Below are 1,153,433 nucleotides of genomic sequence, written 5' to 3' on the forward strand. Positions count from 1 at the left end.
CCCAAGAAACATGACTGGAGAGGCCATAGGACTTGGCTGTCTTATTAGGTCGTGAATTAGGTCGAAGAAGAGAATTACCCCAGGGTTTGTGATGGCAGTAATGCAGTGGCCCTGCCTGCAGTTTCCTTATTTTGGGGGTGGGCAGGTGGCTCGTGTCCGATCCCAGGTGTCACAGTGGTGTGACATGACACTTCCTCTGTGCGTGGGCTCATCACCTGCCACCACCCAGAAGACAAGGAAGGGTTCTGGCAGCATTTGTTTCTCTGTAAAGATTTAAGATTGATATTGATTTCTAATTCTAAACATGAACTGAACCACATCTATTTCTCAGGTTATTAATTTTGACACCCTCCTGTCTCCATCATGACCAGCACCTCACTAATGTCTTACGACACTCCTTTTTGATGAGGTGACTTGGTTCCTGTCATTTTTCCCACTCGTTCTTTTAAAGCCACAATTCCCATTTTTTCCAATTCAATGACTTTTAGTATATGCACAGACTCAAGTAACCGTTGTATCACGATTAATTTTAGAACCTTTTCATCACCTGTGTAAAAACTTCATAATGGCCAGTGGTCACTTGCCCCAACCCTCCCAGCCCTGGGCCAGCACTAACCCAGTGATCCTGTCTGTGGGTTCACCTGCTCTGAATGCCCCACTCACATACAGAATCGCACACCACGTGCTCTTTTGTGACTGGCTTCTTTCACTGAGCATGATGTTTTCTAGGTTCAACCACATGGCAGCAGATAACAGCGCCACTTCATTTCTTCTTCTGGCCAAATAGTATTCGTTATATGTATTGTTCTACAACGTTTATTCAGTCATCAACTGATTGTCATTTGGATTGTTTCCTCTCTTGGACTAAAAATAAAAATGTGCACATATGTTTTTATTTTTCTTGGGTAGGTACTTAGAAATGTGGGGTCTCATGGTAACTCTGTGTGTAGACTCTGAGGGACAGCTGGACCACTTTCCAAACACAGTGCACTGCTTTACATTCCCATCAGTGCTGAGGAGGGCTCCAGCCTCTCCTCAGCCTTCTCCCAGCATCTGTCTTCTCCCAGCATCTGTCATGACCTGTCTTGTTGGTTATTTGTTGGTCGTAGCCGTCTTCATGGGTGTGATGGCATCTCTCTGTGGTTTTCTGTGCATTTCCCTGATGGCTGATGGTGGCAAGCATGTTTTCACATGCTTGTTGTCCGTGCGTATCCTCTTTGGGAAATGTCTGCTCAGATCTGAATACGTTTTTGATTGTGGTGTTTGTTTTATTATAGTGGGTTGTAAAAGTTCATTATATATCCTGGATATGGATATATACTTTGCAAACATTTTTATGCATGGTCCTTTCACTTGCTTAATGGTATCATTTCAAACACAAAACATTTTAATTCTAGAGAAGTACAATTTCCTTATTTTTTTTATTTCAGCGCTTGCCTTTCTGGTGTCATATCTAACAAGGCTCTGACTTACACTTGGTCCTAAAATGGACTCATATTTATTTTTCTTCTAAGAGTTTTATAGTTTTAGTTCTTAGATTTCCATCTGCCATTCATTTTGAAATATGTTTTGCATATGGGAGGGGTGTCAAACTCATTTTCACTGGGGGCCACATCAGTCTTGCACTTGCCCTAAAAGGGCTGAATTGTGATTTTAGGACTGTGTAAGTGTAACTTACTCCTTAACAGTTAAGTGAGAGCTCAGCACTGCTGCCGGCTAGAAACAAGGTGCAGGGCCAAAAAAAAAAACAAGGTGGAGGGCCGGATGCAGTCTGCGGGCCTGTGTTTGCCACCTGTATGGTGTGAGGTGTAAGTTTTGTATGTGGTGTGAGGTTTGATTTCAAGTTTGTCCACTGGGAATATCTAGCTTTCCTAGACTTTTTTTTTTTTTTAATCAAAAAGACTCCCCTTCCTTGCTGAATCAGCTTGGTGCCCTTGCCAAACATCAACTGACTGTCACAGTGACATGGTCTGTCTTTAATTTGCAACGTATGGTGTTTTAGGATCTAGGAAAATCCAGGTGACAAAACTCTGTCACAAAAGAGACCAAGGGTCAAGCCCAGGCTACCTAGGCTGCCAGCGTCTCAGAGCCACACAGCCCGCCGCTGGCCTCTCGCTGGCCAGCTTGGTTTCATCTTCCAGGCACGTAATGAACAAAACAGTTAAAGTCAAGGGGGGTAATAACATCGACGATAATAACAAGAGTTATAGTAGCTGTGAGTATGAAGCGCCCCCTAGGCACCCTGGGCCGTCGTAAGCATGGTCTCCTGTAACCCTCACAGCCACCTCACCCAGATGGGGCCTGTCAAAGATGGGAATGAACAAAATGTGTTGCAGAGGAAGGAGGGAATTTGCCCAAGGTCACGCAGCCAAGAAATGTCAAAATGAGCCTCAAAGCTAGACAACGCAGTTCTGGGAACTGGCCCGTCTGTCACTGTTACAGCACCCCTCAAATAAAATAATTCACCCATTTCCCCCATGTAATTGGTTTGGGTTGGTTTCTCCTTTGTGTAGACACATGATTTCTCACCACGTTGGGGCTCAGGTGAGGAGGAGCCAGGTGTTCAGGGAAACTGCCTCATCGTGGCCAAGGAAAAGCCAAGCAAAAACCAACGTCTTGCTGATGGCAGGGATTGTGAGTTTATTGCAGGGCTTCCCAGAAGATTCCAGGCTCCCCTCCTCACAGTTGCTGTCCAGGGAACAAGCAGAAGTTCCCACCACAGCACTGTGTGTGTAGAGACCGGGTCTGGATGCTTTTTGGAGTGGGACAATCATGAGTTGGATGTGTGCTGTGGGATAAAATCTTGACCTCTGTGAACTCTCCTCTGTGGGTTGGAAATAATAAAACATTCAGGATTGTCGTGAGTATTTGCAGATACTCTAATGGCCTGGCACCGTGCCTACCTCAGTTGTTCCACAAGAGCTGATTTCACTTTCACCACAACAGTGTGACCAAAGGTTCTCACACAAGCCTAAGAACATCATTCACTCCCAAGCGTGCTGGCGCCCAGGAAGCTATTGTGTACCTTTCAGTAAAGTTGGAGAGGGTACCCTGCTTTCTGGAAGCTGCACCCTCCTTTCCGTGGTCTGTGTTATCCTCTTGACTTGAATAGTTGAGCTCCCAGGACCTTTTGCATTAAATTTTACACTGATTTTTATGACCTTGTTATTACACATAATATCTGAGTTCTCCAACTCCCCAGCCCCTCTCCGCCTCCCTCCCCGGTGTCTTACGGAATAAAGTTCACAGCAGCATTGTAATAGGTTGGCCAGAACTCAGACGCGGGGGTTATAAAGTCATCATCTGGAGAAGATTCCAAAAAATGTGTATTCTTTTCATCCATCTATAAAAACTGTGCTGCATTTAGGCCAGGCCACATGTCCTAGACTGAGTTCTCAGAGCTTGTGGCTACATAATACTGTCCTTTGTCTCCCCTCCTTCACTCAGAAAAGGAAAAGTAAACAGACCAGAGTAAGAAACCAGGTTTTAGTTGGGTCTTGGTCCTCAAGAAAGATGGAGCTTGTTTCTCCTCTCTTCCCTCCCCTCCCCTCCCCTCCCCTCCCCTCCCCTCCCCTCCCCCCCCCCCCCCTCCCCTCCCCTCCCTCCCCTCCCCCCCCCCCCTCCCCCCCCTCCCCTCCTCCCTCCCCTCCCCTCCCCTCCCCCCCCCTTCCTTTCTTTTCCCCTCCCCTCCCCCTTCTAGGGGATGCTCTTCTCTGACATGGGTGCCCATCTTCACCAGTGGCCTCCAGGACCCACATCTTTGTCCCGTCATGGTCCAAGCTTTGGCCCTTCCGTTTTGTGTATTAAATCCTCCGAGGCTTTTCAATGTTGGCCTTCAGGAGGAGCTCAACTTAGCATTAGGAAAGAATGTCCGACTAACGTCTGCTCTTGGAAATGTCCAGAATTACCCACTTGTCTTTCAGTCTTGTGTATCCATCTCCTGTCCACATGGTCACGTATGCTGAGCAGGCATAATGCAGAGGCTCTGGACTCTCTGGCAGGGGGCAGATAGTCATTCTGAAGTTGGCAGGAAACCGAAGGGCCAGCTCAGTCAGTGTCTATCAGTCAGAGATGCCTATATACCCAGGGAAACCCAGAACAGCTTATGGACACAGGTAGTTAGCAAAATTCCCAAGAATTGCCTTCCTCATAACCCTCCTGCCTGTCAGCAAATGTGGTCAGCTACTTCCTACAAGAGGGTGTCTTGTCTGCCACAGGCCGAGAGTTGTGACCTCAGGCATGGGCCTTTCTTCTCCTCTCCTTGGTCCCTCTGTACACCCCAAGAAGCCCTGGTGTTAGCTATTCTGTCTGCTGGCTACTCCCTGCAGACTCCTAGGGCATTGTCTTTATCTCCATGTGGAACTAATAGCTCCAGCGCATTCAGGCCTCCAAATACTCAGCCCAGACCAGGCAAGCGGGTGTCCATCTCAGCTCCCAGCTGGCTTTGGGGAGGTGTCGTGTGAAAGGCCAGCGATGGGCCCTGTTCTGGAGCCCAGGGGATGGGTGACTGGGGAGGTCGGGAGCATAGACCGATTAAACAAATGGGTGGGCAGCATTGGATTATATTGCATGCTTCAGTGTTTTAGTGTGCTGTAAAATGGCTCATTTGGGGGGAAATGTGAATTTAAACCGGTTGACCTAGTGGTTTTTTTAAAATAAGGTAATTCCTTTGCTCCTTCTTCTTCCAATCCTTATACCCCCACATTGATTCTTTTCCTTCCTGCCTCCCCCTCCTTCTTCCTCCCTCCCTCCCACCGACTGGGCTTCACTTTAAGCCCATTGGTTCTGCCATTATTAATTGTGCACCTTTTTTTGACAAGCTTGTAAAACCGTCAAATTCTTTTTTTTTGGTTTTCTGAAACTGGGATAATAATACCCATCTCGTAAGGCTGTTGAGAGTTTTAAATGAAGCACAGAATGTCAAAGACATAGTCTTGCATTGTTCCCACTCTTCACAGGTACTCCGTTTAAGTAAATCCTTTTCTTCTCTTCTAAAAAGGGGCATGGCTCATGAGGGACGGGAACATCTGTGCCTCGATGTTTCAGCCCTTGTGGGAATGGAAATGAGGACGGCTACGTGGTGAGTGTTCATTTGCGCAGATGCTCTGCTGTTCCTCCTAAAGACTTCCCGGGACAGCAGAGGAGATGCTGAGTGTGGGGGGAATGGCACAGAATTCGCTTCAGGACAGTGAGGTCCGCCAGAGTTAGGGGCCAGACTCACATTAGGGCTCTAGCCCTAAGACCTCAGAAGGTGACCGATTTGGGGGACAGGGCCTTGAGAGAAGCAGTTAAATGACAGTTACGTGTTATGGTGGGCTCCATCCCAGCATGACTGGGGTCCTTCCAGGAAGAGAGGATTAGGACAGAGCAGCACAGCACAGAGAGAGCGCCCCACGGTGACACGGGGACAAGCCCATCATCAAACCAGCCATGGAGGGAGGCCTCCAAAGAAACCCAGTGGGCAGAAAATACATTTCTGTTGGCTAAGCCACCCAGGTATGGGGCTGCGTGGAGGCTGCCCTCGCAAACTAATGCAGCCAGGGACCCATGGTCCGTATCTCTGTGACTGTCAAGTGCAGGTTGGCCACAGGGAAAGAAAGTGGAAATGCCGAGATTACGAGGGCACTAGACTCTGGAAACCAGCAGGCCTGGGGAAGGCGAGCTGTTCAGTGACCAGAAAGGGTCTGGCTGGTGGTCCTGGCTGCGAGACTTAGACTCGGTGCCTGGAGACGAGGTGCGCCCTGACGGGGAACCTCTGCCTGACGCCTTTCAGCAGGTGCTGAGCGTACTGCTGCCTTCAGTCCTCCCATTTCAGAATGGTTTCCAGCAGATTATTCCTAAAAACCCCATGTAATAATATCAATTATTTAGGTTGGCTGCTTTAGCTGCCATCAGATTTTTTGGACAGGACCAGACGTCATTCCTGTTATTGCTGCTGTTCACCATGTGACAATTGAACCTAAAAATGGGAAAATCCGGGCTTCATTATTGCAAGGGTTTATGAGCAGGAAAAGTTGGAATCACTGCTCTGTATCAAAGGGTTAAATTTATTGAGACTATGTAATGTGTGGGCTTTCGGGGTAAACTGCCTGGTTCAACTCCAAGCTTTGCCCCTTATTCGCTACATAAACTTGGCCACACGCTGCTCTCATTATGCGTCTTTTCTGCCATCTATAAAATGGGGTCAAGGCCGGGGTGCACTTCCTGAAGTTGCTGTGAAGTTTAAATGGGTTAGTAGATGTAAAGCTGCAGAAGAAGCTTGGCACATAGTAGTTTGCAAACACGAGAGAGATTGTCCTTGGCATTGTCTCTAACACACTGTTACTAACACAGTGGGCAACTGCTTAGTGTGGTACCCAGGAGTCAGGTCCGTGGAGACCTGACTCCCAGCTCCCAAGTGACCCCGGGCAAGAGCTTTGACTTCTTTGAGCCTTAGTGCTCTGCCTCACCCCTGGGCCTGGCGTGTGATGAATGATAACTGCTCGTAATTCCTGAATGCACGGGACGTCCAAGGTGCTGTGCTGAAAACTTCACAGGGGTGTCCAACCTGCAGCCCACAGGCTGCATGCAGCCCAGGATGGCTATGAATAGCGGCGCAACACAAGATCATTCATTTACTCAAAACATTATGAGATGTTTTTGTGATTATGTGTCGCAATGTATTTAACATTCAGCCCAAGAAAACTCTTCTTCTTTCTGTGTGGTGCAGCGACAACAAAAGGTTGGGCACCCCTGGTACTGCATCTTACTAAGTTAACACTCTTTCGGTTGATGCAATAGGCTCTGTTAGTCTCATCTCTCCACCAAGGGCATGAGGGCTGGAGACGGTGAGAGACCGGTCTGGGGCTGCTGTCTCGGGCACTGGCAGGGCTGGGAAGACCAGTTCCCAACCCTGAGCCTTGTGTTTTATTGCCTGAAAGCGTCCAGCGTAGGGCGGGTCTTCCAGGAGGCAGTTAATAACTGGATTTTAGTTCAGTTTTAATAAGGCAAACCACCCCCTTCCTCGAACTGGCATTTTGCACAAGCAAGTCACTTCATTGAAAGAGGAAGACTTGGCCGGAGTTCAGAATGACACGGCCTGTCACTGTGAATGTTGGTGGGCTCTAACCACTGATGCCACTTGTCACATAATTATAGGGAGTGACTGAGGTGGGAGTCGGGAAGGGACCCGACCAGAAGGAGTTGTTCTTGATGGACTCTGATGTCAAGAGACTCAGATCCAGGGACTTGTGGGGAGGAGGGAGGAAGGGGTAGAGAGAGGTCCGGGAGGGCGGGGAGCCTCAGGGAGGCCCTCGCCAGCGCTGTGCCTGTCACCAGTATGAACAGCAATTCCTTTGGTTGTTCCAGACCAGTGGAATAAAATGAAAAAGGAGCGACATCAGCAATATTTGCCAAAATAGTCCTGGCTGGTGTGGCTCAGTGGGTTGAGTAGGGCTTGAGAACCAAAGGGGTCAGGACACATGCCTGGGTTGCAGGTCAGGTCCCCAGTAGGGGGCACTCAAGAGGCAACCACACACTGATGTTTTTCTTCCTCTCTTTTTCCCTCCCTTCCACTCTGTAAAAATAAATGCTTTTTTTTAATTTAAAAAAAAAAAGATTTACCAAAACAGCAGTTTTTCGTGACTTGGGCAAGGATGAATTTTAACGAGGGGTAGGGACTGAAGCTGGAGGAGAGTGGACTGAAATGGAGACAGCACACATAAGCAGCACTGGGGGCATCTGGCTGGTATGAGGGTGGGAGAGGAAGCAGGTGGCTGGGGGCGGTGATGGGGCCCGGTGAGGCAGGGTGTACCTCGAGGTGTACCTCGACGTGGGAGCTTGTCTGTGGGCCGAGGGCTGACCCAGGACAGTGGCCGGCAGGGGACTGAGGGAGGAAATAGTTGAGGACTGGGAGGACTTGGCTGTCCGGGTGGCTTCCCAGAGTCTGGCCACTGGGCAGCGCGGAGCTGTCTGTGTGTCTATTGGGGAAATTGATTTACAAAGGGAGCTGTGTCGTTGATCTGGTCTTGAGGTGCCCTTAATTCCAGGCATCTCTGTCATATTTGCAAACCTTTCTATTGTTTGCCGAATTTTGATTTTTGAAAAGGGGGAGGTTGCAAAAAGATTGTGTATGCCCTTTGTGATAAACTGTTTATTATAAACTCATTGTTTTCTTAGGGGAAAAATATGTCACATTTTGCATTTTGTAAGACAGTGTCAACAAAGTAGGGCAGGGAGAATGTGATCTCTAAAAGCATATGCATCATCTTAAAATGCTAATGTCCCATTTCCAGCTGAACAAATAAACCTCTACTCCTTGGATGCAAGTAGTCCTAATAAATGTGAGTGCCAGGCCAGAAAATAAAGAACCCACTTTTGATTGCACAAAGCATCTTTCACATGGGAAAAAATTAAGTCATTATTTAAAAATTGCTCCATTAATGTGCCTTGAACAAAGAACAGTTAGCTCCAAAAGACCAAACAGCTTTTTATTTTTGAGCACTTTATTTTCAATGGGATTATAAACAAGCGTCGCATGAAACTCTTCCGACAGACAGGAAACCACGGTGGGATGCTGAGCTGCTTTGGCTCACTGGTTGTCTGCCCAGGCTGGTTCTGTTTTGATTCCTTAGTGTAGTTGCAGGCCGTTGACGTGTGGTGGGTGATTTTAGTCGGGGAAAATGGACCGGCTGTGGGGGTGCCGTGTCTTCCATACTTTACAATGGAGAGGAGAGCCAAAGTCATTTTCCTGACCAGGACAGGAGAGGCTGGAAGGGAGAAAAATCTGGGGCAACTGCAAAGAACCCCTTTCTATTCTTTCTCTCTATTACATTTATTGGGGTGACATTGGTTAATAAGACTGCGTAATTTTCAAGTGTACATTTCCATGATGCATGATCTTCACCCTGCATTGCGCGCTCACCACCCGAGGTGGAATCGTCTTTCGTCACCAGATGTTAGACCCCCTTTATCCTTTCTCTCCCCCGACCCCCCTCCAGTGGTGACCACCATACTGTGGTCTGTGTCTGAGTTTCTGTTTGTTCATTTGTTGCTTCCAATTTTATCTCCCACATATGACTGAAATCATATGGTTCTTAACTGTTTCTACTTATTTCGCTTAGCACGCTAGTCTCAAGATCCATCCATGTTGCTGCAAATGGCGGTCCAGTACTGCGTCTTTTCTCAGGGCCGAGCAGCACTTCACTGTGTAAATGCATCACATCTTCTTCATCCAGTTCCCCGGGGAAGGCACTTCAGTTACTTCCATGCCTTGGCCACCGTGAAGAACGCTGCAATGAGTGTAGGGCTTTTCAGATTTGGGGGGCAGATTCCCAGAAGAGGTTTGCTAGGTAGCTCTGCTCTCGATTTTTTGAGGAACGTCCATACTGTTTCGCATAGAGGCTGTACCAGGTTACATTTTCACTGGCAGTGAGTGTGGGTTCCTTTCTCTCCACAAGCTCTCCAAACCCTTTTCGGTGTCATTATGTTAGAAGGTGACTTACAAGATGACTGGAACATTACACTGGTGGCAAGCATAAGTTTGCTTCTCCTTTCTGGGCCATTCTGTCTCCTGAGTTTAATCAGAGTAGGCCTAGACAATGTAAGGTTCTTGCTGGAGCTATTTTTAGAGAATGTACGTAATCACACAGAGAAACACAGGCTTCTCCATGTGGTCACATAAATGTCATTGAGAGAAATCTCTTTCTGGAGAGACCCGTAACCTAATTTTGGGACCTGTGGTTTGGAGAAGATGGAGAAGAATTTTCACATTATTAACATGGAGCCGGGCCAGCTTGAGGCCAGGTAGTTGTTCAGCATTTACAGGTGCACAGGTGGCCGGGGGAACCTGTGACATTGTGGAGCTCAGCCCCTGAGCCAGGGAAGTACATACCCTTGACCCTTGGGGGAAAAGGTAGTTTTTAGGGTAAAAGGACACCCTCATCCCAGACTGCCCTTGCATATCCATGGGGGGGGGCATGCAAAGACCTGAACACGAACCAGCTTCCCTCTGCATGCATGTGCATAGCTTGATCTCCTATTCCTTCCATATCATTCCGTCAGGCTCATGGCCCTTAGTAAACTCAGCTACAACGGTACAGGACATAGTGGCCCTTTGCTTGTATGTCTGTAGGTTTAGGTAATGTGTTCACAGGATGCGTGAACACAACGCTGCAAGCTCGAGGACTATGGTGGTCTTATTGTAATAGCATAGGGGAGGAAATTGGGCCTTGGGACTCTCTGCCCACAGTTGCACGGTTACAGGTTTTCCTTTGGGAACCCTGTTCCCTAAGTCCACTGGCGTGATCAGCGTATGTGGTTGATCTGATGACTTGGCACATGGGCAGGGGTGCCTGGGGAGAGCAATGAATAAACTGGGAAGTTCCTCTAGACGGTTCTTGTGCCAGCCCCCGTGATGGCTGGTGGTTAGTATGAACACCTCCATCTACTCTGCTTTGTCTCCTGAGTGAGATTGAAGCCCAGAGGGGAAGGCAGCCCATTGGGCAGGAGGGCTGGTCCCAGCGCTGCTGTTTTCTCTTGTGGAAGGCGACAGTTTTCCGTGTGGCTCAGGAAAGCTCCTGGCCTTTCACCTGTATGTGCGACTAGAAGCCCTAAGGTTCAGGTCATGGCCACTGTCAGGGTCTTCCGGAAGAGTCTTTTCCACTTGTAGAGATTTTTAGGAACACTTGTCTGGAGGTGGGTCAGCCGTGAGCGTGCCCGTTCTCTCTGCTGGTGCTTTTACGCAGTGAGGTCTGCATGTGGTGTCTCCAAGCCTACGTCCCCCCAGCCAGGGTCAGCATGTCCTGCTTCAGGCTGAGCATCTCAAGCATGAAATGCATGTCTTTCCCTTTAAGGAGTTTACTGCCTCAGTGACCTTTATATTTGACAAAAAGCCTTTTTAAATCTCCACGCTGTTTACCTGAGTGGTTTCTCCTCTGACGGGCATTATTGACTGGGCTTTCTCTGCTCTGCTGATGGATGCTATTAAGACACGCTGCCTTTTGTGTTGAATCAAAACTGTGTTCTTTTATTTGCCTTTATTTTTTGTAAGTTTTGCATTAGGGGCCAGGGTATGCATTTACACAGGGTAATCACATCAACACCCACTAAGCACGGCCACAGGATGTTACCACCAGATGCAGATTTGGTTCCTTCCTCACGTCCTGTTGGACCCCGGGGGGAGCACTTCCGGGTTAGAAGGCAGCGAGAGGAAGCCCTCCAGGAGGGCTGGGACTACACGCTGTGTTACTCAGCTTCAGGATGACCTGAGTGTTGTCCTGGGTGGGCGTTCCGCCTGTGGCCCATTACCATGGGTAACCAGCACTGTCGGGGGTTGTATGTGGCGGGGGGTGCGCACATCTTTTTAAAAACTGGTTCAGTTCAAATAGTTAGGGTTTGTGGCCTGGCTTGATCGTTTGCTCCTTGTGTAACTTTTTGCAAGCCACTGTATGTCCCTGAAGTGCTGTAGGTCATCAGCCAGCAGGAAGTTCAAGGAATGCATTTTGTGTAAAAGAATGTTATAAATTTTAAAGATCTAAGTGTAGGGTTTTTTTAATGTTCTCATTTAGACCCTGCGTGAGTAAAGCATAGATAGAGTCACCGTCTCCCAAATGGGCTTCCTGTCATTAACAGTGGCGGAGAAGTTTTTGAAGGGCAGGCCCTGGGCTAGGCATTTGATGCTTAATGTTAATTTTTTTTCCGACGACTGGTGAGGTATAGGCATGCTTAGCTTTGGGTTAGACTCGGGGGGTGCTGTGGTCTGAGAGGGGAGCTGGGTCAGCCATCATCACACAGTGTTAAGTGTCAGAGTGGGGATGGAACACAGGCCTGTCTTACTACAACACCTAAGGTGTCTTTATTTTATTTTGGTGCCTCTTCCTTTTTCACGTGAGAAACACGCAGCCCTGACCTGGAAGCAGTGCCCTTCCATGATGCCCTGGATCTGATCGGTGGTGCCCCAGGAAACGCCCCCCACTTAGCTCCTCAGCTGGGAAGGGTGGAAAGCACCCCCCCCCCCCGTGACTGTATTAAGGATAAGGCTGCCGTGATAAGGAAGGCAACGCCTTCACAAAAATTACCACTGTTAACAACGAATGGTGACTAATGAGGCTTTGAACAGGAAATCAAGCAAAAAGGCATGCAGGCTCAATTTTCCAAAGAGCTGACAGTCTGACCTTTTTAGGAGTGAGGATGAAATTAACATGACTAATCATTTCCTGCGGTTTGGGGATAATTGGCTTCGTCTACTGTGCCGCTCCCTGCTTGCACGTTTGCTGGGGCTGCTGCAGCAGCATGGTCCTTGCCGGCTGGGGCGGCCCACCCCCAGGCCACCCAAGGAGGCTCGGGGGTCCCCTCTGTGTCTGACCTCTCCTCTTCTCTCTCCTCTTTTTCTTAAGATTCCGGGGGCATTTTGCTGTCATCCTTCTAAGAAACACAACCCAAGCTAAAATGTTAAGGTAATGATGAAGAACCCTGATGAAAACTGAGGTCGTGTTTGCTTACTGCAGTCTCAATGGCACGGCTGTGGCTAGATGTGAAGTGACCCGTTAAAAATTAAAAAATGAGTTGCTGGGACTAGGGAATGCATTTCCTAGAGTGTATTAATGATCCAGAGAGACTCACTCCTGGACGGAGGAGAAGTGTTCCTGGTCAGGCTGGCTGGCCTTAGCGGGTCATTGTGCCTTTGCCCATGAGTAGGGCAGTGCCTGGGCAGAGGGAGGAAGGCTTGAATTGAGAAGATTTTTTAAAAATATAGGCTCATGGTCCAGGAGAGACGTCCAGATGCTGCTCACCCCTCTGCAGTGCCCCTTTCAGACAGGTTTTGTTACCGAACAAGAGGTCCGAGGGAGGGGCAATACAATATTTGGCCCACCTAGGGATGCCAAATATTGTTACACAACAGGGGCCCCTCCCAAAAACAAAATACTAATATCTACTGGGCTCTTCTGTCCGCCGCCAATTGGAAAGACATCTCTCAAAGCCAGAGATTTGTGAAAAGGAAACAAAATGTTTATGTAATGCTATTCAGGCCTAATGCCTCCACTAAAATATCAAAGTCCTTTAGGTTGTACACCTACACCCACACAGCGCTCCCTTCTCCCACTGTCCCAACTCCGGGTACCGTAAATAGGAAAAGAGCACACATCTGTGTTTCAGGCCGCTGGCACCGTCAGCTGTGTCACTGTGCAGGATCTCGAGTTAATCCAAAGTACTGTGGTACCCTCTCATGGTCCACTGGCAAGAGTTCTTTGTACCGAGTTCCAGTCAAAGTCTCTCTTGCTTTTCAGGCCACGTGGCCAAAGGGGGCACCCCAAAGCTGCGTGGGCCTCTTCTACCAAAGCTGCAGGAGTCCACACTCCACCAAAAGCATGTGGCTTTCTTCTTCACCTGGCTGCAGGGATCTCCATTCTGGCAAAGCTGCGTGGTTTTTCCCTTTCACCTGGGAAAGAGGGGGTCCGCACCCTGCCAAAACCACGTGGCTCCCTCTTTCACCTCACCAAGAGGGGGTCCTCACTCTGCTGAAACCGCGTGGCTCTCTCCCTCAATGGCTGCTGTGCCTGGCTTTTAAATCCTCGCACCCATCTTCCTCTGTACCCCTATTTCCGACTCCTCCCACGATCAGTTACACCTGCCAGTATTTCTGTATTAATACAAGTTCACTGGGCTGCCATCGTTAGTCTGGGCAGTCATCATCCCATGTCCTCGAGCCAGTCTTCTCCAAGCCCCTACGCAGGCGCTGCAACTTGGGGGACCTGCCCCCAGTAACATCTTGGGGGAAGTGACTTCATTCCCCTAGCTCCAAGCCTGGCCACAGCCATTTAACATATCCAAGTGACCGCCAAAGGCTATAGATATGTTAAAAGACAATGCCATGGATTACCTGCAAGGCTGTGGCTGTACAAAACTGTCCCTTCCCCCCAACTCACACCTGTGGGGGGGGGGAAGGGGTGAGGACATCTTACATGTCTCTCCATTATTCCTATACACTTTGAATTCTGGACACCATTCCAAATCTTCCCCCCCCCCAGCTGCACCCTGTATCAGTTTGACAGCAGGGAAACTGAGGCAGCTTGACACAGTCCCAACCAAACAGCTTGTCAGATTGTCCGTAAATCAGGACTGCCTCTTTTTGTGCCAAATACTCCACTTACTTTCACAGGTCCTGAAGCAGAACAGAAATGGTGAAATAAAAGTCAAGGAAAAAATAAGGAATTTTGAGGAAGCATGTGCTGTTAATTTTACTCTACAGGCTTTCTTTTTCACTCTGATGAGATTTTGTTTTTCTGAGTTCACTTGACTCTGGAGTGACGTGGTAGCCGAGTGTTTACCAGTGACCAGTGAGCTGGCCAGTGAGTCCTGTTGGATTTCTGCTTCCCAGCACTTGAGTTCCCCCTGGTCTTTCCATCTCTCTTGCTAGCCGTCCCAAAGGGAGCTGTGTTGTCTGTCTGTCTGTCTGTCTGTGTGTCTCTATTTTACAATTATAGTTTTCTTACACTGTAATCCAGCCTTTCTTGTACTTGGTGAAAGCAACGGCAGCTATGCTGTAGAGGACGTGCTAAAGAGCAACGCGCAGGTATCTGGAGAGAAACTAGCCAAGTCACAGTTACCACACAACACACACACAGAACAGGCAGCACTCGGAGGGAGGCCCTGAGCATGCTCTTGGCACCGGGGCATTACCCAGTTCCTTCAGGAAGGGAAGCCGATTCTGCGCCCCTCTCCGGCACGTCCTCACCTAGTTCCTGGTTCTCTAAACCTGAGTAAATCCTGTCACGTTCTGCAGAGAGGGCCCCTTTCTGTACCTCATGTGCACCCATGGGGTGAGTGCACTGTTCCCGCCTAAACTCATTCTGCCTTGGTCTCAGTCCTCTCTGCTCGTATGGTCATCTGGGCCACGCAGCCGCAGGTCTACAAAAGTGCTGCAACAAAAGTTAGCAAGAGGTAGTAGGCGCTGAGTACCCACTAACTGAGCGCTTTGTGGGCATCATCCCACCTCCGTCTGTCAGCACCCTTAGGGGTGATGTGGTTACTCCCCCTGCTACAGAGGAGGCTGGTGCTCGGGGAGGCCCTGTAGCTTTGCCCAAGCTTTCCTTGCTCTTTACTGGCTTGTTCCAACTCTTACCCATGGTGTGTCCTGACCTTGGACACTCTCGTTTGTTTTCATTGTGTTATTGCCACTTCTGACTTTCTTGTTATCACCTGGTCCGTCGAGCTCCAGACTCGCAGCTCTCTCTCAAGGGCTCACACTCCTGTTGGGCCTCACAAGGAGGGCTGCACCCTGCAAACCGTTGCAGCCGTGGGGCCACGCTGAAGTGCAGAAGAGGCGCAGGCAGGGACAGGGTGCATTCCACACGCTTCCCCTTTAGTCCCAGCCCTTTAGTGGCCCTGCTTCTCTGGTCAGTGACCTTCAGATGGGTTTCTTCTTCAGTGTTTTTCTCCCTTTGGTGGGAAAGGAAGTGTGAGGGGAGCGTTTTCCTCTGTGGCTCTGAGACAGAGGTCCCCGTGCCGGGGCCCACAGGGTCCTTCCTACCCTTCTTCACCTTGTGAAGGTTTTGGAAGTTCTTGGAGGTGAGTCCCACAGGTGTGTAGGAGCCACCCAGGCTTCTCAGTCTCCATTCAGGCCACGTTCACCCTCCAAGAATTCATCCAAATGATTAGCTGAGTGTGTCCACCAGTTTCTGCCTGCAGTGGTTCCACTCCACATGAGTGGGTCTTGGCTGGGACTCTTCGAATGCGCCTCTCTGGCAGGCTGGTGGTTCTCCATGCAACCTCATTTCTTCCGTGAGTTTGAGAAAGTCATCAGTTTGTGGTTGCCCAGATTGGGCTTGTGAGAGTGAGAGCAAAGATTTCATAGTTCTTCCTGTTAAGCTACTGCCGGAAGCCTCTGTGTGCTCTTCAGAAGAGTTGAGGGCCTGCGCCCTGTCGTCTTCTGCAGGAGGGGCTGCGAAGGATGGTTTTCACTCTGGAGAACCAGCCACTCCTCCCGGGCTGGGCCAGCCTCCCATGCGTAGGCTCTAGAATCACGTTGACAGCTTTTCAGATGTGGTTTTCCCTGGAGATGCCTCTTTTTAACCCGATGCTTGAGGACAAAAGAGAGTAGGAGGCTCCATGGCTGGGCTGTATTCCAGGATGCCACTGTCATCCCTGGCCGGTCACTCCGTTGGTTATAGCATCTTCCCGATACACCAGGGTTGGGGGTTCCACCCCTGGTCATGGCACATACAGCAGGCAGCCAATGAGCGCATGAATGAGAGGGACAACACAGGGATGTCTCTCTGTCTCTCCTCCCTTCCTTCTTCCCTCTGTTTCTCTAAAAGCAAAAACAAAAACAAAACAAATGTAAAAAAATATTTTAAACGCTGCCACCATTAGATTTGCATTTGTAATTGTCCAGAGGATGTTGGACTGTGTCGTAGTGGTCAGCACCCCTCCCACCTTTGTCTCTATCTTCATTGTGTTGGGAGAAAGATTTTTAACTCTACCCCCACCTCTCATGCGAGTCCCCGGCCAGCTGCAGCCATAGCTCGTACCCTCAGCTAGAACTCCCTGCCTCTCATTCCCCTGTGGGCCCGCCTCTAGCAGGCAGAGACGAGGGTTCCCACAACTTCCTCCTCCCTACCCCTTGCAGTTCGGGGGAAAAAAGGGATAAAACACTGTCCAGAATTTCAAAAATCCCCAAAGGATTCTAAATGTTTGCTCTGACAGTGCCCACATTTATACACAAAGAGGTGTGAAGGTTTTCAGATTTCAATCAAGATTATCTTGTCTGAGTGATGGTTCCCCCCCCCCCCGAAATCCCTTTGGCTGATGAGTTTTAAAAGCATCAGTGAGGGAGAAGCACGCTCACTCGTATGCGGTCTCCTTTGCCTGCAGGTCTCGGTCTCCCATTCTCAAGCCCTGTTCCCTTTCCTGCTGAAGGGCAGCAGCTCGAAGCAAGGACGTGAGTCATGGTTGCTTCTCATGTGAAAGATGAGCTCTGTGGCTTTTGTAGCAAAAAGTAGTGAAGATTCTAGAAGCCAGGTGGACATCAGACCACTGGGGGTTGTGGAAAGTCCTTTATGATCTGAAGCAGAAGACCAAGGTCAAGTTCCTATCATGCCTGTTAGTACCTGTGTCTACCTGGTCCAGTCACCAAGCCTCTGGGCTTCTGCCTCCTTATCTTTCAAGTGGTGGGAACAGGAGTTACTGGGACGGTCTAATGACCCATCAATTAGCAGGTGTTTGTGAAGCTTCGCGCACACAAGTGTTTGTGTTGAATTCCCTTAGTAGCCGAACACGTTAGCTCCTTTACTGTTCCACAGAAAACCATGGATGCTTGGGGTGTGGTGGCACCTCCGTGTGCCTGCGACCCTCAGTGGACTGTGGGTCAGGTCATCACCGTGAAATACTGTCCTCAGTACACACGGAAAACAGTGAAAAACTTTTAGTTGAGGGGACTGGTGACTGAAAATCATGTGTTCAGCTTCCTGATGAGGGACACTCCCAAAGCACAATGCTGCTTAGATGCCTGGGTTCTCATGCAGGGGGAAGGCACCGAAATCCACCATTTGGTAGACACAGGTCAGTCATGATTTATGTAAGGGCCCAGGCGTTACTCTTAACAAGTGTAAAAATCAGGGACTTCCGCCAAGATGGAGGCATAGGTGGAAATACCTTGCGTCCGTGCACAACCAAATCTAAAAACAAAGTTTTAACAATGATAAACACAACCAAACCACACAGAAAATCGACAATAAGGAGTCCAAAGACAACGAAATGCTCAGCTAAACCGGTAAGAGGAGCAAAGCCAGCAGCGGAGCAGGTTGGCAAAAAAGATCCCCAAACGGGTGGTGCGCAGGCAGCCGAAGGCCCGGATCCCAGGTGCGGTGCGGGCTGGCTACGGGCGGACACGGGGAAGAGGCGCAGCTGGCTGCCTGCGGTCAGTGGAGCATTTGCGTGCAGATAAAACAGTGAAGAGGTGAGCATTGAGACCGCATGGCGCAGGGTGGTGGGCTCGCACATTTCCACTCAGATAAACAGGCCGGGTGACTGGTGGGATGGACTGGGCGAGTGGAGAGGACCGCCATTGCTCTCTCTCTGACCCCGCCCCCACACACAGCATCACAACCAGCGACCTGGGTGGCCCTGCCCTGGTAAACAACTGAGGCTCCACTCCTCATACTTAACAGGCACAAACAGACCAAAAATGGCTCAAGAACAACTCAGAGCCCCAGAGCCGATAAATCTAAGTGATGAAGAAATAGCAAAACTTTCAGATGCACAGTTCAAAACACTGGTGATCAGGATCCTCACAGAACTGGTTGATTTTAGTCACAAATTAGAGAAACATATGAAAGCTAAACTAATTGAAATGAATGGTAATGCCCAGGAAACCAACAGTAATGGAAAGGAAACTGGGACTCAAATCAAGGGAGTAGACCAGAAGGAAGGAAAAAATGACCAAACAGAAAAGAATGAAGAGACAAGAATTCAAAAAAAGGAGGAGAGGCTTAGGAACCTCCAGGACATCTTTAAACATTCCAACATTCGAATTATAGGGGTACCAGAAGGGGAAGAGGAACAGTCATGAGTGGAAACCCTATTTGAACAAATAATAAGAGAGAACTTCCCCATTCTGGCAAAGGAAATAGACTTCCAGGAAATCCAGGAAGCTCAGAGAGCCCCAAAGAAGTTGGACCCAAGGAGGAACACACCAAGGCGCATCATCATTACATTAGCCAAGATTAAAATGAAGGAGAGAATTCTAGAAGCAGCAAGAGTTAAGGGACTGTCACCTACAAAGGAGTCCCCATCAGACTGTCAGCTGATTTCTCAAAAGAGACCTTACAGGCAAGAAGGGGCTGGAAAGAGGTATTCCAAGTCAGGAAAACCAAAGACCTACAACCAAGATTGCTCTATCCAGCAAAACTTTCATTTAGAATGGAAGGACAGATAAAGTGCTTCTCAGATAAGATCAAATTCAAGGAGTTCATCATTACCAAGCCCTTATTATATGAAATGTTAAAGGGACTTATCTAAAAAAAAGAAGATAAAAAAGATGAACAGTGAAAGGACAGCAAACTCACAGTTATCAACAAGCACACCTAAAACAAAAGCAAACTGAAAGGACAGCTAGATCAGGAGTGAACCATAGAAATGAAGATCACATGGAGGATTAGCAACAGGGGAGTGGCAGAAGGAGAAGGGGGAGAAGGTACAAAGAATAAGTAGCATAAACGGTAGATAGAAAATAGATAGGGGGAGGGTAAGAATAGTAGGGGAAATACAGAATCTAAAGAACTTGAGACACGTGTTCATGAACTAAAGGGGGGGAATGGTGGGAGAGGGGTGTGCAGGGTGGAGGGGAAAGGAGGGGGGGGAATAGAACAAATGTAATGGCATAATCAATAAAAAATGTTTTTAAAAAAGTGTAAAAATCAAAGCTCGCTGATGTATAAAATAGTACCCTCCCTGTGATTTTTAGGGCGATGTCCTTGGATGTTTGACCTTGTGCTGCCCAGGGTGCCGAGCGCAGCTGTGCGTCTCCAGCACTAGAAACCAGCCCTGTTCTGACCCCCCTTTCAGGCACAGATATGGAGCGCACACTTAGAATGTGTGCGTGTGTCACGCAAAACATGCGCAGATTAGTGTTTCCAAATCAGTCAGCCTGACTGTAAATGTTACAATGCTCAGACACGGTTTGCTTCCCCGGCTTTCCCCATTGGGGCACTGCCCCTGACAGACGGCACTGCCTGTGGTGTCTCAGGCCACCACGGTCCACCCCTGTCCAGGGCACTTCATTGTAGGTCACTGGTTTCAGAGCATGTGGATGGTGTCCCTGGGCTCATCTGTTCTTAGCGCATCTGAGAGTCCGAGAAGGTCAGTTTCTGTCTCACTGGGCTTTTGCTCGTACACTGTCTTCTTTGTGCTCCTCTGTCCTGTTACCTTCGCCACAAGATGTTTGTCCATCACCGGATATTACAACGCCCGCCCCCACCCCCCACATGCACACACGTGTGACCACAGTGGAAGACTGAGCCCCAGAATGGACCAGCCGTGGACTTGCTTCAAGTCACACCTACCAGTGCCGACTTCGTACTCACATCTTCTACGGCCTCCTGCGTTTTCTGCCCAGTTGATGGTTTTGACGTGCACCTTCTAACAGTGACTTCAGGAGAGCGAAACGCACGGCTCGCCCTCTCCTTCCATGGGTCGCCGTTCTGAGTCAGCCACAGAACTTTCCACTTTGCAGCAGGGAGGCCCTCTCCCAGCTTGAAGAACCTAAGCTCACCCTTCTCCCTTGTGCACTGCAACTGCACAAGAAGACTCCAAAGGGCTATTTTTGTGGCTTCTGCCAAGTGCCTGTTGGCTCTGGAGGTGTAGTTTTTAAATTATGATGTTAAGACCTTAAGTTGAATTAGTTTTGAACCCCAGAATGTTTCCTCATGACCCTTTCTAGTTAAACTCCGTCCCAGACCGCAGAGAGGTCATTGCTTCCTGAAGGTGGATGTATCGCTTGTTCCTGATTTCTTTTGCATATGTGAGGCATCATGTTTCTGAGAATTTATCCTTATCATTATATGTATCAGTTTATTCTTTTTTGTGGCTGAGGGATATTCCATTGTATAAATATGCCGCACTGTGCTTATTCCCGTACCTCTTTTGTTTCTGAACGTTTTAGATGGTGCCGTCTTAGCAACTTTCAAATACACATCATCCACACACCTCTCCCCGGCTCGTTTCTGTGTGAGGCTGTGAGAAAGGGAGGCTTTAAAGTGTCTTGCATAAGTCTCGTGTGGATACATAGTTTTATTTCTCTTGGGTACAGACTAGGATTAGAATTGTTGGGGAGTAGGCTGTATGTAAGCTTAATTTCATAAAAATAATTACCAGAGAGTATACAGAAGCTATAGTCAGTGCATTCGTTTCGGCTGCTTTATTTCCTCCACTACAGTTGAAGTTTTCAGTCTTTTTATGTCTAGACATTCCAGAAGATACTAAATGGCTTTTCATTGTGGTTTTAATGAGCATTTCCCCAATGACTAATTGAGTGCCTTATCATAAACATATTGTCTGTTCTTATGTTCTCCTTGGTAATTTCTTTTAAATTTGGTAAGCTTTGGTAAGCCTTTTACCCATTAGAAAAGTAGATGGTCTTTTTGTTGTTGGTTTGTAGTGATCTTTATATATTCTGGGTTCTAGTTCCTTGTCTGATACTCTCTATCACAAACATTTTCTTGTCTGTAACTTAGCAGTCTTCTTAATGACATTTTGTTGATTGACACTTTTAATTTTGATGACATCCTATCCATATTTTTCTTTCATAACCGGTGATTCTTGTGTTCTGTTTAAGAAATGTTTGCATAATGCAAATCTATGAAGATTTTCCTATGATTTCCTTTAGAAACTTTGTGGTCCTGATCTTTCTTGTTAGGTCTCTGTTCCATCTCAAATTAATTTTCGTGTCTGAACTGAATTTGAGGTTGTGGATTATCTTGTTCCTTTGGATATTATTTGTCCCAGCACCATTTGTGGGGGAGGGTGCCCTCACCGCCCTCACCACATTTGCCTGGGTGCCTCAGGGAACGACTCGGCCAGGGCTCTGCAGGTGTCCAGGGGGCGTCACGTGCACTTTGGGGACCGTGGACCCTCACCCTGCCTTTGCACGTCCTGTCTCTGCTGCTAGAGTGTCATTTTTTTCTTTTCCTTCAGTGCAGCCCCAAAACAGAGCTTCATGGTCTTAGAAACCTCCCATGATTTCCCACATTGCGTGGCTCAGTGCTGCTTTGGGGAGTCACCCAGCACCTTTCAGGACGCCTGTCTGACTGCATGCTGATTCTCTCTCTATCCGACTGTCGCACAGTAAGACAGCGATTTACCTGAAGACAGGCTTGTCATTTCATCTCTGTAGCCTTGGTGCTTTGCACAGTGACAGGAAAAGTACAGCCACTACTCAGTTAGTCATTGTAATGGACTCTGTCCTGGACAGTCCACGGGAACTGGAGAATATCATAGGCTTTGCAGTGAGATAGTTATGATTTCAATTCTCATCTCTGCCACATGTGAGCGATGTGAATCAAGGCATGTTATTTAATTACCAAACTTCAGGCTATTATTCTGTAACATACAGATACTTAGTCCTACTTTGAGGATTTTTTTCAATAATAAAAGACGTAATATCCAGTATGTAGTACCATCTGTCCTGTAGCTCTACCGTCACACCAGATGTAGTGAAATCCACAGGCATCACCCCGTGGAATAACAGTATTACATCGGATGGCCCTGAACCAAGGAAAAATGTGTTCCACACTTCTGTGTAGATGCCCCAGGAACGTCATGTGTAGAAAAGTGAGGTGCATCATGGGAACCCCAAAATAAGGTCACGGCCCAAGTTCACAGGATTTCCAGGGGAGCTGCCCCAGCCTTTAGACTGGCACCCCAGGAAGTCCATGCGCGGGTCTGTGGTGCAGGACTTCCCCAGTCTGACACCCTCCTCAGGCTACACCGCTGACCTCTCCCACCTCTCCCACTTAGAGGCACTTCAGAGGCTTACAGTACTGATAAATTTTCCTTCTGAAATGCTTTTAAGCACACTGTATATGTGTTTCCTAGCCTCACTGGCTATGTGTGCAAAGTGGTCTCTCAGTCACGGGTGTTCACGCCCATGGAAAACCTTTCTGAACGACCGGACACCTGTTAGACCTGAAGGGGACGGCCAGGATCTAAAGGACGCTTAATCACCGGGGCGTCAGGCTGGGTAAAACATAGCTGAGATGAGTGCTTTAGATTGCTGAGATCTTTAATGAGCGTTGCACTTGATTTAATAATCTATCTATTAAATACATTTAAAAAATTGGCAAATTGAGCGCTTGCCTCAGAGCAAGCAATTAGGGCTATTTTCATTCCATGTTTACTTCCCCACGTTGAGGCAGTGTTTGTTCAGTGTCAAGCACGTTGAATTAATCTTCCACTTGTTTTTTCCCCTCAATAAAACTGTAAATATTGAATCTTACTGTCAGTCACACCCAGCTCCTTGTGAAGTGACGGAGCGCTAACAAGCACGGAGGAAGATTTACTGATTTCACGAAAGCGAATCTTGACTCTCTAGTGCATTTATAAAATCTGCGTAATATTTTATAAAATCTGCATAATATTTAGTGAATCTGGGCAGACATCAGTTGAATCTCTGTAACCTGCATTCATGCCTCGTGAGGAATATGTTCAAGTGGCCCTGTCGGACTGAAGCAAAGTTTAAAACAATCTTATTTTTTTTCCTCAAATCCTGAACTGGACACATGCAGGTTTTGGATTTTATGTTCTCTTACAAGATTGTTGCTTAATACTTGCCTATTTATATGTAAAAAGTAGCTTGCTTATTCTCAAGTCCTTTCTTCCGCTGGGCAAAGTCCACCCTGAAGCCTGAGTGGCAGGAATCGCAGCACCTTCCTCCCGGTCTGAGTTTCTGCCCTGTGTTTCCAAACCCTTGGTGGAAAGGAACCGTTCATTCCACTCGGTGTATAAATCTGTTATTCCAGTACATCAAGACAAAGTGCGTAGCCTATCTTAGTGCTGAGTCCTTACTCGTGTTACTAATAACATCTGACTTCGTTAGTCCTGAAACTGTTGTGAGAATCTCCTCCTCTCCTCCTGTCTGTGGAGGCCCGGCCAGGCGCTCACCTTACAGAACTGCGTGGGCTGGTTCACCTCTACTCTGTTCAGGGAGAGGATGCCATCCTGAGGTGGATGTTTATTTTCTGTGTTTTGTTTTGCCTGAACAATGAAACCAGGTCAGCCAGTTCTAATCAAGCAACAAATATTTATTAAGTTCCTATTAAGTGTTAAAATTTGTTCTTGCGCAGAATAGTCTCTCTCCGAAGTATTATGATTAGGAAAATCCATTCAATTCAATAGGGAGCTCCCGAGTGCCCACTGAGCACCGCATGCTACCAGGTAGATGGGCAGAGAGAAGAAAGAGGCGAGCACCTCCCAGGGAAACAGTGCGGTCGACGTAATGTGGGGCAGGGAGGTGGAAAGACACATGGTAGGAAATGAGAGGGCGTTTTATTTTCATGAAAACGTAGGAAGTGTGGTATTGAGAGTACAGGAGAAATTGTCTGAGGTCAGATTTTATTTATTTTCCAGCTTTATTGGCAACTTTGTACACTAAGTGATGATTTGGCACAGATGTACATTGTAAAAAGGACCCTCCCCATGGAGTTTTAATACATGGAGTCATGTTTGCCTTTCCTGTACCTGAGATGCCATGAAGGAGAAGGGACCCCTGCGTGTGCACAGAGGGAAACTGGTGACCGCAGGGAGAGCAGAGCTAGAGGGTGGCTCTGGTGTGACCCTGGGGATGTGATGGTGCTGAGGAAGGAGGCAGCCTGAGATGGAAGAACAGATCGCTTTTTTTAATCAAACTTAAGTTGGAAAGGCCAGAAAAAATAATTGACACAGAAAAGACCCAGAAACAGTTGGAATTTAGGAGCGCAGCCATGTGGGGAGAGCAGAGGCGGTAGTGCCAAGTCATTCCACTGTTGTGTGTGCACGGAGCTGAGAACTGGTGCTCATAACCACTGGCTGTGAGCACCGCCCTCCTGGTGGGGGGGGCTGGACTAGTACAGGGCAGGGCAGAAGTGGGCTTACAGGTGCGAGTACATGAAACTCGGCTCATTCTTATATTACTATTTTCACTTACTGTGTTATTTTCCATATTAATGGCTGTAAACCTATTTTTGCCCATCCCTGTAGAATAGACTGTCCCTTTCTGTGAACTCGGCCCAGCCAAGATCAGCCAAGCCGTGCGCTGACCTCCTGCTGACCAGAGACGCGAGCCTGGGGAGCCAGCTCAGCCCTGGGGAGCTGCCCAGCCTGCCCATGGTCTGGTGAGAAACGACATTATTAAGTCATGAAGGTTTTAGGAGTACTATTAGGTAGGAGTAGCTAATGTACGCAGTGTTCTCAGATTTTTTGTGGTGTTTCTGCTTTCCTCTGCGTAGCCTTGTCCTGTGGTTCGCCGAGTAGGGCAGCCTGGCTCCTTTTCTTCCCGCTCTTCCTTCTTTCGTTCCCTTGAAGATGCGCAGTGGGTCGGCCTGTGGTGAGCCGGCTTTGCCTGTTCTTGTTTGGTGATGCTCCGCTGAAAACATGGAGATCAACACTGCATTAGAAAGCGTTTTGGTTTCCTGTATTTTCTTAAACATTGTCATTTTCACGTGTACCTAACAGTTAAAGGGCACAGATTTCTGTGACTGTTTGCATGCAGTTGGATGTTTGTGCCGCTTATAGTAGCTTTTAACATGACTCACAGCGCATGCTCCACAAGGGCTGTGTTTGTTTGTTTGTTTGTTTTCACATCTGCGAGTTCTTTTTTAGGATGAATTCCCAGGAATGCTATTCCTGAGCCAAAGTCTATAAACGACTTCAAGGGTCTCAGAGTTATGCCAATTTATGTGAGCACTAATGCAGGCTCTTTCGTGAAGCATCATGTAATTGTAGAAAACATGCTAATTAAGCTTGAGCTTGTGCACTGTATTTGTTATTGTAGCAGAAGTGATAAGTAAACATTAACTTTTATTGTAGTAAAGATAGTGTCAGTCTTCAATGCAGAATGATGCCTTAAAGCCAAAGATGCCTCCGTCTCCCACTAGAAAGCTGGATTTGTTAAGGCTCAGAAGGAAATGGGGCAGCTTCTCTTGAACCAGCAGCCCCCTCATCCCAGCCAGCGAGGCCTCTCTGGGGTGTCCAGCCTTCTGGCGTCTCTGGGCCACACTGGAAGAAGAAGAGTTGTCTCAGGCCACACAGTAAATACTTTGCAACACGTAATCACAACAAAAATCTCACAATGTTTTAAGTAAATTTACGATTCTGTGTTGGGCCACATTCACAGCCATCTTGGGCTGCATGTGGTCTGCGAGCCACAGGCGGGACACCCTGCTCCTTCCAGTGACCCAGGTTTTTAACTTAGAGGGAGGGTTGGGGCAGGTGGCCTCACCAGGGTGTCGATGTGGAAGTTTTCCTGCGTCTTACGTAATTTGAAAAAAGGAAAGTTTAAGCTCTCTATCTCGTCCTGTATCTTTAGCTCAAAACGGGATTGAGTTAAGGTTACTATTAACCAGGTTTACAAAAGTGGCTTACACACTGAATTGAACTTGAAGAGAAAGCACATTTAGGAGGAATAATAAGTCTGGGGCTTTCCTTGGTGTTACTTGCTGTAGTTACAGATATTTCTAGATCCGCCTATCTGTATCTATACACATAGTTTCTAAAGGAAAAAGTCACAGTGACATGCTCCCAGTCATGGACTGCTGTCTGTCCTTAGACCATAAACAGGATACTGTTGTCCCTCACACAGTCCACTCACCCAAGCCCAGGTAGAGATAAGTCTCTACCCGGCAGAGTGAGAGAGTCGCCCCACTCAAAAGAAGACCTCTAGGCAAGCGGGGCAGCGGCACTGGAGTCACCTCCTCCCGCAGGATTCGGCTCCGTGGGCAAGTGCCCCACCCTCAAGTCCTTCAGATCTCACGCCAGTCACCAGGCAGGAGTTCCATCACAAACCCCTTCCAGGATGCCTCGTACTGATTCTTTGCGTGATGTCCCGGGCAAATGAATGGAAAGCATTTAATTACTAGAGAGATTACATTTTCAAAAAGAATGTGGGTAGATATCAGAGACAAGAAACTAAACCTCTTCTCAGTTGGTTTTTAAAGCCCAAGTGTGCAATCCTTGGGAACCCTTGCATGTCTGCTAGTGAGCCCCTTGCCAAGCACACGTCTCACGCACAGGGAGGTGGGGACAGGAATGACGATGCCGGTTCACGCTTAGCGGAGTCTTTTCTTGCTTCGACAGCAGGAGCTTTGCCCCCAGAGGCCCATGAGGTCTTTAAATATAAATGTTTGGTTTCCCAGATACTTAAAAGTTCCAGCTATGAAGTTAGTTTTGTTTCTGTGTGTGTGTTTTTTCCTGCACACTGCGCTCCTATAACCCATCTGCAATTCTTATGCATTTTGTGTTCTCCATTGTGATTAAAATGGCATAAACTCCAGCCCTGGCTGGTGTGGCTCAGTGGATTGAGTGGTGGCTTGAGAACCAAAGGATCACAGGTTTTATTCCCAGTCAGGGCACATGCTTGGGTTGTGGGCCAGGTCCCCAGTGGGGGGCAGGTAATAGGCAACCACACATTGATGTTTCTCTCCTTCTCTTTCTCCCTCCCTTCCTCTCTCTATAAAAAAATAAGTAACAAAAACAAAAAAGGTAAACTCTAGACTGTGGGCAAGATTCGTGGAGATGTTGAATTTTGAGCTTCTTGGCTTAGCTATAAAGAGAGAAGCTAAACTCTAAGAGCTCACCTGGAACTCATGGAAGTGTGAAAGAATTATCCCAGTAGGGTGCTCTCAACCCCAAGAGGAGCTGAGGGGGGTCTGAGAACATGCCTGTCGTCGAATGGTGGATATGGGTGTTCATGTGGACAACTCGAACATGTGAGCGGTGCAGATATTCTGGCAGGACGATGGCCTTTATTTTGATCAGTGAAGCGTGTGTCTTAGGCAGCTACTTCCTTGCTCCCTCGAAGTAAGTGGAGAAAGAAAAAAAAAAGCGCGTGCTACCCCCCCAGAGTTTGCAGAACGGGTCCTATTTTGCCTTAAGACATAAAATCAATGTGGGTGTGAACTGCAGGCCGAACCATAATTTACCTTTTATCAGACCAGTTAAGAACGTGCAGTAGCTCTGCAGTCATATTTGTTGACTAGGTTGTTCCTGGAGGTGCTGGCGGTTTCTCTACTAAACCTGGTGAACTCTGTTGGCTGTTTCCAGGGCCAGCCTGCGGTGAAATGGGGAGGAAGGTGCGCTGGGGGGCGGGGACACCCTGAGATCCTGATGCGCCATCTCCCTGCAGCCTGTCTGCAAATCACAGGGAGAGCCTCTGCGTAGCCCACTTTATGCAAATGAGTCCTCCCAGCTTCCGAAAAGCTCCTCTCCATCTAGGCCTGTAAAAGGTAATATTCTCAAGAAACATCTCACATGACACATTAGTGAAGGCTGTGCCTTCATCTACAGGCTAAGGGGAAACTTGGAGCAGAGAGAGACAGAAGAAGGGATGCAATGTGTGTTGACTGCTAGGAGGTAAAATCCTCTATCAGAAAAAAAAAGTGGGGAAGGGGAACAAAAAACTAGCAGAGGAGTCTATTCCAAAGAAGGAACCAAGAAAAGTGAATTTTCCAGGGAGGCTGAGATGGGACTTTAAGTTGGTGAAGAAAATGGCTGTGAAAACTGGAAGTTCACATAAGGCGGGAATTTGTGTAGTACATAATTTAACTCCCCACGACAGAAGGCCAGGCTCTGTCTTCTAGAACACAACCTCCAAGTCCTCCACCGCATGCCTGACACAAGCATATGTTTGCCTGGGGCCTTGGCTTGAGCTGTGTAGAAGGTATGACTTTGGGCGGGTCCTGGCCACACCTGGTGGTAACTGTTCCTCACCGTGGGGTTTGGGGTCCCTCGGGGTCCGTTAGACTTTGAGATGGAGATCAACCCTGTGGGCCATCCTTCCGGTCTGTGTGCAGTGTTGCCTGCAGTCCCGGCTGCATCTGAGCAGGGTGGACGCTGCTCAGAGTTCACAGGGACGGAGTGCCCGGGGCCTTCCTGGACGCTACTTTCTGCGCCTCTTCCCTCAGCTGATTTTAATCTGTATCTTTTTGCTGTGAAACTGTGTGTGACTCTTAAGTGACACAATTTCAGTGAGTTCTCTGAGTCATGGTAGCAAACTGTTGACCCTGAGGGTGGTCTTGTATGGACGGAGTTTGCTCACACTTGACCTCAGCCTAGGGTACTACTAACTATAGAGTGAGGAGAGGAGGTGGCGTCTGTGAGGGGTGGTAGGTTCCAGGATTAGTTCGTAGCTCAGTGCCCAGGTGGCCTTACATTCACGCCCCAGCTGGCCCGTGCGTGACGGCAGCATTTTCATCATCGTACTCTCAGATGAAGAAAACGTGGCTCCAGAGCTTGTGCGACTTCCCTAGAGGGGCTAAGGCCAGGAAGGATTTTGGATAGACCACATCCAAACAAACCGCCAACGGTGAACTTAGGTCACAGCAGGGGTGAAAGACCAGTGTTGTATGAAGGGCAAGTCATGAAAACGAGGCCACTAATTATTCAGGGTTCTGTAATACGTCACTTAGTGAACATGAGCCAGGTGGTCCCTGAAGTGCATACCCACCCAAGTCCATCTAAGCCTCTACTGTGTATTTGTGGAGCTCAGAGACTGGCTCAGTGGCCTCCGACGTTGTAAGCACTGCGCATTTGTTGCACTTGTGTGTCCTGGTGCAGTGTTAGAAACACGTTACACAAGATTGAAAGGAAATAGCACGCCCGTCTAAAAACATGGATTTGATAACTGCTCTGAAGGAAAGGTTCAGGGTGATGGGGAGACGTACACAGAGTTTAAGTGCGCACAGTGCCGGTGGGGGGAGGGGTCTGACCAATGATGGGAAGCAAAGGCAGCGTGACCGCAGCCCTCGAAAGGGAGGAGGGAGGGCGGGGCCAGGCCACCACAGACAAGGTACCTACAGACTTGGGGGGGGGAGTAGAACGGGGTCCAGAATTCTGACATGACAGCGCTGGACACAGCTGAAGGAGGTGGGAAAATGAGTTGAAGCAGAAGGGGTCATGCTCAGAGATGGGCACCTTGGAGAGCACCAAACGTAAACCATAGAGGCCCCAGGATACAGTGTCTGGAAAGTTCCGTACCTCCCGGGATGTAACCTAATCAACCTGCGCCTTCCAATGGCTCTGACAGCAGATTTCCTAAAGGGGCCATGGGGAAAAATCGAACTCATGTAATCTGCTCATAGATCTCTCCTTTCGGTAGGTCAGAATGTCTCACAAACAAAATCAGATTAAAATTTCAGAGCACTCTTAGGGAATGTAAGTGACTACTTCCAAAGGGAGAGAACAGGAGAATAGAAAGGAAAAGCCATTCTAACAGAGTATTTGAAACTCAGCTTGTCATCATTTCAGCAACTGCTAATGCACTTTCCACGTGTGCTCGGCCCGTCTGTCCGGAAGCCACTGCGGTGTCAAGGGTCCGGCAGGGAGTGGAGGGGTGCAGCCATGCCGGTTAAGCCTCGGCTGTTGGCAAGTCTGTTTTCTCTCAGACTCCTGATTGTTTTCATTCTTGCCACTCCACTGGGCCTGGTAAATAATTTAGGAGCCCTGATTCGAACCACCAACTGGAACCACTAGAACACTTCTTACTTCTTTCTAAGTCCTGAGCGCCACTTCCTCTGTTTTTAGAGAGCCCAGCACAGCCCCAGTGCTCTGTCCTCACGCTAAAGAAGTTCCTGGGAAGTCTTGGCTGCAAATGGCTGACACATGGGTCCTTCGTGGTGCTACCTGCTCTGTGCCCCAGGCAGGCAGGCAGACACACAGCCATGCATTAGAGGCCTGGAGAGCTGCTGTCTATAGGCAGGCAGGCTGTGACATTTAAGAAGCTGTGGATGCTACAAAATTCTCCCTCTGAAAAAGCCATAAGAAATAAAACCCAGGGGGCATCTCAGCACACACTAGGGAAGAGAAGGGGTCCCGAAGGATTCCCTGTGGTTAGAGTGAGCAGGGCCAGGGGTGGCACTTTTAATTGCAATAAATGGCCTCTGGCCAGTGTTTGTCAACATAAGCTGATAGTGCCCTCTTAATGCTCTTAGGGCAGCAGCAGGTGACTCCTGGCCACCACAGGGAAAACAGAGCACTGGTTCCTGGGGTGAGAGGCCTGGCCCTTCACCACAGTGCCAGCTTTTGTGGCCAGTGGCACCTCCCAAGGGAGACCTAGGCTGAAGATACTCAGAACAGGATTATCAGCAACCTTCCGTAGCCGGTGCACAAAGGATGCACTTTGGCTACGTGGTTCTTTCGATGCAATAGCACCTGTAAGAGAAGCTACCATCCTCATGCTTCTCTCTTTTGGGCCGTTTGGAAGTTAGGGAAGGAGGACACTCCTGTTTTGGTGGACCTCTCTGTCAGATGCGTCAGCGCCACTCACATCATGTCACACACACAATCTCGCTTCTCCAGAATGGAACAGAAAGGCAGCCCAGAGAGCACGCCAAAGCTGGGTCTGTAGGAGTCCCACTGTCTCGTTTCAACTTAGCTAAAGGACACACTGCCTTTGTTTGAGGGTCTCTGCTTTTATTTGAAAATTACTATTTATTTTAACAGGTTTTGTACAGGTTTGTAATCAGTGATGTGTAATTATGCTGTCCTTAAAAAGAACTAAGTGTACATGAAGTTACATATTAGAAATACCTACTAGATCTAACCAAACCAATTTCCATTGTAGAAGGCAGCTTATTGAAGGGTAGGGGTGGGGGTCCCCTTTCTCCTCCTAGGCTTCACTCCAAGCAGCCAACTGGGGCACGGAGTGGTTGGTCTGTCTGCCTTCGTAGGAGATTTCTTCCTTTTGTTGTTGTTGTGTTTTTTAAACCTTATTATGGCTTTTTCTCTGGGTCATCTTATGGTTCCCTATGGACAGAACCATCTGCTGGGGCCCGAGGCTTGCAGCACCAGCCCCACTGCCTGCCCACGGACAGGCCGCCTTCACTGCGTTCCCTCCGTACACTCGCCAGCGCGGCCCCCAGTTACCTGTGTCAAAACCAGACTTAACGGTTACCCACCTATTTAAACACTTCTAATTAAAACAGTGGTTCTGATTTTTTCCATTGAATACGGAATGCCTGCAATGTTTGTATGTACAGCATCACCTGTGAGGCCCATCTGAGAATTTCAGAAAGCTGTAATTAGCATACTAAACCACTCTTCTGCACAATGATAGAGTATGTAACAAACATGAAACGGGTGACATTAATAGTATTTTATTATGTCTTATTAGGCTGAATTCACACTATTAGCTAACGACTTTATAACAAAATATGTACTTGGGACAAAGTTTATGCTTAACAATAGCAGATGTACACATTTCAAAGTCATCTTGATACTCGGGAGTAGTTTTTGTTGCTGCCTTGTCAGAAGTGATCGCACTGTGGTCATTCTTGCTTCCTCAGTGGCAACTGCTGCAGGGCTAGGTTTTGAGTTACTTAGTTTCATTTGTGTTGTTCATATTCTCTTTAGTCTGCACCTTTCTGTACTTCTTGCGGCGGAAAATCTTTTTAAACAACTTGTCTGTGTTATGATAGTTTAATTAAAACCAGACGATTTAATACACACTACTCCACTTGACTGGGCCCAGGGTGCCCTGGTATGTTGGCCTGTTCTAAAGCACACCAATGAGAGGGCAGGGCTGCTGACCCGTCCTGGGGCACCAGGATCTCCTTGTGTGGGACTGTCTCCTGCATGACCCGTGCGAAGGCCCTGCTCACAGTCTACCTGGTAGTGTGATTTTCTTTCACATCTATTTTCAGTTTCTTTTTTTAGCCTAACACTGTCAGTAGAAAGTCATTTCTTTCTGCGTCCAAATGGGTTTGCGTCGTGCCCTGTGGAGATTGTAGCCTTGATGATAAACCAATTCCAATCCCCAGAGTCAGGCCGACTGGATATGCCTTGGGAACACAGAGGCCCCAACGGGGGTGAGGCCTACTTCTCACCCACAAACCTCTGCCCAGAGCACACTTCTTCTGTGCAATAGTGGCAGTGCAGTGATGCCCTTTTTACTTTTGTCAAAGGGTCTTCAAGACATTTTATTGATTTTAGGGATCTTTGAATCACCACTAGTAATATTCTTAATTTGAGCATTAGTCACATTTTTCTACATGCTATCCCATGGCAGGGCACAGCAGAGATGTTCTGTGGGGTAATGACAACTTCCAGGACCTTGTACCTGCCCCCGACTACTTTACAACTCAGGGAACTTACAGGTTATTAAGTTAGGGAGGTTTACAGGTTCCTTCCTGCCATAATACCAATTGCTTATTTCCTTCTTCATTTTCAATAAAAACCTGTGATCTCTTGTAGAAAAAAGGTGGGGAGAGGATATGAGATCATAAAAGATCACACCACATTCTCAGTGTCCTTCTGCCAAATGTGCTTCTAGTTCCTCTGATGAACAGGCAGTGAGCAAGTGCGGGAAACTCGGACGCGCAGGCAGAGGGCCTTCTCCGGTCTTCCTTTGGAAGGACACTGAGCTAGGGAAGGGATTGTTAACAGCTCTGTGGAGCATCGTGCTGTTGGCTTTTAGTGCTGTGGTTGGAAAGGGAAATACTACACTCCAAACCGAAGGGGTCTACTGTCGAGTAGCCCCAGTGCTGCTGGGGGCTGGGCGTGTGGTTTCCCGAGGACTTCACAGGCTCTGCCTGGTGCTGGGGTTGCTGTGCAGGCCCCTCGACAGGCTGCACTGACTGCTCTCGTGCTGCTGGGCACTTGCCCGGTACTGATTTTTCCTTGTCTGTCTGAGAAAACTTTTTTCTTTCTCTCCTCCTCCCTGTTAAGTTTTAGGTCTACTACTCTAAAAAATGGGCTCTCTTTCCTGGGAGTGTTCAAATGATCCAGCTTAGGCAACTGAGGGAAAGCACCTTCCTGTGTCCAGGCCAGAGGTCTGTCCCATGGAGGGAAGAACTGACTCTATGTATTGGGGGCCTCGGGGTCCGACAGTGTGACCCACTAAGCCTGGGGCCCTCCCACAGTTAATGGAGCCCCGCTGACTCTGGGTAACCTTCCCGTCTCCATAGCTCATTCCAGGTCCCCAGGACTATTTGCCTCCTGCTTCTTATGTGAGTCCCAGTCACCAGGGGTGGGTATGATTTGTTTCGTATTTTTAGATGGAATGCCCAAGGTTTGTTACTCTCTCGTGTGTTTCGTTTTTTCTTGGCAATTTTCAAGATAAAGATATTTGCTGTATTAAGTATGTTTGATAAGATCCATTACAGAGTGTGGGTACAAGTTCTGACTCTTGGTTGCCCTGCATTTAACCCTTTACCAAGTATCCTGGTTCTACTTTGGAGACAGGGGTTGCTGCAGAGGTTTTCTCTGCTCACTGTGACCGTGGGATCACAGCTGCAGAACCCTTCGCCGTCAGTCCTCAGGCCTGTGGGGTGGGCCCTGCTAAAGATGTCCAGTTTATTCAGCACCAGGTGGGAAGTCCGTGGAAGTGAGATTTCTCCTCATGAGACTTCGCCTGTGTGTGTAGCTGTTTTTTAGCCTCATTATGGATCTTTTCACCGTATTAATTATATTTAAGATTTGTAGGTAAACTTCCTAAGGTTCAAAGCTGTGTTTTCCTCATTTTATGGGGTTGGTAGCAATTGGCACAGTGAGTGTTACTTGATGGTGGACATTGTCCCCTGAAATGTGTGTGCAAGGCAACTTTGATTCTCTGAGGTTGTGGCTGTACACGAACTCTTTGTCTGCCTTTCCTGTTGTTGTGTTGCTCTATATGCTTTGTTGTGCTAGGATTGAAGTAAAGTCTCAGCCTGAATGATGCAGGGGACTTCCAAGGGTCTTCAGAGACCCTGAGTTCTCCCTGAGGGACAGAAGACACCTGACCGGCTTCAGTTTATCCTTCCCACCTCACGTTTCTGGGGTGCAGCTGGTGTGGGATGGCAGGCAGGTATGGGCAGAGTTTGGGAGACGTCTCCTGTCACAGAATGTAACAACATAAATCGGCACCAAGCTTGTTCTGTTTTATAAGCACTTTGTAAGATAGATACTGAGTCCATCTCTCAAAGGGGGGAGAAGTCCGACACTGGGGAAGTGTCCCCAGGAAAGTACAGGGAGGTCAGAAGCCGTAAGGTGGGGGGGCCAGGTCTGTGGGAGTGAACAGGGAAGGCAGAGAAACAGGGTTTAGAGGTTAGGTCACCTGGTGGGTCACTGGGTCACTGGGCAGGTCTTCACTGTCTATAGTGAAACAGAAAAAGTTTCACTACAGACAGTGAAGAAAAGTTTCACTTTTCTGTTTGTTCAGAAACAGAGAAGCCCTGGTGGGCGCACAGTGCCAAGCTCCCCCGTTCACCTTACATTCCCAAGAGGTCATCCTCTTGCTCTGGGTGACTACAGGTGAGCTCGGTGCTGGACGTGGGCTGTGGCATGAGACACCCCATAGCTGTGAGCCTGGAGGTGGAATGACAGAGCTGCCGTCCTGCGAGGGAAGAATGGTTCTAGGACGCCCAGGCAGTGTCCTGCAGGGAAGCTCAGTGCTGCCATGTAGAGATGGGATAAAAGGTGGTCACAGGATGTCGGGGGAACATCGAGGGTGTGGTAGGGGTTGCCAGGCAGGTCTCCTGTGGGAAACTGAATAGGGTCTGGAATCGGGCCGACCTGGCCAGCTGCCATTCTGTGCCCGTGACCTGACTCCATCGGAACCTTCTTCCTCCATCCTCAAAACGCCAATTGTGACAGAAGTTGGAAGTAGAGCAGCATGGGTTCTTGTCAAAACTTAACATATGGGAGAAAAATCATACCTCATTTTTTCTGCCTCTGTTCCTGAGAACTGCACCACACACTCACTGGTTTCTCCCTAATGATTCCATTAAATTACGTGACGAACGAGCAATCGCCACTGTATCTCACCTCTGCCTGTGCACAGTCCAGGCTCAGTTGACAGCGGCCCAGCGTGTTGGACCGTTTATTTTAGAGGCTTTGTTCTGTCATGGCAGGATCTGATAGTGTCCTGTCTGTTTAGAGGGAAATGTCTTCTGAGAGAATAAAATTTGTGGCAGAGAAGCTTCACTCTATGTCCTCCCCACATCCTTTTGTCTGTCTCTGCCTTGCCACAGACCACCCATCGACAGAATTAATGTTCCATTTGATTAATTCAGGTCCAATACTTGCCAGTTTATTGAGAGACTGTGTCATTAGAATAATTTTACAATAGGGTTTTGAGGGAGGTCAAGGAGTCACAGATAACAGGAGAAGATACCTGACACTGTCTCCCCCATTTGTCACGGAGGGCAACATGGAGGGAGGAGTTCTTTCCTATAAGGACTCTCCGTGAACTGAGGACAAATGTTCAGAAAATGACGTTAGCTTCTCAGAGTTGAAACAAGTGATTTCTGTAACTCAGCCATGCCCTGCCTCTCCCTGTCACCATGCCCAGGTGTCCTTCCCCTCAACATGACCGCCTCTCATCTGTGCCACATCACCTGCTGTTTACCCACATTCAACAGCTGACAACTGAGTCACTGTCGGTACACAGTAGGTGCTGTGTGGGGGGAGAGACAGACACAGACACAGACTCAGTGCAATACAGGCAACATCACAGAATGCACATTTTCCAAACTAGAGCTGCCTTTAGAGTCCTGACCCTCAGCTGGCGAAGAACCATCCTCCATTCTAACCTCTAAACAAGACTCCACATCCCACTCCTTCTCTTCATTGTCATTCACATGTACCTTAAAGATTCAAGAGCATATAAAATGTACAGATGATGTACTGAAATCTATCTAATTCTATCAATCAATGTCACGACAATAAAGTTAATAGTAATAAAAAGATTCAGGTGAAGCCATGTGCAGCCGTGTGAGGATTGGAAGAACACTGCAGGTTAAGCATCCCTGCCTGGCCCGGGACATACTGGTCAGATGCTGCGTGGCCTGAAGCAACAAGGTATGTCCCTGCACACTCTTCTCCCTCCCAACATCTCTCCTATTCTTCTCTCTGATCTCTGTGACCTCAGATTCCCCCCATTCTTTTCTGATCTTTCTCTCCTCTCTCAACCTTACATCCTCTATCTCCCTCTCTTACCTCATTCATCTCTCACTGATCTCCTTGATCACCACTCTCCTCCTTCAGATCCCTGTGATTTCTACCTCTCACCACTCTCCCTCATTTTTGTTCAACAATCTTCTCCTGATGCCTCCAATCTCTAGTCCTCACCCTTTTTTGCTGCCTGATCCCTCATCTCTTTGGTCAGCTCTATTCCCTCTCAGATCCCTCTGATCTCCACTTCTGATCCCTGTCCCTCGGGGCTGTTTTCTGTCAACTTTCTTACATCTCTCTGGTCACCACACCTACATCTGATCACTCTCCATCACCTCTTTGCCGTCACATCTTTTTCATTACCACTCTTAGCCATTAGAGGCATCTGAACGACATCACTGATCACTCTCCCATCTCTTTCTTCAGCACTGTTCTCCACTTCCGATACCTGCCCCTCAGGCCTGTTTTCTGTCATCGGTTTGATAACCACTCTTCTTGTAAGATCCTTAGAGCTCTCTCTTAGGTGACCACCCTTTCCCTTCACATGCCTCCTCTTTCCCTTCACATGCCTCCTATGTCAAACTCTGATCACTGTCTCGTCTCTCTCATCCTCCCTTTTGTTCCTCAGATGGCCATCTGTGCTCCCAATCCCTCCACCTCCACTGCTGACCATGTCCCTCAGGCCTGTTTTCTGTCAGCTTTCTCTGATCTCTTTTGATCATGGCCCTTGACCAACATCTGTAGAGATCGTGGCTGGCCTCCCTTCCCTTCACATCCCTCTCCTACCTGTGATCACTGTCTGGAGTCTTTCATCCTCCCTGATCTCCTTTAGATTCCTCTGATGGCCATGTGTGACCCCATCCCTCACTTGTGCTCCCCAAGATCCTTCTGATCTGCACTTTGGAACCCTGTCCTTTGGGCCTGGTGGTTTTGCTCTTCTCCTGAGATCTCCAGGGATCTCAAGGCCACTTTGCTCTCCCTGTGATCAGTGTCGTCTGCTTCACCTTGCCTGTTCTATAGATCCCTCAGATCTCCACTTCTTGACCTGTCCCTCGGAGCTTTCTCTCATCTTGATCACCGATCTTTTCCTGAGATCCCCAGGAACCTGTGTCTCAGATCTCTTAGGTCACTTCTCTGTGCCTTCACATCCAGTGTGTCTGTTGTCCGTTTCACTTTCTCTGTTGTGATTTAGATCCTGCTGATTGAAATCTGTGATCCCTGGTTTCTGGCAGCTTTCTCTCATGTCCTCCATCACCACTCTTGTCCTGGGATCCCCAGGGTTCTGTCCCTAAGATGTCTTGGTCATCATATCCCTCGTCTCTATGTCTGATCCCTGTCTGGTGTCTTCATCCTCTGTTCTGACTTAGATCCCTGGGATCCCCGTCCCTCACGTGTGCTCCCCAGTGTGCTCTTTCTGATCTGATCGCTACTTGAGAGCCCTGTCTCTCTTATCTCCTTGAGCAGCACTCCTGTCCTGAGATCCCCATGGCTCTGTCTCTAGTATCTCTTAGGTCGCATCACTGTCTCGTGTCTCTCATCCTGCCTATTGTCTTTTCCGATCCCTGTCCCTCAGGCCTGCTTTCTGGGAGCTTTCTGTCATCTCCTCCATAACGGTTACTCTCTCTTGCCTGACTTCCCTTTTCCCTATCATCTGTGTACCTGTGGTTGGTGTGTCTCTGATGCTCTGTTTTGCTGAGTTCACTGCCTGCTGCGGGTTGTGTCCTGCGGTCTCCCATGTATGCGTCTCATGTCTTTATCAGTCTTAGAGGCCTCTGCTTTCTTTTTAATTTTTTTAAAAGATTTTATTTATCTTTAGAGGGAGAGAAACATCAATGTATGGTTGCCTTTTGTGCACCCCCTGCTGGGAAATGGCCTGCAGGGAACTGGCCTGCAACCCAGGCATGTGCCCTGACTGGGAGTTGAACCGCCAATCCCCTGAGCTACACCAGCCAGGGCGAGGCCTCTGCTTTCTCATTCCATCTTTGTGCTTTGGGGTTCTGGTGTGTGTAATCTGTTTGCTCCTTGTGTTGTGCAGGTGTGGTCCCTTAGGTATTTGATCAGCATTTTCGTAACATCCTGAGATGTATTTCTTGTGTGTGAGTTTGGTGAGGCTGTGCAGTGTTCCATCCTTCCTCTTTTGTTTGCCATGAGTGGTATGGCTATTGCTGAAGATTTTGTGTTTGTGGTGTGTAGGTGTTGTTGAGCATGTTGTATGGAAGACATTTTTTATGTGTTAGATGAATGATGTTTTTGGTGGCTGTGTGTCTTTCATATCATTTTTGTGTGTGTGGTAGTGGGGTTGTAGTGATTAGGTTTTTGTGGGTATTCATGGGTGTGTCTGTGATGTGTTACATTGCGGGTAGTTCATTTGCGATGGTAGTATTGTGTGTGATTTTAAGTTGTGCGTGTTTGTCAGTGTGAGGTTTGTGTGAATGTGTGGTTGAGCAGTCTGTTTCATATGGTTTTTGGACATGTATGTGAGTGGGTTTTGTGGAGTGTTTGTACATTGCAGGTGGCATAGTTACCTTAGTGTAGATAATGGTGTGGTTTGGGGTGTCAGTTTGTGAGGTGAATGGGTCTGAAGGTGTTAGTGAGATTTGGTATGTCATTGGTGTCCTTTGTTTTTCTCGAAGGGACTTGGAATGGTGCTGTGAGGGAGAGTCAGGTTTGGTGGTATGGTTTGTTTTGTGTGCAAGTGAAAGTTATTAACATGTGTTCTCTGTTTTCTGTGGTGTGAAGAATGGGGGAAGATGAATTGGGAGGAACTGGTGGCCGAATCATGTTGTTGGATGAAGTTTGTCATTCTTAGCATGCTGGTGTGTGGGGCTGCAGGCAAGTGAGATGTAGGGTGTCATCCTGGAAAGATATTTGTAATCAATGATGGGCGGTAATGGGACGCGAAGAGTGGTTTGGTTTTCAATGTCTAGAGGGATGTATAGCCCTAAAATAGAGTGGTGGTTGTACGATTCAATAAAGAGTGTGAAAACAGTGTTCATGTGTCCTGTGAATGGCGCATTCATATTTTCATAGCATTGGATGTGGCAGGTCGTGAAGTGAGGGGCCTTACCTGCACTGACATCTGCCACTCAGTATGAGTGGACTGACACTCCAAGAGTTCCTAGCCAGGTAATATTTGTGTTTGACGCACATGGGGCCACCCGCCACCGGGGTCGCCTCACTTAGGCACTCATTTCCACACAGGATGAGCAAATGGGCAGCTGGAATGGCCACACAAGAAAGACTGGGAGATTCCACTCGACCTTCCAGCCATGGGTGCAGGGGCTGGACACCTCACACTGATCACAAATTACACTGCATGTTACCCGTATGAAAACGAGTCCCCTTGCCCTTCTACTGAACGCCATTCCTCCCCCCTTTCCAGAGCAAGACAGGGTCACCAGGGACCTCTGGACATCCCCTCTAAGATAGCACCACTTGCTTTCTATCTGTCTACCTATCTAATCTATCCATTTATCTACCTGTCCCTGAGTAAGAGTCCAACCTTGATTCTGGACAACTGCTGTGTCCCTGCCCCCATAAGGCCATCCAAATGGAACACCCACTACAGCCACCCTGGGGCCGGATGGACACGAGTATGTGAGCGGCTGCTTGCCTCAACTACTGCTGCACAGATGATGGCACAAACCAGGGATCACATCACTCAGCTTATGGCCCAACAGAAAATTCCCTCACAATCGCCAGATATGCCTGTTCATTAATCCATTCTCTCAGCTATCCACCATCGACAGACATGTCCCATACAAGGTCCACCACAAATAATAAAAATGCCCGTCTCATTTCAATAAATGACAAAGCACGCCCTTCTGTACCATAAGAAACAACAGCACACCATAGGACATTCCAGGGGACATGCTCCCATGAAAACTACACAACACACACCACCACACAGATCTGCCCCTGACCAGGTCCTGTGCTGTATAGAGCACAACAGAGAAGTGATCACAGCTCAGCACAGGAGTGCAACAAACCAACAGTACCACCACACCTACCAGGAACACAAATGTTGCAAACAGCAGGAACTAGGACAGATCCCAGGGTCACGTGGCTCCTGCCCTGCAGGTGGCCTCTGCACTGCTTGGGTAGTGGATGGTCCCCTGTGTGTAGAAGCAGAAAAGTGCAATGACCAAAAGAAGGCCAGCAGGCTCAGCAGACGCCCCACGCTCAGGGCTCATAGGGCTCCCGTGGGTCATTGCTCCCTACAGCCACACCAACCTGACTCTGGGAGACAGTCAAAGGAGATGCCTCACCAACCGTCCCTCCTGTCCTGAGGAGGACATGTGTGCAGATGCTACAGCTCTCCGCACTGCAGGGTTGTCCTCTCTAGGCACTCCCCCACCACTGGCTTCCAGGACAGATGCAAAACATACTCCACCCCAACCTCTGATCTGGAGTGGCGGCCACTATACGAATAGACCCAGCACTGAAGGTGCCTGCAGAGAGAGTCTGCTATGTGGCATGTGCTTGTCTAACAAACGTTACCCAACTTCCAAATGTTGGCACGAGGGACAAGGCAGGCTGGAGGGCACGAATCCACCAGCAAGATGGGCTCAGGCCTTCCCCAGCACCTACAAGGGCAGCAGGGAAGCCAGGTGGTCTTGGTTGGCAGTCTGCCAAGCGCAGGCCCGGTGGTGGAAATCTTTTGAAATCTTCACTGCTGTACGGCCTGAACCTCAAGAGTCACGGCCGGGTGAATTCTGACCCTGAATGAACCACTGTGCCAGACGCCAGCAGCTATCATTTCCAAACTCATAAATGGCACCCAATCACATCACAAAGGAGAAAGTCCCCCGCCCCATATACACACGTGTATGTCTGTCAGTTTGAAGGACAGCTATCTCCTGTCTCTCCAGGGAGAACTTACTGGTGTGTAAGTGAATAGTAATAATAAGTAAACACACATGTACCTGGCAGGGAACACCCCATGACCACGAACACGGTTTTCCTAGGACGAGGCTCATCCAGGGCACTCCGAGTGTGCTGACCCCTGTGATCTCCCCCATTGTGGGAAACTGGACTGCAGAGTTTGTGGTAGTGGGGCACAGTGTTTGTGCTCACCCCTGAAAAAAAAGATAATAATCAATAAACCTACTTAGTATCAAGGTGCCATGTCTCTAGAGGTGAACCTGGCAAAGGGCGAGTTGTGATAACAGGACTGTCACACACCGAGAAGGGAACTCCGTGCCTTGGCATCCCCACTGTGTGACACAGGGCGTAGCTGAGAAAGGAGCGAAAGAACACTGAGTGCGCAGGTCTCTCGTGTGCCCCCAGCACGGGGAGGGCACTGTTCGGAGGAGGGTAGCCAGAAACTACACTATTTACCTGCTTTATTCTTTATTGCCTTGTAGATGTTAATTCTCAAAAATCTATTATAAACCCATGAATACTATGAAGTGTCCTTGAACATTTTCCCCCATCACAGTCATCAGTTTCATCCACCAAAAATTCTCAGCTCGCCACCTCTCAGGCATGGGAAGAAGGGTTTGAAGGGGTCATGTGGTTGGTCCCGGCCAATGAACTGTGAGCAGGCAGGGAGGGTGCTGTTGAGCCTGGAGCTCTGGCTCTGCACAGCATTCTCCACCCTCTGCCACAGCCACTCTCAGTGTCCCATATGGAGACTGCGCCGTTCACCTCGGTCTGGCGTCAGGTACATGCACGGCTCACACCCCCAGCGTCCGGGGAAATGAATGCTACCTCCAGGCACACGTGGCAGTGGTGGGTAACCACAGCACCTCACCTGTGTGCACTGACTTCACTCTGGGGATTGCTTGTCAAACTTTCAACTCAGGCTCAGTTGTGCCCGGAGATTCTATTTCTCCCGCAGCCCTCTCTTTCTCCTGCTGGACTTTTAGGAGGAGTCCATTTACTTCCCTAAGAAAACCCATCATTTCAGCCATCAGAGAGATGCAAAATAACACCACAAGGAGACACTATTTTGCACTGGTCAGAATGGCTGTCATCAACAAAGCAACAAACAAGTGTGGCAGAGGTGGTGGAGAAAAGGAAACGCTAGTGCATTGTTGCTGGCATTGCAGCCTGGTGTGACCAAGATGGAAAACTAAAGATGGAGCTGCCTTTGAACCTGGCAATTCCACGGTTGGGATGGCATCCTAAGAACCCTGAAACACCAGTCCAAAAGAACCTATGCACCCCAACCTTCACAGCAGCACAACTTACAAAGCCAAGTGCTGGAAGCAACTTAGGTGCCCATCAGTCAATGGATGGATCAAAACACTATGGTACATTTCCACAATGGAATGCTAGGCAGAAGAAAGGAGGAGCTCCTACCCGTTGCAACAGCGTGGATGGAATTGGAAACTGTGCTGCTAAGTGAAATAAGCCAGGTGGTGAAACACAAAGACCACAGGATCTCACCTTTACCAGGAACCTCATCAACAAAACAAACAAACAAGCCAAATATAACCCAAGACACTGAAATAGAGAACAGGCTGACAGTGACCAGAGGGGAGGGAATTACAAGGGAAAAGGAGAAAAGTTTGTAGGAACAAGTATGGGGGACACATGGACAGAAACAAGGCAGGGTGGGAATGGGAGGGAGGTAGGGAGTCCTCTTGAAGCTCTTCCTGACCCCTGGTGGCTGGACTTCATCTCAACATGAAAACCCATCGCTGCCCTGTGTGGGTATCACACACTCACAGGCCCTGGGCATCCCCAGGGTGATGGTGTAGTTACACAACAGGCCGTGGGGATGGGAGCACTCACCTCCACAGACTTCATACTAACTACACTGGGACTGAGGACCAGAAATACAACATAAAAAATCTTACGCAGGAAATGAGGTAGTCCTAAACTGCAGTGGAACTGGGACTCTGAAGAGGAGACATGGGCATTGGTCACAATCAGGACTGGCTACGGTTACATGGGAACAGAGGTGTCACCGCAGAATAAGACAGGTAGATCCTGCCCAAGCCACCTCAAATGCTGACTTTAACCATCACACTCAGACATCCTGACCTGCCAGCTGCCTATGCGCTGTGAGCAACAGGAGATGGGATCCATTCCCCTTACCCCCAACAACATCACACCAATCCTACTGCCACTCCTATGCCTGTGAGCAACAGGATGATGGGGATTCCAGTTCCCCTGGTACCACCCCCAACGGCCGCACTTGGAACACCACGAGGGGCAGCTTTCCCTGGCAGAAACCTCAGAGTTTGTTTGTTGGAGAAGACAAAGGAAGCCAGGGGGAGAGCCAGCTGCCCCCAAACCACAGTGCAACCCTCGCTCTCGGTGGCTGGCTCTCCTCTCTGCTGCCTCCACCCTTCTGTCTTCTTTTACAGTTCCACTCTCCATGAACACCCTGAATGCACTATCACGTGGGATTTTGTTCAGCTGCCTGATTACTGTGCTTAGGTATTTGTTGGGATTCCACTGATTTTGGTTTGGTCCTCAGATATTTTCCCAACTTCATTTTTGAGAGTCATATTAGTATTTTTTGGTGAAATGTCCATGTGATCCCAGGGACAGAATGAAACAGTACTGTCATGAAATGGGATGGATTTCAGGTGGTGGTTGCCATGGAAACCATTGCCTTTTCTAGGGTGGGAGATGATGCCACATCTTCCCGAAAGAACTGCAAACTGTATGGATATTTGATTCTTTCTATGTCACAGATTGCAAAGGACCGAAAACTGAGTTTCCAAACTGTACACCAGGAAAGCCTTTGCATTTTCCTCTAATGACACCCTCCCTCCCACATTTCAAAAATAAACAGTGACTCTCTGATCGCGAGGCCACAGAAGTCCAGGGCTTGGAAACATGGCAGTGAGAGGAGATGAAGCCTTTCAGAACATGCTTCCTTGGGAGTGAGATTTCATCCAGGCTGGGAGGTCCAGAACAAGGGGTAAATAGGAGTTCACAAGACCACTGTCTGCTTGTCTAGCTCCTCATTCTGCCAGCCTGCTACATGAGCCACTGTTAGAACGCGTCTAGCTTCCTGTTCACTTCAGGAGTTACCACGGAAGGAAATAATGAATGGTTGGAAAAAAAGACAGAATTAAATAGTCTTAAGATGTTTTCATAAAGCAACATGGGACCTTCCTCCTTTCCTTGGGCGGCTGTGAAGGACAGCTAGGAAAAAAAACAGGCTATTTTTGTGCAAAAGCTCTTGAGGTTTCATAAGATTTGAAAATTGTACACAACCATCACACACTAAAAAGTTGTTAGCCAGCACGAACTCTTTTCCTTTCTTGGCTCTGGTACAAAATTGCTGTTTGATCTTGGACACAGCTCTCTGTCGGCTGGGCTTCAAGTGACCCTCTGAAGGGCTCGGATCACAGTCAAGTTCTGCTTAGAACCATGTGTATCTTTCTCATTACACTACATTCCTGGGTTATTCTTTCCCTCTGTAATTGGCCGTGGGCTGAGCAGTAGCAGTACCTGGTGCCTACCCTGCAAAAGACCAGCTTCCTTTTGACATGACAAAGACAATCTCACAGAACAAGGGGTGAGGACCATAAATTCTTCAGGGGCTAAAACACGCCAGAGTGAAACATGGTTTCAAAGATTTAGAAAGCGGTTTCTATCACCCAGGCCATTGCCAGATAAAAAACTGACTCCTAGAATGGACGTCAAGATCTCAAAAAACGATTCCGTTTCTCAGCCTCTCCCTCTTGAGAAAGGTAGGCACCCAGACTCAGTCTTTGCTGCCACCGACTGTGAGGGCGCCTGCCACTACAATGACCTGCTGACAGCCCGGGACTCCACAGGTTCCCTTCAGAGAGGCACCAACGCCCCCTCCACACCATGGCCCACCCGGTCTCATTGTCAAGGAGACCAATGTACGCGGGGGGTTTTCTGTCACAGAGTCCCTCACACAACTGATACATCGATGGGCACTTTGATCATAATGCACAAACTGTGCGAATCCCGTAAGAGTATGAAAAATAGACACACTCGCTTGCCTTAAACATCTGCGAACTCAGTTGCCCTTGAGAGTTGTGAGCCATACCCACCCTCATCTGGTGGTAGACCTGTCGGAGTTCAAATACACTCTCCTGCACCACCTACAAGGAGGCAGCCAGGGTGCGGGTGGCTGTGCCAATAAGCTGCCTCCGTGGAGCCTTGCCAGGTGGCATGGCCCCACCACACATCGCCTCCATATTCTCTAAAGAGGCCTCTGGGAGGACAAGCCGGAGGGAGAACAAGGGGCCCTGCCTGAAGGTCTTGCAGTGACACGTGTGCCTCCCAACTGTCAGCCTGCGCTCAGAAGGGGAGATAACCTGGCTGGGTGCATTGAGAATAAGCATGACTCACTCACTCCACATCTGTCCACGGAACAGATGGATCAAGAAACTGCTGGTAACTAGTGAGGCATGCCAACGATGGCCCAGTCTATTCCCCTGGCTCCATTTCATTTCTCCAGTTGAAAACCAGTTGAAAACCTAATCCACAATTTCTCCTCACCGGCCAAATCAGCACACATCTTTCTCGGCACTCGGCATGCGACCTGCTCTGACCTAGGAAAAGGCTCCTTCAAATCCCCCATTATTCACATTGATCTTGTATTATCTAAGATCTCTGATTAATTTTCAGGGTCTCAGATGTAAGTCACTTAGTCCCTAGGAACACGATTCAGGATCTAAAAAGAAAATAAGGAGATATCAGGGATATTTAGACAAGAAAGACCTAATCTTTTGAGATTGAAAAAGAAAGTCTCTCGCTTTCACAAAAACCGACTGAGGACCACCATCAAAGCCGAGGCATGACGCCCTCTGCACCCAGGGTGGCATGTCCCTCAACACGATGGCACAGCATCCAAAGATCACTGCATAGATGTTTCAGAAGTCATGCTGGCCACTCGGTGGAGGCCACCAGAGCATCACGGGTGTCAACGTGCAGTCTCCTTGCTCCAGGCGTGTCCTGAATTCTCATAGCAGTTAGAGTCCAAATGATGTTTCTGATTTCTATGTGTGGAAATGGCTCAAGCCACAAAGGAGAGGTTCTGCTGTTTTCCAGAACCCCCAAATCCTACTGCATTGGCACAGGTCAGGTTGCCTCACTTAAGTGGCTTCTTCCAAGACTCAGTGGAAACCTACGATTTTGTACCTCAGTTAGGTCTCGTTTTCAAAATTCACAGAGGTGAGCTAGTCTAACACACTGCATTCAGACCATGATCTCACTCCACTTTAATACCCATTCCCCACAGGTTCTTTCGCTCTGGGTGTGCAGGCATTGTGGGTATGTAGTGAAGGTTTAGTGAGCAATTTTGTTTTATGTTGTCTGTGGTCATGTCTACAGTCAGGTGTATACTAGCCAGATCAGCATAGAAACGGCTTCCAGGACTCCCCCTCCTGTTCCCCACGTGGACACAGATGGGTGGGGGGAGAGAGAAGGATCACACTGTAATACGATCTGAGGAGATTGACACTGACATGGGTGGGGAAGAATGGAAAGCAGAATCTGACATAAAGGGGCCATAAGCGGGTCTGCGGGTCACCAGACATGAGGTTGCCAGAGGGGGTGGGAACAAAGGGTAACTGTGGAGAAGGGGTGGGGGAGAGGCGTGGACTTGCAGTGACAGAATCAGTCAGTCATGGGGACATGAGGCACAGCATAGGAAACACGGTCATATCCTAGTCACTCTGTGTGGTGACAGACCATACGAATCGGTGAGCAGTCTATAAAGTCTGAGTGTCAGGTACAGACACTGTACACCTGCAACTAATGACATGATGCTGCCTGTCAACTATGCTTTGTAGAAAAGTAGCTGCCAGGATGGCATGATAATCCAATTAATGAAGAGAGGTGAGTTGTTTGAACACACTGGCGAATAATTAAACATAGTCTTTTAATATGACACAAAATACTGACCCAGACAAAGAAAACAAAACTCATTTGTACTATTACAACTATAACATAATTATGACAAAATACACAGTGAGGACAGTATTTCACAGGCTACTCAAAGGATGTTACTACACAAGAAAACAAGAAATTCTCTGAAGTCTTACACTTCGCATGTGAAAGAATCCCAGTAGAGGTGTCCCCAAACATTTCAATAATTCACATTTTCACAATATTTTTCTTAGCAATGATGGTTTGTGTGTCTAAAAGAAAATCAGAATTTGTACACTTTAATTATAGCTATAGACAGAGATTAATTCATAGCCTCAAAGGCTACCATGATTACAAAAAGTAATTAAAATTAAATAGATCCTTCATCAAAAAGATTAAAGTACTTGGGAATACATTTAACTAAGGAGGGGACAGGCCTGTACACTGAGCGCTGTAAGACACGGATGGAAAAAAAGTACAGAAACACAAACAAGTGGAAAGAAGGAAATTCTGTGTTTATGGATGAGGAGATTCAATATTGTGAAATGGTCACAGCACCCAGACAATGGGCAGATTCTGAGCAAGCCCGATGGAAATTCCAATGGTATATTTTACACAAATAGAACAAACTATCCTAAAACTTGCATGAAACCACAACAAACCCCAAACAACCAAATCGATTTTGAGAAGGAAGGAGGTGAAGCATCATAGGTCCTGATTTCAAACTATACCACAGCAGAACAACTGACCTGCGGATCAATGGAACAGCACAGAGAGCCCAGAAACACACCCACACCTATATGGTCAATTAATCTGTGACAGAGCAGACGAGAGTCTGGGGAGAGTCCAATAAATGCTATCGGGAGAATAGCATCTTTCTGGTATCTGCACAGACACACGGAAACGAATGAAAATAGGCCACTGTCTTAACCGTGCACAAAAACCAACTGAGAAACGGATTACAGATGTGATAATAAAACCCCAAACCATGAAACTCCTCCAAGAAGACAGAGGAGGAAAGCTGCTACCCCTCCACCTCACCCTCACTGTTTGCATTTGACATCAAAAGAAAAGGCAACAGCGGCAAAAACAAGTCAAACAACATTAAACTGAAAAGCTGCTGGACAGTGAAGGACACTATCCACAAAATAAAAAAAAAGTCCTATAGAAGGGAAGAAACTATTTGCAAATTATGTATCTGATAAGGGGTTAATATCCAAAATAAACTCATACAACTCAAGAGGAAAATCAATGAAAAAGCAGCAGAGGATCTCAATACTTGTTTTTTCACAGAACACAGGTGACAGCAGGCACATGGGAACATGCAACCCAAAACCACAGTGAGCTAGCACCTCCCAGGTGTTACAGAGACCACCATCAAAAAGACAGACAAACAGCAACTGCTGGTGTGGGTGTGGAGCAGAGAGAACACTTGTGTGTGGCTGACGGGAATGAAAACTGATTCGGCCACTACAAAAACCAGTATGGGGTTCCCTCCAATTATTACAGAATAAAACCACCACATGGCACAGTGACTCCCCTTCTGTGTGTATATATAACCAAAGACAATGAGGTCACTGTCTCCAGTCGCGTTCACTGCAGCACTACTTACAATGGCCAAGATCTGGAAGCAACCTCTGTGTCCTTGGGTGGACGAGCAGATAAAGAAAATGTGGTTATATGTACATATCTTCACAGATGTTTTCCATGTGTATGGGAATCCTGCCTTTGTGACACCATGGATGGCCCTTGAGAGTGAAGTAAGTCAGAGAAAAACAAACACTGTGTAATCTCATTTGTTTGTAGAATTTCAACCAACAAAAGAACTCAACAGATACAAACTGATTATCGCTGGCAGTGGGGTGGGGGATACAGATGGGCAAAATGGGGGGAAAGTTAAAAAAAGGATTAAGTGAATTCTACATATTAAATGAAGGAAAAATCAAAATATACTCCAAAAGTTTCTTTAAAATCTCATAAAACTATTGTGAAAGTGGAAATTGGTACCTTAGAAAACAAGAGAGTAATGAATAAACGGCATCCAAGATTTCATCCAAGATTTCACTTCTGATTACTCTGGCGCTGGCTGACACAGCCAGAGAACCATTTTTTCTACCTATCTGAGCGAACAGACGACGATGCACGGCCTCAGTAGGAACTGGAATCCTACATTTGATAGATGGAGTCATTAGAACCCTCATGTAGGAAATTTAGGATCGGGCTATTTTGGATGGAAGGGTCTGGCAGAACTTGCAATATAAATGAAGTCTTCCTATAACCCAAATTCCTTGGAGCTCTCTGAGTAATTTCAGACTTTAAATACCAAGTTTTTATAGTAAACGTGAACTTGCCAGAGGCACTGGGATTTTTGAGGCAGATTTCCATGACTGAAAAGGTATATAGCCATGGGAACAGTGGAGAGGGCAGTGAGCAGGCCAAAAGCTGGACTCTAGGATTTCAACACGTGGGTTTTAGGGAATCGGAGGAAAGGAAGCCCAGTGTCTGAAGTCTAACCCAGGGCTGTTTGCAGGTGGCTGCAACTCTGGGAGGTGCGACAGAGGATATGGGTTTGTACACAGGGAATTACTCAGGAGACATCCCCTCCTGCCAGGCCACTGACTCCTCGCTCCTCATGGCTAAGGGCAAGGAATTGGTGTCGCCACGTTCAGAGGGGAGAATGGAGGGCTCAAAAATGGGATAACTCATCCCCTATCTCACATAGCTACATGGCAGCAGAACTGGGGCTCCGACCCAGGCTGGCAGGATACCAACAGCTTCCTCTTATTCAACCCCTGGCCCCCAGCATCTCCTGAGAGAGAGCTCTTGGCTTCTCCTGTGAGCTGGGGTTGGGGGTGGTCTCTACTGACAGCTTAGGAGCCAGAAGAGCAGCCGTCAGCAGGTTCACAAAATATATCTGAATCAGGTCTCGGGGATTCCAGTAGAACGAGGGCAGATTTATGGGGTTTAGAAACCCCATAAAATTACATTCTTCCTTTCCCGGGGTTGAGGGGCCTTCTTGCTGCCAACCAAAAGAAAAAAAATGGTTTCCAGGTACAGGAAACACAGACCATCACAGTTCTTACAACACAGAGCAGATTCTGCCATCACCCAGGGCCAGACTCACTCCCAACAGGCATGGTTCCCAGGCCCCAGGGCAACATCTGGAATTGGACTCAGAGGCTCAGGTGAGAGGATCAGATCATTGCAGGGGGTCACTCACTGAATCATGGGCTCCTTCATTCAACCACTGCTGTTTTTGGTAGGTTAGTACAGGACTTGCTAAAAGCAACAGAAATCTCCATTCTACTGCAAGCTGCAAGTTCTGTGAAGCTGAATGTGGCCTAATGGCATAAGACCAAAGAGTCGTGAGCTAAGGCAGAGGGACGTGGGGAGGGAGCAGCAGTGAAAAGGTGAGTCTGTCCGGGCAGAGGGACAGACTGAGAAGAACCAAGGGTACAGACAAGACGACCGGAGTAGAGGCTGGAAGGACAGAGGTCAGAAGGAAGATAGACCCTGAGCGGGGGACCTTGTGAGGTACAGAGTTGTTGTCTAGAACCCAGACAATGCTTAGCATCTGTGAAAACTGGATCCCTGAGAGAAGAAAGATCTGAGAAGGTGGAGTTGGGAAAAGGAGAGGGCAGTGAGCCAGACAGTTTGGGGTGACACTCAGATGGCGTCCCCACAGCATCCACACCCACACTCTGGGCAGTCCGAGCTCATCTCTGCTGGCAACACTGAGAGGTAAATGGGCTTCTGTTGCACAAGGTAAGCCCTCTTGCAAAATCACACCTCCCAAAGTGTCCTGAACCCCAAACAGTGCCCATCTAGACCAGCTTCCTCTTGAAAAGTACAAAAAAACAAAACTGTCTATTTTCCGAAATGGCCAAATTTAGAGATTTAAAAGTAAACCCAACTTCAGAGATTGGCTTGGTACATCTCAGAAATAAAACAACTACTTTTCACCCATTTATCTTACTCAAGGTTGAAAAGTTAGGAGCATTTTTGTGTGTGTGCAGGTTACAGTTTTAAAATGTCACCATGCCCTAGGAATTGCAGAAAAAAGAACCCCGGTCTTATTAATATACATAAATGAATGCAAGCAAATGTCCCTTTGGATGATGCAAACGGGAGCTGCTTCTGCAGCTATCACGCACCCAGGAAGATCAGAGCCACTAAGCACCTTCTGTAACTTCCTCACTTCCTTTGCTTCTCTTTCCCTCTCTCTGTCCAGGGAGCATGTCCTTTCTGTAAAACCTTGTTTTCCCATTGCAGTTGACATACAATCGTACAGTAGTCTCAGGCAAATGACATAATAATTAGACATTATATGACTTCTGAAGTGATCACCCTGATAAATCTAGTAAAACAGTCACCATTTGCTGACGACATGGTGCTGTATAGAGAACCCTAAAAATCTACCACAAACTATCTGTACCAATAAATGAATTCAGTAAGGTAGCAGGCTACAAGATGAACATTCAGAAATCAGCTACATTTTTATACACCAATAATGTTATCACAAATAGAAATTTAAAAAATCTCATTTGCAATGGAATAAGATGAAAATACCTAGTAATAAATTTAACCAAGGAGGTAAAAGACCTCTACTCAGAAAACTACAATATAAGATGCTGAGGAAAAAAAATGAAAGAGCTACAGAAAAGTGGAAAAAGCATCTGCCGTGTTCATGGGCGGGAAGAACTAACAGTGGTACAACGCCCACACCCCCCAAAGCAGTCCACAGGCCCGACACAATCCCTACAGAAGGCCGCACGTGGAAAGCAGGCCAAGTCACTTTCCTTGAAGGACAGCACAAGCAACGAAGAACACGGACACCTTTGTAAGGACAGAAGGGCAGGGAGACTCAAGGACCCCAGTGGAAAAAAAGGAAAAAAGTATCTTTCCTCATTTCCATTCTTTACTCTCTCTCCTCTCCTAACAAACTAATTTGTAAGAACTGATCTTGTTTCAGTAAACACTGAACAATAAATGTTTTATTGCTGGGAAAACAGACAGCCCATGTCCTCTAGGAACCTGGTTTTAGTTAGGGGGAAAAGGGGAAGTTAACCTGTAATGTGTCAATTGGATAAGAAAAAAGTAATTAGGCACAGCACTGTGCTTGGTGTGTCCTGGAAACTCACTCTCTGCTGGATGACTGGATGAATACGTACATCTCAAGTATTTATTCTTGAGGTCAGGAAATTTACCTGTTTCTGGAGGGTACACAAAGCCCCCCCCCTGACCTGCCCCTCTGTGGCTGTCTCAGTCCCCTGGACAGCAGCCCCTCTGTTCGTTGACATATTTACTTCCCCCCCATCATACTGAGGGCCCCCAGGAGGGAATGTGCTTTGGAAGTCTATGTGTGCCAGAGCTTGGCATGCAGTACACACACGCAGTACACACACGTAATAAAAGTTTACTGCACTCATTTTGCTATGAGCCCCACTTCCTGGGTCAACCTACTTCCAACCCTGGGACTGCATGCATTAGAAATGGCGGCAGGAGCTCTCATGGACCCTACTCAAGGTGCTGTCTATCTGGCACAGGTAGGACAAAATGACTGAGGTCATTTTAATAAAACTTCAGTTTTGCCCTCTAGCTGTTGGGTGACCAGCTCTACATGGTTACATTACCCATAATCAGTTTATAAATCAACTTCAGGCAATCTGTAAATTTGCACTGTGGGTCACAAGAAGTTGGCTCTGATGGGATGTGGCTGTGCCGACACTTGAGCCAGGGCTGAGTCTGCCTTTCTCATAATGACGTCTTTCCTACTGGGGGTGTTCTGTTTTTTCAGTGGTGCTTCTTCCCAATGGATCTGAATTTGCACCCTCGTAACTGAGGAACAAAATATGATGTTCCGGTCTTAATCATCTGGTAGGAATACTCCGAAGACAAACAGATGCAGAGCGAGAACACAGACCAGAGAGGATTAACCTGAACCGTGCACAGCATTCCCTGCCAGCAGCTTTACCTATGTGGACGCCCATATGTGCAGCAAATCCTGTGAGGCCTGTGCTACTAGCCCCTTCTGGGTATAAGAAGCCTGCACCTCAAAAAAAGATTCTGATCAGCCCAAGGTGAGGTGACAATGACAGCGTGTAGGATTTACAACCCCCAAGAGTTCTCAACTCTACAGGTCTTCTTTCCTCCAGGAACTGAAGACTGGCAGGCAGGGCCAAATCACCCCAAAGTAGCTGTCTCGGTGGCAACACACTATGAAGAGACCGTCTTCCACAGACATCCATGGGATTAGCTTATTGCATGAGGAACCCAGTTAGTGTGTCGATCCTCATCAGTGTGCGATGCTGACCTCAGGGGGTCTGAGGGTGATCCAAAATGAGGAAGACTCGGGCAGCCTGTGGGGGTGTGTTTAGGATATAAGCATTTGGAGAAATGTAGTTTTTAGAGTTTGGTTTGGTGACTGTAGTGATGTAGTGAGAGATGAAGAGGAACTGAAAAGGAAGGCACAGATTACCTGTACAGAGAACGGGCACGCACCCACATGCACACAGGTATTCTTAGGAATAAATAAACCCCTTTTGCTTCCAATCTGGACTCTTCTGCAGCCCATCCCGCGGTGCTGAACAATCACCACAGTCAAGGTAGTGAACAGAAACGTGACCTGAGAAGACCCCTCTGGCATCTCCGCATCCCTGCCCACTTGCACCTCGCCCCAGCAGGGCAGTCACTCATACGCACGCTGTTAATGAGTCTGAATTTTCCAGACATTTACACCACTGGAACCGAAGAGTTTGTATCTCTTTGGCTCACACACACACACGCACATGCACACATGCACATATATATCCCACCTTACATTGTTTCTGTTTCCCCCCTGTGGTTATCAGCATACTTCATTGACTGCACAGACCCACACTCACCCAGTGTCATCTCGCGGGAACGAATCCTTTTAACGTTTCTTACGTTTTGGGTCTGCCGGGATTGATGTCTTTTAGCTTTTGTGTGTCTGCAAAAGTCTGTATTTTGTCTTCCATTTTGAAATACTCTCAGTAGGTATACAATCCTAGGTTGACTGATTCTTTCCCCCCAGTACTTTAAAAATGCCACTTCACTCTTCTACCCTTATCTTTGCCTCTGTGTTCTTTGTGTGTCTTTTTAACTCTGACTGTGCTTAAGCTCTCTTCTTTACCACTGGCTTTGAGCCAACTGACTAATGATGCCTACGTAATTTTATTTTTCTCCTGATTCCAATTTGTGGATTATTCCACAATTGGAATAATCCACAGTTGGGTCTGTGGATTTACACTCCACAAGTTTGAAAAGCTCCACACATGTTTCTTCAACTACCTCCCAATCTTCTCTCATCTGAGACCTCAGGTTATCCACATACTGGGCCACTTCACTGAACTCTGAGTCAACTTTACCTTCTGGAATGTCTCTCATCTGCCACTGATTTCACTCTGTTTCTCACTTTATCTGTTACAGGTTTTCTCTCTACAAGTTTGGTTATATGGAATACAGGTATAATTGTTTGTACATTCATTTTAATATTTGTAGTGGCTGTTCTGCATTAAGTTTTGATGGATACTTCTTCTCATTATGAGCCACATTTTCCTCCATTATGTTTGGTAAAATTTAATTGGATGACATCCACTGTCAATTTTACCTTTTTAGGAGCTGGACTTTTTATCCCTGTAAATATTTCAAAATTTTCTTCTAGGATGCAGTTAAGTTACTCAGAAACAATTTGATACTTTTTCTCCATCTTGCTTTTCAGATTTGTTAGGAGAATTCTGGTCAAGGGGTGGAGTAGGCAAACCCTGTGGCTGCCCCCTCCCATGATTACATCACAACTACAACTAAACCACAGAACAGCCATCACTGAGAACCACTTGAAGACTCGCTGAACATGGAATCCCTGCAACTAAGGGTAGGAAGAAGCAGCCACGTCTGGACTGGTACAAAGGGTGGGGACAGAGAATGAGCAGGTCCCCTGACCACAGACAGTGTGGTGAGTGAGAATCAGGAGGGCTATCTCGGCTGCAGAGGTCCCCCCTGAGAAGTGAGGGGTCCCAGCTGCACACCAGGCTCCCCAGTCAGGACACCAGTGCTTCGAAAAGGCATCCCCGTAACAATGGGCTGTGGAAACCAGGTAAGACCATGTCCCACAAAGACAAAGGACTTCTAGACACTAAGACACACTGCTCTGAAATGGTCAACACAGACTTGCTGGCTCCCGAGCCCCACTGAAGCAGCTTTCGCTCCACGGGGAGCTCCTTAGAAGAATGGCCCGGTGCAGTGACAGCTGTAGTACTTGTACCTAATTACGGAATTCGGCAACTCAGAAACCCACGGAGTGATGCATCAGGGACTTCGAGGAACTGCAGCAGCTTTGCAGAGTTGGGGACAGAGGGAGGCAGAGACAAAATCAGAAAGTCTGAGGAGACATCGAGATTGCATTACAATGTCATCTTCATAAAAATGAGATGCAAAGCAACTCCTGAGAGTTCAAGTATGAAGGGCTGATGTCACTCCAATGCCACCCAGAGGAGCTCCTGAGGGTTAGAGGTTGTTACCCCTGGGCTTCATCCAGAGCTAGGTGGAGGTGTGGGATCCACGTCCCTGGAGGGCGGGCCCAGAAGCCACAGCACTCACCATCTCCATGATGCAGCTCTCCTCAAACGCATCTGTAAAGAATGCCCAGCTGTCTACTGATGTGGCCCCGAGCTACGAACTTAAGAGACTTTAAAGGGGAGACAAGGCCAAAGCCAAGAATGTTTAATTACATAGCAAAACACCCTGTTCCACCGTGGGTCCTGGCATTGTGTAGAACTGTGTAGGAGGGTTTGCTATTTGCTTCACAAGCCTTCGCAAGTGCTGGGGGCACTTACACACATTTGTGCAAACCAGTCTCCTCAAAGCCATGTTCACTGCCTTCATATTGCATGTCTGAAATTAGCCAAAATGGGGGGGGGGGTATTCCCACTGTGGAAACCAACAACAAAGTAGGGCCTTCCCCACAGAGTCTGCGGTTAACTGTTTCCTGGTATAGCACTGGTTAGACTTTAAATACTGACCCTGACGGTTTCACAATAGTGACCGTGTAGGACTGGCTGACCACACTGAACCAGCTCCCTATCATAGAGTAGTGACCCCTGAGGGCTGTGTCCAGGGTTTCGCTTCAGCAGACAACTGGCCAGGCTAGGCCCTTTGCAGGCAGGGGCAGGAAACGGGCGTGGCCAGTGGGAGGAAGCCAGGATATCCCTATTTCCACCCCATTTCTGCCCCACATCTCCTGCAGGGGCTATGTTTCTCCCTCGGTTTTGGCCCCTGACAAGGAGGCCTACCATTCTACCCGCTCCTGGGAGGTGCTCCCAGCCTCTGAGCTGCAGCCTTCACCAGCACTCTCCCCCTCTGCTCCCCCGGGTCTGGGAGAGGTGGCTCCTTGCGATGGCTAATGTCTGGGTTGCCTACCTCCTCCTACTAGACTCCTCAGTCCTCTCATTACCTGTGTAAATCCTGAATTAGCCTTCTTCCACTTAACTACTCAGACAGCATTTGGATCCCAGCAAGATCCTGACGGCTTGAGTGACTGGCCAATTTTCCACATGAAAATTGGCTATGCTTGGACTTGAACCCTGGGTATGTCTGACTGTAGAAACTGGGCTGTGTCCAATACCCCTGACACTTCCCTCAGATCCTGTCCTGGACTTCAGATCCTCTACTGAAGTTGCCCTTCATGGCCCACTTAGAATGAATAATCAGAACTCCAGGACGCTGCAGGTAAGGCCACCATGAGGAAATCCTGGAGAAAGACCCTCGCCGGACCCCAAATGGAAGGTTTCCAACTATCTGTCTTTGCCTGTAGTCGGAGAATGAAGATCAGATGGGCTGCCTGGGGCTCTTGTGCTACAGGAGTATATGATCTTGCTGTGTCTAAAAATGGTGCTATTTTTTTGACCCCAAACGGAGACTAAAAATAATGGGACGTTACCATCAACATAATAATCTGCCTGACCCATTGTAGGCCCACACTCAACTGTATTGGTTACTGAATTAGAAATAAGTCCCACAGTTATGCAGGGAATAGGAAATAATTACAGAGCACACACCTGGTCATCATTACCCTGTTTTTCAGGTCCCTTGTAACTCATCACTCTCAGCTTTCTTTGGACAAAAATCTTACCTAGCTTTCCTGTCTAGGCTGTTCCCGAGTTCAGATTCTGTCACTGCGCCCGGTTACTCCAAATCCCTGGCATTTGTTGTGCTTTGCCTTGTCTGATGCTCTGGTGATGTATAAAAAGGTCACATCCTATGAGGCCAGAGCTTGAAATTCCTGCTATGGATGCCATCATTTACTGCTATGATCACACAGGTTTACCTGTCTCGCATCCACCTATCCACGAGGTTTGGGGGGGTTGGGATGATGGGGATGTTGCAGTCAGCGAGAGGAAGTCAGTCGTACTTTTTTTTCTTTTAGGGAAAGAGAGAAACACCACTTTGTTGTTCTAATTATTTATGCATTCATTGGTTGCTTCCTGTATGTGCCCTGACCAGACAGCGAACCCAAAACCATGCCGTATGGAATGATGCTGTCACCAACTGAGCTACCTGACAGGCCAGCTGCATCTTATTGTTTTGACCAAAGAAACATTTAAAGATTGCATGCCTGCCCTGACTCCGTCACAGGCCCAAAGCCTGCTCTCCAGCAACCCCAAACAGTGGGGGATGGGTCTTAGCCCACACACAAGGGATGGGGAAAACACAGTATGCCTGGATGGCCAGATTTCCCAGGTCTGCCTGAACCAGACAAAGAGGGGCAGGCTTTTCCTCTTATTTTCCACCCTGGAAGTATCAAGACAGGGAGAGTGTAAGAGATGACACTGCAGCACATTCCTTCTCCGGGAAAACTAGACCCATGTAGGCGGAAGGGGCCCACCCAAGGAGGCACGGTCACTTCATTTTTTAAAGTTCATGTGAAGGCCCAGTGTGCCAACTTCTAGTACACTGCATTCATCAGTAGCATCTTCTATAGAGCTCAAATTATCTAAAATTTTACTGGAACCCCCCCCCCCCAGCATAATTATGCCAAGTTTTATGCTACTCTGTTACAGTCAATCATTTTGTTTATCGGAAGTGACTTCCCCCCACTCCCACCATCAGTCCTAGTTTGCTATGGATTTGGCTACTCTAGATTTATTTTTGACTTGGCTATTTTGTTCCCTAACATTCTGCTTTCTGCTAGCGTTACTATGGGAAGATTAGGACAGGGACTGAAAAATAAGAGCAAACACATATTCGTGTACATAGTGCTTGTTTGCTATTTTTCAAGGCATTTTCCATACGCATTCCCTCCATTCATTCTAAAGCAACTTTTTGAGGCAATCAATTATTATGATTTGACCCACTTATCATTGATCTAAGTGGGCACAGGCATGTTCGGGAACATTCACAGCATCCCACACTGAATATCAAGTAAGGGTGTGGACTGGTATGCAGGCTCTGAAGTTTAATGCTCATTCCTTGACAGCCATGAGTAGCATCTGCCGTAATGTATGTGTTGTGTCTACTAGCACAGCATTTTACATGCAAGTCCCTATTATAAGAAGTGACTAAATTATACTACTTCGTTAGCCTCATGATGGACGCTGTGAGGTTAACAGCAGTCTGAAGCTAGACATCAGGGGACTGCAAGTGTTAGGATAAGGGCCTTCAGCGGTATGTGGTAAGCCCTCAGAGACTGCCACAATGGACCAGTTCAATGATCAAAGATGTCCCTAAGGGAGACAGTAGTAGCAGTGCTGAAAAGAAGGAGTTGGATGATAAATTGAAAGAGATTAAAAATGAAAGCCACATTAGAAGGCTGTAGTCCAGGTGAGACACTGAAAAATTAGCTATGCCGTGCCATTATGATCAAGAGAGATGTTCAACCTTTCTCATCTCACGGTACACGTAAACTAATTATTAAAATTCTGTGGCACACCGATGTTCAACCTTTCTCATCTCACGGTACACGTAAACTAATTATTAAAATTCTGTGGCACACCGATGTTCAACCTTTCTCATCTCACGGTACACGTAAACTAATTATTAAAATTCTGTGGCACACCGATGTTCAACCTTTCTCATCTCACGGTACACGTAAACTAATTATTAAAATTCTGTGGCACACCAAGGACTTTTTTTTTTTTGCCAATCTGACAAAAAAATTAGGTATAGTTTTGGGTCATTCACATTGGATGGCTATGATAGTCCTGTTGTGTTTTTTTTAATTTGCCAATTTAAAGGAAAAGACATCACTGTCCCTGACTAAATAGCCAACTACTATGTGTTGTAAAAATTCTGGGAGCGCAGCGGGTGACAATTGTGGGTACAGACTGTCACAGTGTCTCTGAATGTACAGCAATCCCAACACACAGGACAAGACACAGAGGCCAGCCTCTCTGCCCTGCAGCTAACCTGGTATTAGCAGAAATAAAAATGGTAACAGCAGTAACTACCGCGTACTTACTGTGTCTCAGGCACTGTGCTGCACGTTTCTGTTCATTAGCTCTACGCTGCCCTCAAGCATTCACCTGGGCAGGCCTGTTAGTTGCCTGCGTTTGTAGGTGAGGACTTGAGGGCTCTGGAACCTAAGTGACTTGGCCAGTTCTCACAGCCACTGAGCCCCAGAGCTGGAAATGGAACTCCGGCCCGTGTGGGTCGGCAGTCCACCCCTCTCATGACGTGCTGTCCTGCTTCTTGGCCCTGTGAGGCAGTCATCCTCTGTGCCCGAGGCAAATGATAAGAAGTGAGCTTCTGTTAATAGTGTGGTAATGTTTTATTTGAAAGAGGGAGGAAAAAAGAAGATTCCAGCAAAAGGCTTTGTTTTGAAATGAGGAAAGGCAAAAAAGTCACTTGTTAAAAAGAAAATTTTAAAATGTCTTAGCTAGACTGAGTGACTAGGGAAGAAAAGGAGCCACTTGGGTCAGGCCAAAGGGGAATATTGTAGGAGAGGTGTACCTGTGTGTGCCAAAAAAAGTATATGGAAGGGAGAGGTGGGGGACCTGTTAGCCCTTCCAGTTTTTGGTTCTGCATGTGACACTCCTGAGCTGGTCGTTAGGGATGGGGTTACAGGGGTCCGACCAGGGGTTGGGTCTTTGAGGCCCCTCTGACACTAGTGTGAGGTGGGTATCAGACACACAAGACTTGCTGACACACCTGGGCAGTGAGGGGAGTGGAAATTGATGCTCAGGGTAGATCTGACATTTTGAGGGTGAAAATGAGGCCCCCCTGACTAACTGAAATGCTGAGTAGGAAGCACGGTGTGGAGTGGTACTTGGAGACATAGTCAGCTGGGAGATGGAAGCATCTGAAAAGCAGGTTTCTATGCGACCAAACCCTGTAACCACAGGGGGTCAGTTCAAGTTGGTGGCTTCTATGGGGGAGCTTGGCAATGAGGGCCTTGGAGGTCCCTGGAAGATGGAAAGAAAGAGTCTGCGGAGGTGATGTCTTATGTTAAATGCCTGCTTCAAAGCTTCGCCTTCCCCAGGGAGAGCTTCTGCAGTGTGTGTGGCTTCCATTTAGGAATGAGGATTTACCAGGGGTTTGCTGATAATAAGAGCTTGATTATATGGAGAAGATCTGTCCTTTTTGTGATAAAAATGCTCACTGCTGTGCATTTAGTTAGATGCTAAAACATCCTCATTAACACAGCTAATCTGGTAAATAAGGTGTCTTAGGGAAATGTTTTGCCAGTTAATAGTTAGGGCTTTTTAACAGAATGTTGGGATCTTGGCTGCATAAATGAGACTCCTCTCCCCACCCTGCCATATTTTTTTTGCACCCTGTATGCTTGTGAAACTGCTCACATGAGAGAATCATAAAACAAATCTCGTATGTGAATGGCACTCTGCTCCCTACGAAGGTTTGCTCTGCGCTTATCTCCACAGTTGGAGTTCCTCCTTGGTGAAATGGCAGAAAGAAGAAATGCTTCTTGGATCTTGGTGTGGCCAGGGCCAAGCAAACCCTGGTCTGGAGGACTCTGCTATTCAAGGGAGGTGACCACGTCAGTGGGCTGCGACTGGTGCAGACGCGAGAAGTCTCATCAGCCAAGGCTGCATCAGTAACCTCCGGGCACAGGTAACGAGTGTTATTAGCTCCTGACCACCTCCACCTCCAGGACCCACAGGAACTTCCTTCAAGCCAGTGCCCCTCCCTCAGCCTTGGGAATGTCAATCGTGTAAGAACAGGGGTTCCCATACTCCCCATTTTGCTTTTATTAATTTGGTTTACATAGACTGTGACAAGCCACTGTGATTTTTGTTTCCATCACTACTGTACTCTCCACCCAACAGTACTTTGTTAAACACGTTTTCTGTGCTTCTAGCCACCTCTTGGACAAAGGTGTTCAACACAGCAGGACCAGAGGTCAAGCTTCACGGTGCTGCTCCTAGAAGCTTTCCACTTCCAGAGCCACTGACATTTATCTGCCCATCCATTTAGCACCCAGCCAGTTACACTGTCCCATAAATGTTATAGCATCTCAGTCTCAATTCAACCATGTTTTCTGCCAGTATGTCATAGAGATTATATCCAGTGGATTCATGAAGCTAACATGAACATAGATTTAGCATTCTTTTCATTTTCTAAGTAAACTGAGAAAGAATGAACACACATATGAATGAAAGGAAGAAGTTAGGAACTGAACTTGGCAGGACTCAGGATCTGGACACCTCTGTGTGATGTCACAAAAGCTTTCTTAATGCCTTCAGGCCACCACATCCCCTAGCACCACAGGTCTTGGCTGCGGTTGGCCTTGCCTTGCACGGTTCCTCTTTCTCAACTCAGTTGCATGCACACTACCACTGACTTTCTCCATGCCCTGCGTGTTCCCTTCACAAACTCTGCCATAATTATTTGTACATATATTATAGTTAAATGTAACTGCATTATAAATTACAATGATATATATTATAATTTAAAATTAAAGGTGTTAACTTAGAACTTACCACAATTGTTTGTGTTTCTTTACTTGATCTGGGATCTGTCGTAGGAGACACAGAGCCCTGAGAGGTCCAGGCCCCGCCTACTGAGGTTCCCACTCTGACCCAGTCGCCTGGCCCTGTGAAACAGCCCATCTGCCAAGAATAAGGCATTACTGAGGATTCGTGGGTTTTACAGGTACAGGGGCCTGAGTTACAATTCTAGTTCAACCACTCACTAGCTGTATTCCTTTAGGCCAAGTCACAGAATCTCACTGATCCTCCAATTCTTCCTCCTAACAATGAATCATTCTGAAATCGAGAATGTTAACATGCCTGCCATGCAGTAGGCTGTTCCTGAGACTAGCGTTCTGCCCTGGCACCCATCTGTCTTTTGACACAGACCCGCTCTCCCTGAGTTCCCCAAGATTGCCTGCGTTGTCTCTGGCCCATCAGGGGGTTTTTATCCGTAGCACAGATTGCAACTTACTTGTTTTTGGCCTTAAGCCTTGGGCTCACCTATATGACTCATTCACAACCTCACTTTTCAAGGATATTTGCTTCCTGTTTTCTAGTTGGACACCCATTCTTTTTTGCCTCCAGAAACAGTCTTCACATCTCCCACTTTATCACGAATAACAACTTGCTACGTAAGTGACTGAGACACCCGGGTCATGTTTGTGTGTGGGGAGACTAGGACATAGAGGCTGATCGGTAAACTGGTATGTGCAGGCATTACATCTTGCCTGTACATCCTTTGTTCCCTAAGATCTTGTTCGGAGGCCGTCTCAAAGGAGAAGCTTTGGAACAGAGCAAAGACGCTTAGGAGCCATTTCTATGTGTGGAGGTGGTGTTTTAGGTTTTGACAAACTCAAAATCTTAGAATTAAGCAAGGGTCATTGATACCAATCCTTCCCCACTTTTTGTTTAGGAGGCAAAGAAACAAAACGGAGGGCAAGTAACCTTACCTAGTGTGTTTAAACAAATGAGACCAAAAAACAAAAAAAAAAATCAAGAGTATATACCACATATGCAGATTTTAAGCCACTTCTGACTTTCAAAATTAAACACTAGCCTTTGGTGAGTCATTACCCTGTACCAATGAACTAATTCATGGAATCTTCGTAATTAACTCTAGGCATTAAACCACTTCACTGTGCCCATTTTACTTATATCCCCACTGAGGCTCATAGTATTTGTTTAATGTAACCACGTTCTCATCTTTCCTTGCGTAGGGCCAATAACTGCTTAAAATACTATAGCCAATGTTTCAGTCTTAGAAGCCACCTGGAAAAACAATCACTACCCACCATGTGGCACCCAGATCTCCTTACTGCATACTTGTGCTCTGACAGAACCCTCACTGTGTGACTGTGAGGTAAGAAAGTGCTCTCTACTTCCGGGTCAGATGTTGAAGGTCGTATGTAGCAGGCCAACACTCCCTCTTTCACAGACCAGGCAGTTCAGTCCATGAAGGGCCCTGAAAAAACATACCATTGGTAAACTAGGTTTTTGTTTGTTTTACAGAAACTTTGCAGTGGAGGCATTATATGCATTTTTTTAAATCAAGGAAATTGTGTTTGAGAGATAAACTTTTTTCAGTTAATAAGTGAGAGAACTACAATTTAAACCACACAAGCCCAAGCCCAAGCCTGACCCTTTCCATTATTCTCTGTGAAGTTGTGAAATTAAAAAGACACAGAAAAAGGTTCCAAGGACACATCTGTGTCCCTAAGCTCAGGGCCCCTCACTCTTTATCACTCTTTACTCCTTTTGAGAAGAAATGCCTCTTTTTTTTTTAAAAAAAAGTAACCTCACTGGATGATTTGATGATAAATTATTAACTGCAAGGGACATGGTAGGAGCCACGCCCCAGATCTATAACTTCTTTTATTTTAGAGAATTAATTTTATTATATTCTCTTGATTATACTATTACAGTTGTCCCCAGTTTTCCTCCTTTTCTATTCTCAGATGACACTTTTTCCAGGTGTTGACAGAACCAGAGGGTCCAGAAGCGAAGAGGGTAGTTGGTGGTTGGCTCCCGTTTTGGATGCCAGTGGTTTGTCTGTCTCACAGACGTGAGAGGATGTGCCGCACCAGGACTCTCCGCTCGGCAGCCCAGCCGAAAGGCAGAGCCGCCTGACCCTGTACAGACATGCTGCGTCTGCCGGGGCTCTGGTGCGTGTGCTGGGAGAAGCGGAGGAGTGATCCCTGATGCAAGCAACAGCTGAGCGGCCTGGCAGAGCCATCCCTGCGCCACACACAGCCACTGCTCCTGAGCCTGCGTGATGCAGATTCTGAAGCCTGCTCTGCACGAGACTTTTCCAAGCCATGCCGCCTCCTTTTCAAAGCCTCATTCAAGAAGACACGACAAGAGGAAGAAGAGAGCTAAGGGACCTTAGGGGATCAGAGAAAGTCCCATTTTTTGGACAGCTCCAAATTAACATTATAATCAGCCTCTGAGGAAACAAATGCCAGTGGGGGCTGTGGGGCCCAGTTCAGACCCTCCTTGCAGCCTGAAGGTGCTCTAGTTCTGCAAGGAAACTGACAGAACTGCCCTGCCATGTGCTGCCCTGATCTATAGTTCACTACCAATTTGTTATTGTTCAAAGGAATTTCTCCTTCAGACTCCTAATGGCCATCAGTAAATCTTGCTGATCAGTGCAGCCTCCTGGGTCACCATCCCCAGAATGGGTAAAATGGACAGCCGTTTATGTACCTTCCTGAGTTCTCAGCCAAGAATCGAGGGAGCCCCTTTGGATGCTGACAATGCCCATGGGCCTTCCACAGGAAGCCTGGGCAACCTGAGATCTGTGCACCACCCTCTTCTAAGTAGAAAGTCACACAGCACCTGGGGCATCAGGTTGTCAAGAAGCCTAAAAGTAGGAAGAGAGGTTTTCATGCTGAATTTCTTAAATCCATCCATTTGTTGATTGATTTAGGAAAAAGGCACTGATTGGGACATGCAGTGGGAGAACAGGTACCTCAACCAGGCAATAACTTCCTGAAAAAAAATCACGATTCAGTGATGATCTGCATGAACTGTAGGAGCCAACCATGAGAAAAGAAGACCTAGGGAAATGTTCCAAACAGAGGACATACAAAGACAAACACCCAAACTTGGGAAAGAACTTGCTTGATTTCAAAGACAGACAGAAGGTCAATGACTGGAGATGTTTATTTCATGAAGAATCTTGTTTTTACCATAATAAAAAAATCCTTCTTTCTGAAAAAAGCTGTGATTCCAAACATTTGTTAGACCCTTGATGGATGAGAGGGAGACAGCAAAGGAACGTGTGTGCCCATGTGTCACCAAGGAAACTGCCTTCAAAGGGTGGACCGCAGGAAGGCAAGGTGGGTGCATTTTGAAAATTCTGCACTCATCTGGGAAGAGGATGACTACATCCTCTGACTCCAAAAACACTGATTAAACACCCAGCACGTGCCACAGCCTGTTAACTCTGGAAGCTAGAGCAATGAATAAGAACGGTCAGGACCATATGGGACTCATTTCAGTCAAGTCTGCCTAAACCCTAAACTGCACCAGGGATGATATTTGAGGGGAAGAAATCCTTATTTTTGTGGACACTGCTAGAGTCTGTGAGGGCACAGCAAAGGGCCAAACACGAGAGTCCAGATGACTCAGAAGTCATGACACTGCCACACTAGGTGAGACAGAGTTCTGGCGAGACTAGGTCTACATATCAGAGTGAAAATGCCCTGCCATTGAAGATGGTCCCGTGGCTCAGCTTCGACGACAGCGAGCTTTCCACCACAGAAAAACATGGCCAAGATGTGTGCAGCACCAAACCCAAAGGGAAGGAGTCAAGAGACAGAACACCTTTCAGTTGTCACAACTCATGGGGCCCATCTCAGGACCCCTGAGTCCTGAGGCTTCAGGACACTTCCTAATGAATTCAGGCTGTGCTGGGTGTTTGTGATGCTTTTCCAGAAAAGGGAACTCAGAGGATGTCGATGGTCTCTCAATGTGAATAAAATACAAGGAAGGACAAGAAAGGACAAGAAAAGAATCATGTATTTTTCTCAAAAAACCCTTTTCACGTGTTGCCGACTGAAGGCCCCCTGTGACACACACGCGGGAGCCGGCACTGTGACACGTAGTCAGGCCTCCATGCGCTGTGTGGCACTGAGGTCCCGCTTCTCTGGTCAGCAGCTTGTATTTATCACGCAGACACGCTGGAGTAAGAAGTCCTCGTCTGTCCTCCCTTCCTGTCGCAAAGCACAGCACAATGCGCCGAACATTCGCTATACGTCCTGTGTACTTACTTCTATCCTGGACTCATCCAGCTTTTCACCTTCACTTTCTTATTTAAATTTCACCTTTCCTCTGTACCTTCTTGAAAGCATCTTTGAGCATCTGGAGATGAAATGCAGTAAAGAAAGAAGAGAGAAAGGGAGGGCACAAATGAGAGAGCAGGAGCAACAAGGAAAACCCTGACACTCTGACATAAATAAATGGTCTGTGTCTATTCAAATTATGTTTGTGGCACAGTTGTGGTGGCAAAAATGTGATTACAACATATCAAGAATCAGAAAATAGATGTTCAAGGAAGACAGAATATAAGTATGTGTCGTTCCTAAGTGCGTAAACAGCGATGCTCACCCAGAGCCCGGACCTTTCAACAGTTAACTGTGGAGACAGTTCTGGCTCGGCAACAGCACATCTCAATATCGTAGTTGGCTGTGGTATCAGAGTTTGTGAGGACCTATCTCATCCATTGGCCATTCTGTTACAGTTCTGACACTGTGAGAGAGGAGGAAAAGGCAGCGCCCAAGCAAGTGCATAGAAGATACTAGATCAAAAAGATCTGTGTAAAGACAGTACATACGCCAGCTCCCAGGCATGTCAAATATTTATAATTCTCTACATATTTAATCTTTAAGAGTTCCTGAGATGCTGTGTTCAGAATGTGATGGTAACATGCTCAGCTCAGCACTAATACTATCAAAGCCAATGAAGAAACAGAAGGTGAGAGATGAAGGGAGTATATGAAAAAGACAAAACAATCAAAGCGCCCACGGCAGTCCACATGACTAAATTCACAGGAGGACAGAATTGAAAGCAGCCTTGAAAATCCCACGTGTTTGTCTCACAAAGAGAACGCTAAGACACAGGATGAGTTCCCAGCACGTTCATGGTACTTAGAACATGTATCTTTGTGGATGGAACTTTGGTGATTTCCAATGTGATGGACAAACAGTGGTTTGCCAAAAAATACAAAATATTAACTCAAATGGCACCGGACCAGCATGACATAAGCCAGACTAGTGGATACCCTTGTACTTGGGGGTGGGGGAAACTATTAGCTACACAACACTGTCTGCTATCAATCAGGAATATACATCCTTATTATGGGTTCATCTGGACATCACTCCATACTAGAGGGAATGGGGAGAAAGGCAGGAGAAGGGTTTGATGAGGACACCATTCCTGGCTTCAGAGGGCTTCCACGTCCACTGGGAAGATGAGAGGAAATCATGGAAAAATGGGACAAACAATTCACAGCTGTCACCATCAGGCTATATGGGCCAACAGCTTGGAACTGACCCCATGACCCAGTTCCTCTTGTTGAGGGCTGCCTCACTGACAACGCACACCAAATCTCCCCTCTAAAGCCCTACAGGTGTCCATCCAGCACCAGCTTGCTTTCTTGATTGACACTGACTTCCCCCCACGCAGCCCATCCCATCTCAGAACTCTAAATGGTCACACCCCCTGTATATTGGCCCAGGACGCCCCTCCATGTTCAGTGTACAGGGTCACATGAGAGAGCCTGGTTTCTCCTTCTGTGTGGCAGTCCACGGGTACTGCAAGATCCTCAGCAAGGCTTTCTTCCACCCCAACTCTGGATTCCTTCCACCACCTGCGATGTCACATGGATCCAGGCCCCTCCATGACGTGAGTGCTCCTCAGAACCAACCCAATGCTCCAGGTGCGGTCTCGCTGACTCAGAATGGAGCGGGATGATTGCCTCTTGTCCTAAAAGGTTGATTCTATTTCTGTTCTTGTTGCCTAAAACTGCATTAGTATTTTGGCAAGTACATCCCACAGTTGACTCATACTGAGCTTAAAGTCAATGGAAACCCCTGTGTCTTTTCCACATGTGTTATTGATAAATTCCCCCCAATTATTCATGTGTGAAATTATTGCTTGTTTTTTTTAAACTTAAAGTTGTGTCTGTTAAATTTCATGTTATGTTCAGTCCATGGCTGCAGCTTTTGGAACCTTTTTTTGTTTTCTGGATTCCTTTTTGGCTCCATGTCACTCAGAGGTTAATTGGGCCACATGTGTCCTCATCCGAGTTAAGAACAAAAACATTGATTAGGTGTAGGCCAAAGTCATGATTAAAGAATGATGAGGTTTTTTCCCCCCAAGGTAAAACCAATCCACTAGTTAGGAGTCTTTGGGTCTTGTTCTAGCAAAGACAGGCTTAGACGAAAGGCAGCCTGAGACTGGACAACAGTGATCAGAAAGTAGTTCTTGGATTTGTAAAAAATGTTGGAGCCAAGCCAAGCTTCATCATGGACATGCTACATCTGTTCACTTACAAGTGGGTCCTCCGGTGGTGATGTGTAATAGGGGTCTGTTTTAGCTTGTTGGGGAATGGGAACTGGCAAGAATCACAAGGATTCAGTTCAGCAAATTCGAGCTGCTGAAGAACTCCAGTTGCTGGTGGAGACTAGAGCAAATGAGCAGAAAGATTAAAAAGGAAGAAGCCAGGGGAGTACATGTGGGCAGCGCTGCAGGGCCCGCATGGTACTCAGTGAGTCTGCACAACAACGCCTGAGCTGAGAAGGCGGCACGGTTTTCATGGCTGCCAGACAATGTGGCTGAATATATACATCTGGTCTTTAAGGATTCAGGTGTGTGTGAACTGATACCTGGGGCCCAGAAGCTACACATACTAACAGCTCAGGCAGCCATTTGGAAGACGAGCTCAATCAGGAACAAATCCTCTGAGTTCCATTAATATTTCAGCCCATATTTTCTATCATGAATGCTATGTGAATCTGGATTGCTATAACAAAGTACCAGGGACTGAGTGGCTTATAAACCACATAAATTTATTTCTCACAGTTCTGGAGGCCAGCAATCTGAGATTGGTAAGGTCCAGTTCTGTGAGCCCTCTTCCTGGCTGCAGACTGTGAACTTCTTGTGTCATCACATGGCAGGAAGAGGGTGCTAATCCCACTCATGAGGGCTCCACCCTCACGGCCTCATCACCTCCCAAAGGCCCCACCCCCAAATGCCATCCTATTGGGGATTAGATTTCAACATATGCATTTTGTGTGACAAGAGATGCAGTCTCTGTGGCCTGTTCCCACCGCTGCCTTCCTGAGGATTAACACCCTGGTGTAGATTAATATTTAAAAGGCACCAGGGAGCAATCTGTGAGATGAGACAAAGTTCCCCTCATTCCTGCCATGCCCCTGTAGAAGCACCGAGAGAGCTCAGTGTGAGGAAGAAGACAGACAAGAAACTCTCTTCTTGGCACACACTCGTGTATTCAAACTGAGCTGGGTTCAGGCACAGGCAATCCTCTGACCGCAGTGGTTTCATCTGGTGTCTATAGGGCACAAGCAAGGCCATACCCTCTCCACTCCTCCCCTTCTTCACCACGACCCACTCTCTAGTGGCTCTAAACAGGATCAAGAAACACTTCAGCAATGGCCCCATATGGCATCGGAAGCCCTCAGCATTCCTCCTGGTGCGGTGCTCAGTGTTCATGCTATGGCATTACACAATCATGGACATTACTGAAGGCTTCCTGTTCCTTTAAGCCTTGTTTCTGCCTGGGTGAGGAACAGTTCCTAAGGAAGCTGCCACCTTTCTGCCTCAGAGTCCTTTATCCAGCCTGAAATTATGACCTGCCAGCAGTGCTGGCTGATAAACTCATCTAAAGTCAAGAGTGCTGGGTGCAGCACAGATGTTGGGAAGACTAACATTTACATGAAAATACGTCCAAAAGCAATGGGCTCAGGTCTGGGGCGGGCAAGGCAGTCCTCAGCAGGCGGAGACCTTTTCAGAGTGCACTGCCATGGCCGAAGGGGCACAAGCTTGGGGGTCAAGATGGGGCCATAGCTCTGTCTTCCTCCAGCCAGTCCTCTGTGCCATCCCTATGAATGACAGCACTGAAGAGCAAACCCATTAGCAGGTTCCTGTGAAGCACTGGGGCAGCAACAGCCCTACTGTCTGCAGTGAATGGGAGATTCACTCATGCCAGCACTCGGGAAGGCAGCCAAAGGGAGCAGCCCACACTGCTGTGCCCACTCGTGTGACTTATTGCTAAGATGGTAATTAACTTGGGAAGGGATGAAAGGCAATGAGGGGGAGGTGACCAAAGAAAGCTATTGGTTGGCAATGGGTGACAGCCTAGTCCCCTCACAGACATGCCACGGAGAGAGGAGGGTGGAGAGGAGGAGAAGGAGAAGGTAATGTCTCAGGTGTCTTTTCAGAAACTTGCTTATGGGGAACAGCTTCCATAATCAGGGCATCCACCCACATGTCGTTATGAAACTACCCATGGCAAGACCCGAAGGGGCCCCTTTTAATAAGGAGACCACACTTGCTTATGTCTACTTCTTGGAGACCTGTTTTTAATTCCTTAATGGTGCCTCTTTCAAGAGAGTCAGGACTAAGCTCATGCTAAACTGAGACAAGTCAGCACCAAGGCTTGCCCAGCAGATGGGACAAGGTATTCGAAATGAGAAGCATCCTTTATGTCATCACCCAGCAAATGTCTGCTGAGGACTGTGTCCTCAGCACCATTGTCCTAGGCACCATTCCAGACTTGGGGACACAGTTGGTGAATCAGAAAGCCCCACTTTGGTTGTTTCTACTCCCGCAGAGTTTACATTTTGGGGGGTGCGGAAAATAAATTATGAGTAAACATATAATTTTAGATAGGACAAAATGTGATTGTGACTAAGAATTGGAGGTATTTAGATCATGTGGTGAGTAAATGACTCTGTGAGTAAGTGGTATTTATATATGTATATATACTTACATATATAAATTTTTCAATATATATTTTGCTAAGAGTCAGGTAGGCAAAGATCTGAGAGGAAATAGTATTCCTGGCATAAGGCAAAACAATGTAAAGACCCTAAGGTAGAAATGAACTTGGCATTCTGATAGTCAACGACAAGACAAGAAGGGTTAGGAGCAGAGTGAGCAGCAGGCGTGGGGGGTCCACTGCGGACCACCGAGAGGTTCCTAAATGCTATTCTGAGGAACTGGGGAACTACAGAACAGTTTTCACCAAATGGTTGGCTTGATCAATCTACAGAAATTCATGCATGCACTTATTAATTCAACCAGTGTTTTTCAAACACTCTAAGTATACAAGATGATGGACATGTGGCTGACTCCTGGGGACACAGCAAATGTCACTGAGGACCTAAAGGCCATAAACCCACAGGGACGCTTCTCTATCTTGGAGTCTAGTGTAAGAAAGAAAAAATATGTGGGAAGAAAGAGAAATTGTTGGAGGCAGTCCAGAAATACGGGCTTCTTCATCTGTGGGGGGTTATTCTTCATCTTGCAAAGATCACTGCCCACAGCATAAAGGCTGGACCTTGCTTTGTGCTTTCCAAGTAGTTCTCGGGGTGTCAAGAGGCAAAATGCTCAGATGGGTCTGCTCGAGAGGAACACTGCTACGTATTCAAAGTCTCCTCATTTCCTTCACACAAGCACCTGTCTTCCCAAACTCACTGGAAATCTCTAGTAAATGGACCAGAACTTCCTCACATGTTCATTCCTAATTTCAGTTCTCTCAGTGAAATATTTGCCGACATACCATAAATGTTGACCAGGATGCCTCCCTTCTACCTGGCGACCTACCGATCACTGCCTGGAAACCCCACTTATGCATGTTTACAGAAGTTCAAAATCCATCCATCCCATGATTTAACAAAATAAATCTGGAAGGCTTATATCGGACCCTGCTTAATTTGTTATCTGTGATCTCTTCCGTATGTCATACTGTTTCAGAAAAGGCCCTCCACCCTCAAAGAAGAGCTAACTCACCATAAAAATTGTCAAGATTGTACAAGACTTTAGGAAGGATGTAGGGGAAAGTTCAGGAATGAGTCAGGGACAGGGAGAGAAAATACATCCACATGGCAAAGCAAGCAAAACATCTGCATATTACAGTTTTTTTCTCCAAAAGTCCATTCTGTCCTCTCCTGGCCCTTTGTCCCCTATTCTACCATCCACCGAGCTGCTCCATCCTCTTCCTCTCTAGTCTCTACTCTTCCACATCTCACTGGGGTAATAAATATGCTTATTCTCTGCACTTCAAAGTAGTTTTGTCTGCTTCTCTGAGGTTGGCCCCACCTGACACACAGGCCTCTGCAGTCTGTTTCTAGACCTTGTGTTACTCAACCAGATTCCAACCAAAGACAATCTGTCTTCCTGGGAGGAAGTCAGATGCGAGATGCTGAAGTACTCTCGGGACTGCAGCAGAGGGGGCTCTGTAGAAGTCACCCCGACCACCCTCTCGGTCTCCATCTCCTGTGTTTCTGCCAGAACGTGTTCTTCCTGGTCGTTGCTAGTGGACACTTCTTTGTGTTTGCATAGTCTGGTTCTGAAGCCGGGGGACGTCAATGTCCACGTTGCATGAACAAATTCCACTGAATTTTAACATCAGCTTAAAAGGAGCCTTCTTTAAGAACTCCCTGTCACCACACAGTGTAACCCTCTCCCCCAAAGCTGGGTACTTCTGTCACCCCTTTGTTGGCCTTGTATCATTCATATTTTACCCGTCAGCTCAGAGGCTTCTCACTCCCTTTAGCCTCTGATAAACCAAGGACAAAGTCCCTTTCACCTTTGTATCTCATCTCCACACATCACATGGGGTTCATAAAATATATTCCCTAGCTGCTGAATGAATGAAAGCATAAAATCAATGAACAAAGAAATGAATGAATGAATGTTAGTGAGTATTCCTTCCACTGTCTCTATGATAACAATGCCTGTATTTGAAAGAGCTGCAAATGAAAACATGACAACATTCTCTTGCTTTTCTTTTCAATGCTTTTAACTGCCACAGCTTTGACAGCAATTGGATCGGTTGGTTGCAAACACTGTGATGTGTTTTGGCCCTTGAATCCTATACATTATGGCATATGAGAAGAAGTCATAATTTCAAGATGATCATTTGAATTGGAAACAGATGGCATTTCAGTAGTGGAGCACGCAGATCCGTGAATCTTGCAGGTCATGTTCCCCACCCCCCGGCCTGGGAAAATATTCCATTTGCCCTATTCCTTTCTGCATCTCCCTATTCCCACCACTCTGGCCACATGTTTCATAATGAGGGCACTCAGAAATATCACATCATTGGCCTATCCTTGTGGTATTTAAAATGTGAGAAGTGACAATGTCTTCATCATATGTCCAACATATGGCTACACAGGAGGAGGAAAAAAAGCAACTGACAACGTTTGCACCATGTTATTTTGAGGGGAGGTCACCGAGGAGGGAGGGGACATCATGTCGGGATTTCAGAAAATCGGACTTTTCTGGTATAATCAATGAAACATGGTGCCCGATGATGGTCTGATGGATGTTTTCGAGAGATAGGCCATCAGTGGGCAAAGAATACATTTTAATTTATAGAAGCAAAGATCCTGGGCCACCAGAGAGTCTGACTATCTGTTTGCTACTCTAGAGAGCAAGGGAAAGAAAGGTCACCCATCTGGTGCCCTGGGTGTGATGATCTGGCTTTTCTGGGAGCATCTGCCTTGGGCTGGCCATGGGGAGATTTGTCTGGGCTTGAAAGCCTTGGCAGCAGGGGAAATATCAACAGGGAAGATAATAAATAATAAGTGGGCCCATTTTTCCTATTTGGATGGTGGAAAATGTTAATAAATTTAGGGAAAGTTTGGCTCCCTCATTCCAAACAGCTATCCTTTGTTTATTTCAAGATTGACCATTCAACCTCCCTGGGCAATGGTGGGTTTTTCTCTCTGCCAGACTGTAGGGAAGAGCTGGCCATGCTGGAGGGTCTGCAAGCCACAGTTCTGTTAGAGGTTCGGCATTTACAGGTCCAGGTGCCTTTGGAATTCCCCCTTATCCTTAGAAAACCTCGGTATATGTGCGATCTGTTTTTCCACACTGCCACCTCCTTCCTCTCCTTCATCTAAAAGACATTAACAGTACCTAATCATGTGAGTACCCTCAGGGGGCACAGGGGTCTGAAGTGAGTGTTCAAAGCCAATGGAGTTGCACAGCTGAATTCCAGTAGCATACATTTCACTCCAGTAACTGGACAGAACATGCCACTTTTACAACAGATGTGAAAGGCAACAGAAGGCAGAAACTCATAATTCCAGGAGTGAAATATAAACATGAAAGTTAAAAGCATAAACTTTATCCTCACAGCTAGGTCCTGAGAATACCTGCTCACTCTCCTTTGCCCCAGCTCCCCATGGCGGTGCTGAGGTGTACCAGGGGCAGCACCTACAAAAGCAGCAGTTGCTCTATCAGCATCAGAAAAGCAAATCACTGCTCACTCGTCATCTCCCTCAAGTTTCTGTAGTCCAGAAAGCACAAAGTGTTCCCATTCTTCAAGGAACTGACGCTGTTTTGGAATTGGAGCTGTGTAGCAGGGATTTTGGACCCCATGTGAAATCACTGAAGTAGCTCTTGGACTCCTACTTATTAACAAGTGGTTTGAGGAATCAGGGCTGGCTACTGGCTCAGATAAATGGGTTTCTTTGGTAGCAATGGATGTATTCAATGTGATAAGTCACTGCTGATCATGATCACTGGCTGCAAATGTGGAGTATGGAAAAGAACATGTATAGGTGCCTATTCGCTAACTCAACTAATGTCTCTCAGTTGAAAATTAATTTGGGAGAGTTAGCAAGAAAGGCAAGCAGCTTTGACTTTGGAAGATCCCAGTGCTAGTGAGGTACTTTGAATATGGTATATGCTCAATTAATGTTTGTTGAGCAAATGATTAGATTTTAATTTCCTAAGATAATATAATGTAAACCTGTAAGATGCTTATTAATATCACAAGCAGCATGCAATCCCTTACAGAATACATTGCTGGCTTTTCAATGATGCCTAGAAAAGAGATTAATTGCTTTGGGATAAAATAATCTTCATAGTAAAGAGAAGAGGCTTTAGACACAGGACAAGAAACCAGCATAATTCATACATTAAAAAATTCTGAAATAAAAATGCTGACTTCTGGAACAGATATACCAGCTTTCAGCCACATTCAAGCCCCATTCACATTCTCAATATCTGTCAGGAACAATGTTGTTTTCACCGTGAAAAGTGCCGAAGCTGGCCCTGGCCTCTCTCCCAAGTCCGAGCGAGCTCGGTTTCCATGGGGGCATCAAATCTAGTTATGTGGTAAAATTTGCTGGTCGGTTGAGGGGGCTTGATGTGGCAACTTGTATTAGGGAGAGACACTTAAAACTCAGAATTTTCTCAATTTCCAGTGCTTGAAGACAACAGAAGTTGGTGTACCCTGAGGTTAATTACAACTGATGATGCAAATAAATAAAAATGAATAGGAGATTTTGAAATGATAGGTTTCTTCCAACTTGGTACTTGTGTGTTCCAAATTTTAGAACTGCAAGTGAAAACCAGAGATTTAAAATAACTGCATGTTCTCTATAGATAGCTGTAGATTTCTCTCCAGCATTTCCATCCAAGTTGGTCTCTCTGCACACTAACACTGACTGGAAACATCTGAGGGGCTGTCTGTCCATGGCAGTGTTTGTAAAATCTGAGTGAACAAACATCTGAAAGACAATGAATAGACTGCTGGTGTCAATAAGTGTTTTCATCCATGTAGGGTGTCATGTGTGATTTGTACCAACACTTCTGGCTTGATTCAGGGTGGGACTCTGTGCAGAACAGAACCGTGGACACAAAAGGCACTTAGTGTCCAACTGTTGAGCATGTGAGGGAGTGGGTGGCAGGCTGTGGCAATGGTGGAGTGAGTGTGATGGGTCAGGGGTCATCAAGCCCAACAAGGGCTCCTGTTCAACTGCACTTGCCTGCAAGGGGACCAGGTGGGAGGCTGGACCAGCTGCCAGTGGGGTTGAATCCATGTTCCAAAGCACAAGAGATAGTCCTGCACAATGTACCATGTGGGTATCACCACGACCATGTCCCTGTTCATAAGCATCTGGTCTCTTTTAGAAGGCACGTTAAGCTCTGTGTTTCCATGACACACAGCATGGCTAAATGAGCTGAAGAATGCACGGGTAAGGTCCTCTAGATCTTTATACAGCCAGATAACTGCTGCCTTTGCAACAGTAGCTCTTTCTTTAAATGGATTCCTAAGTGTGAACAGGTTTGGGGAAAGACTTGGAATTGGATAGACATTGTATGTGCTGTACAAGAAACAAAATAACCCAAGAATGGACAGCAAATCTTCCCATTGCCCAAAGACCTGCCCACCCAAGACTGAGCTGCATGATCAGCTGTGCTTGATTCAGGATCTGGAAACAATCACAATCACGTGACTTCCCCTGATGGTGAAAATGTTTGAGAAGGTGACAAAATGACTGCACTGCAGCAGGGATCTGCGGTAAGCAGAGCATTTAGATGGTTTCTTGTACATTTAAATTACAAGCCACACCTTGGCTATTTTTTTGCTGTGTGATGTGGGAAGGCTATCTAAACTTTGAGAGGTTACCTGTGTGCAGGGAAGTGGCAAGTATGGAATGACCAAAGCTGAAAGAGCTTTGTGTTTCCCTGTGAGCGAGAGAATGCACTTCTAGAAAGCCAGTCAATGTATGGAAGCTCTTCTCTAAAAGTGGGAAAACCAGTGCCTAGTTACTGTGAAAATAAACAGGGTCAGTGAAGTGCCTGGCATGGATGTCCACTCCATATTAGCACTAAATAAATACTGTGTCCACCATGCAGTTTTTTTCTTTAATCTTCTCTTTCTGTCTCTGCTCTCTGCTTCCCTATTTTCTCCTTATTTCTTCTGCCTCATGTACTAGGAATGAGACTCAGAGCAGGTATTTGAGATGGCACAGACCCACCCGAGCCATAATAGGCAGAGTGGAATTTGAAGAAATGTTGCTGTAGGCAGGTTGAATAGATACTGAGATGCTTAAATTAACAAATTTAGCTTACATGTCACTGCATTTTAGTACCAGCCTCAAAACCTCCCCTTTCCTGTGGCCACCGCTCTTTAAGAAATACAATTGTGTGCCACTTAACATCGGGGATACATCCTGAGAAACGCAATGTTAGGTGATTTCGTTGTGCTAACAGCACCCAGTGCATCTACAGAAACCCACACGGTACAGCCTCCTGCACCTGGTGTGTGTCCTGCATGTGGTGCAGCCTATTGCCCCTGGGCTACAAGCCAGCATGGCACATGACCATGCAAAACAACATGAGATTAAATCAAGCACAACAGAAAATGATGGAACGGAGGGACACGGTGAACACGAGACAGAGGAGTCTGCTGCCAGAATGTAACATGGCAGACTGTTTTACAGCAAACTTTCAAAAAAATACAAGTAGAAAGAGTATGCCCTAACATAAGGATAAAGTATAGTATAGTACATGTATATGTCAGTCAGAGTCATTTATTATAACGATCGAGTGTGGTGCACTGCAAGGGATGGGCACACACTAGGTTCATTCACACCAGTGCCACCATGAACACATGAGTAAAGTGTCCCACTGTTATGTCAGGGCGGCCACATCACCTGACAATAGGAACTTTCAGCTCCACTGTATTCTCACGGGACCAATATGCAGTCTGTCACCGATGGGAACATTATGACTCACATGCTTGCACAGAGGATCATGAAGTGGTCAAGATGCTAAGATTTTAGGAGCATTTGTAGCCTCAGGTTAACAATTCACGGGATGTCTTTGTTGGCAAGAAGAAAATTTCACGAAGATCTGTACAAGAAGTTGTATTCAATATTACAATAGTATCTATCGTTGCCAGTCTTTTCCTAATTTGACCCTTTCCTATTGTCTAAATGATCCAATCATTGCATAATGTATCCAGGAGGCCAGAAAAGAGACTTTCCTATTTCCTTTTCTGTGACTCATCCTCATTAATAGTCCATTATCTACATCACCACCACCTTGAGTGGGAGTCTCCAACTACTGCAGAATTCTTGTTGCTAATGCTGTATGTTTACTTGTTTTAATACTTCAAATTACACAGATTTTTCCAGAAGAGGCATAAAATCCTGCAGACAAATGTGGGGGAACATGAACATACACCCCCCCAACAACCTGACTACAGAGACATGAACTCTAGGAGATGGGTAAGAGTTTCTAGAGAATCCTGGCTGGAATAAAGAGATTGAAAAATGTCCTCCTAGTATTTCACTCCGATTCCATTAGACCTTTCACATCAACGAAGTATTCCCCCAAACACCATGACGAAGGAGGCCCACTATCCTGGCTCTTCAGATATGCCAGCTGAGGCTTCCAGAAGCTCAATAGCTTTCCACCCAAAGTTCAGCAGAGCTGGACAGACACCTGTCTTGTAACACACACACGTGTCCACACATGTGCACACATGCAAACCAAGTCGCCTGGGTGAAACTATGTTTTTTTTTATAAGACAGTGTCCTGCATCATCGATTCTATTCTTGAAATCAACCAATTTAGTTAAAAAACAAGCCAAAAACCTGAACCTTTCACTTTCCCACTGGTCTGATGACTGTGAATACATAAACACACCCCTCTGTAAATATATCCCTGTGTAGCCTCAATATAACTAACATGAAACATGAAGGAGAGGCAAAGGAGAAACCTAAAACAGTAAATAGAAGGCAACCCTGAGGAGTGAGTAATATAGGGAAGCAGAGACAAAAGCCATGTCCTAAGGAAGAACATGGCACAGGGGGCAGTGCTACCTGAGGTGTGTTGTTAAGAGAAGGCCCTTAGAGCAGCTGCATGGAAAGGCTGAATGCGGTGGAGCTCCGATCATGAGACAAGGACTGTTGTGAGGTCATTGCGAGTACTTAACCCTCCCCAACCTGATGACACTGGCACCACTGTCATGACTGCATTTGTAAAGGTGAGAAAGCTGAGGCCCAGGCATGTTAATTAACCATCCCAAGGTTATGAAACAGTAAGAGGTGAAAGGAGCTCTGACCCCAAGCAGCACCCACTTTTCCAGTGTCTGAGAAAGAACCCAGGGTGTGCCTGACAGACAGGGGACAGCATGTGGGGCTGTGAATGGGAATTATGTTTTGTGCAAAGCAAGTGGTAGATACTCATCATATAGATTCTATGTACTGAGAGGATTCAAGTAGTTGGAGTAGAAATGCAGACAAAAATGGAAAATGAGCTCATATAATGTAAAGGTAGGAGTTGGGAGGTCAGGAGAGGAGAGAGAAAATAAAAGTAACTCAGGGAGCAAAAGCACTGAGTTTTACTGCAATGCCAGCCAGTAGTCCCCCATGGGCCAGAGCCAGTCCACTCCATACCCGGTCTCAGGAGGGTCCACTGTCTCCATGGGCAAGCCCCACTCACAAGGACGGTGGTGAGACTACGGGGGCTGATAATCTCTGAAGACCTGAGCACTGTATCTAGCAGCAGGCAAACTCTTGAGAAGCTGGAGCTCCTTGCTCAATGTACCCAATAACTACTAACCTACTATGTGCTCAGGAAGTGCTGGTAGAAACAGGGCACTATGTAGCAAGCCCTGAAGTCGGCAAGTTGAGAGTCAGAAACCTCAGGTTGGCTGCTGACTGGTCACTGACTCTTTGGCAAGTCACCTTATGTTTTCTGTCACAGTGATCTCTTCTCTGAAATGTTTCTGAGATGAGTGTGTTAGTGTGTGCAGAGTGTCTGCTGCATTGCACAGCTCAGAAACTGTTAGCTGCACAGACGTGTTATCATTGCTAGAAAAGTGTGGAAGCACAGCCCACACCAAGGAAGGGGCTCACAGTTTGATAGGGATGAGGAACACATACACAAACACACAGAAGCAATCACAACAGAGCCTGGCAGGTGCCCTGGGGAAGGCAGGTGCTGGTGTTAGAGGCAGGATGTGTCCCCCACACCTGCAGGTGGGAGACCTGGCCTCCCTCATTTTCAGGAAGCTGCACCCAGAGACAATTCAGCTGCATCAGCAGAGGCTGAGAAGTGATAGAGAGATTTCTCTGGAGAGTTCAAACCGGACTCTCATGGGACCGCCATATGGTGAAATAGAAATCCAAAGCCTGGGAACTGTTCTGACGTTCAGAATTCAGTCCGCACACCTGGAAATGAGCAGTCAGACCAAGGACTCCCTCACAAAGCAGTTCCTCACATGATTTGGCATTCATTTATCTCACTGTAATTATCCTATTAATCCAAATTAATCCTTATCTGAGGCTCACCACTCAGTGTGTGAACATAACAATTACTTGGAGGCTGAAAGGAGAGAGTGTTTCAGAAACAAACCCCATCGTGAGAGCGATGACATGTTTTTTGGCAGCAAGAAAGAATTTCAATTTTAGTATGTATATAAGAATGAAGATACATGAGAGTTATCTAAGAAATATTGTTGGAGAGGTTGTGGGGAAAAGGGGTCCTTAGTTCACTGTTGGTGGGATTGCAGGCTGGTACAACCATTATGGAAAACAGAATGGAATTTTCTCAGAAAAATTAAAATCGACCTGCCTTTTGACCCAGCAATTCCACTGCTAGGATTATATCCTAAGAATCCTAAAACATCAATTTCAAAGAACCTACGCACCACAATGTTCATAGCAGCACAATTTACAATAGCCAAGATTTGGAAGCAACCAAGGTGCCCGTCAGTAAATGAATGGATCAAAAAATTGTGGTACATATACACAATGGAATTCTATGCAGCAGAGAGAAAGAAGGAGCTCCTACCCTTTGCAACAACATGGATGGAACTGGAAAGCATTATGCTGAGTGAAATAGGCCAGGTGCTGAAGGACAAATACCATATGATCTCACCTTTAACAGGAAGCTAAACAACAAAACAACAAGCAAGCAGAATCAAAACAAAGACACTGAACTAGAGAACAAGGGGACAGTGACCAGAGGGGAGAGGGAAGGGAAGTTAAGGGGGAAAAAAGGGGAGGGATTTGGAGAAGCAAATATGAAGGACACAGGGATGAGAACTGGGGGGGGGGGGTGTGGAAATGGGAGGGAGGTGGGGAGCATGGGGTGGGGGAGGCTGGGATGGGAGAAACAGGCAAAAAAGTGTACTTGAAAAATAACTAAATAAAATTACTGAGAAAAAACACAACAATAAAATAAATAAAACTTGGCCCTGGCTGGTGTAGCTCAGTGGATTGAGTGCGGGCCTGCAAACCATACGATCGCGGTTCGATTCCCAGTCAGGGCACATGCCTGGGTTGCAGGCCGGTTCCCTGCAGGCCAGTTCCCAGCAGGGGATGCACGAAGGCAACCATACATTGATGCTTCTCTCCCTCTCTCCTTCCCCCCTTCGCCTCTAAAGATAAATAAATAAAGTCTTTAAATAAATAAATAAATAAATAAATAAATAAATAAATAAATAAATAAATAAATAAAATGTTTGGAAATTAAAAAAATAAATGTATATAAAGCCTTGTAAATTAAAAAACAAAAGCACAAAAAAGAAATATGATAAATTGTAGGTTTTTAATGGCCTTCAATGTTCTTATAGAGTCTCAAGAGGCAAGCTGACTTAGTTATTGGATCAGAACCTTCTGGTACCACGTTCCAGAAGCTTCTATTTAGTTAATTAAAGGCTCCTACAGGAGGCCTTTTCTTCATACAGATCCAAACGGCAATAGCAGTGACAACCTGGTGCCTGACCTTCCAAATGCTTGATGAGAATACCTGGGATGCTGAGCCCGCCTGTGGGAAATTCCATGCGGCAGGTCTGCAGGGGTGCCAAGGGCAAGGGTTGGACAAAGCTCTGCAGGTGATGCTGAGAGCCGACAATGGAAACTACTACCAAGGGCAAAATGCTCACCTTGCTCAATCATGAGGTCACATGGGCTGTCAATTAAAAATGCAGATTACCAGGGCCTAGCTCCCTAGCTCCCAGACTCACTGTGTCTGAAACGCTGAGTTCTGGAACTGAATACTCTGCTTGGACTGCCTGTGGATTGGTTCTTGCTGCTGGCTTAGGGTGAGCATATGCATCAAGGCTCTGGCATCAAAAAATCTATTTTTTGACAAGATCGATCAGTTCATAAGTAGAGACAGGTCTGAGTTTTAATTCAGCTCCTTGACCTAGACTGGTAACTGGACACTTCTCCCTAACCACCCAAGACCTCTGATGGCCCCTCTGTGAAATGGTTACAGGTTACTGCAAAGATTAAAAAGCAGGCAGTAGAAAATTATTAGTAGAACACCAAATAGTAAAAACTGAATATTCATTTCTTCACACTGTGACTTTATTTTACCTAGTATAAATATATATTCACAAATAAGTCTAAAAATGAACATTTTGATCAAGACATTATGCAAATTAAAAGTAAGGTCCTACTTCATTCTTGCTTAATAAAAATGAAAAATAATGATAATATACTCACACACTGCTATGGGCAATGTAAAGGCCATGTCTTTTAAGATTTGATATGCTTTTAAATGATAACAAGTCTCAGATTTTTTGACTTGACCATTTCCTATGGAAATTGCCCCAAAGATGGAAAACTCTAACTTCATAAAGATGTTCATTTCGGCATTACTCAAAATAGCAGAGAATTTTTAAATGGCCTGAATGTCCTACAAGATATTTAAGACAAGATACATCCATTTCTGTGCAATATTATGAAGCCGTTAAAAGTAATTCTTAAGATTACAGAGCAGTAAGAAAAGTGTCTGCCTGTGATATGAAAAAAGCAGAGCATAAAACTGTATTCTATGATTACACATGTAAAATATTTATGAATAGAAGACATGAAAATGAATAATTAACCTGTTATGGGACTGAGAAGTTGTGATTTTTTCTTTTTATTTATACTGCTATTATTGATGCAGTGTGTTCATGTCTAGTTTAAAATACTGCCCATTCTTTCTATTATTTAAAAGAAAAAGACAGCTCATAGACATTGTTCCATCTACAGAGCATCCTGATATAAAACCCCTTTCACTCTTCTTCACAATGAATCTGTTTTTTAAGGCTGCCCTGGTTAGTCACCCATGCCTGCAACAGAAGGCAGATTCAGTGGCAGGAAGCCAACACAGAGAGAGGAACAAGGGGCAGGCCAAGTTGGACGAGGGAAAGTGAGCTGCGCCCAGGCGACCAAACAGGTTGGGGTGGGAGTGGGAGTCCGTCTACAAGGCCATGGCGCCTGGAGGTGCCCCGGGTGTGAACACTGTTTCCGGGCTCACTCGTGTGGCATGGAGAGAGTCACCAGCTCGAGAGTGCGAAGGAGAACTGGCTGATGGACATTTTCATTTACATTCTTAAAAGAGTCTGAGTCATGAGCTGACCAGGCGCCAGTGGGGTGAGCCCAGAGGGAAGATTCCTTGCTCCCGTGTTCATTCTCCCCTCCCATTCCTGGTCTGCTTTGCTCACACCCTTCAGTAGTAGCAGGCTGCCTCCGTTTGCTAGGTAGGGCTGTCATAACACACACCACAGACTGGGTGACTTAAACAACAGACGCTTTTCTCATGGCTAGGCCTCCTTATCCTGTCAGTGGATTTGTGTAGTGAGTGATGGTGTGCATATTTGTGCCCTGTGAATTCACAGGTTGACATGGCAACCTCCAGGAGTGCTGGTATCAGGAGGCTGGGGCCCTTGGGAGTTGACTAGGTCGTGAGGATGGATACCTCATTAATGGGATCAGTGGCTCACAAAAGACCCTCCAAAAGGATTCCAACCCTCCCACCATATCCAGAGACGTTTGAGAAGTCTACGACCTGGAAGAAGAACCTAGCCAACCACACTAGTACCCTGATCTTGCACTTCCAGCCTCCATGAGAAGACATTTTTTGTTGCCTGTGTGGTTTTGTTATAGCAGCCTGGGCAGACTAAGATACAGCCACCAATTACTCTGTCTACAACGGTCTTCCCTCAGATGTTCAGGTGGCAAACTCCCCAGCTCCCCGGTTCTCTCCCTGAGGCCTGCCCTGATCACTTTATTTTAATTTGCAAGCCTTTATACCCCCAGTCCTATGTCTGTGATCTCCTGTACTTTTCTCTCCACAGCAATCATTGCATTCTAATGTATTCTAAAATTTATTTACTCACTAGATTTTGGCTTACTGTCACCCTCCACTAAAATAAAAACAAGACAAGATTTTTTTTATATATACCAAATTCCAAGAACAAAGTAAACACTCAAAAAAGTCTATTGGATGGATGGATGGATAGATGGATGGATGGATGGTTGGTCTACCAGGCCAAAGTCTAGGGCAATTAAGCACCATTTGCCATTTGCTCCAGCCTGCTTTGGTCTCCCAAGAAGTGAGGATCAGAGTAAGAGAGAAACATCGATTTGCTGTTCCACTTACTGATGCACTCATTGGTTGATTCTTATATGTGCCCTGACCAGGGATCGAACCTATCACCTTGGTATATTGGGATAACACTCTAAACAACTGAGCCACCCACCCAGGGCTTGGTTAGCTTTTTTGTTTGCCTTCTACATTGTATGAGCTCAAGAAACACAAGGATTATTTTTCTCCCTTCTTACTACATGATATCATGTGTGGCCTGAGTCAGATAACCATGACTGCCTGAATGAATGAATGATAAAATGAATGAAATATAGGGTGTGACCTGTGGTTGAAGGTGCAAATTACATAAACTATATGCAGGTATATGCAGAGGGAAAACACATGCCCCCACTTCCTATCCTGACAACAACAGGTCAAGGCCATGTGTAGGTTAGAGCCAGGGCAGAAAGGGGCTGAGGACCACCGTGGGCTTTGGTTCTGTCACGGAAGGGAGGAACTAAGTGATAGGACTCTCTGCATAAGAGGACTTACCTCGTACCTCCAGCATTCTGGGTGGGGTTGCCAGGAAGAGGTAAAGGCAAAGATGTCCTGCTCCCCCCAGCTCTGAGGGTACCCTCACTGTGCAGTGCAGATCATGAGAGGAGGCCCATGATGACGACCACCTTTTGAAGAAGGCAGATTTATTTTTGCAAAAGTGAATTCCAGGTCTGTTCCCATTAACCTCCTGCTTGATGAGAATGGCGGGGTGTGCTGTTAATGGTTTCTGGTTGCTTGTGGGCTGATGTGAAATGCTTGTGATAATTAGTTAATTAAATTAGTTCTGTTCTCATGATTTTTTATATAAAATGGCTTTGTAGAGACAACTTCTGTACAATGATTTCTGGTCTAATTTCTCATGATCACCATTGACAAAAGAAAAACTGGTAACATTTTTCTCCCTTTTCTCTAGGGCATCTGTCCCACTCACAACTCCTGGACCTCCCCAACCTACCCATGTACAACCTCTGACAGATGTTAACCACCCAAATCCAGGGGTACCTCCCTCTTCTGGTCCTCTTTTGGATCACAGCACTAGTGGAGCTGTTGGATTTCCTCTTGAAAATTCACAGATTAGTGGAGGTTCCCTCCCTACCCAGGATTCTAAGTGCAGAGAGAAGCCTAAGAGATTTACCAAGAGCTTTCTGCTACTAGAAGTACCACGACTCTCCACCCTAACACATTCACAGCCCAGATGTACCGTGCGAGCCAGTCTCTGGAGCTGCCCATCTGTTCTAAGTCTCAACCACCTGGTGATTATGCAGAACGAGCAGAATGTGGCTGTCTGGCCTGGCCCGGCTGTTAGGTTTTGGAGCCTTATAGATCCCTGCGTATCTAACCTGCTCCAGAGAGAGGTCCCTGTTGGGTCTGCACAGAGCTTTGTATTGGGCAGTTTCAAATTAGTTGAATTTGCACCTTCCTCCTAGAGGCAGTTTCTTATTTTTGAACAAATCAATACCACACAGCCTTATAAGAGGGCAAGCTTCTGGATAATGTTGTGGATTTGATTACATGACTTCACCTAGCAGCATCTCAGCTACTTCAGCAAAATAAGATATTCTCTAGGGTTCAATTACCTGAAATGGGATAAAAATGGATGCTGTGTGTGGTATATTAACATTCAATGTCATACTAACTTGGTTACCACACTATATACCTTTGAGGGTGGCCGTAGATCTTTTGACATTCCTTCTAATAACGAGTGGGCTCTAGTTTCATCTCCTTTAATTTGGGCAGCCTTGCTGACCTACTTTACCACAAGTGACCTTCTGACTTCTGAGAAGCCCCGCAGCCCAGAACCCCCGCAGCCCTGGCTGGAGGATGCTAGACCCCTACAGCATGCCTCACACAACCATGCTGTGAGAAGCCCACAGTCACCAGGTAAAAGGGCTCATGGAGAAAAAGGGAGATGCCAGCCGGACTCCTGCTTATCAAGTCACCTCAGCTCAGACACCAGACATGAGACTGCAGGTATGGCACCTCAGAGGTCCAGCTCTGTAGTGGGCAAGCAACACTGGTCCCAGGTACACTCTAGAAAGCCCAAGTGAGGACCATCCAGATGAGCCCACCATCTCACAAAGCCATGAGAGTTTAAGTGTGGTTTAAGCCACAAACTTTCAGGTCATTTGTTCAGCAGCAATAAGTAGTGAGTCTACATGAGCAAGTGGCTCAGTTTCCTCACCTATAGAACAGACACACTGATGCCTATCTCATGTAAATATTGAGAGGACTAACTATAAACAGGGAAATTCCTCAGAGCATCACCATGCAAGAGGAGAATCTTAACAACGTCCCTTTGCCTTGCCTTCCAATGCTAACAATCTATACACCTGTGATGACTCGGTTGTAGGTCGGTATCTGGCTTCCCACATTCACCTGTCTGCAACATCCTCAGAAAAGGTAAATACTTAAAATCCTCCATTTAGTTCATCAATAACAGCTAAATGTTAGCCATCTAGAAATGCACATGCAAAATGAATAATCCAGACGGTTAAATTTTGCAGAGAGCTCAGGGCACATTTTTGTAATTTTCAGAAGTCATTAAGTATAACTCCTGAAGAGAAACAGTATAATCATTTGTGAGAAGAATCAGGGAACATAATATTGTTTCTTCTTCTCACCTATATATCCCTCTCATTTTTCATTCTGCTTAAAATTAAGTGGAAATGATTTGATATATTAGAAAATTCCATAAATATTATTCAGACATCCTGTGTTTATCACTCACAATTTCTACTAAATTTTTATTTGCCTACTTTTTTTAAACAAAAGCTCTTTGCCAAGGCCTTCATTAAGCTTTAATTGTTCAAATGTTTGTTCTTCCTCTTATTCACTGGGAATTTTAAAATTACTCAGCCGTTTTATTTTGAGCCCTGGTCCCGCTTCAGCAATGAACACGCTGACTGGCCTGTTTCTAGTTTTCGTTCCTGAAAGCTGTGGGTGACTCAGCTCCCGGGGACTCAAACGGTACCCCTGGCCATGTGCCCTTCTCAGAAACCCCGATGCAGTAGATTCATTAACACCAGTAAAAACCAAACATCACAACGTAGATGCCTCTAACAATCAGAGTTTAGAGCTAAGGATCTTCTCATTTTACTTTATCCTGTGATTATGCAAAAGGAAGTAATACAGTGACTACTGGTTTTGAACTTGGAAACTCTAATGAAGATGACTTAAAAACTGCCCTCGTCACAGTGACACTACCCCAAAGCTACGACCGCAGAGATCACAGGCAAAGGTAGGTTGAAGCTTTTAAAAAAGATGTTTAGTTTTTTCCCCAAAACTTAATCATCCAGAGGAAAACAATACCTGGCTACTACCATGAGAAACAGGGAGGTGAAGAGAAAGGCCAAGTGAGATACACGTGTTGTTGAGAAATGCTCAGCTCTAAAAATTAAGAGGCCCAACCGAGGATGTGGCAAAATGGAAGTGGCTTTCTAGGACACAAAGACAGCTGAGGATATGTACTATCAAATTCTTCAGTGGAAGGTGTCAGGAAAGGGATTGGTTCTGAAGCAGGTACAGTGAGGATTTTTAATCCTTTCTTTTGATGTGCCCTGATGGGCCCAAACATGAACCATTGATTTTAAGCTACTGTATCCTAAGCAGATGGAAGCTGTTCTTGCCTGTGTGTCTGTCTGGTTTCTCTGTGTACGGGTGCCCCCAAGTGCACATGGTTATACTTAACATTATAGCCACTTAAGGCTACACTCCCCACTCCCCAACTCACTCCATCCTAACTGACCAGGACCTTGGACTCTGGGCCAATGAGGCTCTTTTCTGACAACCTTTTCTCTAGTTGCACACCTGGAGAGAGGCAGCCTGGTTGCTTTGTCTCTTCTGTCTGAACAATGTGTCCCACACCTTCGTCTGCCTCTCAGGAACACCGCATGTTGCTGACAGCTGACCACTCACATGCCAAGAACAACCAAGTCCATTCTTTGCTTTACCTGTCAGTGTTTCCAGAGTGCTCCATGTCTGGTCTGCATAGGGGTCGACCTGGGGTGAGAGGGGTTAGAGGACTTTAAACCCGCCCTCTCTCTGGGGCAGCCCCAAGGGGGTGCTTAGGACCACTTCCCCTGCAGTCTTGGTCCGGGAGTAACTGGAGAGGGCAGAACAATCTGCTGAGGAGCATCCAGAGACCGAGATCAAACCAAATGGGGGCGTGACTGCATGCATCCATGGGACTTCATTCTGATAGAGGGAAACGGCGGCTCAGGTAGGTGTCTGGTATTAAGATACAGCAGAATGAATAGTGGCTGGTTCCCGACTGACACTATGAGGCCAGTATTACCCCTGAAACCCAAGTGAAGGTACTGCAAAAAATAAAACTACAGAGAAATATCCCTTCTGAATATGGACCCCAAAGTGCTCAACAAAATACTAGCAAAATGAATCCAGTCACATATTTAAAGAATAATATACTGTGAGTAAGTGGTTATTTATCCCTGGATGATAAGGTTAGTTTAGCACATGTTAACAATAAAGGACCAGAACAACACGATCATCTCAACAGAAGGAAATAGTACTTGACAGAATCCGGGCTCCTTTCATGCTGCAGGAGCCCACAAGCTCGGAAGGGAAGCACTGTCCGTGGAAAACCTGCAGCTAACATTACACTTCCTGCTGAGAAATGACCGTAAAACCATCCCACCACCCTGGTTCACCATTGTCCTAGAGGTTCTTGCCAGGGTAACTGGACAAGAGAAAGAAAGAAAGCCATCACTATTTACAGACGACAAAATCTTGCACGTATAAAAATCCACAGAAACACAATTAGAAGTAAAATGTTAATAAGCAGGGTCCCAGGATAAGCTATTGATAGTATAAAATTTTTATACCTTAGCAATACGCTAAAAGTAAAAAATTGTATTTATAATGCTATCGGAATATTAAATACTTAAAAACAAGTTTAACTAAAGAAGTAAATACTTAAAAACAAGTTTAACTAAAGAAGTATAAGAATTGAACACTGAAAACTGAAAAACACTGTTAAACAATTAGAAACCTAAATGAATGGAAAGATACCTGTTGCTATAGATCAGAAGACTTAATATTGTCGAAAGGGCAATAATACCCAAATTGATCTACAGATTCAATGACATCTGTATCAAAAAGCCAGTTGACTTCCCCCCCACCAGGAACTGACAAGCTGATTATAAAATTCAGACATAAATGAAAGAAACTGAAAATAGCCAAATCAGTCTTGAAACTGAAGAACAACATTGGAAGACTCCAATTCTCTTTTAGAACTTACAGCAAAGCTACACTGATCACACTCTATAGTAATCATACTGGACCAAAGATAGAGCTATACAAACCAATAAATACAACTGAAACTACAGAAGTGTGTTCCTCTTGTCTTACCCCACTTCGTGACTAGGTATACAATTCAAATTAAAAATCTGCTCATCGGCACCATCTCCCTTGAGTCCAATACTTAAATCCACAGCAGCGGCATTACTGTCATCCCCAAGTTTCCAGCATGACTCGAAAGGCAATGTAATTGGGCCTCATTTTCCTGCAGATGAGCCTTTGTTACCTTTTTTCTCATTTGAGTGGCTCTCAAACCTCCACTTTGACACAGTTACTCTGGCTGCAATGTGTCTACACATGTATGTGTGTGTATATGTGTACACACATGCGTGTGTGGGCACGTGTGATGGACACAGCCACCTTTCCTTTCTCAAACCAAACCTTAACAGCCCTTCCTCATGTTAGTGGAGCCGGAAATTCACAACAGAAAACCCAAAATTGTATAGAAAAACATTACACAATTCGAACACCTTTAGTTACCAAGTGTGGGGAGGTCATTCTAATTCTAACTCACTGTGTTGCTCCCTGAGTCCAGTCAGATGACGCACATGGATTATGATGCAAGTGTGTGTAACAGACCACCGGCCAAGGGTTCTTATCACCCTACCAGGAGAGTGGGGTCTGGCCGAGCCTTAGGAATGCCTCAGGGCAGGGGGCAGGGGCGAGCTCTGTGTGTAAGGCACTGCTTCCGCACCTTTGTGGGAAGCAGTGTAGTCCCTGCTTATTTTCTCTTCCTTCACAACAAGGGCTCTGAACTCAGGTTGTTTTACAGGAATCTGAAGTCATCAGAAAGCAACAAGGGAGAGGTCCATAGGGGGTGGCTCTGGCAGGGAGGCAGGGTGTCTGTAATTCACAGATTTCAGCTCCTGGCTGACAGACTGGGAAAGGAGCCTTCCCCAGGCTTGTCCCTGGGCTTCACAAATTGCCATTTATTTCTGTCTTCTTCTTATAAAAGGAGGAGGAAGAATTTCTGTTTTGAGATGCAGAAGGGGCTCTGAAAAGCTTTTCCACACAGGGCTGATCACTGCCCACAATTAAAGCGACCCATCATGGGTCCTCCCAACTGCACAAAGCCACAGAGCTGATTTCCAGTTCCTTGCCCAAGCAGGATCTGGTCTCCTAGGTCTGGTTTTCTTCTCTCTCCCTCTCATTTTAAAGGAAAGGAAGCATTATTGCTTAATTAAATCAAGGGTCAGTGATATGAGCGGAATGTCTGTGCTGCCCTGAAACTCCTATGTTGAAGCCCTGACCTCATGTCTGACGGTGTTTGGAGTTGGAGCCTCTGGGAGTTGGAGTTAGATGAGGTCACGAAGGTGGGATATCACGATGAGACTGCTATCCTTATGAGGAGAGAAGACATGGGATGGGGTGGGGGGTGGAGAGCAAGAGAGCGAGCGTGCGTGCAAGTGTGCATGTGCTCTACAGGCATGCACCGAGGCTGTGTGAGGACACAGGGAGGCGAGACCAGCTCTACAAGAACAGATGAGGCCTCAGAAGGCCCACTGCCTTGCTGACACCTTGGTCTTGGATGTCCATGCTCCAGAATGTAAGAAGGACATTTCTCTTCTTAAAGCCACCCAAGCTACAGATGTCATCATGGTGCTCAAGCGGACCAAGATCATCACTTAAAAGGTCACCAATCCAGTGAAAAAGGCATAGAAAAGCTGTCACTTTTGTGACCTGGCTACTTGATGAATCAGGTAAAAAGTCCTTTAATTGATCACCTTGGGAGGTAGACAAGGGCCCAAGGGACAGGTTTTCTTCAGCTAGCACTTCTCATGGTGGGAGGCCACCTTGCTTTCAAGCTGCTCTTGGTTCAAAGCCTCTTTGGCTTCCTAAATGACATCAGACTCCAGCAGGGGCCTGTACAGCCCAGCATTGATTTTTGCCATTTTTAACCTACTGTAGTGGTAACTTCCATTTTTAGTAATACCAGTCTCCACGTCATTCAGATCACCCAGGAAACAGAAGCTTGGGGCACAAGGATAAATGGGCTGAATACTTTCTTAGTCCCTTGCAGTTATTCTGAAGTTCAGCTCTCCAAGAGGGTGAGGCCAATTGGAACTGCAATACCCTTAGCTTGTGCTTTGGAGAGTGTTTTCTTTTCTCTTTTTTTTTTTAACTAGAGATGATTACAGAATTCTAATATTTCCTGGCCCTGAGACTTTGAGGGATCTCAAGGGACCCAAAGTTGCCCAGCAATAAGAATTCAAGATCCAGGTCAAAACTGAAAGTGGTTATGTAACTCAGCCCTGACTCAGTTTTCGCAGAACTCAAGGTTTCATGTCTACAAAAGGGAAAGATTAATCAGTCTTGTACCCAACCGTGTGTGCATGCTCTCACTGAAGTAAGTGGGACTCACTCTACATGCACCCCAGCCTCCTATAACATAGGAAAGGATTTTCAAAGGCATCTTTCTCAATAGAGCGGGTTCCCAAACCATACACCTACAGAATCACCATCACCTGGGAAATGGTTGGACATGCGGAACCTTAGTTCTTACCCAAGACCTACCAGATCAGACCCTCTGAGAGGGAGGGGCCCTCCGGGAAATTCTGATGCATGCTCCACCCTGAGAACTGCTGCTCTAAGCTGGCCAGTTTTTTTTTTTTTTAATTAACCCTATTTATAAAAATGAATAGACAGGTAGTGTGATCTCATCACTCTTGCCAAAGTGACTAGCTCAGGTTGGTTCAGTTGGTTTAAAGCCATTTTTGGTGAATAAGATTTTGTTTCTCTCCCTTGGATGTAAATGAGAAAAGTGGAGGCTGAGCTTGCTGCTGGGGGCCACCACACCCAAGCAGGGCAGCCTGCCTCAGGACAAGGCCCAACATGGAGGCGGGGGGAAACTACAGAACTGCAGGGAAACAGACCTGGAGTCTTGGTACAACAAGCCTAAAGTGTGAACTATTGCTAGATCCTCTCATTACATGATCCAATTTTTCCTCTATCCCCCAAGCCAGTTGAAGTTGAGTTTTCTCTTATTTGCACCCAAAAGCATCCTAACAGTGATGATAGGAAGTCCAATTAGGAGGCTACTGCCAAACCCCAGAACTGTATAGTGGGGGCTTAAGCAGGGGTGATGGAGTGGGAATGAAGAGTTTCTACATGGAATTAAGACAATGCAGGGTTTGGTCTTGGAGTGGGAAAGGGAGCAGAGACTATTACATGAAAATCAGGAACAGAAATAAACACCAAACCCTTTGATCTGGGAGACTTTGCACTTGTTGCCCCCCTTGCAGACTCCATTATTTATCTAACCCCCTGCCCACACTCTTTGTCTCTAGTATAATCCTCTTTCTTAATCTGTTTTCAATCTTTCCCTCTTGTCTTTTTTTAAAATTTATTTATTTTTTATTGATTATGACATTACAATTGTTCTATTCTCCCCCTTCATTTCCCTCCACCCTACCTCCCCATCCCCATTACCCCCCTTTAGTTTATGACCATGTGTCTCAAGTTCTTTAGATTCTATATTTCCCATACTATTCTTGCCCCCCCATCTATTTTCTATCTACTGTCTATGCTACTTATTTTCTGTACCTTCTCCCCCCTTCTCCTTCTCCCACTCCCCTGTTGCTAACCCTCCTTGAGATCTTCATTTCTATATTTCCACTCCTGATCTAGCTGTCCTTTTAGTTTGCTTTTGTTTTAGGTGTCCTTGTTAATAACTGTGAGTTTGTTGTCCTTTCACTGTTCATGTTTCTTTAACTTCTTTTTCTTAGATAAGTCCCTTTAACATTTCATATAGTAAGGGCTTGGTGATGATGAACTCCTTGAATTTGATCTTATCTGAGAAGCACTTTATCTGTCCTTCCATTCTGAATGAAAGTTTTGCTGGATAGAGTAATCTTGGTTGTAGGTCTTTAGATTTCATGACTTGGAATACCTCTTTCCAGCCCCTTCTCGCCTGTAAGGTCTCTTTTGAGAAATCCGCTGACAGTCTGATGGGAACTCCTTTGTAGGTGACTGTCCCCTTAGCTCTTGCTGCTTCTAGGATCCTCTCCTTCATTTGAATCTTGGCTAATGTAATGATGATGTGCCTTGGTGTGTTTCTTCTTGGGTCTGACTTCTTTGGGACTCTCTGAGCTTCCTGGATTTCCTGGAAGTCTATTTCCTTTGCCAGATTGGGGAAATTCTCCTTTATTATTTGTTCAAATAAGTTTTCCACTGATGGCTGTGCCTTTCCCCCTTCTGGTACCCCTATAATTCGGATGTTGGAGCGTTTAAAGATGTCCTGGAGGTTCCTAAGACTCTCCTCATTTTTTTGAATTCTTGCTTCTTCACTCTTTTCTGTTTGGCCATTATTTGCTTTCTTCTGGTCCACTCCATTGATTTGAGTCCCAGTTTCCTTTTCATTGCTATTGGATTCCTGTGCAATTCCATTCATTTCAATTAGTTTCGCCTTCATATGTTTGTGTAATTTGTGGCTATAATCAACCGGTTCTGTGAGGATCCTGATCACCAGTGCTTTAAACTGTGCGTCTGAGAGTTTTGCTATTTCTTCATTGCTTAGATTTATAGGCTCTGGGGCTTTGAGATCTTCTTGAGCCATTTTTGGTCTGTTCCTGCCCTTTAAGTGTGAGGAGCGGAGCCCTGGACTCCCAGGTCGCTAGGTTGTGATGCTATATGTGGGGGCGTGGTCAGAGCGGGGAAATGGCGGCACCCTCTGCTGTTTCGAGCTGCTGGGTGAGGAGCAGAGCTTTAGGTGGTTCACCAGGGCCCGCTGCGGGGACTCGCTGGGTCCCGGTCCAATCGCTCACTCCCTCACTTGTCTATCTGTGCACAACTGCGTGACCACAGTCAACCCACAGCCCTGCTCCCTCGCTGTTTCCCCATGGTTGCTCGCTTGGTTGCTTGCTGGGTCTCTCACTAGGTCCAACCCTGCGCCTGGATTCTGCGTGCCTGAGTCCGTCTGACCAAGTTTTCCTGTGCAACCCCGCTCCACCAGCTGCTGGTTTCGCCCCTCTTACCGGTCAGGCTGAAGAATTTGTTGTTAACAGACTTCCGAAAAGTTCAATTTTCTGTGTTCTGGCTGTGTTTTCTGTTGCTAATATTTAGCTGTCTCTAAACTTGGTTGTGTGAGAAGGTACCGCGTCTCCACCTATGCCTCCATCTTGGCGGAAGTCCCTCAGTCCCCCTCTTGTCTTAACCTCACCTTTTATCCATTCTGACCCACGATGAATTGCTGCCCTTCTTTGATCATCCATCTACCATTAAAAATAGCCAAGCAAACACATATAAACAGTAACAATCTAAATGAAACAAAGCATTGACAGAAGAACATTTCTGATCATTCTTTATCACAAAAATAATCATTTTTGACACCATTGATGACTGCAGGGTTAAGTATGCCAAAATGAGAAAGAAGTGTCTCAAGATTTTTCTGTGCAGGACTGGATGCCACGACCTTTTCCTCTGAAGAGTCAGACAGATGTTTTATGCTGTGTGGGTCGTAGCATCTCTGTTGCAACTACTCAACTCTGCTATAGACAACGTGTAGATAAATGGGTGTGGCTGTGTCCATATATAACTTCATTTACACAAACAGGCATCTGGAGAGATTTGGCCCACGACTCAGTTTGCTGACCCCTGGTCCAGACAGACATCTAATAAGGAAATGACAACACACACAGTGGATGCATTGAGAGAGTATTGCCAAAGTGAAGTGGGGACGTGTACACTGCTTGAGGGCGCCATTGATCAGCTAATTCAGTGCTTCACACTGACTCTCTTTGGACTTCGCCTACTGGTTCTGGACCCACTGCCCTCTTGCAGGGCTGTTCAGACACCAAACTTGTTAAGGTTACCAAGGAATTAGCCTGCCTAACTCTTCAGAAAGTATGAATTAAAAAGAACACGTAAGAAAATGCCCTTTTTGTTATTTCTTACTTCATATAGTAGAAAATAGTGGGAGCAAATTATCTTGACTCCCTGCTAGGTGTCCCCCTTCCCACTGTCCCACAAGTCCAAGACCGTCCACTGTCCATGAGTTACCCAAACCCTAGAATGAACTTACAAATGCATTTCAAAGGCAAGGAACTTGTCACAACACTGAACCTTTGTATCAATAGAAGACACGCCTTTCCATTCCTTCAATTTTTCTTTTATGCCTCTCGGTAGAGTTTTATCGCTTTCTTCCAGCAGACACAACCCATTCTCCAGTTTATTGCCTGAGAGTTTATCATTTTTGTTGCTCTTGTAATGGAATCTTTCCTGCATTTGATTATTAACTTTACTGTTTGTGTCTAGGAAGCAACAGATTCTTGTATATTAATTTTTTAATCATACAATTTAAAAAATTATCTTCCTGCTAAAAGTTTTTCAGTTAATCCTATTTCCAAATATTTGATATTATGTAAAATATTAATAATTTAATTACATTAAAAAAACTCAATACTTTAACTGAACTTCTTTTCTTACTGCATTCATTTGTACCTTCAAAATGAAGTAAAAGTTGCTTTGTTCCTTACTTTAGTGGTAACACTTCTTGTATTTCACTTTTCCATCATGATGTTTACCTATGATTTTATGTATATTTATTGGACTAAAGATTTACACATATATTTCTAATTTGTTGAATATTTATTGGCAAAAGGAAAAAAAATCCAGAAAGAGATCCCTGTATATATGTGAATTTAATATACCAATATTTACTTATCAAATCAGTGGGAAATGGTGGAATATGTAGTGAATATAATCCACCAGAAGAAAGTATAGTGAATATAATCCACCAGAAGAAAGTATGGACCTCTCATTTCATAACATTTCCAAAGGAATTCACAGTGAAATAAACACTCCAATGTAAAAAAAAGTACAATATTTGTAGGGAAATATGCCATTAACAAAGTCAATAAATAAAAATATAGGGTCTGGCAGAACTAAGGCCTGATTGAGTGTGGTTGGTAGGGTAATAATATGGGTGTAATAATTTATAGTTTTAATTTGAGCATTTCACCTAAAATGTCATGGGTGCGCTTGAGTGTGATATTGTTATGTTACAGAATTCCATGCTTATGATTTTATAATAAAGTAGGGGTGTTACTTGTGCCAGACCCTGTAGATTTTTGCTAATTTTTTTTCAGTGTAGATATCCAAAATAGCAGATAAAGGGTTCATGTTTCTAATGCCCCAAGAATGTATAAACTTGCTAGAAAAATAGATAGAATCCAATAGAAAAAAAATGGGCAAAAATCTATAAACAAGAAATAGGAGGCAGGAGGTGGGGGTTCTATTTGAGTTTCAATTGACACTAAAAATCAAGGTCATGACAGGGATTGAGGTGCTCACATGACAGCCAGTTTGTCATTAAGGCAAGATGGTGGAGAACTGGCCTGTGAGACTGAGAATTTGGAGAACACTGCAATCTCAGACTGGAGTTACCAGAAAACGTGGTGGAAGGGGTAGAGGTTGGGCCACTGAATCAGACCAGAATGTTTCCAAGAACGAAGAGAAAGTCCGAGTTATAGTAAATGAAGGAGGAGAAGGGACTTCTGCTGGTCAGCATGACTGTACTTCCCTTTCACTGTCTGCATTTTTAATTATTTTGCTATTTTGTGCACAAAGAGTCATGAGCATTTATTTGATCCCCTATGTGTTTGTGTCTATTCTTTTTATAAAGCTCCTTTGCCATTTATTTTTGTCTTGAACTTTTGGCTAATATTGTGACCTCTGATTTATGTTTTATTTGTGTTTTCCCAGCGTGACTTTATCCTATCTCTTCATGCTCAGCCTTTCTGAGTCACTTTCAGGTGCATCTCATCTATACGACATGTAGTTGGGTTTTATTTTTTGATATAATCTGAGTCTTTTTCTTTAAATGGGTTAGTCTGTCCCACTGACATTTGTGGTTGTAACAGATATTTTTGTCCTGAATTCTGTCATTTATGTCCCTCCATTTTTCTTAATGCTCTTTATAGTATCTGCCACTCGCTCTATGGTCTCTGTTTTCTTTCAGTTTGCGTGCATGAGCATGGTTTTATTTTCATGGTTTTTAATGGTATAGACTATTTATTCCACCACTGCCATTATAACTTTGAATATCACGATATATATAAATGCCCTTATTAATCTATCAATTTTAAGTAGTATCAAATAAAAGAGAACAGTAATACTCTTACACTTGCTCCCAACCTTTCTTCATACAGAGCACTGAGTTTATAAAGTTACGTTACAATTGTTAAATAGTCAAGATTTTAAAAAAATCGTTAGCACTTTGCTGAGAAATGTATTACGTGTTCATCCACACTCATCCAGTTGTACATGTAAATAGAACTAATGCCTGCCACCCAGCCTTCACCTCGCGGCTTCTCCAACCCTGAGCTTTTCTTCTCTTTAACCATTTGCTTGCTGTACTGTCACCGACCTTATAAAACCACCCCAAACCTGCTTCCACCTTCCTCCCCTCATCACCCTGCAACGTTTCCCATTTCCTACTGCTTACAAGCCACAACTATGAGTATCAGATTCCAGTCTCCCCGCCTGTCTGTCCCTGCCTGCTTCTCTCACTGCATCTCCCATGGATTCCTGCCTGCAAGTTTCTACTTTGTTTGGAGAGCTCCTGTAACATACACATCATCACACTATTTTATGACCCAGACTTGTGTTCACATCACCAACTCCTCAACTCTCCTTGCCTTATTTTCTGCTAATTCTAATTTACAAACTCAGGTTTATATATTTCAGCTTTAACTGAAATACAACGTACATAGAGAGAACTACAAACCTTGACTGTACAGTTTGATAAATTTCCCACAGAGACACCCCAAAGCACACACCACACAGTCCTCTATCCAGAGGAGGAGACAGAAATCTCTCTGCCATGTTAGAACCCCTCTTTCTACACACTCCCAGGCTCCATCTCCCTCCACAAAGGTTACCACTCTTTACTGGTCCCCACAAGGTATTGTTTCCAGTTTATAACATTCATATGCATGAGAAGATATTATACATGTAATTTTGTGTCTGATTCCACAGACCTGTTAGTCTCTGGGATGCTGGGCACCTCCTCAAGCCCACCTGTCCTTTCAGTTCTGGCCCCCAAGCCCCAGAGGTGCAGAACCTTGCTGGCCCATGTCATCTCAGGAAAGAGAAGAAAAACCAAAGAGATAGAAAACAAGGGAAGGGGTGGGTATGAAACTAATATTTTAAAGATGACAGAAGAAAAAAGAAAGATCTCATTTATAGCATTCTTATTTTGAGGTTTTAAGATTTTCAATTAATTTCAAGGAATCATATATTCTGAAATCTGTAAATTCTCCATCTCGCATTCTACTTTTTAACATAAAGTTCATTTAAGTCCGAGTCTGACAACTTCAATATCTGCATCAACTAGGAATGTTTATATTGTCTATTTCTTCTCTTTTTTTTGGAATTCCCAATAATTTATAAAATAGTGGCAGACACTATTCTGCAAAGGTGCCCACACTTTGTACGGAGCCTCTGGGTGACAAGTTCTTATTGCAGGTACCATCTTCTTTAGGTTATGGGTTGTATTAGCCGCGCTGACCACTGATTTGGGATTGCGCCAGCTGAGAGGGATTTTTAGACTATGTAAGACATAAGCCAAATCCAGTTAACCTCTCTAGCCTTTCTTCAGTCCCTATTTGAAATCACAGGGTGTTTACCAGAGCCCCTTCCCCTTCAAGTGCTCTGAACCAGCATGTTCTTCTCACTCAGGCCACAAAGAGGCTCACAATTCTGCTCAGATCCTCAGACCCTCAGCACCTGTGACTGGGTTTCTCCACCTTTCAGCCACGAAAGTCACACATCGGAGGAAGCACTGGGGGGGGAAGTTGTTCTTACTGCTCTCTTCATCCTTCTCTTTGGATCTTGGGCACTCAAGAAATAAATCCATGAACTCAGCTTCTTCTCCTTATCCCTGTGAGACTGCTAGTGCTCAGCTAAGCTTTTCTGCCTTAAAGCATCTGTTTTTAACTCAGTTCTCCACACAGCTCATGAAGGGATCAATAAGTTGCTGGGGTGAAAAGGCAGAGTTGAATATCAAACTCACCACTCACCTCCACCCCATTCCTTGGGGGCTGGGGCATCTCATATCCCGGATGTTATAGTAGGTGTGTGAGGCTTCACATAATTTAAAAAAATACATGTTTCCCAGCTTTTCTGGTTGTTCTCATGGAGAGGGTGGGTCTGCTACTTTCTAGCCCACCACAGCCACAGCAGAATTCAGGACAGGATTTTTCAACAGGACAACTCCTCACTGACTCCACATCCCCTTCAGATTCACACTGAAATGTGAACATGAGAATTATTTACAATGGTGTTCAGCAGAACTAATGTGCACTGTTCCTGTATCTGAGATCCTGACAGCATCAGATATACACTTGGGGCTGGGTGGACAGAAAGACAAAGCCCTGGTGACCTCTACCGGGGCAGACTTCCCAAGTCTGAAACCAGCAGCAGAGCACAGAATCACAAAGCTCTGTTCAAATCCATTCATCTGGGGAGGGGAGGGTTGATTTATGGGTGGTCTGCAGTAAACACTGAGTACACACTTGAACCCTAGGGACACTTCAGTATGACAAGTGACACTCTAGATGCCTGTGTGATTCCTGCTCTAGAGTGTTCCTGAGGGCATGAAGTGCATCTTTTTTATTTTTCTTTACAGCCAAGTTTTCGAGTAATTGCTAGTTACATTATGTGCCCTAATGACTCCCTCAGTGCCTAGTTTTGTTAATGCATTAATTAATTTTCCATCAACTTGGTACGTGTTGGGAGTGAGGTTCTCTGCCAGAGAAACAGCATGAGCCCGGGAAGACGCCCCCGGCCTCCGCTGCCACCCGAGATCGCCCATGTGCTTCCCTCAGTTTTATAAACACGCCTTTGCTGGCAGGTGGCTGGTTCAGGCCTGAACATTTTGCATTGTGTAAGTGTGTCAAATCACCTTAACCACAGGCCATGTAATATGTCAATTATATCTCAATAAAGCTAGGAAAAAATAGTAGAAACAGAGCTACAAGAAAGCAAATAGATAAAACCAAAAGCCGATTCTTTCAAAGAATCAATAAATTTGATGACATCTTCAGCCAGACTGAGTAAGGCCAAAAACAGTGAAGACATTTAAAATATCAAGAATGACAAGCAACATCTTTATGGATACTGCAGACATTAAAAACAGGTAATAAGGGAATAATATAACTTTGTGCATGCCCACTGCTATGTGGGCATGAATGGTTATGACCACCCCTCCAAATTCACTTGTAGAAATCCTAACCCCTCCCAAAATTGGCTTAATTATTAGTAAGAGCAGCCTTTAGTAGATGCTTCAGCCTTGAGGCTGAAATCCCCACAGTACCCTGCCCCCTCCACCACATGAGAACACAGCAGTCAGTCTGGGACCTGGCAGGCCTCGCCCACACCACACCGCCACCCTGACTTCAGACTGCCAGCCTCCATCATTGTGAGAAAGAAATTTCAGTTGTTTCTAAGCAACCCAGACTGTGGTACTTCGGTACAGCAGCCAAACAGACTAAGACACCCATAAATTTGACAACTGAGATGAAATGAACCAATTCTTTAAAATACATAAACTGCCTAGAGCTCAGACATGAAATATGATAACCTGAACAGCCCAATAGAATTAGAAGATGGCAGAGGGGGGCTACCTGGACATGGAAGGAGACTGGACCTAGGGTGGTGAACAAACAATGTGTGTGTAATACAACACAGATGGTGTGTTACAGAGTTGTACACAGAAAACCTATACAATTTTATTAACTAATGTCACCTCAATAAATCTGGTAAAAATATAAACAATAAATGTTTTAACAAATGTTCCAGTTCCAGGCAAACTCTACCAAACATTGAAGTAAGAAATAATACCAGTATATACAAACTCTTGCACAAAACTGAAGAGATCCAAAAATTTCCAACTCATGTTACTATGGTAGCATTACCACAGTACCAAAACCAAAGTCATTACAAGAAAAAAATTACAGAGCACTATTTCTTATGAACAGATGCCCAAGTTCTCAACAAAATACAGTAAATGAAATCCAAAAGCATATAATAAAATGAGGTTTATCCTGGGAATGCGAGACTAATGCAACATTCAAAAACAATCAACTGCTGTTAATGGATTGCTTGTGCCCGTAAACTGTTCTCTAATTTTTGAGATCAAGGAAGGTTTGAAGAGTGAAACATTCCAGAGCCGAGAGGCAAAGACAAATATTTTCCCTTTTCAATTCCTATCCAATTAATATGACTATTTTGCAAGCTCACTAAAAATGTCAACTGATATTTTTAGAGAGCATTCAAAAACAATCTTAGAAGAAACTGAATTAATTTACACAAAAAAGAAAAGAGTAACCATAACAAAAGTTTGTCTTACTCCATGTTTCAAAAATGTTTTTTTTTTAAATTTAAAAATCAATGCTTACTGATTTTAAAGAGAAGGGAAGGGAAGGGAGGGGGATAAAGAGGGAGAGAAACATTGATGTGAGAGAGAAACACAGATCTGCAGCTTCTCCCACACGCACTGAACCAAGGACCTAACCTGCAACTCAAGCATGGGCCCTGACTAGAATTGAACCCATGACCTTCCACTCTGTGGGATGATGCTCCACCCAACTGAGCCACACCAGCCAGAGCCAAAAACGTTTTCAAAGAATTAATATGCAATTTGGTACTAATACAGGAATTGACTCCTGTAGTTATCAGTTCTTCCAGAGCGCTCAGCAACGCCTCAGCTTTCTTCACACTTGACTTGTGGTATTGCACGGGGAGCCTTTTCGTCCACACACTTTGTGTGCGTTGTGGTTGACAGTGAAACGTGCTCTCTGTACTGAAGCCCGTTGGTGACTCAGCTTGTTCACACCACTCTGAACACAAAGTCCACTTTGTTACTGGGGACATTATTGATCAGGGTCATGATGTCTGAGATGTTAAGTGCATCATGATCTGCCTCCAAGTTCTGTTCTTTCTAGGTTCTTCTCTTTGGCTGAAGCATTACCTCCAGATAGTTTCTTCAAGAAAAAGAACCCATAAAATAGTGTTTTCGGAGGTCTTGCACATTTGAGCAGGCTCTAAATTTGCACTCACATTTTACCTACTTTTGATAGAGGTAGAATTCTAAGTTCAAAATTAGAGTGTTGCTGAAAAGACAGGCATGGTTTCTCTTTTTCTATTTTCCTTTGTGAGAAACACTATTTTGCTTTTTATTTGTTTTATTTTTCTCTGACATGGACACCATTTTGGTACAGATGTGGCTAAATTTCTCCATTCATTTGACTTGGAAGATGGGTTCTTGCCAATATGATAACTACTTTCTTATCTCTGATATTTATTCTTTTAGATTATTGATTATATTACCCATTCATGATCCTTTATTTTCTTTCTCAGAAGCTATTGTTTTATGAATGCTAATTCTCTCTCTTAGCTTACTTCTTAAATATCTTTTTCCTCTTGCCAAACATTGATCTTTAAATAATTATTTATTATTAAAAAAATTTACTCATCTTACTAAATTAACTTTTAGCTTAAGTGACATATTTTAATTTTTCTCTATAACTTTTCTTATGATACTTAATCTATTTTTATTATTTCTGCTTTAATCCCTCTGATGAAAATGTTTCTGTAAAGATCTGTTCTATTGCCTAGGTGACTGCTTTTACCTCCAGGTTCAGGTGGCTTGTCTGTTCTAGTGAGGGTGAGGGGAGAGAGCGACTGTGTGTGTGTGTGTGTGTGTGTGTGTGTGTGTGTGTCTGGTGATCTGACTGACTGCTATTAGGAAAACTACTTACTTTTATATATTTACTTTCTATGTAACCTCATCAGTAAATCTTCACAACCTATAATAGTTTTCCTCTTTCTTTAGGTTAAAAACTCATAATCTGGGAATATTTTTTAAACTTCCCCTTTGCTAATTAATATTCTTCTTGTTTTTTATACTATATTCATTGAAACTTCCAGGAAATCTTTAATATTATATGATTTATTTATCTTTTCAATTTTTAGTTTTCTGAGATATTAATTTATCTTTCTAATTTATCATATTCTCTCAAGTTATTTAGTGGTGGGCTTGGAGGGAAAGGAATTATTATTTCAAGAGCTAGTTTTCATTTTCCTAGTTTAATAATTAATGAGTATATGTCTAAAAACAGATTTTTCTGCCTCCTTTAAGTTTTCATATAGTTATTATTCTACTTGACATTGATATCAAAGACTATAACTGGATATATTACTTTGTCTTTGATCCTAGAGTTATTTAGAGAACTATTTTCATCTTTTTTTTTCAATTTCAAAGTTAGTACATATTTCCTAAACATTTTATAATGACCATATTTTTATTATTGGAGGACTTGAGTCTCATTTTTTTGGTACTATCTCACCTTCTTTTTTATTATGTTGAATAGTCAGTTATGTCCCTAGTCCTAAAAATTCTTTCTAATATACAATAATCTAGAAAATTAGATATTCAACTTACTATATTAGTCTCTAAATTATGAAACTCAGGACAAAATTTAGGGTTTTTTGCCTGCTAAATCTCAGGGGTGAGATCTAAATAAGAGCCCATAAAGTACTATTTATTTTTCTTTTTTTTTTTTCTTTTTTTTTTTTTAATGGAGTGGATGATGCTTCAAACAACTGAGCCACCTGGCAAGGACTATTAGTATATATAATATGTATCCTAATATAGAACATAAAAGAAATATAATTGGTACTTAGCAAAATTATATATATATGTGTATTAAAGCATACATATATATTAATATTTTATTTATTAATTTTAAGACAGAGGAGAAGGCAGGGAGAAAGAGAGGGAGAGAAACATTAATGTGTGGTTGCCTTTCACGTGCCCCCTACTGGGTACCTGGCCTGCAACCCAGGCATGTGCCCTGACTGGGAATCAAACCAGCAACCCTTTGGTTTGCAGGCCAGAGCTCAACACACTGAGCCACACCAGTCAGGGCCAAATATACATATATTTAATTTTAATTTTGCTCAGTACTTGCAGATGGCCCTTCTTTTTTTAATTTTTTAAAAAACTTTAAAAAAATTTTTTTTATTGATTATGCTGTTACAGTTGTTCTATTCCCCCTTTATTCCCCTCCACCCTACCCCTCATCCCCACCATTACCCCTCCTTTAGTTTATGACCATGTGTCTCAAGTCCTTTAGATTCTATATTTCCCATGCTATTCTTGCCCCCCCATCTATTTTCTATCTACTGTCTATGCTACTTATTTTCTGTACCTTCTCCCCCCTTCTCCTCCTCCCACTCCCCTCTATTTATTTTTCTTTAAAAAATAACAAAAATAAACTAACTTGTTTCTGCATTGCAAAAAATAAACCATAACTCAAACAACTTTTCAAAAATCAAACCATATGCACCAAAATTAATGTTGTATCATAAGAATACATTAACTCTGACAAGAGTCCTGCCCTTTAGCCCTTCAAAATAACTGAATAATCAGAGGGGAAATGAGGCTTAGCAGAGGACCACAGACAGGAATTGTTCCCACACATCACAAAAACTTTCAGGGCAAGTCCATACTGCCCTCCAGTGACTCCCGCTATCCCATCGCCTTGCCTTTTGACCTCTCAGCAAGGGCCCACTCATGCTCCCCATGACACACTCGTGGGGGAACCGAACACCTGCTAACAGGACACCCATGGGCATACCAGAAGACACTGGGTTTCAGTTGGCAGTGTGCTCTCTAAAGAGCTGCTGCTGTTGCTTTGATATGAACAACACAGTGCGAAGCGGTGCTTTCCATAGTCTCACCAGTGCAGGAGGATGAGTCTGTGGGATGAGTCTGAACCCATGACTTCAGCAACTGAACAGGACTTGAGCCTTTACCAGATTAATCCCTGGAAAGTCCAACCTCAGATCTTTCTCTTTGGATTCCAAGAATCCCCATCTTGTCTTATATCTGTGTCCGAGTGTCTATAATAGCCTCTCTTCCCACCTTTTGGCATCCAGTCTATTTCCTCTGTCTGCTCCTTGCCTTTCGGTCCCTGGTCCCTGAGGGAACAGCACTGCTTTGGTTAGGAACGTATCTCCACGCACCCAGTGCATGCCAGTTGTCGCTTTTGTTTCTGTCTCATCATCACTACCGTTTCCATGAGCAGCCATGTCTTTGCTCTGTGCAAGCAGGGGTTATGTTTACCTGCTCAGAATCATAGGAAAATTCCTTTGAACAGCATCAAGAGATCACTGTCCACTACCAGGCAGGTGCAAAATAGGTGCATGGCATTTTTAAGTTCACAAATGAACTTACAGCTCGTCAACATCAGATGCAGGGCTGGGATCTGACTTTCCTGAATTTAGTCCTGTGAGCTGCCTTCTCTAACAGGCATTTTATAAAGCCCAGAACACTTTAAATACATTCCACCGAGTCAAAAAGAATATAAAATGCAATAAAGAGAGCTAAATTGAAATAAATGCTGAAACAGAATAGAGAGCCCAGAATTACACCCATGCCTACACGGTCAATTAATCTATGAATTTATTATTATTTATTATTTATTATTATTATTACAAAGGAGGTGAAAATATACAATGGGGTAACGAGCCTCTTCAATAAATGGAGTTGGGGAAATTGGACAGGTTAATATGCAAACACTGAAACTATACCACTTTCTTACACCATATACAAGAATAAACTTGATATGGATTAAAGATTTACATGTTAGACTCAAAGCCATAAAACTCCTAAAAGAAAACATAGACAATTAACTCTGTTACTGCTCATAGCAACCTCCCTCCCTGTCCCCCTCCTCCCCCCCTTTCCTTACTTATTTCCTTCCCTCCATCCCTGATTTCTCTCTCTCTCTGGATATGTCCCCTTGGGCAAAGAAAAGAAAAAAACAAACAAACAAATTGGACCATATCTAACTAAAAAGTCTTTGCACAGCGAAGGAAACCATCAACAAGATAAAAATACATCCTACTGAATGACAGAAGATATTTGCCAAAAACACATCTGATAAAGGGTTAATACCCAAAATAGATAAGGAAATAAAAATACAACTTACCATAAAAAAACTCAAACAATACAATTTAAAAAATGAGTAGAGAACCTGAACAGACATTTCTGCTAAGGACACTTATAGATGGCCAAAGACATATGAAAAGATGCTCAATACTACTGATCATTAGGGAATGCAAATTAAAACCACGGTGAGCTATCTCCTCACGCCTGTCAGAAGAGCTATCAACAATAAATCCATAAACAACAAGTGTTGTCAAGGATGCAGAGAAAAGGGAGCTCAAGCACATTGCTGGTAGGAACGTGAATTGGTGTAGCCACTAAGTAAAACAGTGTGGAGGCTCCTCAAAATATGGAAGATGGAACGATCAAATGGCCCAGCAGCCCCACTTCTGGGTGCTTATCGGGATCAATCTAAAACACTAACTCAAAAAGACATCTGCACCCCTGTGTTCACTGCAGCATTATTTACAACAGCCAAGACAAATGGATAAAGAAATGGCACATATATACAATGGAATATTACTTGGCCATAAAAAGAAACTAAATGTTGGCATCTACAACAATATGGATAAGCCTGGTAGGTATTGGGCTAAATGAAGTAAATCAGAGAAGAAAAATACCATGTGCTTTCACTTATATGCAGAACCTAAAAATCAAAATAAACAAAAGAGAAACAAATTCATAGATACAGAGAACAAACTGATGGTCACCAGACGGGAGGGGGTGTTGGGAAGGCGGGTGAAAAAGGTACAGGGATTAAAGTACAACTTGCCAGTTATAAAAACAGTCACAGGGAGGTAAAGTACAGCATAGGGAATACAGTCAATAATATTGTAATCACTGTATAGTGCCTGATTTATTAGGGTGCTCACTTCACAAGCTGCAAAAATGTCTAATCACAAGTATACACATGAAACTAATATCCTATGACAACTATAAATACAAAATTTAAAAAAGAAATGCAATAAAACAAATGCTGGAAAACTAGACTCTGACTGTTACAGCTTCCCACTTCTTCTCCTTCAGTGGCCCTGGAGCAAGCTTGCAAATACTTCATTGGAAAACTACTGCTCTGAAAAAAAGTTAAACCACAGGGACACTTGTGAATGCTGGACAGGGGAATGGGAAAGAGATCACAAGCCGGACACTCGAGGCAAATGTTAATGAGAAAGTGACATTTGAACAATGACTAAAGCAGGTGAGGGAGCGATCCCTGTGGACACATGGTGGGAACATCCCTGGTAGTGGGAACAGCCAATGTAAACTCCTGAGGTGCACTTGGAAATATGAGAGAGGAAAGTTTAACCTTCTAGTCATCCAGATCTAATGACACAGCCCTGGTGACAGATATTGCAGCTGTATCACCTTTTGTATCAAGTTCATTGATACATCAAACACTCCCAACCCTGTCACTGGACAAAGACTTGTCCAACCTTAATTCCATCACTGTGTGTCTGTACAAATCACATGTCCAAGAGCAGGAAGCATGCCAACTGGCTTGTTCTTGATAACATCACTTATTGCTACCACTGTCAGACACCTGTTCAACGCTTGGGTGTCTATGAAACTGAGAACATGGAGCATCCTAGACAAAAATGTTATATGTGTATGTCATGATCACATCTAGGCATGGGGCCTCCAAAGAAGTTGCTTCCATAGTATGGTGAGCTGTTTTGGAGTCGGAGAAGCTATGTCATTTCTCTGACCAGAGGTTCAGAGGGGCCTTTCCCAAGAACACAGTGTAATCAAGCTAACCTCTATTCCCACCTGTCCCAGCCCAGACCCCCAGTGCCCCTTGGTTAGCATTCTGGCCCTGCCTCCTCTGAAGCACAATTACATGCTCTCACAGCTGCATAAGATGCATGTCTTTGTCTTGAACCAGACTGTGATTTGTCAAGGACACATGCTGACAACTGACTCATTTCTGCACCCACTGGCTGAACCCAGTATCTTGTGCACAGTAGGCTCTCAACAAATGTGTAACTAACAAACGCATGAATGAGTCACACTCGTTCAATCCTGTGAGGTGGGTGCATGCTGTGTAAGCTAATAGTTTGGACATCCTTACAGAAAATTTTTATGCTGAAAATCAAAAACTGAAATCTGCCGACGTCACTAGTCATTGTGACTATACAGAAAAGCAAATATCCTTGGGTCTCAGCCAACACAAACCAGATTTGCATGGAACCATTTTTGGTAAGAGGCCATAGGTCCTGGAGACTAGAATAATCATCCTCATTCAGGAGATGAGATCCATATTTCAGAGAAATAATGCACCTCGCCAAAGATGCATTAATTTATTATTCATTCCACATGTTGACTGAGCTGCAGGCACGGTGGTAGACAACTGACTACATCAGAGGGAAAATAAAAGAGGATCCAGACCTCTGCTGTTACAGAGCCTGCGTTCCACCAGTAGTGAACAGAAATAATTCATCGCTGTCTTTTTAAACAGCAGAATAAGAGAAACCAGTAAACACAAGGGGTTAAGGAGCAGGTTTCAGCATTAACAGAGCAGTGGACCTAATTGAGAAAGGGGACTTTTGAAGACAGTGTTCAAGGACTAGAGACCTCACAAGGAGTCCTAGCTCAGTGGGGTCTTCTGTGATCTAGGCCACCTGTCACAAGGAGCCCGAGGAGTGACCTCCATAGCAGAGCAAACCCAGCAAACACGCCTGGCACCATTTCTTAAGTTCTCCGAGTATCAGTAGCCTGCAGAAATGACATCCATAAAATATTCTAATAGCACAGCCATCTCCAAGATGAATCCGGTCCATACATTTTAAAGATAGCAAAAACGTTTCCATCACCGTGGTGCTTTGCAAATATTTTTAAAGATCAAGGAAACTGGCCAATTTGGAAATGCTTAAAATGGAACATTTTTACATCACCTCATATATTACCCATCCCTCAACGGTACATCCTGTGAAGCCTGTGTAAGGGGTCCAGCTGGGTCCCCGCTATCCTGCCACCTCCTGGGAGGACAGAGCTGAATAAATGCTGTTGGTGACAGGCCCAGAGATGATGCATTCAGGATGAACTCCCCTGAGGCCACAGCACCAAGGAGAGGCTGACGCTCATTTCCTTTGTGAGTTCCTATCAGATTTGGCCACTTGGAGAAAATCAACTTGGGCAGAGCTATCATTATTATTACCATTATTTTATTCTTTTCAAAAACTGTTATTTCAAAGTTTGTTTCTTTCTGAATTGAAAAAAACAAAATAATAAGCCTGTTTTAAAAAACAAAATAATTTCCTGCAAGGCCACGCTCATTTACATTCGCTTACTGTTTGGACTCCCCAGGCCTTTTATTTTTCACAACACTTCTAGACCCAAGCACACAGTCACAGCAGAGACATGAGTCCCCAAAGCCTGGGTGCTGCAAGAGGCCCGGGTTGTGCTTATGTTAGCTCGGGGGTCCTAGTGCCTTCGGCACTGCAACCACACAGATGTGCTGGGACACTGGATGCTGAGCAACCTGGGCCCTAGCTTGTGTGAAGTCTCTGCAGGAGCCCTGCCTCTCTCACAAACCTGTCTGCACAGGCCAAGCACCACAGCGCTCTCCGCTGGATGGAATCTAGCAGGCCTCTGACTTGTCAGATTTTTTTAAATTGATTTGAGAGAGAGGGAGAAAGAGGGAGGAAGGGAGTTAGTTGGTGGTGTGGGTTGGCAGAGAGACAAGCATCAGTTTGTTGTCGCTTATGCATTCATCACTTATTTATGCATTCATTGGTTGCACCCTAACCAGAGATCGAATCCACAACCTTGGCATGTTGACAATGCTCTAACCAACTGACCTACACAGCCAGGGCCTTGTTTTCCTTTTGTGATAGGTTAGTGACACTAACTTATATTTATATAGCATTAGTATTCAGATAGTCTCTTTGTCCCAAACCAAATCAGATTGGTGATAAAACATGACTCAGTTACAAGGCAATATTTCTAGTCTTTCTCTGAGCCCATGTACCCTTGAGTACCCAGGCCCCCAGCACATCAACCTCTGGGAATCTGCACAGAGCTCCCGTAGATGTTTCTTGCCCACTTGCTGCTGTGAGCTATGCTTTTCTTTTCTCTGCCACGTCCTGTGATGACTGATGTCTGCTGTGTTAAGTCATCAGAGGGGCTGAGGGAGACAAAGGCAGGTTCCATTCAGGTTCTCTGCTGCTTAACAAACAAACTAAAACTTGGTGGCTTAAAATGACCAGCATTTTATCTGCCTCTGACTCCAGATTGCAAGCTGGGCTCAGCTGGTCTTTTGCTTGTTCCCTGCTGTGACTGCACTCAGTGGGAGGCCAGTTGGGAGCTGGGCTCAGCTGGAGGCTGGCATGGCATCTCTGTCCCTGTGGTCTCAGAGCCTCTCCCATTCCATGTGAACCTTCCACTTTGTCCCTCCTGTGCTCTTGACAGAATTGTGGCTGGGCTTCTCAAATAGACCCTCAGGCTCCCAAGAGCACACAGCAGTAGCTTCCAGCAAGTCTGAGTGAGTGGATTCTCTGACTTTCTGTCCTAGGTACCTCTCTTGCCTGACCCTACTCTGGCCCTGTTGAAAAACCAACCAGGTCATGACAATCATCAAGCAGCTAAGATTCACTGGGGCCCACTGATAGAGAACTCAAGAGTTAAAGATTCAGTTATAGTTATAGTTAATAAGTTTAAGTGACTAATGGGTGCAGAAAACTGCCATTCCAGAAACTGGAATGTATGACCTATGTGACTCCGGAAAGTCAACAAGCAATTCAACTTCTGTTCCCCAGGGGGTCTGCAAGGCATGGAGATGGTGCTGAAACCTGTGTTCCAGGGCGGAAATGACTGGGATGAAGATAAAGAATTGTTGATAAACAGATAAAGATGTACTAGGAAAATCACTGCTGAACTGAAACTCTTACCTGATTAACCTTTCTTCCAAACCGCTTAGCACCCCTTCCGTCTTCTTATAAAAATGTTTGCTTGAGATGAGATGTTAAGAGGGTTTTTAGGGTACAACCCACCATCTTCCCAGATTGCCAGCATCTGAATAAAGCTCCCTGAAGATTCAATCCTTGTTTCTACTTACTGGTTATGATAGTGACAGGCAGCACAAATGCTGACTTTTCCAGTTTCACCACCAAAAACCGAGCACCACAGTCCTGCCTCTGGTTTGTAATGAGTCCTCCTCTTTCACAGGCCAAATGGACCCACCTCTCACCCACAGAAGCCCAAGCAACATGACCCACCATTCCCACAGGTGAGAGTGTTGCCCAAATGTTTCGCCACTACCTACCAGGGATGGCTTCTTCTCCAACCTGCATTTAAAATTTTTCATTACCTTTCTAGCCTCTGGAAACAAATGTCACATTAGTCATCAGGCACCTACTCTCCATCAAGTCCCAAGGTCAATGTCACACACATTGGACATCAGTATGGCAGCACCCTATTTCAAGGTGCCAGGCTAAATGTTACGTACTTGTCACTGCACACTATAGTGACTTAACACAACACTATTTTACTTTCTCGTAATTCTGTGGGGTGCAACTTCCACAGGGTGCCATTGCTTCTCCTGGCATGGGCTTGGGCCATTCCGCTCATGTGTGGGCTGGATCTCAGATACAGGAGTGCCTCACACGCATGCTCAGCCCTCATGTCCCTTCCGATGACCCGCCCTTTCTTTGTGGAGAGTCTGGGCTTCCTCACAGCATGGTGGTTTCAGAATAGTCACTCCTTTTACATAGTAGCTGTTTTCAAGAGGAAACGTTCCTGAAGTGAGGATAAAAGCTGCATACTCTTTAGACTCAGTCTTGGAAATTACCACAAATTACTTCTGCTGTAAGTAAAGTCACTCAGAGGCCCAGCCCAGGTGCACATGCAGAGGGTGACCCAAGAGCAACCATATGGTATGAATTATCACCATATGATAATTATGAATTATCAAGCAGATTATCACAGTTTCCCTCTAGTACCTTTCTTTTGCTCTCTGTAGTGGGAGAAGCTGGCCTAGCTTCTCTCTGATCAGTCTGCGGGGGCCACCGTAGCATTAAATATGCTCCAACGTTTTCTAGCTACCTCCCTGATTAGAAAACAAATCCTTCTCTTCCCTTGGGTACTCCTCTGTCCCACAGGCTACCAAAATCATCTACAATGTCATTTAAAGGTCCTGTAGACTTGGCACTGAATCAGTTCTCTAATTTTCTTAATTGCAGCTCAGTTGTTTGTTCTCCTATCCCTGGTTCCTGTAAGTCCACAAGAGCTGGGCTTAGTTGATTTCAGCAAAGAAAAATGAGCTCTTTTTAAAATTCCTATATGTCTAATGCATTCTTATATATTTTCATCAAATTCATTAAAATCAACTCGGAGTATTTATATGTATTTAATATAATTATTGATATAACAAGATTTAAAATTTATTACACCTGTATTTGTTTTCTTATTGCCCCATTAATAATTTATCCCTTTTTGCCCTCTTTTACTTAATTCTTTGGGATTAACTGAGTATATTTTTATATCCCACAGAAGCCCAAGCAGCATGACCCACCATTCGCACAGGTGAGAGTGTTGCCCAAATGTTTTGCTTTTTTGTTATCTCTGCTTTTGACTTACCAGATATACCTACTTTTTAGTGGTTGCTTTATGGTTTAAAATAATACTTAAGCTACAGCACGGTACCTTCCAATACTATATCACTTCCTATATAATGAAAGATACTTACAGTAGTATATGTCTGTTTTACCCACCTTTTCTTTGTACTACTGTTACTTTTTTCTATGTATGTCATGAGCTTCACAATGCATAGTTATTATTTTTACTTTAAACCCTAAGACACTGTTTAAAGACATTTCTGAAACAACACGACAGCCTTTTATATCACCTTTATTATTTTCTGCATCTCTGTGTTTTCATACGGCATAATTTTTCTTCTGTGAGAAGAGCGTCTTTGAGCATTCCTTTCAGTCCTGGCAATGAGTTCCCTCAGCTTTCGTTTGTCAGACAAAGTCTCATTCCATCTTCGTGTTTGAAGACCACTTTCACTGTCTATAGAATCTTGTCTTTACAAAAAAATTCTTTGAACAATTTTAGGTTGCTGGTCTTTTATCTTCTGCCTTACTCTGTGACAAGATGTGTACATTCATCTTTATTTTCACCTCCCCATATAAAATATATCGTCCTCCCTGTCCCTGCCACCAGATGCTTTTACTGTTTTATCTTCATCACTGATTTTCAGAATTTCAATTATGATACCCTTTGGTGTAGCATTCTTTGACTTTTCCTTCTGTGGGATTTGACAAGTTTCTTGAGTTAATGGAGATGTGTATGTATAGATAGTTTCCAGAAATTTGGAAAAATTTCTTCCATTTCCCCCAATGTTTTTCTTTCTGTTCTCTTCTTCTGAGACTCCAGTTAAACATCCAGGGCCTGGCAGTGTCTGCAGGTCACTGCTGCTGCATTCCGTTTTTCTGTCCTTCCCCCTGGATTCAGGCTCAGTTTCCCTTGCTCTGTTTTCAGACCACTTCCCTTTTCCTCCTCAGTGTTCAAACTCTTGTTGATGTCTTGTTAATCAGTGAAAACTCTGGGGCGGGGGTGTGGTGGGGGGAGAGGACCAGGTGCCAGAATCTGATTTAAATCATTCTGGCCTCTATGTTGAGAATCAACTCCAGGGCAACAGCGTATTACTGAGGATCGTCTTTGTCTCCATCCAACTAGAGGAGCCTATCTCCTCGTCCTGTTCTGCACATAATGATATGACAGCTTCATGTGTTGAAACCAAGTCCCCCAAAGCCTGATCCACTAGGTCCCCTGGTCCTGGGTCTCAGAACAGTGAACATCAGCATTATGTCCATTGTTTCACAGCCGTTTTGCCTCCCAGTGCAGCAGGGGCAGGATTCCCTGTCCGCAGCCTCAACTTGGCTGGATTCACAGTGTCTGTGTGCAGAGGTATCCTTGTCCTTGCTGATTAAGATCCCTTGGGTTGCAAGCAACTTAATAAAGATAAGGGATTTCTTTAAGTGCACCTTTGTATTTCAACAAACCCAAGTGCAAAGATGAAGATAAGCCTCAGGAGGGGCTGGAATCAGGAGCTGAAAAGCCATTGAGAATACTGGTAATCCTCAAGAAAGTGAATGGGGCTGGACTGGTTTGGGTCAAATTATCTGAATTTTTAAATATATTTTTAAAATTTTTATTTAGTTATTTTTCAAGTACAGTTTTTTGTCTATTTCTCCCATCCCAGCCCCGCCTGCCCTGTGCTCCCCACCTCCCTCCCATTTCCTCCCCCCCCAGTCCTCATCCCTGTATCTTTCATATTTGTTCCTCAAAATCCCTCCCTTTTTTCCCTGAAATTCCCTTCCCTCTCCCCTCTGGTCACTACCCACTTGTTCTCTATTTCAGTGTCTTTGTTTTTATTCTGTTTGCTTGTTTGTTTTGTTGTTTAGCTTCCTGTTAAAGGTGAGACAATATATCCAAAAGATTATACACCATGACCAAGTGGGATTCATCCCAGGGATGCAAGGATGGTTCAACATTCGCAAAGCAGTATGTAATTCATCACATAAACAAAAGCAAAGACAAAAACCACATGATCATATCAATCGATGCAGAAAAAGCTTTTGATAAGGTACAACACCCATTTATGATAAAAACACTCAGCAAAGTGGGAATAGAGGGAGCATTCCTCAATATAATAAAGGCCATATATGAGAGACCTACGGCCAATATCATACTCAATGGGTAAAAACTAAAAGCTTTTCCACTAAGATCAGGAACAAGACAAGGATGTCCACTTTCACCACTTCTATTCAATATAGTTTTGGAAGTTTTGGCCACAGCGATCAGACAGGAAAAGGAAATAAAAGGCATCCAAATAGGAAAGAAGGAAACAAAACTGTCACTGTTTGCAGATGACATGATAGTGTACATGGAAAATCCTATAGACTCTACAAAAAAACTGCTCAAACTAATTAATGAATTTGGCAAAACAGCAGGTTACAAAGTCAATATCCAGAAATCAAAGACATTTTTGTATACTAACAATGAATCAGCAGGAGCAGAAATCAAGGAAAAAATCCCATTCGATATAGCAAAAAGAAAAATAAAATATCTGGGAATAAACCTAACTAAGGAGGTAAAAGACCTATATGCAGAAAACTACACAGCCGTGAAGAAAGAAATCAGGGAAGACAAAAACAAATGGAAACATATACCGTGTTCATGGATTGGAAGAATTAACATCATCAAAATGTCCATATTACCCAAAGCAATATACAGATTCAATGCAATACCTATTAAAGTACCAATGGCATATTTCACAGACATAGAACAAACACTTCAAAAATTTATATGGAACCATAAATGAGCCCGAATAGCAGCTGCTCTTTTGAGAAAGAAGAACAAAGTAGGAGGGATCACAATACCTGATATCAAACTGTATTACAAAGCCACTGTGATCAAAACAGCCTGGTACTGGCATAAAAACAGGCACATAGACCAATGGCACAGAACAGAGAGCCCAGAAATCAACCCAACTCTCTACAGTCAATTAATATTTGACAAAGGAGGCAGTAACATAAAATGGAGTAAAGATAGCCTCTTCAACAAATGGTGTTGGGAGAACTGGACAGCTACGTGCAAAAAAATGAAACTTGACCACCAACTTATATCATACACCAAAATAAATTCAAGGTGGATAAAAGACTTAAATATAAGCCGTGACACCTTTAAAGTCCTAGAGGAGAACATTGGCAAGAAAATCTCAGATATTCCATGCAGCAACAAATTATCTGATTTTAATTAGTTATGTCCAACTGGATAGTCACATTGTGGCAAGGTAGCCATAGGGGGCCCCCTGGTGGAAGGAGGTGGAGTATTTTCAGAAAAGGGAAGAGAGTCTATTACATACTACATAATGTACAATAACTTATTTCCAGTTTAGCATATTAATTTTTTTTACTATACCACTTGGCAAAAGCCCAAAAGATCAGATCCATAAACCAGCTGGATCTATGCTGCCTGACGTAGCGGCCCCTAGCAACTTACAACTGCAGAACACTTGAGAGGAGCCTAGGCCAAACTGAGGTGTTCACTAAGTGTGCAACACACACTGGGTTGTGAAGACCCAGTACAAAAACAGACTCAAAATACTGCATTCGTATTTTCAATCAGCCACATACCTGAATATGTTGCAAAAAAAAGAACACACAGGACTGAAGTTAATTTTTATCTATTCCTTTTTCTTTAACAGGGCTGCCAGAAAATTTTAATTACACTTAGCTCACATTGTATTTCTACTGGACCGCACTGAAGGAGATTCACTGCACCTTTTGACACTAAATGTGTGGCATAAAGAATACGTTCAAGTGTTGTGAGGACACATGGCAATGCGAATACTGTCTGCGCTAAGTTCTCTTTGGAAATCCTTTACCTTATCTCTGAATTTATTTGCGTGTTCTGTGCACTTTGCTTTTCTCTTTGGATACATGCCTTTTGGCTACACTGCCCCCTCCCTTCACATGCCTGGGAGCTACATCCCTCCAGGCCACTGAGAGCCAATGGTTGGCTGTGATAGCTTTTAGGTAAGCCCAGTTCCTATTCTAAATCTGGACAAACTGCAAGGTGCAAACTATACTCCAGAGCTGCCCACAAAATCGGGCTGAGATCTGACTCTGCCTGAAACAACACCCTCGACGCACCTCCCCTTCCCTATCCTGTCTCACCTGCCCCTCCTGGGAGCACCGCCCCACTCCCTGCCAGTGGGCCCCACCTCAGACTCTACTCCAGGGAGCCCAACCAAAGTCCAGCAGTGACTTCCTCTGAGCAGCAGCTGGACAGATTTCAGTACTAGGCTGTGAATCCCGATGAGCCACATTCGCTCCGAGGCAGCCAAGATTATGTGGCTGAGACATGTGGCATCCACAGAAACCTACAACTGTGGGGTCTTAATCAATATCTCCTCTCTACTGAGAGACCACTGGTGTGTCTCTCACAACCCTAAAGGACCCTAAATGTAAAAAAACCTGAGAAAAATAACTTTTTCTTTTCCACAGAAGATCAAATGGATCTGAAAACACCCTTGGACTTACAGAAAAGTGCATTTGAGTGGTTCTTTAGATGCCACATGTGGACACATGTGGCAGGCCAGGGACATCCTTGACTGATTAGGTAAGTGCCAGGGACTTGCCAGGACTGTTGGTCAGACTATATACAGAACACTTCCCAACTGCAACCCCAGCCAAAACAAAACAGAGCAACAAAATGACAGCCACCAAAACAGCAAATGAAGTCAAAACACTGTAACATGCCATGCTGAAGAAGGTGCAATAAAAATGGAAGGTCCTGGAAAAGAATAGGAACTTTGTGAAGGATCTGACAGTCAAAGCTAGACTGATAATAAAAATCCGCCTTTTTGCCCATGTTTAAAAATAACATAATTTGAAGTAAAGATGGAGTTTTTTATTTGCACTTAAATCTGTCCTGTTGTCTTAGTACAAGAGGCGAACAATGTATTCTTACTGAGTGTACATTTTCTATAAGAAATCTCTCTCTCTATCCTATTACTAACACACCTCTTTTCTCCAGTTTCTCACTGACTAATCCCCCACTCTGCAATTACGGTTACGTCAGGGCATTAAAGATGTTGGTTAAAAAATTTACTAAGAGGCAAATGAGGCGATAGAGATATAAATGCGAACAAATTATAATGGAGCTTACCAAATATTTTTCCAGGAGACAGAAGTTCTCATAAAAAAAATCCCACAAGTTACTAAAGTGAACATGTTAATTTTAAGCTGGGTCAAGACACAAATGGCATTAAAATTGCCTAGTTTCCAAAGTTATCATCAAAACAGAGGGCAGCGGAGTAGGGGGAGGAAACATGCCTTTCTAACACCTTTATTCTGGAGATGAAGCAACCAAGACCTGAGAGATAAGAACTGTGTTGAGATTCCCTTTAGTGGGACCACCTTCCACCTCTTGTCAACCTGGCAAGCCCCTACTCAAGTCCCGGAGCACATGTCCCTTTGAGAAGCCGTTCCCGTTGCTCCTGTCTCCTCTAACAGTCAGAACCAGCCTCTGAAACTTGCCTGGACACGAGGGGCCACAGGCCCCATCTCGGTGCAGGGGATCAGAGGTTCTGGTAGTCTGAATGTGATACCTCAGAACCTGTGCTTCAGACAGGCACCTGAGGGACTGCCAGGCCATCAGATGTGGAAAGCATCAAATTGAACCAGTGTTTTGCTAAAAGGCTGTGGCTGCCTGCCAGTCAGTGAAACTGTGGTCTGGGCTAGCTTCAGCAGAGCCCTCAGGTGTTAGCTCACAGACCATGAAGGCCAAGAGGGCTGAGGTTTGATCACTTCCTAGGTGCTCCATTACCTCATCCAGCATACTTCCTCCTCTGGCTCCAGTCTGCTGCAAGTGCAGCTTTAGCGTCATCTTCCAGCTGGTTTCCCTCATGGGCATTACATGGGCTTTTAAGACCAACAAAGCCTCCTCACTCCCAGAACGTCACTCCTGGTGTCTCAGTGCAGCTCAGCCCCACGCCCCCACCTCTGACCCCAACAATGAGGCAGAGGGGTGAGATTACTATTACCATAACTGGTAAGAACAACTGGCTGTGGGGGTCAGCCAGAAGAGATCTGTAAGTGGATGTGTCTGTGTACAACACCTGGTCTCCTGCACCAGGCTATTTTTTACCACTGTCAAGAATTGTGTTGTGTTTGTTCTTGTATCTATGTGACCTAGCACAGGACGTACTCAGTGTTGCGGATGGATGTTGTATTAAATCACAGGGCTTGGTGGAGACTGAAATGGTAGACCCAAGAGCTGTCACTCCCACAGCACCGCTCTTACCTGCACCCTGTCACAGCGGGAACGGAATCCCCCTAAGCAGGCCGCTGATATGGGATACAAGGGAAGAAGGAAAGTGGGCATGGTATCTGGGGCAAGCACCCTTGTTCATCTATAACTTCTCTGCTAAAAGTGTTCAGGAGTGAGACTCACTGCAACAGCAGGGCGCTTTTCTGTACCTCACCTGGGTCAGCCTTTGTAATGGGCTTTTGAATCACATACCCACTAATCCAAACACTTCAGAGGTGATCATGTAACCTGCCCAGCTCTCACATTGCAGAGAAACATTTTATGGCCTTAGGATACAGATTCATTCGAGTTATCAAAGTCCAATTACATCATGTTTTCATCCAAGGAAGGCCAAGTGCTCCAGGGACAACACTGCAGTCACTCTCACTCGCCTCTTGGAAGTAATTTACAGACACAACCTAGACACTGCACATCACGCCCCACACTCTTCCTTCCAAAGAGACGGGAGAGTGTGCAGGCTTGCCGAACATAATACAATAGGACTTGTCAGAGAACACTGGGATGAGAAATAACGGTCCTCTTTTTTCCATGAGCTAATACACATCGCCTTCCTCAGAATAGGAGACCTGTACATTGTTCTCGGAGAAGAAAAAGAAACTACCATGTTGGGTGGCCAAGCAAACTTCAATAAAGTGAATCAAACAAGGTTTCTCAACATAATCTCGAGCTAAATATGACTCATATCTCAAGCAACAGCCTCAACCAAGCAGCTTATTAAAAATAATGAGTCCTCGCTGGTGTCACTCAGGGGATTGAGCACTGGCCTGGGAACCAAAGGGTTGCCCACTTGATTCCCTGTCAGGGCACATGCCAGGACTGCAGGCCAGGTTCCCAGTAGGGGGCACATGAGAAGCAACCACACATTGATAGGAGTATGGTTGCCTCTCTCTCTCTCTCCCTCCCTTCCCCTCTCTCTAAAAATAAATAAATAAATGTTTAAAATAATAATAGTGAGAAGTGATAATAGTATTTACTACATATTAGAATAAGTAATGCTATTACTTATTATATTTTGGGTGGATTTGGGGCATTTTTGTAAGATGAATAGCAGCTCCTGTAAGATAATTGTTATTTTTGTCTTTAGGGACCTAACAGATGCTATTATTATGTGGAAGGTCATATGGGGGTGGGGGGCACTCCCAGAATTGAAATCAAGCATGTCATATTCAAAGTCCAAAGTCCAAGACCTCTCCACTAACCCACACTGCTCTGTGATACTTGAGCTGAGACTTCCGCAGAACTCTGTTTTGTTGGGTCTGAATAAGTCGCTTGAGAGATCATTGAGCAAAATTCTTCAAATGAAGACAGCACAAAAGAAAAATCAGGTTAAAAATAAAAGAAAAATCAGCTTGTCCTTTGCTGTAACTTAGCTGAAGTATTTTCAATGTGGCTGAAAGGTCCAATTCACCTCTAAACAGCAGCAATTTCTGCTATTGTTGCAAATAAAGCTAATCCCAGTGAGCAGAGAGCAGTGAGCTCCATCTCCAAGACCTAGGATGCGTTCACACCGATGGAAAAATCTACTGAGAAGGAACAAAGACAGAGGGCAGCGGGCAGAGTCCCACTCAGCCCCTCTGTCGGGCCAAATCTTTCAGATCACAGAGCACGCATATTTAAATTTAAAAAGCACTTTTTATGATTATTTAATAAAATGGGAATGAAGTAAGCAAATAACTGTTGAGAAGTATCACTTAATTTCCCAGAGTGCCCTGAGAGACATATCATGGAGGGAAGCCACTGCAGTAACTGGGGAAGTCACCGTCAGAAGCATTAAACTGATTCGGCTACCGGAAAGTACCCCACAGTATCGTGAAGCAGGAGCAAATGGCCCTGGCCAGAAAATAAACATCGCAGCCACAGCTCACACAGCCAGGGTTGAAGATCGAAAATTCCATGTCAGAGGCAAAATATCCAGCCACTTATCTCCCAGCTTGGAATATTCTAGCATCCAGTACAGGGCTGAGGGAAGACTCGAGCCATGCCTTACAGAGGTGCTCGGCTCCCTCTAGGTAAGAATGTATTTCAGCCATACTGAACTAATGGATTTTGACATGTTTCTAATTTCAGGTTTCACCTTTTATTTAGCTTCTAGCTCCCCATCTGGTTTGCCCTCTGGCTCGAAATGTCAACAGTATTTTTTTTTCACTGACCACACCAAACATGTTCAGGGTGGGATTGGAAAGTGGTTCCTCCCCATCTGAACACGCACACTGGATGGGAGGCTTGTTAGGATGCAGGCAGCCCCAGTGCAAGGGCAGGCCCCCCCCCACCTGCCCTGTGCATCCTTGGACTCCTCACGGTGATGGCCAACACTTTCCTGCCAGGGAAGACATGGCCTTCCCTAGTTGTGTCTCTACCCTCTGGCTCACTGAATACAGTGACTGAGGTTAAAAGAGTACATAGTATTAGACCGTTGTCACCTACAGAGTTACTGTGACCCCTCCTCCACTGGGAAGACAGCACCCCAGGAAAAGTTGATGTGGAAATGAGAAAAATCAAGAAATTATCTTCATGTTACTATATTCATACTAGATTTTTTTACTTTGCTTGAGCTGCCTACTGATGCAGTCATACATACATATAACACAAATCTATGTATTTATGTACACATACATACAGGCACGGTGAGAAAGTAACATGAAAAGGTCACCTTGATTTAAAACAGCAATCCTGAGTCTGTTCTCAGTATTTATATCTCCAAATAGAAATATTTCTGAAAAATTAGAGACAGCAGCCTCTGTTGGGTCTTTTATAACCCCAACTGAAGAAAATCAAATCGGCTATTGTTTTTCTAAAAAAGGTTTCATGGAGAGACAGCCCTATGCAAAGTGAATGGAGTATGTACCAGCTTGTTCTCATCAGGACAACTTGGATGACTCTTTTATAGATTTTTCTGCAAAGTAATTAAAGGCCAATTAATTGGAAAAATATACACAGTGGGCATTCTGAATATTATATTTCCAATGGAAATAAATTTTATTGCCTTAAATGAGTGGCTAAGCCAATGATGCCAGTTTAAATTCTGAGCTCCCAAGCAAGTACTTCAGAAAACACACTCCCACATCATGGTGGCTGCAAACCTCCCCCGTCCCCTTTGGGAGGTGATCACAAGTGTGCTCAGATGTGGTGGCCTGCTCGTACCCATTTCGCATCTAATGGCTCTCCACCAAAATTATGCTGTAAGTACAGTGATTGCAAATGGACAGAAGTTGACCACTGACAGGAATCCCAGGGGATCATTCTTCCAGGATAAAAAGTTTACCAAGTAATTTATTTGTGTTCTCTAATTAGACTTTCACATTCTCCACATACATAAATTCAGCTGTTGGTCCCTAAGGCCCTCCTTTTTCAGCTGTCTACGTTCTACTTGTACATAATTCTCGCTGCAGCTGCAATTTTGTGTTCTCGACGGAGTAACATAGGACAGGTTCTTTTTCATTATGGTTCCCCTAGAGACAAGATGGGCATGGCCCTGTGCTCCGGGAGGGACTCAGCCTCCTACTGGGTGGTGTTCCTCAAAAATGCAGTTGGGAGTCTCCCTGGCACAACCCAGCTGGCAGGTATAAGGGAGGGAGGGAGCACACAGGGAAAGCACATTTTAGCATAACTTGCCATCACCTGAAAAAAACTACTTCCTCTCACTGCCTACTGGCAGGAATGGCTCGTAAGGTCTCTTACAAGTGAGGGAGCAGACAATGTAGTGTATCTGTACTTACAGGAAGAGGAAATGGTTTGGGAGGCATCTAGCCAGACTTGTGCAACATTTTTCAGGCTCTGCCTCTGTGTGACCTTTTCTGTCTCCCTTCCTAGCTTTCTTTCCTTCATTAAAGAAACCTGTCACTGGAAGGAGATAATCCCAATATTTTTCTTATGACTTTCATTCTCTTATGAAGGCAACCCAGATGCAGTTTCAGCATCAACAAACGACATTCAGAGACTACTACAAGGTAGGCATGGGGCAAAGAAACTACCATCCACATCAGGCTATTTAATACAGAAACAGATACTATGATCTCAGTTTGAGGTGACTAATCAGAGGCCTGGGTACTGACTCAGCACACTTGAGAAGCAGTCTGTGGAGCTGGTTTTCCTATTTGCTCCTGTGCTGGATTGATTCATACAATTAACTGAGCTGATGCTTTCATCAGAAAGCATTTTGTGATTTTTTTGGTACCCAGTTGTTTTCTTGATTCCTTTCTGATTTTTATTCTCCCATCCAACTTTTTATCTAGTTATCTTGGAACAAAAACCCTTACCACTCTGCATCCCCACTCATGCCTCTCGTGAACAAGAAGAGTGCCATCAATGTCTGTATAGCAAGAACAAAATTAGAATTAACAATATAAAACTAGTGTCATCAATTTTTAAAGCTCTTACAAGAGCCAAGAATCCCAGAAATCTCCCATTAAAACTAATTTTCTGAGGAACTAATCTAGCTTAGGAATTTATTTTTCTGCCTTACTGGGTTCATCTTGCTGCTGCTGTCGAGTATGTATCACGTCCAGAATCTGATGTTCTGTTGCTTTCATTACAAATGCGCTGTATTTCAGCTGTATTCCTACAACGATTGCTTCCCTGGAAAAATTTGCTACATATTTCAAATGACTACCAAAACATTTCCTGCATTACTTTTTTAAAAAAATGGATGTCATCTCTGCGGCTCTATGCTGAATTCTTTTTGTAACTCTGTCAACTGCCTGTTACCCGATACTAAAGACTTTAAATGAACTTTCTACCTTCCCTAGAGTATCATTTTCATAGATCATGACTTAAATCCTCCCTGACATTATTTCCTCTTGTGTTCTGGGGCCACCAACGCCCTTTAGCTTTCTACCTATAGCTCAATTCTTGTCTCATTGCTGACACCTGAAACCAAGACTTACATCTGGGCCTTTCCTTCCCCCCTCTTCCCATTCTGCACAGGATTAATCTGGGTTTTAGAAGCTTGGCCCTGTGTGATCTTGGGCAGGCTGGGCTAATTTCTCCGAACTCCTTTTCCATCCCTTTGTAATGGGGAGTCATGACTATATCCCAGCTACAGTCATACCTTGCAGAACAGTTAAGACCAGATGAGTTTCTATATATCGGGGCCCTCTCCTCCAAGGTCCAGTACAGACCTGGCACCTCGCAAATGTGATCTTCCTGTGTTAATCAGATTTCGCTACACAGCAAATCATAACAAACTTAGTGGCTTAAAACAATACACATTTATTATCTCCTTTCAGTGGATCAGCGTCTGGGCATGCCTTAATTGGGTCCTTTGTTTTGGGGTCTCTAAGAGGCTACAATGAAGGAAGTGGTCAGGTCTGGCACCTCCTCTGAAGGCAAACAGGAGAAGAACCCATTTCCAAACTGATGTGGTTACTGGCAGAATTCAGTTAGTTCTTTGTGGGCTCTCAGACTCGTGGCCTCAGGCCCTACATGGCAGTTAGAGGCTGCCCTCAATTCCCTGCCTCCTCCAGCTGACAATTCGCTTCCTGAAAGGCAGCATGGGGACAGTCCAGTGAGAGAATCTGCTGGCAAAAATAGAACTTACAGTCTCTTGTTACCAATCCATAAGGTGACACCCCATGACCTTTGTCATATTCTGTTACTTAAAAGCAAGGCCCTAGGCCAGCCCATCCCAGGAAGGAGTGAGTACATAGACAAGGGGTAACACAGGGTAGAGGTCATTACAGGACACCTGAGAAGCTGCCTGACACAATTTTCAACCACATTTCCCCTACTTACTGCAGTAGCTCTACGTTGAGCTTATACTATGGCTTGGCCAATACACTGGGTATCTGGTGTACAAATATGAAATGTGTTTCCCTGTCACTAAAAAACTCACAGTCCAAGGGCTTCTATTACTTTTTCTATTGAGCCACTTTTTAAAAAGGAGCAAAGATATTAAGGCTGTGGTCTTTATAAACAAGCTTAATGGTTTTCTCTGTGCAACTTAATAACTGAGTATTGGGAACCCTTGAGAAAATAAAAATCTAGCAAGTCAATCAATCATAAAAATCATGGACTCCAAGTCTGGAGGAGACAGGCAATCAACCAATCAGTCAATATCTATTGTATGCTTTCTGTTTGCAAAAGCCTTTGCAAGTTGCCAAAGTCCAGAGTCTGAAGGGGAATAAAAGCTGCAATAATTGAAAAGGAGATTGATAAACTGAAATGGAGAATTAATTTATCCTTCAATTATTTTTACATGTAAACAAATGTGGAAGGAGGCTCCTTAGGGGCGGTAGAAATTGAAGGAGAGGATCCTTCAGGGAGAGGGATGGAAAAAAACCATAAATGGAAAGAATGCAAGGAGGAGAGTTCACTGCCAAGAGACCGTGGGGACCTCATGACTCTAATTAGAGAAGGTGGTCACGCATCCAGTTATCTCTGAGATACAATGTATGGAAATAAGAGACAGGCACATACAGTCAGGCTGAGGGTGCTGTGGGATCAGAAAAAATGACTAGCCTGCATACAAATCATATACATTCTCAGAAGGGGGCTTGTGGATGAGGGACTAGATTCATTCAAGATGCATAATTGAACAAATACAAATTAAAAACAGCAAGAAAGAAAAAATCAGCTACAGGATTCTATTTTTCTTTCAATTGTTTTTCAACTGTAGCTCTATAGAGATGATAAATGAAGACTTTAGAAAACCATGTTTAATAACAAATAGTTTCTGTACTTGACTTCCTGAAGTCAAGTTGAAAGCTGAATGTCCACTGAAGTATTAAAAGGGAATCAAAAGAAATAATCAATGTTTGTAAGTCCTTTGAAGACTTTTTCCATCTGGGAAACAAACAAACAAAAACACATCACTGTGGATGAGATCAGGTGAATAAGGAGGGTGGGACATGGGGGTCATACTGTTTTTGGTCAAAAACTGTTGAACACTCAGTGTGGTGTGGGCAGGTGCACTCATAAATCCCCCATCATGAAATGGGCAAATGCACTGAAAGAGTCTTCAAAAAACATTCAGTGAAGCCGAAAGCAGCCTTTCACAACAATGCCAGCCAGTGCATTGATATAGTTGGGTTCCTAGAACACTCACCTAGCAGGAGAAGCCTGTACTACAAGGAGCCCACCCTCCAGAAGGTACTTCCAATTTTTGGGAGGCCCCTTCTCACACATACTATACACAAAAACCAGCAAAACTAGTATGTTGTTAGGGGTCAGGACACCAGATGTTACTGGGAGGGGGTTTAGTGACAGAAGACCCAGAAGGTGGGTCTTCCAGCTATCTGGTAACATCTTGACTCAATACTAAATAGGCAAAACCTTGAAGACATATCACCAAAGACATTTCAGAGATGGCAAAAACATGTGGGAAGACACAGCATGCTCAGTAGGGAACAGGCAGATCAGAACCATCCTACCGTGTCCGAGCACACACACGGGTGTGTCAGTTTAAAAGGCTGACAACACCACGTACTGGGTAAGACAAGGAGCAGCTGCAGCTCTCACATGCATCGCAGGCAGGAGCACACAAGGCTGCAATCGTGAGAACATCATCCAGCAGCTCCTGAGGCAAACGTAACCTACCGTAGGGGCTGGCCATACCACTCCTAGACATTCAGCCAAGAGGCCCACACCATGAGTTGCACCTGTGCACTCCTAATGCCTTTGCTCATGACAAGCAAGACCCCAAGGCAGCCCAAATGCCTGCCAACAAGAGAATGGTCACACATCTGTATGTAACATATCCATATGTAGCACATTCCATGCAGTGAAATGTCATTTCACAATACACAGTAAGAAACCACTAACACCTGGAACAACTGAATGAAGCAGTTGTTCATGAGTAAGAGAAAGAAGATGTAAAAACACTATGTTTTCACTGGTATAAAATACAGAAAAGGCAAACTTACCTGTTTTGGCAGAAGGCAGATTGGGGTGTCTGTGATCAGCCAGGGAAGAACTGCAAAGTAAAAGAAAACTCCCAGTCATGGCAGGTTTGTTTTCTTTTTAAAGATTTTACGTATTTGTTTTCAGAGAGAGGGGAAGAGTGAGAGAAAGGGAGGGAAATGTCTGGTTGCCTCTCACACCCCGCACTGGGGACCTGGTCCACAACCGAGGCATGTGCCCTGACTGGGAATCCAACGGGTGACCCTTTGGTACATTTACCACGGGGGAGGTTTGACAGGTGGATGCATTTGTCAAAACTGGTCATGTATGTGCTTTAAATTGATGCTGTTTATTGTATGTAGGTCACACTTCAATAAACTTGACCAAAACGGCATGACTAAAAAAATGAATGTGCATGCCACTGACTGGTAAAACTACCTCTAGTACATGCCTATGCACAAAACTCTTGTGTCCAGAATGTATGAAAGACACTTTTAACTCAACAATAAAGAGTCAACTGAATTTGGAAAAAAAAAACACATTGATAGACAAGATAACAAAGTGATAAACAATATATGTGAATTACCACCAAGCCCAAGAAGAGAGCACCTACAACATTAGTCACCGAGGAGCGCAAATTAAAATTATAGGGCCTAAGGATTGAAAAACAAACTAAGCCTGCATCCTGGGTATGGATTAAATGAAGCATTAAATGAAACACCTATGCATTTCTGGCACCAAGGTAACAGTACAAACATATCAGAAATATGAAACACAGACTCACATGTAACAATTACGTACAATTTTTAGATATGACCCAACAGTTTCTCCTTTAGGTGCATATCCAAGATACATGCATGTGCCTGTACAGAATGTATGCCCACACATGCCCATGACTATTTACTGTAGCTTTATTAATAACTGCTAAAAAGAAACTGTACATCGACAAAAGAGTAGGTATGCAAATTGTGGCATACATCAAAATATTACTCAAAACTAAAAAGGAACTACCTACTTACATAGGCAACAACCTGGATAAATCTCAAAAACACCAAGGACATATTTATAATGTAAGATTACATTTATATGAAATTTGAGAACACTCAAGACTAATCTGTAGTGACAGTTTATACAGGTTATTTAGGGCATGGGGTTAGGAGAAAGGCTACTGATTACCAAGAGCACATGAGAACACTTTGGGGGTAATGAATATGCTCTATATCTTGATTATGTGCACATAAACTTGTCAGAGAACATCAAACTGCGCACTCAAAATGCATGCATTTTATTATATGTAATTACATCTTAATAAAGTTGAGTTTGAAAAAATCACAAGTGTGGTTACTGTTGGAAGGAGGAAAGGGTATGACAGAGCTTCAAAGGCATTGCTGATATTTTTATTGCCAGGTGGTACAGTGTGAGTTCAATACAAGGGTTTGTGATGTTATTATTTTAAGCCCTTATGTATACATACTTACACTTTGTATGGATGAAATACTTTATAAATAAACAAATAGATGAGCCAAGCTCCTGGAGATGATAGTGGCCATGCATATAACTGACAGATATTAATGTACTGACTATATTAAAAATTTCTACAAGTCAATAAGCAAAGATAAACAATCCAATAAAATTGGGCGAGATGTATGAGTAGGCAATACATATCAGAGGAAATGTGAAAGTCAATATACACATAAAAAAGCTCTATGCAATAGCAATCATGGAAATGCAAATTAAAACCATAATAAGACATCAGTTATCACAACCAGAACACCAGTAATAAAATGGTGTGGTGCTAATAAATTCTGATGAAGAATATGAACGTAAACTGGTAGAATCAGACTGGAAAGTAAGTTTGAAGCCAAGCTGGAGGAGGGGTATATTCTGATCTAGAGAAACTTACCCATGGGCTCTTGAGGATATGTATAAATGTTCTTACCAGCAATGTTTATAATAGCAAAAAGTAAAGGAAGGAGACAAGCTAAATGCCCATCAACATGATTCATGTAACAGAATATTATAAAACAAAGATAAATGCAGGTGAACTTAGAACAATGTTGGGCAAAAGTTAGAACAATCTTAGACTCAATAGGAAGCAGGTATTTTTTATGGGGAGTAAAAAAAATCAATTAGGAACAATCATTTCAAATTCACAAAAATGCATTTAGACCGAAAGCTTCAAGTGTCCTACAATGATGTGCCTAATAACACAGAATCAAAATCTGTGGCAAAAATAATACCATAACTATGTCAAGAACACTTACAAGTTATAGAGAGAAAACTGATACACAGATAACATGGACAAAGATTATAAAAAATATTTATAACACAGACACAAGAGCTGAGAAACATATACCAGCATTTCTTATAAGTAATTACTGAATTGCAAATTAAATAAAAATCAGCTTTTCTACCCATCCAAGAGACAAATGTTACAAAAGATTCAATATAATTTTGCACAGGGTTCAGTAAGAATGACAGCACAGCCTCCAACATGGCTAATTGAGAAAATCGTTCTGGAAAGCACACTGTTAAAAATACATTAATAGTTTTAAATATTCATGTGTCCTGGTCAAGTAATTAATACTGGAGAATACACCCTAGAGAGACAGTGAGGGATGTGAACAAAGGTTTGTTTGCTTCTGAGTCTAACTTGCATGTTATATACTTTTAAAAGTCATGGGTGTATTTTCAGAAAATGGTCAGGAAAAAAATGTAGAAGTCAGTTAGATGGAAATCAAAACATTTCAAAAAGGGCTTCCCCTTAGTAGGTTCAAAAAGAAATGGAGAACATAAATTTATGAATTTTTTAAAGTATTATAATAATAATAAGCACATAAAGCTTAAATGCTCATTAGAGAAGTAAATTATGTTCATATATCCATTGTGTTTTTAAACTAGTATTGTATATTATATAATTTTGTATTTAAAAATAAATTGATCATTTGAGGAATGAGTAAGGACACAAAGTATTTAATGGAAAAAGCTTATTGCTAGACCCTGTATCTAGGATGGTATGGATGGAGGAAACATGAGGGGGTGAAATCTGTCTCTCTGTACACAGAAAAAAATCAGGGGGTGCGTGCTTCTTAAACAAGTCACTCCAATATCTCTGTTTCACTTCACAATTGAGGAGAGAAGTTTATAACCTCCCAGGAGGCATGGAAGTTGCTCTTTCCACATCATTGTCAGAGGATTGGACTTCAGAGGGAAGCTGCCCTTGCTGGATTTTCTGGGTCATTTCCCCTTCTCATTTTTTGTAGCTCTTTTGCGATTTAACTACCTCTGACATTCACAGACACAGCGACCAATCCAGTTTTCTGAACTGCTCCCCCAGGTGGCAAAATCTCCCCTTCAAATAGCCCATTAAATGGAGTTTAAAATCACAGTAGCAGAAAAAAAAGCCAGCAGCGTGCAGCTCTAATGCCTGGCCATCCCTACAAAACAGGTGGTTAAGTTCTGGTACCAACCACTTCCTCAGAGCATACTGGCTAAAATACCACATCTGGGTTTTGAGTAGGATCATATTTTTGAGTTGGGGGTGGAAAATTCAAGATGTAGGGTAAAGACAGCTGTAGTACATGCTTCTTTCTTTTAAGAAATCTCGGGCAACTTTAATCCCAACCATTTTTCAAGCCATATTTGAAAGTATGGGCATTAGAAAAGAAAAAAAGGGAAAGTGAGAAATTACCATACTCTTAACTGTTAAGGTGATTTAATAGATTCCAGTGAAAATCTCAGAAGCCATGCCTGTTGGCTTGGAATGCAAGAGCGGGAGAGAGAGGTGTGTGTAGGAGGAAGGGAGGTGGTCCTTCACCCTAAGCCACTAAGACAGTTTCAAGTTCTTCTACACAGTGACACTATGTTGCTTTTCATTATTGGCTCCCTTACCTGTGTGTTTACAAATCATCTTGACTACATGGTTCCTCTAAAATTGCCTCATATATTACATGTATTAAGATGACTTGGTAATTTGAGGCCATTTGGGAAAATATATGGGCTTTGTATTGTGAATACTCATATTACTGTATCAGAAGCAAGCTGTCCCTGTGTTTATATCTGCATTTTGAACCCTGCCCTTCATTTTCCATATTGCCAAAAGAAGTTTTCTTAAAGAGAAGCCTAGGCTTCATGGTTTTATATTTTAATGGCTCAGATGGAGATGTCTTTGCACTCTGGTAGATCAAGGCCAGTGACCACAATTTAATGACAGGTTCAATGGAAGTAACACCCACCATTACAAGCAGGATTTCACCACCTGGGCTTCCATGCCAATGGACGGGACCAAGGTTCCCCAGGCCCAGGGGCTCCACCTGTGCTTCCTCCTGGCTGCGCAGCACCAACCTGACAGGAGGGCTCCTGGGAGGAACCCATTCCCCACAGGTCAGGCAGGCTTTCTGACACAGAATAAGAAATGACATGAAGCCAGTTGAAATTGCTACCCTAGTTCAAATGACCTTTTAAGTAATTATATGTAAAACAGACTTCTCACCGTTGAGAAGCTTCCACTGTTGGGGGCATAGCAACAAGCAATAGTAGGTTAAGTCACAAAAGTCAGCCCAGGTCTCAGGGGCTACAATCGTTAGGAACATATGCTGCTCACATGCCACTCTGCTCTCCACGTGGTAATTTAACACTGTGGGAGGATAACGGAAACAGCTCACAGACGCCACATGCTCATGAGTGGGACTGCTAAGCACGCCTCATTGCTGTTTCACATAGCTTCCCAACACGCTTGTGGTATTGTTAACACATCCTGCTGTGACTACTTAGAAGCACGACAACCGAGTCAGAGAAGGTCTAGAAGTTCACTGAAGGACACACTATCATAAAGTTGCAAAATGTGATTCGTCTGATTCAAATTCTTTGCTTTCAACCCTTTGGCTACACTGTTGATGCCTACGTAATCATGAAAGCAGAGATTATTGGTACTCCAGAAAGTTGGTTCTGGGTGGGCTTTATAAATACACTGGATACACCAATGTCCCAGAAAAAAAAAGAAAGAAGAGTAAGGAGGTGGTGGTGGTGGCGGTGGTGGTGGTGGTGGTGGAGGAGGAGGAGGAGGAGGAGGAGGAGAACAACATCAACATCCACCACCACCACGGACATTATATCTAGGGTTGTGTAAAATGAAGTTAAGAAAATGAAAATTCCAGTATGGTGCTGTAACATACAAGGGAGACATCTTCTAGCTTTAGTAAGACAGACAACTCACATTAGCCTGATCAGCACACTCCTCCCCTGTAGGGAAGGGGAAGCAAACCAAATACACCAACTTTTGATTGATGCTCATGGGCTCAGAGAAATGCAAGTGAATTTTGCAATCACTTAATGGCAGGCGGCCACACACCCAGGCCTCCATGCCAGCCCTCACGATCAGACCCATAGGTCAAAGCTCAGTGGATAAGCCTCCCTATTTCACCACAGAGATGATGTATTAAATAATATGAATAAAATAAAAATGCTTTAACTGAAATAAGCACCTGCATTTCCAACAGACTATCCATCATCTAAGCGGAATGAAATCTAAGTCCTACTCGGGAACCACACCAAACGTGGTCACCACATGGCAGGAAGGGCCCTTCATCCTGTGCAGGGCAGCTCAGCCTATTGTGGGGGTGCCAGCTGCTATAGCTACAGGGCTTCCTCCTCCTCTCCTTGGCAGAGCTGGCAAGGAGGGCTCCTAGAGTGGCCATCAGGTACCAACTCTGGCCTGACAACATGTGTCGAGAAGGATTCACAGGAACGATCCAGGGGGATGGAAAACTGTCGTGCTCAGACGGTGCCACTGCCCAGAGTGCCAAGGGGAGGGGCTGGCATGATCCCAGATTATGTGCCATCTCTGAACTAAAAGGGAAGCCTAATAAACTAATATAAGTCATTTAAGTTAGACAGATAAGAGGAAAGATCATGTATTTTGGTTTCTTGGTAACAAACTTGAGGCTGGGATACCAGCAATTCCTATTTTGTCTTCCACCTTTCTCAATGAGCCTGGTGTTTGCTGCTTATGCCCATTTGTTTAAAAAACACAGCCCCCTCCCAGACATCCCCGCACCTGGGTTAGTAGAAGTAATGGACGTGAGGGAGGACTGAGCACTGACATCAAGCGGTAACTTGTATGAACAAGCATGGCCTCTCTTATTATGAGGTGGCCTTTTCCAAGGTGACCTCAACTGCAGGTGAACTTGGAAACAATTTGCCTCAGGTTGATGGTTCACAGGATCCCAGTGGTAGATCCCATTAGAAGAACCAGATCCGCATCAGACTGGCTCAAAACGGCAAGGGAACTGGGATGGATCTGCTTAGATTTGATGTCTTATATGAAGGGAGGGATAAAGGGGTTTAATTACTCAAAGAGCAGAGGAATAGGAGATTGTTCTATAGAGTATAGAGAGCAAAGGAATGGAGATGAGAGGTGGGAAGTATGTTCACCCTCCAAGAACAGAAAAATCCCACTATGGTTTCGCGGGCTGGCTTCACAGACAACAGGAGCTTCCCATTTCTTCCTCCCCGTACCCTTCTCCCTTTCTCGTCTTTCTTGTCCTCCTTCTTCTCCTCTTCATCTTCCACCTTTTATTTCCCCTCCTTCTCCCTTGTCTGTCTAGCAATGATGCCTTGGTTCTGGGGAGCTACAATACTGACATTCCTCATACCAAAGGCCTAATCTATTCCTGGCCTGCAGCCTGAATGCTGAGTTTCTGGTGATTCCAGCAAATGAAGCTACAACATCTCAAAAAGAAATCAAGAAACCTTGGCCTTCTCCATGGTAGACTTCAGCGTAGCTCAAGAAGACCAAGCAACATGTCCCTTGTCTTACTTTCTTTGGGTTTACTCTCCTGAATTAAGGACTCCCCAACATAGAAGTCTGTCAAGACCTTAAAGTTGATGTGACAAAATAGTGTACTCTCTGTCCCTACAAGTCTTAAGAAATTTCTTCTATTCACCATTAGAGCCACCGTATGTTTTTATAAACACTTTCCTGTCCTTCACTCTATCCTGCGATGCCACTTATTCCAACATACTTTAAACATGGTGCTTCGTATCTACTTGCTTCTTCATCTCCATGGAGAGCTCTCTGGTTTATACCCTCACCACCTTCCCCTGGGGTTACTGCCACTGTCTCTCCTCTATTACAGATACCATTTTCTACATTAAAAAATAATACTGAGGTTTCCAAATTGCTGGTAGTAACACACATATGGTGCACACAGTAAGTTTCCTTATGCAAATATTCCATTAGCCTGACTGCTTGCAGAGCTCCATTTCTCTTCTTAAATGATGCCAGTGCTTTAGCCTTGAATCACTCGCAATTCTTTCTTCAAGACCTCTTATCCCCCATGTTGCATGTCTGCATTCTGAGCCCAGCCCTGTACTAGGTAGGGCTTGGAAGAGTCAGACAGTCATCCACTAGGAAGCTAGTATCTTCAGAGAATCAATGCTCAGAAAATCAGTAAGCAAGCAGTTCAGTGAGGGAGGCAGTGGGTCAAAAAGGACTAACAGAGACTTGGGAGAAATAAAATCTTAATTTGCCATCTAACCTACATACTATACTAAGTTCCCACTAACTCCAAGAGTGATATGAGAATGTGTAGGTAAATAACAATGTAAGGATTTTTGCAGATCCTTATCCTGCTCTGGTCGCTAGGACAATTTTCATGTCTGTTCCCCACTTACAGAACTCCTTCCTATAACTTTGTCACATGCATGTTTTCCACATGGTGAACTCTGTACAATCCAGCTAATATATTAGCTTATGAGTTCCTCCATGGGGCAGCGTATGTGTTATTGATCTGAGGATAGTGATAGATCTAAAAACAGCCCTCGTAAAATGTGAACCAGTGAACTGAGTAAATGAACACATGTGAAGATAGGTACCTCCAAGAAATTACAGCGCTTCTAAACTTAATGGCTGCCCTGTTGAAGAGTGCGATTTACATGATGCTACACGTGACACATCAGTGTAACTACAGCACAAATGTGCTACTCAATGCCTTTCCCGGCTCACCAGCAGGCTGTCCTAAGTCCTAACCAAGCAAGAGCATGGCTGTGCTCTGGCTTCACCAGGTCGTCCGCTTGCTCCTGCTCGTAACACATGCCGACCCAGTTACTCTGATCCAGATCCAGTGCTGACACGTGCTCATCCAAATTGGCAACCTACTCAGGGCTTACTTATTTTAACGTAATTATTCACTTTCTCATAAAATTGTTCAATGCTCGTATTTTAAAAGATAAATATTAACCTTAATATATGGCCATAGTTTTCTTTCAGTTTGTATACAGAAATGCACAAAATTCATATACCTTAGTAGGTATGAGTCTTCTGAAACAGTCCTCCTCAGACCTTTTGTGCACCTGAATCACCAGGGGGTCTTGAAAGTGATGTGAGTTTCTGGTCCCATAGCTCTGGGGCGGGACCAGGGCTCTGCGTTTCTAATCAGCACCCTGGTGATGACAATGTGGCTGTTCCAAGAACCACACTTTGAAAGCAAGATCCTAAATAGGACTCTCTCGAAATATGTTTTGTGAATGTCTAAGGCTTTTCACAGGAATATATTATCTTGAGATGAGAGTCTTACTTTTAACTGTTATGTCCTCTAAAATTTGAAATTTATTTCCTCTGCATCACTGTTTTCCCAAAGCAAGCTGTGTGAAACAGAAGTTCTGAGCACTGTTAGTTAGAATTCTTAATGAAAAGTACTTTTGTGGTCAAATAAACATGGGGAATGCTAAGAAAATAAAAGTAAAAATAGAGTTGAAGGACTGGGGGCATTTTTGATGGATCAGTATACCTTACAAATACCACTAGGAATGAGACAGAGTATGCAACATTCCGCAAGTTTAAGTGGACAATAAAAAATGGGACCCTCGTGGAGGATCATGTTGAATACTGTTTCAGAGAACATACACATCCAGAAGTCTGTCTTATGTGTGGCCCCCAGAAGTCCTCTCCCCAACTCCTCCCCTGGCCCAGAGCTGGGAACTCTCCATTATCAGTTTGCTGAGGCTTATGTGTAACGGGTATTCCTCTACATGTGTTTATAAACTTGAGTGTTACTTGCCCTCCTTTTCAAAAACTGCTAAACTTATTGGTTGGCTGTGGCTAGGATAATTGAACTCCAGAATTGAATTTGCAATTTGTAATAGAAAACGGTAACATCGTATGACTGCAAATAAGGACCCGCCAACACATCAGAAGCGTTTCATGGAGACTCACAAATGACGGCTTATCCTCTCACCCAGGCTACCTGAACTCTCCTCCACACAGTGGGCATCAGGTCCTTCACACAGCCATGGTTGTTCAGGGACCTCTGCTGCCAACTCCAGGAGCCACCTGGGTCTCCATGGTGACAGGCCTGCCTTTTGACCGACTGATTCTCTACCAATGGCACAGTGGAGTTGCAGTGTGGACACTCATTGGCTCCACTTCACTTCTCAGAGAGAGGAAGGGAGCTCAAACGCTAGATGGGTTTGTCAGTCCCTTCACATGACCATGGCCTTTTCTGTGTCATCCCAAGGTGAGCCTAACTGGTGCCCTAAGCTTTTCCTAAGAGAGTGGTGAACTTGGTTCATTTCACTAAGAAAATCCACACTTCTCAGTAACCCGGATTACCTACAGTTTACAAATCCAAGTGGGTAGTTCCTGGAGAGAAAACATGCAAACAAGAGGCATCAACTTGAGTGCTGTGTCTGCATCTGTTTAATGACTAGGAAGGTACTGAATCAGACTAGGAGAAAAGCAAGATAAAATAATACTCTGTACTTTTTATTTTGTTTTACTTGTTTTCAATTCAACACAGAAAGATTAAGGAAGTAGGAGGCCTCCTACTGAATTAAATTTGCTTTGATATACTGTCTACTATGTATTTCTCTGAAACTTTGGAATAGTTCTTATATATCTTCAGAGATGACACAATTAGTGCAGAATTAATCCCATGTCCCCAGAACAAGACAGATGAAAGGGGCATGAGAGAGCCAGTGTGGCTGCATAAATATCTAATCGGTGACCACTGGTGATGCTAAATCTGTCCTGGAAACAGAGATGCAGGGAGAGACCCAGATAACAATAATGTACATCATTATTTTGCCTTTGAAGATAAGGCTGGTGAAAGGACATTATAGTGGATGAGGACAGCCATGAATGTGTTGAGATGAGGGGGGAAAGGAAGAGTGAGGAGGAAGAGGAGACTGTGAGCTCATCAATTAACAAGGAAGGAAGATCAGCACTGACTTTTCAGGCATCTGTAATAAAGAACTTAAATTCTACTTTACCCCTGCTAGACAGTCACAGAGTGAAACAAAAAAAGGTTTTGAATACAGTTTGTAAGGATGATCTCATAAGTAAGTCTTTGCAAAGCAAGAGAGAGAAAGCCTGTATGTCTGGTCCAATCAGTACACAATGGGGAATGTAGGGACTTTGTTGGCAAATTTGGTGACTGCCCTGTCCCCAGACATGGCCATGTCTCTAAGACAAGGTTGTTAAGTTGCAAGACTAGAAGTTATGCATATGTGAGCAACTGTCCCTTAATTCTGTGATCACTCAAAGCAATTATTAAAATACAAAATCAAGTGGCTGCCCATCCCCAAGAAAATGCATAGTAAGCAGGAACCTGGAAGCTTATTCATTAAAATAAGCAAGGGGAAACATATATCAGGTATTTGCCCTATCAATCTTTCCCATCACCCTTCCCAAATTTACCATTTAATTTCCAATGAAATAGCAGTGGGGGATCTTTGTGTTTTCAGATGATTAACTCTGCATTCCCTGGCTAGATGTGAACCTGGCAGGGAAGGAGTCCCTGAAAGAATTTAAAGCCCAAAGGAGGAGATGCCATACTGATTTCTGAGTCATAAGCAGAGGGTGTGCAACATGTTGAATAATGCTTAACTCTCTTTACCCCTCCCCATTAAACCTATTCATAAATGGGCAGAAGGCTGATAGTTTTTTTCTTTCTATGAATTAAGACATGAGACTAAGTTAATGCTTTAAACTATGTAACTAGCCTTGGAATACCAAGATGGGAAAAAAAGAAAACCCTAAATGTTATATCCTTTTAAAGTCCATGAAGTCTTTGAATCATGGGGATCGAATTTGAATTTTTATTAATTTCAGTGTTTTAATTTTCTGCTGATCAGGCAAGACCAGTCGGCTAAGCACATCACTAATGCATATGAAGTTTCAAGACCAATTTTCCAGAGACCCCCTTCCAACCAAATAGTGGGCCCTTAGCACTGTCCGTAATAAAATTTAGGGTCACAACTAGTAATCCAGGATGATGCTATGAGAAGCTACTTTAGAAAATAAATTTGAACTTGAAGTTGGGAGAGGTGAGATATAATTCTAAAAAAATGTCCCTTCAAAATATCTGTGCTCTTTAGGCGATGAAGTTAGTTTTTCAAAAATTCTGACTCTGAAACTATAAAATGAGAATGATAATACCTGTCTACTGCTGAGCATATCAAGCCAGATAATGTGCAGGGAAGCACTTTAAAGCAAAAGTGACACACATTTCGGGAGAATTATTATTCTTTGACCCTGAGCTGCCCTTGAGCTGGATCCACCTGTAAGCACCTTGGTGAGGCCCAGCAGTAACTGTTTAAACTACAGCCTCCCTATACTGCTGACCGATAAGAATGAATCAAGCTAGAAAATATAGAAGTAAAAAATATATACACACACACAAACAGCTCCACATTCAGCATTCAGATTAAACAATTTTAATATGCTATAGCCATTTTTCACTATCTTTCCCCCACACTATGAATGGAAACACATTTTTAAACTTTTTTTTTTTGCATCTTGACACATGGTGAATTCTCTCCATTGCATTAAATCTTTATAACATTATGTTATCAGCTGCTCACTATGCATCATTTCACATGAGACTTGTAATACCTATCTGTCTGTTTATTGCTCTTATTTGTTTATTTACTTTTCCATTGTGAAGAGTGATGTGACACGTTTCACGATATTCGTGCAGACATTTCATGATAGCAGGTGTCCCTGTGTGCCCGGGACAGAACCAGTTTTCCATTGCTGTCCCACTGTAATTATTTATGATGTATTCTTTCACTTGCAAAACTGCCATCCCAGTTTGGTCAATAATTGATGATGTCACTCTGTCTTAGTGATCTATACTCAGTACCCCTAGAAACACTCCCAAAAGTGAACTTGCTGAGTGAAAAATAATGATTCATTATGCCTGCTTTCTAAGTAATATGAAACACACATCCATCTCTTCAAAAAGAAAAGGCAATGCAGATACTCTGATCACATATATAATAGGGATTATGTGTTCTTGGAAGATTTCAAATGCTGTATCTCTGGCTCTTCCTATTTCATGAATTCTGCAAGCCCTCAACATAGCTAAAGCCCCAAGCAAAGAGAAGTCCAATATAAAGAAATCTTGGGACATATATATCTCTCCCCCATCAAGAACAACTTCAGCCCTGGCTGGGTGGCCCTGTCAACTACAGCACCCACATTACTGTCTTAGCCAACTTCCTTGTGAAACACTGAAAGACCCTAGTCCACCTCAGGAGCCATGCAAGACATGAGGAAGGAACAGAAGGATTGGATGGAGGGGTCTGGAGAGCCAGTGAAAACTGAGCCAGCTGAGTTCATTGTCATGCCCATAATAAAAAAGAAATCTTTTTTCTTCCTGGAAGATTATAAAATAGGTCTAGACCAATGTGACCCTGGTTGTAGTATAAATGTGTTCTATGCCTTTTACATTTTAACAGACACTCCATGTTTGTCCAATTTATTATACCACAATTTGAGAGATGGACAAGTGTATCCAAGAGAATGTTGGAGTACATTTTATTCCACTAGCCAGCTTTCTCAAACCCAGTGTTCTACATGTACTGACTGATGTACGCAGAGCTTATTTTGGTTGTCCTTGAAGGCAGAAGCCTTATTTCCCTTACCTTGTGCCTGGTACCCAGCAGGCACCAGCAATGACTACTAACAATGGTATTAAAACTAACATTAATTATGTGCAACCCAGGACTCGGGCGCTGCTTCAAGTGTGGTATTATTTGGCCCCAGTGGCTGTAGGTGTAACCACTATGCTACACTGAGTCCCCCAACTTGTGGGTATCACAGAGTAGGCATTCAACAAGTATCTCTTTTAGCTATGTAGGACTTAGAGCATATTCCAAAAGCTTTTGGGATAGTGTTTCTTCTGCCACTTTCTTTTGACCTGTGTGCAGTTTAAAACAGGAGAACAAAGTCACAGAAGGAGACAAGCTGCAGGAAAAGCACGGGAAATACTAGCTGCTTCATTCTCCCTCTCCTTGGTCTGGCTGAGGATTCAGACTCTGGTCTATTGCCCCAAATGGGGGGCCCCCGAAGATGGACTGTTCTTGGGCAACGAAAAGGTATGAGACCTCCTCATTTCACAGCTTTCAAGAGAGTTAGAGAGAGATCATGATGAATAAATGATCTGATGCTCCTGTTTCATCTTGGAAACACTTGGTTCACAGACTGCCCCAGTTGCAGATGCATTCGGAGGGTTTATCAGAGCGGGAGCCTCCTTCTGGAGGTGAATGCTGTTCTTCCTCTCAATGGCTTACAGCAGCTCTTAGCTGCATTTCATGAGCCTGACCTTTGAACGCAGACTTGAAAGCAGAATGGATAGAAAACTGTCTATTAAAAATATAGAGCAGGGAAACAACGGTCCAGTCTGATGATGTTCTTACTTTGTTTCTGCAACTGAGATTCATCACTGAATCCACAGATGAAGAACACTAGAAATGATCTTGCCCAAACTGCTCGACTTTTAGATGGGAAACCTGAAAGATCAGGAAATGGAAAGTCAGTCTGTCGAGCTTGCTTCTGCCAGTTAGAAAGCCAGGCTTCTTTCCAGTGTGGTGGTCCCCAGGTCCAGAGGGCCTAGGCATCTGCACTGCGTACGATATAAGGAATTACGAGGAGATGGCATTGAGGCAAGGACCAGGGGCCTGTGGAACAGACCCATCCTTTAAAGGAACCAGACACACAGAGCGTGGACAGAGTGAAAGGAAACAGAGACAGGCGCCTGGGACATTATGACTGAGGCAAAGATACCATGAAGGTCATGTTTAGAGACCAACTTGAAGGCCAGTGAAGAAGCAGTCTGTGGAAAGTCTCAAATACCAGAATTCAAGGCAATACTGTATTATTGATTATTCTATTATTATTCTTTCAATTGCATTCACAAATTACGCCTCAATATTTAGAAGATTGATTCAAACAACGCTTTAAAAAAATCACCATGGAGACCACAGCTGACTAACAATTCTGTTTGCACCAGGAAGGCTCTCAGAGTCAAGCCTACCTCATTTTTCTGAGCACTTAAATACAAACTAACCAAAAAAGAAAATCTTCTCATCAGAAAGAAAATCAGCCTGGTTCATGTAACTTGACTTAAAGGAATGAAATTTCTTTATAAGACTAATATCTGCCTTCAGCAAAACTTTCCCAATGGCCATCAGATGATAAACAGTGGGATGGAATGGGGAGCATGCTGCAGCTGATGTTACTGCAGCTGATGTTTCTTCCAAGGAAGAAAATGCAACAGGCAGGCCCAGCCCACAAAGAGCAGTGCTGCCCTGGCCTCCTGGGGCTCACTACACGTGGTCCGAGTGACTGATTCCCTCTAAAGACTGGCGACTGGATTTATTCTCTGCCCCTCTTTATTTCTGACAATTTTCTGGCCTTCACTCCCGTGCAAATCTGTTTGCGAGAGAGAACGGAAATTTCCAAACACCTGTTTCTCATAAGCTCTATGCTATCAAATCAGCTCCTTATACACACGCTTGGTATTATGAACTAAGTGACTTGAGTGATGGCTCAATATCCCTTCCCCACTTTTAAATGTGTGGACAGAGGCTAAAGTTAATGGTCAGGTCTTTTCTTGTTGTAACACCAGGCTTAGAAAATTACTTGGTTGTTTAAACACGTGTTCAGCACTTTACATGGCCCATTAGTGGTAGTTGATGTAAATGGCTCTTGGGGTGAGTGTGCTGGAGGCAGCTCTGTGCCAGGTGGGGAGACTGGGCTGAGCCCTGGCTCCTCTTAGCTCAGTGACCTTGGAGCTCAGCTTCTTCTGGCCTCACTTCCTCCATCAGTAAAGTGCACAAACTAGATGAGACGCATTTTAACTTCCTTCCTGTTTTGTAGTTCCATAATTCCACAATTACATTTATTTTGTCCTTTAGAATACCAAGCACAACCATAAACAGGCATTTAATAAACATCGTTATATAGGGTTACATGATTTTTTTTTATTGCTTATATGTCTTCCCCCAAACCATTCCAGATTTTTTAAGTACTCAGCTAAAGACTGTGCAAATTGTACATTTCATTTTGTTTGTATGTTTAGGCAACTGTGATGCATTCTGGGTCATGGTTATAAATGATGGTATTGGCTTGTTTAAGAAGCAATAACTCCAGGAAAATGTGTCCCAATGGAATTCCAAGCGTTCCACCCAAAGTCTTCCCCCAGCCTGACCACACACACATCCTTGGAAGTATCAAAAAGTGTAAAATGAAAAAGTCATGTTGGCATGGAGAGAGTACAACAAAACAACAACATAAAACAACCACTATTCCCTGTGTTGTTACATTTTTAACACTTTATGTGGAGACCTCCTCTGCTTCGTGGTAATTACATTTTGTCACTGGCCGCGGCCAGCCCTTCCCTCCCCTTCCTTCCCTTTTCACATGCTTATATAATGCTGTTACATACAGTACCACACGCATCATTTCATGTGTTCATAATTGCCCCATGTGAAAGGCAGGAGAGGGTTTTTATCTTTACCCTAGAGAGTTTTTAGAGATTTCATTACTTGCCTAAAGCCACACTACCAGCAATTAAACTAGAAAAGCAACCTGAGTTTCCTAATCCCCATCCCAGGGGTGTTTGTGCTGTACTCTGTGGGATGAGGAAGAGTGAGCCACTGACTATATTATTTTTTTGTCATTTGTGTGTGCCTGTTTTAGACCAGAATTTAGAGCAAGATAAACACAAGGTGCATGGTATGGTTCCTCGGTCAGGCAGGCATGGCAGAGAAAAGACAACAAAAGGGGAGAGCATGGCTTGTTGAGATTCAGGGTCAACACACTACAAACACCTTCGCCTTTCTGCCTACCAAAGCATTAGCCAGCTGAGGGGTATCTGTAAAATCAAGGAAAGGCACGTAGATGGTACCAAGGAGAGGCACCTTCTGGTCTATGCTTGGTGTCTCCATGAATATATCATGCCCAGGACATCAGCCAAACATGAGGGGTGCATGCTCATGACCCTAAAGATGGCTGGGGTGGGGGTAGGCCAGTTTTATACTAAGTTGAAACACGGGCTCTCTGCACAGCCCAGATCCCTCCAAAGGTCACCAAGCTGATGGGTAACACCCAGCAGCTCTGAGATTTTAGGAACTGGTTACCGGAAAGTAGCTTCTAGCCACTGCTCTCGTATAATTATGGACTTTTCAGACTGGGAATGTAGTTGCTGGGCGGTCGCTGGGCTGCTGAGCATTGGTGTTACTGGGACGTCCCTCCCTGAGAAGAGGCCATGGAGGCCGAGGAGGTGGAAATTCATGGACAGAGTCAGACCTCTAAGTTGATGTTTGAGGAGTGTTACCAGGTGCAAGGATTATGACATTTAATTATTCCATTTTGCATATTGTCCAGAGGCCTAGGGAAAGGTAGTGTGAAACTCCTTCCTTAATCAGAATGTTGGGTTTTTTGGTCCAGAAGCTCTTGAAAGAGTTTCTCCATAAAGAATTTTCCCCACTCAAAATAATGCTGGATCATGTTCCCCTGCCAATACATTTACATCAGATATTTTCTTACTCAAGAAAATGGTTCCAGACCTGCTTGTAAGGACCAGGGACAGTGGTAATTGGTGTAAAGTAGGAAAAGACTAGAAGCAAAAGGCGGGATGAAGAGGAGGGCATGGCAGACGGGAAAAAGCTGTGAGAAACGCAGGCTAAACTGGCATGCAGACGCTTCTAAAATAAACATTAGCAGGTAAAATCAAGTGAAAACTTTATTAAGTTCATTCATTGTAAACAAAGATTTTATTGCCAAAAGCACTGATGAAAGAGGCTGGAACAGATGAGACCAGGGGCACATTTTAAACTGTCAGAAGAAGGCTGCAGCTCACACACACACACACACACACCCAAATGCACACGGAACCTGGGAAAGAAAGAGGGAGACCAGGTGATGGAGCACAGCCCTCCTGCCTATCCTAGTGAACATCTGCCAAGGCTCTGTGAGATACTGCAGTGTCTCCTACAGATGGCAACGGAACCAGCCAGCCCCAGTGCAAATAATTGCACCCCTCCGTGCTAGCTGAAGACCTCAGGCCAGTGGACTGGCATTGCTGAGCCTTAAGAACATGCACTAAAACAGGGCCAGAAAAATCTTCCTACTAACCAGGCGTCTCCTGGCCCAGCCTCTCCCGCATTCCGCAACGTGAGGTGGGGGCTTTCCATCTTTGCTTCTCCCGGTCCCTCGGATCCATCTTTCCCCAGTGCCGGAGATTCTGTCAGCACAGGGGCTCTCTATCTTTACACCTCCAGTCTGCCCATCATCCTGCAAGACTGCAGTTTGGGTTTTGTATTTTTCAAAACTTCTGTTCCCTGGAGCAATTAATTATATCAGTGTCATAATACAAGTTTAAAAGGCCCACACAGGGATCGGATTGGCCTAGTTTGTCCTCTTTTTTTTTTTTTAAGGTGTGTTTCTATTTTAGGAGATGTAACTTACATTAAAAAGTGTTTGACTTTTAAGTGCCCACCATATACATGTATTTCCAGGTCTCTATCTGAGACTAGAATTTGCTGTCCTTGAAGTAGCTGCTTGCTTTAGGTCTAAGGAAGTCAACAGCTGGGTGGGGTCAGGTCCTAACACAATACTGCAACTGAGAGAAGTCTTGCCCTCATTGGCTCTGAGAGCAGGAACTGCCCCAGACGTCTGTGAGAGCAGGCAGACACAGTGACCGGCATTTCTACTGGTACATGAACATGTATTTTTTTCGGTGGCTGGAACTAATCATGATTATCAATCCCAGATTATACTATTGGTCTTTCATTTATTAATTATAGCCTTTGTCTAGCTCTTAGTCTGAAATAACTCTTCTTCTTATTTCTAAATTAAGTCCATTGAAGAATAAGAAACAAATTCTTATGTTTCTCTCAAGCAGTTTCTTATAATAATATACAACCAGGCTTCCTAGAGCACAAAGCCTCACTTGGGTCATGGCAGCAGTTCCTGAAGCCTGACTGCTGCTCTGAAGGTGCAGAGAGATTCGGAGTTCTGCCTTGGTGGGCGGGCACTTCCTCACCTCTGCTTCTGTCGTTAGCATGGCTTCTGCATAAGCATGCTGTACTTATGCTCAGTCCAACTTTTCAAACAAGAACCACTGGAACGGTTTGGAAAGTCACTGTCCAGTAGAGGGCCCTCTTCTGGGGTAGATTTCAGACAAAGTCACTCTTTCTATTTGAGGAGTGCCTACAAATTTTCAGGCTCCTTTGCAGTCAGGAGTCCAATCGATTTGGTGCAGGGCCATGATGCCGCTGGGTCCAAGACAGCGACCTATGCATGTTGAGTGCCTTAGAAACAGGCTGTGCACATGGCCAGTGTCCTAAGCTAGTCAAAAAAGGTCATAGCAACTGGCAAGACAGGTACTTGAGCCGAAAGGCTCAAAGTCCAGACCAATTCCTAGGATCAAATCTAGTGGCATTCATTTTGTTCAGGGAAAAAAGAAAGATGTGCTGAGGATAAAGTGAGAGGAAACCAACTCATGAAGATGGAAGTTGGCAAGGCACCATGATGAATTCATCCACACTTCTGAGGGAGGAAGGGGAGGAGAGAGGCTCACACACCTCCTCAACAGAAAAAAGTAAAGGGAACAAAGTCACAGCAGGGAAACACAAGAGGCATGGGAGGGTGGAGGGGAAGCAGGGGAAAAGGGAAGGAGAAGGAAACGGAAGGATGGGGAAAAGTAGATACTAGAGCTCTTCGTCCCTCCTGGGTTAGATTTCTTCTGTTCTCCCTGGTCCAGGGACAGATAACCGTCCTCTCAATAAAGAAGAAGGGCTTCTGTCCACAACAGCAAGCCTGTCAGCACCTGCCTGGTGGACAGCAACTGAGCTACAACAGGAGCACAAGGTGCGAGACTGACTGCTGGAGCATCTGTGTGCCAGAGAGGTGCTCTCTGTGGGTTTGGAGACACAAAAGAAAACACTGAAACTGGAACAGAAGCAACTACTTCAGATGGGTTGGCGGGACAAGCTTCCTGGCTTTTAGTATTATGATTCATTTTGCTGAAGGGACCGGAAGTTCCTATGTTCTATGATCACACACTATGCCTGTTACGAGAGTGGTTCTCAAACTGTGTTTCCTGGACTGGCAGTATCAACATCACCAGGGATCTTCTTAAAAATGCAAATCACTACAGGTTGTATGTGTGGGTTTAGACCCTATCTGGGCACATACCATCCCAGGTCCGGGGAGGTACTGGAGGCAACCAATTGATGCTTCTCTCTCAAATCAATGCTTCTCATTTTCCCTTCCTCTCTCTGTAAAGAATACTGGAAAAAAAAAGGCCTCAGGTGAAAAAAAAAGGAGAGTTGTTAGACCTCACAGTCCTGGTGGATCAAAATCTCTAGGAGTGGGGCCCAGAATTCTTGTGTAAGTGTGTGTGTGTGTGTGTGTGTGTGTGTGTGTGTGTGTGTGTGACAGAGCAAGCGCCACACACCAGGGAAATGCTGTGATTCTCACTATGAACATGGTAAACACCTTATGCCCAGAGGTAAAGTCATGTTGTCCAGGGAACCTATAAACAATCAGGTCTGCTTTCTTCCCCAGGCTCCCTGTCCTCCTGCCAGGCTCTTCCCACCTCTAAAAGTGAATATTCTATATGCCATGCTTCTCTCTGCTGAATAGGGAACAAACAAAAACCTGAAGAAAACAACATGCCTGCTGAGCACTCACCTTGTTCATTACACTTTCCAGGATCATGACTAAGAGATGAATGGACACCTTGCTTTCCAATAAAGGATACTTTCAAAGCTAATTTCACAACTAACAGGGCTCTGCTTCAAATTTATATGCTGGACATAAACCTAATGAATAAGCTCTGGGCACGGCTGCAATAAACTTGAGCCTTCAAGCATCCTGCTAAGTTGATGCACCTTTCTGCCCTACATGGGATTAAAAGTTCTTCATGTCTTTGCCAATAAAGACTGTTCACTGTGCCATTGGGAGCCTGTGTGCAGTGCCCATCATGGTGCGCCTACCTGTGTGTGTGTGTGTGCAGGTGTGAGAGACTTCATAGACATTAAGTCTTAATTTGGCATTAGACTTCAACTGGGGAATCTATACCCCTGCTGTGGTCATAAAGATTGCATGCAAGTTCAGAACAGTAGTTGAAATATACTTATGGAGACCCTATATTTATTTATGGAAAGTAGAGGATTTCTGACCAACTCACATGATTCTATGTTTTGATTCTGCCCCTTATTAGCCACATGGCACAGGGTAGGTTTCGGATCATCTCTAAGCCTCACTGATCTAGTCTGTACAAGTGAGAGCAATAACACAGAATAGGAAGCCTTTTATGAGATGCTAATATTGACAGACTGAGATTAGAGGGTGCTACATAGTGAGTGATAATATAAAAAGGCGTGGCCTTGCTCTCAGAGAGCAGAGTACACTTGCACAGAAATGACGGATGCGTGTGAAGCATCGAACCACAACAGAAGAGATAAACAGCAATTAGTGGGTCATGAAAGGATGTGATTAATTGCATAGTCATGGATGGAACACTGGAGAGAGCAGGAGGTATGGGAGCACATATATCCAGAAGTGGAATGATTTGAACTGGGCCTTGAAGGAAGGGAGGCAAAGGAGAAGGTGTGCTGGACAGACCTGGGAGATGTTCGGTAGGCCCCTTTACCTCAAAGCTGGCTATGGGACCATGTGTATCTGAAGATAGGCCTGGAAAGGCAGGCTGGGGTGGACAGAATTGCAGAGGCCTTTGAATGCCAAGCTAATGCATCATATGGACAAGTGAACGGGGCTGTCTTTCCAATTCACTTTTATTTGTCCTAAGCCCACATAATTCAACAGATCTAGTTACCCCCGTCCTTATTCATCATGTTTTCAGAGTTACAGTGAGAGGAGGGTGAGGGAGGAGGGTAAGGGAGGAGACATGGCCATGTCACCTCATCACTGATGTTCAGCTATGGAGGCTGCATCTTCATGGCCATCATCCCTCAGGCCTGAAGCCTGTGGCTCTGTCCTGCGGTGGAGCCCTGGTGGGGAATGCCTTTTCACTTTCGGTCTTTTTACTTCTCATGTGCTTCAGTCAAGTTTCCCCAGTGAGAGTGAAAATGTGTCTCCCTGCCATCAAGTCTTCTCTCACTGTTACGTGGATTAACAGTTACACAACTCCCTCAACAGGCTGCTCTACGTCTTGGTTTTCACCTTTGAAATTCTTCTCATTGATGACGGTGCTCTAGAAATTTTTACTCTGCCTCTTTTTCATTCTAGGCTGTTTCATTATGAACTTTTTTATTTAGTTTTACACAAGGAGAGAAAATAGTTTTAGATTCCCTGTTGGGTCACAGTTGATACCCTGTGTCACCTGGAGATATAACTGAGCATTGACACTTATAATGGCCATTATTAAACATTGTCAGTCTTCTGTTCAGTTTTTACTTTTTATAAATCTCTGGGTTTTGTTTTCTATATTCCTTATTCTATATGCTACATTCTTTCACTGTGATTTTACTGGTGAATTTCCAATGTAAAGTCTATTACTTATTAAATTAAGGCATTCCAAAACAAAATACTAGAAAATCAACTCCATTTCATGTTTATTATCCTTTTTTTTCTTGCTAATGTCTGATTCTGAACTACCTGCCTTTTTATGGATTTATTTCCATCTCCTGTCTAAGCCAAAATAATGTAATCCAACCCACAGAAGACTGAAAACTTGTGAAATTATCTTGGTTTTCCCTCTGTGACTGAGAACTTTCAGACAAGCTCAATGTGCACTAGTCAGTGGCTTATTAAGTCACTTTTCTGCGTTGGCCTGAGGCCCTTCACAGCCTTGAACACAGGTGGGAGGAGCCCCAGGGATGTGGAGGTGGTAAGGCTGCTTCATGATCGCATCTGTATTTCACACCCCTCCGCACACACTGTTAGAGCCACAGCTTCTGAAGCACACATGGGGAGGAGGCGATCTGGGACAACATATACTAACTAAACACTTTGACTGTAAGATGGGGAGCCTAGGAGGGGCAGGCACGCAAGCCTGGACTAAGGCCTGGGCCATGGGCAGCCTATGCTGCCTTCTGTACCCATTCTGCCTGCCTACACAACTCCAGCCTCCTGCTTACACTGAAGCTAGGATGGAAAGACAAAACCATGTCTAAGAGATGCACTTTTGATAGGTCCATGGAACGGTGCTTAAGAAAGCTAGCACAAACCTAGATCCCTATTTCTTGGGTTTAAATATCTTCTCAACCACATACTAGCTATGTGCATTTCCTCAACAATCTGTACCTCAGTTTCCTCAAATGTGCAATGGAGACAGTAACAGTGCCTAAGTCATAAGGTGGTTGTGCAGATTCAGTGACTTAATGTGTGTAAACTGCTTGCACATGGAGGATGTTTTTAAATATTTGCTAATACCACTATTTGTGGTAAGCAGAAGTATACAAATGAACCCAATGAATCTTTCTCTTATATAATCCACTTCCCTTTTTTGATCATGGGTAGAACCTGTGACTATGATGAAATGTCCTAAGCCAAAAAGGAAGATAAGGATGAGGTTAATCTGATCACAGGAGCCTTTGGAAACAGTTTCCTCCAACTGCTAGCAAAGAAAAACTCTGAGATTTAAAGCATGGGGTGTTTGACACACTGTTGCTGGCTATGAGGTACCAGGTGCAGGTAGCCTCTAGGAGCTGAGGACCTCCTCAGCTAGCAGACAAAAAAGAAATGGGGATCTCAGTTCTGCAACCTCAGGGAACTAAATTTGTACAACAGCTTGACCAAGCTTGGAAGCAAATTCTTTTCCTGAGCTGCTAGATGAGATCCCCAGCTGGCTAGCAGCACTTGGGTTTCAGCGTTGAGGCATCTTGAAAAGACAACCCAATACACTTTCCCCGTCTACAGCACTGCATGGTGATACCCAGATATGACATTATCCCACAATATGGAGTATCACTAAGACTTTGTCTTTTCATCTGAAAAATGGGGATAATGAGAGTTACTAACTTCCCTAGGGTCTTGTGATTAATAAACACCCAGCTCCCAAAACTGGTACATGGTAGATGTTCATGGTAACCTGATTAATATGATTATTAACATGATTATCATAATTTTCATGTCTAAATGAAAGGGCTAAAACTTGCCAGCTACACTGTGGGAATTGTAATGCTCTAGAATAAAACTTTGCCCATTTCATCTTTCTGCTGAATTCTCTCTGCCAGCCTTCACCCATACACTTTTTATCTGAAATGGAAAAATCTCATCTTCCATTTACTTAAAATATCACTGGAACTTAGCTATGTGGGGTCATAGACTATGTGGGGTCACTGAGGATTCTAGGGCATAAGAACAGGGCAGGAAACAACTTAAACAACTTTTTTTTTTACGCATCAGGGTTTCTTGCAACCTTCTTTTTACCTTGGATTTGGGCCTTTGGCCATGCTGAAAAGTCCTCTCTATCTCTCTCTTTCCCCTTTTCTGCCAATGCATACCCCAAACTGTCACTGTTTAATGCACGGAGAAACACTCTCGGGGGCTTCACCCTAACAATGCCCACGTTTGTGGATCCCCAATTCCACTGAACTGCTTCCATAAACCTTCAGCAACTGTGACAACTGCAACGACTAGACAGGGTGTGCAGAGGTGATTTCTATGCACCGACCTGCCCTGTGGTCGTTGAGAGACTGCTTGACGCCTTTGCATGCAGCAGGAACGCACCTAGCCCAGCGGCTGGAGCAAGAAAGCTCCCTTTCCCTGCTGAACCCTCTTTCAGTGGCCCTCTTCAAATCAACTAACCAAAAATTCATTCTGATTGAAATCCTGAGGGTGTGGAAAACAAAAGCAGGGCCCCGAATGATGAAAGACAAGGTTGAGGAGGGCAGCTGGTCCGGGGCCCATGCAGAGGTCCTGTGACAGGAGAGAGACTGTTAAAGAGCTCTCTCTTGGAACAACCAACAGAGTCGGTGACAAGTGGGCGGGTCCACATGCAGCAGAGGAAAGAAGACTGAGGAAAAGTTCTGCCCCTGCTGCATCTGACCCTCCTCTTCAAGGACAGTTCCGGCGCCACTTCTCAGCCACCCACTGTGTGTGACTGCAGGTAAAAACAAGTCAGAGTCTTTCTCCCACCATCCCCAAGTTTGCTGACTCAATTCACCACCCACCCCTCACATCAGGGTCTTCCTGTTTAGGTTGCCACTTGGTTTTATTATTTATTTTTTTATCCCTGACTTTGGAAGCTTTTACTCTCTGGGGCATTGGCACAGTATCAACAGAATCAGCCTGGGCTCTGAAAAGATTATTGTGCAGGCCTGGCCTCAGTTCCCTTGGGGGACAGAGCACTAGTGTGAGCCAGCTCATGTCACCTTCTCACCCGCCTGGCTGGCCCAGGGCTGGGTGGCCTTCCCCACAGACTGGGCAGCACAGTGTCAACAAACATTAGAAATGGAAGTGGACTTAAGTTTTATCTGGCCCAGCCCCTTGCTCTGGAATGGAGAAACTGAGACCTAGAGCAATGAAGGATCATCCCCAAAGTCACGCATGAAAGTCACAGAACCAGGTGGACTCCAATTCTTGGCTAATGCCCTTTCCTATTTACTAGAGGGTGACTTATAGGATAAAACTGTGACTTCCTACATTTCAAGATGGGTACCTCCTCCTAGTATATATTTTCCTAGATTCCGAATGTACTTACATACAAGGAAAAGACCCCAAAGTCCAGAACATGAGTGGGAATTCCTCTCATTGTACAAATGCACACTTCATTTCCTTTAACACAAAAACATTTTCTGCAGAGAGGCCAGCTCAGTGAGCTGGTGCAGCCCGCCTCCTGGGACACGGGAGGCACACGCTTCAGTTCCCAGGACAATGGCCCCTTTGACTCGGAATGTACCAAAGCAGAATCACAAGTGTGCAAGAACACACAGGCCTGGAGTCCATCTAAAGTTGTTTTATACTCTGCTGTATTGAAGTCAATGCATTTCCATTCCTATGAGTGGCATCTAGGTTTGCTTAATTGTAGACACTCAGGGTGAAGAATACTAATAGAGACAGAGGACTGGCCTGGGTTGGAAACCAAGGCCCTTTTCTGACCTCTACAGGCCATTCGGAGGAAGAAAGGAAGCCGCTTCTGGGAGATTACACAGCAGTGGGCACCACAGACCAGAGGGCTGAGGGAGACTTCCCCGGGATGCTTCCTTGCGGCTCTGAGTATGCCAGACACAGGTGTGTCCTACTTTCCTGCAGCTCTGCTATCTATGTTTAATAGGTTACTGAGGCAACGGGTGGGAGGTCACTCCCAGAGGCCTTGGGAATGAAAATTCGGATCTCCATCATGCAGCACATACTGAACAAAGGCCCACCATGTCCTGGGCAGAGAGCTGGCCTTCAGGATATGACTGTGAACAAAAGCATCTTTGCTCCCCAAGAATGGACAGTCGGGGGATGGAACAAAAAAGTCCACAGGCAATACCATGCAACAAAACACACAACAGGGTTCCTACAAGATGCTATGGAGACTTGGCATCAAATCATGGAAGAGTACCTGGAGGAGGATACTTTCCCACACACGATGAATGGAATTAAGAACACAAGTGCGAGGGAGGGAGCAAAAGAGTGGCTGCAATAGGAAGGGCCCCAGTGTCAGGTTCTATTTGCATTTTATCTTTAGGGCCCCCAGGAGGCCACTGAGCAGCAGAAACAGAAACAGATTTTTATTCCAAATATTACCTGGCAGTATGGGGAAGAAAGGGCTGGAAAAAAGGCAACAACAAAAGGCAAGGAGAGCAGCAGGGAGACCAATGCTGAAATCCAGGGAAGAAGTGAACCAAAAAGAAGTGGTGGACTGATTTGAAACCAAGCGAAGAATAAGGCTTGATGAGATGTGTGGACTCCTCTGAGTGAATATTTAATTGCCTGCCTTGATCAGACACTGGACTGTGCATCGGGCTCACAAAGAAACCAGACACAACCCTGTTGTGTGTTTTGTTGCATGGTATTGCCTATGGACTTTTTTGTTCCATTCAAATGATCAAGTGTAGGAATGTGGAGGCAGAGACTTTGGTGGAAGGATATAATGAGGACTTGACCTTGATCCTGTTGAGTTTGCAAGTGGGATGTAAGGCACAAAGGCTGTTATGTAGGGATGTTCAGTTGCTTCTGTTTGGTTCAAGGACTGGAAACCACATCATATCCCCCTAGAGACAGGGAACTGCTCTGTGTCCTGTAGACACCCTTGCAAATCTGTGAAGAGACACTTTCCCATGGAATGCAGCCTCAGGTGCTAGACAGTCTGTGTTAAAATTGTGATCCTGATATTTCCTCGCTGCATAATCTTACATAAGCCCTACCTCCCAAACATCTCGGCATCCTCACCTACGGCGGGAGCACAAGAGGGCTTACCCTAGAGGGTTGGGTTGTGAGGCTTCAACGTGATAACACGTACGAGGGTCTGGGAGTCTTATATTTGGTACTGTTCACATGTAGCACAGTTTTCTTCAGGACTAACAGGTGTAAAATACACATGTGCTGATGGCCAGTTCCTGTCACGGGCTAGTGAAAGGGTGTAAACCAAAGGCCTCCATTATCTCTGTGTGACAGTATAGCATACAGTCGCCACACAGCCACCCCTGCCTTCACAAACATGCACCTGGTAATACACCTTCCCTCACCTGCTTTCTTTTCTTGCTTAAAGACTTGGACCTACTGTGTGTGCATATTTGTGTGTGTGTGTGTGTGTGTGTGTGTGTGTGTGTGTGTGTGTGTTAGAGAACTCATGCTCAATTTCAACTCCACTGTGTTGGAATGTGTGTAATAGATGATTTTAAGTTATATACAATTGTATAATTTTTTAGTATTGTGCACTAAAAGGTTGTAATACAATTCTTTTTGTCTAAAAGATTTTTTTTACCCATCCCTTTTCTTCTAAACAATCCATTTTTATCAAGAATCAGTGGGGCACACGTGAATCACACAAACAAAACAGAACATCTGCTGGGAAGACAGCAGCAGGTTCCAGACTCTGTGAACTGTTCTTGCCCGAGAATGCTCTCTCAGGGAGCACTCAGACAACTGTCTGCATGCCTCTCCAAGACTGGGGGCTGCAGGGGGCTGGAGCAGGGTATACCACAGGGCAAAAGGAACCCACCACCCTGATACACATGAGAAGGTCCCAACCCACCACATAGGCGTCCTGAGTCCCCAGCAAGGATGACAGATGCCAGCCACCTCAGGAAGCACCTTCTTTTGGCAAGGATCCCCCGGGAACCTGAAATCAATGCTGTAGCTCAGTTACCCGGGCTGGGCAATGGAAGGTGCACCTGAGAACTTCCCTGAGTGGGAGAGGGATGCAGCCTGGCTCTGTTGACAACCTGCAACGTCAGCTTGAAACCCAAGCTTCAGGTTATTTTCAAGAGCTCTTTGTGGCTTGGGCTCTTGTACTGGAGGCCCCAAGAAACTGGGATGGACCGATGGAGCCCTTGGGTTCTCAGTGACAGGACTACATGAAACTGGCAACATGCACACGAGCGCATGCCTGTTCTCACTGAGGGGAGCCCTTGGCCCAGAGCTCCAGAGGGGGCTACTGCAGCCACGGGAGACTCTCGCACATTCTGTCCCTCTATTCTCACCACTGTGCCTGAACATTTGCACAGTACAGGCAAGGACAAGGCCACCCTGCTCCTAGTCAAGCTCGCCTCACACAGGGAATGTTCTTTCATGGCAAACACCAGCTTGAGAGCCTGGGCTATCCTTATGATGGGTGTCCCCTGATGGAAACCAACTGCCCTTCTACCATACAAACTGATTTGTGATGAAAAATGGAGGGATTTAATGGAGATATGTGGGCTTTCATTAAAACACTGGAGGTCCAGGCTTGAGACTGGGAAGAAGATGCCCTTCTGAGCACCTTTCATGTGCCAACAGGTGGGGACAGAGAGAGAGAATAGCAGGTCAGGGCATCAAAGATCTTTGATTCTTTGTTGATTGGCCGCGGGGGTAGGGCTATAGACAACACATAATGCAAGTTGTAAACTGCGAGCATGCTATAAAATAAAAGGGGAGGTATAAACAGCAGTACAATGGGGGCGCAGAAGGGAGATGACAGAACTGGATTGGGCAATTAGAAAAGGTTGTACAGAATGAAGGTGATATTTGAACTGGGTATTGCCACCCCCAAACGATGAAATGGGAGAGACCTGTCAGACACAGAGGAAAATGCATGATGGTGTGAAAAATCAAGAGGACATTCGGGCTCAAGAATGGTGTGTCTGTGCATGCTCACACGTGTTCATGAGTGTGACGAGATAAAACAAGACCACGTCCCGTGGAAAACTGAAGGGGAGGGGAGAGCAGAACTCGAGCCTGCCGTGGAGACCGGGGCAGACTGTGAGGGGATTGGCAGAGAGACCAAGACTTGCTTCTGCAGGAAATGGGGAGCCAAGTGTCTTGCCCCTGGGGCATGTCAGGAACAGTCAGCAGGTTCCACACTTAGGGCGTCGAGGAAGCGTGGATCTCAGTGTATCACAAGAAGACGTGTGCTTCTTCACACATATCAGGGCCATCTTAGGGGTCAAAAGGTGACCTCCCCAACTTAGCCCATCAAGGCAGCCAAGACGGCTGCCCTAGGGCACTGCAGGCTCCTCTGTCCCCTAGCCCTGTTGCACGGAGCACCAGACATCAGTTGGGACAGGACAGCTGTGCATGTGGCCTGGACCAGCATCATGCCCTTAGACTCTCATCCCCTCTGCCCACTTCGAACCACATCTGCTTCCCATGACAGCTGACAACTTCCTGAAATTCTTGTGCCATTTCATTTGGCTCTGAGTTTGGAAGAACCCATTTTTCAGAACACTTCAACATAGTGTGGTTTGGCCACCAAGAGACGTGTCTGGCTGGGTTGGAAGAGCCACTCCCAGGACTACCTGGAGCTGACATGTGTGGGGGCCCTCCCAACACCCAGACTTAAGACTGACGAGGTGTGACACAGAATGGTCTTCAACCCAGAGGGAAAGGACAGGAGTCTGTTCTCTCCCCTTCCCTGCTGTTCCTTCCAAGAAATGCCTTCTCAGCTCACCTGGGCTCCTCTGCCAGGTCCCCAGCTCACTCAGTACATCTTTCCTTTTTCTACTTCGCTTCCTGATGTGCCTCTGGCTTTGGAGAGTCCTCTCCATCTGGACACCTGGTTGGCCCCCAATATTCAAAATGACCTTGAACTACACTCATCCCTCATTTCAGCATGAACCTACTGCTCTTCGGATAGGGTAATGCCACACCCAAGGTAGTCCTCAGACTAATGAATAGCCAGCGTGGCAAGGGTACCCATCAGTCATAAACAATTGGGCACCGATACTGATGTAAGTCTGCTGATGTGGGGCCTGGACATGCCTCTGCTGGAAAAAGTCCATCTCCCCAGCACTGTCAGAGTCAAGTACAACCTGTCATCAAGGCATGTCAAACACTGCTGGATCACATCAATGTCCATCTTCTCCATTTCAACGCCTGTCACTCTCCTTTCTTTCCCCACTTGCAAATACATCTTTTAAACCAATCACACTAAATATTTATTCCCAGCTCTAACCTCATCACAGGGCATTTGTACAAATTCTCTCCAGTTCCTAACATGATTTTTTTAAACCAGGAAACTCTTTAAATATCCTTCAAGAATCACCTAACTTACCACATTCTCTTGGGGAGCTTCCCCCCATTAGGTCAGCTGATCCTGTGTTATCCTCCGGCTGGCTCCGCAGGGGCAGGAGCTGCTGTATTAGAATACAGCGCTTTATTGTGCCTCTCCCACTGAACTGTGAGCAACTTGAGGACACCAGGTGGGCCTCTTTTCTCTGAGTCTTCAGAGCTTAGTAAAATGCATGACACATGGTAAGGGCATAATATTTGTCACATAGATGGATCAATAAATAGTCTATGTTCCAGGCTTTTGCTGACCATGCCACGTAGAAATTAACCTGTGCTGATCACTTTCTCTCAGAAATATATTAGATGACTAGAAGGTAATACCACAAACTAATTACAGCTGAGGCACGAACTGGTGATCATGAATTAGCATTCTGTCTGTCCCTCTCAGAACTCACATTTTTAACAATATTATCTTCTTGATTTTATGAGTCAGTGAAAAAACAGAAGCATTATGCTATCTTCTGTGTAGGAGTGGAAATAATGTATATGGAGTAAGTTAAGGGATACCGTCAGCTTGGATTTGAACTGTGTTGTTTCCCTTAAACCTCTTATGTATGTTACAGAAATCTGAATGTCTTAGTAATACAAAGGAGGGATATGTGCCTTCTGAACTACAGCAAAGAAATCTGGAAGAGTTGGAAAAGAAGGTACCACCCACAGTAACAGCAATAACAATGCACATCACAGTACCCATGCCTTGCTCCTGGGTGTTGGGTCTAAATCATGATCAAGTTTTTTTCTGTGAACTATGTGTAAAAAAGAATATAATTACAAAGTGGCCAGTTTCTATGCCTATGGAAACCAGAACAAAATCTGGACACAGGGTTACTGAGAACAATCCCACATGGGCTGGCTTTCTGCACCGACACTGCCATGCGTGTCTGATGGGGAAGAAATGGCGTGGCTGCTAGTCCAATGGCTGCAGACATGGGACGTGTTGTGAACCTCAGGGCTACGAGGTGACTCTTCTTCCCTGTCCTGGGCCCTCCTCTTCTTCCTCACCCTCATCTTCGTGGGAGGCCCACTCCTGGATCTGCCGGTCCAGCTCAGAGGCACTCCCCTCCTGGTCTGAGCTGCTGTCTGTACCGTAATCAATCTCCTCCATACACGGGGGCTCATCATCCAGTTCTGAGGTGATGCTGCTGCTCCTGCATCTGCCATGGGTCCCCATGATACATGGACAAGAAAGAAAGGAGAAGAAGGAAGGGAAGGAAACACGAAGGAGACATACAGAGGGGAGGGGACACAGAAAAGGGACATGGAGAGAGGAAGGGGAAATGAAAAGTTACCCACAGGAAGGAACAGTTAAAGAAAGTTAGAAAGGAGAGTGGGCTCATCTTCTCTGAGCGTGGAACTCAAGAGTCCTGGCTCCTTTAACCATGTGGCATGCACAGTACCCTGTTCTCCACCACTACCTTCAACAGAGGAAGGAAATCACACAAATTCAATCAGGGCTTCCTTCTTTCCTTGCCAGCAGAGTCTGTACTTCCAAGTCCAATCAGGAGGTTTGCAGTCACGATATGTGGACACATCTTCAGAGTCCTTGAGGCTCAAAGCGAGAGATCAGAGGCAGCCCCCATGCACAGTCTGATGTGGCCACATCAGCCACTCGTGCAGAACAGTGGGGCTGGGATTTTGGCAGGTAGAATTCAAAAGTCCCTCATGTCTCCCACACTCACAGCATGAGGAGTTACGCTGCATAGTTTTCCTTCATCATGATGGACAGTTTAATGGAATTAGGAAATTAATCCAGGTTGAAATTAAACAAGACAGCAAGCAGGAAAAGAGCATTCTCTGCTATGTCTGTGCTCCCCCCATGACCTCACCCACTCCCTTCAGCTTATGCACAAAAGGAAGAAGAGCAGGGGTTGGTCAGCAAGAGACCTAAGGGGCCCACAGGATTGGGCAACAGACCTTGACCATATATTGTGAACAAGGCAACTTTCCTTGCAAAGAACTGTGTATCTCCCTCATTTGCATGAGGTCCCTTCTTTTCTGAACATATTCTAATCACTTCTTACTTAGGACTTTAACCAATTAGGATAAACAGCATGCTGGGTTCCTACTCTGTGACTTATAGATGGCAAGCAATTCATAAATCAGGCAGAGTTGTTCATCCACCTGCCTTGCCATAAACAATGAAAATGGGTAATCAGTGGCATAGATATGCGTTAGCTCGGGAAGTGAGTCTGGGCCAGTTTCTTAATTGTCTAGTGACGAATGGGAACTGCCTCTACACTCTTCAGACCCCGGACCCTAAAGGGAAGGTCTGGTGGGTCCCTGCCTGAATAGAGAGGAAGGGGAAGTGATGTGCATCTTGTTTTCACAGCACCAGGGTGTTAAATCATCGTTCTGTCCAGACTGCCTTGTGGGTGGTAAAGAAACTGAGCAAAGGAAGGTAAGAGCTGCCTCAGCTGCTGCACGAGCTCAAATCAGAACAAACACACTGAGTGCCTGTGGCTTCACTGTCACCACGCTGGGCATGGAGCTGACAGTGCTGAGCAATGCCAAGGACCTAAGAACAAGTCCTGACTACAGGACCTTGGAAATGCCCTGCACCTACCTCCTAGAGAGGCAATCATAATCCCTCTGCAGTTGGGAACACTCGATAATAAAACAGAGGATGCTATCAAGCAGAGTGTCCCTGAAATAAAGGCACCTGGTACATATTATGTCCACCGTTCTACTGTGGATACTGAAGATGGTTAAGATAGGGTGTTGAAGGAGAACACACATTGAGACCTGCTGCTTTGCACCTTGGTTACTGCAATAATGACCGCAAAACATCCGAATTGGCACCGCTAATATTTTCTCTAAACCGTAATTTTTATTATACCACTTCTAGCCTCAGAACTGGCAGTGATTCTCATGGCCTGTGAATGCAATGGGAGCAGCGGAGAGTGGGGTGTCCCTAAGGGATCCAGCTGGCAGGAGCACCTGAGCAAATTAAGAGGCTAGTCTTTCCCAGCGGTGGACTCGGCACCAGTCACTCATGGACTTGAACCTGCCCCACTACAGACACGCTGTCAGGCTGTTCCTGTTGTGTTTGTTGAAACACAACAGGCTACATTTTTTCTAAGCCTTTATTCATGTAACTGATTTTTTCTATCTAAAATGATCTTCCAACTATTCAACATGTAATAAAATGAGGCATATTTTTTTTGAAAGCTCATCTTAATTTCAACCAAAGGACTATTTGGATACCTTCCTCTCTTACTGAAATTTTATTCCTCTAAATAGTAATCTTCACATAGTCCCTTAATTTGTTTTGATCCTTAATAATGTTTATAGTCTTATTGTGAATAATGCCATGCTTCTGATTTGTATTCACAGTATCTTATAGAACACCTAGAATGTGTTGAGAACAGACTAAGCCTACAATAAACAGTTGCCAAACTGAGTATTTAACAGGTATGTATACAGGACCATCTATATTTTGGGCCATCTTATGAGGAATTAATTTTTTGGTATCATTTTCAAAGGTTTTATATATGAATTAAACCATAATTGTCATGTTAGTGCATTTTGGAGATTTAATCAAATATGTTTTCCTTTATCACTAATAAATAAATGTAATATATAATATAATGTATAAAATATGATAATGTAATAAGTATAGAGAATATAACATAGTGTATATTATAAAATTATATGCTACACCTGTTATGCAGATACATGTGTATATGTTTATGTGTGCATGTGTGCATATGTATTACTATTATATTTGTATGTATGTATGTATGTATGTATGTATACTCGTATCTTTATATAGAGCCATGTGCCATATAACAGCATTTTGGTCAATGACAGCACATATGCCTGGTATCTCAAAACATTATAATAAAGCTGAACAATGGCTATCAGCTGGTGACATCGCAGCCACTGTAAGCTCACAGCACAACACATCACTCACATGTGTGTGGTGGTGCTGGTACAAATAAACCTTAATGTGGTTATCGGGACAAAGGAAGTAACCAGGGACACAGTGGTATATACAGGGTGGGCAAAAGCAGGTTTACAGTTGCTCGCGTGGAACATACAATCATTAATGAATGATGACACAAGAATAAACTGTGTTTGGCAAACTCACAATTGCAAACCTACTTTTGCCCCACTCCATCTAATGATAAAGACGTCACTATATCAGCAAGTCAGTGAAGGCCTGTGTGTGTGCCTCAGCCAGAGCTGTGAAGTGTGCAAAGCAAAAACTGATAGAACTGAAAGAAGAATTTAAGAAAACTATGGTTATAGCTCAGGACTTAACACTCCTTTCTCAACAGACAAACAGCTAGACAGAAATCAGCAACAACACTATCAACCAACAAGATATAACTGATGTGGACAGAGTATTCCACCCAATAACAGCAGGGTACATAGGTTCCCAGTGTACATGGAAAATATACCAAGACACACCAGATCCTGAGCCATAAATGAACCTCAACAAATTTAGCAGTGAGATTGTGTAGAGTGTGTTCTCTGACCACAAAGGAATCAAGCTAAAAATCAAAAACAAAAAGAGAATATCCTCACACTTGGAAAGTAAATAAAAAACACTGCTAAATAATTCATGAGATCAAAGAGGGTAGCTTACAAGAAAGTTAAAACACATATACACACAATGTGCTGAGTGGAAATCAAAATACAGTATCAAAATCTGTGGGACACAGAGCCATGTGGTAAGACAGACATTTACAGCAGTAAATGTTTAGCTTAGAAAAGACAAGTTAAAACCTCGGTTATTCCTTCAAGGAAATAGATAAAATAAGAGAGAATAATACCAAAACAAGTAAAGGAAAGAAACTAATAAAGATAATAGCAAAACCCAACATAATTAAAACAGAAAAACAATAAAGAAATTCAATGAAACAAAGAGTTGAAAAGGTCTATAAAACTGACCAACCTCTAACAAGATGTCAAAGAAAAAAGGCACTGCTTACTAATGTCAGCAATGAAACAGGCTCTACCACCGCAGACCCTGCCACTATCAGCAAAATGAGAGGGCACCACCCAAAACTCTGAACACACAAATTTGACAACTTACAGCATATGGACCAACTCCTAGAAAAGCAAAAACTACCAATCCACTCAATATGAAAGCAAGCATTTCAATTGCCCTATAACTCTTAAGGAAACTGAATTCCTAATTAAAAACTTTCAGAATAGATGTCTAGGCCCAGGTATTTTCACTGGAGAATTCTGCAACAGGATTAAAGAAGAATTAACACCAATTCTATATATTCTCCTCCACAAAACAAAAGAGGGAATTGCTTTCCATTCATCTTACAAGTCAAGTATTCTTAATCCTAAAACTGAGCGAAAATAGTAAAAATAAACTACAGATCCATACCCCTCACGAATATAAATGTAAGATCCTTCACAAGCTATTAGCAAATTGAATTTACCATTATGTAACAACAATTGTGTACCCTGACCAAGTAGAGTTAATCCCAGGGATACAAGACTTGTCCCATATTCACAAATCAGTCAGAGCAATCCACCAGATTAAGATAATCAAATAAATTATGAAGAAAATAAATTGGAAAAAAATTGACACACATTAATAATAAAAGCTCTCAGAAAAAGATAGTAATAGAAGGGGGCTGTCTCTGCTTGATAAAGAACATTTGAAAAAACCTACAGCTAATATTATATTTAGTGGTAAAAAATGAATGCTGCCGTGGCCCAGCCGCAGCAGGGTCCAGGGATTCCCGAAGGTGGGTAAGGCGTCGGCAATGGGTAACAGATGACAACATGCCTCAAAGGACAGTGAAGCTCTGCTCCATTTATTCCAAGTACAAGCAGATTTTTATAGTTTCATTTTAGGCAGTGATCAACATTTGCAGGTGTATAGCATGATCAGTTAAGCAGAAAAAAAAATCAATACAAAGGTAACCAGGAAAAGTACAAGAATTTCCATAGTTTCAGTAGTTATATTAAACAAAAATTGTTTTGACCAGGAGAACCACTAATCAGACAATTTGAAATAGCTCTATGTACAGAGTTTGAATGTCTTATTGTTTATTGAAGGTCTAGAATTTGGCATGGGGCAAAAGGTACACTAGACTGAGCAGAGGTTAGGAAATTTATTATAAGGCCTTTGTGATGTCTAACTTAGCTATCTATCTTTCTATCCAAAATGTTTCTCTATGTACTATGGACTCTAACTCCTTGGTAATTGTATCTACGTGCTTAGTTTATAGTATCTAACAAGCTTCTCCTGTTTCTTTGCCTACTAAATTCTAATTAATATATATTTCTGTTCAAGGTAAAGGAGGGGCTGTTACTCCAACAACTTTTAAACATCCAGGGGCTATTTCATTAGAGGGGATTAACTTGGGGGAGCGCTCTGGGTAATTCTGGCTCCCTGCCACCTAATATTAACTTGTCCTGCATCAGCTTAACTGGGTCAGGGAAGGAAATATTCTTCCCCTTGGACTCACTGGACATTGTGGGCCTTTCCTCCTCTGGGCCCCCAGAGAGGGCATTATTTTGGGGAAAGGCCAAAGTGGCATTGTTCTCAGTCTGACCTAGTTGTTGATCAGCTCTGAGAATGGCCATCATTTCTAGGAGATTCCAAATTACCAGAAAAGTAAATGTCAGAATACCAAGAGTAAGCACGAACAGAATCAACACTTATGCCACGTCCACCTAGCTGGAACATGCTTCTTTGAAGTCGTAGTCCCCATGCTGTGACTTTGTCAGACGACATGGTTAGCGTTAGACGTGGCAGAATGCTTTCCCCTCATGATTGGGAACAAGTCAAAAATGTCTCTCACCATTGCTATTATTCAGTATAGTACTGGGAGCTCCAGCCAGCATGACAAGACAAGAAGAGAATATAAAAGGCATCCAGACAGGAAAGCAAAACATAAAACTAACTCTACCTGAGAATGTACAAGAATGATAATAAAAAGTTACATAAAAAACAACTCCTGGAACTATCAGTGAGGTCCATGAAGTCACGGTTACAAGATTAATATAAAAAAACCAACTATACTTCACAATGACCATGTTAAAAATCACTAAACACTTATAATCATTAAACAAGAATGAAATATTAGGTGTTAATAGAACAAAACATACACCATACTTGTATTCTAAGAAATATAAAAAGCTGATGATAAAAATCAAAGAAAATTTAAATAAATGGAGAAACATGCCTGGCCTCGAGGACTCAACGTGCCAATGCCCCCAAACTGATACACAAATTTAACACAATTCTATCAAAACTCAAAAAAAGATTTCTGTGAATCTAGACAAGATCACCTTAAAACTTATATGGAAAGATGAAGGAATGAAAAACAGCTGAAATCATTTTGAAAATAAGAACAGAGATCTTATTTTCAACAGAGGGAGAGATTTATTACTCAACTGTAGGACTGATTATATGGCTATAAAAAACAGAACCATGTGGTTCTGGCCCAGGGACAGACGTGTCAATCTAGAGAACAAAAAAGAGAGCCCACAAGTATAATACACAAGAAATACCAACTGATTTTTGATAAAAGTGCAACAGCAACTCTACCACTAGGAATGGTGGGGGAAGCCAAGGGAAGGAAAAATGGACTCATGGGCGCAGCAGTGCATCCCCGCAGCCCAGTGGGACTGCAGGGTGAGCCAGCATAACTGGTTTTCCATGACACAAACAACTAATTCAGACAAACTGTCTTCAGGGATGGAGGGTTGGAAGAGAGAACAAATCAAGATTTGCAGCTATTTATGAGTTAGCAGAGCAGAGTTGTGAACATAAATACTCTATCACCAAGCAAAGAAGACTTAGGACAAGCTTTTTTTTTTTCCTGGTATTCTGCCCATCCTAATTCATTCATTCATTTAATTATTTAGTGATCGACTATTTAGTTGGCACCTACTAGGAGAGGAAAGATAAGTACATTTTTATAGCTCAACAAATAAAGTGATTAAAAGTTATAGACACCATAATCCCACTTAAGCAATAAGAATTAGGATAGAAACTACTACTACAAAAAAAAAAGAAAGAAAAAAGGGGGATGGATACAGAAAAAAAAAAATGAACTGCTGACAGCAAGTGTCCCTGGTGAGGGGTCAGGGAGGCTCTAGACCCTGCCACCACTCAGTATATTATGTTCCTTTCTTTGAACAAAATTGCTCAAGTCCAGCAAAATGCAATCAAATTGCCCTGGACACTCCTGCCAATCCTTCCCATCCTGAAGGCAAAGCCAACATCCCACCTCTTTAACATCTTCCGAGAACAGTCAAGCTTCTTTCCTTTCTCCTTTCCTTGGTTCAAGTGATGTCCTGGAACACTCTCTTTGACATATTACTTATTTTTGCCTAATATTATTGCCTGTGGAAATAAGCAGTTCTATGTGTACTGACCTACACTGGCCATAAGACTGCTAGTTGTCCTGCCCTCACGCCCAGGGCAGTGAGGAATATCTGACAGGTACCATGCTGGCCCCATCTCATTAGCTGTTTGCTCATGCCAGGTAATCCCCATCCTTGTACAGAACCGGCCCTCATGCTAGCCCAGCGGACCAGAAGGGCAAACACGGTCCTGATGTCCAGGTAGAACCTTCTTCCCAGGGCAGGACGTGGCAGAGAGGGGTCTCAAGTTTCTGAAACAAAACTGCCAGTATCACTCAGAGCTGCTCTCTGCAGATGAGAGGTGCAGCTCCCTCGGCACGACATGCATGTAGGAAGGCAGAGTAACAGCCAATCCAACAGTACCAGGGCACCTGCTATTCTCCCTCTTAGTCTTTCTCTTACTGTTCAAAAATGATGAATTCGACAACAACAAATCACCATGTGCCACTTACATATAAATATTATGCAGAAATCAAACTCTGCTTCCAATGATAGGGTGGTCTTTAACGCCCAAATGTGGAAAATGTATGGAGGAAATACTGAAAGTGGACTTCATTCCCTCCTTTTCATCTGACTGATATCCTGTAGACGTATGTTCTAAACTAGCTGTGGGTGGTGTTGGGGAGCCACATGGGCAGGGGAAAACTGTACATCATAAACCAAACATAAACTTGGAGTCAAATAACTGAGATTTCAAATCCTGGCTGCAAAGTCTGAGTGAGAAAAAGGAATTCACCTTCTCTGAGTGTCATTTGTGAAAGGGGTATGTTACTAGCTTGAAACAACATAAAGGAAAGCAAATTTCATAGCACAAAACATGACACATTAACTCAAGTAAAATCTGTGTTCCCCTTTCCTCTTCCCAGAGGCTGGAGACAGGCTTGGAAATGTTTTCATCCCGGCCAGTTCATCATCCTCACCCTCACACGTAAACCCATCAGTGGGGCTTTCAGTTCCTAAGTGAAGTCATTAAGAAGCCTCTATCCCTTGCAATTTCTCCTCCAAGCTGGCCAGAACAGCAATTTGCAACTTTATGATGTGATAAATAGAATTTCTTTGTTTTGATTTTCCATTTGCATATTTATTGAGATATGACACTCTTAATTAGTTCTGCTTTCTTTGTTTTGCTTGTTTTCTTGGTTGGAGAAAGATGGCTTTCTGTAGTGCGAAATAATTCTGCATGCTAACAGGGTGAACAAAACCAGCCTGTGGCACACACCTTGATGCTGATGCTGGCTGAAATGCAGCTTTACAGTGTCTCTTTCCCTTGTTTTCTTTATAGGCTGAGGAGAATGCTCAAGACTTGGGTGAATGTCAGGCCTCAAGAGGTAGCCCCACTGAGAAGCAAGATGACACTTAAAATGCCAGACACTCATACACATCCAAGAAGCTCTTCCCTGCCAGCCTACTGCCCATCTCCCTCCTGAAATAGTCGGGCCCCCCTCCTCAGCCCTCTTCCCAAAGAAATGCAGCCTCAGTGCATCCTGGCTTTTGTGCAGGAGAAGTGGCAACTGTGAAGCCCCTGGGCAGCTGCCTCCCAGGGGAGTGTTTGGACCAGCTGTTCACAGAGCGCTATTCCTCCTGGACCCTTATTCACTTTCTGCAGGAGCAGAGTCCTGAGAATGCTGGGCCCAGCAGCTTACTAAATAGCACACAGATTCACGGGACTATCAATCCAGCAGACCATGTCCACTATGACCACTTCACCACCACTGCCCAGAACAATTAGCTGGTTCCCTAGTGCTTCCTAATTGCCAAGATCCTCATGCCATCACTAATTCAACACTTTTAAGAAGAAAAACATAATTTATGATCCCCCCTTTTCTGTTAACTCCGGTAATGGAGCGTTTCCTGTATAGAGAGAAAAGCACTAGACACTCTTGGTAAAGAGAAAGAATTAACATTGCCAATCGTCTGCTGTGTGCCAGAAGCTTGGAATTTGCTCTCTGTCACTTAAAATACGGAGGAATGAACAAATCTATGGGGTGATATTACCATTCCTATTTTACAGCTGGGCAAGGAGACACAGTGGGTATTCAGATAATTTTCTCAGTATCTGAAAGACACACATGGCATAAATAAACGATAACCAGATAACACCAAGGGGTCTTGTTCCCCTTAATTCCATGAACACATATCAATGTATAAAAATCTACCTTGCCTAAGGAAACCCTGAGATGGATATTAATTCAGCCAAAATCAAAGTGACAGACTCAGACATGAGATGGAGAAGTCCAATGTCGCTTTCACCCCCCCAAAAAACAGACATAACAAGTGACTCCATTACAGGGTGGGGATATGAAACTAGAAATATACAACAAAAGACAGTGGGAATGGGAGCCAGTGGGGTAGTAGTGAGAATGAATAAGAGCACAGTGAGGGAGAGAGGCAGGGAGAAAGGGTGGGAGAGATGAGAGGAACATGTTCCAAGGACATATACAGGTTTGACTCAGGTTCTATTTCCACCTCCACCCTCCTCCTCACTGGACGCAGGATGCCTTGCATAGGAGGAACCCAAAACCTTGTTTGAGACCACAGCAGACTCCAGCTAGGGGGAGGTGCTTCAGCAAGTCTGGAGTAACAGGTGTTAACTGAGCAAAAGCCCTGGGGAGCACGATGCCATCAGCAAGCTGGCTGTAAGCCACGTGACCATTAAAGAAGGTGTTTGTCTTTCAAGCTGAGACTTATGGCTCTGAGGACGGGAAACTTTAAAGCAGGGTGTCCAACCTTTTGGCGGCTCTGGGCTGCACTGGAAGAAGAGTTGCTGTCTTGGGCCACGCATTAAATATATGGTGACACATAACCACAAGAGAAAATCACGTAACATTTTAAGTAAATTTACAATTTTGTGTGGGGCTGCCTTCACAGCCATCCTGAGATGCATGCAGCCTGTGGGCTGCAGGTTGGACACCCCTGCAAAGGAACCTAGGTAGCTAGATGGATAGACAGAAAGGCATAAAATATATATATATATACATATATACATATTTCCATACATATGTATCTTATCACTTATACATAATTCCATACTTCCATATGGAATTGTTTATACATATTTCCATATATGTATCTTATCATTTCTATTTGTTTTCATAAATTACTTATATAAAGTAGAATCTTTGTATAAACAGTTTAACTGAAAATTACGTCATATTATTATCTTAAACACACATAAGTGAAGCCCTTCAAGGTGACCACTTTGTCACTTCTCAGCAAATCTCAGTCACCTTCCATGCCCCTTAACTTAATAGAATTTTAGTTCATATCCTCTTCTATCTTAGAGACTTAATACTACATATCGGGGGCAAGGTGTGAGGAGGAAGGAGCTTCCACAATCTGATCTCTACTACTTTGCCCAAGCTTTCTAACTCTGTTCTCCTACATAATAATCCCTCATTCAAGTTAACTTGGTCTCTCACCTCAACTCAAACACACTTGGGGCTTTGGTATTTCTCCGAATTGGCCAATGCAGAACTCTACCTGCAACGTCATGTTTCTGGCCACTGGTAACTTAAACGCACAGGTGTCTTAAGCTCAAGCCCAGACGTTATTTCCTTTGGAAAAGCATCCACAATTATGCAGACTAAAAATAATGACTCGTTGGATCTGAGTGTACTTTTTCACTGTGCTTTCCCCTGCAAGTTGGATTAACTTGAAACTCTCAGAGCTCTTAGCTCTTGATTTACACATAGAAAATGCTCCAACCAAATACCCATGAAGGATGACAGAAAACTCCCTTTCTTAACCTAAGAAAAATACACTCTGTGCCCAGATTACAGGTAACCCTACGTCTCTCCTGATTTCTACCAGCCTCTCATGGAAACGGGTTAGGTGAGATGTTTAAGAGAATTCATACTTTAAATTTTGAAACTGCAGATGTTAAAGTGCTAGAATGGGCTGTTTCTTTACAAAATCACTGGCTAAAACTTTAATGTAAAGGGTGTTTTTATGTGAGAGTCTAGCTCGCTTGCACAGTAGGTATTTGTGTTCTCTGTCCTAGGAGTGAAAGAAGTATCAAATACTAGAATATGACATTTTTTTTGTTTTTTGTTTTTAATTTATTTTTTTTTATTGATTATGCCATTACAGTTGTTCTATTCCCCTCCCTTCATTCCCCTCCACCCTACCCCCCCAGTCCCCAGCATTACCCCCCTTTAGTTTATGACCACGTGTCTCAAGTCCTTTAGATTCTATATTTCCCATGCTATTCTTGCCCCCCCTTCTATTTTCTATCTACTGTCTATGCTACTTATTTTCTGTACCTTCTCCCCCCTTCTCCTCCTCCCACTCCCCTGTTGCTAACCCTCCTTGAGATCTTCATTTCTATGTTTCCACTCCTGATCTAGCTGTCCTTTTAGTTTGCTTTTGTTTAGAATATGACGTTTACAGTAAAGATGAAACAGGCAGAACAGGATGGAAGACTGAAATTTGCAGGATACAGTAGAAGCTGAAGAGCCTGTGAGAAAACACAAATCAGCACTGCTATTTAAAGATTCTTTTTTGTTATCTTGGGCGCTGTCTCCCAAATTCTATGTTTCTATCAGGCTCTCAGGTTTCGGATAAAAGGATTTTGTGTTGCTATTGTTACAGACTAAAAGAATTCTTTACACAGGCCTTTTTGTTGTAAGAAGAGAATCAAATCTCCTTCCTTCAGAAACACCCAGGGATTTGGAGCAGTTTACAGAGCAATACCTTCTCATCTCGGTGGTAGGAAGAAAACCAGCTGTCTCTTGGTTTCACAACACAGAATCCTACCTGCTGCCACCCACCACTGGGTCTGGGCTAAAAACCACCACTTTATAGATGTCATATTCTGTTTTGGTGAAAAGTAACACGTTTACGGATCTCTTTAGGTGATCACTATGATCACATACATTTTCCCTGACAATAAAGTTGCAGGAATTTCTCAGATTAGGATAAATCTCTGGGTAAAGAGGCAAGAATGAAGCAGATATGTTTCTCAGATATGATATGACATAGAGGGCTGGGATCCTCTTTGCCAAGGAGATAATCAATACATGGTATCCGAAGAGTTACAGGTGCTCAGAATAGACCCCCAGGTGAGGCAAGCAGACGACTGAGAAATGAAGTCTCTGTGAGAGGTGTGTGAGAGAAAGCTGGCTGCACCTTCAGAAGGAGGTCATGCTAACTCCAGAGATGCCCATTTTAATTTACCCCACGTTCAATTCTAAGGGAACTTATTTAATAGGGTGTTAATTGATAGAATCAATCACACTATAAAGATGACTAATGACCTTCAAGAAAGTACTTTGATTTGAGTAGTTACTTGGGCACAGCTTGAAGGAATGAAGACAAGTTATAATTTTAGGTGACAGTTATGTTTTCTGTTAAATATAAAACTATTAACTCAATAGAAGATGGCCTCTGAGGATCATAACTGGCTGTGGCAGGACAGAGGAGATTGTGAATACCCTATCAAGGGAACAGGCCAAAGAAAGTCTGTCCTGAGGAGTCAAAAGGCAAATAATCACTCCAGGAGAGGCTGCGATAATTTTTTACAAGCATCATAATAAAATACATTATGCGATATACTGTATGATAATAAAATTTAATGTGATGTAGAATACATCACATAATTTGGCCAAAGGCAAGAGCAAATATGTATAATTTATCAAACCTGCATTATAAGAATTCTAACAAAGGGAAGATTATCTGTAAATAAAATTAACTTATAAATTATATAAATTAAATTATGTGTGTAATTATTGTATGTCTTTCAAAAGCTTCTTTAATGTACATGAAAACAGCCTTCCTAAGTGGATGTGTAAGCATCAGCCGGTAGCATGTACTAGTCAGTTTTTCCATGTACTAATTAATGAGTAACCTGTTGCGATCATAATACGATGTTATCTACTGTATCTAGAAGCTTACTGAGAGGCACTTCCTACATAACTTTAAGTGAATTACCTCACTTAAGTCAATGGCATCACTTCATACTTGGTTGTTAACTTTTTAAACCCTAAGTATGCTATTTCTGTTTTGATTTTCCCTTTGCCTAAACTGTATAAATCCCACACTAAAATGCTTAGAATTATGAATTCACTGAACCTACTGATTCATTTAGAAATACATATCTATTGTCTATGGATTACCTTTTGCTCACTTATCTGTTCATTAATTAGGAAAGAAAAGGGGGAAAACAGCTTTTCGTCCACCTCATATGGGCTGCAGGCTCTTGCTGGGGAAGGGAATAAAGAAGACCTGGGAGTGAAGGGGGGAGAGCCCGTCACAGGTAGTTACAGCGTGCTCACTGAATGCTCTAGGCCAGCAGCAGGCAGTACACCTGGGAGCTCAGCAGACAGAATAAGTGACTCTGTCAAAGGCAAAGAGGTGAAGAAACACCCCAGGATGAAAAGTAACTGCAAAATGAGGGAGATGGTGGCGTGGACAGTCTGTATCTGAGCCCGTTAGAGTGCAGGGAGCAGAGTCTGCATGTGGTTGGGACCTGACAAGAAGCTGGGGGAAGGCAGAAGCTGAGGGGCCAAGGAAAGGAAGTCAGACCTGATTTTACAGGTCATTATTTTGTTCGTCAGGAAGGCAGGGCACACTCTATCCCATTATCATTAGACATAATTATTTAAATTTAACTCATTGGAGATTAGCTGTTTAATTTAAAAAACGTAACTGGAGCAATGTATTAAATAATATTTGACATCATTAATGAGGGTCTAATTATGCATGCTATTTAAAAAATTAGTGCAATACCAATATTTTCTCACCAAATGAAGAAAAATTAACTACAAAGCAACTTGACTAAATTCATTCTGGAATTTACATCCCTGGTGATAATCATTCATACTGAAAAAAATCTAATATTTTCTCATGTGTGTCTAAGAAAAATGGAGTAACATTTTCACAGGGAATTTTTTTAAAGGAGGGGCTACATGTAATTTTTAAAAAGGCCACTTCCTCTTCCTCAGACTGAGGATGGGTAGAAAATGGTCCCGAGAGTTGCCATTTATCTGTAGAGCAGCCCAAGGGACAAAGAATAGCCTGCCCCTGAATGATGGATGACCTTGCACTGATCCAATGAGTTTGGTGCTATTAGTAATACACCTCATTTTTATTTAAAAAAAAGTAGAAAACTTTGGTGATTTGTGCAAGGTCGTCCAGCCAGTAATGTGTGGCATCAGGGCTGGCATTGAGCAACAATCCTACACTGGGAGAAACTGAGGACTGACTTCAGGAAGCACACAATTCAGCTGGAAAGGCAAGGAGACTCGTGTGGTTATCTGACTCGGACACTACATTTAATGGTGTGTGTCTGCTCTTCACTGCCGCTATCTATTGGAAAGCATATGCTGGGGATGAGGGTCAGGAATCCCAGTCAAGCTTATTTGACTCTGCAAAGTAAATTGGATACAAAGAACACAGGCTTCCCTCAAAAAAAAGTCTGTCGTCATGGGGTTCCAACCCAGACTTGTAAACTACATGGTGGCACTGGGTGAACTATATTAAACAGCCATTTTCTCCAGGTCAAGAGACATCCATGGGGGATAGTTGCCTATGTTTGAACTTGACATGATCTTAGATCTATTGAAAGGTTACCTGGGAAAGGTGTGCAGAATGCAGTGAAGGAAACAGAACAGGAAGACAAGTCAGAATGCTCTTGCAGTGACGCATGCCAGGAAGAATACCTTTTTATAAATAAGCAGTGACTGAGGAAGAGCCTCCACTGTCTGTGAATAACACTGACAGACAACCCAGGACACACAGGGAGGGACAGAGTGATAATCGTCAAGGAGACGCTGAGGTTTTCAGGGAAAGAAGCTGAGGGCATTATATGACATAAGGTTTCTACCAGTCAAGAATTACAGAGTTTATTCTACATTTCATACTTGATCCCATGCTAGTTCCAGAAACACATTTCTGTTTTAAAAACATGCAAAGAAATCACAAAACCCTAACTCCCCGAACTACAGAGCGGAATGCAGTAAGATGAGAGGGCTGGTTGCACACACACACCACCTCTGTTCACCAGGGGTTGCGCAGTGCCTGAACTCGGCAGGTATTTACTTGGCGCCTACCAGGAGTTGGGCTGAGAGCAGGGTGCTGGGTCTCTGCCTCCTCTACCCTGCCTGGTGTCCAGTGGGCTATCACACCAAGAACAAGCATGCTGTCTTGGGTAAGGCAGGGCAGAGGCTAAAGTGGGTAAGGGGCCTTATCTGACCTAGTGTGGCCTGGTGCCCCCAACACACACACATGCACACAGACACAGGCACACCTGCACACACCCAAACTCATCCACATACATATAAATACACACGGCACATGTGACCACCTGATCCAAATCTATACTCTCACGCAGATGTATGCATACATTTATATACGCAAATGCCATACCTATGCACACAGAAACACCCAACCACCACCACCACAGGCAGGGAACCCCAAACAGGAACCTTCTCACCACTGTCCAGATTCAAAGAACTTTTTCCTTCTGTCACCACCCCTGGCCTTCCTGACATAACAATTGTCCCCAAATTTCTCCATCTCTTGATGCCAGGCTTTGAATGTCCTATAGCTTTTCACCCTGTTCCTCTCCTCCTGTGGTCCTGATAATCACACGGAGTTTTGAATGAGAATGGCACCTCCCATGACGTGCAGCTTTGAGTGAAGGGTCTCTATCTGAGAGGGTGTGAGCCCTTCATATAGGCAGATGTCCTATTCTTATTACTGATGTGATCTAGAATCTGCTTTCCATTTTCACTCAGTCAAGAGAAGACTTTCTTGGTACTCAAAGCTGAGACTCAGGAAACTGAAATTCCATCATCTGTTTTCACCAGGGAGGAAAAACTACGAAAGCCAGAATTTTGAGTTTCTCCTTTGAGTTGAATGAAATCCCACAGACATCCGTGCTGCCCTCTTTCTCTGCCTCCTCAGAAGAGTCCACTGCAACAGGAAGCCAAAGGAAAGGGACAATTTACTGTGGGGACGGCATATTAATTAGTTTTCAGGAGTTCCTCGGGTAATTACAACCTGTACTGTTTGTAACTGATTTGACCAGATTAAAAATGGATACTTTGGTGCATCAATGAAATTAGCAGGAGGCCAAGGAGAAGGGGAGAAGGAAAGGTCTTACCTAGGAGATGAGGAGCAACTGGCCTCAGGCCAAGCTGCAGATGACGCCTTCTAGGCAGCCAGAGTTACAGCAGACATAGAACACTGCGCTCGGCAAGTGAGTTTCAGCCCCTCCCCACCGAAGACCATCGGGGTGGGCAGGCAAATGTCTCCCGAGCTGCACTTTCACAATTGGAAGAGTGGTCCCAAGGAGCTTGTGAAATCAGATGTCTAGCTCAGCCCTGGCCAGATGCTGGTCTAGCCAAGAAATCACAGAGAAGCAGCGGGAGTGGTCATGTGGCCCCTGCACTTGAGCAGAGAGAAGTGTGGGATCTTACAACTGACCCACATCCCCTATCTCAGATGGACCTGATAAGATTTTCTTATGCCCAGTGAGTGAGATAAGTGGGCAGAGTATCCCTGAATGACCACTCCCATCCCAGGACTGGGGAATTAATATTTATAATGACAACAAGAATTGCATCACTACTCTTAGTGTTACTACTGTACCAGGCCCTATGCCGCAGGCCTCTAACACATTCACACCTTTCAACAACCTTTAGAAATGAGGCAACGGAGGCTCAGGGAGGCCAAAGATACATTCTCGTACACAGCAGTGGTTTGCTGGCTGGTTGGCTACAGACTTAGTCTCTCTGTCCCTGACCTAGGACTGGTGGCAGCTGTTGCCAGGGGGGCCTGCCTCCCATACAGAGGAAAGGTTCAGGAGGAGTTGGCTTTCTTTCGTCTGGAGCACCTGGCCTGAACATGGCAGCAGCAGCCCACAGGAGCACTGCTTCTGGTTCCTGGGGACCCCGGGTCCTAACACCCACTCTGATTCCCTATGAGGCCTGGAGTCCTGCCTGGAATTATGGACCAACTCACTGGGATGTGATCTTTCCACCTGCCCCTGTGGCACCTTACCTGTGCTTGCACCCTGCCTTTCTTGTGGTTCTCACCTGTTGGGTTGGGACTTGAATCCAAGACACCAGCTCCAAGCTAAGTGTTCTGCCTCTCAGTCTCTTCCTCTGAGTCTAACTCCTTGCTGGCCTGGATCACATGGATGCTGGCTCCACTGTCAAGGGGACCCCCAGTATTTATGACAAATTAAACCCTGTGTTCTCTCTGACAAAGCTGCTAGGATGCTTCCGGAATCCAGGGACCACTTCTTTCTCTACCAATTGCCTGTCGGTCTGTGTGAGCTGGCTAATGGTGGAGGACAGTGAAGAGAAATAAGTCGGCTATCCTGCTGAGGTTAAATAGCACAGGGGCCTTGATTCTCCTGCCCGGATTTCCCTCATCTCCACCCTGTGCTCAGCGGTAACCACCCCCCACTGGAATCCCTTTCTAATCTCTACCTCTAATCCAGCCTTTGAATGCAGACACCAGAAGTTAAGGAAAGCCAGGGGCTCGATAGTCTTTGCGATCATTAATTTCTTTCTCATAGAAAACAAATCTATATGTCAGTGCTGTGCTAACATTGCATCTTGAACCCCACAGCAGTCACTTTAGGCCAATAAGCATTAACAAAACAAGCTGATTCGACCAGAAGCAAAGAAGACCCTAAAAAAAAAGCTACGAGGCTCAGCACTCATCCAAACCACAAACCCATTCCCTAGCCTTCTATGGAAACTCCTATTTTAAAAAAAAGTTTTAAATGCCAATTAAGTGGTGACAAAGAACATGGTGTGTGTCTAAGAGAAACTGGCACATCTGTCAACCATGCTCTGGGTACAGAGGAGGGGTCTGGCTCTGGGCTGGTCCACACAACAGGAGCATTTGTGAGACATTATTGTTCTCACGGTGGCCAAGGCAGGTCCAGATGAAGTGGATGCCCTGAGCCTGGGGGGGGGGGGCAGGCAAGACTGATTACATGCTTTTTATTGCTCATAAAGGATTCTTAGCATTGAGGCTGAAGGAAATTATGGGACTTTTTCCCTGGAAGTCATTAAGATAAAGTCCAAGAAAGAAAAAAAGGTATATCTTTTCTTTTTTCTGTTTTGTATTTTTTTCTTTTCTAAGTTCACAGTTCTGGTTATGACCTCCTAGATTTCTGATGTGCAAAACAGTAACAGTTGGCCCTGGCACTGGTCAACCAGGGGCTTCTTAGGAAGGGACAAATGAAGCTCTGGTCTTGCAGGTCATGCTTGAAGAGCCTCTGAAGCAATTTTTTTAAACTGCAAGATGACTAGCCCTTCATCGGTCCTAAAATCTTACTTTAAAGGGTCACAGGATGAACAGACCAGATAGTAGCATATAGTGTGAACAGTAAAAGTAGGGCTTATCTCTTCACATTTTTGTCTTTGATTTGGATGTGTATATGTGTGAATGGGTCAATTCATAAATGTACTTTACAGTGTGAGTTGCATTTTAAAAAAATTGAAAAAATCTGCTCTAAAGGTTAAGGCTAGGTCACTGATGGCCCCAGTCCTTTTCCTCCTTGGGTTTTATCACATATATGTGGGTTTTCCCGATCCGAGGGGGGGATCGGTCATTGAATCAGCTGCTGGGGTGCCCAGCTCCTCCTCTAGCAAGGGCCCTGAGTCCAGCCGACTAAGCCCCAGGGCTTTTCTCAGACTGGGAGCAAACCAGATTGAACAACCAGTGAAGGGAGAAGGAAATACTGTAAAGGTAGTGCTTTCTATGTGTTGGTTATTGGCCCCAAAGCATTAATATACACAGGAATGTCTCAACAAACCTAGGGCAGCTATTTTGTTTTTGCACATAAGGAAATTGAAGTTGAGAGACATAGCACCATAATTTTCCAAAAGATCTTAATGTCTAAAATTTTTAAGTTAGACTTTCCTCTTATTAAAGTAACTCCTGACCTATGACCATGCCCTGTGGAAACACTGGCAAAACTGTGGCACTCCATGAAGCCACGTTACGTTACTTTACAGGAAGTGATGGGTGCAGAAATACCTGGCTTCACAATTCACAAATTACTTCCACACTCTTACCTGACTTGACCTTCACCACACATCTGCCAGGTGGGTAGAAAATGTATTGCTTCCATTGTAGAAATGGGAAACTGATAACAAAGAGGGCAAGTGATCCACGTGTCTAATAGGAGACAGAGCCAAATTTGGAAGCCAGCCCTTCCTTCCAAGTCCACTCTTCCTTCTCCTATGACTATGACTTCATGAGAGCAAAAGACCCTTGTGTTTGTATTTTTGCTGGAGGCAAAAATAAACTAGACATTATCACAATTATAGAGTGGAGCTTTTTCAAACATCTTTAAAAGCCCTGAACAAAAGCAGATTCTTAAAATTTGTATTCTCCTTATGAGTATCTTCTGGCACTCAATGGTAACTAACCAGATTACTAACTCCTTTGTAGACATTAGGAGAATTTTGCTCATAAATCAGCTCATGTGGCTCAGTAGGAAATAGGAAAGACCAGCGTGCCTCGGCTCCCACACAGCACCTGCCAACCTCTTAGAATAAAAAGCAAAAGATAAGGGTTTTCTCTGTCATTTTAAACAGGGCAAATTAATTGCTCCTGCAGAGATGAAAAATTTATGTTTGAATTAAAAAACCCAGTGCAAATGCCTTTTTTCTTCTGGTTGCACCGGTGGAGACCTAGGGTTTGGCAGCAAATTGGAGCTTATAAAGTACAGTCACAAAAACAAACACCAGACCCCTTCCTAATCAGGAAATGGACCATCTGGTAGACACTGTGGCTGAAGTCTGACAGTAGGTGGAGGGGACAGGAGATGAGATGTATAATATTTGCATGTTGGAGAATGAGTACCTTCACATAGGTTGCATATAGATAGCTAGGTCTGCCTCGTCAACTGCAGAGTGAGTACTGAAAATTAAATAAACAGGGCTTGCTGCTCATGTGGTTACAAATTTGCAACCGGCATGGGAAGGACTTCCATGTATTTTAATACTTTCTCTGTAATAATAGTAAACAGGCTTCCAATGCCATTAGTAGCAGATTCCTATACATTAATTCATGAAAGCAGAAAACTTGGCCTGGGGATTAGTGTGGCCCTGAGATTCAGGACATGGGGCTCCTATTTTCAGTTTCCTAACTGAACTGTTTTAGTCAAATCAGTCCATCAGTGTATGTCCATTTTCTTCACCTGAAAAAATGGGAGGTGGGCACAGTGCCCTCTTTGACTTTAAAAAAGTCTACTGAGGAGAGAAATGCAAGGGGACCTGGTAGGAATTCCTGGCTGCTGCTTGTGATTTAAACAAGCAACTACTCTGTCTCAGCAATCTAATCATTGCAGTTGCCTTGGCAGCACATCAGATGTGGTTTGGACTGCAGGGCAGTTGGAATCTGCTCTTTGGGTCCTAGATCTAGATCTGCCTGATATAAATGTGAGAAATCCATTTCAGTAACACTTACACCACTTTCCCGCCTGAATGAGGAGACTGGGATGTGAGTGTCTCAGGGTCGGTGGTATCAGACATGAAAAATATGAACCAAAGTACTCAATAACTACAGCAGTATTTCAAAACTAAATGTATCAGGTGGCCATTGTTCAAATAAACAGCATGATCAATCAATCATTTTGTCCACTGAAAGAAAAAGTCCTTCTCCATAGAAAGATGTGTTCAAACTCTCTCTTGCTGTGAAATCTGTAAGCTGAAACCACAGGCATTGAGAAGCTCAGAGCTGGATGTTATCTTGAACAACAAGAAGGCCAAGACCATCTAACAGTCCAAGATGGACCCAAGAACCCCAGCACTGGAAGAGGGTGTTGGGGCAATTAGGGACCTCAAGTTCAGGACACAAGTGAGGAGGGACAAGAACGGGGTCCTGAAGGACTCAGACCACAAGCATGGCAGCCTCTTCCTGAGGAGCCTGTGGGAAGGACAGAGGAAGTGTGGGGAGCCAGTCTGTCCTGTCTACATGGATTTAAAATACCACTGGTCTGGCAAGCCAAGGAGTTTACGCAGGCTTGTTGCATGAATGCGCAACATTCCAGTGCTGGAAAAACAGTTGTCAGTCGAGGTTATGCCTGACCCCTCTGAGGCACTGGCCCTCTATCTGAGAAGAGGCTGTCCCTAGGAATCATGGAAACCACAGTCACATTATTCTCTGTCCCCAATCCCTACTCACGGGTTCATTAAAAAAAAAAAAAAAGCAAGATGACAATGACTTTCCTTGCCTTGATTTCTTGAGCTGGCTCCTTGGTAAATTCAGTCAAGGAAGGAACTTAGTTCAATTTAATGGGATGGTTCGACATCAAAACATCACATGCATTGCTAGGTGTGCACCTAGCCAATCAGCTGCTGGACTCAACTAATTAGGCAGTCTCTCTGTCAAGGCAGCGAAGGAAATCCACATTTCAGATTTCACTTGAGATTAAAAAAAAAAAACAACTACTTTGTTTGCAAACTTCCAATTTCACTTCCTACAGCCAACTGGCCGAATCGAAAGATCCAATCCAATATCATCTTTGATGAAGCAGTAATCTCAGTACATCTGATGTATTCCCTAAAAGTACAGACAGCACCAGCCTGCTAGCTTATACCACAAGGAACTGGGCAATGACTATACTGCATCTTTATTCCTCACGGTTTCTCCCACATGCTTATTCATCAGATGCTTTATCTTTTTTTGCCTCCTCTATTTTTATATTCCATGTATGCATTTGAAATAAATCTGAAATAAGTCCCAAGGCTCCTGAGAAAATTCCTGCTCATGTGAACATGTGTACAGTATCTACCCTCATGTTTCCACACAAGCATGTTTAAATGCCACAGGGAAACCAGGTTTCCATTGGTTTTTGTTCTCTTTTGGGCAGATATGCTTGACTTTTTCTTAGCACAGTTAGATGCAGGCTCTGGTTTCTCTTTTAAATGGTGATTCTGAGGCAGAAAGAGGTAATGGAAAAGCTGCAATGCTGGCTCTGCCCCTCACTCCCTATTTGACCTTCAACATGTGACTTAAATTCTATAAGCCTCAGATGTCCTCCTTGTAAACTGAGGATGAAAAATAAGACAGAGTGACAGAACTGCACTTAGACAATAAAAAAACACTGGATAGAAGTGACTATAAATCGATTTCCTTTCCTTGCCTTTCTGGTTAGATGATCTTAAGACAATTTAAGGTCATGTTGTTCAATTATAAACATGAATCTCCTGAAAATCAAAGCTATTTGTATGTTAGGCTAGGGAAGTCTCTCCAGTGCTGTGGTCTGAACAGGAGGGAGTAGACGCAGCAGAAGGAAAGGGGACGTCACTTTGCTGCTATTGTTTCAAAGCAGGAACTATGGGCATTGGATGGTCTGTTTTTCAGGTGTTGGGGCATAAGCCCAGGTAAGCAGCCAGGGATGATCAAGTCAAAAAGGATGCTAGTCTCTCCTTCATGAGCAACCTGGGAATGTTAAGGAGTTGATTTAATACGGCTCTAGAGCTGGAAAGGACTCAAGACATGACTGAGCTCAGACTTGGGCCAACTGAGATGAGGCATGCAAAGTGCTTAGTACAGAGCAACCCTTGTCAGTGTTTGTAACAGCTGGCATAGGACAGATGGTTGTTGTTGTTGCTGTTACTGAAGAACTTGTCTGGAATCAAATGAAAGCCATATTTGGTAGTAAACTTTCTTTTCTGTCTCCTGTTCCCACCTATGTATTGGGCCTATAAGGTTTGAATTATGCTATGAAGGTGGCCTCTCAGGATTTTTGGACTAGGCTTCAGGGTCTCCAAACAGTTGAAGACTATGCTGCATGAGTACTTTCTCATTCAACTTTATCACCTCTTCCACTACCCTGTCTAGCAATTCACCTCTAAAGATGAAGAGAGAAGGCCAGAAAGTGCTCATGGTCACTATGCCAAGGGTATTCAGAGGCTCAGACACTGGAAGACAGCCCAGTGCTGGAGTCCATGATGTGCAGGTGCAGCTACATTGCCACGGCTTCGGGGGTGGAGGTGGGGGAGGGGAGGGTCATGACATGGACCACTGGGGAGATGCAGTGGGTGGCTTTTGAGTAGCTGTGCCCTGACCCCCAAGTCCCTCTCCATTGTTTTTCCTGGCACCCCTGACTTCTCCAATGGGGAGCTTGGGAAACAGACTATTAGAAAACTGAAGTACTGTTTCATTGAGTTTTGTGTGCTAAACACGAATTCAGAAGCATTTATTACCCTGCCACCAAGGCAAAGTTAACAGCTTGGATACAAATGCTCTAAAAATCCTTTTTTAAATTATGCATTTGCTTGGTCCTTGTAACTATATGATTTAAAAGCCTTGTACTTGGAGCATCCTGAACTATGGGCCATGGTGGGCGTGCCACTTTCTGTCATTCTCTTCTGGTAAAAGCATAGTCCGTTTAATTAGCATGTATTTTTTCCTTATTCTTCTTCTTCCTATTTTGAGACTGCTTTTTTCCCCAACATCTGCTTCTTGTCACCATTCTATTAATTGATGTCATCCCACCCATATCTACTAATGATTCACAGGTCCTATTTTTTAGCAATTTTACTGGACATCCACCCAGATACAAACCAGGCAGTATGAAGTCAAATTTAAAAAAAAAAAAAAGCTCTTCCCTTTTTTAATGAACACCCAGGATGAGCTGGAATCAATTTAGTATGGTTCTAGATTATCACTGTCCCTTCCAACCTCCTCTCCATGATGTCTTGACATGCCTGCATTTCCTACTACTAGCCTTTAAAGCACTGAGACTTCTGTGTGAGCTGAGTTTGCATCAGGTATCACACCCTCTTGTGGACCTGGGCTCTTCTCCTAAATCAGAAAGAGCTCCCTGGGCTCAGTGCTAGTAAGAAAAGCCATAAAGGGCTTGCTCACTGCTTTAGAAACAGGAGTTCTCATCTGAAAAGACCCAAGAGGCTGTCGTCATGTGGGGCTTGTTAGATGACAGTCTTGTTGCCACTTACCACTACCCTCTGGTGACTTCACAGTGCTTGAGGCTTCACCTCAGACCCACTGAACAAAACTACATGTATTTCATTTCTATACCTGCTCCTTTGCTTCTGTGTATTTGTGTGCGTGCATGTGTGTTTACCTTTTCAACCTCTCCTGATGTTGTGTCCTAACTTCTCTCTTTGATCATGCACTGGATTACCCAGTTACCATTCACCACATTGACAAATTTAAGACATACACCATCTGACACCTCTTAGGTAGCATCCCAACAGCATGATCTAGGTGTTTTTGGAACACCAAGATACATGCTTATCTTTCTGGCATGGCTGTGATTTCCTTTGTTTCCTACCAGAAAAGACTCACGGACACTGTGTAGTTGGCATTCAATGCAAAGCTTGGATATGCACACTGAAGGAGATAAATCGGTTCCTCAGATCTTTAAATTCAATCTTACCCATTTCCTCCGCTTTAAATTACATCTGCTAATTTATTTTACTTTGTTTTCACAGTAACATATAACCTGCTTTTTTGGAATGCCTATTCATTTCTGTGTGATGGTATGAAGACTGGAACTGAGCCTACAAGTCCTAGTAACAAAGCCCTACGGAGCCACCTGCACCCTGCCCTCTGGTCGGTCTCCGGTGTTTTAGAGACCACCCCCTTCCACAGGTCTCCCCCCACCACACGGCCCCATCTCAAGTCAGTCACTATGTCTCTTCATCACAGTTATCAAAGCCCATTACTGAAACAAAAATGAACAGTGCCAGATCCAATGTGGCACTTGAATTTATTTTTTAACTATTTTCTTTTCTTGCCACATACTGAAGTCTCCATTCCTAGAGTATTGGTGAGTTAAACATGTGTCATGAAATTCATAAAGTTATTCTCACCTAACTCATAGAAGAGTTGACTTATAAAATAAATGGAGTTATAGCATGTGGCCAACTCTGCGTAGAGGGAAATTGAGAGCTGTGTCAAAGTCCAATTAAGTCTGTAAGTGGAATGGCCATTTATGATTAGGAAGTAGAATATACCCACCTGGAGTAATGATAAAACCCAAATCCTTATAGCCTGACACGAAAGTTGTATGATGTGGTCCTTTGGTCCCATTACTCCATCCATTCCCAACTGCACCTCACAGGACACCCACCGATAAATGAATGTCTCCAAAACCATTTTTCTTTCCCAGCTCTTTGCAGACATTATTTCATCAAATGGAGAGCTCTGTTCTCCTCCCTACCTAGCTTTGCTCCATCCTTCCAAATGCTCTCCTGATATTCTCTTGCCAGACTTCTACAGCTCACGTTTGATGGGAACACAGTTGAGCAATCAGCTGTATTGTAGAGCTTTTGCTTGTATAATGCTGTCTATCTTTTCCCTACAATAAAGGCTTTTCTCCAATAAACTCCTTGAGATCAGAGTCACCATTCTATTTATTGTCGATTCACCAGTGTTTAGCATGATGCTTTCTGTGGCAAGTAGTATGTGGTCAGTAATCATCTGCTGAAGCACTTGTGACAGAAGTGGAGGACTTGCACTGGCCACAAACTGCCCTGCCTGGTTCTGTCTGCAGAGATGAGAGCCCAGTGTACATGCCCCCTCTGAGGGTGCCTTGGGTGCCATATGATATGAAGTAAGTATTGCTTGGGCCATCAGGGGATGACATTTGGGACTGAGGTCCAAGAAACAGTTCAGGAAAAGAGAGGCAGGGATCCTGATCACTCAAACAAAAAAATCTATTGCCCTTCATTTGACAAAGGTGACCTTTCTGATTCTTTCAATGGAATGTTTATTTTGAGCCTTGTTCCAGTGGTGAGAAGGTAAATGGTCTTGTTCTTCTATTTAGAGCTACAATGAAAGGAAACTGTGGTTTGAGAACTTAGGAGGGAGGTAAAGAGGATGGCAGAGTAGGTAAGCATGTTTGCTACTGCGCAACCCCAGGGGGAGGGACGGATGGTTGGGGAAGGTCATCTGGATGTTAAAGCAACAATAACACTAAAAATAGTAATGATAGCAGCCAAGAGTTACCAAACACTTGGTCACATGCCAGCCCTTGACTAAGCACTTCATAGATATCAACTTGTTTAATCTCCTCATGACCTTGTGAAGGGTTGGAGCACAGGGAAGTAAAGGAACTCACCCCAAAGCTACACAGAAAGAAAGAGGCAGAGCTGGGGTGTGAACCTCAGCAACCTAATAGCAGACTCATTACTTTAGGTGGGCACCTGGGGGACAATGAGGTGCAGGGGGAACAAGACTATGGCACCCTGATGAGTGTGACATGCTGAGATGTGAGGTATTCATGGATGGAGCTAAGGTGTGGCTTTGGGAAGGAAATGCAATGATTAGCTAGGCATCTAGGGTTTTTTTCTCTTACTTGTAACAGAATAAGAAAAACTAAACTTGGTTTATCTGAACCTGGTTGTCCACCTCCACTATCCCATTCTGTGTGTCTCTTGGGACCATCACAAGACTCAGAACACAGACACTGACTCCATTCGCCAGTACAGTGAGTCCCTAATGTCATCAGTAGGTTCTGTGACTTTAGGCCAAACAACACATAACAAAACCAAGGTTACCATAGGCTAACTGAGAGAAACCAGAGCTGAGTTACTTGAGGACCTGCTATAGTCACACCTACGGCCCAATGTAAGTGCCACTGTCTGTGAAATGCTCAGTGCGCTCAGTGGCACCTCTGAAATGTCACCACTTCATTTGTAGTGTGGCCTGACAAAAAGTGGGAAGCTTTGTATGACTTTGGATAATTCAAGTAACCCCTCTGATTCTCTGATTCCTCTTCTGTAAAAAGAGGAGTGCAATGCTGGCTCTCCCATGGGGCTGCTGATGAATATCAAATAGGATATTAGATCTGCAAGCATTTTCTACACCTCAGGGAGGTGCTGCAAAGTGTTATGCTAGGGTTTATTGCTGTTGTATTCATTCCCTGGTCACTCAACAGCTATTCATTTACATAGCCCTGCAGCGCACCAGCTCTGCAGTTGGGGGCTGGGGATCCTGCAGTGAACGAGTAAACAAGACCCCTGCTCCAGGGAGAAAAAAAACTGCCAAGGGGTGGTGAAGAGGAGAGAGGCAATAAGCAAGCAAGCAAATGTCATCATTTCCCATTCCAATGGCTATGAAAATTCAGCATGTGCAGAGATTTTTGGTAACTTCTGCTACATCACGTTCCAGCCACTAGCACTGACCAATGGCAGCACAACTGATCCAATACACTGGACCCTCACACCACACGGGCAGGAAATCCAGGGTGACTTGCTGCACTGTTGAGGGACACAGAACACATGCCCACTCCATGCTCCACTGAGTGGGTGTTGCTCCCTGATAACTCCCCTAGTGTCCTCTCACCTGAAAATATTCACACAAGAGCCGTGGCCTTTGGAGTTAAGGCTTCTGTGAGTTCAATACTTTGATTTGAGGGGAGGTAGCTCCGTATGAGAGCAAGCTCCTCTTTTCTCATCTGTAAAATGGGGGCAGTGAAAGGATCTTAACATAAGATGATTGATAGAGTCATAGGAATTAAAGCAAAAAGGACGCAGAATGGTTTCTGAGAATATATAGTCAACTTTCCACACATGTTAGCTATCATAGTTTTCCTCCTTCCCTCTTCTTCCTCTCCAAACCCCCTCCTCCATTTTTTACCAGATGGGAAGACTAAAGGCCACGAGTTATTGTGCCAGAAGCCAAAGCAAATTAGTGGAAAAACTGGACATCAATGTACTATTCGGTATTTTCTTCTACAACAATTCACAGCCATAAGCTCGGATGTCCCTGTGGGCCTGGGCTGCTTTTTCAAATGCATCAGACTAGAGAGCAAGAATTTCTTTCCTACATACAAGTGAGGATGGAGGAACCTCCAGCAGCTGCCTGTTTTATGGACACTTTGGCTTCTGTCTTCATGTGAAGCTGTGCTACCTAAGTACTAATGAGAAATTCCCTGCATACCAAGATGCCTGCCCTGGGGTTCAACAGGTATTACTATGAATAATCATAACAATTACATTCTGCTGAAACCCTACCATATACCAGGCTTTAGTAAGCAGTTTGTGAATGACATCTAATTCTCATAACAAATCCATGAAATCATTAGGACTGTCCACACTTCAAGGTTAAGGAAAGAGTTTTGTAACTAGATGAGCATCACACAGTGAGTTTCTGGTCTGCCTGATCCCGAAAGGAAGCACTACAGAGACATAATTACATCCCTAAAATTATTCTTGTGCCATGCAGAACTCTCTGAAACTAAAAATGTGAAGTGCCTGCCACTCACAGGAGGTGTCATGGCTGATAACTGACATAAACATTTCCCAACACCTACAGAGGCCAAACCCTTCACCCTTATTTACAGGAATCATTTATGCGGAGTCCCGGTGCACCTTCCCAGCTCCAGCATTTATTGGTGGCATCCTCTGTCACTGCACAGCATCCACACATCCGCACACTCTAATGCTATGTAGGGACTCTAATGATTTCGAATCGCTAACTGGCAGGTGCAGTAACTCACCTCCTGCCGGATGCCAACACGTGCTTCCCTAAGACACCTAGGCCTGACCCCTGCAAACCTGTTGGTGATTCCTCTGTTTGCCCATTCATAGTTCCTCCCCACATCAATCAGCAGCTCCATTTGTTTCTCACCAATGCAGGGCCCTTTTCCTCACACAGCACATTCTCCACATGCACCTTTCCCTTCCTTTTCCTGAGGACCCATCTATGACTGTCTGTGTGAACTCACGTCCTCAGCACAACCGATCATCACTACCTGAGGCATCTGGCAAAAAACCGTGAAAAGAGTATTTCCTTTAAATTGGGGAGATGTGAGTCTAGACTAAGTATTCCACTTTATAAATTACTTAAGTCTCCTCATATGCAGGGTTGAATTAGTAGTACTAATCTTACATAGTCTTTTTGAAAGGTAAGTCATATGATCTGCCTATAAATGCTGGTCCCCTGTTGAACAGACTTTCTCAAGGACCAACTAACACAAAAAACATTTGATAAGCACTCACTCTGAGCAGGGAACTTAGTTTATGATTTTGTTCACTTCATCCCTACATTCCAATGGTATAAAATGAGAAAACTGCATGCCACAGATGCTGGTACCGTGCACAAGAACACCAATGAAGTGAGAGTCCAATACTCATTTTTCTAAACCCAAAAATGCCACCTAGACTGAATTGCTGTGTCCGCACACCGAGGACAGGACCCAGTTCTGCAGGTTTGCTGTCACATCTAGGAGCAGCTGCTGTCTTTAGAGTTACTTTGTTTTTTGTTTTTTTTTGTGATACTTAACCATGTGTCATTGGTTTGACCATGGGGGTAAACCTGACACTTACTTTGCAAGTGCAATAAATGCTTTAGGGACTTCCGCCAAGATGAAGGCGTAGGTGGAAATACCTTGCATCTGCGCACAACCAAATCTAAAAACAATAAATTTTTAACAATAACACAACAAAACCACACAGAAAATCGACAATATGGAGTCCGAAAACAGCAAAATGCTCAGCTAAACTGGTAAGAGGGCGAAGCCAGCAGTGGAGCGGGTTGGCAAAAGAGATCCCTGACTGGGTGGTGCGCAAGCAGCCGAAGGTGCGGGTCACAGGTGCCGGCTAGCTAGGGGCGGACACTAGGAAGAGGCGCGGCTGGCTATCTGCAGTCGGTCGCACATTTGCTTGCAGATAAACCAGTGAAGAGGCGAGCATTGAAATCGCATGGCGCAGGGCAGCAGGCTCGCACAATTCCGCTCAGATAAACAGGCAGGGGCAAGCAGGGAGGACTGCCATTGCTCCCTCTCTGACCCCACCCCCACATACGGTTTCACGAACCAGCGACCTGGGTGGCCCCACCCTGGTAAACAACTAAGGTTCCACTCCTCATACCTAACGGCATGAAGAGACCAAAAATGGCTCAAGAACAACTCAGAGCCCCAGAGCCCATAAATCTAAGCGATGAAGAAATAGCAAAACTTTCAGATGCACAGTTCAAAACACTGGTTATCAGGATCCTCACAGAACTGGTTGATTTTAGTCACAAATTAGAGAAACATATGAAAGCTAAACTAATTGAAATGAATGGTAATGCACAGGAAACCAATAGTAATGGAAAGGAGACTGGGACTCAAATCAAGGGAGTAGACCAGAAGGAAGGAAAAAATGACCAAACAGAAAAGAATGAAGAAACAAGAATTCAAAAAAAGGAGGAGAGGCTTAGGAACCTCCAGGACATCTTTAAATGTTCCAACATTCGAATTATAGGGGTACCAGAAGGGGAAGAGGAACAGTCACGAGTGAAAACCTTACTTGAACAAATAATGAAATTCTGAGAACTTCCACGTTCTGGCAGAGGAAATAGACTTCTAGGAAATCCAGGAAGCTCAGAGAGTCCCAAAGAAGTTGGACCCAAGAAGGAACACACCAAGGCACATCATAATTACATTAGCCAAGATTAAAATGAAGGAGAGAATCCTAGAAGCAGCAAGAGCTAAGGGGACTGTCACCTACAAAGGAGTCCCCATCAGACTGTCAGCAGATTTCTCAAAAGAGACCTTACAGGCAAGAAGAGGCTGGAAAGAGGTATTCCAAGTCATGAAAACCAAAAACCTACAACCAAGATTGATCTATCCAGCAAAGTTTTCATTTAGAATGGAAGGACAGATAAAGTGCTTCTCAGATAAGACCAAATTCAAGGAGTTCATCATCACCGAGCCCTTATTATATGAAATGTTAAAGGGACTTATCTAAGAAAAAGAAGATAAAAAAAGGTGAACAGTGAAAAGACAGCAAACTCACAGTTATTAACAACCATACCTAAAACAAAAGCAAACTAAAAGGACAGCTAGATCAGGAGTGAACCACAGAAATGAAGATCAAGTGGAGGATTAGCAACAGGGGAGTGGGAGGAGAAGTGGGGAGAAGGTACAGAAAATAAGTAGCATAGACAGTAGATAGAAAATGGATAGGGGGAGGGTAAGAATAGTAGGGAAAATATAGAATCTAAAGAACTTGAGACACGTGTTCTTGAACTAAAGGGGGGGAATGGTGGGGGAGGGGTGTGCAGGGTGGAGGGGAACAGAGGGGGGAATAGAACAAATGTAATGGCATAATCAATAAAAAATGTTAAAAAAAAACTAAGCTAAGAAGAGGAACAGAGAGAGAATGATAGATGTGAACAGTGTCTTGATGCTTGCCAGTTTGGGAGAGGGGTGTGGGTAAATGGGTGAAGAGGTGAGGGGATAAAGAAGTCCAAATAGGTAGTTACAGAGTAGGCATGGAAAATGTAAAGTATAGACTAGGAATGGAGTAGCCACAGAACATATATGCAGGAGCCATGGATTGAACAATAGTGTAGAGATTGCCTGAGAATATAAGGGGTGGTACTGGGAGGAGGAAGGTAAAGGGGGGTAAATGGGGGAAAGGTAATACCTAATCAATAAAATATGATTTTTTAAAGGAAAAAATAAATAAATAAATAAATGCTTTAGAGGTTGCCATTTCAAACACTTAAATCTCCTCAGGAATATTGGTGGCATACTGAGGACATTAGTAAAGAAGAATGTTAGTAAAGAAGAACTAACATTTTGGGGTGCTTGCAACATATCAGCACACAACACTAAATACTTAATATATACAAACATTACCTTTGATGCCTACAACAGCCCTATGAGGTAGGTAACACTGCTAATCCAATTGTATAAATAGGGAAAGTAAGTAACAGGCAAGTTTAAGTAACTTGTTCCAACTTGCATTGAGAGTAACTGTTCAAGTCAGGGTTTAAACTCCAGCATTCTATCTCCAAAGCCTCCTTAGAGTCGAGCTAGTTACTAAACCACTTAAACTTCATTTCGGGTCTCAATATAATGGGAATGGTACTATTACCTAATTCAAGGGGGAATGAGAATTAAATGAGATACTTTGTTCATGAGAATGTCTTCAGCACCACGAAAGGCAAACTCAATACCATTTGATCATTATCATTAGCAGCTGCTAGATTTCAAGCTCCCCAAAGATAGGTATCCCAGAGAACCCCGACAATGTATTGTTGCTGCCTATGGTTGGTGCATCATAAATATCTGTGAATGAAACGGAATAGCCTGGGATCAGTCAATAAGGTGCAGAATTTCCCAGGAGGAATTTAGGAGCAGTGGCCTTCAGGTGTGCCTGGGGGCTTGAGGAATGGTGGGGCTGCAAGTCTCCTTCCATCTGCACAATGAAATCAACGAACCCCACTTCTCAGAAGCCCTATCTCTTGTTGGAGTTTTACTGGCTTCCCCCCAGGTCAGCAGCAAGACGGGAACAGCTTCCTACCTCCCACTGCCCCCTAAATGGGCTGGCTGGAGGGACTGGCTCAGCTGAGAGGCCACGGGATAGGTAACCAACTTATTCTACTTCATTACTGACTCCTACCCACCAGAGACAGGCAGAGCATAGATTTTCTTGGAGGCAGGTGGCAGGACCATTAACCTACTCAGAAGCATAGAAGAGTGTAATGTCTACACGCACATACATACACACACACACACACACACACACACACAGCACAGGAAAGATTGGTGATGGCAGAGACTACCGAATAGCAGCTCCCTGGCTTGGGTATCAGGCACCCCCCACCCCTGACTGCTGCACAACCAGGCACCAAAGCATCCTTTGCAGTCATGGAGAGCCAACCTGCCTGGCAGCGTGAAACACTTCCAAATCAGACCCTAATGAACAGGCTCTGTGCTTTATGACTGCATTTAACTCTTTCTCACTTCACTGCTGACAAGAAACAGGGAGAAATAAAAAATATACTGGGAAAGAGGGAAACCATATTCCTAACAATTCTACTTGCAAAAAGGAATGAAGGGAGAGAGGTTGTGCTGCCACAGTTGTGGCGTTAATAACAATAACGTCTACCGTGCACTGAGAACTCTCAATGTGCTGTGGCCTGAGATCAGAGCTATAAATGCACCATCGCAGTTGTAAAATCAGAGCACTAGGGGGCCTTCATCATTCTCCATTTAAGGATGCAAAACTGAGGTTCAGAGAGGCTTAGTCGTCTGCCCAAATTTCATGGTGAGTAAAAAAGCCAGGTCTGCAGCCTCCAAACCAATCATTAAGATGCAGCAGAAAGACCAAAACTGGGTAACACTCCGAAGTGGATACATGATCAGGTTCAACTGGTTCCCACTCCAGATTCAATCCTCTGAAGATCCTGGGGTGTGGTGGGGGGCGGGTGGTGGTGGTGATACGGGGACTGAGAGAGGGTTTATTCCACAAAGTAACTTATCTCTGGAGGCTGAACCTCCGTAATGTTCTTACTAATCTTGGGCTCCTGGGCTATGGAGCCTACCATGAGGGATGAGTTACATTTGCATTCTAGATAATCAGGCCCTCCCATCATGAGCTGTTGAAGAAGAGACGAGATGAAGCACTCTGTGGCTTCTAAGCAGGGGTCCCAGATGAGGGGGAATTCTTGGCCAGGCCCTCCTGCCCCAAATGGGTATTGCTGTTCCTCCCCTTGGCAGCTGGCATGGAGGAAAGAAACACAGACTGAGCAAGCACAGGAAGATGGTGGGGTCTGTGTTTGATAGGTTATGATTAAATCAAGGTTTTTGCTCTAATTATACTGCATTTAAATAGATCCAGCCTGGTAAGTAATTGATGTGCAATTAAACATGTATTTATATCCCCACTGCCTTTCTCCCTGCAGCTGTCTACTCTGTTCCTTCCTGTGGCTTGGGACACTCACATCTGATTGATGCTCAGATGCAGGTACCTGGTCCCAGTGGTTCAGCAGGAGCCTGGGGACAGAGGGAACAAGAGCTGAGATGCTTAATCCTCTATTTTGGCAAGGTCCACTGAGAAGACCCACACAGGTCACTTAGACCCTTGGCACTCAAGAATGCTCTCAGAACATGACTTCTGACCTCCTGGGGTGGCATCTTGAGCTCCTTCAGCATCTATCACCAGACTCGCTTAGGCCTCTGTGCCTCTGTGTCACACAGTAACTACCCACATACTTCAGAGAATAAACTTGGAACACCATGATGAAATCGTCCATGACTTGATACAATTTACTCTTCATAAATATAAACAGAGCTGGCACAAGGTAAAGAGAATACTGTTGCTGAATTTATGATTTAGATCTTGACCTTTTGTGGGGGAAATGACATAGTGGCAAGAACATCATGACACCACGTCCTTCGCCACCACTTCTCCCTATATTCTGTGTGTCACATTTTTTTAATCTTCTCTTTGTGCCAGGGGGACCATTAAACATGGACACAGTTTAGGAAGGGGAGAGGCAAATCACAACTAAGAAAGCTATCATGGGATTCACCAAAAGCAGCGAATGGGGCTTGAAAATGCCAGGTGGGAGGTCTGAGAATTTCTAGTTGTTTTAGCAATACTGAAGATAAGACCTGAATACTGTGGGATAGAGAAGGAGGGACAGGTAAGAAACTCCATGACGATACACACCCTTTTTAAATTTCAGTGAACATCTATTGATGCTAGTAGCTAGAATACACCATGAGGCTAAAGACGACACACCCTCAGGATGTTCACAGTCTAAGCTACACACTAGAAAAGCAGCACAGGCAAACAATTACAACAACAGACACAATAGAAGGTTAGGGGCACTAATGCTGAGCTCAGCATTGTTTAGAGGGACCTAGATGAAGGTCTAGGCCCATAGACCTAGATGAAGAATTCCCCAGCAGAATGTTAATTAAGGGGCCAGAGGTAAACCACAATCCACCTCAAAGGTGTCCTTTGTCCTCCTGCTAAAGGGACACCAGGCATCTCCCTGACAGCTAGTCATTACAGGAGCATGTAGGGCCCCCTGGGCTTCCTCTAGGGACAGTTGAAACCCAAGCAGAGCTGTCAGCTACACTGGTGCTCAGGAGGAATGCACACTGTCAGCGGCTGCGATGCCTGGTGGGAGGTTTACCCCTAAAGGAGCATAATGAGTCAGTGGCCTCAAGGGCATGAGGGTGTTGGTAGAAGAGAAAACACAGGTTACTGCATGTCTGTGAGTGAGGTTCAGGTCTAAGGCACTAGGATGGTGCAAAATGGCTTTCAGCATATCGAAAAAAAAAAAGGAAAATTGAAGCACTTTCCATTTTCTCAGTTCTTCTTAATTACTAAGCACTTCTTTATGCAATTTTCTATTTGACTTTATTATCTCTAAATTTAAAAAAACTGACACCCATAGAGATGAACAAATCCTCAAGGTCAAAGGAATATGCAAATGACCGGGTTGGAAGTAAAACCCAGGCTGCCAGATTTCTAGTCTACCATTCTTTAAAAAAGAGTCAAGTAAATAGGCACAAGGAATCTGTTAGGGATAACCGAAATGTTTTAAAACTGGATGCAGTGATGGCTGCACAACTCTACGTTTTCTACAAATCATTGTACACTCAAAACACATGAACGTTCTGATATGCAGATTATATTTCAATCAGCTCTGAAAAACTAAAGGCAGTTGAGTGCAGGCAGCCAGCTCTGGTGTCATTCTGCCACGGTCCGGATCCTGACACCAGCTCGCATGTCCTGGGCAACCATGGACAGGTTCCTTAATTTCTTTAAATGTCAACTCATGCTCTAAAACTGAAATAATATTCTCTACTTCTCATGACTGCTGTGAGAATCTGGCATTAAAGCAGTAAGAGGTCATTTTATTTCTATTATTTCCAATGCCCAGGAATTGTAGTTTAAAAAATTAAGGGAATTAGCTTTTCACTGATTGTTTAGCCACTGATGCTTATTCATGGGCAGGCTGAACCTTGTATGAACACCATGCACATGACATTGTTTCAGTCAAGGCCCAAAATCAGTGCTTTTAATTGGTATTTTACTAGCAAATAACAGTGGTCTGACATACCAGGGGCATATACATCCTCTCCTCTTGAACTGCTGGTCCTCAAACCTGGCTGTCACTGAGGTCATCTGGGGAGTCCTAAGGAGGTGGATGATGGGAATCTGATTTAAATGGTATAAAGCGTGGCCAGACTTTGGGATTTCTGAAATCTCCCTGTGTGATTCTAATGGCAGCAAAGTTACAGAATCACAAGTCATTGGCTTGCAACTCAAATTACGGTATGACCACCCCACCCCTGCCATGCCCAGGGAGCTTAACAAAGATCGAGCCTGAGCCTCACACCCAGAGATTCTGGTTCAACTGGTCCAGGGTGAGGTGTGAGCATCTGTACGTGTTACAAGTCCCTCACATGATTTAATACTCAGCTGGGGCTGAGGACCAACCCTTGCTCCAAACCTCATAGGCAGATGGATCGACTTTCCAGCACCCCACTGCATTCCTCCAGTGAAAGGAGCCTTGGTGGGGTAGCTACTGTTCTTGCAGTCACTTGGTCTATGTAGTGCATGGATGGTGGAGGTGGATCAGAAGAGAGTTTCCAGGAAGTGTAAGAAGTTGTGTGATGCTTCCGGAGACTCTCAGGAAAAGACAGACCATGCATTCACCCATTCCACAAACATATGAGGTCGCTCTAGTGTAGTAGGTGCTGTGACAATGATGAGACTTTTCAGAACTTTACAATAATAATGAAAACTACTTCTGCTGCAGGCAAATCTGTCACCAAGGTGGGTCTGAGCCACCCCCATCTCTTCCTTGAAGTAAACCCAAACCTCCATCGGACACCATAGCCACTCCACCAGAATGGCTCCCACACCCTCATGCTTGAATTCCTGTCACAAACCCCACTGCTCACTGTCCCCAAGCCTTCCTGATCTGGGCTAAAGTTGATGCCTGGCCTTTCCTCCTGCTACTGGCCACCCAGACTCTCATCAAGGTAGTCTCCACTCTGAAGACCTCGAGGAGGGAAGAACTGGGGGTGGAGGGAACCCATGAGTCAAGTGAAACTAAGACTCAGATCTGGTAAAAAAACAAAACAAAACAAAACATGTTCTTATAAAGGAGTTTGAAAAAAAAAAAACCCATAGGAAGACAAAGTTTCCCTCAATGAACAGGTTCAATACGTACCTTCTCACAACAACCAGAGGTCTGACCCTCAATGCCTAGGGCAGGGCAGCAGGGCCTTGTCCCTGACTAGGTGATAGACCTTTCTGTCTACACCAATCACCCCCAGCGAAGTCAGGTGTGGTCCCTTCCTCCACAGGTAGGGGGGCACAGGGAGTCAGTGCTGGGAGACTTAGCTGTGAGATAAGATCGGCATTTGCCCCAAATCCTGGTGGTTTGGATTCGCAGAAACAAAAGAACCCACAGGTCCGGCTCTCAATTTTCCCTACAGGCTTTCTCCTGGCACTCCTTCCTTCCACAACTTGTCTTCTCCCCCAAAATAGTGGATGAGGGCAACACTCTCAGAAAGGCACTACAGCAACCTGTGACTTCATGTACCCTGCATCAGATGGCCTGCAGTACCTGAGAGATCAAGTCCCTCCAACTGACTGAAAGCCCCTCCAAACACATTGTAGAAGAGATGTCAGAGAACTTACTGATTTTTCATAGCCCAGTCCCTTATCGATAAAACAAGCATGGCAATAATTAATGAAATAAGGTGTTTCTCATGGTATCTAATATAAATAATACCTATTATTCATGTTTCTGCTGACCAAAAAAAAAATGTATGATTTTTCAAAGATTTTGAAATGTTTCCATGACATGAAGAGTAATTAATGAGTGTTTGCCATGTGGTATGTATTACTTTAACCACTTTACTTATATTATCTTACATAAGCCTTATCATGATATCAGGTGGGCATTCTTATCGTTCCCACCTTGAGGGAAATGGTAAGAAGGAAAGTTGAGGGAATGACTACAGAAAACTTAAGCAACCATACCAGTAATTATTCTCTGTTAATAAAATTTGTAGCAGATTCCAAAGGAAATGAGAAAGAAGATGTGTCTTGATGGAGGAAGTATGATCTGAAGCAGGCACAAATAAAACAGAGAGAGGCAACGTGGCAGGTGGCACAGCTGTGGTTTTATGGCAACAGGTACCTGGCTCTTTGGCAAAGTTAAATTCTGTTCACAAAATAACATGTGATAGCTATTGTAAAAGTGGATGAAAAATAGGAAATGGAAATGACAGAGAGAAGATGTGGAAGTGAAATCAGGCAATGAAAATGCCCTCTGCATATTGGTAATGCCTTCGACATTAAGTCCAGGCCAGGTACAGACATTATTTGATGGACTAATGGATGAAGCAATAAATAAGTAATCTCCACAAGCTAAGGTGGCCATGGTGGTAACGTCTTGCTACTTGCCAAGCCCTGAAGATGACTGTGTTTTGAATCCAGGTACCAGGGCATTTCAGCCTGTACTTGAATAGGTGTCTCACATGTGGGGTACAGTCTAACAAAGTCTCCTTATCCTTTTCCTTGAGCTCAACTGGGTTGAGGGAGACTGAGCACCTCGGTAGCACACAGGTAGTTTAAGTTCATGCTATGAACATGACAGAGCAACCACATGAGGTCTTCAGGGCCTAAATGACTGGCTGGAGACACAATGGCAAGAGTAACTAGTTCTTCTTTATTTTAAAAACTGTAATAATATTGAAAAGAGAAGCCCTTTCTACACCCTCTCATTAAAGTAACAACATATCGTGGACAGAGGCCTGACCCACTTCTCTTCTGAAGCAGGGAGAAGCCCTTCCCTCCTCAGAGGAGAGAGATTCCCCAAATATTTGGGAATTTGAGAAACTCACATCTAAATAACTCATATGTAAACAAAGAAATCCCTCCACAAAATTAGAAAGTATTTTGAACTGCGTGAAGAGGAAAACTATATATTCAAATTTATAGCATGCACTTAAAGCAATGATTAGAAGGAATGTTAACTTTAAATGACTACATTAAGAAAATCAGAGGAGTCTCAAAATCAGTACCTTAAACTCCCACCATAACAAACTAGAAAAATACAAATAGACTAGTGGAAATTAACAGAAAGCAAAAAAACAAAGTAAATTATTTACAAACCAAAAATTGTGCTTTGTAAAGATTCACAAAATTGGCAAATAATTATGCTGTTGTGACAAATTATTAAAATCATGAATAAAAAGCTTAAAAAAATAGAAAGGTGTTATACAAAGGAAAAAAGAGATACCAACAATTTAGATAAATACATTTCTTCTAAAAGACACAATTTACTAAACTGACTCAAGAAGAAATATAAAATTTGGATAGACCTACAGAAAGTCAAAATAAAAAAATAATTTAGCAATTAAAAAAAATACTTCTAAGAAAAGTCTAGGCCCAGATGGCTCTACTGGCATTCTATCAAAACAGACAAGATAATACCAATCTTTCACAAAATCTTTCAGATAATAGAGAAGGATGACACATTTCCCAGCACATTGTATGAACCAGTATTACTATGACACCAAAGCCAGGCAAAGACACTATAAGGAAAATGAAAATCAAACTACAGATTAGTATTCTTCATCAACATTAACACAAAATTCTTAACACAATCAGCAAGCTAAATCCAGACAAAGTATAAAAAAAAAACTTACTTCATGACTAAGAGAGATTTGCCATAAGAATACAACATTGTAAAAACAAAAATACAGGACTGACTTCACATTCACAAAGCACTGAAATAAACAATAGTGTATTGTATATAGCATGCAATGTATTGTGTCCAGTGTCCAGTGTAAAGGAAGAGAGAGTACAGGACTCTCAACAGCTTTGTGAAAACAGGATTGAACAAAACCCAACACCCATGAATTAGAAAACTCTCAACTAACTGGGAAGAGAACTCCCTCATCCTGATAAAGAGGATTTTATGAAAACCCCAAACCTAGTACCACATTTAATTGTTGAAGACATAATGCTTTCCCTCAAGAACAAGGCAAGGATACCTGCACTGTGGCCGTCTAGTAAGCAAAACTAGCTCAGTAAGGAATGTAAAAACACATCTGGACTAGAAAGAAGAAAGTAAGGTTGCCTTTGTCCACAGATGACAGACAGGATCCTATGCACAAAAAAAAAAAAAAAAAAAACAAACTCTAAGGAATCTGCACACAGACACCCAGAGCAAATCTACAGGAATAAATGGCTTCAGTGAGCTCAGCAAGGTCACAGGATACCATAGGCAAAAATCACGTCCATGTACTACCATTGAATGATGTACCCCTTTGCCAATTCATTGTCAAAGAGACAGGAAGGGAGAGAGGGAGAGAAGTCCAGCCACAGGTGGCCTGCATTTGAACTCTAAAGGTCCTGTAACAGGGCACAGTCAAAAGGGCCCACCCCCCAAAAAAAGGGATTTGGAATGGGGTCCAGAACTTAAGATGTCCAGGAAATATTAGAAAGACATATAAAATGTCCTCACCCAGTACCCCTCTCCACCCCACAGGTGTCAGTTGGGGGAAGGGACAAATGGAGCAGGGCCACTGAGAGTTGTTTTGCATAGCAACAGTTTTGCAGATAACCTCTAGAATGGTCATTTAACGTATCTATACCCTTTAACTGGTTTCATAGATATGTTAAATAGCTGTGGCCCTGCTTTGAGCTAGGGAGAAGGGAGTGACTTCCACCCAGGATGTAATTGGGAGGCAACACCCCCTGGTTACAGCATCTGCGTGAGAGCTTGGCATTGATTGGCTCCACACTATGGGGCCACACCTGCCGAGACTCACTATGGCAGCCCAGTAAAGCTGGGAGGATATGGGAGTCCTGGCAGGTGTAACCGACTGTAGGAGGAGGTGGAAATGGGGCTGCAAAGGAGGACTGGCGTGGGGATTTAAAGGCAGATGCGGCAGCCATTGAGGAGAAAGCCACGAAGTTTTGGCAGAGTGAGGACCTCCTCTTAGCCATGTGAGGAGAGAGAGCCATATGCTTTCGGCCAGAGTGGGGACCCCTGCAGCTTTGGTAGAAGTGGTCCACGTGGCTTTGGGGTGCTCCCTTTGGCCGCATAGCCTGGGAAGCAGGAGAGACTTTGCCTGGAAAAATGGGTACAAAGAACTCTTGCCAGTGGACCATGAGAAGGTGCCACATGACTTTGGATTAACTGGAGATCTCCTGCCTGGAGATCTGGTGGATGGTGACCCAACAGATGATGGCAGCAACCTGAAACAAGGATGTGTGCTTCTTTTCCTGAGATATGGTACCCCAATTTAGAGCAGGGGGGAAGGAAGTGCTGTGGGTGCCTGTGGATATCCTAAAGGACTTTGATATATTAATGGAGACATTGTGTCACTACTTGAAGTCTGTATAGCTTTAAATAAACCTTTCGTTTCCTTTTCACAAATCTCTGGCATTGAGAGATGCCTTTCCTTTGATGGCAGACAGAGGAGCCCAGTATGTATTACTATACTGTCCTTGGGAGGGGTCCCTGTTTTCTGTGACAGTTTTTGGCATCCCTCGGTGGGCCAAATATTACCCCCGCCTTGGACCTCCGTTCTGTAACAGTCCTGCTGTTCTGTAACAGTCCAGCCTCATCTCTCTGTCCCCAGCTCTCCGGGCCTAGTGAAGCTCACTGATGCCACAGGCTCCTCTGCTGGAGAGCCCTGTCAGAAGCGCTGGGCTATGTGGATACAGCCCTACGCTCTCCTTTTTTGACTGTTAAGGACATTGTTACTATTTATTCATCTACAGCTTTGAGTCAGAGGCTCAAACACAGTCAATACTTGTTCTTTGCTTGGAAAACTGCCCCCGATGTCACTCTCCCTAGGTCCCTTCCAGTCATGAGCCCTCGCTGCTCCAAGGTGTGTCATCAGATCTGTTTCCTTAGCCCTAAACCCTATTTTGGAGACTTGCAAACATTTAGCAGATGGGACTCACTATGTGGTTAGGTCCTCCAGAAGCAAAAGAAAGGGATGTACATTCCCTCATTCATCAGAGATTCTCAAGGGCAATTTACATGCTGTCAAAAAGCCTACCCCTCCCACCCAAATGCAGGAGGTACTAATCGCCAGGCCTCAGAATAGACTGGAATTCTGTACTTCAGGCTGGAAGGAAAGAATGTATTCATTCTCTGGTAGACTGCTTGGAGAATTGGAAGACTTAAGGAAAGAATACACTGTTTCATTTGGATCCACTGCTAATTGGATGAGCCAAATAATCAGCTCACCAGCATGAAGCAGAACTCTGCCTTTCCACAGCAGTCAGGAATGTTTCCCTGTCTAATGAGTCCCTGTGGCCCCTCCATCAACAGGGAGATTGCCTGCTCCTCCAGAGTACCCTGTGGGATGCTCCTGGGCCACTTCCTCCAGCCAGTTTCTGATTTGGCAAGACAAAGCCTCCTAATTACATGGAAATAGAAATGGAAGACCAGCCCTGTGGCTAGGCTGGGCTCTGCCCTGACACTGAGCTCTCAGGCAGGGGTGTCTGCAGTATCACAGAGCAAGTTTCAAAGGTTTGATTCATTAGAGAGAAATCCATGTTTCTGAGGTGCTCAGGGTCCAGAACAAAGTTCTTACGTAATTCCTGCGCCACAGTTTCAATAAAAGCCTTCCACTTACTAAGGGCAAAAACAGTCAAGGCAGCTGAAGTTACACTTTCTTCATTACTGACAGCAGAGGTCTTAGGTCCTGAAGAACACTTACCGTATTCTTCAGACCACAAGACACACTTAAGTTTTAGAGGAAAATCAGAAAAAAAATTTTTTGAAGCAAAAAATTGTGGTAAAATATTTATAACTTAAATTATATATTTCAGCAATGTAAATGTAAACAGAACTCGAAAGCAGCATTAACAATCATTATTCCTCCCAAATGGGGGGGGGGCTGCATCTTATAGTCTGAAAAAATACAGTAATGTTTTCATGATGTCCAAGAGAGCTAACAAGACAAAGGTGCTTACAGAACAGTTCAGGTGATATTTTCTCCTTCTCATATATCCAGAGCTTCAGAATCTTCCACGTCCTCACCCAAATATCTATTCATCCTTCTTGTCTTTTTGAGTGTCTAACATGAGCCAGGCTATATTAATTGATTTGTTTTGCTTTACAGATGAAGAAATGGAGTCTCACAATAATTTAAGAACTTGTTCAAGTCTCGTAACTAGTACGTTGGTGGAGTTAGTATTAAGTCTTATTTGTCTCTCCCTTGAGTCAAAATCCGGATATGTACGTTGAAAATGTCAAGTTTCAGAGGTAGACTGATTAAAACAAATTTAAAAATAATGAATGAAAAATAAAACTTTTTTAAACAAAGCATACATAGGCTATAGAAGTCACCAACGTCACAGCCAAACATCCTCTAAAATTCTTACCTTCATTCCGCATGCACACACATTCTTTCACATAGAATTTTCTACCCACCACATGGGGGTTTTTTTGCCCTAAATCTGGTACATAGCTCACATTTAAATTATTTTCCTCTTCCAATGAAAAATACAATACTCAGTATAATGGAGCAAAATTTTCTATGTAGATACTATAAACATCCTGCCCAACAAGAGGAGAAAATTGTGACTTGCTTAGAAAGACAACTGAACACACAGCCACGTCCAGGAAAGAAGCCTGAGCTAAGGTCTTCCATCTACAAACACCCTATGGTAGAGGGAACCTCAGAGGATAAAAGCAGGATGGTCAGTGTATGAAACTACTGGTGTGACTGGGTTGAATGCTTTTGCCCTACAATCTCAAAAAGAAGCAGGAGGGATCTCTTCCCTTCACCCATCTACCATGTATAACAGTGGTTCTCAGCCAGAGGCGCCTCTGGCCCCAGGAGATGGTTAGCAGTGTCCGGGAACACTTCAACACTTCGCTGTCACAACTGAGAGAGCAGACTGCTGCTAAACTTCCTGTGAGGCACAGGCCAGCCCCTCACAACAAAATTTCACCCAGGCCAACATGGCAGTAGTGCTGAGGCTGAGAGGCCCTGTTGAATAAGGATGGTATGAAGAATCTGCAGTGAGATACTCTGAACTTTCGGAGTCAAACTGATCATTTTAACATGCAGTGGATCAAATAAGAAATATGCGTTAAGGGGATCAGCATCCCTATAGCAAAAAGCAGGAAGAGTGGGATTTCAGGGAGCAATCGATTGTCTGACAAGGTCTAAGGCAAGAAGATTTCAATAAAATGCAGGCAGAATATCAGCTTTGTAAAGGCCAACACTGGGCATATTCATCCAGGATTTTCTAGAGAATAAGGTGCTTTGATGTACAATGTTGTTTTTTGTTTGTTTGTTTGCCCTTTGATGTGAGTTCCTAAATGGCAGATGGATGCAGCTGGATATCCATTGCCTGTTATGTTATTAGCTACCCACCACATCTCCCCTCTGCTTGAAGTCTGCACTCACCAATTTTATTATAGTTTGAATTCTCATGTAGCTCACCCTATAGGAACATAATGGGCTGACTAAAGAGATGTTTCTTCTCATGTCCTCGGCTGTTATAGCTCTCATACTGATTTAATAAACGGACATCTTGATTCCTTTATTAGATAAAACCCTGGGGAACTGGCACAAGTCAGTCCTGTGGGTGGAACCCCAATCCCTGAGGATCAACTACAGGACAGAGTGAACTCTCAAGGATAATGTTGCCGATCACAGTGGGCCAAACATTACGCCTGGGCAGTATCTCTTCCTTAGCCTAAAAACTGCAGCACCAGAAAGATCAAAGGGCTGAAAAGAACTAGTGTAATATTCAGGTTTTTACACTTTTAAAAAAATTGACCTAAAGAGAAGCTATGGAAAAGAATAAGGGTTTACTTTGCAAACATTCTATATAATCTTTTATGTAAGAAATTCAGCATATACTACACTACATTATAGTTAGTGATTTGCCTTTTTATATGAAGAGTACTTTGTTCAGAGTAGGAAAAGAATGTAAAATGTTTCAAAGGGGAAATATGAAAATAAGATTTTTTTTAGGACAGAATAGGGAAATTAGGGCTACATTGATTGATCAGCCAAAAAAATCCCACATGGTACGGTGAGCTCTTGTGGGAATACCTTGAGGTAAAGCCAATTCAATTAGATTCTATAGCCCAACTGTCAGGACCCCCACACTCACTGAAATAATGAACTGATTAAAACCTGTAACTGCAATCCGATGGAGGAAGCCATTCATCAGGAAGATGGCAGCATTCCCTCCACTGCGGACTGCACAGAGAGGAGATGCTGACAACGGTGGGACTGGGCCTCATGTGGCTTGCAGAACTACAGTCTCGTAACAAGGAATACAAAACTGGCCTGAAATGGGAGCTTGGGCTTCGTCCAGTAAACTTCTGATTTCTGGTCTCATAATCAAAATGTGGGTTTCTCTTGCATGCTCTCATCCAAGACCATTTTGAGGCTGCACTTCTAATTCGATCACTATCAAACTTCTTGGATTGCACCCAAAGCAAACATGAGTCCATAGCTCTCAGTTTTCCCTGATACTGTGCAGGTCATTTTCTCATACCATTTCTATCTTTGAACACAAAGTTCTTTGTATCAAGGGTCAGTTTTTTTTTCTGTAGAGAAAGAAATAGTAAAAATTTTTGGCTTTGAGGGGGTCACACTCACTCTATTGTGGTTTCTCAACTCTGCTGTTGTGTCCCCAAAGCAGACATAGAAAACATAAACAAATGAGTGTGGCTGTGATCCAATACCCCTTTCCTTACAAATATACGTGGTGTATCAAATTTGACCACTTTGTAATTTGCTGTCTCTTGCCCTGTAATACAACAGTAATTAAGGTAACATGTAAAGCAAATTAATACATTTATAGCCAGCATGCCATAACTTCCTTAATTTATTAACAGACATGGGAGTTCTTTTTTTTTTTTTTTTTTTTTTTGCACTAAATGACATGTTCCTTTGATAGCTAAGAAGACTTTTGGATGAGCCTATAATAAAAGCACTGATCAATGCAGGAATCCTGGGAGTAAATAGCCATGAAATGAATCAAATATACACTGTTTTATTCTTTCTTCTACTCATTCACTCACTCACCTCGCAGTGTTTGCTTAGGCAAGGAGGTGTGTGTGGCTCCCTGCTCTAAGCACTTTTCTAGCTTCTAGGAATATGACCACAAACAAGATAAAAAGTGGTTCATGCTCTTTTGGAGATCATGTTATAATATGAGTAGGCACACAGTAAACAGGTAAATACAAAAGAATGTAGTTTCAGACTGAAAATTACTATGAACAACATAAAACCATGACGTTACACAGACCAGATGTTGGAGGGATGTCTAAGACTATAGTTGGGAAGTTGGAGAAAGTCCCTCTGAGGTGACCCTTTGAGCTGAGACCTGCTGATGACCTGCTCCCACCAAAGGATTCAGGGAAAGAAATAAGAAATGCTGCTATGGCTGGAGCAAGCAGAAGTATGAGGTGACAGGGATAGGCTGGGCCAGGTCATGCCTTGGGACCAGGTTTAAGAGTCTGAATGTTATTTCTCATGTCTGAAGGAGGAGATGACATACTCTAACTAGATTCTCTGAAGGGTAGCTCTTACTGGGGTGTGGTAACACACTACTACAGGGGTGTAGGAGAGAGGTGACAGGGAGATAAATTGGCATGATGGTGGCTTGGTGCAAAGTTTCTTTTTCACCCATTTCCACTGTGTTCATTTTTTTTAAAAATTGATATCTTGGTAGAAATTGGCATTTTAAGGCCCATTCCATTTGAAGAAGTCACTTCAACCAAAAAGACCAAGGTCTGGGTCTGCTGAGAACTGGTCCTTTTCTTATCTTAACTTTTACACCATTCATGTCTACACTAATGCCCTTGACCTCACCCGTTTCTATTGTAAGGGTCAACCATATGGCCTACTGAACAAACGGGCTACTGGATTTCAGAATACGGCCCCCAGTATTTTTACCCGTGAATATACTTTTAATCCAGTCCTAAAAAAACAAACATAAACGTTTTCTATTTAGCAGTATAAAATTGAACTCCCATCTCATGTGTTTAAGGTAATGAGTGATTTACTGTACCACAAAAGAATAAAATATATACACAGCCAAGAAATAAGCTAGAAGAAGCATGTTTTTGCTCAACAGCAGACTTAAAAATTAGCAATGTTTTTCCCTTCACTTTACAGGCAGGATCTGGACTACATGTCAGTGTAAGAGAACGTGGACTTTTCTTGACATGATCCAGATGGTACCTGGATAATACATGCGTCCGCACATGAAGACGGATCCAGCTCCAACATCTTCTCTGCACATATATTGTTGCAAGCTCACGTCTCACACCTCTGCTGCCTGCCCAGGTCTCTCACCAGAGTCGTTTATACCCCGATTCTTATAGACTTGGAGTTACTATGCTACTTATTCACAACTCTTACCCTCACTGTGCATTTCACCCACCAACATCTTAATTTTTTTCCTTTCTTTCCTCCTTCTTCCCTATCTTCTCTGTCCTCACTTAAAAAAGAAAACCTGCTTACCTTTCCTTTTTCTCATGGAATGCTTCTACCTTATTTCCATTCTGCAGGACACTATACTGGCCTATCTCCCATGAGAAGGTGCTGGCCTTTGTTTAATCTCATTGAGTAACTATCATCTTTAGGTCACTTACAGCGATACAGTCTGGGGCAGCAGTCCCTGTCCACCAATACCAACACACTGTGCCAACCCATCTTTGCACAAGGCCCAAGTCCTCCTCTTCTGTTAGCCAGGAGGAGGGGGTTGCCCACAAGGGCATGGGTATGCTCCAGGGTGAGGTGTTAATGTGACAGGGCATGTGATGTAGGACTCCGAGCCAGACACGTAAGGAATTTATGTGTGCCCTCTGGAGCAGCCAGTCCTCAATCCCAAATGTGCCATTTGTGTCATGCAAACGATCCCGACCAATGACATGATCTAATAGATCTGATCATAAGGGACAGTTCCAGCCACACCTCACTGAGTGCCCTATTATTAGATGCTCAGTCCCTGCCTGGTCTCACGGAAAAAACATTACACGTTTCTATGGCACACAAGGGAGGATCTTGCCTTAGAACTCTGGGGTAGGAAGTATGACTCTTATTAGGGACTGCCAGGAGACAGCCCAGCCCCAACCTTTCCCCAGAACTGTCTGATAATACGTGACTAGTGGAGTTGTATGACGTACTCCATCCTTGCAAAGTTCACGGCCACTTCACTCCCCCAAATCTCTACTGAGATTATCTCCTACCTGACACACATTTCACTCCCTAGGATATCGAGAATGCCTGCCATTTCGTACTTTAATTTCTAATCAATATCATGCCATAATGCAAGGATGACTGAACACAAGAATGCTACATTCATTTACACCCACTTACGTCTCTTCTGGTCACTAATCTCAGGGCAGAGCCAGGTTTACAGTTGTCCGGAGTCTACTCTCTGCTTCTTCATTATACAGGCATGGGCCGAAACAGGTTTACAGTGGTGAGTATGTGAAACACAGGGGTTATTCTTGCGTTATTATGTATTAATTACTGTATCCTTTTCTATACAAACAACTGTAAATCTATTTTTGCCCACACTTCTCAATTTTAGCATCTCTAGATTGTCCCCCCTCAATTAAATCACCTTCAAATATATTGAGTTTTTTCCCTAACTCTGAAATGATTTTTAAATGGCACTGACTACTTTTCCTTGTCTTCTTCCCTTCACAGTTGAAGTTCTAAATAAATGTCCTGTAATTGTGCTTCCAATTCCTTTTAACTGACTGTCCTGATACTTCTTTGGCTTCTGCGTCATCAGTGAACTGAATGGCCTTTATGAAGTCACAATGGTATTAAAAAATCCTGGCACTGAAGGCAACTGGCTGCATGCAAATGTGCCTTTCCCTGGTCTCGATAGCTCCACAGTTCTGCTGTGTGTTCCAGCTGGCTCCCCCTTCTTGATTTTCCCTGTCTCCTGACTTCTGTGATAGGACAGAGGCCTCACTTGGTCCTTCTGCCTTGGAGAATAACACTTCTCCACCTTATCTGCTCACCACACAGAGTTCTTCCTGTCAGTCCTGTGGGTGGACATTCCCCAGTTCCCAGAATGTGTCTCCTCTTCAAAATGCCTGGGAAGAAATCATGTTTTTGATGGCTCTAATGCCTCATCATCACTGTCCTGCCCTGTATTCTCACAGTGTGCCTATCCCATACTTTGGGCTGAAAATAAAAGCTACTAACCAGCCCCTGAAATATAGGCACACTGCTACCACCTCCAACTCAACAGATCTAAAACATAAACAACAAACTTGCCTTTTGCTTCCTCATCATGTGCTTCACCAAAAATCCTCTTCGATGCTCTAAATGGTCTCAAGCCTCGAGAAGGATGCTGGACTACCTCGGACTCTTTGCTTCTCTCTGCAAATCTTTCTCAAGGCTTTGCAGTCCATTATAGCCAACCTCTGTCCTCAATCTGGACCCACCATACCTGAGGCCTAGCAGTTATCTCCTGGGTGTCTGTCTTGCCTCTTTGTTCCAATGAGGGGCCTCCTTTGCTTCAGTAGCTCCTGGTAACCTGCAGTTTTCATCAAGGTGGTGATCCTGAATGATTTTCTAAACAACCTCACCTTCTCAGAAGTGATTGGCCTCTTTCATCTCTCACAGATTTTTTTCTCCCAAAGTCCTTACAGTCAGAAGGAATATCATAGAATGTTTTGCAAAGAAAGATACTAACACCATGATGGGAGTGGACCCTATTAATTCCTGTTCACTGAACTAGCCCAGCTCGCCTCATTTACTTGAATATTCCCAATTTGAAAATTAAAAGAGTAAATGTTGGAAATAGCTCCTAAATCATCCAATCAATAAACATTTCTTAAGTCTCTGCTGAGTGCAAGATACTTAGATCATTACTTTGGGGAGATTAAAGTAAAAGGCAGTTTTTGAGTCAATTACCTCACAAATAAATGTCAGTTATTTACTGGTACACAAGCTATTATATTATAGCACCCTATAATTCTTCCCCAGAAGATTCACTAGTGGCCAACTGCAACCTAACAAGCACCTTGCTTCCCTGACTGTCCCTCATTGATTACACGGGGACACAGGAAGGTGAAAGGGAGAAGGCAACCAACATTTGTTTGCAGATTGCTGCCACTAAGGGGTGGGCACTCTGCTGAGGACTTGAATGCATTTAATGAGGTAATCTTTGCAAGAACATGGCTGGTATTTCTTTATATCAATTTACAGAGGAAATAAAAGTTTAAAGGCATTAAAAATCCCCAGGAATGAACTTTTAAAGTAAGTTGACAAAAACTGGTTGTTTTCCATGTGGGTCTTGGGACATCAGGATGATAACACAGAAACACCCTTTGCCCTGGTGGGATACAGATACTCACAGTACAGCAGAATCAGATTTGAACCAGATCATCTGGATGCCAGAATCCTAACTCCTACTCTAAGTAGCACTTTCTCCTCTTCTGTTTCTTTTTTAACTCCTGGAATAGGAGGAATCGTCTTCTCTAAGCTCCAGAGAATGCATTTCTATGACTTGGTCACTTCTACTGGTGGGCATCTGTGTGTGTCTGCAGCACATGGATAGGTGATGTTCAATTTGACCTTCTTACATGGGTTCAGTCCTGAGTAATGGCCCCCTTCCCAGCAGTCTAGTCTCAGTCTTCCCAGACCATGTACCAAAATGGGCTACAGCTGCTGTCAGGTGAGACAGGAATCTAGATTCAGGTCCCCAGTCCTAAGTTTGGTAGGCATTCATTCACAGTTAGGGCCTGGGCCCAATCCCAGTGGGACAAGGAGGAGGCTGTTTCTCCCCATGTCTTACAGCAGGTGCATGGTTCTGAGGGTTGGGATGATGTACTCAGATCTCAGCTTGGCTAATCAGTTTTCTCCAGAACTGGAGCTCTGTTCCAAATTTCCTGGGGTTTGACTAGCCCCAAAGCCTCTGCCTCTTTTTATTATAAGCTCCCTTGTATTCACTCCCCACCCACCTTGAGTGTTGTTTCTTGTCCAATAACTGGCTGACAGCTTATTTCAATCTGAATAGATTTCCTCAGAACAAAGGTGCGGACACTCACAAGCAACAAAAGCTGAGTGCTGACTGCAGAGGTTTCAAGTGTCAGCATGGAGTACAGAGGGGGTGCTAGGATTATGGCCGACAGTGTTTGCCTGCTTTGGAAGGCAGCAAACAGATGGACTGAGGTTCCAAAACAGAGTCATGGCTCTTTGTACAAGAAGGAGAGAGAAGACAGAAGCACTTTCATCAGAACATCGATTCTGGTTCGGAAATGGTGTTAGGGCTATTTCATTGAGTGTGTATATATTTGAAAATATTCACATTCATTTTAATTTACATAAATGTAATAATATTTAAAATATCATTAGAGGAATGAGAATGGAGGGCCACACTACGTGTTCACAAGCACAGGTGAAGCACAGTGAGCTTCACAGCCTGATATGTAAGGTCCTGTTTGGCCCCTGCTGGCCTCACTGGGGAAGGTCTCTCACTTCTTCTTGACTTTACTGAGCCTTGATCCTCTCTAGCTGCAGTTCCCGCAAGCTCAAGGCTGTTTCTAACTCCTTACAGATGCCCTCTCCTCTTCCAAGAATATCTTCCAACCAGTTCCTTGCTCTATGTTTCTTTTTTTCTGCTTGGAAATGTCTTTTTTTTTTAATAAGCATTTTTTAATTGATTTGAGAGAGAAACGGAAGTGCAGGGAGAGGGTTAGAGGGAGAGAGAGAGACATCAATTCATCACTTCACTCATCTATGTATTCACTGGTTGGTTTTTTTATGTATCCTGACTAGGGATCAAATCTGCAACCTTGCTGTATGGGGATGATGCTCTAACCAACTGAGCTACCCGGCTAAGACATGAAATTACTCAGTCATTCTTCAAATCCTCCAGCCCAAAGGTTGCCTCCACTATAAAGCTATTTCTTTTCTATCCCCCACCAACAAAGTCCTCCTCCCTGCTTCTCACACTTTCGTACTTTTACATCTGTGTGTCACTGCAGATACCACATTCTTGTTAGGTTCAGTTTTCTGCACGCCACGCATACCCCTGGACACCTCATGAGCAGCAACCGTGCTCCTTCCCCTGGGTATCTAGTGCAGGGTCTCCACCTGTGCAACAAGTGTGGGTCTGAGCAAGCTTGCTGTGCATCTCCCGTAGCACTGTGAGGAGTGGCTGTGAAGCAGAGGTGAGTCGGGCTGCATTTACATATGCAGAACAATATTGATACCGCAGGAATTTACTGGCCTGAGACTGTGGGAACCAGCTGTGTGAATGAACCACATTTCAGAATCACTTCTGGCCATGTAGCTAAATCCACGTCACTGGATTCAATCACTCAGAGAACTTGAACTTTAGGGCGCCCTGATGCTGGAGGCCCTTGGTAGGGCTTAAACACCAGAACTTTAAAAAAGATTCACGCTAAAGCAAAGTTGAGGATTCTATTAGTCATTTTCAAGAAGCAGCCTAACCAATCCTTTTTCTTTTCATAGATTTTTCTAAGGTAAATGTCAGCCCTACTACTTGACTAAATTGTTCTAAGGACCAAACAGAGTGGTTAGAATTAGGAAGGGAGTAAAATAGTTGTGTGTGTATATGTGTGTTACATATGACAATGTTGGCTTGCTATGGGAAAGAAGGACTTGGGCTCTATATTTTTTAATTGAATGAGGTACGTAGAGAAATACATATAAATGTGAACAAACTAGTATGATGGGCTAGAAGTCAGGATACCTGAGTTTTTATCTTGGCTCTGTCATTAATCACCCACTTGTTTTTAGACATTATAATAAAAGTCATTTATTCTGAGAGTACACTGAAGTTTACAAAGTTTTTGTGCATGTTGACTGATCTGCAAAGCAAGTTGAACAGCTATTCCCTCATTTTTCAGAGCTTGGGAGTGGGTAAGCAGTTTGAACATGGGTAGAGCCAATGAATGTGAGTTATTATGTATGAGGGAGACAGAACTGACTCTGAGTCAGAAACTTAATGTATATGTTGTCTGTATCTCCTTCCAAACTTAATGATGTGACTTACTGAGTTCATTTCAGAGGACTCACTCAAAGTAGTTGTCACATCTTATATCAACTTATAATTACCTGTTTGGCTTTCATTCTTCTCATATGCATTCCCAACATGGTGAAATTTGGGACTGACTCCACTAAAATCACAGGGGCCTAAGACTATCCCATGATGATGGACAGAGTAACAAGATTTAAATATGCAACTATATTTCAATAAGACAGAGGGGAATTTGGAAAGTCTTCTAATGCAGGGCCTAAAAAGGCAGAGAAAGCTTGTTAGAACACAGGGAATACATGTCCATTAAAGAGAGTTGCCTTTACCTTCACATAAAAGAAAATGGTTCAGAGCCACGAGGGAGGAACGTGTCTGCAGCAGGAACGCAGTCACATCTAAGGCTTCAGATGCCACTACCCCTGTTATTTCAGAGCTAAAATCCTCCACAGCAGCCTCCGGACTGCCCTCCCCTCTTTCAAGTCCCTCTGGGTTCCATACTCTCACTCTACCAGAATGATGTACAATAGCTCAGTTCTGCCACCTCATGTCCAATGGTGCCCCACTACCTACAGGACAAAGAACAAGCTCCTCAGTGTATCACAGGTGACCTATCTTTATTGACCTGATCTTGATATTCCTCCTTTTCCATCCCTCCACCTCACCCCCTACTCAAGACATACTGAATTACGTCAGCTCCAGCTGTGCTCCCACACGGTTCCTATATTTGCACATGGTTGCCTTCCTCTCTGCTTATAGTACCCTTCCTCAGCTCATCTGCTTGGCAAACAAAAGCCGGTCCTTGGAAATCTGATCACTGTGTTGCCTGCTCTACAACTTGAGGCAAAGTTAAGCACTTGTCTATGTTTGCCCCCCAAATCCTCACTCCCATGACATATCCATTCCTGAGGGGAGGTCCAGGCACCACCCAGCTGGGTCCTTACCAGCTCCAGGCACGGTGTCTAGCACAAATCAGTAGTACATTTCTTGACCAAATGAGCATTTTAGAGACAAGAGGTGCAGTTTAAGAGTAAGGACACTTCTCTGGCAAATCGAGAGCAGCAATGAGAGAAAAACTCCTCTGAGTTGGCCACTCACAAGCTTCAAGACAAAAGAGAATCTGGACTCTTAAGACTTCCAAGAAATGGGGCTAATTAATCACAGCAGCACTGGAGACCAAGGCAACTTTAGGTCACTGAGCACTGCCAGGACTGTGCTGTTCTGAACAATTTATTTTATACTGTATTAGCCTGCCATGCTTTAAACATTCCCAGCGATGGGGCCTTTCAGCAGTGGGACTGATCGGGTTTAACCTAAGTTTGCAAGAAAACAGATGTATGACAAGGACACAGGGAGAGACATGGGCCGTGTTGTGTCCTTGAGTTCAGAAAGTGAAACGGTTGTTCCTTATAAGTTGTGTGTGGGGCAGACAGGCAAGAAAACCTGAGGTCATCTTGTGACCAAATGACAGGTGAGAAAGCCCCTCCTGGCTCAGAAGGAGCGCCTATGACCCCAGTATCTGAGACGGCGGCCTCCCAGGTGCTGGGGGCTGTGCCCTTGACTCACTGCAGCAGAACTGAAAATCCACTCAGTCATAAGGAAGAGATATCTGGTAGGTTTCTTTCTTTCTGTTTTTTTTTTAACAATATCTTCTCACTTTGGAATTCACTGGGGTAATATCCAGGACTGCCACATCTCTCGCTTCAAGATAGAGTAAACGCAGGGCTGAATTAATATATTGTTTTAACAGGGCTAAACAACGACAACAACCTGGAACTCTGTGTTTCCATTCCAAGTATTTTTTTTTCTTGTGAGAGGTAATTGTTTATGTGGTTAAAAACAGACTGGTACAACACAGCCTTGACCAGCCAAACAACGTGCAAAACCTCATACCAAGGGAACACAAAAGTCCGATTCATAGTTCTTTGTCCTATTAGAAATTTTCCAATCTTTCCTGGGTGGCCTGAATTTTAATAACCACACTGAAAATTTGGGGTCTAACAGACTTCTGTAGATTGTTGGGTCTGTTAAATACTATTCATTTAGTCAACTAGATCTAAATGTTGACTGGAAATGCCCCAAGTCCACATGTTCTTTCCGTAATTCCCTCCTGTAACTGCCTGACTCTCTCAGCCACAGCTCTTGCAGATTAAGGCAATATCTCTGGAATGTTCCAGAAGTAGCAGTAACATGAAAGGCTACTCACACATCAGCCCACAGGATTAGTGTGACAAATTAGATAGTTTCAAGTAAGAATGTTAAGGAATGGGACAAATATCAGTCACCTCTAGACTGGGAAAAAAAATCCTGGTCATGGCATGGCTCAGAGTATGTATATGGGGAGCGGGTGGCTTTTAAAGGTGTTGACCACTAACCTGTGGAGGACAGGGACTGTCTGAGTAGAAGGAATCACCAAAGCCAAACTCTTGTAACCTCGTGATTTGTCTAGGGAAAACATTAGTAGCAAAAACTTCCAAGTAACCAGTTTTAAATGAAGAAAAATGAGAACACGAATTATTCCACTGCACACCCACATTACAATGAACCATTGTGCTTTCATGAAACGGATCTTAAATGGAATCATGAATCTATCCCTTTGTAGCTAGTGACCTCAGGCAAGTTAATTATTTTTCCTAATCCTTATGTGTATGGGAACGGAATGGGATGATGTTAGGCAACAAGCCTCTCTTTGTGTTTCATACATAATTTTTTTAAATAGAGAAGAGTGATTCATTAAAGGAGTCAAAAGATTACGCCTTTGTTCTCTCCATCATTATCTCAAACAGTGTCTGGCCCAATTGGGGGTGATCAATAAATATTCACTTAGTATGTTATTGAATGAATTATCCAAAGAACAGAGAAAAATTCATCTGTGATTATTGATAAAGGACAGAGACAACTACAGTTGAAGTCAAGAAGAATTGAGAAGCAGAGACACTATAAATCTGATGCTAAGCAAATTATCTAAGTAAACAGTGGAAAGGAGGGGAGGGAGGGAAGGAAGGAGGGAGTTTTGTGCCTGCCCAGCGTGCTGAGGACTGATGTGGGAGAGTCCCTTTGGACAGCTGCGACCATGGCTTCAAGCTCTAGTGTAAGCCAGCTGACCTAGAATAAGACTACATTCTCATCATTTGAGTCATGAACTACCCAATGCTACCATAATGGACTCTCCCTGGTTCCCAGAGTCTGGAATATATCTTTGTGTTTCCAGAGGTCTGCCACCCTTCCTTTGTATCCCTAATCCCCAAAAGTGGTTCCCCGCCCCCCCCTCCCTGCCTCGCAATCAGTAGAGCCAAGCAATGAATATGCTGGGCCTTGAGCAGGAAGGATTCTCAGGGAAGGATCCTTCCCACCCTGCTAGTGGTGTTTTCCAGCATCTGACATGCTGCCCAGCCCCAACTGCAGCATTACAAATTACAGACTGTTTTGATTTTTCCTGCTGCTATGAGCCTGTCAAGAACTAATTAGGACTAGCATAGTGAAAGAGGATTTTGAGGAGTTACAAATGGGTTATAAGGTAAAAGGTTTCAGTGTGCTACAATTGGTTGTGGGAAACCTCCCAATGCCTTTCCCATGCATTTAGAGCAAAGTCAGCATTTCATTTGGAAGAACATGCTTCTTTTCATCAAAAAGTTGCACCTACGTGGTATGGGAAGGAGGCTAGGCATTTCAGAGAACAGTGAGCAAGTCAACAAGCATGTCCCACCAACCCCAAAGGCCCTTCATTTCTTTGTAACAACTAAAAATCATCCCAAGTGATTCCTACTCATCTTCTAGGTGTTACGTTTCCAGCTAGCTTCCTAATGAGCATGTGTCCACATCACAGAGTCCTACACATTTTAAGCAGCTGCCTTGTTGGCAGGCTCAGTAGAGAGAGTCAGAGGTTGGGTGATTCTCAGCATGAGGAACTTCCTCCTCGCTCATTGCACCAAACAGGGGTGTTATGCAGGGGTGACTTGGAAAGGAAAGCTTGTAGGATTCCAGGAGAATTCACAGAGGAGGTTCTTGCCCAGCTCTTGCTCAGTTAAGTCACTTTCCTGGGAGATAATAGAAAATTTCAGCCTCCAGGGTCTATTTGTCTGGTGCTTTCTTATAGACATAAAATTTATTTTGAGAAAAAGAAAGAAGAAACCTTTCTTTTCCCTTTTTTTTTTTTTTGGTAAAAATAATGGACTGTTATAATTTGTCACTAACCCTTGGGTGAGACAGCTCTGCCTGGCTCACCAATTATCCCCTGGGGCCAGAAAAGACCATGTGAGTCCTTTACAATCATTTTGTCTAATATGCTGCAGAAGCTTGGCTCAAGGAGTCCTTTGGCTGTTCCCTTGGGACCCTGCTCATTCCCCAGTGGTTCTGTCTCAAAGGCATTTCCCTTACTGGCTGATGTACACTTTTCCTGCCTTAGCTCTGAGCTCTGAGCCTTTGGCTCACAATCCATGGTTTCAGGCTCCTGATGCTGCTTGGAAAACAATTCTTCCCAAGTGGCTCTGCTCCTTAGATCCTCCAGGCCCTTCTTTGCATGTGGACATAAGAACGCAGGACCTTGCCTTCTACCACCCCCTTCATGTTTTCTTTCCTGTACCCTGCTCTGCCTTTGAAAGCAGGTATTGCCACATTGTGTTCTAATAACATGGTTCTGTTTTGTGATTTAAGGAGGAGCTGCAACAAATGTGTGGCTGTGCTTAGTCAGTTACCCACTGAAGGTACAGCAGGGAAAGGCTATTTACTGAGTGTCCACCAAGTGCCAGGCTCTGTGCTAGACACTGGTACACAAAGGTGGATTAGCAGATGCAGCCTCTGCCATCATGAATTTCTGCTTATTGAACAGTGAAGGACTTGAAACACTCATGAAAAAGCATCTGGTTCATCTGAGAATGAACACAGTACAGCCAAGCCTAAAACACTGTAATTCAAGGTAGAGAGCTGGTGAGTTAAACCTTGCTTAAAAAACAAAACAAAACACATGCTTTCCTCTGGTTTGGTTCTATATAGGGAACCAGTCAAGGAAACACAAACTTGGTATTCCTCCAGAGCTACAAAAGAGAACTTGGCAAATTTAAATCCATCATTATCATCAAAAATGTTTTCAGGATTTATTCCCCCCATCGAGGGAGCTATTTAACCTCCAAAGGAAATAAAGTTTAATTCTTCCAAAGCTTAATAGCATCCATGGGCTGTAGGCAGGGCTTAACCATTCCTCATCTTTAGCATCAGCTGACCAGATTGCAATGATCACACTCTCAAGCCTCTAGGCCCCTGGGGTCCTCTCTGCAGTAACAACTGCAATGATCCTTCTACTCACTGGTCGTTACTGTTTTACCCAGAGCACTTCAACTGCTTTAATCACAAAGCCATCACACCTTCATGTGACATGTATGGGTAGAGACTTTAAATCTCTGCTGTGAGGGAGAGGCTCTAAGATAAAGGCTAAAAAAATGTGTATAGAGAAGCAGATACAGACATAGACACATGCCAGGGGTTCTTGGGAATATGGTGTTGTACACCGCAAGAGGTGTTAGAAGAGGGGAATATCTTACAAAGGAAAAAAAGTGTGATGTAATGTTCTCAAGGACTGGTATCTGAGGCAGATGAAATAAACTAGAAATGGCCTATCAGGAGGTGACAGGGTGACATTCAGATGAGCAGGGTGTGAGCAAACTTGTAAGGGCTATAATAGGTTTTTGTAGCTGTGTGTATAACTAAGGGGAAGTTATTGATGGTATCAAGCTAAGGAAACACACACTTATTTCTTTTTTCTGCATCGCCCCAACATTTTTCCAAGAGTTTTGCTCACACACAGAAATTAAGCAAGCCATGGTGACTGTTACAACAGCACGAAGAAACCTCTGAAGTGGGAGGTGGTGACTGTGAGGTTCATTTTCAGGCTGGGCCCCTAAGAGGCATTACACATGAAAGTTCCCTTTTCTTTTTTTTGTCTGAAGATAAGCAAGTACCAAGAAGAGACATCAATTTCACACTAAATGGCCCTCTGTTGAAGAAATCTGCTTTCCAAAGTTTCCCAACATTCATCTCTAGCTGGTATTTCACTTATCTCACGTCTTAAAATATCACCTTCTATAACCTAACTCAAAAACTGCTGCCTCTGAGAAAAAATATATTGTCTCTAAGCAGATAAATTGGGTTCTCTCTTTCTGGCCAGTCTTTCTCTCTTTGTTCCCTTATATTCAACTTCTCCCTTCTAAGTGACCTTTTTTTTACAATCAGCCAGGTAACGGCAGAGCAAATATTTTCAAATGGGGTAGACGGCATGCCCAAAGGGTTCTGAAACAAACCTGCCAGGTGGTGGTTGGTAACATATGGCTGCTGTTTAAATCTGGCCCAGCTTGCCAACTTCAATTTTTAAAGTGTCTGGCTTAAAAAAGAATATCCCTAAAAACATAAGAGGCCAGTTTTTCTAGGCCAAACTTTTAAAATAGGTATGTGGAATAAGAATAAATGTAATGGGAAACACATGAGGGAAAGGGTTAACTACTCAATTTGGTTATGGAAAAAATGTTCCTGACTTCTAGATTTCAGGTTTCTCTCTGTCCTAGAAGCCCTTAATGGAAATGTCAACCCAGTCTAGTCCCTGTCTTCAGGATGTACTATTTGCCAGGACACAGAAGGAGTAAGAAGATGAAATAAAAAAAATGTTTTTAAAACCTTGACTCAAATGGTATGTCAATAAACTCAAAAGTATCTTTACATGATTTCAAACATTATGTAGATCTGTGACACACACTTTTGGGGGCGGGCCACCTAAGGTCCACAAAAATGTCCCAAAACACAGGTGGGGCAAAAGTAGGTTTACACAGTTGTTCTTATGGAAAATAGTATAATTGATATAATAATAATAATACAAGAATAAACTCTATTTCACATACTCACAACTGTAAATCTATTTCTGCTCCACCCTATGTGTGTGAATAACAAGTGTGAATTAATTGCTATGATTCATGGTGAACATAATGGAAACTTATCAAATGGTATTACTCCAACTGTTTCATGATGGTGCAGGTGTTTGCTGAAGAGAAAGTGTCTGTCACATGGAGACTAGTAAACAAGCATGATATTGGCTACTATATGACAAGATATACAAATAATGAAACATTATTTGATGTTCTCCAAAGGATTCTGCTATTTTGAGAAGCCCATATTATCTGGATGTATGAAGCTGCCTTTTCTACCTGGGTAATTATATGGATATTCTTCTGTTCTTCACTGGAACCTTAATTTTCTGATCCAAACACTGCCAGTTACGTGGCAATTAATCTTTGGGCTTTTTGATGACTTCAAGTATTATTAAGTAGTAATTTGCAGAACAATTTCATTTCAAGGTAATGATTAGTTTTACATACAATCCCCTAACACTTTTTAGCTAAGAATTTCAAAATGGATTACAGTTTCAAGATGATGTTGTTGGGGCTTTATTTATTTATTCATCTATTTACTGTGTAAAGTCAACAAAAAATTGAAATGAAGGTCAAAGTCCTTCCACTTCCCCATCTGCCTGGACCCTGCAGTGCAAGCTCCAGTGCAAGAACTCTAGAACTTGGCTAATTCCATCACAACATCAAAAGCCTTAAAAAAAAAACAAGACAAAACTGATGAGCTACTGTAAAACAACTGAGGGCATCAAAAGAATCAGTGTTTGTGACAAGAGGGTGTAGGTGAGCATCCCGACACAAGAGGAGAGAACGTCGCCATTTGTGCAACTGCTCAGTCTGGATTAGTCTCTTTGCCCACAGCGTGCCCTCTGGACTGGCCACTTCTACATGGCTGTGCACTTTGGAGGTAATCAGAGAGAAAACTTTCAATGAGGGGGAAACCTGAATCAAAACTTCTACCCATTGCCCTGGCTGGTGTAGCTCAGTGGATTGAGCACTGGCCTGTGAACCAAAAGGTCAACAGGACAATTCCCAGCCAAGGCCCACGCGCGGGTTGCGGGCCAGGTCCCCAGTAGGGGGAATGCAAAAGGCACCTCATGTTTCTCTCCCTCTCTTTCTTAAATTAAAAACAAAACAAACCCCCCCCCCCAAAAAAAAACTTCTGTCCATAACAGGAGATCCTGAGAGTTGTAAGTGCATTGAGACATCAACAAGAGAAATCAGAGATTCAAACTAGCTGGAACTCAGGACCCAGATTCTGGCTACCAGCTGCTGCCCAGACACTTTGTGCTGGTAACACACTCTGGTGTAGAGCTTTTCTCCAAAAGGAAAGCTAGCCTTAGATAAATGCATCCATTTTACTTTTCCCTGGCATCCCAAATGAAGATTGCCGGGCAAAGGAGCTTCTTCCCCCAATCCTCATAACTCCTCAAAGCTGCCCCATTTAGAAGGTTTACATGAAACAACAATAAAAACACAAAAGAGCAACAAAAAACCCATTACTGCCACCCATTGAGTATCTGATCTCCTAACTGCTGTTTTTCCCCAACTCTCCAAGATACATGAGACTCTGGGCTTCACAAGCCAGCAGTCTAGGTGCACACCTTGGTCATCTAGACATGCCACCAGGCACGTATGTGGTGTAAACAGGACAAGTTACTGACACTATCTCTCGTTCCATCTTCCAAGGCTAAGTGGGAATAAATATTACCATTTATCTCATATGATTGTTACAGGACTAAAGAATGGCATGTAAAGTGTCTAACATCACTACTACATACACAGTAGGAGCCCACTCAATGGGAAGTAACTCATCTTGTAACAAAGGAAAGCAGGGTCCTCCTCTTGATTCAAATTTCCAAGAATGTCCAGGGATTGAGAATTCTCCTGGGATCCAGTCAAAGACTGCTGGTACATCCCATGTAATTTTTCTATGCAATCTTTAAAATGTAATCCAGGTTTAACAGATGTGCGAAGACTGACTCAGTGAACTTGACTCCAACACTCTTGTGGCTTGCACTCCAGGTCACTTAATACTAGACAGCTAAAGTCTAAATTTCTCAGACTCCCTTGCAGTTAGGGCTACACGGTCCCTCGGAACTTTGTTAGGCAGTTGATACAGTGAGGCAGTTGCTTTTTCTGTAGAAACAGTGGAAGTTCAATTCCATGGCTGGTACTCAAATGGTTACCAAGGGACTCCATTTACAGTTCCAGGGTTTTAACTGGAGCAGTCTGACAAAGAGGTTGGGAGTTTCTCCTGCCTGCACAGCACCCAAGCTTAGTTATGTGAGCCTCCAAGAAATTCTGGATAAGTGTTTGCCCCTAATAAATCTCTTTCTGCTTAAACTGGAACCCTGACTGATACAAGAGCAAAATGTCATTTGTCAACAAGATTACAAGAAAAAAAAAAAGCCTTGCCTCACATCCAACTTCTGATCTTAACCTGAGCCCTGCACCCCCATTACCCAATGATCCAGGTTTTTGTCCCAGTTCATTTGGCTGATGATCTTTTCCATTGCTCTGCTTAAAATATGATGCGGAACTCTCACTTAAAGGTCCCTGCTTCTAAGAATGCATCGTGTGCACACGCGTGCGTGTGCGTCTACATACACCCTGCCACACAAATACTTCAAGGGGGACTCTTTGTCCTGACCCATCTCAATTCTGATTAGCTGGAAGGATCACTCAGTAACCTGAGACGGTGGAGCAAAGGGAGAGATCAATAAGGAAGGAGTGATCAGTAAATAGCAATTGCCTGATGCATTTTTTATTCATCAGCGTGGGCAAGTTGAGATGCCTGCAGGATAACATGTCTCTGGTATGAAAAAAGACAAAAGAAGAGGCAATTCTACTACTTTTTAAAAATGACTCTGCTTTTCCATTCCAGTCTCAGAGCTTCAAGGCACTCAACCTACAGTAGGCCAGCATTACTGGAATGTGAAAAGCAACCTGACATCTTAGCACACCCCAGGGACAGTGAAAGCTGGTGTGTGTACCTCCAAAATGCCAGTTCAAGTGAGGCCTTCTGGATGCGGAGATACAGTCTTTGGAGAGTCACAGAGGACATACCATTTCATGAGACATGCCTGGCACTCAGCGAGGTGTTGCAAATATGCCACTCTAATTTAATCTTCAAACAACTCAAGGTAAGAATTACTACATACTCTTCATGAGAATAGAGGAGGAAATTCAGAGTAGTTAAGTGACTTCTCTAAGCATGCACAGCAAGGAAGCTGTTTCCATTTAAATGATGGGTTTTCTGATGACCCTGCATAATTCACCTTTATTGCCCCTGGGAATTATATTTTGTAGTGAGAAGGCACTAGAAGGCTCTTCCCTCATAACCCATAACACTGGCCTTGAAAACTTACTTCTGCAAAGGACCAAGTAACCAATGTTTTAGGCTTTGTGTACAACACAGTTTCTGGTGCAACCACTCGGCTCAGCCGGGTAGCACAGAAGCCTCCACAGATGGCCTGTAGATGAATAGGGGTGGCTTTGTGCCAATGAAACTTTATCTACAAAAATAGGCAGGGCACTGGATTTGACCCTTGAGCCATAGTTTGCAGACTATTGCTATAAAATGAAGCAAAGCCTTTTCAGTGTTGTATGAGCTAAGTGGCATGAATCAGAGGACTTGATAGCTCTGAGCCAGAGCTAAATCTTTGGCCGTTCTCAATTCTTATCATGTCCTGGATATGAGGTGTATGTGGTCAGAGGCATGTCAGATGGTGGAACACAAGAGGCAAACCATGCAGCTTTCATCTCTGCACCTTGCACTTATCCAATGCCAAAGGACGAACCGAGACTGTGCTCAGGGAGTTCACATGTGTGCTCTTGCAACTCAGAGGTGATCCTTTATGACAGAAATGAAAGGACACAGTACATTATGTTCAAAGTCAGATGACATTTAACTTTCTGACAGACCAAACGTCCAGTCAGCCACTTGTCTCTTTACTTTTCCCAATGTGAGGGAGAACAAATGTGGCCTTTTGGATCAGAGAGAATTGAGTGGTTTCTAGCAGGTGCTTTTTTTGTGTGACCTTGGGCAAGCTCTTCCTTAAGAGAACAGGTGTCTGAGCTGGGAGATGAGAATGCCAATGGGTGCCTCATAGGGTTGGTGGGAAGGCTGAGTTGTTTAAACGTGTAAGAAGACTGCTGTGCGGTCCTGGGCATGGGGTGGACACATGGTATTTTCTTGAACCAGTGAAAAAGAGGGGCTGATAGGGGGAGTACGCCAATGTGGCAGTAGTAAGTGGAAACCTGCCTTTTTGCATTCTTTTTCCATTGAGGTAAAATTCACATAACATTAAAAGTGTATTGTTTCCTTCAGCCACTGAGCTTCCTTTTGGGGACACAAGACCAAGAAGGCAAGCTGCTCAGCAGTCAGCTGTATGCACCAGGGACAGAGGAGGGTGGGGGTAAGGGGAGGAAGGCTGTGCCTTTCACAAAAAAGAGCTGAACTCCTGAACACCACACTGGAGCTAAACCTCCAATCGCACCACTGTCATGTTCCTCAGCCCACTTAATGGGAACCCCAAGGAATGTTCACGAAGCCTTTATCTCAAGGATAAGCATCTCTGAGTGCCCTAAACTCTAGTCCCTCTCCTAAGGCCCCAAAGGCTTTATAAAAGATTGGGTGTGTGATATCACCACAGGGCTAAATCAACCTTCCCCCACGGAGTGATTTGTCTCCCTGATTTCTCCTTTGCACCAGCCAGGGAGCCAGGCAAGAACAGGCCATTGATGGGAGTGGATGAGTAGACAAATAAAGCAGAGGATTCCAATTGCAACTGAAGTGCTAGGGCTGGGCCCAGCAACCGCCCAAGCTGTGGAGACTCAATGTCAAACTCAATGTCTTCTTCATCTGACCTTCAGCACATGGCCCTGAGCACCCGACCCCGAGGCTAATTAGTGGACTGGCCCTAGGGCATGGAGTCTGCCCTTTTCCTCCTGTGGCCATTTTCTTGCTCTTTGGCAATTGCTGGCCCACTGGCAGCCCTGTGATTAGGAACTTTCTGTGATGTAATGACACAGCTGTTCCCATTCAATTCAGGACTCTGCAAAACTATATAAAACTACCTGTTCAATTGCCTGGGTCCAGCCCTGTGTTCAGGGTTGAAAGACTGGTTCTACCCCCATTCAGCTGATAAGGGAATAAGCTAAACACTTCCCCTACATGGAAAATCACCAGCTATGTATCTAAGGCCTGTCCTATTTCAGAAACCCACTGCCTGGGGGTGGGGGTTAGGGGGAGTGCGCCAATGTGGCAGTAGTAACTGGAAACCCACATTTTTGCCTTCTTTTCCCACTGAGGTAAAATTCACATAACATTAAAAATGACCATCTTAATCACCTTAAAGTATATGATTAAGTGGCTTTTAATGATTCAAAAGGTTGTGCAACTGTCATCACTATCTAATTCCAGAACCTCAGCCCCAAAGAAACGCCCTCCCATTAAGCAGTCATTCCTCATTCCCCCTTCCCCACAATAACCTGCAATCACTACAAGGCAGAGATCCTGAAGCACATTTGCACAATACAGCTCTCTCTCCCTCCCCCCAACCCTCGGCTGTTGAAATTTATACGCCATGTGAGCTCCTTTCCTGAGGCTGACAGTCACCAAATGTGGATGGCATAACATCTATTGCATCTTCCTTCTGGGAAAAGCTAGTGCTTCCCCCCGTGAAACTTAAGTGAGCTTTGTGATTAGGAAATGATTGCTAAGTGCAAACTGCAGCTTTGCTACCTCCTTCTGCAGGTTTTGTGTTCCCTTGGGTGAGAATTAAGTAATGAGAATGGATCAGAAGGTACTGAAAACAACAACAAAAACATGTGTGTCTTTAAATAATGCCTAACCTTATGAAATCAGGTACAAGAGGAAGGGAAGACAGCAAAAATCAGGAATGATAATATGTTTCTGATTGAGAGGTATGGTGTCTCTGACTCTCCCAGTGACTATTTTCATCAGCAGAGTCTATTCAAATGACTGGCCTCATTGAAGCAGAACTATGAGGCACAGTGATGGGTCTGAGAAGAATTTCTGGAGGTACTGCCAGGGAAGGATGGAATATCCTAGGCCCCCTCTCATCAAGCAGCATGTCCCTGGTCAAGTGACTATTTCTAGTCTTTCAAAAACCATAGGGGGTGTCTCTAAGTCTCACAAAGACTACCAACACTCACATGTGCATCACTTTTCCCCAGGGGCCATGTTGACAGCCACCAGACTCTACACCTTGGGAGTTCAGGTGGTGGGAGGTGGATGCAGCTTTGCACAGACCTGGGTCACTGGCCAGGAGGTGTGACTTAAAGACCCCCCAGCTTCCTGAGAGGATGGAGTCAGGCCCATTTGCATTCAGCTGTTTGTCCCTGAAAATGAGATCATCTATAAACATGCAGAAACTATCTAGGCCAAGAAAATTTAAACAACCCAGCAGCGACTATCAAAGCTCGGGCAACACGTAGGCTTCTTTGTTCCCTTACTTGATCTTTACTTTTGAGGAGGTGACCCCCCCCAAAAGATATGCCACAGTCTAAGAGGTGTTTCCTATGCAATGAAGCAGCAAAGATTAGGGTCCAGAATATGCAAAGGATTCCTTGAAACTGATATTGAAAAAGGGGGAAAAATCAAAACAGGAATAGGTATCAGATATTGATAGGAAATTCTTGGGAGAGAAAACCTGAATGGCCCAATCTCAGGAGTAATAAATAAAATGCAAATTAAAACCACAACAGGTAACACCTATCAAATATCCAATTGGTAGAAATGAAAAAGCTAATCAATACCAGTACTGACACAGAGGCGGAACACTGAGAGCTCACACTGTCTGTGGAGTGTAAACTGGCACAACCCTTGGAGACCCATTACCAATATCTAGAAGACATATTGTGCCCAAGTATATTATGGGCCAACCTTCTCCATTCTTGGGACCCCTGTATAGGGGTCCTGGGAGGTGCATGCAAGAGCATTCAGTGCAGCCTAGTATTTAATAACAAATGGGTACCCTGTGGTATATTTATACTACAAGAAAAATCAAAGGGCTAGACCTACTATTAATAAGTATACATCTCAAAAACATACACTGAATGAAAATGAAAGTAGTGGAATGACACACAAAGCATGACAACAATTAGATGAGATAAAATATGAAAAAATCCTGTAACTATAGTTTATGGACACACAGAAGTAATAAAGATGTAAGCCAGGCCTTGGAATGGTAAAAGCTAATTCAACATAGTAGTCACCTCAGGTTATAAAGAGGAAGATGTATTAAGAGACAAAAATACAGAGGAGATCCATTTTTGGTGATGTTTTTTACTGTTTAAGATTGATAATAAATTCATCTATGCCTGTTATATTTTACGTATATTTTTATATGCCCTAAGTATTATGTTAAAAATTATTGTCCTTGGAACAAACTCATAGATACAGAGAACAAACTGACAGCTGCCAGAGATGAGGGGCAGGAGGCTGGGTGCAAAAGGGAAAGAGGGGTAAGAAGTACAAACTCCCAGTTATAAAATAAGCCAGAGAATATATGATGCACAGTGTAGGGAATTCAGTCAACAATTTTGTAGTTAACTGTGCACAGTGACAGACTGTTACCAGTCTTACTGTGGTAACCACCTCATAAAGTAAGCAAATGTTGAATCACTGTGATCTAAACCTAACATGAATATAATACTGTATGTCAACTATCATTTTTAAATAAAAAATAAATTAAAAAGCACTGGGCCTGCTGTCCTGCATGCCTGTTGTCCCCTGTACAGTGTCTAAGGCCAGGAAGTGAGGCTCAGACAAGTGCCTGGCTCCACCCTTTCCCATCACCAATGCGGACGCACTGCCCCCTTCATGGAGCACACCCAGCAGAGGACAAGTCTGTAGGACAGCCTGGCACTAGCCCTCTCTGATTATATTCTTTTCCTGCAGCTCAGAGCCCCTGGCAGCCAGGAGTCTGCAGAACCAAAAAAAGTCCGCTTTCTTAGGCACTCTGATTATTCTGAATCAAAGTCCAGTATAGTAGCCTTTAATGGAAAGCCAATGGAAACATCCAGGTCACTCTGTAAACAAAGCAGCATCCCGAACTCAGAGGCAACCTAAGTAAAACCTCTAAGTATGGAACCTAGGCTTCTGCATTTGTAACAAACTTCCTGGGCATTTTATTCCTAGTAAGAGTTGAAAACCACTGGGGCAGTGAATACACTCTGCCAAGCTGCAATAAATGTTAACTATTATTCCTAGAATCTGCATAGCCCCATCTCCTGTTTGCAGTCAGCTTGCTCACAAAGCAAATTAAGTTTCTGGCCATATTTTTCCTGAATCCCATCCATAGGTTGCCTCTGTGAGAAACGGTACTTTCTCTGCTCCAGCATTATTAATATCATAATTAATATTTCACACGGTATTAGGAGCTTATAATGTGCCAGCTCTGCCCTAAACACTTTGTGTAAGTTAACTCATTTAAAATTATCAACACCCCTGTATGGCAAGTATTATGCATAAGTTACAAGGTACTGAGGTTGGAGACTGTGTGAAAGTGCACAGCATGCAAATATCTGGTCAGGGATTCAAAATTATGCCATTCAGACCTCAAAATCTGTGTTCTTATCTCTACCCCAGCACTGCCCTCGGTCTAATTTCCTCAGAGAATGGGTCAGAGCCTCACTGAACCTCACGGTGGATTCCTCCAATGTAATTTTTAGCTTGAAAAAAAGCTTTACTGTGGTATAATTAACAAATAAATTGTACATATTAAAAGTATAAACATGTTTTGACATATGGATACATTGTGATTACCACAATTTAGCTAATTAGCATATCTATCACCTATAATAGTCACAATTTGTTTTTTGCATATGGCAAAAACACTCAAAATCTGCTCTCTTAGTAAATTCCAAGCAGGCGATACAGGATTACTCACCACAGTCACTGTGCTGTGCATTATGTCTCCAGAACCCGTTTCGCCTGCATAATGGAAGCCTGCACCCTCTCACCAGCATTGCCTCCTCCCCATCTGATGGAGACTTAAAACAGAGATCCTAGAAAAGCTGGTGGCCAGGAGTCCTACACCTTGAAGACAGAACCAGGCTGCTGTGACCAAAGAACAGCTGTGCATTCACTCTTCCTGTTAGCAAAGCTGCACAGTAAAGGAAGACTATGTCTACTACAAGTGGGAAAGAAAAAAGGTAAAGTAAATAGAAAAGTTGGTTTCAAATGATGAAGTTTCTTTCTAGAGAGCGTCAAACCTTAGAAAATTCCAGAGCAGCGGACCGACATGAACAGAAGATGAGAAAGAGAGCCAAAGAGAAGCCCAGAACTCGGTCTTAGAACTTGCAGGAGGAGAACACACATGCACCCAAATGGGCTGATAAGAAGGAGGTGGCAGTGGGGATAACAATTAAAACAACAATGGCATTTAGTGGGAGAACTCCCTTATAAAACTGGAGAGCCTAGCCATTTGTAGAGAACAAAGCCATTTCATGCATATGGATCCCCTGGAGAGCCAGATGCTCTCCTCAGCCTTTTAACTAATTATGCATGCCATCAGAGACACAGAGCAGCACTTGAAAGAAACCAACAAGCACCAAGTGGCCAAAGAGTGGTCACAGCAAGTGGAAAATTTCCCTTCCATCAAAAGCTGATATGGGACATAGTTACCTCTAGGGCTTGTAGCAAATTTAGCAAAGATTCTGCTGTCTTTAAATCTTAAAACATTTCATTGCTGACTTTCGAGAGAATGAAATGTCTGCTTTGCCATTTGTAAGGCAAAGTTCCAGGGGAACTCTATATTTATAGAAATGTATTCTAAAGTGAAAGGTTGTTTTTTCTTACTGACTGTCCCTTCTTAGTCAAGCCTGAATTGGCCTGACCTACCCACACTGGAATGTCAATTTGAGGCTGCAATGGATGCTGGTGTGGGAGCAGGAGCCAAGATGAGCTTGCCTCACAGGTCAGTCTCTAGAAAGAAGTCTCATCTTTCTCATCACATCACATCTTTCAAACCCCATGCCTAATAAGGGAATAGTTGTTTGTGGAGTTTGCTTTCAATTCCTCAAACAATATCGAAATTGCCTAGGTCATATTTCAAACAAATGCTTAAAAATGGGAAGTAGTACAATCTTCCTGTCTCCCCTACAGAAATGACCTCTGAACTCTCCTGGCTACCTCTGCAAAAAAAAATATATCTTGGAATGAGAGATCATACCTATCACCTATCAGTTAGCTCTGAGTCTAATGAGTCAGACATTATGCCCAAAAGGTATATAAGTACTGACAATCCTCAAATAACAAAACAATAAAGATTCTGAAGTGAGTTGAGGCCCTTTGATATATTCTCAGATTATGTCGGGAATAAATGGGATTGTGAGCTGGTGAGTTTAAAGTCAGATGTTTTGCGGACTGAAGTGGCTGTGAAGTTCAAGATCTGTTCCGGGCCTCCACCCCAGAGACCCATGAATCCTGGCTGAGAGCATTATGGGAGCCAGTAGAAACTCGGCGGTGGAAAGGAAAAGGCACAGTTCAGTTAATAAACTAAAGCTTCCCAATCAAACACTTTCTTCTAGGGGCAGAAACCCTTTGTGCTTTTCCTTTCCAGCAGATGGTCAGGGTGTCTCTGGGTGGGACTTTAAGGCCAGGTGTAGGGTGCGTGGGGGAAGCCTGTGTCAGCATGTGCCACCTGTACTGTCTTTGGAAGCCATTCTGTGACAGTCACTCCTGGTGCTTTAGTGACTTAACTCTGCTCTGATGATGAAATTAACTCACATGTCAAAGTCCTTCAGCTAGTGCAGATTTCATGTCCAGTCCTAGATAGATATGTAGAGTATGACAGAGAGAGATACACAATGACAGTGATTTTTGAATTTTGATAGTACCTCTGAAAATCAAAGTAATACTTATTCTAATGATAATTATCATTTTTGCATGCATATTTTGGGCTATGCACTCAGAATACATGGCCTCATTATCACTACTGAATTCCCACATCAACTCCCATGATGGAGGTACTGCACTGAAATATTAGGGGGTATCAATGTAAGAATAAAAGCATATAGTCCACCTTCCAAAAACAGTACAGAGTAAAACCTGAGTAAGTAAAATTGATAAACACTATGGAAGGCAGAAAACAGGGAGGTACAAGTAAATACAACACCTGTTGTATATAAAGTCAAAATAGACGAAAGAAAATAACTTAGCACGCATCAGCAATGTGAATGGACAGCAATGCCAACTTGAGAAAAAGTGAGCTTTAAGCTATTTAAAGCAGATATAAAACATAATACAGCATGAACAAAGACGTAACTTTTAAAAGATACCACATATCATAAAATACCAAATGTCTCTAAGTTAAATTAATGAGAGTTGTACAAGACTTCTGAAATGAGAATTTTTTTAATTACTGAGGAGTTTAAAAGAAGACAATTAATTGGAAGGATGTTGTCTGTTCATAGAATGAAAGATTTCACCCTGTGAGACTGCAAATTCTCCCCCAGAATGTACTTTTTGTGTAAATTTACAAGTAAATTTTTATATGAGAATGCAAATGTCCTAGAACAGGCAAGGTTATATTGAAGAATAACAACAAATCAAAGGACATACCCAAGAAGATCTCAAAGCCTATTATAAAGCTATAATAAAATAGTGTGATATTGACCAAAATAGATGAGAAGAGGAGAATAGAGTCCAGAAATGGGCTTGAACATATATGGTCATCTTGTTTATGAGGAAGGTGACACTTCAGTGTCAGAAGAGCAAGGTCAGTCTTGTCAATAAATGATACTGTGCCAGTTAAACATCCAAATGGGAGGAAAATGTACCTTGAGCTCTACATCACACAATGTATGGAAAATAGACATGTTTCATACAGCTAGTGTGAAAGGCAAGACAATAAAGTTTTATGGTGAATACATAAAGAGAATAGCTTCATGACCTTGGAGTAGGTAAGTATTTCTTTGAAAGGACACAAATAGCACTAGCCATAGAAGAAAAATGGTAAGTCATATTCCATTAGATTAAGACAAGTTTCTACAATCATTAAGAATAAAAACAGAGAGACAAATAACATAAAAAATAGACAAAGCTTATTTATAGGTGACTCATAGCAGAAAAAACTCAAAAGAGCTCATAAAATATGGAAGAAAAATTCTCAACCTAATTATTAAAAAATGGATGTTAAAAGAGTAGTGTGACAAAACTTAACTGTAAGACTATCCATGTAGTCAAAAAGTAACTACATGGATATCAGCAGGTTTTGATAAAGATATGCTTGCTCACACAGAGAAACTTTTGTTCTGGGTAAGAGTAGAGAGCAAGTTACTGCCTCTGAATAAAGGAGATGGATCTATGAACCCTGACTATCCATGCAGTGGTATATATACAGCTATTAGAATAAATGGACTGAATCCAATTTTATCAACATAGAGAAATCGAGAGAGCAACATTCTGAATGAAGAAAAGATAGAAAATGATTGATATAATACAATGTAAGCTTTTAAAGTAAACTATGTGTTGTTTCTGGATACATATGTATCCAGTGAATGTACAAGTATTTGGCATGATATTCACTGACTTAGATTGATTTCATTATGCCTACCATGCTTAAGAAAGATATCTGAAACAAAGGTGACACAGTCAACTTTCCAAAATACTAGTGATGGCTATATAATAGGTATGTTATATTATTTTCTGCATATTTTTATGCATTTGAAATATTCATAATTAAAATCTTACTATAGAACCTGCTGGTATGAGTTAAAAATATAAGAAGTATCTGCCAGTGAAGCTCTGGCCCATGAAAAGGCCCAAATATAAAATTTTGAATGGACTTCTGCATCTACACCTGTACTACCCTTCCTCACAGCAGCCACCCAGGAATCAGCTACCTCGGGCATATGCCGTGGCCAGGGTGGGGTGTTGACAGCAATTTCCAAGCAGCAGTGGGGCCCTGGCTCTGTATGTCCCCTCTCCCCACAGCAGGGGTTAATTCTGAAGTACACCGAATGATTTGCAAAGTTTCAGTGGGTTCTTTTTCTCTCCGTGGGACAGACAATTCTATCATGTCGCTTCATCCAGAGAAGTCTGTGGTCACCAGGTCTCAGCTGCTTCTTTCATCCTACTTCATGCACTTGGTCACAGCATCCTGCAACCTCTATGTCTCTACTATCTCTGGACTTCATTCCTCCTGACTCCACACAGCCTCAATGGAAGCCGCTGCCATCCCTCATCTGGTTTACCGCCTCAGAACTCCGAGGTAACCCCCAGCCTGGAGCCTCCCTCTCTCTGTGCTCCACACTGATATCCTACTGACCCTCCAAATCATTGGTGTAATGTCCGTCTCATAAGCTCTACATGGGCAGGCGTCACGCCTGCTTCACACACCACTGTGCACCCTGTGCTCAGCATAAGTTCTGGCATACAGCAGAGGCTTAAAAAGTTCATCCCCAGCTTAATAAATTCATTCATCTTAGCCCTCTAAACCCCAAGTTATCAGTCATTCAGCAAGTATGCTCATGTCTCCTGGCCCTGATACATCAGCCCTTTATACAGCACCATCCTCTTCTTTGTTCTCAACGTGAACCTTAGTCTTCTTTACTCGTTACCCTCCCCCACCCTGTCAGCCTTCCGTAGTGCCTCAAAGGTTGAGCACCTACCTCTTCTCATGCTTCTCTGACTTAGAGTTCCCTGTGCTTAAGGCTCCCTGTGGTGGTGATTATCACACTGCACTGAAATACCTTTGTTGGTCTTAAGCAGATGTTAAGGTGTTTGGCACAGATACTCTGTTTTGTTCAATAAAGTGCTCCCCATCTATAAAAAAAATGCTACAGAAGGTTTGTTCAGTGAATGAACAAATGGAATGAATGGAACAAAAGGCAAACCGAGAATGTGTGCAAAACTCGATTGTACCTATGTCCCAATTGTTCTGTAATGACCCTTAACGTTGTTTTAATATCCTCACTGAAGCCACCCCTCACTGGTGTTCACACGCCAGATGAGGAGGCCAGACGGGGTTTAAGTTTGCGTGAGGAGACCAATTCTGTTTTGGCGACCTGTTGGGCTGTCAGAAACTACTCCCCTGGGTGAGTGGGAACAGAGGCACAGATGAGTGCACTGGGCTCAGGGTCAGCATCTTCTCTCGCTGTTACGTACACCACTAAGATTTCCTACACTCAAAGCTCTTTCTCAGGACTGAAGCAGCAGGTGCTCTTGGTTACTGTTGCCAGGCGAAGTCTTCTGGGATGGAACCACCTGCTCTAATACACAAATATTTCTACATGTGGGCCACTGGATCCCGCCAACATGCCCACCTTGGAGAACACCTTTCTGTGACTGCGTGTTCCTGTCAGAGCCCATCTATTACTTTTCTAAGGCTTGTTAAGTAGCTTTCCACCTGTCAGAGGCTTCCCTGTGGAGCTGGTGTATTTCATTTTGAAACCCCCATGGAGATAAGCAATGGAGGAGCTTCTTTTCAATACTTACCTACTGGCTCTGCCTTTTCCCTGTTCAGTGGATGCAGAACCCCTAGTGGTGGTTAGGCCATGTCACAAGGATAAGGCACCTGACCGCTAGTTTTCTGCATATTTATTCCATTAGGTGCATGAAGGCTAGCTGTACTGCCATCTATTTTTTATGAATTTGCTTCATGTATGTTACATTTCCAAAGAGAGAAACTTAAATCCTACATATCCTTCAAGATGCAGTTCGGCTGTCATCTCTTCCGGGAGCCCCTGGCTCATCCCCTCAGGAGCAGTTCCTCTGTATTCCTTCTCTGTACCACCAGGTTGAACAGGAATCTGCCTTTGCAAATCTCTCTCCCCATCCGGATCATCAGTTCCTCAAAGCCAAATATCACGTCTTGCTCAACTCTATAACCCAGACCCTAAAGCAGGGTATATACTTAATAATTTTGGTTCAACATAACTGAACCACAGACAAAGAACCAAGCATAAATGTGCTGATTCTGGGAAACCTAGGCAAATCTAACCCCAAATTTCAATTTGTCAAGTATGTATCTAGCGGATGCTGGTTTATTTTTGCATGTGGAGGGCTTACGGCTTCAAAGCATGGTTTATTATAACCTGTCTCCATTTCCTCCCTCCTCACTTACTCCTCCACCCATTTCATCTGACTTCTCTGATCACTCTGTAGAAACAGCTCCCAAGGTCACCAATGGCATGCAAACTTTAGCAATCCATAGTTGCTAAATTTGATTAGCATTTCTCGGTTTTCGGCTCATTAAACCTGTCAGCAGCAATCAACAATTTTGACTACAACATCCTCAAACACGCTGCTCCCATCTCAGTGGACACAGGGCCTCTTTGATTTTCCTTCTTCTCTCCATTGTGGCTGGGGACATTCACAAGCAATGGGGACAGAGACCAGTGATAGGTCAAGTCTGGGTCTGATGCTCAGTCTGAGAAGTGGGAGGTGATGCTCAGCCAGGACTTCATTTCAAGCAGCACCCCTAGCCAGTCATCCACCTTTCCCCAACCATGACAATCAAGTATGTCCAGACATTACAAATGCTTCTCAGAGGGGGGTAGGGGGAGGTGGGCAGACAAAATTAATCCCAAATAAGAACCACTGCTGAGTTATACTTAGCTCCCTCACCTAGAGGGGCCCTGTCTGACCACAGTCCAAACTTGCTTCTGCCCTACATCAAGTCCCTCTCTACCACGCTGGCCTGCTTGGTTTCCTCTACAGACACTATCGACACATACAAATCAGCTTTTTAATGTGCTGAGACTTGTTTATTGTTTACTTATCCCCTGGAATGGGAGCCCCCTCAAGTCAGGGCCTCACTATGTCACCAGATGCTGTGTCCCAGGCTCAGAGGAGTCTCTAGGGTATAACAGGTGCTCTTTAAAAATGATGGGACAGGTGGGAGCTAGACTTTCGGTGGTGAGCATGATGGAATATGCACAGATGTGATATATAATGCTGCACTCCTGAAACTTACATAATGTTACAAACCAATGTTCCTTCGATGAAAAAATTTTTTAATGTAAATAAAAAAGCCATTGGATGAGTGAATGGCTGAAGAGATGAAACATTTAAACCATGGTGTTACATCAAGACACTGTGAAGGATACCAGATTGTAACCCACTTGCCAGATAACATGAGACCTGCGGGTCAGAGATAAAGCCAGTTTATTACTCACAGCTGAAGTGGCCCCTAGAGCAGTGTGTCACGTCAGCTCCTGGGGACCAATCCCCAGAGGCAGTGGGGGCTGCATGGCTCCTGCACTCACAGCGGGTACCTTCCAGGAGGGAAACCACAGAGTCCAGCTGCCCCTCCTTCCCTCCAGAGGGAGGGGAAGAAGTAGGGGGTGGGGGGAAGAGATGGGGCAGGAGGCAGGGGTAACAAGTCTCCTCTGCATTTATTATTAGGGGACTCAACAACTAAATTATGTTAAACCACTTATAGTCAAGAAGAATACAGTAAAGCAAAGAGGAAAGGAAAAGAGATCTTTCTCTAGCTTCACTTTACTTATTTCAGAATAATTTATAATTTATAGTGACACAAGACACAGGTCAATTAGTCCATGTCCCTGCCTTCACATGTTCTGACTATATTGCTCTTACACTTGTGGTGACCACAGGTTAGTTTGGGGTACCTCTTTCCCTAGATTTTCAGGATGCATCTCTGTACAGTACTCTACATATCTATATCTATATATCTATATGTCTGAACTTCACTTACATCGTTGACTATGTTTTTAAAGGATTGACACCTGTCAGTGACAAAGAGTTCAAGGGAAGCAAGCATTAGAAACAAATGGACACTATGCTGCTAATTCTTAAGCAAGCCTGCTATTTCATATGACACATCTCCTACTCAAATTTTAATAATCCTTTTTACTGACTCACCCTAAATCCTCATATCAGAGCTATAGTTCCTTTTCCTACTCTACCTAGCCCAATATTTTTTTTTTTTTACAATTCTGAAAAAGGTAGATTGTCAGAGCAGAGTCTTTAGTGTGTGTGTTAAATTTTATTTTCTGCTAAGACTTTTCTTTAAAGGAAAGGAGATTATTTATTTTTAAAAAATTCTCATTATCTCTGATCATTTGACTTCACAGTCTTGGCTTAACCAAATAAAAGAGAGCCCCTACTCTCCATGCTTCCTGATCCTCGCCACAGTGGCAGAAATAGGAATTTGCTTAGGCCCAACGGACTGAGAAATCTTTGAGGGTTAGGAACATGCCCTTTTGATTTTACATCTCTAGTACATGAGCAGTGTCCAGCATAGTTAACATTCCATAAATTTTTGATGAGTGAATGGATGGATAGATGGATAAATAAGGGAATCTCTGCATTGAAATATAAATGACTATGACCGGTCCTCCTATATTAGCCACATTTTTATATGACTATCTTTTCATATAAACTTTGTATCTTTTACAATTAATGAGTCTAAGATGAAGTAAAATGTTGAAGGAAATAATTTGATTGTGTGTGTTTAATGATTACCTCAATTATTACATGTCTGAGACATAGAGTGAGACTTGTAAAATTCTCAGGTTAGACAACAATTTTATAAAAAACAAAACAGTATCTGGTCTAAAGGAAACAAATTATACACAACACATATATAATCACACAAGCAAAAATAGTCAGTGTCCTTGTAAATGGAATCACGACATTGTCAGTGCACCATGGGAGCGAGAGACCTACAAGGTGTAACTTGGGTGTCCTTCCTTTCCCTCCTCCCTCCTGCCCGCCCCCCCGCCACCACCCCGTGCACTGACTGTCTTTCTTACTTCACTTTCTCACTAAACTGACTGTGAGGGCCCTTATGAAAGTATCCAGGTTGAGTATATCTCTGTGTGCCCCAGTATTTGTCCCAATAACATGATACTTATTAAAAACAAAATGATTATTTGGGGGAAAAAAACAGCATAGGGGAATAGGACAAGGGACTGGATACAAAGAATCCCAACTGTCAGAAAAATACAAGTCACATGCTTTCCTGCCCTTGGGTCTCCAGTCGGTCAGTCATCTTCAAGTGTGGAAACCACCCATGCATCCTAGCAGGACCTGCATGGTTATGTGGGGTAGAACCAGTCATTAAGATAAACCCTGTGGGCCTCGCTGAGTTTCTTACCCCTCCAGTTTCTCCTAAGCACACAAGCCCACCCACCTCTCCATCTTCCCACCTGTAATGGAAACATCTGTCTTGGGGAATCAAAGGCTTCCTAGAGCAACTGATTACAGAGGTACAGTGCTCCTTATCATCATCTGGGAATAGGTTCATTAGAGTGGAGACTAATCAGATGTTTTCTGTATAATCTACATTCACCCACTTCAAAGAGGGCCCAAATTAACATAAAAAGTTACATTCATGTTCACCTGCAAATCTTAAAATTTGTTATGTTCATAAATGGTTTAGACATGTTACCTCCTAATGACCTCAGTGACTGAGGGAAAGCAACTTTAAGAAATTTTAAGTTACAAAGTAAAGTCTTTGTAGAGTATACTATCAAATCTACACTATTATCATCATTCTTGTAGCTTATAAATGATGCATTGTTACTTTTTAAATTTTATTTTTAAATAGTCAATGTCAATTTTTATTTTTAAAATAATATTAAAAAAGAGCATGGAAGATTTCTAACAGGTACTCACATTCCCCTTTTATAGATCTAACCCAGGTAAGCATTTTACATGTTTGTCTCGGATCCTTTTTAAATATGCACATGCACACACATACATGCACACAACATCAGACATACTCAGTTAAGTATGTCCACCAATGCCCTCACCCCACGTCTTCTATCCTGCCTCCCTGGTAACCTTATCTGGCAATAGTATGTTCCTCTCTTGTCAATGATTTAGAACATTTACTCCATATAGCTGTATCCATAAACAGCTCGTACCTTACCATCTTGTACTTTACCATCTTGTACTTCCCTGTATACTAGACAGGTGCTTTAATCAACTAAGCCACGGTGCCTAGAGGTTTGTACTGCCCTGTATTGCAGCCTCTACTATTTGCTTCTTTCTGCCTTTATCCACTCCCTGCTCCCAATCCTTGGCTTGTTTCTGGAAACAAGTATATTGTGAGGCTCAATAGGTACAAGCAGTAGCAGTCACTTTGGAACCCAGCCCACTTTCTCACTCCTCAGAGGGACTGCAAAGCATGCCAACTTTTTTCCCCTCTGCCTCTCCCTGTCAGGTAAGTTCTATCACAGGTACTCACATTTATCACCCCTTTCTGTCCACTCATTTCTTACCCATAAAAAACACCTGTCCTCACTTCATCTCATTTTTGACCCACCTCCTGAGAAGTGACAATAATCCTGGCCAAGAAAGGTGAGAGTTTGTTAGATTCACCTCCACTGACAAAAAAGAAACAACACAGGATCAGAAGTGAAACAGCAACAAAGAAGCAGGGACCGCAATCTCTAAAGCCCTTCCGACCCCCTAGAAATCGACCTTTAAATTCCAGTCACTTCATCTATCTCCCAACCCTGTTTAAATATATATATGATTTTTTCATTGAAATAGCATTATTATATATTTGTTATTTTTCTAACTCGTTGAGCCCAAAGGATCACATTAGCAACATTCTCTGCTGCTATTTATTGAGAATCAGAAATCCTCAGCCACTGAGTCAAACAGCTCTTCAGTGATATACCCTAAGAATCTGCAAATAATCCAGAATATTTTTTGTGTGGAAAACATATTTAGGAGATTGCCTGAGTGAACCACACCCTGAGTATCCATAGACATAAAACACCAACCTCACAGTCCATAAATATCTGGAGAGTTACTGTAACGACTGCTGCTGCTGCTGCTGTTGTTATCAATGAAATTCAGGCAAGGGAGGGGGACACAGGAAAAGAAGGCACCCACGCTCACGCAAACTCAAACATCGCATGGCCAATTACTGCTGCATCTTCTGCTACTCACCCTCGCTTTTCATTTGCACACAATCATGTGACCTTGGATTGTATGTGGTCAGATACTGGACCCTATTTTCAGCACTGCAGTAGTTTTTATCGCACTCTGTTTCTGTCTCACTCATCCTAACCAAATAACCTTCACTTTCTCCTTTCTCTCTGCACTTCACTTGGATGAAGGGCAAGTATTCTCTCTGAAGTATGGTCAGCTACACCTCGACTGGTGTGGCTTAGTTAACTGGATGATGTCCCACAAAGCAAAAGGTTGCCAGTTCGATTCCCAGTCAGGGCACATGCCTGGGTTGTGCATGCGAGGGGCAACTGATCAATGTTTCTCTCACACACTGATGTTTTTTTCCCCTTCTCTTTCCTTTCCCCTCTCTCAAAAAAATAAATAAGATCTGAAAACAAAAAATAAAACAGGCTCTACTCTGCCATAAATATTCAATAACAGATTATGTGACGTTAATATGTTGAGTCAGTATCACAGAATTCCACAGCTATAGTAAAACTCTAATTTCACAGCTGAAGAAACAGAATTTAACTTTTCCAAAGTCACACAGCTCAGTAACGTTAGTACCAGGGCTAGGTACCAGGGCTAGTACCAGGGCCCAGAGCCTTCCAACTCCCATTTCCATCCCCTCTCCATGAACTCGGCTCTGTTGCATAGATAGATGTCCAGGACCCACCAGTCACGGCTTCTTCCCTACAAGCTTTACGATAACCAGCAATGATTCCTGAGTTGGAAAGACAGCTCCAGGATTCCCCTTTCACCCTCCCCAAGCTGTCCACCAATGGGGATGTTAAAATCGCTCCTTCCTCCCCCACACCTGAATTCGAATCGTCAGGGCACCCATCTTTTCTATGTGCAGAAAGTCGCTGCAGGACAGATCTCAGTAGGCGCTGATCAGATCAGCCTCTTCCAAGACTAGCTGAGTGGACTCAGGTTCGTGCTGGAGCAGATGATGCCACCGCTGCAGTGCCCCACACTTTCCCAGGCCCCTTGAGCAGCCCTTCACCAAAACCTGCATGAATTTCTTTTCCCAAAGGGCTCATCACCATCACGTACTATAATATTCAAGGCCCAAAGAACTTGGAGCTTTCCTGTCTAAGCTACATGGACTTAGGAAAAGCACTACTGCTAACACCAGGTTTTTCTTCCATTAAATTAGGAAAATAATCCTTACTTTATAGTGCAGTTGTGCAAATTAACTGTTAGTGTGTGTGTGTCAGGGTTCTTATTCTGGCACTTGAGACAGAGTGCATCCTCAGTGGACATGTTCTTGCTATTGCTGGCCTCCTGGCCTCTGACAGGGCAGATGAGGACTTCTGAGTCCCGTGATCACAACTAATCAGTGACTTGGCTGTGAAAAAAACCCAAAACCTGAAATCATTTTGTGTACATGCATCACAATCAACAAGCACACTTCAGAAGTGGAACACGAGGCTAGAATCCTTCTTCCTCCTGAAGATCACCCAACAAAGCTGTCTACATATCACAATTAAATCAACTTTTTCTCTTTTTTTTAAAGGGTGATCACCAGTTCGTTTGCTCAGTCAATGAGCTGGTTCAGTTTTCCTGAACTTCCTGCCTGACTCACTGTAGACCCTACGGAATTCCCAGTGGTGGCTTTCCCTCTCTGGGATGGGGGGCAGCCAACCTGGGGAGACCCGATTAACTTCCAGAAGCCAGCGGTCTTCCAAAACCACTCAACTGTGTCCATCACGTGGCTGTGACAATGAAGAAAAGATAGCACTGTGCACTCACTGCCCAAGGAAGCACACCTAGCTGGAGCACGGTTATTTATTTTACAGAGAGAAGGAGACAGCAAGAGGCAAAGGCTTCTTGCTAGCATCTGGCCTGCCTAGTTATTGATCATTTTGTTCTTCCATGGGTCCATTTACATTCAAAGGAGCAGGAGGCGAGAGGCAGCGGCATCTCTCAGTTCTGCGTTTCTATAACATTTCTCCATCCTTCACCCCCTTCTGTGGTTTTTTTCTCTGCATTTAGAAAGTCATTGAGAAATGCTAATGGTCTGAGGGAAATCCAGCGATTGGGGAATGACGAATGGGCCAGTAGCGGAATGAAGGTGTGCAGCTAGCTAATGCTTTCCTACAAGTGATGATTAAACATCGCCCCTCCATTTCTCAGCACCTCGTGTTTCCCACGGCTGATTTATGGAAGACACTGAAGGCACGGTTCCTGCAGCTTTATTAGCCAGGAACAATTTAGCCACGAGAGGTAGTCGGCCCTGCTTCTCATTTTCTTCTAGTCCAAGAACAAAGAAATGATAAAACGTAAAGAACAACCAGGGCCTCATTCTCTTAAGACTAAAAAGACAAAATGGCATAACACAAAGACCACTAAAAAGGTAGGTAATCATCGTCCGGGTGACACTGACGATGGCGAAGTCATTACTTCGTGGAAGTGATTTTCTCTTCCCAGACACAGAAGGTTCCTACAGTTCGTATAAATGGAAACCTGCTGCTACTATTTCAGTCAGTCTAAAAATAACCGCAGACCTCATTTTTCCAAATGTTACAGTACATGCCTTTCTTCCTTTAGGAAAGGTTGTAAGGTTGCCCTAAGCACCCAGGCATAATGGTGGAGGGTGTCTGTGATTTTAAAAAATGATGACAGAAAGTGTTCTTACTGGAGGTGCCAGGAAATTCGAATCATGTGAAGATCATCAAAAAGAATGTGGCGTCACCAAGCTTTTTCCCTCCCCGAAAGAACCTACTTGGCTGTTTTCTGTCAAAGATAGTAGCGTCTTTCAAGAGTCTTTGTCCCTATCTTTGATGAATGTCTACAATGTCATCTAGAACAGAGAACATCCTGACAATTGCTGGAAGGGAAAGGGGCTTGGGGAGAATGGGTAAGAAGGGTGAAGGGATAGAGAACTGCAGACTGGTTGTCACGGAACAGTCATGGGGACATGAAGTACAGTACAGGGAACAGAGTCAGTGATATGCACCAACTACATACAGTGCCAAGTGGGGACTGGGTTTATTGGGGTGATCCATAAGTTATATTCATGTCTAATCACTCTGTTATACACCTGGAACTAATATAGTACATCAACTGTAATTAAAAAAGAAAAAGAAAAAATAAATAAAACATCATCTAGAATCATGACTAACAGGACTGTTGCAAAAGGAGACTGGGTTTGTGATTTTCAGAGGAATGACAAAGCAAGTCAATTAATATTTATTACCACCTTAATAATTTAATCACATATATTAACCCTTTAATTATGTAAGAGCTAACAGTTATTGGACACTTATTTGATGCAAAGATTATATTGGTTTATCCTTATCATGCTTAGATGGAAGTTTCCATGATTATTTCTGTCTCCATGTGAAGACACAAACATAGAGGAAAACTAAATAATTCATACAAGGTCACACTTCGCTAAGCAGCATCTGATCTAAAGAAGTCTGATGCTGGAGCCTGGGCTTAGAGCCATCGGAGTGCACTAATTCTCTGTTTGCTCCTTCCTATATCACTTGCCTTCCACTGGCCAACGAACTTCAGTGAGCCTGCTGCATTAATGCCCTAGTAGTTGAGAGTTCAGAATTACACATGAATCCTATGACATTTTGGATTCAATACAGAGCTCTGAATGGATGGGAATACAAACACAGTTCCATATGAAGATATAATTTAAAATTCCTTTAATTTAGACAAACCTATACTAAACTTGGCCATACCATCCAGACCCATGTATTTAGTTTAAATTCTTCAAACGTGGACTCTTGACATCGAAGTCAGACAATTCAAAGGGCCAGGGAGCTTCCCACTGTGAAATCCACAGCACTCACTCAAACTTCCAGCAGATGCCTATGGGGCACCTGCCTCTGTGCTCTGAGGTGACAAGAGTGCCCCAAACCAGGCTCAGTCTCTGTCATGAGGCTCGCAGCCCACTGAGTGAGACAGACATAACAATCACAGTAAATGCAAGTAATTATGACCGTTACAAAGGAATCATACAAGATCCTGTGGAAGCATATAGCCATCCTATTATTGTAGTACAGGAGCTTGAAATGCATCCTGGAAAAAGAAGCTGCCCCATGACTGACATAAGAATGAGCCAGTGTTACCTAGAGGAGCTGTAAGAGGTTTCCTGGCAAAGACAGACTGTGCAAAAAGATCTTGCAGCAGAAGGGAACTTGAAGTGTTTGAAAATCAAAAGGAAGGCCAGTGGGGATGGAACACAAGAAACAAAAGCCCTTTTGATACCCAATGAGGCAGGGGTGTGGACCTCTGACCCAAAATGGCTTTGGAGGCCAAAATACAGTTCTTGGTTTTAACCATAAGAGCATGGGGAAGCCACAGGAATACTGATGTGTGTTAAGAGGTCCCACACTTTAAGGAAAGAGGAAGGATGCTAGTCTCTGCATCAGATGGGGTCAGAAGGCCTCCATGAAGTGCAAGGAAATGCCCAGAATCACTTGTCTTACATTTCAAGATCTGAGTTGGGAAGAGAATCTGGGTTTCTGAAATTCAGAACTATGTTTCTTTCTTTCCTGAAAGAGCACAGAAGTATCTGTGGCAGGTACACTCACGTTTTGAAACTAGAAAGGACAGATCAGCTTTGAGGTATAATGGGACAGATAAAGAGAACAGGTGGGAGGGGGTGGGGAAGAAAAGGCAAGAAAGCCTGAGGGACTAGGAGGACATAGCCTAGCCAACTTTCAGGAATGGAGCAAAGGACCAAGAATAAAAAAACATGTAGAGAGATGAGACCATTTAAACCAAATTTGACCATTTTCTTTTCCATTTACCATGGGTATTCCACAGCTATGTGAACACTGGACAAGTTTCTCAACTCCACTGAGCCTTGGCATGCTCTTCTGTAGATCAGAGTTAACAAACCCTGCCCAAGAGGGGATCAAAAGTAGCAGCAGAGAGAAGTACCTGTCACTTTAGCAGCTGTTTGGTGGAAATTAGGACACTCCTCTAACTTTTAGCAGGACATTCTAGCATTTTCTCTGGTGTGAGAACTAGAATACCAATTCTCCCTGCTCATCTGACCTGTAGTCACACAGCGAAATTCATGTGTGAGAAGGTGGAGGGACTCCAGTCACTCTGACTCAGCAAGAAAAGCAGCAAAGACCTAGATGAGAAATATGCCAGGGGAAATGAGACTTTCTCTCTGCTGTTTCAGGAGCCAGGCAATTTTCTTGCTTAAAACCCTTCAGTGGCTTCCAATTAACCCCTTGGTAAAGTCTAAAATCCTTGCCATTTTTTAATAAGAATAAATTAGACACCAGAAATGATATGAATTTATAAATGCAGGGCAAATTTTATCTCATTGATATGTATCAATAAATTCTATGCCTAATGAACCATTTCTGAAAACCCAAGATATGATACTCTCTGAGAAGCTGTTGTTGTGTAATTAGTCACAGCAAAATAAATGGAGGATGAAAAAGAAAAAAGACATAATTGGATCCCTTTTGGTCCACTTGCCTTAGACCAAACTACAGTCAAAGGGAGCTATCTGAACTATTCATATTCTTGCTTAAACTTTCCAGGGGCTTCCAATTACTCCACTGATAAAGTCTCAACTCCTTACATTTTTTATAAGATGACTTCTGCCTACTGCCCAGTTTCACGACTCTTACCTTCCTCTGTCTACCCTGCAAGATCCCACCACATTGAACGGCTCTCCTTCCATGCACCTATCCTATCCTCCAGCCATTGTGAAAACTTGATATTGACCCTAACGCTTTCATGTATTTCTGGATGCTCTTGTGCAGAGCCTGGGGGGGGGGGGTGCAGGGAGCAGGGAGGTGCTCCCCACTGAGAACACCCAGGGCATCCTGCCCTTGGCTCAACAGTGATTTTGCCAGAGGCAAAATCCTAGCCTCTGGCCACTTTCTTTCATTATCACTTTGATGGTGACCATTTTTTGGAGCCACGTCTCTGGAAACAAGTCCAGAGTGTCAGGACTGGCCTATCCCTGCCGACAGGTCCTTCTCTTGCATGTTGCCCCCTCCACCTTCAGTAAGGACAAAGTTCTGAGCTACAGACAAGTCAGTTAGAGAAAAGCTGGCATGCGCAGCAGCAAGTCAGGCAAGATTTACGAAGAGGTGAGAACAAAATAAAAGCTAGAAGCAGCCCTGGCTGGTGTGGTTCAGTAGACTGAGGGCTGGCCTGCGAACCAGAGGGTCACTGGTTCAATTCCCCACCAGGACACATGCCTGGGTTGCAGGCCAGGTCCCCAATAAGGGGCACATAAGAGGCAATCACACATTAATGTTTCTTTCCCCCTCTTTCTCTCTCTCTTCTCCTCTCTAAAAATAAATTTAAAATTTTTTAAAGAGCTAAAATTCAAAGCATTCAGTGTCTGCCTTCTACAAGCAGGGAGTGGAGGAGCATGAAAAGAAATGGAGGTGCTATTTTATAATCACCAATTCAAACTTCATAATCCCTTTCCTTTTCACCCAGCCTCCCAACACCTTTCCCACCTGGCAAACTTCAGTCTGTTTTCTATATCTGTAAGTCTATTATGTTGTCTGTTTGTTTTGTTCTTTAGTTCCCACATATAAATGAAATCATCAAGTGTTTATCTTTTTCTGAATGAGCATAGTACCGTTTATGTCCATCCATGCTGTTGCAGATGGTAACATTTCATTCTCTTTTATGGCCAAGTAGTATTCCATTGTGTAACTGTACCACAGCTTTCTTACCTACTCATCCATAGGTGGGCACTTGGGTTGCCATATCTTGGCTATTGTCAGTGATGCTGCAGTGAACATCAGGATGCAGATATTTTTCTGAATTAGTGTTCTGCATTTCTTCAGATGAACACCCAGAAGTGCTATCACAGGGATGTAAAGCACAGCATCGGGACTGTACTTTACAAAGTCAGTAATATTATAATGGCTACATATGGCCCCAGGTGGGAACCTGAAATATCAGGGTGGAGGAGAGATCATATGCAAAGACTATGACTGTCTCATCACTATGCTGTACTTGTGACACTAACATTACAAAATAATATTGTATTGTAAACTGGGACAGAAAAATAAAATTAAAGCAAATAAAACAAACAAAAAAGAAACAAAACCACAAGAAAAGAAGCTGACATGCACAGAAAAGATAAAGGGTCAAGTAAGTATGCAGGTGCACAGAGGGCAGGATAGCCAATACAGGAACACTACCTGGAAGGCGGGAATTCTGAGGTCAATCTAAAATAAATGGTAATTTATCTCTGAAAAACAAAAGGCCTTTAAGAAATGGCATTGGTGCCCACTGTCCCTTAGAGGAGAGCCAACGAGATATGTTCTGGGATTTAGACCTTTCTGTGCCACTTTCATATATTTTTGGCTCACTTTAAACCCAAAAAGAAAAGGCTCGCCCTCTCATGGACTCTCTGTGCTGCCAGTCTCTCTGCCCCTCAGCTGTAACGATAACCTGGACTTGACAGGAGACATGGGATTGAATTTTCTGCACTTTCCATTCTGTGGTGTGCTGAATGTTGTTACTCCAATTCCAAACAGGGACAGGATGCACTGACTTCTTCTGTTTCCCAGCGAGGCAGCCAAGAGCCGTAGGTCACCCACTCCCCACTTGCATTTGCCTTTTATCTATCTCCCTCCTTTCCTTTTTAACTTTTGTCTTCTCCATGGTGCAGACTTCAATATAAAAGTCCACTAAAATATATTTTCTCCATCTGGTGCCTCTTCCTCAGATAAATACACAGATGATGCAACTTCCCATGTCATCATTTTGCAATGAAAGGTTTCCCATAGATCTCAAGCTCTGTGACATACCATCCCTGGTTCTCTGTGGCTGTAAGGTTCCCCATGTGCTGCAGGGAGGACAATGAGAAGCTGAGAAGAGGAACAGAGGGTGTAAGAGGTATGGAGAGAAAGGGGGACAGCCACAGTCATGAGGTAAAGGGAAGGGCAGACTGCTTTCTCTTGAGCCTGACCAGGCGGTGAAGCTAAAAGGTCAGCCCTGTAGAAAGAGCACTACACAGGGATAGAAAGGAGGGAACGAAGAAGGCACTTCATGCAGGATATTCATGCTAGTAGCAGCAGTAAAAGGACACAGCCACCACTGACCACCCCCCCCCGGAGTGGGAGGGGGCACTGGGGGCAAGCTCACTGATGCCTCCTGGACGTGAGAACATTCATGCGATAGAGAGGTGCACGTCAAAACCCCACAGGAACGTCAGCCAAGAACCCATGGGGTCAGGAGTCCTCTGGACCCAAGAACAGAGTAAAGTCTAAATGTGTGCCTTCTCCCTGCCAACAATCCCATCACAGGGCACAACTGTCTCAATCCATACATGACTCTAGAGCAAAAAAAACATAAACAAAAAAACCCAGGGGCCAGCACACACTTGCAGACAACATCATTAACCAATCAGCTCCATCCACACATTCCTCTGGGCACCAGGATTTCAAAATCATGGGAGCTGAGGAACCAGCCTTCAAGAATCTTGTAGTCTAGTTGGGTGAGTAGCACAGGCAGGTGTTTAAAAAAAAAACAAAAACCAGGTGTCGGTATGAATTAAGGCCATGTTTTTCAAACTGTGAGTAAGCACAAATCCATTTTAAAGATGGATATTTCCTTCAAGCTTTTGACTTAATTTCAAAACTAGTGTTTACGACTGTACAAACATGAAGCATGATATTTAGAGGTCTCACACTATGGAAGTAATAACATTTGGACTTACTGTCATAATTCAGTGTGATGGACATTGTCACGGTGCTGAAACGAAGCCAGTGATGTCATGCTCCTAGTGTAGGTTTCCCTAGTGGGGAAGGGAGCGGCTGTGGTCACAGCACAGGAGATGAGGGACAGTCTCGGCCAGACTCCACTAGGAGGGACAACAGGCCCTGCTCTCCCAGTGGTTCCTGCCTGGCAGCTGAGAGCAAATGGGCCCCCTGAGCAGACTTCCAGAAGCAGGGACTGACTGCTTCAGAGGTCCCAGGCCCTGACGCTTGGTGTTCCACATGCACAAGTGTTCTCAGGAGGAGAAAGCAGCACCTGCCCCCCCTCCTCAGTAAAGGCTCACCAGATATGATCTACAACGAGGAAAGCTGCCTGGCTGCTGGCCTCCCATTACTTTTTTGTGTGTTCCTAAGCAAGTTTGTGGCAAACAAAACTCCTTGGAACTGACCTAGACATTTGTCTGGTGCCTCATCATTGGCTAGACTCCTTGGCGAGCACAGCTCGGATGGAGATAGGGTTAGAAGATCCCTGTTCTGGGTCTACAGGGGGGCACACTGAGACCATATAATACACTCACATACCATCTATATAACATAAATCCACAGACATTCTCTAACTCCATTTAGTCTCTGCTCCCAACAGATGTACACAGAAGGGCAGACAAGCTCATGGAGCAACGTGATTTTAAATGGACGGTCTTGTCAGGGAGGAGCAGAGAGAATAGTCTCATACACAGTGGCTTGATTTTGGAAGGACTACGGGAAAGAAGTGAAGAAGAAGGGGGAGAAAAATGTTAGATAGTTATTCTGTCCTTAGATTTTTTTATATGTGAATATTACAAAATTGTGCATGTACATGTTGTAATATTCTGGCCCATTATTTTTGCCAATTCACTGTCCCTTATCTAATCATATGCCCTTGATGTTCAGTTCAGAAAACACACTAACTAAAGTAGCACAAATACAACTGCTCCTCATAAAACACAACAGGGAGTTGGATTTCACATTTCCTTTCTCCACAAACACAGTTTCCAACACATCTATGCTTTGGAAGGTGGGCAAAGGTTGTCACCTATAATGCCAGTCTTTTACAAAGAATATACATCAGTTGGGGTCTTGTGGGGCACAGGGTGCCTCCCTGCCCGAACTGAGCCCTGGCCACAGGATGGGCCTGGGAGGATCCCAAGAGCAGGGATTCCCACAAGGCGGTGACTGGGGAAGGGATGCTCCTCTGCCTTCCTCTCCTGTCACTGCATCATTTGAACCAAACTCACTCCCTGAGGAAATGCTGGGGAATCCCTCTCACACCAGATGTAGGATGAATAACCTCAGGTTAAACCCCGGGCTGGATGAAGACATATCTCAGAAACAGATTTGTTTGGTATCAGCACCCAGCACATCACAACCCACAGGCTACAAACAGCCATCTAAAAAGAGTGGAAAGATGAATATGCAGAAAGCCAGGAAAACTGGAACAGGTACAACTGTGGGGACAGAGTGCCAAGCTAATGGAGTGAATGCTGTGTAGATGTAAGGTGGTGCTTTATCTTCAAGTCTCCATCTAGGTCACACCACGCACATGGAGATCAGAGCAGATTCCAGAACGTCCGTCGTCTATGGTACTTTAATTCCTCCCTACAATGGGCTGCTGAGACGGTGCTGTGATTCACAGACAGCATACGGTGGAAGTTAATGTATTCCATACATACAACATATTGAACCGAGGTAATAAAGAGCTGCCTAAAAAACATTATTACAGAACAACTTAGATAAATACATAAGGGCATTTTGTAAATAGGTTATCAGTCTTTCAATGTCAAGTGAACGTTTCTAAAATTCTAGGACCTGTGATTAAAATGTGTTTTTTTAAAGGTCTTTTCTTTGTGTAATCCTGTATCTCAATTTGCTTAAAATTTTTTTAAAAAGCTATTGTTTTTAGTTGATGCTAAGGCAGCATCCCAAGATATATGCATACCAATGAACAAAAGAAGATATGTAACGATAAAATGATATTTAAATAAAACATGAGCTGTGATGCTTCACCATTTCACCCATCAGATTAGCAAAACACTCAGCATTGCCGGGGCAGTGGCTGGAAACAGATCTGCTCTGGTGCTGATCAATGTGATGTGGAGCATAATTAGGCAAAATCTTACAGGGTCTAAAATTCTCATAAGCCTTACGCCAAATCCTACTGCTTTATATTTATTTTGCAGCTCCACTAGAATGTTTTTAACTGCATGATGAAAGAGAGAGAGACACAATAATTTCTTGTCCACTTACGGATGCATTCATTGGTTACTTCTTGTATGTGTCCTGACCTGGGACTGAGCCTGCAACCTTGGTGTATCGGGAAGACTCTGTAACCAAGGGAGCTGCCCAGCCAGAAGAATGTTAATGAATGTTCTTGGCTGCATTGTTTTTAAAAGTGAAAACAACAACAAACACAACTGGGAAACCATCCAAAGGTGAACCCATGGGACGGGGCAATAGCTGAAGGAGTGTCCTCATAGCCATAAAACGGGATACTACAGAGCTGACAAAAAAAAACAGGGTCGATCTGTGTTGACATAGGTAAATGACTAGGTTATATTGTTCAGTGATGAAGAAAATGCAAAACAGTGTGTATGGTATCAGCAACTCTCTAGAAAATGGAGCCATGTCATTATTGTTTTTTTTTTTAACACCTTTATAAAGTATCTAATCGATAGTATTTGAGCAGGAAAAACAAAGAACCATATCTTGCAGGGTCCTGCATAGGTCACATTAAGAAGGACACAGACTGAACTTCATCTTTTCAGGAGGGGTGGACACAGCCAGGTGTATTTTAGAAAACTCACATTATCCAGAGTGCAGAGTTAAACTTTAGGGAGGAGAGAGAAGAGGCATAAGGGGAGGCCTTAACTGGGATGAAGTACTACTGAGAGCAGTAACCAGAGGAGGGCCCAGCAGGGACCAAACTGATCATTGTGCTGCCCTTTGCATGTCAGCACATCAACGAAGAATAGGGAGCCCCACACTCTTATCAAAAAAGAGGCATCCAAGCCCTGGACGGCGTGGCTCAGTGGGCTGGGCATCATCCTACAGAGCAAAAGAAAGATCACAGGTCCAGAGCACACACCTGGGCTGTGATTTGATCCCCAGTGAGAATGCATACAAGAGGCAACTGATTGATGTTTCTCTCCTTCTCTCTTAAAAACAAAGGCGGGGGAGGAGAAAAAGCATCTGAGTACTTTCTGGGAGGGAAAGAAGGAAGATGTGCTCTGGTGAAGAGCATGGACCATGGGCTCCTGTCCCAGATCTACTGTTGACTCTAGCATGCTGAGAGAAGGTAGCCTGGAGTTCTCCAGATCTTACAGGAAGGATGACATAAATGGGTATTACTGTCTTAAACAAGATGATTTAATGGCCTCAAATAAAAGATAACTAGCCATCAGCTCAAGGAAGAGGCTTATAAAGACCACAGACCTAAGGTGCAGCTTTGGCTCAGCTGTGGACACATCACTTACCCCTCATGTTTCAGTTTCCTTCCTGATAACACAGGGAGGGCGGGGAGAGTCTAGTACAATTGCTAATATCTGACCTGTACAGGGAAGATTTTAGAATACCAAGCTCTCCATGCCATTTCCCCTGGACTAAGATTTTAGCCCAAATGACTGGTTCCCACACAAGGTGCAGACAAAAACGAAGTCGCCTGTGAGGGCAGGTTCCAACCCTCCACAGCCCCTTTGTAGACCATTTATGACTATCCATCCTGGGGCACAGATGTGTGTTTAAAAGAATGGGCTGTGGGCCAGATAGCCTTAAGTAAAATAACACTTCGCTTAGTATCGTAGTTTCCACCCATGGGTGGACCAGAGCAGGCCACTTAAACTGACAGAACCTCTACATCACCATCAGTAAAATGGGTCTAATAATATTGCTCTTTAAGGGCAGATATATATAGAAAGATGAGGTATCATGCCTGACACACAGATCTCAGTAAACAGCAGTTACTATCAAAATTCTATATGATTATTGTTTTTTCTCCATTTTTATGAAGAAAAAGGGATATGCAGATATCTCCCTGTCCCCGCTTTGCCCCCTTCCTCTCAGCCCCTGTTCCCTCTTCCCTCTGGCCAACACCACGCCACTGCCTGTCTCCATGGTGAAAGGTTTTCTTAGGCTCAACCAAGAAGAAATGCCAATCAGCCACAAAGTTAGACGGTATAGAGCTTTATTGGGGTTAGCGCACCCGGGCAAGGTTCTCCAGTCTGCAAACTGGGGGCCCGAAGAAGCTGCACGCAAGCAGGGAATGTGGAGGGGTTTTATTTTTGTTGGCTCTCTTCGTGGGAGCTGGGGATTGGTCCCCTTTGAACAAAGCGGCAATATATCATTGGTGGTTCTCCTCGGGCTCAGGTTGCTATGCGGATATCCATTTTGGCAAAGCCCATTGATTTGGCTCCCTGGTTTGACATCAGCCATCTTTTCCAGGTTGTAGTTCAGCCACCATTTTGTCCTACCTCACCCATTCTGACGCATGGGTTATATGTACTTTGACTAATTTCATCCAGTCCCCTCCTACCCTCTCCCCTCTAATGCTGTCAGTCTGTTCCATGTCTCCACACCTCTTTCTATTTGTTTATCAGTTTATTTTGTTCATTAGATTCCACATATAAGTGAGATCACATGGTACTTACAAGTACCCTGTAAAGACATGGTACTTGTCTTTATTCTTGTTCTCCTTGGTATATTATGAAGCTATATAAGTAACAAATGGACCAGGTGAGCAGCAACAGGTTCAGGGCCGAGATGCCCTGTGAACATGTCTGCACCAGATGGTGTTCCTGGCCCGTGACGCTTGGTGTTCCTACTTCCAGCCCCATTCCTAACGCCACTGGCCTCTGTAGAGACCAATGGCTATAGACAAAGGTGTGGAACCAAACAGGTCTGCTCTGAAGAACCACAGACACCTTCGGAATCACACCCACCTGGCACCTGCAATGAGTATACAGCCAAAAATTAAAGTAATCTAATGGTGACAAGCAGTCCCCTTCTCAAAACTCTGTATTAGCTTAATCATCAGAAAATAACAGCCAGGGAAACATCCTGTAATGGTGTGCTGTTCTCCCAGATTTGTTCTAGGATTCAGAGAAAGGTGGAAGTAGGAGAGGAGGGGATCCATTTTAACCCCGCCCCCTTCTGGGGGGGGTGAATGTCTCCCATCCCCTCTTAGTCTAAAGTTGATATACAGGGAAAGGTCCCTCTGCCCTTTGCTTTTGGAATTGATGCTCTTGGGACTCCACCATTACTGCCCTGGCTCCCTGAAAGGTCCCTTGATTTATTCCCTTTACCTTAGAAAACCGTATCTGCTCATTACCTAGGAAGGTCACTGGAGGGGAGCTATTTCTCCCAGCTTCAAGAGCAGATTGGCTGGCCTTTTTGCATCTCTCTCGGCAGGGCAGGAGCCTGTGAGAATAGGGAAGGCCAGGACAAACAATGAAGGAAAATGTGTCCCTGAGCAGAAAGCATAATGCAAGTGCCTGGCAGAATATATGAATATGCAAAGCAGGCTCCTCAGCTAGTGTCCTGGGTTTCTACTCCAACTTTTATTTCCAAAGCTAATTATTTGTGTCAAGATGAAGGCCTGCCTTAACCAAGGTGGGTGGAGACTGTCAGTCACTGGCAGTTTGTATGTTCTAGCCCAGGCTGGATTTTCCCATTCCCTGTTTCCCAGCAGGGTCCCAGATTCAGCTAACACTGTGAAGAGTGGATATAGATACACATATATACATACATACACATATATATGTGTATACATATACACAAACACAAGATAGGGCATGATTATAAAAATTATTTTTACAAGAAGATTCTAAGTATTTAACTTCTAAGTCACTTTTCCTTATGTATCCATATGATACTTATACCTTTTTGGGGTCAAGAATAAAGAGTGTTTGTGTATTTAATTAGACACACTAGAAGGGCCCTGTTATGCAGATAAAAGTAGAACTGCTTGGACCAATAAAGCCGACATTTCTAACCCAGAATCCTTCTGACGTGGCTGTAGGCTCATTCAGAATCTCTCAGAATAGCCGCATTAGAATCCCCTCGGGCACTGTTTACAACACAGCTGCTTGGGCCCGCTCTAGCCCTCCTGAGCCAAGCACCTCAGAGGTGGAACCCAGGAATGCGTACCTGAAACACTCTAGGGTTTCAGATCCACTAAGCTGTTCAGGTAAGAATTTGCAAGTATGTGTGTAACTGTATGGGGCCATACCTTCATTCCACAGCCTAGCAGCAGGGGGTGCCCTCTGGCCAGCAGCCCAGCCTCATAAGAGAAAAAATAGCCCAGGGGGTTCTAAGACCAAGTGAATTTGCAAGAAAGCACTGTTCTCTGGGTTCCCAGGGGAGTTACAGCTTGATGCTAACCTTTAATCTTTCGTTCCACTAGAGAGTCCATCTTCCTTTTGGTATGACAAACGCTGGGTCAAGAATAAATGCAACATTAATGATAATACACTTAAATGGATGAATTTTATGATATGTAAATTACACCTCCACAAAGCTGTTAAAATAAATGTAAAAATAATTTTAAAGAAATGGAATGTAACTTGAGTGTGAATGTCTTTGGGGGCTAATGTGTTCCAGCCCTTACTACTTCCATAACAAAATTCTTTGGAGCTCTTCAAAATGCATCCACTCATCCAACTAATAATGGCTGAGTCCTGCTCTATGCACAATTTAGCACTAGGTGACACAAAATAAAACTTAAAAATATTTGACTTGTGTATGTTATTACCTCCACAGCGTCCATGGAATATGTCTGTATAACAAGCACGAAGTATGTTGATTTTCAGTTTGGTTTCTTCATTATTTGCTAAACAAAGCTACCTGCAGGCTTCTGACTCTTTCCAAGGCAGAATTTAATTTGGTGACTAACAGGCCAAAGCAGAGAGAGCAGCGGGGACCATTCGACCTGCATAAGGAGGCTTATATTTTCCATGGTTCTGTCAGAGGAACTAAGGGGACACTGCAGAGAAGGGCTGCTTTTCTGTAACATTCATTGTTAATGGCACCAAAGTCAGGGTCCAGCTCTATCACTGTGACAATCTGGGCAGATCCCTGGGAAAGACACAGCATGAAGAGTCTACAGGGACAAGAGTGGATAGGCTGGAGCCATCAGCAGGACAAGCAGAAGATCAAGGGTAGGAGCTTCCTTTCCCTTCCCTTAATCCCACAGCTGCATCACATGAAATGCCAAACCCATGGAAACAACCTAAGAAGACATCATTGGTGAATAACTATGAGGCCACATTGCCCAAGTAGCAACTTCGGCTTTTGTAAAGTGCCAGGAAAGACAGGTCCGGCCAGCCCTGCCATTCTGAGGAGTCTGTAAAAGCTGGGCACTCATTCCATGCAAAGGGGCTCATAAAGAGTGACAAATGGAAACTCTCAGGGACAGGCATGCGGCACACCAGTGCTCTGTGGCCTGAGTCATTTCGCTTCATCTCAACCCAATTTCAAATTGAGAGAACACCCCTGTCCTCAGTGAGCACAGACTGCCCAGTGCTGCTGCCACTTCTAAGTCTGCCAGCCTCTCAGCCCTCCGGTCCATTCACAGAGCCTTAACCCTTCCTTTCATGATGTTTAGCTTGACATGAGTTTTAAAACTACCCATAGTTTCAAAAAAATTGCAACTCATAAAGAAAATTAGTATGAACTTAAATTTTAAAAAGATCAGGGGGAAATTAACATTTATAAAACATCAAGCATACACTGACCACTACAATAGACTATAATACTATAATATACCATTAACCCTCAAAACAACTCTTAGATGTAAACATTGCCCCTGTTTTATAGACTAAATAACTAAAGCCAAGAAGAGCTTAAATAAAATGCCTTTGAGCCAACATGAAAGCCAAATTTGAAATGTGAACCTGACCTCTTTTCCATCAAGCTATGGCATTTCAACATTCAATAGAGAACCAGATTCTTTTCTTGAATGTCAATTAGCACAGTGTATAAAGTTTCTTTACAGTTCTGCTCAATTGCCTGCAGATCTAAAATTTAAGAGGCTCCATCAGCACGCAGAACGATAATGTCTTACCACATGTCAAGATTTAACCTGATCCCTGTCATCATGGTTAACAATTCATTACCCATGTTTTCCTTACGTTTCATATTTACAGTGCTGTCCTCTTCCTAGTCATTCATCATTTCCTTGAATTTCAAAGCCATGCCTAACGTGGCCAAATTCTTCCTTTTCAGCTATGCCTTAGATCACCGTCCACCCTAGGCAGGGGATGCTCTTCACAATCTCAATGTTTCTGCCCTCACTTACCCAAACCAGGTGTGACACTTTGCATTAGCGATTTTCAAGTCTTCTTCCTTGGAAGGGAGCTTCTTCCTGATAATACAGACAGCATGCCTCCGGCCTCTGGAGCCAAGAGTTGTCTGTACTCCGGGACCCCATTCCTGGGCAAAGCTGACTAGACCTGCCCTGTATCCCTGACTGGGGAGGAAGTCAACAGTAAGTAGGTAAGTGGCAAATGATGTGAGAAGGGTTCTACCCACAGAGACAGGAGCTTCGTCAAAGCAGGCCTGAGGCTGCCATGTGGGCGGGGCCCAGGCAAAATAAAGAGTCAAGAGAAGGGCAGACATTCTTGAGGATCTATAAATGGGGTTCCAAGTATCCACAGATGCTGGAATCTGTCACCTCTGGATCCTAAAGAATTTTATTTCTCAGTTTCCATTCATGTAATATTTGGTTGATTTTCTGTCTCTATCTAAAATTTGCAAAATTACCTTGTCCTTGTAATAAAACTTTATTTTTACTTGGGATACCGTAAGTAAATTCCTTTTTCTTGCGAGTAAAAGAAACCTGATGAAACACCTTCTTTTTACTGACCCATCCAGCCCTCATCCAATTGCCCACCCACCTCCCTGTGAAGTTATTTCTGAACTAATACCACCGTTCTGACTGTTAAGCACCTACACACACATGCAACGCTGGGCCATCATCCCCACTCCAGTCCACACTGACTGGCTGTTTCCTAATTCAGTCTTATGTCCCCGATTAGCAACCTCCTTAAAACCCGAGACAACAGTGGATCGACCTGAATCTCCTTGAATGTTAGCAGAATCCACAATCTTATTCCTTCCATTGGATGCTCAGAATAAAAGGTGACGATAGTGTGGACTGTACGCAGCACCTATGCTTCACAGAATGACAGGCCAGCCATGTTGGGTGGGGAGGCAGCACTGGGGCAGCTCAGGGCAGTCATATGAGATTAATCCTGGGCTGTCACATCTGGAAGGTCTGGGGTAACCCAAATATGGCAAATCCACACAGGGAGTTTTATTCTTTGTTCTTTGTAGTGACAGAGACAGAGCTACCCCTCTCTTCACTGAGAGATGACTGTCTAGGCCACAGTGAAACACACCAACAGGGCTTCTATTTCCTAAATTTTAAGGCTCTGGAAAGGGCGATTTTATTCTTTTAATGATAAAAAAAGTAATGCCTTTTTAAAGCTAGGCTATTTTTACAGCAATAGAACTCCTGGAACTGTACACAGGAGCGAATGTGTGAGGCTTTAAAGGTGAAAGGGGTTATTTAAGAGTGTTATCAGAACTAGCCAGCTGCAAATACACAGAGTATCAGAAACTATAAACCTTTCCTTTCATAATTGGGCTCAATTATTCAATTGGCCACCCTGCTGTTGGGGGGGGTTGTGCAGGGGAGGTTTTTATAAACCTAGTGTCACTCCACCTTTGAAATGTCCAGCCCTCTCTGCCCCCCTGCTGTACAAATCAAGGAGCAAAACTTATTCCTGCCACTGGCTGAGTTCCAGGGCAGGTCTGTCTTACTTATGGAAAAGGAGAGAGCAAGCAAGTGGCACAGCTAGGAACTCAACCCAGGTTTTTTTGAGACTGCAAATCATGCTTTTAACCTGGTTCTCTGATATTTCTTACCTCTCCTGCCCAAGTAACACTAATTTTGATTGACCTGTGGGAAATTTTTTTATAAAAAATAAGGAAGAAAGATTTCATGGTCCAATTATCTCCCCATAACTTCTACTTTTTGGAGCTTTACAATCAACTCTTAAGGAGGTAATAAGAAAGTCTGCAATAGAAATATTTTCCTTTCTTATGTAACTCAGGTCCCCCAAATCACCAGACTTTCAGAACCCCATTTCATATCAACTGAGACAAGATTCTATTTCAGGGACACTTCTCAGAGGCATGCCAAATACGGCCTTGGTGAGAAGAGCTAGAAAATCCCATGCAGCTAAAAATCAAATCCCATTTTCCTAATGGAGAAATATAAAGAGGGCAGAGCAGATGCAGGTAGACCCTAACCATCTGCAGTCCACTCCATGCTCAGCTGTGCTCTTTCTCCCGGGTTGATTCTGAAACATCATCCACTGCAGTTCTGTGTACAAGGGACCCAGAGCTAGGTCCCTGCAGTGCAGTGTGGTTACAGTGAGAACCAGCTGGCTTCTGTATCTGGCTCACATACTCACAGAGATAGCACAGGGGCTTGGTTTGAAAGTTTGGTTTTCTCATCTGTAATGCAGTGACTTGAAAGAAGCTAGATGTTATTATAACTAGAAACAATGTGTTTTCCCAGCCCCTGGCAGGATTGACTGCTTCCTAGTCCCACAGCACTCACCCCACAGCTTTGGTCTCCTCGAGTATGTCTGTCTTCTCTAGGAGACCATCAGCTCTTTGAGGACAAGGTATGTGCCACAAGTCCGGTGTCTTCTACACACAGTGCCAAGCACAGTACCGGGCATTTAAATGCTCAATAAATATTATGAAAAAGGATACCTAAGCGGAAAGTGTAATAAACTATGATTCTTGCCTGCTGAGCACTCAGAAGCAAATACATGTATCAGAAATGACCTGTGATCAATCAAAATAATTAATGGTATCAAATGGATTGTATAGTCCAGTTAAAAGGGGTCAAAGGATACTCATAAACATGTCTAATAGCCACATGTAAATATTATAGGCCTGCTCACACTCACCATTTGCACACTTTATTATGCATTTATTCCACACGGAGACAGTGCCCAATTTTATATGAACATGAAGAAGAAATAACAAATGAATTGGTGTAGTTTATAGTCATTAGAAGAGCCAAATGCTCTAAAAATAAGGAGGACATTAGCTGTGATCTTACAGGGACATAACCTTGAATTCCAGTGATGTCACTTAATGTCTTAGTGGCATTGGGAAAGCTAGTCAAGCTAAGTTTTCCTCTCAGTAAAAAACTGCTAATAGAGTTAAAAAGATGTTCACAGAATTAAATAGGAGAAAATGAAAACATAAAAAATGCACTAAGCAGCGTGTCCAGCATAGTACAAGTATTCAGCCTATTTCTTCTATTAATAGTCAACTTCACCATAGGAATTTACCTTCTCACTGCCAAGCCTTGCACCAAGCACATACTAGCAGCTGCATACAGATCTGCTGCACCATTAAATGAGCAAACAATGAGAACCAAGAGCAAACTGAAATATGAAATACCTCCGATCACCTATCGCCCTTCTTTATTGAAATTCTGGCAGCCACCCCTGTGCCATAGGGCACTGCTGCTACTGTTCACGGAGCTGGGATACAGACCAGACATTTAGTGTTTAAACATGCACCACGTTTATGCCAAGCATTTTCACCCATTTTTAAAGATATACTCTCATTTGATGAAATAAGACACCCCCCAAAAATAGAGAGGCAATTATGCAAACAGGAAATATGAGGTATTTTGTAAAAAAAGAAATACATACTTTTTGCATAAGTGTGTATTACATATATGCCTACAAAACAAAGTATTAGTAGAAGTAAAATGTATGAGAAGGGTATTACATAAAATATCTTTTCTTAATGACTTTTAATATATGTGTACATTTTCCTTTTAACTCTGTGCACTCACCATTAATTTTTTTAAAGCTGTGTTCCTTGGCTTTAATATAATCATAAGCCAAGGAACAATGTCCTTATGTCAGACTGAATGTGAAGACAGGGCAATTCACCCCTCTGTGCCTCAGTAGTTGCATATGCAAAATGTAGTAATAATATGACCTTCCTGGTAAGACTTCCGCAAAATTTCCTCTTCATCGTCACATGATAACCAGAGAAAGCAGAAGGGCTGCAAAGGAATACCCTTGAGGAATGTCACTTGAGTAAACGTGGGAAAGGAGAGTGAGCTGGAAACAGGATGGTAACAGGCTGCAAGGTTTCCCCTTCATTCGGGCCCAATGACTAAACCAGTGCCCTGGACCACATTTCTGAGGCTTACTACTCCCCTAAGAGTCTCCTATCTCCAGTTTTCAAACCTGCTGCCTTACCCACAAGCAACTTTGACTTCAAAGGCATCCCGAAACTCAGGCTACGTCAGGTTGCCTCAGGCTGAAGGCTCCTCCCATCCCTGCCCCCAACTCTAAGGTCAGTCTCACTGTGGGGGGGAAAAAATTCTTGTGTGAAAATGATAGCTTCCTCTTCTGTATCTTTGCTTCTTGCTGGCTTTCACCTGCTGGAATTATAAGAGTAAAGAAAACCAACAAGACTTCCTTTCCCTTGGCCCTGCAGGATTGGATCAGACCCTGAAAGAACAAAGGTGGAGACTTTGCTGCTTAGTGTTGTAGACGATTGGCGGGTAAATACACACTCTCCGAGTCCGAACCGAATTGATAAAAATTTTAATGGCCAAAGATTTTTCCTGCGCAGGGGCGAACTTCCCCAACTGTGACCGGAGTCATGTAGCTACTCAGAGTTACAAAATGGAAGTCGCGCCTGGCTTACAGACTACTGGGTATTTATATTTTCTAGCAAGCAAGCAAAGGCATACAGAAGCAGAGGTGGCGGTTAGCTATTGGCTTATTTTAAAACGGCGAGGGTCCCTGATTGGTGGGTGCTGCTGCTGGCGGGCACTTTCTGGCGGCCGGGTTAGTTACCTTATTTGGCTAGAATTTTAAACCCAATTGTTCCCGGATGTTTGTTCATTACCCTGTTCCAGGAACTGCAGATTTGGGTTGGGTAATGCCCTAGTTGTAATTTTCCTAGCTGGGTATAACACTTAGCAAAGCACCACCTGAGCCATCAGCTAAAATCTCACTGCACAGTATTTACTGCTGATGATAATTTAAGAGGCAGAATGCTCACAGCATGGTTTGGGAATCCCTGGTGGCAACTGCTGCTTTCAATGAAGGAGGGAAACACTCCAGCCTCTGGACCTGAGAGTAAGAGAATCAGACAGAGCCCCACTCTCCCCACCAGAAAGTACTTCCAGGGGAGCCTCTTAGGCCTGTGCACCTTCACTCCGGGTCAGCCGGTGTAGGAAAGAAAGCCCTCTGAGCCCAGTGTCACTCCAGAAAGGCCACCGACATGATTTTACAATTTGGGGCACAGAATTACATCTTCCCTCTTTTTTTTACCCTCACTTTGCTCATACACAAGTACAAATCCGAAGACTTTTGCTTTTGAAAAAAACTGGTAATCACATAGTCTTAAATCTGTGCTACCTTTACCACATATAAAAAGTCCACTGTCATGTCTTTTTATTTATTCCTTATCAAAATGTCAAAACTTTATCATGGCCAGATGAGAAGTAAAGAATTTTCTGTTTGGAAACATGGGGAAACTTGACAAAGGCTATCAACTAACTAGCATGTGAGCTACTCTGCACTTAAAATCTAGGATTTCAGTGGATTGTTTTAAAATCACCACTGTCTTCTTTATCTGCTTAGAATACTTGAGCGGCCAGCCAAGATGGACAACTCAATTCTCAAAGATCTGCTAGTGCTTATTTATGGGTCCATGACACTCTAATGGAAAGAATTTAAATAAAATGTTAGGACAAAAATAATAAAAAATCTGCAGTGTTTTACTGCATTTATTTATATGATCAATAGATATTAATTGTGCTCCTACATTCTGCTAAGTCTATGTTAAACTTTGTGGAACAAAACCCACAAAATCCCTGTCCACATGGAGCTTACATTCATGATGGCTTGAGTCCACTTCTTAATACAAACTAAATCTGAAGGTGTAGGTTAAAGTCTTTTGGAAAATAGGTGTTATGTACCTATTTTAATTTTGACATAATGAACCCAAAGGCTACAGTATGCCGAGAGAAGCATGGGATTGTATCCAATCTAGAATCCCAGGCACAAAATTATTATTTATCCTGATTACACTCACTAATCAGGATAAATATCTTAATGCAACATTTTAAAAATGAAAATTAATGCAAAAATCAATATGCTTTATGATTTTTATCTTAAAAAATTAAAATTAATGTAAAACATCAATCTCATATGCAGCCTGCATATGCCTGTACTACCTCCCACTATAACTACTATGAAAATTTTAAATAAAAGCAAGGTTTTCCCTTGGCCTCAGGCTTTCCTATGACTCCTCAGGGTTCTGAAAAAAGACAGGCAGCTGAAAGGGGTCAAAAAGGAAAGCCCTGCTAGCTCCTGTGGGTCACCTGCCTGGCTGAGGCCCCTAAGGGCACCTGTTGACCCTTACCCTGACCCTAATCCTGGTGGTTGCAGATGAGCAGCCACCGAGAACCAGGTTGACATTTGCAAATGTAACTGTTTGAGAAGTTCAGCTCCTCTTGCAAATGAAGAGGAGCTAATTTTGTCAATTTCAGTTTGCATAATAGAAGGAAAAGACTTTAACAGCAGGAAGCTGAGGGCCCCATATTCCCCAGCACCATGCATTTCCTGTGTAACTGTGGTGTTAGTGACTTGGTTTGTCTGGGCCTCATTTATCACATCCGTAACATGGGCACATCTTTGCTGGCTGGGCAATTAATTCTGTCAGACCCTGACCAACTTGCCCAGCTGAGGTTTTCCAGATATAAGATGGGTATCTAAAGCCATCTTATATCTGGATGTATATCTGTGTGTTTGTGGTCACACACAGTCAATTTTGTCTAGGTCCAGTGAATATTTGCTGTCAAGTCCCCCTTATTTAATTTTTATACAGGGAAACTGAGGAACTTGCCTATTGCAAAAGGTCCACCTGTGAGAACAGAGTGAATCTGTGTAGAAGCTGAGCATGTACCCAGCTTTTTTGTCCTGTGTGCTCTTCTTCTGGTGTCACCCGGTGACCTCACTGGATAACCTCAGGACAGTCTGCGAACCTCCCCGGACCTCAGCCATCTTGCTGATGAAGTAAGAGAACACACTTCATGATTTGCGAAGCCTTCACTCAATGGTTCTCCGAGTCCATCAAGTGACTGCTCCTTAGTGTCCTTACACTGGGAAATCAGAATCGAGTTTTTGCCCCAATGAAGAAAAAAAAATCCCATTATTATTCAACAAATTGTATTTTATTTTTCCAGTTTCAGCTGCACTAGGCCCTGAGGAGCTTCCTTCATTTTTGTTTTCCAAGATACTGACTCAAAAAACAATTAGTGAATTTGCCATGAGAAATGAGAACAAAGTCTTGGGGAAATACTATTCCCATGTTTTTCTCTCATCCAGTAACAACCTTTCTCCTCAATTGATATTCAGGGTCGTAAGACATAGGAACTACACTGAAGTTAAATTTTTTTAAACGCCATCTCCTGAAGGCACCTCCTTTAGAGCTGCAGTGTCTGTGACAGCTCATGTGTCACAGGGCTGTCACACATGGCACCTTGCTGGCACTTGTGAATTTATACTTCCCGCTAGTCTCAAGGCCCCGAGAGTCTTCCTGAGTCTTAACTTCAGTGTCAGCTTTGTGGTGTGGAAGGTCCCCAGGTGTGGTAGGACATCTCACCCCTACCCAGGTTTTTTGAATAGAAAACATTTGAATAGTGCAGTCACACTCCCTCTTGGACCACTGTTTAATCAATTTTGCATCTTTGGATTCAGTGTTATTATCACTGGTGTCCCCATCACTCCTGGCCCTGCCTGAATCCTTCCCTCCCTTCTATTTGATACAGCACAACCTAGAAGGCAGGTCGACAGTTTCACATCCTTTCCTCTCCAAGTACGTTTTTAACTGCATCCCATGTGCATCAGGCCAATGAGAAAAGCCACGTTTCCACCTCTTATTGTATGCCTGGTATAGACTAACAGGGACCAAACAGGAAGAAGGAGGAGGAGTGGAGGGAGAGGAGGAGGAGGGTTTTTTCTTGAATACCTACTATTGCACCAAGCATGACATGTTATCTCACATAACCCCAATTTAAAGCTCATGCACTGATTGTAACTACTTTCTTGTTACAGGTGAAGAAACCCGCACAGAAGTGTGTTAACATGCCCAAGGTCACACGACTTGTAGAACCAGGGCTGAGACTTAGACCAAGTTGTGCCTGACTCCAAGGCCCACTTCTCCTGCAACCGCGCCATACTGCAAATCCAGCTCTCAGATGCAGGCAACCTGACTTCTGGCTTTCTTGTTACAGCACAATGTCTTCTCCAGATGGTGCACTGAGCACAGAATCATGATCAGATAACCAGAGATCTATCTAGTCCCAGCTCTTGCAAGTGTCACCTGTGGCTTGACTCTCTCACTTATTAATAGAGACACTGTTTTTATGAAAGCAGCTGATAAACATCATCTGTAACTCAGGGCATTGTTTATGGGACCTAGTAAGTCAATGTGTTTTTAAATCTTGAAATCTACCAAGCACAATGTACTATTAAGGCTAGTTCTATATTTCATTACAGTGTTGCTGAATGATTTCTCCTGTTTCTCTGCTCCTTGGACTCATGGGTGGCAGGTGAATGAAATACAATCCAGTGGTCTTGGAGTCCATGCCCCGTGCCAGATGCTGAGCCAGGTGCTGGGAGCCCAATGGTGAATAAGACATGGTCGAACCCTTCAAGTCCAACCACAGCTATACTTAGAAGGGCTTTAGTGAAATCTGCGAGGTTTATGGGTTTGTGTGTGCACCTGCCTTTGTCCTTGGGGCTGATTCATCCAACATGTCACATTGGTGTCTGAGTTGGTAGTAACTCAGACCACCCTAACGGGAAGGGGGACACTCACTTAACAAAGAACAAATCTGAAAGAATGTAACAGTATCCAACAAAAAGGACCCCACAGGAAAAGTTGCCCAATGTGTTCACACAGGCACACATATGAACATACTACACGCCAATGGCCACAGCTATCCAGAGATTCACCCCTTTGTCTGCTGATGCAATGTGGGTGAAGAGACAGCCACAACGCTTAGGACTTGTATGATGCGATGCTCGCGTGGGAAACTGGACCCAGGCTGTTTCCTCCTCTAACCCGACCTCCCAGCTAGCACTTCCTTATCCTCAGACTGTTCCTTTCTCTGAGAAACCACCCCTCCCCGGCCTGTCTCAGGGCTCTCCACCTCTCTGCAAGTGTTACTTCATCTTTTCTATGTTTCTGGAACACCCAAAACATGTCTCTGCTCCTTTAAGGTGAAGTTATTTAGTTTCTCCTTTATCCTGCCTATATGCTGCAGTCTAGAAGAAATATAATAATAGTTCCTGTTCACTCATTCACTGATTCAACCCACATCTAACATTTCGTCCTACTGACTAACCTTCAAGGATGCGGCTTCCTTGCAGCACTTAGATAATGGCTGCTGCTCCCCTCACGTCCCCTCTACCACTGAGCCTACCAGTAGGGTAAATATCCTCCTTGATCCTTTGTACCAACCCCAGGTCACTGTTCCTTCTTCTACCCTAAACTGCACCCCACCCCCAGAATATGGGCGTCAGGCTTTCACTGCAGACACCCTGCCACAGTTGTGCCACTTACTCCAAGTCACCTCTCCTCCTCCCGGGACACTTCAGCACTGAATCAGTCCCAACCAAACCTGCCATGATTCTTGAGGACTTCATGTGGATGACTCCTCCCACCACGGTCTCTTCCTTTCTTGGTTTCCTGACCTTCAATGGCATTGGTCCTTAATCCCATCTATTCACTCCCAAGGCATTTTTTAAATTTTATCATCTCAACTTTCCATAATCTCATTCTCAAGCTTTAAAAACATTTTTTTTCTAGCAGCCAGCAGTAGAGCCTGGACGCTAACAGTTCTGAACTCTGCCAGAACCTCCGTGCCACTGGTTGTCACATCCTCATGCCCCTCACCTCTTTCACACCCTCACCCCCCTTCTTACCCAGCATCTACTCCCTACCCCCTCATCATAATTGTGACTGACATTCACTCACGACAATTCTGCTGCCTTTTCCTCCATCGCACCCGTCTGGGAAATTCCTGGTTATAGGTAACTAGTGCCCCCTGCTGACACGACCAGAGCAATCATGCAGACCTGAGAACCCTGTCACATATTACCTTCATGACCACGTATTGCGAGCCAGCCCTTGGGGAGGAAAGTCAGTGCTTCTCACAGGACTTGCTACAAGTTACATGCCAGGGAGTGGGCACAGTCAACCCTTCATAGGAGGAGGAGAGAATACATAGTTTGGAACTTTAATATAATCTATGGTGGTAGCAATAAAAATTAAGCAGGTTGTTTCATGAAATACTTTGATGATAGAAATAACAGGAAGAAAACATAAAGGAAGGAAAGAAAATTAAAAAAGAGTTTCTTATTTTGAGCTATTATTTCTCTAGCTTAAAAAATAACTAGGGAGAAATAGGTACAAAGTTGGGAGGTAAACAAAGAGGTCTTTATCACTGTTGGTTAACTTAAGTCTGAGTTACCTAAGGGAAGCTATCACAGAGGTGACTGGACATGTGTCTGAGGCTTTGGGGAGCAGGCAAGGCTAGAGGTATTAATTTGATTGTAATCTCTGTATATTTGTTATTTGAACCTAATAGGATGTGTCAAGGATAGAATATAGATAAGCAAAAGCTGAGGATTCAGGCTCAAGCCCTAAGGCAGCCTGGTATTTAGAGGTTAGATAAGAAAGCCAGTGAAAAAGTTAGCCAAGGAGCTTGAGGATCAATGACCAGAGAGGCTGGAAGGTGGTGTCCACCAGACATTTGACAAACAACCCCCTGATCCCCGGCTTCATGGTATAGGTATGATTTAGTATTTTCCATAGAAAGGGGGGATATACCAAGCACTAGAAAGACTGGTGACTGCATCCAAGTTCACACAAGTAATGCATTTTTGTGCATCACATGTTGGTGATGAAACGGAAGATGGCTAACTTTGAAATTCCTGTGCCTTGTTATATCTTATTGTCTTCACTGAGGATAAAGAGGGAGGGAGAATTTGGAAGGAGAGGTGGGGAGAAGGGATGACTGAAGAAATGAATCCTAGTGGTCAGAGAAAAAAGGTTCAAGATGGACTGTTTGAACTGGGGAATTTACCAAACTCCACAGGCAAAGAAAGGAATGCAAAGAAGATTTCACACACAAAGAATGTCAACCACCCTTATAAGGATGCTTTGCTTTTTTTTTTTTTTTAAATATCAGTGGATTTTCCCATCCCATCTTTGGCACAATGGACAACTCAGGGCTGATATTACTTACCTTAACATATGTAAGTGTTTGGAGGGTAGTAGAGAACTATACAGAGGTCTAAAAATACAGTTGTTTCTTATGTGACTGCTGCTGACTTCACCACTGTTGTTCTTTTATTGGATTGGGAGGTGGGGAAAGGCTGTATCATGTGAATGGGGGTAATTTCTCCCTGCAGTTTGACTTGCTGATCATTAACACCTCTATTCTCAAATGCTTATGGGTATTTTTCTCATTATTTTTGTTCCATCACATACTAAATATTGATGTTAGTGTTCCCAGAAAGTCATTTCCATTAACTTACTTTTTTTGTTCTTTGGAGACAAACAGGGAACTATTGTCTATTTTTATTATTGTTGGTTGTTTATTTCATTAGGCAGTTAGCCCAGACGACAAGCCTTTTAAGAGTATCAGACATGGGGACTCTAGTTTCTTCAGAAATGCTTAGATTTAAGAGAGTCAGGGGTAACAGTTATTTTGGTAAGATCATCATTGTTTTTTGTCCCCCCTCCCCAAAGACTTACTTCATTTGTTTTTGTGTCCAAAAGGCAGACTCACAAAATAGAAATTACAAAGAAAAAAATCATTTCCTGGTCTCCAGCAGCCCCATGGTTCTGCCCTTCTCCCCCCATTAACTTCACCTCAGATTATTCAAGCACTGTTTTCCCCTCAAAGCCCCAACTAGCCAACACTTTCTCATATTTTTCCTCATCTTTACTTGGTCTAGGTGCAGTTTTTCTTCTGAATGCTAATCATTAAGCTGCCCCATCTGACTGCCTCTGCGGGCTCACAGGGTGGTGTCTAGCTAAACCTTTATCCACCTAACTTCAGAAATGGGTCCCTGGTCCGGGCTGAGGCCACTTCTGCATTCCTGGGGAAGGTTCTGGGGGAAGTCTACAAAACAGGTGGAGAACCTCAAATTGAGGGGGTACATAAAGGACTGCGACTGAGGGACTACACCTGTGTGTTATGCTCACAACAACCACAAAGTCATGGCTTCTGGTCTTGTTGGTGCCCTTCCTTGCTGGATCACAGGGTGCACTTCATTCACCCTATAGATCCATTTTGTGGTGCATTTTCCGGAGGTTAATGACTGGAACTGGAGAATTTGTCAGGTTTCACACGCCCGTATTAACCCACAGCTCTGGCCTTGATATATTAAATTCATCTGCAAAACTGGAGGTTATAAAATAGAAAACAGTATTTCTCATTTTTCAGTGTTCTCCTCTGTTCTCCTCACATTTCCTCTCAAATTCTCTACACCCTGCTGTTCCCTTCCTTGGTGATTTCTTCATTCTGAACCATCTTGTCACCTTGGGCATGCTGCCTTGATACTAATAATTAATTTGAACGTTTGCCATATGCAAGGCAAGTGCCTCAAGCACTTCACACAAATTACTTCACAAAATATTCTTTGAGTTAGGTTATATTATTATTGATATCTTACAGGTAAGAACAAAACAGAAGAAAACAACCACCATGAAGCACCAAGAGAGCAAACACCCCATCCTGAATCACACCCCAAGTAAACAGATTCTGACACAGGCCTACCAACCTCAGAGTCAAAGCAAGTAACCTACTTAGTTCAACTATATTCCCATTCTACCTGTGAGGTCTTGGTGGTTTATCTAAAATGTAACAATCTATAGACAAAAATAAGTTTGGTTTATGCATCTATTCCAAATATCAGCCTTAGTGGTCCTGGGATGGTTGAGATTTAAATTTTAAACTGTGGATCAAATTTCTTGATTGCCTCAGGCCTGGATGTCTTTTCTGCTCTTATATCTGGAAGCTACAGTGTTCTCTGGGGATATCCAGGAACCTTTATTTCTGCCAACCTTCCCATCTGCTTCCCCTTTCCAAGTCTTGCTTTTTAACAGCTTTACTGAGGTATAACTGACGTACTTAACCACACATACTGTGCTCAATCTGATGAGTTTGGCATACACATACCCCCCCCACCACCACCACCACTGTCACGGTAAAAACACAACCTCATCACCTCCCAAAGCTTCCTTGTGCCCTTTTATCTTTGTTTTATTTGTGGTAAAATCACGTAACTTGAGATCTGCCCTCAACACATTTAAATGCACAATACAGCACTGTTAACTACAATCCCTATGGTGTACAGATTCAAGAAATTATTCATCTTGCATAACTGAAACACTTTCAAGTCTTGATGAGCTGTTTATTTATTTTTAATCTCTGTTTGGGATCATCCAAGTGATAAAAGACATAAACAGTAGTATTTCTTAATGACATATTCAGCACAAGTATAAATGAACATGGGCAGAATGGCCTACGAAATGGGGGTGACATAAAGTCTTCCTAGTTCTGGGAGAGATGTGTTGTGTGTCTGGCAATCCTCACAGCAACTTCAATGCAAACCTCTTGAGACAGACTTGGACTGAAGAGGGTACTGAGCTTCTAGACATGAGGGGGAATCCCTTGCTCGTGAGTGGAAGGAAGTACCACCATGTGCCCCATTAATATCATCAGGGGTTATAGAGTAGCTTTCATGGGCAATGTGCTTATGGACAACCCTCTGGAGAAAATACTTAACAGGATTGTATCTCGGAACACTAAAGAAAAAATAAAAATTACTCTTCATTGTTAGATAGTATATGCTTCCAGGCATAAGATTATTATTACCACTAATAGGCTAGCAAACTATGATGCAAGAGAGATAATAACTGATTTTTTTCTGATTCAAAGAACCACCAGCCAATCATATAAAACCTATCAAACAGACTTTTTCCTGTGCTGTACTTACCTCTTTTTTCTTAAGTTCTGATTGTCACTTACACTTAAGAATACAACCTTGCAAATAAAGCAGCCTATCCATCAAGCCATCCTCTCTCCCAAAAGACTTCAGAGAAGGAGGTGAAGACAATTTTCACTCCTTATCATCAGTGCCCCATCAATCAGTAACTATTTTGGTTGCTACAGGCTGGAAGAAGGGTTAAGTGGAAACAAATCTCTCTCTCTCTCACACACACACACAAATCAGTTTTACTATGTGCTAGAAAACGGAAACTCTCATTCTTCAGAATTAAATCCCCAGGTCTAAACCCTCCTTCTCTGGGAGAGCCCTGGTCGCAACTGGGAGCAGGGTGCGAGCTGAAACACCAAACAGCAGTCTGGCAGAGCAGCTCTCCTAGGGGCTTCTTTGTGGTGCCAGCGATAAGGGTGACTGCCCTAACAGGGATTCTAAATGACAACAATAAAAAGTGCACAGGTCTTTGGCACTAATTCCCTGTGCAGGATTTAGATTACTTCCCCCCATTCTCTGGTGTGAGAACTGGCAGGACAACTCCATTCCAAGCATTTGGCTTTTTCAGGCTTCAATTAGGCGTGTTGCTGGGTCAGGTCAGTTTCCCGCATCTCCTTTCCTAAAAGCGAATGAAGTTCATGGTTCCAGACCAACAGTAGTGCTGTGGAGAGTGCACACACAAGGCAAAGGTGAAGGCTGGGCCATAGGGACCGTCACCAAAGTACTTCACTTTTTCTGAGTGACCCTGAACTTCAGTAATCCAGAAGTTTCCAGTGGTGAGCAGGCAGCTTAAAAACATTTAAAATACATGCTGATGGCACACTGGCCAGGAAATCTCAGACGAGGTGGCTCCCACACCCAAAGTTTCCTGCTCAATTTCCAAGAGAGGGTCCTTTAAGTCTTGGTAGTCCTGTGGAGGCAGGAGCCCTAAGAACACTGGTTGATGAGAAATGCTGTCTCTTTTCATTACCTGTACTGACTTCCAGTGGACCCTGGACAACACGATGATGGTCCTTGTCCACAGCAGAGGACTTTAAAAGCTGAACCACACCTGCTCCAGATGGCTAACACCAGCATTTGGGGGCTGCGGGCTACCTGTGAATCTCCAGTTTCTTACAGACCCCATCATTCTCTATGGTCTCTCACTCATTAGACCTCTGGTTCTCCATACAAACCAATGGCTTTTACAAGACAGCCAGGCCTACAACTGCTTCAGTTCCTCTCATCTGCCACAGACCAGGTACCTGGACTATCAATCTGAATCTGGGCTGTGCTTCCCATTCTGTTTCCTGCTAACAGGGCTTCTGCCCACTGACATCCAACCACAGTTCAGGGTCTGATTCAAATGAATATTGCCTGATCCTCAAAATCCTCTATCCCTGTCATTGCTGAAATGCACCCATACCCTGCAATGCCACGGTGTCTGGGCTGGATTTCTTGGGCACCGTACCATTGCTTCATAATTAATTCTGTGTTTGCATACACCTCCTCCAGCACTCTTCGTGCCTCTAAGAAACTCATTGTAATATTGATCACTTCTGTGCCTCCTAGCTAGTGTTCAGTATAAATCTGTTGACTAGAAAGAGTAACAACCCAGCTACTAACTTAAGTTATTGTTCTCTGCTGTTGTAGATGCCGCCAGCGTCTGTGTATGTTCAAGGAAAGATACCCCTGCTGCGCACTGCATGATTCTGCTGTCCAGCAGGGGTGGGGCTACACTGGGGCAAATACTAATTCTTTGCAAACTTCCCACTAATTTGTGTCTGCTTTACAGCTCTTTCATGATTAATTTAATCCTAATGGATTTCTTTCAGTAGTTCCAAAGTAACAAAAGAAAAACAAGAAATTCAGTTTCTGCGCTGTTCGCCTCAGCTCTCATCTCTTGGTGGGCTGTGCACCCTGAAGGAGCAATGCGTTTGGCGTCTACACCGCATTTAGCACACCGAGTCAAAGTGCCCTGGATAGTCCTGTCTCCTATCAGACACTCTACCTCTATGGTTAGCATCACCCTGTCCTCCCTCTTATTCATTTGCTTATTTAAAAGACTCTTTAATCTCCAGAACTTTGTAGCACTACACTGGGCACTGGGAATACCAGGGTAATGCTTATAATTCTAATAACCCATGCAATCCAGACTGAGAGTGGGATTGTGTTTAAAGAAATGCACTTCAATTCCTGCAAGTAAAAAGCAACTTAACCTATGGGTTTATATATTTTAGAAACTACCAAGGCCCCACTCATAAGTCACTGTGGTGCTCCATAAATACACACTCTCCTCTCATTCTACTAGTCCCTTCCACTCCGCCCCCAACATTCCTCAGTAGGAACTCTCTATAAGCATGCTGCCTGAACTTCCTATCTTTGTCCTTCCCCAATCTCTTTCATAATTAATGATGTAGCTATACTTAGCCTCCGTCCCTCCCTCCTGAAGAGGAAGAGAAGGAAAAATCAAAGGGCAAAAACAAGATTCTGCATAGAAGGGAGGAATCTGCAGGGTCCAGTACTGCACACACGTAAGTAAGATAAAGACCCAACCTCAAGGAGCTGATCTTCCTGTGGGGAGGAAGACACTCAAGCACACCTGCCCCTTTTGTATGAAGGGCTGTAATATATATTACCACATTGGAGGGTAGAGTCTGTTAAGACCTCGTCACGCAACTGGGACTGAACTCATCTGATGAGTACAGAGCTACAGCATAAAATGAGGCTGGAGAGGGCAGTAGGCCCATCCCAGTGGGTCCTTGGGGCTTTTGTTCATGGGGCTCAGCTTTATGAAACTCCAGCCCTTCCCGCAATCTTTACTCCCAGTCTTCAAACTCTTAGCAATCATTTCTAGTTCCTAGAAATAGACTTCCCAACCCTTTTGTTACCTAATGAGTCCAGAATTGGACCAGATGCCTCAGAGTGTTCTAATCAATCCTTACAAATGGCCCGACACCCCAGGTCTAATAGAACAGCCCTCTGCAGACAAGCTGACAGCACATTAGCTCTCTCTACCACCCCTGCACACTGCACCCAAAATGGAAATGTTTATTCTCTGGGCACATGTGGACCTTTTTTCTCTACTATATTAACTAATTAAGTACCATTTAAATTGTACTTAGCCTGGGCAGTATTTCTACCCAAGTGCATCACTTTCACCACATTAAATTTCATACTCTACTTGAAAGACTATTTACCTAATCTCTCAGAGTTTATCCTGTGAAATGATTCTATCTTGGTTTCTTAACATTCCCTCTACTTTAATGTTAGTGTTAAGTATAAAAAATGTACACATCACTTCAATAATCCCTATTAAAAATAAGTGAAACAAGAAAGAAATACAATTAAGAGAAAGTGACAATTCATGGCCACCAAACTGAAACCTAGGCTGGGACACTTTATTTTTGTTTTGTTTTGTGTGCTTTTTTAAAAAGCATTTCTACCCTAAGCCCATGAAAGGAAAGGAAAGGAAAGAAAATGGAGGCACTGAGAATTTAAATGACTTTCTCACGGTCACTTACAATGCCCAGGGTAAAAATGTCAGTAGCTTGGTGGTACAAAGATTCGAGGCTGTGAAGGGGTTAGGAGGGGTGGATCTGTGGCTCAGACAAGGTGGGAACTCTCTATCCTTACAGAAGCAACTATCCTGAGTGACAGTTTCCTCATTTGCAAGAGAGAGGAAAACCCACCCTGCAGAGGCTGTTAGAAGACCAAATAAAAGCACCTGAAATGTCTAGTCCATATACTGCCTCTTTGAGACTTGCTATGACGATGATGGTGATATCACATTATGGATTCTCATCTTCTAAACTAGGAGTGGACAACCTTTCCCTCTTAAATCCCCAAGAGTAAATACTTAGACTCTGTGGATCAAAAGGCTGCATATTCTGCTACTAGAGCAGAAAACCAGACATAGGCAATATATGAGTGAATGAGGATAGCCTGTTTTTTTCTAAGATGTTCAAAGCAGGTGGCAGGCAGAACTCGGCTGATGGACCATGGTTTTCTGACTCTTATTCTACACCATCAGTTATCACTTAATATAAAAAATGTACATGCCCCCCCCGCCCCCGCAAACCCAAGCCAGGGCCCCAGTCCCAGTCCTGGCGTCACTTTGGATTGCAGCAGTAGCTGACTGCGCGTTCATGACCTGCAGGGAGCCATGATCCCCACCACTGTTATGAACACTGGCAATGTGAGCCCAGAGGACACGATGAACATGCAGCACTGCAATCTCCTGCGCCTGCCAAGAAATACCAGAAGAAATACTATTTTTACCATGACCTCTTCTGGCCCCAGCTCTCTAACATTGCTGAGGAAGAGAATGGGAAAATTGTTGGGTATGTCCTGGCCAAAATGGAGATTGTGTGCCCCATAGACGTATCACCTCACTGGCTGTGAAGTGTTCCCACCAAGGCCTTGACCTGGCTCAGAAGCTGATGGACCAGGCCTCCTGAGCTATGATCAAGAACTTCAATGACAACCAAATATGTCCCCATGCATGTCAGGAAGAGCAACTGGGCTGCCCTACACCTCTATTCCAACACACTCAACTTTCAGATCAGTGAAGTGGAGCCCAAATACTATGCGGATGGGGAAGATGCATATGTAATGAAGTGGAATCTCATCCAGATGGCCAATGAGCTGAGGCGGCACCTGGAGTTGAAGGAAAAGAGCAGGCGCACACAGTGCTGGGCACCATTGAGAAAAAGGTAGAGAGCAAGGGCAACTTGCTTCCAAGCTCAGGAGGGTGCTGTCTGCAGAGGAGAAAGGCCTGGCTGCAGAGGACAGCAGTGGTGACAGCAAGGACCTCAGCGAGGTCAGTGAGACCACAGAAAGCATCAACCTCAAGGACAGCTATGAGGCCTCCGACTCGACCTCCTAGAGCCTGCAAGTGTTCACCTCCCTACTCTGGGTGTCCATCCCATCCTCACCAGAGGTTTCACAATAAAATTCACCCAGTAGCCAAAAAAAAATTTTTTTTCATGTGGGTGCCCACAAGGAACTAGCAACTCTAAAGGCTTGAAGGAAGACATAAACAAATCTTACTCTCAGAGGACCTACATACATTCCTGGGAGAGGAGGCAATGAACACAAACACACAAGGGAAGTAAACGAGAAAAGTCTCCCAACAGTGCAAAGGCCATGCAGAGAATTATTCACAAGAGTGACGGGATGGATGCACGAGACTTCTTGCCCTATCTAACCAAAGAGCACTCTTGCTGAGTACTACAAAAGTCATTTCCTCAAAGGCTTTCATTGATCTTGTTGGAGCTTTTATCTTAGGGTTTTTTACAAAGATTTTCAAGTTTCTTGTTTCCAAAGAACTGAGCCGGGCTTTGCTGTGGCGATCTCTTGAACAGGTGTTTACAGAGAGGGAAACACTTGAAATATAAATAAGCTACCAAGAGCTCAAAGACACAGTAGACCTTGGACTTTAATATTGCCCCTAGTCTCCAATGAAGACTGAAAGCAGTCCCGTCCCCAAACTTCCTGGAGTCCTGTGTGATTAGGGGAAGCCATGTTATCATAAAACATTTAGAATTAGAAAATATGACATGGAAACTGCTATAGGTCAGGCCCTGGGCTGCCTCTTTAAAAACCATATAATTTGCTCTTCTTGACAGCCCTGGAATAAAATTATGATCTTTAGTTCATAGATGAGAAAAACAAAGTTCAGAAAGGTTGTGTGTGACTTATCGTAAAGCCAATAATTGGCAGTGCCAATATTTAACCTCAAGTCTGTCTGCCTTTGAAGCCCTCCACTTCTGGCACTTTCTGCTTTCCCAGCTAGTCTAAAAAGTTGCTGTTTCTTTCTAGATCCTCATCCCAGCACCCATTGTCTACTGCCACTTGACTATTTACTCATAAACCAATCTGGAACTAATCCGTATGCTTAACACTGATAAGGAATACCTCCAGGCAGTTGTATTGAATTTACTTGTTTCCTCTTCTATCTCGCCCAATAGCAATTTAATTTTAAAAAGTAATCGAATGTGTTTGACATGATTTATTTTCACAAATCTATGCTGTCTCACACCAATTAAATTTTGCTCTTCCAAATGCAATGCCAGGCAGAGACTTTAAGTATCAGCTCAAATTATCCTCTCATTGGAAATAATAGAACTTCCTCCATCCACAGTCATTCACTCTTTATTTAAAAAAATAATAGGGTGTTATTTTGTTTTTATAATCACTCATCATCTCTTTTGAGTCACTCCTAAAAATAGGTGTAATAGGTGTTACTAACCGAAATGATGAGTTCTCTAATTAGGTGCATCACGCCAAGATACATAACCCATAAACACCAGGTGTGCTGTCTCACTGTGTCCTTTCCAAAGCATTGTCATGCACCTGTAGGCTGTCTCCTACTTTCTCTTTAAGTTGAACAAATACGTTGCTTCCTGTAGGGAAAATGAATTTGATGGAAAGTGATTGTACACAACATTTCTATTCATTAACTAATACCTTTGCTACAGTACCTATTCCCCCTTTTTTTTTCTCTTTGCTGATCCAGGAACTGATCCAAAGCCAGGCTAGGGATCAGGTTTAGAAAAGTTCTGCACACTGCTCATCTTTGAAGCAGAGAGAAGTTGAAGCAACAACAGACATAGAAAGAGTATGGGTGAAGACAACAAGGTTGTCTACATGGCGATACCCAGTGACCATGAATAGCTGTTAAGAGATTCTTTAGCATTTACGATGAGCCAGGCTCATAAACAGGGAAACAAAGGTTGAGAAAAGTTAAGTAACTTCCTGTGGGAGGACAGTGAGGAAGTGGATGGAGATAAGATTCAAACTCAGTTCTGCCCAAAGTCTACATGGCTTTCATCACACCATGCTGGCTTCCTAGGTACTCCATTCAAGACCCTCTATCAGAATTACTGGTGAGCAAAGATGAGACTGTGTTGGATACTTTTTTGTTTTTTGAGCACACAAAAATAATACCATTCAATAAACTGATATACCATTTAAGTGTCCATGAAGCATTAGATTCAGCTATAAAAAAATCTGAAAGAGGAAGAATATGTTCTTATCCAATGACATTTCAAGTTTTACAGAGTCTTGGTCATGGCAAGTAAGCAGTAACTACTTCTTCATTAGATTTATTGGTTGGTTTGTTAGATATTTGAATCATGCATTTAAGAAAAAATTTTTAAACTTTTTTGAAAAAGAAAGTCCTCATAAAACATAGGACAACTCTGGGAAAATATACAACCAAATAGTAAAAAGATAATACACTGCAAAACACACAGGCATGCACATATGCAGGACAAGTAACGAAGATTAAGAAAACTCAAGTAAATTAAGTAGGTATTTCTAATGTTTCACAACAAATCAGTGTTAAGTGCCTGGATCTCAATCAGGGCTAGTTGAAATACATATTCCACAGAATATGCTTATTTTGTGGAATCCTCAAAGACAGATTATAATAAAGTATACCCAAAAATATTTGGAACAAACCGAGATGTGTTGCTGGGATGTCAGGTAGGGAGGTAGGCAGCAAACGTTTTAACTGCCTGTGGCAGCCAGGTGTTAAAGTTTTAAGACCTTTTATTGCAGAACAAATTATGAGCTTTAAGTCATTGTGATTAACAGCATGTTTTCCAGAACAAACTTGAGGCTTTCCTGAAGAGGATATTGTCTAGGAGGTGATCATGGGGTGCAGAAGAGTTAGGGATGATTAGCACAACTGAGTACTATATATAACCAAAATCAAAAGGCATACATTCTAACTCTTCCCATCCCCAAATTAGCAGCCCCGGTCTAAGATTTTGAGTTGTCACTATGATCACCACTTAAATAGAGCTTTTTCTAGCCATTTCTCTCCTCATGAACTCACTTCGTAAGCATACACAATTTTGTAAAAATAGCTCAATAATTTTCAAAATATTTTGCAAATGTTTAGCATGACAATAAAAAGTGAATCCAGGTAAAAACAGTACTTTATCTGACTGGTGGTGTGTGACATATTACAAGGTGAAATTAGTTTGTCAGAGGGGTCCGCAATATTCCTATGCCACACAGACACTATGTGCATGGTGTGGAGATGACAGCGCCTGATGTCTAGGTGAGGAGGTGGCATTCTAACTAGCGCGACCAGAGGAATCACGGCACTTGTGTATGCGATCAAGTATGTTGTGCACCTTAACTATATGCAATTTTTATTTTAAAATGTGATAAGGCAGACTGATAGGAGGGCAGCCAGAGGAGATGCAAGAAAAGTAAAGCCTGAATGAAAATGAAAGGGAGAAGAGTTTTTAAAAGTCCAGATGGTGCTGAACTACCAAACTTGATGGAAAGAGCAAAGTACCATAAGGAATTACAAGGAAACAATGGATTTGGTGGGAGTGCTTTATCTGCTACAAAACAGAAACAGACTCATAGATACAGAGAACAAATTGATGGTTTTACCTGATGGGAGGGGGACAGGCGGATGGGTGAAAAAGGGGAAGAGATTAAGATGTGCAAATTGCCAGTTATAAAAACAGTCATGGGGATGTAAAGTACAGCACAAGGGATATAGTCAATAATTTTGTAATAACTATGTGTGGTGCCAGGTGGGCACTAAAGTTATCAGAGTGATCACTTTGTAAGGTATATAAATGTCTAATCACTATGTTGTACACATAAAGCTAATATAATATTGTATGGCAACTGTAATTGAAAAATTAATTTTTAAAAATTGGAAAAATAAAGTAATTTCCATAAAGGGGTGGTAGAGTGAGTTAAGGAGTTTATGGTAAAGAGGAGGAAGTGGAGTTCATTATAATTTTGCAAAGGAGAAGAAAGGAAGATAAACGGTAATAAAAACTATAAATGCTTCATTCATCTATCCATTGAGCATCTATACCTAGAACTAGTCAAGGGACTGGGTACAAAACACTGAACAAAAGGTAAGCCTGTCTTCTTAGAGCTCCACTCCAATGGATTTGATAACAGTAAATACTTTTATTGTTCTATGAGGGGTAATCATGTGTGTAAGACATATAGTCTGTTTCTTCTTTTATTATAGTAGTTCCGTACCTGTCCTAGCGTATTTGCTGTAACTTAAGTTTCCGAAAATTAAAAAAAACCCCTACAACTCACTTTATTCATTTTTATTCTTCTCTCTTCAATCCAAATTGATATTTGAATTTGTTTTATGTGAACTATGGATTGGAGGAGGAAAATAGGATTTTTTGGTCATTTGTTGTGGTAGATTAAAGAGAAGGAACAAGAAGGAAAGCAAAAGAGGAAAGACTTGGGTTTTATCATTCTATCTGGTTCTCTTAACCTGCTCTCTTCCCCATCTGTTTTTGGACCATTCATGAGACAAGGTAAATTTCAACCCTTGAGCCTCTTGTTTCATGATCTAAATCTGGTTTACCCAGGGGTCTGAGGACATATATCCTAGCACACACCCAGAACAATTCTGCTTGGTCATATTTAACAACAAAATGGTTTTTTCCTTTGTTTAGAAGGATCGTCAGAATATTTTCAGAATCATTAGCAACTTCTAGTTCATTGTGAGTATAAAGAACCAGAGTGACTACTTCCCCGTTACCCCCCCAGCTCTTTACCTCAGTACCACCTCCCCACACCCATGCACGCACACACGTGCACATACACACATGCATGTGCTTTCTAAAAACATCACATGTGAAACACACATCTTCTCTTTTCCCCTTCTTAGTGATAATTAGTCCACTTCCTTACTTTATAAAGAGTAGACAGGCTAAAATCCTCTCAACAGAATGTCATCATTTGCTTTCCAAAGCAGGCACAAAATTAAAAAGCACTGTAATGTAATGCAAATGATGCCAGGCTGACACCTCCTTAGCAAAGTTAAACTGCCAATACACACCTGGCATTCATTTGGGGAATGAGCATGGGACTCAGGTACAGAGCGTCTCATCCCACATCTTATCGCTGGGGGCAGGAGGAGGGGAATGGGGTGTGGGAACCATGTTCCAACTCATGGCATCCTTCGTCCCAGGCGATCCTGGAGCCAGTTGACTCAGACTGTCTCTTGGGACTGTACTTAACAGTACAGTCCATATCAAACTGATAAATGTTTGCCATATCAAACACAAATGTCTTCACTTGCATCAATCAACTGAACCAAAAGGTAAATATAAAGTTTGGTGACATGACATTTTTGGTGATGCACTGGACTCCAGCAGAAATTCCTTTGAAGACAAGAAGGCTGGTGAGGGAAAGTTAGAGGACCTGAGTCGAGGGAGTGGCATGCCAAGGCAGCAGAACACCTGGTCTGTACCCCTGGCACACCGTTTATTCACTGGGTGGGGTTTTTTGGTCCAACTTTCCTCTGGCTGAAAATTGCCCTTTGTGATTATAACTGAAAGGCTGTTGTTGCCAAATGTTTATGTATTTTCAAAAGAAAGGCTCTATGTTGTTGCTTAAAGTGCTGCTTGTCAACAGAAAGACCACTTTAAGAAAGGTATATGTGCATGTGTGTGTTTGTGTGTGTGAGCCTAGTCTGCTAAAAGAGTGACATGCACAACTAACATTTTTACTTTTTACCTAACATTTAGATTTTAAAATCTAAAATTAACTTAGATTTTAGTGTCTAAACACCACTTTCCAAACAGGACCAGAGACCCTGGGAAAAACGGTGATTCCAGAGAGAAATCAGGAGAAGTACAAAACACACTTAGAACATATTGTGCCTGAAGCGAAGATGTGCTCAGAGAAAGTTGGGGGCATTTTGAAGGGTATGAGAGCCAGTGTGAAGGGATTTCCACTATCCGAATCCAGGACAATTTGAGTATCAAAATAAATCAAGACTGTAATGCATTATAACTCATTGAGAAAATAATAATAATCAATGAATCCAAAGAAATGTAAATTAAGTCATTGAGAAGGAACACTCTTCCTCACATTAGAATGCCAGCTAATAAATATGAAAAGTATAATGGAACTAGGAAATAATCATTTAGCTTCCACCATAATAGTAATTTTTTCAGGCAAAAAATCATCGGTGGATACTAAAAGTAATGGGTGAATGTCTAATGAGAAGAAAACATATATTCTTAGGGTGACTTCCACAAGATGCTTACCAATGAAAAGGGGAAAGCAGTAAAACTTCACGAAGGAGAAACTTGCATAAAACAAATGACGAGAGCATACCACCACCAGTGACAGGACAAGCACCTCTCACAGGTCTCTTGACAGGGGGTACAGATAAGCACAAATCACATCGGCAGAATACTTCCCAAAAGTGCATGTCACAAATTCAATCATGAGGAGACATCAAGCAGACCCAGACTGAGAGACATTCTCCAAAATAACTGGCTTAAAATCTTTAAAAAAAAGTCCAAAGGTCATGAAAAATAAAGGGAGATCAAGGACACTCACAAGATTTGACAACTAAATGAGCCTTCTTATTCTAAATTGGGTCCTTCACTCAATTTTTTTTTCATTTTGCTATAAAGGGCATTACTAAAACCATTAAACATTTTAGAATCAGATCTGTAGATTATTTTTACAGTATCAGTTACCATTGATTTTCATAATGGCACTGTGGTTTTATACAGGAATAGCCTTGTTTTTAGGAAATGGACACTGAGGTGTTTCGGAGTGAGGCCACATATGACTGCAACTTATTCTCCAATAACCCAGGAAGAAATGACAGCATGTGGGTGTGCGTGTGCCTACGAGAGGGAGGGAGAGCAAATGGGGCAAACTAGTTACATTTGAGGAATCACAAGGAAAGGATATAGATTTTTTTGCAACTTTTTTTGGAAAGTCTGAAGTTATTTACAGATAAAAGGTTGTAAGTAAAAAAGGAACTATATAGGACAGGTCCGTCGCAAGCATAGAGACGCCAGGACCACTGATCTGATCACCAAGAGGGCTGCTGAGTGACCACTGGGTCAGGACAGCTATCTACAGGTGGCAGATACTGGACAGAGGAATGATTCCATGCCTGGCCCAGCAGGATGGAGCAGGACAGCATGAGATGGTATCTTGCTACTCAGGACAGTACACAATTTAAAACTTGTCAACTGCTCTGTCTGGAATTTTCCACTTAATATTTTAGGATGGCGGTTGACTGTGGATAATTGAAACTGTGGAAAAGGAAACTGCAGATAAGGTGGAACCACTCGGAAGAGCACTTTAAATATGAACCTACTCATCTTTTCAGCATAAGGGCCACAGGAATGCAAATGGGCAAGTTCACTAGTTTCACTAAACAAGAGTCCCAAAGCACAAGAATGGGTATGCTGGGGATGGGATTCGGATTTACCACACAGAAGCTAAAAAGTGCTTCCTCTAAGTGAAAAAGTGGAAGTGAGCAATGTAACAAGGAAAGAAAATTACTGCATGCTAAGGTTGCTAAGGTTGCTAAGTTCTATGGTAAGAACATTATCTTCTGCCCACAAAATTGTGAAGAAGAAAAAATTAAGTTGTGCTAGTTTACTGAGGAAGACACCATATTCACATAATTTTTATTACAGTATGTTGTTGTAACTATTTTATGTATTATTAGTTGCCACTTAATTTCTTACTTTGCCTAATTTATAAATTAAACCTTATCATAGTTATGTATATGTAGGAGAAAAACACCATGTATATAGGATCTTGTACTACCTATGGCTTCAGGCGTTCACTGGGGTGTCCTGGAATGTATCTTCCTCTGCCCCCCATAGATAAGGGGGAACTACTGGATTAAGGATTAGCAATAATGTTCCTTAATATTTTCTACAATAGCCTCAGACAAAAATGGGGGGAGGAAAGGAGCACATTGAGTTTAATATAGTAAAACTCTATGGTTATTGTCCTTCCGGAGGGATTTCATGTCTATGATCTAATATGCTCTTAGTTTTTACGTCAACAGATTGTAAAATGTCTGAAACCACCTTCATTTGCTCCTTGTTCCTGGCATTCCCTCCATCTCTTGCATTAAACATCTGGGAGCACTTCACAAGGCTTTCCTATAAGTTGCCAAACTCTGCTCACATGTACCTTTTTCAGGAGTCCAATTTTCTCCAGCAAGTAATTGGCCAATGCAGAAAAACAAAGTATCATTTTATTTTACATAATGGCACTATGTAAAATGATTCACTAATTCGGTGCTGAAAAATAATAATCACAAGTTGGAAGATTTTAAAAACACATGGGAGAAGAGAGCGCCCAGGGAAATCTAGGCTCTCGGAGCTTACGCAAGCTCACTCTTGCCCCCTGCAGTTTGCTGAGCGACAAAAGACTATTTTGTAATTAGCCTTGTGTTTTGCTTGCAAACTTTAGCTGGATTGTTCATTTGCCTTATAAGGAGCTGTCAGGACCTCCAGGAATACACCACACAACAGTATTATTTAGAAGTGATTTTGCTTCCATATCACCTAATATACCTCTGTTCTTCCTCTGTCTCCACTTCTTGCTAATAGAGGAAATAGTCTTAAAAAATGCAGGCTACAACTAATTATGGATTACTATGTCGTGTACTTCTTGCAATTTAAAATATACGTCTACAGAAAAGAAAGATACAGCAATGTCAAATGATTTTCCCTGGGTAATAATACAATTTTGAAAAACAGAAAGCTTATCTTATTGCTGGCAGTTTCATTTCACTAATGAGGTTGCTGAGACAACTTCCCTTCGAGTCTTACAATTCAGCACCCATGCTGCTGGACAGCACCCTCTCAGCACCCTTACGTTGAGCATCTACATAAAACCACTCAGTTAAATGTAAATTGAGGAATTAAGAATGATTTGCTATAGTGACTCAGACCTCCATACACCAAAAGACTCTATACCCTACCAACTACTCTTTTCTGGCTTGCAAAAAAAAAATTCTTTGTTTCCTAATGGCTCAAAATAGAATTTCAAATAAATCCTTGCCAAGCAACCACTCTTCAAACTAACCTCTGCAGTGGAATCAATAAGGAATTTAGGGCCCTGGCCAGGTATCTCAGTTGGTTAGAGCATCATTCCAATGCACCAAGGTTGTAGGTTCAATCTCTGGTCAGGGCAACCATAAGAATGAACCAATGAATGCACAAATAAATGGAACAAATCAATGTCTCTTTCTAAAAATTAATAGGTAAAAAAAATTTTTAAATAAGAAACTTAGAGAAGAATTCAGGGTTTCATCTATTTGAAAAGGTCAATGGACTAAATCCTACCCTAAATAAATTAAATGAAAATAAATGATTTTCTTTATTAACAATATGATACATTTTCATTTGCACTTCAGAATTGTTATAGATTCTAAACATGCTTCATCCAAGTAGAATTCACATTCTCAAGTCTGTCCTGCAAAATCTTTTCCAAATGCTATATGTACATAAGTCAGAAAGAGCTCATTCTACCTTTGGGGATCTCTGACCATCAGATAGTTCCTTCTTGAGCAAACTAGGTGGTATCAGATATTAATAGATTTCTGTGATTCAAGTCAAATGAGAACTAGCTTTAATTTTTTTCATTAGGGAACTATCTGAAATCAGCTGACAGAATAAACACTGCTCATTTCTTCTACCATCCGCTACATGCTATGCTCTTAGCATTATTCTTCTCACCACTCTGTATGCAATCTACTGAACCCATGGCCATTTTTATAACTTAGGAATGAACTATAATACTCTAGGTTTTATGTTGACAAAAGCAAAGAAGAAGGGAACCCCTTCCTTCCTAACTCTGGATTTTATACTTCTACCAAAGCCACTGAGCTGCCACTAAAATGCTGGAAGATTTGGCACCCTGAGCTTGATCAAGCTCACTCTCAACTGCAACCTCCGCATAAATAACTCTGAGCTCTTCCAAGGGGGTGGGGTGTGTTCTTGGTTGGGGGATCTTGGAGCTGAGTTTATTCTTATCTAGTTTCATGTTTTAGTGTCATCCATTATTTGACTTTGTAAGTATATTTTAGAATATCAACTCTCATGTATTGTAGCTTCATGTAATACATAAAAAAGTAATCATTATTACAGCCAAATGCTTTGTTATTTTTTTCATTATTTCTATTCTTCATTTTTTGTTTGGTTTAATCCCTTCACCCTTTTCACCCAGCCTCCCCTACCCACTGATTTTTTTGTTAACATATACACACTGTGGAACAGGAAAGTACTTAAGTAAAAGCCATGAATACAGATCCCCCTTCAGGTTGAAAAATAGCCCCTAGCATAATTTGATGTATTCCTTAAACTGATACCAACTACACTGCATTATACTATTACTCATAGGTCCACACATTTTCCCCTAAACGTGAGATGAAATGCTTAGTAAAAATTTGTTTTGTTCATTTATTTATTGTATCAGGCATTGTTCTCAGTGCCTGGAATACAGCTTTAAACAAGACAGATCAAGTTCCTTCTCTCATGGATTGTACATTCTAGCTGGGCGAGCCAGGTCATATCAAATGAGAAGTGTCATAGTAGTAGTGAGTAGGAACACTACTTTAGGCAAGGTGGTCATAAAAAGTCTAGCTGAACTGGTGAAATTTAAGCTGAGGTTATGACATTTAAGCTGAGACTTGAATGTCAAGGAGGGGTCAGCTATGCAGCAATCTATAAGAATTGCATACCAGGCAGAAGGAATAACTAGAAAAAAATATAAGTTAAGACTGATGTGTTTTATAGGCTGTTAGAGAAACAGAGTATCTGGTTGATGAACTGAACAATGTCTTCTATGTTTCTTTGATCTACTGGCTAGTAACCATACACAAAATAAAATCACATCAGACCATGCATAAATCTCAAAATCATTATACTCAGTGAAAAAAATTCAAAGGGAGAAAAGAACAGGCACACTAATATTTAGGGACAAAAAGCAAACTAGTGGTTGTCTAGGTGAGAGATGGATTATAAAGGGATTCAAAGATATTTGGGAGGGAGGAGGATGGGAACAACTGTAATTTTGATTGTGGTGATAGTTTTCTGTGTGTATGTACATATGCCAAAACTCTGTATTTTAAAAATATGTGTGGGTTATTGTACATAAATTGTATCTTAATAAAACTATAATAAAATTAAATTAGGCACTTTTTATCATGTGGAATATTTAGTAATTTCTAGCCGCACCTAGTTCATTTCCTAGGTACTTAACAAATTTTCCTCAATAATCTACCCTAGGCCTTCCTGACACCTGCATCACACTCATTTGCCTGTACTGAAGAGACTGTACCTCTTCTGCAGGTTGGGTCGGTAAAACAGTATTTGCCAAAATTCAGTCTGCAAATGTCTCCATGGTGTTCATCAGTGGAGAAAGTAGCTCCCGCCTCTCTGAGGGGTACACCCATATCGCTGCACTGACGCCAAGTCCTTAAACTACAGCTCAGACTGGAATGCAAACCGTCTCCACATCCTTGGCGCTTCACTGACAGGAGAGAGTCGATTCTACTTCTCCAGGACCCGTTCCAAAAGGCAAAATCAATCCTTTCTCAGGCAAACCTTCAATAACCAATGTTCAGTAGACTTACAAGGTAACTGCACATTCTTTCTTTAGAATGAGGAGGAGACACTCCTCTGACTTCTTCTAGGTTACTGTCAAGTAAGTAACTATACGAACGAGAACAAGAACAGAGCTGGGTAAGCTCCTTGTGCTTCCTGGCCTCAATCAAGGCTTAGAATGTGGGGGCTTTGCAGTATGGTTCCTGACTACAGAGGATGTTATGACCTTTCTACTGAACTTAGAGAAGCCAGTTCTCTGGCTTAGAACATTTATTTATTCAGATCACTGTTCACAGCCCTAGTTTTCCGCTTTGTATTAGAAACTGCTTTATGGACATGTATATTTTTAGACTAATTCACAACACATTTTTTAAATTCAGCAACCTGTGCTTGAATCACAGATCAGCCGTTACAGCCATTACTTAGGATGACTCGGCTCTTATCATACCCTCAACATCCTAAGTTTCCACTGCTTCATCCTTAATATAACAATTAACAGTAATAATGACTTCCTAGGGATTGCTTTATTTAAGATAACGAGTGTCAAATCCTTATCATACCTCCAGGCACATGGTATTCTACCATCATTGTTCCACCTTTTCATTGCTTATTTTGTCATACAGGGAGCTAGTCAGCATCCCTGATTCAAAGCCACAAAACTAATTGATAAATACTAAGTCATCACAAACATATTAGCTCTAGTATAGTCGTCATTCCCATCGTACTGAAACAATATTGGCTCATGCTAAGTTATCTCCATTTCCAAAAGACTCATCTCTCAACAATAACAGAATCATTAAGTCTCTGAGGAGCTATCACATGACTGAAGACTCTTTTCCTTACTAGGACATACTTGAAGTCTGAGCTGGACAAACACATCTAAAGGAGTTTGAGTGACCAGGAAGTAAATCCCAACTCCGTTCCCCTGAGGCACCCACCTCTAGAAGAGAAACGGCATACACTGCAGTTCCTGTTAAGAGTATTTAAGGCTCCTCTTTTTTTAAAATTTAAATGTTGTTCAAGTACAATTTTTTCTCTTTTACTCCCCTATCCCAGCCCTCTTAAAGGGTCATCTTGTACCAGATTCTAGTTCTGATGCTGGGTGGTTGGTTTGACATCCTTCCCCTATAATTTGTAACATCCACTTCCGAACATGCCCCTTTCTTTTCCTGTTACTCCGGTACTGTCAAGCTTCTGAACTAGCATTATCTACTCAGCAGGCGTCTAACAAAACTTTAATTTTTATTCAATCAAATGTGAGCTTTGTGCCACTTGGCATAAGTCAACTGCCATGCCTTTTATGTTTTGAATTCAGGGTTGCAACCTTACTGCCCATGTTGGAATGTGAGGATATGGCCTTGAGAATAAACATGGGATATCAGAGCTGAAGTAAATCTAAAGGACTGCAATTTTAAAGCAAAAAAATCTGAGAGTCAACAAATTAAGCCACCTCCCCAGATTTTCAGCCCCAGCTGTCAACAGGAATACTTGGAACCAGAATGGAGTTGCCATGAATCTGAGCCCCATGCCCAGTAGTATGGGTAGGAAAAGCTATGCTGGGTAGTAAAGTCAGGGTTGCTTGGAAATTGGAGAGACGGTTTCACCTTGAGTGCAGTGAGTGTGTCTAGGCTGCTTTACTTTATTCCTGTTGAAGAGAGGGCAACTGGAAAACTGGATGGGACAAAGAAGTCAGGCCAAATTGGAAATGCTCAGAGAAGCTGAAAAGCAGCCCTTTTCCCTCCACACCAGTATCATCTGTGTTCAGGATCTTACAAACCAAGAAGGTAAATTTTCTATAATTCTTTTTATCCTTAAAAGAACATCCCTGTTTGAATCTCATGCTCTTGATTTCTCCTCCTGTGAAGCAAGGTCCCTTCCCCTTTGCTTTGCTTTTCTTCCTTTATCTTTATTGTATCCATAGTTTGGGTACAACATCTGGTAAACTACCACATCTGGTAAACTCTTACAGGTGAAGTGGCTTCAAACCCTACTGCTAGAGGCCCACAAGGGGTCATGGGATTACTTACTAAAGAGGAAGTCAATATTAAACATAAAAAAGTACTACTCCAAAAATTAATGAGAAGCTATTAATTAACTTAGACCAGCCATGCCAGGCAGCCTTCTTAAATAAAGCATCCTGTTTCGGAAAACTTCAAAGGTTTTTCCTGCCTTCCATTTGTAGAATTAACAACAACAAAACACCAGCACTGCAAGAGGCTGCAGTGGATGGACAGAGTAGGAAGAAAAGTTTCCTTATTGAAGTCCTTTCCAGGGATTGGCAGCTGGTTCCATTTTCAGGTGTTTATAGAGTCATAGGGAAGAGATCAGCTATTCATTTGGTTTAGCCTGAGGCAAGGGGCAAAAGATCCCTGGTATTGGATGGTAATGGGTAAATCACTTCCCTGCACCCAGCAAGTCACCTGGCCTTCTTGGGCTCCCGTGGAATCACTTATGAAATAGGAATTCTTGTAGGTTCACTTGCAAGGTTGCTCTTCACTGGTAACATTTTGCAAACAACAAGTGCAATTTGAAGAAAATGCACAGGAACTCCTCTTGTCTGCCATGTCTTTCCTCCTTCTCTTTTGAATTCTCATCTTCATTGGGTTGGGATGCATTCAGCCTATGGTGACATCCATTCCACCTATGATGCTATACACTGACCTTCCCTGAACAGCATTAAATCAACGAAGGGATATTTCTGGGCCAAAATGCACCCGTCATTCAGATTTTAAAACTCACAAACACACTCAGGTATATATTCACCCAACCCATACTTTAAAGAACTGTACAGAGAAACTAACAAAATTAGTTTTAAATTACACATACTGAATGACCCTTATCCCTGTCAATGTGACTGCAAACTGCTAGAGTTGCAATCAGCATGTGTGTGCCATTAATTATTGTTTTTTATTTATTAATTGAAAGGCTGACTGTCATAACAAATAAGAACTTAAGCCTTGGAGTCAGACAGAATGGGCGGGACTGGGAAGCCACGGTCTCTTACTGGAATTGGGACATCTGACAGACACCCTGACCTCCGTAAAACAAGGAAGACTTCCTTGTGTGTAAGAGGTAATGCCAAGAACAGCATCTATTCCACAGAATTATTTATATGATTAAGTGAGACAATACTTATAAAATTCTTAGCACAGTATCTGGTTCATGGTGAGGTTCTAATGAATGTTTCTATTATTATTATTTTACATATACATTACAATACTTTTTATTTTTATGGTTTCATAGTATTCCAGAAAATTAATCAACAACGTCCCTTTTTTCTTTTTATTACTGCTAGGAGTTAGAGTTGTTTAAATTCATTTGGGGATATATGCCTCACTGCTATAAATATCTACATATCAAATATTGTTTTCTGCTAAGTTTATTTTCTTGAGGGATATTCAAGCAGGAAGCACAGGATGAAATAGGCAGTTTTTATGAACCCTCTTGTAAGTTGCCAAATTCCTCTCCAGAGGAAACTAAACCAATTTACTGATGGCTGTATGATATTATTAAACTTCTTTCTTCACAGACACACTAATTTTGGGTTTTCATTACTTTTATTTACTTATTGTAGAAATCAGCATAAAAGGCAGACCCAAAATAGTCAAATTTGCCTTTAACTAATTCAACTGGGTGTGCATGGGGAATCTCCAAATTATCTTCACAATTGTTCTGTGAACCTTGAACTGCTGCAAAATCATAAAGTCTATTAAGACAGAGGGGAAAAAAGTGTTTATAAAAAATTTAGAAAGAACTCCTATAACAGTGGTTAAAGGGATTACATATCAGTTTATTCATAGGTGAAAAGTTAATCTAATTCCACCAAACCACTGAAGATGGTTCTTAATAGGTGGTGGGATTATCAGAGATTAAAGACATGGATGGGTTACTCTTTTGGTTCATTTCATATTTTCTTACTCAGAAAGACAAAGCTGTATTTTTTTAAACAAAAATTATCTTTTTAATTATTAAAATATGATTGTTTTCTCATCTCTATGAAACATTTGTGTGTATTTGTATTGTCTTATCAAACTAAAGAGAGGACTTAACTTATCTTGCTGCTAAGGCTAGCTCTGGTTGATTTGGGACACTCATTTGGGAGAATAAGCAAGATATTGAGCTATTGCAAAGGAACAACGGAAAACTCTGAGATTTCTCTCATCCATTCTTTCTTTTGTAAAAATTGATTTGAGAGAGAGAGGAAGGAGGTAGAGGGAGGGAGGGTGGGTAAGGGAGAAAGGTGGGGAGAAAGAGAAACATGAATTAGTTGTTCCATTTATGGATACATTCATTGGTTGCTTCCTGTGTGTGCCCAGACCAGGGATAGAACCCACAAGCTTGGCATATCCAGAAGATGCTCTAACCCAAGGAGCTGCCTGGACAGGGACTCTTGTTCCTACTGGAGGGACAGATGGAGATAGGGAGCTCAGCTGAGAAGACCAGAAGCAACAAAGGGATACAAATCAAGATGAACGGTGTCTGGCTTGGCAAAACTGTTAAATGACTTTGCAAAAGACCTGTCACAATGGATAAACGGTACTGCCTGAAGCAGCAGCTTAGAATTCAGGCAGAGCACACGCAATCAGTTCCAGGGGTAAGACTGAGAGGAAGGAGAAAAAAGAGGAAAGGAAAGAAGATCAAAAGATGCCTTAATGGAGCTGAAGACATTTCTTAAATGAGGAACTAGAAAGGAGGGACTGTGAAAAGGAAAACTGAAACAAAGCATGAGTGCACTTCATTGTAAGCTTCAGCCGCTGGGCAAGCACCCACTATCTCTGGTCTTCCTCTGGCTCAGGACAAAAAGCGAGCTACTCTGTGCATGTTGACCACATTCTAATTGTTTTTATGGTAAATGAGCCATGAAACCTACTGTCAAAAACAGGGTGCCCAAAGGGTACAGTCGCACTCTGTCTTCCCAGCAGACCCCACCCAGGGGTTAATACCATCTGTGGGGCTGAAAGACTCAACACAGCATGGCCTCACTTCCCTTTAAGGCCAACTTTCAGGTAAGAGCCACTCCCCCCCAGCACCCTCTTTCTTCTGGGCCAAAAGAAAATCTTTAGGAATTATGTACCTGGTACACAGAATGATGGCAACACACCTGAGGAAGAGGCAGGAGGAGAGGGGTGGGCGAAAGCCTCTCTCCTCTTTCAATTAAGCCCATGGAGAGTTACACTGTTGCTAACAGAATTCCAGAACTGGCTCTGCGGATTATTGCATCTCATGATTTAGTCCCATTCAAAACTGAATCAGAGGGCACTCAAACAGCCACTGCTGGTTTCAAACCAACAGACTGCATTTTATTAATGAATGAATATACAGGGTACAGCAAAAGCAGGTTCACAGTTGTTCGTATGGAAAACAATATAATAATTAATAAATAATAATATGAGAATGAACTCTGTTTCACACACTCACAACTATAACCTACTTTTGTCCCACCCCGTACATTCTGGGTCCAGACACCTTCGGGGTGGTTTTCCTTTCAACCATGCAGTTTTCAGGTTCTGTGGGCAGGAACTACAATGTGTTTTGGCCAACTGCCTCAAAAAATACAAAAATACATGATAATACAAATGTTTGGGTGAAACAGACAGCTCCATCCTGCTGCTCTCTCCAAACTCCATGCCTTTCAAATTTAACCCAGATCTATCCAAACACACATATTAATCACTCCTACGTGTAGGCACCCTGCCCCTAAGAAGCTGCACTGGCCCACGAGGACATGGAAGACCCCAAGCTTCCATCTCTTTGGGCTGGTTCTAACAGAAAAGTTAATAGTCAGCTGTCCCACTTTCATGTCATTCCAGTGGGATGACATGAAAGGCAGGTAATGCTATGTTCTCATGATAACCCACACAGCAGCCACTGTATTTGGAGGCTGACACCAAATTCTTTAGACCCGAATTAGGAAAGGCACTTCCTTTGATAGATTTCTTCTTGTTCCAGTTTACAAGCAACTAATCCTCCCTGCATTGGATCAAACAGACGGGCACAATCAATTCAGGGAAAGCAAGCAATGCCAGGTCTGCTCAATTTTCCCTCAATGAACAGCAGTGGGGAGGAGAGGCGGAGGAAAGGAGAGAAAGAAAATTCAGGCATGCCTGCACCCAAGACAGCTTAGCGAAGGCAAAGATGAAAAGACAAGTTAAAATATATATCCTGGCAAGTGGAAGCTCTAGCTGTCAGAGGGAGAGGCTGAAACACCACAAAAATACCAAACATGCCTAAGCCTTGGGGTGCTGCAGGTGCTAAAGGGAGCAGGGGAAGGGGGAAGTGGTTAGGATATCAAAACAAAAGAAATTGGAGGCAGCAACTGTAGGCAGGAAAAGAGGTCTGCATTTACTTAAGTTTCCACAGTCTGTGATCTGTAGCACAGTATGAGGAGCAAGTTAATTACTGCTCTTAGGTAATTAAGTCTCAGAGAAACTAGTGCCTTCCAAAACAGTATTAATTTACGCTGCTAGATCATTCTAGGCTTGACCAGTGATTTGGTGAAAAGTTTTGCTGGGAGGTGGCCTAACAGTGGCAGGAGAAAAAGTAATGAAAATGATTTAGAAATGAGATGGCCCTGGTATTCACAGTTTTCTCTCTGCTTTCACAAACAAGTACATGTAGAGATTTTACCCTCATTTATCAGTAGTCACTTCCTCCCCCAACATCCATTCCCTCACTCAAAATGTGACCAATGTCTTAGAGCCTTGATTTCTCTTTTTCTGATTCTTTCTTTTCTTGCATGACCTTTATATCATCCCTTCCTGCCCCTAAATCTGTTTTGGTCAAATCTAAAGCATGTGTGTACGGTAAACACATCAAAAGCGCTTATCTGGATGATGTCTCCCCCTCAGAGACTCGTCTCTCACCACCGTGGCTCAGCCAGCCTCTCCAAGCCAATGTGTTCATCATCTTTCTGTGGTTTCTCTCATGTTCACATCGCATCCCCCCTTTTTTGCTAAGTAGTGGCTCCAAAATGATATCTGTTATATATATATCTATATCTATACCTATACCTATATATAAACATATCTGGCAAACTGGCAAATATAACCTGTGTGGCACCAAGTTGTATCTTCTTTCCATAAGCAAAATATATTAATAACACATTTACAAATACAAATAGCTTTACACTTGCATTTATGTGTACACATACATAGCATCCTCCTTGTTTTTAGCAGGAAGTGAGAATGTCTGGGGTCTTGCTCCCATAAAGGACCACTGTCCCTACCTTCATCCGGTGGCTCCCCCAGATTGTTCCATCGTCAAAGACCTCTAGGTCCACTAGAGTGGGCTTTCCTGAGATATTCTCTCACAGAAACACAGAAGGACACATTTCCCCACACCTGTGAGCATCCTACCTCTGGAGGTGGTAGTCCACAGCATCGTCCTCAGCATTCAGTAGGGCGGCTGCACGGGTCAGGAGCTGATGGCTGCAGCTGACGGACTTGAGCTCCAAGACGAGGAGGCCCAGGCAGAACATGGCTCCCATCTCCTCCAGCTCACGGGTGCCAAACTGGAGACCCTGCCAGGCAGACCAAGCATCAGCAGTGACTTTGCTGAGCATAGACAAGGTGCGAAAGGGAGGAAGGTCTCCTGGACACACACCCATCCCAGATACTGAGTGTTAACAGTATTTATCGGTCACAGTTCCAGGTGTTTGGTTGGGTCCTTTGTGGACTGGTGGGTCTCAGGCTGCATTACCTTGACATCCGGGGTTTCAGAGAAGTACCCCAAAGGCACAAGGGTGTGTGAGGATGCAAAGTCACCCCCCGCTTCAGTCAAAGCAGCCATGGCTTCATCTATCTGTATTTTCAAAGGGTTTCACTGCTGAAACCCAAGTTTGTAAACAATCTTACTAGGCAGTACCCTCTTTTCTCCCCTACACTTATCAACCAGTGGAGAAAATAAGGGAGGATCTTGTACAGGATCCGAAGTAAGTACAGAAACTGGAAAAAAAAAAAGATCCACCTTGTAGCTGCGCTACAATAATGTATGAACACAAAGCCACGGCATGTACTCTATGCTATGAAGTAACAGACAATAATAACAATGAAAACAACTGCGTTACTGAGCATTAACAATGAAAACAACTGCGTTACTGAGCATTACTATGTGCCAGGTACTGTTCTGTGCCCTTGACATGCATTAACTCAGCAATTCCTTACCAAAGCCCTATGAGGTGAGTACTGGTATTCTCTGCATTCCACTGAGGACACTCGGACCCACAGAGCTTACACTTTATCCACAGCCCCAGAGTAACAGAGGCTAGTCAGGGCATTCTGACTTGACTGACTACTCAACAGAAAGCGCTACACATGGACCAGGATGGACTTGATTACATGCTAAGGCAGACAGTGCATGTCTTCTGAAAGGAGACAGAAACTGGATTTGAATCCTCATTTCACTGTGTTCCAAATGTGTAATCTTGTACTTCATGAACTCTACGAGCTTTGATTTTTTTCTCACCTGTAAAACAGGATACTAATTCTTTCCTTTACATACTTAGGCATTTAGTTATAAGGAATATTCCAAAGTCCTCACAATATTAGTATTAGCTCAATTTCTCTTCTTCTTCTTCTTCTTCTTCTTCTTCTTAGTAAACATGTTAAAGAAGGCAGAATTCAATGTGGTCCTGAGGTCTTTGTGTTTATAAAGCACATAAACACAAAATTTTGCAAAGTATAAAGTTTTGCTTACATGAGTAAAAATCAATAGTTGAATAATATTCTTTAAATAGATTTTCACATCCAAAATAATACAATATAAAGAAGAGAAATCGGACAGTAACAGTTTTTGAAGACTGGTCATCAAGATCGCAAGGGAAAAAACAAAGCTCCAAACTGGAAAACCATAAGCCTCACAAAAGAATTTCTAGGCAAAAGGATAAAGGAAAGGGGGAAGTCCCCAAGGTCATTTCGGCAGTCTGAAAATTTGATTTGCTGATGTTTACACACCTGTTTTCCTAAAGAAAGACGACACTGCTTTGGAGTTAAGGAAATCTGTTCCTCTGTAAACAGCAGCAGTGGGAGGGGGAAAACAGATGTTTAACAAGTTGTTTTTCTTCAGTAAGTAGGGAAAAAAATCACTTTTTAAAGAGAGAAATCTCAGCATCTCTTTACAAGCACCAAAGTGCTGTGGTCTGATTCTTTTCCTCTGCCCTGCATTCCTGACTGCTTTTCCACATTCTAGAGTGGCCAGCTTGGCTGAGAGAATTGAGATGAAGCTCACACCCTTCTCCTCACTCTGAGTGGTGGCAAGGGAGAGAAGACAAGGGAAATATGAATAAGGTTCTGCTTACACCATTAAATGTCAGAGACGATGAAGCAATGAGCAGAGAACTGAGGGGAAAATACTGTGCCTTGAAGATGCTGTTTATGTGTCAGGGTCCCAAGAGGATAAACCCAAAAGGAGAGGGTGCACTGAATGCACATACCACACAGATAAAGTTTCACAATTTCTTCTTAAAATGTCAATGTAATCCTGTTATTTACAATAGCCAAGACGTAGAAACATCCTGGTATCCATTAGTGGATGGATGAATAATGTGGTACATATAAAATATTATTTTGTGATTGATAAAAAAAGGAAACCCTGCCATTTGCAACAACACAGATGGACCTTGAGCACATCATGCTAAGCATAGTAAGACACAGAGCCAAACACTATATGATTTCACTTACAAGTAGAATAAAAAAAAAAGATACAAATTCAAAGATACAGAGAAGAGATGGATGGTTACTCGATGGGTTGAAAGGTACAAACCTTCAGTTACCCAATAACTAAGTCCTGGGGAATATCATGTACAGCATGGTGACTACAGTTTATAATACTAGACTATAATATATGTGAAATTTGCTATGAGAGTAATCTTAAAAGTTCTCATGACAAGAAAAAAAATTTTGTAATTGTGTGGTGATGGATGTTAGCTAGATGAATATAACTGTGATAATTTCACAATCAATACCTACATTGAATCATTATGTTGTATACCTGAAGCTAATACAATGTTATATGTCAATTACAACTCAATAAAATGCTGCAGGGAAAATATTAGCATAACCCTAATACAAAAAATAATCATTAGAGCACCTACCCCAACTATTCATATATATATATATATATATATATACACACACACACATATACACACACACATATACACGTATACACACACACATACATACATACACAAATATTGCAATATTTTAAAGTTCTTTATGTTAAGAAATAGAAATATATCAAAACAGACAACATGATCTACAGAGTATTTTTCTAAGAATGGCATGGGAAGGATATCATTGGTAAATCTACTAACGTAAGTGTTTAATACATAAGGAGATCAAGAGGCAGAGGAGGGAAAACCCAGGAACTTCTGGATGATGCATCCATGTCTGACGCAAGTCACAGTGGGCAAGCCCAACAGGACTCTCTTTCCACCTGCAAGCTGCATCACAGGCTGGGTGCAAGCACAGGCCCAGGGCCCAGACTGCTAAAGTCCACTCCCAGAGCTGCCACTTACTGCTGTCTCGTCTTGGATGGAAGTTATCTAACCCATCAGTGCCTTAACTTTCCCATCTGTGTAATGGGAATAATAACAATAATAATATAATACTACCACCTATCTCATGGAGCTGCTGAGATCATTCAGTGAGTATACACACACACAGATTAGTACTTAGCTGACTGCAAATTATCCAAGTTTTTACTGTCACATCATCCAAGTTCTATATTTATTATCACTAATAACAGCAAATAAATGCTTACATAAAGCCAATAGGCAAAATCATACTTAATACACACGATCTTTCTTAAAACTATGGCCTGCTCTCACTGCTACCATTTATCATTATTTGACAAGTTTCAAACAATTCAATAAGATAAAAAAAATGAGTTATAAATATTAGGAAAAAAGTCACATTATCATTATTTGAAGACTGATTATGTACTAAAACCAAAGAAATGAAGTGAAACAGAAAATCTATTAGATATAAGGCAAGAACTGAGTAAGTAGACAGGTTACAAATTAAATATCCAAAAATCAATTCTCTTTCTATTAACCAGCAAAATAAATTATTAAGTATAATAAAAATCCCATTCACAATAGCAACACAACTATAAAATGCCTAGGAATGGAATTAATAGTAAATACCCTGAGGGCTATATGACGAACCCTGGAGATTACCAAGAGATAACAAGGAAAATTTAAATGAGTGAAGAAATAGGGTGATTCTGAGAGAGCAAGGCTGAACGCCATCAATTATCATTTCTCCTCCTGTTAATTTATAAAAGTACAGCAAATCAAAACACCAAAGGGAATTGTCAGCCTTGGCAAACTAAATCCACTTTAGAAGAGACTACATGGCAAAAATATCCAGAAATATTCTCAGAATAAAGAGTAAAAAATAAGAGTGGGATTATCTCTTACAGATAGGCAGATCTTACACTCTTACAGTGATTAAGAGCTATGGTACTGATGCAAAACACGGCAGACAGACCAAGGCAAGAATCAGGAAAACACCGAAGACCACAGAATGAGTGAAGGTTTACATCAGATATAGGAGCCTTTAAAGTCAGCAGGGGATGAACTGTGATGAAGATAAGACAAACAAAAAAAGTGATTAATGTTTCAGGGAAGAAAGTATCCACAAATACAAAATTATTCCATTTTGGTTAAAGGATTTGATTTTTTTAAACAATGTATGATTAGAGAAATAATAAAATATAGATTTGTATGTTTTATCATCTCCAAACCAGAAGGTCAATGTATGCACATCCTCCAATAAGAACAATAAGGAAAAATATTAGTGATTGTATGAATAAAATTTAAGTATATCCCAATAGCCTGAAATACCACAAACTAAACTAAAAAGGGAAACAAACTGAATTACAGTAAAGGGGAAAATACCGTAACTTCATCCGGTGTAAGATGCAAATTAATGCAACAGTAAAAGAGCACGATTTACTTCCCAATTCATTTTTACCCTCTCTCCCCAAATCATAATTGTCTATTGGTAAAGGGCTAAAAACAGGCCTATCCTAGTCTGTTACTGGTGAAAGTACATATTACTGAAGTATTTCCAAAAGACAATTGGATAATATAGTTCAAAAGCCTTCAAAATGTTTAAGTGCTTGCAATTAATTCAAATTCTAGAAATTATTCTTAAATGATCATGAGATGAACAACAGAGAAAATCCCAAATGCATACCAGTTTATTACTAGCCAAACAACCCTGACTGTATTGACATCATGGATCACTATTATCCCCACCTGTTTTGAACAGGCAACACCAAGGGGGAAGATTCATGCCAGTGTCGAAGTGCAACAAGCTGGCTGCAGCACAGCATGTCCACTACAGTCCCCCCAAAGTTTTTTTAATGATTTATATGCACTAAAATGACTATGCACAGTGAGGGTGCATCCTTTAATTTTTTTTTCAATCAGGAACAATTAAGTAACTGCTTTTTGCCACTCGTATTTATGTAAACAATGCATATTAGCCTGCAAAGAGTAGCATATCTGAATTAAAATACTATTTTACATAATGCATGATTTTAAATCTAGAAGTAAAATTAAATTTAAAATTCACTTTTATAAATTGCTAGTCAAAGTAAATTGAAATGGAAGATTTTAACTTAAACACTGGAAAACAACAGGCAAAGTCAGAGCTGGTTAGACCCACAGAGTGTCCTGGGCACCTGCTTCCTCTGTAGCATGTGCCGCCCGGTGTCCCCCAGGCCCCCCTCAATTTCTTTGGGTCACTGGACTATGCCTAAGACTGTTAGCATCCTACAGCTAAAGGTCTAGTGAAGATAAAGCAACAAGGAATCTATTCCTTTGACATCATCCCCAGAAACACTGTATCTTTATAGGATGCCAGCCTGAGTTGAGAGACAGTGAACTCTAGAGTTTTAAACAAGGCCGGGGCATCTGTGAACTGAAGTTTGTGTTTCCTCCACCTTGACATGCACCCAGCAGAGGAGTTGAACTAAGCCAGTCCAGCCATGCAGATCTGCAAACACTTAATGGGGGGCAGAGGAGAGAAAGAGAAGATGGGGGCAGAGGGTGTGCCAAGGCTTCCCCCACACATCAACTTCCTCAAATGGATTCTGACGCTTCCACAGAGGACAGAATCAGTCGCTGAGCACACCGGTGCCTCTGCTAGTATCCATCTGGTGGGTTGCTCTCTACTAAGCGAGTCTGTGTCCAAGGCTTCCTAATCCTTTCCTGATGAGTGTTTCCTTAGTAACTGCAGAAAGGCCCCAGAGTCATGGGAACAGCAAGGCTGGGGGTGTGGGCTGCGTTTCAAATGTGTCCTCTATTCCTGCGCTGGATCTTCCCTGGGTCTTTTTATTGTTGCTCTTGAGCCTAAGCCATGGATGACACAGCAGACGGCTAAGCCCTCTGTGAACACCTTTTCCTGTCTATCTGGACAATGTACAGGAGGATGAGTATGAACCAGAGCCTGAGCTTCAGGATGCCAAGAATGTGAGCACTGAGGGGAATCTTAGCAGGCTTGACTCTTCCTCTGCACAAACTGGCAATGCCTCAGTCAAGATCACACAGCTAAGGCCCACTAGAACCAGAGTTACAATAAATGTTCCTCAGACACTAATCAAAAGTTCACATCAATATGCAAGGCTTTAAATTCCACAGGTTCAATAAATTTTTTGGAGATTTGGAGCTCTTCTTTTCTTATAGGTTACATGCCCCCATAAGTCCTACCTATCCAAATCTCCCTTTCCCTTTGTCGCCAAGAAACTGGAAGGCTCACCCAATAGAGCACCAGGGACATTCACATGCCCAGTCCTCCTGTCCTGCTATCTAGGCTACAGAGTTGATGTTTTCCATGTGGAACCCTTCTCCTTCCTATGGGCACAAGTCTAAACACCTCTGGTTCTGTTTACCAAATAAGGAGAACTACTGATATTCGCCAAGTGGTGACTGCAAACAGTATGCTTGTGGCTTCGTGATTCCCCAAGGCTTGTGTCTGTGTAGCAAGACCTTCTAATTCAATGAGTACTGAACTAATAATAGTAATAAAAACAGGAACAGAGCCGAGTTCTGTCAGGCTGTAATCACTCTTGGCAACAGAGCAAACAGATCTACCACAGACCACATGGCTTTGATACCTGAGTGCTCAGGAGGGAACAGCTGGAAACCTCAGCAAGCAGGACACGTACTAGAAGTCTTTGTTCACTTCAAATGGGGAGAAATATTTTCCTTTCTAATGGAACTCGTTCCAATCAGCCCTGTCTTCTTCCTCCCTGCCTCCAGCCACATTCAGCTGCCTCATTCTTACACAAGAGGAAGGTCACCAGTGAGACCATGTTGTTGGCCAAAGAACTAGGATGTACTGTCAATGAAAAAGGCTCAGAAGCTCAAGATGGAGCAGCAGGTAGCAGAACACAGGAGCACACAGCTAAAGTTCCTCTAAGACAGCCCTGAGGCTGTACATGAGAGAAGCCAGGTATGGAGTGTGTACCTGAGGGGGTTCGAGATCCACCTGCAGGTCTAGATCACAGCACGTCACCTTCGGAATCCTGCACATTTGGCAGGGTCTGATTTTAAGGAAATCAAAAATTGCCCTGCTTCAGATCATTTCCCCTAAACACCTGACAATTTCTCAGATGTCTCTCATGAGTAAAAATTTAAAATAACATCCATTAATAAACAAGTAACACCAAGCCTTACACTGTTTATTGATGCATTATTGCTACCTGGGCATTTGGTAGAGGATTAGGGCTAGAAGGAATGAGGCAGAACAGGTAAAAAAGGATTGAGAGTCTGGAACCCTTTAGGCCTTCTATGACCCTTTTGAGGGTAGGGGTGGGCAGAAAAGATTAGGAATAAATGAGGCAGGGATTCATTTAAGAATTCTGACTGCCTTCTGTCCTTAGAAATACCCCCATTTGCTTTCTGTGTGCTCCAAACAGCCCACCAGCGCATGTCCCGTTTGTTTGTATCCTATTCACCGGCCCTGCATGATGCTTGGGATTCCATCCCAAACACCATTTTACCAGATTCCTTCCATGAACACAGTTCTCCTCTTATTCTGGAATGCACCTGTGCACAGATCTCATGACTTCCAGGTCTCATGGGACAGAAGTTCAAACTAGAATGTCCTGTGGTGTGTAAATAGACATTTCATCTGTAGTCAAAGGCAAGGCTTAGTTGAGGTTGGCAATAAACTGGCAATTTGACTGAGGCTGGGATTCTGAGAGGAGGTATGAAGTGGTCCTTTCTTCAAACTATTGACATTTTGGGGGCCTCGAGTCTCAGACCTAAGGAGAGGTCACAAGGAGGCAAGATCCAGTCTTAGGGGGTAGGTGCAGTTACCCCCTGATGTGGAGGCCATTGGGGGGGTGGGGCACGAATGTACAATTGCTATTCTTGGGAATTTCCTATAGAGGGGTCTTCTCACTTCTCAATTTCTTGACATGGACAGAAAGGTCTCTACCCCCTGCAGATGCTCAAGGAAATAGAGCCTGAGATAGACCCTTGTTTTTCCCTCTGACACCAGCTGCCCATCCCTGGGCTCCAGGGTACCTGTCTGTGTCCTTTGCCCAGAGCCATGATTCCAAACTAACAATTTGGAATCATGGTGAATGAGCCTACGACCCAGCATCAACAAAATTACTCAACATACTGCTTATCTTCTAGATCTGGGTGGGACTCCAACCCCAAGCCACTATGGCTCCCAAACTCCAGGGGCCCCATCGCAGGCTATTCTGGGTGTCCCACTGGGGCTGGGAAATGGGAAATCCCAACATTTTATCCTTACTAACCTTTCTACATTGGCTTCGTCCTACATTCTTGATCTGACTGTAAGGGTCAAAAGTCAAGTTATAATAAAGGGTCAAGTTCCTTTTTGAAAGAGCTGACAATTCTGTGGACAAATGCACATGTAAATATTGCATCTTAAAACCTGCACATGATGACAATGTGGATCACTTTGATCACTACAGAAGGGAATCCTTATTCATCATTTCCTCATTTTCCAAACTGGGTTCATTAGGTAGGTCCATTGTTTTTCTTTCTTGACTCAGATAAACTGGGACTTTCTTGAGGAAGGGGGCTTCTTCACCCTGTGAAGGTGTCTGTGCTGGGCCCCTTCCTCAGACTCTGCATTGACTAGATATTGACTAGTAGTTGATGAATAAACAGTGAGGCATTTTGCTAAGAACCTAGCAGTAGCTCTAAAGCTCATCAAAACCCCGTAAAGGATGATGTTAACATCCCTGTTTTTACTTCAGATGAGACTGGGGCACAGAGCAAGCACACATTAGTGAAAGATCTCCTATTTGGCAAACAAGAGACCTGGGATTTCAACCTACACTGTCTGGCTCTGAGGCCATACAGTCTCAACAACAAGGCATGGACCCTTTACGGTTGGTTTTGGTATCGGGTATTCCATCAACGTACACACTGGAAGATGTGTTCCTATTACAGTTCATTTATTTACTCGTTATTTATTTCTTCAGGTCTTCACCACACTTCTACTGAGCACTACGGCAGAGATTCTGTATGGTCCAATCCCACACAGCAGACAAATTTATTGTCAGCTTCAGCACAGTCTTAGGATTGATCACTCAGACTGGAAAGCCTGAAACCTTAAGGCAGCCCAGTCCCAACTAGACACTGCAAAACTAACAAAGAAAGGAGGAAATGCTATAAAATAGGCAGCAAACAGCAGCGCTCTTGCTATGAAATTGAGTTAATGGCAGGACGTGCAATTCTGAGCCTAAAGGTGAAATTCCTGCCTAGAACACCAAATCTAGATTAAGACTTAGGTGTCATGACACAAGCAAGAGACCTCTGTGCTCCCGCTAGAGGGAGGTTTAGGGGAGGAGATGAGGGGCGTTTCAATTTCTCCATTGGCCCAGTCTCCACCAATTGCAGAGCTCTTGGCACCCAGTGCCCTCACTGCAGGTTGAACCCACAGGCTCCACATTTTGGCCAGTGCCAGCCCACTGGACAGGAAAGGCTGACTGTGCTTGCTTGCAGCATTTTAGTCTTCACCACCAACTACCTTAAAGTCCCATACACTGTACTTCCACAGGTCCAAGGAAGTGAGATACATTCTTCCTGCAAGCCTGGCCTTGAGTGAGATCATAAGGACTCTTTCTCCAGCCACAGCCAGGCTGCCTTCCTGTTTTTGGAGTGCAGGTGTGGTGTAAGGAGCAATAGGCTCAAATCTGACTCCTGAGAAAGAGTCTACTCACTGGGAACTTGTTTAAAAGAATGAAGTGTTTCCTGACAGTGCAATCTGCTAGCCACAATCCAAAAACGTAGGGGAAGTCCCCACCAAAACTGTTGCACTAGCAAGGAGAGGACCTCTGAACCCTCAGCAAACAGGAGAGCTAGAGACCAAATCCAGACCTCTGACCTGGCACCCCAAGCACCCCCACTAGGATATCACAGCTGCTAGCCCACCAAGGTCCCTGCTCCATGTTTCCCTTTGGGGGGTGCCCCATGCCAGTGGCCCCTTTTGTCAATCCCAGAAACAGGAAACTTTATGAAGATGTGTCCTTGCCTATGATGTAAGCCCAGGCTACAAACTGCAGTTCAGGCAGAACAAATCCACATACAGGGATGCTGGGATTACCCACACAGAACAAAGTGTTTCTGACCTGCATTTAGCAATAACACCAAGTCTTTCTCTGGCATTTTTATATCCTACTCTTAGTCACTTTTCCAACCCATGGGGCAATGGATTTCCACTCTAAACATCAAACCTAATCAATATGTGTGTATATATATACACAGAGAGTATTTTCTGCATTTTACAGCTTTATACACGAGCACAGGTTCTGCCCCAAGGCTGGGTATAAACTGGCAGTCTGGCTTCCCACTCCTGCCACCAGAGGACGCTCTTTTGGAATGCTAATCAGAAGCCCTCCAGAAGTGAGCAAAGCTTGTGTGTCAGGACGCAGGAGAACATCAGCATTTCCTGGGGCCAGGAAACTAATTCCCCGGAAGGGGCTCAGTTGGCCTCTAGGACTTGTGCAACTGGCTGTATTCTTGCTCAGCTTCTCATTCTTGAATACTTCTGGGGGACTAGAGACAGGGCTGCTAAGGGTGGAAGGACTAGGATGGAGAATGCAGCAAAATAAATCAAACCAACAAATGAAGAGGGTGAGAGTGTGAGGAGTGGCAACAGTTGGTATGAGAGAAACCAGGTGACCTTCAAAAGGAATAAAAGCCGGGGAACCAACATGGCTGAGGCAGGACAGAGTGTTGGGGGAACATATTTAAAAAGCAAAGGGAAAGGAAAATAGGATTTCATAAAGGGAGAGGAGAAACCAAAACATTTCTCAGTTGACTTCTGTTTCAAACCTTGCATGGAAAGGCGGCATTTTCTCACCTCTCTCTGTCCTACTCTGTCCTGCAAGTAGGGCTCATGCAAAAGAAAGGACCCTTCTAACGCATATGACCCTTGGATGACAGAGGTTCTATGCAGATTTTTTTTTCCATAAATACCTGTACTGTTCTCTATCTACAGTTGGGAGTCCATGGATGAAGAGGGACAACTTCATGCACTAATCTACAGCATTTTATATGGAGGGCTTGAGCCTCTACAGATTTTGCTATCTGCATGGTTCCCAGAACTAATCCCCAGCAGATACTGAGGTACTAAAATTTGGGTGTGGGGAGTGTGGGAGGTCGATGCCCCTAATACCCTCATGTAGTTCAATGGTCAGTTGTATTCACTAAGGAGGCGAAAGAGCCCCTGAGAACATTTTATTCTAAAAGGTTCAGCATTATGAAAGCAGGAGGCTAAGTTTTACATCCTATAAACCTGCTTCCACTTCCAGCTCCTAATTTCGTTCCCAGCATTGTCCACTGGATGCTCAAGAATGTACTGTGAAGTGGCAGCTTCACAAGAGCTGTGGCAGGAAAAGGAGAGAGCTGCAACAAATAAAGGGAAAAGACAGGACAGAGTCCAGGAGTACTCTTCCCAGGGATGAATCCAACTCCAGAGATTGGCATCAACCCCCCAGTCTGCCCCGGACCCCTGACCCCCGATTCCCCAACACTGACGGTGCCCACGGATCCAATCAGCCTTTTCCTCACTTCCCTTGGGGATGAATGCACCCCCTTCCCTGGCCGTGAGTGGGAGTTCTGGTTAACACAAGCCTTCTTCCCACCGCTCTTGTGTTGTGCTGCCCTAAGAAGTAGGAGCTGTTGGGGAGATGTTACATTCCAACCGAGCAAAATCAGACAGAGAGTGATTCCAGGGTGGCCATCACACATATTTGATCTGATGGTTGCTGGTGTCTTCAGTGAAGGGAATCTCTGTTTCTCCATGGCTGGCTGATGTGGCAGGGCCGAAGCATCTGGAAAGCCTTATCATGAGGGGGACTGGGAGGTCAATGACCACTGCTCTCCTCCAAGGGGAACGGTAGTGACATGAAATGAAATGAAAAGGGGTGCCCACAAGTCACTCTGGCACCCACCATCTCCTACCTTCTAGGAATGCATGTGGGTCCTAAGGCAAAAGTCTAAAATAAAAAAGCACTCTGACGTACTCTCTGCTGCTTTGATCAGGGTCCTGGGACTCATGGACATTAAGCTATTTCTTTTCAAGAGGATGCACTGACTACAAGCCCATGGGCAGAGGGTGGAGTCCAGGCTGGCAGCCCACAGCGGGATCCAGCCAAAAAATGTGTTTTAGTTTGCTTGGTTTTTGGCCCCTGCAATCGTTTTCTAAATGAAATTATCCATGTTATAAAAATTAGAGTTGTTTACACTCTAAATAAGTACTTATTAAATATCTTGAAAAATAGGAGATCTGAAAACACATTTCTACTTGCCAGTAACTTGGTAGAGCTGTTGGGAGAGAGATGGAGGCTGCAGGAAAGGCATGGATCCAGATGATCAAAGACCCCTCCAGAGCATTCTCCCCACATTCCTTGCCCCCTTTTCATTCATTTATATCATCCATCTGGCCCCTTGTGATATCTGAGCTTATGGCTCAGAATAAAATGAGGTGTTTTGATTATCAGCAAAACCCCATACTCATTCTGCTCGAGACAAAGTTTCCCCTGTGGAAGGACTAACATTCTAAGTGTGGTTCCTCTCCCCTCCATGTTGTGGCACACTTTTTATCAAATGACTCACAATCCTCAGTGCTAATCTGCTTTCCTCTATAGCATAGACTGATTGCAGCTCCTCCATAAAGTAGGAGTTAGGAAACACAACTAACCAAAAACTGAGCTTCACAATTTAGTTTTGTCACATGCTCTGTCTTCTGGGAGCGTGAGGCTTTGGCCCATGAAGGCCCAAGGTGATGGCTCTTACTCGTCTGCAGCTTTGAACACGAAAGGGAAGAGTCATCATGGAAGTCACATTTGAAATTAGTTCCTCCCCCCAGTATTCAATGTGACGCCTTGCATCTCATCTGTCTTGGAGCCCAGACGGACCTCATGGTCACTATGGTGGTAACATGGGAGGTGGGGGTGTGAATCAACTCATTAAGAACAACAAAGGTAAAACCCTGGTTCTTTTATTGCCTTGGATTTGTGCTGCTTTCAGGGCTCAAGTGTTGGGTTTATAAAAAAGAGGCAAGTAGTTATAGATTGTCCACTGCTCATCTCTCTGTTTTATATCCGATGTCTGTAAAGGTTTTATTGGATTATTGGCAGCATGTTTATTTGCCTGAACACAACCAGTCCTGTGAGGCCTTGAGAATAATAGACAGAGAGAAGGGGCTTTGTAATAGAACAGGATTTGGGAGGAAGTCTGCACCCAATCCTCCAGTGGCAGGGAAAGGGGAAATGAGAGGCCACTGAAAAGCAGTGCATGGACCACAATTGAAGAGGAGGCCACTGAAGAGATAGGGGTGCCCGTCACACCAGAGCTAATTGTGATCCCCTGGGATATTTACACTGAGTTAACTCATTTTGGTTACAGGAGTGCAGGGGTTGGGATTATGGGAGGGCAATGTAAAAAAGCTACTTGGCAATATTCTAAGTGGTTGGCAGGTGAACTAGCTTTTCATGAAAGAAAATGCATGTACAATCTGACAGATAAGAGTCTTTGTAGTTCCTGCACCAGAGGTTCTGTACCTAAGCACTGCTGATATCTGGGCTGCAAAATTCTTGGTTGTGGTGACTGTCCTATGCATTACAGGGTATTTAGCAACATCTGGCCTCTACCCCACTATGTGCCAGTAATACCTTCACCTAGTTATGACAACCCCACGTGTCTCTAGACATGACCAAAGGTCCCTGGTGGGGGTGGGCAGTGCAAAGTTTCCCGCTGCTTAGACAACGGTTTTCCATGCACTAAAGCACGTGTGTTCGTGTAGAGGAGATTTGATGGGAATTATTCATACAATTCAAAGAGAAAAACCCCAAACACAATCATTACACTTAAATTAATTCCATCAAAATGAGTCTCAGAATGGGGTCCCAGAAATTAAAGTTGGGACACTCTTAAGAAAGAAACACAAATGGGAACAAAACAAGACCCTTCTGTAAGCCAGTCTGCAAGAGACTCACTTCAGATCAAAAGACACACACAGGCTAATAGTAAGAGGATGGAAAAAAGATATTTTATGAAAATGGAAACGAACGAACCAACAAACGAACAGATAGAGCTGGGGTAGCAACATTATATGAGACAAAACAGCCTTTAGAACAAAGGCTATATAACAAGAAACAAATAGGGACCCAGCGATTCCACTTCTGGGTCTTTATCCAAAGAAACTCAAAACAGTAAATCAAAAAGACATACACATATACGTTCACTGCAGCATTATTTACAACAGCCAAGATAAAGAAGAAACCTAAGTGCTGATCAATAGATGAGTGGATAAAGGAGAAACAGTGCATATATGCAATGGAATATGACTCAGCCATAAAAAGAGAATGAAATCTTACCATTTATGACAATGTGGATGGCCCAAGATGGTACTGTGCTTAGTGAAGTTAGTCAGAGAAGGAAAAATGCCATGTGATTTTGCTTATACATGGATTCTAAAAAACAAAATAAATGAACAAGCAAAACAGAAACAGACTCCCAAATACAGAGAACATATTGACAGTTGCCAGAAGGGAGGGGGCTTGGGGAGTGAGTAAAAAAGGGGAGGGGATTAAGAAGTACCCACTGGTAGTTACGGAATAGTCACAGAGAAGTTAGTACAGCACGGTGAATAGAGTTAGTAATAACCTTAGAGCTATTGAATGATGTGAGATGAGCACCAGACCCATCACAGTGATCACTTCAGTAAGCCATATACTGTCAATCACTGGGCTGTAAACCTCAAAAAGAAGATTGTATGTCAACTATAATTAAAAAAATAAAACATTATGTCAAGTAAAAAAATAAACTTGAGAACACCCCCCCCAAAATAGTGGGTTCACTCATAGTAAGAATCAGATCATTTTAATTAGAAAAAGAAAAAGAAAATGGATGGTCAGGAGAGCACTGGCTTCAGGCAGGTGTCACCCCTGTGAATGCCTCCTTCCCCAGCCCGAGGACGGAATACACATGGCTATAAAATACAAAGCATTTGAACCACATTTCGGTGTGTTTATACTGAACCTGGGACAACATCTTTCTAGAAGCTGTTAAGCAAGGATAAAAACCTCTAGTTAGGCCAGAAAAAATGTTTTGTTTTTAAATTCTGCTTTCACCATAAAGCCTGGTTCTCATACTTACTACCACCAACAACAACAAAATGGGCATTAATTGTGCTCCCTGGTTCACTGAGTGGGAGTCATGTCACAGCTGCTGAAGTTACTTGAATTGAACAAGACACACAGGAGAACTGATTTGCCTCAATATTTTCTGCCAATCTTTTGATTCGAAAATAACATTCAAATCTGAGGGTGCTCAGCTTTAAGCACAGGTGTCCGAGTGACTGTCTATATGGGGCGGGGAGAAATGGGGAAAACCGTGGAGAGCATCCATTTGTTAGGCTATCTCAGACAAGGAAACTGCTCTCAGCACTTGGAGCTGAGACTAGGGACTATGAGGACCAATGAAGGCCTATCTATAACTTCTCACTGTGATCCACGCAGCACCGACCTCAGAGAACTGAATGATCCTGGGCCTCATCACCAGACCCACCCAATTAGGAACCCCAGGTCTGCAGTCTGATGAGATGCATTTTTATTACCATCATTTTACACCCATTAAAACTTGAGAACTACTTAATTAAGTTGTACATTGGAGATATAGGAAATACAGGAAAAGAAGTCTTGAAAGCACTTGAGTGAGTAATATCAGAATTTCCTTCTCAGCAGCAAGCCAATTTTAAGATTTGAACCAAGAACTGACAGGGGATTTGGTAACTACAGAGCTTTCCACTCCCCTGCCCCTAAGAATCACTGCTCTATCAATGAACTGTGAAATCAATGAAATCCCCTAATCAAGACTTTTTGGGATTTGTCCTTGGCAGAGAGCAGCATGGGTGAGACTAGCTGTAGGCTACAGAAAATTATCCAAGACCTTTATGTGTGTTCAGAACCCACAGATCTGAGAGGCAAGGGAGTAGGGCAGGAAGAGTCTAGTTAGTGCACTAATGCTACATGCCCGCCAGTTCATGATTCAACTATAATTACTGGAGGGCAACAAATCTAAACTGTGTGAGTATCTCACCTTACAGTTTTCAAAGTCCATTTTTTTCTTTGCCCCTTTTTAAAGTAATACCTTTATGTTTTGCTTGTAGTTTTAACCTTTTAATGTATATTTTCCATTACCATTCTTTCCCCCTTACACTCACTCACCTGCAGTCACCACACTGCTATCCATGTCTATGAGTCCTTTTTCCTTTTTGCTCTATCCCTGCACCCCCTAACTAAGCCCCAAGAGCTGTCAGTGTACTATCTATGAGTCTGTCTCTAGTTTCCTTGTTAGCTCAGTTTATTCATTAGATTCCACATTGAGTAAAATCATATTGCTTGTAGTTTATAGATAGTCTTATGTGGAACTAAAGAGGAAAAAAACAGATGCTTGACATACAAAGAAAGAAAGGTATGTTGAACTTCTGTATCATGAGGTAGCTACAATTCATCTGCAAGCTCCCCACCCCTAAAAATCCCACAACGACACTGGCTTATAAAAAAGTTATTTCTCATTCATAGCTATTCTGGCCAGACACCATATTATCCCATGGTGTCAGAGACCCAGGTTCCCTCTATCAAGAAGCTTAAATAGCTTCCACTGTCAAGGTTATGGTCCCAGATGACTGACACATGACATGCACTTCCATCTGACTGGCCAAATATGGTCGCATGGCGACAGCTACAAGAAAGCTGGCAAACAGTCTGTATTTCAGGTGGTCATGCATTAAGTTAAAACTTGGAGGAGGGATTCTATTACCATTAAACAATGCGAGAATATTTGAGGAAAACTAGCAGCCTCTTTCACAAAACTAAATAGAGAAACAAGTATATATAACCCATGAGGAAACTATAGTATGTTAAAATGCCCACGAAAGACTACTGAATGGAAAGACCCAATCTATGATAATTATTATTTTAAAAACCCAACTTATCTTGTGCATTAAAAGATAGAAGGAAATGCAACAAAGTGCCAATTCTGAAAATACCCATATTTTTCTCACCATAAGACACACCTAAGTTTTAGAGGAAAATAGAAAAAAAATTGAAGCAAAAAAATGTGGTAAAATATTTAATAACATAACCATATTTCACCAACGTAAGTGTAAACTGAACTCAACAGCAGCATTAACAACCATTATTCCTCCCAGATGGGTGGGGGGGTGCATCTTATAGTCCGAAAATACGGTGTCTCTTTTCCTCACCTCGTCTAAATTGCACTGTCAGCCATTATAATCAGCCCCTTGATCTGTGTTCCTGATCACCGATTCCACACCTCTTCCCAGTCACTGAATGCAGGACGGGGAAAGCATACCACCCTTCTGGCTGGTATAACTTAAAATTCATGGCCAAAAATGTATAATGAACCTGTAATGCTGCCAAGCAACCATAGTATGTTTCTCCAGCCTATTTACTCTTTGAGGCTCTTTTTTAACCTTCTCTCATCTTTCACTTTGTTCTCAAACCCTCAACAACTGCCTCATCCTCATCTGTATTCTCAGTTGATGTTCTACCAATTTCACAGATAAAATTAAAGCAATCAAAGGAGATCCTCCCAAAACTCTCAAGATCCTGCTACCCATCTTCCAGAATCTATTTTCATACATTCTGCCACATTACTATGAATAAACCATACATGACTCTCTCTTAGGCTAGTCCCCCCATATATGCATGAGGGTCCACCCCCTTATCCCCTCCACTCAGGGACTTCCATTCAGAAATTCTTGCTTCTCTCTTCTACACTATCAGGTTTTTCCTCTTTACTAGATCATTCTTATCAGCATACAAACACAGTATTCATTTCTCCATCTTAAATTTTTTTTTTAAATCTGACATTGCCTTGACCTATGTGGCTTAGTGGGTTGGGCATCATCCTGCAAACCAAAAGGTCGCTGGTTTGACTCCAGGTCAGGACACATGCCTGGGCTGCTGGCCAGGTCCTGGGCTGGGGGCATGTGAGAGGCAAGTGATCAATGTTTCTCTTGCACATGGACGTTTCACTCCCTCTCCTCTCCCCCCACCCTCCCCCCAAAGTAAGTAAACTCTTTTAAAACTAAGATCAAAATAAAAATAAAAATCTGTTGACATTAACCCATTACTATAACCATACCCATATTTCTGTTCCTTTTTGCAATGAAAACTTCAATTCCTTGTTTATTCTGTCCCACCCATCACTCTATCCAAACTTCTCATGCCCAAATCATCAATAGCCTGCATTTTATGGAGTCCCTTGGTGGATTATTACTCCTTATCTATTCTACCTTACATACTCACTGCTGGGCTTCTAGGCCAGCACATTCCTGGCTCACCTCATTTTCCTCTGACCTTATCCTCCCACCTTCCCTGCTGGTTGCTGTCCTTCAGACTCAGTGACTGATTTTCCAGGACTAAGTCAAATTTATTTATATCTTCCCAGACGTCTCCACTGAGCTCCTGAAGCACAATCTGACTACCTCATTGACATTGTCACTTACATATCTAAGGAAATGCCAAAGTAAACATTTATAAAACTGAATTGTTTATATTTCCCCAACCTGTTCCAAACTGTTCAGGCCACAGTTTTCCCCACTTCAGTTGATGGCAAGCCCATCCTTCCAATGATTCAGTCGAAAAATCTAGGAGCCTCCTGATTCTCATTTCCCTCCACCACATCCAACCCATCACAAAATCCAGTTGGCTCCACATTCAAAATATATCTAGAACCTGACATTCACCCTCTCAGTTCTAGCACCCTGGACAAGACACCATTAACCCTCTGAAATAAATGCAATAGCTTCCTGGAATAAATGCAAATTAGTGTTTTGGCTTCTACCCTTATGCATTCCCTACTGCTCTCCCTCCAACTCCCTAAACAGTAGTCTCAGAACAGCAGTAACAGTGAGCCCTATAAAATGTAAGTCATATCATGTCACTGAAAAAAATCCAAAGTCCTCATCACCTAACACAGCTGACATGATCTGTACCCAGGGCTGATCCCTGACTATTTTCTCCAACTCTGCTCACTACTTAGAATGCTTCAGTCACAATGGCCATCTTGATATTCCTTGGAAATGCCAGACAAGCTCCCACTATTGTACAGACACCTCTTTCTGGAATGTTCTTCCATCCCATATCTGCATGACGCACTATCTTACATCATCCAATAATCACTCAAATGTCACCTTCTCAATGATATTCCACTCCACTCCAGGTGACCCAGAACCCTCTTTCCTTATTATTTCAGTAACATTTAACACTTTCTTACAACCTGTATGATTCATTTATTACATGTACTCATGTGTTCATATAGACTATACACTGTGTATTGAAAATTGTACAGATTATAATGACAGATGCATAAGAATTGTCTATTTTGTTCATTGATATAGTCTTGACCCTTAAAACAATACTTATCTCATATTTTAAATATCTCCCACTTTACAAATTATTTTTAAAGCATCATTTTGATAGCTATGTAACAAAATGACATTAATATTCATTAAGATGTTTAAACTCTTAGTTTTACTTCTAGCTCAAACACCAGACTTTAAATATTAGATAAACCAATTAACTTGAGGTCCTTTTTTATTAAAAAAAAATACTAGTTTTGATCATCTGAGTTGAAGAAGATCCCATAAGGCAAAAAAAAAAAACTACCTGTCATGAAGTCACAGCAGTATAAAGGGCTGTTATGATGCTTTGCTATGAAATGAAACAGCAAAACCCCAACTAGTCTTGGATAATTAATGGCTGGTGTTTAAAATACATCTTTTAGAGTATACTTTCATATTTTAATTTAAGAACAAACGGGTAAAACCTAATTCCTCACCACCTATCAAGCACACATTAAAGCCTCCTCTTTCCATTTTCTCAGTGTCCGTTCTTTATCGATGCCATCACCAGTCCCTGTTTCCAAGCCCAGAGCTGTCCCCGTAACACCATGCAGGACCCTATGCCTACGGGGGTCTCTCTCCGAGGTGACGCAGACAATTCTGTAGTGCAAGCACTTTCATTAACTTCAGAAAGACTCACTCACCCAACTCAGGGCAGAGTCTGGCTGCAGAAAGGGGATGCCAGAAACACCCCTTTCTCTCAGGAAAGCCAAGGAAAAGTAAACAGAAACATGTGGGTAATGGAAGCAAAGAAGTTGAAAAGAAAACCTTTTCTATGTGAGGAGGGTGAGACTGGGTAATACTCTCAAGTTCAAGAGGACTATCAGGGGTCCAACAGAACCTATTTCTGAGAAGTCTGGTAAGAGCTACCAAACTGAAATTAGCAAAGCCATACATCAGGAAGCTTTCCATTTGGGGGTTTTACTGCCACCTGGCAAATCAGCATAGCTCTCTGTAGAACAATTTACAAGGAATTACCCAAAATGCTTGACACCATGTTACCTTCGGCCCTGATGCACATCCTACTGACAACATTGAATCTCTGTCAAGGGGAAAGTAAATGACTCAGCAAGCTGTTGATGTAAGGCAAGGAAATAAACATTCAAGACTTCTGCTACATGTCAAAATACCCTCTGAACCTGGCCGTGGAAAGCAAGCAAGGGCATTACACATTCCCAGGAGTTAAGTGAAATGTTCTCAACTCAAGCAATAAATAACAGTGCCTGACTAACATGTGGCCAGAAGTCACATATAAACCTGAAAATCAAGTGGGAGATATTTTTAATTTTTTGGCTTTGGGTCTTTTTTTTTAAACATTATTGTCCTAATGTTTCAGGACCCAGAATTTTTCCTGCAAGACACAGGCTTTTGGTAGTGCAGTGAAAATAATGTTGGCCTAAAAAAAATCAGAAAACCGAGACTGTAATGCGAACTCTGACTTCCCTTATTCACAGTGTCAACTTGGACCAAATACTTGACCCCTCTTTACATCAATTCTAAAATTAGAGTATCCAATTAGCTGATAACTATTTTACCTACTATAAAATTCCAGTATGTCTTACAGCCTTTATCTTTCAGAACATTAGTTAGCAGTATTCTTATGGCTTGTCAACACGGGTAAGAGGTGGTCAGAGGACACGGTCAATCCTCTAGGCAATTTACCAAAGTCCCTTCAGCCTCTGCTTACTCACATGCTACATGAAATTACAACAGAAACCTATACTTCAAATTTTAAAAGTTAGAATTATATCACAATGCATGCTTATTATTTCCCAATTTTTTTAGTTTTAAAAAACTCAACTCCACAGAAAAAGTTGGTAGAAGTATACAACAGAAACCAGTATATCCTTTGCCAATGTTTACATTTCCTTGGTATCTTTCTGCCCATACACACCTGCACACATATATTTATACACTCAAGTGTATATATGTATGTTACTTTTACTGCACTGTGTTACAGTTATAGTAACTGTCAGACCCTATAATATTTGACTCATAAATACATTTTGTTCTAAGAACAATAAAATTGTTTTAAAAAGCAAGGAGAATTGTTCTGTGTATAAGACCATCTCACACTCAAACTGTTTAACAATGATAAAGTAGTAATAACTAACATACACTTCATATTCAAATTTCTCCAATTGAACCAACCATTTGGTTTCCATAGCTTCTTATTTTCCTTCAGTGCAGAACAGTCCTTCATTTTTTTGTTTATTTGCTCTTCTGGTATCTTATGATATTGATTTTTTCTTCTTTTTTTTAAGCAATCAGGCCAATAGTTTTATAAACCACAACACCAGAAAAAAAAACTTATGAACAATTCTCACAAATATAGTGTTGAATGAAAGATGCTAGACGTGATTACAAAAACAAACAAAAGTTATCTCTGCTATTAGAAGCAAGGATAGCAGTTACGATAGAGGGCTTAGTGATCGCATCTGTAAGGAACAGGGAAACCTTGAATTGACTCAATTACGGACAAGTCACCTAATCCAATCATGATAACTAAAAAACCGTTGGCTTAACTAAAACACAAAAACAAAAACAGAGCCCCACCTTGGAAATACGTGTAAGACTAGCTACCAGAGCTACTGGCAGTGAGGGAAGCTATAGTACTGAACTGAGTTTATTGGGATCCCAACCAGCAATAAGTTCCCCAAAGTAGACACTGTAGTTATTTTACATTATTTGTTCAAGATTTAGTGGGAGTAAAAGTTTCAAAATAGCTTCATAAGCTCTAACTGTAGAAATTAAAAGCTGCTATCATGAGCCTATTGAGTCAAAGAGTAAATGCATAATAAAATAGTAGACTACTTAGAAACTTTCTTAAATGAGAATATTACAAATTTACATAATAAATATAAGCATGCATAAACTCATATTCTTGATTCTTCCTTATTATTTTTTTAATTATCAAGAATTTCAAATAAGAATATAAAACCAGTCTCAAAGAGAAAATGATAAAATGTAAAAAAATTACTTATTGCAAAACAGGTGAAGACACGGACATGAGTAAATCTAAGAATTCGTTCTTAAAAAAATAGTAACCAAGAATTTTAACAAGTCTTACAAATCTAATTAAGAAAAAGAGAGCTATTAGAAATAATATATGTAAAACTTTCACAGTACCTAAACCACATTAAATTCTCAGTATTACTATTATTAAGAACACCAAGAACATCAAGGTCATTGATAAAGGGGCACATGGGAGATGAAAAGATATAAGAACCTCATACAAAATGTTGGTTGGCATTTTAAAGTCAGGACAAAACGAATCACACCCTTGGAAAAGATACAAAGCAAAAAATGGCCTCAATGAGACACTGGAAACCTGCAGTGATCAATAAGCTAAGAAAAGCAGGGAGAAATATGCCACAAACCTACTGGAAGCCTAAATGTTTTTAAAGGTAGATGATTTCAGTTATGAAAAGACTTCTTTTCAGTGCATACTGATGTGGTCTTTCCAACCCTCCCACTGCCAACCAATCCCCATGTCAGTGGTCTCACCTGCGTGTCCTGTGTGTGGGGGGGGGGGGACGGTTCTGGTTGCTTTAAGGAATCAAGGCAACTGTTTCTTTACAGCCTTGATTGGAGTAGGTGATTCCTACATAATCCAATCATTCCGAGGCTTCCCTGTGGCTGGACAGTACAGATCACTCAATACCACAGAATCTAAGAGGGGGTTTTCTATGGATACCTCAATTTTAGGAGCTTAGAGAAGCCAGTCCTCTCCCCCCAAATTACTGTTATTTTTCCTCCATGCAAGGAGCTAGCCTGGGAAGTTTGTCACCCCTGACGGTCACAGAATCAAACCAATCAATCTCTTTACCATCCTGGTACCTAAGCACATAAACCCATTTCCAAAAGTATTAATTACTTTTTCTCTTATAGGTAATATATTAAAAATGTGATGCCATCTGAGGCAGGGAGCAGTCTGTGAGACCCTTAACCTGAGAGATTAGACGCTGTAACTCCAGGTGGATGAATCCAACTGAGTTGGAGATCCTAAAGCTAATTGGTCCAGGTGGGGGCAGAGCCACACACTTAGGGTCAGAAGTGAAGTATTCAGGGTGTGCAACAAGTAACTTTTTCAGAAAGATAATGGAGCATTTTTAAAACAAGATGCAAAAAGAGCAGATCAAAAAGGCAAAAACTGATAAATCTGTCTATGTAAAATTAAGAACTTCAGTGTATCAAGCAGAATACATCACAAAGAGTGAAAAGTTGAGCAATAAATAAGAACACACTTCTAATACTTATGAGAAAAATTAGAATAAATCCCAGAAAAGTGAGCAAACAATGTGAACACTTCTCAGAAGAAAAAATATAACTTCCAACGCTGTGAAATATGCCTTACCTCAGTTAGTAACCACCAAAACTATGATTAAAATCACACTGAAATATATTTAATATCTTTCACCAAGTAAGTAAAACTTTAAGTCAGAAATCCCAAGTGTTGGCCAAAAGAAATGAAATAGAAACCACCTACTGATGGAGGGAGGAAAGCTAGAATAACGGTTTGGTGTTTATTTAGTTCAAATACTGTATAATGTTCAATCGGACATGTTCATATGCTGAAAGCCAACAATTTGATTCCCTGGAAACAGTTTTGCAAATAGGTGAGGAGACATGCCCTGCACAAGAACAGTCAAAGCAGTATTATCCATAATTGTAAAACAACGACAACACATCCCCTGAAAACAGCCCGAATCTCCACTGAGAATACAATGAACAGGTACACTGTGGCTTTGTGACAGCTTTAGGCTACTACTGACCTTGTGACACACCTATGGCAGGTGGGCGCCGGCCTTGGCCACTCAGCTTAAGGATGGCGAGTGCAGCTTTCTCTGGCCTTTCTCTTTCCTCTTTTTCCACACACACCTGCCCCTGAACCTGTGTGATCGTCCTGAATCGGCAGTGAAGAGCCTGGTGTCCCTCATTTCGGCGGCGCCCTGGCCGAGGTCCCGGTGCGGACTCAGGCTTCTCGCACACTCGCTGCCCTGAATCAGAACATGTTCTCCGCTCCTGTCTCCCTGCCCTTCCATCTTAACTGGCACCCGTCATGCGCCATCACTTTCACACCTTGAGGTGCGACAGCAAAACTAGCACAAATCCTTTCTTATTTCTGGGAGGAAAGTTTTACCCCTACTATAAGGCCTTAGGCACTTCAGCACTGGACTTGTTTTCTCTCGGTAAGTCCAGAACTTTCAAGGTTTCATTCCCCAAAAGCACCTTCTGGCTTCTCTTTGGCGTATCTGAATTACCAGCACCACCACTTTTGCGCCTTGGAGCCATTATTAAGGAAAACAAGGGTTACACACGAAAATCGTTGCGACGCCGAAACAGCCCAGACTGCACCCGCTGCCTAAGATGGCGACTGGGGCGCGGAGCAACAAGAGCGGCGTGACGCACGGAAAAAGCTCAGTGGCGGCGCAAGGATCGCGAGATTTCGCCACGCGACTAGGAAAGGCAGGTGATTTAACTTAGGAATTTTCCATCGAACATCTTCGGATTGTAGTTGACGGAGTCCAAACCGCTCATTAACAGGCGACTACTGTATTGGGGTACCAAAAGCACCACATGCAAAATCTTACAGGCAAATAAATAGCACCTCAAAAATGATGGTAATGTGATTGTCAAAAGGTTCAAAGGAGTTACTAAAGAGACTTTTTAATTAAGAAGCAAAACTTCAAGATTCCAAAGCCAAGTGGGCGATAGTCACAAATAAACCATTCATAGAATAAACACAATTGGCCCAACAACGTAGGGAAAAATTTCTCTTGTTAATTGAAAAATATAATTGAAACAAAATAAAAGTATATTTCTATCAAGACATCAGAGATTAAAACCGGTATTTCATGAATTTGGGCATTGGAAGAGAGAGGCAAATTATAGGCCCCTCAGAGAAAATATAAGTGGCAAAGAAGAATGCTTTTACAAATTTTTAAAAATATTTTAAAAATATTTAAATACCATTGATCTAATAATCCAACTTCAAAGACTCCAACGAGTTGTAGACAATAGCCAAATATTACCAAATTACCTTATTACCAAATATTAATTGGAACTTTATATCAGGAAAGACGTAGAAATTGAAATCTCTGAAAAATAGACAGGTGGTTAAACCTATTACTTACATCGGAATGGAATATCATGTTGCCAGTGAAGTAATATTTTTAAGTGTATTCAATGCTGTAGAAAATTGTTCATGACAGAGTATAAATTCAACAAGACATGAACTCACTCTATATAACTGGACATACATATCTGGGTGTGCATACATAGTACATGTACCTGAATGTACATATGAATGTACATACACACACATACAAAGGCTGGAAAGAAACACTGTAAAATGTTAATAATGGTTTCTTCAATATTATGTTCTCATTTTTTTCTAAATTCTATATTCTAAACCCAAAAATGTGTTGGCTGTTGTCATTTTTTTTTAATTTGACAGTCTAAGGGAAAAGAGGTCAGTGCCCCTGGCTAAACAGTGAGATATTGCTTGTTTTAAAAATATTGTGGTGCACTGGTTGAAAATCACTGCTATAAGCCAGTATGATAAGATTTAAAATTTGTGACTCACGATGACTCAGTAATCTAATAATATTCCCACAGTGAGGACATTATGATGGATTTCTGTGGGGGTTTTTTTTAAATGTATTTTATGAGAGAGAAAAAAAGTTCTCATCTCTTTCCTAGTGATAGTTTTTTGCTTAAAGGTGGAGGATATTCTAGGGAAAATAGCTTCATAAATTCAAGAATACATGTCTCATGCCGCCCTTTCTTCTGCATTCCCTCTGTTTTAGTTGGTCTGTTTCAAAATGTCCTATGAATGTGTTCCTGTAAAACTGCCCAGCTAATATAAGGAAAATCTATTTATTGGAACAGACATTGGCAAAATGTCTCTGAAAAGGGGGAGTCAGTGGGGACATATTTACCACAAAGCTAAAGAAGCTTAAGCTTCAAGACCCCTCACTAACAGGGGTATTAGCAAATTACTGTTAAACTTGCACAGTGGGAACTTGAACAGCAGTGGGCTAACAGTGCTGTCTGTTCTCTCTGACCTCTTCCCTCATGTGGTGTGGTCTGGGGTGCCTATGGCACTTGGGGCACCACATTCAGGAGGAATAGAGATGGGGGTATATTTAGTTCCCAGGTGCTGGGACCCACTGATGAGGTTCACTGTGGACCCCATGTGTTGCTGAATCACTGCTACCACCCCAGTGTAAAGAGCATGTCTGATCATTCTCCCGGTCGCACCCACACTGCCTTACCCCATAACGTGGCATGAAATTCAAGACCAGTTTTGTTGGGTTCCAACTCTATCTCAGCACCGGGAGATGGGAGGATGGGGAGACATGGTTTTAAATCCCTTATATTTTTGGATTTTGTTGTAGTGGGATTTGGTAGCATTTTTACCTGTATGCTTCATTAGATTTTTTTGGGTGACTCTAATATTCACTTTTGTAACTAATTTTACACTTAAATGGAATCTTTTTCTTGCAGAGGACCCCCCAAATTCAGGTGATGTCCTTACAGATAATTACTCAGAAATAATTTTTTTAAAGGTAATATCCCTTACAATCAAGAAGTAGAATTATGGCCCTGGTCAGGTAGCTCAGGGTGGCTCAGTTGCTTGGAACATCTCCCCATACACCAAAAAGGTTGTCAGTTCAATCCCCAGCAGGAGCATGTAGAGAAGGCAACCAACTGATGTTTCTCTCTCATCTCTCCCTCACTCTCAAATCAATAAACATACCCTCAGGTGAGGATTATAAAAACAAAAACGAAGTAGAAAAACAGAATTATGGGTAAACTTGGAGTCTTTTAGGGTTAAACTGAAGAAAACGTGAAGACATTCTTTTCTCCAGAGTCCCTGAAATGGAGATGTATTACAAAGCTGATAAAAATGCTCTTGTTCTGGTTCACAGAACAACGGCATCAGTCTGGTTTACGGCGTGTGGCCTGACTCCTCAACGTGCACACAGCATGGCCCCTTTTGGACCACCGTGAGAACATACAAAATGCCACATGCTAAATCGATGCTTACAGGAATAATTTAAAGAGAAACAACTTCTAGAGATTGTGAAACGTTTAAAAGAGAAAAAACGTGACGACTTCATGCGAATGGAACTGAATGTCAGTGTCCTCGGGGCCTTCTCAGTTACCCCAGCTTCGTGGTTTGGGGGAGTCTATCTAAAGCAGTGGTTCTCAGACACGGTTTTCCTGGTTTTACACAGAAGCATTTTTAGTTTAGTGCCAGAGCTGTACAACCCTCGCCTCTACCTACTTTAGAACACCTTCATCACCCCAAAGAGAAACTCCACACTCCTTTAGCAGCCAGCTCCAAGCAAACATGAATCTACTTTCTGTCTCCACAGGTTTGACCATTCGGGACCCAATTCAATGGAATTGTAAAGTACGTGACCTTTTGTGTCTGGCTTCTTTCACTTGGTGTCATTTTTTCAAGGTTCGTTCGTGCAGCAGCACATGACGGTCCTCCTTTCCTTTCCAGGATGTTCACTATACAGATGTAACATGTGTATTGTCTTGTCAGTTATAGAGATTTGGGGTTCTTTCTACTTGTTGGGTCTCATGAAAAATGCTTCCATGAGTATCCTTGTAGAGGTTTTTGGGTCGACACATGTTTTCAATTTCTTTGTACCATACCCAGGGGTGGACATGTTGGGTCATATGGGAACTCTATTTTTAACAATTTAAAGAATTACCAGGCTGGTTTCCAAAGTGGCAGCACCATTTGGCAGCACCTGCATATGAGGGCTCCAATTTCTCCACATCCTTGTCAACCTTTGGTATTATCTTTTTATATTAATGTTCATCATTTTAATGAGTGTGAGTGGTATCTCCTAATGGTATTGATTTGCATCCCAAATACTTTTGATTTTGCAAACCTATGAGCATGTCAGCATGCTCCCCATTCTGTGCATGCTGGACAGTGTCTAAAGTCGTACTTGGACAGGATAGTACAACCGTAGCCTATGTTGTATGAAACATCCACTAAAAATACAAGTTTTAACAAAAAAAGAATGTCTAAGATCTTCTAAAATATCACAGAATAGTCCTTTTTACTCTCCTGAGGTTAATTCATGCCACTTGGAAACTGTCTTTCTAAAAGACCAAGATTTTTAAGTAAGAATGCTGCTAAAGATCTATCTTTTCTCTCTAGTTGCATTCAAGATATTTCCTTTATCTTTATTGTTCTGAATTTGTACTACAATGTGTCTAAGTATAGATTTATTTTTATTTATTGCATAAAAAATTAATTATTATTGATTATGCCTACCTGATGTTAAGTTTCACAATGTTCATAAAATCAAAAAAGTTCTTATTTTCAAATATTGCTTTTGTTTTGGGGTTAGCTCTTTTTTTTTCTGGTATGCTCTTTTGTTAATAATTGAACAATGCAAGTAGGCCAAGAACGGCTGGTTTGAAGAAGTGAAAACAAGAATAAAAAAGAAATCGGCAATAAAAATAGTAAAATCTCTTTTTCAGTGAACTGTGAACACTAATGATGCTGTGGAAGACACCCCTCATTTTATGCATGCATCTCAAGAGCAGTGGAAATGAAGATGCTTATTCAGGTTCCTTTACCTTCTAAGCAGCCCCACCTAAGAAACATCATGGGCTAACTGAGCTCACAAGAAAGGCAGCCCTTGTGGAAACAGGTGACGTAAGTTAGTGATCACCCTGCTTGTGCAGGCAGGAGTGTGGCGGCCTAGACACCCAGGAGCAAGAAAGTAAGCAATCTGAATGTTTGCTTGGTCCACATAACTTCTTCCCTTTTTCAGAGGACAACTATGCAAATTCAGTGGACCAAACCAACTTTTTAAACTACTAGAAAAGCTAAGAACCCCTTGGGAAGGAGGGATGACTGATAGTTTCTGGAAATCATCAGCAAAGGAAGAGGAGTGAAGGTAGATGCAGGAGGAAAAGTTATCTGTTCTTTGGAAGGACAGCAGTTCAGAGAGGAAGAGATCCAGGACCCAGGTCAGGTGGGAGAGGCCACTGGACCCTTTGCCAGCCTCCTGTGCATCTGCCTGGGGGCTCTTGTGAGACCAGGAAGCCTCCCATTATCCCACGAGGGACCAGTGCTCATGCTTCCAGCAGGTTCTGTTATTCAGGCTGTTGCACGTACCTCATAGGAAATGGCCAAGAGATAAATAAAAGATACCAGAACATCTCAAATCAAACTATGAGTCTCAAAGAATGAATAAATCAGGAATAGCACTTTAAAAAAAAATAACTAAAGGAACATGGGCTGTAGGTCTTCCCTGTAAACTTGGCTCTGGGTGAGTCACTCAATTTCTCTGAATCTCTCTAAGCCCCTCTGAATTCCTTTATCCTTGATCTATGTTATTACCAACCTGTTAAGGCTGTTGCTAAGAGGAAAACCTGAAATGTTTGTTCAGCTTAGCACAAAGAGTACTCAATAAATGTGACTCCTTTTCTCCTCCCTAAACCCCAGTCTCCCCCTCCTTTCTCCTAGGAGCCAGCAACAGGAGGGAGCCATTTCTAAAAATAAGTAGCTAGGGTTAGAATGAGCAATGAGGCAAACTCTGTTGCTATCGCTACATAATTCATCCTATTTCATTCTCTCATTGGCTTCTACATCATGAAAAGAATCAAAATGTTTTCCTTTGTGATTCCCACCTTGCAGAGTTTTCTGTTGTTGTTGTTTTTTTATCTTTGAAAGAAAAGCTGTGTGTTCCTCTGGAGCTCTCTGAGCAGAGCTGTAGATGTTTCTGTCACAGAAGACAGGGTTAAACTGAAGACATTGAAACTCATCACTGGTCAGGGCAAGAGAAGAAAGTACCAGAGCAACTCAAAATGTGTGTGGTTCATGGACCCAGGATATTTCCATCTGAATGGCATCTTAACAGGATCCCAGGTGGTTCCTACACAGACTCTGAGAAGTCCTGCACCCCCTCTCCACCTTGGCACTACTGCTCCTGCTTTCCCTTCTCTCAGTCTGGGAGACCAGAGTGTCTGCTCTGCACTCTAAGTCTCCACTTTAATCCCATGTTGGTGGCACAGCTGTTCAGCAGTTCCTGGCAGTGCAGTGACACAACCCATCAGAGCTCAAGTTCACAGACCATCACGGTCCTCTTTGTCAGTGCTTGGCCCACAGTTTCGTCCCCAGTGAAGAGAACAAGATAAGGGTGTGAGTGATCTGGTTTCATAGGTCCTAAGGCCCACACACAAGCCACAAGCCACGGTCATGTTCCCTACACACAGAGGCAGCGGGACAGACACACAGCTATTCCCTATCTGTGACCTGCATCCTGACGCCACTGAAGGGGGAGCCACAGAAGGAGAAACTCTTAGTCTCTTAGAAGCACCAAACTGAAATGTTAAAGATGCTGGATTGAATAAGTGGATGACAGCAGTGTATCTGCCATTGCAACAAGCATCTGCCTTGGTTACTCTATCCCCTGGTCTTATACTTAGTGATGCGATGCTAATTCGGTCTCCCGATGAGAGGCAGAACAGAAGGGGAATGGCCAGGGCCCCGTACAAATTGTCCTCATTCATCCATGTTCTCTCCCTCCCCCTTTCTTTCTTTTTCTCCTTTTAGCAATGAATTGATTAGGGCCTGAAATGAAGGAAATGCAATCTCTGTCAACGTGCTATAAATACAGACGGGAAATTCTGAGAGGGCTTTTTTTTTTTCTTTCTGTTTCTCTGGCATTTGTTTCAACGCTGTGTGGATTTATTCAGAAATGAGCTGGGAAGCCAGTACTATAAAAATGACTAAACACGTACAAACGTAAAAAATTAAACCTCTGTACCCTGGACAAATCTGATGGTTATCTAGCTGCAGCCTCATCTCCATTTTTATTGGAGGCAAATTACAGATCTCTATATGATTCAAGGGTGCTTCATGTTGCTCTCCCCAGTCTGAATGTGTGTGGTTAGCTTTGTTCAAGCGAGATGATAAAGCTTGCCTTCCGGCTCACATGCCATATCCTGCTCATGAAGACAGACAGACAGACACCTGTGATTCATGCTCTGAAATTGTCCGCTATGTCACAGAGATCAGGGATTCAGAGCACATCTTTTGCCTACAAACATGCACAGATTGCTCCGTTTCTTAAGCAAGCAAAATAAAAATATTTTTCTCCTCTCTGCTACCTTCTCTAGCTCCAACTGGTCTCTGTCTTAATCAACAACTGGGAGTTCAGCAAACAGGCTTTAGGTGCAGCTGTGAGACAGACCTCACTTAATGTGTCTGTCACCCGCACTGTCGGCACAATCCTCACTGTGTCCACAGGGAAACAGGCCAGAAGTCCAATAGCACATGAGAGAGAACTGGGATTCAGTCATGGTCTTCTAATTTGAACCTTTTCACTGCTTTAGTGGTCTCAAAGTGTTGCCACTGGGAGAGCAGCATCAATCACAACCACCACCCCCAGGCCTCAGCAAGCTACCTAACAAGCCCGCAGGTGGCTGGCCCTGCAGAGGGCTGTGTGGTTGGGGACCAGCTACAGGGGCCGAGCTACTTGCCCCTGGCCCACCCTCCAGAACTGTTTGCCAAGAGAAGGATGCCCACAGCCTGCTGTTGCTCGGAAGGCACTCCCTCTTTCACAAGTGTGTTCCCATGACCACGGCTTCCTCCTCAGCACTGTGTGTGTGTGTGTGTGTGTGTGTGTTCCTTTTCCCACTCAGCTAACATTCATGGAGCGTATTCGGTGGGCGGGACACTGGGTTGGAGGCTCTGCCTATCAAGGTTCAGACGAATAGAGCGTCTGTGTATCCAGAGGAAACGACAGCAATGTTAAAACAGCGCCGCTGGAAGGCCATCCCGACCTCCTCAGGAGCACTCATGAGCACTCCCGGGACTTTGCCTGTGCTCTCCATCCCGGTTCTTACTCCTCCCACTGCATCAAAGGCCTTCCCAGGGTGACATTTGTCGCCACCTTCTTTTCTCTTTCTGTACTTCCTCCTGTTACTTTTCTCAAAGCTCAAAACTTTTCCAAATGCAACCCTTTTATATCCACTTCTGTGCATGCATGAGTTTCTTCACATTATGATTCTTAAGATCCAAGTGCAATCACACCTCCCCTGTGACGCTGTGCTAGGTTGGCCAGTGAGATGCTTCCTTCTCCACTGGATTCCAGCAGGACTTGGCTTGTCCTTCCAGGTCCTTGGTTACTGTCCTTTGCAATGTGGGTACTGGAATGGCCCCATTATTGCTTGCCCTTGAGAGTCGTGTGTCTTTTGTTGCCCTAGCCAGCAACTATCATCTCAAAGGCAAAACTCATTCAATATTGGTTGAATGCAATTAAATTTGTTTCCCTTCTTGCATTTCTTTATATACCAGCGATATATAATCCTGTTTTCCTCTTAACATTTTGGTCACAAATCAAATTTAGTTTCTATCCCAAAGATCCAGAACTTACCTTTCACAGAGTCTAATTCAAATATATTGTCTGCACCTTTTATCTCATCCTGTTTTAAATTCAGTTCCCAAAACTGACCAGAAAGATGTGGGTGTGGCTTGCAAATTAACATCTTAATTAGGGTGGATTAAAATGTCCACCCTGCATGACCTTCTCATTACCATTTGCTACTCTGTCAGATCTCAGTTGCTGAAAAAGGGGTGAACTTTTCCTCCCTTGGAGGCTGTGAAGGTCAAACAAGACAATGAAATCAGAAGGTCCAGCAGAGTAACACAGGCCAGATGATGGGGTAAGGTTTTGGAGTGGAAACGATTCACTTTCCCTCTACAGACAACGAAACCCAGGCCCAGCCCTGTGGTCACCGGCTTGAAAAAAGCAGAGCCAACACCCAAATCACTGCCTCTTGACTCCCTGCCAGACCTTTGTCCAGATAAATGACGCAGACCCCTCAGTGGCAAACTGCGTCTGAGGAGCTGGACCCCTGAGGGAGCTGCCCCTCCCCCACGGATGAAAGCCGCCAGCCTTCCCAGGTCCTGGGTCACAGGGAGCCTCACAGGGCCCAGGGAGCAACTTGGGAGGCATTCTGGCAGGCCTGGTCACAGTGACAGTGACGGTTTGGATCACTTCTGCAGCTGTTGGGCTGACTCAGGGCTGACTCACTCAGCAGTGCGGGCAGGCGTGATGGCGCTGAGCCACTGGTATCTGACCTTCCAGACCTTGTCTGTGAGTGTGCCTGGGTGTCTGGGGCAGTTGTGACACCCTGTGGCCAGGTTGGCTCATCACAGCAGAGCATCCCCTAGTAAAAACAGGATAGAGGATGGGGGTGGGGGACTGAGAGCTGCTGGCCTGAGCATGTGGACTATTCCCCCTTTCCGAGGCCGCTCACACTCACTTCCATTAGATTAGATTTAGCGATGACGACTTTGACTTCGGTTAATCTAGAGCGCCACCAAGACAGAGGAGGTGCAAAGAACATTACAGGCCAAGACCACAGAAAATGACTCAGAATCAAACCAAATGCTTCCAGAGGGCAGGGCCCATACCTTCCTCTCCACAGCGCCCTACCCAGCCCATCAAACACATTGTATACTGTAGGCGCTTAATAAATGTGGCTGCCTGTCAAACATGTCTTGTGCCCAACAGCTTGGTCAAGGGCTGACAACTGCCATATTTGCTGTTGTATTAACTTTGACCGGTCGATATAAGTTACTCTCATACTTGTAACAGACAATCTTAGATTTGACTTGCTCTTGCTATGTAGTGAGCCAGGAAGCTTTACCTCTCGCTGCCACCCGAGAGAAGTTTAGAAGTCGGGACTCTGCATGAGTGTGCTGACGTAGGGAAATGCCACCCACCACCACCAGACAGTGCCACTCACGAGGGTCCTCAGCCCGGCTTCCTTTCCCTCTGCCTCCTTCCTCCCAGGACTCAACCTCCCTTCTCTCGCATTTGCAATGGCCCCTAGCTTCAGTTTTATCTTTTCATGCTTGCTCTTGTCTTTTGGGGAAATAGGTTTTTATTCAATAATTGAGCACTGCAGAACGTGAGACTGGAAGGAGATTAAATCTAACTGTGGCCTTTTCTAGATGAGCCGCACAGCAGTACACAGCAGGGTGCGGCTTCTGCCGTGGAGCAGACGGCAGCAGCTGTCAGCCTAAGTAAACTCACTTAGGACTTGTAATTTTATGAAATAATTTAGAAAGGCGCGATCATGTCACTAGTACTGGAGGAACTGACAGACCAAATGCATCTTTTGTCATGTGCTGATTTCTGGAAGTGTCTTGGACTATAACCATCTATTTCTGTTAGATGATAAATATAAAACAAGATAGAGAGAGCAAGAGCAAATATCTGGAGATGGTGACAGGCCCCTGCCTATACAGTCTGAACAGAAAAGGAAGACTGGAGTTGGAAAAGGAGGGGGAAGCTCTATGTGACTTGGGCAATTGCCCCCGTGTCGGGAGAACCAGCTGTGGTGGCCTCGGTCCACACAGCTCTGTTACTATATAAAGTCAAGACGTAAGTTTCCCCCTACAATTTATCTGTGAGATAAATTGGAAATTTTGGAGAGGAAGGGGTTCATTCAAAGGCAAGGCGGGCCTGATTCTTTTGGTCAGTAAATATTTACTGAGCAAGTGCTAAGCACTGAACACTGAGTAGAACACTGAAAATTACCTTGCCAGTCTGTATAATGAGACCACACCTGTTCTCTAAAGTGTTATACCAAAGCAGTAACTGGAATTCTGGAAAGGGGCATTTGCTAATCATTTACTATACGCCCACCATATTGCCTAGAACTTCCCAAACAGTTTGTGATTTATTTCCCTCCACAACTACTCTGGTTGGCAATATTACCCCTATTTTATAGATGAGAAAACTGAGGCTCAGAGAGAAAAAACATAACTTGACTAAGGTTGCGGTACCTATGGATGTAATCTTGTCTGGAGTAGGGCCTTTGGGTATATAATTAAGTTACAACCTCAATGTGATATCCTTATAGGAAGAGAACACGGAGACACGCGGAGGAGACAGTCACGTGAAGATGAAGGACAGGACTGGAGGGCTGTGTCTGCAAGGCAAGGAATGCCCAGGATGGCGGCAAGCCCCAGGCCCCAGGAGAGGGGTCTTACACAGGTACTCCCTCGGAGGTTCTAGGAGGAACTGACCCTCGATTTTGGTTGTTCTAACTACTGTGAGAGACGAAACTTCTGTTGACTTGGGCCGCTTGGTTTGTGGTCACTTATAACCCATTTAGCTAAGAGAAAATCTTGAGTGGTAAGTGACAGAAGCAAGGAATCGAACCTGGGCCTGTTGACCCCAAAGCCTGATGTATTCCACTCTCTCAGCCGACGTCCCCAAATGATACAACTGGGAGGCCATCCTTGCCTGACATGGCAGAACGGAACAGAAATATCTGAAAGCGGAGCCACATAACCAAATGAAATCTGCCCGCGTGGTTGCTCCCTTTGGTCACACTGTCATCTATATTCATGCCCAATGTGCAAAAGAGGACCTCACACTAAGGAAACTCTCAGGTGATTCCAAATTGAAAGAGTTGCAAATGCCAGGGAAGAAAAAAAGACACATGCCGGGAAACTTAGTAGCACTAGCACTGAAAGCAGAAAATAACGAAGAGAGATTTCACTGGAGGGAAAGAACAGCGTCTGCCTTTGAAGAGAAATATTCAAAGTACAGAGCAAACTTGAAAAGGAGGAAAGAGCTGTGCAGGCAGCAAGTTGGATTTAGACTGGTCACGCAGTACAGTAGCGGGGAAAGAAAAAGAGCTCCTATCATTTCGAAGGTCACTTTCAAAGGTGGAAAAACCACACAGCTGGTGGGTTGCAATGTCCCTTTTTACAAGGCTCTAATGAGAAGATACATTATTTCCTACTCACTGAACACCAGAAGGTAGAAATACTCCACAGCAAGGTGGGAAAGGGTTAACACTAAAAGCACTAAATACACATACTTGATGAGGTGATAATCCAGGTCACTAGGGAAGCCCTAGGAGCTGGATGGGCTGGGGGAGCCAGCAAGGGGGACTAGCTTAGAGGATGGCAAGGGCAAGCTGTGGGAGCAAATCCCAGAACAGGGGGCAGCTTGGACTTCCTAGCAGCATGAGGTTTATTGCATCCTTGCTTTGCTCCCATTTCAAGTGACCTTTCACCACAAGCAAAGTCATTTCCTTTGAGGAAAGGTTCTCTATAAATGTAAACATGTAAGTGTGTGCAGGACCGAGGGCTAGAAAATAAATACATCCTGCAATCCTCCTGCCCCATCCTCAAGAGACAGACTGGCCGCAACCTCCTAGTTCTTTCCTTTCATCTTCTTTTTATGGCAATTGTACCTGACACTGCCAATTTGCTGTACCCTGTCCATCTGGGAAAGGCACAAATAAGTGCTATTATGGAGCCCACGGTGTTCTAATAAAAACACTCTGAGGTCAGGTGCGAGGCAGCTCGTCTGGAAGAATAGTTATGTGCCTGACGCTGGTGAGTCTGGAAAACCCTTGCTTGGGGAAGACTGGTGACAAATGTGACTTAACTCTGTACAGAAGTATTCAGGAGTAGACTCTTGCAGAAATGAAGACTGTGCCCATGTTCCATGCCTGTGTGTTTTCATCCTGGTTCCTTTGTGCATGAGACGTCTGCTGTCTGCGTCGGCCTCCTCTGCATCATTTGTCAAACGCCTGGTCATACACTCTTATGAGGCTTACTCCAGGGCCTCCCTCCCCTGACAGGCCTTCCGCCAGGCAAAGGCCAGACTGAGCCCTCTCTCCTGACGTGCGATACCTCTGTTTTAGTGCCTGCCACCGTCCAACCTTCTCTTTCTGCTGGCCTCCCCAGCCCCAGGTCTGCCAATCAAAGTCAAATGGATGACAGCCGTACTCCACCTGTTTAGCCCACACGACTGACTGCACTTACCAGCACCATCTAGTTACCTATAAATAACACAGACACATAGGCAGATTTTCTCCTGGCTGCAAACGTGAATTAACAAAAAAGGTCACCCCCCCAAAAGTGATTTTTCTCCCTAAGAAACAGTGATATCAAAAGCTAATGAAATCTGAACTTTATCGTTCTCCACTGAACTTTTCCTTTCATTTTAGCATATCCAGAGAGCAAGAGAGGAGACATGGAGATGGGACAGGAGTGGGGGTCGGTGGTGAGGCCGTAAGAGGCTCCTCTGTGTGGAGGTGACCTTTGATATCAGGCCTGACAGGAAGTGCCACTGTGTCATCTATAAACTGAAGACATTGTAGGCTTGGTGGAGACATATCAAGTACCTGTTTTGTGCCTGACACTGTAATTGACAACAAATAGCTCCTGGGCCTAGCACAGTGCCTTGCTCACAGTAGGTAGTCAGTATGTGTTAGCTTTGGAATGAATACATACACCAATGAAGAGGTTTCAGCTAGATCAGTGCTTCCTCTGGCCACAGATCCCTGGGGAATGCTAATGATGGAAGGGTTCTCGAAGTTTTCTGACAGTGAAAGTCATGTTTCTTCATCTTTCATGACCTAATTGGCCTCTAATGACATTTACCACTCCCGTCTGTTTTCAGTTCTGCAGGGAGGAGTGCTTCCATGATAAAACAGGGCAACCCAGGGGAAAGGGTCGATGTCAGGGGTCCTTGAACATGAGGATGTGCCGGGTGCAGCAGGGTCCCCAGAAAGGGGCAGGATCCCTGAGAACAAAATAAGGGCCCTTGGCCCAAACTCCAGACTCTTCACTGAAGGTCACAATGGTCCAGACATGAGCCAATCCCCCACTTTTCTGGCAGAAGAATGCAAGTTCAGTGTCAAATAAACCTGCCTGTCTTCTTCATGCCACACTCTCTGGTTCGGTGGTTCCTTAATGCAGGGTGTCTGAGAATTAGTAGTTACATTTGTGTGACACTATTAATAATCGTTTATACAGCACTTGCTAAATGCCAGGCTTTTGGAAAAGGCGTCAAAAGACAGATTCTGTGGCTCCATTCTAAGGATTCTCACTGACCAGGTTGGAAGCTGGAGCCCAGAAATGTGTATTTGTAATGAAAGCCCCTGGTCACAGGGGAGCAGTCCTGCTTCATAAGCATTAATAGACCTGCCTGTATCATTGTAAATTTAATGAGCCATATCAGGAGGGAGGAAGGGTCTTTTATTTTATGTACTTATTTTCCTTACCCTAGGGTATTTATCTATCATTGATTTGAGAGAGAGAAGGAGGGTGAGAGAGGGAGTGGGAGAGAGAAAGAGAGAGAGAAGCACTGGTCATTTCTCCTAGACATGCCCTGCCTGGAGATCAAACCCACAGCCTCCTGGTGTATGGGATGATGCTCAACCAACTGAGCCCCCCACCAGGGCAAGGAGCTGTCGTTTAAACCCCCTCCGCCTAATCCTCACAGTTTACAGATGAGAAAACCATGGCACAAAGAAGTCTGTAGTTCTTAACCAGAACTGCAGTTAAAGACAAGGCTATGCAAATGTATTTTGTTGTTGTTTTTATCTCTGTTTCTTTACTGAAAGTCTCTTCTCCGGCATCAAACTGAGCCATGAAAACAGTCTGGAATTCCAGAGTAATTCTGTGATTCATCACTGGCCCCTCTATCGAATGTTCTGTGAAAACCCAGTCTCTGAGATGTGCACAACAGACACTGTGTCTTGGGCAGAAGCGTGCTGGAGCGGGGAGCTGGGCTCGATGGATTTTCAGCTTTAGGACGTGCACTCCCTCTTTCTGAGCTGCATCTTCAGCAAGACAGTTAAAAGACTTACCTCTCAGAAAAAGCAATGTTTGATTGTAAATGTGGAGGACTGACCCCACAGGAAGTCCTCCATTTACATTAGCTTCACTAACATTGCATAACCATTGATCCAATGGCAAGAAGATGTTTCATTTTGTAATTTATTTTTATCTTCACCTGAAGACATTTTTTCCCATTGCTTTTAGAGAGAGAGAGAAAGGGAGACGGAGAAACATTGATCAGTGGCCTCTCGTATCTGTCTGGACCAGGGATAGAACTTGCACCCTAGGCACGTGCCCTGTCCAGGAATCGAACCTGCAACCTTCCACTTTGCAGGACCCTGCTCCAACCAACTGAGCCACACAGGCCACTGCTACCTGTTTTGCTTTTTAAATGGCAGATCCACATTTTACTGTCAAAATTCTGTTGCCCAGTACTTGCATTTGAGACAGTCATTCTCTTTCTCATTCTTTCTCGTCATTTCAATGTGAACCACACGCCAGTGATGTTAACAACCATTTTCAATCTATGAAAACAGCAATTTCATACAATTCCACCTAATATATAAAATGAGCCTATGATCATGATTTTGATGACACTGTATTCTCACCAATGGAACTAAAATCTAACAATATGACTTGCGGCTCTGATTGTCAGAGTGTAACGTGAATTGCAGAATATCAAATCAACGTTCACACAGTTACTAGATGGAGAGGATTTCATGCAATGTCTCCTGCTCACTGCTCTTCTAGAGAGTTGTGTATTTCCCACAGGAAGCCTTTCTTCCTGTAGTCAGAGGCCTCTTTTCCCCACCGTCAAAGCCAATTCTTGGGTAGTTCTTTCAAATCTCTCCTGTCCGGTCCCCAAAGTGAAAGAAAACCAACTGTAACTCGGAAAGATCACGAGAAACATCATTCTCAGCCATCAACGCTGATATCCAAATAGCTGTCAGATTTCGGGAAACATCAGTCCTGTCAAATGTCACTAGCCCAGATTCCCATCAAAGGGTCAACACACTGAGTGAAAGTGGGACCCCTTGCAGAGTGCAATCAGCAGTCACAGCTGCCAGGCCGGGGCAGGCCACAGGCAGGTTGCCCCGGCTGGGGATGGAGAGATGATGATTTGAGCAGAGACGGATTAAAGGAGGCAATGCTTACACTGGAAAAGTGATTATAATGCTTATTAATAGTGAGGAATTACAATACAAGTTCTTTGCTACCAGCGAGCAAGTGCTCCTGGTGACAGAGAAGGTGGAAGACACAGACCAAGTAGCACAGGAGCTTTTCCACAACACAAAGGGCTAAAGACAGACGACCAACCCTTTTGCCTTTTCTTTCCTTTGCTTTCTTTATTAAATCAACTTTAAGCAAAATTTACAGGAAGATGGGAAAATTAGGGTGGAGATGGACAGATGACATAAATGTCCACCATGTGACCAATTTGTAACTGAATGGTGAACATTCATTAATGGAATTGGGTATTTTTTCTATATAAAACCAAGAATGATAACACTCCAAAATCTAGGAATCTGGAGAAACAGTGGATGATCTGACATTATGTGAACACAGGACACAGCTTTGCCAGGGCCAACAGCAAAATCACATCAGTCACGATGTGAGATGGTGTCCTCTCCTTACCCGCTCTGGCCTTGTCTTCCATGTACCACTTAGACCCCCGCACTTCATGTGTTCTGGACGCTGCAGACGCATCTCGCCACAGCCACCACCTCGATCCAATGGCCAGCTTCCATCTTCCCCCTACTGTACTGCAGTCATCCAATCTCTAATCAACTTCACCTCTGTGTTCCCGCCTCCAGAAGTCCTTCTGTGGTTTACTTCTGCAATTCCTGAAAGTACTTTCTCTTTCCTGTTGATAGATTTTCCTTGACTAACACACCATTTACTTATTTATTTAAGTATTTAATCCTTGCATGAGAACATTTTATAATTGTTTTAGAGAGAGAGGAAGGCAGAGAGAAAAAAACATCAGTTGCTTGCCTTCTCATACACACCCTGACCAGGAATCCACAACCTGGGCATGTGCCCTGACCGGGAATCAAACCCCACAACCTTTGGTTTGCAGGATGACACCCCAGCCCACTGAGCCACACTGGCCAGGGCTAACACACCTTTTGAATGCATGTTTGTCCTCATGAATTTTGCTAATGCCTCTTCTCCAGTGTCCCTCTGCTTGATGACTTTTAAACCTATTTGTTGTGTGTTAACCTCTCAACATCAGACCCACATGTCTAGCTCTGCGGTTGTGAATCGTCTGCATATGCCCATCGGTGTCCGGACCCCCGCGCCCCACTGCCGCCTCCACACCCACCAAGTGCAGACTGCACTGCACTCCCTACGCCGCAGCCGCTGCAGATCACCGACCTCGGCATCACGTCCCCTTCTCAGTCCAGCTGAGACTGCTACCTGATCTCCCATCAGAACACTACCCACGCTTGGGACCCATCACACTCCCTTGACTCAGGCAGAGAAAGAGCCCACGGCTGTGCCTCTTCGGCAGCCACACTCTCTTTTCTCACCTCTCTCCTGCTTAAGGAGCAGGAGGGGCATTCCTCCTGCTTTAGTCTTCCTTCTGTCTCTCCCGGTCAATCCTGGGAACTAACTACGTGTCAAACACTGCTCTAGGAGCAGACAGCAATGACCGCGACAGGCAAGTCCCTGCTCAGCTGAGGAGACAAACAGGAAACGAATAAATGCACATGTGCCAGCTACTGTTGAGCAAGAGGAAGAAAAGGGAGTGAGCAGATGGTACAGTGATGGGGGGAGGGCGTGTTCTTTAAAATCAGAAGACCAGGGATGTGTGGGCAGAGACTGGAGCAAGGACTATTTCCACTCCTCTCACACGCAGTTCTAGGGGCTTCATTTGCATATTTAAAGACTTTTGAAGGTGATGTGGCCTCCTGGCCAAAGACATAATCTTCAGTCTCTCCCTCCCTTCTTAAACTCCGAAGGACTTTCCAAGCAAGAAAGAACACAATGAAGATGATGGTGAGTCTTCTTTCTTTCCCTCCTCCTCAGAAGGCAGAGCCCATTAAATTCCTTACAAGAGCAAGACTCAGAACAGAATGCAAGCCTCCGGGTGTGTCCTGACGTCCAGTTGCAGAGGACAGCAGAACTGGCCACTCAGGAACGCAGCCCATGATCTCATGAACTGCCCGGCGGGCTGCTGTTCTGTGCACTCACTGTGAGTTTACAGCAAACTCCTGCCTCTGAGCTGTTTCAAGGAGCTGCTGCTTTCACGGTACCTTATACATAGGCTTCTTCTCTTAATAAGAACCACTTCTCTGGTCTTGGTAGCCTGCTGAATGCCAGGCTTTAAAAATAATATAATAATGAAAATCCCACAGAAATGTACATTGACTTTCTGAGCAGACTGCCAGGGAGTGGGGGACACCTTGGCAGAAGGGGCCGCCACCAATTAGCAAAGGTGCCCACACCCTGTTGGACATGCACTGCCGCCTCCCAGCACCTGCGACTCCCAGGACTGTGTCCCCTAGTGGTTCAAATTCTATGCCCAGGAACAAAGGGACGGGCTTCAATTGGATGCAATTATTGAAAGTATGTTTCGATAACTGCTACACAGAAAGGCGCTCAAAGGGAGCTAGGATTTTCTCCTGTTTGCCGTTACTGATGAGCAGTGGCCAGAGCATCTGCTCATTTAGGAAGGACCCTGTGGCACAAACAGGTGACTGTGCAGATGACAATCTTTGGGAGAGAAGAAGAGAATGAAGCTGACGTGTCACAGAAGTTCTTCCAAAACGCGATTTGAATCATTGTGCTTGTCTCCCTCCCTCACATTCTGTGCACACTTGTATCATATAATTTATCGCACTCCAAAGATGTTCATGCTGTTTCTGTCACCAAATCGTAAGCCACCAAGGCCAGATACATGTCCCAATCAATTTTCTAGTCCAGACGAGCTGTTCTTAAATTTGTGTGCATGTGAGCATCTCCTGGGGCTGGCGGAAGCTCAGATGGCGGGACCCCACCCCGGAGAGAGTCTGATTCAATGGGTCTGCATTTCCACCAAGTTCCCAGGTGAGGCTGCTGGTCCCACCCTGGAGAACCATTTGTTGAGAGTGCAGTGCGGCGTCTATTTTACACCATGACCTCTACCAATACTTAATGAAATGCAAACAAGCAAGAGAATGGAGGGAGGGGAGAAACAAATGTGCTGATATTGGAGGCCTCTTGGAATGTCTCAAAAGAGTGTAAAGCGGAGCTGGATACTCAGTCTACATCAGAGATCTTTTCTCCCCCTCTCACAGATTTGCTGGAAAAGGTTTAGGAACCAGATTCCAGTTCTTCCCATTTTAAACACTGACTGACAGTAGGGGCGGAAAGTTCAACACTCTATTCTGAGAGGCAGTTGTTTCATTTAACAACAAAAAAAAAACCAAAAAAACCCAAATCGCACTGTTTAGTGAGTCTAGGAAACTTCATTAATGTACCTATTTCTCTCTAGGGCAGAACAGGACGATTTTCCTAACTCTCACCACCGCACACGCCTCATTCCCATTCAGCAAAGTACCTTTTCACACCTGAGGACCCGAAGCAGACGCGCCTAAGCCATCTGCTACATTTGAACGTGTTTGTTTTCCTCACAGCATTAACGATGCTTGATCCTGACCTTGTGTGGGGCGTCATGCAGACCAAAGGACCTGCAGGGTGACTGAATTTTCCTCCTTCCCAGCTGTTGTGCTGAACTGGTGTTTACCTTGCGCTGACCCAACAGCGTGGCGCTGCTGAAATGTACTCGCCCCCATTTTCCATGACCGCAGCTCTGTCGCTGTGAAAGCGGTACAATGATGCCTTTGGCTGAACTGGATGTGCTCTGGAAAGCAGAGGGCGCCTGGTTACTGAGCTGGCAGCCTGAGTTCCTAACAGGGAAAAAAATGTGTGTACCCCAAAAGGACATTGTAGGTTTGCTGTGTCACTGGAGCGGGCAGGGACACACATGGTCTGCACTGATCTATAGGTCTGTCACTCATTTGCTTTGTGAGCGTGCGCACTGACACTTGGTGTTGTATGGAAAATGGTATGATCACATCAAAATGAAATTTGAGATACTGCTTGTTAAAGAGAACGCGAACACCAGCATACTGTTGGCATTTAATAAGCGTTTTAGGGGAAAGTGGATGAGTTGTTAGGGTCTCCAATAGGTGCCCAGGTTACTGTTCTATTTTGCTTTGTTTTGTTTTTTTGTATAAGCATCTGCCACTGAAATTTCCTCTTCCTCACAGTTTTTTAAAAGGATATGAGTTCATTGGCAGTATCTGAAAATTAGGAGACTTCATATTAAAATCAGATTTGTGGCTTTCCTTGGAAAAAACAGAGGATTCAGCTCAGGATGAGGCTGAAGAGCAGGTTCCCTCCCCAAGGGCGATGCTGCCTGGTTTGCTGCTGTCACGGGCTTGGGGACTGGCCAGGTCCCAGCCATGACTCCTGCCCCTCGGCCTTGTGTTATGCAGGGCAGACTGTCAGCGAGGGCACTCTGAGGCCCCCTTGGCTCTCCCTCCACCTCTCTCATAGGCCCCAGGACCCAATTATTTTACTTAGCAACGAGAGCTTACAAGAGCACAGTGTACCATGCTTCTAGGTCTGGAGCCTTGTCAGTATGGAAAGCCAAAACAAGGCTGTGTTTGGGCAAATGCTTCTGCTGGCTCTTACACTCCCTGATTTTTATAAATCTTGGATTGAGGAGCAATTGGAGGGAAGGACAAGAGCCAGCCACCCCACCACGTGGCTGTAAATCGGTGCTCCAGTGGGTCCGGTACATGCTCATCTCACGGTTTACAGACAAAATCTCAAATGACACAATAACTCGTGAGCAGCTGACAACAACCTTGCACTACCTGAATTTTGTTTACCTTGGTTGGAGAAACATGAAATTTTCAAAAGAGCAACTACAATCATAGGTTTCAGAACTTGTCAAAACCTGTACTCATCATACTTTGACGAGAAAAAAAAAATGTTTCAGCTCTGGGCGCTTGCCTGGGACTCGCCCACTTGCTAGCACTTGTATGGCAGCTCTTTTCACGCTGCCACCTGCAAGAGAAAATGCTCATGGAAAAAATTCATTTGCTACTTGCTTGTTTCAGTACACGTCACAAGCTCCAGAACAAATTTACAATGTGTACTGAAGTACCATTATATTTCTCTACATCGGACACTTCCTTTGAGACATCAGAAATCAAAAGCTAAGCACATCTTGAAATTCAACAATAAGAAAAACAACCCAACTATAAAAAGGGCAAAATGTCTGCACAGACATCTCACCAAAGAATATATACAATTGGCAAAGAAGCATATAAAAAGATGCTCTACATTCTATGTCATTAGGGAGTTGTATTTAGAACCACAATGAGACAGTACTCCTCACCTGGAAAAATGGCCAAAATCCAAAGCACTTCACACAGCACTTCTACTTCAGGTCATGGCAATGAACTGTTGTTGTACTTCAACAGACAACACCAAATGCTGACAAGGAGGTGGAGCAATAGGAACTCCCATTCACTGCTGGTGGGAGTGCGACAGGAGATGGCCATGAGCAAACACTCTCACCATGCAATACAGCAACTGTGCTCTTTGGTACTTACTCGAATTAATCAAAAACTGATGCTCACACAAAAATATGCACATAAGTGTGTGACAGCTTTATCTATAACTTGCCAAAACCTGGAAGCAACCAAGATGCCCTTTGGTAGGGGGATGAATAAATACGCTGTGGTCCATCAAGACAATGGAACATGAACCAGTGCTAAAAAGAAATGAGTTACCAAGCCATGAGAAGACACGGAGGAAGCTTACACGGGTATTTCTAAGAGAAAGAAGCCAACCTGAAAGGAATGCACCCTGTATGCTTGCAACCATATGACACTGTGGAAAAGGCAGAACTATGGGAACAGAACGATCAGGGGAGAAAGGGATGAATAGGCAGGGCACAGAGTGTTTTCAGGGGACTGAAACTATTCTGTGTGATACTGGAACGTAACGTACTTTTGTCCAAACCCATGAATGCACAACATAAAGAACGAACTCTCATGTAAACTATCTACTTCAGTTCATGGCAATGAACTGAAGCCGATATCACTATCGGCTCATCCATTTTCACAAACGTACTACATAATGGAAGACTGAATAATAAAGAAGACCAGAGGGGAACATGAGCGATTATATGAGAACTATTTATATTCTGCTCCTTTTTTGTAAGCTTAAACAGCTCAAAAGTGTATTAATTTGAAAAAAATACAAACTATGCTAATTTCAAGTTGATTAGAGAGGAAGAGTCAAGAGCTGGTTCAAAGTCTTGTCCCCAAACACTGTTTTATCTCACTTCACTCTCCACAGGATTTAAGGACAAAATGAGGTAAATGCTATCACATAATCGAGTCACTTGGCAACTAGCAGTGTCTGAGCTGTGTCAGACACTCGAACACAGCCTCTTCATACCCTCCCCCAAGTCTTAACTGGGTGGAGAGAACTATATCTTTAATGAATACCCAAATTAATTCCCTAATTCACACAGAAAATCCAGTACTACTACTACTACCACACACACACACACACACACACACACACACACACACACACACACAAGTAACTGCTGAGCCCTGTTCAGTACAATATGAACTTTTTAACACACTCTGCAAAATTAAAACCTGGGCTTCAACTAGAGACTAATACTGGACTAGCAAAAACCAATACCTTAGCTTCTAATGGCAGTTTCTATATCGCATCTGATGTTAGGAGGGGATCAGGCACATCAAAGATGTGCAAAGAGAAAAGAACTTGAAACAGAAAGTCCACTGGCTTCCAATCCCCAGCTTTTGCCAGCATCCTCCAAATGAGTCTCCCCAATGCACGAGTTCACGCTTTGTGTCTGCACTGCATCAAAGGATGGGTTTTAGCAGCTACATCCATTTGTGCAGTAGATCCACAAAAAGCAAGATTTAATAAGGAAGAGACATAAGAAATCAAAAAGCAAATCATGCTGATTTCACAGGAAACTTAAAAGAAAAATGTGAGATCCTTTTTTGGCTCTTTAAAAGGGTCACCAACAAGACAGAAAGCCTACAATGTCCCATTCGTCACGAAACGAACTTTACTTTCTAAGAAAAGGCTTGCTGCTAAAAGCTTAAAGAACATTAACTTTCTTTCAAGCAATGCTGTTTACTATCTTCAACTTCCAACTTAGTTCTTTGAAATAAACTTATCTATATGTTACCAGTTTCAACTGCTTGATACAAAAGGTAGAAAGGAGCCATTATTGCAATCCATTGATTACTTATACATCATTTTAACTGCTGGGTTCAATCACCTGCCCACTCCACCCCCTGGCAAGGGGCAGAGGTAGTCTTGCTTCCTCTTCCTTTGGGTGGGTAGATGTCAGCCCAGGAATGCAGGTACTGTGAGAAGGCAAAACACCAGGGACTATGCCACTGGGAGAGAAAGGGCATCTAAGTAAAGCATCAGCAATCTGCAAGTTTGATCAGCCTCCAGTGACTGAGTGTCAGCTGAGACAGGCATGACATTGCCTGATCTTGGGATCAAAAGACATGGATGGAAATTTCAGCCCTCTTTTTTTTTTTTGACTATTGATTTTTCAGGGAGGGGGGACAGAGAAAGAGAGAGAAACACTGACCTGTTGTTCCACCTACCCGAGCATTCACTGGTTGATTCTTACATGCACCCTGACCAGGGACTGAACCTGCGACCTTGTTGTGTTGGGGTGATCCTCTAACCAACGTTGGGATGATCCTCTAACCAACTGCGCTACCCAGCCAGGGCACTTCTGCCTGCTTCTCTATTAGTTGGGTGACATTGGCTTTCTCTGAACCTACTGAATAGAAATATTATCTTTTCCCACAGGGTTGTTGTAATCATTTTAAGACACATAAAAATGTGTAGACTTGACATATGGTGCATTCTCGAAAACTCTTTTTCTTTAATGATCATGTTAACTGCCATCTAATTGCCTACACTTTCACATGTTAATTTTCTAATTTTTGTTTCTTTGCTTGTGTAAGTTTTTGCTGCACCCTTCCCACACAAAAAATTAAAAATCACCTCTTTTCATATCTGCTGGGGCAGACTCCGAGGGGTTAGTTAATGGTGGATGTAATTGTGATACAATTTGCATCCGTGGATGGTTGACGTGGTGAGCTAATGGTGTCAGCTAATGGCGCACTTGAAGTTTCAGGTTGTATGAACTTCAACGTAGAAACATTTGAGGTTAGCGCACCAGTCCTGTCTCTGGTGGCAGAATCTGAAACACCCTTTTGAATTCTCTAAGGGACAATATGTCCTCAATTCTTGGAAAGGAAAAGTGGAAATTTGTTACTTGGAGGCTGAAGAAGAAAAGAGAGGGGGGAAAATGGCAAGCAGACAGCTGCAGTGTCCGCAGGGCCCTCTGGGCTCCTTCCACTAAAGGATAAGCTTTCACATTTTTTTGGCACTTTCAGTAGAAGTAATTAAACTTTGGCAACTTCCAAATCTCTCTGTTTCTCTTTTCTTCCAGATGGAGAGGGTGGGAAGAGAGGGAAGGGGTCAGGCTCCTCTTCTGAGGGATTTGATCCAACACTTCCCTCTGAAAACAATTCCCTTTCTGCTGGCTGATGTGCCAGCTTGACCCCACTCTGGGGCAGAATGCCCGTTTGGGAAGGAAAATGGATGGGAATGAGAAAGCGGGGACTCAGGAAGGGAGGAGGCATGCATCCTTGCAATATTACACTAAGCCAGTGCCCAGATTGGAGGTGCGGGGCAGGGGCTCACAAGGTCAATGTAAATCTTGAATGGATGTAATATCCCTAAGTCAGCTTCCAACCACGTCTCGAACCATATACAAGGGGATGTTAAACGCACATCAGAGACTGGGTCTTCCCGAGGGGAAGATTTATGCTGTAACTGTATTTGGAAAGAAGCTGTCAAGAAAGTCCACTAAGCCAAGTGGGGAAATGGCTGCTGGGGATGGATGAATACTGAGGAGCAGAGAGATCTTCCGGTTCCGAGAATAAGCTGAAACCCACTCCCCTGGTTGAGCGATGCCAGAAATCGCCATACATTCCACAGGGATGTGGTACTGTGAGGCTTCCACCCTCTCACTGACTTTTGCTGAACTGCAATTGAACCGCTGGGCATGGGGCTTCCTATCCAATTACACGCGGGGCCGGAGTCCCCAGTGTGTCAGCAGCCCTGCCGAGAAGCCTGATTTAGGACGTGTCAGTGCTGTGACGAGGGCCAGTCCACCGTGGCAGGGGCAGATTTCTCACTTTTGATGTTGACTCCAGGAGACGAAAATCCTGACTTAAAGTCTCCCTCCTGCCCCGACCTTGTTTCTTTTTCCTACTAATGTATTTAACGCCAGTGATCTCACTTTCGCATTCGAAAGACAGTTCTTCGGGCAAGGCCTGATTGTTAAATAATCTCCCATCATGTTGATACCATTACGGCTACCCAGTCCAGTGAGCCTGGAGGAGGAGTCCACCAGCACCTTGGTAACTCGGTCACCCATGCATCCCCCAAGCTGTGCAGTTTCAACCTGTTATGTCTGTTCACACACAAGGAAGACGCTGGAATTGACTGCGATTTGGCCAGGAAGGACCCTAAACCAACGGACACAACTTAATCTCAAGTCACTGCTGTACAGTCAGTGCCTCCACTGCCATCGCTTCAAATGCAGATGAATTTTTCTTTTTTTTTTTTTTTTTAAGAAAAATGTCAACTGCACTGTTGCTGGGTGAGCATACCAACCCCACACCAGGACAGCTACCACTGGGTGAGTACTTCCATCTCACACCACTTGAGGAGCTGTGCTAAGCACTTCACATGGCATTTAATCCTCAAAACAATGCCATGAAGGAGTTATTTTTATACCAACCCTATCTCCCCCATACTCACGGGATCAAAATAAAAATGTAGAGCTCAGGGTTACTGTTTTTCACCGTGGACTTGGGATTTGGTTGGTTATTCAAAGCCAAACACATATATTTATTTCTTTAGAATTTAAAGCCTGAGGAATGGAAAGTCCAGATGAGCCCTAAGGGTTTCCTCTGACAACGAGATTACTAACATTAACTAAGGCCATGGCATTACCAAGAAGGAAAAACAAATCAAGAAAGGGACAGGAGGAGAGAGAAAGAATGGAAGGGTGAGAGGGAAGGAGGGATTCAGACACAATTATCATTTTTGCCATACAATGCACACCTTTTGCCCACATTTTTGAGGCAAAAATAAGGACGTGCATTATACATGGGTGATACTAATTCTGCATCTATATAAATGTTTTCAATTTTTTTAATTTATGCTTATGTGTTAAAAGTGTAACTCTAGAAAGCAATAACGATGTCCATATGTAAAATAATACCCTGGAATATGACAATCAGTTTTGTTTCTAAATATATATAAATAAATAATTGAACTTAACAATTAAAATGAATGTTTGCCTTTTTTTTTTCCTGAAATTTTGGGCCAAAAACTTGGGTGTAGATTATACACAGCAAAATATGGTAGCTACTGGTGGCTTAAACTGGATGGAGAGCATTCTTGCACCTGAGTGGCCAGGTGATCCAGTGGAAGGAGCATGTGGTCAAGCCCAGAGGCCCGGGCCCTGGCTCCAGCCCATCTATTACCAGCTGTGTGACTTAAAGTGCATTTTGTACCCTGCCTGTCTCCATGTCTTTCTTTACAGAATGGAATAGTAATGTGAGGAGCTTAAATCACCTCACAATAACACAATATGGTAAATATAGAAGACTCCGGAAAATTCAAACTGCTATTAAGTGAAATACATTATTACTGGCGATTCTGTTTGAAATGCCAGTGAAAATACTTTTCTTTCTTTCCTTTTGTTCCAAATGTATGCCATTTATGTCTTCTTCTTAATTAGCTGGGCAGAAATTTGTCTATCCTTCTACAGACAGAAAGAACCTTGATTATGTTTTTTCCAAAGAAAAGACATTTCATTTGGAAAAATGAAATTATTCATTCACTGCATTAATTATCCACTTGTGCTCAACTAAAGCAAGATTGAGGCTTGAGTTTACAAATTTTTGCCCAGTGTGCTTCATACTTTCCAGCTTTTAATTCCAATTCAAAAAATGCAGATTTAAAGAAATGAACATTAATTGTATTATTACAGCATATTAAAAGGTTAATACACTTTAAAAAAAAATCAAATAATGTATTGCCCAGCTACTTTCACAATACCTGGTAGACAAGGAGCCGACCGTCCTTGGCTGAGCGCGGGCTGTCTACAGAAGACGCTTATCCTCAGTCAAACCAACACAGCCCTCATATCACCACACAGTATCAGTGACAGGCCTAGTACCCTTATGGTCCCCACCATCTCCTCTGAGGAATGGGCCTTCATGCCAGTCTGTTCCACTCGGTCTGGAGGAAAGTTAACGTAAATACTCAGTGGGGAAGGAATGGTTTCAGTTACCACCGATCCCAAGGTATTTTGACAAGCAGCAGAGGATCACAAAAGGAGAAGTTTCAGGAATCACAAATGAAGGCAGGCTGGCTCTGAACCCTCGGAGGCTGTGGGCACCTACCGGGAACCCTGTCAGAGGCTCCCTCCTCTGTTTCCGCCCTGATGACGTTGGCATCCGCTGCCCCTGCTCTACTACAGGGGAGCCCAGAAGGTTTGAGATGTACACACAATTCCTTGGGACTAAGCAAGTCAGCTCAATCTGTCTCTTTTCCATTCTCTCATTATGACACTGCTTAGTGATGACAGCAGGCCCCAGAGTTGCTTTGGGGGTGAGGGCAAGAGTATTAGAGATGGTGCAGCCCACCCTCTTGAGTCAGTGCCCTGTCCTAGGCACCGGCTCCTGGGCTGCAGACAGTGCTGCCAATTCACCCACGGAGGTGCCTGCAGCAGGAACCCAAAAATCAGGCTGAGTGACAGCGGGAAGGCGGTCCAGTGCTGCCAGGGGAGGGCTTGCCCCAGAGCACAGTCTAGGGGGTGAGTACAGAGGGGCCCTGACAGTTAGGGACATAGAGCAGTTGCAAAAATGACATCAGAGAGACCTTTTACCATGTCTTTTAGAACCTTTGGGGCCCTTCATGAAGTGTGTTTTGGCACAATGAACATACACCACAGGTGTGGGTATATTTATGTTTCTGGAAGGCTTCCTTCACATCCAGACTTGAGTGGACAACGGACAAGGTCAAGTCCATATGTGAAAGAAGAAATCAGTTCACAGTATCAGTTCGCAGTAATCACTTTTCAGGTTAAGCATACACAGGTCCTGAGGTGATAAATGTGCTTTCCAAACCCCTCACCGAGTTGCTGCCTTCCTCTGAACCCACTTCAGTGTTTTGGTGTCCTTCCCCAAGGACGTGACCCGGAACTGAACACAGCCTTCCAGACATACTCAGACCAGTAACAACTGGAGGGAAGCCATCACTTTTTACTATTACAGCAAAAATGCAGAGTTCCATCTAACAAAGATGTTAGAATCAAGTGCACCATCATTGTGGGACCCACAGTTTAGCTCTTCAAAAATAGGTGGTATTCTTCTGAGCTTTACTTTCAAATTGTGACTTATGTTGTAGGAAGTACCTTCTCATACTTATCTAGCAACCACCGGACACTAATGACAGGCAATATGCAAAACCAATGCTAGGACACTGTCAACCAACTTGCTATTAACCATCTGGAACCCATGGCTTATCCCCATTGTTCAGAATAAGTACTGGATTAGGGCTGATGAGTATCAAATGGGAGCCTGTCTGAAGAAAAAAACGACACTTGGGTACTAGACAGTGGGGGACATGGCTTGTGGTGATGGAGACTGGAAGCTTTCTAGGTCATCAGGGAACAACACGGCAACGTCACTACTTACTCTCACCTCCCCAAAGGAGCACCAATTTGCCAGTCATGGAACATACATCCGCTTATCCATCCATTCATCCACTTCTCAGCTCTTCACAAAGGATCTGAGGTCCTCACAAGAACGCATAATAAAAGTTAACTCCAAATAAAAATAATAAGTCAGGACAATGTCATTTGGAATAGGGTACCGAGACCAGGGGGCAAAAGAGCATCAACACAGAGGCAATCTGAACCAACACCGTTAAAATGCCCAACTGCAAGTTTGCCCCTAGGTTTTACACCAGACTAAAATAAAGATGGAAACATCTTCAATTACATGATTCACGTAGTCTTTAAAGAGAAAATACACCAAATTATTAGGGGAAGAACATATGACTATAAAATACTCTATACGGCAGATGAAACAGCATAAGGCTAGTAAATTTCCCTTTATAACTCTGGCTCAGAGACTAAGCAAAAAGTCAGTTCCACGTTAAACCAATCTCCATCTCCTTTAAATTATTACTCTAAAATAAGTCATTTTCCTTTTCCTATAGCTGTTAGTCATTAATCAGCATCCCTCAAGAAGCATTCAGAGTCATAGACTCTTAGCACTGAAAGAAGCATTAAAGTTAATCTATTTCAACCTCCCATTCAAAGGCAGACCATTAGATGCCATCCCAAAGACATTCCTGCAATGGGAATGGCTGTTTGAAAACATTGGAGAGCGAGAAGCCCACTATGTTCCCAAGGCAGCCTGCTCCATCTGCACAGTCCTGCTCAACCCGGACGCATCCTTTCACTGACATTCGACAATGAGCAATGGTTCTGCTGCCTAACGAGCAACACAATCCAAGTTGACTTCTTATGTTTAAATACTATGAACATGTCTCAATAAATCATCTCAAAATAATATTTTCAGGCTAGATGCTATGGTGTTTTAAATGGACCTGTTGTTCATGAGAACAGCCAGAGCAGTGTTCCAAAGCATGGGAGGCATACACACAGGAATAAAAACTGTAAAAACCTTATCATTAACTCTGGCAGAAGTCGTTAGGGATACTCTGTCTGTCCCAGATGGAATACGGATGGTCTCACTTGTCACTGTGAGCAGCTGAATACAGTCATGCTGCTCCACCATCCTTTGGAGCTGGTCACGATGGCTCCTCGGCCATTGCTAATACGTTTTTGTGAACCGATACTTGGTTCACACAGGTGAGGAAGAACAGGCTGTACTTGGCATCAAGGCTACTTAGATCTACAAGGGTGATTCCCCCTAGCCTCTGGGATTGGACTTACTGGCACTGGGGGTTCTTGGATCCAAGCACCTCACAGGATGCTTGTCACAATGGCAATAATGTTGGTCCCTTGCATCCTACTCAGAGTTTTAAATGCTTCTGCACAAATGCACTCTCGTTAAAGATGGTCACCACAATGATACAAGAACAAAATGGTCCAGAAGCTCTCATAATGCAGTTACTGTGATGACAGTCCCTGATAAGTGGAACTGTAGCCTTCCTTGAATCGGTCAACCTCTCTCAAGCAAGAGAATAACCAAAACAAAGGCCCAAGAGACTGAACACGCACCCGGGTGACTGCCAGATTGGCTCTGACAGTAGAATCCTGATCCACGTTAGGAGCCCAGAAGGGCAATCACCTGCTCTGCAGCCCTGCAGCTGCATCAGCAATGGTCCATTTCCTAGTTGCTGCTCTTTTCTCCCACCTGACTCAGGACAAACAAGACAAGGCCAGCCATTCTCCCCAGCCCATCACACAAACCGTCCCACTTCCACTTACCTACCCACTTTCCTTACACCAACAACCTCCAACCTGAAGCCTTCACACTTTTTTCACTGTAGAGCTTTTAAACAGCCTCTGAGTCTCTGCCAAGCACAAGTGATGTGGCTGAGCTCTGTCTTCCAACCTAGCTCTGAATAAATAGCCTCTTGGCCCTCATGTGGATATTCCTCATTTATTTACACAAACCACCAGTCTATTGCAGGCATGACATTGAGCTCTACAAAACCCTGGACTTAGGAACCATAGGCTTAGGAGCTTAAACGCTTGATGGTAGGAAGTGAGTTGTCCACTTCCCACAGGACACTGCCGCTGGGGTTGGGGGATGATGAGAAAAGCCATGAATCAAAACAGATTTGAATTTCTATGGGTACACGCTCTGACTATGGCCAATTTCAAGCTATCTCTGGTTTAATAACTGGCTTGTAAAACTCCTGAATATTTAATAACCAGTTTTAGCAAGATGGTGTGAGTAGCTCCAGCATGTCGCCGTATATTTCTCTGCATTTTCCCTGTGCCTGTCTGTACCTAACACAGAGTGAATGCTCCAAAACAAACAGATGAAAAATAGTACATCCAAGAGATACAGGGATATAGATACAAATATAGACAAGCAGATGATGGATGGAAGGACAAATGATAGATAGATCTGTCTTATTCTGGAAAATGGGAACAGTCTGCCTAAATCAACCACTCAATGTGAATTAATTAAATATCTACTATGTGTCAGTTTGTTTTAGGTGCACGACATATTAGTGAACCTAACAGACAAAGATCTCTGCTCTTGAGAAGATTAAATTTTAACAGGATTACAGACAATAAATAATACATGTAATAAATAAGTAATTTTTCACAACATTAGGAGGTACTGAGTGAAATGGAGACCAGGACAGCTGAGTAAGTGGTGCTGCGAACTCTGAGGGGGAGGCAGTAGGCATTCAAAGATCTGAACAGGGAGGTCAAGGCAGAATGCGTCAGGAAAGCAAGAGTTGGGTGATGACGTGAAGGCGGTGGTCAGCGGTGTAGATCTGTAGGGAAAGATGGAGTGGTTACGGCAAAGCCTAGGATGGGAGTGCTCCAGGGATTTCCGAGGAATGCAGGGAAACCGCAGAGTCCTTCCACTGGAACCGTGAAAGAGGAGGAGATGCACCAGGGGGCAGACCACGTAGGGAACTGAATACTCTTGTAAGGGAATTGGAAATTACTTGACGTTGGGGAAACACTGCAGTGCTTTGCATAGAAAGATGACGCCATTGGACTTCGGCTTTTAAAAGATGCTATGACAAATGTCAGAAGAGCTTTAAAGTGGAGAGATTTTTGTAGTAATCCAAGAAAGAAACGATGGTGATACAGACTCAGATGGGGGTGGAAGAGGTGAAGAAAATGATGGCTGGTTACAGCTGCCAGTGCAATGACACCATGAAAAATGATACGATTCTGGATTTATTAAATGAGTAAAGACAGGCGGATTTGGATTTCCAACATATGTAAGAAACAAAGAGTCCCCATCGAACCCAAGTATTCTGAACTGGATAGCCAGGAAAAATGAAGTTGACATCAAATGAAATTAGAAAGGCCACAGCGGGGGATTGGGTGTGGAGAATTCGATGCAGTTCACGGTGAGTAGGAGATGCTGTCCAACTTCTGGAGTTAGAAGGTCTGAGCTCCAGGTATAAATGTGCAACGATCAAAGAGATGGCAGGTGAGAAATGGGACTGGTCGTGATCATGGAGGGTACAGGGAGAGGATAACTAAGAACAGAGCCTTAGGTTACTCAACATCTACCTTAGGTTCCTTAGGTTCGGGTAGAGGAAGCAGAACCAGCAAGAAACATCAAAGAGTAGCCACCAAAGAGGAAAGGGAAGCTCAAGAGGATGGGGTCCTGAAAACAAACTGAAGAAGGCATTTCAAGGAGACACTGGTCAGTTGAGCCAAATGCTGCCTATGGGTCCAGTGATTCAGGGGCTCAGAACTTACTGTGGGAGTTAGCAGTGTGGAGGGGATTACTACACTTGGCATTGGATGTGGGCCTGGGGTAGGCATAAAGGGCTCTATAGAGTAGTTTAAACAAAATGAGTGTGAGTGTAAAAGTGGAGAAATCAGGTAAATAAGTTGCTATGCATTCATAGAATGAAAATACTCGGCAGTACTCATGTATTTACCAATGTAGAAATATATTCCAATGTATTGTTGTTTTAAAAATTAGATTTTCCTTTGTTATATATCTGGTAATGCATGTATCATACTACGTACTTGCTACCAGATTATAAATTTCAATATTAGAATAAATTTTTAAAAAATACATATTTGAAGATACTGAAGAGTACCAAAAGCTTTACATTATTATAAAAAAGCATTACAACCAAGAAAATCCCAGGCCCATATGTCATTGGTGAATTCTATCAAATATTTGGGGAATGAGTAATACCAATATTCTCCAGATTATTTAATGAAATATTGGAAGGAATCACACTTTCTACCTCATTTTTATGAGACCAACATTATTACCATGTGTGCAAAATTTAATGAAGACATTATGAGAAATAAATTTTAAAAGTATATACACCTAAAAATATAGATGCACAAATCTTTAATAAATATTTTCAAAATGACTCTAGAAGCATGAAAAAATAAAATAAATCATAAGCAAATATAATTTCTTCCAGCAACGCAAGGTTGGTTTGTCATTCAAAAATCAATCAATGTCACACAAGAAGAAGAATTTCAAAAGCATTTCACTGAGTAAATAAAGCAGAGACAGAAGCACATGCTTTATGAATCCAGTTACATGAAGTTCCAGCAATGACAAGCATAAGTTATGGTGACAAAAACAAGACCAGTGGGTGCCCAGAGCTGATCACAGATAAGGAAATGGGACTCGGGTAAGGGACCAGGACTCTAAACCTCTAGGAAAGTAATGGTTCTCAGTGATGGGCAGTTCTGCCCCACAAGGGGACAGCTGGCAATGTCTGCATAGGTTCTCAGATGTCACGACTATAGGGAGGTATTACTGGCATCTAATGAGTAGGGACCAGGGGTGCTGCCAAGCATCCTACAATGCACAGGGCAGTCCCCTCAACAAAGAATCATCCAGCCCTAAGTGTCCATAGTACTGAGGTTGACAAAGTCTGAGCCAGAGAGACCATCCTTGCTTCAGGAATCCCTTTCCTGTCTTTAATGCTGACATACACCCACAATCATTGCCTAAGAACCTCACAGCACAAGTTCAAACTCATATCCTGTGCCCTTGATGAGGAAAAGAAGATTGTTGGTTCCCATTTTATCTCCTTCCTTGGAAATCCCTACAAATGGTTTTATTTCTGGGCTGATGTTGAGCTTGTGAGGAAGTATCAATATCAGGGAGCTCATGGAGACGGGCAGATTTTATTTCTAGGTTACATTTTGGGGTTGATCATGAACAGCTGTTCTCAACCCATTTGTGGGTAACTCAGGAGCATCCAAGGAGCGTGAGAACACAAAAATTGGTTTGCAATGGTTGCTGGCAATGACTGAGCAGTTGATGAGATTACAAATGAATGATGAACTGGTGATCCAACTTGGAAGTCAACCTGATGGCTGCTGCATCAATGGCCCCTTTTAGGATATCACTTCACAAAAGCTAAAAAATGAATTGGCGTGCCCGTGAATTGCTTTCTATGACAGTGTATATGAATCAGAAAACCTACAAGCTATGTTGCCACTTTGTCTCGCTATTAGCTTATCTAGGGGGAAAAATAAAAAGAATCCTATTTAAATGAAGAGACGACAGAAATTTAGAAAAATATCTAAAGTAATTAAGTGCCTGTGCCCTTTCTGTTCTGCATTCCTTCCTGCCCTTTGTTGCCCGTTATTCAGCTCAAATGTGCTGTATGGAAGGTGGGTTAAAAGTAGGTTTACAGTTGTGAGTAGGTGAAACAGAGAGTTTACTCTTGTATTATTATTATTTTTTTAATTTTAAAAACCTACTTTTACCCCATCCTGTGTATGGTTAAACTAAAAAGTTCAAGTAGAAATATAACTTCTCACACTGATCAGGAGCAAGGGGTCAAGGCCACTCCAGGCTTTAAGTTGGTGAGTGCTATTTTTCTAATATTAAGTTCTATAATTTTTTTTTTAAGAAAACACTTTGATCTAGCAACTCCCCTCTAAGATTCTAACCTATTAACTGGAAATATTGATGATGGGTTGGAAAAAGTTTATACATGAAGGTATTATCCCTAGGGTTGCATAAAACAGCAAAAAGTTGGGAAGCAACCTAAATTTTAACAATTTTCAGTAAACTCTACTTATAATTGTAGAAGTAAATTTACATAAAGCTCTAAAATTTCAAGGAAATTGTACTGCAATAAATGCAATGTTGGAAAAAGTGCAACTGTTAGACACATGAAGTCTTCAGAGAGATGTGGGAAATTCTTATAATACAACATTATTTTTAAAAAGAATAGTCCAGAAACACATTCACTGATTGGCAGGTCTGTAAAAAGCATACCTCCGACCAAAGTCTAGAGAGACACATCAAAATGACAAAGCAGTAGTAGACACAGGCCCGCACATTTATGGGATATACAGCTTTTTGTGTTTTTCTGAACTTTTCTGTAATATGGTTAGGGGAAAAAACATATACATATTTATATGTGCCTATATCTATACAGTATTTGCATATAAATAGAGAGATAGATATAACTGCACATAAGATAGGAAATGTGAGAAATCATCTTGTGGGCGTGGGTGAGAGAACCAAGTTTGACCCAAGCCCCCTGTTCTTCAATCAAAATAATACCAAATGTACAGATTTGCATTAGGAAGTTAGTAGTAATAAGGAAACCTATAATAAGGATTCTGAAGTGCATAGAAGAACAAGCATTATAATTTAAATTAGACTAGAAAGAGGATAAGGTTATTTGTCTCCAAGCAGTAATGACTGTATCGTTAGCAAGTCCCTCATAAGGTTAATGCAGCAATTTCACATTCCCTCTATTAATGGTCTGATCACAGAATCAAGCATTTCACAGAGGGAATTGGCCACAGGATTGATCTACCAAGCCAAACTCTGCTTCTACGGTTTCTTCCTTCACATTCAAAGAAGTCGTTTCCCTGCCTCTGCCTCGCTTCCCCATGCATATGTCATCTTTTCTCTCTAACACACGCCTGCAAGATGATTTCTCTTCTTACAGTATTTCCAGTCCTGAATCCAGCCCAGAGAGCTGGGAGCCATCCCTCACTACCTGGTCCAGCCCGTCACCAGCTCTGGTCAGTCCCACCCCCTGAAAATCTCTTGAATCATCTTTTCTATCTGCTTCTGAAACCTCTGCTTTCTTCCAACCGAGGACAATTGCAACAGCCTCTGCCTGGTCTCCCTGTGGCCAGGCCCATTGCAGCTGTTAGGAGACAGAAAAGACCCCATCCCTTCCCTCTTTAAATCATCCTGACAGACACCTAGTATCTCTGAAAACAACTCCATCTTGCTAATAGCAAACAGACTCGTTCCATCTGACCAGTCCATATTTCGACTACAATTCTCCTGCGAGTGCCTGAAAATTAAGTCACATTACTGAATGCAACAAATCTCTCTCAGCACAATTAGAATGAGTTGGAAAAAGCAGAAACGCCAGCTTTCTCTCATTCTAAGCATTAAGATAATTTTCACGTAATCTAATATCACATTCACATTTTAACAGCCATGGTTCACATTTTAATCATATTACATTACCAGTAAGTAAAAACCCCTAAATATTTTTTATGGATCTTGTACTTGAGTGATTTTCTTTTTGGTTTTAATCAAATGCAGCATTCCCCGATTATCCTTATTAAGTTCCTCTTTGGATTTTCTTGCCCAAGATTACCTTTTGCTAAGATCTTTTCAAACACAAATTTGCCATGTAACACGGTAACTGCTTGTCCCAGATTGGTGACACATGAAAACTCCATAAACACGAGGCAATGTGGCGTAATTAAGGAACAGAGGATTCTAACTAGGACACAGCTTGCATTCCAATCCCACCACGGACCAGTTGTCAAGCACCTGGAATGCCACTTAAGTCGTTTTCCATCTCGGTTTCCACATCACTAGGTTGAGCATCACCAGAATTAAGAGAGATGACAGTTGGGATGATGCTGGTTCTGATGATGTGTCGGACACTATACTTAATGCTTTACACACAAACACGCTGAGAAAGGTGCAGTCATTATGCCCCTGGTTCTAAGTACTACACTAAAGGTTAAAAAGAATAAATCACTGACCCAGAATACAGTGGATAAATGACGGAACTAACTTACAGAAGTGCTAAAGGCCACATGAGCATAATTGGCTTCCTCCTCATGGGTCGTCCCTTGCTCAAACAGACAACTGTTAATCTTACTGATCCCCTGGCGATAGGGATTAAGGTGGTTTCTACTCTTTCATTAATTAACAAGCAGTGACATCCTTTTGCATATATCTTTGTGTACTTTTGGAATTAAATTTCTAGAAGTGGACCTTTAGGTTCAGAAGTTATGAATATTTTTGTTAAGTATTATTAGTTTGTGCTATATCACTTATAATTTAAAATGTTAAAAGATTTTCTTGGAAATTGAATAGAACACATCTTAGGCACCTCAGGTGATATCAGTCCCTGGAGACCTCTGCCCCCCAAAGGCTTTGCACCAGGTGCCCCCAGTTCTGCTGGGCCCCATGGTTCCGAGGCTGGGGCTGACCAGGTGCATGTCCAGGAGGACTTCTTTCCCTGCTGCTTCTACACAGCCAGGGCAGCCTTGAGTTTCTGGCTTCTCCCAGGATTGCTGGACTTGGATGAGTGGCTGTGCACGTGAGTCTCTCTCTCCAGGGACACACTTTGACTAATGGGAAAGAGGAAGGGCACTGTATACAGCAGGCAGGTAATTTATCCTTCCTCCTTCTCAACGGCTTCTCCAAGCAATGGCTCCACAGGCAGCCTGCCCAGACGCAGCTCACAAAGCTAAGCAAGCCTACCTGACCGCTTGGACCTGCATAGTCACGTGACACGTTACCTCGCTTTCCATCTCGTCCCTGGCTTGATTTCCTCATCTCCCACTTTCCCTTCTCCCCCTGGGCCTGTGGCAATGTGCTGACTCGCCTGAGGTAACAAAGTGTGCGAAAGTGCTTTGTGAATTATAAACCACCATGCAAAAAGATAGAAGGTATTCTTATGACTGTGACTTTTATTGTTTTAATAAGTAAAATGTCATAAAATAAGCAGGATTACTCTTTTAGACATTTCATTAGTCATTACCAGTCTAAGAAGGATTACGAAATACGTCTGAGCTCTCTGATTCCATGTTTGCCTTCCGGGAAGGGTAGTTAACTATAAGCTCAGAGGTGCAGTTAACATGGAGCTCCACAGAAACAGGGGACGTACATATCAGTGTACTCCTAAGGAGGGCATGTGGGGAAATGTGCGCGAGTGCCCGGCACACTTGGACGCAGCCCAGCTCATACCCCCAGGGTGGGAATCCCTACCCTACATGCAAATAATTCTCTTCTACCTCCCCAATCACACACACACACACACACACACACACACACACACACACAACAATGTGTGGATAACTCATTGTCAACTCACCCAACACTTGGTGAAGGCCTAAGTGACCACGTCTGCATTCTTTCTCCGCACCCTGCTGCTTCCATATCGCTCTGCTGTTACTGCTTAATTAACCACCCTTCTGGCTGAACTATAAACTCAGGGAGAGTAGGGAGCTGTCAGTTCCACTCTCTGTCATATTCTTGGCACCTAGCATGTGGCCCAGATTTTTTTAAAAAATGTTTATTGAATGATGAATGAAAGAAAAAATGAATAACGAATGAAGATAAATCGACCCCATGCCTGGACTGCGCTAAGTGTTTTTAGGTTTCTGCCACCAACTTCAGCTTCAGACAAAGTAGATCCCATAATAAATGTGTTAACTGATTAATAAAACAATTATAAATTTATGTAAAAATATCCAATGCCTGCCTTCTAACAACAGGGTTCAAAGTATTCCAAAGTACTTTCTTCTCATTTGCATTCAGGGAGCAGGGCCATATGAAAAGAATTCCTGCCTGGTTTTTAAAACCCGAAATCATTGCGGCTTCTCCACTGGAGTGCAGACATGGCAGAGAATATTAAAAATCTGGCTGGAGGAATGGAACTGTCACCTGCTGCTTGCAGTCAAGGAGGGTGCTGTGGTGTGGGTCTATTTCATTTCAAAGGGAAAGAAGTCCCCATCGGTAACTCTTTCATGCCCGGGCCCCTGCTCTACTCCACAAGTTTGTCACAGGATGCTACTCCAAGCAACGCAGTCATGCACCGGGAATCAAAGACCTTTCTATCGCGTTTGGCCGGGTCTTTTCCCTTACTCCAACCACAGAAAGCCCAGGATTAGATCAGTCCTTTCTTTGGTTTCATGTCTCTTCTTTCCGGGTAGCTTGCTTATTGCATTTACACTGATCACATGGGGAGAGTAATATTCACACACATAAGCCATCTCTTCCTCTTCTTGGTCCTCTGAAGCCAAATTGTTTTTAAAGAACCAGAGGCCATTTGAGGCTCATTGGATTACTTTTGATACGAGGAACCACCTTCTACAAGGGCATTTAAAATCCATAGTTCCAGAGCTTTAGCCATCTCAGGAAAGGCCCCTGATGGCAGCCTTGTGAGCATCTCTGCCTCTTGGTTTTTACTGAATTCCTTTTTATATTCTATCATAATGCTGACAGACATCACAGGATAGAGGGCTACAGAAGAAGGATAATATTTCAGCACCCCATTCAGCCTGCAGTGAGCTAATATGGGGGTTCATAATAAGCTTTGCAATAATATAAAAAATAAGCTAAAAAACCAAAACCAAACAAACAAAAAACCTTATTGAATCACAATAAGAAAGGACAGAGTATTGCCCTGAAAGGTTCAGAGAGTGGTCTATACAAAAATGACGGATTAGTATCCAGATTTCATGTTTGCATCTACAAGGAAATAAAGTGGCATTTGGATGAAAAAAAAGCAGGCATTTGGAAAAGTGTCCTCTTTTCTAAATCCTGGAAAAGGGAAGGTAGTTGAAGAATATGGATGTGAGAAGCTCACTGAGCATTAAAATGTTGGCACAAATCAGGCCCTGGCCAGGGAGCTTGGTTGGTTAGAGCATCACCCCAATATGCCATGGTTGCTGGGTCAATGGTTGCCTGGTCAGAGCCCATACAAGAAGCAACCAGGGAATGCATAAATGAGTGCAACAACAAATCAGTGTCTCTCTCCCTCTCTCTCCCCCACTTCCTCTCTCTCTCTCTCTAAAATCAATCAACCAAAAAAAAAAGTTCCAATACATTGCAATTCAACATTTCCTTCTAGCTCAAAAACATTCTGGGAACAATGTCTTTGCCCTTCCAGAAAAGCCAGAGCTCCCAACTTCCCTTTCATGACCCCTAATCCTTTCTCACCACCCTGTCCACCCAGGTTACTCTAAATCGGTGCCTGTCGATCTTTCCTAGGGTCGAGGATCACCCACGGGTCTTGTCCAAATGCGGATTCTGACACGGTGACCTGAGAGTCCAGCCCTGAGGAATCCCTGGCGATACTGATGCCACTCTCTGTCTAAACATCCGCCGGTGAGAAGCAGCGTCCTGCAGAGCTGGTGTCTCAGCTAATCACAGACGATTTGGACTCAAGTCACACCCGTCCACACTTAACGAGATGCACCATTGTTCTTGTGCTAACTGATAAGCGGGCAGAAACTGTCAGCGGTTTACAGACTCTGTTTGATTTTCACCAAGTCAAACCAGGCACTTCTAGAGCTGATTTAAGAGTGGAAACTGGAGAGCTATGAAGGGCCCTCGGGGAAACTTGGATTCGATAAACAAAAGCATGTGCCCTTAATCTTGAGGGAGGTCTCCCATCCCTGCAAGAATATCTTAAGAACTACAGATCCTCCCCCAAGAAAGTGTTCATATAGGCGCACTCTTGTATATAATTACATCTATTCCTAGACTCTTTTGTTCTACAGGCAATTTAAGAAACCTTGACCTAAGGGTACCCCAGGAGTTACAAACACACACACACACATAAAAATCTTTAAACTCTCATTGGGATATTGAACAGTTTTTAAAATATAAAGTCCATGACCTGAAAAGCACAGATGTTCTAAGAAAATCTCAAACATTTAATTTTCTTGGTTGTGAGCTAAACAGAGAGCAAGGCCTGTTTATAATTTGTTTAGGGCTTTACGGCATGATGAGATGAAGACAGAAACACAAAGCTCCTTCTGGTTCCTGGGTCTAAACATTCTGTACCTTCTTGCTTGACCCAATGTACTAGGCTGTATGGTGTGTCCCCAAAACACGTGTCCTTCCCAGCACCTCGGAATGTGACTTTCTTTGGCTGTTGCCATCCACATCTTTGTGGATGTAGTGAAGATCACGTCCTACTGGACATGGAGTCGGCTGGGCCTACATCCACTGTGTACTTAGGAGGAGCGGGGAAGACAGGGGAGGAGATGCAGAAGCAGAGGCACACAGTGGACAAAGCCATTGATGACACAGGAAGAGACTGGAGGGATATAAGTCTACAAGCCAAGGAACACCAGTAATACCACAAACCAAGAGAAAGACATGCAACTGATCTACCGCTGAGCCTTTAGAGAGAACGCAGCATTGCTAACACCCTGGTTCTGGACTTCTAGCTTCCAGAACTGGGAGAGAATAAACTGATGTTGTTTCAGCACCCCAGTCTGTAGTCATCTGAGGGGGCAGCTGCAGGAGACAGTCCACCCAGCCTCCCTTCTGGACCCCAGCAGCAGGGTAAGAGGCCCTGCACCCAGCTCCAATCTCTAGTCCTTTATGGGGCTTCGTTCCGTGAACAGTCTGTGAGGAACAGAGTGTGAAGGAGACAATGCTGGGGGCCTTGAAAGCTGAGCTCAGATGTGTTCATTTCTTCTGTAAAATTCATCCCTATCCAACCATCTTCAATAGCTTAAGTGCTTAGGTCCATAATTCATATTCTCTAATGTGGGCCTATTTAAATACTGCTATACATTGTTTTGCAGAAGGATTTTTTGGGTGTGCTTGTTGCAACACCTGTGAGTGGTGAGGAGAGAACTGGGCAGAGGAGGAAGTTGAATCATGATGCAATTGCAACACCAGCCCCAGCAAACTGACTCTACAAAGAAAGAGCTCAGGAGCTGAATAGCCTTTTGGAGTTTGCCCAACTGAGGCTAAGAGGCCAAGCCTTTGCATCCCCCTTCCCTAAGACCAGCCACTGGCTGCAGGCTGCTCTCACGGAGGACCCACAGCTTTGGCAAGCCAGCTTCCATCAGCGACAATTTCCAGTGATGGATGCAGGGGTAGTGAGTGCCTGGGCCCTGCACAAGGATCTAGAAGGTGGGCTGTAGCACCCCTGCCCAGCATGTACTATGGAAGCTTTTTCATCTAATCATCATCCGTTATTAGAATGTGGCCACATGAGATCCTATACCTGGGCTGGAACTGTGTTATGCTGGGCAAGAATCCATCAGATGCTCCCAAATCATGTAAATAGGGACATGTCTGAAAGTTCTCAGTGCTGTGATCTCATGCGTAACCCTCGCCCCCACCCCATGTTTTCCAACGCCACCCTTCAACTCTCCATTCAGACTGGCTCACACCACATTTGGACCACAATAATTCTCCTTTTCTGCCACTCACAGGCTGAGAGGGCTCCCACCGGACTGCCTGGAAATCTCTGTTCTGTCACGTGCTCAATTATTTATTCACCCATTCATCACTCATCATACATCTTTAACACCTACTTTCTATTAAACCAGGTTCTGAAAATTAGAAACCGAATGAGGAGACTGTAAAAGGCCTACATGTCCTGAGAAGAGGTGGGGTTTCATCTAGACATAATGAAGACATTGGGAAGGATCAGGAGCAGTTCTGAGGCTGGAATACGTCGGTGGCGGAAAGACGGATTGCTGCCGGACCCAATGCAAGGGAGCAGCTTGCAGGCAGGGAATTTGAACACCGGCTGACTCACCCACCTTCTGCCCTTTCTCTAAGGCTAAGCCCCACGGGGCCGCCAGGCACGTGAGCGGTGTTGCCAAGAAGCATGTAGACAGCCTTCTTGGGTGGGAGTTACTCGAGTTACTCTCCAAAGCCACAAGCAGCCCATGGGGCCCAGTCACATGCCTTTGTATGTGCAAACACACCGTGTAGGTGACCCCAGACAGCGAGGACTCAGTGTGAAGCATGCAGCTGTCCACACATGCCTCTAAGAAGTGTGCCCCCAAAGGATACATCATCCTTTTGTTTTTGCTTTTTCCCTCAACAGCCTCAACAGCTTTGGACCAGTCTCTGAGAGCTACAGTAAATCTCTCTGTGGGTGGGACTTCCATGTTCAATACAAATTATGGCCCTAAGTACATAACCTAGCAAAAGAGACTATATCCCAAAGAAACAAAAGCAGGAATTTTTTTTTTAAAATAGCCAACTATAGACTGGAAAACAGAAGGGAAAATATCATATTAATAACAATTATTTGAAGGTAATAGCTTATGTTCTTTAATGCAGTTCCAACATAAATGTCACTGTAAGGAATGATATTTCATTTCAATACTAACAAATCAGGTACTTCATGTGCTGGGGGAGAAGTGATTGGAACGACTTTAAAGCCACGTTAACCAGACAAACTGCAAAAATATTTATATTCTTATGAAGGAAGGAAGGAGTGCCTCTCATGGGCATATTTAAGTATCCTCCATCTTTGGAATAAATGGTAATGCTAAACAAAGAATGGAAAGATGACCTTACAATAATAACCTCAGGACTCAGCTGGGAGTCAGCTTCTCCATGTACAAAAGCCATTTACAATATGTTCAGGATGGAAATTTCTACACTGTTCTATAGCTCACAGAGTTCACTATATTCCTCAAACAAAAATCACCAAAACACCCAACTCTGGGCCAGCTTCCTTCCTGGGGGGCGTTGCCCCCCCAAATATAAAATTACTCAGCATCCTCTCTCCTGCTCACTCTCTGCAGTTCTGCTCAGTCATTCAACCACATTTAGAAGGACAGAAAACCAAAGGGAGAGAAAAACAACCCATTTGCAGAGGCGTTTAATACTGAGAATGGGACCATTAAAGCAGAACAATGTCTAGCACGGGGAGGGCTTCCTTTAACCTGTTCCTTCTCCACATAGAAAACGTCTCAGAGCAAATGCTGAGCTGAAATTGGAAAGCCGTCCCTTTGGGCAAGACTCGTTCAGTCTCTGTCCTTTCCAACAGCCACTATGTATGGCTAGTGGAAGACGGAGAGTTGGTGAGGGCCTAGCCCTGTGAGTCACTTAGGTTTCAAACAACCGCTGCAAAGGACTTGGAGTTTCCAGCTGATTTATTGTGAATGGCACTGATACTTATGGGACTAGAAACTGGAACTTGAACTGGCACTGGAAGGAACAAAGTCCATGAAAGTCACCAGTCCAATAAGTCTGTGATGGATACACAGAGCTGTCTTTTAACCAAGTAGCTGGCCCCTTTCCATCAAGAGATATACAGCTAGAGAGGCACAAGTCTATATAGCTTTAAGGCCTTAGAGACACAATATTCCAGGCTTATTCTTTTTGCAATCCTATGGGCTTTAAATATCAAGAGAGTAAACAGATTCCGGATCATATGATATCCAAGGACATTCATATATGCATCTCTTTTGGCCTTTACAAAAACCTTGTATAGTACAGAGGAGAGGAATCTTTATTAATATCTGCATTTGATACGGGCCCATCTACAGGTAAGTAGCTCACAGCCCTGCTGGGAGGTTGGAGAGTGAGGCCTTTGGACACCCAATCCCACGCCCGTCCACTGACCTCCCCCTTCTCACTCCGCATCGATGTTAATGTGGGTAAGTAAGGATTAATACAGCTGAATGAGTCTGCCCAATGATTAATTAATAAAAAACAAATCTTTCGAGCGACCGATTAGACTAATTGGCTATACAACAGAACTAATGGCTCGAAACGGGCGGTTCGGTAGCACTGGGTCGAAAACCCCCTTCGGCTGGGTGGAAAGTCAGACTGTGTTCATCGCCTGTCGCTCCCCTGAGGCCCCTTGATAGCGAACAGATTTCCACAAGCACAGGGCTGTGTCTGCGCCAAGAGTTTCCTGGCTGTTCCAGGAGAGAATCAAAGCCAACACAATGAGCTTCAAGGCAAGTGAATTCCAGGTATTCTGGGGGCTGAATGGAAGTCAGCAAGGAGCAGCCTGTCAGTTTGCCTAACAAATTTTTTAAAAGCCTACCATGCTGGCACTGGCACAAACGTCTCTTGTTCACCTCCCCTCCCAGGGAGCGGGCAGAGCGGCTGGAACAGCCGCTGCAGCAGTGCCCCGGCTGCCTGTGCAGTTCACAGAGCTGTGGGAGGAACGTGATTTCCACGAGCCCTCTCACTCGACACTAGTGCACGCGTCCCAGAGCCACTCGTCTTGGGGAGGCGCTGGGGAGATGCACATCACGCACAGGCTTCCCTGCGCCCTGGATGGAAGGTAGCAGAGAGCTGCCCACTGAGAGGAGCACAGAAGACAGAAACACAGTCCTTAGATACATAGACAACATCTATATGCCAACCTACGTCCTTCATGATGCACAGGGGACTAGTCAGTCTACTCGTTGTAAAATGTTCCTGTGCATGTAACAGCACCAGGCAGCGGCTCCATAAAAGCTGGGGGTGCATGTCAGCGGGAGGCACCCTGCTGCTTGTTGGCAAAGGCAGATGACTGACAAACAAAATCAGCAGGCATGCCCGATTTGCTTCCAGGATCAACACAGACGACGCTGCCAGTGAAGGCAGCCACTGAACTAGTTCTTCTGCAAGATCAGAGAGCAAGGCCAGAGAGCCCCTCGCCCGCCACTGGAGAGACATGCTGCTGGACAGAAAGACTGGGTATCCCGAGGCCCCACCTACCTTGTAGGGGCCCTGGTTGCAGCCACAGTAGCTGCTCTCCATGGTGTAGCTTCTGGACACCCCCATCTCTCTCCACACCACTACCCGGGCAGTAGAGGCTCGAGATTTCTCCACGACGAAGCTGCAGCTGCTCATTGTGAAGGCTGGTGCTAGCTTATCAAGGATTTTGGGAAGAGTCTACAATTAAAAACAAAAAAAATCAAATTACCATAAGCTGCAGGTGACTGGGGATATGCCATCATAAAAACTGACTTCTCAATGTTCATTAAGCATCAATACAGCAGACACTTATCGTATGCTACCACAAATCTGGTATCAACCCTAAGACATGAATATCATTTTAAAAATCATTTTAAATATGAGGTCACTGAGACTTAAAAGGGCTCGAAAGAAACAGATACTGAGTCTCCTTGACAACTCCAGAGACTATGATCTTCCAGCTTTGTCCTTCTGCATTGCTGTGGACAAGTGCTACAAACAGATGTTCGGCCTCATACACGACAGACATGGGCCCAGTGGGAAGCCACAGACTGCACAGGGACCTATGTTTACAGCCTCACTGTGTTCAAGCTCTAAGGGCCGAACTAAGAACTGTGCACTTACCTCAGTCATGTGGGCTCTTGATGACTCTTGAACAGAAACACTTGTTTCCTGAGAGACTGTAACTGCCAGAATGAGCTCTTCAGTCTCATCCTCTGGTCCATACATCTCAAGCTGGACCAATTATAAAACTCCTAAAAATCCGTTACTCTTTGCATTCATATATACCATTTTTTTCCTCCCTAGGATAGAAAGCTTTAGGTGAGACCACTAAGTCTCCATTTAGAAGGCATCTGGCCTAGCTGGGTGGCTCAGTTGGTTAGAGCATCAACCCAGCAGGCCAAGTTTTTGGTTCAATCCCTGGTCAGGGCACATGCAAGAAGCAACCACTGAATGCATAAATAAATGAAACAATGAATCAATGTTTCTCTTCCTCTTCTTCCTCTCTCTCCCCCCTCCCCCTTTCTGCCCTCTTTCCTCTCTCTAAAATCAATTTTTTTAAAAAGGCATCTGTACAGCCTTGCCACTCCCAGAACGACAGAGAGGGGTTGCAGCCAGCAGACCCCCAGGAACAAAGACTCCCCTTCCCTTCAGAGACAGATACTGAGTTTGCACACCAAGACTCTGGGTCAGCACAAGTCCTGCACCAAGACAGCCCGAAATGCCTGCGACAGTAACAGGAAGGGTTTTCGCAGTTCAGTGTTGACAGGATCTCCACAGACCAGCACATATTATAAAGTTACGTACATTAGATAACAAACAGCAAAACTTTAGGTTTTTTGGACAAATTGCAGGAAGAAGGTAGAGGTAGAGAACATATTGATGACAATATAAATTAAGAAATCATTCTTTTTAAAGAAATGGGGTTTTGGTCATTTCTAGGACATTGAGCAAAGCTCTTAATATCTCTGGTCCTTCCTGTCTTCATGCTTAAAAGAAGCATGCTAATTATATCAATATAAAAATGAATATAACTGTTAATTATAGTAATATAAAGGTTAATATAATTGTTAATTATATCCATGTAGAGATTAATGTAATTGTTAATTATACTATAAAGTACATATGACAGATAAGTACACATTAACATAATTACTACCAGAGTTTACTGTGATCTCCGAGTTCCTGCATCCTCGAGGCCCACAGTGTCATCTGAACAAGGGGAATGAGATGCTGACGCTCTCATCTGAGTCTCTGCAGTGGCCTCCTCATTGCTTTCTTCTGTCCACTCTCGTCCCCTTTCGTGTGATCCCACTGCCCCAGCTTCCCTACAAAATGTTCATCACAACTCCCATTCAACTGCTGTTTATGTAACCACGTGTCTAGTTTCTACCTTGCAGCCTAGATGCTCCACAAGGGCAGGTCTTTGCCTTGTTCACATGAAATCTGCACGTGAGGCCACGCTGCTCAGAGAAGGCACATCCAGATCCTGAGGGGACTGGTTAATAGGCATAAATAAACTATTCGTAGACACTACTTCTTTGTGACAGCATGGGTGGACCTGGATACTATTATATTAAGTGAAATAAGCTAGTCAGAGAAACACAAATACCATGTGACAAATACCAATATATCATTATTTGTAATTATTATATACATATCCCAAGAAAAACTCACTTCTTGTGGCCCTTACTCAGTTTCTAAAAGCACCTTCAGAACACTTGTTAAAGACTGCTCAGGAGCAGACGGCTGGAACTGTGACCCAGACTCTGCCTAGACACTCAATACCACACGCATCTGAACACAGGGGTCACGGGGCCCAACAGGTCAGGGCCAAGAGTCCAGTTAGTTCCCCCAGGTATCTGCTGAATGACTCCAAAGAAACTCCTCGGCCTCCCTGAGCCATAGGGCCCCTCACCTGTAAAATGGGAGAATTCACACCTCCCTGTGAGCGTTCTTAGAAGGAGTAAATAAGAGGACGCATACACAAATGAATCTTCTGCATCCCAAGAGACCCCAAATCCCACTTGTCCGATGCAGCGGAATCAGGCACAGCCATAACAGGTGGGGGAGGATGCTGGTTCAGTAATTCTGGTTTCAAGGCACCCTGTAGAAGCCCAAATGGCCTTTTAATTCATCTGCTTTCTGCAGACTCTTGTCAGCCCTGTCTGGTTTCCCATATTAAAAAAAGATAACTGTGGTTATAGTTTTGAAATCGTGTAAGTATTAAAATCATGTAAGGTAAGTCTTTATTCTTCTCTTGTAAAATCTCTTTGGCAATTCTAATTCTTTTGCCTTTTCACATAATATCAACAAACGTGCCTGCTGAGATTTTGATAGAAATTGTATTCCATCTACGGAAAAATTCGCTAAGAATGACCACCTTTAAAACATCGAGTCTTCCAACCCACAGACTTGGTGTATTTCTCTACATATTTAGGTCTCTTTAAATTCCCCCCCAATAATGTTTTGTAGTTTTCAGTGTAGTTTTCCATTAATTTCTAGTTGAATTAATCTTTTCAATATTATATTATGGCAAACAGATTTTTTTTGGTCTTAATTTCATTTCTGGATTGTTCATTGCTGGTACAGAAATAAAATCAACTTTTATACTGACCCTGCTAAACTGGCTTGCTAGTCCTAGCAGTTTATTTTCTAGATCACTAAGAATGTTCTAAATAAAATACTATATCACCTGTGAATAAAGACAGTTCTGCTTTTTTCCCCAATCTTTCTCTATTTAATATTTTTGTGTCTTATTGAACTAAAACATCCAGTAAAATGAACAGAAATGGTAAAAGCACTCTTGCCTTGTTCCTGACCTTATGGGGAAAACAGTCTATGAGACATTTCTAAATGCTGAATTCCAGGCTGAAGAATTCCCTTTCTGTTCCTAGTCTGTTGTGAGATTTTATTTTGAATGAACATTTAACTTTGTCAAATGCTTTTTGTAATCTGTTGAGATAATGATGTAGTTTTTTCCACTTGTGTATTCACAAGGAGTAGAAGAGTATTTGACTTTTTATGTTAACATAATCTTACATTCATGACATACACCCCACTCTGTCACAGTGGGTAATGATTTTTGTACACAGCTGGGCTGACTTGCTAATACTTTGTAAAGGATTTTTGGATAGCTGTTTGTGAGCGATATTGGCTTTACTTTCTTGTGATACCTTTTCTGGCTTTAATATCAGAGTAATTCAAGACTTAGAAAATGAGTTGGGAAGTGTTTCTATGCTTTTTTGAAAGAATTTCTTTACAATCAGTATTAGCTATTTCTGGATGATTTTGACAGAATCCACCACCAAGTCATTTGGCTGCATTGTATCTGTGAGAGGATTTTAATTACTGACATGACTCACTCATCATACAAACAACGGGTTGTACTGGATACCAGGTCCTCTCGAGTCCGTTTTGGCAATGTGGGTCTTCTCCAGAATCTGTCCATTTGTTGGCACAGACATTGTTAGCAGTATTCTTTTATATTTTGGAAGGTTGGTAGCCATGTCCCCTTTCATTCATAATTTTGGCAACTTGTGTCTTCTTTCTTTCCTTAGACAGAGATTGGCTAAAGGGTTATCATTTTTTTTAACCACTTCAAGAAGCCAAACTTGGATTCATGGATTCCCTATAGTGTGTACATTTCCTATGTTACAGATATAGTTTTGTTTTGTTTTTTTCTTTCTTTCCATCAAGATAGGCCCTTCAGACTCACCCTGTAGCTGACATCTTCCAAGAGAGCAGATGCACCCACAGCGGACTCTGCCTGCCACAAGGTCTCCTTGATGCTACAGCCATAGAGGAACACATTCTTCTTTTGGGAGTGGCCATGGAAGTCACAGAAGACCTACAAAGGCCAAGCAAAGAAAACAGTCAATCCAGGTCACATCTATTGATTTCTTAGGAGTTTAAAATGTCACCTTTCTCAGGTAGATACTGTTCACCAAGCAGAATCAAAGACAGTGGCATCATTCTCGACTTTGGTGAGAGTTGTGTTGATCACATTACTGGGGAAAAGGTTAGATCTGAAGGGGTGTAGGAATGAACAGGATGTGAGGAAATACACTTGTGGCAGGAGAAGACACAGGGTTAAAACTAGAAGAGGAAATAGAAACAAAAGCCTTTAAAAAAAGATTTTATTTATTTACTTTGAGAGAGAGAATGAAAACATCAATATGACAGAGAAACATCGATTGGGCGCCTCTTGTACATGCCCCAACCTGGGACCAAACCTGCCACCTGAGCGTGTGCCATGACTGGGAACTGTGAATCGGTAACCTTTCGCTTTCTGGGATGACACCCAACCCACTGAGCCACACCTGTCAGGGTAGGCCAGAGCTTTTTTTTTTTTAATGAGCAATTTATATGATTTTAAAAATCCACAGGAAATATGCATTTAAAATCTTCAGAATATTTCCTCTCATTAAGGAAGCCAGTTACCTTCTGCCCTTACTGACAGTTTAACACACCTAGAATTCACTCCAACATGCATTGCTCAGGTTCTGATGATATATATTAGCAAAGTCTTGCAATTTCTTTGGTGTGCAAGCTACTTCCTGCTGAGCCAGAGTGTATACTTATCTTCCAGGACCACACTTATCTTTGATCCTATTTATGAGATCTGGGGGTAAACAGGGTTGTTCTGACAAATCAAAAAAAAAAAAAAGCATCCTCTTTGGAGGCATTTTCCTGGGTGAGTCTGTCATAGGGCGTTTAAGCAGAGGAGGGCTGGTCTCCCCAGACAGTGTGTCACTGCTGAGTGAGGCTCGAATAACTAGGGGTTCCAGATCGTCTGTTCCATTTAGGCACGATCACACGCCCCCATTCCAAGTTCCAGACCTCAGTATTTGCAAGTCAGTTCCTAACATTCCTGTGAGACACTGCAATTGTCAGTGTAATTGGTTCTCAGCAATACCAGGCCCTGTGATTATAGGAAATCAGATATTCTTTTATGACTATCACAGACGTTCTTTCATTCTCAAACAACACATTGAGTTGAAAGTTTACGAAAATCTAATCTTGTCATTTTCTTTGTGTAACCACTCAATGAATTAAAAAATCTAAGGGCTTATAGTCCTCATTACTGCCATAATGATCAGTTGTAGTAGCCATTGGGTGCCCGAGGCACTTACTGAGTTGACACTTCATTAAAATCATCCACGGATGGCTGCTTAATTAATTGTGATGTCATCGCATGGCACGCATTACCAGCACCCCCCTTACCAGTGGCCAGTGCTGATCCCAAGAACATGATCAAACTCACGACCCAATCCCATCTTGCTAAATACATCGACACAGAATGGAGAGGTGACCCAATTTTTAAATAGGCAAAAGATCTGGAATCAATGTTTTACAAAAGAGGATGTCCAAATGGCTATCAAGCAAATGAAAGTGGATGGCTTGACCTCATTAACAACAAGGAAATACAATTTAAACACCATGACGTACTGCTACTGCCTCTCATGGGACTGATAAAGTCACAGAGGCAGACAACACCCAACGCTGACCAGGACAGGCAGCAGGGGAGCTCCTGGACCCAGCTTGTGGGACTATCAGCTGATACCACTTCTCCGGACAACAAATTGGGAGTGTCTTCTGATGCTGAATGTATACATTTTCTAGAACCCTTCCAAAAGAAATGTGTACATTAGGTCCCAGAAGATGCCAAGAATGTACCTAGAAGCACCACTGTTACTAGCCTAAGACTGTAAACAGTAGGATAGATTAGTTAACCGTGGCATCATGATTCAACAGAACGCTCTCCAGCACTGTAAATGACAGAACAAGCTAGACAGAAAAGAATACATGTACCTGATTTCCTCTATATGATGTTCGAAACTAGGCAAAATGAATATGGCGACAGAAATTAGGGGCACATGTATGGTTTTGGGGGGTAGTATTGCCTGGTGTCTCTGGGCAGCTGATAGTGTTCTTTTTCTTAATTTGGTGGGGGATTACATGGCCAGTTCAGTTCCCAAGGCTTTGTAGAGCTGTGTGGCTATGACCGCATATGTGAAACGGACATGTGCTACAATGCATCTGTGTGCTTCGCAGAGAATGAAGTCCTAGTATTTTAATGAGGTATTTCCTCACATTTGTTCCTCAGTGTCTACAAGTACAGCCTTTGTGTGTTGGGTGAAGGGCAAAGGTACCTGTCAAAGGTACTGACTATACGGAATTGAGGACTAGTGGTAGCAGAGTAAACCTATTGGAGTGGAAATTAGAAGTGGCAAAAGGAATAGAATGAGCAGGAATAGAAACCCATAAGTGGGAGCAAGAGCAATATCCTACAGTTGGGTTCAAGGAGTGACACGGTGAAGGACTGAGACATGGAACTGAGAAGCAGATTTGGAATGACAGATCTGAAGGTTCTGGATGGCAGTCTGTTCAAAATGAATCAGTGGCCACAGCTGTCAAAAATTAATGATTACTCCAACCATAAATTGCCTCTGCAGAAGTAAAGTGAATATATATTAAGAGAACAACCAGTTCAATGTACCTCACACCAGTCAATTTATATCTACATAGTGTTTTCCATTTATGAGTGTGGCATTTAAGAACAAACTAGGAAACCGCAGTAGAGAGGAGCCAGAAAGCCAAGAAAAGTAAGAATATCTGTAAACTAAAACCAGCTCATGATACCTGATGACCCTGGAGATGTTTATCCTAGAAAAGAGAAGGCTCCAAGGATCCTGACAGCATTCCCTCCAAATTTCCAAATTTCCCTTTGGAACACGTAAATGTATTTGCTACCATCTCAAAGAGCAGAGGAAGGCCAAGAAAAGGGGTAAGAGGGACATCGATTCCAGCTTCATACTAAATTCAATAGTTGCTGAATATCTATTACTGGCAAGCAGTAACTTTCTATGGTCATTTCTGTCTTGCAATGCTGTGCCACACTTCAAAGCACTTTCGTTTCCAGAACTATCTCAGCAGAAGCCAGCTAACTCGCCCTCCGTGATGCTGCTGGCGGAGTGGTCAGACTCAGATGAGGCGGGGCCTACTTTCCAGAATTCAATGAAGTCCTGCAGCTCCTTCATTAACCAGGAAGCTGTTGGCAGCAGGCAAGGAGCCCAGGACAACTGGGTGCATGCAGGGAATCATAAAACAAACACATGTAAGGGGAAAATGAAAGGACAAATGCGTGGAAGGTCTGCTCGGGCAGAACAGGAGAAGACGAAGACCTAGTCTTTGAGGGCAAACTGGAGCTGGCAAACCCCATTGCTCTGCTGGGGGACGAACATGAGTAGGAAGGCCTCGCAGATGTCAGGGCCAGTTTCTGGAATCACGGGGGTTGCAGACAGGAACACTGATTGAGCAGAAGGGAGCAGGTCGGTGTTTGGACAGACAAATGCCTGTGAGACAAGGGTTTCAAGGACTAATGGACTTGAAATTGTTCTCTGTTTACCTCACTCCCCCCTTCACTTAATTGTCATTAGTAATGAACCACTATTATATTCAGGGGAATTTTTAAACTACATTGTAAATTCTCCATGAGCCGGAAAGTCCTTTTCAAGCGTATTTTCTCTTCAGTAAAAAAATGAACATAGTTTATGTGATATTGTTAAGTCATAGTTTTAAGTCAAAATCATATGAGAAAATAAGTCTCCCCAGCTTCCCACTACCACTGAGTTGTGAGTGTTGGAGCTGAAATGTTATTGGAATTGGGAGGAGGGAGTTGGTCCAGTGACAAGCCAAACCACACAGAAGACAGACAATGGCAGTGGGGACACAGTGAACAAGCAGAATGAGTTGTTCTGTAAAGGGTGGGGTAGTTCAGCAACTGCGGAAAGAGAGAGCAGAAAACAGAAAATGCAGCCACAGAAAGAGAAACGGGACAGAAAGGACCATCCGGGATACTGGTCCTTTGCAGTTTCTGTAACGCCTTCTGGACTTCCTTCCTTCAAAACTCTGCATCTTACTACCTGGGTTGCCTGAGTGGGATTCTGCTCTTTCTGATAAATACACCCCCAGGCCACTGCGTCTGCATCCATCTGCAGACTAGAATGTCCCGAGGAGACTTTAAAAATATCCATGCCGGGGGCCCACCTCCGGAGATCTTGATTTAATTGGTCTGCAGTCATACCAGGACTGTGGGGTTTTAAACCATTTTCCAGGTGATTCTAACGTATGGCCAGGGCTGAGAACCACTCTTCTGATCTGGAGTCTAGATCAGTGGGTCTCACATGTGATCGCCTGTCAGAGTAAATTGTCAGAATAAGTTGGAGGACTTGTTAAAGTGTGGATGGTGAGCCACACCCCTGAAATCTGTGAATCGGGTAAGTCTGGGTTAGGCCCGGGAAAGGGAACTTCAAACAATCCCCAGGGGTGAAGATGCCCCTGGTCCCAGGACCGAGCTCCGAAAGCCTCTAGTCTAGGGGAACCAAGGAGATGATTGAGGATTAATCCTCTACCATCATGAAGTCTCCACCCACCTGCCTCCCTTACCTCTGTTTCTCTTGGTGAATTTAGCAACTACCATTCATAGGAAAAGTCTGCAAACAAATTAAGGCTGTGTCTTAGCAACAGATTTGTCAATAAAGCCAGAAGCTACACCAACATAGTGACAGGTGCTCCTTGAATGCTGAACTCAAATGGGAAAAAAGAGTTATTTTTTTTCCTGATCCTTACAGACTCTGAAAGCTGAGGTGAGTGACAAATTACAGACCTAGTCACCTGTGAGAATGACCGTGGCTTTGCCCAGGCAGTTCTGGTGGCCTCTGAGGATTCAAAATACAGGGGGTGAGACACAGTTCTGCTTGTTGCTCAACTGACATCCCTAAAAATAAATGCCTGTTAATTATATAAAACATGTGTTCCTCTGAATTGTAGGAGGCAATTACAAGACAAATTATCAAGTTATTTCAGTTGACAAAGCTTTTTCTTTCCTGCTGGAAGATGTTTTGATTCCGTAAAATTTTGTGCCAGGTAAGTACAAAGTGAGCCCAGTTATGGCACTTCAATAGCCACAGGTTATAACCAATGATCTTCTGTCACTTATTCATGAATTGGTTGAACAAATATTTGTTGTCTCCCTGCTGTTTGGCAGGCAAAAATTAAAACTTTAATACAACATAGTATTGCCCTTAATAACAACAGCAATAATAGTTACTATACTGAAGATACTTCAGACACTATGCTAAAAACTGTCTATAGATGATCTCATAATAAAGTAGGTACTACACTTATCCCCGTTTTGTAGCCAAGAAAACTGGATTTCAGATCAAATAAGTCACTAGCCCAGGCTTACCCAAGTTTGCACTGCCATTAAGTATGTTAAGTACGTATGTATCTGAACCCCAGTTTGTGCTAATCCAGAATCCTTGTTCTGAAACGTCTGTCATTTCTATCTACCTCTTTCAGGAGCTGTTTTGTTGGGATTGATCCCAAGTCAAGAAGAAACCATTTTTGTGCAGAAATAAGAGTGGAGCTAGATGTAAGTTCAGGGCTTTCTGGAGATCGGTAAGAGCAGGCTGCAGGAGTCTAAGAGCTTCATTCACAGTGCACTCCTTGGAAGTGGCAACTTGAAGGCCTGTGACACGGTGGTCCTGGCGCTCCCTGGAGCGGGTGGTAATCGCAAGACAAGTGCTGAGTGCTGCTGAGTAAGAGCTTTCTGAGGATGTGGAAAACGAGGAAGAGATGGCTCTGGATGGGCGGAGGGTTGCAAGCACTCGGCATAAGACAATCAAGTGAAAGGAACATGAATCTTACTAAGGTACCTGCAGAAGTGGGTGGTGAGCAATGGGAAGATCATCAACGCACTAGGACGTCTGGACCTTTTCCTGAAGGTGGTGAAGGAGCCATTAAACTGTTCAAGCAAGGAGAAGCAACGTGACCAGATCATGGGAATGGGGGTGGTGATAACAGATTGAAGGGACTGAGACCAGGCACGAGAAAGGACCAGGACCTTGCGCTTAAGACAGAGATGTAAGTATAAAAAAACAGACGTTCCATGAAGGAGTAAGGAAGTAAAATCTCTAAGAGTTGGAGACTAAATAGATTTAGGGGCTCAAGGAGGAAGAGGTTACACATAATGCCTGGATTTCCAGATCAAGTGAATAGACAATATGATGGTGCTTTTCCCCAAGGCCAAGAACATAGGAAGAGATGCAGATTTAAAAGTTTTAAGTTTTGCTTTCTTTGAGCTGGAGTGGTTAGACTTGATCTCGTTCACCCTGTGCTACATGGATTCCCGTGTCTACATCTTCCTCAGCGAATTGTGTGGTGTGCATGGGATTGAAATCAGGCTCTTCACAACTCCCTAGTACCTTTTCCAATGAATTCTTGTCTGAGCCAAATCCAAGGTTAATTTAATTCACGCAAATGTGTGTTTCCATCCCTTCTTGCTCAGCAAAGAAGCTGTTCACGGCCACATTACTATGCTCCTCACATGCCTTCCCCTTCTTTTCCCTCCATTCCTTGGTCTCATTTCACTTCCTCTATCAATTAATTGGGCCACTTGTTCATGAGGTTACCTTCCTCAATCTCAAACACACCTCCCCTGGCTGGTCCTGTTCCTCATGGCTGACCCATCCCTGTGTTTCTGGCTCAGCTTTCCAGCCTGAAGCTGCTGTTTTCCATTTCTGACATCAGGGTCTTGTTCCTGCTTCTCAGCAGTGAGACCTCTGCATTATTTATACCACTGCCACAGGAAAGTGGAGGCGAGGCTGGAGCCGGGAAGAGGCACATTCTGGGGCATGTGCTGGAAACCCAAAACAGCAACGCTTCCAATTACAGCGACCAGGGCTTGCGAAAGCCCTGGAGATTCCAGCTTGTGTACAATATTTTGCAGTCAGCATTCAGCCCAAGCTCCCAAGTGGAGCAAATCAGCATCTCTATGAAGGGAATGGTATTAGCAGCATACCAATTGAATGGTATTCAATTATTCTGAGAGGGCTGTTCACGAGACTCATTTCCCAGTCATGGCTGAGGCTGGCCACGGGGGCAGCTGCGGAATGGGTTCCTGCAACTACCTGAAAGGGGAGTGCGTGCTCTGCTCCCTCTCCTAACGTGAGGGACTTCCACTCAAATTGGGACATTATGGGCCAAAGTTCCAACACGGCCTTAGAGAAGCAGCCTTTGCTTACAAAGAAATTCTGACCCCTTCCCAGGGCTAACTGGAGTGCAAATTTTCACATTAAACTCAGCGCAGTTTAATGCGTGACTAACCACAGTGGGAACTTCTATTATGTTAGGAAATACTAGAGAAGGTTTTCTGCCCTCCTGGTGTTATGCATTATAAGACGCCCTCCTTCCCAACATATTTCAATTGCATCGAAAGTACCCATGTAGCCCTGGCTGGGGGGCTCAGCTGGTTGGAGTACTGTCCCCTACTCCAGAGGACTGTGGGCTTGACTCTCAGTCAGGGCACATGCCTAGGACGCAGGTTTGATTCCCAGTCAGGGAACATATGGGAGTCATCTTGACGGTTTTCTCTCACATCAATGTCTCTCTGTCCGTCTCTCTCTCTCATCTGCTCTCCATTCCTCCCTCTTTGAAACCAATGAACACGTCCTTGGGTGAAGATTTTAAAAAGAGAGAAAAGAAAAATAGACACAGCTAAAATAAATGCTGTGTATGAAAACTTTGGAGGTTAGGCTTCAGGAAGAGACATGTCATCCACTGTGCCCCCTCCATTTGTACCTCTTTGAAGAGAAGTTGATTAACTAAAACTTTGCCAGAGGGACAAAATAAAACCAGGGAAATCATTTAAGTAGCTTAAAATTCTGTTTCATTTGGCCCCAGAGAAAGACAAAACCAAAATCTTCCCACCCTGTGCCTTGGCAGAAAGTGGCCCAGTTTGGGTGACTTGGAAACAGAAATCAATGAGCTCTTCAAAGAGCTTTTCTTTCCCAGCTCACTCTCACAGAGTGAGGGCCAAGAAGATGGGGACCCATGCCTGTCCTGATTCCGAAGCCCAGATGCTTTGCAGTGGCAAAGAGGCCAAGGTCAGCTGCAACATAGCAGCTCAGAAAAAGGCTGTTGGCCCTGCTTCCCGGGAGCCTTAGAGCTTCCTTCCAGTTTCCCAGGCTATGCCTGACGGGTCCTCCTGCTGCCTGCCTCCTGGCCCTCCTTGCCCACCAAGTGCAGCTTATTCAATGCCTCTTACTAGCTAATCATTGAGCCTGTCTGCTTCTCTGAGCTTCTCTGCTTGCATGGCTTTTCTCTGGCTAGACCCAGATAGATCTTATTTGGCAGTCTTTCCAGTCTCTTCTACAAAAGATGTCTCCTTTGGCCTAAACTGCAAGTCTCTATGAGATCCATCTCACTCGGAACACCCCCCTCTGTCTCCTAGTTACATTTCAAAGCTCAATGACTATGCTTTAATTTATTGATATTTAATTCTCCACATTTAGGTACATGTGCACCTTTGGTGAAATGCACAGATCTTGCATGCACAGATCAATGAGTTTTGGTGTAACTGGCTCTTTAATCAAAATACAGAACGACATTTCCACTGACCTGGAAAGCTCCCCCTCGGCCCCAATTACTTACTCTCTTCTAGAGGCAAACACTGTCCTGAATTTATATCTTCACAGATTTCCTGATCTTGAACTTCACACGTGGACTTTGTCCTCTTTAGTGTCTAGCACACCTCACTCAACATGTTTCTGAAACCCATCCACACTGATGAGTATATTGACGCTTTTCTGTTGGTGGTGTCATTTTAATTTTTATTGTTTGCTAGGGTTCCAATGTACAAATATATCAATATTGACCATGTGTCTGGGCTTTTGGATTCAACATCTGGAGTAGGTTTCCTGAGCCACTCACAAACAAAAGAAACAAAGTTGGAGTTCAAAGAGAACAGGAAAAGGACCATGGGGGTCAGTGTGATATCAGATGAGTCTCTCCCACCAGCTAATGAAAAACTCCCTTTTGTTTATCTTATCTAGTGACCCCGAGCATACAAAACTTGCCAGAACTCCAGTTTCACAGGCAGAAGATCAAAAGATTCCTGCCAGGCCTGTAGACCCTCTGAGCAAAGTATAATTCTCAGCCTTCCTATAACAAAAGCCAAGCAGAACTCTTATCCATCCTCCAAGTCCAGCTCAAATGGCACCTTCAGTCTCCAGATTTTCCATAAGCTTCAGGGAAAATGACTCAACAAGCCATATGAGTCTTTTTTACAGTTTTTAACATGTGCACTCATTGGTTTCTTTGCAGATACAACTCCACTTTCTTACCAGAATAAACTATGGACTCCTTGAACAAAAGGACAAGCTGTTTAAAATTAAAAACTCTATCTGCATCCCCAGAACCTAGCAGAATGATTATACACACATGCTGTAAATAAGTGGACAGATGGATGCCTGTCCAGAGGGTAAGTGGATAGATGGATGGATGAATGTATGGATGGACAGAGGGATGGATGGATGTGTGGATGGACAGATGGGTGGATGAATGGTCAGTTGGATGGATGAAGGAAAGACTACGTCAATATTGCTGTACTGCTTATTGTCTGGTCTTTGTCAACCCTGTCTCACTCCCATTGGCCCTGGAGTTTGTATCATTCTATCCACAAACAGACAAATGCCTGAGTCCCACCTTGAACAGGTGGAACCTCCAAGCTACTGGAAGTGGCTTCCTACTGCTCCAGGAGATATTTTCCTAAGAATCAGAGGCTGTGCAGAATCATAGTTCACTTGCAACCGTGTAGCCCAAGGGTCAATTCTGGCACAGCAGAAACCTTCCCAGAACAGAACAGGCCTGAGTACAGAATGAGTGGCAGGGCTCTGCCGTCAGCAGGCAGCTGGTTAAGCACAGCCTCGTGGTTAACGGAAAGGCAACGCTGAGCCTATCAGAAAATCTGTAACGCTGTGAACAGCATTTAGTGCTCAGCTGTTTCTTGCCCACCTCTCAGATGGTCCCAGCAGGAAACAAGTCTGTGGCTGTCATGTTTATACTTAATTCATGTTTATTTTATTTTTAACAAGGGTTTCACCTGTCACACTTTAAAATAAATGTTCTGCTCTTCAATGAAAGGTTGTCAGAGCAGAGAAGAATCCTGTTCGTGATGAGCTGAGTGTGTGTGTTTAAATGTGTGCCCAGTGGGGACCTCTTTCCCCATGAATCTCTCTCTTCTCCCAGGGGCTAAGGCTTCCTCCTCACAGAGGACACACTCTCCAGGCCATGACGGTGGGACATGGGGCTCCATGAACTTGCTTCTGGAGGGGAGACAGCATGGCCTACAGTACCTCTTGGATGGGAGGGTGAGGGGTTGCGTGATCTGACCAAGTGTAGAATGAGGATTCTTCAGGGAAAAGGATGTGCTTTGCTCTCTGTACAATGCACAGCTGACTGGACAAGTCTGAAGTGTTCAAATCCTGTGAATTCCAAAGACAGGTCTGGTCCCCAGGAGAGGACCTTGACATCCTTCAAGTAATCCGCTGGATGACAGTGTCTTTACCTGGGGCCTTGAACCATGACACACATTTGACATTGACCTGTGATTTATGGTGGAGCTCTTGGGCCACAAAGTGTCCATCTAACCCCTGAAGGGCCTGGAGCCTGAGTAAACAAGATGAGCCATGTGGGGTGTCTACAAACTCACCCCCAATAAAAATCCTGGATACCGATGCTCCTCTAAGCAGGCTTTCCAGGCCGGCCCCACTGTACATGTCTCCACATGGCATCACACAGCATCACACATCACTGCAGAGAGCTAAGCACTGTCTACACAACACACTGGGGGCAAACACCTGGAGACCCAGATTCCTCTGATGACTTTAATTTGCACCCTGTCACTGTAATAAATAGCAACTGGGAGTGTAAGTGCTATTCTGAGTTCTGTGACTCTTTTCTGGGGAGTCCCTGGACCTGAGGAGAGTCTTGGGGACTCCCAACACATCTCACCGAAGAGTAGCGCTAGAGGAAGACAGGTTGTAGGAGAGAAAAACTGGTCAGCACTGACTCCCAACTCCAGGGAAATCACTTGACCGCAGAATCATTTTGAGGTTTAAATAACATCCTATATTAAATATTGATCCAGTGTTTCAGTAGATACTCACTGAACAGGCCACGTTACATAGGATCAAAAGAAGGTGGATAGTGGTAGTGGTGACTGAGTTGGCTCACCTGTGAGCTCCTCCATGTTACTTCAAATTCCTTTGCACTCAAACTTTGGGCCTAGGAGCCTCCACAATTTTGCAGACAGATATGCACAGTCTGTAGTCAATACATGATTGTTTCAATACCATCATTTGGCTACCATTGCCTCCCCTCTTATCTTGAACCTAAGCCTCTGGTTTCAGATACTCTGTTCTTCATCCACTGCACAGTTGCTATAGGCTTGGGTGAAAAACGAATACATGAAATATGCCTGGGACATTGCCAGAACCATGTTCAGAATTTAGTAAGACATCCCTCCTGATTTTTAAGTCAACACATGTGGGTGTGGGACCAGCCTGTTCAGTGTCTCTGCCCCTCCTGTCAGTCCTGATGTTTGTCTTCTATAAATTCCTAGTTAGAAGACGTCTGTTCAGCTAGACCTCAGGAGGTTCTCCGTGCTGGGTGCTCTGTGGTTGAGTTGTGATTGTGATGTGGGTGTGGGGTGAGGCAAGCGCAGCATTTACCTATTCCGCCCTCTAGACCGGAAGCCTCACTGACGAGACTTGAATCAATGGGCTGACATTGCTGTGGGTTACATTGTGTCCCTACCCCGAAAAACTGATGAAGCTCTAATTCCCAGTGCCTGTGAAAGGGGCCTTACTTGGAAATAGTCTTTGTGCGTGTCATCGAATCAAGATGGGACCATCCTGAATTAGAGTGGGCACAAGCCCAGTGACTTCTGTCCTTCCAAAAAGAGTGACATTTGCACACAGACACACACAGGGGGAAGAGATAATAAAGCGTTCTTCTCTGGAGCCTTCAGAGAGATCATGGCCTGCTGACACCTTCATTTCAGACTCCAAGCCTTCAGAAATGTGAGAAAATACATTTCTGTTCTTTGAAGCCCCCCTCACTCCTTAGGGCGCTGTTTTACGGCAGCCCTAAGACATGACTCCAGCCCCCATCAGAGCTGGTCACACACAGGTCTTTGGCTTACATCTGGTTTTCTGGCCCTAACAAAAGTACTCTGCCTCCTGGAAGGTGGAAGGAACCAGCCAAGAATGTGGAGGCAGAAGGAAGTGACTCACCGCAGGACTGTGGCCGATGCTGTTCAGGTAGTAGAGGAGGCCTTTGGTGTGGTAAATGGTGGGCTGGAGCTGAGCGCTGGGAGCCAGCCACTGTCTGTTCAAGTCCTCCCCTCGCAACGAGCACCTGTGACTACAGGGACAAAGGACAAGCAAATAAGCACTCACTTATTAAGCACTCACACTCAGTTATTCCCAAGAGAATAACTTGGGAAAATTAGTATCAACAAGACACCCACTTAAACCAACAAAGCCAACTTCCCTCTGACATCTGCCCAGGTGGCTTCAACTGCAGGTGTCCTGAAAGCTGCAGATTTGTCCTCTAAATTTCCATAGAGGTGTGCTTATTCTCGTAGCCCCCCAAAGAATGGGAAACCTTATTTAACTTGGGCTGGGCTACCAAAGTGTTGAGATGAGGTTTGGAAAATGTAGTTCCTCATTCTGTAGATGCACAGAAAACGTGTTTTGTAAATGTATCTAGACTCTGGAACCTTCAATTCCACATACACAGCTCAATCTATTATGCTGGGTGGGTGAGACAGGATATTTCCAGCTAGCCCTATAACTCTTCCAGGTAGGTATTCCTGCACCCCATGAAGAGACTGAAGCTTAAAAAACAGACTGGAAGGCCCCAGATCATATCACTAAGAGCTAAGGTTTATCTCCAGGTCTGCTTGCCTCTAAAAGGTAGAAGGCTCTTTCTCCTATCACTCTGCTTCCCCTCGTCCTCACAGAGGACTGAGAAAGGCTGACATTTACCCAGAGAACCAGAATCTCATGGATTATTAGTGCTAGAAATAAGCTAAAAAATCATCCATTCCCTCATTTGGGAAACAGAGACGCTCATCATCAAAAGCAGCAAGTTATTTCACAGAGGTGACAGGGCTGACCAGTGGTGGCACGAGCTGCAATTTGGAGGGAAGGAAATGGAGGTGCTGAGCCACAGGGAAGGTCGCCCCAAGAGCCCGTATCACCAGGTCCACCCGTACAGCCCATGCTGGGGCAGGCTCCTGACAGTCCTGCTAAGATGTCCTTGCCTCACTAGGGCGGGTGAGCAGGGTGCTGCAGACTGGGGAAAGCCGTGGAGCCTCCGCGTCTTCTAGTCCCGCCCCACTTCCTGCCACCTAGTCTGTCCACAATCCAGCCCTGCACATTGCTCAGAGTTCTCTTTGAGCAACTGCGTCGGCTACCTCAGGACTCTCCTAGGCTCCATCCATTCCCACCTCGTCAGCTCTGCAGAGAGACTTTCCCTGACCCCAGGCCATCGCATTTGGCTCCGAATGCTCCAAAAGCATCCAGAGGTTCCCTCAGAGTTCTTATAAAACAACTGTGAATGGGCTTACCTTCCTATCTAGATGTCTTTTTATCATCCATCCATCCATCCATCCGTCCATCCATCCACCCATTCATCTTTGCAAGAACTCTTCTTTTTTTAATATTTTATTTATTTAGAAAGGGGAAGGGAGGGAGAAGGAGAGGGAGGCAAACATGGATGTGTGAGAGATACACCAATCAGTTGCCTCTTGCACACCCGCTACCAGAGACCTGGCCTGCAACCCAGGCATGTGCCCTGACTGGGAATCGAACCAGCAACCCTTTGGTTTGCAGGCCGGCACTCAATTCACTGAGCCACAGCAGCCAGGGCTATTTTTGCAACTCTTGTCTTCCCTGTTCAGCCATGAGCTTCCTGGAGACAGGAGCAGTTCTTTGTTACCATGAAAACCCTTGCACACTGAATGTGTTGGGGCTGGTATTTTGTAAACAGTCTGGAATAAATAATTGCATTAGCATTTATATGTAGAATCAGATACATTTCCTGTTTTTCTAATATGCTTTTCAATAAATCTTAGAAGTGGAAGAAAAAAAAGTTCATCTTCCTCCTCCTTTTACCACCTTTTTCATCTTCATGTTTCTGGAATTATCTTTAAATATTAGTTTCCTGCTGCTTGTCAGCTCTATAAATGGAAAAATCTTTAGATTAATCATGGAGGACGATGACACCGTTAAAATATTTTGACTTGAGAAAATGGTAGGGCTTTGTGCATCTTCCTCTCTTTTTTCCCCTGTTCTTCCCTTGCTTTACGCCCCTCTTCCTCGTTTTATCATCAGTGACACCTAGAAACAGGGTGTATTTGGTCTGCCAGGCGATGGAGGATTGCGCAAAACTTGACACAGACCTTGAATGTAGACAGGCGCAGGAAGACACAGGCGCCCCAGACTCGCGCCTGAGCGTGACTGCTGTGTGTCAGCAATCTCTCTTCTCAAATCCAAGTACTCTCAGGCACGGCCTCTGTGCGCCTCCCCACTCTCTTTAAAATGCTCTGTTTCCCCTTGCCTTGACCTGGATTTGCACCAACACTGGGGACGTGTTTTTTCTTTGTAACATCAAAAGTGATGAAATCCTTTGAGGCCCCTTAAAAGCACGTGCAGGTGCTGACAAGAATTCGGGCTTTGCGTGTGTCCCGGCTGGGCAGCTCCGCATGCCCGCCTCCTCTCCCCCTGAGCTCCCTGGAAACAAGGTCAGGGCGGTGCCTGCACAGCAGAAATACCACCCTGGGTCACAAGGCCCCAGAATTAAAACAGAAGTTTGTGCTACAATCAGAATAAGCTCAAGTTTTGGTGAAAAGGATCTAAAGTTCTGTCATTAGGCATGGGATGTGGGGACTCTTTTTTTTTTTTTTAATCCTCGCTGTATGCTGTGTTATTGATTTTGGGAAGAGAGGAAGGGGAAGAGAGAGACAGAGACAGAGAAACATCAACATGCTTCCTGTAGATGCCTGACCAGGGATCAAACCCACAACCTCTTGGATGATGCTTCAACCAACTGAGCTCCCGGCCAGGGCTGTGGGGACTCTTTGAAAGTCAATATTCTCATAGGTGAAAAAACAGAGGTTTGCTTCACCTGCCTTCCAGGATCACTGTGGAGATGAAAGGAAAGGACCCTTCAGATCTCTCCATGCAGAAATACCTGCAATGCCCTACTTCTGCCTGTGTCCATGCCCATGTCACATCCACACCTACATCACATGTGCATCCCAGCAGTATCTGTGTCTACACCCCCTTCCACAGGAATAATTCTCACAGACACAGAGCACCGCCTGGACTATGATCACTGGTTCCTTACTTCACCCTAATTATTCTCCCCATGAGGAGTAATCATGGAGCTATGTGCAGGCTGATTGAAAGGGAGAAGAATCCTGACTAGGGACCCAGACAAGAGTCCGTGGTCAGTTTTAAGTACCACTTGACTTGAGGACAGGAAAGGGTGGAGCAATGGGACCACAGAGCAGGAAAACAAATCGTCTGAAACACTGCAAAGGAATAAACCAATATAAATTGTTGATTGGATTTTGGGCTGTTAAACAGTGCAAAGGGAAGGATGGGATCTAAGATAACCTAAGTACTTGAATCTGGAGAGAAGCTGGGCAGATGTGAGACCTAGGGGAGCCGTTAGTCTGTGGTGAACCGTGTTTGGTCTGCAGCCCTCTGGCACAGAGGCCGTGTGGCCTGGGGAATCTCAGATGTTTGTGCTTGCATTCCGGGCCCAATGCGTGGCCAGTGTTTTCAGAGTGTGCGCCTATGCATTCCGCCAGTCCCTCTGTCTTTGGAATTACAGATTACTATAATGGGCACTACACCTACCTCGAGTGCTTTTCCTTTTAAAGCAAATTCATTTGCTTCCAATCCCCAAATCCATTTGCCATTTTGTGTAAATAATATCAGAGATGCATGCAGTCGAAGGAACTGCTGCTACTCTTCCCAGGGATTTGTTTTAAGCATTGGAAGAGAAAATGCACCGCATCTTGTTATCTGCTGTAGCATTTCTGAAACGACAGCTGCTCCCTCCACATGAAGAGAATTAGCAGATGGACAGCCATGACTGGCTGGCAATAAATGCAGTGCCTCTAATTTCTGAAAAAGAGGTCATCCTTCAAATAGTTTGAAGTCCTGCTTTGCTTATAAAAAAATAAAATGATAAGTACTGCTATTTTTTCCCACTGAAAACTGCAAACTTACAGGATGCAGGAGGGGGCAGGGAATACACTTCCTTATGATTTTTGTAGGTGGCATCATTTGATGTAACTAGTCAGCATTTAAAAATAAAAAAACCTTAGTTTAACTACTTCAAGGCAAAGCTTATATGCATGATTACGTGCCAACTCTAGATGACCAATTACCCAGTCTGTCCAGCAGTGTTGTGGTTTTAGCCTTGAAATGCCTACATTCCAAGAAACCCCCAGTCCCCGGCAAACTGAGACAGTTAGTCCCCCTAACACTAGGTCCCATATTCTAAGAGGCATTTCAAAGGGATTCCTGAGCAGAATTGAGCCTCACTGTCTCACACTGATGCTGAATGTTTCACAGGGGATGTGCACCTTCCCCCTGCCTCACACACCCCCTAGTTTCACTTCCGATCACTTCGCCGCTACACACTGTACTATCTGCAGTTCTTTTTAGGCATTGGCAGAACGTGTCTAAAAAGTCTCTAAGCATTAAACCCTCAGTTGTTGGTGGAACACACTCCTTTCCTTTAGGGAAAAAAAAAAAGGCTTCTGATCTCTTGAAAATATGATCAATTCATGACCAAACAAAAGCATTTCAGCTGAAATGATCTAACAGTCCCTTCCTAAAAGAGAATCCACGAAGCTGTGGTTGGACAATAAAATGATTCGAAAATCTCCCATTCATCTGTGACTGGGAAAATGGAGACAGGGAGGCCATCAGGCTGAATCAAGGATGCGAGAGGCTTGGTCACATTAGTGCCTCCAGCTTGGGAGTCTGAAGACAGGCAGCGTGTCTGAGGTTTAGCAAGTGGCCTCACCATTCACTGCACGTCCTCGGCCCAGGAGGCAGCACAGGTGCAGGAGGAGACTGTTGATACAGGCAGAGCTGTGCTGAAGCTGCAGGAACAAGACAGAGCAGCATAGGGCACTGCTGGTGGACACAGCACCCAGAGCTTTCCACGGAATCATCGCTTGGGTGGACAAAGGGAAAAATGGGGAAAAAAGGAAAGCATTTTCATCTTTAGGCCCAGTTGCAAAGCTCAAAACAATCAGGATTACCAGGGTCATAGTATTAGGATGTTTTTTGTCACTTAAAATGTTCAGAGAGCCAATAATCTAAAGAGCAGAGGAAGAGAAAAGACCAACCCAAGTGTCCTGCAAACATGGAATGAGTGGATGGACCTGGGGAATATTATGCTAAGTGAAACAACCAAGTCAGAGAAAGACAAGTACCTGATGATTTCTCTTCTATGGAATGTGATGAACAAAACTAATGGACAAAACAAACTTATAGACAAAATGGAGATAAGACTCATAGATACAGAGAACAGACTGACAGCTGTCAGAGGGGCGCGGGCAGGGGATAGATGGGAGGGGGGCTAGGTGAAAAAGGTGAAGGAATTAAGAGAAAAAAAAACTCATAGACACAGACAATAGCATGGCGATGACCAGAGGGAAGGGGGTGAGGGAGGTGGAAGAGGATAAAGGGGAAATAAATGGTGATGGAAGGAGACTTGACCTGGGGTGGTGAACACACAATACAGGGTACAGGTGATGTGTTATAGAATTGTACCCCTGAAACCTATATAATTTTATTAACCAATGTCACCCCAATAAATTCAATATAAATATAGGAGTGAAGGAAAATAAAAACATTATCATTTGGCAAACATCACAGTAATTGCTGCACACCACCATCAGTGGATGCTAAAATTAGAGGATGAAGGTGTGATGAGTGACAGAATATTGACATTACTCAGAGTATCTGTCCAGGAGATACTTACTAATGCCAAAGGCAAACACAGTCACTTTGTGTAGGCACAACCTACGGTGCTCTCGACAGAAACACAAAATCTGATTTTAACCACAAAGATACATTCAACCAATCCAAATTAAGGTACATTCTCCAAAGAGCAGGCCAATGCTCATCAAACACGTCAAGATCAAGAAAAATAAACAAAAAGACTGAGGAACTATTTTAGATTGAAGGAGACTGAGGAGGCATGACTACTAAATTCGTAGCTGCAATTGTGGAGAAAATGGTACTATTGGCAAAACTGGCAAAATCTGAATAATGTCTGCAGAGTAATTAATACCAGTGTTGTTATCCTGGCTTTGATCATTATACTGTGGACATGTAACATGTGAGCATCTGGGGAGGCTAAGTGAAAGAGACACATAACTTTTTTACAATTCTTACAACTTTTTGATGCATAAACTATTTCAAAATAAACACTTAAAAGATTTTTATAAGTTACAATTTTAAAGGGAAAGCATTCTATAATTCATGAAAGAACAACATATGTAAGAATTAGAAAAGCTCAAAAATGATGTAACAACTCAAAAAATGATTAGAAAATAAATTATCCTTTAGTTAATAAAACCCAGGCTGGAAGAACTCAAGAGAAAAATGTGAAAGAAAAACATTTTTTAATCCTAAGGAAATAACAGAAATAAAAAGGATTCAAGAGAAAGTGACAAATATTGAGGATAGGCAAACAACTTCCAACATGCTAATAAAGAAAGAAAAACAAAGCCAAAGATTAGAATAAGTGCTAAAACCTATATTAAGAAAACACTCATAAAATAGTCTAACAATTCAAAGCTATATATTAAAACAGTTATGTATCTGAGAATATTGATCCAGAACAACCAACACTGAGACATAATCTAGTAATAATCATGGATTTTAAAGAAAAAAAAATTCACTGGGAATCTAGGCAATAAAAGCATGTGACTTAAAAAGGAATAATTATACTAACACTTTTGGACAGCAATGCTTCCAATGACAGAAGAGTGATGTTCAAAGTATTAAATAAGACATTTAAAGAAATGAAACTAGAGATAGATTTTGCACGCAGCAAAACTGATCTTCAGTACAAACAGGGACAGACACACTGCTACCCATATTCAAGAACCCAGGAAATAAAATTCCCATGAGCCTAGCCTCAAAAGTACATCACATAAAATCTCAAAGAAAATGACCAGAGAGATATGGACATTTTCACTTTTTAGAAAAGTAGCCTGAGGATATTTCTGCCACAGAACTACCTTACAGTATGATCACAGTTCTCCCCATGGATGGTCGGCCCTGTGGAGACAAGACTATGTCTCATCCCATCTCTCAGTCCCCAGAGCCTGGAAGAGCACCTGACCCCCTAAAGCTATTTAATAAATGCAGAGTAACATCAATAAAGTGCCATTCAGTTATGTAATCTGAGATGGCCTAAATGAAGTGTCCTTTGTAAATGTTTATTAAATCAAAATCAACAGCAAAGCAACAGTTTTTAGACTTCAAATGTTTTCTGACACCACAAAAGCAAACCCACATTATTCTCAATGTTTATGTTTCCCTCAGTTGTCATGTCTGTGATGTAAAATAAAATGCAAAATTATTATATGTATTAACTATTGACAGAGTCTACCAGCATGTGACAAACAAATGAGGTCCACTTTTACCTTTTTGTTTCAGGTCAGATGACTATGAAAAAACTATACTTCCTCCTCCTCAGCATCATCACCATCGTCAACATCATCATCATCATCACCATTACGGATTTCATTCATGGAGTCCTTATTTTGTACCAGTCTTTTGCTAATAGCTTATATGTATTATCCCCATTAATCCCCATAATAATCCTATAGACATTTGTTATTATAATTCCTGATTTTCAGATGAGGAATTAAAGGTTTAGAGACTTTAACTAATCTGTTTAAGGACACACAGGTATATCAGCTTCTGACTGGAGAATAAACTAAAAAATAGTTGCTATAAGATGCCCCGAAGTCTTCACCACCATATCAGCACATCAGTCCAATGCCCACAGGAGGCGAAGGCTGGGGAAGAAACCTTCCGAAACAGAGGGCCTCTGCCTCCTACAGCTACATGCACCCAGGTGTCTTAGCTTCTTTCTGAACTGCACATTGAACTTGGAGTTAGACATTGTTTAAAGAAAGAATTTCACTGCTTAATATTTTAATAATTGATGGCTTGTGAGTCTAATGCCATGACTTGATCACTAGCTTTAGAACTATTTCAGCATTTTAGTCTATAGGTTTCTCACATGTAAAATTAATACTCTCCTTCATACTTGGCAAGTTGGTATAAGGTATAAAATTATATTCAAAAGACAGAAGTGGTGTATAAGAAGATACACTATTGATTAATTCACCAAGTATTTATTGCTACCACAACTACTATATGTCAGACACTGTTCTAATTCTGAGTAACACAGCGCTGAATGAGCCCTACAAGAAATTTCCATCTGGGGATTATCACCAAGCAGCTCAAGGCAAACACTATGCCCATGTTCATCTGTTAAATTCTCTGCACCAACCCAGCACTGTGACCCCCAGGTGACAGGCAACTAATTCATCGTTATCCAAGGGATACAAAAACCCAAGTCCCCATTCTACTGCTGCCCAAGTATTTCTTCCCTGGGCAGCCAATATCTAAATTAAAACTCTGACTTTCTTTTTTTACTGTTAATTCAACAGATTTAATTATAGGATATTGATTTTTCCTGATCATCTGCAGGCCTGTGTACAGCTGTGGTCTACTTTGGATTAAAATCACTGTACTTTCCTTGTCAGAGAGAAACTTTTGATTAAAAAAAAATATTCTATGCAAAACTCAAAAGCATTAACAATGAGAAAAAATAAATGCCTTTTTATAACACGCAATGGGAGCTCCATCCTCTTCTCCCTAATGGAAGAGTTGGTAAAAAAGCTTACAGCTGAGATCTCCCAAAGGAACTCATGAGGGTCCTTTTGTGGGACCATAAGACTAAGTCACACCCCAGGTTTCTCTTCCAGAGTGAAAAGAACTCACAGCTCTTTTTGTTCCCCTTTTCTATGCCTCAGAGTGTTCTTTCACAGCAGGGTAATTTTCCCTTATGGGCCAGAAAGCAGGTCAGATATTGACATCGCCCTGATGAGGTGTCTATGGAGAGTAACAGCCCTCCCCTTCCCTGCTAACCAGCAGAGCCAGCCAGAAGGGGGACTGACTGCTTCCTCAAGAGGACTGCAGGCTGTTTTCCCCTAGTGCACAATGTAAACCAGTTGAGAACACAGATGCAGAGAAACATTTGTGCTGATGGGGTTTTCAGTGGCTAGGAGACATGCACCACGTCCCCGGGGAAGCAGTAGTGACTTCCAGCCCCATGCTAACTGAAGGAAGGGTTGGAACCGTCACCAACTCTGGAGTGCCTTTTCCTTGAAGTCTTGGTCAGAGAAAGTGAAAAGACAAGAGTGAAAACATGTCCAGTGCTGGAGAGAAAATCAGAAAACAAACTGAGTTCTAGCTGTGGTTTTCATACTTGCTACCACGTGATCTGAGGCAAATTCCTTCATTTTGTGTGGCTCAGGGCTGTCAATGGTTTATTTATTTAAAAAAAAAAAAGATCAGAAGACAGGATCTCTATCCAAGCTGCCTTTATCCTTTAAAAAATGCATATTCTAGAGAAATACTTTCAAAACAAAAGAGAAAGAGAGAGACAAGAGGAGAGGAGAGGAAGACAGGGGTGTGGGCTATACACTTTTCTTCTTTGAAACACAGATTCATAAAGAGAAAAATCACCAAGACGGATCATCTCATTGCTGGAGTATGGTCATTGCCTCCTTACTGGTTGTCTCATCTCCTATTTTTTTTATTGTTCAGCTGCAGTTGTCTCCATTTCCCCCCATTGCTCCATCTCCTAGTTCTCATAACACTTCTCTTCCAATGTGACATAATTCCAAAATAATAATAAAACTCTTCCAGTGGCTTCTCATTACCTAAAGGAGATGTATGAACTACCTTGGCTGGCACTCAAGGTCTTCTGCAATCTGGTCTCAGCCCCCGGAACCAACTTAACCTTTTACTATTGTGCCGCCCAACAGGAATCCGCTGCTACAAGCAAGCTGGATTTTCTGGTCGTTCCCAAATTCTCTCAAAGGCTATTGGAACCACACCTGAAATTTCATCCTTTTCTTCACTCTTCCTTAGTCTACTCATCTTTCAGAAAACTTCTCAAGCTCTTCCCCTTGTAGGAGAGTTTGGTTGACTACTCCAATCCATAGCTCATAGCTTATAGTCACTGAAGTCATGCTGTGCGCATCTGAGCCTGGTTCTACCACTTGCTATGTGCATTTGGCCAAATGACTTAACTTCACTAAATTTACTATAAGGACTACTTCTGCCTCTCAATTTCTATCTAAAGGCAATATTGGTATCTAACTCATGGGATTTCATTTCTTGTTTCCTAGAATTAAGTGACATAACAGCCTGAAGGTACTTAGCAAAATGCTTAGTACACAATTAGTGATCCATAAATGTCTAGACTTTTAAAAAGCCATTCTTCATAGCATCCACATTTGCATCATCATCAAATACTGTCCTGGGTTCTCATTTAACTGAACTATGTAGTTAGATTACAAATCACTGGAGAATAAACTAATTTTGTATATTCATTGAATCTGCTTCAATCCTCCACATCGTGCCCTACATTCACTGGCTCTCAATAACTACTTGTTCAAAAGCTTAGAGACAAATTAGACTATCAATACACAGCCATTTTCCTTTTCTGAGACTTTCAGTAAAGCATACGAAGGAAATGAAAATAAGACAGTGAAAAGCTACACTTACCATGTAATCCTCAAATCAGGGTCCATTTCATAGCCAAAGAAACTGCAATTCAAGGTCCATGGAACTATCCCCAGTCACGTACTCCAAGCAAGAATCTGAACTCTAGTTTTCCACTGAACTGGAAATGGGTAGCCTGGAGGATGTCTGAAACTTTCTTTACCTAAAGCACAATCTTCTAATATCTTCTTTTCTTTCTTAGCATTTGTCCTCACTCTCTCCTGACATACTCCACACCATTTCTTTTAGAAAAGGTTTTGTGTTGGCTTGAATCTTTTCACACTATTTTGCAGCCCATTTGTATTGTTCAGCTGAATCTTTCCCCTTCTCTGTCTTTCTCAGGTGCACACACACACACACACACACACACACACACACACGTGCAGGAATTCAGAAAGGCAAAGGAATAATTTATTAAGCATCATATACAAAGAAGAGGGTGCCAACTACTACTCTCTATTCTCGGTAAATGACTGCCCCATTCCTTTGGTTGCTCAGACCAAATATCTTATAATCACCTTTGACGATTCCTTAATTCACAGCCCTAATCTCATTTACCAGCAAACCTTACGGACACTGCCTTCAATACATACACATTAGAAACCAGCTACAGCTCACCACCTTCTCCCCAGCACTCTGCCCACGCCCCCATCATCCCTTACCTGGCCCCTGCAGGGGCCTTCTACCTGCTTCCATTCCTGACTGCCCTCACCACCCATCTCACATCTGCTGTGCTCACAACAGCCTGAGATTCTTATACTTTTTCTGCCCCAAATTCTTCAGTGTCTTCCAAACGCATTCTGAACTGCATCCAACCTGGAGCACAACTATTTTTGTGCTCCAGGCACCTGCCACCCGCAAGGCCTCTACCTTCCAGTTCCTCTACCTGATTGTTCTCCCAGCTACCCCATGTTTTCTCTCTCAGGTTTGTGCTTCTATGTCATCTTATCAGAGAGAATCTTCTCCCTTCCAACCATCCAACCCTGTTGCTCGCTTATTGTATTTTCTTCACTGCACTTAAAACTCACAGTCATTCTAGCATGTGACCGTTTTTGGCAACGTTGTACCTTCCGGCAAGAGTACAGACTCAGTGAAACAAGGACCGCGAAGCCTGCATCCTCAGCAGCAGGAGCAACTGCTGACAGACAGCAGGGCCTGGATCAGTAGGTAATGAACGAATGAGAAAATAAAGGAATTCTCCAAACTCTAGTTCCCGGGAAGCATTTGTACAGTCAAAGTCTATTTTCCTTTCAGAATAGGTATGGCTGAGTACAGATATGGTATCAATGGTTCTTCCTGGAAACAGTCAGATCCCATCTTTTACTAATGGAGGAGTACAGTCCTTTTCTGTATGCTGGCTCCCTCCAAGATAATGGCACAAAAAGTTTGAAATTACTTAGTTTATTTCCATTACAACCCAGGAGAGTTATCAGATGGGTTTGTCATTAGTAACTTGGTGCATTCTTTTATTCAGGAAGTTATTTTAGCAATGTAAAAAATCAAAACATCCTTCTAGCCATGTCTCATGAATCAGAAAAAGTAGTTATCTTTGAAACTGCATATTTGATGCTAAAATATACACTTCAAGCTGAACATCATTAACATGACTTTTATATCTCTACCAACGAGAATAACTCTTAGCATAATATTTTACAGGAAAAACTCCTAGAGAAGATAATGTCTGTTTCCTGCCTTCCATGAAGGTGAAAACATCTCAAATAAAACTTTAGGAAATGAAATGTTTACTGTTTGTTTCTTCAGTGCCAAGATGAGCAGCAGCCCCCCAGACCTGCTGGCCACCCCAGGCCCCCAACACAGGACCCAGACCGAGTACCCACAACCATGAGGAAGGTGTTGTTTTCTCCTTTCACTCTGTCATCGAGTCTGCATTTGCATTTTACTGGGCTCTGACAGGGACCGCGTGGCAGATGGCAACTGAAATCTAATTAATGATGTCTTCCAAGTCGTGTCAAGATTCTTCTGCGAGGCTGCGTTGTTGCAAAGCCACTGATGCGTGTTAGCTCTGTTCCCTTGTCAGAAGCCACGGAACACAGCCCTGGTTTTTGTTTTATCTAACTCAGACCTTGCCACGTGGAAAGAGCCTTTTTCTCTGGGAAATTTGTCGAAACCAATCACAGGCATTGCTGAACCTCATGGCTGTCGGAGGCAGGAAACGGCAGGCGGGCAAAAACAATGGACTAATCACAGAATTTAAAACTAAAAGCCAGGGCGGGAAATGCCCACAGGAAGACTAGAAAAGCTCCAACCTATTCCTGGCAACGTACATTCACAGGACGACATGTGCACCCCAGCCCGTGTGCACGCTCAAGAGAGCCCTGAGACGAACCGTGAAGATCTGCACAAACAGAAAGGAAGGCGGAGGCAGGGCTGCGAGCTATCTGACTGCCTACTGAGGGAAAGCCTCCCATGCCCACCCTCCCACCTCCAAGCAGAGGCTATGGGGCCTACTTATTCCAGGCAACTCAGAAAACCTCCATCTAATAATCAGACAACTATAAGCTGGCCCAGCAGAGGCTTGAGTGGCCATGCAGGATAAATCTATAGACATTACAGAACTAGTTCCATGTAAAGTTACTAGACAAAAAATACCAAATGGGGAAGAACCTGATTTCCAAAACTACAACATTATGTCATTTAAAATTTCCAGTTGTCAGCAAAAAAAAAAAAATTATGACACATGCAAAAAAAAAACAAGAAAGCATGGCCCACATACTGGAAATAAAGCAATTAATAAAAACCATCCACGTGGAAGCCCAGACACTGGATTTACTGACAAAGATTTAAGTTAGTGATTACAAATCTATTTAAGGAACTAAGGAGATCTACATCTAAGGAACTGAAGGAAAGTAGGAAAACCATGTCTCAACAATCATCAGTAAAGAGATAGAAATTGTATAAAAGAACCAAATAGAAATTTGAGAGTTGAAAAATACAATCACTAAAATAAAAAATTCAACAGACGTGAGCAGACGACACATCCAGTGCACACCACATGCCAGGACACAGACCTCCAGGTCCGCACCTGGGTGCATCATACTCAAGAAGTCAAAAGGCAAACACAGTTTTGAAAGCAGTGAGAGAGAAACAGTTAATCCCATACAAGAGATCCACGATGAGATTAACAACTGATTTCTCATCGGAAACAATTTATTAAATGAGGTTCTATTCTACCAACATACTTCTACCTTATTTACACACTGAAGCTTGGAATAACCTGTCTTCAGGTTTTTTTAAATATAGCTCAAATTCCTATGTATTAATAATCTATTGGAAACAAAATGTAGAGGAACTTTATGAAAATGTTAAAAATTCTGAAGCTATGCAGCTTGCTGCCCAAATGTTCTCATGTCTACAGAAGTCATAACGATGACGATGCATTTAAAAGCATCTAACATGGAATGCATGGAAGGACATTAGTTTATATATGTTGTTTCTATTTGTTTATTTAGGGCCTTGCTTACATTAATGAGGGTGTTTTGACGTGTTCTCAACTTTCTTGCCCATTGTGTGAATCACCAACAGCCTCTTTCAGAGGCTGGTCACAATGCTTAGGTTTGATCCTTGAAGCCTCATGATGATCAGGAACCCATGAGACAAAGGCAGGGCCTTCCTCCACTAACCTGCACAGCTAAAAGGGATTTCCTGGGCTTTGGCCAGTAGCTGGCCCCCTAAAGCTCTTCAGTCCTACCTGCAAGGTGGGTGTTTAACTGTCCTCAGCTCCCTATTGTGTCTGAGGGATTCAGCATGGCCACAAACCCTGTGGTTATTCAGTTTTTTTATAGTGGACATAAAAATAGCTCAGAGTGGTGAGTGAGGAGTTCTTTACATACCCAGGGGACTCATACCTGAAAAGCTGCTAGGTACCAGCACATGACACCCTGATGCTCTGATGTGATGTTATGATGTTAATTAATTTGATCTCTCTGAAGGGGAAGTACCTCCCCTCCACCATTTACATAGCAATTGAATGTTTCTGCTGCTGACTGGAAATTTGCACCTTTCTGCTGCTAACCAGGTCACGGCTGCTGCTGAATACTTTGTCGGCAGTTTAAGATGGCAGAATGATTTATTTACAACTTTAGCTTCCTGTAATGCATTTAAAATGCACGCTTCCTAACAGCTAAATCCAAGTCTAAAGCCTCATTCTGGACTAGTGGAGAACCAAACTGTAGTATCAACCAATGAGTGGAGGTTGCACTGCTTTCTATGTTTGACATTTTAAAATAAATGGAGTTCCATTCAACGTTTGTTCCTGTTCTACAGGATTTTAGACTGAATCGGCACTTTTTCTAAAGCTCCCACCCAGCAATCTTGCTCTGGGACCTTTTCCCTCAATTCTTAAAACATTCCCTTGTGTAATCACAGCTTTGCTGCTTTTATTTCACTTCATTCTACATGATGTGTAGAGCCACAGAGCCCCCCTCCCTGCCCCCAAACAAACAACAATCTATCCTGCTTCTCTTAGGACAGATCAGACAGTGCTCAGAATGAACAGCAGCACATTGTTCTGGGCAAAAAGGCTCATTACCCCTTTGGCTGACAACTCCTGGTTGTGAACTATTCTGGGGGCAGGAACCTGTAAGGAGACCCGTAGTTGTGTCTAACCATCTGTACCAAACCGTGATGTTGTGTCCTAGATGTAAAGAGGAGAACTGGAGACTTCTTCATCCTCTGCATATACAATATTTGAGGACATAAGCTCAATGCTGGGATCATTTCTGGTGGGCAGATGGTGTTAGGGTCAGAGGTGGGTCCACGTGTCTGTGAGGGCAGGGGCTCTAGCGCACAGCCCTGAGGAGGCCGACAGGCCTGCCCAGACCCTTTCCTGTTTCCCTGCAAAAAGCAGACCTGCGAACTGCCTCATGGTGATGCTCTTTCGGGACAGAGGAAGATAGGGAGGTTCAGGTTTGCACTTTGGCAATGGATATTTATGATGAGCTCTTCATAAAACCCTTCCTGGGTTCCTGCCCTCGCTTTTCATAGTTTTACAGAAAATAATGTTAAATAGGGAATATTCTTTTTATTTTCCAAAATTGATGATTATCCCCACCAGTATCTTTTATTCTTTGAAAGAATAATCAAGAACCGAATAAAATACACCTCGTAATCCTCCAATACTGCATATAAAAGGATTAAAACATACATATATATATATATATATATATATATATATATATATGTAGGAAAACACCTTACACAATGAAAGAGTTATACAAACATAAAGTAATATTGTTATTTTATCATTATTTGAAGTTTTAATCTGTTCACAATGCCGGCTCCTAAACCCAATCATCAATCAAACTGTGTAACAGACCTGGGAGGAGAGTTGGGGAACACAATGAACATCTGGTTCACATTTCTCGCCAACGGGTGAGAAATACTCTTGTCGCAACTAAAGTTCTTGTGTTAGTTCTGATTCTAAATCATTTGGTTTTACGGAAGAAGCAATCAGGAGGCAACCTCTTCGTGCTGGGCATTGTGGCAGATACTACAGATGCTCAAGAGCAAAAATGCCTTCAACATCACCCCAACTGCTTCACGGTCTAGTTGCTGAGTCCTGCCAACCGAAAACCATACACATGTGAAGGAGATAATAACAGGGATACGGAAGCAATTAATTCTGAATCGGGGGTCAATTATGAAGAGGGAAGCATAACAGCCATTTATAATTATAAGTTAATGTGTTATGTCTCCCTGGGACTTTTCTAATTATGAGATGGAGGACTCTATCTTCTGTTAATAGAATTTCTAATGTCTGTCAAATCTTAATGGAAAGGATTTTTGCTTAAACACAGAAGATTGAATATGTGCATTCATCCATTATAGCTTCAGGAACCCCCTCCAGAATTACTGCAAAGACTTAAAAAATACTTGTAAATCTTCAGATACAGAGAAAGTAGAAGAGGGGAAGACAACAGACCAGAACTATCCAAATACTGAGAAACCCAAAGCAGATGGTCTAGTGGTACGTGATTTAGCGGATCAGCGATCCCTGGAGGCGAAAACCCCTTTTCTGTCCAGGACCAGACGGGATATGTCTTAGGTTTTGCAGGCTCTTCCTGACAAAGCCACAGACACCATGTAGCCAATGAGCATGGCTGTGTTCTGGTAAAACTTTACTTACAAACATGGCTTCCAGGCTGTGGTCTGCTGGCCTCTGACCCAGACCCCAACAGGCCAGACAAACAGTATAGCCAGTTGCCCACACCATTTCTCCTTCTGGTTGAATTCTCTACTTCAAAGTGACTGTTTATTTTTATGCTTTCTGGCTCATTCATGAAAGTGCAGCAAAAAGTGACAACCCACTAATAGTCACATCAAGCAAAATGATCTATGTTGTAACACTTTGGAAGACGTTACAAAGGGAGGGCATGATGATTAGCAACAAGAGATTCAACCAGATTGGACTGGATCTCATTTATGCACTGTACACTGCATAAGCATTTGTTTTTAAGTGGGTGTCAGATGTTAGGCACTCTGGGAAACCCCAAAGATACAAACAGAAAAAAAAAACCAAAAGGCCCCTTCTTTTGAGAAGCTTTTGGTATAGTACAAAAAAAGTCCATAAGCCAGGGCGGTGTAAGCCAGGGGTCCCCCAAATGTAGCAAGCTAAGGCTTCACACTACCCCAGATGTCCCTTCCTTTCTTTTCACACCTCCTGTTCCCCTGGCCCCTTGTCCTGTATCCCTGCCACGAACACTAGTCAGTGTGGCAGGTTGCGGGCACAGAGAGGGTGAGTGAGCTCCAGGGAATGAAAGCACAAAGAAACCGCTCAGCTTTTAAATCCACAGGGAAACGGCCGTCTTGAAAGCCAAATTTCAAGCAGAAGAAAATTAACTATAAAAGTGGGATTGTTATTTTTTCCCCCTAAATCAAGAATGAATGCTTAGAAGATGAAGTATGGAAGCAGAAGGATGGATCTCTGACATAAGGGAGATTTCTGCTATAACAGAAGAAGGACACCCTCTCCATGTTTGGGAGAGAATTCAAGGAAGATGAATGCTCTACCATCATTGAGAGAGGCCCAGCAGGGGAGGGTGATGAGTTGTAGCACTTGTTTGAAGAAAGGGGAGCATGTGGTAGAAAGGAGAAAAAATGGGAAAGAGAGGAGGAGGAGAGGGAGGGGGCGTGTCGGAAGGCTGAGGGAAGGATAGGCTGTGTGCTCTGAATCTTGTTTGGCGTTGCAGGTGGTGCTGGACTGGGAGGCTGCTGTTGTGACCCCCTCCCCCAGATCTCATCTTAGACTTGTATCTGAGTCTTATTTCCTGGTATTACCTTATCAGCATGACCCCTTCAAACTTCAGTTGATCTATCTCCCTGGCTTAGTCCTTTGCTGGGTTTACAAATCCAGAGCTGGGTTAACTCCTTACTAAGGAGTGAATGGAGCTTTCAGGCTGGAAAAAGACTTCACATTTTTGGCAGCTGACTTGGGGGTGAGGAAGAAGGGAAGTGCTTTTCAGGTGGGGTGCAGAGCATGATTACTGGATGACAACACAGCATATATATCTTCTGGTGACTTCCCAGCTGCAGGATCCTGGCTGCAATTAGAAAACTCTCTGCCTAGTCATTTTATCATTTTTATACATTTCGGAGCTCAAGTGCTTGCTCCGGCAGGCTGCAGCTGGCTTGCTGTCAACTCCCAGCTGTTGTTTAGCTGAAACACCACAGCTAAAATTGTGGGTCAGTACAACCAGAAACCAAATTGGGGGCTGAATAAAGAAGTTCAGGATCAGTTAATGATGCACACTGCTCTCATTCTTCGCTTCGACAAGAGGAAACCCACTCCTTTACAAGAAAGCCAAGGAGGAGAACTTGAGACCCATCCAGATACTTTCGGGACCCTTCACACGGAACGGACTCACACCACGGTGGTCTCTTGGGGATGATGCAAGTCCAACACAAGCCACTCCGTTCAGGAGGCTTCTGTTGTGCTCCATTTGGGGGTCACCAACTCAGAGATGTAACTCTGAAGAAGTCTGGCTGCTTAGAGAAAAGGTAAACTGGACATTTGACAATTGGGCCAGTGCTACTGGACAGGTCCTTGGACAACTACTGGAAAAATACTACTACTCATGCAGCTGAGTCTGTTGCAGATGAGACCAAGGGGCTACCTGGAAGTGCTGGTGTTTGTTTTCTGACACGGGTCTGGGCCCACTGAGACTTCGCCTCCCTTCAAACTGAAGCCGCTTCCCTTTGAAATAACCAAGGGGCCTTTCCTTTTCAACTTTTTAGTTCATTTCATTATGCAGGGCATCTGGGTATCTGAGAAGAGTCATGACAAGATGCATTTTCTGCTTCGGCCCAGCCCACTATTACATGCTCCTGATGAGTCCATAGCGCCACCTCATTTATTAGCCGTTATTTTTACCCAGTTCTGTTCACTGAGTTACACATGGGTGAGAGACAACTGAATTGACGCAGGAAGATGTTGGAATAGGACGTGTCTGGTACTGACGATAGAACTCACAGCTGAAGACAGACCTTTTGGAATCATTTTCATAGAAGTCAAGTTCAAAGAGATGAGCATTGGCTATCTATGTGCCAGACTCTGTAGAGATGAGAGATCACGGTTGACATAAGATCCATTTCCTGGCCATGAAAAGTAAGGAGTCAGGAGTTCTTAGCCTGAGGCTCACAGACCCTCCATTCTGGTAAATGGCTTCAAGAATACGCAAAAATGTTTGTGTACATGCATTTTTCCAGGGTGAAATCATTGATTTCATGAGCTACTTGACGAGATCCATGTTCCAAAAGAAACTGAGGACTACAGATTTAAAACCTGGCAGTGTAGAAAGTAATGAATGCTTGTTATCTATATATCATAATAGATCTTGAAAAATGATCCACATATTTGTGAGTTGTTTGTGCAGACCTGCATGAAAATGGATGTCAATTATTAAAGCACAAAATCTCTGATTTCCCCATGGCTACTGAAGGAGTAACACATCATTTTAATTGTTGCCCAAAGACATACTCTTACAGTTTTTATTTAACTTAGAAGCTACATTTTCACACAAAACAGCAAACTATAACCATCTTCGGCAAAGCAGGAGAGAAGAGGTGAATGAAACAACAGAGAAACAAACAGCAGCACAGAAGTGGCATGAAAACAGATGATTCTGTAAAGAAAAGGATGGAAACGTTACAGAGCATATTAAAGGTCAGAAAGAAACTCCTTGGATGCAATTTACATGGAGTTTCTTTTCAATTCTCACACCGATACTTTGAGATAAGATCATTTTCTCCATAGTCTTGAAGACAAAACTGAGGCAGAGGGTTTAATGCACAGGCCCAGTGTTACCCAGTGGGAAGGCAGAGCTCGTCCCCAGCATTCGGACCCCAGAGTCTGTATTTGCTCCACCACATCACCTTGCCTTAGAGCCCACACCAAACACACACAGACCGAAGCAGCTCGAGCCCATGAACCACCTGGATGAGACCAGAGCAAGAGCAACGAGAGCATCCTCTAACCAGCGCCACTCAGATGCAGCCTGCAGGCCAGGAGCACCGACAACCCTGCAGTCTGTCACAGACACGCCATCTCAGGCCACACCCCCCACCGGCCACACTCAAACCGGCACTTTAACCGAGCCCCCAGTCACCTCTGTGCGAAGTTTGAGGGGTGCTGCTCAAAGGCCACGTCTGAACAACGGTGAGACATCCATGGCCAATTCCAGAGCATTCCAACTTACGACTTTTACTGTGTATATATAAAAATGAGGCTTACTTTTCATGTGTGTCGGGAGTGAAACAAACTTTTTGTCAAGGACCAGAGTCAGGATTTTAAACGCAGTAAATGTCACGGCCTGGACAGTCTCTGTTACAACTGTCGGACTCAGTCACTGCCTTGGAGAAGCCGCCAGCACAATGCCGGACCAAACGGGTGTGGCTACAGACCAGCAAGACTGTTTTTGCTGACACTGGATTTTGAATATCATACAGCTTTCCTGTATCACAAAGTGTTGTCTCCTTCCAATTTTCTTTCAACCATGCAAAAATGTAGAAGCTATTCTCAGCTGGGGAGTGACACAGACACAGATGATGGGTTAGATTTGGCCCGTGGGCCACAGTTTGCCAACCCCTGACACATATTAATCTGTATTTAATTTTCATCCCATGTGCAGATTCAATCATTCAAAATTAATTTTTATCCTGCCTTTATAGTAGAGAATTGAATAACCCCACGAAGTGGTTTTATAAGAGCATAAAAGACATACAGTGAGCACTGCAGAGGTTCCTGTATCCAGAATGAACATAGAAATAAATCTTTTCCCCAAATGCCTACAAAGTTCTTGGGGAAGTTCTTTGAGATTACTTTAAGCCCTCCCAAATCTGCCCTATTCTATATGCCTTTCCTGGAGGCAGCCTGCAAGGTGTACTATGCAGAAACAGAAAGGTCTGGCCCCTGGCCCCAGGGCTCTGAAAAAGATCTCAGCTGCGAAGCCCGAGGCCCCACTGTCTCTCTCTGCCAGTCCCTGGGCCCCTCCTGCTACCTTCACGGCACCACCCCCGCCCCCACTGGGTGTTGATCCAACCACACTCACCAGGAAACTTCCTGCCCGCACATCTCCGTGGGCTTCTCAGGGACCCCAACCAAAGGCAGTGGCTGCTTGGGGGCCACCCTTCTTTAGTTCTTCACATGTGACACAGTCTCTTCCCACCTCAGGGCCTTTGAAAGTGCCATTCTATCACAGGGGACTGCTCCTGTCCCATTCTCATCTTCACATGTCTGTTCACATGTTCCACTGTGGGAGAGGACTTAGTGTCTACCAGAAACCATTCCCATTATACAGAGGGTCCAGAGGGTCCAATATGAAAAGATGCTCAGTATCGCTAGCTATCAGAGAGATGCAAATTAAAACCACTTCACACCAGTCAGAATGGCCATCATAAACAAAGCAACAAACAACAAGTGTGGGAGAGGTGGTGGAGAAAGGGAACCCTAGTGTGCTGTTGTGGGATTGCAGCCTGGTACGACCACTATAGAAAACAGTATGGAATTTTCTCAGAAAACTAAAAATGGATCTGCAGCAATTCCACTGCTAGGATTATGTCCTAAGAACCCTGAAACACCAATCCAAAAGAACCTATTCATCCCAACCTTCATAGCAGCACAACTTACAATAGCCAAGAGCTGGAAGCAACCTAGGTGTCCATCAGTCAATGGATGGATCAAAAAAACATGGTACATTTCCACAATGGAATTCTATGCAGCAGAAAGAAAAAAGGAGCTCCTACCCTTTGTGACAGCATGGATAAAACTGGAAGGCATTATGCTGAGTGAAATAAGCCAGGCAGTGAAAGATAAATACCATATGATGTCACCTTTAACAGGAACCTCATCAACAAAATAAACAAACAAGCAAAGTATAACCGAAGACACTGAAACTGAGAACAGGCTGACAGTGACCAGAGGGGAAAGGGGAGGGAATTTCGGGGGGAAAGGGGAAGGATTCACAGGAACAAGTATAAAGGACACATGGACAAAAACTAGGGGGAGGGTTGAAATGGGAGGGAGGTGGTGAGGGCTGGGGGTGGGCTGAGATGGGGGTAAAAGGCAGAACACTACACTTGAACAAACAATTAAAATTTAAAAAACCAAAACAAAACAAACGAAAAAGAAGGAAGCATTCCCATTAACTTCAAGACACCTGTTTTATTTTCTGTGAAGGCAAGACTACATCAGTCTACTTCACCATTATATCCTGGATTCACAGCAAAGCCCTTGGCATTCAGTAAACATTTGTGGATTGCTGGACCTAACACCTCCTTTAATCACATTAAAACCAACGTGTGATGAAATGCAAAACGGCAATCCCAACTTTCTAGAATATTATTATTTTCCTGTGCTTGTCCTTAGCTGCTGTCATCAAGTCCAATCAAGAGGTGATGGGACCTGCCCCATCCAGTGTGGCTCAGTTGGTTGGGCATCATCCACAAAGCGAAAGGTCACAGGTTTGATTCCCAGTCAGGGCACATGCCTGGGTTGCAGGTTCAGTCCCCAGTTGGGGCATGTGCAAGAAGCAACTGATCGATGGTTCTCTCCCTCTCTCTCTCTCCCTCCCTTCCCCTCTCTCTAGAATCAATTTTTTTAAAAAGAAAACTTAAAAGTAAAAGGAGTTGACAGATCTTCAGTATATTAGCCAGCACCTTGCTTAGGAGGCTCTGACCGAAGCACCTGGCAGAGTTCGTGACGCCGTTGCTTTGCCTGTGGACTCTGTGAGAACTTCTCAGAGACCACTGAGGTTCAAGTTCATGGCCTTATAGCTTCACAATTCAGTAGTAGGTGGAAACTCAGACGGCAGAGGTGGGGGATACGGACAAGGTAGGGCAGAACGCAATGCTCTAGGAAACTTCTCGAACTTTCTCAATCACCTGCACGGATTCTTTTTTTTCTTTTCATTTTTAATGTTCACCCAAGGATACATTTTTTAAAAACTGATTTCAGGGAGAGAAAGAGAGAAACATCAATGTGACAGAGAAACATCAGTCCTGTGCTTCCCATATGCACCCTGATCAGGGATCAAATGTGCAACCTAGGCATGTGTCCTGACCTGGGATCGAACCCATGACCTTTCTGGTGTACGTGACAACACTCCAACCAGCTGAATCACCTAGCCAGGGCCCCTCCACTGACTCTTGTCTGGCTTCACCCAAAGCTTTGCAACAGAGAACCACTTTTACAGCATCCTTCTTGGTCGATTAGCACAATCATAAAGTTTGGGAGAAACAGTCCCTCCTAAAGAGGAGAGAAAACATTTGGAGTTCCTCGAGAGGATATGGAATAAACCGGTAGCAGGCTGTCCTTTCACTGCCTCTTCTACTCAGGCGACAGCATCCCAGTGTTTGCATGCAAGTGCAGAAGCAGTAGACCCATTTCTATTTTAGCTTGCCACATGCCTCCTTAAGAATAAATTTGGGCTCAGGGGAGATTTAGTTGGAATCAAAACAATGCCTCCCAGATTCATAACTGATCCCTCACACATTCAGTTTGGGAAAAGATGAAGGTTTCTTCACGTTCCCCTTACTTTCATCTAACATGAAGGTGGCACAGGCATCGTGGGACACATGTTACAGTAAGTTCTCTACAGGTGCACAGATGACACTGAATGCCACGCTGAATCTTTGATCTCCTCCTCTGTGCGTGGCTGTCCCCGCTTCCTCGTCTCCTCTCTCAGCTCCCCTCCTGGCTTCTACCGAAGCCTGTGCATTTCTTGCAATTACAGGTTTTCAATTACACACACTTGCGACTTGCTCCAGGGGACAGAAAGTGTGCAGTTCCTCTTTTGTCAGCTGTTGCAGCCAGATGTTACAACTGGTAAGCGCTGATTGGCTGGCAGATAAAAGAGGATGACTCTTTCCGGATACTCAAGTGAAGAGATGTAAACAAACACATTTCAGCCCTGAATCAGCAGGCCCTCGTTAACCTGATTGGAAATGTCCTTCACATTTCTATTGGAACACAGGGAGGACATTGTCACAAGATCATTCAGCTGAATATCCATGGCTTCCTCTCTGGTGAAAATAGTCAAGAAGCTTCATTTGGAGACATCATCACGGCATTCAGGATGAGCTGGGAGTCTTTGAAGCAGCATCTGCACTGGCAAGTGATAATTGTAGGGATGAGGAAGTTTGTTTATTTTTACAGCTAAATGTTTGTATCTTGAAAACCAATGGTACTTTTCTGTAATCACTTTTGAGATGCACTTGAACCATTCCATCGGCCCAAATCTTTCCACTGTGCTTCTTGGCCAATGACAATAGACAGTGATTGGGGCAAAGTTGAGCAGCCACCAGTGTGCCCCGTCCCTCCTTGGGGCAAGTGTGACACTGAGGAAACATATTCTGGCTCAGGTGTCGTGGCTTCCACCGTGGCTTCTACTGGCATGGCCAAGACCATTTAAAATACAGTGATTGATTTACTGTCTTTAATTTTTTTTAATCTTGTTTGTTTATTTATCTATTTATTTACAGACAGAGGGGAAGGGAGGGAGGAAGAGAGGGAGAGAAACATCACTGTGTGGTTGCCTCTTGCAAGGCCCCAACTGGGGACCTGGCCTGCAACCCAGGCATGTGCCCTGACTGAGAATCGAACCAGTGACCCTTTGGTTCGCAAGCCAGCACTCAATCCACTGAGAGACACCAGGCAGGGCTAACATACAGGGATTGATTTTAAAAAATAGTGACTGAAGCTGACTGTTTATAGACCCAGTGTAAGATGTTCTGGGCGGCAAGAGCTGACCTACTTGACACCAAGTAGGCAAAATATGTCATAGGTAAAGCAAAACAACTCCCCCACCTGCTTCTCCTCGTCTGGTATTACCTAGGGGATGCGAATCCATGAAGCTGCACTGCACTCCTGCCCACAGTCCAGCCAAGGTTGGAGTGCAGTCTGCTTTCACTACAGCTCCCTGGAGTTACCAGATGAAATAGGGTGGGGTGGGGAAGCCGTTCACTCAGAACACATTATGGAAAATCATTTTTTTAATCCAATATAGAGTTAATCCGTCTAAGGGATTAGACATTTATTGTGCACTGGACTGGCACCTGCAGCTGCTCTCCGGGGACAAAACATGGCAGAGACCATCCATCTCCATGACTCTGGGCAGGAGTCGATAATAATAATAATTAATAACCACTTGTGTTCTCTCTCTCCCTTCAGCTAGGATCTCAGAATATTTTACTAACACAAATTCATTAAGCCTCAAACCACACCTGGGCATTCAAGACGTGCTTGAAGGTTAGTTCTGTTATTATTTTATATTCATATTGCATCTTTCCTCCAAGGAGCTCAAAAGAATTATAAATATATTACCAAAGTAGGTTAACTCATCACGGTTAGGAGTCAGGAATCCATCCTTCTTTCTCATAAGCACAAGGCTTCCTAAGCTGAGGACAACACAACAGGCCTTTGAGTTTCATTCAGGCACCATCTACACATTGCTTTCTATCATGTGTTCAACCTCTCTCGAAGCAAACTTGACTTTCCCGCTTCCATTTTACTCCTCCATCACATTAAATGGCACTTTCACATTAGATGCAGTCACGTTCTGAAGCAGAAAATGTCTATGATGCTGGAAGGAGATTTCAGGTGAGGGCACAATGAATGTGACGACCATGGAAGTTCCACCTCATTGTAAAAATGGTGGCTTGGCGGCGTCTGCAGAAAATAATATGCTGACCAGGTGCCTCTGCTGGGCGTTCAGTGTGTATGGCAGCCCAAGGCAGCCCGAGCCCGCCCTGCGCTGGGGCTCAGAGAGGAGCTAATTAAGAGAATCAGGAAAGGGTGCACAGTGTTCAGGGCTGGGCAGTCGTAAGGGCACGGAACCTGGAAGAAACTGATGGAAGTGTTATTCCCAGCCCCACACACTGGTCCTCCAGAGAAATGCAAATTAAAACCACATGATGTCCACTTCTCTGATTCTGTTCCTCTTCTGGAGGAATAGGGGGGAAAAGGTATAGGGAAGAAGCATAATTAGTAGGCATAAAATAGGGAAAGATAAAAAATGGTATAGTAAACAGAGGACTCAAAGAACTTATATGTACGACCCGTGCACATGAACTAAGGGGGGGGAATGCTGGAGGGTTGGGGGGAATGGGGGAGGGGGGAGAAAGGGGGAAAAACTGGGAAAACTATAATAGCATAATCAACAAAAATACTTTAAAAAATGAAACCACAAGAGACAGCACCTCACATTTGTCAGAACGGCCACCATCAACTAATCAACAAACAACAAGTGTGGGTAAGGATGTGGAGAAAAGGGGACCCTCGTGTACTGTTGGTGGGAGTGCAGGTGGTACAACCACCGTGGAAAACAGTATGGAGACTCCTCAAAAAAAAAGAAAAACAGAACTACCTCATGACCCAGTGATTGCACTGCTGGGTACGTATCCAGAGAAATCCAAAACACTGATCTGAACAGATATGCGCACCCCTGTGTTCATACGACCTCCTAACCACTCCATGTCTCCCCCCATCTGTTGTGCATGACAGGGTTCTAATACCGTTACCACTGAATTATCATAAAGCAATAAGGAATCTACAAACCCTGTTCCTTCTTCCCTGGTGATGAGCTGCCATTAACATAAACACCGTGATTTGGAAGAAATAAGCATAGGGGCCTCATTGTGAGCATTTCAGCCCCACTCAGAACCCATCAAGTTGGAAGCTCCTTTTCCGATAACGAGATCATTCAGGACTCTGTCCTTCCAGACTCTGTCCTTCCAGACCACGGAAGGATTCTCCCCTCAGAAGAGAAATGACCAACAAACCGGTAACGATGTCCATGGCAGAGGTTGTCCAGCCCCGCTGTGGGGAGCATGGCCTGGGCCTGGCGTTCACCTGAACCACAGCCAGGCAGCCAGGGGCCCAGTGCGCAGACTCGCACAGCAAGGCCTCAGAAACTGCGCCCCCGTTCACCAGCACTGCTTTTCTCAGGAGGAATGTGACACTTGGAGCTTCAGCTGGTCACATTTTCTGCAGTAAACAGAGGTTCTAGGTGTCCATTCTGAAAGCCAGACCTGGTAAGGTTTTGTGAAGATCCAATTTAAGACCAGGTAGAAAAAGGTGGCTAAGGCCTGAGTGCCCTGTTGGATGTTTTCTTCCTACACAGCAGGCAAAGACACTGCCCCGTAAGAGGCCTCAGCTCCCTGCCTGCCCCGCACTCTCATGATATAATGGTGTGTCTACCAGGAGGGATACAGTGACTTAAGTCCCATCCCTACCCTCGACAAGGAGGCACAAACAAGGGGAAATGTTGCAACAGGAAAACAAGTCATGAGATCCCCCTGCAGGAGTCAGAAAAGACCTTTAAAAAGAGAAAGAGCTTTTCACTAAAAGTTGAAGGCTTGGCAGCGTCATTGATGAATGATGACAGTAAGAACATCACTTCTTGAGCACCGGGCACACTGCACTCCACACAACACACTATGATCTCAGTCCTCAGGAAAACTCCATGGAAGAGGCTCGGCGTGGTCCTATATTTAGAAAACGGGGCCCTGGCTGGGTAGCCCAGGTGATTAGAGCCCCATCCCTATGTGCCGAGGTTATAGGTTTGATTCCTAGTCAAGGTATATACAAGATCAACCAATGAATGCATAAATAAGTGGAACAACAAATCGATGTTTCACTCTCTGTGTGTCTCTCCGGAAAACCAATAAATAAATAAATAAATAAATAAATAAATAAATACCTTAAAAAAGAAAATGATAGAATTTGAACCCAGATCTGCCTGACCCCCTCAGGATATATTCTCCACTCCTACAGGACACTCTTTTGAAATAGATGCTGACAATTTGGACTACTATAATTTACTGCCCCGTTGACGGAGCGACTCAGAGTGTAGGCAGCTGGAAAGAGCAGACGGCAGAGACGCTGTATGAGTGAAGTGAGGTGAGGAGGACCTGTCTGGGCAGGTGTCAAGCAGTGGATGCCGCCACAGCGAGATCGGCGCGAGACACCTGCCACCGGGAACACAGGGGAAGTGGGGAACATGGTGAGGAAACGAACCAGAAGTGCAGCCGTGGCAATTTCAGCAATCGAGAGAGATGAAAATTCTCGCAGGGGGAAAGAGAAAGAAATACTGGCACTAAGCAGTAAAGGAAGGCATTGAAAAGAAATGTTGATAAATGAAACCACACTCGTGTTTCACATATGTTACATGGAGAATACGTGTTTTATATACACATATATACATAAACAGTTATAGGATGTAAATATTAAGTTAGACTATCATATGGCATGGGTGTATATTTTTAAAAGTGTTTTCAACATTTATATATTGGTGTGATACTCCTGTGAAATCTTAAATTAAAAAATCCGTGAGGATCAATGGGACTTTTAAGTAAACCTGCATGGTAGGCGCGCTTCTGCGAGACAAGTGCTATGTAAACACCAGACACTACAGCACGTCCTTCTCAGGTGGCGGCTGGGAAGAACGGTAGTAGGTGTAAAAGGGGTTCATTGCAAATCCTCTCCTAGAAGAGTTCAGGTAGCAACATGCGAGCTGGGTGGGTTCCTTCAGAGATGGCTTGGAGGTCTCCCTTGGAGGTCTCCCTTGTGACAGCACAGCTGGCCAGACACCTGGCTCCCCTGCCCTGCGGACAGTGCAGGGGTGGCCATGCTCCCAGGACAGTGGGTCTCTACCAGGTGGCATGTGAGAGGCACTGGAGCCGGCAGAGATGGTGATGTCCAGGCCAGGGGCAAGAGGGTAATCTGTAAAGCTCCCCAGGAAGTCCCATTCACGGTCAAGGTCTGGGGACTTAGAATAGCTGCTTAGCACTCTTATCCAGAAACAAACTAAGAAAACAAGACCAGATCACCCATGACCCTCTCAGGCTGGAAGTGCTCTGTCCAGGCACTGAACTGCCAACTCTCCCACGTGGGTCAAAATGACAGAAACAAAACCTGGGGCTAATCATAGACGGCAAGTGGCTGTGACCCAGGAAGCAGGGCAGCAGAGAGGCAAGGGCTTGAGAAGATGCCGTGGGTCCACGTGAGCAAAGCCACTGAAGGTGGAAAGAGGACAAGCACCCACACGGGGAACCCAGGGCACGGAGCCACCCAAGGCCCGGAGGAGTCCGGGAGGAATTGGAACTGATGGCTGTAGTACCTGCTTCTAACATTATCCTTTTTTCTACTGGCAGAAAATGAACTTTTATCCTGAACTTTTCAAAAGTGCCTAATTTATATAATCTGTTGACATACCCCTTAAGCCACGAAACCTGCAAAATTCTCTATAAATGGTCACTGGAGCTTCCAGGGGGTAAGAGTTCTTTCCGACAGAAGGCTTGGCAGCTGGAGGATCTGGATGGGAACAGACTGTAAACATGAGTTCATTTTGTTCTAATTTTGCTTTGTTTTCCCTTCAAATCAATGCTATTGAGGTTTAATTTACAGACAGTAAAATTTACTCACTTGAAGGGCATCGTTTGATGCGTTTTTTTACAAATACAGACATCCCTGTGATCACCACCATGATGAAAACATGGAACATTTTCATCACCTCAAAAGGTCCCTTGCTCTGCTTTGTGGACAGCAGCCCCTCCCAGTCCCTGGGAAAGTGCACTTGAACTTAGTTTTGCCTGTTCGATGATCTTATCAAATAGTATCACACAGCATGCAGCCATTCTCGTGCCTATCTCCCTTCACTGAGCATAATGGGGTCGACCCATGGCATGGCATGTATCAGCCTTGGCTCCTTTCTATCGCTGAATACTATTTCATTGCCTGGTTCTGCCTCGATTTGTTTATCTGTTCATCTCGTGATAAATGTTTGGATGGTTTCCAATTTCGGGTGATTAAGAGTAGAGCTACCGTGAACAATTACATGGGCACACGTTTGCATTTGGGTAAACACCTAGGGGTGGGATTGCTGCATCCTATGATAAGTATGTATTTTTTACTTTAAAGAATCTTTGAAAATGTTTCCCAATGTGGGTGTGCCTTTGCACATGCCTACAGCAACGCAGGGGAGTTCCAACAGCTCTATATTCTTTCCTACACCGGGGTTCCTTTTCAATAGCAGGATTCACCGCGCCAAGGCCAATGGGATCACCATGTGTACAGGCACAGGCCCCCGGAAGGACTCCACAGTCCTTTTTCTGTGTGCACTTACAAGGCAACTGATCTGAGGTTTTCCCTGCAGACCCAGAAATCACAAAAAGCCTTTGGCACTGGGTGGAAAAAGCAAGCAAAGACACAGAGGTGGGTAAGAGAAATTGAGAAAAATAAGGGGAAAAGCAAAAAGTAGCAGATTATTCTACAAATAGCAAGTGGCTACCAAGGCTACCGATCAGCTACCAAGTGGATGGAAAGAGAAGCTCCAGATTAAAAAAAAATTTAAATTAATTGTCTCTTCACAAAACCCATAAGATGTTTAAAAATATGCTAGACCAAAACCTTGCTCCAATGTGTTAGACTGGGCGGGTTTCATGGCTGTCGTTAGCAAGTTTCACTCAGACATCTGGGGCCTGGATGGAGCTGCCGGGGCCTTTTCATTAACTTGCGACGCAGGATGTAAACACTGAAATCAGTTATTTTAGGGTCAGGCACTGGAAAAGATTCTAATAAAATAAATTGACCAGCTTCCTACAGATGAGAAAAGTCTAACACGTGACGGCTCTTTGCGAGTAATTGTGGTAGTAAATTCAGGCAATCCTGGAAAGATGGCAGGCTGCTTTCTGGGATAAAATGCCTCCATCCAGCTCGCCAAATATTATTAAGATGGGTAAGAGATTGCCGGAAGGGAAGATGCTCAGGCCTCCCCCCTTCCCTCTCCATCTCCTTCACAGAGCAATACCAGACAGCATGCATTTTGTATTATTAATACCTTTGTGCCTATATTGGATTTGAAGGTTCAGGAACACACATCTATATTTAATTGAGGTGTCTGTCTGTTTACACGAAGAGGGGAATATGGACGGCGGGGGGAATCACTCCCTGTATTGGATGATACTGAACGCAGCCGCTGTGCTTGGTCTCCGGTCCCTCACATCTTCCTGTCTCTTTAGCCCACGTTTGCCTGTTTAACAAACCGTGACCGAGTGCCAGGGCACTGCTCTACGAGCTGGCGACAGAGCAGCAGAAGAGACGAAGTCCCTGTCCTCACGGCACTACAATGCAGAGAGGAAAGACCCGAGATCAGCACATCACTGGACACATTAGATGGGAAGGTGAAAAGCGCTATGGAAAAGGAGAAGAAGGGTAAGGCAGGTAGGCAGGCAGGTAGCAGGGTGCGGGGCAGTGCCTCATGTATGTGTTGAACAGGAAGGCCTCTGGTAGGGTGACACGGGAGCAGACGTCTGAGCAGAGCGAGCTTTTTGCAGATAACAAGGGCAGAGCTCCTGAGCATGGGGAACAGTTAAGGCAAAGGGGGGAGCCTGAGATGAGCTTGGTGTGTCCCCAATAAGAGCAAGGAGGCCAGCGTGACAGATGCAGTGAGAGAGGGTCAGGTAATGAATGAGGAGGTGAGGACAGAAAGACAGCAGGGGTCACATTTTGTGGAAAGTTCTGTTTCATTCCGTAAGAACACTGGTATTCACTGGGAGGTCGGTGGTGCCACTGAAGGATTAAAAATCTATGGTGTTGCCTGTTAACCGCTAAGAGGTGGGAAGCTGGGCCCTTAGCTTCAACAAGTCACATGAACAATGAATTTATCCCCCTCCTTGGACCAGTTCCCTACCCATAGCTCAGCCCTCCGTGCTGTCAGCTGGTTCAACTCAAGAGTGGCAGGCCGTACCTGCTCAAACAGAGGCCGCCTCCACCTTATCTTCTCTGTGGTCATCGGAGGTGCCCAAGAACAGCCCAGTGATTGCTAGACGGTTCCTGGGAGCCAAGAGAGACGAGATCAAACACCACCTCCTGTACGGAGCTTTGATCCCTATGGCATCCTTCCAGCACAGACGCACAGACGGTACTTTTCTCTTTGTACTTTCACGTTGTCTTATCTGACTAGCCATCTTTAGAAGGGCATATGTCCCTCTCTTCCCTTGGTCAGCTCCTAGAAGAAAATATCTAGACTTTGCAACTCTTGATGCTCTACACAGGTCCAGAGATGGGCCCTGGCGGGTAGTATCAGTAGCTCGACTGTGTGGTTGATGACAATTTTGGATTCTCTACCTATTTGGAAGGAATTCAGAGCAGGGTTTCCTAGATTTGGTGTTCTGTAGCAGGTAGGATTGTTTTGGTTCTGACTGATTTAAAACTCGGCTCATACAGGCTTAAACACTTCAGCTGATGTTACTGAAATATGGAGACATAAATTTCAAGTCAGTCAAGCCTGATCAAGATGCTCAGTCAATTTATCGAGTTTCTGGCTGCCTGTCCACTCTGATTTCCAGGGTGTCAGTTTCATCTTCAGGCTGCACACGGCAGCCTCTGCAGCTTGAGGCTTTCCAGGGCTATAGCACAAACACACACCCCATGCAGTTCCAGCGTAACCATCTCCATCCACTGCCTTCTGAGGAAAAGGGTGCTCTAGGTCTTAGCATCCACCCTCTCCCATTGGCCTGAATGGTGGAAGGGCGGGTCTCTCTCACCGAATAACCACACCATGGAGAAAGGTCTGGGATAAATACACAGAGAGGACTGGTGGCCAGAGAAGGAGAAAACCAATGTTTAGGTTGCAACCAACATGTTCGCTGTACTGATCATCGGAATCAACTGGATAAACTTTTACAAGTTAAGATTTACAGACCCTAACTCAAAACTTCCAGAGCAGAATCTAGTTTTGGAGCCTGGGATGTTCATTTTATATAACCACCCCAGGTGAGCCCAGGTGTAGGCTCTGAGCACCTCACTCCTGTTTGTGCCTTTCTCTACTGTGATGACACAGCAAAGTAATCCAGATATACATTAAAAAGACATTAAATTAATACTCAGGAAGAAATATGGGTACCAAGGAGGGTGACCCTGCAAATATGAAAGTGTAGTGATTTTCATAAGCATTCCTGCCTCTGATCGCATCCAAAATAAAAGCACATGCACTCCCAGGACACCTGGGTCTGATCTATCAGACTCACTAATGCAGATTTATTCTCTCAGATAACAAGATGAGCAGTTGCAGCTCTGAAGGCAGTAAGGAATCCATTTATTCTCCTGGGCCCTCTGGCCCCATCCCGGGAAAGTTGCATACATAATATCACCAAGAGAAATGCAAAACACAGGAACAGTTCATCCCAGGACACAAAATAATCAGAAACTTTGCATCCAAATAGGAAAGATGGGTGTCTGCATTACTACCATAAGAAGAAACATTAGAAGGACAGAGTGCTAAGAAATTGGAAATGAACATTCCCTCCTAGCATGAAACCTGCTGGCTGACATGGGCCTCAGAGTGTTCACCTGGACGATTCTGGCACCTTCTGGCCTCCCAATGAGGCTGCACAATGCTCAACTAACTGAGTCTGCCTGGCCCTGCAGAGATCCTGCGTATCTCCAGGGTGGTGTGTCTAGGGAACGAAAGGAACAGAACCCCTGCACAGCCTGCCTGATGGTTTCATTCGCTCAACTCGAAGCTGATTATAAATTTTTTAAAAAATAAAGGGGCAGTGGGGTACACTGGCTAGTTCATCTCCTTGAATCACCTTGGCTGTCCTAAGGTTCGCAGGTTATTGTCCTGTCTTCTTGCGGCATGCAGAGTCTTACGGCCTCTCAATTCACCCATCTCTCAGACCCCTCCCTGTGTTTGTCTCTCTCTCTCACTTTATTCCAAGTGTTCCAAAGACGCTGGCGTGATGGATAACAGATGTTCTTTGACATATTGTGTCATTTATCACCCGCAGCCCCAATCCTACTAACAGGGCCTTTCCATACGTCACTGTCGCCTTTTCCCCAGCCCCAATGCATCACGAAGAAACGGTGTAATGCAATGAGCTGTGGTGCCCAAGTCACAGCTCAGTGGAGGGGTTTCGGGTGGTAAGTTTCCTTTTCTTTCCACCTTATTTATTTGTTTCAACTGGCTTCTGTTCCTGATAAATGGATGAATGAACTCATCTGAGGCCAGATGGAGGGGAAAAATGGACCACAGAAATACACTCCAGGTTGGAAAAAAAAGAGAAGGAAGGTCTGGAGTGGTGGCAGATGATGCAGGCTCTGCTGAACCATCACCCTGAGCCCTGGCGGGATCTTGCTTATTTTCTCCAGAGTCCAGCATCTGCCCTGCTCGACCAGGAGGAGCATTCAGCAGTGAAGATCTACACGTCCAACTGACACAGGGGTGCGCTGCTGTGTCCCCAGAGGGAAGAGTCGGCTGCATCAGCAGAAGCTTCCCTGACCAAGCCTCACTGCGGCTGTCCCTACGCTGCCAAAAGGGTTTCCAGGTATTTCCCGTGAGCGTCCATTCATCCCAGAAGTATCTCCATAGCAACAAGTCACACTTGGGTAAGCACAAGTTCACATGCTTTACAGATTTTACCTTTTCCAGATCCCTATGGAATCTGGAGCTTATGGTCAGCTTGCCAGGGGTCACATCGCCCAGAGAGATGGACTTGAACTCAGGGAGCACCAACGTGATTGTACTTGACCCCGCCCACCCCCCACCCCCCAGGCTTTAGATTCAATGCACACCCACGCCCGCGGGGAGCAGGCGGGATGATGCTCACGGCAGTAATGCTCACAGGACAGAGTCACAAATTCATTCGCATTCCAGCTCACATACACAAAGACAACATGTCCTCTTCCTTCTCTCCTAAAGAGACATTCCCCTCCAGCCCCATCCCACTGGATAGGGAATATCTTAAATTTTCAATTTGGGGTATCTCAATTTTTCCTGGTTTAAATGGTCTTCTGGGGGCTTAAAACAACTCTACTGGGGAAAAGAACTCAGTCAATTCAGAATTTAACTCACTATTAGAATTCTTTTCCTTTTTCCCAAGAACTCATCTGGTTGTAAGGGACCAAAAAGACACAGGGAACTGGGAGCCTCTGATCTTGTCCCCTGTAGGGGGACACATGATGGGGGTAAACGTGTCTGACAAACCCTCCAGCTAGATTGTTAGGGACTTTCCATTCCCTAAGAGCCATGTGGAAATTTCTACATCCTTTCCCACCCCATGGAAGCTGAGGGAGATCAGAGAGGGTAACCTTGGCACGCTCCTTCTTTCTCTCTCTCTCTCTCTCACTCACTACTGCTTATCTTTCTTAGCGTTTTCCAAAAGCAGACTCCCTGGAAAGGATTCTTATCTGACTGACTGATGGGGTGGTGATTCTTTAGAGAAAAGCAGAGTGAGGGAAAGCAGAGAGAGCAAGGAAGGAGGCGGCAAGAATGTGGCGTCATTATTATTCTTCTCCAGTCCGCACCAGGGGCAGGACCATCACCATGTCCATTCAGCCTCTGATGACAGATTCTTGATCACATTCTCAATGTCTCTGTTCTTGATGACCTGGAAGATTTTTACAAAGACATCCGCTTCTGAGCATAGCCAAGTAATGTATGAGCCCATCCTGAGTGTGCTATGTGCTTTTCAGCGTTTCTGCAGCTGGGTAGATTTCCTTCCTTTTTTTTTCTTCCTTAAATTACTCTATGCATCCCCTATGAAAAGAGCATTAAATTTCCTAACCCAAAATGCCTCAGATCCCAATGAATGGTTTTCAAAATATTATTTGCTCTTTTACTGTCATTATTATGCAGCCTGCAAACAGTGTTTGCATTTCATAAAAATATAATATGGTTGCACAGGAATCACAGGCAAATTATGGTGGGAAATCAGTCAGTAAAATTTTATTATACTGGTCCTTAATGTTTTTATTAATACTGAGGAACTTAAAATTAATTTCTTTCCAGAGCAAGATTTACTGCTGCAACTCCAGAGATAAAGCTGGCGAGGGCACCTGCTAGAGGCCCCTTCAGTCTTTTATTGGCTATTCTCAACTGTGCTGGACACGTTAACACCAAGGTCCCCTCTAAGTAACCCGGGCGTGCTTCTGTCTATGTGACCTCTCTGCCACAAGCCGCTTGAGCGAATCAGGCCCGAGGAATGCAGCTCTTGTGGAAAAGACTTCACTCATTTCCTGAAGCCTGAAGAAGATGTGTGTGAAGTAGAACCATATCCCTAGAGCAGTAATGTATCGCTCTGTGGTCATGGCTTCAAATGCTGTAGATTTCTGTGCTTTGCTCTGTATTGCTTCTTTTTTTTTTTTTAAGTCTGATTCATGGACCTATAGATAATTCTGGTGAACTCTGGCTAAATCAAAATGTGTTTATTCATTTATGTATTCACCCATTTATTCATTCTTTCAGCTGATAATGCACTGAATGCTAAGCCCTGGAGACTCAAAGATGAAAATTATCTTCACTATCTTGGAGTTTACAGTCTTCTTAGAAAAATCAAAATCTACCATTAAGGGCAGCAAATACCCTGCCCTTATGTCCACACCACAGGACACAGGAGCTGCCAGAATGGGACTGCCCATGGAGTTCAGCTTAGAAGATGCCGACCCTGACATGGGCTATCAGAGAGGGTTTACATGGGGAAAAAACGTCATTGTTGTGGTCAGAGTTTTCACACTGGTGACCCGTGAATAATTACTAAAATACTTAACTAGTCCCAACATTTAAATATTGGTAGGTAAAGCCCCGGCTGTTGTAGCTCAGTGGATTGAGCTCGGGCCTGCCAAGCAGACAATCGCAGTTCGATTCTCAGTCAGGGCACATACCTGGGTTGCAGGCCGGTTCCCTGCAGGCCAATTCCCAGCAGGGGACGCACAAAAGGCAACCCTACATTGATGTTTCTCTCCCTCTCTCCTTCCCTTCCCCTCTAAAGATAAATAAATAAAATCTTTTAAAAATAAATAAATAAATAAATAATGGTAGGTAACATGTACTTTATTTTTTAAATGTCCAGCTCCTCTTGAAAATTACTCATATCTAGCAACTCGAGTTCCATGCCCCATGTAGAAACAACCAGATGGAGATGAGATGCCTCTCCAGACACAGCCGCCTCCCCCGACCCTTCCCCAGATCAGCACGGCCATCGTTGGGCCACTGCAGAGAGTGCCACGCCCAAGCGAGGCTTCAAATAACAGACAGGGTTTCCTAAGGCAGAAGAGAGTGCCGGAGGGAGGCAGTGGCAAGATGAAATACAAGTATGTCTCTATTCACTCAATTTCAGATAGAGAGATAAAATTTTAGGAAAAATGGATATCTCATTAAATACTGCATGAGACATATTTTTGAAAACTGTCATTTAGCTGAAATTCAAATTTAATTGGGTGTCATGCAGTTTTACTTGCTAAATCTGGTAACCATGGATGATTTAGGGGGAGTGAGAAGGTCCTTCTTGATGAAATGAATGGTATAAAAGGCAAGAAAAAGACCAAGTAAGTTCCCAAGTGAGTGTTCTAACCTGCTGAGAGCATGTGACCAGGAAATATTGGGAGATAAGAAAATAAAAAGAACGTGGCTATTTTGAGTGTTTTGCATGGAAGACAGTTTACCTAGATTAGCTCACATTTTTCTCATGACCCAGCTATTATAATGTAGGTCAAAACACCAAGGCACTTAGAATTCCAAACGTGACAGCAATATTTACGACCAATGTTTCATATTTAACCTCTCTGCTCCTGTGTTAACACTCACACTCGGTGTCCTCAAATTCAGCTAATTCATAAAATAGTGAAAACTATAATCCATTCTGTTTCCCTCTCTGCTGATAGCAGGTAAGGAAAAGGATACTTTCATGATGGTTTTTATGGAAAATCACTATGAAGTTTGAAGCCATTAGATGGAAAACTTTTTAAGATCCATCTGCATGAAGATGGCTACTGCAAGATTCATCAAAACAGGTTTATTTTCTTTTGGCAGAGTTATAGAGTTTGGGAAAAATTAGAAGTCTTAGCTTTGGTGATTATTTATTCTTTATTCCCCAGAACCATCAGCAGGACTTCACGTAGTCTCTCTGAAAACTAGTCATACACTCCCCCTTCAGTCTTTCCTTGGCCAATTCATTAAAAATAATTAACTATGGGCAGCCACTCCTTATTATCCACTCCTGCTCTGCTTTATTTTTAAGAGAAGCACTTTGAGATCATGGCTATCAACTTATGTTATTACTCATATAACTCTGTCCACTAACTCAGTGTAGCTGCCATTGCAGCAGAGATCTGTGCAACGCGAGTCACTCAGACGGACACAGGGCGGGGACACATTACACGTCTGCTGAATGGATGGAAACTCACTCCACTTTCCTGACCTCCACACTCATCTTGTGCAGGAAGCCAGCCCTAGACAAGGCCATCTTTCTCAACAAGAAACATGTTCCCACAGACCAATGCACACACTTTTCCCATTTTATGTGTTTTGTTTTTTTTTTGCCTGAAACTTAATCACATGGTTCCCCGTATTGACCTATTTTAGTGACTTATTTTGGTCTCTGCTTCAGCCTACCCCTTCTCCTCCACCCAGCAGACCCCAGGGACGCTCAGCTCTGAGCAGGAGATGGAACCTCCACCGAGTTTAGTCCCAGTAGGATGCCCCTAGACCCCCTCCCTTCAGACCACCACAGACGGGGAAGTGAACAATCATCCATGTGCATGCGAGGCTGAGAACTAAGGAGACTGGTAAGACATGGACCAGCCTAAGGGTGAGAGGGAAGGGCTGGAAGGAAGAGGTGAAAAGCTTTCACTGAGGTAGTCACCCCAGGGAGACATGCAAAGGACCATCTTAGGGGAAGAGACTGAATTTCAACGTTTCCTTAGACTCTGATGAAATATGCTGACGATAAACTTGAGCTAAAATAAGGCCAGTATACAGGGTCTGGCACAAATAACGCCCCCTTTTTAAAATTACAAAATCTTTTATTACAAAACCACAAGCGTGTCGTTCTGAAACATGACAATGCCACACTCGAGTATACCATAGGCCACTGTAGGTGAAATGTTCAAGTTAAAACTATAAATCGTGGCACCCATATCATCACCCTACCAGCCTCACTGAAGCAGGCTCACTTCTACAGGACCCTGCAGCTGTTGTTAACAGGCGTTCATGTACTGTCATTGACATTAACTATGATAAATATAGCCCTGAAATGCACAGAGCATTTCCTACATGCCAGGCAGAGGGTTAAGCACTCTATCCAATTATCTTACTCAGGCAACAGGTTCTACTACCTAGTCCACTGGAAGGGCATCTGAGTTCACTGGAAGGGCAGTCGGCCTCGGGGAGCTGAACTAATGCTCCCAGCAGTTCGGGGACTTCAGAATTCTGGCTCCGGCCCCCATGTGTTCATCTGTGGTCTATACTAGGTGAGTGACAACCTGAAAGATAACGTGACACGTTCCAAATTCTTAAGAAGTTAGAAATTCTGAGAAGAACCACTGAGCTGGGCCATCAGTACCTCTTCTCCCTGTCCTGCACATGCTTCAACTGAAGGAGCGCACAGTAGCTCGAGGCCCTTTCAGCATGCGTATCCCAGCAAGAAGATCACTATCTCATGCACAGCCTAGTGCATAAGCTCTGGTTTGTTGTGGCAGAGGGAACAAACCAAACCCAAAGCAATGGGACACACAAACCCTGAATGTTATTTTATCTTAATTGCATTTTTTCCCGTTACCATTTAGTCTCCTTGTACCACTCCCCCACCTCGGCAATCACCACAAGGGAAACCCTGAATGGTATGCGTTCCTGTCTTCTGCCACAATTAAAGCAGAACTGCAGACCACGTCTGGGAGGGAGCCAGTCCACTTAATCAAGCCTCGTATACCACCTTTTGCATACTACGATGACTGTCCTGAGCCCAGGCACACGTCGGACGTCAACTGTCACAGTGGAAACAAGGCAGTTCCCCTGCTCAAATATGACTTTCTCTGGTGTCAGATATTTTGGCAGCAGGTAGAAAAGTAGAGGAGATGAGATCCGCTAATGGATTCTATTTAAGAGCTTCTGATGGAAATGTTGACTGGCCCATGACCGGTTTTGTTCTTTGTGCTTAAATGTTAGTTAGTCAATTTGAATGTTAATTAGCCATAATGACAAGAAGTGTTTCCTTTTATGATTCTTTTAAAATGTATCCAGGGGCTAATAAGCAATGGGTGCCTCCCATAAATATAATAAGTAAATAAATCAGCATCCATTAATTTAAGCGCAAGCAAAAGCATCGTGGGGCCTTTCCCTGGGCTCCTACTGCATTTCAGTTGTTTTCCTCTCAGCATCTCTTCTCTTCGCCTCATCAATTTCATGACCTGAACAACGCACTCCACCACTGAGGAGCGAGGCCAGATGTGACCGAATTTAGTGTAAAGCCAGAGGACCTTTTTTCACTTTTCAGATGCATGCTGTCAGATCGCTGGGCACTCAGAATAAAGGTCATAGGGAAATGAGACTCATAAAACTCTGTTTATGTGAGTAACTGGTTTCAGGGTGGCGATTAACCCAGATGATTAGTACAGTCCTCAAAAAGGTTAATTTGGCCAAGTAACTACCCAGATTCCATTCTTTTGTAATGTTGAAATGAGTGGGTACGTTAACGATCAAATATTACAGGTCTTACAGGCCTGGAGAATTCCTTGCATTTGCCCTGTGCTGGATGGTCCAAAACAGTCGGGAAAATCTAAAACTCTGGGTCCCATTGCTTACATTTCTAGAATCCCAGAAGGTAGTTCTAGAGAGAAGAAATGGGAGAGAGTTACCCAGGAAAGATGCTCTATGTGTCCCCACCCGCTCCACCCTCCTTCGTTGAATACTGGTGTCTGGATGTTCTTAGTGGACACATGAACGAAATCACCCAGCCTAACAGAGAAAGGCCGAAGCTTGGAGACCGAGTGGGTGTGGCTGCTGGAGCTCAGGCTGAGGCGTGTCTCCCTTGGAAGTGCCACACACGAGAGGATTATGCCTGAGTTCTTGCTGAACACACCCCTCCCGCCCACCTCACATGGAGTGAACCCTCTCTCTTCAAGGCTGTGCATCACACTTAGAGCAGTTGATCTGTGTATGCATCAAGGGGAAGATTTGGGAGTGACTGATTTCCTCTGACTACCACAGCCACGTTCCACTGAATGTTTCCCTGGGGGCCACTCCCCCTACAAACACTGACTTCCACAGAAGAGCCCCAGACAGACTGAGCTGCTGCCTCTTCCTCCACAAGGAGCTAAACATGCTGTTAGAATGATGCTCTCTGTCCTGACTCTGGTCAAAGCTCGTCTGCTCATCCATTAAGTATGTGGCCAATGGCCAAAAAGAAAGCTGAAGGAGCTTCATTTTCTTTCAAGGAATTCACTGAGCTGAGTCGGGCTCCCTCGACTAGGCTACTGACCACCAGCGGCAGTTGATTCCTACCAGACAGCCCGGCTGGCGCCACAGCGGAGCCACCCTTGGCCACTTGGTTCCCAGCGGCTCCTCAAGGTGAAAGCCAGTGCTCATGTGACCTTTAACCGCCAGGCCTGGCCCAGCACAGCGCCCTGCGTGGGTGTGGAGACCTGCCCTCCAGTCACAGGACCTATCCCTGTACCAACATACCGGCCTATGCCCACCTTCCTGGGACCTGCTCCTCACTGTTCTCAAAGAAAAATTGTCTTTTTTTTTTTTTTTTCCTTTTTTGCTGCTGGATCCAGGGGAAAAAAAATAAACCTAAAGCAAAATAGCCTCAGGCTTTTGATCTCCTAACCTCAGGCTTTTATCTCAATCCCTCTTTGTCTCTGCTCTCCTTGCTGGGGACCTGATTTATTTAAGTGGAAAAGGTGGGTCAGAAGGAGAGCAGTGGAGAAACAGGGGGAAGTGAGTCCGTCCGTGGCGGGGCGACCTGGCCATCGCCAGCTCAGCCAGGCCCCAGGCCGACAGCAACAGGGTAGGTCATGTCTGCAGCGTGTTCCCTTCAGGGGATCAGATGACAATGGCTTTTTACCCCTAAGTGGTCTTCACTAAGCCCCACAATCCCGGTCTAGTTATGAAAAAACATCACACAAATCCCAACGAAGGGATATTCTGCAAAGCATCTAACCAGTGTCCCTCAAAACTATCACCATCACCCAAAACAAAGAAACTCTGAGGACCTGAAGGCCAAGGGGAGCCCTGAGGAGCTAGGACTGGGAAACATAATGCAGTGTCATGGGTGGGGTCCCGGGACCAAAAAAAGAAAAAGAAGAAAAGGAAATGAATTAGATAAAAGCTAAAGATATCCAGACAAAGTGTGGGCTTTAGTTACTAACAGTGTATTGACACTGGTTTCTCTCAGTTGCAGCTGCTCACACACGTGGTTGTTTGTTGGGAGGTTGGATGTGAGGAGGAGCTGTGCTCAAGCCTCTGAGTTGGCTGCTGGGCAAACAAAATCCTGGGCCACCAATGGAAGCCCAATAATGGGAGCTGGGGTGCCAAGAAGCTGAGGACTCCAACTTAGGGGAAGAGGTGAGGGTAAGAGGTGAGTCCTGGGGTTCCAGAGCCGGCTGGTGGGAAAGGGGATTTCAGCACTCTGCCCTGGAGCTCCAGGACCTGCAGGTCAGCTGGAGGGGGGAAGCATTTAAGGCTGCCCCCCCCAGTCAGGGCAACCAGGAGCCTCCACTGAGGGCCGCCATGAAAGGCAGGCTCCAGAGACTCAGATGGGGGGTCAGAGCTGCCAGCACCGTGGTTGGGCCCTAACAGAATCGCCACAGTCCAGTCCACCAGCCGATGCGGCCCTTTGATACTGCAAACTGCATGCCAGGTTTCCCAGGCTTGTCAGACACAGCAAACACACCAGGATTAGTAAGGAAGCAAGCCAGCCTCTCAGTAACCCAGACTAAGCAGGGCAGAGTCGGCCTGGGTTACACAAAGGTTTCACAGGCAGTTCTCTTACTTTCTTGTACTGAGACACAACCACACTTTGAGGACAGCTTTCATGGAAGGGTTGGAATCATCTGAATTGCTCAATCATAAATTATTCAGAAATGTATACAGTAAGCGACACCATCCTGAATCCCTTGTTACATGCTGGGCACTGTGTTAAGCCCCGCCTCCGTGTGTCATTTCCTTTAGTCCTACTAACTACTGCGTAAGGGAGAAATCGCTGTGTTCATTTTACAGGTGGGGAGACTGGGCTCTCAGTACCACTGAGCCCCACGGATTCCCAGTAAGGTTCCCCGCTCTCCTGACACTGTCGGGCCCAGTTTTGGAAAGGGGGTACATAGAGGGGTCTTACATCCAGCTGGCTAATGAATAAGATCATTGTTCATAGCAAATGGATCTCATTAACATACTGATAATGTAAACATGTTGAGTTTCTCCACTGCAGAGTTGCCATGGAGTCAGACAGACCAGATTCAAATCCCAGCTCTGTCACTCAGTGGCTGTGGGACCTTGAGCAAGTTACTTAGCCTCTCTGAGCCTCAGATTCCTTACCTGCACAAGGGATTTCAATATCACCTCTCCCATAGGGCTGCGCCAGGACTGAATGGGATGATGTAATATTAAGTGCAACCACCCACTTCAAGAATGCTTTTATTAAAATGTGCAACACAAAGTTAAACTAATTTAACCTTACTTCCTCACAAAATCTATAAAGGCTTATTCAAAGTCCAGTTTAAAACCCCCATTACCACCTGTAAACGGATCCTGTGTTGCTCCTCCAAAGCAGAATTAATTCTCTGTGGGCCCTTCCTTTGCTTCCACAACCACTTATGATGCATCTGTTAAGACACATATGGCCATATGCGGTCTCATGAGCTCCTCTGGGCCTGTCTCTCAGGCTTGACTGTGTGTGTGTGTGTGTGTGTGTGTGTGTGTGTGTGTGTGTTGAGGACAAGATTATTTCTCTGCTTCCCTAAGATGTAGAATAGCATTTGGAAAAAATAATATTTTTTCTTTCTATCACTAAGTCCTGACTTGAGGTGCTGAGCAAATCCTGTGTTAAGAAAATCCTACATGTTATAACTCAAAGGCATGTACTGAAATAATGGCTTGTATTTTCAGAGCGTTCTCCAGATGTGTAAGAGCATTAATATTGTGCTTTGGTTTGCAGTGTCCTGGAAATTCAAAGATTGGAGAAGTCAAAGCAGACACTTTATTTCCAAGGACAAAATGCTGGATGACACATTTCATTGTCTCATGCCCCCCAGAAGAGCAGCCCCAACCTCGGTTATTGAAAGCTAAAGCGCACACTGAACACACAGCCAGTGTGGGCAAGAGTAAAGCATATTCATCAAAGTCAATGTGTGGTTGCTGTTTGCTGCCACATGGAGTTTTCTGGTTTGTTTTTATTTATGTGTCTGGCTATCCTGGCATTATACACAGCAAAGCTCAAAGGCAATGATAAGGGATGTCTGACTGTACGAACAACATGTCCTGTGAAGAATTCATTTGCCTAAAATAGAAAGACAAATGTAGGCCTGGTTCAAGGTTGTATTCACCCACATGGCCAGAACAGAGCCTGAAATTATAGAGCCCTGGGCACCCAGGATGGGAGCCCTTTTGCACTGATTCCTTAGAGATGGACTGAAGTTGCAAACCCGGGCTGCGTTTGTGCAACATGTGGCTGGGGCCCTGCCTGTCAGATTTACGCTGCGAGTCTGCTGGGCAGAGCCACAGTTTTCTGTTCAATAGTGTGGTTGACAGTCTATTATGTGCAACGTATTTTTTAACAACTTTTACTTTCAAAGGAAAATCACAGATTTCTGATTCTTTCCTATTTATCATACATGTGTTGCAAAGGTGGCATTTTAGAGGGTTTTTTTTTCAAAATTCAGCATAATAGAACACACCCACCCCATGAAGCTTTGCCACAGGCCTGGCTCTGGAGAAGGGAGAGCTGACATCTGACGTGTTGTAAGCCACGACTTAGAGATACAAGTGCACATCTGTTTCCTTGTGGTCTTGAAGTGAGAGAGACACCCTCCAACAGAGAGAGCACCCTGAATCCTATTCCACACCTAAGGGTCTTGTGGCCTGGTGACCCTTAGAGTGGGTCCCCTTTGCAATGGCTTGGTGGGGACACACAGTGAAGTAAAGGGACTCTGTCTGTGGGCCGCCACAACCCTCTATGAAGTTGTAAGCCATGTTTTCCCTCCTATGTCTACTCTGCTGCTCAAACTTCACTTGTCCATAGCATTGTTCTCACAGAGACTAACCACCTGCTCTGTAAAACACTGAGCAACCAGGAACTCCAGGGGGGATGAACCTTTCGATTACTTTTTCTTCCAGTGATTGCCGAGAACATGAGTCTCCAAAAGGGCCAAAATTATTTAATCTCAAGGCGAGAAAGGGCTTCATGTAACTCTCTGCTTTTAGAAAGACTTAGCTCACCCCTGACTCATGTCAGGCAGGTAGGGATCCAAGGTGTCGCTACTGACCTTCAGGTATCAGTCAGACGGCTCTGCTGCGAGCCCGTGCTCAGGACCGACAGCACTCTAACGAGCACAAGGCCTTACTTCCTGTGGCTGCCTTCCCCATTCCAGACTCCCTCGCTTGGTGTTCTCTGAGGAACGGCAGAATTCAAATCAACTCATAAAATAACAACTAAGCACTCTCCAAAAACACAAAGTGCATCTGCTCCTGGAAACTGCCCCTGAAAGGGACACTAAGAAGTAGATTGTTTCTCACTGTAGCCGTTAAACAATGTAGGGTAAACAGAAAACAGGTGCGAAGGGAAACAGAGGATGTCAAAAGGCAGCTTTGACTCCCACCTTCCCTAGAGGACTTAAGACATTTCCCCTTATTTTAGGTATTTAATTGCACTGTAATAGACATGGTGCCTCAAGCCAAGATATTGTCTTGCTCCTGAAGGCCGGGAGTCCCTCTTTGTCCTACTCTTTGTTTTATTGGCTTTCTACCCGAGGCCGCCCTTGATAAAAGTCCCAAATGTCCAGAGTTTGAGTGGATTCATATAAAATTCTACCTTCATGTTGGCTCAGTGTTTCATATCCCTCCCTTTAATGAGCTTATTCAAGACCCCTTTTGTGCGCTGCTGGAACAAAAAAGCATTCTGGGATGGGGAACAGGCCATTCACCGGCTGCAGGCAACACTCTCCGAATCCCAGTCTCAGCATCTACAAAGCAGAGAGCAGAGCTCCCTGGAGTACTTCAGATCCCTTCTCTTTTGTACTTCTCTCTACAAGGTCAAGAATAAGAAAGGAGAAGCGAGAGGTCTTTCTCTCTGTTTCTTGCCAACCTCTATTATTATGTTCAGCACATTTAGATCGGAAGAAGGGTTTGGGGAGCTGAGTTTCGATTCCTGGGGAAGACAGAGCTGAGAACAGCCCCAGCCAACTGCAGGACCTGACAAAGCTGAAATTAGAGTCGGGTAAGTTGTGACTCTGTGGATCCCATTTAGGGAGCCACACAATGTACCATTCTCGCTTTTGAGAATAAAAGGGTATATGGCTGAATAATGACACTGAGAAGCCAGATATAAACTGCGATTGTCCCATAAAGACTGGTAAAAATTGTCAAAATGATATGAATGGTCGGTCTTGTGAAATGCCAGTAGGTGTTTTCTTAAAACCATGCATGAAAAATTGCAGAGCATTTTTTATGATAAATTATGGGTCTAAATGCTTAATATAAACTGAAAAAAATAAAACAACATAAAAGGCATTAAATGGCAGCATAAAGTGGAAAATGTCATTTAGGACCCTGGAGATGCCCTAGCTTCAAACTCATAGAAATATTGCCCAATTAATGACATCCAGTATGTCTAAAAGACCCTGTGAGAGACACTCATATTCATCCCCAGGCAATTTCTGTTTCTTGGTTATGGATATTACAGAAAGGTCTAGTGCATTTGTCATCACCCTTGTAAAATGAAACTTTTATAATTTCATTCCATGAGCTGTTCCTCTTTCTCCTCTTCCCATGAACACGACTTCTATGCAGTGTCTTCCCCGGTAATGATTTATCAGTTCAGTCAAAGACGAAGGAATTAAGCGACAAAGAGAAACGTGGGATAAGTACCTTTCCTTGAATGATCATCATCTGATTCAAACAAAATAAAATAAATATGGAGTACATCACAAAACAGACAAAATAAGTAAGTAAGTAGCCCTTCACGGGCAGCTGAGGAAAAGGACCCTCCGAGGATTTGAACTGGCGTGTGCATGTCTATTGGGCTGCGTTCCCAGGGCAGAAGAGGCCTCCTTCAGGCTGCCCATAGCTGGAGTGTAGCCCCTGTCCCCTGCTCATGCTGGACATAATATTCAAGGCTTCACTGTCAGCTGCTCCTAGCTGGCTGGCTCATACGCCTGAGAGGACCCTTTTAATTAGGACCAAAGCAATGTAGGTGATGGTGTTCATATGTGAGTGGAACCACATGCAATTCAGCTTGAGTTTGCTCAAGCAAGTGGCTGATATGTATATATATCATATCATATATATATAAAATATTAATACAGGGTGGGTCAAAAGTATGTTTACACCTGTGAGTATGCAGAAGAGTTTATTTTTGCATTATTACTTATTGACTATTGTATTATTTTTATTTTATAACTGTAAATCTACTTTTGTCCCACCCTGTAAATGTATGATATATGCTGTTACATATAACAATAGTTTATATGTAATATATACATTATTTATAAATTATTATAATATGTCTGATGTGCTATAAAATATGTAATCATGCTATATACGTGTTATATACAATGGATATTTAACATACAATAATATAATTCTCCAACTGGGATGACCTTCCGTCCCGTTTTACAAAGGAACAGGGAAACTCCTTCAACATCTGTCTAAGGAGCCTTTCTTCATCCTGGATCCCACAGGACCCCCTTCTTTGGTGACACTGAAGTTGGCCCTAGGTTGCTACCCATTTCATACCCTATGCAGATTCGTTCCACACCTGCTGAACGTGACCTTTGACATTTATTTGGGAGCATTCTCAGTCTTTCTGTTTACAAACTTTCGTGGTAAAGTGTTAGATACGGTCTTGGCTAGCTTTATTCCTCTACTGGTTCCCCAATCCTGCTTCATGTTCTATGCTATAGCACAGATGTAGCGAAACTCATCTCTAGTGGATGCTTTGAAAAAAAAATAATGTTTGCTCCTGACTTGGAAAGGAGAAACTTCCAAGGAGAAACTTCCTGTTTCTCTTGGTGAAGTTCTTTCCATCCACATCGTTTTTATGTTTGCTCTCTCTCTCTCTCTCTCTCACCCTTGTGTATACCCACGCTCACAACCTCTCCCTGCAGTCCTCTGAAAGTGTGGTAGTAAGAAAGATAATAGACACAGGCAGCAAACCGCTGGCTATCTGCAGAACTATCTAGCATATTAAAAATACAGACTCTCAGACCCCCCGTCCCCCCGCTCCCTCCCCTTAATCGGAAGCCAGAATCTCTAGAAGGGCAACCCTGGACTCTGTGCTTTTAGAAAGTTCTTCGGGAAATTCTGATGATCAACCATATTTGAAAATCAGTGAAATAAGTGACTAGAATTTTAATTGAAGAAGAAAACACTCTGTGTAGAAAAAGGTTGCTCGCAATATGCCAGAATCCTTGACTTTATTTTTTTAAATTTTTTTAATTGATTATGCTGTTACAGTTGTTCTATTCCCCCCTTCATTCCCCTCCACCCTACCCCCATCCCCACCCTTTAGTTTATGTCCATGTGTCTCAAGTTCTTTAGATTCTATATTTCCCATGCTATTCTTGCCCCCCCCATCTATTTTCTATCTACTGTCTATGCTACTTATTTTCTGTACCTTCTCCCCCCTTCTCCTCCTCCCACTCCCCTGTTGCTAACCCTCCTTGAGATCTTCATTTCTATGTTTCCACTCCTGATCTAGCTGTCCTTTGAGTTTGCTTTCGTTTTAGGTGTGGTTCTTAATAACTGTGAGTTTGTTGTCCTTTCACTGTTCATGTTTCTTTAACTTCTTTTTCTTCGATAAGTCCCTTTAACATTTCATATAATAAGGGCTTGGTGATGATGAACTCCTTGAATTTGATCTTATCTGAGAAGCACTTTATCTGTCCTTCCATTCTAAATGAAAGTTTTGCTGGATAGAGCAATCTTGGTTGTAGGTCTTTGGATTTCATGACTTGGAATACCTCTTTCCAGCCCCTTCTTGCCTGTAAGGTCTCTTTTGAGAAATCTGCTGACAGTCTGATGGGGACTCCTTTGTAGGTGACTGTCCCCTTAGCTCTTGCTGCTTCTAGGATTCTCTCCTTCATTTTAATTTTGGTGAATGTAATTATGATGTGCCTTGGTGTGTTCCTTCTTGGGTCCAACTTCTTTGGGACTCTCTGAGCTTCCTGGATTTCCTGGAAGTCTATTTCCTTTGCCAGATTGGGGAAATTCTCCTTTATTATTCATTCAAATAAGTTTTCCACTGGTGGCTGTGCCTTTCCCCCTTCTGGTATAGCAAAACTCTCAGACGCACAGTTTAAAACACTGGTGATCAGGATCCTCACAGAACTGGTTGATTATAGCCACAGATCAGACAAATATATGAAGGCGAAACTAACTGAAATGAATGGAATTGCACAGGAAACCAATAGCAATGAAAAGGAGACTGGGACTCAAACCAATGGAGTGGACCAGAAGAAAGCAAATAATGGCCAAACAGAAAAGAGTCAAGAAGCAAGAATTCAAAGAAATGAGGAGAGTCTTAGGAACCTCCAGGACATCTTTAAACGCTCCAACATCCGAATTATAGGAATCCTTGACTTTAAATGGTTTCCCAATCACAGTCTAGAATTCGGCTCCTCAACTCTTTCGCGCTCACCACATGTAGACATTTTCACACAAGAAAGCACCTAAGACACATAAGACATAGTTTCATAATGCGCTGCACCATCAAAAAGCGCTCAGATAGTCTCTACCACCCATGACCTAACTGTATCCAAGAAAGAACTCTACTGGGCCCCAAGAGCATTAAGCCAACAGAAGTAAAACAACTGGATTAGTGTCACAAAGAATTTCCTGGACTGAAATGCCTGCAGCCACAGTGATCTCTGACCCGGTTGTAACAAGTCAGCTCAGTGACCGAGGTTCAAAGAAATGTGGCTCTCACAGCCTTGGACTAACTCAGCCTGGCGAGTTTGGTGAATGCCTGGTCTGCAAGCTCTGGGTTAGGACGATGGCCTGCACAAGTCTGAGTCACCCTAAGTCTGGAGCTGAGGTCCCTCTTCACACTTCAAAGACTCTGGCTGGGCCCACCCTTTACTTGGGATAATGTCAGTGAACTACAGAGAATTCTGAACAAAGCTGGAGAGGAATACATGCCCTCCCCCCACCCCCATTTTTGAAAAGAGGAAAATGGCAGATGAAATCTGTAAACTTAACACTGATCTCCAGCCAAATTCCAGAAGATATTAACAGGGAGGTTCGTGCCCCCTCGAAAAGGAGCGGAAATCATAGAGAACCACTCAGTTGTCACTCAGCTGAGCCAGCCCCACGTCACTGCACACCCTGACAGGTTATCAGCTAAGGAGGCGGAGTTTAACAGGCCTTCAGCAAGGAACTTGCAAGAGTCTTGCGAGATTTCCTTGCATGTTTTATAAAGAAAGATGGGCTCAATGGCAGGCCTAAAATAGACTAGAAAGTGGTTGAATAATCATAACTAAATAGATCTGTGACTTTGGTGGAACATATTCCAGTATATTGTCTTTGGTTCACTCAAGTTCAACATGTGTGTCAGTGACGTGGTGAAAAGATAAAAGAGATTCATTCTTCTCATCAACACTGAAGGCTCCAAGTAAACTGGGGGAGAGTCCCATGGAAGGGATGGCAGAGTCAAAGTCCAGAGGGGCCTCCTAAGAATGGAATCCAATTGGCTGGAACTGGGATACATGTACTTGGTCTGCCCAGATTAACTGCATACAATCTAGCAGGAAACATTCATGCCAGTGGCACTGACCGTAAAAATGGACTTGGGGACTTGACACTGAGCGGAAAACGAGTGAGCATTATGATCAGACCATCAGAAGAGCACCAGAGTTCATGCTTTAGGCTTCGTGAAGAGCGGGTGGGTTTCTAGAACGAAAAGGGTGGTCACCAAGGAATCTACCTTCATAGAGATCTAGGTATTCTTCTACACTCCTGGGCATCTGCATTTCCTCTGTAGAAATCTCTCACACCTCCAGGCCTCTCTTCCCTCAGATCGCAATGGAGACGCCATAGGAAGCTGTCCTGGACCCCGGAGTTAAGTCAGGCACCCTTCCTCTGGCATCCCCGCGAACCCTATATGACACTGTTTTTAACGTCCTAACTCCACCTCTACACTATGAACAGCTTGCTCTGTTCCTCATTATAGCCATGGCTTTACCAAGGTCTCTTACCACATGTTCACAATAAGCTTTTATCTAATAAGTGAGGCAATTCAGGGAGTATCAGGACAGTGGGAAGATCCAAAAACACATCACAGGAGCAGTGGGAACAGGAGCCAGAGATGCTCACCCTGAGAAAGGAAGACTCCTGGACGAGATATGAAAGGAATCTTTAATGACACAGAAGGTCCAGAGAGCAATGGTTTAACTTATTTTGCATGGCATCAAGGGTAGAAGTTTCAAGAAGAGAAATTTTAGCAATGGTGCAAGGGACGACCTCCTAAGGGACTATCAACAATGGAAAAGTTCTCATGAGAGAACATAAATTCACCCACTATGGCTAAAGTGCAGACCAGCTATATGGCAGGAATGCCATCAAGAAATTCCAAGCACAGGATGGGGAGCTGGACTAAATGCTAAGGTCCCTAGGACTCCATCTTGTATGACTAAGCCACAGAAATGCATTTGTCTACAGTGCACACTGTCTTCCTCTGCGGAATAATCCATTAGGGATAAAACATCTGTCCAGGACAAATCCATTCCATGAGCTTTATCAGTAGGATGAACAAGTCTGTTGCCTTGTAATCTCATCTATGCGAGTGAACTGGGCAAACACTGACAAGCAGCCTCGAATCTCAAAGCTTATTTCTTGATCTGCACAATGAAATACTGGCTTGAATCTAATAATTCTAAATACTCTTCCAGATATATAATCTATTTAATGCTATGCAATGTGTTTAAATGATCTACCCAAGGAAAATAAGTTGTTTTTCAGAGGATATTTATTACATTACATGCATTATATGCTAAGCCTCTCGATGGCCAAGTCCACTGAGTTAGAACATCCAATAACTCAGTGTCAGGATGGCTAGATTAATAGCTAGATGCTGAATTACATTTTCAAAAAAGTCTTCCCCACATTAGATCAGATGGATTTCAATGGCCTTGATTACAGTTGAAGAGAGTCTCGCTGTCTGAATTTCCAGAATTACAACTACAAATGACAGGCACTAATGAGCCGCAGTCTCCTTCTGGAGGCAGGCCCGGCCTCATCAGGACTCACAAACATCGGAATTCTTTGCCGTGACATTGGAAAGTGCAGGCCGAGCTCTAGACACTTAGGCTGCACTTAGAGAACAATGCTCATCTCGCATTGTTTTAGGACAAGCCATCTGTTCAATGGATACAGTTCTTTTCAAACCAGGTCAACATTATAATCAAATTCTTAGGCTGTTGTCATCTATCTAGTCATTTCTATTCAACTCGCACCTTGGCCTGGATTCAGTGCTGTGTTCTCTCAGTGAATGCACACGCTGTCTGGGGGAGTGCCTTCGGAAGGACTGGACTGTGCTCATCACACAGATTTACGTTATTCGGGAAAGACAGCATCCAAAGATACAGGAGCAGCCTCCTTGTCTCAGACCACAAAAGCTATGGTGTAAATATATGGTAATGTACAGGCACTAGAATTGTTTTTCATTTACTAGAAGAAAAAATATATATTCTTTCCATTCTTTCCATTTTCATTGGTTTAACTATAACTGTGAATTCCATAATGAACAAATGCTACGTATATGAAGTATTTTTGTCTTAATTATTTTAATACGAATAGCTCTAGTCAATACCAAGGGTATTGTACAGGAATTCACTTAACTCAAAATGGCGTCAATGAGAAGCTATTGCTGTTATCGCCCTTGTTCAGGGGAGGGGCGTCAACCACCAAGGAATCCCCCTTCGGGCTGAAAAAATCATTCCTCAGCTCCCGCTGTCTGCTGAGGCTCATGGCTAAGTTCCTCCCCAGGGAATGACCCTCAGCCGAAGGGGCCTTCCTTGCCTGAGATTTCACCCCATCTCTGAAAGCAGCCCGCAGGAAACGATGGGTCACCAGTGGGGTGTACAGAAGACACGCTCTTTCTGCTCTCTTAACTCAGGACACGAGAGGCCATCCCAGCAGCAGAGTTCCCCAGGAAACAACCATCACAGTTCAACTCTGTGCTAAGCCCGACCCAGCTTCCTCCATTCCCTCACAGGGGTTCTCCCCAAAAACGTGCCACCATGAACCTTGTGCAGCAAGCTGACATCTCTGATTATGCAGCAACCAGAGCCTTGTTCCCAAGTTTCTGGTTCAAGGTCCCACAGCTCACAAGTGCCAGACCCAAGCAACCCAGCTCCAGAATCCATGTTCTCAGCCCCTGTGCTAATGAGCTGCTTTATAACTCGGCTTCATTTTCTGTCTGCATCTCAGTGAAAAGCCTGGAGCGGCACCTCCAGGGTGAAGAATCACTAATATTCCTCTAGATTATCTGGGTGAACATAAAAAAATGTGACCCTGTGCCAGTGAGTTGAGTAAATGCCATATTTCGTAATCCCTTACTGGGGAGTCTCCATGCATGTCAATACTGCAATAGAACTAGTAAGTTATGCAACACAGAAATTTATTTAGATGAAATTTGAATATGTTTTCCAACAGTAGTATCCTCTTTTAAAAAACATGCATGAGCACCCATCTGCGGGCACTGTTCAGATCCAGTTCGGGAAGTACCGGCAGACCTTCGCTCTCCTTCCATGGGCCCTAGGCCTCCAGTTTCTGAATGCCCTTTGGTGTCTGGCCACCCTGGGAAGTGATCTTAGACACGCTGAAGGGCTTCTAACATCTTTATTCTTTTCTGTGCAAAACCCTGCCTTCTCTGTCCCAAGGACATCCCCCTGCCTTACATGCCTGAATGTCATAAGACTATGCATAGGATAAGGGTCTGCACAGTTCTCAAGTGTGTTATGCTCTCGCATGCAAAGGCCTCCCAGTGAGTGGGGGATGTCTGGACCCCTGGCCTCTAAATGCAGTTCTAACACTGGGAGGGATTAAATACCTACTGAACCTTACTGGCAAATTTTTTCTCTTGTATGAAGAGAGGATGGGACTGGATTTGTCGAAAAGCAAGCATCCTTCTAACACCCACATTACAGGATTTAATTGACTTCTGATTTCATGTATAACGCAGTGGTAAGTGGAGAGGTTCCAGTAACATACAGCTGAACTCAAGATCTTCTTCATTCAACTACTCCCAGTGTCCTATGCACCCTTAGACACTTATTTTGCCCCTAAAGTATTAGTTTCCTCCCGGGGAAGGCCATGTTAGTTCTTACCCCAGAAGGTTGTCGTGAGGATTGAAAGACACAATACACATAAACTGTTCAGCAATGCCAAGCACACATTAAATAATCATTCGTCATTTTCTCATCACTGAGGTTGGCCGTGACCATGGAGGTGATGGTGGTGGTGGTGATTGAGAGTGGTATGATATGTTCTTAAACTGTGCATGTGTCCAGCATCTTAAGTGTGTGGGAGACTGAGACAGTGTTGAAAACCTATGCGCACAGGCACAGGGAAGCTGCAACGCCACGCCTCATCTGCCTCCCACGCCCAAGAGGAACTTGGAGAAAATTAAGGAAACCGAACAGTGGCAATAATAATTTTTAAAAGGCCGCACGATGGGACTCAACACAGACCACAGATGATGTAAGTCAAAGAGAAGTGACTCAGATACCAAAAGGACTGGGGAGAGACGGCTATGTGCTAAATAAAACAACAGTCACGGTCGATGAAGTAAAATAACTGTGCCCCCTTCCCATGCAGACCAGACAAGAGCAAATGGATACAAACTGCTTTCCGATGAAATTAGATGGTTGGAAGGAGACACACTTTAGGGATTGGTCGTTTCCAGCGTGGTCTCGAAAGGAATGCTCTGAGACCATTCCGTGGGGATTCACACATGACGGGGGGAACACCCACCGGTTAGAAGGTCAAGGAGAAGATTATCTACAGTCAGAGGGAAGGATGCCAAGTTATTTCCAGCAGCTCCGGGCTCTGATGATTACACAACTTAACACACTGAGGGCTGCTGTTCCCAGTGTGGGGCTGCTGCTGACAAGGAACTTTCTCCGGGGATTCCTTGGGCCAAATTTTCCCTTTAAAGGCCCAAAGTGTAAGTCAGCCAGGGGTGGGTGTCTTCAAAGAGCAATAACGACACTCTCTAATTAGACACTGTCTCCTAAGCGAGGCACCAATACAGCAGTGAGGCTGGTGCTAGTAAATTAAATTTTAAAAATCCTGGTGCAATCACTCCCCCGATACGCTCCCTTCCTCAAGCTCCACTCTCGGTTATTTTTTTATTTATTGTAATTACTTTAGTAATAAGATTTGTTTTCTTGTTATTATATATATTGCTGTGTAGCATAACCAAAAAAATAATAATAGCCAAAAAGAGTTATGTTTCTTATTTATCTCCTTGGCCGTTATTGGGCCGCAGGGAGGGGTGGGGAGCAGGGAGAAGCTGTAAATAGAAAGGAAAGCGTTTCCTGCAGAGTGAAGATGTATAGGAGCAAGGAGGAAGCAGCAGGGCAATGAAGGAATAGGGCTAATAATTCAGAAGAGCTAGATGACTCAGGGAGATAAATAACCAAGGAAAAGGCGACCTAGAAGTCAGGGTGGGGAGGGCGGCTCCGCCTTACCAAGGTTTCTCTGCAGCCTTTGACTTTCTGTTCATAACCTCTGTCCCGCTGGGCTGGAGGATCCAGAACAAGAGCACATGAGATGCCCAGGCAAGTTCCCACCCAGTACCAGCCCGGGCAGGGCGATTCCTTCAGGTTCCTGCTGGGGCGCACTTTCCAAAGAACCCTGGCTTCTGTGGCTGTGGGGACCGGAAGGCTGTGATGCTGAGGCTGGATCCATCAGGGAGGCAGTCCACCTCCTCGGCTGGGAAGACAGACTCCCCCAGTCTCAGACACTGCTCCTTTCAGACTCCCCCAAGATGCTTTTAGATGAACCCCTACAGAAACAGAAGCTGATTCTAGGCTGGCTTCTCGAAGACAGGAAGTCAGGTTTTGTTCATTCTGACAAGACAACTAAATCTATTTAAAGAGGAAGCATGAGGAAGGAAAAAGGCATTAGCTGAATTCTTCCAGTTCCAAGGTGCTTCTCTACAGCCATACATTTTATATAATGTATTCAATCCTATGACACTCTGTAATTTTTAAATCACAATCACACCAAAGCTTTAGTAAGATAGATACAAATAATATGATATGTAAGATACATTTTAATTATGCATTATACACAGATATATATTTTGTACATATAACAAATACAATTAAACCTGCATATAATGAAAGAGCCCTCCTCACCTTCGACCTTTCCCTCCCTCTGTAGAATTTCTACCCCACTGCCACACCTTACTTCTCCCTCCGTCTCTTTGAGACACTGAGAAGTAGAAGCAGGAAAGAGACGGTTCAGCCCACCTGGCCTGGCCACAGGGAAGAGCTGTACGTGGCCAGCTCCTGCCTTTTCTTACAGTGCTGAGCCGTTTCCAAGCACATGGGTATTGGGTCGTGATACCAGCCAGGTGGGGTGCAGTGGTTGGGGCTTACTGACCCCTAATAAGCTGAAAAAGCGGGAGTGCAGAGGTTCTGTGACCTGTCCAAGGCCACGTGGCTGGAAAGAAGCTAATTTTGACGGGAGCTCAGATCTTCTAATGTGCTGGTGGGAATTCCCCAGAGGCAAACCCAGAGCATTCAGGAGAACAAGAAATAGTACATATTGTTTCCTTTGAGAAGGGCAGTAAGATCTTATTACAGCTCCAAGAACAGGGGACAGGCATCCTGTCTTCTGTCACAAAAGCAGAGCACTCCTGAGAGTGAATGACAGGAGATGAAGCACCCTCCACGTGGGCAGGGTCGGCAGGGCTGCGCTTCCTCTCTTGCAGGTGCGGACTTTCGGGTAGTTCAGGAAGTCACGCAGCACACATCACTGACTACCTGGGAGATGCAACGGGAATTGAGAAGTAACACATGCTATTGTACTCTAGGGTTTGCTCTGTAAAGACACCTAAGGGTCTATTGAAAGAAAGTGTTAGGAGTGGGTACACTAAGAAGAGAGATGATTAAGGGGAAACTGGGGAAGAATAGACCCATCCAGCTCTCTTCCTGCCTGCATCCATTTCTTCCTCTTACGGGGAAAAAATGGAGAAACCGTGGAGTGCAGACAGACACCAGAAGTCCCCCAGCCAATGAGGGAACAAAGCATTTAACAAAAACAAGCGCCTTTCCCCAAGAGCCTCAGCCTCCACTTGATCAATGATTCTGCAGCACTGAATCATTTTTAATTTAATGCTTCTGGGAAGTGAGGGGGGAACCCATCAACGGCAGGCACAGTTGGCAAGAACTAGGGATTAGCATTTGGCAGCATTTATTATTATTGCTGTTTATGATGGCATAAATTAGGTTTATGCTGATATAATTAATAACCCTAAATTTAGGAATAATAAATAGTGGTATTTATTCGGAATTGCGATGTCTGAGGAAGGCGAGCAGCTCTGCCTGTGCGCAGGCTGCGGTGGGACTTGGGGTGGGAGCCGGGAGCCCTGGGGAATGTGCGCCCCAACTCTCTGCCCCGCACTATGCAGCATTTAACACTATGCAAATGGCTTAGCAGCAGGACCATAAGAGTTCCCAGAGCAAATAATGTTCACTGTGATCTCTGCAAACAAGTTCATCAGCAAGACTGAGTGGGCCTCACTGCCCTCCAAAGCCAGGCCCCTCGAATGTCCTCGCAGCCCCAGTGACCCCTGTGGTGGGCGGCGGCACCCAGAGCTCCTGAGCACAGAGACAGGCAGACCTCGACTGACATTTTCATCCAACAGCCGACCTTTGCCCCAGGTCCACAAATTTAAATTATCCAAAAAACAAATGAAGTAAAAATATCCATTGGAGGATAACTCGTATCTGTTCCTCCAACCACTACCAAAACAGCTAAATGAGCTAAGTTTGTGAAGTACATAATGGGAGTTTGCATTCACTTGTGGACAATATGACAGGCCATGGAGCACATTCCTCTGATGGGCTTTGCAGCGTGTGATCAGCGAAGCCTTCAGAGACAGAGACAGGGACACAGGTGCCTTGCTGAATGTGTGTGTCGGGGGAGACAGGTCTGCTGGGAGGTCTGACAGCTGGTCTCCCTCGGCCAGCCATGCTCAGTCTCCCTCGTTGTTCCTGCCCCTCCTTCTCCCCACCACCCCCGCCCCGAACAGGGAAGATGTGTTTAGGTTATCTAGACAACTTCTCACTGCATCCAAGCCATTGCCCCTGTGTACTGACCTTTTTTTTTTTTTCATATAGAAATTGGACAAAGGAAGACCTCCATTCAGTGGGCCACAGTTAGGGTTAGCTAAGAAAACACATGTGCAAGAACTAACTTCCTGTATGTCCTATAAAAGGTGCTGAGTACACTGTTTAGATGGAGTCTGTGAGTGCTCTCTTAGACGACAATAAAGCCTTCACAGCCCACCATGGAGTAAAAGACTATTGGCTCTGACTGTAAATGCTTCCAAACAGTTAAAATTGTAAGGTTTTAAAATCTCATTTTCAGAGATTCATTTGTTTCCACTGGAACATTCAGCTCTGACTTCCTAATACCTTGGTGTGTTTACATAGATAGAGTATGTACGCCCTTTGCTCTTTACTGTTCTTTGTTTCTATTGCACAACAGCCCTGGGAAAAGATAGTCCAGTTTGTAAAATTGTACATATACTAAGAATTAATACACTCTGATTCTCCTGGGAATATATTGGGCTGTGCGCTGCCTTTACGAAAGTTATTTTGTCACCACAGTGCACCCTACAAGCAAAGTCCAAATCCTGGGGAAAAGGCGGGATTGCTTTCTCTCCCTCACTTACATGCAGTGTCTACCTTTTATTGAGCAGTTCTGGGAAAACCCGCCTTCTCCCCACTCCACACTCCAATCAACCCACTCTGCTCTAACCTAATTTACCCAGCGTCTGAAAGAACTGGGAGTCCAGGGACCACTGCACTGCTTCTCCCACTGACAGCCCAGCCCAGCTCAAGACAAACGGCCAGGCTTGCAACATGGAAGGCTGTTTCTTTTGGAAACCATCTTTGTGTTTTATTTTCCTGTTATAGACATGTGTTGCTAAGAGATCTTTGGCTTGGCAAGACCCACTGTATTTTTGCTAGAAGATCCTGGCCTGCTCTCCCTGACCACTATTAGCAAAAACCTCCCTGGTGTCCTTAGAGGCCCCATTACCATCACTGCAAAGAGAAGGCCTACACTTCTACACATCTTCGCAAATTCCACAAAGGCCCACAATTACTTGTGAAAGAAAAGGTCAGTCTAGTTCCTTAAGGGACCATTTAAAGTTTTGGCTCTGGAATCTTTATGCAAAAATTGCCTCTTTGCTGGTCAGACCACATACAAGGCAATTTTGTTACCTTTAAGAAGCCTATTACTAGGAACGAGTCCAGAGAAAAATCAATCAAGGTCAGACCAACATTCTAACCTTCTGAACATGAGACACAATATCACATGAGCAACGCTGAGGAAAATAGCATCAAATGTGGAGTGGACTTCACATGGGGAAGCCAAGGCAAGTGAAGGAAGGGTTAGGTCTTATCTGTGGGCACTCTCAGCTGAGACTGCCTACCATGCACAAAGCCCCCAGGCCAAAGATCAAAACCAGAAAAAACACAAGTCCACCTAATTATGCCCCACAGGCAGGGCATGCCCTGAAACAGAACAATACTCACAGGAAGAGTTCAAGTGGAAGTTACACAAAACCACACGTCAGGTGGGTCATAAGAAGAGTTCATGAGCAGAGACCACGACTCCCCTTTACTGGGCGATGTCAGGCACCCGTGGAAGTCTCCAGGAGATGACGTGCCATGGCCTCTGGATTTTCCTGTCTGCAGAAGAACACGAGGATTTCCAAGCCCCTTTTAGCCAAAACTGTGTGGGAGGTCTGAGTGCCCTACCAAGTGCCTTGAGGCTGTCCAAGGAAACATGCTCCATAAATGAAACGGGTGACTTCAGTCCTCATCAGCAGATGAAGGGCAGAGTCACTGAGAAGAAGCTGGCCATCCAGCAGGGAGTCCAAAGCAACCAGCTGTGAGCTGAAAACACTGTGTCCAAGCCAGGACGGTGCTCAGTGACTGAGACCATAGCCTTGGATCAAAACCTCTGGTTTGGGGGCGTGAGCACTGGAAAAGGAAGAAAGAGCAATGCTCACCCCTGAGCTTGAAGACTGACCTGGGCCTACAAGACCTCTTCCCCAGACAGGTCAACACGGAGGGTGCGAGCATCCTCTTGCCACAGAAGAGGAAACTGTAGGTCATGGGAAGATCCCAAATTCCAAATGAGAGTTATGACTCACACCCGAGCACTCTTTACCTTGTCTACCAGCCCCTAAACGATTTCATGGAAGGAGGAACTTCAGGAAAGAGCCAACTTGGAGGAAAACACGTTGAAACAGACCATGTCTCTCAACACACCTTACTTAGCTGCTTTCCATCCACGCAAGCCAAGAAGGCATGCTGTGGGCCCTCCCTGGGCCCTGGAGCAGGAAGCAGCCCTGCAGGGGTGTTCCAGGGCGGCTCTTGGGAGCTGGAGGAGCACATGGCGGCTGAGTTCTGTTGGGCCAGGAGGGCACACCCTGCAGCTTCAGGGCTAAGAAGCCTCATTGCTGCCGGAGGCCAGAATGGCGCTCCCTCCCATTGACCCACTGCCTTCATGAGCTCACAGACCAGTCACTGCAGCAAAGGGGAAGGTCCCTGCTCTCTGTCCACAGACTCCCTGCACCTAAACAAGTGGGGCCTGGGGGCGACGGGCTCAGGAAGCTTGTTAGGAACACACACTTACCCTGCTTATCTACATTCTTGGTTGCTTTTTAGATCTATTAAAATTTTAATTTTACAGTGTAGAGCTTGGACTTGTACTTTGGCATTGTTTCACATGTTTTATCCTTTGCAGTTTATTCTGATCCTCATTTTATATATTATCATCTTTGTATTGTTAACCTTTTTAACTTAACAATGTTCTTTGTGCTTATCCTTTAAAGCTAGTCTATCCTCAGTTGTTTAACATTTATTTGGCTTTCTTCTTCTTAAAAAATGACTGTTTTATCTTTCTTGAAACATTCTCTTAGTTATTTTAAGTCATTTTAATTTTATCTCATAGAAATGTAGTTATTATTGTTCATATTTCTTTGTAACTCTCATTTCTTCTGATTAACCTTTTTAGTAGTGCTGTGTTTTCTGGGTTTTCTAAACTTGTGCCTTAGCTTCTTTACTGGAAATATTATAAATTGCAGATCCTTTTTCAATTTTAGCTTTTGCAATGATTTTTCTTTCAATTTTTGTTTACCATAGGACACCAATTCCCATTCCTGTAGTAAAAATAAAAATCGTCTACTTCCTATAGGAAGGGGCTTTTGCCTCTTTTCAGCAAGTCTGAGACGACTGTTTGTGAATGTGACTCCTGCCGCCCCGACCCACTGGCCGTGTGACCTTGGCTGTGGGACATGAAGGGGCCTCTCTGACTCTAGGCCTCAGGTCTCAGACCCTGAACCTGGACCCGTTTACACCGACCTCATCCGATGCTGGGCTCCGTGTCCGCCATGGCCCGCCCCGCAGGCAGGGAGCGCAGGGGCAGGGGTGGTGCTGCCCCAGCCTTCTCTCGCCCAGCCAACCATTTCTCGTGATTTCCCTCTTGACCATCCCACAGCCATTTTCATCCCCTTCAGCCTTTCCACGTAGAGAATGGGACTCCTGTTTCACAGCCGTACCCGAATCCCATAAGACACCCTGAGAACAAAGATGTCTCTGCAGCAAACACGGCAAGTAAATGAAAGCACTGTCCTAACTGCGAGAATATGTCACAGTTTGAGCTCTGACTCTGCACTCACCCACCATGGGAGCTGGACAAGTGACTTCATTGCCCTGGACACCAATTTTCTCCTTTTTAATAGGAGAGCATTGAACTACATTATTTCGAAGGACCCCTCTGGTATTTACTGCCTATGAATCCACACCTTTCTATTAAAAAAGGTATGAGACCAACATCAATGAAAGTACATTGTTTCTGGTACCAATGAACAAGCCCAAGAGATCTTTTTCCTGCCAGACTGCAGAGGCCTCTCCAATCACAGCCCTCTCCTGGTACGTCGGAACGGCCATGCGTTACTATGGCAACATAAATGCACTTCGATCGGGCAGGTAGCCAACATACTTGCCATTGATGACACCATCAGGGTTGAGCATGGGGATGATCTTGAAAATGAAGTTTTCCCTCAAGAGCCTGGCCACAGGGTCACTGCTGACCAGGAACTCCAAGGCCCCCTTCATCACCCAACTGGAATTGCTTTCGCCTGGGTGAACGCGGGCAGTGATCACCTGGTATGGACGCTGCCCTGTTGAAACAAGACAAAGAGAAATTGCACCTAAATATCCTTTCCACTCCCACCTGGAGAACCTCCAATTACACTGGACCGGCATGAAGTCTGAAACAGGCCGACTGTTTCTAATGCACCACTGATCTGCATTTATGCGTTTGCTACCTGCTCCCGTGGTCTACGAGACTGAAGAGCATGTGACGCTAAAGCTCAAGGCTGTTGTGCAAAACACAAGTACTTAGAGGCACAAAAAGAAGCCAAGCAGCAGGCTTAGCAAGACCACAAAGAATAAAGAACTCTCTGGAGCCTAACAGCAAGAGGCTGGTGATCCTCATCCCTGTCAGTGGAGACACGCAGACAAATGACTTGATTTCTCTGAGGCTATTTTATCACCTATAAAATGGGGACAATCACACCGACCTTGTGTGGTTGTTACAAAAACAGACGGATGGAACAGAAAGCCCGGGCACACTGGTTGCCATTCAGCACACAGCTCTGGGGAAGATGGCCCCCCTCGCTCCTCGGTGGAACTGAGTTAAGTACACGGCGTGTTTTGGGCAGTTATGACGATAGGACACTGAACCCAGCCCTTGAGAGAGATTCGACATAAGAGTGAAGCACCTGGAAGCTCCATCTTAGGTCGTCATACTTTCTTCCGTTTGCAAAGGGACTGGCGGACACGCTCTCCGCCCAGTCAGGGCGTAGTAACCTGAGTAGACCTTATAGAGGTGCACTGGTGAGAGGAGGAGAGACTCCCTTCCTCTGCTGACGAAAAATGTCTAGAGCACCTCAGAGTTGAGACATATTCTGAAACCACCTCTGGGGTCAGGTGGAGAACGTGTTTTGGTTGATTAGTGATGTTGGTCACCACACACCTGGAGAAGTGGGGGTGGCGGGGGGGATGTGGCCTCATACCAGCCATTTGCTGTGTCTGCTTAACCCCTAGTTCGAGTGTATGTCCGTGGTTTTCTGTTCCAACTCTTTTCTTTTTGTACCCTCACCCAATTCCTTAGCACTCCTAACCCCACCTGATGACAAGAACTAAGTATTTGCCAAGTATAAATACTCCAGTCATTTAAACAGCCTAAAAGTTACACCAGTCATTTATTTCCATATGATTCAAACTACTGTGACTTGAACATGGCTTTTCTTCCCTTAATCAGTTGCCTTTTTGAGGAAACAAACTGTCTCTAATTCTATGTAAAAAAAGACAAAACTGAAGAACTCCCAATAAGAGATTTTAAAGAACAAGTAATGGAAGATACAAAGAAATAAACTTTTAAATAGTATTATCAAATTACATGGCTATTATCAATCAAGACAAAAACACCCTGTCTGTGTACAACCACCGAGATATTGTAGGTTTAAGGGGCACAGAGCAGTGCCTTTTCACCATGTCAAGAGCAGGTATCTTCAGCCCCTTGTGGATTATTTACGCATTGGGGATAACATTCAGCTGTGTTTTTCCTTAAGCAGATGTCTTGAGCATATTCCAGGAATGGCAGGAGGCACTGAGTAGAAAGAAACAGTCGAGTAGAAATTAAAGTTCTTATTCTGTACGAGGCCACAGTACTTGTCAGCTGTGACCAACACGCAGTCATATAATGGCAAGTGAGCTGACGGAGGGTATGTACGGTGCCCACAACAGGGAAGAACATTTCCAGAGATGCGATGCCGTTGGGACTGGGCCTTGAGGGACAAGTATCATATCACCAGAGACAGAAGGGAAGAAAGGGGTCTTCTAAGCTGTGGAAAAGATGCAGGCAAGGAAATCAGAGGGGTGAACGTCGGTGCGTGCAAGAATAAAGAAGAGCGATGTGTGGCTGAAGCAAAGGACTGAGGAGGGTGGCACAGGAGTTCACAAAGGCAGATGGATGTTACACTGGTGCGATTCTTCTATATTTATATATACTTTTTCTTTTAGGGCCCTGGACTTTATAGATCAGAAGCTCTCAACCATAGAGTCAGCATCTCTTCAGAAAGCTGTGATTAGTAATGAGTTATTACTATTGAATAACCATCAGCTACTAATAAAAATATAAATGTTTGCCTGTAATATAAATGTATACATTTATCATACATACATACAGTAGTCCCCCCCCATTTGCAATTTCGATTTCCATGGCTCAGATACTGGCGGTCAACCATGGCCCAAAAATATTAGGAGGAAAATTCCAGAAATAAGCAATTTATACGCTTAGACTGCATGCCATTCTGAGGAGCACGATGAAGTCTCGTGTGGCCCCACTCCATTCCCCCTGCACGTCAATCATCCCTTTGCCTGGCGTCCCCACGCTGCACACACTCCCTGCTCAGTGGTCACTTAGTAAGGGTCTCGGTTATCAGATCGACTGTCATGGTACTGTGGTGCCTGAGCGCAGGTCACCCTTATTTATTTCATAATGGCCCCAAAGCGCACGTGCAATGATGCTGGCAAGTTGGATACACCACAGAGAAGCTTGAAAGTGTTTCCTTTAAGGTAAAATATAAGTACAGGACAATCCTTTGAGAGAAAGACCATCTTCACATAACTTTTATTACAGGATATTGTTATAATTGTGCTATCTTATTAGTTGTTAATTTCTTGGTGTGCATACTTTACAAACTCTATCACAGGTACATAAGGTAGGAAAAGCATAGCACGCACAGAGTTCAGTATTATCTGTGATTTCAGGTACCCACTGGGGGGCGGTCTTGGAACATGTCTCCCATGGATTCGCCGGAGCACAACTGTACATGCTGACCAGGTTTCACGTCATCCCTGCAACAATGGTACCGTGAACAGCATGCATGCAGGTGTGCCTTCTGGACTGGGGAGAGAAGAGTAAAGGAGAGACTTCTAATGAGAGTTCTTGATATGGGTGCCCTGAAAAAGAACAGCAGAGAACCACTACTTTCAGAAATACAGTCAATAATAATTTTTCAGCAGAAAAAACACACACCAAAGACTGCTTCTGAAAAATGACTCTGACATCACTGTTCATAAGCCATTTGTCTGATCGGAGACAGTGTGGCCTGATGAAGTGGAGAACAACTTTCAGAGTTCAGAGCCCTGTTTCCAGGGCTCCAGTTCCAGCCCCACCCCTCCCACCTGAGATGAAAGGGACGTGTTTCCAAAGAAGCTGTGTATTGAACTGGGTGCTCTTCACGCAAAACTAGTGATTTCGCTAACTGAAACTACTAGACAAGCATGTTGGGGTGGGGGAGACACACAGTCAGCTGGCTGAGCACAGTTGAAGCTAACCGAAGGTCAGCTTTCCCACTCTCTCGTTTGCCCACAATCCCCTGCAACGCCTTCCGAAGCAAGCTGCATGGGCACTCCAACAAGAAGCCTGTTGAGAATAAAGAGGCTTGATGAATTTGTGCCCAATCAGTAGCCTATTTTTGGTTCTATAATTCCATATCCCTCGCTCTTGGTGGTTTTTGAACTATGTTCATTCACAGCACATTGAACAACAATAGTAAGTGCTCCCCGCCCAGCAAGAAGAAATAAAAAATAGCTTAAGCTCTTGTAAATTTTCAGTACAACTGACCGCTCTCATTGTTTGCACCATTTGCCTCCCAGTGCATTAGTCAATAAGCCAAATGCTGCCCTTGCAAATAGACAGCAACAATTATCCCTCCTTTGGAGGCTCAGGTCAGTAATCTGCTCCATTGTAGTGCACTGCAAGACCTGACCGGCTCTTCGCAGGTCTTGAAGAAGCAAAGGAAGAAAAACCATGGGTTCTCACGAAGGTACAAGCAGCATTTTAGCCATTTCTAGTTGATTTTCCTCTCTTCCTCTCTTTGATTTAAGCCAATTTTGCGGTCATAGCGGTGAGTTAAGCTTATGGGACCGTTCAGTTGTAGCAGGAAACGGTGCCCCAGAGAACCCCTAACACACAACAGCTGTAAATAGTGTGCAGCACACATACCATATGGTTTTTTTTCCTGGTAATTGACAGTTTCAGTTTTAATAACTCATCTCTGCTTAGGGTTGGATAAAATGTGTCAGGCATCTGCATTTTTTTCTCTGCAACTGATAAAATATATTTCAGAGGCCACCAAAATCTATGTCAGAGTCATGGTTTGGCAATATTCTCATTCTTTTTTGAAAATATGCCAATGCTTAAAGCTGAGTATTGAATTTATGTTCATGGTAATGAGATCTCTGAAAAGAGGTTAGAAATAGGCAGAGGGCTTCGGAAAGCCTAAGGGAGACTAGGCTCTGGGCCAGAGGAGAACTGAGTGAGAACTGGGGACACAGGCAATGACACCCATGTGTACCGACTCTACAAACATCCATTCATTTCTTCCAACAACATACATTAAGCTCCTACTGGCACTCGGCAAGGCTCTGGAGATTCCAAGAGAAGTAACAGTCTTTGCCCTCAGGGAACTAATAATCGCCTGGTGGGAAAGGCAGACGCAGAGATAATTATGGTCCCATGTGATCAGGGACATCCATCAAGACAGTTTCCAAGCACAGTGGAACACTCATTAGGAAATTATTTTCATTAACGTGAGAAACTGGAAATGGCTTAAATGTGTAACCACAGGAAACCAGTGAAGGCAATGATACATAAAATAGAATATTATGCAATCGTTAAAAATAGCACCTAGCTCTCCTTCTGTTGACATAAGGACGAGGGGAGAAAACCCAGCAACGGTTGCGTCACAGAAGGACCCCACGTGCGTGTGGCTGTATCCCTTCCTCACAGCATCTAAACACAAAGATAGCTCCGTGCCGGGGGGTCATCTGGGTAATATTTGTGTCTTCTTTATCCCTATCTAGGATGCTTGCCAATTCAGAAAATAATAACCGTAAGTCAGTGTCCCTAGAGGCACACAGTTGCAAGTAGCAATAAACCACAGAAGAGAAAAAGGGAAAAAAATGAATCTTCATAGAAGAAATGATACCAGATCTGTTTCAACCAGTTCAAGAGTTTGCTGAGGAAGAAGAGAAAGGAGGGAGGTGACCAAAAAGACTAGGTGTATTTTGGGAACTAATGAGGTCATAAGGCCAAGTGACTTCCTGTGACTGAAGGGAAGAATGGAAGTGAAGCAACAAAGTTACCTTTTTTTTTTTAAAGATTTTATTTATTTACTTTTTAGAGCAAGGGAAAGGGAGGGAGAAAGACAGCGAGAGAAACATCCATGTGTGAGAGGTACATTGATGTTTCTCTCACTGATGGCTGCCTTTTGTACGCTGCCTACTGGGGACCTGGCCCACAACCCATGCATGTGCCCTGACTGGGAATTGAACTGGTGACCTTTTGGTTCACTGACCAGCACTCAACCCAATGAGCCACACCAACCAGAGCACAAAGCTACCTTTGTAGCCCACGCTAAGGAAATCACAAAACAATTGTAGAAAATCGTTACCCAAGACGGGGAGTTCCTGTGGGGCTGAAGACTCAGGTAGTGGGGTGAAGGCGTAGGACAAACAGCCAAAAGAGTGCATTGTACAGTCTCTTTTCTTTCTTATCCTTATGCAAATGGGTTGGGTTTTTTCACCCATTGTTCCTTATGTCTCTATTAGCTTGCTAATCGTATATCCTTTAACTTTTCTGGAAGTAGTTACCTTAGAGATTATGTTATATACCTTTGACTTATCATAGTATAACATAACCTATTATATTGTAATCCCCACTACACATCTTAAAATTCACAAAAAATACAATTGTAAATTCAATATTAATTTAGACTAATTCATATATTTACCCTTTTAGTTACTCCTCATTCCCTGCTGCATCTGAAGTTTCCATCGGATTTCATATTCTTCTGCCTGAAAAATCACCTGTTAGGATTCTTCTAGAACAGGTCTGCTGATAGTGAATACTCTCCCTTTCTGTTTGTCTGAAAATGAATTCATCACATCTTGAGTTTTGAAAAATATTTTTTGCTGAGTGATGATTACATCAACCACCCTGAACTCTCTGCTTTCTACTTCTTCCCAAACTTAGCTGCTTTCAACACCCCTTACAAATACTCAGAACTATGTCTTTTTATTTTGGAGAAATGGGAGTATGCGTTTTAGTTTTCAATGATACATGTTCTTTTTATGTGGTCTCCATAGAAGAGAGAATATTTTCAATGGAATTTCCAAGTTCTTGAACTTTATGTTTGTTTTTTTTTAATTTTTCTGTTGGTTATGTTGAAATTTCCAGGTAGACAATCCTAACACCCACAAACAATGAAGCCTTTCTCCCCAAGGATGACAGCATTTACTCCTGACACATTTTGGATTTCTTGGACTTTCCTCAATATTATGAAATAAAGAGTAATTCACTCCATTCGTTGCTGTCTCCACTGGTGGGGACCTGAGAGACCACCAAGCAGCTGTGGCCAGCACTGTGAGACGTGAGGGATTACAGGGCACACACTGAGGGCACTGCTACAGAACCTTACACCTGAGAAGACCCTTCCCCACCTGCACGGTTCCTTCACGGCGCATCTCTGAGCTGGGAAAGACAGGGAGTACTGTCTTCTTGTTCATAGGGGCTAGCAAGGAGAGAAAGCAAGAGAAACATTTAAATGCTCCACATCACCATCCGGTGCTCCTTCCCTTTGATCATGCATTATTCCGAGCGTGTACCTAAGAGGAAGGCTGAAACGAATCCTATTGAGACAAAATGCGATGATATGTGGCAGAGAGAGCAAGCACCGTGTAAATTATGATGCAGGTACATTGGGTTTCAGGCCCGGTTCTGCCTCTTACTAAGTGGATGGATTTGGGGAAATTAAACTCTTTTGAAATCTCAATTCCTGACCTATAAAGCAAGGCTCTCTTAGGTCTTTGCAACAGGAAATTCAATGATTATCAATGGCAATGTGAAATGTGGTAGATAAAAATGAAACTTTTTAGCCAAGGGTTTTAATCTCCTTTGATCCTATTATGTTCTTCAGTATTCTTTTGATGGAGCTGCTAACAAGAAGCAAAATTACGTAGAGCTGCATCCCTTTTTTCCTCTTTTTTTTCAATATTCAGATGCAAATGCTAATAAGCTATACAGTGGTCAAAAGCCGGGTGGCAGCGGCAGAAAACCGTGCTTGAAACCAGTTTCAGGACAATCGGTGTGGACACTGCTGGCTGCCCCTGACAGCGGGGGCCCGTTCCTTCCGAGGTGAGTGGGGTCTGTCTGCTCACGTGTGCCCCCGTTTATGCACACTGCTGCTCTGAGCTTTCTGGGCCATGTACAGCAGTCCCCCCCTAGCCATGGTTTTAGGCACCTCTGGTCAATGGCGGTCTGCAAACATTAAATGGAAAATTCCAGGAATACACAATTTGTGTGATTTAAATTGCATGCTGTTCTGAGTAATGTGATTCATCTTCCCGCAGCATCCTGCCCAGGACATGAATTATCTCCTTGTCCAGCACATCCGCACTGTGTACTCTCCCCGCCTGCTCACCAAATCTGCTCTCAGATCAGCGGCTGCAGTATCACAGGGCTCGTGTGCAAGGCCCCCTCTCAGTCACCTCACGAAGTCTGCAGCTTCCATCCCATGCCATAGCATCTCGGAGGTCTGGCATCATCTCACATCCTTATAGATGGGAGAGCACTAGATAAGAAGATAATTTGAGAGAAACTATCTTCTCATAACTTATTACAGTACTTTACAATTGTTCTGTTTCATTAGTTATGAATGCTAATCTCTTACTGAGCATAATTTGTTCAACTGTATCGTAAGTATGCATGCACAGGAAAGACAGTGTATATAGAGTTCCGGACTATCTGCGCTGGGGGTCTCAAAGCACACCCCTACCTATGAGGGGGGATGGCTGTACTGTCCCACCACCAGAATAAGAAAATGACTAGACCTCAATTTCCAAACTGTTCTCATTTGCGTTTCTTCCAAATGCTGAAATAAAACACTCAGTTTCCCCCAAATTGCTCATCTTCACCCCTACCCTTCTCAAGTATCCAAAGTGGCCTCAGATTTTGTCCCTTCCTGAATTTTGCACTCTGCTGCCCCTTCAAAGTCTGACGTGTGATCTCTAGTGTACGCCACACCCCCAACCCCATCCTGAATGAGTTTCATGTAGCCTGAGAGGCCCTGACTTTTCTCTGTGAAGAGATTTCCTGGTGCCAGTGGAAAGATGTGAGGCTTACACTCTGGTTGGGGGAGGGGGCGAGGTGGGCAGAAGCAGCTGAGTATGGATTCTCAGGGCAACAGGGGGAAGCCCTGAGCCCAGGCGAACTGGGATCCCCGCACTGCTGGTGAGCTCTATAAACTGACTAGCAGATTATGGTCTTCCTATTGGCGGCCCATGAATCTTCTTCTTCAGTCTTTTAAACTTCCTCACAAAGTGTAAGGAATACACAGAGCAGCGTGGGTAATTTTAAAGTAGAATGTGTTTCCTCCTAAAGCCCAAGATCTTCAAGGCCCCAGTGTCTCTCATTCCTCCTTTCTCGGTCGCATACCCTCCTACTTCTTCTTTTCTCAGTCTTTCACTCGAGGACACGTTTATTGATTTTAGAGAAAGAAGAAGGGAGGGAGAGAGAGAAAAACACTGATTGGTTGCCTGCCATCCAGATATGTGCCTTGACCGGGAATAGAACCTGCGACCTTTTCATGCATAGGACGATACTCAGCTAACTGAGCCACCAGGCCAGGACCCCTCCCACTTCTTACACACAAGCCTGCCACCTCTTTCTCATCATTCAGCCCAAACACACAGCCATCCAAGTGATCTAAAAAGCAAACAGGAAACCCCAAATTTGACTGAAGTTGAGTCTACTCATCCAATCTTCACTGAAAGTCACCACCATGGCCTCAGCCACACCACCGTCTCATTTCCTGTCACTCCTGAACCAAATAATCTTCACTCTGCTTTTCCCTGCTCCCAAAACACAGCGTGTCGTTTCCCTTCCATGGCCCTGGGTGGCCGTCCATGCTCCCCCCTCTGTGTGGGAGTGCTCCCCACTTCCCTGCCTGCCGAAACCCGAAGCTCTCCCCGACTCCCCCAGGCAGACAGAACATTACCCATGCGTCTGTATCCAACTCTCCTAGTGTCCTCAGAAACTACTTCCTTGTTGGGCCTCTCCCACTGTCCCCTCTGCTCCCTGCGCCCATTTCTCTATCCTAAAGCTGTGTGCACTAGGGGTTTCCAGAAAAAATTTTGCTAAGTAGATGGATGTCATTAATAGTAGTTAGCTCCCGTTATTAACCCCTGCATGCCCAGTTGTGTCACAAGGTATTAATTCACTAATATTTTCAAATCCATTCATTCATTCATTCAGTATTTACTGAGTTTTTAACACGCACCAGGCTCTATAACAGAGAATGGAGCTCTAACAGTGAAAGAGTCAAAGCAATGACCATCAGGAGTTTACCTCCCAGTAGGAAAGGCAGAGTAACGTCACGTAAGTACCACAGAGAACCATCGAGCAGAGAGGCAACAGAGCGTTCAGAGGAGGCGTGGGGTCATCATGTCAGAAAAGAGGGTCGGCTCCGAGGAGGTGGCCTAGTAGATCAAAAATGTTACTGTTTCAATATGCAGTCGATACCAAAAATGACTACCGAGACATTTCACATTTTCTTTTTGCACTGAAAGTCATCAGAAGTGGGGCATTTCATACCTCCAACACATCTCAATTTGGACTAATCACTTTTCTCTGCCCAACAGCCTCTGTGGCCCCTGACCATGACGGTGAACACGCCAGCCCTACATGTCTATCGGCTCTCACCACACTTCACGGTAAAAGTCTATTATAACCCAGTGGAATACCGCCGAGACACTGAGGAAATGAATGAAAGGATAAAGCTCTCCGCCAAAGCCCCCAAATTTCTGTTTCACTGCCTTCTTTCTCATGAAGCAGTCCAATTCTGAAAAATTACAAACACATATTTCTTTGCAAAGCACAACGTCGCCTCCTTATTCTGCACCCTTCTGTCTCTCCACTATGAGCAAGTGAGTTTGGATAATTCGCATAAATGAAAAGAAAATCAGGAAGCCTATTCCTGGGCAATTTTCAGATCACCAAGAGGAAGTGGTGCAATCGAGGCTGAGATAACAGTTTTAGACTCGGCATAAATACGAGCAAATTCATCTGCATCTCCTCATCTGTGTCAAACTGTACAGATTTTTCTGAAGATTTTGTTATATGATAATATGGTGGAAGTAAAAAATAATACATCTGCGCGATAATGACACATAATGTCTACAGTATGATAATGTAGTATTTGGATTGGGTTTGAAAAATTTTCCTACACAGAAATGACAGTCACTTGGGAGAAGTGGGTAATCGCATCAGGAAAATTGCAAACAGATGCCGTTGCACCCCCCGCCCTGGAGTTTGTCGGCGGATCTCAGATAGAGATGCTTGTAGTTCTGCCTGAGACCTGCTGGCTCTCTGGTACCCAGGGCTCAAGCTCCTTTGCCCCGACCTCCCTGGAAGAATTACTGCTGCCCAGAGGAAAGCCTAAGGTAATTTCCTCAAGCTCCAGGGGTTCTGAGGATGGCTCTGGCATCTGCAGACGCCCCCCCAAGGGTGGGGCCAAGCCACTTCCTGCCATTTCTGAATGGATGTCTTCTAAAGACAGAGCCAAGGCTCAGGCTATGTTCAGCCAAGAGCTCTGGGCCTGAGCTCCGTCCCCACAGAGCCATGCATCACAGCGACCTCGAGAAAAACAGATGACCAAAATGACATGAGGCCTCTTCATGCTCCATGAAGACTCATCCAGCAAGGTGCCAGGTGGGTACTAGACCTATCGAGGGGATCACTTAGTAAAATATGTAAATGTGAAACTAGCACAATAGGGAATGCCAACTGTAACTGAAAAACTAAATTTTTTTTCAAAACCCTTATTCTATATTACATTCAACCACACTGAGGCATACAGAAGGCACCAAAAGAGAATCTTGAAGGAAGAGACTAAAGAGTTATAAGCTCTGCTCAGAAAACTGTGAAATATTCTGAGTGAATCATTCTGCTCTCAGGTCACACACAACAGATTTCTCACTTTGCTCTTTCCCACATCATTGGCCTGGATGTGTCTGAACACAGAAAGACTCCAAAATCCTGGAGGCAGCAGGCTCCGGGTTCCGGAGGCAGAGCTTCGTCAGAAGCCAAGTGCCCGCCCCCGCAGCGTCGCAGTGGGCGGCTGGGCGGCCGTGGCGCAGATGCTCCCGCACCGCCATGAAGAAGGGAAGGGAAAAAATGAGAGCGAGAAAATGAGATGGGGTCTCTGGTGTAACGGACATTCTGCAATGGGTGACCAGGATGGTTCTTTCTGAAACAGCCTGCTGTCTGCAGGGCGGTATCTTTCAGAAATCTTCACCTTCCCCCAAACCCTTTCAGTTCCAGCCACCCATTCCCAGGTTATGGCCCAAGTTTTGAAAGTTCTCCTTATGCCACTTTGCTTTTACGAAAGGCCTACATTACTATCTGTTTTAGCTCACAAAAAAAAAATCTGACTAGGATTTTCTATTTTATGAATAAAAAATGAAAATCATGTTTTGCGTTTGTTTTGCAGCCAATCCATACAGAGGCGGCCCTCGCCAACCTCCTTCCCCAGAAACCACGCTCGCATCTCGACATCGCGCCCCAGAGATCCACACAGCGTCTGTGGGCATCTGGGCTTCAGTGCCATTATCTAGTGCGCCCCTTACACGATGTGCCTACAGTAACTGCTTCATCCTTTACACCACTCTGGCTGAGGAAAGGTTCCATAGGAACCCTCCGCTTTCAGAGAGGGCGGCACACCTGTATTTAACATAGCTGAAAATCCACTCTGAAAAACACAAGATGAGGAAATTGTGGACTGGAGTCATAAGGCCCCAAAAGGTAGGGGGATGAAATTTAAGAGTCTTGAGTCCAAAACACATGTCACCACCTGACACAGGAGCGGTGAGAGCCGTTTACAGCTGAAGCCCCACCGGGAGATTTCAGCAGCTGTGTAACTCGCTTGCGATGGGGAAGTTTTACTGTTGCCGGGGGTGGCGTGGAACAGGTTGGCTGGGGAGCCTGAAGGTGTTGAAGGAATGGGCGCAACCAGCAACTGAGAAGTAACCTTGGTGCTTAGTTATTCCATAAACACAACCGAAAGCTACTCCGGACTCATGTGGGTTGAAAAGAAGTTGTTATTTTTTTTAATTAAGGTTACGATGCTGGTTTATAGTAAGAGAGGAAAAAGGAGGAAGCAAGGGAGGAACTGAGAGAAAGAGAAAGAGGGTTGCGGTTGCTGCTGCTGCTGCTCCAATCAAAATGAGTACGGGGTGACCCACTGGTTTTTCACTTACATAACCTGACAAGGGTATTTCGGATGCCCTGTTGCTTGGCAACCTGCCTTTTATATTTAAGCCATTTAAATGTATTCACCTACTGAATTAGGGATATTCACAGATGACTGGGCAACAAGAAAGAGCCCCTGGCAGGCCAAGAGCTCCTAGGATGTGTGGAACCAACAGAGTGTGTGTGGAGTGGGGCTGGTCAGAGAGCCTGACGGAGAACATTAGTGACACAGTTTAAGCCCGAAAATGAGAAAATGAGATCACCATGCAAAGCTGTTCGCTGCCACCAAACCAAGCTTCTGTTGGGATCCAAGACTGACTTCTGGCCTTCCTGAGACCCTCATCGCCAGCAGCTACCAGGAGACCTGCCTGTAGACGGGGTCCCTGCACATGGGCCTTCATCTGCAGCTTCTCTGGGGCCCGCCACTGCCCTGCAGGGCTCGAGGAGGTCACAGTGCATCATCTCAGTCGAAAGAACTGGAAATGGGGAGGCCTCACCTGACACTCACACCACAGAGTTACCCCACGTGCAGAGAGCTGCCAAGTCCCTGGTGCCTCCAAAATACCATGCTCATACGTTCCACTCTCTCCACCCCTTCTCATTCAAAACACTCAGTGTCTCCACCCCCACTGCTCTCAGGATAACATGAAGACTTATTGGGGCACAAGGCCTTTGGTGACCTGCTTTCCCGATGGGGAGACAGTCACCATGTGCCACGCCTGCACAAGCACCCGTCGAGCACCCACAGAGCACACCTGGCAGTCCCTGGCCCATAGGCCCTGTTCTGTTACGCAGCGCTGACCAGGCTCCTCCTTCTGCAGGGACACCCGTCACGCCCTCCCTGGACTTCAGATGGACTTCAAGTTCAGCCCAAGTTTCACTCATTTCAGGATAACCCCCCTTCTGACCTCCTTCAGTCGGACTTATCCCCCTGAGGTGGTGCTCCCATGCTAGCAGACACACTGCTTTTCCATGGCACGCGTCGGAGGAGTGCGCCCTGCCTTGTACTTCTTGCTTTCCCTCTCTGTTTCCAGCTGAGACACACCTCAAGGGGGGGAAGGACATGCCGCTGGGCCTGGAGCCAACCTGCTTCGTAAAAACTCAGAAAAGTATACACAACCTGAAAGCACGTATACATTGGCTCCAAAGTATGGAAAGGATCTACTAAACTGAAATAAGTGTTTAATTGTCCAAAAATTAGACTGTAATGCCAACTTCATCAATTGTGAAATTTAGTATTCATAAAAATTTTATTACCTTTGAAAGTAATAACCAGTTGCAGGAATATCTGATTATAGACAATGATGGCTCACAGCCAACCATGAATGAAGGGTCCCCCATAGCCAAGTAATTGCAAAAGCAAACATGAAATTATTTCAAATTCAGTAAAAAAAAAAAGATACTTAATGTGGGACACGAGTGTATTTTATTATGTTTAATATCGTATGTGATGGCGCCTCCAGCTCTTAAAGTGCCTCAAGCCTAACAAGACTTTAAAATGGCCCTGAGTGTGTATATTTAATTCAACTTTGTTTCCCTAGGAACTCAGGAACCAGCACAGTAACCGGTATGCACAAGCACAAACACACACACAGGTGTACGGGCTTCTTTACGGAAATATGCATCAGAGGAACAAAGACTAGCAAAAATCTAGCAGGCACCAAAAGCAAGAGTTTCAGAAGCTGTGCTGGACAACCACTGTGACATGACTCCAAAGTGGACGATTATGGGAATGAGCAGCCTTCAAAATCCACAGTTGGAAAGTTGGAGCGTAGTAAAATAGATTTATAAACCGTGCACGTGCACGGATGGCCTTCAAAATTAAGAGGAATTTAATGAAGTATTTATTTCCCTCTTCTGGGGTTTAGAGGCAGAGAGAGAGACACACAAGCAGGCAAAGAAACCGGCAGAAAGACACAGAGAGATGCAGGGGAATGTGCCCGAAGTACAAAGATGCTATCACGCAAGAATCCCGGGTCGTCAGTTTTCCTGAGCAGTGTCTGGATTTAAAGGTCCCCAGAAAGCTATTTAACACAAGCTGAGCGACATCCCGCCAGTGCCTGGTTTGAAACAACCCTCTACGCCACGCCGAGGGAGCGTGTCAGAGGCGGGCCTCGCAGACCGCACGTAAATGGATAGTTTAAAAAATCAAGTCAGCCCTTAAATTTACTCTGAGAGCTCTCAATTTTAAAGCTACCTGCTATGAATCTTTTTGAAAAGTTAGAATTCTCAGTTATTTTTTTTGAAATGAGACACAAGGTACCTGGGTATGGCTGGCCTGCTCAAAGCACTTGAAGCCTGCCCTGGGCCCTGGCCTAGTGGCTCTGTTGGTTAGGGCATCATCCCGATTCACCAGGGCTGCAGGTTCGATCCCTGGTCAGGGCACAGAAGCACTCTGAGTGAGCTTAGGGCCTCAATTGAAAATTGAGGAATAACGGTACCCTGGGATAGGAGTTAGCTAACCTTATTGTGGTCATCATTTGGCAACATATACATGTATCAAATCATCATTTGTACACCTAAAACTCATATAATATTGTTTATCAGTTATATTTCAATAAAGGTAGAAAAAGTAGTACTTCTCTCATTGGGTTATTGCCCAAATTAAACATGAAAATGAATGTAAAGTGTTTTCCGAAGTATCAGGTACATATTATTGTTCAATAAATGTAATTAATTAAGTTGTATAATTTTTGATTAAGGAGTATTGTATTATTATTTAGGCTATAGTAAATGGAATGAATGAATCAATAAATTATTGGCGTGGCCCCATCTAGCTTAAATGAACCATTCAAATGTAAAAAAACCATTTAAAAACATTTGTCTAAAACACAACACAGAACATGGGGAGAGAGAAGGGTGTGCATTGTTGTACTGATTCATGGAACATTATTATATTGAATCCTGCCCCACGAGGGAGCAGCAGTGCCCGTAACAATGAGGACGATGGGCTCTCCGCCACTCACACTGACCGTGTCTAAACCAGGGCAGCCAGCCATCCTGACTGGCCCACGGCTGCCCAAGTCTCAGCACTAAAAGCCACCTCTCCCGCGCAAACCCTCGGCCCTAGCCCTGCCATTTCACTTGTAGTGTGACCTTGGACCACTGATTCACAGCCAGTTTCAAAGTCTTCAGTTGTCAAGTAAGGATAATGATAACTGTCATACCACCTCGTATGTGGTTGGGAGAACTAAAGAAGATGAGATGAAGGGCGTAGTAGTCCTAGGCCAGACACGCAGTAAGTGCTCAGTAAATAACTATTCACAACCCTCAGCAAAGCCAGCCTGTCTCTCGAAGGCCAAATTAGAAGCTCAGGCCACTCAGAACTTCGGCAAAACCCAGCACTGAGGCCAACACGGTTGGCAGGACGGGTGCATGGAGACAAGTCCCCAGGAGACAGATCCCCAAAGAGCGAGGCAGGAGGAGGAGGCTGATGAGAAGGGAAACGATTTTCACTGACACAGAAATATCTTCCATGGTAAATCAGCATTGACGGGAAAGGGAAATAAGGGGAATTTATGTGACAGTTTAATAGGGTTTTGTGAAATATGATATTATTTTAAAGTTTGCCTGAGTAAGGCAGACAGCGCATTAGGGTGACTCCAACTCTGAAAAGATGATGATACTGTATTCTAAACTCTGAAATTTGCCCCGCTGTTTCTTTGCTGTGCTATGTTATGTATTTATATTGTACATATGTACATTGTACATATGTACAATACTCTGATATATCGATTACACCTCAATAAAGGCAGAGAAAATAATACTTATCTCAGTGGGTTATTGTCTAAATTAAACATGAAAATGAATGTAACGCATTTTGCAAAGTATAAGGTACACATTAATTTCTCCTTAAATGTAATTAATTAGGTTGTATGCAAAGTGAAGCATGAAGCCTAGGTATGTGCTGCCTGGATATTACCTGATAATTTGAAATTCCTACCAAGAAATAGCAACTTTGCTTCCTTACAGTTTTTTTTTTTTTTCCCATGGTCTGTTTTCTACCATGGGAAGAAGGAGGTTAGTCAGCGTGAGTTTTTTTCCCCAGGTAGTAATACAAAGCATTCACCTGCCTGTGTATCTAAGGAGAATGAGCACGGTGGATGCAAAGTTGGGCTCCAAATCATCAAATCCTGGAATCTGGGGGGGAACCAGCAAGCATGGCAGCCCCCTGCTGGACGGAAGCGGTACTAACCCATGCCCCAGGCTCAGCAGCAAGATTAACATGCCAGGAACCAGCTACTCTGCAATGGTCACTTAAATTAAAAAGGCTTGTAAACTGGAATACAAAATAATGTAATGAGAGAAGGCCTTGGGACCTGATAAGAAATAATAAAAAGGGAGAGCTGGAAATTCAGGACTCGCCAGCAGTGACCAAGAGAGATGGTATTCTCATTTTAGGAGAGCCTGGTACAACTATTTAGACCAAAAATGCTGCTAGAGAGAAGGCCAGTCCATCAGGCCGTGAGAACCAGCATCATCTTTAATGCCCAGCGCCCTCAGCTGATTCTTCCTGGGGTACCTCTGGTGCTCTGAGTGGATGCTCTTTCCTGCTACTTTCCCGACGATGTTTAAACTGATGGAGTTTAATCCATTATGCTCTTTTCTTTTTCTATTAGTTTCAAAATTATAGATTTTTATGGCTGTGTTTTTAGTGGTTATCTTTATGCTATAAATATTCTGAACAACTTATAAAGTTCCTCATAATGTATTTCCTCCTCCCAAACATGACAGGAATTTTGGCATATTTTAAGTACCCATTAAATACTGTCCTCTATTCTGTTCTTGTTGTCTAGACTTCATCTTATTAATCAATAAATTAGTTTTTGCAGGCAGTCCTTACTGTCATTTTCCTATGAAATGTATCAACTTCTATGATCATTTCTCCAATAGTGGGCCTCCTATATCCTGTTTACTATTCTTTCTGAGATACAGCTGCAAACTGGCCTTTTATTGGGGGTACTGTTGGTACCCCCAAAGCATAGAGAGACTTTCTTCATATTTTATTGAGTTGAAATATTCCTATTTCCTTTATTCTCTTTTAAAACACTGCGTCCTGTTGCTGACCTGCTTCTTTTAGTCTAATCATGTTTTTGAAAGCCATCTATATTTTTTTCCCCTTGCATAAATTTTTTTTTAAATGTCTTTACACCCTGCCATCCTCCTCTTCCAATACGGGATGACAAGGTGTGGATCTCCCTTTATTCTCCTGGGTGGCATTCAGAATGCACTTCTGAAAGCCTCAAAAGTCTTTCTTCTCTTCTGCAAAAACTCTAAGCTATTATTTCTTCATATATTGTTTCTCCTCCACTCCCTTCATTCCCTCCTGGAAGTCTTATTAGAAATGTGTTTGTAAAAATCCATGTGAGCATACATTAAGTAAGTACCAATTCATCCCACTCTGGCCTTAACCAAGTTCCAATGTGCTCACTGAAGAGGCCAGTTCTCAGACACAATCTCAGGCTTCTCAGTCGCCCTCAATGAAACAAGCTGGATGGCAGAAGTGGGGGAGGCTTGCGGCCCTGCTGTGGTTCGATACAGTCCTGGAAGAACCAGAGATAAAAACCTGAAAGCAATACATGAAGTCAAGAATCTGAGCAAGTTCACGGAAATTCCTGCTGCCAGACTGAGGGACACAAAGGGCTGGAAAAAATACAAGGTGACTCTCTTTACAATGTGCATGGAATTCACTCTGCTTTGATTCACTTCTCTAGGGGAAGAAAAAAGACTTTTTTTCCCTGAAAATTATGAAAAGGCACTGCGATCAGAGTTTTCCATTATCACAGGGATAAAATATCAATTTTTGTCAGGATAAAATGAAGCACCTATTGGTCCTGATAAAGAAAATTAAATTTCTGGCCTCCACTTGATTTGATATTTATCACTCCTTTACCCCAGAAATGTTCTGTCATAAAACATTTAAAAATTTTATTCACAGCACACCAAACAAACTTAAAGGCTCATGGAAAGCAGTACTGACAAATAATGGGTGTGACCGAGAGAAAATCAAAGGATTGAGGGAGAAGAGGCAATAAAAAAAATCAGAAATATAAACAATCTCGGACAGTTCTGCAAAGGGAAGAATGAGCATAGAGAGACTGCAGACATGAGTTTCGTGTATGAGAGGCAAAAATTCCCACACCCGCTCTCAGCCACGGGAGTGCCCAAGTGGCCAGTGGCCATTCCTCCTACAGACAGTTGCCAGGGCAACAGCACTGTCTACTTGGGGAGCTGAGACACAGATCTGCAGCAAGTAGCCGAGCTCTCACCACGTCCCCCGTGTCAGGTTTCTTCACTCAAGATTTGGGGATCAGAGAATTCAGAGAACTCAAAGTTAGTTCCTCAAAATGAGCCCGATCAAACAGTTCAGACTGTGCCCTGTGGCTCAGTACAATGAGCATAATTCTGCAAAGAGAAAGGTCTCTGATTTGAGGTCAGGGCACATGCCTAGGTTGCAGGTTCAGTCCTCGGTCCGGGCACATTCGAGAGGCAACCAACTGCTGTTTCTCTATCACAGCAATGTTTCTCTCCCTCTCTTTCTCCCTCCCTTCCCCTTTCTCTAAAATAAGTTAAATAAAGTCCTTTAAAAACAAAGTTCAGGCCATTACATGTGGACTTGAATAGCTCAAATAAATCTCTTCTGTCTCATATAAAAGATCATCATTAGGCTATTAAGCCTATTAATCATTTTTTTAACATTTCAGTCCATTTGGACATTGGAGTGGCCCTTGGTTCAGGTATTATCAGTTGCTCGTAGAGAAAGGAAACACCCCACCCCACTCAGAAGGGCAGTTCTTGCCGTATAAATAAATCAATTATATACATGTATCTATGACATATAGATAGATGAGGCCACCTCAGGTTGTCTGAACACTAATGCTGAAGGTGACGATCACAATAACATAAATTATACTGAATTAGGACAAGACCTGCTATGTAGGTAACATGCTACTGGTCAGTTCAATTTAAATGAGGCCCCTATTCCATTGTACAGAAGTCACTCTAAGTAACTTAAAAAACAACAACAAAAAAAAAAACGGTGATTGACAGACAGTCCCTGTCTTAATGAGATAATAAATATCAGAGCTAAGAAGCTAGGGATACATATTACTATAAAATATTTTCAAGAAGTTGAATATAAAAGTACAAAATAAATAACATGGGATTTTAAATAAAGGGCAGGAATCAGTAAGGAGTCCTTCAATGAAAAATTAAAAAAAAAACATTCCCATCAGAAGGAAGGGCAGATGCACTAGAATTTCAGGTTCAAGCTGCCCGTCGCACAAGCAGCAATAAGCCAACAGGGCGTCAGAACCGTTCTGCAATCACCTACCCACTCTGTGGCCAATGGCACAGTTCTTACAGTGTAATAACTACTCCACAGGGTTAGTAAAGCCACTTACCACCATGCCTAACCCGGAGGAAGCACTCTGCATGTTAACTGTTATTGATAGCTATTATCAGCAACGGTTAAGACCTGCGGCATTGGGTCCTGCTCATGGAGGACCTTGAACTGCAGGTTGTTTTTAATTCCATCAGTGAGAGGAAGCCAACGACGGTGTCTGAAGAGGAGAATGATCAGGTCGGAGTACGACGCAGGTTCTGGTTGGAGAGGACAGACTCTGTTGGCGTGGGGGTCAGGGGTTAATATACTGTGAAGGCTAAGATGAGGGGTCATTATCTCCTCACTGAATACAGCAGGGGTGGTGGGCACAGGAAAGGAGGAACTGCCTTGGAAGGCATCACTGGTCGACACGCAGGCCGGGCACTGACTAGAGAGTGAGAGGAAGGAGAACCGGGTCTGATTACAATACTTTGGACCTGAAGAGCCTGGGTCCTGGGGGAACCATGAAGAGTAAATCAAAGAGTGAATGTGAGAAGAGAGGGCTTCTGGAAGGTGGCAGAAGGCAATGCCTGTGCCAAGGGGCTATGCAGAATTAATCCATAGAGGACAAAGACTGAGAAGATATTGCTGGATCTGGCAGCTAGAAGGTCCCAGGGGAATGTTTGAGCATATTTTTTAATTAAAAAAAGTTTTTTTTAAATACTGGAACAAACACCTACATACCCACCACTGAATAGAATGATGAGGCAAGAGTCTATGGAATGAGTGTGAATTGGGAAGTGGAGGCAGCAAGTGTGAACAAACTGTTGTTTCATAAAAAGATTCAGAATGAAAATGTGAAGGGTAGCACAGTTAAGGAACTATCATTTTATGGCACAAAAGCCATGGAATATCCAGATAAAAATGTGCCATTGTGAAAAAGATGGATGAAGGACCACTGGAGAAAAAGAGATAAATTGATGAGTACCATAAAAGAGATACATTGAATAAATACAGAGATAAATCAAAAAGGAATAAGAGGAGGATAGAGCCCAGAAAGGGTACTTGGACTTTGCTAATCAAAGGTCTTTCTTCACCTTATGTAGGTATCAAGACTTAGATGGAGAATAGAAATTGGGAATAAATTTGAAACATAGGGAAGTAAGAAATGCAATTAAAAAAATCAGGTGAAATAGTTATAAACTTGAGGGAAACAATAAATTTCAAGATTTGAGTTATCAAGCATAAACTCACTCCCATCTCATGCCAGTTCTATAAATGCCCTGTATAGCAGTATCCCTGGCAGACAACCTTTCTGCCTGGACTTAGTTACCTCAGGAGACAGAGAACTCACTACCATACAAATCAGTTAATTCCACTTTTGGACTGTCCAAATTGGATGAAAGTTCTTCCTTCTCCTGGGTTGAAATCTGCTTTCCTGTAGCTGCTACACTTCAGTCCTGCATCTGCTCTCTGGGACCACAGGAATTTGCGTAAATTCTACTTTTACATGACTCTCTAAGAAATAGCTGAAGATAGCAATCGAGCCCCAAGTGAGCTGCTCGGTTCTAGCTAAAATAATCCCTGAGTCCTCCAATGTTCCCTCACCCATGAACAACCTCTTACACTGATATTCTCAATGTTTGTTCACAGAAAAAATAAAACAAAATAGAAAACACAGTAATCCTCTGGGAATATAAAAAGAAAAATAGGTTTTTAGGACTCCAGAAAAATGAAGACTACTGGAATCTGCGGTTGTGGATACTGCTAACTGTGTGACATGGGACAGTTGGAGCATCCACCCAGGACTAAGCTGCTTCAAATACACAGTGAGAATCGACATCACCTTACTTCTCCATCATCCTCCACAGAAGATACTGCAAAACAAAATGCCAGAGAAACTGCCGGAAGGAACACCATGTCATTTGCTCAGAATAAAGTCGGCCCTGACTCTTGCTCCAACCCAAGACCTGGGTCATGAGAACTGTAGTCCTGCTTCTCACATCCTCCCAGCACAGCCTCAGGGTGGAAGGCCTTGGAGGTCTTCAGCGTCACGGGACACAGCCCGGGCTCTGCACCGAGTCCATGGGATTCACCCAGAGAGACAGACAACTTGGGTTCAGCTTCTAAGTTCCACCTGGATCCTAGAAGAGCCGGCAGGCAGGCTTCGTACTGCTCCCCACCCTCAGAAAAACAAAGGCTACCTTCATCATTCCTGAGATAGAAACCCAAGGTTTGGATGTTAATCGATCTTCCACGAAGGCACTGGACTCCCTGAACTTCTTGTTTTCCTTTTCTCTTCCCTATTGTTTTTTAAAAGATTTTATTTATTTATTTTTAGAGAAGGGGGAGGGAGAAGGAGAACGTGAGAGAGAAACACAGACTGGTTGCCTCCCTTACAACGGGACTGAAGCTACAACCCAGGCACGTTCTTGGTCAGGGAATCCAACCAAAGACCCTTGACTTTGCAGGATGACACCCAATCAACTGAGCCACACCACTCAGGGCTCTTCCCTATTATTTACCTAAGAAAAAAGGCTTGGTCTACCTCCCTAGATGTATATGTCTACATGATTTTCCAAGTTAGTCCATTCAAGTCCCTTTCTAAGTTAACTGTAAAGAATTCTATTCTAACCTCTGGTTTTCTTCCCAATGAGTCTCTATAATTTCTCACTTTGGGAAATATTTCTCTATATTTCCCTTTCCCCTTCCCAGCCTCACCAAGTGGCTCCTCCCTCTGCTGCTGTGCTTCCTGTCACCCATCCCTTGCTGATCATCAACCAGCATCCTCCTGTCCCCACTCCTAGATTTAAATCACCTAAGCCAGATTCTGGAGTGCACACAAGCCGCCCAGCCACCTGGGGCGCTGTCCACACAATCTGGTGCTGAAGAAGAGACAGCACAGAGAAGTGCCTCCCGTGAGACCAGCATGTTTAAGAATGAAGCAGGAGCTTTCTTCTCTGCATAAACTCAGGGGTGAGCTTTCAAAAGATGGGGTGTCACAAATAAGAGACTCCTGCAAAACATGTCATTGTGAGAACAGGAAAGGCTCAGTGCTGACAGAGAACAAATGCTCATATACTCCCGCACCTGCTATGCCCCATCCACAGGAAGCAGAGGTTTCCATCCACAGGGCTAAACTCCGGTTCAGTTCTCAATGCAATGCAAATATTTAATATATATACACATACCTATACATATATATACACATACATATATATACATTCCTAGTTACACATACACTATACATACATAAATACATAGACACATAAATCTGTATCGGCTGGAGAAGTTATCAAATTGGGCAAAGAAGTGCATGAGGGCAAAGTTGAGTTTGAATTTCTGCCAATTTTTGTGCCAGCAGCTCTCAAAAGCAGATAGTAGGATAACCTCACACATGGAGTCTCTTTCTTTAATTAATCAGCAAAGAAGTTAAAAATGGCCACAGTGCATCCCACTCCCAGGACCGCCGAGGGCCAGAGCATTTATCCACAGGGCTGCACGTGCCCCTCACACTGTATTTATTCCAGGGTGCTGTATCGAGTATGGCACTTTTCCTGAAATATTTGCTGTGTACATGCATTAAAAAATGATACATATATCTATGTAATTGTACACAAGAGAATGTATTACTCTTTCTATTGCTACCGTAACAAATTACCACAACCTTTGAGGCTTAAAACAAAAGCAATATGTCTTGTAGTTCCTAGTTAGAAACTCAACGCAGGTCTCACCAGGCTGAAATCAACGTGTCACCTGCTCAGGGCTCTCACTTGGAGGCTCAGAAAGAGAGTCCTCCTCCAAGCTTGTTCAGCAGAACTCAGTTTCTCACCGTGTGAGGGCCAAAGTCCCATCCCCTTGCTGGCTGTCATTCAGGGGCCACTGTGGCCCCCGCTCAGAGTCTCCGTCCTCCATTTTCAAAGGCGGCAGCAGCACGTCACATTCTCTTTGTCCGGTCTTTCTGGCTCCTTCTGCTCCTCTCCCACACCAGATTCCAGACACAGAAAGGTCTCCCTTTTTCAGGGCTTATGTGAGCAGACTGGGCCCAATTTAATTACCAGGGTAATCTCTCTATTTTAGGATCTGTAATCTTAATGACATCTGCAGGGTTCCTTCGCCGTGTAAAGCAACCTATTCACCGGATACAAGGATTAGGGCAGAGACACCTTTTGAGGGGCCATTGCCTGGCTTACTCCAGGGACTATATCATCCACATTCTTTTTGTAATAAACTTAACAGCCATTTTAAAAATGTTAGCGGATTATCCTGAACTGTGCAGGTCACTTTAAGATGTCTCTATTCTTTGCTACTATTCTTTCATGCTTGTAAGTCCACTTAACATTATCTAGCCCTTGGCTATCCCACCAGCAACTTCTCGGTTCCTGAGCCATCTCCACATTGGCAAAGACCAAAACCCTGTAGGGCAGTCCCACCAACACCAGTGGGCTGTGGCCATCGTTCACCTCTCTTTCAAGACATTGAACACTCATCTTCACACGCCACCCACTGTCAAGAGTCCAACCATGACCAATCTAAGGCCTCTGACAATAGGATGCTTCTACCAGATGATTGTACTGGTGCTCCCCTGGGTTCTCCCTATGTTTTCACCAATCGCTGAATGCACTTCCTTCTTCCTTGTGCCCACACCTCTGAGTGATTTTACCTTAACTCTCAGTCTACCTGGACGCCCCTCAGGGACCAGCCTCAGGGAAATGGGGCAGATTCTGCTGTTCCGGGCACCAGGGCAGGGCAGACCCCAGCCCGAGCCTGTGGAGGTCATGACAGCCTTGCAGGTCAGAATCTGCCTCTCTGGGAACTTTAAGTGCAGACCACCTGCATCATTAATGCCCTCCACACAGAGACACTGACTCAAAAATATCATTCTGTGATAGAAAGTACACTCTGTCTTGAGCCATGCATGAAAGGAAAAACAAACAAACAACAAAAAAAACCCAGCTGCTTTGCCAAGAGCACATCAAGTTTACAGTAACAACCCCAACAACCGTCCTTTCCCCTCACCCAGCACAACTCCACAATCTAGTTCTCACATGTGCCGGGCCGCCGCATCCTTACTTTCTAACTTTACCTCCACACGGCCCTAAACATCTGGACGCTGATCCCAGATGGTCTATCTATCAAACTTTCTCCTGTGACTGCTGAGGTATTTCTCCCTCCCATTCAAAATTCAATCTGAATGGCCTTCAGCCAGATGATATGTCTCGTACTTTCCGAGACAAGCCTCTCTTATACTGGTACTTCTCTGCCACTTTCCTTATTTCCCTTTTATCCTTCAGATGATTTTATCATAAAATCACGCGCACTGCAAAATCATTGGCAAAGCTTTCCAAATGCAAAGAAAGAAGAGTGACATTTATTTCTTCCTCCTGGCAAGCCGAGGCCTTCCATTTTTGGAATTGAGATGGGTTTCATTAATGTTCTCCACTGTCCTTGCCTCTCCCTTCATTAGTAAATGAAACCTGACCTCCAGCCGGCCTCGGTGGCAGCCCATTAGGGGTGTCCTCACAGTCAGGAATGCTGCTGTGTACGGATGGTCTTTGTTTAGAAGCATGCACCCAGGCTGGAGCTGCATCCCTGCCCTGCTCCTGGCCAATTCAATTTCACAAATAGAGTTTTGTGAAACTCAGCTTCACTCTTTTCCTGGCAACAGCCTGCATGTTTTCAAATAGCCCACTGACCAACCAATCCCCCCACTCAGCTCTTCTGCAAAATATGGTGGGAAAGCTATGGTGGAACACCTCTTATTGGACCCAGGAGCAATAACTGAAAATCACATGTGAACCTTTTTGGTCAACCGCTTCTGCATCTCCCTGGTACACACTGCAACAGATGCTTCATAAAAACAATGACATAAGGGGAGAAAACTAACATCTCTTTTTAAATCATTAAAACAAAAACTTTGCATTTTTCCTGACACAGTTATAGAACAGAGTCCAACGCATGATGTTATGACCACTATTCAACATAAGAGGTGTGTCTCAGCCTGGGGTCCAGAAAACACAGAGCCTTGGGTAAGAACTAAAGTGCTTCCCGAAAGGACAGATGCAAAGCAATGAGAATATGGAATTACCACTGTATTGGTCTGCTTGGGCTACCATAACAAAGCTTACACAAAAGACATCTTCTCATTATTCTAAAAGCTGGAAGTCCCTGATCAAGGCACCTACAGATCGGCTTTCGGTTGAGGGCTCTCTTCCTGGCTTGCAAACAGCCACCCTCTCACTATGTTCACACGTCCTCTGCACTTGTGTGTCTTCCTGTACTTAAAAGAACAAAGGTCCTATCGGATCACAGCCTTGCCCTCAGGGCCCCGTTTAACCTGTATTACCTCCCTAAAGGCCCCATCTCCAAATACAGTTAGGGCTTCAACACATGATCAGGGCAGGGGGCACCATTCAGTTCCTAACAGCCATGTGGGCTCACAGCCTTCCATGGGTAGAAAGAACAGGTTACCTGCCACGTGGGGCATCTGCAGTCAATGAGAGGGAGGCATGGGACACACTTTCCTTTCCATTATGACAACCACCTCCCTCCTTCACCTCACAGGGCATGAAATCCTCCTTCGCATCTTAGTTGCTTTAGTGGCTTGGGATGCCACAACCACACCTTTCTTGTGGGTCTTCATCCAAGTCCAGAAATATCTAGAAGAACCAGAAACCCCAGGCTTGCTGCTGGTCAGAGTTGTTGCTCAGGAGTGACCGAGGGTGAGGGTCTGCCCTTCCCAGACAAGTGACTGGTCAGTCTGGAGTGGCAGCAATGTGTCCAGGAGGTGGGCAGTACCTCCAACAGGAAGAAGGCAAGAGGTGTGAGGGGCTTTCAAGCTGTGGGTCTGCAACAATAGAGCTGACTTCCAATATGAGTTAAAGATGCAAGGACCACCCTTCATGGGTGTTTTATCAAAACAAAATGAACCAGAAAGTATAAAACTACTTCTGATGTCACCATTCACACAGAAATAAATGGTGTCCTCCTGGAGAGAAGGCAGAGGGTGTCACAAAGGAAGAGAGAGGAGTCCCAAAGCCACTAGCCCCCAGTGGAAGTGCACTTAGAAACATATGTACATGAGCTGCACAAGGAAAGGCAAGACTGTAGCACTGTGCCAGTGCGTCGTGAGTGGCCTTCAACCTTCGAGGGTGCTGGTGACACCAGGGTGCAGACAGACCATGATTCCTGCACATGTGGGCTTCTGACACACATTTCCTGGACAGCAAGTTTGGCTCAGCTATGCAGAAAATGCCTCGCTCAGGTAAGTGAAATATAAGACTAATTTTCCTTTCTATTGGTTCTGGTCTCACATACACGAAATTATTCACTCAGGTATCAGTTTAAAATGTACTGATTTGCTTTTTGTCTTTTCTTTGAAATGTTCTGTGGAAAACCTTTCCATGGACTCCCATTATTTTTTTCCATCAGGACATAGCCTACCAGGACACAGACAGCCTCGCAGAGTGGCTGTCAGGGCATGAATTCCTAGTGTGAGGCATTATCATATGCCATGTTACAACTAGCAGGTTTGGAGTCGTCTTCCGAGCTGCCACTCCACACTGAGCCCAGAGCACTAGGCTCACCCTGCTTCAGCTCTGAGACCCACCAACTCAAAGATGGCTCTAGGCGACTCCCGAGCCCCTGGCCTATCATCGTCTGTCTGGCCCCAGGGCAGTAGACGACACTATTAGCCTTCGCATAACATATCGCAGGGGGAAGCTGGAGGCCAGGCAGCAGCCAGCACTAACGTGCCAGTAGTATTAGAGAAAATCAACCCAGGTACATGGCACGGCAAGAGTGAGCCTGGAATGTTGTCTCCCATGGGGGCGATGCCTGTAAGCGCAGGCTCACTTCACGTTACCTCCGTCTGTTCCAACACTACACAGGCTCGTTGCCTTCCTTTCATTTACCAAACGACCCCTCAGGAACTTTCCCATAAGCTTGGCAGGCAGCACGTGGTGCAGTTAAAATAACATGGGCTTTGAAATCAAATCTGAGTCTGTAGCTGCTGACTGTGGTGGCTCTATGAGCTTCCGTTCCCTGACTCCACATGGAGAATGGCAACTGCCACCTCACTGGGTTGCCCTAAGAACTGATGAGAAAACGTGGAAATGCCCAGCACGCAGGAGATACTCAGTACCAAGTACTACTTCTTTCCCCGTGTTTTCTGCTTCCTGGGCAAAGCTCACAGCCCCACTGTGTCACGTTTCTATCTCCTGATTGTGCCACTTTCCAGGAGCAGGGAAGCATGCTGGTCCTAGTGGTTGCATGGGTAAAAAACAAAATAGCTCTTAGGTGCCTTTGTCAGGCCCCCTCTTGTGTTGCCTGCTGAATCCACACAACATTTGGACATGTTACAGTAGGTACCACTAACCTCATTCTACAGACGAGAGGTTTTAGACTCAGAACATGTGAGATGTCTCAAGAGTTGGAAATCCAGCTTCTCTCCTGTCTCCCAAGAAACCACCCTTTGTCCACAACCCATCCACTGGGTTGGCAGGTTCCACCTGGACTCCTCAGACTCAAGGGACATCAATCACATCTGAGGAATGTACAACCCCTAGACCTCAGAATATATTCTAGTGACGGGAGTGGGGACAGGTGCCACTGCACCTGCATCGTGTCCTGATGACCTCTGTGCATTCGTTCATTCATTCAGGATGCATTCACCACGCTCCTGCTCTTGCACAGCCATGAGCTACTAAGAACACAGAGAAGATGCGCACCCCGCCATCAAGCGTTAGTGAGCAGTCGTGTGCTGACACACACAGGCACAACGTGTGGCAGAGCACAGAGGAACATTCCGAACACAGAAACTGCCTCGAAGCACGTCTAGTAAACAAAGTGCTAAATGAGAGCTGCAGACTTAAGTGCTTCTCCACAGAGTTTCTCAGTCTTGACACTCGCAATGGTTGGCATCATCCGATTTGCACCATCCGATTCACTGCTGTCGTAGGATATCCTGTGTAATGTAGGATATTAATTTGTATTGTTTGTTAACTTTTGGGGGTTTTTATTCTATTGTAGGATATTCAACCATATCCTTAACTAGAGCTACTTTACTAATACGTCACAAAATAAGTGGATGACAGCAACAGAAACACATCCCCTCATCGCTGTAAAGGCTCCGAGCCTGAAATCAAGGAGTCGGCAAGCCGTGCTTCCTCTCTGAAGTTTCCAGGGAAGAGCCCTCCCTTGCCTTGTGCCAGCTCCTGGTGACTCCAGGCAGTCTTTGGCCCTGCCTGCTTTACAGAAGCATGGCTTTGACCTCTGCCCCCATCTTCACATGGCTGCTTGCCCTCTGCATCTGTGCTCTGTGTCCTGGTTTTTCTTTCCTTACAGCAACTCCAGTCATTGGATTAGGGCCCACTCTAATCCAGTGTGACCTCATCTTAACTGTGTTACACCTGCAAAGGCCTGACGTCCAACAAGGTTATAGTCGCGGGTCCCTGGTGGATGCAAATTTTGAGGAATGCTATTCAACCCTGTGCACCTGTTGTACACCCACAACATAGCTCTCCCACCCCAACTTATGGCCACTGCAAATGTCCCCAGACACTGCTGACATCCTCTGGGGGGAAAACCATGGGCTACAATTGAGAGCCACTGTTCTGAAGAGATCAGAAAAGAGGAAAATTAACATGAGCTGAGTTTTAAGTAAAGGCTTTAACAGACAAGTCCCGGGCGCCCTTTTCTCTGGCTTTTCAGAACGGTTCTTCCCTCGTAATTCCCTTCCCCTCGTCACAGCTATTTGCTTCCTGCTCCTTGTTTTCCCTGTTATCCTCTCTGTCCTCTTTTCTCATGGCCTCTTCTTTTCCCGTGCTCCCTCATTTTTCCTGCTCCCTGCCAGTCCCTTCCTGTCCCCTTCTTTACAGGGACTCTGCAGGCAAGTGTCAGGAGGAAAGGGGCTGCGGAAGTCACCAGAACCCAGATGGTAGGTGACAGGGAGGTAAGGGGCAAACTGGCAAAGAAGGGGACACCATAAGCTCACTTTTGTTGTCAGTTTGTGAGAAATGGCTCTTACTCAGGCTTTTCTCTTTCTGGAGTTTATTAAATTCATTCAGTGGGAAAAAGAAGAAATGTAAAAGGAATTATGAAGTCTTGAGGAAAATTACTTTTTTAAGGGTAAGGAGCATGACAACGGCAGCTGACAGCACAAATTAACTTCCGCCAGCACCAGCGGGTTGAGAGAAGCCGTCCTGCACAGCGTCGCTGAGAGAACACCTTTCCGGGTGCCAATCTCAAGTGCAGAATGAGCACCTGCCAGTGTGGCCTCTGGTTCGATTAGGTGGGATTCATGAAGGTAAGAGGAAAAGGTTCAGGTGGAAAATTGAAATTTGTAAAACATACACAGTGCCTATTAACAGAAAGCATACATGCAACATCTCTGGGACATTATCGATTTATTCAATCCCAGTTCTAAAAATAAGAAAATATGTATCACTTTCACATCCTGAGCAGTCATTGTGGTAGCCTGAAATACACAGTTCATTCTAGTGACATTTGAGAACCACGCACAAACTACACTTTGTCTCCAGGAACGCAGTACAAAGTGTGCAGGAGCTCATGCCGCCCAGGAACAAACACTCGGTCACCTGGACATGGCCCTGCTGTCATGGGCAGCAAGACAAAGCCAGTACTGATCGCAATGACTCTGTGCCAGTCCTACATACCAAAGGCAACTACCAATTGGGGCTTTCCAGTAACCACCTAGTTATCCTTCTAAAAAAATGAGGCAAGTGGGTGCTCTGAAGTGTTCTCCATGAAATATTCATCCCCCATTTAGTAGATCACTTCTCTGCAGGCAGGGCTGGTTAAAAGAACTTCAAAATCTTATTTTGCCCAGACACGAGCAAGCAAGTCTGCCTCATTAGTGATCAGTTACCAGCCAGGTCTGCCCTAATAAGTCATTAATATATACCTTGTACTGTCAAATCCCATAATTGGGCACCACATGTCCAATAACCCATCAGATGCTATTATTAATAAAGCCTTCGAAGCTCCACCAGGATCCACACTGTGTAAGCGAGACAACAAATGGGGCAATTTTTCACTGCCTTCCCACCTGGCCGCCAACAGATCAACGCAAACCAGCCCAAGCTCGGACCTGAAGGCAGAGGCTCACTGTATGGTTAGCATCGATCGCCCAAGCTTCCAGTAGCAGTAGTGTCATGTCTTCCATGTATGCATGAGCCATAACTAACTTAAGGAGGCCCACTTCTCAGAAGCCCCTGCTTCCTCTTCTTCAATGGGCAAGACTGCTCTTCAAAGGGCAGGAAAGAATGAGATTACATCCTGTATCAATTACATGCTCTTTAAAAGAAAAAGCTATCCATAGCTGATGAAGGGGGGCGGGAGGTGAAGGGGAGAAGAAGGAAGAAGGAAGGAGGAGGAAAGAGGAAGGAGAAAAGGAGGAAGAGGAAGGAGGAAGAAGGAGGAAGAAGGGGGGAGAGGAAGAGGAGGAAGAAAAAGAAGAATAAGGAGGGGGAGAAGGGGAAGGAGGAGGAGGAGAAAGAAGAAGAGGAACAGGAAGAAGAAAGAAGGGAGAAGGAAGGATGAAGGAAGAAAGGAGGCTTTAAGAAAGAAATTACAGCACCCAGAAAACGGCAAACGAGTAAGGCCAGGGACTGTTCTCAGCCTATGGAGATCCCAATTGCCCTAATCCAGAGAATCTTGCAGGGTTTTTTCCTACTACAGATTTTATTCATTCATACACACATTCATTCAATGATGTATTCATCCATTCATTCCACCATTTGATGACTATTTATAAAGTTAACCAATTGTCAGGCTTCGTCGGGCCAGACCCTTGAGTGAAAAAAGGCTCCTTGGAAAACTAGCTCCATGCCTTCGCTCTTCTAGGAACGGTTAGATTTCAGAAACTGCTCCCCTTCTACCTGCCATCCACCTGCTACTTGAAGGCATCGTCCACACCTCAGCTTCTACATCCCTTTCTCGGGAAAGCCCCCCCCCGGCCTGCTCCCTCCCCACTATAAGGGTCCAGCCATTCCCCACTGCTTTGCACAGTTGCTAGTATTTCAGTCATTGCTTTTGAACCTTGTTTAATGTCTGTATTTCTTATGACATGTAAATTTCTGATGTTCACTGTGCCCAGCACAGTACCTGGAACATAGCAGGTATGCAATTAGCTGCTGCCAATCAGCTATCGGCACCACAAACTGCTGGGGGCACCATTAATGAAAGCTTGGCAGCTCAGAGTTTCAAAGAAGGGAGCTAAGAGTCAAGGTCTCCTGGGAAAGAGGAGATAATGAATATACTTTGAATAAATGAACGGGCTCAAATAAATAATTGTCTGTAGGACAGTGATGCTCCTCTGTGCTCACTGGTGATGTTGTGTGACTGAGGAAAGAGGAGGAGTCCAGCACAAGCTGAGGACCCTAGAGAGGGCAAGGTGGGTCGGGTCCCCTCCGTGTTCTCCCAGTAACCACTGCCACCTCTGGCGGTGGTGGGGCCTGAGCCCCCTGAGCCCCAATTAAAGGCTGCATTTTAAATAACAGTGCATGTGTAGCTAACTTTTAGGAGGTGCTTATCATGCTGAGCAATGTGCCTTACAGGCATGACCTGAGTTCACAGTCAAAGCCACACACGGAGGCGTTTTTTACTATTCTTAAAGTGAAGATGCTGGTGCTCAGCAAATGTAAGAGCCACATCCCAGAGCTGGCCATAAGCAGGGAGGAGATTTGTGCTTCATTCTAACCCAGGGGGACCCAGCCCTCACTGTGGCCACCGGGCCCCGCCACCTCCTTCCAGACACGGGCACCGTGAACCCACGGCCCCCTTGTGTGAGGCACGGCCCATATGCTGCACACCAGTGGGCTCCCGTCCCGCAGATCATGGTGCGAACAGTGTGGTGTTATTAGTGTCACACTAGAGCGATGGTCTCACTGGAGGTGATACGACCACCTGACACTGAGCTTGATCCCTGGCAGAGGTTCAATACTCAACTCCCAAAGGAAGTGTGACAAGAATGTTCCTGCCATTGTCTCGTCACAGCATCCCAGTGATTGCTCAGGGGGACAATACCAGGGATTCTAAGGCCCAAGGTACAATTCTGCTTTTCTGTCCAAATCCCCCTGGCATAGGAGCTGTGCTCCCTCCCTGTGCTAGGCCTATCCATACCCATTAAAGTAGACTTCGTTCAGCTCCAGCGGTCCTCTGGTTAATTTACACAGTGCCAAACTGACCTTTCCAAATGTGTCCCATGGCACAGTGGGAGTGAGGAAAATTTACTGCCCAAACCAAAAATGTGCTACCCTATGAAATATGGGCTTTTTCATGGCTCCATTTGAACTTCGTATCAGAAACTGAGGAGCAGTTCAATGATCCTTCACCATTCGAGAAAGGGAAAAGGCAGTTCGAGGACCTCCGGGGGCCATATTTCACAGCCCGCCGCATGCTCACGTGGGTGATGGAGAACCTGTGAGCAGCGGCCACTGCAAGGCCTGCTGGCCACAGTCTAGAGAAAGACGGATTTCTCCGAGCGGGAAGAAACTTAAGAACACACTGGCGCTAAAAAAGTCAGTGCAAATTTCCCTGGTGAATTCTTTGGAGAAGGAAAAGTTCTCCAAGTTTCCCTCCCTCTTGTAATATTTGGTTCTTCCATAAAAATCCATCAAGGCACCTTCAGTCTATGCTTTTCTGGGTTCAGATGTGACTTCGCCCATGTCTATATGTGTCCACCATGAGGCATCTACCCTGGGAGGAGATACAGAAGCAAGAATAATGTCTACAAAGACCAGAGTATTGGTAAGAGCATCAGCAGGAAAGGGCACAGACAACTAAGGGGATGAGAGAGGAGTGATACAGGACCCTGGGGCTCTCTGTGACCACCTGCAGGCCTGAGAGCTCGAGGCAGGGATTAGCTAGAAAGGGCCACGGTATCCTGTGACCTTCAGCAGAAGGAGGCAGCCAGCCCACAGCCCATGAGGAAGCTGGGGGAATAAAAACTTTAATCTCACTATCCTCCCATTTTCCAGTCTTTTTCATTGTCTTCTATTGGCCAAGCCAAACCAAGGCCACTCCAGAAAAGGACCCCATTGGTATGGACCATAAAGATCAGCCTCCCAATTTGTAAGGAGTAGCCCCTACTCTCCAGGGCTAGAGAGTAGATACAGGGGGCTAGAGAGATGAGTTCACACTGCCCATAACACCAAGAACATTCTTAAAACCCACCTTTACCCTTGAGCACCAGCTCTCCCTCTGAGTGAAGACTGCATGCCCAGTGTGCAAGAACACGCTACGATTAGGCCACACAGCTCATTGGTAGCTATGTGCCTTTTCTTTGAATTCACAAAATGGTGCTCTTGCAGGAGAGGCTACAATTGTTCTCACTACTTTGAGCACATCCTTTCCTTTCTACTGCAGTATACACTCCTGTGAGGCAGAAAGGTGTGGCCTGTTAATGATCCACATGAGCTGAGTACCTCCTCACAACAAGTGTTGTTCTTTCACTTCGTCACCGCAACAAACACACAGATGACAAAATCAAAGCTCAGAGAAAGTGAGTTTTTGCAAAGTGAAACAGCTTGGATGGGACAGATCCAAGATCTAAACTCAATTCTTTCTTAACTCTGAAGTTCAAGTTTTCAACCACCCTGTCACTGTGTCTCTTACTCATTTTCGAAACCACTACAATTCTTAGTAAGGTGCCTAGTACACAGCAGGCCTCTGTACGCTTGTCTGTTGGATGGATGGACAGATGAACATTGCCCGATGAAATAAAAACATAATTCTCAGTGTCCATTACTACACCCCAACCAGATGGACTTTCTTCTTCCTTCACTCATTTATTGGGCCTGCAATTTCTTCATCGTCCCACCAGGTGCAAAGGGAACAGGAGACAAGCCCTGGGCCGCACACAGCACCCAATGCTGCTGAGATGAGCAGGGCACGGGGGTCAAGGAACACAGCTGAGCTCATAACCAAACAGCTGTGCCCAGTGTGTGAAGAACGACCAACTTCAGCTATTTCTCAAATGCTCGCCCTGAGAGAAGCTGAAACCACACTCAAGAACACGGTGACTGCCAGGCAGACGGAGATATGGCAGAAAGAAAGGGTGTTAGATGACGGGGAGAACAAACCGGAAAGGGACCGATTTAAGGTCCCTTGTTCGTACAAGACGAGCATGCGGGAGGGACACTGGCCTGCCGCCTTTCAAAACCAGGATTTCAGTAGTAATCACAGATTTTAACATCTGTATTCATGAAAACACTCCTCTAAGCTGGGGAATATATTATTCACACTGGACAGATTAGCCTCTCTAAGAAATTCTATGGTTAAGAGAATTCTAAAATGAAGGCTCTCTTTTTAAAAAAACTATGAATTAATTTCCCTTTCTCCTTAAAGTAATGAGCAAGTGGCCCACTCACAAGTAAAGCCAGAGGAAATTTCTGACCTAAATTTCATTAAGGTCCATGGTCCTCCCAAGTCTGGGGGACTTGGTCGGGCTAAGTGCTCGCAGTTACAGTTCTGATCTAACAGGATTTCTGCAGGGCCTGCTAGCGAGGCCAGGAAAAGGCACAGAACACACATTTTACGAGCTGGCAAGAGGGAAGTCTGAAGAATCTTAACAGGGCACACGAGGACTCCACTTCTGGGGATGCAGGACAGGCACACCTTTCCCTATCCCTGCCACTAAGGACCACTAAACGCTCTGGTCACTATGCATAAAGCAAACAGAAGACTAAAAAAGAGAGAGAATAAAGCGGATCAAGTGGGGACCTCGGGACTCAAGGAAGGACATGGGGGACGTTCCCTGGGCCATCTCTTGGCTCCCATTTCCCACACTTGGAGCTCAACAAGTAAGTGAACCAAAAACTCAGGCACAGACAGAAGTACCCGACAAAAACCTGCTGTGGCTACTAAAATGATCGAGAGAAGGGCAGCCCGGTAAGTCAAAGACAGTTTCAGTCCCAGCCACTCCACTCTGGCCAAACACCACCAGAGAAAATGACGCCCCACCCACCCAGCAAATGCTGAGTGGGGAGCCTGGCCTTCCACCCTGGACCAACCCCAGGCCCCTACCCCTTTCCCTCTGCAGGGGTGTGTCGAGAGAGAAAGGCAGGGAGGAAGCCTGCGGTGTTGGTCCCCTGTCATCAGTCTCTCCTCCTAAGGCAGTGGTCAGGCTAATGATTGCTTTCAGAATGATGAGACACGCCCATTAGGTCTCTGCCCCAAGGGGTTCAGGGTGTAATCCTTCCTCTGTCTCCAAGGGCCCTGATAATGGGCAGAGTCTTGCCTGCTGCTCCTAGCATGGTGTAAACCATGCATCAGAGCTGGAGAGTGTCCTGAGAATCCAGCAGCCCCGCACTAACCCCCCCACCTTCTGTCCACAGGGAAACCAAACCAGACCCTTGGGGCAAAAAAGCACCACCAGATGCCAAGCCACTCGCAACAGTTGTTATTCCAGACAAGCACCTCGTTCCAGGCAGCCCAAGAAGTAGTGAAGATGATTCATTTAGCTCTAAATGCAATTTGTTTTCTGAACTCGTTTCAGTTGGATTCTCTCATGTTTTATGCTCCATAATAAGTTTATATTCTGTTCTACTTGAATCGGTGAAACCTCAGGGGCGTCTCTTGCAAGGTGCAGAGAGGGATGACGAGCAACTCAAAACAGAAGCGTGTTCAAGACTTCCAAAACCAGAAACCCACCCCCATGGGAAACATGCAGCTGAGAAAGGAGGCTGGAGCAGATGGAGTGAGCGTTTCGGTCTGAGAGATCGGCTGGACACCTGTGCTCGGTGCAAACCACCCCTTCACTGATCTCAAAGCTTCGGCAGCGCCCTAATTTCTGGGGTGGAGGTGGAGGCCAGTCTGGGCCTTGTCCTTGACTCCTGGCTCTCCCCACCCTCTCACCCCGCATATAAGGGGAAAAAAGGATGTATCATGAGCTTCATTTTTGAGAGAAAAACTGAGGCTTAGAAACAGAGGCTTGCTCAAGCCCATGCACCACAAAGGCAGGACTCTACAGCATGCCCCTCCGTCCTTCAGAACAGTCTGCCCACAGCTCCCTGGGGACGCAGACCACACGCGTCCCCTCTGACGGCCGCCAAGGCGCCTCACATCAAATGACGGGAGTGTAAATAAATGAGGTGTTTTGTGTTTTTTTCCATCAGCAACTAATTAGGCAAGTCACACCTGCCGGAGGTTCACTGTAGATACATTCTGGCTCCTTTATGAGTTTTATACCTGTCTGTGCTGGCAATTAACAGACTCAGCTGAGTCTTCTATGACTTACCTCGAAACGCCATATGCTCACAAAGGTACGTGTGTGGAAAAAGCAGCCGACGCCTCGAGGAAAACATAAGCAAACACTAAGTATACAAACATTTCTGCTGGGTACATATGCCTACGATTTATCTTCTTTTATGTGGCTCCTGTCACTCCTTGAAATAAGTAAACAAAAATAAACTAATTTCCGGTGACATCTGCATTCAAACCAGAATGTCTGCATCCAAAGAACAAAAGCCAGTGCCAGAGGAGGAGTCAGAGGTGGGCTCACCTCCCGCTTCCTAAGCAAAGGGCAACAGGTCTAGCCATCCCGCATTAAGAGTGAAACTGGGATCCAGTGTTTGGAATATCATGAGTGTATCAGATAAGAACTCCCTTAGCCCTCCATCCATGAACCAATGCGTGCAGGTGTCTGCCTCCTCCCACTCCTCAGTCTTTCCACTCCCTAGTCCCACACACTCTCAACAGTGGGTCATCCGTCCAGCAAGGTCCTCAGCGCCACCAGACCTGCTTGCACTGCTGGGGAGAAGTACTGCACGTGTCCACACAGAATGAAACCCTGCAAATCCACGCTCTCCCCCACCACTGGTCTCTAAGCCACTCTCGCCACCCAACTAACTGTGAATCACAGGTCAGTTTTTTCTCCCAGTCCTCAGAATGATCATTTCTACTGTGACTGTTCTCCTCAAATTATTCTCCCTCCCTCCCACCCACCAGCAAATGCTCTGCTTTTCTCCACATAGACAGTCAAGGCTATGGAGGGCGCCTTCTTCCTACATCCTGCCCCCTGAGTCCATAACCTTGTTTCATTTCCTTCTAAAACCCTGCAGTGTTTGACAGCTTATTTACCTTGCAGAATAAACTGAAAACCATCCTCTGTGCGCCTCTCCCTTCTATTTGGAAGAAAACAAGATAAAATAAGAATTTAACAGAGATTCTTTCCACCCATCCCACGTGGCTAGGAGAGAGACACTCGTAGCTAGTGTAGCCGACAATTCTATACTTCTGGCCTCAGAAGAAGGCAAGAAAGCATCTTCTTGGTCAAAGGGGTGTCCACTGCTCACATGAGACAGGCCTGTGTTGTGACGACAAAAAAGAAGGAAAGAAAGGTACATGTTGACCTTGGTAATGAGGGCTGTCTTCCTCGGCAGCAGTGAGGTGGTCAGCACTGATGGACAGAGGGACGCAGAGCACCAGCCGTCACTCATGGTACCAGAGCTGCACAACTCTCGCTGCACCTAAGGAGAGCTCTGCAGCATCTGTCTGGGTCCATGCAACCAAGTCTGGGAGATACGCGGTGGGGGGAGGGGTCAAGGGAACAGAACATCCAGCTCGTGTGGGACGGACTGGAATTTTCTCAGGAAGTGAGTGGGGTCCTGCCTTTGGGGACTTGAGGTAGGAGATCCAGGAGAAAACTGGAAGAAATTAAGAAGTGATACTGAAAGAAAGGGATGCTTCCCATGAGGCACCACCTTTTTAAAGACAAAAGTCTGTAACCTGTTTCCCATCCCGACACCAGGGAGCAACCAAACAAGCTCTCTTGGGACTATTTTTCAACTTGCAAATGAAGGACTGAATGCAACGTGCTACGATTCCAGTTTTTCTCATAACACATCAGCCCTCCGAGTGTGGAAATGACCGGGTAATCTTCTCTGTGCACATCACCACCCATTACCTGGGTGCTAAGATGAACAACAGTGTGACATACAGGTGAACACCTGGCAAATTACATCCCTTCCCTAAAGCACGACACGGCAGGCTGCACAGAGAACAGGAGAACCATTACGAAGAGAGGGCACTAGTGAGTCCATTACATTTGCAAAGTACTATGCAAAACTGAGCACCAATGGTCCGTGACCTCAAATAGCTTCAGAGGTCACACTAAGATAGAGTTGGAGGCGTTAGCTTTCAGAGATTAATTTTACACCTGGACGAGGAGCACCGCTATTAAAGTCCGAGGCTCACGTACATCTAGTGCAGAGGTCCGAGCGGTGTTTCACGTGGGCCATTGTCTACCCTGCAATTCCCTTCCCTCCAGCCAGTCAGATGACTCTCTGTCCTGACAGTGGATGAAACCACCCCGTGGATCCTCAACATAACGACTGGCAATGTCAAGGCTCACACAGCCAGCTTACCATGAAGTGCAGTGATCTGACTTTTTTCCTAGCCATGATGTCTACCTCACATGTTTTCATTGATTGCTAATGTTAGTCAGGTGTTTACATAACTACAGAAAAGCCAACCATTCCATTGTTTCTAAAGCAACTGGGCACCCACAACCACCCTGACAATAACACATAATATGTGTCAAATAGACCCCGGATTCTGGAAATGGAGTAGATGGGACACCCTCGATTCAACCTGCCCACGAAAGCAAATAATGGCGGATAAAATGCCAAGTGTCCGCGTGGTGGCCTGAGAAAGGAAGTGTGCTGTGCTTCAAAGCAAAGTAAAAGTAGAAAGCCTGGAGAATAAGGGAGCATCAAAGCCATCCTTCACCCTGAGAGCTTCCTGCCAATCCCCAAAGAGCTCGGTTTTCTGCTTTGCTGAAGGCAGAAATGTCTGCCTTTAGCAAACATTTGCTAAAGGGTCCAGCAGACAGAAAGACCCCAAGGCCTGGCCAAGGTGAGGAAGGTAATAGGAGATCACTGCAAAAACCTCATACTGGGTAGGGCTATGTGCGTGGCACAGAGGCAGACCCACAGCACGCTTTCACGGAGGCAGAGCAAGCAAAACTGCCTGATTTGGCTCTGGCGCCACTATGGGACGGTATCCATGGACAGCTGGTTTTCAGTCCAAACTCACACTACCTCTGTAGTTGAAAAGTCAGCAAAAACCAAGAAAACCACCTCCTTAACTGAAGGTGGACCCAACTTGACAGTGTGCTGCGGGGTGACTGACAGAAGAAATTCTCTGAGGAGGAAGCTTAATTCAGATTACAAAGATTTCCCCCGGACACCGATCTAGTACTCACGCTTATAAGCAACTAGCAACATAGCCTCAAAACAGGTAAAACAAAATTTGGCAACTAAACAAGGAAAAATTAACAGCTCCATCACTGCAATGGGAAATGTTAGCACAATTCTCTCAAAAATGACAGGTCACACAGTCAAAGAAGTGATTAAGGATAGAGGTGATTCGAATGGCACAAACATGTTTGATCAACAGCACTTGTAGTGAGCATCGTACCCACGGCTGAAGAGCACACGCTCCATCCGTGCACACGTGAGGTGTTTATAAGACACAACCATGCATCAGGCCATGAACGGAGCCCCAACAGTTATTGAAGGGTGAATGGCAGGCACATGACATTTTCTGTTCATAATAAAGTTAATTTAATATCAAAACTAAATAGGTGTCTAGACAAACACCATATGTTTGAAAAATTTTGGAAAACTATTAATTCATGTGTCAACAATGAATCATAGTGGATATTAGAAAAATCTGAGCACTGACAGAAAATTAAAATTGCATACAAAAATGCCAGCTGTGTAGGATTAAAGTGGTGTTCAAAGGGAAATGGGTTGCCTTAATGCTTGTATCAAATAAGGGATAAGCAATGTTAGCAATGAAAATAAAGCTTCAACTACACAGTAAAAGAACATATGGCCAAAGTTATGCCACAAATTTTCAAAACTGAGACTAAACATACACATTGCTAGGGGGAGGGGCAGATATCTGACCAAACTTTTCTTAAAAAGCAACTGGTGGGGGGAGGTAGGAGAGGATAAAGGGGGTATAAATGGTGATGGAAGGAGACTTGACTTGTGGTGGTGAACACCCAATGCCACACACAGGGGATGCATATTTAAAATTGTACACTTGAAACCTACATAATTCTATTAACCAATATCACACCAATACATTCAATTAATAAATAAGTAACAAATATTATATTAAAAGAAATTGGAAAACCAAAACACATATATTGAGCCAATAAAGGAACTGAATCAATAGGTTAAAAACTTCTCCCAAGAAAGCACCAGACCCAGAGAAATACAGAGGCAAAGTCTCCCAAATATACGAGAAAGAAGTCATGGGAATGCTATACCAACTCGCCCAGAGAACAGAAACAGACAAACAAAAAAGGGATATGTCCTCAACTTATTTTAAGGGACAAACATAGCTCAGATACGAAAACCAAAGACAGCAAAAGAGAACAAAATTACAAGCCTCTCATAACTGTGGACAGATATGCAAATCTTATATATAATAAGAGAGATTTTAATCAAGTAATGTATAAAAAGGATAATATATTAGGACAGATGGGTTTATACCAGAACTCCAAGCTTAGTTTAATAGTAGAAAATCATTAATGTGATTTATCTCAATAACATATTGGGGGAATACCTGATAATCATAATTAATGTGGAAAGAAGCATCTAATGTAACTCAACATCAATTCATATTAAAAATATTTTAGTGCATGGGAAATAGAGAGGCACTTCCTAATAAACAAAAGATGCACATATACACACCACTTCGCTGAACGTCATTCCTGATGATGAAATGCTGGAAGCATTTTTTGAAGAATAATACAAAGATACTATCACCATTTCTCCTAACCACTGATCTAAAAGCCCAAGCCACAGTATTAAAAGAAAGTTAAATAAATAAAAGATAAAATACTATCATTTGCAAATGATATGATTATTCACATGGAAAACTCTACATACAAAGAGTTACTAACATTTAAAAAGTATTCAATATTTGAAATACAAACTTTATATAGAATGATAAAATTTCTTTTTACCAGTAGTAGTCCTTTTGAAAAGAAATTAAAAAAATATATATATTATTTACAATATCCCATAAATATATAAAGTATTCAAGAATAAAAATGACATATAAGCAAGCGCCTAATTTAAAAAAATGAAACTTTATGAAAACTACTGAAGAACCTTATCTAAATGAAGAAAGGTAACCTTCTCTTGGAAACTTCTTGGACAGAAGCATTTGATACCATGAAAATGTCAGTTTTTTTCTTGCAGGTATATAAATTTCAATAAAATCCCAATAAAAATCCCATGAAGTGAGTTTCTATTTCTGTTTTCAAATTAAACTGACACAGGTTCCCCCTGCTTTTCAAACTCCGCCTGATGCCATTTCACTTTTATGACAGTGCTACACTAGTACGTGTTTCTGGCTAACCCAAAGCCATCTGAGAGGACTTTGGTTTTTATGAAAAAAAGGCTAAAAGCAAAACGGCACCCGGCACTGATTTTGCAGTGAACCACTGCAGAGGCGGCGTGCGCCTCGCACCTGGTGAGGGTGGCCCACCGACCCACTCGGCATCGCGCCCCAGAGCTCTGTGCTGCGTCTGTGGGCATCTGGCCTTTACCCCCATTTCTCTGGTGCACCCCTTACCACGACGTGCCCTCCCGTAACTGCCTCGTCCTTTACACCATGAGAGCTTCCAATAGGTTTCATAGGAACACTCTGCCTTCAGATAGTGGAAGAGACTGTACTCAAATTTACTTAGATCTGAAAAAGCCAAGAACAGTTATAATGCTCTTGAAGAAGTAGAACAAAGTACAGGGCTTCCCTGTTAGATACCACAATTTATTTAAAAAGATAGAAGTGAAAGCAACATGATATGGTACAGAGATGGACAAACAGAACGATCAGTAAGAAATAAGATACCATAAATAGACCCACATACCAAAAATGAACGAGAGATATCAGAGAGCTGGCATTGCCCTTGAGTGGAGGAAAGGATCCCATATAGAATGTGGGGGGAGACGAAGCAAAATGAAGACAAATAGGTGCTTCACAAAAGAGGAAATCCAAAGGGCCTACAGAAATATTTGAAAAAAAAATTAAACCTTGTTTATCAAAGAAATACCAATTGAAACTATGAGAGTTCATCACTCACTCATCAGACTGGCAGAAGACAGGAAGCTGGACAACTTAGGGTATTAGCCAGCATGTGTGTGTAGCACCAGTAACTCTGATCTGCAACAGGCAGGAAGGTAACGTGGTGTAGCCACTGCTCTGCTAAACACCTGCGTCAGCATGCACAGCCTGCCACCCAATGAGTCCTCTTCCAGGGACACACCCAGATTAGAGAAACCCAGACACACATCAAGAACCTGCATTACAACAGTTTGTAACAGCAAATACAATCCAGATGTAACAACGGTAGAATGGGGGAGTATTGCAACACTATATAGCCATACAAATAAACCACAGTGATACAGGTTATTTTAACATCCCTTCTGGCAGCAAGGGTGTAAAAGGGAAACTGATCATTTAGAAACCACAATTTACAAAATGTACTCGGACTCACAGGAAAGATAAACTGTGTCCAACTGAGCCATGCTGTGCATTACAAATCATATAAGCTCAAACTCTTTTAATACCAGCTTATGCGGGCCCACACATTCCAAGATGAAACCACAAGCAAAACAATCTAACAGAATCTCTGCAGGAACTCACACTTTCTCAAGACGCAATTGCTGACCGGTCCAGCAGCCCTATTTACAGATTCTGACCCATACCTGCAGGCCCTCGGTGACCAACCCCAGCCTCCAAACCCCATACACAACTTCCTGTAACCCCCTCTTTGAGATGCCAGTGCCTCTCCATTTATGAATTTGCTGCAAAGTTGTAAATCTAACATTGTCTGACCCGCAGGTCTGGCTCCAGTGGTATTCAGCCCCCACAGTTTCATCAATAGCCACACACATCTGTGCACACGAATCGCTCCTAACAAGCACATGTCAGAGGAGAATACCACAGCATGGTTCAGAAACTAAAAAAAAAAATCAAAGATGCAAAGAAGCTACATATTTTTATGAAACATGCATACATGATTAAACTATGAAGAAAAGCAGAAAAATAACACAAAATTCTGAAGGAGAAGAGAAGAAATGAAACTTGGAAAAAAACACTCGGGACATCATAGGTATCAGTAACTACTTTTTAAATGGGTGGTGAGCAAATAGCTGTTTATTTTATTCTTTTATGCTCTACTTATGCATACTATTGATTGCATAGTACACACAGAATGTAGCTCATGGTTTAAAAAAATAATTTTTCAAGTGAGAAAACTGAGCTTATGTTGGTTAAACAGTTTGCCCAAGCTAGCACAGCTAATTAGAACATAAAGACGCTAATGACAGAGACGTGTGCGCTGCTGTGTCCCCAACGCCCAGAGGAGACTATCTCGTAGAGCAGATCCACAACAACTGTTTGCCGAGTAAATGGAGAAACAGGGACCCATCTGTTTAATCAGTCCATTTTTTCCACTCATGACACCAGCGTGCACGAACCGGTGAGTCCCAGGAAGAAGCCTGATGTCAATAACATCATGAAGGACCTTTCCATTCAAATGGGGTGCTTACGATCGACAATCCTCCACTTCAAAATGTACTTCTAGGGCCAAACCCGGCCCACCTCTTATTTTTATAAATCAAGTTTCATGGGGACACAACCACACCCATTTGTTTTTCTATCGGCTGTAGCTGTTTTTGCATTACAAAGTCAGAGCTGAATAACTGAAACAAACCCTCTCCTCCCACAGATTCAGTATCTGTCCCTTTGCAAAAGAATGTGTGCTGACCCCCCACTCCACTGCGGTAAGAATACCAACTCAACCCTCCTCTCAAAGGGAGCTGGTGACACCCCCCTGGTAGGTTTCTTTGCCTCTTGTAACTTGAACTTTCCCATCCCGCAGGAAGTTCACCACCCAGGAGAGCTGTGCAGCGTCATGGTCCAAGCCTGCAGGAAACAGACACTGCTCACAGGTTGCTAATTTCCATCCTCAATTTCACCGATGCTGCTTGGAAACAATTCTTCTCATTGCTTCTTTATTTATGTCTGTGTAAAGAGGATAATGTTTTCCTTTTCTTTTTTTTCCAAAAGCCCACCTGCTCTCTTGCCACCTAATTCCCACCTCAAGTCATCGCCCTCTGTTTGTGACACCATTATTGGTTGCTATGGAAACAGATGAGCTAGAAACTCAAGTTGCCTTCAAGTGTTCTGTGGACACTTCCCTTAAGTACTGAGAGCCTGAATTCCTGCAAATCTCCTTGGAAAAAAAACATCGAGAGGAAGGAGAAGCAGAAAACAAGGAGAGGCCAAAGGCACCGAACTGCATGTTGACAAAGGCTGTCAGTGAGCATGGCAACAGTGAAGATGGCAGACTGGCTGTCTTGGAGGCTGAGGTCTTCTGCTTGCCTGATCGGGCAGCCGCATCATCCTGGAGGGGCTCAGCCTCTGCAGCAGAAGAACAGGAAGCCAGTGGTCAGGGCCTGGTACCCAGTGGAAGGTGGGAAGGTCACGGTGACCTGACCAAGCTGAGATGCACGGTGTAGAGTTCGGGCCGCAGCTGGCAGCACAGTGAAGGAAGAGAGTGAAAATGTGGTGCTGTCATCTCCACACTCTCTGACACACCAGCTCCTTTCCAGGGACAGGCTCCCAATGTCACAGACAGGAAGATCACAGAGGCCACAGACAGCACCGATCCCGAAGTCCTCTGAACCCAGGGTGCCTCCAGGGAGACACACTCTACACCACTCAGAGGTGGAGGCACTTGGGTTCCTTGAATTGCGAAGTGAGGAGAGCTGGCCTGAGTGTCTCAGCTCACCCTCTGCATCCCCTGCGTTTTATGGCTCGGGCCTGTGCACCGACAGCACGGGTGAGCGTGGCTACTTAGCAAAAACTGTTCGAGGGAGAAAGAGGAAGAAATCTGACAGAAATGAATTGGGTGTGACTCAAAGAAATAAAGTCCTAGGGAATTATGTGGGGCCTCTAGAGAAACCCTTCACTTCAAGATGAACTGAGATTCATTTCAACTCAGAAACAGCGGTTGAATCTACTAAGATTGTTTCTACACAATCTCGGTATTCTCGGGACATTTCTCCCCTGTAATTTCATCTAAACTCTTCATATGAATATAATGAGGCCCAGTCAGGCACCCTCTGTGGGTTCGCCCAACGGAAAGTGACACATTGTGTATGAGCAAACTGGATACATTCGGGTTGTGTATGAGCAAACTGGATACATTCGGGTTGTGTATGAGCAAACTGGACACATTCGGGTTCGCTCCAAAAACACGAATCACGTAATGCCTCGGTCTCTGCTGAAAGGTAGCCTTAACTTGGAGTATGAAAAACAAGCAAGTTTTGCTCTGTTTTCCTGGCAGCTTTAGGCTGCCTGCTGGTACTAAGTTTACAAATGGGAAAGGCTTCATTCTCCTCTTTGGCCACTGGTGCCTGGGGGTCCAGAGTGAGTGACAGGGAGGTGCAGCACTAACTTTCACTAGATATCTGGCACTGAGCTTTCTATGCACTGATTCTTTTAAACTCGATCATACGAAAAGAGGCTGCCCAAAGTCAATGTTTTTACAATAGTGTACTGTGAGGGAAAGCCCTGCTTTCAGTGTGGATCAGGAGCAGCCAGCGTCCCCCAATTCAGAAAGCTGTGGGACCTGAGTGGCACCAAGTAAAACGGGCGATTCACCTCAGCTCACAAGGTACCTGCAGGGCTGAGTGAGAGAGTACATGGGTGAGCATTTAACAAGCACCCTCCCCTAGACGCCCTTCACCACGTTAATCCTCACCAGGACCTTCCAAAGGCAACATGATCCCCGCTGGACAGAACAGAAACCTCAAGTTCAGAGAGTTTAAGCCACCTCCCAACATTCATAGAGAAAATCCTGGATCCCTTCCCTACCCAGCTCTGCTGACAAGCCTGCTTTCCCACTCTACCAAACATGCACTGGACACCACCAAGCAACTTTTAAAGGAATTCACGAGAAATAAAGGGTGGAGCCGGAGGAAGAGATCCTGCTGCTTGCTCTGCTGGCCTCTGGGCCTAGAGCTGGCGATAGCTCGGGGGCTGCCCCCAGGAGAAGCCCCTCCCAGCACAGTCAGCAGCTCTTCTGAGTGGGAGCCCGGCATCCTGCAGGAAGGGCACCTGGGGAGGGGAGAGGTACAACCTGTGGAGACAGTGGTGCCCCCGTGCTGTGTTCAGGAATGCCAAGCCCAGGTCCTTCCAGGAAGGCTGGGAGAGAGACTCACAGTGGAAGAAGGGGACAGGGGCTCCTCCACACTGGGGCTTGCCTTCCACATTTCACCCTCCCTTTCAGCACGAACCCTGAGTTCACAGTGCCGCTGTTCCCACGCTGGCCCGGTGAACACTGCCCCCCTCCTGACAGGCTTGGCCTCAAGTGTGGACTCACACCCAGCTCCTTTCTGGATCGCTCTGGCACAGCTGACAGCAGGCCGAGGCTCGGAGGCAGGATTTTACTTACTAACCAGCAAAAATGACCAAGCGGAGCTAGGGGAGGGAAGCAGCCCACAGAGAACTAGCCTGGTTACGGGGGTCACACCTCTTCTTCAGCCCAACGCCCCTCCCTCTAAATCACTCCCACTCTTCCCATCTTTAGCCGGGGAAGATTCTACCCCTCCCCGGAATCCCCGAACACCCCGGGCATAGCCACACCTCCAAGACAAACACACCGCACTCCAGGAGGGCAGGCACCATGTCTGCACCTCCAGGCCTGGCTCGGTCAGCCGCACGCAACAGGTGTCTTTTCTCGGGTTGGAATCGGCTGACAGACAAGGTCATCCCCAATGTCAATCAGTAATTACCTAATACATTCCTTTAATGTTGGGAGTTCCAAAGAGGTGTTCCTCTCCCTAGATTTAAGGGTCAACTTTCACACTGCCAACTGGGCTTTCCCCTGTGAGGACCCATCTCTTCCCCCGTACAAGTGACAAGGAGAGCACCCATCTCTTACTCCTGTCTTTCAAGTGAGACCCCTCTCCCTGCTGGCTAAGGCATGGCCTTGTTCTATAAGCAGAATCCACCAGCTGATGATGCTGACATCAGGCATAATACCCTCCAAGTCTGCCTTTTCATTCATACCCCCCATTATTGAACAACACAGGGTTGAGAAAGTCTAGCTCATTCTGACTGGCTCTGAACTAAAGATAATCCTACTTCATTTAAAAAAAAAACAAACCCATCCACTTTGGAGCTAAAGTTATTCCAAGAAGAGTGCTCGAGCAGTTCATAATTAACGTGTGGGAGCAGGTGCTTGTGAACAAAGCCAGCTCCATTATAATAACCTAAGTCAATAATTCACAAACAAAAATGTATTATTAATCAATTATTGGGGCCAAAACAACACTTTATGAGATGAAGCCGACTGCCAGAGCGAACTGTTGGATGCATGCTGATTTTATCAGGATGCTTAATTAAACTGCAAACGTTGCCCACCGATCATCACAGCTTCCTTCAAAGGAGGACAGTTTCTATTCCGCCTCTCCTCCTTGTGCACTAGGAATTGTCATAGATTGAAAAGAAATTAAGATAAGGACTCTTGCTCTTCATAACAATTTATGAACCTACCAGACAATGTGACTACATTTCTTTCTGATCACAAGAATAAATGCAGTCTGCATAGAGATTGTTTTCTTCCAAAGAGTTTGGAATCTTAATAAACAGGCCTCCATTATATACTAAAGAAGGAAGAGAATTGCTTACAACTTTCCATTGTAAAGGTTCAAAAAATTGAACCTCAAAGGAAGAAAAAAGCCTTGCAAAATATTACATGAATAAGGATTCAAAAAAAATTTTCCTCCTATCCCAAAGATATATTTATCAATTTTAGAGAGAGGAAGGAGGGGAGAGAGACAGACAGACAGACATTGATCAGTTGCCTCCCACACGTGCCCTGACCAGGGATCGAACCCGCAACTTTTTTGGTGTATGGAATGACGCTTCACCCAACCGAGCAACCCAGCCAAGGCACTGTAATTCAAGCTTGTGTCCCCCATCCCTTTCCCAAACTAAAGTGTTCCCAAACCTTGAATTAAGCTTCCGTCTACCGAAAACAAGAGAAGCCTGCTCATTTAACTCTGTGAGTTCCCAGTAGCAGCTTCTAGAAACAGAAACCAGCTTCCCCAGCAGCTGAGGGTTTGCAGAATCATTCGTCGAAACCGCCACGCATACATCCTTGTCTTCTGACGGGCAGGCCCTCCATCCCCTCGTCACGTCGCTAACGATGGGAGTTATTTACGTTGAACGGTGGACAAAATGGTGTTTGCTCAGTGTTCCAGCCCAGTGGTCCTGCCTGAGGGGAGACGGTGACAGCTCTGTCGAAGCATCCTGGGGCAGGAGCCCTGCTGGTCTTTCTAATTAAAGCTTTACCTGTCAGCTTTACCTTCAAGCTTTTCATGAAGAGCCGCTTCCAACCTGGTGGCACATCACTACATGTTGGAGGATGCCCTTGTCCTGTAAAGTTCTGGGATATCAAAATCCACGGCTGCCCCTGGAACTCAACCCTCAAGGAGCCACAGAAAATCAGCTTTGGGGATGGTGCACGCAGAGCAAGGGCACCACCCCTTGCCTCCCAGTGGAGGCAGGCAAGCCCCTGATGCACCTGTCTGAGCCCCACCTTGAGGGGAGAACTCCCATCATTCGGTCATTACCAAGGTGGCCATGGATGTATAATTTAATTGCAGCATTTCAGGCCATCATTAATATATCCTATGACTCAGTACATGATCCCGAATCTCTCCTGGGTACTGGAATCAGTGACCTCCTGGCAGTGGCCTCAAGAGACTCCCATTTGCAAGACCCTGTCTGTCTGAATGACGCCTTTACACAACTCAGGAAGGACGGTGTAGGAATCGCAGCTAACAAATTGGGAAATGACGCACTGTTCACACCAGTTTTCCTCAGTAAATCCAATCCCTGCTGTCAAGAAGGAGGAGGAGGGTGTTGTGTGTGATAGAGCGCTCTGTGAAACAGGCTTGTGATGGGATTGTGTTTTCTCTGGGAGTAGGAGGAGGTCCCAGCTGTCATAAGCCCGCGTCCCTCACCTCTAAGACAGTGGAATGAGGGGCCCCAGAGGTCCAGGAATGTTCACTTTGGAGGAACAGCTAGGATCCATCTGCAGGTCCTGCCCCTTCACTCTGCCCTGGCTTCCTAAGTGCATGGGCAACAGTGACTGGCTACGCAGGGATGGAGCACTGCCCCAAATACCTGAAGCACAGCTGCCCTGCAAATTACAACCTAGAAACCCCACTCTGGGGACCAGGGGAATCTCTACTGGCTACGAGGGAGTGAGCAGCTCCACCCACAGCCACAGCGCCTCCAGCAAGCCTGACACGACAGAGCTGGAACGAATTCAGTAACTGTCTTGTTGAGGTTGCCGGTGTTGCTAGCAGCTGGAGGAGGTGCCACCAGGTGAATCGGCCATTTTCAAGGCAAAAAAATAAATAAAACACCACTCTTCTGCGAATATATCTGACGTCAAAGAATACAAGCAAGAAGCAATGGAGAAAACCTGGACCTCAGCTGGAATCTTAATTCAGAAATTGTGAAATCCCTCTTCGCTGAAATTGTTACTCTCTCCTGGGTGGGGTAGGGTGAAGTGGGGGTGGGGGAAGTACTCCAAGAATCAGAAAGGAAGCATATTCTTTCAGCTTGCTGAAACGCACTAATGTCAATTGTAAACAGAGAAGAGCAGATATGCTATTTCAGGTTCACAGACTCTCAAATTCACATTAACCATTGTAGTAAACAACAAAAAAATAGACTTCCATTTTCCTTTCTAATGGGAAGAAGCAATGTGGAAAGTGGAAAGAGCAGGGAGCGAGAACCTCCATCTCCAGCAGAATAATAGACTCAGATTCTGAGCAACACTGCCAACAAAACAACCAACATGCGAAAATAAAATATTTTTTTCAAAAATCATTTTTTATTGCGTTGCTGATCTGGTCTGAAAAAATGTCCCAAAAATGAAGGGAGGCCCAAAACACCCTGAAGGTAAGCAAGCATCAAAGCATCCTCTGCCCCCTGTGGTTCCAGCCCAGCCCTGGGGAGCGTGAGCTTCTGCTCTGAAGGCTGCAGGAGACCCAGGGAACTGAGTGAATTCCGGGCTCACCCACAGTGGCATCCACGAGGAGATTTGTGCAGGATGCTGAGACCTCAAAGGCCGTCACACTCGGTGCATGGATAGGGAAAGCAAGAGTAACTTTTTATCTCCAGTCTTCCCCAAGCATGCATAACTACGAGCAAATCCTCATGCACATCTAAAGCCGTGCTCAGCCCAGCCAGGAAGCCTGAGTTGGGCTGTTTGGGGACCTGGCAGGCCAGCGCTGGCCCACCCTTCAGCGCACACGCTGGGAGGTACGGAAGCCGAAGCCGAGTCATTTGGGTCAAGATTCTGTGTCTCAGGAGACCCAGAGAGGGAGAAACGTCTAGATCACAAAGGCACAGGCTTCAGCTGGTCTCTCCAGAAGGGAGCAGTTTTCACAGGAACCTGGGGAGACTCTGGGGAGCTGGGTTTCCAGTAGTGCTAGCCCCATCTTTACGTGGATCCTGCATCTCTCTGAAAACCCAGCAAGGACCATGTAAGGTCCTTTCCATAGCTTCAGGGACAGTTGACAACCACCAAGACCAGCCCAAGCGTCAGAGAAGGATGGAGTGGCCCGTGAGGGGTGACTGCAGCCAGTGACTCCTTTATAGGCCCATTTGGAACTACCCTTGGGTACCCCCAAGGAACACCTAGGAAAAAAGTAACTTTTCGAGAGAGGTCGAAGGCCCTGCATTATTGGGGGGGAGCAAGGACAGATGGAAATTTCACCTACTTGTTCAGGAACTGTTTAGTGGGTTGCCCGTTTTGTGCAAGAATGCCAGGTCCTAGAGACACGAAGGTGAAGAAACCAGCCTGCAGTCTGGGGTCTCATGGAGCTCCATTAACAGGGGCTTGGAGGAGAGAGAACCAAGCCATGTGACAGAGGTTCTCCGTGGCCAGACAGATCCCAGCAGGCTTCCTTAACCTGAGCCGGGGTCACATCTGGCCAGGAGAAAGCAGCCAGGCCCAGCCTCAGAGAGGAAGTGCTCCCACTCTCAGGAGAACAGCAAATGCAGAGGCCTAGGGAGGCAGTGAGGCCGCTGCGTTCAAGGAACAGACCGAAGACTAGTGGGAGCAGGGCGCTGCGCGACCAAGGCACGCGGAGCCTTGTAGAGGCAGTAAAACTTAGATTTTACTAAGACTGCAAGGGTTAATCATGTTAACAGGACTACCTATGCACTCACATATTGGAGAAGCCTACAACATGTTACCTGTACTCTAAACAATTATTTTTACATTTAGAAAACTGGGTCTTGAAGGCAAAAGCTTTTCTCTGTCTGTTTGCATAGCTCTTCCTAATCATATGACTTTCTCAGGACCTTAATTTTATCACCTAAAAATGGAGATGATGAATGTGATTCTTTTTTTCTTTACCTTACAGAGCTGTTACATGGAGCAATTAATCATTCATAAACATTCTGTAAACAGTTAATTACCTTAAAAGATATAAATTATTACATCTTGTGAACATATTTATAGGATAAAACGTTGCAGAATTGATTCTGATGAAACATGTTCCTGCTACAGTACCCACGTATAGCCAACTTTTAGTAACCCTGCTAAATGAGAAGATTATTCAGGCAATGCAAAATTTGCTTTATTTTCCTCCGAAACAGATTATATTTTATAGCATATTGGCTTTATAATTATGTTTAGCCTGAGTTCTTGTATAATTTGCAGGCCTCAGAAAATGCACATTTCCAAAACTGAACTCACAATCCCTCTGCAAGAGTCTTGCTCTGTCCTGCACCCTTTGCTGGCCTGTATCACCCAACGTGCAGCTAGGCCAGCTCCTTGCCCTCTACCCGAACTCCCTATCGATCCCCAGGACCGCTCACTCCCAATGTGCTCGGATCTCCTAAATTTGGACCCTTCCCTCCCATTTCCACAGACTTGTCCTCCTGGAACCTCACCTTCCTTACAGATGACTTATAGCTGCTACTACTCAAACACTCACTATGTGCCAAGCACTCTCCTAAGACCTTACAATCTTCAGACCACACCTGTGAAGAAGATACTATTACTCTCTGAAATTTATTAATGGGAAATCAAAGCCCAGGGTGCTTACGCATCTTTCCTAAGGTGTTGAAGCTGGTGAGTGGCAGAGCTGAGATTAGAACCCCAGGGGGTCTGGACCTGGTGGCAAATGGACTCCAGAGACCCACGGTTCTCCACGCTGTGGGCTTCCCTTCACAAGGTTGCCACAAAGTGTCCCTCCAAACAGGATCTCCACTTCTCATCTCTGCCTCTAATGATCCTACTAGCTCATCACTGCCTTTAGGAGAAACTGCCTACTACAAAAACAAGGTCCCTGTTCCACCGGGTCCTCAGACCCCTTAACCATCCCCTATCCTGTAGACCAGGCCCCTGAGATTTTTACAGTATCGTGCCCAGGACACTGAACCCACAAATGCTGTTTTTCTTCTTCAAAAGACACCCCCTTCTCCATTTCTCTGCCTGTGGTGGTCTGACCTCATAACATTGACAAAACAGCATTGGCCCCAAATCCCAGCTTTATTGCTATCAAATGGGTATCATAATTATTTTCTTCCTCAACTCACAAGCGAACTATGAGGACCAAATAATATTATGTAGAAACTCTGTGAGAGTAAATTATATGGTGGGGTACAGGACAAGCTATTCAACTACAAGAGTCTTTCCCACTCCCTCCCACCAGCCTGGGAAGGAGGAAGGATCCTTAGTCTTTCTTCCCCTGGTGTGGCCAGGCCAGTAAGGGAAAGCAGAAAGGAGATATCCAGCCAGTCGAAATGCCATAGATTTGAATTTCATATTTGAAAGGTTTTCTTAGGCTCTGCCAAGGAAGAAATGTCAATCAGCCACAAAGTTAGGCAGTACAGGGCTTTATTGGGGTTTGTGGGCCCGGGCGAGGCTCCCTGGTCCACAGAGCGCGGCCAGGGAAGTCAAGCCCAAGCAGGGAATGTGGTGGGGTTTAATTTTGGTTGGCTCTCTTCGTGGGAGCTGGGGATTGGTCCCCTTTGAACAAAGTGGCAATATATCATTGGTGGTTCTCCTCGGGCTCAGGTTGCTATGCGGATAAAGCCCGCCCTTTCAGCTCCCTGGTTTCAGCCGTCTTTTCCAGGTTGTAGCTCAGCCACCGTTTTGTGCTACTCCGCCCATCCTGACAGTATTGAAAAAAGGTGGGATGACTGAGAACCACTACTTATATACAGGAAGGTTGACAAGAGTAAAAAAGATGAGGAAAACCAAATCTAAGGTGGTTTGGATGTGTTTGATACACTCTCCCTTTGATGTATTCTCAAGAAAGAATGGGACTATTCTTTAGCTAGTTTTTGGATTTTGGACTGAGATTTCTCTTAAAGAAAGGCAGTGTCAATATAGGACCATCATGGGATTCATACACCTCATCCTTGAGGGACACGTCCTTTGATTCAAATGCTCTCATCCTGCCCTGACCAGTGTGGCTCTATGGGTTGGGCATCAGCCCACAAAGTGAAAGGTCACCTGTTCAACTCCTGGTCACAGCGCATGCCTAGTGGCAAGTTTGGTCCCTGGTTGGGGTGCTTGCAAGAGGCAATTGATGGATATTTCTCTCTCACATGAGTGTTTCTCTCCCTCTCTGTCTCCCTCCCCCCTCTCTCTAAAAATAAAGTATTTCTTTTAAAAATGCTCTCATCCTGTGCTCCCACTGGTCTTCATCTGTCTGCCGTTTGGGTAAAACGTGCTGTATTCTAATGACCCGTTATCATGAATTTCGCACTCGCACTCCCTGCAGATTGTAAGAGACAAGGATTAAATGATATTTATCTTTGTATTCCTAATATCTACTGTGGTTCCTACCCTCAGTGCCTACAAGACGGGAGTCCCAAGGCAAAACGGGGCACAGTTCAGTTTCTGTAATTCTAAACCCTTTTACTAAACATTTCCATCGAGAGAAGTCTCTATGCTCCTGTCATTCTTTTTTTTCTTTCAGTTACAATATTTGTCAAAAGCAGTGCTTTACAGAAAAAAAGATAATTTAACCAGGAGACAAGAGCGCTGGGAGGGGGTGGGGGCGCGGGCAAAAAACCACAGATTTCCAGTCCTCGCTTGAGCTTGTTTTCCTCGGAGCACCGCTGTCATTCCCAGATGGCTGGGAGGAAAGCTCTGCTCATCATACCTGATCAGGTGGCTCAGAAAGAGACCAGGACCAGAGAGGATGGGAAATGATTTGCAAAGAAGCCAAAAGGTGAATTCTGTAACTGTGTATTTTTTCCACTCTGTTCGGATTTAAAACCACTTACCAGTTACAACTCCCAACCCCAGGCAGGTGCTGTGTGGTGGCTCATTACACCCTCGGGACCCTGCGTAAATCTTTTTTCTGAGAACAGCTATTGTCTTCCAAGGAAAAGCTTTTAGCATAATGGCAGGCTGAATAGAACACTGCTTTTGTAAGAATATTTTTAAGAAAAAGAAAAGGAGAGAGGTACTCTTTAACAACTGCACACGCGGCCTGTGGCTCCCCCTCTCCTCCGCCCCTTGGAAAGAACAGCGTGTGGACCCAGGAGACCAGGCAGGGGAGGCAGACTCCCTCGCCTCCTCCGGGCCTCCTCCTGTGGGTGACAATCACTGCAGGCTGGATGGAGTTTTCCGCATCAAAAACCAGAGAGCCGCCCCCCACCTCACCCACCCGTTGTTTCTTAGCTTCTCTCCAGTGAGTCTGTGACTCCATACTTGGCGAATAAGAGTTTCTACTAAGAAAATGACACTGTCCCTCAGAAAAGTCCCACAAATGAGGTCCTCCTCTCAGCTCCTGAGGACAGCTGAGACAACATGGCTATGGGGTCTGAAGATATAAAGGTCCAAAAGAGGGAACATTTAGCAATAAGGCTGCTGAGAACAATAAAGCACCCAAGATGTAGAGCGCATTTTCCCCAAAATAAAAAGAGGCCCAACTTCCTTTGGGCTGAAATGGTCATTAGAAGGCAAGGCTGCAGGGAAATGCAGAGAAAAGGGGGAAGTTAACAAAATGATGGGGGTCTTTAATAGACAGCCTGTTTTGATTACGTGCCTTTCTGGAGGACTCCCCAGTGATGGCTGAGCTTAGGGGAGACACATCCCCAAACTGCTGTGGGGTCCTCCCTGAGCACCCACTGACTACCCCTGTGGCCCCAGCTGGCTGTTGACCTCCAGGGAGTGTTCACTTTGCATCTGCAAACTGGAATCATGACAAGTACAGGAAGTTCCACAATGGCCAAGGCAAGAATCAGAGAGCAGGTGTGGTTCAGGAAACGGCTGAACCTTGGAAAAGGTCGATGCACTCCCCTCTCTGGGTGTCTCAACCACTTCCACCAGGGTTGGAGTGAACAGTGACCCCTGCCCCTCAAGACTTTCTTGACACCCTGACTTGCTGTCTAGTTCTGCTTAAACGTGGCATCTTCTCTCAGTTCACATCCAAACATCAGACAATGCACACACCGTCCCTCAGGAGTTCACACACTGAAGAAAATAGGACTTGTGAGCTCTCTACTTGGAAGATGCATATTCAACAGGTCTGCTAATCAAAGTACCTAATGACGTAGAATGTGTGTGTGGATTCAGCCAAGCTATGTGTAAATATGCCCAAATGCCACAAACAACGCAGTCTAGTCTCAGAAAGCACTGGAAACAATGTCTTGGATCGATCTTGCTACCAGCCCTACCCTGATGCCTCCTGCTCCAGCCTGCAGAAGCTTCAGCCCACTCTTCTGCGTCCACTCTCTGCTCTGCGGCCCCTAACGTCCTGGGCTCCTCTGCAGGGCCCGGACCTGCTCCAGTGCCCCGCCCACTGAGACTCTCTGAAGTTGGAATAAGCTGTTCTTCCTTCTCCTTTTGCCGTCAAGTTGTCCCCAAGCTTGTGTCTTCCACAGTGGCTTCAGTGACAGTTTCTCACAGCACTTCCCTATCTACTGTCTCACTGAAAAGGGCAGAGGGTGACTTTTTTCTTGAAGACCTGCCAGCAGTTTCGCTCTGAGGACTCAGATCTCAAGGTGTGTGAGGTAGGAGCCTTGTGAGGAGGGCCCACACTCAGCACTGAGAATGGCGACCATGTAGTCACCCGGCACCCCTGGTTGCTACCGAACCAAAAAGAGGACTTAACGAGAAAGTAAGGTTACCTATTTTATAAAACACTTTTGAAAAAAAACAAATCAAACCAAATGAATGTTTTTAGGAGACTCTCTGGAACCCAGACCCTGAGAAGGACTCAAAGCAATCGATACATTGTCCTCAATAATCTCCAGGTCTGGGACCTGGGGCCAGACCACCCGGAGAACCATCCTGAGCAGGGAGTCCCACTGGGCCCCACAGCCATGCTCTTATTTCTTGGGTTTCTGAAATGAAATGGAAGTAATCCCCCACGTGGTGGAAAGCAAGTCTTTCAGGGCATAGTGCCTCCTTATGAGGGGTGAGCGGTGGCCACGGAACCAGAAACCGGCCCAGTCACAGCCAGACACAACCCCAGCCTGAAGCTGACCCAGGTCCCTGGAGGGCAAAAGTGGGTAAGACAACGGAACGCCACCTGCAGGGGGGGCAAGTCTGGAGCTGCTGGCTCAGCTGCTGTCCTACATCGACACATGACATTTTGTGGTTCAGAAGAAGTTAAGTGGCTTTACTTCTCATTTATAGTCATAGTTCACTGCATTTAGGATGGGATGTATATACTGTGCTGGGTTTTTTTAAATTTTCTTTTACTTATACAGCAGTGGCCTTTGTGTATATATTGCGACCTGCCAAGCAGAGCTTTCCTCTGTAGCCCATCGGTGCCCCCAGCACCACAGCCCAGGCTACATCTTCTCAGCTCCGCACTGGAATCAGAGGATCTAAACCTGCTCTCCCCACTCCTTCCTGCCACCATGTCTGAAACATCCACCATGAAAACGCTTTCAGTGGGTTACAACAGGAAAATAAAGTTCATTGTGAAGAGGGTATAACACGTTTGTTGGTGGCCAATGTGGTGTGAGTTGCTTTAACAACGAAGTCAACATCTAATAATGTCAGGACACAGACCAGGGCAGTGGGGAAGTTTGGTCTTGCAGAGGGGAGCCCACGTGGGAGACTGACCACCTATCCCAAGGACGACAACCAAGCAGCCTCATAAGCCATACAAATGACGTTTTCAGTGTTCCAGCAAACAGGTGGGAACTCTTATTGCATGACCAGGAAACAGACCAGTAGTGTGGGGAGGGTGCAAGGCTTTGTAGCTCTTTGAGCTTTGCTTAGGCCCAGGGCCAGCTACACAAATGCAGGGCCCTTCACAGAGTGACAATGCAGAGCCCGCTGTTCCGAACTGTTCCAAGAATTTCAAGATGGTGACAGAAGAGCATCAGACAAAGGGCCAGGCCCTCCCGGGCATGGGACCTGGTGGCTGCACCTGGGGAGACGGTCCCCATTAGTCCTCTCTCCAGGGCGGAGCCCAGACTTCCTCTGACCCAGCCCCCGGACTGTCACTCACACAGCTGCTGCGTCACAGAGAAACGAACAGCACTCGCCTGACCACTGAAAGGGCCCCTCCACTCCACTCAGGAGGCCGCTTGAGATGAAGCATCACTGAAATATCAGCACATGTTTAAGAGAGAAAACTGTACCAATCCATGACAGTGTGTGTTTGTAGTAACTAATCTTACAGAGAAAGCAGAAACCAGTCTCCTTTGATTCACAGAAGGGAGTACTAAGAGATCTCTGAATCAAAGATGCCACCAGCCATTTCGATGCCCACCAGCTACCTCGTCTGCCTGGCAGTCTGCAGTTTATTCTTTCTCCCTTCAACAATGGAGTGACATTAGGATGCATCCCTTATGTCCTGCCAACAAGAGTGGACCAGCCACCAACCCTTTATGGGGCTTCTGATCTCAAAGGGATAGAGTGTTTCCAAGACTCCGAGATGCCCTGTCCGACCACAGCATCACAGAAGGGGGCGTTTGCTTTACTCACGGAACTGCTCTAGGTGGTCAGCGCTGGCGGACTCGGGCACAGCTGTGATGGTCACCAGCGGACACGGATTCCCTCCTAGTGTCTGGCACAGAACCTCCTGCCGGAAGTACACCTTTTTGGGGTTGACACTTTTTTCCAGGATATCAAGGTGAGTCTAGAGCAGAAGCAAAACAGAAGTGTATACAACTTGTAATTTTGACAATAATAACAATAACAGAGAATAGCAACAAAGCTTACATTTGTGTAACCTCTCCCAGGGGTGTCCAGCCTGAGGCCCACTGGCCACATGTGGCCCAGGATGGCTATGAACACAGCCCAACACAAAACCGTAAATTTACTTAAAACATCCTGAGATTTTTTTGTGTGTGATTATGTGCCACAATGTATTTAACATGTGGCCCAAGACAACTCTTCTTCTTCCAGTGTGGCCCAGAGAAAGCAAAGGTTGGACACCCTGCCTCAGCATTTACAAGTGACTGTGTTAACTTGATCTTCCCGATGCTGAGTAGGAAGTGATCGAAAGGAAGTGATTGGAAGCTATTTTCACTACCCAGGGGAAGTTCAGTGAGGCAGAAAGACAGGACACACTGTCCTTGAACATGTCTACAGAACAAAATACCCGCTTTCAACTGGCACTTTAAGCAAGGGGACGGGGCACGCAGCATCGTCCCACCACTGTGGCAGGTGAAGAATGTAGTTGCCATGAAGAGAGAGCACACCCAGAGCACCGGAGAGCATGGGACCAGTGCTTCCGCGGCACACAGTTCGTCCTTTGGAACCACACAGTATAAGGAGAGTTGTGAGCATAGTGAAGAAGAACAGAAAACAACTCAACTGGGAGGGATGCCAAGCAAAGAGAACAACTGACTGGGAGCAACTGACTTTGCCTACTCCTCTCCCGCACCATGGAAACAAGGGCTCCTGGCCAACAATCTCTAAGATCTCCAAAGACATTTTCACTAACCCACACACGGGGATTAGTCCTAAAGAGGTTCAGGGATTTCCTCCCACTCGACAAGCCCTGGTAACAGAAACACCGTCACCTCAGTCAGCGGAGAGGCTGCCACTCTCTGGCACGAGGACGTCGGCACACAAAAATCAGCCTTCAAGTTCAAGGTCTGAAGTTTCCACCACAATCAAGCAGGTATTCACAGGGCCAAGGAGAAGCTGCCCACCCTGTTTTTGACAAACAAGCCTGCTAGATAAATGGAAACAAAATTCTACAAAACCATTGAGAAAAGAGTCATAAAATATATTATGAAAGGGGAGTAGTGCCCTCAAAAGGTAGAGGGTGTGTTCACACGTGAAAAGTCTTTGCTACAGAAAGAGCAGGCAGAATAATGGCTTGTCGAAACACATCACAACCTGTAAAAATGTTACCTTGCCCGGCACAAAGGACTGTCAGACATGCTGAAGATGCAGAAGGTCTTCTTGGAACAGGAGATTATCCTGCATTATGCACCTGGAGCCAACCTAATCACACATGCTTCAAAGCAGAGAACTTTCCCCCGCCCCAGAGGACCAGAGAGAAAGCAGTGGGAATAGCAGTCAGCCTGCCATTGCTGGCTTTGAAGGCAGACGCGGGGGTCAAAGGCTAATGAAGGTATTGTCCTTGAAAAGCTGGAAAAGGCAAGGAAATGAATTCTCCTCCAAGAACCTCTCAAATAAACATGATCCCAACACCCTGAAAACCCTTCTAATCTAAACATAACTAAGAAAAAAATATTGTGTAAGCCACCAAATCTGTGGTAAATCGTTACAGCAGCAATAGAGGACTGGTACATCAAGAAACAAGAAAAAGAATTTCCTCAACTAACTAAAAATCTAGGATTGAGGCAGACACAGACTAAAACCAGCTCGACTGAAATAGTTGCAAGAGAAAAGGCCTCCCCCCCGCAAAAAAGGAAGAGATAATCAGATGCTTCAGATACTTTTCTTTAACCCCAGGGACCCCAGAAAATTTCACTGTGAGTCACAGCCTCCTTGCAACTGAGACTCCAAGTCATCTCCCCTGACTCAGCCTACTGCCTACGTTAACACAGCTTCATTATTCCCTATCTGCAGCAATACCCCTTCACTGTTGGAGAAAACCCTTTCCCAGAAAAACAGCAGTTGCAAATGAGTGTGCTGTTCATTCCGGGAACACCTCAACTCTTCAATGAAAAGAACAACTGACTCTTTAAACCAAGACCACTTTGAACCTGTCTCCTCAAATTTCTTGCCTGACAGCATCCACCAATCTTAAACCCTTACATCCAGTCTTTACTCAACGCTAATCAAGCCCCCACATTAAAATACCTGCCTTTCAACAAGACTCTAAAGTCTTAACAAACATCCCAGCTCTTCCCCTCCCACTGTGAGACACTATCAAGACCCTGTCATATTCTCCCTTGTCAAGTACAAGAGTTTCCTCTCACCACTGTAAGAAATTTCCACAAATGTAGTGGATGGAGGCAGCCCAGATTTACCGTCCTACAGTAGTGGCGATCCTGATCCAAAGTCCACAATGGGTCTTCCTGGGCAAACATCTAGGTGCTAAGAAGACTATGACTACACTCCTTGTGGCAGCTCCAGAAATATTCCATCTCCTTGCCTTTGCCAGCTTCCTGAGGTCACCTGCATTCCTTACCATGTCACTTTTCTTCACCTTAAAAGCCAGCATTCAGCCTTGGCTGGTGTGGCTCAGAGTACAGGTCAATTCCCAGTCAGGGCACAGGCCTGGGTTGTGGACCAGGCCCCCAGTAGGGGCTGCTCGAGAAGCAACCACACACTGATGTTTCTCTTCCTTTCTTTCTCCCTCCCTTTCCCTCTCTCTGAAAAATAAAATAAAAGTGAAATCTTTGCTTTAAAAAAGCCAGCATTCACATCATTGCCACATCTTCCGTCTGACCCTTTCCCTTCTATCTCGTTCTTTCACTTAAATAAGGACCCCTGAGATTACATTGAACCCAGTACAATAATCCAGGATAGTCACTCCATCTCCAGACCCTTTACTTAATCTCACCTTCAAAGTCCCTTATACCACATAAAGCGACATCCCCACAGGTTCCAGGGATTAGGACGTGAACATCTTCATGGACACTATCTGCCTGCCACAGCAAGGTAAGCAACAAACTCAAGTCTGTCTTAGAAACAGAGTGTTCTGGGGATATTTCTGGAAGGCACAATGCTAAGAAATTGGAAGGAGCACCTTTCCCAGATTCAAGATGAGAATTCAGCTGAGGTCCATGTATCTGACCAAACCTTTGTACTTTATTCTTGTGACGACTGCCTGAGTGATGGGTACCAAGTACTGTTGAGGCGCACCTGCATGGGAGATGGGGAGGCCATATCCCTGTGCAGACACAGTGGCCAGCTCACTGTCTGACAGCTTTCTGATCACCAGAGCTCAGCCTCCTCTCCCATGACCACACACGTGCCCGGTGGAGAGGGCTAGGAGTCCAGAGACCTTCATCAAGCCCTTTCCATGTACATGGTGTTACTGCTTGGCCTGCGTCCTTTCTCTCAGGGATGAGTGAACTTGTTCAGGGTAAAGCTTAGTTCTGCGTGTTTGACTGGTCATCTGAACACCACTGTTTCTTCTTGAGCAGAATGGGGGCTGCCCCCCACAACTGTTATTTTTAAAAAGTGATTGTGTGTGTGCACATATATAAACTTATATATGTACATGTATGTACACACAAAACACGATTCTTGGGCCTTCATACTTGTTCAGCAATACCAGACACCAGAGGAAATGAAGGACTGCTCAGGGTTCGAAAGAAGAAAGGATATTAGTCCGCTAAACTTCTCATCAGCCACATTTATGCTCACACAGGTGGCCTCCATGCTCAGACATACAAGAACTCAGAAACGTATATATAGCCTGACCATTATCGAAAACAAGAGCTTGGAGACATAGTTCAGCTGTCCAAAATCAAACGCAAGAGCACTGTGAAAGGAAAGTCCAGTTAAACTGGTTTAAGCCCAAATGGCTACTGAAAATAAGGTTACTACACTGAACAAATATTAAAAACTCTTTGGTAGAGAGAAAGTACATATTATCCAACTTTAATGACATGAATGAAATTTAAAAATGTGTGAAGAAGAAATAAAGTAAAACAAAATATTAACTTTTTCAACGTATAGTAATGGACAGAATAATGTTATTTAATTCTTGCAAATGGCAAGGCAGGGCACACATACACAGCAAGACAGCTAACCGGGTGGGCTCTGGACTCAAACTGCCCAAGTTCCAATTTTGGCTGCAGATTCTGGAAAGATTATGTAAATGCTGTAGTTAACCTCTCTGTGACTCACTTTTCTCATCTTTCAAATGTATATAAAAACACCATTACCTACTGCACTGAGTGGCTGCTATAATTTAGCCATATATTATATGTGGAAAGTGCCTGTCACATAGGAAACCCTCAATTTTAACTGCCATTATTGATAGAGAAATACAGATTCCAATATTTTTAAGAACCAAAAGGGAAGCACTAGTGGAATTATAAATACTTAAGGAAAAAATAAAAATCGAAGGATATACAGTTGGTCCACTTTGCAGAAGAGAAAGAGAGGGAGGGAGGGGAAGAGGGAAGGGAGGGAGAAAGAGGGAGAGAGCAGAAAATCAAAATGACAAAAGTAACACCAAAAATCGTTGTAAGTACAAACAAGGTAAACAGCCCTATTAAATATCAAGATTTTTTAGATTAGTTTTTATAAATCTCAGCACATCTTGTATATAAGAGATGCTTTTAAAAAGAGGAGGAAAAAATAGCATGATGTATACGGAAACACACCTGAATTATCTCTTCATTTTGCTTGCCTCCACTAAAATATTTTAAGAGAGAAGTGTTGAAACAAAAAGGATAAGCAAACATAAATTAAAGCAGGCATGGCAATAGTAATATATGACAAAGTCATATTCAAGAACAAGTGCATTAAATGGGATTTAAAAATCTTATTTTGACAAAGGGCACAATTCACAATCAACATATAAAACTCATAAATCTTACGAATCAAATAACACAGGATTGAAATATACAATGCAAAAATGGCAGAAGAGGGAAAAACGTACTAGGAGTGGGAGACTTTAAGACAGTGCCTCAGTCTTAAATAAATCAACTGCACAAGAATAATGATACACTGTATTTGAACAATATTGTTTTTATAGATATATGTCAAATTTTTTCTTTATAGAAAACATCCTTTTTCCCCCCTCCAGCATCCATGGAACTGTAACAAAAAGTAATCACATACAGGGCCATAAAAATTCAATAAATTTTAAAAAATCAGAAATTGTACACACCACATTTTCTGATAACAAATGAAGTTAGACAAGTAAAAATAGTCTTAAAATCAGCAAAAGTAAAAAAAAAATTAGGAAATATAAAAACATCCTCCCAGAAGAAGGTCACTGAAGAAATTCATGTATTAAAAAGAAAATCAATATTAAATCAGTGTAACTGAAGTTTTGATAGAAGTGGACATCTGGTATCCCCAGAGAGATGGCACAGGACAATAAAAATGTCCCCATCACAGTGTCAGCTATCTTCATAAAAAAAAAATTTAGCATCTTAGTTAAGAGAATGAACATAGTCTAGGATTCAAATGATAACTCTCTGTGATCATACACGAATTACTTTAACTGGTTTCATAAAGTTCTTGGTGGAAGCTGCTCCCCACATTATTTGTTATTAAAACCCCGCCTCACAATTATTGTCCAGATTGTGGGCTCCCAAAACTAGAAAAGCAATACTCTCGGGGCCTTCCCCAAAATGCACTCTGCAGGACATCACTAAATGGCCAGGGAGGTAGAGGGGCGGGCCACTCACAGCCAAAGGGCCAGGACCATGGTGAGGCAGACAAAAGGAAAACTTTCCAAGGCTGCAGAAATTTTCAGATTCTTTAATATGCCAATTCTTTAATATGCATTACAAACTCTTAAAAGAAAGAACAGCACACAGTACTATGAATAGTACTTCACGAACTGATGTGCCCATCCAGCCCTTTTACTCTTAAGAGCACAGGACATGGGAGTGCTGTAGGATAAGCTTCGGGAAACACTGTCTTTGCAGAATTGTTTTTATGTGCGTTTTGTTTTGTGTTGGCTTTTTGAAACCAAAGCTATATGTTATACCTTTTTATTATGGCCTTTACAAGAGGGGAGGTGGGGGAGAGGGTAGGGAGAGTTCTCAAGAAAAGCAATGACCGTCATTCTGTGCTATCACAAAGTTACAAAGAGGCCACAGTTCTTCGATGTCTGATACCAAATCTTAAAAAAAAATAATAAAATCTAGAGTTTATCAGATACAGGGAGCAAGTTTAGAGACAAGTTTGTCTACAGAAGTTGTCAAACACGCTTCTTGGAGAAGGAGAGAAAAAAGTCCAAGAAAGCCCATCATCATATTTGTCCTTCCAAACAGCACCACCTCAGCAAGCTCCCCAGCAGCAAAAGTAGGAGGAAGCAAGACTTGAAAGTTCTCTTCTCCTATGAATTCTGTTATTATCACAATCATTTGAATGATTATGAATATTACCACTTGGCCCTGGCTGGGCCGCTCGGTTGGTTACAGCATTGCCCCAATACTCCAAGGTTGCGAGTTCGATCCCAGATCAGAGCACACGCAAGAAGCAACCAGTGACTGCATAAATGAGTGGAACAACAAATCCACGTTTCTTTCTCCTTCTCCTCCACCTCTCTAAAAAATCAGTAAGTTAAAAAATAATAATACTACAACTCAATGAATGCCTAACATCTTTTAGCGTAAGCTCATTTTCTGTATAGGGTTCAGGCAGCTATCTCCCTGCACCCCGCAATGAACTCTCCGTCCCCGGCCACCTGCCACCAAATATGAAATGCCTCTACTCCTCAGGCCTTGTTCTGGCTCAGCACACAGATGACTTCCAGAAGGAAACCAATGATAAACTTCCGCTGAATTTCCTCTCACCAAATGGCTTTGCATTGTTCTCCTGAAAATGATTTTTAAGCAAATGCTGCTGTCTCAGGCCCAGCGAGGTCACGTCTAATTGGATATTGTTGGGGTCGCTGATGAGAGAAGCAGGGTGCCTGGGTGCATGTGCCAACAACTGGCCGTAATGACTGCACTGCGGAAGCCACCAGGGTGGGTTTCTTTGTAAAAATGGGAATCAATTCAAGGTGATTATGGAAACCCCCAGACAGGTCACCTTTGTAAGAGAAAATTCTACCTCTTCATGAAAGATATCTGGCTGATACGTTCGCCCACGGCCTCCCCGGGGCCTCTCCACAGGAGTTTCCACCCCTCTCCTTTATCAGCTACTCCCTTAAAACTTCCATAAAAGACTCTGCCTAACCTCAGTGGCTTACCCTGCTGAGGGCTACTGATAGTGGGAAGTACTGTGCACTTAGAAATTGTTTCTTATTGTTATCCTCCAATCTGCTGTACTCTCTTTCCCTCTAATTCAGGAGAAAGCTCACCCCTAAGGAGATAGCCTGTTTTACTTGTGTGCTGCCTAGTTCTCAGTTGTCACTTAAATACACCCATCAGAGAATCGGAGGCTTCTCGTCACAGAAGAACAAATGACATCTTTAAAATAAACAAAAGCAACAGAGAGTGCTTTCCATGGGTTCTAATGGGCTTCCTAAAACTGCTCCTCTGCCAACACCACTCCCCCTACATTAAACAGACTCACTTTAAAGTAAGAGAAACAGCCCTTGCTGATGTGGCTCAGTGGACTGAGTCCCAGCCTGCGAACCCAGTGAACCAAAGGGTCGCTGGTTCAGATTCCCAGTCAGGCCACCTGCCTGGGTTGTAGGCCCGGTCCCCAGTTGGGGGCACTCGAGATGTAACCACACATTGATGTTTCTCTCCCTTCTCCTCTTTAGAAATAAATAAATAAAATCTTTTTTTAAAAAAAGAAGAGAAATAATTAGTTTCTAGGTATCTACTCACAGATTTGCCAATTTGAAAAAAGAGATGATTTTAATATCCTTTTTCCGCTAAAAATAGATGAAGTTATATTGCTGATAATTTGGAAAAGAGAGTAAAGGAAAAAAATTAACATCAACTACCTTAAGACAACTATCACTAACCACTATATTTATTTCTTTTTGGTTACCTGGATTTTTTAAAATACCATCGGTAGCATTTACACTTATTTCTTTTTGGTGCTTGATTTGGATTTTTTGTCTAACTTTAATTTTATTCTAAGTTATGGAATGGGTCTCTTCCAATCAGCCCAACATAAAGAATAATCACGTCATCACAGAAAACAGAATAAATGGACTAACTGTCACCATCCAGTCTGATTTATGAGACGCAGACCCTTAGCTACACTTCCCATCCATCACTATGCATGGGAAGTGTAGCTAAACTACTGATGCTACCCATGCTAACTACCCATGCTAACTTCCCAAACCACCCATGCAGTAACCGCTTTTGCATTTCTGAGTTTACAGATGAGAAAGCTGAGGCTCTGAGAGGGCAAACAGCTTGCCCAGGGCCATGGGGCAAGAACTCAGACTCAAACCCGGCCTGTTTGGCTCCACAACTTGTTCCTTGTTTGTGCTCAAGAACCTGGAGTTCAGGGGTTCTCAGGGCCAAGGACATCACCATTCACACGGGTCTCTGCTCCTTCTGAGTGACCTTTCTGCTCACCTCGTCAACATCAGGATCCCTGACTGGCACCTGTCCTTTGCCCTGGCCCATACAAGGACAGGTCTCTGCCTACTGACTTCCTGCCTGCACTGATTGATGACTTGCTCATTGCATCTTTGATCTACTTCATGTATGTCAACTTTTCCCATCTGGCACATTTTTGAGCTCTTTATTTTATGCTGAGCCCTTTATGAGAAGCTGTGCATATGCATTCTAATTCTCCCTTTTCTCTCCTTTTCCCTCTCCCTCTCGTCCCTTCCCTGCCTACAGCACACTGCAGTTCATCTCTAAAGATAGTTCCTGGTGGTAGCATCCACCACGGCAGGGAGAGATGCCCCGTGAAAAACCCTACTCCACCCTTTAAGAGCCTGAGGCTCTTCCAACATGTGGGTTCTACTTGTGGTCATTTTCCTCATCTGTTCCTACTCCATACAATTTGCCATGAGATCCCATTTTCTTACCCCTAAAATGTCCATTGGAAATCCTTTTGGGTTCCTATTTTCAACCAATACTACAGGCTTTCTATGGGGAAATCCATAACATAATCCAAATACTTTAACAAGTACAGCTAACAGCACTTTGAGAATTATTGCAATTATTGATAGCTTGATATGGATGACTACAATAGAACTCGTTTTGCTTGCTTCATAATTACAATAACATTTTATTTCTTTCTTTCAGCTTTAATACTCTAATTTGGATAATTATCCAACAGAGTTCCTGGCAAGCATCTGGAAGATACCAATTTAAAAGAACCAAATACTAATTCTCTTGTTATGAAAGAATAATAAAAAATTTTTTAAGTTGCCAAATTATATTCATGTTGAAAAACATCCAACACACATGTCCCCTCTGCTATAAAAATGTCTGTCCTTATTAGACATAATCCATATTCCAAGAGATTTACAAATTGCAAATTCCACGTAGAAATGTATTTTCTACCCCTCTGCATAATCCCCAAGTATCATACAGCTAATTCTGCCCTTGGGGCATCATTCACATTTAATTTATCACTGATCTGCTGGAAGAAAAACTGTTTCTCCTTAGGACATGTCCAAAAGTGAAAAAGACTAGTGTGCATTCCAGAACGTACTCCCTCTGTCTGTGATGGGAGGAGGGTTTTTTAGAGAAGTCACAGGGTCCATTATTGTTCCACACCCAGGGAGGACGAGAACATGCGTTATTGGAAATGCAAAACCTTGAACTGAGTATACGCATTCTTTACTTTCAAATAAATTATCTTTCTTATCCTGTTCTATTCATTAAGAAGAAATTAAAAAGTATTTCTTTTCCTGGCTCTTTCTCATTAACTCTCCTCACACTTCCCTAGTGGGAAGAGATTCACAGTCCACAGGCTAAGTAACAACCCAAGAAGCACCCATTAATAAGGGTGCTCTCTCCTCACAGAGGCCAACTGACAAGGGGAAGAGGAGTCCTCTTTTCTTGTGTTTTTATCCTCCATCCCGATTAAATTACCCCCCCACTGGCCAGCCCCAAGGCTCCTAAGCTAGTTGTTGACTGTGAACTTTAGACCCTGTGCTCCGCCTGGTCTGACAAGCCCACAAAGCTAAGTGGCCCACAGGGGTACAAGGCATGATGGACAATAGCTACTACAACTGCAGTCCACTTGTAGAGGAGTACATGCAATCATCAAGTTACGTGATTCTATAATCTCTGATGGTCGATCTCAAGTAATCACGAATTTTACCTATAACACTAAGTGTTTTGGATATAGTTTAGCTGGACAGCACTTTTCCCCAAACATGGTCCCAGTCTTTTCCCAGGATGGGTTCTTGCTAAGTGCCTATGAACTGATTCAAAATCTGAAATTTGAAATAAGAAGCCAGATGCAGTCAAGGCCTGGCTGAAGGAATTTCAGACTGTGAATCAGCTTGTAGGCACCTGGCAAAGCCAGAGCATCCTGGCGGGAGAATGAGTCCATGTTTCAGAAACGACGCCATCCGGATGAACCCTGCTATCCAGATGAACCACATCCATGCTGTTCAGCATTACAGAACAGTGCCAGGCAGCAATGAGCTGAACCACCAGAGGTTACACAATCACACAACTCGATAACCACCTGTACCTATAAAAGTGGACTGTATTGCAGCGGCTGTTCTCTGTCACAGCAAGCAAGGACACTGCACTGGTCTGATCCCACAGCACGACTTCTAGATGTCTCTACATCCTTCTAAGTCAACAGAAAGGACACGAAGGCCAGTGCTCTCTTCCCTGCTCGGCCACAAGCTAGACACAGGATTTCTAGGCCTCGTGTATTGCCTCTGTAAATGATAGGCATAAATTAGACAATTTCCAAAACTGCTTTGTAGTCTAAAGTTTTATTCTAATTGCCACTGAGGATCTCAGCGGGGTGTAAGATACTCTAACAAGTGATAAGAGTGGTCTCCGGGACCCATGGATCATGCCCCCAATGGAAACACACAAGGAGAATGGAGTCTCCCTCCCCAGGAGGCCTGCACAGGCGGAGCTGCACAGGTGAGACAAAGGGAAAAGCTGTTCAAGGGGATTATGAATGTCACCTCTTCCGGGACCCCAAAGGCAACAAACATGTTTTATAACAAACACAGCTTGTCACAGCCTCGCTTGTGACGCACACTTCTTGGATTAACTTCTTCAGATCTCTAAGTGCGATACACAAATAATACTAGTTGTGCATCTCTTGCAATATGGAAAACAGCAAACTCTTCTTCAGGCAAGACAGCATATGGAGAGAAAGGCAGGCGTGTGTTGAGGAAGCAGTTAGCCAAGTGGATTAAGATAGGCCTTCTTGGTGGAGGGGAAAAGATTTTCAGTTGTATCTGAACCTGCCTTTTGGAGGCAAAGATGTTCTTGGTTATTATCTTTTCCAACTCCTTATCACAGACTTAAAATGAAAATGCTCGTCCTTCAGGCAAAGTGATATATGCACTCATACATACACATATTATTATAAATATGCTAATAACATTTTGCATTAACACAGAAGATGAAAGTGCTCTACAGAAGATGCTTTAGCTCATTAATCCTCAGGATATCCGTGAAATAGCTAGGGGAAAGGGACAGTGTGCCAGCTTTTTCAAACGACAGAACACTGCGCGGTTTAAGCAGTCTGCTCGAATTTGTCTCGAGGACTTTAGGCAGGGCCTGAGAGAACGCAGAGTGCTAACTTCAAGTCGGGACTGGCTCACGCTCCACTCCTCTCATAAAAAGACCAGAGGCCTCGGTGCAGTAATTCAGTGTTTTATTCTGTGGTCACCTTGTCTGCCCTGGACCCTCCTAGCACTGGGAGCCCATGGCCAGGGGAACCACCCTAAAAGCTAAGCGGCTGCTTGCTCCCAGACTCAGGGAGGTTCTCCAAGGTTTATCTTCCTGATTTCTGCTCCACTCCTCACAGGGAGTCCACATCCTTCACACCTACATCGCGGCTTGCCCTTTGTTTTTACCCCATTCCGATTTGGTAACCACCTTCCAATCTCACCATGTCCTGTTTTCACTTGAGGGCTTCGTAAAAATACAGCCCCTAAAATGCCCCACCTCCTACACTGCACCTGCCGATGAGAGGCACAGCATGTCACCTGGGCTTTAAGAACGTCACTGGTCATGACCTCAGCCTCAGGCTCTTTTGAAGGAAAGGGATGGGACAAATCTAAAGGCACCAAGTCGGTGATAACACACCCTGGCTCCCCTGGGATCAGGGTCTCCTGAACATTTCCAGAACAACCTCAGACAGCCCCCTCCATCCTGCCAGGGCCATGACGTAAGAGGAAGTTACCATGAGGGCGGTGTAGGTGTAGGGATAGTGGTAGGCCAGGTAACAGACATCCTCGTTGTGTGGGAAGGTGACAGCAAAGGTGAGGGTATAATAACACTTCCTAGACGCTCCCCCAGTGACAGCTGCACTCTCACGATAATGATTCCTAAAAGAGAAAGAAGAGAGGAGAATGAAGGAGACATGAGGGGACCGGCCATTTAAGATCCTAGGTTCCATAAATCTCTCATGTCATATGATAGCAAAATGGTCACTCAACACATTTAGTGAGTGAAGTTTAGAAACAGAGAAATGTACAGGGACCTCAGTGCCATGTCATGAGCCAATTCAGCCATGTCTAGGCTGGTCCGTCTGCCTCCTACCTGTGGCAATTATGCCTCAGGCCTTTCCTTGCCGTATCTGCAAAGGAGGTTACAGAGTCACCGAGATACAAAACAGAGGAAAATAGGAAGCACTCTGCTTTTCCTGGGATTCCACTGCAGACATACACTTTTTACCGAAGTTTGGGTTTTCCCCACTTTTACCTCTCCCCAGATTATATAGAGCACAGCTCTTCCTTTCCCTTCCACCTGCCAAGCAGTGTACCAGCTATCACTATTAAATACTGAGTTCCAATTCAAAGCTGAACATGTGTCGTTTTCTGTTAACAATGCCATAGTCCGTTGTCCAAAGCCAGCAAGGGGTCAATTCAGGGCTCGCGCCCAGATCTGTCGGTCTGCGAAGCCTTTGTTCTTCCCACTATACAACACTCTCCTCCCAAAGGAACACGTTTCTCAGCCTAAATGTGGTCTGGCTTCTTCCAGCTTGAGAGCACATACTGTCCTTTGTCAAAGATGAAGAACCAATTTTGAGACTTCGGAGAATAATATCAAAGTAAACGGCCCCCAGAAGTACATTTTGGAACCATATTTTCCCCACATGCCGCCAGATGCACGCTGGCCTTGCCTGCTGACGCTGAGACAGCTGTGTGGGCCTTCCTGAGAAATGCCATCGGCACAGCTGCGCTGCAGTGCAAAATGCACCCAGACACCAGAAGATGCACAGTTTCACCTGCAACAGTTGCACAGTTGGTTTACTTGTCCACTGTGTTTTGGGGTTTTCTTGGGTGAAAGGATGGGGAGAGGGAAAAAATAGTAATTATTCTGGGTGTGCTTGCAGAATACAAAAAACACAGATTATTATTTTCTGCCTTTTTACTACCTTTATACCCCCTTCCACCAAAGGAAAAAAAAAGAAAAAATAAAGGAGAAAAATCAAGCAAGCATGAAAGGGTAAAATAGGAACTCACGGTCTTGTTCTTTGTGATTCTGTGTGTGTGCATGTGTGTGCGTGTGTATATGTGTAACACTAGAAATGGGAGTGAGAGAAGTTGGGAGTCCCATGAGCTATGGCCTGACACACTTCTGCCTCAGTTTCTCCCAACATGGCACCCAGGAGCCTCGGTCAGTCGAAGGAAGGCAGAGACCCCCAGTGATGTAAGGCCCGAGTACCCACCAGCTTTTTGACACCACATTACCAGGGCGTTTCCTCTGGACGACAGGACAGACGCCCTCTGAGTCCTGATCCCTCATGGAGTCTCCTTTACCTCAAGTTCTGTAGCTTCTCCCGGCTAAAAAGCCCAGGTTATTAGAAACTATTCAGTGAGGCAGATGTTCGCTCAGAAAGCATGCAGGCCACATAGGCCCTGCCTTTTGTCCTCTTTCTGACTTCACTCGTACAGGCCCCACTGCAAGGAGACGTTCTGCTTGCCCCAAGCTGAAGGAGTTGGTGGCACCTTCCTACAATGGAAGGGCCAAGTGAAGTGAAATGAGGCCGTCAAAATAGTCCAAGTTTTTGCAACCAGTCAAAATGTGGAGGAGAGTCTCACACTCACACACACACACAGAATCATGATTTAAAAGGCAAATACACAGAAAATCGTGAACGAAAAAGCAAATAGGAACACACATCTCCTGCCTCGCCATCCCCAGTTCTTGACCCACAAACAACAGAGACTGTCTGCAGTTTCCCTGAAGATTAACAGAGGCCCCCGATGGCCCGTGGGGGTGGTCTCATTTGGCATGAGCCTTGCTTCTGTTTAGGTTTCCCACTGTGCAATCGTAACTACGCTGAAACCACAGGCACATTCACCCAAAGCAAAATCAACCTTACCACACCTGCCACGGGAAAGAGCAAGACAGAGAGAGGAAGTGAGGACGTGAAATCCCCATCACTGGGCTCTTTCTACCACTGAAACCCAACCTGGTCCTGAGGAGGAACAGCACACTGAAATGGGAAGAGAAATAAAATGGGATAATTCTTAGCTTTCAAGCTTGCGTGGGTCCAGGTCCCAGTAATCTGAGAGAAGTATAAGGAATTCAAATGGTGGCTTTATTTTCTTTTTCCCTCTTTCAGGAAGCCTTCCCTGATAGCCACCTTTTTACATAATTCTTATCACACTGTGTCTCACCCTCACTGCCAACACTGTGGCAGGAATTATGCCTTCTCATTTCTGCGTCCTCATGCTTGGCAGAGGACCAGAACTTCACAGCTATTCAGTTCCAGTCCCTGGAATTAAATAGACTTAAGACTCCAGGAGTTATAATTCGAAGCTTCACATATTTTATTTCTAACCCTAATGACCTCTTTTGAAAGTATTATTATACACCCCTATAGACAGGGAAGTTGAGGCTCACGGATGTTACGTGTCTTGAGCAACTCCTCATACCAGGCACCTTAGGAAGCAGGCTTCGATGCCAGGTGGGGGTTTACTTCAAAACCCAGACTTTTTTTTTTTTTATTATATCACCTTTCTCTTAGGAATGGATAAATGACAAGAGGACTTCAGGCTGAACTCTTCGTCCAAATTTGAAGTTTTGGTACTCATAAATCTGGGCTGCCTATAAAGGCTAAAGTACTCCAGACAAGAGCCAGTGAAAACAACCCACATCGCTATAATTCTTCATGTCCTTGGTATCTGATGCCACTGTGGTGTCGCTGCAGTTAATCAGGACCACTGACATTCGTGAGCACCTCCTGCACACCAGACACTGCTCAAAGCTCTCCATGTGCTTAATCTAATTTCAATTCCTTTTCAGAATCACTCCGCCGGGTACACATGATTGTCCTCATTTTACAGATGTGGAGGCTGAGGCTGGGAAGGGCTGGAATAATTTGCTCAAGCTCACACCATTAATGAATGGCAGAAGTTGGATTCCAAGAACTAACTCTCCTTCACCTGTTCTCCCAGGTGGACAAGAAGCGTGGTGAAATCAAGTGTGGCCGTGAATTTGTCAGATCCCAGGCAAGCCTCCCTGGGTCAGAGGAGGTTGGACAGTCCAGCCACTCAACAGTTAAGCGCTCCCCCTTTGCTCTTCTATTCCCTGAACCATTTATCTTCGGAAGGATCTGCACTTTTATAATCATAAAGCCTTCAAGGAAGCAAGGAGCAAAGTACACATGCATAGTTATAAACTCAATGTATTTCCATTTGTACTTAAAAATGTGCTGGGAAGTCATTTTTTCCCTGTGTGTGCACAAAATGAGCAAATGCTGAGATGGAGAGCAAATCAGGTGATCTTGCAATGACGAAGGCTCCATTTAACGAGGGCGCATCATCTCATTCCTTTTAACGGCATCTGACCAGGCAGAGCAGCCCAGTCGCCAGGTGGCCCCAGGTCTGTGGTGATTCTGATGTCCTCCGTGACACCCAGTCTCTCTGCCGAGGTCCTCGGAAGCAAGCCCAGCAGCAGAGCCCCGGTGTGACATTCATCTTCATGAGTAAGCTGTTCCCGCTCCTCTCACCAGCGGAGATGCACGTCAGAAGAGATCAGCCATTGCGTATGACACAGCCCTCCGAGCCAGCCGCCCCCCACCTTCTGCCCTTCAGCACCAACATGACTTCAGACCAGCACTGGGAGAGCACCTGAGAAGGTGTGTGGCTGTGGGCAGTCGAGGGAGAAGCCGACTGCAGGGAAGGAAGCAAGACTGTCCCTGCCAATAGGAGAGGCACGAAGAAATGCTGCTGCCCATTAATGTCGCTCTCTCTTGAGGATCACTTTTTATTTCCTGGCCTAGTGGTCTGCACAGTGGGTGGGAAGGGGGTCCCTTAGAGGGAAAGGAAGTCCTCGGGTGAGGGGCCAGAAGATCCACTGAGCACAGGGAGAAAGTATTGGAACTTCTCTTCAGAGTTGTTATGACCTAGGTAATAAGAAAGAGATTACGCTGTCTGGGGTTTAATCTGGGGGCTGACGAGGCTGCCCGTACTCAGTCTGGGTCAATGCCATGTGATGACTATAAACCAACTGCTATGTAGCAATCTTCCCCACTCTTCTCTGCTGCTGTCTGGGATGGAACAGGAAGAAGACATTGCACTGGACCTCTGGGCTTTTTGCATGTCAGAGAGTTAAGTATCGACTGCTGTAGAGGCGGCTTGCTGAGGGAGGGGCAGGGACAGCTCCCCCCCTCACTGCTTTTAGCTTCCGGAAAGGCATTCAAGTTTGCAGAAACCTACATTAGTGGGTTTACAGATTATATTATCTGAAGTAAACAAAAACTCTCAATAAAAACAATTCATTGGTTTTTTTTTTAAGGGCTGCTTAGAAGCCATAGCATGATGATAATATTAAATTTTAAGCAGAAATGACCAAGAAAATAGAAGAATAAATATGGCCTACCTCCTACCCTTAATGCTAGCTCCTAAGAATTCTTGTGTGCATAGAAATAATCTAATTAGACCTGGGAAGTTAACCAAAATTTTTCAAAATTATCCAAAAGACTATGTACATGACACTTTTGTGTTAAGTTCTAAGGGAGCAGAATGCCCTAAGTTATCAGTGCAGTAAAAACACAGTTGACCCTTGAACGACATGGGTTCGAACTGTGTGGGGCCACTTCTACATGGTCTTTCCATAAATGCTTCAAGTGCATTTTTTTCTTCCTTAGTACTTTCTTAATTTCCTAGCTTATCTTATTGTAAGAATACAGTATAAAACACATACCATATAAAGTAAGTCTAAATTGACTGTCTATGCTATCGATAAAGCCTCCAGTCAACAGTCGGCTATTGGTAGTCAAGTGTTGGGGGGAGTCAGAGACCATGGGTGGATTCTGACTGTGCAGGGGTGGAGGGACCACTGCCCCTGACCCCCGTGCCCAATGGTGAACTGAGCAAGATAGGCAGAGAGTTAAAATTATCATTTTTTTCATCTTGTTCTCTTCACTTGAAATTCTTAATTTGCTGCCTGTTTTCTAATGTACATAATATGTCAGTGCAGTAATGTGTATATGATTGATTAAAATGATTTATGAACAAATCTATATTGGAAGCACATGCATAAATGTGTCTTATCAAAACAGTCGGGAGACCACGTTCCCACTGATGACGAGAGGACCCAAAAGCCCACCTCCTCAGCAGGTCTGCAATGCCGTCACTCGGTACAGTAACTAAATACCATATTACTTCCAAGAGTCTTTCTCTCTTTGACCCTTTCCTATCATATGCTTGGGCGCTATGACTTGTGATTCTCTCCACCATGAGCACTCTGTTGCCCCCTTTAAAACATGACACTGAATCTGAGAATTTAACAGCATGACAGAAATAGAACTTCTGAGTTCCTAAGGACCTATGGAAGTTCACAAAAAAATGTGGAGGTAAAGGTCTCCCAATTTAATACACTAGGCAGAATAAAGACAGAGATGAAGCAAAAAAAAAAATCTCCTACAAGGAGGTGGACCTGAAGATTACGATGGGCAGAAGGGGAGAAATATACTGTAGGCTGCAAGGCATTCTCTGCTAGGGAGCAGTGCTCTGTCGTGTTGAACACAGATACACCCATCCATCCTGTTTTCAGATCACATTATTGGAAATATGTTAACATAACGTGGTGAATAATTGTCAAACAAACTACACCGTGATGTAGCAATCACCCACTTATCTCTGTTGTATTCATGACTGGAAAATGAAAAATGAATTACATTATACATTCATGGTTTTCATGTTACCTCTCTAATCACATAACAATGGTCTTGTTAATGAATCTAAAAGCCATTAACATTAATGCAGGCTTTCCTTAGGCCAAGGCTGTGCTCTTGGATGTGTGGCTTCCTCCTTCTCTTCGCAGACAGATAGATGCTCAGTCCCCTGAAGCCTGCTCCTTATTCCCCACCCACAAGTCAGCAGGCTCCAGTGAGAGCTGTGCACCCGGGAGAGGATGCTGAACGTTGTATTTGTTCGATTGCACACCAAAACTAAGCTCCAGTCCCAGGCTGGCAGCAAGCCGGGCCTTCTATGCTCATTTAGGGCTACCACTATCCGAGAAAAATAAAAGTTATTCTTGACACACAGAGGCCCTAATGTAGGCTTTCATTATTTTTCCCTGCAGCTGGGAAAAATATTACCCTGAGGTGATTTTTAGTCTAAATAACCTCTTTGGACCATAGAAAGATCTTGAGTCTCTAAGTGGATGGGCCAGAGGGGAGTTACTGTACAGGTGAATGGGAAAGCCAACCCAATGACCACATTTTGCTATTGTTCTGAAGAGTATAATGAACATACTACCTGGGTCCATGTGCTCATACATCAAGAACTGGAGATGCCAACTCTCTCATCAGGAGCTATCAGTCGGCCCAGTTCTGTGTGGTCTTCAGACTACTGATATCTCTGTGGAGATTTCTGATTGAGCAACAAGACCCTGACCTCTCCAGTGCCCACGGTCTCACGGGTCAAGGGGCCGGAGTGTGTAACACACTCTTTCTTCTAAACACTGACAGCAACCTAAACTCTAAAATGGTTACAGTTTTTAAAGGGCCTCCTGTAATCTCAGAAAAAGGTAAGACTTATTTTATCCAAGGATATAAGTACTAGCCTATCAATTTTTATTTTAAAAAATAGCAATGAGAATTATACATTTTCTACCTGTTCTAATAATGCCTATCCTTTTTTTTTTCTCATGAATTTGTATTTTATTTTCCCATTCCCAAATGCATAAATAAGCAAGTCATAGGGTCTGGAATTCTTTTATCAAAAGCTATAGATAGTTTAAATTTCATCATGCTTTTTTACAGGATAAACTCATGAAAATGGTTAGTGGTCAAGGGTTGAAGATGAATTTTGAAGACACTCCTTTTATTTTTTCTTAAAAAATCATCTTTCTACGTATTTGTCACCAATTCACTCTCATCTACTTTGTAAAACTGAAGGATAAGATGGGTAAGGACAGGCTAGAATTTCTCAGACTTTCTGCTCACTGAAAAGAGCAATGGATGGACATAAAGAGCTAAAGCCTGATGCACTAATCACAGGGTAAGTGAGTGCAACATCTAATAAATACCCAACACGGTCTACAGGTGCTCATGTGCCCACATGAAGACAAAGCATATCCAGCCAACCAAAAGCTATTTCTTGCTGTCTACTGAAGGTGCCATGTAATGTGCTCATGCTTCCGAAGGGCAGGGCACTTGCCAGAGGGACAGTGACAAGTAGAGCGGACAAGAACGGACTGCTGAGGTTTACACGAGCAATATGGAAAAGCAGGAGGGAACTAACGATGTTCTAACTCACTTGTAATAACAGATTTCATAGCCCGTCCGTTTCCAGGTGGGTCTGCCAAGAAGAGCCTCCTTCACAGAATACATAGTTGGCTGCATCCCTACACAAAACAAAGACAGGATTAAAACACTGGGGAAGGAGAAAGGAGCAAGAGAATTGCAGCAGGCTGTACCACAGCCCTCAGTGATACCCAGGTCTTAATTCGGGAACCTGGGAACGCTACCTCACCTGGCAAAAGAGACTCTGCACACATAAAGGATCTTGAGATGGGGGGCTTAACCTGGTGGGCCCTAAATGCAATCACAACTGTTTTTTTTAATTTAATTTTTTTAATTTTAGAGAGAGAGAGGACAGGAGAGAGGGAAACAACAATTTGTTGTTCCATTTATTTATACATCCATTGGTTGATCCTTGTATGCACCCTGACCAGGGACTGAACCCACAACCCTGGTGTATTGTGATGACACTAACCAACTGCACTACATGGCCAAAGCCATCATCAGTGTCTTTATTAGAGGGGGCTTAATGAGGTTCAACTACAGAGGAGAAGCAATGTAACTGGACCAGAGAGACATTTAAAGATGCTACGCTGTTGGCTTGGAAGTTCAAGGAAGGGGCCGTGAGCCAAGGACCACAAGGAGTGGAACTCGAAAAGATGGAAAGGGAAGCAGAAAACCCACTTGCATCTCCAGAGGGAGCACGGCCTTTCTAACACCTTGACCAAGCCCAGGGAAACTCCAGAACTGTAGGAATAAATTTTCCTGGATTTAAGCCGCAAAGTTTGTGACAATTTGTTACAGCAGTCACACAAACTGAATACAAAAGTCAAGGATCATATTTCCCATTTCTGTACCAGCAGGAGTCTATTTTTAGCATAAAACTGAGACAGTATCCTGTGCTCAGACCTGGAGAAACGGGAATATTCATTCCTTACTCAAAGCCACTCAATAAATTAGTGTATGAGCCAGCAATAACAGTCAGGATTTCCCATTCCTACAAATGTTTGAAATAAATCTGGGCCATTAGTCAGTACTCCTTTGAGTGTCTCCTCTAAAACTGGCCTGGGTATTCGGGCCAGTTTTAAACTTTCTGGAGAGTTTCCTGAGTGAAATCGGTGTTGGGCTGTACTGTTTGCCCGTCTGTGACAAACAGGTCAATGCCTTTGCTGCTGTGGGATTTAGGGGACGGAAGGAACACAGGAGAGGGCTCGCCAGGCTCAGAAAGCTCCAGGCAGGGCAAGGGAGGCAGGAAGGCTGGCGCGTCATGTGCGGCAGTAACGTCGCACAGCAGAGTGGGGATCTCCAGCTTTCCCTTCCACAGCAGCGACTGCCCATGTGTTGGCCACCGTCTCAACACACCTCGCCACCAAACTGTGTCAACCCAGCTTCAAATCCTTTGGGAAGCCAGCAGGACTTCTGGTAATAAGTTGAACACTCACAAAGTGACATAACCCCCCACATTACCCAGAAACCCTCTGTCCCCAGGAGCTCCTACCATAATTGAACTGGCTGTTGGGCTTCTCGCAGTTGATGATGTTGAAGCGGTAAGGGATGGCAGCCCTCATACCGCTCACCTTGAAGTTGAACCACTGCTGGTACTGGGTGCTGTTTACATCAGTATTGACCAACAAGTCATACTCAAACCTGCAAGGGCAGGAGCAAGATTGGAAGGTTAAGGGTCTTTAAGGTACCTGCTGGCACTGAGAGCCTGCACATCTCGGGTTCTTGCCAACAGATCTAAGACCCAGGGTCTCAGACAGCAGGTAAGTGATACTTCTCATCCAGAGCTGACCATATGGGCACAGGCAGCAGACTGGAGGGGAGCTGGTTCTTGGTATTAGAACAGTGAGCTACACAATTGTAGCATATATATTTCTTTAAACTGTGATAAAGTTTCTAGCTAGCTGGAAAAACGCAAGTGTGCGATTTCCCAGAGAAAATGTGATCACGTTTGGCTGGATGTGCTGTTACTATTTAAAGCCAGACATTACTTCTGAGCCTCAGTCTCCTCATATGGAAAATGAAAATAGCGTCTAAACTTGCAGTGCTGTTTGTAAAGATTAATTAACATAGCGTATGCAAATCCCTAGCAAAGCTACAAACATGAGCCAGGCTCGCAACACGCAGGGGTTGTTTATTCATTTCTCCCTTTTAAATTGATGCAACGTACGTGCAAGACATACAGTGCACAAATCTTAAGTGTATAATGCAATAAATTTAAACAAATTCATCTGCATACACCCATCTGACAACCACCTAGATCAAGATATAGGACCCCAGGAGGCTCCACTGTGTCCCCTCCCAGCCATCAGGTCCCCAAAGGTAATTAATTTTTTGAGCTTTGAGCTTTAGCAACTGAATTAGCAATGCAGATCTGACTTTAAACATTATAAGGGCATTTCATTTTCAAAAATATTATTGTCACACCCCCTTGGCATGTTCCTTGAGCTGCTCATTTAATTTTTTTATCTTCATCTGAGAATATGTTTGTTTTTTATTGATTTGAGAGAGGAAGAGAAGGAGAAACATCGATCAGTTGCCTCCCGTATGTGCCCCAACCAAGGATCAAACTTGCCACCTAAGTATGTACCTGACTGGGAACTGAACCCACAACCTTTGGTGTGCGTGAAGTCGCTCCAACCAGCTGAGCCTCCCTGCCCCAGTTTGAACTGCTCTTCTGGAAAGGGTAATGCTTTGGCTCTGACCTGTTCGTCCTCTCCCACTCTGGAGTCCTGACAATGGCCACTCTGTAGTGAGATTTGGGGAAGGGCAGAGCTTTGGATGAGACTGAACAGAGCAGCACAGAGCTAACTGGCAGATTCCCTCTCCACTCCAACCACTGAGGTCGGCGTGGCTCACTGGGCGACACTCACAAGAACGACTCGGAAAAACCCGTGTCCTTGAAGTGGTCTGTTATGCCTGCCATGCTGTGTCCGAAGAGTAACCATAAAAATTCCTTGCCTGTAAGGAGGTTTGTTTCCTGTCATTGGACCATTATCCTGAACACAACAGATTCAGTTAGGACCCTACACTCTGGCCAAAGGCAGGTATACGGAGAGGGAGACCTGGGCAAGGCCAACAGCTCGGCCACACTGTGGACAGATCACTGTCCCACTGGCAGATTCCTAAGGAGGTCTCCTCTCCTGGACCCTCAGAACACAGTGATGGAGGGAAGGAATACTAAAGGCAGGAGACCCAGGAAGAAGCAGAAGCTGAGCTGGCAGACAAGGAGGAGGAGGACACTGAGAAGGATTCGCAACTGGATGGTCTTGCCTGTCTGTAGCCCAACTGGCTCGACCTGTACTTATTTTCTTGCTGGGCTTTCCGGAAATAATGCATGTACAAAAAAAAAAACCCACAAAATATCACCATTCATCTCTCCAAAAAATGAAAACTTCAGGAGTGACTCCCTAGGTGGATACTGGACAGGTCTGAGCCCCAGCATAGTTAGTACATGTGGCCCCTGAGCAGGGGCAAATGCTGACTCAGCACTCACCATGCACCCGGAGCTACTCTAAGGACTTTGTGCACTAACTCTCCTGTCTCTACAATGTGCTGGCTCTCACTGTCCCCTCTTGTGGATGAGGACATGAATCCATGCAGTTAGTTAGGGATTCGCTCAAAGTCTGTGACCACCACATTATGACCTGCTCTGGACTGTTGCTTTGGATGGCAACAGATGATGGTGATGTATCTGGCCTTTTGTAAATGATGCATATAGCACAGACAATTACAGCACAAAGAAGCAACATTTCCGCTGCTGGAAGTTTTTGCTTTATTTCCCTCCTCCAAGCTTGTGCAGTCCCAGGCTCTCTGCCTACAGAACCCTTCTCTAGGAGCAAGAGCTCACTGGCGGGCTCTGGCAGAGACACAGCACTGAGCGCCCTCTCTGAGGAGGGAGGGCTCTCCTCCCTATGGGGGCCCAAGGTTTCTGTCTCCCAAGTCTACAGCTAGGGGAGCTGCAGACATGGAAAGACACAGGAGCAAGGGACCCTGGCATCAGTGGACGTATAAAGATCCCCCGGAAAGTGCATCACACCCAATATGGACCCATTCTTTGGAATACAGGTGCATCCCTAACTGGTTGCTTCTGGTCTCCACCTTGCTATGACATCAGCTGGTGACATGCTGGCCAATGTTTCCCAACTGACTCCCAGCCTTCATTTGCTGTATTTGCCACTTTGCATGGCATAAATACCGCCATCATGACTGATGTCGAGCTACCCATCAGTGTGAGGTCACTGCAAGGAGAGGGGGAAGAGGTGGTCACAGCCGCACCCTTGAGCTGCCCCAGGGCAGCTTTCCTTACTTACTCCCGCACTTGGATGGCCTTGCGAAGATTGCCTGACTCGAACTGCGAGGAGAACCATAAGCAGTTGGAAGCAGTGTCCTGCCTGTAACAAAAGAGGGGCCATGCAAACATGGCATTATTGCCGTTCTGGGGTACAGTGGGACATCTCTGAGAGAGTAGCTTTGTTGCATAGATTTTTAACCCAAATGTTCACCAGGCTGACTTTGGGAGTAGGAATGAATTAATAACAGGAAACTGTCAAGCTCAGAATTCTCCCTACTGCACCCACCCACCTTCCACTGGTGTTCAAGGCCACCTACCCAGGCTCATCTAAACTGAAGACGACTTTGTTTAGAACATCATTGGGCTGGATGAACCTCCGGATATCCTCAAATATCTTGATCCTGAAAAGGAAAATTAGAAACATTTTCAAGGTTGACCCTCACTCCTTAACCCACTCATCCTGTGGCCACCTGCAAGAGGCCTGTGGAGTCATCAGAAAAATAGGAGAGCTTAATAATGCCCCAAGCTTGAGCTGAACTACCAAAGAAATACTGCTCCTCCTTCCTTCTCTTCTTCCGCAGTAGTAAAACCACGCTGGGTTTAGGAACGCAGGAAGCGGCGAGGCTGGATTGTAGCACGAGTACTCTGACTGGAAGGAGAGTTTTGTCAAGGGTGTTTGAGTAAAGGGATGTCTGAGGTTTCTGGCTGTGTAAATAAGAGGGTCCTGAGCACTGGCCATTTTGAGGGGATGCCAGAGTTATTGACTGTTAGCATCCTAAGGTCTAGGAGGCTCCAATGAGTCTTTGGATCCTGTGTCACTTATGTTCCTTGGGTTCTGTCTGCTCGAGATTGAGGCTGATCTTTTAAGAAACACCAATATCAGGAGATTTAAGAAAGATGTAGAAAAGAAGCTTAAGGATCTTTCCGATTTTCTCCTTGAATTTCTGATCCAAGCCTCTGGGGTGGGAGAAAGGGGAAGAGGAGGCGGATGTGAGGCCAGGATGCGGGGGAAGATACTCTATCCAGGGGAAAGCTGTTGCTGGGCCAGCCCTGATGGTGTGTCTCTCAGGAACCTGAACCTGACAGAGAACATGCAGGGGCTGAGGCCAGAGATGTCAGCCAGGAGCCCAAGTGGGAGCAGCTCTTGGGCTCTGCCATCAATTTGCTAATGAAATGGAAAATAAGTTAATGATACTTTCTGGTACACACACTTTGCCCCATTGACTGAATGCATGCATATTCCTTTTTTTTTTTTTTCAGGGAAAATATTTTTTTTCCCTCGGCTTTAGTAATTTTCATTTGAATCTCACTTTGCTGAGCCAAAGGCAAAGCTCCCACTCCTGAATTCTGGGAATAATCCATCACCCAGGGCTTCTCACCCCAAGAATACATTGGTTTCATGCAATCCTCAGTGATGCAGGGAACTATTCTCCAAGCCATGCCAAGCACTATGCAGTTGGACTGTGAGATGAAGGTGCACGCCTCCCATTAACAAAGGACTAGATGCCAGTTTGCAGCGAACACGAAAGGAGATCACAGAGAGCCCACACTTGGTTTTTCTCAGCACCCTCCTGAGCAATGATGCCAGTATTGGCAGAAACTGGATCATCCTCTGTGTAGCAGCTGGCCGTGCACATGGGGTAAGGGGTTGCACAGCATCATCGAAGGGGCTCTCTCTCAGGAAACACATGCCTCCCACTGCCCTGCCTCGGCTCCAAAACGTCCTAGAACACCAGCGAGCTTGTGTGTTTGGCCAGTGTCCCAAATGGCTTTAACACACTTCCAACTCATGCTCACTTCTCTACAGAGAGCAGAACTATTGGGCACACCATTCTGCCTACGAAAATATTAAAGAAGAGAAAAACGCAGCTCTGCAGTCAGCAGCACCATCACCTTTGGATTCCACGTTTGCGCTCCAACATGGGCTCCGGAGATGGAGGTGGACGATGCCCCCAGAGGTCAGGAAACGCCACCATCTTGAAGTCCACCACGGACCTGGTTCTTCGGGCTTTGGCCATATACACACAGGGGTCGTGGAAGGGGATGTGCTGGGGATGTATCTGCAGAAGCTCGTCTATTGCTTCAACAGTTTCTCTAGACCTGGTGGAATTGGAAACGAAGGCACTTATCCGCGGGCAGGAAATCATGTCTGTGTCCCAAGCATCCTCTCTGAGGAGGGCCTGTATGTCCACAATTTCATTTGCGGAAGAATCCGTTCCCAGCCCATTGGATTGGGCCTTTCGGTATGGGTTCCCTCCAGGTTCTGCTTTAGAGGCGAGATGCACGGTGGACCGCCGCCTCCTCACCATGCTCAGAAGGGGAGTCTGGACTGTGTCTTCTCTTTCCTGCCCCTGGGAGCTTTGGTCCTTATTCAAGCAACGCTGCTTCGGGAGGGCAGTGGTTGGAATGTGGTGGTGGTTGGCGTACTCGGTCTCTTCAGAGTTGAGATCATCTCCGGGTTTGGACTCCAGGGCCTTCAGGTTTAAAGTACAAAAGGATACATCAGTATTCACTTTCAGGTAGAGAGTACAAGTGACCCCCCTCCTCACTCTCTGGGCTCAGGGCTCAGCACAGACCCCACAAACTGGGGCTTTTCCAAGGTCAGCCACGGAGAGACTAAGCCTTGAGAATCTCGTAAGTGGCAGAACCACAGAAACTCACATCTGTCAGGGGCTTTTGGTGGGTCTAGTATACTCCTATCAAGTACATGAAGGCCTTCTGCAACACCCCCAATAAGATAGTCCGGTTTAAGAACCTCATTTATCGGGTCTTCACAGCACCCCAAGGTGGTGCCTTTTATTTGAGGATCATTCTGATTGTTTACAAAAAGTGTTCTTCACACTGAACTGAAATTTCCTCCCTGAAATTTTTACCTGCCAACCCTTTTCTGCTCTCTGGAGTGAGGTAAATGACTCTAACTGTCTTCAACATGGGACTTAGCTTGCACCATCAGGTAGGGCCAAATTCATGATTGGTTAAGAGTCACTGGCAGATAACTGAGATCGAAAGGCAGGTCTACAATACTGGTGGCAGTAACAGCAGTAGCAGCAGCGACCAGCCCCCAGGTCAGCATCAGCAGGTATAAGGTTCTCAGTTTGCCTTCACTGACCAAGCAAGACTAGCCACTCTCTTGCAGAAAGCCATCTGGTACAGCCCGCCCACTTCAACAAGGCAGCAAATAAATCATGGAGAATTTTCACTTGCTTTTTCAATGTGCGGGGTCAGGGCAGCCCACCTCCCCCCCCAGACAACCAATGGGCAGCAATGTGTCCCTTCATCCTGTCCTTCCATCCTTGGTGTCAGGTGTTAGGCTGCAGGACTCTGGCCTGCACCCTAAGATCGGCCACTTTTCCATCTTCTTGCTTAGCAATCTGCTTCACTCTTGGGAAGATCCCAGAAGCAGACTGCTAATGAGGAGCCAGGCTTTCCACCTGGAGACCTCCGTGTGGCCCTCGGCTCTGCAGAGAGCCCACGGTGCAATCACGCCTCGCCCCAGAGCAGAACCACGGCACAGGCCCCACCTCAAAGAGGCAGGAGAGCTCCAGACACATCGCCTCATACTGGGTCAGCTCCTCTGCAGGCCGGTCAAGTCCAGGTTTGGAGCTCAGTTTGTTCACATCTGTTTCCAAGTCATCGTCCTACAAGGAATAGTCACAAACCACGTTACAACCAAGAAAGCCACCCTGAGAAGCATCAAGACGAACTACACGTGTGATCCTTCACAGAGTTAGGACATGGTTTTCTTGTCTCCAAACCAGAGTGCTGGCCTATGCAAAGGGCAACTTAATATGTCAGGTTGTATTTGTAAGGTAAGAGATACTGATGTTAGTATTTATCATTATCAGCCCACATCATAAATAGATAGCATTTTATATGAAATGAACTATGGAAACAATGAAGCACAATAGAAATTTTTATCATCACCACTACTATTAACATAATCGTAATTATTGTACCTATTCATCTCTCTACCTTTGTCATTTAGGTCCTTCACTTGTTTTGTTAATCCCTGCCTCAGGATGTGTTTATTGATTTCAGAGAGAAATGGGGGGGGAGAGAAAAGGAGGGGAGGGAAGAGAGAGATATTGATCAGTTGCCTCCTATCCACACCCTGACCAGGGATCAAACCCCCACTCCAGGTATGTGCCATGATCAGGCATCAAGCACACAAACTTTTGGTGTGTGGGACGATGCTCCGACCAACTGAGTGCCTTGGTCAGGGCAGTTCTTCACTCTTTTCACAAATGTTTAATGAGCAGCTACTATGAGCAGCTAGTCTGGAGGAACCAAAGACTTGGTGATAATGGAATACAGAAAGGTCCATGCTCCCATGAAATTTGCCTTTTTGTAAGAGAAGGAAGAGAGTAAACAAGAACATAAATAAATGAAAAAGTAATTTCAAACCGTCATAAGCACCACAGAAGTCACGAGAGGCGGTGAAGTGACTGTGATGGGGACCAGGGTGCAGGAAGCTGCTCAGACTGGCTGACCTGAGAAAGCTTTGCTGAGGAGGTAACACTTTTGGACCTACATGACAATAATCTCTGACTATGCAAAGACTCGGGGCAAGGGGTCACCAGCAGAAGGAAATCTGCTAGTTAAAATCTGCTTTCGGGAGAACAGTGGCTGAAAGACAAAGAATAAGAGGAAGACCTGAGAAGCAGGTGTTCTGTGGAGCTTTACTGCACCTGGGACTGCGTTTGGAACCTCCGGTGACACCTTTATCCCTTTGGACTTGTAAAAGTTGACCAAGTTGCCACCAATCTTTTCTTCTTTGGGGTGAATAATCCCAGACTGTATTTTTTTTCTAATCGATCATCATTTCATAATAGTTTAACAGTGATGGTGACTCTTCTCCAAACGCTTCTGTATTTTTCAAAGGTTACAGACTCTTACACAGAAGGGACTCCAGGAATCAGACCATTCCATCTCCTCATCTTTCCATGTCTCTCCTAGATCAAGTTTCCCTAATAAAACAGGGGAGAGAAATCTGCCCTGTGTTTTAGGGGTATATTGGGTTGGTTAAGGAAAAACCTGGCAGTCCTAAAGACCTAGATTATTCTCCCCTAAATCAAATAAATGTGGAAAATAAGTGTTTATATTCCTGATCCAGGGGGAAAAAAAAGCAAATGCAATATTCCATCCATCTCTAGCAATCTTCCTCCAAACTTGAGATTAAAAGACAAACAGATCCCATGTGGCAGATTTAATGATGTTTTCAGATACAGTGCACACCATGCCCAAACTCATCAGCCTGATGGTGGTGATCTCAGCTCGCGCTCTCTCTCTCTCTCTCCAGGGCTCGTCCATCTCGGCAGCAGCCACAGCCATGCCCCGGGCTGGCGCCAACGGAAACAAACAGGGAAGTCGATGGCGTGTCTGGAGTGAGGAGCCATGTAACCTGTGTGATCCATGAGCTGCTGGCTCACTGGTCCCACAGGTGGTTAGGTCCATGAAGAAAAAAACGCAGCCCACACCTGGTCTGCATTTAAGCTTCTCTCTTCTCACGTTGGCACCGACAGCTTTTGATCAGACTTTCCACTCTGAGGACCCTTTACAAATCAAAGGTTCCTTTTAATCACTCTTTCTAAGATACCGGTCTTAATTACTGACTAAGCTTTCCGAATGACCTGAAACACTCCTGGCTCCTTCCCACATTTTTTGCAGGAAACGCTGTCAGGTCTGCCAAGGACAAACACATTTGTGGGAGTGTGAGTCCCCTTGCTCTTGGGAAGCCCCCAAACCCAGCCCACCTCTGACGCTCCTCTGCTTCTGCAACTCATGCTCATGCAACTGAGTTCTCATCTTCTTGGCTCAAAGGCTTGAATGAGCAGTTCCCAGGCCTTCCCAACTGGATGTGTTTATTTGTTTCAGTTCCACTCACCCCAGCCCACCACCACCTGAAAAGTGGGGACAAGGGAGAATGTCTAAGCCTCCTCGATGCTGCGGGAAACGAGGCACTGGCTTCAGCTTGTCCTTCCACATCATTTTCAAGAGGTGACTGACGCTCTGCATTAGACGTTCAGTTATCCAAGAGCAAGCCAGAGGGGAGGGGGGTGGCATTGATGAATGACTGCAGCAGCACAATATTATTCAAATAATTCAGCAAGGACTCCAAGTCCTGCACTGCCAAGTTACGGTGAAGAACCAATTTTCTCTACTGATGGCTTCAGAAATGGTTCTATTTATCAACAAAACCCTGCGAACACCAGAGTATCAATAGCAGTCTTAACCTAGAGACCCGGCGAAGAGGTAGTGCCTTTATGTCTGCCACGCTCATCAGCACGGTGAGTGATTGTGCTGACAGAACTCAAATGGTCGCCTTCTCTCTAGACAGACAGGTAGGTAGGTGAACAGGTCAGAAAAAAGAAGGGGAGGAGGGAGATGGATGGAGAGATGGATGGATGCATGGATGGATGCATGGATGGATGCATGGATGGATGCACAGACGGACATTCGGGTTCCATGTCTGGGAATGTCACAAAAGGTACCATGTACTTCTCCACCACATTTTTTGTCAATGACACAATTAAAGAAGTGTAACTTGAAAGGGCTTGTCCAAGGTCATGGTCACCAACAGAAATGAAGACACAATTGTAATTCAGAGATAAAGTTACTGTTCCTCTAGAGTAGTGGTTCTCAGCCAGGGGTGATTCTGCCCACCACCCCTAGGACATGTGGCACTTCCTGGAAACATTTTTGGTTCATGACTGGGGAGGGTGAGAAGGAGTGGGTCCTGCTGGCATTAGCGGGTAGAGGCCAGGGGTGCTGCTACACACACATCCTACAATATGCAGTCAACCCCACAAAAAGGAATTATGCGGTCAAAATGCTAGTGGTACCAAAGTTTGGAAATTCTTCTCTAGAAATAGAGTCGGTACACTCTGTGCCACCGCCTGTTCTTGTTATTGGGTGTTACCGGAACAGAGCCATGCCTTACTGTTCATGTATTACCTGTAGGTGCTTTTGAGCTGTGAGGGCAAAGCTGAGGGGCTGAGGCAGACTGGTGCAGAGCCTGAGGTAGTTCCTATCTGACCTTCTGTAGAAGGTATGCTGACCTCTGCTCTACAGCACAGGTCACCATGGGTGAGAGGCCAGAGGGCGCCGCTGCCCTGTGGGCCAGATGGTGGACAACATGCAACTCCAGGCAGCATGACCCGCCCAGCCCCTTGAGGGGCAAGAACTGCATGGGGCACTGGTCCTGTGCCAAAAGGACAGGAAGAGTGACTCACAGAGGATGGTGGGACCTACTAGAGAAACTGTCCTAGAAACCCTTCCAGGGGTCTCTGTGCCTGAACCTCTATCACACATTAAATGCGCCAACCCTAAGCACTGAGTGTCCACCCAGGCTCACGGTGATAAAACATGAGGTATCTTCATATTGGGTAGCCTCTGACTTCACAATGAAATGCCTCACTGTGCTGACCGAGAGGCAACAACCTGGAGGTCAAGAACAGCAACTGTGGTTTATTCAGCACAGCTATCTGCCAGGCACCGGTGAGGGAAGATGCATCCTCAAAGCTTACACTGGGATTCACTAAACAGAGAAAATGGTTCTTTTCTTCTGTCCACTATGAACATGGAGAACATTAGAAGCAAGGTCTGGTGTACCTACTTCCTCTTTCGCATCTTCAGCATCAGAGTCTTTGTCCTCTTCTTCATCACCATCATCTTCAAAATCCTCTGCGTGGGGAAAAAGAAGGGAAACAGGTGAGGCTGCCCCTCTGTCTTGGATCTGGATTAGTACTTCGCCCTCTCGCCAATAGGGAAGGTGCTCATAATTAAGTGCACGACACTCCACCGCACACTGGTGCCTACATGAGGCACGGGACATCGTGTGCTCGTGAGCCCGTGAGGGCACCGTACTGGGAAGGGTGACCTGCTGCCCCACGGAATGCAAAATGAGTGCAGGACAGAATGACGCACGGCCGCCACTCTGGCCTCCCCCACCCAACTGAGAGAATTCCTGCAGCCAACATGGCCAAAGGCTGGAGATCACATACATGCAAAATTCACTGCACTTTCACTCCCTAATTTTGATACGAATGAAATTATTGGAAACAAGCACCAACAGACACATCCAGTTCCACTGCGGCAAGATGATGCCTCAGGAAAAATCTGTCCCATGCAAGGAGGATGGAACTGGAAAGTCCTAGAAGCTTCTGACAACAAACCTGAAGATTGGACAATCATACTTTCAAATATTCTAATGGGACTAGCATGAGGTTTTAAATAACAGAATTTTTTTTTCAATTTTATCCTTGGGGCAAATTAATTCCAGAACCAGTCAGTATAGTGGAGGGACTCGATCGCGGGCCTGTGAATAGATTGTTTTTAATTAGCTGAGATCACCGCATTCAATAGCCACCAGGCAAAGTGGCAACGGTTCATAATCACAGACAAAACAAGTGAACTTGGCATTTGTTCACTCACTGCGTGAAAAACTTGCTTTTTCATACGTATTTCTAATTAGCTTACAGGATAATCATGGTTGGCCTGCAAAAGAACTGATTTTTCACTTTCATCTGCATGCCTATGAAACACTGCCAAGATGCAGAAACCCACTTTCAAGCCCATAGATACCCACTTCCTTTACCTTCAGTGAGCACAGGCGGAGGACCAGAGGGGGTGCTCCCGGCGGCCGGGAAGGCATAGGCGCTGCTGGCCACGGCCAGGGGAAGGGGGCTCCTCGGGGAGCACTGCCTCAGGACCTGCAGCACCACGCACGTGACGGGTTCCAAGCCCGGGTCGTCCAGGCGGTTCTGAACAAAGGGCAGTGTGTGTCAGACCCTGCATCCCACACAGAGTCCCTGGGTGACAAATGACACACAGGCTAGGAGGACAGTAAACACCCTTCCCACAGGAGGTCAAACTTGAACACTGTGGGTGGGGAGCTTTGTCTAGTGTAGAACCTGCTTTGGCCCAGGGTACAATCTGAATTATTTCTTTTTCCCGGCTCCTGTGTCATTGGAACGAGTTTACATTTAGTCCGAATATGCGCTTAAGTATTCAGGGGATATTCGGGGAATATTCTCTTTCAGGGAACGGTGCACCTAAAGGGCCTTGCTGCGTGGGATGGCTGGGGGGGGGGGGCTCTTCTTCAGCCTCCACGGGCCACCGTGAAGGACCGCCCACATTAGAGAATGAGCAGCCACATGGACCGAAGTCTTACTTTCCTCTTTCAGCTGTCATCCAAAGAGAAAAAACGTAAAGGAAAAGGATAAAATATGAAATCAGAAGAAACGACCAATTGAGTCCCAAGCACCTAAATTAAGTGACAGGCCTCTTCTCAAAGCCTGCTGCATTGATCCCTCTTGGCACCCACCCAAAACAAAGAAAACTTGAGTTCTGCAGATTTAACATTCAGATAATTGATCAAACAGGACAAGACCCTCCTTTTCAGACACAGAGAAAAGTGCGAGAACAAGTTTACTAAATTGGGAGGGAGAGATGGGAGTTGTTTGGTTACCTCTTTGGGGGGAAAAAGGGCCATTTGCTTCAGTCTCTTAGTAAGTGGTCTGTCTACTGACTTGGTCCCAGAAGTGGACTAGTGTGGGCCTCCAGTGTCACATTCCTAAGGGGTTTCTGACAAGCCCTGCGGCCGACAAGTCACAGTAGGAGATACACAGGATGCTGAGAACCCGCCACAGGGCAGGCAGACTGTGCACAGCATGGTCACACTGTGGGATCTTCAGGCCCCCATCACAGGTGGCTCCACGTGAAAGAACGCGAAGAAAAAACATTTAACAAAAATTAAGCCATGGATTCAAGCTGTATAAATGACTCTAAAATATGGTAAGACTAAGCCAACTGTTAGAGCAGAAGTGTCCTGATATGATCAAGAATGCTATCACCCCTGCTGTGTGCTCACCTGCTGCCAATCAGGTGACCTGAACCAACAGCAGGAAAGTGGGCTAGTGGAGGCCGATGATTCAAGTGCTCACAATAAGTCCAAGTATTCAGAAGATAAGAGAACTGAGTGGGGAGGAGCAGGAGAGGAGGAAGGGGAGACGGCCAATCACAGGTAATGTGTTGACCTTCAGTCTTAGGAGGCAGAGAGCCGATCTGCAATCACCCACTCCTGCCTGCAATGACCCCCGTCTCTGAATCAGTAACCATCTCAAACTGCTGCACGGTACCTTGGAGAGGTTCTTTTCTGCCTTAAGTTCCAACTGTCATCCTTCTTCCCCCTTCCTCATACAGAGCTCCAACAAGATCCCATTATACTGCATAGCACCCTCACTGTACCAAGGACAACCTGATTCCCTCAACTGGGACCCTTAGTGGATCTGTGTGAGAACGTGACCCAGGAAACAAAGGGACGGGGTCATTAAGAGAGCCCTGCGATCGTGGCCTCCGCAGAAAGGCAAAGAACAATACAATGAACAAAGGCTGTGGGAAAAGACTCAAAAAATAGTTCTCCTGCCCAGTGGGTTTGCAGTTACATCATAAACACCAACAGAAATAGCTCAGGACAGCAATTTTCGAAGTGTGATTCCCAGACCAATAGCATCAACATCACTGAGGAACTTGTTAGAAACGCAAATTCCCGGGCTGCACCCCACACCTGCTAAGTAAGAAACTCTGGGGATGGGGGCCTTGCAGCCTTCCAGGCTGGAAGTGTGCAGCACACTCTGCTCCTGCCGTGGACAGAAGTGGGGACCTCCAGGGAGACTGCTGATTTCAAATCCCTGAAAATGCCCGTGTAAAATTCAGAGCCAGCACTAGGCCATAGTAACCATTCAAGACCAATCTCTCCTCCTCCTCTTCCTTCCTTATCACTGACATGACCGTCACCACCACCACCAGCAGCAGCTGGAACAGCAGCAGCCACAGCAGAATTTGCAACAGCCACTGAAATGACATGACTGGATCCAAGGTTCTCAAGTCGGCCATCCTGTGATCTGTGAGCCTTCTCTGGTGGAAGAGGGGAGGGTCGAGAGGCAGCTCCAACTTCAGCATAGCTGCAGTGACATTGGTGCTCGCAGCCAGGGGCTGGGAGGCTCTGCAGCTGGGGAGACCCAGTTGCAAAGACCAGGGACTGCCTCCACTCACATCCCACTTCCATTCCAAGAAGCCAGTGGGCACCTGTCGGCTTGCCTGGTCAGGCAGCTGAGGTCTTCACGGACCTGCTGAGGAGCTGCTTCAGAGATCCCAGCCCCTTCTACGCCCGCACGTCCCTTGGTAGTGTCTTCTTACCACACACATGTGCCTGTGGAATCATCACTTTCTTTTACTGCCCTTTTAGGTGTTTTTTAACACCAAACAGAGAAACAGCCATTACTGCAGAGGACAGAGGAGCTGGAGTGGGGAGGGCTATGAGGTGTTAGCGGTGCAGGCGGTATTTCACCAGGGCTGGGAGAGATCAGAGACTTGGGGGACACAAGCTGACAAAGTATGGTGATGCCTGGAAAAATTCAAAGTGTTTCCTCATCCAGGGGAAGAGAGTATAAAATATAGCTATTTCATGACTGAGGAGCTCTGAAATCTGCAATGATGGAGAAAGACCCTGAGGTGAAAGCAGAGAAAATTAGATATTGCTTTGCTGAGTGATATTATGTTATTATTTAGAGGGGGAAAGCTATTCCATTATATGGGAAAAGTCTACAGGCATCCTGGTTGGAAAACAACACTCTCATCCACTGCTTCACCACCTCAGATGTTCCTGAGCAGAAATGAACTGGAGGTTGTGCAGAGAAAAGCAAAAAGACTGATGGAGGGAGCACAGACTAACGTGAGGACAGACAGCAGAGAACGTCATGTGTGGGAATCCCAGTTGCCTCGCCCCTGGGATGGAGGGGTGGGCAGCCAGTAAATACTGGAAAGAGGGTCATGTCATCAGTACAGAGGTGAATATAGCTTTGCACAGCGGTGCTTAAATTAGCCCTTGTCAAGGAAAATTAAGGAATTTGTCACTTGGGTTGCGATCCAGGAAATCCTAAACACATGTCCTGCTGGGGTACAGGTCAGCAACAGACCTTGCAGGAAATTATCTTCCTTGTGAAAATCTTTGCTTCTGTAGTGTCTGATCCTCCCGCTAAATGCCTGCCCCACGAAATCAGAAGTCTTTTCTGTAATATCCCTCACTAGATTCCGCAGTGCTAATTATCCCAGGAACTGCTCACACTCATAAAGCAGCTTTGTCACACCAACAAGCAGGAGGAGGAGGAGAAGGGAAAGAAAAAAAAGGAACAAAAAGGAAGAAGGAAGGGAGGGAAGAAGAGAGGGAGAGAGGGGAACAGGGAGGGAGGGAGGAAAAGGAGAAACTTGAGGCCCAGAGAATTTGGCTTCAATGTTCCACAGCTGCAGGTGCTGGGATTTGAACCCAGGCTCTCTAGCTTTAAAGTCTACACTCTCAACCACTGTACCACAGTGTGTGCCCAGTAAATATGGACTGAACAGATGAAAGAATGCATGAGCGAATCAATGAGTGAGGATCTGGATGCGGAACACCTCCCCACAGCAGGCAGCAAGAACTGAGCTGAGGTTTCTCCAGCTCTGTTCCGGACGGTTCTGGAAAGACGGCCTGTGGGAGTCACCCAGGTGTCATCCGAAGCAGAGGCGGCCACCACGCTGATTACCTGCGTGCTGCTGAAGAGGATCTCCATGCCCTGAGCTGCCAGGAAGGCCTCCCTGCCAGACCGGAGGGTGGTGATGTGCTTGAGGCAGAGCAGAAGCGCCCGGCGGATCGGCACGTAGGTATCGGCCCCATCGTGGCTGTGCCAATCCTGATGCAGCCTGAGCAGGCTAGTGACGTAGCCTCTGTTCACCGCCCGGCGGCTGTTAGACTCTGAAACCAACGGGAAAGGGGGCGTCGGGCTCAGGCTCCCCCAGGGGCCTCGCCTAAGGGTGTCCCGGTGTGCCTCCCGGAGACACTTAACTCGAAAGGGACGAGCAGTAACCTTCCAGTGGGGAAAATGGGCAGCTGTCCCTTTAATCGAGTGATGAGAGTGCATCACCTGATACGACGCACTGCACAAGACACAGCATTCCTGCACAAACGCGGAATTTACCCACGTGAGATACCGGCACACCCCACGTGAGGGACATGCTGCAAAACACCTGACCTGTACTCTTCAAAAGTGTCAAGGTCACGAAAGGCAAGAAAAACAAACAAATAAACAAACAAACAAAAACGGAGGCATTGAGCTAAAAGACACTAAAAATACCTGACACTTAAGAACCACATAATTGTAATTTATATCCTGGCCTAGAAAGCATTAGTAAAATCTGAATAAGGCCTGTAGTTTAACCAACAGTATTGCATCAATGTACGTTAGATTTATATAAACAGCAGTTATATAAGAGAATGTCATTGTTTTCAGGAAATTCAGAACTGGTGCACAGAAACACTTGTAACTTATTCTGAAATAGTTCAGAAACACTGTAATAGTGTGTGGGGAGGGGAAGGAAAGGGAAAGGGTTACAGGAGAAAGAGATTTCATTCTTTCCTATACCTCAGTCAGCTAAGGGTACTGCCATTGGGTTGAGCAAACTACAAGGTGGAGGTTGGAAGGGAAAAGACACTGAGTGAGACATAGTATCTGAAAGGTTGTCACGGGTTGGAGATGCATTGGATGTTTTTGCTAACAGGAACAGAAGCCAATTCATGAACAGCCCAGGGTTTGATGAAGCTGAAGAAGGGAAGCCTTCCACAGTCAGGGCTGCCCACCAAGGGCATGGCCTCTGTGTGCAGTGAGCAGAGCAGCCAGGCACCAAAAGTGCATGTTGAGAAGGAGGTCGGAAATGTACCCACGGGGATGTGGTCTGAGCGTTCCCACACCAGCTGGAGAGCGGGAACAGAGTGCTTCTGCAGTGCCCTCCACCTCTGTAACGCCATGATTTGTTTCTCTCCGTTAGTTGAATGATCCTGGTTGAGCCCTCTCATGAGACCCATCTCACAGGGTAAGTGGATCATTTCTTAGTTTTCCTGAGACATAGTTTAAATTCTCTTTGGAGAAACACAGGGAGAAGAAGAGTTTAAGATACCCCTCTCAACAGTTAACATCTGCCCCTTTCCAGGTTAAATTCTGGCTGCAGGGTCGGTGGGCAAACAGGTACCCATTCAGATTCACGCAGCGGATGCCTGGTCATCTGCAGGAATCTCACCAGCTGATTCTCAGGCACGAATGCCCAAATCTTGCAGTTCTGCCCTCTCGTTACCGTATTTCTCCATTACCCAGTCCACTCACACTGATGAGACAATATATATGCTTCTAGAGAGGGTGTTTAAGTGAGATTCCCCGAGCTGTAATTGGATATGTACAAATATCAGCTCAAAGTCAGATTTTTCCTTTAGACTGTGTAAGTGCACACAAGTGGAAAAAAAAGCATGAAAATTCAGCGCTTTATTCCAGACAGTTTTTCTCATAATATTAATGAAATTCGCTTTTTTTCCTGCTTGTTTGTCAAATTCTTAATTGTCAGGCTTGACTGAGCCCCAATGAGAGATTTTTTGACCCATTTCTTCAGCTGGTTTTACTTTTTTTTTTTTAACATTTCTCATCATTTCAGTCAGCCATGACCTGGAACTGAGAGTGATGAGTTTTATTCACTCGGTGATATGTTTGTGGATGGTTTAAATCGCTTTCATTACCCCTTTAATGAATTATTCTTCTGTATCAAAAATCTCTCTCTCCTTGGCTAGTCCCGGCCACAAAGCACTAGAGTTCTTTGCTGCCTAAATGAGGTTCCAGCCTCTCCAATATCTGATGTTTAAAAGAAAATTGAAGATTAAGTAAGAGGTATTAAGGAAAAGAATCGCCTGCTGAAAAGATGCCAAAATGGCAAAAAAACAGTGCACAGGGGCCCTGTGGGCAGTTGGAGGTTGGGGACTTGCATCATTTATCTGTTTCGGTGTTATCCTGATGACCTTCACATGTTCTGGGCGAGAGGGGGGGTAATGGAAAGAATCTTTAATTATCTGAGAGAAAAACCCCTTATCAAATCCCAATGACTTTATTCATGATTTTCTGTTAATCCTCAATAAACCATCAGGTTTACTAATATCTAAAACAGCTACACCTCCATCCCCCACCCCCCACCTTGTATCGGCCAATCTTTCTCGGAGAAGGGCTTGGGGAGTTTTGCAGAAGTACACACTTGTCTAAGACCCAACAAGAGGACCTTCATCAAACTGAGCAGAGCAAACGTACAGAAAAGCCAGGGGATGAAAGGAGGGTCACGGAGAGCAGCGACTTGGAGGAATTTAGGAAATGTGAGAGGAAAGCAGGGCCTCTCCAAGGAGCCCAAAGAGGGAGGAATCCGGGGGAGGTTTCTCTGCAGAGAGGAAGCTCAGGGACGGGGCGGGGGGTGGGGGGACCTCCCAGTCCCCCAACACTCTGCAGAGCAGACCAACTGCACTTCAGTTTGCTTACATCAATAGCTTCTTCCTGAGACTTTCAGGGGCGGGGAGGGCAGAAGATCCTTTTTTAATTTGAGGGGAAAATCAATTTTTAAAGATTTCCAAAGTAGATTGGTTTGTCTTAAACTTGTTGGAGATGGAGGTGGGATAGCCAGACAGGACTTCTGAGGGTCCTTGACACCCCACCCCCAGCCCCTCGCCATTTCAAAAGCATTCTCAGTGACCAGTCTCCATCAGCCCTGCCCTGGGGGCAGCCTGATGACGTCCTCACCCATGAACTTATCCTCGTCCTGACTTCTAACTCGCCCTTGTATAAACTACTTCTACCTCCCTCTCCGGATTACATCTTCCCGGGGTCTTATTTGTAGCTAATTCTCAGTCTGGAATGTGATCTCGTGGCATCCTTAGTTTTACCCTGAGTCTTTTTCCACTGAGGTTTAAATGTATCTCTTCACTGCAGACCCCACTGATGCTGCATACCTTCAGAGCCAGATAAAAAGGAAAGAAAAAAAAACTGGCAGGGAATGTCTCCAGATATCAGCAGTAGTTACAGCGGAGGACGATGCTGGTGGGTAGTTCTATCTGCTGCAGAGTGTTTGAGTGTGATCTGAGTTTTCTGTAGCTCTTCTTCCTCTCATGCTGTACAATGAACTTAGCTTGGTCACAGAGGAAATGTGGGAGCCTGCGGCAGAGTGAGGAGCCGCAGCTCTGGGAGTGAGACCCACAAGCAAGTGCCGACCTCTGACCTTCCCCAGACTCCAGTGCCCCTCAGGGCCTTGCTGAGCCCATGCCATTGGCAGACCTGACAGCTGCCAGCTTCCTTCCTGGAATCCCTGCACACAGCCCTGCGCTTGACCACCTTCCAGCTGCATAGCCTTGAATGTGTTACTCCCCACCTCTATCACTCAGTCTGTCTTGGAAAAACAACTAAGCAGAATCACTTCCTCCTGGAGTTGAGAAAATTAAGTGAGATAATATACATAATCAGGTAGCTTGATGCCAGGCACATAATAAACACTCCATAGCTGCTGCCCATTATAATTGCCATCTATATATTATTCCAACTTTCCCTCTATTATTATAGACAATGAAATACCAAGTGCTCAGGATGTGAATATACTCCCTTTGACAGACCCATGCAAGAGCAGGGAGTCCAGAGTCACCTCGCTGCCGATTCAGATCTCGGCTCTACCACTTTCTAGCTGTGTAACCTTGCTGAGTGAGTTACTTAGCCATTCTGAACTGTATTTCCATCATCTTCCAGCCTGGTCAGGGCACGAGATTCTCTTGTCGGAAAATGGTTTATGTGTTTAACAGCCCAGCATCGCTGTTGATAAGACATACATGAGTAAGAATACACACAAGGGTGTCAGGCCCCCTTCGTTCCTGAGGACGGAAATCATCTTCAGCCACACATTTATCGCTATCCCAAGAAACTCTTGTCCAGGAAGATTAAGAGCATTATCGTTGGTTTCAGGAACTTCACACAAACCCACTCACATGAACTGCTGGCAACTCAGTGAACCCTTTTCAGGATAGCAGGCCCTTCCCTGGTCAGAAGACCACTCAGCTGGGCTCACCCAACTCCGGGTTGAAGGCCCACTTGAACCACAGCACTCACACTCTATAATATTGCACCCTACAGCTGCCCCTTTGGAGAAGTTACTAACTTTCAAGACAAGGGCAACTGCAACTTCATGAAGCAATAGACTTGCTACACTTTCAACAGATTATTTCAGTGGCCTTTCCAGGAGTCAACAGAGAAGGTCCTTCTGGACACAGTAGACTTTCATCGAGACTTCTAAACCACACCGTACAAACACGCAGCAGCCGACGTGGCCCTCACAGCACCAGTTACCATTACGGAGTGTTTATCTACTGGGAGTTCCCTGTGTGCTCAGCACTGGGCTAATCATTTTACACAAGCATCTCTTAGCTCACGGAAATGCTCTGAGATAAGCAATATTTTCCTGAAGACGGACAGGCAGAGAGAAGTTAAACAACTTGCGGTCCCAAGAGCTTAGCAGGGGCATATCCTGGATTCAAATGGAATCCCCGTCTGCCTCCAAGCTGACTTCCCAGGTTGTTATCCCCAAAGCTCTTCGTGCTGGTTAGCAGAGTTTACACGTTTCTGTATCCAGATTAAGACCTTGAGCTGTCAGCAGAAGAACCAGCTTCCTGAGGAAGGTTTCCGAAAAGCTAATGGAGAAAAAGCCAGTGGAAACCCAAGGCGCCAGAGGCTCGTAGGGAGAGGCAGCCAAAAGGAACTTGGCTCCATCCCTCCACCCTGCCTCCCTCATCCATTTTCCCTGCCCCTCCCAGGCCTCTAAAATGGTTGGGGAGGGTTGATTTTTAATAGGAAACCCAGGAAGCCTTGAAGGTTCAAATAAATGGCTTGAGGTTCTTCCGGTCACTGGTGGAGACGGAGAGGAGTCTCCCGACACCCAGCCTGAGACTGCAGGAGGCCAGGCCCAAAGTCCTGCCCCGACTGAACATGGGCGTGGGCACAGTGCCACTGGCAAGGAGAGAATGACTCAGCCCTCACCGCTCCCTCCCCAGCAGCTGCAGCAGTGGCTCCTTCAACAAAGCAGCAGCAGCAATAACCCTACTGAAATACAACTAATCTTAATGTCACTGGTAATGGAAATTACACTTGATTATTAGCTCAAATAAGAATAATGATATGAAATTAGCTTGCAGGTATTTTTTTTCCCCTCTTCGTGGAATAGATGCATTTCAGTAAACGTGGCTATAAAGTAAATTTAGGTTTCAAGCAAATCTTATTTTCCCATTGACTGCCTTCATAAAATTAAAGATGCTTTCCTAAGCTCTGGAAATAGCAGCTAAGAAGGCTGAGATGATCTATCCTTCGGAGCACTGTTTTAAATCTAAACTCATCTACCATTTTTTTAATCACCAACTCCTTTTAATACCTTTCCACTGATACATTCCCCAAACCACAGGAATGTCTCCACGCTCAGGAAAGCCTTAGGAGCCACAACTTTTTCTTCCTCTGCACGCCCCAGCTCTTGCTCCTCAGGGTGTCTGCTGCCACCCCACACACTCCAGACTCCAGCCTCCCAGTCTCCCCTTGCACCTTATCAGTTCTAAGGCATGTACTCTGTCACATTTTAGCATTTCCAAAAGTAAGATGCTTCTTACCAACAATGGCATATCAATGACAGCTGGCAGGGTTTTCTCACTCTTTGTGGCACATAAAAAGGAGTGCCCCTTCTAGTCAGCGGCATGTTACATCTGGGCAAGTATTGCTTTTTACAATATTGGTAGTTTGAAAATTCTCTAAAATGAGTTATTTCGTAGCAAGAAGTGATCACTTAATAGGTTTGCTGTGCATAGGCAAATAAGCAGAAACAGTCCCAAAAGCCAGATTGTGCTGCAGCTGAGCACACAGTTAAATTGTTACCTCGAGCCATACCTTACACTCAAAACCCAGATCACCGCCATTAACTCATTCAGCACACACTTAACTTAGCAACTACTTTGTGTTAGCATGTGCCAGCATGTGCCAGGGACTGTTGTAGGCACTGGGGGACAGCAGGGAACAGGACAGGCAAAGTCTCTGCTGTTAGGGGGAAAATGCACTTGCTAGGCCACTGTCCCTTCCGAGTCCCTGCAGAAAATCTTCCGCCTGGTTCCACTTTGCCATTTCCACTGTGAACTCATCAGAAGATGACACGTAAAGAAGAAAGCCAGGAGTTATACCAGAAAGGAGAAAAACAGAGTCCTTCCCCTCCTGCCTTTGTCTGTGGGTGGCATGTCCTGCTTCCGGCCGGAGCACAGAGCAGCAATGCAGACCGCAGGGAAACAAATCAGCACAGCTCTGCAAACGTCACCTGCAAACCGGCTCATGCTGCGTGATGCCTCGAGACCCCAAGTGTGCACAGAGGAAGGCAACAAGCCTCCGCCTCTGAGCTCCTGGCCTGCTGCCCACACCACTTGAGAGCAGAGTGCCACACAATCAGAGCCCTGAGCCTCGTGCTTCCTTGTTTCAACTCAGCTCCTCACCTGTGACCCCTGCAGTCCTCTCCCACCACCTGGACAGGGCCATCAACACTGGGTCCCCCTGCCTCTGGCTCCCCTCCGTTGCCCAACACATCTGATTAAGGCACAGCTTGGATGCTGTCATCCCATTCAGGCTCCAGGGAGACCTGGAGGGTCTGCAGGGGCCGGGGGTTGGGGGGCCAGGTGTTCTCTGGGTCTCACTGCCTGGGGGTGGGGGGCTACGGAAACCCCCACCACCTCCCAGAGCAGCTGCACTAACTCCTGTTGACATGCACTGTCTCTGCAAAGGATTTCATTTAAAAAATGAAAACAGTAAAAGATTTAAAACCCTCTGGCAGTGAAGTGAAGGGGTAGATTTCAGTCCCAATGTGCCAAGTACACTTTAGACAATCTTGTGCAAGTCAGACCACCTCTTGGAGCCTCAGAATTTCCTCTATAGAACAGTTTTGCAACCTTGCACTGTTGAGAGCTAGTGCTCAATATTATTTCTTGGGGCAGGTAGGGGAAGAGGGCCGTCCCGTGCACTGTAGCACATTTAGCAGCATCCTGGTTTCTACCCACTAAATGCTGGGAGCACCCTCACCCCCACAAACATGGCAACCAGGCCTTGCTAAATATTCCTTTGACAGCAAAATTGCTCATGCTGAGAACCACTGCTACACAATAGCTAAATATTTACCTGTCTTGAAGGACTCCAGTGAAGATTCAGTGAGATAGTATATAAGAGGCACACTGTAAACTGCTATAATTAGAACACCCAGCTTACATTTTGACACACACAAATAAATTGTACCGTCAGTCCTGAATGTGATGAGGAAGCGACTGGGCACTGTCGGGGCCATGAGTTGTTTATCTTTTTGTCTATCTCTTTAAATCTTTGTGATACTTCATCTTTGTCAGTCCATAGCCAGTCATTCATTATACCAGAATGATACACGTTCTAAAATCGAAAACATTTAGAGCTCAGCAGTCCTGGAGGTTAACTCCCGAAGCCCCAGAATGAAAACAAAGTAATAGCATGTGAGTCACCTCCCTAGACAGATACTGCTACATCCATTTATTTACTCTTTCCTATTGAGGAAAAAGCTCTCAGAAGAAACACAGACACTGAAAACAACTATGTATCATTCAGTGCTCAGAGAGTGTTCTTCCCATCGCAGGAGGATTCATGCCCTTGTGTGGCCAATTCCTGAACTGCCCTGGACTTTCCATGGGGTGATAACATAAGAAGAATTGTCCTTTATAGAGATTTACTAAGATCCAGCACTAAAACCCCTCACATGGACATCACCTGGTTTCCATCTCACTCATGATCCTCTGAAGATACCATCTCCCCTGCTCTGCTGATGAGGACATGACAGCATAGCATCAGGGAGTATGCCTGGTGTGTGCACAGCCTCATGGGAGCCGGCACCAAGACCACCGCTCAAACACTGTTCTCCGCCGTGTCTTATCCTTGCAGAGGGTAAGAGGTCTGAGCTTTTAGCAAACACACACAACCTTCACACATGACCCTGAGCCTCCCTGAACACATTCACACTGTTGCCAAAGCAACGCCATGGCCAAAACCTGCAGGCAGTTAATCAGGGAACTGGATCACCTGGTGAAAAGACAGCAGGCTGCTGAGGTGAAAGAATCAGGACTGGTCCCCTCTTATTACAATATTGTATGTGGCCATGTTTTGTGTCAAGAAGGAGAAACTCAGCACTATCACTCACCGCTCTGTATGGGTGTCTCAGAAGGCCCTGGCCATCCGGAGACGGTGGGCCAGCATCCTGCCAACCATTCTAACCCCACTGGACACTGACTCTCCTTGTCCAACTAGGGCCTATTTCATTAAGCATCTTAGCCCAAGAAGCTCCGCATTTATTTCATTACAGCTTGAGGATGAATACAACTCTTTGGATCTTTTTTTCTGAATCAAACCACCTAGAAGAGGTGTCTACCCATCTTTAAAATGTAATCTCATACAATAACGGGCTGAGCTCCGAAAGCATCCTGGGAGACTAGTTCAGAGGTTTTCAAATTAGAGAACTCTGAGCCCTAAGGAACTTCTGCGGAAGTGTCTCAGTGTCAGTCAAGGGCCTGGGAGACAGGAGGTGGCCCAGGAAACGCCGCTGTCACTCACCGGGGTCTCCTACATCTGCTCCCATTCTATCATCCTTGAATGTGTCATTTCCTCATAAGACTTCATTTCTATCAGTTTTGAATGTATCATTTCCTCATAAGTCTTCATTTTCTTTTTTTTTAAGCTTCTTCTAGAAAGATTTCTCAAACTACTCATCTTATGTTATGCTCTACTTTTAGAAAAATCAAACTGAAGTCAGGTGCCATGACAAAGAACTAATTTAAAGTCAACCAGCCCAACGGAGTACAGGGTTCCTGGCTCCCTGTGGACAGTGGGAATCATCTCTGAAATATGAAGACTTTCTGCTTTGGAAGCAGTCACAACCGAATCCCAACTTCAGCAGTCCACTTACTATTTGTGGGAGGTTGGGAAAATCATTAACCTCCCTTAAGTACACCTTCCTGGTATGCAAATTGGCAAGTGCCAATGCTCTGTAATTAATAGTCGTGATCAGTATTCACTGAAGGTGCCCTAATAAACAGTAATTTTCTTCCCACCCACCCTCCTTCCCACTTCCTGAGGGCTAGCAGGGAGCAGTCATGAAACATATCGCAGGGAATGAGGGCTGTGTGTGGACTGCAGGGAGGCAGACAGGCATGTAAGTGCTGCCTTTGACCTTGGCAGTGAAGGTGAGGAAGATGCAGTTATCAGAAAGGGGAGAGGGAGCTGGGGAAAGGGACCTTACAAGACTCGCTGCTGTTGACCAGAGGCAGGGCTCACAAAAGCTGGTGCTAGGGAAGCTCTTTGCCTTCCGCCCCCCACCATCCCTGGTCAATCATGCTAATATCCCTTGGAAGGCAACAAATTCCAGAGGCTTTTCCAAACCCCCCTCCAATACCCTGCCTCCTCCCAACTCCCTTAAATAATGGCTGAGCAAATGCCTCCGAGACCATCTCCCGCTAATTTCCTTCAAGATAGGCAAGCTGCTAACGCTGGGAAGCACAGATAGTGTGGAACAGCAAAATATGGCCAATATTAGATTAAAATAACCTCCTGATAAACAAATTACTCACCTAAAATAAATACTAGACTAGAACAGCCAAGATAACTAAAGGAACAGCACCACCACATGGCAGGGAGAGGAACTACATGGGCTGCTGTCTGGCCAGACCAGGTCCCACAAAGCGGGCAGGGAGAAGCAGCGAGGGGGAAAAGTAGTACCTGCACTTTTAAAGACATTGTATGTACTTATGCAAAAGACAAAAATATTTGGTAGAGAGGTCAGAACTGTCAGCCAAGGGGGAAAAAGTCACGTTCCAAGTGTAGCAGTGGCTGGCATAACAGGAGTCCGTGATTCTCCCCGCCCCTGTTCCCTTGCTCTCCTTCGCCCACCCATCTGCATCAGCTGCGTCTGGTGCCGAGCCTGAAGCAGACTCTGCCACCTGGCGTGCGAGCACCTCCTGTTGGGTCCCATTCAGACGCTTATACAGGGTGGACTTCCTAATGCTCTTTTCAAAAGAACTAAATGGCAGATGCTTCTGCTTCCCAAGTCCCCAAATCCTTCTAATATTTAGAAAGTATTTATTTAGCTTCCTTTCAGCTTTCGGCCTTATCTTCTTTATCAGAAAAAAAAAACCTACTCTCATTAATCTCTTCTTGGTATGCACAGGGCTCAGGTCCAGAGACCTACAGACTGACTGGCAGACAAACTGCAGTCCACAAGCTGTGTGCACTTCTCACGCTTCCCAAACCTCAGTTCCCACACCTGTAAAATGGGAGGCCATGATGCCTCCATGATAGACTGAATGCAAATACAGTGGCCAACACACTAGGAACTGTAAACAGAGGATCCTGTGTTGTCATTTCAATCCCGCAGTGTGATGGATGGAGCTTCCACTCTGCATTTATACAAAGTCGATCATGGTGGCCCATCTCAGTGTGGCGAATGCAAAAATCCATCAATATTATTTGGAGCAGATTTTTTGGCTCATCCCAGAAATAGACTGCATGCTTCTCCCCAGAAGTTGTGGTAGAATAAGAGTCATCGGTCTATAATCACACCATAATTTGATTCTTTCCAGGGACAGGAATTGGGCTGGTCTCTTCAATAAGGCATACTGAAAGCCAATGTGTGAAGCTTAAGTCAGGAAGCCAGAAGCCTTCCTTAGTCAACACGACTGTGTCAGCGGTTTCCCTGGGCACAGCCCAATGCGAGGTGTGGGGGCTATTTTAGGGACCCCAGCCCTTGGGAGCTATGCCCAGTAGGAAAAACACATGCATACATCAAAATGTACACCTACATACGCTTATGCAAATATTTGAGAATCATTGATTTCAGCACGGTTAGTTTTTAGAAGTATAAACGGAGGGATCTGTGAAAAGGTTTGACAGGAAACCTACTTCTGAGCAGAGGTAGCAGGTCAGGTGGTATTCAGAGAAAACCCATGTCGGAGATATTCATGTTGAGACTTAAGGAAGAAGGAGCCAGTGTTAGCTGGACAGGAAACCTTCAGAGACCTGGGTGGGTCATCCCCTCTCTGATCTTCAGTGTCACCATGTGAAATTGAGGAGGAAGTGGTAAGGTCAATAGATTTCTGGGATACAGACAACAGTATTGCATAATAATAACAAACATGTTAAGAGACTAGATTTTAATCATTCCAGCCACTAAGAAGTGATAATTATATGACCCGATAAAGGTGCTAATTATCGTTAAATGGCAATTATAGCACAATACAAAATTGTATCAAATCAACATGGGTTACATTTATACAATCATATATCAAATATGTTTGCATTTTAAAAGATCAATAGTTTTCTAGGTTCTCAGGAACCCTATATTTTTGTGAATGTCTCAGAGGCCACAATGCAGGAAAATCAATGGGAGGTGGGCAGACAGTGCCCCAACTTCTCTATTACGAGAAGTTTGAATACTGCTGCACTAGGCAACCTTGGAGACCTTTGCCAGCTCTGACAGTCTGACTCCATGGCCCTCCCTGGAAACTGAGGGGAAAGGGAAACACAGTGTCGGGGCAGAACCCTGATGCCGGCAGAACAGATGCCGGGCCCCGTGGACACACAGTTTGCACATGCGTGTCCCATGTACCCTGCACCGACCCACGCTACTGATGTATGCTCATAAGATTCCGGGAATCACAGTGCCAACCACAATGAAACATAAAAGTACCATTCTGAGAACTACTCAGAATGCCTGGAAATCCTACCAAAGTCTTGCAGTTGGGGGACATTTCAAAAATGGCCCCTTCTCTGACACTTCACAGGAGAGCAAGTCCCCCCGTCATGGCACTGCTGATTGTCGGGCCTGGCCGACAGCTGTCCCCGTGAGCCAGCCAGCCAGCCAGAGCATTAACTCAGAAGGTCCATGAGAAGTCTCCTGTTCCTGCCAAACATCCCATTAGCTCTCTTGAACCTGCCTCTCCTTCCTTCCTTCTGTGTCTCTTCCTTCACAAACTTACTTTCCTATTCTCAAAACTCTCCCCATGCCCCAGCATCTGCAAACCTCGAGACTCCTCTAAATGCTAACTCTGAAACTGGAGAACAGCCTGAAATAAACCCGTCATCCCCTTATTAAGATCCAGGGTCTGATCCAGGAAGGGTGTTCAGGTATTTTCCTTGTTGCAAGACTGTGACCTGCAAATCTGGGCAAGGTTAACACCAAGGCATTTTGTAAAGATTCATCACAGGAGCCGTACAAATCAGGAGCGATCTCACCCTTGTGTGCTTGTTCAAATCTTGCCAGGGCCACAGTACTTCAACACTGCCTTTATACCTAACGCTCATGGGAGGGGTGTTGGGGGTGAAGAGAGAGGGAGAGGTGGAGCAGCCAATGATAAAAGGAGAAGAAGGTGAGAAGGGGAAAGTCAGACAGTGATAGGGATGCAGATAAGAGAAAAGCAGAGTGGAGGCAGAGAGCAAGAGGCATGGAAAGAGTATGCTGTCTTGATTTTGTTAGAGAAAAAAATGGCATGTACCATTTCTTCACCAAAGCTTTAAATTTTACCAAGGAAAGCTAAATGCTTTTGCAGAGGATAAAGCATTAACCGTGAACACGGGAGACTAAAGTGGGATCTGCACCCGAGTGAGCAGAGAGGAGAACCTGATGCCATGGAAAGGCTTGGGGCTTGGCTTAGACGTTCGAATGCATGCGCACAGAAAAAGCACCCCTGACTGAGCGATGATTTTTAAGATCCTACATAGCGGAGATTATCAGAAAAGAGGTCTCAGAACTCCAAGCTTATTGTGCCTCCTAGAGCTCAGGAAGGGAAGAGAAGAGAGGTGCCCTTGGGTCATTCCCCTCTTGCTGCCCTCCACCCACCCACTGGCTTCTCCTGTCGTAGCTACCTGATGTAGTCCAACCTCAGATTCCAGAGCCTAGCCATGCTCACGGTCACTAAAACACTGACCGTCCCCAAGGTCATAGATGTGTCCTTCTGTCTTTATTTGGACCTGGCAATGCTCTTGTTTGGTGATGCAGTTACAGAGGTCCACTCCAATGGCCAACTTTGACACTGAGAAGCAGGCATCAAGGCCCACACCATCACCAGCTACAAGGGCTGTACCTTCAAGAGCCAGAGGTTCACAGAGACGTTCCCAGACAGCAATGAGAGCTAGCAAGGTTTTGATTTTTAGACTGAAACTGACGTTCTACTTTTAGGCTCAGCTGACATGAACTCAACTGGGATCCCAACTGGCATTGCATGTCAGCCCTTAACTGTGCATGAAGACAACAGAAAGTGACCAGGGAATTCCACAGCCCTCTTCTCCCATGCTACCCCAGACTAGGGGGGCCACACCATCCATTCCCAGCACCCCCGCCATGCAATACTCTGGTTAGGCTGGGGGCAACCACCTGGTGTGCTGTTGTGGCTCCTCCCCAAAGCCAAGAAGATTCTGCTGTCTCAACACAACTATAACCTGAGCATCATTCTACCACACGTGGGAGCTGGCACTGGTGTGAAACCTATTTCCTCTCCTGTTCTGAGGTGTTGTCGCTCTCCAAACCCACTCCCTTCTGCACTTCACAACTTTCTGCCATCAGCATCCTTCCCTCTTCTGAACCCACATAAATGACACCAATGCAGGGGCAGTTAAGATAATCCCCTCCTTCTGTAAGGAGGGCATTATCTCTACATAAGGCCAATGAAAGTATTTGCAGGGAGGGGTCATCTGAGACACTGAATGAGCGCCAGCTCATGGATGTGGTCGAATACACATCAGTGATTCTCAACGGGAGGAGATTTTGACCTCCCAGGGCACGTTTAGCAGAGGCCAGAGACCACTGTGTTCAGGACAACGGCATCTGGTGACTTGACACCAGGGATGCTGCTAAACACCCGGAGAGGCCCAATCCAGGCCTCAACCATGAAGGACGATGCCGTTGAAAACACAGGAGCATCAAGGCCAAGGAGTCCCAGGAAACATTACGGCTGAGTGTTTGTTTAGTGGTAGGAAGAACAGAGACCGAAGACCCAGACAAGGGTCATCTGTATGGACAGCTCAGCGGAATTAGCAAATAACCCTCTACACCCTTCTGGGACAGCAGGCCTGCTTCACACACAGAGGACAGCCGGCCTGTGGGCCCCTGACAGTCTGCTGGCAGAGCTAGAGAGAGATTGGGACTTAGGAAGGTGAAGATTACTGAGTCTATGCTCAGGACGTTGGATTCAGGTAGTAACGGGGTGATACTGCAGGTAGACATTAGAAATCATTCATTCACATAAAAGTTTCGTCCATCACTACTTATTTCAGGCTTCTGACTGTCCTGATGACAGTAACACAAAGACCAGCAAAGACAACCCTTTCCTGCAAGGTCTGCGGTCAGCTGGGAGGGAAGGACGGCAATTCCAATGCAGTGTAAGCAACGCAGAAATGGGAGGGACTGGGGGAGCCTAGAGGGATGGTGAACCTGGCCTTGGCAGCCACGGAAATGACAGGCCTATCAAATCTCAGAGGAAATGATGCCTGAGCTGAGCTCTGGAGGGAAAGCAGGCCTTGGAAACTCAGACAGCGGAGCCCCTGGCACAGCAGGCTGTTTGCTCAGCACAGCGTCTGTGCTGAAATAGCTGGTACTTTCACTGGCTGTTACAGGTTTCTCCAGTGCCATGTACCATGTTTCAGATGGAAATAGTAACTGGCACGTGACTACTTTCAGATTTTTGCACATGGTAGATACATTGTAAGTCAGGATACTCAGCTCTGAGCTCATGGCTGACAGAGGTGTTTCACTTCCCATGGAATCTCACAGCCTCCGCTGCCCAGCCCAGGCTGGCGTGCAGGAGAAATTCACTTTCCCATGGTCTGCGTTCCCAGGCTGGCTTACCCAGCACTTCTCAGCACCTTTACTTCCTGCAGTCCAAGAACCCCCTCACCTCACTGCCCCAAACACCTGGAGTTACAACGGGAGCAACAGAGGCAGCAGGTACATGGTGAGAACCGGGACGTCAAACCTGAGGCGAATCCAGTCTGAAGGAGGACCTGTTTTCTCCCCGTAACCCTCGGGGAGAGTTAGCTCTTCTATCCCCTCGGTCTCAAGGGCTTCCTTCTTGACTCCTGGCTCCCCCAACCTCTCCTAAGCACCTTCACTCTGCCTGCAAGTCTGAAAGCTGGGGGAAGACTTGGGTGTTGTATCAGGTTCCAATAAGCCACATGCACTCAAGCTTCATTTTTTCCCCCTCCAGTCTACAAAGGGAATCGCTGTATGATATGGGCCTCTCTCTGTGCTCACAGTTAACAGGGATGTGTGGCTGGGGAAAGAAGGTGTTTTTATTTTTATTTTTATTTATTTATTTATAAGTTTTATTAAAGTTCACCTCTTACCCACAGGCCTTGGGCTCCCTATAGAGAAACAAACAGCACAATTGAAGCAGCTGGTTTCTAAGCTGCCAAATTAAAATAGATGAAGAGGTAAGGAGGGGGGAATAAAAACATTAAGCTCAGACTTCTGCACTCCCAAGTGCATGGTGCAGTCTACTGTACTGCACACACAAAATTGACTCCCAATGTAATTAGACTAGTGCTACCAGGCAAGAAAAAAAATCCTCAAATTATTCAGACCCCCAGAGTTATTCTTCTGCAATTACTCAAGTAACTCAGAAAAGCGCCAAGTTTTTAGTATAAATTTGTTACTAGCATCTGCATGCTTCCAGCAATTGCCAACACCCCACCTGCAGAGTGGGGTGCCAACACCCCACCCCAAATTGCAGTCAGGAGCTGAGCTGGGAACCACACCCAAGCACCCTGCCTCTCACCCACTGCCTTCACCTCTTCTTCTGTAGCACAGTCTCACTGGGACCTGGAGCTTATGCCCACAGTCCTTACAGGCTGCGGGGCCTGTCACAAGGAGCTAGAGCTCTTCAGGCCCCACAGACAACAGGCTCCCTTTAGAGTCAACAGTCCTAGCCGCACCACATACAGGCAGGCCCACGGGGAGGGATACCAGCTCTCTCTCTGCAGCCCTGAGCTTGGCTTGGCCATCACCTTCTCCCTTTCGCCCCAAGGACCCCGGAATGGCTCTCCCACCCTCCGGGGCGGAAATGAACCATTGAGACAGGAGCACATCTTTCACTGAACTCGGGGTGGGGGGGAGAGAAATAACCACTATTCGAGAGAGGTGCTTACTGGATTTCAGCAATGCTGCCAGAACTTCAGTGGCTGCCCTGGGGAAAGAGAAAGAAAAGTGGAAAAGTCAATGTGCAATGGTCTTTCTGTCAGACCATGGATCCCCACAGCCCAGGTGCTCGAGGCAGCCACCTAACAGCCCCATTATTAACCAGGTAGCAGGCGTTCTATTGATTCCACCACCGGCCATTAAAGAGGCGTAAATGCAGAAATCACACTGAGTGGGGTGTCCATCTTGCAAATGGGTCTCAGGAGTCCCCTCTGGGGCTGAAATCTCTTCCCCTCCTCCTCTTGCCTGCCACCTCCCACCAACTTCCAGACACTGAGCTCCTCCTTTTTGTGTTGCTCATACCCAGGGCTCCTGATTTATCCCTGCAAACGCTGGGGACTCTTGGCAGTGGGTGGGAGTGGTGGGAGCAGTGGGACCTGCAGGCTGAGGGAGCGAGGCTGGTTCCTCAGGGTGGAAAATGGTTCTGTCCTGTTTTCCATCCAAACACTTTTCTTCCATGGGGGACTTTCACAGGCTTTGCAGAGGCCACAGGCCCACAGAACACAAACACCTTTGGCCCAGGCCTCAGTGATCTTCCGGTCTGTTCCCTGAGCCCAGGAAGGCCCCACAAAGACCCACTCACTGGGCAGAAGAAAAGTTCCGGCGCTGAGGGCACTACAGTGTGATGCTGGGAGGAAAAGTGTGGGTTGCTTCTTTTTTTTTTTAAATAAGAGGGATTTTGCACGACTCCTGTAACCTCCTCTTAAGGTCTGTTAACCAGATACACTCCCACCCTGACTCTGAGGGCTATAGGGCAGGTCAGAGGCTGGATCAGCCTCCCAAGCTGACCCAGACACAAGGCAGAGCTGGGACCCCAGACCCAGGAACCTCACTTCCCTGTGCTTCCTCCCTGCCTATCTTTCTGCAGAGTCTTGCACTGGGCCTGCCCTGCCCGGCTGACAGGAGACAACTCCTTTGCAGTGTATTATAAAATACTAAGCAATTGAGCCAGCAGAAAAAAAAAAAAAGATAACAACAAATGAATAAGAATAAACTAAAATAAAACAGAAACACACACTTGAGACAGCATTGCTTCCCGTAACGTCCAAGATGCCCTGTGACAGCAATGGCCTGTGACTCGCAGGCCCCAGTGCACACCCACAGCTCGATGATCCTCAGCTCCTCGGGAGCAGCGCAGCCACAGGACAGCGGCCGAGAAGGTGAGGCTAGCTGTCGGACACGGGCTGCTTCATCGTCCTTCCCAACCACGCTCCTCTCATCACCTCTCAGTTCCTTCAGCCCTACTCTTATAACCCTGCACAGCTGGGCAACAGAGGACTTAAGAAGGACCACATCGAAGGTGCTGCTGGGAATCCACACCCCTGTGGAAAAGGTTAGTGCTCAGGTGTATGGGGGCCTGGCTTGGACTGGGGCAAACTGGAACCCAGTCAGTCGTCTGGGGGAAGGCAGAATAGCCAAATCAAGTTCACCAAAGGGGCCAGCAGAGAAGAGGGGAAGCCACAGAAGCAAGAAAAGAAAGAATGGGATGCTCAAAGCAAAGTCTGTCCCAAGCAAGGCCTGTGAGGCAACCCTGCATTTCTGCCGTGCACGGCACTTTCATTTGGGGGAGATGAGCACTATTTATTCATGAGATAAGAGTGTTGTGAGGGACAGACCAACAGCGGGGAGAGACAGGAAGTAAGTGGGCAAGCCAGTCAGGAGGATCCGAGGTGACAAGGGCTCCGACCAAGAGACAAGGAAGAAGAAGAAGAGAGAAAGGGGTTGAAGAGAAGTTTGAGTCAAGCTATTCCAAGCCTGGGTCTCCCCAGAGCAGCTCTGCATTTCCTGGGAGCTCAGTAGAAATGCAGACTCCCCCTTCCTGTCCTTGCTGAATCAACCATTATTCCAACAGATCACTCATAAGCACGTGAGGGTTTGAAAATAATAGGTTTGCAGGTCAGCATCAATATGGCTCAGTTACTCTGAAGCTGAGGGGAAGACTGAAGGTGACCCCCAGATCTCAACCCATCAGAAAGTACATGATAGCATAACAAACACAAACCCAAACAATGACACTGCGTGGCAGGAAACTTGTGGCAAGTGTCATATCAGTCAAACAGGGGAAACTAATATCTGCATGACCAGACAAGATTTCTTCCTCTTTGGCTCCTAACTGGGAGCTGCCCAGGGCAAAGATGGACATAAGTGTTAAGGCCATAGCTGAGGAGCCTAAAGAGTCCAGATTCCACTCTATAGGTAATAAGAAAAACAATCTATTTTTTTTTAACCAACAGGATACACTGGCAAGGATGGAAACATGAGTTGAAGCCAAGAATTAATAAGATGGGATGATGGACTAGTTATGGACGACAAAGGAAGGCATCTGTCAGTGAAGGCCTGGCATGGTCAGCCAGGGTGGACAGGGAAAGAAAGCTACTAACAGAGCAAGGAGGGAAACTGAGGTATTCGGAAAAGATACTGATTCTGATTCAGGACATGTTGAGGTCAAGATGATGGGAATAAAGCTACGTGGAACCATCCAGAATGCTACTGGAGTCAGAGACAGAGACTCCAGAGTCGGGACTGTGTGTTTACAAAGCACTATGGTAGCAGCAGGAGCTGCAGCCCTGGGACCAGGTGGTATCTGTGAGGACACCCCATCAGGGCAGAGCAGAGGGCTGGCCCAGGAAAGCACCCAGAGCAGAGGGAAGAGAACCAGAAGGGTGAGAGCACGTGGTGGGAACAGTAAGTAGGAGGAGACCTGGGGGCCCGGGGGGATTTGTTGTGAAACTGAAATTGCTAGATCTGCTAGGCAGAGTTGTTTGCCAAGCTTCAGGCTGTGATCCCAGAGTGGATTGTCAAATATATGTAACAGGCATTGACTAGCCTTGCTCATGAAACAGAATAAATGGGAATGAAATAGGATATATTAGGGCCATTTCATGTAGCCGAGGTCGGCAGCAATCTGAGAAGCTTGTTTCCGTGCACATGCACACAGATGTGCGCCTACTGGAAAAGTGATGTGTTCTCCTGGATAAAAAAAAAATCCTGTGAAGATCCTGCTTAACATGTCGCATCCACACAAGACCTGAACAGTAATGAGCATCTGGGAACGACTCATGAGCTAATGAGCAAACAGAACACATTTGATCTCACACCTGGTGCTGGGATCCAGGTTTCAGGCCACTCCCTGTAAGTGTCACTAGGAGGCTCTTTATTTTTGGTCTAGTTGGTGGATAAACATCTGGAGTTTGAGTTCACCATCTGAGCACCGAGCCTGGCTTCTCTCATGCTCCCCACCGTAACACTGAGGTTACCCATCAGCGCCAAGACAACCCATGGCTCACCCTACAAAATGCAAAAATTTATGCAGCTCAAATTTAAACAAGTTACAAAATATTCAGTTACTTCCTCTCCAAGAAACGAAGCCCACTGCATTGAATGCATGAACTAGGGTCCCAGTGTTAGTACCTCTGGGTGCTGGACTGCCCCCTGCTGGACACGGACACCCAGCACCGATGGTTCTTGTTCTGATTCTGCAGAACAGGACTTTCTGAGAGGGTCCTATTTTCTTAAAGTTTAAACCCAGACCATCATCCCCCTTTATGTGAGCTTCCCAGTGGGATGTCTGTGGGAGAACAAAAGTAGACATGCCGAAACATCCTCCTCCATCCACTTTTTCTGAGTTTGCATCACGGAATGGGTCATTTAATAAATTTTTGCAGAACATCCTACTCTAAGAGAGGTTCAGTAACATCCAAAGGCAAAGTTGAATGGCCTTCACCCTACAGAATTTCTCAATGTAGGGAGATTACTCAGTCAAGATTCTAGGGGTCACAGGTCACTTCCACTTTCCTCCGAGGGAGAGCTAAGCTCAAACCACCGGCAGCAGGACCAAGTCATAGCACACAGCTGGCAAAGCCCAGCGCCCAGAACACCGTCTGGTGCAGTCCTGGCCTCCTGCCTGACTTGACAGGGAACAGCAGGATGGCTGAAAGCATACATGTACATATACATGCACATGCATACACACAAACACGTGTACACGCAAGGCTGGGTTACCAAGGAAAACGGATGACAAATGGGTCTTGCTTATCACCAATTTCAAGGGAGAGAGGAAGAAACAGAAATGGAAATTGAGATGGGGAAGAAAAGCCATGAACATATGGTACAAAGGGTGACCCAGCAGGCACTTGTTCATTTTTCTCTGGGAGAAAAGTAGCAGCAGCCTCACCCCTGCCCACCAACTCTATCCAGACCCCGTCAAAGACGGCTGTTAGAGCCATTATCATAATCACAGGACATTTGATCAGAGACGTGAAGAGCCAGACCACAGGCTGAGTCCGTCAGCAACGCTCAGCAGGCACTGTGACATGGGGCGGGTGGGCGGGGAGGGTGACTGCTGGAGCCAGAAGCAGACACTGCAGACAATCAAGGCTGGGAGGACCTTCCCCCGCGCCCCCACCCACAGGCTTGTAATGAGCACCAACTCCGAGAAGGAGAAATGGTTCTGAAGTATGTCCACATCCACGGCCAGTGGCATGAGAGAAAGCTTCTGAGAATTCCCCAGGCCGGAATGGAAAAGGCTTACGTGCAGAGAGGGGGCTGGGAGCAGAGTGGGGAAGCCAATAAGCTCTCACAGACAGAAGGGTCTCTTTCCACACAGGGGCATGACCTTGAGTTAGCACTTAAGACAAAATTACCCTTGAGTTTTTTAAATTATGCATAAAGTTCAATGCACATGGAAGTGTGACTGTAATCCTATACTTTGTACGTATATATAAATGTAATGAGTACAGTATATAATTACACATACATTTGCAAAATAAAATGGTACGGAATGTTTGCTATGTTACTGTAATCAAACAGTTGGTGTATCACACATTTAGTCAAAATTCTTAGGAGTTAAATATGTGCGTGATGCAATCCGGTCTTGAAATACCTGGAAGCACAAAAGGAGACACACTCTCTGATCACACGGCACAGAGCAGGCAGACAACTGCTGACTCAGGAAATGAATTAAAATGTACCAGATTTTGCTCTAGCTAAAGGGCAGGAAAAAAAAAACATTATTTGGCCTGTTTCTCTGAGGTGTAACAGGGCTCCCCACCCACCCTGCCCCGAACTTGGTACCAAGGCGTAGAGCCTCAGGCACTAAAGCAGCCAGCACCTCAAAAAGCTGTCATTCACAAAGACAAGTGTTATGTGATTTTTGGATGGATGGAAGGAAGGAAGCATGAGAGGTACAGGCTTCTCATTCAATGTAAACTGGTAACATGAATTCACTTTCTTTCCTCCCCAAGCTTTATTAATTTCACCGTGGAAACACAAACTAATTTTGTAACAGCAGAGGTAACAGGAAGGGTGAGTCATCAGGCAATGAACGGTTTTAGCAAATTTCTGGATGACAAAAAATGGAGGAAGTCAACTGACAAATTAGGCAGTGTGGTGGGAGCCATGGCAAAGAGGCAGGTGTGACAGAGCAGCAAAGGATGCTGGGTGCACATGGGGGTTGATCTGTCAATCAGAAACCCAACCATCTACCCTTACCTGAAACACTACATTTTCTTATTCGTGAGTAATGTAAAAATATCTTACAAAGGAAAACAATATTCAGATTGCCAGTTTGGGAAACAATGATCTGAGAGGCTATGACAATATTTTCAACTCTAAGTTGTCACTTAAAAGACAAGTTTTGCCTTTAGTGTGCTTTAGTCATAGTGAGTGATTTTTAAATACCACCACTTTAAAATTTAATAACAATGATTTTTTTTGGAGAAGATAATTATTTTATATAACCAACAAAGGAGTAGGGCTTTGGGTTTTTGGTTTTGTTTGGTGGGGTTTTTTTGGCATATACTTCTGTTTATTTTCTCCCTGTGATTTCTCTTATGTCCTTGATATCATAATACATACAGAAAATTGTAGTCTGCTTAAACACAATTTTTTTAAAAGACAAGTTTTTGTATATGTCTCAGGTAAGAGAGTGCATTGTGACTTTCAAGAGCAAGCCTATGTTTTTTAACTGTGTCATGCTCTCAGACCCTTGAGAATATGCTGACTCTCGACTGACACACAGAGCTATACCATAATATCTTTCCTGACCCTCGAATTCAGAGATGAGCTCCTCACTATTGTATCCCCCTCAGCATCTTGTACCCCTGGTGGTGGTTATTAAATAGTAATTCTGGAACTTGCCTCTCAGGCCCCTGATGCAATTTTAATCCTCTTTAAGGAAGGGCTGAACCTCAGTAACCCTGGCAACACCCCGCACCGAAGTTTGGCATGTGGTCATTCTCCATGGATATTATCTGGACCAAAATTTCCCCAGCTCCCAAACGTGTGGGGTAGAGAGCAATTTTCCCACCATGATGGGCCAGCCTCTTTACCTGGGTTCTCAGAAACATGGTAGGAAATAGGACTTTGAGCCTTTTATTTTAGAACCATGAAATGTTATTCCAACAAAACAGAAGGTCCTTCCCTGTTCTGAGAGGAGATGAACAGTCTGTGGAATCCACTGAGTGTTTGCGTGTGGCTGGCTCTGTGCCAAGCCCTTACTGCCCCATTTCCCGTTTTTTCCAGCAGCTCTGAGATCGTCCCCTTTTACTACGAAGATACTGAGAGTGGGGAGATTGACTAACGTTCTCAGAGCAGATATGAGAGCCCAGGTCTTCTGATTCCAAGCACAGGGCCGGTTCTACGCCACAACGACTTTCTCCTAAGAAACCAATTAAGAAAGAAAAATAGAGAACAGGAAAAGGTGAGGACACAGGTCATGTGAGAGTACCCCTTGCTCCTGGGTCTAAGACAGGGCTTTGTCTTCAGTGAATTTTTGTGATTAAGTTGATGGACCCAAAGTGGCCTTCACCTGCCCTGACCTGTGCCCAGACCATCTGTCTTTGTGTGAGTCCCCCCAGGAGTCTCTCGGAAGAGGGGGAGCCTCTAACCCTTCTGGGCCCACGCCACCTTCTGAAGTAGCCGAGAGGACAGATTCAAAGTTGCCAACGCTACACACAAACAATTTTGGCAACGGGAAGAACAGCCAAGACTCCCACAGCGGCCTAAGAACTGGACACATTCTGCATTTGCAGATGAAAATCTTGATATCCTCTAATGCTTTCTAATGCCATGGCTCTGCACAGCTCTTCCCTGGCCCTCTCCGGCCAGGATGAACACCAGCTGCTACCACCTGATCCCTGGACAAAGTCTTCCCAGGAAAGATGGACAGTGTGGACCATGTGTTGAGAGAGATTGGATCTGTCAGCACTCCGAGTCACAGTCTGATGGGACAGCATCAGTTTCGGGGAGTGAAAGATTCTAAAAGGCACTGTCCATTTTGGGCAGCTCCTACTCTGTGGTCAAACATTTCAGACATGAGGAAAGAGACTGTATGTGCTTGTTAGCTACATTCAAGTTAAAAGACTGAATTGATAATAGTCAGATGACACTTTGAATCAACATCTCACCAGGCAGCACTCCTGGATATGAGAGCCTAAGAAACCAACTGTTCCTCTACTTAGAGGCGCAGAGATGAAGAAGAGAGATGATTTGGGAAATGTCATCATATCTCCATAGAATTCCCCAATATCTTACCTCGTCTGTGCTGATCCACGGACAAGTGTTAAGACCAGCAGATTGGACTATGCCTACATCTTAGTAAACTTATATTAATCAAGTAGATTGTGATGGTAATAATAGATACACATTTTTAAATCTTGTATAAGTCAACATACATGCTATATGTAATTGAAAATGTATTTTAAAATACTTTTGGTTAATGTAGTCATATAATTATACTTATTTTACCATTATTACATGGCATGCGTTTTATATCACAGTGTTTGGATCAGAGTTTGAATAAGAAGACGGTTTTTTTCTAATTTAAAGAATTCATGATTTTTTTAAGGCAACATCGTATGGGAGTTAATGAGAAAATTGGTGGCTATTAATATAGAAAAATAATATAATAGAATTAAAAAGTGCTATTCAAAGGAAAAAAACACATTTACACAACAAAGCCTGAAAACTATCTGAGCCTCGGGCATCTGAAATGTGGGTAACTTTTATATCACCTTGTCTAGAAAGACACCACAGATGACATAAATGAAGTGCTAAAGATTAAGTGGACTTGGGAACGATATTTTTGCTTATAATATTTTGAAATCAAGAGGAAAAGTTCATTTAAAAATTTGAGTCTCTGATCCATCACTTTAATGACTCCGGTTCTTTTTCTCTTTCTTTGCTTATGTGCGCTGTCGCCTAAAATAAATCCAAGCCAAGATGAGGCTTTAAAAATAAAGACATGAAAAGTTCCATTGTTTGACAAGCCTTCCAGAACACTACATCTGGACCTTCGAGCAACTGAGTCAACAAACCCGAGATGTGTGCGTAGCGATTAACAGCATTTGTATGGGAAATGGATTTGTAGAGTAATCTTTCTGTTGGAAGCCAACCTAATCCCCAAGGGAAGGTCATCTTTTGTCTATGACAAACACAACAATATCTTGGCTCTCTCACACAAAACCAGGCAGTTATGTAAACTCCCAGGCGTGTTCAAGTCACCACGCTTATTTTAACAACCCCGCTAATAGGATTAAGTGGGTTTAAAGATTAAAGACTTTACTAGGGAGGGTTTCCTACATTTACAGAGTGTTGATAAATAAAATTAGAATCAAATAACACAAATTATGAGAAATAATTTTTCATGTCAACATTAGACAAATTTTTAAAACTTTTCTAGGGAGGCCAGAATCTTTTATGTGGGAAAAACCCTGCCTGTAAATTCATTAGTCAGGTTTGCTGTATTCATAGCTGGAAGGAGAGTTTGTCCAAAATGGAGTAAGTTGCCTGTTGAGCAATGTCACAGTTTCCATCATGCATGAACATCACACAACATCATGCATGAAAGAACAAAGTCCATGGTCCCCTAGGGAATGGGACATCATCTCGTGTGATACCCAGGGGCCACACGCTCACTCAGCAGTGCCCTGTGTCATTGCTGCACCCTCGGGTGCCTTCCGCCAACTACATTCTTTTCCTTGGGGTGCATGTGCTCTGTCTCTCTTCTTCTTAGAAGGCCGCCAGGCTTAGCAGATAAGAGTCCTACCCTTATGACCTCTTTTGACCTTAATTACTTCCTAAAGACCCTATCTCTCAATCTAGTTAACACTGAGGGTTAGTGCTTCAACATACTGATTTGGGGAGGGTCACAATTCAGTCCCGTGCTGTGTTTCCAACCACTCGGCATAGTGTTTCTTAAGTGGACATCATTAATGGCCTGCCCAGCACTTATTTCCACCTAGCTCACACCAAACAGAACTTGTTTTGTGCAGGTGTCTACATATCCTCTGTGTAGCCATGTGCTCAAGAGAGGGCTCCACCATCCACCTTGCTATAGATTAGTTCCTGAACGAAGCTAAGACCCAATTCCAGCCAAGGACATGGGAGAGAGCCAACTGGGAGATGCTGGAACAAATCTCTTCCCTCTAAGAAAAAAGCCCTAGACAGAAATGGTCATGTCTCCAGGAAGCTGCCATTCTAGCTTTGAGGTCTACACCTGCCGAAGCCATGCCGCTAGCAGTCTGCGCACAAATCAATGCTGAACGTGGCCAAGGCAAAGAGGAAAAAACCCGAGCCCCTGGGTGCTGTCACTGAGCTGAGGAGCCAACCCTCTGACACCTGAACGTCCAGTACCATGAAACGAGGGAATTGCTTGTTGCTATAATCACTGTAAGCCGGAGTGGACGCTACATGGAGCTGAAGTCATCATAAATAATCCGATTTCTGAGAAATATTTAAAATAGATCTTTTTAAAGACTGTTCAAAATCACTCCCTTAGAAATTTACAACATGTATTAGTATATTAAAGACTCAGAGAATGCCTGCCCTATTGTATTTGAATCAGAGTGCCCCCAATTTATGGGATAATGGGATCCTTTCTCTTCTCTCCAGTAAATCCTATTATTCTCAGCAAAGGAAGGTGGTTGTTGAAGGACGCCCCCAGGGCACAGCTGGGATAGGCTCAGACTAGGAGAAAATGACAAAGCCCGAAATGAAGGGAAAAAGCAGCAAAACTCCTCTAGGGGAGAAAAAGCTTGAGGGGCTTTTTAAATTCCGGGATGTTCAATATCAATTTCTTTTTTCCCCGCTGTGCTGCCCTGCGGCCCCCATCACAGCCACCTCTGCCGGAGTCCTCAGCAACACTGCATGTGAGCATTCACTGCTGACTGCTGGGCAGGCGGGCAGGTGGCGGTAAAGGGAGGTGGTTTTCCTACCACATTTGGAGTCACACTTCACTGTACCCTGAAGGATGCTGGATCCAAACAAGCTGCCCACGTAATGCAATATTTTGAACATTTTCTAGGCATCGTTTTGGTGGGGGAATTATGTTTGTGGACTTTTCATCTGATGAACTAAACAATGTTAAATATGTATTAAGGGCAAATAAAAACTACCAAATGCTATGAAAAACAGGCATCGCCACAGGGCCCCACCTGCAGAGCAGTCACAGGGAAAGGCACATTGGTACATGTGTGCCTCATTTGGTCCAAGACGACCACAGGCAAATCCGACCAATGAGAACTCCAAAACGCCCAGCCCACATGCCCTTCCCAGGGGCACCTTCCAACTACTCCTTGTTGTTACTGCAATTTTACCAGCACCTGTGGGACACTGTGGTCAACATCGGTCTTTCCCTATTAACTTATAAAACCCATCAGGACAGAAGCAATAGCTACTTCTAATCACCCCCCCACCCCCAGTGCCTACTCAGCACCCAAGCTGAGGGATGTGTGATGAAAGAATGAATCCGTCAGTGAATGAGACATTTAAAACCCCTCATCGATCAACTGAAGAAGCGAATCACTCATGCTTAGTGACTATAATAAAGAATAAATTTATTCCCATCGTAAAATAATGTCTACAAGTGGAAGGGAATATGTCAAAGACAGTATATTTGTATCAGGTTCTGCAGAAAGACCTAAATGACAAATTATAGAAATACAGACATCTTTTCATATACACGTCTCCTGCCTAAGGCTTTGCTAGCATTTTTCTTTAGTGCCTATTTTGACGGCATTGGAACCATGATTAAATCGCCATCGGGTGGCTTTTCAGCCTCTGGCGCTTCCATAGGAACAGAGGGCTGCCTGTTCAGTGCTCAAGTGCTAGCATATTTTCCCTTCACACTAACCATCCTACATGAAATCAGAAATTTGTTCTGTAATTCATCTTGTCCCTTGGGTTATCACTAAGGTGATCACAGGTTAATGAGTTGTGAAATCGCTTCAGGAAGTGAGGTCTTCCAGTGTCTGGGGACATAAACACAGAGAGTATCGATTTCTAGAATGCTCTTCCTCTAGAACCATCATCACAGAAATCCAAAGGCACATTAAATTGAACAATCTCCTTTCTTAGATACTGAAAGTGAGGCTATAACCCGTCAGGGCACACAGATATGGGAAAAAGATCCCAAGATTATAGCCAAGGAGACACTGCAACCTCCTTTTTTTCCCAAACGCCAAAAGAAAAAAGAAAATAAAAAGAAAGAATACGTATCTGTCATTTTTCTTTTTTCACAAATGCCAAACCACAGGCCCAGACAGTTTGACAAATGAGTAAGATCACGGAGAGCCCCAAGGAAGAGGATAAAGGGAGCGGAATAACTGATATACGAGGAGAGAGGTCTTTGAAAACTCTCATTATGAAGTGACCCAGCCAAACTATGACTTTGCTGGGAAGGTGCAGACATACTTCTGCCTTGCACTCAGAAGCAAACCCCAGAGGAGCTTCAGAACAAAATGAGTTGTTCCAACAGGATGTGAGCAGAAGTGAAAGGAAAAAATTAAAAATGGAAAAGCGCAGACCCACTGACAGGAGAAAATTCCTCACAGGAGAAGGTGGTGTTACTCTGTAAAGATTTTCCCCAATGCCCGGCAATCTCCTCTCCAGACACAGGACTTGGGAGCAGGCCCGTGTCACTCTCTACTGGGCCCCTCCCTTGGTCTGGCAAGCTGGCCAGAGAGCCCTGGTATTTCCAATTAGTGTGTGTGACTGTTAAATGCAAACAGCTTTTCTGGTTTTGGTAGGGGTATCATTAGAATAAACAGAGAACATATTCCAAAATTATAGGTTTTGAGCAACCTCCAGAACCTGGCTACCAGGGTGACAGGCACTCGAGGGAGTGTGTTGAGCAGTGTCCTTTCCACAGCAGTCTCCCACACTGTGCTGAGACACAGCCCCGTATTCTAGTGTCCAACTACTCTGCCGTGCACCCTGCACCCTGAGTGACAGACTCACAAAGCCAGTCGCCTCCTCTGTGCCTGCATGCAAGTCTTGAGCACCTCAACTCTGCCATTAAACAAAACCTACTCAGAAGGAAAAAGTGGTCTGGTGCACTTTAGGGTCAAAATAAAAATAAAAAAGCCATTAAGGGGCCAGAGCGACACCTTCACACCTTCAGTCTGCCACCTTCAATTCAGAAAGGCAACTTCTGTCTGTTCTCCAAACAACAGAAATAATAATAATAATAATAATAATACATTGAATTTATTAAAAATCTATTTTCTCTGAGTTCTTGGAAATAACACCTCTATAAATATCAAGTGATCTCAGCATAACACTATACTACAAATACCTGAAGAAATGCATGCCAGCTTGTAGCTGAGGTGATTTGAAGCTGTGATACCCATGACTACCAAGAGATGGCGCTGGGCTGTGCACCAGCTCAGGATTACTGGGTTGTTGCCACCTGGATCAGCCTTGGCTGTTTCTCTGCCTCATTGACTCTTGATCTTGTTTTGGAAACACTGCTTTCCTCCACTACTATTGCCTGACCATTGCCCACATTCCTTCTTACCCTTCATTAGTATAACTCTGCCACTGCATTATTTAACTTCATCACAGCGTTGAGTAATTGGGGACCCTGATATTAACTCTGAAAAGCATTTGGGGGGATTCGTTTGGCCTGGAACATGCCACATAAAATGGGATTGTATTATGTGTGATGATGATTACTATGATTAGGGTGGTCCATTTTCAAAGACAAATTATTTCGGCCTGCAGGAAATGGAGGCCTGAGGCTGCCTCTTTCCATTTTCGAGCCCTCTGGCTCTAGTAAAACTGTCCACTGCACATGTTTTATTTATTCATTCCAGTCATTTAATCATTTCAGCTTTTAAATACTGAGGGGAGAAAGTAACCGTGCTGCAGCGTGATGTGGTCAAAAGAGACTGGGATAGTCTTACCAGGAGAACTGGAATCTGACCTTACCTCTTCTACCTGCGACCTCTGCAAATTACAGAAAATCACCTATTTGGGACTCAAAGTCTCTATCAAATGAACATATCCAAAGGAATGCCTTCTCCATTTCCTTCCACTTAAAACATTTAAAGATTCTATGGAAATTAAAAATGTACTGCTATGTCACGGAGTATACAATTGTTTTACCCTTTAAAAAGTATTGTAGAAATATTTAAGTTGCAAAAATTGTAGCAACACTGAACAACAGGGAAGATGATATCCCATTACCACCTATCTCAAAATCTACTCATATTTAATATCCAACTAACTGTTATACCAATCAAACCAGTTTGCTTCTTGCTATTATACATATTCTAATTCTTTTCTTTCTGCCCAAAACACAGCCTCTGCTCTGCTCCCTCCATTCCCCATCCCCAACACTCACGGGCTAAGCTGTTCTCATGGGTTGGAACTCAATTCCTTTTTGAATGAATGGATAAAGGAACAATCTAATGGTCACTGATAGTGTTTTTAGTTCCAGTGCATGTTATCTGTAGCCAGACAATCAAAATATTGTGCAGACTGGATACTATTTTCAGTTCGCTTTAATTTTTAAATTATCAAAGTAAAGCCTAGTAATTAGAGAAATCATTTTAAAGTTTAATTCATAGTCCCACCACTCAGAAATAACTGGAGTTATTGATGTCCTTCTTTTAATAGTTTACTGTGTATATTTTTTCAGGCAAAGGGACCACTTTTTTCTTTTTTTGGAACTGATGTTTTGAGATACAGCTGGTGTACATTAAGTTACACACATCTAAAGTGCACAAGAGTAAAATGTGACCTATGTATACACCCTGAACCGCAGCACAATCAAGATAAGGAATGTATCTCCAACCCCAGACGTTTCCTCATGCTTCTTGGTGAATCTTCCCTCCCACCCCTTCTTCACCCCCCACCCCGTCTCCAGATAGCCACTCGTCCACTTTCTCTCACGATATTGTATTAGAATTTTATATCAATGGAATCATACAGCATGCACTTTTTAGTCTGGCTCCTTTTACTCAGTATAATTATTTTGAGATTTATTCATGTTGTAGTATATATCAATAGATTCATCTTTTCAATGCTGAGTATATTACATCATGTGGAAATATTAGACTTTATTTATCCATTCACCAGTTAATGAACATTACGGCTGTTTCCCGTTTGGGGCTATCACTAATAAAGCTGCTATGAACATTTGTACACATCTTTGTAAAGATATAGCCTATCATTTCTATTGGGTAAATACATGAAAAGGGAATAATCATATTTTACGTGTATGTTCAATTTTTAAGAAACTGCCAGGCTGTTTTCCAAAGTGATTGTACCATTTTTACATTTCTACCAGGAGAGTGTATGAGTTTCAATTTGTCCACATCTTTGTCAATGCTTATGATGGTCAATCTTTTTAATTTTAACTATTATAAGTGTACAGTGGTATATCACCTTGTGGTTTTCATATGCATCTCCCAGACTATTAATGTTGATCATGTTTTATATGCATATTTGCCTGTATATCTTATTTGGTGACATATCTGTTTAAATCTTTTGCCCACTTTTTATTGAACTATTCATTTTCTTTACTGAATTTCAACTGTACTTTGTATATGCAGAGTAAAACTCCTTGACGATATACATGACTGAAAAATATTGTCTTCCAATCTGTGTCCTGTATCTTCATTCCCTTAGTAGTGCCTTTACCGGAAATTTTTAATTGTGATGAAGTATAACTTATTCACTCAGTACTTTATGGATTGCTGTTTTAATGTTGCATCTAAAGAATTTCTGCCTAGCTGAAGGTCACAAAGCCTTCCCATATGTTTTCTTCCAGAAACTTTACAGCTGTAGATTGCATGTTTAAATCTATCAACCCTTTTACAGTCATCTTTGTTTCTGGTGTGAAGCATAAGTTGAATTAATCTTTGGGTATCAAGTTTTTCAATAAGCATAGACTGACCAGACTATTATTTCTCTATGGAATTTGCCTATGCCAAAAATCAACTGTCCCTACATGTGTGGGTTTATTTCTAAACTGTCTATTCTGTTTTATTAATGTATTTGTCAGTCTTGACATCAATACCACACTGTCTTGATTACTCACACTTTAAAATAAGTATTGAAATATCGAATTATTAATCCTCCAACTTTGTTGTTTTTTTTCAAAACTGCATTTGCTATTCTAGGTCTTGTGCATTTCCATAGGAATTTTAGAATCAATTTGTCTATTTCTATTAAAAAAAATCCTCACAACTTTGACTAGGAATGCATTTAATCTATAAATCAATTGAAGCAAAACTGACACCTTAACCATATCCAGTCTTCTGAGCCAGGAACTCCATTTCTCTACTTATTCAAATCTTCATCAATTTGTTTCAGCAAAATGTAGTTTGTAGTATACAGATCTTTTGCATATTCTATCAGATTTGCCCCATTTCATATCTCTTATTATTGTAAATTACATTTTAAAAATTTTACTTTTGAATGGTTTGTTGCACTATGCAGAAATAAAACTCATTTTTGTACACTGATTTTGCATCCTGGAACTTTGGTAAATTCAATTCATAGTTCTTCTGGCTTACATGTGTGTGTAGATTCCATCAGAGCTTCTACATAGACAATCATATCACCTGCAAATAAAAAGTTTTACTTCTTTTTTACCCACTGAATGTCTCTCTCTTTTTGCCTCCTTGCCCTGATTAGAATCTCCAGTACGATCCTGAACAGGAATGGTGAGGGTGGACACTCTAGTCTTGTGTCGGATCCTGGGGAAGACATTCTGGCTTTCATCATTAAGTCTGATGTTACCTGATGGTTTTCATGGGTATGATTTATTGAGGAAGTCTCTCTCGCTTGCTGAATTTTTATCAGGAAATGATGGTAAATTTTGTCAAATGCTTTTTCTTTGTCTATTGAGATAATCATACCTTTTTTTTAGTTTTTATGTGATAAATTATGTGCAATAATTTCTGCATGTGAAACTAATCTTGCATTCCTGGGATAAATCCCAATTGGTCTTGATTAATTTATATGAATTTTCTAAAATTGGGTTAAAGGTATTTGCATCTCGATTCCTAAGAAATGTTAGCTGGTAGCTTTCTTTCCTGGTAAAGTCTTTCATCTGGATAATGCTGGCCTCACAGAAAAAGTGACGAAGTATTTCCTCTTCCTCAATTTTCTGGCAGAGTTTGTGTGGAATTGCCAATATTTATTCTTTCCATGTTTGGTACCATCACAAGTGAAGCCATTTGAATCTGGATTTTTGTGTGGATACACTCAATTCATTTAATAAACACAGGGTTCCTTTGCTTATCAATTTCCTCCCAAATGAGCTTTGGTAGTTCATGTCTGTCAAGGAATTTTTTCCACTGCAACTAAGTTGTCAAATTTATTGGCACAAAGTTGACTGTAATATTCTCATCATATCCTTTCACATCTGTGGAGCTTGTAGCAATTTTGTCTCTCATTTCTGATAATGGTAATTTTTGCCTTCTCTTTTTTCTTGATCAATGTGGACAGAAAGTTTATCAATTTTATTGATCTTCTTAAACAATAAGCTTTTGATTAATTTTTCTCTATTGCTTTCCTTTTGCTGTTTCACTCATCTCTTCTGATCCTTCTTATTACCTTATTTTTTTTTACTTACTTTGGGTTTTTATCTGTTTTAAAGATGAAATTTGATATCATTCATTAGATGTCTTTCTACCTTTCTTCTAGTCCAACATACAGTTTATAACACATAGTTTATAAATTTCCCCCAAGTATTTGGCATCCCAGAGATTTTAATATTACATTTCATATATATTTGGCTCAAAATGTTTTCTATTTTCTTTTCTGATTTCTTCTTTAACCATAGGTTCTTTGGACATATGTTATTTAATTCCCCAAATGTGGGGGGTCTTCAAGAGACCTTTCTCTTATTGATTTCTAGTTTAATTTCATTGTGGTCAAAGAACATACTTTATATCATCTTAATGCTTATAAATTTATTTTAACTGGTTTTATGGCCTATAATATTGTCTGCCTTGGTGAATATTTCATGTGCACTTGAAAATAATGTATATTCTGCTGTTTCTCTCTACTATCAATTGTTGAAAAGGGTTATTAAAATCTTCAACTACAACTATGGACATACCTCCTGCTTCCCTCAGTTATAACCACTGTTTACTTTCCTTCGAAGCTGTTTTTGGGTGCATAACATACAGAATTTCATACTTTTCAGATGATGCCCCACTGCTTTTTCATTTGCATTGTTTCCAAAGAGAAATCTGTTGTGTTGTTATCTTTGTTCCTGTGTCTTTTTTTTTTTTCTTTCCCTGGCTGCTTTTAAGATTTTTTTCTTTATCACTGGTTTTGAGCAACGTGATTATGATTTGTCTTAGAGGAATTTTCTTCATGTCTCTGTGGTTTACTGAAGCTGTTACCTCTTCCTAAGTTTTCTGTCCCCACCTGTCTTCTCTCCCCAGGGACTCTAATTACATATATGTACAGCAGGCTGTTTGAACTCTCCCCATGATTCACTGGGGTCCATCCCCTTCTTTACTTTTCCTTTATTGCTTTTTCCTCTGTGCTTTATTTTGGAAATCTTCTGTTCCTATGTCTCTGAGTTTACTTATCTTTTCTTCTGCCACATCTAATTTGCTTTAGTGCAATCCATTTTACTAACATTTTACACACTGTGGCTTTCATCTCCAGAAGTCCAATTTGGGTTTTTTTTAGTATCTTCTCTTTCTTTCTTTTTTTTTAAGATTTTATTCATTTATCTTTAGAGGGGAAGGGAAGGAGAGAGAGAAATATCAATGTATGGTTGCCTCTCAGGTATCCCCCACTGGGACCTGGCCTGCAACCCAGGCATGTGCCCTGACTGGGAACCGAACCGCAATCCCTTAGTTCACAGGCCCGCCCGCACTCAGTCCACTGAGCTACAGCAGCCAGGGCACAGTATCTCCTCCTCCTTTACTAAACTCTGAACATATGAAATATAGTTAGGATAACTTTTTAATGGTCTTGCCTGATAACTCCAACATCTGTTCCAGTTCCGGGTTGTTTCTGATGTAATGATTTATCTCCTCACTATGGGTAGCATTTTCCTGTTTCTTTGTATGCCTCATAAATTTTTATTGGATTCTAGATATTGTGACTTTTACTTTATTGAGTGCTAAATATTTTTGAATTCCTATAAATGTTCGGAAACTCTATTCTAAGATGCACTTAAGCTTCTTGGAAACCATTTTTTATCAGGCCAGGTCTTGTGTTTAATGTGTGGTAGGCAGGACCAGAGCGGTATTCAGTTTAAAGCTAACCGTCCCCCACTACTGAAGCAAGATTCTTCTGTGTATTTTTCTGTGTTCTCTGCCCCACAAACCATGAAGACTCCCAGCCTGCCTTGCAGAACCACACATTATTTCCAGCCCCATTTGAGCACCGGGCATGGTTCCCTCCATTCCTTGAAGGTGGTCTTTCCCTGCCTTCGGGTGGTTTGTCTCCAAGTGCTCACTGGTCGATATTCAGCTAAATCAGTACTCAAAGGGGAACCTCGGAAGAGCTCCAGTTTTCTCTCTTTGTGCAGTGTCTCCCTCCCCACAGCACTCTGTCCTGCCGAGTCTAAGCACCTTGGTTTCTCCAGACTCTCTGCTGTATCCCCTCACCTCCACCCCCTCGACTCAGGCCAACTACCAGGCTGTACCCCGGGGTGGCCCTCTCTGCACTTCAACCCAGGTGCTCTCCTAGGACAGTAGCCGTGAAAATCAAAGGCTCACCTCTCAGTGGTCACCATCCTTCAGTGCCTGATGGTAGCTTTTAAAATATTTCTTATATATTTTTTATCTGTAGCTCTATTTTTTTTTCAGGTAGGAAGATAAATCTATCCCCAGTTCTTCCATCTTGGCATGAAGCAGAAGTCAAGCGTATATTTTTAAATAGTTGAGATCACACTGCATATTGAACTTTTGAATCTTACTTTTCCTATTCAATATCTTATCATAAGTTAGTACCACTGGCAAACATCATCCTTAATCTATTTTTGTGTGTTGCTACATAATATTATAATGTATAAACATAATGCTTTTACTATGCATTCCCTGTTATCAAACTTTTTCTGGTATTTCCAATTATAAATAAAACTATGATTGTAACATTTTTGTGCATAAGTCTCCATCCACCTTCCTCAATGATTCTTTCAGACAGGTTTCGAAAGCGGCGAAATTGGGTTAAAGGGGGAGAACTTTAAAACAAAACACCCACCATGCTGTTTTCCCGAAGGCCTGACTGCCCTAAGTTCTGAGCAGCGTATGTGAGTGCTCGCCACACTGGATCCTCCCTGACGACAGACAGTATCGTTCTCCAAAATCTTTGCTCCTCTGACTAGTGAGACTGATCTCCTGATCTAAGTTGTGTTTCTCTGATTACTAGCAAATTGGATATTTTTATGAGTTTGTCAGTTTTTCTAGTCCCTAGTTGCAAACCATAATTCCCATTCTTTCACAGCCTGCGAGATATTACAGTGTTCCAGACCAATCTGTGCCAGTGCCCTGGCCTTCCTCCTTTGCCACCTAGACACCCACTATCCTTTATACTCTTTTTGCTTTTTACATTTGTTTCTCCCCCTGCCTGGAAGGTGATCTTTTTACAACCTTAATGCATAAACTCCTGCCCTGTTCCAAACCAAAAGCTGCCTTCTCCCTCAATCTCTGCCTGGCAGTCCCCAGGTGGATGAAGATCCTCCTTCTTTCAACACCCTGCCGTTGTGGCATTTTTCGTACTGGTTTACATACCGGTGTGTGCATACATCTGTGAACTCCATGAGGGCAAAGATGCTGTATTTCCATCTCACCTCTCTGCTAAGCCCACACACCTCTGCTGCTAAGAAGTGCCCCCAAATACTTACTAAATGAATAAATGCTTAAAAGCCTTTAACTCAGACAAGCCAAAACGACTGTTCATTCATTAAACTGGCATTTATTGAATACCTACTATGTACTACCTCAAAGAAATTCAAACCTAATCCACAAGAATTCTCTTCTTTTAAAAGGCAATCTATTGTTTCGAGCCATTTTTCTCATTGGCTCTGATGAATATAATTAATGATCGCAGGAGATTAATATTAAACTAGCACTGTAATTGGACTTAGACAGAAAGCCTCCCATCTGTTTCCATCCTGCAATGTCTGTCTAAATTCCCCAAAGCAGTGAGCTTTTAATGGTTACATATCTACACAGTGGCTTCCTTTTGACCCCTTCCTTTCCAGCTACTTGAGCTGGCTTGTCTCTGCTAAGTAGGTACATATCCAGACACCACACCCACTCACGGCCCCACAGGAAAAGCAGTGCATTTCCCTCCCCACATGCTTTATGATTTGTGACGTCTGAGTGTGGAATCAATCCCCGAAGAACTTGGTAATGGCCTAGGAGAAACATCGCCTTCCTGAAAGCAAAGGGTGAAGGTCACAACAGAATCTACTGATAAGGGTCCTTCCATACCTCTACCCAGCTCTTCAAATCTCCTGTCCCACCTTCTTGTGGACAGGAAATAGGGTATGATTGACAGGAAGATGTACACGTCTTTGAAAAGCTCCATGCTGAGGTGGGGCTGGGCCGGAAGATTCACTTCTACGGCAAGTGAAAATCCAAAGAGCCTGCCTCCAGATTCCGGAGTAAAACTGGGGGCAAAGCCAGAGAGGAGTAGGGGCAATACAGGCATCAGCAGATAAAGATGGAAATGGAGTATTTGTAAAGAAAGTTCACCAGGCCCTGGCTCATGGGCTCAGTTGGGTGGAATGTCATCCCGTAAACTGAAATGTTGCAGGTTCCATTTCTGGTCAGAGCGCACACCTAAGTTGTGGTTGGGTCCCAGTCAGGGAACTTCTGAGAAGCAACTGACTGATGCGTCTCTCCCACATTGATGTTTCTCCTCCTCTCCCTCTCCATCCCTTCCCTTCTCTCTAGAATCAATGAGCAAGTCCTCCAGGGAGGACAAAAATAAAAATAAATAATCAAGAAAGAACCGTCACTAGGCAGGTAGCAGTACATGCAGGGCCACCTCAGGATCCAAAGGGCCCAGGAAGTTTTGTTTGAGTGTTTCTGGGGGTTCTGTCTATACAAACAACTCACTCAAAATCAGCATGGCAGCCACACCCTGCCTGCCCCGTCTCACGCTGTGCTCAGGAGGAAAGTGCTCACCAGACAGCAGCAGCGACCTGACTGCCCGGCCATGTTCCTGGAACCAGGCCCTGGCTGCGGGGTCTCAAGACATCCACATGAGATGCAGCACTCCTCTCCCTCCTTGAGGCATCTGGCCCACCTCAATCAGGTGGCAGGAGGTCAGACCACACCCCAAAGTGGGAGAAACAAGAGCCAGAAGCCCCGTCTAGAAGGCACGGCCAACCTCAGTGCATCTCTGCCAACAGAAGAGAACTTTATGCATTTCAAGCAAATTGCTCCTCAGTGGGGGCTTCCTGAGGTCCCGGGCCCAGAGCAGGAGCCCTTCCTGTTCAGCTTTGAGGGCCTCCCTGGACAAAGGAACTCATGAGGACACTTCCACAACAGGACACCTGCCCATTTCAAAAGCCCAACACTGGGTCCGAATGGGCCTTCCCACCACTCTGCACTGTTATTGCTGCCGTAAGCTGTCAGCAGCACGAGGACAGGGTGCACCTCCTCTGTCTTCAAGCCCCCACACCTGGCACCCAGGCAGCCCAGAGAACGTTGTCAAGTAAATGTTAAACATCCTAGCTCAGGGCATGTTCATTTCGCATCATCTGGTAGAGCAACTTAGAAAAACAAAGGTCTTGAAATTAGGACGGAAGGCTTGGTCTGACCTCACTGGGTTTCAGTGACCCCATCCTAAGATGAAGAAGTTGGACCAGCAGACCCCTAAAAGTAGAAGTACTTTTAGATCCTGTGACTCAAATATCTATGACTGGCTCTAAGCAGGGAGAGATCACTGGCTTCCCAGGAAGATGAAAGGGATTTAAACCAACAAACCTTGTTGCCAAGGTTTAATACATGTAGGAAACTATTCATTCCGCCATCAGCTACAAGCTCGGAGTCAGGTGGCAAACACACTAATCACTGTCAGTAAGTTGAGCCTGTGTTGTACACTCCCAATGTCAGCACTTGGGCAGCTGGACTGGAATTTTTTTGTTCCTGTTCCAAGGTATTTGAGACCAAGTGATCTGGAGCACACAGCCTCTGAATCCCCAATGTGAGCTCGTGCCCTGGAGCTCACAGAGTCTAATTATACTGAACAGAGAGCAGCAAAGTCACAAAGCCATTAATGAGGGAGAGGAGGGGAAAATGAATGCCCAGGGAGGGATTCAGAAGCTATTCTGAGAAAGGGGAAAATTTGCTTCTTTGTCTCAGTGACAAAGCAGCTGAGTCATCCAATCGCTCACAATCTTGGGGAACCCATTAGCTTTGCTTGAGTCTCCACTCATCTGTCAGCTACTAGAATCAGAGGAAGGAGAATACAGCAATGGTCCAGAAAGCCCAGAAGGCCTGGCTTTGGGAAAACACAGTGATTTGGAGGGAGGAAAAGAAAGAGCAGGACATTGTTTATAGCTTGTAAATTGAAGATGAAATCACGATAAAGAGTTGCCAGTGAAGCCGGGCCCAGTGATCCCTCACTTAGGCAAAGCTCAGATGGCAGAGCTGCCCTGAGATCGGGGCTTTGAAAGGAGAGGGTCATCTAACACTATTCGAAGCTCAAGGAGCTGCTGGGACAGACCATGGGAGACTAAGCTGAAGAATTTGCTTATAAGGCTCCCTTAGACCCAAAAGATCCATCTCCGCCCACTGCCACGGTGTTTAAACCCAGCTCCACGGCCCCACAGTAACCCAGACGCCCAGAAGGCCCTGACCCAAAACAGTAGAAATCACAGCACGAGGATCCTGCTGAAAACCTGAGAGGACATTGGGGGTGAGAACCCTGGAGATCCCTCCTCAGCAAGGTTCTGAACAACATACTTCCCGACCTCTGGTGGCCTCGGGAAAGAGGACCAAGGTGAGTCACAAAGGTGCTGTCTCAGGTGGCAGGCAGACCTGCGTTCTCCCAGTGACTGGTGCAATGTAGGGGAATACAATGGTGTTCAAGGGCCAGCCCCTGCCAGGAATAACAACCCATTGCTGACTGAGTCTGATGTTTCTGAAGAGCAGGCAGCAGGGTTTTAAGTCCTGGGTGGTATACTAATGATAACAGCAGGAACCCAGCCTCCAAAGGTGGGGTGAAGAATTACAGTGTGAGGATCCAACAGGACCTGCAGGGAGGTGGAAACAGTCAGGTAGATAGACAGTGGACCTGGCTGTTACTATTCCCAAAATCCTTGGGCCCCTCCTAGAAATGAGAGAACAAGGGCACCATTCCAACAGAAGGTGTTGAAGCACAAAACAAACACAGCTTTTCTAAGGTCACAAGATGAGGTAGTCACAGTCAAGCCATCCATCTTTGTCTCAGTAAATTTCCTCACTTAGTGATGGGAACAAAGACAGTTGTAGTGGTGATAAACAAACTTGTCTACAGTGTAACGAGCTACCAAGAGCTAGCTCACCTTGGCCCAGTATCATTTCTTTCCCTCATTCTATAAAAAGGTCCCTACTCCCTAAACTTCTAGACCCCCAGCTGAACTGGTCACCAAACCAAATACCAGAAGCCTATCTCCAACAGCAAACCAGGTGTTAATGTGAACACTGCCCCCAGCAGCCCCCAAACCCAGATCTTTCCCTTTGGCCCAACAACAGTTCCCCCGACAACAGTCAACAAGAGATGGAAGAGTCCACATTGTTCCTTCCCTGTAGTGAGTGAGACTCACACTCTCAGAATGAGTTCCCAGAGGCACCTGAGACCCTCACACAAGACAGCGTTCTCGGCAAGCCTGTGACATCATTTCCCAGACCTGTTCGGACGTCATGGAGCCCCATCTGCAGCCAGCACAGGATCGAGGAAGAACAAGAAGATCAAAAGGAAGGGCCTACTATAGCACCCACTCCGCAAATGCTAGCTTTTTAAAATTTTTTATTTATTTTTAGAGAAAAAGGAAGAGAGGGAGAAAGAGAGAGAGAGAGAGAGAAATCAGTGTGAGAGAGAAATATCAGTCAGTGGCCTCCTGTATGTGCCCCGACTGGGGACCAAACCCACAACCCAGGCATGTGCCCTGACCAGGGATCAAACCCAAACTGGGGACCTTTCACTTTGCGGGACAATGTCCAACCCATGGAGCCACACCAGTCAGGGCACCTTTCCTTCATCATTAGCTTATGCACAGAATTTTTTTTTAATTGAAGAATTTCTTTTGAATTGAATTAAAAGCCAACCATACAGGCCCTTGGGTAGGCCCTACGGAGAACAGAAAGACAAATACAACTTGATTTCAACCTTCAGAAAACTGAGAATTTGGAGGGAGAGGTGACACTCGGACCGACACAGCGCCGAGTTGAATATGATGCAGTTAAAGGAAAGGGGAACACAGTGCTGGGGGAGCAGGCAGGACGGAAGACTCCCGTCTGGTGGGTGGAGCAGGGCCCACCAGTGGGGCCTGCAGAGCAGGGAGAGCATCCACCAGTCAATCAGGCAGCAGAGCCGTTCCTCAGAAGGGGGAGCCAATGAGGCAAGAACTGAGGAAGAACAGGGCCTGCCTCACGCAGGCAGAATGAGCTAGAAAGGGAGATGAGAGGAGGAATGAATGATGAGGGTGGACAGAGATGGGGACACGTCCCTGAGTGCTCTGAAGGAAGCGCGGTAGTCTGACCAAAACCGCTCAGACAAAGGTGATGGTCATGAGGAAGCAGGCACAAGCCAACCCCAACGCATGCCAGTGAAACTGCCAGCACGGTGGGAATTTGGGGTGTGAGCGAGGCCTGGGCCAGTGCCTTGCTGGGAGTGAGGGCTGGCACAAGGCCATGGAGGGTCGGTGACTTTGCTCTGCATGCCCCTTCCCTCCGGAAGGCATGCGGTGTGCACCTCTGCCGTAAATCTTGCCCTGAGTACTATCTGGAGACAGGGCTCCATCGGGGGACAGCTGCAGGACTAATTTTAGGCCTGTGCTTGGGAAGTGGGGCAGGCCTAATCTCCAGGGCAGGGCGGAAACAGTGACACACACTGGGCATCGCTTCCTACACACATGTCCTGGGAAAACGCCTGCAGCCTGCTGCCCTCTGAGGGCAGTACTCCGGAGGGCTACCCGTGGCTCCTGACATGGGACTGCATCCCCTTCCCAGAGACCCTTCAAACCCACTGGGTCCAGCACCCAGGTGGAGCTCAGGAGAAGCCCCTGGGTGCATCTTAGTTATTCCTCAGGGGTGGGGTTCAGGGGAGAAGGTGAGCACTGACCTAAATGTCCCATCTTCACATTCTCCCCAGCTCTGCTGCCGCATCTGAAGCAGTCAGCCAAGGCTCTAGTAGTATTTGTACGAAGAGCAATTAATGGTATTATGCACATCAATGGTCACAACATTTTACGACTTGTTCCTTAACACCCGCAACCAACCTGGGAGTTAGGACATGCTATTCCTACTTTGAGGGTGAGCTAGAAAGACTGCTACAGTACGGGTCTTCTGATTTTTAACCCCTTTGTTCATATCTTGCTATTGGGGGTTGAGGGTAAGGTTGAAAACAAGGCAGCTCTGGGAGAGAATTCAAAAGCAGAGGACAACGCATTTCAGACTTTGAGAGGAAATAGCCATTTGGTTGAGCAGAAAGGCTCTTCTATCATTAAGCAAATTGCTCCAGGAATATGAGCCACGTAGACAGCAACAGAAATTTACACAAACTTTAACAGTTTATGATTGTCTTACATACGGTGGTTTAGAAATAAAATGCTGGAAATAGACTGTGTAAGACACTCAGGTGGTAGTTTAAGAGCTAAGGCTCCTGTATCAGACAGGGTTTAAATTCCAGTGCTTTTTCTTAAATCCTAGCATGTTACTTAACCCTTCTTTCACCTTCAATTTTTTTTTCCCTGTACAACTGGGGACAGTAATAGTACGTGCCTTGCAGAGTAGAGAATCAAATGAGACAGAGCAAGCTAAGAGTTTAGCACCAGGCAGGGCACATATAAATGCCAGAGCAATGACGGCTCCATTGTAATGGGTGGTGACAAACCTGCCTTCCACAGGGGTTTTGTTTTAGTTTGTCATCTGCGTCAGGAAGGGGAAGCTACCCCCACCCCTGGTACTGGCAACCACTGATCTGTTCTCTGCCACGGCAAACTACCTTTGCCTGATCTAGAACTTCACCCAAATGGAAACGTAAAATATGCATATGCTTCTGTATCTTGCTTCCATCCACCCAGAATAGCATTTTAGGGATCCATCTATATTGTTGCTCATGTCAATGACTTATCCTTTTTATTGCTGATCAGTTTTTACTTTATAGTTACACCACAGTTTGTTTATCCACTCATCTGCTGATGAACATTGAGGCTGTTTCCAGTTGCTTTTAATATTAGAAATAAAGCTTTTATGAACTTTTTTTTTAAAAAGAGGGGGGTGGGGATCATGATACCCAAATTTTACAGAAAAAAAATAGGCCTGAGGTTCCTGAAGGTGCCTTTTGTCACTGGAAACATCCCTGGTATCACTTTCCCACCTTCCCAAGGCCCCTGGGTCACATCTGTGGGTGAATTCAACCCCCTTGCCAAAGAGGAAGAGCAATAAAGTGACAAGCTTGACTCTCTGAGAAGGGGACTTCTGTGCTTTGTCGCTTACTCCCGTCTGCTGCCTGAATGGAGAAGAAAATGGGGATGAAAAAGGGGCCATGTATTGCCCCTGACAGCTTCACTGGAGGCCTGTGTGGCAGCCCTACGAACTCAGAGACCAAAAGCAACCGCTCAGCATCCTGAACATGAAAATCCCTAACGAATGCGAGGCACCGCAGGCAGTCAAGTCCTCAGCCTGTAGCTTCCTGGGCAGAGGTCAATCTTTACCTTAAGTGAGCCTGTCCATTGTCTTTTTGCCCCTACAATAACACACTTTTGAAATGTCAGAGGACTCCCCTTTTCCAGACCCCTCAGAGCCCAGTCTCCCACCAGAATACGAGGCAACAGAGCTCCTCCTGGTTATCTTGCTCCCCACATGCCTCCTCTATGTGCTGTAGACATTACTGTTCACCATCCTGCACCCACCAACGTAAAAGAAGTATGTGTGTCTGTTTAACTTTCTATCCAATCCCAGAGATTTCCCTGATCTGCTCTCTCCCACCCCCTAACCTAACACCAGTGGATTTCATGTAACCCTCCCTCTGTCTCCTTTCATTCTCCTATAAAAAATAAGTTGCAAATTGCCATTCTCTGGGGCATGTTCTCAATCCATTGAGATTCTGCTTCCTGGTAACTGTTGTCAGTTTAGCCCAAATAAACTCGTAAAAGTGTTCTATAGGCTCGGACATCTCTTATGTGGATGACAATACACGATGACAGGGACCTAGAAGGAAGGGGCCTGGTGCCAAGCTTAGCCGGGAAGAGCTTCCTGGAGAACACAGCGCCTAAGCGGGAAGAGAAGAGGTGACTCAACAAGACATGCACAGGGATGGGCCCAGCAGACACCCTGCAGATTTTTCACATAATGTAGGGGAAGCAACCACACATTCCCGAGCTGCCGAACAGATGAATGGAAAGAGCAGCAGGTCAGAAGAGGCCATGGGCATAGGGTTAAAGGTTCATGGACTGGTGGCCAAGGGACAGGTGAAGACTGCAGAGGTTAGCAGTAAAAACTCATGTACGATAAAAACCAGACGTATCCAGAGCCAAGTAAGACCCCTCCCCAGGAACAAAGATGAACATTAAAGATGGAAATGACATACAATAAGAGGACAGTCACAAGTTATTTTTTCTTGTTGTTACTGAGTTTGTGACCCTGAAGTGTTGTCCCAACTAGATGAGGATGACTTGGTGGAATTTAGTGGAATCCCATTTTGCAAGACATTTGCACTTCGATGGGAGGTTTCTAAAGTGAGGTACGTAGAACTCTGACTCCCAAGAAAAGGTAGCTTCCAGACAAAAATAGTTCCCTAGCCAAATCAGTTTTAGAACAGGGCACACTACAGACCCCCCCTCAGATATTCTGAGTGTGCACTGGCTTGACAAGGGCTTTGAGAAGTCTTACAGCAAAGAAATTGACCAAACTTTGTCTTACCCAGTACTTCTCAATACATTTGATGAGGATTTTTTTTTTCCTGAGCTATAATGTATTTCACTCTAGGAAATGCTGCTGTAGAGAGCTGCAGGTGAGAATGGATGATAATGGCATTACTGTGGTGACCCCAAGAGAAAAATATTCCGGTGGAACAGGAGCCTAAGATTGATGCTGGGTTGCGGAGAATATCATAGCTGGGCATGGAAATGCTACTTTGTCGAGCAACCCCATACATCTTGAAAATTGGCTGAATCGTTTCTAATATTCTTTCAAGGTCCTTGCTGAGTCACTCCCAGAAATGATGGCTCTTAATGGTTCCAAATATCTCTAACACCTTCATGTCTAACCATCTCCCTTTTTAAGTCGGTGATTCACTCCACTCTAGCATGCCAGAGAGAATGGTAGAGTTTCATTTTCCAATCATAAAACACATCTGAAAACCAGCCCACAACCGTGATGGACAACTCTAAGGCCCAGAAATTTAACTGGCTGGCCCCTGAGGAATGTCACCTTTCCCTATCATTTCTGGGCCGTCTTTTAAGCACTACACTCTATGGCAGAGCTCTGTGAGTAAAGAACCAAAGTCTTCAGGCAGGAAACCTAGGCTTTGAAGTCAGAAAGATCCGGATAAAAACCCCAGCTCTGCCTTTCGTAGCATTGTGACTGTGGAGGAGGCTCTTCCCACATTTTCATTTACTCGTGTGAAAATGAGAGTAACAACATGCCCGCTCAGGGTTGTTGGGAGGATTAGAAGAAGTGACACGTGGGTGGGGGAGTGCAACTTGCGATCGATGAAACAGAGTCACTGTACAACTTCTACGAGGTGGAGAAGTCATCACCCAAGAGCGCCGGAAGCACCGCGAGCACATACTTGAGGCCACCCCACCATCTCTATCTCCGCGACCATCACCCACAAACCGCAAAAGTGCTCACTGAAGCGCTCTGTACCTGATTATCCGAGTATGCTTCCTGGTGTAAGGGGCGATGACCTTGAAAAGCAGCTCCATTGCCCCGTTAATTCCCAGCATGGCTCCCGTGGTGACTGGGGAGGACAAAAGCACAGTGGTTACTGAGCTATCTGACCCAGGCATTATTCTCAGCTTGACGGAGTGAACCTAAGAGACAGGGGAGGTGCATCACCTTCCTGAACAAAGGCGGCTTAAAAGCAGAGAAACTCTTTGGTTTTTTCATCCCTGGCCGGAAGTAAAGATCACTTACACAGCCCACATTATCTTCTCACACTGTCTTCTCCCCAAAGGGGGTCCAAGCCATCACATTATATTTCTCATTCTCTGATGGTCCCTTGCACTTCCCCACTGTATTCTGAATCAGCGTAGTCAAGGCAATTGCGGAACAGAAGATTTTTCTGTAAGCAGATCTTTGGGTTTCTGGCAATGACTTCAGTTCAAGTTGTTTCACCACCCACCAACTTCCCATAAGATACGTGCATGCACGCACGCACACAGGTATGCACACATACATGCACACGGGTATGCATACTCAAATGTCACCCCAGTGACTTGGACACAAACTCTTTGGATGTCGCTTTCACCCCCAATGATTCCCTAGTCTCCCTGCAACATTCCCAGTACTCCATACCACTTAGCTTACTTTAGGAGGGCTCTGGTCATATCAAAAAATTTTTTAAAAAAAGGGAATCTACAGGATACAAAATTGAATTGGTTTGGCAGGAAACAAAAGTTTCAGTGGGAGAAAGAAAGAAGGTTATCTTCTAAGGTATGACTCTGTTTTCTCTTTCCTCCACTGCACTGGTCTGGTAACACAGAGCCAGCCTTGTTCCAAGGAATACAAGTAGGAACAAGGGGTCGTCGAGAGCCAGAGAGAACAAGGGAGGCTTATACTGGCTTGCTCCAAGCCTCGGGAAAGGTGGAAATTTGAAGGCTCTAACGAAAATCATCTCAGAGAGAGACTGAGGCTGATGTCTCGGCTCTAAGGAACATGTGTTCTGGGCACGTCCTCCATGCACACACCCCTCTCGAGGCTGGTGCAGGCGGCGACTGCCTGATTCAGAACTCAGGGACTGAACATCTCCGTCCTGCCTGTCTGTCTTCTATTCTCACAGCAACCATTTCAAAATCAGAAAAACGTGCTAGAGCAACCTCTTGGCAAAGAATTCAGTAACATGCTAGTATTAAGCAGAGTGAAGGAGGAGAAGAGTGTTAAGAGCAGAACTTCTGACATAGAAGACATCACACTTGGAATTGGGGGAGGATAACAATAAGAAATCTTCACTGAGCTCCTCCACATTGGACCCCTGCCCAAGGTTAGACCTCTATAAATATCCCCATTGGCCGTCTGAGAGCTGCCAAGGGCTTCATTGGCTGTCACAGACCCGTTCTGCTTCCAGCCAATTATTTCCACAGATAGGAGCCGTTTAGAAAGCTTGCTGGAACATTCAACAGTGGCTAACGATTCACCAAAGAGACAGCCATCAGTAGGCTTTATGAAGTCTGCTTGCCTCTCAACCATAAAGTCAATGTATAAAGACTGGTAGTATCGTTTTTAAAATATTTGATGAAATAGTTCGTTGGGACAGTACATGCAGTCTTACAAAATGAGACGAGTGGCCACCTCCTCACACCCACAGGCAAATCGCAGCATTTGTCAGAGCTCCCTGCTCAAGGGCTTCTTCCAGATCTCTACAACCAGCACGTGTAATAAGGAAGATAAGCCATTCAGCCTAATTATTCCTTAGGAAAACAAAGTGGGGTGCTTGAAATCGTTGTTGGCAAGCTTCAAGTTGGGGAGGCACCCCTTCTGGCTACACATTAGTGAGAGATGTCCTTTCTTCTAACCCACAGCTCCTCGCTGCCATTTTCCTTCATTAGAGATGGGTTTGCACAGATCGTTCAGCCCATCCCAAATATTCTGACTTTCTGCATGTATGAGTGAAACACACATATAAGTGAGACATGTGCATCAAAGTGGAAGTTCTGTCGGTGAACATGGAGTCAAGAATCTATCTCATTAATTATATGAAATGTTAAAGGGACTTATCTAAGAAAAAGATTAAAAAGCATGTACAGTAAAATAACAGCAAACTCACAATTATTAACAACCACACCTAAAACAAGAACAAAAACAAACTAAGCAAACAACTAGAACAGGAACAGAACCACAGAAATGAAGATCACATGAAGGGTTTATGAACAGGGGAGTGTGAGGGGGAAAAGGGGGGAAAAGATACAGAGAATAAGTAGCATAGATGGTAGGTAGAAAACAGACAGGGGGAGGGTAAGAACAGTATGGGAAATGTAGAAGCCAAAGAACTTATAAGTATGACACATGGACATGAACTGAAGTGGGAGGAATGTGGGTGGGAGAGGGTGTGCAGGGTGGAGGGGAATGAAGGGGGGGAAATGGGACAACTGTAATAGCATAATCAATAAACTATATTGAAAAAAACAGCTATATTACTCTGGAAAAAAAAGAATCTATCTCATTAGTCCCTAGAAATATTTTCTCATCATGGGTTCTCCATGCTTATTAATAGAATTAACAGATAAAATAGGTACCTACTATTTTAGTAGTTCTGAGCACAGTCAGGGAAAAAAGACACCCACTGTACTCCCCATGTGTGTATTCTTCCTATTATTTCAAAGGACTAAGAAAAGAATAGGGCAGCCCTGGCTGGTGTAGCTCAGTGGATTGAGCACGGGCCTGCAAACCAAGGGATCTCGGTTTGATTCCTAGTCAGAGCACAGGCGTGGGTTGCAGGCCAGTTCCCAGCGGGGGATGCACAAAAGGCAACCATACATTGATATTTCTCTCCCTCTCTCCTTCCCTTTCTCTCTAAAGATAAATAAATAAAATCTTTAAAAAAAAAAAGAATAGGGCAAAGAAGGGAAACTAATACTTCCTGAGCAACTACTATGTGACAAGCGTACCTGTGAACATTATCTCACTCATCCCACCTACCAAGTCTGTGAGCTCCTATTACTACTATACTTTTGCAGAAGAAGAACGCGTCGGGCTGAACCTGTTAAGTGCCCGTGTCGTATCACTCTTAGGCGATGAAATCAGAGTCAGACAGAGGTCTTCCTGGATCTAAGCCCATGATCCTTCCTCTAGAGAGCATTACATCTAAATAATTGTCCCTTTCCTTCTGCAGGAAAGGGGCTTAGAAAGGTGAAATAAAAGTCTGCGGTCGTTATATGTGAGATAGGAGGTAGAGTGTCTAATCTATTGATAAGAACTGTCTCCACATGGAGAGTAGAATAAACGTAAGTTTGGAGTCAGAAACTCAGCCGCTATGACTTATCTGTATAAACTCAAGCAACCGCTTCGCTCTTCTCAGCCTCATTGTTTTTCTTGGCCGCAGAATGGTAAGGCTAAATATAGGACTGTTATGACGATCAGAAATAATCCAAATCAGCGGATGGCGTATAAGGATGTTTCATGGGCGGTGATATATCTAGTTACCTTAAGGACTATGTTGAGATGCATCAGGAGATGAAAGTTGGTAAAGGATATTGTGATCCCTGAATAACCTCAGGGATGTGGTGGGGAGACTTGTGATGGGAGGATCATTCTTGACAGGTGCGCGGCATGGCGCTGTGCCTTGCATATGAGAAGGATTGAATAAAGCCTGCCCTCTCCTGCCATGGGTCTTCTTCACCTTGTAGTACTACTACCAGAGAGGCCTGGGGTGCTTATTAGGCGTGGTTCACAAGGGAAAGCATACTGACATCTACAGGCCCAAGAGCTCTACCTGGCTGTAGAGGAGATGAAGAAAAAAATTTCTTGCCACCAGAACATGAGGTTCCTCATGGTTAATCTTTTTGGGACCACATATGTTCTCTACCCACACCCTCCCTCCAACCATACCCCCAAGTCACTTCCAAGTGTCCTGGTCCAGGTTCAGAACCTACCCTCCCACCCCGCTGCCAGGAGACCACAGTTGAGTCACTTACCACTAGAGGCAAACACACGCAGAGCCCAGAGACAGTGGAGGAGGTTCTGGCTGTGGGACAGGTTTTTCCTGGTCAGAATCAATGTCACATCCAGTGCTTCCAATTCCAGTGCCTTCTGCCCAAACTTTTTATCTGTGAATACAAATCAGTCCATCTTAGTTGTGCCACACATTAATTCTGAAGGTTGTACGATGTGTGGGGGGACAGAAAAGCAAAGATGATAATAGAAAGAAGATAATCATAGCCAATGAGCCTTCTCAGATCTAGCAAAATGCTACTAAGTATGTCCCCACTGGAATCAGGTGGCTCAGAAAAGCTAGTTCAGGATACACACACGGTCCATTATTCAATTAATATTTACATGAAGTTTTGTGGGTTGTCTGACTCCCAACCCTTTTATGAAGGATGTTTCTGGCTGTCCTCAGGCATGAATGAGTCTAGTAGGGTATAAACACCTTCCTTTAAGACACTTCTAGAGCTCGGATACTTAAATTACATGACATTTAAATACATGGACCGACATTGGATTCTTCCTTGAACATTTCTGTGAAAGACATTGTTGGGAACAGTTGGAGAAACTGAAATGAGTGTGAATTATTCATTCATTGCTAATTTTGTTAGATTTGAAATCGTGGTGTTGTGAATACATAGGGAAATGTCTTTTTTCAAAGAAATGCACTTGCAAAATATTTAGGAGCAAAATGCTATCCATAATTTTCCCTAAAATATTTCAAATAAAAATAAATAATGAAAATATGACAAAATGTTAACAGTGGTTAGATCTAAGTAATAGGTAGATGAGGTCATCTTTCTACATGATAAATTTTACAATAAAAAGTGAGAACAAAATTCTAAGGAAATAACATACAGCCCAAACTTCTCTAAATTATTGATCTACATAACCTGATATTTAGTGCTGCAAGCCAGGCACCATTATTTTAGCAATTAGTGAATAAGAACAGAAATAAAGGGAAAGGCCCTCTTATTCTACAATATGTGCCTGGCCCTCACATTGGTTGATGTCCTTTCCAAACTGCAAGGCACAAATTGTCATACCCGTTTTTGCGAGAATACATATCGCTGTCAGATTCATCACAAGTGAAAATGCATAAAATTGAGAAATAGCCTACAGCTGGTTTACGGACATCTAGCTCTGGACCACAGGACAACAGCAAAAGGATCCAGACCAAACTCATCGGACCCACCCCCCGCACCAGAGAAAGAGACTTATCAGGCCCCCTCATGAGTACACAACCTCCTGTCTGCTTGGGCCCTGTGGGTCAGGCCCCGGCAACTTTATTGTCAATGCCAAAGGCTACACTTTCCTGGTGACAAAAGCTGTGTTGATGTGATTTTGAGAATAGTGACATCAAGCTCTATCGTGGGAAAACCACGGCCTTGCGTCTCTCCTCTTTTTCCCTGTGACACCTACGTGACTCATTTGCCAGGCCTCTTCACCCACATGCTCGACATGCTACATACGAAGCCTCTCTCAGCCTTAACGGCAACCCTAGAATTAAGTACAGATGCCTTCACTTTGTAGATGAGGACCCCACGGCTCAGAAAGTTTAAGTAACTGTCCAAGGTCACACAGTGGCTAAGTTTCAGGGCCAGATATGAAGCCCAGATCTGACCTCCTAGCTTATGTTATTTACGATGAGGGTATACAGTGAGTCTTTGCGGTGTTTTCCAAGAGTTCACTTGGCCCACCCTGCTTTACTGACTTCTCATCCCTCAAGTTTGTGCTCCAATGTCACCATTCCCCAGCCACACCTCATAGGGTCACATCACCCTTTTCCCTTACAGCTGTCAGCTGGTCAATTCTTGTTTACTTTCTACCTTCCCTTAGTTGAACATAAGCTCCGTGAGAGAGGGCCCCCTATCTGTCTTGGCTACTGTGGGGTTCCTGCCATCCCCCACAGGTGTCTAGGACCTTCCTCCCTACCCTTTCCCACAAGAGCTTCCCAAACTCTCACAGGAACAGCAGAAAGTGCTGTTCTGCCACTGTCAGGTCTGGGGGTGCAGGTACCTCGCAGGCCGACTTTGGCCAGCAGTCGGAGGAGGGGCAGGAGGATGTCATAGTCTGGAGACGCTGTCCTTGCTGTGTTCACCAGGGTCTGCAGAAGGGCTTCGCTGCCCCCCTTGCTGATCATGTAGTGAATCCTCCTGTCTGTGCCTATGGGGAAAGCAGGGGAGGGCTGAGCCATCCAAAATCACTCTCATCTCCCTGGAGCTAGAAGCAGAGCAAGGATTAATTCATTATACCCCAAACACCAAAACTGTGTAGTTCTTGAATCAACTTGTGTTAGAGTTATGGGCCTGGGTGGGGGAGGATGGGATACAGAAATAGTAGAATACTTAAGTACCTAGGTATTGACCAGTAGCACCTGTAAGAAAGGAAGCCTAGAATTCACTTTCCTAAGGATCTATAGAGTCGTCAATGTACGTCTGCATTTGTGTCTACGTGTATATAGACATGCATACAGGTTTATGCATAATCATATACTTTAACAGAAGAAATACAGCATCTCCCTGCTGTAATTTGAATTATCTGGAACAGGGATTGCGATGACAGCTTATCTAGAACATTATTGGTGCTGTAACAGTTTGGTAACTGATGACAGGAAAAGATGGTAACGACCGGAGTAATCCTTTGAGAGACAAATGTCCAATTATCTCATCAAAGTCTGGGGCTTGGATGAAATATATTGATCTTTGTATCCAAGAAGAGTTTTGAACAGGGACCCCTGTTCCAACACACACACACACACACACACAGTGTCCCAGGAGAAGCTCGAAAGCAGTGGTTACATTTCAAGTTGGAAGGGGTCCTGGGTGATTCTCTATGCACTGGGCATGGTCGCCCCAACGGAGGTGGCCCACAGAGTGGGAAATTACCAACAAAGAAGACCATTTGGTTTTTCACCCTAATGAAAACCAGCCCCCTCTAGTAATGGAACAATACTCAGTGCCTGGATCCGAAGAACTCCAAGGTTTCATTCTAAGAATTCCAGATCCCACCAGACCACTTAATGGCAGCACTATCCCAAAAGACAGGAGGGCACCTCACTCAGAAGACTGCAGGGAAGACACCCCGCCACTGGAGGGCAGCACACACGGAGGACAGCACACACTATGGGAACACCTCCCTATAAATGAATCCTTCCCCCTGGAACCGCAGCCTGAGGCTCTGAGGCTTTAGAGTGCTGTTCATTTGGGGATGGGTGTTTGGTGTTGGTATTTCTTCCTAATGCAATGCAGCTGGCATACAGAGAACGGAAACTGAGTGACTGTTGGAACGTCCAAAAAGCTGTGTTTTCCAGGACTCTCACATGGACATGAGCTCATACAGGCCTGCCCCAGTTAACTCAGTTGATTCTAATGTAGCCGACTCTGTCATCTTATCTCTGAAAACTTGAGGGCTTCTACCTCATGTTTCTATCTCCAGTGACACACGTAGAAGCTGCCAATACCCTCTCTAAAACGGGCCACAGTGAGGGAAGCAGTGGGAAGAGAGAGGTCAAGCTGCTGAGGGCTGAGAAGAGCCACAGACGCCCAGAGGTCCTCAGCCTCAGACAGGAGATGCCATAGAATAACCACCCAGAGTCTAATTTCCTCCTACATTTGGGTCACCGTAGGGTGAGTGACAAGACTGAAGAGCTCGCCCGCCCTGTTTACACCAGCACTTATCAACCTCAGTGAAAAAGAAACACAGGTGGGTGATTCTGTCTCAGAGAAAAACTTGAACAAAACCCCAGGCCACCAAGATTCCTGGGCTGCACCACGCCCCCCATACCCACCACAAGAGGGAAAACGGCATGGCCTACTCACCCACAGAGAGCAGGTCTCCGAGCACCTGGAGGATGGTCAGGATGGATGCCCTGTCAGAGGAGCTCTGCAAGGAGAACACACGCGGCTTTCATCCAAAATACAGAAGGAGAGAGGCAGCATAGTCAGGGGTGCACATTGAAATGACAGGACTGTGCACTCCCTTCCATTGAGGACTTCTTGTAACAATAAATGCCTGAAGGGAGGCCCTGGCTGGGTAGCTCAGTTGGTTGCAGCACCACCCCAAGGTGCCAAGGTGGCAGGTTCCACCTCAGGGCGTATACCAGAAGCAACCAATGAATGCACAACCAAGTGAAACAAGATCAATGTTTCTCTCCCTAAAATAAATAAATAAATTTTTTTGAAGAAAATATCTGGAAGGGCACTCCCTAAACAATGTCAGTGAGGGAGCTTACTGTGATGAGGGTCCCAGGCACTCTGCCTCCTTATTTTACCATAAGTGCTCCATCCCAAGGACCCATTCTGTAGTAGTCAGATGGGCAAAAGAATAAGCATTGATGATTTACGCGGAAACAGCAAAGGAAAGAGGGCTTTTTGGGGTGAAGGCAGCACAGTTCTATTATCTTAGTAGGCTCAGGGGTGTCCAACTTTTTGGCACATCTGGGCCACACTGGAAGAAGAGCTACTATGGGTCATACATTAAATACATTACAACATGTAATCACAAAAAACTCTCGTAATATTTTAAATAAATGTATGATTTTATTTGGGGCTGCATTCATAGCCATCTTGGGCCACACACAGTCCACAGGCTGCAGGCTGGAAAACTCCGGTTTAGATTGTTTTTAAGTGCAGGGCAGAGAGCAGAAACTGAAATGCAATAAAGTGTTATGATGGAAAAACATCCCCAACTGATAAGGAAGACTTTTTATTTTGTCAAGAGTAACCTAGGGAAGTACCAAATCTCATTATGTAGTTATTCTATGAGATTCTTGCAAAATAGAAGTGATATCACACAGTATTCATCTTTCTCTGTCTGACTTATCTCACTTAGCATAATGCCTTCAAGTCCCATTCACATTGTCACAAATGGCAGGATTTCCTTCTTTCTCGTGGCTCAATGATAGTCCAGACTGTGTGTGTGTGCACATGTGTGTTTGTTATCCACTCATGAAGGGTTTGTTCCTCCAAGACTGCAACCCCTGCCCCCAAACTGCAGACTCCAGTCACAACTCCAAGTTAACTGTACTTCCGACCAGCTGGCTACCAATGGAAGGCTCTCACAGCATCCTCATCAGGTACCAGTACTTCATTTGAGCAGCTTGCGGAACCCAGAGAAACATGTAACTCAGGAAACGGCAGGCAAAGAGGTGCACAGGGCAGGGTTGGTGTGAAGCCCTCCCAAGCACAGCACCGTCCCCACAGCTCCAGCTGTTCACCCACCCAGAAGCTCTCTGAACCCTGACCTTTGGGGTTTCTGAGGAGGTTTCATTACAGTAGCCTTCCTTAACCATGGGGGGATATGTCTCAAGACCCCCAGTGGATGCCTAAAATTGCGCATAGCACCAAACCATGTATAAACTACTTTTTCTATACATGCATACTTGTGGTAAAGTTCAATGTATAAATTAAGCACAGTAAGAAATTAACAATAATAAAACAAGACATTGTATAATAAGTTATGCTAATGTACTCTCTCTCAAAATATCTTATTTCAGCTACAGAAGACTCGTTCTTACATAGATCTTAGCAACCTCAGCATACAATTTTTTTTTTTCTGTCGCTATTACATTGAGCACTTTTACCTTTTCACTTAAAGGAAGCTCTTTCCAACTTGCCTTCCATATACTGGTTCGGGCAACAACACCACTTTTGTGCTTTGAGGCTATTATTAAGTAAAAATAATTATTACTTGAACACGAGGGGGCTCTTACGTGACGCAGGGCCAGGAAGTGTCTCGAGCAGACGTGTACGGCGTGGAGACGCTCGATAACAGGAACGTCACAGGCGACGTAGTGGATCTCGCGAGATCTTACACTACTCAAAATGGCGCGCAGCTTAAAACTTACGATTTTTTCTTTCTTTACTTCTGGAGTTTTACATTTAATATTTTCAAACCGGGGTTGGCTGTGGGTAACTTAAATCGCAGAAAGCAAACCAGAGAATAAGGGGACACAACTCTACATAGTCAGAGAATTCAACCTGGGGGGCCGTGCGGGGAAGGGTGGGTGCCCTTCCCACCCTTTGGAAGATCCAAAGACTGCCCACGGTAGGACATGAAGTCCTTGCAATGGTGTCTGTGAGTAACAGAAACGCTGATGTTTCTAGGTCCGCCTCCAGCACCCCCAATAATTGCACTTCTTTCTGAGGGGAGGAGGTAAAAGGTAAAAGCAAGTCTGTGCCAAGTTGTATAGCTTGTAAAAAACCAGATTCATTAGTTAATGAATATAATGTATCAGTTAACTGGGAATTATGAGCAAAGAAAAGGAAAAGAAGAAAGGAAATGGAGAGATGAGAAAAAAGAGAAAAACTAATAAGGTAGAAACTGATTAAAGAGGAGAAAAAGACCCAGCTTTAATTTCCTTTCATTAATTATTCATGCGTTCATCTCACAAACGTGCATTGGAAACCATTTATTTATGTTCCAGTCACCAGGTTAGGCAGCAAAGGCACAAATTGATTGAAACCCAAGCTGCCTTCATAGGTGAGCAGCCAGTGGATGACGAGGACCCCAGACAGTAAGGGCTGGGACAAAGGTAACCATCAATGCTGGTAGGATGCTGGAAGAAGAAGCATTTAACCCAGTCAGGTCTGCCAGCAAAGAATCTGAGGAACCATGCAGAAATAAGTTTTGGGGAAGTGTTCTAGCTAGGCCATTGCACTGTGTGCAAAGCATGATAGAGCTTGGTGACCCTGGGGGTCAAATTGCTCCCAGAGTGACCAGATGCAATAAAGCAGTTAGTTGGTAAAGGGAATTGCGACTTTCTGCAGGCAAAAACTGGATCTTATTCATCTCTGTAGTCTCATCTCCTAGGGTGTAAGAGATAATCCATATATTTTATTATATTAACTTCTCAAGTGAAGGCACTGCCTGCTTTATTACAATGTCCACTAAAACTCCCTAAGAACAAGCACTGTCTCATATGCTTCTTTTGCACCTGCCCAAAGAGATAGAGAGCTGGGCAAAGGGAATATACTGAATCACCACCCCTTGGGAAGAAGGCTGCGCACCCGTGAACATTCCTGTGTAACTGCTTTCAAGTCTGGGGCAGGAGTGGCTGATGGAGTGTTCTCTCCCCTGCCCAGGAAGCACCCCCAGTTCATGTCGTCTAGCCTTTCTGCTGTTCACATGATTGGTTTCAAGGAGCTCAGATCTGCATAAGAAAACCTGAGTAGAAAAGTCTGGTGAGAGATTCAAGAAAAGATTTTTCTCTGGGAATTAAGAAAAAACATTGAAAACAAAGCAAAAAAAAACAACTCTCTTTAAATGTACTAAGTGAAATAAGTCAGATGGAAAAAGTCAACAACCATATGACTTCACACATATGTGACATATAAAACTGAAAACAACAAATGAACACACAAGACAAACAAACAAACAAAAACTATAGGCACAGACAACAGTATGATGGTTACCAGAGGGAAGGGGGATTAGAGGGAAGTAGAAGAAGGTAAAGGGGGTCAAATATATGGTGACAGAGGAGATTTGACTTTGTGGGGGATGGACACAATGCAATATACAGATGATGTGTTATAGAACTATATGCTTGAAACCTACATAATTTATTCACCAATGTCAGCCCAAAAAATTTAATGAAATTTAAAAACAACTCTTTTCTGTCTTTGGACACTGCTGTCTTCAGGACATAATCCTGGGCCACCGGTGACATTCTTAAGCCACTGAACCAACTCTGTGGAACCACCTACCTACCTGTGGACTTTCATGTAAATAAAATAATACATATCCTCACTTATAAAGCTACGTCTATTTGGATAGTTTGTTACAGAATTTTGGTGTGATGGGCAAAAAGGAAAAGTTCACACCTCCATGTGCCTTCTCCTTAAGCACTATGTTCTTAAATAAACAGAAAAAAAATGATTTCACAAACAAGCAATAGGATGAGCCCACCAGGAGAATCTTGCCATCTCATAGAAACTGAGAGACAGTATTGTCACACAGATGTTGAGTTCACGATGCTCTCAGGTCTGAGCCAGAACTGATCAGCACGATATTGTTTTTCTCTAAGCAAAAATTATGGCCATCAGCAGAGAAAAAAAGCTCCACAAAATCTCGACTGGCATTAATTTCTGTGCTGCTATATATTTACCAATAAGTATTTTACACTATTTCGAAGAGTAACACAGTGTTATCTCACCCACTGTAATAATAAATGAGCAATTAAAGAAGGCAGGATGCGATAGGCCTCAATTTTTTGTTAACGATTCTTTTAAATGAATCACTGGGTAATCCCCTGTTGTTTAAGACTTTCCTATAAAAAATATGGATCTGCCAAGTTTTCAGGGAGAGGCAGCCAGTCAGAAGAACAAACAGTGTCTTTCACAGTCTGTGGGGTTTTGAACTGCAATTTTCTCAAATACTGTTTTGAATCTGTTGCTCCCCTGCTTTGAGATTTTTCTGTCTTTCTGTTGCCTTCCTCCTCCTGACTCATCAGGATAGTATGTCAACAACACTCTGCACATCACTCAGCCTTGGGAGGCTCATCTCCAGCCATGCTTCCCACCCTAATACTGCGCATGGCAACCACATGGGACCAATTGTGGTGCCCCAAGATCACTGTGGGAACCTGTGCCTTCAAAGCTTTGCTCACAATGCTGCTACCACTGCTGCAGTACAATTTTGCCTCCTGCTTCCTTCCCATGAAACCTGCTTATATTTCAGTTCCAAGCTTAAATGCCTTTTCTATATAGTTTTCCCAACTAACCTGCCTTCCCCACACCCATTACCCAAAACTGCCACAGGTCTGCATACCCTGGGCATCCACAAAGACTGAAACTGGAGGGGAGCCCCCCGAAGTGGTGCAATGCAGTGGCCTGGCCTCTCTAAGAAGAGGATTACTTGGTCTCCATTTGATTTCCCACAACCCACTTTGCACAATACACACCTTTATCAGAATCCTTACTAGACCCTGGTTATTTTCTCACCTCCCTGTTTGGGTTGTCCATTTGCAGGGTGACAAACAACACCAACATATAAAGGCTTAAAACAACAGCCTTTTTCCTAATTTATTATGTGGGTAGGGAATTTGGGCCAGGCGTGGCTGGGAGAACCTGCTGCTTTCCATGGTGTACAGTGAGGTCCCTGGGCAGCATCCAGCTGGCAAGCAGATGGCTGGCTGGTCTGGAGGGTCTTTGATGGCTTCCCTTATGTATCTGGCACCACAGCAGTGATGGTATCACCTTGGTAGGTGAGGGGACTGGGCCCACCATGGATGGTGACCAGATGGCCTCCAGGTGGTCGGTCCTTCCAGCATGACCAACATAAGGTGATTGGACTTCTCACATGACAGCCGCTTCCCCAGAACAAGCATTCCAAGAGAACCAGGAGCAACCTGCAAGGCTTCTTTTGACTTAGCTTCTCAAGTCCAACTGCCCCATTCAGTCAGGTCACTGGTGATGGGCTAGGGTCAGGTTGGGGGAGTAAGGCTCTGCCTCCCAGGTGGGATACTAGAAAAGAATTTGCAGCAGGTATTTACCTTCCACACCCCTTCAGACTGGAGCCCCTCTAGAGCAAATAGTTTGCCTTGTTCCTCTTGGTATCCCCAGATCCTAGCTTGGGACCAAGCCCAGAGTAGGTGCTCGGTAAACTACGGAATGGGATGAGGTGAGATGGGATGAGAGGGAATGAAATGGGACATGATAGGCGATCCGCTGGAGCCTTTGATGACAGGATTCACCTCAAAGCATATTCCACTGAGAACACTGTCACAGACACTTACACGTTCCACAGCTCAATGATTCCTCCAGTCCAGCCCCTAGGCCAGCAAACACAGAAAGCCTGTGATGTGCCCAGCACTGTGTTAATAAACAGGGAACATCAATGTCATTGCAAGCTTAAAGTGAGGGGGACAAGGCCCAATTTTGCTAAACAAGGAATGAAGAACCCATTCACAACCCATTTTGGATAACAGTGCTAAAATCATGAAACGGAGTGCTTACACTCTGCCACTCTGTTTCCACAGACTGAAGGAACAAGCCCGTCAAATTCCAATTCCTGGTCTCTGAGGAATAAGTCGGAATCTCTCCTGAACTCATGAGCCAGGAGCACAAGACACAGCTCATAGCCCAAGAAAACCATATTGCCAAAACTAAATTTGTGCTTCCCGTCAGGCGGTTTGCACACTCACTAGAGATGGTCCATTGGTCCAATAAAAGACATTATTAAATTTGGAGTTGGTAATGAATGACGGAAGGGAGCCCTAATCAAAAACTTCAATTACGAAAAGACAGTTACAGCAACAAGAATGATGAGCGGCAGCTTTCTGTCTTCACACCAGAGGAGACAGGCAGATGCTGCATCGTTACAAATTCGGTTTAGGCAGAAGAGCAACTTCCTCTCAAGGCTGAAATGAATTTCAAAAGAAAGAGGTGTTTTTTAAAAGTATGGATGGAGCTATCTAGGAACGAAATAGAATGCGATTTGTTTTAATATGAGAGGGATTGGAGTGGAAAGAGAGGAGCATATAAAAGAGAAGTTTGCCCTCATTATGCAAACTGGGTGCTATGCGCCATGACGATACCTAACACCAGGTGAATAATCTGCATCTTCCCGGAAAATTGTTTCCACCCAGATCATCACGTTCCCAATTTAGCAGAATACTCTGAAGGAAGGGGGGAGGCCCTCAGAACACAAAACTTGCCAAAAGAGTGAGGCTGTGTCCTCCGGGCAGAAATAACTGGGGATCCTGTGCTTCCTCAATGCCCCTGACGCCCTTGTTGTCATTAAGTAAACAGTAAAGAATTGGAGTCACAATAAAAATGACAGCAATCAGTGGCATCACATCCCTGAAAGGTTCCCTGATTTCTTTTAAATGACACTCAATGGAAAACAGGATTCATCTCTGTTTGTGAGAACGTGACGTCTCTCCACGGCACAGTTGACTAATTAGAGCACAAAACATGCAGGTTAGCATTAAGGATTACTGAAAAGAAGTGCCACACAGTTTTTAGCTTCTCTGAATGGATGCTAAACACAGCAGATAAAGAACCCTTTCAGGTGCCTGCACCCACAGCTTGGCACCGATGGAGCAGAAGAGAGTGGCTGCCTCCTGGTTCAGGCAGCTGCTACCTGTCAGTGCTTTGATCCTCTCTGAATCCATCAATCTCTGAAACGCACAGGAGAGATGAAAAGTACCTGGGACAGGAAGGCCTGGTCCCACCTCGGCAAGGTCACTGAGCCCACCAGTTTCCAAACACACCAAGGGGAGGCCCTTTTTCAGGTCCCCTACCCAGCTACTTCCTAGCAAGCTGGCCTAACACAGAATTATTAAACGGGGAAAGTTTGTCTCTGGTGTCCTGTGTCTCTCATTTCAGGGACCCCTGTTGTCACAGCTATTATATCTTTGCTCCACCACATGGGTACTCTCTAAACTAGTAAGGAATGCCCTGTCCCATTCTGAAAAGCTGCTTCTCAGAGACATTCTGTACAACCAGACAGTTAAGAAATAGGCATCGGGCTATGAATTAACTGGCTTCCCACACAGCCAACACCACCATGATTTTTACCACCAAGGGGCCACTTTGCTTCAGATATCATTTACTGCTTCATCCTCAAAATCATCTCGCAATTGAAATATCAATATTGCTAGTATACCAATGAGGAGACTGAGGCCAAAAGAAGTTGTATAATGTACTCAAGAGCAAGAGCCACCACCAAGAGGTGGAACTGATGAACCTTGGCCAAGTGACTCTCTTATTACCAAACAGAATGTAGCAGAAGTAACACTTCTGAGCTTCCAAGATTAGGCCACGAAAAGCTACACACTTGCTGCCTAACTCACTGGGACCCTGATGTGGATGCGAGCCACCATGTGAGAGTACTGACTACCCTACAGCAGCCACGCTCTAAGGAAGCCTGGGCCACATGGAAAGACCCACATAGTGCTCTGGTGGGGAACCCCAAGCAAGCTCTCAACTCAGCTGGGAACCGCTGGCATCGGCTGTGAACCACAAATGTGAGCGATCTCGAATGGTCAAAGCAGTCGACCCTGCAGGGAATGGTGGCCCCAGCCAAGTTCCAATGTAAAAGCACAAGAGACATCAGGCAAGAGACCCCCTGCCCAGTCCTTTCTAAATCATGAGAAAAATACAACAGTTGTCTTAAGCCACTGAGATCGAGATGATTCCTTACACAAAAATAGTAACTGAAATGCAAACCAACCTCAAAAGCCGATCAATAAAAAGCATCGAATCTTTGATTTCTAAAAACTGAATTTGAAGCCCATGACAGTAAAACAAAAATAAAGCACCAAGGATCCAGACCAACCATTTACACTGCAAAATATCACAAAGATTTTACGGAGTTTCTCTCTTATTGATTTTTGCAGAAGACAACATGATAGAGAGTAGACAAAACATCAGACATGGAGGCAATAAACCTCGTTCTAACCCAATTTTTTTCATTATGACTTAGATGACTTTAGATAAATCATTTAACTTCTCTGGCCTCTACTTGTTTTCCTCATGCTGTAACTAAGGAAATAAAAAGCAATGATTTCTCAGGCCCCTTCTAGCACAATAACCCTGTGGCACCCGATGATGTCACTCTGGGGTCAATAGAAGACCTCATGATGAAAGGTCAACATTCTAATTTTGGTATCATGGGCCAGAGGCTACCTAGTGGGTGTGATTTCTAGCTATATGATCAATTACATTTCCTCTCACACACATATACACTCACATGGTTAAATAATACACTGGTTGTATTTAGCAGATTTTGTCCCATAGTTATGTCCACCATTCATTCAATTGCTTGAAAATAAATCAACAATGAAGAATTAAATTAAGGGTGTGGCCTTGGTCTAGCATGAGACATGACATCTATTTTGGAATGATTAGTAACTTAACTTCCCTCTACAGCAACTGGTTCTGTTACACTGAAGGAGAGCATCTAGCACATTCCAGAAGGTAAAGACTAACATTTATTCTCTGTTTCAATGCCAATTGTTGGCCTGTGATTGCTCAGTTATTAAAAGCACTGAGTCAATATAATGGGAAAATATGTACTGGGTGTCTGCTCCATGTCAGGCAGTTGCAAGCAAGTCAGTCAAGTCTCAGTTCTCACAGGTCTCAGTCTGGGGAGTTTGTTTATCTGAAGTTCTGGTAATAGTAAGAGTAGTAGAGATCATTATAATATGCACCAGTTCGCTTTATTTTGCTACATAAATGTGCATTGCTTCTCCAGCTCTACTAGATGGACTTTTTTCACTTATTAAAAAAAATGAGGCAGAGATAGAGAAATAAGGAAAGGGCATGTGGATGAGTTAGCATAACCTACATAGAAACTTGTGGTCTTCATTAATGCAATGAGAAAGCCCAAACACTATAGGGTTGGGTTGGGGGCAGAGCTGGGGATAACTACACAGAGGGGGCAGCTAAAGCTGGAGGTGGGTTCTCTGCTCCTGAGGAATCCAGCTTCCTCCCTTCCTACTCAGATGGCAAATTACGGGACCAGGATGCAACTTTGCTCATGACTCCAGCTGCTGTGGTATAAGAAGAGGAGGTGGGTTTGGTAGATGGCTGGCTCCATTCTGACAGAGTATAGCTCCTGTGTCTTCCACCGAGGGTTTCCCAAGGGGTCTGATTTTCCACTGCACCCTTGGACAGCCTCCTTGCAGTGGGTGGCTCCTTTCCTGCACTACCCAAGGTCACCCTTCATTATGTCTAGACTCACTAAACTCTAGGCCAAAGGAAGCAAGATCAGGAGACACTGGATTTACCATCCCTACATCTACGGCAATTTTCCAAGTTCTTATTTTCTGTATAAGAACCTGCTTCGTTCATGAAAGATTTACTCTGGTACTGAACGCACCTTTCAGTAAGCATAATAACCTCAAAAATAAGCATAATGTTATATATGGAAAAACTCAAACAGTAACAAGAAGGTGTCAGTATATTACACAGCCTAAGGCCAAGGTTGAAAACACAAAGCCATTATACTTCTAGATGAGTTGTTTCATATACACATAGTCAATAGCAGCTCAGGACAAAGACACCAAGGACTGGATATTAAAAATCCCTTCCTTGTTTGAAGGCCAGTGGGCTGGTGAGCTCTCAGAAAAATTCTTGTCCATACTCAGCTTTGAGTTTCTATGAGAAGAGATCACTCATCCTGTCTGGACAACATACCCCCTCATCTCACCAGGCACATCTCAGAAGTATTTCGAGCCACATCGTGAGCCTGGCGGACCATGCGGCCCACATCAGCCACCTCTGAGGAGCCTCAGTGGGGACTTCCAGCCTAATTCTCATCTTAAAGCCAAATGTTTCCAACCACTATATCCAAAAATCTCAGGGAGATGTGGCCAGTTTCAATAAGAATTTATTACATGATTTATTAGATGAATTATAACCACAATGCAAACGATAAACAGTAAGCAGTTTGGAAATAAATTAGATGTCCTGTTCATGTCCTAATACCCTAGCAGGGGTGTCCAACCTGCGGCCTTCAGGCTGCATGTAGCCCAGGATGGCTATGAATGCGGCCCAACACAAAATCGTAAATTTACTTAAACCATTATGAAATTTTTTTGTGATTATGTGTCAGAATGTATTTAATGTATGGCCCAAGACAACTCTTCTTCCAGTGTGGCCCGGAGATGCCAAAAGGTTGCCCCACCCCCTGCTCTCTAGCTTCATTTCCAGGTCACTCAGACCAAAGACTTAGTTAATCACATATTTCTCATCTATATCTCTGTAACAGGTCGATCCTTTCTGTAGTGAAGAGGTTCAAAATTTAATCATCACTAGGTCACATGTGTGGGTGGGAACCTTTGTGAAATATCCCCCCAGAGAAGGCTCACCTCTCCCCAGCAGGAACTTCTGTTCAAAGCATTGTGAAATTTACACGGAGCCACCATCTACCTGTGCGTATCCTGGATGCCTCTTTGGAGATGTGACCACCCCACGCTGGACCCATAAAGATCCCCCGATGTCACAGTAGAACTCCATAGGGACACTGGGCCCACTTAAAGCAAATTCCTTTCGGTTATTGATCATTTCACACCAGGCTCTTCCAGCGCCTACACCGAGTATTTCATCAAGTAGAAGGAGAAAGTAAGAGAAAGTTAGATAAAGATAACTTTTAATACAGACCGATGACATTTTATTTTTTTTAGCGTTCACGCTAAGAAAACCAGAAGATTCCAGAAAGTCAGTGTTAGCAGACTGAGATAAAATTGATGAGAGTTGAGAGGTTAAATAAACTGGGATGATAATAGAAAACAGAGCTTCAGAGGGTGCAGGTGGCAGTTCCGGGGTGGATCAAGGCTTTAAGGGTCAGAGATTATAATGGGACAGGGGGAGGAAAAATTGCCTATTACAAGATCCAGCCACCAAGCCCTGAACATTTGGCAGTTTGCCAGTTAAGTCACAATTTTAATGGCCCAGAAAAGTGTCTCCAGCTGTGTAGGATCACATGCCCCATAAAGAGGTCATCAGGCAACTCCCCTCTAACTGGCAGGGCTCAGGTCCAAGAACTCAGGAGACATTCAATAAGCTCTTAGTTCCATGCCTCCGCTTAAGAAACACAAATTTGTTTCAATTCTCCTTTATGGAATTTGTGTTTATGTTGAGTTGTCAAGTAAATGTCATGGTGATGGAAGCTGCTCTTGACTGTGACCCTTTTGATGGACCTGAGCGACATGACTGGTCACTCAGAGCCCCAATACCAGAGCCCCAGTGGTGTCTCCCTACCTAGGCTCAAGAGGGATGAAATGGAAATCACTGATGGAAGGTCACTGAGAAGCAGGCACAGACAGTTATGACTTCCCTTATAAGCAATAACTTGACAGATTATTCATCTACCTGTCCTTTTATCCACCCATTCTGTCAGTTATTGAAATAGCTACCTGTTAATACATAAAGAATATACAGGGAAGACTCAAAGGATGCCACCAGTCTGGAAGTTCTCAATCTACCTGCTAAACAATCCAAAGAGAACACAAAACTATCGACAAGTCCAAACTGATTTTAATATATGAAAATGGTTCACGGGAAGTCCAGGAGAGAGAAAAATGTAACTCTAAGAAGCAACATTATGAAAACAGAGTTAATAGAGAGGGACAATAAGGAAGTGGGGTTTTCTTTCAATAGAGGCGGCAGTTACTTGGGTTAGGCACAGCTATCCCAATTACTGGATGGAACGCTTTCTAAAAAACTCTGTGAATTATTTCTGGCTCCATCTTTAAGTTTGGCTCCTGTCTTCTTGAAGGAGGTCAACCAGCCATGTAAATAAAACACCAGATTTACCACGACTGAAAAATCAATGTTCTTCCCTCTTGCCAGGTAGATATGAATTAGCAAATGAACAAAAAAAGCAGGAGCCATCCATCTGTAGGGATGCTGTAAAGTCATTGTTCCACTTTGGAGGGATGGCTGATCACACTGGTTCTAAAGCCTTTTTTATTCACTCCTCCACAAAATATAGCCTACCATTTAAACATCAGCCAGTTTTATGTCCATTCACCAGGGATAATTACAATTGTGTCTTGCGATTATACAGACTATTGTGAGCAACTTCAGACCTAATTAGGTTAGCATTACAAGCCTCCTCTTTTCCTAGTCTCTGTGGTCAACTGCCAAGCAGTTGGCGAAGAATGATTGCTCTAACCTTTCACTCTCACGAAATACAATTCAGAAGTCTGGTGTCGGAGCCGTGTGACTGGGAATGCAGACGCCCTTTGTAAGAAACAAACTGATTCTCTTAAAACGGCCTGAGGGGTCAGTTTCAGAGGCATGGGCCAAGCCCCCTAATGAAATTGAAGAGGGGTTTTCACAGAGGAAAAAGAAAGCACCTCCTTGAAAAAGTTTAAGGAACTTTTCATTTAGAATAACTGTAGGATAACAGAAGAGTTGCTAAGATACCTATCTCCCCACCATCACCATCCTACAGCAGCGTGGCACGTTTGTCCAAAGGAAGACACCAATGTTGCTTTGGCACATTATTATTAACTAAACTCCAGACTGCCCTGGATTTCACCAGGGTGTCCCACTAACGTCCTTGTTTTGTTCCAAATGCCCATCTAGGGCCACAAAATGCATGCAGCTGTCACGTCTCCCTAACCTCCTCTGTTCTGTGACAGTTTTGCAGTCTTTCATTTGACAACCTTCAGCATTAATGTGCAGGTATCCTGTAGAATGACCCACAGTGTGGGTTTGTCTGATTCTTTTTCTCATTATGAGCCTGGGGTTATGAATCTTTAGAGGGAAAGTGCCCTTCCTGCCACTTATCATGGGTGCATGACACCTACGTGGCATCACGGATGATGTCATCACCTGGTTCAACCCTCGGCTGAATGACATTGGCTGATTTTCTCCAGTGCAGTTACTACTGTTCTCTTTCCATACTCAGTTGTTTGGAAGCCACTATGTCTGGCCTATGCTGGAGCAGAAGGGGTGGAATTAAGCTCCGTCTCTTGGGGCACTGGGGGGAAATATCTACGTATATTCTTTAAATCCTTGACATTGGAGGGAGAAATACATTTACTTGATTCAGCTTTCCTGAGAACATCTACATTCTCTTCCATCCTGTTGTTCATAATCACATACCCGTTTGTGCACTTGGAACAGGACTTTCTACAACACTGTCGGTCAGTGCTTCCTGCCACCACGTCAGAAAAGGACAATGTCAGGTTGTTTCAGTGGATGCTGCCATGGGCGGTGGATTCTGGCTGCTGAGAGGTGAAGTGGAGGGAACACGGAGATAGATCCTTGGAGGGAGAGCTCCCATTCAAAGGCAAATCTGTGTGATCATTCAGTATGAAGGGCTGTAATTTCCCAACTCCTTTTTGCAAAGTAAATTGCATTTGGAGTTGAAATGTTCTCTGGCTTTCTTCCTCTCCAGTTTGGCCTTGTGTGAAAGTCCCCCCTTTCCAAAAAGCCTGATGTGCTTCATTCTATCCTGTAACTAAGTTAATGCTACTTGCACAAAGGCATCACTAGACACGTGGTGGAACAAAAACTCACCTGTCAACCTGAAAAGCGTAAGTGAGCCTGAGAGAGTGTTTGAAGATTACATCCGACAGGCTGCCTTTGAGCTTTGCGCTGGTGAAGACAGGGCTGAAGAACACTGTGTATCTTGGCTCCCAACACGGCAGATGCTTTTAGAAACATGGGTTCCCATTGGAATCCATGAGAATTCTCCTAATGGATCAGAATCTCAGGCTTTAGAAATTTTCTAATCCTGGTATTGTCCAATGCATGCAAACAAGGGAGTTTCTAATAATTTTTAAAAATACATCCAAAATAGGGAACTCAGAATCTCCCAAGGAGGTACAATGTTTGAAACTCTAATTTTTCAAGTTATGACAAGGCCCAGCTATTTCTTTGTCATTTACATATCTTCCTAATCTTCAAAAATAGCCCACACTGATGTATACTGTTTGCAGTATATGTAGATAGAAAAATATCTGAGGAAGCAGATGCTAACGGTTGTTTTTCTAGAGGAGTGGGTTTACAAACTATTTCTGCTTATGCAACTTTCTCATTTTCCTTAAATGACCACAGATTGCTTCTATAATGAAAATTATCACAGGTAAATAAGGAAAGGAGAAAAGGAAGTAGAGAATGAAAAATATATGAGCCCCATACCACCTAATATTCTTGGGGCAAGGTCCACACCTATATTCAAGAGCTATCTCTACTGCACTTGACATTCTTGCCTTTGAGTCATTCAGGCCTTGTATTTTAGTCATTTCTGCATTGATTCAACAGCTATTTATTGAGAACCTACAATATGCCAAGAGTTTTGCAGGGCACTAGGGGCACTACACAGTTAGCAAGATATAATTTGTCACAGTTCTGGAATCAGACATGCAACCAGACGGCTGAGGCTGCTCCCCAGCGAAGGTGGGCCATAGTCACTGGCTCCCATCAAGAAGCTTACGCTCTGCTCAGTGGCTCTAGGTCCAAGGGTCTTGTTTATCACCCAGTCAGCTCAGACCTGCAGACCAACTATTAAAATTTTCCAGCACGTGATGATAAAGTGTCTCCAGGAGGGGACACCTTCTCCTCACTGGCACACCAGTACCTCATAGGCTACTGGCAGTCCCACTGAGTATTACAGGAATACCACTTAGATGTGCTCTGAGGGTCGGGGAGAGTGTTGCAGAGGAGAAATTAGGGAGAGAATACTGAACTGTGCCTTGAAGCCAACTGATGTTCATTTGTGAAGCAAAGAAGGCAAAAGGGCATTGCAACATGTCCTAGAGCCTCAAGCACAATGTGTGGGAAGTAATACATCTGCAAAAATAAGTGACCCTGGCCTGGGTGTTTATATTTTGTCCTGCTGGCCAAGGGGGGCGTTTGCCTTTAAGGCCTCGCTTCTTATCCTCAGTATGTTGAATGGAGAATGTGTGATTGAGGGAATAAATGGATGAGTGGATGAGTGAATTAAAAATGGATGTGGAAGTGAATGAACACAAAACCTATTGGTTAATTAGTGAGCTGAGGTGTAGAGAAAGGCAAAAAGCAAGGGACCGCCTGGCTCCCCTTCACTCAGGAGATGCCCACCCACTTTTGGGTCCGATGAGGAACCTCTATAATAAATTCCCTTCGATGTACAAGCTGGAGTTGAGTATAAATTACTTTGATTAAACCCATAGTATGGATTACATTGTGTTAATAAAATTTGGAAGTGGACTTCACCTCCCTGCAACCCCATGAGCTATCATCAAGCCACCTATCTCAGGTGCCACCTGGAGAAAAGAGGTGACTGGGGACCCTGTGGGTCTAGACCCAGGTCCTGTCATTTCATGGCTATGTGCCTTTGTGTGCCTCTCAGAGACTCTCGGAGGACCACACAACAGCCACCCCCACTCCTGCTGGGGGTACCAGAAGTCGTGGGTATAAGGTGCCTGGTCACTGGCACTAAATAAGTGGATACTAAACAAGTGGGAGTTGCTATTCTTACTCTACATAGAAGACCCTTTTTTAAATCCTCACTCGAGGACATATTCATTGACTTCCAGAGAGATAGGAAGGGAGAGAGGAACAGAGGGAGAGAGAGACAGACATTGATGTCAAGAAGCATTAATTGGTTGCCTCCTGGGTGCACCCCGACCAGGGATTGCACCTGCAACCCCAAACACATGCTCTGACTGAGAATTCGAACCCACAACCTTTCCGTGTACAGAATGACGCCCCAACCGACTGAGTCACCCAGCCAGGGCTAGGAGACTTTTTTTTAACAGGTTTTTCTTTTAACTCTCTGAATTCATGAGAGATTGAGAAGCTCCTAGTGGCTTATGAGTACAAAGTTGCTTTCTGCCTCCACCAAACAGATAAGAGTCATGCTTTAGTCCTCTGTGTGCTTGTTTTGCTGCACTATGAACAGAATCCAAGAGATGAGCGCCCATGTCCAACCCCTATCTCCTCCCTTAATGTCTGGGCCTCCAAGAAAGTATTCACATTCACAACAGATATGACAGAAAGCGAGGCACTGGGTTCTTGCTTTTGTCAAGTGTATTTTTAACCTCTGCACCTGCTCTCCAGCCCTGAACTTACACAGGCACCCCTAGAGCAACCCAGTGAAGGATATTTAAAATGCAGCGTCTCGCTGCCTTTGTTTTCGAAGCGTAATTACAATGTTGTCATTGGCACTGATTTGCAGAGGGCCCACAGCATACGTGGTGCCGCAGTCCTTGTGAAGCCAGCCTTTGTCAGCATAAACACAGGGGAGATATGCCTGGAATATTGCTTATGTTCTCTGAAATCCAAGCTGCCGGTAGAGCCTTTACACATGTCTGCTCATTCTCCCCGCCAGCCTTCACCCCAGAAAGAAGCAAAGGGGGGGAAGGAAAGGCCAGATGAAGGGGGAGATCCCAGCACCTGAAATGAGAGCAGCTCCTACGGACTATGGGCAGCACCTGTAACGATGGACCGGAGCCCAGGGAAAGGTCCGACAGGGAGTTCCTGCGGGCGACCCTGGGAAGGAAGACTACAATGCCACACCCTAGAAGGGTGGTGACAATGTCAGTGAGGCTATTTAATATGACACACAAGCACTGGGATGGGCAAGGTGGGCAATGGCTTTTTTTTTTAATCCAAGATGCCGCCATATTAAGGCCAACAGAACATTTCTAGAAGTTATTCCTCTGTGCCAGAAGGGCACACCATAGAGATGTGTATCGACTTTTTAAGCTACAGATTTCTCAAACCCATTCAGAGCTGCTAATTCAGAAATGCCTGGGATTGGGCTTCAGACATTTTTCTTTTAAAGCCCTATGATATTTTTTCATCACCTCTGATCACATCGAGCTTGGGTTTTCTTTCATGAAAGAAAACTGGGAAATGTTCAACAACAGAAAGAATGAAGGACAAAGGTTCCCATGTGACAGTCAGGAGGCACACTTTGGGTTAAAACGGGGTGAAGAAGGGCCTGCACGCTGGGTAAAGTGTTCATCACTGCATATTCCACGTTGTTTAATACACACTCTCACATTTCCAGCCTTGGTTTTCTCACCTATAAAATGGAGGTAACATCTCTTTTGGGGGCTTTAGTAGGAATTAAGTGAGAAGACTGTGTAAAGCACCCATCTCACAGAAGTTACACAACTTGCCTCACATCACAAAGTTGGTCACAGGGACGATGGGAATCACTGCTCAATTACCATTTAATCTGATGCCAAGTCACCCTTATCCCAGGCTTTATTCTTTATACACTCAGACCCCCTCTGTGGGGAGAAAAACTCAGATAACACCGGTTTCTCCCCTCCTTCCTAGTGACAGACCCTCCCAGTCTTAGGGGGACCTCCCGGCAGCCATCTTGGAACACGGGGGGACCTGGAGGAAGGCACCATGGATTCAACATCGCAGCAGAAAGACCACCAGCGTCACAAGTAGGGGGTCCCCGGAGAGCTCAGGGCTGCTTCCCTCCAGGCTTCTGTAGGTGAGGAAGACTAAGATGGCAACACTTCTTGAAGTGTTCCGTTATCCACAGCCATATCTATTCTGAATTAATACAGTCATCCAGGGAAAGTCTGCAGCAAGACTGATGATGACAATTGATAAATCATTAGGCAAAGGGCCTACATAACACAAAAACCTCTAAGAATGGACTCCTGAGGCCAGATGAAGAGAGATGACTGGTTCCAAGGAAGTGACTGGGAAGAACCAAACAGCTCACCCGTGGGCGTCAACACTCAAGAGAACAAGGTTCACATCCAGCTTTAACACTTCAGTAAGTGTTAGTGATATGGAAGATTGTACACGTTACTCTCACCGTCCTGGGCCTCATTTTCCTTGTTTATTGGTTTGTTTGGTTTCACTCTGTTTTAGCTGGAATAAACTGGAATAATGCCCACAAAGACAGAGATGAGATGAAGCTTAAATTAAGTAACAGAGCAAATGCAAATAATCCAGCACAAGGACACTCAATAAATTCTGGTTTCCCTGCTTATTTTAGTGGCACAGTAAATTCTATTATTGTTGCCAGTTATTTACTTCCTTTCTTGCAGGAGGATTTTCGGCAAGGAAGCGTTATGTTCTGATTCAACATCAATCTGATTACCATTCAAAGAATGGACTGTAAGATCTGTCCAAGTAAGAGATGACTGTGGCTGAAACAGAGTCGTGGCGGAGAAGGTAGAATTGGGTAGAGGTGGGGTGTACTTTGAATGTAAAGCCTGTACAGTTTATTGACTCATTAGATCAGAGAAATCACATAATCAAGGAAAAGGACTAGATAACTGGCTTAAGCAACTGGTAAACGTTGATGCCATTACCTGGGAAGAACCATGGAAATTGGATTTAAAAAAAATGAAGAGCTTAGTTTCAGACATTGTAATTGGAATGCCTATACATAGTCAAACGAAGATGTCCAATTTCCAGCCATGTGTAGGATTATGTAAGCGGGACCTTCACCCTAGAGATAGGTGTCTGAAGTCTGCTGGAAAGGTCAGGACTAGGGACACGGGTGAGGGCGTCATTCACAAATGGATAGTATATGACTGAGGAAAGTAATCTGGGAAGAGTATCCTGAGAAAAAAAAGAGAGAGGAGCCCCAGACAGAGTCTTGAGCTTTCTCAGTGTTGATCGGGGCAGGAAGAAAATGAGGAGCTGGGAAGAAAATGGAAGAGAAAAGCAGCGTCCTCCTCACCCCAGGACACCTGATGCTGGGGGTGGTAACTAAGTGGTATCTAGGCAGCAGAGGAAATCATTCTGAGCATAACTGCCTCAGGCCTTAACAAAACCACAATGGAAGTCACTCGAAGGTTCTTCATTTCAAAGGACAGTGATGGCAGTGGCTTTTCTGATATGATCTTCCGAAGGCACCTAAGAGCAGAAGAATTGAATTCTTTTTTAAAAAGGAAACAATGAAAGAAATAGCCAGCAGAGTGAAGCTTAGCTGTGTCTATACTGCAGCACAACCTAGTGGCAATGTATTTAACAGGCAGGTCTCGGCGAGGACGGTACAAACCTTGCTGTTAAAATTCCGTCCTTCCAGTCTCAGTCGGCCACTTGTGACCTCACAATGCTCATCCGGATCATGAGATTAGCAGTAAGATGGATGTCACAACACCACCAAGAGAATGACTTGAGCACCTTTCAAGAACAATATTTTCAGGAAAACAAAAGCGGCTTCATTGTGTCATTTGGAGACAGCTGTTTTTTAGTAGCTAAGACATTAGCCCAGGTCTTCCTTATGCCCCTCATTCCATATGCCAGGCACATATTCCAATGGCAAACAGTGAGGAAAAAAAAGCAGGAAGAATGTTTCCTACCCTTCTCACACCAGAGGAGCATGGAGATCAAAGAGAGCCAAAGTCATTACAAGCAAAGGCCAGCCTGACCATGCCTCCCACCAGGACAAGGTTCCTGGTGAATTCACTGAGAAAGGGAGTCACCGAAGGGCTGCAGCATTGCTAAGACAGGTGACAGAAAAAATCAGCACACTTAGAGAGTTCCGAAGTGGGCAGGCAAGAGCTCAGCCAGCCCCCAGTTACCTTCCTGGCCACATTCCAGTCCCTGGGACCCCCAAGCCAGCGAGCACAGCAACTTCGACAAGCCTCCAAAGCATGATGCAGACTGTGGCCTCAGCGGAAAGCAAAGATCCTTCCTGGAACCCCTCCACCTTCTCTGTGGTTTGCAGTCAGGAGCTCTCACTGTGGAAGTGAGAATATCTACGCGATGCGGGGGTCAAGTTGAAATGGGGGTCACAGCACGCTGCACTGCTACTGCTTTTCACAGAAGCAGAGCTCCGAGAATCCCACCGGATCATCACTGGTGTTACAGAACAGAGGTCCAAGGGAGGCAATATTTAACCTACCCAGGGACGCCAAAAACTGCTACAGAACAGACACACCAGGCCCGGACTCCAGAGGATGGTGTACTAATACTGTCCAGACCACCTACTGGGCCTGATCATCTGTCGCCAATTGGAAAGACATCTCTCAATCCAGAGATTTGTGAAAAGGAAAGGAAATGTTTATTTCATGCTATACAGACTTAACATAGTAATCTAACATCTTCATTAACATATTAAAGTCCTTTAGGATATCCACCTACACACACACACACACAGTGCTCCCTTCTCCACCCCCACCCCCCACCCCCGTCATAACTCCAGGTACCCTAACTCAGGAAAAGAGCACATGTCTGTTTTCCCAGGCCACTGGTACCATCAGCTGTGTTTCCGTCCAGGCAGGATCTCCAATTAATCCAAAGTCATGTGGCACCTTCTCATGATCCACTGGCAAGAGTTCTTTGTACCCATTTCTCCAGGCAAAGTCTCTCCTGCTTCCCAGGACACTCGGCCAAAGGGGGCACCCCAAAGCTGCGTGGGCCTCTTCTACCAAAGCTGCAGGGGTCCGCACTCCACCAAAAGCACGTGGCTGTCTTCTTCACCTGGCTGCAGGGGTCCCCATTCTGGCAAAGCCACATGGTTCTCTTTCACCTGGCCAAGAGGGGGTCCTCGCTCTGCTAAAATCGCATGGCTCTCCTTCCAATGGCTGCCGTGTCTGGGTTTAAATCCCCACACCAATCTTCCTCTGTACCCCTATTTCTGACTCCTCCCACGATCAGTTACTCCTGCCAGTATTTCTATACTATTGCAAGTTCGCTGGGCTGCCATCGTGAGTCTGGGCAGGTGTGGCCCCATGTCCTGGAGCCAATCTTCTCCAAGCTCCCTTGCAGGTGCTGTAACTCGGGGGGGAACAGTTACATCTTGGGGGGGAGTGACTTCATCCCCCTGGTTCCAAGCCTGGCCACAGCCATTTAACATATTCAAGTGACCCACCAAAGGCTATAGATATGTTAAATGACCAGGCCATGGATTAGCTGCAAGGCTGTGGCTGTACAAAACAGCCCTGCATGTTCCTGCTCCATATGTCCCCCCAACTCACACCTGTGGGGGAAGGGGTGCGGACATCTTATATGTCTCTCCGATAATTCCTATACACCTTGAGTTCTGGACAGCATTTCCAAATCCCTTTTGGGGCCCCCCTCTTGGCTGCACCTTGTATCACAGGGAGCCTGTCCTGCAGGCAGAGCCACAAGCGCAGACTGAGGTTCCGTTGCAAATGCCTCCTCTGAGTGCCTCCTCCTGGACCCCCGATGAGGCCAAGTGTGAGCGCACCTCCGCCCCTGCCCACCACGTCCCAGCCTGAAGACACAGAACCACTGCCAAATAACCAGGTTCCCACTTCAACAAAAGCATCGCTGTGCCATTTCACAGGGAAGAGCGGCACACGTGTTGTATAGAAAGAGGACCTTAATTGGATTGTTCAACAAGAGTAGAAACAGTATTGGATTCCCATTTCGGCCAACTTGGTACCTAATGTCAATTTGTCAAGCCCTGGTTATTAGCAAACACAGTCCTTGACATGTCAGTGGAACGCACACATTTTATTTCAAGTGTAGTTAATGACTTGCATACAGAGTGTTCTTAATTGTTCCTTTACTGCTACAATAATTTTTGGCATTTTCCAAGAACCAGTGTAACAGACCTTACGTGTAAATATTACCAGCCCTTCCTTCTGGATACATAAAACAAGGAGCACTGTCAACTTGGGCCATTTCTGAACACTACCCGGCAAACCGGAAGAAGGACTAGAAAGTTCAAAATCTGCTGGAACTAAACGGCACTCCCGGGAAGTGGCATTATCTCTATTCATCCCACGTTGGATGGCACCTGTGATGAACAAGAAACATTCCCTGTCTTTTAGGAGCTTAAAACCTGGAACAGGAGAGGGCAATGCCTCATCTATGATCAGTTAGATGATATAAACTATACAATATAATCTACATAGAATAAACTACACTGTGTAATATAAAATATACTACATTCTACATACTATATCTATTTCACATAGATCTCAGATATCCAGACTATAAGGAAGCTTTTGGTTAGCCCTCTAAAAGAGACATAAGCTACTACACAGCCATGAATTTAAGAGGCAACTGTAAGGTAAGAGCTAGTGGTTGAGACAAGAAGCCTAAATTCTGTCCCTGGACCCACTGCTGATGGGCACACAACCTGCTAAAGGCACACCAGGCCCCCCTTTCAGATGGCTTCTTCATTTTTCCAACGGGAGTCATATTTTTGAAGTATGAGAACAAAAGACAGTTTTATCAATTTGATCCTAGTATCTGAGGGGAGGATTTCCTGAAGTGAAAGATTCTCTTGCCCCAAAGAAATAAACTGCCAATGTACAAAAGCAGAAATGCAAATGGCTAACAGGCTTATAAAACAAATGCTCAATCACATTAGTAATCAAAGGAATGCAAATTGAAACAAATTACCATCTATCCCCTCTCAAATGGGCAAAGATTTAAAAGCACAATAAAATCTAGCCCTAGCCAGGGTGAGGGGAACCAGGCATTCTTCCACGCTGCTACAGAGAGCTTAAATTGCTACAAATCTTCTGGATGGGCAATTTAGAAACACTTAATCAAAAGCCTTTAAAACTCACAGACCCTTTGACCCAGCGATTTTCAAATGGTGTGCCACAAGAATTTTTAAAACCTGCCATACTTGACTATTTAATCAGGGGCACTGACCTCTTTTCCTTTAGATTGTCAAAGAAAAAAATGGCAACAGCCAACACAACAGTAGTTGTCCAGTGTAAATGAATCCAAATTATACCTTTTTTGTCAAATCAGAAAAAAAAATAGTGTGCTGAAGAATTTTAGTGACTGGTTTACGTGCCATGAGATGAACAAGGCCGAATATCGCTGCTACGATCCAACAATGTTACTGCAGTTATTCCCAAGGGGTGGAGGCAAACACCTGTCTGCAATGATCTCCCTTCCTTGATCTTCCTTCCTTCATCACCGCTGCTAATCGTGAATAACGGAAAACACTCTAAATGTCGAACATTAGATAAAACTGCCATAATACAGTGGGATAGTATTCATCGATAATAATGTTGCAGGACTTTTATTAAATGTGCAACATGCATTAACAGCATGTCTGTTTTTGTTTAAACAGGCAGGTATGGAGATAAATGCACAGAACAAGATCTGAAATAACATAAACACCCATGCACTGTTCCCAGCCTTTCTGCCCACGGGCCGTCTGCATTTGCCTGGGTGGGACAATTCCACATGTGCTTTCAGCTCCTCTACAGGTGGGGTTTGTTCACCTGTGCACATCAAAGCCCGATCAAACGCAAACAGGAGTTGGCAGCCAAGGAAGTAAAGGAAATGCTAGTTTGAAAATTCACGCCTCTAAAAATCTTAAAAGTCTCTCACAAATATTAGCAAAAGGTATTAAACATGTAAACAGATGATCGTAACTCACTCCATCTACCAGAAGCACCATTTGGATCCAACTGGATTTTTATAAACTAGTGAGTTTTGCGTGTCCATACATATCTCGTGGCTACAATTTTAAAACAAAGGCCATGGACCTCCATTTATGTTTGTCTACATGTCTGTGTATGTCTGTGTATGTGTATTACAGATGTGTGATTTTTTTCCTTCCTCCAGGGGACATTAATTTGCAAAAATCTCTATTTAATCAGCTTCAAGGTAAACAAGCATTACACAGAATGAGTTCAGTCTCAAATGTAAAAACTAACCCAAAAGTTTTCAAGTTTACATCATGTAGAAGACTCTGGTAAATAAAAGCGAGTTTAAGCTTGTTGGTTCTAAAACAGGTATTGAAAAGTTCTTTAGAGTCATAGCCTACATATAATTCTTTTATTCTACCTAGGTTTACTAAAAGTCCAATAAGCTTATATTTTCTCTGTTACAGAATTTTGTCAGCAAGAAAGATCACTGAAGATATGTTAACTGTTTAAGGCCTCATAAAATTTTCATGAATAATCTAAACAAATGTTAAGAGAAAGGAAAATAAGTAGATGTAAGATACACGTTTATAAATGAGTTTTTCAACAATAGTTATATTTTATGGTATGTCTACCTAAAAAAAATAGTTTCCAAAATCTTTTTGGTAACATGAAGCCTTAAAGATACACTGAGGTAAGTTAAATAATGAACATCCACTGACTCTCTGTATCATTTTCCAGATAAGACACCATACTGAAACATCAATTACTGAACACAGCTTTAGAGACTTCTGACTTCCTTTAACAAAGGAACTAAAGATATTTGGGTTTATTAGTATATATGTTTTATACCACACTGCAAATTTTTCTATGAGGAAAAATATACTTTAGAAATTACAAAATGTAGAAATTTCCCAATCCACCAGATTCCAGTGTATGAGGCAGGCCCAGTTGCTGACTTTTTAGTTTTCACTAGGAATAAAGGATTCTAAGCATGGAGAATTTTAATCAATATCTGTAATTGAAACTACTCAAAAATAATGAGGGTGGAAGGAAACAACCGTATATGCCAAGTAGGTATGAAAAATTCAAGGACTGGTTGTTCCAAAATGATAAAAAGAAAGAAAATGCACCACAAAATCTGAATAAATATAAAACTGAATGGACACAACTACAGGTGATTTGTGGAAGAGGAATCTTGGGAAAGAAATTTTACATGTGGTCAAGCTGGCTAAGATGGGGATAGATTTAAGCTAAAGTTTTTTAATGTGTTTTAATATCAGAACTACAGTCAACAGATATATATATATATATATATATATATATATATATATATATATATATATATATATATATATATATATATATATATATATATATATATATATATATATATTGCCCGAGCAGGAGGAGCCACCGCCCACCCCTGTCCCGAAGTTCATCTATCAAAAGAGTGAAACTAAAGGTCAAGCGGTTGAAGAGAGAGCACCCTGGAGCCCTCTCAGACTTGCAGACTCCTGGGCCCCTGAAAAACAAGGGAGACCCAGGAACTGGCCAGGAACTAACCCGAGCGCTGCTGCCTCCCACACAGTCCTCCTCTGACCCCGGTGACTTTCAACAGGGGAAGCCTGGGTAAGTCATTCAGACGTCTCCCTTCACTCCTCATGTTTTGCTCCCGGAATATAAAAGATAGACCTGCCACAGCCAGTAATTGAAGCAATACTCAGAGGAGCAGAGTTTTCATAGCTCTGCTGTGCTGGGGAAACTTGGGGCCTGTTTGCTAAGCGAACCCCTGCTGGGGATCCTCAGTACAGTAACTGCTCCTCCTTCCTCTTCCCCAGCTGCCTGACCCCACTCGGCCTGCTCAGAAACAGCTCTCAGAGTGGCCCACCACTGTGGGCAGCAGGAGCCTCACCCCTCACCCAGGTCAAGCGAGCCACTTTGAAAATGGGAGAGCAGGGTGCCTAAGAATGAAGTGATTTGCTGGAGGTCACACAGCCAGTTCCCAAGCACAGTGTGGCCTGAGTCTACTAATGCGCTTCTCAGAGCTATTTATTATGATTGGAGGCAGACTGAGCTGTAAAAGGTGAGGCGTTACTATACAAGTGTCTGGAACTGGAGCCTGTGTGGCTGTGTGAGGCTCTGAGAGACACTGAGAGGACAAATCAGCAGCTAGTCTGTTCCAAGTGACTCTTGTTTCTGGACCACAGAGGATACCTGAACCAAGTGTTGGCCATCCTCCTCCTGCCCACTTCTCCCCTCCCTGAGTCCTACCAAGGACAGAAAAGGTGAGGCTGCTGGTGGAGTGGGAATAGTAAATTGAAGGTAGTAAGCCATCTTCTGTCCCCACCAGGGGATTCTAGAGCATGGCTTGCGCTCTGATACCCATCCAAAACGCTTCCAAAAGAGCGCTTCAGAGAAGCTCGGCACTCTGGTAGGATGGGGGGCCTGAGCGCTGCTTCAGGAGAAGGCTGGAAAGAGGTACCTGAATACCCACCAAGCATCTGAACTCACACAGTCACAACAGCTGCCTCTGGTCACCTTCACAACAAGTAGGTACCATTTTCCTCACTTTACAGATGAGGAATCTGAGGTTGAAAGAAGCCAGGCCTGAGAGCAATCTCATACTGTGCCGTATATAATGCACACCCACATTTCTGGCCCAAACTTTTGGGAAAAATCTTTCATTTTAATTTTATAATTCAATTGTTTCTTTATTCACATTTAGAAAAAAACTGATTGTCATATTCCAGAGTATTATTTTGCATACGGATATCGTTATTGCTTTCTAGAGTTACACTTTCAATGCATAAGCATAAATAAAACAACTTCTAAAAGTATAGATACAGAATTAGTACAATCCATGTATAATATGCATTCTTATTCTTTCCTCAAAAATGTGGGCAAAAAGTGCGCCTTATACATGGTGAAATACGGTACTTCGTATGTGCTAGCACTAGGATGGGAATTCAGCCTTCTCTGGAGCTACATCCAATGTGTGGTGACTACAGACCAAAATTAACCTCTGCACTCTTCCACCAGGATGCAGAAGAAATCAGAGCAAGACAGAGACATCATGGAGGACCACTACTGTTTGCAAAATTCTCCAATTTCACCTCATCCTGTGTTTTCTTATGGGCTTGCAAGCCATGAGGCCCTGTGTCCACCTCCATTTTTTGGCGGGCCTGGACCTTGGCATGCATACATCACTTGCTCAATGATCTGGAGCCTCAAATGCTTCCCACAGTGTGTTCCGTTTTTAATCAACTCTAATTGGTCTCCTCTCCTTTGTGAATTATAATACTCCTGCCCTCCAGGCATGAGCCATTCGGAGTCCAACAGTTCCTCTGGCCTCAGAAACACATTGAAGCAAAGCAAAGCATCACTGATAATGGGTTCTCCTGCCTCTACAGCACACTTCGGGGGGCAAGGGGTGAGGCAGCCAGGAAAAGGTGGCTCTAGAGAGAAAATTTTTGTCCTGGGACCCACTAGCCTGGGCCTTCTATGAGCTACCCCAGCACCTGGCCAGTAGGGCATCTCTCTCTCTCTCTCTCTCTCTCTCTCTCTCTCTCTCTCTCTCTGGGAAAGTATTATCTGGACAGAATCACAGTGTGCTCTCTGGTATTGTGCCATCTTCAATTTCAGTCTCAATTAGTAAAATGAATAAAGGGCTGATTGAACAGAGGAGATCTCTAGTCTTGGCACTATTGACATTTTGGGCTGGGTAATTCTTTATTGGGGCAATTCTTTATTGGGAGGGATGCTATGAATTGCAGGACATTTGGCAGCATTAGGATACTAAGAATTATAGGATATTTAGCCAGCAGCATCCCCTGCAATTACGACAAGGAAAATTGTCTGTAGACATTTGCCCAATGTCTGCGAGGATCGAGCTGTACCAGGCTATTCAAGGAAGGGGTGTTTACCTTCTATGAAACGCTGCCCCTTCCAGGGAAATGGAAGAAATGAAGCCCTGGATTCCTGTTGCTTGTTGCAAAATTATCCCTAGTTGACAACCACTGGAATCGAGTGAAAAGACGCATATCATCCCAAAGTCAGATGGAGCTTTCCTAGCTCTCATTAGGGTTCAAGGCAGGTCCAAGGGTCAGCATCACATCAGCCCCCCACCCTCACACACCCGCCTACCAGCACATTATGCATGAAAAGCACTTTGACCATGGTCTACCTTGGATGCATCCAAATGGGGACTTAGCCCTCCTGAAAGCAATCTTACAAAGACGAGGGTGCACAGTGTAAGTGCCACGAGCACTGACTATGGAACCATCCAGTTCCCTCTGCATGTCCAAGTGCTTGACAACTAGACTACAGAATGCTAGGCCACAGTACACCCGACAAGCTACCTACATTTCAGACCAAACACACATTTATTGGCACATTGTTGCTCATGTGAATTATGTTCCAGTGCCATCTCCAGAATTAAATAACAGCACAGGGAGGAAGACATTTGGAAGGAAAGAGAGAAGTCATTCTCAGGGGAGACAAAAAGAGATGGAGGACCGAGCTGGCAGGTCACTCTGTAAATACTGGCACAACATCAGGCACTCCGTGTGATGCATAAGTCACACCAAATAAAGCTGTCTATGTGAAACCCACCCACTACCACAAAACTCATTGAACTGTGCCTGAGAACACTCTGTGTGCTAAGAAGAGATGGAGCCATAAGAAGGACTGAGACCAGGTTGGTCCAGAAGAGAATAAGAGACACTAGTTTGCTGAGTCACCCCTGAGCTCTAAACTTGAGGGACCGACTCATCCACAGAGTCATGTGTATCCAGAGGCCACTGGCCCTGCCCCTGCAGAGCCCGGAACGTCCATGCTCAATACAAGTCTCTCCTTTCTCCTTCTCTCCTCTTTCCCCTCCTCTTCTTGCGCCTTCTCCTATTTCTCTTTACCTTCGTCCTCCTCTGCTGTTTGGATGGTAACTTAGCTGTTATCATCATTATTTATATCCTGGTTTTATGACAGAGTCAAGGAAGGAGGCCTCACGGTCTTAATTCCTCAGGAACACTCAGCATCTCTGGCCAAGTCAAACCTGCAGTTAAACCGAGCCACTGAGTTCTTAGTTTTGCTTTTTTTTTTTGGTTTGTTTTTCAGTTAAAATTTTTCCATTCCATTTGTTGTCAAACCTTCTAGGTCAGTTTTTATAGATTCTAGTTCACTGCTAACCTGTGGCCCACATAGTAGGGAACCAGAGAAGGTTGATGCAGCCACAAGACTTAAGACAAAAGAGAACAGTATGGAATTAAATTTAAATATCATTAACTATAAGAGTTAAATCATGGAGAAAAAATACCTTGTGGCCAAAAATAATTTATGAAAAAAAGGTTTAATAGAGTCAACTATTAAAATATAACTTATGTAAAATCAAAAAATAAAAATAAACACAAAGTCACATTCAAGTGAAACACTACAAGAAAACATACTTCTAGTTATTTAAATTATGGTACATGCATATACGAAACTACTGTATTATTACCACAAAAGAATAAGCTGGGGTTATTTGTTGGAAAAGCAACTTCAATAATACTATTTTGAAGTGATATAGATATAGATATAGTCATATAGCAATAGAAATATATATACTGCTATAGGTATATAAACCTCTAAAAGAATACACAGCAGACCTTGTGTTTATCTTAGACAGCAGGATCTGATGGGGGAAATTTTACTCCCTATAATTTCATATCTATAGATTCATTAGCTTTTTATAATAACAACGTGTATTCCATCTTTAATCAGGGAAAAAAAGTTGAGGGGTGAAACAGGCAAGGAGAAGGAAAAGCGAGTCCGGAGCTTGACAAGTAATGGCAATCAGGAGTGAGACTGTGCCTGGGTCACACCCTGATTCTGTCACTTAAAGACTGTGTGACCTTGAGCGAGGGTCTCGGGTTCTTCGTCTATGAAATGAAGGGAACAGTCGTAACTCACGGGAACGGAGTGAGGACTGCGTGCAATAATACACGTAGAACACTTAGAGTATTTCCTGGCACCTAGCAAGTGCTCAACAAATGTGAGCATCTCTGAGTAAAAACCCTCCTTGAATTTTAATACTCATTTGCCCTCAAATATTACCATCTTAGCCTCTCGCTCAAACCAAGATTTTAGCTGTCCTTTGCAGAATTTTTCTACTTTAGGACATATAACATATATGTTCTGCTACGTACCTGTATGTATGAGGATGCATAATATACATTTTATCATTAAATACTGAAAGTGAAGGAGAAAATAGGATTTGTGTATAGTCTCTTCATTTAGCTACTGTGAAAAGAGATACCTGCATTGTCACAGGAGCTGCCTGAATTAATTTGAGTCTGAAGAGGGATGGACGAAGATGCCTCGGGGTCTGAAATATAGGGCACTGAGCTCTCCTGATTGGTGGGAACCAGAGATAAGGGATGTGAACACCCACTGGGGTTTTCTTTTTTGGTGGGGGAAGGATGGAGAGAGAATTCATTACTGACATGTATTGGAGATGCTGCCTTCTCTCCAAGTCCCTCCGGGAAAGTAGCATCAGATACCCCAAGTGTGAAATCTGACCCTGCCTTTCATCTGAAACCCAAGGCCGAAGCTGTCCTTATCACCATCTGGCCTCTTGATCAAAAGCAGAATGGCTCTCTTAAGCATCTAAAAGAACCTCTTTCAAAACCTCCACATCTGTCCTTATATTCTTTCTTACAGTCAAGTACAAACCAGAAATCATGTCAATGCGAAGCTCACAGGAAGGTTGAAGAATCACCGAACGGCAGAATTCACAAGGCAAAATGACCTGAGATCTCCAATAGCACTAATTTTGCATCCATTCAGATCAGAATATTTTCAACATGCCATCAGTCAGTTTTTCGACCAGGGGAAATTCAACCCCCATGAACAGCAGTGATTTAAGACAGTGCCGGCCTATAACCATTGTCTCCTCAGCCAATTCCACGGATCTGTAATGTCCTGTGTGATCCCAGTGGGGTTTTGCCATAAAAATTATCCCACCTCCTAGATGGTTTGGAAATGCTATATATTATATCCCCAACTTAATATACCATGCATATTCATCTTATTACTCAATCAACAAATATTTACTGAGCATCTACTAAATGCTGGATAGCACTTTAGAAAAATGGGTAAATAAGACCAATGCAGATCCAACCTTGGTGGACGAAGGGAGGGAGGACACAAACAGTACCAGGGAGTAAATCCCGTGCAGGGACTCGAACGAGAGGCCAGGCCCAGAGTGTGTAGCTCACTGGGCTGTCACAGACATCCCCTCTGAGTAAAACACATTGAAACTGACAGCTCAAAGCCATAAATATTTGAAAAGATTTGGAAAGACTGATGATCTCTCAGCAAAGGAATCTAGCAAATGTATTTACCCTGACATCCCAACCCATCTGTCCCTAAGACCTTGGCCAGTGGGACACCCATGGGCACCCCGAGGACCCAGCTTGAGAAGTGCTACTCTGACCGCAAGCCATGCTGGTGCTGCTGATGAAAGCAGAGGTGTGCCATTCAGTCACCTATCACACTGACGACAGCTGCCGAAATGATCTACAAGCCCACCCTAGAGGGCTGATGGACACCAGAGCTGTCTCCACCTGCAACACTGGAGGGGGCCACCGCAGACATGACTCAGGAGATGACACCCCTGCACGTGCATTTCAGGTTCTGTAAGTCTCCCTTCCCTTCCATTACCCACCCTTACACCAGGCTTGTGCCCTAACGGCCTCCGGGCCAGGAATCAGCAAACTACCTCTCCTTGGCCTAGTTCCGCTCACTGCCTGGGTTTATACATAAAGTTTTACTGGACTGTAGCCTCGCCCACTCATTTGCATATTGTTGACAGCTACAGTGGCAGGGTTGAGTAGTTGAGACAGAGATCCTGAGGCCGGAAAGCCTAAAATATATGTTATCTGTCAGGGCATGCCGACCCCTGCTCCAGGTACCAGCTCTCTGACCTCTTGGCCAGGCCTTGCAGACCAGTGGGGACAGCCGCCATCCCGCCTGGATGTGCCCAGCGGGGGTGGTCTCCACTGTCCCCAGCAGACATCTACCACCGGGAAAGATCTGTTCAGAACCTTCTCTCCATGCCTCTCCTTCTCCTCAGAGAGTTAACACACCTGTCGAGCACACGTCCCTGGGTGTCAGGTTCTCTCTGCTCAGATTCCAGCTACACTGCTCACTGTGTGACCTTGGGAATTTGTTAACTCTCCAATCTTATGTTTTAGAGCTTTAAAACGAGGGTGATAGCACCCCAGCCTCACAGGGCTGTTGTGTGGATTAAAGGAGAGGAAGCCTGACTTGCAGGAACTGTTTAATAATTGTAATGATTTTCACTATTTTATGAACACATAAAACATGACTCTGACAAAGTCCCTTCATGCAAACACTCTCGAGTAACTTTGAACTGATAAACATGAAAGTACTGAGCAGCCAGTACTTTCACAAATGAATGGTATTTATATGGCTAATAAGTATTTATTTTGGAGCGGCTGTTTTTGAAAGGTGTCATTATCTACTAAAGCTGACCACCAGTGCACCTGTGGCCACTCGACTGCAGTCCTGGGTATATGCTAGTAAGCATGCATACGTATGTCCACAAGAACATGCACTAGAATATCCACAGCGGTGCTACCCCAAATACCATCCAGTCTAGAATGAGTAAGTCAATATTGGTATAGTCATGCAACACAATGCTCGTCAGCAACAAGAATGCCAACAGTCTACAACCACATACAACAACATGGCGGAATTGCACAGTGCTGAATCCAAGAAGCCAGACGCATGGTGGGGTGGGGGGTGGTGCTGGCTGTGGGCTTCCACTTACAGGAAGTACAAAGCATGCAAGACTGATCTGTGGTGTAGAAATCAGGGGAGCAGTGACTGCATGTGCAGGTAACAGGGATCCTCTGGGATGCTGAGAGTCTACTTTTCTGGATGCTGATTATGAGGATGTGTTTGCTTTGCAAAACATTGTTTAAAAAACAAAAAAGAGAAAGAAACAAGGGAGAAAAGGAAGGAGAAGGGAAGGGAGGGAGGGAGGGAGAAAGGAGGGGAAAATGAGCACTGAGCACATACTCTGTGCTATTCTATTTTCTTCCACATCCTTTGTTCCACTCATTCTTTTGTTCCTAGCACCCCTGCTATTGATCTCTCCCTCATCCTACACACTTCCCTCTACTGAGTACCTGGTTTGTGAACCTATGCTTTGAAGGAACCAGGTGGTATTCACTCTGTTAAAAAGCACAGGGCTCACAAACCCTCAACTTCCTTCACTCCAGGACTGGCAAAAGGGTATGGCGGTCATGCCCAAGAGGATGCATTTCCATGCATGCATTTCTGAAGTATGAAGGGGCGCCCGGTCTGTTTGATTCACAGCTGCCTGCCCCACACTTGCACGTAATTGGAAACCTGGACCAACTTCTCTTCTTGGTTGCATACTTTCCCAGCTCCCAGGGCTCAGACAGAGACTATGTTTGGCTTTCGTAAGAGTGGCTCCAGTTTTAGTAACTGAGTAAATTGTGGAGGAAATGTTGCCAAGTTATGGATTTGCACTGTGCACATGGATCTTTCTGTTGCCCGTTTGCCTCAACGTGTCACCAGCAAGGCCACATTTCTAACTAGACCTCAAAGTAGTGGTGGCCCTTTGTCCCCCACCCTGTGCCCTGAGCAGGTGGGTGTCCAGGCAGAGTCAGATCCAGAATCTGAGTTCGAGGATGGAAATGCCACTGCTCTCAATTCCCAAGTGAGGATGGGACTTTTTGCCTTGAATCTCATCACTGTAATGCAGTCATGTTATTGGAGCTGCGTTGACATAAGGGCATTTAAATGCTGCTGCTAAAATAATCTGCATTTCTTCCAAATTAAAAACGGAGGTTAAAACAGTTAACAGTTGAAACAAAAGGCAGGTCCAGGATGGAGGGGTGGGGTAGGGGGAAGGCCTTTCTACATGCATTTTTCTCTAAACATGTACTCGCCCCCCAAAAAACACTGGTGTAGTACTGTCAAATGTCCCCAGTCCACATAGCTTGACAATAGTCACCTTGGCTGAATGTCCCGTAGCCCCCATCAGCCACATTCAGGGCTGGGCAGCCATCCTCCAGGATGTGGCTGGGTCTGAAGCTTGCCACTGAAAACTCTGCAGCATGTGGGCAAACTCTGATCTGTACCTCCTTTCTTTCCCTCCATGGACTTTCTGTTCTCATCAAAGTCCATTCCATGGCAACTTCTGAATACTCTCCAAACTTTTCAGACTTGGGGAAGCTCACCATGCACCCTCCTTGTTCTGGTAACCACGCCTTCTCCTGATGAAATCCCACCCACTTATTCTAAGGCCCTCCCTGAACCTACTACAGCCAGAAGGAGTTTCTTCTCCCAACTGCCACAGAAGTTTCTTCTGATGTTTACCTATGCCACAGCTCCCACGACAGGCAAACTTTATCTACAAAATTTTTTATCTCCTCCCTTGTATCGTTAACATTGTAGTTTCGTGAAGGCAGGGGTCGTGTTTAATTACCTTGCTGTTTACTGGGACACAAACTACCTTTACCTTTCTACATGCATTTTTCTCTAAACATGTAAGAAGCCCATGAGTAGGTATCATAATTCTCATTTGGTGGATTAAAAAAATCGCAGTAAAGAGAAGTTCAAGAGTTTGTTCTGAGTCACATATGTTTTGAGTGGCTGAGTCACAGTTCAAAAGACTTTGCTCTTCTTGACATATCATCATACGCAGTGGTCTTCTCGGAATCTCTCCTAGCACACAGCAAGTGATGGATAGATGGATACTGAAAATATCCAATGGACCCAAATCAGAAGTGTTACCTTCCTTTTTCAAGAGTTTATGAAGCCACATACCAAAATAGAATGTGGAACATTCTTTTAATTCTAGATGAGCCTCCCCTCCATTACAGAGAATCCATACCCCTCAAAGCAAAGAATTAGTGGGTACTCCCTACATAAGCAACGCAGACCAGTGGAAAGAGTTTGGAGTGACGAGATCCACTTCACATCCCTCTAGGAATGTACTAGGAATTTATCAGGTTTCTGTCATTAAGCCCTGAGCAGCTGAGCCTTCCCTCCAGGGTTTTGTTCTGGTCTATAAGACAGAATAGCCACACCTCCCTCCCAGGTGGCAAAGAGAGAGAGAGATGTTAAGTACTGGATGTGAAAACTTGGCATAGAGTGGGCCCTCAGGAAATGCTCATTTTTTCCAATCTGTAATTCCAAGGAATTTAAGAAACTGTGAAAGCAGCCAAATATTAAAAACACAAAACACCAGATAACAGGGTTCTCCTCATTTTCAGCTCAACACACACCTGCCTGCCTACCCCCTTCACTCTCCAGTCTGACCTGCACCAAGGCACTCCTTAGACTCTGACAGGTGCAATTTCTTGACAACTTTGTCCCTTTTCCATTTGGCTTGTCCTTATGGGGTTTTTCTTTGTCTTGATTCTACTGATGCTTGAAATTAAGACCAATTTCAGTTCGCTTGCATGTTTGCACTGTGGTTGAAATGGGAGTCTAAAAAAATATATACTCCCAAAACCTCAAACTTCACCAAAGAGAGAAATCCTGTGATCTTTAAAGAGCCTACACAGTGCCTGCTATCTAAGAGGAAAACTCTTCTCTTGATTTGGCCAGACCTTCCTGTTCCTGTCCAAGGAGAAAGCGCTGTTTCCGCTCCACCTGGCCCTATAGATGTGGAATAGATGGATATTCCCACATCCTCCACGGAGATTTCTAGGAAGGAAAATTTCAAGCACGTGTCTCGGAAACAAATCTCCCAAGTGCTATGAATGAAGCATATCAGTCATCATTTTTCTGCCCATCTCTTTTCTGCAGCCCAAGGGCTGTGCTCACCTGTTGTCTTTGGAAATAACCGTTGGAAGAACAAGTCCAAGGGGATGCGTGGGGTGGTCACCCCACCCCGGTTTTCTATTATCTAAGTTCAAGGCTAACTCCAGACAGGAAGCCCGGCAGCCTGCAGCCTCATTCACAATCCATAATAGATGATCTTCCCAGAGCCCACGTTGAGAAAAGGAGTTCGCTGTGCACATTTTGGCAAAGACACAGACCTGGGATTTCATCTGAGCGGCTATAACATACAATAACACAGTACAAATGCAAACAGCAAAAATGGGCGCCTATTACAGCTCAGAGTGTGCCAGAGCTGACCACATAATTCCAGACCCTTCCTGTTGTGATCAGGAACTTAACTGGCATTTTGGGGGGTGCCACAGGGCGAGGGCTGGCATGGAGCCCCCCTCCTGCTCCCCTGGCAGCTCCCCCTCTTCCCCCATTAGTTCAAAGCACATAGAGAGATAAGCGCAGGACAGAATGAGACATCTTTATTTTTTTCTGAGCGTACTGGAGTCCACCCAGGAAAAAAGCGGGGCAGGTCGATGAAAAGTGTAGGGAAGTGTTCCCAGTCTTTCCACTGTGTACTCAACTGGGGAAATCATGAAGCTGCAGTCATCTAAACAGCCGTTTACGGCTTACAAACACTTCGCAAATGGAGTCTCTTAATCCTCACGCGAAGCGCCAAGGAACGTGTTTTTACTGCCCCTTGTACAGACATAGAAATGAAGGCTCCGAGAACCTGAGAGACTTGCCTAAGGATACACTGCCGGCAGGTGCCAAGAAAGGGTGAGACACCTGTGCGGGAGGCGGCCTCCCCTTCCCCGGGCCCCCAAGAGCCAGTCTGACTTTCTGCCTCAAATCCAAGCTGTAAAAGTGAGGACTTAGAAAATGTCTGAGTAGAAATGTGATTCGCATACTTTCAGGACAGAAATAATGCTGAGTTTAAATTGAGAGAGGAAAAAAATCACTTAATACCTTTCCCATTTGCACAGGAAAAGGTAATACGCCAAAAACTAACAGTTTATAATGCCCTGGTTTATTGTGTCACTGTGCCCCAAGGAGGCAGAAATAGTGATGTTCTGTAATAAGGGGACTTCTATCATATCACTGGGAAATCTGTCATCCTTTGGGTTGATTTGTCTGGCCTTCTGTTCTTTTTTCCTCCCTTCCCTTGTCATTGTTCTGGGTCCTTCTGGGGAACTTGTACCTGAGCTCACATTCTATTCAGACTTACCCACTGTCTTCCCCAGAGGTTTGAGGAGTAATACAAAGCCTTCTAGCACCTTTGTGCACAAGGGAAAGAGAGCCTGGCTTGAATTAGTAAGACCTTTGGGATCTCTAATCAAAAGTGTTTCAGCTAACCCCTTCTCAGAAACTCTGGGCCCTCCTAGTCCATGGGGGCTGGGGAGGAAGCCTCAAACCCATCATGAAATAGCATTCCACTAAATATCTGCTCTGAATTCTCTCTCTCTCTCTTTTAAGTTACATCAGAGTACTGACTGGCACTATCAAGACAGAAATGGGAATCCTGGAGGTGCTTTTGGGGCTGACTCAAGGCTGGGTCAGGGACCCAAGTAATTCTACAACCAGATTCTGACCAACTAGAGTGCACAGGGAAAGCATGTTCCGGTTATTTTAATGTTCTGGTTAATTGGGGACTAAGTAAGGTATATTGAACATAATTAAATCTTTCTTTGATTGAGAACCTTGCAGTGCCCTGGAGCGATCATTCTAAATATCAATTATAAATCCCCACTGGTGGGAATTCAAGAGATTGAGCTCAACTAGCGGCAGCTTCCAAGGCAATGGCAGATTTATTCCGAGGTTTATTCCCACTCCCAACACTCCTAGCCCAGATGCTTTCTCGTCTTTTACGCATTAAGTAAGTTGACCAGACCTGTTTTTTTAAGTCCTCATCCAAGGATTTGTTTACTGATTTTTAGAGAGAGAAAACAAGGGAAAAAGAAAGACAGAGAGAGATCTCTAAGAGAGAAAGATCCATCGGTCACCTCCCACACACTTCCCATACCTGCAGTCTAGGTATGTGCCTTGACCGGAACTGGAGCCCATAACCTTTTAGGAGGACACTTCAACCACTGAGCAACCTGGCCAGGGCTAAGTCCACTGGATCCTGAGATTGTTTGGCACTGCTCCCCATTCCCCAATGAGGCAGTTACATGACCTTGGTGAGGCCTTTTCATTTCTGAGACTCCATTTCCTTATCTGTACACTGGAAGGCTAGACTTACTCATTCTGTAACTTTTTAGGAATATAGCTCTCCATAAGAATCGGAGGAAAACAAAGGCAGTTGTTTACAACAGGGAAAAATGAACGTAAGTACAAAATGTTTACATTCGAAATCAGTGGTATAAGAAGTCCACCTTCTGTGACCCCTGTTCATGGGCTTCAGATTTAGACGACCCCTTGGGCCCCTCCGAGGCCTGGCATTCTCTGTCTCTGGTTAAACTCAAGCTTCTATCTCCCCAGGTCTACTAGCACTGGTTCTTGGCCTTAGCTGTGCACTGAGACGATGCAGGGAATTTTCAAAATTTCAATGCTCAGGTTTCTCCCAGACCAACTGAATCTGAGTTTTGGTGGGTAGGTCCCCAGATGATTGCAGGGTACAGGCAAGTTTGCTCCAGGACAAGAGTTCCCAAAATTAGGAAGGAACAGAATCACCTCGTGGGGCATCAGACTCCCAGGTCCCTGCCCCTGGCGATTCTGACTCCTTCCGGCCAGATCCCACCTGGGAAGAGGCGCTATTTGCAGGCAGACCACTGCAGACCACTGTATGGTCTGTATGGTTCGAATGCAGACCACTCTTTGGGAGCCCAGGAATAGACATTTAGCAGAAGAAGCCCAGAGAAGTCCACTTCCCTGCTAGCTCTTTCCTCTGGGGCTACGCACTCCCACAGGGGTTCTGCCGTGTTCAGGAGGAGCTTCAACACATCCTCATTTGCCAGAGATGCTTTTTCTCCAGCTTTCCCATGTCTTGTGAACCTGGATCTTTTAGCCTGAGCCTCTGATCCCACCAGGTTCAATAATTTAAGCAGAGCACTCATCCACATCGTCCCGTTAAATATTTAAACACCAGAGCATCACTTAGGTCAGCCTCAAGGTGAGAGCTGCTGCTGACTCCTGAGCTATTATTCCTGGCGAGCAAACCAGTCCCCAGTGTTGGAGGGGCCTGTGGGAGCCAAGGCAGGCCTGGCTCGCAAAGACCCAGCCCACCAGGTTGGGCGCCCCTCTACCTCTTCCTACCTGAAGCGTGTGCAGCAGGACCTGCAGTCCGCTGCCTTCTTGTTCTGCCATCCCCTCCTAGTGTCCTGGGGAACCAGCTGCCTGCGGCCAGGTCGGGGTGGAGAAGCAGCGGCTGCCAAGCTGACCTCGCTGCCCGCCTTGCAGGACACTGCTGCACTGAGGCCTCAGCTGCACATGCTGCTGAGTGTGAAGTCACCACCGTGCAACCCTAGACCTCAGCACAGGCGCAGTTGCCCCCCGACTCCCACTGTGGGGATTAGGTGAGCCCAGGCCTGGGGAGGGCTGAGCATTTGGGCGCGGGGGTGGAGAGGGCACCAGTGTGAGTCACTCTCCCACGTCCAGGCCCATGTAGGAGCCACCCTGGACGGCTGACAGGCATTCCCAGCTGACCCGGTCAGACTCCCCGCAGAGGCCTGGCCCTCCCCGCTGTCCCCCCTTCCTTTATTTTGGTTTGTTGCCGGCTCCTGGGTAACAAGAGACTCAAGAGCGCTTGCACAACTGTGGCAGGCAGGGCACAGACGCCAGGCCCCCAGGCTTAGGGACAGAAGCTCTGGCTGAGAAAGAAAAGAACGGCAGTGGACATCTCCTATGTACTGGGTCCCTTACATAACCTCTTAACTTCCACAGTGACCCTACAGCGGTAGCACAACTGTTACCACACCACCCACCCCTGTTTTACAGAGAAGAAAACCAGGGCACAGAGATGTCAAGCCCCAAGCACAGAGCCTAGGGGCACATGCCAGGCCTCACACAGGCAGACTGGCACCAAAGCGCAGCACTAACCACGGCACACGCTGCCTCCTGCTGCTGCAGACACACCGAGAGGGGCCATGCCAGCCTGGACCCCATGGCATCTCCTCCAGACCAGTGCAGGTGGGGTCCATCATCTCCTCCTTCAATTTCTCCTCTCTGCGTCAACACCTAAGCGCCCCATTTTCCTTCAGGCGCTGCTTCTCAGAGTTGCTTGGGGCCCCGCCCTGGGAGCTTGTTAGGCCCAACCCCAGAGTTCCCGAACTAGAACCTGCATGTCCACCAAGTCCCCAGGGACTCACAGCTGGTCAACAAACCCGCCAGAGAACTGAACTTTGGGAAGCCGAGATGTAGACTCTATTGAGGACATTGCCACCAACAGCCCATGTGATGGATGCCTGATGATTTCTGGGCGGATCACTACTGCCCGCCCCCACGAAGCACAGTGTCAGTTTGTGCTGTTTGTGACCCGCCAAGAGCTCTGCTACACAAGAGGGCCTTGGCTCACAGCCAACACCCCATGCAGGGTTTGGGGAGCAGCTCAGCTACTGCCTCTCAAAACCAGGCCTGCCTGCCCCAGCCCTCAAATTCTAGGACTAAGTTATGTGGTCAGTGCCCTCTGGTCACTTTCCCTCTTAATGGCTTTAAATGGAATACCTCCCATGCTGGAACCTGTGTCGTCGTACCTCACGTTTACGGAGTTGCTCCATCTCTCCCTAGGCGCCACTCCATCTGAGGACAGGAGGGAAGACATAAAGGCCCCCAGAGTATTTCCGCCTTCCATGAGGGGTGGAGCTTCCAGGACACAGGTCCTCTGACCCTCTAAGGTCTAGGGACGCAGGGAAGACTGAGCTGTCCCACACAATTGTCTCAGGGGCAGATCAGGCCATGCTCCTTGGCTGCAAAATAAGGAAAAGAAAGAGTGGGAAGGAAAAATAAATGCACCCCCTAACATATATCTGAAGAAAAAAAGCACCCTTTGTCCTGAGAATTCATAAACACAATCTCTGAGGACAAATCTGTTTTGCTCGCTGGGATGATGGAGGGCAGAGGCGAGAGAAAAATCGGAAGCATGAAGGGGCCGCTGTTGTCCACACAGTGAGGCCTTTCCCCTGCAGCACCATGAATGTCAGTTTCAGGTAGCCCCCCTGAAATAAGGCAAGGAATGCACTCCCTCTTTCTTCAGTGACACACCTGTCTCACAGGCCCAGATCAGATGGTCTTCCCACCCCCCCACCCCCAAAAGCTCCATCCCTAGGAGTCATGGCCCACTGGCCAGTGCAGATACACATGAAGGTCAGACCAGGAACAAAGTGCTGGTCTTGTCCTCTGACTTTCCCACAAAACTAGGGTGCACCCCTCGCTCATTTCAGCTCTCCATCACATCTGTCACAAGTTCCTCTCCTGCTCCCCCAGGACTGACCCCCCAACACTGCTCTGCAGAGACCCCAGCAGCCCCGCCACCCCCTCTCCCAGAAGCTTCTTCTCGCTCAGAGTGAAACCCCAGCCGGGACCCCTCCACACCCTGTCTCCTGGATTCCACCCTAGTGAGACACCAGTTCTGAGACTGGGGGCAGCAGTTTCGGCTGGAGCATAGCAGCTGAGTGTGCCCTTCCCCACCAGCATTTGAATCTTAGCAGCAGGGACAGAGAAGGAAGTGCAGCCCTGCACAATTAGGAGAACTCGATAGCAAGTAGAATGTCCACATGCAAAGAGCAGTGATTAATGAATTGACGCCGATGTAGTGTGAGTCGTCTGACAGCATCCAGAGAATTCGGTCCCCTGGCTCTTTCCTGCTCAACATTTTTATCAATGACTTGGCTAGAAATAAAGGCTGCCTGCCTATCACATTTTCTGACGACGCCCCGTTGAGAAAGATAGAAATACGTCAGATGACACAGGTGGGATCCAAAAAGATTTCAGCAGCCTTGAGTGATGGGCCAGGGCCTACAAGACAAAATGCAAGAGCCAAGTGGAAGCTCCTTCCTCCGGGTCCTCAACGTGAACTACAAAGACACAGAGGGGAGCCTCAGTGGGACGTGGCAAAGGCTTGGGTGCCAGCCAGAGGTGAGGGCCCTGTGAATGTCATCACCTTGAAAGGGGCAACGTTTGCACAGATACAAATGTTGCCTCTGTGACCCGGATGGCAGGGAGGCTGCGCCGAGGTCCCACCTGTGCAGGGCTCAGCACGGTGCCTGCACAGAGGAAGTGTGCACTGATGACAGACACCACAGCAGAGGAGCACCTGTCCCGCTCAACACGCCTCAGCCTCCAGAGGCACAGGACAGCTGTCCCTGAGGATGGAAAGGATGCAGAGGGATGGTTTCTAAAGGTGAGGATGAGGAGCTTCACCTGAGACGGGTGCGGGGCCGTGTTAAGCTTGTTCCGGCTGCCGCTGTCTGCAGGCAGCATCGAATACTCCCTTTTCTGTGTCTCCAGATCCCAGGCGCGTAGAACACAGTTCTGACAACAGCATGCTGCAGTAATCCGCTTCTGTGAACACCTTCACTGTTACCTTCTGAGTCCCTCAAAGGCCAGAAGGGCCCACTATGTCCCTAACACCCAGCACGGTACCAGGCACATAGTATCTGGCAGAAAATACTGGGTTCCAATAGCCTCTCGTGAAAGGGGAGAGCTCACCTTTGGGCTAACCACATGCCGGCATTGCCAGCCCTGTCAGCAAGTGGCAGCTCAAAGGTCACTATATCCTTGGCCCTATGAGGCAAAGGGCCAACTCTCTGCTCAACTTGGGGCTTCGTTGCCATGGACACCTGACACAGTTCCTAAGAGAGGGCCAAGACCTGCTCATCCTGGTCCCATCAGGGACCAGACCTGGGGTGCTGACAGGTGGGGAACGTCCATCAGGCCCTTGCAGCTGGGCCAACCCACAGGCCTGCGGCCTCTGGGCCCCAAAGCTGAAGTATCAGGTCACAAACAAACTGGAACAAAGGGCTCCTAAGGTCAGGTTCCCAGCATGGGGTGGGGGAGAATGGAAAGATCAGCCATCAAGGCTGCCAACCCAGATGCCTCCTTCTGCTTCAATGAAAGCCGCGGAGACTTCCAGCCAGGACTACAGGGACCGGGCACCAAACTGAACAGGGGCATGGCTTCTGTGGGGAGGGGCTCTGAGGAACGAGGCCACGCGCCAGCCCGTGACATGTTCATTCAGTCACTTGCTTCAAAAACACGTGTTAATCACAGTTCTGTAGTAAGAAGGAGGCATAACACCATAGCACAGGAGCCCAGAGCCAAAGCTCTGGAAGCAGATGCCTTAGATGCACGTCCAGGGTCTACCGATGCTCGTGGTGTGACTTTTCACAAGTTACACTCACACTCAGCACCTCAGTTTCCCATCACTAAAACAGGGATTGTAACTGACACAAAGGGCTGTTTTTACTGAAATGAGTGATGCATGTGAAAAGTGTAACTCAGTGTCTGATGTATAATAAATGCTTGATAAAAATCAGCGGCTCATATCATACAACTCTAGGATGGCATCAAAGAGATTAGGGTGAAAAAAATATAGTTCCTGCCCTTAACTCACAGGAAATAGTGGAAGAGACAGACCTACATGTCAGCTTTTCCAGAGAGATCTGACTGTAACAGTTGCAACATGAGAGACACAAGAAGGAAGAACTTTTCCTGCCTAGAGAAGCTAGAGAAAATTTCCCGGAGAAGGTGGTCCTAGCACTTGACCTCAGAAGAGTCCCAGGCAGAAGAGCGCAGAGCGGCGGTCCGGCCAGACACAAGTAGGAGTATGTGACGGCACATATGTGCAAAAGAGTTTGGCATATTTGATATGATAAGGGGTTGCTGTGCCGGCAACGGAGGATTCACGGGGAAGCCATGGGGGTAACTCAGGCCAGATCAAAGTCTTATTTCCCATTACGTGGCACAGGATCCCAGCAGAAATTGGTAAGCAGGGAAGGAACAAGATTAAGTTCACCTTTGTGTTTAGATTTCTCCCCCCTCCATCAACACATGAGCTATCTCCCACCCCACAGGCCATGGAAGGTTCTCTTTAGCAGTTAAACAATGAACAAGGATGCCCAGGACTCTGTGAACAGGTGAGAGACTCTGGACTTTCCCATCTGAGACATGATGACCGACGCTTTTGCTGAGCCATCTGAACAGAGCTGAAACACCCTGGCAGCCTGGCTGCCTGTAAACAAGATTCACAGAAAGGACAAAGCCCCTTGTCCCCCTTCTTAGTTTTCACCCTGTCCCTCCCAGAGTGCGACCCTCCCTCTTTACTAACCTGCCTCCTTTCCCCGGCAAAGAAATGATGATCTGCACTTAGCCATGATCACCATGGTGACCAGCTGGGATGAAGCACCTCAGAGAAGCACGTGACATTTAAGGCTTCTTCTACCGTCTGTCATCTGATAGCAACAAAGACATCAGGACATTTTAGAGAATTATTGAACACCTGAAGTAGCTGAGAATATGTGAAGGGTAAGGAGGACTGACTCTCAGTAGATGTCCTTCCCAGGTGACTTGAAAGTCGACATCACTTAACCCTGAGTTACACTTTTTACATGCATTTCAGAATGCTGGGGAGTGGAGTTGGTGAGTCACAGTTCGACAGATGGACTCCAAGGTGACCCCTCCCAACCCAGGATTTCCACCTCCAGGTGTTCATGCCCTTGAAGGTCTTTTGCTTCTAACCAACAGAAAATGGCAAAAGTGATGAGCTCTCACCCACCCATTTCCATTATATCAGGTGACTCCACTCTGCTAGCAGACTAGCTGTGGAGACACCTGGAGATGGCTGATGAAGGAAGTGGCCGAGCTAGAAAAGCCCTGTGGCTGGGAACTATGAGTGGCCTCCAAAGGACAGCCAGCAAGAAGCCAGAGCCCTCTGTCACACAGCTGCAGCCTGACTCCAGCCCCCCAAAAGGACTGAGGAGGATTCCACTAAAGCCACGAAGCCCAGGGGTCTCACAGCTACCCTTGCTTTCCTTCCCCGCCCAGCCCCGCCCCTCCGGCCATGTACTTCCTCCTCACAGGAATCCAGGGGAACTCATTTGCGGGCCGGCACATCACTTCCACCGGAAATTAAAGGAGAAAGAAGAGAGAAACCGCAGAATCTGATCTGCCTGGTTGAAACCAATTTTCATCACAGCGATTTACATGAATGGAAGCTCAAATTTGCATATCATTTTCTGTTTAAGATGAACCTGTGTGCATTTTCATTTGATTCTACCCTCAAATTCTTCATGGAAGTTGAGCCTCCATGGTTTGCTCCCCCCCAAAGTAACAGCTTTAAAGCAAAAATTAAAAGACCTGCCACGTCCAATGAACTTCTTCAGATTCACTCACTTCTGAGAGAAGGGGGGCAGGTACCCTTGGCGTGTTCCTCAACAGCGCCGGCAGCTGCTGCAAAGATCGATCCTCACGCAGAAGCTTCTTTGAATAAGAAATAGGATTTTAATCATAAGTTCCACAGAGCCCTGGGCAAGAGCTGGAACCACACCTGTACTCCTGTAACCCCTGCCAGGATCTGCCAAAAGGTGGTTTTGGGGTCTGTCATTTGCCACCAGCAGAAAGAAAACCTGCCTCTGGGATCCGGCCACACTTGTCTACCAGACGTTGGGAGGCCAAACCTGGAAGGGCACGTGCCGCTGCCGGGCCCCTGTCAAATCTAGCAGGACGTTAGATGAGAACCGAGAGTGGCGCAGAAGACTTCCTCACCCTGGAAAATGATCGGGAAAAGCAGGTTTTGTGAGCTGGGCTAGCACACTGTGTCTTTCACGTGATTAATCCATCCCAGGAAAACGACTTGAAGAGCCAATTAAAGGCAGCGTGGAGCAGCTCTTTCCCATTGTGTCTTTATTCTGTTTCTGGTGACAACAGTACCTGTCGGGAAAGCTGTGAGAAACTATCTATTTCTGCAGCTTGAATTTTCAGAGGCAAGTCAGAATGGCTGCCCGGGAGATGAGAGGGGGCGTGTCCGTTTCTGAGTGACAGTCCCGACTGCCCACCGAGATGGAGGCCTTTGAACTGTGTGGCTTCCAGCTCCAGGTGATATACTCCTGAGTCCTCCTCACCCTCTGAGTGACCTTCTGCTTGGGGGCACAGGACATAAAAGCCACCACCTCTAAGCATAGATGAAGCAAATGCATTTCATCCTGGAAGAAAATCTCTTTTTATCATGACCAAGAAGGAGGAGGAGGAGGAGAAATGCTTCCTATATATCAAATAAATTATTTTCCTGGTTTAAAATGGCAAGCACTCAGAGGCAAATGAGCAAATTAGGGGTTGTTCGCTTCAAAGACTTGACTTCCCTCCCATCGACTGTGTCTAAGTCGGTAACAAAGCACGTTCATAGGAGGAAACCTGAATCCAGTAGCCGTGCCACTTAATGCTTTTCTAGAAAACAGCAGGAAAGAGTTAAACTGGACAAAAAGAAGAGCTCCCCGCACTGAACCCTGAGGCCAGACAGATGCTCAGGAAAGCGGGCCCATGATGCCAAAGGAGCAAGGTAAACACCTGGGGCTTGGACCAGGTGGGTCCTCCTGGTTGCTAAGGTTAGTACTATTGAGCTGAGGGCTAGGAGGTCATCCGAAAGGGAAAGGGCTGGCTCGGCCTGCCACTCAGGTTCTGTCACTCGGGCCTGGGTGGGCTTCCAAGTTCATTACAACGCCCACTATCCTTCAGTCAGGATGCAAGCTCAGGGCTCTAGGGGTTGGCCAGTGCCAGAGAGCACCAAGGCTGGGGAGTCGGTGGACTCTGTTCTGCGGGCCCCTAAATGGTTCTGCTGGAATGACAGGCACTTTCAAACCAGACACCGTGGCCTGGTTCCCCTGACACCGTGGCCTGGTTCAGGGGTGCAGGGACCCATGGAGCCCCACCATGCGCCCACAAGTGAAATGAGCCACAGGAAGGTCATGACTTAACTCCAGCCTGCCCTTGCCAGACTGCAAACCTCTGGCCCCAAGAAAGCATTACTCATTCCCCCAGTCCCTGGCCCGAAGCCCCATCACAAATGCCCCCACTCGTAACCATGTGCCCGTGCAGACACACTCCCATCTCCTCTGCACCTACAAAGCTCCACCAGGAACCAGCCCAAAATGCAACTCCTGCACTAAGCATTTCCAGGGCCTCCTCTGGGGTCGAATCTCTGTTTCCTCACATGGCTCAGAAGCACGTCTGGCTCCATTGTATAACTGACCACACTCTCCCACATCAGACTGAGCCCAGAGCAGACTGCATTCATTTGCGCATCTCTGATGCCCAGCTCAGGACCTGGAGCAAGAGAGATGGCCAGGAGATGTGTAAAGGAGAAAGAAGAGAGGGAAGGCGGAGAGGAGGACTGGAAGACTTACTGTCCCTAGGTTGCTAGAGATAAAGGAAAAGATCAGGAAAGGAGCTAACATTTACTAAATGCATTTATGTATTTGGCATTATTCTAAGTGCTTTATTTTCTCTCCCTCATTATATTTTATATATGGAAAAGCAGAGGCTCAGAGCAGTTAAGTAACTTTCCCAAGGGCACATAGCTAATGAGGCTCAGAAATGTAGTCATTCTGAATCTGATCCATCTGACTGTGGGGCAAGAACTTGTTTTCTTACCACATAGTCTTCTTAGGCTCATAAAACATTAGGATCAGACAGGGCCCTAGAGGTAAGTTAGTCTGAACCATCTGAGGCCCAGAGAAGTTAAGCCACTTGCCATAGGTCTATCAGCTGGTCTGTGGCAGAGGCAACAACTCATTTCTCCCAACTCCCCTTCCAGCACTTTTGGCATCACCCAGCTGCTCAGAGGAGCCATAACTGTGTGCAGTATTACCCTATAAAATCAAGTCATTAAGAAACAGAGCAAAAGATGTGGGAAACAAGGTTAGCGAGCATGTTTTGTCTTCCCAAAGTAGCTGCAGGTGCAGAAATACACTTGGGAAGGCAGCTCTGCAGACGCCCAGATGCTCCTCAGCCCACAGTGGAGTCTGTACCTGGAGGGGCAGGACCCTCAGGAGAGTTTCTCTTAAGCCTGTCAAAACCTTCCCTCCAGAGCGGAGGATTAACTGATGCCAATAATGAGACTCTCATTGCCATCCTTGTGAAAGAACTCATCCAAAGCCTCTGGTGAGCGTGTCTTCACACCTCAGTAGATTTATTGCCCATAAGCATCTCTCCATCATCCTGCAAGGTGGGCTGTTTTGCAGTCAGCATTTTCAAGATGGGCAGATGGATGCTCGGAGAAGAGAAGATACTTTGACAGGACTTTTAAGGGCCAAACAGATCTGCCATCCCAGCCTGCAAGCCACTGGGCTGGACCAAGAATGGGTGGCTTGGTTCATGCCCCTCCTGGATGAATGTTCCTTTCACTTCTCCCTCACCTTTGTTCTTGTTGCTCCTCCTTCTACTGTATACTCTCTCCTGAAACCTTCTCCAGGCTTCTCCAGCTCCTCACTGGAAGACCCACCGGAAAGGAGGCATCGTGTTTGAGAGAGAAGCACGTGTGACCCAGGAGGAGGTGACAGGCACCCCGGAACTGTTTTGACAGCCTGTGCTGTTTGAGCTCCAGTGCGTGGATGGAGTTCGTGGTGTGACTCTTTTCCATTTCGGAAAACGAGGGAGACATTCAAAGTCTCTCTCAACGGGGACATGCTGTGATTTACCCCACGGTGCTCTGGCTGGTCCACTTGCTGACCTCCAGCACTGCGTAGCATTTCTGCACAACTTAGTAATTCATTACACAGCTACCTGACACAATAATTGCTTCCCACACATAGTCTCATCTTCCTAATAAACGTGTGACTTCTCGAAGGCAAGACATAGGTTAATGTTTCTGGTTTCTTCTCTGCAGCACTTCATATAACGATGAAGAAATATTTGGCACTTGGAAGACCAATTAGATTAATTAATTGGTTTCATTCAAAAAGGTCTAGCCTGGATGGCACCTACCATCAGAAAAACAAGGTCCCTTCTGCCCCCATCCTCATTTTTCATCATGTTCCCACCTGGCCCCCTCACTCCCCAGAAGTTAGTGGGTGGCCCCGAAAGTTCCAGCCCTCCCATCATGCTCAGTCCCTCTGGCAACCGGGCCCCATCCCAAAGCTGTCAAGTCACCACCATGAGCTACTGCCTTAGTGTAAACTTAGGCTTGGTCAGAAAACAGCTTATAAAGAATAGCAAAAGACACTCTCATCACTCAAGACATTCTAAGGGTTGTAGTGATTCTGCCAGGAACCAGACACAAAAACAAATGTTTCTTTTCTATTATATCACAGCAATATGCCAATCTATGTTGAAGCCTAACCCTCCACATGATGGTATGTGGTGGCAGAGGCTCTGGGAGGTGATTAGGTCATGAGGGTGGGGCCCTCATGAGAGGGATTAGTGCCCTTATAAAAGCAGCTCCACAGAGGTTCCCTCAGCCAGGTGAGGACACAGTGAGCAGACAACTGTCTACGGACCACAAGGCGGGCTCTCACCAGATGCTGCACATGCCAGCACCTCCTTCTCAGACTTCCAGCCTCCAGAACTGTGAGCAAGAGATCTCTGCTGTGTATAAGCCGCCCAGTCTATGGTAGTCTCTTGCAGCAGCATGAATGAACTAAGACATACAGAGACACAGTAGTCTGATAAAGATGGCAAACCAATTTGATTTTCCAGAGCAGCCACTTAACACTAAGGGAGGCTTCTAAACTGCAGAACAGCACTCTCTCTAGTGGCCGCACTTTGAAAACACCAAAATGAAGGCAGCATTTAAACTCACCTCTGCGGAGTGCTTCCTTGCCGGGTGCCTGGCCGGTCCTATCAGATGCTTCCTTCCATGTGGGTGCCTGTCTGCACGTGGTAGGCAACATGAAGACTGATTTTTTTTCCCAGTTCAGTTTTCCATTAAAAAGCCAGTCTCCTCCATTCATTTTTAGTTACTGTCTGAATAGAGACAAAAGCACAGAATCATCCTTGGACAAAAGCTCCTCCAGGAAAGGGTGTGATTTGTTCTTTGAATCTCTAGAGTTAGTGTAACAACTGAAAAAGTTGGTGCTCCATACAATTTTGTTCATTGAATTAGACTGACTTGAGATAAATCACTGAATTGCATTTCACATCTAATGTAACCCACGTGACCTTTCATTGGCTTCAGGGACAGGTGAGGCTATTTCTGTTACCCCAGTTAATGCTTTACTATCTGACTGCAGTCTGCCTAGATTTAAAGGCTGGCCCAAAAACTTAACAGCTGTGTGACTTTGGGCAAGTTACTTAACCTCTCTGTACCTCCAATTACTCATCTGTTAAATAGTAATGGTGCCCTGGCTGGTGTGGCTCAGTTGGTTGGAGCGTCAAAAGAGGTGAAGTATCTATGGGTTGGTCTACCTGTAGACCAAAAGGGTATAGGTTTGATTCCTGGTCAGGGCACATAACCAAGTTACAGGTTCAATCCCCGGTTGGGATACAGACAAGAAGGCAACCAATCAATGTTTTTCCTTCACATCTTCATATTGATGTCTGTCTGTCTGTCTGTCTGTCTGTCTCTCTCTCTCAGCAATGAAAAAAAACAATGTCCTCAAGTAAGGATTACAAGAAAAAGGACATGGGAACAACGATGGTACTCCCCTTAAAGAACTGTGTTTTAAGGATTACATGTCTAGTATCTGGAATCAAGTCTGCAAATACTTCTAACAGGAAATCAATCTCCTAACACACATCCATGCCACTGCCCGTGAACCACCTAAGAAACCAGGAGCTTATTTGGTTGGAACGAGGACCAACTCCTCTGGACTGAAATAAGCAGTCAGTGATCACTAGAAATTCAGTGAGGTATGAAAGCTTTCCCACTAGAAGGTGCCATTTTGGGGTGGCCCTTTTTATGGTTTCTGAACAGTGTCACTGTCTGTCACTGGAACAGAAACAACTACTGTTCCTCATGTTGTCACAGTTACAATATGGCTTTCTGGGGTCCGTCCGGAGAATCCATGGTCGCAGACTTCCATATCCGAGATGACAGCTTTTTCAGTTCACAGCTTTCAAAATTACATGTTTAGCCATTGAGCTCAAAACAGCATCACCTCCTGAGGGAGGCCAGGTCCTGAAGATCTCCAGGCTTCAAACTCACCCCTCTGGAACAACTGTCTAGGCCCTTGCATTGTGGACCACCAGCCTGGAACGCCCCCCCCCCATGGTAAGTTGGAGCCCTGACCCTTTTCCTTCCAACCATCTCTGTAGAAACTTTTTCAAGCCAACAGAGATGTTCTAGGATTGCAGAACCTCCAAAGACAAGAGGTAGTTGTACACCCAGCTCCCTCTTCTCCCTGGAAGACCCATGGTTCCCACACACACCTGCCCATCTCCCTCCAGCACCAGCCCTGTTTACTGAAGACACCAGGAGGGGCAGTCTTCATCAGACCCATCACCTGCATAACAGACACTCAAGAGTTCAGGCTGGAAGCCAAGGAGAGCCATTAATTTGAGAAGGGGCTTTAACTGTTCCTATGGAGTATCTGCTTCTTTTAGTTATTTTTCATTCTGCCTCACCAGCCTCTAGCTAGCCTTATTTTTCTCCTGAAAAGGGATACATTATGTAAGGAGCTAGGGTATTTCACCTGCCTACAAGACCCACTCATTATGATCCTTTGTGGGAACTTGCGCCAGGTCACAGGGCCATGTCATCTTGCTGTCTGTATTTCCAACTCTTCCCATACTTCTGTACCCCAGCAAAATGAAATTCAATTGTCCACTCTCCTAAAGTGTGCCTGAAGTTACCATAAAGTTCTCTTTATGAAATGCCTGAGGACATCTCAGATTTCTTTGGAGGACTTTGTACTACACATTACATGTGTAGTATAGGCATCTATGCAACTACGGTTAGAGCCCTAGGAGATGCACTAACCCACTTTCTGCTTCTTGGGAAATCTTTCATTCCTTCACTAAACATTGGCTGTGCAGCAGTCAACAAGACGAGCATGGGAAGCTCATATTTCCGGTGGCGAAGACAGATGAATAATTACCATAATGGGTCATAAGAGGTACAGAAGACAGAATCTGAATCATTTCTGAAGGCAGGTGGAAGGTGAACCTAATGCTACCAGACAGTCAGGAAGGATAAGAGCAAGAAGGCTGGTTCAAAGAAGGTAGATTTTGAGCTGCATCCTGAGGTCAAGGATTTAGCCAAAGAGGCGAGGGGGCTATTCCAGGATGAGGCTACTGTATGTACAGGCAGATGCAAGGCACCCACTGGGTGCGGCCACTCACAAAGGGTGTGATAGAGGGATGCGGGCTGGGGTCAGGGCCATTGAGTCTGCACAGCTGGGAAAAAGGTCCACACACCAAGATGGGAAAGTTGGATGTGATTCCACAGAACACAGGTTGAAAACTGATGACCCATACGTTTCCCAATTTTTTTCTAATTAGAAGATGTATCTGTCAGCTTATGCACAGTAAGGAGTGACTCATGAGCTGAGTGGCATTCAACAACATTTCTTTCTTGCTCATGTTCCTGTCTGCTGTGGGTTGACCCCAGCTTTACGTCACAGCCTGTTCATGTGACACAAAGGTGAAGGAAGCAGGTGCTGTCTTGGGTGCGAATTCTTGCAGAAGAGGGAAAAGAAAGATGGCAGAACCATGCGGTGGCTCCCACCCTCATTTCATTGGTCAAAACGTGTCACGTAACAAACCCTGTGTCAATTAATATAATTCCTCCTGCAACTTGGGCCTAGTAAGAAGGAATGGTGACTATTCTGAACAAATTGTTTTATCTACCAAAGTAGCCAATATTTGAAATTTGACAAATTTCACAGAAAAATCAGGATTGCCAGGCTCTCTTGATGACAAAAAAAAAATCAAAATACGTGGCAATCTGGGGCTCTGTTTCCACATATCAACACTGGGCTGCAGCTGACCTTCACCCAGGCCTTGTTGTTACCTGCAAGAACCAGGCAGCCCCTGGGGAGATGAAGGAAAGGGGTGACTGGGCCAGATCCCCTCTGCAGAGAGTTTAATTTGAGGGTCTCAAGTTAAGGGACACTCCAAAACATGGCCAGGAACGCCAGTTAGAAGGTTATTGCAATCATCCCTAATCCAGTATAAGAATGTACTTTTAAAAAACAGAGACCAGCCCTGATGAAGTTTTTTGGGCGTCATTCTGCAATCCAAAAGGTCGTGGGTTCATTTCGGGGTCAGGGCACATGCCTAGGTTGCAGGGCACATATGAAAGGCAATCAACCGATAGATGTTTCTCCCCTGCCACATCAATGTTTCTCTCCCTCTCTTTCTCCCGCCCTTCCTCTCTCTAAAATCAATAAGCATGTCCTGTGGCGAGGATTAAAAATGGGAAAAGACCGAAGGCTCTACTCACTCTTACAAACTTGTGGAGCCTGTCAGCTAGAGCCAAGAGAAAGATGCTTCTGCCAGTTGCCTGAGGGAATGAAGGCTTCTGGGAGCCAGAATAAAAAGTGCCATTGGAAAGCCTGGGTTTAAAGAGTGATCCCCACCCTGCCTCCCAAAAGAAAAACCAACCTGGCTCCTCAGGGAAGAAGCTGGACCCCAGTGGTGCCTCTGTCAGTGCTGGTGGGAAGGGATACATTCTAACAGGTGTGAGCAAAGGGCCACGCCCCCTCCTGTTGTCTCCATCCCCCTCCCTCACCAGGCCCCCTCCCTCCCCCTCACCCCACTGTTGGCCTAAATTAAGTGTTCAAAAGGCATAGGCTCTGCACAGATTTTTGCTGAAGAGCATTGAATTCAATAAAACATAATTATTGATTTAATTAAAATAGTCGCTCTGTGAGAAGCGAAGCTTTTTTAATAGCCAGCAGAGACAGAAGAGCCTTCATTCATTTCTAGTGTAGCTTCTGAAACAAATTGGGCCGCTTTTTTTTTTTTTTAATAGGCCATTTCTAAGTGTGGCTTTGAAATGAATCCTCCAGCCATTCATGCACTAATTCAACCAGCGAATAAGGTGCCTTTCTCATTGGCTGCCTTTCAGAACAGAAAGAGGAGGCGCTGGGAGCCCCAGGCCCAGACCAGGAGATGAATAATTCATGGCCCTTCTTGGGGTTGGGCGGGCAGTAGGTCTCTGTGTGCCTTTCGTCTTCCTTGCACGTCCACTTGAAAGGGAGCACAGGGCTGGAGACTACTGCTGCCCCGCCTCCAGGGCCCCTCATCCTCTCTTGATCTAGTTGGAGAGGAGTTGCCCTAGAGGACCAGCAGCCTTTACAGGAGCCTAGACCCTGGCTCCCCACCACTGGGCAGGGTGAGCTCCCGATGGGGCTGAGCTTAGAAAATGGCACCAGAGAGCGCATGGGCAGGTGCACTCCTTGTCGTGTTGAAATAGGACCTACGAGGGCAAGACCAAGCCAGGCCTCCCTCTCCACAGCCCCCCTTCCACAGCGGCCACTCCAGGCAGGCGTGTGGGCCTTGAGGGTGCATGCAGACGTCACTTCTATTAATGAAAGAAAATAATGATGCTGTGCATCCTTGGAGAAGAAAGTAATGAGGTGATGACACATTTTTAATTAAAGGCCTATGTCAGTTACTAATCCATTCCTCCTGGAAAGACAGGGCCATATTGTAAACAGGAGACAAGGCAGTCAGTGCATGCCTGAAATGTGTGTGCTTGCACACACACTCACACACACTCACTCCCTTTCCTCAGACCCTGCTAAGGCTCCATCGAGCCCACTGCAGCCTGGGCCGGGGAGCAAAAGTTGCTTTTCCTCAAGGCCTCAGTGCTTGTCCTAGAATCCCTGTTGCCTCTGGATTCAAGCCTGCACCTGAGACAGTGGTGTTTGAGCATTCCCTCAGCACCCACGCAGCCACGTTTCAACCTGGGGCAACAGGGTGGAGGTTTTCAGAAGCTTAAATGATGGTTTCAAGAGGTCCCTGGGCTAGAGGTGACACACAGAGGCAGCCTGCTTGCAGACTGTGGGAGGCACCTCCCAGCAGAAAGCGCTCAGCTCAGTGGCACCTACTCCTGCCCTTCCCTGCTCCCCGTGGGGCTCTGCTTCCTCAGGGGGCTGCAGCCAGTCCGGGTCTGAGGCAGGTTGGGGGTGCCTCTTCGCTGGGCGCCCAGGGTCTCGTAACAACCTCCTGGTGTCACCACTGGATGCCACCAACATGCCCTTAGATTTTTTTCAAGTGAAATTAAAACAATCTTATTAAGTAAAACTAGTATTTACTGAGTACTTACATGCCAGGCACTACCTAAATACAGAGCAGTTATTATCTTTGTCGATCCTCACCCCCTTTACAGATCAAATAATCTGTTCAAGGTCCGAAAGTAGTAACTGGCGAAGATAAAATCTAAATGCTGCTCCCTGTTTGACCTCACCACAGTGCTTGCTTAGGACTTTCTTACCCTAAACCTATATTATTATTATTCTGCAAATGAGGAAACCAAAGCACAGAGAGCTTCCTTTGTCTACAGTGCCACAACAAGGAAGAAAAAGATGGCATCTGAACCCCAACCCCAGGATCCAGAGTCTATGCACACACCCCCTGCACTAACTGGAGGGCAGAGAAGCGAGTATTCACAGTCCACCCACGCGGCTGTGCGGTAGACCAGAAGGCTGTATGTTCCCAGTCATTTCCACCATGGATAAATCAGGCCATTGGTAGAGACACGGGGTGTCATGTGTTCCTGGACTGTCCCACGAGACCCAATTATTCCATATTTTAGGAACAAGTTTCCACTTCTCTCCATCACCTAAACTTTACTCAGGGCCCTCTGCCCTCATCTCTTATCCCAAAGCTCCTTTGGAAACAAGGATGTATTCTGCTTCCTTCTAAGGAGTCTGCAATCATCACACAGAACAAGGACACCAACAACCCAAAGGCGAATGTGCTTTTCTGCTCTGCAAAAGGCAAATGCTCACCCACCCACTCATACATTATCACAAGAAAGTCACCAGTGAAGCGGAGGACAGCTCTTGGAACATTCTGAAAGCATCATGGGAGTGCAGCGAGCACGCCATGGCCAGTAGGAGGTGCTGTGGAGACTTTCATCCCAAATGCCACTGTGCTAATGGTATCATTTTTGGACACAGGAAACCATATGCAATGACACTCAGGAGCAAGCGTATTTCCTCTACAAAAAGAACTATGTCAACAACTTGAAATGACTACCGGCCTTTCCTCCTTGAACCAAGTTGTCCTGTGTGGGAAAGACACCCCCGAAATGACTCTCCATCCAGGCCAGAAGACAGTAAAAACACCTCCCTCATGTGTGGCCCTGGGACCATCTACAAGGGACTAGCCCCATGAAGCCATGGCAGGGGTTAGTAAAAATAGTTTGGAAATGATCACAAAGAATCATTTCCTGTTTCACTGCCTGCCCAGCCACACCCTCTAAGGCCACTTACAAAACAGGTCGTTACCTTATTTAGGTCATACATCAAATATTGGAATCAATAGCCCTGCCATTTTCCTCTATAAAAGCTTGAGCCGATGCTGGAATCCCCTGAACCAGCCATGTCATCCCCAGAGTGCTGTATACAGTCATCCTTGCACTGTGCTATGAAACCAAGCTAATTAGATTAAAGTGTTTGGTCCCTCCATCCATGTAGTATAGAAATTTCCAGAAAGGCCACATCGGCATGGATGCCTTAGGAACGCAGCAAACACAGTCGTTGATGACTCTGCTGAAAGAACAGAGATCCGCGTGTCCACATCCAGCCCGGCTGAAGCAGAATCCCATGGTTACTCTCCCCATAGGTCCCGCTGAGAATTTGAGGAAATGATGTTCCCCCAGCCCCCAAATGAGGGAAAACCAATTAAAGCACAAGTCATTATTATAGTCTAAATATGGGCCATGCTGGGTCCCCTGAAACCTATTAACCTATTAACTGCATGCACTAGAAATTCACTGTCACATGCCCCCCCCCAGAAAATGAGGCTTCCTGGAAGTGGAGTGGACAAGGGGGTTCACGAGGCCGTGGTCAGAGTCCTGCAAGTGGGGAACTGTCAGTGAGCTCTGACGTACAGGGAGATGCAAAAGAAGGCCACTGAGTAGCTGCTCCTACAAGACCCTTGTTATAAAAAAAAAAAAAGAAAGAAAGAAAGGAAGGAAGGAAGGAAGGAAGGAAGGAAGGAAGGAAGGAAGGAAGGAAGGAAGGAAGGAAGGAAGGAAGAAAGAAAGAAAGAAGAAAGAAAAAAAAAAAAAAAGAAAAAAGAAAGAAAGAAAGAAAGAAAGAAGGGAAAATTAGGATAAAGTAGAAGAAAACAGAGGAAGAACAGAAAGTGGAAGACAACATACTCAGTTCCAACTATATGTCAGGCATCGCCCCGCTTTGCACACGGCGTGTGAACTCATCTGCATCGCCACGCCCACTTCACAGAAGACTGAACCCGTAGAAGTTCAGGACTCTCCTGAGGCCACACAAACTGGAAAGTAACTGGACTCCAAAGTCTTCTCCGTTTTCCATTTGACCACTGAGGGACAGAGCTTATTAACGGCTATTTTTACAGAGCACGTAGTGTCTGCAGTTTGCATGTGGGGCGGCGTTGATCCTTAGGCACCCCAACTGCCTGATCCACACCCCAACTGTTCTTTAAAACCGGTAGAAGATGGGAGAACTGGCTCTGGGACTCATCAACGTGAAGGAGAATGGCGTTGTCCGGTTGCCCAGCAGAGGAACCTGGGCTTCTGACCCCTGGGGTTGAGCCTCAGGCTGCAGTCAGGAACAGCTACTGGCAAATTCCACACTGCCAGGAGGGGCAGTGCCCTCACGGAACGTCAGCCCGGTGGAGGTCATTACACTGTAACTACAGTGAGTATGAAGTGCTACAAAGAACACAGGCAGGGTAACAGGCTTCGGAGTAACTGGTGGGGAGTCACATGAACTAGCTGAAAAGATAAAGGATACCTGGAGAAGGAGATTCTGGGCAGAGGGAACAGCACCTGTAAACAGGAAATTTGCTTGGCACAGAGAGAATCAAGAGAACTGGTGTGCCCAGGCATGATGAGTAAAGGAGCGTTTCGAACGTAAACTCCAGGCCCTGCCTGTCTGTGCAAACTGGCTATGTGAGCACCAAACTTCCTTCTTCTGCGCACACAGTGAAACCATGTCTCCCAGCATCTCTGACCCTTAGGGGTGGCCATGAGACTGAGTCACAGCTAAGGGACTGTGAGCTAAAGTATGTGCACTTTCCTCTTCTTCCCACCACCACGCAGCAACGCTCCCAGTGCCTGCCCGTCTGCCAACTGGATGAAGTCACACCCAGTGAGCTTGGAAGCCAGGCGTTCAAGATGGTGAAGCCACAAGGCAGAAGGAGTGTGGCTGGTGGAAGCCCACCACTCTGAGTAATCAAGACCTTTAAAGGTTCCTAACAGCATGGCACTTCGACAGAGTAAACCACATGCTTCCTCCTGATTGCGCAGCACCTCACTCAGCCACATTGATGCCGCCTTACATGTGTTACAAAATTCACCTAGAAAAAAATGATTTGTTGTGTGCTTTCCCTGTGCCAGGCAAAACGAGAGACACTGAAGATGTAAAAATCTGCAAGTCAAAGCTCCTGACCTCCAGGTTCTGTGGGAGTTAGAGAAATAAGGACAAGAGTTTCACTGCAGAGTGTACATGATCACCACCCTCCCTAGAAAATGGGAAAGGATGGGGGCATGAAAGATGTAGTCAGGGACTCTGCCTGGGGGGTCCAGGAAGTCTTCAGAGAGCAGGGAACATTTGGTTTGGGTCCTGAGGGATGAGTAGGAGTTTTGTAGGCAGAAAAAGAGAGGCAGGGCAATGCAGCACAGGAAATGGTACAATAAATCTGTACCCTTGAAACATCAGGAGGCCAGTGGACAACTATATCATACATGTAGTTAATGTTTAATATCCATAGTGATACTTTAAGCTTCTAGAAAGTAAAAGATGCTTTTGATTTCTTCTGTATTTCTTAAGTTATATGCATATGGGAAGAAGACTAGAGAGAGTAAAGGAGGAAAAGAGAAAGGGGAGATGGAGGGAGAAAGGGTAAGTGATGTAGTGCAAACCCTTCAGGCCATACACCCAGAGCTGGCCCCCCTGCTGGAAGGAAACATTCAGAATTCATTTGAGTTTTATTTACTCTGTGTCTGTGTTCATTTCACACCATCTGACAGCTGTTGGAGGCCATTTCACTCCCCATTGGAAGGAAGATCAGGCCTGAAATACAAGCTGTAAATGGTGCACACTGTGCAGCAAAGTTGGATCTAATGCACGGTCCATTTTATTAATGTTGCAACATCGACTGTGTATGTAGAGTTGTCACTGACTTTTATTTAAACGAGCGTTTTTGTTACAAGTGCATGACGACAGCAGAATAAAACCCTCCCCCTGCCAAAGCGAATTGGGGTTAACTTCCCGCAAGTGCTCGTGGAAAGCCCACAGGATCTGGCTGTCTGGGGTTAGATCCCTCCCCAGTGTCGCCTGACCCCCGGTACCTCTGCGTGAAGGACTGGAAGAAGAAAAGGAGAGCATCCTCACCTGAACGGGGACGGATGCCAAAGAAACCAAGAGCATTTCTGGACCATTCTTTCATTTTTGACCCCAGAACTAATGAAGAAGTCATGCCAGCTACAAGTCAGCTAATAGGTCAGAATGTGAAAGAGCCTTTTTAGACGCTGTACTTCTATTTCCTCCCCACCCAGGGATTTCGCTGTCGAGTTTCCGGCTGCCACAGCTGTCTTCCAAACTACCACTTGGCACAGCAAATACCATTCCCTCCAATATCCCCCCATCTTCCTCCTGGAGTCACAACACTGTTCCTTACCATTTGGAGATAATAGAGTACACAATCCAATATGGTCGCTAATAGCCACATGTGCTCATTTACATTTGATTACGAATTTTTGAAATTAAAAATTCAGGTCCTCAGTCACATTAGCCCCATCTCCAGTACTTAAGAGCCACATATGGCTAATGGCTGCCGTATGGACAATGTAAATATAGGACCACAGATAGAAGTGCCCATCTTGCCTGCACAGCATGTCCTGTGTCCGCTGGTTTTTCTGCTGTTCCACAGTGATTTCTGCAGTTCACACTCTCCGCCTCGTGTTTGGTTTCTCTGGCTTCTTCCCCTGAGCACAGGACTCCAGCCCCATCCCTGCCTGTAGTTAGTTGCAGACACTTTCCTTCATAGTCATTTATTCATTCATTCATTGATTCACTCACTCACTCATTCACTGAATATTTAATAAGTAGCACTTGTTTGCTAGGTGCTAGGGATGCAACAGCATAGAAGAATCCCCATTCCTTATCCTCAAGGGTATCACAGTCAAAAAGTAAGGCCCTGGCTGGGTGGCTCAGTTGGTTAGAGCACCGTCCCACACACAAAAAGGTTGCAGGTTCAATTCCTGGTCAGGGCACATACCTAGGCTGTGGGTTTGATTCCTGGTTGGGGCAATGTTTCTTCTCTCTTTCTCTCTCCCCTTTCCTCTTTCTCTAAAATCATTAAATATATCCTTGAGTGAGGATTAAAAAAGAAAAAGAAAACTGCTCTTGTCAGAATAGGAGCAAGGAGAGCTGTTGAACTAACTATCTTGTGCCCACCGACCTGTGAATTTTGTTTTGTTTTGTTTTGTGTTTTTTTCAACAAAGTACAGCTTAGGTATTTCTTTTTTTGTACAGGGGGAATATTGCAAGTTAGTTTTTCACTAAGGACAAATAAAGATGTTACATTTCATTCGGAACTGTACTTGTTAGTATCAGTGTTATTATTTGAAACTATTTTATGGCATATATATATACTCAGTATGTGCTAGTTTTATTAAGTTTTTTAAAGTATTTTTATTGATTATGCTATTACAGTTTTCCCAATTTCCCCCCCATCCCTCCTCCATGCTGCCCCCCAACCCTCCAGCATCTCCCCTCCCCCCTTAGTTCATGTCCATGGGTCGTACATATAAGTTCTCTGAGTCCTCTGTTTCCTACACCATTTGCTATCTTTCCGTCTATTTTATGCCCACTAATTATGCTTCTTTCCTGTACCTTTTCCCCCCTATTCCTCCCTTCCCCCTCCCCACTGAACTCCCTCTGTGTGATATCCATTTCTCTGATTCTGTTCCTGTTCTGGATGTTTGCTTAGTTCTTATTTTCATTGTTTTTCTTTTCTTTTAGGTTCATTTGTTGATAGTTCAAAGTTTGTTGTCATTTTATCGTTCATATTTTTTATCTTTTTTCTCAGATACGTCCCTTTAATGTTTCATATAATAAGGGCTTGGTGATGATGAACTCCTTTAACTTGACTTTACCTGGGAAGCACTTTATCTGCCCTTTCATTCTAAATAAAAGCTTTGCTGGATAGAGTAATCTTGGGTGTAGGTCCTTGCCTTTCATGACTTCAAATACTTCTATCCAGTCCCTTCTTGCCCATAAGGTCTCTTTTGAGAAATCAGCTGATAGCCTTATGGGAACTCCTTTGTAGGTAACTGTCTTCTTTTCTCTTGCTGCTCATAGGATTTTCTCTTTGTTTTTAATCTTGGATAACTTAAGGATGATGTGCTTTGGTGTGTTCCTCTTTGGGTCCAACTTCTTTGAGACGCCTTGGGCTTCCTGGAAGTCTATTTCCTTCACCAGATTGGGGATGTTTTCCTTCATTATTTGTTCAAATAAGTTTTCAATTTCTTGCTGTTGCTCTTCACCTTCTGGCACCCCTATAATTCAGATACTGGAATGTTTCAGGTTGTCCCAGAGAGTCCTCAGCCTCTCTTCATTTTTTTGGATTCTTGTTTCTTCATTCTGATCCAGTTGGATGTTTATTTCTTCCTTCAGTTCCAAATTGTTTCTCTGAATCCTGGTTTCCTTCTTGTCACTGTTGGTTCCCTGAATATTTTGCTGTGTTTCATTTCGGGTATCTTTCATTTATTCTTTCATTTTTCATGCAAGATCAATCAGTTCTGTGAGCATTTTGATTACCAGGGCTTTAAATTCTCCATCAGTTAGGTTGGCAATGTCCTCATCACTTAGTTCTGAGGTTTTGCTGTGTTCTTTCATTAGGACCATATTTCTTTGTCTTGGCACACCGGTCTGGTTGTTCTGGTTGACTTTTTCTTTAATTCCTTGGTTGTCAGAGTTCCATGCAGTTTGATTTTGGGGTGCTGCTGGTTGTTTACTGATTTTAGATTGGTTGTTATCCTCCTTTTGGTTGTGAGAGGAAGCGAAGGGTTTCTACCTACGCCTCCATCTTGGCTAGAACTCCCCAACCTGTGAGTTTTAAGTTTTGAAAGCCACCGAGGCTGCATGAAAATACAACGCCTGGGTTGATGGAGACTGAGAACTCATTTGGTGATGGCTGCATCGCTGCGTTCCTTCAGGGCCCAGGTGGTCAGCCATGTAATCCAGTCTCTACACCAAACACCATGTACTCACTACGCCCTGTCCCCTGTCCAGGGATGGGCTCTGGGGATGCAAGTGCCGCCCCCTTGTGGCACAAAGCCAGGAGTATGACTCACCGTCTACCCATCTTTTAGGTGCCCAGAGTATTGTGCTAGAAAGAGGGAAGGGGCGGATGCAGGCTAAGAGGCCCCTCTATCTCCCACAGGGAGCCCCTTTCCTCTGGGGCATGGCTGCAGGCCACACACCCAGATGAGCATCGGAACTCACACTCAGAGGGAAGGAGGAATTTGCTCTCTTGCTTCCAACGCTTTGCTGGTTATGTTTATGGGCCTGTTAATTATTTGTCTGTGTCTTATAACAGTCTCAGTCCTGGAAGAAAGCTGTAGACAATGGCTCCAATGTGACTTTTCAGGGTGATGGGAATTATGACAGTGTCCAGCCCTGGAGAGCGTCAGGCGGGACAACAAGGTTCTAATGCAAAGCACAAAGCAATTAGCAGAGAGATTTACCTCCCTGTCCTAAAAGCATTTTTATTACTTAATCAATCACAAGCAGTTTCTAAACAAGGCTGGGGTTTTACAAGGAGCCATAAATCTTTCCCATTTGCTTCCAGAAGAACGAATGGGAGAAACAGACATGACATTCCAGAAGGGATATTATATCAAAATAAAAATGGAACCCAAGTCATTTGGGAGACAGGCAGGGGACAAGGGGGAGCCACAGGGTCACAGAGGGCTAGGTAGTCAGTCAAGGCCAGCGTTTGGCTCCTAGCACTGGTCCACGTTCAGTTCTGTCTCTCCACCCAGAAATGTGGAGGAAAGACAAGCAAAGGATACAAAATGAGAAAGTGCCCAGAAGTAACCAAGTACGTTTTCTGCATTGCATTTCATGGCATATGGCTTCTGAGCTGTACCCTTTCTCAGGGCCTGTTTGCCCACCTGTAAGTTGGGAGAATTCGGACTGGACTCCATCCAAGTGATTCTCAGTCCCAACAGCTTTTTTAAATCACCAGGGAAGAGTTTTGAAAACACAGTTGCCAGGTTCCTTCCAAGACCAATGAAATCAGACTATCTGAGGCCAACTGAATGGTCTTTAATCTTATCTCCACACAGAGAATCTTATTTTGAAAATGAAGTGCTTCAGATCTGCTCAGTGGTGAGCTCAGCCACTGATGATAGAGACATTCAGCCGTATCTACGACTTTCCCTGAATTCTCTGTTCTGCACTCTGGGCTAGGCCCATGGACGTGGGTCTCGCTGCCCATCACAGAGCTCCAATGAGAAATGCCCCACCAGTATTTTTCGACCAGAGAAGCATCTCCTGGGGGCCTCGGTTAACAGATGTGGAGGTTGGGAACTGTTGTCCACACCCAAATTGTCAACGCCAGATAACCACCACATGATTTCACTTATATGTGGAATCCAAAGAGCAAAATACACGAACAAACAAAATAGAAACAGACTCACAGATAGAGAGAATAGACTGATGGTTGCCAGAGAGGAGTGGTAGGGGCCTGGGTGAAAAGGAGGAAGGGACTCAGAAGTTAAATTGGTGGTTACAGGACTGTCACGGGAATCTAAAACACGGCCTGGGAATAGAGTCAATAATATTCTAACATGCACAGGGCCAGGCGGGTACTGGAAACATTGGGGGAACACTTTGTAAACTATGGTTGTCTCACCACTATGTCTGTACACCTGAAACTAACACAAAATAATATGCAATACAAATTATAATTAGAAAAAGGATATAAAAGGACAAATTGTGAATGTCTATCAGTGCTACTGATTTATTACTCCCTGATCCTCAAGACCCCCCTGCAGATTAGTGCAGAATAACACGTCTTCCCCCACAGGGTTGTCCTGGGCAGATGCGGCAGACACGGCACCCACGGCCTAACCCGACCCTCCTGCTGGTTCCATCGTCAGCAGATGCCAGGCAACTGCGAGAGCTGAGAGAGAGAACCCGTCTGAAGTGATGATGAACCTCCTTAGACATTATCTTGGGCCCATGATGATGCACCTGTTCCTGAAGTCACCACGGAAGACAGTGACACCTGGGCCCCTCTAAGAGCAGAGGCCTTAAGCAAACCTGTACTTGGCCTGCTCCTTTCATAGCCCAAAATCACCCTCTTGTCTTCAGGTAATTAAAGATTATCATTCACCTCCAAAATTCAACCCGATGTATGCTGGTTTGCTGTCTTCCCCCTCCTCTAATTTTACTCGAGACCTCAGATTTGGAGGGAAAAAAAACCATTTTCTTCTCTTAGTCCTATGGAGTTAAGATCAGGTCAAATACTTCCATCTTTATAAGATTTTTCTTTTATTTTCTGAATTCTGCTGGGATTTATCTACCTGTTCTATGGGATATATTTCATCTAGACTTTAATGCTAATGTTTGTGCCATGGAATTTTCTCTGCTAGTAGACCACCGATTCTCTTTTATTTATCTTTATTTATTTATCTTTACTTATCTTTTATTTAGAGTCGCAGAGATGGAACCCCAGCTCCAGTCCACACAGGGAGATATACATAAAACCATCTACAAAGGAAAGATAGTGAGATCTACTTCACAGCGTTGCTGCAGGGATAAGAGGAGAGAGCGCACGCTGAGTCTCTTAAGTTTTCCAATGTCCCGCTTGGAGGACCATGTTGAGAACCTAACAATTCCCTAGGCTACGGTCCATGGACTGGAGAGCACAGGATGGCGCTCTGGGCAACGAGACAAAGGAGAGGAACCCTCTTCACTCAGGCAGCGTGAGGCGTGCGGAGGGAAGCTGGGTTCCAGCTTTGGAAGTGGGAGGGGCACGGCACACAGGGAGGGCGTGCCACAGGCTGTTGGCTGCACAGGCGCATTGGAAAGGCTCCTGCTTGTGGCGACGCACTTCACGTATTTCCCATGGTCAAACTTTCACACAGCTTCCTCTGGCAACACTGCTCAGCAACAGGCATGTCTACAGCACTATTTCAAGTTCAGAAAATTTTCTAAAGTGCTCAGGGAGAATGGCTACTCCTCTGGTCCTCTGGATACACACACACATTCATGTGTGAACATACATACATATGCATGCATATTCATGTGTGTGTATACACGGGCACATATGCATGGATACATGCACATGCAGGCACATGCATATTCACGCACACATTGCACAGAAAACCTGGTATTTAAGCAGCTGCAGCTCTACAGAGCCCTTCTGTTTGGTGTACAGTCAGCTGACTGCCTACTTGCCCAGCACCCACCACGGTAGCAGGAGATTAAAATCAGAGAGGCATCCTTTACTGAGCATGATGCCGCCAGCACAGAGGGTGCAGGTCTGAGCACAGATTCCCGCCCAGGACCCCTTACTCCAAACCAGAGGTCGGAACACTTTCTATTAAGCATCAGATAGTAAACATCTCCCATGTTGGGGCCAGTTGGTCTCTGGCACAACTCAGCCCTTCTGTTAAAAAGCAGTGACTGAGGACACGTAAACGAAAGGGCAGGGCTGTGTTCCAGTGAGACCTGCTGACCAAAACAACCCCTGGGCAGCAGTCTGCAGCTCCTGCTCTGAAGCCTGACCCCCTAACCACTGGACTCTGAAAGCTGAACTTGGTTTTCTTAACTTCATATACAGTTCCCTCCATGTATTAACATATACCAATGTCTTAAATGTCTCTATACCTCTTGAACTCCTAGTAATACCACTTCTAGGAATTCCTCTTACAAATGACCAACAGTGGCCCTGACTAGTGTGGCTCAGACGGTTGGGTGTCCTGCAAAGTTAAAGGTCATCGGTTCGATGCCCAGGCAGGGCACATGCCTGGGTTGCAAGTTTGGTCCCTGGTCAAGGTGCATACGAAAAGCAACCAATCGATGTTTCTCACTCACACTGATGTTTCTCTCCCTCTCTTTCTCCCTCCCTTCCCCTCCCTCTAAAAATAAATAAATAAAATATTTTGAAACATGACCAACAGTTTCTGATCATTTTATATTCAGTACCTATGTAATCTTCCCAGGAAGAGATGAGCTGAGTCCATTTTTGTCTCCACTTTTATGATGAGAACACTGAGGCACAGAGATGTGAAGTGATTTTCCCCCTTGACCCATAGCTGGTAAGTGATAAAGCTGGGCTCTAAAGCAAGGCCATGACTTCTAACTCTTAAGTGAAAAAAAAAAGTCAAAATTGGATAAGTGCACAAAAATTCCTGTTTCTGCAACAAAGGCCCTGATAGCGTAAAAGGAGATCATCTAAACATCACATAAGGACAATGGATAAAAATTATGGTACAGTCCACTAAAAGGCATGTTTTCAAATGCCAGGGAAGAATGAATGTTGACATTGTTTGCAGCTCTCCTCACCCCTGAACGCATGTCCCTTTGCCATGTCAGGTTGCTGCTCTTCCCATCAAAGTCAGAGCCCACTTCTCTTCTGTTGAATATGGGTGGGCCTTGTGACTTGTTTGACCAATGGAATAAGGAGAAAGTGATGTCATGTGACCTCCAATGCTTCCCTCTTGGCCCTTCTGAAATGCTGCCCTAAGCGCACCAGGTAAAGAAGTCCCGTCCACCCTTCCAATTGGATTGCATTCAGTGCCCATTTTCAATTATCTACACAAGGGAGAAGAAGAAAGACTGGGCAGAGCTGAAGAAGAGAGCAAATTCAAGATAAATAAAAGTCAGTCTGCAAATAATAGGCTAGGAGGATTATCTGTATTTGGATAATTGAGCTCCGACCACAAGCAAGACATTTTTCAACAAACTTTGAATGTGCAAACCAGGACTCCAATTTATTAATTTACTGCTAGAAATGAATGCACTGTCATGCAGCTCAGACATTCACATCCATCTGACAGAACCAGCATTTGTTCTGTTGGTGGCAGCTACCAGGGACGTCAGATTGCCAAAAGGTTGCTTGCTGAGTGTGGAATCTGTACAAGAGAAGCAAGCTTTCTCATTCAAATTTGGCAAAAAATGTATTGAGCTTTATTATGTCCGGTTTCGTGCTGGGTAAAGGGGGCACAAAGATGTGATGCCCAGCTTTGCAGACTTTGCAGCCAAACAGAGAAGGCTGGTTAGCTGGTCATTTAATGTGGTCCACGTTATAGCAGAGATTATAGACACACAGGTAGGTATCTCAGAGACCCGGAAAAGCATCACCTTCCTGCTGGACCTCACCTTCGATGCTCCCACAGTGGCTGCGAGCTCAGCCCCTCTGTAACTTCAGACCTTCATGTTGCTCATTATGAAAGTTAAAAAATATATATACCTTGCCAGGAAAATAGATCCTGAGCATCCCAGTCTTTTATTTCCCTGGACAAATGCTGTGACTCCACTACAGACTTTCTTTGTTTCAGTCCCCTGCACTAATACTGTTGGCTGCTGTGATCCTAAGTGTTTTGTGGGCTAAATAGGGCAGTAGCTTCTTCCAAATGCATGTGGCAGTGCCCCTCCAACTATCCTTTCTGCAACTGAGTTCCTGAGCCCAAGGTCCTCCTTTTTCTCTGCTGGAGAGTGACTTTGAGTCCCACCTTCCCTGCCTCAGAGTCTTGCGGCTGCTCTTCCCTGGGGGTTACAGGGCACATTACATGGGGTCTTGGTTTTTTTATCAGGTGTAAAAGGAAGCCTGACCTTTTAGCATGTGGCAGGCAGGGGGGTGGCTGGTGGGCACGCCTCTCCTTTCCAGCGATACAACCTATGGGCTATGCAGCATGAAAATCCAGCAAGGAAAACGACAGATGTGTGAGTGAACAAACTAGGACAGCTAAAAGAGGAATGCATTTGAAATGACAAGACTTTATAATATATTTAATAATATCATCAATGAATCTCTCAGTTTTTCTTTTCTTCAGAATTGCGGCTTTCCCCCAAGTAACCACAATTTTCTTTTCTCTAAGCCTACCTCTCTTCTCCCTGTTGTCCTCTGATGCACCCTCTTTTTCTCCATCTTTCTCTGGTCTGCCTGCTCAGTATCATGGAAGATAATTGCTGCCATAGTCTTCTTGTCCGCCCAGGTGAAGAAATTCAACTCAATGATGCTGTCATGAGAAAGTGCAAATTCACACTGAACAGCTAGCAAATCCCAAGACATTTCATAAGATAATTACTGCATGAAAATAAATTTGCTCGGGGAAAGAAAAATAATGAAGGCAAAATGATTGAACTTTTCAACTGGACAAACCTGTTCGCCATGAGCTTCTATAGAAGCAAAGACCTCCAGAAGCTGACCTGCCCATGTACCGAGGGATTTTGCCCTAGCCAGATTTACCAGGGTTAATGTCTTTTCTGTGCTTTAATGTCTTCACCCTGCTGTCCCATACACCACATTGAGCCAAGGGTGCAGTGAAGCTGTCCTAGCTCCTAGTACAGAGGCTGAAGTATAACTTTGATTTCTAGGGTTCCTCTTCCCTCTCTTCCTTTACTTATTTTCCCTGACTTCCTTTCCCATGGCTGTGTGGATGAATAAGCCAACAAGGCTACAAACAAACAGGCTTGTGTCCAGACCATCCAACTATGAGCTCTGTGAGAGCAGAGCTGAGCTGCCCTCTCCGAAGTCTGAGTCTCGCTTTCCTCCTCTGGCTCTCACCAGACACACCCAGTGCATCTGAAGTCGTAAGGCCAAAAATACACCCTACATCTCTTCACTTCTTACCCCCAACCCTTGCTTCCATTCTTGACCCTCTACAATCTGTCCCAGCCAGGGAAACCTTTGGGAAATGTAAGGCTGCTATGTCATCTCTTCTTTGAACCACCTAGTGGCTCCCATTTTACTGGTGTGGCTCACAGAACAGGTCTGGAGACAAGTCCTGGGTTCCAATCTCAGGTCAAATCTCAACTCCCTTGTGCCTCAGTTTCCTGCTCAGTAAAATGAAGTTAATAACTGCACCTATCTCATAAAATTTGGGGGAGGATCAAATGAGTTACAACTCTATGCTGAGCAGCAGAGAGTAAGCGTTCACGGATGTCAGGTTATATTAAAATAAAATCCAATCTCTTTACTAAGAGTAAATATAGTAAAGAGATTTACTATATAGGCTGCTGACTATATCTCTGACCTCAGTCTGCCCCACTTTGCCTCACTGACTAGGTCCTGGGCACACTGACCCTGATCTTTATGCACACCAAGTTCATTTCATGCTCAGGGCTTTTGTCTTTGCTGTTGTCTTCTCTGGGCACCTCCTCCAAACACCTGGTGCCCTCTCATCATTCAGACATAAGCAGAAATGTCACCACCTACTCCCCATTTGCATCTCTGCGCCCATCACTTATACACACACACCCCCAAACACACTCACAATTACCCACCTGGTGGTCTTCATAGCATTTACCATTGTCTGCATTTATATTACTGATGTATTGGTCTACTTCTTTATTATTCACCATCCCCCCAGGTACAAGGGAAGCTTCATGGTGTGAGAACAGGTAGAACAGTGTCTGACATATGGAAGGCACGGAGACCACATGTCCTGGGTGAATGAATGAATGAATGAATGAATGAATGACTCAATGAATGAGTGAATGAATCCATGCAGTTAAGGCCCCACAAGTGTTTACTGAACACACTGCAGTAAGCTCTAACCAGTCCTGGACACAGAAACAAACCCAAAACGAAGGAAACGGTCCGGCCATGTGTGATCGCTCATGTGACAGATGTGAAACTCTCCCACCATGTGATCCAATTAGCATCACTCCTGAAAGGGCATTATTCTTGGATATGATTACACCATCTGTCCCCAAAGCTTTCATGATTCATGATCAGATAAGCGCCGAACCCCATTTGGCAGGTCTTACAAAGTGACTCCACTCTCTCGGCTGGGTTCTGGCCATGTGTGGGCAGTATTTTGACATTTTAAATGAAACATGAGCTTCAATGAAAAACACATAAAGCAGTCAGATGATAGGGGCCCGGGAAGAATATTGCACTCTGTAAATTCTCAGAGCCTGACCAGGATGGGGAGCGGATAAATTAGGTCTAAAAAAACGTGGAGAAATGTTGCCCAGTGGGAAACTTTATTAAACTAGTTTCATCTCGCTGAAGGAACTGCTGGAGGCCATAACACAGATAACCGCTCACACCCACTCCGTGTTGCACTCAGCCATAGAATAACTGCAAAACCAGCTCGGAACGGTCCTGTTTTGTTTGACGAGCTATTGAGTTGTTTCTCAGAGACAACAAACCAGAACCTCAAGGCCTGCAGCCAAATCATGTTCAGAAGAGAGAATGTTGGCCTCCAGCTGCACCAGGAACCAAAGTCTCATCTCCTCTCACCCCCATCCCCACACACAGAACCTAAGGACCAGGACAGAACTAGAACTTGGACACTAGCACCCTTTCAGAAGCCAAAGGTCCACTGTTCGGGAAGATCTGGTGTTGAGGCCCCTCTACCATAAATGGCCAAGTTCCAAGTCAACGAACTTTCCCTTACTCCAAACCCTGACGTTTGGAGTTTCGGCCTTTCGAAGCATCGGGCACAGACTTTGTTCCGGTAACAACCTGTCACTGCGCACGGTCAACGCAGCCCACACCCAACAGTCCAGTCCACTTCCTGAACAAAGCTCAACGCAGTGCCGAGGAAAATGCTCTCTTTCGCTTGGAGTCAAGCATGTGAGAGGAACTTACATAATCTGTCTGAAATGACAACCCAATAAATTCAGTTAAAAAAATTTGTAACTGAAAAACATAAAATGTCAGCTGCTTGCTCTTTTCCTTCTAATTTCCTCTTATCTCTCTAAAGTAAATTATAACAACCTCTGGCAAGGATCGTATCTTAGACGCTGAGTGTCTCCCTCCACCTCCGACACTGTGTCTTACGTGTAAGAAAAGCTGCTGAGTGGCTGACTCATTCAGGACCTTTTTCTTGTCTAGTTTGATTCCATCATCTCTGTCTCCTTCTGGATCCAATGCCTCCAAGCCTAACATTAGGAAGTCCTTTTCGGAGCCTTATTTAACTTCCCTGAGATGCTTGTTTTCACAGATGTTTGTCACATGTGTTGTACTGATTGGCCGTGAAATCAACCTTGTTTAATATCAGCTCGCCCCTCATTTAAAATAAAATGACAGCTGGGAAGAAGATCTATAAATGGGAACAAGCAGCATTAAAAAAGCTAGAAATAGAGGGTGTTTGGGCATCTAGGAGAGGGGAGACAGTATTGGGAGGGAGATGCATAGCCCTGGGCTGTATATGCTGAACTTAATGGAAGAAGGTGACAGCAAGGACGGAAGTGAGGGTAAAGCCTTCCTGGTATGAATCCTCCAAGGTCACTCAGTGTGAGGGACTCGCCTGGTCTAGCCAGCATACCCTGCCCAGCTTGTGACATGGAACGGTAAGTAACGGCCACTCGGTCCTGGAGGCCAGAGAAGAGAGGACACAGTGGCAGGGCCAGAGCCAGAAAGAAAACTCCTCCCATGGGTCCGTGGGCCATTGGGGGTTTGGGATCTGGTTAGATGAGCCCTGTCTTCCCTAACAGGCCACAGGCTACCCTCTTCTGGCTCAAACGCACCATCGGCTGTTGATTCTTCACTGATGGGAGAACAAAGATGACACTGTGCTCCCACAAGTTGGAGCGTTCAGCTTGGATGACAGGAACCGAGTTGGAGGATTTATTAACTCACTGTTCATTCCTCCCTCCACCCCCAACCTCATTATCACTCCATTCCTGCCCACCCCTTAATGACATTTCTGTCCCATTTTCTGCCTGCCTGTCCTCCCACGCCTCGCCAACCCCTCCCCCAGCACACAGGTGGACGTTAAAAGCCAGGCTGGCAATGCTGGACTGCATATAATGAAGTTGGAAATAAACTGAAACAAGCAAGTGGCAGCAACATGACAGGGCCCTGTGCCCAGGGCCTGACGAGCCACCCACACCGGTTCTTTCTGCTCCTGACAATGTGTTATGATTGCATAGCTGAGTCACCTCCACCAGATGATAGTAATTCAGCTCCATCATGACAGAAATCGAAACTTAGCAGCCATCCAGCACAGGCTCACTCACCTACGAGGGCCACCCAATGACAGGCTGTGGACAGAAAAGGTCACAGAAGGTGGCAGGGTTAAGAGGAGGTCATGGACGAGGGGATGGCCCAAAATTGCAGATGGTCAGAAGACAGGCGCCGGCAAAATCTCCCTCCATTCTTCCTCCTGTCCATTACTACAAATCTCTAAAGTGTGAACAAACAACCCACTTCTGCCATTTTCCTCTAATACACCTGGGAAGACGCAATACAATGAAAGGCAGTAAGCAGCCATGACGGCTTTGCAGTGGGACCTACACTTTCAGGTATGGCTGGTCAGAGGGAAAATTAGTGCAACTGGGGGGAAGCGCTTGCACATTAATGTATCAAGACTTCTTTAATTGTTCAAACGGTTTCTCATCTAAGTTACCCCTCTTCTAAGTTTGCACCCTAAGGAAATAATCAGAGATGAGCACAAAAATTAATGTTACAAGAATATTTACATCAGCATTATTTGAGCAAAATAAAAGGAGGAAGGTGGGAAGGAAGGAGAGAGAAATTTTCTAATATTTAACAATAAAACAAATGATGGCCACACATCCAATTTACTAGAAGACAGCCATTGAAAGCCATGCCTTCAAAGACAATTTAATAACATGGGAAAATGTTTATGATATAGCGATATATGCAGAGTAAGCCATAAAACTTTATTTACTTATATATAATGTGAAATGTACTATATGAAACCATATATAAAATTTCCTTTTTTATAGGTCACAGTGGCTGACTGTCATCAATTTCATGTAAGGCAAGTCAAAGGAGAAACAACACTACAGTGAAAAAAATTAAAATTTCAAGTCGTGCCTTACTCTGTTGAGGTTTGTTTTTTTTTTTTTAACCTCTTTTTTGCTGTTTAGTCCAATGTTCTACAAATGGCTCATGGAAAGAAGATGGAAAGAAATTAAATTTAAAAAGCAAAAGAAGTGAAATTTCAAGAGACCACCCCCAGCAGAGTACGTGCCCACTCGGGCCGGGGGAGTGACGAGCTGGACCCAGCTGGTAGGGACTCAGAGTATACTGGGTACTTTTCCCAGCTCTTCATACAGGGACAGCATGTCACGTTGGTATCTCAAAATTGGTCACGGTGGCAGTATTTACACTACAGGAATTGGCATATAACTACAAATTGAGGCCTTTATTGACAATCATTTCCCAGTACATCACTGGATCAAGGGTTTTGCTGGTATAGGTACAGGACCTGACCAGTCCCAGGGTGTCCCGAACCCCTACCACGGGGCTGAATGGGCCAAACAACTCCGCTACCTGACCCCTGCGCTTGAACTCCAGGCTCTGAGCTCACGCTCACCAAGCAAACTTCTGATTCAAATGGGTTCTTGTGGATCCTGTGCCATAGGGGCGAGTCTAGGTGATGGGCAGGTCTATCAGTTAAGAGACGGACAGGATGTGGTTATATTTCTCACTGTAATTCAACAAAGTAACTTACTAAATGGAGGGAGGGGATTGCTTCTGAGACATTTAGGCTCCACATGCCACTGAGTCATTTCTCAAAGCCGATGATGCAAAGGCAAGGTCATGGGCTGTGCCACATCCATGGTTGGCCCTTAGGTAGCCCCTTGGCTGACTGTCTGCCTCTGCCCTTACAGCCACACTTACTGCATGCTTCTTGTTCTAGTTGTTTCCACATTTGTTAGCAATAGTCAATAATACTAATAGCCAGCATTTACTGTTTGCTTACTGCTCTAGGTACCAAGATAAGCCAGGGCCTTGGTATACATTGATATACATTGCATCATTTAGTCCTCAAAGAGCCTGATAAGCTACTTTGGAGAGATACTAGTGGTGTTTTTGGCACTCAACACCTCCAATGCCTTTTTTCTTTGTTTAGGGTCTTCCCTGCTTTCTAAGAACTCTCCTGCCCCCGCTAGAGCACTGGAGCTCACCTTGCAGCCTCCTGTGCCAGTGGGGCAGTGGCATGTGACCCAACTCTGCCAATCAGGTGCACCCATAAGATTTTCTTTGAGTAGCTTGTAGCCCCCAATGCAAAAGCCACTGCAGCAAGGACAGCATTGGGAACGCATCCCACCCAGTGGCAGGAATGCGGGTGACCACGCTCAGGACCAGCCTGGCAGACTGCAGTGCCACGCCCCGTGGTGGTGGAGGGGTGTCTGTCTCCACTGGAGCAGAGTTGGGGTGTAAGGCAGGCTCCAGGCAGCGAGCATGCCTTCCTCGCCAGGCTCTCTGGCCCTCCTGAGAAAGCCAGGTGCTCCTGAATATCCTTGAACAAACTCTGGAAGGCTTGACCTCTGGAATACATTTCTGTGATACTCAAGAACATTAAGAAACCAGACAGATTTACAGGTGAAATTATTACAATATATAATTCACTACCAATATACCTGTTTTATAAACGAGAACACGAAGGCTCAGAGAAATTAGGTTATTTGCCCAAGGTCACGTGATTACTGGGATTTAACCCTGGTCTCCTGGACTCCAAAACACCAGCTCTTGTGTTAAAATACTGCCACAATGTACCATGCCACCACCCTCGGGGTCAGCATTATTGCTCTCATTCCACAGACACTGTGAGCTTCTGAGAAGGCACACACAGTCACAGGGCCAGCTGGGTGCTGGAATTCATCACATCCCTGTTCAGTACACACCTTTTCAGGTTTCCCCAAATGACAGCACCACAAAGGCGGGTTGTTTGTACTTCTCCCTTACGACTGTAACCTGTGACACCGTGAAACATATTGATTGGTGTTCCTTTCTTATTTCACCTTATAAGAGCTTCAAATTTTCTGCAGGCAGACCTGTCTCCTTGACCTGATCTCCCCCCAGCACTTAGCCAGTAGGTCAACAAAGCAGGAACTCTCCGCAGGCCTGCTGATTTGAGGTAAAGAGTGTCTTTCTTTCTGGCTCAATCTTTTAGCCAATGGCCCATAAGGAAAGGGAAGAACCAGCCCTCCAGTCTCTGTGTATGGAAGGAAGCTGCCTCAGCCCACCTCTTCCCAGCAATCATCAGAATATCACGTATATTTTTTCCTTCTGCAATTCGGTTATTTACATATTAAAGTGGTTGTTAGAGGAGAGAATTCGCTCATGCAAATTTGACATTCAGATGTCAGCCACTCCATAAATAAGGTCAACTGTGATGAGGACACATGTTAGTCTCCAATTAGAATCTCTTAATGTCTAAATAATGCTAATGCGAGGCATCTGCCAGCCCCAGTGACACTCATAAACAAAGGCCCTGACGGGAGCCACCACAGCCCAGCGTTTCTCCTGTCGCTGCCTCATGGTTCTCAGCTCCCAGGAAATGAGCCCGACCTCCCCACCGGTGAACAGTTCTGGACAGTCAGCGGACACCATGGCCAAGGTCTGGCAATATAACCCTCCAGGCTCCACGGACCTCCAGAGCCAAGAACTGCTTAGCATCACTCTTCCTGAACATGAGGTCAGTGCCCATAGGACATGTTTTCTCAGAAAAATCCATTTTATTCAATGATTCAATTACGGCAAAGAAAAGATAATTATAGTGTTTTTTTACCCATTGGTAATTTTAAGCATTATTTGCTACTAAAGCAGATATGAATATAAAATGCAAAATTCACATAAATAGTTTTCAAATAAACATAAAAGTATTCTGAGAAATGTCATCCTCAAAACAGACTGCTTTGGGTTCTTCCCAGTGGGTGGTACCTTTAATGGATGTGTCTGAGGAACGCTGACCTATGGGAAATTATTCTAAGGCCAGGGCAGCCATGGATGAATCGTGTGTAAATCAGGGTGGGAGGGAAGACTCTTTCTAGAGGGAAGGCCAACTTCACTCCTGAGAAAGTCCTCTCCGCTCCCAGGGAAGTGATGTGCCTTTCTCTGCAGATGCTCCAGAGTCCACACAATTTCCTTATTGTCCCACAACCACCTGGAGTGAACCTGGTCACTTCCCCATGGCAGGTGGTCTTGACTTTAATTCCAATTAAACTCTAGATCCCTCTTCCCACCAAACATGGTTTGGACAACAAGGTCAAATTCAGGTGTCCCCTTTGAAAGCCATGGGCACCATGGGTGAGCAGCATGTTGCCCTGTCCCATGTGGTCTGTCCTGAAGGACAGGGCAGGCCTGGCCCTCCATCCATCCTGCCTCCTCCATGCAGAGAAGGCAGCTGAGCACCACCCCGAAAACACCTACTGGAGCAAAACTGTCTTTCTAATCTCTCACCCCCATGCCAAAATTATGTGACCTTTACTCACAGGCTGAACTCCTTTGCCAAACCTGCAGTTCAGCAAATCAAGTTCCAGCTCTTTAGCCTGACAGTTGGGGGCCAAGGCTCAGTGAGAAGTCGAGATGGTCCCCTACCGCAAACGTGCCTTTCAAGCTCTGCTGCTGTCTGATGCAGGCTTCTTATCCTCCAGCCCCATTTGATCTCCTCTGTAGACTGCCTCTCACCCTCGTGTTCTCTCCCTCCACCCCTATGCTCTCTGCTCTAAAATGCCCTCAACACCCAATTCTAGGACCTGGTATGTAGTCTTTCACTCAATTGACATGTATCTATTGAGAGCCAATGTGAGCCAGGGCCACCCTAGGTGTGGTGTACGAGACAGACTAGGTATTGCTCTCGTGGGCAGGCATGCTACAAGGAAGCAGTGGAAGAATATACCCAGAGATGACATGTGCGAGGAGGAAAAGAAATAAAACTCGGCCTGGACAGTAGAGTGCAGTGGAGAGCTCCAGTGATTCAGAAAGGTTCTCTGAGAAGGGGCTTTCAGCTGAGACCTACAAAGAAATAACTTTATGCTGTTCTGAAAGAAAAGCAATTCAAGGAGAGGAAACATGATGAAGCAGAGGCTTAGAGTATGGGCAAGTGGGGCCCAGAGAAACTATAGGACTGTGAGGGGGGACCAACTGAGGCACAGTTCAGCCCATGCCCATGGAATGCCTCTGTCCCTTAACTTCCTGCTAGATGCCTGGCCAATTTGATAAACTAATCAAGACACACTATCAGGCATTATTTCCTGAACACCTCATGGGAGCACGTAGGATGTCTCCTCTTGAATCAACTTGACATTGCAATATTAATAGCTGTTAATTGTTTAATTTGTTCATCCTTCCCAAGGGCAATTGCATTTTCACTGGCGCTCAGACACTCAAAGGAATGCATGTCTCCGGGAACTGATTTCAAGGTGTGACAGGATGATAGAGGAGAGTTATTTGGGCCTGGAAGCCTTCTTTGTACCCTTCACATCTCCTGACAAAGGGGATTACCCACCTTTCATCCCAGGTCGCCCCTGGGATGAGGCTGAAGACCCTTTAAGGGAACAAAAGCCATTTGGAGTGGAGCCTGCCAGTGCCTGCTGCAGGCTCCAGGGCTGAACAAAGGGCCAGTGTCACCTGAATGGCCCAAAAGAGCACCATTGACTTGGGGTCTGTCAATCAGACATATTCCAGTGGCATAATTGAGCTGCCACCATATGTCATGCTGGTAAAGAAATAACTGCTGGGTCCCAAGAGAATCGATGCTCAACACAAAGGACTGCAAGGGCTCGCGAGTGTCCCTTTCTTCCCCTGACTATGACTCTGTGAGACTTCTCCAACCCAACACACAAAAGGAACTATTAACTACTTTTCCAGGACAAAGACCCTTTCCTTCGTGTTGCCACAGACAACGAGGAAGTCAGCGCATCTATCTTTTCCACCCTCAAAGAAAAAGCTGGTCTGGTGCAATTTACCATTCAGTAGGGCTTCCCAGCTCTCCTAGTGCCTGGCTCCTTTTAGCATGCAAGATACAGAAACTCCACGCGCCTCTCAATTGCCCTGGTGCAATTATTGTATTGATTTGATGTGGCATTAGCTCCACGTTTAAGGTGGTTTATGTTTTTTAATTTGCAATTAAATCAAATGATGTCTCTTTGCTAAGACGGTTGACACTTGTTTATATTCTGCAGCAAGCAGTGAAGACAACTTTTATTCAGCATCATAAAACATGCGGGGTGGGGAGCTTGAAATTTCAAGCTACTCAATTTCTTGCCTGGCTCTTCAGCCTAGTTAACAAAAAAAAAAAAAAACCAAACTATATATTCATCCATTGTAAAAATGGTGCAAGTAATATTGATGCTTCACAGTGATAATCTAATCAATATGAGCAAGCAACATTAGAAGGATGTGATGGAATGTTTTTGTCCCTCCCTGTCCAAAATTCTATGTTAAAGCCTAACCCCCATTGTGATGGTATTTGTTGGAGGTGGAGCTTTTGGGAGGTCATCAGGGTCAGACGAGGTGGGCCCCTCATGATCAGATTAGTGTTCATACAAGAAGAGGAAGAGAGAGATCTACACTCAACACACACGAGGCCATGTGGGTGCACAGCAAGAAGACAGCCACCTGCAAACCAGGAGGAGAGCCCTCACCCAGAATCGACCCTGCCAGCACCTTGATCTTGGACTTCCCAGTCTCCAAGACTGTGAGAAAATAAACGTCTGTTGTTACTGCACCCTGAGCTCTCTGTAACACATAGTAACTCGAGGAACAGCGAGAATGATCGGTAATTTTGTCACCTCCTTGTTTCTGGATGATCTCTGAGCACTTGACCCCACTTGATTTCTTTCCAACCTCTGCTATATAGCGGCACTGTCTCCTTTTGCTGTTGCGTTTTGTCTCAACACCAACTTCAGAATCCTTGTTCCTCTAGAAATAGGCAAGGAAATAGCTGACAGGAGTTCAAGTGTCATGAGTGAATCCCACCATCCTAGGATCAGAGCAGTATCAGCAGTCACTGAGCACCTCATCTGAGAACTCCAAAGTGTCCTTGAATGTCTTTAAACACAGTGTACCCACAAACTCACCACACAGGAACTGACACATAAATATCAGCCGCATAACATAATCAGCCTATTTTTTTTCCACCATCCCAACATTTAGCAACTCTGCAAAGGAGCTTGAGTCTGCCATAGAGATGGAGGAGGGGGTAGAGGAAAAGAATATCACAGAAGATAGAGTGTTCCAAGGACATCCATTTCTGCTGAGAGGTAAAAAAAAAAAAAAAGCAGAGGACTACAGGGAAGGTAGAAATGGACGGTTTTGACATCAGGTGGCACTCAGGTTACTTCGGTGATAACTATTTTGGTAGAGTGACAAGGCCTTTCAGAGGAATGAAGAGTTGTCACTCCACAAGGTGAATCCTTCCTTGCTCTGCACACGCCAGTGACCAAGGTTGTCACTACCAAGGGAAGACCTCCCTCAGATTAAGACCTCCCTTTAGCAGTATCCAAAGGATGCTTCTAATGCTACAATGCTCATCTCTACAGGACGGATAGGAGACCATTTACTAAACTACTAACTTAAACACTGATTTACACAAAAACATACAAATGATAAGGAGGCGTTTCTATACGGGTGTGGGTTTACTGTTTAGTGTCCCTCCCCATCTCTCAGGCATTGATTAAATCCAAGCAGGTGAAACTCTGTGCTGGCTCTGGTCTGGATTTTCTCCCCACTTTGTAGCCCACTGGCTTCATCATTCCTGCTCCGTTTCAGTGTCCTATGCAAGCCTGACACCACTGCGGATCCATGACAACCTGCTGGACCAGCCACTTGCTCACACCATTCGCCAGCAGTTCTGTCTCTATAGAACTATTTCTACATGGCTTCAGACATTTTGGTAACAGTAGGGTTCTGCTGCCTGGTCCCACGCAAATGCTATAGCACCAAGAAGTGGAGGCTCTGCTAACACTTTCCAGGAAATGCCTATGAAAGGGTCCTACAGGTACCATTTCTAGCAGTGATGGGCGAGGAGGGGAGATGGCTGGTTTTCATGGGGAAAAGAAACCTTGAGTAACACGGCCACCTGGAAGCTCCTCCCCTGGTTGCCCCACTAGCCCCTGGCAGGGGTGTCTTCCACATAACCCAGCTGGCAGATGGAAGAACGAGTGTGAATTCCACGTGCAACTGAGCAGAGAGCATTATTACAAGAATGAGGAGGGCTATGGGAGCAAATGACTCAAAACCTGTAAAAATAAAGCTGACTTCATTTGCAATAAGGACTCAAGAGGCCTCCTGGAGAATGGTTCGTGTTATTTTTATTTAGTGAGGGTCTTTTCAACCCTTTACTTGTTAATCCTTCTATTGGCTGGGTAGCTCCTTTCTGCAGGATCATAAAGCTAAGTGCAATCTCAGATGGGCTATTTGGGGCCGTATTCTCTGCCTCCAAGTGCTTGTTTATGTAAACCTGAATGCCCAATGCACCCTAGGTGTTTATCCAGGGCAGCCAATTTCTATGCCTTCCACAACTGTGAGCTCATGGTAGGGGGTGAGAAAGAAGGCAACAGAAGGCAAGAGGAGGGGCAGCTGAAGAAGCTCCGGGTTAGGGGGTGGGGGTGGAGGACCGTGCAATTAGAAGCAAGCTTGTTAAGAACTGTGGGGAGGCCGTGTAGCTGCCAACATCAGTTTGTTCCTGCCACATCTGTTTAATGGCCTATGATGAAGCCATTTACAAACATCTATGAAGAGTTCATCATAACACAGGAAATGCTTATTTCACACTGCCCTGTACATGCAGCACAGAAATACTAGCTATTTTTGACTGATCAGAAGCTCCCAGCTCCTTATTTTAAGTATATTACCTCATTAAATCAACAGCCTATGGCGTAAATTTCCTTACCCAGCCTGGAAGATGGAGGAACTGAGAACTGGAGACAGTAAGACGTGGTCCAGTGGCTGAGGGGTGGGGCCAGGTTGTCAGTGCTGCCTGTCTGGCCCCGAAGCCTTCCCTTCATCCTCTTTACTGTGCCAAACAAGCAGCCATGGCTAACAGAAAAGATGGGAAGGAAACAGAACTTGGTGATTATATCTGAGTTCTGGGAGTTTGGGCCTATTTTTAATGTTTTGTATTTGTCCAGGAGGATCATAAATTTCCCTCAGAGTGAAGAACTTTGAATGTGTTGCTGTAAATCCCCTTTCCAGGGGGCATCCAGCAAACACAGGAGGCCTCAGACACACCTGGTGGCGGGCCCTGGCTGCTTGCCTGGGGTCTCTGGCTGAGAGCCATGATGGCCCCTCTCTGGGGTCAGCAGAGGCTGCAGGTTCAACACACGAGACGACACTTGGGTTGTTGTCTTTCTTCTCTGGCTGGTCTCTGGCTTCAGCAGAACCAGCACCAGGAGGAAGGACTTAAGTCCAGGAGCTCCTACTGTGCTACCGTCCCAATAGGCTGTATAAACTCCTGCAGCCGCCACACCGAATTGCGCAACCCAGGTGCCACAAAACAACCAGAGGCTGGGAATCTGAAATCAAGGGGTCAGCAGGGCTGGGCTCCCTCCACAGGCTCCAGGGGAGACTGTTTTGGGGGTCTTTCAGCTTCTGGCGGCTCTAGGTGTTGCTTGGCTTGTGGCTGTATTCCTTAATCTCTGCCTCCCTCTTCACATGGCTTCTCCTCTCTGGTCTGTGTCTCCTCTTTGTCTTGTAAGGACACTTGCCAATGGACCTAGGGCCAACCTGGATAATCCAGGGAGATCTCATCTTAAGTTCCTTAACTTAATGACATCTACAAAGACCCCTTTTCCCAAATAAAGTCACAATCACAGGTCATGGACATTTAAAGCATGGACATGTCTTTGGGGGGAGTTACCCATAATTAAGAACATTCCTTCTAGCCCAGAGCTCATAGCAAGAGGCAATGGAGGCTGAGGCTGGACCACATCTAATGATGTCACTAGTCTCAAGTTTCAGCATCAACTGTTGAATTGCCCACATCAAATAAGAAAAACTTTGCTCCCGGTTGGAAAAGGGTGGCATTGGAGGCTCCTCTCCATCCGCTCCCTCCCCCACCCACACCTCTTGAACAACAGGTACTAATTGATTAAAATGGAGCAGAGTCTCTTTAAGTTCCTCAGGCCCCAAATCTTGAAATCTTTCTCTAATTGTATGGTAACATTAAAGGCTTTGTCAGAGACAGATGACAGAGGTAATCACCCAAGTACAGATTTCTAGGTAATTTATACTTAGTCGATCCAAACCTAATTCCTGAGTGACCTATACTGTGCCTAAGGAGGCTGAAATAATCATGTATTTACCCTTTACCCTGAAATTAGATGGTACTTACTATGTAATTACCCAGCCACTAAGTGACAATCACCGTGTAATTAAATGGTCAGTAGGTACCATATTATTAAATAGCACTGACATGATATTCATTCCACAGAACCTTGCACTGTCACCACAGAATTAAACTCCCCACCAAGAAATTACAGCCCTTCCTGAGAAGTTCTTGCTTGGACGGCTTGACTTGGCAGAAACTCCCGGCACCGTGTGTCTCCACGGGAGCCAGGAAACGGCCCAACCTGGACACAGATGCAGCATGACCTCCAGGTAAGAGTCTCTCGCCAGGCTGGGGAGCACCTCTGCAGCCCAGCTCCAGGCCAGTGCAAGGACCCCTGGGCACATGCCTCTACCCTTCTCCAAGAGCATGCTGCAGCGGATGGGTAGACATTATGCTCCTTCTCCCTGGTGTGGTGCCTCTCCAGGGGCACAGCATGCTGGAAGAGCTGGAAGCCCTATGTGAGGCCCAAGTGCTGCTGCAGCCTGTGACAAATGTCACTCAATCATCGATGGAGGCACAGGCAGCAGCCTCATAAGTTCCATGAAGGCAGCATCTCTCTCTCTCTCAGCCTTGTTTATTGCCTTATCATCATACCATTGCTGGTGCACAGTAGGTGTTCAATAAATATTAGTTGGATTTTTATCCATGTGTTCATTGGTACAGCCGGCCACCATGACTGGAACCTGTTAAGGACACTGTGAGGTCCAAAGGAGCCTCAGAAAAGCAGAGTCACTTGCCCAAGCTCATTATACAACTAGTCAGGGACAGACACAGGACCAAAGACAGGCCTTTCTGACTCCAAAGGCTGTGCTCTCCCTATAACCTCTGGGCCACATACAGCCTCAAACCCCCTGGGATGCTAAGGAGGACTTAGAAGAGTCAACAGCTTCCCAGGGTTGAATCGCTTTGGGGTTTTAACCTTATTTATGTAGAGCAGTCATAATAGTTTATGTAAAGTGTTATTTAGATTTAGTAGATGATGAAAGTGAGACTCCTTAGGGTTGAACTTGGGCTCAGAAACCATTTGTCTGTCTGATGTAACTGGAGAGAGATAGACGGCTTGCCTCAGGTTCTCGTGTTTTTTAACGTGATGTTTTTGTATTGGCACTGTTTCTAGATGTTTCTACCACAATGTAACATGTCACGAGCACTTTCTAATATCCTAGATCAAATTACCAAGCCTCCAAGGAGGAAAAATAGACCAGATGGGGATGGATAGAGCTTGAGGTTCTAAAGAAGAAAAGATTCAGGCAGTGAATAACAAATAGGTCTCATCTTAAAGTCAGCTCTGGTCAACTGCTGAGAACTGCCTGGAGCACTACATCGTGAAGCCTTGGGAGGCTGCATTAGGACACAGCAGGAAAAACGTATCGTGATTGATTAATGATGTCTGCCCAGGACACTGTGGAGGGCATGGCTGAACGTGAGTCACACATTTACCGCTTCTTTTTTTTTTTAAAGGTTTTATTTATTTCTCTTTAGAGAGAGGGGAAGGGAGGGAGAAACAGAGGGAAAGAAGCATCAACGTGTGATTACCTCTCTAGCACCCACTACTGGGGACCTGGCCTGCAACCCAGGAATGTGCCCTAACTGGGAATTGACCTAACAACCTTTTGGTTTGCAGGCCAGCACTCCATCCACTGAGTCACACCACCCACGGCACCATTTCTGATCTGGATTGTGGAATTCTGTGAAATAAGCCCAGGCTCAAAATTGTCAGGCTAGGGAGAAAGCGGTGAATGAGGCCAGAAGACCAACTAATAAAGTAAGCAGACAAAGACATTCTTTTCCTCAAATGCAGGTGCTCAAAGAAGAAAGTGAACAATATCAGTAAAAATAGCCCTGGCAGGTGTGGCTCAGTGGTTCAGTGCCAGCCTGCAAATCAAAGGGTGGCTGGTTCGATTCCCAGTCTAGGGCGCATGCCAGGTCCCCAGTAGGGGGTCCATAAGAGGCAACCACACACTGATGTTTCTCTTCCTCTCATTCCTTCTCCCTCCCCATCTCTAAAAAATAGTCTTTGAAAAAAAATTCACACGTTGAAAAAAACACCTCAGTAACTAGAAGTCAGGATCTGGTCTCAGTTCTGCGGTTTAATTAACTGCGAGACTCTCACCCCCATCTCTGCCCCTCGCTGGATCCCTGCTTCCTCATCTGCAAAGGGAAGGTATTTGAGTAGCAAATCCCCAAACCACATCCAATTCCAGGATGCTAAAGTCCGTAGTGCTTGATACTGAACGAGTTAAAAAAAAAAAAGGGCTGATCAAATACTTAGTCTCTATTGTTCTCTGTTGAAGGGGGATCAGATACAAAGCAGGAATCAATACTTCCATTCTGACTATATTGAGTTTTAGCGTGAATCTGACATCCAAGTAGAAATGTCAAATAGGCAACTGAATGTGTAAGTCTAGAACTCAAGGGAAATGCTTGGGTACAAGAAATAAACTCTGGAATCATCATTAAACAGATGGGCTGATGAAGATCCCCTGGGGAGAGACTCACTAGAAAAGAGAACTAAAGGGTGTTCCAACATTTAGAATCTGAGTAGACAGGGAGGAGCCAACAGAGACTGAGAAGGAATGTCCAGGGAGGTGGGAGAGAACCACGTCACTGTCACAGAAGCCTAGGATGAACGTCTTCAAGGAGGCACGAGCCAGCTGGGCCCAGGGCTGCTGAGAAATGGAGTTGCAAGAGGAAGGGGAATTGGCTTGGCAAGTTTCGTCATTGGTGACCTTGATAAAAACTGTTTAAAGGGAATGACCAGTGGAGAGACTGGGAGATGAGGAAGTGGGGACAGTAAATGTAGACAAAAGGCCTGAGCTCGAGGGTCACATGGCCCACCACTCATTGTGGCTTATAAAGTTCTTATGAGAACATATGTGAAGGTCTATCCCAGCACTCGCCATCACAGGTGTTCAAAAATACAAATTCCCGTCGCTTTCATCAACCTGCACTTACCTGGTCTGCCGTTTTCCAGGGAGATGCCTTTCTGACAGCTTGTCAGGGCTCCCTGTCAGATGCTAGTATTAAAGGCCTTTTATCTTGACCTTGCCCTGGGGCAAAATGAGAGACCCGTAAGGTTTGCCTACCCATTCTTTCACCTCCCATGGTCCTGTCACACGGATGTCTCATCAGGCCGGCCACTGCGAAGGCCAGGTGACACACCATTCAAGGGGAGGAAACTGATCAAGTACAAATGACTTCTAAAGAAACGCTGCCAGGGTGGGAATATGAGAGGCTCATAAATGCTGCAGTAAGGGCTGTGATGCCAGCCACAGATTCTACTGACTCTCCTGCAGGAACTTTAGAGTCGACATCCTAATGCTACCAAACAACTGGTTAGGTTACTGATCAGTCAGTCATCCTACTTTTCTGCAAGAGGCAATAGACCATCCACAATAACTGGTGATGTTCATACCAACCAATCCATCCACCCACCCATCTATTAATTTCTTCAGCACACTTTTGCTGAACACTTATCTGCAGAGCAGTATATTCCATCCTGTGAGATATGCAACATAGTATAGGCATTCATGCAAGATTTCTTCTTAAAATTCATTAAGCATCTAGTACATGCCAGGGCTCCCAGCTCTGAAGTTCAGGAGTGAAGAGGACAAGGTGAAACCCAGACTTTATAGAGTTTCTATCCTACTAGCTCTGGGACCAGCAATCTTACAAATCAGGTCAGGGAAAGGTAACAACCAGCGTGAAGAATGAAATCCCCTTGGACCAGGGGTTTCTGTCAAAAGGTTCCTGTGCTAAGGGCATCAGGGCCCCCTCAAGGTGTGATTGCCCAGGCCTGGAAGACTTCCTGAAGGAGGTGGGACTAGAAAAGAGCCTAAAAGGAGAGAAGGTTTTGACCAAGGAGGATGCATGGTGGGGTTTATCTGGGAGGACAGACTAAGGAGTCACAAGATGGAGATCAGTCAGGCTGTCCAAGAGACACGAGAAGAAAAAGACCAGAAGAAGAGATTAAGGAACAATTATGGAGAACACTGAAAGTCTTCAGACCAAATTCAACCTTTGTCAATTGTCTTAATACCCTTTCAAGTAAAATGATCCAGTTCAACCTCTCACACTGCATTTAGCTGTCATGACTCTTCCGTCTCCTTCACTCCGAGGCCGTCCCTCGGTCTTTACAGAACCTCACTTGAATCTCTCCAAATCCCCGCCATACAGGAGAGGAAACTAAGGCTCATAGAGGTTGATTCATGAGCCCGAGGTGTCTTGGTGGTAGAGCTCTAATGCGTGAAGACCAGCAACTGATCTGGAAAGTGAGCCACTGGGAGCATTTCCAGGGAAAACAGCCTGAGACTGGGAAGGAACCAGTCCAAGGCCATGGCAACAGAGAGGGAAAGAAGAAAGTGGAGGTGAGGGACTACACCACAGAAGAGTCAACTAGGGATCGCTTTTTTGATTGGCTGAAGATCTGCAGACGTCTCAAAGGTGAGGAGAAAGGAGCTTTTCTTCTATGGGATGGGGTGGACTGGGCTAGAAAGAACCAGGTGTGGGGAAGTAGAAAGAACAGGGTGAGTGGGGGCCACTGTCCTGACCTGACTGTATCAGAGACGAGGCAGGGGAATTTCTTGAACCTTAACCATCTTCCAGGATCACAGGGCTCAGGCAACATCCAACACTGTCGCAACAATAAACCCATGTTTCACCTCTGTGAGCCTCTGTTTCCTCCTGTGCAGTGATGGTTAGTTGCCAGCACGATTGTACAGGTTAAACGAGATCTGGGTGCACAGTGAGCACAAAGTGTTACTCATTGTTTTAATCCTGCATATCCACTGCGCACCATACACTGTGCTCAGCACTGCAAAGAGTGAAAAGTAGCTTGCAGATTCCGTGGGGTGGAGACAAAAAAGGTCAGAAGTAATTGAGCATCTAGGATTAGGCCCCCGTAAGCTGTTACAGAGACGGGAGTCACCAGGTCCTTCCTCCCTGCTGGTGCTGGACCAACACTGCAGCCGCAGAACTCACCACCCTTGCCAAGCACACCAGCCAGCCAGAACAGCCGTCCCTGAAGCCCCTCCCTCCAACCTCCCTGGGCGCAGAGATCTCCATGGCACCTGCAGACTTGCTGAGAACATGATAGCCCCTACTGTCTCCTCAAGGCCCTTCTCTAGGCAGTGAAAGGAGACAAGTTTGGTCATCTCTGCCATTCCTGGGCTGCACAACTCTAAGCCACAGGCAGTTGGAAATGAACACCACATGGTGTGCGGTGAAATCCCAGCAGCCCCCTCAGTCTTCCTAGGACAGGATACGGGGACTGCACTGACTGCCAGGCTTGGACCTGGAGGCTGGACACGTTCTTCGCGTCTACCTGTCCTACAGATGGCTGACTGCTGGGCGGGGCAGTGTGTAAATGCTCATTCCCGGGAACCCAGCTGGGGACCAGCAGCCCCAGACACCCCCAGGGGCCCTTCACTCACCTCACCCCCTGGGGCTGCAGAGCTGGTACAAATCCAGTTCCCTCAGGGCAGCCAGCCGAGCCCCGCAGCTGACATTCCAACATCCTATTACCAGCCTGCTCTTCACATGCCCTTGGACTCAAGACTCAGCACCCAAGGGCCCTGGGAAGCAGCACCGAGCTGCATTTCAGTGGTTTTCTTCCTGCCACCTTGGCTTTGCAGATGGCATCTCTAAGGAGCTCCTCCTTTCTGAGAGCTTCAAAGGCATTTGGACCCGACCTGGGCCTTGCAGTGCACGCTCTGGGTGGGTGTCCGGGGAAGGGAGGGTTCTCAGCTCCCACGGGGCCTGAGGCACATGAGGCTGAAGCTGAAGTCATAGGAACATAAGCTTTTGGAATGGTGCCTTTTGCCATGGAAAATGGGATTTAGAGTAAAAACAAATCAAAAAGGCAAATAATGCAAAATGACCCATTTGCTTGTGGATGGTGTCTGTCACTGACACAGGTCTGACCCCAGATCCGCTCTTGGCTTCTCTCAACCCTGATCAGCGCCCCCCAGCCCAGCTCACGGCCGGGCGAACACTGCTGGGTCAATCTCACCACTTCTATTCCCAGGGGTGTCTCTGCAGAGCTCGAAAAACCGCAGCCTGCAACCACATCCGGCCTGCAGATAGGTTTGTTTGGCTCACCCACTGGTGGCTTGCACATTTTAATTTTGCCAAGATTTTTTTAAACCTGGAGATTTCACTGGGAAAAGAAGTAAGGTTTCTGGATTTCCTCAGAAACACTGATAAGACTGAGCCCTCATCTCTATCTGGCAAAACTGACTGGCACTAAGTTGCAGCTGGTCCCTGGACACAGGCCTGTGCTGCCCAGCTCACCGCCATCTGACACACATTCACTTACTGATCACAGTCACCAAATGCCTACTTGGAGCCCCTTATCCCAGGTCCTGTTGATACGGAGGAGAGCAAGGGTGCTCAGGAAGGGGAACCACTGGCCTTCATCATCACACGGCCAATACAAACTGCCACTCCTAAAACCAAGTGGTCACCTGCATGTGTCACCACTTCCCTTCTTCACTGAATCTTACTGGTTGACAACAAGTCAACCAGAGGGCGGGGCAAGAGTTGAGTGAAAGGGAAAACAACAAACCAGCCTCAGCTGAATACTGGCTGTGTGCTCAGTGCTTTGGTCCCATTGCTTCGTTAGGCCTTCCTCTAAACCACTGAAGAAGATACTTTCTTACTCTCCATTTTAGACTTGGAAAAACTGGGACTTGGAGGAATTTACCGATCCATCTCTAGTCACACAGCCAGGACGGGGGGGAGGTGCAGGGACTAGAATCCAGGTTGACTGAATTTCAGAGGTTAAGTCCTTCCCCGCTAGACCAGCCTCAAACCTGACAATGTCTACACTCTGAACAGTGTCAGCAAACACCTTAGTGGGTGGAGTTTACAGACAGTAATCAAAATGAGGCTTCCCGAGTCTCTGTGAAGTTAGTTTCTTGTGCTCTCTGCCCCTCCTACTAACTCCCATCTAACAGATGGAGAGGGGATAAGATCTTTGTTTGTTTTGTTTTTTTCAAGGAAATCCTAAAGCTGCCTTCTCCTCCTTTGCCTTCCTGATGCCTCCTAATCCCAGGCGATAATCGGAGCACTAGAGGACAGCAGGATCTGAGCACTCAGATCCTAAAGTGAAAGTCTTAAGAGTCAACCTTTTTAACCTCAACTCATTATAGAAAAGTTTGAATGCATGCAAAAGTAGACAGAACAGTAATGAATCCCTACCTACATACCCATGACCCAACTCCAGCAGTGTCAAATGATGGCCCCTCGGATTTCCTCTGTACTCCAGCCCCTTCCTCCTCCCGGTGCTATATCGAAGCATACCCCAGGCCTCAAAACATGGATCACAGACTCCTGGAGGTCTCTAAGACCCTTCCGGGGAATCTGCAAGGACAAATCTATTTTTATTATAATACTAAGACATTACCTGCCATTTTCACTGTATTGACCCTTACGCTAATGTTGCAAAAGCAGCTGTGGACACCTTAGCATGAATCAAGGCAGTGTGGCAACACTGTATTCTTTACTGCTGCCCACTCATTAAAATAAATACCAGTTGTACTGGAGATGTCTTTAATGAAGTAGTAACAATTATTAATGTCATAACGTTTCAACCTTTCAATGCACATCTTTCTAACACTGTATGTGGCAAAACAGAGGGACACACAACATGCTTAATGCTGCGTGGTAAAGCATAACCGTGGGCTCAAGAGAAAGCATCTGTGCCCATGTGTGAGTGACCAGCTAAACTAGCTGCTGCTTTCCTCACAGAACACAATTTTTCTTTGAAAGTTTGACTAATAAACTCCAGTTACTCAGATTCGGGTATTTGATGCACAGTTTCTCAAAAATAAAGTGAGCCTTGTCATTTCATGGAAAAGCAATGGACGGTGTGTGTTGCCAAAGATGAAATTCAAACTTAAAGCAAAAATTAAGGACTTGGGGGGGGAACACGTATCTTCCACCAATGAGTTTGATTGAGAGCTTTCGGGTCAGCAGTGATTTTTACAAACGTGGTATTTTAAAATACTGTGCAATGTAATGTTTGGAAGACTTGCATGTGTAGTAAACCAATATTTGCAAATGACCAATAAAGCTAATACAAGAATCTCACATGGTAAAAGACCCATTTAAAGTATGAGATAGAGCAATGGATTATGATGCAACACAGTAAGAAAGCTCATTGAGATGACTACCTCTTTTGAGGTGGTATCAAAGGAGAATATCCTCCATCATCTGAGAAGAGCTAATAAACATTCCCTCTTTTACCAACTACATATTTGTAGGAGGTCAAATTTTTTCAGAAGCTCTAACCAGAAAAGCATATTACAACAGATTAAATTCAGAAGCAACTATAAGAATCCAGCCACTTTTCTATGAAGCCAGAATATCAAAGAGGTTTGCAAAAATGTAAAATAATGACGCTCTTCTCACTGACTGCTCTAAAGTCATTTTTCATAAAGATGTCATGTATAAGTAAATTAACATGAATAAGTGCTATTAATTAAATATTTTTAAAATTTTTTAAAGTTTTCATTTCCAGTATAGTAAAATATCAACAGCCATCACTCACGCTCAAAAATACCCTTTGGGGTCTTCAATGATTTTCAGGTAGGTTTTTTCAGGTAGGTCTTCAATGATTTTTCGAGACCAAAGCATTTGCAAACTGCTGATTTGTACTCTCAATAGTTCAGTTTGTATCTCTAAAAGATCAGGAGGCTTTTTTCCCCCTACACATAATTGCTCTCACGCTCCTAAAATGAACAGCTGGCAGCAAAGCTGTTGAGGAGAATTTAGAATTGAAACAGAAGCCACAACTTGCAAAATGTACCCTGCCTTACAAACAGATCGTCGACTGTGCTGCGCCAAGCCACGGCGGGCAGCCCAGACTACTGAATGCACAAACACTTTTGACACTAGTTCGTGCAGACCTGATATTCCAGGTTAAGAGCAGACAGGCTGATCCTAGAGACAAGCAACACTGTCTGTATACAAATTCATGAGCTCCAAAGACAAGACCACTCACTGCCCGAAGTAGCTTCCAAGATAAAATCTGGTCGGTTCCAGCCCAGACCATCGACGATAAACTCCAGCCCTCCAAACCTTCTGAGTAGCCTTTTCTAAATGCTCTGGTTCCAGGGTTTCCCCGTGGTGCGTGGGCCCCTTGCTGCGCCAAGCAATAAATCTCTCTTTCCTTAACACTGCTGTGCTCCTGGGGTGGGTGACTGACAGCTGATGGGAACGCATCACTCGATATTCAAGACGTCACCTTCTCCTGCTCAACCACTGCAACAGCCTGCTGCCTGTGCCCCCCCCACCTCCTTTCTGTTGCTGCATTAACAGCTTATCCTCGCACTCAGCAGCCTAAAGCAATCATCTTAGTTTGCTCACTGTTCTGTTGATCAAGAATCTGGACTGGGAGATGTCTTGAGGGCTGGGAGCTAGAATCATCTAAAAGCTTGTTGTTCACTCATGTGTCTGGCACCCGGGGTTGGGAGAACGCAAAGGCCTGGTCTGTTTGTGGGAGCAACTGCAGGGAGCCCCTCCCCATGTTTCAGCCTTCTTACATCATGCCAGTTTCCGGGGGCAGGAGCGGCAGGTCTCTCCACTGTTCTACTGGTTACCAGCAGCCTCCGCCTGCCTAGGTTCCAGGGAAGGGCACTCAGACCTCATCTCCTGATGGAAGCTTCAAGGGTTCCTAGAAAAACAGATGGTGTTGTTTGTGCCATATTTGGAAAACACATCTGACCTTTCAGTTTTATTTCTCCACAGACCTTCTTCCATTTGGTGTATGTCACATCCTGGCTGGGATACTTCCGATGGCCTCTCATCACACTGGGGGATAAACCCAAACACGCTACCACAGCCTCAGCCCAGAAGGCCTCCCATATTCTAGTTCCTGTCTCCATATCTGCCGTGGGCTTGCTCACGACACCCCTCCAATGGCAGTGTCCCTTCCTGCTCTTCAACAGGCTGGCTCCTGCTCACACCTCAAGTGTCAGCTCCAACACAACCTCCTCAGAGAGGCCCCCTTAACCGAGCCTTCCAACGTAGCCCCGGACTCGGAGTTAGATGAAGTGACGGATGGATGGATGGAAAGCAATATAAACAGCAGAGGCGCAGCTGCTGCAGAAGTCAGAATTTTCTAAGCAGCCCCCAAGTTCTGGGTCTGTGGAACATTAGCTTAGCCAGATGTTCAATAGGCATTACTTAAAAATATGAATCCGTAGTGCATATCCTTATAAAAACTTGAGTGACACAAAGGTGCAGAGTTTTCCATGTAGCATGACCATTCCGAGTCTCTAATATGCTCAGTGCACGGTAGTTGGCCAGAAGGATGGAACAGTCATCAATCCTCAACTTGGCAACCACAAAATCCTGTTTTCAGGTGGCATCGCCTGGCTCCACTTTGCAAAACTCTTCTCCAACAGTTATGTCCCTAGGTTTACAAAGCAAAAGAAACTAGAGTCCCAGCAGGTCGTTCTACCTGAGTCCCTGACCCATGTCCTCCAAGTGACTTACACATAACAGGAAACCTGTGGAAGGTCCAGTTCTTCTGGGAAGAGCCTGACTGGCTGGAACTGAGGTCATACTTTTGACTAATGATCTTGATTGGCCGTAAGTAACACTCCCCTCATTGCTGCAACAGTGTCCAGCAAGTATAGAAGAATCTCATCTAGACATGTGAATTATATTCCTTAGAGTCATGAGTCACTGAGGTCAGGCTCGCCTCAGGACTGTGTTTCTATTGGGCCAAGAACCTCGAGGCTGGCTGCAGGCCTGCTCCTGTATAGAAGCAGCTTCCCAGAAGCAGGCTAGCTCGCCCTGGAGACAGGGAATGGGCTCCCCAAGGGGCTATAACCTGCAGAGCTCATAGGAGATTTGTATCTGCTGTCCCAACACCCAGTTCCCAGAATACATCTTTGAAACTATCAGGAAAAAAAAAAGACTGCATTTTTCAGTAACTGCTAGTCTAGGTAATGCTTGCTGGAAATTCTTTGGGAGGTGATTTTTATCAGAAAATCAAAACAAAATATGGTTATAACTTAATTCAAGTTCACCCTCTCTCCTATTCACTCACTGTATCACTCATCAAGGAACTTCAGCTTGACACAAACCCTTCAGGCCTAACGATGAACTCAGCACACCTTCACAGTCCCAATGACAGCTGACACATAGCCCTTGCTGCGGGCCAGGCACTGTGAAAGGCGCTTCATGGACAGTTCCTCTTCACAGCCATCCTATGAGACAGGTATACTATTGCTCCCATGTCACAGATAAGAAAACTGAGGTGCCAAGAGGTTACTGACTTGCCCAGTGCCTCACAGATAGAAGCACAAGAGCCAGGGTTTGAATCCAGGTTTAGCTGACCTCAAATCCGTGCTTTTAACCACTCCATGGCATTCACTCAGCATAACAAGCTCAACAAAGCTGCTGGCCAGTTTCCCACCTGCTAGGGACATGGACTCTAACACAGCTTCTCAATCTTCACAACGCACATGAATCACCTGGGGATCTTACGGAAACGCAGAGTCTGATTCGGTCTAGGGTAGGGCCTGAGATTCTGCATGTCTAACAGCTTCTCAGGTGATTCTAGGTGTGGCCAAGGCTGAAAACACCACTCTGGGTCATGAGAGGTCCTGACGATAATTAGGATGGGGAAGCCAGGTCTCTGTAAGCCACCCAGGTAACCCATCACCACCTACAAAATCACAGTGGTCTGACACCTCTCAAGGTAGCCATCTGGCATCATCCCAGATGTCAAATGATTTTGGTTGCCCATCACCCCATGCTCTCCCCTCCCCCACCACACACGTACACTCTGTTTGCCACTTACACTCCCTGGATCTCACCACTGTGACCTTGACCCTGACCTTGAAGAAAGCCATTCCCACCGTGGTGCACCCCACCCGCAAAGGCTCAGAACAGTGAGCTGCTTTCCTGAACACCCACTCCCCGGGTCGGACAGAAAGTGTGAACATAAACACCCTGGTGTTACTGAAGCAGCGAAGGCTGCACCAGCTGTCTGTTTCTCTTGAGTCAAACCAAAATACTCACAGCTGACAAATGAAAGGAAGAGACAGGAAGTGTGTCGAAGTTAAAGGCTTTGAGAAAAAAGGAAGAATTAGGGCAAAGGAAGGATGCCAAACAGCCTTATGATTCAGATGCGGGCTCTGCTTCCCTGAAGCCTGCTCTTCCGAGTGCGGTTACTTCCCAGGCTGCCGGGTCCCCTGCGCACACATGTCCGGAAGACTCGATTGGCTTTTCTCTCTCCCTCCTCCTCCCCAGGGGCTTTTCTCTCAAGACCCCCATTTCCTCTGCACTTAGTTCTTCTCCCTGGTACCCTTACTTAAGCTGTGCTTTCTCCTCCCCCAGCCCTTGTCACACTGCAGAGAAATCATGGGTTAACTGATCCCTCTTCCCTGAACCCCCAGAGAGTGAGGGCCCCAGGAGGCTGGAACGTGTTTTGATCATCCTCATGTGCCCAGAAGCAGCAGGTGCCTATGAAGTCAGGGGCTGTGCCCTCATCAGTCACCCCCGCATACCATGTGCAGAGGACACAGGGCATAAAATGTGTCCCCAAACACTTTTCTGGTGCATGTTTGTTGGATTAAGTGATGAGCATTTGGTTCGATCTGGGACTTCACTGTATACAATTCAAACACTCTTATTAATTGAAACACATCTTAAAAGTGCTCTCTCTCTCTCTCTTGTTCTTCAATAAACTTTTTAAAAGAGATTGGATCAAAGATAAGTGACTATGACAAACCAAACTCATTTTGTAGACTTGTCTGAATTGTCCCTAGAACCTGAGTCCCCACCTGAATTCAGCTTCCCCTCGGGACAAGTGAAAACTTACGTGCACTGCACGGCCCAGTCTTCCTAATCATTCGTGGTGTGTCTTCATGACCATGGGCAAGGGGATTCCACAAAATAGACATTTAAAAAAAATAGACATGTTTTAAGAAACTACTATGAGCAGAACAGTGTGTGAGGTAGTCTATGAAAATACAAATAAGATCCATAACTGTTGTCAAGAACTTTACAACTAGAAGATAAGGCCAGGCATGTTCAGTAACTACCACATACAGAAAATAGTTTCCATGACGAGAGTGCAGGGTGCTAGGGAGGACACAGACAAGTGAGAGGCAACTTCTGGCTGGGCAGAGGCACACTTTGATGGCAGAAGCTCTTAATCTTGACTACCTGCTGGGTGAGTAGGATTTTGACAGACAGGGGTGGGAGGAAGACACTCATCCAGGAAGAAAGGATAACAGAGGGTGCAGAGGTTGGAGGTGAAGGGCAGGATGCTTTTGCAGATTCTGTGTGTGCAGTGAGAGACTGCGCAGAGGAGAATCCTGGAGAGGTAAGGTGGGCCAAACTCCGTAGAACTGGAGGCCAGGCTGGGAATAGATACAACATTGTGCAGGGGGTAGAGGAACATGGTATCTGCAGAGCTTGTAGGGTCATCTGTATACATAAAATACCTTGCTTTTTTCCTGTGGCACAGTCACTCAGTTCAGTGACACCCCCAATACAAGAAAGGACTTCTTACCACTTTCCCAAGTTCATGTGCACCTGGCCTAGAGGGCCAGTGGCATCTGAGACTTGGTGCCACTCAGCAGTGCACATCCAGAAAGAGAGGAATAGTCCTGAAGTGCCTCTTAAATTTTATGTAAAAACTCTTCCTTCCTTTCTCCAATTTCCTTGCTCCTTTTTAGGGTCCTTCCAAGCCAGCACTTGAGCATCACTCAAGAGGAAGCAAAAAACATTTGTCATAAAAAATGGGCTGCCACCAATCTAATGCCAACAGGAGACCCCCATCTGGGGAGCAGTAAAAGGAGAAATTTTACTCAGGTAAACAGTCTGCTGTTTTGGGAAATGCAGCCTCTGGTGACAACTGGAAGGAAGTGCACTCTGCAGTGACAAAGGGGGGGTCCTGCTTATACAGAGAAAGTGCCCACCCTGGCCCTTGACTGGTCCATTTTTATGGAAATGAGGAATCCAAATTTGCACAGTTTGATTGGTTCAAACAGCACTGTTCTGATAGGTCAGAATCACGCATTCTGATTGGTATTTATGGCACTGCTGATTGGTTAACAAATATGCAATTTAAGATATAGCTGGGCAGCTCTGATTGGATGAGACAGGTGAAATTTTGATTCTGGCAACTCCTTTATTAAGGGTTGGCTCAGAAGACAGAAACTCGGTGCAGGAGGCTTTGCCACTCAGTCTGTAGCTTTTTCATCGTACGATAGGCCTCTGTCATAAACAATAGCTGCTAGACTCTGATTATGAATTGGGCCCAGTTGGCCACAGGAGTCCTTTTTCACAAGGATATTCTTTCTCAGGGTCAACACAATGTAACGGATCCTGGCGGTATTTGTCCTTCAGATCGGCACTGAAGTCAGCCATGAGCACATAAGCACTAGCTGAGGTAACAACAGCTGGTCTGCCCACTCAATACCTGCATGGTTGCTCTTTGCTCCATAAAGCTTTTGAGCATGCTTAGAAAGGATGAAAGGAAAAAACAAGTGTTACAGTCAGAGGGGGCTCGGCTGAAACTGAAGCTATGCTTACATGGGCTTCAAACAGAACTTAGAGAGTCTGGGGAGCAGTAAAGGAAGCATCTCCAGACCTACATCAAGGGCTAAGGAGCCTCCTTGAAGACTTCAGCCTCAGAGAGGAGAGTGAGCTGGCACACAAGCTGTGCAAGAATCAAAGAAAGAAATGCCTGAAATATTCTTCAGACTGGGCCACTCAAAAGGTGCTGTGGTCCAGCCCCCAGATCGAAGCCTGGGCCACAGAGCACAAGGGCTGCAGTGACAGAGAGTGGGAAACAGGGAGAACGGCTTCTTTTATCTCTCTGTGAAAATCAGCCTCAGAGAGGCCTCTGTTGCTGTGAAAGGTGACAAGTTCATGCCTTCCACAGACATCAGCAGGAAAGGAGGAAAATGCTGGGTGCCTTCAGGAATCAAGCAAAGATCTTTCCAGGATACACGTGAGCACCCCAATCATTTCTTTTGACCCCTTGGAAGGAATTCGAGAGGAGCTACTATTCCATTTAGCAGAAGAAGACAGATTCCAGAGAATACTGTTTTAAAACACAGTTGCGACCTTATTTTAACCTTAGGCTGTGGTTCCCTGGGAAAATTTCTGTGTCTGACATTTGACCCTTCTTTTTCCTCTCAGCAAGTATACCTCTCTCTCCCACCCTTTTCAACTTCTTCTCTCACTGACCCCGTTCATTCGGAATGACATCAAAAAAAATCCAAAAAGAAGCTTAGCTCTTATATAAGCTTTAAAGAATGCGCTTAACGTCTTGCTTTAGCATGATAAGCTCTAGCAGATATAAAAAATATCTGAAGTAAAGGGTTCAATTAAAATCATTTGCTTTAATACTCAAAGTATTTTTCACCCCAATGCCTAAATGGAAGGAAGATCGTCCTTCCATTTTTCTAAGCAATAATAATACTTGGTGTCTTTCTGGCTTTTCTAGTCTCTTATCCCTAAAACTTTCCATCAGTTTCACATGATTAACGGTGATTAAAGACAAGAGAGAGTTTTAACAGATATGGACAGCCTGGCCCATTTGGATTTGAAGCCCAGAATCCTAGGAAGAGTTTTTTTTACTGATTACCATGAGAGATAATGCAGAGACAACCCCTAATCTTTGGCTTCTACACATTCCGGAAGATGGAGACCAACATAATCTTGGTCGCATGCCACCTTAGTAAGAGAGGGTTGTCTGTGCACACAGTGGGGAGTTAATCACAGAAAAAGAAAATAATTATGAAAACCTACAAGTGGGAATGGCTAGCAAGACAGTACTAACCAGTCTTTTAGTATTTGTTTAGTCCATCAGTCTTTAAAATTGTTTAAATCTTCAGACATTTCTTTAAAGATGCTATACCCAGCAAATCAGCCACTGTTCTCAATGCCCTGTCTGCCTTGCCTAGACCTGCTCTGGCACTCAAAGCACCGTCCTGAGTTGGCTCCAGCTGACCAGCAAAGGGTTAGAACACTGGGCAGGACAAAGAGCCACTCAGCAACAGCACCATAGCCCAACAGCAGACGCTGGCAGTCCTTTTGCAATGGATCCAAATAACCCCAGGGGCCAGCAGGCAGCCTCTCCTGGCCCCTACTGACCGGGCCATCTGGAAGTACCTCTTCACTGGAAGAAGCAGGTCTTAAATTGAAACTAGACCAAATCTTTTTTTTTTTGCCTTGTTATCTGGGCAAATGCAAGCTTTATAAAGGCCCTTCCCTGTCACCCCCCAAGATCCGAACATGAGGCAAAAGGATTCCATGTTGCAGACAAGGTGGCATCCTGCCTGGTTTCTTGCAACAGGAAGAAAGGAAAGTTCGTTTGCACTGGGAACAGCGCTATGCATTTTGTGTCATGCTATTAATAGTTAATATCTATGGGTACTTCCTATAGGTCACTCTCACATGCACTATCTCATTTAATCTACCTGACAACCTCATCCGATAGGTACTATACTGTCTCCACCATTACAGATGCTGAGATTGAAGTTTATAACTTTTGACGTACTTTCTGGGATTTCAAACCCAGGATACCAGCCCAAAGTCTCAGTTCTTTACCTTACACCTCCCCACCTACAGTGCTTGACTCCCCACGCCCCTGCCCCTGGCCAGTGTTCCTATTTCCAGAATCATGCCTGAACCTTATTTAATGCAGGAGCGGAGGTGGGCATTTTACAGGACTTAGTCTTTTTCACGACTCTTCCCACTGGAAACAACCCTGTGTATCAGCTAATATTCCACAAACATTATCTAAAATGAAGCCTGTTGCACATTCCTGCTACAGAATTCCACAGGCAGAAGTGACAATACCATGTCTACAGGGAACAATAAAATTGAATATTTGAGCAGAAATTCTGGAATCAAGCCATTATTCTACTTCTCACTACCTGCCAAATTAAACTCTTTTAGCTTACTTTTCTTCTTCATCCGAAACGGAGATGATAAGACAACCAGAATTACTGATGAGAGTAACAAGGAAAAGGACATAACTCGAGAGTCCCCAAGTAAGGACACTGGTAGGAGACCAGATAACGAGAGAGCCCAGAAGATGGGTTTTCAGCTGGGAAAGAGCCTAAGATTTTCCACAAAGGAGTTGAGTTGGGAGTGGGGTGACTTCAAGGTCTTATGCACTGTGTTACATGGCAGGGTTTGTTGTGAGCAATGGTGGCTTTATGGGAAGAGGGTGGGGCTGAGCCAGGGCCCCGCAGCTGCCCAGGCAGGACCACGAGGCAGAAATGTGTGTGCTAAGGAGCCTGGCTGCCTCGTTCAACTCCTGGTGCAGCCATACACCAGCTATGTGGTTTGGGGCACGTTTTTCAACTTCTCTGAAGCTCAGTTTCATCATCAGAGAAATGAAGAAAAACTACTTCATGGTCAAGATGAAACAAGACAGCTCCCGACACATGGTGGGTTCTCAACAAATGGTTTTCACTGGAGTATGAAAGCACATGGGTTGGTGGGCAGAGGTCTCAGCTGGTAAAGGGACGATGCAAAGATGGGGAGGAGCTCTTTGGGTTACAAATGTAACCCATCATGGCAGCAGGCACATAGTAGGTGCTTGTATGAATTGATGGGGCAGTTGTTTGATTGATTGGGTAACACTTCAGAAATCTTCGAATGGCTTTAAGCAGAGGAAGAACGTGATTGATCAGATTTAAATTTGGGACTGTTGCTCTGGAAGAGGTGGGGTGGGGAAGGTGTGGGAACAGGATGTCCACTCTGTTTCTGTCTTCCAGGACAGAGACACGTGGGCAGGGCATCCGGATCCAGCAGAAGAATCATGGCAGCAGGATTCTGAGCAAGCTGAAAGGGTCAGAGATCCAGATGTTTAGCATTAAGATTTCCCACAAAGTGCTTTTCCTGGGAGTGACCAGATGCAGGGCGTTAGCACAAGGAAGGGGGAGCAAGAGTCTGTGTAATGAAAGGCTGGTGATGATTAGGAGGCGGGGAAGGCGAGAAGCCAGGGTGAGGATGTGATACCCTTCACGGGCAGTGTCGTGTTTCCTTCTGGAAGCAAAGCTGCAGCGTCTGCAGGATCACCCCTCCTTTCACAGATGATGAAGTGGAGACTCAGAGGTGAAGTGACAGGCCAAGGGCAGGAAAGTCGCGGAGCTGGGCTTCTGCCCTGGGGAGGTCTGACTTTACAATGACCGTGGTCTTTCTCCTGCGTGTCTGTTGCCCGTGGACTTTAGCTGGGACCTGCACCCCGTCAAACTTCACTTTGCCCAGATAACATCTCATGGTTTGCCTTCCTCTGATTTTTTTTTTGCTGCAGTGGCTGCACTGAAAATGCCTCATGAGCTGGAAAGAAAAAGGGAGGCTGGGGCAGAATTACAGAGATGCAAGGTCATGAGAGGGCTACTGCACAGCAGGCGTTTGCCTTGGCTGCTCTGGGGGAGAGCTATCCTGCCCCTCCCAACATGCGGGCGTGCCCGCTCCACCTGTCACCGGCTCCTGCAAATCAAAGCCAGGGGTATTGCTCCCGCATCAATCATTCTCCAAATACAGTGCTAAACGGTGTGTCTGGCCCATAAATACTGTATAAGCACTTTGCAAACGGGTTCATTTTTTGTCACCATTTCATTCTTTTTCTACATCATTACCTATTCTGACTGTTTAGAGCAAACCGTTTGAGGAACAGCATGGCCCACAGCGCGCCGTAGCCTGTCTTGCACTGTCTGTTTCTCGGAAGATTTGGCAGGTGTCAGTGGGAAGGTGGGGGCAGATACCTGTCATCCGTGGATCTGTTCGCACTCACACCGGTGCGGCCTGCCTGACCGCCCCGTGCCCGAGTGGAACTTAGCAGGCTCTATGGGACCCTCGCTGTGGCCACTGGGCACCTGTTATGAACCAGGGATCGAGAGCTTCCTGACAGAAGGGGACCGGATTCCTCCCTTAGACAGCTGGCTCCTCCTGGGGGCTGCTTCCTAACACTTGCCCTGCACTGCTGGGCCAGAGGGCCCCATACCAGAGACACTGCACACACCCGTCAGGTGCCAGGGGCGTCCAATCTGCGGCCCGCAGGCTGCATGTGTCCAGGATGGCTGTGAATTTAGCTCGACACAAAATCATAAATTTACTTAAAATATAATGAGTTGTTTTTTTTTTAGTGATTAGTGCCACAATGTATTTAATGTGCGGCCCAAGACAACTCCTCTTCTTCCGGTGTGGCCCAGAGACACCAAAAGATTGGACAGCCCTGGAACAGAATGCTAGCTGCCCCCGAGTCCATCACAGAACAGCGGATGTAACCCAGCTGAAATTGGGAGAGGCTTCAGAGGTACAGCCTAGGAAAGGAAAGGGCCTGGGAGGTGGCCAATGTCTCAATTAACTCCATTAGCATTGAGATTCCAGGTTTGGTGCCTTCCTATCCTAATACAGGGAATCTCTGTGCGAGGCTGGATTAGCATGTGGAGGACCGACCTCCTGCTGGAACAGGAGGTACTTAAAACATCTGTTTGGAGGCATCAGAGAGCAGCCCAGGCAGCAAGAACTGGAGGGGCCGAGAGCTCAAGGGGGAAGGGAGGCTCAGGGGTGAACTGTCATTTGAGACTGCTTCTAATTTCAACGCACAGTGGCCGGGGACTAAAAAGCTGGATAAAACTAGGCATCTTAGGCCTTCAAAGGAGAAAAGCTGGCGTCCAGAGCCCACCAAGCAGGCTTCCGTTGGCTCCCAAAGGCGGCCTTCTGTTCACTGAGTGCCCTGCAGACAGCTCCAGCCACGGTCTTTCGCTCAGCAGATTCCACAATAAGACAAGGATACCAGTGGACTGGCTTTTGAGAACCAAGGGATACACGCCAAGCTCTTCAGAATGCCATTAACATTCCTCTCAAGAGATTTTGGAGCAGAAAGAAAATAACCCCTGGTCCTCCAACAACAAGGCTAAGAATCACCGCACAATACTTTCCAAAGCAATTCTCCAATTGCCGATAACCCCTCTCCACATTCCCAACACTTTATGTCCTGTTCTTCATAAACCCCCTTTTACTACCCTCCCAAGGTTACACCAACTGGTCTTCAACCATCTCCTTTCCTAGTCCTCCCTCACTGCACTTTGCAATATGGAAATGGTCGGCCTTTATTATCTCAGAACTTCGACTGAAACAGAGCCGAGTCCCATTTTAATATCCTTTTGAGAGAGAGATCACGAGCAAAAAAGCACCTGCTTAGTATAAATACTTAAAGGAAAATAGCCTGGGAACCGAACCAAGTGGCCATAATTGCTCCCAGAGTTCAGGGCTGAGGGAAGACGGATATTTCTTCCTCCCTGGGAGGCCACCGTCTTGCCAGCAGACAGAGGCGGCAAGGGGCATTGGAGCTGATGCTGAATCAAAACAGGAACATTTCCACCGGCTGCCTGCTCACGTCCCTTAGAAGCCAAGTTCATTATCTTCTGAAAAGCCGGCTTCCTCATGCAGAGGGACTTGGCAGACCAGAGGGTCTGTGGTTCTTTACTTATGGCCTATTGCATTCACAAGAACTAACTTGAACAGACCACAGCTCCAGCCCAGGGCAGCTCCCGCCCCCGTGGGTGGTGAAGTTGAAGCTGTTCTCCCCTCTTCCGGCATCCACCATCCTGGCGTCCACCTGCTTTCCAAGAGGGGCCCGAATGTCAGACACTCTACCTGCAAATTCTGGCCTTCCCGCACAGCAGCACTGAGACCTCCAGAGAGTCACACCACTTCTGTGGACCTCAGATTCCTGCCTTGTGAAATGGAAGTTATGGCTCCTTCTTCGAGACTCTGGTGTGTATATGATATTACACTGTATACAAAGTATACAGCAGGCTGCACGAAACAAAGTAGAGGCTCAGACACGCTGTTCCCTTTCCTCTAGAGTACACTCCCATCCATAACTTCTGGTACACCCTTCTTCCCAGGGGTCTTAATAGCATGTCAGTGCCAGTAAGGACAAAAAAATTAAAGTATTGTCCTACAGGGGAACAATATGCACTAATAAATTGCCATCGTCTGCATTCATGGGGACACAAAATGTAGGAACTGGCAGGGCCGTATAGAGAACTGGACCAACAACACCTTTTCATTTCACAGATGAGGACTCAAGGGACAGAGGGGAGCCGTAGTCCCCAGAGTCACTTCATTTCAGATCTGGCCCAGAAGTCAGGCTTCCTGCCTAACCTGGGACTGGGCACCTTATTATGCTGTTTCTGGGAGGGGTCAGGCACAGCCAGACTAACTACAGGGTGGAAGGAACCAGAAGCAGGCTAATAAGCTAAAGCAGAACAGACATGGAAGGGAGAAAGCCAGGGATGATACTTAGCAACAGACAGCTCATCATTCCTGGGCATTTCCTGTCTGCCCACTCTGAGCTACACGCACTTCCAGAAGCAAAGGTTTTAAGGAAATGGGCGTATTTACTGATAACAGTTATGCGAATCAACATTTGAAGAGCATTTTTGCAGTGTGCAAAGTCCAAAGAACAGAACTCCCTTAGAATCTTAGCTTCCTCATCTGAAAAGGAAGGAGAGTGCCATCATCACCCAGCTGCACGGTTTTCGGGTTTTGGTTTTGGTCTTTTCTTCAGAAAACATGTGTTGAACAACCCACTTTGCACTGGGGCTATATTTCTATTGCTATCACACACAGTCGCTGTAATTGTCCAATGAACTCTTTGACAGCCTCTAGCACCCAGCTAGGCAAAGCGCCAGCTCCTTGCATGTCCATTCTCCTCCCGTTCACTTAGTTCATTGGATCTTTCCCGAGACCTCGTCTTAGGTTGCTTTCCCAGCCTGCCTCCTTGGCAGTCATTCAGTCTCCCTTCTGCCACTCCGCCCCAAGTCTAGTCCACCGTGGGAAGCACCCAATGTCAGCACAGCTCCCTGGCGGGCAGGGCTCCCAGCAGCCTCAGCCCCGCCCTGCCAGAGGGACCCAGACAGGGTGGTAGCTGGGGGCCTGGAGACAGGAGGGACTTGTCGTGTCTGGTCTATTGAATTAGGTCCAGTAAAACTTTCAACTGCCTCTGATGCTGCTGAATTCTTGGGAACCATTCGAATTAGCGGCACTTTGTGTTTTCTCATTCCTGGCAAGGCTGGCTCACAAAGAGGGCTCCCTCCGACACTCCCTGGAGTGCAGGAGGGGGTCTCTGATCGGCGAGGGGGGCTTTCCTCTTAAAATCCACGCTTCCCACTCCTCAGCCATTAGAAACACCGATCCTTTTTTTTTTTTTCTGTCACATTGTCTTAGTTTTCACTTCTGACCAAGGAATCCCATTAATTTTCTGTGATGTGCATTCCAAATGACATCAGTCCTTTGAAATTCAAAGAGCTGGATTAACGAACCGCAAACCTCAAGCAAATTGGCTACGTAATCCATCACATTTGATCCCAGCTTTGCTACAGCCTCCAATTCCAAAGGACCGCAGCAAGTTCCCAGGCTGCCTTTGAACATGCACGCAGAGGCCCGAGACAGCGGCCTGCCCTGCATTCTTTCTTCCCGGAAACGTTATGTGTCTTCTGTGTGCTGGCAATTAAATAGTCTCACCATCCGCCTAGTCTTTTTATGGATATGAATTTAACCTGTTCAAATGTTATATTAAATTCCAATCCCTTCCAGAATAATCTACATTTGATTCCTCACTCTACCAACCTATTGAAAATATCCCTCTTGGCAGCCTTTCAGAAAAGCTATCAGAATTGCAAACTCTTTGAGATTGTGTTGGAGTCCAGAGAACCCCACTCAACCACACATTCAATCGAGGCCCTTTTATTCCCCAAACTTCTTTCATATAATGTCAGAGCCACAAAAACCAGGAGCAGTGACTGGGCACAGCCATTCACCTTTCCTTCCTCGCTGAAAATGACATTAACATTCGCAAAGGAAAAAATATATGTCAAACTAATTACCTCCTTTTCTTCCAAAGTAAAAGACACTCTAACCCAATTCTTTTCGGCATAATGCCATTTATTTCACGTGAGGGGGGTTTTGTGTGCTGGAAAAAGATGGCGTCTGATACATGCGATTCAAACCCTGGATTAGTTAATGAATGGATGTGTCTGAGAAGAAAATGAAGAATTGGTATGCTTTGAACCTGAAAAACACAGGGGAAATGTCCTACCAGGTAAGACTCATTCGCATGGGCCAGAATTTTCTCTGCCAGTGAAACAAAAGATGCTTCTCCCCCACCCTCCACCCACAAAAGCCCAAGAGAATAAAACTGGTTAGCTGGGATGGTCAAGAAATGAATTGTTTTCCAGGGAGCTGAAGGTAAGTTCTTTAAGTAGCAAAACTTTTTGTTTCTCTTAACCATTTCCCTATGAAACAGTTGTTGCTGGCTCACTCGGAGTCACCACTATGAACACCAAAAATTATTTGCTGAGGGCCTAAGGGCTTGATGAATTGTGGGGAGTTGTTTGTCCCTTCATTAAATCATCCCAAACTGTGCAGAATTTGCCTGAGGGTGACCCCTCACCTGAATCCCCTCTTTTCCAGCCCTTAGGGGGAATCTGGAAGGCAGGTGACATGACACGGGGGTGACCTCGAAGGTCCCACCTCTGATGACACAGCACTCGCCTTCCCCAAATCTCCAACCCTTGGTAAGAACTCGTTAAGACATTCATCAGGTGGAATTTATCCAACCTAAGGGCTCCAACCTCCTTCTTTTTTTGCAGGAAGAGACCAAGACAGAGGTCATTTCTTTGAGTCACAGTCACATCTAGGATGGAATGGGGACATCCACTGTAGACTGATCCAATCTTGAGTTTAGAGAAGGACAGAAAATTAGATTCTTGAGTAGAGCTGGCTAGCTGCGGCAGTCAAATGCCTCACTGAAAATTCTAGAAAACCGCAGAGAAGATGCAAGCTGACAGAGAGAATAGGCAGCATCAATCTCACTGAATTGTTACCAGATAATTCTCCAAGATAAATCCATCCATTAATTTCACTACTGCTATGACATCTCTGCCTTTCTGGTTTGTAAAATTTGGGGGAGTACCAAGTTATAAACATTTATACCTGTACTTCGATGTACATAAATCTTCCAACAACTTGAAGACGTTTAAAGTGATTACGAAGTCTGTATTTTTCCCACTGCCTGCAGAAGTCAGTATGTTCCAAAACACACCGAGTGGTTTCTTGCCTGTGTGACCAAGGAGGCAGGAGCCCAATTATTCTGCATCTCACACTCCCGCCTGTGCACTTCCAGCAAGGGGACAGTGTTCCCTGGGGCCTCCTCCCCATGGATGGGTGATTGAGGAACGTTTCTCAATGTTTCTTTTTTTACTTTACTTATTTGAGAGAGTGAGAGAGACACATGGATTTGTTGTTCTACTTATTGATGCATTCACTGGGTGATTCTTGTATGTGCCCTGACCTTGGATTCCAACCTGCAACTTTGGCATATCAGGACAACACTCTACCCAACTGAGCTACCCAGCCAGGGGCCAAGGGTTAACACAGAACACACTAGTCCGCACCTCATACGGTTGAGGTGGTAAAGAAATGAGACCACGTAGGTACACAGACAAGAGGGTGCATTCCCTACGAGGAAGAGGGTTTCCTCCCTATCGGCTGATCTGAGATTCTGTGCCTGCTCTCGTCCTTGTTTTTGCTTCTCCTTTTTCTTTTGTTTTCCACTTGATCATGTCACTGTCCTCCATCCCTTTTCACAGTTCCAAACTGCCTGTTCTTGTTCATTTTGTTTCAGGTTTTCTGTGGGTTGCCAAAATAAAATGGAGCTTCATAGAATGGTGTGTAAGACGAGGGGAAATAGGGCCTGAACAGGGGCCTCGACCCTGCCCTAAAACCCCTCCTGAGAGGCTTCATGACACTGTGTCTGGTAAACGTCCACAGTGCCCTTTCCTTAGCCAGTGGCAGTGCCCTGCAAGGCTGTGACTTCAGTGTCCGAAAGGTCCATGTCTCCATGTCATATTCTCAAAACATTCCTCATGTTATTGCTTTTGTCCAAGAACTAGAACTCAGGAAAAAAAATGCATGTATATGAAATGGAATTTTTCTAAAATGTGGTGGTTGAAGAAAGCACACAACTTTACACATGAAGGTTTTTTTTTTTAAGTAACTGAATCTCATCAAACTTCTAGCCCTCATTCTTCTGTGTAGAAGGGAGGGGCACCTAGTAGAGACTGAAAAAGATGTAAGAGCTGGACCAACCAAATGCAGTGTGAAGACCCTGTTTAAAATCGGATCTGAACCTAACCAAAAGAACGCCATTTGGGACCGTCATGGGACATTACACATGAAAGATGGGTCCTCTGAGACAGAGGCATAACTGTTATTTTTGTTGTGGTGCCGATATTGTGGTTATATGTTTTTTTTTAATCTTTTTCTATTGGAGATACAAACACGTGCATTTACAGGTGAATTATATGATGTTTGGAACCTCCTTTCTAGCCTGCCAGCCAAAAAAGTGTGCATGTATGTGTGTATAAGGGGAACAAACAAAAATAACAGAGTGTTAATGAGTACTGGAGCCAGGAAAGGACACCTGGAGGTTTATTATATACTATTCTCTATGCCTTTTGTAAGTTTCAAAGTTTTCCAACAGAGTCTTTAAATTTATAGGCTGATACATTTTTAGAATGTCATTTTAGCGAACCCATTAAAGCTCCATGCTCCCTAGGATAAAAGGCGAACTGAAACCACGATCGATCCAGCCAGCCCACAGCACTCATTGAGCACCTACTGTGTGCCCAGCCAGGCAGCCACAGCCTGAGGGGTTGAGCTTATTAGCAGGCCGTCCTGATGCGACCTTTGACACTCCAATACATTTATGTTCATCTAATCAATTTTGCAAAATCATGGTGATAATGAGAGTCTCATTTGGAGTTAGCACAATTGGAGAGACAATTCAGTGTGTCACCCTGACCTTTTACCAAATCTCAAGTCTTTTTAATTAATATATAGAAACGTATTAAGGTGGCATCAATTATTATCATCCGAGTTAATGGAAATTTATACAATGAAACAGCTCACTTGTCTCTGTCTTCTTTGGCCTCAGTTCCTTTGGTCTTTCAAATTTGTTAAGTACTGCTGAGGCTATTTTTGGGATCCCCCATTACTTTCAAATGAAGAGGCTCAGTTCTCTAATAATTTGAGTCTAGCAAAAAAAAAAAAAAAAGGATGTGCCCGAGGATGAGGAGATAGGATCTAAGGCCCCAGACTCTGAAAGGATGAAATGTGCGACCCGAGACAGTCACTTTTCTGCTGAGTCTTGGGCTCCTCACATCAGGGAATAAGGCTACTTGTAACTATCACACATTGTGTAGCAATAACACAAAATTATACCTGCCCCCATGTTACAGGGGTTATGTAAAAACATACAAGATGAGTGGGAAACATGATCGATAATTTGAGCATCAGGAACTGAGTAAGTTCAAGACACCTGTGTCCTCCATTCAAGCCTTCTTCCTCTTTTTGGAGCAAAAACTCATCATCCTGGTAGCAACCCTTGCCTAGTTCACCTGGATGGTGCAGTGCCTCTAAAGACACAGGGAGGTGTAGAAATGGTGTGGGATGTCCTGGAGGCACCTGGAGTGACGCATGGATGGCCTCGCCCCCAGCGAACCCCAGGGGCAACTAAACAATGTTTCTCAGCTGCATTCTCTACCCATCCACTGCAGCCCAGTGACTCGGGGAGGTAAGTACCTCACAGAGCAGGACTCGTCAGAATCTTCTGAGGTGTCTTTTTTTTTAATAAGCTCCCACCTCTCTAGGATTCCCTTTATTGGGTTACCCTAATATACCTGCTGCCACATATTAAGGAAACAAAATCCCTCACCAAGTGTATGGTAGCACTGCATTCAAGCAACGGATTCGGACATTCACCCCATGACCATGGTCCAGAATTGAGGGGTGGGGCATGAATGTCTTCTCTAACAGAATCATTAAAACTTTGGAAGTGGCCCCAAGGACAGGAGGAGAGCTAAAATGAATAGAACGTTGTACAAAGATGAAGGGTGGCCATCCCCGCAGGCTTGAGCTACTGCAGGGGCCAGGAGTTACCATCTCTGGTGGTAACTCGAAGGCTCAGCCTTCCAAACCAAGCACTCACAGGACCCAGGGGGCCTCACCTGCCATTGATGGGTCTTGAGTGGGTGCCAGTGCCTCAGAGCCCACATCTGCTGGTGACACCAGTCTGAGGGAGCTCCGATTTGTGCACCCACAGGCCACCCTACTGCCCGGCGCCCCCAGCCCTTACACAGCCATCCAGCTTCTCTGTCCCCCTTTCCCAGCACGCCCGTTGGAGCCTGGCCTCTGAGATCTAAGAACTTCCTTCCACAGGCATGACTCTGAATTTCACTATTTCTACCAGTCAGGAGCAAATCTCTACCCACCGGGCCTGCTCCTTTCCCTTCTTGTGAATGAGACTTAGAACACGGCAGGGCTTGAGGGGTCTCTAAAGGAGCAGATGATCTATCTGTTCATGTCCTGCCCAGATCCTGGGTAAACAGCGTGCCGCCCCCACCTCAAATGCCAGTAACTCCATTTGTATCCTGGTGGGTCTCCAAATGCTTCTGTTCAGCTTCGCTCCCTGGATTTTGGGTACGCACTGAGCGGGGTTGAAAATACCTCGGTGACAGCTGCGACCAAGCATTTGGAGAACTCCAGGTTCCACCATGCAAGAGGGGGCTGTGGACGGGCCCTGAAAATAGAGCCCATCTGATGAGCTGGAACGAGAGCCGCGGGCTCTCAGGTGGCCCAGGCAGCCTCCCAGCTGCAGCAGCAGAACAGAACTTCACAGTCAGATCCGAGTTGCAGGCAGCCTTCTGCTCTGACTAGCCTGGGGTCGACTTCTGCCCAGACACCTAAAGGCCTGTCACATGGAGGACACCCTCGGCCAGGTTTCGAGTCTTAGGCAGACAGCCCATAGGAGGCTTATCCACTGCAAAGTGGGCATGGAGCACAGGCAGGTGCTGCAGGGTGAGGGTCCAGGGCCTTCCTTCCTGATCCAGCTCAGACATCGGAGCACTCACCTCGCCCCCTCCCCTCGCTTCAGGACGAGAATCAGCGGCTGGTAGAGTTCATTACAGCAAGAGCTCGGGGGCTGCTTGCCATGTGGCCTGTTCCCATTAAAACATTTCTGTGGAAGTAAAATGCTGCCACAACACTTCACTGTTGCAGCTATTAACAGAAGGCTTCTCGCTGTGGGACGTGGTATATGTGACACAGTCCCCCTAGTTGCCGGGGTCCTACCTGGACCCCTGACCAGCTTCTCATCAGAATGCCAGTCAATACGTTTTCCTGGAGAAATCATCTTGAATCTACTTGAATTTATTGAAAAATTCATAAGCATCGATTCTTTCACTATTGGTGTAAGGAATTACTTGAGACCCACTCCACGGTGTCAAGACACTGTGTCTTCTTTAAAAATATTCATTTGGGGGGTTGGTGAGGGAGGGAGAAAGAGAGGGAGAGAAACATGGATGTAAAAGAGAAACATTGATTGGTTGCCCCTGGCACATACCCCAACCGGAGACCAAACCTGCAACCCAGACATGTGCCTAGACTGGGTATCGAATTGGTGGCCCTTCAGTCTGTGGGATGATGTCCCAACCCACTGAGACACACTGGTCAAAGCGAGACACTGTGTCTTTGGAGACACAATCCCACCTCTCCACTCAGGGATCAAACTCCCTGGCCATGCTCCTACCTCTGACCCTAAGAGGGACACCCTTAGGCCCCTTCCTATTCTGAGCACTCCCTGGACCTCAGTCATTTTCTGACTTCCCTCCTCCTGGAAAGACAGATCCCCGGCACTGTGTCCTCCCCACCCAGCCTCGACATTCTGGCTCCATGGACCCACTTCCCTGATCAAAATCAATGGCTTCCCTCCATTAACCCCCTTGACCAAACTGGCCCCAACGGCTCCACACACCCACCTCGCACAGGGACTGCATGGCAGAAAATCTCCATGATGTGTGGTATTGATTATTCGATATCTTCCACAACACAGCTGTTCATTAAAAGGGTAAGGACAGCGACAGCACAGCGAGGGAAAGGCACCAGAACAGAGAAGCAGAAGCTCTGCAATGACGCAGGAGATCAAAGGCAAAAGAAGGCAAATACTAGCATTTAATGAAAGAATGAGCACAGACTGGAGGTTCCCGCCTCGTTGTGCCTTCCCCGGGGTCAGCCCCACGTAGTGCGCCCAGGCCCTTCCCCGGGACAATTTGTCGTCTGGCCCCACGTTATTCTATTTCATGTGGCGTGTTCTCACGTTACTGCCCCGACAGAAATAGCTTCGTGAACGATGCATAGCCCCATTCCCCTTGCCCACACACCTTAACGACTTCCACAAGGCTCTGCCCGAACCAGCGAGACGATGCTGCTCACCACCCCATGGCTTCAGCCGCACTTAAATGCCCCACAGGGGGAAAAAAATGGGATTCCCTAGTAGGAGGAGTCTGTTTTCCAGGAAAACTATGGCCTTGGGGCTTGGAATTTGACAGCCTTCGAGTTGCAGTTTCTTTCCATAAGGAAATTGGAAATAGACAAGTAGGAGGAATTTCAGAAGTCTCAGCCATCATTAATGTTACTTCAGTCTTGTGGGCAAGAGCAGCCTGGGATAAAATTATTAACAATCCACAAGACACGTGGATGCAATGACCACATTATCCCAATGACAGTGACCACTGAATATACTTCAGGGGACAGGAGGACAGAGAATCGGAATTCAGGGAGGGTCTGGGGGGATCGGCTCTCTGAGCACTGTCCCTAACCACTACACAGGGAGAAATGTCAAGGCATAGCATTACTGCCATCTTCCCTCAACCACTGTATTAACACTTCAGGTCTCTGCTTCTCGCGGTCTTTAAAGGAGGAAGCCATGATTACTCACACCCTGAAATGTGTAATCTGTAGCTTGAAATCAGTCTTGCGTCCCCTTCATTTATCGATTTTTATGTCTAGGCAGATTTCCTACACGCTCTTTAACTTGCATCTGAATCGTAGAGTCTGAGACCCAACCAGGTGGCAACAGGGAAAGGGAGTGACACACCAGGTTACGAAGCTGCTGGGCTGCAGCCTACCCACTTGGCAACAGGCTGCGGCGTCCACTTGCTAATGAAGGAAGAGGTATCTCTTGCAGGACAACACCACCCAAAACATTACAACTAAGGTGTTTGCTTAACCACGAGACAAACGTAAGTAAATTCAGAGGGGAAACTGGGTTCGTGATTAGACCTTAGAAATAAGATCATCAGTGTCATCTGGCAGATGAGTAAACGGGGTCACAGAGGGAAGCAGGATGTTCCTGTGAGTCAAGGACCCATGAATAGGTGGCATGCCCCCGCTGAGCTGGTGGCCCCTGCCCCATCTCCCTGCAATGCCCCTTAGTCATCCTCCATTCGCATGGTATTTATTAGGCACCTAACTGTGCACCAGGCCCCAGTAACCATGATGGGGCTGCTACTGGGAAAGTTGCCAGACTAATGGAGGAGGGAAACACAAAACTGCCAGCCCCATGAGGACCACAGCTTGGAGCCCAGCGGACCACAGCAAGGAGCCCAGAGGCCTGTTGTAGTGACCCCTGAAACAGGGCAAATGGCCCAGCCACTGAGCTAATCACTCCGAGAGAAGAAGGGATGGATTCAAGGAATATTTAGCAAGTAAAATCAGCAGCATTTCTCACGGGTGTTGTGTGAGGTAGCACACAGGGGAGTTCTGAATGCCTCCTCGTTTTTTGTTTTGTTTTGGCTTGAGTGACTGGTAACCAAACTAAGAGAGGTGATGTGGTGAGGAAAATGCACACGTTATCCAGAATGCAAGTCAGAAAGGGAAAAGGAGGAGAAAGCCGCACCCGAATGCCCTGAAAGCAGCAGGAAGGAGACAGTTGCCCCAACGGGGAGAGCTGGGAAGGCCTGCTGATGGGGGGCACAGAAGGAAGCCCTGCAAAACAAGTAGGATTTGAAGAGGTAAAAAGGGGAGGGCAAAGCATCCTGGGTAAAGGGCCTAAAATGAACAAAGCAAGAGGAAGAATGTTTGGGGAACAGAGTGTCACCCAATGTGGCTGAAACAGAGGATGGGGAGGGATCAACAGGGCTGGGGGTATAACCACACAGGTGTCCCACTTCCCATATAGAGCCCTGAATGCCATGTGCAAGGGTCTGGACTGTCCCCTTGGCAGAGGGAGAGAGTAAAGACTCTTGAGGGGGCCGAGAAGACCAAAGCAAAACTTTAGAAGACATTTCCCCAATTTTTTCAGAGTTATTGAGTCTTATCTTTCCGAGCCAAACCCAAAAGCAGAGGAGTTCATTTTACTGCTTTGGAGACTTGAAAACAAATAAAAATGAAGTGAACCAAAATCCTTTTCACATTCCCCTGACTGGCGCCTGTCCAAGAAGGGCAGATGGAAAGAGGTGGGCAGGGATAATGCCTGCCCTTTTACATTGAACGATGCCCAAGCTGCCCCACAGAGATTCCGAGGTGAGTCTCAGAGCATCTGATGGACCCCAAGGAGTGCCTAATGACCGAAAAAAATGTGCACCCCCAGGGGGAAGAAGGAGCTTTCCGGAGAAGCTGGGTGAGAAGCCGGACTCTGTGGCAGTCCTCTTGCACAGGGGGACACACAGGTGGAAAGAGGGAAGGGGACTAAGGGATCTGCCACCTTGCCCCAGGCAGACCTGGCTCCATCTCGTGAAGGACCTGGCCAGCAGACAGGTGCCTGAGGGGGTGGAGCAGCCTGTCTCCACTGCCCACCGCACATGCTCACGGCACTGAATTGGACCCAGCCAGGTGGCACTGGTTTTGCGCACGTGAGATGCAGGGTTCCAAAAGAAGGAAATGAAACATGGGGGAGGAGAAAAGCCCAGGAATCCTGCAGAAACCACCACACAAACCCTGGAGCCTCTGGTGCTCTGGCACAGGCCACCCCCCCACCCCCAAAGTCAGGCATCTGTAAGGTCACGGACTCATGGAATCAACCCACTCGCACATCGGTCTCCCTTCCTCAATTTGGGACTCACTAAGGACAAGGGCCACGGAGACTCACTCCTGGACTTGGTCATGGTGTCAGAACCTAGCACAGGACCTGCTACACAACCAAGTAGAAGACAGATGGACTGACATGGACAGTGCACAGAGCGTGAGAGCCTCAAACAAGTGAAGAAGGGATTTTCATTCGGGTCTGTCAAAGTCCACGGCCACCAGGCCTTCCCTGCTTCCCTTGATGATCCCTTTTTCCTTTTACAAGCACCTGGTCTGATTGCACAGAGCGCCTGAAAGTAGACCGCAGCGGGGAGTGCGCCCAGGGCCAGGCCCGCCCCTCCCCCTCGGGCCAGGATGGAGGGCAGGGCGAGGCCCCCAGCGCGGTCCGGGAAAACAGAAGGCGCTCGTGAATGGGCTGAGACATCTCAAGCCTACTGTGCGTCTACCTGCTCCTTCACCCGCAGTCATCTGTCCGCGGCACATACGGAAAACCATTCGGGAAATACAGAGGCAGTCTCCATAGTCCAATGTTTGTTTACACGTGACATTCGGCATATATATTACATTCGGCGACAGAAGCTAGTCTAACATAATTGTCCATCATCACCTGGGGAGGGTTGGCAGCCTGTCCAAGGTGGTTTAATCAAACTGTCTCTTTTTATACATGAGAACACTGACATCCAGGGGGGTCTTGACTAATGTCAGAATAAGGACTAGAACTCGGGTCTCCTGAATCTCAAACCACTTCCCTTCCCACTAATCCTTCCTACAAGAACCCTCCCCCCACCAAGTCCTTCACACTGCATATTAGGTTGATGTCCTTTTTATTCCTGTCCGACAGATGAAAAGTCTCAGACAAAGCGTACATTAATTCTCATTCCTCCTTCGTTCTCTCCATCATTTCTACCTTGTCGGCCCCTCCTTATTTTGAACCACCGCCCAGATCCCCCTGCCCTTTGCCTGGGCAGCTGCTGGGCTGCACTGTAACAGGCCTGTTTGGGAGTATGGAGTCATTCAGGAGTGGCTGGGGCAGCAGGGAAGCCAGCAGAGAAGGGAGCAGGGCTGGTTCAAGGGCAAAGGAACAGCTGGCACTTCATGGGGCCCCTGCCAGCATGCGAGGGCAAAGCAGGCCCTGGGGAACAGGAGGGCAGGGACAGCTGGCTGTAGCTCCGCAGCAGCCAGCCAGTGCGGGAGCCTGACAAGGCTTAACTGTCCCAGGAGCGCTCTGATTGGGATGAACAGGTGTTCTCACAGCTGATTGGGCAGCTCAGCTCCTCGCAAGGCCGTGGGGCGGGGCAGACTGGGAAAGGAACAGCAGAACTGCAAGATCTAAGACAGAGCCAGGCCCTTGCAAAGCAGCTGAGAGTAGCAGCCTGGGAGGGAGGTTCCTATTCCTAGAGTAATAGAAAGACTTGACTTTCAGCCGGTCGAAGTCTAAAGACCGTGCCACTCAAAGGTGGTCCTTACGTGAACAGCATCGGCATCAGCGCATTCTCAGGCCCCACTCACACCTGAATCAGAACCTGCATTTTAACAAGATTCTCAGATGATTCCCATGCACATTAAACTTTTAAGAAACACTGGCCTAGAACAGTAGGTCTCAAAGTGTGGTTTGCAGACCAGTAGGAGAAGCATCTGAGAATTTGTTGGACATGCAAATGTCTGGCCTTATTCACAGACCTCATGGATGTGCCTCAGCAAACCCATTATCCAGCCATCCTGGTAGTTCCAAGGCACACTGAAGTTTGAGCAGCACTAATTTGGGGTACAGCTTATGCATGTTGGAGCAAGGCAGTTAGAGGGAATCTCAAGGAAGGTGTCCCAACTGCAGCTGGAAGGGGGACCTAGGACATGGCTCCAGCCTCCCGACACACTTACCCTCAGCAATCAGACCCAGAATTTAGACTTCCCCCACAGGCCCCAGAATTCCCACATTTCAGGGCTGGCCAATGCACTAGTGCACCTTACTCAGGTAAGCTGAACCCCGAATGAAAACAGAGAAGCCAAGATATAGAAGCCAGTCACCAGCTGGGTCTCCCTACCCTTAAGGACAAGATTTAACCCAATATGCCCTGGCCAGGTAGCTCATCAGTTGGTTAGAGCATCGTCTGGATACACCGCAGTTGTAGGTTTGATCCCCAGTCAGGGCATATACAAGAATCATCCAATCAAGGCATCAATAGGTAGAACAACAAATTGATATTTCTCTCTCTCCCAAATCAATTTCTTTCAAAAACTGTAAAAGATAAGAGACCCTCTATAAACTCACTCCTTGATCTGTGGAAATCCAGGATTCTCCCCCAAGAGTCCTGGGTGCTTCTGAAAAGTTTATAATCTCAACGTGCCTTCCGGGTTCAAGTTCCTGTAGCTGAATAAGGTTGACAGAAGAATAACATCATTCATTGCCTGTGGTCTCCCTCCCTATGGCATCGAGCTGGACAAGGAACCCAGCACACTAGTGGCATCTGTGTTTATTTTAAACACACGCACATGCACACACACACACACACAAGCCTCTCGTTGGAACTTCGGAAGTAGCAGATTTCCAAAAGGTACTGGGAAATGGGACTATGTCACAGAAATGTAAATCATTTCCACCTGAGAAACATCATTCCCTTTCTTAAAAGGCCGATGATGCTCTAGCACTCTCTCCTCCCCGATCCCCACCTCCCCCCATCTTCTCTCTGCTCCTCTCTTATTTATAATTGCCGTCGCCAAAGTGCTACATATTTATAATGTGGATAAATCTGTTTCTTGACTCTCACTAAAGTATGCCATCAACATCTCATCTTTCATACCAAGCAGGATATTTTGCTAAATAAAATGTTTCCTTTCCTAGGAGTAATTCCAGCGTCACCTGAAACAGACAGACAGACAGACAGGCAGGCAGGCGGGCAGGATGGATTTTGGCTCCTCCGACACACCCGGTTCCTCCTCCTTTCCGACCACTCCTTTGAAGAGGCCGGTCATCCCTCTTTGTCCCATTTTCTTAATCTAACTCTGGGATCTCATCTTTCATTTATAATAATTCAGGTTATTTTCTCTCCTTCCTTTGAGGCCCAAACCTGCTTCCTGGGACTTCTGTTTTGCACAAAGCTAACCATTACTCACATCGCAGCCTGGAATTGCACACCCCTTATCTGTGGGTCCTTTCCGAGGCAGCTGGCAGCTTTGTACAGAACTTGAAATCTGGATGTCCTTAATGTAAAGGCTGCAATTCCCCACTTCCAATGTCTGGGGGCTTAAGGAATCCCAAAGGGAGAGAAACTCTGGAACAGCAACTTGACTCTCCTTCCAGTCCCCCACACTGGCGTCTGGGGTTTGTTTGGACTCTCACGGTCCTTTCCTTGACCATGACCATGGTGTCATGAACACTGCCCTCGATGTGGCCCCTGGCCATCCAGTCGACCCCACCTCACGTCACTACCACCAGGTACCCCCTCTCCACCGACAATCAGTCCAGAGGCTCCCAGTGGTCACAGGCCACACCAGCCTCCCCCAGCTCAAGCCTCCTGCTGATGTGAGAAAGGAGCAGAAGACAGAAAGAACAGGAAGCTGGGAAGAGGCGGTGATGGCACTGGTGCCGCCCTGTGGAGGGAGGAAGGGGCAGAGCTGCTATCCCCGCCAGGCAGCGGAACGTGGGGCGTCAGCCATAAGGATGACCCACGGGAGAAGGGCTAGAGACATGTAGAGCCACCACGTCCCTCACTGAGACTTGGCTCAGATACCAGCTCTCTGGACACACTGACTGTGGAAAAAGCTGGAATAAGAGGACAGGTAGGACAGATGGCAAACGGGGCACTTGGAAAACTAAGCCGGGTCATAGGCCAGTTTGCAAATTAAATAGGAGATCTCTAAAGAAATGTTTTTGGTTTGTCTTGTTATGCTTGCCTGACACAGAAGACTGTATGAATGCCCAGCTGCAGGACACTATTACCAGAATAAACCCTGTCTGTTCACTTCTTCGCCTGAACACAATGTGAGGGTAAATCTACCTTTGTATTTCCCCAGGTGTATTTGTGCAGCCTTTCGTTTGGTTGCCCACTTGCAGCCTGTGCTTTGGGGTCCACACTGCCCTAGATAGAAAGCTGTAGTGGTTCAATTACACCATGAGCTGGGCAGCATCTCTTTGATTTTGCTAATTTTGTGAATAAAGGGCTGGGAGTAGTCACGGGAACCACTGCAGGGGCTGGAAAAATGCTAGTCAAGAACTTCGCCCCTCGGCCACCCGCCATGAGAAATAACTTTTCCTGCGTTCGAAGAGCAAACCTAGCTCCAGCGGGAATCTGGGGAGGTGAACATGGACGGGCACAGATGAGATGGACAGGAAGTCACAGCCAGGGGATGGTCCCCACCCGTCCCACAGGCATTTGGAGGAGCGGCAGTGCTGTGGTCCCTGCAGCACCGTGGGAGGGGGAGACGTGCCGCCCTGGGAGGCTGGGAGGCAGAAAGGGGCTCCACAGGGGGGCACAGACATGGGGCCCGGCTCGGATTCAGAAAGACCTGAAATCCCTGCTCTTCTTAGTCACCAGACTATTGACTAGTTCAATACGATCTAAGTCTCACTCCCTTCATCCATGAAATGGGGATCAAAGGACTCACCCCAAAATAGTTTTGGAAGAATAAAATAAGACACGGAAATGCCAAACGTCTGGCGCGTGATCAAAATGTGCTGTCTCCTTCCATCCGGGCCTCACTTCCTCCTTCATGACCTTCTCTCAATCCAATAACCCAGCTCCTAAAAGATACCGCACTGGAAATGAAATAAAACCAGAAGGATGTCACGAGTGAACTCTGACAAATGAGCCACTCTGAGTAGCTGTGGCTCCGGCTGGGTATCTCAGTTGGTTACAGTGTTGTTCTGACATGCGCAGTTGTGGAACAACATACGAGATGATTCCACATATGAGAATCAACCAACAAATGCATGGATGTGTGGAATGAATTAATTTCCCTGTCTGTCTGCCTCTCTTTCCCTCCCGCACTCTCTAAAAAAAAAAATCAATAAAAAAAAAAGATGTGAGCAACAAGTAATCCTACAGGAAGTATCCAGGGTGAAAAGAAAGATCACTGAGAAACTAATTTCATCCTCAGCTTCCTAGGGATTACAAGAGCAGTGGGGAGTAAGTATATAAAGATGACCGAGGTTACAATAGCCCCATACACTGACCAGCATTTTTGCAGATGCTCAGAAATATTTCCAAAATCACAGATCATCCCTCTCCCTTTGAAAAAAAAATTTTTTTGATCATGTGTGAAATGATGTTGCCACCTCCTTAAAAAAACATGGCATCCACTTAGCTCCCCAGAAACACCGCAGGGAATGGCCTTCACAGCAATTCAGAGAAGAGGGAAGGAGGCTTCGCCTGCGACCTGTCAGGGACCCAGAGGCGGCTGTTCCGACTCTTGGCAATGGCTGCAGTGATTTACAGTAGAACTCCCCAGACAAACTGGGCCCTGTGAGGCAGGGCCATCCCCCGACTTCCAGATGCTTCTACTGTACACGTCTCAACTGAGAGTTGAGCCTGGAAGAGCTGTCACGTGGAGCATTTGCTTCGGTTCGCTTTTCTGCAGACAGGGGAACAGCTTCACCACCAGGAAGAACACAATGTCGGCATCTGGCAAAACATGGACTCCCACGGGGCACCTCACAGAGCCCCTCGGTGACTTGCAGAGGGAAATATCACCTCCGGAATCACCATGCTGCTCTGGCCAGCTGGCTCTGCTTCTCTCTGAAATCTCAGATCCTGACCAGCTCTTCTGAGGGACCACCACCAGGGGCCACCAGATGTGCCCCAACCTCTCGATGGACTCGTGCCTCACTGTCTACACACAGGTGAGCCGCTGCTGACAGACACGAAGTAGTACAACCGTCTACACAGCCATTGTAGGTCAAGGAAATGACCAGAGAATTAAGCGGCTGCCCTAGAAGGACGCATTTTGTTATGCTGGACATAATCTATTTTGATTAAGAAATCCATCCAGCGCTGACCTGAAATTTCCATACTGGGATCCTCTAGCAAACAGGGTCATTTTGGCAAAAAGGGTGGGTGCAGAAGCCCTGCCGTCCTGGGGGCCTCTGGTCTGTGTGCCTTCCTGCCTGGTTCCTCCAGACAGAGCAGCGCGTGACCGAGGGTCTGACACGGCCCAGCTGGTGAAATGCTGACTGATACCAGGTTGTGAGGATTATATAGCATTGGGATAACTGAACAAGGGCAACAACAGAAAAGCTGGAAATTAGTTCAGAAAGACGGTCTGACTTTCAGCTGGACTTGTTGATGGTTTTTGGTTTTTGTTTCTGTTTTCTTAGCCTCACCCGAGGACAGGTTTTTATTGATTTTTAGAAAGACAGGAGAGAAGAGAGAATCATCAATGTGAGAGAGAAACATTGATCAGCTGCCCCCCTTCTGTGCCCTCTCTGAGGATTAAACCTGCAACCTCTGGGTGTACGGGACAACACTCCAAGCAATGAAGCCACTCAGCCAGGGAATAGACTCGTTTTTTATTTATTAGCCCAAATACAACATGCATTTCTGGAGTGTGGGGAAACACCATGAAGGAAAGAGAATAAGCTTTGGAACCTGGATGGGCCTCCCTCCCCCTCAGTTTCTCACCAGCAAAATGGGAACAGCACCATGTCTAGTACACGGAGTTGGTGTCACAAGGAAACACATGGCTGTGGAGTGTGTGATTGTCCTGTCTTCATTTCTTCCTCATTTGTGCCATGTGACTCTGAGGCTCCACTGTCCCCATTCACCAGCCCTCCCCTGCTTTTTCATTTAGGGTTTAGCCACGTCACTTCCTTTGACTGAACGCAGGAGGTGGACACTGTGCCAGTCCCTCGCATAGGCCGTAAGAGGACTTGCCTATTCCCACCTGGTCTCTTGAGCCTCCAACGTAACTAAGGGAAGATTATGCCTGGGCTGGACTTCTGGTCCCAGGAAGACAAGAGACCCCTGGACCAGAGTCACCTCAATGACTTAGCTGGTGCTAAGTCACAGACCAACTGTAAGAACTACCCAACCAAGCTAAGCCCTGCTCAACTCAGATCAGCCAAACCCCAGAGAAAATGAACACTCATAAGGGATCAAGGCATTTTTCAGTTCTGGAGTTTGGGGATGGTTTGTTACCTGGCATCATTATTGCACTGGCTAACCAACACACTTGTAATTATATACACATACACTTGCATAAACCATCTCCCATGTGACCAAGTATACAGTAGATGCTCATTAAATAGCAATGCCATTCTCTCTGCCTCCTACAATCTCACTGCAGTGCTACATGTTGGAAATACTGAGGCAAATAAATCCCAGATGCTCAAGGAACTTTCAGGTTGCTGGAATAAGAATTAGATCAAGTCCCTCATCCATCATATAAAATTCATGAAAGGCATGGAAAAGGAATGAACAGTTCTCGTTAAAATGTGATAAAATATTGTCCCAACACAGACATTTCTTTTCTATTTCTCGAGACCCTATCCCTCAGATACTTTTGTGCATCGAGAAAGAAAGACTTAAAGATGGGGAGTGCTTTCAGAGTTGAGTCTGCTCTTTGTCTTACACTAAATTTCTGTTTGAGACCCTTCAGGGACCAGCCTGGTTTGGGTGGGGCCAGAGAATACCGCAAATCCAGCTAACTTGAGCTCGAAGCAGAAAAGGCCTTCAAGGAAGATGAAAGGGCTTTTTCCTTTACCAATGTTGAAGAAAGTAGTTCAAAAGTGGACCTATTTTTCTGAAGACAAAAAGTGCACTCTCTGCAGCTGCCTACCCCCGAGAAAGAAGGCAGCTCTTGACAGGGACTTTGTCCGCAAGGGAAGCATCAAACCCAGTAGGAGGCGCGGCACAAAGATACTGAGGATTTTATCACCACCAGCCACCACGTAATGCCTGTCACTGCATGTTCATCCAGTGTTGGTGCAGCCCAATAAACCCCTTCACGTTCTGAAATCTCTCCTGCCAGGGGGGCTATAAGGCTGCTTTCTAGTCTTTACCCTTTGAAATGACCATTCTATGGTGTCCTGTGAGAGGCCTCTAGGCCTGACAGAGAAGTATTGGTTTTTCACTTGTCAGCTCAGAGGAAAGGTCTTTGTGATGCCACTTGGCAGCCGAGGCGGCTGGCGGACAAAAAGGCACCAAGATGTGAAGCTTGGAGCGCAGGGGGGCGGTGTTGTTCAGAATACGCACGGTCCTCAGCTCCGGCGAGGGATGGGATGCGGTTTTAGGAGAAAGGACTGGAAAATGTGAATGCAGGACCAGCCCCTGTCGAGGGGAAGTCAGAGCCCTGGGCAGCACTGGCCATCTGAAAAACAGAACTGCCCTCCCTCTGGGTGGCTCCAGTGTCTTCCTTCCTAGGCCATGCCGATCTGCAGCCTTTTGAGTCTGGCTTCTTTCCCTTAGCACCACACCCTTGAAATCCACCCATGTTGTTGTACATTTCAGCAGTTTCTTCCTTTGTATTGATGAGCGCAATGTCACGGCACGAATTCACATTAGCTATTATCCATTCACCAGCAGACGGACCACTGGGCAGTTTCCAGTGTGGGGTGGTCACTATTAAAATCACTACTGACATCTGCCTACAGGTTGGTTATATATATAAACCATGCACACATCTGCATGGGTGTCTGTTTTCATGTGTCCTGGGTAAATATCTAAGAGTGGGACCTCTGGACTATAAAATAAATGCGTTTCACTTCATAAGAAACTGCTAAACTATTTTTCCAAGGTGACTATGCTACTTTGTACCCCAACAGCAGCAGATGTGACATCCACCAGCCCCGGCACTGTCACACTGGAAGGGGGGGATGGGTCACCTTGCTAACAGGTATGGAATACTGTCCGATTGTGGTTTTATCTTGTGGACGTTCATCTGATAACTTCTAATATTGAGCACCTTTTCTTTCACATGCTCACTTTCCATCTATATATCTTCCTTGGTAAAGTGTCTGCTCAAGTCTTTGCTCATTTTTTTTTAACTGGGTTATTTGCTTTCTTGTTATTGAATTGTGAGAATTCTTTATTTCCATAGTTAATATCTGGACACTAGTCCCTTATCAGGTATGTGTTTTGCAAACATTTTTTCCGTAACTGTCTTGTCTTTTCTTTAAACAGAGTCTTTTGAAGATCTTTTAAAATTTTTAAATTTTGATGAGTTCAATTATTATATATTTTTGTCCTATTTTATAGTTCTTGTAATAAATTTTTGCCTAACTCAAGCTCATGAAGATGTTCTCCTATGCTTTCTTCAAGAAGTTTTACAGTATTAGGTTTTACATTTAGGTCTACAATGGGTTTTGAGTTCATTTCTGCATAGGGCTAAGGTCTGGTTCCAGGAGTTGGGGTTTTTGTTTTTTTTTTGCATATACGTATCCGATTGGTCCAGCATCATCTGCAGAGAAGACCATCCTTCCTCCACTGAACTGATCTGACATCTTTGTCAAAACCAATTGACCGTGTATGTGAGGCCGATTCCTGGACTCCATGCTACTCCGCTGATCTCTGTCTCTTGTTATTTTCCCAATACCGTATGGTCTTCATTACCACGGCTTTGAATTTGGGGTTGTTTCCATTTCCAAAACTGTGTTTGGCTATTCCAGTCCCCTTGCTTTTTTTATAGACATTTTAGAATCAGTTTGATTTGTATAAATAAGCCTGACGAGAGAGTGACTTATCCAAGGTCACAGAGTTAATGTGCATCAGAGTCAGCTTGTTCTCCCATCGTTTTTACGAGTCCAAGTTCACGATCTGACCACACAGAATAACGTTCCAATGGCAGATGGTCCGAGGCAGGTCCTCAGGAGCTTGCCAAGGGTCAGGAATTCTGGCTCTCGATACACTGGGAATAACACCAATCCTGCCTTCAGTCCCTCAGCCCTGCCTTGCCCCATCAGGGCAGAGAGGATAACCAGATAGAATCTGGAACAAATCACATAAAGACCGGTGTCTGGGAGGCAAGGTGGAGCCCTGGCACCTCAGGGAACCACGATTCCAGCTTTAATAACAATCCCTGTCCTGGTACCAACTCTGTTCAGCAAGCCTCTGGTTTTGTGTCCCAATGGGCCCCCGCAGGCCCCACTGAGAAGAAAGCCCAGCTCGGAAGCCTCTCAGCTGGTGCTGGGCCACCGCACTGTCCCCACTCCTGTCCCCCACACTGTGGCCTCCGCCCCTCCCCAAACCAACCCCAGAGACATTCTTCCCCATTGCACAGCTTCTAGAAACCATCCCTTTCAGCTGGGAAGTCGACTGGGAGAGCCATCAACAATTCCGGTGCCGGGATTTAGCACCAGACAGAACTCCGCTTGCATCCCAACTGTATTTTTGACCAAGATAGTTGATGTTCTGAGCCTCATTTTCCTTGTTTATAAGATGCCCCACAGGGCTGCCGGGAAAACCCAAGTGAAATAAGGCACTAGAAGTGACCAGCACATACCTGTCAATATCAGCACCTCTGTGTCCTCTGACCAGACCCCCTGCCCAGGGCCACACCCCCTTCCCCAACAGCCCCAGGGAAGGCGGCCAGACCCCCACGGCACCCCAGCACATGCGTGTTTTCTTCAGACAGCTGTGCGGAGACAACCTTGGCAAGATTCAGCTGTGGGAAATCCAGTAAATCCTTCATCATGAGGGTAGCAAGCCCTCCTGCTAGGTCCTTCGGCTGACATGATTAAAGAGAAAGAGGCATTGGTTTTTCATAACCCTAGATAAAAAGTCCTTTTGCACTCAGAGAAAGGAACTTGAGCCGAATATCTTCCTCTATTGAGAGTCTTAGTCACTTTTAATGGTGAGAGAGCCTGTCTCTGTCCATCACTGGAGGACCTTAGTAAGTGATTGAGTTTTCTGATTTTCCAGGTTACAGCAGAGCCCAGTCAGAAGCTGCCCTTCATTCCTGAAGATGGAGCCACCGGCCTGTGAACAGAGGCACTCCAGGCTGTTTCCGACGGCAGTGATGGACTGAGCTGCTGCACCCCGTCCTCAGGTCTCTCCCCGTGACCAGACATAGGTGGCCGGGTTTGGACAGCAGCTCAGGCCAGGGATGGAGCCCTGCACACAACACGTCTGGCACATGCTCACTGAGCCGTAAGTGCAGGATGACATGCGTGGGCCCCACCCGCTGAAGGAACCAGCCTGGTCCTCTCTGGGCCTGGCCGGGGAGTGAGCACTGAAACACCTCAGGCACAAGAAACGAAAGTGAACCCAGAAGTCACACCAGGGACGACACACAAGTCTCAGCGTGTACACACAGCATGAATGAGAGCAGGGCGCACCAGAGGAGCATGTGTGCAGACCCCAATCTGGACTGGCTCCCTTTCTGTCCACCCAGCGTCCAGTCCACCACCCACGCCTGCCTTCTCTCCTACTGCATCCCTCCAACTGGACATGAAACAGTTGGCCGAGTCCAGCCCTCTCGCCATCACAGTGTCCCCACAGAAGCTGAACAACAACACAGGGGTCATTAATCCACTGGACAGATGAGGTGAGAGAGGCACAACGAACATAGATTTGTCCAGAGTCGCCTGCTCACGAACAGCAGAACTTAGTCTCGGAAAATACTGGAGTCCATGGGACCTGACCATGATTGAGCTCAAACCCTTCCTTCTACAAACGAGTGAAAGGACAGGGGGTGGGTAGGGTCAAGCGTCTGGTCTGGGGTCACACAGCTCAGACCAGGAGTCTGGGTCTTCTACCCCCTGTGGTGCCAAGGTGCCACCACAGCATTTTAAGGAAAGATCTGTGCCACAATCATACCAGATTGCCCAGGTAACAGTCTTGCCAAAATATTTAACTTCAATCAAATCAGGAACAATCAGACAAATCCAGAGTGTCAGATGTGCTACAAAACAACTGAAGTAGACTGTTAAGAAATATCAATCTTGCCATGACTGATGGGACTCAGTGGCCTGAGTACTGGCCTGCAATCCTAAAGGTGGCCGGTTCGATTCCCAGTCAGGCCACATGCCTGAATTGCAGCCCAGTCCCCAGGAGGCATGTGAGAAGCAACCGATGTTCCTCATGCACATCGATCTTTCTCACCCCCCGCCCTTTCTCCTTCCCTTCCCCTCTCTCTAAAAATAAATAAATAAAATCTTTTAAAACGTTTTTAGAAAAAAAATAATAGTCCTAAAAGAAAGCCCTCCACAAAAAGCAGAGGGCAGCTCTAGAGAAAACAGGTGACTAAAGAGACATGACCATTAAACGCCATTTATAATTCTTGAATGGATTCCGGAGGGGGACCGAAAATTTGCACAAACATTCCTAAAGCTAATGGGGCAGTTTAAAATGGACTGCATATTACATAGTGTTAACACATCTGTGCTAAGTGCTTTGAGTTCGATCACGATGTGCTTGTATATAAAAAACGTCTTCATTGTTAGTGATTGGGCACTCAAGACTTGGAAAATTTTAGCTTAAGGTAAAAAGTAAGTCTAGCAAGTAATGTGTATGTTAAAGCTTTTGTTTCAGAAACTACGGATAAGGCCCATCCTGGCTCCTGAGAAAACAGCTGACTTCCTGGGGCACCACTAAAGGTTACCCTCTGCAGAGAAATGGAGGCATCCAGACCTTTGTGTTCCAGGGAGAGACAGACCACCGCCCGCCCCTGGGAACAGCTGACTGCCCAGGACAGGAATGTTGCAGCCTCTGAATCTCAAAGCCCTCACGGCACCTTGTTTACCCCCTCTGATCACCCCCCTGCCATTATAAAAAGTCTGGCCTGGATAGAGAACACAAGATGGTCTGTTAGGGTATGAATGTACCATCTTCTCAGGCCATCTCAATAAAGTGCCCATAAAAGATTCAGTCACTGTCATTGCTTATTGGGTTTGGTAGCGACAGGCAGCCAGAACGCCGGTGTCTTTTCCAGTTTCATTAGGAGGCACAAGCTGAATTACTGATGGGTGATGTGTTGAGGTGTCTGCAATGTACTTCAAACCATTTTATCCAAAAACAGGAAAAAATAAAAGAGGAAGCAAACGTGGCTTCGTGTTATTAACAGATGGAGCTGAGTAAAGAGCAAGCAGGTACTCATCTTCCAGTTTGTCTATAGGTTTGAATTTTTCAGAATAAAAAACTGGGAGAAGGGCACATAAGCAAATAAATAATCAACAGAGCAAACGCATGTGATTTGAGGAGCTCCTTTCCCTACAAGCTTTGTGAGTGGTCTGCTTACACTGTCTCTAACATGGACATTTCTGGAAGGACAAGGAGCAGGACTAGAATGATCTTTGCAGGTCTCCTGATTGCAGATTTTCTTAATTGGGAGATTCACACAACAGCAGGGACAATGTGTGTGATGCCTTGGTGGCTGCTGCCATCTAGTGGACCTCTGAGTGTCTGCAAGGAGAAGCTGACCTTCAGGGTCACCATATGCTAATGAGCTGCCATCCTCCGCCTGGTGGCTAACACAGCAGGGCTGAAGGTCTACACACTTTTGTTAATTTCCTTCCAGAATGAGCAACAGTGAAACGCGGCCTCCATCCTTCCACCAGCTCCCTGGAAGCACATCGTTCTTTGCATTTAAAATCACCAAGCTTAACAGGCCCTTCATTGATTTTTACTCTACAAAATTGGAGCCAGGGAGCCATTGAGTGGAATTTTACTTCCATTTGCACATAATATTGACTTGTTGGCATTCTTTTTTCTTATTCAAGAGGCTATTAAAAATAACTCCAGGCACTTCTGAAAAGGCCTTTTCAAACTTCTAATTTGCTCCCAGACAAAACTTAGAAAAGCAAGTCTGGGAGGGTCCCCTTGACCAGGAGAGGACGAGAAGGGGGTGGACGGTGGGATTGGTAGAAATAAAAATGGAGGACATGGGAGCGCTGGGGTCTGATGGGACGGACACCGCCACACACTCCAGGTGATGCTGCTGCTGCTGGTCCACAAACCACACTTTGAATAACCAAAGCCCTCCGGGAGGCGATGAAATGATGAAGTGAGCCACCACTCCTGTGGGTGACAGGGACGCGAGGACAAGGCAAGGCACTGCTAGGGAGCCCATGGCACCCCACTCACTCTGTCCTCCTGCCCTCAGCACCCCTTTCTGAGCAGAGAATGTGTAGAGGGGCTCCCTCTCGTGCCCTGATCTCTCCATCAGCCAGCTCTTGGACTCGGGGAGCAGGACCCTGTCCTATATCCTGGCTCCCTCCACTGGCTGTGAACCACTTAATGGAAAAGAGACTTGAGGGTGTTTGTGAAATCTCAAAACAGTGTACAAATGGAGGCCCAAGAACCACGGCCTTTAAAAGCTCAGCGGTTTAGGGCAATGTGCTGCCCCTGGCACCCTCACGGGGTCCTCAGCAGCAGCACCTAGGTGGGTCTACAGCCTCAGGCTGCATTAGTGACTCGGGGAAGCCCCACACACCCCGCTTAGGGCCCTGCCGTGCACCTGGCCTGGGACCCCCACCCACAGGTGTCCATCCCTGAAGCAAGAGGCTTTCGGGAGGGATGCCAGGTGCTCCTTGGGCTTCAGATTCTTTTGTTTTTTTTTCATCCTTCGGCCCCTAAGGAGGTTATGGGGAAAGTATGTCCTTTTCAAATTTCGGGTAATGAGGCCATTAAAGTATCACTATCTCCATTTGATGGGTAAGGGAACAGAAGGGCTAGACGTGAAGGGCCCTTCAGGATATGATCCTGCACGGACTCGGGAACACGCGGGAACACGGAGGCACAGTGCCGACACCCCTGCCCAGCCCCCTTCACACCATCAGCAGCACGCACACATGTGGAAGAAACCCTGGAGGGGTGGGGGGCTGTTGGTTGGCAGGAATGGCGATGAATCAAAGAATAAAAATGCATTCCTTCTCCCCAGAAACTTAAAACTAAATGTAGAGATATGTTATACTGCAAGCAAAACCACAATATAAGAGAGACTATGCCAAATGCCAAGCCAGATTTCCAGATGCTGAGGCTAAGACGTCCTGGGCACAGATGTAAGAGGGCCTTTCTGACCTGTGGTTGCTATCGTGGGAAAAGGGGAAATTGTAACCATGGCAGTTGTAGGAGCTGGAGTCGCAACTGTCCAGTGGCAGCTAGTTTGCTGGAGGCTCTGCACCACAAGGGACAGGCAGGAGGAATGGGGCAATACTGCCCCCTAGAGTTCAACTGGGAATTGACACTGAATATTGGAGACAAAGCCATGAAGCTGCCTGGCATTGAGGGGTAGGTAGGCACCCTGTGGGAAAAGATTTGAGCTCATCTCATATTTGGGGTTCAGATATGGGCAGATCTTTTGCTAGGCTGGGGATCACCCAAGGTGAGGCCTGAGGGAAAAATTAGCCCACCTACACAAGATATCTGGCTGAGAGCCAGGAAGTTGGAGTGGCCGGACCAGGCACCACCATCACTGTCCCCACCTGCACCCTTGGTGACAGACAGTCTCAGGAGAAGAAGACTGGGTTCCAAGGAAAACACTGTCAGGTCTTTCTCCACCTGCCAGAAGGAAGGAAGGGTGGGACCCAGAGGTCCGTGGGCAGAGCCCATAGTCCCCCAAACCCCGGGGACTCCGTGAGCTGAAGTCGTAGTCATCACGGCTGTTCCCGCTGTATCTGTTCACTTGTCCTGAAGTGAGAAAAGAGCTGCTCCCACCCCCTCCCCACATGTGAGAAAACCTGATGGTCAGAAAGACTCTCCGTTTCCCAGAGCCACGAACGTCATTAGAGGCAAAGCCGCAGCCCGTGCCTGTGGATCCACATCTTCCAAGGGTGGAGCGAGGTGTGTCGGGAAAAAGCACTCGGGGCGCATATGAACAGAGAAAATACACTACACGATGAGAATCCTAATCAGAAAATAAAAGGGCAGCTGAAAAACGCCTGAGGTTTGAATGTGCAGCCAATCACCCTCACGCGGGTGAACTCAGCGCGTCCTTAAAGCCGAACATGCGAGGTGCCCCTGATGCAAAACAGACACCAGCCTGCCAGCCTGCCGTCCTGAGGTCCTGTGCCTGCATTTATTTCCGCTACGTGCTGCCTCTGCTGTGTCCAAAGGGAGGTAGCCCTGGGAGAAGCTGAATTCTCGTCCCAGAGAACGGAAGGGGAGCAGGCTTCCGGGACTGCAGATAGAAAGTGAAGAAATGACACTAAGAAAAAGTTGGGAGGTCAACTCAGATATGCAGACTTTCTAGGCATGGAAGGAAGAGCCAAACGTCCACTTATAAATATTTCATTTATTCACCTAAGTGCTAACTGTCCTGCGTGTTCTTCAGCGGCATAACTTGAATTTTTGCATCATGTATTTTTAATATCAGTCTGAAACTGGAGCACAGAACCTTCGTGGCCCGAAGTCCACCTGCCAATCACAGCTTCCGTTGCAGCTACTTCCTCTGGGGGGGTGACGGCATCTTTCTTAGGTCCCCACTTTCTCACCAAAAGAAGGGCAAAGGTATACGTGCAAAAAATATAAAACACAGGAGAGATTCATGGAACTAGCCAATCCATTTTTTTCTGGATTTCATTTTTTTTAAGTTTTATAGATTCGGGAGTTTTGAAGAAAATTATGCATTAACATCACGGATTGTTAGAGATGTCACTGCAGAATACCTCAGCAATTGTTAGGAAAACATATTTCACCAGCATTGTCTCTTAGAAACTGCTTTTTTAACATCATCTAATTATTTGAAAATAATAAAAAAGAATTTCTGACCTCCAGGTACCGTGAAGAAAAAATTTTTTTTTCTCAAGTATTGCATTTCTGGTGGAAACACAGTCCTGCCTGCCTAGTTTCTAGGCTGGGGAAGTCTGTGGGTTTAACGTGTTGCTGACTAAGCCTGAGAAGCAAAGGTCCAGTTAGAACACTGAGGAAGATGGCGCAGCAACAAACAAGGAACACACTTCTCCAGAGAATCGTGCCCTGTGGAGGGAAAAAGTCAACCCAAAAGGCTACGTAATCTGTGACGCCATTTAGATACCATTTTCAAAATGACAAAATTCTAGAAATAGAGCACAGACTCGTGGTTGACGGGGGTTCAGGAGCAGATGGGGAGGGAAGGTGCTGGTGTGGCTTTAAAATTGGTGACGGGAGGGACACGTGTGGGGACAGAAATGTCTGTGTCTCCACTGCATCAAAGTCGGTCTCCTGGCCGTGATGCTGTACCAGAGTTTCATGAGATGCTGCCCATGGGGAATATGGGTCATGAGTACACGTCATTTCCCTCTTACACCGAGTGTGAATCTACCACCATCTCAAATAAAAACTGTAAGAAACAGTTACAGAGAACTTGTAGGTTGATGTTTACAATGGCTGAACAAGTTGAGGTCATGAACAGTCTTTAGACATTTATATTTAAACCACTCTGTAGTTCAAATTTAAGAAAATAAAAAACATGTCCTCAAGTATTTTTAATATTTTTGCTATACAAGAATTCCTTCGGTGGATGGGGGAAACTGCATATGCAGTTTCACAGGCCAAGCCCTGTGGTTTATTTAACATTATCTCACTTACCCTCAGACCGACTTTCCGAGAATCGGATTATTATCGATGCCTCATACGGAAAAGTTCTGCTCAGAGAGGTGAAGCAACGTCCCCGGAGGCTCACCACTAGGAACTGGCAGGTTTGGGGTTTGAATGCAAGTTTGTGTGATTTTATCAACTTTCCATTATGGATCTGCTGGCCATTTAAGAGCCCATGATGAGTCCCAGGAATAGAAAGCATCTCAGCTGCAAGCCACTGACCCGCAAGAACAAGGAAAGGAAAAGAAATAAAATCAAAGGCTGCTGTCGAGTAAAAAGCAGTGTAGGTCATTTTTAAATATGCATAACAATTAAATGCAATAGGTGATACTAGATTGGCTCCCAAATGGCAAAAAAAAAAAAAGTTTTCCTGATGATATGATGATATGAAAGGTACTTGTGGAAAAATGAATGCAATTTCATTAAAGTCTATTGGTTAAATAGCATTGTACTGATGTTTCCTGCTTTTGTATAACTGTACAGTGGTTAGGAGAGAGAACACCCTTGCTTTTAGGAAATACTGAATGAAGTATTCAGAGATAAATTGATGTCATATCTGCAACTTTTCTGAAAAGTATTAGGAAAAAAACATTGTGTATCTATATTATGGCAGGGGACAAAATTGAGGGACCATGCGTGAAAGGCATCTGGCAATTCTTTGCACGACTTTTACAACTTTTCTCTAACTCTGAAATTATTTTGAAACATTTTCCATTTTAAAAAGTATACCAGGAAACGTTCAGAACAGCTATTTAGGCAAAAAATGCCAATGATGAACATATTCTTGCAAACTGGAATTAAGAATGACTTTCCCCACTGAACAGTCTGGAACTCCTGAAGAGCAAACACTGAGACAAGCTCCTCCCGTACAACCGGTGTGGCACCTGACTGGAGAGGACCACACAGAGCCATTTCCAGAAGCCTCCCTCACAGCTCAGAAGTGGGATTCGGACAGAGTGAGCGGTTTCTCCAGAGATGCGCAGTAAGGTGCCTCTGCACCTCTGCAGGTGAAAGGGCCACCCCCACAGTGAATATGGAGCACCCAGCACCCAGCACCAAGCAGGGAGCTGGAATCAAGCAAGAGATCGAGGGCCAGCAGAAGCCCATTCTGGAAACACTTATACAGACAGTATGGGACACCCACGCTGGAGAGAGAGTGATCCTAAGTGTGGATACCTAGTAACTGCACGTCTGGGCTTATGTAACATTTTCACCACATCCCTGGAACACCCACAACTCAGGCCACCCCAGTTCCCCCAGGCTGGGTGCTGCGATGGCATCTTGCACAAAAGCAAATGCAGCCTGCAGTCCCCCCACCCCGGGCTCCCCGCAGCTGGCATTAGAGAGCATAAGGATCGGTGGGCCACAAAAAGGGAGCAGGCAGCTGTGTTCTAGGAGCCGCCCTGTATGAGAACGTTTCCTTGACCCCCTCTCTCTTTTTTATGTATTGATTTTAGAAAGAGGAAGAAGGGACAGAAAGACAGACAGACAGGCCAACATCAACCTGCTCTTCCGCTCACCCATGGACCCTTTGGTTGGTATCTTCAGGGATCAAACCTCACAAGGCTCCAACCAACTCAGGGCTTTCTCTCTCTCTTCGCTGCATATTAGTAGTTCCTGCTGCACAGTGCTGACTTTCCTGAACATGCAAAAACTACTCCACATCCACACACATACGCACAGGATGAGGCCAATTCTGCCCATAATTTGTAAACTTGTTACCATAGAGACAGCTTCTGGGGCCCACAAACATGGATCAACAGTGCCACCTGGTGGAGTGTTGATTATACTGCGTCCTCAACCCGCACAACATTGCATGAGAGGGGACACTTTTTTTTTCCTTTTTTCCCCTCTTTTTTAGCTTCCTGGTGGGGTTCTGGACACCCATATCTACTTAGCCAAGTTGTATGTGAGGCTCTCTGCCCACATGCAGAAATAAAGTTCCATCTCATTTTCTGGATGCTCTGCACAATGACCCCATCCCTAGCTCTACACAACTCAGGAACCTCAGTGGGTATCACACACGATGACAAAGAGAAGCTAACACTTGACCTGCAGGAGCATGAGACACATGGAGGACTGTAAATAAGTAAGGTCAGGTCTTCCTTTATCATTTTGTACGCTTGTTCAGACAGCGTGACTTCTCCACAAAAACACTTTGCGAGAAGCAGGCTTGTCTGTAAGTGAAGTTGCTATAAATGAAGTCCTTGTTGTCTATAAATGAAGTTGCCCACTCCATCAGGAAGCAGGGTGTCGACATCGGCAAATCTGGGGTCTCCTGCCCCCACTGCATCCAAGTGTGAGGGTACTCGTGCGGCACTGAGTCTGGGGACAGGGAGGGGTCCTCAGGGACCTCATTCCCATCTGCCTGCTCATCCCAGACCCTGACCCCAGGGCAGAGCAGCATGCTGCCACAGCGGCAGGGAGGTGTGTCGCATGGCCAAAGCCACCCCCTGTCCTCCTTCTGTTACCCTCAGTGAATAATTCCACACACTAATCTGTCAACCAGAATCAGTCACAGCTATGGGCATGACTGTTTGAGGGTCACGGTACGTATGGATGTAAACAGACCCCTCATCTTATGCTCGTGGGCTCCAGGGCAGACAGACTCATCCACACAGCCCAGGAATGCTCCAGGCGCTCGCTGCAGGAGGGACACAGCTCCACCGTCCCTGAACCTAAGTGCTCGGGACAGACGGGTTTGGGAACTCTGAGTCTGTCAGATTTTAGGAAGGTGACTGATCTACAGATGATATATTTCAGAATCTTTCTGTTGTCAATCATACCCACATTTCTGCAGCCCAGCTCAGGACAGATAAAGTGAAATAAATGAAGACGATCAAAAACTCGTGCCACTTCAAGTGACAGCACCAAAAAGGGATTTTTTTCCCGTCTTTCATAGTTTTGGTGCCAGCCGAGACCTGGAAGTGAGAGCTGACCAAGTGGCCACCAGGTGGCAGAAGGAGGGAGACCAAGCACCGGGACCCAGCCAGGCGAGGGATCCGTATATTCGGGGAGCTTCAACCCATTCAGCAGGCTGGAAACACGAAACCAGATTCCTCAGTCTTTTCAACACCCTCGCCTCTGCCTCAAAATTCCCCCTTTGCAGGAAGCCTCCTGACGGCCCAGCCTTCCCTATACCCACTGCACTGACATTCCAAAAAGTTCTGTTTTTTCGAAGATCACTGGAGATCTGAAATTCCTTAAGTGCAGACCTTATCTTCGCTCTTTGGTACAATCTGCTAACCCCTATTCAAGGTTTTCTATCACAGCCATTCACTCCCCTACAGCTACAACCACAGTGCAAGTAGCAATAAAAAAGCAACATATTCTTAAAGAATTGTGGGGCGGGGGGTGCGGTTGAAAGGGTGGCATTATTAGCCTTGGATGTGGAAAGGAATGGAATCCCTCAGTGGTCGTGCGAGCTGTGTTTTCTTTCCTCATCCTCCACTCAGGAACAAAAAGTGGTCTCCTATCTTCACCAGGAGACGGAATCTTTTCCTGTACACGGATTCTCAGATCAGTGAAATTTCCAATGCAGCAGTGTAAATATCCAGGCAATAAACAAGGGGAGGCAGATGGAGTGGTCTTCACAGTTATTTCTGCTTGTCTGTCAAAATATTTAGCTGGCATATAAATCTTTTAAAACACATTAATTGGGCATCGCAGGCCAACCTTTCCATGAACATGCAACAGCCCCCAACTGCTGAAGGTGGCTGCCATTGCAGCATTTCTTCAGCACTTACCAAGGAAAGCTGGGCCCCACACCTGGTAAGTAAGACCCAGCAGCACCTTGCCTGGACTAAGGGACAGACCCACCCTCTGCCCAGGCTGGCAGGTCTTCCCCTGCCCTCCCAGCCCACCCAGATCAGCAGGCAAAGCCTTCCCTTGTTGTAAAAGACGCTGAGGTCATTCTGAGAGCCGAAAGGACAGCAGACAGAGTGTGGTATTTCTGGAACTTATCTATTCTCTGGGGCTACATACATCAGCCTGAACTGCTCTTAACTATATTTCCTGCAAGTGGTGGGAATGCAAAACTATATCCCTGGTTTGGAGTTGTGCACCATGGGATTTTTTTCTCAGTTTTTGAAGACACTCACAGCATAAAACCAAATATATTTTTAATGCACTGGAAACATGCAGTGGATTTTAATGAAAGTGATTAGCCCTAGGAAAGGAAAGCGGAGTAACATGGAAGAGATAGGTCAGTCTGTGTCACTCCCTCCCTGCCTCCCCAACTGGGAAGCGGTCTGTGATGGCAAGTTCAGAGGCACAGGGCCGTGGCCCATCGCTGCCACCTGGAGCTCACAGCAAAGCTTCTGAGAAAGGAGGCTCAAGCTATGTGTATCCCCCTCAGCTTGGCAAAACCACCTGCAGACCTACCTCACACTTAGCCTTGTATCAAGCACGCAGATGAAACAATGAGTTTCATTCTGGCTGGGCCATCAAGAAAGATTCAGTCCAAAGTGAGATACTTAAAGCAGCCTAGGCTGACACGCAGGTCAGCTGTGCAGGACGCCTCGCAATTAGGCCTGAGGCTTGAGAACATGCAGGGCTGTGACCGCCAGAGGGCGCACCTGCACATCCCTGAACTCGAAAAGCTGAAAGTGCGCTGCCTATCAGGGACCGGGCCCTGGGACACACAGCCTCTGCAATTACCCACAGAAAACAGCTCTTCAGACAGGACAGTCTGGGTTCAGCGCCTACCGTCTGGCCCAGCAGAGACTCAGACGAAGATAAGAAGGGGGGGAGGGAGCGAGGGAAGTGAGGTGCCCTGAGCAAGTATCAGACTTTGCTAAATGCTTTCATATCACTCATTGCATGTTTTACTTAGGAAGCAGACTGAAAATAGGACAGGGGTTGAAGTATGAAGGAATACATTTCATCCTGGCAGAGACTGTCCAAATGGAATCCCTTCCTGAAGTTTCCACTGCAGGGAAGGGATGGGTCTTAGTGGCAAGCCCCACACCCAGGCTCTTTTCTGCACATGGAGTCTCCGCCTAGTGGAGACCCCTGACCTCTGGATCCTGCCAGAAAAGCCCCCAACCCCAGAGTGAGCTATAAAATGGAGACCTGGATCCCCAGATCTAAAGGCCTGTTCGGGTCCTGCCTTTGTCCTGCACCCTCAGGCCTCGCTGCTCACAGTGCTGAAGGGGCTTCAAGCAGCCCTGACCTCTAGTTACCAGCCTTCACCTCTCTCACCCACTCAACTCCTGCTCCACTGGCCTCCAGCTCCCTGCCTCGGTCCTGGAATCTGATGCACATTTTTCTCTTCCTGGCCATGACGGGCTTCCTCTTGGCCACAACTCACGCTCCAGCACTACATCCACAGGTGACACAGGTAACACTTCTCCCAGTTCCCAGAAGTCCCTGGTGCCTTCCTATTTCCCAAGGACCATTCTTTCAAGGCCATCCCAGCCAGCGGGGCCTCACTGGCGGAGCTCCACGCAGGCCCTGCCACTTGTCCCTTGTTTTCCCAGTAGTGGCCACCAGAGGGCGCCCACTCATCTCCTATCCTGTTCCCCTCCATCTTCCCTGGGCCTTCTGCTAACTCTTGCATCCACAGGCTATCCATCCACTACACGGGGGACCCACTCAGCCTGCCCTCCCGACTTTTGTGCTAGGTCTCCCCTAGCCTTTGTCTTCCATCATGCTTGTCCCCTGTGTCCCATTCCCTCTGGACCTCACATGGGCTTTGTGATCTGGGTATGTGACTTCTGCTCTGTGAACTCCAGGCTTCTTAAATGCAAATTTGGGGTGCAGACACCCACAACATTGGCTGCTAAGATGCTTCCATGAGATAACAAATAGAAAAGTCTTCCTTTCCTTCCCTGAGTGTCAGGAAGCTCCAGGATGAGATGAGGCCTGGGACAAGTTTCTCACCCCACCCCCTACCTCAAATAACTGCCCCACCCCAGTCCAGAGGGCACTGCAGATCACAGAAAACTTGAGCTGAGGCTCCCCTTGTAAAAACTGGGTCTGAGGCCTCTTGGCACTTATCACAGGCTGTGTTCTTACACCGCCTATACAGAAAGGAGGCGGAGTAAACCCACCCCATATACACCTCAGCCCAGGCCTTGTGCCTGGTCTATATTGTGAGTGGGGGATATGGGGGGGGGGACTGCCTTTGAGGGGAATCGCTTCCTGCTGCATGGGCACCACGGCTCCAAGCTGAGGCAACAAGCCCCAGGGGACCATCTCCCGGACTCATTAGAGCCTGGAGCTGCTGGATGGAGGCTGGCCACAAGAACAGGCAGCATCGCTGAGTCTCTGGCCACAAGAACAGGCAGCATCGCTGAGTCTCTGCATCGAGCAGTTGCCTGGCCCTGGGAGACATGGAGCTACACCTGCTCCAGCTTGGAGCCACCCTCTCAGGCCATTGCCCAGGGGAAAAGGTGGTGAATGGGATTCTTTGCTGTGGAGCCCCCATGGAGACGTCTGAAGAGACCTGGCCAAGAAATCCAGCTGTGAACAGTAGTGAGAGAAGGGAAAGAAGAGAGAGGAGGGAGAGCACGGGGGGGGGGGGGTACAGAGTTAGAGGAGAGAGTAAAGAGAAAGGAGAGAGAAAGAGACGTAGAATGTCTGGTGGACGAGCCTTCTGGTCATTTGTGACTTTGGACACACAGGTTTGCCAGGTGTTGACCCTGCTGGTTGCCCACTTGACACGCGTTTCTCGCCCACCCTTCTCTCCTCTTCAGAACCCACACCCGACCCCCTTCACTCAGCCATGTGCTTCAAGGGGGTTCATCGCAGTCCCAGTCCAAGGGGTGAGCCCTGGCAGGTCCAAGTCAGTCACAGGCATGTGGCATCTTTCTGGCCAGTGAGACATGAGGAGAAGTCTGCTGGCTGACTCCTAGGAAAGCTTTCCTTGCCGTTAAAAAGAGACTTAGGAGGAGATGGCCCCTTCCTGACCCGGGGCTTTGCTGTAGCCAAGTAGGATGTCTGGACCTCCTCCAGCCACCTCGTAACCATGCAGGAATTGCAGCCTAGAAATGGGTCAGACACACGGACAAGCACAGAGCCCAGAGACTCAGAGAAGTAGAGCAGGAGCCTGCGGCCCGGATGCTGGCCCAGCCCGTGGCCTCCCATCAGGCTGGCTGACCAGAAGCTGGCCGTGCGTGCACACGTGTGTTTATGTGCTTGGCCGAGTCTCTGTGGGCCTCATTTCTGACAATGTAGAAAAACGGTCTGCTTTCCCCGAGCCACCCTGAAGGGAACCCTTTTGTTCTTGATTAATATGGCACCCACCCTCACTAGCGGACGCAGAAAAAGATCTTAATGCTTTCCTTAGAGTGGCAACTAATAGAAAAGTAGCCCTTGCGTTCTGTATTATTTTATATAAGTTAAATATTATTTTGTAATTATGTAGCACTCAATCAACTTGAACTAGGCTTAAACACAAAGAGAATTTATTGTTAAGGAGAGAGGTCTGCTTTGGAACACCCAGAACCTGGAGTGTGGTCTGGTCTGGAGAACACACAGGAATCCAGGTTCCAGATGACATGAGGCCACCTGCTCTGTGCTGTGCCGTGCAGTGTCCCCAAAGGTTCGTGTCTGTCTGGAACCTCAGAATGTGACGTTACTTGGAAACAGGGATTTTGCAGATGTTAAACTAAAATAAGGTCCCACTGGCCTTAATCGAATTGCTGGCCTTGTAAGAGGGGCGGAAAGACAGACATGGAGCAGACAGTGTGGAGACACAGAGGAAAGAATAGCACGTGACGAATGAGGTAGAATTTCTTGTCTACGAGCCAAGAAATGCCAAGGACTGCTGACGGCCACCACAGCTGGGAGAGAGACGAGGTGCCCTAGAGCCTTCGGAGGAGGGATGGCCCCGCCGACAGCTTGCTTTCAGACTTCTAAGTCCAGCACTGCGAGAAAATACATTTCTGTTGTGTGAAGCCACCCAGTTTGTGGCACTTTGTCTCGGGAAGCCCCTGGAAACAAGTACACCTTCTACTCCTTTTGATTATATCAGCTTCTCTCTTCCCTCTGGCTACAAACCAAGCCCTGAACACCTGCATCCACAGAGCTGCCAACAGCCTGCAGATCTGAGACTTGTCAATCAAGCTTCGAAAAGGAGAGGCAGCACTTTCTGCCTCCCCACTCGACTCTCTAGGAAAGACCTCTAATTGGCCCAGTTTATCTTGGGAGATAGATGTAAACCAATCAATTGTGGCCACAGGGCCAAGTGACCACAGTAGGATGGCAGCAGGATGGCAGTTCCCACAGTAGCACGTGGATGAGAAAAGGGTGACAAAAAAGAAATTTGCGGAGCAACAGAGTTCACGGCAGGTATCCTTAAGTCATTATTCCCTAAATACTGGCTTTCCCTGGACCGTGTTAACCCACCCCTTTGTATTTTCATACATATTTATCAATAAACAATGGAGTAAGAAAGGAGAAGGAAAACTGAATTTTAAAAAGCCAGAAATCCAGGCTGACCGGTGGAAGCCTTCGGTAAGGTGCAAAGCCAGAGGAATGATGGGCGCCCATGTTACTGGAACCACTAACAGCACAACTGTAAGTACATAATTCAATTGTCCTTACCTTGCGCTGTCGGCCTGGAATCATCAAGTGATGGCATTCAGCCCTGTGCAAAGGGAATGTCAATAAGTGGTCAGAGAAAACCACGGCTTTAGTCTTCGTCTCTGCTGACATTCTCCTCTTCTGAGTTGCAGCGGGGAAACCAAGGCAGCTTATCAGGGTTTCAGCAGCGAAGGATCTTTGTCCAATTTCCTGGCAAAGACAAAACCACATGACAAAAACTTAGTAAATACCGTTAGGAAAACACCTGAAATACGCCTACACTTCTATAAATAATAAGCTACGTATGAATAGAAATGGCTGAGCAAGTCTTGAGAGGCTAATTAATATTTCTATAAGGCGAGCCCCCGGTGACATGCTGAGCAGCGGGGAACTTGCAGTGATGTCTGGGCCATTCTCGTGGGCCACCGATAACATTTCTATGCACAAATTTTAGAATTTCAACTACAGAACCGTTATCATCAGTGTTTGTGTCTGGCCAACCACGCTGCTTATAAATAATGGGTGTAGCACATCGACGGCTGAAAAAGGAGGGGTTTGAGATGGGATGAGAACTCCCTACAGTCATCTCAAAAAGCCAAATTATTCCCTAGGTATGTCCCTGCATCATCAGCATGGCCTTCACGTTTCGCGTATTTTTCTACAATTAAAAACGATCAATCCCCACTAAGAGCACTGTTCAGCTTCTACCCCAGGTGGGGTACTGAGGAGTGGCTAAGATCCTATATCGCGCTTTGAAATGACACACACCAGGGGTTCGCCTCTGTGTTCCCACTGACCTGAGCATGAACTTGGAGGAGGTAGATAGATGCTCAATCTCCAAAAATGTTTCTTAAACCAAAACATACATTTTATCCTTCCACTGACTACATTTTACGAAGTACCAGGTCTCCTCGGGCCTTCACTGGGCATTTCTGAACACATTTCCAGGGGTCAGGCTGTATTATCAGACCTGGAACGAATTCCCCAGCCGACCCTACTGCCATTCACCTGAAATGGCCTGTGAATATTTGGGAGTGTGCACTTTCTCTGCTCCACACGAATGTTCCAGACAGCAATGCACAAGCAGGCAGCGCCTCTGGTTTCAGAAATGCGGAGCAAAGTAACCCCCGGTCATTACATTCATCCAGTTTGTTCTGCACGACGGCGCTTCCCCTGGCTAACACAGACAGCTAACAAAGGCCCTGGCTGGTTATTTGGATCCAGCCAGCCAGTTCTGCAACAGAATCAGGAATGTCCTCACCAGGCTATTCGCCTCACATCAGGAACTAGCAGGAAGCTACCCCCTGGAGAGTTTGGCGTGGAAGGGCCTGCCCCATCATTTAACCTTCCCCCTTGCTTTTAAAAATGGAGAAACTGAGACCCAGAAAGGGTTAAGGGGCTTGTTTAATAGAAAGAAAACATAGAAAGGGGGAGGAAACACGGGACTCTTGGGACCAAGTCCAGACACATTTCCGCATTTCGTGTGGCTGCCTCACAAAAATCTAAGTGTCTCGTGAGTTTCTAAGTTGTCTCTGCTCAGGAGCCCAGCCAATTTTCTCTGTATGGCTTCAGTTTTAATATACACGCTGCCAAAGTGAGCATGTACAAAAATGTACATTGTTTGCGGCGGTGATTAAATCCTGGACTCATCCGTGTATTCCACTGAACCAGCACACATCACTTCATTCTGCAGCTGGCCCGTCTACTCCGCAGACCATAAATTCCTGGACAACAGAGACCATCTCGGTCCCACGTCCCCTCACAGCTCCTGACCTGAGTCTGAGCCTGGGTAGACGGTACAAGTGACATTCGCTTCACATCTTAGTCTCAGAAGAAGGAAGGCATCTGGGAAAACTCACGGCATGTGCGAGGGTCCCAGGAAATTGTCGGAAGCATAGCAGAATTCTGCAGATGCCTTGTGGGTATTTTAAATTTGTTTGCTTTGTTTTACTGCTTTATAATAAGATTAAAGCCTCATATATATGTGAGGAAGCAGGTATGTGAATCAAATATTTTAGCATATCCCCAATGTTACGCATAAGAGCTCCTTTATTTTCACAATTAACTCACTTGTGGATTGATCCTTTATGTGTAGAGAACCTGGGTGGCCCAGCCAAACACGCACCTACCTGACAAGCAAAAGCAAAGTTTTGAGAGAAAGAGAAAGAAAAAGAGAAAGAGGGGAAGGGGGGGGGACAGACAGACAGACAGACATTCAATTTGTTCCACTTATCTATGCATTCATTGGTTGCTTCTTGTATGTGACCTGACCGGGGATACGAACCTGCAACCTTGGTGAAAGGTTTTCTTAGGCTCTGCCGAGGAAGACATGCCAATCAGCCACAAAGTTAGGCGGTATAGAGCTTTACTGGGGTTTGTGCACCCCAGTGAGGTTCCCCGGCCCACAGAGTAGGGCTGGGGAAGTTGTGCCCAAGCAGGGAATGTGGAGGGGGGTTATTTTGGTTGGCTCTCTTCCTGGGAGCTGGGGATTGGGCCCTTTGAACAAAGCGGCAATACATCATTGGTGGTTCTCCTGGGGCACAGGTTGCTATGCGGATAAAGCCCGCCCTCCCTGGTTTGATGTCAGCCGCCATTTTCTCCCACCCTGCCCATCTCAACACTTGGTGTACTGGGGCAATTCTCTAGCCAACTGAGCTACCCAGTCAGGGCCAAAATCATTTTCAAAATAAGCCAAATCCTTCACTTGTGTTTCTCAAAAACCATTCAGTGGAACCAAATACGGTCCAGAGCATCCCTTCTTAAAAGGGCCTCATCTCTCCTAACCATTTCCTTCACACTCTGCAGTTGCTTCAGTGTTTTCTACACATTCTTGGCACATTTCTGGATCAAAATGATGGCGTGGCATGAAAGATTTATCTCCTCTCCAACCTTAAACCCCCCAAATAATCCTACATTGATACAAAAGGTTTAAGGCTCCATACAGAAGAGAATGGGAGGTGGGACACAAGAAGACAAGAGACTGCAGCCAAGTTCTGCAAGGCAGTGACCCCACGGAGACACAGCATAACTACTGAGCGAGCAGAATTCCCAACCAAGAGTAGCAATGCAGCCAGCATGACACTCTGCGAGGATCTCAGCCTGTCTGGCAGACACAGACAGAGGCTCGGGATTCAGAAACCCTTGGGGAAAGTGAAATATGAGGCTGAAATGGAAAATGAGAGAAGATGGACAGATGGAACAAGAGGACTCACAGCCACTATCCCCTGAGCACCCCGCCTCACACACACATGTGGAGACACAGACACCTGGAAGTAATCCACACTCCCTCCCGGCAGACACCCAGACAACGTCTCCTTACAGCAACTGAATGTTCCAGGGAAAAGAACTCTGAGTTCTGATACTTGGGGCCCAGGGTAATGGGCAGCAGCCCACAGGATCTCCCAGAGGCAGAGTCTTTCATCTGGGAAGCCCCCCCCACCCCCAACATCCCACCTGTGAAATGCACAAGGGTGCAATGTCAAAAAGGGAAATCCAGCCGTATGGCCCCAAATCTCACATGCATTTATTCTCTAACCAGCAAGTCCACGTCCACGAATCCGTGCAAAGGATACACTGGCAATACTATGAAAAAGACATACGCACAAGGCTATTCACTGCAGCTACATTTTTTACAACAAAAGACAGGATCTAAATGTCGTCAGTAGGAATGAGTTGAATAAACACTGATACCTCCAAAGCAAGGAGCGCTCTGCAACTACGAAGACAAGAGGAAGCCGCGTAGAAACTATTTTATCTCCGTGACACATGGTCTGCATCGATCCATGGATTGTACAGAAGTGTGCTAATAAGATGTATAAAGACTTCTGATTGTTTTCCTGTTGTTGATCGCTAGTTTCAAGGGCACTTAAAAAGAATGCACAGGTTAACAATGGCGGGCACACAAAACCGAGTTAATAAAAGCTACAGTAATAATCATGCCCTGCGTGTCCTTTTCCACATAGACAACTGTAAACCTACTTTTGCCCACCCCTGTATATTCTGTTGTTGGGTGAAGTGTCTTTGAGGTTTTTTATTTTATTTTTAACATTTTAATGTATTCTTTATTCTATTTTTGTACATTACTTTTTAGTCCGTTTATACCTCCTTACCCCCAGCACCCCCCACACTGTTGTCCACCTCTATTTTCCCAGAAAATCTTCAGTATCATTGAGGTTCTCAAAATAGTGTTACAATGCAACATATTTTGTGTATCTGTATATATGGTGTTTTTATCTTTATAAAATAAAAACTATCTGAAACAGTGTATATATTATAGTATCACTTTATAAAATTTTACAATGTATATAAATGTGACCTTACTCCATGTATCTATTTGTGAATTGCTTTTCCAATTCAGCACCATGCTTTCCAGATGTATCCATATTGATACATAAAGATAGCTCATTGCTTTTAACTGTCCTGAGTAAGCCTTTGTATGAATAACATTAACAGGAGTCGGCCATTTCCCCCACCCCTTCCCTGCCGTTTTCTCACCTTTCCCGCCCCCGCCCCCACCCCCAACTTCAACTCCATACTCCTCCTAGGGGCTCCTCTCCTCTGGAATCTCACCCTGCGGTTTTCCTATTTCAGGTCTTTCTTGGTATCCTGGGAAGCTTTCTTTACACCTTTTGGATTTTGCTCACCCAGCAAAGCCCAGCACAAATGCTGCCTCCAAGGTCACCCTTTCCTCCCCAGCTCTGCCACAGCATTTTATGTGAACCTCTAGCACTGAGTTTTATTTGGCCCTTTGTGTCTTTTCTGCACCATCAGTCATGATTCATGCTATTTTTAAGGATAAGGGCTATGATTTATTCACCTCTGCGCCCATCTCCCTCTGAATCTCCTGAACTCCCAGTATTGTGCTCGGAACAAGCTCAGCATTTGATAAAAATCTTCAAATCAAGACATCAATGCCCAAAGCCTGGGGCCTCTGAACAAGTCCTAGATAACATTCCCACCCAGCTATGCATGGACTCATTGGGCATGGAACAAAATTCCACAGAGCACACTATTTTCCTAGAGAAGCGTTTCTGGGGCCAGGCCCAGGAATCCTGTAGTCCGCCTGGATACACCTCCCCACTATAAACCAGGAGAGATCAGAGCAACGATGGGACAGATTTTCAGGGGAGGCAAGTGAGAACTACAAAGCACCTGCCCCTCCAGCTGGGGAGTTACCAGAGATCACCTCCAAAGTCATGAGATGACAAAAAGTAATCAGAATTAATTTATCACTTAGGATAAGCATTTAGCTGTAACTGCAGATGCTGGTATTTTTAGGGTTGGTTGGCCCTAAGGCTCTGGGCTAAGTGTTCTACACATTTTTTTTTTGTCTTAATTTCACCCATTCAAGAACCTGATGAAGTAGGAACCACATTAGCAGTAGTGTTAGTATTATTGTATGACCATCCTCATTGGTAACAGTGGAGAAACTGAGGCTCAGAGACGTCAAACAGCCTGCTTGTCATCACACAGTAAATGACAGAGCCAGGGTACAAACCCAGATTTTTCTGAAAATGCCATTTCTCTTCCTTCTTTTCCTGCATCCTTCCTTATTTTTAGCCATTATTTTTAATTATTCAAAGAAAACCTGGACACATTTTTTTAAAAATCCAGACCACACAGAATATGAATTTCCCTTACCCTTCCTCTTCCCCATCCTAACCTGTACATAGAAATACATAGTTTTATTTCACCTTTTAAAGCCTCTGGCTTGATTTTAAAATTGTTTTGTGAATAAGTGATAGCTTCTCATGGCTGAGAAATGAAACTGTCTCACTGTCCAGTGCTGTCCTCACCTCTGTCCCCCATCAGTCCCTCCTCACTCACAGGGGACCATTGGGTTGATCTTCTTGTTCATTTTTCTTTTCCTGTCTTTTTGCGTGTGGGGTGGGGGCCGTGGCTGGGTCCATTTCCTGATTGTTCTCACAGTGTGTCTGCCTTCTCTGACACACGTGCATTTACAAGTAAACCTTCTGACTTTTCCCTCTTTGGACACCAAAGACAGCACACTATACCCTCTGCTCTGCATCTTCAACAGTCGCTTATTAACCATTTTTCCTCACGGTGTCTTTCCTTCTGGATTCTGGGAAGGAAGGGAGTGGGACAGGCCCTGGCCAACGTTTCTAAAAGGAGGCATTTTTCTGTGATGTTCTCTTATCTGCCTCCCTGCAGCCCATTCCCACCCCAGCCCCCTCCCCAGCGTCCCCTCCACAGCTGGCATCGCTCCCTGTCCGTGCATGCCCACTGCTGCAGACCCAGGCAGCCAACCCCCAGCCCCTCCCATACTGCCAGCATGCACTGCATGGTGCAGAGCATGAACACGCTTTCTACATCCAGTCAAGGCCTACTGGCTTTTCCTTGGGGACAGGGGCTTCATGGATACCACTAGAATGGAGACCAGTGAGTAGCGACAGCTTCTTGGGGTAGGAGCAGCAAGGTCAGAAGGGTTTCCTCCTCACACGATCCCCACACTGCCCCCAGGTGAAGGCAGGACACCCTCTCGCTCCTGCAGACTCTGCCCCTGCCAGGCCCAGCCTGGTTCCTGCTCCTTTGTGTACCCAACGCACAAGCCGTGGCTCACCAGTGACCTTGATCCCAGCTGCACCCCCACAATGGCGACCACCAGGCCCATTCCTCAGGAACTGAAGCTGACAAAGCCCCACCTGACCAGGGGTTTGATCTTTTGGGAGCTTAATCAAAAATTGAAGACTTGGCTGAATTTATCCAAACAGGAGATTGGAACCTACTTATTTAATGGCAGCTAACCCTGCTCCTGAAACTATATTCAAGTCATTCTAAATGCACTGGATACATATTCCTGTAGAGGCTACTGTGAGCCAGCTGGGTCTGGAACTGCAGCAGTAAGCAAAACAAAGCCCCTGCTCTCAGGAAACTTGCATTCTGGTAGAGGAGACAGCCAATTCAATCCCCAACCACAGGTCAAATGTATGGTGTATTCATATTGTCAATATTTGTGTATTTGTACTGTCAACCAGGACCACTGTAGATCAGCAATTTGGAGTTATTTTTTGTTGCAGTGAGGGAGACCACGCACCACAGGGGCACCAAGGGGCATCTCTGACCGGGGTACCAGAAAGAACCTATAATGGGTCTTGGCTTTGGTGGAGTGGTTCAGGAGAGGGCTGAAGAAAGTGGAGCTTTGCTCTAAATAAGGTGCTTTCAGAAAGCAGGGATGTAAATGGAAGTATCATGTGAGACTTCTGTATGCAGCCTGCTTAAATGGAGCTAATGCAGTTGGGAGGCATATAACCGCTCTTCTACTCTTAGTCCTTCCTCCCGCCTGAAATATGGATGTTAGAGCTGGCGCTGCAGCAGCCATCTTGGAAAACAAGTGTGCAAGTGTTACCCAAGCATTAAGGATGGTAGAACGGAAACAGAAGGGCCCATGTTCCTGATAACTCTGGAGCTGCCAAACGGTCATGGATTAATTCATTTTAGATATATTTTGTGTGGGCAATAAACAAACTGCTGTCTTTTTAACAGTCAGTTATTTGGGGGTCTTCTGTCATACACAGCAAAAGTAAATACTAATTGATAAAAGATGTATTCAAACGATTTCAACAGTGAGTGACGTCATGGCCCCTCCCTCCTCAGAACTCCCTCTGCAGTGAGGTGGCCTCAGGAGGAAGTGGGTCATTAAAACACAGGCAGGTAAAGGCTGAGGGAGTGGTTATGCCCCAGGGTCCACAGCAGGGGTGTCAAACTCATTTTCACCAGGGGCCATATCAGCTTCGTGGTTGCCTTTAAAGGGCCAAATGTAATTTTGGGGACTGTATAAATGTAACTACTCCTGAACTAGGGGCAAGGAGCTCAGCGCTGCCACTGGGTGGAAACAAGGTGCCAGGCTGCATAAAACAAGGTGGAGGGCTGGATTTACCCACAGGCTTTGCGTTTGCCACCTGTGCTGTACAGGAAGGACAGAGCCGGATGGCAAAGCAAGCTTCATCTTCTCTTTTGCTTCCAACCCATATCTAAATTCAATAACTCACCCCATAGTCCTTGTTTGTATTTCATTCCATTGCCTATACTTTGATATATTTCAGCACCTAATTTAAGCTCTGGAGGTGAGCGGGGCAGTGCGGGGGTGGGGGGATGATAATGTGAGTCTGATTTTAGATGGTTGGCATTTATAACCTCACAGAGAACCTCGATGGAATAATAAGCAACAGTAATGAACTTGCTACGAATCAATTTTGTATGTGAAGCCTCATCCAACCAACAATTATATAAACACTCTAGCTCCCCAAAATTGGCCAGATGCTAAAACTACAAATGCCATCTGTGTTATTTCTTTAATGGACCAATTACTTTGCGGCTGCCTTTTCCCCATTGAAGGCACCTTAACAGCACCTTGGCCAGCTCTTGCCTCTGGCCGAGACTGCTCTTAAATAGCAAAACTCTCATGGCTTAAAAGTCTCCAGCTCTGGGCCAAATGGAGACAAATGTATACAAAGCACTTTCCAAGCACTCACTATATATGTTCTCTTATTTAATCTTTACAGTAAGCCTGCAAGATAGTTTCTAGGATCCTCCCTTCACCTGTAAGAGTTTGACATCCAAAAGCGTAAGCAATCGGCCCTGGCTGGGTAGCTCAGCTGGTAGCTGTTGCCTTGATATGCCAAGGCTGAGGGTTCAATACTTGGTCAGAGTGAGCACAAGAATCAGCTAATGAATGCATCCATAAGTGGAACAACAAATCGATTTCTCTCTCACAAATCAAGAAATAAAATTCTAAAAAACATTTTTTGAATTTTTTTCTTAAAAAGCCTGAGTTTAAAATTTCTTTAAAAGACTGGAGGACTATCTCCAGGGCTACACATTATTTGAGGGTTCAAACCAAGATCTCGGGCTGCTTGTCTCGACGCCGTACTGTTTCCCGTCCCCCACACCACCCACACACAAATGTCCTCTCTGGTGGTGTCTTCCCTATCATCTCACAGCCTTTTAAGCCTGGAATCTCCTTGTCCTTGACCTCCTAGGTTAACTTGTGGCCAGTGGGGCCTGTCCTTCCTGGGAATTTTCCCCACCCCATGCTTAGCTCTTACAGCTTTTTATACTTTACCCTTTACCCTCTGTATCCTCGACCTACGGGAATCACCCATTTCCAGTATGAGGGACTCAAGAATGGACGCTTATTGTACACTTACTTGTCACAGGAGTTTGTCTCCATTAGTCTTGAAAATAATTGTATGAGGACTTTGCCCCCTCCACATGTTAACTGATGGTCACTGGTGCCAATTCAATGCCAATGGGAACCCCCAATTCGGGGTGCGGTGAAGAACATTTTATTCATCGCTAACAGTGCAAGCGTGAAAAAACATGGCGGGGAGTCAGCGACGCGACGTGCTCAGGAGAGGCGTTCCAGCTGTGAGGTGCTCCTCTCCTCACAACATGGTGGGAAGGAGCCCTGTGGTGGGGGATGTCCTCTTTTCATAGGACCTCAGAGCACCCCTGGCAGGACTGCTGCGTGGATGGCAGCCCCCAGGTCCCCTCAGGTACGCCTAGTCTAAATACAGCCCCTACTTTAAAGGCAAAGTACACTCCTCAGCCACAGGAAGCTAACTTATATAGAGACAAGTTCCCACCCTAGTCCCTAATTGGTCCATCCTCATGCAAATAAGGACTCCTAATTTTCAGTGTTTGATTGGTCCAAAAAGCACTACCCTGATTGGTCAGAATAAAGCTACTTTGATTGGTCAGGAAGATGCTAAGAGGGAGGAGAATAAAGCTGTGTGCATCTCCAATTGGTCGGGGAAATTCTCAGTCATATCGGTTGAAAGAGGATTTCAGGAATTTTTTTACGAGAGATGGCTCAGCCATCAGAAACATAGTGTGGGGCAGGCAGTTCAGTGTGGTCAGCGGGCAGTTTAAATGCAGGCTTCTTCTGAAGGCTGGCTTGCCAGAGGCCCCCGTTTAAAAAGGACTGCTAGGCTGTTTTTAAATTGGAGCTCAGGGAGCCACCAGGAGCCATTCTTGGTGTGTATCTTCTTACTCAGGATCAACATACTCCGTACAGATGAAGAAACCCGATACCCAGCGACCTGAAATGGTGGAACGAGATGAAAACCCAGAGGTAAGGAGAGGTTACAGATTATCCCTGCCACCAGACTAGCACGTCCCTCAGGCGTTTGTGGAATGAATTAATGAATGGATGAATGAGTGAATATTAAAGGTCTACTTACAAAAGAAACTTAGAAATGACACAGGGAGAAGCGCTTTAGTACCCTGAAAAAGACATATTCCAGATATAGGCAGGGTTAGGGGCTGCAGAAAATCCCAAACACTGAAACAAGCCCATAGTAAAAAGAAAACTTTTCCTCAACACTTTCGCAAATAACAATGTAGCTCTGCAGACCAGTGGCAGAAGGGGCTTCTGCAGTTTATAAGGCTCCCACCTTCAGCGGTGTCTAGAACACCGCTGGGTTTTGTTTCCAAACTTCCTCGGCGCATTAGAGGGGGCGGGGAACAGACGCCTGTCCCTTTAAGAATCTGGTTGAAGTCCTCTTCTCCCTGCCCCGCCCCCTCACGGTACCGGTGCGTTGGGGGGAGCCCATCCCTTTATCCTCTTGCGGCCTAAACTACGGGTTCGCACGCCCATCCGTCACAGAGGCGCCGCCTCTGATTGGCTGGTGCGCTTCGGGCCGCGAGGCGGGGCGGGAAGGCCGGAGTAACTAGTTTGTTGGTGGAACCGGGGCTGTACCGCAGCGGCAGCGACTCTGGAGCTGTGGAGAGCGGGGGAGGGAAGCGGCAGCGGCGGTGGCGGAAGCTCGGAGGCTCCGGCAGCCAGGGGTCTCTGATCGCGGCGACCGGCCCGAGGCTGAAAGGGCGGCGGGTGGAGGCGCCCCGAGCGGTGAGTACCTGGGCTGAGGGCACAACCTCGGGCCTGGGTAGCTGTGAGCCGGGCCGCCGGCGTTGGCACTTGTCACTGCCCCGGACCCACATCAGGTCCTGCGCGATCCCCCGTGGGAGCTCCGAGCTGAGTGGGCTGCTGCGGGGCCGGGATCCCGAAGCCGTACCGGGAACCGCGGGATCTGGGGCGGGGGTGGCCGGAGTCGGGGACAATGGTGGGGGGTGGGGTGGGACCGTGGTTCGCCACCCTGTCCCCAACGCCGGCTCTTCCTGCGTGCCTGGGGACCCGGCGAGGGCATTTGTGGAGACCTCTGGGAGAGGGAATGAATTGTTTTGTAAATGGAGGTTGGCGCGCGGGAGCAGCAACTGTTTCCCTTGGGAGTGGTTGATTCATTCAGTCCGCGGACTCTCTTTTTAAAAAATCACTATCGATCCTGGAAAGAGGAGGCTGCATGTCCTGGAGGCTGAGAGCAGCCCGGCGAAGTCCCCACGCACTTGACACCGAGGGCCAGATGGCCGCCTGCCTGGTGCAGAGGGGTCTAACCAGGGACGCGCCCGCCGCCTCTGGGACCCCAGCCATTTGTGTCCCACTTCACAGGGCCCCTTGTCCTTGTTTAGAGAGCCGCGGAGCCACAGAGAAAGAGTCACACGCCCTAAGTCCCACCCACTTGCCCACCGGGCGGTGGCCACCCTCCAGCCAGCTCCCCTCTTCCTCCCGTCCTGCTGGGGCCCCAGGACCCACCGCCCTGGGGCACAGCCTTCACGGTTCCTTTCACCCCCTCGTGATTGCTTGAGAAGCGTTTCCTTTGGGAGACTGAACCTCCAGGGGTAGCGGGCACTTTTGTGCTGCTGCTTCAGACCCCCCAAATGTCATTGCCATTATCTTTGAGCAAAGAAAAACTTTATCCAGGACTGATCAAAGGGGATGGGGTGGGGGCAGGTCCAGGCCCCTGAAGGTGTGGTCTGGCTGTTCTGGGGGCCTGCTGGGTGACTCAGAGCAGGGTGAGGACCCCCTGAGTTTAGGCCATCCGTGGGGAGTCAGGACAGAGAAGCCAGCTGTCTGGGCCTTTAGGTTTCACTCTGGCAGTGGGACAGAAGGGGGGGAAGTTGTTGGTAGCGCTGGGAGGAGAGGCAGAACCCCATTTTCTTATCGTGGACCAGACTCTGATGACTGACTGTGATTTAGGTCAGATCCTTTGGGACCCTGGGCCTCACTCTCCCCATTCATAGGTGGGACTGATGGGCCTGGGAGTGCTGTTAGGACTCCTAGGGGGGTGTTGGTGAAGGCTAACATTTGGGGACTGGGGACAGGTAGGACACAAGGTCCACCCCACAGGGTCCAATTTGGTGTCCTAAGACCAGCATCCTTGGGTCCCCAAGCTGGACCTGTGGGGTTTGACGGAGTCAGCCTTGGCAGACATCTCTGTCTCTGGTGATTCCGTTTGTCAGGAAGTGACTTCAGGGAGTTTGTTAAAAGGCAGGTAGAAATGGTAGAAGCCTTCACCCTGGGGCTAGGGCCGGATCTGTTTGTGGTGCAGAGAGAGGAGATGTGGGGGACTTCCAGGCTCCACATGCCCCTTAATAGCATCTTAAACCTGCGGGAACTTGGTGTGGAGAGAGGAAAGCAGGAAGAAAAGAGGAAGACTGCCCAGGCCTGGGAGTGCCCGGTCTGCCGTGAAAGAGGCCCAGTTCTTTCCATTTATCCCTCTGATACATCATAGAGTGTTATTTAGTGGGTGGTTTGTTCATTTACTTATTAATTGATTGTCTGAAGGGTCTTGATTGGAACACTGCCTTCAGGGAGCTCCTAAGTGAGGGTGTGCTGGCCTGTGGATTAGTAGCCCCAACACATGGAGGTGTGTGCGTACAGAGTTCCTCAGTGGTAAGGGCAGCAAGGGGAGCAGAGGGCACACAGGAGGGGCACAGGTGGTGAAGACTTTCTGAAGAGAAGATGCCTAGATTAGGTAAAGATCAGAAAGGCACGCCAGAGCCCATCATCTGGGCTCTGGGTGGCTGCTTTTTTCCACCACCCACTCAGACTTCTCCCAGAGACAAATTTCATTGCTGACCTTAAGGCAGGTGCAGGTTAAGCTTGGAGAGGATGGGGGCAGAAGGTGATGGAAAGGTCCCTAGGGGACCGTGGTGGCCTGGCCTGTGGGGTGCAGTCCCCAGGAAGATGGATGGCTTCTGGACGCAGCCCTTCTGCTCAGGGGGTTCTGGGAGAACCTCCCCCACCCCAATCACAAAGCCTGGTCCATTGCCGGAGCCCCTGGTCCTTCTGGACCAGTTGGCAGAGTGGGTGTGGCCTGGCCAGGGAGGGGGCCAGCTGAGCTGGCAGGAGGAAACAGAGTAGCCAGACACAAGCCAATCACCAGGCTGATTGAGAGGAGGGTTTTCATTTAATGTGCTAAATTTCATAAGTGAATTGCTTTGGGTAGCCAGGACTGTTGGAGCATTTTCCCAGCCAGAAAGCACTTAGTTGGAACAACCAGCAGTGGCGAGAACATGCCCCCCCCCCCCCCCCCCCCCCCGCCGCTTTTACTCCCAGCACCCTCACAGGACTTCCCCTTGGTAATCTGGGTCTGTCTGCAGGTGAGGGAAGTTGGTCCAGTGTCCACGGCAGGTTCCAACCCCTTCCCTGGACCCCCGAGCCTGAGCAGTGCTACCCCCATCCTACTCTGAAGGTAGCAAAAGTGATACCTGTCACATTCAGGAAACCCACCTGCCAGACCAACTCCAAGTCCTTCAGCTTTAGGCGCCGGGAGGGAGGTGGTGTGGTGGTGAGGCCAGAGAGAGGACTCAGGGACAAAGGGCTCTGTTTCTTCTCTTCAGCACGAGAGCATGGGCTGGGGAACTGCACCTGGGTTCACCTGTACCTGTGCGTCTGTGACCAGCCCTCTCCTGGGGCCCCAGCCACGTCCCCCTTCTGCTGTTCTGGCATCCACAGACTGCCCTTGTGCACTGATGAATCTTTCCTTCCAAGCCCTGTCGGTGCGTTTTACATGCAGAAGGATGAGCATTTGTGGCTCTTTGAACTTCTTGTCAAATTGCCAGCTCTGTGGTTGGAACCCCCACACCTGGAACATTTGGGCCAAAAGAACACTTAAGTGGGGGACTGGGAGTCCTTCTCTGCCCCTGCCTGGCTGTATGGTTTCAGGTAGGTCCCCTTAACTTTGGGGGCATCCATTTCTTCTTCTGTAAAATGAGTGGATACTCTTCTGTGCCATGCTTCCAGCAAGTGTTGTGCTGTGAAATCTCTGAAGTTCTTGCAGCATTTGGTGTTACAGTTTTATGAGTTATTGCGTTAACCTTCGTGGGCAGGAAAAGTTTGAGAAGCTGCAGCCAGCAGAGTGAGGGGGTGCTGAATCGGATAGTTAGTTCCAGCTCTGCCTCTGGTGTGTTGTGCGACTTTGGGCAAATAAATCACTGTCCCTCTCTGGGACCCCTTTTCTTTTTCACCTGTAGAATGAGGGGTGCAATAGGCCAGCTCCCAGTTTCTTTTCCTTTCTTGGTGAGTGGAAACTGAGTCAGACTTCTCCATAACTCAAGAGCTACAGGGCGATTCTCCCTCAGTTCCCTGCTTCTGCCCACTGTGTCTCAGGCCCCCACGTGAAGTGCCCGCAGGCACTGGGTGTGCCTATGGGTGAAGGGCTGGTGAAGCCAGAGGACTGGGTGAGGGGAGAGACAAGCTGGGCCCAAAGGAAGCTGGCTCTTAACCGGTCCTGGAAAGGGAGCTGAGCAAACGATGTAGGGGAGCAGTTAGGGTAACCCCACTCCTGCACCCCAGAACAGACGGAGTGGGACCTAGCCTGTGCGGTTTCTCCTGGTCATAGAGCCTCGGGCCACCTCTGAGAACACAGATGGACAGAGAGGTCCCAGAAGCAAGAGGGATTGAAAGGAGCCCAGGAGATTTCGGGGCTCCTGCTTGCTGCACACCAGGCTTTGCCAAGGAGGTGCCTGCAAGACCAGTTGGATGGCTCCTCCCGCAAGGCGGCAGGGCGCTGAGCAGGTCCTGGGGGAATGCTGCCCCGAGGGAGGAGCACCTGTGCCTTGGTGTCACTCCCACCCACCTCTGTCAGCAGCGAAGACACCTACTGTCAGCAGATTCCCTGAGACCAGGACACAGGTACTGGAGGGGAACCAGCAGCCTCACTCGCTTCTCCCTGGGTCCCCAAGGAGAACTCACCGCAGATCAATCTAGGCTGAACGGAATTAATTTCCTAATTAAGATAAGAGCAGCTTTGCTCCTTTGATGAGCTGCCTGGCAGGTTTGTCCTCAGCCAGGCCAGATGTGTCTGGGCAGGAGGGAGGCCTGAGACAGGAGCTCTTTATCTAGAAAACTGTGGTACTCGCATCTGGCATCCAGAGTTCAAGTGCTGCTGTGTCCTCGCTGGACTTGGGAGGCCCTGGATCCGAATGCCACCCCTTCTCCTGCTGGTGTTGTTGGGCTCATCGCACAGTGCAGTGGGGGAGCTAACTGCCCACCTCTCTGGGTCCAGTGCAGGTGGTCTTTGCACCTGAGGCTCAGCTGGGGATTAGCTCAGGGAACACTCAGAACCTAGTACATTTTAAGTACTCAGTAGCTCTATTTATGTTTAGTAGTATTGTCGTTGCCATTCATCACTGAGCTGTTGTTTTCTTACTTGTGAATTACAGAAATAGTGGGACATATGTTCCCATGGGTGGGTGAAATCATGTGACTGGTTTTGGCCAATTAGATGGCAGCAGAAGCAGTGCGTATCCTTCCTGGCCAAGCACTGCATTGTCTGTGCCACACTTTCCAGAGAGCTCTTTCTTCTCTTTGGCATGGTGACCACTCTGTCATCTGGGTCCCTGGGAGTGACAGTGATGAGACACTCCCCCCCTCCACCAGAACCATGATGCATGTAGTATGAGTAAGAAATAAACCTCTGTCCTCTAAAGCCACTGAGATCTGGAGGTGTTCCTTGCTGTAGCCCCACCTAGCCCTCCCTGAGAAAAACCGTCAGAACCTCCTCAGGCTTGGTTGTGAGGATTAAAGGCTTCAGTCTGTTGTGAGATGGTCCGTGGTAGTCATGTGTTTGATTTGGCTTCCTTCCCTGTCCAAAGCCACAAGTTGAGTAGGGTTTCTTCCCCACTGAGTAGGGTTTCACAGGTCTTGACCCTTTACCTTTCTGGGAAAACAGAGCCAGTCGTTCTGGGCAAGGCTGGCACAGTGCACGGCCCGAACCCTTCCTCCAGGAGAGACGTGGCCGCACACCTATTGCTTTTCAGGACTAGCTCTGGCTCCCCAACCACCAGAGGCTGCCGTCAGCCTGGGGCTTTCTATCAGTCATGGAAGCTGAAGTATTAGGCTGCCCTTCCTGACATGTGCTTAACACTTGGGTGCATTAACCAGAAAGGCTGGAACAGGTGGACAAGGCACTGAAGCATTTGCCCGCCCCTCTGGGTCTGCTGGGACCTCCCTTCCCCGCTCAGGCTGTGGGTGCAGGCAGATGGGCAGGCCACGTGTAGTGTGACCTCAGGACTCCCTGCCTGGCAGGGACTGTGTGGTGGCACTGTTTGTTGGTCATGACCTGAGCAGAGTATGTGGGAACCAGGTTGCAAGCGCTCTGTCAGGGTGCGGAGGTGTTGGGATTCTGCCCTGGGGGCTGAGCTCAAGGGAAGGCTGGCCCCGTCCGCCCTGCCTACCCTTTGTGGGGGCGGGGGGGGGACTGTCTGGTGTCCGGGCACCTTGGTACTACCTGAAGACGAATGCCATTTATTACCAAGCAGTGTATGAAGCAGCATCCTCACCCGGCCCTGGGCCTTGCTCTGCCCTGGGCCAGCTGCCATAGCTGGCCCATCCCCTGCAGGAGAACTGGGGCTTGAGGTGAGGCAAGGATGGGGTGAGGCCGAGGGCTGGGGTGGGGCGCAGTGGCAACCAGCAGACTAACCATATGAAAGCAGAAGGTGCGCATTATGTAATTTCTTGTAACAGTACTGCCGGTGTGAAATCTTTCACAATAAAAAGCTGGAAAACAATCAAAATGAATACACAGCAAAAAATATAAATAATTCTAATCCATTGCATTTTAAATAAAAAAACAGGGTACATATAACTTTTGAAAAGTAGGTATCCTTTTTTTTTTTTTTTTTTGTAAAGAAAGGGCCATTGAAAAGCAGAAACATTTAGAGAAAGGACCCTTTGTCCGATAATTCACTTGTATCTGGAATGATCTGTGGCCCTGATTCAGTTACAGTGGTCACACTAATTTTCTTTTCAATTAACAATTAGATTTGTCTGCTTAATAGGGTGCTTAGTTTGTTTTCTACTTGAAAATTGGAAGGGTGCACACATGCACCCTGTGGGCTCCCTGGGGTGCTCCCAGACGCTGGGGTTAGGCTGGCATTTGATCCGCAGCACCGTGGTGTGTCCACCGCCTGGAGCCCTCACGTGCGTGACATGTGACGTGTGACAGTCGTGCCTAAGAACTTCACCATTACAGCTGTGGGACTAACCCAGACCAATTGGCTTGACAGAAACCGTTAGTGTTTTTCCTGATTATAAAAACACTACCCACTCATTAACAAATCAAACCACATAAAGATGGACAGATAGTGAAAATTTTCCTTATTCAAAGTGGAGGTTAGGGACAGAGTAGCAGTCAGGAATGTCCGCTGTGTTCAGTGGTACCAAAGTGACAAGAGTTGAACAGCGGATGGAGGAAGTGTGCATGAAAAGCCCAGGGCATTCTGAATGCTCATCACCTACTGTCTCATTTAATTCTCACGACAGCCCTGTAAAGTAGTGATTGTTTTCATCATCACTTTTTGGTTGGGAAGAAAAAAAGTAGTAGACCCAGGGAGGTGAATTAACTTTGCCAAGGTCACACAGCAACAGCTAAGTTGTCTTTAGGGGCCCAGTTCCTAACCCCTGTCCCGGAGGAACTGGGACCTTTCCTCGGGGCTGCTGTGATCGCCTCTGGTGCCTTTTTCTCTCAGAATAGAGGCCTTTGGCTTTCAGTTGCTGGAATCTTGGGAGGGCATGGAGAGATTTTCGGAGGGTCTTACTGGTTAGCTACTTTGTTTCCCTGTCCATTTAGTTAACTTCCAGGGATGGGGAGAAGGGAGCTGGGCACATGGTTATTTGGTGCATCTAACGACTTCCTGGGCTGGGTGTGTGACTGGTGATCACTGACCACCAGCACATGAAACCCATTCCCTCGGTGTCTGGGTGGCCTCCCTGGAGGTAGAGAGGGTGGGGGGGGGCCTACCCAGCTAAGATCCCTTATCAAGGTGAGCAGCCCTGACCTCTGAATCTGGTGAGTCCTTGTACTACTTGCAAACCTTGGAGGCAAGTGACAGAAACCCCTCTCAAACAGGCAAAAAGGACATCTGGGGCAGACAGGCTCAGACTGAGCAGGGACCAGAGGTCCTGCTCCTGGCCTCTGTCCAGCCCTGTCTGCAGCCCTGGGAACAGAGCCCGCTCCATGCCCTGCAGTTCACCAAACATCGTGGACAGAACTCTCCTTGCCCCGTCTTGGGAGGATGGCACCGGCTGATTGGCGGGCCAGGGTCTCATTCGGCCAACCCTCGGGGCCCAGCGATGTGCTGTGCCAAATGCCCAACATGGGGCCTGCATCTGAATGGGCCAGAGTGGAGGTTCCTGAGGACAGTCAGGGTGTCGGCACAGGCAGCAGGGCGTTGTGCAGGCTCGCATGAGAGAGCCGCCACACATGCCCACCATCGCCGCCACCTCTGCACCAGCCTCCATCCCAGCCTTCGTCCTCTCTTAAATCTGGATGCAGCCAGCACTTGAGTCAGATGCCCTCCGCTCGGAGGTGCCTGGGCTGATAGTCGTCTCCGGTGGGAACCTGCTTGGGTGTGTCGCTGGCTCTTCGCCTGTGTGGGAAGTTTGCATCAGCCGGAAGGCATCTAGGTGCTGAGCAAGACATGGGTCAGCTCCAGGGCTCCGAGCTGACCGAGCAGTGTTGGCCTTGGAAAGATCGCCTCATGCCCTCAACTGCAGGGCAGATACAGCTGTTCTGTATGGGTGGACCCTGCTTTCTGTCTTCGTCTTGATCCCCATCCAGAAGGAGTCCCCACCTAGATCCCTGACAGGGCAGCCCTGTCAGCAGCACCCCAGAGGGAGCCGGGGTCCAGCTCATACCCCACAGACCCAGTGCCAGCTGCCTCACATGTGGACCTGGGACCACCTCCAAGGGGGACCAGGGTGGAGGGAGAATGCTGTACGGGCCAGAAACCCAGGGAGGCCTCTGCCTGATGGGCTCAGAGGGTATGTATGTCCACATATGACCATGCAGGAAAGGCAGAGGCTGTCCACTCTGGCCAGCCAGGGGCCGGGTCCTGCAAGTGTCCATGGAGCCCTCTCCCCCAGGAGCAGGTACTGACGACACCCCGGTTACATACCTGTGGTTAATAAGGCAGAGAGCTGGCGTGGCTGCCCAGGGCTGCCTATAAATAGAATCCAAGAGGAGTTTGGCACCACAGACGGTGCCCAAGCCCTTCAAACATTCACGGCCGAATTCAGGTCAAGCTCAGAAATGGCTTCGCTCCCTGGCTGGGCTCAGGGTCAGCTGCGGGGCAGGTACAGTGAGGTGCTCAGGTACCCAGAGCAGGCAGGGTCCTCAGTAATGTGAGTGCTCATGAGTGGAACTGAACAGAGCCTCAGCGTCAGAGTCCCGACTGGGGGTCCTCCCAAGTGGTCCCCCAGTAGGTGCACAGGCCAAAGGCCCCCCTCATGCCCAGGCAGGATGAGGATTTAGCAGTGCTGGCAAGATTTGGGGAAGCACACTGCAAGGTCCGGAATTCACCTGGGGCGATTCAGCTCTGTGTGGGCTGCATCCCACAGGCCAGGCCAGTGCAGCCTCTAGTTTCTGTGACACTGGTCCCAGGGCTAGGCTCAGAGGTTGTGCCCTGTAAATAATTGCCAGTGAGCAAGCAACACTCAGAATCCTGAGCAGGACAGGGACTTCACTTTACAGAAGGAAAGACTGATGTGCAGAGGAAACAAGAGGTGCCCCAGGGCTGGTGGTGGGGTGGGGATCATGGTGTCCTGCCCTCACCCTGATGCTGGTTGCACGCATCACCCCACACTGAGGGCCAGCCTCTTGACCCCAGAGCCCAGGGGCCCGTGGTGCCTGGAGCTTGGGGGCCGGAGCAGCAAGGCCAGGCCCAACCCCTGTGCCTTCCTGTCCAGGAGCAGGGGCCTTGCCCAGGCAGCTCTGATCTCGTCAGCTTGTGGCTTCTCTGGTTCTTTGACAGGGAAGGAGTGAGTGAGAGAGAACACACACCTGGACACTCATTTCCAATTTCAGTGAAGCATGAAACTGCTTCTTTCCTTTACTAGATCATTGCTTAAGTAGAAAACTGACTTGGGGTGGAGAGAGGGAGCTACAGACTTTAGAAAATGTGGATCCAAGATGGCGGCACAGTAGATGGATGTTACACTCACCTCCTCCTAGGACCAAACTGGAATTATAACTAAAATATGGGGCAAACAGTCTGAATAACCAGCTGGAGGATAGCTGAAGAGAAGTCTCATCACCAAGGATGTACAGAAGGAGCCACACTAAGACTGGTAGGAAGAGCGGAGATGCGAAAAGAGCTGGCCCGCTCCCCCAGCAATCAGACCAGGCATGCAAATTGGGAAAAGGAAGAAGTTAAACTGTCATTATTTGCAGATGACATGCTTCTGTTTATAGAGAACCCTAAAGATTCCCCCCGAAAAACTACTAGAACTGATAGATGAATTCAGTAAAGTAGCAGGATACAGAATAAATATCCAGAAATCAGTTGCATTTTTATACATCAATAATAAAGTATCAGGGAAATTAAGAAAATAATTCCATTTATATTAAAAAATAAAACAAAATACTGAGGAATAAATTTAACCAAGGATGTAAATGACCAGTAAAATCAATCATTTTTCAAGCATGTAAATGACTTGGAAAAGTATAAGACACTGAAGAAAGAAAATGAAGATGATACAAATAAGTGGAATCATATACCATGTTCATGGATAGGGGAAAAATTAGCATCATTAAAATGTGCATAATGCCAAAAGTAATCTGTAGATTCCACACAATTTCTATCAAGATACCAATTGCAGATTTCATAGAACAAGAACAAATATTGTAAAAATTTATATGGAACCATAAAGGACCCTGAATGGCCACAGCAGTCTTGAGAAAGAAGAACAAAGTTGGAGGAATCACACTACCTGAAATCAAACTATAAGGCTATAGTAATCAGAAGCATGATACTGGCATAAAAACAGACATATAAATCAATGGAATAGAATAGAGAGCCCAGAAATGACCCACACCCATATAGTAAATTAGTATTTGACAAAAGGGGCAAGAACATACAGTGGGGAAAAGATTGCCTACTCAATAAATGGTGCTGGGAAAACTGAACAGATACATACAGAAAAATTAAACTAGACCACTTTCTTACACCATACACAAGAATAAATTCAAAATGGATTAAAGTCTTAAATTTTAGACTCCTATAAAAATCCTAGGAGAAAATATAGGTAGGAAAATCTCAGACATTTTTCATAGCAATATTTTTTCTGATATGTCTCCTTGGGCAAGAGAAACAAAAGAAAAATGAAACAGTTTTTGCACAGCAAAGGAAACCATCAACAAAATGAAAAAGAAATCCCACTGAAGGGGGGAACATATTTGTCAATGATACATCTGATAAGGGGTTAATATCCAAAGTTTATGAAAAGCTTATAATACTCAACACCAAAGAAAGAATCCAATTTAAGAATGGGCAAAGGACTTGAATAGCTACTTCTCCAACGAATACATACGGATGGCCAATAAACATATGAAAAAATGTTCAGTGTCACTAGTCATCAGAGAAATGCAAATTAAAACCACAACGAGATATCACCTCACATCTGTCAGAATGGCTACCATCAATAAATCAGCAAACAAGAAGTGTTGGCGAGGGTGTGGAGGAAGGGAACCCCTTGTGCACTGTGTGTGGGATTGCCCACTGGTGCAGCCACTGTGGGAGGCAGTATGGAGATACCTCAAAATCTTAAAAATTGGAACTATCTTATGACCCAGCTCTTCCATTTCTGGGAACATGTTGAAGAAACCCAAACACTAATTTGAAAGAATATATGTACCCCTATATTCATTGCAGCATTATTTACAATAGCCAAGATTTGGAAGAGCAAGTGCCCATTAGTAGATCAGTGGAAGAAAATGCTGTGGTACATTTATACAGTGGAATACCATTCAGCTATAACAAAGAAGGAAATCTTACCTGGAGAGTATTATACTAAGTGAAATAAGCCAGAAGCAAGTACCATGCGATTTCACTTATGTGTAAGAACCTCATGAACGAAATAAACTAACAAAACAAAAATAGACTCGTAGGTACAGAGAACAGACCCCCAGCTGTTGGGAGAGGGGATGGGGGAGTGGGTTAAAAAGGTGAAGGGATTAGCCAAAACCCCCCACAAAACTCAGAGACAACTGTATGGCAGTTGCAAGAGGGGCAGTGGGGTGGGGGGAGGTGGAAGATAGTGATTGGAAGGAGACTTGCTTGAATAGGAGTGGTGAACACACAAGACAATGTCATTCAATAAAATTTTTAAAAAATGGGTGGTGGGGTTTTGTTTTTTTTTTTCCTCATTACTAACAGGAAGACATCACAGGCCTTGGGAGTCAAGACACTGAATTCAATTTGCTTTCTGGCCCCCTTCTTTTGAAATGTGTGATTTTGCCTGCCTGGCTGAGCCTCTCGTTCCCACAGCGCTGCATCTCGTTGCCTGGACTTTTAATTGAAGTGCTTTGGAATCTCCCAAATTCAAATGGGCGACAAGGTTGCGTCTGTTCACAGGGACCAGCACTCTGAGCCTTGTCCCTGTGGGCAGAGGATGACAGGCAGGGGAAGTGCTCGAAGTGGCCCAGGAAGCTGGGATCCTCTGTCAGGTTGGGTGGCTCCAATGGCCAGTTTTTTCTGCCCCTTCGGTTGAGGCGAATCTGGATTGCTTCACTGTTCAGTTGTGTGCCACTGTCATCTGGGCCTTTGCCTCAGTTTCCCGTTGGGACCTCCGAACTGAGCTGGTGTGAGTCAGTGGTCAGCTGGCCTCACCCCCACACCCTCGCCCATCCCTCTTGGGTCAAGAGGTCTCTGTGACCCTGGATGCTGAAAACGTCTCTACGCTGAGTGCTTGGGCCGTGGCAGCACCTCTCCAGGATCTTCCAGGGATGGGGAGGGGAGGCCCGGCCGGTGCTGCTTCGATCCCTGCTCATGGCAGGGTCCGTGGGAGCCTGGGGGTGTGAGGCTGTGGCTGCAGCTATGCGTGTCCTTGGAACACCATTTCCAATATCCCTGCAGTATCGGCCTCCTTGGGCCAGTGGAGGGGCACTCAACAGCCCACGTGGAATCCTGCTCCAGCACCTCGGGCAGCCGCTTTGCCTCTCCGAGCCTTTTTCCCCTGCGGTGGAATAGGGCCACATGAGCAGCGTCCCCAGAGGCCGGATGCCGTCAAGCACACATACTACTTAGCATTGCCCTGACGTTGTTTTAATCAGGTCAGGGACACCATTTGTGTGTCCTCGTAACCATGGGAGGCAGCACAGCTTGAACTCGCCCTGGGGTGGCTCGTATCCAGGCCAAAGGTGTTTGGTTGCATAGCTGATGCCAACTCGGGAGATCAAAACCAGTTTGCCAAGGGCAGGGGTGAAGGCCAGCCTCTGCTGCCCGTGTGGGCCTCAGCAATGTGGTCGGTTGACATGAGGGATGGAGCTGCACAGAGGGGTGTGGGGAGGGCCAGGCAGCAGGGGAGCCAGGGCCTGTGAAGTCACTGTGTCAGGAGTGGCCCCTCTCACCTGTGGTGCTGTCCCCTGCAGGTTGGCTCAGCATGTCAGTCAGTGTCCACGAGACCCGCAAGTCGCGGAGCAGCACAGGGTCCATGAACATCACGCTCTTCCACAAGGCGTCGCACCCCGACTGCGTGCTCGCCCACCTCAACACACTGCGCAAGCACCGCATGTTCACCGACGTCACGCTCTGGGCCGGGGACCGCGCCTTCCCCTGCCACCGCGCCGTGCTGGCCGCCTCCAGCCGCTACTTCGAGGCCATGTTCAGCCACGGCCTGCGTGAGAGCCGGGACGACACGGTCAACTTCCAGGACAACCTGCACCCCGAGGTGCTGGAGCTGCTGCTGGACTTTGCCTACTCGTCCCGCATCGCCATCAACGAGGAGAACGCCGAGTCCCTGCTGGAGGCCGGCGACATGCTGCAGTTCCACGACGTGCGGGACGCCGCCGCCGAGTTCCTGGAGAAGAACCTCTTCCCCTCCAACTGCCTGGGCATGATGCTGCTGTCGGACGCCCACCAGTGCCGCCGGCTCTACGAGTTCTCCTGGCGCATGTGTCTGGTGCACTTCGAGGCAGTGCGGCAGAGCGAGGACTTCAACAGCCTGTCCAAGGACATGCTGCTGGACCTCATCTCCAGCGACGAGCTGGAGACGGAGGACGAGCGGGTGGTCTTCGAGGCCATTCTCCAGTGGGTGAAGCACGACCTCGAGGGCCGGAAGGCCCACCTGCCTGAGCTCCTCCGGAGCGTGCGCCTGGCCCTGCTGCCGTCCGACTGCCTGAAGGAGGCCGTGTCCAGCGAGGCCCTGCTCACGGCGGACGAGCGCACCAAGCTCATCATAGACGAGGCGCTCCACTGCAAGACCAAGATCCTGCAGAACGACGGGGTGGTCACCAGCCCCTGCGCCCGGCCGCGCAAAGCAGGCCACACGCTCCTCATCCTGGGCGGCCAGACCTTCATGTGTGACAAGATCTACCAGGTGGACCACAAGGCCAAGGAGATCATCCCGAAGGCAGACCTGCCCAGCCCCCGGAAGGAGTTCAGTGCTTCCGCAATCGGCTGCAAGGTCTACGTGACTGGGGGCAGAGGCTCCGAAAACGGGGTCTCCAAGGACGTGTGGGTATATGACACTGTCCATGAGGAGTGGTCCAAGGCAGCCCCCATGCTGATTGCCCGCTTCGGCCACGGCTCAGCTGAGCTGGAGAACTGTCTGTACGTGGTGGGGGGACACACGTCCCTGGCAGGCGTCTTCCCGGCCTCCCCCTCTGTCTCCCTGAAGCAAGTGGAAAAGTACGACCCCGGTACTAACAAGTGGACAATGGTAGCTCCGTTGAGAGATGGCGTCAGCAACGCGGCCGTGGTGAGCGCCAAGCTGAAGCTGTTTGTTTTTGGGGGGACCAGCATCCACCGGGACATGGTGTCCAAGGTCCAGTGCTATGACCCCCTGGAGAACCGGTGGACCATCAAGGCCGAGTGCCCCCAGCCTTGGCGGTACACGGGCGCTGCCGTGCTGGGCAGCCAGATCTTTATCATGGGAGGTGACACGGAATTCACGGCCGCCTCCGCTTACCGCTTCGACTGCGAGACCAACCAATGGACTCGGATTGGGGACATGACCGCCAAGCGCATGTCCTGCCACGCCCTGGCCTCAGGCAACAAGCTGTATGTGGTGGGGGGCTACTTTGGGACCCAGCGGTGCAAGACCCTGGACTGCTATGACCCCACTGCGGACACCTGGAGCTGCGTCACCACCGTGCCCTACTCGCTCATCCCCACGGCCTTTGTCAGCACCTGGAAGCACCTGCCTGCGTGAGGAACCCCCGCAGAGCCAGGTGAGCACCAGCACCCGGGCCGTTCCTGCTCTGGGTAAAGGTCACTGTCTTCCAGGGGTGGCCTGGTTGGGCAGCAGGGACTGGGGGACTCTGGGACCCTCTTTCAGAGCCAAAGCCTTGCTCTGCCCCTTCCTTGCAGTTGACCTTGAGCAAAGCAGATAACCCTTCTGCCCAATGGAGAGACAGCCAGACATGGCCGCGCATCAGAGTCACCAGGGGTCTCCGGACACATCCATGAGGAGTTTGGGCCAACCTGCAAAGTCGGAGGCACAGTCTCTGTGTGACAGTGTCCTCACTTCTGACACCAGCTGCAGGGCAGGGGCCCCCCCAGGACCACCAGAGATTCACATGTCACCGTAGGGCCTCCCGGAATACACGGGGGCCGGCACGTTCACGGTTGTGGTTTATTACAGGGAAATGGTACAGACTAAGGTCAGCAACGGCCAGAGATGCATGGGGGCGTGGGGCAGTCAAAACAAAAAGGGTCCACATGAGCACCGTGTCCTCCCTGTGGGGTCAGGACAGAGCTCCTCCTGACGTCAGTGAGTGACAGTGCACACAAAGCATAGCCAACCAGGGACGCTCACTGGAGCCTTCACATCCAGCATGGTCACCAGGGCCCCTGCACTCAGGCCAGATCACCTGATGGCCCACGTGGTTACTGTCAGCCTCCAGGTCACTGGGACAGGGTGACCCCAAGCCCCCACCCTAGGTCACGTGATGTCCCTACCCCAGCCCGAGCCAACCCACTCCTATCAGGTGCGACACAGCACCTCCCAGAAGCCAGGGCAAAGGCCAGACCTCTGTCTGGGCAGGGCCGAATTCTCTCCACACAGATGGCCGCACCCAGGCTGCAGGGCTGCGTGGGTCCAGGGTGCAGCTGCCGGGAGACCCCGCGCCAGCCTCCTGTGCTGGTGCTGTGGGCCTGGGCGATGCTGGAGGCAGCGGGTGGTGCCCGGCCTTCAGGAGCAGGCGCCCAGGACTGCGTGGCCTCTGACCTGCCGGGTGAATGGAGACGCAGGTTGTCTGGAGGGCTCGCTTTCCTTTCCCTTTCTGAGTCACTGTGAGACGGTCCTTGGGCATCTGTCAACGTGGGCAGGACTCCCATTCTCTCTCTCTCTTGCCCTGCAGGCTCTGCATGTTTCTCCTTGTCCCCAGCTGCAGCCCTCACTGTCACACAGCAGCCCTGTCCCTGCCAGCGCCAGGCCAGCCCTCCAAGAGGCCGGCAGCGTTGGTCTTGGGAGATGTCCTGAGCTTAGACAAGAGAAGTCATCTCCAGTGGTGTGTCTGCCTGAGGCTTTTTCCACTGTGCAGTGGTTTGGGGGAGGGGACCTTCCACAGGGCACGCAGTGATGCCAGGACTCCCTCAGCCTCCAGGAGGAGGACACATGTGCAGAGCTCGGAGGTCGCAGGTTTCAGTGGGGCCTGGGGGGCCAGACCAGGAAAAGCCTGGCGGGGGCAGCACTGACGGCACAGCTTTGTTCAACTCAGGGCTTCCCTGTGGGCGTTATGTCACCCGCGAGGACGTCCCAGGCCTCAGGGAAACAGGGTCCAGCAGGACTGAGAGCGGACGTTACCAAGGCCACACTTTATAAGGGTCAGGACCCGTAGGGTAATCTCAGTGGCTGCCTTGCCAGCAGATGACACCCAGACCGTAGGGTTATAGAGGAAATCTGTGGGCTCATCCGTGGAGGTGGGTGACTTTACCACCTCCTACCAGGCCAGCCGTGCCCCAGGTGCAGACACGGATGTCCTGCCAGTCACACAGCAGGACCCAGGGCCTTGAGAGCCACATGCTGCTAGACAAGGGTCACCTCCCCTGCACAAGCAGCAGCAATGACCCCATGTCCTGATGGGACCACGCTGGTCTGCAGAGTGTGGCCCTCCCCTTCAAGACAAGCAGCCAGTAGGAGCTGCAGACCCAGAGGGACTCCAAGGTGCCCAGTGCTGGACGCATCGCGGGGTAGAGGCCAGCAACCAGGTCACGCTCCTGACCCCAACCAGCACCCACTGGTCTCTGGCATCCTGGCCTTCCCGCTGGTAACTGGATTTGGCCCCTCTGCCCTGAGCTTACAAAGTGATCATGGTCCCAAGAGAACTGCCAGACATTTGGTTTTTGTTTTTTTTTTTTAACCATCTAAGTCGTTGGGACCCGCTCATCAGTCTCTCCCTAGCATCCGGGGTTCTGGAGAGATCAGCTCCTCCCAGCAGGCACCCTGACATCCAAGGTCAGTTTCCAGCTCATCGCTCGCTCACCCCAGTGTGCCATTCACTGGAGGTGGGGGGGACCCTTGGGCCTCAGCCAAGACCTGTGGCTCCTGCCTGCCCTCCGTGCAGTGCCACCTGGCTGGTTCCGGGCCAGGCTCCAAAGTGAGGCCACGTCACAAGCCAGCTGCCTTCTTCTTGCGGACTCGGACCTTGTCAGGGTCACCCACTGATGAACACCAGCTGCCACTTGGGAACCCTCCGGAGCAGAAGGCACATCTCTCACCTTCAGACCGCACACACCCTCTGGGTCAGGGCCTGCCTGTGCTGGGGTGCTCCCTCAGCCACCCTGCTGCCCTGGGCTCTGGTCCTGGGAGATGGCTCCGGTGGAAAACTCGGGGAAGCCGCTGCTCGTGGGCCCGAGGCGGGGAAGCAGCTCTGCAGGAGCCCCTGACCCTGTCGGGCTGCTGAGTTGAGCTAAGCACACTTGTCACAGCACAAAGGACCTCACGGTGCTTTCCTCAAATGTTGATACCTTGTCCCGTTTCTAACTTAATAAATGAACTGAGAACATCCCTGCTTTCTGTGGGCTTTGGAGCCTTTCTTGGGGGACAGAGTCATGGGCTGAGTTGTCTTTACCCCACCATCCAGGGCTCCGGGTCTGCCCCTCCTGTGAATGTGGGGAGACCCATTCCCTTTATTCAGATGCTTTCAGCAGCTCAGAAGCCTTTGAATTGAGTCTCCTGTAGAATCCTGCGTTTCCCATTCTCCTGAGAGTCATTCTTTCCTGGAAAACCCATGTCGTGAGTTCTTGGTTGCAAATTCATTCATCTCTGTGTGCCTGTTTGTGCACTGGGGTCTCCCAGCTGATACTCATTTGTACAAAAATAACAAGTGTGTAAGGCTGGCGTAGTGACTTCGGAAGTGGGCACCAGCCACTGCAGCATGGCCCCCACAATGCTGGTTCACCTGCGCCCTGTGCAGGCCAGCACCGTCCCTGATGCCAGAGTCTGAGCTGTGCTCTGGGGCCAGGTCAGGCCTCTGCAGACGTGTGTTGTCCCACCAGGTGCACAGTATAGGGAGGCGGCGACGAGCTGGGAGTGACACCGGTTGGACCCAGATGCCAGCTCTGCCTGTACGTGGTGACTTGTCTCCTCAGGTACATAAAGTACCTAAGTACTTCCTTCAACAGTGTCCATCTCCTTTGTCCCATCCTGTAACTTTCCAGCTGAGGAACTGCGTGTGAGAAAAGTTTACCTGGAAGGAGAAAGCATTCCAGATTTTTGGGCAGAGTCAAAGAAAACCCCATTAGAAATACGTTTCCTGCTTAGCCCTGGCCACTGGGAAACAAGGAGCCGGATGTGAGTTTCAGCACCGAGGCTGTGGCTTCCCCGTGGCCTGGGTTTGCACATCACGAGCCACCCTGTGGATGTGGTTACCGCAGTGGAAGGATTTCAGCTCCTGCTTGCAAAGTGCAGTCTGACTGAAGAAGCGTGCCTTGGCTTCCTGATTGTGAGAGTTTGAGAGGCTGACTGCATCCAGGGGTCTCCCAGCTTTTGTCCACAGCCCCCTCTGGAAGTGGGACCCCCCCAGCACCCTCCCAAGCTCCTCACCACAGCTGGACTCCTGTAGAGCCCGGACCATGTTTCAGGTGGCCAGTTTCCCCTCCTTCGGACACAGACGGGGGCAAGGCTGGGTAGAAGGAGGTTGTCCAGGCAACTGCCCAGCTCCAACTCTGAAGCTGGGGGTGGGGTGGGAAGTTCAGGGACCCTCCAAGGGAAGGGGCAACTCCGGAGGGAGAACAAAGCAGGCTCGGCCTTCAGCTGGTCTGTTCCCAGGAGCCACTTTGTCACTCCTCTCCCCCAGTCAGTGCTCCCACGGAGGCCTTCCTGGGCCCCTCTCCCCCCTGCCACTCCAGATACAGTTTCCCAGGGACAAGGAAAGTTGCACAAAGGCGCCAGGAGGGAGGAGCAGCCCCAGCTTCAGTGGGGACTATTTCTAGCTGTGCAGAGCAACAATTAGCATATGAAAGGAGGCCAGAGCGGCCTGGGGACGGGCCAGGCTGTAACGTGGATACCAAAGGCGGCTGGAGACCGGTGGGGGTGGGGAGGTCAGTGGGGCCCTGCAGCCCACATTCCCTGAATCTGGGGCACACACAACCCCTCCCAAGCCCAACTCCCCTTCCCGCTGTGCCCCTTTCAGGACACCCACAGGGTGGCAGAGCACCTCACCATCCTGTAGGTGACCAGGAGGCCCCTGAAGAAATGGGGGCAATTGCCTAAGCATCCTTCTCACTGACAAGGCATCCGGGACCCAAGGCTGCTGGGGGATGAGGTGACTGGTCCCCCACTGACAGGAGTTCCCAACCTTACTTCTGAGACTCTGCAGCTCGGCTGACCTTGGTTCTACTTGTTACGGCTTCTGAGGAAAATAACAACCTGTGCACCGCATTTTCTCCTCCCCAGGCAGTCTCTTTTCTGGCCTCACTGGCACCTCCTTTATTCCTGACTCAGATTTCTGTCCTGTGGCATCAGTTACCACACTTCCTGTCCGGACAGAGCCTCTGCTGCAACACCCAGTCTACTAAGTCAGTTTGTAGAGCATGGCTCTCCCTTGGGCATGGGGATCTGCAAGCAGAAAAATGCTGCTTTTATGGAAGACACTCAGTGACTGGGTCTGCCCTGTGGCAGAGGCTCCGGCCATAGCACTTCCCCTCGGGGGCGGGGCGGGCAACAGCCCTGCGGATGGCTGTCCAGTGTTCCTGGAGCGCTGAGCGCCTCCTGCACCTGCTGTTCTGGGAGGAAGAATGGAACCTCCTCGCTCTTCTTCCCTCCCAGGCAGAGCTTGACCCTGGCTCAGACCCAAGGACCATGGAAGGCCTTGGGAACCGCTCTCCTGGCCCTGCTGAGGCGTCTCCGTGGGACGGGCATTCAGAAGGGTAGGGGACTGCTGCAGCTGTAGTGACACCCAAGGACAGTGAGTTGGTGAGAATGCACCAGTGTGTCACTGGCTTGTAGGATGGCAGCTATTGCCAAGGCCAGAGGAGCCTCTTAGGGGATCGTTGCATTTCCAAATTCACAGAGAGGGAAGACACTTGGCACTAGGGCAGGACTTTCTTTTCCATTGTTAGGTGACAAGCTTGCAAGTGGCAATGCCAAGATCCCAGGCCCCTTTGCTTGACACCATATGGCGCAATCCCCAGGGTCCAGGGGACGGAGGGGCCTGTTAAAGGGGCAGGCACAGCTCCTCGGGTGTGTCCCAGATTTCTCAGTGGAGCCCCCAGTGTTGTGTGATCACATCCAGTTGATCCCTGCGGAGCTCGCTCCAGGCAAGTAAGATTTTTCTTAACGGAATCAGGTTTTGGCAGTTGCCCTGTTTGGGGGATGGGATGGGGTGGGATGATGAAAGTTGGCAAAAAAGGCAATATAACGTTAATCTCTTCACATCGTAGATTCTACGGCAAAGGACAGTTTTACTTCGTTAACTGGAGAAAGTTCCAACACTTGGCACCCCGAGGGTTTTGAGTCCTGGCTGTAGGAACGAGTGGGAGTCCCCACGGAGACACTTAGTGCTTCAGGATCTCCTCCTGCTTTCTGTCCCCAAATAAAGAAAGTGTTCACTGGGGAAAAGGCTCTGGTTACAGTTGGGGAAGGGGCTACCCCTTTTACAAGAAACCCAGAGTATCTTGAGATTCCCCCCAGGGAGCCCAGTGCGACAGGCACGCAGCAGCCACAGTGAAGACTTAGAGGACGTTTATTTTTTTGGAAGGGCCGAGAAGAACTTTACAAGAATCTGAAGCCAGTAACTAGATAGGAAGATAAATAAAATACAAAGCCAGTAAGTATGTCATGGTAAAATTCCAGAAAACACTGAAAAAAAAAATCTTTATAGTTTAAAACAGCTTTACTTTATACATAATTACAAATTACTGTACAGCATCTTGGTTTTAACCACTTATTTAATAGGATTTAGCACGGAAATGCTCACCTAGCATCTAAAACAATGAGCAGAAGCAGAGGTATGAGGTGTGTGCAATCACCCTCCTGCACCTCCTGGCACCTCCCCACGCCCCCGACGGGGTGACGGGGTGACGGTACGTGACACACAGGAAACCACAGGCTGAACGTGACCACAGGGCGGGTCCCCGTCGGAGTGCTGCCCTCCTGACAGGCGGCTGCAAAGGCAGAGGCGTTCAAGCAGGGCGAAGACCTGGGGTGCATGCACAGAGGCCGGAGGGAGGCCCCGGCGGAGGGCGACTCAGGCTGGGCGTGTGCAGCAGGTCTGCACGGTCTGTGGTGGGAGAGACTTGACCCACTTGGGTTTACCCATCTTTAAACCTTAGTGAGATGGAGAACTAATTCAAGGCCTGTCATCTTTTTGACAAATTAAATTGGGCCAGGAGGCCATGGAAAGAAGCCTTTGTTTTGTGTTTTCCTTTTACGGCAGCATTAAAATACTTCTCATTTTAAAACCTGGCCAGCAGGCAGACTCTAGACTCTGGTTAACTAGGAATGTTATGCTATGTTGAAGGAAAAAGGAGGAACCAAACCGAAACAAACCCTTTGCCCCCATCCTTATCTCTGAGGGCCAGCCAGAAGAGCAAATAGGCTGGCACCCAGCCAGTGGGGACCTTGGCCGTGTGTGTGTCCACCGGCCCTGCTAAAGGCAGGCAGGCAGGCAGGCAGGCACACCTCTCTCTGAACCTCCGCCAACCGCCGTACTCCACACATACATTTCTGGCTCCACATTGCACAGGCATCCAAGCAAAGGGGTGGCAGGGGACAGGGGGCGATGTTGATGCCCTTTTGCAGTGTCCCCTCCAAGCCATCCTCTTTATGGCCACGGGAGCCCACTCACCAGGACCATCTCTCTAAAACCCTCCCAGGGCTTGGCTGTGGCCACCCCTGGACATCAAAGTAAACTGCCGCTCCCATGTCTGTTTCAAAATCCTTGGGAAGAAAGAAAAAGCTACAGATAAAGAACCTCGGAAACAAAAGGATGAAACAGGAACCACTTCTGTGAACCCAAACTTCTGGATCAGGTTCTGGCCTCTAACTTTTACTTAAGGCAAAGCCTATTTTCTTAAACCCCTCCACACCATCTGCCCTCCACTCCAAGAAGGGTCCGACAAACCCCAAGGCTCTTACACATCTGTGGTCACTGCCGCTCACGCGGAAGGAGGGAGGGGGAAGGGGAACGAAGGGAGCAGATGGGCGAAGCGACGACCTTCGGTGGCATTACCCTGAGACGTAAGAGGAAAAAAGGCAAAGTTCGTACCTTTCCAAAAACAATCTTGATGCAGATTTCTTGCCCACAGAGAGCCCTTGTGAGGGTAGAGGATGGCATGTTGGCCAAGGCTGAATTACAGCAATCTGCATGTTTTTAACCCTCTCCATGTTCAAAGAAGAAACCAGTTGACGTAGTTGTCACGACAATGAAGCCAACTGCTGACGGCATGTAAAGTGCACCTGTCACCCAATCCGATGACAATTTACTTAGATGATCTAACTGAGAGAAGATACACCCTCCTTCCAGAAAATTTACTAGATGCTGAAAATCTGGGGACTCTGGGAGGTGTCTCCCTCCACCCTCCCAAAACTGAAACTCAATCTGGGGCATCTGATTTCTGGGGCGTGATGGAGAAGCACGGCTTTCTCACATGGGACGCCCACAGGGAACCGAATCCGCGTCGCCCTAGAAGACAACCGCGCATCACAGGGAAGTCACCCACATGGGGCTCAGCCTGGTTGGCCAGGGCAGTTCTCAGGGTCAGAAGCACGGGTCTGTGGGGCTGAAACCCAAATCGCGCTGTGCGGCCTGGTCCAGTGCTCAGAGCCCGCAGCGCCTCTGTGAAGGGCGGGTGTGACGGCCAACCTCTTGGGCACGAAGCCCTTCCTATTTGCAGCCTGGAGCGCAGGTGGCCCGGCCCACGCTGACCCAGAGGAAGGAGGTGTGCCAGTGCCCTTTCCGGCAGAGCGCTTCTCTCCGTGCAACATGAAGCCGCAGGGCTGCCCCCAGCGAGTAACACAGACATCGGAGCTCCACGTGGCCCCAGGAAAGCCAGCACAGCCATGCCTGTAACTTACGCTGGGGCCCTGGTAGAAGGAAGCAAGCAACATAGCTTCTGCTGTTTAGGGTCTTTGGGTGGGGACGGGGGGTGGGGGAGTATTACATCATGATTTCAAAAGAACACTCAGTTTCTTCCTTAAAGTCTATTGCCAAAAGGTAAGAACTCTCAATGACAAAAACACGCAAATGTCCTTCATAGGCAGCCAGTTTCTTAACTCTCAAGCAGAAAGACATCCCTTGATCAAAGAATGAGGTGGGGTGGGAGAAGGGAAGGAAAGGGACCCCTCCTCCAATCGTAATTTCTTTTGGGCCTTCAAGGCACTTTGACAGACACTGAGGAGTAAGCAGCCAGGCCACTGTTCCTTCCCCGTAGTGATCAGATAGTTGAAACCGTTGGGACAGTACGTTCACACAGACACACACAGACACACAGACACGCACAATAAATAAAACGAATCTATGCTAACAATTTTAAACCAGACCTCTTTCAAATAAACTGAAAGATAAATATCTCCATCTGCAAGGCCAGCTTGCAATTCATCAACAAGCACCAAGTTACGGGGTTTTTTTGTTTTTAAAAAGTATGGTCAAAGACCCAGCTCCTAAGGGGCGAAAGCAGGAAACAAAGGCCACATTGAAAGCGAAGAATTTCCCAGTCTCGCCCCCTGGGAGCTACTAGTGGGGCAGGTGTGTGGGGCTTCGGAAGGAAACGTCACCCGTGAACCGTCCCGCACCTGCCAGCCAGTAACAAGCTGGAGAGACACAGGTGCCAATGCAGAAGGAAAACAAGGAGAAGGAAAAGGAACATAAAACACAGGTGGCACGTGAGGCATCATCAAGCGTCCGAATACAAAAACCAACAGACCTTTAAATTAAAAAAAAATTTTTTTAAAGAAATTAAATTTTGCCAAGGCCCCGTGACACAGCATGAGAACCTTCGCAAGCCATGCCTGTCGGACCTGCTCCTGTCTCTGTACCGGTGTAAACCACTGCGCAGGTGCTAACAGCTGCACTGACCCCTCCTCGGCCAGCTGTCCTAGCACAGGGCGGGGACGAAGCTCCCTGCAGGGGAGCGCGCGGTCCCTACTGGTGGATCGGGGAGGGGACCGCCGTCTCCCACAGGGAGGGTCAGGCAGGAACAACTGCTCTTGGGGAGCAGCCCACGAGGTCTCGGGGACACTGCCTGCCAGGAGGCCGTGGCCATTTCTGAATGGTCAGTGACAACCAGAAAGTGTCACGCTGCAAGGGCAACGGTGAAGAGGCCTCTCTACTTCATCTGTGCTGGGAATATGTGGCAAACGCCTTGGAAAGCCAGTGCAGAATTTCTTCCGGGACTGGCTCATGACATCGCTAGAGGCTGTGACCGAAATCCCAAAGCCAAGGTGGTGCGGATCTCGTGGCGTTGAAACACGCCAGGTCTGTTCTCACTGGTTTCCACAAATGTTTGTCATCCCTTCTGAAATGACATGAGAAACACAGGTCCACGGGGTGAGGTGGGCGGGGGACGACACCGCCCAGGAGGCCTAGCAGGTGAGAGGCTGAGCACCTCCGAGCCACCTGCAGTGTCTGGGGCAGAAGGTGCACACGGTTCTGCCGTACCCCCGTGTCCGCACAGACGGCTACCATCTCTGCACGCACAGAAAGTCCACGCTGTCTGCTGTCCGATTTCAGTTGTGTTCCCTAAAATGAAAGGAAGCCGGCACGCACACCTCAGCTGGAAACATTCCTTCAGCTTTAGGAATTCCTGACATGTCCCAAACCAGCACCTGGACTTCTGGGGACACTCTTCTTGGTGTAACATCCTCAGGAAGGCTGACCCCAACCCAAGAGTCGTGGGGCAGTGAGCTGGGCGGGTAAGTCTGAGGCCACCTTACACACCCTGACGCTTGTGACCACTCGTTCCTCAGGTCCACGGCCTGGGGCAGCACACAGCAGCAGACGCTTGCAGAGCATGGTGTCGACAGGTGAGAGTGGACACGCAGGGACACAGGAGGGCGTGGGGCAATGATGCTGCCGGTGGAGGAACGGGGTCAGCAGAAGATCTCTTCGCCCTCTGCGGGCACCTCTGATGCAGAGCCGTCTAGAAATGGGGAAACCAAAAAGGGAAAGAAAGTCAGAAAAAAAACTGGACCCCTTCTTTCTGTCCCCAAACACAAGTCTTCCGAGACGCAGACAGATGACGGGGGCCAGTGGGCTGTCAACCGCCCGCCCGTGGGTTCCCTGACTGGTTCCGTCAGCGAGGTCCGGCGATGCCTGCCACTCCTCACTGCTCCCTTTGACTCTGAAGAAGCACTGGACTTCCTACTCATAAACGGGCCAGCAAACAAACTCCTCTTTGACCTCACATGGAGGGAGTGCGCAGTCATTCTGGGGGTGTGAGCATGGGGGTGCCCAGCTGAGCGGTCAGGCACAAGCTCTGGGAGGGCGGGCACGTCAGGCACTCTCTGAGCTGCAGGCTCCAGGCCCGTGTTGGAGTCGGCCCCGCCTCCTCCCGCAGTCCCTCGGAGGAGTCCAGGTGATCTCGGAATGCTCGCCAAGTGCGAGCTACTATTACCAATCACTGCACCGGGTGGATACAGGACGGGGGGAGGGAAGACTGAAAGTGCTCCCTTTAGGAGGGTTTGCATTCCTTAATTAGATAATAAACGCCTGAAAACGAAGCCTGCCCCCTACTCTGAACACACGTGCCGCAGAGTAGGCTCCAAGATGCTCGCTGAATTAGTGCCTCATTCCTTCGAGGATGAAGCAAGTGGGTTTGGTAACAAGTAAGGAAGTTGGGCTTTTATACACCTGAACGGCCCTTTCATCCACCTGTCCCATGCCCAGAACATCTACCCAACTCCTCAAAATCCAGGACAAGACGGCCACAGGGAGACAGGCTCACCACGGGGCTGCGAGCGGTCTCCTTTGCTCTTCTTCTTCTTGTCCTTCTTGTCCTTTGTCTTTGGTAGCCCAAACAGGCGTGTGGTGGAAGAGGAGGTGGACACTGGGGTCTGGCTCGGACCCTCTGGGACTTTGCTGGTCTGGCTGGCGGAAGTCAGTATGTGAAAAGGCCCCTTGTCTTTCTGTGTCCGAGCAATGCTGTTCCTTTTGGGGGACACCGAGAGATCCGAGTCCAACGAGCCCGATTTGGCTATCAAAGGTGCAGATGGCAGGGGGGACTCCTCGGGATTGGGGAGGAAGGACGGGATCTTCAGCAGCTTGGTCTGTCGATGTGAAACCTGCGCACGTGCAGAGAAGGGGTTACTGAGAGGCCGCGGCGCCCGGGGCCCACCGGGCGGGTGCTGGCCCAGAGCAGCTGGTGGGTCAGCGCGGTACGACCCGCCTCCCTGGACTCCATGGTCCTCAATATAAAAAGATGCAGAATTCCTTTCCTGCCCGCCCCCAAGTAGTATCTACAAAAATGTTTAAAATATCACCTTGGACACCATTTCTGTTTTTACTACATGCACTTACCATCAGCATCATACAGAATTAACAGGACCTTGGATGAGGCAGTTTAAAAAAGAAGTCCCACTCCCTGAAGAAAGAGGGGAGCTGCTGACCTGAAAATTTATTGCCACAGGGATGTAAACCAAAGCGGACATGAGAGAAAGGCAAACAGCCTACTATGCACTCTCTCTGGCCTGTGGAGGCCCCGCCAACATGACTGGGGGGCGGGTGGAGCCCATCCTCTGCCATAAGGAGCAGGGCAGAAGCACTGGCTGCTCCCACCATTCAAATGACAGAGGACCTCTGCAGACAGCAAAACTGCACCTCCTACGAGACGCGAGTTTAATTTTCTTTCATGGCCCAAGGTCAATCAACAAACCAAAGGCAATATGACACAAGTATCTAGACAGGTGACCTGTGTGCTCAGGCTTTTCACCTGCCGGGAGTGTCCGTGTCCCAGAACTGCCACCAAATCTCAGGCAAAGAAGAGCGGGAGCCAGTGCCTGAGGAAGGAAAAGCCCCCTTCCCACGGGAGTGGCAGCCACAGGGAAAGGAAGTCTTCACCCGCACACCCAAGCAGGGGCACCCCTCCCTGAAAGAGCAGCTGCCTCCCTCCGGGGGTGGGCTCTTCCCCGTAACTGACACCCCTGGACCCCCCGCCTGTCCTTTCCATGACCCACGCATCAGAGCCACTTACTGACGCCTGGTGTTCACAGACCCTGTGTGGCCCCCAGTCCCTTCAGGGGGTGAAAATTCTGGTTTCTTACGTGGCACAGAGCAGAGGGGTGGCCCTGAAATTGTCTCAGACATGCTGCGGAAGTGCCCGTCAGCTCCAAGTCTGACGACTTCCTGACCAAATCCCTAGCATTTCCACTCTCCTCATCAGCCTCTTGGAGGTGAAAAAATGAGAAAAAGACCCACTTCCTCATCTGCCCCTTTTAGTGTGAAAGATATTCTACAGAAACAGCCTTTATTTATATCCTGGCTTCCTTCCTCCCGGTGCTCAGCACACAGAAGGCTCTTTCTTCACTGTATCTGAACAGGTTCAGCAAACCCCTTTTACTCGTGGCTCTCTCACCTGACAGGTGTCTCGGTCCACCTGCCTCTGGCTGAGCCGCTCCGTGTCCCGTTTCAGCTGCTCCTGCTCCCTCTCGAGCTGTTTCTGGGCCGCACGCAGCCTCTCCAGGTCACACTGGTAGGCGCCCTTCTTCTGCTGGATCTCCTCCCGGTCCCTCTCCAGGTCCTGCTGCACCCGCTGCACCTCCTCCTCCCGCTGGGCCAGCCGGGCCTCGCGCTCCTGCAGCGCCCGCTCCCGGGCCTCCCACTCCCGCTCCCGCTTGCGCTTCTCCTCCAGGTGCTGCGCCTGCTGCTTCTGCAGGTTGGCCAGGTCCTGGCGCTGCTTCTCCAGGCTGCGCTGCTTCTCCTGCTCAATGAGCGAGCTGGGGCGGGACAAAGTCCGGGTGAGCGCCTTCTCCGCCAGCAGCAGCTTCTGATCCTCGATGTAGCTGTCCTGCTGCAACACCACCCCCTGGGGGAGACAGCAGGAGGAGACAGATGCACCTCTGGCCAGGAGGACAGCGAGCTTCCTGCTTCCTGTCCCCCTGACCCAGTCCTTGGGGGCACGAGTCACTAGAGAGTCACTGTGCTCTCATTTGAAGCTGGTCTGGGAAAAACACTCCGGGAGAACCGTGGGCAGTTAGTCATCAAACAGGGACGCCCATGGCTTAGGAACTCAGCGTCTGTCAGACTCGGTCGTGTGCTCTCTGCAGGCACCAGCATTGGTGTGGAGTGTGTTTTGCAGGTAGGGGCAGACAGGACAGGATTAGTTAGATCTTAAAGAACACAAAGTGAGCAGAATTGGAAGATGTTCCCAGGAAGGGTAAGGGATGGCTGTTTCAAAAGGGCCCTGCTATACAAACGGCACAGAGAGAAACAGTACAGGGAAACTCATAACCCTGCTGAAGCCTCTCTGGAGTGACATGATGGCCCGAGAGCACGCTGCTGCCTCCTGGGGCATGGCTGCTACAGAACTGCCGCCCACCAGCTGCAGTCTGCGGGGGGCAGACAGCACCCTGATCGCTGCGTCCTATGACCCCCTCCTCATCTCGAGAGCCACTCTTCTCTAGACCGAGCGCCCCAGACACTCATAAGGAACCTACACACTCAAAATCCAATGTACCCTCTTTACCATCTCTGTGGAAAGAAAGAAGCGAAGCGGGGCCAGGGAAAGGCACGCACCTGCAGAGTGCTGAGGAGCTCGTGGAGACGGATGATGCTTTGGACCACCTGCTGTGGAGGGAACACAGGGACACATCTGGTCAGGGCTGAGCCACACGCCCGCCACCCATCCGTCAGCTGACCAGGTCACCTCCCCACGCACAGCAAGGTGCTTGCACTGGAACAGTATTTTCAAACTGAAAGCACCAAGAGAAAAAGCAGGTCCAGTTAGCCAAGAAAACAAGACCAAACAAATGACTGTGTGTAGGAGGGACATCAGCACACAGTAAAGAAAGCTCCAATTATTTAAAGTGACGGGCACAAAAATGACGTGCATACCCATCGAACGGAGCAGAAAGCCCTGAAGCAAATGTAAGAGTTCAGTATATGGCAGAAGGAGCATCTGTAAATCAACGGAGAATATTCAATGAATTTTTCTGAGAAAACTGGCTCAATCATTGTCAAAAACTAAGTGTGAATCCTGCTCACAAAAGAAAAACATTCCAACACATTAAAATGCCAAGTATTGAAAAAAGAACCATAAAAGAGGTATTAGAAAGTAGGAGAATGTCTTTCTGACCCTGCAACAGGGAAGGCAATGGAAGAACACAGACGCACAAAAATCTTCAACTTTCACTACGTAAAACGTACAATTAAAAGGCAAAGAGGCAAACTGACCAGAAAATCAAACAAAAAAATACTTGATTTAAAGCAGCTTTCATAGATCAATAACAAATGGATACTCTCATAAGAAGAAAGGCCAGGAATGCAAACCAGCAATTTATAAAAGAACTACAAACAGCCAACTGTACAACGTATTACAAATGATTCAGCTTTACTAGAAATCATATCAATGCCAAATAAAGAGATACCACTTGAACGCTGCAAACCAACAAAATGTCAATGGAGAAATGCAAATCCTCGAAGCCGGTGAAGAAAGGCGAGGCGGAGCCTGGGCCCCCACGGCAGAGCTGCGCCCTGTGGAACCTCCTTTCCCGGGAGCAGAGCGCGCACAGAGGGGAGGACGCCGGGACCAGGAGCTCTGGGCTGCGTCACGCAGAAAGCGGGGCAGCAGAGGCAGAATCCATCACCCTGGAGAGGTCACGTAAGTTCCAGGGCACGACATCACAGTCCGCCAACGTGACTGAGCGTGTCCAAATAAATGTGCTCAGGGGAGATGCTTCTTGTGTGCATTAGAAAAAAGGTTCAGGGCAGGATGTTCTGGAGAGCAGTGAGTACTGATACGAGCCGTGTAACACTATTTTTATACCAGTCACACTCACACGAACTTAGACACATCAATGAGTGTTACATAGAAGAAAAGGCTGGAAAGAGAAGCACTGAACACTTAACCCCAGTTACTTCTCAGTGGCGAGATTCTGTTTCCCTGTTTTATTTTGTGTACATTATTGGGCAGTTTTCAAATTTTCTGCCATGAATACGTATTCCTTTTATAGTACTTAAGACACACAAAAAGTACTTCTCAGGCTTAAGTATATCTGAAAGTGCTTTTCACCCCTCACTTAAGGTTACTGTTAGTAGCAGAGGGAGGGGCGTGGCACGGAAGAGCAGCCGACACTGGCTGGGCATCTGCAGCCTGTAGCCCAGGCTGAAATGCCTGGAAACACTGGCCTTGTTCTGTCTCTTACCTGCCTCTTCTCACTAAATACTGGGGCAGAAGCCACCCAATGGAAAAATCAACAAAGAGCTAACTTCCAAACACCAAGAGCAACAGGCTGGGTGGGTTTCCATGCCAACAGAGGCAACAACATCCCTCTGCGCTTTAGAAGAAGGGAACGGTCCCATTAACTTAGAATTTGAAAACGACGCTTCTCAGGAAGTTAGGGTCTAGGTAGGGAGCAAGCAGAAACACAAGAAGGCCCCCGAGAGGCGCGCCCCGCAAAGGCCACTGCTGTGTGTGGAGCCGTCGTCCGCTGACGCACAGAACCGCACGAGCAGGGGAGACAGAGCTGCGAGAGCGCAGCCTGGAGGGCTCTTCCTGAGAGGGGGCCGGGGAGGGGCAGCCGGGGGAAGGTGTGCAGTGACCCGGCAGGATGGGCAGGCCTCAGCTGGAGGAAGGTGGGAACGACTCGAACCAGAGTCCAATCTCTAATGAGCAGGACACCGAGGCCACGTTTAGAGCGACCCACGTGCTATGTGAAAAGCAGGGCTCAAAGAAGGAAGCTCCACGCGAGGCCCTGGGGGATAAGAAATGACTGCACACAGCTGCCCACAAATGAATCCTCCACACTGCAGACAAGTGGTTCTCGTGACCCAGGCTTGTGTCGCAAGAATGGAGGCTGCAGAGTATACTCGGGGTGCTTGGACTGGAGATGGCTCTGAGGAGGCTTCCCAGCCGGCGGACAGAGGAGCAAGGGTCCTCTCCAGGGCTGAGCAGCAGCAGCCACGGCAGCAGGCAGTGCTGCGGCGTGGCCCCGAGGCAACGAGCACCCCAGGTCGGGGGAAAGCGGGACGCGACACCCACACGGTGAAGCACGCGGAGCGTGGCCAGGAGTCGGCCGGTTTACGCCAGCAAAACAAAAATGAGCATTCCTAACCCAGCAATTACAACACAGTCATACTCTTCAATAGCTCATCACGTCCTTACCTCATTGTTTCTTTTAAGTATAAATGCCAGGTTAGCATTTCCACCCTACGAGACAAAAATACATGGATTTAAAAAATAGGAAGATCCTGGGGCAGGAACTGCATGTCGCGTGTGTCCAGGGCGTCCCACGCCCTTCCTCTTCTACCACAGCCTCCCGCTGCAGGGGCCTAAAGACTTGACACTGAGCTGGTTCTCCCACCTTGTGAAGAGTCCGGGCTGGTTTGGGCATTTAAACTAACCTCATGCGGAAACTGGTCCCGCCAGGGCCCTGGTCGGGCAATGGACATACACAGGAAGCTCTAAGCCAGAGAGGCCAAGTGGCCAGCAGTATGGGGACTCTTAACCGTACTATGTGTTTATGAATGCACTTTCTTTCCTCTTAAACTAAAGTAGGAAATAAAAACAGCAAGTCGAGCATGCAAAACAAGATCAGAGTGGGTGAGTTTCATAGACTGTGAATCCAGTGGGAAATGGTAAGAAGGTCTTAGTGTATTTTAGAGGCAAAAAGATACCTTTTTCAGACCACTATCCGATTCTGTTCTCCTAAGATCTTGGCCATCATCTCCCTCTTCCTTATCACCTCCTGAACAAAGAAATAAATTTGTTTTTAAAGGCTGTAAAACAGACTAGCCAAGAAAAGAACATAAGATCTATAGCTTAGGGATGTGATATTTCTGAATCCTACAAAAGCCAAAGAACGGGAAGCCACCTGGTGGCAGGTCACCTGGTGGCGAGTGATTATTAATTTTTATTGATGTAGAACAACTAGAAGCAACGAGTATTACTGCTCCTTTGACTACGGCTTAGCCGAGATCCCAGGAACGTCCTTATTACTCAGAACAAACGTGATAGAGGTTCTTGAGAGGTTTAGCAGCTGGATACTTAGGAGGATCTCAAGAAAACATTTATTGACAGATGAGATGGAGCCACTCGAGTGCAGACCATTCTTACTTCTATGGAAGAGTCGAGGATCGATTATAAAAGGACATGGCTTCAAAGTCACTCGCCTTTTGAAGCGTTCATCTGATGGCTGTCAAAGCCACCAAAGGTCTCTGCTCTCCGGGGCAAGGACACGGGGCCCACCGTGCCTTCCTGCCCAGCGGGGCTGCCGACAGCCTGAGTGAGCGGGCCTCCCAGGCCCCCACTCACCAGGTTCTGAAGGATCTCCACTGCAGAAAGAAGACATGAAGCTCTACTCATTAAAAAGCCCAGATCTCTCAAAGTTACACTGTGGGGAAAAGAATGGGATGGGGGGAGCTAGAAATTAAATTTCAGCTATCAAAACACAGGAGCAAGACGGCACTAGAGTGTCTATGAAGAGGTACCTGGCCACAAAAGCATAAAGAAACGTTAAGTGCTTTCTATAAAAGTCACAATGTGTGTTCTTTTTTTGGAGGGAGGGAGAGAACTCTGATGGGGGCAGGACATGTGGAAGCATTAAGGTATCTGGCCACATTTTATTTCTTGACCTGGGTCGTGATGACAAGATGCTACCTGAGAACTCACAAAACTGGTGTTTGTTTTCTGTGTCTGTGCTTTGTTTTACAGTAAAAAGTAACATTCATGTGTAAACCACACTGGGAAGTGATGCAGAAGGAACACCACCAAACAGAAATTACCCTCATTTATTGCACTTTTCATTAAAGGTCCTCCTTTGAGAGCCTCTTCTGTGTTGGCGCGGAAGAGGATTCTAGAGCTCTGAGTTGGGGAGCATTCCTCTGGCAAAGGGGTGCTGCACTCAGCCATGTCCCGGAAGATCATCTCCTTTTCGTCCAGTAAGAGTAGGATCTGTTGGTCCTTTTGCTGAAGTTGTTCTGCAGGGTGGACAGAGAAAAGGTCTGGTGATTTGACTAAGACCCATGCGCCACCTTGTGGTAATTTATGGGATAGCACAGAGGATACCAGTAGGGTTTTTTCCCCTTCACTTTTCATTGTGAAGGTTGTACCAAGTTTTCATTCTGTAATTTCTACCTGGTAGACTATCCTGGGCCTTTCTAGACAAACATCAGAATTTCCGACACCATACACTACACTTTTGTTTCCACTCCCCTGCTTCCTGCTAGTTTCTCAACCCCCACTGCTCTGGCTTCTGCCCATCACTACACTCCCTCCTCCCAAGGCCGCCCTTCCTCGCGAGCCTAACGAGGCCTTTCGTGGCTCCCTTTCCAGCAGGGGTGATTCCCCCTCCTCTTTAACCTGTTTCCCTGCCTCCTCTGAGGACACCATTGGTCCCCTTCCTAAAATCCTCTCTCAGCACAGAACTCTCATCTGCAATGGAACCTCTGGGGTCCCCCTGCCTCCATCTGGGCTGCTGTTTGTCCCCGTCACACTTTCCTCTTGGGGATCTCACTCCCTCCCACAGCTTCAACTACTTCACGGGTGCTGACGGCCCACAGAACGCATCCCCAATTCTACCCTCCCTCTTGAGCATCAGATCAACGTGCCCCACTGTCAAGCAGCGACTGCCACGTAGAAGCCTTGTTCTCAGCACGTCAGAAACCTTGTCTCTCTCTTGCCCTCCCACTGCCTCCCTGCAGCCTGTGACCTCCTCCTCAGGCAACAAGCCTGTGACCTCTAGTGTACTCGAGCTGGAGTCCCTGGAGTCCTGAGAGGGAGGTCACCTGCTCACTCTCCCGGCCACATGGGTCCTTACCTCTTACTCAGGTCCACCCCCTCCAGCCCATCTCTCACTGAGCCTTTCCCAAGTTAAAAATGTAAGTTTAGATTTTGCTAAAAACAGTGTATCATCCCTTGTTGCCTTTCAAGACCTGCTGCCCACATCTCCCACCCCTTAGCCATGACCCCCACCGACAGTCCGACTCCGTCATTCCCTGGCGGACATGGGAAGGCCTTTTCCACAGCCCTCTGGCCTGGCCATGCACTTGGTGGTCTGTCACTCACGTGCACCTCCCTGGTGAGAGCGTGGGCTTCCCAACACAGGGAAAATTTCTGTGTTTCAGGAATCTCTGCATCCCTACCACCTAGCAGTGTGCCTGGCCAGGTGCTTCTTTCATGTCAAAAGCAGTTTATCTCTGTCATCCTCATCATAAGCTAACACATCTGATGTAGCTCTGGCTTAGGTTTCAGTCTGTCCATCTCTCCCTGCTCCCATCCCACCCCACCCCAAAACACAACATTATCACTTTGTCCAGCTATCAATATCAGTCAACTCTTTAGGTGCTTAAACAGATTTGATGCTATCCAAAGCACAGTGCTTACTTCAGGACACTAAATAAGCCCTGGCAAATAGATGAGCACCAGGCCCTGCTGTTCAGAAACAGGGAGCGAACTACTGGCTCTGCCACCAGCGGTGGATGGGCCCTGGCCTGCTCGGCCTTTCTGGGCCTCAGCTTCCTCAGCTGCACAACGGGCACGAGAATCCAGGTCTTGCAGGATGTTGACAAGACCACACAAAACCGTAGAGGCTTAATAAGCAGTGGTCAAGCATCATCGCTGGGCGCACTCTCCCCAGGCCACCTCCTGACCTACTTGTGAGCGTCCAGCACTGATAACTCGGGTAACTAACACAAAAGCAGATGAACTGGAAGATTCTTTTCCTCAAGTACCCTCCCTTCCTGTTTTTGTCTTCGATGTGACCATGATTTATGCAAATTCTTCTGCAACAAGGGGTCCAAGAACTCTGATACTGAGACAAGAGGATCAATATTCCCTCGATCTAGGGTTCAACACATTCTTACAGCTGTCTGGTACCAGGACCGTGTCAGCTCAGACTGGGTTCTCTGTTAAAAGCCCTCCATTTCCCAGGGGCCTGCCGAGGCAGCTCTGGGACCCAGGCCCTGGAGGATCCGCAGTCTCCTGCGACAGCAGACAGTCCCCGGACGAGGGTCTCAGACCCCTTCCAATGGCTTTACCTTTCAATTCCCGGGCTTTGGTGTCCAACATTTTCTTTTCCTCCTCATTCTCACTAGGGATTCCTTCATCTTCATCTCTGTTCCTAAAACAACCAAAATGAAACATTCCTAAGACATCCTTGACTTTGGAGGCTGCCGAGTGGATTCCAAAGTCACGGAGGCAGGAGGAGGCGGGGCCGCGGGGAGCTTACAGGGTGTTCATCGTGTCCTGGATGATCTGAATCCAGCTGTTCCGCTCCTCTTTGGAGCTGGCGTGGACCTCCACCATCTCTGGGTCTTTCATGCCCATGCTGATCAGGAACAAGCCTTTCTCCTCACGTGCGACTTCTCTCACGATCAGCTTCTTTAAAGAAATCACTGTGGACTTCTGGTCCTGGAAAAGGGGAGAGGGCAGAAGTGAGACACATACACAGCCTCCTAATGCGTGAGGACAACCTCAACCTCAGGGGACACCAGACGCCTTTTAAAGGCAGGTGTTCTAACAAACAGAGGCAGGAGTAGGATAATGAGAGCTGGCTCACGATTTCACTTACGTTTTATCAAACAGAGAAAGAATTCCGTAAAGGAAATGGCAGTTTATGGCCATAAAGGTTCTAGTCGTGTTTTCTGCACGATGAACCCTTGCATGTTATCACAGAATCTGGGCAGCAACATTATCAATTAGCATGATTTATGGAGCATAATGCCCCAGTGGCCACATACCCAAGACTCTCAAAAGGATTGTAAGGAAACAGAAAAAAATGTTGTGGGGGGCAGACAGAAAATTTTAAAAGTGTACAAGAAATTATTCACAGGAATTTATCCTCAACCAGGTAATTCTGAGTGGGTGGGAGACCAAAAATACAGTGTTTCATTTATGCTCAAGAGTTACCTCTAGCTGTCCCGAATACTATTCTTAATTACAATCAGAGGAGACTATTCACAGTTCCACTTACCAATGATGCAAAGACGTATTTCTGGTCTTTTTCTTGAAGGAAAACTAGGATGTCAGTCAGCAGAACTGCTTGAACCTCTGTCGTGTCAGGGCAGGGAAGAGAGAACAGTGACTAGTTAGCAGTTTGGTACCATCGGGGCACTTTGACTAGTAATTCAGAGCAGAACAGGTCAGAGACGACCCCCCTCCGGGGCAGCAGTTTTGCATCCAGCCACCACCCACGTCTGGTCCTTAGAGTTTTAGAGGCATGTTACCCTGGGATCTCTACCACCAATGCCTTGTTGGGGAAAAGAATAAGTATTTAGTTCTGGAGAGAGATATCCCACAAGGCAAGACCTCAAGCATAAGCTACTCTAAGAACCCAACTGAAGAGCAGGACTTGAACAGACATTACACAGCAACACAGCCCACCGAACGCTCCGGTCACAGCACTTCTCATCCAACTGCAGCGATGGGAAAGGCGTGGGACGGCAGACAGGGCAGCTGCCAAAAGGTGATGTCGAAGGATGTCTGAGCCAACGAGAGGGAGACTTCACATGCCCCAGAGAACAGGAAGGGGCGTGGCGTCCAGTCAGCCTCATCCCCTCTGTGCCACAGAAAGAGCCCTCTCTGCTTCTCACGTGAAATAAAAGGACACCCAAATGAACACCTGTAGCTGGATCTAGGAATTGAAAGAATGCCACAGACTCTTGCTCTAATTCTCCAGGAGCACAAAGTGACCTCTTTCTTCATTCCCTTAGGGACAAAGTCTGACACCTCTGGAGCCTGGCCCCTCTGGAAAGGGGAGCCTATGATTCCCTGGGGGAGAGAACAGAACCGACACAGGTGACCCCTGCCCCAGGGGGGCCAGGCCCCTCCTCCTCCCTTTTCTGCCCTTTCTGCCACCACTGGAGGCCCCAGTCTGCAGAACTCACTGCAAAGCCCTGAAGAAAACAGAAGCAAACAGGTCTGATTTCTAGGCAGGTCGAGTTTTTCAGCCTAGATGAGTCATTTTCCATACACTACCATTAGTTCCATTCTTTTTTTTTTTTTTTAAGCTTACTTTTAAGTAACTCGGGTGCCTGCCAAAAAAAAAAGTTCTAAAACACAAGCTTCACCTTCACTGGACCTTGAAGTTGCTAGGATGGGTGCCGGGGGATCAGAGAAACCCCACCCGTTCAAAGGGCACCCCACACAGTACTGGCTGTCCCTGGCGTGCATTCGCTGGGGGGTGAGAATGACTCGGCACCGGCTCCCCTCCCCACTGGCAGCCTTTCAGGTCTAAAAACCGAGCGTTCCACCGTGGGCTTGACCGCATGATTCCAACAGCTGGAATCTATTAGTTTTTATTTTGGGAATGGGGAAATAAAGTGCTTTATAAAGGAAAGAGAACAAAGAGCTAGCTCCGGGCACCAGTGGCTCTAGAAAACTCAGCTCCTTAGAGGGCAGGGCCAGTATGGCTGTGCCGCTCCCCCCTCGGGCCCCTCCCGAGGTCTGCTGCAGACAGTCAGGGGTCAGCGGGACAGCGCCCCAAACCAGGCCCTGCGAACATCATAGAGAGCCCTGCTGGGCAGCAGCCTCTTCATTCTGCTCCCATCTTCCATGGGATGGCGGAGCGGGGAGGGTCCTGCCTCATTCACCTTTGAACCCATCTGATGTCTGGACTTCACTGTGTGGTCACAGCATGGGGAGACTCTAGCTAAGGACCCTGGGTCCTCTTTGACCGCAGCGCCTAGCGCGTTGCTCCCACCCCAGAGAGGACAAAGGCATACATTCCACCCCCTTGGTCCCGGCCCGCGGTGCTGGCAGCCCAGGGCCCGCCCGCTTCCTGTGCGCAGCGACTGAGGAAGGGGGTAAGCCTCGGGCCGCCGGGGAAGTCGGAGCTGCCGCACAGGCCCAGAGAGTACGGGTTCGGTGAAAAGAATTACCTTTTAAAAAGTCAAATGTACAGATGAACTCACAAACCTCCTAACTTCCTTAACTTGATGTAGCTGATGTTTGAAAACTAAACGTTAAAACCAAATTAAATGCAAATGTGTTTCATGATCTCTTTTCTTTTAAGATAAAAGGCACAAATACCATGCGGTTTAACAGATGTAGCTGGTGAGTTGTTAACTACATTTCTCCGAGATCGCAGGAGCTGAAAGCCCCTCTGACGCCTCTTCAGAGCAAGGGATGTGCAGAGTTCCACTCTCACGGACTCTGTGAACTGGCTAACAGCACCGATGCTCTGCCAGAAGCCCCCACTCCAAACCTGCCACCCTTCCCTTGTAGGCAAACACACCCCCTTACAACCCGGGTCTGTGTCAATCTTTCCCCTTGCTTTGTTTCTTAAAATCTCCTTTTCTATTGGACTGACAGCATTTCCTTGTAAACTTGCCATATTTTATAACTTGATAAACTACCTTAATCCAGTCCTTTCTGATACCAGATTAAGAACAATTAGGAGATGGCTGCTGCCTGAGGTCTGGGTGTGAGCTCCCTCGGAACAACTGGCTGGTGAGCTTCTAACAGGAATCTTTGGCTTTTGCCCGCCATCGTCTGGCGCCTGCTTGGACTCAGCAGACGTGAGCCTTACCTTTCAACCTCCCCGCTGCGTTCTTCAGAAACACACTCCCGTCCCGCACCAGCTTCTTCCGCTTCAGGTCCTCCTTGGCAAACATCTGACCACTCTTCATCCTCATAATCGACTTGCTGTCCGTCTTCGTGTAGATCTCGTTGAGACGCACCTTCTTTTCATAACTGGCCACTTTGCTGTCCACAGCCCCAATCACGCTTTTCACCAGGCTCAAGGAGTGAGCCAGGTCTTCCTGCTCCACCTCATTGTCTTAGAAGGAAGGCACATTTCTGGTTTTCAGATGTGAGCAGGAGGAAGGGGCTCCTACCCTCTTCCCTCATGCCCTCACCCTCCCTCCGTGGGCACTGGACGTGCTCTTGGAGGCGGCCTGAGTGTCAGAGGGCATACCGCCTTCCCTCGCTCAGACCTGAGTTAAATTCTAAAATAAAGTCAGACAGTTTCAGTGATACAGATAGCATGCGATTACATGCTATGTTCTCAAGCAGTAGGAACCAAACATATCCTAAGGACAAAGAGAAGCAACCATTTACTTGTCTTTTTTTTTTTACTAATCTTTAACTATAACTGTCTAGGAGCAGGATTAGCCAAAAAAGAAACCAGCGAGTACAGAGGAAATTAGAAACAGCAGCAGTTCTAGCATTTATGGGGAAAACTGGTGGGAATTCTCTCTCAGTCTAGTGTCAAGGGAGAAGTTACTCAGGTCCCTGAACTCTGGATGGGATCAGTAGGTGGTTCCTTCCCTGCTTGCTATCATCTGCCCTGAGTCCACCTACATATTTCAGGTTTTCATTCAAACCAACCGTTTTTCGGTAAAACCCAGGGTCTCTTTCAGACCCACTGGAGCAGGAAAGAGCCCCTCCGTAGGGGCGCACAGGGGCGAGGGGCACGGGCACGCCGGAGGGGGAGGAGGCTCACCTTTGGTGCACTGCAGTATTCTCTGGAACAAAACGGGGTACTTGGTGATGCGCTGGGTCACCAGCAGTATGCACTCCGGGATCCCAAGCCTCCTCACGACCGAGCTGCTCATCTTCTTCTGCAAGGGTGCAAACGAACAGTCAGGAGCTACCCGAGGACGAAGGCTCCACTAAACCTGAGGGTACGTGACGCCCCGGACAGTGACGGGGATGCTCGTGTTTCCCACGGATACCTTTACAAACGCCTGGAAACGTTTGTCCTTGGTATACAGGTCTTTGAAGTAGTTCACGGACTGGTTGTGCTGCCCACAGAACTTGCCATATGTCTTCTTTAAGCGTTCTGCGTTCTCCCCTGAAAACTGCATAGAGAAGAGAGAAGTTAGGCCATAACTCAGGGGCTAAACCTGCATTACCGTTTCACACAGAGCTGCCAGTCTAATTTGTGAAAGCCAAGAGGACTTCCTCAAGAATTGCTCCAGAAGATTAAACGATGTGGTGGCTTTGGAAAACAGTGTGCAGTTCCTCCAGAAGCTAACTAACCAAGCAATTTCATTCCTAGACACAAAATCGTATGTCCACATGAAAACTTATCTACAGATGCTCATTATTCATTATTCATAAGAGCCTCAAGGTGGAAATAATCCAAATGTGCATCAAAGGATACATGGATGAATAAAATGTGGGGTGTGTATACATACACACACACAAATTTATATGATGGAATATTAGCCACAAAAGGAGAAGAAATACTGATTTCACACATGCTATGATACTGATGAACCTTGAAAGCATTATTCTAAATAAAAAAGCCAGTCACAAACCACCACATATTGTTTTACTTTATAAAATGTCCAGAATAGGCACATTCACAGAGACAGCAAGCAGACTGGTGGTTGCCTAGGGCCATGACACTTGGTGGTGGTGGGGGCATAAACATGTTCCAAGACTGTCTGTGGTAATGGTTACACAATTCTGTGAATATACTAAAAACCGCTGAATTGTACACCTTCCAAGGGTGGGTTATATGGCATTTGAATTATGTTTCCATAAGGCTATTATGTATCTTTTTATAACAATGAACACAAACATCTACATACCGTGTATATAAGAAATACAAAATGCATTCTGTGTCGTAATCGTAGTAATAGAACAAGGAAACCTCACTAGAAGGTTTTCATGAGACAGTCAGTCTTACAAATCTCGCCTTGGTAAGTTAAGACACTGGAACAGCCATCATTACCCAGGGATCTGTCTCTTGTGCTGTGCTCAGGACAGCTGCCCTTAAATCACTCCCATATGTGTGCAATCTCAACGCTTCCTCTAAGCATTGGCTCCCTTTGGGGCAAACCGAGGAGGGGCTACACACTAAGCATCGATTCCCACTGCACTAAAACTCTCTGTGGGCAACGAGGGTTGATCTGTACCGAAACCTTGCAGGGAGCTGCTCCCACCATCAAGTACATGCCCGGCAGGTGATTCCAGCCCCAGCACCCCATGGGGCAGAGGTGGGAGTCCTGCCATCAAAGAGCTTCCTAGAGGATGTGCACGGGTCCAAGGCACTATGGACACCAGGAGTCCAGGCGAGACGAGGCACCTGTGCAGGTCTGAGGGCAGAGGGATATCTGGGGAGAAGAGGTCCTCGCTCGCAGAGCTGACGACTCCCACTTTGAGGGCCTACCTATTGCAGATACCTGTGCTAAATATTTGGATTTATTGTATAACATGCCTATTTTTACTTCTAGAGCACTTGAGGCAGAGTTCTAAGGCATATTTAGCTTTGTGGTTTCAAGTAGTACTTAGTAGATGCCCAGTAAATACTGGAGAAAAATGACTGAATGACTGAATGAGGTGAAGGGTCGGACTCCTGAACACAAGGGAAGGACAGAATTTCTACTTCCCAGGCAACTGCTCCAGCAACTAAGCTCCTGCTTCTACACTGAGGCAGAGATGCTCTGGGGAAGAAGAGCTAGTCAGGTGAGGCAGTATGCCCCTCAGCCCATAAAGATAAAGGTTATACTAAGAACATTAAAAAAAAAACCCAAAACTTTTTAAAAGAAACATTAAAAACTCTCTATGATAAACATATAAAAATATCAAAATAATTTTTAGGCAAATTGTTTTTGGAGTAAGACAAACCATACCACACCTTGATGAAAATATCAGTAAGATACATTTTATGAAATATTTTACAGATAGTTCCTCATTCAGTTTTCTATGCACAGGTGGCTTTCAGGTAAATGAGGTCCTTTTGATTTGGGGCAGAGGGGAAGTAGACCCTTCCAATAAACATTTTTTTGATTTGTTAAGCTACACTGTTTTCTCACAGTATAAACTCTGAGGAAGAAAAACTTTTATTGAGCATCTACTGTGTATGCTAGGTACTTTGCACATTTTACATATATATATATATATATACACACACACATATATATACACACACATTATATATGTACGTATGTAAAAAATACATGCATGTCTATGTATATGAAAGAGCATCAGGAGAGAAACGCTACTGCCCTCATTTGCAGAGAAGGAAGTCCAGGCTGGGAGAGAGAAACACCCTGCCTAGGTGCACAGAGGGAGGAAATGTTACAGCCGAGATGTGAGAGCTCGGCGGCTGCATCCCAAAGCGTCCCTCCTCCGCACGGCTCACCTGATTCACGAGCACATCTCCCATCCTCTTGATGAGAAAGTTCCTTTCGCTTTTATCCACCAGGGATTCCTTCTTCCGCTCCAGGATCCTCTGAAAGAACTGGCTGTGGATGCTGATCAGCTCGTCCAAACACGGGAACAGCTTTTCCACCATCTGCTGCTCGAAGAGCAGGTCCGTCATCATCCCCCGGCTGTACACGTCGCTCATGATCTTGAGCGTGCGGACGTGGTGCAGCTCCGTCTGCATCAGCTCTGCCGGAGGGACAAAGCTCAGCGGTAAGGAAGGCCCAGCTACACGGATTCTCCTCCCAAGATCGCCTGCTGCTATGAGAGCCTCATTCAGTCTTATGGCTTCTGAAAGCTTAACTTAAACTTTAAAACTGGGTCAATAGCTATCTTTTCCCTGAAGTGGTCTCATCCTCTTTTCCCTCCATTTTTCAGTGGCCAACCACAGTGATATTGGATTACATCACTCTTTAATGATTTCCACACTGGTCTTCACTGGAATCGAAACCTTTCACAATTTCTGTGTTCCTATTTCCTAGAAATAACTGTTTAGTGTGTAGTCCTTAGTGTGGGGGAGGAATGAAATGGTCACAAGAGATTTCTTTGTAGGCCTGCTGCATAAATAAGCACACATAGTAAATAAACTGTTCGATAAAATTAAGGAAAATAATTTTAAATAGAAAAAAAGGATAGAAATAAGATCATGTCTTATACGTCAAAGAAAATCTCTGAGATGCTGTATACTTGGAAACTGACTTGCCAAAACCCAGTACATCACCGGATACAAGATTCCAGACAGCGCAACCAATGTCAGCAGAGCAAACGAAGCCTCTCACCATAGATCACTTCTTGCCGCTTCACCACGTCTTTCTTCTGCTGTTTCAGAAACTTGCTGTCTACCACCCGGCTCCAGGACTCGGCTTCCAGCTGTTTGGATTCAACTTCAAAGTCTCCCATCAGCTGTCCTTCATTCATATCTGTACCTACTCCTCAAAATATCAGAAAAATCAGGATCAGGATCATAGTCTATGACCTCTAAAAAGCCTATGATGGACTTTCCTTGGTGTGATAATTTCCTAAGACACAAACGCTCTCGTTGATCCAGGGGATATTCGCAGAACCATATTCCAGTGTGAGCAAAGAATCGTTTCCTGTTTGGGAGTGACACGCTCTACACTCCAGGCTTTGGCTGAGAGTGAGAACCATCACGCAAATGAAATGTGATGAAGACGTGATTCCTATGTGAAGGAGCAGTTGGGAGGGACCTGGGAATTTTACTTGTTTAAGGGAGCAAGCTTTCGACTGTGCCAGGAGAGCCAGAACTCAAAGTCTGGGGGAAAAAGAGTTTACACCGGCACACAACCACGTTAAAAGCAACGACATCCTTCCGTGGACAACTATCTAACAACTGGGCAGGTTTGATCACCAATTTACTATAAAGCACATAATGCTTTACAGACAATTTAGAGAATCTTCGCAGTAAGGAAGAGGCAGACACTATTATTCCATCAACACTTGCATTCTACGTAATGAAATAACACAATCTCTACAGAAAACAGGGACCGTAACCCCTTCTTACCCTCATCAGTAAGTGATTCTGTGGACTCATTGACCTTGACAATTTTATTTAGCGAGTCTGTGGAATGAGACAGGAATTTCCAGGTGTTCGATATGTTCTCATCGTTGCCAACTCTGGGGACAAAGAGAAGCACATCAACTACATTCTGAGGAGCTGTGGTTTGACAGCTGGCTGGAGGTGCCGTCGTGAGTGCAGACAGATTACTTAGGTCAAGAACTCAGCAATGAGAACTGACAATGGAAGGCATTCAGCATCACTGCAAACTTAAACTTTTTGAACCTTGGATTTTTTTAAATGACAGGTAGGAAGGAGAGCCCCCTCCCCACAGACTATATACACATTACAGAGGAAATTTCTCTTTCTGAAACTCATTGTCTAACCACTACACGTCTCCGCCTGTTCTCTAAATAACTATAGACTGAGTATTCTTTTTTTCATTAAAATTTTACTGGGGTGACATTGGTCATTCTTTTAATCTCTTGACCCCAACGCATCAGCTAACAAGTAGGCACCCAGTGTTTGTGATGTGACATAAAAGCAAGCCACAGTCATTTGCAACTTTAAATTGTATGTAAAGACCAACTTTACTGTCACAATGCAAATGTTGGTAACAACATTGAAAAGAAGGCCTTTGGTTGATCATAATACAAAGAGAAAAAATAAAAATACTAGAAACTGTGTTTTTCTTGAGGAGGAGGTGGAAATATCAGCCAGCACAGAGGCTTCAGAAAATACAGACAAAAAGAGAGTTACCATTTAGGTAAGAAGTCTCCTCCAGCCAAGGGTGAGAGAGACGTCAGAGATGTTTTGAGGCCTGCAAGTCAAGCATGTTACCCCAAACAGCCACTGACACCAGGGTCAGCCCTGGGCTACCATGTGACAGCTGAGGCCTCCACATTCAGGGGGTCACAGCCACTTCTGCAGGGATCACAAATGAACCCAGTGCCACTGAGTGGGTGGGAACCTCACCATAACAACTGGCCCACTATTCACTCCCATGAAAACAACTTAAGAGGCAAGAGGCAAGGTTGGAAAGCAAATTATAATAGAAACAAACAGACAGGGTTCATCCGATCAACAGAAAAGTATGACACCTGAAATACATAAGTGGTTGCAACTAACAATTCAGAATGCAATCACCTCTGCCCCTCCTACTTTTTGTTCTGATTTAGAAATCATCCTTTTCGAACCAGGGTCTTCAGAAGCAGGCCATAGAGTACAAAACTGCAGGACAACCTAGCACAACAATGGCACTGAAAGGGGACCCTTGTCACAAAGCAGTGGCCATGACTGTGCATGAAAATGTAATCCTCACACTCATCGGAATCTCTCAGTTGTGCACCATCCCATTATCTAACGCTTAAAAAAAAAACACAGCAGCAACTTTTTGCCAAATGCTATGATTATTATGCTCCTGTCGCCTGGATGTCAGCTGTGCTCTCTCTCAGTGCCCACTTACCCAGCAATGTTCTGTATGGACACGCTTTTGGACAGTGACACGCTCTGCTGGGACCGCCTGTGAGGAAACATGGGGGCCGCAGTGGTTTCCTCGGCCAGGAGGACCGCAGATCGAGGGCGCTCCTTGGGCTGCGCGGCTGCAAAGGGAGAGAAGGCACCAATGAAGCACCGCTGAGCCACGCCCACCAGCCCCGATTCACCTGACAATGCCAGAGGGAAGCCAGCTACAGAAGAACCGCTTGGCCCTGGGAGTGTAAAAGGGTCCACAAACCCTGTGGAGGACAATGCGGCAACGTCCATTAAAACTGTAAATGCGTCAAACTTGGACGCAGTAATTCCATTTCAGAACATGTTTGTTCCAAAAATGTCCTTGTCTGTGCTTGAACTGACACATGTCCAAAGTTATTCAATGCAACATTGCTGATAAAAGCAAAATACTGGCAATGACACAGTATCAGAAGATCAATTAATAAATTATGGTACACTAGGCAATGGAATAGTATGTAGTTTTAAAAAATATGATCCCCCTCCATGAATTGACACAGATCTTAAAGATAATATAGTAAGGGGGAAAATAAATCAAGGTAGAATTAAATGCAGGACAATCGTAATTTTTAAAGAAAAATTAATAGTCTGATATTAATAATAAAATTTTTCAAAAAGAAAACTGGGAAAGATTAAGTATAAAGCCAAAAAGAGTGACTGCCTGTAGGGTGGGATGGAAATCAGTCAACGAGAATTAAGAATTGTGTGAAAACGTTATGCATGCCAACATTTACACTAAATCAAAAAGAAAACGAGACGGAAAGACTGGCAGGACGAAGGGACCGGCAGAGACGGCGGAGCGCCTGCCAGGGCACGACTGAGCTGCTGGTTGGATGTGCAAAGGGCCACCCCTCCCACCGGTTGGGGGCGGGCCCGGGGAGGCCTATGCACTGTAGAAGCTCCCCGTGATTCCTCTGCATGCTGTCTGAGAACACAGATTTTGACCAATTCCTTTAATTTACCGATGAGGAAGATGCAAGGCTTGTTTAATGCCACACAGCTCATTTGTCCTCAAACTGCGTATTTCTCCTGAACATGACCAAACAGGAACCTGGAGCCCTAATTTTATGCTAAGGTGGTCACACTGGCATTTGCATAGGAAATTATTCTTCCTTGGTAAGCATGTTCCTGCCCCAGACATGAACTGCATTATTGGTCCATCCTCAGGAGCAGAAGGAAATAAGACTGGGGTAGCTGTTATGACTTCACAGTATTATCAGGACGTTTCTGCCTTAATATAAAACTCCAAGAAACCATTAATTTCCAATTCCAATCCTATTTAGAAGGTGACACAATAGAACACCAGAAACACGCCACACTACGACACCACCAGACCCTTCCTGCCGGAAGCACACCAGGAGGATGAGATGGGGGCTGGACCCAACGGAGGCTCCAGGTGGCTCAGAGAAACAGGGATGCACTCAAGGGCACAGAAGCCGGGGGTGCAGCCTCAGTGTCAGGACGGAGTGTGTGGGTCAGATCTGATGGGGGGAAGCAACAATGGATCTTGAAGAAGGTGAGGATGTGGACAGGTCAGAAGAAGAGAGGACACTGTGCTGAGGAGAGCTGTGTGAATGAAGGCAGACGTGATCACACAGTATTAGAGTATTAAGGTGGATGGGTAAGTACAAGAGGGAGCAAGTAGGATGTGTGAAAGGGATCATCAGTGAAGGGCTGGAGAAGCAGAATGAGGTTCAATAGGCAAGATCTCATTTGATTCACTCAAGTGTGAGGCACTGCAAACAAGTGTAACTCTCAACTCACTCAAGGGGGATTTCAAGATGCATAGGGGCCAGCTGCTTAAACACACAGGACCACCACAGTGCTAATACACTAACTAGAAACCTTTCAAGAGAGTTTCATGGCAGAATGTTAAGATTTAGGTCACAAAATCTGCAGCCTCCCACAGCTTACCACAAAATGGGTACTCAAATCTTGATGAAGAACAAATGAATAACGATAGAGGTCTGGAACCGGAGAGTGAAAGAGAACTATGGGCGGGGCTGAGCCACTTACGCTTGTTCCTCATAATGACTGTGGGCAGTGAAGACGTGTCCTGCGCCTGCAGGCTCCCTTTGGGCTGCTGTGAGAAAAGAAAGCACACACATGAAGACTGCATGTACGATTTCTCTTCCATCCAGTTTCAAGGAGCCTGAGTAGGAAGACAGCCCAGTGCTCCTACCTTCCTGCTCGGTCCCTTGCCAGTGGTCCTCAGCACCCTCTGTCCCAGCCAGTTGCCCCCACGGCCTGTCCTCTGAACCTGCCACGCATGCCGATGCCACACACGCTGTGTTTTCTGCCTGGAATCATCTCGCCCTCACAGGCCTGACAGTCTTCTCTCGCACAACCACTTACCTGAGCACTGCCTCTCTGGCCAAGCTGTCCTATGTTCTGCTTCTTGCCCAACACAGTGCCCAGCATCTCACTAGGATGCTGCACACCCCTCCACGTAGTGTCTGCCTCATCTCTGGTCATCGTCTGCCTGCCCACCTACCCCACCAGCATGCTGGTCCCCAAACACCTGCTGTGCCTTCTGCACTCGATTTCTCCAGTGACTACCATGTATCAGGTGCTAAATAATTCCTATGTGAAGTGCTATTTATAGTGAGGGCTTTTGTTGTAGCATGCAGCAGGCTCACTTTGTGTGTGAAACCACAGACTGCAGCAGCTAGTCTGGCATAACTCATTAGTGGAAAACAAGTCACTTCCAATTAAAAATGGGACTTCCCTTTTAGGTTCCACTCTGTTATACAGGGGACACTGTATGTCACTGTTTTCCTACAGAACCCAGTACACAATACATCCACTACAGTGATGAGTCTCCTCAGGGATCACACACTCAAACCTGGTTCGATAGGTAAGATCTCACTGATTCATTAAAGGCCAGGCAGGTAGCAAGTGACAGGCAAGGTGTGGGGGTGGGGAGAGAGGCCATCTGGAAATGTACTTCCTGCCTGCAGGAGGCAGCCGCCACCGTCTCTCCCACACTGAAGGACCCACCAGCCAGGCCCCCCGCTGAGTGCTGAGGATCCATCAGTGGGTCCAACAAACACTCCTGACCGACTGCTTGGCAAGTTTGCACTTACGTTCTCATGGGGGAAGGGACAGCCCATAAAAAAGTAAATGTAATCAATAAATACAGACTATTAAACACAGACTCTGAGAAGGTGATTAGGGCTTTAGAAAAAAAAAAAAGCAAAGCTGAGAATTGGGAATGCTGGGTAAGGGGAAGTAAGATTTTAAATAACTGCATTAACTGAAATAAAAAAATACTTCATGAGCCACCCAGATGTATATCCACGGGCTATGTAAGATCCGGGGTACAGAAGTCTGCTCTTCCCCTGGTTCACTGCATCTGCAGTGTGGTCCTCGGACTAGTGGCACCAGCACTGCCTAGGACTCCCCAGAAATGCAGACCCTGGGCTCCAACCCAGAATCTGAATCTCTGGGGCCCAGTGAGCCCATGAGATGGTGCTGATGGTGGTTCAAGTATGTAAATGTATCTGGTTACCGATGAGCCTACAGCACCTGAGTGAGCATTTGTGTAGGTGCGGCTGGAAGCACAGCGACAAACAGACACTCTGGGGCAGCAAAACACAGGCTCCCTGAAAGGTACGCCCCCGAACCTGTACTCTGACCTTAAGGGCTGACTGAGGAGTGGTGCACACCAGGTGCTGCCACACCCCACCCTTGTGTCATCTGATCAGAGCCATTGGCACAGACCCGAGGGAGAGGGACTGCCAGACAGGCGTCTGAGCTAACCCTCCGCAGCAACCCCTGGCCTCTACAGCCCTCCAGCCTCCTCAGCCCCCGGCCCCTGCTGCTGGCCTTGGAGGCTCCAATGAGGCAGCAGGCATGCAAACTGCTGGAAGAGAGGTCTGCAGATGCAGTTACCAGGGGCACAAAGAGAACCCCAGAGAAAGGTGCATTTAACGTGGAGAAGTTCTGAATCCATTTCCCAAAAGGCACAAAGTCCCAAGTGGGTTAATTAGAAAGAGAATCAATTACTTAGGAAGAAATTTTTTTTGTTGTTAGTCTGGTCTCAAAGTTGGTACCAAATGAGTAAAAAAAAACAAAAACAAAACAAAACCCGCCCTGGCTGGTGTAGCTCAGTGGATTGAGCATAGGCCTCTGAAGCAAAGGGTTGCCAGTTTGATTCCCTCTCAGGGCACATGCCTGGGTTGCAAGCCAGGTCCCTAGTAGGGGACACATGAGAGGCAACCACATTTTGATGTTTCTCCCTCTCTTTCTCCCTCATTTCCCTTCTCTCTAAAAATAAATACATAAAATCTTTAAAAAACAAACAAAAAATAAATAAAACCCACAGTCCCAACTCTCCCAGCTCCAAAGATTTTATTACTTTAGCCAAAAACGTCTTACCTTCATCTTGACCTTTGCACAGGAGGCCAGACTTTCTCTACAGCCTTTGTGGACAAAAGCACTGCAGTCTGCAAGGAAAGCAACAAACCCGAGGTGACATTGCTGAAACAGACAGACCCCAGCGCCCGCCACCCTGCCCCAGCAGCCCGCGGACTTCCAAGGGAGCGCACTCCCACTTCAGAATGTGACTGAATGGAAGCACAGATTGCAGCCTTCTTCTCCGAAGCAAGCGTGTGATGTCACTCGGAGGAGAAGGAACAAGAGCAGATGTGATTTCTGATTAACAAAGACTAGAAGTCTGGAACTTCTACAAGGCAAGAAGCTGAACGGTGACCAAAACTAAAACTGAAAGTGTCTGCCATCAAAACTTAAGTCACAAGGAAATTAATAAATAAAGCCCCTTGACAGGGGCTGTGAACCGTGTATGACTGGGTCAAAGGTAGAGCACGAATCTGAAAATCTGTTTCTGTCCTTGTGCCTGGGGTCTTACCTACCCTGAGCTTTCTACAACCTGCCCCGAGTCCAGAGCCACAGAAGAAAGGTCATGAGAATGACCCCTAGCATCTCTGGGAGGCCTGACTCAAGAAAAAGCGGGCGACTTCCTGCATGATGAAGCAGAGACCACAATTTTTGCCAAGGACAATTTTATCTGAACTCTTATTTGTCACTCTCTTGGCCAGACAGGGCCAGTGACGTGGAAACCCAGCTCTGTGGGCCTCAGAAGGGTCAGCATCACACTCACTGCTGCCATGAAGTCAGAACCCAGCCCCGAGCCAGAGGGCCAGAGGTGAAGTGGAAACCAGTCAAAAGTCCGTCTGTGGGGACACACGATGACAACTGCCTCTCCAGGGAACAGGCTCCCTGAGAAAATCAGCCAGATACCCTGCGTTAGGCAGCGCTTCCCACAGACTCAGGAAGCACCGCAGCTTCTGTTCTCTCAGCTCATACATATGGGTGGGGTTGGGGTGGGGGGAGTGGAGTGGGGTCGGGGGGAGTGGAGTGGAGTGACAATGGGGAGGGGACACCACCAGGATGGAAGCTGCCAGAGAGAGCCCCAGACCCCACAGGCCTTCCCCCATTTCTTCCTCAGCAGTTGCTCCTACTTGGTCCACAGACCTCCCTGCCCGAACACGACTGCTCACGCTGTGCTGTGATTTTCCCCGGTGCTCCTGCAGGGCACAGGCCCTTCGCCTCCTGCTGAGTCTTCAGTATGCTCTCTGCTGCAGGGCCTGGCTCATGGCACCCATTCAGATGTCTGTTCTCCTCAAAAGCCAACTGCCCCAACATGACCCTGATTACAGTATATCAACAACTTTTTCAAAGGAATACAAGAAGAACAGCTGTGAAACTAAGTTTGATTTAGGTCCTGACTCTGCTAATTAGTTCACGTGACCCTATGCAAGGCCCATCTCTATTGGCCTGTTTCCTCACCTATAAAATGAAAGACCACATTCCCCCAAGTTCCTTCTGTCTGTGATTCTGTAAGACTCTATGCAACATCTCTTGAAGAAAGGGATAATTTTTCCAAGTAGATCCCACTAGACTGCCCCATGAGGTTCACATGCAGGAGGATTTTCAACCTCTAAGTCATCAGAATTATCGCCAGGAAAGGCCCATCCTTCAGGGCTTGGTAACCCCAGTGGCTCTGAGTCTCCTTTTGTCAGCAGAGGGGTGGGAAGGGGGCAGGCGGGGTGAGGGTTTGTTCTGGGCCTTTTACTCTCAGGCATAGCGATAGCTCTGATCTAGCGAGTGTCCTCTAGGTCCAGCCCATGTGAAATTCACAGTCTGGTCATTCTCCTGATGTTAATGAGCCAAAAGAGACATCCAAGGTCATTTAAGCAATGACCGCACGAGAGCCTCTCCTCGGGAAGGCTCCTTCAGGAGAGTGACAAGAGGAAGAGCCTGGGAGGGTTTATCTCAGTCAAAACTTTCTTCCTGCTTCAACTATTTTCTCCTTCAGGAACAGACTGCCAGGGAGCTGTTTGGATTTTCTTATACACACTTCCTTATTCTTAAAAAAAAAAAAAACACATTTATGATAAATTAAAACTTTCAATTAGGTTTCATTATCTTATATTCCACTTACAAAAGAGCATTTTCTCTTTCATTTTAATGAAGATCGATACCGTTTTATGCATCTGTGGGCAACACAGGAAGTGGTGGATTTGCTTGAAAACTTGCCACCAACTCTGATGTACACAAGTGGCCGCCCAGCACACTGTAAGCAGAGCTTGTAGTCAAGCTGCATCTGTTTCCTTCCTCCCAAGGAGCCCGTTGGTCCTACAGTGAATTAATGAACTGATGACAATTTCTGAGGGAGTGGTGCTGGTACTTTCAAACAGACTTCAGCAACATCCAAGTTCTCAGGCCAACGTCAGAGACTTAAGAGACAACTCCAAGGGATGAATCATCAAAGTAGAAATCATGTTTAAAGTGTGCTTCCAGTAAACAACTTTTCACACAAATTCACTTTTTGGAGACCTGTCCCCAAACCCACCACTTGGGAGAAAGTTTAATACGTTCTAGAACATGGTCACAAATCTTAGGGATAAACCCTTTGCATGGACTTCTGCTTAACGTCCTCAAGTACCTACTTGAAAGCCACTTGACTTGTTTCCCAGCTGCCCCGGACTTAGCTCACAGCGACGGTTTTAGTGGTGTGTGTGGGTGATTTGGAAGCTTCAGCCCCACAGACAGCAGCCAAACTCAGGAGGCTAAAACCTTATTCTGTTTTGGAAAATAGACCATTACCAAGAACACAAGACTCGGAGACCAATTAAATACATTGTCAAGCTCTCTGCCACAGACCATGCCATGTTGTTAGGGAACGCAAAGAATTATTTAACCTCTTACTTTTTTTTTTTTTGAAGATTTCCTAATAGCAGTAAACAACTTGCCTTCATTCAAAGAGGTCTTGGCACAGAGGTTTATAGGAACAGGGCCGACCCCTAATTAGATTTCTCCCAAGTTAAAGAGCAAACAGCCCAGACTTCAATTTATTTTGTCACTATGAGGCGGCAACAAACAAAAGAAAAGAAAGGAAAGCCCACAGCACTGGGACTACCATCTACCTGTTGTGGCTTTTTTTTCTCTTTAACCTCTGCCATCAACCAGCCCAAATCTTTGGTGAACTATTATATACTGTACATTCTTCCTCTTATGGCAGAAAAAATACAACCACCCTTTTAGAGAGACGAGCTTAAGAAAATCAGCTTTATGAGAGTTCAGGGGAGTGGCCAGGCCAAACCGAACTGAAATTACAGAATGGTGTCAATATGCAAGAACTGCCCCTCAAGGGAAGGATTCCCCCTGAGCTCCACGCAGTGGGAGCTCTGAAGGAGGGGGTTTTCTGACACCTCATCAGGTGATGATCCACTGATCATCAGGCCACATGCTCAAAAGTTCTGATTCCTCTGCTTACTAGACACAGATGTGAGCAGCAATGCTGACCTGGTGAAAATCCTCTGATCCTTAAGGATACAGGTTAAAGAATTACCTTATTCCAGGAAAGATGTGACTCCTTCCTACCATTTCACACCTCACCAAGCAAACTAAAACAGCAGAGACAATGAAAACCTCTGAAGTATGAGCAATTTAGATATACACGTTCCAAAGTTCTTTTCTGCAGCTTCTGGTTAAACATCTTTGGGGCATGTGGGGCATGGCCTGGTCTGGACCAACAGCGTTAGATACCGAGGCCTGCAAGATTTCTCGGTAACCGGTGTAGTAACCACAGTGCTGATATGCAGAGCAAGAGGAAAGCCACAGAAAAGGGCCAAATCATCTTAGCTGAAGCGCTCACATAACAACAGTATTTTTCAAAAGAACATCGGTAAACAAGAATTAAACAAAATGCTGGTGTGAGATGAAACATGCAGAGGCACTTATTTTTCCTGTCTTACTGTGGCTCGGGGTCATCATCAAGTGCAGATACTAAGCCTTCAATCTGGATTTCTATCTTTGGTATATTTGAAAGAAAATAAAGACACTTCAGTTCATTAGCACAAAACAAAACAAAACTGCCTCTCTGCTTAAATAAGAATTGACTTTTAGATTCTTCTTTCATCTTCCTTTTCCCTGAACAACAAACTTCTTTTCTTCGATCAATTACATGTACTTTACTATCTCATAGGAGGAATGCACTTTAAGTAGTCAGAAAACATCTACCTCGACAGCTGTCTTTCCAGGTAAAATCCAAAGCAAACCCCAAACGGCGCACATACTTTAAACTCTTCTGTTTCCTGCTCAGGCTGCGGCTGGTCTACTTGTTTATTTTTTTTAATCAAGACAAACAGCCATCCACAAAAGTACTCAGAAGCTGCTAACACAACAGAAAGTGAATCAACAATCATCTCCATATCATCTTACATGTGTTTAAAACAAACAGAACAGAACCACTGGCCAGACCCAAAAACCCAAACATGCCAGATTCCTGTGAAGGACTCCGCCAAGCATTCCAAAGACTTGTGGCAGCTGGAAGGAACAGCCGACTGCTCAAGGGCAGCTTTCCATAACTTAAGAAAGAGGAACTGGAAAGACACTCCTGTCCTTTCCCCATAAAAGTGCCCTGATCCTAAAAGGACCTGCCAAGGTTCTCCTGAATTAAATTACTCGAGGTGTCCTGAGGAGGCGCTTCTCTCTTTGTATTCACTGTCATCCCCCACGCCCCCGGGGACAGGCTACAACGGAGGACCTGTAACGGGGGGCTCTGCTCCTTGCTATTCCTAGGCTCTGTGGCCAGGACCGCTTCTATCTAGTACTCACAAGGGACTCAGCTTTGGACTCCAGTGGAGTCAATGCTGATTTGCTTTACAACATTCTATCCTATTAAATCTCTTAGCGTTTGCATGCAGGAGGGTCAAGGAAAGTGACTGAAGACATTTGGAAGGAGGTGCCAATCAACACTGGCCATCACAACACATCACCATGATGCAACTTATGTGCCTGATGTCCCTAAACCAGGAGTCAAAACAGGCTGAGCAGCTGCTTGGGGTCCGAGGCTCAGGGGCCAGAAAGCAGAGCTGTTAAACCAAAGGGAGGCAAACAACTAACTGGAGGGATGCTGCGTTTGCTGAGACTCCTGGGAAGATCCTGGACACTACGGGGGATGGAGGGAAGGGAAAAAGACTCTGAGTCCTCCAATTACTCATATTTTCCACTTCCGGCCAAGATAACAGATGGCGCTTCATGCACACAAATACTCACTGCAGGCTCTGTTCTTCAGGAAGCTGGCGAGAATTAGCCAATTACTTTAGTACTTTGGCTTCTTTGGGAAGATGACTATACATTCTTCCTCTCCTAAGCCTTGATATCTCCCCTCTTCTCTTTGTAAGTGGCAGGCTGAGCACACTGTCCTACGCACACCCGAATGCTACTCCCCTGAACTACAGTGCAGTTTTGTTGTCTCACAAAGCAACCCCATGCCAGCTGCAGGTTTAATTCTGAGTCATTAATTGGACTAACACCTAATATGGCCAAGGAATAGAATTCAACCATTTTAACCTAGAAAAAACAAATACAGAAAAACCGATGGCCAGTCTAAGGCGAAACACACTAGCATAAAAACTCTTTCCAACCCAAATTTAAATTGAAAAGTTGTCTGGAGCTCGTCACGGGGAGAGTCGTCCACTCACTATAACCATAAACCAATGAATGGTTTGTACACCCACACACCCACTGCTCTCGACAGCACAAAGAAAACCATTCTCTAGGTCTTCCAGGCAGGCTTTCCACCTCTCTCGTCCCTGAACCTTCTCTGACACATCAGGACCCAGAGTCAGCAGAATCGGCTCCACTGCTTCTTGCTCGGGAGGAGCGGTCAGTGACAGTGACAGCCACACAGCAAACCCTCCTCACTGCTCTGCCAGGCTGACTCCTTTCCAGGGACAATTCTGCTCCTTGTCCACTAAGTTCCAGAGTCAGAGAGACCAGCAGAAAAACTTTGGAAACTATCCGTGAGCCAAGGCTTGCACTCGTTTTTACTCATATCAACAACATATAAGGACCGTGTCAATCCAAATGACCCCAAAGTCTAAAATGAAAACTTGGTCTCCTTCAATCTCTGCTCTCCTAATCTGCTTCTTCAAAGTGTTAACAGTTTGGTATACATCCTTTTAGACAGTCTTGTATATTTACACAAACGAATACCGTTTACTTGTTTTCTACAAAGTGGAACACATACAGTATTGATGGCCTTTCCCACTCACCCGCTTGTCTAGGACACCTGTTTGCATCTACAGATCCGACTTCAGTGGCTGGCAGGGTCCGGTCTGCGGGCCACGTCCAGCTCACCTCCACTTGTGAGCACAGCCACTTTCGCTTCTTGTCTCGCCTGTGGCTGCTTTCCCGCCACAAGCCCAACACTCTGCTGTCGGCTCCTTCACAAGAACGTCTGCCAACTCCTGATCCATCCTGTGTGCCTCAGAGCCAGCCCAGTATTCCACCTGACCTAATGAATATGACCTAATGAGTAGGTCATATTTTTCCCCACGATGAATAATGCTGCAATGAGCAAGTACCAAGGATTATACGTTGGGACCTCTTTTTTATAAGCCGCTGTGTAAGCAACCTGAAGAAGGAGCCTCTAATTATTCCAACCACTAAAAAGAAAGGATAATCACGGGATGTGAGAGGGGTGCTGAACACAGCTGCAGTGGCCATCAGATTACCTGGTATAAATGTATCAAATTGATATGTTGTATGCCTTCAATTTACACAATGCTATATGTCACCTGCCCTCAAAAAGGAATGAAAGGTGGCTGGCATACACTGCCACTCAGTAAATATCTGCTAACAGACCACTTTTGAATGAATCACAATACCAACCACAGTACCTTGAAGAGTTCAGGAAACTGATCTTTACTGAGTAACTTCATTTACAATAAAAAAAACCCTCAAGGGCCTAATTATTGATAATTAAGTGTAAAAATATAAACCCTGTCTGAAGTCATCAGGGTTCTCTGGGTTATGCGCCCAGCTCTCCCCTAACTAACCCATGTGACACATGAAAAGCCATTTCCTTCTTTTCTACAAGAACATAAATCACAACCACCCACTGATGAAGCAGACACTGAAATACGTGAGAGATCTCCATGTGGCTCCTTCAAGGACTTGCTTTTATTCCTCAAGTTTTATTCAGTTCCTGTTTAAATCTACACCTTAGTTGTATAATGCCCTGATCTTTCACTGAGGATTCTATTCATTTTACCTTTTAATAATTCTCAACATCTCTTGCTTGGGTCCTGCTAACTCTTCCACACGGTGGTTTACCTCTGTGTGTGTTGCCTATGCAGTTTTTATCGTAAGCCCAGCTCCAGCTTTCCGGGGCTCTTTCCCTCCCACGGGAGCCCCCGACACCCTGTTTTGCCCAAGTGACCCCATGGTGCGGTCCTGTGTCTGCGGCAGCTGGGATCCCGCAGCGTCTCTCCAATCCTGGACCCGGATCCCACGAAACCCCCGGTGAGATTTCTGAGCTTGGGGTTCCAGCACAAATGGAGGGTGTATGTTTTAACCCCAGATTTCGTGGGTGGTGCAGAATTCTCACTCAGGGTCCTGTGCCTTGCTGCTTCTGAACAGCTGGGGGGGCTGAGTTGTTCTAGGCCCTTCAGCATGAATGTGAGTCTTTGAAACTTTTGGTTTATTCAGGGGCTCGGTTCCAGTGCTCACTGTGTGACCTGAAGCCACACATCCTGTCCCCAAGTGAAGGGGTACTCTTTATTGCGGTGACTCTGACTTCCCTCAGGTACTTTCCTTTCTGCGGGCTCAGTTTGTTATTAGTTTTTTTTTTTAAGAATATATTTTATCAAACTTTTTTCTGTTTTATAGCAGAAAGCAGGTGTTCAGTCTGCTTTACCAATGAGGTTCCTTGACTATCAAGTTCATAGTGCCAATCGAGAAACACAGCCCACCCTGTTTTTCTCCTTTCTCCCAGACCAGAGCTCCACCCATGGAGAACAGGCACTTGGCAGGAGGGATTCACAAAGTGATTCTCTGGAAGACAGGAGGAAATTTTTCCAGCTCTCATTCACACTGACTGAAAAGAGAAATGAAGTAAATGTATAGATGGATATGCTGGGCCGCCCTCAGCCTGTGTGTGAGGCAGCTTCACTTCACATGTGACATGCGAGTTTCTGGAGAAAAGAAGACTGACACCAAGTCCTGCAAAGAAACTATGACTCTAAGACAGTAAGCATAAATAACAATATTAATAACTAACCAGAGAACAAGAAAATGGCAAATCTGACTTCTCTCGGTCCCAGAATGAGCTCTCTGTCAGTACTGCACAGGGCACCTATGTAATTTTTATGTTAAATATATAAACCCTGTGTAAGAAGGCTAAACATATGTTACTGGCAAACAAACAAGCAGACAAGTGCTTGCTGAGACTATGGTAGGCAACCAAGTTATCCCACCACCGAGAGGTGGGCTGTGTCCAGCTGCTAAGAAATTATCCTGGAGACGTTCAACGGGTGTGCTAGGCATGGTCCTATCAGAACTGGGGCTCCACAACAAATACACTGGGGTACACTGGACAGTGACAGTCTCTTGTTCCCTGGAGGACACATAAAACTTACTGCGCTGGAGTTCTCAGCTTGCTGGAGAGTTACGCGTGAAGGAGGACGAGCGTGCGTGACACCTGCCCACACGGATGCGTTACGATTTAGATGACAGTCCTCCAGAGGTTTTTGTTTTTTGAAGTAGGACAGTAAAACAAAGAGGGCTGCAGACAACATCTGGGGTATAATATGTCCACAAAAGTCGTTCTACAGGAATATGGGCGACGAGGCCCATCCTGTAGAAAGTCCCAACAGCTGTAGCACAGGTAAGACAGGCTGCAGGCTACGTAGCAGCTGTAACTTCACTCTCATCTTCTAGACAAGAGCGCGGAGACTGCAAATTATTGTTGTAGTAACTTCCAATCTACTCAAATAAACTTGTAAGAATTTTCAATTCCAAAAAGGGAACTATTTTTAGTGACAGATCACTGGGATACTCCATAAAGAAGGACTGAATGGGAGATGAGGTCATGACACCACGGTCTGCAAAGTGCTCCTTGGAGCCTGAATCACGCACTGATCAGTCTGCAGTGGGTACAGGCATAAGGTGATGCTCAGGGCCACAGCCCTGGGGGCGACTGGGCCGGGCCTGGCGGGCTGATCCGCAGACTCTGCACACGTCTGACCACAGGAGCCTCCTCCATCTGCCCTGGTGTGTGTGAGAAGGATGGTCACTTTCTATCTGTGCGGCAAAATTTCTAGATGTTCTGCCTTGGAACAGGTGTCTGCAAATCAGTGCTGGGGGGGGCGGTCAAAGCTGGCCTATGCCTATTTTCATATGGGGCATGAGCTACCCATATTTTTAAATGGTTGAAAATATTTTTTAATTTTTAAGAGGCCATGACACCTGAAAATGACATGGAGTGCAAATTTCGCTGTCCGAAAGTTTCACTGGAACAGTCTCACTTGTTGGTTTACGTCCTGCCTCTGGCTGCTTTCACACTGACCCAGTAGAGTTCAGTCCTGCTGGCCACAAAGTCTAAGACATCTGCTATCTGGTCGTTGACAGGAACAGTCCGCTGACCTCTGTCTTAGAGTGGCATCTTATCAAAGCCAGGAACCACACTCAGCTAACAGACTCGGCTTTCAGATGGTCTCAGTGGGTCAGCGACCGTTCAACACGGAACACCCCTGTGTCCGACAGTACTCCCACCTGGCGGGCTGCATGACCTGATCCTGAAGCACACACCCAAGTGCCAGAAAGAAAAGTGAGCGCACATGACCTGACACGGGCCTGCTGGGGGGCTGCAAGGTTTGTGCCCCAGAGGTGGTTTTGATATGGACACAGACTTCTGGAACAGGCTTAGGGACAACCAGCAGAATGTCTGAAATCGGGGCTCTCTGAAAAGACACAGGCTCCACACTCTACAACCAGAATGTTCTTCCTCAATGGTGTCTACGGAAAGATATAAAAAAGACTGCTTCTCCCCCCAAACGAGGAAGAGATAAGGGGGCGGGATGGACAGGAAACGAGAAATGAGCGTCCCTGAGCGGAGAGAGGAAGCAGCACGGCTCTTACTTGCACAAGCGTAGGCATCTCTGTTGGTGAAAGGCTTCGTACACTGGCTGCAGCCGATCGGGCCCACGACAGGCATGGAGCTGAAAGAGTGGCCGTTGAGGTTCTTCTTGTCCTTCTCCTTCTCTTTAGAATCTTTCTCCTTCTCCTTAATTTTATCTTTCTCTTTTTCCTTTTCCTGCCAAAGAAAACAACCAACAATTCAATGAACACCAGCAGGCCTTCCCTTGCCCTGTGCAACCCAGGCGGCATGTGAACAAAAGTTAGGAAGACTGCTGCACTAGACACCAGAAGGAGGCTTCTCAGGTTAGCGTAGGATGTGTCGGGAGCGGCCAAGAATCCTCCTTATTAAGACAAAGCCCAGCCCACATGGCAAATGGGCAAGGAGCTCAGGGCTAGCTGCAGGCAGGGGCAGAGGAAGGGCCGGCAGCAATTCTGGGAGAGGCCTGAGCAAGAGGAAAGATGATTGAGCAGCAGGAAAAAAAAAATCACACCGATCACGAATCTCAAGTGAGGGCAGGCCTCTGAGGTTTCCACCCTTACTCTGGCCAGAAATGTTAAGTGCCCCCCACATATACAAGCTCGGTTGCTACTAACTGGAATTGCAAGGTTCACGGATGTTAACTTTGGCCCCATTTTCCAAATGGGAGGAGAAATTTAAACTCTGAAAAATAAATAAATATTGCTGAGTGCTAGATCCTAACCAAACATCTAAGGCAATCAGGGGCATTTCAGGGGCACACTGAAGGAAGGCTGGGATTGTGGGGTGTCACCGTGCTTGCCACGAGTGGCTCTTTCTAAGCACTGATCGGCACAGCATTTGGCTGGTTAATCAACATCAATGGAATGACTTCCTTTCAAACCAATGGACCACCAGCTACAATTTACAGAATGCATTTAGCATTGTCATAATCACTAACAGTGGGGCATCCATTTTCTAGGGAATATGATACCACTGTGGCACTCTAAAACTTCCTGGAAAACGAGTGCCCCAGAGTCAGTGATAATAACAACTACTAATTGCCTTACATTCTGAATCAATGCCTTGTACATGCATTATTTCACCTGATCCAACAACTCTGAAGTAGTAAGGTAGGCATTAAGTTCCCATTTTATAGCTGAGAAGATAAAAATAATAACAGCTAAATTTTTTGGAATAGTTACCATGTGCCAAGCACCGTCATAAGCAACTCACATGTGTTTTCTTGTAACAACCCCATGAAGTAGTGAGTACTGGTTCTTATCTCTGCTTTACATCTGAGGAGTTTGAGGCTTAGAGATGTCTAATACGACACTCAAGGCCACACACCAGTAACTGCCTGAGCTGGAATTAAGATCCAGGGTGGCCAACTCTACAGCTTGGCTCCCCTTCATGTCGTTCTACTGCCAAGAACTGGAGAGGTTTGTTGACTCAGGAAAGGTCAAACAGCAAATGATGAGCAGATCCTAGCTCTTCTGACTTCCTACTCATAACTGAAAGGGCAAATGTTTGCTAAGTCTATGATTCACGTAAAGTTCTTCCTAGTAGAAGGTGCATGAAAATCTAAGCACTGAATTGATACACTTTAGAAGTATAAAAAAGTAACAAGAGAGGAAGGGAGAAAAACTAATGTACTTCTCTTTACAAAACAGGAAGCTGTTCTCAGTGGAAATTAGTAACCGCTGAAGTACATAAAACTCTAATAGAAATCAACAACAAAAATTGAGTTTTTCAAGTAACTTCTTTCTTTTAACTAAACTTTGTTGAAGGCTTTTCCATCTGTAAGATGTTCAACTGAAAAGGGTCTGACTTTTTGCTCAAGAAAGCTCCTGCATGCTCCACAGGCAAAACCAATCCACGGCAACTCCTTCTCTCAAAGCTCACAACGATCTTCAAGTCTGAATGCACAATAAATACTATCTCCTCTGCAACAACCCGACACAGTCCTTCCGAGAATAAAAACTAAACAGAACAGTAAGCTCCACTGTCTCTCTCTCTCTCTCTATTAGAATTCAGCGCTTTAAAGAAGCCGAGCTCTTACCTCATCATGTTTTGGTCCTATGAATCGCACTGTTATGAGGGGCACTTCATGAAACCGACCCCATTTTACCGACATGACTGACCCCCATGCCAGGAAGTGTGCTCTCACAGAAGGAGGGGCTCATGCCAGCAGGGCAGAGCCCGGCAGCTTGGCACTGCCATTAGAGAACCCTTAGAGAAGCCGTCAGAGGAAGCCGGAGACTGGTTGAGAAAGGAAAGGAGGGAGGAGGGCTGAGGCTGCTTATTTCCTCAACACGAGCTCAACTATTCGAATGCTGCCAGTGAAGCCAGCTACCCGAGTTACAGAGGACACGGGAAATGAAACAAAACTAATTCCCCAACATGTGTGCATGGTGCTGAAGTTGCAAGATGGAAACTCTGGTGAGGACTGAAGCCACTTTTTAAACACTGGAAGCGAGGGAACACATCTCACCTATTTTTAAAAAAACACCTCATTGTAGAAAAAGCAGTATATTTCCTAAAAAACTTTTCAGTGAAGTTGCCTGTGGTAAGTCATGATGGGCTGTTTCCTGAAATTTGACTTTTCCCTGTTTAACAACTGACAAAAAGCTTTTGCCATGTTAACATGACAAAAAACTTTCCCCGTGTGCTGGGAAATGGAAGCTAGAAGTGTTTAAAGGGGAAGATGCAGACAACAACTACACTAGGATGCTATGAAGAAAAATAATTTTTCATCCTTCTAAAATCTACCAATTTAGACAAGCAATTAAAATGTGAAACACGCTGTGATTATGCAACTGTCATGCTGCAGAATTCTAATCAAAGAAGGAATGCGTGAGGTTAAGAACTTGCTAAAATATCTCTAACCATCTCCTAGTTGTATGCACAAGGGAGAGTCTAGGAAAAAGAAAAAGGAAGCAGGAAATCAGTGTGCCAGCCGGCTTTAAAGAGGGCCCCTCCACTCTCCCCACGCAGAAGAACACCATGCTTACTGCTGTTTGAACTCTGCGGCAAGCAAACTCACTCAGCAGGAAACAATCCTCTCTCTCAAAGGTGCAAAACTGGACAAAAGCAGAAACTGTCAATCTTCCTGTCATACTTCCTGTTTAGGCTCTCCATGTCAAAAACACACCCAGCATATTTATCTATTCACTCATGCCAGTTATTGGTTAATTCTTAAAAGGACGTGTGAAGGATTAGTCTCAATTTCTCACAATCCTACACAGACAAACTGGATTATCCAGGAAGATGAACCATTTGCCACCTTGTGGCTGGCTTTGGGCTCCTCTGAATATAATTTAACAACAGTTTATTATCACCTACTATAAATTAACATAACAATTAACGTGCCGATTGTATCTCAGTTAATAACTACAAATTACTTTATTGTGTGTGACATGCTTAATTGTAAGGAAAGTAGAAATTTCCAAATCATTCTGAAAGACTTTAAGAATTAGAGGTGGTGATTTAATATAATCTGCAGTAAATGCTGAAACTTTTCCTTTAAGAAAAAAGTAGGAATGATTACACTGTATAATAAATGAATAAAAGCAGATTAGATGAGATCTAATAGCATTTCTTTAAAAAATAATTTAAAAGCCAAAAGTATATCGTTTTTACAAAATAAGCATTCCCAATTTTTAACATTATCGAGAAGAAACATTCAGTAGCTGTGAAGTCCGCAGAGTTAGTGTGGTCTCACCAAGAAACACTCATCTGTGCCATCATTCAGAGAAGGAGGCAACACACTGGACGGCACAGTGGCACATAAACACAGGGCATTCACCGTATTTAAAAACGTGCCACTTCAGTGTTTCCTGTATTTCTTACTATCTTTTGGTACATTGGCAGAAGCCAAGCTATTCTGCTGTTAGTTCTAAAAAAAATGATATTTAAAGGTAGCTAGTAACAATTATGAAAGGTGACTCTTAAACATCTTAATATATTTGGTCACTGGGGTACTCCATACACCTGACAACATGCACCAGATTGCAATCTAGGCTTTGAGGCTTGTCCTTTTTTTTTGAGTTTCCATTGCTAGAGATAGCACCAGCCCCCAAAGGTCAAATCGTGAAGCCGAGAGGGAAAGAGGAACCATCTCATTGCAAAAGAATGTTGTCGTTCTGATAAGAGGTCAGCCGATACTGCTTTTGCCAGTGATGACAGACCTCCCTCTCACATAAATTACCTTCTTTTCTCTTGCCCTTTCTCTTCACCCTCCCAAAGGCAAAATGACAGTCCTTTGCTTATTAAAAGAGTCACAAAGGAAAAGATACTTTCAGGAGCAGATTTTGTTTAAGGGGGAGCAGGGAAGACTACTACCTGCTGGAAGTGAGACCACATGAGGCTCTGCCTTAATGCTACCTAGCTCTGTGCCCTGCGGCAAGCTGTTCTTTGCTGCAGGCCCTACAGTAGGGAGGCCAGGACGACTTTTAAAGGTCGGTTTCCAGGACCTAAGTTCACGCTTACATCATCCTGCTCATGTCTGTCTGTGTTCCCTCAGCAATGCCATGGCTGGTGAACTCACCGCTGGGCCTGGAAGTCAGGGTCACTGCGGAGCTGACAGGGAGGGCAACTTCCACTTAGTTACTGATCTCCCAATTATCCATTTGTTTGAAGGAGATAATTCCGGTTTAAAAACATTTCGAAATCGTAAGAAACAGATCATACAATTTTTCGAGGGACTGTGTATTAGCACCTGGCACAACACTGAGACTACAGAAGTCACTCTAACATTTGGCCGATTTATAGCGACCTTTCCAAGGAGACTTTCTTTTGCCAGTGCCAACCAGCATCTGAGCCAGCAGTGATAAGTAAAATACACAGGACTCTGTTTTAAGCCTAGCCCATATGTGGAATACCACTAAGCATTCTGCCCTCTTTAACCTTATTTTTGACTTATAAAACAAGGCTATGAAGTTAACACTTATATGTAGTTATTCTAGACACCACTTGCTAGATTCTCTGCATTGTCTTCTAATTTTCTGATTGCCCCATTTCTGTCCACCCTGCACTTGAACCACAGAAATGACGAGAGAAACCAACTGGTGGCAAGTTGTATGGAAAAACTCCTTTGACTGTTAAGCAAACCTAGTGTTTTCTAAAAGAGATCCTATTTGCAAAACCCAGGAAAATACACTGGCTGTATTTCGACCACCCCACTTAACTGTGGGCCTAAGAAGCCCATGGTTTTGTTTTAGGGGCGGGGTGGGAGGGACAGAGTGTGGGGAGGTGCACATTTACAGCAGGACCCTTGAGCGTTTACTCCCCTACTTCTGAGTGTGTCTCTGTGCACCTGTGTATGTGCACCCCCCCGACACACATGACGTGTACACAGTGGTTCCTTGGCAGGAGTTCCTTAACTGATTTCCAGTACTTTCCACTTTTTTCTTATTTTGTTAGAGGCTGGCCTGAGGGATAAATACAGGGCCAAAGCAGTGGGAGGCTGAAAGTTTTTCCCCAGCACTGGGAATCAATATGTTATCTCCTTTTCTTTCTTTCTCTTTGAAATACAGTTTAAAAGTCACCCTGGCTGGTGTGGCTCAGTGGATTGAGCACTGGCCTGCAAACCAAAGGGTCACTGGTTGGATTCCTAGTCAGGGCACATGCCTGGGTTGCAGCTCAGGTTGTACTCCCAGTAACAGGTGCGTGAGAGGCAACCACACACTAACGTTTCTCTTCCTCTTTTTCTCCCTCCCTTCCCCTCTCTCTAAAAATAAATAAATAAACAAATAAGGAAAAAAAAACCAGTTTAAAAAATTAAAAGAGCAGTTATCTCAATGTGAGGTTATTACAAGTGATTCTTATTTTATTTTTATGTTTTAATTATTCTTATAATAAGCATTGAAAAATTAATAAGTATAAAAAAATGTAACCCTGGCTGGTGTAGTTCAGTGGATTGAGTGTGGGCCTGTGAACCAAAGGATTGCTGTTCAATTCCCAGTCAGGGCACATGCCTGGGTTGTAGGCCAGTTCCCAGCAGGGGGCGCAGGAGAGGCAACCATACATTGGTATTTCTCTTCTATCCTTCCCCTCTAAAGATAAATAAATAAAATCTTTAAAAAATGTGTACACATGTCATTTGAACCTCAGGAACTACAGAAGAAGTGCTACAGCAAGCTCCTAGTTAGGAAAAGATTGAAGAATTCATATTTGTCTTAAAAGTTCTTGTTATTTTCTGTGGGACCATCTTTCTGACCTCTAAACCCAAATGGAAATAGTTTCCATCCCCGGATTTTGGCATAACCCCCTGCAGCTGCACTGCAAACCTGATGACCGATTCCGGCACCTGGACCTCTGGTTCCACACTGGGGCCACACATGCACCCAGACCCCCTGTTCTCAGTCCCACAGAAGCAAGACATGTAAGATAACGTGTGAAAATGTCTTACATGTGATGAAAACTCAAGTTAGTGGTATTGCCTCTTGTTATTTTTCTTGCTCATATTTTTCTTCCATTAATACGCTACCTCAGAGTGTTTCTCTGAATTTACTCCCATGCACCCTCAGCCTGCATTAGTTCTCGGGTGTGGGCAGGCCGTGACAGTGACAAGGAGCCTTCGGGTGACTGACTGAGGGGTCACACAAGGAATGCCCATGACAGTACTCACTTTGCTCTTTTTACTGCTGGACATTTTATTCTTGATGTAGCTGAACGTGCGGCTGACTTTCGTGCCGCTCTTCCCTTCAAAATCCTTCTTGGAGGGGCTCTGGGGCAGGAAATTGTAGTTCTCTTCTGTTATGCTACATAAAAACAAAAAGACTGACTTAAAAAAAAACACTACAGAAGTTATTTTTTAAAAATTAAAACGTCTTCCACAAAATTCTGCGCAACCATTTTCATCAACATATTATTTTTCCTACAAGTCAGTCACCTAATAGCCTCACTGAAAACGGGAGGCAGAATAAGAGATGGACAGTGGCCGCTGAAGGGTTTGCCGCAGCATCATCTGAGAACAGCACGTGTTCTCAGACACCCATGCTCTGTCTCCAAAGGCACTGCATCACCCCACACTGGCATAAAAAGGGGGAGTCCAGTACGTTTTAGAGACTCTGAGAAAGTCCTTATTCATGTAACTTTCCTTACAATCTGTTGTTATAACTACACAATTTTATTACTTATTGTGAATCTCTTAGTGTGCACACTTTATAAATTAAACTTTATTATTTGTATGTGTAGATAAAATACAGTATGTACAGAGGTCGGTACCCTCCACGGTTTCAGGCACTCACTGAGAGTTTTAGAGTACAGCCCCAGAGGACGGGGGAACTACTGTATACGCCCCCCCAAACAAACTGTTGGTAGACTTACAAATTAAAAACCCCCATAAGCAGAGAGTACAAATGTTCATCAAGTCAAACAGGAGTGTTTCTTATACAAATAAATGCATACAATAACCTTCCTCATTCAAAAGAGTAACAGCGGAAAAGTACTGAAGACATTTAGAACCACTTCTAACCTTCATTCCAGGTTTATAACTCAAGAAACTGGGAATCCAATGAATACCACAAATGTAGTTTCCTTAGTGAAATGTCATAATATATTCTGGATTTCCTTCATTTCCCTTCGAGAAAGAGTAACAAATAAAGATCTGGTACCTCTCTGTCAGGTTAGCACTGGTGCTGTGGAAAGGCCGGGAATCTGGAAAACAGAAACAGCAGAGAAATGTCAGAACCAAAGGACTGTACCCGAAGGACAGAGAAAACGTCTAAAATGTTCACAATGACACAGATAGAGCAGAGACAGCATTTGAAAGTCCATGCATGGTGCCTTCTCCTCCTAAGGATTTAATGGAAGAAAAATAAACCTGAAACCCTCAAATTAGAACTGGGACAGGGAGTGAATTTCCCAGTAAAGAAGTTTAATCCAGGATTCGAGTAACTTAACAAACCCCAAATCAAAACTTTTTCCTAATGTTCAAACTAAGTTTAATTCTTGTTCTTATCAAATGTTCAGTTCCCACAGGCCATCGTTCTCAGATGATGTCACAGGAAGAATACAAAATGGGACATGCAATATCCCATCCTGTTAATAATTTCACTCTCAGGTAGTTCTTTCTACTCTGAAACAATCTGGCTAACGCGTACCTGGTATGCTCCTGAACGTTCCTGGAAGAGGGTCCAGGAACAGGAAGGAGAGTCTGAGCCACTTATGTGGCCCAGGGCATGCCACTCAATCTGGGGTGCGGATTTCGTCTCCTCTGTGAGAGGGGAGGTGGGGCGCAGGTCCATTCTCCCCACTCCCACAACCACCAGGCCATAAACTGACGCGGGTCATTAAAACTAAGGCCAAGTCAGACAGCAGGGCAATACTAAGTAGAAGGAACACAAGGAATACCACTCTTTTTAATACTTCAGCTCCCAAATCATTCTAGATCCTGAACAGAAATGCAAAACTGTAGTTATTACTAAGTAAATAGCTAACAGGTGGGAATAATGCATAGGAGGCTTAAACTCTTAAGTCTGCTTTCTATATGGTTTGTCTTTTACCTACTTAAGATTCTTCTTCTATTTCACTGATCGTGCATGGTAACAGCCAGGTGAGAGGGGCAGATGAGCCCATTAAGAATAAGATCTAGGATCTGCCCCACAGTTTGGCACCATCAAGGTGTGACATCATCAGCATTTTAAAACCTCAGGAGGCCTTAGCTTAAATAAAACAAACCAACAACAAAAAAAGCAAACCCAAAGTATGGTTTAGATCAGCGGCTTTAAAACTTTTTCCACCCAACAGAGCCTTGAATGTTACAAGCAGCGTTAAGCTTTCTCAGGCTGCCAGGCCTCTGCCACACACTTAAGCAATTACCTGGTAAGTTACCACAGTAGGTGATATGAACTGAAAATGAAATTCATAAAAAAACCAACCAGCACAGCGCCTCACCAAAGACAGGCTTACAGTAAATTTGGGGTGAATAAATGAAAAACTGTAAAAACAGTACATAACTGAACACTGGGAGAAACTATGGCTCCTGTAACAGTTTCCAACTTTGTCATTGCTGAAAATTTTTTATTTTATTTACTATGATCTTTTGGATGTGGTTCTGAAAACTCATTAGTCCACCGTGGCTCTCAAATGCCTAGTGTGGTCAGGTTTTCAGAGCGTCTAAGGCACAGGCAGCAAACACTAGGCCCTCAGGCCGAATCCGGCCCTCCACCTGGTTTTATCCGGCCCAGCACCTTGTTTCTACCCGGCGCCAGGTGCCGAGCTCTCACTTAACTGTTAAGGAGTAAGTTACACTTACACAGTCCTAAAATCACATTCAGCCCTCTGAAGGCACCCTTGAGGCTGATGTGGCCCCCGGTGAAAGTGAGTCTGACACCCCTGAAAGGGAATGGAAGAGCCAATGTGACTTCCATGATGAAGTACTCGCAGAAGCTAAAACACCTGCCATCAAAGCGCACCTGTTCATAAGTCTGTGAACACAGCACAGTGGACACTGCCCTGCAAATTCACAATGACCACATCCCCATTTGAAACTGCTCCAACCCGAGTTTCCTAAATTTACGTGGCCATAAAACCACCTCTTCTGTTTCTTCCTCTGCTTCCCGACTCCAGTTCTCACTGGCATTTCTGAGTTCAAGGAACACATTTTGAGGAAGGTGGTATATGATTCAAAGGTTTCTTCAAGCCCCTGCACTTAGACGAGTCCACCATAATTTTCTATTAGAGGTAGACAGAATCTGCTGGGACCTTTGGTTTTTTTCGGCTGCTTGACCTATTCTCCACAGTGTCATCAATACGCTGAGATGAAACAGCCTCGAGAATTTCTGAACCCTCAAAGTTGTAAGTGGATTCTCACAATTTCCCTCTACTATAACTGGTAAAAAATGGTATCTTACTGTGTGCCTATTTACCAAATCTCTTTTAATTGTGAAAAAGAACTGAACATGTAAGGCCTGCACTAAAAGAAAATTAACTACACTTTGTGTTACTGTGTATAAGGTACTTTAAGAAGAATGCAAAAATGTCACCCTGAGTTTAATAGTGCTTAAATATTAAATGATTAAATAAATATTGCTGAAACTCAGGGTCAGCAAGCAGTTGAGAATTAGGGTGCTCAATCATGTAGATATTATAACTGCATGGGATTCATTAGTTATATGAAATGAAGGCAATTCATCATTTAACTCTTTATTAGAAATAATTTTCCATTAAAAATAACAGTCCTGGAATGCTGTAGAAATCTTGGGCAATTGAAAACAGTTAATTTTCATGAAAGGAGAGATTCCGTTCTTTTCCAAGTTTACTAAAACTGACACCTTGTAAAGTTTTTAAACTAGGTATCACCAAGTAAGGACATATTCATCTGAAACCCACCGTGTAGAAAAAGAACTAAAAAAAAAAGTTGCAAGGAAAGAAAATAGGAGGAAAAGGTGAGAAGAAAAAAAATGAACATTAGCTGGTAAATAGCGCAGGTGAGCATCTAGAGATCTGTCCCACGAGACAAAATAAGAGAAACAAGAACAGTGAAGATTACATCATCAAACGGGAAGTTTTGTGAAATCAGCACTCCGTATTACGGAAGGCACGAGATGGGATAGGAGGAACACACCGTCGGTGCCTGGGAAGGCATTTGTGTCCTGGGACGGAATCTCGTGCCCTGGAATCAGGCCACTGGATTAATCAGTGTACGCAGTGTACAGAAGACCAAAACCGCCTTACCACATTAATTTTCAAAGCAAAGCATGACGAAAACGGTTTAGACGTGAGGGCATGCAGGGGGATAAAAGTCCCCAAACAACTTCTCAGTGCCAAGCCGAGAGCATCCTCAGTGCTTGTGAGGTACAGGAGAGCAGCCCCTGGATCCCAGGGTTGCTTACTTACACTGAAACTCCTCCTCCTCATCACTGGAATGAGAAGAGCCCAGAGAAAAGAGAGTTTTAGACTTAAGGAGGAGCGGAGAGATGCTGACGGAGAAGGAGATCTGCCGGGCAGGCTGTGGCGGCGGCGGCGGCAGGGCTGAGAAGTGGGTTAACGGGGGTCATTAGAACAGGCACAGATGACACCAGGACGACGCAGCAGGCACCTCCATCCCAAGCGGGACAGAACAGTGTCACTGGCCCCTATGGTTCCCAGAGAGGCTGTCTAGACAAACAATGCAACTTATTCACATTTTCATCTTTATTTCTGAACATGTAGGATTCTAACACAGCTTTAAAAAATTCATTCAACAAATATGAACTTGTTAAATTATGAAACAAGAACTGCATTTTTTAAAAGATTTTATTTATTTTATTTTTAGACAGAGGGAAAGTAAGGGGGAAAGAGAGGGAGAGAAACACCAATGTGTGGTTGCCTTTCACATGCCCCCAACTGGGGACCTGACCCGCAACCCAGGCATGTGCCCTGACTGGGAATCCAACCAGCGACCCTTTGGTTCGCAGGCTGGCACTCGATCCACTGAGCCACAGCAGCCAAGGCAAGAACTAAATTATTTTTAATGGTTATAATTTATAGCTGGAGTTTTTTCTTTTTTCCTGCAAAGTGAAACTGCATCTGGCTCTCTTTCTCCTCACCCCGAATTCCTCATTCACTCCCATCTCTTAAACTGCAGTCTGCACACAATACATACTGGTGACTCATCCCCTCTGTCTCCAGGCCAGGTCTGTCCTTTGAGCTCACGACATGTTCACCTCACTGCTCACCTGGGGGCGGGTACCCCACAGGCAGCTCAAAGAGAACAAGTACCTAAGTAAACTCATCTTTCCTTTAGACCTGCTCCTCTACCTATAACCCTTCACTCGACAGAGTGGCAACTAAATCTAACTCATTTTTCAGAACAGAAATGGGAGTCCTTGTATCACAGCTCACTCAGTCCTTTGGATTTTGTCTTCTCGAAATTTCTCAACACCAACTTCTCCCTATGGCCACTACTCCAGGCCCCAGTTGAGGCCACCAAATGCTCCCATCTGAATCCCACAATAGCTCTGCAATTCTCTGCCCACCTCTCCTACCCAACACACTCTCCTGAGTGGTCCGTGTGAAGTGTTTCACTCAAGTAATGAATCAATTTAATCAACTTACAGCACTCCACTGCCCCCAGATAAAAAGCCCGAAGCCCTCAGTCCTGCTGTCCACATACTAATTCCCTGAGCAAATCCCTCATTTTCTTTTGGTCTCAATGTTGATATTACTTATCCCCAAATTAAAATGTGTATGTATGTAACATAGGAAATGTATCACATACTTAATAACCATGTGTATATTCAAGCCTTGCAATTCAACCAAAAGACCAGTGGAAAAACTCCATCTGCCTGACTCAGTTTATGCCCTGACATATCTGTCCATGTCACCTTTTCCAACAAGAAGCACTATAAGAAAATGTGTGTATTCCAATACATTCTCATCCCACTGGCCACAGTTTAAAAACAGAGAGGAAATTAGCAGAGAAAGTAGAGATAAAATATCCTCATCAGCACTGATCCCTGACTTCCCAGAGGTGCACCCTGCTCTTTGGCCCCGTGGATTGTTTATCTTTTCAGACCTGGTGCTTGTCATCCATGTAAACAGCACAGAGCGGCTCTCCAGATGGACTTCACCGCCACAGTCTACTGAAACCTTCCAATCCCAAGCCAGCGCTCCCATCGAGGTGCATGTAAGGAACCTGGCCAACTCCCACACGTGGAGCGAGGGCATGCAATTGACCCCAAGGACAAATGCCCCTGGTGAACACTCTTCTGTGTGACAACCAAGCAAAATGAACAGGAAAAAGAAATTCATGCACGAAGCCTGTGAAGGTAAAACATCTCCTGGGTACGACTCTCCTTGTAACATTATCCCCGCTGATGTACCAGGGTTCTTCCAGGGATAGAACCGATCGAGCAGCTTCTCTACAGTTTGTCGGCACCTTCTGGGTGCAAGCAACGACAAGTTTAAAAACTGAATTATTCTGTATGGCAAAAGTGAACTGGACTCTTTAAATTCTAAACGGAAACCACGTAAGTCTCCTGGCAGGCTGGGAGCCTCCACCCAATCCTCTCTGATGCAGGGAGGAGGAGTGATGCAAACGCACCTCCGGGAGCGGATGGTGAGGGCGGGCCCTCCTGGCGTCTTTCCCACATGACACAGGCAGCGCCGGGCTACCTCGATTCTCCGGGAGCCAGCAAGATGCTCCGCCACGTTCCTCCCACCAACACAGCAAATCCAAGGCGTGAGTCAGGAAGTTTTCCCACCCGCTGTGGTCCCTCAGAAAGCTGTCGCCAATCTACCTGACACCCCAGAAAATGACAGAGAAATATTTTGAGTCACCACCTTTACTCAGTATTTTCCTCCACATCGATGGATTTTTGCAACAGATCCCAGCTTAGAAATAGCACTAGGGGTTTGTCTGTTTTTCTCATCTAGCAAATGACACACGACATTCCAGACAGCAGCCCAGTACATTCACAGAAACATTCTCGTGAAAGACTGTGAGAGGAGCAGTTCATTTCTTTAAAAGAAAGAAGACGGAGCACAGAAGCAAGATGGACAGTAGTCAGTGAACGCTGTTTTCAGAAAGCACTTTGCTCCTAGACACTGGTGTTCATTAGACACAGCCATTTAAAGAACATGAGGGATGCTGTCCTCGTTTCTTTCTGCTGAAGCTGGGCACAGAGAAACAGGCCTGGGCTCTATTTTGGGTGATGGGAACTAACGCACTCCCTAACAACAATGAGTACTTATTATAAGGCAGGAAACACGCTAAGGACTTTAAATACATTCACATTTAAGCCACATCACATTATCATCGCTGTTTAATAGTCCAAATAATTGAGGCAAAGTGTTTCAGTCTCTAGCCCAAGGTCCCAAAGGCACTAAGTGGGCTTGAGATAAAACTCGAGTTAAAATATGTGAAGTGTACCGAGCACTTTAGGCGGTAAAATCTCTGTGTGCACAGTCATCAGGACAGTTTCAGCTAGGAAGACCACGACCAAAGATGGCCCATGCAGCACTCAAGCGATCTAGAACTGGAGGGCTGAGTCTGTGGCAAATCTAGAACTATCTACCCAGTTACGCTGATGCTCAAAAGCACAGCACATGGAACAGCAGTTTTAGTCTCCAGTTCAACAGTCTGGCTTTTTACACCTGTTTGTAAAGAATGTTTGTACCATGTTTCTGGTACAAAAATACAAAAATACACTTGGGAAAATTAATTGTGTAAGGGGAGGGACTCAGGAGAAACAGTGTCATTAGAGGTGACTGTCCTCCAATTAGAGGACGTGCTGACTAGGGGAAGGAGGTGGGGCGAGCCAACTACTTCCTGACCACCCCCCTCCCAACCTGCAGGCAAGGAACACTTTAAATTCGGATGAGGACGCCCTATCTTGACAGAAGGACTCAAGGCTTACTTAGACAGAGCCCTGCTGTGGCAGCTGTCAGTCTCTCGCAGGAAGCTGAGCACAGACCATTCTGGCCACAGGAGGCAAAGCTCTGTGAGCCAGCCCCTCTGGCGCTCAAGGACAGTGTTTCTTGGAAGTCGGCCACATTATTTATAGTGTTTGGCTAGCAACTGAAAACACAGTAAAAAACCATCTTGCTTTTTGAGGGGGAAATAATGAAGTATTTCATGCTCAAGGCCAGAGAACGTGTGTCAAAATATAGGAAAAAGATCTCTCTTTGGGACACAGTCTGCTGGTGCTGGGTGTTTGCTGCCACTGGAACAGGGTCTCCACCAGGCCACCATACTGGCTAGTCCTGGAAGGAGGGTATGGAGGGCTGACATGTCTCACCAGAGGGCTCTTTCCTGTCTGTCTTTGGCACTCCAGGCCCATCAAATCCACTATCAACTATTTACTTAAAATAATTTCCATTCTATACCAGCAAAACCTCTAAACCAAAGCCCAATCAAAACAAAACCCAAACCAACAAAAGCAATTAAAGCTATTTGTGTTACGGTTCTGTGAGGTTATTGCCTGTATCTTTGAGAATAAGCGATGTTAGGCACCTTTACTCAAATAGGCCAGATTTGTATTTGAAGTAGTAATCGTATGAAAAGGAGAACAAAGTTAAGAGAATTGGCCAACAGGCTTTAACGCCACCATGGGAATTAAATCCAGGAAGTCATGACTGGAGACAGAGCATCCCATGAACACAGGGCAACTACTTCTGTCCCTGACCTTTTCACAGGGGCTTTGTCAGGGGACGCTGAAGAAGCACCAGAAACAGCAGTTTGTTTATTCCCTCTGCTTCAGCCTCCTAGATTCTTGCTCTTTTAGCAAAGAATGTAATGCATCACTCTGCCTTTGTTGAGAATTTAAGTCTTTATATCAAGACCTCACACTGTCAACTCATTTAAAAAGAAAAATCAGTATTTTAAAAATAATACAAAAAAGTAGGGTTCCCCAAAGAGCAAGCTGCCTTTCTGTGATAAATATTTGCATCCAATGCAAATATATTTTTGAGCATCTTTCATTTGTTAAGGCCCTGTGTTTATGGCCACCAGACATCTCTCTATAACCTCCTAGCCAGTGGACCCTGAATTTGCATGCAGTGGCATTAATCAGTTTCCGATGTAATCCCCTTGGCACTCACTTAACTAAAACTCTATTTCAGTCTTTCTTTGTTCTTCATGAACCTGACATTTTTGAAGAGCTCAGAAAAACAACACTGGATAAAATTTGGATAATGGCTCTGTGGTAAAATAAGAGAGCATCCTTGAGGTGGAGGAGCGTCATGTGTCTTTACATCTGGGGACTCCAGGTGAAGAATGCATGGTAATTCTTTGTATTGTTTTTGCAACTAATTTTAAAGTCTAACAGTATTACAAAATAAAGTCTTAAAAAATATGTCAGGTTTCGGCCCCCCCAAAATAATAAATGTATTAATGCATTAAGGAGATTTTTAGGTAGCAAGAGGAGGAACACCACAGATCTGAATTCTATCTTACCTTTTCTATTTAAATGATGAGCCATTCATTCACAGGAAAACGCAAGGAAATTTTTGAAGGTAATGCTACAGGATCTTAAGGCAGGAAAATTGACAGAAAAAAGTATTTAAAGTGTATTTAATTTTTTACAAAAGTAGTATACTTACTGTCCAACCCAGGGTGGCTGATTGTCATTAATGAGATGGATTTTGTCAATGTAGAAGAAATGGCTGATGAACGGTAATTAAATCCCTGTGGTTTAGATCCGTGACATGTCTGTAAAGTAAAAAAAGGAAGAAGAGGTTCTAAGTACATGCTCTTATATTTCTAGATGAGCACAGAACTGTACACTCCGGCCCAAGCTGGGGATAAGGCAGCACACAGGCCTAAGAGCTGTGGCCAGACAGCCGTGGATCGAGGTCAGCCCTTGCTACAGCTGCTCAACTGCGGAGACGTGCTCCGCACTTCTGAGCCTTAGTTTTCTGTCCTGTAAGTTGGGGGGTAACTAAGGTACTCATCCTTTACAGTGGTTTTGTCTCCCTGACAGTACTTCACAATGTTTCAAACTTAGTAAGTGCTTAATTGACACCTGTTGAATGCATAACCAGATACAAATAATTTCATCTGTGGAAGTACAGTAATAATATTCTGATCTTAAAGAATTGGAAACAGAGATCTAAGTAAAAATGTCTCAAGACCACAAGTAAAGCAGGCCTGTATCTGGGGAAAAGCCTAAATCTCTTCCATTTCCTCTTCTAGGATTAGACTGCCTGCTTCTCTACAGGAGGGTGACTGCAATTTGATAACTTAACTCCCCAGTAAACTCACAGCGGCTTCAAGGCCTTGAAATCCAAGCAACTGCAGAAGGTCCTGCAATGGCACTCCAGAAACCGTAGCTCAGTGTTTCCCAGCCCGTATCTGCTGTTTGGAGAGCCCATTCTAATCATTAACTAACTTTAATTCTGACAAATCCCTTCCCTTCCTGGTAGCTAAAATCTGCCCCTTTGTGACTTGCACACACTGAAAGGGAAGCAATGAAAATCCGTTACTAGCATAAATGCCACTGGACAGCACTGAAGACTTCTGATTATTTAGGGCTTGTTTCCTGTGTAACCATGGAGTCTGATGCACAGTTGCTATGTTTCCAATACAACTGTGAGGTCTGAAAAATGACCTCAGGGAAAGGCAGAGGCTTTCAACAGGAAGTTGGCCACAGGCAACGTGTCCAGATCAGAGATACAAGCAGCTTAAGTCCCCACTCTGAGGTGGAACACAAGATAAACAGCTCTAGGTTAACTGAGTGCCTGGAAGGTGAGGCACAAAATCTCTTCTGGCCTTCTGTTTGATTTTTTTAAGTATATTTTATTGATTATGCTATTACAGTTGTCCCATTTTTTTCTTCCCTTTATCCCCTCTATCCTGCACACCCTCCCTCCAGCCTTCCCCCCTCCTTAGTTCCTGTCCATGGGTAAGTTCTTTGGCTTCTCCATTTCCTCAACTTTTCATTAGGCCTTCACAGGACTGTAGGTGATTCACTCATTACTAAGGGGATCCTCTGGTGCCAAACTTACATTTGGTCAAGTCATTGCTGTGTAGTAGGATGAAATAAAAGTGAAATTTCTACACGAAACCTCAGTCAGCTATTCAAAGTACAGGCTGTTCAACATTTTTGTTTCCTTGTTTAATTAGAAATGTTTGGGGGAAGGTGGAAGAAGGTATGGGGTAGTAAACGGTGACAAAAGGAAGCTCGACTTGAGGTGGTGAATACACAATACAATATACAGATAAATTAGTATAGAATTATATATCTGAAACCTTTATAATTAACCAATGTCACCCCAATAAATTCAATAAAAAATGTTTCACTATATTTCTACCTAAAACTCTAGTCACCTATTCAGAGACAGTGTTTAACTTTTTTGTTTAGTTAGAAATGTTTCATTTGACCTGGGGCTTCTCAACTCAAAAACGCCCAGAGGGACTGTCAGAAAGGGTGTTAATGCAGGGCTGAGAGGATGAGAACCCAGCAAAGGTCACTTGCTTTGGTGGACAAGGAAATCCATGACCTTCAAGAGAGGATTTCCAAGACAGCGACAGTGGTGGGCATTACAGGGTGAGAAGGGAGCGGGGAGTGCAGATGTTCTCCCAAGAATTCTGGCAGTGATGGGAAGAAGAGAATAACTCGCCCTTTCCTAGACAACATGTGGAGATGCAGAATAGGGAATTTTTTTCCGGGAAAAACCTGTGACTTGTGACATGGTTTTGGACATGGGGAAATTTAACAATGGTGTGCAGTACATGTCCAGGCTCATTTTACTACTGGGGTGGTAAAAGAAGTCCTCAGAAAAGAAGAAAACACTCAATTTAATACCCTTGGTACTTTCGTAATTTAAAAAGAATTCGCTTCAACAGAGTATTTAAATCAATGCAGATTCACCATATTCTTTAATTAGTATCAAGTGCTAAAAACTTATTTTGCCTTAGACTGAGTGGATTATGTAATGAGTAAGTAATCATAGCTGGTAGTCTCATATTAACACGAGGACATATTTAAGGAGATAAAATTAAGGTTTTCCAAATTAGCTCCATGTCCACATTTCAGCCTTACCTGCTGACCAAACATCCTATGTTCTCTCTGGCCTGATTCCAGATCCTCTTCTGAAAGGGACACCAAAGAGTCACCCCGCTCCTCGCTGCTGAAAGGGTGCCTGAGCTCCTGGGTGTTCACAGAGCTGACTTCCAGAGATGAGGATGGTTTGTTTCCAACACCATCTCCTCCTGCCAAGCCTTCTAGGCTGAAACTGAACACAGAGCATGAGAGTCAGTGCCTTCTCTTTCTGAGTCCCAGAAAGAAAGGAGGATGCAATAGCCCTTTAGTGGTGTCTCTCTTGCACGTCTACAATTTCTATCACACCCAGCAAAGGCTGTCTGCAAAGGCACAGCACAAATGAGCACCACCTGCCCGACCCCTCACAGGTCTTAGGAAAGAATGCTGCACTGAGATTTTCTCACCTAATTCAACGTGTTCAAATGTTGAATCATCTAAGGTCATTTTTTCATTTTTTTCCCCAATATATCATATGGACAGACTAAATGATCTCATTCATCTTTTATTTATGTGTTTTCCCTGACCTTTTGCCGAAATCTAATTCTGCTAATGCCAAATAACTATATGGAGTGGAGAAAATATGAGTGTAAGTAACTTTCAGAAGGCAAATGGGGAGACTCGGCCTTGCCCTCAAGGCCATTAAGTGGACCTTTATAGCTTTAGGTTCCACAACAGGTTAGTTGAGCTTTGTAGCTTCACAGCTACGCACCCGCCCAGAAAACCCAAGTGCTACCGTGAACACCACCGTCTGTGCACACCTGCCCAGACCACGGTGGCTCGCCAGGCTTCCTGAGAACTGTTAGTTGCAGACAGGCACACAGGACACCTCGAAGATCAAAAGCTGAAAAGCTACTGAATCTAAGAGTTTTAATTTTTTGTCCTGATACTGACAAAGTGGCAGGGGAATCTTAGGGTTTAGTATCCAAAATGGGATCCCTGGAATAAAGAATTTTGTGGTTTTCAGAGTAAAAATCATTTTTCTATAAGCAGGTGGCTACAGAGAGAAGTTAGCGTCTGTTCCTCTTGGGGTTGCCAGACAGAATGACTTACATCAGCTGCAACTGCAGGGGAGGTTCTTTAAAATAAGCAAGACCCCAAAATACAGCTGTGGACAACCACACCCCCAAGTTACAAACAGCTGAATTGTGTTTGAAGCTGTTTACTTATTTCTGCTCAAACTGCACAGTTAATTCCTACAAACGATTCACAAATACTAGTCTAAAAAGGCTCGTTTTTTTTTAATTTCACAAATTACTATAAATTAAAACTGTATTAAACAATGGATTTTGGTTCTTTTTTATTTCAATGAGAACAGAAATTACGACTAGCTATAAGTAACATCTCTGTAAAAGTCATTTTAATACCAGAGACAAGAAGATAAGCTAATGAAGGAGAAATTTTGTTTTCTATTGTGAATGACCTGTAAAACCTAAGAAAACTACATGTATGCTTTCCACAAAACTTAATTCTGCAAAATGTTTTAGTAATCAAATCTGGCTGCTTAGTAGAAAAAGAACGTGAAATGAAGAGTTTGTGCATTTGGCCTCAGAAGCAATTGGTGGATGTGGTAGCATAACAGAAATAAGGGCAGCTAAGGAGCTGCCTCGCTTCTGTCAAAGTTCTGCTCAGGACGGGGGAATCCCTAGGATCAGAATTAGGGCAGACTAAACAAAGGGAGGCGTGGGCTAGCCTACCACTCAGATAAGCGTGCAGAAAACACCCAGTCTACAGCCACCTGAGACACACAGGATGATGCGCCAGGGCACACCGCCAGACCGCTCGACGGCACCCCTTCAACTGGATCAGCAACGCCAACAGCAGAGGCAGTGGGATAGCGCACTCACACGCAAAGCAGGCCGCCATATGCAATCCAGCCACAGAGAAGCCAGCTCCAAGCCAAAACCCACATGCCCTATGTCAGGACTTCCCCTCCGGCGGCTGAACACAGAACAATATCATACCTTCTGTAATTAAAGTCAGCACTCAGGGCAGCAGAGTATTGCACACCAGAGGGACACCAGCTCATACTGGGGATGACATCAACGACAGAAACAGAAATGGAGGGAGAAAAGAGGAAACAGGAATGGGGTTATTGGGTTTAAAAAGAAAAGGGGCACAGTTAGAGACAGATGGACTTATATGAACATTAAAAAACCAGAAATGCAACACTGATGTACAAAAAGGCAAGAACAAATACCATGGAATCTTAAAATTGTTCTACTGATGCCTATCTACACAATGTGTTGGAAACAACTAAGTAAGCTCTTAACGGGGTAGCAAATCTGATTGGAAACCCAGTTCCTTCTACACAGCCCTGCACCGAGAACCTGCCTATACATGGCCTCTTCTGCAGGCCCCTCCTGGAGGTGTCCACCTCTGTTACTGGGGGCCACCCTTCCATGAATCCTACCCCCCTACACCTCCCACCACTTCCACACCTCCCTCACCTTCTACAGCTTAACTAAAAGGAATGGAGGGTGACACACCACACTGGTGGCAGGCTCAGTGAGTCATCAGCATTTGTCATGTGTTTCCAGGAAGGCTCTGTCCATGCCAGACAATCCATCAACCTCCATAAAAATGGTGTCCAGTCAAGAACCACATCCATCTTCAAATCCTACTCTTAAGGCTCTTATGCTTAAGATAAACCATACAACAACGGTTACATTTCCTGGCATTTTAATGATAACAAAGGGATTGAGTTTCTTTCTTTTTTTGTTAAAGAAATTCTACCACACTGAGAACTTTGTCGTTTTAGTTTTCAAACAAAAATTTAAACATCTATTTGTTCATCTACTTCTCTGACTATCTGTCTCAGCATTGATATTTATTCTCAAGCAGCAGGTACAGAAAATCTGGGGTTGGAAGGGCCAAGGAAATATAAACAGACAAAAATAACCAATTCCAAATATCAGTCACTCTGAAAAGGAAACTACATCAATAGATCAGGATTTGGCACTGGCTGGTGTGGCTCAGTGGATTGAGTGCCGGCCTGCGAACCAAAGGGTTCCATGTTCAATTTCCAGTCAGGGCACATGCCTGGGTTGCGGGCCAGGTCCCCAGTAGGGAGCGCGCGAGAGGCAACCACACTGATGTTTTTCTCCCTTTCTCCCTCCCTTCCCCTCTGCTTAAAAATAAAATAAATTTTACAAAAAAATCTTTTTAAAAAATAGGTCAGGACTTTTGACTAAGAAAAGCTACCCTTTAAAAATACACTGCTACTGTTTGGGTCTTAAAAGTTCTAAGTGACAGGCCTTTGTTTCCAGAAGGGGGACAGCGGTGAAACCAGAGCTTCCTGCTGAATCTCGGAACTGGGAGGTCCAGCAGACACCCAAAGCCCCCTATCGTGAATGCAGTAGTGCTCCCCCTTATCCGTAGTTTTGTTTTCTAAGGTTTCGGTTACCCAAAGTTTAAAAATATTAAATGGAAAATTCCAGAACTAAGTTTTAAAGTATGTGCCTGAGTGGTGGCATGACATCTCCCCCATCACACCCAGAGGTGCATCGTGCCTTTGTCCAGCTTCTCCACACTGGGCTCGCTCCCCGCCCATTAGTCTACCACTTAGGAGCTGACTTGGTTATTATTCGATTGATTGTCTAGCCATTGCAATGCTTGTGTTCGAGTGACCCTGACTTTACTTAATAATGGCTTCAAGGCCATTCACGTAAGTTCCACTGCAGTATATTGTTATCACTGTTCTATTTTATTATTGGTTATTGTTAGTCTCTTAATGTGCCTAATTTATAAGTTAAACTTTATCACAGGTTTATATATATAGGAAAAAAGACAGTGTATACAGGGTTTGGCCCTATCCATGATTTTAGGCATCCACTGGGGATCTTGGAACAGATTCCCCATGGATAACTGAGCACCTACTCGATACCTAATACATTTTTTTAGTTAACAAATAGGGGTTTCCAAGATGAAGGAAAATGGTGGGAGAATAACTGTTAAGAGCTACTCCTATGACTCTTCTAAAAGTAAATCTTCAGTATCATTTTACCATACTTTAAATTGTAAAACATTTTAAATCAGATTAAATAAGTAGTGTAAAGCTCCGAAATGAAGCAGCAGAAAGCAGAAAAACACAGCTGAGGCACGTCTCACGTCTGCAAAGGGAACCAGACCGACTTTTCAAAAGTAAGCTTTGGTATAATTTACAAGCAAGCACACATAAGACTCGCAAGTCCATTCATTAAAATGATTAACTCAGCCCTGGCAGGTGTGGCTCAGTTGGCTGGGTGTCATCCCACAAACAAAAGGTTGATGGTTCAATTCCCAGTCAGGGCACACGGCTGGGTTTCTGGGTTGTGGGGCTGGTTGGGGGTGCGCACGAAATCAATGTTTCTCTTTCTCTCTTTCTCTCTTTCTTTCTTTCTCCCTACCACTACTTTCCCCTCTCTCTAAATAAATAAAATCTTTAAAAATAAAAAATGAAATGAAATTATTAACTGTAAATCTCCAAATTGTTAATAAAAATGCATATTATACCTAAACATCCAAATTCTCATTAAAAAGCAGAATATGGTTAATCAGGAACTGAATATACACTGTCAAATTATAAGTTACATATATAATTTTGTTATATTAAAAAATCTCCTTCCGATTTAAATGTCCCTTTCCTCTCCAAAATATGTGGCAGACGGGGATGGAATTTCAAGTGGAGAGACTGAAAAGCAGCAGGAAGGCGTGAAGAGGGACCTGCTGCTTTTCCAAGAACCAGGAAGCTGCAGTCGGTCCCACAGTAGCAGAAACACTGCCCTTCCTTGCAGCAGAAAACGTCTTCCACAACTAAGAGCATTTCTGAGAGCACCCTAATGTCCCCAGTTCCTCAGCTGGGGGGGGGGGGGGCAGGTCACATTTCATGGTTCTTTGGCTTTGTTTTCAAATTTAGGAAATTCTACATTAAAAAAAAAACTATACTCCTCCACCTTTTAATACTTATTGGAATGTTTCAATTTTATTAGTTAGGACTTAATACAAGATGTAAAAGTGTGTCTCCTCTTCTTCCTACAGAATACGACTATGGTTGAAACTCCCGCTGACGTGGCTAGGACGGCTGTATCTATATGTTAACTTGGACTGCACCCAGAAGCTCCTCATCTTCCAGAGTCTTTAAGTGCAGGGTTTCCATAAGTTCATATTAAAAGAGCTTCAATAGAGAGCCAGGCACTTAACTCTGGAATTAAAGGAAGCAGCCACTTAAAGGACACAGTGGAAAAGATCACCACTTGCCTGCTTCTCAACAAACACCTTCAGCTGATGTTAAAAATACCCCTTTATAAATGTCTCCTCCTAGGAGAGGCTAACCAAAATCTAACAGTCATTTCTGGATTGGTAAATGTTTTTCCAGGCAATGGCAGAAAAGGCCACTAAAGCCTTCTGCACAATAAAACAGAACTCGGCCTTTGAAAAATTTAGAGCAAATCGGTGCTTTTTGAGTAGAAATGACTTTTCAGCTTATGACTAATTTTCAGCTTCAAAATGTTACCTAACAAAAAACAGTCAAGGAATCCAACAGTGAGAGGGCCTGAGAGGCCAGCGGGTGTGTCTTGCTGTGATGAGGAGCGACCGCATTGCCCAGGGAAAGGGGACAGTGGGTGGCCCAGGGACACAGACTTCCATAGAATCACTGAAGAATGCGTCGAAAATATTTTAAGGCCTGCGTGTGCAAGGCGCACACGTATTTCTGCTTCTTCTCGACCCAAGTTTTTTTTTGGGGGGGTGGGGGTGGGGGAGAAAAAGTCCTCCCTACAGTATTATAGAGGCACATGTAAACATTTCCTCAAATTCTTCTGGAGAAAGTTGGGGAGACCCTGTTATCAAAACCTCAAATTCCAGAAACCATTTCCTAGGGAATGGACAATCAACAATTAAGCACCTATATTCTATTTGCTCGAAGCAGATGTAACATTCTTTCAGAACAGCTGTTTAATCATGGAATAAGCAGAGTAATGAGATGCTTGTTAGTATATGCTCAGAGGCAACATGGTTAGTCCAACAAGTTAGTGAACTCTGTACCTTCTCCTATGAATGGGAGGCCTCCTGACAACATCCCCCAGAATGCGCATTGAACTGAAAATGAATGGTGGGAGAGGTCAGTGTCGCGGTGAAACATGATGAACATGAACGCATGACACATGCAGACACCACACTAGGAAGAGACACAACCCCTGGAAGAGAAGTCATACAATCACTCAGAGGACAAGGGACTGGGTTCACTGAATTATCAAAGTACACGGATAAGGAGAAAGGCAGACCATTCGAAACTTTCCAAGAGTTTTCTTAGCACTTGAAGTTGCAGCTTACACCCTACGCAAGTAATGCTATAAGAGTTAGTCAAACCAGTTAAAGTGGTAGCTGACTCTCCTCCCATTATCTGCAGAGGCATTGTGGCAGTGGTGCGGGGTAATCCCAATGCTACGCTCCAACAGGGGGATCCATGACAGTAGTGAATGGAAAATATAAACAACTTAGATGACAGGGTTCTGGTCTTAGTGCAGTCAAAACAGCACTATATAATAAGTCTTGGGCAAACCATTTAATCTGAGCTTCAACATCCTCATCTGAGCAAAATGATCCATAAAATCCCATCTAGCTCTGAAATCAAAGTCATGGCAAAGGGACCCATGGTGAGTTAAAAAGAAAACTGGTTCACATATAAAATAAACCTGTGTTTCTTGACACTGTTATCACCTAAGGGAAGAATGTCCCGCTGTAAGGACCATTCCCTCCATCCTTTTTTCCCCTATTGGTGTGAATGCTTTAAAGACCAAAAAAAAAGCATGAATAAAGCTGAAAATAAAAAGCTTTTAGACATTACTTCTTTATATAATGAGGTGGTCAAATGTAAACAAAAACTTCCCAGCAGATAAAGCAAGCCCTGCTTTTTAAGGTAAGCATTCTGAATTCCACCCAAGAACGAGTAATCAACATGGAATCACAGAAAGAGCACTTGACCTGCTGACCAGAAAGCAGGGTCCTACTGACCTCGGGAAAGTGTGACAAACTATGTGCCCCAGTCCCACCTGCAAAAATGGGGTGAAACAACATGCATGAGGTAACAAGGGATAACGTTCCTTGTTATTAAAGGCGTCCAAGAAGAACAGCCACTAGGAAAGGGAAAGGCATTCCTGTGAGCTCCATGAAAGCAGGAATTCGGTCTCGTGCCCTTCTGTGTATCCAGAACAGAGGAATGCCCGGCATGCGGAGCAGGCACAGTATATGCTGGCTGAGTAAAAGAATGAGTAATATCATCAGATTACATATACGTATAGTTATAGGATCAGAGCCAAAATATTGTAAAGAGGTCAAAAAAAATTTTTATGAGGCAATAATTACTACAGTGATACGATTCATGTGAAGTGTTTGAAAATGAGTGTCCGCCTCCCCCTCACTAGCTGCTTTCCCCATTTAAGAGAGACTCTGGGGTAAGCACACCTCTGCACACCCAGCAGGCACCATGGCATGCGCTCTTCAGAGCTAAAACCATGTGCTTAAATTCACCCAGGCAGCCAATGTTGAGATTCCAAATCCCACCTATCTCCCACAGACTGCTTCCAAACTGAAGGTCAGGAGGTCTATGGCTGGGTCACACTCAGGAAGTCCCCAAAGACTGGACGACACATGGAAAAGCACAATAACCTAATGATATTCAGTGATACTGATAATCTGTTGAGGACATACTCATAATCTTGGCTTTGTCAAAACTTTCTGCATTAGAAACATATGGCAATTCCCATGAAGCACTTTTAAAACTTAAATGTGTTCAAACCATACGCTTTCGTGTTTATTTTTAATTTAAAACTGACAAATTATTCTCTCCAATATTTTGTAATCTATAAATTTCATTAACAAACCTAGCCTGAATACACATTACCACTTATTAAATACCTGCTATCTGACAGACATATTTTACTTGTAATATTTATTACAAATACTCAGAATGGCAGGTGTTTTACAGATGAGAAAATTAAAGCTCAGTCGGGTCAAGTAATCTGCCCAAGGATATCTATGAAGGCAGGTCTAGAGCTGGAGTCTGAACAGTGGCCTTCCTGATTCCAAGGGCTATGGTGTTCTTCTACACCACAATGCCTCCTCAAATCTGCCACCAACAACAGTCCCAAACCAGACGCTTCTCAAGAACAAGCAGACACAGGGGTAAACACGCAGCCTGGCGTCTCACCTTCGGTGGTTCATTTCACCATCGCTGGCTGCGTTCTTGCCGGGCCCCCAGCTGTGCCTCCGGAAAGGGGACAGAGAGCGCATGGAGCTCCTCAGCACAGAGCAGTTGGCGGGCACCTCGGTGATGCTGTCCATCTCCTCCTCCTCCATCTCACCTGAGCCAGTGGGTTCACTCTCACTCTCTCGGCCCTCGACCCCCACCCCAGGGCCGGAGAAGCCATCGAGAGACTGCTGGTCCCTGGCCCTGTTCACACTCGATATCTGGGGGAGGGACACATCACTGCCGTGAGACGAATGTCGGTCCAGGGACGCTGTGTCATCAGTGGAAGAACTGGATCCGGTGATGTCGCAGACCGACTGCTCCTCCTCGGGCTGTCGTGGGGAGAAAGCACAGCTGGTTGGAAAGCAGGACCAGGCAGAGCACCCCCGTTATGCCTGACCGAGCCGACAGCCGGGAGTACATTAATGTTCCTTTTCTTACGAAGGGAAAAATACCCAGTTCAGGACAGCGCCTCCAGTCAGTACCAGGAACTCTAACGAAGGGCCCTCTGCTTCAACACTAGAAGTGTGTGTGTCTCTACACACCTGACTCTGGATATACAACCCAAGAGAGACACCTGCCCTCCCATGCTCAGAGCATTACTCACGGTAGCCGAGCTACAAGAACATCCTCAATATCCATCTACAGATGACTAGATAAAGAAAATATTAGTCAGCCTTCAAAAAAGAAGAAAATTCTGCCCCTGGCAGTAACCTGGATGGCCCTGGAGGGCATCGTGCCAAGTGAAAGAAGCTAGACACAGAAAGACAAATGCACATGATCCTCCCTATATGTGGAATCTAAAAACGTCAAACTCATAGCAACAGTGGGCAGAATGGTGGCTGGAGGGCGGGGGAAGCGGGGAGATGTCAGTCAAAGGGAAGAGACTTTCAGTTCTGAGATGAGTAAGTTCTGGAGACATAACGCACAGCACAGTGGCTCTGGTTACTGATAACGCCACAGACCGGGAATGTCCTGACAGTGCATCTCAGGTACTCTCACTATACAGGGCAAAAGGGTGACCACGGCCTTTCTTCTACCTCTGGGGAAAGAGGCAGCACCTACTAGTATTTTCTATGGGCTTCACTTAGCCTTTTGGAAAACAGGGTGGCCCAGGACATGTATTTTATGATCATACTTTCTTACTGACCAGAGAATCTCAGGCTCTCTTTTCGCTTTAAAAAAAAAAAATCTCAATTTTATCACTGCAATCTCAGAAACCAGCCAATATCCATAGGAATAAACATGAAGCTCATTAACACTCAGCAGAAAGTCATAGAGTTTACCAGGACAGAGGACGAATGAAAATATCAGGTTAAGGCACACAGTTCAGGACCTGCAGGCTGTTTTACAGGGACACTGGGGAGCCAGTCCCACCGACGGCAGCAGGAGGTGACCCAACGCACCACCCACGCTGCAGTGGCTTTCCCACAGACTGTATTTCAGAGAAGGGATGAGAGGGCTGGAGCCTGAAACTCGGGGACAGGCTGATGTGGCAGAGCGCACATGTGGATGACCAGTGAGCAAGACTTCTGAGGAAGGTGCTGATGGTCCGCCTGCCACTTCTACATAAATCACTGGCTACTAAAGCCGGTGTGGGGAGACTGAAGGCGAAACCACAGCGAATGAACAGGTTTCCTCTATTTCCTCAGGAGTGTCATGGGGACAGGAACACCCACCTTACAAGGTTGCCATGATCATATATGAGATCACACATGTAGAAAACTCAGGTCAGTGCCCAGTATATAGTAAGTGCTCTGGAAATAAGTATCAGTCCGTCTCTCTCTTATTCCCTTTTGTACATAAACCCTTGGTTTTGATAATGCCAGAGAAAACATTTATTGCAAAAGCTCTACTGGCCACCAACTTTGAGAGAGAAGAACCCTCCAGGTCTCCCTCCGAGAGACCAGCAGACATTCTGATGAGGGCACAACAAGGTGGAAGGGCACCACTGTTTCCGCTTTTCCTGAAGCAGGCTGCTGTGACGCGTAGGTAAGACTTAATCTGGGGAGTAAAAAAATTGTACTAGTCATCCCAAGGAAAAAAATTTGCTAACTGGCCACCGATCTGAACAATCTTGTGAATGCTCTCGGCAGTCTGAACAAGCAGGTAAAGGAGAGCAAATTCTGACTCTGCAGAGCTGGGAAACTCATTCCGTCTGGTGGGCAGACACAGCTGTCACCCTGCAAAGAGACCACCCCGAGACAAGGCACCATGCACGCACCAGGGGGTAGCCAGCACTTCTTAAGGAAGACTTCTCCATTTTTCAAAAGCTTTTTACTATGAAAATTTTCAAACATACAGAAATGTTTACCAAAACATTACGGAGGTATCCATGACACCGATGACTCAAACTTAAAGCAGGCACTCACAGATAATATCTAACCTATTTATCTCAGACAAAACTGATTTACTTTCAGAGCTGAACCTCTGCAGAATGGTATTCCCCTAGGGGTGGTGGGGGTGCAGGAAGATTTCAGAAGTCTTCACAAATGAAAACCTCAAAATCACAGTGGTAATTACCCAAGTTCTGTTACTTAAAAAAAAAAAAAAATCCGACTGCTTTCCCTCTTCCTAATAACTTCAGAGAAGGACACACCTTTCCGGCGTGTGGATTTTTTACTTTATGGAATCCCTTGAGTCAACAGGTCCACAGTCCTGATGTGTGACGGTGACCAGAATCCTGATGCCGTAATCTCTCCAGGGGCCTCCAGAAGATAATGAGCACAAGGAAGAGGAACAAGGTGGAGAAGGGCTGGGGAAGGCCAAATGGACACACGAGAGCCGCCAAGACGAAAAAGTGTTTGAAGGTACATTCACAGAGACTTAAACACGTTCTGGACCAGAACCTTAAGCCTCCACCTTCTATCATGACTTTGCAACACAGCATCATCACATGATCCTCGGAAAATGGCATCATCCACTGAACACAGCTGCTCCCCAGCTGCCACAAGGCATCTGCCCCTGCCCCCTCCTACTAAGACGCCCACCTGTGGCGAAGACCTGAGTATTACTCTGACCCTGTGGTGGGAAAGCCTTCTAGTTTCCTTAGGAAACAAAGCAGAATTCCCTGCAACTGGGTGCAAACATGAGCACACCATCCCCATGTCCTGGCCTCTTCCTGGGCCTCAAATTATACGAAACACACGAGGTGATTCATGTGGAAGTATTTGGCCTTTCACTGGCAAGAAAGCTTGGGTTCCCTAGCAGAGATCTAGAATGTTCCAATTAAGCAGCGTGACATCACCAAGCTCAACAGTGAGCTTCAGGCCTAAACACATTAATCAGAAATGACTCTGTGGTTAGTTTATACACATGACATCATCCAGTCTCAGCCATGATCCTTCCTGCCCACTGAAAAGCACTCATTGTCATCTGATTTAATTCACTTCCACTTCTTTAGTCTTCAAACTGAGCAGCAAAACTTGCAAGTAACCAGCCATGATTCTGCAAAAAATAAAGGCTAATGCCTGTTTCTAAGCCCCCTGGAAACCTGGAGCATCCTGCTCTGAAGGGGAGCTTTTACGCTTCCCTCAGATCAGCTAAGGGCCAGAGAGAAGCCCTGTAAGGTGGGAAGGATGACGACTCCTGGCAGGAGTGGCAGACGTAAGTACCTTGGAGAAGACGATGTTGTCCACCTCTTCAGTGGGCGAGTGGAAGAGGTCAGAATCACTCCCAGATTCTCTTTGAAGTGCGCCTTGTTTGGGGGCGCACTCCCTGCCCAGCTCAACATCCAGGAAGTTCTCACACTCTGAAAGAAAAAATTTTTTTATTCATTAAAAAAAAAAAAATCAGTTTCTTTTCATTCCAGCCATCAGCCTTTTAAATCTACTAACGGACCTTCCTCCCACACCCTTTCTATGCTAAGAAGCTGTAAAGGACACAATCAAATGAGCAGCTTTCGACTCTGGAAACTCCGATTATAAGTCGATACCATTACGACACAACAACCAGGAGTCTGTCATCATGTAAATGACAGGCACAAAAAGACAGACTGATTTAGAACCACAGATCTAGCTACAATTAGGTACTCAAGTGGAAATCTTTCCCTCCTGGTAGTTAACAGGTTTTTATTTCTTTGGGTATCAAAATTTGGAAACTATGTGACAGGGTTTGTGGCCAATTTGTTTTGAGTTGTTTCTGGAAACTTGTTACTTTATCAAAATACTGAGATAAAACAGGGGAAGCATATCTAATAAACAGATCAGTGTATTAAACTATGGGTCTGAATGAGGAAGAACAGAAATGTAATTACTTGATTTCTTGTACTGAAAGAGATCTGACAGTGGGGAATAATTGGCTGAAGAAGAAAATGTGTCATCCAGCTTCTGTTTTCAGTTCAGTAACTAGGACAGGGACTGGAGTGCCAGACAGAGGGGCTCCAACAGAAATGCTACACTGGTGCACCCGAGAACTCTAAAGACTTACTATATTAAAATCAGCAAGGTATTTAACCCATTCTCGCCTATGACCTTTGTAAACGAACGGACATGTGGACCTGCCAGCACCAGAGCCACGATCGCTTGTACAGGATGAAACCAAAAACCCAAAGAAAGTCAGAAGTGGGCAGATAGCAACCTCCTTCAAGAAGTTTTGAAAAGCAAAACATCATCTAGTTGGCGTTTTTATGTGTGCTTTGGACAGACACATACATGTGTGTTCATCGAAACTGTCGGTGATGCTGTGAGGGGGCGCAGGGGAGATCACCCGGCCACCCAGCGGGCCATGTGAGGTGATGGCAAACAACCAACACTCATCCTTTTAGGCTCCGTCCACAGACCCAAATCCAACATGAGGGAAGGTCTGCCACCGTGTGATGGCTGCACTATACCCACAGAACTGGGCTCGTTCCTAACCAACGCTTAAATTACAACACAAACAGAAGTGCACGCGTGGGGGAATGAGGTCACAGCAGTGCAAACACGAAACCCGTTCACCCGCTGCTAGAGGAGCGGGAAGAAAACGTGCCTGAGGACGCTGCTGCGGCTCCTCAGGCAGAACAGATCCCGCAGATCGGAAGGCGCAGGGCCTCACTGTGACCCTGCCGCTGGGCAAGGGGTTGGGCCTCGTAAAGTCACGAGTGTCGCTGTACCAGAGGGTCTGAAGCAAAGGCTCAAAAACTGTGGCAAGAGGTTTCCTTCTGTGGAGAAGGGAAGTGCGGATTGGACTAGACTGCCCCCAGTGTCTCTCTTAATTCTTGGAGGGCATGTGAGGACAATAAGTATATGCACACACGCACACGCTAAGGAGAAGAGGAAGCTGTTCTTACTTAATTAAGTAACAGTTGATCATTAGTAAATTATTTGCTCTGGATCTTAAAGGAAGGATCAACAAGGCACCATATTGGGAGAGGTCATGAATCGCCTGGCAACAAAATTACCGTTTCTATTAGTTAGGCATTTGACTATGTATCAGGAATGTCCAAGAAAAGAGGGGTTTAGTGGGGGGTGTGGGGCGGTATTACAATCTTGTAGTGGAAATGAACATAGTAAGAGGTAATTTTAACACAGAAATACACAGGGGATGCCAAGGGAGGTAAAGCTGGGCCCACAGATTGATCTGAAAATGTTTTGGATAAAGAAAAAAATGATATTAGTTCATTCTAATCTTGGTGTCCAGAGTGTGTCTGAGTGTGCTGTTTCTGTGGGAACAGCCCTGGCTTTTCCGACTGGAAATCGTGGGCATTCAGAGTGTCTTCCCCCACACACATTTCAGAGTACGCACTACCTCAGGTGGGGCTGGTGCATGTGAGCTTTCTACTTCTTCCGCACTCGGAAAAACCAAAAACTCCACTCTGTGGCTGAGGGGAAAATAGGGGGCTGGCCAAGGAAAGAAAAGGCTGTCGCAGCAACTGTGCCGAGCCCCGGCAGGCCAGCTGGCAGGCCGACAGACCACATCCAGATTCCGACGGGAAAACACACCAGCTGAAGACATTCGAATGGAAAATTCACGGGGCAGATCCAGACTCACCCTCATAGGAACACCTCACCCAGAAAAGAAGTCCAAGGACCACAGGGTCCACCAACCGAGTGCGGGATAAGGGGCTGCTGCGTGATAGGAAGGTCTTTGTTGAGACGGGGAGGAAGAGATCATGGAAACAAGGAGAAAGGGAAAGTGAGGGGCTTTAAACCATTTTGAACCCCCACAAATGGGGTTGGGGGAGGGCAAAGACAAAGCTAGCCTATACACCAGCTCGCATGTGTTGGTAAGTTTTAAAAATAAATAAAATCTTTCCTTTCTTTCCGATGAATAAAAGAGAACAACAGCACATGAAGGTACAGTGAAGGCTGGGCACTGGCCTCAGACTTAAGACTGCCGTGACTTAACTCTGTCATGACTTATTAGCAGAAACATCCCAGGGAAGAAGTAATGTTTACCCCTCAAAGTCTCCAACCCATGTCCATACCTGTGAAATGAGGGGACGAGCACCTCCCTAAAATAGTCACAGTGACAGTCAGAAAGAATCTGCACAGACAGCACCAGAACCCTGCCCCTCAGCACAGAGCAGGCGTGTGATAAGCACGCCTAACGATATTAAGGCTTCATTAACCCCTGCCATGCGCTTCCACCAGTCACCAGTCAGGACGTTACCTTGAGGTGTGCCAGGCCTGTTTTATGACCCATAAGTAAGTGCCAGGAACTTTTGTGACCTGAGCCATTAGTTTTTTAACAGCTAGCAAAACGTGTACTTTTAAAGATGCTATCTAGTCATTTAGGTATAAAATTACATGTGCGCAAACAGACTGTAGTTGGGGAAGGGCAGGAACATACCGGCACCACTCTCTGGCTTTGCTGAACCCTGCTAATCATAATGTAATCTTGTACTTATCTATCCAGAACTTAAAAATATACAAAGTAGTTTTAAAAGACATTTTTTCATGGGGCCTAACACTATTGCTGTTCTAAGCTGTGTTCCAGAAGTAAAAGAAGGAAACCTGTCTAGAATTCACAAAAAACAATGCCTGAAATAAAAAACCTCCCGTCTGAAGTTCAGAAGCATAACCCAGATATTGGGTTTTGTTAAATGGAAGGAAGGTCAGAAAGAATCGCTCTAAAACTGCCAAAGGGGTTATGTTTGGGGTTGGGGTATGGAGGGGGTCAACACAGTTCAAGGTTATGCCCTGGGGAAAGGCTCAGAGGCTCAAAAATTCACTTATTTCATGAGTAAATTAAACGGCACCAAGTGGAGAAACATCCTGTGAGCATTTAAATGGTGAAGCAACCCCACTCAACCTCACAGAGCAGAGAGTGCCACTGCCTGGGAGGTTAGGAGTAACCAGACTTTTAGAAAAAGCCCCAGCTTAAGGAATAAAATAAGTATTTTAAAGTAAAAGATTGCAGGGGGCTGCATGAGGGGAGTGTCAGCCAAATCTGGGGGCAGGTATGGAGAGTTTAGGGTCTCGTAATATGTGGAGATCCTAAACAAAACTACCGCATGTTCATGACCTTTAACCACGTCCTCCACGTGTGCCAGAAGCAGAGAGAAATTTGTTTCTGGCACTTCCGACAGAGTAAACTCAGAGAGCTGAGAATCAGTAAGAAACCAATCTGGAGCGAGAGGCCCTGAAGTTTGTCTTTCAATTTCATGCTACTGCAGCAGAGTCACAGCTAAACTACTTCCAGAAAGACCAGTGAAGGAGGACTCAGTAATCAATTCTAAAGCAGATAAATTTGGGAAGGTGAACAGAAGGTGTTTTTGTTGGGGGGGGGGGTGGACGTAAGAGCCCAGAATTCGGACAGATGGTGTTCCCACGGCAGCTGCAGGGACAGGCAGTGGGACTCACAGTTACTCACCGAGGCATGCAGGCGACACCCACCAGTGAGAAAAGCTTTGGAGATCAGAGACAGCAGAGCACAAAGACACGAGGGACCACGGCTTTGTCACAGTGAATTAGTGACTAAACCTCGTAGACAGCTGGGACACCTAACTCACCACTAGCCACGTGCTGTGTTACTACCAGGTAAGGTCTGAAGAGCATTTAACCTCATCTGTTGTTACTAAGACCTCGTGGGCACTTAGGGAAAGACTCAACTCCTGACCATCCTCCCAAAGCTTGTGGTTCTTAATGGCTTGACTGCACAGGGAGGAACCAAAAGAGCCTTTAAAGAGCTTGACATCAGGGCCACACCCCCAGCCCAATTACATCAGGATCTCTGGGGGCAGGACCCAGGCATCAGTGTATCTTAACACTCCCAAGACACGTTTCTTAAAAAACTTTCATTCTGGAATGTAAAGCTCTTTTTAATTATATTTGATATAAAATATTATGTTAGTTTCAACGTACAGTGATTTGATATTTATAGACCTTGCGAAAGAACCACCACGAGAAGCCCAGTAACCAGAGTTACTGCGATAGTAGTGACCGTATTCCCTGTGCTGTGCACAGCATCCCCATGACTGACTTATGTCACAGCTCTGAGTTTGTACCTCTGAATTCCCCTTCACCTTTTGGTCCTTCCCCCCCACTGCCCAACTCTGCTGAGATACTTTCAACATGCAGCCAAAATGAAGAGCCACAGATTAGTCCTTAAAAGTATGTATTTATAGTTTTACCAGATGAAGACAATGTTATCGTATGTACATGCACAGACGCCTTCACAGATGAATTAATAGATCACAAAGTCCCATGTGAGGAATTCCTGCTAATCTAGGTAATTACATGTGCTCACTGTCGTCCACCGTGAGACAGAGCACCTACAAACCCGAACCACACACACCCTCCCTCTGCTTTACTTACCGCATGTCACGCTGAGAAGGACAGACCCCCACACCCGCCAGTCCTGCTATGACAGTGGGGCTTCGGCTCTAGAACAGAGATGTCCTGGGCACAGGTGTTTGGGCGAACTGGACGTGGGCACACCCCGCTTACCTGGGCTCTGCGTGGGAGCCAAGAGAGACGGCGCATCCGCACAGGGCTCTACTGTGCACCAGCTTTCTCGGTTTATCTGAGGACAGAGAGAAACAGACGGTGTCAGACAGAGAAGTAACGTGGGATGACCTTCCAGCCGCTGCAAGTGTATCTACTATACCATCAGTCCATTTTTTTCTTTAAAGTTTTACTGAAAAGTGGGTAAAATTATTTTAAGAAAAAAAATACCTTTTTGCAATTAAATGAAGGTAACTGACAATGCTTTTAGGAGACTCGATAAAAGATAGGAATATAAAAGGAATTTTTATTGCATTTAATATAATTTTTTAAATTATCACTAGAGGTTTTTGATAACCTCTCAGTAATTGATAGAACAAATAAGACACAAAATCAGAAATAATATAGAAAACTTGAAAAACACTGTCAGCCAATTTGACGCAACAAACACATACAGAACATTCTACCCCAAAACAGCAGAATAAACCTTCTTTTCAAAAACACATGAAACACAGACCATATTCTATGGCATAAAATTCGTCTCAGGTTTGAGGATTAAAAGCATACAAAGCATGATCTTTAGTTTAAACAGTACTAAATTTAGAAATCAAAATTAAAAAGATATCTTAAAAAAAGGCCAAATATTTAAAAGTTTTTTAAAAACTTCCAAAAATTCCATGATCAAAGAAGAAATCTTAAGGAAACATCGGATATTAGTTAAATATTAGAAAAATATTTTGAACTGAATAAAAATAAAACACCTATAAAATTTGAGATACGGCTAAAACAGTGCTTAGAGCAAAATTTATAATATTAAATGCATATATTAGGAAAAAAACACTCAAATCGATAATATCAATTACCACGTTAAAAAACTAGAGCCCTGACCAGTGTGGCTCAGTTGGATGGGCGTCCTCCCGAAAAGCAAAAGGTCACTGGTTCAATCCCCGGTCAGGACACATGCCTGGGTTTGTGGGTTTGACCACCAGTCAGGGCATGTACAAGAGGTAGCCAACTGATGTTTCTCTCCCTCTCTTTCTCACTCCCTTCCCCTCTCTCTAAAACTAAATAAAATCTTTAAAAAAAAGGAACTAGAAAAAGGTGAGTAACCAGAGGCAAACAGGATTTAAGAAGAATACAAACAGCAGAAATCTATGCAATGGAAAACAGAGAAACAATGAAATCAAAATGTGGTTTCCTTCAAAAGATCAATGATATCAGTAAAACTCCAGCTAGACTGACCAAGAAGAAAAGTTATAAATTATCAGTATCAGAAATTAAAGGGGGGCATTATTATAGATCCCATAGACACTGAAGAGATAACACAGGAATATCATGAACAACTTTACTGCCTATCATTCTAACCCAAACTAGAGACCTTTTCCTTAGATGTTTCTGGAGCCGGGGTGGGTGGGGGGTGTGTAGGGAGGTAGTGCTCTCAGGTTACTCTCTCTTCTCCCAAAAAAATGACCCCTAAGACTGAGGCGTTTACATTAATAAAGAAGAGGGTTCTTTGTACTATCAACATGCTCCTTAGCCAGCTCTGAGACCAGGCTTGGCAAAAGATTCTCATCACCAAATTAGGATTAAGAGACAAAAGAGGAAGAGACAAGTGTCGATACTGCTAATAACTTGAGTTTTAAGAGGAAAATGGGGATGATAATTACAAGCCCCTCTACCCCGATTTCCCGGACAGAGTCTGTATTAGTCGAATACAGGATCAGCAAATAACTGAATGGGTAAGGGAGAGAATAGTTCAAGATGATTCACACATTTTGTGTAACAAGTAGCTCAAAATGAGGAAAACAGAAACTCTGCCATTAAATATGCACATCTTTTGGAAGGATAAGTTACCAAAACAGACTTTCTGGCTCTGACCACATTCATGAATCTTGAGCCGAAAAACAAAGTGAGTCTTTTGGTCACGGCATCCCCGTGATCTCCGTGACAAACAGTTCACGGGCACGGCAGGTATTCCACATCCCCAGTTCTGGCGAGGTGCAGTGCGTATGCCACATGGGATGAGAGAAGCTACTTCAGAAGAAATGCCAGCCCCCCCCACCCCTGGCCCCGATATTTCATTCCCTGGGACCCCTTATGATTACATAAACCACACCCACACTGTGTTCCCATCAGTCTGAAAATAGACTTGTACATACTTTCAGTGCACAGGGAGCTGCCTTTTGTTTTTGGCAGTGTTTCTGCTCCGGTTTATATCCGAACATCCTAATAATACAGCTCATGGTTACACCCAGCCTTCCCAGCCATTGCCCGTATTTACTTCCTCTGCAACTGTCTCAGGAGATCCAGCCAGCGTTCCGAGGCTGAACAAAAGGAAGCAAAAACCCACCATCCGGACATAAAAGCCAACATTTGAGTCAAACTCATTTCAGGGAATCGGATTGTAACTGAGCAGATGGTGTAGCTGTCTTAATTCTCAGCCTCCTTATCTTTGGATACAATGTGGAAATGTCTTAGAGCAAAGCAAACTTTTCCAATGATGTATATTTCTCTGGAAAATAACAATGAAGTTAATGGCAAGCTGCTACTCTTGAGCTTTCCGGAATGAGGCCACGTGGCCTGCCCAAACTTCATGAATGGGGCAGGGGAGGTGGGGGTGGTCCTCTTCTACAAACACTTCCATTTTGTGCACATGAAACATGGTTGCAAATCTTTTAACCACTTATCTGATGCTCTGAACTACTAGCTACAAAGTGTGCTCTCAATATATCATCAGTGACATGAGCAGCCAGTACCCCAAATTATAAAGAAATGGCCCCTGGCACTGAAATCAGTTTAAATCAGCAGTTAATCCTAGATTCTGACCCTCTTCTTCCTGGCATGCTAGTTTTACCAAACTCCTGGTTCTTGCTACCCTCTTGTGTGAAAAATGGTCTCAACGATACTTATCACGAGTTACCTAGTGAACTGCGTGAGGGGAAAGGTCCTGTCGCTCACCAACCTGGGAGGTCAGTACTAGCTTAGTGAAGGGTGCGGAGGGAAACAGGCCCACAAAACCCTTCCATATCCCATGTGAGCCTGTGATTCATCATTACCAGCCACTCATGCTAAGAGCCAAAAGCCATGCATGTACGAGGAGAGAGTAACCAAGGGAATACTGCATAGTGAAGAAGAGGAATGACATGTGTGTACTTGGGGGTATGGAAGGGTGGGCGACAAGGAATACGATCAACTTACTGTGTTACTATTTAGAAAAAAATCCAGAAAGGAGGTAAGATTTGGGGGGTGTTGAGGGTTGACGATGGGAGGGAAGCAAGAGCTGATCTGAAGACAGAGATCAATGTATGAGGCCTGAGGAAAATCTTAAGGTCTTAATGCAGAAGAACTATCACAAAACCAGCTATATAGACCTGGCAACAAAGGGACCAGATCAGAATGCAAAACAAGGAGACAAAAGTGTGGGTACATAACACAGGATGGGAATTTCGAAGCTGATCCTCAGTGGATTATTAGGATGCCAGTGGGAGGGACTGAGTCGTAAGTGTGGAACACCAACGGGACAGATTCAAAATCTCAATTCTGTGATCGCTGTCATCCTTCAGCTCTGTGATCTTACCGCAGCCTCATCAGTACACCGCATACAGTTTATATAACGTGATGTGTATGAATGCCCACTCACAAATCTTAAAAGATTAACTCATTCATTAACAAATACTCACTGAGTATTTAATATGAATTAAGGACCTTGCTCTGAGTGCTTAGATATATTTAATGAACCTGTGGAAAAATTACAAACGCCTTCATATAAAAAGCCAACTTCCACCAATAAAAGTGGAGTGAGAACACAGACATGAGAATCCAAGTGGCCAACATACCCAACACCATTATGTTTTTGAAAGCATGATCAAAGATGCTGAAATTCAAAATGAAAGATAATTGGAGAATACTTCTGAGCAATTTTTAAGAAAGAATTGCAGGGGAAAGCTGGTATACATTATGTGATGAACTGAAATCACAAGAGATCAGGCACCTGTCCAAAGTTTTAGAGAAGAAATTCCTTCACCGATAAAGAGGTGATTAACTTCTGAGGCTTTTTTCAACATAAAATGTTTAAGGTAGGAAAAAAAAAACCATTTGTAAATGTAAATAAAAATTGCTATACATCTTCATGCAATAACAGGAATTGGTTGGCTCAAAGGGAAGGTCTCGAATAGCAAGCAAACACATGCACTTTGAAAACCACCAGATCAGGGGGCACGTCCTCTCAGCTATTACGCATGAGAGGTGGGAAATTGCTGGCCATCTGAATCTGTTTTTCCATTTGTAAAATGCGTCTAGGAACGTAAAAATATGACGCCGGTATCTCACGTGCATCCACTTCTTTCCACTTCAGACCACAAAACCATCTAAGCATGCCTGGACCACCACAATGGCAGCCTGATGGGTTCCCACGCTGCCAGAGGGACCCTGGGTCACCATGAACTGGGAGGCAATGTGCCCACACAGAGCAAACCCCTCACCCTGGCTGTGAAGACCCTGCTTTTCTAGGTCCCACTTCTGCCGCCAGCCTTCTCTTCTCCTCCTCATGGACTCAGGATGCTGCCATAATGGCTCTGTCGGTTCTTTCCTACCTCTGGGCCTTATATTTGCTGTTCATTCTTTCCCTTGGGAGAGCAAGCAGATTCTTATCCTGTAGACATCAGTATTTTTAAATGTCAGCACCTGAGAAAGATTTTATCTAAAATAGGTCTTTCCCACTATTTCTCACACAGCTCGTTGCTTATTTCTGTCGAACCACTCACAGTAAATTGTACTTATTTCTCCCTTCACTGCCTGTCTGTAAGTGACATGAGGATTTTAAAGAATTGCATGTCCCTTGGACTTAGCACTCCACCTGACATCCAACAGTCATTAACACTGATCCAATGCTGGAAATAGGTTGTTTTCTCGGCATCTTGTGTATACTTATTCGTAAAAAAGAAAGAAAGTCTCCTGTTGGAGAAGTGAACTTTTCTCTACTGAAAATCTTTTATTACATAGGAGGCAGTTTGGTATAAACCAAGATTCATCCAAAAAACTAATGATATCCTCCACGGGCTGTGGCCTTGTGAGAAGAATCACATCTATCTTTGCTACTCAAGTCGTTTCCACTCACCACGGTCCACAGAGCCCCTGAGCTCTTCATATGAGAAGGGGGGAATCGGCAGCTGCTGGACAGTCCCCAGTGAGGCGGTGCCTATAGAAGTGCTTTGTCGCAACCGAGGAAGGGCATGTGCGAGGCCCAGCTGCCTGAACGACGCAGCCCCTCAGACAGGCTTCCCCACCCAGTCAGAGCACAGGGGTCTGCATGCTGCGGCCTTTTAAAATGTGTGATACTCCTCACGATACCTGGCCTGGGGTTTCCTAGCTCCCCTCCCTCTTTTCCTGTCCCCCAGACATGAAAAATCACTGTTGGGGATATAAAGGCCCTAAAAATTTGGCTCTCCTAAATATATGAGGACAAAACTTTCAGAACAGTGTGATTTCAAAAAGGATATCATGTTTCAGAGAAACTAAAATGAGTAATACCTTGGAACCAGTTCGAAATGCCAAGCTGCCAACGGCTGTCAGTCTAGGCCTGGCAGGTCCAGCCACCATCAGACATCGGCAGCGGGGTAAGGATAACACCCCCCACTAATCACAGCTCCTGGGCCGAGCCCCTCGTCCAGGGTGCTTTTCACTGGCTCCGTGGTCTAGCCTTCTGGGCTTCAATGGGCCAATGAAAAAAATTAGGGGGGTCTCCAGTAATAAACTGAATTGATAAACCAATAAAAGAGCTCCACTATTTCCTTGACCAGGGACCACACGGCCTGCACTTCCCCAGCTCCACACGCTCCCCAGTTCGGGTACTGAGGTTCCTTTCCGCATCTCGGAAGCACTCACTTGGTAGGCTTCCAATTTCCCCTGCTTTTGCCAGAAAACTGCTAAACTTCCAAAAAGCGGTCCTTAAGTCATCCAATATTCCCAGACTCCCATCCTATGACTGGAGGAGTTCTTACTAATTTTAGGCTCAAGGATGCCTCCTTGAGCAATCAGCTGCCCTGCATCTCCGCCCTCATCCTGCCTCAACACCTAACCCTGGGAAAACAAACACATCAGAGTCCGGGCCAGACCCGACAACCATGCACACCAAGCCGAAATAACCACTTTGCCACTTTAATACATAAACTGACTGGAGAAACTTCCACAGGAAATAAATGTTGTCTACCTTTCCCCTAAAGAGCTGTGAATGAAGAAACAACAAAAAAGGCTCAGACAAAAGGTAGAGAGACTAAGAGACTGGGGCAGCAAGAGAGACTGTGGGAGAAACACGCCGAGACAGGGGGTTGGGGTGGGAGGGGAGTGGGCGGGGACGACGGGGACAGAGGGACAGACAGAGCAACTTTCAAGACGAATTTCTCCCTCCGAGATTTCCAAGCGTATGAGGTTCTCCTGAGCATACAAAGTCATTTTGAAGAATGCAAAATGACATTTAAACAGTAAGGGGCTCAGTGCCGCCTCTCAAGTCCCATTGCTTTTGATCAGATATTCCTTTAAGACGTCGCAGATCCAACCACCATCCCGCAATGTTCACCTATACTTCTCAGTCCTCCTCTCAGCATAGGCGGCCAGGGACCCAGCAGTCGGAGTCAAGAGAAGAAAGAGCCCGAGAGCTGGGCATCGTGCCGAGTGCGCCCCTTACCTTCAGCAGCACCACGTCCACAGTCCTGTCCACCTTGGAGATGTCACAGAGGCTGTACCGTCTTTTGTGCCGCTCATACATTTTGACCAAGTGCAGGTGAAAGGAGACAAACACAGGAGAGGCGCCCACCGGGAACTCAGGGGGCCGGCGCACCCACGCTAGTCCAGAGTTCCAAACTTCTCACGGCGAGCTGGAGGAGACCTGCGCCTTCTGGACTCCTGTCTCTATGAAACTCTCAAGGCGTCCAAAAATGAATTAAAAAGAAAGTAGGATCCAACTCCTCGACCGGGCGAGAATTTTCTGACAACTTCAGAGCACTGGGATGATGAATTTATAATTCATAATATAAACAGTAAAAGCCTCCTGATGCTATACTTGTATGCAGAGCTTGACTGAACGAGAAGCACACGCCACTTCCATCACTGGCGAGAACTCCAGTAGAAAAATAAAGAACGAACTGGCTGAGCATAACGGCCAATGCACGTGGGGGGAAAACCAATGCAGGCGATAAAAATCCAGTACGGACTTCGTCAGGAAGAAAGGGAGAAAAGGGAAGACAGCTCTATTTCAAAGAAATGACATCTTTATAAAATCCCATTAAATTCTGCTCTTGCATTTAAGAAAAAGGACTAGAAATATCAATTTCTTTTTTCTTTACAGGGAAAAGAAAAAAGCAGCAGCAGCTTAGAGATTCTATCTGAAGTAAAGAGCCTTTCCAGTCTGTCTTGCTCACCAGGCAGTCGGGCTTGGTTCTGATTTAAGTTGAAAATATGTCCTGACAGCAGAGGAAAAGGAGGAAAAAAGGCCCCTCCCCCTGCTCGCCTCCCTCCTGCCTCCTCCCCTCCCAGGGCGCTGGCCCTGCCCAACCCCAACCCCCTCCCCCTTTTCCCCTCACTCTCAAGAACGTCAGGACTTGCCCTTTCAGCTCTGGACCAACAGCCTTGGAGCTTTGAAAACCTAATTGCAGTGGTGGGAACATGATTCACCCACGAAGGAAGAGGAGAAAAACAAGGCTTCCTTTTCCAACCCGTTTCCTCCTCCTCCTCCTCCTCCTCCTCCTCCTCCTCCTCCTTCGCCTCCTCCTCCAACTGCCCCCTATGAAAAAGGCTCTGTCAGGCGTCCCCAGTTGCAAGGAGTGCTTTGATGTCAGGGCAGCATGGTAATAAAGGGAGGGGGATGTCACCCTAAACACCACAGGCACATACAACACGCTTATCTGTCCCACGAAGTAGAGAGAAAATTGAAACTACTCAAGGCACACACTGTGTCTCCTTGCCAAACGCAAACCAATGATTTAACATGAGAAAAATGTTAGCCAAGTATTTCAGGATTGTGTCTCCAGGATCCAGAATGTCTACAAAGGTGTTTGACAAGGTCTGAAAATCATCAGGAGTTCCGCTTTTTTTTTTTTTGGGGGTGGGGGGGAGGTGAGTGGTGCATGGAAGGAGGCTTTAAAGAAAATTAAAGAGGAAAGGAGTAAAATGAATGGGTAGGTGTCAACACGTTTTGTGACTAAGAAAGTCACCTGGCTGGGACTTTGGCCCCTTCAAAGCTTCCATTCACATGAACTGAGCTCTGTACGTGCCTGTTAACTTCATTCACCAGTTGTCTGCTATTTCGAGCCCCTACCCTCTGAAACATTCTCAGGTGCCAGGCCTATTCCGGAATTCATTCTCTCACTTCAGACATTCTCTCACTTGGGTTGAAAATTATTTGGGTGAGAAAGGAGGAACAGAGAGAAGCGAAGAGGGGGAAGAGTGGAAAAAGAAAAAAAATAAGTAAGATTTTTCTCCTAGGAGCATCAGGCTGCTGACTTGCCTCAAGCGGCCAGGAGTCCTGGCCAGACCTGGAGAGTGTGCATGAAGGGCTCAAAGACCAGGACAGAAAGGAAGGAAAGAGACAGAACACCCGAATTTATACCGACGGTGCAAGCAGCCTCAAGAGAAGGGTGTTCAGGAATTGCATATTCAAGGGGAGCAGAGGGTCTGATGAGTCACCATTTCCTCCGGCCAGGCATTCAAGTTGCTAACTACCTCAAGGGAGAGAGACGCAGCCAGTCCTGCTCCAATGCAAGCATTTTCCTCATCTGGCTGTTCGCACCACAGCTACAGCTCCAACCCACCCAGGGCCCGTGATTCCCCCCCACCCCTCACCGTTTCACCAGCATGGACAGCCTCCCCTTCCCCACCTGTCCCCAGTGAGCCTCGGTGGGTGACGGTGATGTTACCAACAGGTATAGTGAAACAGGGGCTTCTTTTCATTACAGGGCCAGTGGACAGCAGTAGAAACAAGAGGACCAGAGAAACACTGAAGAGCTGCAAATAAAACTCTTGTTCAGGCTCACTAAAGGGGTGGGAACCTGATTAGCAATTTACAAATACTTTGAAACTATGTGGTCTAAAGGCACAAATCAAAAGATCTTGCAGGCTGTAGTGTTTAGAAAAAGTAATAATTTATTATCTTTTCTGTAGGAACTTTCACCAAGCTGTGATTCAGAACGCTCCCTCCTCCCCACATGGGCACAAAGCTGCCTCCCCTCCGTTCTCATATGGTCCATTCCACTGCCGCTCCCTTCTGTCTTAATTAGATTCGAATGTTTCCTGCTTCCAAGGTTCCCAGGCATCTCTCTAGGGATCGGATGCTTTAATCACAATAAAGCCTTTCTATGCCCAACCTCCTCTAACTATGGACTTAAATGTACATAATCTATACTGATTTTAACAGCTATTTTGTGCCTTGCAGTCAGGGCAAACAAAATAACAAGGTTTCTGTCCTCAAGAAGTTTAATTAGAGAGGAAACTGTTTCTTAATAATATAATAATCTGAAATGGCCTAGATTACTGTTTTGAGACATATAGATTAACCTATTTCAGTTCTGACTGTCTGCTGGCTTTGTGCTACAGGCTGCAAACCTATACTTCTTGCTTTTTCTGGACACATACACATATTTAAATGATTTAGAATTGTCCTTACGTATTCTGTTCCTTCTTGGAGAACAAAATGCTCTGGGTGGGGAAAAAAGTCTGTTTTTCTTTCCCCTCTGGATCTGCTCACCACTCCCCGACAGAAGACAGACTCTGTAGTCCTGTGCTTTTGCTGCTGATGTGACAATTCCAAGTTTTTATCAAAAACATCTGGAACCACTGAACAGTTACTCTGTTAGAATTTTGAAACACCGCAACCAATCATTTTAAATCCAAACTAGAGCTGAGAGTCACAAATTTTCGCTTTGAGAATGTTTCCTCTTTCCCTCAATTTTGGGAACTGAAGTAAAATATATATATATATATATATATATATATATATATATATACACACACACACACACACACACACACACACATATATATATATAATATATATGTTATTTACAACCTTTTACAATAGCAGTTATTTAAGAAATTAATTGCATCTTCCTTCTCTTTGTGTCCTCCATCCACTCTCCATCCACAAGGGGTCCCAAATTCTAAACAGAAGCAATCCAGTGCTTTTAGTCTGTTTATATCACAGGCCCAACATGTTCTTAAAATTCCAGAAAATGAAGTACACAAATATGTGTGCATTATAATTGAACTACAGCATTTCTGTTCATGAATTAAGTTTTCTCTTGGTGTATCTGGTTACAAGATCTGACACCCGACCGAATTATTTAACATTCTTACAGGTCGCCTCTATTTGGCACCCTCTTGTTCCAGCTAGGGCAGAACCCTGCCCGAAGTCCCGAGGCAAAGTTTCTGAGTTAGGGCGCCACCTAGTGGGTACGCTGCAGGTCCCAACAGAACACTCAAGGCTGGGAAACAAAGCAGCAGCCGTGTGACTGGGCACTGGTTAAGTGACTCACCGCTGATCAATTTAGTCTCTGCAGGGAACACCAGGCAATAGGGTGAAAATCAGGGATTCTTCCCATTCCTGGGTGTGCCACTATCTCCCTAGTAACCTGGGATAATTACTTTGACCCTCTAGAGGCAGGTTTCCGAAACTGAAAAATGAGAGGGTATAGACACTAGATCATACCTGAAATTCCTTCTTGATCTGATACCATCAGTCTATGACTAAGAAATCTTTACCACCTGCCATACAGCTCATAGGATGCAGGCAGATTCAGAAAAGAAAAAAAAAGGAATTGAGAATTTGCTCAAAACCTGGTGTAGAAATACACAGTACAATTCATTGCATCATTACATCTGCCATCTCCACTTTTCACATGAAATGAGAAGGAAAGGTCTACCGCAGTTGACAATCTTCCTTAATCTCTGATTTCATTAATTGAAGAATTGTGAGTCATCCTAAGTTACACATTTGTTGCCAAATTGACTAGAATAAAGGTGAAACATTAGCTTCCACTTGAGCAACTCCAGTCTGCTTAAAATAACCGAATGCATGATGCAGTGAAAAAAAAAAAAAGCTTCAAATATGATGTTGGAGTCCTTGAGAGGAGAAAGAAGAAAGTTATTTACAATGACTGCAAAGGCACTGTTTCCATCAGGGTTTCCTTTTGAATTTCGGCGCAGGTGTTCAAGCACTACTGGTCCTGGCGTTTCCTTGACTCACAGATTTGGAGGTCCCAAGGAGATTAAAAGAGTTAAAGGAGAAGAGGAAGACCTAAGAGGTGAGCAACCAGCAGCTCTTGTCAAATCAGCAGTAGACAGCAGCAAGCAACTCCACCGCTTTAACCCTTCATTGTCTTTGCAAGAAGAAACCTTAAGAAAATTTAGCTGGGAGCTAACAATGGAAAAGAAAAAAAAAAAAAAGATGGAAGAATAGAAGAGAAAAAAACCACAAAGCTTTGAAAAGGTCTCTTCCCAAACCTGTGCTCCCCTACAGGAAATAGATCTCACAGAACAAGCCCACAACTGTTAATAAACTTTACTAAAATTACCAACAGCGTGGTGAAATACATGGAGGGAGAAGAGAAGAAAGGGAGACAGCGGAATCACAGTTTCAGTAGAAAAAGTAGTGACAGGACAGTTTCATAATGTCTAGCAAAGGTCTTCTGGGGCAAGATTTATCAACAACAACATTTACTCAGCTCTTCCTTTTTGTAAGATGCCCCCACATGTACAATTTCATTTACTCCCCACAAAAAGCTGTAAGGCGAACACTGCTGTCTGCAAGTGAGGAAAAGGCAGAGTTTACGTCAGCTGTGCAAAGTCACGCAACTCAGGAAAGCAGTTTGTCCTACCTTCAGTATCATAAATCTATCTTTCCACCACACGTCTTATTTTGCCACTTGAGAATTCCCCAAACTTAAAATAAAATAAAATAATACAAAATAAAATAAAGCTATCATGGAGAAAACGTAAGTTAAAATTTAAGAAAAGAAAACTTAGAATTCATTACTCACATCATCAGTATTCTTATATTTAATTTTACACAAATGTCAAAGGATAGAAAGAAATTTTTTCAATACAAATGACAAGGGGTTCTTAATTTGAGAAAGTATAGACAGCAAGTGTCGTTAAACACACTCAGCCTCTCTGTCAACATTTCACTGAGATATCAGTTTTTTAACAGCTTCTGTGTCTAGGGACAGTTAACACTGTGTTGCCCCTCGGTGCTGCCCACTGGTTAGACTCCAAGGGGAGGGGAATGGGAATTTCTTTGTTTCTCTCACAGAGTGCTCCCCCCACCCCAAGGTGTTTTAGATGACTAGCTGATTATATACTCATTTATAACCAATCATAATCCAGACTAGATATAGTTATTAAACAACAAGAGGAAATTTTTGTCAGTGTTAACATACACAAAAGGCAAGTCGCCTAAAAAGAGTTTCTAAATTTACAGGCTAGAGGTCCTGGCTCCACATGAAAACGCACTTTCAAAATAACCCTGTCCTAAGGGAAATCCCATATAAAATAAAAATGTATTACTTTAGGAAATTACTTCACTTATTCTTGTTATTTTTGACTTCATGGCATAAAGAATAGCTCTAGCACAGCCAGGCAGACAAGCCAAACAATGACTCAGTTTCCCATGGACAACTGCCCTCATCCTCTGGGCGAACACCCACCACCATACAGTCATGCCTCCCGAGAAATGCAGAGGACAATGTACTTTGTTTACCAACTGTCTGAAAGACAAGGCAAAGGAGCAGAGAAAAAGTCTTCAAAGCAACAACAAAAACCCCCACTTTTTTAAACACTACCTCCAGTTCAATGTTGGCATTCACACATCCCCGCAAAGTTCAATCTGGTTTTGTTCATTTATTTTTTTTAAAGATTTTATTCATTTATTTTTAGAGAGAGGAGAAAAGAGGGAGAAAGAGAGGAAGAGAAATATCATTGTGTAGTTGCCCCTCACACTCCCCCTACTGGGGACCTGGCCCGCAACCCAGGCATGTGCCCTGCCTGGGCACTGAACTAGCAACCCCTTGGTTCGCAGGCCGGTGCTCAATCCACTGAGCCACACCAGCCAAGGCTGGTTTTGTTCATTTAGAGACCACTGTTTGGAACTTGTATTTGATCACTGCACTCAAGAATTACTACATTTACATTCAATCATTTTATTCAATCTGATGTTCTAAAAAAAAATTTAAGGAAGTACAACAGAACTGTGTTTACCTCGGGTTAAGTGTCAGAATTTGTTTTGGAAGAGTTGTTACCAAAAAAATATGTGGAAGACAATGGAGAGGAGAGGGAGAAATGCCCCTTTACCAGGGAGATGTCGCCTACACATGCCATGTACAGGAAGGGCTGACTGCACAGGGACTCTATTTCCTAGCCCAGCAGTTAAGAGGAGGGATTTTGGAGCCAGTCTGCCTTGGGCAAGCTACATAACCTTCCTGTTCCTTCATTTCTTGCCTGGAAGATGGGAACAAAAATATTAGAGGCAAATAGTAAAAGAATGTTGTTATGAAGAGTAAATGAGTTATTACAGGTCAAGTATTTTGTATAGAGCCTATGACATTAAGTCCTGCAAGTGTGGTTATTCTACTTTTTTATTATCATCATTTACATACCTGCCTTACTTAAAAAAGAGATATTTAAATCAGCTTGTAAGGGTACATGAGATAAAATAAAGTCATTGAAATTCTGGCTTTAGTTTGAGCTGAAATAAAACACCTTTGCTTCAAAACCAAACCACTATGCTCCCTCTGATGACATTTCCTATCAGGACGATGATGAGGCAGAAAGAGAGAAAAGTTTTCTTTTCTCTGTAAGTGGAGAAGGTAGGGAGTGTCCCCAGAAGCAAAGACTACAGGAGCTACTGAGCATCCGAGTGCCAAACTGATCTACGGAGCAGTACTTTATAAAGGTCAGCACGGGACTGGGAACGCAGACTGAAGAGCCCGCCTTGGGAAAAAGAAGAAAAAAGCCTCTTCATCTGAGGCAAAGGAAAAGACGTAATATAAGACAGATATATTTATAGATTTTTTTTCCTGGCCAATCCCCAAGTGCCTAATTTGAACCGAACTTCTAGTGTCCTGAACTATCCCCACCCAGGAGGCTGGATTCCCAGTGCGACCCACTGGGATAAAGAGCATTTTTCTGGCTCTCACACGTGTGACTCCGGGAGAGTCGCCCAGCTCCACGACAGCCTCTTCATGGTCTCTTCCCTCACCTCTCTTTCTGTGTCTGCTCTACTGCAGTCTGCACGAGTCGGATTGTTAGGTTCAGTCTACACCCTACACCTGGCTGCCTCCGCGTCCTTGATCCTGCCCTCAGCACTCCGACGACCCGCCCAGCATCCACTGATCGCCAGTTATCTGGGTGTCTGTTGTACAAGACTCTTGGAGCAAGGCATCTCCTATTTCTTCGGATTCAACAAGTGGCTCCTGTGTGAATGCACAGATAGCCATCTCGATCTTGGTCTGAAAAGAATCTTTTCAGATCTTCTCAGGACTAGATCTACCGAGTGCAGGCCATCTAGATTCAGAAGCTCCTTTATTCATAACTTCAAATAACCCATGGGTTTTCTTATATAGAGATAAGGCCTAGAGGAAAAGGGCATCTACCTACTCTGCTCACTGCAAACAAATGACGTGAGGAGTCAGACCGTATCAATAAATAGGAATAGCGGAAATTAACCAACAAGTGGAAGAACTTCTCTGCTTACCCTGAATGTTTTTGAAATATAAGTGACAGTTTGTGTTGGTTCTGTAAAGCATTCCACCCTGAAGATTATATTTATAACCTCATGCGAAGACTACTCAAGTATCACAGAAAACTGCCAGCTAACTAGAAATCAGTCTTGTTGAAGTTCTTCCTGTGTTCTTTTGCTTTCGAGATACTCGCCATGCATCCAACATTGTAAGTGCCCATCACACGTTGAGATGGTGTGGCAGGTCCCAGGGCATGAAAACAAGGCAAAGACAGCAGAGTCCCCTGTGCGCAGGACGCACAGCTCACGCCATGGTGCCACGCTCTGTGCTCCAGTGTGGGGGAGGAGAGCACACAGGAGGCTGAGTGAGTGAAGGGCACAGCACAGGGCGGAGCAGCACGCATGCAAAGGGTCCTGAAGAACAAAAGAGCGTTCAGGCAGGCTCCCAGGATGCATTTCAGGCAGAAAGGACCAATGAGCCAGTGCAGCAATGGATCTGAATGGAAACAAGGAATCTGGTGTGGGTGGCAGCTGGACTGCAGACTGGAACGGTGTAGCTGGTGGGGCCGTACAAGCAGCCTCAGGAGCCAGGCTGTAAAGTCCATGTGCACCACACCACGGAGTTTAAAAACTGAAGAGCTATTTTATTTGCTTTCAGCAAGAACCCGTAACCTGAGATAAAGCAGTCGTTCTCAAGGTATGGTCTGCAGAACTGTGGGATCCCAGAGACCTTCTCAGGGCATCTGTGGGGGTCACAACTATTTTGACAGTAATGTGAAGATGTTATTGACCCTTTGTGCTGTTTTGACTTCTGCACTCTCAGGCCTCAGCATGAATCAAATATTAGCAAAGGGAACTAATAGGCACATTCTTCACTGCCACACACTCACAGCTGGAGACAAAAACATCTTCACCTAGAATGTATGTCCTTGATGAAGCTGTAAAGATTAATAACTTCGTTATATTTCAACTTTCAGGTAGACATCTTTTTAATACTGTGTGAAAAAGGGGAAGTGGTGATAAAACACTTCTGCACACAAGGTACCATAGTTACCTTGAGGAAAATCACTTGAGCAAGTGTTTTAGTTGTAAGCTGAGCCAGCCGCTTTTTCACGGAACATTTTAACTTGAAAGGAGGAGTGACCAGCAAACAGTGCTTATTCAGAACACGGGTATTTTCTTAAAAATGAACAAAGTGAACCTGTCTTTTAAGATCAACAACTGGCAGTATTTCTCACTGATGGTAGAATTTAGACTTTCAAGTGCAAATGAGAATTTTGGAAAACTTGGGTTTGCCACTGTGAACTTGCCGATTTACCAATACAGTAAAGACATTTCTGACTAGACTGGCGGTAATCTTAACAAATGAGATTTTCTGATATTGCAGAATTTAAAAAAATTCAACATTTGGAAGAGCCAGGTTACTCAATACATCAATATTTCCTAAATAACTGACAAGTGATGTTAAAAAAATCATGCATGGATGAAAGATCCATTCAAAGTACAAGAAAGACCCATGGACTTCAATGTACCAGAGTATAAAAAGTTCAATGATATACTTTCAAATTCCACACTGCAAATAATTTTTAAGAGCCTACCATTTGTGGATTCTGATCTAGTATCGAAACATCACAATTACCTGAGACAACTATTCAAATATTCTTCCTTTTTCCAAGCATATATCTGTATTAGGCTGGATTTTCTTCACACACTTCAGCCAAAACAAATCCAGCAGGTTGACTCTATAAAGCTTTAAGACTCTGCTTTCTATTAAGAAAGAATTCAGAGTAAAACAATGCCACTCTTCTAATTTTGTTATGAAAAAGTAATTGTTCATAAAAAAATGCTCTTTCTAGTAACAAACAATGGGTTTATTATTGTTTTTATAGATGAGTTAATGTTTTTTAAATGTCTCAGTTTTCATTTCTAGTGGTGGTACATATTTGTACATACAATCCACATAAACAAAAGTTCTCCAGAATTCCTAAAAACTTTAAAAGTAAAAAGGGATCTGGAGACCAAAAAAATTGAGAACTGCTGGGTCATTAGGTAGAAAGAGATCACTGATAAGGACACCAATGAATTCAGGTGAAAGAAGATGGGGGCACGAACCCTTCACATCAGAGTTTGAGGAGGTAAGTTAAATATGACAGGAAAAATCTGGGGCGGGGAGAGGGTGGCCACTGGATCTGGGATGAAGGCTCTCACACTAAAAGGCTGTGGTGATGAAAGCCAGTGCTTTTACTTACATGGGAAGTGAGGCCCAAACAATTTCATAATGTTTTGCATGAGGCTGATGAATTAAGAGTACCTACAGCAGGAATGAAAGTGAAGATAGTTTTCTGAGGGGAGAATGAATAAAATTCTTTAAGACTTTTCCACAATCGCTGTGCAAATAAATGTAGCTGAAAGGCACTTCCTAAGAGACCAGAGGGCTGAATGTGTCCCATTCCATTTTTGAGAGGCTGAAGCAAGTGACCCACAGCGAAGCTGACCTGAGGGATTCTTTAATGCAACTTCCTGTGTGCTCCTAGTAGAACTGGTGTCCACCGATGCTCATCTCCATTGAAGAGCAGTCAGTGAGGGCCACGACACTTCTCATGCATCCAGTGGAGGAAACAAATTGTTCAGTGCTTAAGAAGCCAGCCAAGCACATAGATATTTTAGAAATATTCCACAGCACAGATTTCCAAGTCACAGCTCCAGCACTTAAGGTTCTACCTTCAACTACCTGAACACTCTGCCATTCCCCGAGGATTCGCGTGTTCCAAGGTCCCATGGAGAGGAAATGCTCTAATCTCATTACAAGGCGGTGTCCTCCTGGGGCAGCTAACATGGAGACTCACAGGCCACAGGGAGGGAGGTTGAAAGGCGGGCAGAAGACTTCGTACACCCTCTATTTCCCTATCAGAGTGGAGGTCTCTCTCAGCTCAGCTACTCCTTGTGGTCATCAGAGTTTATTTGCTTTGGGCAAGGAGGAATAATATGTTTCTTTTACAAGCTTGGCTTGTTAAACTGGGAAAATAAGTGGCATGCATTTGTCAAATGTTTTAATTACTGTTTGTTTATAAAGAAGAACTTCCGAAAGGGCCATTCGTTTTATGAAAATAAATGCTGATATTGAAAGTCCTGTCTTTTATATCAACAAGGGTGTATCAGTGCCTCCGTCCAGCAGCAGCTGTTGAAACTTCCTGAGTAGTCATGAGTATTTAAAAGCCAGAGCTTTGCTTTTTAAAATATCTGAAATTTCCACTTTTTCACTTATACAAAGATGTGTATAACTATCTTCCTGTATCGTACTAAATTGGTTATGTGATAAAATCCTTTTCACAGGAAGAAGAGTCAATTGCCTCTTCTCCCTTTATTAAAATCTCACTTTACGAACAGTCCTGTCTTCCCCACTCTGTGCTGGGCAGTTAAGCTGCAAAAACTTAAACGAACAACTGCTGGAAGAAGAACCAGACAACATGGGTCTATCACAGCTGTGCTTTCTATGCTTTCACAACTTGGTGACTTGCAGATGCTGTGCAGAGACTTATTTTTAGTTACCCGCTGCTTCCCTAACCCCACCAACTTCCCTTTTCTTTCTGGTACCTCCCTTCTTCCTGCTCCAGGCTCCCACTACCTGGAGCTTTAAGGAGGAAGAACAGAGGCAACTTTTCACAACATCAGCGAAGCTGCATGTTAATCCACTAACAAATGGCGGGTATTAGATAACACACAGAGTAAGTCCAAGCTTTAAAGAACATCAGGTTGATTCAGAGATCATATTCTTAAAAGGGTATGCACTACTTTGCTTTATGTTTAATCCCACTCCTTCCCAGAGAGCCATGCCAAGGAACAGACACAGGGCAGTGCAGACACTGCCCCTAACAGGAATAAAACAGAGATAAGAAAACACGGCATTATTGAGCACTGATGAGCTTCCACCCCTTCCTCTCTTCCAGGGACTGTGAGTAGATACCGATGGCTGTGTACTTGTGACACTAAGCAGTAGACGCCAATCGTCTGAACTCACCACAGACCAGCACCTCGTAGGCTTTTTCACAGAAGTCTGGGGGATTATGAGGGCTGGAGAGGGGTGTGCCAGGGGCAAAGTGTTTCTCAAAGTCTACAGGACACAGTCTTTTGGCTTAAAAAGCAGACCTGAGAGCACTGTACACCTTATCTTACATGCCAATTTTTAAACAGTATTTCTTCCCTCAGCTGCAGGTGCTCCTTTTAATACGTTTAGCTGCGACAGCAATTGCATCCAAGTTCCATGCCAGGAAAGCCAGAATTTAAGTCCTTTTTCTGAGTCAAGGAGGAAAGAACAGCCTCAGACAAGGGGAAAAACAACCCACAGAGCCTGATGTGAAGCAGACGCGGCACCGGGTTTTGGCGCTGTAAGGGAGGAGGGCCAGAGCTCTGCTTTCCTCCCTCAGACGATCCCATTAGGGAGACCTAATGACTCCTGGGAAGGAACACAGCCGATTGTGCTGTGAGTGATGGCGACTGGGTCGGGAACTGCTCCATAGCAACACACTCATGACACACACATCAGTTTCTGGAACTGGAATAAAAAGATCAACTTCCTCTTTTAGGGCCAGCAATGCTATCACCAGGGGAAAATCCCTTGAGAGAAACATTTAATAATCCACCCAGGCCTGATGGTGTGATGCCACCAAAAGTAAACAGTAAGGAGAACACTGGTGTCGATAGGCCTGAACAATAGATAATTGCTCTGGAGATCCCATGACACAGGTGTCAACTCCCAGCTTAGTACTTTGTCTCTCTCGACAGAAAGACCTTCTTTAGGGATATACCTTAGTCATTTTGCCTTTCCCGGCATTCCTAGTTTCTATTACAATGTTCGACACACAAACCAGTATACATTTGAAAAGTAAAGGCTTGGTTTACTTTTGGAAATGCACAACAGTAACTTCCACAGGCAGGGAATCCATTCTAATAGCCTACTTTATTTTGGAATCTTTGTTGTAAGTGTTTAAAGTAAGGAACTCATGCATAGATGTATGTGTGCTCTCTCTCCTGCTAACGAGTCAGTCTGTAGCTCCCATAATCCCTGGCCTCACAGGGTGGATTAAGAGAAAACACTCCTCAGCCTCTCAGAACTAATGCCCTGATGCCCGCAAAGCGGTCACACATCATACGGAGGGCTGGAGCCTCTTCTTATGCACCCTCTTCCAGATGGGTCCAGGCCCTGGTCCAATCTCAAGGCCTGAAGCTGAGGCACCCTCAGAATAAACAGAAAGGGATGTGGTAGCTTCCCTGAGTACCAGCGTGACCTGCTACAAATGGTTAATTTCTTTCCAGATTATTTTAACCATTACCCATTGAAAAACATTCATCCATAGACCCTTAAGACGGGGCCTGATAATTCTCAGTTCATTTAAAATGAGATCAGAATCACACCTACTGCATACAAAATGCCTATTATGTGCCAGACAGTATACCAACGCTAGTACAAGCAACCCTGGAAGTAGATATCATTATCCTGAATTTATAGATGAGAAAACTGAGCCTCCAAACAGTTCCACATGGCAGAACTGAGATTAAAACCTTGGTTTATTGGACTCCATGTTTTTATTATGACTCATTTCTATCTCTGGCTATCAATATAATAAGATAAGAATGATCAAAAGTTCAACCACTTAGGGTAAGAATTCACAAAGTGGGCAAAGAGGAAATGTACCTCAACATAATAAAGGCCATACATGATGAGCTTACAGCTAACATCATACTCCATGATGAAAAGCTAAAAGATTTTCCTCTAAGATCAGAAACAAAGCAAGCACCTTAAAACTATTCTCGCCAGTTTTATTTAACATGGTATTGAAAGTCCTAGTCAGAGCCATTAGGCAAGAAAAAAAAAATCTGTATTAGAAAGGAAGAAGTAAAATGGTCCCTGTTTCCAGATGACATGATATTATACATAGAAAACACAGAAAGATGCAATCAAAAAACCATTTGAATAAACAAATTAAATAGTTACAAGATATAAAACCAATACTCAAATATCTATTGCATTTATATACACTAATAATAAACCATTAGAAAGAGAAATTAAGAAAACAACCCCATTTACAATTGCATCAAAAAGAACAAAATACTTAGGAATAAATTTAATCAAGGAAGTGAAAGCCTTCCATATTAGAAAGTGTACGATATTAATGAAAGAAATTGAAAGCTATTCTGTGGTCATGAATTGGAAAACAAAATAATGTTTAAAAAGTCCATCCTGCCCAAAGCAACATAGAGTTTCAATGCAATCTCCATCAAAATACCAATGACATATTTCACAGAAATAGAACCAAAAAAATCCTAAAATTTGTATGGAATGATAAAAGACATCAAATACCCTAAAAAGCAATCTTGAGAAAAAAGAACAAGACTGGAGGTATTACAATCCCTGATTTCAAACTACATTACAAAGATATGGTAATTAAAACAGTGTGGTACTGGCATGAAAAATAAACACAGACACGAATGGAACAGAATAGAGAGACCAAAGATAAGCCCATCATGCATACATGATGAATTAATTTATGACAAAGAAGCCAAGAACATGCAATGGGGAAAGGGTGGTCTCTTCAATAAATGGTGTTGGTAAAAGTAAATGGCCACATGCAAAAGAGTTAAACTGTACCACTATTTTACACCATATACAAAAATTAACTTGAAATGGGTTAAAGACTTGAACATAAGACCTGAAACTATAAAACTCCTAGAGGAAAACAAAGGCAATAAGCTCTTTGACATGGGTCTTGACAATTTTATTCTCACACCAAATGCAAAGCAACAAAAGCAAAAATAAACAAACAGGGCTATATCAAACTAAAAAGCTTCTTCAGCTCAGCAAGGAAAACTATCAAGCATATGAACTAGAGAAAATAACTGCAAAGCAGATCCCTGATAAGGGGTTAATATCCAACATATATGAAAAACTCATAAAACTCAATAACAACAAACAGCCCCAAACAATCTGATTAAAAAATAAGCAGAAGATGTAAATAAAGATTTTTCCAAAGAAGACATACAAATGGCCAATAGTACTCGAAAAGATGCTTTACATCATTACTCATCAGAGAAATACAAATCAAACCCACAATGAGATTATTACCTTACACCTGTTAGAATGGCTACTGTCAAAAAAAAAAAAATAGAAAGAACAAGTGTTGGTGAGGATATGGAGAAAAGGGAACCCTTGTGCACTGTTGGTGGGAATGTAAATTGGTGCAGCCACTATGGGAAACAGCACAGTTTCCTCAGAAAATTAACAATAGAATGACCATATCACCCAGCAATTCCACTTCTAGGTATTTATCCAAAGGAAAAGAAACAGAAACACTAACTCAAAAAGGCATATGCACCCCTCCATTCACTGCAGCATTATTTACAACAGTCAAGATATGGCAACAACCTAGGTGTCCATCCATGGATGAATGGGTAAACAACCTGTGATGTATAGAGATATGTAGAAATGTCTACACACAGGGTGGGGCAAAAGCAGGTTTACAGCTGTCCATATGGAAAATAACACCGTTTTAATAAATAACTTAATAATACAAAAATAATTCTGTATTTTGCATATTCACAACTGTAAAGCTACTTCTGGTCGCACCCCACATATCACAGATAGATACATATTCAGGAATATTGCTCAGCCACAAAAAAGAATGAGATCTTGCCATCTGTAACAACACAGATGGACCTCAAGGGCATTATGCTACGTGGAATAAGTAAAAAACAAAGGCTGTGTATGTGTGTCTCTGTGTTGCACATATATATCAAACTCACAGATACAGAGAACCAGTGGTTGTCACAGGCAGGGGTGGGGGAAAAATGGCTGAACTGCTTTCTGTTTGGTTTAAATAAATTGTACTTTTTTAAAATGAACAAAGTTGTGAAATGAGTAGTGTAAAAAAATAGGTGGAAAGTGACAAGAATCGGATTTGGTTCCTTTGTCCCAAAAGGAGGGAAAAGGGTACCTATATCCCTCCAAAATGAACCTATGATGTACAAGTAAGCAGTTTTTTGAAAGAAAAAAGTAGAGTATTAGTAAAATTTATTTTAAGACTCCCGGAAAAAAAAAAAAAACCACCTTGGAAGATGTTCATTACAAAATGATTAGTTAAGAACTTGGCTGTTAAAGAAAGTAGAATTTCAAAAAGTCCCCCCTAATTGTCCTTTTGGTCCAATACATAAAATACACATCCCAGCATTTATGAATTTATTCCAATCATTGTAGAATCATACACTGATCAAAACTTACAATCTGTAAGGAACTTTAAAGATTACCTAGCCACTACCAAAGAAAAAAATAGAGCTCAACTAGAGAAATTAAACAGCTCAAGGTCACTTAAAAATATATAGCCAGAAGATTAAATTACACCCTTGTATATATTACCTACAGATATTTTTACACTAAGGTTATAGTCTTTCTGCTTGTGGCTTTATGGTCTGGTGTTCTTCTTTGAGACACTCCTGTTTTGCAACTATCTAGTCTAGAAGAGTATGTGCAGAAACTTCCTGGAAACTCCATTTCAGAGGAGACATTAAAGAAAGAGTATCTCCAAAAAAACTGCTATGAAAAAGCTGAGGAGTAAGTTTCCCTGTGGCTGAGCTAGCTCTAGCTTTGGACGCTAAACGGGTAATTAGGGAGAGTCTTACTGGCAACTCACAGAGAGGTCCATTTGCCTTTTCCTAAGTGACACATACACCCCAAAACTATGCACGTAAATATGACAGCAGGGACATTTTCAAAAGGACTTAAAAAACAAAACAAAACTGAAAACTGTTAAATAAGAGGGTGGGGCGTATAAGCTGTTTTGAATAGCAGTGCGTGGCTCATCAAGTTAGCTACCAAATGGCGTAGGAGCGGCCATATTTTCCCCTGGCAGCTGAGCGGGGAAGAGCGCCCAAAACAAAAGCTTTTATCCAGACTCTTGGTCTAGGGATGGAAATGCAAGCTCGCCCCCTTGAGACAAGAGAAAGGAAACATAGTGTTTTCCTGAAAATAGTAAAGTGTAGAGAGAATTAAGACGATGACAACTAGAAACTGTCCAATCCTGCGTTTTCTACAACCTTGAAGAGACAAATATTAAATTGTTGTAAAAATAATTAAGAATAGAAGTTCAGTTACTTTGTTTGGCTGAGCAGCTATTAAAAAGGGGGCAGGATCCTTGATTAAAGAGTATGCTTTCTTAAATGAAGAGATTTTCCCAGTAACCTAATACTCACTCAACATATGAGATACTAGAGTTAAGCTTGAACATATTTGCTCCTGCGTATTTGGTGGCCAGCACCATGGGCCCCCTGACAAGATAAACTGGCTTGCTGAATTGTCTATAATTGACTATTCTACATGGCTAATAAGCTTATGCAATGAGCATTTGGAAAAGGAATTACTGCTGAGATATCTCAATGAACTGATAACCCAGGGAGGCAAGTTCCCTCTAGTGAACTTGGCCACATACTGAAGAGAAAGAAGATTCAGGCAGGGATGTGGACCATGCTGGTCTGCAGCCTGGGGCAGGGAAGCAGGAATCAGAATTCGTTTCTGGCCACCATGGAGCATATTCCCAAGGTGAATGGTCCACCTTCTCTTCAGGACTAAAGGATTCAACGGCATCTCTATAGCTAGTCACATTCTTCTTTAGAAAATAAAAGGCAGATCTGGAAAATCAATCATTTCTGCACGAAAAACAAACTCTTTAGACAAATACCATCTTGGTGGTATTTCACTGAAGGTAAATAGATTATAATAGAAACACGACGAGACTTATTTTAAAGTGAATTAGCTTTGGTCAAAATGGCCAATGGAATTTCTCCAAGTATCAGTGCATCAGAGGGTAATGTAAGGGTTTTAGAATCTTGGTGTGTTATAAGCATCAGTCAGGGGTGTTTGTTTAAAATGCTGAAACCCATCCAAGTGAACTGGATTCCCCAGAAGTGTAACCTCAGGATGACTGTTCTTGAAACCATCGTACATATAATGGAAACATTACTGACATAGAAGTGAGGTTCTAATCCAGCTTTTACAGAGGTAAGTTAGGGGAATCGGGCAAGTCATTTAAGCATGTTCCATTCGTTTCTCTGCTTTAAAGTGAAGATGTTGAACTTCAGATAATCTTCTGGCTTCACTGAAATTCTAAACGTCTCAGAGGTAAAACAAGCTTCAAGTATCCCATCTTAAGTTAAGGCCTAATGCTATTCCTGAAGCTTTTATAATAATGTTCAACAGCCCTGGCTGGTGTGGCTCAGTAGACTGACCGCCAGCCTGCAAACCAAAGGGTTGCTGGTTCAATTCCCTGTCAGGACACATGCCTGGGTTGCAGGCCAGGTCCCCAGTAGGGGGCACACAAAGGGCAACCACACAATGATGTTTCTCTCTCTCTCTCTCTCTCTGTCTTTTTCTCCTTCCCTTCTCCTGTCTAAAAATAAATACATGGAATTTTTATAAAATCTTTAAACAATAATAATGTTCAAGAAGCAGAAACTGAGTCTTGATTGTTTTAGGAACCACCACATGCCACTGGTTACTTAAGTGACTGAAAAGAATACTGGAATCTGACTTATGACACTAATTAATAACAATAATGCTACGCTGCACTTCGTGCCAAGCTCTGTTCTAAGTGCCTGACGTATATTGCTCACTGGGGGGATGAACAGAAGACAACAGGGGCAATCTGAGAATCTTGAAACCAGTGACGTGTGCAAGAGGGGATAATGTTGAATATAAAATTGTAACTTATTATTAACCCTGTGGCAATACTTAATAATAAACCACAACCATAAAATGCTGATAGAATGACTAATGGGAACGGACCACATTGTGTGTGAACTAAATAACCTGGACTCCTAAACTGTGAACAAGTTTCAACCTAGTGAAGAAATATCTATTAGGACCATCTATCCCCTACGGAGAAACCTGCGGCAGTTAATGCATAAGTGTGTTTTCTCTGAAAATATAAGCAAGCATTAATCCTGATATTGCCTAACTCCTTCATCCATCATGATTTTAAGCATTATTAACCTCTAAAGTTAGGGCTTATTTACAGCACAACATGGCAAGAAGTTTAAGGAATGAAAAATCACTGCTCAGTTTGTGTGACAGATGTCAGACTGCTGGACTAAAGAAAACAGGAACCCAAATGTGTTTTTCTTTAAATATTTAGGCATGCCACACTCAACAGAGGTCCTTACACACTGACAATAAATATATTTAGAGAAGGTTAACAAGCAGGAAGACTCCTAAAAGAATATAAGTTTCTTTATTTACATCTACTAGAAAACTGTCATAAATGCACCACTGTTTTAAGTTTTCAAGAGAGCAGCAAGGCAGTAAGATGTACAAATTCTTTCCATTTTACCTTTGAAGAGGATGACTCAGAGAAACAATGATTCAAGGAAGCAATGACTGGCCTATTCCCAAGGCCAACACAGGGACTGGGCATGTGTCAGAAAGATTGGATTAAATAATATTATACAAACGCCACTCCACCCTCAGTTACAACCACAAGCTCAAGTAACCCTCTTCCGACTGCACACACAGATGCCAGAGGTTAAAGCCAGAAGATAAACAGAGATGAGGGTACTGAACTTTGGAGAAGCTGAGTTGAAAATCCAGTTTGGAGAGACAGGGAACTGGAACTCTCTGCCTCCTAACTTGCAGTTGATAACTAGAACTCCCACTACAAAACCAGTAACACAATTTAGAAAACAAGTCTCCTTGCTGCTTCTTTCTTTTCATCCACTGATATACACAGTATCCTCTAAGCCAGGGGCTCACCAACTATGGCTAGTGGCCCACCACCTGTTTTTGTACAGCCTACGACAAAACCTAAAAGTAGACTTCACATTTTTAAATGACTAAAAGTTATCCCAAAAAAAGAGTATTTCATAACATAGAATGTTATATGAAATCCAAATTTTAGTGTCTACAAATAAAGTTTTATTGGGACACGATCACATTTACATATAGACCATGGCTGCATTCACACTGTAATAGCAAAGATGACTAGTTGTAACAGAGACTGTACGAATATGTCCCCAAAAGCCTAAAATATTTCTGCTCTGCCCCTTACAAAAAGAGTTTACAGACCTCTCTCTCCTGACCTAGTGAAAACCTGCACAGTGAATCTGGCACACGAAGAGTTACACGGGGAGGAGAGAGAAAGTGGAATGCAGGAAGAAAGTAAAGCATGTGTCCATGCCTTGGCCTTTCCGTTCGGAGCCAACAGGGCAAGTCTGGGAAAGCAACAGGCAGGAGAGGTAAGTGGTCAGATTTCACATCATTACAACACTGAGAACACAGAAATCTCCACTGTTTAGACCTGGCGATCTCCAAGAACGGAAAATTCCCCAACTATATAAATTGGCAGCAGACACAAAGCTCGAGGCACAGGTATCCCCCCCATCAGCAAGTTCCAATGCTCTCAACCTATTGCCACCATCTCTCAGCCCGGGGTGAGAGTCAAGAGGAAATGTGCCCTGTTGTGTAAGCCCTAGGTTAGAAACCAAGCCCTGCGCTCTCACTGTGGCTGGGACTCATCTGGAGCTAGTCCTATGACTCTCTGAATGTCTACTTCTTTTATCTATAAAATGGGGCCATGCTGACTGACCAGACCAAGAGTATTATCTCTCTCAACACCTACAACTAGAGGAAAAAAGAGAACAGGGAAGACACAAGGGACTTTTTATTTTTTAAATGTTTTGTTTTCTTCTTTGTAACAGACAAGATGCAGTTATGATAGCGATATCTCTCATCGGAAAGCAAGGGGTCCGTGGCTGAGCATCAGCTGTACTCAGTGACGTTAACCCCCGCCATGTGTAGGTTGGAGGGCTGAGAAACAGAGGCACTTGAATTCAAGGATGTGAGTTTGTTCCTTCTCTTTTCTTTAGGGGCTTCTGGAAACAAAGACACATGTACCCATGCAGGGTGTGTTCTCTTTTCTTGCCCTAGCAGCAAAAGCAACATTTGTCTGAATAATGCCTGCTCTCCAAGTAGCCGCCCAGACATTAGTCATGAGTGGCATCTGTAACAAGGAGTGGGTCGCAGCAGGTAGCACCGCCCTGCCGCTGCGCTCCAATAAAATGAGGCTGGTATCACAGCTCACGTACGTGAACCAGTTTGGGAGGGTACAGTGCTGTTTACCCACAGGTGTAACTTGAAGAAAATAAACCACTTAGCTCTCTGAAGAACAGAAACAGTGCACCATCTAGTCTAGACAAGGGAGACTGATTTTTTGAGAGGCAATATGACTTAGTCCAGTACATTGATTTTCAGCTTCTAAAAGTTTTTTTTTAATTTTTAACCAGCGTGAAATCTAAAATTGAAAACAATGTTTCTCTCTACAAGTCTCCTTGCTTTAAAAGAGAATTTCAAGAAACTTAAAAAAACCATTTTTTAAAACTTACTGAATATATTAAGTACAGAATCACCATATGATGTAGGAAATCCACCATTACGTATATGAAAACATATTTCTATATAAACTTCTTTACACATATTCAAAGCAATATTATTCGCAATGGCCAAAAAACAATCCAAATGTGGAAAACAATGTGGTATAACTCTGCAATGGAATATTAGTTAATGATAATAAGAAATGAAATACTGATCAATGTCACAACATGGGTAAACCTGGACACATCATGCCAAGTGAAAGAAACCAGGCACAGACAGCCACGTATTATAAAACTCCATTTCTATGCAGTTCCACAGTGAACAAATCCACAGAAACGGATTAGCAATCACCAGGCGCTAGGGGGGTAGGAGCAGTGAACTGGGAATAAAGGTGGGGTTTCTTTTGTGGGGTGACGTTATGTTCTAAAATTAGACAGTGATGACTGCTGCACGACTCCATAAATCTATTAAAAACTTGACCTGAAGGGTATATTTTATGATATGTGAATTACATCTCAATAAAGCTGTTAGGGGAAAAAGCTACTAAGCATTTTTGGCATCATTAAATAGCATACCCTTCATCTTGTACACAGATAATGTGTACTATAAGTTAAAACTCATGTTGAACTACAGTTAAAATCTCATTTGTACTGGTATCAGTTTCTATAGGAAGAAAAAAGAAAGAGTCAGATCCCTCTGGTGGTAATTCTCATTTTGTGACACATTACACTTGATGACAAACTGAAAGTCTTGTGATCACAGGGAACATCTTTTTCATTACCATCTCCTAGGGCTCTGTTCAGAAAGACCCACTACGGAACTCTGCCCTGCGGTGCGCACCATTCATGAAAGCTTAACCTGAACACATACCCAGGTTTACATGTAATAAAACAAGGGAGAAGGAAAAAAATACTACTGTGAAAAAAAAATCCCCAAAACAAAAAAACAAGGACATAAATCAGACACACCAAACCAGGCTAACTAACCATAGTTTGCACTGGTACAGACTTGAGGCCACTTACCGCCTGGGTCTTCGGGCCCTGCCTGGCCACTGTAGATGTAGCAGCTGTGTCACCTACAGCCACCTCTTCAGAAACCGAACTCCCCCTGGTGTCCCTCAGAAAATCCACTTCATCATCAGCTTTGGTGTCTGGCATTTCTGAAGAGAACACGGGGGTTACAAAGTACAAGTGAAAAATTGATCTCTGTGCCTATTTATACAACATGCTCCAGGTTTTGTGTATTTTGTTTGTTTTTGCTTCAGGGCTAAATGGAAAAGTAATGCTTTTGCTTTCAGGAACTGGTGTCATTTCTGACCTTTATCACATGGCTGTGTGGTTTCCCTAGCCTTCCTATGGGTCTTGTAGCTAAGGGAAGGCCCAATGCAATGCCTGCTGAACTTCCATTTTTCACAGCTGACTTTCATGACAAATCTGAGTGTGGCGCTGAGTTCAGCAGCCACACTGCTGAACTCAGTATGGCTGAGTGTGTTTCCCCACACTACATGGGGAAAAGCACAGTCACAAGCTCCCAGGTAACAGAGCAACAGCTGAAGCTAGGTGGTCCATTCTGACCATCATCAAGGAGGCAAGAGATGTTTGCCTTTGTACAGGACGGGAAAGAAAGGACCACTGAGGATGAGATCAAGGCTGTGGGACGAGTCCTTCTTTAAAAAAAAAATATTGCATACACTCATTTACACAGAACTGCCAACGGTAAGTCTGAACTAGTCTAGTAAGTTATTTTTTGTTTTAACTTTTGTTTCTTCCCAAACCAAGATACAACCACAAAGTAGCAGTTCCTTCTTTTAAGAAAAAAATTTTACGTGTCTTCTTTAGAATTATGCTCAACACAGACCAAACAGTAGTGGTTCTTGTTACCTGACCACCATATGGTCAAGCAAATACAGGAAGGAAGTGGTAAAATAATGTCCAAAGCAAATTTAGGCTTTGGCATTTCTAGAAGGGGGACTGGTGACTTACCAGTCAAAATTCACCTTGATAATACACTTACAAATGGAACTATTGTCTCAATTCCATGTGGAACCTTTTCTGTTATCGATGCCACTGCTCTGGCAGAGAAAACTGTCACGTACACCAAAAAGCAAAGAGGCTGCTTTCACCAGAGAATAAATTATGTGAAGATTCTGTTCTAAGAGCACATTCTGACATGTGCTTTTAGGTCAAATTTAGATTTAGGAAAGCTACATTTCTATAATCAAACATTATCTTTCTTTGCTCTTATATAATCTCACTAGTAGTTTAAAAATAGGCAAGAAAACCAAGGAACCAAAATCTGCCCTAAAAAAATGTGATTAAATTTTGAAAGTCTGACTAAGGGAGACCCTGACCAAGCAATACCCTTGGAAGTATTCCTTGATGAAGATAATTCAAGTGAGTCCAAGTATTTTTTTTTTTTTTTTACTGCTTTGAGTTTCATTTTGTTTATTTGGGGATGTGACTTTTGGCACAACCTTACTATCCTAGACCCACCAACTGATAATGTGTATGTTTGGCAAGCAGCAACCAGTCACAGTGGTCAACAGTGATTACCGGGACCTGACGGGTGCTGGTGCCTCTGCGGCCCGGCCTGCCTCAGGCACTGCCGCCCAGCTGCCCAGGGTACTGTGATCAATGCTCTCGATGGGTGAAGGGCCACCTGCCCTCTCTCTGACTGCAGGCTATTTGCCCACTCGAGTGTCTCTACGGGTTGGTCTACAGCAGCGTATAGAAAGAAGCACAAGCCAGGACCACGGGGCTCCTTCCAAACCAGCAATTAGAGTCACGTCTCTTCATTCACAGAACAGGATGGTTATATTCATGATGGAATATACACTTCCTAGAAAAATACCCTGTTGCTCTGAGATCACACTCAGGTGCTTTTCTCCAGGGCAATGTGCCCAGGGACTTTCCCCAGTCCAGGCTACTTTCCGAAGAAAGCACAGATTTTCACCACTGGCTGCGAGACCATGAGCCCTGAGAACACATGACTCCTCTTGGCAGCAGGACGAGAAGCCCACCCACACATATCAACAAACCCCAAACCCAGAAATACAGTTGAAACGGCATTCATCTCGTTTCCTTCCTAAAACCTTAAAATTTAAAAAACCATTTCTTCACATCTTCACTGCCTTTACATACAAGTAACTCTCAAAGCCTGACATTCTTCCTAGTGTCTACCTTTGCCCACAGGGCACTAGAGACACAAAGCTCATCCAGTTCTCACTTGCTCGGGTTAAGTCCTGATTACTAATTCCAGCCCATGTGGCCAAAGACGCAGGGCCCAAGTGAAAGGAACACAGCCGGGCATCAGCTTACAGCCCTTCCCATTCTGCTGAAATGTCAACCTGCCAGGGCCCTCAAAATAGACTTGTTGTTGTGTTTTATTTTAAAAATTAGAGACCTTCTCATTTAAATTCTGAGATAGCAGCCAACAAAGTTCAAACGTTAATAAACTGAAATCACCAAAGAATACTACCACAGGCTTCTTAAATCTCTCAGTTGGGGGAAGGGGGTGATTATATATGGCTAAAAAAAAGATTAATCAGGAAAAATGGCAAACGTGTTTGCACGGCTCCATTTCCTCAGCAAATTCTTTTCTTGTTCTATTTGCTCAATTGTCTACACAACCCACCCCCACACTCTTAACATGTACTACACATAAAGGGATTTTCAAAAATTAGCAAAAACACAAGCAAACAACAAAAACCAAACAGGCTAGTTCTTACCTACAAAAGCCTGGGGGCAAGCATGGAGACGGGTCCTCGGTCTACACCTGGTAACAGGTGGTGGTAGCAAAGTGAACCAACCTGACCTTGAAAGCTTCAGGAGTAAAACTGACCCTGACTCCAGCTGCAGCTTCGGCCTCCACCCCCAGCAAGAAGTTTTACCCAGAGAGCTGACTTCCACCGAGCAGTGGTGCTTTCTCTTTGCTCTCTCTGGACATGGCTACCCACAGATGGAACCGGCTGCTGTGTGAGCAATCAGCTCGGCGCAGCTGCTTCACCAAGATAAGCAGACACCACGCCGGCCCTGTGACAGCAGCTCGCAGACTGGGCTGGGGCGGAAATCCTGCATCCTATCCCTGCACGGTGCAGGGTCCTGCATTCCCAGACTGCTGCCCCAAAGAAGCAGGCCATGGGATGGGAGGTCTGCTCCTCCAGCAGGAAAAGGAGGGAGTTCCCTTCCCCCAACCCTCACCAATGACCTCATACCACCATTTGGGATGTTGGGCCACTGGCTTAGAAAGACACTTACAGCTATTCATGAAATCTCTCTGACTCTAAATTTGCTCAGAACACAGACTAGGATGACACGGAGAAGACGGAGTTTTAGGCTTGTAAGTAAAACACCTTTTTAGCACTGCTTTGGATGGCTTTAGAGAATAGGACTGAGCCATGAGAATTAAGACACCTGCTCAATCCCTTCATCATTTCAGAGCACCAGGGAGCTAGTGGACAGGGTGTTGCGGGTCAGGAAGGCTGCAGCTGCTCGGGTGTGACAGAGGAGCTTTAACAGACCTCAGCAATCAAGCCAGGAGGCTATACCAGGAAGCAAAATCTGTCTAACCCTGAGGTGATGCGCCTCTCCTGACTGTGGTGACTATTAACATTGGCAACCTACCCAAAGAACATAAGATCTCTGGACAACAAAGACACCTGTATTTCTACCAGCATATCACAGAGACTCTGAAGGGAATTTGGCTCTCAAGTTGTGAATTTTGCATTACGCTTTGCTCACCTGTTGCTGGCTCAGGTCCTTGACCAGGCCAAATTATCTTCTCCGGCTCCTCCCTTCCAGCAATACCTTCTGCGGGGTTTGCAGGGGCTTCTTCATGAAAACCGCCCACATGTGCAGTCTCCTGAGGCAGGACAGTGATCTCCTTCCCCGTAGAAGCACTCTCCAGCTGTGCAGTCCCTGGACCTGACTTTGAAGGGCTAGACGGTGACAGGTGACTGACGGCCCCCTCTGTGAGCAGGGCGCCTGAGGCCCTGACCCGTTCTATGACGGCATCCACTAGATGACTGGCAGCCTCCTCGATCGAGTCTGCTCTCTTAGGCGGACGTCCGGCTTTGGCAGACATAGCACAAGATGCAGGGGGAGCACCCCTGTCCCTGCACGGGGCCTTGTCCTCACTGGTTGAGAGCCCTGTCTCTGAGGAGAGCTGTTTGGCAACAGACTGCGGTAGGACGTGGAGTGCGTCATCGCTCATTTGCGCGCCCCCGGTGTCGCCCATGCTACAGCTGAGGCTGGCTCCCTCCCGCTTCCCTTTCTCCCAACCAAGAGTCTCCACCTCTGGGGGTGCAGCAACTGGGAGGTCAGTCTCACCTTTGTCTGGTAAAGCAACTGGCAAACCCTGGATCACACTGTTCTCCCGGCTCAACGAGGCTCCTGGGATCGGGAGGTCTTGTGCCTGGTGTGCTAAATCCTTTCTTCTGGCTTCCACAGTTCCTCGTAGAGCATTAACCACAGCAACATCCAATGCCATATTTCCACTCGCCTCACAAGCAGTGGTCTTCCCCTGGGCTTGAGTGTTTTTCACGCCAATATCCAGGGCAAAATCTCCATTGCCATGAAGAGCCTCAGACCTATCTGGCAATAGGCCTGGTAGCAGAGATGAGCTGCTCTGCCCTGCACCCAAGGCTTCCTGGCTTGAGTCTGCAGCCAGACTTGCTCCCGGTGGCACTGGGCTCTGTGCAGCCCCACCTTCAATCAGCAGTGAGACTGGTGGGGCCACTTCCTTGTTATGTTTAGTTTCTGCGTTCAGACAGGCTGAGGGTGTGTCCCATGAATTACTGTGTTCTTGCACTCGTTCCTCGGCACAGACAGCTGAGCTAGGGTCTCCATGGGATCCTGGTAACTCCTGTCCAGGAGGGTCTGTTCTATGCTCTTCTTGCAATGCTCCTGAAGGAAAAGCATCTTCCTTAATGGAGGAACAAATCACTGCTTTGAACTTGTCATCCTGTCCCTGAGCTGCAGAGTGTTCTGGAACCACGAGCTTTCTTCCTTCTTCAGTCAAACTGGAATCAGAGGCCAACGAGGCCTTACCCATATGTAGCCCGGGAGAGTCAATGTCCCCCTCAATGTTCAGAACTTCTGGGGCTGCTGAGAGGCAGGGACCCTCCTGCTCCTCACCAAATCCTACAGGGCTGGTGTTCCCCATGCTGGGCTGAAGATCCAGGACAGTGGACGTGGGCAGGCCTGCTGCACTGTCTTCTAGTGGCTGCTTATCTGGATCACTCGAATCTCCGCCATCTCTACAATCTGTAGCGGTACGTGGTTCAGGGGTTGCTGTTCCCTTTTCTTTCTGGGAGGGGACAAGTGCGTCATCTTTGGTTACTGATTCACTGCCCGGACTCCCAGCCAGAGAGAAAGTCCTGCCTGATGACACGGCCTGGTCTGGCACTGATTCTTCCTCTGCTTTGGGGAAAATGGCATGTGGCTGCGGAACCACCTCAAGCCTATTCGTTAAAGATGTTTTTAAGTTCAAACCTCCTGCTGGGCCCTCTTTATCTGAAACTTCAAGAGGACTAAAACCCACATCTTCCTGGGTGCCGCTTAGAGAGTCAGGGGTGGCTGTGTTAGACTGTGGGACTTCCGAGAAGACAGCAGTGGGCGTGTGCTGTGTGTCGGGCGGTCCTGTGGTGGTGCTTCCAGGCCGGGTAACTACGTCATCACAGCGCTTCAAAGCCAACGCACCCATAGAAGTCACTGTGTCCTGTCCACGCGCAGAGACTGCACAAAGTTTATCATCGTCACCAGCTGCAGAGCAGAGGGGCGGCTCACCATTCTGGCTCTGAACATGAGATGAATTCGCTTCTGATTTCCGGTTTGGCATAACATCTTTTTGTGGCCCAGGGAAGGTTGAATCAGAGAGCGACACTGCCCCGCATGTGTTTGCTAAGGGAGCGTGTGGTTGGAAGCTGTCTGAAATCCTGTCACTGGCAGCAGCTGGAACGACGAGAGGGTTCTGTTCTGCGGCAGCACCCACGCCCCCTTCACAACGTCTCGAAGTTTCAGTTTCTGCAGTTTTTTCAATAGAGGTTTCTCCATTACTCAATGCAAGAAACGACTCAGCAGGTTTGTCACCACCCAGGGGCCAGGGGGCAGAAACACAGTTTGAAGCAATGGCTTTATCCACAGGTTTCCTCGTGCCGTTTACATCGGAGGCTCCAGTGGTGCTGACGTTAGAGTCCTCAAGTCTCTCCTCTGTACTCTGCCCAAGTTCGAGCATCTTCTTCTGGGCGGTAGTGTCCGGGCTCACGAGACCACGTTCTATGTCCCCTGCAGCCTCTGGAACGCCGGCATCCACTGCTGCACTGACGACTACCAGGTCGCCTCCAGGCAAATGCTGGGCCGTGCCTGATTCCATGACCATGACTCCTGGCAGGACACCCTCTCCACCGCTCCGAGACTCCTGGGCTGTAGCCACTGCAGCAGATTCAGTTCTAGTTTCTTCACTTCTGATTTCACCAGACAGAAGGCCTTCTGTCCCCTTCCCTCCCTGATCAGACATGCTCTGAAGGCAGCTGTCGGGATCAGACACAGTTTCAGAGTCCACAGTAGGCGCTGGCTGCATCTCTGCCTCTTTTCTCTCCATGCCTTTGTTTTTTTTCCTACAGGAACAGTCTGTATTCTCTTCCTTAGCCATACTGGGTAAATCGGAGGAACATTCCATCTGCCCCACAGTGATCCCTGGGCAGCGTGGGGAGCTCTCAGCGTCCGCAGGAGAAGAAAGCTGCTGGCCGTCCGTGGGCATGGATGCGCAGGGAACAAGTGGGCCATCTGTGTCTTGGGCAGTGGGCAGACCTGAAGGGTCCTGTGCTGTCACCATTAAGGGCATAAGACTGTCCATCTGCTTCAGGTTTGTTTTCTGAGAGGAAAGAAAAGACAGTTTTGAAAAAACTGTTCATGGGAAAAGATGTCAGTGATACCTATAAACACAAACCCTGTTGGACAGAACTCACTACCTCCCGAACCCTTCTTAGGTCGCACAATAAGCTGATCTACATAAATATGAATAAAGTGTCTCTGGTTCCTGATATCACTTTCCTCCCTTGTAGCTACATACCCACTGGCATGATAAAAAATGGTAAAAAATACACAAGATGACTATTTCCTGTGTTACAAACTTATTTTAGAAAACGGCTTAAAACTGAGCATCAAAAACCTTCTTTTTCAAAGCACAGTGACTAATCTCCAAATGAGCAATTGAGAAAGACATTTTTAAAAAATTTTTTATTGATTATGCTGTTACAGTTGTTCTATTCCCCCTTTCATTCCCCTCCACCCTACCCCCCATCCCCACCATTACCCCCCCTTTAGTTTATGACCATGTGTCTCAAGTCCTTTAGATTCTATATTTCCCATGCTATTCTTGCCCCCCCCATCTATTTTCTATCTACTGTCTATGCTACTTATTTTCTGTACCTTCTCCTCCTCCCACTCCCCTGTTGCTAACCCTCCTTGAGATCTTCATTTCTATGTTTCCACTCCTGATCTAGCTGCCGAGAAAGACATTTTTTATGAGGTCTGTAGAGGTGGCTTCCATCCTGCCTCACGTATCAGTGAAAGCAAACCCTGACCAGCTGGGTAAACGTTCTGTAGTTACCTGCCTGGGCAGAAGCTCTGGGCCCCAAAATCTCACTGAGGAGATGCACTGTGTCCTTTGAGCCCCAGAAAGTGATCCAGTCGATCTAGCCCAACAATTTTAGTTCTGTGTCTTAATTCCAAGAACAGTGGCATGGCAGATATTCTTTTATTTTCTGGTAACGACAGTTCCTCTGCTGTCTAATACTAAAGAAATAGTATCAAACTAATAATACCTAAATCTTGATTATTCTCAGATAGTTCTGTGGCTTCAGAATATTCTAGGTCATATCAAAGATAGTTTCTGCCACTTTAAAGAATTTTAAAAAATATAAACAGATATAACCACTCCATGGTAATGGTTAAAATAATCATGGTTGATCAAACTGATGGAAAATGCTATGCCATATATAAATATTAACTACAAAGACCAAAGTGAATCAGAAAAAAATAATTATAACATGATGTGGAAAAAAATTAAATCCTTGATCTAAGGTTATAATTATGCAGAAATCACATACATGTGTAGACAAGGCTTAGGAAAAATGGAGAATAAACAACTACAGATGATGTTTAAATCGAGTGTGCCTTTATATCACAATTTCAGGAATTCTTATAATAACCCTGTTTGGTCAGTACATAAAAATAATTTTTAAGGCAGCTGTTTGCTTTTAACTCATTATGTGATGTTTGGCAATAATTTCATGCACAGTTACTGTCCACTGTCCTCTCTTCCATTTCCCCCCTCAGGAAATACACCGAGTACTTTCAGTATGCCACCACACAGCACGATTCCTGCCTACGCACTGGGCCTAGGGTAAGAGTTCACACACACAAGTGTAAGACGGGCTATGCTCACTGAAGTCTCTCCAGGACCGGAAAAATGGATTTCTCCTAAAAGCTTCGGTGCTATGTATGCTCCTTAGCATATTCAAAATTAGCTTGCTTCCATTCCTGCTGAGAGTATAACAGTTTCCTAAAAATTCCAAAAGCAGGTCATTGAATTTAATAAAGGGTGAACATTCTAGACCAGAGATTTGGAGAAAAAAACTGGTGTTTCTTAAGAAATGATAGACGCTCCTAACATATGCATCGTCTGACAGTTTTAATTTCTCACGATTTCTAGTCCGGTACCTTGCAGGTACCTTTGACGCCTGCAAACTGGTATTTTCTATTGGACTGTGATTTTTCTAGTAAGAAAAGCTCTACAGGAAAACCTGAGTCCCTGCAAGTTAGGCAGAAGAAACCAAATGGCCTCTGTTCTGGAGCAAACATGCATCGGAAAGGCAGAGGCAGCTCCTCGTGCAGCTGCACCATGAAGTGCGTCAGCCTGGTCCCAGAACAACGCCTGCTCCCAAAGAGGCCTCTGGCACTGAGCTGACCTTGGACGACCTTAAATGAAATTACTGTCAAGCTTTTTCCGAATCAAATCATCTGTGAAGTAAAACTGGGTGGAAAAATGATCTAAACTTAGCCTTTCAGATGTTATGGCCACGGGAGATGCATCCATGTGACGTTTATATGACCCATAATAAATACTATCAGGGAGTCTGTAATGTTTTTATGTCTGGCAACAACTTCATCTTGAAGGCTTTGAGTGGATTATAAAATCTTTATTTTTTTAGTGATCTTTTTTACCATACAACTATCCATTTAAGTATAGTAGCATTATCATCATTCACTGAGGTAGTTGTGAAAAGGCTTTTTTCTGAGTCCATCTGGTTCTTGTTCTTCAGCGACCATATCAGAAGCTACTCTGTTCACTTAGCTTTATAAAGTTAAACTAGCAAATTTATAAAATTAAACAGGCAAATTTCCCTCCATGCCAGGAAAATTTAGCTCTGGTTGTTACATATTTCTGTATCTACAAGGTGTCTGTGTATCTCTTGCAGTATTTCAGAAACCTGGCAACAAGCCAATGAAAAGCTCTCTCAGCCCCTATTGCTACAACCGCAATGCTAGTTCTGCATCCGTAAGTGGTCACATTGACTATTGCTAAAACGGCTTTACTGACAGGTTTCACAATCTCTGAGGGAAGTATTTTCACGTTAATTATAGCAAGGTTCATTGGGGTAAGGAGTGAGGGTACAGAAACCTGAAAATAGAAATTGTCTTCCTCACCATTAGCTGCTGTTGGATGTTCATAAGTTTAAAAATGTGCTCAGAGCAACTGTCTGCAGGAAATGGGGGTGCAGGATGTGCCTGGGACTCTGAGGTTAAGGTGTAGACGTCCAGCTCTCGGTGATGCCTCACAGAACAGTCTCCACAGGGAATTTCGTAGGATAAACTGCTCCAGGAGTCTGGTTCTCCAGCATTCTCCCTGCAAGCAAGCAATCTCCGGTTAATACAGATGCCTCCTGCCTCCCAGGCACAGATTTAAGCCTCTAAGTCTTATGTCAAATTGCCAGCCCAACTGCTCTTTGAGGCTCTGCAGGAGAAGTCAGGTCTGGACAGTTCCCCAGTGATTCAGGCACATAACTAATTTTTCCGTCCTCCTCACAAGAGGCCAGAAGTGGGTTAAATAAAAACTATTTAACCATCCCCCCCTAAGGATTCTGACCAAGATAAAAAGAAGTCTGGGATCTTAAATGAGTTACTATTATGCTAACAACCAAATAATGAGGAAATATAAGGAGAATGAATAGCTCTAGCCTGGTTTTCAATAGAAGCAAAGCTTATCATTAGGTGTTTCTATTAAAATGGGTTACATCATACACTAATTACAGTCCATTCCACCAGGGAGGGAAGAACCCACACTCCTCCTGTGCAGGACAGGGGCACGCCAACTTCTGTTCTCCTTCAAAATTCTCAAAGTCATCTATGTAGGGAAAAATTACCACAATGCCGAATCATGTTATACTTGCCAATATAATCATCAAACCCTATTTCAAATGAAGCACTTTGGTTCTAAAACTTCAGGTTACATTTATTTCATTAAAAGACAGATTTCATCCAACTCATATCATTACGAACACAACTTCAGTACAAAAAAAAGCCAACAAAGGCACAGGTATATTTTTTAAAAAGTTCTGAGATAGGTCTCAAAACATGAAATCGCTTTGTGGTTTTTTCTAAGAAACCAGTAAGTTGGTAAAGTATCCCAGAGATTCTGGAGGAGGAGGAAGGTTATATTTGAAATCATGAGCGTACTTAAAATGGAAGAAACTAAAGAATTAAGAAATAAACATGTTACCCACTGACAAATATGAGAGAGAAACATTCCTTCAACTCTCTTTCCAATAGGTATGATTTCGTAGAGAAAACACTGTCACTAACAATTCACCAGAGAATAAGTGGGAGAGGAAGGCTTAAAATCTGCTAGAGTGGGAAAGCCATAGCAAACTGAAGAATCACGACTGGGCAGAGGGTAACAATTCAGGTAGCCCCCAGAGAAACCGCCATAGGGTTCACACCCAAGAGGGACTCCCAAACAGTGGCTTACAATGAAGTCAGAACATGATATGCTCACATGTTTTATGTATTTACCAAGCGGCTATACTCTGAATAAGGTGACCTCCAACAGAAAAGTTCCCGTAAAATGTCAAAAGTTCAACTGAATGAACTTGTCAATCAGCTCTACCATAGGTGGGGGCGGCAGCTTCTCTGGAAACTCAGCTTTGAAGCCTGATTTGCCATTGTCACTGACTCTGCTTAAGTAACCGTCTGACCAACATTACTGGCACACCTGCTTACTCAGATTCACACGTGTAGCCACACTCCAATGAGAAAATGCCTTTGACAGCAAAATGTGATTTGCATACCACGGTTCAGTGTGAGCCAAATACAAGCTCAGATAGGGCTGCATGTCAAGGCAGAAACAATTAAAAAATGATACAGTCCATTTCCAGCAAAATTAAGTTTCCTACCAACCTTGCCACTACTAATTCTCAAACCTTTCCCTTTCTAACATCTAAACGTTGGCACATTCCCTGCTGTAACAACCTACTTACCATCTATCTCTCCCACATGCTCCCCTCCAGAGGAATGTGCTTCTGTGGCCACAATTACCTCCAAGTGCTAACAACCCTTCGGCCTCCCAATCCACTGTTCTGGTGGATTTTCGTTGCTTCCCTGGCGGTCTGGAAGCAGCAAACTGACTAAAGACCATTCATTGCCATTGTTCTCCCATTGATTTCCACGAATACCGACACTCTTCAGATCCATCTCGTCCACAGGGGTGGGCAAACCCCACCATTCTGCAAATACTTACATGCCAGGCACTACTCTAGGTGCTGGTGATACAAACCAAATCCCCGTCCAGCTGGAGCTTATATACCCTTAGCAAGGGAAGCAAGGGAGGTAAGAGCATTCAAGTTAAACAGAATGCCTAGTATTTTAGAAGACAGAGGAAGCTACACAGAAAAATGAAGCAGATACGAGGGTTGCAGTTTTAAATGTGCTGGGTCCATGAAGGCCTCATAGAGGCAACATTGGAGCCAATACTGTGTGAAGCCAATTCTGCTCTGTGCGAAGCACTGTATAAAACCTTTGCTGGGACCACTCATAAGAGCTCTATGTATAAGAATATCTACTGCAACTTTAAGTATAATAGTATTAAAAATTAGAAACTCCCTACCCAAGCCAGTAATTAGAGGGACGTTTGTTAAACTAAAGGACAGATCTACAAACTATCATGGGGCCATTAAAAATAATTGAAGTAATAGTTCAGTAACATCAAAATCTACAATATTCAATATAATAAGTAAAAAGGGTTTAAAATGTAGGCAAGTCTAGACAGTAAAGTGCACAAATACACAAATAGTGTCAGGGTAGCTGGGTTATAGGTTTTCTTCTTCCTCAAGGTTTTAGTTAATGTTTTTAATAATTTTGTAAAGTCCCTTTTCAGCAAGGCCTCACTGCTGCTCAAGTTTTTACTCACTTCTGTGTAAATTCAACGATTTTCAACCTTTTTCATCTCATGGCACAGACAGATTATTAAAATTCTGTGGCACACCAAAAAATATATTTTCTGTCGATCTGACAAAAAATACAGGTATATTTTCTTATTCATTCACATCGGATGGCTACTGTCATGTTGGTTGCTATTTTTTATTTGATACTCTAAAGGAAGAGAGGTCAGTGCCACTAACTAAAAAGTCAGATATTACATGTTTGAAAAATTCTCACGCACACCGGGTACAAATCGCTGTGTTGATTCATCCCCACAAGGGTTACTTAAACTTTCTGCAATTTCCTCAAAGGCCCGGGTTTTACCCTGCCTCCTTCACTCTCAGGTGACCTTTTCTCCTGTGAGAAGCTTTTCTCTTAGTGAGAAGCTTGGGGCCGTCTAACGAGAGCTAAAACGATCTTCATATACTAAATGATGCCTCTGCCCATTCCTCCTAAGTTCAAGGATGCCTCTTCTAAACGGTGGGTCTGCTCCGTCTGCTCCTATGCTCCTTGGGTCCCTGCTGCAGTAATCGTCCCTGATGCCTACAGTCTTCCACCTGCTTCTGGACTGGCTCCTTCCCCACACACCTGAAGAACGATTAAAACCTCAGCAGTAGTTTGGGCAGCAGTAATTTACTGACATGACTTCCCTGAAGGAAACGTAAAACACTGGAAATCTAATCATAGGATGGAATTAAAATAATACACTGTAAAGGAGAATCTAGTTTTTCAATGTGCTTTCATCACAAACATCATTTCTAATCTTCCAAGTAACAAGGTTGACATTTTATATATCAATGGAGAACAAAGTCTAAGCAAACCAGCCAAGGTTTCATTTAAAATAGGAAGTTCTTAATTCATTCTAAGCAATCTATTCCTAAGCAATTTAGCACAGTAAACTTCTGTGGATTAATGATCGTAAGGAAATATGCTCCAAGCAAAATGTTTCTTTACATTTTTTTACAAAGGCACCAAGAGCTAGTCTACCAAACACTTCTGTCTTCACCATTAAATCACTTTCATGTTAGCACCCCTTCCTAAACTGGTGTGCATACACAAAAGATTCCAGTAGACACGTATAGCCTAAGTATACAGAGACTCTTAACTTACGTTGTTTAAGCTTAAAATGCCACTCTACACCCTACAAAATAGAAAGGAACCGTGTCTACACGAGGCAATCACTAAAATACTATTTCTCAGCACACAAAAATGTATTGGGTTCTATATGAATGCTTGCTTTAAAATGTTCACATGGGTATTTTTCTCTTATTGATAAAATGTCTCCAAAGGTCATTAAAAAATAAGACTACAGCTGGCGTGTCATTGCATTAAAAATGCATTCTACCTGGCATCTGGTCTTCTCTATGTTGTTCTTAAGTTCATACTTCAGGATATCTCGAAATACCCCAATTCCAGAAAATGAATTATCTAGGTTATAATCTTACTCATTCAAACATTCAACAAAGACTCATGTAGTTATCTATTGCTCCTAGATGCTACAAATACGCCAATGAATAAATAAGACAACCAAGGCACCTATTAGAATGGAGCTAATATTATAGTGGGCTATAATTACAAGGAGAGGTAAGTGCCTTAAAGAAAATAAATCAGGGTGCTTATGTGGAAAATTCCTTAGAGTGGAACGGCTTCTTCGCATAGGTGAAAATCTCAGGAGATGTGACACCCGACCTGAATCCCATGAAAGAGCCAGCATGTGAGCTACTGGGACAGGATGTGTCTGGAAATGGGTGCAGCAAGTACAAAGGTCCTGAGGTAGCAACCAGCCAGCCAGTGAGGCTGGGCTACTGTAGCTGTACAGAGAAAGCAATGGGAATGAGGAGAATGTAAAACAAAACAATGGCACTAAAATATTAACTATCAGTATTCCTTGCAACAACTTTGATGCAGTTGTCAGTGTATTTCCATTTTCACATGAGAAAACTGAGGCTTAAGGGACAATCTGCCCAGGTGCACAGCTAGTACCTGAAAAGGTGAGAGTTGGTACCCAGTCTTTCCACTTCCACGGTGATAGCTGCCCTGTAACAGTTTCAAACTCTGACCACATTCAAATAATACAAACTGTAATTCTGATATAGTATTAAATGAGAAGTTAGTCAGGGATGTTAGGTAGGTTTCATTATCATAAATTTAATAGGATCAACAGCAAGTTTTCAACTGTAAAAGACACAAATTAAGAGGCCATTCCTCAGAGATGGGTTATAGCATCCAAACTGGGTATCCACAGGTAGCCCCCTCAAACTCAAAATTTATGTATGTGGTACAACCACAAAATTCATGAAGCCCAGAGTGACTGTCAACTAATTCCCAGTGTTCCACCTGCTATGCAGCAATCAATAACCAATTCACCTCTGCTTCTTACATTGTCCAGCAAGTTGCAACTCACGAAAAAGTTCAGGTTGGATGCTAACATACTGTAAAACCCTGTCAAATCAACTGCAGAGAAAAACATCTTTCCGGTACTAACAACACAAGTCATGCGGGGGCGAGGGAGGAGTTAAAAATACATCTTGTTGAGGTAGAACAAAAAGTCACATAAAATGTCAGAGGATAAACAAGGAAGATCAAGAAGACATCACTCTGTACTCACTTATGGCTGCCCAAGCACCACGAATATCGCAAGCCCATCCTATTTGGGTCTGGGCTTCATACTGCAGCTTCACCAGGTTGGTCCTGCCCGAAGGCGTGTTTTGCTGAGTCTGCCTGTGACAGGAAGTGCAGCACCTAGTTCCTTATTTGAGGGCCACTGCAGTGTCTTCCTTGAAACCGCATCACCGAAACAGTGCCAAACATCAAGGACCCTACACACTCAACCACAACTCTGCCAAAATGGAGCTGAAGAGGCTCAGAGCAGAAGAGGGAGGGGATCACTGATCCACCTCAAAATGAAGAGGCCACTCGCTATCTTAGGTGTTTGTAGGGAACTCACCGCTACACGAGTTATGCATTAATGCACATGCAAATTCACAACACATTTTAGCACTCCTATTCTTAGTTTCTCTCTTCCTTTTTTGGGGGGCAGGCACAATTACTTACACTTCTCTGAAGCTCAATTTTCTCATCTGTAACTGGGAAAGCCAGCTTTGTTGTGAGATCAAATGAACACAAATGCAAAGTGTTGGGATAGTGTTTGGCTCTCCCAAAGTGCTCAATAAACAAGGGGTATACCATTGGGCTGGCGCAGCTCTAATGAACAAAAAAGAAGGAAGTTTCTGAGAATGAGACAAACCAAAAGGACAGGAACCTTCCGTGTGGGGTAACTGTCAAGCAACTACCCCCACATCACCCCACCGCTCTTTACTCCCCTCAAACCTGAGAGGAAAATGGAGCTTTAATTCCCTCATGTTTCCAGGGACAGTGTTACAGCTGTGGGGTGGGCTGACCAGGAAAAAGTCCATCAGAAAGTGGACGGTGGTGCAGACATGTCACACTTGATAAGGCTGAGCAATCACTTTATTTCCAGTGAATCTTCTTTCCTACCTCTCAAAAAAAAAAAAAAAAAAAAGGGACACGCTAACTTTCTGAGAACTTTACAAGCATGTTCTCATTTAATCCTAACAGGCCTGTGAGGTGCACACTGTCACTTCTCATTTTGTAGATGAGGAAACAGAGGCTCCTAGATGGTAAACAGTAGGGATGCACTCAAGTTCACAGCCTTGCCCTTTTTAAGGCCGAATGTTTATGGCCTACTGAACACGTGCACGTACATGATCAATGATCAAGAGACTGCAAGCCCTGGCTGGTGTAGCTCAGTGGATTGAGCGCGGGCCTGCGAACCAGACGATCGCGGTTGGATTCCCAGTCAGGGCACATTCGTGGGTTGCAGGCCAGTTCCCAGCAGGGGCCAGTTCCCAGTAAGGGGTGCACCAGAAGCAACCATACATTGATATTTCTCTCCCTCTCTCCCTCCCTGGTCCTCCAAAGATAAATAAATAAAATCTTAAAAAAAAAAAAGAGAGACTGCAGAGGCTACCATTGTATCAGTGCAGCGATATCACCAATATAAAAAGTATTGTGAAAGTAAGAAGTATTCTGTAAACATTCTCTGCAAAATTTAAAGTGCAAATCTCCTTACATGCTTTTTATGCAGAAATTCTCCTGGCCAATTAAAGCATAAATGTATACTTACTATAAGAGCAAAATGCTACAATAACTAGTGATTGTGAAAACTGTTAATGCTATGCATAAAAACAAGAGTTTGCAAATAGTTAAATTAATAGAGAAATAGGTTTAGAGTTAATGCATATGAATATTGAAAGTGCACTGGTCCTATAATTTTCAGAAGAACATTGTATCTCTTTTGAGCCAATTAAATGTTTACTAAAATAAATGATAAAATAATTATAGATATTATATATTGTACAAACTAATTTTTATGAACATTGTTAACTATTATATAAAATAAGCATTAAACAATAATTTTAAAATTGTTTATATATCATCTCATTTATGCCATGTATCTTTTCAAAAATATTCTATCTATAAATTACTCACCTCCTATAAGAAAAAAATTAAAAGGCGAATGTCACCACTGATACCTGCAAATTTTACAAGAAGGAAAAATAGCCAAATTCATATATAACAACTATGATAACTAATTCTCAATCCAGAATTAAATGCATAAAGAAATGGTCAGGAATACAATGAGGTACCACAAATACATTTTGTTTTCACTAACCAAATGTCAAAACAACAGCCTTCACTAGCTATAGGTGTATATGGACAAAATCGTGTCAAAACGGTTGTTTTAAAATGCTACACAATTTCAACAACCAAACCATTCTTGAGATTCAGTAAACCAAGAATCCTAAGTAGAAAATTCCTTCTAGAAGAAATGCTCCTAAGAAACTCTCCCAAATTAGTTTTCCGCCTCCCAACGAGGTAGAAATATCGCTGTTGTGCCGGTGATGTTCAGTGGAAAGTGAGTGCACTGCTGAATGAATCAAGGGCAACGCAGAAGCTGGTGATGCTCAGAAGTTCTTGTTCTTCCACTACGAGGTCAGAGTTCTAAAGCAGAACTGTTTCATTGTAGGATTAGTGTTATTTTTACTTTTCCACATTTATTCTGAACACACACAACTTCATTCCGTGCTGATAATATTCAGATTTGGTCAAATACTGAAATTTTCCAAGTCATCCTTTCTATTTGTATATACATTTAAGGAAACTTCAAAATTGACCAAATAAAAATAATGTGTAGTGGTTACTAAAGGTTTGTGTTTTTTAGAGGGAGGAAGGTGCCAACTTCATTTGCTTACATGCAAATATAAAGTCCTATACTCCAGGTTCATATTTTCTTCCACTAAGATCTATAGTGAAGTCAGAAATATTTTCCTTATTTTTCTAAAAGTTAACTTACTTGTTGATTTTAGAAGGAGAGAAGAGGGGAGGGAGGGGGAGAGAAACATCTATTTGTTGTTCTGCTTATTGATGCATTCATTGGTTGATTCCTGTACGTCCCCTGAGATCAAACCCATAACCTTGGTGTATCAGGGTAGCGTTCTAACCAACTGACCTAACCAGCAAGCACCAGTGTTACCATATTCAAAACCACATATGTTACCATAGAGTATTTGTTATCACAGGCTAAGACGTGTAACTTCACAACGCTGAAAGAAACTCTAAGACCTAAATGTTCACAGGCTGGGGCCATTTGCCTGCACAGAGCAAGGAGGGAAAAGAAGCGGACAGAAGAAAAAACATACAAGGGATAGAGCAAATTCCAGAAGAAGTCTTGTTTAAATCCCAAACAAACAAAAAAAAAACAAAAAAAGTGAAGGGATTCATCCAGCAAAAAAAAATAAAACAAACCTAAATTTAAAATACAAAAAAAAAAAAGGTCCCACCAGTGTAAAAATTCATGGGCATGGAAGTTACAACCTCGTTCTAATTACTGCTCCATTACTTACCAGCTATGGGGGTCACCTGGTGAAGTCAAGATAAAATGCCCACCTGAAAATGTTGGGGAGAGGATAAAATATACAAGAATTTATGTAAAATGCCTAGTACAAACACAATAAATGGCACGTGGTGTTACAGTTATATAAATACAAATATTTTCTTCTGAGTGCATTTTGCAATTTTCCAGCAAGTTGCCAGATAGGGAAATCAGATATTACTATCTGAATGGTAAAAGAAAACAAACAAACACAAAAAAAACCCTATGAAACTCCAAAATTCTTAAAATGCTTCGGTGGAAATTTTACCCACCCCCCCCCAAGAAAAAGTCACTGAAAACCAGATCTATTATGAATCAGCATAATCAAATTAGTTGGTTAAAAGACTGACAATGTCACCAAACATGACTCCTCATAAAATTCTATCAATAGTTTAAAAACAGGCTTCCAAATAATGGCAAGTGTTGACGACAGAGCCTTGGGCAAGATATTTGGCCTCTCTATTTTCTCATCTGTAGAAAAACACAGTACTGACCATACTAATCTGACCACACCTGAGATGTTTGCTGAGAAATTTTACATGAGAACACATGTAAAGCATCAACGCAGCACATTCAATATTTAGTGTTACCGTCCCTCCTCCTCTTTCTAGTTTCCACTCAGTTCTACCACCGTATCTGTACCAAAACACAAAGGCCTGATCACGTAGTGAGAAAGGAGGGCAGGAACATGGATGGATGGACAGACAGACAAATGGGCAAATGGATGGGGCTTAAGCCAGATGAAGTAACAAAAAATCCTGGCTATTACTCTGAAGTTAAGTTTGTGCATTTACTTCATTCCTCCCACTCCTAAGCAAAAGCAAAGGCTCCACACTTACTTTGCACCAGATGGGTTACTGTGGACCCACTTGTCAAGTCCTTGAAGAGGACCCGAAAAAGGCAATCATTATGTTAACCGAACATCTTGCTCAACTGTGCTCAGTTCCATTGTGAAATATGTACACTTGAGTGGCGACTCTACCCTCTGACCCTGGACCCAGGTTTCAAGTGCAAATATATCAAAAGAAGGACTTGAGAACCCAGGGACACAAACTGTTTGGAAGGGGCCGACCTCACCCACTATAATAAGCCACGCCTGACAGCTGTGTTTGCCAGCCTGGGTCTGTGCCCTGCATGTGCACATGTGTCATCTCAACCTAGACAGATCGCTGGACGTGGAGCCTGAGCCTGGGTCCATTACTCTGTATGTAGCCTTATGACATTGGCAACTCACTTCACCTCTCTGGTCTGTTTCCTCAATTGCAAAACAGGGATAATAACATCTGCCCTACTCTCTCATTAGGCTGTCATGAGGCTGAATGCAGAAAGACAGCACAATGTCACCAGCAATACTTTTAAACCTATTATTGTGGGTAATGTAAACATCAAGTTAGGGCACCGACAATCCCGTTTTCCTCAGGAAAGAGGAGCCTGGAACTAAATGGAAAGCTGAGAGCCCTCTCCTAAGTAAGTGCTAGTCATCTATATCCCGGTGGCCTCTTCCTGAGTCCTCCTCCAACTGTCAGATTTTTGCAGAGGGAAAAACCTGCACCTTGGAACCCACAGGTGTGCTTGCAACGGCAGCTCTGCCACATTGCTGCAAAGACGGACCTAGTACTTTCGTTCTCTGACCCTCCATACTTCATCAGTAAAACACAATGTCTATTTCAGAAAGACTGTCTTAAGTTGAAGTGGAATATTATTTATAACATACCAATAATGCATTGCAGGCCTTCAATAAAGATTTGTTGAACTGACATCAAAAACAAGATAAAGTTACAAGGACAAATATTTTTGTACTCATTCTTTGGGCAAATTAAATATTCTACCACTTTTATGTCAATACTCCACAGTTAAAATCTTTAGAAGAAGTACTCTTTCTGTAAGGGTGGCGGCACTGTATAATTCCTTTACAATCTAAAATTCCCTGTTCCCTCAACCAGACACATCAACATCACAGCAGGTGCCAAACAGCCAAACTAACTCTCCTATTTTTAAAAGATTTTATTTTCAGAAGGAAAAGGGGGGAGAAAGAGAGGGAGTAAAATATCAATGTGTGGCTGCCTCTCAAGCGCCCCCCACTGGGGACCTGGCCCCCAACCCAGGCATGGGCCCTGACTAGGAATCAAACCTGCAACCCTTTGATTCACAGACTGGCGCTCAGTCCACTGAGCCACACCAGCCAGGGCCAGACTAATTGTTTTAAAGTGTATTTATCACATTTGGGAATAATTTCAAACTGTCAAGTAGGGACATCCAAATGCTGCCGGAAAATACTTCAAGATTTTGGAAACATTTCCTTAATGGATGAAACAATGATACAGGCCTAGCAGGAAAGGTACATTCAATAAAGGGCAATAAGAGGTAATATTTTGGCCAGTCACTGTGCTATGCACCCTCCATGTATTCATTCATTCATTTAATGAAGCAACCCGCCCTTCATACTTGAAATTCTAGCAGTCTACTCAAATGGCAGTAAGACTCAGGGACTTAGTAAAATCACCCCTTATCTTTTTAAAATTGCTAATTATATATAACCCAGAGCTCTTTCTCTAGGTTACAGAACAATAAACTAAAAGAAGAGCCAGAGGAATACAAGTTCAGAGCTAGATCTGCTGCCCCGTGCTTACGCTGTCCTCCACTTGGAGATTTCTGAAGTTGGCTTTCCCTTACTTATTTCCCTTCAAAAGGAGATGAGTGGTTTTCCCACATGTAACAGAGGTGGTACTATGAAGCAAGCCAAAAACTCTTCTCCAAGAACAAATACTCTAGTTTCCTTATAGCTGTGCTGCAATGAGTCTTGTGACATCCTCACCAAGCACATAAAGAAGCTGTTGTAATCGTTTTATTTCCCCATTTGCATGGCAAGGCTTAACCAACTCTGCTTCCCAGCAAAAACTCGGAGCTCTAAGATCACATTTAGAGGAACTGCATTCGAGCCTTGGGATACTTATACTGAGCTAAGTATTTCAACTTCTGGAACAAGGCCTGTGTTCCTAAGGCCACGAAGCGGAAGGCAGAGGGAATCCAATCACCGGCCAGATGGGAAGTGCGGAGGAATGGAGCCTATCGCTCCCTGGAATACTGTCATAGGAGGGCTCAAGTATCAGAAGCTCATTCGAGATGTAGAGCGTCCCTCCCACCGTCACTGTATCTGCAGCGCCCATTCCCAGGCTTTCTGCAAAGAACCTGCGGTCTGGCTCAGCTGGAAAAATGATAAGCTTGGTAGGTAAAGCTAAAACAAAATAAAACCCCTGTTGATATAACAAAAGTATCATTACATTCTGAGATCTCTTCTTTACCTGGGCAGAGTACTCCATACTCACAGCTAAAAATGATAAAATATAAACTGCAACTAAATTAAGTCTAATAATGGGCAAAACACACAAAAATTTGGGAATAATGACTTACTGTACAAGGGCCCCTTAAATGCTAAAGAACACAGATACTAAATAAGGTTGTTTAGCTTATGTAACAAAAAGATGACAATGATCATAAAACAATAAAAATACATTAAATAAGAAACACTATACTTGTGATTTCTGCCTATATAAATATTCCAATGAAAAATGTTGCCTGTTATTAATACATTTATTTCTCTGTTTACAAAAGAAAAAACAAGATTCTGCAAATGTTTTGACTAACAGCCTTCCTTCAGAAGAGTCTCTAAAGAGTCAGACTGTGTAACAACTGAACCCACAGACACACAGACAGGATTTCCTACTGCACATCTCCAGGGCAACTCGGTTGCTTGTTACTGCTACTCAGATGAAGAAACCATTGCTCTTGATTTCATTCACAGAAATTACATTCAAACAAACCTCAGTGGTTCAGTGTATTTTCTGCATGCAATTATTACTTTAAGGTATTCATTTCTAATAAACTCTTTCAAGCCTCTATGACATACCAGAAAAAAGGTATGGCCCAGGAAAACTGTTTCCCCTTGTACTGAACTGGGATAAACTGGATACCTGGTAATGGAATGCCACCCCCACAGACAAGACTCATCCTGGGTTTCCAGTAACAGTAAGAGGCAAGGAGCAATGAAGGCAGAAAGTCAGGGAAGAGAGAAAACAGTGATGTGACTTACGTATGTCACTCGCAGGCAGGGAAGCGGTAAGCAGGAGCAGGCTCACAAGCTTCCAGCAGAAGGCAAGACAGAGAGCTGAGGTTCTAATTCGTGGCAAACACACACTGAGATGCCAAGTGGGTGGAACTATCACGACCCAGGGGTGGGGCTGGTGGTGAGGGCAGGGACAAAGGGAGAAGGAGCACTTACTCGGTCAGAAGCTTGTGCAACTGGTGATAACCCCGCTCCAAGGCCAGGCTCACAGGTGTCACTCCTTCCTGGTTGTGGATGCTGAGAGCTCCTCGGCCGCCCGGCTTCTGCAACAGGAACCACGCCAACCTCAGCAGTCCCAGCCGCACGGCAAAATGCATCAACGTCTCACGGGGGCCGCCATCTGTAGATGGGGGAGAGCACAAAAATAAGCAAGAAGCAAATGTGAAAGCAAAAAGCAAACCAACAAAAAAAGTTAGGTAAACACCACTGCCTTCAAGTACCTAAGACCCTGAAGTTAAGGCCACAACATACAACGTGAACAATTTTATTGTGGCCGAGGAGAAACAGCTCTCAAGTAAAAACAAAGTTAAACTAGGAAAAAGTATGAGAAGCAACATCTCCAACGGGAGACAGTCCCGCAAGAGAATCAAGCCATTTCTGTCTATATTTTGATTGAATGCATTTGTCCAACAAACTGATACAGGCGGATTCATAAGGGTGACTCGATATATGTCCTTTTCCTTTAAAAAAAAAAAGGAGCTATAGCCTCACAACATGGGGATCCAAAGGGAAGAGATGTTGGGGCTTAAGGCTTAGATGGGTGTGTCATAAAGACTGTAATTACCTCAAAAAAATAACACCCAGACAGGAGTTGGCCAGTTGAACACTGAAAACAGGTTCTGCTTATTAAGGATACACGAGCCTTTTTATTCCCCCCTATTAAGGGCAAATGAAACTGCTGCCTCTACCAGCTCTTCTGTTTGTTTGGTTAAGAAAAGAAACGTATCTCCAGGGATAACAGGAAAGACTAACTCTAAGATAACATACTAATAACTTCAGAAAAAAAAACATGTGTTTGGATTGAGCGTGGGCCTGCGAACCAGACAATTGCAGTTCGATTCCCAGTCAGGGCACATGCCTGGGTTGCAGGTTGGTTCCCTGCAGGCCAGTTCCCAGCAGGGGATGCACGAAAGGCAACCATACATAGATGTTTCCCTCTCTCCTTCCCTTCTCCTCTAAAAATAAATAAATAAAATCTTAAAAAAAAAAAACATCCTTCATCATTTGTTCACTAAAAATCATTCAAAGTCCTAAAAAAACGTGTTTGGGCTTCTGTCAGTGGAAGAGAAGATTCCTTGATGGTATGAGGAGTCACTCTGAAAGCAGTAGAGAGAGGACAAATCTGGGCTCAGATCTGGCATTCACCGTCTGTGGGGCTGGGCAGAACCCATCTGACCTCTCTGAGCTTCACCTTCTTCGTCCCCAGAGTGGGATGCCAGCACCTCCTCCCGGGGCTACAGTAACAAACGGGTGGAGGTAGGTGAGATGCTAGTATGACAACTGGCTGTAGTAGATGCTCTTTAAATGCCAAGTACTTCCCTTTCCCTGCTCTCTTCTCTGTCCTTCTAGACTTCAGGTTACATTCTAGCATCACTAGCTGCCTTCCTCAGCCGCCTCCTGCCCGCCACCTGGGATGTCAGGAGCTGATGCCATTGCAGGGCTGTGGTGTGCAGCCCCACAGGCTGCATCTCCCAGCTACGGGCGGACCACTCAGGGACTATTGCAATGGAAAAGGTGCCCTGGAGCCATGAGAGTCGGCTTTGACAACATCTCCCTTTGTCCACGGTCTCCCTCAGGCCTCAACTTCTTTATTGAGCAGTCTCGGACCTCTGGGAGCCCACCGAGTCTCCTTGCACTGAAGTCCTCACTGCTTCTCCATATGAACAGCACAATAAGAATGAAGGCACCTTTGAATCTGTGATTTACACTGAACTGAACTGTTCTCTAATGTCACATATGTGTTGGTTTAGTCTCCTTATTGCCAAGGTAAATTTTCTTGGAAGCGGAAACTACCATTCCCATTTTTTTTAATTTTTTTTAATTTTTAAAGATTTTATTTATTTATCTTTAGAGGGGAACGGAAGGAGCGAGGGAGAGAAACATCAATGTATGGTTGCCTTTCATGCGTCCCCTGCTGGGAACTGGCCTGCAGGGAACCTGCCTGCAACCCCAGTGTGTGCCCTGACTGGGATCGAACCGCAATTGTCTGGTTCGCAGGCCCGCGCTCAATCCACTGAGCTACAACAGCCAGGGCTTACCATTCCCATTTTATTTTTCCCTGCGGAACTATGCACACTGACTAATTCAGGATTTACAGGGCTCAGCAGAGGGTCAGGGCTGGAAAGAAATCAACCACCAGAAGAAACCACTGCATGAAGAGGCACAAATTTTGATAATCAACACCTCACAGCAGCTGGCCAGGCAGGCGAAAGGACAGAAAGACCCCTCGGAAAAGATCAAACACCACCATCTGACTCGTGCCTAAAGACGTTCATAAGCACTCTGACATCTTTGTCAAATACAAAAAAGCTAATGAGGCACCGACCAGGAACTATGTGATTTTTTTACTGGTTAATTCCAGCCTTACTAGGTGATGCCCCCTTAAAGTAGTTTTTTCTCCATCCCCACCCTTTCTGATCCCTTAGCTGCTCTGAGTCAGCTCAGCATGTAAGAGTAGAGTTCCGACCACCACACACCTGCTCAAAGTTGACACCCCAATTCTGGCACCTGTATCCTCCCCAAATCGAAGTCCTTAGCAGCAGGCACCACGTCTGCTCTTAGGTCACCCCTCCACCCCGTTCTGCAGTCAAAGACTACAGGCAAAGTAACACATGGGGAGGGGCTGCTAAGGGGCTGTACTGGCTTTTCTGTTCTCACAACAGCCCTATGATAGACAAGGTCTCACCTCATTCTGCAGATGAAGATCTGTCTTGAGTCTAAAAACCATACCTTTCCCATTGTTCCACCCTGTCTGTGTTTGTAAAAACCAGGATAATATTGTGGTGTAAAATGCATCCTGTCATAGGTTTTCCTCCAATAACAAACATTTTACCCACTGTAGCTTCTATCATTGTTTCTGTTCTTTTGAATCAGTTTAAACTCCAGAGTGCCCAAAATTTGGATCAATCATTGCTCTCTCCTCCCTGTATCTCTATATATTTTTTCATCTGATGAGCATTTAGTATTTATCTTCTATCCTAACAGTTACTCAGCTGTGTTTTTCGGATCGCTAACTGCGTTTCCTGTGATGTCAACTGGGTCCTTTGTCCCTGTTTGAATTCAATTAAGTCTTGGATTCTGGATGTCCTTGCATCACTTCAGCCAACTCCCTTCCCCTTTGCCCTCACTGTGATGGCTTTTCTGCAGATGTAATTAAAGCCCCTAATCAGCTGATTTAATAAGGAAGATAAATTATCCCAGATAATCTGAGTGGGCCTGAATCTGCTGGAGGCTTTCAAGGCAGGGCCTTGGTTTCCCCTTGGGAGAGAGAGGTCGGCCAGTGGAGGACAGCCTGTGCAAAGGACGGCACCTCTGGATAACGCTGGTGGGTATAAACTTGCCCATGACCTTCTATTCTTGCCCTACAAATTCAGGCTTGCTTAGCCAATGTCCACACTCATGCAAGCCGTTCCGTGTGATAAATCTTAATACACATTTATTCCTCTTCCTGGTTCTGATTCTCTGGGTAAAATCTGACTGACATGCTCATTAAACCTATTTTCTCCTTGCTGCTTCCTTCTCTAATTTCATTACAGGTCAGCCTTCTTCCATTTTTAAAAAAGGATAAATGGAAAATCTCTTCTAAATTTTTCTTTGGTTTCTTAAAGACAATTATACTCAGAGAGCCTTCCATCTGAATACTCACAATACTTTTCCATTTCCTTTATGCTGTCATGTTATTCCACAGGCCATAAGCTGGCGGGTTGGTTTTCCTGTTTAACCATGCTCAACTGGAAAAATCCCTAGGTGGCCCCAGCTTCTCCCCCCAGAGAAGGTACTAGGAAATGTCTTAAGCCCCACTCGCTATCTGCTTATAGGATGGAAGCACCTCCCACACATACTCGCCCAGATCTGCACAGAAAGCTGTGTGCCCAGTGGGCATTCAGCTGTGATGAGATGCTGGATGGCTGCTGATTCTTCAAACTGTCAGACTTTCTGAGTAAGCAAAATGCTCAAAGTTCTGTGAACAATACAGTAATCAAAAACCCACGTGTACTTTTATTACCCCATCGATCCACCCAGAGGCCCAGCTCAACAGCAACTTTTGAATCTCTGAGATTCCAAAAATCACCATCCTTCCTATTCGTCTGTACCACCACTCGGGTACACCTGAGATCCCACGCAACGTGGGAACTCTCACACCCCATGGGGATGGAGAACAAGAGGCCAGCGTGAGAAAAATGACACATGTGATCTTGGGACAGAATCAAGGTTTGAGAGGCAACAAAAGCTTGTGGAGCTCAAGTCCTGCTATTATTACTAGAAACTGCTTGTCTTGGAATGAAGACAGTAATCCTCTGTGAAGGAAAAAAAATCCCTTAGCAGTCTTTTTATATTTTCTTTTTTTATAAGCTATAATAGCCAAAAAAAATATGCAAACATTAGTGAGTGTAACTAAGAAAAAAAAATCCATGAAAAGCTATGGGAACAATTTGGAAGGAGCATAGAAACTAAAAGGGCAAATTCTTACAGTTAAGGCTCCATTAACCAACATTAGATCCACAGAGCTGAGATGCACAGGCTGTTGTTAGCATTCTTAAACCTGTCTCCTCCTTCTCTCCACCCAAATTTCTTAGTGGGGAGAAATCCCACCCCCAAAGGGGATCAGGTCTTCTTTTCACTTGGTCACACAATACCATGACTAAGGAAGAATGCGATTTCCCCCAGACTGTTTCTGCTCCTTGTTTTCTTCAGAGCAAGTCTTCCATGGGCCCAAGCTGTTATTGGAGAGGTAGGCTGATGGCCACTGTACCAGGTTCTTTTAGGGGGGAAAAAACACCTTAAGTCATCATTTTCACTAACTCCCAAGGCACTTAAAAGCTAAAACAACTAAGTGAAGACTTGGTAACTGAAAGGGAAGATATCTTTACCCACTATCAACCCTCCACCCAGATGAACCCTTACTGCTTGTAAGGCAGAACCAAGGCCAAAAGTCCAGTGCAGAGTCTGCTTCATGTAGCTACAGATGAAAGAACCCTTGTCAGAACCTACATGGACAAACTCCCTCTTGTTCATTTTAAAGTGAAGGATTGAGAAGTTAAGTGAAAGCAAAAGAAATATAGTCTCGTTATGCGTCAAGTCAAAGTCCTTCCCTTTTCTGCTGTCCTGTTCCATCCTTTTATAAGACACGTTACTTTCCCTCATCAGACCTCAAAGTTTTGTCTCTACCAAGTTACTGTGCATTGGTCCCTGTGTATTCAGAATGAATAGCTTTGCTAACTGGCACACACTATCCAAATATATTTTCCTCCATTTCATACATGAAGAAACTGAGAAACAAAGAGGTGAGCATTTTGCACAAATTCTTGCACCAGGATATAAACAAACTGACTCCGCTGCCTCTGTTCTTTCCATTTTACAGTATCAAATTCAAACCAGGAGTTAAGGTCATATTCGCTCCTGCAGCTCAAGGAGGCCATGAATCCCTGAAATTACGTGTACACTTTTGCAGGCCCGTATGTATTTTCTCCATAGGAGAAATATGAGCTATTTTAAAGGGAGCCACTGACCTGAGAGGAAAAAAATTAAAACGCTCTGCATCCAAACAATTAGTGTGAGGATTAAACATACATCTTACGTGATTCCTTTGTACAAGCATTAGGCTGGAACACCTGTAAACATCCTCACTTTCAACAGCAAGTAGTCCCTGTTATGAAACCAGGTGTCCTATTTACCCGCAGTATTATCCCAGGCAACAGCTTACTTCATACCTTTCTCCTTTAAGTGCCTTTTAAAAGTATTTGTGTACAATGCAATGGGAGCACAGCATTCCTCTACATTCACCCCTCAAGAGCAAGCAGGCTCCTCTTACCTGAAGCTTCTCTGCCCTTAAAATACTCAGTGTTTATAGATTCTAACCCACAAACACAGTTCAAACTGTAGAATGTGAGGCTAGCCCTTGAAATCAGATTCCTCGTCCCAGTGGTTGACTCAAAGGCAAGTATAATCAAAAGCATCCCATGCATTTCACCTTACAAAGTATACGTCTAACTTGTTAATTTTTCTTTTGTTCTTTTCATCTCATTTTTAATTTATGTACAAAATTGACTTTTGTGGGGTGCACAATCCTATGATTTGGAACACATCCATATGTTCTTACAACCACCACCATCAAAATGCAAAACCATGCCAACACCCAGAGAATTCCCCCATGATACCCCTCTCCTGTCAGCCCTTCCTCCACTCCCAGACTTGGCAGCTACTGATCTAGTTTCTGTGCCTGTAAGTTTGCCTTTGCCAGACTATCTCATAAGTGAAGTCATATACTAAATACCCTCTGGAAACTGACTTCTTTGACTTAGCATAACGCATTTCAAATGCATCCAAGTTTTTAGAAATAGATAACCATTGCACACGTCAATAATTTTTAATGCTGGCTAATACTCAACTGTGTTGATGAACCACAGCTTGTTTATACATCCACCCAGTGAGAGAAATCTGGCTTAGTTCCAGGTTTTGGTGACTATAAGTAATGCTGCCATAGGCACATAAGTGAAAAGATTTTTTTGAGTTAATATAAGAACCTAGGATTAGTATCCAAAAGTAGGATTCCTGGGTCACATAGTAAACGTACATTTAACTTGATAAGAAACTGCCAGACTGCCTTCTAAAAGTGGCAGAGTCGTTCTGCAGCCCCCACGGCAATATGTGAGATGGTCTGCCTCCTTGCCAGCACTTGGTACTTTTAACCTTCGCTTTCCTCATAGGTGTATAATGGTACCTTACTGTGGTTTTAATGCATTTCCTTAAGTGTCCAAATTTGATTTGGCCTGTGCTAGCACTGCTTGGGCAATTTTATACAACAGAAACTCAAGAGGCACATGGAAAGTCCACAAAAATATTCAAGCTGGCCAGTTCCCTATTAAACACAAGGAAGCTAAGGCCAGAGAGGGGAAGTGATGTGCTGAAAGTTCCAGACCTGTGCTTTTTCTAACACAGCTGACCTATGAACAACAGGGGGAGGGGGGCACCAACCGCCCGCACAACCAGCCTTCTGCGTATGTGGACTCCCAGCCGTGGACCTAAGATATGTAAGTGGATCTACGCAGTTCAAAGCAGTGTTGTTCAGCCATAAATTGCGTTTCTTGTTAATCATGGCAACATGAACTATCCAACTCCTGTGCCTTCTTTAAACAAACAAAAACAAAAACAAAAACAAAACCCATAAAAGCTCTACAAACAACCAATGCAATCCATTTTGACCACATCACAAATGGCAATCAGAACAACCATTCCTGCACGAATACAGAAACAGTAGGGCAGAGGTAGTGAGCTCCATCCTTAGGTTTCTGGAAAGGTGCTCATGCCCAATACAGTGGCAACACTGCGATCTCTAGGTCTTGGCAGTGCACAGGGGTTCTGGCCACTGTAATAGCAAGAAAACAGAAAAGGACAAATGCTTTCTTCCCTGACTTTCGAGTCTGTACTTTCTTTTGTAGTCACTCGGGCAGGAGACTGCTTTGGTACTGTTAAATTCAGTGGATATAAGAGAAGCAAAGGTGGCAAACACCGCTTCACTGATCGCCCATGGGAGGAAGATCATGTTCACTGGATGGGTCTGTGGAGCAGGCACAGAGCATGCCTTCTGGCCACTTCTGCTCGGGACCTGCTACCCGCAGAGACAGTGCCTTCTGGTCTGCTCTCGCTAAATGCACAGTGAGCAGAGCTGGGTGGTGATGGAAGGGAAGTCCTATGACCGTCCAGCTCTTTAGAAAAGACAGCAAATTTCATGTAGGAGGCCTAATGTCAGTCTTCCAATGTAGCTTTCATCAGTAACAGAAAAACATGTTCATCTCTAACTCCTAAATCTTTCAACTGCATTTGAACTCAGGAGGGAAAGAGGATGTTATTTATGGACTCCAGGTATAAACTGTTTCATTTAAATATGTGTATGTATGTATATAAAAAACCATGACATTTAGTAGATGTCATCTGCCACAAGAAAAATTATGTGGGAAAACCCCTATCTGACTCAGAGGGACATAAATAGATCCTATTACATCGGTGTTTTCAAAAAGTGGAGGCCTTCCTTCAGTGCCCTCTCATGGAGAGCCAGTAAATAAGCAAGAGTGAAAATAACCTGCTTTGAAAAGTGTCAGTTAAAAATAATAATAATAATAACAAAGAAACAAACAACCCCCCCACATACACACAGAAAAACAATAAAAAAAGAAAAACAAAAGTGCCAAGTGTCTCAGAGCTCAGCCTGCCCTCCTGCTCCCCCCACTCACTCCCCATGTTCCTTTCCTCCAGCTCCACGGACTCTGTGGAGAACTTCAGAATACCTGTCTTTGATCAATTAATACCAAAAAAGGTATGAAGAGGTATCTTCCTGCTCTCCTCATGAAGGATGGGTCACTTTCCACACTTGAGAGATCAGCCTGAAACCGGACTCACAGAAAGGCGCCCTGCCGCTCCCTGCAGTGAGTGAGAGGGGCCAGCTTCCAGCAGCTTCCTCTTGGGTCACTGCCCTGCAGGAGCAGGTTTGGCAGCTCGGCTGCAGAACCCAGGAGAAACGCCATCAAGGCCACTTGGTTACACTCATTGAGACATTTATTTAGCCACTGGGGAAGACTTGATGGCAATGACTATAGAAAAAGCTGCCCCATAAAAAACTTAAGTACTCCAAACTCAACATATGGGTTTGTGGGTCTTTTAAGTTCTTACCATGCAAAGTGTGGTCTGTCCCCAGGACATTCCACTCTGCTGGCAGCTTCAGGTGCCGGAATGCCAGGGCCACCTTCTCGTCAAGGGAATTCACATCTGTAGATGGGGGTCCTGACCGATCAAGGAAGCGGGTGAAGTTCAGCGCCTGCTGATTCCCAGCACTGGTTGCCAGGAACTGGGCTGCATCATAAGCCTCATCCTGGACGAACTCAAAATCTTCTTCGGCCACCACGGACACGGGAAGGCCCTCTCTGGAAGCACACAGCTGTACCTTCACGGTCTCACAGCAGTCGTGACCTAGAGGAGACACGTGGGGCAAAGAAGACAGATTAGAGTCCTCTGAGCAAAAGGGCCACGTGTGGGTCCTGTCTGCTCTTCCTGCAGGCCACCCAAGTTTCCCTTCCTAAAAGAAGCCCCTCCTTTCTCTTAGCTCTGACAGCAACCTTCCAAACTGCTTCAAACTCCATTTACAGCTCCATGGTTTGCAAATACAAAGTAGTTCCCTCACCAAAGAGCAGACAACTTTATGTCTCAGCCATAGCCATGCATATATAGCATAGTGTTTGTCATTGACTAGTCTCTGAATATCGCAATGTGTACTGAACTACGGTTGCTCAATTTGAGCAAATTAAAAGAATGAAAGCTCAAGGATCTTATAAGGTTTGTGCACAGTAGGAAGTCTAACACCCACTAACTGAATTTTAGATCAGAAAACACATCAGGGTTAAAGGTTGCTCATACGGGCTACACAAGAGGAATTTTACAGGATCCTCAGCACTTGCTTTATAATCACAATACAATCGATCAAATAAAGCACCTTGAAAAGTAGAAAAACTACTTGATTTCATTCAACTATTACTAGTAAGCCACGGCCAGGAAAACAAGTTCTGCTCTCAGGTACAGCTTCTTTCCCACAAGGTACTAAGGCATCAGCGGAATCCCTGGTTCACAGAGGAACGACACAATGCTGTGGCCAGAAGCCCAGCTGAGGCATGCCAACGATGGTGGCGTCCACAGTACAGGTGGGCAGAGACCTCGTGAACGGCAGCAGGAGGCAGCGACCTGCACGCCACCCCAAAGAGCTCCATTATAGAGTATGAATTTACATAATATATGCAGTAAAATTAGAAAAAACTCTTAATCTTCCTTGAAAGGCAGCCAGCCAATTACCTAAGACAACCATGTCCACAGAAACAAGGCAACTGATCCAGGTCGTTTTGGGCTTGGGTATGTTTCTGGCAGAAAGGAAGTGTTTCTTTTCAATGGTTCTATAACAGCCAGACACCCGCCAAGCTTGGGGAACTGACTGGAAGGTAAAGATGGAGACAGGAAGAGGTTCAGCCCTCAGAGGCTGACAGTCCATAAGGGGCATCAAACAAGCTGCAGAAACTTCGGAGTACGTGAAAGGGGAACAGGGTCTATAAGAAACACAAACAGCGCTGCTGGTGGGAGAGGAGCAGTGCGTCTCCCCTGTGGACAGAAGTGGGAAGATGTCACAAAGGCCCTCCTGCTCCCAGGGGCACGTCATTGCGACCCTCAGAATGAAGATGCGCAGTCTCCGTCTTACCTGATCTAACAAACACACGGTACTTGCTCTGGGCCCAGCACTATTCTCAGAGCTTTCCAAATAACCGTTCATTTACTCCTCATTAACAACCCTTCCCCGGTTAAGAAGCAGGGTCCATTATTTAAGTCTTGATGCCAAAGGACAGGGTCTGTTATATGATGACAGAAGAGTTTTGTGCCACATTGCTTATAAGACACTATTATCTTCCCATTTGCTAGATAAGGAAACCAAGGCACAAAAATATTAAGTAATCTACCCAATGTTATAAATCTCTTAAAAGGCGGAAGTACAATTTGTGCCCATTTCCTTGCTCCAGAGTCCCCCTCTGCACCCAGTATTTACGGTAGAAGAAGAGCTCAAAAGGAAATATGGGGAGCATGGATGAATGAAGAGGATAAGAATAAAAAACACGATATTCCATCCTGGCTAAAAGGCTCATGAGCTATGTGACCTCAGGTCACCTCCGCCGCCCTGGGCCTCAGCCGCCCTGGGCCTCAGCTTCTTCATCCCGAGCAGATTGAGCAGCCTCCACAGGCTCCACGGCCCATCCTGCTGTTGATGCCGGTACGTTTCACCAGGCAGAAGATGAGAAAGGAGAAGAAGTTAAGAAGAAATTCCAGGAATAGGAAAGTTTCCAAAAGGAAAAAAATGCAAGCAGAAGGTAAGCCCAAGGGATAAAATAATTCCCACAACACAGTTTCAGGAAGGTATTAACTTGGTTATGTCCAGATGCTTAGTGGTAGGAAAGACCTGAGTTTGAATCTGTTTTCTTCCTTATTAGCTATGTGGCCTGAGGAGCATGGTGACCTCTCCTCCACTTTTAACTCCGGATCGTCTCATAGTCTCCTTAAGGGAAGAGCTGTAACTCAGAAGAGTCCTCCAAATTCTTTAACTCTCTTTCCCAAAACAACATGCATAAGAGCCTCATGTGATTTTCAGTTAAATCACATCAGTAGTTAGCTAGATAAATAGTAGGTAGGTGAGTAAGCAGGTAGGTAGATAGGAGGATAGACAGGTAGATAGTCGTAGCAATATATACTTCAGTCAGAAGACTTAATGTAAGGTAAAAATGTTGTTGTCACTTATGAATCTAAGCAATAAGAACAGCATTTTCCCATTTATTCAGGATTAAACTAATTTAGAAATTCCTGCCAGTCTTTTGAGGGAGATGTAAGTAAATGTCAATAAAAGCACAAACCACGGGTTTCTCAATTCAATAGTAATAATGTGTGTAATCTGGGATCCAAATTGAACTGTTTTCAAAACTTAAACTTGAGTGCCTTACAAGAGATACCACACTAACCTAAAGTGATACTGTCTGCTGCCCCTGCCTATCTAAATGGTCCAGATTCTTTCTTACTAGTCTGCTTCCCCAAGCTCGTGCAAAGGTGAGAAACCTGAGACCTCAAACCTGAAAGGGAGCCGCAGTGTCGCTACAAGTGAATAGCATTCACTGCACTCTCCATCACCTTCTGGATACACACATGGTCCACACCATATCCCAGTTCTTCCACATCATCAGACAGACAGACAGACAGACACACACACACACACACACACACAGCAAAAAGCCACGGTGAAGCAATACAACCTGATTATAAACTGAAAAGTACAGAAGCAAGGTATCTGCACAGAAATCTATCTGGAATCACTGAAACGACTCTTTACTTGGCTAGCACAGGGTGGGGACAAACAAGGGGGAGAGAAACTGAAGATGATGAGGGTTATTATATGCATGTGCAAGCCCAAGTGTTTAGCAACACAGGCACACATATCTCTTTCTGCTGCTTTAGCAGAACTACTTGTTAGAAAGTGGGTGGGTGAATGGGTGAACCATCGACAGCTCTGTTTTGGGCAAAGTGAAAACAAAACTGTGTATTAGAAGATGCGGAATGTCAGGAAAAGCCAAGAAATAGGTATGCAGGAGAAGCTATCCAATGGTCAGCCCAGTATTTCCCCTTCAGACATGAACTCACAATCTAAAGGAGAAACTATGAATCATCCTGAGTGAACTAGGACACAAATCTGGAATCTGTTTGATATGATTATAGGCTTCTTTTTCAAAAGAAAAACTGAGGATTAAAAGGAGTGGAGAGCTGAGGGTTTCTTGGATTAGTTTTCATTAAACTTAGAGTCAATTGGAAGAGCTACTACTGATCAAGAACAAAATACCTCACCCTGAAGTCTGGAAATCAACCACAAAAGTTTGATTTCCTCTCTCACGGTAATGTTTTCTATTAGCCTCAAATGATTAGGATTATCTTTGAATCCTTACAACCTTTCAGATATAGCATCTAGAGGAGAAAAAAATCAACCTTTTAGAAACAAGGTTACATAGAATGGACTCAGCACTAGAACTAAAATCACTGCATGTGCACACCTAAGGCCTCTTGCTACCATAAATCAGCTCTAAAGACTCGGCTACTTGCAGGGGCCGTCAGCCTTATGACTGCCTTTGGGCAGACAAAGTGCAAGGTATTAGCGGTGTTGACATCCACACTGCGAAGACATGAGATGGGGAACTATGTCCAATTCAATACAATCACCACCATTTAACTTCTTTTTATGTGAAAACAGAAGCTGCAATGGAGAGATAAGCAGCAAGGTTTTCAGCCAATTCCATGGTGTTTTCCTTCCCACTCAATTTTATGGTAACAAAGGAAAATACAAATCACAAGTCTTTTTTAAAAAGGGAAGTTCTGAAAAAACTGGCTGAGCTTCTTCTGAAGGAGGTATGCCCAGGAAATTTAGAGAGGGGGAAAATGAGAGATAAACTGTCAAAGAAACATACCTGAACTTTAATTCCAATTTTTAAATTGCCTTCTGAATTTATCCCATAATCAGGTCCAGTTGATTCAAAACAAATAGAAAGTAAATTACGGGGTGAGAGAGACGTGTTCCTAATTGAATGGAGCAGATGTGGAGGGTCCCACAGCATGCTGGCAGGCAGCTGGAGACTCAGAGAACACTAGGTCTGAATCTCACCCTCTGCTGCAGGACTGTCTGGATCTTCCTGGAAAAGTCACACAACCACGAAGCCCACTGGCTTGTGCACGAAAGTGCACCACCCCCAGCAGCGGTCCAGACTGTTAGAAAGATTAGAGATGCTAGTACACAAAGCACCTGGCATAACACACGCATCTAGAACTTTTAGTTATTACTAGTATTAGCTATTAAATGCTTCTGTTCATCTCACTGGAGGAAAACAGATCCCTAATACTCTACAAAGAGCTTCCGCAGCACAGCCCAGCAATGCTTCTGAGCTGAATGCTGCCTCTGCGCTGCAGATCGGAAAAAATTAAGGGGAGGGGGAAAAACGCAGAATAAGCAGAAACACAACAAGGGGCACGTTGGTGAGAAACAAAAAATAAACTGCTGATGGGTCTCTTCAAAGCGTCCCATCCAAACCTGAGCCTGCAGGTCAGGAGGTGTGTGCTCTGAGGTTGAGAGAGCTTTTCCACAGGCTCCTTATCACTCTATGAAGCACCCATTCCCATGGAAACAAAATATTGCTACAGATAAACAAAACTGCTAAAGCATGACCCAAGAATTACTTCATTTCCTATTAGGCTAAAAGTGGCACACATCCTATCCCAGCCTTCTCTTTTGAGGATGAAACAATTGGGACTTTGTCCGACCGGCTCTCCAAGAAGGAGCCCTGCAAATGCCCACTGGGCCCGCCCAGCCCCGTCCCCCTCAGACCACTTTCCAACAGAAAGGCTGCATTAGCAGTTAGTGGCGGAAAATGCAAAAGCAATGTATTTCACTACTTCAGCTTGCCACCATAGTACGGTGTAAGAATTCAGCACCTTTTTCTTTTCCGGTCTTCAGAGACCCAGACTCTACCAGGGGAGAGGATTGTGTGCAGACGCATGCACCTACTGCAGGTTTCTGGCGGCCGAAGGACAGATATGAAGATATGCTGTGTGTGTAACACGTCTCTGTCTGTACATGAGCATTTAAGCAAGGCGGGAAAGCAGGCACAGAAATCGCACTGTGTACATTTCAGCTAATTAATGCTAAAAGTCTGATTACTAGGTTCCAGTCTCTACACTAAGCAGTGTTTCTCAACCTTTTTACTCAAGTGTCATCCCCCCAAAAAAGAGTTTTATAGACAGTGTCCTCTATTTGGGGATGTATATCTGTGCCTCAAATACAAAGAGTACATTTTTGCCAATAACAGAGTTTGGGTCACAAAAACAGAGAGACCCTGAGGTATAACAGGGACCCTTTGTTGAGATGAGGGCAGGGAGCCCTGATTTTTAATTATGCCCGAAGTACTTCTGATCGTGGTAAATACATTCTTTTCTTTTTTTAATGAATAACTACTTTATTTATTATCTTCCCTTTGATAGGTGAAAAAGAAAAGAAAAATACAATAGAACTAAGTCAAATTTGGGGTCACTGAGTGTTTGTAGTTTTCCCGTCAAACAGGAGAACCCTTGCTGTGAATTCTAAAAGTATTTAATAGATGTGCTAGAAAAAGATTTCATTTTTCTGTGGGGCGGTAAGTCTGACCAAAGCCTTTCACAGAAAGAGTATGCAGCGTCCACTAAACATCCTGCCTTGTTTTCCAGTCTAAATTATCTTCCAAGAATACTCAGGTTTGTTTACATTACTTACCAGTCCTATGTTGGTCTTAAAAGAAAAAAAATCTCAGCTCCAGGTATAGAGGAAAATCACTGTTTGGTTAAAATGAGATTCGGAGTTGGATTTGTTTTATTTGTTTTATATGAAGGAAAAAAATGAGATATTTTCATTTATACCAAGGCAGCACCTTTTGCTTTTAGAGCTGTATTTCCATTTCAGGCAATTCATGGGTACTCTGAATGTTGATTAAAAAAAAAAAAACTTGGCTGTCTTTGTCTAGTGTTAATTAGTACAAAGATAACCTTATTTTCAAAAAAAAAAAAGAACACTGTTTTCAAACAGTCTCCAAGTGTTTTACTAAAAATTACTATGTATGTTAAAAGTAACATGCTCGCTATAAAACATTCAAACAATTCAAAGGCAGATAAAGTAGAAAAACAAAGTCTCCACTTAACTATCCCGTAATAGGTGACTATTCTGAAAACACTGTGTTAAAAAGGGGGAATCGTATGTCTTCAACCTCTAGATGGCAGTAAGTCAAGAAAAGATACTTTTAAAAGCCTTTAAAACTTCATAATTAAACACATACACAATTCATTATAAGCTTCTCTCACAAAAACACGCAAAAACAGTGAGAAAATGGAAGAAATAATAATCTCAGTAACTGAAGCCAAAGAAGCATTTTTTTTTTTTTAAAAAAAGGAGATAATTTAAAAACGTGTCGTTCTCACCTTCAAATAAAAGGTTACAGACTAACATCAGTAAGTAGCTGCCTCTGGAAGGTCAAGCAATCATCTGGTTTTAGTAAAATCTAAAATATCGCAGAACACTAACAACAAAACACATAGAAAACTCAAATGAAAACCAGAGTCAGCAGACAAGAACAGGACAGACAAAACGGCAGACAAGCCGTTTTCCTCCCCGCAGTTGGCCCCAGTCACCGGGAACAGCAGAGCTGGTCCCACACCTGAGTGGTGAGGTTGTAGACACCCCTCTCGGCGGTGGCTGCAACAGCAGCTACAAACAGAATGCACATCTGTCCGGCAACTGGGACGGACAAAGAAAGTACAGAATTCCCATGAAGGGTCTTGGCTGATCTGACGCTGCCCTCGGCAGACAGGAAACCTGAGGCCATCAATCCAGCTAAATGACACACAGAAATCACCAAAGGGAGCTCTGGAGAGAGGCCACAGACCCTTGCCCAAGCCAGAAACTCAATTAACGAAGGCAGAGCCTCCTTTTGCATTTTTCAAAAGAGAGCGGGTGCATGTATGTGTGCAGATGAGTGCAAGCGGATCTGTGTGCCCACACACATGCACGACCTTTCTAGAAGAGTGGCTTCTGAGAACTCAGGACGAATTTGGACACAGTGGAAAAGTTGCTCCATCACACGATAGAGATTCCTGGAACAAATCTTCTTAGCATACACCAGTGAGCAACACAGGCAAACATGAAGGTGATACTTTAGTAGAGGCCGATAAGAAACAAGATAAATAAAATATGTAATGTGGTAAAAGTTGGTAAGTGCATGGAGAAAAACAAAGCAGAAAAAGGGACAGGGAATACAGAGAGGGGGGAGTTGTATATTCAGAAGGTGGACAGGAAAAGGCCTGGCTGAGAAAGTAATACCTGAGTAGACCCGAAGAGAGGTAAGGACCAAGTATAAGATGTCCATAAAAATAGGCTTAAGGCAGTTGAAGTGCAGACTAAGATATTAATTCCATGATATGAACGAGAAATTCAAAACTAACTTGACCCACCAAATGCCCCATCCCTACCCTCTCATAAATTACTGTAGCAGCTCAGAGAGACAAGTGAACAGGAAAACCTCACACAGGAGGAGCAGAGCAAGGGAGTCTACTCAGAAATCGCCTGGGCTTACACAGTTAACACAGCTGATTTGCCGACTGGGGGCCTCGGAGACACACGTCACCATGCTGCCTTACTCTTCACCTTGCTTGCTTGTACGAGAGGGTCCTTCAGGGACTCTAACCCTCTGTCACCTCTGCTGTGGTCAGGCATCTCAGAGCAGCAGCTTGACTAAACCTAGGTCGGTAGCTGCATGTCCCAGACAACTGGGGGGCACAGGGCACATGTTGTTGGGCCTGTAGCATGACAGAGAACAGGGGAAGTGCGTAAGATCATAATCAAAGGGGAGGAGAGAGCTGATTATTAGAAAATGAAGGAGAAGGCAGGGATTATACTAGGACTTTGGGCCCAAGGCAAATGGGTCAAGAATGATTTCTGAGGATTTGGATCAAATTAGAAGAAAGCAACAGAGTACAATATCCATTCTGGTTGGCTGGGGTCGGCAGAACAAGGGAACAAGAGTCCCCAAGTACAAAAAGGACCCTGAGATATGGGTACTGCTGAAAAAGACCAGGTACTGAGACCTATCAAACAGGTGTGAGAACCAAAGCCAAAGGAGACACAGGAGCTGGAGCTCAGAGAGGCAGGCAGGCGGCAGAATACAGGGATCAGGTACAAACCTGTTCTAGGCTGTCATACAACCACAGTGGGTTTGTAAATCCAAGGAGACTAAGTGCCTGCAGCCCGTCCTCACATAAGCATCTTGCCAGCAGTGAAGGAGCTACGGGGGCATATCCCCTTCACCAAGAGGCTGGGCTCTGCTGGTACCTGTGACTGAGGATCACAGCCAGGGCACATCTGTCCTTTCACAGCTACTTGCATCTGCCTCACAGATGATATTTTCTTGCTCTCCCCCACCCCTGCTCACACACACTGTCTCTCTCCCTCCCCCCACCCCTAAACTTTAACTCCTAAAGTGTTTATAATTCAGGAAGGAATAATTTTGTAAAACCTCCCTTCATCTCCTTCCTATCACAGCCCAGATGCCACCTAGCTGAGGAGCTGTCCCTGACCCACACCCCCACATAATAAATGTTTAGCACAGCGATAGCGCAGGCACCTGCTGGAGAGCAGCCCTCATCTCCGGACCAGCCTTCTGGCACGATCTACATCACAGGAAACAAGAGGACTGCAGCTTTCAGTTACAAAGGTGGACACTTAATCCTCTTTAGAAAAGAAATCAGTATCTATCCTGAAGTCCTTGTTAAATTTCCTACCCATTAAAATTTGAGGTAGGATAGTCACGGAATTGCCAAGAACCTTTAAATCCTGTATTTCTAAACAGTATAAGGATAAAGACAGATTTCAACTATCATAATCCCAGTTCTTGAATGTGGCATAATTTCCAGATTTTTGGCAGGTATCAGATATGAAGTTAATTTATATAAAATGGCACAGCGAGAAAAACTGGCAATCTGATCCAATACTGGCCAGATCAGATACTAAATAATTTTTCACATCCTATATTCCAGTAAAGTGCAACCGGTATTATAGAAAAACAGGAGTAAAGAAATGTTGCAATAAAAATTAAATCTACTTCATTCTCTAAAGAAAAACAGTTCAACTGTCAACACTTTTTAGGGGTTCCACCTAAAAGGGCCTCTCTTGTATTCTGATGAAAATCTGTCAAGTGTTAACTGTGAAGCAAGCTCGGTTAAGGAAAGAAGCCCATCTCCAAACACAAGTCAGTGCGCTTCAGATGCAGAAGTCAAGAAACAGCCATTACCTTTATCATCCATTTCTGTGTACGGCAACAATTTAATGACATTGTAAAAAAATTTAACAAGGAAACAGTTTCCTTCTAACTGTTAAACTTACAACTAACTGCATCAAGGAGTAAGTACATGTTCCACCATGAATTGTAACTTCATGGTGTTACAATTCATGGTGGAAAGTTTGGCTTTCATAAAGACTGCCTTCCCCTCACAGATGCTGACAGATGCCTTCCCCTGCTGATGCCGCCCTGGTGTGCAGAACTGGACACGCAGCCCCACCACGGCAAACAGGAGAGTGCTCATCTTCTGCCCACGCTGCAGTCTTCCCCAAATGTCCATGTTAATATTTTTGCTGAGCCCACTGGATCTTTTAACTTATGACACCACTTTATTTCATTTATTTCTAGTTGGATTCAGGTTTTTGTGGAACAAGCACGGTATGAACAAACTACAATACTTAATTTTAAAATGCATTTAAAAATAAAGATGTGACCGTAGCTCTTTATCACCCTGATTCGTTCTTCCCATCACCCCACACTAATGAACACAAAATAAAAGTGTTCAGTAACTGGTAAAAGTCTGGAAAGGTCCCGCTCACATACTCACCGGGAGTAATGGTCTCCAGCGTATCAGAACTGACCTTCCGAGTACTGGTACAGTGATGGAGGGTTGACCCCGAAAACACCAAGTAAAACACTACATCATCCTCAACTTTGTCCTCTTCAGCGAGCAGTACAGTGACAACACAATCGCCCTGGGGAGAGAAAGGTGGAGCAAGGCTGCGTTAGTCAGGGTCCTCTTGCAAGACAGCCTTTACTAACCTTCCACTTTAAGGGAAAATCAAATGTATCATTAAACTGTGCCACATTCTAGGAGGTTTATACAAATACAAACACTGACTGAGCACTGACATACCAGGAAGAATTCTAGGCACTGAGAATACAAAATGGCCCCCAAATAAGATTTCTGTCCTCTTTAAAGCTTACATTTTATTGCAGGTGGTTCAATAAACAAGCAAAGTAACAAGATAGCAGATGGTATATTTACTTGATGAATGAGGGGAAGAGGGAGAACTCAGGGAAAACCCAATAAAGAGTCAGAGGATGGGGGAAGTATACTTATGAGTGACAGCCTAGACTCAGAATTTCCTTAACTCTGTGTTCCAGTTGCAGCAATAATTCCCTAGATTCTACACCCTAGAAAGCCACGCTAATCCACCCCTTCTCCAGCGAGGGGAGGGGGGCGCCTCTGACAGAGCTGGCCTGGCAATGGTGCGGTGCAGAGAGCACACTCTGGGGCACACACATGACGGTGATACCCTCTGTCCCCACAGCTGACACTGGGTGGCAGAAAGGAGATCTACAGTCCTGAGTACACAAACTACAGAGTGCTCGTGTACTATATTTATTGATTATTGTATTAGTTTCCACAGGAACAGCAGTAAACCTATTTTTGTCCACCAATGATAATATTCTTAATCTCTCAGGATGGGAGGGATGCTTTTTCTCACAATTTGCATTTCCTGACCATCTGGAATCCCTACTCCCCCCCTCCTTTATCCTCCCTGCCACTAAACCCTTGGAATCCAGCAAAAATGTTGGGCCAGTAACTTTGCCCATGGCTCTGCAATTATTTGGAAATATTCTTTTAGTGGTTTTCTATGTTAATTTTTTAATTGAATAGTCCTAACTACCATTCTCCCAATCATAAACGTCATGTAATTCTTGTAACCATAAACGAAACATTTTAAAGTAATGAGGTTTAGTACTGTGGAAATCTTAATAATGCACTATGGAGAAACCAATGTAGAGGAAGCCATGCCATTTTAGCACTAAGTCGGGAGGGAATTCTCATTACTTACAGGGTGCCTTTCCCTGTCCATTTCAGCAACAAGGGAGCTAGGCCAGTAAGAGAACCATGCCACCCTGTGGCCACCACTTACTCAGCCCGGATGCATAATCAAGCAGCAGGTAGTGTTTTACCGAACGCTGAAAACAGAACATCTTCCAGTCAAACCCAGGATCAAGTCTAATAACAAATGCTCCAATAGGCTGATTGTGGAAACAAAGTTCAAAATATCTCCCAAAGCCCTGTACGCGCGCGGTAGGCGCTTACATCTGCTGAATGCAGCATGGACGGAGTCAGGCTGAATGGCACAGAGGCTGTAACTCACGACAAACGCTGAACTGGAAAGCTCCAAAGCACCCTCACATGAGGAAGAGCACAGAATTTGGTCATTCCAGTTATACTTCAGATTTGTACAAAAGTCCCTTTCTTGAAAACATTTTTGAAAAACTTAAGCTGGTAAAAATTTTTACTATCCTTTGGCATGAGAAACCATGACCTTGAGAAATGAGCTCTTCTCCTGCACAAGTCTGCAGCACAGGAGAAAAGCCCATTTCTCAAGGTACTGAAATACCATTACGACCTGACAAAGAAGTGTCATCACAGTTCTAAGGTGTCATCCTATGGAGCACAGACAGGCTGACCTGTATGACCTGTGGGCCAAATCCCGCCCTCTGCTTGTTTTCCTGTGGCTCACAGCAGGGAAAGGATTTCGCATTTTTGAATGTTTGGGGAAAAACCAAAATAGAAGTACCTTTAATGTGCTAATATTATGAAGCATTCAGATTTCAGTGTTAATAGATAAAGTTTTATTGACAATCACAGTCACCCCCATTTGCTCACACAGTGTCTATGGTTAGAATGAGCAAGACAGAGCACAGGTGAGTGGTTGCCACAGAGACTGTATGGCCCTCAACGTAAATTATATACAATGTGGACTTTTACAGAAAAAAAGATGTTTTTTCACTCAGGTATCTAACCTAGAATTCTAAGAATAAATCTTTCTTTTTTAGATCAAGGATATTCTCTCAAGGGCTTTCTTTTAATTGGGGGTAGGGGAAACGGCTAATAAGCAAGTGAAATCCTTTTAACAAAGTTCTCAACATCAACCTCTTTTTTCACTCCCAAGACAAAAGTAAGTTTCAAATTGCTTTCATAGCTCTGTTCAATAGTTTCTTTCTTTCTTTCTTTCTTTTTTTTTTTACATTAAGTCAAACTACCCAAAGTACGAAGTACAACAGAACAGGAACACAGAAGGCCCAATCACTTTAAAGTCACTTGAGATTTAGATTCCAGAGGCACTTGGAATCAAAGTACCTCTTTTCCCTGGAGAATACTCTGCGTTCCGGTAAGGCCGCTATGAGCAAACAACAAAAATGATTCCCCTGCATTTCCCTCACATGACTCTAATTTTTACTGCACAAGTGCCAGACACCTAGTATTACTTGGGCTGGCCTTGAAAGATTAAGCACGCAGAGCGGTGATTAAAGAATAAAAATGAAAAACAGAGCTAAGTAATAAGTTTTGCCGAGGCAGTTGCACTGATCACACCCTCCTTGGGGGATACCCTTGGTGAATGATTCCTCTTCCCAAAGGAGGGACCGGCCCAACACAACACACGGGTAAATCAATCTGACGGCCCAGTTAAAAAGCCTGTCCTGTTTCTAACCACAACAGCTAAACTTATTAACAAGGGCGAGTTTCAAGATGCTGTTGATTAAAATTTTAGTCTGATCCAACCCCAGATGAGAATGCATCTACATCTCTATTTCCTCAATAATCTAACCTCAGGAAACAGCGTGCTATCCTTACAAAGATGACTCATGTTTCCTCACTAATGAGAAATGTATCCTTGAACCTGGCAATTTTGTCAGGGTTTGATTAGTTTTGCTGACAGGTGACACAAAACAAACAAAAGAAAATCTACATTGGGCCCCATCTTATAAGTACAGGTGATCCCCAAAATAGAACACTGTAGCCCTAAATGCCACCAATCAATTACTTACTTGCCAGTAAAAACAGAGCTTTAAATGGTTGCCATGGTCTCAGTTTTCCCAACTTTAACTCGCTTATATGACACAATATATATTGTATTAATAATACTATAGTCACCTTTATATATACTTGTTAATAAGCGAAAAGAAATTTTTTCCACTTAATATATCTAAACTAGAAATTCTAGGAATAGGCCTTCCTTTCTTAGATTGAGGATTTCTTCTTGCCAGGAGGCCCAACTTCCCACTGGCAGACCCTCTGTGCTCCAAGATGCTAGTTATGTCTGAGGCCTTCCCTTAGCTGGGGATGGTACTTAGTGAGGGGTAAATAAAATGGTGAAGAGAAAGGCATCCAAGGGATGGGAGACAGTGAACCACACACAGTGCAGGGGTGGGCGGAAGAGAGAATACCCGGGACACAAGATGTTAGACGGAGATGAGGGAAACCAGACAGCAAGTTTTGTGAGAGGAAGGTTAACTGAAGGGACAGCACTGACGTCTCAGATGGCAAGACAGTGCCACCCTCAGGTGTTGAGGGTGGACCCCCATGAGCGGCAGCATAATTGCAGTGGGACGCAGGACCTGGCCTGCACAGGGTGCTGAGAGGTCATCTTCGTGTTTTCAGGGATTCCGAAAGCCAGTTGGTAAAGGTGGCCATCATTTAAAATTAAATTACATAAGCTTACAATTAGACTGTTGAATACAAAAGTAATAAATACTCCGAACTCGTCACTTCTTCATGACTCTAGCACAGCTGTTGCATCTGCGCAGCAGGGGTTCTGTTACAATGGCGCACTGCCGCACATCTTCTACCAGCGAGCATCTCTGCCTTCAGTGATGTGGCATCAGCAGCCTGACATCAGCCATCGTGGGGGCCTTTCTATTACTCAAATCGGCAAATGTTACAAGTAAGAGCCTCCCTCCCCTTTATCACCATCACTTCATTAGAACAGGTCAGCAGATGGTGGGGTTTGCCACCGCAGGCCCAATCAGCAGGGGCCCCTGCTTATGAGGCTTTTTACAGAAGTGAGGGCTTGCTGTTGAACAGAAGAGCAAACCCCAGGCAGGTACAAAGCAGCTTAGGTGACACGAAACAATGCTGCCACAGTTCTGCTCACAGATGCTCAATGCTATCACCACCTTAAATGGGTCTGTTCTTTAACCCTCCAAGAGGGCTTATAACTTGTTCGTACCTCAGTGGTTAACAGGCAGGTCTCTGCCTGCATCACAGGGTGGTACAGCACTTTGTAGCTGTTTAACCTGGGCTATGTTAAATTCTCTGTGCCCTAGAGGAAGATAGCAATCACACTCACCTCATCAGGTTATCTAAGAATTACATGATTGAGAATTTCAGGGGAAAGGGGGAGGGTTTACAGGAACAAGTATAAAGGACACGTGGACAAAAACTAAAGGGGGTGGAAATGGAAGAGAGGTAGAGAGTACTGGGGTGGTGAGCTGGGATGGGAGTAAAAAACAGAAAACTGTACTTGAACAACAATTAAAGTAAATTTAAAAAAAAAGAATTACATGATTGATAAAAGTAAAGGACTGGTGGCAGTGCAGGGCACAGAAAAAATGCTCAATAAATGTGAGTTCTTGTAGATGCAATACATAATAGATGCAATAATGCAGCTCAGTGACTACAGTTTTGACGGATTAAAAACACTACTGCATACTTGAAAGTTGCTAAGAGAGACCTTAAAAGACCTCATCACTAAATAAAATCTTAAAAAAACAAAAAAACACCTGCCAGGTGTAACTTAGTGGACTGAGTGCAGACCTGTGAACCAAAGGATTGTGGTTCGATTCCCAGTCAGGGCACATGCCTGGGTTGCAGGCCAGTTCCCAGCAGGGGATGCGCAAGAGGCAACCATACATTGATATTTCTCTCCCTCTTTCCTTCCCTTCCCCTCTAAAGATAAGTAAATAAAATCTTTTAAAAAAATCTCATCACAATAAAAAAAGTTGTGATTGTATGTGGTGATGGACGTGTTAACTAAACTTACTGTGGTGACCCTTTCACTGTATATGCATATACCAAAATCATTGTGCTGTATACCTAAAACAAATAAAGTTACACATCAATTATATATCAATAAATAAATAAATGATAACTGTTATGATCAAAATGTAAGCCCCATGAGAGCATGTTATATTCACTGAAATAGCCCCTTTGTCTAGAATGAGTAGCAACCCCTCAAAACACACATTTGGGAAAAAAGAAAAAAGAAAAGGAGACACTAACATTTTAATAGCACTTATTCCTAGATGGTGGCTGAGTCTAATTTTAATATACTCCACGTTTTCCCGTGTTTTCCAATTTTTTAAAATAATGATTCATACTTGAACCCAAGTAGGCAAGAAAAAAAAGTGCAGCTTTGTGTGATATTATATTGGGAGAAACTGTGGGGAGAGGGGTGGAATGTGACATGTTAAAAGCAGCCAATATTCTGGGAAGGTTTATCTCACAGCAGCATCCTCACAAGGAAAAAGAGAAAGAGACAAGGAAACCATTTGAGGAAAATATCACAAAAACATGGTGTAAGGTAACAAAACTTAAACTGCTATGGTAGCAAGATGATTTAAAAAGAAATAAATGAGAGCGACATTCAGTTGAAAATAATTTGATGAGGTATGGTAAGTGAGCGGATGGGGACTGGACAAAGACAGAACAGGAGTAAACATGAGGCACCATTAAAGAGCAGGTGGCTTCTCACTAATAAGTTGTGAGGAAGAGGACAGCAAGCTTTAAATGTCAATCTCCCCATACCAGCAGGATGGAAAATTGTAGACAGTACGTATCCAACAGGTAGTTATCAGGACAGGCTGTCAGAAAAGGTCTGGGCGGTTGAGGCCCATGTGACAGTCAAGCTGCACTAAGAAGCCTTGAGAGTAGATGGGTTCTCCGTGGTACCAGAAAAGCAAGGACTAGACCATGGGATTCCCACAGGGCAGGGCAAGAGGAAAAGACTGATCTGGACAAGCAAACCAACAGGGAAAGGCCAGCCAAGGATGAGGAGAAATCAGAGAACAGAGGACCAGCGGCACCAGCGGGGCAAGGGTTAAAGGACTTGCAGCACTGAGATGACTTATTTTTAAGAGGCAACGGAAGAGAGATCTGAAGACAGAAAAGCAGCAAACTCAAGAACCGTTTCATTTTTCTCTGGCCTTTATATAGGTCTTTTCACAACATACCATTTATCTATCCCAGTGCCCCAACCCCCAGATTATGAGACTTACCGTATTTCTGTTAAAAACTGGCAGCCACTAATGAGGCTTCTGCCACCAAAAAACTAATATTTACTTTCTCATTCTGAGTCTTGCACAGAGCTCATTCACTAAACTAAAATAAGTATCACATCATTTCCCTTTATTTTAAACCATCTTGTTAATACCTTCAGTAACTACAAAAGCCTTACAGAAAAGTATAATCTAAGCAAAGTATAATTGTTAATCTGAAGTAATTAGGTAGAAAACTAGACTGGATTAATGAAAGTTAAAGAACTTTCAAATGACTTATTGGTGCCAAGTATATTTGCTAATAAGAATAATATATTAAACATTACTGTTGATAAGTCAATGAGCCTTAAAATATTTAAAATATTTTATTACTTTAGTGTTGGCTGCTGTGGCTCCATAGATTGAGCACCAGCCTATGAACCAAAGGGTCGCTGGTTCAATTCCCAGGCAAGGCACATGCCTGGATTATGGGCCAGGTCCCCAGTGTGGGGCACGTGAGAGGCAACCACACACTGATGTTTAACTAAATAAATAAATACAATATTTTATTACTTTAAACATTTTCTTTTAGTATTATTTACTCTACTATTTCATTATTTGTTACTGGTAGTTTAAAACTTTTATTCCAGTCTATCAAGCAGGTTAATTACTGCATTTGTTACCTCCCTTTCTATTCTGTTCCCATTAACATAACCTTAAGTTGTTCATCCATTCCGGCTAAGCAGGCATGCAGTGCCTTTGGTTTAATATTGTTTATCTCTGCCATCAACCAGGTACTAGAAGTACTTCTAGCTGCCGGCCCTCCCGGAGCCTGGACCAACATGTGCCTAGGCAGCGTGCCCAGAGACGCACACTACAATTGGCATCAACACCAGCATCTCTAGGATCACAGGAGATAGACGCTCAAACTCGGCATTGAAGGGTTGGACCAAGAGAGCCTCTGTGGGAGAAACGACCACACCCAATGTGCTCAAAGCTCAGGACAGATCCCCGTGGGGAGGAACACGCATTCTGAAAGCTGGGCCTTTATAGGCAAGCTGGGGAGGAGACCGAACCTCGTTCAGTACTCTCAGCATCTCTTCAAAGGGCCTGATACATGCAAGTGCTCAATTAATGTCTGTGAAGTTGAAACAAAAACATCTCATCCTTTTTAAAGCAGAAACCTTAAAATGCTACATATAAGTAAAATATTAAGTTTGTCTTACTTGTCATTCCCTTCACTTGATTAAACACTGCCTGAGCAAACTTGGGTGGGGTACAATGGCTGATACTGAGGCTGAGCAGTAAGACAGTTCTTGACCACTTGAGGCTCACAGTCTTTCAAGGGAGAAAGATACCCACTAAAAGCAATAATTGCAGCTGTATAAAAGGTGAGGAGGATCAAGTACTATAGGAATGAGAGGAGACACTGAACACTATTCTGAGCAAAAGTCAGGGGAGGAGGTTTAACACAGCATCATCTCAAAGACAGGCCATTAGAAGGGGCCAGAAGAACAAGAGTTCTCTCTCACCTGATTTTAAATTCTGTTTGAAACGGATTACAGTCACAGTGAGTATAGACAGGGATGGCGTTTGGGAAGAGGGAAGAGGCTACAAACTGAATCCAAAATCACTGAGGAAACAGCTGTCAGATCAGAATGGTTTTAAACCCTGGATATAATGGCACTAACAAAATACCATATAATACTAACAAACCGCAAAGAAGTATCAATCTTCTTGCCTTTCTATCCCTGTGAGCACCCAGAAGGGCCACTTCTTGACCTTCCTTACATTGGAATTCATCCCGAAAGCAGAAGATCACAACTTTAATTACCAGAAGACATTTAGTTACATCTGCGCTGCCTAATCTACTGGAGTGTTCTAGAAAAATAGAAGGCGAAGTTGTAAGACACAGTTGTAGCAAAGCGGTATCCTAAGCCCTTTTAAGATAAGAGCTGACATAAATATATGATGATGTTGCCATTAAGCTACAAAATAGAAGGCCGAGCAAAAGCAAAAAAAATAAATCCCAAGCCCCAAATCACTGGACAAGGTTGCTCAGTTGTTTTTGTTTTTTTTAAATATCCCTTCTTGTGTGAAGTAGCTTGTATGGTTCTCAGAGTATCTTGGTTTTTCCGGTCAATTATCACCATTACAAAGTGTGTAAGAGTGGCTGTGTGTTCGTGCACACCCCACATACACAGTCATTCACTGTTATTTAGCACCCACTGTTTCTTTTTTTTTTTTAAATAACATTTATTTATCTTTAGAGGGGAAGGGAAGGAGAGAGGGAGAGAAACATCAAGGTATGGTTGCCTTTCATGCGTCCCCTGCTGGGAATTGGCCTGCAGGGAACTGGTCTGCAACCCAGGAATGTGCCCTGACTGGGAATCGAACTGCAATTGTCTGGTTCGCAGGCCCGTGCTCAATCCACTGAGCTACACCAGCCAGGGCTTAGCACCCACTGTTTCTTAAATGCAGCATGCTACTCACTGATGGAGTATTTGCCACCACACAGGATAGTGATGTAGAAAAAACCATGGGCTCAGAAATAAGATCAGAACACTGGTGATCAGGATGCTCACAGAACTGGTTGATTTTAGCCACAAATTAGAGGAACATATGAAGGCTAAACTAATTGAAATGCTGGGAAATGCACAGGAAAGCAATAGTGATAGAAAGGAAACTGGGACTCAAATCAAGGGAGCGGACCAGAAGGAAGAAAAAAATGACCAAACAGAAAAATATAAAGAAACAAGAATTCAAAAAAATGAGGAGAGGCTAAGGAACCTCCAGGACATCTTTAAATGCTCCAACGTCTGAATTACAGGGGTACCAGAAGGGGAAGAGAAGGAGCAAGTGAAAATCTTATTTGAACAAATAATAAAGGAGAACTTCCCCAATCTGGCAAAGGAAATAGACTTCCAGGAAGTCCAGGAAGCTCAGAGAGTCCCAAAGAAGTTGGACCCAAGAAGGAACACACCAAGGCACATCATAATTATATTAGCCAAGATTAAAATGAAGGAGAGAATCCTAGAAGCAGCAAGAGATAAGGGGACAGTCACCTACAAAGGAGTTCCCAACAGACTGCCAGCAGATTTCTCAAAAGAGACCTTACAGGTAAGAAGGGGCTGGAAAGAAGTATTCCAAGTCAGGAAAACCAAAGACCTACAACCAAGACTGATCTATCCAGCAAAGCTTTCAGTTAGAATGGAAGGACAGATAAAGTGCTTCTCAGGTAAGATCAAGTTCAAGGAGTTCATCATCACCAAGCCCTTATTATATGAAATGTTAAAGGGACTTATCTAAGAAAAAGAAGATTAAAAAGATGACCAGTGAAAGGGCAGCAAACTCACAGTTATTAACAACCACACCTAAAACAAAAGCAAACTAAGAGGATAGCTAGATCAGGAGCGCACCATAGAAATGATCACATGGAGGGCTAGCAACAGGGGAGTGGGAGAAGGACAAAGGGGGAGAAGGTACAAAAAATATGTAGCATAGACCGTAGATAGAAAATAGATAGGGGAGAGAGTAAGAATAGTAGGGGAAATATAGAATCTAAAGAACCTGAGACACATGGTCATAAACTAAAGGGGAGGGATGGTGGGGGAGGGGTGTGCGGGGTGGAGGGGAACAAAGGGGGAGAAATAGAACAACTGTAATGGCATAATCTATTTTAAAAAATTAAAATTAAAAAAAAAAGAAATAAGATCAGAATCACTTAATAGCTACAGACCTGAAAATAACCACCAATAACTTATTTGGTTGGCAAAACAAACATTTTAATATAATAGTTATTGATCATTATACATGTGTCAAGCACTGGTAAGAATGAGGTAATAAACATGAAAGAGACAAGACTCAGGGCCTTCATACAGCTTATCTTTTATCAGGTAAGACAATCAAATTACAAAAAGTAGCACCAAGGGAAAAGTTCTGTTACACAGAATAAGACAGGGAGAAGGGTTAAAGTGTGTCTGAAGTAGGCGTGGCAGGTTATTTGAGATAGGGTGGTCTCTCCCTTAAGTATTCAGGGAAAATATTCAGGTATTCTTCACTCCCCTCAGAATAAAACCAGCTCTCCAGACTGTCCAGCAAAGTCCTTTTCATAAAGCTTTCTTTAAAAGATGCCACGAAGTAGTTCAGTTAACATGAACAGAAATCCACTGAGAAATGTCTTGGTTCTTGGCATACACTAAATTCATTGCATATACACAGACCAGTTGCTTTCCATGTTAGAAAACAGGTAGTATGTAAAGTTACCTTTTATTTCAATCAGGCTGATCTTCTGCCAAAGACCTCAGACAATAACATCCCTGTAACCTGCCTTCTCCATTTGTAATCTCCTGTCTGTAAGCCAGCCCAAAGCATCGCCTTTCCCAATGCCAATACAAAATGATTATTTTAAGCACTATCACTAACAATAATCAAAATTGATATTGCCTTCCAGCTTCATAATTCTGTAACCTTAATATCTATGCAAATTCTTAAAGATTTCCAAGCACCACCTACTTGGTGCATTAAAATAAAACCAGCAGATGGCGCTCAAAAATCTGATGAGTTCTGCATGGTTTTAGAGACTATTCTCCCATCCAAGTACTAACCAGGCCCGACCCTGCTTAGCTTCCGAGATCAGAGGAGATCGGGCGCGTTCAGGGTGGTTATTAACAACCACACCTAAAACAAAAGCAAACTAAAAGGACAGCTAGATCAGGAGTGGAAACAGAAATGAAGATCTCAAGGAGGGTTAGCAACAGGAGAGTGGGAGAAGGAGAAGGGAGGAGAAGGTACAGAAAATAAGTAGCATAGATGGTAGATAGAAAATAGATGGGGGGGGGCAAGAATAGTAGGGGAAATATAGAATCTAAAGAACTTGAGACACGTGGTCATAAATTACAGGGGGGTAATGGTGGGGGCGGGGAGGTAGGGTGGAGGGGAATGAAGGGGGGAATAGAACAACTGTAATGGCATAATCAATAAAAAAAATAAAAAATAATAAAAAATAGAGACCATGCTCCCTAATGGGGAAGAATCTTGAAACTTCAGCTGGGAAAGGAATCAAATTACAAAAAGTTTGGAAATCATTTAATTTATTGTGTCCTTAAAGGAAAAGTTCCTTTAAAAAAGTTTTTAAAAATCCTAAGTCTACCGCCAAGATGGAGGCATAGGTGGATATCTGTGCCTTCTCACACAACCAAGTTTAGAGACAACTAAATATTAGCAACAGAAAACACAGCCAGAACACAGAAAATTGAACTTTTCGGAAGTCTGTTAACAACAAATTCTTCAATCTGACCTGTAAGGGGCGAAACAAGCAGCTGGTGGAGCGGGGTTGCACAGGAAGGCTCGGTCAGACGGACTCAGGCGCGGAATCCAGGCGCAGGGTTGGACCTAGTGAGCGACCGAGCGAGTGACTGAGGGAGCAACCACGGGGAGGCAACGAGGACGCAGGGCTGCGGGTTGACTGTGGTCTCGCATTTGTGCGTGGATAGACAAGCTGGGGAGTGGGCGATTGGACCCGGGACCCAGCGGGTCCCCGTGGCAAGCAGCAGAGAAGGCACCGCCATTTCCCTGCTCTGACCCCACCTCCACATACAGCGTCATAACCCACCGACTCTGAGTGGCCCGGCCCTGGTGAACCACCTAAGGCTCTGCTCCTACCCAGCGGTGCAAAACAGCAGAGGGTGCCGCCATTTCCCCGCTCTGACCACGCCCCCACATACAGCGTCACAACCTAGCCACCTGGGAGTCCAAGGCTCTGTTCCTCACACTTAAAGGGCACGAACAGACCAAAAATGGCTCAAGAAGAGCTCAAAGCCCCGGAACCTATAAATCTAAGCAATGAAGAAATAGCAAAACTCTCAGATGCACAGTTTAAAACACTGGTCATCAGGATCCTCACAGAAACTGGTTGATTATACCGACAAATTAGACAAATATATGAAGGCGAAACTAATTGAAATGAATGGAATTGCACAGGACACCAATAGCAATGAAAAGGAAACTGGGTCTCAAATCAATGGAGTGGACCAGAAGAGAGCAAATAATGGCCAAACAGAAAAGAGTCAAGAAGCAAGAATTCAAAGAAATGAGGAGAGTCTTAGGAACCTCCAGGACATCTTCAAACGCTCCAACATCCGAATTATAGGGGTACCAGAAGGGGGAGAGGAACAGCCACCAGTGGAAAACTTATTTGAACAAATAATAAAGGAGAATTTCCCCAATCTGGCAAAGGAAATAGACTTCCAGGAAGTCCAGGAAGCTCAGAGAGTCCCAAAGAAGTTGGACCCAAGAAGGAACACACCAAGGCACATCATAATTAAATTACCCAAGATTAAAATGGAGACAATCCTAGAAGCAGCAAGAGCTAAGGGGACAGTCACCTACAAAGGAGTCCCCATCAGACTGTCAGCAGATTTCTCAAAAGAGACCTTACAGGCAAGAAGGGGCTGGAAAGAGGTATTCCAAGTCATGAAATCCAAAGACCTACAACCAAGATTGCTCTATCCAGCAAAACTTTCATTTAGAATGGAAGGACAGATAAAGTGCTTCTCAGATAAGATCAAATTCAAGGAGTTCATCATCACCAAGCCCTTATTATATGAAATGTTAAAGGGACTTATCGAAGAAAAAGAAGTTAAAGAAACATGAACAGTGAAAGGACAACAAACTCACAGTAATTAACAACCACACCTAAAACAAAAGCAAACTAAAAGGACAGCTAGATCAGGAGTGGAAACATAGAAATGAAGATCTCAAGGAGGGTTAGCAACAGGGGAGTGAGGAGGAGGGGAGAAGGTACAGAAAATAAGTAGCATAGACAGTAGATAGAAAATAGATGGGGGGGGGGGGGGCAAGAATAGCATGGGAAATATAGAATCTAAAGAACTTGAGACACATGGTCATAAACTAAAGGGGGGTAATGGTGGGGAGGGGGGGTAGGGTGGAGGGGAATGAAGGGGGGGAATAGAACAACTATAACAGCATAATCAATAAAAAAAATTTTTTTTAAAATCCTAAGAGTCTAAGCTTTTCGTTTCAGTGTACAACCTTGTTGCTCTATTCTTGTTAAGCAAACCAAATTGGCTGGAGGGTGTTGGCTGGTGGCTTTAAAAAAAAACAAAAAAACCAGCCACTCCCTCCCACAAATGTTTCACAACGGTCTGGAACTGCTGGAATAATTAGGTCAACACTTAAAGGGATAGTCTCCCCTTTGCTATCGGGACCAGATATTTGGTGAAAATGTGGAGAACATATCATTTTCATTCTTTTTTTAATTTTTAATTTTTATTTTAGGGAGATTTTATTTTTTATTTTAATGTTTAAAATGAGAGTGTAAGGGAGGGAGTATAAGGGAGGGAGTGTAAGGGAGCGAGAAACAGGGACAGAAATATCGATGTGAGAGAGAAATATGGATTGGCTGCCTTACAAATATGCCCCAACTGGGGACCAAACCCGCAACCCAGGCATGTGCCCTAACCAGGAATCAAACTGGTGACTTTTTGGTTTGCGAGCTGATGCCCAACCAACTGAGCCATGCTGGCTGGACAATTTTTTATTAATTCTTGATAAGAATTTAATGAAAGAATTAGAAGTGATTAAATACATCAATCTCTCTTCCCTCTCTTCCCTCCCAGAGAACAGCTGGTTGAAATGGGGTTCTGTTCTCACTCATCTTGCACTCACCTAGCTTCCTCAGTCAGCTCCCTTGGCTTTCCTCTAAATATCATTCCTGAAATTGGCTCCCCCAGGCTTCTAGGTTAGCCCCCCCCCCCATATGCACTAGGAAGCAACAGAAGACTCTCTAAAATAGAATGTAAGTTACTCCCCTGAACTTCTGGGATGGACAACAGGACACCATTCTAACTCCTGAGCATGTCCATTCAATGTGCAGCAAAAACAGGCCTCCACAGCAGGGCCCTCGCTTCCCTCTCCAGCCTCCTCTCCCTCAAGGAGCCTTCTCAGACACTCACTACTCACTGTGCCACACCACAGCACTGATGGCTCGGGAACGCACCATGGTGTTTAAGCCTCCCTCTTCCTCCTACTAGTCTCACTGTGTGGTCATGCTGCTGCTCCCTTTACCTAATGTCACATCCTCCTCTCACCCGACTGATGGTGACAGCAGGACAGGAGAGCATGAAACAGGACAATGCCTTCCCTTCCTGAGTGGACACCTGGCCCCCCAATTGAGGGGAACTGCCGGGTGGTTACCACTGAGTCCCTGAACTACCACATAAAACCACTGGTGTTTTAATAAGGTAGGTCAAGCACCTAGCAAACAACAGGCACTAATTAAATATTCCCATGCATCCCCAGGTAAATTAAAATATCCCACATTTCAGAATTCCCATGTCTTTACTCTCCTTAAAGTCTTTTAAGAGTAAAACATGTTATTTCTTAAACAAAACTGAATAAAGTAACAAATCTTACTATTTTTTGGTTTCACTTAAATATGCATGAACAATTTTCACAAGATGGCAAGATTGGCTTTATGAAACTCTGAAAAGCAGTCATAAGGGAGTGGAGAAAGGGTTAAAAACTGATTAGTTTTTAAGGTAAATTATACAGCTTTCTTAAAGTTGGCTAACCTTTCTAACTGATAACAAATAGCCAGGCTGGCATTAAACAATCCACAGTGCTTAAAAACCCTAAGGGTAGTGAGCAGAACTATAGTTTCAGAGCACAGTAAAAATTTTCTATCCAACACTGCTGACAAAATCATTCCACATCAATATCCAGTGTTTTTAAAGTTTTCCTATTAAAGTGTCCATTTTTACAAAAAGAAAGAAACTACCTTTATGAAAGTCTTATCTACCGTGCATTGCTCACTTCCCAGTCTTCTCACACAAGGACAGGGAAGGGCAGGGACACGGGGCGCCGACCACCGGCAGGACCTAGCCGCTGCAGAAAGGGGGAGGATACACGAGAGGCTCTTCTCCAAGTGCCTGTACTTAAATGCCAGATGTGGTCATTTTAATATCATAGATGATCCTCACAAAAGCCTCTACTGTAAGAATTATTCCTCTGAATTTTACCGATGGAGGGTCTCGGGCTCCCACAGCTGGCTGGGTGCTAGCACAGGAATGTAACCCCACGTCCACTGGACCCTGAGCCCCGAACTCTGCTCTACACAAGGTCTCACCGTGTGGTCCCCGACCTGCAGCGTCACATCCTGCCCCTGGGGAACTGACTAGGAAATGCACACTTTCAGCCCATTTTTGGCTCAAGGGGAAAGAGAAAATCCACTTTTAATTCTCAGACTCACCAAAATATGAACAACAAATAATCATATTCTGTGTCAAGGATAAAACAGCCCATTTCAAAGAGATGTGGAAAATGAGGATCTGTGGAGGAAGCTCTTGGCAGGAGAGACACCACAGCAACAGCTTCTTAACATCATGCTGCCGCGATCCCTTCCCCACACACCCTAGGACGAACTAGACAATGTCAGCCAAACCGAATAGCTAAGCAGAATTGAGAGATGTGCAAGGTGACCGAGAGGGGACTCATATTCAGAGGATAGGGTAAGATCGCCCCCAGCCTGTAACCAGTGTGAGATGATGACAGGAATGGTAGCGAACGAGCCCATCATCAGATTGGTGGGTCCATCCCATGGGCCTAAAAAGGAATGTAACATTGCCTGAGTAGTCCGATAAAACTCCCATTTCCTTCTGTGGACATAACAAAGGGAGACAGCTGAGAATTCCACCCCCACTGCCAGACGCTCTGTATATCACACGGGGTCAGCACTTAATCCAAACACAGAGCTTCGTGAAGGACTCCAAGGTTGCACAAGGGCCGTGAGCTCTTTCTTACTTTAGAAAGGAGTGAACAAACACACACAACTCCGAGAGTACAGATGATGTTTTCTGTACTGAGGACAGGGACCTTACACTCCCCACATAAAAGGAAACAATCAGAATCTCTGGAGAAGAAATGTGTAGGAATGAGAAAAAGTACTGAAGATGTCCAACACTAGTCCATTCATCAAAAAATTAGTGTACCTTTCAGAAAATGTGATTTCTACATATATTCCTCATGTTCTATTTGGATGGAGCGAGTATGGATTTCTGAATTACAGATTCAGTAGCTGAATTTATGAATCTACTGAGCAGTCTCATCTCAAACGACACAGCAAATTCCAAAGAGGACAAGGAAAATCTTTAGTCTTATAATGAACAGACTGGAACTTTATAAATCTTGCTGTCTCAGTTTCCCCGCCTAAAATAAGAAAACAATTCCTACTAATTTATAGAACAATAAAATGAAGTTAATTGAGAAAGAAGCAAACACAGGAAGTTCTAAGTATACAAACCATATACAACTCAGAAGTATTAAATGATTTGAGTTGAAATTCAGTTTTTTGGTTGTTTTTTTTTTTACCAAGTATCAGTCCCAAGTTTTCCTAAAGTCCCCATCTCAGGGGTCAAGGCAAAGCAACACTCTCACTGGTTCCAGGTCACAAAGCCCCTGTGTGGTTTCCTCTCTTGACTCATGATTTACAGTGGCCTTCCCTTGGGGGTATAAATCTTACCTAAAAACTCTCATCTTTGGCCAATCAGACACTTACTTCTAACCATCCATGCATAGGCCAAAGGCCTTCCCTCAACAGCAACTTTAACTCTATTCAGTCAAACACACTGAGCACCTGTTACATGTGTGATGTGCTATGATAGAAGGTGACATTTAAAAGAAAGCCATTAAAACAACTCAAGTATAAATTCTCTTACCCTCAAGATACACACCGTATAGTCAGTGGGAAAAGGCTGCAAACAAAAGCATGCTCATGTGAAGTGTCTGAGGTACGACAGTAAAGGATGTGCAGAGTACTTGGGGCATGAAGAGGAGGGAGGGATTCCGCTGGAGGTCAAGGTTCAGGACCAGCCCCATAGAGACAAGTGACAGAAAATGAATCCTGTAAGAGCAATAGTTCTCTCATTTGTGTGTGTGTGTGTGTGTGTGTGTGTGTGTGTGTGTGTGTGTGTTGGAGCAAGGTTATGGTGTGTCAGAGTGAAGAAGAGAGGAGAGAAATCTGTTTCACGTGACTGAAGGCTGCTGGTGCACATCACACACAGAGCTGGAACAGGTTGACCCGAAGCACCTGCTCACTCACCATGGGGCCCATGGCTAGAGAGTTTTAACCTCCCAACTGCTGGCTTCAAAATGTCATTTTTATTTATGCTAGGCAAAAACACGTTACAAAAGCCGATCTGCCTACAACCTCATTCCAAAACCTTAGCGCTCTTATCCGTTCTATCTGCATCATGGCCTGTGCTAAGTAACTAACGACAAAGCAGGTCTGCATTTAATTATTCCTGATAACTCGAGGAAGAACTCGTGAGAAATCTTAAATGACATAAAATATATTGTGGAAAAATAGCAGGAGGCATTAGTTCCCTTAACTGACAATTGCAAATCATTACCACTTCCTAATAAAGAGATAACCAGGTCTGTGTTCAATTGTACACATCTTGCTATTATCTCTAGTCAATAATCTGGTAATAATTCACTCAGAAGTCTAGTCTTAAAAAAGAAGTCCTAGATCCGTTCTTTTGAAATAACATCCTAGGTAATGTATATGATTTCCCATGTATCTTCACAGTAACCCTCAGCTGAAGGGTTAATAGTCAGCCATGCTGAACGCCCTGTGTCTGCCCAAACTGCTCCAATTCAATGCATAAGAAAGGGACTTTCAAAACTATCCCTTTCGTCCATTTGGTTCATGCTTCACCTTTAGGGTACATCAGGAATCAGCTGAAGGGATTATTAAAAAATGGCTGGTTGGGCCCCAACCCAAGGCATTCATTCAGGAGGTCTGGGTGGGGCCTGAAATTTTTCAACCCTAACAAGTTCCTAGTGATGCTCGTGCTGCTGGTTAGGGGCCACACTTTGGGAACTAGCATTTCTAGAACAATCCAGTTGGAAGTCGGGTCACCCCACACACCAATTACTGCTGCGAGCATACAATTTTTATGGGATTTATAGTTTTACGTCTGGAGAAGGAATGGCAAGTGGAGTTCAACACTGAAGACACCTGCTAAATGCAAATGTGATAGAAGCATCAGGCTTCAAGTTACCAGGTTAAGAGAGGGTGCTATCAACTCCAGGAACTGATAGTGAACCATCCTTCTTGTAGAGATTAGAGAGAAAGAGCAGGGGTTTGCAGTTCCAATCGCTGCTCCACCTCTGCTGTTCTGCTCCTTCCTCTACAATATGGGCCATGCGAGGGTGAGGAGATAACAGGTGTAAAGTCACCCTATGTAGAAGGTACTCAGTACATGGCCGTTCCTCTCCTGTTTCTAAGGGAAGGAAACAAGGGAAAGAGCTGTGAACACAAGTGTAACAACATGCAGAAGACAGAATAGGAAGCCACACCACATGATGCTTATATGCTTTCACACTGTGTCAAAATAAAGGAGACGGGTCTCTTTAAAGACACTTTTTAAGTCTCTACCCACCACCTGTGCAATGTGTTTTACAGATTACCCTCCACTGTACGCCCACTACCACCTCTGAAGCTGCTGTAAAGATGGAATCGTTCTCCCTCAGGCTTCCCAGGCAGCTCCTTCTCCTACACACTTCCCCCTACTGGCACCACACCCCTCTGCCTCTGTATTAGCATCCTCAGTGGTCATCCCTGTGGCTCTCTGATGCTTCCCGACGTCCCATCAGACAGAATCCCTGTGCTCTTCCTGTGGGACAGCTTCGTTGCTCTCACATCCCACTCGGCATCCTAGAGCAGTGCAGTAACAGACCTGCGCACGTGGCAGTCCCTCACTGCTCTTCCTCTACTCTGCACCTCTCCATCAATGTCCTTCGGGTACTTCTGTCAGCAAGCCACCCTTTATTATTCTGCATGGTGAACAGTTCTCCAGTTGCTCTCTGCCTTACTGTGTAACACCCCATATTCCCCATATCAGTGCTGGCCAACAGAACTTTCTGCAATGACAAAAACTGTCTACATCTGCACTGAAATCGTAGCCACTAGCCATGTGTGGAAACTAAGCTCATTACAATAGAGAAACTGAATTTTTATGTGAGTTCATTTTAAGTGATTTAAATAGTCACTGTGGCTAGTGACTATTGTCATGACCAGAACAACTCCTTCTGTATAGTCCCATCTCCAAGTATTCTCCAGGGTGAACTGTCCTCCCCATCAAGCCAAATCCCTCACCACCCCTGATAACACACGCCCCGGCCTTACCTCAAAGGCTGGATTCGCTTCTTTCACTCTACCCCTTGGTCTCTCCACAGCCTGCCTATCTAGGCCAGTAGAGGCTCTGTCTTTCCTGCAGGCTTCCCAGTCTTTTCTACCGATACCTCATGTACATATATATGTGTGTGCATGTGTATGTATATATCTCACCTAGCTCTTGAACATGTATTGCTTGTGTTGTCGATGAACATCTGCATCTGAGTCCCTGTGAAAGAATCTATTCCTTGAAGAACAGATCTTCCATTGGCTTAACAGGTATTTCACAAATACTTATTGAATGAAGTAAAGGTACAAGAGTATTACATTTTGGTCTCCCGAGGATAGTAAGACTCTCTAGGACCAAATGGAAGTGGTAACTCCAACTCCACTTCCCACAATTTTTCAGATGCTTGAAAAATACCAGTTACTGTAAAAGCATCCTGTAGACAGGCTTTGATCAATATATCTTCATCTTCTCTGAAAATACCAAGGAAATATAAGGGAATGCTACCCGCGAATACAAAGCATTTCTTCCAAACAAATTTCTGGAGACTGATTAAAAAGTCCAACAAAAAGAAACTGAAGTTCTTGGTTTATAAAATCATCAAAAGCTAAATTGAGGAACACTTGATTTCCTTATTTCTTTTGGCACTAGTGATAAAGTGTCCTTATTTAAACACAGTCTGCAGATCTGGCTGGAAAGAGCCACCAGTCTACAAAATGTTGGAGCTCACCCATCAGACAAGTATTGTTAAAGCAATGGCAGGTAATTCATTTAAGAGATCGGCAGGCCGATAAAGCTCTCTTTGTGAGACCAATGTGTAGCCTAACAGCCAAGCAAGAGGCCTAGCCAGGTTATTTCAACTCCAGCTACGGAAACATATTTCATAAGAAGAATGATAAAATGTAAGGGAAAATGACTTTTGGCTTTCCAGAGGGAGACCTAGAAATGGGTTCAGCGGACCACAAATCTTGGGGACTCCGAAAACAAATGTATACCTGAAGAATCTGAAAAAATGCATCCCAAGTTTTCTCTCTTTCAGCATATTCTCATGGACATTTTAGCAAATCATCAGCAATATAAATCTTCTCAGTGTCAGCCATGGCCACCTGCTCTGGAGTATCATCAGCCACAAGGTGCCTGGTGCCCATGGAACACTCGGAGACCAGGAAAGAATATCCTTCTAACACAGAAAAGCATCTCAGAGCTGCAGCGACTGTGATGTGCAAAGAAAAATGCTTTTCTGTTACAGGGCCATGACAGGCATTGTATGTGTCTTATTTTATGGGGTGATGAATGTATGCACAGTGAACGATCTAACACGTGGAGATAGATGTAAAAACAGCTCCCTCTCCCTACACGTATATGTGTTAGTTATCGAATGCTTAATATAACAAATTGCCCCCAAAACTTAGTAGCTTAAAACAACCAACATTTGACCCAGCGATTCCACTCCTGGTAATATATCTGAAGAAACCAGAAACACAAATGCAAAAAAACTATGCATCCCTATGCTCAATGCAGCATTATTTTCAACAGCCAAAATTTGGAAGCAGCCCAAGAGTCCATCAGTAGATAAGTGGATAAAAAAGCCATGGTACAAAATCTCACCTTTTGCAACAGCATGGATGGACCTGGAGACTATTATGATAAGTGAAATAAGCCAGTCAGAGAAAAACAAGTACCGCACAACTTCACTTATATGTGGAAGCTAATGAACAAAAAAAACCTAACAAGCAAAATAGAAACAGACTCATAGATACAGAGAACAGACTGACAGCTGTTGAAGGGGAGGAGGGTTGGGGGACTGGGTGGAAAAGGTGAAGGGATTAAGCAAAGAAAAAACTGAAAAAACTCACATGCACACACATGCAAAAAACAATATACAATTTATTCTTGACTCCTTTTCCCACCAAACAGGGATTCCATTAAACTGTAAACTATTCCCCAATGTGTCTACAGTCCATAAAGACATTACCTGTGGACTATTCTGAAAAAGGAGATCACTGTTATCTTTTCAGATATTCCTTTCTTCTTCCAATCTTCCCTCTGCTACTTCTTCCAATCTTCCCTTTGCTACTATCTTCCCTTTGTCACTTAGCTCATTTATTGAGTCTTCAAGCCAACTAACAACCCGCTGCCTATTAACATTGGCTAAGCTCTTTATTTGCAGATTCTGCTACTTGACCAGATCTATCACAACCCCCAAGAAACTTTAGGCAAATCCCTTAATCGTTCTGTAGCTTGGTTTCTTCACTCTTCCAGAAGACAGGGCTCAACCACCCGGAAAACACAGTGATTCCCATGACCCATCAAACTTCCCAGGGATAGACCTGACAGTGGGACACTCAGTTGGGAGCACCATCACAACTTTCCCTCCAGAACAATGATGACAGGAGAAAGGAAGGGCTGCCTCTGGCATGTGAAGTATGGGATTAATCCAGGTCTCTTTATTCTTGACCCGTATTGTACCTTATAGAGCTTCAGGCTGGGGCCTCTATGGATCTCTTCTAGAATAAGCCTGGAGCCAAAGATAAGAGGCATCCAAAGACCCTTTCCTCTTCCTTCCCCACCCCTTCCTTCGGAAGTTTAAAAATCTTGCTTCCTTTTCAGCTGTTCATCTGGGGGAGGATTTGTTTACTGTTGCTAGTGTCCAGTTGGTAGGTTGCTAGGTCAGTAAAGCTTAGTGTGTGGGTGGTGTAGGGCCTATTTTGTTTGCTTTATAAATAAATACCAACATTTGTTTCATGTGCCTGGCTTTTTCTTTTATCATCTGACAGCAGTCCTCATCCCCTGCCCCTTCTGGGAAAAGTCTGTGCTTTTATCTTGACAGTGAGAAGGTGTATGGAGCCAGAGGGCACATGTACTGTGTTCATAAAAACATATTAGCTGTCACGTAAACAAGTGGCTCAAACCATAAGTCCCATCAGAACTAGAGGTAGTAATTCAGGAGTCAAGAGATAACAGGCACTATTTCTAGTATGACTTTTCAATTTGCTAATGACAAGGTAAGACATTGGTTAGCTCTACAGCAGAACTCTATCAGACATGCTATACATATTTCCTTACAACTGTAAAGAGGAAGCTACCCATGTACAACAAGGACATCATTATCACATGTATTTCCTTGTCAGCAACACCTTCAATCACAGAGATGGCACCACTAACTATCCTGGGCCCACATACAGTAATTAATAAAGAAACCTGGAAAACAAACGAGCACCTTTAAGAATAGCAGCTGTTCTGTTAATAAGAAGGTCAGTTTACTAGTATTTTATATAGCCTTGTCTAAACTGTATTTCACTCAACAGATGTTCACTGAGTGACTACTATGTTCTGTATTAAGTATGGCTACACCCACTTAGTTAAGAATTACACTTGTTCAAAAACCCTGTATGTACCCACAAGGGCAGAGACAATATTCTGTTCAAACCTCAGGCAATGAATCACTCACACTGTGCTCTCTGCTCACATCGGCCCCTTCACCTATATTCAAGGGCACACCTTAGAGAGAACAACAGTGTCCCATGTTAGGAAAATCCAATGCATGAAAGGTACTTCCAACCAGAAACAACACTACTTGAAATCTGAAGTTTAAGCATTGAAGGGGGGAAGTGAACAATCACAGCATCTCCTTTAAATGTCCACTGCCACTGGAACAGATAAATTTAACTATGCAAAACCAACACCAAATAACCAATGGATCAATACCGTACACCAATAAGGGCATCGTTTATGTAGCATTCCTGCCCAAAATTGGGAGAAAATATCATACAAACCGAACCTGCTACAAAGTAATTGGCCTACAATATTCCAAAACAGTCAATATGATAAAAGACAGAGAAGCAGAGGACCTACTGAGTAAGAGACTAAACAGACATAAATACAATGTGGAATCCTGGATTGAATCATGGATTAAATCATGGATTGGGGACGGGGTGGGAGGAGGATGCTATAAAGGACATTATTGGGATAATCACCGAAATTTGGATATGGGCTTACATTATGTAAGAGCATTACTTCAATGTTAGAATTTCTGTTTTTGTTCACTGTGCTGTGGTTATGAATGAGAAATGTCCTAGTTTTTAGGAAACATATGCTGAAATATTTAGGGGAATAGAGTATGATTCTGCAACTTTCAAGCGATTCAAAAAATATGTGATAAAGAGAATGATAACCTAATGTGACTAAATATTAGTAAGAGATGACAGAGGTGAGTTGTATTCCTGCAACTTTTCTGTAAATTTGAACTTATTCTAAGTAAGAGATTTAAAAAGTTTAAAACATGTGAAAAAGAAAATTAAACTTGGGTTACTTATTTTTAAAAAGGACTCTATGCAAATCTCTATCATTAAGTGCTATGAGATTGGGGGGGGGAATATTTCTCAGGATCCGGTGTTTTTCCTTATTTACTAATAGTTTTTCTTGCTGATGATACTCACCCTTAGCAGGTTCAAAATATACTGAAAGAAAAACTTCAACACACTCTTTGTTTTTTTTGTGTGTGTGTATTACACTTTCCTCTAAGAGCAGAGAATTAAAGAATCTAAGAGCACCTCATCCATTTACTGTCACTTAACAGTTACTTTTCTCGATCAAAACAGCATAAGTCCCTGTGACTTGCCAGACTTCAGATGGTACACCAGCTTTCACTCAGACTCCTAGAGTCAGTGACAGAGCACCACCTAGCTGTAACACAGGGTAACGCAACATGGGCAGGAGGCAGATCACACTACCTTTACAGAAATGCACCGTAAGAGAAGCCACAAAATGACTTTGCAGAGCAATGCAATTGCTTTACATGTGCATGTCATCACCCTAACTAGCTCAGCTCACAGTCTTGCAGGTATTGTATTATTGGTACTCAGCTCAGAACCATGCGCGTATTAGTCACAATATTTACTAACTCAAATTCAATTTCTGAAGTTTGTTATGCCAATAAATTCATGTGTCCATGGTTAAAAATTCCTCTGATAATAACATGATAGTATAGTGGGGTTTATTTTAACAAGTAAACAGGATAGGGAAGTGCAAAATTAAAAGAAATTTCATGATTTACTCACATATAATGGAGCTTGCTGTGGATTAAGTTTCATGACCCAGGACACTGAAAAACAAAAGGGAGAAGAAATAAGTAAGAATAAGATTAAAAGTTATCACCGAAACTGTAAAAACCACCTAAATTCCTAGATGCCAAGCACGGCTGCCTGAGCACAATCAGAAGTCTGAGATCACTGGCTACCCAGCCAGCGTCCCATAGAGGTTTGGGAAAGCACAAAGGTCACAGGTTGCAGAACTCCTTGTAGCCCAGATTCAATCTTCTCAAGTGGGGAGAAAATTTTTCCAATTGAAAAAATAAATAAATAAAAAACATCTCACTGCCATCAAAGCCGTTCCAACAACCAGCAGGATATTAAAAGCAGTTTATCGCTACAGTAAAAACAGTGTATGTTCGGTTATGCTTTTGCATATTCCCTCATGCTCATCACCCAATGTTGCCCCACCAGGGAGGGAGCATGGGGAAAAGAGGGTGGCAACTGTTATTAAATAAATAAATAAATAAATAAATAAATAAATAAATAAAACCCGGCCAGATAGTTCAGTTGGTTAGAGCATCGCCCCAATATGCCAAGGTCATGGGTTCAATCCTTGGTCAAGGCACATACAAGAATCTACCAATGAATATACAGATGAGTGGAACAACAAGTCAATGTTTCTCCCTCTCTCACTCAAGTCAATAAATGAAAAAGAAAGGAAAGAGGGTGGCAGCAGACCACCGGAGCTCTCTTCTTCTCTGCTCTACTCTCAGGGCAGGGAGGCTACAGCTGGCTTCCAATGGCTTAAAGGTGTTGCCCTCTTTAAAATTAAAATGAATAGCTAAATCCCCTATCATTACTTTCACTAACTGAATTCTCACAAAAATCTTATGAAGAACTTTAAAGTAAACTTCCAAGTTTGTATAATACATTCCTGAATATTAAGAATAGCATGATCTTTAAAGTTTAACTTTGTGGTTCATCTAAGCTAAAATATTACGGTCCAGAATCGTGGACTACAGAAGGGCAGGTCCTTTGCCAAACACCCTAAATTTGAGAATAAGCTGTTTCCATCTTTATAAGAGTCAGAAATGCAGACCCAAGTAATTTCATTATAATTTGATCTAAAGAAGTGTCTCACCCATCTGTAATAGGTAACTGAATTAAATTAAAGCACATACTAACCAGGAATACAAACAGTACGGAAATGTACAATAATTCATACATGCAAAAAAAGATAAAATCCCATACTTTGTGTTCTACCAGATCACAAAATAGCACTAACAATTCATTGAAATCCAAACAGAATAAATAGGTTATCAATGACCAAATGTTTAGAATAAAGGTCAATGCCTTAGGGACAGCACATAATTCAAAGAATAAAATCCTCTCGATTTTAAAATTTTCACAGGTCTTCGAGTTTAATGGTCAGGATGTTTATGTCCGAGATTAAGACTCACCTAAAAAGTAGTTAACATACTTAGGGGAAGAAAACCACCATAACCATGGCTCCTACACCACTGACCTCCAATGAGGAATGGGCTTCAATGTGAGCAGCTGGACAAAGGCAGGAGGATGCTACAGCCAGGTGGCTTCCCCCACCCACACTGACAGACCACCTTCTTGCCCACCCCAGGCCATTCTCTGGTCCGCCCCACACACTATAACAGACTTCCTGGCTCAGTGCTCTCTTTCCTTCCCGTCTGCCTTCATTTAGTAATTTTGTATCCTTAGGTGTTAATATTACCTACAGACATCCACCATGAATGTCAAGCTTAAGAAATGTAGCAGTAACCAACTCCTGTAGTAGGAAAATAAGTATTTCCAGTCCATTAGATTCAAGCATAGATTAAAAAGAGAGATTGGAGCACTTGAGTACTTTCCCGCTGCATTAAAATCCATTTAATCTGAAATTAAGCTCAGCGTGCTCGCTGGCCTTTTAATCAGCTTTCCAGGTCCTGTTCAGACTTGCCTGGGACAAAGGATTGAAAAAAATCCATAAATTTATGAACCAATTTGCCTGAACTAACTTAAGTACTCTTGTCATCACAAGCAGAAGAAATATTAGTGGAAACTGGAACATGAATTAAAACCTTGGTAATCCCCATAAAGATTGGAGAAATGTATGGCGACATACTCGTGACTCACTGGTCCTCTGATGTTTCTTCATTTGCCAAGACATTTAAGATGACTTTGTGTGTGGGGACGACAAACATCAACTTCTCTGAGTGGCTCCCATTGTATTTGTACAAAAGAGCTGGTGAAACCCAAGTGGCTCTAAGGAAAGGCTGATGCCACCTGATCAGTTTGGAATAGCAGCCTCTCTAAACCCTGGCAAGTTGTTCCAATATTAGGATTAGACAGGAATGACAATGTGCCTGTCCTCCCATACTGCTCAAGGTGACAAGTCATTGTTGTGCTGGCAATGCAAGCTGTTAAAAGAATAAATCTGCCGCCCTGACTGGTGTGGCTCAGTGGGTTGAGTGCCGGCCTGTGAACTGAAATGTCACCGGTTTGATTTCCAGTCAGGCACAAGCCTGGGCTGCAGGCCAGGTCCCCAGTTGAGGGTGTGCAAGGGGTAGCTGATCAATGTTTCTCTCACACATCAATGTTTCCCTCCCTCTCTTTCCCTCTCCCCTTCTCTCTAAAAATAAATAAATGAAATGTTTTTAAAAATTTTTTAAAGAGTAAATCTGCCATTCAGTAGTAACCAGCTAGAGTTCTGAGGAGTCATGAATCTGAGGGATGTGAAACAGTAACAATCACAGTAATTATTTTTATTCTTCCCACGTTTTCCATTTTTCAAACTGCTGCAAGAAAACAAACTTAATAGCTTACTGTTTTATAAAAACAACAAATTCACTTGGTGTCAAAAGAAGACTCATCCAATTTTTTTAATGTTTCCATATTTCTTTGTTTTTATTCTCACCCAAGTACTTTTTTATAATTATTAATGCTTTTATACAGAGAGTAAAGAAGAGAGAGAAACAGTGATGCAAGAGAGAAACATCAATTGGTCGCGTCCATATGCGCCTGGACTGGGGATGGTACACGCCTGGACCCGGATCAAACCCTCAACCCAGGTATGTGCCCTGACTGGGAATCAAACCTGCAACCTTCCCATTACAGGATAATGCTCCAACCAACTGACCCACACTGTCCAGAGTGAGACTCATCCAACTTAAATACAACTATCACAGCCACATAAATCTACATTCCCCCACAACACCCATGTGTAAGAAATCTCAGGGTGCTGCTGCTTACAGAAGCAAAGACTGGCTATAATCTCTTCCTGCACTTTAATATCAACTATCACTGGCCTATTTTCATAGAGTGCAATGGGCCAGAATTAGCCAGCATTGAGTGTGCAGTGTTCTACAAAGATTGACAGTAGAAAAGTTTGGGAATTTTTTGGTAATTCACGCTATCTGCAAAGGACTATGTAGAAATGCATTCACTACACAGGATCACATAAAACTTAGAAATGAAGTGATATGGCAGTTTGACTGGTTTGGGAGAAGAAAGCACTTCCAACCACCAAAGCATCTGAAAAAAATTACGCACCTAAATAAAAATTGGTGTCCACAGCAGGGGTCAACAAACATTTTCTGCAAAGAGCCAGAAGGCAATTATTTCAGGCTTTGCAGGTCAGATAGTCTTTTGCAATATGTAAATGAGTGGGTGTGGCCATGTTCTAATAAAACTTAATTTACAAAAAGGATATGAGGCTAGATTCAGCCACTGGGTCATGGAATACCAAATTCTGGTCAAAAACTAGCAAGCCACCTAGCCCTGACCTAGTTGGTTGGGCATCATCCCACAAAGTGAAAGGCTGCCGGTTCTATTCCCAGTCAGGGAACATACCTGGGTTGCAAGGTCAGTCTCAGGTCAGGGGTGTACAAAAGGCAATCGAGCAATGTTTCTCTCCCTCCCTTCCCTTCTCTCTAAAAACAAGTGAATAAAATCTTAAACAAACAAACAAACAAACAAACAGGAAGCTACTTCTTAAGTCAAAGAAGCAGTGTGTCCTCATTCAAGAGGTGTATACATCTCAAAAAAAATTTATTTTCCATTAAAAAACACTTCTCAATACAAGAAATCTATTTAAATGGGTAGGCATCCCAAGTTCCTCACTGATTAACTTGGAGCAAGTCACTGAACTTGCCTGCCTCTTCCTCTTCATGTATATAAAGAGACAGTAACTCCTGCCTATGCTGTAAAGTTGGTGAAAAACCAAGATAATCCAAGGGAAATGCTTAAGTGCACTGCAAGGCATGGAGTAGAAGCCGCAGTTGCTTCTCCCTTACCCAGAAACGCAGAGCTTCTGGGTTTCAGTGGGGCCTATCAAATAAAATACATCGAAAAGCCACAAATGGTTAAATGAAAGGCTTCAGGTCTTACACCAGAGACTTATTTCTGTCCTAAAATACCTTGGTGGGTAAAATACAATTCAAATATATAACAAAATAATCATAGACAAGAATCTGAAGGAACAAATACCAAAATGTTAAGCACACATATTTCTGGGAATTACAAGGAATTTTCCATCCCCAAATTATCGGTTTCTTAATCACAACTATTCAAGCAATGAACAGATAGGACTTCTGTAATCAGGAAGAAAAGATTATGCACAGCACATCTGTTTTAAGTCCTCAGCCATTCAGTGCATCACAACTGAACTAAAAATGAGTAAAAAGACTTTTTTCCCTACATGTGTGAACTGAATATACAATCGATGGTCCCCAAAGCTAATAAAATAAAGGAAATTAAAACAAAATGCCTGTCCCAAACTCACTATTCTTTGGTCATATCCACATTTTATACTAGAGAAGACTTTAACAGGAACTCCACAATTAATGCAAAGTCCACGGTCTGAGGCAGAATCACAGGCTCCCAACACTGTACCAGGTAATTATACTGCAAACTGCAAACTCTCTTGACCTGTTACCTTGGCAATCTCCACCCACTTCCTAAGAACCCGCTGTCCACGCCTAACAAACTGATCACTTCAGTGGATATGGTTTTCATCATCCATAACAGGGAAGTTTCCAAATGTGCAAAAAAAAAAAAGATGTCAAACCACCCCCCACCAGCACCCCCAGTCTCAATATGAGGAGTGCAGCTGTTTGGGATCCAGCCAAACATAAGCAGAAAATTGTTACCTACAGGATACCTGCCTGGCAGACTGTGCTCTATCAGATTCCCATGACCAGGGACCCTGCTAGGACTGCACTGCAGTACATCCTTCCAAACCCACAAACACTTGGGGTGAGGGCTGACATGAAAATGACAATGCATACTCTGAATTCTTGAGCAACAGTCAGTGTTCAGCAGTTCCTCCAGGAAAATCACAGGGTCCAAAGATCCCTTCATTCCTGAGAAGCCTGGGCTGGTGGCTGTACACATGTTAGGTAGTGGTTGGGGATGGGAGCAGGGAATTCTGAACCACAGAAGGAGAAGCAGGGTCCAAGGGCAAATAGGCTTTCCTGGTCAGGTCCTACAGAAAGTGTAAAAGACTACATGTACCAAGTATTTCCTAAGTAAGGGACTGAGGAACTGTGCAGTAGCCTCATGAATGTCTGCCTCTTTCTGCATTCACAAGGCCTTGCAGACGCAGCCACACCAGAGCTTCCGGGGCTCAACCACCGTCACCCCCATTGTGTTCAACATCACTGCCAAGGGCAGGCCCTTGAGGCGCATCTCCTTCAAGCTGTTTGCAGACAAACTTCCAAAGACAGCAGAAAACTCGCATGCTCTGAGCACGGGGGAGAAAGGATTTGGTTGTAACGGTTCCTGCTGTCACAGAATTGTTCTTGGACTCATGTACCAGGGTGGTGACTTCACAGAGCACAGTGGCACGGGCAGCAAGTCCATCTAAGGGAAGACATTTTGATGATGAGATTTTCATTCTGAAGTGCAGGGGTCCTGGCATCTGTCCATGGCAGACACTGTACCCAACACAATGGCTCCCAGTTTTTCACCTGCACTGCCAAGACATGCATGTAGCCTTCAGCCAGTTGAAGGATGGCGTGGATGTTGTGACAGCCATGGAGTGGTCTGGGTCCAGGGATGACAAGATCAGCAAGAAAATCACCGCTGCTGACTGTGGACCACCTCAATAAATCCGACTTGTGTTTTATCTTAACCACCAGACCATTCCTTGGGTAGCTCAGGAGAAGACCCCTTTACCCCCATCTACTGGAACATTCTATAATCTTCAGGCTGTCGCCACAGTTCATTGGGTTCTATCTTTTCCTTACCTTCTCCAGGTCTAGCTGGATTGCAGGATTAAGTTTATGGTTATGAAATAAAAGGTAGAGACCAACTGTCAAAACACTGCATTAATTAATAACTGAGCTTTAGCATGATTCTCAAACCTTGGTGCACCTGAGGTTTGGTGCACCTGAGGTTTGGTGCACCTTGGTGCATCTGTAGACCCCGTTAAGTAATGACCATTCTTCCCCCACCCCCGCCACGCCTCCATGTCAGAAGAGCAGACCTGACAGTGTTTCTGCTTTGGAATCCTGGCCCCCACTTTAGGGAACAAGGGTGCTGAGACCCATTACACGTCTCATTTCTCTGACAGTACAGTCTTGCTCTGTCTCCGGATTACACGACACAGTACTCACTAATCACCAAGAAAAAAGCAGAGCACTGGTCACAAGTCAGGTAAGACAGAGAGGGGGGCCTCTGGCAGGTGGGCACGACAGGCAGAGAATGAAGAGTCCTGTACAGGACAACACGCACAGTAAAATGAAAGAACACAGCAAAAAACAACAACAATAACAACAAAACAACACTAATCACCACATTCACTCTTTGTTTATCAGTGCTGGGTTACTCAATAGGCAGAACAATCCTAAATTTAGGGCAAACGTACACACACAAATAATCAAAATAATTATTGTGGAATAAACAAAATCAGAACTCTTCTCATAATAATTAAGAGAGAAATTTATTGTAATTTAAAAGTCTGAAACCTGACTTTCTTACACTCATCTTAGTAGAGCTGACTTTGAAACAGGACAGAACACAACCTTTTTTGTGCCCAGGGCCTCTTTCTCTTCACATATGTGCACAGTATCTGCCTCACACTAGGTAACCTCATGCCTCTGATCCCCAAGAATATTATATGTACACAGCTAGTTGCTGAGCTTTAGGGATAAATACTACTTGGCACCTACCACCTTAATAGAACACATACATGTAAATGGATAGTTATATTATAGTGTGATAAATAGAATAATAAAACTTTTACAGGAATCAGGAAGGAGCATTAATAAACTCTCCGGGAGGTGGAGGCCAAGACGGAGCTTACTGGAAGAGGCCACCCCTGAGGCAAGTTCCGCAAAGTGGACACAAGAAGAGAAGCACAGTGCAGAAGGAACAGCACGCCAGGAGACAACACAGCACCGTGAGTTATTTGTGTTATGTTTTTTAATTGTATTTTTTTCCGTTTCCACTTAACCTCTCATGCGCCCTTCCCCCTGCAAGCACCACACTGTTGTCCACGTCCATGAGTCATTTTTCCTTTTTGCTCGATCCTACCAGTTGTTAAGATCTACCCAGAAGAATGAGAAGGGCCAGCAGGAGACGACGGAAGAGGAGTCAGGAGAAGCACCCCTGTGAATTCACACACCTCAAAGCTGCACGGCCTTAGAAGGCAAAGGAGGAACACAGAATATACAAACCACTGTGTACAGATCTACCTCTAAATAAATCTAAGCCAAACAACGGCTATGGCGTTGCTCAACAAATCTCTGCTTTGTTTTTTTCTTTTTCATTTTTTGAAGCTCAGCTCAAATTTTTGTTCATTCACAAGTGCAGGTTCAAAGATTCACAACAGGTTGCCCTGGAAGAAGTTTGCAATCACGCAGCCTGAAACTCAAACCCAGAGAGAGCAATGGATCTGCCGTGTGTTACAAACAGTAAGGCCAGCGAGGGACCCCACTGCAGCTCCCCTGAGGTACTGCGAGGGAAGACTGGCTTCCCAATCAACCTCCACAGGCCCTGGGGTCCGCATCCTACACGCTGGCCAGATCCCATCAGCCACAGAACTTTAGAATGAGAAGGGGGCTCAGAGGCGCCCCCAGCACCCTTCTTCCTCAAGCCAGACTCACTGCCAGTCGGCCTGCCTCTGCTTGCAGACTCCAGTGCCAGGGCCTTATCAGCTTGAGAAAATCTCCCCATGCTTCTTGGGCACCTCTGACTCAACCTTCCTAAGTGCTATTTACATTCTGTGGCTCCCGAAGTAGTAAACAATCTTTGAGAGAGGCTCTTTGGGGGGTACCAACCTGTTTTCCTTAGGAAGGTCTAGGAGATGGCACTAAGATCTGCCACGAGTCAAGACAGGGAGAGAAAGGCTTAAAAATAAAATGTGGTTACAGTTTTGGGGACACATTAACCATCTTAGTTTTTCTAGAGCTTCCAACCTCCCACGCTGAAAGGTGGAGCCCTGCACCCTGGATGCTCCTGCATCCACAGACGCCCACAGGCATCTTAGAGATTAAGCTTGACACCTCTCCCCTGTAAAAAATTCAGTATTGCATTTATTTTACACCAACTCTCTGCAGGCCACTCTGGTGAACAGTGAAGATACCGGAGGAGGATATGACTGCAGGGTCCTCATGCAGCTTGTAATCCACATAACCTCTAGCATCTAAGAATTCCTAACAAGCCTTAGCAGAAAAATGTAAAGATAAAAACAAAAATGGCAATGCAATTCTGAAAACAACACAGACTTGAATTTCAGTTGTCACTGACTGCATTACTGGGACAAGTTACTTAAGTGCCAAGCTTTATTCCCATCCGTAAACGAGTGAAGAAAAGAATAAAAGATGTGTATAAACCATTTAACACAGTGGTAGGCAATAAGAAAATACTCAGTAAGTTCCTGTTCTTACTGCCTGGTAGGAGCACTGACCTTCTATCACAGTCAACTACCACATCTCCTGCACCATCCTAGCTGCTGTGTTGCCCCTAATTCTAAAGAAAGGGTACTGATGAGGGAAATGCAGATCCCACCCTGCCCAGAGATGGTGCTCTATCAAATGTGCCCTATAACTCGGGCAAATTCTCAGAAGCCATCCAGGCTCCCCACGCCCCCTCTGCTGTCTGTGCCCAGTGCTCAGGGCATCATCCATGCAGCCGTATTGGCACTCCGCTCCCCTCCTGCACCTTCCACCCAGCTTCTGTGCACGAGCTGCATGTACCGTGCTCAGTTCTGTCCTCACCCCTCGGTTCATGCAATACCGTCCACCCTTGCTGCTTTCGGCCTTAGGATTATTGCTGATAGTCTAACCCACACAACCCGTAATAAGTCACATAAGGCATTACATTTTTTTCTCTTTTTATTTCTGTGCCTGCCTTTTCTCCTTAACTTGTTTATTTTAGTCCACCACACTGCAGATGTCTCTAGCACTCCACACCCCTGCTGCTCCTGCTGCAGCATCTGGCACAAGCTGAGCACCCAATAAATACTGAAGAAACACCTCACTGATATGAACAGCAGAAACAAAATAATCAGCACTTTTCTGTACCATCTGATGGCAAAGCATCCATAGCTATAAAAATCAGAATCAAAATGTCTGAGGTCAGTCTAGTGCCAGAAGTTTAATCTATCTAGTAGCTTATTAAAGGTGGTATGGATCCTGCCAAGTGTTAAGAAGCCATCCTGCTCAGTGTGCTGAGTGGGCCAGAGAGGCGGAACCGGAACCAGCCTGGGGGACGCAGCAGCACCTGACTAGACAGTCTCGGAGCAGAGGGAGAGGCTGAGAGCTGCTCAGCACCGTGCTCAGGCTCGCTGGCGATGGCTGCTGCCTCTGGGAAGAGGAACACAGGCACCTGTTCTTTCAATTCTCCTTCAACACAGGCTTGTGGTTTCCTGCGAAAATGGCTTATGCTACTTTGCAAAGACCTATGTGGAGAAGAAAACTCCAAATGGTGGCCCGTCCACAGGTGAGAATTTTGCCCCCCAGCTGTATCCTGTTTTCCAAAGGAAACGGAACTGCAGGCTGCCAGGAGGTTCGAGGCAGTGGAGCAAGGCTGTAACTTCAGTGAGTGCTGACACTCTTATCCCTACGGTTACAAGAACAAGAGACTTGAAGTTTAGAAAAAGTCACACACAGCTGGGCTTTATGTAAATTAACTTCAGACGGGGTTAAAATAGATATCCGGTAAAGAGACTGCCAAATTCAAGCCTTTATAGGTCCTTCATCCTCCAAAAATCAGCAGTCCAATGGATTAACCCAAGTAAGTATAAATCATTTGGAAAGACTAAATATAGGCAGAAATGTGGACATTCCTGAGCTGGATGACCTCACCTGGACGAAGCCCAGGGCCTGGAGTGGCTACTCTGTTAGGAATTACTGCAGCAACACACGGCCCACCCTCCGGACACATTACCGGACAAAAGCACTATCCCATTATCCTCCTAAGCGGCAGGCAGAAGAGGTGTTAGAAACAAGTAACAAATGTTTCAATGTTTTCAATTGTTAAAATAGTTATTTTGTCACAGGAACTTTGAGACATTGTCTTCAAGGGAACAGTCCCTTTCCCCACCTCTCACCAGCTGGTGCTGCAGGAACCCAAACCTGCACTCAGAAGCACACACAGTAGAGGAAGAAGAGGTTCGTATGCATTTTGAAAATGGTGACTGAAAAGAGCTGTGGCTTATTCTACTTGGCTATTAATAAAGATAATTCACTTTCAATTCAGACATACTGCTTCGCAAAACAAACACAATGTGTGACGATACTAAGATAATAGGTAAGATTAGATCTCACCTGAGTTTAAAGTAGACTAGACTTTTAAAAATCATGTTCAGCAGTCTCTCCTGCCTTGATCAACTCACTGAAAATGGTTTTAAAAGAATGATTAAAAAGGCAGTTTTTCATCAAATTATTAAAAAGTGACTGCCAGTCTACATTTGGCTGGTACTACACCTGTTGTGGAATTTAGAAATAACTGATGCACGAGAAACTTTAGAGATTACTCCCTGGATTTCAAATTGTCGGAATTCCTCTTAATAGGAAACTCTTAGGGGGCCACATATGTTAACGACTTACCAGACAATGCAGAGATGAAAAATTAATTTCCCCAGTTGAACTAAATTAAAAAAAAAAATAAAGTTGTCATGAGAAAGACAATCCCGTTGCTTTAAAACATCTGAGCACCTCTCACTGTGTGTGAGGAGATAAACGGCACAAAACAGATGTGCTTGGTGACTGCATTTTCAGTGAAAGCAGAAGTGGGCCCTGCGACTGTGCGCATGAGACGCTGAATATGTAACATGTTTAAAGGAGAAACAGACCTCTACCACACAGTACCCTTTCCTCTAAGTTATATCACTTCAAAATTCAGAAAAGGTGCTTTTCATAAAATCCATGGTATGGCTGAAAGACCCAAGGGTCATAAAGTGCAGTTCAACTGATCACTTTTCCTGAGAATCTTTACAATATATATATTTTTTTAATTTAGGGAAAAAAGACTGAAGATCTTCAGGCACACTGTCCTCAAAGGAAAGCTGTCCCCTTGCAGGTTTTGCTCCCTGGGAGTGAGGGCAGCAGTGAGAAGCAGGCGCCTATGTCTTCAAGAGAGCCCAGGCCAGCCAGAAAGCAATTCAAAGTGCAAGGGGAGAGGAAGAGGCAGAAAGCGTGCAAACGAGGGATGTATGAAGAAAGGCAAGAAAAGGAACTCATCCAACTCAACGAGTACTTGAGTGTGTGCTCCAGACAGAGGCTATGGACAGAACAACAAACTATAAATAGTCCAAATAAACTCCCTAGAGAGCTGAGATCTTGGCTGACTCGACACACAGATTAAACAGGCCCCACAATGGACCGCCCCTCCCGCCCCACAAAGTACCCAGTTGGCTCAGTGCAGGACAGTCATTCATGGTTAGAAGACGGCCAAAATCCAGACGGACCTGGAAGATGGAAGAACCAAGGTTGCTCCAAAAATCTGTGTCACACTTTGACCACCCAGTGCCAACTGACAAAAGGATGGAGTGCCGTGGCCACTGTAGGTCGGGGATGTAGAAGAAGGGAACTGAAGTCCAACCCCTTGCTAGCTCTAGTGCCTCTCTCCCCAGTTGGAAACAGAGTTAACCAAGCACTGGCCTCTGAGAACCACTGTAGGTCAACTCTGTGCAGCACTGCTGGGGCAGAGGGGAGACACCACGGAGATGTGCTACGGGCTTTGTCTGCCACTGACAGCAGCCCAGCAAACAGGCACACTTCACTCAGGACACCCGACGAGGGAAAAAAAAAAGCAGCCACGCAAGATGGGACACCAGGAAACAGAGTCCTTACTCCTTACTTGCCCAGCCAGAGCAGAATCCCCAGGAAGTAAGATCCCACTTGAGCAAAGCATTGCTTTGGAAGTTTAAAGTTAAAACCTCAGTAATACCAATTCTCTGCCTAAGAGGAAAAAGGTGTTTTCAACGATCAAAGTTGGGCTCCAAACAGTTGTCTTTGCGGCTGGCTCTCCATCAGCAGGAAGCAGAACGGTAAAAACCACAGCCAACCCAGTCTCAGTCCCTACCCCATGAGATAACGGTTCATAGGTCAACATTTCTCATAGTTTTAAAAAACACATTTCTGATTCCTCTTTCTCTCCCATTGTTCCCCTTCCCAAATGCTGGTACAACCAAACTAAAGATCACTTTCTGAAGTCACCTGCAGAAGGTTTACACAGAACACAACTGCTCCAGCACCTACTACAGGAAAACACTAAGCAAAGACGAAGGCTGCAGTCTGCCTGCTGGCTCTGCCCCATGTTCTCCGCGCCCTGGGCTCCTTCCTCCCCAGCCTGGCACGTGACAGTTCTGTGGCGAGCCCTGGTCACTTTCTATCTCATCTGCTCGTACAGAAATAGGGACACTGTAAATGTTCAGAGAGCAGAGTACAAGGATTAGCGACAAGCTCCAATTATACCAACTGATCTCACCCTCTTGTCACAAGCTGCCTCCTGGCATGTAAAATCCATTTCTGAAACTCAAGGGTGTTTTAAAAAATCTGCCCCACCCACCTCTCTCTCTTTTTCAAGCACACACTGGAAACACACCAGGTGGTAAACATATGTACCCACTGGCCTTCCGAATTCATGTCCCTCGAGAACCACACAATATACATGTAACTAACTGACAGATAAGTTATAGCCTCTTGTCTCACTCAATAGGTGTTGTTCTCAGTTCATCAAAAAAGTGAACACTCTAATTCTACAGTTCTGACATCTTACGGCTTCTCAGCTACAAAGACTTAACTACCAACATCATCTTCACGGGCACTTACTCTGTTCCAGACACCTGCTAATCCTTACATTAATCCATGTACAAAAGAAGCGGTTCATGATGAAAGTTACCTTTACAAAGTCACACAACTTAAAAATAGTGGGAGCCAAAATGTGAACCCAGGTCTGACCCAGAAACGCATGCTCTTAACCTCTAACTATGACATTACTGCCTCTAGTTTGCAGCCAGGCTCCCGACCTCTCATATCATGAATGGAAGGAGTTACACTGTGTGTAGCTGTGAAAGCTCCTCCTATTTCTAACACATCATAATGGCACCTACAGAATACTGGCTCTTAGGTACATAAACAAATGAGGAAGGGCGACTTCATGGGTTGGAGACTGAACACAGGTCAAGAAGAGAAGTTCTTCTCATTCATTTAAATGGAAAAGTCTTGGTGGAGGATGTAGTATTTCACTAATTAAAAAACTGAAGGAAGAAGAGGAAGGCAGAGACATAAGCTGGTTTAAGGCCTCTCGGCAAACTATTCATCTGCTTCATCTCTCCCCAAACTTACCATTGTAAACTAACTTACAGATGTGTCCTAGTCTGTTTTTCCAAAGTAGTGGATAATGGCCTACAGAAAAGTCAGCTGCATAGCTACCCAAGAAGTAAAGCAACTCAACACACCAACACGTCCCTACCCACATTCAAATGAAAATGTTTACAGGCCTGAGAGTCAGCTGGGGATGGAATCCCTTCCACCCAAACACAGGAGAATGTCCGCCAGCTGCAGTCTGCTGCCCCCAAAACTGAGTTGCTATTACATAAGCAACAGGAACTTCTGAGAATGGTTTCCCTCTAATGTGTACAAAAATCTAATAATCAAGCTTCAAAACCAGTACCCAAAGTTAGAGAGAGTGAACAGAGTCTTTCGTGTTCAAAAATGCAGTGAAAGGCAATGATACTGTTTTTATCAATACTGTATTAAATTTCACAAACTGTAACAACGAGTTTGTGAAACTCCTAGCCTATCACTGAATGGCATATACTGAAAAGGACACTGAGTTTTCATATAGGAAAATTTCCTTATGCTAATTTCTTACGGAAATTAGCAGCCTTGAGGTTTGCTACAAAGCTGAAGAGAAAAATCATAAAACAAAGCAATTACACAAAGCAAGATGGACAGGCTAAAGACACAAATACCACAAGCTCCCTTATAGACCCTGATCACTACCCCAGGTCAGAGCAAGGAGAAAATAGGGCATGCAGGTAAGAGAAAAAAGAATGCCCCAGAGATGGGCAATCTAAAGACTCCGTTATAAAGTCTCCAAGGAGACTCTACTTTGTTAACATTCACACATGGCCTCACAACGGCCTCACTACCTACTAGATGTACAATCTTGGGACCTCTCAAGTTCACTCTTCACTCTGTAAAGATACATGAATAAGAAACTACCAGTTTCCAACTCCCTCTGCAAAATCCATTCCTTGAAACAAAATGGCACACAACATGTGCAAAATTAGAAATGATCTAAAATAATTGGTTATGATGAAACCAGAAGGAAATCAAAGGAATATATGTAGAAGGCTTATTACTATACAGATTTTTTTTAAAAAGCTTCAAAACCTCCTAGGAAGTAGCTATTATCCCCGCTTGACAAGAAAATGGACATCGGATTCAAAGAACTTGTATGAGGACACCCTGCTCAAGAGTGACAGGCTCTGCAGGCACCTGGACTCCAAAGCTTTGTTAATTCTTGACTGTGCTACTTCCCAGATTCTGTAACTGAACCCCTGACTCCTGTGTAGGACACGCCCTGGTGCACACACATGGGTGGGCACAGGGACAGGAGGGGCAGGCAAGGGAGAGGTCTGCATATTGATGCTCACTGGTCTGATGAAGCCTAACACACAGTCTTTAACAATCAGCATGCCTCACCAGTGCACACTAGTTGTGGGTGAGCGTGCAAGCATGTGTTTATAAAAGGGCTGAGGTCAGAATCGGAGGACTCTGGCTACCATGTTTCATCCGAGGCACATAAACAAAGACTCATTGCCAAGTGACTCCCAGCAGTGCCACCAACATCATCTGGGAGAGAAAAGCAGAGACCCAACAAAAGCCTCCCTAGAGTCTGCTCTCTGCCAAAGCTGATCCGGGTGTCAATAGAACTCACTGCCTTTGATGTAGCCAGTCCAGCTCAAATGCATCGGTCTCCTTTTTGCCCTTTCTCAGAAACAAGAAGAGGGTAGCGGGGAAGGAAAGCAAAGAAGAAAGGCAAAGGGAAAAAGCAGCACACACAAAAAGGGCCAGTGTTCGCTGCAGACCTCCAAAAGAAACCAGCCCTGGCACGTTTCAAAAAACCACCATATTCTACCATTTTGTGCAATTTAGTCTTGGCTGCAACTTGATCTCCCCATCTCGTAACAGTGCGATCTGTAAGGCCCAGAAAGAAACACTACGGGGGTGGAAATCAGTCAGGCTTGTTAAGACCAGACATTTGGGGGAAAGCAGGCCATTCAAGCCTCGATTCTTCCGAGGTCCCACACTCCTCCTTTTCGCTCTGCTTGTTATAAACAACGTCAAACAGTAATGATTTCTGCACTTAATTCTTTCACTAAATTTAGGAAATGATTATCTCGATTCCTTCAAAGATTGTTTTTTGTCCCATTCACCCTCTCTGCTCCCACTAGAACTTCAATTATATGCCCACTGCAGGCCTTAGTAAAACTAAGAACCCACAGGTCTCTGGGTTCTCTGTTCAGTGTTGCTCAATCTCTTCTGATTAGATCATTCGTATTGATCTAAAAAGTCGATGATTTCTTTTTTCCCCTGTTATTTCAGTTCTGTTAAGCATATCCTGTAAAAATTTTATTTCAGGTAATTTTTGTTGCTCACATTTATTTCTGGGCCAAAATTGTGCAGCTTTTCATTACAAACAGTTCTTCCTAAGTACAGTAAATACTAGCTGAGTATCTTAAATACTAGGATATAGTAAATTTTTATCTGTTCAATCCAAAACTTGGTCATCCCGGGATCGATCTCCATTGCGTTAGGTTCAGAATGGGTCACATTTTCCCCGTTTCTCCATAATCTGAATAACTGTACACTGTACCCTGGATTTTGTGGTGACTCTGGATTATTCTATTCCTCCAAAGGCTCTTAATTTTTGCTTGTTTTAGCAGGCAGTTAACTGAACTCACATGGCAAACTTCTGGCTCTTAGATGACTTCATCCATTCGGATGAAGCCGTAAATTCGCTATCGCATTTATGTACAGGCAGCTTGAAAGTTCAATGATTATTCCTGGAAGGTGTGATTCTGAGTGATTTCTATTTTTCTACTTCAAGCCCTAAAATTCCCATAATGAGTTAATTTCTACATATTTTAGAATTTCCATAATAAGCACAAGTTATTAAAAGTCAGGATAAAAAGAATACTTACTTGGAAGGAATATTTAACAGTTAGTGGGTTTGGGTTTTTTTCCCCCCATAACTGCTTAAAGCAGATGCCTCACCCCTTGAAGGAACCTACTTCTATCTGGCAAACACTCAAATCTCTTTTCATGACACGTTGACTTAGAAAGGTCAAGCAGGGCAGTCATTAAAATGAAGCAATGTAGTCACAACTCAAAGTCATCCTTGACCCGGGGCTACAGTCCTGTATTGAAGGCAGACATAGTAAGCGGAAGAGCCTACTATAAAAGCAAATCATTTTGTCTGTAACCACACAACGAAGGTCTGCACTGGACAAGCCTGAGGAGAGAACTGTGTCCAGGCAAAGGGACATTCCAATCACAAAGGAGCCAGCGAGACACCCTGGTGCCGAGTCAGATAACGTCCATCCACTTCTACTACAGCTCCAAGTCTGCACACAGATGACCAGCTTTGCCCCACTGCTTCCCAAAAGAATGAAAGGCCCTCTCTTCTAATACACTCTTAACGGACTCCCCCTGCTCTGTTTTAAGCCTTTCAAGGTCTAGAGTGTATTTTCTTTAACTTCCTATTCTCTAAAGCACCTGGCATAGTACCACACCACAATAGGCCCACAATAGCAGTGAGAAAAATCACTCACTTCGAGGTCAAATAGACCTAGATTAGAGTTCTAGGTGTGTCTCCTACTATCTTAGATAAATTACTAGTAAAGACTGATAAAAATGCTAATATCGATTGTTTCTATGAGCTCTGCAGCAATTCACTTAACTTCTCTAAGCTTCAGGTTCCGGGTCAGTCAAAAAAAAAAAAAAAAAAAAAAGTAGATCATACTTTCTTACAACACTTTAGGGAGGATTAAGCAGAAAATGTAAGTAGAAGCTTAGCTACAGTCAGTGCCTGGCACCCTGTAGATAGATAATAAATCACAGTTATTGTTATAGGTGGTGACTGGAATGAGAAATACCTCTCCAGAGCCATAACCTTGTGGACCTTCCAGGGAAGGTTCATGAGCTCTGGAAAAGCTCAGAGCCAGTAAACTTCCTGTGAGATGACTGGACTCACCCTGCAGCAACAAGCTGCAAACCTGAGCCGTAAGAAAACAGAAAGTGGGGGCAGTACGTTTCCCATATACTCCGAGGCACCGCAGTCCTTATTACTGGGATTCTGATTAATTAACAAGGAGTGGTCAGGATTGGTTTTCATCCCTAACACCTTGTTAAGAGTCATCTCCAACCCAAGGCAGAAAGGCCTGTTCAACTAAAATGTTCAGTGTGGATATATCCGAGTGACTAAACAATTAAACACTTTTGATTTTGAGAACTTAGTTTAGAATGGAAAGGCAGAAGGGTATGATTCTTTACTCCAAACATGACCTGAAAGCGTACAGAAATGTCATGGACTATAAAAAGGGTTTTTCTATTCTTCGAGGTGGGAAGCAAGGCACAACAAGTAAGGAAGACCTAAAACCTAATGATCAGGTGGTGGTGTACGAAAGAGAGTACATCAAAGAAGCCCTTATCTATTTTATTTCCTCCTTTTCCACCAATGAGAATGAATTTCAGGCTACATGAACTAGAAGAAATAACAGCAAAGAAGAATTTAACAGCCCAAGACATGAAGAAAGTGTTAGTGTCTGACTTAAAGGAGTTTGTCACAGGCCAGAGAGAGATACTTTCTGAGTCCAAAAGATTATTTAAGAATAAGAGTTGGAAGATTAGTGTGCAGTAAAAAGAAAAAAATAGATTCCATAAACTGTAGTGAACTGAGTTTATCTGAATATCAAACACAAACTGGTGAACTGTGAGCTCCAGAAAGGGAAGCAAGAATCGAAAACCAGCAAACAGTGACAAAGATGACACACCAGAGTTCCGTTTTCTCTTAGCAACTTTTTCCATCCACTGGACTGATAGTGTGTCTAAATTTCAACAGACACCTCCCATGATATCCAAATCTCCCATGATATTCTTGGGAGCAAAAGTAAAGACACTTGGTGGCCTCAGATATACAATTAAATTTTAGATTTTAGTATGACCACAATTCTCTCTCCTCCAGCACATGCTTCTGTCTGTGCTTCTAAAGCCAAAGCAGGTATTGTTCTAGGAGTCTGGGGAGGCACTGCAAGAGGAGGAGACTGTGCCCCAACTCCCACCACAGCCATCCCCACCCCTGTAATGGTTTCAGCAACAAGGTAAAACGAGTAGTAACTGATGAACTTATAGGAAACAAGGTATCCATCATAGGCGAATGCATCTCTTCCCCATTCCACCTCAGTCCAAGACTGAGCAGCACTCTACTGAGGTCTGCAAACATCTAATGACAAAATGATTAAATATGTAGACTATCTAAGAGCCATTAAGCATTCTAATATACTGGAAGTTAGACTGAAGATCCAAAATCCCTGAGTGGCTAAAATGAGATACACAAGAGGCCAAAGGTACCAAGATGAAATATGGATACAAATGAATCCAACACTGCTACATCAAAACACCCAAGTGAACAAAGAGGAGAGAGAAGACACCTATCATATTAGCACACATAGACAGAGACCTGTGACTTTTGGTAGCCAACAATCTCTCCTCAGTAACAAGACGAATCAAGGTTCTTGGGTCAAAGAAGGGGATGATCTGGCTCAATTTCTTGATGGCTGCTAAGAGACCAAATGGGAAAAAGTGAATCTGCAATTCAGAGAGCTTAGGTGAGTTATTAGATAAAAGTTATCAAATGCTCATGTCAAGATAATGGCTGGGGTGGAAGGTGTGATGATAAAGTTGTAAAATCAATGTGGTGACTGTTACAGATCTCTGAATACACTAAAAGGCACTGAATTATGTGCTTAACACAGCTATTTAAAAGAGAGTCAAGAATCAAACCAAGGTTCACACCCTTTTCCACTTTACTGAAGAGCTCTTTCTTTTTTAATTTATTACTTTAAAAAGCAAAGCAGAGGCTCTGGCATTTTCTGACTACACATCCCTTGTTTTGGCTACCCCTTGCCCCATTCCTTCCTTACAGTTCGGAAAGCAGAATCAAGAACATAAAGTCCTGTCAAGCAGCACAACAAAAGCCAATGAAGTCACGGAAACTATGCCTCAAGACTTCCCACACGTTGTTTGATTTGGCCTTGACTTTGCTCCCAAACAAAAAGGAACTCTCATTTACCTGACTTGCATTTCCAAGGGTTTGATTAACTTGCATAGTCTATAATAACAACATCCAACACATCCAACACACAAGTTCAATGCCATCAGTCCCCACTATTCCACAACTTCGTTTTTCTGTCTTCTTTACAGAATTATGGCTACTTCTCTCCAGATCACACAACTCTGTACTTTATATATATTAGAGTAGTACTTCTGTGACCTCTAATTACCTAAAGCCCACAGTCATTTAACATATAATCAGAATTCCCACCACGTACTAGGTGGCACACCAGGTACAGTGCAGACAATGCTGAGTCCTCTGAAGGTTCATCTGTATTTATTCTCAGAGGGCCCAGAGTCCACTGAGAGACAAACATCAAAGAATCACACTAATAAATACAAAAGTGCAACAATATTACAAAGCGAGGTTACCTGGTCTTGTGGAAACAAGTGACAGGAGTTTTACCTGTTTGGGGAAGTCAAGGGAAAACTTCCCTGAGAAAGTGACTGGGCTGCAAGCTAAGAAACAAGCAGCAATCAAAGAGAAGAATCTTCCAGGTACAAAGAACCTAGCAAGAGAGAGTAGGTGGATAGGAAGGATTAAAAGAAAACAAATATGGCAAAAACAAAGAGAACTGGAGGGAATAGGGTGAAATGAGGCTGGAAAAGAATGCAAGGGCCAGACCATTTAAGGCCTACCAGACCCCATCAACTATTTCGGTCCTTATTTTAAAAGTCGGGGTCATGATTACATTTCTATTGTAAAAGAATCACTTATTTACCTAATGGACAGTACATGGAACAAGGCGGGAAGGAACTGGATACAGGGATTCCAGCTGGAAGGCCGTGGCAATAATTCAAGTTTAAGGGAGTACGTCTAGGGCTGCGGTGAGAGGGATGATGATGGAAGAAGGGGGCAGATAATAGGACAGTAAGGATGCTAAATGCAAAAACTTTTGCTGATAAATGTATAAATTACAGGAAGTAGGAAGAAAGGCATATGAAGGATGACTTCTAGAGCTCTGCCTTGCATGAACGCAGGCCGGCAGTGGTGCCATTTATTGAGAGTGGAAAAGTGAGTGTCGTGGGTTCACGTGTGTCTGACCCTTTTTGCAGCAGGACTTCTGGTTGTACAATGATCACACAGTGGATCGCCAATACTAGTTAAGAGATTTAGTACACACTGGTGAAAGCTCTATCTAAATGACCTCCCCCTTGAGTCAATTTTCTGAAAAAAGTCCAGCTGATCAACAGAAAAACATTTTTCATGAAAACCACTCTAAAACTTAGCTAAAGGTTGAGTGACTATCACACATTAGTTTAGAAGGCACACCTCAAAAAACCCCATGCTAAAATACCAGCTGGAGTCCCCCCAAACCCCAGAGGGTGTAATGGGTTACATGCTGGATTTCTGCTTCCCAGTACCATGTCCTTTCCCAAAACCTCTTCTTTCTTGCACCAAATAATCAAGCTATTATAACATTCTCTGATAAAAATGGTAAAACACCAAGTATCTTACTTTAATATTGTTTTGTATACTTACTGCTAGGATACACTTAGCTTTTGAGACCTGTTTCTAGGAATGACAGTATCAAAGCCGAAAGGAAATGCTGATAAGAGAGTTCCCATCCCCTTTATCTCACAGAAAAGGCAGCGAGGCCCCAAGAAGTAACTCGCTCAGTGGTGGACTGGGCTGGGATTCAACCCCTGACTATCCCTCCCACTGCTGCCGTGGAAAGTTTTTCCAACGAAAAATATTTTCACTTATTTGACCCTTTCTGAAAATTTCTAATGACTACCTGACACAATGGATTTTAAATTAAATTCTCTTCTTCAGAGCCCAGAGCTTTAGGAAGGGCTGAGCAGAGCGGGGAGGAAGAAAAAGGCACATTTACCTAGCCAGACAACCTAGGCAACTGACATTTTTTCAGCCCATTCCCTCAGCTTCAACTGCAGGGAACGGGGTGAAAATGCAGATTGCTCTTGACACGTTCTGCGCCAACTGCACCTTCTACACTCCCAGTCTCTGTCCTTCGTCTTCATTAAGGGTCTCACTTCAAGCTCTCAGGCAACTGCTTCCTTCTCCTTGACCTCAACAAACCCTGTGTATTTTACCCCTACGGTGTCTCCTGACCTGTCCCTGTTACCCAAGTCCTCACCCACTCCCTTCGGCTGCAGCTTCCCTACGGCTTTCCCTGCCTCTGAGCGAAACCTGTCCTCCACATCATCCATCACAAAGTTCTACTCTTGCACAATCTGGGTATGACTTGTGTGGCCATTCTCTGACCGAATCCTTCAAAGGACCCCTTGCATTTTCACAATAAGGCCAAACTCTCCAGCTCCCAATGACTGTCTGCATTGTCACTGCCAGCTCTCATCACACCTCTAGCAACAGCAGGCTGGCTCTCCCACCACGGCACTTGTACGACTAAGTCTAAATACTCAGGAGGAAAAATGTCAGGTGCGGCGGCATTACAATGAGACAGATGCAAATAAGGTTCGGCTTCTCCACAACCCTGGCTTAATTTCATTAACTGATTGAATTTTATTAATGATCTTTCTCAAATCAGCACATAGGTAAGGACTACAAACAATAAAGGTAAGTCACAGTCTGGGGGAGCCGGAAGGGAGATGCAATTAAATGAATTCTCATCATGACAAACAAATAAAGCAGAATTAGAAGATATTTCAGCACAGAATATCCTAAAGAAATAACAGACTTCTTCCTTCAATGATCACTAAAAATCCTAAGAGGAATCCGTTTACGTTTCTGTCTTCAAATTTAGAACACAGGGGTCAGTCTTCCCTGGGCTGACTCGCAGGGATGCTGCCCGGCCCACCGCTCTCCCTGGGAGCTCTTTCTGTGGCAACGTGCCAAGCGATCCCCACTTTCCTTGGTATCCTACAGGCCTCAAAAGCAAGGCCCACAACTGTGCTGGGTATTCCTTAAAATTATGTACCATCTTTTAAAAAAAACACAGATAACCCCAAGGCAGTTCATTCCAAAGAACTGTTTGATCAGATAATGTCCCAGTAGTACATAAAGAGATCAGGGGACAAAGGCTCTGATTGAGTAAACAAATGGAAGACGAGGGAAAAGAAGTCATCTAAAGTCTTAAATATTTTAGGGGGAAAAAGTTTAATAATAAGGTCTTATTGTATTTTAGGAGAAGACAAGACATTAAATGGAAAAACAATAGCCATGACCTTGTGCAAATTCTCCCAACCTGGATTCCCTCAGCTGTAAAACAGTTTTCAAAATAGCTATGATGACTGTACCATATGAAGAGTTAATGTCTTCTGTGTGTTGAAAGAATACTCCAGGGCAAAGCAGCAGGGATGGAAGCCTCCAGGAAGTAGTAAGACATCCCACAGGGGAAGCAAAAGGCCACCTGGAACAGAATCCACTCACCAGGAGGTGTTGCTGGGACCCTGGGGTTAACTTCAATGAGTCTTAACTGAATCATAATCTATGAGGCTTCGTCTTCTGAAAAAAATTAAAAACTGGTTCAGCAGTCCCCACCTAGATATTCTAAAAGGATTACATTTCGTTGGTTACTTTTTTACTCAACCACTCACAAGTGTTCTTTCCCATTCTTCTGAACAAGTGAAAAGCAAAAATATCAATCCTCAAAGTAAAGATTTTCCTCTATAAACAACTTCTTACTCCTGTGTGGATTTCTTCTGCAACCAAGTCAAAGAAAGGTTTGTTGGCACTTACTAGAATAAAAGAGATTAAAGTAATCCACTTTGTATTTTCCTTTCAGGTTTCTTTTGCATACCTCCTAAACCACTTTTTACCATTCTGCATGCTGATTAATTGGTCCAAATGTGTTAGGATGATCACTGGAAACTGTGACCTTTGGTTGTTTTGTTTTGTTTGTTTTTAATACACTTGGTGTAGCAGTAAGAAACTCCGCTCTAGCCTGAGTTCTAATGCTCAGCGGAAACAAAGCATTCATCAGGAATAAATACAATTTACATAACAAGTAGTTGGCTGAAGTGGAAAGCCCTGAATCACTGAGCAACACAGCTTAGTGATTAACAGAGTAAGCTGGGCTAATATAAAGAATTCTTCTTTTAACTGTCCAGAGTCCAAAACACTCCACCTCCCTCTGCACTCATTACACCCCCAAGTCTTGGCCTGAATCATCAGGTAAAAAAAAAAAAAAATTCTGCTGGCAAATGTCAATGAGGTAGAAAAAGAAAATTTGCTTGCCTGTACAAATATATCGGCCACCTTCCTGTTTCAAGACAGGATACTATGGCAACAGCAAAAGCAACAGAGCAGAATAAGTCATGCTGTTTGATAAAGTAGGGGCATCAACAGGGAAGCCCTGGCTGTCAAGAAGGACCTCACTGTCAAACATCTCCTCCAGGAAGGAGGAAGAAAAGTAGGCACCAGGATCACAAACGTCCTCCTCTTTCTCCCTCTCCATCTCTTTCTCCCCCACCCCACTTCCCCAGAAAAGGCGGACCACACTACAACTGATGCTTCATATCCACTCATGCAATGCAAATGACTTCATGACTTAGGGGTACTTAGGAGAAGATAGGGGTTTTTAAACACTGGTCCCTACATCAGATATGTCTGTCCATACCACAGACACTTATTTCATAGTTCCACTAACACAAGAAATCAGGAGTGCTGGTATGCCATGGAAGGATCTTTGTGGACAGCTAGTCCATTTCACAGATGAGGAAACTGAGTGGCTTGCCTACTGACCCATAGCTAGCTATTAGTTGGTGCTCGATACATTAAAATTGCAGATGGAATCAATCCAATCAAAGGACTTTTCCTTGTTAAGAACCCCAGCTCTCTCCTTTACCCTTCTGTTCAGCTAACACACACCACAGCCAAAGCTAAGGCTCTCAAAGTTGAAAGCACAGCACTGAAAGGAGAAGAGAAACAATCCTTAATTTGAGCAAAACATGAGGGGATCCTGGAACTTCTAATTTTGATAGAGAATAAAAGGGAGGCCAGGCCACATGAGCCAGAAAAGAAATAAAAGGAGAACTACTTGATCCTTTCTTCTTTTAAGACTTTCAAACCATTAAAAAAACAAAACAGGGTAACCATTTTAACCAAAAGATGCTTAAATTTTCCCCCAGACTTTCAGATTATCACTCACTAGGATGAGTGACATTGGGCAAATTATTTCACCCAAGCCTCTGAAAGAGAAGGGAGGTGGGAAAGCTAAAGAGAGAAATAATTTTTAAATAGAATTTTAATACTTCATAAAGCTCTGTGAAGTATGAGGCCTGGCGTAAAACAGATGCTCATCAAATATTAGCACCTAATCTTTTCTCTTCCACACAAGAAAACAGGCCGGAATCCATCAGTAAATCCAAATACTGTTCCAAGGACCTGTGCTCTCCAGAGTCCCAATACCAACCCCACAGAATTCAAACTGCTGCTGTGCCAAGAAGGCAGGGATGGGGGAAGAACAGCTTTCCTTTTACACTTCGGTAATTTTGAGAAGTTTCTCTAATAAATATCTTTTACTTTTATGGTTAGAAATAACTGTTTGGAAAAAGAAAATGTTTTAAGAAGGGTTTCATCATTCTTGTGTTAGAACTATTTTTAACAAATGTTCAAGTTAGCTTACACTATCCTGGGCTTTATCTGACCTGAACTGTGTGTTCAAATAAGATTTCATAATTGCCCTCAAAAAAGAAGATAACAGAGCAATTTCTTAACTAAATCCGAGCTGGCTAACACTCTACTCATTGTTTATAAAGACTCTGTAGATGTCTTCTTAACAGGACCAGAACCAAACAAAGCAAACTATGGGGCAAGGCCGCCCTGCAGTAAGGCTGAGACCCAAGACCACCCCCTCCCCACTCTCCCCTGCAGAGAAGGCAGGCTGCTTGCTGCTCATCGGCCTATGTAAGACTGACAGGTAGTAGTAACAGAGCTTAAAGGAACAGAACAACAAATGGCAGGAGAACAAGTGGTTAAAAAAATAAAAATAATTTTTAAAAAACCTCTCAGCTCATACCACACATAAAAAAGTAACCCAAATATGGATCACAGACAAACATGAAGAGCTAAAACTGAAGACAGAATTAAGAGAAGGAAAAGATAAGCCAGCGACTGGGAGAAAATATCTGCGGATCAAGCATCTGATAAAAGATTTGTATCCAGAATACGTAAATGCCCAGAGAAGGTAGAAGAGTGACAGCAAAGGCAGAGCCTGGAGAGATGCACCCGCAAGCCGAGGAACACCAAGGCAGCTGAGGCCAGGAAGGCTCTTCCTCTGCGAGTTTAAGGGGGAGAAATAGGCCTGCGGACACCTTAGTTTTGTTGCACGTCTGATCTCCAGAGCCATGAGACAGTGCATTACTGTTGTTCTAACCCATCCAGTTTTGTACAGTTCTGTCACAGCAACCCTAGGAACCTGATCAAGATTCTGATACACCTGATTTGAATTTTGGATAATTTGGACAAAATGTGTGATCCGCTTCATGTTAAAATTTTTCATTAAATATACTTTTAAAAAATTACATATATATATATATATATATATATATATATATATATATGGCTCTTATAACTGCTATATAAACTGCTTTAGCGAAATCCAAGTAGAGAGTTTAAACCAGTCTAGATTTTTGTTCATTTCCACCACTAATCCATCTCCAGATTTACTTCCTGGCTTTTGAATGATTGCAATCACTTTCTTAGAGGCCAGGAAAAGAGATAGCTAAACTTCTTCAAACTGCATACCTGGTAGCATGGAATGGCTGTGAGAAAGGAGTGTCCTAGGAAAAAGAAAAGCGTGTGGGAGCTCTGATGCGCAACCCAGGTGACATCTTCGTGACTAATCGCTTGGACTCTCCACTCCCTTTTGCGTACGGGCCTGACCTCAGGATAAGTGGCAGCTGGTTAAAGAAACAACTTACTATGGCAACACCAGAAAGAACAACTTCTCTCTGTGAGTCATAAGCAGTTCTGTTACCTGTGTGACAACTGCCTGTTTATGACTCTGCATCAGCTCTCTCTTCACTATCAAAGTCAGGTCTCTCCTGTTAGGATCCCTGAGTTTATAATAAGGTCAGTACAGTAACAGCAACATTTCAGAGCACACAAATAAAACCCAGAAAAAGAAAACTTGAACCTATGAAAATGTTTCACCTACAAAACAGAAATATGGTCAATAAATATGGAGCTAAAGATGCCTAAACAAGTCTGTAACCTGTGAACTAGCCGAGAAACTGCTGGGGCCATGGGGAGGAGATGGCCCAGCTGTTTGCTTTGATGCAGGGAAGGCGGGAATGCTCTCAACTGGTTCTTCTGGAGGCACAAACTGGTCCAGCCACAGTAATTGCTACATATATACAGGATGGGCAGATAATACCATAAACACAGATAGCTTTGTTGGGTGTTCTTTCTCCTCCACAGGGAATTTCCAAATGCTTGCTTAACTATCAATGACAACCTGGTTTTAATAAAAGCCCTCCAGATCTGGTTTAACACAAACATTCACGTATTTAGGAAGCTTAGCTAATATTTATAAAGGATGGTCATGAAGTCCCAGAACTGGGTTCAGACTAAACAAAGGCCAAGGAGCTCATGTACTGACTGGGCAGTTACAGCCTTTCTGAGACAGGTATAATCCCACTGTAGTTTTCCACCTATAAATCAAGGAAGGGTAGGGAAGTGAAAACGCCCACTGCTGACAAAGTTGTGGCAAAATACTCTACACTCAGCTGACGGGCATAAAATATAAAGTGCTCATAAGCATTTTGGATAACATTTGACAAATTTAACAATCTGTATAAAGAAACTTGGAAATGTTTAAACGCTAACCAAATAAAGGTATTATATGCAACTAATGATGGAATTGAGGGGGGAAACTTGTTTTGAAAATAATATTAAATATCTGCTAATAGAGAATTAGTTAAAACTGATAGCTCCAAGCAACAGAATTATTCCATCCCTTACGATAACTTTCAAAAACTGTACAACATGGGAACATTTTTCAATTTTTAAAAAAACACAGAAAATTGCATATAAGTCTGATCTTCTCAACTATGTATTTATATATGTGTGTGTGTGTGTGTGTGTATATATATATATATATATAAATAAAAATTTATTTATTTACTTTTAGTGTCATAACTGGAAATCGAATGGACAACCTGTTGCTTCACAGGCCTGGACTCAATCCACTGAGCTTCCTAAATTTATAACAAATGTCCTTCTAAACAATACTGTTGTCCTAGGCTGAGCATGAGCCTGTACACCATCAATCCCATTCCCCAGGTCCCTACTATGTATTTCTTAAACCATATATAAGGGAGAAATAGCTAGAGTGAAACTAAATTGCTAACTATCTCTAGGTAATGGGATTATAGGTAATTACTTTCTCTTTTATGTATTTGCCAAATTTTATTTATCACCTGTATAACTGGGCAGGGCAGGGGGAGGAGATAACCCCACCCCCAGTACCTTATAAAAAATATGGTAGAAAATTTGTTCAGCCATGAGAAACAAAGTTCCCGAAATCTGCCCAGGGCCCCTCTCAGTCAGTTTCTGCTCTTTCAGAATAATGTGATTCTACAAGACAGAGGTCCATCTGTGACAATACTGACAGGTCATAGATCCTCTTTTCCACCTCTAACAGCTTAATAAAGTCCAATTCCACAAAGCAAAGTGAATAAAAATCTAGTCATGTAGCAAGGTTTATATTTACCTAGGTCTTTTTCAAATAACAAAGTAAGTTTTTCCTGGTTTCTATACTGAAGCCCAAATTCTGAACAGACTCCTTTCCCGGAATAATGAAGACATCAACAGTGATCTCTGTTATCACCAGTAAACTGCTACTGAATGATGTGTTCAAAGAGAATTCAGTAGAAACCTCCCACATTGTACAAACCACTCCTACATAAAAAATGTTTCAGCTATCCTCAAACTCAGCCAACTTTTTTCTTTCTTTTTTTTTTTTTCTTTTGGAGGACTGGCAGAGGCATGAACAGAGCTCAGAAGGTTAGGAAAATAATGGGGGGAGAAGATAATCCAAAATAAGTATGCAATAGCTTGCATTTTTTCCCCTCACCAAAGGAAAAATCCATTTTTATAATGGATAAAAAGTGGGCAGAATTTTGCAGCCAAAACCAACTATAAAGTTAGGCAAAGCTAGGAATGAGGTTAGCACGAGTTGAGACAGCTAAAAGAGGAAGCTGTTTTCTATTGTTCTTAGGCTCAAATATACAGTCTACTGAAAAGGAAGAAATAAGAACTAATCTGGTATGTAACATTCAGCATTCACAAAGGCAGGATCCCTGAAAGAGCTGGAGGGAGCCACTCATCTCAGCCACGTCTCAGTGACGTTCAGGAGTCATCGGTAAAAGGATTTCTATCAGCTGAACTTTTGAAATGTTTTCTCAAGCACTCAGCTGTTATTTCAGTCATTATTACAGCTCTATCGGATGATAACAAGGAATCATAAAATCTCAGACCTGGAATAACTCTTAAAAGTTATTGGCTCCAGTTTATGTGCTGATCCAGATGCAACCAAAGGAGGAGGACATTCCTGCTGTGGGTGTAGAAAGTGCAGGACCAACGTAAGTATGGAAGAACTTAGGATGGGGGGTATGGTGCTCAGTCACTTTTGGGTGCAGGGAAGGTAATGAACACACATCCCTGCACAGAAACGTCACCTACAGGTTTCCAACCACCTGGGCCTGCACACTGTACTCTCCACTGCCCTCTCACTGACACAGCCACAGCAGGTGACAGAAGCATGCTGCCCCTCAACTATGTCCAACAGTCTATGTTCACGATCTCCAAAAACAAATAATGGCTAACTAAATCATTTATTTAGAAGATCCTATAAGGAAGTTTTTGCACAGTTCTGAGCCCTTGTTAAAAAAAATGGCTTCCCACCTCCAACTTATGCAGTAAATTTTCCTTAATGGCCTTCTCTTGAAAACGTAGGATGAATTTAGAATGGAAGGGGAGATAAAGTGCTTCTCAGATAAGGTCAAATTCAAGGAGTTCATCATCACCAAGCCCTTACTATATGAAATGTTAGAGGGACGTATCTAAGAAAAAGAAGATAAAAAATATGAACAGTGAAAGGCCAGCAAACTCACAGTTATTAACAGCCACACCTAAAACAAAAGCAAACTAAGAGGACAGTTAGATCAGGAACGGAACCATAGAAATGGAGATCACAAGGAGGGTTAGCAACAGGGGAGTGGGAGGAGGAGAAGGGGGGAGAAGGTACAGAGAATAAGTAGCATAGGTGGTAGGTAGAAAATAGACAGGAGGAGGGCAAGAATAGTGTGGGAAATATAGAATCTAAAGTACCTGTGACACATGAACATGAACTAAAGGGGGGAATGGTGGGGGAGAGGGTGTGCAGAGTGGAAGGGAATTGGGGGGGAATAGGACAACTGTAATGACATAATCAATAAAATATATTTTTAAAAATAAAAATAAAAAAGAAAACGTAGGATGAGTTTAAATATCATAGAAAAAATTAAACAAAACAGGGTTTGGTTAAATAAATGTTATTTCTTAAAAGTCATTTTTAACATTAGAGGCATCTTTTTCATACATTAACCCCCAGATCTTGAGGATTATACAAAACCTTGCTCCTGAACATAAACTACCACTTGACATCTCTGTTGCCCGCTTCCATGCAACCAAACGCGACACACAAGCACACATAACTCCACCTTGTGTTTTCAAGTCCCATCTACCCGAAGGCATGTCCCCCAAGAAAATGTGGCAATCAATTTTCTTACCACCTAATGCACTTTCATGTTCCCTATAAGCAAGAATATTTTAAAACATACACCACTTTGAAATACTTAAAAGTGTTTCTGAATTTAGAATTTCTGTATTTCTAAAGCATATTTATATTGCCCAAAGGCTGGACACAGACCTTATCACCACCGACACAGGTCTGCTCAACACCAAGAGGCAAAGTAATGAGCACCCAATCACCTGACCACCTCCACCTGGAGCATCTATATAAGCTTTAAATTAAATACAGACACGACTATACTACTGACTCACTACAGTAAGGCAACATTTCAAGCTTACTAAGTAGAAAATACTCTGCTAAGTACTTCACATTGTCTTACTGCGTCCTCTTCTCTCTCTGAGGAAGGTCCGGTACTATCCTTGTTTGACAGGTCAGAAAACTGAGGACTGGGAAGTTATTTCCCTGGGGCCACAGAGCTGGCAGAGCTAAGAGATGAATGTAAACAGCTCCCAGCCTACACTCTTAATCACTATACTGGCAAAACCAGAGGTATCTTAGATTTTTCTGATACACTGGTTCTTAAATATACAACAAATGTCCTTCTGAACAATGCTATTGTCCTGGGCTGAGCATGGGCCTCTACACCGTCAGTATGAATGTCTAGGAAGTAACACACTCAAGGGTTATTCCATTCCCTGGAGTCGCATTCCCCAGTGTTCCTAAAAAATGCTGAATGACTAGTCACTCACTGACTGTGACCTTTGCCTCTCAGTGTCACCAGGAGAACCCGGTTGAAGCTCTGGCCTGATCCTGGCACAGCAAAGTTCAAGTATGGGTTCTGAGGGCAGACATGTATTTGCATTTGGGCCCTTTAATTTGTTAGCTCTAAGACCTAAGGCAAAAATTTAAGCCTAAAAAAAAAACCTTCCATTTTCCTATATGCAAAATATGGTAACAACAGTACCACTCACATAGGTCTTAATATAAAGACTAAGCTAAGAAGTGTAAAGCCATCAAGCATGATGCCTGGTATACAGAAATTTACCCCAGAAAGATATACATATAAACGAAGTCTACTTTACTAGGTTCTACAATGAACGCCCAGAAAGACAATTTACTTCCACAGCAGAAATTCTGCTTAAGTCAATCATTGATTACATGAGCAGACCTAACTAGACCAAAGGCACTCCCAAGTTCAACTACTGCCACTTCCCAGTAGGCTAGGGAACATGCAAAGGCTTATTCAGAATATAAAAACAAACCTGCTTCTGAGAACTAATATAAAAGGCTCTCCTTGATGGCATAAATCCCAGTGCCTGTCAGAATCCCAAATTCCTGCCCCACCCCAGACCTAGTGAATTAGAGGCTCCCCTAGGACACTCTGATCCTGAGCCAGGACTGAGAGCTACCCAGCCTCCTTGTAGTAACTTCATGCAAGTTTTCTCCCCTCCTCCTCTAATCAGAGAGCAGTGTGTTTGGTTTTGGTTGGTTGGTTTGGGTGGGTGGGTGGGTGGGTGGGTTGGTTGGTTGGTTGGTTGGAAAATCTACGGCCTTGTGACACTCATCACAATGCCAATTGTGCATACTTTAATTCCCAAACCAACTCCTATATTTCCTGAGAGCCAGAAGAGAAGTTACCTGAGAGGTTATTTTCCTGGGCACCTAGCACCACATCATGTCAGCAAGAGCACTCCAGTAGATGGTCAACCAGTAAAGTAAATTAGCCCAATAAAAACAAAATATTAAGAAACAGCTTAGGGAATTACCTCCCATGCTTTCCTCTTCCCTGACCTGAAAAACAACTCCCAGATGGACCACTGGTCATGTGAGGGAGAGAGGAAGAGGGAAGATCATCTGGGGAAACTCTAGAAGGAGCACATGATGCTAAGTTAGAAATGCAAGGAAATGAAGAGCTCAAGAAAATCCCCTAGGGAAAATGAGAAAACAGAGATCAAGGGCCTGAGAAGTATGAAAGTAAATAACTAGGTAGGAAAGAATTGGTGGTTGTTAGACCATTTGAAACAAAAGAAATGCAATCTCGTCTCTGGTCATAAAATAAATGTCATACAAGATCTTTTGAGCCAAGACACAATTGAATTCAAATTCCAGTTCCACTAGCTAATAACAATACTTCATTCATGTGCCACAGTTTCCTCATCTTGCCCTACAGTGAGAATAGTACTGTAAAGTGAGGAAAATGAGATAGTTATAAAGCATCTGGCTCATTAGCTGACACATCCTGGATGTTAAATAAAAATTAGTTCCCTTCCTCCTCAAGCACAAACGTGCAAGACAATAAAAACAATGATCGCCTAAGAGAAAAGAGCAATTGGTCGTTCTTGCACCATGTTTGATGGTGTGCTTTCTCAGGTGTTTGCTGGTTTTTCCATTCCAGTAGGTGTGCCAGCCCTTTGTACTACCCTTGAACTCCCCTCTCTGAGATGCAAGATTGTAGGGAAACTAAAAAGTGATTGTGATGCCCATAAATCTTTTAAGTCCCTTTTAGAAACAAGACCTTAATGGCATGGGTACAAACCCACAAATGGCCATTGAAACCTACTTGCCACCCTGGGGGAAAAGGAGAGACATCATCTTTACTGAGGCTCAGGGCCTGACTGACTTTGCAAGAGACTGAGACACAACAACTCCTGGCCTTCACAGCTTTAAATGAGGGTACCATGCCCTGAGAGCAGGCTTCTAGGAAAGGAAAAGGTGCTACTGTGATCTTTACGCAGTAGGAAAGGCAAGAGAATCATGTTAAGGAAAAGCAGTGAAAAGCCGGACTTGCTCATGTGGCCAGGGACAAGGCCTGAAGTCAGTCCCAGTGAGCTGGTTCTGCAGAAGCACCTGGGGAACCTGGCTGGGGATCCTGGTTTCGAATTGTGCTCAGGAGAATCAGCTGAACAGTTAAACAAACTCGCTTGTCAATGCGCCTCTGAAAATTGACAATCCAAGACTAAACACATTACACTCCAAATCCGGTCCTCCTCTCTGCCAACCGGCCGTCAATGTCCTCTTCTTTTGACATTAAACTTGTATTGCTGCGATTCAAGATCAATTTAGCAATTCTGACACACATATCACTCATGACTAAAATATGCTTATTAAGGTCAACTAAGGCTCCAATTAAACCAAGACTCTGTCAGTGACAAACGTATGTGCCTGTCATAGTCTGCAGCTAAGTGTCACTGCCTGAGGGTTATTAGCAGGGCAATGAGAAGGGAAATTGTGTAACTCATTTTCTGTCTGGAGTTGCAAAGAATGGAGAGGATGGGAGAAAGAAGACACATCTTTCATATTCTTACGTCATTTCTAGATGGCTTTAGAGTATCTAACCCTTGAAACAATATTCCTACAGAGCAGTGGTTGCTTCAAGATGCAGTCTGTTGTCACTTTCATTTTTATGAAGATCTGTGCAACAGCTTCTTGGAAAAGCTGGCCCATGACTTTGGAAATAAATGACTGTCAGGCCCTTAACCCAGTCTGTTACCCTTCCCACTTAAAAGACGGGATACAGATGGGGGGTGGTGAAATGGGTACAGGGTGGGGGGGAAGGGGTAAACGGTGACAGAAAGAAACTTGACTTGGGTGATGAACACACAACACAATATACAGATGTGTTACAGAACTGTAGCCTTGAAACCTATATAATTTTATTAACTGATGTCACTCCAATAAATTCAATTAAAAATATGGACAGGTACAGAGTAATTATCTTTGTATCCAATATGAAGACCACTGCCCAGCTATTTATAAAGCAAGCAGTTGACCATCTCTTGAGATAAAAAAAAATAAATAAATACAAGTTCAAAGTTGAGATAATTAAAACTAATTCCCTAACTGGGATATAGAGGAAGAATACTTTATTTCACCAGAACATAATGCCAGGAAATTTTGCTGAGGGTAAAATGTAGGAACCAGAGATACATTCTGAAGGAGGTCAGGAGCTAGCTATGTTGTGTAAGAAAAGTTACCTGAAAAGTATGCAATCTCAAAGTTCAAAATCTACTGGAAGCCCACCTGGTATATATTCAAAAGAAGCCTGACTCCTACCTAGGATAACTATATTAATATTTCCAATATCAATCTAGATTTTAGTATCAGTCAGTAAAAGATAAACGGCAAGAAAAAAGTTACCTCTTGTTTCTTAGTTAGCAAACTTAGAAGGAAAACTTAATGCAAAAACCAGTTCAAGTTAAGCATCAATCTTCTTTTGAGAAGGAACCAAGGAAGACAGTTAAACTGACAGGTGAACAAAATCCCATATTTCCTACAAAAACGCAGCACAGTTCCACAATTCTAACACATCAAACCCCACACCAGATAACAAATCTCAGCTCCGTAAGTATGGAACCCTTTGTGGATGGGACCTCTTTCAGGTGACAATACAACTTTAAGGGATTATGGGTGTAGGATGACTAAAATTTACTACCTTTTAATGAAGAGGAAAACTGTGGCCTCAGTGAGGGTGGAGTAGAGTGAACATACTGGTGTTCAGAAGGGTTCATTTCTATGGAATGACCTTGACACCATCTCCAACGTTCAAATATACACCAAAAGTCCCATAATTGCAATAGATATAATTGGACACTTTATATGCCCAGCAAGTTAAAGCAAATTACCCAACTTCTCTCAAATTTCCTTTCCTCCACTAAAAACTAGTTAGCTGTAGAAGAAATTAAGCACCTTGGACACATTCATTAACCACTGGAGTCCCCAGAATTATAGTGGCTATCAGTCATGCCCACGGGTACTATGGGGGAGAGGCATAAGGTATGACTGTACATTAATGAGATGGATGACTTCCAAGTGGCTTAACAGCAGGGAGGAGGAAAAAAATAAACACAATAAAGAAAAAGGCACTAGCCTACCATAGTATCTGGCTACTCATAGCTGAGTCTCCAACCAATTATTCAAGCTGCTTGCAAAGTACACCCCTAAAATTGCTCTGGTGGGACCACATATATAGCTTTTTTAACTCCTTCCCCAAGCACACGGTACAGGGCTAAACAAAAACTGCACAATGAGTGGGGTTGTTTAGAATAACTCTTAAGTGTCCACTTACGTAAATAGGCCGTCCAGCGAACTCTGAGTTTACAGAAGGGTAATCCCGCCCCATTCTTCATTAATGCGCTCAGGGTTTCAGAACATCCTTCCCTCCCCAACTCATCACGGCAGATACTGTTGCTCTATCATCTGTTTCCACCTCGCTTTGTTCATATGTTTTTGTTCAGATCTTTCTACTGACATTTACCACACTGATAACATTTTTCTGTTTGCAAATCTGCCTTGATCCATGAATCTGGATCACGAAAAGAGTTACTACACATGCTGAACTACAGTGCTGAAACCTCCTGTCACTTCTTAGCCACTAATAATCAATATGCTTATGTCTCAATTTAAAAAGCCACTACTCTGTGAAATCTCAGCAGACTATAATCAAAGGAAAATTAACTGGTTAGAGTAACTTGACTACCAGCCCCGAACTGAAAGTAAAATCTAAACAAACAAAATACTCCAAACCGGAGACAACCAAAAAAAACCTCACGCAGCCCCTCCTGTCGCACTCTGAGATTTCGGGGTTTCCCCCTGCATGAGGCTGCCATTTCCCGGGACATAAGCAGCGCAGCACTGACGTCAGAGAAGGGAACACTGACTATCCTCTAAGACCATTTTCATTGCATCCAGTCACACACTTCCCAAACACAATGGCAAGACTGAAAGAAGAAGAAGTCTCGAGCGGACGCCAACAGTCTAAGAGTGAAGACATCTTCTCAATTTGCCGTTTGCTCAAAGACAGGCATTGAAAAAAAGCAAGAACAAGTTAACCATTCATCTTGGAAATGCATCCACACCAAAAGAAGGCATTCTGATGTCACAATTAACAAAACATGCAGCTCACCAACTTGTTTATCCAATTTTGGAGCTCCCTTTCTTTACAAATTGCTCAATGAAAGAAAACTCTGTCCTGGGTGGTGTGGCTCAGGGGATTGAGCACAGGCTGCGAACCAAAAGGGTCGCCAGTTTGATTCCCAGTCAGGGCAGATGCCCGGGTTGTGGGCCAGGTCCCCACGGGGTGTCACATGAGGGGCAACCACACATTGATGTTTCTCCCCCGCTCTTTCTCCCTCCCTTCCCCTCTCTCTAAAAGTAAATAAACACAATCTTTCAAAAAGAAAATTCTCTACCTGTAACATCTGTACTAAGCCTACTTCCCAACATCATTCTGTACATCACCATGTGTCTCTCACTGCATTTCTATTTATGTAGGGGTATCTTTTTGGCTAATTACCATCAGAATAAAAGCTACTGACTATTTCACAAAAAGAAAAAGCAAAATGATCATGTTCCTCTTCTACATTTTTACTGTGCAACTATTTGTAAGTTCTCATTTTTTTGCTTTCCCCTCATTTTAAAGCTCCTTCACACAATTAGTGTTCAATTCTACCACAAAATACAGTTTTAGAAAGGAAAGGCAACTTTACAATGGTTTAAATATGCTCCCTGTCAAAGTCTATTTACATAATACAAATCTGAAAGGCAAGTTCCAATTACACACCAGCCACGGACGGCAGCGCTGAGAGAAAGGAAGACTGGTTCTGATGGCACAATGAGCAAGTCAGAGAGAAGTCTGGAAATAACACTTAAGGTGATCAAGACCAAAATATAAAAGAATTACACCTCCCTTCCCTGCCTTTTGGGCTAAAATAGGTACTTGTATTTCCACTTCTATTGAGGTGGTAAAAATGAATGAGAAAATAATGACAGTTTAATGATTACAATAAAGCATAATAAAAAATACATATACACTCTTTAGTAAAGAGGTATAATGGGTAATGTAAATCAAGGTATGCATATAATTTCAAAACGAGTTTGCAAAGACAATGTTAAACCATCGTAGCAGCAGAGGGTCAAGTTGCTAACGCATGTGGGACACTGAAAACACAAACACTTGCGAGGTTCTCCGGGTCAGCAAAGCGCCAAGCAGGATGCAGTGTGTTCTGCAGAAGATTCCCAACCAGAGGGCCTGACAACACGCCACTGCTCTTCTCACCACCCAGGGATGAAACTGTGGCAACTCATGTTCCTGTGCAAGGTCAAGAGCTGCCCCCTTTCTCAGCCAGTGCTCACACACTTGCTTTCTTCTCTGTCACCTGATGCGCTCAGCAAAATAACCCAAGAGCCTGGGATGAGACAGACAGTGCTCAACACTTCCACGTGAATTCAACACCATTCCCATTTCCTTTTCTCCCAATGGGAAAATGTTTTTCTGATCCAAAATAATATTCTGTAGATGATCTAAGCATTCTGCATCCCTGAATGAAATCAAGAAGGGTGACTAGCACAAGTGGTGGCCTCTGACCTAAAACCATCCTAGAAATCTCCCCAACCCTGAGTTACATTCATGCTACATTACCTACTACTAATTAATCTATGAGAAATTAAGCCTATAGACTCCCAGCAAGGGCCTGTTCTGAAGTTCTGCTCACCTTCAACTCAACAAAAGTACAAACACCACAAATAAAATAGGCAAAGAAGCTGAACAACAGGCACTCTTCCAAATGACCAATAAACACATGAAAAGGCGCTCAATATCACTAAGTATTAGAGAAATGTAAATCAAAATCACAATGAGATACCACCTCGCACCCAGTAGGACAATGAGTATTTTAAAAAATTACAACTATTGGAGAGGACGTGGAGAAATTGGGACTCCTATGCACTGCTGATGGGAATGTAAAAGGGTGTAGCCAATCTAGAAAACAATATGGTTGTCCCTCAAAAAGTTAAAAACAGAATTACTATATGACCCCATAGTCATTGACTCTTTCAGAACCTTGCCCATATTGTGCTGTTTCAACTGTTTGCTGAACAGAATCCCAAAGAATTGAAAGAAGGGACTTGAAGAGACATTGCAAAACCCATGTTCACAGCAGCATCATTCACAACAGCCGGCGGATAAAGTCATTCAAGTCTCCATCCATGGAAGAATGAACAAACAACATGTGGTGTACGAGGTCTGGAAAAGTCCAGCCATTGTTAATACAATGAGAATGGTTTGCATGACATCAATATAACCTGGCAGGCAAGGAGAGTGGACTGGAATGCACATGTGTGAACAATGAGAACTTCACTGTATCAGTCAATGGGGATGGCAAATGCCATTGAGTGAGCAGGTGTACTATGTGACTGTCACATTCAAAATGACTGAGTAGAGCAATGAATTTGCATCAAATTTTGTGTTAAGCTTGAACATTCCTCTGCAGAAACTATTTGGATGATTCAGAAGGCTGCAGCTATGGGCAACTGGTGATTGGCAGCTTTATCATGACTGCAGGCCCACTCATGCATCACATCTGCTGCAGAGTTTTTTTGGTGAAACATCAAGTCACCCAGGTGACTCAGCCCCACTACAGCCCAGATTTGGCACCCTGCAACTTCTGGCTTTTCCCAAAACTAAAATCACCTTTGGAAGGGAAGAGATTTCAGACCATCAGTGAAATTCTGGAAAATATGATGGGGCAGCTGATGGAAATTAGGAGAACTGTGTGAGGTCCCAAGGTGCCTACTTTGAAGGGGACTGAGGCATCATGGTCCTATGTACAATATTCCTTGTATCTTATATCTTCTTTAATAAATGTCTCTATTTTTCATACTCCATGGCTAGATACCTTCTGGAGAGACCTTGCATACATACAGTGACATACTATTCATCTTCACAGGGAAGGATATTCTGATGCACTGATGAACCTTGAAGACATTATATTAAGTGAAATAAGCCACTCACAAAACACGGTATGATTGCACTTATATAAAGTACCTAAAAAAGCCAGATTCTTAGAGAAAGAAAGTACTCTTAGAATGGTGGTTGTCAGGGGCCAGGAGTAGATGCCGTTTAATGGGTACAGAGTTTCAGTTCTGAAGATGGATGATTGTGATGGTTGCACGACAATATGAATGTGCTTAATACCACTTAAAAATGATTCAGATGGCTGGTAAATTTTATTATGTGTATTACACCAAAATTAATTTTTTACTGAAAAAATGAAGATTACTGGCACACTGTAAGCAGGTGATGTTTTCTGCATGACGAGATGAACCTAGAACAGACTGGGAGCAAAAACTAGAAACCACTATAAAGCCTCTATTTCCTTGCCTACAGTACAGTTAGTTCCAGCTCCTTCACAAGACCATCCCAGAATAAGTGCAACAATGTATCTAAAACCCTCCAAGGCAGATGCTCAAAAAAAAAGTGGCAGGTGGTATAAATGTTTTGATAAGCAAGGAATAATTTTTTTACCTTTTTATTAGGAGAAATAAAAAGTGCTTTAATTTCTAATAGTTTAGTTGAGAAACAGCTCATACGCAGTTGACATCAGGACACACCCAAGGAGTCAACCATCACAATTACCCATTGTGCTGCACAGTTACTTTGCAACTGAGTCAGTACTTCCCCAACCCTGAGAGAATTATACCGGAAACAAAGACAACGGGTGGATATTCATTAACAACAAATCTTAGCACCAAAAGGCAATTTCAAGATGTTTCATTCTACATGTTTCCAAACTGACTTCTGGCCATGGGACTTTCTTCAAAGAAAATTACAGGAAACTCACAAAAGTAAAACAGAAAAAAAAGTGGAGCTTCTCTGTGGGGGAAGTTGGTCTCTTCCTCAGCCCTCCTCAACCCCATTTTGCACCCTAATGTAATTCTAATGAATCCCAAGTCTTGAGAATACCTTTGGGGGGCACTAAGCAAAACAAATAAACAAAAATGGATGCACTTTACTTTTAATGGCAGAATTTGGGGGTGGAGAGAGTCTAAGTGACTTGCCCAAGGTCATTAGCATCAAACTAAGAGTAGAACCCAAACCAACTGAATCCTAACCCTATGTCTGACCACCAACAATCAACTCTGTCCTAGGCGACAAAATGCTTTTCATCAGAACTTACCCTTATCTCTTTAACACAGTCAGTGAGTTTCAACTCTCCAATTTAATCTGGCATCCTTACTTTATTATTCTCTTATTATTCTCATATTATTCATTCTCTTACTACTTTGCTCCCCATTAGTCTTGTGAAATGTGTCCCAGATCAACTGCAGGGAAACATTTAACTCCTAACACCAATATACCAAGCCTATTAAGCTTATGCCCAGATCCATAAGACAGGAAAGAGAAAGTAATGATACCCAAAGAGAAAAATGCTCTAAAATGTTAGATGCTGAAATCCTATTTCTTGCCTGACCTGCTAAAAATGTTATTACCACATTTTCTGTATCTTCAAAAGGGCAGTTTCTCAAGAGAATGTTGGGATAAAAATGACTAGCTTCTTTGGCAAATAGATCATAGCTCAAGTTACCAGAGAGAAGAAAGAGTGAGAAAGCAGGATGGCACACTTCTGAGGTTCAAGTCCAAATAGTGCAGCTATAACAGAAAAGAAGTAAATAAAAGAGCTCCCCTGACCATACCCCCCCCAAAAAAAAAGCCCGCCTGATTTCCAAAACAGAGGTCCTTTGGGCCATCCAGAGAAGACATTCTCAAACATCCACCCATAGAGGGTTCCTACCTCACCAAAGGTAATGCCCTGACAAATCAATGAAACCTGAACAGTCCAAGAATCAGGTACACTGTATAAAAAACTGGGACATTCCAAGAGGATCACAAAGTCCTCTTGCAATTGAATAACCACCTACCTGGTCCAGAACAACATTATTATAGTCACCATAAATCATCTCTTCTACTTCTAGTGATACAATTCATGTACTAAACCAGCTCTTTCTCTAACCAGGAACAGGCTCAAGATCTGCAAGATAATACTTTTAACAACACCCAGCAGAAGGGAGACACTACCATGGACCACCACCTGTCTGATTTACAATTTGCTGTGCAACTGACTCTCCCTCCCTACAGTACAGACAGCCTTGACAAACATAACCCGACTGAAAACCACTGCTATCAGAGCTGATACCAACCACCTCATTCCGGGCTCATGGAAAAATGTTTGGCTGTATTAATATTTGCAAGTCAAGAGTTCAGTCCAATGTTTAATTGGCTTTTTCTCCTGATTATGTAAACCATAATGTCAACACATGACTGATTTGGAGAACATGTATGGATAATGCACGTTCATAACTAAATTCAATGTGACATTAACTTTAAAAGCTTCTCATCTGCACTTGGATGTGCAAGAGAATGGCCACAGATAGTCCTTCATGCAGCACTCTGTGTAGAAGGAAACCTTCTTGCTATAAATCTCACCTCAAACACTTCCCTGTGCAGTGAATGTGGACTGACAAGGAGCAGATCAAAAACACACATCAGTGACTCTCTTTATTTGCAAGTTTCCTCCATGTGCCTTTTAACATTAAGAACGGATCTTAGAATCTACTCTCAGTGCTTAAGAGTAGGGACTTTGGCCCTGGCTTATGTGGCTCAGTGGATGGAGTCCCAGCCTATGAACCAAAAAGCTGCTGGTTCGATTCCCAGTCAGGCACATGTCTGGGTTACAGGCCAGGTTCCCAGTTGGCGGCATTCAAGAAGCAACAGATGGATGTATTTCTCAAAAACCGATGTTTCTTTTCCTCTCCTTCTCCGTCCCCTCCCCTCTGTCTAAAAAATCAATCAATAAAATATTTTTTAAAAAAGAGTAGTGACTTCACTTCATGAATTTCTTCATATTCTTTTAGAAATACCGAGTTCTTTCATTTGTAATTGGTGGCCAGTACTCCATTAACTCTACTAGTAATTCCAGTATGGCATTTAAAACTTCCTTTTAAAATGCTCAATTTTTAAAAACTTCCGAAAGGTATGGAGAAGTAGTAAATAGGCACTCATATTCCACCAGCGGGAGACTAAAGGATGTAAGCTTTCGGTAGCAACTCGACAGTGTCTGTCAAAAGCTGCTGAAATGTACAGTCTTTGTCCTAGCAATCCCATTTCTGTGAGAAAGACGTAAACCAGGAAAAAAAAGATTATGTACACAGTTGTTCATCACAGCAATGTTCATTACAACAGAAAGAAAAATGGGAAAGAGGGATGTAGGGTGGGAGAGAAAGAAAGAAAATACAACCTCATACTCAATAAAAGGAAAATTAGTGAACTGAAGATGATTCCAAAACCATAAAATGAAATACTACATAGCTATTAAAATAATTACGTAGGTTACTTGATAGCATATAAAGGGATAGTCATGAAATATTTTATAATCTCATACTCAAAATTATATAGAATATGGCATACACACACACACACCTCTAAAATTTCCAAGTATAAAAATAAAAATCCAAAATTGTACCCAAAAAAGTTTAGGTAGTGTCATTTAGTCTTATGTGCGCTTTTGGGGGGGGGGTGTATATGTGTAATTACTGAATTTCTAGAGGGACTCACTATACATTACTGCTAATAAAAGTACGACCAAAAAAATGTCTTTTGTGAAAACTACGCGATGACTTCTAGAATAAGAGATTATACAGTAGAAAGTTAACCATAAAAATAAATAAATCTACTGGCAAACTCAAAGTTACATGAAGTTCTGCCAAACAACTCACAATGGATGTCCCTCACACAGTGATTTATTTCAGCTGTTGCTAGAAATGTTCTTGATGCATGTTAAAAAAGAGAGAGAGAGAGAGAGAGAGAGAGAGAACTTGGGCCCTAGAATTAGTCCCATATTCAAATCACAGTCCTGCCACATACTGTGGGACCCTGAGTAAGTTCGCTAGCCCCATGAGTCCCAGTCTCCTCAATCCATCAGGTGTGGATAATAATAGAACCCACCTCTCAAGGAGTCTTGTGGGAGTAAAATGAAATAGGTCTATAGAGAGCACACATAGTACTAAGCTTGGCGCACAGAAAGCAGTAATTTGATGGCAATTATTCCTATTATTACGGTCACCATCTATTAATCAAAATTGAACTCCGCAGTGCTTCAAAGGCAGTGACCATGTCCTACTTGTGTCCATCCCTGGATCCCTGACACCCACACCCACCAGTGTATGAGACACACAGCAGGCCCTCACTACCTGTTTGCTGGATGAAGTACACCTAAACTTAATTACTTCAGCTCCTTACACCTCAATTTCCTCTTCTGACAAAATCATAGAAACACCTTGCGGAGGTGAAAATTGATCAATATAAGGTGCAGAGTTTGAATGAGGTCCCCAATAAATGAGAGCTCTTGTATCCATGAACTTGTCCCTGTAGATTTCAATAGGCATCAGATCAGGGCCAAAGGGAGAGAACAGTTATAATAGTCCCTCTGAATTTCATTTAGTCTTTGGGTCCTGAGGTATCACTCAGATGAGCCATTACTTTTGTTTGGACTCAGAACAGAAAACTCTCCACTTAACGGGCACACGTCCCGGTGAGCTCACTATTAAAGTGGTACTCTTCAGACTGCCACAGGCACTTTTGGCAAAGCAGCCAAAATAGTGCTTTACCACAGAGAGGGTGAAAAAAAGTGTGGTATTTCAGAGAATCCATGAGTTTAGGACCTAATATATACAAGTGGGGCCATGAAAAACAATGGGTGGATTGTTCTTGGGGCTTCCCATTAAGGCTTTTAAGATGATGATCTGAATTAGGAAGCAAGATTTTTTATACACATTTCCGAATGAATTAAGGACATACAAAATTTATAAAGGTATTCAATTACCTGAAGGTATTTTCTTCACCAAAATCAAAATAAATGGGAATGCATTTGAAGAAGAAAAACAGATCCTCAGTGGGAAAAAAGAAATCACTAAATTCTGGGGGGGGGGGGGAGGTGAAAAAATCTATTGATATGAAACCAAACATAACGTTTATAAATCATAACATTCTTGTACTAACATTGAAGAGAAAAAAATCATCTGAAAAAAAAAACTAAAAGCCTAAACTTACAGGAGAACTCAAAAACTGCACAGATCAGTAATTTGCACAGCTTTGTTTAATTTTCCATGTCTGATTTGACAGAAACCTCAAATTTCATATAAAAGTGCTTAATATGAGGTTTATGGTCCTATTCCTGTAATGATTCTGTTGAAAGGAAAAAAGACTACTCAGCACTCATTTGCTCTGAGTTACAGTTGTCTGATTTGTACCCTGGAAATGCACCAGGCCATGATTTACAGATATTTCCTGGTTTACAGTATTTTACACTGGAGTAAAAATGCCATGTTAAAATCACTATTGAGAAGATAATAGTTGGTAGTGACTTTCAAGGCAACCAGAGTAAATACAGTAAAGTGAGTTAGGAATAGCCCTGGCTGGATAGCTCAGTTAGTTGGAGCATTGCCCCTAGTATGCCAAGATTGTGGGTTTGATCCCCAGTCACGGCACTTCAAATGGGATTTAAAAAAAGTGAAACAGATAAATTTTATCATTTATGAATTATATCTCAGTAAAACTACTATTTTTTAAAAATAACTCACAGAGAATGGCAAATTTTACTGATTTTCTACAATTTGGGTAATAAATATATAGAGATCAATTCTACTGTTCTATTTTAAGTTTTAAATTATAAACCTTTTTTTTTAATTAGATAAGCCACACCTACATTCTGACATTAATCACCCATACGTCAGGGATGAAGCTGCTGAACAGGTTAACATGTCAAGTGACAGACACCTACTCTACCAAGCACAAAAACCAGCAAGAGCTAGAGAGAGATTTCACCACCAGACTTGGTCAACACTTCCATTTATCCATTTAACATGGGAATCTCTTCCCCAGAAGGGATGATTTCACTCACCAGAACCAAACTGCAACTGATCCTAGGAGAAAAAAACCTAAAATCTGCTTATTCTCAATAGGATTGACTTTATTAAGTCTAATAATATGTGCATACTATTAATTAGATGTAGTTTTGTCACAAATTCATTCTGCCACACATCAATCCAAATATTCCCCGAGTAGCAACTAACATACTACGCACAAGACCAGGCGCTGGGAACACAGCCACAAAAGCAGATAAAAATCTGCCCTCCAGGAATTTATAATGTAGAACAGCTTTTTCAACCTTTTTCATCGCATGGCGCACAAAGTCATTAACTAAAATTCTGTGGCACACCAAAAACTATATTTTTTGCCAGTCTGACAAAAAATAGGTATAATTTTGATTCCTTCACACCAGATGGAGTGTGTTGGCTGTTGTTTTTATTTGACAATGTAAGGGTAAAGGGGTCAGTGCCCTGACCAAACAGTCAGGTGTTACATATTTCAAACATTTTTGCGGCGCACGGGTTGGCAATCGCTGCTCCAAAAGAAAATACAGACATACGGTATACCTTATCCCCACCTAGTCAGTGAGCAAGGTGACAAATGAATCCCACTGAGTTAAGTGGAAGGGAGGAAATGACAGTGTGGAGAGACAATACAAAAAAATTAATGAGGTGACCAAGAACAATACGACCCAAAACACCTAACTCACAGAGGAAAAACGATCTTTCATGCTAGTTACACAATATCTTTAAAGAATCCATTTAAAGGGGATTAAGCAAAAACAAAACAAAACCCTCATAGGTAGACAGACAGGAGTATGGTCACTATGGTGATTCCAGAGGGAAATGGGAGGTAGGGGAGAGGCGAGAGACAGGGGGCACAAGTGGTGATGGAGGGAGACATGGCCCGGGGTGGTGAACACACAATACAGTGTACAGATGATGCTTTATAGGATGTACCCCTTAAATCTATATAATTTTATTAACCAATGTAACCACAACAAATTCAATTTAAAAATCCATTTATTGCCCTGGCTGCTGTAGCTCAGTAGATTGAGCGTGGGCCTGTGAACTAAGGGATCGCAGTTCGATTCCCAGTCAGGGCACATGCCTGAGTTACAGACCAGTTCCCAGCGGGGGACACATGAGAGGCAACCATACATTGATATTTCTCTTCCTTTCTTCTTTCCTTCCCCTCTAAAGATAAATGAATAAAATCTTAAAAAAAAAATAAAACATTTTTTTAAAAATCCATTTATTTCTGTAGCTTATAGCTGCCATAAACAACTAGGTGTTTTCAAAAGAAAACTTCTATTGTGTCTAATTTATATACATAATTTACCCTGGCAAAAAAAAAGGTCTTCTTTTTCAAAAGTAAATAAATGTTCCCTACAGACAACCTTTAGTACAAAGGGTGGCTTTAAATACTTCAGTAAGTCATTATCAATTATTCACAGTTCACATATGAATAACTGTATAGTATTATTCAAGGTCAGCTGTAAAACAACCATTCAAGTTACCATGAATCTTGATAGAAAAAAAATTAAAAGCTAAAACCTGGGTGTATTTAATGTTACAAAAAGGTTCAAAAGCCATCTCATCACATTTTTAAGTTTTCAGATTTTCAAAAAGTGAAGGAAAGGGGGAAAAAAGAAAGACTCGATAAAGGGAAAAGTTCAGAGCCATTCCTAGCTGGACCCATTAAAAGAGCAGATCCCCATTCATGATAAAGATTTAATTAAATATACATGCCAAGCTCTGAGAATGCTTCTCCTTCCTGCCATCACTTACTAAGATTTCTCTGGCAAGGTCAGTCAGACCAAGATTCACGAGCAGGGTCCTCTGAACGACCGGGCTACACGCAATGATAAAAAGGAACCTGCATGTCCTGTCTCAGGAAGTCACCCAGACTCAGTATTTATTAAATGGTTCTATTTATTGCTCTGTATTAGAAAAAGAAAGATGTTTAAAGTATAGTAATGTGGGTGGCAACAACAGTAAGAAAATAAATCAATTATTCCAAAGTAGGAAGGAAGAAGTCGGAACTTTAAGGAATCCTCACTCATGTGAGAACTTCCTCTGTCCCATTTCATGTCCAAGATCATAGGTTTTCTATCCTCCTGCGGCCACCCTTGTGCCATGCAATGCAAAGTGAGTCATTAACACATTAGTTCACAGAACAGAAGAATTCAAGGGCAGAGGAGAAGCAGTAACCTGCTCAAGGTCACACAGCTGAACTGGGACCAGTGTCTCCTTCCCAATCTTTGTCCAACTAACGCAACCTTGCCAAGTAAAAGCCATTTTACTGGGGGTGCAGGAGAGAGGAGATGGCATCAGGTGACAAGTGGCAGTAAGGAAACTAGCAAAGTATTCAGTTACCGTTATTATCTCCTAAACCAGGAGTGAAAAAGAAAAGAATGTTTTCCCAGAAATCAGCATGTTTAAAAACTCTGTTCATTTGCCAAAAGTCTGCACCAATCACTTCCTGACCCTCAAAACCCCCACAGGAATTAATAAAGTGTAATTCACATTGACGGGGCCACAGAGAAGAAAGCTGCAGTACAGTTACTGAATCACCCAAGTCTTTCCCCAGCTACCCTGAACCCAGTTGTCTTTCAGTCCACACAATCCCATCCCCTTTGCATGAAGCAAATGTACACACCCCGCCCCCTAAAACATGCTTGATGTAATAAGCTAGATTGGGCACACAGCTTGAGACCGAAAAAAGATACTTGATGTTGCATGAGGTGTACCTGCATTTTTCTCACTCCTTATCCCCCTAACACTTCAGCACTGCTAAAATGAACCTAAAAAACTGGTTTTTCAACTTCCAAAATAGGTTAAACATGAACTAATTAACTGTTTGCAAATACACTTTGAAGATGTGAAAGAGTGTGTACATGTTAATTATTAATGTTGATCCACAAAGCTCCTGCATGTGGAAATACAACTCTATACTGGCAAGTTTCTGCTACTTTCAAGGGACAAACACAAAAGGCCTGCAGATGTTTAAGAATTCTAGGAAAACTTTAAGGGCAAACCATATTGATTTTCTATTTAAAACAATATAAAGCTAGAATTTTAAACTGGCTGTTTTGGATAGAATTATATCAGTGGGGGGGGGAGAAATGTGACTTAAGGCATATACAGTAAAACTAGAGTATGTTGATAGTCACAAAGTCTTGGATGAAAATTACAGTTAACTGACCTGAGAGAAGCAAACTAAAATCTCTGAGCCCCAGTTTTCTCATCAAAAATGGGGGAATACTATTTTATAGAGTTATGGTAAGGAATTAAGATAATGTAAATGAACACGCGATATGCAGGTGGGCACCCAGAAAGAGTTTATTCTCCCTGTTTAGTGACTCCACTATTTGGAAAATACCTTTCAGGAAAGAGCCTATCTCAAAAGGTCTGTCAGGACTGAGAAAGTCTTTTAAATACACACCATCCTATGCTCTCAGCCTACATACAGCCCCATTTTGGCAGGAGGGCCCAGGCAAAAGCTTAGGTCATAGCTGTCCAACTGACCCACATACATCCCTAATCCCCAAACAGAGAGAGAACCTCAGTCGGGCCCCAAAGGCCTCATGTGACCAGATACCCAGTGAGAACTCTACTTCTCCACTTGTTGTCTCATTTTTTCCCTACATAACTCTCAAACTGCAAGGTCACATCCAGAGTTTCTGGGTATTAGTCTGAGCCCAGACACTTTGTGCACAAAATATCCAAAGAGGTTTAAAAGGTAACAAAGTATTTCCCCACAATGCCACGATCTTTTCCAGACTGGACTACTACTGCAAACACTCTGGTCTGGTCTCCCTGTTTCCACTCCTGCTCTCTATGTTCCCATTGAAACTTTTAGCATCTGAATTACTCCTTGCTCAAACCCTTCAGTTCTTCCCATCATACTTAACAGCCTGTTGGACTGGCTTCTGCCTACACACACTATACATTATCTCCTTCAGTTCTCCTTTCTCACCACATCCCAGCCACGCTAGCCTCCCTGTTCACACTCCCTCCTTGAAGCCCTTGGAACTTGATGTTCCTTCTCGGAACATCCAGGGATCTTCAAGTGGCTTGCCCCTCCACTTCCTTCAGATTTCTGCTTAATTCTATCTCCTCTGAAACACTTTGTCTGACCCCCCTCCCCCAGTTCCTGACAATACTCTTCGTAGTCTTCCTAAAATTATCACCACCAGACAACACCGAAACTCTTTGTTCACTCATTTATTTTCTGCTTCCCTGGCAGGAATGGCAGTTCTTTGATGGCAGCAACGACCTCTCATTTGTCACTGAATCCCCACCATCTAGGACAGCACCCGCTGCATAGCAGGCACCCAAATATATGTGGACTAAAGCAGCAAGCAACCCTACATATAACAAATGTCATAGGCCCATTTTACAAAAGAGAAAACTGAACTTCAGAGGCAAAGAACCTATCCAAAGCCACAGAGCAAATGTCACCAAATGCATCTGAAAAAGCCAATACTCTGCCCAATGACATTTTGTGCCTTAAGACAGAATTTTACATGCATGCTAGGAAACAAAAATGTTTTTAAAAAATCATTTCTATATGAAAATATTAGACCACAGTGATCTTTCTGTTCACCATTGAGACCCTTTCATATCTTTGATTATTCATGTGGATGTACTATGTGAGGACCTCTTCAACTGGAAGAGATCTACTTTTTTGGCAATCCCCAGAGAATGAGGGCTGAGCTACAGACAGCAGACATTTAACAAATGTTACTTTGATGTTTATCTCCCAAAGATTTCATGAATCCTGTAACAAGACTTTCAGCACCAGCAGTAAAGTATGCTTTATTGGGACTTCAGTTTCCAACCACGATGAAGTAACTGAACCCAGATTTATCCTGCCACACCCCTCCCTGCAACAACTAGGAAAAGGAATAAAATATATGAGGCAACATCTTGAAGACACTGGGCAACCAGCAGAACAGGACTGCAATCCCTAATAGAGGGGAACAGATGAGAGGAGCCCCACGATTGCACCAGCTTTCTCAGCCTGGAGGCACATACAGGACCCCTGTACAATGAGGATCCCAGGCGCACAGGGCAGTCCAGTAGAACTGAGAATCAGACAGAAGAGTTTGGGAAGGCAGAGGAATCTAAAAACTGCAGGGTACCAGGAAGTAGAGAGCTGCATGAAGGAGCTCCAGAAATCAGCACAGAGGCCTCCTTGAGTCAGTGACTAGGAAGTCATGCACACATACTGTAAAAAATCTCTGAGGGCAGGCAAAGAATGACCCAAGAACTGGAAGCTAAACAATCCCAGAGCTCCCGTGGGGCTGGGGGACATTCATATTCTGACCAGTCAGAGCAGAGAACATCCAGTTCTTCAATGAAACTAAGGAGGCTTTCATGCCCTTAGTAATGGGGTGAAACAAGCTTAGACTGCAAGCTACTCTAGGTCAATCTGGAAAAGTTTAAAACTAAGCCTCAGACCCTGTATGAAATAAACAGCCATATGTGGTTTAAAAAAAAATTTTTAATAGGCCTCAGAAGTATCAAGTGAATAATCGGTCAATGCAAAACCCGATACTCTTTAAAGCAGTGGTTCTCATTCACATGAGGGATGATTCTGCTCCCCCTCTCCCTTCCCCAGGATATCTAGCATTATCTGGAGTCATTTCGGGTTGTCACAACTGTGGGTGGTACCACTGGCATCTACTGCACAGAGGGATGCTGCTAAACAACCCACAGCGCACAGGACAGTGCCCCACAAAAGAGTAATCTGGTCCAAAATGTCAGTAAGACCAAAGTTGAGAAACCCTGCTTTAAAAGAATACAAAATCCCACCATGAGCTTAAAAGTCATCATTTCCATAATCCAACGAGAAATCATCAAACACGCAAAGAAGAAAGAAAACATGACCCATAATGAGAGAAAAATCCTCCATGAAAATAAAAATAATGGGGTTAACAGACAAGGACTTTAACAAATATGATGAGTATTATACAGATGATCCATTTTTTTAAAGGAACCTAAATAGGAGATGAATGGGAGAAATAAAAAAGATTCAGTAGCAAATTAAATCCAACAATATATAAAGACTATATCATGGCCAACTGAGGATTATCACAAGAAAGCAAGGCTACTTCAGCATTCACCATATCAACAGAGTAAAAAAAAAACCATATGATCATCTCAATAGATGTAGAAAAACCGTGGCAACACTGAATAACCATTCATGATGAAAACTCTCAACAAACTAGAAATAGAACAGAACTTCCTCAAATTAATAAAGGACATCTACAAACACAAGCAAACAAACTATAAATAACATCATATTATTGGTGGAACACTGAATGTTTTTCCCTTAATCAGGAAAGGCTGTCCTCCCTCAAAACTCCTATTCACCATCATAAGGAGGCGCCCAGCCAGTTCAATAAAGCAAGGGAAAAAAAAGAAAGAAAGAAAAGGCATACAGACTGCAAAGGAAGAAATCAAACTGCCTGAATTTGTCAAAGACATTATTATTATCTATGTAGAAAATCCCAAAGAAGCTATGAAAAGGCTTTTAGAACTGCTGTAAAAGTGAGTTTAGCAAGGCTGTAAGATACAATGTTGGCATCCAAAACTCAATCTTATTTCTATATGCTAGCAATGAACAACCAGGAAACTGAAATTTTAAAAGAATCACAACTACACTACCTTTTTTCATACTCCTCTGAAATAATCTGACACGCTTCACTCACTGTTTATTGTGGTTCCACCTGACTTCAAGCCCTGGCGACAATGTCAGTTCCTGAGATTTCACAGTGACTTGGGTCTATCGGTAAGCGCTGTGAACTAAAACTTCCTTACAGTGTCTAAAAAACATTTCATGACAAAATATGTTGTCAAAGGAAATATGAGAAGCGCCAAAAGTAAAAAGTATCAATTTATCCAAGCAAGAAGGATGGCAATAAAAACTGTATAATATTTTAACTTTATAAAGAAAGCCCAATAAAGTTAGCTGGATGTTTTTCCCTTTTAGACTAGGACTTGAATGTTATCCAAACCAGTGTCCAACCAATAAAATTACAAAACAACATAGTATTTATATAGTGATTTATCCCATGTGTTTTTCGCAACGGCAGCACGTAGCAGACAAGATTAATATTAAATTCACTTTATTTTATAACTAAGGATAGTAAGTCTAAGGCAGATGAAGTGCCTTGTTCAAGGACACAGGGCCAATAAAGTTTGGATCTGAAGTCAGGTACGTGGTTCTGCATCACGTGCTTTTAGTAGCCATCACCATCATGAATCACCTGGGTCCTGTGGAATTCTTTACAAAACCTCTAGGTGTTCTTCCCTAACATGACATCTTGAGTTGTCTAAAAGACAAATTAACTACAGTGTGACATACTTTCTTTAATTCCTAACTGTTCGGGAATAACTGGCCATTGGGGGGGCAGAGGTTACTGACAAATAGGGGCACATGGTGCCATCCGAAGTCAAAACTGAAATGGGCTGATTTCTAATAGAAGAGTGTACAGAGTGAAATAAATCGTGAATCCCTCACACCCTTTCCTTCACCACCGCCCCATACCCACTTCACATGAACACACTGACATCCACCTTCCCCATCATCTTCTACTTATTACGTCCCAATCGATCTGGACTACAAGACCATAAATGAGCGGACACAGGAATGAAACAAACTTTCTTCCACTAACAGCTCCCTCGTCTCTCTTCATTCACAGCGTTGAGACAGCCTGACAGCGAGTGACTAAGGAGTGCTGCCTCCGAATGGATGCCTCTCCCGACCAGTAACAACCGAGTCTGCTCAAGTGCACATAAATGTTAACTTTCAAAAAGTAGATTATAAAAAGTCCAAGTCTGTTCATCTGGCTTAATCAAGAATGTTTTACCCCTCAATCTGTGAGTGTGATCAAATATAATTTTTAAAAGCTTATTATAATCCTTCCTAGTTAAAATCCTTATTTCATAAAACTAATGGATAACCTTATGTTTAGAAAAACCCTTATTTATAAGATACAAAGTAAAACACAAAATCCTTATTTTATAAAAAAACTAATGGCCCCTGGTTGATGTAGCTCAGTGGAAAGAGTACAGGCTGTGAACCAAAGGGTCGCTGGTTCAACTCCCAATCAGAGCACATGCCTAGGTTGTGGGCCAGGTCCCTGGTGGGGGTGTGTGAGAGGCAACCACATACTGATGCTTCTCTCCCTCTCTTTCTCCTTCCCTTCCCCTCTCTCTAAAAATAAATAAATAAATAGAATCTTAAAAGAAAAAAGAAAGAAAACTAATGAAAATATGAGATTCAATATACAAAAATGTCCACTGCAGGTTAGTATTTCCAGAATGTATAGCTTTCATTTGGTTTTCTGAATATTTTAAACTGAGCTGGTGTGACTCATTCAAATCACTGCTTCCTTCCGTAAAAGGTGGCACCTTCAACAAATGTTACCTTCAAGGGGAAGTGGGTGATTTGTTCATATCTCTGAACTGTACTAACAATACTATATTACCCCTCACTCCAGTTCTATCTTAAGAAAGTTTGAGAAATGCAGTCATAACCCATATGTATTACTTTTCAAGACTAAGGTTAAATAAGAAAGGAGAGCTAGCACTGTCTAAATACCTGAGATATCCTATTACAAATGTTGAAATCATTCCATTTCCTAAACACTATAAATGCACAGAGTTCTACCCAACCAAACCACTCTGCAAGTCTCACTCAAAGACTAACAAATGACTGAGAAAGCAGAAGTTGTATCTATTAACACTGAGTCCAAGTAACACCTTAAAAAAACTGCATTTAATTAAGACTCAATTCTCAGGATTCCTTATTTGTGAAATAGCTGAACTCCTACACTCAAAGCATCAGGCTTTCAAAAATGCATTTTAGGTCATATAAAATGTATTGAAATTATTATCAAAATTATTACAGCGACCAGGTAACAGACACCTACTTAATGTTAGGCACGCAAATTCCATTTATTCCTAAAATCACAGTAAAGTAGCTACTACACCTTCCATGACAGAAAAGCCAAGCTCTGAGAAGTTAAATGACCTGCTAAAGGCTACACTAGTCAGTGGAGGAAGTATGGGGATTTGAACTCAAATTTACCTATCTTCAAAGGTCTGTTTTTCTAAACTGTGAGGAATACACAGAGTGCGAATAAAGTTGTCCAACAGTCTTAATCAATTCATCAAAAGATGGGGACAAAATTTCTACATCAGAACCACTTTTTGAAATCCATAGTGCACTATATAAACCTCCTAGCTCTTCAAGAATTAACAGAGTAAAAAGAAAAGTTAGAAACCTTTTAAGTAAATTCCATCAGAGATCTGCAAGCAAACTGTCACTCTGGACAAGTCCCCAGAGTTAGTGGTTCTGGGTGCACTACCACTAATGAGGCCAAAGCACTTCACCCAATCCAAACACATAGTAAGCACCTGCACTGCGTTAAGATTCCTTCCTGGCAAAGAGGGTACAAAGTTAAACAGTAAGACCCATCACAAGACTCATGGAATCAGACTAGAAGGAGGAGTTCACTTCTACTACGTATATAGTTACCATTAGTTAGGCAAATAAATGAAGTGGGAAACCCTAAAACAAAAGTATGTACAGCATTCTATCACAGTTGAGAGAAGGAAAGCAACTGGCCTATTTGTCACATTATGTTGTAATAGTGCCCGTTTACATTTTGTCCTCCCCTGACAGCTCCTTCTAACCCTGTCAATCTCATGCCCCACAATGCCCCTACACAAGGTGCACACAACCAAACAGGAAAGCCTTAAAAGCCAGGATTGTGACTCCTACAAATGACCTTGTTGTTCCAGTTCAAAAGTACAATGCTTATTATTTGTTGATATATGCATTATACTTGATAGAAGAATTAAAGAAAAAGGTACAATGCTTATGACATAAGGACATAATTTTCCTTTGGCTTTGTCAGGTGAAGAAAGCTGGCTTTTTAAAAGCAAAATGAGGCCAACCAACCAGAAACACCCAGAACACTTCTCTACATTACTCATTTAACATGAGAAATAAATCAAAGCAAACCAACACATACACATGCTCTCTCAAATTTCTTTTTAAATTAGGAGATGGCAGAGGGATGTAACAACTGATACTAACAATCCTGGTCATCTTGTTCCACTACCAATTTGATCAACATATAAGCCAGTTCCAGGTGGAGTATTTAAAAATAATTATTCTCACATGATAAGCCACATAAACCAAATTCAGCAGAATCATGCACTCAAAACTTAACAACAAGGCCTGTACTTAATGCAGTCTGCAAATCCCAGAGAGACCAGGAAGGACTACAAGAACTGTTAACAGTGATTTATCTCAGCTGATCCTAACTTCTTTACAAACTTGAAAAGAAAATCTTTCAAAAACAGCAGTATTTGTCCTGATCTGGGCAGCCCAATGCTTTAGAAAAACAGAGTAAGTTGCTTCTTCTGAAAATAAAGAGACGGGGAATTTTTTTTTAAGGGCACATTGCTTTTTCTTTTAGTTTTATGTGCCTGGGGCAATAAGCTCTCAAAATAATTTCACTGAATGCAAAAGCTGAGAATGAAATACAATCCAACTTGCGCTGTGAATCCTAAGCTCACAATAAGGTAAATGTGATGGAACCATTTTGCTCCAAGAACTATTTCCAAAAATCAAAGAATTTTAAAAATATATTGTTTCTTCTGATGAAAAAACATTTCGATGTTTTTCCCCACATTGTTTCTAAGCTCTTCACATACTCGCTGACTCTGACAAAGTGTCCATAAGCCATACTGATAAAAAATAAAAGTTTTGGTTGGTCTCAAAATAAGGCTGCCGTTTAAGTCGGTATACAGCGGAGCCCGATGCACGGGTATCCCCTCGGCCGCCTGTCTTAGACCCGCAAGGATCCCCTGCTGCGCCGCCCGGAACGGGCTCCGAAAGGGCCCCCGAAGGCGGGCGCGGCAGGGCGTGTTTACCGTCCACCCCAGAGAGCTGCTCCCTCGCGTCCTTAGCACTTGTAAGCGGACTGAGTTGAACGAGAGGGACCTACGGAGCAGCCGACGCTCCCCGACCTCTGCGGAGCGCCGGTGGAAACGTAGGGCTAGGGGTCCAGGTCTGGAAGCATGTGGGGAACGCCCCCGAAGTTAGGCTGCTGGCCCCGCACCAAGCGTGGTGGCCACGAAGCAGACAATGCTGGAGGTGGGACGCGGCGGGAGGAGGGGGCCGCAGAGCCGGGGGGTGGGGCGGAGGCGCTCCGCCACCGCCCATTCATCCGAGCTCGCCAGCTCCAGCGCCCCCTCCCCGCCCCCGAGGTCCCCTTTCCCCTCCCCCGCCCGGAGCAGCGGTCGCAGGGGAGGGGCCGGCGCTCCCCGCCCGACCCCTCCTCAAATCACAAAACTTCCCCCAACTCCGCCAACTAAGTTGCGCTCTCACCGTGCGGCGCCCGGGGATCCCCCACGGGCCGATTCGGAGCAGCTCCGCACCTTCGCCGCAGAGAAAGACAATAGGCGGCCGCTCCTCTTGCGGCGACGGCTTGAGACTGCGGCGGCGGAGGCAAGGAGCAAAAACCGCGATCTCCACAGAGCTCTGGAGCTAGCCCGCAGCTGCCGCTCAGGCTCCGCGCTGCCCCAGCACACACCCGCGCATGCGCCGCCAGTCGCACAGGGATGGGCGGGCTACCAGGGGAGGGTTGTAACACCGTTGAGCCCTCCCGTGAGTAAGTGCGGTGCCAGGGGTTTAGAGCTGGGATTGCACAGCAGAGCTGCCCGTCAAGCTCCATGAGACCAATAGAGAGGCACCTGGGCGGTGCGCACAGGTTGCTAAGGAAAGCTGAGGTTACTCTCCGCTGCTGTGCGGCTGCAAAGTGATAGTAAAGTGATCGAAATGGGGGTGGTTGGCTGGGGCTACCCTTGAAAATGCTCATCCACCCTCTCGTCCCCGCCCTCCGGAAACAGCTGTTCCTCTGTGTGCTGGTACTTACCTTCACTCTCCGCACATACCTAAATGATTTACTCTTCTGTTTCCCTCCACTTAACATCAGAAGGTGGGGTTTAGTGTGCTCTGTGTCCAGTGCCTAGTAGAGCCATTGCTGGGTATTCAACAAGTGTTTTACGTAGATGGATGGATGGATGGATCTATAACCGTATCAGGAATGTGACAATGTATTCCAAGAACTTCAGGCTACTCAATTACCACAAAATCATACAGTCTTCGAGTTGCAAAGGACCTCAGAAATCTGGTGGCATTTGAGAAACAAAATGTGGTCTGTTGGTACAGGAAGAAACTAATTCATCAAATAGAAAGTTATCTTTAAAAATGAGTCCACTTAAAGACAAATATCATGGGAAAGTGGAAACACTTATGCAGGTCAAAGACTTGCAAACTGATAACTATTGAAGTATGTATTTCAATAGTATTGAAGTGTTTAGGGGCGAGAAGGGTTATTGACAGGGTAAGGTGCTAGTAGTATTCTGTATTTTGATGTGAATGATGGATAACAAAAATATAGACGTGAAAATTCATCCAGCTGTACACCTAAGATTAGTGTACTTTACATGTGCATATACATGTATTTTTATGTCAGTTTTTAAAAAATCGTGGTGTAGGGTTTGGCCCCAAAAATGCAAAGATGCAAATGACTGCCATTTCAGGAACCTTGATCCAGGCAAGCACCCTACCAGTGACTGAAAACTTGAGGGGGGATATTGTGAACACTCAGTGTGTATGCCAGACACTTCCATTTTTAAGTAGCTCTAAACCTCACAGACGATACTAGCCTTGAGCTAAAATTTACTTCACTGTAAGTGGACCTGGTTCCCACAGAGATTTTATTAGTTTATCTTCACAGAATGAGAAACCAATACCAAGGATTTCCAGTGCTTCATGAGAAATTTTCCCAACCACCTCATGGTGCTGCTCAGCCTCACTCACTGTAACCTGTCCTTGTCAATATTTATAAGGTGGCACAGATAGAGAGGACTCCTAGACTCCTATATCCTCAACTCTGCCACAAAAGAGCTCCTGGAAGAACCTCAGTCTCCTATAAAATAAGAGAACTCTCCTAGGAAATGGCCTGGACCCCACATTATGATAATACTGTGGTCTTAAGCATCCATCTGGCTGGTCTGTTACAGAGGCAGCAGCAAATGTTACTTTGTCATTTTCTAATGACTGCTGAGAGCACCATTCTCTGCTTTCTGCCTCATTCCAGAATGTACACCTTTCCACTGGGGTGCAGAAAGGGTCGAGAGTCCAGTACTTCTCAGGGTTTACTCTGCCCACAAACCACCTGAGAGGTTCTGTTAAATGTAGATTCTGACTCAGGAGGTCTGGGATGGAATCTGGGAGTCTCCTTTTCTATCGCCCTCCCAGCTGGTAGTGCTGCTGCTGGTCTGGGACCCCACCTCGAGGAGCAGCTGAGACAGCTGAGCCCTCCTCTTGTTTGGGAAAGTCCTGCCTGCATGGATGACACTTTCTCATCAGTCAGGCATCAGCTCTGATGTCCCTTTTCAGAAAAGATATCCCCAGCCAGCCTTGCTAAACTAAGCTACTCTCAGTCCCTCTCATTCATATTTTTCAATTTTTTCATAGCATTTATCCTAATTTGAAAGTATGTTATTTATTTAGTGTTTGTTGACTATCTCCCCCTCTATAATGTAAGCTCCCTGAAGTCTGTTTTGTTTACAGTTTCTCTCTCTCTCTCTCTGTATCTACAATAGTGCCTGTAGGAACAGTAGGAACTCAATTAAGTTTCACATGAATGAATTTGTACAGAAAGAGCTACTATGAGATGCCCTCAAACTGAGGGTCCCTGATATTAAAAATTTGTTCTTCCAAAGTACACCAAATATCTCCACCCAGTGTGCCCCATTTCATCACAAGGAGATGTGGAGTTTAGTAAATTTCACTTTTAGTAAGTTTACAGATTAGGAAAGATGCCAGGGCCTTAACAAACAGATTTTGTGTCTCTGAACTATCTCTCTAGTTGACTTACATCTCTCTAATTAATATACATAGGTTATAATACCTAAAAATATCACAAGGATAAACCCCATTTTACAGAGTACCTGGAAATGATAAAACAAAGGAAAAACAAAATCAATACAGTTGTGAGAATATAAATTTCTCTGAAGATCAAATGGTTCCTAAACCGTCCACTTTTGTAAAAGAAGCAGCATCAGAACAAACTTGTCCCAAGGCTCTTCTTTCACAACAGTGACCATGTTATTGCTTTTGTGGTACAAACAGTTCCCTAATGTTACTTTGAAGGAACTTCTGCTTTTAGCCCCTTGCTTGGGTGAGGTCGAATTTACTGAGACCTCAATTGCAATTCCATAGCTTCAGCACATGATCACACCTGAGGCAATCAATTCATCTTATCTACAGGCAACAATGATTAGTTGATTAATTGGACCTAAGACTCCGAACAGGCCAGTCAGGATTAACAGGAGTAAATTCTACTCTCTGTTTGAACTCTCAAAGTAGATGACTTATTTTTAACTGGAACATGCAAGGATATGCTTCTCAGCCATCTTTTTTTTTTTTTTTTTTTTTTTTTTTTTTAGATTGTGTTTATTTGTTTTTAGGAGGCCAGTGCCTTATCCATTAGGCAACTGGGGCCCACAAAGATTGTGTTTATTTGTTTTTAGAGAGAGGGGAAGGGAGAAAGAAAGGAAGATAACAATGTTTGGTTGCCTCTTGTGTGCCTTTTTCCTGGGGACCTGGTCTGCAACCCAGACATGTGCTCTGACTGGGAATGGAACCGATGACCCTATAGTTCTCAGGCCAGCACTCAATCCACTGAGTCACACCAGCCAGGCCTCAGCCATCTGGTTACCATGAGGAAAGAATCTCTTTGAATGGAGCCAGTACAGTGGGAAAGTTGAGAGATAAATAAAAACAATGTTTTGGTGACACCTACTGAACCACTGAATCCAGCAATACCTGAAGCTTCAACAATACATAGACTTTTCAATCAAGGAAGCCAACAAAGACAGAGTAGAAGTGTCTGTCACTTTCATCCACAAGAGTTCTAACTGACATGCAATCCATGACTTGATGATTCCTGGTTAGTCCCCTGACCAGCTTCTCAATTCGATTAGCAAATAGGTTTTGAGAGTTTTCTGTGTACCAGGCGTTAGGGTTGGTCCTGGCATTAGAGACAAAGGGCAGGGGTCCTGCCTTTAAGGAACTCATAGTCATATAAGGGAAACAGTCAGGGAAACCAGCAAGACATCAGAAGTGTGAGTGCCCCTCACAGTGGGAAAGGTAGGGGGTTAGGGGCACAAAGAGGAGGATACATACTCAGAGGATGAAAGGTCAAGGGCAGCATCTCAGAGGACATGACAGATAAAGTAGGTCTTAGAAGACAACCCAGTAAAGAACAGTGGAAGAGTGTAGAATCCTTGGATATATGTGTGCACAAGTAGCAGAGGACCTTTCCAGGAAAAGGAAGAGCAAGTGCAAACATATAGACTATGTCGAAAATGCAACACACACAAGAAACTGGAGAGAAACAGGTAGCAGGTGAAACTGAAGGAAGGAAGGCAAAGCCAGGTTACACTGCCTTGCTAAGGAGCACAGTGTTCATTCCAAAAGGCCAGGAGAAACCCTCAAAAGATGTAAGCAGTCTGTTGAGACTTTCATCTTAGATCACACTAGCATGTACTTAGCCTAGATTTAAGTTGGGGGGTGAGGATGAAGGTGAGGGACAGAGGAATCTCTAAGAGATACCTGGCTCCAGGTAGGAGGTTTTGCAGTTGAGAGCAAAGTTTTCACTTCGTAAATGGCAGAGAGAAACTTTCTTCCTTCCTCAGTGTCAAGCCCAATGCTGTCCAGTAGAAATATGTGGTGAATCACATATGTGATTTGAATTTTTCTAGTAGCCATATTTAGAAACTAAAAAAAAAGGTAAAATGAATTTTAAGGATATTTTATCTCATGAAATATACATCAAAATTATCTTTTAACATGTAATTCATATAAAATATGTTGAGATATTTTTCATTCTTTTTTATAATACTAGTCCTCAAAATAATCCAGTGGGTATTTGACACTGACAACATCTCAATTCAGAATAGCCATATTTCAAATGCTCAAAAGTCACATGTGGCTGGTGGCTGCCATACAGGTCAGCTCATTTGGTCTATTGATTCTGACACATTCTCTATCTTGGAGTTGCTTTCAAACCACTTCATGTTGCCTGGGGCCGTAATTCCCACACTGTGCCTCCTTTACTTGCATAAACTCATTTTTTACAACCCTGGACTGGTGCTATTTATTCCACTTATTAAAGTAATTCATTGAGTAATCTGGTCCAAATCACACAGCTACCTGATTGGCACAGCTTATCTTCCAAGAGTTGAAAACTAAGACACTAAATCCAATTTAGAATTAGCACACTGAATGACTAGGTCTTCCCTCACGGTGGCTCTCCTTCTGCATTAAAAATTGTGAGTGCTCAGCCTATCCACAGTAGATGCTCAGTAAAGGGCTAAACCAATCCCTTATTTAGAATATAACCCTGTAATACATTTCAGAAATTCTGCAACACAAACGAAACAATGTCGAAGAAAAGAACTAGAATTATAGACTGGGTTACAGATAAATGGCATTTGTTATCATGATTAGTACCAGATCAGACAATATTAACATGTTTAGGGACCTTGATGTATATTCATTTCAAACAGTCATCCAGAAAGGTTATGCTGGTTTATGTCCTTCCTGATAGGGTGTCAGAGTACCTAACCTCTCTGATTTAAGTTCTTCTGGTACTAGACAGAAAGGCCAGAGCTCTAAAAGCAGCCAGGACTGGGTTTGGACCCTGGATGCTCAGGTTCATTGTTTGTAAAGCGATTACTCCTGTTTAATAGCCATACAATGACAAATACATAGAACAACATGTACATAACCCTTATCATATTGCCTGGCACAATGCAAGTGCTCCACCCACTTTAACTTTCTCTTCTACTTCCCCCTTTACAGACAATAAAAAAAAATACAGTTCAGGTATAGATCTGATTATACAGAAAAAGTGCTATTAGAGAAATGTCAGAAAACACAAACTGTGCCACAACTGTAATAGAGAATTTCTAACAAATAGTACGTGTCATCATGTATTGTCATGTATTGACTCCCCCAATAGATATGGCAGCCACCTAGCCTCCTGCTCTCAAGGGATTCCCTAGACTTTAATTAATATATGCCAGATGTACCACTTAGTGATGGAACAATTTATTTAATTTCTGAAACCCTTGGTTTTCTCCATGATGGCCTTTTCCAGTAAAAGGTTTGCTTTAAGTCTGCTCATGGGATCAAATTAAGCTTCTAAAGTCATTATATTTCCGATGGTAGAAGAATTAGGGGCAGTGGGGTTGAATGAAAGGAAGGGAATCACCAAAGCCTCAGGATTAAGGAAACACCCTGACATCAAAAATAAGTCATTGCCATATTTCTCAGTTGGCAGTGGAGGGAATTCAATTTTAGGATATAGAAGAGTCCAGCAACTTCCTCCCAATAACTGCAAAAGAAAACCAGAGTGACTTTTTGGAATAACATTATTTTTTGATTTGGTCAGGTTGGGCTCAGTGTTTACTTTAAGTGGAAGTTCCAAAGGAGAAGATGGGGGTTGTTACTCTGATTCCGGAGAGATTTATGGGCTGGCTCAAGGACTGCACATTTCATCCGATTGCTTTTCTCTTTATGCCCAGCCTTTTCCAGTTTACTCAGCTGCTCTCATAATTATCCCCAATTATTTATAATGGTAGGTTTCTGAAGCTGGAGTTAAAGAAACACCATGTTTTTTGAACCCTAAACCCTCTTTAATGGAAATGGACTCCAACAACTCATGTGAGCCCTAAAGTTGGGTTTTCTTGGGCAGATTTTGAAAAAATTTTGTTTTCATCTCTAATACAATATTTTATCCCAAAATTATATGGAGCTTGCAATATTAAAGAACAGAAGTCCTTATATGCACATAACTGTTACCAATAACTACAGTTTCAGTAGAGCTTAAATTAGCTTTTCTTTCTTTTTTAATCATGGAATGAATATAACAATTTTTTTGTTCATTTGTTTTACAATATATAAACTCCTAGATATATAAGTACTTCAGGAAAGAGCTGGTCAATCAGAATATAATTGAGTCAGAATCTCATTTTTTTCTACTTTTTATTATCCAATGTACAGTTCATATGCAAATGTCACCATTTGTTCCAATCAGGATCTTTAGGGCTGTGCTTGTTTTTCTCCTAGAGGATCTCATCAAGGCCCATGCATTGTATTTATTAATAATGTCTCTAGACTCCTTCAATTTAGAAAGGTTTCCTTATCATTTTTCCTTTTCTTTTTCTTTTGGTCTTCCATGACATTGACTTAGTCTAGGTCAATTGTCTTGTAATTTGTTGTATTGTAGAACCCGGATTTGTCCGATTGGTCCATCACTGGTAGAATCAGGTTAATTTGGTTTTTTGCAATAATACTATGTAGGTGACATTATATCCTTTACATCACATCATAACAGAAGGGTTTGTTTGTCCTGTATTAAACTAGTTTCTTCTAAGGCATTTTCCCTGAAACATTAGTTCCTGGAGGTGTTCTTTAGAAAAGCATTATCTGTTTAAGGGAATATAAAAAGTGCCTTTATTCTAAATTCCTTCCCTTGCTGTGCATAGTATCATCACATATTAATGCTCTGAGAAGAACTACATTTAAAAAAACTGCTTGGTTTTGTCAATTCCATATTTGTCAAACTTGTTTGATCATGAAACCAGTTTCTCTTGGAAAGCACATGAGTATCTCATGGAGGAAAACTGAAGTACCGTGGACCGAAACAGGTGGGAGGATGCTGGGAAGGCAAAATCCACAGATGCTCGTTTCAATCACCTTCCCTCCCAAATTCATTTTTTAAGTTATTTATTTATTTTTAGAGAGAGGGAAGGAGGGAAGAAAGTGAGGAGAGACATCAATGTATGAGAAATACATCAATTGGTTGCCTCTTGCATGCCTCCAACTGGGGAGCTGGCCCACAGCCCAGGCATGTGCCCTCACTGGGAATCGAACAGACAATCTTCCAGTTTGCAGGCCGGCATTCAATCCACTGAGCCACACTAGTCAGGGCCCACATTAATTTCTTTTGCTAGTTTCCACCCTGCAGTAAAGGTTACTAGGTGGGCTAAAATCTGTAAGACCTCTGACACCTCCCTCTGAACTGCCCAAGCAACCAGACTGAAGTAAATGCTTTTGATTCTCTAGTTTCACATGGCAAAACATGTCCTCTGGCTTCTTCTCTCCTGCCTCTGTTTATGTGCTTACCTGTGCCTAGAATATACCTCCCATTGTATCTCCTCCCGGCTGATTCCCCAGGCCCTGAAAGCCAGCTCAAGAATATCACAGCCATGAAGGTTCCAACTTGGGAGGAGTCAGGTTAGTCACCAACTTACAGGAAGATAGTTTTGTGTCTCACTTTTATTGGAGAGCTGCTCTTACAGTCAGAGATAGCTCTAAATCAAGACCTTTGAAGCGTAGGAAATCATGAAAGATACAGGCTGAAAGCTGGCCCTGCACTTCTCTCTTTCCTCCATCTACACATTCTTGTCCCCTCACACAAAGCAAGTGCCTTGCAAATGCCCAAATTGCCTAAATGCAGAAACCTATTCATCCACAACTTTGGCAGCAAGGAATGTCTTTAAGATTTTACACCTGGCCCTGGCCGGGTAGCTCAGTTGGTTAGAGCACCATCCCAATTGTCCAACGTTGCGAGTTTGATCTCCAATCAGGGCACACACAAGAAAGAACCAGTGAATGCATAGATAAGTGGAAGAACAAGTCCATGTTTCTCTCTCTCTTAAATGTTCAAAAATTTCACATCTGCATCTCAGTTTGTGAATCTTCATTGAAGTTTATAAAAGAGCTATTTGATTTTGTTTTCTTTCCCCTTTCTGGCTTCAATTTGATGGGTCTCTGTCACATTAGCTTGAAGAGCCCCTCTGTTAATGCACTTAAATCTTGACCTGCAGACCCCAGTGGGTGTATAATTCCCAGCTGAGCTACAACTGGAGATCCACGTGGGGAGGCCTTGGCCTCAGCATACATTAAGGACAAAGCTGTGACACAAGACACTCTGCGGCTGAGGTAATTTTAGCTGGTTTCTTGAAGTGGATATCAGGTCTATTTGAAAATCTGCTTTACTTCTTTTTTTCTCTCAAAGGTCTTCGTCTCTCGCTTTTCGTTTCAGTATAACACTGCCTCCTGGTTTTCTACTTTAAGTATTCAGTGACAGAAAGACAGCAGCTGTGTAAAACACAGGCACACACACACACACTCACACTCACAAGGAGACTGATTTTAAATGTAAGCCCAGGCCTGTCTCACTTTGGCAGGGTTGCCAAGACACAGAGGAGCCTTCAAAATAACTTTTGTGTTGGGACCTTGGCTTGTCTGTGCTGACAGTTACACATTCCAACTTGTCATTTGTCTCTGACTTGCTTTCCCAAATGTTTCCATCGAGCTATGCCACTTATCACCTGCTTAGTATGTGACACTTTATCTGCCAAGACAAATGTCGTATTAGAAAAGCCTTCTGGTGAATGAGGGCAATACAGGATTGCAACATAGAAAGTTTGGGCTTTTTCTTTTAATCCACTTTCGAAGTCAGCTTTCCAGATCTTACCTGTTGCTGGGCTTAGTGGGGTTTTTATTTACGCGGGCGTGGTGTGTTTAGGTTAGAGACAGAGCCTCAGATAAATGGATCCTGATTGGTAGGACAAAGCACCCTTGAAACTCCAAAACCCTGGCAGTAAATTTGATCAAAAGAAGTGTCAGTGATTAAAAACAAATGTTCACAAATGTTGTGGAGCTACCAAAAAATGAGGTCATCAGATTTTCAGAGCACTTCTATAGGCTTTCCACAATCATAATATCTTTTTAATTAAATAAACGAAATGCTTTTGAAAGTGAGAAGCTGACAGCCTTGGTTAGGGCCAGAAATAGAAGGCAAGCACCGGGGCGACTTAACAGCAAGGCTTTATAGTCCTACACTGCTTCTACTAATAAATTTCAGGGCTGGGTTACAGCCCTCATGCTCTCTCATGCCTGAGAGGCCTCTGAGAACCTGTTTGCCAGAGTGAAAATCATTGTCCCCAGATCAGGTAAAAATCTCAGAGCTCCAGTGCACGTTATGACAACCACAGGTTCGGTTCTGTGGGTGAAAAGAGAGCCAAACGATTCGATTGTCATGTTGGTCCTTCTCTTCAGGTACAATCCCTACTCACCCCTCACAAAGAAAACCTAAACCCACCCAGCATGAGGCCTTTGACAATCGTAATTTTTTGAAGATGTAACTTTCTCTTTTCTATGGGGGGTGGAGGTAGGGGTTAGGTAGTGTGATGAGTTCATAAAAGCAAGGCCCGTCTGTGGACACAAATTTTCATGGCAATTTAAAAAAGTAAATTTGACCATCCCTCCCATTTGGATGGCTTCAAAGACTCTACACATTTCACGTTAAAGCCCAAATTGCATAACTTAGCTCCCTCTGACCTCCAGGCATCTCTCCAGCCTCTGCTTTGATTCCCCTTCCCCCATAAGCCCTCTGGTCCTGCAGGTCAGAACCAATGGTGACTGGACACTGTGCCTGGGCATGTGTTGTTCTGTCCATGGGCAGAGGCGATCTCCACCTTCCCTCCTCGCTGGGTTTACTCTTGCTTGCCTTTCAGGCTCTCAACTACCACCACTTCCCTTCACTCCTTAGTCCCCAGCAAAACATGCTCCTTGAGACTTTCCTGTGCATCCCATGTAGATACTCTTGGGATACTCACAGCAGCAATCTACTTTTGCCCTTATAGATCTTACAACAAAAGTCCTATTTGTCTGTTTCCATCTCTAAGTTGAGACCCACAACTCATTTATATATTGCCCAGTTGTTGGCTCAATCTCTGACACAGAAAACATGCTTATCATTTTCATTTCATCAAAGAAAAATGGAATTACCCATTTTGTCCCTGGAACATAGTGTATCCCAGAAAGCTCTGCACTGTATTTCTGATCAACAAGTTCTATGTTAGGAAGAAGAGAAAGTGCCAGGGCTCTCAAAAGAACTTGGTAGCAGAGAAAGAAGGACAGGTTGGTCCAGGAGATTGGGTGACCCAGATATAATGAATTATGAGTCAAACACTGTCCCGCACACTTTAAACATGCATTTTTCTCATTTAATGTTCTCAACACCTTTCCAGTATAAGTCTTCAACTTTGTTACAGGTGAATATGCTGCCTAAGGCCCATGCATCCAGGAAGTAGCAGGGTTGGGATTTGTTTATAGATCTTTATGATTCTAACAACAACTTCGTCTTTCTATAGGAGAGTCTGTGTAAAGCAAATATTTCCTAATTTCTGTCTTTTGAAAGAAAGAAGTGCATATTATTGAGACCTACAGAAGCCTAGGTCTGTCTGGAGTACAAGGTATTCCTGATACCCTCTTACACACACTCCCACCCAAAATTTACTCACAAAGTTCAGATTCAGAAAGAGAAATAGACATGGAGATGACAGGACCTGAACAAAGGACAAACTTGTGCAAACCTTTTTCATTTTGCATAAGTCTCTAGAAACTCATGGCCTTGTTTTTAGTATAGCATGCTGTCAATTGTAATGACATTTTATTTTTGGCTAGTTCACAAGGCAGATATTGTACAGCAATCTCAATAAACCTGTGCTTCCATTTTGGATGAATTAGACACACTTTTACAGAGGGCCTAGTACAGTGAAGAGCAGAACTAAGTTGGCACACTTTTACCTGTGTGACTGTAGGAGTGTTTTTTGCCATGGTGGTACCAATAATGTTTAGTCAAATACAGCTCCAGTGACCTGCCCAGTGCATCTCTCTCGGGCCTGGGGGAATTGCTTTTTCTCTCCAGGGCAGTCCATTCCAGTCCTCTGGAGTTGTGAAACCAGCTGTACCTTGGCAAGCCATGGCCTGGGATTAACTTGGCCCAAGGTTATTCAGAGACTTCTCTGACTCACAACTTTGGGGCCAACTCTGAGCGCCAAGCCCCAGCCTTGCCCTCTCTTGCTTTTTCTCTGTGCTGATTCACACTGGGTTGGGATTTTATTGTCAGCGGTCATAATTGTGCATGGGTAGAACTCAGATTTTAAAGATGACAGGAAGCCAAGAGTAGGGTTCTGTTAGCTCTATTTACTGTGTCATTTTTCTTAATTCAAAAGAGGGAGGAAGGAAAGAAGGTAGAAGAGGAGGTAGGGAGGAGGAAGGAAGAAAAAAAGAAATATTCCACCAACCCTCTTTCACCTTGTATATATTTTCTCCAAACCCTTGGGAAGGCTTGTCCTGAATTTGATTCACAAGAGAGGAAGCCAAGTACAATAGAAAAGCATAGATTTTGAATCAGCGTGTCTGAATAAGTATGTAATGATAATAAAGTTATTTAACCTCCTTGAACCTTGATTTCTCATCTGTGGACAAGCAATAATAATGCTCATCTTGTAGGGTTGTCATGATGATTAGGAATATTCTATGTAAAGTGGCTGGCACATCAGAAAACATTTCATAAGTGACAAATATACTTGTTAGAGCTATTTGTATTAAATGGCCCCTTGAAGCAGTGAGAATGTGGCTTTCCAGAGTAGACCACACATTTAAATTTCATTCCTGGAAGATTGTGGCAGTTTGTTGTGTGCTCCCTTTGAATGGGGCCTGGGTGTGTCTAATGTCATGGTGGTGGCATCCCAAAGACTGACTCAAGCTGTGGGAATCCTTAAGCAGTCAGTACAGGGGAGAATCAGGCAACAGAAAGAGGATGAAGAGTTCTGGCTGGCTCCGTGCTCAGCAGCTGCCCCACTAATTATTGGAATTTTCTTGGCCAGGTGCTTAAATCACTATGACTTGGTTTTCTTATCTGCATTTCTCTCTTTGGGTTGTCTTAAGGATTAGAGGAGATCACCCATCTGAAGTGTTTAGAACAATGAAAGGGGTTAATAAAAAATTGTGTTAGATATTAGGAAGAGACAAGTTGAAATTTATAAAGTTCAAGGGAAGTATGGCATAGACTTTGGAGAAACACTGCCTGGTTTTGGTCTGAGTTCTACTACTGTCTGCCTCATTTTCTCATCTGTTACATAGGTATAACCATAACTTCCTAGCCTTTGCTTATCATATATGTTTGTTACAAAAGATAAATGAGTTAATATTATATAAAGCATTCAGAATATTACTCAATATAGGGCCAAATACTATATAAATACTTGTTAAACAGATGAATACAAGGATCAATAATGAAACAAGAACCTAAGACAAAGCCAGAATGGGAAAAAAGCTTGGTTGGCCCTGGACCAGAAAGGGGCAAAAAGAAAGAAAGAAATGCCCTGGCCAGGTAGCTCCATCGGTTAGAGCTTTGTCCCAATAATCTAAGGTTATGGGTTTGATTCCCAGACTGGGCATGTACAAGAATCAACCAATGAATGCATAAATAAGTGGAACAACAAGTTGATATTTTTCTTTCTCTAACACTCTCTCCCTTTTTCTCTCTAATGTCAATTTTTTAAAACAGAACCAATGAACTAGTGAAGTAAGAACTTATAACACAACTGTCCTAAGTAAAGCTGAGAGATTCACGTTCAAGACAATTTTTTTCAATATGTGGCCTTTACCACATCTTTAAAATATCATGAAAAAAAGACAGGAATCATCTGACATCCTGTTGTTTCTATAGCTGAGCAACTCAGGTTTTATTTATCAGCCCGCTGAACTGTTCCTTTTTCAAAAACATAGGTACCATCCAAAATTTTTCAGATATCCTTGTTTTTAATAGTTGTGGCTTGCTGAATCCAAGCAACTGAACTGGATACAAATTCAACGTCATTTCCTTCAACTAGAAACTTAGATTTCTGGGCTTGAGATACTGACCTTATCCAAACCCTGTGGATGTATTTTTTTCCGCCATGAAATTCCTGATTTCAACTAGAGAACCATTCTCCTGGATTACAACACTGATGCAGAAGTGAGCATACACCACCCTCATCTCATAAAGGAAGCCCGTTGTAACCCCCTTCAACATGTTCTGCACGTGACTGAAGATAGTGCCAACAATAGCCAGTTCCTTTGCATTTCTCCACCATGTGTCAACCTGGAGCCTCTTCTTCTTTCCATGGAGAATGACTTCTATATTGATGTGATTGAAGACCCTCTGCAGGGTGCTGCTGGGGCCCTTCACAATCACTGTGTGCCCCTTCCAAGTGATGTTGGTATATGTTGGAATGTTGACAGTCTGATTGCTGATAATGGTCTTAATCCTTGAAGTAGATGCACCAAAACAAAACAAAACCCAACTTCCTTTAAAAATTAGCAGCAGTCAGTGAAGTGTAAGGATATGTTTAGCCTTGGGCAGGTGGGAGATCTGGGTGGATACAGTTCTTCCAACTAGCCATGGACTCCAGGAGAATGACACAGTATCACTGTAACAGCAGGTCCTGCTTCCTTAGCTCCCCAAGCCTGGTACCTAAGAAAAGTGACTAAACCTTTTCAGGGAGTTGGGGAGGGAGAACAAGGAGGAGGAGGGGGAGAGGAGAGAGGTTGGGAATGGGCTTGCTCAGGGAAAGCCTGCTCCTCAAGGAAGGGCCAGGACCACTCCAAGGCCAACTTATGAGCTGATAAAAAAAAAACTGTGGCCACTTCTGCTTCTCCTGCTGTCTGAACTTCAGTGCACAACAGAACGTAAAATATTTAAATTCCAGTGATAGAGCCAACTGTGCAAATTCCTGACAGGCAAATTGAGTCCCATTATCTGTAATTACAGTCGCCCAAATTCCATACCAGAGAGACCCTGTTTTCCAGCCATCAGTAATCACAGCTGCTGCTCTCGGGCCAAATGCAGCCAGAGCAAGTCCCAAGAATGGAGATGAGCAGCCCTAACAGGGGATTCCTGGCAGCCACTGTCAAGAAACCCAGATCTTCTCTCCTTACAACCTTCAAACGGCTCCTGTAGCTCTCAGGATAAACGCTTTGGGTAGGCCTGTTAGCACCTGGTCCATCTCTCTCTTGAACTTCTTCTCCCCTTCTTCACTTAATTACTTGCTTCTCATGGACAACCTGGGAAAAATTCAGTGTATCTGGAATGCCTTCTTGTCCAAATATTCACTCACGCACTGAGCCAATATTCACTGAGCTCCTACCATGTGCCAGGCCCTGTATAGGCAATGGGGATACAGTAATGAATAAAGCAGACCCCACAAACCCTGCTTTTATGACTTACTTTTCATGGATGGGAGATAGATAAAAAACAAAACAAATCAGAATAACCAGTATATTATATGGTGACAAATAAAAAATATAGCAGGGGAAAGGGACAAGGCTTCCTGGATTGAGAAAAATCACAGTTGAAAATGAATTGGTCAGAAAAGACCTTACAGAGGTGACAGTTAAAGCAAAGACATAAAGAGGTTAGTTTTTTCAGACTGTCATTAACTCTGAGGCAGGTCCCAAAGGCTCAAGGGAGAGTGACTTTTCTTGAAAAGCCATTGTGTCAGGATGATTTCTCTTGCAACTGATACAACAATAGAGACACAAATGGACTTAAGCCAAAGTGGGAACTTATTATATCAGGCGAGGCTGGATTCAGGGGTCAAAAAATGCCATTAGGATACAAGCGTCTTCATTTTATGTCTGTCTTACTCCATGTGGTCTGCTGTCTAAAAAAATAGCATTGACGTGGTGGCTTATAAAGCAACCATTTGTTTCTCCTAGTTCCAGAGGCTGGAAGTCCAAGATCAGATTGCCAGCAGATTAGGTGTCTGATGGGGACTGGCTTCCTCATTCCCAGCCTGCTGTCTTCTTGCTGTGTCTTTACATGGTAGGAGTAGTGGGAGAGCTCTCGGGGTTTCCTTCATAAAGGCACTAAGTTCCGCTGATGAGGGAGCCACCCTTATGACCTAATCACCTCCCAAAGTCCTTACCAACTAATACTATCACATTGGGATTAGGATTTCAACATGTAAATTTTGGAGGACACAGATATTCAGTCCAGACCACTCTCTCTGCTTTCCTCTGTGGTGACTTTATTTTTTAGCTTTATGCAGAACTAAAAAGGATGCTGGTAACTCCAGGCCAACATCATGCCAGGCTCAAACGCAGAAGGGAAGACAGTGCCCCTCTACCTACAGTCCAGGCAAAAGTCTCATTGCATGTCTTTGGGTTGCATGCTCATTTGGACACATTACTGTGATCAGGAAAGGGACATATGGCTCTTATTGGCTGCATCTGGTCACCTACATACTCTGGGAGTCACAAGGAGAATCAATCTACCAACAGTAGGGGAGAGTGGGGCTCAAAGGAAATTCAGGGTGTTGCCAGAAGGAAATAAATGACCACAGAGTGGAGAAAGGAACGAGTTTCCACAACCACTCTGTTCTAAAAGCTTTTTTTTTTAATCCACTGTGTGCAACGTTAATTCAGGGTGCTCCATTCCCAGAGGATGGTCAAGCACGGGTTTCTCCCTCGGAGATTGCCTACAGAGAGGAAGCTTGTTCCGTGGGACTGGTGGTTTCCAGGGTCTCCTGTCAGCAGACAGCATGTACGAGCAGCATGTTCACAGGCAATCAGCCCCTGGAGGATGGCTGGATGTGTAGTTTTGGCCTGTGACCTCTTCTGTCTCCTCCATGGGCTCCAGTGAGCCACATCACAAGTGTCTGACATCACCAATGTCAAAAGTTCATGGTTTTTAGAGTCTTGTTCCATTCATACTGACAAATTACCCAGTGAGCCTGATAACATGCGAAGGCCACAGTCCTAAATTCTGAAAACGGAGTCTACTGCGTTAGTGGAATGCCACTATTTTTCTAGGAAGTTCCATGCTTGTGCTTTGGTATTAGATGGTCCTGGGGCTGAATCCTGACCCGACCACTTACTTGCTGTGCAACCGTAAGCAAGCTACATGTCTTTCTGAGCCTTGTTTTTCTCATTTGCATAATGCTACATTAAGAAGTGTAAAGAAATGACCTTGTGAAAGGAAGCTAGCATATAGCCCGGCATAGAGTGGAGGGCTCGGAAAATCTTGTTCATTTTTCCTCTTTCCTGATCCCTTCACTCATGAGTTTACTATCAATCTCCCTTGGAGTCCACATTATACAAATTGTAGATAAAACTGTCAGATACAAAGAAAGGGAATGAAAGGGACCGGATGGAGAAATAAACCCTGGGGTGGAACTGTGGGCTGTGCCGCTGAGTGGGAAATCACAGGCTTTGGAATTAGGGCGGCTTTTGAATCAAGAAGGCCTTGGGAAAATGAATTGACATCCTAGAGTCGTTTTTCTCATCTCCACAATGAGAAAAACATGTATTGCTATTTATGGTTGTGAGAATTAATTGAAATAATATATGTAAGGAAGCCGGCCTAGAAGTCTTCAGTGAGTCTTAGTTCTGCTTGTTTTCAAAAGTAATCAATGCCTGAGTGACATCTGATTGACAATCAAGAAACCCACATGAGAATTCCCAGAGAGAATTCTCTATTTTTCAGAAGACAGGCAAATTCAGACCTCTGCCTTATTCTCCTTCCTTTTTGCCTGTGCATGTTCTTCTTTATGTTGGAGGCTGGGCAGAGGAAGTAAAAGTCAGTCAACAAAGGTGTGCTGACGTGTTGTGCATGAAGAGAATGCTATGTGTTATGGGTGGGAAGCCAAATGAGTAAAAGACGTGATCCTTGTTCTTGACTTAATGAAGGGAAATAAAACATACAAAACAGGCCATTTAAAATACTCACGAACAAAATAATAGCCCATTTGCCAAATGCCAAGGTAGACCATGAAGGTATGAGCAGAGATGGGTGTGAAGTCAGGAAGGTTCTTGAAGGCAGAGATTATCAGGGAGCAGAGGCCTCAGCAGAAGCCCAGAAGTGGAAAGAAAAACTTCCTGGTGTGGGATGGTAGCCTCCCCAACATCTGCACACCAGGAAGGCATTGTGTGGAGGATATGAGATAAGTCAAGAGGCTCTTGGGCAATTGAATGAGGTCAATCGCATTGGTGTTATTACTTGTTACTATTGGCACTGGTAGCGAAAACAAATCCAAACCATCTCTGCAGACTGACCGGTTGGTAGGAGAGTTGAAACTCTCATCCACACAAGGTGGGGACCATCCCTGTTATCATAGTTTTATCTATGCGTGAACTTTCTGGCAATTCCTCTAGAGTGGCAAGGCTCCTTTTCTCTGGGTAGGGCTGCACTGCACAAGAACTGGAACTCCCTCAGACGCCCCATGCCAGCACAGAACAAGTCATGGTGCCACCTCTTACGGGAGCTTACTTAGATCACTGGATCTACCACCTCCACAGCTGAGGACAGAGGATGCTAAGGGTGAGGCTCCTGCCTCTGGACAGAGCGGTCTGCAGTTTCAATCTCCCAAGCCTATCTTAGCTTCTGAACAGAAAACCTTCTTTTGTGCTATTCTCTACAGCTGGGTAAAGTCGTAGCATGGCAGTTATGGGCATGGATCTGTCTCTTACTTGCTGGGTGGAATTTAGCTAGCTAAATATAAAGATGATGCTAATAATGGTAATTCTCTCCTATGACTGCTGGGAGGTAATTAATTTAAAAGGCGCACAAGTGTCTAGCACACAGCAATCACTTACTAAATAGTAACCTTTTAAAAAACAGATTTTATTTATTTTTAGACGAGGGGAAGGGAGGGAGAAAGAGAGAGAAACATTGATCAGTTGCTTCTTGTACACACCTTGACCAGGGACCAAACCTGGAAGCTAGGCATGTGCCCTGACCAGGGATGGAACTGGGGACCTTTCACTTTTCGGGATGATGCCAAACCAACAGAGACACACTGGTCAGGGCTAAATAGTAACTTTTTGTTGTCATAATCTACTTTGGAGTTTGGTGATGTTGGGATACTATTTTTCCGTCCAGTACGAAGGGCAGGTTTATGTGGCCCTGAATGCATTGGAGCTCGAGTTAAATCCAGATGTGATTCTAGCATAGCGGAATGAACAATCTTCTGCTTTTAATTTTATGGTGATTTCAATGACTGAAACTTTCTTCAGCAGAAAGTTTCATGGAAAGACTCGGTAGAACAGAGGCCTGAGTGCATGCTAACTTTTTTTTTTTTACTATGCAAAGTGCATTTACTTTTTCAAGGTATTGTTTAGAAATGAACCTTATGTGCATGTCTGTTAGTCATTAAGTAATATATACATATAGTTTATACATATACATAAGCTACACATAATCTTCAGAACGATGGACCAGGTGGCTCCTAGAAGCAGAATAACACAACAATGGCTTCACCACTTGTTGAATGTGTGATCTGGAGAAAGTGATCTCCTGCCTCAGCTTCCTCATTTGTACATGGTGGATAAAGTATCTAAATCAGAGGATTAAATGGGACTCCAAATGGACTGTGCCTGGCACATAGCAGTATTTATTTATTTATTTATTTATTTATTTATTTTCTTTAGATGTTAAATAAAAGTTAAACTGGGATATAAAACATGGTCCACAAAGTCTTAGCATCTTTCCTAGCTCCTTCACGCCCTAGGACAGTTTGGAAAAAAAATATACATAAGAGAAAGTCTGTGTGGGGAAGCCTTGGTGAGGAAGAGAACTGGATGGGCGAACATATTTGATCCTTGATGCAATTTTCATGAATGTAATGACAACCGGAACTTTCTTCAGACAGTAATGATGTCATGCAGCCTATCTTGGTAGGAGGTTTCAAAACGATTTGCCTTGGCAGTGGAACTAGGTTGTTTGGATAGCACATTGCATTTATGACCTAGATCCACCCTCTCTCTGGACCACGGCTGATAAATGGAAGCATCTGGATTCTCAAGGTTGGGAGGCTGAGAGGGTGGAGTTCTGTAGCCCAGAGCTGGGAGCCAAGACACCTGAGTTCTGGTCCCACTCACTGCTCACCCATAGACATATCACTTCATTTCTGGATCTCAGCTTCCGTGAGCTCTAACTGACATTCTCTAAATTCCTTCCAAGTTCTAGTGTTTTATAATTTCACGAATGTGTAACTTGTTTCCTGGCTGAAGAATATGCTCTTAATGGACAAAAGCAAAGCCAAAATAAAATTGCTTCATTCTGTTATGAAATGTCTCTGGCTTTCTAAAAGGGACGGGGGAGAGTTCAGCCAGATTAATAATGAGGATGAGAAAAATATGTCACTAAATCCAGGAACTGGAGTCTGCCTTTAATGACTCAGAGGTACCCTCTGCTGCTTCTAACACCCTACCCCTATGGCTGGATTTCTCCTGGTTGGGAAGAATCTTTTTTACTCTCGGGCCAACACTGTTTTATTGTCTTCGGAGCTGGTTTTCAAGCCCACGTCATGTCAGAGAGGCTTCTCTCTGCTCAGATCCCGAGCTGGGGCTGCCCACGACTTCCTGGGATGGTGGATGGATGTGTCAGAGCAAGTCAAGTCATGGGGCATGAGCTCTTCTATTGCTTCCCGAACAGGTCCCCCAAGGCTGTTTTCTCTGGACTCGAGCTCAGTGATTTGACAAAGTCTTGAAACAGAGAGTCTCTAAATTCCATGAAGACTGTCTGTTCCCAGGTGAAGTACTTTGGTTGTGTTCATAAAACTGATAGGCCTCTTCTGAGAGAAGCCACCCACAGAATGGTGAGAACTGCCATCCAGAATATAACTGGGCATTTTCTAGCATAGGTGAATATAATCTACCATTTTTACATTCTTTTAAAGCTTGACCGTCACTGAAGAAACTTTTTTACATGCCTTGTATTACCTTACTGCAGCAAATTAAACTGGCATGCCACAACAATTTTTAAATATGCAATACATCTAGTCAGGGGCACTGACTTCTATTCCCTTAGATAGTCTAACAAAAAAATGTCAACAGCCAACACAATAGATGTCCAGAGTGAATAAATCAAAATTAAACCTAATTTTTATTCACATTGGCAAAGAATACAACACATTTTTTTGGTATGCTGCAGAATTTTAATAATTAGTTTATGTGTGCCAGGAGATGAAAAAGGCTGAAAAATCTCTGTCTTTCTGGCAACCTCTGTCTGTCTGGTAGGTATTATTAAACCCATCTAACAGACAACAAAAGTGAAGTTTAGGGAGTCTTGCTTTTGTTCAAATTCACATAACAAATAAAGAGTGAATCTGGGCACCTAAAGCCAAGTCTTCTAATCCTGAGTTCAGTGTTTTCACCATGAATACACCCAAACCAGGAAGCTGATGCAAATCCGCATCCCCACTTGAGCAGGAAGAATTCTGTGAACTTTTCTCAGTCACTGATCTCATGACTCATTGGCCCAACTTGTTTGCCAATATCATTTTTATCATAGTTTAGTCATTTTCCTGACCCCTAAATCTTGTACAGAACGAAATGACGTAGATTAGATAACGGGGGATGCTCATACAAAGGTTACTGTATATTCCAGAGAAACAATTCAAGGGAGAGAATTGCTCCATGAGGCAAGTTAAAGTCATCATTACATTTTTAGATTCATCAAGTGTTAATTAAGCATCTATTATGTGTCAAGCTCTCTATTAGTAACTGGAAATACAATGATGAATAAAACTAAGTTTCAACCATCAAGTACCCGATGGCTCCAGGAAGGAGATGGAAACATCATCAAGTCATTGCAGGCCTTGGCTGAGTAGCTCAGCTGGTTAGATCGCTATCCCAATAATCCAAGGCTGTAGGTTCGTTCCTGGGTCAGGGCACATACAAGAATCAACCAATGAATGCATAAAATAAGTGGAGCAACAAATCTATGTTTCTCTCTCTGTCTCTCTCTCTCTCATCAATAAATAAAAATAAAATTAAAAAAACAAAAACAAGTCATTGCAATAGGCTGTGATAAGAGCTCCAGGAGAGGCGTATGTATAAAGTTTTGTGGTTACACTGAGTCAGAGAAAGCCTGACAGAGGAGGTAATGTTTTAGCCAAATTATAAAGGATTAACATGATCTTGCCAAATAAATAAGGGGGAAATGATCACTTCAGAAAATTATTGTCATCATCAGTACTACCCGATTACCATATAATTACTTCCTGTATGTCAGACACCGCTCTAAACGTTCTGTAGTCATGAACTCATCTGATCCTCACAACAAACCACAAGGAGGTTTTGTAATTACCCCCATTTTTCAGAGGAGGAAAATGGCCAGACAGATTAAGTGACTTAGCGAAAGTCACCCAGCTGGTAAGTGGCAGAGTCAGGATTTGAACAAGGGCCATCCAACTCCGGAGACCACAGTGATGCTTACAACAGAAAGAACAACTGCTATAAAACGAGGCATGCCTGGATGTTGGGAGCATAGCCCACAAATTGTCCTGCCTTTGTTGCCCTTCCACTGAATTGTCAATGCCACTTCTCCCATTTTCTCATCATATTCGTCATGTAGTACCATTTTAAATTCATAGCTTTAGTTTTTGAACCATACCAGTGATGCAGATTTAGGCCGCTAATATGCAAAAGTGCTGGCCCATGGTATTAACCTCCTAAAGACAGGTTTTCTTTCTCTTCTTTTCTCCTGACCCAGTTTAGCACCAAGACCTGGCTCCTGGCAGTGCCATGGGGATGTTGTGGGAAGGGCAGTTTGTTTCTATTTCACACATACTTGGAAAATGTGCCTGGGGAAATCCTGGCAATCAGCTGGATTTCACTTCTGCTCTCCCTTGACCTGAGACTCCGTCAAAACTGCTGGTAAATTTATAAATCAGATAATATAGAAATATAAATGCCTTCAGAGGAAAAGTGGTTTTGATACTCTGCTTACTTCTTTGGGTTCTTGCTTTCTTTTAGATTTAGGCCCAGAATGTATTATTATTATTATTATTATTATTATTATTATTATTATTATTATTATTTCATCAGTTCTTTGATGCTTTTATGAAGATGAAAAGAAAAATTATCCAGTATGCTTAATTATTTTAAGCAGAAGGGTTGATCCAAATTACCAGCCCTTCAGCTACAGGAAACTCAAAGTTCTAAGACTCATCCAACTTTCACAGCAGCCCTATGATGTAGGCCCAATTAACCTGATTTTTCCAATGAGGCAAATGTGATTCAGGGAGTTTAATGAACTTGCAAAAGGTCACACAGCTAATAGATGATGGGGCCAAGATTCCAATCCAAGTTTCCCTACATTTAGGCCCTACTTTTCTCCCTCCACATTCCCAGGTTCACCACCACTAGGTGTCTGACCTTGGGAAAATCATGTAACCTCTCTGTGTTAAATTTCTTCATTTACACGAAGATCATAAAAGAATCCACCTTAAAGGATTATGCAGATGGAATGAGGTAATACATGGAAAGATTTATGGCTATGTCTTGCACATAGATAGAACTTAATAAATGTTTGTAGTTATTATTATAATTCTCTAGGAAAATCAGGCTTCTTTAGAAGCTAATGACTTGTTTAGAGTAAAATACTTTTCTCCCGTCTGTTAAGCACCAAGACCTGGCTCCTTGTGGTGCCATGGGGATGTTGTGGGAAAGGCACAATGTCTCTCAAATTGTCATTCATTCTCTCTCTCTCTCTCTCTCTCTCTCTCTCTCTCTCTCTCATTCACCATTTCACCATTTCACCATTTCACCATTTACAGGCCACCTCTAGCACAGGGCTCCTACACAGGCTACATTCAGGCCTTCCCAAGCTTTGGGCCAAGGCCATGGGTGTCTCCCAGCTCTAGGAGTCCAATTTTCCAAAGGGAGGAGTTACTTCCTTTCTAGTTTCTAGGATAAGAGAGGAGGCCTTTCTGAGCAAATGTTTTGTAATGACAGTATTTGTTGATCTCCTTTCCCATTTTCTTCTGTTTCTTTTAGCTTCCAGATAGATAGTGGATACATTGCAAAACAGTGATTCACCACAGTGAAGCGTCTGCCACCAGGCCTTCTTCCCTCTCAGACTGCAGGAACCCTAAAGCAATAGTTAATTGGCTCCTTTTTTTTTGGCAAGCTTTAGCAACCTCTGCAGAGACTACCAGGCCCTCTCTGGAAGAAGAGAGGCAAACCCCAGTAGAGCCAGAGAGTCATCTATGAAGTGAATAGTTGACTAGCCACTAACATCTATCCTGTACTTCCCATGAGCAAGGTCTTCTATGTTGGCCCTGTATAGAATATGACAGTACCATGACGAACTCCTGTGATAAGGTAAAGAGCACTATAGACCATAAATAATAGCTTTCTTCATTTACGGGAGAAGGTTGTCATAAGGCAATATTTATTTATTTTTTAAATAAATTTATTTATTTTTTTTGAATTGATTATGCTGTTACAGTTGTTCTATTCCCCCCTTCATTCCCCTCCACCCTGCCCCCCCCAACCCCACCATTACCCCCCCTTTAGTTTATGTCCATGTGTCTCAAGTCCTTTAGGTTCTATATTTCCCATACTATTCTTGCCCCCCCCATCTATTTTCTATCTACTGTCTATGCTACTTGTTTTCTGTACCTTCTCCCCCCGTCTCCTCCTCCCACTCCCCTGTTGCTAACCCTCCTTGAGATCTTCATTTCTATGTTTCCACTCCTGATCTAGCTGTCCTTTTAGTTTGCTTTCGTTTTAGGTGTGGTTGTTAATAACTGTGAGTTTGTTGTCCTTTCACTGTTCATGTTTCTTTAACTTCTTTTTCTTAGATAAGTCCCTTTAACATTTCATACAATAAGGGCTTGGTGATGATGAACTCCTTGAATTTGGTCTTATCTGAGAAGCACCTTATCTGTCCTTCCGTTCTAAATGAAAGTTTTGCTGGATAGAGCAATCTTGGTTGTAGGTCTTTAGATTTCATGACTTGGAATATTTCTTTCCAGCCCCTTCTTGCCTGTAAGGTCTCTTTTGAGAAATCTGCTGACAGCCTGATGGGGACTCCTTTGTAGGTGATTGTCCCCTTACCTCTTGCTGCTTCCAGGATTCTTTCCTTCATTTTAATTTTGGCTAATGTAATTATGATATGCCTTGGTGTGTTTCTTCTTGAGTCCAACTTTTTTGGTACTCTCTGGGCTTCTTGGATTTCTTGGGAGTCTATTTCCTTTGCCAGATTGGGGAAATTTTCTTTTATTATTTGTTCAAATAGTTTTTCCACTGGTGGTTGTGTCTTTCCCCCTTCTGGTACCCCTATAATTCGGATATTGGAGCGTTTATAGATGTCCTGGAGGTTCCTAAGCTTCTCCTCATTTTTCTGAATTCTTATTTCTTCATTCCTTTCTGTTTGATGATTTTTTTCTTCTTCCTTCTGGTCCACTCCATTGATTTGAGTCCCAGTTTTTTTTCATCTCTATGGTTTTCCTGTAGAATTCCATTCATTTCCCTTAATTTAGCCTTCATATGTTTCTCCAATTTGTGGCTATAGTCCACCAGATCTGTGAGGAAGCTGATGACCAGTGTTTTAAACTGTGCGTCTGAGAGATTTGCTATTTCTTCGTCACTTAGATTTATCTCTGGGGCTTTGAGGTCTCCCTGCGACATTTTTGGTCTGTTCTGGCCCTTTAAGTGGGAGGAGCGGCGCCTTGGATTCCCAGGTCGCTGGGTTGTGACGCTATATGTGGGGGCGTGGTCAGAGCGGGGAAATGGTGCCGCCGCCGGTCCAAGCGCTCACTCCCTCACCCGCGTGCAACCAGGCAACCACAGTCAACTCGCTGCCACCGCCTCCCCACTGACTCCTCCGTAGTCGCTCACTAGGTCCAATCCTGGGTTTGGAACCCGTGCGACTGGATTCGCGCGTCTGGATTCTGCTCCCGGGTCGATCGAGCCCTCCTTTGTAACTCCTCACCTGACGCCGGTTTCGCCCCTTACCGGTCGGGCCGAAGAATTTGTTGTTAGCGGACTTCCGAAAAGTTCAGTTTTCCGTGTTCTGGTTGTGTTTTCTGATGCTAATATTTAGTTGTCCCTAAACTTGGTTGTGTGAGGAGGCACGGCACATCCACCTTAAACCTCCATCTTGGCGGAAGTCCATAAGGCAATATTTAAATGCAAGGTGAATTGAACGACCACCTGGTCTGAGTGCAGGGGATTCTGAAGGGAAAGAGAAAAGCCTGTGAGTGTCTGTTTTGTTGCTGGTCGTAGGGTCCCCATTAGAGGCAACTTTCACCTAGAACCCTTTACTTCCTGCCCTTGAGGATAGGAAAGTGAAAGACTTGCTACTTCAGAGACCTACTAGACCATGAAAGCAACACGGTCAGATTCTGGTCATTCAAAAGAAATGAAACATAACCTCCTCTGTTTTGGCCCCTGAATCCTGAGTTTAGCGCACTTGTTTCTGCTCTCATACTATTTCCCCCTGTATCCTCACTCCCTTGGATGTGGTCTTGCCCCTGACCTTTGCACCTGGATGAAATGAAGCATAAGAAAGGAGATAAAGAAAGTGGTTAAGGACTAAGACCGAGAAAACCGTCCATTACAGATAGTGCCTGGCATGTGCTGCAGAAATGGGCATGGCTTCTTTGAAGTGTTCACTGGTTTGGGCCATTAGTGAGTGTAAAATGTCATAAAATAGTATTGATGTATTTACCATTTTAAAGTTTTATCAAGATGTAATTTTTGTTGAGGTACAAAGGACATATAAGATTATATTAGTTTCAGGTGTAAAGCGTAATGACTCAATATTTGCATATATTGAGAAATGATCACCACGATAAGTCAAGTTAATATCTGTTGTCATAGTTACAAGTTTTTTTCTTGTGATGAGGACTTTTAAGATCTATTTTCTTAGCATTTCAAGTGTGCAACACAGTGTTGTCAACTCTAGTCACCATACTGTACATGACATCCCTGGGACTTATTTAGTTATAATTAGAAGTTTGTACCTTTTGACCTTCTTCACCCATTTCGGACATGCCCACACACTCACCTTTGACAACCACCAATCTGTCCTGGTCTCTGTAGCTATAAATTTGGGCGGGGGGTTGTTTAGATTTCACATATAAATTAGTATTTCCTTTCTCTGTCTCACTTATTTCACTTCACATGATGCCCTCACATGATGTCTATCCTTGGAAACAGTAAGAGCTCATTTTTTATGGCTGAATAATATTTATACTTATACATCACATTTTCTTTATCCATTCATCTGTCGATGAACACTTCGATTATTTCCGTATCTTGGCTATTGTAAACAATGCCACAAGAAACATGGGTATGCATATACCTTTTCCAATTAGTGTTTTTGTTTCCTTCAGATTAATACCAAGAAGTGGAATTGCTGGATCATACGGTACTTCTATTTTTAATTTTTTTAAGGAGCCTCCATTTTGTTTCCATAAGTGGCTGCACCAATTTACATTTCCACCTACAGGGCACAAGGGTTCCCTTTTTTTCACATCCTCACCAACACTTGTTATTTCTATCAAGATGTAATTTTATTGAAGTTTTTAATACTAATAATTTCCATCATTCTATTTTATATTTATGTATCAGTTTATGTTTATACACATTTGTGTATAAAACACAAATGTTGTTGCATATCTATTGTATATTTCTTAATCTTAATGCCTCTAGTCAAGTGGTTTGATGTATATTCAAGGCACTTCTTTCTTGCCTTACTTTGAGAGACAAGGGACAAGGGAACAGAAATAGCAGGATGAGCAATGGAAAAAGAAGGTAGTGGGGTTTCAACCTTGGTCCCCAAGAGGCAGCAAAGGAAAAACAACACAAACGGAATGAGAAATCCAGAAAGTCATTGAAAGAAGGGGGAAACGCCTCAGGAAATGCAAGAGAAAGCAAAGGCGGAGGAGGAGGAAATAGACAGAGACTGACAGTCCCAGGCATGGGCACTAAAGGAAGTGCGTATTCCCAGTTGGAGATGGAGGCATTTTCCCGAAAGATGAAAGCCCGTCACTGCTGGAAGCAAAAAGGGGGTTGGAAACGAAGAGCATGGTGTGGTGACCTCTCTGCCATGGGCCAAGATGACAGCTGAGGTCAAATCATGTAAGTAGGAGCTGTCCTTTCTACATGGGCAGACACAGGCTGCAGAGCCTGGGAATAATCCCAACACTGAAAAAAAAAAACCATGAAGAGACATATGGAAATGAATTTTCAACAATGTACTAGGTGTTCAGGATTGAGTTAGGAGTATCTATAGACTCATGTGGAGAAGCCCTCTGACCACAAGGGAGAAGGGTGAGGACGTTTGCTGAGCAGCACAACCCTGCTGTGAAAGGGATGCTGTTATCTCCACTTTACAGGTGAGCAAAGGGATCGGGTATAAAGTGACAATATATTATTCATCTATTCCCAAGGTCACTCGGCTGACAAGTGTGAAGCTGCGATTCAAACCCTAGCCTTTGCATGCCCAAGCTTCACTGCTTATATCATCCTGAGCATTGTTTCATTTTTGGAAATCTCACCTAGGGCCAAGTTCTTTATACACTTTCTCTGAGCTATAACAGGATCCAGCCATGTGCTTAAGTGTCGGCATGTCAGCATTTCAAAAACCTGCCACTTCCCATGACCCTCACACCTAGAGCTAAAATTGAACAGGCTCTCAGAGCCCAAGCGTTTCTTTCCTTTTCTGATGATTTCATGGGCATGGGGGTGAGGCAGGAGGCTCTGAGTGGGTATAGTCCACATTAGGAAATGCGTCCTTAATGAACAGTTGGACTCACTCTCATATATTCTTTTCTTATACTCATAGCCTCGTTTAAGAAATAGAGACTTCCAAAGAGGAAATACAGCCCATGGATTTTCTTTCTGTTCTTTGGAAGAATGATATGTTATGATTACTTTATACCTTTATTGAAAACACTGTTATGAGGTCTTCTGTCTTAAATTACTTGAAAATAGAAGCATTTAAATTAAAAAAAAAACTGAGGCTCAGAGACATTACAAAAATAGTACGTGGCAGCACCAGGATTTGAAACAAGGACATGGATTTTGGCTTTCAGGGGGAAGTCTGCGGATTAGAAGAGAGAACACCTTGAAGGAGCAGCTTTAAAGAGCTTTATTATTGGAAGACAATCTGTAAAATCATCTTTGAAGAGAGTCCCTGATAAATTTGTTCCTCAGCCACATCTGGCACATCACCTCTTGCCTGGAGACACAAGGTGGCCACTATTCTGATGACGACACTGGCACATTATGTCTTAAGCTTTCCAGCATCTCTGTTCTAGGGGGGAAAGGGCCGGCATGCTGTCATATGAGTTTCCAGAAGGCTGCCGACCTGTCTTTTCTTATTTTTTTAATTGATTTTTTTTTGAGAGAGGGACAGACAGACATCAGTTTGTTGTTCCACTTATCTGTGCGCTCATTGGTTGATTCCCGTATGTGCCCTGACTGGGGAACAAACCCGCAACCTTGACGCGTGGGGACAATGCTCTAACAACCTGAGCCAGTTGGCCGGGGCTGGTTTGTCCTTTCACAGTCAACAGCTGGAAGGAAAGATACAGCAATGGTATCGGTGCAGAGTACTGGCGGCAACTTTAAAAAGGCAAACTCAGGTCTTCCTTGTGATGAACGGAAAACAGCCATGAGTCAGAGATAAGAGATAGGAGGGCAGAGGCAGTTGAGAAAGGTTTGCCTGGAACTCTGTCTGCTTGATATTCCCAAGCTTGGAGAAAAGGGTGGGGGTGAGCTTATTACAGAAGACCAATCTAATTAACTTAAGAACAGAGGCATGGCTGATATTTAAGGACTGTGGAATCAAATTCAAGTTTACTTACTTTTCATCTTTAAAACTTGCTCCATGTGGGCTACTAGCTCATTATTCAAGTTTTCGAGTGTTTAAAAAATAAGTTAGCTTTGGTCATAGCACCGTATACTATTTCTGAGGCTGGGCCTTTGTGCTGCTTTCTCCTTTTGCCTTGTCTGCCTGATCACCTCCAGGGCTGATTTCAGCATTATTTTCTCCCAAATGCCTTGCTGAACTGACTACCCCACTTCTCTCTCTCCCCACTCTGGGTTAAGTATTCCCTCTCTGAGCTGGATGAGACCCTGGGCTCACTTCTATACCTATATTATAGCTTGTATCACTTTGACTTTATCTCTTTTTCTGCACTGAAACTATTTGGTGTGTGTCTGAATCTCCTTTTGGACAGGAGCACCTGGGCCTTCTGTCATTCATCAACATAGTGACTGGTGTGCAGTAAGCGCTCAAGAATGAGGATTTAAACTGAACGGCATCCAAAGCAGAGTGAACAAACCTCTAAGCTAACCACGCAAATGGTAGTTGGAATCACATGCTTAAAAAAATAGGTGACTTCCACCCCCCTACACCAAGTATTCTTTCTAATTGCTGAATCCTGTTTTGAGAAATAAAAGGGTATCCTGAAGAGCGAATCCAAAAATTGAAGTATAAAAGAGATGACAAAAATGGCCACAGGTGACAAGGATGAAAGCTTGGGTGATGCATTTTATCTTTCCCAGAGGGTAGACTTCCCTGCGGCTGCTTGATGTGTTGCCTCCAATCACTTAATGTTACTTTAGGTCAACAGCCAGAAATGGAGGTAGATGCTGGCTGCCGCAGATGCAGGCGGCTCTCGCTCATCTTTTTCCAGTTCTAAGCTGGGATCCGAGCCTGGTATAGCTATGATATGCTGGGTTTGAGCTTCCCTAGTATATACACATGAAACTGTGATCCGACTGGTAGCCGAAATTCCATGTTTATGCAGAACAACATCTGCAGATTTTATCTCCAGCATGGCCCAGTTATAGTCACTCTTGGTATTTAAAGAATGAAGTGAAGCAACCACAGAAAGAGATAAAATGGCAAGTACTCTCCGTCTGGAGTCTCTGTAGCTGTTTCACATACGAGTAGGCTTCATAACTAGAAAAGGAAAATAGAAAGATTGGAGGATGAGGGGACGACAGAGACACGGCCATTTATCTATCAGAGCTGACGTATATAACCAGTCCCGTGTTAGCTTTGGAGTAAAGGGAACAAACTATTTAGAGCTAGAAAGACGTGGCTCCTGGCTCTGGCATGTACAAAATGATGTAAGTTCAAAGTCATTCACTGTAACATTGTTTATAGTAACAGAAGATGGTAAACAACCCCATATCCAACAATAGAGCACTGGTTAATTAAAGTATCGTATGCCCATATACAATGAAATACTGGGTAGGTATAAAAATAAAAGAATGAGGAAGCTCTTAATGTGCCAATATGGAACAATCTACAAGATATCTTAGGTGAAAAAAGCAAGGCACAGAGCAGTATGTATAGAATGCCCTACTTTTTGTGTCAAAATGAACGAAAAATAAGTACATTCTTATTAACTGTTAAATGCAAAAAGAAATGCTAAAAGTTTACAACATGGAACAAATGATGGTGGATACCTGTGTATGTGGCAAAGGAGGTGAGAAATAAAGAAAACTGGATATTTGGGGGTCAGTTGGGACAAGAGACTTCTGAACTGTACACCTTTCTATGCCTTATGATTTTCGAAACATGTGACTCTATTACGTATTCATAAATAAATCAAAGAAAGATACATCTTAGCTCTGCCACTTGGTTACCACCTGGCCCTGAAAAATTACTTCACTCTCCCAGTTGCAGTTTCCACACCAGGGAGATGGGGATAGTTATACTTGCTCCACTGGCTTGTTAGGTCACTGAACAACAGAACATAGAAAGGACTAAGCGCACACCTGGGAAGGTGCTTACAAATGCTGGGTGATTTTCCTTCCCGGTGTCAGTGTCAGGATCTCCTGCCCTGGGCAGGATTGTGATCCATTGGTTCAGAATTTCTCAAGAACATTTCAGGAGCAACTTTCTCCTGCTTGTCTTGTCAAGACTTTATCTGAGTCTGCATTCCACAGTCAAAAATGTCCAGTGACCTAAAGACTTCAGCTGTCTCTGAACACTTCTCTTTTAGGGTGGACAGCCTCTGGAAACCTCTGCTTAATTTCCCCCCCCCCCCTCCCTCCCGCCCCCGTTGATTTCTTCCCAATCAGGTCCTCAGAGAGTCTCAAGCAGAACACGGATGTTAGGAAAGAATCCAGTGCTGGGGCTGAACTAAGCCAGTCACAAACCTCCTCGGGCCTTTGGTTTCCTCGGTTAGGGGAACAAGCGCGGCCTCTAGTGGGCTCTGCTAGATCTGCCCTTCTGAGTCTTTACACTTGGGGATTCTATCTTATACTAGGCCACAGCTCCCTAGCCGTGGGAAAGATGCTCAGGACTGCATGACATTTTCCTCGGAAAACCTTGGCCAGGCAGAGGTGTGGCTGTCCTGCAAGTGTGCATCTGACTGGACCTGCCCCTTCTCTCCCTCCCTCTCCGTGTGGTTTGAGTTGGGTCCCCTGGTGAGCCCAGCCTCTTAGTCTCTCTCTGCTCCCTCCTCCAGATCCTCGGTCCTCCCCATCCCTCCCCTAGCTCTGTCCCCTTTCTACCTGAGCTATCAGGAGCTGCCTGCACACTTAATCTCAGGCAGTGGTTTGCAGCCCTGGTTGCTGCCTTCCTTGAAGTTCTTTGCACAGATTCTGGGGCCTTATATTGATGTATATATGAAGTCAAGCCAGTTTGGGTAAATTGAGAGAGGACCTGAAACTGAACCTGACTCATTCACTTTATCCTATGTCCTAGGTTATTTAAAAACACAACATTGACTCTTTTTTTCCTTGTTATAAAATTTCAGTCTTGTGAAATGCTATACTGAAAATACCGATCAAATTAATTTCTCTGATTTCATAGGTCGGTATAAGCTCCATCTTTGTTCCCTATTGAAAAAAAAATGAACAAACACTTGAGCACTCATTGGACACATGAAACTGATTTAGGAGCTAGGCACTGTATTTCCACTACCCCAAGGTGAGTCCCTTTAGGACAATTAAAAAGGATATAACATGGCATCAGCTTTTTGCACATATCCCTTCAAATTTCTGTTTTCTATATTACAAGCTACTGTCCACAGAGGGTCATAAATCCCCCTGAGAAGTCATCTGTTAACCCACGTGATTAAGCTTTGCATCTGTTTTGCAGCTGTTCACTTTGCAGCTTTATTTTGCCTTTTGGAAACCCTAGAGCAGGCCTTCTCAAACATGAATGTGCATACAAATCACTTGGGGATCTTTTTAAAATGCAGATTTTGAGTCAGGAGGCCGAGGGAGGTCTGAGACCATAGAGTGCTAAGAGACCATGCCAGGTGGTGCCAATTCCACTGCCCTGGACACCATAAATAGAGTCTTAAGGTTGTTAAAAAGTAGGAAGAAAAGGATTGTGAGCATTTGTGTTGGTGTGCACCCACAGAGAGGCAGTCTGGCCATGGAGGTGTTTTTGTTGGTGATTCCGGCCTTCTCTTCCCCTTCCACATTCACTTTCCCCTTTTGTTTAAATATTCTTTACTATTGCTTTGAACTAAGAGAAACTGCAAGAAAAAAGCCAGGGTTCATGTTTAGCACCTTATGTTTCTTCAGGTTATCTGGGCAGGAAGAAAACAAACGGGTCCTGTAAGTGAAGCCAGCTGTAAGTGAAACTCGTGTGACCTCTGCAATAGTGTGTGAACCAGAAACAGTGGCTTCAGTTCCCTCAACGTTCTTTCACTAACATGAGAGAAGCAGCAGGTGTCTGCAAAGAGCTGAGCTGCTCCCTCCTTATCCTGCGATGTGAGTGATGGCAGGGTTTCTGAACTGTGGCACTACCGCTATTTTGGGCTGGCTAATTGCTTGCTGTGGGTCAGGCTGAGTGTCCTGTGCATTGAAAGATGTTTAGCAGCATCCTTGGATTCTGCCCATTAGATACCAGTAGCACCGCCCAGTTGTGACAGTGAAAAATGTCTCCAGGCATTCCCAGACACCAACTTGGAAGCCAAAATTGCCAATGGTTGAGAACCACTGGCCGAGGATAAAGTATAATCTGTCAGTCCTACTGAATGACTATCTTCTCCAACATTATCTATCTGCCCTTTCACATCACATCTTACTTTCCACTTTCTAGGTGGAATGTTTCTGAGTGGGATACCACAAAATGAAATTTCCAAATTAGTGAAGCTAAAGCATATGGGATTGTACTCTGTGCCTATTGCAACTGATTAGTTTTGTCTACTAGAGATACTAGGTTGAAGAGGAGTCTGAGGATTCCATATGCAGCAGGAAAGAACATTGTCTGTCTTGAGCATGGGTGTGGGGTAAAGGGCCATTATATTTGTCATGGGTTTGTCTTGTTTAAAACTATACCTTGCCTTCTTTTCTTATATCCCAAATATTCAGTTTGTTCTCAATGGGTCAGTCACTGTGGTGTAATGGAAAGCATGTTGGCCTTGAGAGCTGAAGATCTGAGTAGGAATCCCAACTATGTCATTTACTAAATATGACCTTGAATGAGTGGGCCATTTAATCTCCCCAGCTTGGAATAGAGGCTATTTATTCCTAGCTCATAAGGTGGGTGTGAGGATTAAGGGAGATATATGAACGTTGATGGGTAATTCTTGGTTTATGGGGAGTGCTGAGTAATATATAAGTGTGTTCAGACATTACTTATTCATTCATTAAATAAATAAGTGACACAAATTTAGGGTCAGGGAATATGATCCTATACTGAATGTTTGGAAAATTTTCAAAGATGAAAATAGGGTTCTGAAAGGGCTTGTCCAGAAGGAGAAAGAAAAGGGCTGGGAAGGCTGGGCCAGTGGTCCTCTCAAAGTGAAGGCTTATTTAGAAGCCTTCAAACTGATCCCCGCTCAGAGAATAATTTGAAAGAAGAAATAAATGTCTGTATTTGTAGAGATGACTCATCAGGGAAGCTCTAAAGAGTGTTCAAAGTGTGATTCCTGGACCAGCTTTACCTGGGAGCTTGTCAGAAATTAAGTAATAAAGGCCGGACCCTAAAGCCCCGTTGATTCATAGGTAAGACAATCAGACCCTCACTCAGAGTTGTTTTCTTTCAGTCTTGCTTCTTACAAAGTATGAATTTTTGAATTCCCAGTAGAGTAGAAACAGTGACTTTGAAGAGGTGAAATTGGAACAATACAGGTAAAAATAAGGTGGCAACTGAAACCCCCCAAATATTTAGACTGGACTTGGGTTCTTTAATGTAGGGTAAACATCCACATATTCTTCCATATGTCCTGGAGTCATTACTTCATATTCTAAACATAGATACCTACAAGGTCGGCCTAGGATCATCAAGAAATATTTAAAGCATGTTTTATTATATAGTTTTCAGAAGTATTTTAAAGATAAAATATACAGGTCAAATAAATAAAGGTTCTGTACTTGAAGGAGTTAGCTCTTATTTGGGAATTTCATGCGTGGCATCCTTTCTTCCCCAGGAAACTGGTTATGAGGCCTCACTCTAACTCGTTAGAGGTCGACAGCCATGTTCCATACTTTCCCTACACCTACTTGAGCACACTATTAGAACTCGATAACTGCATATTGCACTTAGTACAAAACTTCACACAAAAAGATCCTTCCTTATTCTGTTTAGGCATCAGAGGTGTTTCTACTTGGAGTATGTGTCTTCCCATAAAAACAACACTTAGTGCTCAGAAGCAAATGTACCTGAAATATTAATGTTAGCATTACACTCTAGGCATATTATGTATTAAAAACAAGCCTCACAGGCTTTTGTGTGCTGACCTGGGAACTGATTCATCCATTTATTTCTTCATTTAGTCATGCCTTTAAAAAGCGGAACACAATTTCCCTACAGGGAAATATAGTCCAAATTCCAAAAATGTAATTTTACATATGGCTTTTGGGACATGCTCTGTTCACTAGATGTTTCTAGGCACAGATTATATCTTTGATGTAATTTAGATAGTCAAACCCAGAGAGTCTCAAGGGTTTGGAAGCTCCATAAAATGAGTATCCTTCTTCAATACTAACAAATTGCTTTGTAATTAAGTGCAATTCAAAGGACAGCACAGTTGTGACTTGTTTCTCATGCTGACTATGCTAGGTTCAAACAAAGAAGTCAGACATTACAACAAAGCTGGTCTGACTGACGCATAGAGCAAAGTGGAAACTGTTGGGCATCTGTTTGAAAATGAAGTTACAATGGTTGACTTCAGAATAAGTTCTCATTGTGCATTCTGTTAACTCAGTTACCACATCATATGGTGGCTTCAGTGTTAGAGTTCAAGGGCAAGAGCTCCAGATTCTTAAAATGAACTGCTCATATTTTTTGCATAGCAGCAAAGGCACAAATAGTAAGATGAGATCTCAACTTTTGTTCAGGGTCAATAAGTTTTTACTTACTTGAAACTTCTCTGTGAAAATCCAGGTAGATATGTTCCAAGGTGACTGTTAATTTGTTTAGTTTAGGGTGATATAGTGGATAGTAGTGCTTAGGGGGCAGAATATGTGGGTTATAGCACTGGCCTTACTTGTTGCATACAATCTGATCTTACAGGGGTGTCCAACCTTTTTGCATCTCTCGGCCATACTGGAAGAAGAGTTGTCTTGGGCCACACATTAAATACACAAACACTAATGAAAACTAATGGGCAAAAAAAAAAAGGTTTGAAGTAAATTTATGATTTTGTGTTGGGTCGCCCAACACAAAATTCATAACCATCTTGAGCCATGGACTGGACACCCATTTTACAATTGTGCAACTTTTCTGAGCTTAACTTTTCACTCTGTAAGAGGGCCATGATAACAATAACAGCAATACTTAACCTTCTTAAATTCACAGGCTATCGTTATCAGAAAGAAATGATTTATATGAGCATTTTCACCGTGGCTGTGTGAGCATGGAATGTCTGGCCAGAGAAATCCTTGGAGAGGCAGCAAGTGAACCACAGGAGAACCTTTTAATGGCAGAAAACACAGGAAGAAACTTCAGATGGAATGGACTTGAGTCAAAGGAGAGCCTTTTCAAGACAACATTTAACAGAGATTTCCCTTTTTTTACTTAAAGGCAAGGACTCTTTATCCCTTTCACCCCAACTGGAGAACGTGTTCACATATGTTTCTTACAAGTGTTTGTAGGGGTGTTTCTACAGAGGGCATTTGCAGAATACATGAATTTAAATACATCAACTACATTTCAGCATTTGTGTGGAACTTTTCAGCAGTCAGTGGGGACCAATAAACTAGAGCCATAGAAATGTAGTTGAAGAATCTGAACTCCACAAACCGTAAACAGGAAAGCCATGTTGCCCTGCCATTCATGATTTGCCCTTTATCCACTCTGGCAGGGTTAGTCTCTGAAAGGATAGGACAGGGGTTCTCTGGATGGGATACTTCAGACATATTTGTAGGTGTGGGCACTTCTCTATGCCAAAATTGTACCCAAAACAAAGAGATTAAGTGACCACACACACTAAATTCAGAAAGAAGGGACCTTTTGCCTTCTTCCTCTGGTTGGCTCCCAGACCACCGATACCAGGGAAGGAGATCAGAAAGCTCTTCTTTGGGAAATTGAACAGCTCAAAAGGAGAGACCTATTGATACTGACATCAGGGTTTTGCCCCAAAAGGTACCATCCATACAATCCTAGAGTGAAGTTCCAAGTCAATAATGCTTATCATATGCTCAGTTTCCAATCAGCATTTCTTCCTTACTGGTTATTATGAGTAGATGGCTCAAAAAGTACTTCACATATAAGAAAAGTTTCTCTCATAATAAATTAAGATTTTTTAAAAAGCAAATAAATAAAAACAGCAACTTTGAACATACGGAGATGAACTAGGGAAACAAAAGTAGTAGCACAGAAAATAATAACAACATTAACAAAAACCTACCTGTCATTAAAATCCTCAAAGGGAAAGAGGAACATACCGTGACTATGAGAAACATGCCGTCTTTGAAAAAGAGGCTATAAAAAAAAAGAGAGAAACATTCATAGGACAAAAATGTGCTTCTGGAAATTACAGATTCAACAGAAGAAAAGGAAATCATCCAGAAAGTAGAATAAGAAATATGGAAATGGAAACTGGAATAAAAATATAAGAAAATTAAAGGATCAGTTCAGGAGATCTAATAGCTAAGTAATGTGAGTTTCCAGAATGAGAGAACAGAGGGAAAAAATGAGGCAGAAACATCAAAGAAATAATTTAAGAAGATTTCCCTGAATTGAAGAATGTAAATTGCCAGACTGAAAGTTTCTGTTGAATATAAAGCAAAATGGATAAAAATAGACTTACAACAAGTCTGAGGATTTTAATGACAGGTGGGTTTACAACAAGGCACATTTTGAGAAATTTCAGAACACTGGTAACAAACAGAAATTTCTACAAGCTTCCAAAGAGAAAAATAAAGGTAAATAAAAAGAATTGGGAACAAAAATGGGTTTCAACTTTTCAATAGCAACCTTGAAGGCAAGAAGATAACAGAGCAGTGCCTTCAAAATTCTTAAGGAAAACTATTTCTATTTTAGAATTTTATACCCAAACTATCATTTAAGTTGGAGAGTTGAAAAACTTCATTTTAAGGCGTAGACAGTCTCAAAAGCTTCGTGTCTTGTGCAACCTTTCTCTGGAAGCTCGTCTCAAGTAGGATGTACCCCATCCAAAAGGAGGGAACCAACCAAAAGAAACCTGGGGCACGGAAATTAGGAGATCCAGTTAGAAAAAATGAGGAGTTCTTTGGAAGATAGAAAAAGAAGATTCTGGAGTGAGAGCTGTGCTTGCACAGTGGGCAACTGTGCAGATTAGAGACGTGAACTTGAGAGACAGGTTGAGTGGGGCCATCAGCAAGTTCTCCCTTGCCATTTACTTTTCTTTCACCTTAAGAACAGTGTGTCTGAGTTTCATACTAGTTTCTCAACATGGCTTATGTTGACCAAGGACTGATGCACTGCTGCTTAGATGTACCGAGGACACTTCACCCCACAGATTTTCCTGTTTACACTTAACTCCCGAGAGCTAGCAATAAATCACGAGTTTCCAAGCAGAAAATACTCAATGGTCCTTTTAGAACACTGGACATCCTGTGCCTGGCTCACACTGCAGCTCTGCCTGGTGCCCCAAATATGGCAAGCTCTGTGTTTCTGAGGTCTCACTCACATGACCTGGCCCTACCATCTTCGCCAGAATGGGTGGAAGTTGAAGGTAGACTGAGACTCAGAGACTCTTCAGCTTTTCTTGCCTGTGAGCCTTCATCCAAAAAGGGATGATATTGCTCATTCCTTTCATGGTTAGGGGTGTGTTTATTACTGAGGTTTTCGGAATGAAATAATATATCATTTAGGGACACGTACATTTGTACTACAGCTACTTTTTTTAAATGCAAAAGGATGCTTAACATTAAAGTCAGGGTAGTGATTCATTCTCTGGGGTGTGATGGGAAATGAGATGCAGTTGGGAGGGGCACACAGTGGACTTTCACATGACAATATTTTTCTTAATGCAGGCAGTGAGTACATTGTGGCTTTACCATTAGTTTAAAGTGTACATAAATATGTATTTTATGCACTCTTACCTATGTATTGTACATATTAAAGTAATAATTTTTGAAATAAAAATGGGCCTAAAGTCCAGCAGATGGGGAATGCCTGGAGAGGGTGCTTGAGTTACACTGAGCCCAACATGAAAGAGCTAAGGCAGAATTATTGACTGATAGAGAGGAGGAAATTGCCAATTACTTAAACATTAAATTCTCCTAGGAAGCTTTCTTCCTGACTTGCAGGGGCCTGTTCCACAGGAGTTGAGTCACTGGAAACATCAAGAAAGACGTGGTTACTTCTTTGCCAACTGCTGGGCTATGCTTATGCTCTCTGCCTTAATTCAGATATTACTGGAGGGAAAAGCCCCTAATTATAGTCAGTTACTGACTCATAACCATACTTTGATCGTGGTTATTTCCTCTAAGAAGAAGGTATGTGGCATTTTTGCCTAACTTGTGTTACATGACCTTCAGCCATAGGGCGGGCCTTCTTAGGAGCTCTTTAAGTCAGCTCCAGCTGTGTGCAAAGCTGTTGGATTGCTTTGACAGACACTCCCTAGACATGGGTGTGGCTTTGAAATGCACAGCTCTCCTGAGTGTCATTGCACACTACCTGCTGTGGTCAGTAGTAACTGAACAGGATGTGGAAACTGACCTATTTCTCTGTACTAGTCAGGACTCTAAGATGCAAGGGGCAGAAACCCCAACCACAGACTTCAACACAAAAAGATTAATAGGCTCACTTAACTGCATAGCATAGGAGGATGTTCAGGTATAGCTGGGTCTAAATGCTCTAACAAAATTATTGGTATCTGTTTCTATCTGCGTTCTTCTATACTGGCTTCCTTTCCAGGCAGGTCGTCCCTAATGTGGTGGCCTGGAGCCACTACAGCTTGTATTTCACCTGCTTAGTAAGCCCAGTATAAAAACACCTTGTTCTCAGTATTTCTAGCAAAAGCTTGGGGTTCTTATTGGCCAAGCTACAGCCATGTGACCATCCCCAAAGCAATCACATTGGCTAGGGTGACAGAGTAGCCTCACTGACAGTGCTCACATGTCCACCCCATTTCCTGGGAGGGTCTTAGGTTCCCTACATGACACGGACTAAGAAGAAAGGTAGTTTTCATTACAGCAGCCATTTGTACATAGAAACTACTTGAGTTCATTCTGAATAACTAATTTTGAAATTTAGTTATGCTTGAAATGATACATTGTGGGGGTAACTTATCAACTACCATTATCTTCTGACCTAGTCATAGTTTATGAATTTTCTCCATTAATGAAGAACAGAGATTTCCAATGCAGATGAGTAAAGAAAGTCTTTCTTAACTGAAGACATTTTATAGCAGTAGAAAACAGAAGAAATCTGCTGTTTCCAAATGATCTCAGAGCATCGTTTAATAGGGACCTTCCGCTGAATATGATTTATCAGCTCATAGTTTGGGGTTGGTTCAAAGTCGTGTACATTCAGAGTTCTTTTTTTTTTTTTTAAATTGATTATGCTGTTACAGTTGTTCTATTCCCCCCTTCATTCCCCTCCACCCTGCCCCCCCATCCCCACCATTACCCCCCTTTAGTTTATGTCCATGTGTCTCAAGTCCTTTAGGTTCTGTATTTCCCATGCTATTCTTGCCCTCCCCCCATCTATTTTCTATCTACTGTCTATGCTACTTATTTTCTGTACCTTCTCCCCCCATCTCCTCCTCCCACTCCCCTGTTGCTAACCCTCCTTGAGATCTTCATTTCTATGTTTCCACTCCTGATCTAGCTGTCCTTTTAGTTTGCTTTCGTTTTAGGTGTGGTTGTTAATAACTGTGAGCTTGTTGTTCTTTCACTGTTCATGTTTCTTTAACTTCTTTTTCTTAGATAAGTCCCTTTAACATTTCATATAATAAGGGCTTGGTGATGATGAACTCCTTGAATTTGATCTTATCTGAGAAGCACCTTATCTGTCCTTCCATTCTAAATGAAAGTTTTGCTGGATAGAGCAATCTTGGTTGTAGGTCTTTAGATTTCATGACTTGGAATACCTCTTTCCAGCCCCTTCTTGCCTGTAAGGTCTCTTTTGAGAAATCTGCTGACAGTCTGATGGGGACTCCTTTGTAGGTGACTGTCCCCTTAGCTCTTGCTGCTTCTAGGATTCTCTCCTTCATTTTAATTTTGGCTAATGTAATTATGATGTGCCTTGGTGTGTTTCTTCTTGAGTCCAACTTTTTTGGTACTCTCTGAGCTTCTTGGATTTCTTGGAAGTCTATTTCCTTTGCCAGATTGGGGAAATTTTCTTTTATTATTTGTTCAAATAAGTTTTCCACTGGTGGCTGTGCCTTTCCCCTTCTGGTACCCCTATAATTCGGATATTGGAGCATTTAAAGATGTCCTGGAGGTTCCTAAGACTCTCCTCATTTCTTTGAATTCTTGCTCCTTGACTCTTTTCTGTTTGGCCATTATTTGCTTTCTTCTGGTCCACTCCATTGATTTGAGTCCCAGTTTCCTTTTCATCTCTATGGGTTTCCTGTGGAATTCCATTCATTTCCCTTAATTTAGCCTTCATATGTTTCTCTAGTTTGTGGCTATAATCAACCAGATCTGTGAGGAAGCTGATGACCAGTGTTTTAAACTGTGCGTCTGAGAGTTTTGCTATTTCTTCGTCGCTTAGATTTATCTCTGGGGCTTTGAGTTCTTCATGCGACATTTCTGGTCTGTTCTGGCCCTTTAAATGTGAGAAGCGGCGCCTTGGACTCCCAGGTCGCTGGGTTGTGACGCTGTATGTGGGGGTGTGGTCAGAGCGGGGAAATGGCGGCGCCCTCTATCGCCGTGGCCGCCCACATTCAGAGTTCTTATTGAGGGCATTTCTAACACAAAACTTGGACATAGAGAGTGCTTTTAGAGCTAAAGTGTTTATTTCAAAGTCTCTTCTTCATTAAAAGGAGACACATTTCTGACTTCCATTTTTTGCTTTCTTACTGGGGGCTTATTGCACAGTGCACAAGATGTACTTTGGAGAGGTACTGGTTGCTTTCAAATCCCTTACTAACTCTGTGACTTTGTCAGTTAGTCACTTTGCTTCTCTGTGCTTCCATTTTTTCATTTGTACAAAGCTCCTACATGGGATTGGCAACATAAACATCTTAGCACAGTGCCTGGCACATAGTGAATCCTTTCTGAATATTTGCTACCATTGTTGTTATTTCGCAAAATCTCAAAGCACAAGACCATGGGCCTGTTTTACTTCTGGTTAAATTGGAAGCTGGGAGGGCAGAGGGCAGATGCCTGAAGCTAAGCCACATATTAAAAGTAGAATAGAAATAAATGAGAGGAAACCCAAGCCCTTGTCTCTTCAGATAGCTATCAAACCATGTTCTACTGAAGACTCTGGGCTTGGGTATGGCCAGAGGTCAAAGGCTCACTTATGAATAGTGACATTTCAGAGCACAGGGCTTAGTTATAAAACTCTTGAATGGGAGGTTTTGGCACTTGGAATGGCTTGGGATAGAAAGGCAGGGTTTTTATAGGCAATTCACGGAACTGCTTATGCTTGTGGAGAGTCCAGACTGTTATGACTCATTTGTCTCTTTATTGCTTTGGACCAAGAACTGTCGTTCCTTTTTAAGTCCATCTGTAGGAGCTGAGCTACAGCTGTGGGTCAAGATAACTCCTTCAGAAAGACAGCGTAGTTTCAGTGAGTGTGAGCAGGAAGACCCCTTTGTTGGGCTCTGGGTCAAACTCACTAGACACTTAGAATAAGAATTTTATTTTTACTAGGGATAGAATTTCTTTTGGAAACTGGCAGCATCATGAATGCTTCTTTAACATCACATGGGATTTTCTTTTGTCTACCTGCCATTTTTATTTTCTGAAAGCACAGGCTGAATTTGATTATGTGACAATTAGAGGACAATAGAACAACTTTGGAAAGTAGAAATCAGTGAGTCTGGTTGGAACTAGGGATAGAAGATGGGGCCATTTGGACTCTGGTTTGCCTGAGGTCTTGCTAGGCCTCCTGGGAAAAACTGGAGAGAGAATTTTGGGGCTCATGGTAAGACCCAGTGGTGGGAAGACTTCTAAGATAGCTCCAACGTTCCCCACCTCCTGGTACTCACTCCTTTGTGATCTCTCCTCCTCTTGCATTTGGGCTAAAGCTAGTGACCTGCTTCTTATGAACAGAATATGACAAAAGTTATGGGATGTTGCTTCCATGTTTAGGTTGCAAAAGACTGTGATTTCTACCTTGCTAGGACTCTGTCACTTGCTGCCACTTTCTTATTCTCTCTCTTGCATTCTCAGCTTGCGTGCTTTGATGAAACCAGATGCCATGTTAGAGAAGGACACATGGCTAGAAACTAAAGGTGGCTCCCAGGCAGCATTCTGCAAAGAACTGAGACCTCCAGTCCAATGCCTGTGAGGAACTGCTAACCACTGGGTGAGTCGGGAAGTACATCCTGCCCCAGCTGAGTCTTGAGTTCAATCCCATGTGTAACCTAATTCCTGTCTTGTGAGAGGCCCTAACGCTGAGGACCCTAACTAAGCAATACCTGGATTCCTGATCTCTCAAAACTATGAGGTAATAAATGTGTATTGTTTTAATCTGCATTTTATCACCTGGGATAATGCAAGAAGGCACTGTGAAAGGTAAAATAATAACAATGGCCATTTTTTAAGTTTATAGGCCTTCTTTGCTGTAGACAAAGAGATTGAGTAGGTAAACTTCTCTATGTCCCTGGACTACTGCACCAAAAATGTGTCTTGAGCATGTGTGGCTGGCAACTTCTTGATGAAAAGGGATTGTGGTTGGCATATACAGAAAGACCTATCTACTCTCCTAAAATGTCATGCCCCCCAAATCTTATGATACCTGACGGTATCAATTGTGCTTCTAGATTTATTTATTCATACTCAATTGATTTTAATTGTGTGTTGCCCTGTACCTAGAAGTGTGGCCCCAAATGGGGACAGATTATTGAATAAGAGAGTCCTCATCTTCAAGGAGCTTACAGTAGCCAGGGACAAACATGCAAACCTAGTAGGATGAAATATGGCACATGCTAGGAAGATGGAAGCAGTACTGTGGGGTACCCAGGATTATCCAACCCAATCTTGTACTGTCAAAGGTAGTTTCTCAAATTAACTAGCATCTAATCTTATACCTAAAGGACAAACACTAGTTAGACAGATTAAGGAAAATAGCTGGTCAGAGGGAACCAGTTTTAGTTTTAAGGTATTCTAAGTAGAGTGGAAGACAACTTGGCCAAAGACCATTAAGGGATGAAAAAGCATTTGGGAAGTTGATAAATAATCTCTTGGATTGATATGTTGGTGACAAGGAAGAGGGGGAGAGATGAGGCAAAAGAGGAAAGTAGAGGTCAGCTCACAAAAGATCTTATAAAGAATATCAAGGAATGGGTGTTATGAGGTCAGTGAAGAGCCATTAAATCTTTATACACAGATGGTGTATAATACAATCACATTAGCATTTTAGACAGACTATCCTGAGGATGAATTTGAAATAAGTAAGATTAGAGGGAGTTCTCTTGGAGGTTGTTGAACTGGACTTGGGTGGATACAGTCGTGCTGGAGAGATGGGGTCAAAGCAAAAAGATGGCATAAAGCAGGCAACCTGAAGCTGGCAGCCAGTCAGACTCGTGTGACACTGTCATTATAGGACAGCCCCCTCACAATGTAAATTGTCATTTCTTGTTTGATTTTAGCTAGACTGGGAACTCTCTAGAATATTTTGTATTCATCTATCTCAAGTACGTTGGAGATACTCAGCGAATTACTATTCTTGAGTAAGTGAATCTCAGTGGCATAGTATTTTTGGTGCAGTGGTTATCTGCCTGACTTTTCAGATCGCCTTTGTTAGGGAAGTTCCATATCGATTGTGAAGTCAATAGCTTGAGCTATTATCAGACTGTACATTAAGGTGTGACCGCTTCATCTGGGTTCATGCATATTGAAATGCCCAGGCAGTTTTTTCTTACTCAGTTTTCTTCTGCCATCTGCTGGAATAAGCGTTCATAGCATGCCAAAGCAAGATAGACAGGGAAGGCAAGCCTAAAAGCTTTATAACTTAAGTAGAGAAACAAGTGTTACACCCATACTACCTCTATTTTCAGCTAATCTTCAATGTTTTCCAAAGACAAACCATCCTTCTCTATTTTTTTGTGCAGACTATCTTAAGTGTCTGTATTTCCCTTTGAGATTTTGCAACCCTGTAATAAGAATCATTATTATTAGTACTAGTTTTCACATGAGGAAACAGAAGCACAGACACTTAAGTAAAATGCTGACTTCGAACTGTAAATAAGTGGCCAAGTCAGGTCTGAAGTTCCCTTTACTTCCAGTTCCACACTTTTCTCAGTAAACATGTTAAAATAAGGAAAAATTAGAGAGGGACTGAGCTAAACTGCTCATTGGTGGCATGGACAGGCCAGGTCTAGAATAAAGGTGAAGAAGGCTGGTGGCTCCTTAAGGTTCAGCACTTAAAATTCAATGTGTTGGGGTGGAGGTGAGGGTGTGGGTGGCACCAGAAACAATCCTCCCACATTATATGTCCCCCAAAGACACATCTAGGTGATGTCCCTGGGGGTGGGGAAATTTTTGTAAGTCTATGAAGAGTGACAGAACTCGAACCAAGATAGAACCTAAAACCTTTAGCAGATGTCAAATGAATAGGTACTGTTGGTTTTGGTGAACATACATGGTTAAGACAAAGAATGTAGTGCACCATCCTTTTATCATTTAAACACATGATTCATATATAAATATAGGCTTAGATAAATACATAAATATTCTCAGTTTTAAAAAGCCCAAATATGCATGGAAAACTAAAATTCCCTTCTACTTTCCCTAAAGACAACCGCAGTCAGTAGTATGCTTCTAGATCTTTTTATATCTGTTTACACAACATATGTCTCCCTATGAAAACCTAGTGTTTCCTGCTTTATCCACCTGCATGAATGATCTCTTGCTGTACTAAACAGCCCTGTGTCTCCAAACAATGGGCCTACACTCCCCTGACTCATAGGATATGCAGTTCGGTTTGCACAAGGCCCCATCCAGTTCATCCAAACAACAAATGAAAGGGTTATAAGCCTTAACCCACCCCTCCCCACCTTAGTACCAATCTCCAGAAGGAAACAACTCCCTTTCAACTTTAGTTCTCTAAAAAGTTAATGAGTTTAAGTTTGCTTTCCAAATAATAAACTGGTACCACGACATCACTCATCCTGTAGAATATTATCTATTGGTTTCTGCTTTGGTAGAATTTAGTTTATCTCTGACGTCACCCAATTTTCCTGGCCCCCGTTGGTTCCAGTCCTTCACCCTTCTCTATCTCTATGCCCATTGACATGTGGCTTTGCAGATCTTCCCACCTCCACACTTTACATTTTCACTTTGGGCTCAGCCATGTGAAATCCCTTGGCTAATAGGATGTTTGAAGACATGATGTAAACAGGGGTTAGAAAAGTGTTTGTGCAGCAGGCTGTGCCCTCATATATCTCAGCCATCACCTGGCCATTGGTCTCAGGAGAAGGACAAACAACGTGGGTCAAAGCCATCCCGGTTGACTTATAGACTCTCAGAGAGAAGCAAAGCCATCTAGCCAGACCCAGCCTAGATCAGCTGAACTCCAGTTCATCTTCATATGGGTGAGTGATAATAAATGATTGTATTAAACTGAGTATTGAGGTAGCTTGTTATGCAGCAAATAGCTAACTAACCAATACATGCCACTCTCTACCTTCCCTGTGCCCTTCTCCTCTTACAGTTATACTATTATTTTTGTTCCTCTACTGTTATCATTTAACCTTTTTTTGTTCTATTAACTGCTAATATTATCATTTCTCCCCCATTTTGTATCACATTCTCACTCTTCTTCTTTCCATCTCCTGATTTTCATTAGTTATGCCTTAGTTTTTACACTTATACATTGGATTTCATTAATGTGTATAACAAAAAATTTGGATACTTGCTGCTTTCCAAGTTCATAAATCCCCATAGGAGAAAACTGAGAAAGGACTATTTTAGAGCAAATCCACAATATCCCCTGAATTAGTTTTCTGTGTTTTTCTTTCTTCAACCAAATGATCCCAGAGCAACATACCCCTAATCACATGAAAGCTCTTGGGGACAAAAATGTGAAGATGAGGAGCGTTGATGGTCAGGATGAGATTTCTTTGCATTGAGTTATGTTGGGCCATTAGTGAGAATAATAGAAAATAAAATGTGTCCTCAGAGACAACTCTTTCCATTGTCACACACATTTGTGCTTGTAGCAGATGCCTGGGTCACATCAATTGAATATAGCTATTATACTTCATAAAGTTCTATCCTATTTCATAAAGATAAATTAAGTCAAGTTGTACCCAGGCAATCAGTGTGACACATAATAGTAAGAAAAATGCTGTCTATTGATACACTCTAGCAGACCTAGTGAGAAATTGAGGGTGAAAATGTGTTGATATTTTGTAAGGTTTGGACTGGAGATAGTGATGTTAAAAACTGGAATTCTCAACTGATAGGAAGGCTATTCTTTGGCTGTCAAACCTCTTAGACCTTCCCCGACCCCTCCACACCCACATGGGTCATAGAATGTAATGAAGGATTCCTTTCTTCCATCCTGGGGGCATTGGATCCTCTTATTTCCTCCTCATTGTCTGGAACAGGAAGAGAGCATAGACTTTGGAGTAGAGAGTTTTAGGTATAAACAGCCACTTTATCATATCACGGCAAGTGCAAAATGTGCAAATTCCTTAACTTTTCTGATCTTTCAGTTTCCTCAGCTAATGAAAAATGCCTGCATTACAGGTTTTGATGTGAAGAGTAAATGGGATGAAATATGCAAAGTACCTCACATGCCGACTCATAGAGGATACTTCACAAAAGGTTTTGACCTTTGTTATTCTTATTATCCAGCAGTCTGAGATGTACATTCATTTTAATATTTAGCTAAGTCAGTCACTCCATTACCCAATACCACTGATAGTGAGAATGTATTTTTTCTTTTCCTGTTATCCACTCTCCTGTGATAATAAGAGCCCTTCTCCCACCACTGGTATTCTGTGATTCTTGCATACTCTTGTCTCCAGCAGAAAAAACTGGAAAATTGTGGCGTCCAGAATTTTTGACTGTTGTTGCTGATTCCGCCACACAGTGTCGCTGTTGAAACAGGCAGCCTTGCCTGTCCGTCATTCCGTCCAATGCTCAGTGATCCTAGAGAACAAGACAAGCACCTCCGGTGGAATGTAGTGATCCAAAAGCAGCTCCTGTATCCCATTCCAGTCTTCTGGAGAGATTACCTCTATTTAAGTATTTCTTGTGTTAGAAACAAAAGGTGTGAATATGCCAAATGTATACTCATGGCTCAAATAAATGAGTTTGGATTCTATAAAAATTCATTGTGTAAATCTTATCAAAGTCACTTTCCAACTAGCAGTGAATTACAGGAAACAGGTCATTTGGAGTTAACTCAGAAGAAGGTCGAGAGTCAGCTCAAGATTACTGGAGCTTCCTGCTTGCACGTACACATACCATTGATTGACAGACATTGCACCTCCTTGACAGAGTGCTGACATAGTAAACAGACTTATATCTATTTGTCATCAAATTCTTTTGAATGGAAAAAGTCCTCATGTATTATAGAGAATATCAAATGTAATGTGTCTCCAAATGTTATTAGTATAATTAAACACTTGTGTGTAAGATGTAGCTGCATTTCTAAAACACTACTGTTGGAATTTTTAATTGCTTCAGCCATTTGGAGAACAATTTGACATAATAAAATTGAAAATACAGGCATCTATGACCCAGTACCTCCATCAGCACCACCGATAAGGATTCGTTTCCTGGTCAGCAACCCCAGACAACCAAATACTAGCGCAAACAACGGCATATAAAAGGACTCCCAGTGGTTTCATTTTTCAACAAGAGGACAACGAAAGAGCAGGAAAAAAAATTGACAAAGTTCTTATGAGAGAGAAATCGATGCTTTTTGAATGCTGCTGTCACTAGCTGAAAATGCACATCGGCAGCAAGTTTCTAAATGATGGAGACCATCATGCTGTTTGCCTCACAGACATTTTCAGAACAATCCTATTTGAGAGTCAGAATTTGAACACATAAAGATAGCTGTGCAAAGAAAAAAATCAATGAATTATTATCTCAAAGTAGTTCTAAGAGGTATATGGGAAGATACATGAGAAGGAATCAAATTTTACGGTAAATTTTTTGTAACCCTCATGTGAGTATATTGTTGATTTTAGAGAGAGAGGAAGGGAGGAAGGGATGAGAGGGGAGAGAGAGGGGGAGAGAGAAACATGGATCGATACATGCCTGGACTGGGGATGGAACCTGCAGCCTTTTGGTGCACAGGACAAAGCTTCAACCAACATAGCAACATGGCCAGGGCTACAGTAACATTTTAACTAGTTTAAAAAAGTTATTAACAGCTGCGAGCCACACAATCGCAGTTCGATTCCCAGCCAGGGCACATGCCTGGGTTGCGGGCCAGTTCCCGGCAGGGGACTCACAAGAGGCAACACCACACTGATGTTTCTCTCCTTCCCTTCATCTCTAAAGAGAAATAAATAAAATATTTAAGAAAATTATTAACAGAAATATTGATTCGAGAAGAATAGAAACATTGTAGAATTTATCTGCTGTAGTTAAAGGGAGATTTATAGATAATAATTGGCTTTGCAGATGAACTATTCCAGCAACATGATAAGAGCATAGGTGACCACCATACTGGCATATGTAGAAATATTTTTTTGTTTGGCCAATTATTTGAGGACCTCAGTTCTTCAGAATTTTCTGGAAATATAAATGTAGATAAAGTGAAATAGGGCTCTGGGCAAAAAAAAAGTCACAGATTTTATGGGCTAAAGCTCACACATTTTATTAATAGTGGTTTTCTCATGGTATCACTCAGAGCTTATTTAATTTTGTGTTTTTGTTTAATATTCCTGGAGGCTGTTTCCTCCTCTAAACAGCACTGTAAAAAGGAACAAATTAGAAGTGTGTGCGTGTGTGTGTGTGCCTACGTGTGTTCACCTAGAACAGTGGTTCCTCACTGGGGGTGATTTTGCCTCTTCTTCCTCCAGTAGGGGACATTTGGCAATGTCCAGAGATGTTTTTGATTGTCATGACTGAGGAGGATGGGGAAGATATCATTGGCATCTAGAAAATGAGACCAGGGAAGCTGATACATATCTTAAATTATACAGTCCAACTCCTCCATCCAAACAAGAATTATCTGGCCCCAAATGTCAATAGTGTTGCCCTAGAAACAAGCATAAGAACATCTGCAAAATGTGTGTGGTAGTTTACAATCTAAAAATAAGGTAGGAGGCAGGAAAGCAATAAAAACAGACAGAGGAATTTAAAAATTAAATTCACAAAAGCATGTCAGTGTGGGATAGTTTAGGAAGAAGGTGAAGAACTCTATGCGAGTCAATAACCCCTGAGGCTATCTTCGTGTCAGAACTCTTAGTGGTAATGGCTGTTCAAATAATGTTAATATATTCAGTTTAATAAAATAGGTGGGAGATCTTTTTTACTTTCGGCTAAAGGGAAATGCAGGTGGCAGAGACTGACACACGTGATAAACAGATACTTCTGAACTCTGCCTGGAGCTAAGAGACTGCTACCCAGTGTGTTGGGTGCACAATTTATGTGGGAAGTACATGTATTTAGGCATTCCAGTTCTGTCATCGTGTGACCTTGAAAAAATTTTAAATCTTCTGAGTCTTTATAGAAATTATAATGTCTGCCACTCTGAGTGCTATGAAGGACATATAAATAAAAATATCTGTAAAGTGCCTGATATACTATGTATAATGAAATAGGTGATGGCATTTAGAGACTATCTGAATCATCTAGGATAATCTCCTTATCTGAAATCACATCTGTAAAACTTTATCAGGTAAGGTAACATCCTGAATTCCAGGGGTTAGGGTGCCTTCCCTGAGTACCCCAACCGGGGATTGATACTTTGGAGTGGCCACCCTTCAGACTACTGTAGGAGAATAGTGGGAATTACTGAGGTATGCATATGAAGAGGCACACAATGATTTTTTTTATTCCATTTGTCCCTGAAATTGCCATGTTGCAAGAGGAAAGATTTTTAAAATGTAATCAATAATACTTTGTGGGCCATGATGGAGACTTAAGTAGGGTTATCGGGAAAAATATTGATGGAGCACCAGCTAATTTACAGCAAGAAAGAACTTTGTCACATGAATCAAAGAGGTGGCCCTTGAAGTGTCAAACCACAAAATGCTCTCTCACAAAGAATAATTGGTACTTAACTGTAAGCCTCCTAATCTTCATTTTGCATTGAGGGAAATACTGAAAACTGTGAATAAGAACAAGTTGTGGTCTTGATATGTACATCTTTTCATGCAGATGGGGGAAATATGAGGTTAGGGCAATACTGCTTTTCCACAGTGAATACACTCTATTTTGAGTGGGAATGGTACATGTTTATCTCTGGAATAAGGGATGAAATTAAAATTAATTTTTATAATGCTGCTTAGGCCCTAATTAATAAATCTCAGTATCTCAAATAGTGTAAAGTAGGGGTATAGGGGCCTAAGCTCTCCTACTAGGGGCAAAGTACTTTGATCATGTACATTTGGGACAAGATATAAGGATTTCTTCAGTAGGCTGAACAGTGGTGCAGAGAGTTTGATTGCTGGGAGTTTGTTTACCAATGGTTAATAATTATCCTCACTTGTTAGAGAAAGAAATGAAGAAAAACAATATACAGCATTATATATGAAAAAATTCACATCCACATCCAACAGAACATGAAATGATACTTTCTTAGATTCATACTCAATGAAAGCATGAAAAGGTCTGGATTTCAAGGTCATCTTCAAATCAGAAACATTTACCCTTTGGCCTCAAATATGACTCCTGGTCAATGTCAGGTCTGGAAGGGAAGTGAAAGTAGTATTCAGTGAGAAACCACTTCATCTATTTTTAATTAAATTACAATTATTTTTGAAACCATTTCATAGAGATATGATTGACATGTGAAAAGTTCAGTGAGTTTGGGTGTAAATATACACCTGTGAAATCATCACCAGCATCAAGGCCATAAACCTACCTATCATCTTCCACAGAGAAACCACTTCGTGTTCTATTTGATTTCTCAAATTTTAATAAAAGAGACATCAAACAATTACTGCCATTCCTGGTGACCTGGACTATGTGCTGGGATTTTTGAATTTAGTAAAAATACAGAGGAGGAAAGTAAACTATAAGAGGAAGAAAGATATGATATAGAATCTGACCCATGGCTCAAATGATAGGACACTGAGCCAAATGCGGTGACATTGGTAAAGATTGCAAAGGATATAATTTCTTTTTTAAATATATTTTATTGATTATGCCATTACAGTTGTCCTATCCCCCCCTTTATTCTCCTCCACCCTGCACACCCCTCTTCCACCATTCCCCCCCTTTCATTTATGTCTATGTGTCACAAGTTCTTTAGATTCTATATTTCCCATACTATTCTTGCACTCTCCCCTGTCTATTTTCTACCTACCATTGTTAGGGCTGGAATTAGATAAAAGTAGCCAAAAGGAACCCGAGGCAGGCTCCAGACTGTCTCAGCAAGGAAGATAGAAAGTACAGAAAGTACAAAGAGTGCTGAACAAGATAAACCGCCTTGTGCATGACCTTGTCCTTGCAGAAAAGTATCCATTGTTGCAAGCAGAGAACATAGCCATGTGTGTCCTCTCGGGATAGCCAATTGCTGACAGCTACGTCTGCTTCTGTATTTGCTTGCTTGCTCACCCCAATAAAAACCCTAGGCTGTAAGCGCCAGGTGCGACTCTCATCTGCAGCCATTTTGGCACCGTGTCTCCAGAGACACCCCGAGAGTTCGCCCCTGTGCAGGTAAAACTTTGAAACTTTGGCCAATAAAGTTCCATCATAAACTCCCGAAGGCTTCCGACATTTGTTGCTCGCATTGGGGTATGTTACACCATCCATGCTACATATTCTCTGTACCTTCTCCCCCCTTCTCCTTCTCCCACTCCCCTGTTGCTAACCCTCCTTGTGATCTCCATTTCTATGGTTCCGCTCCTGATCTAGCTGTCCTCTTAGTTTGCTTTTGTTTTAGGTGTGGTTGTTAATAACTGTGAGTTTGTTGTCCTTCACTGTTCATCTTTTTTATCTTCTTTTTCTTAGATAAGTCCCTTTAACATTTCATATAATAAGGGCTTGGTGATGATGAACTTGAATTTGACCTTATCTGGGAAGCACTTTATCTGTCCTTCCATTCTAAATGAAAGCTTTGCTGGATAGAGCAATCTTGGTTGTAGGTCTTTGAATTTTATGAGTTGGAATACTTCTTTCCATCCCCTTCTTGCCTGTAAGGTCTCTTTTGAGAAATCTCAAAAGAGACCGTCTGATGGGAGTCTGACAGTCTGACAGTCTGATGGGAACTCCTTTGTAGGTGACTGTCCCCTTAGCTCTTGCTGCTTCTAGGATTCTCTCCTTCATTTTAATCTTGGCTAATATAATGATGATGTGCCTTGGTGTGTTCCTTCATGGGTCCAACTTCTTTGGGACTCTCTGAGCTTCCTGGATTTCCTGGAAGTCTATTTCCTTTGCCAGCGTGGGGAAGTTCTCCTTTATTATTTGTTCAAATAAGTGTTCCACTTGTCGTTGTTCCTCTTCCTCTTCTGGTACCCCTATAATTTGGATGTTGGAACATTTAAAGATGTCCTGGAGGTTCCTAAGCCTTTCCTCATTTTTTGAATTCTTGTTTCTTCATATTTTTCTGTTTGGTCATTTTTATCTTCCTTCTGGTCCGCTCCCTTGATTTGAGTCCCAGTTTCCTTTCCATCACTATTGGTTTCCTGTGCATTTTTCTTCATTTCAATTAGTTTAGCCTTCATTTGTTCCTCTAATTTGTGACTAAAATCAACCAGTTCTGTGAGCATCCTGATCACCAGTGTTTTGAACTGTGCATCTGAAAGTTTGGCTATCTCTTGGTCACTTAGAATTATTGGCTCTGAGGCTTTGGGCTGTTCTTGAGCCATAATGTTTTGGTCTGTTCGCACCTGTTACTTATGAGGGGCAGAGTTTTAGGTGTTCACCAGGGTGGAGCGACCCAGTTGCTGGGTTGTGACGCTATATGTGGGGGTGAGGTCAGAGAGGGGCAGTAACATTTGTTCCACTCTCTCAGATTTCTGTCCCCTCTGCCCCTTCCCACAAGCAAATTGGGCCCTTCTGGTGCTGGTTCCCGGGTGTGTGGGCTTGTGTACCCTCCAGGACCCTGTGGGTCTCTCCAACAAACTTTCCCAGCACCTCGACTCCAAAAGTCTTTCCAATTGGTGCTTTCAGGCTCTAATTCCTGTCACTGGGGCCCTAGCCTGGGTGGTCTGTCTCACTGTTCGCTCCTTCACTTGGTTTATCTGTGCTCAAATGTGTGACCACGGTCAGTCAGCTGCCCTGCGTGCCCTCACTGGGTCTGCTGGTTGCCACCCTATACCTGGGATCTGCCAACCGCCGCCTGCACTACTGGGTCCGTCCACTGATCTTTCCTGCCCAACCCCACTCTGCTGCTGACTCCACCCCTCTTACCGGTCTAGCTGAATGGTTTGTTGATGTCCAACTTCTGTACAGTTCAATTTTCTGTGTTTTGGCTGCATTTTTTTTTTTACTAAAACTTTGTTGTCTTTAAACTTGGCTGTGCAAGGAGGCACAGTGTTTCCACCTACACCTCCATCTTGGCTGGAAGTCTCCTCCATCTTGGCTGGAAGTCTCCTCCAAATGTCTTAATCCATCACAGCACCAACTCACCAGAATTTCAACCAAATCTTACCAGCTCAGAAGTGCCAAATCTCATCATGTAAATCAATATCTGCAAGGGCTCCAGGTACAACCCATGCTGAGGCATAATTTTCTGTGAACCCAGGTTACAGGTTCAATTCCTAGTTGGGGGGCATACAAGAAGGCAGCCAATCCATGTTTCTCTTTCATGTTGATGTTTCTCTTTCTTCCTCACTCTCTCTCTCTCAACATTCCCCAATTATTGGCTCCAAGCCCATTTTTTAGTGTACGGACCGAAAGGTTTGCAGTATGGTCACATCTTTCCAGCGTTTTCAAAAGAGCTACAAAATTGTTTGGGTGTGGCCATTTTCTGCTGAGGCCAGGAGGATATAATTTCTATAGCTAATAAAATGTTTCTATTCAAGTTACTTTTAAATATTTATTTATTTATTTTTAATTAATTAATTTTTTGAGAGAGGGGAAAGTAGGAAGAAAGAGAGGGAAACACCAATATGAGAGAGAAACCTTGGTCAGTTGCCTTTCATAGGCACCACAACCGGGGACCAAACCTGCAACCCAGGCATGTGTCCTGACCGGGAATTGAACTGATGGCCTTTTGTTTTGAGGGATGATGTCCAACCAACTGAGTCACATTGGTCAGGGCTAGAATATTTATTTTTATGGTTTGAAAATATATTTATTCATTTATAATATAATAATGCTAGTATTACTTTAAAAATACTTTTATAATTTATTTTTGCCTACCAATTCTATTCTCTATCTTCTCTCCTCTATCAATTATTTGTCTCTGATAAAATGTTATTCCTCTTAATTATATCAATATTTTATTTTTAATAAACATATTTTAATATTCAATACTAATTACATCTGATCTACTTAAACCCAGTGGTCCACATTTGTACTGCACAAGCATTAAGCTCTCTGCACATGGAAAAATTTGAGAAAAACTTCCCCATCTAATCCTACTCCAAGCTAGGCCCTGGGGAAAAAAGATGAACAGAACATAAGCTTCATGATATCAACTATGTGAAATCTAAATGGGAAATGAAATGAGCATATGCATAAATTAACATAGCCATTTTTTATTTTTATGAGTACAGTGCGATTGTATTGTAAATGCCTTCAATTTGAGTAAATTCAACTGTAAGTATGTGATTATAGTGCTTATTTTTTTATGCAGCATGAGCTTTAAATGCAAGGTGACTTCCTCATCTGGTGCTTAGTTGAAGAAATAGATATCTGTTTCTTCACACAAAAAGTACTTCACACGGAAAATACCAGGGAAAGTACTGCTTGGATTGATCAATGCATGTCTGACTACTGTATTTATTTATTTAAGGATAATATTTTATTTGAGGATGTTACTTTTTATCTTCTGTACAATGTTGATTTTTAAAGTATTAACTAAAATATTTTTATAAGTGTTCAGCAGTATTACATTTTTTTCTGTTTTTCAATAAGTATCATTATTTGCCAATAAAATGTTAATTCTCTTTGGTCATTTCATTTCAAGCCTTTGGAAATCTTTTATTCTTTAAATCAACTTTATGGAGGTATAATTTACAAAGAATGAACCGCATCCATATTAACTACACGATTTGTTGAGGGTTTATTTTTTTTATTATGAATATACATGTCTCTTTAATGGCTGTCTAGCATTCAAAACACAACAATTTCTTTTTTATTGAGCTTATTGGAGTGAATACTGTATTTAGCAGACAAAGGAATTTAATTTGGACTATGTATGATTTTTCACATCACAGGCTGCCATTGGTAGCTAATATATAAATACATTTCTGTTTTAATATACGTATTAATTGCAGAAAATTTGAAAATATAGCAGCAGAAGCTAAAACTCATCTCCCATCCCTCTACATGGAGATAATGATTGTAATGATTGTTAAGGGTATAGAACTCTCCAATATTATTCTATGCACATATTTATGTAGTAGGATCCACATTTAAGATATTATTCTAGGTACTTTCCCCCACTGTATTCCCTTGTCCTCTATAGTGGGGTCATCCCTCATCTCCCATTCACTCTATCACTTCTTAAAAGTTCAACATTGTGTTGTACAACCTATGTCAGAATTAAGAGCCTTGCATTTCAACCTCTGGGATGTGAATATTTTGAAAGTTCATGTTCCAATGAGTTCAGTACACAGAAGGGAAGAGGAACCAGGAGATGAGGAATCCCCAGCCCAGGGGAGGGTACTAGGAGGATACAGAGCTCTTGCCTAGAAAGGGACTATGTAGCCCTGAGGGGACCCAGCAATGTGCTGCTGCCCAGCCTCTGCCTGAGCAAGCACCATCTGTTGCTGGCAACAGAGAGCCATGAGGGAGTTGCGTGAGGCCCTACTGACCACTGTATTCCACATGAGAAAGCATTTGTATTACCAGTGCCAAGGAACCAATTTGGTGTTCTCTCTCTACCGTTGCACTAGGAACACCCACGAAGATCAGCTAGTGGATTTCTGGCACACCAATCAAAAGACATGAGCGTTGTCCATCTGTTCCCTAAGACACTGCTAGTCTCCATCTGAATTACCTTGTGTGGCCTGGCATGCTTCTTTGGTCAATAACAGTTGTGAGCCCAGCTGGAGCCTGGGCTCTGGACACCTGGAGTGGCAGTGATGAGGTCATACAGACAGATGCAGTCATGCCTCTTTGGTGCAATGGTGGGAAAACAGCTCTCTGAAGCACCCACTCAACGTTTTAGACTTTTAAAATCAGAATCACATTGTATGGCCTATCTGAAGACCCTTCTATTCCAATATAATCTGATCACGTGATCTTATTCCAGAGTAATTTTAATGGTTTCAGAGCATGTGCAAGTACCATGATTTACTTTTAAAACCCATTCTTGTTGGATATTAAGGTAATTCCTAGTGTTTCGTTGCTACAAATAATTTAACAATGACTTTCCTTGTGAAATCTTTGTGAATGTCTCCAAATTAAAAACAGGTTCTTAAATAATGGTGAACAATCACAAGATAAGTACTGTGAACATTATTGTCTGGGTTTGGCCTAACTTTCCAGGATTATTAACAGCTCATAAAGCAGCTGAGGCCCCAGCTGCACTGCAGATGGTCAAAGCCCACAGCGGCACAGTATGGACTTAACACACTGGATGGAGGAAGAAAGGCAGGCACAGGAACATGATTGCCATGGAAACATGCTTCCTGGCTAAAAACACATCTTGGTATCTAACCCATGTCTCAGAATCTTTGATGGCCTGTGTACGTGGAATGAGATCCTACTTTGTGCTCAACAGTTTCAGAGGAGACTCTGAGGTCCCCAATAGCCTTTGACATCTCCCTGTGACTCAGGAAGTCTAGTCTGAGTGTCCTAACACATGAACAGAAAAGCCATGAAATATTAATGTTTTGTTATCGACTTTGCTATGAACACTTAGAGAGCATCAGTTCCTTTGAAATCAATACGATTTGCATTATGCATAAGAGCCACAAAGTCACACTCATCATGGTCTTTTGGATTGTAGGGTAGGAGGACTAGGAGCACAGACCCAGCTGGATACCAATACCAGAGAGCTGCAGTCCTCCTTTTCAATGTTTTTAATGCAGAACAAGTTTAACCAGGGCCAGAGAACAGGACAGCGCTACCATCAAAAACTCAAGACTTGTAAACCTAATGTTTGAAGAAGCCCAATGGGTCAGTTTGATTTTCCTCCTCTTCAATTGTAAAAAAAAAAAAAAAAAAAAAAAAAGGGAATGGTAGAATTTCAACATATTTTATCTTTCTTTACCTATGAGGAAACCATACTCATAATAATAAAGTTGGAGAATGCAGAGATATTAAAAGTAAACATTTTTCTCTTTTGAAGAGACTGTTTTCAGAATAGTTTTAGGTTCACAGCAAAATTGAGCTCGGAAGTTTTCAAAGTTCCCATCTGTCCTCTAACCCTGCATGTGCATAGCCTCCCCCATGATCAATACCCTCCACCAGACTGGTACATTCTTTAAAATCAATGAACCTATATTGGCACATCATTATTACCTACTCTTGATGCTGAACATTCTATGGATTTGGACCAATGCATATTGACACGTATCCACCATACTCACCTATCACACAAAATAGTTTCACTGTCCTAAAAATCCTGTGTGCTTTGTCTATTCATCCCTTTAAATCTATTTGTGTCTTTATATTTAAAGTGGGTTTCTTGTGGACAACATAGAGTTGAAACCTGTTTTTTGATACATTCTGTCAATGCCTATCTTTTCATTGTTGTATTTATATACCATTGACATTTAAAGTGATTATTGATATAGTTGCACTAACACATACCACGTTTATGTTTAATTTCTATTCATCGTCCTTGTTCTTTGTTCCTTTTTTGGTTTTCACTCTTTCTTTCTGGCATTTGTGGTTTTGAGCATTTTATATGCTTTAATTTTCTCTCCTTTCTTAGAGTATCAATCACATGTATTTACTATTTTTAGTAATTTAGATAGAGTTTACAGTATATATCTAGGTAATCCAAGTCCATTTTCAAATAACACCGTAATGCTTCATGGGTAGTACAAGTACCTTATAATAACAAAATATTCCTAGTTCCTTCCTCCTGTCCCTTGCTGGTACCTTGTATCATTACTGTCATTCATCTCACTTGTACATACACACGTACACTATACTGATATATGCTAATGCTTGTGTATTAAATATATACTTCTGCATTATATATCATAATAAGCATATGCAATCAAATATCTTGTTGGCATTATTTTTAACACGCTGTTACCAGTAAGATCAATGCAAAATAAGGAAAACAAAAAGCTTTTATTTACCTTCATTCATTCCTCCTTTAATGCTCTTGCTTTCTTTACCTGCGCCAGAATTTCTGGCTGCGGGCGGACCCGGGCGCTGGACCCGGACAATCGCAGGCTCCTTATTTCCTCCCCTGCCCTTGGACTTGTACGCTGTGCCCGCCATTCCCACAGCGGGAGTCATGTTCAAGGATGCAGCCTTGAGAGAGCAACGGCTTGTTGAGACCCTCGGACCGCCTGTGACTGCATCCCATTCAGGCCTCCAGACAAACTGTTAGACGATTCCGGCGGGCGGGTGTGCAGAGCTGCTGTGGTGCCTGAGACGAGCGTCGTTGGTTAAGGCCCCTTGCTTCTTAAACGCCACCGGCCGGCCCGGAAGAGCCTGCCTCAGTCCCTTGCCCGCCGTGCGCGGCGCCGTCTGCAGATTTCACCCGGGAAGCTCGCGAAGTTTCAAACCGATACCTGCTCTCCGAAGAACTTCTTACATTTCTTGCAAGGCAAGTCAACTGGCAACACGTGTCTTCTGGTTTTGTTTGTCTGAGAAAGTGCATGTTTTTTTTTACTTTTGCAGGGTTAACTTCTCAGAATATGGAATACTAGGTTGGCTCTTTTCGTTCTTTCTTCCCACCCCACCCCCCACCCTCCACACTTCTAATATTTCCCTCTCTCCTTGCTTGCCTGGCTTCTGAGGAGAAGTTGCATGGACGTTCAAACTTTGTGCCTGAACAGGCTGAAGTATTATTTTCCACCCTCAGGCTCCTTTCAAGATGTTTTCTTTAGTTTTGTTTTTCAGTCGTTTTGAATACGATAGGCCTGTAAACAAGACCAAAAGGCACTGGAATAAAAAGGAGAAACTTTATTCCCGTGACAGTGTTCATGTCGGGCGGTCGAAGAAACCAACAGCGTGCTTCGGTGAGAAATAGCGGCGTTTGTCCTGTCAAAAAAATTCCCGCCCAGGTGCCTGACTAGACCGGATTTATGCAAATCACATACCGAAGTTCACTCTAATTGGTTCGAATTGTGCTGCCCTGATTGGTCAGTGTTATGCTCCCTGATTGGTCATTAAAGAGCAGTTCTGATTGGACAGGGCATGGCTCAGCCTCTAAGTGAAAAGCGGAAAATTATGGTGGTGCAAACAAGCAGAGGAAGCGTGGTAAGCTGACGGTTCGGTCAAAGACTGTTCCCGGTGCACAGAGTATGTAAGAAGCCCCTGTCCGCAGATGGCTGCTACACTCTCATCCATTTTGGGCTTTGGGTGGACCATGGGGAGGCCATCTCGGCAGATAAATTCCTTTTGGGGGTTCACCTCAAATGAATTTATCTTCACAGGGTCCACATGGCAAAGTGTGGATTTTTCCCTGTATTCATTTCGCCTATTCTCTGAACTTCCTGGGTCTGTGGTTTGGTGACATTAATTTGGGGGAAACTCTCAGTCATTATTTCTTTGAGTGTTTTCTTTGTTCTCTCTTCTCCTCTGGGTATTTGCGTTACTTGCATGTTATACCTTTTGTAGTTGTCCCATAGTTCTTGGATATTCTATTTCTATTTTTCTTTCAGCCTTTTTTCCTCTTTGGTTTTTAATTTTTGCAAGTTTCTATTGATATATCCTCAAGCTCAGGGATTTCCTGCCCCCCCCACCTCCTACCATGTCCATTGTATTAAGTACTAATTATCCTTTCAAAGGCATTCTTCATTTCTATTACAGTGTTTTTGATTTCTAGTATTTCTTTTTGATTCTTTCTTAAAATTTCCATTTCTGCTTACATTATTCATCTGTTCTTGCATGTTACCTACTTTTTCCACTAGGGGCGGTTGCATATTATCGCAGCTGTTTTAAATTCACAATGTGATCATTTCCACACCTTGCCATAAATGAGTGTGGCTGTGTCTCTTCAAACTGTACTTTTGCCTTATAATATTATACCTTTTCATTTTGTTGTTGTTGAAAGCTGGACATGATGTACTGAGTAAAAGAAACTGCAGGAAAGAGGCTTTTAAAGATGTGGTGGTGAGGTGAGGAGGGAGGGAGGAGACCTGTTCTGTTGTCCTGTGGTTAGGTCTCAATGTTTTAGTGAGCCTGTGATCCTTGGCTTTGAACTTCACCAGTGCCTCTCAGTCCCCTCCCCCTGATGTGGGTCAGGATGACTGGAAGGGGCTGGAGTTCCTCTGCCAACCCCACTTCCCAATTGTTGGTTAGGCTCTGACAAAATTCTTATAAATTATTTTGCTTTGACAAAATAGTTTATCTTGAGGGAAGGCTTTGTAAGAAAGAGTAGAATGCTCTGGCATATTTCAAAATGGCCACATTTTCTTCTCCACCTTCTGGAAGCATAAGGATATTTTTCCTGTCATCTTCCCTGTGAACGTTTGGCTGAGCCTCTGAAGAAAAAACTTTTAAAAGCGTGGGGGTCCTCTGATAACTGGGTTCTCCTGGGATTTTTATCTCACAGACTTGTCTACACTGAACCTCCAGCGAGTCGTCAATTGGAGTTTAGGTTTTCCTCGTCTGGCGTTGGTCCTATGGAGGTTTCCACTCTTGGGATTCTGCTCTGCTAAGTGGTGATTCTCTGTATTTGCCTGTCTCTCTCTCCAGTTTTGGGAGTAGTGGTCTGCCCTGTGACCTCACTTTTCATGTGGATCAATGAAGACCTGTTGGTTTTTCAGGGTTTTTTTCCCAGCTGGAATTCTCAAATAGTGCAGGTAGAACTGTAAATTTTGGCAGTGGCTACTAAAACAAAACATGCACTTACCCTGTGACCCAGCAATTCTACTCCTAGTTACACACTGAAGAGAAAAGAATGCATATGTTCATTAAATATTCACAGTGGCTTTATTCTAACAGCTAAAAACTGGAAGCAATAAGAATTTATCTCTACTTCCAGGAAAAAGATAAATTGTGTTGTATTCAGACAATGAAGCACTATACAGCAATAAAAATAGAATTAACTACTGATTTGTGTAACAGTATGAATGAATCTGATAGATATTATTTTGAGTAAAGGGAACCATACACAAAAGAATACACTGTATGATTCCATTTACATATAGTTCAAGAACAAGCATAATACTAAAAGACGTGAGTGTAGTGGTTACATCTGGGAGGTGAGTGCCTATGGCCTGGGAAGGAGCATTAAGAAACCTCCGGATGACAGAACTGTTCTACGTATTAATCTGGATGGTGACTGTACTAAGGTATACTGATCAAGCTGACACTAGATGCTGTGTATCCTGTGCACACTTGGCAGATGAGAGAAACATACATTTTAGTGAGGAAGATAGACATCAGTCAACTAACGTCAGTGACATGTGTTGGGTGTGTTGGTAGAGGAAATAGTGGTGGCTTTAGGCACATGGAACAGAGAGAACTCCGTTATTGTGGGGATGAGGGGAGACTTCCTGGAGAAATAGATGGCACAACTGAGAACCATTAGGCATTGGGAAGGGATAAGAAGATTGGGAGGAAGAGAACATTCTAGGAGGTATTGGGAATAATATATGCAAAGGCATGAAGGTGAGAGAATGAGGCATATGCAAGTAATCAAAAGTTTGGAGTACAGGGGAAAAGATGATGACGGAGAGGTGAGGCTGTGGGGTTCAGCAGGGGCCTGCTCTTTGGCGATTAAATGAGATGTGTTAAAAGACTTTTGGCTTTTCTGAGAGCATTGAGAAGCAAATGCCTAGTCTTAGGTAGGAAAGAGTCAAGATTACATTGACATTTTAAGAAATGAGTCTAGAGGCTGAGAAGGTGAAGCACTTGAGGTGATCCAGGTGAGACATGATGGAGAGGGCTAGCAGCGTGATGACAGTAGAAAGAAGGTGGAGGTGGAAGTGAAGACCTTGTAATGGTGGGTTGTGCTGAGTGGGGAAGAAGGAAGAGTCCTTGAGGACCTGGTTCCATTTCAGCACTATTGAAAAGGGATGTAGTTCCATACCTCGGAGGAGGCCAAAAACCTGAGGCACGTTTTTTTGATTTCACCTCTGCATTAGTGTCACTTCATTGCTTCTCACTGTCTCCTAGGAGGAGCCTTGTTCCTAAAAGCATCCTTGCCGTCGAATCTGCTGTCCACTTTTTGTGGGTGCTTTCTGGGAGGAGGTGGGGGCAGAGGATTAGAAGGTTTGACAAGTGGAGGGCTTTGCTTAATGCATTAAGCCCTCTACATCTTTCTCCTTCCCTCTACTCCACAAGTAGGTTATTTTCAGTTCCCTTATGGGGTAACAAGGACAGAACAATTTAATTACTTCCGTGATGGAAGATACTTTGGGTATGGGGCCCTCGGAGGATTCTCCTTCCCAGGAATGTGAGTTCTGCCTTCTGACACGTCCTAGTTCAGAGCTGGTGAATGCAATCCCCTCACCCCAGGCGAGGTGACAGCCATAATCAATTGTGTACAGAAATTCTTGAAACTCAGAGGGATAAGAAGTTTAACATTCACTGGTCTGCAAATCCAAAGCCGGGGACCCTGGTGGGTCCCTTTCCTACCAAGCTGTCCCAAACACTCCACATGGAATGAGAAGGGCATTTAGAAGCAAAGAACCGGCTGCAGCGAATTTTTTTAATGCCCAGGCCGGGAAGAAAGCAGGTTAGGATTTGATCCCGAAGAACAGGAGCCTCAGGAGCCTCCCGCCCTCGGTGCTCGGCGTGGCTGGGGCGCGGGGGCGCGCCGCGCTGCACCAGGCGGGGCGGGCAGCGCAGCGGGCAGCAGCAGTGTTGCAGGTGTGTGCCACCCGCGGTCTCCTGCCTCTGCCGGGATCGCCAGGGAACACGCTGCTCTGCCAGCACTTGGTGGCCGCTGTTCGAGGATTTTTGCCCACGGATTTCCCACTCAGGTAGGGGATGGTGCTGCTCGCGCTGGTGCGTGCAGACCCGCGGGGGCGAGGACTAGGGGCTCCCGGTCTCGCCTGCCTGGGCTGAGACATACCGGCTGGCACCTCTGGATGTTGGTAGTAAATGGCATAAAAGACGGGAGAATCTTGGAAAAGCAAGGACTTGCCCTCCGCTCGGGACTGCGCGCTTCTCTGAAGGTGGCGTCCCCAAAGGCTGTTTCAAACCCTGTTTGAACTGTTAGCTCCATATATATAGTTTTGCAACTTAGTCTACTGATATTTTTTTAACTCCGTTTCCCTAAGGCACCGCTTTTAGTTTCTATTCTATTCCTATGAGATGAAATTTGTGGTTGCTGTTGGTTTGTTCTGAGAGAACATCTGAAAAACCTTCTAACACCCTGTGGCTCTGGGTTGGGGTTTGTGAGTGTGCATTTCTCCTGTATGCGGCGGGCGCCCTCCGCGGGAATGGGAGCGGTTTCTTACGGACACCGAGGATTTGTTTGTAGATGGATTTCCGCGCAAGGAAAAGAACATGATTTGTTCTGCGGGGATGGGTGAGCAAATGCATTTAGCCAGGGAGGAGCGAAGCTCTGCTGTTTGTTCCGCAGACGGGTATTAGGTATCTCTGCTGTCCAGGGTTCAGCGGGCTGCTGAAACATGATCCTTTAACCAGAAATCACAGATGCAAACTAGCTCTGTTTGCAGGTAAGTTACCTGCGTCTTGGGCTCTGATGCAGTGAGGTAAGAGCACTGGGGAATGCCTGCTAGGTTTTTGTTTTTTAAAAAGCCTGTTGGGAGGTAAACGTGGGTGGCTTTGAGGTTGAGGGAGTGGCCAGTGAGGGATGAGAGGTGTGTGTGCATGAGGGAGAATTGGGCATGGTCTCCAGTTCAGTGGTTCTTCTAGTCTGTGTTTCTGCTTCCTGCCCTTTTCAGAAGAGGTGACTTGTCTGTCCCGTTTGTTCCAGCTGATGCAGCAGATACAGTACAGGCTCATTTTGCATCTTTTCTGAGTCAGCAAATACTTACTGGGCACCTGGTATATGTCAGAAGCCAATTAATCCTTGGGGGTACAGAGGTGAAAAGAACACCGTCCAGACTCCCAGCAGCTCACACCTGATGGGGGAAAAACACCTGTAATAAGGAAGTGTGACAAGTTTGATAATGCAGGTGTGGAAAGAGAGAGGCATGAGCAGAGAGGAAGCAGGAATTAATTGTGGTAGTGATTATTTTAAAAGTGAAGCCCTCATCAAGGAGACATGGCATGGATTTCAGTAAGGGCTGGGCCCCTCCCTTGGTCCCTTGTCTGTGAGTGACCCACATCATCCTCCCATCCATCAATATCACTGCCACTGGATGGGCAGACTTTACAGGTCATGACAGGGCTGTCGTTTATACTGTGTGATGAGACCTCAGGAAGCACAGACACAGGCTGACACCAAAGGAAGAATATATCCTATGCCAGGCAGGGATTCTGGAAAATTCTGAGAAATATCAGAGCAGACGAACTTCTGCTTTTTCCCCCTCGGGTCCCTGACCTGTCATCTGCTTGTCCCAGCACAGTTCAGAAGGAAAGCTCTGACCTAATCTCCAAAGGGGTGGAATAACAGAAAACTGAAGCTGTTAGTACTGATTTTTTTCTGGGAGATGAAAGTCCAGTGTCATGCATGTTTGCCATAGATGTGTATCACATGCATTTGGTCATGTAACTATCAAGGTGTTTGAAAAGCAGCCTAACCCACTGCAAGGAGTGTGGGCTTTGGTGATTAGACAGACCTACATGAGTGTCTTGGACAAGTTACTTAGCATCTCTTTAAGCTTTGGTTTCCTGATCTATAAAATAGAGATAGCAACAAAGGTGTTATAACAATGACATAGAAGTTATTTAAAAATATTTGTTCATTGTGAGATGATTGTCATATATAAATTGCTTGGCACAAGTAGATGCTTAAGAAATGGCAGATCACCCATTGACTACCTAATACGTGTTAGGTAAGGCCCTATGTGAGGGGAACACAGAATTGAATTAATAAAGCCCCTCAAAGAGCTTAACTTTGTGTATGTGTAAGATAATGGACAAATAAATGAGTAACCTGATAGTGTATCAGCCGATGATGCATTATAATGGAGAGAAATAAAGTAAGGTAAAAGGAATTGGGAGTACTGCCAGAGGGCAGGATAAGGATTGTAATTTTTTTTTATTCAGCTTGGTCAGGGAAGGCTTTGCTGATAAGTGACATTTGACCAGACCCCTGGGGGAGTGAGGGAGTGAGCCAGGCAGATGTCTGAGGAAGAACATTCTGGGCATTTTGAACCTTCATGGCTTGTTCGTTTCCCTTCCCCATAATGAAAGAAAGGGTCAGTTTATTGAATAGTCTTGCAGATATTTTTCTTTTCTGAAGATAGTAGTCCTGCAGAAAGAGGAGTAGTTACTACTTCTTCTTTGAGAACAATAGCAGTTTCTATGGTTATGGAAAGGGGTTGGAATCAACTGGAAGTGCACAGACCTTTGGTGTACCATGGGATGCATTTATATAAATAATATGATGGATTTATTTGAGGCATCTGTGTTGCAGACTTGATATGGAGGTCATTTCACTGCTCTGCCCCTTTGAGTCTTTGCTCCTCTGAACAGCATCATTTTGGGATTTGAGAGCTCCATCCCCCAGGATAGATCCTGCATCCTTGGTGCAGTGGGGCTACTGCAGTGCTTCATGGACAGAAATAGGGCTGGATCCTTGAGAGAGCTTTGTCAGAGTTTCTGTGAAATAGCATGTGGTAAAGCTGGGTCATGGTCAGGGTGGCTGGCTGGTTGTCGTCCCCTAATTCATCTCAGAAGATGACATTTACCTCTGTGAATTTCCCCCATCTAAGGTTTGGCTTTTAGTCTTGCTGCCTCAGAAATTTGATCTGTCTCCGGGTCACATGACAGTGACCTTACTTACCTGCATGCCAGTCTACAATTTGCAATGGCTGAGACATTGTGAGGCATGGCTGGTGCGTCCTCTTCCTTCAGACTTCCCTTGATTAGAACTAAACCTCACGGAGAAGGTTTCCTTGATGAACATGCACTGAGAGCAAAGAGCTTAGATGCCTACTCTAAGAACTGATCACACACACTGGGGGTGAGCTTGCTAATGGGACCATGGAGCAAACCACCCCAAAACTCAGGGGCTTAAGGCAACAACCATTTTTTAATTTTCTCATGTATCTGGGTTATGCTAGGTTGATCTCACCTGGGTTTGCTAATGTGATTTTGGTCTGTTGATGGTGTGGCCGAGGGCTGGCTGTTTTACGGTGGCCTCAGCTGGGATGATTTGACTCTGCTCCATGTGACCTGTCATCCTCCACGAGGAGAACCCAGCATGTTCACATGGAAGGTCAGGAGTCCAAGACAGATTGGACACTTAAATTGGCCTCTTGAGGTTTGAACTTGTAACCGGCACACTATAACTTCATGCTTGTCTACTGACATAAGTCACAAGTCCAGCCCAGAGTGAAGAAGTAGGGAGTAGACCCCACTCCTTGATGAGAGGAGCTACATGGTCACATTACAAAGAACATGGATACAGGGAGTGGAAGAACTGGGGATATTTTTGCTATCTCTCTACCATGGGGACCTTAATATTTAAAGCCACCTTGGCTAAGGCTCCTTTTTCTCTGGCCCCTGATTGAACGGGCAATGCCTGCACTTCTTTTTCTTTTCTGTGTTTCCATGGCTGACCTACTTTGGACATATGTATGTTTAGATAGTCATTCATTTACCACATATTTATTAAGTGTTCTCAATGTGCCAGGCATGCTATAGGCAGGGATACAGCAGTAAAGAGTAACATGATCCATCCTTGTGAAGCATTCTTGTTAGCTGGGGGAGATAAATAATATGTGAGTAAACAAGTAAATATGTAATGTCAGGTGATGAAAGATCATCAGGGAGAGAAAGGAAGATGGGAAGATGGTTGAGAGGGAGTGGGGAAGTAGGATAGAGTTGGGAATGGGCCTTTCATATAATGCATATCTGGGGGAAAGACACTTCCAGGCAAAGGAAGTGAGTGCACAGGCTCTGCGGCAGCAAAGTATTGGCATGTTCTGAGAACAGTGAGGAACCTCATGTGGAAGCAACTGAGAGAGGAGGAGCATGATAGAAGATGAGATCAGACCATCAGCAGGGAGCTAGGTAATACAGAGGCTGGTAGGGCCTTGTATGGATTTTGGCTTTTATTCCTAGTGAGATAGGAAGCCATTGGAGAATTTTGAGCATAGGCTGTCATTACTTGATTTATGTTTTATAGTGATCACTTGAGTTTTAGAACTTAGAATAGACTCTAAGGGGTCAAGGGTGACTACAGGGAGATCAATCATGAAGCTACTGCAGTGATTCAGGTGAGAGCTGAGGGCAGTTTGGACCAGGGTCAATAGTGACTGAAATGGTGAGAAGTAGCCAAATTCTGGATATATTTGATGATAGGGAAGGCAGGACTTGCAGATGGGTTAGATTTAGGGTATAAGAGAAAGGAAGGGTCAGGGATGACTTTACATATTTTGACCTGAGCAACTGAAAGGTGTTGCCCTTTACTGAGATGGAGAAGGAAGAGTTACAGGGTTTCAATAGGACACCCAATCTGTATGTGTAAGTTCAGGTTTGAAGCCAGAGGCCCAAGAAGGAGATATACATTTGAGTATCATCAGAATGATATTTATTTGTTCCTTCACTAGGGTGCCCAGTGCCCAGAATATTGCTTGGTGCATAGTATGTGCTTAATGAATTTTTATTGACTGAATGAATGGAACCATTTAATCATTGGAGGGGACTGCAAATCTTTGCTTCTGTGGATATTATAGTGTAAGTCCCTGAAGTTACTCACTTTCTTTCCAAGGTCTCTTGGGAGCCTTATTGTGGATCACCTGGCCTAAAAACAGACTTTAAATGTGAAGGCTCCAATCACTTATATCTTACAGAAAGCAATGTATGGTGACAAGACAGAGAAATGAGTGGAAGCCAAAAAAATAGCTCATGCTTTCAAAAAAGGAGACAAAATCCTCTGGAGAGAGGTGGCTAAAATTCAGGGGTGTGATGTTCTTGGTTTATTATTGTACTGCTCTTAATTTAAGACTGAGCAGGAGCAAGGAAGGATCTTGAAAAAAGGAGACTTTTATTTAAATCAGTTTTATGCAAAGTAGAAGCGTATCATCCATCGGCTTGCCTGAAAAGAAGTCCCATATCTACAGTATCTTGCATAATGTGTTCCCGTTTATGAAAGGAGAGAGGGAGGCAATATAGCCCTTATAGGAAAAGGGGAGGGCTGGTGTGGCTTCAGTCTCAGACTCGAGGTGTTGTTCATTTCCTCTCCATGGTGTAGCTGAATATGGTGAGTGAGAGTTTTCTTTGCAATGATATTGGCAGAGGGCAGTTGCAAGTAGTCTCCTCTGTGTGTGGGCAATGGTGGAAAAACATAATTGAAGCCCAGAAGGAAGTGGGAGAGAGAGATCGCAAATTGGCCTCCATTGTTCTGTGTGGGTACTAGGCCTACCATGTAGGGAATAGGATGGAGTAGTGGGTTTGATACCAGTCAGACCTAGGTTTGAACTCAAACTTCATTACTTTACAGCTGTATAAGATGAATACATTTTTTAATATCTCTGAGCCTTGGTTTCCTCAGTTGTAAGATGATGATAATGATGATGATGATGGCAATGATGATGAAGATGATTACAGTGGTGGTAGTAATAATACTCAAGTACTCTTCAGTTCCCTTCATGCTCCTGGACTTGGAAATATGTTAGTCTAAATGTGAATTAAGGGATCAACATACTTGCTGAGGGACTTAAGATTCTGTGTAAAGAAAGAATTGAGCAACTGCCATTTAATGTCACCAAGTGCTGTCGAGGTGATTTGTATGGGGCCCATGACATTCAAAGTGAGACAAGTGCATGATACTCAGCCCTCTATTCTCTACAATAAGCCAACCCCACTAGCTCAGCTCTGCAATGTCCCATAGTTTGTTGGAATTCTATGTGAAAAATTTTGAGTCAATCTGCCCCATGGTGTCTTCTGTTGCAAAAGTCTGCCTTCCCCCGTTCCAGGAATATGGCAGATACATGATAGCTATTGGCTCCATGCGTGAACAAATGCCGTTATGACAGCTCTATTGCTCAAGGCTCTTCCCACTTATTCCTCACTGGCCTGGGCAAGAAATGAGAGTTTAAGTGACAGTGATATGCTTAGTCTTCAGCACAGTAGGTACTCAGCAGCTAACAGTTTCTGTTCCCACCTCCCTTCCATGCCTTTGCTGTCATTCTGGTCTCCTCTAGATCAAAGAGCATCCGCCCAATTTACCCTTGGAGCTTTCAAATACCTCAGCAACAAAGGTTAAATCTCCCTTGCTGTACTGACTGTTGATTATGGCTCACTCAATAGTGTTTTCTGCTTTAGCAATGAAGAGCTATGCTGTGGATTCCTTCCTTCAACTCACCATGCAGAAGTTGGTGGTCCTAGTAACTCTTCCTGTTTCCTATAACTCCTGCTCCACCCACTTCCTGTTCTCTTCAGTAGTTAGCACTTGCTTCTGTCCTGAGTGGCAGGGGAGACAGTGGCAGACATCAACTTTTTTTCCCAAAAGGCAATTGAAAATTCTCCCCTAAGTGGTGACTGTGTAATCTCTTAGAAATGGAGTTGACCTGAACTTTTAGAAGGGAGATCAACATAGGCCACATCCTCTCTCTCATTTCCATTTTATAAATGGGAAGCCTGAGGCCCAGAGAAGTCACAGATAAAAGTTCCCTAGGAGAAGTGGATGCACACCCTCATTTCTTTTGCTTCCACATTTCTGTAGATGCAAGAGAATGTAACTTTGCCAGACCTCTGGGGCCTTCTTGAATCACAGATATCTGGGTCTGGAAGTTGGCTGTTCAAGCTGGGAGCTGCCTGTGTCGACTCCAGATGATGCATATGTTGGCAGAAGTCCTGGGTTCTAAAACTCACCTAAGCAGGGATAGTACAAGTTTTCAAGGTCTTTCCATGACAGAAACCTGCAAATGAATATTGCTAAGGAGAAGGAACAGAACATGTCCCTGCCATCCATCATCATTCCCAAGTGTGCAGGTTTTGTTTGCGTAATTATTTCACAGACAGGTTCCTTTTTGGGTCCAGAACAAATTCAAGGCAATGGAAGGACTTATTTGAAATATAGGGTGCCTTAGTGTTTCAGAGCTGAAAGGACCTTGGAAAGCAGGAATCTAAATTCCTTACTAAGCAAAGGAGGGAGCTGAATCTAGAGAAGGAAACAACTTCGTGAAGGCCCTGCAGTAAGTAAATGATACAGAATCAGAACTCAAATCAGGGCTGCAGCGATGTAAGGTTGTCTGAGAGTAGAGGTCAAGAGAGAACAGGAAAACAGGGCCTGGGTCTTCTTTCTTATTATGCTTAGAAATCCATAGCTCATTTTCACAGGCATGTGAGAGCCCTGCCAGGCCCTTCAACGGCTTCCTCTGAAAAGTCCTTAGAGTTTCCCCTGCTGGGTCCCAAAGCCTAGGCCCAGGTAGGTTGCTTTTGTTGAGCCTGTGGCCCCTGCTCTCCTGCCATGCATAGAATCTGACCGTGGCCTCTCTCCTGATCCTGGAGCAGCAGATGGTGCAAGGAATGGAGCCCAGCTGGCATGCAGGCAGCTCTGGAGAGAGGAAATGGCCTTGTGGGACAGCCTGCTCTGGACAGAGTGCTGGGCCCAGGGATGGGGCTGGAGGGGTCATGGCAATGTCAGGAACTTCTGACCTCGGCCCTGAAGGGTACAAGGGACTCAGTTCTACCCCTATCCTGATGATAATATGGGTGAATGCATCCTACCTGTGGTTACTGAAAGGTCCATGGATTAAATGTAAACACTTTTTTTTTTACAAGTAAAGCATTAAAATTAAGTTTTAAAGAAAGGGAAGCTATAGGAAAGCAATGTAAAAGCAATAGCTTAAAAATTAAAGTAGTAGAAGATAAACTCAAGAAGAACAAAGGAGAGATGGATTAGAAAGGGTTAGAAGCAATGTGGAAATGGTGGGGTGCTGAGCTGTTCCCCTCTCACTCCCCATGATGGGTGACTGTTTTTTTTTTTTTCTTCTTTTGGTGGTGCTGGCCATTCTGTGGCCAAGAAGCTGTTCTGGCCTCCAGTTCTCACATCACAGGATTGGTGGCCTCCGATTTTCACAGTGGCCTTAGTTTCCTTATCTGTAAAATGGCCATAATAAGATCTACTTTCTGGGTTTGTCCAGGGGCATTTGTTAAAGAGATAATGGTTGTCTAGTGCTTAGAAGGGTACATGGTACTCAAAGGTGCTTTTCCACTGAACTGAAACTCCCTGAGAGCTGGGACCATGTCATTTTGTCTACCACTGCAGCTCTGGTGTCTAACACAGTCCCTGGCACACAGGAGGTACTCCATGGTTAGTTATTTACCAAACTTGGAGGACCTTAAAGATACCTGCAGATTTCAAAGGAGAAGCCCTGGATTGGAAGAACAGAGAAAGGTGGCAGAGTGTGGAGACGGTCTAGCACCTTGACTTTGGGTGCTGGTGAGTTCATCGATCAGCTCACCAAACGAATTACAGAACAAAAATTTTCGAAAGAAGGTGGCGGTGCTTCACATTTCTAATGTTGTGCTTGGGATTGCTCTATATTTGGATGATGACTCTCGTCTGAGGGTTAATCCTCTTTGTCCGAGTCATCTAGCCAGGGGATTAAGTGCTTTAAACTCCAAGCCTCACCGGCTCTGACAGTGTGAGCTTTGTACTGCCAAGGCCCAGGGCTTCCAGGGGTCAATTTCTATTGATTCAACACACAAGACTCCTTTGTCCCTATTTATTCCCAGCCCCTTAATACTGTGGATGGGAGGCTACTTATTTCCTGTGGCAGATGTGTGATCAGAACCTCTCTTTCCAGCTTGGAGTTCTTCCCTCTGCTCTTTGCTAGTTTCCAGTGAAGGGTTCAGGGAAAGAAGTTGGACTGAAAGAGCAAAACTGAGACTCAGTGGGAGTGCCCCAGGGGTGATGATAATTCCACCGGTGTTCTGGGGAAAGTCTGCAGTCTGTCTGTGAAAAGTCCAGCCTGCTCCCTTGAGGCTATTTAGAAACACCCCCAAAGGGGCTGAGTCCCCCAACCATTTTCTGGATTTGGGTGCTCAACCTAAGGTTCACATTCTAGAATGGGAGAAATCCATGTGGCCCAGCTGGGGTCACATACCCCTGCCTGAGGCCACCCCCGCTATGAGTCCTACACACAGTGAGGGAAGAGGGGTTCCTTCCCGGAAAATGGGGGACTTGTTAGTAAAAGAAAAAGACATGCTTAATGGGTGGGCAAAGCCTACAGAGTTCACCATACACACTGAGCTGGACTTTCCTTGCTGAAGCAAACATTACAAAGTGTTAGCTTTCTTGGTGAGTGTGAAAGACCTTTTAAGTCTGGCTGTCTCTCCATCTTTTCTTCATTTTTTAAGGGGTTCCAGTTTGCATAACCCTGTCTTTGCATGCCCTAACCTTGTATTTTAAGAATTAAAATATGCAAAATTCAAAGATTGAGTCCCCACTCTCCTTAAAACCCCTTTACATCAATTTATTCAGCAAATATTTATTCACCGCCGACTGTGCTAGGCATTGAAATTAGTGGTAAGTAAAGGCCACCTGGTCCTTGCCCTCAGAATTGCGAGCTTGTGTATAACTTGGACACCTGTAAGCCCCATTGCTGCCCATCACGGGTACCAACTTTGGTTGAAGAAAACAGTGTGTTTTTGAATTACATTGATGAGTTTGTTCTGCCAAAGAACATGACTTTGCATTCTCCCTATGCACAGAACATCTTGGAAGCTGAAGAGTAAAACATCTTGGGACTAAACTGCCTGCTACTCTGTTCTCTGAAAACTGGGAGCACGTGGGTGGCTTTCATTTGCCGGCTGTGAATGAGAACTGGCACCCCGGGCTGCTCTGTTTTGTGTGGTGTGTTTGAATGCTGGACAGCATATTGCTTTGCTATTATCAGGTTATTTGTATAATCCCAGCAGCTGGCAATTGCGAAATAATATAATATTCAAAAGAAACATCCAGAGATATTTGCTTAGAGAGAATGAAAATAGGCAGAGAATGACGTGTGCTGTGCAAGGCCGTGCAGAATGTCAGATGAGTGCACTTCACAAAGGCAGGCTTGTTCCTTGGGTAGAATTCCCCACAGAGCATCCCCTCCTCAAAGTTCAGAGAAGGGTCATGCATTCTGGAAGGGAAGCCTGTCTCATTTTTCTGACAGAGCTGGAAAAATGGCCTCAGCTCTTGGGATCTGGCCAGGCTTGTGTCAGTAGGGAGCTCATAAGCGCCATTGTGGCTTCGCGCTCAAGGTCAACACCAGTGTACAGAGTTAGAAGAACATAGAGCTACACCGTTCTCTCCTTCTGTTTTATGTTCCATGGTGGTTAGAATGCAGGCTCTGAAGTCAGATTATTGGAATAGAAGCTTATACTAGATGTGCTCAAATGCCCCATGCCTCATTTTCTTTATCTGTAAAACAAAGGTAATATTAATAGTGCTCTGTATCATACAGTTGCTGGGGTAAATAAATAGAGATAATATAGTGTTCAGCAAAATGTTGGCTATATAGCAAGTGTATTAGTTAGCTATTACTTCATAATACTAATGCTGCATAACAGATAGCCCCAGATATCTCAGTGGCTCCCACAATGGACATTATTTATCTCACTCATGAGTTTTACAGTCAACTGGAGAGATTCTTCTTCATGTTGTAAGTCAGGTTCAGGTCTGCTCCACATGTCTTTTATCCAGCTACTAGGGACATGTTCCTCGCATGGTAAATGACAAGAAGCCATGGAGGATGCTCAAGTGTACTCACACATTGAGAGCCTCTGTGTACATCATGCTTGCTAACATTCATCACCCAAGTTCAATCATATGGCCAAACCCAACATCAGTGAGGTGGGAAGTATATTCTTCTCACAGTGGGAAAGATTTCAGTGTTACATGGCCAGGAATGTGGATTATAATCCTATTACATGGGGGGAGAAAAACTGGAAATGATAATTCAATCTATCGAAGCAAGTTAACTATGTAACAACGTGGGACTTTTCTCTTGTCTGAGAATGAACATTCAGAGTGTAAATCTGAAAATAAGAAGACTTAGGCACTCTGCTTTTTAAAGCGATCCACAAATAACAGGGGTCCTTCATGAGTTTCCAAGAAGTAACAACACTGGCCTTGGAACCCTCAACTCTAAGCTCCCAGGTTCATACAAGTATACAGATGGAAAGGGAAATAAGAATCTTTGGAATCTTGGCCTACAGAAAGTACTTGCTTGAGGTGAAAGGCTTTTCACTCCCCTCAAAGTCAAATAAGGGACTACCAGAGACTCCCTTGTGTAGACAAGGGATGCTCGAAAGGAGGGGGTATGGTGGCATCTTGTACCTGACTGTTTGCTGACCTGCAAACCTGCAGACAATCCCCTCCCCTGTGATACTAATGGAATGGAATGGACTATGGGAGGGAGCTGTTTGGAGGGCTTGACACATACCCCAGACTTTTGGGATATAAAGATGTAGAACCCGGTGCCTGCTCTGGTCTGGAAATTTTGGCAGGCAAGAAGAGGCTTAATGGAGCATTCCGTACCATCAGGGAAAGATGGATGGCAGTACAGTGCCAAGGGAAGAACATTTTTTGTTCATTCATTGAGAGCTTAGGAAAGTGCAGAAGACTCCCTAGGAGGAAGCATAAAGCATAGGGAAGGAACGGGAGCCCAGGGCTGTTCAAGCAATAGCGGAATGACAGGGGGCCAACCACCTCATGAAATGGCTGCATGCATGGACAGCTGGTGGGTCTGGAGGGGTCCCTCTTTGAGAGCTTCCTTAGTTAGCACTGGAGGGGACTGAAGTGGGGCTGAACACGGCTCCAGAAAACTGCATATGCAGAAGCCACTAGCTTCAAAGAGGCCAATCTAAACCAGAGCAATTCCAGGGAGGGACATCATCATCAGCATCATCAGCAGCATCATTATTGCTGTTACACTTCACATTCATTCCAGGTTGAATAAAAAAATTTTTTTTTCTACTTCTTTCCTCTACTTCTGGCTCCTCATAGCTCCTTTGCTCCTCCCTTCAGCTCTGTTTAGTGGCCTCACAAATTTTATGCACTGGGTGATGAGCTCTCTCTGCAGGAGGCCAGGCCTGGGGGCGTGGGCATGCTGGCTGATCCGCTTGGGGCTCCAGCTCTTACTTCTAATCCTCAGCTTCTGTCTGGCCGGCAGCAGATGGAATCCTCTGCAGGATGCTGGACCAACTTGCTCCACTTTTTAGACTAAGGCAGGGTCCAGAATACATAAATAAAATGTTGGCACAGAGCAAAGTGCTGCAAGGAGCAAAGGGTTGGCATTTCTAAGGGAACAAGCTTTTCCCAGTGGTAAGAGCTATCTTTGAAAAGATACATCTTTTTCCAATTTGACAATCCCTCCGCTTTCAGGGAGGGATTAAATGGCTAAAGTGGATGAGGAAAGAAGGTGAGCGGCACCTAAGGTGCCCTGTCTTTTGAGATGCGAGTACAAAGCTCCTGCGAGCAATTCACTTGTTCTCATGGTTCCATCTGGGCCACTTGGTGACCTGCCTGAATTTAGCAAGTGACAAATTTCCCTCCTGGCTCTGGCTGTTATAAACTAATACAATACACAAATTATGACTTATTCTAAGCCTTGGATTTGCAAGGGAATTTGAAATTACCCAAATTTATTGGTGCAATTAGTGAGTATTTAAAACCAAAACACTAGGGAAAGGGCTGGGAAATTAAATTTTTTGAAGAAACTGCCAATGCTCATAATGTGCAGTGAAGGGTTGAAAGCCTGTGGCAGAAAAAACCTTCAATCTTGATGTTTGTTTCTAGCATTTTATTTGCCTTCTAGAGTTGCCCATAATTCTTGAGTGGGATCTCTTTCTGCCTGTGTCTTTCATGCTTATTATATTCTCTCATAATTTCACCATTATATATTTATATATTTATTTATTTATTTAAGATTTTATTTATTTATCTTTAGAGGGGAAGAAATGGGGAGATGGAGAGTAATATCAATGTGTGGTTGCCTCTCATGCATCCCCTGCTGGGAACTGGCCTGCAACCCAGGCATGTGCCCTGACTGGGAATTGAACCACAATCCTTTGATTCACATGCCTGTGCTCAATCCACTGAGCAACACCAGCCAGGGCATTTTATATACATATTTTGTGCTTGCTGAAGATGGAGTCAGCAGCTGGGTGAACCAAATAGGGGACCCACTTACTGGAAGGGAAGAGAGAGGAGTTGGCTTAAAAACGGAAGCAAATGAGAGCAGAATAGGAGCTCTCTTGCACCACGTGGGTCCTCATTCCCGTAGGGGGATTTGTTCCTCTATGCCCCTCCCTTCACTTCTGCATGTACCTCGAGAAAGCAACTATTTGTGTTAATCCTATTTTAAACGTAACACTTGCCCATTGATTCCAGGAGTCTGACTACACAGACTTTGTGCCCAGTATCTGCTTTACAGTCTCCGTTTGGCAAACTCCCACTGTGTCAGATCCTAGAAACATACTTCACCCATGTATTTCCTATTAGGCCAGGGATGCCATGGATGCAGGTGAGACAGGAAGAGAGCCTGATTCGGAGCACGTGTTTACCAAATATGGCCTTTCTCCTTCTGCCAAGACTTAAGTTCATGGCGCTCACAGATGGGGTCCCCAGACACCCTCCTGGGGAATCATGTGGGAACGCAGGGGTGCCTGGGCTTAATCTCCCCGTCAGAATCATTTTGAACTGCTCAGCTTTCTCCTGCTGGGCTGACGCTGCTCCATCCCTGTGTCCTGTGAGCCTCTGGGGCACCAGTCGCCTGTGTGTGTGCTCATGCCAGCCCACTTGCTGCAGAGCTGGCGCCTCCAGTCCTGGCTCCCTCTCTGTTCTTTCCGCTGCTTTTCTGGTTGCTTGTTTTGTCTCTCTGAGTCATTTCACAAAATTGGATGTCCCAGTTAAGATACTTAGCATCTGGGGCTAGTCTTCTCCAACCTTTTGTCTGTTCCTCGTCCCGTACTTTCCAGCAGATGTATTGAAGTAAGAGCTCGACAGTGTGGGAGGGCTGTAAAACCAGAGAATCTGCGTTTGTTTACCAGGAATAACCTAGAAAGCCCAGAGCCACGCAGTATTCGCAGTATTCACTCATGGACCCCCCCGTGCATACTGTGCTATTTGGGGGCACCACTGGGAGTGATTTGCATTTGTCGAATGCCAGTTACTTGCCTACCATTTTCTAAGGAGGGGACCTTGTTTGCTCTTTCCAATAAATTTCTGCAAGGTAGGAAGTGTTATCCCTACCTTGCAGAGAAGCTACATTGCTCATCTGAAGTCTCACGGTCGGTGTGTGGTTGTGATCCTTTGGACTCCTTGCCCAGTGCTATTTTCTCTCTCCTGGGCACGTCTTCTCTGAAGGCCTCCAGAGACAAGCGAGGAGAGAATAATTGGGAACAGGCTGCATTGGCCGGGAACAAGAAATCTCCAGGGGAGGTGGTTTTGACCTCTGAGTGTACTTGCTCTCTGTCCCCTGCAAGTCTGTCAGTTACCACTTTACCCAGAAATCACCTGGGCCTTGTAAGGACTGTTGCCCCACGAAGGGCCCAGAAGATGTGCACAGGAAAAGTGGGGTGCATTGTATTGCTCTGGATGCCACCCCTTGCAACGTGGTCATCTTTGCCAGTTCAGAGGGGATACTGTAAATCCTTGGGAGTTAATTTGTCCATGGTACCTTGTGCCCCTCCTTACGGGGAAATTATCCTGGGCCAACACCAGGGTGGGCAAACTATGTTTGGGCTTTCTGGTGATGCTTTGCTATTCTTTTCTTACCACATTCATTAAGTTATCAAAATGTTATTTATTAACATTTAAATGAAACCTCCCAGTTTCAGGGCCCATCTGTTCTTGCTATTTATTCCCTCAGGGAAGTCACGAATCTGTCATTTGTGATTTTACAGTTTTTTTGTATCTGCAGTGCCAATGGTGTTTCCTCTGTGAGGCTCTGATGTGCAACTGTGCATGCGGGACTCTTGGGGGGACTGTGAAGCTAATGCACCCACTTCCTCAGGAAGCGAGAAGCCCTCTCCTGAGTGCCAGGAACAGCGTCCATGTCCTGGTGGGAAAACGTACATTCTTCCCTCACAAAACAGACTTTTCAGGCCCACAGGAGAATTAGGGACCTCTTGTAAGCCGTGCAACAGCTTTCTGATGTTCAGAGATACAAAAAAATGACCTGTTCTTGAAAGGAGAGTACGTGAGTTTTCTGGGGATGCCAAACAATTAGGCAGCTTAGACCACAGAAGTTTGTTCTCATGTTTCTGAAGGCTGGAAGTCCAAGATCAAAGTGACACCAGGTTGGTTTCCTCTGATGCCTCTCTCCTTGGCTTGCAGATGGCAACCTGTTGACCCTTCTTTACATGGTCACCCCTCTGTGTGCGCATGTCCCTGGTGTCTCTTTGTGTGTCCTCATCTCTTTTTATAAGGACATTAGTTAGACTGGGTTGGGGGCCTCCCTAAGAGCCTCATGTAACCCAATCACCTGTTTAAAGGCTCTGTCTCCAAATACAGTCACATTCTGAGGCCCTGGGGTGGGGAGGGTTAGGACTTCAACATATGAATTCTGAGGGGACACGATTCAGCCCATAATGGAGAGGGGATGAGTGAGAATTTAAGCACTTGATACATTTCTGTTCTATGCCATGCACTGTACTCGTGGATCCACATGCATTTGCTGATTTCTTGAAACAGATCCTACAGATCATTCATTGCGCAGTCAGTGAAAGGGGTGAGGGAGAAGAAGCTGGACATTTAACACCAGGGCATAAAGAGGAGAGTGGTAAAGTAACATCAACTTAAAGAGAGAAAAGGGCCCCTGAATACCACACTTGAATATAGCTTAATCAAATATATTAATAATAATCATGATAATAATAATAACTGACATTAGTTGAGCACCTACTTTTGGCTGGGCCTGTGTTCTAAGCATTTTAAATCTATTTTTTTAGTAGTCACAATTCTAAATAAAGAACACATCTAACACCCATAAGAGGCATTGGTCAACCAAGTGTGCATAAAGAAAAGAATTTCTTTGAATGCCACATTGCCAGTCCCTTCCAAACCTGCCTGAGAGAGAGCATTCTAGCCAAGAGACTCAGGTATGCCGGTTCCCTTGACAAGACTGTGCCTACAACTGGAAAAGACATCGGCGCTCAGGCTGCCTGTCACCACCAAACCCAATAAGCAATGACAGCAGTTGAATCTTTAAGGGCACTTTATTCAGATGGCTGGGGATCTGAGAAGATGGCGGGTTCATAACCTAACAGACAATTTTGTCTTCTCTTTCCTGGCCAGACTTTTTATAACAGGGTTGGAGGGGGCGAGGGGGAATAAACAAGGTGTGGTGAAGGCTTTGAGATTCAGAAGCTGCAACATTCCTGTCCTGGGCAGTCAGCGGTCTGTCTCTCCTATAACACAAAGGCCCAGATGCCTCCAACTTGTCCCCAGGCGGTAATATCTAGCAGAGCCCCAGGAGGTCAGCTGTTTTCCCAAGAGCCAGGATGGGCCTTACCTGTAGTTTCTGAAACAAAAGCTTTAACCTACACATTACTTGCTAGACTTATAACTTTATACCTTAAGCTAAAATTTTCCAAGTCTTGAGTCCCCTGTCGTGCCCACGTTGGGCATGAGTGCTGCAGGCTCTGGGCTGGAGCCCAGGAGCAGGGTGACTCATCTGCCTCTGCTTGCTCCAGTAGCTGCTCAGCAGCATCCTTCCAAGTGTGGGTGGGCTTCTTCTTGTGCTGGTCTGCCTGTTGGGAGAAGGGGTGCTGGTCACACCAAAATGGGATTCTGTCTTACAGGTAGATTCCTCCTTGCAGATAAGCCAAGTGGCCTTCTGGTTGATCGTCACCCTAGAAGAGTTGGGTAATGAAACCTGATTTAGAGTGAGAGCCCGACCTTGCGCTTAGTTTGTTCCCTGTGGCTGCTGCAAGTTACCACAAACTCAGTGCCTTAAGAGAACATGCATTTATTATTTTACAGTTCTGGCGATCCGAGCTCAAATAAGTCTCGCTGGGCTGAAAACCAGGTGTCGGCAGGGCTGCACTCCGTCTGGAGGCCCTAGGAGGGAACCTGTTCTTCGCCTTGTCCAGTTGGCTGAGGCCACCTGCATCCCTCGGCTTGTGGCCCTGTTCTCCATCTTCAAAACCAGCCACTTAGCATTTTTCATTTCTCTCTGACTCTGACCCTCCCAACCTCCTTCTTTTAGTTGTGAGAATCCTTATGATTACAGAGGGTCCACTCAGGTAACCCAGCATAGTCTTCCCATCTCGAGATTCTTAACTTAGTCATGCCTGCAGGCCTTGTCAAATAACATAGTCACAGGTTCCAGGGATTAGGACATGGGCATCTTTGGGAGGCTGTTCTTCAGCTAGCCACAATAATCTTCCCCGAGGTAAGGTGTACGCCTTGGGAAACACTTTGGATTGATTTTCAGTGGGCCACCTTAGTTACATTCTCAGACTGGGGACCAAACCCACAATCCAGCCGTGTGCCCTGACTGGGAATCAAATATGCAATATTTTGGTTCACAGGACAATGTTGCAGCCCAGTGAGGCACACCAGCCAGGGCTGCACACTCTCATTTTTGAAGTTGATCTTCCTCCACTTGGTGAGGCAAGCAGGAAGGTGTTACTGCTCTGTGTGAAAAGCAGGGAAGATCAGCATCACGAAGGCTGAGCAGTTGTCTGGGGATGGAGCACATTCTGGCCAGCAGCCCTGACAGTGTCATTCTTCCTTCCTTCCCAATTGCTCTCTCTGCTCCGAAAGCTAACATTTCTTGGTCACTGGTGCCACTCTGAATTTGGTTTTATCATAAAACTTAATCAGCATATCCAGTTACAAACCACCTCAAGAAGGAAACATCTCTTATTACACTGTTCATTTATGAATGCATTCATTCATTCTTTTTATCACCTACAGAGGGGCCTTTCTTTGGTTAGTGCTATGAGAAATAGAGAGAGACATTTAAGGCTTGGCTGTTCTCAAGGAGTTTCCAGTTGAGCAGTTCATTCTGGTCCTTTGTCCTATAGGTCACATAGCATGGGCTTTGGAATTGAAACACTTGGACTCTAATGCTAGATCCATCAATTGCTAGCTGTGTGATGGTGGGTAAGTTGCTTAACCTCTCTGAACTTGCCTCAGTTCCTCTTTCTAGGCAATGGGATAATGACTATGTGTACCCTGGACTGTCCTTGTGAATGTCAATATCCAGCTCTGAGCTAGACACATGGTAGATGCTGTGAGGTATTCTCTACCCTTCCTTGTCCTGGGTGCTGGCTTTATTTTGAGAGAAAAGAGAAATGTGTAGATAAGATGGTGTGGAGAGTGTGGGAAGTGGATTTAGGCATTTCTGGGAAGTTCTAACTAAGCGGCAAAGGCCAGGCTGGAAACAGATGCACTGCACCCTTGGTGTGGCCGTTGCAGAACAGCTCATTAGGCTATGCTCGATGTTTGAGGCTGCAGAGAAGACATTCTGTTCTCTGGACCCACATGCTCACAGCCCTGGCCAGCAGCTCTTATTGCATCCTCTGCAGAAAGGCTCAGTAGGTGTTTAGGAAGCAGATTATCTACCTTGTCCTCCTTTGGGGGGGGGGGGCGCAGGGAGAGGGAGAAGCTCTTTTTATGGAACAAATAGCTTCTTGGGTGACAGAGAAAAGAAACACCCTGAAGGTATAACAGACCTAGCATAGGCCCAGGGAAAGCCCATAAGGGTGTTTGATTGGGTAGGGAGCTGAGATGCCAGTGGGGAGTTGGGGCGGATGGAAAGGAAGGAGCAGTGAGGCATTTGGTCTAATCATTCCACTGGGCTCTGGCACGATGCTTTTATAAGCCAAGTTCAGACTTTAACTCCTGCATATTGAGGCACAGAAGTAGTCCCAGGGGTTTATCGAGATTTTTATGTTAACTCTGCCAACCTTAGCAGATTCAGAAGTAGTTCTTTGAGCTCTTCTTTTCCTCATTATAAGCCTTAAAATGACATGTATCTTATGGACTGCAAGGAGTCATGGGAGGAGGCAGTGAATAATGACATTTGGTGCTCTACAGAGAAAAGCACCCCCTAGGTATTCGAGCATATTCCATGGGAAGAAAAGGAGCCCATACCTGTGAGTACTTATCTTCCTCAGGTTCCTCCCAAGGGCTCAAATTCAACCTGAGATTGGGCAGATACTGCCTTTCCATTCTCTCAGGAAAAATCACATCACCAGCCCTACTCTGTTATCTGGCAGGGATTCTCGGCCTTCTTCCAGGAGCTGTTTTCATCTTCTCCCACCAGTGAGTCATCCTCGGAGGCTGTTCTTCGAGAAGGTGGGATGGGAGAGCAGAAGGAGGTGTCAGAACGGGAAAGCTGTTCTCTTCCTTCCCTGAAAACTAACTTTGCAGATTGTAACTGGTGATTTTTTTTTATTATGGTTGTTTTTTTTTCTGCATGAAGCCAGAACCCGTGAGGGGACCAGATAGTTGGTGGGTGACCCAGGGCCTGGAACCCTCCACCTACTCATCACCTGATTGTTATGTGAGGACCTTAAATTGTCATGTGTGAGTCTTTTGCCACTTTCAAACAGGGGCACAACCATCATAGTGACATAGTATATGTGAGATCCTCAGGGTCAAGTCATTTAAAAAACATTTCACAGGCATGACATATACAGCAATGAATATATTGAGGGTCTTAGCCCTTTGATACTCAGAGTTATTGGCAAAATAAATATACTAGTTCCTCCTGATCTGTAGGGGATACATTCCAAGACCTGAAACTGAGTATGGTACCAAACCCTAAATATACTATATTTTTCCCTATGTATACAGACCTACGATCAAGTTTAATTTATAAATTAGGCACAGTAAGAGATTAACAACAATAACTAATAGTAAAACAGAACAATCATGGCCATGTACTGTATTAAAATTATGGGAATGGCTTTAGGGCCATTATTAAGTAAAATAAGGGTTACTGGTTGACAAGGGTTAAATCCTCTTACTGGGCTACTCCCTTAAAAGTTAAGGGCCACTTGGACACAAGCACTGTGGCACCTCGACAGTTGATCTGGCCAGTGAGGTGGCTACCAATGAGTGACTGGCGGGGAGCATCACAATGCAGGAGACAGAGGAGAGGCAGAAGAGAAAAGTGCTCTGCATGGAACCCTAGTGGACGTAACCACTTCAGATGCAGGCGGGGGACAAGAAGCCCGTGAGGGAGGTTATGATATCACTCACAATTTTCAGGTAGAGAAGCTGAAGGTCAGAAGAGTTAAGTGACTGGCCTGCAGTGACACACAGAGTAGGTGGTGATGGTGGGAATGGGCATTGCCTCCCATGTCTTATGCATGCAGCACAGACTTGATTTTAGGGCTGATGAGCCAGGAAAGGGCAGCATTTCCTCTTGGGTCAAATGCACCAGTGAGCACAGGGCTTTGACTCTAAAGGAAAAGCAGTAACATTGGACCGCCCCGCTCCTGTTTCACCACACTTAGGCAGTATGTGTGGGAACTTCCCCCCGCACACACACCCATTTTTCCTCTTTTTTTGAGGTTGTGTACTGAAATGCATGGGAATCGGCAAATTCTTAAGATAGTCTGTTCTGGAGGGAGTGTTAAATTATTCAGACACAGTCACGAACAGAATGTCTCCAGCAGTCTGAACTTCCTGCTTGAACCTGCATGTGGCAATTTGCCGAGCCCCTCGAGGGTCTTCAAAGGACACCCGGCCAGTGGGCAGGAGACAAGGCTTTTATCTACTGCCCAGCGGGCGAGTGCTTGCTGGCTTTTCTCTGCAGCCTGCAAATACATGCCCTACTCTTTCGAGTCCCTGGCTGCAGGGTCCCTGGGCAAGGCTTGGCACCATGGCAACCAGACCCTGGCCAGAGCTTCTCTGGGTTCCTCTTCTCCACCTCCCTGTGGGTGTCCCTCCTTCTCCCAGGTTTGTGTTCCACTGGAAGCTGGGATGGCTGCAGTGAGCTTCCCTGTGGATCCTACCTGGGGGCTTGCCTTTCTCTGGGCTCCGAAAGGTCCACAAGTGCCTCAGGGCTTTTTGCAAAGTGAGGCACTTCTTAACATGGAACACACCTCATGCCTCTCCACCATTTTCTTTTTGTCTCTCCTCCTCCTCTCCTCCGGGAATATCTTTGCCTCCTCTGATGAGAACATTGCTGCAAGAGGTCATTCGGGTTTGCTCTGATCCTAGACCCTTCCTGAAGAAATACCTGGAGGGCTGAATTCAGAGCATATCTGTTATTAAAGACAAAGATAGCCAATTATCATATATAGAGCTCATCTGAATCATGCTTTGAGCATCCTTGAGCAGTGGCCACGCTCATCTTCCAATTTTAGTATATGTGCTGCTGAAGTGAGCACAGCTTTTGGTGTTTTGTATAAATATTTTCTATTCCAAAGGTCTGGTGATTCTCCCAGAGAAGCAGAACAAAAATGTCACCTCCACACCCAGGTGTATGCCTCTCCTGAGTTCTCACACACTTCTGGCTGGAGTTAATCCCGAACTAGCACTGGCTCGTGTACACTGTTCCTGTCTGTTCTCTTGATCTCCTCCAACAAAAATCGGAGACCATGGCTGATATTCATCTTGTCTTTCTCCCCTGACCTTCCTGAACTAACTGAACTAGGTTTGGGGCACACACCAGATATTTCCGTGCCTCCAAACACCCTCTGCTGCCGAAATGTGCACGGGCTTGTCCTCAACAAGTGTCTGACTTGCCTCGGTGACTGCTGGTCACCTCCGTATTGAGCACAATAGAATGGATTCCTCACTCATTATAACCTTGCTGGATGTTGACAAACATGCAGACATATGTCCCTCTGCTCTCTAATGGCCACAGGCACCAAACAGAAGCCCATAGAGCTTTAGATGAACATATGTTGATGCTAAGATTCTCCACACTTCCCCCAACTTTTCTTAAAAATAGAGCTGTTATGGTGATGGAAGCTAGAAGTGCTATAAGTATTAGGGTGGTACTTTTTGTACCTAAAGAGTAGCAAGAATCACAGTGTTTCTTTTCTTTCCTTTTTTTTTTTTTTTTGTCTTCACCTGAACAAACTCTCATTTATTTTTAAAGAGAGGGGTATGGAGGTTTGATGCAAAAGGATGACAAATTTGTGAAGCGTTTTTATATTTTTAAGAAAATGCTAAGAGGCAATTTTATTATGTTAAAATCCTTTGTAATGGATAATTGCTGGGTGACTTTTTTTATAAGATTTTTTTATGTATTTATTTTTTGAGAGCACAGAAGGGAGGGAGAAAGAGAGAGAGAAACATCCTTATGAGAAACATGGATTGGTTGCCTTTTATATGCACCCTGACTAGGGACCAAACCCAGAGCCTAGGCATGTGCCCTGACTGGGAATTGAACTTATGACTTTGGTTTGTGGGACAACACCCAACCAAATGAGCCACACCAGCCAGAGCCATAGTGTTTTATAAACCCCACTTCTGGAATTGAAAAATAGTGGGGTTTTTTTGCATCCTATTTCCAAAAGAATTTACTTTAGCACATTTGCACTGAGACTCAAGAAACTGCAATTTTGGTAGATTTTGTAGAGGATTCTGATGTACAGCTTAAGTGTGGAACTGCTGATGCAGAATTAGATATTCTAGTAATGACCTGAAGCTTTGTGACATCTTTTGCTGGTGCCATCTAGGGTCTTTTGCAGACTGGGGACATGCTCTTCTTCACCAAGACCTGACATTTTCAGGAGCATCTTTGCAGTTTGGTGTCCCAAGCCTAGTCCCTGTCCATGTGAGGGGTGGGTCCCTGTGTCACCCAGTCAGGTGCACCAGCAGGTCCCAGCACAGACAAGGTAAAGGCAAAATGTATCCATTGTAGAGACCATAAGGTTCATTCTAGAATGGTGTTTAGTTCAACTCTTATTCCAATCTCATTTACTATGAGACCAGGTCCGATAAAATAAAGTTTATGATATATGAGCATCCTTACTTTATCGTAGCCCGCAACTTGGATATTGGTGTGACTCTTCCTTTATATGGTTTCTTAGGTGAAAGCAACAAAAATATGCTGCTTCCTAATCATAAATGAGGACTCCCTTCCTTACGTGTCAGGTAGGGACAGTGGTTGGGAGTTCCCAACAGGTAAGTGCCACCCAGAGGCAGTCTGGGTTGGCAATGAGGCAAAGACTATAGGAGCACTTAGTTGGGACATTGTTCTGGGCATTCTGACTTGGATGAGAGGTTCCCAAATAGGGCTGTCCGTCAGGATCACTTGGAGAAGGCATGTTGAAATTCAGGTGCCTGGGTCTTATCAGAGGTGATTCAGTGTGTCTGAGACAGCTCAGAGTCCTTTTGAATATACTCCCAGATGCTTCTAATGCACACCCAGGCTTGGTGACTATTAAAACAGGTTGCCATTAAAGTCCCCTCTGTCACAAGATTCTCTGAATTCTACCTTCTGTTATGGGACAAGAGAGCCACAGTCTTCCCTGACCTGTGTTCCTTAAAAAACCCAGTGTTCTGTTCACGGAGGGAGTGATGACTGGTCCAACATTGTATATATTTCATTCTTAAAGAAGGTAGAGTATCGAGCTGCTTCAAAATGTCTGGTTGAACGTTCTCTTTGTGATGGAAAGTGTTATTTACTCCGGGAGTACTTCTTGGTGATGCCGGCAGACCACACACCTCCCACTTGGATGAAGCCACATAATGCTTATACACCTGCAGGAGCTAGCTGGAGGGATCAGCAGGAAACTCTCAGCTAATGTATTTATTTTAGGGAATGGAAGGGTAAACACGGGACTGAGGTGGTTTGGGGAATGTAGCTTGCTTCAGTACACGTTTCCTCGGCATGCTTCAAGCAGAAAAAGAAAACTCACTCAGACACTTTGGCAGTCAGTGTATACTTTCTGGCTGTGGTGAATACACTGCCCAATAGCTCTCTAGTTCCTAACTTGAAGCTTTCATAGATTTTTTAAAAAAAGCATCAGCTCTTTCTTTCCCAAATGGATGGATGCTGGTGATAAATAATGAAAAAATGTCGAATGCTAGAAAAATGGCATGCGATTTTTCCTTCCCCCTCAATATAAGCCTTTCTTAATAATTGATGCACACAGCTTGTCTAATGGCAAAGGGCCTTTCCATAGGGAGATGTAACGTGGACCAGACTGAGAGAGGCTTTCTGAGCCTGTGGCCAGCTCGGAGGCATTGACCATAAACCGTCTGCTTCTCGGTGGAGGGCTGTCTTTCAGGCAGAGGCACAGCGGAGAGAGGGGGCGCTCTTCTCCACTTTTCTCCCTTTATTCCCTGACGCGGAGCCTTCTTTGACAGCTGGCCTGTTTCTCGTTTTTTAAACTAGAAAGCCACTGTAATTAACTGAAGCCTATTTCTGCTGTGTTAATTAATGTGTGCATACAGGAGGTTACTGATTTCCCTTAAGCTGTGATGAATAGGATGGGCTTTCATGGAAGTCACCTAGAGCTTCAGCAGATGTAGCAACTGCCTTTGGGAAACAGTCACACTGAATAGCAACACACAGCTAATTCCACTTGATAAGTCTACCAGGGTGTAGGGACTAAACAGTGGTCCTCAGATTCTTATAGGCTCTTTGTGGGGATTTGAGGATGATGAGCAGAGTGGAAGGGGCCTGTTTACAGAAATCACTCAGACCTGGGTCTTAATGCCACTGAATGAGTGCTATAAAGTACATTGTCAATAGTTTACAAGACTAGCTTTGTATCATTATTTCTGAGTGCAGAGACTTTGGGTGCCTGGGGTTTGGAGCTGGTGAGAGTACCAAGCTGCTGGCGTAGATGGTCTTGAATGTCTGGGCCAGGCTGTCTTTCTACCACTGCAGCAACTCTGGCAGCAGCCCAGGCCTGCGCAATAGACTGCAATTGATGTCAGACAATTTCGACTCCCCTGGTCTGCTGGTTTGGGTCATGTGTCAAGTTGGCAGCTAATTTTCTCAGGGCATTCGCTTGGAGTGGGACTCAGAGGCTGTGCCTGAGTCATAGAGCACATAGATTCGGCTGCAGTGGCCACCATCCCTCCCGGTGATGCATGTGGGTTGCTGCGGCTTTGGTGAGAGCCACCTCTTCTCTCCTGAAAAACCCTGTGCTTAAACCACACCGCCAGTGCTGCTTTTTGTGATCTCTCTTCTATTGCCACTTTGACAGAACCTGTGAATGAACAATGTTCCAGGGAGTGCTTGGCTGTTTATGAATCTGTGTAGCATCCTGGATGGAAAAATGAGACGGCAGAAGCTATTATGGCCCCCTTGAGCAGCCCCCTCTCTGAATCATCTCTCCACAATACCAGTCCGATTCCACCCTCTTTTGCTTTAAAAATCTTCAGCAATGAGGAAACCTGTGTGTGGGGCGTGGTAGAAATACTGACGATCGTGATTGGGGTGGTAGTTAAACGTCCACACTCATCAAACTGCGCATTAACACAGCATTGTTGCCATGAGCACAGTGAGTTCTGTGTGTTACAGCCCAATACAATAAAGAAGGAGCAGGGGAGAGTCCGAACTTCCTCATCGGGCATTCAGAGCTGGGCACTAGTGCCACAAAGATAGGAGACACAGCTCAGCCTCTCCAGGTCACATGGAGCAAGCCTAGTCCTCCCCCCCCTCACAGAATGTGGCTGTCCCCAGCAAATCTTTTCTTGTTTCTTCCTGTGGCACATGGGAGCTTCAGAGCAGAGGGAAAGGAGGGGAGGCATGAGCGGGTGGGAGTTGCCTGGAAATAAGATTCCCAAAGCTTCTATATTGTGCCTCCTTCCAATAAGTCTCCTGCCCTCCCTCCAACAAATAGAAGGAGGAGGACAGAGCAGTTACGAGTTCAGACTCTGCAGACAGTCTGTCCCAGCCCTAGTCCATATTAGCTGTGTGACTTCAGGCAATTTACTAAGCTTCTCTGTACATTGGTTTTCATAACTCTAAGATAGTGAGGATAATAATCATTTCCACCCCAAAGGATTAAGTGGGTTAGTATTTGTGAAGCACCAAAGATGGTACCTGGCCCAAAGTAAAGGTTATATAAGTATTGCTATTTTGATAGTTATTATTGCCCACCAAATATACTGAGATGATTAAGAGGCCTCCCTGAAGGGGCATTTTGTTCTAGTGGAGAAGTGCCGGCAGCTGACAGTGGAACAAATCAATACCAAGATGATATCACACTGTGATAACTGCTATGAAAGGCCATTCTCCTATCCTTCAGACTCCCATTAAATAGTATTCTTCATTAGACAGGATCCAGCATGCATCGAGCTGCTGCTGGCCATCGCAGGCAGTTTATAGTGTTGGGAGGAGACCATGGAGGAGATTTTAATTCAGAGCAAATGGAGTCGTACTGTAGTGATAACAGAAGAGAAGTTCTTTGTAAAACAGCTCTCCAAATCTGTGACGTTTCTATGCAGCTCATTAAAAGATGGCTCAGGCCGCTCCCGAGTTGGTCAGTCCCTCAGCACAGAGCCACTTGTGCCCATCTGTGTCCCCAGTGTAGGATCCATCGTGAGTTGAATACACCGAGAAGAAGGAGGAAGGTGAGCTGAGACCCAGCGTCTCCATCTGGAGGTGGCGGAGACCTTTCCCGCCCTGTAGTTCAAAAAAAGATGACAAGGGGCCATGGATTTCCAGGAAGTTCTTTGTGTTCGCTGCATCAGAGAAGGTGAGGATAATATGGGATAGGGTCTCTCGGAGCATGGATATACGGAGTCCCCTATATCAGCCTTATAGCTAAGTTGCTATAGGGGTACATGCTTCAGACGCGTGAATATGTAGTGCATTGTTCTAGCATGAAGGAAGCAAGTCTGGAAAAGAGTAACTTTCCAATAACGTATTTGCATGATCAAAAGCAGCATGATCTGCTCCCCTGTTACTTTTCTCCTCCTAATAAACAAAACATCAGTGACATGTCAGTGAAATGCCATATTACTGACATGTCACAAGCTGATGTGTTGGGTGTTTTAAGCAAAGGAAAGAGAATGAACATTTTCTTATTTCCTAGTAAGTGCTGACATTTTATGTGCAGGATCTGATTTGCTTCTCACCTTATCCCTGTGATGTAGGTGATAATTATCTCCACTTGATAGATGAGGAATCTAAGACTTAGGAAATTTAAGCCACTTGCTCAGGGTCATGTCACTAGGAAATAGAGGTCAGGATAATACAAAAATCTCATCCGACTCCAGAGACCAGGAATTTCCACTCACTTTTCCAACAGATGATGGGCATTTTGGCATGTCACTTTCATGCCAGAACTGTGGGTTTCCCCCCTTCATAGACGGCATTTTTAAAGGTGATGGGGACAAGGCAGGAAAATTTAGAGGAACATTTCATGTTTGAGAGCTTTAGGGGGCTTAATTTAACAGGACTTTGGACAAGTCTGTGCTGGACATGGGGCTACAGAGATAAGTAAGATACATCCTTCACGTCTCTCTTATGCATTATGAGTTTACAGTGTTGCAACTGTTAAGTGTTTTAGATACTTCATAAGAGATGAAAGTAGATACGGTATCTTCTTAACAACATCAGCAATTAAATAAGTCCCGATGGGATTGCAGCTATAATTTTTCTGACCCCAGGCACTTATCCAGGGTGTTAAGCGAGTTGTGAAAATAAGACATGTTGAAATGACGAGCAGATGAAAATGTCAACATTTTCAAAGGCCAGGAGGAAAATTCAATTTGTGTTCCATCCTGTCCTTGGCAAATAGTCAGTGTCCTCCCCCTCTGTTTTTCTGTTCATCACAAGCAAATGTCTTCTTTACTTCTTTGATCGGTTCGCTCGTTGACATTCATACAGCTTTGGGACTGGGGCTCTCATTTCCTTTGTCATCTTGAAAAATGTCTGGGCCATTACACAGCAAAATGATTGTGAAGAGCAATAAAAGTGATTCAACAGTGGAACTGAGTCTATGGGGAAGGCTAGATGACATTTTAGAAGCAAGGAAACAACCTCTAATGAAATCTGCAATGTGGTGTGAAGAGTTTTGGAGGACTGTGCCTCAAAGTTTTGACCTACAACAAGTATGATTTTTTAAAAAAGATTTCATTTATTTATCTTTAGAGGGGAAGGGAAGGAGCGAGGGAGAGAGGTATCAATGTATGGTTGCCTCTCATGTGTTGCCTGTTGGGAACTGGCCTGCAACCCAGGCATGTGCCCTGATTGGGAATCGAACTGTGATCCTTTGGTTCACAGGCCTGCATTCAATCTACTGAGCTACAACAGCCAGGGCTAACAAGTCTGATCTTAACCTGGATATGAAAACTGGATGTAAATGTACCAACTGAGGTGGAGAACCCAATCAGCTCTATATACAGTTCCTATCTAATTACTATTCATGAAGTGTGTATATAATTAAGGCAAAAATATTTTTCTGGTCAATTGCTTCGATTCTCCACTGGATTGTTCACCAGTTCACAACAGAAAATGAAATTGTAGTACCTGGGTAGTTCAAGTGAAGGCCAACACTCCCCGTGGTTATCTAGGTAATTTAATCCCAATTTGCGTGCAACTGGGATTATATGGTGAGCATAGCTATGTGTGAGCTAATTTTCAGCCTTCAGCTCTCATCTCGAGGGCCACCCCCTTAGAGAAGACTTTTTTGAGGATGAGATAAAGTCCTTGGTAAGTTACTACAAATGATGCCTTCTTTGCTTTTATACGATTATGTATTTGTAGTCTCTCTCTCGCCTAGAATAGGGACTCCATGGGTGCAGGATCTGTAGCAACCCTCTCCAGCCTTGTCACAGTGCCTGGCACACAGTAGGTACTCAATGGAGGCTGTTGAATGAGTAGACATTAAACAATAGTACAGATCTTAGAGCACCTGGGTATACAGATGAATGACAATTCTCTGTGACGATTTCCAAACTTGACAGTTCTGTATTCTCTGGGCCTGGTTTGTGGTTAACTACTGTGTGGCACAACTGTGGGTTTTTCCCCTTCATAGATGGCATTTTTAAAGGTGATAGGGACAGGGCAGGAAAATTTAGAGGAACACCCTAAAATAAAAAACCCAAAGAGGTACTCCTGTCCTCTACCACCAGAACAGGCAGTTGGACTTGTTTATCCAGCTGTGACTCAGCGCTGGCCCACCTTATGGCCCATCTGATGCCCTGTGGTCAGTGGCACGAATGTGACAGGTGGCCCAGCCTGGCCTGGCACTGTGTGGTGGCTCAGAATAACCAAAGCTTATTGGCCTCCAAGAGACTCAAGTTCATGAATGTGGCCTGAATAGTATCAGCAATGCTATCATTATCAATGGAGACTCTTGAGATAGGAGCATCTAGTTTTTAAGCTTTTTGAGATATCTTCTGTTCAGTTATTCATGTACTGTATTCACTCAACAAACATTCATTGGGCACTCACTATGTGCTTGCCACAATGCAAGGCACTAAATTTAGGGCAGAACCTGAAGTAAAGCCAATGTTCTACCACACAGTCATTAGATGGGTGGTCTTGTGTATTGAGAGGTTTCTAAAAGAAAAGCACTTGAACTGATCCTTGCTTTAAATCAGTCATAGGGGAAACAACCTTCTGTTTTACACAAGCCTGTTCTCTTAATTGAGTTTATTTTGAAGTGTCAGTATATTTTTAATTTGAATGTGTTTTAAAAATCAGCATGCCAGTCATAAAGGTGGTTCTAGACAATCTTACATTTGAGATGTGTAAGTATTCAAAATGAAAGAAGAAAGTGCAGCCCTGGCTGATGTGGCTCAGTGGATTGAGCACCAGATGCAAAGCAAAGGGTTGTCATTTCGATTCCCAGTCAGGGCACATGCCTGGGTTGCAGGCCAGGTCCCCAGTAGGGGGCGCATGAGGGGCAACTGCACATGGATGTTTCTCTCCCTCTTTTCCTTCCTCCCTTCCCCTCTTTCTAAAAATTAATAAATAAAGTCTTTAAAAAAACAGCATGGGCTCTGAGTCACATTTCTAGGTTCACACCTGGGCACCATCATTGATTTGCTATGTGTCCTTAGGCAAGCTGTTTAATTTCTCAGAGCTTTTGTTTTCTCTTGTGAAAAATGGTGATAGTAGTGCTTCCGCCTTCAAGGATTAGAGAATGCTTGTAAAATGCTTAGTGCAATGCTTGGTACATAGTGACTTTTCAATAAATTCTACCTATTGATACCTTAACCTGGGCATCATGAGCAATGGACATCAGCTATTGTGAAATTTGATGAATAGGTATGAGTTATTTCTTGAGGGAAAATGTTAGCTTTGGTAATTCTCTCTAAAATGTTTCTTTTTCGTATAGTTTTACTGAAGGTCCTGCTGTTAGAGCGTACATTTGCTTGTGATTCATCACCCTGGGACTTTCTGTTCCCCAATTTCTTTCTTCTTTAGTTTGTTTTTTTCCATTGCTTGTCAGATGCTTCTTCCTTTTTGAGCTTGAGAAGTGCTGACTCATGACTTATCTGTTACTCCAAAGCCATATGTTCCAATTTATCGTTGGCATCGACTTATCTATCTGACCTTCACCACTTTATTCAAAATTCAAGCAGTCAGAAGCAATTGACTTTCATCTCCTCAAATGTTTGCTTAAAAACTCAAAGTCAAAGTGTCACCATGGTGCCTTGAGATTTCTGAGATTATTTTGCATCAATGTACCCAAGAGAATAGATATACACTTGGTCTATTAATGTTAATACAACAAAATTACTTTGAGTCCACTTAAGATAAATATTTATAAAAGTTGCTTTCATTTTGAAAAAGATATGATATTGGAATTTATTCTATCCTCTCCTTGGAGCTTTCTTCTGAGACAGATGTTCTGTCCATCTAGTTGAACTATCAACTCAAAGACATTTAGGAAAAAAATAACCTCTTCAAAATCAAATATATTTTCATTTCTAATTCACAAAAATGTGAAGTACATTTCTGGGTTGTTGTCGTTGTTTTCTTTTGACTTCTGATGTAGTTCTTTTGACATGGTAAAGTGTGTCGCTGTCTCCCACACACTGAAGAGAAGTCCTGGTTTCTTCAGTCCAGAGTTTATATTCTGGTTCCTTCCAGCAAAGTACATGTAAATAAAACACATGGAATGAAACAAAAACATTTCTGCTCTTCACAGCCTGAGGTCAGTGTCCTTTGAGGTTTCCTGGGGAAAAGAGTACTGAGCATTTTCAAAGGTGAAGTTGATGCATTGCAAAAGTGACTAGGATGATGACCATGGCAAGCATTTGTCCCACCCCCACCCTAAAGTCAGTAACTCATTGTGCTCCCATAATACCCTGCCAGAGAGCTCATGATCCTCTTTTTGCAGGTGAGGAACTTAAAGCTCAGGGAGGCTAAGGAACTTGCCCAAAGTCATATTACTGTGGTCTGACTCCAGATCCCACTTCATCTCCACTAAGCCACTCCATGAGAGCAACCAGTGTTTTTTCACCAATTTGTTCTGACACCCTAATGGTGGGTCACCAGGCCTTTCCTAAGACAAGCTCCCACCTGCCTGAGGCTGTCCCTGGACCCCAGCCCCTTCTCTCTTCTATATTCATCATCATAAACAGGAGGACTCTTTATTAGGGATTACTACACTATCTTCTTCTCTGAATAAGAATGGGTTTGGCATGGAAGTACCTACTTAATGCCTTCTTACAAAAATATGCCTGGGCCAATCTGCATATTTATCAGTGAGATAAAAAGTAGAAGTCTGAGACAAATTTCTTTGATTACGTCCAAAGCTAGTAACTACAAGTTCTCAGGAGAACTTTTGGCAACTCACTGTCATAAACATAGTTTTTTAAAGAAAAGTTCTGTAAGTAGAACAAATGATACATTTTACTTCTTTATGTTTAACTCTGAGATAAACCAGTGAGCAAAAACTATCTGTAAGGCAGAGGAGCCACATCATGGTCAACAGTGAAAGCTTTGCACATGGAGCCGGTCAAAGCTAGCATCAAAGTCCAGCTCCACAGTCTACTTGCTGGGTGTCCTGTAGCAAGTCAACTGACCGGTCTGAGAACTGGTTGTGTAATTTTTAAGAGGAAGTCATCACACCTACCAGCACAGTTATTGAACAAGTTGTAGAAATGTGAAAAGATCCTAGATGCTTACTGAACTTCAAAAAAAAAAAAAAAAAAAGGGAGAGAGAGAGAGAGAGACCTGTCTTTCTTAGGCAATTAATGTGGAAAGATGATATATCGACCGGTGACACAAAAGAGATTTATTTTGGAGCTTGTTTGTATTTTAAAGGCACACTTATTTTTTTGCATTAGAAAAAGATGTTTGAACACGCCTTCTTCTTATAATTAATTGGTGCAGGAGAAGGCCAGAGTTCTGCACAAGGCATATTTTAAAGAAAAAACTGTCAGGTATTAACATTTCCCAGCCATTATTCCTGGATGCATGAACACGGCATTAAAAAAAACACTGACATTATACTTTGTGGCATATTGTTGGAGGTGAATCATTTATCTGGTGTGACTGCTTGAGGAAATATTTCTCCATATTTGCAAGTGGATTCTTCTTTCTCATTTCTCAGCAGATTTATACATGGGCAAATAAAGTCTATAATGCTCTTAGATGTTCCTCAGTAAAAGATGCATTTCAGAGTCTCATGTTTAATCCATAGTTTTGTACTTGACAGCAGTGAGGAGAGCATTCCAACCTGCTGGCTCATCAGCCTCAGAAAACAGCAGGTTGAAAGATCGCTGTCCATTGTGCTGAAAGTCGCTGTTGCATATGAAACAAGTGACCCTGGGTTTATTTTCTGGAAGGCACCTCCTTCTGTTATAAAACCCAACATTTAAAAATACTTCACAGTATTTAAAGTAAATTTCCTGTGGTTCATAGGATAATATCTTTCAAATACTGTTTGGTTGGCTAGAGAAGCTATAATAATCTTGAAATAATTTGATTTTTTAAATTGTGGCAATAAATAACAATTTTTCTTTCCCACAAAGGTAAGTGGATTTGAATAATTTTTACTGAATGTAAAATATTTAATTTAATATTTTTCTACATTCCTTTACTAGGAAGTAGCCCTTGGGATTTGTGGTTTCTCATCTCTACAAAACACTGACTTTTTTTTTTTGAGGCCGATGTTTGGATGCTTAGAGCTTTTGAAGAAGAACAGAAACACAAAATTGAAGGTTAGGTCAGCTTTGACTCACTATATTTGGATTTAATTTAAAACCACAATACCATACTACTACAACAACAACAACAACTAATAATAATAATAATACAACTATCTCATTCTTTGCTGTAGGTTTTTGATAACCAGTGTTTATCTCTAGTTATACTTACTTGAGGGCTTTCTCTTTTATTTAGTTCCAAGCATCTTGAAAATTCTGTTTTATTTCTTCTTCCTGTCAGAGACAGAATATTTCTTATTTTCAGACACATAATGTTGACTTTTAATCTTACTACTTTATAATCAGAAACTAATATGTTGGAGGTTTCTGTTGTGATCTGGTACATTGAAAATTTTTGCAAATGTTTAATGTATCAACACACCTCTACACACAAACTTTCTAAGTTCTACAATATAATTTTTTTGTCTGCTTAATTTTTTTCTGGGAAGGAAGTTTTAAAATCTCTGGCACAGTGGTTGATTTATCCATTTCTCTATGGTTCTACCAATGGTGCATCAAACATTTTGATATGGTATTTATTTAGAGAATTATGTTCATGACTGTTACAGTTTATTAACTAGCATGTTTTCTATCAGTATATCTTGTCTTTATGCATATAATAATTTGTACTGTAAATTCTATGTAGTTTGTTGTTAAGGTTGGTACTCTGAATTTCTTTCAGTTCATATTGTTTTCTTCCTTTATTTTCAACTGACAATGACTCCCTCCTTGTCCAAACTTTTGTTCAGTTCCTCTCAACCCTCTTCTTGACTAGACCTTGACCTTGGTCTGCTAGTCTTTGTAAATATGACTTCTTGAGTCAGTGTTTCCATGATAAGGTCTATGGTCAGTCTAAAAGTGGCATTTGTCCTCTCCAAACTTCAAGTTTCTCATACAAAATGAGATAATATCAATATGAATTTCACAATGGACATGATAAGAAATTAATGAAGTTGTATATGAGAACACATGATATCTTTGATGTGTTTCTGTGTAATAGAATAGTCACTGAATTGCTCCTACCATGGTTCTAAAATTTTTGGCAATTTTTTTTCCTTTTACAAAAGGAATGGAAGACAAGGGGGAAAGCAAGTGATAGCTTCTTCTATTTCGCAAAAATCACAGGAAGTTTTTCTTGCTGTGGATAGATTATTGACTCTCAGAAGCTTCTTTTCATGGGATGGGCCCTAGGGACTAGTGTGTGATTCCTAGCTAGAAACAAAGCTGTGTTGTTTTCCAAGTATCTACTGTGCCACAGCCCGAGGCCAGCAGGATGGATGCAATGAGTTGGCCTCTTCAAACCTGTCACTTTCAGGCTTGTGGCTATTCTCACATCAAACATTTTCACCCCATTTTTCCTCCCTGAAGCAAAAAAGAAAAGAAAAGAAACAAATCTGGTCTGTAATTTTTTTCTGTCTGTTAATACGTGGTGATCACTTGTACTCTGTGAGGCATCTGCTTCTTAGGCAGCCGTGTCTGCTAATGTGCCTTGTTCAGCTCTTCAAAGTGCATGAGTAGGGGAGTCAGGAGAGGTGAGCCTGAGAAGGCAGCGGAATGGAAGGAACCCTGCAGGTGCTGCGGGAAGAAAACCTGTCTGGGGAGTGTTTGCCATGCCTGGCTTGTGCTCCCCACCCTTGTGGTAGGACCTCAGCTTCAGGTTGTTGAAAATGTACCTGCCGACTTGATATGTACAATTTAGCTTCTCATGTTCAAGAAAGCTGGGCTAACTTTGCTCTGCCCTGACATTTTCCAAATTGAGGGTTCTTCAAAAAAAAGGAAGAGAAAAACAACCTCAGAGCCAGGGAACCCCCTTAGGAAGACCCAGACCATCTGTGCCCCCTGCTCTTCCTGGGAGCAGAGCAGATGGTGACTTCCCTTGCCAGGTCTAAGCAAGGAGAGGCGGATCCCAGAGTGGGCCCCCACCATACATTTAAAACATTTCAAGGCCTTTGGAGAGATCTAAGTATGTGAGAAAAGCACAAGGATATCTTGCCAACAAAGAATAAAAGCAGCTTTCATCTTCTCAAAGTTGTCTCACATCCTAGTTCTCAAAAGCACTCAGCTTTCATATCTGTCCACTGATATTAACAGGAGAACAACTTCTCCTGTGAAGTCCATGTACAATGACCACCAAAGGGGTCACTGGACTAGATGTGAATGAAATGCATGCGCTTATCATTTCAGAGACAGCCTGATTGCATATATATTAAACCTAAACTATAACTATGAGGACCCACAAAGTTTTCCCATTTTTTTTAGTGTACACAGGGAAATTGCCGCCCATGTTTGTGTTACGTAACTAACCCTCAGGGTCTAGATGAATCCGAGAGCTTCTTTCTTACAGGAACCCAGACAGGGCACAGGGATGTTGGAGCACTGGGCCAGTGCGGGAGAGAATTGAATTTAGGCCAAATCAGCTGGAAATCAGTCATGGGCAGTTTTGTTTATTGTCTTGTGTGAGAGAGAGAAGACAGTGTTTCAGGGACACAGACATGGTGGGACAGACAAGCAGGAAGCTCTGGCTCAGTGACTTGAGGGGTGATAGATACTGACACAACAATGCACATGGTATGGGGAATGTTGGGTTTCCCCCTTCCGCTCTGCCTTGCAAATATATGACCCTGGGCTGACCCACTCCCATCTCTGGACCTCATGAACTTCAGTTCCTGTTTGATAAAGTTGGTATAATGCCTTTGGGCAGGCAGGTTGCTTCCAGTTTGGGGTGATCATGAATAATGGCACAGTGAACATTCCCAGATGTGTCCAGCACATATGCCTTAGATAAACACCAGAGATAGAGAAGAAGGAAAATCAGCAAAGTTTTGAATTGCTCTATAGTTCTTTATCAGGGAATGCTTTTTGCCTGCTGAACAAGGTGTGCCTAGAGAGGCTTGTTGACCTAAAATCTCACTAACATGTGTGCTGTGCCATTTGCGACTGTTAATGAGTAAAAGTGTCACTATGGGGTGATTCTACAGGGGATACCAAGGAGGGGACGATGGGGATTCTAGCCAAGCACAGGGTCAGGCACATCATAAGAATGATGGACCTACTGCTTGCAGGCTGGTGTGGCAGCCTGGAGGCTGAGTTTGCTTTTCTCTGAGGACTAGATGGGGCTGGGCTTGTGGGCCAAGGGGCTGCAGGTGGGTGACCCAGCCAGACAGGCAGGTCTGACCGCTCATGGTCTGGCTTTTTTCTTCACTATTTGTGACCTTCGGTTCCAACTTTCCATATTCATGTATCTAAAGTACATAAGAATTCAGGAAGTGCCTTGATCCCACACAAATTTGAGCCTCTCTTATTGTTTATTGAAGTTGTGATATTTAATAATTCACTGAACAATAAGGTTTCTGCAGAGAGAGTCAGTGCCTTACTTCTATGTGAAGTCTGTGTGGCCCATTTCGCTGAGATCCAGGCAGAATCGATCTGCCTGCCAGAGTCAAGCTTCTGACCTTTGGAATGCTATTTCTCCAGCAGAATTGATAAGAACAGTCAGGTAGAGAGTTTAGGAATATTTATTGAGCCATATGGCCCCGAAGCCTGTTCAAATATAATTAGAAGAAAGGTAAATGCCAGTTCCTGTTGATTACTTTTTGAACACTCTTCCCGGAGGGTAAGGAAGGAAGCTGGCTGTCAGCAGGCACTACTGGGAGGCTTTGGGGAAGACCAGTCTGTCAACATGGGGTTTTCCATGGTCAGTAGTGACAGGCCACCACTCAGGGAAGACAGATGCATGACAAGGTCAGATGGGCTGGACTGGGGTTTATTTATTTTGCACAAATAAATTGAAAGCCTTTCTCCTTCTCTTTGGACCTGTCAGGGATTCCCCAGTATTAGAGAGAAGGATGAACACAACAAAACCATTTCATGTCTGGCTTTTATTACTTATTGGTCCTCTTTTGGGGGAAATGGTCATGTGGGCCCCTCTGTCTTGGGTTCTCTGCCACTCTATCCATCTGGCCACCTCCTGTTCACCTTTCAAAGTCAAGCTCAGGTTTTAGCTCCTCTGGGAAGCAAGTTTTCAGATCCAGTGAATCACCCTCCCTAGGCACCAGCGTGTGCCTACCGGGGTTCAGGACACGTTGCCCCCAAATATGGCATCTTGGCATGGTGACTATTTTAGGCTGAAGGAGTTTGAGAAACGACAGAATCAGCAGGGTCACTCTGACATCTTGTCTTCTCTGGCCCTTGTCCTTTTCCCCTGAAATAGGCCATGAAACCCTCATATGAGAGGTGCCTTCCCCACACCTGGAGGGTTCTTTTCTCTGAAGACAAACACTGGGAAGAATCCCAACACACAGGCCTTGCTCAGTTACCCCCAGTTTACTGCACTTGCCTCAATTCTTTATGAAACCTAACATGAAAATCCTCAGGTCTAACCATTTCTCTGTGTCTTCATTTCTTTATGGAGGCTCCTGTGTTACGTAAAACTTACAGTAATTACATTTGTATGTTTTCCCCCTTTCCCTTTGATTTTCATTTTCAAGACCAGCCAGGGACCCTACAAGGGTCCAGAACTTCCTCTTCCCCTACATACTGTATACGAATTCTTTAGTTCGATCTTAATTGAAGGCCTAGTGTTTATTTTTCACTAATATGGTACATATTGTGTGAGGACCACTATGGTCAGCATTTCTAAGTCAAGCTCAAGTTTTGTATATTTATTTTTACTCATTTAAGTGTCATCGCAAGCATATGAGAGGAGTATAAATATTCTCCCTATTGTACAGATGAGAGTAACACAGCCCAGAGAGGTGCAGTATCTTGCCCAGGGTCACATGGCTAAGAGTAGTAGAGCTGAGACTCAACTCCAAGTGGTCTGGCCATGGAATCTGTGTGTGTAACCAGCATGCCATTCTGTCTCTCCCTGAGGCTACTGCATAATAATGGCTAAATTGCACCAATCCGCGTCTTCCCACCGTGCCCCATCTTAACCAAACCTGCTGCACTCACAGGTTTTTCAACTCAGTTCATGGCTAATCCAGCCTTCCAAGGTCTCAGGCCTCAAATTTTGGAGTCACCACTTTATCTGTTAAACAAGGGCAATAATGGTAATTACCTCTAAGAGCTAAGTACACGTAAATGCTGAGAACAGTGCTTGGCATGTAATACCTGTTGCAGGTGGATTCCCTGGGAAGCAGAGGGGGATTAGCACACAGGATGGGTGCTCTTGGGAGCAATCCTGTGTCTCCTTCAGGATCGGCCTGAGGGAGAAGGTGGGCTGAGTGTCATCATGAGGTGTGGGGGTGCTGGAGCTGGAAAGGCCCACTAGAGTTGGTCGTTTTGGGGCAAGTGGGCCTGGTCTTCGCATCCATGCTTCTCTCAGTCATTGGCTTTGTGGTGCTCTAGGAAGGACATGGCCTTGGGTGAGGCCACTCCCTTTGGTCCCAGGCAGCCAATAGGGAGGACTCAGAGCATTCTGCACTCACAGCAGCTGGGGAATGAGAGCCTCAGTCTGGATGTGTGGAGGCCCGAGTGGAGCAAGCCATCGCCCACTTCAGCAAGCTTCAGTCAATGCCTGGGATCGCACCTTCTTACAGGGTTGCTTCTTTAACAGGATACTGGCGTGGGCTTCTGGTTTGTCAACTATTATTCTCAGAAGGATATAAATGTTAGATGTAGTACTTCTCATCTTTCCTCTTGGCTTGATTCTTTTATAAAAAGAGCAAGTTTAAAGTCAGGGATGTCCAGAGAAGGGAAAACAGGACCTCTGATCAATTTAGAAGTTTGAAAGTCTGATGTTTCAGGTTAGGATCCCTTATTTAGCTACATCATCCCCACAGGATTATGATCCAGCCCCAGGGATGTCTTCCAGAGAGGCCCAGGAGGGTGACAAGGGAGGAAGTCAGTTAAGACCATGGGCCAGGTAACTATGAGACGTGGAACTGAAGCATAAGTGGTTTTCTGCAAACCATTTTTTTTTGCTGAACATTTAAAAAGGTGGGACTGAAGAACCTTTGTGTGGAAAGTGCCCTGAGTCAAGAGCAAAAAACGGGCTCAGTGAGGAAATCCTTCTAGTCGCTGTCACTGAAAGTGGCCTCCTTGGTCAGGTGCCCAATGAGGCGGAGACTCGTCCAGTTCATGCGAACGAAGGGCATGTCCACCACGTCTGCTTGGTCAGCTGGAACCAAGAGTCTGGCTGCAGTCGCTGAGCCTGGTGGAAGTGGCTGCAGCATTTCCAGTGTAGCTGAGACTTACTGGTGTCTGAACAGCTGGCTTCGAGTCCCCCAGCAGACACCACTGCTTGTTGAGAAAAAAGTTGTGTGTCTACATTTCTATTTATATGCACGATAGCTTGCAAAGTACCTTTTTCCCCCTGAGATTCCTAGGGGGAATCATTACTATGTGGTTCCTAATGAAAAGTATCGTTCTTCCCTTTGAAAAAAAAACAACACGGGGTTAGTTGCTTTTCAGAGGTGGAAGTTTCCAAAAACCATTTTGCTCATGACAGTCACATATTCAGGGACACAGACAGACATCGTGAATTTGGTTTCAGGGCTCTGGGTGACAGCAGCAGGCAGCTCTGGGGGTGGACCCGGGAAATGCCCGAGCAGGAGTTGTCCTTCACGCAGCTTGCTGCTGGGATATGCCATCTGTTTCTGGAGTGATTCTAGTAGCGTCTGAGGCGCCCGTGAAAATGCCCCTGCTGGGTCTTCTGAATCTCTCCCCCTTTTTGTGTATGACAACCCTCTGGAATAAAGTGATTCAGGAATAGGAGGGCAATGAAAATGCATGCCTTAGAAAAATGATCTTCTTCCCGTCATCCACTTTGGCCCTCTCCTGCCTTCTATTCCGCTCAGGACTCCTAGACATAGCTGTCTCAGACTTCCCTTTCGTATCCAAGGACAAGCCGAAGGATGCTGTGGGGGGTTGTGGGGTTTCTGCTGCTCTGGGCTTCATCTGGGCAGAAATCCAATCTTCTCTTCATTTTTCTTCTGTGGTAACATATCTACTTAGTGCCCGTCCATGCAGAGTCCTGCCACCTGCTGCATGGGGGACAAAGACCAGTGGGAGACGCAGTCTGCCCTCAGGCTGCTTCCAATCTAGGCAGACAGCTGCAACGGTGATGGTGGTATGTGAATACCACCTTGGCAGGCTTAAGCAGAGGGTTTTTTTTTAAATGCTGACATCATTTGACGTTTTTCCTTGCCAAATGCGTAGGAGTGATTTCAACAGGAAAGAGCCAAACTGTGGAAAGAAGCCTGTCGAGGAATTCTGTCACCCAGCTAGATGATCCTATCAGGTGCCAGCTGGGGATAGTGCCTGAAGTTCCGTGGTGATGTGGGAAACCCAGAGACCTCGGCAGGGGTTCAGGTTTGAACTCAGCTCTGCCTCCCCCCAGGTGTGTGACCTTGGGCATTTGGGTCGGCCTCTTTGAGCTCCTGTCATCCAAACCCACCTCCCAGGTCTTTGGGAGGATTAAATGAGATTGTGTGAGAAAGCTTTGGAGGACAGAATCAAGCTCATAAAGGGATTTTTCCTTTCCCCGTCTCTTTTGCTGTTACTCTAGGATTTGGAGCGGAGCCCAGAACTGTACATGTACAAAATGCTAGGCTCTCTCACGAAGATCTGCATTCTTGGCAACATTGTAGCCCTTTTTAATTACAAAGTTTATACTTTGCCAAAGCTCAATTAGGGGCGAGATGGAGAGAAGGAGGGGACTAATTATAGAGACGTAATGCACTAGAGTTGGGGGCAGAGGGGGACCACAGGGTCAGTCGCACCCGGAGGCTGAGTGATTCCAGGGACTAGGAGATGGAGATAGGAATTAGAACGTACTAGAGCGGGTTAATTAACAAAAGTACTATTTCAAGGACAACGTGGGACTTGTGCTGAGAAGACAGAGACGGTGTGCTGATTTAAACACATGCAGGTTGTGACCCGCTGAAGGAGGGGACAAGTCACCAACACAGTGCTCACAGGTAGCACCTGCAGCACCCAAGCTCCCACTCTGAGGAAGTGAAGCACCCACGGGGCCATTCTGATGAAGGGGACATTGCAGCACACCCACAGAGTAGAAGTACCGTCACTATTGACTACATATGGATCTGAGAAACGGGTTCAGGGAGCGGGGGTCCCTCCTACCGTGAGTTGGGGGAAGAGCAGTCCTCTGTCGCTAGTGACGAGTGAGCAGGAGAGGGCGCGAAGGGTGGAAGCACCTGAAGATGGCGTGGAAGGCTGGTCTCTGGACCTTATTTCTTTGGGGATTCAGAACAAGGCCCCACAGGGTGGGGGAACTGAAAACCCAGAGGTTCTCCCCTAAGAAGGCTGTGGATTGGCTGTTTGTGGGATGAGAGGAAGGCTCTCATTGGCTCTGGTTTTCATTAATGTAGAGATTAGTGAGTGCGTGGAAAGGCCTGTATGTCTGTGGTGCATTTTATAATACTAGCTTTTTTTATTGAGCTCTTTCTTGGTGATAGACACAGTACCAAGCTTTCTGAACGTATCACCTCACTTAATTCTTATAACAGTGCAATGAACAGAAACCCATATGCTCCTCATTTTACACATGAAGATACTGAAGTCTAAAGGTCAAACAAGTTACGCTGAGTATCTGAGCTTGAAGCGGCAGAGCTGGTATCTGTCTGTGCTATGGATACAGGGGATAAGAATTTGCTTTACAACATCACATGAAGGCATTGGAAACATCCATTTTTCTTCGTCAAGTTGCAGCAGGGTTGGTAAGATGGCCACTATCAGTCACTTTCGGGGCCTCCTCCCACACTCCACTGGACCGCCGAAGTCATCCCCCAAACAGAGGGGGTGCCTGCTTAGTCCGTGGCCGCAGCTGCGGGGATTCCGCTTGTCCTCTCTGCTACTACTCTGTGCTGCCTGCAGGAGCAGGCTTGCTGTCATCTGCTGGGCAGCTCCGGTTTGGATAAATGCAGTGACCCACTCAGCGATTCTTGATTCTGTTTATGGGTGGTGCTGGGATTGGGACCCCGTTTGCTGCTGCCAGGCCCACAGTGTGACTAGCCTGTGTCAGAACTTCACAGCTGTCCCTCATTCAGGGTGCTGCTGTGACAGGGACAGCATTCTGTCCCCCCTCAGGGAACTCACCCTCTCCTCCCAGGAGTCCCCTGCCCTCAGGGCTTGGGTACCACCCCTGCAAGTCAAAGCACAGGTCCCTTTCCTTCCAGCTCAGCTCCTGGAAGGGTCTGGTTTGGCTGAGGACTTGGCTGAGGACTTGCTTGGCTTTGCCCTTGAATCCCTAAGAAATTGTTTACTGCTTGATGGAGGATGAGGAGGAGCATGGGCCAGAGCTTCTTGACTTTGAGGGGGCGCAAGAATTTCCTGAAGAACTTGCAAATAGAGCAGATTTCTGCCCCCCTTCTGTTTCAAAAGGTGTAGAGTGGGGTCCAGGAATCCATATGGAACTGGCACTAAGGGATCTGCCCACGGGTGGTGTGAGGGCAGACAACACTGGCCTGGCCTGGGGACCCAGAGGAGCAGAGAGGGAGAAAATTAGCATTTCAGAGACTCCTGCCAGGGACATTTGCATAATGTAAATCCATTTATATAACATCTCGGAAACTTGGTATAATGAGATCAATGTTTGTATGATTTATCTGGCATTTTTACTTATTATAGTATGATCATTTTCTTTTTTAAAAAGTACAGTAGTTAAAAAACCATGGCTTTTCTATCACCATAATATTCAGCTGTGTGAGTATGCTAACATTTATTACGTAGCCCCTGTGGCTGAGTCTGTGGGTTGTTTTCCAGGTTTGATTTTTCTAAATAATACTTTGATGAACTTCTCCATACATTATCTTGCTTTTATATTTTAAAACAAAGAATAATCCCAAACATTCCAGTTAAGGCAAGCATTGATTTAAAAGATTGAATACACCGTTAAAGTGTTTCTTTTCTTTTTTTAAAAAGATTTTATTTATTTTAGAGAGATGGGGAAGGGAGGGAGAAAGAGAGAGAGTGGAACTCAATGTGTGGTTGCCTCTAGCACACCCCATACTGGGGACCTGGCCTGCAACCCAGGCATCTGCCCTGACTGGGAATCAAATCGGTGATGCTTTGGTTCGCAGGCCTGCACTCAACCCACTCAGCTACACCAGCCAGGGCCAAGTGCTTCTTTTTTTTCTCCAGCAAAAGATCACGTGGTTTGGTTCTCATTTAATAATCAATTATTTCTCACACCTGGGAAACTAGATTTCTGCTTTAACGCAATAGATGACTCAGCTAAGAACAGAGAAATACTTTTTTCCTCCCCTCTTTTTAAAAATGGAATCTTATTTGACGCACTCGATTATATTTGTTTCAGGCATATGACACAATGATGCGTCATGTATACACCTTCAGAAGGGAGACATACTTCTGATGTCATACTAATGGGCAGACACTGGTGGCTAGAAGCCTCAGGAACACTGTCTCCCTGTAGCAGCCAGATAATTCCTGGTGTTCTCAGCCCACAGGTTGATGGAGCCTACCCAGAACCATCAGACAGTGCATTTCAGGAGGTATAGATATATACAGGTGGTTAAGATATATTTTATTGAGCTCAGGCCCATGAAGCAAAGGGTCACTGGTTTGATTCCCAGTCAGGGCACATGCCTGGGTTGCAGGCCAGGTCCCCAGTAGGAGACACATGAGAGGCAACCACACATTGATGTTTCTCTCCCACTCTTCTTCCCTTTCCCCTCTCTCTAAAAATAAATAAATAAAATATTTTTAAAAAATAAAAAAAGATATATTTTATAGTCAGGAAGTTGGTAACAAATAACTCAAGCATTCCTTACAAACCTTGGACCCGACAATCTCAGTTGGGAGCTTGATGTTCAGAGAAGGCCAGAAGGGCAGGCAGAGTGCAGGGCTCCTTGTGAAAGGTGGCATCTTCAGGATGTCAGCTGACCAGGCTTTTAAAGCAAAGGTAAACCAGTTGGCCTGTGCACAGCATGGGCATGGGCACTCCGGCTCCTGGGCCATTTCTGACTGACTTTCAGCGAGGCACCGAATAACCGTTAATCCCCTTTACTGGGCAAGCATTCACAAACCTGCTGTGTTGAAAGACTGTGTTTGATGCTGGAGATTCAAAAATAATTCAAAAATCCCCTGCTTTAGCTATCCTGGAGTTGCCGAAATCTCCTGGCAGAGAGACACCTACATAATTACAATAGAAAGGGATCATGGAGACGTGTGCACAGTGCCAAGGGGTCTCTTGGAGCAATTCTAAACATCTAAAAAAATGATCAAATTGCAGAAAAATGGTAAATCAGTACGTAAATGTTGCTCTCACAATACGTTTAGCATTTTAAGAAACTTCCCAACTGTTTTCCAAAGTGGCTAAACCGGTTTTCCTTCCTACCAGCCACATCTGAGAGTCCCGGTTCTTCACATCGTAGCTGTTGTCTGACTTTCGATGGCGGCGGCTCAGAAGGGTGCATTGCGGTAGCTCATTGTGGTGTGAAGTAGGTTTTATTCAGCTCTTCTTGAGGTCTTTGCAATAGCAACTTGCATTATAAATCTCCAAAAGAGGATGGGCAATAGAGTATCCAAGGTTTCCTCAGTTTGGAATTCTTTTTTTCCTCCCCTTTAAGTGAGCCTGTTAAAGGCCTACTGTTTTACAGAACAGATTTTTGGGAAGCATTGCATCATTTAATGATGATATTATTTTTAGCTTTGTTCTCTGTGATATTTAATCAGGAACAAGTGTTTACCACACAGTGGTTTTGAATCAAATAGTGTAGATTCAGAGGTTAATAGGATGTAAGAGGGGAGGATGCTTAACAGATTAGCACTAGAACACTTTTGAAAGGCGGTTGTTCTCGTGCAACTAAATGTCAGTTTGTTTTTCTTTGTACTTGGTTCCCCAGCTCAGCCCAGATAGGCCCGGAGTCTCAAGCAGAGAGAGTGTGGGCTCAAGCTGAGATCCTGGCTACATTTTACCGATCAACACTCATTCAGATGATAATACTAAAGCCAACAAGCAACATGAGAATAAGTACAAATTTGTACTGATCATGTCTGTGCCAGGCACTGTGCTGTAAGGGCTTTTCATGGATTATCACACCAAATCCTCACAATGACCCTACAATGTGGGTACCATTGTAATCATTTTACAGATGAGGAAACTGAGGCCCAGAGTGGTCCGTAGCTTGTACACAGGTAGTAGGAAGTAGTGGAGTCGGCACTTGAACCTGGAGTCCAACTTCAAAGATGTAAATAAAGCACATGATAAACTTGGTATAGTGCCTGGAACCAAGCCACAAGGCAAGTAGTCAGTGAATGAAAGATAACATTATTAATGATTAAGATTGTATTTTTTTAAATTACTGCATGATGCTTTGTATTGTTCTACTGTCTTACGAGAGGCAGACCTTTTGAGAAGGGAGATCAAGCCATGTCATGTCTATTACAATGCCTCTATCACCAATGGTCCTGGGGAATGTTTGTCGAGGTTGGGTGAACAGTTAGTTACCTGAGAGTCAGAACCTCAATGTCAAGCTTAGCTCTTCAGGTACTCAGCTTGTGACTTTGACTTGGCTCAAGGATAAGAGAGATTGGGAGAGAGTTCCAATCTCTTTCATTGTACATCACCCCTACTTTTTTGTTTTTTGAACTTGGCTTCAAATCAGACCCTAAGATTAATTCTCTGTGTTAATTTGTGTACATTCTTTAGTCATCTTAGCCCTCAGTTTCTTCATCTGTGAAATGGGAAGAGTAGCCTTGCTGCACTATTGGCTATGAGAATACATAAGGTACTGCTTACCAAATGCTCACCTTAGTACTCAGTGAGTAGTTAAGCTTCTGGCTGTGTTATTGCTCTTTGGTTGATAAACTCTAGGCTTCTTAGAATTTATCAACCGTTTATTCAACAACGGTTATTGCGAAAACAACCGTTGTTGAATATATTAGTTTTCTGGGGCTGCCATAACATACTACAAATTGAGTAGCTTAAACAACAGAAATGTATTGTCTCTACGGATTTGAAGGCTAGCGACCTAAAATCCGTATGTCAGCAGGTCCTGTCCCTTTGGAGGGCTGTCAGGCAGAATTGTTCCCATGCCTCTCTCAAAGCTTCTGGTAGCCTCAGGCATTCCTTGGCTTGTAGACGGTGGTCTCCCCATGTCTTCCCGTCACCTCCCCTCTGTATTAGAGTCTGTCTCTGCTTTTCAGTCCCCCCTTTTAGAAGGGCACCAGTCACTTGGATTACAGCCCACCCTAATGACCTCACTTAACTAGATCACCTCTATAAAGACCATATATCTAAGTTCCCATTCTGAGGTTCTGGGGATAAGGGCTTCATCTTCTCTTCCTGGGGTAGTCACAGTGCAACTCCTAACACTGAAAATGATTAATAGTTGTATGCTCTAGGAAATGCTGAGAATATAACTTGGCATTTCTCAATGATAAGAGAAAGAATAACAGTAACATGGAGCAGAAATTCCTTCCTCCTCCACTGCACTTGACATTCAGAGCTATTTCTTTAACCGGATCCGGTGAGTAGTGTCAGTTTTGAGGAAGATCAACTTCTTCCTGCAGAGCGAGTCCCCAGGACCTTCGCCCTGTGTGACATTTCCCTCATGTGCCTTTAGAATTGCAACTCTCCCAATTCAAGTTCATGACATTTTCGCGGAGCCCCCCGAATGGAAATAACACACCAGTTCTCTGGCAGCCGGCATTCTTTCTTCATTTTTTATAGCTCTCTTCAAAACTCTCATGCCGTTTACATGTGATTTATATTCGTCCTGTGGTCCCTAAGTGGATATAATAAAAACAGATTTAGAATATTAATCTGGCATGGCCTGGGCCAGCATGGTCAAATACACATTATTTACTGGGGATGATGGAAAATTGAAAAGGATAAAGTGGGAATCGGTTCTTAGTGAATATTTCTTGCTCGCTCTCACAGCGCTGTTTCTCGAAGTGCAGTCCACTGGATTCCTCGCGGTGTTTTGGGAAAATGCAGATGTCCATGTCCTGTACCCACTTTGTAGATTCAGAGTCTTTGGGGTGGGGCAGAGGAGGATTTGCATTTCTAACGAGTTCTCCCAATATCCTGAGTGGTCCTGGCCCACTTTGCACTGGAGAACCATTGATCTTGGGCATATCACTGAGAGAAATGTGTTGTGTTATTTGAATTCACAAATGTGTTATGAGCGCCTGAACCGGAACCTCTTCGGGACTGAGGGTGAGCAGGGCCAGGCAGGCAGGTGCGGGGCAGGGATCCAGGGATGTGCTGGGGGCAGGGGGAGGAGTCCAACTGCCATGTCAAGGACAAGTGGGTCCCGTCTGTTGTGAGGTGACATCTGCCAAGCTTGATGAAATGACAGTGCAGATTTGAGGTGTGACAAGGGGACCTGTAAAGGTTGATGGCATACGTACACTTTGGCAGGTAGATTTTTGCCTGGGATTAGGTTTCCAGCAGCTCCAAAGAAGGGATCTGAGCATCCACCTGTATTTGAGGGAGACTTGGAGGAGGGTGAGGGAGGTAGGAGGGGCCCGGCCTCCACTCCTGGGGGACTGCAGCTGGGCCTCATAGCTTCTTGGGCAACAGTGGGAAAACTCAGATTTCTGACCTTGAACCAGCCCTTCTGCATGCTCCCCAGGTCATCTAAAGTGACAGTACCTTGGAACAGCATTTGGGAAGCACTGGGGCTATGGAAAAAACTGACTTTGGCATCACTGGACCTAGCTCTGTGGCCTTGACCTAACTCCATCTGAACCACAGTTTCTTTGTCTGTAACAGAAAGATGCAAATACCTTTTTTCCTTCCTCTTCTGCATGTTGTGAGAATCAGGGATAAGAGATGTGACACACTTAGCACAGTCAGCAATAGTAACTGGTGTTTCCAAACCTGGTGAGAACTGGGGTTCTGGGAAGGCATTTAGGGCAAGTTGTGCCTGACCACTGGACATACAGGAGTCACCAGGGGAACCCAGTGATTAGAATTGGGATACAGGAACTTGGCTCTGACAACAGTGGGTCCTGACTTTCAGAACTGGAACTGGAAATATAAGGAGAAACCATAATGATAAAGTTTAAATAGCATTTACCGTGCAGGCCTAGCACTGTTCCAACACTTTTATGAACGACTTTAGGAGTTAAGCACTGTTGTTATCTGTTGTAGAGATGAGAAAACCGAGGCTCAGAAAGACACAGTGATCATGTGGCAGAATCAAGTTTCAGACTCAAGCTCTCTGACTCTGGGTCTTCAGCAGTGGGTCCTGCCTATTTAAGCCCAAGTACAAGGTTACAGTGGCCCTCAAAACACAAGGCTGAGTTTTAAAAGTAAGGTGGGCCCTGGGAAACATGGTCCTGGATATTTCTTTCCCACCCATTTCTAGATGTAAAATTGTCCATCCCCTTTATAACAAAGTCAGAAAGCTGGCATTTTCCTAACAGAAGCTGAGCTGTGGTAAACCTGTTTTGTTGCCAAAGGCTAGAAAAATGTTCGCAGAAAATCTGCAACACAGAATTGTCTTGCATTGAAAATCCTTTGCCTGCTTTTTGTTTTATTCTTGGGTAAGACTTGACTCCTTTTATGGGTATATCAACACTTCAAAGACCTCTCTGACCCTCTTCTTTCTCTCCTTATTGTCTCACTGACTCAAGCTTCATTCATTCTCTACAAATCCCAATGTCTCATCAAGGTTTCCTACACCTTGCACATGACGTGCTGGCGTTAGCAAATGTATTTGTTTAATTCTGAGAGTGTTCGCTGGGATTTTGTCAGTTTGTAATCCTCTTCTCTTTCCCTTCTCTGTACTCCCAGGACATAACCTTCAGTAACAGGACAAGTCAGGCCAGCCAGCAAGCTGCCACGTCCTGCCAGCACCTTGTCAAGGAACCCAGCTGGACCCATCGCTAATCAGCATCTCTCAACATAAGGTCTCTGGGTCACTGAAGGAGACTAGAGCAGAATTTGAAATTTTCCAAAGATTCCCAATATACACAGACGGCGAAAGGATACTTAGGTTGTCTATACACAGCTCTGCTCTACTTGAGAGACATTGGGAGAAAATACAGGTGTCACTTCTATCCCAGAAGTCACACAAACAAGTTCTGCATTTGAACTTCTGCACAGAAAATGGATGATGGTTATTGAAACGGCCCAAACTGGTACCACAGTGTGCAAGATATAGCTCAAGAGGTAACCAGACAGTCCCGGCACCGAGGAATGGATGACTACAAATACCAGGACAACTATGAGGGCTATGCCCATGATGGCTACTATCGTGGCAATGAGTCCAACCCAGAAGAGGACGCACAGAGTGATGTCACCGAAGGCCATGATGAGGAGGATGAGATCTATGAGGGCGAGTACCAGGGCATCCCTCACCCGGATGATGTCAAGGTCAAGAAGACCAAGATGGCGCCCTCCAGGGCCGATGGCCTGCGGGGCAAGGCAGACCTGATGGCTGAAAGGATGGAAGATGAGGAAGAGCTGGCTCACCAGTATGAGACCATCATTGATGAGTGCGGCCACGGGCGCTTCCAGTGGACCCTCTTTTTCGTCTTGGGTTTGGCCCTGATGGCTGATGGGGTGGAGGTGTTTGTGGTGAGCTTTGCCCTGCCAAGTGCAGAGAAGGACATGTGTCTGTCCAGTTCCAAGAAAGGAATGCTTGGTAAGTGGAAATTTCCAAAGACCTTTCTCTGCATGACGGTGAAATATGGAAGGGAAAGAGCAGTACAATGATATAGCACCTGTCACTGTTAGGCTCCTTAAATCTATCACGATTCCCTTTCAACATTATCATTTTACATACAATTTGCCTTTAAGGTGTTTTTAATCTTAGAGAAGTTAATTTATTGGCTTAAGTTTACACAGCTGGAGAGTATCGGAGATTTCTGCTCAGGTCTGTCTGACTCTCAAGCTCATAGTTATTTTTCCAAATCTTGTGGCCTCCTTGAGAGTCTGACTTCCTTCTTCTTCCTATTAAACCATCTTCCATATCCAAGTGACAGGTACGTTTTGTGAGTGGTAGGCCAGGGGGCTCTTCAACTCAGTACTTTTCTCTGTGTCCTTCCAGAATCTGATCTGTCCCTGGTTTGTCGTGCGTATAAGTGTTCGTGGGCAAAATGCCTGTGTGTCTTGGGGATGAATGCCAGGCTGAGTACACCCACGGAGCCCCTGAAGGCTTTTGGGAACCACATCGTGAAGCACAGATGGATTCTGCAGGATGGAGGGCCAGCTTTGCAAACCAGTGATGAGACTAGCACCCTCAGAGCCAAGTGTCAGCTATCAGGGCTTGAAGCAGAAAGGATTCTGTGAAGTTAAAGAAAGAATGGGCACCAATAGAACGGCAGACAAGAGATTCATTATAACATAGACAAGGATTTGTCTTGGCCATTAATTGTCCTGTGAAACAAATCCATTCTCTACATGTAGAGTCTGTGCATTTGTTTAGCAAACCTACAGTTGCTGAGAACTTCCTGTGAATCAGGCTCTGACTCGAGACCTAAACGTGCTTAATGGCCCTCAACAACTCAAAGTCTATCTAGCAACTTAGCTTATTCATTCAACAAATATTTGTTAATTTGTATCCACTGTGCTAGTCTCTGTGTTTAGCCCCTGGGGAGAAAATAGATGAAGTCCTTAGCTCTCAAAGAACGTCTCTCTAGCAGGACAAACAGATATTAACAAACAGACTTATTTAACCACGGGAGGGATACACTCTATGGAATACCATGTGCTATTCTGGCCCCCAGTGCTTGCTTTCCAGCAAGGGTTGGCAAACATTGTATCCAAAGGCTCAGATAGTAAATATTTTAGGCTTTGTGGGCCCAGATGGTCTCTGTCACCACTAATCAGCTCTGCTTCTGTAGCACAAAAGCAGCCATAGACAATACGGAAACAAATGGGCATGACTGTGTTCTACTAAGACGTTTTTACGGAGAAAGGCCATGGGCAGGATTTAGCCTATAGGTTGTAGTGTGAGGGCCTCTGATACAGAATCAGTGTAAATAAAGTTGGGATGGAAACATTTTTATTAAAATCCTTGGGGGGAGCGGGGTGTTAAAAATGGTTTTCTCCATTTCTGCTTTTAACTGTAAGGACAATTTAAAATGATTAGAACTGTGTCGATATGACCCGGAGGAAAAACCAAAAGAGACCGGGTGTACACAAACAGAAGCAATGACTTTAGAAACAAAGCTGTCACCAGGAGTTTTTAAACACCCACAGAACTACAGTCGAGTTTTAAAATTATTATTTTTTAAAAATTCTGCTAGGCGACTTTAAGTTCGAATAGATGTTTTTAAAAGGACCCCAAACCCAATGCAAAGCAAACTATTCCTATTGATCTAAGCACTCCCAAGATGTTAATTTATTTTGTGGTCTTCTCACTGAAGCCCCTGGGTCCCTGTTGGTCCCAGTCAGCAATGTCAGTAATGATTTCACGCCCTCTTGGTCTCCCTGCCACCCTGGTGCCCAGCAGCCTCATTAACAGAAGCAGCAGCTTGGTCAACACTTCTGCTGGCTCCCAGGTCAAACGCTGGGAGTTAAGGGAACACGGTCTTAATCTGAAGAGCCCACATCTGTGCAATTTTGCTTTTGGCATTTGCCAAGAAGATGCCATGCTTAGACCCAAGACAGAGAGGCAGGCCATCTGAGCAGAGATGGCCTTCTGTGCACTTCTAGGGCCCCATTTGTAGTCAACAAAGTGAATGTCTAAGTGGATTGGGGAAGTGAATGATTGAACGGCATCATGAGGCCAGCATTTCTCATGTAACCTTGATAGTTACTGTGGTAGTTAAAGGATTTTTATCTCGTTTTATCCTCTGCCTATGTTCAGTAAATTAACACCAACATCTTCCCATAATTGTAAAAATACTTCCTAAGCTAGAACTGGGGGTGGGGGGACTAGTCTTATTTTCATGCTGACCAAAGGAAGGACAACCCACTTTCAGGCACGAGTTCCATTTTTGCATTCAGAATTTTAATTTCCTGGAAGGGTCTCGTCACTCGGGGTATAATTTATTGGCTGTTAGTTTTTCTTACCACTTGCAGTGGGAAGGCACAGGGAGTCTTGTGCTTCAGACAGTGATTTAGAACTTAACAGGGGACCCTGGGGCTGGGCGACTGTGGAGGACACTGAGGATGTCAGCTGGGTGGGTTCATTAAAACCCATTGTGAGTCAAATTTGCATAGCTGCTCAGAGATGGATGTGTTACTCTACTGTCACAAAAGATTCTTCTTTCATTGTTTTACATGCAAATTCGAGGTGAGCATCAGGGCAGAACGTTTGATTTATGAGCCACTTTTTCTGTAGCTTTGAATTCACAATGTCAGTTCCTGAGCGGAGGGGTCGCTCAGTGCTCCAAAGCCAGGCACAAAATATGTGCTCAGTAAACACATCTGGCGTAATGTTTCCTGTGCATTGCATTTGTTGAGGCCATCATAAAGACCTTCCGCATTTCAGGGAGAGGAAATGGGCTCCCTGAAGGACGGCTTGATGGGGGAGTGACAAGGTTCTGCAGAGCCCGTGGGACCAGAGATATTGCTGAGCCATTCGCACAGTACAGTCAGCTATCCACTTTCTTTTCTCTTTCTTTTTAATGTAAGAAAAAGATTTTATTTATTTTTAGAGAGCAGGCAAGGAAGGAGAAAGAGAGAGAGAGAGAGACATTGATGTGAGAGAAACACTGATCAGCTGCCTCTTGCACACACCCCAACACGGAGCCAAGCCAGCAACCCAGGCTTGTGCCCCAACCAGGAGTTCAACCTGTGACCTTTTGCTTTGCAGGATGATGGCCAACCAACAGAGCTACACCAGTCAGGGCTGTTGACTTTCTTTCAACCAGTCCTCCGTGTGTCCTCGCTCAACAACATGCACTGATGACATTTTGGGCTGCATAATTCTTTGCTCTGGGGTCCCTGTTCTGTTCGTTAGTGGGTATTTGGCAGCCTTCCTGGCCTCCCACTGGATGCCTGCAGCATCCAGCTCCCATTTACAACACCAGAAATGTCTCTGGGTATTGCCTAACGTCCTCGGGGGCACAGAATGACCTCTATGTGAAACCATTGCTTTAGATGAGTGTTCTCAACCCTGCCTGCCTGTTAGAGTACTGAGGAGCTGTTACACACACACACACACACACACACACCTGCTCTCGAGTAATTAAGCCTGAATAATTAAGTGAGGTGTGGCCATAGGCATTTTTTTAAAACAGCTCCCTGGTGATTCTGTTGTGCAGCCAGGTGGAGAAGTAGGTGGTTTACTCAGAAAGCCAGGGTCAGTCAAAGCAGCTGAGATGCCAGCATTTTTTGCTTATCGTGCTATGAAGGAGCTCTGCCCAAATGGCTTCCTTTTTGTGTTCGTGGAGGTGGCGGGGATATTTGCATTCATTCTGACCAGCATGAAAAAAAGAAGGGATTGTGGCCAAAAGTCTTGCTTGCATGTGCATCGTGCTTGACAGGTTTTCTGTGGTTGTCATAGAGGCTCTCATCTGATCTTTAAGTGACCCCATGAGATGGTCAGAGTGATGACCCCCCAGGGTATGTGATGAGGGAACTGTTTGCTCAGAGACCTTAAGAAACTCATGCAGGACTGCAGTTCCTGATGCAGCTCTCATGCCCTGTGTTGCCTCTCATTGGCACTCATGTTCACCGCGGGCCACTTTACAGCACTGGGTTTGGAAGGTTAGTTTTCTCACATGTTGATTCTTCATAGAAAGGAAAGGAAGTGATGCTGAAGACTCAGCCATTTCCCTGTACCTGGTCTGGCCTCAGTCACCTTTCCTTAAAGCGAAGTATAATGATCACACTACCACCACCAGGAGTTATAATTTGATGAGCTCTTACCTTGCATCCATGTTATGCTAGACTTTTTTTTAAAAGGCTTTATTTATTTTCAGTAAGAGGGGAAGGGAAGGAGAACGAGAAACATCAATGTGTGGTTGCCTCTTGAGCGCCCCCTACTGGGGAACCTGGCCCACAGACCAGGCATGTACCCTGACTGGGAACCAAACTGGTGACCCCTGGGTTCACAGGCGGGTGCTCAATCCACTGGGCCACACCAGCCAGGGCTATACTAGACATTTTATAAGTAAAATATTTATTCTCCAGTCCTTTACAGAAAAAGTTGGTTGAGCCCTAGTTTGAAGCATCACAGATGTCTCTCTCAAGAGGTGACATTTAATCTGGAAATTTAAGAAACCTAAATAAGAGGTAGCGAAAAATTTAGAAAAGTTTTTCCCCCCCAAAAAAGGCTTGTTAGAGAAAACTTGAAAGATATTTTAGTCAAAAAGAGCTTTTTATCGGAATCTGGCTTTGTCAGGTAAGGAGCGAGGGAGGTACATTTAAAGGGCATGCTGCTATAAATAAGTTTCTTCTGCTGGTCTCTATCCTCTTTCCTCAAATTCCTTTAGTATATGGTTGGTTTGATTTTAAAATACCACCGAGTTACTTTTATTTTTCTAATCCTTTGTCTTTCTCAGGTCACAGACAATTCTAAAACAGCAATAGCAACTTTTACTTAATTGTGCATTTACTTTTATGCCAGGCATCCTGCTAGACACTTTCAGCCCACTGTCCTATATATAGAGAGCACCAGTGTCTGAATTGTACAAAGCGGAAGCCACGATCACAGGAGCAGGATGGGCTGGTTGCCCATGGTCACCCTGCAGGACTGTGACCCAGATGGTCTTCTCCAGACCAGCCTCCACCTTTCAGGGCACCTTCGGTGTGGGTCCTCCCTCTTCCTGGGACGGGCACTTCATTTCCTTTGTGCCATTGTCACCAATTAAAAGCCCTTCCCATCCTGTCACCTCCTCCTCCTCCTCACTCCCATCCTCCCTATGCTGCAAGTAGCTACCATGGTTTTTAATTTCCTTAAAAAAGCTCAAGAGTATTAGGGGGACCTCGCCCTCCTGTGCCCCTGAGCCTTTTGAGTGGAACTGAAGAACAGATACGCTTTCTAGCTTTCTTATTTGCTTAGTCCCTTATTTGCTTCCTGCCAATGTAATTTTTGATAACTCCATTGCACTCTAATTTTCCAAAGTTATTGTCTTAATTCCTTTTGCTAAAGACAGATTTTAAATGAGTTTAACAGCACAGCCATTTCAGAGGCATTGCTGATTTCACCTTTTTCTTTTTTGGGGACTGGCCCCTCTTTTCAACTCCTCCCTTTTCATTGCCTCCAAAGACGGCTCAGGGAAGGAAACGCTTCTTCCCTCTGTGTCCCGGTTTCCATGGATGAGGGCCCTCTGAATGGCATTGACAAAAGACCGATTACCAAGAGAAAAACAGAATTGATTAACAGGTACAGCGCACATACACAGGGGAAGCTTGGAGGATGGTTAGAACTTGGGCTCAGATAGCATGAAGAATAATACATCTGGGGAGATAAAAGGAAAAAGGTTTTCAGCCTTCACGGGTGGCAGACTATGGGAATGTAAACAAATGAGGCAAACTAGTGGAAGATAAGGTTGCTTTCCTGAGTTTCTTATGTAGAGTCTTCTAAGTGCTGTGTCTGGGCTGATAAGAGTCTGGTGATTGAGTTTAAGTCTACTTTTAGGGACAGGGCTCAAAATAATCCCTTTACATGTGCTACATTTTGAGACAGTGTATCCTAGTCCTCTACAACAGCATTTTGGGTTCTCTCTAGTTCCTCCCAGTCAGGTTTGGGAGCAAATGCACCGGGCTTGGAGCCAGGAGACGCAAAGGGCCATGTATACCAATCCTGGGCCAGTGGCTAGGTGCTGGGAGAGTGGCTGCCTTTCTCTGGAGCTCAGCTGCCTCATCCAGTTATGCTCAGGGGTTGCACTTAAAGCTAACCTCGAAGATTCATCCATTTCTCTATGTGTCTGATGGGTCAGGGTGTATTTAGGAGCCAGAAATCATCATGCCAGTTATTCAAAAGATAGGTTTAATTAATAAAAAGTATTAACTGGACAAGTGAAATGGCTTTTTTTTTAGAAGTCTACTGACATCTTGAATGCAGGGAGCAGCTGACACCTCTAGGGGTAGGGGAATAAAAAGAAGAGACTGGAATTATTATGACCTAAAAGCTCAGAGAAGAGGCCTCGGGGAGCTACAGCTCAGGTCTCTGGAGAGGGGAGGGGCTCCTGGCAGGCTGGTGCTGGTGTGGGCAAGGACAGAAGGGCAGGGTGTGGCTGATTCTGCTAACCAGATTTAGCTGCTGCATTGCTGCTGTAGGGTGAAGAAGTGTGACTGCTGTGAAAATTATGAAACCGAGAGCACAGGCCTTTTCTTCATTCTCTAGCTGTTATGCCTCTGTCTAGTGCCCCCTAGTGGAGGGCCTAGCGGGGACTGGCTGGCAACGCACACATGGGGTTTGTGGGCTAAGCAGGGGCTGGAAGGGTGGCTGTGGAGCTGAGAGACAGTAGCTTAGTAACTGGTACAATGTTTGTTGCTGACATTCCAAACCAGTGGTCTAGAACCGGGGTCCCCAGCCTGTTAGGAACCGGGCTGCATAGCAGGAATAAGCTTGAATGTAATGTGCTTGAATCATCCCAAAACCATCCCCTCCCCACCCCTGGCTGTGGAAAAATCATCATCGATGAAATCAATTCTGGGTGCCCAAAAGGTTGGGGACCACTGGTCTAGAAGGTTCTCTCAGACTTTCTTGCTGGAAGTGGGTCATATGGCAGCCGAAGATGGTTTTAAGATACCCTCCTCAGTGAGTAAGGCCGTCCTGCTAGACATAACTCACGATGGCTCAGAACTGAGCAAGACTCAGTCTGCAGGGAACCAGATGTTGGACACCCTTGGCTGGTCCAAGCTGGACTGAGCTGATCAACTCACAGTGTAACAGGGAACACTGATCCCCACGTTATTACCATACAGTGTGACACATTTTATGAGCTGGATTTGCAAATCATGATTCATTTTCTCAACCACAAATGCCAGTGACCTGATATAATGGGAAATTGTTCAGTATATCTTCCAAGCTCAGGGCTGAGGAATTGGTGAAACAGGAAGGAGGGGAAATCCTCACTGTGAGCCCTCCAAGTACACAGGGAAACCTGCCCAGGAGAGAGCCCAGGAGCACAGGCCCGGCAATTTCCCCTCAATATCCCCACCTTCAGCTTCACTTAGGTCTTGGCCCAAATACCCCATTTTTGTGAAAACTTCCCGATCCACCTTATTTTCAATTGCCACCTTCCACCCTGGCTCTCCCTATTTCCCTCCCCTATATTATTATTTTTTATAACACCAGTAGTCCACTTATTATATATTTTACTCACTTCTTTGTTTATCTCTTGTTTCCTAACTAGAATGTAAGCTCCACAAAGGCAGGGGTCTCCTTGTGTTTGCACCTCACCATATCCCCAATATGCTGCCTCCCCAATAACAGGCATGTAATAAATATATATGTAGATGTATAGGCATATTTCCTGAAGTAATATTATGTACTGAAAAGAAAAAGAAAATAACATATTTTGTGACTTTGAGCAATATAGAGGGTGAAGAGTTACAATACAGGTGAGTGAAGAAAACCCTAGCTTATAAAAATCTTTGACAATACCTAGTTGTCATTTCTTTTCATTTGGTAGAATAAAATAAAAGAAGGAATCTGGCTGGTGTAGGTCAGTGGATTGAGTGCAGGCCTGTGAACCAAAGTGTCACAGGTTCGATTCCCAGTCAGGGCACATGCTTGGGTTGTGGGCCAGGTCCCCAGTAGGGGGCATGTGAGAGGCAACCACACATTGATGTTTCTCTTCCTCTTTCTCCTTCTCTTCCCCTCTCTCTGAAAATAAATGAATAAAATCCTAAAAAAAAAACACCTCATCTAAAAAAGTAAATAAAAGAAGGAAATATGGCACCTCCATGTTTATTGCAGCATTATTTACAATCACCAAGATATTGAAACAACCCAGATGTCCATCCCTTGATAAATGGAATATTATTCAGCCGTAACAGAATGAAATCTTGCTATTTGTAACAACTTGGTGGGCTTTGGGGGCATTATGTTTGTCAAGTGTAATAATAAGTCAGGCAGAATAAAACAAATACCATGTGATTTCACTTATATGTGGAATCTTAAAACAAAACAAAACAAAACAAAACAAAACAAAACACCAAGCTCATAGATACAAAGCACATGTTTGCCAGAGGCAGTGCTGGGTAGATGGCTGTAGGGAGTAACTAGGTACAAACATCCAGTGATAAGATAAATAAGTCATGAGACAGTAATGCACAGCATGGTGCCCATAGTTAATAACACTATTTTGCATATTTGAAATTTGCTAAGAGGGTAAATCTTCAAAGGTCTCATTATAAGAAAAGGAAATTCTGTAACCGTTATGGTGATGATTGTTAAGTAGACTCCTTTGGGTGACCATTTCACAATATAAACAAATACTGAATCATTATGTTGTACACCTGAAACTATGAATATGCTGCATGTCAATGAACTCAATAAAAAAATAAAAATAAATGGAATGAAGCCAATCTGTCATTGGGAAGAGAAAGCACAGTGTAGTTCAATTCCTCCTTTTGAGGACCTACCTTCAAAGTGCTGAACTAGCTCATTTAAGTTTTTTGCTCCTTATGGATCCTTCTGGGCACACATCTGAATAAATAAAACATTGGCAGGTACTTTCTGTGGAAGACAGTTTGCATTCATTGCTTGATTTGCAGTCAAGGCTGGGCAAGGGGTACTCAGGAAGCTTGTATGCATCATTTTCTCTGAATGAAGGACATGCTACAAAGTTTCCTCCATGGGTTTAGTCAATACCATATATGCTTAGCACGGTCATTGGTAATCGGTAAGCACTCAATATTTAGTAGGAAGGACTTATTCACGTGTTTCTGGAGATTTGCCACCTCTACCAGGATACTGGCTTCCACTGGAATACCATCAACATGCCTACAACAATACATTTATATGAAAGCTTAAATGAACTGATTTTATTCTAAGGCAAGTAGTAGTTATACGCATTTGAGATTCAAGAACAGCTCATTGCTACTCTCTTCCACATTCCTGAAAGAAATGTGAAAACTGGCTATAGCTAGGAAAGGTTCTTTTTGGGTATTTAATAAAATCTGGGCATTTTAATGAAGCAGCTTGCCTTGTTGGCAATTGTTGATTTTCATTTGTAGCATTTTCTTTCTTCCCAGTGTTCTCCACACCTGCTTTGCTATTTCTCCCTGGACATTCTCTCTCTCTTTTTTTATAGATTTTTTTTTTTGCTATTTTTTTATTTAATTATTTTTCAAGTACAATTTTTTGTCTATTTCTCCCATCCCAGCCGCCCCCCCCATCTCCCTCTTTTTATAGTTTTAAAAATTAAAAAAATTTGCCCTGGCTGGTGTGGCTCAATGGATTGAGTGCCAGCCTGTAAACCAAAGGGTCACCGATTCAATTCCCAGTCAGGGCACGTGCCTGGGCCGCAGACCAGGCCCCCAGTAGGTGGGCGGGGGAGAGGCAACCGCACGTTGATGTTTCTCTCCCTCTCTTCCTCACTCCCTTCCCCTCTCTCTAAAAATAAATAAATAAAATCTTTAAACATTTTTTTCAATGATAGTTTACATTCGAAATTGTTTTGTATTAGTTTCAGGTGTACGGCATAGTGGTCGGAAATCCTATGCTTTACACAGTGTTCACACTGATGTTTCCAGTATCCCACCTAGGACCAGACCTGTTACAATACTAATTACTATAGTTCCTAAATTGTACTAGCACTTCTCTCTTGAAATATGATCCCACAGGTAAGGAGATTTGCATCACAAACACTTTTTCTCACTTAAAAATGAAATTACGGCATTTCCCTTTTCTGCATATCATGCATCTGGAAGAGTAGCGTTTAAGAAAGGAATATCGAACCCAGCTGTGGTTACCTTTGTTAGTATTTATACAGATGTATAAACCCACGAGACCGTTTTTCTGAATAGCATTCCCAAGAAGTTGGATTTGTAGAAAACTTCTAATTTGCCATGAACGTCTGTTGCATTCCACCTGTTATGTTGGTGACATGGAATTTCTGGGATGCATAAAAGTGGGCGTTGGCTTTTCTAGAACACTGCACCGTTTCTCATGTCTTGTCTTCTCTCTCTGCCTTCTCCCCTCTCCTTCCCAACAGGGCTGATCGTCTACCTGGGAATGATGGCGGGGGCCTTTATCCTGGGGGGCCTGGCCGATAAGCTGGGGAGGAAGAGAGCTCTCAGCATGTCTCTGGCCCTCAACGCCTCCTTCGCCTCCCTCTCCTCCTTCGTGCAGGGTTATGGAGCCTTCCTCTTCTGCCGGCTCATCTCGGGCATAGGGTATGTAGTCTCAGAGCTTCAGATGGACCCCCCTAGACCAATGGTCCCCCCCATCCTGGAACTCCAGTGCTGAGTGGTACCTCCAGAAAACCCTGGACTGGGTTTTTGTTTGACTTCCAAGATACTACACTGAAGTCAACCTTAGAAAGGGGTTAGGTTGTGAAGTCAGTGCGTAGAAGGTCAACACAACCTGGCCCTGCCTTGGCCAGTCTCTGAAATTCACTCGGTTATTTTGCCCCGGAGCCTAAGGGTTGGGTGTAGGCAACTCGGTTTCTGCTGCGACCATTTTCAGTGTGTGACTTGACTCTTTGTTTCTGGCATTTCCCCCCCTATAGTATTGGCGGAGCTCTGCCCATTGTTTTTGCCTATTTCTCCGAATTCTTGTCTCGGGAGAAGCGAGGAGAGCACCTCAGTTGGCTGGGCATCTTCTGGATGACAGGGGGCATCTATGCGTCCGCCATGGCCTGGAGCATCATCCCACACTACGGTGAGCACAGGGCTCAGAACAGCCCTGGGCCCTTGTTACCGCGGCACCTGCCTCCTGGGGATACTTTCTGTCCTCAGCCTTGTTCCCTTTATTCCCACAGTTCCTCTGTATGATTTTGATCTTTCTAAAAAAAAAAAAACAACAACTTCCACCACTGGAGACGCATTGCTAATTTCAGTACCAGGATTTCAGGAAATAATACAGTCTGTTCCCCCATCTCCCACCCCACCTCCCTCCTCCCTAATTCTCTCCTTTCCTTTCTTCTTTTTATTTGAAAGGATTTCACCTATTTCCTCAGCCCCCCACCCCACAACAAGTTAGGCTTTGGTAACCCCATCTTAGAGATGAGGCATCAGAAGCCAAGCGAAGCTGGTGCTTTGGCCAAGGTCACAGCACTGGCATGACCTTGAATCCTGTTGCACCCCCACCAGCCCTGGCCGCTTTGCAGTATCTTGAAGACCGCAGAAGTGGAGCAGCCCCTACAGACAAGGTCTTGGTTTCAGCCAGGATAATTTTATTATCCTGGATAATTGTAAAAGCAGATTCTCTAGACAGAGACCTGGCAACGTGAACTTTCACTGTCGGTTTTGTGAAAAGTAAAGTAGGGAGAAGATGGCAATTTGAATTTGATGATGACTTCTCGGTATCCCAGGCAAGAAACACCACCAGCATCCTTCAGAATCATTTTCAGAAAACCACCGATTACGGGCATAGGCTTTGCTATCATTTAGAACCTGTGGAGGGATAGGGTAGCTGAAGCTAACCGCCTGTTCTCTACTCATTCACCTTCTTGGTGTCCTTGTTTTAAATGTGGTCCTGCCTGTGTTCTGAGCTAACAGAGGCTCCACCCATAACTTTTAAAGAAGCCTTAGTGCAGACGATGCCTCCTCTATTAGTCAAGCTGAAGCTGGGGGCATTAGCCTGATAACCCTCTAAGCCCCGAAATCTTAGTGGTTTTAAAGCAATAGACATTTCTCCTTCCTGTAAAGTCTGGCAGATGTCTCTGATCTGCAGGTAGCAATGAAAGCATTTAAGTGGGGAGCTCCTTGACCCCATGGCAGGGGGGTGGTGCGTGGCTGCTGACTGACCTCTACTGGTTGAGAGCAGGGCTCCTGATTAGACACTTTACCCCAAAATGAACAAGGTGATTTTTATTTGTATGCCTTTATGAAATCTTGCATTTAAAAATACAAGGCTCTTACAAAGAGTTGAGGGAAGAGAAGTGAGAGCAAAGAAGGACATGTGTGGTCAGTAGAAGGCAGTGTTAGGAGTAGGGAACAGAGAAAGATGGGAAGCAAGGGAGAGATGTGAAAACACACTACTGTGAGTGGTGTCAGTCCTCGGCAGCACCAGAGACCTAGAGTAAAAATCCAAACTGTTCACTGAGGTCAAAGCCACATGAGAGTTAATATAGCGTCCACCCCATTCTGAGCACAGAAGCTGGCATATACTAGACACTTAACATACTTTGTTGAATACGTAAAACAAACAAACAAACAAACAAACAAACAAACAAACAAACAAACAAAAAACACCAAGCCTCTTAGATGACCTGGCTCAACTGAGACAGGCGTTACCTTGGGGGAAATCCATCCCAGAACTGTGGAAGACATGAGACACCGTGAAACAGGAGTGATGATCTATTTTAAGCCTCCTTTGACCAGGACCAGATGTTTTGTCCACAGCGCACCAGACATTTGATGGTATTTCTCAATACGCCTAAGACATTAATCCTCTCACCGCGCACCCCCCCCGCACCCCCCAGCAGGACGCACGCAGGGGTCACTGTGGGAAGGAGGCTGGTGTTTGTGCACAGCTTGCACAACTCACTTAATTGCTTTTTCAGGAACGAAGTGCTGGGAGGTCTTGGCCCGGGGAATTGGGTAACTGAGTCATTGAGAAAGAGAATTGCCAAACTCAGAATGCTTTTCTGGGAACTCAGGAGCAAAAATATGTGTATATTGTGGAAGAGTAGTTCTCATTGTAGTCAGCTCCACCAGCTGTTTGTAAAATCCTGACACAGGAAAGTAGGGCAAGCGGAAAGACCAGTGAGCAGAGCAGTCCGTCTCCAAATGAATGGCCATCCTATGTATCGGGGCGGGGGGCAGTTCGGTACTTAATTTTATTAATTTAAGGCCCTGAGGATGTGCCTCATAAACGTGGTAAGAGCAGATTACTAAAATCACCATAAAAACCATGGGGCATGAAAGGATATTGGATTTTGGATAATTTAAACATATTATCATAAAAAAATCTTTCTGAGGCAGGATACTTCATAAACTCACAAGCTTCTGCCCTTCCCTTCTTATCTCGCTGAGACTGGCTCCTCTGGCTTTGGTCCATTTTACTTCCAATTCTGCCAGAATAGTTTTTGGATGTGAGTAATAAATATTGCTGTGGTTTTATCTCTCCAGTATTACTCTCAGGAGAAAGGAAGGGCTTCTTAATTAAAATAAAGGCAGACAACCCAACCCCAGCGAGATGGGAGGGAGAAGAGGCCGCTCTGTGCGAGAGGTTTGATGGCAAATGTTGGATGACGTGTGTGTTGTGTGTCGAGGTCACTACAGCTCCACCTTTCCCCGCCTGGGATTCCCTCTGACTCATCCTTCAATTGTACCAATGGAGTGAGAAGTATCTGCAGAAACAGTAGCTATTGGTTAGCAGCCCACAGCACGAAGAACAACTCAAAGCACAATGGGGATTAATAGAGAATTCAAGACATCGGCAGTCCACTGCCGTTGGCCTTGTGGGATATTTTTTTAAGTCAGTGGGATAGTGATTTTTACAGTCAAGTAATGATTACCTTCTTAACTTCAGAAATCAATATATCTATTTATAAAGTTTCGTTTTAAAAAAATGCTGCTGGAATCGTCTTCAGAGATATTTTGGGTGGCATGAGAAAATCAATCTCTTTAGTTTATAACCTTGGTGTAAAAAAAATTCTTTTGCTGATCTTTGCTGGTGTTCACCTATTTTGCTCAATATCTGTGGCATTAAATGTCAAGTAGCTATTTCTAAAGAAATCAGAGCTACCTTGCAAGCAGGTGAATTGGCTGCTGAAAATGTTCCCACTTGGCACATCTGCACAGGTATCAGTCATCGCCTGCATGTTACAGCTGTGAAAACCCACTCATACAGTAACAACGTGAGAAAACCAGAATCTGAACTCCGATCTGTGGGACTGCAACAGTCCAGGCTCTTTCCACCGTGAGACCGATCCCTAACAAGGGAAATTTGTGATCCATGAGGATATTGAAGAATGTTTTATGCCCCTGTCTGGTGTGGCACAGTGGATAGAGTGCCAGCCTATGAACCAAAGGATCGCTGGTTCGATTCCCAGTCAGGGCACAAGCCTGGGTCACAGTCCCCGTCCCCAGTGGAGGGCGCATAAGAGGCAACCACACATTGACGTCTCTCTCCTTCTTTTTCTCCCTCCCTTTTCCTCTCTCTAAAAATAAATAACATCTTTACATAAAAAATAATGTTTTGTGAGTCCTTAAAACAATTTCTGAAAATGAATTTTGGAAATACTTTGAATAATGAAAGCAGAATAGGACCTGGTTACTGTTTCACTTCAACAATGGTAGAATTTATTTGAAAATAGAAGCTGAGTTTTTTTAAATAACAAAAATAATATAAAGACTTACAATGGTTTCCGAAGTGTGTTCTTGAACCCTGTGTGCTGGAATCACCTAGAGCTGATGTTGCCCTTTGACCCGAGTAAGAGGAGCCCTCTGTCCAAACCTTGGGTCATATAAGGCCCTGCTCTGGCTTTCCTCCAGCTGTTCCTTCCCGTGAAGTGAGGGGTCTGTGAGGCCAGGACCCCCAACGTCTGATCCTGCAGCTGGGTCTCAGGACCCAGGAATTTCCACTGAAATCAAGGGATCATGGCAAGGATGCCCATTGTCACCATGGACGTGTATATGGTGTGTCCACACATGTGAGCACAAGCCCCTCACTCTGCGGGAGGGGGCCGGGAGGGAAAATAAGGGGGTCCCACAAGGCTGGGCCCTGTGCAGTGCGGGACAGGGGAGTAGAACATGTGTTATTGAATAGGTTGTTAACTTGAATTTTGATGACTACGTAGGAGTTGGGATATTGCCTCTGTTTGCACTCTCACTGAAGGCCCGTAAATGTTGTCAGCCCAGGCCCACTAGGGGTTTGTCAGGATGCAGACTCCCAAGCGCCTATCCTGGATGCAGAGTCAGAAGCTTTGGGGGCATAGCAGGAAGTCTACCTTTGAACCTGCTTTCCAGGGGGTGCTCTTGTGCCCTGCAGCTGGAGAGCCAGTGCTTCAAGGTCACCCTGAGGTGGTGACTGAGATCCTCCGATTTCCTCTCGGCAGGCTGGGGCTTCAGCATGGGCACCCATTACCACTACCACAGCTGGAGAGTGTTTGTCATCGTCTGCGCTCTGCCCTGCACCGTGTCCATGGTGGCCCTGAGGTTCATGCCGGAGAGCCCACGGTTCCTGCTGGAGGTGAGTCAGTGCTCCAGCCCCAAGTGAGAGCCATGGGACCACGGCAGGAGCTAGCTGTGCTTCCTCAGCCCCGAAGACGTTGTAGGTGGACACCCCTACAAGTCCACCTTCCTTCGCCTCAGACACAGATATCTGCACTAACCAGCAAAGGGTTTTTCACGTCTCCTTCCTTGGTTTTACCAGATGGGCAAGCATGACGAAGCTTGGATGATTCTCAAGCAAGTCCATGACACCAACATGAGAGCTAAGGGGACCCCGGAGAAGGTGTTCACGGTGAGTGTGCGGTCGCCTGTGCCAACACGAGGGGTCCTCTCCCCTTTCCTGGGTTGGTTTGCTGAGCAACAATTTTTTATACAAGCACGTCACAGAAAATGTGTCATGAGGTGAATAAAACCCTGACATTCTAATCACTGTTGTAATTAATTCTTTGCATTTTGATGGTTAGCCTTCTTAGTACTGACAGTAATTGAACAAGGGAAGGAAGCTAGCTGTATTCATGAGGAAATAACATAATTATGTGTATTTACAGATACATTGTAATTTAAGAGTTCTCATAAGTATTCTGTATGTTGTCTCATAGCCTTCATAACCATCCATTTCATAAACATTAAGAGTAGGAGCGTCAACACAATTTTTCTAAACATGTTCCTAAGGTTAGAAATTGATTTCTCCTATTTTATTTTCTTCTTCACGTAAATGTTGCTGCAGTGAGCCTTCTCACACACAAGGTTCCTTCCCCTTTCTTTACGTTCTGAGTTTGTTTTCTAAGAGTCAATGCCTAGAAATAAAATGACTGGTTTTAAGAGCTTGAGTGTTTTTATAGCTCTTGAGATAATGTTGCAAATTATATTTCAATAAGGTCGTACCAGCCTACAAGGCCACGAGCAACAGGTTACCCATTCTATACCCATTTCTTACCTTCATTGGCTGTTAGCCTGAATTTTATTTCTTGTTAGTTTATGAAGTTCAAAAGTTACTAAATAGTAGTTTCCATGAAGATGTCCTGTTCATTACCAGGATCTGTTTTCCTCCACACCAAGCTCTGTGGCCAACCCTAAGAAACGCCTGCTGCTGGCATGTCTGTGCACCTGTTGGCATAACTTTCATTGACTCAACCTCAAATCCATGTCCTCCAGGAAGCCTTCCTGGATTAACTCCCCCACCCACATGGGGGTGCATATATATTTTTGAATTGGTGTTTTTGTTTTATTTGAATAAATACCCAAATGGAGTGCTGGATCATATGGTGGTTTTAATGTTAATAGTTTGAGGAACCTCCATACTGTTTTCCACAGTGGCCGCATCAACTTACATTCCCGCCAACAGTGCACAAGGGTCTCCTTATCTCCACATCCTCTCCAACACTTGTTATTTCTTGTTTTTGTATAATAGTCACAGGTGTGCGGTGATATCTCATTGTGATTTTTATTTGCATTTCCCTGATGATTAGTGATGCTGAGCACCATTTTTCTGTGCCTATTGGCTATCTGTATGTCCTTTTTTTTGGAAAAATGTTTATTTAGATCCTCTGCCCATTTTAATCAACTCTTTTTATTTTTGCTTTTGAGTTGTATGAGTTCCTCATGTATTTTGTATATTAACTAGTTATCAGATACATGATTTGCAAATATTTTTCCCACTCAGCAGGTTGCCTTTTCATTTTGTTGATGGTTTCCCTTGCTGTACAGAAGGAAGACAAACTTTCTCTTATCCTGTGGTATTTTTAAAATGTCCTACATAGCAAATCCCATTTCCCCAGCACACACAGTATTTCATACATAGGTACTAGACTTCTGTGATGTTAATACCCATTGAGGGTAGACTTGTGAATTTTAAGGCAGCATCAACCCTACTGTGAGAAAATCAGATATAACTGGGAATTCAGTGAATCATGACCCACTAACTTCCCAAAGGCATGAGATGAAAAGACTGATTCATTTTTGTCTACAGTGGGAGAAATACTCCAAAGAGATGCTATGTACATCTTTGGTCAAGAGTCACCAAACTGCAGGGTCACCAAAGGCTCCTCTCACCCTCAACAAATTAATAAAGTCACTTCCATTTAACTGACAGTTGAAAGGTCTGGTACAAAGTGGGGTTAAGGTTTTCTCTCTCATCCTTGCTTTACAGGTTTCCCACATCAAAACTCCCAAGCAAATGGATGAATTCATTGAGATCCAAAGTTCAACAGGAACTTGGTACCAGCGCTGGCTGGTCAGATTCAAGACCATTTTCAAGCAGGTATGACTGGGGATGTGGGGTGGATGAGCAGGGGGGTGGGTTCTGTGGAAACCTGTACCCTCAGGGGATGAAGAATAGAGGCCTTGAACACCCCCATCAGCCTAAGCCAGTGTGATGGGGAAGAAGCACCCTGCACAGGATGTTTGGGTGTGAGCCCTTGACCCCTCTCACTTGCTGTGAGCCCTTGAGCCGGAGACTCTGTAAACCTTAGTTTCCTCTCTTTGCTCTTCATTTCCAGGGCAGAGATTTTGAATGTAGGGAAAATGTCTAGTCTGAGTAAACATCTCTCTCGAGCATCTTCTCTTTAAACAACACATAGGAAGACAGGAGTGAGTGAAATAAATGGACCCTCGAGGTTTGCTAGTATTTCTGAGAGAGTCTTCATGAAGGGCAAGGCCATTTCTGCAGAGCAGTGGCTCCTGCAGGCCAGTCGGCTGTGGTGCACCAAGGCAGCTGATGGCCAGAGTCTGCCGAGACTGGATGGCCTGGGTGTATGGTTGGGCAGTGTTTGGAATAGCAGTCCGTTCCCACAGACAGCAGGCAGAACTCAGTACTCAATCTTGTCCAGTGGCTTGAAATCCCCACTCACATGCATGGGATATTGTTGTGTTCCTAGGGATGATGCTGTAGGACTTTTAGAGGTCAAGGCCACCCAGTAAGAAGAGAAAAGGCTTTCCTTGGAATAGAATTGCTACTTCTGGGAGATCATGGTTGCCCATTCTCTTCATGACATCCTAGACAACTCATTAAAAAACCTGAGAAATGAGACTCCTTTAACGGCCCTTCTCTGGTGTGGATTATAGGTCTGGGATAACGCTCTGTACTGTGTGCTGGGGCCCTACCGGATGAACACGCTGATTCTGGCGGTGGTCTGGTTCACCATGGCTTTAAGGTAAGTTCTCACTTAAGTTCACTAACTTCTCTATGCTTCATGGGCCCCCTCTATAAATTGAGGATTATGATTGGTTCTGACTCATGGAGTCTGTATCAGATTGGATGCTTTGGGCTGTAAGTAACAGGAAAGCCATTCTAGGCGTGTCTGCCACGAGGAAATTTTTTACCCTTGTAACAAGAATTCCTCGGGCTGCAGGAGGAGTTTCAGCCTCTGGCTGGTTCTCATTGTGAGTGCGAGAGGCCTGTGCCCCTCTCGGCATTCTGTCACAGGGACCACCTGCAGAGCTGCCCTTTTGAAGAGTGAGGAAACTGTTCTCAGGAGACATATGCTACACACTCAGGGCTAAACCAGCAATTTCCACCCAGTGTGTGGCAAGAAGTTTTTAAAAAGTGCAATCCCTGACTCAGCATCAGGGACATGGACCTCTTTTTCCTTAGAGTGTCAAATTAAAAAAAAAATGACAACAGCCAACTCAACAATGGCCATGCAGTGTGAATGAATAAAAATTATACCTATATTTTTGGTCAGATTGGCAAAAAATATATTTTGGGGTGTGCTGCAGAATTTTAGTAATTAGTTTATGTGTGCCACAAAAAGAAAAAAATGGGTGATTACTGGACTAAAGTAATCGCTGGCAAAAGCATGTGATTTCCCAGCGATTCTAGACTCATCAGGATTTGCCTCTGCGCTGACAGTCTCATTAGTCTTCTCGAGGGCTGACAGAAAATGAAGTGTCTGTTCCCAAAGAAGAAGCAAGGAGTGAGTGCTGAGGAGGCAGCCATCAGCGCCACTGTGAATGTTAAGTAGGGAAAATGGGGAAACTCTGCAATAATGAGCCCTGTAATATGGAAAATGAAATGTAATATGATCAGGGATTAGCTGGCTCTTCTCCCAAACAGCAGGCTCTCACCTCAGTCATGTCATTCATCCCCAAATAACGGGGCCCTCCTTTCTGAGCGAGGTTCAGGGCCTACTCACAGCAGCATGAGGCTGTTTAATTGTAGGTAATAGTGCCTGCAGTCATTTCTGGCACATCGTAAGTGCTCAATAAGTTACTGTCATCAACTAGGAACTTTCAGGGAGATTTTAAATTCCCATCGATGATATTGCTTTGTCGCCAGCCACCTGTGACCAAGATACACTCCCTGGACACGAAAAATGAACTCAATTCTAACAACCTCTACACATTCCCCTTTGCCTCTTACATGCAATCATCTTTTATTCCCTATTTGCCATCCCAGTGCTTATTTTTGCAAATTTAAACCAATACGTATACTTATTTCTTCCTCATTTTCTTATTCAAAGGGACACATTGTTGCATCTGCTGTTCGAACTCCATAACATATTCTGGTGATCTCTCCCACAAATAAGTGGAGATTTTTCTCACTCTTTACAGCAGCATAGCACAGGTGCACCGCACTCCACAGAAAAGCACCTCACTTCTTTCAACCAGGGATTTATTGCTAGACTCTTGGGGAGTTTTCAGACTTTTGCTGTTGCAGACAGTGCCACAATGAGTAACTGTGTTTGAGGCTACTTTGTGCCATGTGAGTTTATCAGTGGAACAGATTCCTAGGTATGGATTATGGATTCAAATGAGGCAACTCCACAAGCAATTTTTTAGACATTGACCAGTCATCCTCCATATGTTATTGTATGATTCTGTCCTTTTCCCAGCAACATAAGAGACACCTGTTTACCTATAGCCTCAGCACCAGGATGTTTTGGCAAAATTTGAAGGTGTTGACAATCTGGGAGGTGAGAATGGTAACACAGTGTAGTTTCAGTTTGCATTTTTCTTGATATGAGTGGGATTGAGCATCTTTTTATATATGTCTAATGACCTTTTTTTTTTTTGAGTTGGTTATCTTGAATTTTCCTGGTATAAAATCATATTGTCTACAAATAGAGGTAGTTTTACCTCTTGCTTTTTTAGGTTTCTGTGTTCTTTCTTTTGTCTAACTGAGTTGGCTAAGACCTGCAATAGTGTTCAGTAGTGGTGGTGACAATGGGTGTCCTCATCTCTTTTCTGACATTAGTGGAGATGTCTTTAGTGTGTCCCCATTGGTAAGACTTTGCCTTTTTAGCTGCGATATGTATTTTCTCATATGTTAAGGGAGTGTCCATCAATTCCTAATCAATTGGTACTTTTATCAGTAATGAATGTTGTCTTTTCATCAAATGCCTTTTCTGCACCTATAGAGATGATTATGATTTTTTTCCCTCAGATCTGTTAATATGACTGTTATATGATTAGATTTTCTAACACTAAACCACATTTACCCATTTAGAATGAGTGTTATCGACCTCCAATCAGGAATGGAGACTCTGGTCAGGAAGGAATACAGCTGCTCAAATGCTCTGTCTTCTCTCTCCCAGTTACTATGGACTGACAGTTTGGTTCCCCGACATGATCCGGTATTTTCAAGATGAAGAATACAAGTCCAAAATGAAGGTGTTTTTCGGTGAGCACGTGTACGGTGCCACGATCAACTTCACAATGGAAAATCAGATTCACCAACATGGGAAGCTGGTGAATGATAAGTAAGTGAGAGACCATGGACCTTCCCTAGATTAGAGTCACAGGCCTTGGGGATTGTTCTTGGGAGAGAGCCACCGGAACCATAAGAAGTCAGTAGGTGGCAGAAAAACTTATTTTTATGGCTGCTGGAGACACAGTAATTCCCCTGGTGGCTCTGTCTCTATTGGGCTGGCCTTGTGTCATGCCTGGTCTCCTGGCTGTAGCTGATCTGTCCAAGGACGGAGGCACTGTGGAGGGGCACTCTGACCATCCTCCCAGCGACTCACAGCTTTCATAGAGATAGATACTCGGGGAGCTGTGACCCATTAATGCCACCAGAGCTCATGCTGCCGAGGTCCCTGCACCAACTCACTGCCTGGTTGTCGAGCTTTTTCTTTGATTCTGGACACTTTTTCCGGCCAAGGCTAACCTGACACTATCTCCTGTTTTTCTTCTACCCCATGTTACCTTCCAGGACAGATCAGCCTGGCCTGTCTTCCTCCATAGTGTTGTCTTTTGGGGGGAACGATGAGTGAAGTATTAGAAAAGTTTTGCCTGCATTTAAAACTTTTTTTGTTAAAGATTCTTTACTTATTTAATTTGAGAGAGAAGGGAAGGGAGGGAGAAAGAGAGGAATGCTGACGTGAGAGAAAAATATCGACTGGTTGCCTATCGCACTCCCCTGATGGGGCACCTGTCCCGCAACTCAGGCACATGCCTGACAGGGAAGTGAACCAGCAACCTTTCCCTTTGTGGCACGACCCCCAACCAACTGAGCCACACCAGTCAGGCCTCACATGTATGGTTTTTAACCAGTGGATACCAAAATTACAACTACTTAAAGCCCATAATTTTTCCTCCAGCAAATTGTTGAGTAAAAAGGGTGTTTTTCTCCTTGGAAGAGGAGGAACCTTTGAAATTGAAGGACTGAACGAGCCTGGTTTCTTTTTCTGGGTTATACTGCCATCTGCTGTTCTTCAGCGAGAAAGCATCCCATCTTTGAAAACCCTCAAGCCTCTTTGGAAAGTTAAATTGATGTTCTTCTGCTTGAGTGGGTAGTTTTCCCTTAGTTACCAGTAGTCCTTCCTTGATTTTTATCCACGCTTCTCTGATTTAAAATTTAGATAAAAGTTATTTACTTTATTGACTGTTGTACTTGGGGAAAAATGCCTTTGTGTAAAAACAGCTTCCGACTTGACCCAGAGATTTTGTCAATAAAGGCTATCCGACCGAAACCTAAATGTCAGCCTCTTGTGGGACCCCAGGAAGGAACAAAAGTACACAGATGAGTTTGACCTGCTCCCCAAGCACCGTCTGCCGCCTCCCGGTGCATCTCACGCTATCAGGTGGCTCTGTGTCCTCAGGCTGCTTTTGCATCAGAACTCTGAGTTTGGGGGGAAGTGCCAGAAAGACAAAAGAAACATGAATTCATATTTGAAACCCTGAACAAAAATGTCAGACCAGCCTTTTTCTTTTTTCTTTTGTCGTTAATTAAAAGCAGGATAGCTTTTCATCCCAGAGCATGCATTAACTAAGTAACTTACTAACTTACCCTCCCCCTTTAGTAAGAATTTTCTACTTGGCAGGGATGGGTTCTTCAAGGGTTAGGGTGGGAGAAGGAGGTGTAGTGGATTTCAACCTCCCTGGATGGCAGGCAGAAGCTCCTGCTTCCTGTCTGTGATAGCTTGGGACCCAGGAAGTAACATGATAATCCCAAATTTTCCTCACAGCTCGAAGGGAAGTTGCTGTGTTCTGCTCAGGGTTAGAAGCTTGAATGGCAAGGAGTAATTAATCGTCACACAAGACAAGGGACCAATGGAAAGTAGGGGAAAAGCTCTCGTAAGTTCTCGTTGAAGGCGGGGGGGGGGGAGGGGGGGTGAATAGCTCAGGGTGAAAACTAGATTTGTAAGATTTAAATCCAAAGTGAGGAATGGCATCTATAGTACGGCACAGGGAGAGTGGAGAGGAAAAGAAGGCAAGCACATACCTGGAAAAGAAGTGGTTGATTTCACACATGAGGCTGAAACGTTATGCACTGTAAAGAGCTCCTTTTAGTGGGGCACCACTAAGAACTTTCCTGGTGGCGGTGGGCCTGGTTCAGTACCGTAGAGCCAACGGTGGGAAGTGTGTATGCGTGCCTTCTGGGTTCTAGGTCTGAGGAAGTAGCCGTGACTGGAGGGATTGGGTATTTGATATTCTGGTTTTCACGTCCATGCCTGTTCATGGGCCTCGCTTATTTTATTTACTGGATTATCATGTTCATATGAATTTGCTTGACGTTTTACTCTGTTCAGGCTACTATAACAAAATACCACAGATGAGGGGCTTACACACAACAAAAATTTATTTCTCCCAGTTTTGGAGGGTGGAGGTCCAAGTTCACGGCACTTCTCTGTGGGCCTCTTTTATGAGGGCACTAATCCCATTGACCAGGGCTCCAGCCTCCTGACCGAATCTCCTCCCAAAGGCCCTGCCTCCCAACACCATCACATTGGGGCTTAGGTTTCAACACATAAATTTTGGATAGTATCTAGCAAGGTGTTCTTTAAAATGAGGCATAGAAAGCAGTAGTCAATTATGTGTTTAAAATTTCTCTATTTTTTAAAAATAAACTTTAAATTTCAGAACAGTTTCAGATTCACAGAAGAATTGCGAAGATAGTGCAGAAAGTTTCTATCTACCCACACCTAGGTTTTCCTTATTATTAACATCTTATGTTACTATGGTACATGTATTACAATTAATGAACCAAGAGCAATGCATGACTATTAACTACAGTCCATACAGTATTCCGATGTTTTTCATTTTTACCCAGGTTCATTTTCTGTCCCAGGAGCCCATCCAGGACACTATGTCACACTTAACAGTAGTAGCTCCTTCCTCTCCCCTTGGCTGTGACAGTGTGTGACTTCCTTTCTAAATTTTGCTTTATGGAATCCTTTCTCATGCAGGTTTTTTTTTAAATGCCAAATTTGTCGTCTTTCCCTTTAAGATTTGTGCCTTTTGACTCTTATTTCAGAAATCTTTCACATTTGAAATCATAAAAGCAGTTTCTATGCTTTTAATCTATGTTTTAAGCTTGTCTTTCTACAGTTAGTTCCTTAAATTTTTTTTTTGGAGGTGGCCTCTGTATACAAGACAGGAACTAATTTGGTCCCCCTTCTGATACAAATAGCAAATCATCTCTACAACATTTATGAAATTCCCTGTCTTTTCCCTAACGATATGCAATAACACTTTTATCATATGTCAGATTTCTTTACATGTATTATTGGGCTTCTGTGCTTTGGTTCTGTGGGTTTGTTTGTCTTTTCTTTTTACCAGAACCACACTGACTTATTTGCCATAATTTTCTGTTTAGTTGTATTTCCGGGAGAATTAGATTCTTCCACCTAGTGATTAACATTTTTCTTGGCTAGTTTTGCCCTTGCACTCTTCCACATGAATTTCAGAATCAACTTCTAAAATTCCATTATAAACAGCTGGTTGGGGTTTTGACCAGAATTACACGGAATGCCTGCATTCATTTGGGGACATCTTTATACTGTAGAATTTTCCAATTGTTAAACATTACATTTCTCTCTACTTAGCTTTATCTCTCGCTTTCTTAGGGTTATAATTTTATTCTTTTTGATTCTTCTTGTATTGCCTTGTTCATGTCAAGTTCAGGGATGGATAGAAGCAGTGCTGATGGGAATTCTGGCTTCAGTGGGGTGCTTGTGGTGTTTTACCTTTAGGTATAACATCTAATCTGTGTTTCAGTTGACATCCTTTATACAGTTAAGGGAAGGCTCTTTTATTTTTGTCCTTCAGAATCAGTCATCTCGTATTTTTCCCAACCAAATCACATATGCCCATTTTGAAGTAACTTTATAGCATACTTCTATCTTGGTAATTATCACTAAATTGTAACTGTCCATTTTTTTTGTTTATTTCTTTAATCAGACTAAGTTTCCGAGGGTGATGCCATCAAGGTATAATGTTCATAATAATAGTTCTGCCATAGACTCTGGATTGTCAATGGCTTCAATTTCCTTATAAGAAAAGTTCCACGTGATACTTTTGCTAACGTTTTTTCCAACCTTTGAAGTGTCCCGAATGAAAATTCTTGGACCAATTCAGTATATAATTTAGAGATTGGAAGAGATGATTTATATAGAGACTCAAAAAATAGACCTTGGCCCTCTCTCCTTTTATCTCTTTCTTTATAACTTAGGCTTTTTATATAATTCACTTGGAGATAAGTTTTAAGGTCTGCCTCCATTATGATTTATGGCACTGCTTTCTACCCACTTTTGCCGGAATATTAAAATATCACAGAAAGCCACACCAGCAGCATATTGCTGTATTAAAGAGAAAGATATATTAAGAAAGGCAGAGACCTAAGACAATCTTTAGAAATAGCTTTCCTGAGTAAACACATCCAGTGTACAAGTTACATTTACTTTGAAACCAGAGGCCTCTTCCTGTAACAAAAGGCAGCTAATTAGTTTTTCCGCAGAAATCCGAAGAGTTCAATGACAGCTTTCAGAAGTCTCTCTTTTAATGTCTGTAGTAATTCGACCCTAACAAAAATTATCCAAAATAATCTGGCTTTCTAGATGAATGCCTCTCATATTTTTTTAAAGTATAATCAGCTGGCATCAGACTCTGAGGATTATTGTTCAAGAGAGTGCAGTAGGAAACTGCCTCTTTCATAGTAGCCTCCCGTGTTAGTCTGGTGCAGGTGGTCTGGGCACCTCTGAGAAGAAGCACTTGCCTAGTTCTTTTTCTGGGTGGGAGGTCTTTTTCCAAAAGCTACTGATAAGTGGCTCTGATCAGGGCTCTGAGCATATTACCATATAGCATGAAGGGTAAGGGAGTTGACCATTGTGTATGGTCTTGGACCGGAGTATCTGGCAGCCCTGAAAAGGAACAACCACTCCTTCAGCACCTGGGCTACTTCTGTCACCATGGCTCCCACTGCCTTATTGTTGCCTGTTCAATTTCCATCCCAATGCTACTTGAGGGCAGGGCCCATGTCTTTCCTCTCTGTACTCACAGCACCTTGTACTATGTTCAGTAAGTGTTTGCTGAAGACCCAACATGGAAATAAATAGACGAATGACCAATCATGGGTTAAATAATGGATTGTAATATTTCACATGGGAAAACATATCCAAAGCTTTCTAGATTACAAGTTTGGCTGAGCTTAAGGCCTGTCACCAACGGGAGGTGATGTCAATGTTTCTCAAGTGCATGCTTTTTTTTCTAGATGTTTCTTTCTAATGAATTGACCATTACATTCCCTAAGCTCTGAAATGGCCAACAGACAATAGAAAGACATTGCTTTAGGCTCCTGCTTGAAACCAGCAGCTTCAGCAAACTGCTGGCCTCAATTCAGGGCCAATCAAGTGCATGCTTTTTAAATGCAATATTGTTCTTTCCTCTTCAGTTTATGCTGGAGTCGGAGTGTCACAGTGGCTCCCAAATGTGGCTGCACCTTCTAGTCACCCAGGTGCTTCCTCCCGTTAAATATTTTATGTTTAAGTGAAAAAGTAATACACGCACTAGGTATAAAGGACAAATTAAGTTTATTTTCTTTTTTAAAAGATTTTATTTATTTATCTTTAGAGAGAGGGAAAGGGAGGGAGAAAGAGCAGGAGAGACACATCCATGTGAAAGGGAAACATTGATTGGTTGCCTCTTACACGCCCCCTACTGGAGACCTGGCCCGCACCTCAGACATGAGCCCTGACTGGGAATCAAACCAGAGACCTTTCAGTTCACAGGCCAGCACACAGTCCACTGAGCCATGCCAGCCGGGGCAGGTTTATTTCATTCTTAAGCCCCGTCACACTGCCCCAGGGCGATGGCATCTGCCGGTTCCTCGTGTGACTTTCCAGATGTGGCCCCTGCATCTGGATGCATGTGTGTCATACCCTTTCTTCCCCCATGAAAGGTCACGTGCTGGGAACACTACACTGCACTTGATATTTTTTGGTTAATAATACGTCTTGAAGGTCGTTCCATGTTGAGACATAGAGATCTACCTAATAACTGTAACTGGCCATGTGGTGTTCCACTGTATGGTACCTGTCTATCTACCTCTCATCTATCAAATAGTCACTTCTTGTCATGAGAAATGCTGCAGGAGCATCAGCTGATGTATTCCTTCGAATGTATGAGCAAGCGCATGTAGGATAAATGATTAGAGGTGATTATTCTTAGGTCAGAAGGATTGCGTCCTGAAAATTTTTGCAAAACTTTGCTTTCCAAACAGGCTGCACCGATTATATTCTATTAATGATGTGAACAGAAGGGCCTATTTCCCCACATCTCTGTTGGGGCTATTTTAAAAATGAAGATTCTCTACAATCTATTGCTTTTAAAATTACTAAGACCAGCTGAGAGGCCTGCAGGTTTTTTAAACTCCTCATAAAGTGAGATGCTATCAATGTTTTTATTTCACTGTGTTCACCTTTCTACAATTCCAAAGCAGAAGGTCCACGAGCCTGCACTTGGGGACCACCAGGCTGATGCACAGTCCCCCGCGTGCACCTGTGCTGGAAACCAACTTCCACCCTTCTGAAGCCTTCCTCATTGACAAAGCCAGCAGCTCAGAAATGGGGAACTAGTCCAGGTCAAAAATAGCATTTCAGTACATTTTGGCCTGCAGTTCTCCTTTTCCTGCCTTTCTCTGTCTTTCACTGTGCTCTCAAGCCTCCTTTTTTCTTGGATGGATCACTCAGGCACAAACATCTTTTCCACAGGTTCACAAAGATGTACTTTAAACACGTTCTCTTTGAAGACACATTCTTTGACGAGTGCTATTTTGAAGACGTTACATCCACTGATACCTATTTCAAAAACTGCACCATTGAGTCTACCATCTTTTATAACACAGGTAAGAACATGGACAGAGTGGGGAGATTGTCAGGAGGGGACTAATCTTGTCAAAGAACCAAAATACTCAGACATAAGCTTTAGGAGCAGTAAACTATTCACAGAAAGAAGTGCTGAGTGTTAGGACGGGTTCTCACCACAGGTACGTGCAGGTGAGTTGCACAGTCTTCACCAAGGCATTTAACTTACCCACACCCTGTTTTATCACTTATAAAGGAAGTGAAAGTTTTGGGTTCATGTCCTGATCTCAGTGAGACTGATACTCTGTATGAATGCCCCTTAGAACAAAGCATGACGCAGATAGAATGCCACTCCAGGAGGGCTATGTGTTACCCACAAAGTGCTTTCTTGAAGGCCTTGCCTCATCTGAAACTTGCAAAATGGAAGACTCGTGGTATCACAGCAGTAAATGAAAAGAGAAAGATGGCATGTTTTCAAGCTTTCTGCATGAAGTGAAAGGATCAGAACATTTTTAAATCACATTGTTTATGATATCTGTGATTAAAAAAATCACAAAACCTCACCCATTCCTCACTCCTTGTTATTCTTACTACTCTCGTCATATGTTAATATCAGACCAGGTAGGCTCGGGGTATAAGGAAACTAACTTGAGTATCACCAGCGGTTTCGCCTCCATTGTCCTAAGTGAGAACTGTCCCGATAGCTCTCTCTTACAGCTGTGGAAAACTGGGGCTGAAGTCTCCTGCCCAAGGCCACATCTAACAAGTTGATGGAGCTTGGATTCATTTCTTGGTGGGTTGACTCCAAAGTCTGTGATCTTTCCCCTGGACTGCAGGCACTGGGTCCAGATCAGCGCTTTCTCCCTGGCATCAGCGCCGAGAGATGGTTATGTAACATCTTTTTCTTCCATGATGTCAGCTTCAAAGGCTCAACATCTGTTCTCCACATATCTTTGTCTCTGAATAATCTTACCATGGGACTTAGCCTTCCTAAATTTTTTTTAGCCAGAACTTAACAACAAAATAATGATAGTTCTGTGCATTCCTGTTTATCATGGAAACCTGGCATATCTTTTCTTCTTTCAAGTTTCAGTGATGCTTCTTTGTCTGCAAACAGTTGTAGTCCTGAGATGTCAGAGCTGGGAAGCCATGGCGATAACAGGGGTACTCCTCCAATTTTGTAGGCGGAGGTTCAGGGTGGTTTGAGAAGGTCAGTGTCCCAAACCCGGGTTTCCTGGGAGCCTGTTTAATGTTACTTCTGCCAGAACAGCTGGTTTAGAAGGTGTCTGAAGACCTGGAACTGATTCCAAAGCAAATGGTTTCTATTTTTTAAGACTTTTTTTAAAGAGAAGTTTTGGATTTACAGCAGAATTAGAAGGAAGGTAGAGATGCCCATAAACCTCCACCCCCATAGTTTGCCTCCCTTGTGTCAACATTCCCACCAGAGCAGCACGTTTGTTACAGTCAATGAACCTACACTGACATATCGTTGTCACCCAAAGTCCATGGTTTACATCAGGGTTCATTCTCGGTCTTGTACCCTGTGTCCTTGGTGTTACACATCACACACTTGGTGTTGTACAGTGGTTTGGACAAATGTATAGTGCGTCCATCATTATAGATCTTCAAGAGTATTTTTGCCATTCTAAAAAATCCTCTGTGTTCCCCTGTTTATCTCCCCTGCTCTGGCACCCTGCATCCCCACCCTGAAAGCCACTGGCCCAATTATTTCTATTCTGAAGAATGTTCAGGATTCCATGTGGGCTCTGGAGTGTTTGACTTAATCTGGACCTAATTCTTCTGTCTTCAGCTTCTATAAACTGGGTAGCCTGGGAGGACTGGTATGTGGCTTGAGAGATGGTGCATTCAAACAAGCCTGTCAGCGAATGTTTCTTTCTTCCTTGCTGGTCAGAAGCGGAACAGGTCATTACATCGGTAGAGGTTTCCCGCCTCATTCCTCAGCCAATGCTGCGTTGACTCGGAGACTCTCCTATTGCCAGGGGCCGGTGCAGCCTGCACCTGGAAGGGGCATAACTTCATCCTGACTCTGCCTGACTCCCCACAACTCCCCCTCCACGTGCCATGAACTTGAGGTTTCCTTCTCTCCCCAGACCTCTACGAGCATAAGTTCATCAACTGTCGCTTTATCAACTCTACGTTTCTGGAGCAGAAGGAGGGATGTCACATGGACTTCGAGCAGGATAACGACTTCCTGATTTACCTCGTCAGCTTCCTGGGCAGCCTGTCCGTGTTGCCTGGGAACATCATCTCCGCCCTGCTCATGGATAGAATGGGAAGGCTCAGGATGATCGGTGAGTCAACAGGGATGCCACCACTGTTCTCCAGGGGGCTGAGGCGGTGACTTAAAGTGTTCAGTGGAATTTTTCAGTTTCTTAAAGAAATCTGGCACAGGAAACTGCACAGGTGAGATGGAATCTGCTGGTCTAGTGTCAAGGAGGCATGTCGACCAGATCCCAGGACCCCGTGGAGGCAGTCTGAGGCCTCTGTCCTAGTTCAGGCCAGTGCCCCGTCTCCACTTCCTGACCGAACAAGTCTGCGATGGTCACTTATTTTATTAGCACTTTGGTAGGGATAATGAATATATCCACTCTACATGCTTCGTAAGGCTATTTCCAGAAATATATAAAATGCTCTTTCTTAAATGAGCATTGGCTTTGCCTGGTGATTTTTAAATGTTGCATATTATTTAATAGTGATAACACTTCAGGCTTGGGAGTCAGACAGGACTTGCATAGGAATTCTATTGCCTACAGGCTGTTTGACTTTGAACGTGACCTTTCACTTTCCCCAGGCTCAGTTTTCTTATCTATAAGACAGGGATACTCCTAACTAGCTGGTAGGTGTTTGTGAGGTTTGAATGTGATATGTTCAAAGCATCTTGCAGTACTTAGTGCATCTCAGGTTCTCAAACAAGGTAGCTATATTCATGTGTGTCTTGTTTTACTCTGCCAGGATTTGAAATGGTTTATTACAGAAACTCATGCTGCCCACAGTGAACAGGAAACAAAGTATATACACCCAGGGCCAGAGAAAATGTATATTAGAATGTGAGTCAGGGCCAGGGGTAGGGAAGCAGACGACACACTAATAAGTGTGCCGTAAGATCTGACCTAGGAATGTAGTTGCTCAATAAAATTAATCCCAAGATTCCCAGCAACAAAGCTCAAAGGGAAACAGAATAAATCACATAGTCATTTCGTCAGGGAAGAGAAAATCGGTCAGGTCTCCACGGGAAGGCAGTTTTTTTCCCGGTGTTGGGTTCCTGTTGAAAATTATTATTATAAATAGCATCATGAATATTCAGAATGGCGAGCACAAGAAATGCTTGTGATTTTAGCTTTTCACCTTATGGTGGGGATGGCGTCATCTCTCAGGCATGGCGGATTGAGCAGGGTCCTCCGTTAGAGGCAGTGTCCTGGTCAGACCTGAAGCCCATGGGGTGGGGGGCTGGGAAGGCAGTGGCTTGTTGACCCCTGTGATGCCGGTGCCCAAACCCTTGCCTGCCACACCATTGACTCTTAACAGTGCTGCTGAATTTGACCAGAACCCACAAAAATGGCCTCTTTCCTAGATTAGTCTGAAGCACCCAGCTTTCTAGCAGAAGGTGCTACAGGATGGCATCGTGTGTGAGGCCGTGGTGGGGAGTCAGGTGGCGATCTCGGCCGACATTCAGCTTATGAGTCTGCACAACTTCCTTTCCTTGTCTGAGCTGCTGTTTCATGGTGTCACAGATAATGCCTCTGCTTGCTCCCATGAGATAAGGTGTGCGAGAGCAGACCTGTGACACTTTGCCATTCTGTCACTGGCCTTTCTGAGTTCCAGGGTCTAACAGTGAAGTCTGTGGTCAGGTGCTGGCGTAGCTGAGGAAGTTCTTTGGAGAGAGATGTGTACAAGGGGTGGGGCGGGCACACATGTGAACAGGAATGGCCCACTTCCCAGGTGTGGGCACAGAGGGAAGTCTGGGCGCAGGAAGCAGGGAGGGCGGGGCAGAGAATGGACATCCTTTCCTCACCTCTGAAGCCCTTCCTGTCACCATGCATATATCCTTGATTTCTATAATGCCAAACAAAGCCACATTCCCCAAACTGCACATCCAGAACTAATATACAATCATTCCTTAGCTCTCTTTTACTAATGCATGTATTTTGTTTCTGATCCAGATTGTTAAGAACTAAATGGCAAGCCAGTTAAGAGCCCTCTCTGTGTCCCTCTGCCTTTAGTGAGATTCTAAGTGGCACACGGTGGACCAACTGGCGTCCTTGGTGCACAGTGAACAGTGGATGCTCAGTAGCTGTCCCGGTGGGGTGTGGGCAGTCTGTTCTGAAATAGCCTCATCCTCGGTCCTCAGACGAATGCCACTGTTGAATCTGCCGGAGCGTCCTCTGTCCTGCCCACTCTGCCGCACTCTTTCCTGGGCAGCAGCAGTGTCTTGTTAACAACGGAAGAGAAGTTCTGATGAGGCTGTTACTCCTCATTTATTCATTCAGTAAACATTTATTTATGTGGCACTTACCCTCTGCCGGGCCGTGCGGTCAGCAATAGAAACGCAGTAGTCATCGAGACAGACAGCATCCCTGCACTCAGGAACCGAGTGATCTCCTGGGAGAGACAGGCATGAACTAGAAATTCCCTTTAACCAACACCTGTGAAGTGCTTGTTATAGGCCAGCCTGTGTTCCAAGCATTTTGTAAATATTAACACATCTCACCTTTGCAATAGCCCTGTGAGGTTGGTACTATTTTTTATCCGCATTTTACAAATGGGGAAAGTGACTCAGCACAGAGAGGTTAAATGACTGCCCCGAGGTCACACAGGTAAGGCTGGGATTTGAACTCAGACTTCTCCATCACAAGAGGAATAAAGGTTATGAGAGCAGAAGTACAGTGGGCCACAGAGACCTGTAAGAGGAAGACTTTACGTAGTTGAAGGGTCAGTTCCCTGACTAGCATTTGATTTCTTTGGTGACAATATTTGTCCTCAACAAACATTTGTCAGCATTTCTTGTAAGCCAGGCCCCCCAGCTGTTTTTGGGGATGCTGCATTCACGCACCCCCCAAAGCAGCTGGCCATTTGAGGGACGCATGAATGCAGGCGATACATGGGTTAGCCAATGCCTATCTCCTCTCATTCTGGTTTTCTCCCAGCTGCGTGGAAAGGCTGCCAGACTACCTGGTCACAGCCCTGCCCCTTCTAAGAAACAGCACAATTGAGATGGACAGTTACCATCTCCCAGCTGGCCAGCAGGGCTTAGCACTAGTTTTGGGCACTGGAGGTGTGAGGGCGAGTTTCCCAGCAGAGGTGCCCCCAGGAGGCACTGTTAGCGGAGCCAGGCCGGCCCTCTGGCTTCTTGGGGACCGAACGTCCTCCCTCCTGCAGGCTCCTGATGCCTGGGGGAGACTCTTGCCCGAAATCCCAGCTGGTTGTTTGGGACCTGCTTTTTTTTTTTTACCTCCTTGGGGCACAGAGTGGGACTGAGAATGGCAGATGTTTGGGATGGGATGGGCGTAAATGGAGAATAAACAGGTTTGCCTTCTGTGGCCCATTTACAGTTATGTTGTCACTAGATTGTGAGTTCCACAAGAAGACTTTGTTGTTGTTGTTTTAGTATAATTACATGTCTCAAGCATATAGAAGAATGTCTGGCATATAATAGACTGTTAACTAGCCCGCAGCCCTGCCTTGTCCCTAGTTATTCTGGGCTGGGAACGCAGAGTGACAATTTTGAAGTTCTTCCTGTAGGGTAACTCTGGTGATGTGACCCGTGCAGAGGGCTCTAATTCCATGGCCGGGGTACCTCGTGAGGGTGCAAGCTGTGCTCTCTCTGGAGAGATGGACCTTTGTGCTTATGGCAACCTGTTACTTCAGGTGTCCCTGTGAGGATGGAAGATGGGGCAAGACCTGTGGCTAACAGCCTTGCCTGCAGCACGGCTTCATGTTCCTTTCCGACCTTGACCTCCCTCCACAGGTGGCTCCATGCTGATCTCGGCAGTCTGCTGCTTCTTCCTGTTTTTTGGCAACAGCGAGTCCGCGATGATCGGCTGGCAGTGCCTCTTCTGCGGGACCAGCATCGCTGCCTGGAATGCTCTGGACGTGATCACGGTGGAGCTGTATCCTACCAACCAGAGGTCAGTTCTTCCCTGGGCTCCTCGCTGGGACTCGTTTGGACTTGAGCTAGAAATCTACCTGCTCTAAGATCTGCACCATGGTGACCTTGACCTTCCTGGAGATCCGTGGACTAAGAGTCTCTTAGGATTTTGAGTTTCTTTTGTGTGGGAGCCGGCACAGACCTGCCAGCGGGCAGTCTAAGGTTTAATAGGATGTGGTGAATGGCAAGATGGGCAGGATGAGTGTAAAGCATGTCCAGCAGAGAAAATGAAAGGGCAGTACCGTATGTACCACGTAATCAAAAAGAGGTGAGAACAAGCCTTCCCATGGGGGATGAAGTGAGAAGGTGAAGAGCTAGGGAAACACAGGGTTGGGGAGAGGTGGACGGAGACAAAGTGGATGTGGCTCGGTGGTCTGGGGCATGTGCAGAGTGTGACTGCCCAGGGTTTAATTGTATTTTGCAGAAGCCATGTGAGAAGAGACCTTGTTTAAAGGTATCAGGACAGAGCCTTTACTTAGCAGTCATTTCTCTTCACAGACGAAGAAGTAGGAATTTTAACAACAGCACATAAAGGGGACCTGTGGTCAACAAGGACTGTGAAGTGGTATGGAAGGCAGGCAAATGAAAGTCTGCAAAAAAAAAAAAAAGCCCTAAATTGGTAGCAGAGTTACTGGGGTATAGGTTGCTATGGAAAAGCACAGCCTACCACCCCCTGAACCAAAGAACTCTTAAGTTTTACAAAAATTAAAATAAGAGGAAGAGAAGTGATCATTATTAGCATGGGGTGGGATTTTACATGTAAGAATACCAAGAGAATTAACTAAAGAAAATACTAGAAATAATAAAGTAACTTAGTAAGATGGTCAGTAATAGAACAAGCTGAATAATATATAGACTTTAAAGTATATTTTAAAAATAAAATTGAAGTCTATTTAATAATAGCAGAAATCATCAAATATCTAGGAATCAAACTGATGAGCAAGGTAAAACATTTATTGAAGAAAACTATAAACCTTTACTGAGAGATATAAAAGAAGACTTGAATATATGTCAGGATATACCTTATAGAATTCCAAGATTTAATCTTAGGAATTAAGATTAGCTTCTTTAGATTTTCTCTAACTTAAAAATCCCCATTCAAAATTTTGTGAATCCTCTTCTCAACCCCAAAGAACTTGAAAAATTTTATCTGGCGCTTATTTGGAAAAGAGAAAATTGTAAAAACATCCAAAGATATTCTGAAAACAAAAGACTAGAAAGGCAGCTAGTGATTGTAAAGGTCTAGTGTGGTACAGTTACCTAAAAGAAAATGTAAAAAAGAACTTAACGTATAAATACTTAGCCACATTCTTAATAAACCTGTGGTCTGAAAAAGAAACATTTTATTTCTGTTGGGGAGGGAGAGTGCAGGAATATTGTGTCTGTGTACAGATGGAGTCAATAATAGTTACCCCTGGGAAGTAGGACTGAGGGACAATAATTAGGGTTAGGTTCTGCCATGGGTGACAGAAGCCCCCCCAAAACGGTAGCCTTAGGGAGGTGGATATTTTATTCTCCTCTCCTGTAAACGTCCAGAGCAGTCACTGAAGGCTCTTTCTGTCTTATTCTCCTTTTCATGATCTCGGCCATGGTCCAAGGTGACGCCAGGTACCTACCAGGACTTGGGATGTAATGAAAAAGGAGGGAAGAGAAGAGGGCAAAAAGCCCACTCATGACATCTCTAAGAAAGTTTCTTGGGAGTCCCCACTTACATGCCATTGGCCAAAACTTAATCACATGACCATATGCAGCAGCAAAAGAGTCTGGGAAATGTAATCCTACATTTGGAAAAATGCTATTTAGGGACAGTAAGTATCTAATTTACAAGAGGGTCAAGATTAGGGAGAACATTTACACTTTCTGCATCATCCTTCATCCTTTCAGCAGTTTACAATACTCCAGCTCCAATAATACCTGTGAAAATGTAAAAAAAAAAAATGTATTTGGAAAGAAAAAGAAACAAGATTGAAGGGAATACTTCAGAATGTTAATAGTAGTGATTGCTTTTCAGTGGTGAGGTTATATATCTTTGCATCTTCATGTTAGTCTTTATTTTCTAATTTGACTGAAATGAGAATGTATTACTTTCAGATTTAAGGGAAAAAAATCCCTCCCACACCTTCAGAATACCTTCCTCCACAACAATGAAAAGAAAGAACCCAGTCCTACTCATCTAATAAAGCCTCGTTGGTGTCTTTCAGAACATACTTTCTTCTTTTACAGGGCAACCGCCTTTGGCATCCTCAATGGGTTGTGCAAATTTGGAGCCATTCTGGGAAACACCATCTTTGCTTCTTTCTTTGGGATAACCAAAGTGGTCCCCATCCTTCTGGCTGCCACCTCTCTCGTCGGGGGTGGCCTGATTGCTCTTCGTCTGCCAGAGACTCGAGAGCAGGTCCTGATGTGAGCCACCTGTGGGGAGAGGAAGTCTTGGAAGAGCCTTTTCCAGGAACCTTTCATGCATCCACACTTCTATCACCGTCCAGAGGACTTTGGATAGCACCGGAGGAGAGACTGATTTTGTGACCCGTAGTTTTAGGACCCATGTCAGCTTCAAGATGTTTGTAACTCAGGTGACTGATTTGGGGGGGTCACGAGCCACCCTGATAATCAGAGAGCTCCGTGCTTGGTTTCAGGTCTCCCCAGCCCAAGGCAGGGGAGGCGAACTAACCCCCTCCAGTGGGTGCACATGCTGAGCAAGGAGCGTGCATTGCTCTGGGCGAGATGCAAGGACTTACTTGCATTTCAAAGTGAATTCGAGCTGGAGGACACTCAAGCTCTTTCAAAAAGGTCCTCGGAGCCCAATGGCCTACCAAATTGACTTGATGAGAAATTAGAGTCATCCTATGAATGTTGGGCTTGAAGTATAAAACACATATATTTTTGCATTAAAAAAAATCACCTATCACATTTTCCATTCGAAAATCAGCCCAATAGTGGCGAAGATACTCTGATATAGAAAACCAAATATCTGTGCGTTATCTATAGCAACCTCCTACCCTCCCACCAAGTGTCCTGAGGTTTTCAGGATGATTAGATGATAAAATTTAAGAATGATAATTATTCCTATTTTGATCTATTCAATGAAACCTAATAGGGTAGTTATTCTGTAAACTAACTTTGTACATAACTGTATTTGGGTTTAATTTGCAGAAATAGGGTCTGCAAATCTTTGCCAGCATTATAGCCATATTTCGGGAGGACTTGGTGTTTGAGGTCCCGGGAAACTGGGTCTGATTGAATGATATGCAAGCACAATTTCCTATAGCCATTTAACTTGCTGTGGGGAGGAGGCACTCAGCAAGCCCCTATTGTGCAGTCCATTTAATCCAGGCACTTCTCTTCGTGTAGGTGGAGAGCTTTCCCCTCTCACACAGATCACTTGAGAAACCCCAGCTCCACTGTCTGCAGTACAGGCATTTGACTTTGCTGCTCGCCCCCAAACAACCCGAGAAGTGTCCAGTAGCCTCTGGCACTGTCTTTGTAGGTGAGAATCAAACAGGGTGGACAACATGTACGATGGAGGGAGGGGTGGGGAAGCGTAGCCGCAGTTCTTCAAAGTGGACATTTTTCCTGTTCCTTTTGGCAGCAAAACATGATCCAGATTCGTTATAATGGTCAGGTCCCATGAGAAATCAATGCTATGTGTCTCGGCTTGGGATTTTGGAATCCGATGTCATTGACAAGGGAGTAGGGAGTCTCCAGGATGCCACATATGTTTTCCTTGAGTGCTCTAAGAAGACTCTTTCCTGAGGTCCAGTTTGGAACATGAGTTGGGGGTGGGCGGAGGAACCTCGGACAAACTCCTTTGGCAAGGGTCAGCCACAGGCCGAAGTCTTCACTACGTAGAAAAGGATCAATGTTTTATCCGTCAGAACTGTTCTGCATGGAAGGGACAGAGAGCAGTGAACGTGTGACACTGGCAGTGAACTTGCCTCGACCAGGTGACTGTCAGCCCGCGAGAACACAGGCTTTGAGCTGGTAAGCGGCACTATCAATGTGGAAAGGTGCCCCACTGCTCATACCAGAAGTCTCCGAAATCAAAAACAGAATAATGATGGCTCTGCTGAGTGTTTTCTCTGTTTTAGAGAAACGCTTAGGTCCCATTATAGCCTCAGGCCATCTTTCTGTTGTTCCCTTGAGTAACAGGCCGAGGGGAGAAAAGAGTAAATTCTGCGATACCTTTCTACCCTCAAGTTGAGATCAATTTTAATGGTTAACATGTTTACTCTGCTTCTCTGGTCTCTCACCTCTTTATTCACCCCTTTTTTCCCCTGTACATCGAAGACACATCTACTCAGATTTGACATCTTGATACTCCCCAATATATAAATAGACCATCGTGTATTAATGTTTTTCTCAGTGCTTTATAGAAACGACCTAACAGAAACGCTATGTCAATGATGAGAGACCCACTGTAATATGGCTGTAATATACCTGCCACAGTCTTAAGATGTGAAATAGAGTGGTTGGTTCACACAAGAGAGCTGTGTGAACCTGGGATGACTACGCCCCTTACAGTATCGGTTTGAAGAACAGCTATTGCATAAGAAATTGGAAAGGCAGTTAGAGTCTGCATATCTAGTGAAGGTGGATCTTGTAAATCTAAAACATAATTATTTTTTTTAGTGTTGGAGTGGCTACAATAATTTGGGGGCGGGGTAATGTCCTTTCGATTTCCAAGTGCTAAGTTGCGTGTTATTTTCCTGGCTCGTCGCGCCACCCACCCACACAACCAAGGGCAATTCTTCCCTCACCTGCGGTCTGTAAGGCTCTCCCCACAGAAGACTGTCTGGCACAGGAACGTGCCCACTTCTCAAATGCTGCCACTCCTGTTGAGATAAATGCTTCTTTCAATAGAGCCTCAGTGGCAGGACATTGAGGGGTATAATGGACAGCATTCCTGGCCATCCACTTCTTTTTCATTTTGCATCCTAACCAGAGAAACTCCTAATGGCATCTGTGGAAAAGTAAAGGAATGAGGTTCTCCCTCATTGAGTGAATCTGTTCACAGTTCACGATGTATCTTATGACGTCCAGTTTGGGAGTAGTTACTTTTAACAGTCTTAACTGTATTGTTTCCTTTTCTGATGCCGATTTTGGATCTTTCATTTTATTGACACTAATTGGTGAAAGGGGTGTGTCAATTTGTGAAGTCTTTCACACATGAGCCCCAAGGTCATGTTACAAGTCACCCTGTTCCTAGGGTCTCCTGGTACCTTGTGTTAGTTCATTAAAAAATAATAAAAGTAATTGTAAACAAACCTTGAAGAACTGAGGCTAGAGATTATTTTCAGATGCTAAGGTCTCTTCTGGTTTCCTACATTGATCTAATCAGCTAGGAGGAACATCAAGAATCATTTCCTTTAATTTTATTTTGTGTAGGGGGACCCGGAAAAGTTGAATGATGTGTCTAAGGTGAGGCATAGCACTAGGAGTGGGTTACAAGGCTTGTGCCCTCTCTGTAATTCTGAGCTAATTTGTCAGTCACTGATACCCTACTGCAGGGCCGTCCACAGAGTCTTTGGGGAATGGGACAATGTGACCAACCCTCACCTTCCATTTCCTGAGGCCAGTCATTGAAACCTCACTTGATTGGTTGACCTAAAATGAATGGAAGGGCCAGAAAAATCAGTATCCATTCATTCGACAGGTCCACTTAGACCTCATTCAACACGTGTTTTCAGAATGACCACCATGCGTCGTGTTAGATTAGGTCCCTGCCTCTAAGTGGTTCTCTTTCCAAGTGGACTGAAGCTTCGTGCTTCTGTGGGTAGCAGCGTTGTGTTTACTCATAGCCCTAAGAATAATTTGGGAATAAATCACGCAGAGCCTTTGCCTCCAAGACACACTGAACGGCCATTGTATTTCATTTGCAGAGGCATGGTGAGGAAATTTAGATGCATGACTTTTGCACCAGCAGTGAGGTTTCCAGAAAGGTGAATGATGAAATGAAACCAAGGCCAGAGCTTTTCACAGAGGTTACATGGAGAAATACAAGTGGTTATAGTCAGTGCTAACTATAGAATAGGCAAGGGACCTACTTGGCAGGCCCATAGCACATTCCCTACCCTCAGAATGTTCAAGGTGTGAACTGGGAAATGAGAATCTCACCTGAAAACAAGCTTAACTTTCCATTTAACTCTGGTCCTGATGGCTTAAAATATCATATTTTAGAGACCAGAAATATCTATTCCTTTGGAAAGCAAAGGTCTTTTAGGAGGTATCTTCTGCCAAAGTTCATGTGGTGGGCTTATTCACAATGACCATGGCTCAGAAGAGCAAGCCACTCAAAACCAACTGTCACGCCCCCCACTTCCCACGTACATAGATCATCTTGGGAATTCAGATTTCTCTAAGTCAGCATGTATGATTTCAGTTGGGCAGGAACAAAGGCCAGTGAAAATGGCATTATGGGAAAATTAGACTTCGGACTGTATCGCAAAGGATTGCTTAAAAATGCTCAGAAAAACAACTGGTAAGCAGTTGATGGACAATTATAAATGACTCTTACTCATGAAAGTGCTTCTCCCAAATAACTGCAAAACAAATCCTTTCAATCTCAAATATATTCAAAAGTGATGAAACTCTACCTCTTCAAAATGTGTGTTATGATTTAGCTTTTTTTTTCCAGTTTGGGGTTCAGTCTGGGTGAGTCAAGAAATCCCCAACTTTAATGAATGTTTGGAGTAGATTGCAAATAGCTCATTTGCAGGTATTTATCCTAATGATTTTTAATAAGGGTAATTTTCAGAAACCTGCACTCTGTGTAGTTTACAGTGGAATGACCGAACTGTAAGCTGCAGATCTACAATCAGAACACATGGCTGAGACATGTGACGGAACTAAATTGCGACAAGGGAGGCAGGAAAAGAGTATTTTGTGGGTCATCCTGAACAGACATGGGCATCCAGTAAGTTTAATAAAAATCACAGTTTGGGGAAGTAAGACGGGGAAAGTATGTCGCATTGTGATATATAATAATAAAAAATATATACTCCACAGCATATAGATCGATATGAAAACTATTTTATTGTTTAAAATACATGTCATGGATAAGTCAGTTCTGACCTGAGCTCTTTTTCACCTAGGGCATAAGTCTAAAAAGTATTTTAAAATTTGAAAGTGTAAAATATTTGTAAGTATTTAAACACAGATTTGTCAATTCTGCTGCATTTCCAATGGGTCGAATATTAAAACAACTGACCTGTGCACTTCAGGTTTCAGGAATAGAGGAGGATTGAAGGTCACTTTTCTGCTTGAGCTTAGGTCCCCCATTTTTGGTCCATCTGAATCCTGGAGGTTCCCAAGCCAAACAGACTAAGAGAGTGTCTGTATCACTTGTTACTAGTCTTCTGTTCTGGATGTGATGGGGGAAGCAGATAAAGCAGGCTGAGGCATTAGGGAGAGCTCTTCTTAAAGTTTGCTGGTCCATTTTTTTCAGTACTGATTTATACTTACAAATATTTAGAATTTTTTCCTATTCCAAAGCCGGAGGCTAAACTTGGAAAGTGCAGACTAAGCTTTTGGGTCCCAGTGAGCAGTCACTTGGGATTAGAGGTTTTATTCCTTCTGGTGGGTGAGGAGCCTAGAGATGTGCCTATTTTTGGCGGGAGGTGGAAAGAATCCAGATGTGGGTGACTACTCATAGTCTTCCCTAAATGTTTGACTAGTGGTTGAATTTTTTCTTAGCATCACCACTACAAAAATGGCCATCTCAGTCCTTTGACTACAGGGGACACTTGCAGCTTTTCAGATGTGCCAGGCTGAGTAGCAGTGATGATGTAGCATCATTCTGAAACAAAGGTAATGAAGACCACGCCACCAGCTTCCCATTGTGGTCCTGGGAAGTGCTCTATGATTTGCAAAGAATACTTCGTAGGGATGGCAGGCATTTGTAATGCTATGGCTGTTGGTGAAGTGGCTGACACACAGCCAGGGGAGGAAAGAGAGGCAGAGAAGGGAGTGTGTAGGTGATTCACAAACGGACCCATTCCTGGGTTTGAAGTGCCTTGACAACTGCTTGGATTGATCTTGACCATGTGCCCATCTGGAGCTGTTCCGATGAGTCTGTGAATAATACCATGCCCAGTGAATATAGCTACTGCATGATTAAGCTGATGCTGTGAGTGTGAAGTGACCAAAGTAATGTTTGTTTTCTTGTCATATTTTTCATGCTCTAGTTTCCCGGTCCCTTTAAGTGTTTTTCCATTTGACTGCCCCTGGAGAGTGGGATTGGCCACGCCTCTTTGTACTTGAGTGTATGAAAGTAGCAGAAACATTTGATCTGGTGATCGGTAAATAAAAATTTTAACCTTTAATACTTTGTGACCCAAATACTAGCAAACACTTGTTGGGAACTTTCACTGTGTGACAAGGGCCGAGATAAAGACTTTTAAAGACTGTCTTCTTTAATTCTTAGAAAAGCTCAATGATATGTTACTTTCTTCCCTCTAGCGATGGGGAACCTAAAATGTAGAAAGGTAAAGTAACTTGCCAGAGACCATGAAAGCTGTTAAGAGGTGCAGCTGGGCCTTCATCACCAGGCGTACAGTGCAGTGTGCTCACCCCACCAACCTTCCTCCTAGAGAAGGCTGGGTATAGACTAGTCATTGGCTGCTAATGTTTCCAGGCCACAAGGACAATATTAACTAAATTAAATGCCATCTAGAGTGTGGGTGGTTCCACAGGACCGTGATCTTACAAACCTTTCTTTTTTCCTGTGCATTGTGACTCACCCAGCATCTGGGACGTAAGTCTTGATAAATGATGAATAGAAAGATGAATAAACACTGTAGTTGAATGGCGAGGGGCCATTCTTTAGAATGAGTCAAAATGTCACGTCCTAAAGATTTAATCACTGGGTTGATCCAAATGCTGACCTCACGCTGCAGCCACGGCCCTGGGTCAGGGTTTCGGTGACCTATGCTTTGTTGAGCATTAAGGCTCTGGTAATTGGGTAGTGGAGGGCCCAGGGCTCAGAGGAGGGTCTTGGTTCTTGACTGGTGGTGGAGGTACTCAGGGGACTTCCAGCAGTGGTTTTTCGCCAGTTGGTATGGAAGCATTTCAGTGTCATAACAGGGATGGGCGTGCCAGTGTTAATTCGCTGAACGGAAACCTCAGCAGAACAAGTTCTCAACCCCAATGCAGCATCCTCCTCTGGTAGTGGTTTCCAAGGACGTACCAGGGCCACTGAGGCATCGATAATCGAAAAACTTGGTGAGGTTGAGTTTACAATCTACCAGGTATAGGGTTTGCTTTACATTTATAACACTAGAGGGCAGCAGCTACCTTAGAAAAACAGGTCTGCACTCCAGGGGGGTTAGTCTCTGCCCCAGTTTCTGCCAAGTGATACGAGACAGCTTTTGCAAAATACTGCATATCTTCCCTCTATTCTTTAGGAGGCATCTGAATGTGGAGAAGATTCCAGTAGACATTTGCTGGAGGGCCCAAGCTGTTCTTTAACCATCATTATATCCTTGGGTCCGAAATAGACTTTCCTAGTTTTCGGGGACAACTGTCTAGATTCCATTTCAGCATACATTTATTAAATGCCCAGGTGGACACACCTGGCACCATCTTGGCAGATAGCTGGCATTTAACCCCTGATTATTTAACCAGTCCCTCACCACTTACCGTTGCTGGGTAATTGTATGCAGGCAAAACCCTCTGGGTGTGCCTGGGATTTGTGAAGATTAAGTGTTATAACCAAAGTGAGTGGTGCTTTGCATATTCACAATGTGTCTATGCAAAAACTGAACTCTTCCATGTTTGGAAGATGGTTCATGACCTTAACTGTATTTAAATCCACTGTTCTGGCCGAGCTCATGGGAGCAAGTCTTTCCAGCAAACTGACCCATGGAACGGTGGTCAGATATGCTGGGAGGAGCTTCATTTGGGAACCCAGAGGTTCCTGGCTCCACGCCTAACATGTGTGATCTAGGAAAAGGCTGTGAGGTCTCGGGCTGGTTGCTTAACCCCCGTTTTCCTCATCTTTAACACGGAAGAGGTGGGCACAAGGCTGTAAGGTCCCTTTAGGTTTTGACTTTCCACAGTGAGAACAATGGGCCAGGAGGGAGTGAGGCATGCAAAGCAAAACACAGAAATAGGACTTTCTGTGTGTGAGTCTTGGTAAAATGAAAGAAAGAAAGTGCATGCGATGTTACATATGTTTCCTTCTGAGATGCCTGAGAGGGTATACTTTGCTTGTTCTTGACCAGTGGCTTCTGCTGAAAGAAAATAAGTGGTGGGCGATCTGTACATGTAATAACAAGAGCAATCAGGACTCAGGGCTAAGTTAAAGAAAACAAAGGAAATGCTCATAGTGAAGATGAATTTTAGTTTTATATTTGGATCTGAACTGAGATACCCACAAAGTACTGACAAGAAACTATATTTAGCCGCACCAGTGGAGACTATGAAGAAAGATAATCAGAGAGACCAGGGCCTGTTCAGGGGGTGGCGGAAAAGAGAGAGAGAGAAGAAGAAGAAGACAGAGGAGAAAGGAGGGAGAGGGGAAGGGAGAAGGAGAGGAGAGAGGGTTGTTTTGTAGCCATATACTCCCAAGGTTCAATCCTTTATTAAATGGGTAAGCTAAGGCAAGTGAGGGGCCTCTCTGTGCCTTCTTTTGCCATCTGATGTCTGTAAATGTTTGTTGCTTCTCCAGCCCCTTGCCTTTCCCTGAAACTGCAGCTCTAAGGGGGGAAAAGTGTTTCATGTTTCATCTATTCAGTACAGATAATTCTGCTGGAAGCCAAATGGGTAAAAGGGACCAGCAGGTATAGTAGAGAAATCACACACACTAAGTCTGGCCGGAAGGAACCATGCCATTCCAGAATGTCCCGCAGCTACGGATGAACATGCAGAGAAAGGAGACCAGAAAAGACAGTTGGGTGAAGGGTCTGGAAATGTATCTGTGTCAGTCCTGTGTGTTTCATGAAGTGGAGCTTCTGGCATTGGTTTGCACGGCAGAATTCTGGGGAAGCATGGAGACCAGACAGATGTGTGCACCACGCCTGGAGGAAGGAAGGGGAGGGAAGACGACGTTGCTCAGAGATGGGTCACTGGCCACCTCCCTGCACTTGTAAGGAATCCCTGCAGGAGTGGAGGCTGTTGGACCGCGAATAGAGCAGCAGCCCTCACAGTGGCAATAGTGAGGAAAGGCTTTGTGGGGGGCACTGAACACCCAAGGGGGGCACCACTGAAGCAGGCAGAAGAACATGAGGAAAGCACATAAGCAAACATGTGGCATTCCTTGTGAACTTTCCGAAATAACCAGGTGAAACTCCTAATAGGGTCAGAAATCCTATGTCAACAGCCTGGAGAAAACCTTAAGAAACATGGAAGATGACTGTACATGTGATCCAGTTTATACAAACCTTAGAAATGTATAGAAAATGTACAAATGTAGCCCATGCACCATAGAAAGACTGACTGAGGGAAATTTTGGCTTCTTACGTGCAAAAGATATATAGGATGACTGGATGAAGTTTTGCAGAAATCACGTCTCTTTCCAAACACTGGTGTTAAGGTTTTATTGAGCCTGAAGGCAAATTTGTGATGCCAATAGAACTCCTTAGAATCACATTTTCACAATTTGATCATTATGTGCTTACTTTTTTCTGGCCTGCCTCAAATTCAAGAGTTTCAACTTCACAGTCTATTATTATTTGGCAAGCAAAATTATAGACTATTCACAATTTATGTAATCTTGCTTAAAAATCAATATTGCATTTGTGTCAAGCTCTCAGATGTGATTTACACTGTGTACAGGATTTTCCCCAGGGAAGCTAGCCTAAAGGAAAGACGAGAGAAGAGGAGAGGGAGAATGAATTAGATGATGGACATGGCAGAGCACAGAAGGGGAGGAGGAGGCAGGACATGGAATACGGCCAGGTCAGAAGGGGACAGCAGGTGGTGCCCACAGAGCAAGAAAGAGGTCGTCAGGAGAAGTGAAGTTCTAGGAACCAAGGAGAGTGTGTTCAGGATCCTGGTTCCTCCAATAGGGGGCGGCAGAACAGGCGCAGAATCTTGGATGAAAGGGAGACAGAACTTGTGTCTGAGGGTGTGGGCAGTTTCTGATAGTTGGGAATCAAGCAGAGTGCAGTAGTTGGAAAAGATTCTAGAGAGGGAAATGGGACACTGTATTGCTGAGCCAGAAATGGAGCATCAGATCTTTACCTAAGGAATGACGGGGGATTTCAGAACAGCGTCTGCCTACCCTCTGCCTGGACTGTTGCTTTGTGATGGATGAGCTGCATACCCCCGGGGGCTCCACGTCAGACCCTCTTGGCCTCTCCTCTCATTTCAGTCACTGCTGCTGCAGCACTCACTCCACACGGGCTTTGACAAGCTTCCTGCAGGTGGGGCCTGACGGCACCTTCCTTCCCTCAGACCCATGTTGGGGACCTTTCACTTGCCTTGAGCATTTTTGACACCCCACATGCCACACCCAAAGGACAGCTCACAGATGCTCAACTCAGAAATGGAAGGAGGGCAGCTCACGTCCCATGGGAGAGGCCCTGGGCCCATATGGGACAGGAGCCCAGGGACCAATGCTTTTCCCTCGCTGACTCCAGACAGGTGGTTCAGAGACGCATTTCATATGTGATTAAGGGGCCCAAGAGTGAGGGCCAGTTAGACAATGCAGATGTGTCTTTGCATGGGCTTTTCTTCTTCTTTTTGCCTCTCCCTGTCCCTTGGTGCCTAGAATTACCACCCCATCCCCCAAAACAAACTAACAAAAAAACAACTGCTTTCACATAAGCCTTTATCTGTGGGCTACCCCTAGGAAAAGAATCCACTGAGAGTGAGAGGCATGTAGGACTCGCTCGCTAGGAGGGCTTCTTGCACAAGACATTTTGCCATAGGGAGCAGAGTGCAGGGGGCGGACCTCAACACAAATAGTGAGGATGCTTCCCCCATCCTTGGCTTTGGAGGAGTGGCTGATGCTTGGGGTCAGGTATCTCTCCGGTTAAGGATACCTCTGCTCTTCACAGGTGAATTTACATAAAATATGGACTTGAAGATTTAAAATTCTACACGCTTCTGCAGATCCGAGACTCTGAGTTTCCCCAGGGCTTGGTTTTCAGATATGATTTATAGACCTGCTGTGAATGTGGTCTCCTGCCCCTGCAGGCGGATCTGCTCGTCATCCCCAACACCCGCTCTCCTGAGCACTGGATGCCCCACCGGGTGCGGCCCGACTAATGCAAATGTAGGGGGGATTCTTCTTGGTCAGATAATTGGGACCTGGGTTGTAGAACGCAGGTCTTCAATTTCAGGAAATTCAATTACAGTGTTGGAAGTACTAATTATGTGCTTTTAAAACCAACATTATTAGCCAAGAATAATTATTACTGCGAGGAAAGGGAAAACAAGTGTGAATGAGCAGATTTTTTTAAGCCACCTTCAAAGTCAGCCTTTCTCCTAGCAAAGAGGGGAAGGAACGGATGCTCTGCTCCCGGTCTATTTAAATGGAAGTGCCCCGCCCCAAAGCAATCTGCTACCGGATCCCATTTAGATTTTTTTTACCTTCAATGTGAATAGTAATTAGATATAGTGACAAAAACACTGCATGTGGAGGTTCATACAACTTTGGTATTTGTTATTTTAAGCTCATTTTCGGGATATAAATGATTTTCGGAGTTTGAGTGGGTTATGGATTGCGGGTAAAGTGTGTGAAGCATGTGTGTGTGCGTGAGCGGTAGAGTGGCAGTGAGTAGCGTAGTGAGGCTTCATGGTTACCATGGCTACACCACGAAACTTCCCCTGACAACTTGAACTGTATGGGCAAAAAGGGAGTTTGAAAAATCATAGCAATGAAATCAGAGGGGGTTACAAATCCCCAAACTGGAAAATGGTATTTCCTTAAATATCGCTACCATCTGGGCACATTCTCTTTATGAGATCCTGTACTCCAGATGCGTTTTTGTCAAACAAAGCAGAGTTATCTTTAGTAATACAAGATTTAAGAAGCAATGACTGAAAGCAGCAATTCTAAGGAAACCTGGGAATTGGCTACACAGGGATGTTTGATTTAGCTGGTACTGTTAGGGTCTCTGGACCACATAAATAAGGTATCCCCACTGTGGGAGCTGAACTGGGGAGGGCGAGCAGGACAGCATCAGGATTCTCAGTGTCTCCCCTTACTCTGCACCTGCCACACCTTTTCTGGGTCTGCCTGGGCTCCCCAGGACGCCACAGCTTCAGGGAGAGATAACACAAGAAAGGACGATGGAGATGGGCCACTTGACTTTGGGCCTCAGTTTCTACATTTATAAATAATCAGGTTCGGAGTACAATATCCTCCAGATCTTTTGCTTTTTCATTGGCATTTTCATTCATTACCAAAGTTAAGGTCGGTTGATGGGACACTTTCCACATGACAGCAAGAGGTACTCCGCTGGTCTACTCACCAGCAAAACTGGTGAATATTATTCTTTAAAAAAAAAAACCCAACAATTTAAGGCCTTTGGAAATAGCCCTCAAGACAAACAAGGAGTGTGTGTGTGTGTGTGTGTGTGTGTGTGTGTGTGTGTGTGAGAGAGAGAGAGAGAGAGAGAGAGAAACCCATTCAAGAAAATCTATGGAAATTTGGTAAGAAAGGGGAGAGTTTGTAGCATTTGAACCAAGACCCCAGTGGAGACTCCATTCCAGATGACTGTGGTCAGACACACGGGGCTCCGTTACTGCTTCCAGTCAGAGGGCTTTTCCCACGAAGAGCAGGACTCCAGTGGTTCTCTGCATCTTGCAACCAAGCATCTGCTGCGAAGGGTAAGTCCCAGACGAGTGTGCTTGGAAGGTGGGGGCTCCCTTCTTCTGTGCAGACGTCAACAGAGACTGCTTGTGAGAGTGACCAGATGTCAGCTTTAACAGCAAATGACTTCAAAAGAGCCATTACAAGTGTGTTCACAGGACTGAAGGACACCTGGATTGAAGAAGTAAAAGATGGTGTGGCGACAGGGTCACATGAAAGGAAATCAAAAGTATAGCACAGCATTAAGTGGAAATTCTGGGGTTGCAAAATAAATAACTGAAATAAACACTTCACAGGAAGGGCTCAAGAGTTGAAGAGGCAGGAAAAAAGAATGACGAAACAATGCAAGATGAGAAATAGGAAAAAGAGTGAATAAACATGAAGAGCATCTCAGAGAAATGCAGGCAACTATCAAGTGCGCTATGTATGTATAATGGGAGAACCAGAGGAGAGGAGAAAAAAATATTCAAAGGCACAATGGCTTCACAGCTATATAACAGATGTAACAGGCAGAGTGATAGAAAGATGTATAAATGACATGCTGGTGATCTTTCTCCCACACCTGTGTGCCCCACCCACCATGCTAACCAATGCAACAGTTTGGTGTGTATCCTTCCACACTTTCCTCTGCTGTCATGAAAATATAATAAAATATGCATGTATATATTTAGCTTTTTTCTATATAAAATAGAGGGATACTATTCCGTTGTTTGAGTGCACCACAATTTATTTAGCTATTTCCCTTTCCAATCATTTCTCTGCTAGATCTTTAACAAGTATGACTTTGTTTCTCTAATAGAAGATATTCAGATGTAAAATTTACTCCCAAGCATGTCCAGTCCAATGTCAGAATTCAGGCAATTCTCATAGTGAAATAGTTTTAATAAGCTTCATCGTCATTTGTAGGGAGTGCGCCATCCCAATTTGGATATTTTGAATGTGGAAGGTCGTAATGGGAAAAGGAAAAGGGTGCCCAAGATGGCCTTGTTTAATATCTCATCTGGTTGAACCTA

General features: G+C 44.6%; 5 protein-coding genes, 4 non-coding genes and 1 pseudogene across 23 annotated transcripts; 5 read left to right on the forward strand and 5 right to left on the reverse strand.

Annotated features, from left to right (window-relative positions):
* Positions 1-23,828: 23,828 nt before the first annotated feature.
* AGBL1 (AGBL carboxypeptidase 1) lies at positions 23,829-589,482 on the reverse strand. Of its 2 annotated transcripts, XM_053658825.1 has the most exons (24): positions 589,344-589,482; positions 587,315-587,446; positions 583,329-583,422; positions 553,989-554,026; positions 537,477-537,685; positions 533,492-533,657; positions 532,511-532,578; positions 528,417-528,533; positions 526,789-527,369; positions 525,217-525,296; positions 524,915-525,017; positions 522,097-522,245; positions 520,615-520,702; positions 513,078-513,222; positions 500,685-500,838; positions 441,922-442,102; positions 379,544-379,673; positions 367,120-367,251; positions 362,922-363,098; positions 293,136-293,299; positions 127,740-127,789; positions 41,517-41,669; positions 40,602-40,706; positions 23,829-25,093 (listed from the first exon to the last, which is right to left on the reverse strand). In XM_053658825.1, exons 1-24 carry the CDS (start codon positions 589,465-589,467, stop codon positions 24,864-24,866), a joined length of 3,570 nt encoding a protein of 1,189 aa, XP_053514800.1. In that variant the 5' UTR covers positions 589,468-589,482; the 3' UTR covers positions 23,829-24,863. The 2 variants fall into 2 exon arrangements, with proteins under 2 accessions (XP_053514800.1, XP_053514801.1); XM_053658826.1 differs by lacking the exons at positions 23,829-25,093; positions 40,602-40,706; positions 41,517-41,669; positions 127,740-127,789 and adding an exon at positions 158,500-158,829.
* Positions 41,509-41,672, forward strand: LOC119049150 (U1 spliceosomal RNA). The gene has a single exon (XR_005082469.2). It is a non-coding gene; the product is annotated as a U1 spliceosomal RNA (small nuclear RNA).
* On the forward strand, positions 273,567-274,271 carry LOC119049141 (N-alpha-acetyltransferase 10-like; annotated as a pseudogene).
* A 139,120-nt stretch (positions 589,483-728,602) lies between the features above and the next one.
* On the forward strand, positions 728,603-728,731 carry LOC119049148 (small nucleolar RNA SNORA51). Its single transcript, XR_005082467.2, has one exon. It is a non-coding gene; the product is annotated as a small nucleolar RNA SNORA51 (small nucleolar RNA).
* A 3,912-nt stretch (positions 728,732-732,643) lies between these two features.
* LOC119049145 (U6 spliceosomal RNA) lies at positions 732,644-732,750 on the reverse strand. Its single transcript, XR_005082465.2, has one exon. It is a non-coding gene; the product is annotated as a U6 spliceosomal RNA (small nuclear RNA).
* Positions 732,751-741,852: 9,102 nt separating this feature from the next.
* On the forward strand, positions 741,853-759,074 carry KLHL25 (kelch like family member 25). Its single transcript, XM_037145062.2, has 3 exons — positions 741,853-742,018; positions 754,881-756,680; positions 757,812-759,074. Exon 2 carries the CDS (start codon positions 754,892-754,894, stop codon positions 756,659-756,661), a length of 1,770 nt encoding a protein of 589 aa, XP_037000957.2. The 5' UTR covers positions 741,853-742,018; positions 754,881-754,891; the 3' UTR covers positions 756,662-756,680; positions 757,812-759,074.
* Positions 759,075-762,620: 3,546 nt separating this feature from the next.
* AKAP13 (A-kinase anchoring protein 13) lies at positions 762,621-989,674 on the reverse strand. 10 transcript variants are annotated; one of them, XM_053658874.1, is made up of 38 exons: positions 989,458-989,674; positions 932,840-932,883; positions 908,123-908,270; positions 897,776-898,072; positions 889,046-889,229; positions 876,042-876,240; positions 870,660-873,204; positions 866,355-866,491; positions 837,206-837,281; positions 831,950-832,086; positions 828,297-828,667; positions 826,133-826,186; positions 822,073-822,138; positions 820,112-820,304; positions 817,671-817,779; positions 809,258-809,300; positions 808,270-808,402; positions 801,683-801,857; positions 791,609-791,676; positions 789,245-789,311; positions 787,185-787,320; positions 785,726-785,838; positions 784,983-785,135; positions 784,142-784,392; positions 781,722-781,847; positions 781,490-781,607; positions 780,575-780,823; positions 778,019-778,095; positions 777,275-777,456; positions 777,084-777,166; positions 774,831-775,025; positions 774,219-774,380; positions 773,724-773,794; positions 773,212-773,256; positions 770,625-770,675; positions 769,465-769,914; positions 767,839-768,175; positions 762,621-767,034 (listed from the first exon to the last, which is right to left on the reverse strand). In XM_053658874.1, the coding sequence occupies exons 2-38, from the start codon at positions 932,870-932,872 to the stop codon at positions 766,985-766,987; spliced, it is 7,884 nt and encodes a 2,627-aa protein (XP_053514849.1). In that variant the 5' UTR covers positions 932,873-932,883; positions 989,458-989,674; the 3' UTR covers positions 762,621-766,984. The 10 variants fall into 10 exon arrangements, with proteins under 10 accessions (XP_053514849.1, XP_053514846.1, XP_053514844.1 ...); XM_053658871.1 differs by having other exon boundaries at positions 784,983-785,129; positions 870,072-873,204; XM_053658869.1 differs by having other exon boundaries at positions 784,983-785,132; positions 870,072-873,204.
* A 13,141-nt stretch (positions 989,675-1,002,815) lies between these two features.
* Positions 1,002,816-1,049,049, reverse strand: LOC119049138 (60S ribosomal protein L9-like). The gene is given in 3 exon segments (XM_053658833.1): positions 1,002,816-1,002,965; positions 1,002,968-1,003,359; positions 1,048,926-1,049,049. Coding segments are annotated over 3 exon segments (666 nt in total).
* A 4,003-nt stretch (positions 1,049,050-1,053,052) lies between these two features.
* Positions 1,053,053-1,145,924, forward strand: SV2B (synaptic vesicle glycoprotein 2B). 5 transcript variants are annotated; one of them, XM_053658815.1, is made up of 14 exons: positions 1,053,176-1,053,692; positions 1,102,572-1,103,424; positions 1,113,848-1,114,028; positions 1,114,364-1,114,515; positions 1,118,861-1,118,994; positions 1,119,178-1,119,267; positions 1,121,125-1,121,235; positions 1,122,039-1,122,127; positions 1,124,510-1,124,674; positions 1,131,404-1,131,537; positions 1,133,608-1,133,808; positions 1,137,483-1,137,642; positions 1,138,087-1,138,116; positions 1,139,886-1,139,927. In XM_053658815.1, exons 2-13 carry the CDS (start codon positions 1,102,977-1,102,979, stop codon positions 1,138,112-1,138,114), a joined length of 1,893 nt encoding a protein of 630 aa, XP_053514790.1. In that variant the 5' UTR covers positions 1,053,176-1,053,692; positions 1,102,572-1,102,976; the 3' UTR covers positions 1,138,115-1,138,116; positions 1,139,886-1,139,927. The 5 variants fall into 5 exon arrangements, with proteins under 5 accessions (XP_037000963.2, XP_053514790.1, XP_037000961.2 ...); XM_037145068.2 differs by lacking the exons at positions 1,053,176-1,053,692; positions 1,138,087-1,138,116 and adding an exon at positions 1,053,053-1,053,163 and having other exon boundaries at positions 1,139,886-1,145,924; XM_037145066.2 differs by lacking the exon at positions 1,138,087-1,138,116 and having other exon boundaries at positions 1,139,886-1,145,924.
* LOC119049147 (small nucleolar RNA SNORA2/SNORA34 family) lies at positions 1,129,904-1,130,040 on the reverse strand. Its single transcript, XR_008390445.1, has one exon. It is a non-coding gene; the product is annotated as a small nucleolar RNA SNORA2/SNORA34 family (small nucleolar RNA).
* Positions 1,145,925-1,153,433: the final 7,509 nt, after the last annotated feature.

The sequence above is a fragment of the Artibeus jamaicensis genome, unplaced genomic scaffold, assembly GCF_021234435.1.
Source record: "Artibeus jamaicensis isolate MK-2021 breed Jamaican fruit bat unplaced genomic scaffold, CSHL_Jam_final scaffold_612, whole genome shotgun sequence".
NCBI lineage: Eukaryota > Metazoa > Chordata > Mammalia > Chiroptera > Phyllostomidae > Artibeus > Artibeus jamaicensis.

Bases quoted from the DNA above. Each gene is read 5' to 3' on its own strand.
- AGBL1 (XM_053658825.1), bottom strand. From the start codon at position 589,467: ATGATCAGCAAGGGGGGCAGCGAAGCCCTTCTGCAGACCCTGGTGAAC. The intron at 527,370-528,416 runs GTGGGGCCTGTG...TTAAACCTGAAG, and splicing joins AGCTCTCCTGCCTCTTTGAG to GCCCTGGAGTCCAAACCCGG. The intron at 525,297-526,788 runs GTGATGGTGCTG...TTTCCTTTTCAG, and splicing joins CGCAAACGTGGAATCCAAAG to GATCAAGATATTTGAGGATA.
- KLHL25 (XM_037145062.2), top strand. From the start codon at position 754,892: ATGTCAGTCAGTGTCCACGAGACCCGCAAGTCGCGGAGCAGCACAGGG.
- AKAP13 (XM_053658868.1), bottom strand. From the start codon at position 932,872: ATGAAACTTAATCCACAGCAAGCTCCATTATAT. The intron at 789,312-791,608 runs GTAAGACGTTTT...CTTTTCTCACAG, and splicing joins GTGCAAAGGTCAAGATGAAG to CAGCCCAAAGGGAGCCTGCA. The intron at 773,257-773,723 runs GTATCTTTTTGC...TTTGTCTCGTAG, and splicing joins CGGATAGTGGTCTGAAAAAG to GGTGGAAATGCTAACCTGGC.
- SV2B (XM_037145068.2), top strand. From the start codon at position 1,102,977: ATGGATGACTACAAATACCAGGACAACTATGAGGGCTATGCCCATGAT. The intron at 1,114,516-1,118,860 runs GTGAGCACAGGG...TCCTCTCGGCAG, and splicing joins GAGCATCATCCCACACTACG to GCTGGGGCTTCAGCATGGGC. The intron at 1,133,809-1,137,482 runs GTGAGTCAACAG...CTCCCTCCACAG, and splicing joins GGGAAGGCTCAGGATGATCG to GTGGCTCCATGCTGATCTCG.